Source organism: Talpa occidentalis, unplaced genomic scaffold (assembly GCF_014898055.3).
Source record: "Talpa occidentalis isolate TD23 unplaced genomic scaffold, MPIMG_talOcc4v2.1 talOcc4.10, whole genome shotgun sequence".
Classification (NCBI taxonomy): Eukaryota; Metazoa; Chordata; class Mammalia; order Eulipotyphla; family Talpidae; genus Talpa; species Talpa occidentalis.
The window spans coordinates 47,253,220-48,270,526 of record NW_023600993.1 but is presented as its reverse complement, the minus strand read 5'-3'; the positions used below and the strand labels follow the sequence as shown (position 1 = coordinate 48,270,526).

General features: G+C 39.8%; 2 protein-coding genes, 2 long non-coding RNA genes, 3 other non-coding genes and 1 pseudogene across 16 annotated transcripts; 6 read left to right on the top strand and 2 right to left on the bottom strand.

Annotated features, from left to right (window-relative positions):
• The first annotated feature begins 76,820 nt into the window (after positions 1-76,820).
• LOC119237753 (small nucleolar RNA SNORA70) lies at positions 76,821-76,958 on the top strand. The gene has a single exon (XR_005123398.1). It is a non-coding gene; the product is annotated as a small nucleolar RNA SNORA70 (small nucleolar RNA).
• A 60,862-nt stretch (positions 76,959-137,820) lies between these two features.
• MAGI1 (membrane associated guanylate kinase, WW and PDZ domain containing 1) lies at positions 137,821-786,054 on the top strand. 10 transcript variants are annotated; one of them, XM_054695328.1, is made up of 25 exons: positions 137,821-138,725; positions 531,713-531,829; positions 662,356-662,475; positions 676,165-676,371; positions 684,956-685,157; positions 694,312-694,394; positions 698,586-698,621; positions 704,098-704,155; positions 706,681-706,844; positions 708,870-708,962; positions 714,820-715,002; positions 715,548-716,168; positions 742,391-742,422; positions 751,639-751,855; positions 755,989-756,072; positions 758,885-758,976; positions 760,288-760,480; positions 763,331-763,624; positions 766,528-766,728; positions 774,181-774,274; positions 774,409-774,469; positions 775,433-775,576; positions 777,881-778,019; positions 780,042-780,130; positions 782,047-782,103. In XM_054695328.1, exons 1-25 carry the CDS (start codon positions 138,413-138,415, stop codon positions 782,101-782,103), a joined length of 3,894 nt encoding a protein of 1,297 aa, XP_054551303.1. In that variant the 5' UTR covers positions 137,821-138,412. The 10 variants fall into 10 exon arrangements, with proteins under 10 accessions (XP_054551303.1, XP_054551301.1, XP_054551290.1 ...); XM_054695326.1 differs by lacking the exon at positions 780,042-780,130 and having other exon boundaries at positions 137,822-138,725; positions 766,561-766,728; positions 782,047-786,054; XM_054695315.1 differs by lacking the exon at positions 780,042-780,130 and having other exon boundaries at positions 137,822-138,725; positions 782,047-786,054.
• On the top strand, positions 151,640-151,746 carry LOC119237797 (U6 spliceosomal RNA). The gene has a single exon (XR_005123432.1). It is a non-coding gene; the product is annotated as a U6 spliceosomal RNA (small nuclear RNA).
• On the bottom strand, positions 203,514-203,923 carry LOC119237602 (28S ribosomal protein S33, mitochondrial-like). The gene is given in 2 exon segments (XM_037501580.2): positions 203,514-203,719; positions 203,722-203,923. Coding segments are annotated over 2 exon segments (408 nt in total).
• LOC129145807 (uncharacterized) lies at positions 205,768-211,964 on the top strand. Its single transcript, XR_008551893.1, has 3 exons — positions 205,768-205,911; positions 207,246-207,404; positions 211,140-211,964. It is a non-coding gene; the product is annotated as an uncharacterized LOC129145807 (long non-coding RNA).
• LOC119230834 (60S ribosomal protein L27-like) lies at positions 555,532-556,030 on the top strand (annotated as a pseudogene).
• LOC119237746 (U7 small nuclear RNA) lies at positions 747,088-747,148 on the top strand. The gene has a single exon (XR_005123392.1). It is a non-coding gene; the product is annotated as a U7 small nuclear RNA (small nuclear RNA).
• Positions 786,055-930,366: 144,312 nt separating the features above from the next.
• On the bottom strand, positions 930,367-931,727 carry LOC129145808 (uncharacterized). Its single transcript, XR_008551895.1, has 3 exons — positions 931,522-931,727; positions 930,836-930,890; positions 930,367-930,387 (listed from the first exon to the last, which is right to left on the bottom strand). It is a non-coding gene; the product is annotated as an uncharacterized LOC129145808 (long non-coding RNA).
• Positions 931,728-1,017,307: the final 85,580 nt, after the last annotated feature.

Below are 1,017,307 nucleotides of genomic sequence, written 5' to 3'. Positions count from 1 at the left end.
TGATTCCGTAACTTGATGGTGGTCCAGTGCTAAATATTTGTTGAAGGAATGAAAAAACAATGCTCCCTCAGGGAAAATGGGCTGCTTTCACTGATCAGGAAGTTGGGAAGCAAAAAGAGTTAAGCTACAAGTTCTCATGACACAAACTACATGTGTGGCAATGTGACATAAACTCAGTTGTTCCTCATGAATGCAATAAAGCATGTTCCATCCCAGATACAAATGAATGCTGCTTTATACAGCACAGATATAGCCAATATTGTAATTTTACATGGTGAGAAGACCCTTTGTAATTCAACTATAAAATGTCTCCCTCCACCTTTCAAATTCTCCTCAAGCTCTTAATAATATACCTGCGAATACTTCCATTCTGATCTTAGACACAAAGCCATGAGATAATCTAGCTTTGGAAAGTGCATCTGTTTTCTACACAGAGAAAGAGATAAGACTCTGGGGACAGGGAATTTTAAATTCATTTCTTTGTTCTTTAAAATCATTACTTTATCTCCAAGCCTCAACATTATTTTTTCTCTCTAATTCAAGGAGGAATACATGTGCAAAGACTGTGAAATTAACACAGTGCATGCACAATCTCAATAAACAAACATGAAAACCTTTCTGTTGCACATGGCTAGCTTCATTCAATTAGTGAGATGTTAAAAACACTGTTGTACTGCACAACCTAACCTGTCAATTTTTTGAAAGAACTTAATCAAACAGAGAAGGAAGCTTGAAATTCTTCCTTTTTAACAAAGTAGTGAGTCAAACATTGAAACAGTAGAATCTGATTTCCAAAATTTTCATTTCCACCTCAGACTCCCTCAGTTCCCCTTCTCCACCCTTCTTCACCCACTAGCCTCATAGTCTTCCTTTTTTGCAGTCAACTGTAAAATACTAACTGATTATGAAGTTAAGAGGCTTGGTTTAACATATTCATGGTTAACATAACAAATGGCCTCATCTTGTCTTACTGTAGATACAATAGACACTGCCAATGTATTGTTGAAACAGCATCATCCTTCTTAGCAAATTTCTGCCAGAAGTCTGTAGCAGTCAATCAGAGTTAGTAGAATAAAATCATTCCTTTAATTAATGTTAATGAACTATTACTAGGTTACAAACAATGTTCTGATTCTAGGAATATAGTGCTGAAAAAACTGAAAATATATGTGATGACATGAGATAATGATTAACAAGACAGACAATATCCTTGTTTTTCTGGGGCCTTTTAAAACTGACTTGTGAAAAAACTATGAAACAGAGACACTTTTGGGGGGTGGGGGGCGGGAGGGGAGGGATTGGGATCAGAAAGGGGGGGTTGCAACTGTATAGGGAATATAAAAATAAAATTTATTATTAAAAAAATTACAAAATAAAGTGCCAATTTAAGATTAAAAAATAAAACAAAATAAAATAAAAGTGACTTGTGAAAGTAGAACACCAAAAATCCAAAAGAATGAACCTCCAGGAGTAAATGGTATGGATATTTTAGGTTGCATCAAATAACCTAGAAATAACCTTAACAAAGAGGTGAAAGACATGCACAACAAAAATTATGATATTAAAAGAAATAGGGGAAAACACAATAAAACAAAAAGATATTCTTTGCTCATGGATTGGAAAACACAATAAAACAAAAAGATATTCTTTGCTCATGGGTTGCTCAATGCAACCCCTATTAAAGCCTTAATGACATTCATCACAGAAATAAAGGGTACTGAAATTTATATGGGACCATGAAAAATCCTAAATAACCAGTGTTTCCTACAAAGAAGAATGGAGGCACCACACTCCTAGACTTCAAAGTATATTACCAGGCTATATCAATAAAAACAGCATGGTATTAGACTAAAAATATACACACCTATCAATAGACTAAAAATTGAGGGCCTCCCTGGTGGCGCAGCGGTTGAGCGCTGGGTTGTGAAGCTGCCCGCGGCCTCGGAGGCGCCGGTTTGATCCCCAGCTGCTCCCCGGCCACCAGAGGAGGGTCCCACATGGCACGCAGACCTCTCCTGCTGCCCGCTGCTCCCCTCAGCAGTGTACTTCGGTCCTTCTGCCTGCTCTGCTCCCCGCTCTGGCTCTGGTGAATTCTCTCACCCTCCCGTGCTTCTGACTGTACCCAGTGCATGTATAAACAAAAACAAACAAACAAATAAATAAATAAAACATGCCTCTATTTAAAAAAAAAAAATAGACTAAAAATTGAGAGATCAGGAAGAAAATACACATCTACAAGAACAATTAATCTATGAAAAAGGAGCAAAGACTATACAAATGGTGTTGCGAAAACAGCACACCTATGCAAAGAAATAAAACTAGACTAATATCACACATTACACCAAAAATTAGATTTAGATGCATAGAATGCATAGAAGAAAACATAAGCAAAACACTCTGAGACATGACCTTCAGCGATACCTGTGGGGAATTGATTCCACAGCAAGGGAAACAAAAGCAAAAATAAACAAATGGGACTTCATATCAGACTAAAAAACTTTTGCATGGTGAAAGGATCTATCATTTAAGGGAAAAGATACCCTAGTGTATGGGAGTAATATTTGCACATCATATAAAGAACTCACACAACTCAGTAAAAAGAAAATAACTCAGTCAAAAATGGGCAGAAGAATTAAACAAACACTTCTTCAAGGCAGACATGCAGATAGCCAAAAGGCACACGAAAAAATGTTTGTCATCACTTATCATCAAGGAAATACAAGGCAAAACCACAATAAGATACCACCTTACACCTGGGAGTATAGGTAAAGATTTCTGCCTTTGGGTGGAATTTGTCCTCCATTTTCTGAACATGGGAGGCATGAAGAAAAGAATGTTCTCCTACTGGGGCTGTGCAAAGCCTTCTCAAATCTCCCTCTTCCCCCTACCTCCACATATAAGATAATATGTTAGGCTCCTTGTGGCCAATAGAAAGGAGAGGCTTTGTCCTTGGGATACACTCACCCTGAAGGTTTTCCTGGAGCTTTCTGTTGTTCTATCACTGAAATAATCTCATCTTCAAAATCAAGTACCATAGTTAGAGTCCCATTTCACTCGAGTGAGAAACTCAAGAATCCACTAGCACTGCCTGGAAATAATCTCATTCTAACCCCATCCTGCCCTTGCCCCTGACCTGATCTTCAGTCTCACACTGACCTTATCTCTGACCATGAACCTGATATTGACACTCACCCTGACTCTGGCACCTCTTACCCTTTCACTAACCCAGACACTCGTCTTCACCCTTTGCCTAACTCTGACTTCCATTCAAGTCTGAAACCTACCTTCACATCGACCCTCTCCATGACACAAAGGTTGGCCCTGACCCCCATTAGTATCCTGATCCTGACCTAAAACCTACTCTCATCTTACACCTGACACTCCCTATCATCGTTTAATCAATACCCTGACCCTTACTAGAGGCTGACCCTGGGCCTGACCCTGACTACTGTTATGACCTGGCTCTGGTATAAGCCTTACCATAGTTAAGAAGAGTTTCCTTATGAAATCCTGTATGCTCTCACTCTACTTTCATCTAGATTCCTTGTAACTCACAATAGGAATGTACTTTTGAGAACCATGTATAATTCCAAACTTGCTTACACATGTACTGATTATTTTCAAATATACTGCTGTGATTTGTGTTAATATTGTCTAACTCAAAGTAGCAAAGTGTAATTGAGAAAAATGTGTGATCTTTGTTATTTCCTAAGATAAAAACTGTGTAAAAATTGTTACATTAATTGTAACAATCATTAAGAATTTTTGTTAGAGACAAATATCTGAATCTAAATTTGATTTCTTTACGCTTATTTGTATACAACTTTCAACTATATTTAGTTTAACTTGCATAAGAAGTTTCTGTTGAGAACAATGTGTAAATATGAGCTCATTTTCACATCACAGCTTGGGTTGCCTTTATCTTGTTCTAACTCATAGGGAAGAAAGGGCAGTTGAGATGAAGTGTATTTTTTTGTTTTGTTCACCTTTTTTCCTCAAATGCATTCTACAAATATCTCAGTTTAGACAAATAAGAAATAATATTGAAAAAACTCATGTTGGTGTAAAATAACTCAGTCTCAGAATATTCCTTTCACATGAAAGTCCCTATAACTTAGAGTAAACTGAAATAAACATCGCAAAACACATTCACTTCAAAGATACAACCTTATTTAAATAGAGTAAAGGCATAAAATACTGTTTACAAACCAAAATTTTAACTGACTCCTTATTTCTTAAAATAGCAGTGATTTTACAAGCTATCCAAATGTCTCTGAATGATAATACATATATATTTTTATTCATCTCAAAACTTTTAACTAGGATGAGAAAAATGCTCATAAAAAATTGGATGGTTTTTAACTTTCTATCCTCTAGGTGTCACTTATGTCTACAGAAAAAAAGAAAAGAATAATTACTTCAATTAAAGTTAATATTAAAGTAGATATTGATTATACTGGGTATAAGAATTACAGAGTTTCTATAATAATAATAAGAGATCAATGCTTATTATATTGTATAAGCTGGGTGGTTTTTAACATTCTGTCTGCTGGGTGTCTTTTATGTCTAGAGAGAATAAAAGTTTGGAATATTTTAATTAAAGAGACTAACTAATATAAATATTGGTTATATGAGGCATAAAGATTGCAAAGATATACAAATCTACATATAGGATAACTGAATTTTAAACTGTAGGGTAAGGTAAAAGGTATCAGGCTTTTCTGCCCTCCTGCCATCAGGATAGATGAGGGAACCCTGTGATCCTGAATGCATGCCTGATGGCAGGCACCTGAAGTGGGTACACCTGCGCTAAGACTGTGCTTTTTAAGGGCGGCATCACAGGGACGCAAGAAGCCGAGGAAGCAGCAGCAGAAGCCGAAGAGAAGCCGAGATCACCAGACAGCCCAGATAGAGGGAGGATTTGCTGGGGGCTGGGAAGCCTGCCAGCCTCCTGGCCCCCCAGCACCCCTGCCTGCCATATGCCTGGTGAACCCCAATAAAAGACCTGCAAAAAGCCACTGAGGACTCTGACGACTCCTTTACCCAGACTGCATGGGATCAGGAAACCAGCACCATGTCTATTCCCGCCTTACAAAAGCTATAGTTGAAAACTTTAAATTATGTCTGTGTATCTATGCATGCCTAAATTCATACTACTACATGTATATTAAATAGATCCTTTACAAAAATTTGTCACATAAATAATATGCACAAAGAATTAGATCTTTTATGTAGAATTACTGAGTTATTTTATGTCCAGATCAATTTAAGTTCCTTTTGTCATTTACTGGTAGTTCTCGATGTGTTTTGAATACCTTTCAACCATTCATTTGAGACCTTCTTGGATAGTCCTGACCTAATTTTATTACTTTGTATTTTTAAATGCCACCACAGACTTTAATTCACCTGGAGAATACAGACTGCATTGCCAGCAGGTGGAGATGCCCAGCCTGAGTGCTTCAGGATCCTCAGTAGCACCCCTTCTGCCGTGAGGCTGCCTAGAGCAAGCGTACTTTCTTGAAGGAAGAGGTGGTAGGAATCTGTTGTTTTATGTAAGCCCTGACAATGTCTCCTACGTCATTCTTTATGAGAAGGTGGATAAAATAGATCTCCCTGCTAACCCTCATCCTCAACAGGCTGCCACTCCCAGGGCTGCTGTGGGCTCCCTCACACTAGTCCCCCATGAACAGCAACTTGATTGCAAACACACTTGGTTAGTGGGAGCACATTCAATATTCAGAAGGAGCCTTTCCGAAAGGTCAGTATTTGTCAAGGGGATGGCCCTGGTCGGTTTCACAGTAACAGTGCGTCCTGCCCATCCCAGGCCCTAGAAAGAGCATGTAAGAATTCCCTCCTGCAAACTTTGCCAAGACTAAGCTGTACAGATCGGCGTGAGCATGCGTTGAGGAGCAGTGGGAGGATGACATGCCAGAAGAGTTAAATTGCGAAAGGATGCTGAGTGCAGTAAAAACTACAATCCATCACTGGGTCACTGATAAAGGAGGTGGGGAGTGAACAGAGAAATCTGTTGCAGGTCTCTTCCCTTCCCCCAAGAGGAAAATAGGGTGAGAGGCAGGGTCAGCACCCCAAGTGGACCTGGGGTCAAACCACTTCTCCTTTTAAGGAAATTTCTAATTTGCAGAATAAGGAGAAAACATGTGGGTCCCAGAAAGGGTTGTTCTCATAAATTTGAAAGTTAATGGTAGTTTAGGCCCTGGGAGTTCAAAGGTTTCTGAGAGCTTTGTTAATTTGTTTTAGAATTCCATTAGTTCTTGCTACTGTTCTTGAGGACATGCAGGTGATGAGGACAGTGAAGTTTGCCTATAAAAAGTAATTAATGTCAGTACTAGTAAAATGAGAATTTGAATTAGAAGTGGAAAGTCACCTGGTGGGTAAACAAAACCAAGCTAACCCCAAGTATAGGCATTGCTCTCTGGCAAGAAAAAAACTTCAATGCGCCCCAAGATGAAACGCACAATAAAGGTAACAAATTACCAAGTCATTGCAAAAAGTATTTGTATGAAGCTCATTATGTTTAAAGGGTCATAAAGGACGTTGTCTATGACCCACTTCAGCCATTTTATCAAGGTTATGTAACTGGCAGGTAAGATTTTGTAAACATCCTTGGCAACTACATCTGAAATTAGCCCACTGTGGTAAGTTCAATAGTGTTGCTGATATGTCTTTGTTTTATGGGTAATGTCATGAGGCATTTTTATTAGACTCCACTTTCAAATGTTTTGACATAATCAGTTAGCCATTCCAAGAGGTAATGAGCATCCTAAATTGAACCAGGGACTTGTTTTTGAGAGTCAATAACAGCCTCTTTGTATTTCTCCAACACTTTTCATGTCTATGTGATTTGAAGAATATTTATCTAGGTTGACATTGTTGAATAAGGTAGTCAAAGCATTACTAAATCTTCGTTTTTTTACTTTTAATTTTTATTATAACTATTTTTGTAGGTAAAATAGCAAGGCATCTAAAAGTTCCTTAATGTCTTGTCCCACTTGTATAGGTTTTCCCCAAGATTAGAAATATTTGTTTCTAGATGATTCTGAATTTGTATATTATCTCACAAACACATTTACTATTTATTATAATCTGAACTTTTACTATTGTGAGCTGGCAAGCCTGGATGAGAACAATCATCTGAACCAATCTAATTTCAAGAAGTTACCTGTGTCTAATAGGTGAATTTAATTCTGATAGCATTTTTACCATAGAACAAATAAAATTAGGTCAAGGCTATCTAAGAAAATCACTAAGAAAATGGTTGAAGAATATGCAAAAAGCATGAGTGTAAGCTGTTACCAACAGTTAAATGTTGGTAACAAAAAGGAATTTCTATTGACCTAGACATAAAATAACAAGTCATTTTACACTAAAAGCCCAAATTCTAATTATGCTCTTTTGGTACATTATTTATGTAACAAATTGCAATAAAAGATAGATAGCTTTTCTCTATGTATCAAGATACACCAAGATATAAAACATCTAAATAAGTAATAAAGATTTAAAGTAGAGTTTTAAAATGTAACTGTCAGGGGGCCCTTCTTGGGGGTTTAGGGTCTAAGTCTCAGTGCTATCACCTCATGGCCTTAGTTCAATCCCCAGACAGGGTGCTGATCTACATTTGGCACAGCAGACCTCTCCTGTCTCCTCCACTGCTCCCCTTAGCAGTGTATTTCAGTAAATCCACCTGTTTTGCCCCCCACTCTGTCTGTGATGAATCTGCTCACCTCCTGCATCTCTGGCCTACACCCCAGTTCTTCTATGCAAAATAAAATAAAATAAAATAAAACTGTCAGGTAACTAAATAAAACAATACATCATCTTACATTTATTACATGAATGAACTGCACAACTTTTAAAAATAAATAAAGTCACATTCTACACACATACCTGTATTTTTCTTCAATGCTTGTACCCAGTATAAGCACTATCTATACCAAATACTATCTTTCATTAATCTTTCCTTTTTTTTCTCTAGACAGAGAGACAGACCTAGAGGACAAAAAGATAAATGTGACCCAGGTAATTTCTTATGAGCATTTAGGGACATAGTGAAAGTCAGAAATGATGTCAGTGATGGTCAGGTTTACAATGAAGTTCAGGCTAAGGACTTGGCTGAGGATCAACCTAAAGGTCAGGATGAAGGACATGGTCTGGTAAGGTTCAGGGTAAGGTCTAAGTTAAAGATCAGGTTGAGGGTCCCATACCAAGGATGAAGGACAGGGTCAAAATCAGGTTGAGTATAAAGATCTGAAGAAATATTAGAGTCTAGATATGGGTACAGATAAGGGTCAAGGTGAAAGTCAGAGTTAAGGTTAAAAGAGTGTCAGGTTCAAAGTAAGGTTTAGAGGCAGAGTGAAGGTGAGGGTTACATTCAGGGTTAGACACTTATTCAGCATCAAGTTCAGGATCAGCCTCAGGGTTATGAAGCGAGTCAGTGTGAGGTTCGACTTAAGGGTCACAGTTTAGTCACGAAGACTCAGATTGAGTAACTGAGTCAAGATCAGTTCAGAGTGTTGGTGAGAGTCAGGCTCGTGATTCAGGTCGTTGTGAGCATCAGGGTGAAGATTAGGATCAGATCCAGAGGGAGTAGAGGAAAAGGTTTGGGGAGGATGGGCCTCCCTGGTGGCACAGGGGTAAAAGACACAACACTATCAAGCAATCGCCAAGATTGCCAGCCACTGCAACACGAGTTCAATCCCTGGCCAGGGAGCTAACCCACATGGTGCAGCAGACCTCTCCTGTCTGGCCCACTGCTCCCCTCAGCAGTGTATTTCAGTAGATCTACCTGTTCTGCTACCCACTGTGATGAATCCTCTCACCATCCCCCATACTTTTGACCTACACCCCAGTTCTTGTATGCATAAATAAATCTTAAAAAAAAATGTTTAGGGAGGATAAAGGTCCATCCAGGTAAGGGTTAAAATTAATATGAGGCCTATGGTCAGGTTCAAGGACATGGTGAGGGTCAGTGTGAGAGTCAGGTCCAGATCATGGTCAGAATGAAATTCAGAGTCAGTTAAGTTTTAGGATCAAATGATCAGATTCAGGATAAGATTAGGGTCAGCCTCAAGGCCAGAGTCAATGTTCAATGCAAGGGTGAAGGTGAAAACCAGTCTCAATGTCAGTGTCAGGTGAGAGTTTGGGCAAGAAACCCCATTTGCAAGGGTTAAAACTCTATTTGCACAAAAAGCTAACAACTGCTTCATGGTCCTCTATCTCCCTTACATAGACCCATTACTTTAGGTCTTCAGAAAGGCCTACCTGAAGAACTCTTAGAACCCATCTAGAGCACAAATTTGCCTTTGTGTTTCTACAGCCATCCCTGTCTCTTCCTTCAGGCCCATTGAGCCAATGCCCTGGAATTGGTTCCAGCCTCCTAAAGAAACACTTTAACTCTCTGTATTAGATTTAGAGGATGATCACTTGAAGATTCCCTGGTCTTTAACCAATATTACTCCTCCCCCTTCAGGATTAAACAAGTACTAGGCAAGGCATATCCGGCTGTAACTGTTAGCTCTCATGCCAGTGACTGTTCTCTGTGCCTCAGTTGCCTCACCTGTAAAATAAGCGTTTTTTCAAGTCTATGGCAAAGTTTCAGGTTCTGATTCCTTCGAAATTTTAGGTCTAGCTTCTTTTCTGAAGACTCTGCAAAAAAAAAAAAATGGTTCTCAGCTTTTAAAATTTATGTCCCAGGGCCTCCCCGGTGGCGTGGCGCAGCTGTTGAGCGCTGGGTTACAAAGCTGCCCGCAGCCTCTGCAGCGCCGGTTCCATCCCCCGCCACCTGGCGAGGGTCCCACATGGTGCGCAGACCTCTCCTGCCACCCGCTGCTCCCCTCAGCAGTGTACTTCGTCAGTCTGCCTGTTCTCTTCTCCGCTCTGGCTTTGGTGAATTCTCTCACCCTCCCGTGCTTCTGACTGTAGCGAGTGCTTAAATAGATAAATAAATAAATCTTTAAAAAATAAAATAAAATTCATGTCCCAAATGGCCAAAACCGTAAGGTAATAATCTCCCTCAAAATTCAGAGCTAGCCCCTATTCCATTGGGATCTGCAGCAATTTTAACACAGAATTAAGGGTCAAGGAAATTGTTCAGGGTTTTGATTTCTGTAGTTTATACTATAAGAGATTACTTTTGACATTTTTCCAAATATAAAATTTGTAATATGAAATCTGCTTTTTCACACAACACCTATAGCTCACTCCCTAGAAGCACTCAGCAGACTTTCTCAGGCTGCCCTTTCTCAGGCTGCCCATTCACCTCCCTTTTGGGAATCGCTGCTCTCATATCATTTAAAGATATTGATTATCTGCTCTACCATTGACCCAGTTCTCTCTTTTTGTCCTGGTTGCCTGTGCTGGGTGTCCGTTTTCAGATAAGAAAAGAGAATGCTATTAAGTCTCTATTTATAATATGTCCTTGAAAGCTGAGTGTGCTGACTTCTTTGAGCTAAAAAGTGGCAGGTAGGGACAGGAGACACACAGCAGGGGTCATGTGAGAGAATGACAGGCACAGGACAGGGAAACAAACATGGGCATGCAGGCGTGCTCCCAGACAGGGACTCGCACATACATGCATCCAGGACAAAACAGATCCCAGAGGTCCAGAGAAGGGGGAAATGCCTGGACCAGGATGGAAACTTGATACATGTTTGGTCAAAAGAAAAGAAGAGGGGCCTCCCTGGTGATGCAAGGGGTTGAGACACAACCTATGGGGCTGTCCACAGCCACTGCAGCACTAGTACGATCCCCGGCCTCCCCCACCAGCCACATGGCGCAGCAGACCTCTCCTGTCTCACCACTGCTGCTCCCCTCAGCAGTGTATTTCAGTCAGTCGGCCTGTTCTGCTCCCCACTCTGTCTTTGGTGAATCCTCTCCCCCTCCCATGCCTCTGGCCTGTGCCCCAGTTCTTGTATGCATTAAAAAAAAAAATCTTTAAAAAAAAAAAGAAGACAAGAAAAGAGGGAGAGTAAAAGAAGAACATAGAGAGAAAGCAATTCAGAGAGATAACAGAGAGTGAGTAAAGCACTGAACCTGGAGTCAGGGATCTTAATTTGAAGCCTGGCTCTGCTTGACTTACTTGATTTATTAGAAATTTGAGATGGGCCAGTTCATTGGCCTCTCTGAATTTTGGTTTCCTCTTTCCTCAAGTGGGTATAATAGTTCCTTTCCCAACTAATCTCATTAAATTGCTATAAAATTCAAAAGAAAAAAATGATTACAGACATATTTATAAACTGAAAATGGTATAAACAAATGAGGCTCTCAGCATCATCCTGTAGCATATTGTAGAGTGGCAGAATTTTGTACCAACTACCGTGATGTGTTCCACATAAACTGAAGCATTGAACCTCACCACAATCTTACAGCTACACACTATTATTAGTCCTCTCCTACAGGTGAAGAAACATACAGTGATTTGCTGGAGGTCACATACATACTAAGTGGTCAATTGGGATTTAAACAAGGCCTGCAGTGTCCAGCAGCCTGTTCTCTTAACCCCTCTGCCACCTCTCGGCCTTAACATGCAGCTAGTGACATTTAACATACCCAAATGATGTTAAATCTGCCTCTTGGTATTAAAAGATACTGTCTTAGTCAGCTCAGCTGCCATAACAGAATGCCACACACTGGGTAGCTTAAACAACACGGGTTTTTTTCCCCTCATGGTTCCAGATACTAAAAATCTAAGGTCAAGGTGCCCAGAGTGGATTTCTGATGAAAACACTTCTTCCTGGCTTGCAGACAACCCTCTTCCTGCCTCTGTCACATGACCTTTTCTCTTTACAACTAGAAGGTGGGATTTCTGGTGTCCCTTTCTCTGACAAGGATGCCAGTCCTGTCAAATTAGGTTCCCACCTTTATCACCTCATTTAATGTCTATTATCTCTCTAAATGCTTCATCTCCAAAAATAGTCACATTGGGGTTGAGGGCTTCAATATATGAATGGGGGGGGGGGGCGGTGAATTTTAGTCCAGAACAGGTAGGTAAGTGTTCCATCAAATAGGTAAGTGTTCCATCAAATTTGTAAATATTGTCTACTCCCCACTCCTCTGCCGCAGGAGGGTCTTTAAAAAGTCTTAGCAGGCCCAAAGCAGCCAATGTAGCAAATTTCTTCAACTCTGAGTCCTACCCAGGTAACTGCTCTCCCATAATGCCCAGCAGCTCTGCTGTAAAGGAAGGAAGAGGATTTGTGCAAAATATTTAAAACATCCCTGCCCTTTGCTTCCCACTCAGCAGAATCCTGAAGAAGTGAAAGATCTTTCCCTTCTTCCACTCTTGCCAAGCACTCCTATTTATAGTGTCTGGCGCTGAAGGGTCTGAAGGAAACAAGAGTTTTAAAATCACTTCCATGGCTTTGCTGCATGCTCCCCCACCCCTTTCTCCTAAACCATTAGACACTTTTACTCCTGGCTCCTATGGGGTGGGAATGAGAGGAAAAGAGAAGCAAAGAGAAGGATAAATTTGCAGCATGCAACGCTGCAAGTCCTTTTTAAAAAGCCTCAGAAGAAAATAAATTGTGACTTAGTGTTTTCTATTTAGGTCTGCTTATGCAGTCTTCCTGATCTGTTTTCTGAAAACTTAGAGAAAAAGTTTTATAGTGACTTCATCCTTGAGTCCTACTTCACAGTGATACTGATAAGTATGGGGACAAAGAGAGAAAGGCCAGAGAGGTTTGTTGCCTGGATGCCAGAAACCATTAAAGGGTTTTTGCAATTCATCTCCCTACTCCTAGCAGTACATGATAAATTACCAGCATCAATCTATCTAGCAGTATCAGGCTTTGGAACTTGTGAGCCATATGTTCACGTCACTGCTTTGTGCAAATGGGTACTTTAAATATGCATTGATCTGGCACATTTCATGAGTATTTATCAAAATTCTCTTGTCTCGTAACACATATATTAATAAAAAATAATACTAATACCAAGTTGCAGCCATGCACAAATTTCAAATTGTAGGTTTAGTTTGCAAATTTAATGAAGGCTATTTGTAATCATAAAAAAAATAATTAACTCAGTAACCAGAAATTATTTTGAAAGATAGAATGAAGCTTTTTATGGAGTTTTGTAGATGGATGATAGAGGAAAGATAGAAATGTGGTAGAACTTGATTTATTCCCAACAAAAACTCTGGATTGGGTGTTCAGCCATCAACAAGAAAAAATATTCTTTACTTTGGGAACCTTGTCTCCGTGACCATGACAGATCCCTTATTCTCATAATGTTAAACTCACCATTTCTGGAAAAGAAATGAAAATAGTTTAAAAATTTCTCTGTTACCACCACCTCCCTCCTAATTATCACAGTCAACAATAAAAGTTTTTTTTTTAATAATGTATTTTTTAAGATTTACATTCATTTATACAAGAACTGGGGCACAGGCCAGATGTGCGGGAGGGTGAGAGGATTCACCAGAGACAGAATGGGGAACAGAACAGTGAGACGGACCAAAGACACTGCTGAAGGGAGCAGCAGGTGAGGCAGGAGAGGTCTGCTGCGCCAAGTGGGTCTCTTCCTGGCCGGCCAGGAATTGAACCTGTGCTGCAGAAGCTGTGGACAGCTTTACAGCGTGGTGCTCAACCCGTTGCGCCACAAGGGAGGCCCTCAACAATAAAAGTTTTGAGATTCTAAAGACAGCAAGATTAATAGTTGCATTTCAAATCGACTAATGTTAAATTAAAAAAAAATGGAAAAATTCATATCCAATTGGCACTACTATTTATTGCTTGGGGTTTTTCTATAGGTTTTTCAAAGCTTTGAATTTACTGGATTTTATTAAAAGTCATTTAAAATGACATTAAATAACTAAAAGAGAAAAATATAAAAAATACATGCACACTTTCCAACCCAAATGAACAAATGTTAACATTTTGCCAGATTCTTCCCATCTTTTCTTTAAAATTACATGATGAAAATTACAGATAAGTTGAAGTCCTTGTTATATCCCTTGCAAGACCCATTTTTCCTGCCCACTTTCTCACAGGAAACCACACCATGAATTTAGACATTATCTTTCACTCCAAAATATTTCATTCCAATTAATATTCCATTCAGTAAATGTATATCTATTCATATGTAGCCATCAAGTACATATGATGTTGCTTTTTATAACGTTAAGCACTTATATACACATCTTAGTCTATCATCTTTTAACTTGTTTTTTTTTTCCTAATGCATAATCCTTTCTTAAACGCTCCCCTCCTACGTTACTTGCTGAAATTTTTTTACTTTAATTAGGATATTTCATAATTTAAAGTCAAAGTAATGGAGAGACACCTATAGTTTCAACAATTTATAGAATACTATTAGAGAATGTCACTCCCTTAATCTGTTTGGGATCCCTGAGGGTAAAGATTTGGTGCAGTTAACTTATGGCAAGAATCCCAGTAAGCAAGAGTGAGAAGTGGGAGTAAACAAGCCAATGTAAATGTACATTACTGAAATTGCCACTGGGTGAAGCAACAGTGGCTCAGTTACACCAGACCTTCTCAAAAAGCTCATAAAATGCAGGCCAGAATTATCTGTCTAAAGGAGGGCCAACCAGAAGATTCATCTGTTCTCCTCTTCTTCATTGGCTAAGGAAGACCCCAGCACACCAGCTTCCCCATGCTTTTGGGTTACGCTTTTGTAGGCCATGAAGGTATCAGGAAAGGCTCCATCTGGCTCCAAAAAGAGTGGGCCACAAGCCTTCTTCCTTACAATGAAGCTGATTTAAGGACACAGAGTAGGCCTACTCTGCTTCCTTAAATTCAACAAATGATGGGAAAAGCAAGTTTTCTAATTCCCCAGAGCTGTCTCAGTTAGAAAATTCCTCACCCATCTCTCAAGCCCAGAAACAAACAAAAATTAATAATGCTTAGTCCCCTCATTTTACCCTTTTCTTTCCTATAAGTAGAGTGAAAAAGCATCTGCACAGGAGTGGGAGAAATTCAACAATATCTTCCTTGTTGGCTTGTACTAGACTACAGTGAAAGGGAACGGGCCACTGCTATTAAAAAAAAAAAAACAAAAAACCCTAGCACACAGTAGGTGCTCAGTAAACACATGGTGAGCTCTCAATCCCACCTTGGGCCTCAAATGTCAGCTGTGCTTACCAGATTCTTCAAGGCAGGAGTCTTTAACCAGGGAGGGCTTCAGCACCACCCACTGATCTCACTCATTCCACCCCCTGGGCAATAATAGGATAGAGGTTGGGTATATGGTGAGAAATAAAGGTGGAGAGAAAAAAAGCTGGCAAGAATGGTAGCAGCTCAGAGCATGAGTGGGTGAAAAAGGAAATGTGAGTTATTGCTGAATAGAAGTTTCTGTTTCTTTGCAATTTTGCTGGGAGGCCACTGTGATTCTCCTTATATGCAAAGAGAATGTTTTCCAGTGATCTTTGGACTAACTTCTTTGCCTAGACATTCTTGTTAGATGTCATTATTGCTAATACTTCCCAAATTTACAAAATAATCTACCGTGTTCAGTCTAGCGGTGTTAGTACCTCCAAAATCCTGCAAGGCAGAGATTACCTCAACTGACATTCACTGTGGTCCTCATGTAATTGCAGGTCTCTGTGAGCCCATGAAACCTCCTCTCACTCAATCGAGATGGCCTTTCTTTTGATTAAACCTGCCAGGTTTCCAGTGCAGAAAAAGGAAACAGAGGATTACAGTAATTATCTGGAGGACTCCAGGGCCATAATCTTACTTTTGCCTAAGTGTGATCCTTACCTTAATTGCCTTGATAGCTAAAGAGAGACTTTATTCTTAGAATTACAAAATTATTGGGCTAGAAAGAGATCTAAGAAGGTCATTTATCATCAGGATAATAGGCTCAATTATCTGGCATAAAGAGAGGCGACACCTCTTCCCTTTTGTGCTTTTGGGTAGGCAGGTAGATTTTCACAGCATCGTCCCCTTCACTCCATCTCACCACCTTTCACTGCTTCCCCCATTAAGGCAACCCAAAATTATATCCTCGGCAGATCCTACTGTGAGGGACCCTTAAGAAAAAAGGGCAATATATTCCTAGTAAAAATAAAACTGTTTATTGATTAGGTATAACCTGATGTTAGATCTTGAGTTAAGTAAATACAAACCTTCTAAACTCGAATACCCTGTTGTTGGCTGACATTTTCTCCTCAATAGTCTCAAGTTTCAGGTAATATCCTGTTACTGCAAAGAGTTTTCAAAAGAAGATGGATTTGATTTTTTTATTTAATCAATAAGGTTCAAATGTATTTTTGATTTACTAGGCTCCAAGGCATCCTCTGAATTTATATTGGAACAGCATATTATAGGAAACAAGGACTGTCACTTGTAAAGGATGCCTCCATCTGCAAACTCCCTCTACATTTTCCCTGTTCTGGCTGTGAAAGCTGTCATCATTCCTAGTACTTTATGCTTATATAACATCTCCACACTTTTCTCAGGTTCAGTGGAAGATGCCAGGATATTTGCTTTAGTTTTTTTCTTAAAGAACTCTGTGCTGTATATATGCATAGATGGCTTTTCAAAGCAATTGCTTAGACATGTAAGTTATTGTGCTATAGACTAAACACCCAATAAAATAGTCCCTTCACAAATTGATATGGTAACTCTTTCAAGATTTAAAAAAAAAAAAATGACTCAGATGTGTTTTTGCAAAAATTCCATAATATAAACATCCAATTCAAGCAAAAGTGTCAGTGACACTATGTTTTTCCAATTATTAAAGGAAAAGTTTGGATCCTTTAAACTTAACACTGGTTACCATTTTTCTGAGTGTTTTTTATAGACAGGAACTTTGCCACATGACTTCATACATTAGCCTATTTCATCCTCAAAACAATACTGTGAGCCAGATATGCTTATTTCTATATTGTAGATAAGGAAACAGATGCTTGAAGCAGTTCAGTTACAGCAAATAAAAGAACTGGAGCTGGAATTAAAACCAGATCTGTATGTTTCGAAAGCCAGGCTTACACACAAACTTTGTGCTCAATGTGTCAATTGTGCTTCATTTAACATATAAATCGACATGTAGTTCTCACTTTCGAGATTAGCTGATGTATGATGCTAGACAGAAATGTACTGACTGTATCTTTAAAACTTTTAGTGGTATTTCTGCATAGCAATATTTGGTGGTTTTTCATAATGCATTTTCATAAGCCTGACAACATCATCTCATTTTGGCCTTCATTTAGAAATAATGATGAATATTAATATATGCTCAAGGCACAGTATCTTTTCTTATGAGAACCTTGTCACATGAGTAAGTGAGCTTCTAGAAAGTTTGGTTCAAAATAGAAATGTGGATATTAATGCTAATTTATATATGTATATGTGTGGGCTCCATATACTTAGTACATGGAAGCCCTTTCTGAACTATTTACCTCTGATTAGGACTTTGGGGAGACCCTGAATATTCTAAGGCAAGCCAGTCATTAGCCAAGAGCTTTGTAACATAGAAGAATTAAGTTTCATTTGTGGAATAAGGAGTATCCAGTTCTCTGCTACTTAATATTTTAAGCAGGCTCATGCCAAGGAGTGTCAAAGATAGCCAACACGCCAGTAGAAGCAAGGAAAGAGGTCTGGAATAGATTCTTCCCAACCATTTCAGAAGGAACCAATTCTGCACACACTTTGAATTTGAATTTCTAGCCTCCAAACTGAAACAATGAATTTCTGTTGTTAAGTCACCCAATATTTTGTACTTTGTTATAGAAACCCTAACCCTCAATACAGAACCCCTTCCTTGACTTGCCTATAGTTGACTTATTCTAGAATTTTCAATTTCCTGAACCAATAATTATTTTCTTTACTTAGTCCAATTTCATTGCATTTCTACCACTTGCTGTGAAAGGTTCGTTACAAATATCCTAGCCTATACAGCTTGACAGGATATCAACCTATCAGAGAATGGGGACCAGGATGGTCATGGGATTAAAACTGTTATCTAGGAAAAGGTTGAAGGGGTTGGGGATATTTAATCAGCAGAAATGAGGCAGCTTGCAGGAAAGAAATAAAAGAAGAGGAATGCTGTTTTCATATAAGCTCGAAGAACACAGGGACATTTTCTATGTGATATATTGCTGTATCCCTAGTGCCTGGCACACAGTGGCTGCTCTATCAATATTTGATGAATAAATGAAATAAAAACCTCTGAGTCCTTAGTTATTATCAATAGAACCCGTTTCTGAAAAACAAAGGCAGGGTGGGTTTTATTGAAAGGATCTTGAGTAAATGGAATAATTGCTGAGCGTGGCTGGAGAAAGTGGCTAAAACAAGCCACTGGCACCATTATCAAGTTCATACCAAAAAATCAGAGATGAGGATTCCACTGCTGCTGCCACTGACAGTTGCCCGTGCAATTTGGCTATTCTAATTTGAAAGACTGCTTTAAACAAAAGAATAACATCTACTTAATGCTTGCTCTGCGCTAGGCTCCACATCCTATATGCATCTTCCCATTTACTCATTCAACAACTTCAGAGGCTATGATAGGCCCACTCTGTGTCAGGCACTATGGGATGAACATGTGTAGAGAAGTTGTTTGAATTCTATAAGGACATTTAGTCTCCTTGGTCAAGTAACAACTCCTCTATGCCTCGGTTTCCCAATATATAAAAAGTACATGATTTTTAAATTACCTATTTCATAGATTCTAATAAGGATTACATTTTGTATATTTGTATATTTATTCTCTAAGTTAACATATATAAAGTAGGAGAACAATACTTGGTATTGGGTCCCACATGCTCCCCATCAAAATCCTCCAAGGCCAGTGAGCCATTTCATGATGCTGAAACTGAGGTCCAGTGAGAGTAGCCTGTGCATGCTGACATGATGAGGATAGGCCTGGATTTGGACAGAAATGCATCTGAATCCAAAGACTAAAATTGCAGACATCCACAAGGTTGACAATAGAAGCTAACTGTGTTGAGATCCTTTAATCAATGGGGAGTTTTGGGCAACAACAAAAAAATTACCAAAAGTGTTCAAAACGTATTTGCTGATTCATTTTTGCACAATGTTAGAAATATTTCTTAGTAACTTAAATAGTTTTAAATATTTCTCTCATATACAATCAATAAAACCATAAGGAAAAACAAAAATATTCAATTACACCTTGCAAGAAAGACAGAAATGCTGGTCGCCCTGGTGTGTGCTCTGGTGCTGCAAGAATTGGGTTGGATTCAGTCTTGATTAGTAGCAAATAAGCCTCATCCAGCACCACCCATCCCACTGGAACATGCAGAACTTTATGATATTGTTACCCTTCTCCCCAAAAGAATAGGCACATAATTTCAGTGGGCCCATAGGCTTCTAGAGCCAATCCTAAAGCCCAGGTAAAGAAAACTTGTACTTGATTAGTGATTCTAAAACTTCTTAAAAATCTGTAATCATGTTTTTAGTGCAACAAAAACCACCACAGTCCACTTATGCACTTCGCTGCCAATGTCCAGTAGGAATCTAATTCCTACATGCTAATCTGTAAAGTTGCATGGAAGCCAGCTTTTTTTATCCAACAAATATTTGAGTGCCCACCATTGTTTTGACATTGTTTCTTGAAGCTAGTGACACAGATGTGAACAAGAGAAAAAGGCCTTGATTCTCAGGGAGCTGAAATGCCGGGGAGAGAATGACACACAAAGCAACATACAAAATGAAACAGAGTCAGGTGACTGAGAGTGACTGGTGGGTGGCAATTTTAATGGGGTGGGGAAGGGTGAGCTGATAGCAACGTGGCAAGATGGAGACAAATGTTTGGGTGATATAACAGTTTTTAGAAGTTACTGAACATCAAGAAGATGGCTTCTTGGGAGTAGGATCAAAACAGGGGTGGGAAGATGATGAGCATGGTGATGAGCACAAGGGAGTATGGTGATGGTACACGGGTGAATGGGTGGTGGGGATTTCACAGGGACTATAACCAAGAATGCATAAATAGAGCCTCCCCGGTGGCCCAGCAGTTGAGCGCTGGGTTGCGAAGCTGCCAGTTCGATCCCGGTTCCATCCCCAGCTGCTCCCCGGCCACCAGCGGAGGGTCCCACATGGCGCGCAGACCTCTCCTGCCGCCCGCTGCTCCCCTCAGCAGTGTACTTCGGTCCTTCTGCCTGCTCTGCTCCCCGCTCTGGCTCTGGTGAATTCTCTCACCCTCCCGCGCTTCTGACTGTACCCAGTGCTTGTATAAATAAAATAAATGAAATTAATTAATTAATTAATTTTTAAAAAAAGAATGCATAAATAAAATAAAAATAAATCTTTAAAGAAAAAATTGTGAAAGCTACTACAAAAGCATATTACCTAAAAGAATTAATAGACAAAAACAAATCAAAACAAATGCTCAAAATCTAAGTGTAAAACTGAGGCTACCAGTAGGGAAAGGTGGGGTAGAGCCAAGGAGGAGGGAGCCCAATGGTTGAATTATTGGGACTTAGTGGTGAGCTTGGTGTGGTCACATACATTTGTAGAGGCGTGCGCCTAAGCACCTAAGAATGTACAGTGTTGTAAACCAACATTCCCTCAGTAAACATTCAGAAAAAGGTTTGTTCTGACTCTGAATTTCAGGTATGTCATCGTATTGGATTTATCTAGCACAGATAAAATCAAGGATGGTGGAGTATTCCATCACCCTAAATGGCAGCCTTTCATTACAACTAGGCAAAACATCAAGTAATGCAAAAAGTTGGTTATGTTTAACTTTCAGTAGTTATAGACTTTCAACCCACACAAAAGGAAGGCCAGTGGAGATACTGAAGGGTTAGCTCCCAGAGATTACTGTAGTTTTTTTCTTTTTTAAGATTTATTTATTTATTTATTTATACCAGCACTGGGTATAGTCAGAAGCGCGGGAGGGTGAGAGAATTTGCCAGAGCCAGAGGGGAGAGCAGAACAGGCAGAGTGACGAAGTACACTGCTGAGGGGAGCAGTGGGCGCAGCAGGAGAGGTCTGCGTGCCATGCAGGACCCTCGCCGGAGGCCAGGGATCGAACTGGAGCTGCAGAGGCTGCGGGCAGCTTCGCAACCCAGCGCTCAACTGCTGCGCCACCGGGAGGCCTGATTACAGTAGTTTTTATATGTTGTGTTTAACAAAGGGCTTTTGAATATTTTACTTGGTCATTATAAAAATAATAATTCTTACAGTTAGTATATGGGTCAGGATTCTTTTAGATTGTAAATGAAACACATGAACATACATAAGCATAAAAGGGTATAAATTATAGGCTTATGTGAAAATGTGCTACATTCAATTCTGATTAGAGGTCAAACTACCCCTCACCCTGCCTCTCTAGCTCTTTCTCATAACACTCTCTTGTTCTCTCTGTCTCTTTCTCTTTTCCCTGTATCTAAGTTTCTTTCTTTCTTTCTTTCTTTCTTTCTTTCTTTCTTTCTTTCTTTCTTTCTTTCTTTCTTTCTTTCTTTCTTTCTTTCTTTCTTTCTTTCTTTCTTTCTTTCTTTCTTTCTCTCTCTCTCTCTCTCTCTTTCTTTCTTTCTTTCTTTTCTTCTTTCTTTCTTTCTCTCTCTCTCTCTCACACTCTCTTTCTTTTTTACAATTTTAGCGTTGTCCTCTATTGCAGATGATTTTGATAGACAGCTAAAGTTTACATCATCCGTGTAGACTGCAATTCCAGATGAAGCAGAAATCAAGTTGTATGAGGAAGTCCAAGTGGCCCTGCTTTGGCCATGTACCACCCTCTTGAACCAATCCCCATGAACTATAGAAGAGCTTACTATCATTTTCCACTTCAGAACTATGACCATTCCAGTGGCCAGGCAATAGAGATGACTAATGGTGCAACCAGAGTCACAATTAAGTCAGGGGTACTATTTCAACAATAGAAATGTTAAAATAACAAAGGCTACAAATAGGCAGTGGCAACAGTGCTGGCCTCATTATTCAAATAAAGAAACTTTAATGGTTTCTTCAATGGTAGACTTGACCAAATTTTAAAATGTCTTTTAATAATGGTCTCAAGCTGGTTTAACAGAAGAATGAGCCTTCCATTTCATTAGATAGACAAGTTTAAAGTACACAGTAACACAGTAAATTAAACTCATTAAAAAGCCCATTTTAAGATCCGTCTCTGAGAGTCCCTCTTATTTGGGAAGATGAATACAGGGTACAAAGGAGGAGGAAAAATAAGGAAAGGTATTTGAGTTCTTGTCATTCTCCCTGTAGACTACAAACTTTTTGAAGAAAGAATCTCTGTCTTCTCTTTATCCCCCGCAGGGCTTGGCAAATGATAGCAAGCAGCAGTAAATGTGAGCTGACTAAAGAGAAATTAGCACCTTTGCATGTCCTCTTTTTCCTTGGTAAATTGATTAAGTTCAGTATATCACCTTCAATGCTATGTCCCTCAGATAGACAAGTCTAACCTTCTGCATTGGCACAAACTGACAAGGGTTTGGGAGCAATGCAAATAATATGATTTTAGATTAGAGCTGAGTTTTAAATAGCATATGATTCAACTTTTCTAATTTTATATATCAAAGAATGTATACCAGAAAATGTGTATCAAAATTTTCTGTGGGGGGAAGTGGTAGGGGCAAGCAGGCTACTGTCCTTGGTACTGAACCACTACACCAAGCATAGTTTCTTTTCCTGGCCATGTGTACTCCTGTCCCACCTCTCTTGGTGATGCGGGTTTCTTTGTGTTTTGTTTTTTAAGATTAATGGGGGGGGATAATTGATTTACTACACCATATAAAACAGAATTGAGACTTGCAACATAATACATAGGCTTATTTACCTACTTTTGATAGCTCCTTCAATTTTCAGACAATTATTCACCCTCTCCTTCAAAGGATTTGCTTATGTTATCCAAAGAAATCAATTAGTTTGGCTCAAGTTCACAAATTAATTAGAGATACCAGGTTCCATGAATCCTAGTCTGATGGATTTTCCCCCATCACACTTTACTGTCTCACTAATATCTGAAAAATATATTCCAAGACCCTTGTGTCTTAGTTACCTAAGAGTGCATAACAAATCACTCAAAAAACTAAGGGACTTGGGCCTCCTTGGTAGTGCAGGGGTTAAAGTTTCAGCACTATCAAGCTATCGCCAGCCATTGTGGCATGAGTTCGATCCCCAGTCAGGGAGCTAACCCACATGGCACAGCAGACCTCTCCTGTTTCACCCACTGCTCCCCTCAGCAGTGTATTTCAGCAGATCTTCCTGTTCTGCTCCCCTCTCTGTCTCTGGTGAATCCTCTCACCCCCCGTGCCTCTGGCTTACACCCAAGTTCTTGTGTGTATAAATAAAAATAAATCTTTAAAAATAGAACTAAGGGACTTAAAAATATATATGTATTTTCTTACAATTCCTGTGAAACAGAAATTTAAAAGCAGCTTAGCTGAGAATTCTGGCTCAGAGTTTCTCATTAGGTTGCAGTCAAGGTACTAGCTGAAGCTTCATTCACGTGAAAGCTTATCTGGGACCTGAGGATCAGCTTCCAGGCAATTCATTCACTTGACTGATGGGTTGCAGCCAAAAAGCCTCAATTCCTCACTGTGGGCCTCTCAAAAGTTTACTTGAGTGGCCTAACAATACAGCAGTGGGCTTTCCCTCAGAATGGGTAATCCAATGAGAAGCAATCTTTTAGTATCAAGCCTCTGAAGGTATGTACTGTCACATGCAACTAGTCCAACCAATCAACCTGATACAAGGGCATGAATATTAGAAGGCATTGATAATTGGGGGCCATCTTGGAAGCTGGTGACCACATTTATGTATTCTTATAGCATTTTCCCCACTGTGTTATAATTACTTTTTACTTTCACACCCTTCTGTAGCAGACAAAGTTATCTGCCTTCTAACCACCATTATCCCCATTCTCCTTGTTGACAGAAGCCTAACTTTGTTCAGCTGTTAGAAAGCCCTTTTTCCAGGGACCAGCAAACTATGGTTTTGTATAGCCTGCTTTTGTATAGCCTTGAGTGAAAACCAGATTTCACACTTTTAAAGGCTGTAAATTTTTTTTTAAAAGAATATGTAACACAGACCATATATTACACCCAAATCCTTAAGTATTTGCTGCATGGTGTTTTATCAGTCTAAGTCGTTGATAGTAATCCCATTTCCAACTTTACATAAGATTGTAGAACAGGCAGATGTCCCATTTCCGGCATGTAGGATATAAGTGAAAGCCTATAGGGCACTGGAGAGCTTCTGGAGAGGATTTTTCTCCCTCATCAGTAAAAAAAAAAATGGATACATCAGAAGAAACCCCAAATGCCTTTCATTTTTCCTGCTTTAGAGGATGTCTGATGAGAATGGAGCTGTGGCAACTATTCTGTAACCTTGAAAGGAAAGCCAAAAATATTCTGAAGAAGCTGACTCAGAGATATGACATTATTGAGTTGCTTGACTAAGTAATCCTTAACACAATCTACTTCCAGCTTTTTGTTACATAAGAAAATTAAAAGTCTCTTTAAGTCATTCTTTTGGAATTGTGTTACTTGCATTTGAAATCATTCTAAATATTACATAGTGCCCTCTATATAGTATGCTTGTAGAGGGCAAAAATATCCTGTTTACCATAGAATTCCGTACTTCTACAGTTAGACCTGGCATAGAAAATAACTCTAAGTATTATTTGTCTAAACCACAGTTTCTCAGCCTCAACACTATTCACATTTTTGGTCAGTTAATTCTCTGTGCATCATTCTCCTTGCATCATAAGGTATTTAGCAGCATCCCTGGCCTCTACCCACTAGATGTTGCTAACACTCCAAAGTTGTGCCAAACAAAAATGTTTCCAGACATTTCCAAATGTCTCATGGGGACAAAATCATTTCTGGTAGAAAACCACTGGTATAAAAGAATAGTTTTCAGGATATTAACTTCTAGCATACATTACATATTATGTAAAACTCTGCATTACACATGCATTTAGTTAGACTCTGGTTACTGCAGAGAGAACTTGGAAACAATGGGTACATTGAAAGGGTGAGATGGGACCCAAAAACAAAAGAGGAGGGACATGGCATTGAAGAAACCCCAGCTGAGGGTCAGGCTGGCAATCTCATCTTCTGGTCCTTTTGGTCTGTAGAAGTCACTGGAGCACGAGAAAGGTTTCCTAGTCTGTGTCTTAGAACAATCTCAGGGACCACCAAGGGGCAGAGGCAAAGCAGAAAAGAAAAATGTGATCTGGCTAATGGTACCCAGAATATTCAAGGTAGCTGCATTCTTTGGGGAAGCAATTAGGATAAAGGAGGGGGAGAGGGGAGATAAGAGGATTGTACATAAAGCACAAACACAAACCAAACATGAGAAAAAGATATCCATGCATCAGTGGCTCCCTGGAAGTGCCCATCTCATTTGGAAATGCAACAGGACAGTTTCCATTAAACTGTTTTCTGTCAAATGCTGGACCCTGACAGATTGTGGCATATGGAATGTGGTTTGTCTCTCAAGTCATTGGGGTTTTCTCACTCAGCTTCGCCAAATGGTGGCTGTAATTGTGGCAGTAAATGCCTCTCAAATGACAGCTTTTTTTCCTCCTTCAAAGAGTGAACTATTTTAACAAGAGTGTCAAGGAGATCACAAAGAAACATGTACTACAGGGCTTCTTGGAAAGGAGGCTAAACAATGCAATTTGTTACTCAGAAAGGAGGCTGATTTCCTAGAAGGAACCTGGAATCAAGAGCTGAAAGGTTCAGTTTCAGCTTAGGCTTGCTTTGTGCTAGCTTTGCAACCTTTGTGTTTTATTTTATTTTTTAAGGATTTATTTATTTTTATTTCTGCATAGAAGATCTGGGTGTAGGCCAGAGGTACATGGGGCTGAGAGGATTCACCAGAGACAGAGTCGGGAGCAGAATAGATGGATTCACTGAAATACACTGCTATGGGGAGCAGCAGGCAAGACAGGAGAGGTCTACTGCGCCATTTGGTTTAAACTCCCTGGTCAGGCATCTAACTCAGGCCATACTGGTGATAGTGCTGAGACTTAACCCCTCGGCCACCAGGGAGGCCCCACTTTGCAACCTTTTTTAGACTAGTCTTTCATCTCTCTAAGCCTTGATTTTCTGGGCTGTGAATTGAGATGATTAAACAAAAGCAGCTACATAAAAGAGCTGTCTTAACTGTACCTACATATGCAAGGAGGATTATTATCCTCATCACCTTCACAATTTATATCTTTCTATGAAAGGTGAATAACCTACTGACTGCTTATGCAGGGCTCGTGCTGTGTTCCCACAGCCAACAGTGAGCTTTAGATATTGGATTAACATAAATATGATCTTCAGTCTGTTCCTTGAAATGTTTTATGTGCCCCATTGTCCCCCCTTAACTTCGATGGCAATGACTTCCACATCCAGCCCTTCTCATGCTCCGGTCTCAAATCTTGTTCCTCTCCACGTCACATCTAGACTTTAGTCATCCCAAGAACCTGCAGTTTGCTGCATGTGACACGTTTCTCACTTCCAGGCTTGACACATGGGTGCCTTGGCAGAGAATTTTCTTCTTCCCCAGCTCCTGACATGACTAAAACCTTTTTCTTCAAGTCTGAGCTTAAAAGTCACTTCCCCTGTGTTATGAGCTGAACTATGTCCCCTAATCTCAGCACCTTAGAATGTGACTTAGGAGACAAGACCTTTGAATTGGTAATTTCAATAAGAGGAAGTCACATGGTTAGACCTTAATCCAATATGAATGGTGTCTTAAAAAAAGAGATTAGGACACAGATATACAGCAATAAGACTGTCTACAAGCTAAGGAGAAGGGCTTCAGATGAAATTAGGCCTGCCAACACTTTGATCTTGGACTTCTAGTCTCCAGAACTATGAGAAAATAATCTCCTGTTCTTTAAAACACCCAGTGTGTAGTACTTTGTAATGGAAGCTCTAGTAAACTAAACCATTCTCAGAAGCCTTCTATGAATTCCCAGGTTTCAGCCATGACCTTTCCTTAGCACCCTCAATTTTTCTTTTCAAACTACTCATATAGCATAGTCTCCTTTCCCAATTTGTCTTGTTTGTATGTGTGGGTGTGTAAGGGTTGAATGGATGGCTTGAGGTATGAATGATTATAGGTCTTGAGTCAGGGAGTGTTTGCCTTGTATCATCAAAACCTACCTGAATGCCTGCAGACACGCAGAAGATGTGCAGTCTTCCATTCATATAGGTATGAATGGAAAAATATGTATGTTATCCGGATAATTTAGGCCAACAAAAGCTGTCTCATTGAAGAAAGACATGGATTTGAAACAGCATTTTCCAAGCTGAAACAGCATTTACCTAAATTCACTGACATCAAATACAAATATCTAAATCTTAGTAGACATATAAAGTTACAGATTTTAAATCTTTCCCAAACTTGGTCTTAGAATCACAAATAGTTAAAGAAAAATTTCCAGTCAGTTTTTCCATTATCTTGGTTCTGTGTTTTGCTATCATTTCTGTCCCAATTTATGTTTGCAGTAATTAAAATCACCCAATAATGCCCATATTAGATCAGCTTCCCTTAACCTTCACTGAGCTGCACTGTTTATTTTGGCAGGTGAGAATTCTACTACCAAGCCGCCAATGCATACACTATTTTGCTGCTTGAAACTTAAATGATGTCATTATAATTATGGTGCTTCACTTAAATTTTTTTAAACTGATTTTGACCACCTACTATTTAGAAAGAATAGATTATCATTTTTGATATTTGGATAACAAGTGAAAGAGGGAACAATGAAGGGAGAAAAAAATTAAGAACACACAAATATTTTTAGTTCTGCCAACTTTTTCAGTTAAGTGTTCCCTTTAATTACTATTGATTTCATAATAGTTCATTAACCTAATATGTCACTTTAAGTTTGTCACAGATTATTATGCATATAGATTTTGTGGTATTGGAGAGGAAGAGGCCAAGTGTATTGGGAATAAATATATCCCCTTACACATTACTGTCTGATTTTTTAAATTGTTTTGCTTGGGCAGACTTTATATTATTTTAGCTGAATTGATCAGTCATCCTGACAGTGTTTTGGCTCCAAGCATTAGCTTCTGAAGCAGTATTTTTACCCACTGGCTGTTTGGGTTTGTGGAGAATGGGAGACAAAACTAATTTGACAAATCAAGTCAATAAAATCATCTGAAAATTTTCATTATTAATATTTTATAAAAGCAATACAGGAACTGTGTATAGTTGAAAGAATCAGGGTCAAGATTCCTTTTTTGTTTGTTTGTTTGTTTTGCCACTACAACCCTTTTCTAAGTCTGTTTCCTTATGAGTTTAACATGGGGACTTGTCCAGGCCTCCTTGGTGGCATCAGGAGTTCTATCCCCAGCCAGGGATCTGAACCACATGGTGCAGCAGACCTCTCCTATCTTGCCTGCTGCTCCCCTCAGCAGTGTATTTCAGTCTATCTGCCTGTTCTTCTCTCCATTCTGTCTCTGGTGAATCTTCTCACCCCTCTGTATCTCTGGCCTACGCTCTTATATGCATAAATAAATAAATAAATCTTTTTAAAAAAAAAATAAGATAAAAGGGGGAATTGTGACACCTACATCACCCTACGATTCAGAATTTGCATGGGGTCCAAATGAGATCATGCAAGAGCTTCTTAAAGTTGAAAGTGCATAGAAAGTTAAGGCATTGCAGACTTCCTTGTTTATCAGAAGTTGCAAATAACTTACAAACACTGAAAGCTATAGCAGTTTCTAAGAGTAAATACCTGAAACCAAAAACTACCAAGCTTTACCAATCCTGGCTAATAAATAGATATTAGCCACCAATTACCACAGGAGGAAGTCAGATTAACTCAGTGGTGCTTTACCTGAATATTAATTATGAATCCGGAGATTATATTACAAGACTTAGGCAGAGTATGCTTTATTGGTTCATCAATAAAGAGCTCATGCTAATGGACTGGCATAAGATACCCTCTGAGGAATCAGCCCTGGCTTTCCTGCAGGAGACAATAAACTCAAAATAATTTACAGGGCACATAATCTATTTTCTTCCAGCCTGTAAAACAGTGATGAGAAACACCAGGCTGGATAGAAAAATGAGAACTTAAAAGGTCATGATGTTTGTATTTTTCCTTTCTTCATAAGGAACCAAAGCTCCTTCTACTTGTCTGACCTCAAATTCCCCAGAAGGAAAATAATAGAAAACCTATGAGGTAGGGCTATAGGTACTGGTCCCAGCAGTTGCTCTCCTGTGGGTCAGATTCACTCCCAAATCATGCTGACTCTGACCTCCGAAGCAGTACTTTAGAGGTGACTCAGCACACTCTTGCATCCTGGCCTCTTACAGAAGTTACTACCCACCAACCATGTGAGGAAGACTCCCAGACTCTGGTTCCTCCCCAACGCCCTCTATGAACATGTAGTATCTGTGCTCATGTCCTCAGTCCCCCTTCCATGCTGTCCTGCATTCCTGCGTCAACATGGGGAGCCATTCAATACTGCTGAACCTGGTTCGGTAGGTCCCAAAGCATTCTGCTGGCACAGTCTTACCGAATCTTTCAGAAACTTAATTGAACTGATCTTTCTTCCCTGACTCAAGAACCTTTCCTTAGATATAGCTGGGTGACAAAACTCTCTCTTGTCCTCCTCTCTCCCTTCTCCCACTACCTCTCCACATATTGATCTAAATCCTTCTTTCATTCAATATAACAAAAGCCATCTTATATAACTCTCTGTGAATAAAATACCTAAAAGTATCACTGGTTTAAAATCAGATAAAGGGGACTCCCTGGTGGCGCAGCGGTTGAGCGCTGGGCTGCAAAGCTGCCTGCAGCCTCTGCAGCGCCAGTTCGATCCTCGGCCACTGGCGAGGGTCCCACATGGTGTGCAGACCTCTCCTGCCGCACCCGCTGCTCCCGTCAGCAGTGTCCTCAGTCTGTCAGCCTGTTCTGCTCCCCGCTCTGGCTCTGGTGAATTCTCTCACCCTCCCACGCTTCTGACTGTACTCAGTGCTTGTATAAATAAATAAATAAATCTTAAAAAAAATAAAAAATAAATCAGATAAAGGAACAATACCACCTATTGATAAGTGTGAACTCAAGAGAATTAAAAACAAACATGAAAATCAACACAAAAATTTGTGTACACATATTGATAGCAATATTATTCTTAATAACCAAAAAATGAAAGCCCAAATTCTGATCAACTGACAAATGGAGAAATAAAATGAAATGTATCCATACAATATAATAGTATTAAGCTATAAAAAGGAAGCATAGATACATGTTACAACATGTATGCTGTCCCGCATACATGGATGAAGTTTTAAAATAATACGCTTTGGATATCAAATATATGGAACCACAAAATATATAGAAAAAATATATAGGCAAAACACTACATGACATACAGCTCAGTAACATCTTAAAGACACATTCCCCCAAAGCAAAGAAAGAGAAGGAAAAGATGAACAGCTGGGACTATATCAAATTAAAAAGCGTCTGTATAGCAAAAGAGACATTAACCAAAACAAAGAGAATCCCTTTGTTTTCTACTGTTTTTGTGTTGTATTGCACACAATACTACTGATAAGAAACTGATCACAAAGATCTACAAAGAAGTCACAACACTCAACAAAAACAAACAATCCAGTCAAAAAATGGGCAGAAGAGCTAACAAGACACTTTTCCAAAGAGGAAATGCAAATGGCCAACAGGTATACGAAAAAAATGTTCAACGTCACTTGTAATCAGGGAAATGCAAATCAAAACCACAATAAGATACCACCTTATACCAGTGAGAATGGCACATATTAAAAATAAAGGAAACAACAAATGTTGGCGAGGATGTGGAGAAAAACGAACTCTCCTGCACTGCTGGTGGGAGTGCAAACTGGTCCAACCACTATGGAAAGCTGTGTGAAGTTTCCTCAAACTACTAAAAATGGAGCTTCCATAGGACCCAGTAACTCCACTCCTAGGGGTCTAATCAAAGGACACAAAAACATTAAAAATTCAAAAGGATACCTGCACCCATATTTATTGCAACACTATTTCCAATAGCTAAGCTATGGAAACAACCCAAATACCCAAAAATAGATGACTGGATCAAGAAGCTGTGGTATATATACACAATGGAATACTATTCAGCAATCAAAAGAGATAAACTCATGCCATTTGCAGCAACATGGATGAGCTGGAAGAGATTATGCTCAGTGAAATAAGCCAGAAGGAAAAAGAAAAATATTGGATGGTTTCACTTATAGGAGGAATGTAGGGGAACCAAATAAGGGACCAGGGGAAAAATAATTATAATAAATTAAAAAACAAAATTAACAGGTAACTATTAATCAGAGACAGTCTGCAGAGGAGGGAAAGGGAGAGGGATCAAAACAGGAGAGGGAATGTGTTCTTACACAAGGGACTATGGTGAGGGTGCACGGGTGAACTGGTGATGGGAATTTTGCAGGGACTACACCTGAAAGGAGAAAGCATGCATTGTACAAAAAGGAGGAATGATGTAAAATATATAAAATAGAATAAAATTATAAAAACATAATATGCTAAAAAATGCTAAGTAAAAGTCACCAGACCCAAAAACCATATATTATTTAATTCCATTTATATGAAATGTCCAGAATAGGCAAATCTGTAGAAACAGGAAGTGAACCGTCACTGTCAGAGATTAAGGGAAGGTGAGAATGGGGAGTGACAGCTAATAGGTAAGAGGTATCTTTTATTTGGGGGATATTGTTTTTTGAATTATAACATTTTTTTACTGACGTTTACAGGTTTACAACACTGTTTTATGTCTTACAGGTATAGGTTCACAACTCATCAGATGTTTGTTACCACGATATGCTCACCATCAAAGCACCCAAATCCTCCAGAAGAGTCTACTGGACCCCTTCCCACCACCACTGTGCCCTTCCGGAAACTTATTTTAAGTCAGATTTCGAAATTAGTTTTCATTTAATTTTGTCTGTTTTGTTTCTCTATTCAACGTATGAATGAAATCATCTGGTATTTGTCTTCCCATCTCTCATATTTCACTTAGCATAATCCTCACCAGTTACATCCACATTCTCACAGATGGCAAGATTTCATCTTTTTAATAGCTGAGTAGTATTCCATTGTGTATAATATACCACATCTTCTTAATTCGCTCATCTATCACTGGGCACTTAGGTTGTTTTCATACCTTGGCTATTGTAAATAGGGTCATAATGAACACTGGAGTACATCTATCCCTTCAAATAAGTGGGTTTGTATTTTTCAGATATTGAGGAGTGAAGTTACTATATGGCAGATCTGCTTTTAATGTTTTGAGACATCTCCACGCTGTTTTCCATAGGTGCTGGATCAGTTTGCATTCTCATTTAATATGGGTTTTCTCCATAACCACTCACCAACATGCATTGCTACTTGTCTTTTTCACATGAGTCATTCTTATGGGTGTGAAGTTGCATCTCATTTTGGTTTTGATTCGCATTTCCTTGATGATAAATTATAATGAATATTTTTTCATATGTCTGTGGTCCACCTGTATATCTTCTTTGAACAAGTGCCTATTTAGCACTTCTGCCCATTATTTGATTGAGCTATTTATTTTCTTTTTGTTGAGTTGTACGATTTCTCTCTATATGTTAAATATTAACCCCTTGTAAGATATACAATGCACAAATATTTTCTCCCATTCTGTATAGTGTCCCTTCATTCTAATAATATTTTCTTTCGATGTGTAGAAGTCTTTTGCTTGATGTAATCCCATTTGTTTATTTTTTGCTTTTGTTTCCTTTGCAATTGGAGTTGAGTCCCCAAAGACATCTCTAAAAGCGAATATCTCAGAGTGTTTTGCCTATGTTTTCTTCTGTATATTTTACAATTTCATGTCTTAATTCAATCTTTTATCCATTTTGAGCTAATTTTTGTGTAATGTGAGAGATAGTGGCCTAGTTTTATTCTTTTGCACATGGCTCTTCAGTTTCCCCAGCACTTTTTTTTTTAAAAGACTTTCCTTCTGCATTGTATACTACTGTATATTACTCTGTGATGGAATAATTATTCATTTAAGTATGAGTTTATTTCTGGACTCTCAAGTTTATTATAATGTTTGTGTGTCAATTTTTATTCCAATACCATACTGTTATGATTACTGTAACTTTGCAATATACTTTGAAGTCTATGAATGTGATATCTCCATTTTTCTTCTTTGAAAAATTGGGCTTTGGCTATTTGGGTCATCCATGTTTCCATATAAATTTCATTAATGTTTATTCTATTTCCTTGAAGAATGCCATCTAAACTTGATCAGGAATCATAAGAATTTGCATATTGTTTAGGCTCACATGGCAATTTTAACATTGTTAATTCTTCCAAATATAAGGAATGAATATCTTTCCAGTTCTTTGTGTCATCTTTCCTTTAATAATGCTTTATAATTTTCATAATACAGGCCTTTCAACTCCTTTGTTAGGTTTATTCCTTGTATTTTTGTTACTATTGTAACTGGGATTACTTTCTTTTTTTTTTTTTTTTAGAGGCATGTTTTTTATTTATTTATTTGTTTGTTCATTTTGTTTTGTTTATACATGCACTGGGTACAGTCAGAAGCACGGGAGGGTGAGAGAATTCACCAGAGCCAGAGCGGGGAGCAGAGCAGGCAGAAGGACCGAAGTACACTGCTGAGGGGTGCAGCGGGCGGCAGGAGAGGTCTGCGCGCCATGTGGGACCCTCCTCCACGGGCCGGGGAGCAGCCGGGGATGGAACCGGCGCCGCAGAGGCCGCGGGCAGCTTCGCAACCCAGCGCTCAACCGCTGCGCCACCGGGGAGGCCTGGGATTACTTTCTTGACCTCTTTCTCTTGTAGTTTATTGTTTCCATATTTGAATGCAAAAGATTTTTGTATATTTATTTTATAGCCTGCTATTTCACTGTACTGATTTGTTTCCATTATCTTTTTTTGTGGAATCTTTAAAATCTTCCTCTATTAATTCTTTGAATGATCTCTCTGTTCCCCTCTGTCTCTTTCTTCCCTTCTGGGGTACCCATTATCCTTATATGTTGATTTTTCAAAGAGCCATGTAGTTCTCAAAATGATTCTTCGTTTTTTTTAACATCTCGTTTCTCACTCTTTTCTATCTGGGTCCTTTGAGCTCACTGATCCTATATTCCAAACAGTCTATTCCTCTTTCTCTACAATTCTTGGTCTCATTCATTGTGCTCTTTACATCCTGAATCTCTATTACATTCTTATTTAAAGCTTCAATTCCTACCTTCTGTTCATTGATTTTTATTTCTGAGTTCATTGATTTGTTTTCCTGATTTTTTTGTACCTCTTTGATTAACATCTCTGAGTTCTCTTGCATCCCTGTCTTTCTGAGTTTTTTTCTATCTCTGAGTTTCTTATAGAAATTTTAAATGTTCTCTGATAGGGAGATATAATCTTCCCTGTTTTGTGGTTGGATTCTGGAGAGCTGTTCTCATCTTGTGATACCATAATCTTGAGGTCTCAAGTTGTCATGTGTTTGTTACGGGGTTTTGTATGTCCATATTACTACTTGAAGTCTTCCTATTATTTTTAATGTATATAGCAGTAACTTAGAGGATTGAACTTTTTAATTTTACTTTTAATTTTACTTTTATTTTTAATTTTACTTTTAATTTTACTTTTCCCTCAAGTGGTGCTATGGTTTTGATTTTATTTGATTTTTCCCCCCTTTGATGGTTTCTATAGGTACTTAGGCCCATTTTTCAGTTGCTGAATGAGAGGCTCAGGGAGAAGACTGAATCTATCCAGTTGTTACTGTGAATGAGCTGGTGTGGATAGGAGGAGGGATGGTTTGTATTTTTGGCACCATCAATATCTCTCCTCTCTGGGGTTTGGGATGATAGACTCAGTAGTCCATGTGCTTTCACTAGAACATGAGTTTCAGGGAATGGGGGAAGAGGAGTGCATGCCAGAATGCTTGCTCTGCTCTTATCAAGTAGGTTCCAGACTGTCTAGAGCACCCCAGTTCTTCTGCATGGTTTACTCCTCATTCAAGGGTGTGTCTCCACACTATCTCTACTCCCCCTTCCCCAGGATCCCCTGGTGAACCAAGCCCCCTGACCATATATAACTGTATAACATTATAACTGACCATACATAACAGTATAACTGACCATAGCCTCCAGGTTCCTCTCTCTACTCATCTCCTATTTAACGAAGCATGAATCTTCTCTGTGTCACCTCTGTTAAAGTCTACTCTGGTCTCTGATAACAAAAGGGTATCCCCTTATCTGTGGTACTCCCTCTGTTCAGGTTAAGTATTAGATGTTATCCTTAATCATGAAGCCAGGAACCTCCTCTATTGCCATCTTGGTGATCTTCAGTTCACCTTTAGGAAAAAGTCAGGTTTCCTGCACCAAAGGATATCGACAGCCTCATCCAGACATGCTGGTAAAGCATTATTTCCAAAGGGGAAACTACTTCCCTCTTCTGAGAGCCATAGCTAGTGGGGACCAGGCACTGCTGCCTCTGTGGACAGGGGACTCCTACCTTCCTCATCTGCTTGGAGTGCCTTCTTGGAGTAAAAAGAATGTTCTAGAATTAGATAGTAGTAATAGTTGTATAATTCTGTGACTATATGGACTTTAAAAGATTAACATGGTGGTATATGAATTAGATCTCAATTTTTTTTTTCATTTTTAAGTGAGAAATAAGGAAAAAAGAAAGAATCATCAACTCTCAAATTGCTTTTAGAAAAATCAGACATGGGCTCAGCTGATACAGTCCTCTATACTTATATTGAGGATTATAATTAAGGTAGAAGCTTCAAAGGGGCTGCCCATCGCCCAAATATTAACCCCCCCACTTGCTAATGCCTGAAACTACTGAGGAGCTACATTCTCATCTAAGTGTTTTAATATTCTGTTTTCTCCACATTCGTGGGGCAATCTCTGGGACCAATCCCATCTCTAAATGAAGACAAATACTATAGTACAACACATTCTCTCCTCAAATGGGTGACAGATTATAATGGTTTGGGGAAGGATTGCCAAAAAAAAAAAAAAATCATTCTTCACTTGACCTGACAGCTACGGTTTTCCACTTTTCTTTTCTGCATTTTAATAAAGGCTTTGAAAATATTAGACATTCATATGGCACTTATTTAGTAAAAATTCAATGGAAATAATAAGCAGGATGTTGTCATTTAGTTGTTCCATACTTACTTTGAGGGAAGCCAGAGAAAGGGTCTGAGTCAGCTGGAACTGGGCATTCTTTATAAAAACCATGCATTTTGGAGCTGGACAGACCAGATTTGAATTCCAGTTCTACCATATGATTTTAAGCAAGTTATATAAGGTTTTTGTGCCTTGATTTTTTTCAACTGTAAAATGGCAATAATGAAAGTACCTGCCTTAGAGTATAACCGTTGAAATTAGCTAATACATAGTATAATTACATAAGTTAAATTCAATTAGTTTATATATGTAGAGCTTTTAAAATACTGCATAGCTTATGGAACATTAACTGTTATTTCTATAGCTACCTAGACAACAGCCCTATTCTGTGCTGCATCCTTTCCAAGGGAGGCCACTGGGGAAAGTCCAAGCAGCCAGAATTTGGAATGAACAAATGACCTCCCCTCTCCTATAACTTCCCTCCACTTCCCCGAAACCCATGTTAGGCAGCCCCCAAAATCAAGCAGAGACAGTTTGCTCCTGGAATCCGGTATGAACTTAGCCACACACAGATACTTTAATAGGTTCCAAAAAGAGTTAGAGAGGATGTCTCCAGGGACTGACTATCCCTAATCTAGCCCAAGCTGGATGCTTTGCTCACAACTGCCCCCACATCATAAGTGAGGGAGAGGTACAAGGAACATTTAGCACTCTTTTATTTTCTTCATTATAAACAGAACAACCAGACCTTGGCACAATGTTTCATATTTTTGGCCAGGACACTCTAGGACATTCTAATAGGCAATGGAAAATAACCTCTCTCCCCTTGACCCATCACCTTATACTATATAGCTAATTTCTCCACGTAATTACCACTATATGAATTTACTCCACTTGTGTTCTTACTTACTATAATGTGAAATTGCTGTTATCGTAGAATGAAGTTAACCCTAGTGCTTGGAACAGTGCCTGTCACATGGCAGGCACCCAACGATTATTTTTGGAATGAATGTATGATGTACAACACCCTCCCCCCGCCAAGCACTCTGCAGTCCCTGTGTTCTAGATAGGTCGTTACCAATGATTACCTCACCTTCCAAGCCCCTCTGAGTTTCTAGGGGTTCTAGCCCCCTCAAAACTGCCTCATGCTATCACAACCGATTGAACCAATCCTTCCCTAAGAGAAACTGTAAATTTGGGTTTGGGACACAGAGAGTCTGGTTAATAAGAGTTGGTGCTTAAAACGAGAGACTGGAGTGTTCTGGTCTCAAGTATGATCAAAGCAAAAGGAGCCAGTTTGCAACTAAAGAGAATAAAATGAACTTCAGAGAGTAAGTGAGGGGGTGGATGAGAGAGGTGGGAGGGAGGGAGGGAGGGAGGGACGGAGTGCTGGCAAGTGAACTTGCTGTGTTGGTGTGCTGACTTTTCAGTTCTTTACCTACACCCACAAGAGTTAACTACACTTTCAGCCTTGGTTATTTCTTTCAGTCCACCTTAGCTTGGTTGGGTTTCTATTTCTTACACACAAATATTTCCTGACTATAAAACCCTAGCACATAGGAGGCATCCTCAAAACCTTTGACTATTTGAATTCACTCTTCATTCATTTATTTGTACATTTACTCAACAAATACTTATTGAGCCAGGCACTAAGCTAGAAGAGACAGTTTTGCAAAAAGTAGATAGTGTCCTTGCCCTTATAGAATTCTACTGAGAGATCACATTAATCAAATAAGAATAAGTAAAGAAAGAGTGAATTGGGCCTGCCTAGTGGCACAAGGGGTTAAGCACAGCACTGTGAAGCTGTCCGCAGCCACTGCAGCACAAGTTCGATCCCCAGCCAGCCAGGGAGCAACCGACATGACACAGTAGACCTCTCCTGTCTTGCCCGCAGTTCCCCTCAGCAGTGTATTTCAGTCAGTTTGCCTGTTCTGTTCCCCACTCTGTCTCTGACGAATCCTCTTACCACGCCCCACCCACATCTCTGGCTTATACCCCAGTTCTTGTATGCATAAATAAATAAATCTTCAAAGACAGAAAGAGTGAATTTAACTTTGCATCTCACACTGCCTCGTGTGTGCCAGGAATGGTGTTAAGCTATGCAAAGACACCTACATCAACATGGGTATTAACGAGACCCGTCTGCTCAGAATGGGGAAAACTCATATTGTTCTTTACCAGGGACCTGATCCTTATTTTATCTGATTTGAACTTCAGACTGATTCTGTGAGATTCTGCCCATTTTATAAACCAATCTGTACAATGGAGCCCACAAGGGTGAAGTGTCTTATGTCAGTCAATGAGGCTGGGCAGAAGCAAAGCAGAACTTAAATCCTGTCTACTGTTTCCAAAGCTCCATGTTTTTCCTTTTCTTCCTCCCACAAAATGTCGCCCCTTCCTTGAGATGGCAATGAGCAAGATCCTTACAATCTATTCACCCAGCAGAAACTTCAGGCAGAAGGCATCCAGGCAGGACTTGGCTGTGCTATTTTTAGGGTAAACGCTGCCAAAACAACGCAAGCAGCAAAGGGAAGAGGCACTTAGTTCTCTCTGCTGAAGCTGCTATGAGGTGGGTCCCAGCAGATCTGTTCAAGTGCCTAAGCCCAGGTTCCCTGGGAGGCACTATGGATGTTTATGAAACCTGCTACCCTTTCCCAAATCACCTCGGTAGCCAGGCCCTGGTACCCAGGTGCCACACTCACACACCCAGCACTGTGACAAGCCTGGTCACAGGCCTTCCAAGAGGCTCAGACCAGACTAATCACAATTACATTAAAGTGCTTGACTAAACTGTACAGTCCTCGGGGAATCTCATTTTCTTCCCTATGTATCTCACATCACTGACAAAGGATAGAAATAACCTCCTGAGAGTTATAAAAACCAATGTCAGTGACACCCCCAGAGTGCTCAGTGAGCTGCAAGCAGTAACCCTGTCTTTAGACAATCTTTCCTCAGAGGAAGACAAGACCATGCCAGGGGTTTTCCATTCCATTTGACAAGGCCTCATCCAGTAAGAAGCAGTGAGAGGAGCTGCCAGGGCGTGAGCAGCCCCAATGCTGTCCACTGTTGGTGCCTGTCCACTGTTGGTGCCTAAAATTTTACCCAGACTGCTTATTCCAGTTGTCACCTTTATGCAATACTTCTGGGCTCAGCCTGGCTTCATATCTGAAGGCGCAAGGTTAACATAAGTTAGTGCATTCTGTGATTTTTTTTTTTCTCAAAGCAAGGTTTGTAGATGCAGAGTACCTGTGTTCAAATCACCTTAATCAGAATAAACATTAAGGTAGCTGGCCACACTCCAGAATGGATGAATCTATAATCTGAAAATGAGGCCCAGAAACTTCTGCTAATTTTTTTTTAAAGATTTATTTTTTAATTTATTTTATACAAGAACTGGGGTACAGGTCAGAAGCGCAGGAGAGTGAGAGAATTCACCAGAGCCAGAGCAGGGAGCAGAGCAGGCAGATGGACCGAAGAGGAGAGCAGCAGGCAAGGCAGGAGAGGTCTGTAGCGCCATGTGGGGTTCTCCCTGGCCGGCGGGGAATCAAACCGGCGCTGCAGAGGCTGCCGACAGCTTTGTAGCGCAGCGCTCAACCACTGCACCAATGGGGAGGCCCTGCTAATTCTGAAGTACAATAAAATTTGGAAACTTATTCTATGTCCCCCTATCAGTGAGCTAGAATATGCTAGAAACAAATCATTGGTTCTAACATCTTTTTCCTCTTAGCTCAGTGACTCTAAGGCTCTCTATTATCAACATTTGGGCCAGGTGATTTTGCTTGAGCGAGAGTGGTTGTCTTGTGTATTATGTTTAGCAACATTCAGTAGATATCAGCAGTAACTCCCTACAGTTGTGACAAGCAAAAAATGGCTCCAAGCATGGACTCAGCTGGGGGCAAAATCCTATGTTTTTTCCTCAAAGAGAAAAACTATTTTATTTTCGGTTAAGTGGTTTCTAGCCCTGGCTACACATTGGAATCTCTCAGGTATCTTTGTAAAAATTGCATTATTAGACCTTATTCCAAGAAACTCTTATTTGTTTGATTAAAGGCAGAAGCTCAACACCTATATTTTTAAAGTTTCTCAAGTAATTCTTTTGTGCCTGCGTTGAGGACTGCTACTCCAGGTAGACGCTAGGAGGCAAGGGTCTATGTGTGTTTGTGACTTTATGGACATTAAAAATCCTCAAACTAGGCCTCCCTGGTGGCGCAAGGGGTTAAGCACCGCACTATGAAGAAATCCGAAGCTGCTGCAGCATGAGTTTGATCCCCAGCCTGCCAGGAGCAACCCACATGGCAAAGCAGGCCTCTCCTGTCTCACCCACTGCTCCCCTCAGCAGTGTATTTCAGTCAGTCTGCCTGTTCTGTTTTCCACTCTGTCTCTGGTGAATCCTCTCACTCCCCGCATCTCTGGCCTGTACCCCAGCTCTTGTATGCGTAAATAAATAAATCTTTAAAAAAAAATCCTCAAACCACAAAGATGGTATTACAATAATCCCCCCATCCACAGTTTTACTTTCTGAGGTTTCATTTACCCATGTCAAACACAGAAAATATTAAGTACAATAATATATTTTAAGGGAGAGGGTGAGAGCAAAAGAAAAAAGAGAGAAACCACACTTGCATGATTTTTATTATATTGTTATACTTGATCTATTTTATTATTAGTTATTGCTGTTAATCTCTTACTGTGCTTAATTTATAAATCAAACTTTATCATAGACATTTATATGTAGGAAAAAACATAGTATATATGGGATTCAGCACTATCCATGGTTTCAGATGATCCACAAGGGGTTTTGCTGTATGTCCCTCAAGGATAAGGAAGAGCTGCTATATTTGAGCACCTACCATCAGGATCATGCATGCAGAAAGGACAATGAGTCACCTACTCTGAAACTAGCAAATGAACAACCTAAGTGAAATTCATTATAAATTCCTCCCACCTCATCCCATATATAAACTTGGTCAAATCAGAGTTACAAACAGAATTTTTCTTGGTGGCTGGGAAAATAGATGCCTCTATCTAATCTCTAGCTACAGTCCAGAGATATGACAGCTGAAAAGCTACAATCATTTTGCCACTATCAAGGAAGTTAACCAAAGAATAGAAAGGACATTCAAAGGAAAGCACCAAGAGAATCACAACAAAACAGAGCTGGAGTCTTGATCCAATTGTACCTGAATTTCACCCCATCACTGTCTTCTTCAGTTACCTGACAGAATAAGTCATCTTTATTCTTTTTGAGTAAGCCAGTTTACATTGGGTTTTCAGTTAAAATCCAAGCATTCTTACGGATGCAATATTTTCTTGCAACTACATTATTTTGCTGAGAACCTTGCTATGCAATATATTATTCTTGAACAAGCAACCTGAACATCACTTAGGAACTTGTTAGAAATGCAGAATCTCAGGATCCTCTCCAGATCTACGGATTCAGAAGATCAGTTTAACAGTGATGCTGCACTGTAACAATATTCCTGAGTGGCTGAAATGAACATTAAAGTTTTAGAAGCCTTAGCCTAAATAACTGCTCTTTCAAGCAGTGGGCTAGATGATAGGGTGACAACGATAAGCAAAAAACAGACATGGTTACTTGGCTTTTCTAACTTGATTAGGTGTCTTGCTTTACGTCTCACAACACCTAAGCTTCTTCAATTCATTCATTCTTTCACCCTTTCAACAAATATGTATTTAGCACTACATTTATAAAAAACATTAAATATGTATTTAGCACTACATTTACAAAAAACATTAAAAAGTGGGGGGCCTCCCTGGTGGTGCGGGGGTTAAAGTATCAGTGCTCTCAAACTATGGCCAGCCACTATGGCATGAGTTCAATCCCAGCCAGGGAGCTAATCCACATGGTGCAGGAGACCGCTCCACTCAGCAGTATATTTCAGTAGATCTGCCTGTTCTGCTCCCCACTCTCTCTGGTGAATCCTCTCACCCCCCGCACCTCTGGCTTGTACCCCAGTTCTTGTATTCATGTAGGGTAAGTAAAGTATCAGGTTTTCCACCCTCCTGCCATTAGACTAAATGCATGCCTTTGGGGGGCACTTGGAGTAGGGTTTGGGCATGCATTGGTGGGTGCACCTGGGCTGAGAGACTGGGCTTGTAAAGGCAGGGTCACAGGCACAACAGCAGAGCGAAAGAACAGAACCACAAGAAGGACTAGAACGAACGAGAGCAACACCAGCAGAGAAGTAGAGGCCACGAGAGAAGGCCAGGGAGCCCAGGAAAAGTGAAGACTTGCTGGGGATTGGAAGGCCTGCCAGCCTCCTGGCCCCCCAGCACCCCTGCCTGGCATGTACCAGATAAACTCAATAAAAAGCCTGAAAAAGCCACCGAGGTCTCCAAGATTCTCCTTTACCCATCTGCTGGAATCATACAAAACCTGCCCCGTGGCCTTCCTGCCACTACAATGCATAAATAAGATAAATAAGTAAATCAAAAAAAAAAAAAAAAAAGGGATTTACTTTCTCTTTAAAAAAAAAATTAAAAAGTGAGATAAGAGTGAAGGGGCAGTGTCTACCCTTAAGAAGCTTATTTTCTACCTGAGAAAACAGATAGTACTTAATAACACACACACGTTAAGGTGTCTGTTACCTAAGTGCTACCCTGAAGAGGTGTATAGCATGAGAGGAAAGATTTGATCTGATTAACATGGCCAGACAAGGCTTCCCTGAGAAGGTGTGAAAGGTGAGGAGTGGGACACGTGAAGGGGAGACTACCCAAGCAGAAGAAAGGGACTATGGGTAAGCCCTTCAAAGTAGGAGGATGAACTCAGTGAGCTGCCAGAGGACAGCAAAGTCAGGATACTGAGAGCTGAACTGAGAATGCACATCCATGATGAGCCTGGACAGGTGGCCAGGGGCCAGGCTACATAATACTTTAAAACACACAGCAGGCAGTTTACCCTCCTTACTCTCAAGCTAACACACCACTGCTGCTTTGTGTTTTGTTTTGGTTTTATGTACTTTGAATTTTTTTTTTTTTTTTATAGAGGCATGTTTTTCTTTCTTTCTCTATTTGTTTGTTTGTTTATACATGCACTGGGTACAGTCAGAAGCGTGGGAGGGTGAGAGAATTCACCAGAGCCAGAGCGGGGAGCAGAGCAGGCAGAAGGACCGAAGTACACTGCTGAGGGGAGCAGCGGGCGGCAGGAGAGGTCTGCGCGCCATGTGGGACCCTCCTCCGGTGGCCGGGAAGCAGCCGGGGATCGAACCGGCGCCGCAGAGGCCGCGGGCAGCTTCGCAACCCAGCGCTCAACCGCTGCGCCACCGGGGAGGCCCTGTACTTTGAATTTTTAACAAGTGCCCAAGTGATTACTAATCCTGCTGGCCCTGGCCCCAACTTTGAGAACGACTACTCTGAAATTAACTTCCATATCTGTTTTATTTTACCTAAAATTTTATTGTTTCCTGGTAAGAACATTTAACACAAGATCTACCCTCTTAACAAATTTTTAAGTGCACATTTTTGTTGACACTAGGTTTACAGTGCTGTACAACAGAGCTGTAGAGCCTAGTCATCTTCCTTAACTGACACCTTATGCCCACTGATTAGTAATAAACCATTTCCTGCTCCCCACCCCCAGTCCCTGAAAGTCATCATTCCACTCTTGGACTATATCAAAGGCATTCGATCAAATTGAATATTTTAGATCACTCAAATAAGTAGAATCATGTCTTTCTGTGACTGACTTATTTCATTTAACCTAATATCCTCAAGGTTCATCATATTGTTCAACCATGTAGTTACATATTGGAGGATTTCTTTTTCTTTTTAAGGCTACATAACATTTCAGTGTGTGTATGTATATGTATAACTGTATGTATATATGTGTTTGCATATATATTTTTTTCTTTACCCATTCAGCTTATTTCCACACTTTGGCTATTGTGAATATGCTGCAATGAACATGGAAATGTTGATCTTTCCCAAATCCAGATTGAAATTCTTTTTTGTTTTATTTTTTTTTTCTGATTGAAATTCCTTTAGTTAAATACCTAGTGGTAGGGACATTAAATCATACTACAGTTCTATTTTCAATCTTAGGAGGAACCTCTATACTGTTTTCCACAGTGGTCACCATTCTGCATTCCCACCAACAGTGTGCAAGTGTTGATATTCCTCCACATCCTTACCAACACTTGTCTTTTTAATAATCAGATGTTTTGTGAATGACTAGAAAGAAAATGCCCTCACTTACTTCTAGATCCATGTTTCTGATGCAGTCTCAAACTCATCCTGTTAACTGCTATTCTTTTTCATTTTTTAAGATTGATTTATTTATGCATACAAGAGCTGGGGTACGGCCAGAGATGTGGGGGGTGAGAGGATTCACCAGAGACAGAGTGGGGTACAGAACAGGCAGGTGTACCAAAATACACTGCTGAGGGAACTGCGGGGAAGACAGGAGAGGTCTGCTGCACCATGTGGGTAGCTCCCTGGCTGGGGATCGAATTTGTGCTACAGAGGCTGCGGACAGATTCATAGGTTGTATCTTAACCCCTTATGCCACCAGGGAGGACTGTTAACTGCTATTCTTCTAGGTACCATATACACTCTTTTTTTATTAAGATTTATTTATTTATACAAGAACCAGGGTACAGGCCAGATGTGCGGGAGGGTGAGAGGATTCACCAGAGACAGCGCAGGGAGCAGAACAGGCAGACTGACAAAATATACTGCTGAGGGGAGCAGCGGGCGAGACAGGAGAGGTCTGCTTCTCCATGTGGGATTCTCACCGCTGCCGGGAGTGACACCGTGCTGACAGAGTTGGACAGTATCACAGTCCGGCACTCAGCACCGCCTCAACTGGCCCAAGTAGGACCTAACATATACATTCTTTAAAGTTCCTAATTCTGTTGTTTTAACAGCTCAATAATTATCTTTTAATAAGTTCACCTTTGTACTTTAGATCCCTCTAGTTTGAGGAATTGGAAACAGGTTTTTGTCATAACCTGAACTCTGCCTCCTGTGCCTTTGTATTGATCTGTGAATGAGGAGACAATGAACCTTGAAAAGCCTCACACTGGGTCATCCACTAGACCCAGTTGTGCCTGATAATCACCTTCCCTAATCCTTCTCCTCCCCGCAGAGTCATGGAGCTTTAACGAGGTATCATGTGCCCCTGGATAAATTTCATAATCTGTCTACATCTCCAATTCCTCAACAGTAAGGCAGGCATCAGAAGAGTCACGGGGAGATGGTGACCAACCCTGTGACCCTCACTCATCTGGGACAGTCCTCAGAGGCCTGGAACCCTCAAATCGCCTGGTTTATACCTAATATTCCAGTGTCATCATAGAGGTATCCTTGTCCAGTTGACAAATTACATAGTAATTTTATTAAGAGTATAGGATGAGGAATATAGAGAAACCAAACAAAGTATCAGGAAAAAAAGAGAGAGAAACAAAATGTGCAAGCTGACCATAGGTCTGAGGCAAACAGCAGGGAAGGGGAGGGAGAGGAGTCAAAATAAGGGAGGGAAGAGCTCAAGGGACTATGGTGATGGATCACAGGTGCCAAGCATGTCAGTGAGAAATACAGGGACTACACCAGAGGGGAGAAATAAATTACTATCCAAAAATTAACAGATGTAAGAAAGTATATAAATAAATATATTTTTTAAAAAGTATAGGTTTTCCCATTGAGCTAACTAAGATGTAAATGACAATTTAGTTCCTTTGTGTCATTAAGAAGTTACTTAACCTCTCTGTATCTCAGTTTGTTTTCCTGGGAAATGGCAATGATACTATTACTCTCCTTAAAGGGTTATTATAGTAATAAATGAAAACAATAAAGATCAGATTGTACTGAACAATAATGATGGCCACCTCATCCTCCTCATTGGAGACTCTTAATAGAATTATCTCCGGACTTTCATTTTCAAATGTGGCAGCTATACCTCAAAGCAATATAAACAGAAAAGAACATTTAAACATAAAACTGGGATGCCCAGGGGTTTTGCTATACTCAGGTGCTGCAGGATTTCAGGTGCTTAAATGACGTCAACAGGAATTTGTGTTCTTCCTCCATCTTTTAGTTCTGTTCCTCCGTGTTGGCAGCACTCAACAAAAGTCTCTCTAGATGGAGAAAGCTTCCAATTCAGTCTTTAAACTTCTGATTTTAGAAGGAGAAAGATCCTTTATTTCCAAGTGTCCCCACTAGTCCTTGGAACAGAAGTCTTATACCCACTTATCCCCATATTCAGGGAGATGGAGTATTTTCACTGGCCAGCCTGGGTCCCATGTCCACCACATGGCAAAGGAAATGGGTACCCTTGATTAATGGCTCCGTTATGTAGAGTTAGGGAGGAAAAGTTCCCCAGGAGAAATGAAAGATGTACAAAAAGACTAACTAATGTCTACTGCTTCTGTCTTTAACAAATGACTATTAGACCTCACTTGATTTCTATTGCTCCCATGTTGAGTGAATGGTCTCTGATATAGAAACAGAATTTATTTCAATTCCACGAAGAGCCAAGAAAAAAATGGATAATAAAAAAAATATTGTTTGAAAGTGAAAGGTATCAGATGGTTTCACTTATCTGAGGAATATAAATAACAGAAAAAAATACACAGGCAAAATAGAGTAGAAATAAGTCTTGAACTCAGGTTAAACTTCAATCATACAAAATAAATTTTTTGTAGAACATTATTATTACAATTATTATAAATGTACTTTGTTCAAAATAACTACAAAATAATTATTTTTAGAGTTTTTCTTCTAAAGAAGTGACTACCTTTCAAATTTTACTCAGACAGGGAAAAATAAACTTAGGGAATTTTTTTTACTTGATTGGTTTTTAGTGAATTTTTTTATACTATTATAGCAGAAGGCGGGGAAAGACAGAATCGCACTGAGATAGAAATTTTTCTAATTTCTATTTCCATTTGGAGGTGTTATATTTAGCTCTAAATGAGGATATAACATTTCCCTAGGTATTTCACTTTGAAAGAATAGAAGTTTGCCAAGTGATGATAAGTATTTTAAAAACCACAAAAGTTATATATTGCACAATTTAAATGGAATGCTGATTCAGCAAAGTCTGTGAAACAAGGCAAAGGATTTGGGACTCTGTTTCCTGCCAACAGTTGTCTTGTAACTAGATCCCCTGGCAGAGCTGAAACCACTCACAAATGTTGTTCTCATTGATTAGTAGTAACAGAATTCCAGTGAATACGAAGTCATCTCAGAACCTGCTATATTTGACAATGGACCACATGTATGTGTCTCCCCAAAGTTCATTTGTTGAAATCCAAACCTCAACCTGATGCTACTAGGAGGCAGGGCCTTTGAGAGGTAATTAGTTCATGAGGGTGAGGGTGGCACCCTCATAAATGGGGTTAGTATCCTTATAATAAGACACCCCAGAGAGCTTTCTCACTCCTTTTCTGCTATACAAGGATATAATGAAAAGTCAACAGTTTTCAACCTGGAATAGGGTCCTCATCAGGCTAGCGTTTTGCTCTCAAACTTCCAAGTAACCAAGTCTCCCCACTGCCCACCCTCCCTGGCTCTGGATAAGTCTTGACTTGGATATAAACCCTACTTCTTGGGCTAGGACTTCCCCCGTTGCAAAGTAAACAGCTAGGTCAGCCAGACTTTCTCACCTATACAGTCCTTGTAAATATTGTCTGGAATTGTGTTTTCCATATTTTTCCAATTCCAAGAACTTTATGAATTTTAGTTTTCAAGGCATGCTTAAAAAGACAGAAAGACTACAGCTGTCTGCAGTGATGGGAACGCAGTGTCAGCTACAGGTTAGCACTATCTGGTGATGTCTATGAAAATGCACACATAATTGCCTCTCTTCCCTTGGCCTCAGTTCAGTCTCCTCTGCTTGCAGAAACCCACATTTTCCAGGTCCCAGAAGACCATCTTTGGCACTATATGGACATTAGGGTATGTTTCTTATCATTTATGATAAATTTTACTCCACACATACCACATGCAACCCAACCCTCAGCTCAGCATACCTACTATGCTGAGTATTCTCAGTTGAAGCAAAATAAATTTTAGACATAAAGCAAAGTCTGGGCCCCCCTTGGGAAATATCTGGGAAACCCCACAGTGCCATGTCCTACTCCTTGAGAACCTGAAATTACCAACATTCTCTGGTTTCATTTTAAAGAGCAGGCTCAAACTTTTACTCACTAGAAATACAAACACTTGACTGTCTTCTTCAAGGAATGTAGTGTTAAAAATCATACTTAAACACAGACTAAAAATAACCAGGTTCTAGCCACGCTAGTCTTGCTTTTTGTTTATTTGTCTGCTTTGTTTTGACTTCTTAACTACACCAAGTGCATTCAAAACCTGGGTACTCTGCTCAATCTGTCTCTTCAGTTTGGCTATGTTGTCCCCAGAATTGATACAGCTGGTTCCTTTTTATTATTCAGGTCTCAGCTTAAATACCACCGCCCAGAAGGCCTTTCCCAACCAACTATGCAAAGAGATTCTCCCATTCTCAGCAGTTCTCTAGCATGTCTCCCCACTGTGTATACCTGGATGTTTGGCATCTGGAAGTACAATATTTATGTTTTATTCTGCCAATTGTTTTGAGGGTGAAAGATGTGTATTCCCTTAGGGCCCCATATGTAGAAGGGCCCTTCATGGGGCTTTATGTCCTGCTGTCGCCATCTTGAAACTTTTTTTTTAGGACTTATTTATTTGTGCATAGAAGAAATAGGATATAGGTCAGAGGTGTGGAAGTGGGGGGTTGGGGGGTAAAGGGATTCACCAGAGACAGAGTAGGGAGTAAAACAGGCAGATCAACTGAAATACACTACTGAGGGGAGCAGAGGGTGAGACAGGATAGGTCTGCTGCACCATATGTGGGTTTGTTCCCTGGCTGGGGATCGAACTGAGGCCACAGTGGTAAGAGTGTGATAGTGCTGAGACTTAACCCCTATACCACCAGGAAGGTCCCTTGAAATTTTTTTTTAAACCAAGAAGTCCTACACTTTCATTTTGCACCCTAAAAGGACAGATTTTCCCAAGATGTCCAGAATAGGCCTTCCCCAGATGTGTCACTCTGGCATGTGGATTATTTCAAGCTGAGGTCAACTGAGGCTCTGCAGACTCAGGAGAAATTCTTACCACTCTCTTAATTCTCTAGAAGAGTGAAAATTGTAGGTAATGCCAAGACTTGGGATTTTTTTCCAGAAATAACTTATGAGAGAAAACTTTCTATATGATAGGACAAACACCTAACTACAGAGCATCTGGTCTTCATCATGTGAGCCCCCCTCTTCTGCCTCCCTGAAGTACCATCCCCCTATACCATTCCTCAGCTCAGGTTAAATAACCCTCATTTTGCCTCACTGTATTTGGAATCCATATCTATATAGATTACTCATACATATACAATTAAATTTGTTATTTTGGGGGGCCTCCCTGGTGGCGCAAGGGGTTAAGTCTCAGCACTATGAAGCAATCCATAGCCACTGCAGCACAAGTTCGATCCCCAGCCAGGGAGCTAACCCACATGGCACAGCACACCTCTCCTGTCTTCCCTGCTGCTCCCCTCAGCAGTGTATTTCAGTAGATCTATCTGTTCTACTCCCCACTCTGTCTCTGGTGAATCCTCTCACCCCTACACCTCTGGACTACACCCCAACTCTTGCATGCATAAATAAATAAATCTTTGGGCCTCCCCTGGTGGTGCAGCAGTTGAGCGCTGGGCTATGAAACTGCCTGCAGCCTCTGAAGCACAGGTTAGATCCCCGGCTACCAGCGAGGGTCCCACATGGCACACAGACCTCTCCTGCCATGCCCGCTGCTCCCCTCAGCAGCGTACTTAGTCACTCTGCCTGTTCTGCTCCCCGCTCTGGCTCTGGTGAATTCTCTCACCCTCCCGTGCTTCTGAATGTACCCAGTGTTTGTATAAATAAATAAATAAATCCTTAAAAAATAAATAAATAAAAATTAAAAAATAAAAATAAATAAATCTTTAAAAAATAAAGAAATAAATGACTCTTTAAAATAAATAAATAAATTTGTCCTTTTCTTCCACTAATCTGTCAAATGTTAATTTGATGGCTTGACCAGTCCAAGAAGAACCCAGAGGGACAGGAGCAAATTTCTTCACTTTGACAACCACAAGTTATGTACCCCTCCTGCTTGTTTATTGTATCTTTGCTGTTAACAGCTAAGCCCCAGGAAAGCAAGGATCTCATCTCTTTGGTTCAATATTGTGTTGTCAGCACTTAGAACACTTACAAGAAATAAAGTTGCTACTCAATAAATATTTGTTAAGCTAATAATAGGATTACCATATGATCCAGCAATTTCCCTGCAGGTATATACCCAAAAGAATTAAAAGCAGATACACAAACACATACTTATATACAAATGTTATAGAAGCACTATTCACAGTGAACAAAAGGTAGAAAGAACCCAATGCCCATCAACTGATAATGGTAAACACAATATGCTATAATACATACAACAGAACATTGTTCAGCCATATAGAGTGAGATATTAATATAGCGACAGCATGTGGGAACACTTTCCTTAGCAAAACACTATGCTAAGTAAAAGAAGTCCAACACTAAATTTCATATATTACATGATTCCATTTATATGAAACATCCAGAACAGGTAAAGCTATAGAGATAGCTTTGGTTACCAGAGCAGGTGAGTGCCAGAAGTTAGAAGAAATAGGGGAGAGAGGAGAGACAGAAAGTAATTGTTTAACGGGTAAAGCGTTTTTATTTTATTTTCGGGTGATGAAAATTGTTGTACTGGATAAGAGATGCCAGGCGCATGTTACAAATGTATTAAACACAGTAGAATTGCTCACTTTAGAATGGTCAATTTTGTTTTAAAAAGATTAATTTTATATGAATTTTACCTCAATTGAAAAAATATTTGTTGAGTGAATACATACAGAACTTGTTTCAGAGCTCTTCAGAACTCCACAACTAAGTCCAGTCCGTATTCTTACATCATTATTTGGAAAAAAATACTTCAAATATTTGCTTCGATTAAGATGACACAGGATATTGTCATCATCACTATGCCAAGTTTAATATTATTTTTTTCATTGTGTTGATTTTTCGTTTGTTGGTCTTAAGCTATTTTTAATAAATATTGAGATAACAGTAGATGCCCACACATTTTTTTGTAAAAAACAAAAAACACACATACAGAGGGACCAAAGAGTGTCCACTCCACCACTTTACTCCCAACGTTAATGTCACAGGGAACCCCAAAAGGAAACGGAAAGGTCTAAGGGTGAAACCTCACCTGCTTACTTAAAAACTCAGGACAGGGCTTTCCTGGTGGCACAGGCGGTTGAATGCAGCACTCTGAAGCTGACCGCAGCCTCTGCAGCGTGGGTTCGATCCCGGTCCGTCAGTGAGAATCCCACATGGTGCGGCAGACCTCTCCTGTCTCGCCAGCTGCTCCCCTCAGCAGTCTACCTGTACTGTTCGCTGCTCTTTTTCTGGTGAGTCCTGTCACCCTTCTGCACATCTGGCTTGTACCCCGTTCTTATATAAATAAATAAATCTTTAAAAAAAAAACAAAACAAAAAAACTCAGGACAAGACTCAAGGGCAGAAACACATGGAAAAGTTAATAAAGGGTTTATTTACAAGGGAAATGAGAAGAGGAGAGACAATTCAGTATGTCCTACCCATAATGCTGTCTGAGCTGGGAGGGGTGGGGGAACACACTGAAGACATGCAAAATCAGGAGTGCACACGTCCACATTTGCCTTTGGCTTCATAACAAGCAAGCACAGAGGCTTAACTCCACCCTTAGTTCCCAGCAATCTCCCCTCTAGGAAGACAAACATCCTGGCAGACTCCCATGATAGGAGTGGTAGTTCTCGGCACCTGGGAACTCTGGCATACAGTTGGGAATAGAGTGTGTAAAATGTCAATGGGTGGAGTTCATTCAGGACATATGGTTCCCCCAATAGTAACGTCTTACAGTACAATTTTATCACAAGCAGGAAATTGACATTGATACAACTCTTCTTATTCATTGTCCTGTTTATTCATTGTCCTATTTATATTGAAGCGTGACAACAGTTTCTTTCAGTATTATAGTCTGTTGACCAGAAGTAAATGGTCTCCAGTATAAATTAAAAGAAATATGCCTAAAGAGAAGTGACAGAGTTAACAGTCAGGTTGAACCTGTTAGTTCTACCATACCTTTTATACTCACTTGAACCTCACAGCCACATTGTGCTTAGAAGAGCTGCCATACATTTTGTTTAATCCAACAGGCTGGGGGAATATGACGTAATAAGAATTTCTTTTGTCATTTGAGAAAATGTGAAAACTTTAAGTGTTGGCAAACATTTCAAGTTTTTATTTTAAATGTGTTGATTAGATTGTTTTTACTGAAGAACACTTGCTAGTTCAGCCTGCTAATGAATTCTACTTTAAACTAGTACCTCAGGCAAATAAACAGACTTGAGGATATCTTCTATTGTTTCCATGGGGTATACCTTGTATGTTAAATGAGTTCATTTGAAGATTCTAGTGAATGTGCCTTTCTAAATTGTTTTGACTGTTGAATTAGACATGTGATTTTGCCTACACAGTATCCATCCCACTGTTTTCTACAATAAGCATGTAGATTTCCTTCCAAGGGCCTTTCTTTTCTCCTATTCCAGCTGGCTTGGGGGTGAAACAAGACTATCCACAACCCCCCTCTTCTTTCACAACTCTCATCCTACACACGCATGGCTCACAGGATGTGCATATGACTTGAAAGAAAGTCCTTCCCAAGATGTTTAGAATATACTTTCCAAAAAGGTGTCACTGTGGCATGTGGATTATTTTAAGCTGAGGTCAATCAAGTCCCTGCAGGCTCAGAAAAAACTTTCAGGAATCCCTTAACTACATAGAAGAATGAAAATTTGTGTGTAGTTTCCAAAATGGGGATTTTTTTTTTTTTTTTCCAGAAATAACCTATCAGAGAAAGCAAAGAAAAAAATCCCATCTATATGGCAGGACAAGCATCTAATTACAGAACATCTGGTCTTCATCATGTGAGTCCCCTTTCTCTTTCCTTGAAGTCCTAGCCCCTTCCTCATTTTTTAGCTCAAGACACATACCACCCATTTTGCCTCATTGTCTTTGGAATACACATTGTTGTGGATTCCCCATAAGTATATCGTTAATTTTATTCTTTTCTCTTTCTGATCTGTCTGATGTAAAATTGATTGCTTGACAAGTCTGAGAAGAACCTAGAAGAGTCAGGAAATTTCCTCTCTACCTCTACAGATGCAATTAATACATTCCATTGTTCTGGACATAAGAAATTTTTCTGGTTGGCTCCAAAAATGCACAAATTCAAAAACTGGCTGAAAGATAAAAATCTCTGATTTAGGAGGGGGTTGGTAGGTGTAGGTTTTGTTTTTGTTTTGTTTTTTGCTAGAGTGATTAGGACAGAGAATTTCTTCCCATTGGATTTGAAGGTATTAATACATAGGCATGGAACATCAGTGAACACTGGCAGTGACAGCATGCTGTAATGAAGTCAGCTAGCTGACAACCGGACCTGAGCATCTAGAATCAGCTTTACCTCAAGTTTAGAATTTCTCAGTTACATGAACCAATAAGATAATAAATAACTTGTTTGTGCTTAAATGAATTTGAGTTGATTTTTTTTTTTTCTCACTTGCAACTCAGTGAGAAGGATTAGTGGCAAATGGCATTTACTAGTTTTAGCTTGGGGTCATAACTACTTAAGTTATATTAGTATTTTTCCTCTCATCATTCAACAATTTCCTTAAGTTCTCATCTGTCTGCATTACTGCTTGCAATAATTTGTCTGATCGACAGCTTTGGTGCTTAGTATAAAAGTAACTCAAGTAGAGTAAATGAGTCGCAGTGTGAGTACATTAATGCTTCTGACCCTGTAATGTCTTTTATATAGGTTATGCATGTGTAATGCTGCAGCTGACCATCTGTACTGCTTATTTAAGTTCTGTAATGAAATGACTGGGACCTTCATTGTTTATTTATGTGATACAGACTGCCTCTCTCTAAACCCTAATTCAATCTTCAGTCTCTGTTTTGTGGGTTAGGAGCTCTAATGACTGCAAAAGAAATGTTTGCTGCTTCAGATGGAGCTATTAAAAGAAAATTGTTCCCAAAGAAATTCTTATCTCCTGATGGGGGGAGCTAAATCACTATAAATTATGGAAAAGGAAATTGCAAATGTGTCTTGCTTTCTCTTTATAGGAGGCATTGTTTTATCACAACTGTCAAGTAGAGCATACACCTATTTTGAAAGCTTTTTACAGCTTTGAATTAAGCACAAATGGAGAAATAAGAGACTGCATAATTAGAGCAGCTGAGAGAGCTCGACTTTACAAGGAAAAGGTAGGCTTTTACCATTACTTTTTAATTCACAAATGGCACCAGCAAGGGGGCGGGGCGGGACACAGATCATGAAAACGGAAAGAAAACAACAGCAAAATGCAATAAAGAGAAACAACCAGCGAGATCACCGGTGACCTGGCAGGGGAATAGTAAGAATCTTGAAAAGAAAAGCTGAGACCTTTAGAATTTTATTTCCCTGCAGCAGAGAAAGAGGGCGGGAGAACAGAGAATCGGGATGGGAAGCAGGAGGGCGGGCACCGATTTGCTTCTCCTGAATCACCACAATCAATCAATCAATCAATCACTTAATGAAGATTTGAATTCTAATCTCATAAAGAGTGCACAAAGAGTGACTGTTTCTCTTTTCGGTCCATCACCGGTGATTTCAACCACGCGGCTTGACTGTGCTCACCCCTCAAGTTAATCACGCGGTGGACGTATTCTGCGAAGCCAGCAGGGGGAGCGCAAGATTAATGGGTGGGTTCCTGGCATCATCAAGGAAAACATCAGCACCCTCAGTTTGTGAAGGTCAAGTTCTTTCTTCCAGACCTCTCTCCCTACCCACCTCCCTTTATAGTACCACTTTTTCCCTACTTTGTTCCCCACCCCCCAACTTTCGTGTCCCCATCCCACTTCTATCTTCCCGGCCCAGACAGTCTGGTCATTTGAGAACATTTTATCAAAGAGTTCACAGGTTGACATTCTGTTGGTACGCTCTTTGATGGATGAGAAAGGAAGACCCCCCCATGCAGACCAAATATTAAAAATCATAATGAACGAAAACATTTTGAATGCCAAGTAAAAAGGCTTATGGCCTAACATTAAATGAAACTGTAGGGTAAAGAAAATATCAGGCTTTTCTGCCCTTCCGCCATCAGGATAGATGATGGATCCTTTTTTTTTTAATAACAAGAAAATTGAAAATTTGTCAACTTAAGAATGGATGCTGTCGTCATTTTTGGAGTCTGTGGGTCCCCACTAAAGATGCTTAGACTTGTGGCAGGCTTTGGGGCCTTGCTCTGGGCCAGTCCTGCTTGGGTGGACTTTTACCCACGAGGGGACGGGTAACTTTGGGTGCTTGATTTAGAAACTATATTCTTTGCCTTTCCTGTCTTGTTTCCTAATTGTATTAAAGTTCCTTCCCATTAAAGTCTCATATGTTTTGTGTTGATGCAGTGGAGGGTAGAACCTATTTAGAGCAGGCAGGTTTGCGGGGCCTAGGGTGCCCCTCTCCCTGCCCTGCAACAACACTACCAACTCACCATGGCTTTCTTCTTGACATAATCAGAAAGTCTGAACAAACACTGAAAGGGAGTACCTTTACATGCAATTTAATGCATACCTTAAGTGATAACTAAAGCTTTAAGAAATATGGTACTGTTTGATGCAAAGCCAAGAGAAATATTCTAGCCAGAGCAGAAAGAGAAAACTAGCAGTTAGAAAAACAAGGCTTAGGTCAAAAACTATATAAATCAAAATTTGCCACCAAGAAACTTAAGATTACGGAGAATATCTTTTTATTTATAACATAGAATTACTTTGGAAATATCAGCATCAAATTAGCCATGGAATTCAAAACTTTTTTAAATGCTAAAAATATTTGTCAATGAGGAGGTAGTGCTATGAGATAGAAAGAATGTTGGGGGGAAAGGATGCCCTAAACAAACTCCACGAAACAGGTTTTATGGACCCCACCCCCACCCCAGACCAAAGAGATTCAAGACACCAAGGGCTACAAACCCCATAATGTCATCACCACCAAAGGGAGGATTGCTGGGATCTGAGGGTGGAGTTAAGCAGCCAGACTTGGTATATGACCAGACCTGTGGAGCTTGAGGGTGCTTGGTTTTTTCACCAGCTTTCAGTGCGCTATTGGGTCCCAACTAAGCAGAACTGGTAGCACCCATTCACCAATTTATCTCTCTCTCTTTTCTCTTGATTTACTCCTTTCGTCATTTTCCCCTTTTTGTAAATAAGCCCTTTATTAATCTTTTTGTGTGTGTGCCCACAGTTGAGTCTCATTATAAGCCCCTTTTAAGCACGAGGGTGAGGGCCCACACTCAGGCCAACCAATTTCACATCGGGGTTGCCATGTAACACCAATAGATGAGTATCCAGATCAGCAATTTATTACATGTATATCCTGACTTTCCCCAAGCTTCAATATCTTTATCTATAAACCTAGAGAGAGGGATAAGTGGGTTTCTACTATGCAGTCATCATTTGGGTACTGTATTTGTTTAAGGCTCATTTTTCCAAAAAGGTAGAATTATGACTTTCATACAAATATAAAAGGAACACCTGGTAAATATTTTACTAAACTTACTATCTATGAGAGAATCAGTGGAATGTCATACTCACTCAGAGGTGAAATCATAGAGCAGAGACTTATATAGATGGGAATACTGAAATAAATTTAGAAATAGACAGAAAACTGTCTTCTTCCACAGTGGAAGAGGGAAATCAATTGACCATCCACAAGGTAGAATTTCTTTGCATGTCTTTAGACAAAAATTATTTGCATTATGTCAGTTTTAACATCAACTTCTGAATTATTCCGGTTAATACAAAAATTTATAGTAAAACAGTTGTCAAGTTAATTTTAATTCAAATACTCTTGTAGCTTAGTCAAAGACAAAGAAGTCTATCACTATAGGACTACATGATCCCCAGAAACTTAAGTATTTTCACTGAAAGAATATCCTATCCTCCTTTTTGTTTGTTACAAAGTCTTATATTTCTCCTTATACTGTAAAGAGATGTTCTGCCAAAATCAAAACCATTTTTTAAAATAGCAGCTATATAATACAAAAGGGAGCAAGTAGGGGAAAAAAATCTTACCAATATTAATGATTCTGTAGTAATCATCTAACTAATAGGAAATGAAGGACAGAAAAGGTCTTTTTTCAATTCTAAAATTGTAGGATTCTATCTCAGATGATAATGTTTACCTATGTTTTATTAAAGCTAAGTTTCAAACGTTTATCAAACAAACAAAAATAAAACTTTCTGAAATTAAAATGTAAGAAAAAATTAGTTGATAATAGAAGAAAGAATATTAAAACAATTTTTCTGTAAAATTTATATTCTATAAATCCAGACTTTTCTTATGAAAAAATAGTGACAAAGAATGACATTATCAAAGATGAAAGATGACAAAAGCTCTAACTCAATTTCCTGATCAATACAGACATATACGGTAAAACAATTTCTAAGACTTTCTTCTAAGTGACCTACATAATGATTTTTTTTTTTAAGATTTATTTATCTATGCATACAAGAGCTGGGGCACAGGCAGAGACACGGGGGGTGGGGGGTGGGTGAGAAGACCCACCAGAGACAGAGTTTGTGGGGAGCAGAACAGGCAGACTGACTGAAACACACTGCTGAGGGGAACAGCGGGCAAGACAGGAGAGGTCTGCTTTGCCATGTAGGATTCTCCCTGGCCATCCGGGATTGAACTTGTGCTGCAGAAGTTGTGGATTGCCTCATAGTGCAGTGCTCAACCCTTTGCGCCACCAGGGAGGCCCTACATAATGATTTTTAACTCATTCCTTTGCCATTGTCTCAGTAGTAAAGAGGTTCATTTTATACAATAAAAGTATTAACTTAAGATGCATTTTGTAAGCAATTAAGGTAGCTTGTGAGTGTCTGGATGGAAATAGATTTCTTACTTTCATTGTGACTCAAACTCAGAATTTCTTTTTTTTTTTAAAGATTTATTTATTTATGCATACAAGAGCTGGGGTACAGGCCAGAGATGCAGGGGGTGAGAGGAGTCACCAGAGACAGAGTGAGGAACAGAACAGGCAGATCTACTGAAATACACTGCTGAGGGGAGCAGCGAGTAAGACAGGAGAGGTCTGCTGCGCCATGTGGGTTGCTCCCTGGCCAGCAGGGGCATCGAACTCCTGCTGCAGAGACTGTGGATTTCTTTATAGTGTGGTGCTTAACCCCTTGCACCATCAGGGAGGCCCCCTCAAATTCAGAATTTCAGAGCTTCATCAAACTCAGAATTTCAATGAAGATGTCAAGGTCTCTGGTCATTTTACCACTGCCCCCAAATTGCCTCATTCTTATTGTCATTGTAGGGGTAGTTCTCAGTGACAATTTTCCAAGCCACTTAAACCACCCAAGCCCTCAAATAAATTTAGCAAACAAAGCAAAGGAATCTAAATGACATTTCCTTCTATTCACAAAAACTTCAACTTTTATGTTCAGTAATTAACGGCACTGTTTAACCAGGAATGACATTACAAAATGGGGACAGTTGTTATTTACCACAACCGTGTAATAAAGTGTCAAAGGTTATCACAACAGGATATCTGTGTTTAAATGGAAAGAGATAAAGAGACTTAGTGAAGCTCTTTATTCATCCCTGTTTTGTTTTCCAGCTGGAGGGAAGTCTGCTAAAATAGACTTCTAAATAACAAAAGCTGTTATCTCAGCACAAGGGGTCATTTTAATGTTGTAGCCCTCCTTTCCTTCCACTTGTGGGTGACAGATTCAAACAATCCTAATAGAGTACCTGCAATATGTAGTATTTTATTGGTGTGTGAGTATTATGCATTTTCTCTTAGAAAGAGGATAACTAGGTTCTAGAAGCAGTCTTTTAACAGGGATGTTGAGTTTGTGTTGATGATTGTTTGGGGGACAGGACATTGAAGAAGAGTAGAATATGGCACCCCCAAATATACCTCTTTGGCATAAGGATGATCTTCACCTGGTTGTTCTTAAGAAACAGAAAACACAGGAAAAGTTCTGAATGAATCCCAGACCTATATTTTGTGGGGTTAGTCTCCCCCAAAATGTTCAAACTTTTCCCAATATAATCAGAGCAGACTCTTTTTGGTACATGTCGTTGTGGTATGCGAAACAAACAGCAAATGAAACCCTATGGGCCTCAGAAGCAATTGTTACTATAACTTAAATAATGAAGATTGCCTAGATTTGGGGTATAACCAGAAATAAATTTTTGCTGAAGAAACCTATCTTAAGACCAAACAAATATTTAGAGGCAAAGTTTTGTCATGCAAGATCATGACCACCTCGCTCCTTGGCACCCAGTTCCCTTAACTAAGGATATAAAGCTCTGGTTTGCCCCCCAAGTACTTTAGGATTTATAGCCATGTAAATTCTCCATATATACATCATTAAATTTGCTAATCTGTCTGATGTCAATTTGTTTTCTAGTCCAGTCTTGGAAGAACCCAGAGGGGTGGGGAATTTCTCCTGCACTCAGATGCAGCCCTTTGTCATTACACTAATTTAAAAAGGTATGATTTTGAAGAACACTCACACCTCTCTTTAGCCTTAGAATGAAAGACATTGAAAGTTGGTGAGGGTTAAGTGACATATGTAACAAATGGCCAAATGGATTTGAACCTACATCTATTCAGTTCCTAAGTCATTGTTCTTTCTCCTTCATGCATTGCCTCCTCACTGAAAAATTAATTTGTATTCTCTCTGTGAAAAGCTAACATCTGTGAACTCAAGTAGCCAAGGAGCCATTACAGAAAAATTGTATTACCTGTCTTGTTTGAATAAAGTCAAAAACCTTTGGGAACTCCCTGGTGGTGTAAGAGGTTAAGACCTATGGAGCCTCTGGAGCTGCCCGCGGCCACTGCAGCACAAGTTCGATTTCCAGCCAGCCAGGGAGATGCCCATATGGCACAGTAGACTCTCCTGACTCTCCCACTGCTCCCCTCAGCAGTGTGTTTCGGTCAGTCTGCCTGTTCTGTTCCCCGCTCTGTCTCTGGTGAATCCTCTGACTCCCCACACCTCTGGCCTGTACCCAAGTTCTTGTATGCATAAATAAATAAGTCTTAAAAAGAAAAACCTTTAAATTGGGCAAGAAACCCTTGAGTTGGGCCAAAAGTAATTATTTTAAGAAACTGTAAAGCAAACAATTTTTTGAGACAATATCCTAATCAGGTGAACTAATGATTATGAACTCTTAGATGTAGGATAGAATCAATTAGTTTCCTTTTCATCCTTTCCAGAGAACCAGTAACAAATTATGTGTAGCCAAGAATAGTTTAAGTTTGTTAACACTAATCAATTCTTGTTTAATGACTTACCTCATCTTCCTCCTTTTTCCCATAAAACCCTCCAACTTTATCACTCCTTGTGGTATGTTTTAGGTTTACTACCTAAATATGTATACTCCAAATTGTAATTCTTTAATTCCCAAATGTACTTGCTTTGCTTACTTAATTGCTTCCTGAATTTTTAGGTGGATGCTTTATAGTTGATTTATCATTATTTTAAAAAATTATCATTATCATTATCATTTTTTGTTATTTAAAAAAATTAAGCAATGATGAAAATGCAAAATAAGAACATAAAAATTACCCAAATTCCCTCCCACCTGGGATTAATACTTAGATATATTATTTTCTAGTAAAAATAATAATTATATTATCCTCTTTTGTTCTTATTTTCATCCAACATATCAAACAAAGCTGTTCAAGATAGATCTTCCCAAGATGTTTCACTTTGGTGTGCGGTTTATTTTGAGCTGAGGTCAATAGAGGTCTCGCAGGCTCACAAGACACCTATCATAAGGCAGGCAAGTATCTAGAGGCACGGTTTTGTCCTATGAAGTCACCCCGTCCTCATCATATATCCCCTTACTCCCTCCTTACAGCTCCAGGATCCTTACCCATTCCTTAGTTGAGAATTTACACCCTCATTTCTCTCACTAGAATCAGAATCTATGCCTATGTTGACTTGTCATATAGATGCAATTAAATTTAGTTCTTTCTCTTACTAGTTTGTCTGATTAATATGATTGTTCAATCAGCCTGAGAAGAACCCAGAGGGGTGGGGGGAAATCTCTCCTCTGCAACAATATCAACACTGTTTTCTCATTAAATATTTTAAGATGATGTTGTCACAAACAAATAAAATCAAATAAATATTTTAAGAACATGGTTGTTAATTGTTACAAACAATTCCTTTGTATAATGCACCAGTTTACTTGAACCACTCAGGTAATATTTTTTTTTAAAGATTTATTTATTTATGCATACAAGAACTGGGTTTTCCATAAGTGAAACTACTATGTGAATGAGTTATGGAATTCAGAAATAAAAATGTAGAGTTTATTATCAGTAGTTGCAAGTGCAAAAGAATAAACAGCAGGGACTCCCTATATAGAGAAGAGATTTATTTTTAAAAGTTATATACAATAGAGAAAGTAACATGTCTGAATCCATTATAATACAGACTTCTTACAAGTAAGAGGAAAATTTTTCCAGTTAGGTGAAACATCTAGATAAAGAATGAAAAATCATCGAGGCGTGGTTATTTTTGAATCATCTCTGCCACTTTGGCAGTATCTGGGGTAAAAGAATACATCATCTTTAAAGTGAAAAGGGAAAAACAGTACAACATGTAACCTAAAAATGAAATGCAACCGAACATGTTTGGAAGCAGAAAAAGTCACTGGTAAGTGTACAATAACCTCATCATATAACTACAATGTGCCCTGATATCTCCTCATCCTCCTCCCTACTGATGTTTTTGAAGGAAACTTAAATGCGCCTGCTGATTTGGCTCTAGCCAAGGTTTTTTAGGCTTTGGTTGTTAGCTTGCACAAAGATGTTTCTATCTGGTAAAGGATAACCAACTACAACATAAAAAGACCAGGAGAAAGGAACCGACAACAAGAGACTATATTTCAAGACAGTCTTGGTAAAAGATAAATCCAGTAACACTTGAATCCATCATTGTAGCCTATAAACCATCCAAATTTAAAAATCACAATTTTATGTAATCACTGAGTTCCAATACCCAAGCACTGGCAAGCTTTCTAAGTTTGTGTGAATTAGAATGTAACGCAGATTTACCCACCTCCGCAGAAAACCTCTTCAAGCAAAAATACATCTTCCTTAATAATACCTACATTCACCAGACTGGCTTATGGCTTGAACGGAATTTTCTAGAATTACTTCTTTTTTATAAATTGCCCACATCTGGCTTATTTCCCTGAGATATTTTTTCTGACATTAGGCTTTGCCAGACCCAAAAAAACTCAAAAACTGCTTCTTACTTCTCCATCCTGTGATTATTTACATTATCAAGGAACAATGCCAACTTTTGCAGTGTGTATGTGAGGGTGAAGAGAGTGAAGAAGAAAAAAAAGTGTCAGAAGGAGGAAAAGGCTCTGAGGGAATCTTAGGAAAAATAAAGATGATTTATCCCACATCTTGAAAACCGGATTTTATAGAACCAGGCAGACATGGTTATACTGCTTTCGTGTCCTGGATTAAATTATAACCAACAAAGGATCGGTAAAATTGCAATTGATCTTGGCAGGCTGGCCTACTGGTCATGCAGGATTCAGCTCTAATGTCCTTTCTTTGGAGAGCAACTTCCCTGACTTGCAGGTATAACATAGAATCTGAGGCACTCTGACTTCTCTCCTCACTTTACTACTTTGCATGGCACTTGTGGCTATTTGGCATTTTTTTTGCAAGTGGGTATGTGCTTACTTCCTGGTTTCCTGTCTGCAGATACTACAATGACAGCTCTGAGTGAGCATGCTGCCTACTAGTCATATGAAAAGTATTGCCAGTCGCTCACTTGAGGAAGCATTTCATTTACCCTTCGTCCCAATCTTGTGTACAGAAGCAATTAACCTACCAAAGGAAACAAAAGCAAACAAGCAAATGCTCTACACTTCTTAGCTCCTTTGCTGCTAGGGATGGCCAAGTGGTGATGGGTAACAAAATGTAAACAGGAATTATTGGGTGGAGCTTTCCAGCAAGGCATGATCATAGGAATCCTCTGGCACACACATTTTTCTTTTGCTATTCTCCCCTGCTTGCCTGGAATGCAGGCATTGCTGGAGTTGGAGCAGCAAGCTTGGACCACAAAAAGGTAGACGCCAACAAGGTCCCTGATGGCCCCCTGGAGCCCCTGTACGAGCACTGGACTGCCTCTGTCTAGACTTCTAATTAAATAAGGAAAAAAACCTTTACTTGGTTTAAGCCATTGCTTTTGGTGTTTCTATCCTTCCTGCCAAAAGTTATTCCTAGCTGATATATGGCAATATTCCTAGTATTCTCCCACAGTGCCTGGCACAGAGTAGAATTTCAACATATATGACTGAGAAAGAAGGGGGGCCATTTAAGGCCATTCAGAATCAGCATAGAGATGGAGGGACAGGAGTGATAAGAGAGGAAGTCACAGGGTAAACTGAGGACACAAGGCACAAGGCCTGTAAGGTGGTGTATGCTCAGCTTTTATCTCAAGTGATATGAAAAGTCATAGAAAGTTTTGGTAGAAAAATGACATGTCCTGGCTACTGTATCGAGAACAGATTGTAGGGGGGAGAAATGTTGGAAGCAGTGAGACTTATAAGGACGTTATTTCAACTAATATAGGTACAGATGGAAAGAACTTGGATCAGAGCGAAAGCTTTATGACCGTTGAAGCTGGAATGAATGCTGCTTACATATAATGCCAAAATGACCTCCCTGCCCCTCTTCAACTCAACTGAATCATCCTCCAATTAGAGCAGCTAGATAACCTCAGACTTCCTGGAAATGGACAGAGTCAGCATTCAATAAGTTGCACATAGGATGGGTCAGCCTCCCCAAGATCTCCAGAACAAGCCATCCCCAGATGTGACACTTTGGACTATGGGTTATTTCCAACTGAGCTCTGCTGAGGACCTACAAGCCCAAGTAGAACTGTTACCATTCCCTTAACTATCTAGAAGAATAGAAATTGGGGATTTCACCCAGAATTAGGATTTTTTCCAGAAATAAATTTTCTATTGGCAAATTTTATCTATGTGGTAGGACAAATACCTGGTATTCATCATATGTCATTTTCTTCTCATCATTTGAGTCCCTCTCCTCTCTTTTTGAAGCTCCAGACCTCTATCCTGTTCTTATTCAGGATTTATATGCTTATATTGCCCTCATTTAATTTAGCATCTGCCCCCATGTAGATTCCCCATATACATATATTTTTTTCTCTTATCGATCAGTCTGATGTTAAGTTACTTGCTTTACTAGTCTGAAAAGAACCCAGAGGGTTAAGGGGAAATTTCCTCTCTGCTTTACAATACCTAAGTTTGAGTCCTGGTTCCATCAATTACCCAGTGTAGATTCTTTGCATTAGGCACCTAATTTCTCCAGGGCTAAAAATAGGACTGCAGTGAAGATCGAATTAAATGAAAGGATATTTGTAATCAATATAAAAGCTATAATAAATTATAGCTTTAATATTATCACTCTGATTATATTTCATCAAATATAAGACATTAATCTTAGTAACTGCATTGCTATTTACCTACCTCCAAGGAAGAATAAAAATATTCCCAATTACACTAGGTTTATAAGGTTATAATGATAGCCTTGCATGACACATGAATGAAGCACATCAGCATCTTGCTACTTCAAAGTTTCATCTATTTCAGGGAATTTGACCATTTCTCCTTCAAGCGGTTACATGGCTTGATGTGTGATGAGAAATTCTTTTGCACATATCTGAGAAACAGCATGAAACTCCAGTATAATTTTCAGCTTCATCTCCTTGAAGGATATCTGACTTCTTAGTTTCTTTCCATGGATTCAGAAGAATCAGTATCATTCCTCCTTAGTCAAATATTTGTTTCAATAATATCATTAGCACCCTACTACTGTTTATTTAGCTACAAAAACTGTGAATATTATAATTATTCATAGTAATGCTGAGCAAATTATATCAGTTAAGTTCAACATTTTTAGTGTCAACAATGTGCAAAATGTCAAAGCAACAAATTTGAATAGACATGACCAAGTTTAACAGACTCACAGGCAAGAACATCTACATCATGACCTAGTGAAAAGGCATACATGTGTTTGCCAAGATTGATACACTAAAATATACTTGAATTCATAGTAACCCTATTTCTAAGAGCCACAAGCTGGAAACTCCCCAAATTTCCATCACTTGAATAAATGGATAAATTTTGAGCATACTGTGAAATACACAACAATAAGAATGTATTAGTTACTAAAAGCAACTATATATATATATATATATATATATGTATACACATACATATATACATTTCACAGTGTAACATGGAGAAAAAGAAACCAAATTCAACATATACTTCCATTGATGTGAAGTTCAAGAACAAGCAAAACTCATCTGTAAGTCATGATAGTTATTAGGGGAGGACAGAGCAAAATAACTGAATTGGGCAAGAAAGGGGCATCAAGTGCTCTCTTTCTGGAACTAGGTGCTGACTACATGAGTGTGAACTGTTTATTAAAATGAAAATCAATTGAGCTGTGCACTAATGAGTTGTACACTTTTCTAGAAGTATGTTATTGATCAATAAAGTTTAAAATATTGAAACTCTAGATTACACACTGAAGTGTGTATATATTAGTGAAAAACTGATTTTTTTAAAGATTTATTTTATTTATTGATGCATACAAGAGCTGGGGTATAGGCCAGAGATAAGAGGATTCACCAGAGACGGAGTGGGGAGCAGAACAGGGACACTGACTGAAATACACTGCTGAGGAGAGCACAGGTGAGGCAAGAGAGGTCTGCTGTACCATGTGGGTAGCTCCCTGGCTGGGGGTTGAATTCGTGCTGCAGCTGTAGAGGCTGCAGATAACTTGATAGCGCTGAGACTTAACCCCTTGCACACCAGGGAGGCCTAAAATGATCTTTTTTTTATTAAGTTGAAAAACAACACTTGATTAAAGGATGACTAACCATGCCATTTATCATAAAATTTTATTAAAACTTCATGCCAAAAAACCCAAGTCTCTTGATTCATTCTTTGCTTCTTGCCTGTAGTTGCAATCAGCAATAACATTTTATTGAGTAGGAAATAATTTCTTTTTATTGTTTTATTTTCATTTTCTTTCATGATCAGTTCCCCCATACCTGCCTTCACCCCAAACACACATCCATGCTATGTACTGAAATTTGCTCCTCATTTGAAATCTCTCTCTGGTGCCAGATGATGGGGACCTCCTGCGGGTACAAAACACTGTAGGAACCAGCATAAGGAACAATCACTTATGCCTGGAAAAGTCTGGAAAGTATTCCCTGAGAAGTGTGTAGAATAGCGGCAGAGCGAGGATCGGCAGTTCACAAGGTCATGGCTCAATTATTAGATGAAATGAGAATGATGAGCTAGAGAAAATCTTACTCTGCTGGGATTCTGTTTTCTCTGTGCACTAGTAAAGTTGTCTCTTCTTATTTATGCTGCAATTTACCAAACTTCTGGCCATTCCCCTCATTTCTGTAACCACCCTAGAGGCTGAGAAGACTAAGTAAACTCTCCCCTCCCAGAGTGCTCAATCCTTACTCTCTGTACAATATGGTGTAACTTCTTTCGGCTGCTCTTATGTGTTGCTGACCAGATTCCATTTGCATCACTTCAGTGAGTAAATTAGCTCAACCACCAACTGAATACCATCAATAGATATTTGTTGCCCAAAATGGACCAGGAGAATCTCTAGTCCATTCTACATGCTGCACCCACATACGATGAGCTATAATCAAATGTTGGTGTTTCAGGTCATTGTGTTTTATACATGTTATTATGAAACAATAAATAACTGGCACAATAACAGTTTGATTCAAATAATAAATAACTAAAAGAAAATCATTGAATTTTTAAAATTCAATTTGAATTCAATTAATTTTAGATTGAATTTAGATTTGGGAAAAGACTGAGAAATCTAAGTGCTAGGATAAAAGTGTCATGATGCTTCCAGAATAAGACAATGGAAATGAAATTTAGAGACCAATGGAGACCAATCTTCTAAGTTTGGAGGTCCTAGGGTAAGTCCTTGACTCTTTATTGTTCTCTAAATATTCACACCCTTGGTGATTTTTTCCCCAATTTTAAATATCACTGATATTCCAATAACTCCCAAATTATATCTGTATAATCCTGAACTCCAAACTCATTTATTCAAGCACTTACTCTATTTCTCCTTTTGGATTTCCAGGTATTGAAATTAACATGGTCATGACCTCTCCTGTTCCTCTGCACCCCTGACTTATCCCATGTGTATTTCACAGCTCAGCAAATTTCAACTTCCTCTATCCAGTGGCTCTGGCCAAAAACTTTGGACTCATTTTTTTGTCTTCTTTCTTTGTCTTACTTTCCATATCCTGTCCACCAGGAAATCCTGTTGGCCTCACCATCAACTATATCTGTGGTCTATATTCTTTTATGTGATGGTCAACCAGGTGTGACCATGAGAAAAAGATACAGGAGAAGCTCAAGAGATCAAAATTTAATGGTTCATAGTTCCTAGAAACAGGAGACACAGCATGACACACAGGGCATGTGAGAAACATCAGGTTTTTGGGCAGCAAGATGAAGACAGGAAGGCGCAAAATATAAACCAATAATAAAAAAATAAAGGGCTGGGCCTTTATTTCCTTTCTGCAGGCAGGGTAATTTAGGATTAGCTAATGTGAATAATTTCTTCAGGTTTTTAGCTCTAAGAGTGACCCCTAGTTGCCTGGTAACTGACCCTGGGATGATTAAGGCAGAGGAGCAAGGCCTCTTGGGGTGCCAAGCCCAAAGGAGGTGGGTCTCCAGATGTGAAAGTTTAAATAACAAAGGCATGATAAGCGGGCCTCCCTGGTGGTGCAAGAGATTAAGCACCACACTATGAGGCAAATCTGCAGCCTCTGCAGCATGAGTTCAATCCCTGGCCGGCCAGGGAGCAACCCACATGGTGAACAGACCTCTCCTGTCTCACCCGCTGCTCCCCTCAACAGTGTATTTCGTCAGTCTGCCTCTTCTGTCCCCTACTCTGTCTCTGGTGAGTCCTCTCACCCCCCACCCCCGCATCTCTGGCCTGTACCATAGCTCTTATATGTGTAAATAAATAAATCTTAAAAAAAAAAAAAAAAGACATGATAAGCCCTGCACTATCTCTCAGAATTAACTAGTACCTGGAAAGGTGGTCTCTCCCCAGGCAGAAAGGTTTTTTAAGATGTCAAAGCATTATAACATACAAAAAAAGTACACAAACAATATAATCCACAGTCCAATCACTTCCAGCCCCCAGCCCACTGACAATGTAACAGGGTGGTCCCCAGGAAAGGGGGAGGTTCCAGGTTTCCTGCCCCACCCAAAAGGAGGGTGTGGAGCTGAGCGGAGAGAGAAGAAGCTGCAGAGGAGTCTGAAGAAGGAAGGAAGCAGGATGGAGAGCCAGAAGGAGACCTGGAGGAGGCACATGGAATGGAGAGACACGTGAAGAAACTGGGCTTGCCTTTTGGTCGTAGACTGGGTGACACAGATGTGGGTGAGAGACCCATGGGGAGGTGACCATGGCGGTTTTTGTCTTGATTTTGATTTTGCTCTTTTCCTTCCAGACTTGTCTCCTTGTTTGTGACCCTTTTCTGTGGGTCCCCACTGGAAGATGCTTTAGACTTGTGGCAGGCTTTGGGGTCTTGCTCTGGGCCAATCCCATTTGGATGGACTTTTACCCACGGGGGGATGGGTAACTTTGGGTGCTTGATTTAGAAACTATATTCTTTTCCTTTGCTGTCTTGTTTCCTAATCGTGTTAAAGTTCCTTCCCATTAAAGTCTCATATGTTTTGTGTTGATGCGGCGGATGACAGAACCTATTTAAAATAGGCAGGTTTGCAGGGTTTGGGCTGCCCCTCTCCCTGCCCTGTAACAACAATACCCTATTTCAAGTCAGCATTGCCCCTCACCTTGATTAAGCTAAGGCTCACAGCCACAGGAGGATGGATGTTTTTTTCTAGGGTAAGGGTGGTTGGGCAGGACAATAACACCAACTGCAGTGACACCACACAGAGTTGTAGCTATTACCCAAGTGATCTGGCTCTCCATGTTCTTACAGCACAGACAGCTGTCATTCAACAAACATATCATGGCTACCCATTCCAGTCCATGTACTTTTCCAGGTACTGTGGATACAGGGGCAAGGAGGTTTCGTGGAGTTTATTAATATTCTGCTTTAGCAGCTTAGAAAACTAGCTTTCATAGTCTAAATATCAATTTCTATAGTAGCTCATCTGCCCCCACTAAAGCATATCTCTTGGTGTTCATACCCAAATTATCTGACCCCACATCAAGTGAAAAATAAAAGCTAGAAAAGGTCAAATCCAATGTTGCTGGTTCTGACCCAATGGTTTTATTAGAAGTGGACTTGTTGGAGAAATGTTAAGACAGGGTCTCTAGCTAAATCTTCCCAATGCTCTTTTTTTCCCTTCCATTGGAAACTAGCATTGACCAGATGAATTATTGTCTTTGCAGTTAAGAATTGCTGATACAAAAAAATACGATGCTTTGCTTTATAGGACAGAAACTCCAGCTGTAATACATCTATCCTGAGGTGGAGGGGTAGGGAGCCTTGGTAGTGATATATACTCCAAAAAATGAAGCTAGAGCCCTGCTGTACTTAGTTCCACCACTGCAGAATTTATGAGATAAACCCTTGCTTGATTTCTGTTAGAAACCAATGAACAGCAAGATCACCCTAGATGGAGTGTAAACAGATTGATTAATGATGCCTGTCAACGATGAACTATTCCAAAGGATTATTTCCCTAACAAACTGTTAGTGGGAGGTAGGAGTTTGGGTTTTTTTGTTTTTGTTTTGTCTTATTTTTTTCAGTAAGATAAAGGCTGAAATTCAAATATTAGACATTGTCCTCTTAGGCCAGAGCATCAGAAAATTTCATTGTACAGGTTAGACCTGTAATCTACAGTTTTCAAAACAAAATTCCCAAACACTATTTATAAGGCTTCCTAAGAAGAAATAAACTTGAGGCCCCCATACTTGCAAGACAATTGTTAAAGGAAGTTTAACATAATGGTAGTATAATGTGTAACAAACCAGCAAGTGAAGAATTGACAGTGCAGGCATCACCCTAGAATGGTCTTCTGCCTGGATAGCTGCCATTATCCCTTCGCTGAAGTGAAGGGCCACAAAAATCCTCTAATGTCAAATTCCTTGATCAGATTCAACATTTTAGTCAGATTCTCATGGATCAATGGTCAACCACACAATTGAATGATGATGGTGCCGATGGTGACCATAGCAACCACAATCACTTTTGCCATTTATCAATAACATGTGTCATTTATCAATAGCATATTATATGCCAGGAACTTGGCATGTTCTATCTCATTTAGCTCTCACATCTCTGTGAGGTAGGTATGACAAATGCTACTATAATTCTAGCTGCTGTTACAATCATCATTATACAGACTATAAAACTAAGAGTCTAAGTATTTAATAACACATTTAAGGTCACTGGTATTTAGAAGAAGACCTAGAATTTTCTTTAAGGGCTTCTGATTCTAGAGAAAGTAATTTTAACCACTAAGAATTCTGCTGAAATAGCACTCATGGCAATGTGATTAGATTTCTTTTTTAAAAGATACTTTGAAAGTATAGTTAGGTGTTTAGAAGTCTCCTGAGCCTGTTTCTTATTTAGAGAATGGGGAGGGCTTTTGGTTATGTTTTGATTTAGTGGTATTTCTAAATTCATAGATTCACAGAAAATAAACATGTCAAGCTCAGTCAAAAACAGCCTAAATTATACACTAATTAGGTTGACCAGCAGTCCATTTCTGTGCCATTGGGAATGGCTGGCTTGCCCATTGCTGGTTTTCCAGGTAAAATGAAGGAGTTTGAGCTCCTAAACAAAACAAAGGTAATCACAGACAAATCTCCCTTCTGAAGGAAGGAAGGCAGAAGGAAGGAACGAAGGAAGAATGGGAAGGAGAGAAAAAGGAAGGGAGAGAGGATGGGGAAGAAAAACTCTGACATCAATTGGGGGCAGAGAGAGAGCAAGGAGAGGAAGTCCTCCTTTTGGTTGTGAGACATCTGATAAAAATGTCCCCAGGTGAGGAATGCTCTTGGCCAAGAGGGAATGGAGGGAAATTCCACTCTCCTTACCAGTGTCTAATCTAAAAGTTCATTTTGTAAGGTACTGAGCAATAGTCTCAGAACTCCAGGAAATAGACATCAGTTAGAAAACTTGACAACGAAATCTTTTATTTCCCACTCAAATTGACATAGTGTATTGAAACACAGAACTTATATACCATCTCAGGCTCACATAACTGCACCCTTCCTTTCTTTTGGGTAATGCCTCACGAACATTACAGAATTTGAAACTCTGCTTTCTGAGAAGCTGGCAAAGGGGTTGGATTATACAGGATGAAGAGAGATGAATTAACGCTCCATCAGGGTAAATTTTGACGAATGGGAAATGAGAACTGTGAAGGACCAGAATCGTGCTTTTCCTTGGACTGATTACTTCCATGCAACTTCCTTTTTGCAATCTTTGCAGAAGAGTGACATGTGTAAAGCATATAGTCTGATGAGATGTCTTTTCATAAGTGACCATAATACAAAGCATCATGTTGCTTCACATCTTCCATTGGCTTCTATCCCTTAACAACACCTCCATGGGTTTAAACCTCCCATATTAAAGTTCTGTGCCTCAAGATCGCAAGTCAAGAACAGTAATGATCAAGTATTTTCTGCATTTTGTTTACCAATTTTCTTCTGGTAAGCACTTATCCCTTGAATGATGCTGAACATTCTGGCTTAATTGAAGATGCCGTTCCCATTAAGGAGGGCAAATAGATCTGAAAATACAGGGCCACACATCACCATGATAACTTGACCAGCTTATCCCCTTGCAGTGTGACCTTCTGGGATGATTGACACATGACATCTAAATGCAAGCATTGATCTTTGAAGTATTGTGTGGTTGGTTCCTTTTAGACACAAATAAAAATATGACAGACAGAAAGCAAGTTCAAATTGTTAATGAAAAGCAAAGAAAGACTTAAGAGTCTCTTGGGCTCCATTCACTTGCCCAGGCAAAAATGACTAAATTAACTTTCAGAATGGATTGGCCTGTACCTAGAAATGCCATGGTCTTGCTTTTTTTTTGATGATTGATTAATGACATTCTTTTTCTTTTTCTTTTTTTTTAAAAAAAAAAAAGGATTTAAAAAATAAATAAAACATTATTTATTTATATGCATAGAAGAACTGGGGTGCAGGCCAGAGGTGCAGGGGGTGAGAGGATTCACCAGGGACAGAGTGGGGAGCCGAACAGGTGGATTGACTGAAATACACTGCTGAAAGGAGCAGTGGGTGAAACAGGAGAGGTCTGCTATGCCATGTGGATTAGCTCCCTGGCTGGGAATTGTGCTGTGGCAGTGCGCAGGTGTGGTAGTGGCACTGAGACTTAACCTCTAGGCCACCAGGGAGGCCCTGCCATGGTATTTTGTGGTCTACATTTTTAAAAGGAAAACCACTGCCAGGCAAATGCCCAAGGTCTTTTTTTTTTTAAATTTTTCAACTCTTTTTTTAAATTTATTTATACAAGAATTTATTTATACAAGAATCAGGGTACAGATCAGATGCGCGGGAGGGTGAGAGGATTCACCAGAGACAGATCAGGGAACCAGGCAGACTGATGAGATACACTGCTGAGAGGAGCTGCGGGTGCAACAGGAGAGGTCTGCTGCATCATGTGGGTAGCTCCCTGGCCAGGGATCAAACTTGTGCTGCAGTGGCTGCAGATAGCTTCACAGGTTGCATCTCAACCCCTTGCGCCACCAAGGAGGCCCAAATGTCCAAGGTCTTGACATGCTGAAGTGTATCAACCAAAAGTCCTCTAGTAAGATGCATAAACCTAAAAACAATGGATTAGAAATTACAGAGATGAGGAAGAGAATACAAGAAGAAGGAAGGGATTTTCTTTAAGGAAATTATTAAACAGTCAGGATTATTATAAAATATATTTATGGCAGATGTGTTCATGCTAATATAATAAGTTCCCCCAAACAGAAGTATCTATTATTAGTAATGTGGTTTTGCAAATCCTGGTAAATCCACATAACATAATACTAGGTAATCAGTCAAAATGTTGATAAAGATTTGTATTCACTGACATGAAGTTCATGAAGGATATGAGATTTTTATAAGCTTGTTTTTAAGTATAGTTAGATTGAATCTATAGTTTTTTTTTTTAATTTAAAAGGGCAGATTTATTATAAAAACATAAGGAAAGGGCCTCCCTGGTGGTGCAAGGAATTAAGTGTCAGCACTATGAAGCTATCAGCAGCCGTCGCAGCAGAGTTCGATTCCTGTCCACGGAGGTGACCCACATGGCGCAGCAGACCTCTCCTGTCTCACCCGCTGCTCCCTTCAGCAGTGTATATCTGTTAATCTGCCTGTTCTGCTCCCCACTTTGTCTCTGGTGAATCCTCTCACCCCCTGCACCTGCATCCCAGCTCTTGTATGCATAAGTAAATAAATCTTTAAAAAAAAACAGATAAGGGAAGTCCAGGATGCTTTTGCAGACACAAGAAGGCAGAAAGCTGTCCCAGAAAGGGACAGGTCTGTTAAAAAGAGAGGCCTGTAGAGAAACAGGTGGGCAGTCTTGGGATCAGAGCTGCCTCTGATGCTTTGCAAAGGGAGAAGATTGGTGAAGAAAAACACCTGCATGGTAAGAGGCAGGCAGGAGAGCTGCTGCCTGAGTCTATATTCTAAAAGAGTGGTTCTCCAAGTGTGGTGCCTGGATCTGTTGCATGGGCATCTTTTAGGAAATGCAAATTGCTTATTTTTTATAATTATTTTACTTCATTTTATTTTTTGTGAAGAAGTGGGGTATAGGCCAGAGGTGTGAGGGGGTGAGAGGAGTCACCAGAGCCAGAGTGGGGAGCAGAACAAGAAGAGTGACAGAAATACACAGCTAAGGGGAGCAGCGGGAGAGACAGGAGAGGCTGCTGTGCCATATGTGGATTAGCTCCCTGGCAGGGGATCAAACTGAGGCCATAGGAATGATAGTGCTGACTTAACCCCTCGGCAGTCAGAGAGGACTCAAAAATGCAAATTCTTGATCCTACCCCCAAGCTCTTGAAAGAGAAATTTTTGTAGTGAATTCCAGCAACCTGTTTTAATAAATCTTTCTATTGATTCTAATGTTGAATGAGAACCACTATTCTAGAACCAGGAGATTGCTGTACATATTTATAAGGGATGAGTAAACATACTGTTCTCCCTTTGCTATTTTAACAATGGCCAATGTCAGGTTTTTTAGTTATAGTGACAGAGTGGAAAAATCTAGCCCAAATGATCTTCAACAATAAGTGAATTTATTCACATAAACTTGGCTAGAGCAGTTTCTAAGACCAGTATTAAAGACTCTTTGCTTGTTTCTTGTGATCTTTTCATATAGGTGCTTCATTTTCAGCCTGGCAGTGAAATGATTGTTGCAGTTCTACATAAGTTATCCAGATATATCACACCCACAGGAAAAAAGGATCATTTCTCCTGGAGCCTCCTTCTTAGCAGTAAGGAAACCTTTCCGATGAGCCTTCCCCCTCAGGAGACTTTACCTCATTTCTCAATGGTTAGATCTGGGTCACATGCTCATTCCTCAGCTAATTACTGCTGAAAGGAATAAGAGACCATGATTAGCTCAGATTAATTAGGATACAACCCTAATTAATGAGCAGAAGATAGGGTCACCTTCCCTGAAGAATGGGTGCTGAACAAAATTAAAATTCTGCGAGTAAGGAGGGAGAGAGGAAATAGTTTTTGAGTAGGCAACAAACCGTCTGCTACACTGAATCTAGGCTGATAACTGCTTTTTTATGTTTTTCTATAAAACTGAATTATTCATCACGGCTATGAGTAATTTGTTAGATGTCATGAAAAATGGGGCCCTGCTTTATGTATGTATGTGTTTCCAAAGCAAGGAAAGGCCCTTGAATTGAAAAAGAAGAAAAATGTACGTCATACAAAGTTTCTTTCTTTTTTTAAGGCAACTAATAAGACTAGTAATAGAAAGTGAGGACAAGGCTGTGGAATATCTGGGAATCTCATACATCTTTGGTAGGAATATAAACATGCACAGATGCTTTGAAAAACTGCTTGGTTGTATCCACTGAAGTTAATATATGCCTATATACTTTTTTAAAAAAATTATTTTTTTAAAAGATTCATCTATTTATGCATACAAGAGCTGGGATAGAGGCCAGAGGTGTGGGGGGTGAGAGGATTCACCAGAGACAGAGTGGGGAATAGAGCAGGCAGATTGACCGAAGTATACTGCTGAGGGGAGCAGCAGGTGAGTCAGGAGAGGTCTGCTGCGCCATGTGGGTAGCTCCCTGGCTGGGGATGGAACTTGTGCTGCAGTGGCTGTGGACAGCTTCATAGATTGTGTCTTAACCCCTTGTGCCACCAGCGAGGCCCCCTATATGCTTCTATACCCTAGCATTTTCACTCCTAAGAATTCAAAATAGACATGCACAAGAATGTCCATAACAGTTTTCTTCACTATAGCCTAAACTGAAAACAATCCAAGTCTGTCTGTAGAAAAATGGGTAGATTATGGCACAGGCATACAAAGCAACACTACACAACAGTGAAAATAAGCAAGGTATTGATAGTAACGCTTAATTTAACATTATTAATATGTTCTTAGAGTGTGAATTTGCTGTCCTAAACCAATAGTCTTTGTAATTAAAGCCAAGTATTACTTGCCAGTGAAAAGTCAAGCAGACCTCTAGAATAGGAGGAAAAAAAACAATAGACCCAAGTACATTTGAAGATTTAGCATATGATAAAACTAGCATCTCAAATCACTATTTTTAATAAATGGTGCTGCGAAAACTGGGTAGCCAATTGTAAAAGTAAAATTCAATGCATACTTCACACCATACTCAAGACTAAACTCCAAGCAGGTTAGGGAACCAAATGGACAATAAAAAAAACAAGCTCTGTAAGTGCCAGAAGAAAACATGGGTAAATTCTTCATTAAACTTTGTATAGGAAAAGTTTTTCTAACTACTCAAAAATCCAGAGATAATAAAAGAAAAGATGATAAGCTTGATTATAAAATATTAAAAATTTGGGGCCTCCCTGGTGGCTCAGGGGTTAAAGACAGTGCTATCCAGCTACTGCCAGCCTCTACAGCACAAGTTAGATCCCCGGCTGGCCAAGGAGCTGACCCATATGACGCAGCAGACCTCTCCTGTCTCGCCTGCTGCTCCTCTCAGCAGTGTATTTCAGTTAATCCACCTGTTCTGCTCCCCATTCTCTCTGACAAATCCTCTCACCACCCCCACCTCTGGCTTACACCCCAGTTCCTGCATGCAAAAATAAATCTTTAAAAAAATAAAATATTAAAGATTTTTCATGACGGATGACATAACATCAAAAGGCAAATGATAAACTGAAAGAGAACATAAAGTATTAAAACTGGCATAAGAACCTAACAAATAATAGGGAAAGACATATGAGCAAACCACATATGCTTGCACACACTCATATACACACACCTCCAACCAAACGGCTCTTTATACTTTAGAAGGTGCTAAATCTCCTTCCTAGTTAGATAATTACCTGCAACCAATTAAGCCGACCATGCTGTTCTTCCCATGGGGCCCAGTGTGCAATGGCTGCAAACAGCAGCCTCCTTGGTAGTATATGTGGCCAGCCTATTGCTTCTATCAGTTGTTCTAAGGGACTTTAGGGGTCCTTTATGTCAGACCTCTCCTGCCTCGCCCACTGCTCCCCTCAGCAGTGTATTTCAGTAGATCTGCCTGTTCTATTCCCTACTCAGTCTCTGGTGAATCCTCTCAACACCGCCCCATCTCTGGCCTTTACCCCAGTTCTTGTGTGCATAAATAAATAAATCTTTTTAAAAAAAAAGGAAGGGAAAAAGTTTCAATGAACTAGTTATAGTCATACATGACTTAATGACAGGGATGCTTCCTGAGGAATGGGTTGTTAGGCAGTTTCCTCATTGTGTCATCATGGAAATGTCCTAGTTCCCCAAACCTAGATGGTCTAGCCTCCTACACACCTAGTTTATATGGCAGTGCCTTTTGGGGACACTGTTGTCCAATGGCCCATCATTGATCATGATGTTCAGTAAATGACAGTAAGAGTGATATCCAGCATGTGTTTTCAGTGAAAATGGCAAAAAGAAAAAGAGTGTATGTAGTGTGCCATCTTTCATGCGAGGAAGAAGAGGATGTAAGGAAATGCGTATCTGCTCGCTTCTAATGGAAACTAATGAAAATGGTTCCCTATAGGAGATAAATAGGAGGGGATAGAATCATGTTGATGTTTTCCACTCTCAAAAAATAAATACAGGGCCTCCCCTGGTGGCGCAGCGGTTGAGCGCTCGGCTGCGAGGCTGCCCGCAGCCTCTGCAGCGCTGGTTCGTTTCCCGGCCGCCGGCTAGGGTCCCACAAAAAAAAAAAAAAAAACACAACCATAATTGAAATCCACTAGAATGAGGAGAGCCCAAGTAGGAAATAAAAGTGACCAGCAAACCCGTATTATAACTGAAAAGCAGAACAACTGAGGATGGAGTGGGTGAATTTTTTTTAATGTAACCTTGGAAAGCAGTCTTTTCACTATGTTGTAACACTAAACAAGTGTTGTAAACATGGTTAGCTAGCAAGGTGAGGCTTTCTCTTTTTTTAAGATTTATTTATTTATGCATACAAGAACTGGGGTACAGGCCAGAGGTGTGTGGGGGTGAGAGGACTCACCAGAGACAGAGTGGGGAGCAGGACAGGCAGACTGACTGAAGTACACTGCTGAGGGGAGCAGCAGGAGAGACAGGAGAGGTCTGCTGCGCCACGTGGGTAGCTCCCTGGCTGGCTGGGGATCAAACTCGTACTGCAGAGGCTGCAGATAGTTTCACAGTGCTGCGCTCAACCCCTTGCGCCACCAGGGATGCCCAAGGTGAAGCTTTCTTATAGGTATTCAAGGATTGAGTAAATTAGTGAAGATATTATAGATGAGATACAGGTTCCTCACTGTCAGAGGAAAGAGTTATAAATAAGAAAAGGAGGAAGACCAGAATAAACTCTTTGGACTGGAATTGAATTTAAAACAGTATGGAAACTTGGTATCTATGCACACATACAGAGATGTAGAAATAAATGTGAATATGTGTTAGTTTACACACATATTTCCTAATGTGTTCTACTACAAGGACCCAGAAACAACAAAAACAATGTTATTCCAAGGACCATGAACACATATTCATTCCAGTTTATGGTCTCTATGCCACTCCTCAATAAAAGGAACCAAGACTTCTTAAAGAAGTGACTCATTCCGAGGCTAGAGCATAGAATACACAAGATGAGCTATAAACGCCTATGGTTCCAATAAGTAAGAAAGCAACCCTTAAAAAGAAGCTGGAGCATGTTTTTTTTTAAAGATTTATTTATTTATGCATACAAGAGCTGGAGTGCAGGCCAGCGATGCAGGGAGGTGAGAGGATTCACCAGAGACAGAGTGGGGAGCGGAACAGGCAGATGTACTGAAATACAGAGCTGAGGGGGGCAGCGGGTGAGACAGGAGAGGTCGGCTGCGCATTGTGGGTCACTTCCCTGGCCAGGGATCAAATTCATGCTGCAGCAGTGCTACATCCCAACCCCTTGCACCACCAAGGAGGCCCCGTGCTGGAGCCTGTTTAAAGAACACAGGAGGGAACTCATTGCTGGTGCAAGGGGTTAAGATGCAACCTATGAAGCTATGCACATCCCTGCAGCATGAGTTCAATCCCCAGCCAGGGAACTACCCACATGGCACAGCAGACCTCTCCTGTCTCACCTGCTGCTCCCCTCACCAGTGTATTTCAGTCAATCTGCCTGTTCTGTCCCCACTCTGTCTGTGGTGAATCCTCTCACCTCCTGCATCGCTAGCCTGCACCGCAGTTCTTGTATGCATAAATAAATCTTTAAAAAATAATAAAAAAATAAAGAACACAGGAGCCATCTTGAAAGCACATCCGATAGCCAAAGGTAGACAATTTGTGCAATAAAATTACAGACCAGTAATAGTGAATTATAACATATAGAATAAATCTCCATGAGTACAGTCTGATCTAATGAATAATTATATTTAAAAAAAATTTAATGGAGGAGAAGGGGCAGTTCTTCCTTAGTGTGGAATTCCAATTCATAAATGTAGAAGTTCTAATAAAAATTTAAAAACCACCATTTGGCAAACAGTAGTAATGAATGCTAAAATTAAAGGGTATGAGTAACAAGAGATTTGCATGGTCTCAAAATATCTTCTAACAAGATATTCAGAAAGGGGCAGTAACAACTTTACAGTTGTGAAATCTGGCAGACAACTCTTTCATCATGTGATCAAGGCTAATAGCATAAACCATGAAACATCATGTTTCTCTGAATAGTAAACACTGAGGAGAACACACATCACTCTGTGGCAGGCTTGCAAAAATGTGCAACCTGAATTTAATCACGAGGAAACATCAGACCTATAATGAGGGACATTATACAAAAGAATGGACTAGTGTCTTTTATAATGTGATGAAAGACAGGAAAAACAGAGGAACTGTTCCAGATTGGGGTAAACTCAAGAGACATGACAACAGGATACAATATGTGAACCTGGCTTGGATCCTGGACCAGAAAAAGAACATTAGTGGAATAATGGAGCTAAGGTCTGTAGACAAGTTAATAGTATTGTATGAATATTAATTTCCGGGTTTTGAAATTGTCCTAAGATTAGGAAATATGTTAATGCTTGGAAAGATGGATAAAGATAGGCAGAAATCCTTTGTACTACATTTGCAATTTATTTGTAAGGCTGAAATTATTTCAAAATAAAAAATTTTTAAGAAGATTTATTTATGCATATAAGAGCTGGGGTGTAGGCCACAGTTGTGTGGGGGTGGGTGGTGAGAGGATTCACCAGAGACAGAGTGGGGAGCAGAACAGGCAGATGGACTGAAATACACTGCTGAGGGGAGCAGTGGGCTCGATATGAAAGGTCTGCTGCAACATGTGGGTTAGCTCTCTGGCTGCGCATCAAACTCGTGCTGTGCTGCAGTGGTGGCAAATTGCTTCATAGTGCTGAGACTCAACCCCTTTTGCCACCAGGGAGGCCCCTCAAAATAAAATTAAAAAAAAAAAAAGAATAACGGTTTTCTTGCAGGAAGTACCAGCTGGGAGGGGTATGAGAAAATATGGGGTACTGGACGTAGTCCCCATTTTGACTGGATGGGGGTGCGTGGATGCATGCATATTTAAATTCACTGAGCAGAATCCTTAAGATTTATGCATTTTGCTGTGATATGTTATTCCTCAATTTTTTTGCTAAGTAAAACTGATAAGGAAGCTTAGTGATTTGCATTGGGTGAGGCGCCTAATAAAAGTTCAGAAATAAACAATTTATCATACAATTTATCATCAGTAAATATAGCAAATCCCAGGAGAGGCACCAGCAGATGTCAAATTCACAGCCCAATTCAGCATTTCAAGGGGACTTATAAGTACTTGGTGGACACTGTGTGTAGGGTGGTCTTTTATTTCATTGATTCTTCATAACAGAAGAGTGGACATTTTAATGCCGTCCCTGCTTTTTTTAAGATAAGGAAACCAAGTCTCAGAGAACTGAGGATTGGCTACTTAGGCAGGAACTGGCAAAGCCAACAGTATTTCCAAGTCCAATGTGTCTGACTTCTAAGTCCCACACTACCTCAAAAAGGAAGATTTGACTTGTATTTTTTTTAATGAATTCCAAATCATTTTATCATTAGAGTTGCAATAATACGTAGTCCAGTTATGATTTTCAGCTGCACTCTATCCCCCAAAAAATGCCTACTCAAAGAAAAGTTTAGGTGTTTAGACTTGATAAAAAAATGTGACTTCAAATGTTGGGGGAAAGTCTTCAACTTCAGCTTTTTAGCAACTTGATTTACTTTCCTCTTTTGCTAACTTTTGAGCTCCATCTCATTAACTTTCCCTTGAATTTATCTTGAATGTCTATCACTAATCATAATAAAATAACAGAACTAGTTCAGGCAGACTCATTGTCAAATCAATGAGCAATGACTAAGTAATTCCTTGGCAAAGTGCTTCGTTTTATCTCATTGTAACACATATTAGAGACTGGTCTACTGCACCTCAAACCTCTCTTATTCCAATTAGTCCAGGAATCCTGAAATCATCTCAATCTATCCACATAGTTTAGCAGTCTCCTTTGTGAGCAGTACACTCTGGTATTTAACACTACAGACCTTAAAGTCTGATATGACTGGGTCAAGTCCAGGCTTTCCATTTTCAATGATATAATCTTGGGCAAGTGGCTGCTACTTGCCACTACTACTCCTAGTATATCACCTCCATGAGCACTACCATCATCTCCTTTCCTGGGGTTGTAGGAGATGTAGATGAGGTAAAGAATATAAAATGCTTTGCATATTCTTCATCATACGATCAATGTTCACTGAATAGGCATGTAACTATTCTCTTACACTAAGAATACAAGAGAGTTGAAGGGTTCATTCCAGGTATTTGTGTTGAGGACCTACTCTGCATGAAGTACTAATGATATTTAATGTGTATCTACAATATGTCAGCCATTGTACCAGGTATAGAGGAAAGAGTGGCATTAAGATAAAGTCCCCCTGGGCCTCCCTGGTGGCGCAGCGAGTTGAGTGCTGCGCTGTGAAGCTGTCTGCAGCCTCTGCAGCGTGGGTTCTATTTCCAGCCAGCCAGGAAGATTCCCACATGGCACAGCAGACCTCTCCTGCCACGCCCACTGTTCTCCTCAGCAGTGCCTTCGGTCCGTCTGCCTGTTCTGCTCCCTGCTCTGTCTCTGGTGAATTCTCTCACCCTCCAGTGCCTCTGACCTGTACCCCAGCTCTTGTATAAAAATAAATAGATCTTTAAAAAAAAAAAAGATAAAGTCCACAGGCCCTCCCTGGTAGCTCAGAGTTTAAAGTCTCAGCACTATGAAGCTACCGCCAGCCACTGCAGCATGAGTTCAATTCCCAACCAGGGAGCTGACCCACATGGCGCAGCAGACCTCTCCTGTCTCCCCTGCTGCTCCCCTCAGCAGTGCATTTCAGTTCTTGTATACCTAAATAAATAAAAATAAACCTTGAAAAAAAAAAAGATAAAGTCCCCGAATTTCTGCAGATTGTTTTCTGGGCCTCTCTGGTGGCGCAAGGGGTTAAGCACCGCACTATGAGGTGATCCCAGCCTCTGCATTGCTGGTTTGACTCCTGGACAGCCAGGGAGAAACCCACATGGCGCAGCAGACCTCTCCTGTCTTGCCCACGCTCCCCTCAGCAGTGTATTTCAGTCAGTCTGCCTGTTCTGTTCCCCACTCTGTCTCTGGTGGATCCTCTCACCCCCCCACACCTCTGTACTGTACCCTAGCTCTTGTATAAATAAATAAATAAATCTTTTAAAAAAAAGATTATTTTCTACTGGGAGGAATCAGACAATAAACAAGTAAAGAGGTGTAGGGGGTGAGAGGATTTACCAGAGAGAGAGGTGTAGGGGGTAAGAAGTATAGGGAGTGAGAGGATTCACCAGAGACAGAGTGGGGAACAAAACAGTCAGATTGACTGAAATACACTGCTGAGGGGAGCAGTGGGTGAGTCAGAAGAGGTCTGCTGCGCCATGTGGGTAGCATACTGGCCGTCTGGGGATCGAATGAATGTTGAAGAGGCTGTGGATAGCTTCATAGGTTGTGTCTTAACCCCTTGCCCCACCAGGGAGGCCAAATTACTAACAATTTAGACATATTTAGTTCATTTAACTTATGTTTATTGAGTACTAATTTTTGAAGTTTTGCTCATACTTATATATTTTTTAAAGATTTATTTATTTATGCATACGAAAACTGGGGTACAGGCCAGATGTTTGGGGGAGTGAGGGGATTCCCCAGAGACAGAGTGGGGAGCAAAACAGGCAGATCGACTGAAGTACACAGCTGAGGGTAGTAGCAGGCAAGTCAGGAGGGTCTGCTGCTCCATGTGGGTAGCTCCCTGGCTGGGGATCGAACTAGTGCTGCAGTGGCTGCAGATAGCTTCATAGTTTGTGTTTTAACTCCTTGACCCACCAGGGAGGCCTCATACTCTTTTTTAAATATCACAATAACTTGATGGATTTTTTTTTACCTCAAGTTGCATTTGAAAGACAAACAAACATGATCCCATTAGTCATCATCTTCTTAAATAAGCAACCATGTCAAGATTTAAACCCAGGTATGAGCAAGCCACAGGCCCAAACTCCAGCTCCTCCCCCTATGGTTTCTCTAGGTTTAGCAGGAAAACAGAGACAATGAACTGAAGAGATAGACATACATGAAAGGGACAAAGGCAGTATTACATATGTGACTGATGATTGAAAGAAGGCAAGGACGAGAAAAATGAAAATAAAGAATTGTTGGAAAACCACCTCAGTATCCTCTTGGTGGTATCCAATTTTATGACCAAGGAAACATATTTACGAATTCTCTTATAACTTGTAGGCACTGCACAAAACAGGATTTCCGATCTGGAGTAAAAGCACTCATGCTTTGCTCTATGGCAAGTTTAGCTTGGGCTCTTGGGCCAAGTCCTGCTCACTGCCTATTTTCTACATAAAATTGCATCGACACAAGGCCATAGTCATTCATTTATGTGTTCCTCATGGCTGCTTTTCCACTACAGAGATAGAGGTGTGTGACTGAGACAGGGACCTAAAACATCTTAAACATTTGTTATCTGGCCCTTGACAGAAAGAGTTTACTCATCTCTACTGTATGTTGTGGCTACAATTGGAACATATTTCTTGTTTATTTTTTAAAACATTTACATATATATGTATATATATTACATCATTGTTCATTTTTGTACAATGTTTGATTTCTCCTCTCAGGTATAGTCCCCATAAAATTCCACCACCAAGTCATCTGTGAACCATTACCATAGTCTCTCGCGTTCTTCCTGCCCTGCTTTTAATCCCTCTCCTTCTCCCTCCCCTGCTGAATGTCTTCAATTTATAGTTGCCTGCTAGTTTTTCCTTTTTTTTTTTCCTGATTCCTGATTTGATTCCTGTATATTCCTCCTATAAGTGAGACCATCCATTATTTTTCTTTTTCCTTCTGACTTATTTCCCTGAGCATAATCCCTTCTATGTCAGGATTCCATCCATGTTGCTGCAAATAGCACGAGTTTATCTTTTTTGATTGCTGAATAGTATTCCATATATATGTGTATGTATGTATAATAGTATTCCATGTATATATATGGTGTGCATACATGGTGTGAAAAAGGGCATCCTGTCTCTCTATATATATGGTATATACACCATATCTTCTTGATCCAGTCATGTATTTTGGGGCATTTACGTTGTTTCTATATCTTAGCTATTGTAAACAGTGCTGCAATAAACATAGGAGTGCAAGTTTCCTTTTTGAATTAATGTGTTTTTGTTTGTTTGTTTGTTTGTTTGTTTGTTTTGTCCTGTGGGTAGTTTCCTAAAAGTGGTATTGATGGGTCATATGGTAGCTGCATTTTTAGTAATTCAAGGCACCTTTACACAATTTTCCATAGTTGGACCAGGTTGCATTTCCACCAGCAGTGTAAAAGAGTTCCCTTTTCTCCACATCCCCGCCAACATTTCAAACATCTTTCTGGTTATACCACACCAGTGTTCCTATCACCTCAAACTGAAGCACTGGGAACAACACTAAAATTTTGTTTCCAGGATTTTTTCCATCTGACCATACACATTTAGGGGCAATGATAGACTTCTGTATCCTAATAAAACCTTTAAGTAAATGCTCAGCAAAAGCAACCCCTCCCCCCACACTCATATCTTTGTGTGAGTGACCAGTTCATTCCCACAGCCCCAATATCTACACCTCCTGAATCTTGTCAGGGCGTGCCCTGGTTCACGCCAGCTACTTTGTGTACAAATATGACATAGCTGTAATTAAGTTTAAGTCCATTGGCTAGTTTATTATTAGGTCGTAATAAACTAAAGTGAAAAAGATAGAGAAACTTGCCCAAAGGAAGATGACTTTCAGCATGCAGTTGGTCCATAGAGTTAAAAAGGCATCCTGTCGATATTTTTGAACTGACAGAAAACTGTAGTGACTACATTATTCAGTAAGTAATGTGATGGTCTTACAATTATTCTCAGAGGGGAGAATCCAGGGTTTTAACCATTTGGTCAAGCTCTTGCATCAAATCTTGCAAATTTGTCAGATGCCGTAAGTGAACCAGTTATATCTACATTTTTCTTTAAGGGTTGGTTCTATGTTTCATCCAAAGCAGGAGCACGTTTAAGCAGAGCACACCAGGAAGGAAACCCTCCTTCCCAAGAACTCCTGAGGCTTCAGGTGATGGCCCAAGCTGTTTGAAAAAGAACTAGGGGAGGGACTTCAGACATCACCTGTAACACATGTTTCCTTGAAGTCTCCTTTCATACAGCCAGGGCAGAGGAGCTGCAAATTTTTTAATATTTCTGGGAAGCACTCTTGGTAAAGTTTAGCTTCTGTGCTTGGTTCACAGCAGGCTGCACGTACCCTTTGATGGCTGACTCAGTAGGATCTTTTTCCTGTGTAATTCCAGCCATTTATCATTTTTTTCCTCTTGAGTTCAGTTGCCTCACAGCAAGGTGAGTATTTTGGGGAACTGGGGAATACAATCGATCTCCCTGGGGATTATTCAGTGAGTGGATGATACATGGCTTGTTTCTAATCCCAGCTGGGTTTCCACATACCACCCAGCATGATCCCAGTAAAATCCCCCTTTGTCATCTTGTGAGCTTGGGCAACGAAAATCAGTTTGAATTTGGTAACTCTAGTGTCTGCCTAAGAAAAATAGTGATTCTGGGTGATAAAGAGGAAAAAGATTTTTAGGAGTATGACGACTTGGATCTCAACATAAATATTTTTCTCTTCTTGGCTATGTGAACTGCAACTGTTTTGAACTGTTTTGAACTTGAATTTTCTAATTTTTAAAAAAGGGTGGTGGGCCTCCCTGGTGGCACAGGTGGTTGAGCGCAGCTCTGTGAAACAGTCCACAGCCTCTGCAGTGCTGGTTCGATCCCCGCCAGCCTCGGAGCAACCCATATGGCAAGCAGACCTCTCCTGTCGTGCCCGCTGCTCCCCTCAGCTGTGTATTTCATCAGTCTGCCTATTCTGTTTCCTGGTCTGTCTCTGGTGAATCCTCTCACCCTCCCATGCATCTGGCCTATACCCCAGTTCTTGTATAAATAAAAATAAATCTCTAAAAAAATAAAAAATAAAAAAGGGTTGTAATACCCAACTCCCAGGATTGCAGTAGGATTGAAAGAGGACACATATAAAGAGGATTTAGCTGAGATTCTTAGTATAAATATTCATGAATAAAAGTAATATTTCCTTTTGGAACTTGTGGGAAAAGAATCGACACAACAATTGAATATCTGTTAAGAAACAGTGATTTCACAGAAAAAGAAATATAAATAGCTGTTACCCATATTAAAAGATGTTTGGCCTCACTCTTTTTTTAAATTTTTTTTTAAGATTTTATTTATTCATGCATAAAAGAACCAGGGTACAGGCTAGATGTGCAGGAGGGTGAGAGGATTCACCATAGACAGAGAGGGGAACAGAACAGGGAGACTGATTGAAATACACTGCTGAGGGGAGCAGCGGGCGTGACAGGAGAGGTCCTTTGCACCATCTGAGTATCTCCCCAGCCGGTGGGGATCAAACCCACACTGCAGAGGTTGCAGACAGCTTCACAGCATTGTGCTCAACCACCTGCGCCACCAGGGAGGCCCCTGACCTCACTCTTAACAAGAAAAATGCAAGTCCAAACTATACAAGTATATCATTTTTCACCTATCAAGTTGGCAAAAAATCAATTCAAAATTTCCAACTTGTTGTATGATAAATAGCAGAATTAGGCGCTCTTCCACATTGCTGGCACAAATGTAAAATGGTACAACCTTTGGGAGTGCTCCCTGGCAATCCCTATCAAAATTATAAATGCATTTACACTCTTGGGAAATTTTTTATAGCTGTACTTAAGCTAGCATGAAGTGAAGTGACAGATAAACTCCATTATTGATTGTGTGCATGCATGAGCAGGAGGCTGGAAATGCCCAAGTGTCCACCTACAGGGGAGGGTAGAAATAAACCAGAGCACTTCTACACAATATCACACAGTAGTGAAAAAGTTCTACATGCTGTATGGAAACATCTCAGAAAAACTATCACATGAAAAAGACAGGATGCAAAACAATCCATGCATTCATGGAATACTCTAATTTCGATGTAAAAAAAGTGGGGGGGAAACAAGTATTTTTATTTACTTCTGCACAAAATTATAGGCACCTGTCAATGAAAAATGTTTCAGTCAAGGACAGACTGAATATATAACAGTGGCCCCAACTTGGGGCCTCCCTGGTGGAGCAGGTGGTTGCATGCAGCGCTGTGAAGCTATCTGCAGCCTCTGCAGCATGGGTTCGATCCTGGCTGGCCAGGGAGATACCCACATGGCGCGGCAGACTCTCCTGTCTCGCCTGCTGCTCCCCTCAGCAGTGTATTTCAGTCAGTCTCCCTGTTCTTTTCCCCTCTCTGTCTATGGTGAATCCTCTCACCCTCCCACATATCTGGCCTGTACCCTGGTTCTTGTATGCATGAATAAATAAAAAATCTTTAAAAAAATACACAGTGGCCCCAACAGTCTATGACATTTAGCCAAGGTGTGCAGGAGGCTCACTACCTACGTCTGTATAATTACACTCTTTGACTTTCACACAAGGAGGAAATTGTCTAATGACACATTTTCAGACTGTAACCCCATGGTTAAGTCACACGACTATAAACACTGAAAACTGCACAAGAAACCAATAAGTGGTTACATATGGGAGACTGAATGGTAGGAAACTAGGCAGGTGTGGTCAAGAGTTAGAATAAAACTTCTTTTAATTTAAGTTTTGAACCCTGTGGGTATAATACCAAATCAAATAATAAAATTAAAATAAAGAAAATAATATAAAATGAATATAAACTTTCAGAATCAATTAGAACCTATGTTTAAATTCTCTGTTAAAGAATATATTTATGGCCCCTGCTAGGCTGTAAATCTCAAAGACTGGGTATGTCTTCTGGAACACTGTAACCCGGAGGTCAGCCAGGTGTCTTATTCTAGATAGGGATTAAATGCACACATTTTACTAACTCAATGAATAAGTGAATAAACTTGCTGCTTTCAAGTGTGGAAGAGCAATCATTAGTCACTTCTATCAAAAACTATCCAAGATAGCAAATAGAAAATCCAGAAATAAACCACAGATTTATGGTCAACTAATCTTTGACAAAGGAGCAAAGACTATGCATTGCAACAAAGAAAGTTTGTTCAATAAATGGTACTGGGAAAACTGGGTCGCTACATGCAAAAGAATGAAGCTTGACCACTACCTCACACCATACACAAAAACCAACTCAAAATGGATTAAAGAACTACACATAAGACCTGAAACCATAAAATACATAGAAGGAAATACAGGCGAAACACTACATGATATGCACATCAAAGACATCTTTACAGACACATCACCCAAAGCAGTGACAGTGAAGGCAAAGATAAACAGCTGGGACTACATCAAATTAAAGAGCTTCTGCACAGGGCCTCCCCGGTGGCGCAGCGGTTGAGCGCTGGGTTGCGAAGCTGCCCGCGGCCTCTGCGGCGCCGGTTCGATCCCCGGCTGCTCCCCGGCCACCGGCGGAGGATCCCACATGGCGCGCAGACCTCTCCTGCCGCCCGCTGCTCCCCTCAGCAGTGTGCTTCGGTCCTTCTGCCTGCTCTGCTCCCCGCTCTGGCTCTGGTGAATTCTCTCACCCTCCCGCGCTTCTGACTGTACCCAGTGCATGTATAAACAAAAAAAAAAAAACAAACAAACAAACAAAATAAATAAATAAAACATGCCTCTAAAAAAAAAAAAAAAAAAAAAAAAAGAGCTTCTGCACAGCAAAAGAGACAATAACCAAAACAAAGAGAAACCCAACCGACTGGGAGAACATTTTTGCACCCAACACTAATGATAAAGGACTGATCACAAAAATCTGCAAAGAGCTGATGAGATTCAACAACAACAAAGAAAATAATCCAGTCAAAAAATGGGCAGAAGAGCTAAAAAGAAACTTCTCTGAAGAGGAAATGCAAATGGCCAACAGGCATATGAAAAAATGTTCAACATCACTTGTAATAAGGGAAATGCAAATCAAAACAACCATGAGATACCATCTCACACCAGTGAGAATGGCACATATTAAAAAAACTAGCAACAACAAATGTTGGCGAGGTTGTGGAGAAAAAGGAACTCTCCTGCACTGTTGGTGGGAGTGCAAACTGGTCCAACCACTATGGAGAGCTGTGTGGAGATTTCTGGACCTACTAAACATAGAGCTTCCATATGATCCAGCAATTCCACTCCTAGGTATTTACCCAAAGGACACAGAAACATCATTTCCAAAGAGAACCTGCACCCCTATGTTTATAGCAGCACTATTTACAATAGCTAAGCTTTGGAAGCAACCCAAATGCCCAAAAATAGATGACTGGATCAAGAAGATATGGTACATATACACCACGGAATATTACTCAGCATTCAAAAAAGATAAACACATGCAATTTGCAGCAACATGGATGGCGCTGGAAGGGATCATGCTCAGTGAAATAACCCAGAAAGAAAAAGAAAAATACCAGATGATCTCACTCATAGCAGGAATCTAGAAAACTTAAATAAGGGACCAGGAAAAAGAATAACTATAAGAAAGAAAATATCAAAATCAACAAACAAGTATGAACAAGAGACACTCTATGGGAGGTGGGGGGTGGGGAAAGGGGGATTGGGGTCAAAATAAGGGGGTTGTAATTGTATGGGGAATATAAAATTAAAATTTAAATTAAAAAAAAAAACTATCCAAGAACCTAGGGATAACAAGAAATCATTGAAATTTTCATCTTTAAACTGGGAAATAGAAAGAAAACTGAAGCTCAATGTGTCTTCCTTCTCTGGACTCTGTGGTGTACTTTAATCCAGCTTCCTTTTGGGGATTTTCTTTTGAAACTAAAACCCAAGCGCAATAGGAGTGCTCTCTCAACAAGGCTGGAAGGGGGAGGTGCTTCTCCACTCAGCTCTTGATAAACCTGAGACCTGACTGATTAGGTCAAAGAACAAGTTTCCCAACAGAACTTCCAACTCTTTACCCATCACCAATCCCCTAGCAAAACTGGAGGAAAGATTTCCCCAGAAAGACCACTAATAAAATGACACTTTGTCAAGAAACCAGTAAAAATGTGTTCATCCATGCTTTTACTTCCTGGATCCACAATAATTTATACAGAAACCCAGTTCTCTTATAACAAGGTACCTGATTTATAGATTGGGCATCTGTTTCACATAAAGGGAGCTGAATGGAACAACAATCTGTGTTCTAGCAAAACAGAGGACTCATTTCATAAATCATTTCAACCTACCAGATATAAGTGCAGGCACATTTATCCCCCTGGGAGCCTGAGCTGCATGTTGCTATCAAGAACAGAAAAACGTGGGCCTCCCTGGTGGTACAAGGGGTTAAGTCTCAGCGCTATTAAGCCATCTGCAGCCACTGCAGCACGAGTTTGATCCCCAGCCAGGCAGCTAACCCACATGGTGCTGCAGACCTCTCCTGTCTCACCCCCCACTCTGTTTCCGGTCAATTCTCTCACCCAGTGCCCCCATTCCTCCCCACACCTCTGGCCTACACCCCACCTCTTGTATGCATAAATAAATAAATAAAATCTTTAAAAAAAAAAAAAAACAGAAAAACACACGTACTTTCAGCTTTTTTTTTTTTTTTAAAGATTTATTTATACAAGCACTGGGTACAGTCAGAAGCGTGGGAGGGTAAGAGAATTCACCAGAGCCAGAGCAGGGAACAGAGCAGGAGGACTGATGAAATACACTGCTGAGGGGAGCAGTGAGCGCTGCAGGAGAGGTCTGCGTGCCATGTGGGACCCTCACTGGCTGCAGGGGATCAAACCAGCGCTGTAGAAGCTGCAGGCAGCTTTGCAGCCCAGCGCTCAACCGCTGCACCACCAGGGGAGGCCCAAATTTCAGCTTTTAAAAGACTCTAAAATAACTGTAAATCTAGTAATCTGTCTACTTCTCTTTCATTTTATCTTATAATAAGATGTTTGCATAATGTTTTCAGGAGGAGGTATTCTAAATAGCCAAAGTACTTAGAAACCCTCTGACCTAAGAATTTGCAAATAAATAAAACTCAGCTTGTTGTTCCCTATTCCCCTATCCATAACATACATTACTAATTGATTGACTCTTTCCCATTGAGCTTCCTTTCTTGAGATCCTGCTCTACTTCTCAGGTCTCAGTGTTAGACAAGTTCTATTAAGGTGCAAAAATAAACATGCGGGGGCCTCCCTGGTGGCGCAAGGGGTTGAGCAACGCACTATGAAGTTGTCCATAGCCTCTGCAGCAAGAGTTTGATCCCCGGCCGGCCACGGAGCAACCCACATGGCACAGCAGATCTTTCCTGTCCTGGCCGCTGTTCCCCTCAGCAGTGTATTTCAGTCAGTCTGCCTGTTCTGCTCCCAACTCTGTCTCTGGTGAGTCCTCTCACCCCCATACCTCTGGCCTGTACCCCAGCTCTTATACGCATAAATAAATAAATATTTAAAAAGAATTAACATGTGGGATGGAATGACCCAATCCAATCACTTTTAAGTTAATAGACCTGACCATAGAAGTCACATAGTGTCATTGATGCATCTGAAGCTTATTATCTACACCAACACAAGACTTGCGTTGAAAAGATCAAACATGAGTTTATTTTGGATGTGCGTGGTTTGGTTTTGTTTTCAACAGAAAACATTTGAAAAGAAATTCTTACACACCAAAGTGACTCCAAATAGCTATGTTTTTGAATAAGGAATTTAACCATTTCAAATTATATGATCCAGAAACTCCTGGAAGTCCACCGCTCCAAATATCATTTTGTTATAGCAATATTCTATGAAGTATTCAATGAAAAGGGGATAATTGTTATTAAACAGGAAATTATTTTTCATTTGGGCTAACACACAGGACTGTGCCATGAGCTTGGATGCATGGACAATATCCTCCATCGCAGTTACACAATGACATTGTAAATCTGCAGAGAGCCTTTATTCAATTTATTACAGCGCTTATTAAATTTCAACTGTTTAACTTTAACTGAAATTTCTTAGAATTAGAGCATGTTATGCTCAGTGAAATAAGCCAAAAAGAAAAAGAAAAATACAGGATGGTCTCACTCATAGCAGGAATCTAGAAAACTTAAATAAGGGACCAGGAAAATGAATAACTATAAGAAAGTGAAAATCAAAATCAACAAAAAACTATGAACCAGAGACACTTTTTGGGGGGCGGGGGGCGGGAGGGGAGGGATTGGGGTCAGAATGGGGGGGCTGCAATTGTATGGGGAATATAAAAATAAAATTTATTATTTAAAAAAAAATTAACAGTTTTAAAAACATAATTTCAAGTAATTTCCAGAACATTATTTGTCAGGTTACTAAATTCCTTGGCTCGTTGTTGAAGTTTACAGGAGCAGAAACAAGTTTTTGTTTAAGCAGATCTTTGTAGAAAAAAGAGGTAGACACTAATTACAATAGTGTTTATATTAAAATCATATTTTTGAATTCTAAGAAATCATTAAAGGTTATAAATAATATTTTGGGGATAAAACCCTTTCTGAGACCAATGCCAGGTGTCTTACTTGAATTTCTGGAGCAGGACTGTCATTTCTGTAATTAAAACATCAATATTTCAGCCTTCACAATATGGTCATTTTTCTCCTATCATTCTCTTTGATTCTTAGAAAGCAAAATCTAAAATAAAGTTTGTCACCCTTATAAAAAGTTGAAAAAAAAAATTAGAGCATGTTAGAGCCAGATAGGACTTTACAATTCTTCTGATTAAGCAACTATTAGGAAGCCAAGTGAAATTCCTAGAAGTAATTTGCACATTCAGGGCCCAGTTCTTATTATTCTAAGCTCCTTTAAACTCAGTATTCCACAACTCTGAGATCAAAATGAGGAATTCCCTGTCTACCAGATTATCTAAAACATAGTGAGTTTCTATAAATACTTCTCAAACTATAATGTGTATGATGTGGAAATCTTATTAAAATATAGATTCTTACATAGGTATGAGCTAGAGCCTGAGTCTCTGAATTTCCAAAGCTCCCAGGGAGTGCTACGCTGCTGATACATAGCCCAGTGGTCTGTTCACTCAAGAGAGAATCAATCAACTGGAAGAACCATCTGACAGTCTAGTAGAGAAACTTCACTGGGTTCCAACTAACAAGTCACATATGATTATTATGTCCATCAGGTTGTCTCAGGTTATGAGGAACTGAAATATAATTTACACAGCAATGAAAGTTTATTGGTAAAAACCGGCTAATTAAATAAATTGGGCTTAATATGATCTAAGAGGAAGCAAATTCATTTTTCCCCCTTGTTATCTTCAAATATCTATTGTGTTTTTCTCCACTACCCCAGGTATGTGTCTAGGACAGATTCCATACTTGTTCAGGAAAATTCAAAAATTAACAGTTGCATTTTCAGGTATTTAAATGTCTAATGTAGTTTTAATATCAAAACTTCAGTTTCTCATTCAATTTAAGCTTTTCTTCCCAGAAAATAAGACTTGAACCCAGTTGTAAATGCAGACATGATTTATTTCTCTCCTTGTTTTTCATCCAATTTTAGTAATTCTCAGGTACTTTTGGACCCCATTAGATTGGGGTGAAGAGGGGGAACAGAGCTTACAGAAGGGTACAATATGATCTTATTAAACTGGTAACATAAAATCTCCAATGCTGACTTTTTCCTTGAGGGCAGTTGTATGGATTATTTGGAGACTCATTGAATATTTCTCCATCCCAATACTGGGGACTTCTGAGAGTGCCCCATTTCCTTAGTTAATGTACTCTTTCATTAACAGTTTATATTAGCCTACTCTCATGGTAGAACTCATCCATACTACCACATTTGGGTACAGACTTCTTCAGGGTGGTATTATTCCAAAAGATTCTAACGAGATTACCAATCTATGAAGTATCTACTGTTTTGGCTCACAGCCCATTCCATGTGCTTTGCTAGGAGGAATTGTCCTTTGTCCTCTCACCTTTAAGTTTTTCCCTGTAAGTCAGGTTATGGGCCCTTCAAGCTCCTGGTTAAATTAGTCTAACCCTTCTAAGAACATTTCCATTGTGCAAGAGTAGATGACACTTTGCCACTTTTTAAATCCCATGACAGGGCCTCCCCTGGTGGTGCAGTGGTTGAGCGCTGGGCTACGAAGCTGCCTGCAGCCTCTGCAGCACTGGTTAGATACCCGGCCACTGGCGAGGGTCCCACATGGCATACAGACCTCTCCTGCTGTACCCGCTGCTACCCTCAGAGTGTATTTCGTCAGTCTGCCTGTTCTGTTCCCCGCTCCGTGTCTGGTGAATCCTCTCACCCTCCCGTGCATCTGACCTGTACCCCAGATCTTGTATAAATAAATAAAATTAAAAAAAAAAATGATGATACCATGGAATTAAAGTCTAATTTTTTCCCTTTGTATGTATCTTTTGGAAGAACCTGAAACATGCTAGTCTATCCAATAGAAATATATTAGGAGGCATAGATAAATTTATATATTTTAGTTATTATGTATTTCATTTTATCCAACATATCCAAAAGATTATCATTTTACCAAGCAATCCATGTAATACCACAAAGATACATTCTCTTTTTTCTAAGTCTATGAAATAGCCTATGTATTTTACCTGGGACATCTCAATTTAGATATTTCAGGTGCTCAGTTGTTGCCACATATGACTAGTGGCTACTGGATAGGACAATGCAGCTTTAAAGTATTTGTGTACAGTTATTTTGCATAATAACAGGATAGCTAATTCTAATTTTTCCACTTACTTTTTTAATTCAAATAGGTAGGAAAATCTTTTTTATTTATTTTTATTATTATTTTATTATTATTATTTTTATTATTTTTACATCATTGTTCATTTTTAAACAATATTTGCTTCCCCTCACCCCCTCAGGGGCAGTCCCCATAGAGTTTCCTTCACCAATGCACCTGTGCACCATCACCTCAGTCCCCTGTGCTCCTCCCTCCCTCCCTCTGATCCCTATCCCTCCTCCTACCCTGCAAGATGACTCTGATTTATAATTGTCCGTTTTTGTTTTGTTGTGCTTTGTACTGTTATTATTGTTTTACACTGATGTCTTATTTATTTCCCCTATATTCCTGCTATAAGTAAAACCATCCAATGTTTTTCTTCTTCCTTCTGGCTTATTTCACTGAGCATAATTCCTTCCAATTCCATCCACGTTGCTGTGAATGGCATGAGTTTATCTTTTTTTGATGCTGAATAATATTCCATTGTGTATATATGCCACATTTTCTTGACCCAGTCATCTATTTTTGGGCATTTGGGTTTTGCCAGGTTTTCCCTATTGTAAATAGTGCTGCAATAAACATGGGGGTACAGGTGTTCTTTTGAATCAATGTTTTTGTGTCCTTTGGGTAGATCCCTAGGAGTGGAATTGCTGGGTCATATGGTAGCTCCATTTTTAGTAGACTGAGGAACCTCCAGACAGCTTTCCATAGTGGTTGGACCAGTTTTCACTCCCACCAGCAATGTAGGAGAGTTCCCTTTTCACCACATCCTCGCCAACATTTGTTGTTGCTTGTTTTTTTGATATGTGCCATTCTTACTGATGTAAGGTGGTATCTCAATGTGGTTTAATTTGCATTTCCCTGAACATCTTTTTTTTTTTTTTTTTTTAAGGAAAGCCATCCCCAAGAATTCACTGGGATGCTAGGGTTACTTTTAGGGAGAATAGTATATAACTCGTAGGTTTTTATTTTCTGAAGTTGCTCAATTCTGTTAAAATGATAGTGTGTGATATTGGTAATTTTTAAGACTGTTATTGTTGAGGTCTTTTGTATTGTTAGTTTTGATTTTTTTTAAAGATTTATTTATTGATGCATGCCAGAACTGGGGTACAGGCCAGAGTTGTGGGGGGTGAGAGGATTCACCAGAGACAGAGTGTTGAACGGAACAGGCAGATCAACCAAAGTACACTGCTGAGGCGAGCAGCGGGTGAGTCAGGAGAGGTCTGCTGAGCCATGTGGGTAGCTCCCTGGCTGGGGATCAAACTCCTGCTGCAGTGGCTGCAGATAGTTTCATAGGTTGCATCTTAACCCCTTTGCACCACCAGGAATACCCTGGTTTTGATTTTTTTAAGAAAGTGCTGCTCTAATGGATACTCTTACCCTGAGCAAACACACCTTGAATGAACCCTTATGTCTCATCCTTATCTCTACTTTCATTCTCAGTTGTCGACAGAGGGTCAAAAGTCACACTCTTTAGTAGATACAATTTTTGTTGGTCTCTGGAAGGAGTGGCACCATGACAATAATAAAAGGCCACAGGAGTCAAAGATCATGCACTGCCCTCTAGAGAGTAATTGAAATTATTATCAGGGTTCTCTGAATAATTACTGTAAAATGTCTCAAAGGTCTGATGCACTTTATAGAATGACTCCACCTTTTTTTCCTTTACTTTTTTTTTTTGTTTCCAGTAGCTCCACCAAGGGAATATTTTTATTCAGTGATGATTAACAAGCGGGACATCACATGATGTCCACATGTGGTATAGACTTCATAGCACAGTGAAAACCCAGGTGGACCTGGGTTTGCGTGTCTCTGGGCTTCCATTGCTCAACTATAGAGATTATAACATACAACTTATTTCATAAGATCATGTCTAAATTTTGTGACAACTTTACAACATGTTAGTGATACTTCATAACAAATATAGTATGTATGGAGAAAAGTGCACAGATCCTGAATGTGAAAGTCTAGTGAATCTTCAAAAATTAAAAATATGTTGCTTTAACAGGGATGGAGCTGGAAGGGATCATGCTCAGCGAAACAAGCCAGAAAGAAAAAGAAAAATACAGGATGGTCTCACTCATAGCAGGAATCTAGAAAACTTAAATAAGGGGCCAGGAAAAAGAATAACTATAAGAAAGAAAATATCAAAATCAACAAACAACTAGGAACCAGAGACACTCCATGGGGGGAGAGGGGGCGGGGAAAGGAGGGCTTGGGGTCAGAATAAGGGGGTTGTAATTGTATGGGGAATATAAAAAATAAAATTTAAATAATAAAAAAATTTTAAAAAATTTATCCAAATGAAAAAAATAAATAAATAAAAATATGTTGCTTTACCAATATCCTAGATCAAGAAACAGAACTCTCTCAGCAGTCAGGTTGCTCCCTTCCAGTCCATTCCACCTAAATTAGTTTTCTGTTGCAGTATAACAAACAGTGACTTAAGACAACACAAATTTCTTAGCTTAGTTTCCATAGCTCAGAGGTCTGGGCATGGTGTAGCTAGATCTTCTTGGGCCTCACAAGGTGATTATGAAGTTGTCCACTAAAGGTTGGGTCTCATCTGAGGCTTGTGCTCATATAAACTGTTGGCTGACTTCAGTTTCTTATGGCTGCATAATTGAGTTCCTTGTTTTCCTGCTAGCTCTTAACCAAAGACCATTCTCAGCTTGTCCAGACTACCCACAGTTAGGTGGCCCCTGTAGGCAGTTTACATTGATGCATTCTTCCAGGTCAGCAAGAGTTTGTGTCCTAACTTATGTGTCTGACTTCCAAATGTTCTTTTAAGAACTTGCCTGATTAGTCAGGGCCACCCAGGAGACTCTCTTAGGTGATTAAGGAACTTAATTGCAGGAGTAATATCCCACTAAATCACAGGCTCTACCTGTATTCAAGGGGTAGAGAGGATACAAGGAAGTAATGGAGATCATGAGGCTACTTTAGAATCCCGCTTCCCACACCATCCCCTTAGGCTAACCACTAGATGTCTAATACAACAATCTTACCTGTTTTGGAACTTTATAAAAATTGAATCATATGGCATGTATCTGGCTTTTTTGTTGAACATTATGTTTGTGAAATACACTCATTTCTCTGTATGTAGTTGCATATTTGCAACAAATGTTTCATTGTATGAATATGTTGGGAGAGAAAGGTGTCCTCAATGAACTCCACAAACAGAGTGTAGCAGCAAGAGGACACCGTGCAGGTATTCTATGACCCGAGCAGACCAGTAAAGGAGAGTCCTGGAGCCCTCAGCAACTTTTTCAGGCTTTTATTGAGTTTACCAGGTACACGGTGGACAGGTGTGCCAGGGTGCGGGCAGGGGTTGGGGGGTGGCGGGAGGCTGCAGGCCTCCCAGCCCCCAGCAAGTCTTCACTCTTCCTGGGCTCTCTGGTGTTCTCTCATGGCCTCTGCTTCTCTGCAGGTTCTCTTCCGGTCTCTCACTTGTTCTTCTGGCATCCCCGTTATGCCGCCATTACAGGCCCAGTCTCAGCCGAGGCGTACCCACCTTCGTATGCCCACACCCTACTGCAGGTGTTTGCCATCAGACATACATTCAGGACCACAGGGATCCATCAGCAATCCTAATGGCAGGAGGGCAGAAAAGCCTGACAATAATTTACCCTGCACACAGGTTTCATGGACTCCATCTGTATTGCAGATCAAAGAGATCCAAGGCACCAAGGACTACAAATCCCATAATGTCATCAACACCGAAAGGAGGACTGCTGGGAACTAAAGGTGGAGTTAAACAGCCAGACTTGGTATATAACCAGGCATGTGGGCCTTGGGGTGGTTGGTTTTTCATCAGCTTTCATCGTGCTATTGGGGGTCCCAGCTCGGTGGAACTGGTAGGACACTTTCACCAATCTATCTCTGTCTCTTCCTCTCTGGGTTATTCCTTTCTTCATTTCCCTTTTTGTAAATAAACCCTTTATTAACCTTTGTGTGTGCCTGCAGTTGGGTGCCTGCAGTTAAGTGCACGGATGGGGACCCACACTCAGGCCAACCAATTTTACCCTGGGGTTGCCATGTTACATATATGCCACTTAAAAATTGAGTGGCATTTGGGTAATTTCTATATTGAGACTTACTAACAGTGTTGTTTCAGTTACATATTAGTCTTTGAGATGTGTATGTCCAGTTTATTGATATAGTCCTAGTGCCTAGCCAAAATTTATTAAATAGCTCAAAGAACATCAATGTTGAGTAATTTCCTGAATTAAAAAAAAAAGAAACTACTTCTTCAGACTTGCATTTCTCAGTTCTGGAATTAGTCTGTGCAGGAATCACTGAGATGGTAGTTTCTTTGAACTACAAGCAAGGTTGCAAGATTAAAACAAAGCACCACAGTACTTTTGCATAAGCAGCTATTTCTAGAACAGAATCACTTAGGTTGTAGCTTTGCAGGGCAAGATTTAAAGAAAGGTGGTTCAGTTGGTGGGATCATCAAACCGCAAGAAACACTCTGGTTTAAAATCTTGCCTCAAGAAAGATTTTGTCTCTATTTGCAAGGGATTAAGATGAGAAACGCAGGCTACCAAGCAGCAAGAAAAAGCTAATCTTCTGTGCTTGGTTACCATTTTTATACAAAGGCTTAAGAATGCTGATTAACGCTTCCTAATTATTTGCTTGTCCTTATTCCTAATTGGGTCAATGAGTCACTGGGTTGAAGTACTTGCTGCAAGGCCTTCAAAGGCCAAATCAAACCAAAAGGAGCTCTGCAAAGCATCTCTTTGACAGATCAAACTTGTCCATCTATGCAAGGCAGTAGGTATTTATTAAAAGTTAATATGTATTAGGTATTATTACTATAACACTTAATTATTTGCATATTAGCTCTTTACCTTATGGAAAAGTATTTGAAAAATCTGGAGTCTCAGTCTGGCTCCTTACTCTTCCCCCGTCAAGCTCACACCCACTCACATACATGATTACACTTCCACTGTCTACCACTAATGTGAATCCACCTCCTCAAACCTGTACTCCATTACTGTGGTCAGAGAATGCAAGCTAATTTTATTATTGGCCTAAGTGCTTCATAGTGAAAAAGGAAAATATGTCACATTTCAAAGTCACAGAGGAAAGTTTTGGGGATTCACTCTCATTTGATTGTCTGCCCCATATGTTTCCTGCTATTAGCTAAGATGTGTCCGAAAGCAGAGAGATTTCTATAGCAGTGATTCTCATTCCCTCCTATTCTATTTGCAACTTCTGCCCCCAACCTGCTCTCCAGTACATGAACTTTAAAACTATCAGGGAGAAAGCATTTCCAAAAATGTTTTTTTTTTTCCTTTGATAGACAAGTCTTCAAGTATCTTCAATTTTATTCATATAGTTATGGAACAAATTTAAATTTGAAGAGGAACAACAGAAATTCATAGAAGCAAAGAAAATGGTAAACAGAATTTCATCTCTAAAAACCAATATACTTGGGTTGAAATCCTGGCTGCTCCAGTGTAAGCTTGTGCAATTAAATATAGGATGTCCATTTCAATTTTGATTTCAGATGAACAACAAATTCATTTTTAACAAATAAATATGTGCCAAATCTGCATATGATATCTATATATAAAATAATTTGTTGTTTTCTGAAATCAAGAAATTCATATTTAACTTAGCATCCTGTATTTTTATTTGCTAACCCTGATAACTCTACTCAATTTGCAAGTTTTGTGACCTGGGGCAAGTTATACAAAAATACGTGTTACATTTTTTCATCTTTACAATAGAAATAGCAAAAGCACATTCTTCCTTGAATGACTGTGGTATAGTCATTTTTATCTTTCAATAAATATGGTTCTCTTCCTTCCAGAAACATGGTGGGCCAGCTTGTCCTCATCCTCCTAAAGTTAGGTGAGGCCTATGACTTGCTTTAGGCAATGAAAAGTCCACAGAAGGGCTGTGTCACTTCCAGGTAGAAGTCTTTAAGAACAAATGTACAATTTGCCACCTTCTTTACCAATGGCACAGGGCAGCGCTATTTGCCAGCTGAAGTCCAGGTACCTGAGAGTGGACAACACACACACACACACTGACCCAAGGAATATGTAAGTGTGAGGGAGAAATAAATGCCTGTAGTTTTATTTTTTTTTTAAAGATTTATTTATTTATTCATACAACCACTGGGATACTGGCCAGCGCTGCGGGGGCGGGGAGGTGAGAGGATTCACCAGAGACAGAGTGGGGAATCGAACAGACAGATCGACTGAAGTACACTGCTGAGGGGAGCAGCGGGTGAGTCAGGAGAGGTCAGCTACGCCATGTGGGTTGCTCCCTGGCGGGCCCGGGATTGAACTCATGCTGCAGAGGCTGCGGACAGCTTCATAGGTTGCCAACATCTTAACCCCTTGTGCTACCAGGGAGGCCCAATACCTGAAGTTTTAAACACTGGAATAGGGGAGTTGTTTGTTACTGGAGTGTAACTTAGCCCACATTGATTGAGCGTTTTTATGAAGATTCCATGAGTTAATAATTGTTATGCATTGAGAACATGTCTGGCACATTGGAGGGCCTGCCTAATGTTCATTAGGGTAAGGAAAAGTCTGCCTCTCTCTTTTGTTACTAAAAAGGGATTGAAAAGACTTTGTTTGCTGACAAAGTTTTGTTATAAACATTTATTGTTTGGTTTTCTTACTGCAGGTCTAAGAAATCAAATCTACACTTTCTCCACAATGTTTGTTAATAAACTCTCTAACACCAGCAGCATTTAGCTCAGGGAGTTTCTTTAATCACTGGACAGAGTTTTTATGCCTAAAACATGCCTGATATGGGTCCACTCAAATTGCCACATGGGTTGTAAGGGAGCAGCAGACTGGATTGCAGATGATCGGGCGCTGAGCAGTCTGCGGAAGCCAGCCATGTGCACAGTAATTCAGAAAGGGCAGCGAAACCAGATCCAGGGGGGGAAATCACCGGCAGTTAATGAGAATCAGATGCAGTGTAATTCAGAACATGGTGCTCGTCCCGATCTTCAGGCACAGGGAATTCCACCCATAAACAGACCAGATTTGATTTTATGCAGCACTTCCAACCCCCAAAGAATCCCCAAAGTGTTCCAAAAGAATGCACTTATTACGGTAGTTCAGTAATGTGGAAGCGAAACAGGGGAATGTTGTGCTCTTACTCAGTCTCAGGCTCTCTGTGCTAGCCAATCTGGGCTGGACTGGGATGCCAGTGACTCTTTCCTGTCATGAAAAAGGTAATTTTTTCCCCCTTCAGATGAAAAAGTGCTCATCAAAGAAACCCAAGCAGGCACTGAAAAGGTTTTTAAACTTTGAGCAACCACAGTTAGTAGTACATCGTTCTCGTCAGACTCACCACATTGATATCTATAGACACGTGGATATGCATTTATTTTCACATACAACTGAAAAAAAAAAACTCCCCAGAATATTACTTACCCTTATTATATGTTATATTTACTGAGGCTATGCGTTCTTTTTCTCTTATTTTATTTTATTTTATTTTAATTTTTTTTTAAATAATAAATTTTATTGTTATATTCCCCATACAATTGCAGCCCCCCCATTCTGACCACAATCCCTCCCCTCCCGCCCCCGCCCCCCTAAAAGTGTCTCTGGTTCATAGTTTTTTGTTGATTTTGATTTTCATTTTCTTATAGTTATTCATTTTCCTGGTCCCTTATTTAAGTTTTCTAGATTCCTGTTATGAGTGAGACCATCCGGTATTTTTCTTTTTCTTTTTGGCTTATTTCGCTGAGCATGATCCCTTCCAGCGCCATCCATGTTGCTGCAAATTGCATGTGTTTATCTTTTTTGAATGCTGAGTAATATTCCATGGTATATATGGACCACATCTTCTTGATCCAGTCATCTATTTTTGGGCATTTGGGTTGTTTCCAAAGCTTAGCTATTGTAAACAGTGCTGCTATAAACATAGGGGTGCAGGTGTTCTTTGGAATTGATGTTTCTGTGTCTTTTGGGTAAATACCTAGTAGTGGAATTGCTGGATCATATGGAAGTTCTATGTTTAGTAGGTCCAGAAATCTCCACACAGCTTTCCATAGTGGTTGGACCAGTTTGCACTCCCACCAACAGTGCAGAAGAGTTCCTTTTTCTCCACACCCTCGCCAACATTTGTTGTTGCTAGTTTTTTTATTATGGTCAACTAATCTTTGACAAAGGAGCAAAGACTATGCATTGGAGCAAAGAAAGTTTGTTCAATAAATGGTGCTGGGAAAACTGGGTCGCTACATGCAAAAGAATGAAGCTTGACCACTACCTCACACCATACACAAAAATCAACTCAAAATGGATTAAAGAACTAGACATAAGACCTGAAACCATAAAATACATAGAAGGAAATATAGGCGAAACACTATGTGATTTGCACATCAAAGACATCTTTACAGACACATCACCCAAAGCAGTGATAGTGAAGGCAAAGATAAACAGCTGGGACTACATCAAATTAAAGAGCTTCTGCACAGCAAAAGAGACAATAACAAAAACAAAGAGAAACCCCACCAACTGGGAGAACATTTTTGCACCCAACACTAATGATAAAGGACTGATCACAAAAATCTGCAAAGAGCTGATGAGACTCAACAACAACAAAGAAAATAATCCAGTCAAAAAATGGGCAGAAGAGCTAAAAAGAAACGTTTTCTCTTATTTTAAAAGGTGATCACTACCTAGATATGACTGATGTGGAGGATCTTAAAATTTGAAATTCATTTCACTTAAAAGATAAAAAGAGAGTAGAAAACTCCCATACCAAGGCACTTCAGTTGTACCAAAGCCTATGATCCTAGGACACTTTGCCTTTTTAGGTCACGAGTCTTCCAGGGTTCTTCAAGTTTTAACTTCCTGAGATTTTTTTTTTTTTTTACTTTTATTATTTATTTATTTATTTATTTATTTATTTTTAATTAAATAATAAATTTTATTTTTATATTCCCCCATACAACTGCACATGCCCCATTCTGACCCCAATCCCTCCCCTCCCGGCCCCCACCCCCAAAAAGTGTCTCTGGTTCATAGTTTTTTGTTGATTTTGATTTTCACTTTCTTATAGTTATTCATTTTCCTGGTCCCTTATTTAAGTTTTCTAGATTCCTGCTATGAGTGAGACCATCCGGTATTTTTCTTTTTCTTTTTGGCTTATTTCGCTGAGCATGATCCCTTCCAGCGCCATCCATGTTGCTGCAAATTGCATGTGTTTATCTTTTTTGAATGCTGAGTAATATTCCATGGTATATATGTACCACATCTTCTTGATCCAGTCATCTATTTTTGGGCATTTGGGCTGTTTCCAAAGCTTAGCTATTGTAAATCTTCCTGAGATTTTTATGTGTAACTCTTGTGAACAGATAAAGCAAAAGTATGTTGAAACCATCTTCAGGTGCTGAGACTACTTTTGAATTCCTAGTTTGTTTCGGTTGAGGTTAAAGGTAGGGAGAAAGCCCATTTTCTTGCAGTACTAAACCACTCAGAATTCTTTTGATTGCATGTCACAGAATCCTCCTTCCACCCAAACACACACAAGAAATTTTTGGATCAATGAAAGGAGCAGTTCAGGTTTCAGCATAGCTGACTATGGATGTTAAGGTGATGCCCTGGTAACCTGTCTTCCTCCATCCCTGGCTCTACTTTCCTCTATCCAGGCTTCATTCTCTACTATAGAAGATAGTACCCCTCCCCCACCTTCCAGGCTTCCCTGGTGGCGCAGGGGTTAAAGTCTCAGTACTATCAAGCTATTGCCAGCCACTGCAGCATGAGTTCAATCCCCAGTCAGGGAGCTAACCACATGACGCAGCAGACTTATTCTGTCTCCCCCACTACTCCCCTCAGCAGTGTATTTCGGTAGATCTGCATGTTCTGCTCCCCACTCTGTCTCAGGTGAGTCCTCTTACCTCCAGCACCTTTGACCTAGACTCCAGTTCTTGTATGCATGCATAAATAAATAAATATCTTTAAAATAGTAGAGATAGGACCCCTTCTTGCAGCCAGAGAATATGTTCACTGGCAGCTCTAAACTTCAATTCTTTCAGTCTAACAATGCAAAGAAAAGAATACACCTCTTTTTCTGACTATTTCAGTAAACGCTCCAAGTTTTTCATTATCCCGGCTTGGATCACATGGCCATTTTTGAACCAAGGTGGCCAAGGATGTGCATTGTTCTAGTTGGTCGAAGCTGGATCATATGCCTATCCTGGAGCATAATGATTTAGATCAATGAACCTATACATGAATTTGAAAATGGCATTAGTTTACAAAGGAAATTCACAATATTTCTAAAAGTTGTGGTTAAGTATTTTAAATAGATTTTTTAAAAAAAATGGTTGCTACTGACCTCTATCTAGATGTACTGCCAATTGCTACATCTTCAATCTTCTAGCACAGAGACAAAGCTGGTGTTCTATTACTACATTTGTAGAATATTTTTCATCAAGAGAAATCCTGACATTTTCTCTCTCCAATCACTTTTAGAAGTTAGAAACTGTGGCAAGGGATTTGCTTAGCTTTCAAATGAAAAAACTTAATGTGCCATGAACTCCTGGTCGTAAGCCCAAGAAGTGAAAACCCTCTTTGGGCCTTTTAGAAATCATCGCTCTCACTTGATGCTCATGGTTTGTAATGTTGCAATTGCCTCCATGGTTGTGTTGCAGATGCTTTTGCAAAGTTTAAACCTGCAGGTCACCTTGAATTAACCAATGTATGTGCGCTTAACTGATGGGTTGAATTGCTGGAGTCATGAATACTGGCTGTGTCTTGCACTGAAAAGTACACAAAAAGGGAAAATACACATGCACACACAACAACTTTGACTCAATCTGACAAAAATGAGGAAAACATATTGGAGAAAGATGGCTACGGTATGAATATTTTCTTGCATTTTGCCGAAGAGCATTTGTCTTCTGGGAATCAATGTAAACAGAGCTGTGGCTTTCTGACTCTGCAAATATTATTGCTATGCATGTGAGATGTACTTGCTGAAGCTCAGAAAAAGATGGACTATAAGAAGTAGCATAAACTCTTCTAGCATTTGCCCTTCTCATACCAGATTATCAGGATGGGTATTTTTTGTTTGTTTGTTTGCTTAATTGTTTGTTTTTAGGTAGTCTGCCTATGGGAAGGGTTGTAGTAGTGTTTAGTGATTTGTCATACAACAGTTCAATTCAAACTGGGAAAATACAACCTTGCTGTGATGCAGACACATTTATTACCTTCTAGAAATTGACAGTTTTCCTTTGATAACCCTATTTTGCCTTGGGTTTAATTATTACTTTATAGGTGCCATATATGAAACAATGGTACTGGTACTTTTCCCACAGCCTAGAATATTTATCCTTTCTTTTCCCTTGTCTCTTTATTTCTTCAGTGTTCAGATTTTGGCTAAGTATCAGGCCACAATTGAGCTAATTACATTTTTAGGCATTTCTACAGAAATAAAAGCTTGTCACACAGAATCTTATACAGGAATGGTTATAACATTCATGATAGTGAAAAGATGGAAAACATCCACATACTTCTCAGCTGGCACATGGATACCCAAATGTAGGATAGCCATATGATGAACTACCAATCGGTCATCAAAGGAAAGAAGTACTGGTAGATTCTACAACGTGGATGCACCTAAAAAAGCATTATGCCAAAGAAAGAAGCTAACACAAAAGCTATCCTACTGGGTCATTCTATTTATATGAAATGCCCAACAAAGCTAAGATATAGAGGGAGGAGTAGTGGTTACCTATAACTGGAAGGGGAAACAGAAATTAACAGTAAACGGGAATATGGGGTCTTACTGGGGTGACAAGAAGGTTCTAAAGCTAGATTTTGGTAGTAGTTATAAAACTCAGCAAATAAAAATCACTAAATGTTATAATTTTTTAAAAATAATAATAAGACCAGTTATTTCTTAGATCAAAGATTAAGTTAAACATCCTTGCTACCCTTGGCACCTACTTTAGAAGGCCTCACCACACTTCAAAGTACTTGGATTTGGTCGCAAACAAATGTGGATTCTAGTCTCAGATCTACCAGTTACTAGCACAATTTTGAACAAGTCACTTGACCTCCTTAAGTTCTACAGTCTTCAAAAGACAAGTATATTTGTATTAAATTGTCACATTTTCAAAATGTGGTCTATAATTTTATCCTTTCTACCTAATTATACCATACTTTCACGGTTTTTCTTTCAATGACATAACCTTGTCAATGACATAACCCAGATGTCTGGGTAGTACAGATGTTGAGGAACTCTGGAGCAGGCTGCTGGGGTTTGCATCCACTCTGTATCTGTATGACCACAGTAGGCTACTTATTTAAGCACTCTGTGTCACCACTGGTAAATGGGGTTTGTGTGAGAGATTAAGCTGCTTGTGAAAGTTAAGTGAGATGATACATGTTGATACATATACAGAGCTTAGAACAGGGCCTGACCCATGATAAGTATGTGTTAGCTATGATCTGTGGGCCCATAGCTAGGCAGATACAAAATAACACACAAATCTGCATGACTTTTCACTTCCCAGGAGTGTTTGTGCCCACACCAGGAATGCCTCAACCACCAACCACTAGCTAGCTGCGGTAGTGCTTTCCAACAGCAAATGCTCACCTTGAGTTTTGAACAAACTGGCTGGTTGTGCTTCTCCCAACAGCTCCTTTAATCTCCCGACACAGTTTCTCATCAACATAGGTTGTCTTTTAGTAACAACTCAGCAAACTCTTTTGTACTACCATTTATTTTTAAAATTTATTCATTAAGTCACTGAATTGCTCATTTAGTATACATTAATTAAATGTCAACTACATGCCAGTGTCCTTGGCACTGAGGATTAATACAGAACTAAATATAACCTTGTCCTCAAGAAGTTTAGGGTCAGAATCAGAGATTCCCAAACCTCACTGGGCATCAGAATGACCTGGAGAAACAGTAGGATGCCAGGAGAGGCATGGAGAAGGAAGATTTTAGCATTAATCTGCCACCCGATAGCTTCCATCAACCCCATAAAGCTACTACTAATGTAAACAACAATTTTTAAAATACTAATGTAATGTATACATAAAAACATCTTTAGGAAATGTTGCTATTTTCATTGATCTGAAATATATAATCAATCAATGCAAAAGCAGCACATTTGTTATGCAAATACAGCCTCAAGATAAGTCCTCTAGGGACTCACTCCCCAAAACAAACTCCTATTCTGAATTTCCCTTATTTAGAAATTTTGGAGCTGTCACCAAAATATACAGTTTTGTTTGTTCACTTACTTATTTAAATTACTATGGTGGTGGATTTATAAAATATAGATCCATCAGACTTTCTGAATCAGAGTCTCTCGGGATAAAGCTCAGGCATCTATATTTTTAACAACCTTCCCACAGGGTAGTTTATGGATCTGCTCTAAGTCACAGGTGGCAGAAGGGAGGCTGAATTAAGTTAAAATGTAGGAGACCAGCTAGGATTAGAGAGATGAGGACAGAGTGAGCCAGGCAAGAACACGTGGTGGGATAAAAGACAACCACCAAAGATGGTCATGTCCTAATCGCTTGAACCTGTGATTTAGTTATGTGGCAAAAGGACTTTTGCAGATGTGATTTATTAAGTATCTTGAGGGGGGAGATTATTCTGGATTATCTAGCTATGTCCTAAATGTAAGTATAAATATCCTTATAAGAGAGAAGGAGAGGTGGGCCTCCCCAGTGGTGCAGTGGGTTGAGCATTGTGTTGTGAAGCTGTCCGCAGCCTCTGCAGTGTGGGTCGATTCCTGGCCGGCCAGGGAGAAACCCACATGGTGTAGCAGACCTCTCCTGCCTTGTCTGCTGCTCCCCTCAGCAGTGTCTTCGGTCCATCTGCCTGTTCTGCTCCCCGCTGTGTCTCTGGTGAATTCTCTCACCCTCCTGCGTGCCTCTGACCTGTACCCCCGTTCTTGTATAAATAAATAAATCTTAAAAGAGAGAGAGAGAGAAAGAGAGGAAAAAGAGGAAGAAGGCCATGTCACCAAAAGCTTGGAAAGTAAAGGTGATATAGCTAAAGGAAGTGACTATAAACCAAGGAATGCAAGCAGCTTCCACAAACTAGAAAAGATAGGTTCTTCTTTAGAGCCTCTAGAAAGAACCAGTTTTACTGACAGCTTGATTTTAGATCCATAAGACTCAAAAACATTTCATTTTTATGATCTCCAAAATCATAAGAGAAGACATTTGTGTTTTAAGTCACTCTTTGTGGTTGTTACAGCACTCAAAACTAATACACAGGATTTAAATGCCAAAATAAAACTGAAATTTGTAGGTATGAAAGCAATTGATAGGATACACAAGGTTAATGAGAGAGAGAGAAGAGAAGCAAGAACGAGTCTAGATTTCTAAACATGCAAAAACGCTGCTGACACCCATAAAAGGAGCAGGTGAGGAGTAGAATGAGTTGTTTGGGCTGTTGTTCATGGAATGTACAGATAAAGATAGGTAGCAGGTGGTTGAGTGCAGGGCTGAAGTTTTGATTCTATGATTTGCGAAATGGAAAGAATGACACATCCCTTATCTGCTGGTTTTGAGGACTAGAGAAGATATGTATGTAGAAGCCTGGTGTGTGTAGGAACTCAATAGATGTTAGAGGAAACAGCTTTGTGACCTGGAATTTGTTTCCCAGGTGAGGTGTGCTTTGAGGCTCTGCTTCTAATCCCCACCCAAACCCCATCAGTCTATTTGACAGAATGCAGAATTCTAAGTGGAGCAGCTAAGGTTTAAGTGGACTGCAGGTAAAGTGCCTGGTGAAAAGTGCCTCTGTTGACCACAGAGAAGACATGGGCGAATGCAAACGGTCAATATTTTCTAATTGAGTAAAACCTCATTAATTGAGACAGAGGCTAGACTGAAGTTTATGTTTTCCTTTCTTAAAAGAGAATGAGTTTGGGGAGCAAATGAAGAGTATTAACAAGATTTTCTAGAGAGAATATTTATTTTTTTTAATTTTTTATAATAAATTTTATTTTTATACTCCCCATACAATTGCAACCCCCCCATTCTGATCACAATCCCTCCCCTCCCGCCCCCCACCCCCCAAAAGTGTCTCTGTTTCATAGTTTTTTGTTGATTCTGATTTTCACTTTCTTATAGTTATTCATTTTCCTGGTCCCTTATTTAAGTTTTCTAGATTCCTGCTATGAGTGAGACCATCCAGTATTTTTCTTTTTCTTTCTGGCTTATTTCGCTGAGCATGATCCCTTCCAGCGCCACCCATGTTGCTGCAAATTGCATGTGTTTATCTTTTTTGAATGCTGAGTAATATTCCATGGTGTATATGTACCACATCTTCTTGATCCAGTCATCTATTTTTTGGGATTTGGGTTGTTTCCAAAGCTTAGCTATTGTAAACAGTGCTGCTATAAACATAGGGGTGCAGGTGCTCTTTGGAATTGATGTTTCTGTGTCCTTTGGGTAAATACCTAGGAGTGGAATTGCTGGATCATATGGAAGCTCTATGTTTAGTAGGTCCAGAAATCTCCACACAGCTCTCCATAGTGGTTGGACCAGTTTGCACTCTCACCAGCAGTGCAGAAGAGTTCCTTTTTCTCCACACCCTCGCCAACATTTGTTGTTGCTAGTTTTTTTAATATGTGCCATTCTCACTGGTGTAAGATGGTATCTCATTGTAGTTTTGATTTGCATTTCCCTGATTACAAGTGATGTTGAACATTTTTTCATATGCTTGTTGGCCATTTGCATTTCCTCTTCAGAGAAGTTTCTTTTTAGCTCTTCTGCCCATTTTTTGACTGGATTATTTTAGAGAGAATATTTAAACTGCTTAGAAAAACATTGCTGTTAATCACCTTCAAATTCTTGAGCATACCATTTAGGTCCAACCAATTCTTGAATTGTGAACCATTTTTAATTCTTTGTTAAACAAACACTCAGACCAGGGATACTTTTGTAGCTTGGTTCTATTTCCTGGAAATAATGAAAATGTTTCCTTTAGAATGTTTCATCATTCTGACCTTCCAGTCATTTTGACTGACTTTCCTCTAACAGTCAGAATGACTCAGTTTGATGGATTTTTTTTTCCTCCAGACCTGCTCCTCCACCACTCTCCTTGCCATGTCAGGGAAAATTCAGCTACATCTGAACACTATCCTCTCTCACATGTCCCCATCCAATCTACTGCCATGCCTCACCACCTGTACTCACAATTCTTTATTTTCACCCTCAAAATTCTAGTCTAACCTTCACCTCTTACCTGGACTGCCGCAAAATTCCTCCTCTGGTTTTTTTGAAACCTTCCAATGTCCTTACCAATTCACCCTCTGTGACAACTGGCAGTGAGACCTATCCAAATTCAAGTGTAGCCCTGAGTCAAATTGAAAGGGATCATTAGCTGTGGAGCTGGACCTTATTCTTAACTTTTCCAGCCTCATTGTCTTCATCTACAAAACAGATAACAGGTTCTACCTATCATAAATAGTGCTGCAATAAACATAGGTGTACAGGTGTTCTTTTGAATCAATGTTTTTGTGTCCTTTGGGTAGATTCCTAGCAATGAAATTGATGGGTCGTATGGTAGCTCCATTTTTAGTAGACTGAGGAAACCCCAGACAGCTTTCCATAGTGTTTGGACCAGTTTGCACTCCCACCAGCAGTGTAGGAGAATTCCCTTTTCACCACATCCTCGCCAACAGTTGTTGTTGCTTGGTTTTTTTTCATATGTGCCATTCTTACTGGTGTAAAGTAGGTAAAACCTGGCAACAACCCAAATGCCCAAAAATAGATGACTGGATCAAGATGATGTGGCATATATACACAGTGGAATATTATTCAGCAATCAAAAAAGGTAAACTCATGCCATTCATAGCAACGTGGATGGAACTAGAAAGAATTATGCTCAGTGAAATAAGCCAAAAAGAAAAAGAAAAATATCAGATAGTGTCATTCATAGCAGGAATATAGGGGAACCAAATAAGACATCAGTGTAAAACAATAATAACAGCACAAAGCAAAAACAGACAATTATAAATCAGAGACATCCTGCAGGGGAAGAGGAGGGAGAGGATCAGAGGGAGGGAGGGAGGAGCACAGGGGACTGAGGTGATGGTGCATGGGTGCATTGGGGAAGGAAACTCTATGGGGACTACACCTGAGGGAGTGGGGGGAAGCAAATATTGTTTAAAAATTAACAATGATGTAAAAAATAAAAATATATATATAAATAAATAAAATAAAAGAACAGATAACAATACTCACAGTCTCTGAAACTTAAGGTGAAGATTGGGCAAAAGTAAAGTACTTACCTCGATGCCTGCAAATAGCAACTGCTGAATACTAGGTAAAGTTACTATCACTCGGTGAGCTTGGTTTGTCCTTCAGCCAATGCATCAGTTTAGTCTCAGAGTCTTAAGCACAGCCATAAAAGCATTTTAAATATGGGTAGGTGGACCATTTCATGATTCTTCTTTTAAAGAAGTCAGCACTCTATTCCTTTCATACTCCTAATAGATTCTTCATACAACTTATTCTTTATGGCCTCCATTATGAAGAAAAAAAATGTAAAAATCAACTATAAGTACAGGTGGCTATTGAGTATTCAGAGGGGCACTTTATCAAAATATGAAAAAAGGATTTTGAGGGTGAACTGTTTTATGTTAATAAAACATAAACAATGAAAAGTCACAAAGTAATCCTTCTCTGAAAGTTCCATTGTACCTTCCTCTAAACACAAAAGTATGTGTTTTCTATCAGTTGATTCTCCAGAGCTCAAATATGTTCCGAGTTGGATTAATCAGAAACAAAATCTCTCACAACTGTATTTTGCAGGAAGAGCTCATTAACTCAATGTGAGGGAGACTTTTTTTAAAAAGTAATGAATAGAATATTTAAAAATGAAATGCTATTTTATTATTTCTAAAAGACTCAGGGTTGGAGTTAGGACTTTAAGAGGCTCTAAAGACTGAAGGGATTATGATGGCTACTTCCCACCCTACCTTCTATTTCAAAATAAAAATATCCATGAAATAAGTGAAATGAAAGCCAAAATTTGGTTTTGCCACAAATAGGAAATTGTTGATTTTCTTGAAATAGCATATACTTAATTATTTCTCAAAAAAATATCTTGGAAAAAAAATGATTTTGTTCTGCTTACCACGGCTTTGCTTTTTACACTGTAAGGACCTACATAACTCAATGAGTCTGGCCCAGAGAGGCCAAGTCCAGGAAGAAGCTGGAGACCTGGATTTAAATCCCAACTGAATCACTTACTGACTGTATAACCCTGGGCCAATTCAATGACCTTGTCTGTGGTTGAAGTGTGGTGACATGGGGATTAGACAAGTATACAGAAAACACAGTCCGCTAAATTTAGTAACTAAATTATATAGTATACAGTTATTTGCAATGAGCCCACATTGTGTGTAAATGATGCCTAAGTCAGACACTATCGATTTCCTTAAGTAGACTAAATGGGCATCCAAACAACTATTTTTTTTTTAATTTGTTTAGCATGTGTACTGGAAACAATTTCCAAAATTCCACACATTTCAATTTAGCAGAATTTAAGTGAACAAGATTTTGATATTCGAATGCCTGGAGAGAAAAATGAAGAAAGAAAAGAAGAAAATCTTACGTAATGACTATTAAACAGAACACACACCATGGCAGCGGATTTTAAGCATTTGGGAAGTAAACAAAAAATGTTTGCTGGAGTATGCTTGATGCCTGCTGAGAAAAACGATTTTCCTGAGAAGGTCAAGGCTTTCAATACCTGTTCTGATTGCTTTGTACATTGAGGTGATTAAAAGGGAAAAAGGAAGATGCTGGCATCTAATACATCTGAGTATAATTCCCCACCCCTTGGAAGCCAGTCATCCAGCAAACAGTCTTCTGAACTCTAGCCTTTGTTAGATGTTGACAATACAAGACCAGTAAGACTCCAAGGTGTCCTTGAGGATATTTATTGGACAGTACCTATGTTTGTTCTTTATTTCTTTTTAAAATTTATTTATTTTTCACATCATTGTACATTTTTAAACAATATTTGCTTCCCACCCTCCTGTCTCAGGTATAGTTCCCATAGAGTTTCCTTCCCAATACACCTCTGCATCATCACCTCAGTCCCCTGTGCTCCTCCCTCCCTCCCTCTGATCCCTCTCCCTCCTCCTCCCCTGCAGGATGTCTCTGATTTATAATTGTCTGTTTTTGTTTTGTTGTGTTTTGTATTGATATTATTTTTTCACTGATGTCTTGTTTGGTTCCCATACATTCCTCCTATAAGTCAAACCACCTGATATTTTTCTTTTTCCTTCTGGATTATTTCACTGGGCATAATTCCTTCTAGCTCCATCCACGTTGCTGTGAATGGCATGAGTTTATCTTTTTTGATTGCTGAGTAATATTCCATTGTGTATATATGCCACATCATCTTGATCCAGTCATCTACATTTGGGCATTTGGGTTGTTTCCAGGTTTTACCTATTATAAATAGTGCTGCAATAAACATAGGGGTACAGGTGTTCTTTTGAATCAATGTTTGGGTACACTATAGTTACATGTTCCTTTGGGTAGATCCCTAGGAGAGGAATTGCTGGGTCATATGGTAGCTCCATATTTAGTAGACTGAGGAGCCTCCAGTATGTCTGTATTTTAGCATACTCATTTTAGCATACTCATACTCATTTTAGCATACTCATTCTTGTGTTAGAGAATTCATTCACAGTACTGAATTGGAAAGTAACACAATTCTTTCCCTTTGTTGTAGTTACCACTGAAAATTCCTCACTGCAAACAGTAACAATGACCACAAAATCTAAAGCTCTAAAAAACGTTGTTCTATGTAATTTGTTTTAAAATGGACCTGTGTTCTTCAAAAATGTCACTGTCATGAGAGACAAAGGAAAGCTTAAGAGTTGATCAAAATTCAAGGAGACATAGTACCAAATTGTACCATGCAGTCTTGGTCTGAATGCTGTGCTGGAGATAAAATGTAATAAAGGTCCTTACTGGATCAATTGGCAAAATTGGAATGTAGATAGTAGATTAAATAAAAGCATTGATTAATGTTTAATTTCCTGAACCATGTAACTGTAGTGTAATTATAGAAGATGTCCCTGTTCTTAGGAAATTCACACTGAACAATTTAAGGGGGAAGCAGCATGATGAATGCAACTTAACTACAAATGGTATGGGCAAAATTGATATATATGACAAAGTAAATGGGGCAAAACATTAACAATCAGTGCATCGAGGTAAAGTGTGTGTGGAGTATTTTTATACTATCTTTGTGATTCTTTTCTTGACAGTTAATTATTTGCAAATAAAGTTTGAAAATTTTGTAAATTTCAAGTGTTGGATCCCTAATAGCACAAAGGTAGGAGTGAAAATTCTATGCATATACACTCTGCAGCTGGGTATCATTAAGGATGATGTCCTGTTGTGACCAGATATTAAAAGTTTGATCTGCCATGGCGAATGTCTATGGATTGAAGCAATAAAATGAAACATTCTCCCAGTCTTGGATTTTATTATCATTCCTCAGAGAATGTATATTTGGTCAGATTTTCTTTATTTTGGCTCCAGGTCACCTGCAATTTCGAAATGTATTTTAAAATCAATTCATCTCTTAGGGCATCCAAATATTGAAAATGTCATTAAATATGAAGTAGAACTGAACATATTTTTGTCTTGAAATTCTTCCAGTCCATTCCCATTTTTTCACTGACCATTGGGGGATTTTTACTTGAAATATAAAATCTCTAATGAGTTTCATCTCTTGATAGCTCCAACGTAACTTTGCCCTGATTAAAGTTTTTCTTTAAACAGTGATTTATGTGCTTAACTTGCACACATCTCAGGAGGTAAGGGATTCAAAGAGCAGTTATGACTTGGGATTTAGGGAGAAATAATTTTATGTAGACTCAGTTTAAATGGGGAAAATAATTCTTACCTCAGAGGGGATGATGTAAGAGATAATTATCATTTGCAAAATGCCTCAAGGTCTTGCAAAATGAAAGGGGCCATTTTTGTCATCAGACTGTCATTTTTATTAGGGGGCTCACTTACATTTCTATAGTATGTAGAGCAAAACCATTTAAATGAATTGTTTCCTCAGAAGTCTGGTGGTTGCCTTACTTCATAGCTTTAAACAACCTAACTTACTTGCCCTTGGCCCCAAGTAAATTCCTATCAATGGAATGATGAAAATCAGAATCACTGACTTACTAAATGAGCCATTTTATTTTCAAGTTATTATTTTCATGTTATTATTAATTTTATATAAAAACTGCATTTGCCCTAGAACATTTTAATAAGAAGAATACAGCCAGATAAATTCATTCTACTTTCTTAGCTTGCTAGGGCTGCTGTGACAAAATACCATTAGCTGGGTGGTTAAGTAACAATAAAAATTTACTTCTCACAGTCCCAGAGACTAGAAGTCTGAAACTAGGTACCAGCATAGTTGGTTCTGGTGAGGACCCTCTCTGAACTGCAAACTCCAAGTTTCCCTCTTTTTGTGTGCTCGATGGTGGAAAGTGGACAAGGGAGATCTCTGGCCTCTTCTTATAAGGGCACTGAGTCCATTCATGAAGGCTCCCTCCTGACCTTCTAATTTTCTCCCAAAGGTTCCACCTCAGAATTACATCCCACTGAGGACTAGGATTTAGGGGCAACACAGTCCATAACATCTACTAACATTTACTGAGCGTCTGTCATGTTTTAGGATTTGAGAGATAATGTGGAGAAATAGAGCCAATGTTGGTCTCATGAAACACAGTTCCATAGAGGAGTTACACATGACATAGTCATATAAAGGACAGTCCATGAAAAGTATGACAACAGGCATATGCAAAAATTAAAGGACGAGACCTGAGATTATAGGATGGAGTCTGATATAATTGACTTCCAATAGATTTTTTTAATTTGGTTGTAAAAAATTTGATCATAGATTTTCTCATAGGTAAGATATTTCAATAATACACATTTGTCAAGAATAGGGTATTGAGGCCACAAGAAGAGTTTGGTCTTTTGATTAGAATGTTTCTTATTTTTTCAATCTCTTATATCATTGAGGATATGATGGAATGGAACATTTTAACTATAGAAAAATCTAAATGTGGAACAGAATTGGTTCACATAAACTTGGTGGTAAGAATCAAGAGGAAATTTAACATTTTTGAGAAGTATAAAATAAGAAACATTGCATTAATGAATTCAGAGACAAAATATTTCTAAAACTCAGTGCAATTCCTGAGAGAAACATGTAGTTATCACTTCTTGAATTCTTGCATCTGTACAGAGTAGGGACTCAATAAATGATACCTACTACTATGTTATATTTGTTGGGCTCATATTGTGGTAAAGACTCATGCAAATTAGCTTAAACAATATGGAGATGTCATAGGAATCTGAAATGAAGTAAGGAAACTGGGAATTTTGGTTCTGTGGTAGAATGATTGATCTCACAAAGACCCAGGAAATGGTCCACCAGACCTAGGGTAAGAACAGAACTTCAATACTTCACAGAGACTTGAATAGTGGAATATTTCTCCAGAGCAGTAGTTCTCAAAGTGTAGCTCTGTGATTATCAGCAACCATCAGTATCAACTAGGAATTTGTTAGAAATGTAATATCTTGATCCCTAATCCCCAGCATCCCACTGGATCAGAAACACAGATGGTGGGACTAGCATCTATGTCTAAATAGGCCCCCAGGTGACTCTAATGCATGCTTAAGTTTGGGAATCATTAGAATGAAGGCAGCTCCCTGACCTGGTTATGTCTGGGTAGCCACAGTATTCGATTATCTTGACTATAGGTGTTCAATACTTACACTGCTCAGTTACCACTCCTCTTTGGCTTTTGCTTCCTTAGATACCTTTTTTTCCCTGTTTGTTCTGTACAGCAGTTCAAAAGGAAAATCTGATTGATGTAACGTTGTTCTCATCATTCCTACCAGACAAGGCTCTAGAGTTAGTCCACTTCTTAGGCCACGAGCTGACCGATAAAGAGGCTGACCTCAGGGCCCATGCCCACTCCTGTTCCAATCAGTCATGGCTAATAAACTGGGGCTACAGGGAATTTGCAGGGCACTGATGCTTAGGAAATAGCCTGGCACTGTTTCTTGCAGTAAGTTATTGTATGGAAAGCTCTCTCTAAAAAGTGATTATTGGTCTCTTGCTTTTTCACTTAAAAGTAGCCAGTGATCAGGCCTCCCCTGGTGGCGCAGGGGGTTGAGCGCAGTGCTGTGAAGCTGTCTGCAGCCTCTACAGTGTGGATACAATTCTCGCTGGCCAGGGAGATACCCACATGGCGTGGCAGACCTCTCCTGCCTCCCCCAATGCTCCCCTCAGCAGTGTCTTCAGTCCTTCTGCCTGTTCTGCTCCCCGCTCTGTCTCTGGTGAATTCTCTCACCCTCCCCCACACACCTCTGACCTATACCCCAGTTCTTGTATAAATAAATAAATCTTAAAAAAAAAAGTAGCCAGTGATCTAGCACAGAAATGACCCCTTCTGATACAGGTTCAAACCTGAGTTGGTTTGAACTGAAATAACTATGAAGCTGTTACAACCAAAATCCTTTAAAAATCCATCTGTCTAAATACCCACAGAGGGCTGGACAATCACTACTTCTAATACTGTCTCAAATGAACATGTAATGTTAGATCCTTGAGGTAAGAATCAGCACCCAAAATATTTCTTGGCATATGGTGAGTGACCCAAAAACATTTGTTCAACAAATGAATGGATGGATTAATGAGTGAGAAAAGGGAATCCATCTATTTGTAGGAAAAAAAGAAGTTTAAATCTGTCTCCACAAAAACAGACAAACAAATGCACAAAGCAATTTTTAATTCTTTTTTCTCTAGTTCCCAAATTTAAAACTTTTGGTTTAACAATGTAGCTAGCTAGATATAGATACAGATACAGATAAAATAGTCTATGTAGAGAGCCTATAATTTATAATATATATATAAAGTTTAGAGCATTTTATACAGCTTTCAAAGGATCATTTACAACATTTGTTGCTGCTTTGTATGATAGCTAAATGTTGGATTTTTTTTTAGGATTTATGCATACAAGAGCTGGGGCACAGGCTAGAAGTGGGGGGGGGGGATAATAGGATTCACCAGAGAAAGAGTTGGAAACAGAGCAGGCAGATTTACTGAAATACACTGCTAAGGGGAGCAGCAGGCAAGTCAGGAGAGGCCTGCTGCACCATGTGGGTAGCTCCCTGGCTGGGGATCGAACTCATGCTGCAGTGGATGTGGATAGCTTCACAGGTTGCTTCTCAACCCTTGTGTCACCAGGGAGGCCCATATGATAGCTAAATGTTGCAGCCTAAATGACTCTATAGGAGTTTGGTTAAATAAATTACAGAACCAAAAAAAAAAAAAAATGGGATAGAGTTGTTTAATAATCTTAAATGAATTTACCCAGAAGCTTGTGAAGGTCTTTGCTGCTATTGCTTCATTTCACCAATCAAATAAATATGCTTGCCTTGTTTGCAGGTAGCAATGAAATTACTAATCATATTGTCATATTTAAGAAGCAGCTTACGGCCTCCCTGGTGGCGCAGCGGTTGAGCGCTGGGTTGCGAAGCTGCCCGCAGCCTCTGCAGTGCCGGTTCGATCCCCGGCTGCTCCCCGGCCACCAGAGGAGGGTCCCACATGGCGCGCAGACCTCTCCTGCCGCCCGCTGCTCCCCTCAGCAGTGTACTTCTGTCCTTCTGCCTGCTCTGCTCCTGCTCTGGCTCTGGTGAATCCTCTCACCTTCCCGCGCTTCTGCCTGTACCCAGTGCTTGTATAAATAAATAACTCTTTAAAAAAAAAAAGAAGCAGCTTACACTTTTATGTGAAATCTAAACAAACAAACAAACAAATAAGCAAGACTACCAAGTTCGTACATGCAGAGAAAGATTGGTGATTGTCACAGGAGAGAAGAGAGTGGAATAGATAAAGGAGAGCAAAAAGTACAAACTTCTTCTTATAAAATAAGTAAGTCATGGGGGTGTAATGCACAGCATGGTAACTATAGTTAACGGTCTTGTATTTCATATTTGAAAGTTGTTAAAAGAGTAGAAATTAAAAAAATCCTCATCACAAGGAAAAAACATGTTTAGCTATGTATGAGGTCATTTGTTACCTAGACTTAGGTAACTTCACAGTATATACCAATATGGACACATGTTTTACAACTGAAGCTAATATAATGTTATACACTATTTATACTTCATTATTTTTTTAAAAAGCTTAAATATTTTCATAATATAGAAAAACCTCTGAGAAATATTTCTAAGCCAAACAACAACAAAACAAAAACAAACAAAAAATGGAACAAGGGGCTGACATATAATATACCATTTGTGTGAGTTAAAAAGGAAATATTATGTACAAAACTATCTTAGGAAGTATATATAACAAATTGTGTAAAGTATTTAAAATGTTGCCTTTTGTAGAGGAACTGAGAGAGTGGAATGGAAACCCTCTTCTCGCTGTATTCCCATTCATACAGTTGGCATTAAAAGAATTATTCAAAATTACATTAACATATTTAATACATTAACTATTGGAAAACTGGAAGATTTCATTTAAAAAATTAAGAGAAGATGGAAGTTGGAGCAATTCTGGTTTACTATACATGATGCTGCATTTTTTAGAGGACAAAAATCTGTTCTTGGATTTCCATCACCCTTAGGGTTATCTATCCTCACCAGCAACCCCCTCCATGGGGCAACACCTGTAACAGTCTTTGGCTTTAGCCACGGATTACACATTGGCAAACTGTCTGGGAGGAGAGGAATAGGCATTCCGGTAACATCACACATGTTCTTGAAATGAAGCGACAATGTTTTTCGTTCATCCTTCCAAGGCCAAGAGAGCTATCACCAAGTCAGGATGACAGCTCTGCCTCATCGCTGCTTGACTGAGGTCTAAATGTACCATATGGATGCTGCCTCTCAGTGGAAGGAGTTCGCCATTGTCGTGGTCAGCTTTTATCTGTGGTTTTGAAATCATAGCTTAAATACTGCTGAGTTGGGCTGGCCTGTTTTAAACTCAGAATCTGGAGAGTCAACCACTCACAAAAGGAAAGCTGCAGTTTCACTGTACAGGCTATCAGTTAGTCACGATCTATTGCTTTCAGTGAGACAGCTAGTAGGCCAGCCAATAAATACAAACTGAGCTACATTCTGGGTAGGAGCTGGAGATACAGTAGTGAATAAGATGGGTCCCAGCCCTCTGGGCTTGTTCCAGTAGGGAGGGCAGATAGTAAGCATATTTATTTAAATATTGATTAAATCAACTGCAGAGAACCTGTGTAATTTGTCCCTTGCTCATATCTTTCTGCTTACCAAAGGTGTTTCCTCCTTCATTCTCTGCAAGGCAGAGATGCCTGGATTTTTTCATTTCTTAGAACTAGTCCTGTTGCTTCCATCCCTTAGAACACACACTGTTCCCTTTACGGGAAATACTCTTCCTAAGACCCTGCAATGGGGCCTCCCTGGTGGTGCAAGGGGTTAAAACACATTCTATGAAGCTATCTGCAGCCACTGCAGCATGAGTTCAATCCTAAGCCAGGGAGCTACCCACATGGTGCAGCAGACCTCTCCTGACTCGCCCACTGCTCCCCTCAGCAGTGTATTTCAGTCAATCTGCCTGTTCTTTTCCCCACTCCGTCTCTGGTGAATCCTCTCACCCCCCACACTCTGGCCTGTACTCCAGTTCTTATATGCATAAATAAATAAATATTTTTTTTTAAAAAAAGACCCTACAGGGCCTCCCTGGTGGCGCAGGCAGTTGAGTGCCGCACTGTGAAGCTGAACGCAGCCTCTGCAGCGCGGGTTTGATCCCCACCAGCTGGCGAGAATCCCACATGGCAAAGTAGACCTCTCCTGTCTAGCCCGCTGCTCCCCTCAGCAGTGTATTTCGTCAGTCTGCCTGTTCTGCTCCCTGCTCTGTCTCTGGTGAATCCTCTCACCCTCCCGTGCATCTGGCCTATACCCCGGTTCTTGTATAAAAATAAATAAATCTTTTAAAAAAATAAAAAATAAAAAAAGACCTAACAACCTTACCAGGTTAATCTGTCCTTGAGATTTCAGTTGAAAACATATTTCTTGAGGAATCCTTCCTTCTGATTTGATTAGGAGTCTTTGTAGGATCTTTTAGCCCCATCAGTGTTTCCCTCTTGGCACACAAATCCTTCAGAATTACAGTATCTGTTTAGGAGATATTTGATTCACCTCTCCCAAGAAGTTGATATGATCTATGTAAGTAAAAGCATGGCCTCTTGGTTTCCCCTTTGTATTTTCACGCCACACCACACACATTCCTACCTCAGGGCCTTTGCCCTTGCTGTTCCCTCTGCCTGGAACACTTGTCTCCCGGGTAGCTACATGGTCCACTCTGTCTTCTTTCATGTTTCTGCTCAGATGTGAACTTAGCCATGGGGCCTCCCTGACCCCCTCATACATATAAGCCATCCCAACTCTGGACATCGCTATTTCTCTCTACTCCCCCATCTCCAGCACCTTTACTATTCAAAGCTCCTTTTTTTTCCTCTTTATTTTTGTATTGCTAGTTCCTTAATAATGATGCCTGTGTTCATTTAATTGATTGTTCCCCCTTAGTAGCTCAAATAGCTATTGGCAGGTATTAGTGCTCAATCAATATTTACTGAATGAAAGGCTGATTAGTACCTAGTGCTTAGCAAATTGTTGGCTTAGCAAACTGATGAATGTGAATGAAAAAGTATAGGACCATGAAAACAAATGCAGGGCATTTAAATTTGTTAGAGGAGTCATATAGGATATTTAGAGTAAGAAGGAAGGTTTCAGTCATTGTATGAATTATATGAATTTAATAGGTCAAACCTAGTCAAGCTTTGTTACATTGTCATAAGACTAGAATATCTGAGTAGAGATGGCAACTCTGTTCAACTCATCCTGTCCCAGACACCATCTGACTCGCCCCTCTGCTCTTTGACCTATATTCACTCAGTTGGCAGTTTTTCTTCCTGTAGTTTCTTGCCAACAATGGAGAATGAAAAAAATGTCCCATAAAGATATTCACTCCAGGGGTTGACCTACTGGAAGCCAAACCTGCAGCTATTTTCCAGCATCCCTCAACTCCCAGGAAAGCCAGATAGAAAAAGGAGCAAAGGTTAGGGGCAGAGTCCTAGAAGTGTCATTCTCTTTTTCAGGAAGCCAGAGTTGTGTGGTTGGTGGAATTGTATGTGGAGCAGAACAAAGTCCTGAGTCTGAAGCTTCGGGAGATGAACTTCTTCTACCTCTTTAAATGTTTTGGCCATTCAAGTTAGTTAATGTTACTGAAGGACCTCAGTTCTTCCTAGAGCTGCAGCAAGATTTGCTCTATCAATTACCTGGGAGGATATCAAATGCAAATACAGGAAGAAATAGCAGTCTTGATACTCATGGTGACAGTTTGAATATTATCAGGGGAAGGGAAGGAAAAGTGGGTATCTTTTGAAAAATTTTTTTGAATTTATGGCAGTTTTATTGCTCTGATTTTTTAATGTTTAAATGACATGGTTTCAACAAGCTGTGACTTAATGTAAATACTATGTTAAGTGTGGGGCTTCAGAATTAAGTGTGAGAGAGGGAGGATACAAAATTAAAGCAAAAGCAGTCCATTGCAAACAACTCTGTATTATAATCCAGCAAATGACCAACTTCTGTACACAGAATGTGTTAGAAATAACTAAAATAATCAAGAGAATTTATTCAGGAGGAGAGTTAGTAGGGGGGAACATATAATTCCAATGATCAGATTTCCAAAAATGTAATTTAGAATATTATGCACACTTTTTACTTTGCAAGGGTGGTTTAATTAATCCCCAAAGAGTTAATAATTAAGATGAAAGGTAAAACAGCTGTTATAAAATAGATATTTTGCTGCTGCCAATTTTGAGTGAGAATTTATGGGGGTGGAGTTTATTTCAGGAATCAATGAGAAATTCTATTTATGATTCATGTATGAATAATTATGTTTATGTTTTTAAGTTCTGTAGCTACAGGGGGCTGCTGAATTATAAGAAAATGTTAACATTTGGATTTTTTTCACATAATAGGTATTTTAAAAACAAACATAATGGCTGAATTCTCATAAAATGCTCATGAGCTTACCAAATAGAAACTTTCCCCCTGAGATTGTTTCATTATATGTACATTTTAAAAAATTTAAATTGAAGTAATATTGGCTTACATGGTTGTTTATGTTTTGGAGGTATGGGATCTCTCCCTTAAGGTGTTATTACCATACCCTTTTTTCCTATCAACTCCTGGGTGCCATGCCTCTTACTTGGTAACAGGTTGGGACCAGCCTAGAAATATTAGTAATAGCAATGTAGCCTAAATTTCAACAATATCCCACACAATACTTAAGTGGATAGCCATAGCCATACTCCTTTGGAAGCTACTTTAAAGACTATTTACAGGATACTCTTCCTGGGTTGTAGTAAGCCACCTATGGAGATAAAAACCATGCAAATTATGATTGCTGTCTCATCAAGCCCAGGTCAATTAGCTTTTAAGGTAATTATCACTAGGAAGATTAACAGCACTCAATTCATATACAAAGGAAAAAATTATGAAGTGTGTATTTATCATCCTCATTGTCATTGTTAGGCTAAATAATAACTTATTTCATTATAACAAAATATTTCATTATAGGTGAATGTATTTCATTGTGATTAGAAACAATCATACCCAGTTTATGGATGAGGGTAGTGAGTTCATATAGGTTCTAAAACTTGCCTAAGGACATCTAGCCATTATGGGACAGAGCAAGACTTTGGATCTACTGTTGTGAGTTAAGGAAGTCCATGTTCAAATTCACAGTGGTTACTGAGCACTGGCATTTCATGTTAATATTTTTCTTTTCTTTTTAATTTATATGCATAGTTCAGCACATTTTATATTATCTTATTATATTACAATATTTAAATGGTGTCAAGGTATTTTTTTAAATTTAGATAAAATTCACATAATGTAAAGTTTGTCATTTTAATCATTTTTAAGTATATAATTCAATGACATTTAGTACATTCACAATGTTGTGCAACCATCACTCTATTTAGTTCCAGAACATTTTCATCACCCAGAAGGAAATCCCATAACCATTAAGCAGCACTCTCTGTCCTTCCTCAATCCAGTTCCTGGTAACCACTAATTTATTTTTTGTCTCTATGGACTTTGCCTATTCTGTATGTTTCATATAAATGGAATCATATAAACATGCAATTTTCATCTTCGGTGTTTTTATTTAACATCATGTTTTTAAGGTTCTGCCATCCATGTTACAGCACACAGCAGTACTTCTTAAAGTTGAATAATAATATATTACACGGATAGCCATGTTTTGTGTATACATGTTTTGTCCATCTATTGATGGACCTTGGGGTTATTTCTACCTTAGTCTATATTGAATATTGCTGCTATGAACATTCATATACAAGTATTATTTGTACAATTGTTTTCAATTCTCTTGTTTATATATACCTGAGTGGATGGAATTGCTGAGTCATATAGTAATTCTATGTTTAACTTATTGAGGCATCACCAAAATGTTTTCCACACTGTCTGCATCATTTTACAGTCCCACTAGCAATGTGTAAAGGTTCTAATTTCTTTACATTTGTGCAAACACTTTTTATTTTCCCCTTGAACTCATTCTAGTGGGTATGATGTTGTGATATCTCACTGTTGTTTTGATCTGCATTTCCCTAATGACTAATGACATTAAACACTTTTTCATGTGCTTAAGAATATTTTAAAATACACTTTAAATATTAGAATAGTTTTAGATTTGCAAAGTCTATATAATAAAATTTTGACTATATAATTTTTAAAAAGATTTATTTATTTATGCATACCTGAACTGGGGTGTAGGCCAGAGGTGCAGGGGGTAACAGGATTCACCAGAGACAGAGTGGGGAGCAGAACAGGCAGAATGACTGAAATACACTACTGAGGGGAGCAGTGGGCAAGACAGGAGAATTCTGCTGCACCATGTGGGTTAACTCTCTGGTGAGGGATCGAACTTAGGCCAATCTGGTGGCAGCGCTGAGACCCCTAGGCCACCAGGAAAGCCCCATTTTGTCTTTTTCTATCTCTGCTCATTTTTGGGTATTCTCTTTGATTTCAATAAGAGAGCTTTCAGTATTTGTTGTATGGGAAATCTAATGTTTGCAAACTCCTTCAGATTCTGTTTTTATGGAAAGACTTTTATTTTTCCCTCATATATGAAGGAGGATCTTGAAGAATATAGTATTTTCAGCTGGCAGTTTTTATCTCTAAGTATTTCAAAGATGTTACTCCAGTGTCTACTTATGCATAGAATTTCCTCAGAGAATTCTGATATGAACCTGATGGGAAGACCTTTATAGGTTACCTGTTTGGTTTTTTGCCTTAGCCACCTTCAATATTTTTTCTTTTTAATGAACTCTTGGAAATTTCATGAGCATGTGCCTTTGTGTAAAAAGAGACTATAGGGCCTCCCCGGTAGCGCAGAGGTTGAGCGCTGGGTTGCGAAGCTGCCCGCAGCCTCTGCGGCGCCGGTTCGATCCCCGGCTGCTCCCCGGGCACCGGAGGAGGGTCCCACATGGCGCGCAGACCTCTCCTGCCGCCCGCTGCTCCCCTCAGCAGTGTACTTCGGTCCTTCTGCCTGCTCTGCTCCCCTCTCTGGCTCTGGTGGATTCTCTCACCCTCCCGTGCTTCTGACTGTACCCAGTGCATGTGTAAACAAAACAAAACAAACAAACGAGCAAATAAATAAAATAAAAAAAAAAACATGCCTCTATTAAAAAAAAAAAAAAAAAAAAAAAAAAACAAAACCAGTAATGGGGTTGTTAAAAAAAAAAAAATAAAAAAAAAATAAAAAGAGACTATAATTCTTTCTTTGAGTTCTTCATTCATTCATGCATGCACTCATTCTTCAAATATGCATTGGGTGTATGCTATGTGTCAAGATGTGGGCAAGAAGTTGTAACAGTGGATGAAAAGTAGTCAAAATCATATGTTTGGAAGAAGAGGAATTAGAATCAAATCCCAACAGTTGCTTCCTAAGTGTATACCCCTGTGCAAGTTACATAATCTTGTCAGAACTCCATTTCTTGATATGTAAAACATGAAAACTAATAGTTCTTACATCATAGGAAAGAGAATATCAAATAAATGCATCATCTAAAGCATTTACCAGAGCACCCGGCACAACAAACACTCACTCAAAAAATCTTAACCACCATATCTACTACAGTCATGATTTTAAACAAGACAAAGACCAAGTATTCTGATGAGTGAATGAGATAATAATTGTAAATATCTAAAGTAGTGCATGTCAAATTATAAATATGTCTCAATATAAATGTTATTCTTTTTTTTAAAGCCCTTTAAAAATAGAAGCATTTTTAGCTCTTTGGTCATACAGAGAAAAACTGAGGAGGGGATTTGGCTAGAAGCCATAACCTCTGGCACACTGAAACATATGCAGCAAATAAGTAAGGCTTTATACTCTTTTGTTTCAATCATATGTATATATGTGTATGGGAAATGGATAGTGATACAAAGTGTATTTCTTATTCTGACTAGCAGGAAAAAAGAAAAGAAAAAAAAATAACCTAGAGAAGGGTCTCAGCTAACTGGGGAGCCGGTTAGGAAATGCCAGCTTGCTTTAGCAAGTGGATCACATAGCTTTTGTAGTTTTAGGCTCATGTGATACCAAAAAGTAAAGTCAAAATATGTTAAATACAGTTAATAACTGAAGAGAATGTGGGGGTCTAATCTAAAACACAGTTAACTAAGTATTTAAATGAAAAAACAAAAGAAGAAAAGAATTGCTGTCTGCCTAGTTTTTGCTCCCATCATATAGTTGTGTGTTCCCAGCTCTGTCAGGATTCTAGAGGAAAGGTCACAAAATCAAGGTCAAACATCTGAAAAATGCAGATACTGTGAGTTTGGAAGCAGAAACATTCCCAAGCATATGCCAGCTTGTACATTTACTAAAGCAAGGGGCTAACTTAATAATTAAATCTTCAGGGTCTTCCAACATTTAACTTAATTCAGCATTTCTCTGAAAAACAGTAAAATCCTTTTGGTACCCAAAGTCAGCAAGCTGAATTTCTCAGGCAGTCCTGTCAGGAATATTTGGGATACAAGGACTCCAAATTTGGGCACTGACTCCCTGGGGAATGTCACTCAAAACCACTCTGGTTTGGCTAAGCCTCCCCTCACTTAGGCACCAGTCCATAAACATAAGTTTAAAATTCCAAGAATGTGTTAAATCTGGAAAGCGAATAATGCATTTTTAGGGTCCTCATTAATGTGTTTAAAGACTTGGAGGGGAACAGTTTTTCAAAAATGGCACAATTCAAGGAGCAAGGTTGCTCAGATTGCAGACTGCTTCATTATCCGGAGTCATTTTCTGAAACTCCACCTAGCATTTTCTGCATCAGTTTTATGGCAAGACAGAGTTGTGGAATCATATATTCACACTGTGAGTGACTTTAACCCTGAGAACTCTATGAATGGCTCCATAAACCACACCTTTGAGTGCCATAATATGATCATAAAACTGGACTTTGTCTTTTATTTCTTAAAATAAACCAGAGGGGGAGGAGGCAAGAAGTTCTCCTAACAATGGCACTTTTAGTTTTTAGGGAAATGTATCTTTTATTTCTGTACCATCAGATGTAGTAAGGATAGCAAAATAAGTATTTAATCAACATTTGTTGAATGAATAAATGAATGAAAACTAACAAATCCCGTGCCATCTTGGACTGTTTAATTCTTTTTCCACTGAGCTCCAGAGAAACTTAAGACTCATGTCAGAACATCTGAAATCAATGTTATGTAGTTTAATAAACCATCTGTATTAAACAAGAATGACACTTGACTGCCTTTCTTTGTAAACGGCTCAATTCTGCACTATTGCCAGCTTCAAAATATTTTCAAAATATCTACCAAAATGTGGGCCAACCCCTGTAACTTTGATTGAAATCAAACTAATACACTTGAATTTTTGAAACTCTAGAATTCTTAAAACTGTGGAAAAGGTAAGCAGGTAAGAACCTGCAGAGAAACCCACCTTGATGAGGTTTTCCTGAGGTTCCAAGCCCACACACCCTCTGTAGAACTTGGCCAGGCAGCTGCAGCTATTTATGATGATGGTTTATTGTCAAAGCCACTGAAAAGTCTCAACAATTGAAATGGAACATGTTATTATGGACTGAATTTGTGTGATTATTTCTCCCATCTCCTTTCTTCTGAGATTGTTAAAACTGCTGGTACTATCTTTCTTGGTTGTGTGGGAAGACCAATCTGTATTTTGCAGGAAAAGTAGTTTCACATCTGATCTTACTGTTATAGGGCAACCCCGCTCTAAAACGGGTTGCCTGACTGTGGGTCCTCACCCGAGCTTCAGAGGGACTCACACAGCAGGCACACACAAAAGGTTAACAAAAGGTTTATTTACAAGGGAAGGGGAATGAGGAAATGTGCAACTGAGGGAGAAAAGAGGAAGATAAAGTCTTAAATGCGTCCTACCTGTTCCACCCCCCTGGAATCCCAAATGACCCACCGAGACCAAACCTTCCTGGCCAAGAGCATGAGCCAAGTGCCTGAGACCCCTCTCACATGGCTGATTTTATTTATAAACTGAGAAAATGGCTGCTTAACTCCACCCTTAGGTCCTCACAACTTCCCTTTGGGGATCATGGGGTTTGAAGTTCCCAGTGTCTTGATGGATTGGGGGTGGCATCCACAAAGCCAGTGTGGAGTTTGCTCAGGACATTCTTTCTCCCTAATATTACCAGTTACAATTATATTAAGGCAGTTAAAGTGCATTTCTATCACTGACAACCAAAATGTCCTAATACAAAAAATAACTTTAGTCTTGTCTGGAATCCTCAATGATCACTTAGGACATTGGTTAAATATATTTTGGGACATTCAAAGAATGGATATAGTTGTGCTATCAAAAGTGATAAATATAGGTCTAATTTATACCCAGGAAACTGGTGATATACTGGTGAGTGAAAAAGAATAAATGGTGATTTTTTTTCCATAAATTAACCATAATTCCAAATGGAGAGAGAGAATTTAAGAGACTCAAATATGTATGTGTGTTTGTGCATGTGTGTGTTTTTATTATCCATTTGACATACACCCAAAAGTAAAACATGATTATCTCTTGAAAACAGGCTTTTGAATGATTATATTTAATGCCGCCTTTTTACTTGTATCTTAAATTGACTTTTTACTTAAATATCTTAAATTGTTCTGTAAAAACATATTAGGGTGTTTTTGAAAATGTGAGTATTGGGCACTCTACCCTTGGTTTCAACACGTATTTTCCTCCTTTCTCAATAAGAAAAATGAAGAAATATCAGAGAGCAAACACCTTCACTATTTTTTTTTTTTTTTTAAGCTCTGGTCAGTTTCATTAAAGAAAATTTTTGCATGATTTACTTTTCACCAGTCTGTTCTGGCATGCTTTTAATACTATTAGACTCACTGGATCAATGATACCCAGTGTGCAATGATACCCATGAAATCTCTGTAGTTTCCACCTGCTGTGCCTAATTCAGTATTATTGCCACTGTAGTAATGGACACCAGTCTTAGCCAGCGTGGCTTAGTACTCTATTTCAGATTTCCTCAAGGCTGGGCAGTTGATGGAGAGGATGACCAGTTTTGCTTTACTTTGCCTGATCATTTCTAGAGTTTGCTTGTACGCTTTTTCATAATGAGTACTCCCCATTTTTCATAATCAGTTGGAGCCTAGAGTTGATTGACTACAGTTCCTTTTTAGACTTCTTCGTGGCTACCATCTTCCAACTTTAGGCTCAGGATGGCCCCCAACCAAGAGCAGCTGCCAGGATGGCTGTAGAGAGAAAGGAAAAAGTTCCTGCAATCAAAGACCTTCATTATTAAAATCATGAGTTATTTAAGCATTTACCATGTTCACATTACTATATTTTTAAAGAGTTGGTGGGTGAAGAGATAAAAGAGATACAAATGTCTATTATCAAGAAGATGCAAATTTCCACTTCTCAAGGATATTAGCAACATCATAAGGTATATCTTGTGTGGAATTATACAGGATAATAAGCTAATATGAGATACTTAATATTTTAGACAGCTGAACTATTTGGGAAAATTTAGGGCAGAATCCCATGATATATTCTTGGGTTGCTCTTGGTTCCTCAGACTGAGTATCAATTTTCAAATCTTCTAGTTACCAATATTCATTTTTCCCATGAAAGTGAGCCAGAACATTAGCCAGGACTAAGCCCTCTTCTGGGGTTTCTTCTCTGGGGTATTAAGATAATGTTTCACATGTGATATCTTGAAAATCACAAGAATTAATGTGAAAGGTAAGCACCATTTTCATTGACCCCACCTACTTGCGTCCACCTTGATCACAAGTCTCAGGATTCCATGAACTGGACTTCCTGAGCAGGGAAGCTACTGGAAACTAGGGCTGGAGTTGAGTTGCCAAGCGCACCTAGATGATAATCTTGTTTCTTTGGCTTCAGCTTGCACCCAGGGATTTTGAGCAGAGGCATGGAATGAGACTCATGGAAGAGAGACATGAAGAGACACTTGGAAGACAGTGTGAGAGACACAGGGAGGCTATGCCTTGTCGTTGGCTGAGAATGGCAGCCATTATCTTCATTTGGTATATTTTGCATTTTCTCTCTCTCTCCTCTGTCCCAGCTCTCTGAAACCTAGACTCATGACAAGCTTTCAAGCCTCAGTGGTTTTGCTTTAGGCCAAGCCTGTTTGGGTGTTGACTTGTGAGAGGATGGTCAGTCTTCAGAGTTTTATTAGGAATATATTTCTTTTCCTTTCTCTCTATGTACACTAATTCTACTTAAGATCTTTCACACTAAAAGGATGATTCTTTCCCCTTTAAGTGTGCAGATGGCAAACTGTGTATCCCTTAATAGTTTAGGGTCTTTGGGTACTCCCTCAGTCACCTGCTAACATTAACATTTTATTTATTCCTGCCTAGCTGAAAATACTAAGGGGAAGAATGATACTGTAAGAGAAAACCACCTGTATGTTTCTCTGTGAGGAAAGGAACAGGTTACCAAGTACATCACAGAAGTATTTCCAGGAGATGACAAGGAAAATAGCTCTTGCTACCATTTACCTTCTATCTGAACTAATCATTTCTGTCTTTCATGGTGGTCTTCTCTATATCACCAGTGTGGAGTCAGTTACTATACTGAATATAAAGTATTTATATTGACATTTCCAAAATAAACCTTTTGATGGCATTCTTCAAAAATTACCAGATAACCAATTTATATATCATCCTCATATATATTTTTAGAAAAATGAGGTAAAATACTACTTTAGACTGTAATTACAAATTTCTTCAATCACAAATGGAAAACTTTGCAAAGAAATGTATTGGGGAGAAAGAGAAGAAATGCGCATTTTATGTTTGTGGGTTTTTTTCCTCTTTGTGGAACTAGTATAAAAAGAAGGTCTCAATTTGTGCAGTTTACTGTATTACCATTTACTTCTCAGTTGAATCTCCTGCATTAATGAAGAGTCCACTGTTGAAATGCTCATGCAATGATTGTATTGGCATGTCACCTGTACCACAGCCCACAGATCTCTAAATGCTCTAGAAATGTTTGCAAACTATTTCTCTTTACATTCCACTAAATCATTCTGTCTTCAGAACCCATAGATGGGGAGCAGGAGATTGGATTCTACATGGAACACTGTTTTCCTTCAGATTAAAGGGAAGACATTGAGAAAAGGGTGACTTAATTACTATGTATATAATATGAGGTAGATTCAAGACCCTCCACCCCCATGCTGTTATCCAAATATGCTGAATGGCAGGTGGCCACACCCCTCACTGTCTTGGTCATGTGTCTGGGTTCACACCTTAATTTATACTTCCAAACTCTTGGGCAAGTCTCTTAAATTCCTTAACCTTATTTTCCTCAATTGTAAAATCAAGGTCATTCATGTTAAAGGCAAGATCAAATCTACTTCACAAGGTTGTTGTGATGATTAAATAATAATTTATGTATCTTAGCTCACATGGTAAATCTCTAAGTGAGGTATTTTATGGCACTCCCCATCGACTATATTGCCAAAGTGACAGCATAAGTGAGAGAAGTCAGAGCACTAGGATCCCACTTTACGTTTATTCAAGAAAAATCTTGACTGGATTGTTTATTTTGTTTTTGTTGAGTCCTGTGTGTTCTTTGTATATTTTTGTGATCAGTCCTTTATCAGCTGACTGGAGTACAAAGATTTTTTTCCCAATCAGTGGGGTGTCTCTTGATGACTGGATCAAGAAGATGTGGCATATATACATAATGGAATATTATTCAGCAATCAAAAAAGATAAACTCCATTCATAGCAACGTGGATGGAACTAGAAGGAATTTTGCTCAGTGAAATAAGCCAGAAGGAAAAAGAAAAAAATATCGGATGGTTTCACTTATAGCAGGAATATAGGGGAACCAAATAAGACATCAGTGTAAAACAATAATAACAGTACAAAGCACAACAAAGCAAAAATGGACAATTATAAATCAGAGACATCCTGCAGGGGAAGAGGAGGGAGAGGGATCAGAGGGAGGGAAGGAGGAACACAGGGGACAGAGGTGATGGTGCATGGGTGCATTGGGGAAGGAAACTCCATGGGGACTACACCTGAGGGAGTGGAGGGAAGCAAATATTGTTTAAAAATGAACAATGATGTAAAAAATAAAAAAATAATATAAAAAAGAAAAATCTGCTTCACAATGAGATTAACTCTAAGCTCTTTTTTTTTTTTTTTATAGAGGCATGCTTTATTTATTTATTTATTTAGTTAGTTTGTTTGTTTTGTTTATACATGCACTGGGTACAGTCAGAAGCGCCGGAGGGTGAGAGAATTCACCAGAGCCAGAGCGGGGAGCAGAGCAGGCAGAAGGACCGAAGTACACTGCTGAGGGGAGCAGCGGGCGGCAGGAGAGGTCTGCGCGCCATGCGGGACCCTCCCCCGGTGGCCGGGGAGCAGCCGGGGATCGAACCGGCACCGCAGAGGTTGCGGGCAGCTTCGCAACCGAGCGCTCAACCGCTGCGCCACGGGGGAGGCCCAACTCTAAGCTCTTTTTAAAAAACATTTATTTATGCATACAAGAACTGGGGTACAGGCCAGAGATGGGGGGGCGGTGAGAGGATTCACCAGAGACAGAGTGGGGAACAGAATAGGCAGACTGACCAAAGTACACTGCTGAAGGGAGCAGCGGGCGAGTCAGGAGAGGTCTGCATCGCCATGTGGGTTGCCCCCTGGCTGGCCAGGGGATCGAACTTGTGCTGCAGAGGTTGCGGACAGCTTCATAGGGTTGCATCTTAACCCCTTGCGCCACCAGGGAGGCCCTTAACTCTAAGCTCTTTGAAGAAAAGCCTTATATTCCTTGGTTCTAGCCACTAAATCTAAATGGGCTTTGTGCCAAAGGTCACATATCATGCAGCTTAATGTCACACTTCACCTGTGCATTCATGTATTCATTTGACAAATGTATATAGTGCATGCTCCATGCAAGCATGGGTTTAGGTGTGGAAGATTCAAAGTTTGCATAGGATAGATATGATTTTTGCCCTAAAGCTGCATGTAGCTTTACACTGGTGAAACAAAAGTAGGTGGCAAGTATCTGAGATGGAGCAGAGAATTTGAGAGCATCTCACACTTGGTACCTGGAAATTGGCAGGCTTAATTGCTTTGGTGCTTCAAATTATTTCTTTTATGTTCCAGCACTACAATTTGTCTTTCTAGAACTCTCTCCATTCTGCCCTCTGTACCTCAGGTATTCCTTCTTTTCTTGAGGTAATTTCACATTTAAAATCTAAAGTGAGCTAAATTCCAAATCCTTTCCCCTTCTCAACTGCAGGAACTCCTAGAATCCTGAAGGGGGAAGATGGAAGATTCTTAAAACACACGGCTCTCACCCATCCATGTTCCTCCAATGTGGGAGTGGGAGACGAAGGGGACCACCGATTCTAGGCAACTCTCGGCAAGCAATCAGACTTCTAGAAAATGTAGTCTAGAAGTGGGTAGACTCACAAGGTCAAGCTTGCTTACAATTTGAAGAGGAATCTGTGACTCCACTCTAAGGCAGTATGCAAAATGTGAATTTTTGTGGGAAGATGCATTCAACAAATACTCAAGGGGGCCTCCCCGGTGGCGGTGGCGCAGCGGTTGAGCGCTGGGTTGCGAAGCTGCCTGCAGCCTCTGCAGCTCCGGTTCCATCCAGGGCCCTACATGGCCGAAGACCTCTCCTGCCGCCCGCTGCTCCCCTCAGCAGTGTGCTTCGGTCCTTCTGCCTGCTCTGCTCTCCGCTCTGGCTCTGGTGAATTCTCTCACCCTCCCGCGCTTCTGACTGTACCCAGTGCTTGTAAAATAAATAAATAAATCTTAAACAAAACAAAACAAAACAAAAACAAAAACAAATACTCAAGCCTTAACCAGATACAGTTTTACTGGGAATATGGCAGTAAACCAAACTGTCAAAGTTCCTTGCCCTCCTGGAGCTTACACTTGAGAGGAAGACATCGACCATCGGTTCAGTTTCCAAGAAGGATGTGATGCAAAAAATTCTCCGGAGTCAAGATGTTATATGTGTGGTTTTCAATGTTATGTACCAACACCACTTTAGGGGAACCTTAACATTTCACATGGTAGAGTCCATGCCTGAGGTTCTGACTCAATGGGTCTGTGTTACGGTGGTTGGTAGAGGTAGGGATGTGTATTTTGAAACTCCCACTCATTTTGACTCAGTCAAGTTTGAGCAGAACTGATTGCTTCTGAGAAAAGGGATTAGAAATAGTTTTTATCACCAAGAACAGTCAAGGAAAATCAATCAGTCACTTCTTTTTTCCCCACAAATAGTACAAAGCAAAGGGATTTTCAATTCTGGATATCCCAAGAGAGAAGTATTAACATTCTCCCCTTATTTTTATTAGCATAGAATAGCACCCTACAAACAATACTTTTAAAATATTTAAATATATGTCTACCTATATGCCTACATATAGGTAGACAATATATGTCTACATATATGTTTCAGAAAGGAGGGGAATGTATGCAGCATGTGACTTGATATTGCTCCACCACTACCACTACCACTATCTCTACTACCACACATTTTAAATTACACGCAACTTTATAAGTATTCACTTTACAAGCTGGAGGCTTTACAAGTGCTTTCCCATGAAAAACTCCCAAGGCTTTGTGAGGTATTGTTACACTCATTTAAAGGGGGAAATACAGCTTTTGAGAACTCCGTTTGCTCAAGGTCACACAGAGAGTGGACCAGCGGCAATTTAAACCTCAGAATTGGACTTTCCACCCCAACCCCTGTGGCATGCCATCCTTTCGGAATCCCTTCCATTCACTTCCCTTATTTAGCACTTGGGATCTCTCCCGTGAACAAAAATGAGCAAACAAGTTATAAATCACCCAGCAACCAAGAAATTGTTTGGGAAACCTTACCAAAGAGGCTGATTGGGGAAGTTTGGGGGAGGGGGCAGTCATTCCAGCCGTGAATAGAATTATTTCTCTCTGCAGTCCAGTGGATGCACAGGCAACCTAGCTGCGGGGTATTCTCTTTATTCCCGCCCGGGGCGAAACCAGGGGCGGCGGCGACCCCCGGGGCTGCGAATTCCAATAAGTGGCCGCCGCTCCCAGGTCCCGGTGTTCGCGCCCCGCGCTGCCCGGACGCTAGAGCAGACCCCAGACCCGGGGGCGAACCTTATCTCTGGTGCCCGGCGCGAGTCCATAGGTTTCTCAAGTGTTCGGGAGTCAAGACTGGCTCCGGAAGATTTTGCTGGAAGGGCAGTTAAAAAGCAGGATCCCTTTTAAGCGGAAGACCTGAACTCCCTGTAGTCTCTGGCTTCTAACTCTCGCTTATAGTCTACCCTGCGCCCTAAGAAGTTGGCCCTGAAGTTTAAGGTTGCGGGTGTGTGTGGAAGCTTGTAACGGTGGCGGGGATCCCAGCTGGGGAGGATGGAACAAGGGGACACGCACCGATGCCTCCCCAGGGTCCCAAAAACACTGGCAGACCCCGCTCCAGGCCCGGAATCCCACCCGCGCAGGGCAGGAGGGTTGCTGGCGCGCGCCTCCCGGGCTTGGGGTTTGCGAGGGGAAGGCGGAGCGGACTTGTGGGGTGGGGACGTCGGGCTAGCCAGGTTGGGTGACCGACAGCGTGGCCAGCCACTGGCCAAGGGCGGTCGGGAAGCTTAGGGCTGGCATGAGCGCGTGCGTGTGTGCGTGAGTGTGAGTGCGAGTGTGTGAGCCTCCCCCACCCCCACCTGTTTGAGATGTTTTTAATATGCCTAAGCCGGACTATGCATGTTTCCAAAGTTGCAAATAATTGCAGGCAACCACGAGCGCATCCCCTAACTCCCGAGGGACTTGCAGAGTCAAGGACACTGGACCAAAGGAGAAATCAGAGGGGTATGAAGAGGGTGTAAGTTGCCTGCCACTGAGGTTCGGTTTTAGGACCCAACGGGAAGCCCTTTGGAATCTCTCCCTTCGGGAGGGAGGGGTGGGGCGGGCCGGGCGGCGGGCGGCCGCGGGACGCATGCGCGCGCGTCTGCTCCAGCCGGCCGCTGCGCTCGGCAGCGCGGAATAGAATGAACTGTAACAAAACAAGGCTGGCCTTTGTATCTGCTTAAAGGGGCCGCAGGCGCTTCCCTCCCGAGCCTCCCTCCCCCCCAGCCCCGCTCGGCAGCCGCGTCTCCAGGGCTCCCAGCAACTGACTAGAAGGGCTTCCCTGACCCTCGGGGACGGCCCGCCTGCGAGGAAAGGCGAACCGGGCGGGAAGCAAAGAGGAGACGCGGCATTTCTAAGAGGCAAGAAAGAAAGGAAGGAAGGGGAAAAAAATACCCCAAGCAGCGCACAGTGGACTCTGGTCGTGGAGAGCACCGTCGGGCGCCGAAACGTGGACCAGGAGGCACCGGAATGCAAACAAAGCTCGCAGGCGCCTTTGCAGAGCTCGCGGGGAAGCCGAGAAAGTTTGTTTTATGATGGCTTGAGTGCACGAGTGTGTGCAGGGGAGCGAGGTTGCCAAGTTTCTCTCTCCCGTTGCATTATTGGGGGGGCCGGGGACAGGGAGATGTCTCTCCCATGAACCAGCGGAGGCTTGGGGTCTTGTACTGTGGGGGGCACCTGCCTCTCATTTTATTATTATTCTTTTTTTTTGGGGGGGGGAGGAGGGGTGTAACTCATAATGTCGAAAGTGATCCAAAAGAAGAACCACTGGACTAGCAAGGTTCACGAATGCACCGTGAAGCGGGGACCCCTGGGCGAGCTTGGGGTGACGGTGCTGGGGGGCGCCGAGAACGGGGAGTTTCCGTATGTCGGAGCGGTCGGAGCTACCCAGGCGGCCAGGCTTCCCGGAGGCGGCGAAGGCCCGAGGCTGAGCGAAGGGGAGCTGCTTCTGGAGGTGCAGGGGATTCGGGTGTCCGGCTTGCCCCGCTATGACGTTCTGGGAGTCATCGACAGCTGCAAGGAGGCCGTCACCTTCAAAGCCGTCAGACAAGGTAAGACGGGACGCACCTCCGGGAGGCGCCCCCAGCAGAGGGGAGCCTATGTGCGGTTCCCCTCTCCCCCCCAACCCCCCTCGATTTCCCGCTTTCCTCTGTCGAGCGCAGCGTCGAAGGAAATAGAGACCATGCCCCCTGTGGTGGTGAAATACAGAAAGTTGTTTTGAGTTGCTGGCCCACCTGCGTTGGGAAGAGGGGGGCTCCGTTTGCTCAGAGAAACCGGGGCTTGTTTTCCACAGGCCTGGTTTGCCAACCTGTTATCTCAGCCACCAAGGGCTGCGCAGCTTTGTCAGCGCCTGAAGGAGAGTTGGGGGACTGAGGCTGGGCAAAGGTGCCAGCTGTCCTGGCTCCCTGGAGCACCGATGCAGCAGGCGCCGCTGCCGCGTACTTTGGCCACTCGTCTGTTTTCAAACCTGGAGAATGGGTATGAAGGAGCAGATGGTGTATGGTTTTTGGAAAATAGTGTCCACCCACACCTCTCCAGGTGGGTTCGGGCATGACCGCCTGGCAGTTCCTAAGGCTGCCGCCTGAAGATCCTGCATTCTCCCCACAGCTGAATGACGCATATGTCTCCAGCTTGTGGCCCAGTCACAGGGGTGGGGGTGGGGGGGGAGTTATTTCTCTCTCACCGTGAATCAAGCCTTCAGCGACCTTTGCTACTACCACCATCATCATCTTCATCATCACCATAATCGATAATGGTAATCATGATCGCTATTATTCATTGTTAGCTTTCTTTAAGCCAGCCAGACTCCCCTGTAAAATGTTTTATTCACAATTCTAAGAGTGAGTTATTGTAAACTACCCATACTGCAGGTAAGGAAACTGCGACTGATAGTGTTTAAATTACTTGCCCAAGGTCACACATACACTAAAAGTGAGGAGTTGAGTCCTGGCTGCAGAGCCTTAAACCCCAGGAGGAATTGGTATGGGATTACTAACCCCTGGGGACTAAATGGACCGATTTGTGAGAAGGGAGTGGAAGACAATTCCTTTGTCAGATACCTGGAGAGGAGTGGTGACCTCTTGTAAGAGGCATTCCGTGGCTGATGGTGGTGGGGTTCCTGACTTCTCAGTTTTGTGCAGGCTCTCCCTTTATCAGCTCAACACACCCAACTGCCTTAAAGGGGTTTCCTTATACAACCAAGCAGTGTGACACAGGTTCTCCCCCATGAAAGCAGCAAAGGAGGTGGCAATGTTGAGTGTGGTGAAAAGTTCCCATATGTGCCTGCTGGGCTGGGGGGATGAGCAGCAGCTGGAGGAATGTGTCAAAGGAAAGGAGAGCAGAGATGGTCCTCTCTTGAAACAGGCCTGTTCCAGATGAACCTAAGAGGGGGGCAGGGAGTTAAAGGGGGCCTTTTGGTAGCTTTGGGACTAGAGTGACTGCCACTTAGCGATAGACAGCTCTTTTCTTTCTAATCTCACCCTCCACTTGGACACCTCCTCCAAGAAGCCCTCCAACATCCTTCTAGGAGAAACAAATCCTTCCTCTGGGCTCCTCTAAATATGTACCTTATAGTTTTTTACTTATTCTGAACATGAATTAGGTACTCCCCTCATTTCCATACAAGACAGTAAGCTAACTGAGTGGAGAGATTGTACCTCACTCATTGCAATCTCCCAAGGTTTTCCTTGAGGCCCCAGTGTCCTCACCTGTGTCCTCATCTGTAGACTGGCTTTCTTGTGGGTATTACATAAGATGCTAATATGAGGACAGTGTGCAGAACAGTGTCTGGCACATAGAAAATGTTCAGTAAAGATTAGCTATTATTGTTATATTCAAATTGAATTTGAGCAGTTACTTATGACTAAGTCGAGGATTTTAGCATTAGGAGCCTAGATTATGAATTTAATAATTTGTCTTGGTAGATTTAATAGGGCTGCAGAGGAAGTACTGTGTTAAGGAATTTGATGGGAACAGATGCAGGTCTCAATTCAGAGGCATATGGAGAAAGGACTGGAGGAAGGCCAGGTAGGGACACCTGCCATTGAGAGACCTGCCTATTCCTCTCTAATAGATCCTGTATGGGAACTTGTTTTCATTGGGTAAGATGCTGCATATTACTGAACCTTCTACTTCCATCATTTATCAAAGATGTGTCAGGCATTGGCAAAGGATTGTCTCATCAGAGAATTTAGGAAGGATTGGCCAGATAATCAAGTGTGTTTGGAAGCAGACTCCCTGGGGTTGCAAGGAAGCGATAGTGTCTTTAGGTGTTATTTCCTTCACCCAGAACCCTTCTGTGCACTGTACAGGAGTGTTTATAGCAGGTGTGTGTGTGTACATGTGTGTACGTGTAAATCTATTTGCTCTCCTTTCAATGGGATAGAATAAATATGTGGATGAAGATGCTCAGATGGCCTGGTATTCACTATAACATGAAAGCTACTATTTCACAGCTCTTGGAATGTCTTTATTACAGTAAAGATGGTACTGGAAAACATTTCACCAGTCTTCTGTGATGAAAAAGACAGGTGAAATTGTAATGAGAATATGATTTAAACTATATGACAGAATTGCTCTTACTGTGTCTTTACTGATGTGCTTTAATCATACTAGGTGGTTCATTTTGGAAGAGAGTGAAGGAAAATGTGACTTTTGTGTTGTCTTGCATCCTGAGCTAACCATTGCCAGCGACATGGGTCATTCTGGGTACTTTGTGTGGAAATGTCACGATCTTCTTGTGGGAGAGAATTCTGCTGTTTCTATTTCATGGCAGCTCTCTGGAAAGATGCACAGACCAAAATAGTCTATAGCAAATGGTATTATATGAAGGAGGACTGGATTATGAAGGAATCAAACTAAGTGGCTCTACCATTTCGTTTGGAGTAGATTCATTTTAAATGGAGAAGACAGTCTTTTGTCACCAAGGATCTAAGAAAAGATACATATATCTTATGTATAGTGTTACTTCATATATGTAATAAAGCAATATATGCTTTGTAGTTATAGATGTTCCTAGAGTAAAATGCACAGATCTTAAGTATATAATTTGATGAGTTTTGACAATTGTATATGCCTGTGGGTCAAGATAAGAAACATTTCTATCATCCCATAAATTTCCCTCATGACCTTCTTCAGTTAGTTCCCATCCCCTCCTCCAGAGGCAAGGCTTTGCATGATTTTTTTCACCATGGGTTAGTTTTGAGTGAAATAATGCAGGATGTACTCTTTTGTGTCTGGATTTTTTCACTGTGCAAGATATTTTGGCGATCACAATTCATTGTGTTCTTTTATATTGGTGAGTGGTATTCCATTGTACCCATATATCAGTTTGCCTTTTTGCTTGTCAGTGAATTTTGAACTATTTATCATTGTTTGCTATTGCTATTATGAATAAAGCTGTTATAAATGGTCCAGTTGCTCCACGTTCTTTATGAATCTTTGATCTTTTGTGTATTTTGAATTTTAGCCATTCCAGTGTATGTGGAAAAAGGGAAAAAAGTAATTAAGGAAACTTTGCTGTAGGATGCACTAGCATTTATGAAGCACTTGTGGTAGTATGTACTAAGATCTTGGCCAAACAAGTGCTTTATGGGCACTTTGTTCTTCAGGCCTCACAATTGAACTCATGTGTGGGGAAAGTGAAGTTCAGAGTGTTTGGGGAACTTTACCAAAATTCATCCTGGTGGTAGAAGTGGAGGGGAACTCAGCTGTGCTGGATCCCAAAACCTGTGCTCCCAATTCCTGAGTCATTGGGTGTCGAAGTAGGGTCCCCAAACCAGTGTTTTTTTTTTAAAGATTTATTTATTTATGCATACAAGAACTGGGGTACAGGCCAGAGGTGACGGGGTGAGAGGATTCACCAGAGACAGAGTGAGGAACAGAACAGAAGAATCGACTGAAATACACTGCTGAGGGAAGCAGCAGGTGAGACAGGAGAAGTCTGCTGTGCCATGTGGGTTGCTCCCTGGCTGGGCATTGAACTCGTGCTGCAGTGGCTGCGGACAGCTCCATAGGTTCCATCTTAACCCCTTGCGCCACCAGGGAGGCCCCCCCAAGCCAGTGTTATTAATGTCACCTGAGAACTGGTTAGACATGCAGTTTCCAGGGCTTCGCTCCAGGCTACCAAACCTAAAACTCAGGGAGGTGAAACCCAATGGGTATTTTAAACCCTCAGGTGATTCTGATGCTTGCTCACTATTGACTACCACTGCCCTGAGGAATAGGGTGTCATTGAGAATATGACATCAAATGAGGTAGGTCACCTGAGTTCCAAAACAAGCTCTTTCAGTGAGTGCTGTCATCTCCTGCAAGTTACCTCTTTTGGCCTAAGCATTCTTCATGCAAAAATTAAATGGGCATGGCCCTTGAGGTCTTTCATACTCATGAAATGATGTGGTTCCATGAATAACCCAGACACCAAAAGGTTTAAAATGGTGATTGTAGTTTCCCAAATGGGTAATATGATAGGCCATGCTTACACAATTTCGTAGGTGAATTCTGTGGTTTTGCAGATTATCCAGGAACTTAAACTTGTCCCTCCATGGTTTTTTCAGGCAGAATGGAGACAATAAATAAGATGCAATTTAAAAACCACAACATCACCGCCAGTCGCCTCCTCCCATCTCTGTAATGAGGGAATTATGACCACATGCGATTGAATATAGTTCTTTGTGTCTTTGTTTTTGTTTTGGAATATATTATGACAGCTCTGTGACAAAATAATTCTGTTTTTACTTTAATACACTGTGTCTTATCTTTGTTGGTTTCCCCCTGAATTCCTGCTTCAGGGTCTCTGGGCTTGTTTACTCATTCCCCCTACATGGTCACAAGATTAACTCTTGCTCTTAGTGACTCTTCTGAGGGACCTTCATTGATGGCCTCATCAGGTGGTATGCTGTAAATGCTCAACAACCGGCACTGGTAGAAGAGAGATGATTTGACTTGTAGCATAAATCGAGTTGGGTAGAGAGACATAGACTTCATTTTCCTCAGCCAGCATGAGCTGGCCCCAGCTCCTTGTGTCATTGTGTTTAATATCATCACAACCTTGTCACAATTTCATGTATATCTTAATTTTTTCTTGTTTGTTTCCTCTAGAATGTAAGCTCCAAGAAAACAAGAAGTTTACCCCTAACTGTTCATTCAAGTGTCTAAAGTCATGTCCAGCAAATCATAGGTGCTTGCAAAAGTCTGTTGAATATATGAACGAATGAATGTTCCATTGTGGCTTCTTCAATAGTCTAAGCCATCTCTGCCCCTTTTCTCCCTTTTCATCTTTTATTACTTCTCATTTAGGATCATCCTGATGTATTTGTTTTCTCGTCACCACGTCTCCCTATCAGCTGACTCTGGGCGTCTACTAATTTATAGTGTGCTATTAAATACATGACTGACAAGGATTAATGAATTATCTTTAAGTATTTCTGTCTATTGATTTTAACTGGAATTTAAGAAGTGAAATTTCAGGGACCTCCCTGGTGGCACAAGGGGTTAAGATGCAACACTATGAAGCTGTCAGCAGTCACTGCAGTATGAGTTCGATCCCTGGCCAGGAAGCTGACCCACATGGTGTAACAGACCTCTCCTGTCTTGCCTGCTGCTCCCCTCAGCAGTGTATTTCAGTCAATCTGCCTATTCTGCTCCCCACTCTGTCTCTAATGGATCCTGTCACCCCCCTTCACCTCTGGCCCGTACCCCAGTTCTTGTATGCATAAATAAAATAAATCTTAAAAAAAATAAGTGAAATTTCAGCTGTCCAGTAGGCTGGATGATGAGGTCTGTTTTCTCTTGATGTGGGACCTGTTCTGTGTCAACCTGCTTTAAGAATGACACTTTACCTCCGTTTTCTTATAGCATTGTCCCAGTGTACAGGATTCCCTGCCAACGGCAAAAAAGAGCTTTCCTACAAAAACCAGTATGATTTTTGTCCTCTCTTGCTCTTAATTTGCGCTTTGTGTTTATGTGTCTTTTTTTTTTTTAAACTTAAACTTTCAAAAATGAATCTGTTATTGTTCTTGGTGCCAAAAGACCACTCTCCAAAAGATATTTTTGGGTCATACTGTGGAACATTCCACAGCTTTTACAAAAAATAATACAAGGACAGGCAACCCAACTTGTCTATTGTTTCCGTGGCCAACCTTTGCCAATGGCTGTGTTATTTAAAAATAGATTCTTTGACCTTATGATGCAATGGCAGACATTGGCTCACTGCATTTGTTGGCATTCATTACCCAGCTAGTTTTGGAGGGTAGAATTGACCAAGGGGAATTAAGTGGTTTATAGGAGAAAACAATCTGACATCTCCTACCACAAGGGTTTATGTGAAGGATGTTACTTTATAAACGATGGTTATTTAATACAAAACACCATTTTCTGATGTTAGTGGTTCCTCCCTAGAGTTCGTATATATGTGTAACAGGATATACTGATTTTGTATACACTGAGAATAAAGGCTGTCAAATTCGTTAAGGACTGACATTCACATCCTTAAAAAGTGGGTTAGTGAGTTCCTGCCTGTCTCTGTGCAACTCCTATCTATAACCTTGAAAAATCCCTAGTAAACACTGGAGCTTTGATGTTCTGCCACCCCTATGGATGTCTGCATCAAGGTAGTATTTCCAGTGAATTTGTTTTGGTGTTTTCACAGCTGAACCCCCATGGAGGTCAAAGACACACCTGTGATACTGCATTCTGTTTTATAGTAAAGTGTCCTTGAAGAGTCCATTGTGTTTTGGGTGTCAACATTTCTGAAGGCATGTAGTCAAATTGGAAAGTATTATTTGAATGATCTCTTTTATGATTAATAATCTCATGGGTAAGTAAATAATGGATTGAGCTTTATTATTTGTAATCATTTCTGTAGTCTCTATCTCAGGGTGAAAGTTGAAGTCTTTGCATTGACTTGCAACCCCCCAAATTCCCCCATCCTGCCCTCCCCCCCCGACACTTGGCCCATGGTATTCTTTCACTGTCCCTGTCCATGCCCTGTAGTCCCCACTTAAACATCCAGAAGACTTGCTGTCTCCTGAATTTCACATCTTTCTTAAATGTCACCTTCTCAGTGATGTCTTCTCTGGCCACGTTACTTAAAAATGTAACTCCTGGCCTATATTCCCTGTTCCCATTCTCTGATTTATTTTACTCCATAATATGAAGATGACTTCAAAATAACTTCCTTCTAGAATGTAAGCACTGAGAGGGCAGTGCTGTTAAGTTTCTTTTCTCTGCTGCATCCCAGGTACCAAGAAAAGTGCATGGTGCAAACTAGATGCTCAAGTATTTGTGGAGGGTTCACCGTCAAATTTAGAGTCAGAACCACCCTCTCCCAAGTTCATTTTGCTCGGAATATTCTGATCTTTGAAAGTCTCAGAAAGTTGAGTTGTGTCTGTCAGGGAACTTTGCAAAGTCCCTCACCCTCAAATGGACTGTGAGAGGTTCTGCCAGGCGCTGTCAGCTGTGGGTGTGGGATTTTTCTGTTACCATTTCCAGTCTTGTGAGGGTGAGTTATGTAAGAAAATTATATATTCCTGGCTAAGGTGTCAATTTCTCCATTATTGCCAATGGAAGCATTTGCATGTACCTTTAATGAGATGCAGTTATGTTTTCGACAATAAGGTTAATCTTTTAGCCTATTGTAAGAAAAAACTGAAGCTCTCTTTATGGACAGTAGCATGATGGTACAATTAAATGGTCATTATACCCTGATTATAAGCCATGTTTCAAAATTATTGCCACATACAGTGTTAACAGGGTTGCAGTTTTGCTTCTAAAATAATCCACAGATATCAGATTGTTGATGTGCTGTCGATTTGGATACAGGCCAACATAGATTAGACTTCAGGCTTTTCCACTTACAGGCTGGTGACTCAGGGCGAGATACTTTACTTCTTTGTGCCAGGATTTCCTCCTCTGAAAATGGGGATGATAGGATAATAGTGATACCTACTTCCTAAGGTTGATGGAGGAATAAAATGAGATTTAAGTACTCCTTCCAGCAGCGCCGCCTGGCACATAGTGAGTGCTCAATAAACGTTGACTTCTGTTACTGTGTGAATGTTTCCCATTTGAAAGTGCTTAAGAGTGAAGAAAGAATCTCTTGAGAGATGGAGATTGTGGTACACAGTTCCCTGGAGAGATTTTCAAGTCTAGAAGAAATTCTTCTTTTTCTGCATGATTCAGAGACTGATTTTTTTAAAAGTCGGAGACTGGATTAGTTCAGACAAGCAAGAAGAAAACCTCTAGACCTCACCATGCGTTGGTGGAGGTGTGAGCTGCCTGAACTCCCACATTTTCACTGGTGACAAATTCATTCTAATGATTGTCCTCAGGCTCCAGGTTGTGACAAAGGTTACTGTAAGGCAGGATGAGTCTTTCCCTATTTCCTGAGGGTGGGCAGGCCAGTGTCAGCAAGGATGATCCTTGAGAACATGATGTTGAGATTCTGAATCATGTTTTGGATCCCACATCAGGAATGGTTGGGGGCAGTTTGGCTTGGTGTTAAAAGGGTTTGGCGTCAGACTGCTTGGGTTCAAGTTCAGTTTCTGTCACTTCTCAGCTAAGTGACCACTGGCACATTAACCTCCCAGAGCATCATTTCTCCCAAATGAAAATGAAAATAATATCTACCTCACAGGGTGCTTGTGAAGATTAAGTGGCAAGATACATGCAAAACCCTTCATACTCTGCTTGGCATGTAAATTGCACTTAACATGTCTACAGAATAGCAGCTGTGATCATTTTCATTTGCAAAATAGAGACCTGTCAATGAGTTCCTCTAAACCCGTGATTCTCAACTGAAGTGATGAGGCTAACCAGCACATTTTTGGTGATGCCTGGAAACAGGCATCAGCATGGGGGAGTAGAGGCCAGGGATGCTGTTAAACGTTCTACAGTGCACAAAGAAACAAAGAGTTATTATCTCCAAATAGCATGAAGTCTGAAGTTGACAACAGCCTGTACTAAGATTTAGCTTCATGGTTGAGACTGGGAATGTGAATTAGGGGTGGTCGGCCAATAATTATAACTATTATTTATTGATCTGTCATGACAGGGATACCTGAATTAAAGTTTTGTCTGAGTAGGTGATTTCATTCTCATTTTAGCCATGGGAATATTAGCTGAAGAGGTCAAGTAATTTATCCTGGTCCTATTAATTGAAATTCAAGCTCAGATCTACCTGGTACCAAAATTTTCATCCTAGGTTTCCATGCTGCATATGTGTTGACTCTGTAACTGAGAGCTCCCTTTGCCCGTTGATGACGGGGGTCTATGCACCTCCAGTAGACTGTACCATTGTGCCTGGTGATCCCATTGAAGGTAGTCCTAGAAGTTAAAAATGGATCCCCCCAAGTGGTTCTTAGAACACAGAGTGTGCTGCTGTGTATTTTCGGGCGGTTCTACTTATGGGTTACCTTACCCTGCTTTTCCCCTTCTCCCGCACCCGCCCTGCTGGTTCCTGCCGCCTCTTCACACTCTCCCTTTTTCACATACATCTTTGTCATGATTCATGAAATCATTTTCATGATTTCAGGTGTCACCATAGTGTCTTTTTATTGTAGATTTGTCCTCTGTCTCCCATACTGGATTCTGTATTTCTGAAGGGCAGTGACCCCTGTTATATGTCTCCTTGTAATCTCTGCCCTCTGCAGGTGCTCCAGAAATATCTGTTAACTGAATTCTTGAGGGTAACGAGTAGGCATAACTTTTAAATAAATAAAAATTCTTGTCTAAGATCTTGTTGGCTAGCATATCTGTGGCTTATTTTTAAGGCATATTGAATATACTGAGCCATATGTCTGACTTTTCCGTGATGATTTAAGATGGTTTTCTGCCAGTTGTTGTAGCATTTTGAACTGTAGAGAAAATATTGAATTAATTGTGTGGAAGGTCTTAGAGGGCCTTTATTCTGAGCAGATGTGTACAGTGATTGAGGCTTATGCGATGTGGCCATGGAAGGCATCACTTTGGCTTGATTGAAATAGATCAGTATTTTACCACCTGGATTCCTGGCCGAGTGTTAGCATTTACATCTGATGGGGAGAGCATGTTCATTTCCTCCTCCAGCTATCAGCCTGTTTAAGTCTGTGTGACTTGTTTAAGAATTCAGAACTTAAGATCAAGTTGTTAAAAAAGAACTTTCTTTGGTATTGAAGTGTGTGTGTGTGTGTGTGTGTAATAAAAATCATTTAGATTTTTGTTTCTAATCTTTTAAAAACTCAAATAATATCATGACCTTGTATGATTGCCAGTCACTATCCAGTGTCAGCCTGTGCTTCCATCGTTTGTGTTTTTCTCTCGGGAAATTTAATTCCGCCCTCCCCCCCCACTGAAACAATGAGAGATGTGAATATGAAAGGGAATTTTATCCACATTGCTCATAATTCAACTTCAGAGAAATGCATGTCTTAACACTCCATTTCCCACAAACATTTATAGATATATAAATGTTTATAATCACATACACACATATATTTTGGTGATTTTTTTTGGGGGGGAGGGTCTATTTTATATGAAGGTTGCATCATTCAAATTCATGACTTGCTGTTTTGGCAGGATTTTTTTTTGGGGGGTGTTGCCTAACAATATATCATGGGCATTTTTCTACACTACATATGTAGATCTACTTTACCATTTCAGTGACTGTGGAATCCATTTTTGGTTGTGCTATATTAAACCATGGCTTTGAGGATGAAAATTTAGGTTGTTTTCAGTTGTATCCTATTTTACCACAACACATCGATGAATATCTTTGTACAGATTTTGTTTGGCTAAATGGCTAGAAGTAGGACTTTTGGCTTACATGAATTTCATCTTCTTGAGACTTTTAATACCCACCATCATGTTACTCTTCAAAGAATATGTTATCTTCTATCACTGCTGCCTACCTATGTATGAATGCCTTATATTTCTTAACTCAGTTATAGATTCTACCTAACACTGTAACTGTTTATTTATAATCATCATCACAAATGCAGGTACTGAGCAGGTATTTTTGAAGGCATTAGGGAGAGTGGTGAGGACTGGAGTAAACTGGAAGAACATGTTCTGTTCACCAGGGAGCAGTTGCCACCCAGCTTCATCCTCTTGATCTTGGGAACTTTGACCTAAGTTTGCCAGATTTTTCAAGTTTTCAAGAGAATCCATAAGCTTGAATTTCTTCAAACAAACCAACTTTACCAATTAAAAAATGTTGGTTCAAAGTTCTTTCAAAAGCCTGGATAAGCCAAACACAATACATCTGGGAGCCATATTGGTCCTCTGGCAACAAACTTGCAGTTAGTTACTCTCTCACTTTGACATCTCTGGTGCTTCATGTTTTCAAGAACAGTAATCACATTTCTTACTCTCATCTGTATTCTCAAGGTCCCAGGATAGTGACCAACTCAAAATGAGGGTCAATACATGTGTGTTGCAATGAATAATAGGTTCCAGAAGTGGTTCAGTTTGTCATTCTAGTCCATATGCATTTATTTGAAGCCCAGCTAGTGATAATTCCCCCATTCTAATTTGGGGAGCTGAGGAAAGGGGATCTTTTGATAACTGACCATAATTCTTTCTTTCTGTCCTTTTTGATTATACTTCTTGGAATATCTTGTCTTAGGGTCCTAGTCTCCCGAGTGTTCAAACTGAGTATAAAATGGCATCTTGACATTGATATTTATATTATATAACTATGTAGTGGGAATAGTGTACATATAGTATATATTCCGTGCTTGGGATGATTTTACAGTGAAAGATATGACCTTACAAGTAAAATAATAAATGTATTTTATGTATCCCACTTAGGGACTTTTTAACTTGTTTAGACATTTGGTAGATAAATTGGGACTCTAGCCTTTACTCCAAGAGTGGATGTTGTCAGAACATAATTAACCTCAACAACTGGTGGGCATTTGTTCTTCAGTGCCAGTGTTATATGGTAGAATTTTATTTCTTTTTTAAAAAGATTTATTTATTTATGTATACAAGAACTGGGGTACAGGCCAGAAGTTCAGTGGGTGAGAGGATTCACCAGAGACAGAGTGGGGGGCAGAACAGGCAGACTCACTGAAATACACTGCTGAGGGGAGCAGCGGGCGAGTCAGGAGAGGTCTGCTGTGCCTGTGGGTAGCTCCCTGGCCGGGGATCGAACTCATGCTTCAGTGGCTGTGGATAGCTTCATAGTGCTGTGTCTTAACCCCTTGTGCCACAAGGGAGGCCCCGGTAGAATTTTATTTCTTAAAACCCTTTTTGCTTTCCTGCCTGTAGAATGGATTATTCTGTGGTGCACCTTTCATGGTCGGCATCAGGTTTGCTGCACTAGGATAAGGCAATGGACTCAGGTAAATCAGATGAGAAGTTTAGTCAATACAGTTTTTCGATTAAGGATCTAAACAAGGAAGGGCCTATAAAGCAAAAACTATGAAATTGGCAACAAAAGCTCCATGTGGAGTTTAAATTGTGCTAGGCTTGTCTTTATGCTGTCTTCCTATTCTTACCTTCTTTGGACCTCTTCCTTCTCTCCATTCCCCTATAAGAATAAGAACATTCCAATAGTTTGTCTAGGAATTCAAATTTTAGCTGGGATATTCTATATGTAATCCAGGTCTTTGGATGCGAGACAAAACTCGGGAGTTTTCAAGTTTAGACTACCTGTGTCCTAGTATCTACTTCCTTCATTATGATAAGCACGTTTGGGGCTCCAGAATCCTCTTAAGTTGGCATGAAATTTGGCTTCTCTCTGCTACTTTAAAATGCTCAAGGATAAACTATAGCAGGAAAAACTTACGTCCTGTGGTGTTTTAGGCCAGGTGATCCTGAGCTTAGATCTTAGGTAGAGTCTAGCCAGGGTGAATCACACATTGGTGCAGAGCTACTAAACGGTGCAGAGCTCCTATGAAGCCACCCTGTGCATGCAAACTCTTTAGAAAGTAAAAAAGGTTATCACAATATTATACAAGTATCATTATTTTTAAGAAAAAAGTCAGTGCTCGCTTCGGCAGCACATATACTAAAATTGGAACGATACAGAGAAGATTAGCATGGCCCCTGCGCAAGGATGACACGCAAATTCGTGAAGCGTTCCATATTTTTAGCTAAGCTTTGGAAACAACCCAAATGCCCAAAAATAGATGACTGGATCAAGAAGTTGTGGTACATATATACCATGGAATATTACTCAGCATTCAAAAAAGATAAACACATGCAATTTGCAGCAACATGGATGGCACTGGAAGGGATCATGCTCAGCGAAATAAGCCAAAAAGAAAAAGAAAAATACCGGATGGTCTCACTCATAGCAGGAATCTAGAAAACTTAAATAAGGGACCAGGAAAATGAATATAAGAAAGTGAAAATCAAAATCAACAAAAAACTATGAACCAGAGACACTTTTAGGGGCGCGGGGGCGGGAAGGGAGGGATTGGGGTCAGAATGGGGGGGCTGCAATTGTATGGGGAATATAACAATAAAATAAAAAAAAAAAAAAAAAAAGAAAAAAGTCAGAGAGATTCGATTCCCAGCAAAGGATACTTTTTTTTTTTTTTTTTTTTTTGTAGCTATTGCCTATTTAAGTCTCTGTAAGTCTGTGAGAAATGCTGCCATAAGGAAGAAAGGCCCTGGGTTTCTTAAGCAATGTGAATCTGTTTGAGACATTGGAGCTAAAAATACAAGCTCAAGCTATTCTGAAATAATTATCTCAAAGAAAGGCGATTGTGAGAAGAAGGCATTAATGGGAATAGAATAGCTGGTTGTTACTCTCGGAGTCTTTTTGTGATGGAAGGAGACTATCCATGGAGCTTAATGAAACATGGTATATTGCCCTGTTGCCTGAATCCCTGGGGGAAAGGGATTCTGAAAAGGCTGAAGGGAAATTTGTAGCTCTGTGCACCTGTTACCAGGCACTTGTATTCACCTGATGGCTGCTAGCATATTGCAGGCAGAACTGCTTGGAGAAAATGATCAGCTTTGGAAAGTGGTGCACAAATTCACTTTGGTGACTAGAAAGTGCATCAAAATGACCTGGAGAATTTTCAAGCTATGTGCATCTGGGGGTGGCTTCATGAGTGATTCTGACTCATGTCTTCCTGCCCAGCAGGTTCCAGATGCTTCAACTTCGAAGAATGGTCATTACATTACCAGTGATTCAAAATTTTCCAGGGTGTTTATTAAATATTGAGATTACCAGACTCTAGCCCAGAACTATGTAGTGAAATACACAGGGTGGGGTGGACCCTGTAAATCCATAGGTTTAAGAATATTTGTGATGATTGTGGGAAACCCAACATTTGAGATTCCAGGCTCTAAAATACTGGGATTTTCAATCCCAGTCACTTAATGAAAGACCCCACTCTACACTCAAATGAACATTGACTAGGAGGAGTCAAGAATAAAAAAGCAAATTGGGCTTTTTGAGCTACTACTTCTAGGACGGCAAATACCGAATATGTGTACATGTGGGTGTGCAAGGTCATTTGTTTTCCTTAGAATGCTAGCATGAGTCTGGTGTTTAGGGTACACACTTCTCTCTCTCTTTTTTTGAAGATTTATTTATTTTTATACAAGAGCTGTGGTACAGGCCAGAGGCGAGGGAGGGTGAGAGGATTCACCAGAGACAGAGCCGGGAGCAGAACAGGCAGACAACAGAAATACACTGCTGAGGGGAGCAGCGGGCATGACAGGAGAGGTCTGCTGCACCATGTGGGATTCTCGCCCTGCTGGCCAGGATTGAACCCGCACTGCAGAGTCTGTGGACAGCTTCACAGCGCTGCGCTCAACCTACTGAGCCACTGGAGAGGCCCCACACTTCTCTCTTTTTTTAAAGATTTTATTTTATTTATTTATACAAGCACTGGGTACAATTCTCTCACGGGAGGGTGAGAGAATTCACCAGAGGCAGAGCAGAGAGCAGAGCAGGCAGACTGACGAAGTACACTGCTGAGGGGAGCAGAGGGTGGCAGGAGAGGATTGCGTGCCATGTGGGACCCTCACCCCGTGGCCGGGGATCGAACCGGTGTTGCAGAAGCTGCGGGCAGCCTCGCAGCCCAGCGCTCAACCGCTGTGCCACCGGGGAGGCCCCACACTTCTCTTTTTAAGAGAGGAGAGGAACTCGGAAGTAAAGACAGTTCTATCCAGCAGAACTTTCTGTGAAGTGCACATACTCCTTATCTGTGAGGTCCATTATCTTTTCACAGGCATGTGTGGAAGTTGTGCACATAATATGTGGCAAGTAGCTACATTTCATTAGCCATGCTATGAACAGTTCCACTCTATTTACATAGAATTAATTTAAATTTAATTCTTAAGTAACCATGTGACCAATGGCTACCATATTCGGCTATGAAGGAGACAGTGCCTTTACAAATGGTAAGGATGATCACAGATCTTTGCTGTCTCATTCATTTGCTCCAAGATGGAGAGGCAGGAGTGACACTTTGGCTTGATGCTTGTTAAATGTGAAAGCTTGAGATAGGCAGTTTTTAGTGTCCTTTGATCTTTTTGATCAGTGTGTTTACTAATGACACTTAAGGAAGTGTAGTATATGGCAGTGTGCTGAGTCACCCAAATGTAGTAGATGATATAGAACATATTTGTTCCATGAGGTTAGGGATGATGTTTCTCCTGTGAACTGCTCTTTCTCCACCACTTATAATATGATGGATAGTTGAATAAATGATTTCAGCTTTGACTATTTTATGTAGAAAGGGAGATCTGACATATCTCAGGATGGCAAAACTGTTTTATTATCTTGTGCTTTTGATTACTAGTAATGAAAATCAACTCAGATGGCTTAACCAACAAAGGAGTTTGCCTGTGTATGTAGCTAAGAATTTCAGAAGAAGGATGGAATTTAGGGCCTCCCTGGTGGCACAAGGGGTTAAAATGCAACCTATGAATCTGTCCACGGCCACTGCAGCATGAGTTCGATCCCCGGCCAGGGAGCTACCCATATGGTGCAGCAGACCTCTCCTGACTCACCCGCTGCTCCCCTCAGCAGTGTACTTCAGTCAATCTGCCTGTTGTGTTCCCCACTGTCTCTGGTGAGTCCTCTCACCCTCCACACCTCTGGCCTGTACCCCAACTCTTGTATGCGTAAATAAATAAATCTTTCAAAAAAAAAAGAAAAGAAGGATGGAACTTAAGGTAGGGTTTGATTAGGGCATAGGTCAAATTTTTGTGATTTTCCATTAATCTGTAGAATGCTATCATTCAAACAAGAAAAGGTATTTCTTCTGGGAAAATATATCCAATCATGGCCTGGAGAGCAGGATGTGGTCTCAATTTCTGCCCATATTTACCACTCTAAGGATGCAACCTAGATATTATAAGAAACTGCCTTGATTCTCTCAGTCCTGTTCTTCTTATTTTTTTTAGATTTATTTATTTATGTATACAAGAACTGGGGTGCAGGCCAGAGGTGTGGGGGGGTGAGAGGATTCACCAGAGACAGAGTGGGGAGCAGAACAGGCAGATTGACTGAGGGGAGCAGCTGGTGAGACATGAGAGGTCTGCTGGGCCATGTGGGTTGAACTTGTGCTGCAGTGGCTGCAGATAGCTTCATAGTGCTGAGACTTAACCATTTGTGCCACCAGGGTGGCCCCCTTTACCAGGATCCTTACAGAAAATCTGCATTAACCTCCTTGGACTGCCATAACAGAATTTCTTGGAGAGGGTGATTTAAACAGTAGATGTTTATTTTCTCACAATTCTGTGCTTAAAGGACGTGAACAAGGTGTGGACACATTTTGGCTTCTGGCGAGGGTTTCTTACTTTCGTGCAGATGACTCCCTTCTTACCTTTAATTTCTCTTTTTATAAGAACAATTAGTCCTTTTGGGTCAGGGCCCACCCATATGGACTCATTTAACCTTAGTTACTTCCTTAGAGTCCCATCTTCAAAGATAGCCATGCTGGGTTTAATGTAGGAGTTGTATTCATATATTAATTAATTCAAGCTTCAGTTCATAGTAACATTTTTCTTAACAGTAACTTTTTTTTTATTTCTTTTTTTAAATTTAAAAAAATTTTTAAAAAATATTTTATATAATTCTTACATCATTTTTCATCTTTGCACAATGTATGCATTTTCATTTTGGTTATATTCCCCATGCAATTGCAAACCCCCCCCCCCTTATTTTGACTCTAGTCCTTCCTCTCCCTGCCCCTCCCCCCCAGTGTGTCTCTGGTTTATAGTTGCTTGTTGATTTTGATTTTTACTTTGTATTGATTAGTCTTTTTCCCTTCACAGTAACTTTTGAGGTAGGTATTATTTTACGATTTTACTGACAAGGAAACTGAAATTTGGTTAAATAATCTGTCTCAACTCAATAGCTAATGAGCAGTGATTCAAATACTGGTTCTAACTCCACAGGCTGTGCTGTTATTTATTACTCAAGACCAGAGGTTTTCAACTGGGGGTTTTTGCTCCCACCTTTCACCCCCTACAGGGGGACATTTAGCTGTGTCTGAAGACAGTTCTGGTTGTTACGAAGAGAGAGGGATTGCTAGCATGTCATGGCTAGAGACCAGGGATGCCGCTAAACATCCCACATTGCATCTGACTGTTCACCACAACAAGGGAACATCTGGTCCTACCAGCCAATTGAGATTTAGAAACCCAGGCTAGTCTCAAATGTTACTTTCTCAGAGAACTCTGTCCCCCTCTGGGTCAGTGTACTTCATCACATAATATTCTTAGTCTGTGTGTTTATTGTCCATCTCACTGGACTATATAGAATTCCCTTGAGGGCCAGCACTTGATTTACATATTCTACTATTATTAAGGCTGGGAGGTACCTGGCTTCCAGCAGGAGAGCAGCATAAACAGTTGTTAATGAATGCATGAACCACCCCAAACAGCTTCCTCCTTATGGTGAGTAGGTGCTTTCAGATATGGAAATGTTGGGGGTGAATATGAGAATTAACCAAAAGCTTTGAACAGTCCCGGGGAGCTATGAAGACACACTGTAGATTCCCAAAGGGCAGAGTGGGAGATGAACAGATATGCTTTTTAGTCTGTTGGTAAAGTTCAACAAACAATGACTTAAAAGAGAATGGGAGATAAGTAACCAGGACCAACTCATGTTGTACTGAGTGAGGTGAGAGACTGAGCTTGGGTGGCTGATTAAGACCCTGAGCACTCAGAATTCAGGGGCTTGCAAAGAAAATAACCAACCTAGTTGGTGGCCACCAACAGCTGTAGCACCGACCATAAGGGACAGCAAAATGTGAAGCAAGAGAACTTAGAAGTTACAGTGGGGCTTCCTGGCTTCAATTCCAGTGTTACCCCTTACCAGCTTGGTGACCGTTGGCTCATAGCTTCTCTATCCTTAGTTTGCTCATCTGTTGAATGTGACAATTGTAGTGACTGGCTAGAGGCCACAGAGCTTCCTGCTTAAGAATTTTGAAATTGCAGATTGGACTCAAATCCTTCCTCTGAATACCTTGGTTAATGGGTGGAGAGTGGGTTGTCAACTTTAGGGAATGAGAACCAGGTCAACTGCTGTTAACCAGGCTCACAGTTATTGGAGGGAATAATCAGCTTTTGTATCTCCTGAGTGGCGGTAGCAGAAAGTTCAAGTGTTTTTGAAAATATGCAGGGGCTGTTTGTACGTGTGTGGAGTAAATGCAACAACAGTTCAAGACCCCATCTCTGACCAAAAAAAAAAAAGAGGAAAAATAAATGAATCCAAGAGAATAAAGTAATTTACGGATAAGAACTCTGAAACAAGAGATGTTTGCTTTCTTATTCATAGAGTTGGTTTTGACATTCTCCCTGTTTGCTCAGATGGCTTTCTCCTCCTTCACTGCACCTTCCTGAGTTCTGGTCAAAGGTGAAAAGCCTTCCAATCCTCACTTCTGCACCTTGTCATGTCATCCTCCTGGCCGGCTACAAGTATGGAAGTAGAAACTGAAGAGGGAAGGCTATTGACAAATGTGTGGACAGCAGTAGCACTTGATGTGGTGCTTGTCAGGTCAGGTTTTGCTCTGAGGGCTGCTTGTGCATGAACTGTAACCCTCAGTTGGAACTGTGAAGGGTGTACACCATGCTCCCATTTCAGAGGGCACTGAGGCTGGAGAAGTTAGCAGTTACTTTTCCCAGGTGACCCTGCTAACTCGGTGACACAGATGGGTTTCCTGCAGCTTAGAGACTCTCCAGGCTTTTCCCTAGTGCTGCTTTGTTCCCTTGTGGCAGGTGGTAGAATCTCCTTTGTACGGCTCTGCATCACTTTGTGTGGTCTGAGGAAGCCTGGGAGGGAGCTCCTTGTTCTGGGGCAGGCTGCAGCCCTTGTGTCCTCTTAGAGGATGGAGATATCTGTGCTGAGGGAAGGGGTTGATTTGGGGGATTCTGGTCATGGTAGCTGGAAGGTTCTCTTTGTCCATTTGAAGGCCCAGACACAATGTTGGTGTCTTCCAGCACCAATGAAGATAGTTTTCTCCTCAGACATGGTTCTAGGTGATAGAACATGCATTTCATAGACAGCAAGTTTCTGTAAATATACATAACACAAAATTTACCATTTTTACCAGTTTTTAACTGTAGAGTTCAGTTGTATTAAATGTTGTACAGGACCTCCCTGGTGGCCTAGGGGTTAAGTCTCAGAGTTATCAATGCAACGGCCCACCATGACAGCCTGAGATCGATCCTTGGCCAGGAAGCTAACCCATATAAGGCACAGCAGACCTCTCCTGTCTCTCCCGTTGCTCCCCTGAGCAGCGTATTTCAGTAAATCTGCCTGCTCTGCTCCCCACTCTGTCTCTGGCAAATCCTCTCATCCCCTGCTCCTCTGACCTGCACACCAGTTGTTCTATGCAAAAATAAATAAAATCTTAAAAAAAAGTTGTGCAACCATTACAATCATTCAAGTCCATCTTCTAAACTGAAAGTCTGTATCCCCTGAACACCAACTCCCCATCACCTCTTGCCTTAATCCTGGGCAATCACTAGTGTTTCTGTTGCTCTAAGTCAGATCATACTAGGTATCTCATGCAAATGGAATCACACAGTATCTGTCCTTTGGTGTCCTGTTTATTTCAACTAGCATGATGTCCTTAAAGTTGTCCATGTTGTTGCGTGAATCAGCATTTCCCACTTTTTAAAGGCTGAATAATATTCCATTGTGTGGATATACCACATTTGGTTTATCTATTTGTCTGTCAGTGGCTCTTTGGGTTTCTACCTTTTTTTTAAAAAAAAGATTTATTTTATTTATACAAGAACCAGGGTACAGACCAGATACGCGGGAGGGTGAGAGGATCCACCAGAGACAGAGTGGGGAACGAAACAGGCAGAATGACTGAAATACAGTGCCGAGGGGAGCAGTGGGAGAGACAGGAGAGGTCTGCCACACCATGTGGATTGTACTGGGGCTGGTGGGGATCAAACCTGCACTGCAGAGGCTGCGGACAACTTCACAGTGCTGCGCTCAACCGCCTGCACCACCAGGGAAGCCCTGGGTTTCTATCTTTTTCCATTTGACTTTGGTCTTTCGACTCCCCTTAGAAGTAGTTGCAGCTTGATTTTCTTGACATCTTGACCTCCTCCCTTCTGCATTTCTTCTTTCTCATAGTTCTTTTTGATCTTCTGGATTTTTCAGGAGAACCACTTGCCTATGTCTCTCGCTCCAAATACTGTCTGGTGAAACCTTGCCAGAAATTTCCTTGATATCTCTTTGGCACTTAGAGCAGTTTGCAAAGGGTGTGACTGTTGGTCTTCCCTAATGGGCTTCATTTCCACCATCAGCTTTGAGCAGACCAACATTCCACCTTTCTGGATAGAAAGCCATATGTTCAGTGCAACCATGGGCTGCTTAATAATGTTTCAGTCAACGATGGACTCCATATACCATGGTGGTCCCAATAGGCTATGCTATGGAGCAGAGGGGCATAGTTGTAGTAGGCTAGACCATCTTGGTTTGTGTAATAACATTGGATGACATTTTGCACAATTAGGGACTCACCTGACCATGCATTTCCCTGCCATTTAGAAATACATGACTGTAGTTACACTCATAGGATGTGCATTTCAAGCAGTTTGGATTCAAATCCAGTCCCACTGGTCACTTGCTAGGTGGCCTTTGGTGCATGCTTTTACTTCTGAGAAGCAGTGATAATAACACATGCCTTAGATGGCTGCTGTGAGGATTACAGGAAATGTTGCAGTGAAGCTCTCAGCATGGAACGTAGAGCAAAAACGTTGAATAAATGATAGTTATTATTATATTAAGTTTGTCATTTTTCCTCCCTTGAATATGATAACTTTTGATTTTTGGTTTGTGGAGGCGCAGAATTGACTGTGTAATTGACTCAAAACACTTCTGTTTAACACTCTGGGTTTTTATCGTCTTTCCTGGCATTACCACTTCCTTAGATTTAATGGAGCTGAATTTGTTGGACCAAATTATATGAAGCAGATTTGATAGAAGCATATTCTAAGTATACTTATCTTTATTCTTCATGCTACTTCCCTTAGATCTCTTACTTGAAGGCTGAATTTAGTCACCACTCTGTAGGAAGTTACAAATGATTATAGAGCAATTAAATGATTCCTAAGTCTTAAGAAGTCTAAAATGATTGGCATAAAGGTAGAAGGATAACAAATGCATGTAGACATTTTCCAATAACCTTTAAACTAGGCTAGTTGCCTGGTGCGGTCAGTTTCTCTCTCTGTTGTTTTGTTTAGATGCCTATGGGATCAAAATGGAGCCCCTAGATATATATTGCGTATAAAAATTTGCGTGTACTTTGATCTCATTTAATCCTATTGAAAGTATTATGCCCTTACTGTGTGCTATACTTTGCTGTCAATGCTCTATATGAATTAATTTACTTCTCAAATAACTCTATGTATCAATCAGTACACATGTGTTGTATCCTGAAGACATATTGCTGAAATTGAGTGAAGTTTTTAATTGGATGTCTACTGAGCCAGAGCTGCTGTTATAAGGATATGGTTTCTGTAGACACTCTGGGCTGAAGATTTGCAGGAATTGAATGTGGGGCCAGGGGCTCCTGCCATGGTGGGTTATGAAGATTTCTTTTGAATTGTTCTCCAAACTGTTGCAGTGCCCAGTCATGTAACCTGTCTTGGGGGTTGGGGGGAGCGTACTGCAGCAGAACAGTAAGAATAAATGGTTGAAACTGAAGATGAGAATGGGACAGATGTCCCAGGTCACCTGCACTGAGGGAAGTCTCTGTTCAGCATTCCCTCTGAGACCTGCAATTCCTCCTTTATGAGAGTTTTTCATCCAGCCCTCCCCAATGTGCTCATTTATTTGCTTTCATTGCAGGAGGGTTCTGATGGGACTGAGTAAGAAATAGGGATATTCTAATGGTGATTGTAGAGATAGGATACCCTGATGATGATTGTACTAAGGCAGGTTGTGTCCCTCTGAATATCCAGGGCCATAAATATGAAGCTTTTTATGGTCTATGAAAGAACTTGTATCTGAATAAGCCTTGACTTCTCTCTCTAAGATACTATTTTTTTAAAAAGATTTATTTTATTTATACATAAAAGAACTGGGGTACAGGCCGGAGGTGTGGGGGGTGAGAGGATTCACCAGAGATAGAGTGGGGAACAGAACAGGCAGACTGACTGAAATACATTGCTGAGCGGAGCAGTGGGTGAGTCAGGAGACGTCTGCTGCGCCATGTGGGTTGCTCCCTGGCCGGGGATCGAACTCGTGCTGCAGTGGCTGCTGATAGCTTCATAGGTTGTGTCTTAACCCCTTGCAACACCAGCAAGGCCCTCTAAGGTACTATTGATGCAGTGTGGGGCACAGCTGAATAATACACACTCCGGAATGTGTTAGGTGCACAAACTCCAGAGTAAAGCAGTTGTGTGTTTACTGATAAATGTACAACTGGCTGAGACCTTCCAAACTACATTATTCTAGGCATCTCTTCTTCAATTAGGGAAGGGTGAAGGATTTAGGCAAGGACAGGAGCTTCTCCTTACCTTCAGAGTGCCCTAACTGTTCTTAAGTCAAAACAATCTGCATTCTTCAAGTCATGGTGATAGACTCTCCAGGCCCACAGGGCCTTGACTGACCTCTAATCCCACACCAAGGTGACATTGAAGCCTACTCTGAGTGTCGAGAAAAGTCTCCCTGACCTCCAAAGGGCCATACTCCCAAAGGAGAATGCTCCCACAACCTCCAGGCATCATTTCTGTTATTAAATTATAATACATAAAATGGTTAGCATGTCTTTATTTCCTCTTACATCTTAAATGCTTTCTGTACATCTGCTCAGATAATTTTCATGGGAATTTTCCCCATTTTAATTAGGATAAGGATACTTAATAATGATACTGAGACCTGGGGATTGGGGCTGATAAGGTTTTATGACTCCATGCCTAGCATGCCTGTGTCCACCTGTCTCTGAGTATCCATTACCCAGAATAATGGGTACTGGGACAAAGGCTCCAAGGGGGAAGTGAAGAGTGGCTATGGGCGAGGGGGGCAGGGTAGGGAGAAAGATGCTGTGAAGACAGTTTGTAGTCATTCAGGCTCAGAACAGGCCTTATGGAGAAGGTTGTGTTTGTCGTTAGTAGGATATACAGAGATGGGTGGACTGTCATTCTAAGTGTTGGGAACAGCAGGAACAAAAGTCTGTGGGCAGGAAAGTTACAGGTCTTCCCATGGCTCAACCGACATGAAGTTAAGGAAATATGTAAGAAAATAATGGAATGAGAGAACATGTTCCCTTTGTCAGCTTGGCAGGAATTCAAAAATATTTGTTAAATGTTGGTTGTGATATTATTTCATAAAGTCTTTTTGGAGAGCATTTGGGTAGAGCTCATCAAAAATGATTGAACATTTGATCTAGCGTTCCCACCACTAGAAGCCTAGTGTCCGGAAATACTCAAACCCATAAAAGATATTCATAAGACAATATTGTCCATAGCATTGCTGTAATGACAAAATTTTGAGATTGACATATATGCTATGAGTGATTGAAAAGTTATGGCAACTCCTTTTAGTGGCACATTCTCCAGTTATGTGAAAAAAATGAGGTGAGTCGATGTGCCCTGACATGTTAACATGACGTGATGTATTAAATTAAAAAACTAAACAAAATCCAAGAGACAGAACAGCATACTAAGGATGTGTAACTCATTCACAACTTACCTGTGGTGGGGGTATTTATGTGTGCCTTAAAAATAGAAATGTCTCCTGGGGCCTCCCAGGTGGCACAAGGGTTAAGTCTCAGCTCATGAGCTCTCTGCAGCCACTGCAATACAAGTTCAATCCCCCACCAGGGAGCTAACCCACATGGCAAGGCAGACCTTTCCTGTTTCACCTGCTGCTCCCCTCAGCAGTGTATTTCAGTGGATCTGCCTGTTCTGCTTCCCACTCTGTCTCTAGTGAATTCTCTTTAAAAACAAAGTCTCCAACAACAGTTACTCATGGCTGCCTCTGAGTAGAGTGGCTATGTGCTCCAATTTTCTTGAGAAATACCGGGTTTTTACCTTTTGTCCTTGTGTAATTATTAATAGTACCCTGTTTCATTCTTGAGGATTATGTTCTTAATAGTCTATGTAGTGTTTCACTACTGAGTGGCCATGCCTGGTCATCACAATCTTTCTTCTTTTTGTCAGCTATCTAGGCAGAAACTGAAATAAGTTTTCAATGAACTTAATGGAGACTTTCACTGCCAGAGAAGAGTGCACATTTCCCACGAATATGCTTTTTCAAAGACCTAGTGGGGAATTTTGCATTTCCTTTTTTCAGTTGGCTCCTAGGTTATTGAATTGAAATTCTTCTTGAAAAAACAACACACCTTTTTAAAAAATGTAAAAATTGTGGCCTTCCCCACCCCCAGGTTCCTCAAACATAAATTTAGACACAATAGGCTTCAAAATTATTAGATGAGCTGCATGCAAACTGTTGACCTAGAGTGGGCTTCAGAGTTGGCTGGGTTCCTCTTTTCTTTGCTTCCCAGTAAAACCCGAGAGGAAATGGGGATGGGTGGGAAATAGCTGCAGTAAAAAACAGCCGTGATTCAGATTCACCAGAATCATGGGGCACATGCCAGGCATTGTGCTCGGTGATTTCTCTCCTGTCATCTCATTTATTCTTGACCCAAATGGCTAAATGTCATTAGCCTCATGTATGTGTATGGAAATGAAAGCTTGGAAAAACTAAGTACCTGCCCTAGGTACTTGGGGTTCAATCCAGGCTCTTTTGGAATTTTAGCGCTTACTCCCCTGGAGTCTCTGGGCATGCTGTGCTGGGCAAATCTTTGTTGTTGGAGGCCATGGTGGGTATTAGAAGATGTTTAGGCATATCCTCCAGTTTTAACTGAAAACCAAAAATGTCTTTAAACATTGCTGAAAAGTCCACCGGAGGGTAGAATAGTTCCTGAGAACGACATATTTCACCAAAATTGATGAACATTATAGAATCCAGACAAATCAAGTCTGCGAATAGTCAAGCAAAGGTAGGTAGAGACTCTTAACACTTGGCGATTTGTAGATTCTCCAGGTCAAGATTTCTTTGCTTTTCATTTATATTTAGTAACTGGGAACCTAGGAAACAGTAGTTGAAAATCTTTAATAATTGGTCAAAATGTTGAAAATATTGAACTAAGAAGACATTTCTTCTTTTTTTCTCCCCACTGTTGTCACCTTTTATTCAGATTGTCTCATTCATCTAGTTTATGAACTTTTCTTTACATTTTTTTAGTTATTTTAAATTTTCTTTTTATTTATATATTTTTTACATCATTGTTCGTTTTTAAGCAATGTTTGCTTCCTCCCACCCCACGTGTAGTCCCCACAGAATTTCCTTCACCAATGCACCTGTGCACCATCACCTCAGTCGCCTGTGCCCCTCCCTCCCTCCGATCCCTCCCCCTCCTCCTCCCCTGCAGGATGTCTCTGGTTTATAATTGTCTGTTTGTTTTTGTTTTGTATTGTTATTATTTTCCCCCCAAGTTCTTATTTGGTTCTCCTATATTCCTCCTATAAGTGAAACCATCTGATATTTCTCTTTTTCCTTCTGACTTATTTCACCGAGCATAATTCCTTAAGACATTTCTTAGCTCATTCATCTCGCTTATCTTCTATTCCTCTTCTCCTTGGCCACACGATGTGCTATCACTATCAAGGTTCCTATTACCAATTCCACATGACTCCACTCAGAGTTCTAGGGAAAGGCTTAATGAAAAGCTGCTTAGAGCATTTGGTAAAATTGTTCAGTGGTATCTGGCCTTTGTGCCATGCATTTTCCCTTAGAGTCTGTACAAGTCTGTAGCTCAGCCTGCTAATGAATGGTTCATTTCTGGGAAATCTCCTTTTAGTGAGTTAAAATTCTTCCCATCTGCTTTTATCTATCACCTATGGCCGCCTCTTCGTTTTGTAATTAGCTGGTTTTTACTGAGCTTCTATGTCTTTGTATTGTTTCAAGGCAAGGCTGTGATAGGGAACTTTTAATATTATCTCTTCTCATGTTTATATTTATTTTCTCCTAAAAAAACTTAGAATGAATGTTTACTAGATAAAGTATAGTTTGTTCAAGTTTCATGACTCATAGTATAATTTCTTTGCCCTCTGCTAAGAAATAAATTTCAATAAGATATTACTTAATGCCATGTCCAAGAAAAGTTTCATTAAGTGTTTGAGAGATTAAAACATGGATGCAATTTAAAGTTGGGTTATTTAGGTTTGCTGACTGTATAGATTGTCTCAGTAGTTGTTCTTTTTAATTTAAAGGATATACTTGCAAACATCCGCTTAGCTGTTTATCACTAAAACAAACAAAACCAAATCTGATGTAGATAAGTATGTGTGATGGAGGGAAAATCAGAGCTTGGGAAAGGGAAATTTTGAGTGTCTGTTGGGTACCTTGTTAACCCTTTAAAAAAGTTAACTCTCACTTGTATTTTATTTAACCTTGAAAAATGACAACTAGTATAATATAATGAACTGGTCATATTCACTATCTCTCCTTCCACTTTTTTTGTATGGTGGGGCTCCCTGTTAGGGAATGCCCTAGGGATCACCCCTTTGGAGGGGCTGAAGTAGAACTTACGCTGTGCTGTAGTTTCATTGAGGACCACACAGGAAGTTCTGAAATTAATATGGTTCTTCCGTATTATTCTGAGTTGTTAGGTAGCCATGGGATATGGGCTGTTCTTGGAAGGAGATGTGACCTTGGAGAAAGTCATGACCACAAGGGGGATCCAGGAGAGAGCATGTAATACTGGTCTCTCTTTCTCTCTCTCTCTTTTTCTGTAAATCTGTTACAGGGCAGGGAGAGGGGCACTCCAGACCCCACAAAACTACCTGCTCTAAATAGGTTCTGCCCTCCACTGCATCAACACAAAACATGTGAGACTTTAATACAATGGGAAACAATACAGGAAAGGCAAAGAATATAGTTTCTAAATCAAGCACCCAAAGTTACCCATTCCCTCGTGGGTAAAAGTCCATCCAAATGGGATTGGCCCAGAGCAAGACCCCAAAGCCTAAAGCATCTTCCAGTGGGGACCCACAGGAAAGGATCAGAAACAAGGAGACAAGTCTGGAAGGAAAAGAGCAAAATCAAAATCAAGACAAAAACGGCCATTGTCACCTCCCCACGGGTCTCTCACCCACATCTGTGTCACCCAGTCCACGACCAAAAGGCAAGTGTAGTTTCTTCATGTGTCTCTCGGACATGTGCCTCCTCCAGGTCTCCTTCTGGCTCTCCATCCTGCTTCCTTCCTTCCTCAGTCTCCTCTGCAGCTTCTTCTCTCCCTGCTCAGTTCCACCCTCCCTTGGGTGGGGCAGGAAGCCTGGAACCTCCCCCTTTCCTGGGGACCACCCTGTTACACATTCATTTAACAAGTGCCACTTATTTCAGTGATTTGACTAATAATATATATTCTGGAAGTGGAATGGTTTGGATTTGAACTCATGTTTGACAAGTTTCCAAACCTATTCTTTTGCTGCTATAGGACTGTTGCAATGTCAGTTGCCATAGAAAAGCAGATCTCTGGCAGTCCCTTTTGTTTGCCTTGTGGCTTTATGTCTGCTGCAATGTGGGGACACCCTTGAAGTTTGCTGACTTGGCTTTCTCCAAAGTACCTTTTATCACGGGGTGGGGGGGAGTTGAAAGGAAAGGTGTAAAATCATTTGTCCTAAATGAATCATCATCTAGAATAAAGTCTGAACTCTAGCCCTCTATTATGTTCCCCAGCCAGGGGTGACTTTGAGCAAATTGGTGTCCATCTAATTCCCTGGGGAAGCACTTGACTCGACAGGCCATTGCCATCTAAATACTACAGGTAACACTTAGCTTCCTCAGAGAAAGCTTTCAAATCCTGGTCCTTTGCTTACAACTGTTTGGCATTCTGCATACCCCTTCCAGCAGTAGAATAGGGCCAGCCTTAAAATACTTTCTCTAGGCTGATATCACTCCCTGGAAATCCTGAGGGCAAAGGTGCTTTGTAAATACCAAGTTGGTGGTGACCCTTGTGTGCAAAAATTGGAGAACAAAGGCAACTTAGTTGATGACTAAGATGAAGCAAGGATTATGCAATTGTTCCCACCCCCCAATAGAAAATTTCAAAGAGGAAGTTACATTCTACTAAAACTCAGTCCTTAGGGATTTGCAGGTACTTGGCCTACTGAGGACATTGAAGCCAGGCAAGCTAGCAAGAAGAGCCTGTCTGCATTAGGATGATGTAAGTGGGGGCCTCCCTGCTAGCACACGGGATTAAGACACAGCACTGTGAAGCTATCTGCAGCCACTGAAGCATGAGTTCGATCCCCGGGCTGGGAGGTGACCCACATGGGGCAGCAGACCTCTCCTGACTCACCTGCTGCTCCCCTCATCAGTATATTTCAATTAGTCTGCCTGTTCTGTTCTCCATTCTGTCTCTGGTGAATCCTCGCACCCCCCACACCTCTGGCCTGTACCCGAGTTCTTGTATGCATAAATATATAAATATTAATAATGAAAAGGATGATGTAAGTGGGGAACATCTAAAAAGTACACATATTCTCAGCCTTTCTGAACACTCACCGGACTCATGGGGTGGGATTCTAACAGCTTCCTTCGACAAGCTTTCACTCAGTGAGCACTTGAGTGCAGCAGGCCATGTTGCCCTCAGTTATTATCCTGCTACCCAAGAGGCCCAGTGGTGTAGGGAGCTCAAGGGTGAGTTGGAAGCCCTTTGAGAACAGCCAGCTCACGGGCCAGGGTGATGCTCATTGGGAGCCGTGCGCAGTCATGAAGTCTGATGAGAACCTGGACCCACACTTAATGCCTGCACAAGCCACCTTGCTCCTTTGTGTTTTGTTGTAAAATGCGGTTAATAGAAATATCCACTTCATAGTTGTTTTGAGTAATAAAACAATATTTGTGAAGGGAGGACTTGCCCTGTGGTAATGGTTACTTTTTTTTTTCTTTTTTTTTGGTGGGACCCTCACCGGCAGCCGGGGAATGAACCGGCACTGCATAGGCTGCAGGCAGCCTTGCAGCCCAGCGCTCAACCGCTGCGCTACCAGGGGAGGCCCGGTTACTATTTTTTTTAAACATTTATTTATTTATGCATACAAGGACTGGGGTGCAGGCCAGAGGTGAGGGGGGTGAGAGGATTCACCAGAGACAGAGCAGGGAACAGAACAGGCAGATCTACTAAAATACACTGCTGAGGGGAGCAGCGGGCGAGTGAGGAGAGGTCTGCTGTGCCACGTGGGTCAGCTCCCTGGTCAGCTGCAGTGGCTGGTGATAGCTTGATAGTGCTGAGACTTTAACCCCTGCACCACGGGTGAGACCCTGATTACTATTTTTTTAATAAAGAAACATTTTTTTTTAAGCTGCAAGAGTTAATGTGCTCACAAGAGCAGGCTGAGGACCACAGTGCTGCGTAAAGATAGTATGTTTTATTGAGCACCTGTTGTGTTACATGTCATATCCAGGGCTTTGTAGGTTTGTTTAATGCTCTCACTGCTCTTGTGATGTAGACATTGGTGTGCCCTGTGAGTAGGTGAGGGCTCAGAAAAGTTACCTTGTCTGGTTACTCAGTGGTAGGGCCTGGTCTGAATCCAGGTATTTCTTACCTCTAAGAGTCTTTTTTTTTTTTTTTTTTAAAGATTTATTTATACAAGCACTGGGTACAGTCAGAAGCGTGTGAGGGTGAGAGAATTCACCAGAGCCAGAGCTGGGAGCAGAACAGAAAATGAAATACACTGCTGAGGGGAGCAGCGGGAGAGGCAGGAGAGGTTTGTGTGCCATGTGGGACCCTCGCCAGTGGCCGGGGATCCAACCAGCGCTGCAGAGGCTGCGGGCAGCTTAGCAGCCCAGCGCTCAACCGCTGCTCCACTGGGGAGGCCCCACCTCTAAGAGTCTTAAGTTCTACTGAACATTCCCTCCACCATCCTAGGTGGTGGGGCACCCAAACTTATTCACTAGCTGTGTATATATGTTCTTTTTTTTTTTTCTTTAGTGTTAGGACACTTACTGCTTATTTCTTTGGTTATAGTTGGGCTCATTTTATCTTGTGGGGTTGGTGGGAGTCAGGATATATTGTCCAGGGTCAAATGGGAGGGAAGATAAATTATATACACAGAGCTGTCTGGGTTTGAACATTGCTTTCTTAGTAAAATCCTGGGGGCCTAACAATTCTCTTCACCCCTGTTGTTCTAATTTGGTATAACCTGCTTAAAACCTGTCAGGGTAGTATAAGAGCTTTTATGGTCTCTATCCTGCCTCCCTAGTCAGTCTCATTTTGCACTTGCTGTTCCCTTGTAGTTCCTTCAATGTACACTGTTCTTTCAGACCATGTGGCCTTTGCAAGTGCCTTCCTCTCTGCCTGGATGCTATCCCGTCTCCTCCCCCTACCTCGCCCCCGGTCTGCCAGCCTCAGTCATCTGATTAAGCTCTATTTCTGCAGATCTCAGTTCTAATATCCAGTTCACTAGGGAGCCTTTCCTGGCAGAGTTTGAATCTCATTTTCTGAGACTCACATACCACATATTTCTCTTTTGCAGTACTCATCCCATGATTGTATTTTTCTGTGTATTTTGTGGTTGTGTGAGTAATGTCTGATTCCCCCATTTCTCAACTCCAACCTGCGTGAGGGCCACTGTATCCACAGAATCTGCCAGAACAGTCCCTGCCTGCATTAGTGGGTGCTCACATTTGGAGACTAAATGAAGGAGAGATGAATCCTCCAGGTATACCAGATGGTGCAGGGCTGAGCATAGCAAACCCCTAGTTTGCAAGTGTATGAATTACCTGGGTTCTGATCCAGTATATCCAGTCTGGTGTCGCTAACAAGCTCCCAAATGGTGCTGATGCTGGTTCTGGGACTGTTGCAGGGTAGGGAGAGGGGCACCCCAGACCCCGCAAACCTGCCTGCTCTAAATAGTTTCTGCCATCTGTCGCATTAACATAAAACATATGAGACTTTAATCAAAAGGAACTTTAATACAATTAGGAAACAATACAGGAAAGGCAAAGAATATAGTTTCTAAATCAAGCACCCAAAGTTACCCATCCCCTCGTGGGTAAAAGTCCACCCAAGCAGGACTGGCCCAGAGCAAGGCCCCAAAGCCTTCCACAATCTAAAGCATCTTCCAGTGGGGACCCACAGAAAAGGATCAGAAACAAGGAGACAAGTCTGGAAGGAAAAGAGCAAAATCAAAATCAAGACAAAAATGGCCATTGTCACCTCCTCACGGGTCTCTCACCCACATATGTGTCAACCAGTCCATGACCAAAAGGCAAGATTAGTTTCTTCACATATCTCTTGGCTCCATGTGCCTTCTCCAGGTCTCCTTCTGGCTCTGCATCCTGCTTCCTTCCTTCCTCGGTCTCCTCTGCAACTTCTTTTCTCCCTATTCAGCTCTATCTCCCTTTTGGGTGGGGCAGGAAACCTGGAACCTCTCCCTTTCCTAGGGACCACCCTGTTACAGGACCACACTTTGAATAATAAGAATGTGTGGAACCAAATATGATCCAGAGAACAGATGTGGCTGGCGTGGGCATGCCTGCCCCCATTTTGTACCTTTTATTCTCTTCTGTTCCTGAGAAAATGTAACCATTTCACTGTGACTGGGCCACATTTATTCTGTTTTCCTTCTTGTCTGCTGTATATTTTCTTTCTATCAAGCTTATTCATTTTACTGTCTCTGCACCCTTTATAAATGGTCTTGAAAGGTTTTCTTCAAAATGTGGTGGTGACAGATTTTACTGACAACAACTGCTTAGAATGCAATTAAGAAACTTCTCCCTACCACTTGCGCTGTGGCTCTTATCTCTGCACATCTGTAGGTTAAGTTTCTTTCTTTTTTTTAATATTTATTTATTTTTTTTTAATAGAGGCATGTTTTTATTTATTTATTTGCTTGTTTGTTTGTTTATACATGCACTGGGTACAGTCAGAAGCGTGGGAGGGTGAGAGAATTCACCAGAGCCAGAGCGGGGAGCAGAGCAGGCAGAAGGGCCGAAGTCCACTGCTGAGGGGAGCAGCGGGCGGCAGGAGAGGTCTGCGCACCATGTAGGACCCTCCTCCGGTGGCCGGGGAGCAGCCGGGGATCGAACCGGCGCCACAGAGGCCGTGGGCAACTTCGCAACCCAGCGCTCAACCGCTGCGCCACCGGGAGGCCCTGTAGGTTAAGTTTCTTTTCTTCTTCTATTAGGTTGGGCTGTGTTGGTGACATATGTCCAAGGGTTTGGAGTCCACTCCTGTTTTCTCAGATACCGATTAGGTTTTGAGTATGTAGCCCAGTTTCTCTGCTGGTTTTCCTGAGTTTCTTATTTGCAAATTGATTCTTGCCTGTTAATTAGTAATTTAGGAGAAGAGACTGTGAGCCAATCATAGAGAAGATGGGGGGCCTCTGTGACCTGGGTTTGAAAGAGATCATCATAGGGCCTCCCTGGTGGCGCAAGGGGTTCAATCATAGGACTATTGTAGCACAAGTTCAATTCCTGGCCAGGGAGGTGTCCCACATGGCACAGCAGAACAATCCTGTCCCACCTGCTGCTCCCTTCAGCAGTGTATTTCAGTAGATCTGTCTGTTTTGCTCCCCACTCTGTCTCTGGTGAATCCTCTCACCACCCCCCACCCCGCCCCGCCACCCGCACCTCTGGCCTATACCCCAGCTCCTTCTTTTTTTCTTTCAAAGATTTATATTTTATTTATGCAAGAACTGGGGTACAGGCCAGAGGCGTGGGAGGGTGAGAGAATTCACCAGAGACAGAGTGGGGAACAGAACAGGCAGATTGACTGAAATACACTGCTGAGGGGAACAGCAGGCGAGTCAGGAGATGTCTGCTGCTCCATGTGGGTTGCTCCCTGACCGGCGGGGAATCGAACCCGTGGTGCAGAGGCAGTGGACAGCTTCACAGTGCTGCGCTCAACCGGCTGCACCACTGGGGAGGCCCTACCCCAGCTCTTGTATGCAAAAATAAATAAAATTAATCTTAAAAAAAAAAGAAAGAGAAAGAGATCATCATATGGAACTTGTGAAGTTCTACCAGGGCTGCGCCGTAAACTGCCCCCTCTGAACATCATGAGACCTGGATTCTGCACTATGCCCTGAGCTTAGAACTCAATGCAATTCACATGAAGTGCGTGTTCTTTAAACCTGCTGAGCTTAAAAAAAGAAAAAAAAAAGACAAAACTCCCAAATTTTAAAAATCATAACCCATTCTCCAATAAGAATTAGGTGTTAGGTGTCCAGATATTTTTAGGTTGTACTCTTTAAATACTACATTGTGACATCATTAGAAACTTCCTGAAGTTCTGGTACCATGGGATGGTTATAGTCTAAACAAATAAAAAGCCTTTATTACACCTTTGTCCAGGGTTTTGCATTTGCTGAAAATAAATCATTCTAGTTTGACACAGACATACACACTCTTATATACCCCCAAATGAATACATGTAGCTATATATAAACATAAATATAGATGTGTACGTGTTTATGTTTATGTCACAAATTACTTGTTTGGCTTATGAGGAGTTTTTAAGACTTTGAAACTTTAAATAACGTTCTTGGCAATTTTCTATCTTGGAGGAAATTCCTTTTGTTTTGCATTCACCACTGGAAGAAATGACTTTTCAGATGCCCATGAGTTATTTATTTGCTGACATTATTTGTCTAGTGACAATATGAATGCTTCCACACTGGTTGCTGGCTCTGGCCTGGTGAATACTTAATCCTCATGTGCAATTGATGAAAAGGGCTAATGAATTTATATGGATTTCTGTTTACCTGACAGAGTGATATAGTGTTAGTTCACACTGATAAAATTCATTTGTTACTTTACCAGTTAGTAACTTCTCTAAGCCTCATTTTAATTAGTCCTACAGAACCCAAGGAAATCCAGGCATCCTAAGGTAGTCTACTCTTAAGGCAATGTCTCATTTAACAAAATGGACTCTACCAGCCAACGTCGAATTCTTAAGTCTCCTGAAAATCATCTAGCACAATCCAAGTGATTCTCTTCCACAACATTTTTCCTTTTGCCTATTTGTCTTCAGTATAATTTTAGGTACCTGGTAGAAACCTTAAATGTCTACTCATCGTATGTTTCTTATTCTCTATCACATCTCTCCTTGATACCATGCTACACCTCCTCATCTCTTCTCTCTCCAGCTGCTATTATATCTCCCTTTGATTCCCATCTTCTACTGACAAGCACAAATAGTAAGACACAGAGGACTAGGTAGGAAGTTTAAGTATGGGGTTATTACTGATTGAGAAATGCCAAAGGTTTTTTTCAGCTGGTGAGGAGAAGAAAAGAGGTTGTGACTATTATGAGCAACTGAGAGTGGGACTTTTGCTTATAAAATAAGGATATTGGCTTAATATCTGATAGCAATGGTGGTCTGGTTAGTGATAAACCTAATAACCTAAAAGGCGCACATATTACATCCTTAAAACAGAAGAGACTATAGCATGGCTTTAGGTTTAAGAAGGGGAAAAATGGTGTTGAAAAACCAAGGTATGACATGCTCATTGCTGGTGCTCCCCCCACCTCCCCAGCTGTCTTGGAGAACAGGGCTTAGGAGTTATTGCATTATTGAAGACCAAGGTCTCCTTTGCAGCTTATCTGAAGAGCTGTAGGTCACATCAGTTCTGAATTAGACCTCACCCTTGTCTTTGCATCCGGGCAGTTTTGTAAACAACTCCTCTCTTTGTTACCACTAAAAATATAAAATCTATTTAACATGGTGAGTTGATAGTTTTGTAGATTTCATCTCAATGTTATCAAAACTTCGGAATTTGAATTCAGCAGATGTTTTAATACTCTTGTACATTTAAATCAAATATCAATGTGATGAAGAAGGAACCGAACTGTAACAAAACAGCAAAGGTATATAATGTTATAATGTGTCTGGTGGTGGGGGATTGGGGGGGGGGCTTTCCTAATTGTTACCAGGACTGGTGTTTGGAATCACTGCTTCAAAGATAATTTGTTGGGTGTTTGTGGCTAAAATCCCATTCTTCTAATTCTCAGCTGTGATCTTTAGCATATCAGAATATGTGCTGTAAATCTGCAGTCAAGGATGCCTGAGACCCAGGTTATTGTACTTACCTGTTTGTGGTATTCTTCTGTCAGTGCTTTGTCAGTCTGGCAGATTACATTTAAAAAATATGGTGTTGGGCCTCCCCTGTGGCGCAGCAGTTGAGCGCTGGGCTGTGAAGCAGCCTCTGCAGTGCTGGTTTGATCCCTGGCCGCCGGGCAAGGGACCCACATGGTGTGTAGACCTCTCCTGCCATGTCCGCTGCTCCCCTCAGCAGTGCACTTCGTCAGTCTGCCTGCTCTGCTCTGCCTGCTCTGCTCTCCCCTCTGGCTCTGGTGAATTCTCTCACCCTCCCGCGCTTCTGACTATACCCAGTGCTTGTATAAAAACAACCCAAATGCCCAACAATAGATGACTGGATCAAGAAGATGTGGTACATATATACCATGGAATATTACTCAGCATTCAAAAAAGATAAACACATGCAATTTGCAGCAACATGGATGGCGCTGGAAGGGATCATGCTCAGCGAAATAAGCCAGAAAGAAAAAGAAAAATACCGGATGGTCTCACTCATAGCAGGAATCTAGAAAACTTAAATAAGGGACCAGGAAAATGAATAACTATAAGAAAGTGAAAATCAAAATCAACAAAAAACTATGAACCAGAGACACTCTATGGGGGATAGGGGGCAGGAGGGGAGGGATTGGGGTCAAAATAAGGGGGTTGCAATTGTATGGGGAATATAAAAATAAAGTTTATTATAAAAAAAACAAAAACTTAGTCCATTAAATAATTTTTTTATCAAAGTCCAAAAAAACAAACAAACCAATAAATAAATAAAATAAAAATATGGCCTTTCCAAACTATGTCTTATCCCCAGTTCTCCTTCTACAACATCACCTTCACTCTTCATAGAATGGGGTGGGGGCATCTTTTTCCTTTCCTCTTGAGCCCGAGCAGACCTTTGTGACTGTCTGAACCAGCAGACAAAGGTCACGCTATAATACTTTTGAGGCAAGACCATAACAATGCCATGTGTTTCTGCTTGCTCTCTGGGACACTTACTCTTGGAATCTAGCCACCATGTTGTAAGGAAGACCAAACTGGCCCATGAAGAGACCACGTGGAGTGGCCATGGGTAGGTGGTCCAGCTGATCACCAGCATCAGCCCACAGACATGGGAGTGAAGATGCCTTCAGATATTCCAGTCACTGTCATGTCACCCCCCACCAAGCCCAAGACACTGTGAAATCCAACATTCTATTAATTATGTCTGAATTCCTGACCCTGGTTCCCATGAGCATAATGAAATAATTATTTTATACCACAGAGTTTTAGGTTGGTTTGTTCTGAAGTATTAGTAACCACAAAGAGAGCAACTGGATTAAAGACATTCCCTTCAATGAATTTTGAGTAGGATGCCTTCCCTTCTCCACTTTTTTTTTTTTTTTGTCAGAACATGAAGTGTTACCTTATGAATTGTTTTAGCTTGTCTTCCAGGTATAAAGGAAATAGCATGTCAGCTTAAAAAGAGGGTAGAGCTAGGTTATTGTTATATACTTACCTTCTCTGGGACTGTGCTATTATTACAAACAAGCATAAAAGTGAGGCTTTGCTTCAAGCAGTTACCAGGATAGCCTTAAAAATAGTTACTGCTTCTCCCTAAATTGTATCCTTGAAAGCCTTTGGCTTCCTGACATCCCAGAGGACCTGCTGTGTTCCTGCGTTTTAGTTATTGCCCCCCTTCATGGCCTTCTACCACGGTGACTGTTCTAAACAAGATCTGACAACAATTTGGTAGAAGAACATTTTATGATGAAGATTGTAGGGACTCCAGGGACCTTGGTGGTCGTCTCATCTGGTGTGTTATCTTACAGAATCCCACATCCAGTGCTTGACTTGCCTGAAGTCATACATTAGGATGTGGTAGAGCTAAGACTGAGATTCTGGCTGCTGACTCTCAGACCAACACTTTCCAGACCATCGCTCTGCCCTTCGGGTAGGAATGCCTTAAAGCTGGTCTGTGTGTCAGTAAAGGCTCTGCGCTCACTTGAGAGGAAACTAGGGTATTCCTTTCTTTCCTAGTACATAAATAAGTAAATACATTTAAGAAATTGTATCTGTCTGTGAGTGATGAAAAGAAAGAATAAGACAATAGATTTTCCTCTTTGTGTAAACCTACACTTTTGATTACACTGTGACTAGCTTGCCACTGTCTCCACATACAGCGAGGGACCAGTGGACAGGAAAGGAAATGGAGGGACCTAAGAGTTTGCTTGTATATAAATTGACTCTTGAACTTATTGTAATTGAATAACCATTGTTTTACCTCCTTGATAGTGTTTTGACGGTATAGGATTCTCACCCTCTGGTGTGGCCCCCCCTAGCGCTCCCACCACACAAGCACCCCGTAATCATAGCCATTCACCCTAACCCATTGTGTTCTTCCCCTACCCCCATGCTGTTTTCACCTCTCCCTCCACCACCCCAAACCAAAGATGATGTAAGAGTTTGCATTAGAGTTTATGGCTCTTCTGTGATGCTGTTGTTTAAGAGGAAAGGACTTAGAAAGTTTTGAAATAAACTTTGAGTATTCAAAAAAAGGATGTATAACATCTAAAAATTATTGTCATTATTATGTGCCAGGCATTGTCATAAGTGCTTTATAGGCTGGATCTCTCTTAATCCTCATAACTGGAGGAGGTAGGTCCTATACATTATTCTGGTTTTACAGAGGGGAAACTGAGACTCAGAGGAGTTTAGTACCATGACTTGACATCTCATGGCAAGTCAGTGATTAGAATCCATTTTAGATAATCAACCTATATGATCAGCACCTTAGAGATTGCTCCTACTTGCCCTTCAGAATTTGCTGCCTGTCCAGTCAATAATAATGTGTCTGTCTGGTCAAAAGCAAGCAGTCTGAAGAACAATGGCAAGTTCTGGACATCTTGCCAATTTGAATGAAACAATTGTTTGCCCACAGGCCAAGCTATGAAAGCCCTTAGAGCAAGATGGACATGGTAAGGGCATGGTAAGCACTTGTGTATATAAAACAAAAGACTGTTTTGTATGATGACTGCAAAGACCAACTCTTCCCCTTCTATTTGCACCCAACAGCAAGCTCAGGTTTGATAAACCACTTCTTGCCTCAAGTCTTACAAGCCTCAGTGTGCTCAGCCCTTCCCTGTAAGAGGCTTTGACCCATTCTACTTCCTTGCTGCCTCTGTTTCACCAAGAGAATCTCAGCCCAAACCAATGCCCAGCTCAGAAATCTCTAGGCAGTAAAGAGCCTTACAGTTCTTCAGACAATAGATTAACTTTAATAAATAGCTTAGAAATAAAGTAATTTTAGCATTTTTGGAAACAAAGTGAAGAAAAGAAAAAATATGCTTAGGGCCTCCCCAGTGGCGCAGCGGTTGAGCACTGGGTTGCAAAGCTGCCCGCAGCCTCTGCAGTGCCGGTTCGATCCCCGGCTGCTCCCCGGCCACCGGAGGAGGGTCCCACATGGCGCGCAGACCTCTCCTGCCGCCCGCTGCTCCCCTCAGCAGTGTACTTCGGTCCTTCTGCCTGCTCTGCAACCCGCTCTGGCTCTGGTGAATTCTCTCACCCTCCCGTGCCTCTGACTGTACCCAGTGCTTGTATAAATAAATAAATCTTTAAAAAATAAAAAAAAACAAACATTTTAAAAAAAAAGAAAAAGAAAAAATATGCTTGGATGGGAGAGGTGACATCTTTTTCTGTTAGATGCCCCTACAGTAGAGAATTTCCTACATTACCAATTTTCATCACTTGGCATTAATTTCCTTTTAATGCAAATCTACAGGCAACAACACTATAGCTCTAATTTATGTGTTAGGATATAGGTCTTAGCAAGAATCAAAGCCTATTTTTAATGCTGTGGGGGAAAATAGGGGAAGAAAGATTGGAGTCTTTTCCAAGATGAATCAGTGCTACCCAGATTCATCTGTTGTCTTACATGGATTGTACTCTTCAAAACTGGTCTCTGATATTTTTGGGTAAAACTGGTAGAGGAAGGTCTTTAGTTCAGGTAAGGAAGTTACATCTAATGATTGATACTAACTGGAATAATACACTTGCAATATTAATCTATTCATAATATATAGTATACAGAGATAGTATGTGTCTATCTAATGTATACTATCATCTTTGCTTTATATCAAAACCTCCCGTTGAACTCTCATACCTGTCTGTTGTGAACATGTGAATGAAGAAGAAATGATAACTGTAATATCTGTAAAACTGTGAAGATGATGGGACAGTTGTTACCAAACTGAGGTGATTCGTTCCTCCTGGAATACCATCACCACCATCCTCCCCTTCTCCCTCTAGCCCAGTCAAACCATTTGTCCTTCTAGACTGAGCCCAAATACCATGACTTGGGAGCCTCCTCCCCTTTCTCCCCACAAATACCAGCTTATGGGCCTCCTCTGGGCACCCTCTAGCTGCTTCTTAGTTCTTACACATTCAAATATTGTCTGAAAACCATTCTGTTTTCTCTATTCGAAAGCAGGCCCCTTGAATAAAACAATTCCATTTTCTTCATTTTACCATCTCAAACCCCAGGACGACCTGCACTGTATTTTCTTAGCTCCATGCCCACTGCACCTGTGGGAGTCTCAGCTTCCTTCTTGCTCCCTGGAGCTTTGGCATGGGTCAGTGAGATATTGGTGTGAGACACTTTAGACAGGGTCTGGCATGCCATAGATTCTCATTATGGTTGGTGGACTGAGAGACTAGTGGCTGTACTTTTATGAGAGACTGATATGGAAGGTTTAGCCCATAACACAGGGTACTGCCCTGTTGCTGACAGGGAATAAATATTAAGTGCCTCCTGCTGGCCAGGCCCTGTGCACTGAGTTGGCACCTCAGGATTCCTCTTGGGGAGTCAGCCCACTTGCTTCTTGACTGAAATACTCAGCTTGGCACACCTTTCTGGTCCTACGTTTCATTCTCTCAAGCTCCACCCTCTGTCATTATTGACTTTAGGCAAATAACCGGGGATTATTTTTGCCTTAGTCACAGTAGGTGTTTTTAAAAGCTTACTTTTATTTTAATAGGAAAATTTAATTGAGGTAGGAAGAAAGAGAAGGGGAAGTATGGGCTCAGAGAGAACAATGGCTCTCATCCTGAGCTTCTAGGGTCCCAAAAGGCCTTCGGAGAAGGAATCTCCAACTATCTTCTTTCCTAAAAGAGCACAGAGTCCAGTGGACGAGAGTACATTTTCTGCAAATATGGTTACCTAGGTCATCTGAAATGTCAGAGTTTCTTTACTTTTAGATGGAATTATCTCAACTTCCTGTGGTACACTGGGTACGTTGGGGGCAGGTAAGTTACTCATTAGCCCAGTGGGAAGAATAGACTTCTCAGGACTGGGCTGTATTTGTGGAACATGGTGCAATTAGTTCTTGATGGCAAAGAGACTGTGAACCACTGGTATAGCCTATCACGGCTGAAAAGAGAACTTAGAAACTTAAAAATAATCAACCAACATTATTACCATCTATTGAGGAGTGATTTAAGCTTTCTGACATAGAACAGATGAGGTGACCTAAAAAGCGTTTTGAGTTAATCTGAATTTCGGGTCATTAAAATTTATGTTAAAATAGTCTTGTTTTATTCATCCAGTATTTTACTACATAGTCACCATATGGTACTTCTCCCATATGTTTTCACACTTGAAGGGGGAAAGGCATTGATAAATTATAACTATCATCACAAAATTTTGGCATTTCATATGGCTGACACATTCAAATTAAGCATATCAATAGCATGGATGGGAAACATATTGAGCTCAGATTTTAAAGGTCCTTTCCAATTTCTGCCTGTCAGTCTATCCGTTCTCTATTCCTCCAAATTAAAAAGGGATCCTTTTATTGCTAATGCCTTGAGTGGTAAAGGGTCAGAATGACAGGTGCTTCTAAAACATTAGTGTGGCTTTACCCCTATGTAAATGTGAGTCTATTCTGTGCTAAGAAATGAAGTAATTATAAATACAGTAAGTAAGTGAACTGTAAAGTCACTTCCATTAAATGTTTTAAGTAATGGAAATCCATCAACAGTAACCCTGCAAAGTTATATACTTTAAAAGTTTACAGTCTCAGGGGCCTCCCCGGTGGCGCAGCGGTTGAGCACTGGGTTGCGAAGCTGCCCGCTGCCTCTGCAGCGCCGATCCCCGGCTGCTCCCCGGCCACCAGAGGAGGGTCCCACATGGCGCGCAGACCTCTCCTGCCACCCGCTGCTCCCCTCAGCAGTGTGCTTCGGTCCTTCTGCCTGCTCTGCTCCCCGCTCTGGCTCTGGTGAATTCTCTCACCCTCCCGCGCTTCTGACTGTACCCAGTGCTTGTATAAATCAATTAATCAATCAACCTTGTATAAATAAATAAATAAATCTTTAAAAAAAAAAAAAGTTTACAGTCTCACTTTTATGAGCTTCAAGGCTTTTTGCTATAAATGGAAGATATACTGCCCTTTAAAAGTTGGTATCCTCTGAGCTTGAAGCTTTTCACCAACATTTTAGAAAAGGAGAGGGTAAAAACCATCAGTCATTTCAGAGTATAATCTACAATTGGAAGAAGTAAAAATGGTCATTACCTTTTAGCTATGCCTGAAAAGGAACGCCTGAGAGATCAGTCTTGGTTTCTTAAGTTTCAGTTTCTGAATATGTATTTTGTTTTACTACATAAAGGAGAATGCAGAGCAAAATCCAGGCTTAAAACTTGATGTGTGGGAGCATTGTCACAATTAATGGATTTGTGGAAGTACTGAGTATAATACAACTTTTTCAGTTGTGAATTTTTTTTGTTCACTTGTTAATAAAAATTCATTTTATTTGTTCAATATTTATCGAGAGCCTGTTGTATCAGGCATCTATTGGCACAAGAATGCTGTGTAACAAGTCATCCAAAATTCTGTGGCATTGAGCAATAAGTATTCTCACACACCTAGGTCTGCAAGTTGACTGAGTTGTAGTCTACTGTGTATGTGATTCTGGGGTCCAGACTGGAGGTACAATGATTATCTGTGACATGTTCTTTTCAGGGCAACACTCAAAGTTCCTGAGAGGTGCAAGCAGGAACAGGTGCAGAGAGTTAAGCCTGCTCTTGGAAATGACATGACATGATCATTTCAGCACATGTCCAAAACCAGTCAATGAAATTAAAGCTTGGAGGAGGATGAGAGAGAAAATATTTGCCAAAAAATAGCTATTGCACCACAACTGCTATTTGCCATGTCTTGTGAGATTAGAGTTACAATGGTGACCAAGATTGAGAAAGTTCTTGCCCCCACACATCTATGGAGCTTCTGTTCTTGTTTTGAGAGACTGGAGTAGAGGAACTAGATAGTAAACACAACAGCAAGTAACTGAACAAGATAATTTCAGATAGTGAGTGGTAGAACATGACTGAATAAAATTTACTCATGTATTTTGTCATTTCTATTGAGTTCTGTAGGGTTGATATTTTTTACTTGTTAGTATGACATTACCACAGTTTTGTAAATCTTGGCAAATCTGAACTTCGGTCTGCAGTTAAGTTAGTGGAGATTTTAGTGGGTTGGATCTTGTTTGAAGTTTTTTCACACATGCTTCTCAACCTAAGTGAGGAATTCTGCTGCCAGACCATGTCCATCAAGGCAGCCGTGTGTACAAATACACATTTTAAAGTACCCTTTAGATCAGAGACTGTTCTCTAGTCTAAAGTGCTGTAGGCAATGTAATCTTCAGAACATCTGAAGAACCATATATATCCCAATTAAATTTCTCTCTCCACTAAGCAAATTGAGGAACCAGCAGGCTAGTTCCTTTTCAGCTGTGAGAAAAATGGGTGTCGGACACCTAACAAGCTGTATATTGGAGGTGATGTCATTTGATACTGTGCTTGCTTGTTGGGCTGCAGGCATGCTAGTCCTTGGCTGATTGAATATTTTACCCTGGCTGGTGGGGACCTCTCACAGTTAAGGGTGCTGACGTGGGAAATAAGTCAGAGAGAAGGTAGAGAGCTTCTTGAGTTCCCAGCCCCCAGTTGTCTCAGCTGGCCAACACAAGTGGGAGTGTCCCTGCTTTACCTGGCAGAGCTCTTGACTCAGAACAGGAAATGTGGGAGTCTCCACCCAACCTTGACAGACAGGAGTGGAAAGGAGCAAAGTTAGCGGAAGTAACTTCATTTTTGGTTTTCAGACTGTCAGACTGGGAGGGTGACTTTAAGTTGCAGATTTTTTTCTTAGCTTTTCATTTATAGTTATCACTAAATATATTCTGATGATGGAAAATTACGGCTTTTTACTTGCCATTTGGCAGCTGTGCCTGGATCTCTCTTTTAGTTTTTGGTGTGTATTTTAAATTCAGTTAGACTTGAATGGTGGAATTATGAGACTTAGAAAAAAGTTTTTCCCTGTTAATTTAGGGTTAAGTACTGTATAAAAAGACAAGTTAGAATAGTAGCTAGCAATTTTGAGATCTTATTGGGTGTCATGTCCCGGGTAAAGCTCTTGGCAGACATGATGTCACTTTTTTTTTTTTTAATACTCTTACCACTCATGTTCTCGGTGAGGAAACTGAGAGTCACAGAAGTTAATAGTTGCTCAAGATTACGTAGCCAATGAATGGTGACTCCTCCACTCTAGTCCTCACTTGTAATACTCTGGGGTCCAAATTTTTATTTCTTTCGAAAGCAGAAAAAATATTCTTTTTAATCATTACACAAACTTTTATCTGAAAGAATCTACCAGAGCATGGGTTTAGGTAGGCATAGAGTACTGTGGAAACAAACACACCTGAATAGATTGCAAATGGGAATAGAAGCCCCAGCCATGCAGTGCACTCTCAGCTGGAAGAGATTATGCGAGGTTGTTAAATTGACTATCTCGGGAACATTCTTGCTGGTTTGTCATTTCCCCTTCCCGTTGACTACAGCTTGAGTAGGGTTTGAATTCATTGTTTGGGGACCGTTGACACACTTTGGAGCTGACCCCTATCACCAAAAAGGCTTTAAGGGAACTATAAATCCCTACAAGGAAAATGGGTGAAAAGAATGTCCTTTTGGACCTCCCTGGTGGCGCAGTGGTTGAGCGCTGGGTTGCGAAGCTGCCCGCAGCCTCTGCAGCACCGGTTCGATCCCCGGCCACCGGCGAAGGTCCCACATGGCGCGCAGACTTCTCCTGCCGCCCGTTGCTCCCCTCAGCAGTGTATTTTGGTCCTTCCGCCTGCTCTGCTCCCCGCTCTGGCTCTGGTGAAATCTCTCACCTTCCCACGCTTCTGACTGTACCCAGTGCTTGTATGTATGTATGTATGTATCAATCAATCAATAAATCTTTTTTTAAAAAAAGAATGTCCTTTCATTTCTATCAACTGTAGTGTTTAAATTTTAAAAAATTTCTAATTAATTTGAGCTTTCAGTGGGACACACCAGTCTATCCCTTATTTCATTCCTCCCTGGTGTTGGGACATCCCCTACTAATGGCTCTTTGTAATTATTGGCTATGGCTGAACCCCTCTGCACAAGCACCTGTGGGTAGCCAGTCTATCCCCAGACCATATTGCATTTGTTATTTATGTTGCTACTTATCTCAGCACCTTTATGGAAATGTGTTCCTTGCCCTTCTGCACCAGGGAGAAGCCAAAGCAAAGTGACTCATCAAAGGATCACAGTTCCTTCCGTGTTTGTCTAGGGCCTGCAGGACGTCAGAGTGGAGGATCATTGGGGAACAAATCAATGTTCTTGCCCCCAAGAAACTTGTACCCTGGTGCAGGTTCACTTTTAGCACTTGACTACTTAACCTTATGCAAGCATTTGTAACTGACAATAGCCATTCAGTCTGTTCTGTCTGGGCCCCCAGACTTGTGAGGGCACAAGGCACCTTGGACACTCCTGCTCCAGCAGATTGACTCATAGGGAGCGGAGATGAACCTCCTTTTCTCATCACAGAATTGTTAGAAATAATGAGGTGGTTGTTTTTAGACATTGAGTTTTGGTTAGTTTGGTATGAAATACACCCAAAGGAAAGCTTTCAGGAAATATTTAGCACCTAGTGTGTATCCATCACTTGACCGGTCTCTCCATCTCAGGGAGCTTAGTGTATGGCTAGAAAGAAACTTAAAATTGTTTTGAAAAGGGTAGTAGTGTTCTCCCTGGCTGCTGAGTTTTAGAGCATTTTGCATTGGAAGCATTTACTTGGGCTTACCATTTACTGTTTTGTGTTTGCTTAACTGCCTTGCAGGTGTGGTTTGCTCGCTCTTTCTCAAGATGATAAACTTTTTGAGGACAGGCAGAGAATTATTTCTCTTCTGAGGAGGGAGCACCAACTAATGACTAAGAGCACAGATACTGATGTCACTTCTGTACATTGTTTACTAACTGTAGCACATATACACGCTCAGCTGTAGATAATGTTTACCTGATGGGGTCTGAATATTATGCAAGCTAATGTGACACAGGATCTAATGAGATAATATTTGAGCCGCCTACTTCACGGGCTTGTTGTGATCAAATTTCATTCAGCTTGATTAAAAGAAAATGAAGTGTCTATTAAGGGAGTAAAGGCTACAATGGCAATAGCCAAGTGTTTGGGTTCAGATTAAGGAACTAGAAGTACTTGGTGCACTCTTAGTGCCCTTGTGAGCAGTTGTTGAGTGAATGACTAATGTGTGACTTCTACTTGGATGGAAGTTTTTCTTGGTCAGTAGGTGTTCAGTGAGGGCTTGCTGGTTCTGTTAATTGCTTGTGGATTCTTGCAGCAGCTCAGCAGCCACTTGCTACACTGGTTTTTGTTCTGCCAATGTAGGGCCGCACCCTACGGAATAACAGGCAGAGATGTCACTTTTGAAGCTTAAGTGGGGAAACTGACATCATATGGATTGTTGGTTAAATTGTCTGATGTAAGTAAATTAATAATGTGTCATTATAACCGACTCCACAAGGCCTGTTGCAATGGTTCCTAATAAATGGGATTTCTGTAATAACACTTTATTCTCTGCTGAGAACATCTGGAAATAAAGTGAAATAAAAGCTGATAAGGTCTATGTGCTTCTATCCCTTGTTCTCCTCACTGGGCCTGTTAAGTTGTTGGTGTTATTTAGGATTTTTCTGTTTACAGTGTGGTCCATGGGCTGATCTGCAATTTCAGCATCTCCTGAGAGCTTATTAAATACGGAATTTTAGTTCCCTTCCTAAATCTATTAGGTGCGAATCTGCATTTTAATAAGATCCCCAGGTAGTTCCATGACACCTTAAACATGTTCTGGGGGTGGGGGGGGGAGAATTAAAAAGTCTTGGTGAGGTCCTTTGGTATGCAAGGGAAAGTGATGAATACTACAGAGAAGTCCTGGGGGCCTTCCTGTTGGCCTAGGGGTTAAGTCTCAGCCCTATCACTGCTACTGCTTGAGTTCGATCCCCAGCCAGGGAGCTAAATCACACATGGTGCAGCAGCCTTCTGTCTCATTCGCTGCTCCCCTCAGCAGTGTATTTCAGTAGATCCGCCTGTTCTGCTCCCCACTTTGTCTCTGGTGAATTGTTTCACACACACACACACACACACACACACACACACACACACCCTCATCTCTGGCCTACACTCCAGTTCTTCTATGCATAAATAAATAAATCTTTTAAAAAAAGAACTACAGAGAAGTGCTACTTTTAGGTAGGTAAGATACAACTACCACAAAGCTGTTCACTTTTTTTTTTGGTGCAAATTGCATTCAGTGCTCATTAACTCATTATAGGGAATGAAGGATCATACAGACAGGAGGAGAGCAAATTCTTGTTTATTTATGGATAAATTATTTATGGATAAATTTCTTTTTCAGGACACAGGGAGTATAGCCTTAACAATGTAACTGTGGTCTTCAAAAAGGGAAAGAGCTGACTTTTCTGAAGTGCTGATTATACCTCAGTTAGAATATGAGATGCCTTGTGTGTGTTGGTTCATTGAATTTCCTTTTCAATTTCTTGAGGATGTGGAGGGTTTGTGAGGTTACTTGCCCACAATCAAACTGCACCTCAGTGGCACCTAGTCCCTCTATGCCATCGTCCTGACACTTGTTTCTTATGGTACTGGGATTTTTTTTTAACTGTTATCAACATGTGAATTAGAGAAGAATCCAAGCTAGAGAAGAGTCTATATCAAAACTTATTAGTTTGTCGGCTTAAAGTCTTATTTGACGTGGGTAAATATTTGAATTCCATTGCCACGGAAGCAGGACAGGACACAGTGGGGATTCTCATCCATGCTATTTCTTTAGTTTCTTGGGAACAAGACAAAGTGATGTCTACTTCTGTATTTCCAACACCTACATTTCTTGAATACACTGGAACAGTTAGAAAAACATTGGTCATACCATTGAAGGACACGAAAACATGGCATCTGAAGCAGAGCTCCTTAAATGAGTCACATGGAAACCACCTTCAAAGCCTGACTTTTCTATGTATCATTACTGTACTATTGGCCTGTTTTTTTTAAATGATTCAATTAAAAACATTACTTGTATTTTAACAATCTACTTTATGTCATAACTGTAAGCAGAAATCTGCACTGTTTGCCAGGAATTATTCCTACATAGGCACAAACTTCTGAAGCTGCATCCTATTGTCCTTTTGTATAAAGTGCAGTTAACTAGTGTTAGGCAGAACCCCCCCTTCATAGCCAAGATCTGACACTGAGACCCAAAACCAGAAGAGTTGGAAGAATTAGAAAGGAAAAAATTTTCTCAAATGTCACTCGCTGTTATCTTTGTGTCTGTACAGCCTCTAAATTCTTCCACATTTTGGCTGCAGATAAATAAGTTTTTATAGTTGACATTCTCTTTCTAGGGCCATCTCTGAGCAAGTGTTCTAATTTATAACAGTTGGACTTTAGGAGATTTATGTTACCCTGAGTTCATGTTAATCAGTAACCCAGTGCTAGGAGGCAAACTGACTCCAAGGAACATAGTGCCATGGCAGGAACTGAAATTTAAAGAATGAAACTTGAAGCAGGTGCCTGAGGATGGCCTGACAGCTACACTCAGGCAGTTTTTGAAGCTTTGGCTAAATAAGGAGTTTCCCTTATTACAGGGCGACTCTTGGGCAGGCGGCCATTATAGGAGGTATCACTGTCAAGGGCCTTCAAATCTTTCTAAGAGAATAAGCCCAAACAGTTGATGTAGATGTGATCTTCTATCACTAATTTCCTTCATCTTTAGCTTTTCCATTTCTCCTCATGGTGGAATGCTTTTTTAAATACCTACAGGTATTTATGTGCTTGGAGCAAGATGTACTTGACTTCATTTTCCTGCAGTACTTTGTCATGATCAGCTCTTGTTAACTCCTCCTTTTTCCAGGTCATTCTGCAAATCCTGCCAGTTTTCAGTTTTCATCCTGATTCTGCTTCTCCCTCTCTACTTCCTAGAAATAGTCCCCTGTTGCTTTCACTCTCAGATATCTAGACTTCACTTCCATCATTCTTGAATTACCTTTATCATTTCTTCATATTTAGTTCCTTTAAAAGATTTTTTAACTTTAATCTGTAAAAATACATAAAAGCATTGACTTTATAGGACAGCTGACTTTTCCCAAATGCTCACTGAAATGAACACACAACTGGGCCTCCCTGGTGGCGCAGCAGTTGAGCGCTGGGCTGCGAAGCTGCCCGCAGCCTCTGCAGCGCCGGTTTGATCCCTGGCCATCGGCGAGGGTCCCACATGGCTCAACAGACCTCTCCTGCCGCGCCCGCTGCTCCCCTCAGCGTATTTCGTCAGTCTGCCTCTTCTGTTCCCTGCTCTGGCTCTGGTGAATTCTCTCACCCTCCCGTGCTTCTGACTGTACCCAGTACTTGTATAAATAAATAAATAAACCTTTAAAAAAAAAAGAAATGAACACATAACTGTTAACATTAAAAAAATTGTACTTGTGTTGTGCATCCATCCCAGGCCCAGTAGGTTCATTGTCCATTCTTGCAGACGAAAAGTGAATTTTGGAGCCCTTGGTATCATTTTACAGGCCCATAATGCTGAATCAGGGGACAGCAGAGATAGCAACTGAGCCTATTAGCCTCAGAATGATGCTGCCTCCTGAGCACCAGTGCTGAGAAGCCCCTTTTATCCCTCCTTCTTGGCCCAGGTGTCTGTATTTACATATGCTCCTGTGCCCTCTGGGCCCCAGTGTCCATGGTCATAGGTGCTGGGGCCCTGCACCCAGGCTTCTCAGCCCCAGCATCTGTGTGGGAAGGTCAGCCAAAAGCAAGACCGCAGGCTAGCTGTGGGAAGGTGGAAAAAAGCCTGATTTGACTCCACATTTTCCCTACAACCTGGTATCACAAAATCATTTCTTATGCCATCCTTTTGCCACATATTATTGGTACTAACCTTTGATTTAGAGGAATGATTCCCAGTTGAAGTGTTACATTACAGGTCTCTCCTGCTGTCTGAACATAGAACTTTCTGTTTGGTGCAACTTGGTTGATTACATTTTGTGTAGGAACACTGTTACTATTAATATATGTGGAAAAATTTTTGAGAATTCCAGACCCCCCCAAATCAAGTAATATCAGTTAGGAACATTCTACTTTTGGTGATCAGGGAAAACCTGTAGATTCACGTGCAAAGAAATTACATAAAAAAATCACCAGTTTGTGTAGGAACACTGTTACTATTAATATATGTGGAAAATTTTTTGAGCATTCCAGATCCCCCAAATCAAATAATATCAGTTAGGAACATTCTACTTTTGAAGATCAGGGAAAACCTGTAGATTCATGTGGAAAGAGATTACATAAAAAACTCACCAGTTTGCCAGACATCACCAATTAAGTGAGAATTTTTGGGAATGGGATATAAGTATAGCTTATTGTAGGGTGAGGAAAAATGTCAGGCTTTTCTGCCCTCCCGCCATCAGGATAGATGATGGATCCCTGCGGTCCTGAATGCATGCCTGATGGCGGGCACCTGGAGTAGGGTGTGGGCATAGGTGGATGAGATTCACCTGGGCTAAGACTGGGCTTTTAAGGACTGCGTCATGAGGACGCCAGTAGAAGCTGAGAACGAACAGAAACAGACGATGAGAGAGAAGCAGAAGCAGAGATCACGGAGAGCCCAGATAGAGTGAGGATTTGCTGGGGGCTGGGAGGACTGCCAGCCTCCTGGCCCGCCAGCACCCCTGCCTGCTGTGTACCGGGTAAATCCCAATAAAAGACCTGCAAAAACCACTGAGGACTCTGACTTCTCCTTTACCCGGTCTGCATGGGATCAGAAAACCTGCACTGTGTCCTTTTCTGTCACTACACTTATCTAAAAAGTTTATTGGATAAATCGGATGAATATAATGTACAGCCAAAATTGAAAAACACTGAGCCTTGAATATGGTCACATTCTTAACATCTTTACTTTACACCTGTTTCAATCCATGTTTTACATTATTTCTATGCTAATCCTCTTAAAACTGCCAGTTTTGGGTTTACTGGTAATGTAGAAAGTGTTCTGAATAGTGTCAGCATAGGGAACATCTTAAGTGTAAAATTCTGTGATTCAACACTGGGGTGAAAGTGAGCTCAGTTGGGCTTTAGGGTCAGTTTTGGCAGTTATTGACTTGGAGATTTCAGCTAATTGACTGCATCTTTCTGAGCCTTAGTTAAGCTAGCTGTTAAATGGAAGGACTAATCCCTGCTCTGCCTAGCTCTCAGAGTTGAGTGAGGGTCAAATGAGAAAATTGTATTTTTAAAGTGCTTTGTCTTAAGAGTATCGTGGTATATAAATATTGTCAGTTGACTAGTCTGGAAGAAGATAAAAAAATAGTGTAGGAAGAGTTTGAGGACAATATATTTCACAGTAGTGGTGGTGATTTTAAAAAATGACCTCTTGCTCATTTTAATTACAGAAACTACCCTTGTATTTTTTGCTCTTAGCCTGCTGATAGGCCTTAGAATAGGACAGCTGGGCTATTCCTGGTACTTAGACTGAATAGCAGCTGCTAATTACAACTAAAACAAAAATTAGCTGGCTAGTCTGAGGCAGTGTCTAGAGGTTAGAATCCCTTTTGCTGTACCTCCATGTGTTTATTTTGTTTTAGTGGGTTAGCTCTGGATTTGCCTTCATTTGTGGGTGGAGCCCTGGAGTTGCATGTTTTCATGTGGTTGGCAGAAATCTTGCTTTGCAGCAGAGATTGATGAGGGTGGAGACATTTGCCCTTCCTATCCCCCATTGAACTCAGGGGTGCTGTCTGGGCTCCCTCCTTTACTCGGACCAGTTGTCACTAACATAGTGATGCCTGATTTAACCTTCAAGTCAAAAATAGCTGGCCACTCTGGCTCTGGGAATCTGAGGCTGGAAAAAAGTTAGAGATCACAGACATAAATGAATACCATGAATTTTGGGACAAGTGTAGATTTGAGTGACTTGGAGAGGTTCCAGAATATTTCCATTACTTACTGACTTAGCTTTCTTATTTGATTGGAATGTCATTAAGTCTGCATTAATAAGCTCTGAAAAGTTGAGAGGTCTTTTGTTTTTCAAACTTTTAAGCAAGTATCCAGAGACTAACTTGCATCTGTCATATATCATCAAAGCATTTTCAGACCATTGATCTCATTTTATCCTTTTAACAACATGAGATAATTGGGAAAGAAATTTTCCTCTTTTACACAACTAAATGGCGGAAGCCGCTAGCGTTCAGCTTTAAAAGAAGGGAGTCAGAAATGGCTTGATTCTTGGTTTCTTAGCTGTGGGACATGGGTAAATAACAGCCTTTTCGAACCTCATTTTCACGGACAATAATAATACAATACAAGGATATATGAAGAATGAAAGTAATGTGCAAGAACTTGGGGCTTAGCTAGAGGTGTTAATTAGTAGCTGAGACTCAGGCTGGATAAATGGTGGGTGTGGGTGTCCGTCAGAGACCAGACTTCTCTTGTGGGAAGAGCACTGTCCTGAGAGTTTGAATGCTCGCTTGTTAGTGTCAGCCCTGGCATGGGTCATCCATTTGCTTGAAAGCCTACCCTTTCCTATGTTTAAGCTATTTATTTTTTTTAAAGATTTACTTTTATTTATTTATGTATACAAGAACTGGGATGTAGGCCAAAGGTGTGAGGGGGGCTGCAGAGGGGGTGGTGTGAGGATTCACCAGAGACAGAGTAGGGAGCAGAACAGGCAAATCTACTGAAATACACTGCTGAGGGGAGCAGCGGGCATTAACAAGAGAGGTCTGCCACTTCATGTAGGTTAGCTCCCCTGCCAGGCATCAAACTCATGCCTCATGCTGCGGAGGCTGGCAGTAGCTTGATGGCTCTGAGACTTTAACCCCTGTGCCACCAGGGAGGCCCTGTTTATGCTATTTAAATTCATATGATTACAACTAAGTGAACTGAAATAAAGTAAAATTATGAATTTAATTCCATAGTCACATTAACCATATTTCAAGAGCTGGGTGGCCACATATGGCTCATGACTGCTGATTTGGCTACCTTAGCTCTGACTGTTGCAGTTACACTCAGTATTCAGAGCACTATTGGACATTGTTGTTATAGCGGTCAGGTGAATCTTCTGGTCCCCAGGTTAACTTTTTGGGGAGTCTGCTAAAATAATGATCATGGAGTTTTGCTGCCTTCCAGTTCTAATCTGGACTTCTCCACTAAAAATAGCTGATGACATTGGACAAACTACTTAGCTTCTTTGAGCTTCAGTTTGATCATATGTGAAATTATGTTAGTAGTAGCCCCCTTGTAAACCTGTTGTAACTATTACATTAGCTATTGTATGTATGAGGTGCTTGAAAGATGGCAGTCCCTTGGGCATCTCTCTGGTCCTTTCCAAGTGGCTTTGGGGAGAAGTCTTGACTTAGGAACGTTTCCATGACTACCAGTTTGAATTTAGCCTGTGTTTTAGTTGCCACTCTCTGCTTATCTCTAGAACTAAACCTGGGTGATCCACATGCTCTGTGTCTGGTGCTTTGTCTTCATATGATAGGGACAGCCTTAAGGAAAAAGATCCCTCATCTGTTACCTTCTTCCTCCTTATCACTTATATGCTTCATCCCCAGTCATGGGTAGAGCTCAAGAACCACTCGGACAACTTCCATATACATTCATAACAGGAAGAAATGAAAAATATGGCTATAAAAATAATGGTATATTTAAAATATTTATACCTAATAAATTGGTGCTTTTAAGTATACACATAATATGCTATGTGGAGTGACTGCCATTATTCGATAATTACGGTTTCATAAAAAATATTATCAATATGGGGGCCTCCTTGGTGGCACAAGGGGTTAAGTCTCAGCACTATGACGCTATGACCAGCCACAGCAGCACCAGTTTGATCCCTGGCCAGGGAGCTACCCACATGGCACAGCAGACCTCTCCTGACTTGCCCACTATTCCCCTCAGCAGTGTATTTCAGTCAGTCTGCCTGTTCTGTTCCCCATTCTGTCTCTGGTGAATGCTTTGGCCCCCCTTTCCATACCTCTGGTCTACCCTCAGCTCTGTATGCATAAATAAATAAAAATAAATCTTTGAGTAAAATTATCAATATCCTGGAGGATGTGTGGTAGATAATGAAGCTTGTATATAAAGGTGTAATGACTATAGTAATTTTTTAAAAAAAAATTATGTTTATTGAGGTAACTAACTTGAGTATACAACACTGTGTATGTTGTAGGTGCCTACGTTCACGCCTCTACAAATGTATGTTATCACACCACATCCACCGTCAAAGCACCAGTAACCCTCCAGCACGTTACTGTCACTATATTATCTATAGTTGAAGGGCCATGGGACTAAAATCTCTCAGGAGTCCTGTACAAATTCTGGCTTATAATTTTTTTTAATAGCAAGAATAATGGATATTTTAATGTGTGAGGTTTCTTAGAGAAGAGGCAAAATGCAGGATATAGCATAGAGAAAAATTCGTTTGCTTTGTGACATAATATTTGCTTCTCTCTTCCTTATTATGCAGGCTTATATTTATTTCTCTCTGCGTCCTCTCTGCTTCAGTAGTTATGGACACATGGTTTACTTGTGCTCCCCTTTGAAGTTGAAAAAATGAATTGAGGTCCTTTTATCCAAATAAAGTAGAGCACATTGAGGTTCTCCAAGGTCTCTTCATTCCAAGGTGAAGTGACTTTAAAATCAATTTTAACTTTGCGACTCTGGGCTTTCTTTTAAACTTTGCTCACATAATTTGGATTAAAGAAATTTGAATGGACTGTGCAATTTAGTTAGCATGATTTCCATTTGAGTACTTTTCTTTAAATATATGTTTAGATAAATAATTTTTTAATCAAAGTGAATGGTTTGGTGGGTAGTCTTAAGTCATTTTGCTGACCCTCCTTAGTATTTTCTGCCCCCAACTATTCTCTCAAGCCTTCACTTTTGCAGTCTCTTAGCAATCCTGGAGTCCTTAGAAGTGCTTGATGGGAGAGCTACTTCCTATGTGGGTAACTTTGCCAGATTACTTAACCTCCCAGTACCTTAGTGCCCTGGATTAGTGCTGATGGTACTAACCCCGAAAATTAAGTATCATAGGTGGAGTTTATAAATTGGTGGAAGAATTAAGTGAATTAAAGCATATAGTTTGAGTAGTACCTGGCACCCAGGAAGTGCTCAATACATTGTCATCAGTTTTGTTATTGTCTATGTTGTCATCATCATCCTTTCAGTAACTTGTTCCCTCACTTACCAAATAATAAGGCAGTGTGCTGCCTACTCAGAATGTAGTAGTTAATAGAAAGATAAGGTTTTGTATTCATGGATCTTTGAACCTAGCATTTATTTATTTTCAAAAAATTCTGTTTATACTGTGTTTTATCATCATCTGAAAGGGGAATTTTAGGTCAAAGGAGCTTTCCTGCAGATAATGGCATTTAAACTGAGACCTTTCATGAATTTAATCTTTTCCGACTAAGAATGGCTAAAATGACCCTAGTGGCTTATTTGGTAGCCTAAACATGTTGGTCATATACAGGCAAATTTTCATCAGGTAGTTGGTGCTAGTTGGTATTTTCTGTGTCAGAAATGTATATGATAAGCAATTTGGAAAATTTTCTAAGCATATCTGTCTCAGTTTTCATTCAGAATTACTTTGGCTGTCATATTCAAAAGGATCCAGTGGAACAGATGAATATTGAAGTGAGTTCAAGGCTACTAGACTGAAGTAGGAATCTCTTACCTTTTCCTCCTTGGTAATTTGAGGGGGATAAAATAAATATTTCCAGCATTTGACTGTTAATTTGTTAGAAGGAAATGCCATATTAACTCAGAAAATAGGAACTATGGTCCCAAGAGGAGAGTGAGTTCAGAGAGTGAGTTTACAGACCCAATTTGGAGCAAATTCTTTCATCTCTGAGTTCAAGTTAAAAGGGTAGTGGCATTGCAGAAAATCCAAGACAACTGGAAATAGAACACTGAAACATTAAAACCAAAACAATGAAATAGTGTCCATTTTGAGAATGCTAAGTGACTTGATTCAGAACATTAGTCTAGAAGAATGTACTAAATACTGCACATATTTGTAAAGACTTAGACCTTAGTTTATAGATTCCCTAGATCCCTCATGATTTTGGGGTGATTAAATCAATTCAAGGGGCAAGAATGGGGGAACAAATCAATTAGATGTTTGTGGTCGTTGCCTCCCTATGCCCAAAACATTCAATCATGGTACCTTTTCTCACCAAATGTGGATGTATTTACAAAGTTATTTTCAGTTACTTGGAATTGGCACATGAAATGGAACATGCATGCTATTCGTGATACATGACATTGATTTTTTTCTATGGATATGGTCCAGATTTCACCCATATTAACTTAAAAATGATTGCCTTATCTTAGTAGAAACATTGATATTTACCAAGATCCTCAGGTTCAGCTAAAGAGATCGATCCTATAAATACATTTACAACCTATACTAATTTTATCTATAGATGAGTTGGGGCATGCACCTGAATTTGTCTCTTTTACCTGAATCAGGGCCAATTTCTAAGCTCTATTAGCAGAAATATGTAATTAAGCTAAAGAATTCGAATGGGCAAGCTAGTCCTAAAATAGCTCCCGCTTTGATGTTCCCCAGGTGCAAATGCACTCATCCCTGGGCCTTTCACCCTTGATGCACTTGATTCCTTCTCTAAGGCATGTGCATGCCTAACCAGGATTTCAGCAAGTTTGGTTCTGGCTCAGATTGGAGAGCTGAGATTTCTTTCTCCTGTAGTTCATTAATCATATTTGAAATGTCAATTATAAACCTAGAAGCTTGTTGGTTTAAATATTCTACTGATAAGTGTAACATTACTTATGTTTAGCTTGATAATCCAGTAAGCTGTTTCTTCTTTCAAACTGTTTTTGGACTTGTATTTGGAGAATTGTATTGTATTCGTCCATTGCCCTTTCTTTTAAGTGAATGTAGGATGCAGTTAAGGAAGGAGTTTTACGCTTATCTGTCAAGGAATACCAGAATAGTTGAAAAATCTGCTCTGGCTGCTTTGGGGGTTAAGCCCTTGGACTCACTGCTAATGTGTAATCTTGAGCAAATTATGTAACATCTCTCACGGTTTAGATTCCTGAGTAGAATGGAGACGATAATAATACCTACCTCATAGGGTTGCTAAGAGGATTAGATCCAATGACATAGCAGAGATGAGTAAGTTAATTGGTACATGAAGCTTAAGATGTAAACAATTACTTTGTGCACATGGGATCCCAGGGCAGGAACTATGATGAGGCAGGTGAGGCACTTTTCTTGGGCATAAAATTTAACGGGTATACCAAAACCTCAGTAATCAAGGTAACACTAGTGTAATACTTCTACACATCGAAATTAATGCAAAACTAATGGTCAAAATGACAATTTTTAAATTAAATGAGGATCCTATCCTTCCCTCTCTTCTCATCCTGCTTCCAGTCCTGCTGGTTGCTCAGTACTTAGGGCTCAGTGACTTCTTTTCAGGCTGGTGATCAGATACTGCCATTAAAATTCTCTAAAGTAAAGAGAGCTCTGAGTTTTGCAAGCACATCCTCAAAGAAGCTAATCAGATTTCCTTGGGGGCTGCTGGGCTATGTTGCTTTGAGGAAAAAAAATAGCACTAACCTGAAGAGCAAGAATAGCTGAAACCACATGTCCCAGTGAGCTTTCAGCCAACTGCTCCTGATGGAAACCAAACTTAACTGCTAGAAAGGTTTTTGTTGGATGGTGTTTTGATTAAGCAACAGGCTACTTCCCAGCCCCAGGAATGCGATCTCTTGGAGATAAAAATATTATGGCTCAAAGAGGAGCTACAGTATCAGGAGACTGAGGCTTTGCCTTGCTTGATAGTTTACTGTAAGAATACTGGGCTGGGTTTTATGTTTCATTCTTATTTATTGCTCCAGAGGTCTTGCTCTCTCTGTGTGATGCTGTGGCAAAGAACTTCCCGTTTTCTCTAACTTGACTCATTTTTATGGAATTAAAAAAATGAGCAATTGAGTGAAATGGATATGTGGGCTTTTTGAATGAAGGACGAGATGCTTTCCATTTCTTTCAAATCATTCCCCTGTGAATGAAGAAATGTAGAATTGAATCACTCGAGTTCTGAGATTTCAGATTTCGCTTGCAGTGAAGAAGCTGAGTACATTGGTGGGGGTAGAGGACAGGATTCCTGAGTTAGTAGTATTGGGTGTGGTTGGACAAAAAGAAGGCAACCTGGGGGTAGATGAGTTAACCTTCCTACCTCTAGTTGCTTCTTCAAGCATTCTAGACCCTGAGAGACTGAGCAGGGAGCAGAACAGACAAGGTCTCTGCTTTGATGGGAAGGTAGCAGGAGTGATGGCTAAGACCGTGTTTTCTAGAGCCACATACTTTTGGATTTGAATCCTAGCTTTACTACTGAGAGCTGTTGTTGGCTAAATTATCTCTGACCCTTGAATAGCTTGAGCTTTAGGAGCAGAGACACCGTACTTCTACAGTTGAAAGTCCATATGTAATAATAGGTGACTCTCAATATCCGAGGGTTCTGCACCCATGAATTCCCCCATCCGTGGTTAGTGGTTTTTTTTTTTTAAGATTTATTTATTTATTTATGCATACAAGAGCTGGGGTCTAGGCCAGAGGTGTGGGGGGTGGGAGGTGATGTGTGTGAGAGGATTCACTAGAGACAGAGTGGGGAGCAGAACAGGCAGATCTACTGAAATAAACTGCTGAGGGGAGCAGTGGATGAGACAGGAGAGGTCTGCTGTGCTATGTGGGTTAGTTCCCTGGCCGGGGATCAAACACGTGCTGCAGTGGCTGCTAATAGCTTCATAGTACTGAGACCTAACCCCTTGTGCCACCAGAAATGCCCCAATCCATGGTTAGTTGAGTCTGTGATTTCAGAACCATGTATATAAAAAAAGTGAATCTGCCAAGTTCAAACCCATATTGTTCAAGGGTCAACTTGAACCTTTTTGTTCTTTAGTGCCTTCAAATTCTAAGATGAGGCTAATTTTATTAGTTGCCTTATTGGGTCATTGGGAAAGCTGGGGTGCTTAGAACTGTGCTTGGTATTACATATAGTAGAAACTCAGTTTTCACTAACTGCTATTATATAGAACTTACCTTCTTATATGTACCCATTTGATAGGTAAGCTGTATGTTAACAAATAAATGCAGGTAAGGGATAATGGGGGGGGGTTTGCAATATTAGAAGGCCTGGTTAGGGAATGCCTCTCTGAGAAGTTGATATTTCAGATAGGACCTCAATTCTGAGGGGTTGGTCTCATAATGATATGGTGCAGAGGGAGTGGCACAACAAAGGCCCTGTGGCAGAAAAGAATTTAGTGAATTTGAGGAAGACTAGAAGACTAATATGACTCAAATGTCACACAAATGGAGATGACTGAAAAATCAGGCAGTGGAAGGCCAGATCATGTAGAGCTTTGTAGATTTTGGAGATGAATTGGATTTGACTGTAAGGATGATGGGACTTGAACTGGACAGTAACATAATCTATCGGATTTTGAAAAAGCCGCTCTGGAACCTGTACCTGAATATGCTCTCAGAATGAAATCAAGTGAGTGCCCGAACTCTGAGGTGACAATGACATTGGAAATGATGATGTGATACCTTTTCAGTATGCAACAGCAAGGGCGGGGGTGAGCAACAGCATTGGATTCTATGATGACCTCTGTTCTCTTTTCCAATGTTGAGATGCCCAAAGCACAAATTAAATGGAAGGAAACCCAATAATGCAGCCATCATTTATAAATAGGTATTGAGCATCACTGAAAAGGCCCAAGGTTAAATGTTTTAATTGACATTTTGGCTTTCTGGAATTAGAGTTTGAAAGATTGCCTGTTGGAGGCTTTCCATTTATTTTTAACTTTGAAATATTCAAACGATTTCTGCTTGAAAATACCTGTTAGAAATACTGCTGAGAATGGAGGAGTCCTTTGAGGATGCCTTCTGCCTGTTGTTTCCTTTGAAGAAAGCAAGTGTGAGAGTGTGCATTTTGAATGAGGGCAGGTAATAAAGCTTCTACTAATGGAGCATCATGCCATACAATTTCTAATGCCTCTTCATAGTTTACCTGTTCTTTAAGCTAAGTAAGTGCATTTTGATTGACTCTTATATGTAATTTAGATTTGCTCAAAAAGAGTGACAAAGTCAAATGCAAGAGTAATTATCTCTAGAACATGATAAAAATTTTTTTTTGCCCCAGCAATAAGCTCATCAGTAGGAAAGGTTTTTAAAATAAATTTTGCATGATCTATAGCTTACCACCTCTTCCTGCCACACTGTTTAAAAACAATACATTTCAGGGGCCTCCCTGTTGGCACAAGGAGTTAAGTTTCAGCACTATGAAGCTATGGGCAGCTACTGCAGCATGAGTTCGATCTTGACCAGGGAGCTAACCCACAGGGCACAGCAGACCTCTGCTGTCTATCCCGCTGCTCCCCTCAGCAGTGTATTTCAGTCACTCTCCCTGTTCTGCTCCCCACTCTGTCTCTGGTGAATCCTTTCCCTACTCCACCTCCTCACTCACCGCACCCCTGGCCTATACCCCAGCTCTTATATGCATAAAAAAATAAATAAAATAAATCTTTAAAAAAAAAATAAAAACAATACATGTCATCTTTTAAGGTGTTGGTGATGATTTTCTTTAATTGTAAATTTCTTCTGACTCAGCAGCTCCTTCAGTGTCATTTAGTGTCACATACAGGCTGCTTGGGCAGAGGAGCAGCAAGGGGTGAAAACCCACACAGAGAGACAAGATTAAGTTCACCAAATAATGCTTCTGAAGTGTGTGTGTTTTAAGATTTATGTATTTATTTATTTATGCATATAAGAACTGGAGTACAGGCCAGAGGTGTGGGGGATGAGAGGATTCACCCGAGACAGAGAGTGGGGAACAGAACAGGCAGATTGACTGAAATACACTGCTAAGGGGAGCAGCAGGCGAGTCAGGAGAGGTCTGCTGCACCATGTGGGTCACCTCCCTAGCCAGGGATTGAAGGCGCTGCAGTGGCTGCAGACAACATCACAGTGTGGCATCTTAACCCCTCGTGCCACCAGAGGGCCCCAGAAATATGTGTGTGTGTGTGTTTTTAAAGGTTTATTTATTTATGCATACAAGAACTTGGGTACAGGCCAGAGGTATGGGGAGGTGAGAGAATTCACCAGAGACAGAGTGGGGAACAGAACAGGCAGATTGACTGAAATACACTGCTGAGGGGAACAGCAGGCGAGTCAGGAGAGGTCTGCTGCGCCATGTGGGTTGCTCCCTGGCCAGGGATTGAACATATGCTGCAGCGGCTATGGCGAGCCTCATAGATTGCCTCTTAACCCCCTGTGCCACCAGGGAGGCCATGAAGTGTGTTGTTTTAATACATGCTGGCCACTGCCACAATTCTATGGAAATATTTAAAATAAGGAATATATGCCAAAGAAGGATAGCTAATGGCTTGATCCAGTCATGTAAGAGCTAAAAATCGGCACAGTCAACATGTCAGCTCTGACTTAATTTTAGTCCCAGTCTGGTGATATTTGATTTTAGATGAAGAAGCAGAGAGAAATAAGGGCAAAGCCTCTGGTGATGTAAAAATCATCTTCCAATTTAGACTTGGGTAATAAGACATTCTAGAAAAGTGTTTCCTTCTATTTCATGCCTTACATAAAATGTAATGTGCCTATACAAGGACCAGAGATGACACATCATTTTGTGGTCTAAACTGTTTTTTTCATTTAGGTCTAGCCTCTGCTCCAGAAAATAAGATGTGACTTTGGAAATATGCCTTTTTTGCTGACTCAAGTCCTAAATTTGTAGAATGAAAATCACTATTATCATGAATTGAAAGTTGGCTGGCAAGAACTTTTCCATCATTTTTGGATCAGGAAGAAAACCAAAGTTGACATTTTTCATGGATAATTAGTTTTTCTTCTTTGTATATATATATTTCCCTTGTAATCTTTGCAACATGAATGATTTGTGCAAAAATACCTTGGCCTATGGTGATATATTAAATTTGTGACTGTCTGAGCTTGGCTTCAGGATTTAGAAGATTTGTTTGTTTGTTTTTTAAGATTTATTTATTCATGCATACAAGAACCGGGGTACAGGTTGGATGTGCGGGAGGGTGAGAGGATTCACCAGAGACAGAGCGGGGAACAGAACAGGCAGACTGACGAAATACACTGCTGAGGGGAGCAGCGGGCAAGACAGGAGAGAGGTCTGAGTGCCATGTGGGACCCTCGCCAGCCGCCCGGGATTGAACCCATACTGCAGAGGCTGCGGACAGCTTCACAGCGCTGTGCTCAACTGCCTCTGCCACCAGGGAGGCCCTAGAAGATTTGGTGTTGAACTATATAGCCTCCAAGGTGCCCCCCCAATGCTTCTGAGGATTCATAACCCTTGTGCAGCTTCTCCCACACGTCAAACTTGGTCTGTGTGATGCTAATATAATGGTGATAGAAATGATGTGGTATTCACTTAAGAGATTGTGTTATAAAAGTCTGCGTTCCATCATTGGCATTCTTTCTCTTTCCATCCCCCTCCCCTCACTCTGGGGGAAACCATGTGTGAGCATCCGTATGGAGAGGTAAGGCCTAAAATGTGGTAAGGCCTAAACCCCCTTGCCAACAGCCATGTCAGTGACTCCTCCAGGACTAGTCAAACTGCAGATGACTGAGACCCCATAACACTTTGACTGCAAAGGTGTGACAGATCCTGTAGCTAAGTCACTCTTGGGTTACTGACCCCCCAAAAACTGTGAGATGGTAAATGTTTGAAACCAGTAAGTTTGTGGAAGTTTGTTAGCTAATGCAATAGATAACCTTATGATAGCATGAGATTGGTTAATTTATTCATCTAGCCATCCATCCACCTAGCCACCCACCCACCCACACACCCCATCTCCTTGACTTTCAACAAATGTTTGAAGACCTACTATGTCCTAGGAACCATGCTTGATGAATTGGATGCTAAAATAAAGCCACAATTCATGTTTTCAAGGAGCACAATAACTAGTTTTGTCTAGCAAAACTATAGTTGAATTCTACCGTGTCATTCTATTATGATTAAATGTACATTTTAAAAGCAAATAAGTACTTAAAGCAAATTCTTATTTTTCTGTATCTTCCCTTTTTACATTCTTTATGCTAATTCAGAACATAAGGGAACAATAAACATCAATTTAAATCATATTTGGTTTATACGATGAAATGAATGTGAAATATATTCTGTGGCATCACTATTTATAAGATGTGTAATGTTTTAAGTGGATTCTTTATATTCATTATTTACATCTTTTCCCTGATCATATGAATTGTTCCAAAAATGAAAGGTACTAAGGACCAGGAAAGAAAAATCTAATTTGAGCCAAATCAGCACATAATAATAAATAATAGTAATGGAGTGCTTTCTCTATGTTAATAGAGTCTGTGCTGAGCAATTTATGTACATTTCTTCTATTAATCCTAACAAGGCATTATAATTATTATCCCTGGTTTATGGATAATAAAAGTTTTTAAACCCGAAACTCAGGTTTAGAACAAAGTTCAGAAATCAGAAAGAGTTGGGATGAGTTTTAAATCCAGATGCCAAGGTCATAGTCACTCTGCTGTTCATAAATGTACCTACTTGGGTTCTGATAGATAATACTATGCCTGTGTTTCAAGAGTTTATAGTCTTGCCAAGAGATTTCCTATTGTACTGACTGTTAAATGTAAACAGAGCCCTTAAAACTTTGTTTGACCAAATTTGTATCAGGATATCATGGGACAGTAGTCAGAATTTTAAATAGAATAGTTCATCAACTCCTGTGCTATCCAAAGGAGCCTTTTAGTACTTCCTTAGAATTCTAATGTAGCTATTGTAAATAGTGCTGCTATAAACATAGGGGTGCAGGTGTTCTTTGGAATTGATGTTTCTGTGTCCTTTGGGTAAATACCTAGGAGTGGAATTGCTGGATCCTGTGGAAGCTCTATGTTTAGTAGGTCCAGAAATCTCCACACAGCTCTCCATAGCCCAAAAATAGATGACTGGATCAAGAAGATGTGGTACATATATACCATGGAATATTACTCAGCATTCAAAAAAGATAAACATATGCAATTTGCAGCAACATGGATGGTGCTGGAAGGGATCATGCTCAGTGAAATAAGCCAAAAAGAAAAAGAAAAATACCGGATGGTCTCACTCATAGCAGGAATCTAGAAAACTTAAATAAGGGACCAGGAAAATGAATAACTATAAGAAAGTGAAAATCAAAATCAACAAAAACTATGAACCAGAGACACTTTTTGGGGGGGGGGGCGGGAGGGGAGGGATTGGGGTCAGAATGGGGGGATTGCAATTGTATGGGGAATATAAAAATAAAATTTATTAATTAAAAAAAGAATTCTAATGTAAAAGTACTTTATCTCATTGTGTTATTATCACTGTTACATCAGAAGGGACTGAGATGAGTGGACTAGTGTCTCCTGGGAGGAGAGCAATTCCCCTCACTGTTTGCCTTTATAAGACTGTATTTGGCACCCACCAGGAAGCAATGCACTAGTTAAATTCTCTTGAGAAAAGGACTTGGATTAATTGGCCCTGGCTTTAATACAAGCATTGCTGTTTATCAGATGCATGGCCTTAGTCTAGATGCTTAAGCACTTTTGAACTTATTTTCTCATATATAAAATTAGAATAATATTTTTTTACAGGATGCTGATTTAATGAGTCTCCCCTTCTATTTTCCCAGCACCCCATCCTCCCCTCCCCAAACAGGTCATTAAATAATGATTTATATCCTCATTTCTTTAGAGAATGAGGTGAGCTTCAGATTATAAAACCAAGGCCAAAATAATTTTGCAGAATTAGAATGTGTCCAGGAAAGCAGTCACAGTTCAATTGGATTAATCTTCAATATGGAAATGATTGTATTCTTCCACATCATCTTCAATTTAGGAAGCTTATAATTCTTCAGCAGGTGGAAAGAAAAGAACTCTTGTTTCTGCTCTAAGTGGCTGAGAAGACATTTTCTTTCTTGATGGACAAACACTATTTCTTTTTTCTGCTCTTCCCCCTCTCCTTTCCTTGGTTTCTCCCTTTCCACGAAGCATCTTCAGACACAGCTGCTCACCCTTGAAGTCTTAAGGTCTGTCTCTGTAGAGGCCAGAACATGCAGCGTCCTCAGGAACTCAAAATAGGCATTGTGAGTTGGATGCCAGTTATAAACCTCCGCCCTCTTGGCCCAAGGCAACCCACTAAATAGTTTCACTACTTTTATGGATTTGGATTCAGTAGGCCTGGCAACCTCACCAAGCAGCTGGGCTCTCAGACGAGTCATGCACAAGGCATATTCTGAAAGTGAAGATTTCATTGAGCAGCAAGGAACAAAAGTCCCTAGTTGTGACCTTTCTCTCCTGGGCATCCCTTCCCTGGAGATTGTAATAATCCCAGCATGCTTTTAAATTGTTCTGAGGAGTAAGTGCATATCCGGACTTCATGTTGACCATAAATAGTTGAACATGGGGTCATTTTTCTTGATTACCCTTCACCCCCTCCTTCTCCTTTTCTTAACTAGCAGCCTGTCTTATCCAGTCCTAACCCTCCAGAAGGATTTTAGCCGGATACATGAGATTTCAAGTTGAATAAGAAACTTCAAATAAAAACCAGGGAACAAAATGTATCCAGCCAAGTGAAGGTCAGATGGTGGCAGCTGCCCAGGAGGTTACATCATAGAAATAAAATTGAGTTAAAAGGAATACCTACTTTATTAATTAACTTACAATTTAAATAAAAGAAGAAACAAATGTGTATGATATACAGAGAGGGTATTGCTGCATCAGAAAATGTCTAAAATTGCCAAAGTGCAATCAGAAAATTTCATGTTTTGGTGTGCACCTTTCTAAAGTATTTATATTCTCTGCTTCTTTTTACAATAGTTAGCAATTTGAATTTAAATCCATGGCTTTATGTCATAAATCTCTCTCAATGGTCTTCTCCCTTTTACTTTTTTCTCTACTGCTATGTATTCCTACCATCTGCTTCTTGATGTCCTTGTCATTTTCCAAATGAGGGATGGGCTGTTTTCCACATGATGTGGTAGAATTAGGGACCAGTTATGCTGCTGGGATAGAGACAGATCAAGATTCCCTTTCATCCCCTAAGAGCAGTCTTTTCCAATGCTATTTCTCCTATTCCTGGATTTTTCTTCTGCTCCTGCTTGCAGGGGTCAGCACACTTATTGCTCAAAAGGAAGCTACATTGAGCTTTGGCCATACGTCCTTGGAGGGAAAAAAGATTCAAACTGCTTCATCTCCTTGACCAATTGGTGCAGAGGTGAAGGGAAGCTGGACCGGACATTGACCTGGTTAGAGCCCAGGGAAGCACCTTAGGCAAGAAGCAGGGAAGGCAGGCCTCCTCTCTGCAGGACCCAGAAAGGCACCTGGATGGTGTGCTTGATTGGGCCTCAGGTATCTTTGGGGGTGATGTCGGGGCTTCTGTGAGCCCTCTGATTTTTCATGTTTTGGTTTCTTTGCGTTGCATAAAATTAAATGCGCTTGACTTGGTTGTAGACTTTATTCCCTCCCTGGGTGAAGGGTCCCAGATAGTAGAGTATGTTGGCTGCCAGCTCTGAGTGACTGCCAGGCTTAATGAAAGAGAATGTTTTAAAAAGGAGCATGCTGAGTGGGGTCTGAAGTGCTTCAGGGAGCATTTCAAATTGGATCCTTTTAAAATCAGATGATCTCCTGGGATAATGAGTTATGAGAGGTGCCAGGATTGTTTGCCTCAGGCTCAACACTGCTGAAGACCATAAGCTTCAGCCTACGGTCTAAGGAATGAAGCACAATTCTGCATTGGACTCACCTTCTTCAAGGCTCTGAGGGCTCATTGGCCTTTTAATTAATAATTTAAAAAATTTATAGTTTGGACATTGTTTTTTAAAAAGTTGATATAAGTCCTCCCTGGTGGCAAAGGGGTTAGGATGCAGCCTACGAAGCTGTCCCCAGCCTCTGCAGCATGAGTTCGATCCCCGGGCCGGCCAGGGAGCAACCCACATGGCGCAGCAGACCTCTCCTGTATCACCCACTTCTTCCCTCAGCAGTATACTTCGGTCAATCTGCCTGTTCTGTTCCCCATTCTGTCTCTGGTGAATCCTTTCACCACCCCCCCCCCGACACTCTGGCCTGTACCCCAGCTCTTGTATGCATAAATAAATAAATCCTTAAAAAATTTAAAAAGTTGATATATCTCTACAATTCTAGAATCCTGCTGGCCCTTATGCATCCTTGTGACAAAGTACCCACTATTCTTTGATGATTCTCTTGGTTGCAAAGCCATGACCATTGAGATTCATTGTATCAGGTAGGTCTTGCTTTAAAAATGCTGTGTAACAAACTGTCCCAAAAATCTTTAGCCTATATTAACAATGGCTTTTGTTGTGGGTTGTCTGGTCTTAGCTCAGGTATAGGGTCTGTTTTATTTATTTGCTCCTTGTCTGACTAGCAGTTACTTCTGCAATAATCATATCAGAGTTTTAAAAGGGGCATGCTAGACTGCACAAGCACATTGGAGTCTGTTTGTGTCTGTCATGCTGAGAGCCTGCCTTTCACCAAAACAGATTACCTGGCCAAGTCAATTTAATGGTCCAGGAAAGTATATTCCATCCGTAATGGAAAGAATAGCAAAGTTGTGTGGCAACAACCATGGATATATAATTTCAATATAGAGACAAAATGAAGAATCATGAGCAGCGGTTCAGTCTACCATACCACAATCAGATTTTCTTCTTCTCTTTTCTCCTTTCCTCCCCTCTACTCTTCCTCTTCACTCCTCTTCCCTCCCCCGTATCTTCTCTCTCTCTTCTTAACCCCCCCATTCTCGTTCTCCTCCCTTCCTCCCAACTGTTATAAAATATACATGACCTAAAAATTGCCATTTGACTGTATTTAAGTCTATGGTTCTTTCTGTGCATTAGTTATAGTTACATTGTTGTACAATTATTACCATCATGCATCTCTAGAACTTTGCCATCTTTCTAAACAGAAACTTCCCATATAACAGACACTGTCCATTTCCCTCCTCCATCCAATTCCTGGCAACTGTTACTTTACTTTTTGTCTATTAATTTGACTGTTCTAGATATCTCATATAAGTAGAATTATTCAATGTGTTTGTCCTTTGGAGACTTGCTTATTTCACTTAGCAAAATACCTTGAGATTCATTCATGTTGTAGCATGTTAGAATTTCCTTCCTTTTTAGGGCTGAATAATATTCCCTTATATATGTGTGCCATATTTCATCTATTCATCTGTCAATGGATACCTGAGTTGCTTCCACTTTCCTTATTCTTTGTTCCTGAGTTATCATTTTCCCTATGGCTGGAGCCATTAGATATTGCCTAATAATCTTTTCCATGCCAGACCCTTGTCTGTTTATTCATTGATGCAACAAATGCTTACAAAGCATTTACTACATACCAGTGATTATCCTAAAGGAGCCTGACATCTTTACATACTTAAAAGTTGCGCTTCCCTTTTTGATAGCCAATAGTCACTTGTTATTTAAGTATAAATTAATAATTTAGCATAATACAAATATAATTATAAATGTTATTATAAATATTATAAACTGATGTAATATTTTAAAATGCAGTTTTCTGTTTATAGCTACTTCAAGTGATGAATATGTCTTACAGATACTGGATCGGATGGCTCAGATAGAAAACATTTCCATCTTTGCAAAAAGTTCTGTTGGATAGCACTGACTTATGGAAAAAACACATGGCAGGGGGTGATCAAAAACTCTTTCCGGGAAACTCTACTCTTAAGCTATGATATCATCAAAGGGACACCTTGTGAGTAGAAGCTTACCATTGTTTATTCTTCCAGGTTTGATCAACAAACCAGTCAATCCTCTGCACTTAGGAAGGCAACTGAGCAACCATTTCAGTTTCTCTAGGTCAGTGTCCGTTTTACTTCCCAGGAGGCATTCATCAGTATCTGGAGACAGTGTTAGTTATCACAGTGGAGATGGGGAAATGCTACTGGTGTCTTATTTAGTGTGTTGAGGCCAGGGAGGCTACTAAAATCTTACAATGCACAGTTCAGCCCCCAAAGCATATGGCTCTAAATATTAATAATTCAAAGTTTGGGATATATTCTTGTTCCTGGTGAAATGATAAGGGCTCAGAGAGCCATGTTTTCTGATACATAGAAGAATCTGGGGTACAATCAGAGAAAAATGAAACCCTTGAGGTTGAAAACAACTGATGAAGTCAAGTCCCAGGCCCCTGGCTACTGAGACCAGCCTCTGTCCTCTGTGTGAGTTCTGTGAAGGACCTCAGTGTTACATTTTTTTCACTTGAATTATTTTAAATTGGAGTTTAACTTTGTGCTAAATGTTCCTAGTACAGCATGTTATGTAGCAGCCCCCCCCTTTAAAATCATAGTCTGTGTAATTTGGGTATTACATTTCAGTAGTTCTATGAAACGTCTAACCCCTCAGAGGTATGCAGGTGCAGTAAGCTCATGGAGATGTCATGACTAAATTCTAAATAAACTGTCACATCCCCATAAATCTTATATTATCTTAAAAAAGCAAACAGTGGGGTCTCATCATATTTTCCAAGTGGCCTCTTGGCTGATACGCTTAGTCCGATATGTTTTTTTTTTTTTTTAAAAAAAGATTTATTTATTTATTTATTTATTTTTTATACAAGCACTGTGTACAGTCAGAAGCATGGGAGGGTGAGAGAATTCACCAGAGCCAGAGCGGGGAGCAGAGCAGGCAGAGGGACCGAAGTACACTGCTGAGGGGAGCAGTGGGCTGCAGGAGAGGTCTGCGCGCCATGTGGGACCCTCCTCTGGTGGCCAGGGAGCAGCTAGGACTCGAACCAGCACTGCAGAGGCTGCGGGCAGTTTCGCAACCCAGCGCTCAACCGCTGCGCCACCGGGGAGGCCCTTAGTCCTATATGTTTTTACTGGAAGCCAGAGTCCATCAGTAAAATGCCTTTTCAAATCTTATTATCTCAGCATTCCGGGATAACCTCTCAGGGGATTTTGCATAACATCACCTGGATGAATTAAAATACCTACATGCGTTTAAAGAGGGCCCCATGATTTTAAAGAAGACTGTTTTAATCACTTGTAAACTAGATGAATTAACATGATTTCCAAAACTGGACAACTTGAGCCTTTGATTTTATTAAGAAATCTTTGACAGAATGTCCATGGAGTGGCACATTTTTGTCCTAGAGATTTAAAACAAGAAGAGATGATGTGTATGAAAGTGAACTGTAAAGTCCTACACAAATGTAAATTATTTTAGGATATGCACTAATTGGCACAGCCATGTAGGAATACTTGACTACAGATTTACAAATAAATACAATAAATATACTGTGAAGCTATATAAAAAAATCATTTCAGTGATCTGGTTTAGCATCTCCACATGTATTTGCTTTTATTTAAAGTGAATAAGAAATACATGTGCAATAAAAAATTCAAGCAGTACAAAAGGTTATAGAATGAGAAATCTTTGATTTCTTGATGTCTCAAATTTTCCCAGATGAGCCACCGTTAATGGTCTCTTGTTCTAGAAATTGCTTATACATATGCAGGGGTATACTTTTTCATCTTCCCTTTCCCTCCTTCTAAATAAATATTTAGAAAAATGTAGAAAATATATGTATATGTGTATATACATACATACATACATACGTATATATAATTTATGTATATTTGATATATATGTATCAGTTTCTGCTCCTTGTTATTGACAGTTAACATTTGCAACTTTATTTTGGGGCTCTTTTCCATTAACACCAAGATTGATTTCATTTTTTCCAGTGACTTGGAGTTCACCTTCATGTCAGTGTTCCATACATAATTCATTTAACCAGTCCCCTGCTGACGAGCATTAAAGTTCTTTCCAGATTTTTGTTTTTACAAATAATGCTGCAATGAGTAATATATTCTTGTATGTTGATCTTTATGCACATATAATTGTATTTATAAAAAATATGATCCCAGTAGTGTAGTTTCTGTTTTAAAAAGCAGGTGTATTTTTTATTACATATTACAAATTTGGCTTCTAAAAAGCTGCACCAGTTTTTACCTTTACCAGCTGTCTATATAGACATACCTCAAATTTCATCCCCTGTTTCCATATCATCTTTTCCTTCCCATTTCTGTCTCCACTCCTCTTGCTACCTCTAGACCTAGTCTGAAATCTGGGAAGCCTACAGTTGAAGGGTTTATCTCATCGAAGTTTGTAGAACAAGTAAATGGGTGGTAGCATTCTTGAAAGACAAAACTCTCTCCTGTTTGAGCACTGCTGGAATTTTCTCCCTGGCAGGGGTAAAACTTTAGATGTAAAACTTTAGTGTCCCACTGGGCACCCACCCATGTCCCCCCCTTTCATTGCTGGCTCAACTTTTAGGGGAAATCCCCTTCCTCACCCTTTCTTCTCTCATTCCCTGGAAGGCTTCTAAGAGCTGGTACTTATTCATCTGTAGTGCTGGAAAAGTCAAAATTTATCCAGGTGTTCTGGCAGCTTGCCAGCACTTAAAAGTAGTCATAGTGGGACCACTTCATTTTTTGCCATTTCGGAAGAGGCAGTGTCTCTTTGCGTGGACAAGAAGAAACACTTTCCAGTGGACTGTTTGGCCTGGCATTGCCATTAGCGCATTCGCTGGGGAGATGGTTTCTCCAGCTAAGCTGAAAGAGGATCCAGGGTTCAGCCCACTTGCTCCTCTGTCTTTCCCAGCCTTTGACCCCAACTGGGAGAATCCAGAACTTGACTCTGGCCTGTAGAGTGTAACTGCGGCACTTAAAAAAATCCTTTCACCATGACATTATTGGCAACTCCGCTCTTTAGTACGCTTCTGTTTTTGAAAATTTTTGGCATGCTGGGGGTTCTTTTCTCCCCTGTCAACACTTTATTATGCAAAAATTTAAACATGCAGCAAAGTTGGCAGTTTATAGTAAACACCCAACCGTCCGCTAATAGATTCTGACACACATTTTATTGTATTTGTTTTATGACATAGATATACCTCTGCACATCATTTTGGGTTCTAAGTGGTATCTCGCTGGCATTTCAGAGGTGCCCTGGTGTGGTGGTGAGAGTATGAGCTATGGAGCAAGGTTGCCAGGTTTGAAACCTGACTGCACTCTACTAACCCTGTCACCTTGGGCAAGTTACTAAACCTCTTGTGCCTCAAAGTTCTAATCTGTCAAATGGAAATAATAATGGTATTAACATCTGTGGATTTTGTGAGATTAAATGAAAGAGTAATTAATTAATGTATCATATTTAGAATAAGCTTGTTATATCAACAATTTTATACATGAAATAAGGTGCTAAACTAATCTTAATTCTATACTTTTAAAAAACTAAGTTAATAGATCCCATGAATTTGGGAGGTGAATATCTTGTTTGCCTGGTATTGTGGACGTGGTGCTATTTGATCCTCAAAATAAATTTAAACATTATTCCTATTTGCCAATGAGCAAACTGAGGCTTAGAAAGTGGCAGCAATGGAATTATATCACATGTCTCTCTGATTCTTTCTCTTATTCTCTGGTAGAAGTCTCCAGACTTCATCCTTTATTTGCTAATCACAAGATGAAGAAATTTCAGGATTGTGTAAAGTGGCAGAGATTTCTGTGGCTGAGAAAAAAAATCCTCACCTGAGCTCTGGGAAACAGGTACAAGCATCTAAAGTTTTATCACTCTGGTGTGACTTTGAGCTGTTGAAGGTCAGTCTTGCAGAAGAAAGAACACCTTGCTATGTTTTGTATCTTGTTAAAAATACTTTCCTTTCCATTAGCATTTTCAATTCCTGTTTCTCTTGCTGTGTGGAGCTCTGGCTGACCTAGCTGTGTAGGAATTACCTTGGGGTGTTTTGGCAGTGCCCTCATTTGTCAACTGTTTAACATCTTAGATGCTCGAAAAAGCACCCATCCTTTGCTGTCCAAAATCTTTTCTGGAAAGAAGGGTGGAAAATAGAAAAAAATTGATTACTGACTGTCTTGCAGACCTGGATATGGGGAGGAAAAGCCCCTTTTGGTCGCTTCAGGGTGAAGTTTGTGGCTTTTATAGCATCTTTCTGTTTCTGAGAAATGGTCTACGGTGAGCTGTGTTATGTTTGCACCCCAGGCAGTAAGGAGGATGTTGAAACAGTGCCCTTCCTCAGCTTCTGTTTTCTTATTTGAGTTCCAGTCTTATTCATATTCAATCCTTTCCCCTTCCCCATTAATTCTACGTGCTAATATGTCCTCAACACCCTTTCACATTGGTGAATCTCCCTTTCTAATTAAGAGGCCATCATTTTTAATGGCATCGTTTTGCTTTCATTTTATTTGCTTTTCAAGTTATTTAATTTTTATGGCAGCAGACTCAGTCTACTCATTGGAGTGATACAAAGTTTCTACTTAAAATCTTTAATTACATTAAAAACTTTTTTTTTTAAATTAAGACAGGATAGTTAGGGTAGTACTCAAGATCTGGCCAAAGTCATGAGGTTGCGATGCAAATGACAGTTTTCTTAAACACAAAAGAATACTTTTTGCTTTTGTCTGTCCAGTCTCCAATGACAATGATGTTGTGGGCAGAAGAACATTTATCAGATAGTTGCATCTGTTTCAGAGATGTGCAGTGGAAAATAATTTACACTCTACTTCTGTTTCATGGCTAAGGGAAATAAATACAGTAGGTTCTGGCCTCTTCGGAAGGTTTTCGAACAAGGCTAATTATGCCTTGGGGCTTTGGCCAAGCTTGCTTGTTGTGAGATGGTCCTTGCTATGATCCGTACCCAGAGTAGATGACTTGGACGTAGATGTTCCTACTTCTCATTTCTTTTTTTTTTTAAGATTTATTTATTTATGCATAAAAGAGCTGGGGTACAGGCCAGCGATGCGGGGAGGGGGGGTGAGAGGAGCCACCAGAGACAGACTGGGGAACAGAACAGGCAGACTGACCAAAATACACTGCTAAGGGGAGCAGCAAGAGAGACAGGAGAGGTCTGCCTCGCCTTGTGGGTTGCTCCCTAGCCGGCTGGGGATCGAACTCGTGCTGCAGAGGCTATGGATTGCTTCATAGTGTGGTGCTTAACCCCTTGCGCCACCAGGGAGGCCTCCAACTTCTCATTGAAAATCTTTGCATGTTTTATGCTGGACATCCATGAAATGGGTATTATCTATCTGTTAGATTTGGGGTGGCTTCCTAAAGCAGAGGAACATCAAAAAGTAGTGTCCTCAGGGAACCCCTGAAAGAGAATCTCTGATAAGCTTGAGGATTTGCATGATTTTTTTTTAGAGATTCTGTTTAGGGATTTAAAGATATGCAGCTGTGCACAAAATCTGTCTGAGCTGAGTTATGGCTAAATAACCTGAGGTTGGAAAAGGAGAGAAAGTGCAAGACACTTCCCTGGGAAAGAGAAGACGACACTCACTGGTAAGTATGCTGGCAGTTCATGTTCCTAGATCTGATTTAACATTAGTGTGGAAATTACTTCCTTCAACACTTGGGGACTGTGGTACCTGTCAGCAGGTCAGTGCTTGGCTTCTCTCAAGCCCTAATAGTCTCCAGGTTCCCCTATGGATCTCGGATTCTAAGGTAATTACTGGAGGCAGAGGTACACTGTGAAAGAGATAGTGAACGGGTAGAAGACATGGGCAGGGCAATTACTGAGTGACGATTGGTGTTGTGTTTCTCACTCTTCAGGATGGTGTGGCATAGCTGCCTTGCAGAGATGTGATGCAATAGGGGTTAATGTGAAGGCTTTTAAAGTCATGGTATTGCTAGAAGGAGAAGACTCAGAGTGCAGAGTGCCAGGATTTGGGAATCCACTGCTTTTTTTTTGGAAGTCTGGCTTACCCATTTGGACAAGTTGCTTAAGCTTAATGGGCTGCCTTTGTCTAACATGAAAAAAATGTTGACCTTCAGTCAACAAATTTCAAGAACCTACTGAATGCCTGGTACTATAACAAATTTTGAGAGAAATGGGTGGAAAAAGTAGGCACAACTTTCTGCTGTTATGGAGTTGCTTCCCCTCCTTTAGGATTGATGTGAGACTTAAATAAAATAGTGTCTGTGAGAGGGTTTGGCATGGGGCTGGCTCTTCTTAATATTATTAAAAAATTATCTTGGAGGACCTCCCTGGTGGCGCAAGGGGTGAAGCACAGCACTGTGAAGATATCTGCAGCTTCTGCAGTATGAGTTCAATCCCCGGCTAGGGAGCTATCCACATGGTGCAGCAAACCTCTCCTGTCTCACCTGTGCTCCCCTCAGCAGTGTATTTCAGTCAGTCTGCCTGTTCTGCTCCCTGCTCTGTCTCTGGTGAATCCTCTCACCCTCCTGTACCTCTGGCCTGTAACCTAGTTCTTGTATGCATAAATAAATAAATCTTTTAAAAATTATCTTGGCAGTTATGAACTGCCCATTCTATGTTGGGTTGTCATTACTTTAACAAAATTCTGAGAACAGATTACTTCATTACTTTATACACAACATTTAATAAGAAACCTGATATTCTGTCAATGTTCTCTTTTGAGATACTCTTGAGATAAGCATAATTTCTCTACTCATTGTGTTAAAACTTTTTAATAAAAATTTTTGACAGAACTACCAGCAGAACAGAACTCATCTGACAGAACAGGACAGAACTCATTTAACAGAGGGCCTCCCTGGTGGCGCAGCGGTTGAGCGCTGAGTTGCGAAGCTGCCCGCAGCCTCTGCAGCACCGGTTCAATCCCCAGCTGCTCCCCGGCCACTGAAGGAGGGTCCCACATGGCGCACAGACCTCTCCTGCCGCCCGCTGCTCCCCTCAGCAGTGTACTTCGGTCCTTCTGCCTGCTCAGCTCCCAGCTCTGGCTCTGGTGAATTCTCTCACCCTCCTGCGCTTCTGACTGTACCCAGTGCCTATATAAATAAATAAATAAATCTTTAAAAAAAATAATAAAATTAAAAAAAATCAAGTTATTTAAAAAAAAAAAAGAACTCATTTAACAGAACAGAATTCATCTTTCCAATCAACTGAATCAGAAAGTACATTTGGGGTGTGTGTATGGGTGCGCGTGTGTGTGTGTGTGTGTGTGTGCATGCAGACATACACATAGGAATAACTATTAGGAAAACTTGATAAACTTTAGTACTATATAGTTCAGAGTAGAATCCATGAAATAGACAAGGCAAAAATGCTTGCTACCCACCCTAAAACTCCTGATATGGGAAAGATAGTGGGAAAAAGTCAGCCTCTTTATGAATATTATGCCGTGTCTAGGAATCTGTCCTCTTAGAAGACCTGATCTTTTCAATAAACTTAGCTGATTGCCCAGGTGGAGGCCGAGTTCTTAGCTCTTGGTTAGAGAGCTCATTCATAAGTTTTAGCAGGCAGATACCTTATTAAAGGAAGCCTAACAGGAAGGTCTAGGAGATGAGGAATGGAGTCTGTCTTCATGAAAATTTCATGTTTTGAAACATGTAAAATAAATGCTATAAATGGGTATAATTCTATATCATCTGTTCAGCTTTTGACTGTATTGGACATGAGGAGACCTGTTCTCACAAAGTGCCGTTTGAAACACCATGTAGGCACTATTCTTTCCTTGTCCCATTGGTATCTCTAGAAGGGCTTCATTTTTATATTATTTTTCAAGATAATTTCATAGCTCACATACAAAGGTATTTCTGCTGTTGTAGTCAGTCATGTATAATGCACAAAATTATTTTTCAGTATATATTTTTTGTTTTGTATATTTTCTTAATTTAGATAGGAAATGTTCAAGATGCCAGTCATTAATTTATTCCTGAAAATGTACAGTTTACTTATACATGTTCAGTGTTGCTTAAAGAACTTGAGTTGAAAATAACCATAGTAAAACCATAGTAACTTGCCCCAGGAAGGGATGGACTGAATCGTTGAATGAATTCAGAGGTGAGGAGCAGTGCATGCTGGGAAAGTAGTACCAAGCTCACAATGACTTTTATTTCTACAGATTTTTGACTGCAAAGAGGCCAGTGCTTATTTTTCCTCCTCCTGATATATCTCAGGAGGAGGAAATAGTGTGATGCGGGCTAAGCCAGAAGGACACAGGGATATATACCCATTCCTCTTTGTCCCTAGAGGCATGATGTCATGGAAGTTCAAAAAACTCTCCTGGGATTTCATGGTATTTCAAAGCATAAAAGGAGACTATTTCACTCATCTGTTTAGCCTATCAGTATTTGCAAGACTGACACAGGCTGGTATGTGCTCTTTGCTGCCTGTCTCATGGAAAAGACAGATGAATCCCTGCCCACCAAGAGCTTAAAACTTAAGAGATAAGGTACAGAAAGTGAGAGTGGTGGATTGTTAATAGACAAGGAAAAAATGCATGTAACTGGAACATATAGACTTGTTTCTCATAGTATTTTTTCTTTGTGCTCATATAGGAGGAAGACTGAGAAACTTGATGGGGGGATTTTTTGCTCACCAAAGTGGGCAAAAGGTTTTAAGGACTCACCTTCTGGCACAGTTCTACTTAAAGGCTGTCTTGTGTATATTTGTGAGGACAATGAGTTCTATAATTCCAGTGCCAGATTTGGGGGATTTCCTCCTCTGTGATTTTGTTCTCTCTGATTTTAGAATAAAACGCTGTAATTATGTTATGATGGGCATTTTTTTTTTAACCCTTTTGAGTCATTCCTTAGGGCAGACGTCCTTTTCGTTTGGCAACACCTGAGACCAGTGACAGCCTAGTCTTCTTAGAATTGCTTGTATTTATCAGTTTATTAGACACCACTCAAAAGAAGATGTCTGCCCACTCTTCTCTCAACTCTCTTCTCCAAAGATGTCAAAACCCCGGTGAAGAATCTGTGAAATGTGAACTATGACATGGTTATATAAGGTTCAATGAAACAGCTGGAGATTTTCCCAGCAGAAGACTAAGGCAGAATTGTCTAGACATCACTTTCTCCTTTTCTAGGCAAGCCTTTCTGGGCGCTTTTCCACATGGGGAATCCAGGCTCAAAGGAAAGCCAATTGGGCTGTCTAAAAACCCATCTGGCGTGAGTTGAGATCACTCCTGAAGCATTATTGGGCTGTCGTTTTTGGTTTGAGAAGACCACAGAGATGTTTGTGTTTTTTTTTTTTTAAAGATTTATTTATTTTGTACAAGAACTGGGATACAGGCCAGATGTGCGGGAGGGTGAGAGGATTCACCAGAGACAGAGTGGGGAACAGAACAGGCAGACTGACGAAATGCACTGCTGAGGGGAACAGCGGGCTGGACAGGAGAGGTCTGCGCGCCATGTGGGACCCTCCCCGGCCAGCCGTGATCGAACCTGTGCTGCAGAGGCTGTGGACAGCTTCACAGCGTGGTGCTCAACCGCCTGCACCACCAGGGGAGGCCCCACAGAGATATTTGTATCTGATGCTTTTATTGGTATTGAAAGAGAATTTATTCATTAAAATTTTATAAAGCACCTACTATGCACAGATGTTGTGCTTTGCCATAATTGTCCAGATAAAGATATAATGATAATTCTAGTAAAGGTGTAATAGGAAAGGAACCACATTCTAAGGGAGCAGAAAATGAAAGGACCCAACACCAGGGAAGGGGAGTCAGGGAAAAACCAAAGTGGGAAGCTTGCCATATTATTGAGAGTTAGCCAAATGAAGGGGCCAGGAGAAACAGGTAGTTTAGAGTCCCAGAGTCTATCTCTTTGGGTGCTACCATGCTTTTCAGAGACTTCTGGAGAGTTTGAAACCTTGTTTGTGTGTTGGCAGATGTAAGTAGCTCTAGAATTTTTTGGATCCTGGCCAAGGGACAGAGTGTGTATTTTGCTTATTACGATATGGGCATTGTCTTTTTACCTCATTATCACATGCCCTGTTGTCTTCTGTATAATCATTGGAAGTAAGGTTGTCTCTCTGCAGAGGACATTTAAGACCAGACTAACTCCCCTTCTCTTAAGCAGCTGCCACCGAGAATACTTAGATTTTACTCTAGCTTGAGGTATTTTGTGCAAAGCACCAGATAACTTCACAACTAGAGTTATGATTTCAAACCCTACACATCTATGTCTTGTTGAGATTGATTATATGTATGATTCTCTGATGTCATAATAAGCAGGTCTTTTAGTCAATATGCACATAATTTAAAATATTGCTGAAGCAATTTCTCCAAAGTTCTTCCTGCTTGTTAAGACTCTAGCTATTTAGAATGTCTTATGTTGTTCCTGTTTTCTCCTGTACAAGTGTTAAAAGCCTGTTTTAGATTTCAAGGTTTTATGAAATTCCCTTGCTGGTTATTTGGAAGGGAGACAGAGGGAGGTAACCTGAAAAGGGAATCACATAAACCGTAAGTGTACATTGGATGAAGTGTCAAAAAGTCAACCCAATTGGGTAACACAGTTCAGTCTTGACGTAGTCCATGACAGCTACCAACAAGCTCCCTTTTGGACTTATTGCTCCCTCCCCAAAGGTAGACACTATCTTGACCTCTGTCCCCATGGAGGAGTCTTGTGATGTTGTGTATTTATAGATGAATTCACTGTATTCTTTAATATCTAACGTCATTTCCTTAGTATTTTTCTTAAGGTTGGTCTATTCATTTTCTTTTCATTCATTTCATTCATTTTCATTTTTTGTATAGTATGATGTTATAAAGACATGACATTTATATGGGATTAGATTTTTTAAAAAGATTTATTTATTTATGCATACAAGAACTGGGGTGCAGGCCAGAGGTGTGCGGGGATGAGAGGATTCACCAGAGACAAAGTGGGGAGCAGAATAGGCAGATCTATTGAAATACACTGCTGAGGGGAGCAGCAGTCGAGACTAGAGAGGTCTGCTGCGCCACGTGGGTCACCTCCCTGCCTGGGGAATATCGAATTCCGTGCTGCAGGCATTGCAGACAGCTTCACAGTGCTGCTGTTTAACCCTTTGCACCACCAGGGAGCCCCCATCTTTATTATAAAAAGATGTCACAAGGTTGCTGTGAGTCACAGGAAGTGACTGGCTACTCTGCTCTGGAACACTCTTGTATTTATTTTAGTTTATTTTTAGGGGAAACAAAGTTATTCACTTCAGAGCATCAGATGTCAAGACCTAATATATCCTTTCTGGATCTACCTCGTTTGTTTGATGTGCTGGTGGCTCTGTGTTGTTTTGAAGGATGACTTGTTTATGAGTCGGCTGGGCCATAAACACTCCTGGGCCCAGGCTGCTCTGGGTTTGTGTGCTGTTGACACAAGGGCAGTGAGAGGAAATCATCCTCAACTTGTGTTTTGACATAGAGGAGTTTTGTTTTTCCTTTGTCGACTCTGCATCCTCCACTGAAAACAAACAAAGCACTCCAGCGCCCTGAATGTTGTGACTGGCAGCCCGCACTGCTGTTTTTTCCGTTTGCGCTATGGCATGGTGACCGGGGGTGGCATTTTAAACAATCAGTAGTTGTCATTCATTCTGGTATTTGAAAGAAAACCATAGCAATTCCAGAAATAAAAAAGTGATGGACAGAAATAAAAGAACCACAAGATAAGTTTTGCTTTTGAGGGAAATTGGGAGGTATTTCAAGGCGAAGAAAGTGGAGAAGAGTTTGATGGGTGGTTTTCTTTTCCTCCTCTGCCCACTGGATTCATCCTGCCACCTCTTCTGAGCTGTAGGACAAATTCTTCAAAGACAAATGAGCTAAATTTCAGGTGACCTGTTTGATAACTTATCTCTAAGTGCAGCCTAACTTGCTTCATTTGACCTTCCAGGGGAGATTGCAGGAACTGAGGTGCCGGCCAGGCCAGGAGGTTGGAAGGGTAGCCCACATCTGGTCACCTCCGAGAATTTGACCTGAGCGAATTTCATTGGTAATTAGTTAAGATGCTCTCTCCCTTCCAATCTCTCTCTCTCTCTCTCTCTCTCTCTCTCTCTCTCTCTCTCTCTCTCTCAGAGAAAGTGAGGATGGAAAGAAAAGCCAAACAGGAGACAGAGGGGTTGGCCTTGCTGGGCTCTGAGTTTGCACAGCAGCTCTGTACCCCTCCATGTACCTCTCATCAGCTGCATGGTTGGGGGAAGTTTCCTTAATTTCTCTAAACTTCAATTCTTTGCTTTCTCCATGGAACATAATGCTGTCCTTTACTATGAGGATTATGTTAAAGATGCCAAATATTACTAAGTAAAATGTGAGACTTGCAAAAATAATTAGTGCCACTTGCCTAACCATCTTGGCTTACAGCAATTCATTTAATCCTCACAATAGCTTTGTGCAGTGTGTGTGCTAATCTACAGGCGGGAAACTGAGGCAGAGAATGTGCAAAAAACGTGACTAATGTTGCTCAGACAATACATGGCAAAGCAGGCATTCAAAAGACGCCAGTTTAGTTCCTTAATCACACTCTGACCATTTTCCCACCCTCCCTCCACAGTGTACCCCAGTCTGTATCATGCTTTTTCATGACACTATCATGTTTTTCCATGTCAGTACCTATAGTTCTACCTAATAAGAAATTAACTACCTTGGCAAGAGCCAGCCATCTAGCCCAGCCTTGCTGGGGCTGGCTTTCTCTCCAAGCAACCCAGATCTTACTGGCTTGCTGCCTAGGAACTGGCTTTCTTTCCCACAAAGTAGCTTCTGAGAAAAACTGTGGGAAACCAATGACTTCAGAGATTTTTTAGGGAAAAAGTGCAAACTCTAACAAATCTCATCTGGCCCAAAATGTTATTACCCCAAATCTTGAAAATATTTTCTTACAGGATTATTCCCCCAAGGTTGTTAATCTGAGAACGATCCAGGCCTATTAGGCCTGACTTTTTGCCCCCTGCTATTGGAGTCCTGAGTGTTTTGAGTTCTGGAGAGTGGGGGTTGAGGTAAAAATATTTCTCTGGAGGAAATGAAGTCATTTTATTTGATATTATAGCTTCCACTGGGACTCTATCATTTTAGAAAGGGATGCCAGTTCACACAGCCACATGAAAATGATGAAGCTTTTAAACCAGTGCATGGGACCTTTTAAAAGGTAGCATTAGGTTTTCAGAGCCACAAATATTTATTGATGCTATCTGCCCTAAGAATTTTTCCTGTAGTTAAATTTTGCCTAATGAACATTGTCCTTCTAGATAAATGTTATTGAAACATTATCTACTTTCTTTGAGAGGTTGGCATCCCAAGCCACTCTACTTTCAATGATCTTGAATGGCAGCTCAAATGTTTCTGTGTTGAGATGATTGTGTGAGAGTATCTTATCTGGCTCAGTGTGCCCTGCACAGCAGGGAGACAAACCTTTATTTGTTCACAGGAGGAAGGAATGTGGTGTTGTACACCTGCCTCCCTGGATACACTTGTAGGGCTGGTTTCACAGATGCAACCTCACTGATGCTGCTGACATAGGCCAGGTTTGCTCAGCCCTGGCAACAGAATGTCAACAGTGACTGGACCCTGAGGAACTGAGGTTTCTCTGTTCTTCTCTTGCTGGTTAAGTCCCGAGTATGTGTGTAATCTCTCTTAAGCTGGTATGGCGAAGTTGAAACTTGGCATATCAACTGCGCCTAGATTCTACTGGAACATATTTTAGATAAGAGTGGAAAAAATGCCAGGCCCAGCATTCACTACAGAAGAGTTTTATTGTTCCTCACAGACAAAGAAGGCATTTGGTTTAATTTTGAAACCTGCTTGTGGATAGACCGGAAGGAATAAAGGTTGCCTTCCTTACCTCATCCAGGTTTAATTTTTCACCAAATGATTTAGAAACAGGGAATGAAGGTGATGATAACCTTTGTTCGTTTAGAAGGCTGCATTTTTGGGTACTGCTCTTTCCCTGAAAACACCAAAGGCAGCTGGACATTGTAGGAATCCCAGCTGTCTGACCTTGAGGGGGTTGCTGAACCTGGCTCTGAACCTTAGTTTTTGCATCTGTAAAAAGGGATCAGACTAATAGTACTCAACTCAGGTTCATTAAGGATTAAGGAGTTAATTTTTGTAGTCATTAGAATAGAACCTAGTACATAATAACTCTCATAGAAGTATTTGTAAATGAAAATAATCCAAGAAACATTATCTACAGTTTTATGAAGTGCCAGTGAATTTTATGTGGGCTTTCTGGCTGCAGAATATTCAGTCATACTGAAATTAATCATTAGACCAGAAGCTGTTTTTTGGTAGTATTTAAGATTCTTTTCCCTTTTAGACATGTATTCCTTACTGCTCATCCATCCTGTTCTCTTTTGAGAGCAAAAGTATCAGGGAAAAAAACAAGAGCGGGCACTTCCTTATAATATTGGTTTGGTTGTGGTCAAAAACAGGAATTGTGAGTCATGTACTCCAAATTAACTGCCATGAGCCAAGGTAAATGACATCCCAAGAATGAGGGTCCCTTTTGACAAATAGTTTCAGGAATTCACAAGGTGTTAAAACTATTCTTTACTGGAAGCTCACAAGATTTCCCCAGAGGGACTGTGGATGGAAATCAGAAGATACATTTGGGTTGGGGTGAAAATTTTAATGTTTCCCCTCTCCCTCAACTGAACTTGAGCATTTCCTTCAATTTTGTATATAGGCAACAAACCACAGCCTCATGAGCACAACACATGTGACTTTATCATGAGTAGAAATCTCAGATACCTAAACATGGCATGACAGTTTCACTTACGCTTATCACTACTTAGAAATCACACTAGTTATTAGACACACCACTATTTATTGTTATTCAGTGCCTTAATTAAGAAAAAGCATGATTATAAATCTACTCTAAAAGTGTTTTGTTAGCTATTTTCAGTACAGTTAATTTCCTCTTTATTCTTATGTGCTGTATCTTATTAGTTTATAAATGTCATTCCAAGAAGCATCAATAGATTTCATCGGACTGCCAAAGGAGACCATGCACAAAAACAAGATTAAAGAGTTTATTTTTATTTTTTGGAAGCATTTTAAAGTTGAAAGTTTATGATGATTTGATTCTCTGGAGTTGTGCTACCCAATATAATAGAATGTGAGCACTTGTAATTAAAATTTTCTAGTAGCTGCTTTAAAAAGAATAAAATGGAACAGATTTAATGAATACTGATAATCATTTTAATAAACAATATATTGATGTTAATTTATGAATGAATTATCATTAGAATTAAATTAAGTTGATAATTATTCTTTTCATCTCAATCTATTAAACTGTTACCATTTCAACAGGTATCAATATTAAGTTCTAGGGCAAGTTAGGGGTAATTAGGCAGTTCAGGAGCAGTGCAGGGACTTCAGGAGAGTTAAGGAAGGCTCCAGAGATAAGGGCAACAAATTCCAAAGGGGACTAATCAAACATCCCAGGACCAGAGGCAACCGGACATTCCTGGACAATGACTATAAAAAAAAAAAAAGGACTCTAAGATAAGGGCTGGGACACAGTGACTTAGTTCTGGGCACAGAGACATTTAGGCAGTGAGTGAGACCACCGAGGACTAACCAATCACAGAGAGACTGGTGGAGCTTTAGAATAATTAGGGAAAGAAGGTCTATATTCCCTGAGGCAGGACTGACTATACTTTGGCTTCCTTGCCCCTCCCTGGCCTGGTTCCGCCAGCCTGGGAGTCCCGCTGTATTTATTTCTGTTCCTTTTCTCCATAATAAATTCTTTCAGCTCTCAACAAATCTGCCTCTTCACTTGTTTGCTTGAGCGTCAGCGAAGTTCCTGCTGCAGCTTTGAGAGACACCGACCCATCGTGGTCTAGTGGCTGGGACTCAGCGCTGCCACTGAAGCCTGGGATCCATTCCTGGCTGGGAGACTAGGCCTGAAGACTTGACATTACGGTATCACTATTCAGTTAATAATGAGATTTTTATGTTTTTTTTTTTTTCCCATGCCAAACAAGTCTTTGAAATCTGGTGTGTATTTTGTACTTAAAGTACATCAAGTACATCTCTATGCAGATGCTCCAGTTTCAGTAGAAATATTTGATGTATATTTACATTTAATGGAGTTAATTTTTGTGTTCATTAGAATAGAACCTTCTACACGGTAACTGTCATAGGAGTGTTTGTAAATGAAAATAAACTGAAAAATAATGTAAAAGCATTAACTGCATAACGTCATTTAAACTTCAACTGATGAAGATAAATTTAGTATTCAGTTCCAGACCTGCTCGTAACTGGTAATTTCTGTATTAGCTCAGCTGGGGAGCTTGACTGGACACACAAAACCTTGGGCAGGAGAAAGGAGGGAACAATAGGGCACACAGGGTTAAGACGCAACACTATAAAGCTCTCCACAGCCGCTGCAGCAGTTCAATCCCCTACCTGGGAGGTGATCCACATGGAGCAGCAGACCTCTCCTGTGTCGCCCACTTCTCCCCTCAGCAATGTATTTCAGTAGCTCTGCCTGTTCTGCTCCCCACTCTGTCTCTGGTGAATCTTTTCGCCCCCTCACCTCTGGCCTCTACCCTTGTTCTTGTATGAATAAATAAATAAATCTTTAAAAAAAAGAAAGGAGGGAACAGGGCATTTGGGGAGATTACATTAAAACACTACATGTTCTCCTTTTTGGTTAGTGAAGCAAGTGCTCTTGAGATTCTCTCCTTAAGGCATCCCCAATACTCAGCCTGCTCCTATAGGCCCATACTTCAGTATTACTGCACTCTGGGCAGGGTTTTTATGACTCAAGGGAGGCATTTCCATTCTAGTGGTGACTTTTGCAATCAGTGGGGGGTGGGATTTTATAATTTCCATTTCTACTGGTTAAAGAGGGATTTGCCATTTGTTAGAGAAAAGACTTTCTAATCCCCTCTTAACTCTCTTGAGCAGCCCTTTGACATAATAATGACTTTCAATTTACATAAGAATTTTTAGTAGTTGTATCCTTCCCTCCCTCCCTACCCTCCAGTTGCTCCCCATAGTGTCTTGCCAGACACAATTTAATTTTTTACCTTAGTGCTTCTGGGATTCACTGCTTGCCTTCACCAGCTGGAGCAGACTTAGGACTCCCCTTTTAGTCTCTTGGGCACTTGAGAAGATCCGTAAGTCCACATGGAAGACCTTTACCATGAATATTCTGGCAGGTTAAAGTTGTTAGAAATGGCCTTTTCTTTCTAGGAGTCACTCTTTTATTTCACTATCTATAATTTTAATTTATTGTTTTACTAATGAAATACCACTGTTTTACATCTTTGTTAATATTTTGACAGTATAAGATTTCTCCCCTTTAGGAGTGAGTCTCTTAAGTTAGGTAATTTTGTAACCGATATGCCACTCGGGTATTTTAGCTACTTGCGTGTCCTAGATTGTGCGGGTGTTTGATTTCCTTACTGAATGTGGCCTTTTCATTTCTTTTGATTAAAATTGACAAGCTTAGTAAAAATTACAAACCAATCAAGTTGCCAGCCCCAATCCAGCTTACTGCTTTCTCAATATAAAGGCATAAAAACTTGGGGGTTTAGGTGTATATGGAGGGCTTTCTGATACGGTCATAAGTAAATTCTGCCCAGGACTGGTATATTTGGCACATGGAAAGAATGTTGAACCTTTTGGGTCCTAGAAACATGAGCACTTGTCTCATACCTTATCTGAATCCTGGGTCTGTGTGTTGAATATTATACACTGTGAGGGCTTCTGGAAGAAGAAAAGGTATATTTCCTGCTCTTTGAGATGTAGTCTTGATACAATGGAGCAATAAACTTGGACAAGTCTAAATGATGATTGAGACAGACGGTACATTTGTTAGTGGATTCTGTTTTCTTTTTCCAACTCTACACCTAACAGAAACTAGCAATTTCTAGCCAAGTGGTAGTAATGACAACAAAATCAGCTGTTGGCACTTACGGTTTCATTCAACAAATGCGTCGAGGGTACTTAATATGTGTCAAGATTTATCTAACCTAAAATACAGTGACCAACGCGATGGACACAGAACTTACCAAGCTTTATTATGCAAGTGTCGGTAATGTGTCAGATATGACATGTGCACGCTCCCATTTTAATGAATTGAGTGAATCAAAATTTATAGTTGCTGTCAGCATGGCTGCAATGAACGTATGCTCAGGGAAATGCTTTGAAAATCACAGAGGGATAGGTCTGGTGAGGACAAACATGAAGGAGTGACAGTTTCCTTCTTGGCATATCTTTCCCTGTGTGCTTCACTCTCTCTGCTCTTCTCGTCATCACAGGATGCTTGCAGGGAAGGTGGAGGAAACTGGATGATTCAGTCCTTTGCTTTAGGATATTAAATTTAACGGTGTGATTCATGGATAGTGTATATGTATCATCATCTTCATGCCTTGAAGAATCTGTTTTCTAAAATGACTGTGAAGGGCCTCCCTGGTGGCCCAAGGGGTGAAGTCTCAGCACTATGAAGCGATTAGCAGCACAAGTTCGATCCCTGGCCTGGGAGCTAACTCACACGGCGCAGCAGACCGCTCCTGTCTCGCCCGCTGCTCCCCTCAGCAGTGTATTTCAGTCAGTCCGCCTGTTCTGTTCCCCACTCTGCCTCTGGTGAATTCTCACACCACCTCCCATCCCTGGCCTACACTTCTGGCCTACACCCCAGCTCTTGTATGCATAAATAAATAAATAAAAAATAAATCTTAAAAAAAAGTGAAATGACTGCAAAGAGGCGAAGAGATTTTTATGTTGCTAAAATCAAAACAGATTTAAAGTTTTTTTTAAGATTTATTTATTTATGTATACAAGAGCTGGGATACAGGCCAGAGGTGGGGGGGCTGAGAAGATTCACCAGAGACAGAATGGGGAGCAGAACAAGCAGACTGACTGAAATACACTGCTGAGGGGAGTAGCGGGTGAGACAGGAGAGGTCTGCTATGCCATGTGGGTTGCTCCCTTGCCGGCCGGGCATGGAATTCATGCTGCAGAGGCTGCTGATAGCTTCATAGTGCTGTGCTTAATCCCTTGTGCCACCAGGGAGGGCCCAGTTTTTAAATTGTTAAGACTATTTAAATTTCAAGTTATTTAAACATTTGCTTAAATATTATATCTGGGCACATGACTTTTTTAATCTGTAGGCTCTAGATGACTTTGTCGTAGAGCAACCCCGATACAAAACGGGGTGCCTGACTGTGGATCCTAACCTGCGCGCTTAAAAGGACTTACCAATGCTCTACTGTAGGCACACGCAAAAGGTTAATAAAAGGTTTTATTTACAAGGGAAGGGGAAATGAGGAAATGTACAGCTCAAGGAGAAAAGTGGGAGACAAAGTTTTAAATGAGTCCTACCCGATCGATCAGGAATCCCAAATGGCGCTCTGAGAGCTGGCTTCAAGCCAGGAGCCGTGAAGCCAGGAGGCTAGCGACAGCGAGCCCCCCAAGGCCCACGTGTTTGGTTTTTATACCCAACCTGGCTGTTTAATTCCACCCTCAGGTCCCAGCCCTACCTTCCCTTTGGTGGTGATGGGATTTCTCTTTCCCAATGTTTTGATGGCTTTAGTCTGGACTGGGAGTGGAGTCCACAAAGCCTGTATGGGACTAGCTCAGGACATAATTTCTCCCTAACAACTTCACTATGACATGTGATCAGCTTTACAAATACATTAAGTAAGCCAAACCAATTTGAATGATAATCCTCATTTTTGAAAGAAAAAATTGCCAAAATTTAGCCGTGGATTTGATGTATTTGAATTAGTCCTACTGAACTTTACAACATTTTTTTAGGCTCTTGGGTCTAACCACACACTGTAGTTTAGTGAGACTGGCCAAGTGACGTTTAATCCTATTTCAAAGTTACTTAAATTCTACTTGGAAAGTTTGAATTCTAATATAATGAAAGCGCATATGCACCAGGCATTTTATTCAGGCTGTTGGTATAGCAATATTACACGAGGACAGTCTCAGTCAAGAGAGAAAATGTAGGGTTTTATAAAAGAAGGTCTCATTGAAAAAGGGTGAAAGTAGGTCTTACTTTAGAATAGTATCTTATCTCAGAATATTCCAGGGCAGAGTGGTTCTTTGCCTTATCCCTTTCTCTGAACACAGAGTGGGGCAAGGGGGAGGGGTGTGCAGCAGGGCTTGATGAGATCTTTTTGTGATGCACAAGATCTGGTCAGGTCAAGTTCAACATTGCTAGAGCACACTTCGCAAATTTTTTTTCTTTCTGCTTCTGACTTTTTTAAAATTAGGAAAATGTACATTTGTAAGTGATGCTTCTCAAATATTAGTGAAATTAAATGAGATTGTCTTCAATCTTGCCTTTTTCTTAGTTCATTTTTTTAATTTATTTTTTTGGGGTGAGTTGGTGGTGTGTGCACTATGGTGGCCAAGTGTTTTTAAAAAGATATTGTTCATTAAAGCTTTCACTTAAAACCTTCAGGAGTTAAAACTATGAATTTATAAACAGTGTACTTTGAAAATAATTTCACTGTAACTTGTCTCAATGTATTCATTTGATGAATTTAAGATGTAAATACAGAATTTTTAAACCTTACAGTTTACCTTTTGCCAGAATTTAGAGAAACACTTTTGTTTATTCTCCCTATCCCTCTATCTTAGATTGATCATAATAATTTTTCTAGGTTCTTAATTGTATTTATGGGATGTTTTTGCCTTGCGTATTCTGTTTGGGTTTTACCAGTTCTCATCTCAGAGTTAGTATTGATAAAACCATAAATATAATGGGATTGGAATCTGTTGTCTTAGCATTTTGTTGGTTTGCTTTCAGGAAGTGTTTGCTGTATGTATGGCTTGTAAATCTAATTCTTTTGCAACGTTAGGATTCTGCTTTTTTTAGGGACTGCAGGAAGCACAAACTGGGGGGTTATTTTACATAAAAATCAGAATAAAAATGTTTATTTTTAAGTTATTTATGGCTTAAGGGCCTGAAGGGCACCAACATAACACTTTATAGAAAATGAACCAATTCCCCTTGACATTTAGCTCTAAATTGAAATTAATTCATGTGAAATGCCTGAGATGAAATATTGAGATGAATTGTGGGTACTCATTAGCTTTCATGGTTTTGTCATTTTAGACTTAACATGTTGTGTAGATTCAGTAACTGGATACAAATCTTGAGCTGTTCACTTTCCTTGTACTTTCTTACTGTGTGGGTGAAAAATTTATAGTATTTAAATTTCATACATGTTTTGATCCATGTAGATCATGTCTTTTCTGTTTTTCATCCACTTGTACCTGACTCTACAACTTCTGGAACCAAAGCAGGTTTGTGTACTGCTCTGTGTGTGTGTGTGTGTGTGTGTGTGTGTGTGTGTGTGGTTAAGATATCATTTCTGGGAAATGAATGACTGCAAATCAGCACTGCCTGCCTACTTGTGGGCAAATGACATAACCAAAATTTTACTGGAATGTCTTGCCAAGGCAAAGACAGAAAGGGTTGCATTGTCCTCCTTAGTGGCTGCTTCTGCTCCTGCTAAATTTTAATCCACCCTTGGCTTTATCTTTTTCTAACCCAGAGAAACTTACTGAAATTTGTGCCCAAAGGAAAAAAAAAAAAGGAGAAAAAGAAGACGTAGTGAAGTATTAATATTCCAAATCAGGAAATAAATGATAAAATGCAGAAAAGGCAGGGAGTGCCTTGTCGTGGCACAGAGTTGCAAGATCAACAGCTGGAAAGACGCAGAGGCACACTTGGAGTTTTTCAAAGTGTCTTATCTTGTGTTTCTGGAGAAGGGAGTTAATATATTTTTTGTTGCCTCTCTTTCATCACTTTCTGGCTTCTAGTTATTGTCCTTAATTCCCTGCAAGGGCAGGTGGGAAGGGCAGGAAATGCTGCATCCTCATTTGTGCAGCCCTCCTGGGTGGCTGTGAGTCCTCTCTGACCAGCTTAATTTCATTCCCTTCCAGTGTCCATGATTTAGGCTGACCTTGGGGCCAGCCACTGAGACCGATCTCAGTGTTTCACCTCTTATGTAAATAATAAGGTGGCAGTCAAATTTTGGCTCTGGAACTATTGATAGTTGAAGAATTTTACTTGAGAAATACATTTTTAATTTTAAAGAACTAAAAATATTGTCACCAATCTGATGCTTATTTCTTCATTAAGTCTAACTTTATTTGCTGCTGTCATTAACACCTAGCTCAGAGGTTGGCATAAACTAGATACCTGCCCCCAATTCTTTTTGAGGTAACCCATTGGTTTACAACACTGTGATTCAGATGCATAGGATCACAATTCTCAGGTGCTTATCACCACATCAGACTCATTACCAGGGCTTTCACCACAGTCCATGGTACCTCCTCTCCTCTTTGTCTTTCCCTTCTCCTTTTCCCATCTTTCCCCATCTGCCTCAATTCCACAGTCAGATTTCTTGGACTTGTTGGTTTGATTTTGTCTGACCCTTTGCTTTGTTTCTCTGTTTTCCACCTAAAAAGTGGAACTATCCGGTATTTGTCTTTCTCCTTCTGTCTATTTCATTTATCATTATATTCTCAGTTCCATTCATGTTGCTACAAATGGGAAATTAATCCTTCTTTATAGCTGAGTAGTATTCCATTGTGTGTATGTATAACACATTTCCCTAATTCAGTCATTTGTCCTTGAGGCACTTAATTTGTTTCATTAACTTGGCTATTGGGAATAGTGCTGCAATAAACATTAGGAGTGTGTATATTCCTTTAAGTTAGTGTTTTTTGCATCCTTCAGGTAGACACCTAGAGTGGAACTGCTCATTCACATGGTAGTTCTTTATAACATTTTGAACCCAATCAGGTACCCAATACATTTTCAATGAATGAATCTATGACCCACATACCACCAGCCTCAGAACTTCCAGGTTGGTCATTATAATTGCTGATGCTCAGGTACCTCTCCGCTTTCAGAATCAGAATATCTGGGAGAGTGGCAAGAGAATCTATATTTAAAAATAGTCATTTTCAGAAGATTCATTTGTGCCCTAGTAGTTGAGAACAGGAGTGACCTGCCCTCAGACACCAATGACTTCCAGTTTCCCTGTTGACTTTCATGTATATCTGGTAACATGAAGATTTTAGTTCCTATTCTCCAGTCCACATTCTCCACCTCACACTTGCTTTTTTATTTAATGGCTATCACCAATATAGCAAATGAATGTCAATATTACCCAATGAACATTTACCCAGTTGTTATACGTTATAATGTTATCCAACAAAATTGGCACTCTCTGTATTACCTAACCAGTTGCCCATTGTTGGATATCTGCTCCCCCACCAATTTTCCATTATTGTTTAATGCTATAAAGCATAAGTGATTTAAGCATTATATAGTTTTTGTGTTTGTGAGCCAGAGATTCTTTCTAGAAGTTTCTTGAGAGGGGAGAGAGAATATCCAAAGGCTCCCTTCATAATTTTCAGAACAAAACAAAACAAAACTGTACCTGCCTAGTAATGGATATTAACTTATTGTGATAATCATTTTGTGGTATTAGACATAGATGAATTTGTTATGTTGTATACATTAAACCAACACAATATTACGTATCAGTTATAACTCAATAAAACTGGTTGGGGGGGGCTTCCCTGGTGGTATAGGGGTTGAGTTTCAGCACTATGAAGCTATCAGCAGCCACTGCAGCATGAGTTTGATCCCCTATCTGGTAGCTGATCCACATAGAGCAGCAGACCTCTCCTGTCTCGCCCGCTGCTCCCCTCAGCAGTGTATTTCAGTAAATCTTCCTGTTCTGCTCCCCACTCTGTCTCTGGTGAATCCTCTCACCGCCTCTGGCCTACACCCCAGCTCTTGTATCTATAAATAAATAAAATCTTTGAAAAAAAAGCCGATTGGGTAGAAATGCCACCCCTATATTTTCCATCCCCCATACATGCCGCCCAATATATATATATATATATATATATATATATGTGTGTGTGTATCATGTGTAAAAACATATATGTATATTATATATGTGTGCATGTATTTCTAGCACCTAGTACCTCACACATGGATGATCAATAAATAATTTTGAATGGATGATTGAATAAATATTGAACTGTCAGAAAAGTCATGATGTATTTTTTTCTATGTTATTTATTTATTTATTTTAGATTTATTTATTTATTCAAGCACTGGGTACAGTCAGAAGTGCAGGAGGGTGAGAGAATTCACCAGAGTCAGAGCAGGGAACAGAACAGCCAGACTCATGGAGGACACTGCTGAGGGGAGCAGCGGGCGCCTAGGACACTACTGAGGAGAGGTCTGCGAGCCATGTGGGACCCTCGCCGGTGGCCGGGGATCAAACCGGCCCTGCAGAGGCTGTGGGCAGCTTCGTAGCCCAGCGCTCAACTGCTGCGCCACCGGGGAGGCCCTCTATGTTTATTTTTTTAATTATTTTTAAAAAAGATTTATTTATTTATTTATACATGCACTGGGTATCGTCAGAAGCGCGGGAGGGTGAGAGAATTCACCGGAGCCAGAGCGGGGAGCAGAGCTCGCAGAAGGACCGAAGTACACTGCTGAGGGGAGCAGCGGGCGGCAGGAGAGGTCTGCGCACCATGTGGGACCCTCCTCAGGTGGCCGGGGAGCAGCCGGGGATCAAACCGGCACTGCAGAGGCTGCGGGCAGCTTCTCAACCCAGCGCTCAACCGCTGTGCCACTGGGGAGGCCCTCCCTCTGTGTTTTTGTTTTTTTTCCAAATATATATATTTTTTTATTTTTATATTCCCCATACAATTGCGACCCCCTTATTTTGACCCCAATCCCTCCCCTCCCCACCCCCCACCCGCCATAGAGTGTGTCTGGTTCATAGTTGTTTGTTGATTTTGATTTTTGCTTTCTTATAGTTACTCTTTTTCCTGGTCCCTTAGTTAAGTTTTCTAGATTCCTGCTATGAGTGAGACCATCCGGTATTTTTCTTTTTCTTTCTGGCTTATTTTGCTGAGCATGATCCCTTCCAGCGCCATCCATGTTGCTGCAAATTGCATGAGTTTATCTTTTTTGATTGCTGAGTAATATTCCATGGTGTATATGTACCACATCTTCTTGATCCAGTCATCTATTTTTGGGCATTTGGGTTGTTTCCAAAGCTTAGCTATTGTAAACAGTGCTGCTATAAACATCCCTCTATGTTTTTTTAATCAAAAATGTGTCATGACTTTTCCGACAACCCAATATGCAAATGATTTTAAAAATAGTTTTGAAAGGAATTAACACATAGCGTGTTCAATCTCTGCTAGTCTTACTTGCTTACCTTGTAAGTACCTTTTAAAGGGAAAACGATTTGGGGTTGCTTTTCATTAAATGCTATTAAGAAATTTCAGTATTACTCAATGACGTTGGGTAAGGGTTCTTAGCCTTTTGAATAGGGCACATGTTTAGGCGTTTTTAGACTGAGTCAAGAAGAATGTTTCTCCCTGGGAGTCTTTTTTTTCCTTTGATAAATATAAAAATTATGATTACTCAAGCAATGTGATGACAATCTGTTGTAATGGAAGAAAAAACTTTCTAGTGCACAAATAAGTTTGAGAACTTTTGGGTTCTACAGGATTAGTAAATTTTTAGTTGAGGAATTCCTTAAGATTAGTTGATGGGATATATATATGTTAACTTTCCCAAATTAATTTTAACACTGATCTTTTTTTAACATCTCCTGATGTTTTCTACAGAACTCTCTTTGAAGAATACTTGTCTAAAGTGGTAAGTTGGGGGTTACAACCAGAATTTGCATGTACATAAACACACACAATTAATGTATTATCTAGTATACATTAATTGTGTGTGGGTATTGTTTCCTGAAACAGTTTTTCCAGGTGTGTTTTTTTTTTTTTTTTTGATAGAGGCATGCTTTATTTATTTGTTTGCTGGTTTGTTTGTTTGTTTTGTTTATACATGCACTGGGTACAGTCAGAAGCACGGGAGGGTGAGAGAATTCACCAGAGCCAGAGCGGGGAGCAGAGCAGACAGAAGGACCGAAGTACACTGCTGAGGGGAGCAGCGGGCGGCAGGAGAGGTCTGCGCGCCATGTGGGACCCTCCTCCAGTGGCCGGGGAGCAGCCGGGGATCGAACCGGCGCTGCAGAGGCCGCGGGCAGCTTCGCAACCCAGCGCTCAACCGCTGCGCCACCGGGGAGGCCCCCAGGTGTGTTTTTTAAGAAAAGGAACATTTCAAAAATGTTTCTGCATCTTCTTTCACCAACAGAAAAACCAAAACAACACAAAAATATATCCAACTCCATAGGAAGAAATGCAAGTATACGCATTATACCAATTCTTAAAATATAAGAGCAATGTTAATTTTATTTATTTAATAAGCACTAGGGTGGTAATCACTGTGTGCCGACACTGTTGTGAGCATTGTAGAAATAATAACTAATTTGATCCTCATAACAACCCTGCAGGGTCTTGGTGCTCCTGTTTTCCCCATTTATAGATGAGAAAATTGATGTACTGGCTAGCATTCTTTATGGTATAATTAACAGTAAATCAGAAAGGGACAGTAATAATTACTCCAGTATGTATCACTTGGATCATATTTAATTGTGGCAATAAAACCTAAAAGAGAAGCTAACTATATTATATTAGAGTTGGGAAAATGCCAAGTGTTCTTTCTTGCTTGCAGTAATGGGGCTGGGGAACCAAGCCAGATGCTCAGTCCCTTGAATGATCAACCTCACTCTGTGCCTGAGGGCTGTTAAAAGATGACTGTTCTCCAGCCGTGGGTAAAACTTCTTCAGAAGTTGCTTCCCCACTTCTGGCTACTGCATGTAGCCAGTCATCTTCAGCAAGGGGTATTTTTTGTTAAATAACTGATATTTCACTAGTGTAGCGTCAGGATTATTCCTCTTATTGACTTTGTATCTGCTTTTCCTGCACATATGGTAAAAGGTATTTGTCAAAGTACTCCTCCTCTTGAACTCTATTGTGAATATAATGGACAAAATGCTGAGCGATGAGGTTCCTGCCACAGGCGAGGAAAGTGACTGGCCTTGGAAGATGTCAACCCAAAATATAACACCGTGGCTTATTGGATATTTTAAGCTGAAGGAGTTTAAGAAAGGGGATGTACAGTAAGGAATCTGACCTTCACCCGAGGAAGGTCATAAGCCCCTCATGTAAGAGGTGCCTCCTGTACCAGGAGAAAAGAAACATCCTTATCCCAATATGGCCTGACACTGAGAAGAATCTGAAGGAATGGGCCTTGCAACTTCATTCCATTAAAATGATCTTTTTTGGATACAATATTATATCTAGTTATGAGTCTCGGTGTGAGGGAGGGGAAGCTGTGGTGGAGAATAAGAGGTAAAAGTTTGGGCCTCCCTGGTGGCGCAAGGGTTAAGCACAGCATTATGAAGCTATCTGCAGCCTCTGCAACACGAATTTGATCCCCGATCTACCAGGGAGCTACCCACATGGTGCAGCAGACTTTTCCTGACTCTCCTGCTGTTCCCCTCAGCAGTGTATTTCGGTCAACCCACCTGTTCTGTTACCCACTCTGTCTCTGGTGAATTCTCTCACCCCTGCACCTCTTGTCTGTACCCCAGTTCTTGTATGCATAAATAAATAAATATTTTTTAAAAAGTTGTAAAAAGTGACATCAGTTGCCACTGCCGTACTTTGTGTAGGAGGGATCTGTTTCAGGTTTGGAGTTTGTGAGGCATTGAGAGAACTTCCACTGACACATGTGCTATGAACAAACCAAATCATGGTTAATACACTTTTGCTTGTCCCTGGGCTGGGAATAAGACTTTGTATATAAATTCTCTGTATTTATAGTAATTAATAAAATGCAAAATGTGACCATTTTAAAGACAAGGAAAGAATCTCAATAGTAAAGTAACCGCGGACTCCCTAATTCTTAGTATTGAAGTATGGTGATAATAGTAAATTCTTTGAGTAGGCATTCATAGATAGTATTGCTTTCTTTGTTGTTTTCTTTCAAATATTTATTTTTATTTATTTATACACAGAAGAACTGGGGTGTAGGCCAGAGGTGGGGGGGGGGTGAGAGGATTCACCAGAGACAGAGTGGGGAGCAGAACAGGCAGATCTACTGAAATACACTGCTGAGGGGAGCAGCTGGTGAGACAGGTCTGCTGCGCCATGTGGGTCAGCTCCCTGGCTGGGGATCAAACTCATGCCACAGTGGCTGGTGATAACTTAATAGCACTGAGACTTTTTAAAAAAAATTTTTATTAATTTTTTTTACATCATTGTTCATTTTTAAACAATATTTGCTTCCCCCCACCCCCTCAGGTATAGTCTCCATAGAGCTTCCTTTATCAGTGCACCCGTGCACCATCACCTCAGTCCCCTGTGCTCCTCCCTCCCTCCCTCTGATCCCTCTCCCTCCTCCTCCCCTGCAGGATGTCTCTGATTTGTAATTGTCCGTTTTTGCTTTGTTGTGTTTTGTACCGTTTTTTTTTTTTTTTTTTTTTTACGCTGATGTCTTATTTAGTTCCCCTATATACCTGCTATAAGTGAAACCATCCAATATTTTTCTTTTTCCTTCTGGCTTTTTTCACTGAGCATAATTCCTTCTGGTTCCATCTATGGAGCTGCGAATGGCATGAGTTTATCTTTTTTTGATTGCTGAATAATATTCCATTGTGTATATATGCCACATCTTCCTGATCTAGTTACCTATTTTTGGGCATTTTGGGTTGTTTCCAGGTTTTACCTATTGTAAATAGTAGCACTGAGACTTTAACCCCTGTGCCAGCTTTCTTGTGAGCTCTGCTTTGTTTATGATGAAAAGAAATGAGTTTTGGAGAACTTCTTGAGTGTTATTTTGGCATTGGAACACCATCTCTCTCTGATGGTCTCCTTGCCCAGCTCCTGGCACTTGGCTGCAGTGTTGTGGGAAATCTGTCACTAAGATATAGAGGGATTCTATTCCCAACAGTTACACAACTCACATCCTCTATCACACTGGTCAAAATTCTTCTCTGATGTTTTTTTATTTTAGGTGCTTAACATTTGTCTTTCCCGGGCCTCTACAGTGGTGGAACGGGTTAAGTCTCAGCACTATGAAACTATCTGCAGCCACTGTAGCACCGAGTTCCATCTCCAGCAAGGGAGCTAACCCACGTGGTGTAGCAGTCCTCTCCTGTCTTGCCCCCTGGTCCCCTCAGCAGTATATTTCGTAGATCTGTCTGTTCTGCTCCCCACTCTGTCTCTCATGAATCCTTTCATCCCCGCACCTCTAGCCTATTCCCCAGTTCTATGTAAAAATAAATAAAATCTTTAAAAAAAGATTCTTCTTTCTCATTTGATTCTTCTTTCATTTCTAGAGACTATGAAATGATCCAGAAGCTTAGTAATGATAATGAATCACTATTTACCAGGTGGCCACACTGTACTTTTTAAAGTTCAGAGAATATGAGGAATGTTGACTTTGCTTTCAAATCCTTATTAGATCCAAACTATTTGATGCTGTCATTGCTTAAGTCTTTCTGCTCCTACAGTTAGTCAGCCTTTCCTTTCTTGTTGGGTCTTTAATGCAGATGGCACATTCCAGGGAAGATCAGGGCAATTGGTCTGAGTAATAAAGTGGGAGTTGAAATTTTTTATAGGCCCGGTCATTCCTAGTTAATAATTTAAATGGGCTAATAATTTAACATTCACCATCCAAATATTTTCTCTGAAGTCAGAAAATGGACCATCTCTAAGACCATTTGATAGTGTTTCTTTGGGATACTTTTTACTTTATTCAGTCTGAGTTTTAAAAATCAACTGTAATCATAATTGTCTATGTTTCACTATTTATAATTTGTCCTGTATTCGCTTTGGTAAGCTGCTGTGTCTTTACCATATTCTCCCATAGTGATGTTGGGAAGCAAAGTAAATCATTTTTTACCCTTCTGGGTTGTTCCCTGGTTGGATGAGTAATCAACACAGCATCAGACAGGTTAGCAAAGAGAAAACAGTTTAATTACATATATGTGGAGAATTTACATGGTTGTAAATTTTAAATAATAATGGAGCCGACCAGAAATATTTTCCCTGTGTTTTGGAATCTGGGATATAAGGACGTAAAGGAGGAGACTTTACAGGATAGATGAGGAGTGGTGGGTGATCTTATCTAAAGATGAGATTCTTAGATAGAGAGGACATGTTTACTGATAAACATAGAACTAGGTGAGAACCCCAAACTACATTCTTCTAGGTCATAAAAGGGAAAGCTATAATGGCTTCTTTGATTAAAACAAGGGCTAGAACTTTAGTACATGAAGATTTTTTCTTAGGTTAGGGAAGGATGAAAGACTTAGGCAAGAACAGAAGCATTTTCTGGCCTTCAAGCTCTCACTGATCTCAACCCCAAACATTCTGCATTTGACAAATAATGGCGATAGACTTCCCAAGGTTCCTAAGCCCTTAATTGACCTCTAGTTCCCATACCAACGTGACATGTGACCTCCTCTGGACCTTTGGGAAAAGGCTATCTTTTCCATTTGTGGAGACTGACCCCACAGTTTAAACACAAAAGACAGTGAAATAATGATATTGATGGTAAAATGTAGTCTCTATGCTTTTTAATAGTAAGAATTATACATTTAGCTATTGTATGGTCTTCCCCCTTATACTGAAAGAAATATGGAAAACTGTAAAACATGCAAAAAGCAAGTTAAAAAAGAGAAGACAAGCAGAAGAGTCTACATGTCCATCTGTAGATTTCAAAAGAGTATTTGAACAAAGGTTCAAAAGAGTATTTCGTTGATGATCTGAGTGGCCCATTGGATGTGTGATATATGTTAATTTCAAGTATAACTAGACTTTTATTTTTTCTCTTGTTATAAAGCCATGATAAAATGACCTGAGTGGCAGTCACAAAGAGTCACTAATGCTAGTGTTGACTCGAGTGGTTTAGGATCTCCTACATTAATGGGTTGAACAGGCAGGGTGTAACAGCAGGCGAGCATTGTTGCTGTTGACCTACAATGACTGCCCCCTCAGTGAGCACCCTCCCGCCCTCTGCTCCAAAGATAGTGGCCAAACCTTGTTCTCGTTGTTTCTGCTTCCCCCTTTCCTCTACTAACCTAATCTGATACAGTGATTCAGTGATGCAGTCTCATGTCAGGAAATGCTTAATACATCTCTGGACTTCTATGGTAGATCTTATGTCCCTGAAGAATAAGTGCACCTCCCGGCCCTAATTACGCTGTCCCATCTATGTTCTTCGTAAGCGGTATGCATTCAGAGAGGTGCATGCTTACCACTTTCTTGTGATTTAATTTATTCTGGGCTTTAAATTGTCCTATCTAAATGCAGAAAATGAAAATCTACCAAATTTCACTGAATATAACTACGGGGGAGATTTTCATTTAAAAACATGTTACAGCCCAACCCGAAAGACCTGGTCCTTTTCCCTCTAGGGACAGAATTCTCCAGAGAGTGCCAGGTGTAATTGAACCGAGCAAGGCTTTGTTAGAGACTCATGCATTAGGGAACCAGTTCGGAGAAGGCCAATTTAGCCTGACTCTTTGAAGGGAGTTAGGAGGAGATATTTAAAGAATAGGTCCCTGAGGTGGAAGGAGGAGAGCAGTGTCAAAGCTTGTTCTGGGCCGGGTTACACTTGGGCATGTATAGACAGCTGACACTCCAACTGTGCATACGAGTCCGCAGCCTCCTCCCTTCAGGAAATTGTGAGGTAGTAATTAGTCGGGATCTGTTGCTTTTTATCTAGCATGGTGCCTCATGGTCAGTGTGGTGGATCAAATTGTTTGGACAGGGCTTGCCAGTCCATGACTTAGTTCACTGGTTCAAACAGCATTTAGGGCAACTCATTCTACCAACTTGCTGTTTCAATCCCATTCTTTTTTTTTTTTAAGATTTATTTATTTTTATACAAGAACTGGGGTACAGGCCAGATGCACAGGAGGGTGAGAAGATTCACCAGAGACAGAGTGGGGAACAGAACAGGCAGATTGACGAAATATACTGCTGAGGGGAGCAGCGGGCCAGACAGGAGAGGTCTGCTCGCCATGTGGGCTTCTTGCCAGCCGGCCAAGGCCGGGGTTGAACCCGTGCTGCAGAGGCTGCAGACAGCTTCACAGTGCAGCGCTCAACCGCCTGCACCACCAGGAAGGCCCTCAAAGCCATTCTAAAGCCAAAGGGGACATTTAGACGTTGGTCATCTTGTTCTCTTTCTGTCCCTATGTAGTACTTGAATTACCTTGAGCAGATAAATGAGGACAGAGTTTTTGTTAAAGGTCCTTATTAAGGAAGCATGTCTCAGCATTTCCCCCCCTGAGTAACACTTTAGTTAGTTAAGGTAAATGGAAAGTAGTTGTTCCTTTCCACTGACCAAGTTCTTTATTTCTCATGGCAGCTCTGTTTTTATTTGTAGCCTGGATAATAGAAATAAAAAATCATCAGTATCTTGAAGTTTGTCTTCCTTATGTGTATCTGTACTTGAGAGGAAGGGTAATCATAAAGATATTAAATATAAAATATACTTCTTACAATCAAGGTATGTGGTTAAAAATTTCATCCAGAGAAGAGTTCTATTTTGTTCTTTTTTTTTTTAAGATTTATTTATTATGCATACAAAAACTGGGGTGGGGCCTTCCCGGTGGTGCAGCGGTTGAGCGCTGGGCTGTGAAGCTGCCCACAGCCTCTGCAGTGCTGGTTAGATCCCTGGCCGCTGGCAAGGGTTCCCCATGGTGCGCAGACCTCTCCTGCCACACCCGCTGCTCCTCTCAGCAGTGTGTTTCGTCAGTCTGCCTGTTTTGTTCCCTGCTCTGGCTCTGGTGAATTCTCTCACCGTCCCGTGCTTCTGACTGTACCCAGTGCTTGTATAAATAAATAAATAAATCTTAAAAACAAACAAACAAACAAAAAAACCTGGGTTGTAGGTCAGAGGGTAAGAAGTTTCACCAGAGAGTGGGGAGCAGATCCGGTAGATCTACTGAAATAAACTGCTGAGGGGAGCAGCGGGCAAGACAGGAGAGGTCTGCTGCGCCATGTGGATTGCTCCCTAACTGGCTGGGGTTCGAACTCATGCTGCAGTGGCTAGAGATATCTTGATAGCGCTGTGTCTTTACTCCCTGTGCCACCAGGGAGACTCCTAATTTGTTCTTAACAATTCTAAGTACATAAGTAAAATTACATAAAAACTAAAAGAATTGCTATATTTTGTTTTCCAATATACTGACTGATAGCCTGACTTAACCTACTTAGGTTAAAATAATCACCTTTTTCAGAAGAATGTCCTTTCCATAAAAATCTTACTTAAATTTGAAGTATTTTCATTATCTATACCCTCCCCTTTCTTTGAATAAAATATCACCTGTAAGAAGTATATTCCGTATTAAATGTCAATATAATCATCTTTCCTTTCAAATTCAAATACAAACAAGAAAGATAAACTTCAGGGTACTGAGATTTTTTTTCAATTTCCAAGCTATAAATAAAAATAGAGCTGCCATGAAAAATAAAGAAAAACAGCTTCCTGCCTGCCAGCAGTTGATTAAGTTGGAAATACAAAATAAGATGTAACTAAGAAATTCTACTTAGTAGGTGAGGGACAGAGAGTTGTGTGTTCTGCTAATCCAAACAAGCCATATGGCAAACACACATGTCCCCAGGTGCCTCGTGCTGCAGAGGTTGCCTGTGGCCGCATAGTTGTCCTGTCACCCATGACTTGGCTGGACAGAGGAGTGCTCTCAGCTCCTGAAGGACCTCCCTCTCTCCCTGTGGGCAGCCAGGCACCTCCAGGAAAAAGCTGACTTCAAAAAAATTCCCAAGTGAGCCAGCTGGGGAAGAAGGGGATTTCCTTAGCTGAACACTCTGCCCTGCCATGCAAAACAGACAAAGCTGGGGAGTCTTGGGAATTTAAGGGGAAACAGCAAGGGAGATGCAACAAGGAGGGGCAGACTGAAGTTCACAAATTGGCTACAAGCATTTTCTAGGTATTTGTCTGACCGCCATTCATTTGACAACTCTTTGAAATCTCTGATAGTGATAGCTTGTTATATTCCAGAATATAAATCTTCCTGTCTTTTTTGTGTGTGTGGGGGGGGGAGAGGGGGGGACCCTCGCTGGCGGCCCGGGAACGAACCAGCGCTGCAGAGGCTGCCTGCAGCCTGGCAGCCCAGCGCTCAACTGCTGCACCACCAGGGGAGGCCCAAATCTTCCTGTCTTTTGGTAGTTTGCTTCCCTTATGAGAGTCTCTCTCTGGTGTAGCCATATTGATAAAGTCTGTGCTTTTGGTAGTCTCTTTGAACTTGGTTATCATCAGGATGAAAGATATTGTCCTTAGAGAAAATTAGTGTAGTTCTTGTTCTTGTTCTTATTCTCCTCCTCTTTCATTTGAGCAGTTTGATTAAGCAGTTCATTCAAATTTTGCTGAATTTTCTTTTTGGTTGGAAAGGCAAGTATAATTTCTTCTTTGCTGTGTTGATGGATTAGCATCTTGAAGTAAGCCTTTCTTTTTGTCTATTTTTTTTTATATATATTTAAAGGGCAGGTTTATTAGGAAAAGGGACAGAAAAGTAAAGTACACTTGCATAGACCCAAGCGGGCAGGAAGAGCTGCCCCACAAGGAACAAGTTTGCTGAGAGAGGCCTGCATGGTTGCAGGCAGGCAACCTTGACAAGTCATGGGCAGGCAGGAAGGCTGCTGCCCTGCAGAGGGAGAGAGTTGGTGAAAAGAGGCACCTGCATGGTCACAGGTGGGCAGTGGGATTGCTGCTCTTTGTGTCTATTTCTGTGACCATCATTTCTGAGCCCATCTCTCTGTTCCCGTCTTTGTAACTTAAAGTTGGTAAAGGTACAAAGTACTTTTCAGAGCAGCTCTTCCCACCATCCCCATGACAAATCAAACAAATTAAATGTACCCAGTCTACCAGGTGAAAAATAATAACCACGTGAGACTTGATTTACAGTTGACATACTTGGAATTGCAGAATCTGTGGTAACACAACTTAATTTGTCTGCCCTTTTCTTTTTGTATTTCACAGTCAAAACCAAGCCTTTTACCACCTATTCAAGATTTATAAGCCCTGAACAAGTCTGTTGGCCTAGGCACTGTGTCTTTGGTACTAATGGTTTGTTACTCTGTTCTTAAAATCCTTCCATGGCTCCCCATTGATTTCAGGATGAAGGTCATAGTCCTTAACCTGATCTTGCATGATCTGAGCTCTTTGTTTCCTGCTAGACAAAACCCCCAAAAGCCAACAGTAATTTATTTTCATGATATTGGGTTTGGTTAGATAGTTCTTGGTCTGGTTACACTGACTTCTCTCTTATTGTGTTTAGGAAGAATGACTGAATTAGAAGGAGCCAGGTGTCTCCCTTATGTGCCTGGCCTGTGGTACTGGAAGTCCCCTGAGCCACTTGGTGTTGGTCCACCTGGCCTCTTCCTCCTTTGGGCTAGACTAGCTTCCTTACTGGGTGGCCTCAGGGCAGCATTCCAAGAGTGAAGGTGGAAGCCTCAAGGTCTCTCAAGATTTAAGCAACCAAGGTCACAGTGTCACCCTTACCACATTCCAGTGATCAGAGTTAAGTCCAGGCCAGCCAGAATTCAAAGGGCAAGAAAACAGACTCCACCTCTTGTTGGGATTTGCTGCAGAGAATTCAATTTGCCCAACTTTCACACTGTAGTTTTTTCACTTGCCCCCTTTCACTGTACATTCTAATCACTAACTTCTTTCAATTCCTTAAACTTAACTTGTTTTCCAGCTGGTGATCTGAGTGTGTTTCCCTCCATCTAGAATATTCTTTCTTGCCTATTTTTTCTAGCTACTCCAACACATACTTAAGATTTATCTTTGTTGTCACTTGATTGGTATTCCCTTCCTCGCTTTGCTAATACCCTCCTCTGTGATCTAATAGTTTCCTTTGCCTTCCTTGTCACAGTAGAGATCATCATGCCTTTATTGGAATTGAAAAAAAAAATTTTTGCCTTTCCAATTAAATTGAAAATCATAGGAGGGCAAATATGGTGTCTGTTTTGTTCTTAGTGTGTGTCTTGTAGCCAGAACAGTGACAGACTTTGAGTAGTATTAAGTAAATAATTATGGAATCTGGATTACATTGGCACAGGTTTTTTATTAATGTTTGTTCACAAGATGTCTGTGATGTCTTCCCCAACCTCTAGCCTCTTAAAAATGTTTTCTGCTCACTTCGGCAATCTGACATAAAGGAAATAGCCCAATGGAAGATGGACTTGGTCTTATGATCAGATTGGAAGGCTTTTCTTGTACCTTCTGGGCCATTAGACCTGTTCAGTCATTTGCTGACATCAAATGATTATGTGAAAAAAGCCTGACCTATAATCTATAAAGTAGGGGGTTGAAGATGCTAACTAAAGCCAAGCCTTTCTTTGTAAAAAGAGAAGAATTCCCCCTAGCTCATTCACCCTGTTCTTTATTTTCTGAACCTCTATTACACTTAGAATCAATTTGTCACACACTAATGGCTTTCTAATTATTCTATGCGCTAGTCTCAGCTTCTCACCTCAATTCAACTCTTTGAAGAATAGGAGCATGTTTTATACCAAATTTATTTTCTTTGTCATGTATATTACCATAAATAATTAATAAACAGTGGCTCATCCAAGGTGTCTTCCTCTTCTCTAAGCACTGAATTTAGTGTTAAGAGTTTTAATGAGTATATATTCTAACCTCCCAGTTGTGTTAAATAGCCTCCTAAGCCCTCTCTCCCGCCCTCAACAGTACTCACCTTCTTGGAGCCATTGCCCCACTGAATAGGACCGGTATTTGGGCTGATGAAATATGATAGGAATGATAGCATATCACTCCCATGGCTAGGTCATTAAAAACACTGTGATCTCTTTGCCTTTTTTTTTTTTAAGATTTATTTATTTATGCATACAAGAATGGGGTACAGGCCAGAGATGCGGGGGGGCAGGTGAGAGGATTCACCAGAGACAGAGTGAGGAGCAGAACAGGCAGACTGACTGAAATACACTGTTGAGGGGAGCAGCGGGTGAGTCAGGAGAGGTCTGCTGCACCATATGGGTTGCTCCCTGGCCGGCCAGGGATTGAACTCCTGCTGCAGAGGCTGCGGATTGCTTCATAGTGCGGTGCTTAATCCCTTGTGCCACCAGTGTGGCCCCCTCTTTGCTTTTTGAATCACTCTGGTACACCAGCTGCTCTTACTATGAGGATATGAAAGCAGCCTTTTAGAATGGTTTACCTGGTCAGGAATCCAGGTCTCTTGTTAACAGCCAAATCACTGGGCTTCTTAGAAGTAGATACTGCAGCCCTGATTAGGTCTTTAGACATCTGGCCAACATCTGGATGGTGACTACCTGAGAGACCTTAAGCCAGAACCACTTCGTCAAACTGCTCCCAGATTCCTGACCTACAGAAGATCTGAGATAACAAATATTATTGTTATTTTATATTCCTGGAATAATTTTAGACTCCTGGAGTAATTTATTACGCAGCAATAAAGAACAAACACATTAGCCATTTTGCATTGTTTTTGGATTCTAAGGAAAGAATGCGGCTTTTGTCTACCATTGGATTGTCCGATTTGAACCTTTGCACATCTTCCCACAAGTGTCCATATTTATACAAGATAACTAGTTGAGTGAAGTTCAACTGTAATCTTTCCTGGATGTCCATTTCTCAAAGCACATTTAGTTGGGCAGTGTTATAGGGCAGGGAGAGGGGCAACCCAAACCCCGCAAACCTGCCTATTCTACATGGGTTCTGCCATCCGCCGCATCAACACAAAACATAGGAGACTTTAATGAAAAGGAACTTTAATAAAACTAGGAAACAATACAGGTAAGGCAAAGAGTCTAGTTTCTAAATGAAGCACCCAAAGTTACCCGTCCCCTCGTGGGTAAAAGTCCATCCAAATGGGAATGGCGCAGAGCAAGGCCCCAAAGCCTGCCACAAGTCTAAAGCATCTTCCAGTGGGGACCCTCAGAAAAGGGTCAGAAACAACCAGACAAGCCCAGAAGGAAAGGAGCAAAATCAACATCAAGATAAAAGCTGCCATGGTCACCTCCCCATGGGTCTCACCCACATCTGTGTCACCCAGTCCACGACCAAAAGACAAGCGCAGTTTCTTCACGTGTCTCCTGGCTCCATCCTCCCTCCTTTCTCGTTCTCTTCTGCAGCTTCTCTTCTTCCTGCTCAGCTCCACCCTCCCTTGGGTGGGGCAGGGAACCTTCCCCTTTCCTGGGGACCACCCTGTTACAGCAGTACTTAGAGACCAGGTAAAATTGTCTCATCTCTCATATCAATCATACCTCATAAGATTAAAGCTGTGAAATGATAGAACTAAGTAAAGGAAATTTTATATAGATAGTGTCTATAAACAAATCTACCAATTTAGAGCTCTAATTGATTTTATTAAATGATTCATGATTTGGGCAGCATCCCATCTAGATACTGCAAGGGGTTATATAAAATGAAGGGTATTTATAGTCAGAGAGAAGGTAGGACAAGTTATTTAGCAAAAGAAAAGATTATTTCAGGTAAAACCACTTTTCCTCCTCAGAAGGCAGTTGGGGGGGTATGTAGCAGGGGGATGGGAGACTTTATCATGCAGATTACCTCACTGGTGCTGATTAGGAAACTCCAGATTGATCTGTTTAGGATTACATTTTCTGGAGAGGTGGAAACTGAAATGAGATTAGGTGTTAAATCTGGGTGGAGGCTCAGCATGAATGACTCCATTTTGGGCCTGTTTTTTTCTATTTTTAACAATAGCACAGCACAGCATAGTTCTTTAACCTTAATTATGAATCACAGTTGCAATGTGTGGAGTCACAGTTTGGTTGCAAGTAACAGCATAAACAGGAAGTAGAATTTATTGCAATCATGCATCACCTCACGACAGGAATACGTTCTGAGAAATGCATTGTTGTGCTAATGTCATAGCATATAATTACACAAACTGAGATGGCAGAGCTACTGCAAAACTAGACTGGATGGTGTACCCTGTTGGAACCATTGTCATATATATATTTTGTCATCGACGGAAACATCTTTAAGCAACTGACGACTGTATATAGTGGGATGTCTCATGGAACCCAAGAGTAAAGATGAAGTAGGACCTCATGCAGGGTCTGGAATTGGAATAGAAAACTAAAAGTTCTCTTCATATTTTCTTTGCATTAAATATCTTTCTTTCCAGATGGTCTTTCTCTGATTTTTCATCTGCACCCTACATCTTCCTAATTTGTTATGAGACAGTTTCAATCACACACACCCAAACATGTGTCTATATTCTAGGTTTCTCCAAAGAGAGGTTTGATTGATGAAGTTTGAGTGAGATGTCTCTTGCTGAGCTAATCAGCCATTGCAAAGGTGAGAGGTAATAGAATTGCCAGAAGCCCTTTCCTGTTGATGATGATGATGTGTTTGTGTGTGTGTGTGTGTGTGTGTGTGTGTGTGTATGTTAAGGGGAGAGGCTACAAGGGGGAGATTACATTCTAAAAAAGGGAACCTATGTGACAGACAGATCCCTCCAAGTTGTCTGCCACCATAGGAGAGAGCCACTATTAGAAAACATGATGCGTTACCTAATCTCAGGCAGCCAGTAGTCACCTGTTGTTCTACAAAGCAGAGATAGATTTTCAAACCCAATTGTAATTGCCCTCTTGACACTCATTCCCACTTAGAACCTGCATCATACATTTTATTCTCAAGACTTTAGTATTTGGGGGTAAAATAATAGCTTATTACTTATATTAGAAGCCAAAATCAAAGAATATATTGATAGTATACTTTTTAAAAAATATTTATTTGTTCATACAAGAGTTGGGGTACAGGCCTGAGATGTGGCGGGTGAGATGATCCACCAGAGACAGAGTGGGGAAAAGAACAGGCAGAATGACCGAAGTACACAGCTGAGAGGAGCAGCGGGCGAGACAGGAGAGGTCTGCTGCTGCTCCCTGGCCGTCTGGGGATCGAACTCATGCTGCAGAGGCGGTGGATTGCTTCATAGTGCGGTGCTTATCCCCTTGCGCCACCAGGGAGGCCCTGATAGTATACTTTTGTGATATCTATAGGGAATGTCTTCTTTCTGGCTATTCCAAATCATCACAGTAAGCATACATTTGAAAACAGTGGAGGGAGTAAGAACAAATGTCATTCTTCTGGTGATTGTAAACTCAAACGTAATCTTGTAATTTGGGATACAGGTAGCAGTTCTGATACTCTCATTTGTTAGCTTTGATATAGGGTCAAGATGTCTAAAATACTTCCTCCTTGAATAATATAATGAATTGATTTGAATAACGCATAATCCACAAGTCTCCAGAAAGACCTTTTTTTTTTTTTTGCATTATTTTAAGCAGAACAGAAGAGAGAATGAGCAAGAATCTGATGTAGAATCAGATTATAAAGTATAAGTTTGAGATGTTGTTGACTGAAAAGAAAACTTTTAGTCAATTCTTTTGAAATGTTTATGAGCATTTGTGTCTACAAGAAGTCAGACAATTTAATGAGGCTTCTTTCTATTCCAAAATGCCTGAATTTTCAACATCTAGCCTGTTTTCTTGAGTATTTGGCAACTCCAAGCTTTAGTGACTTGAAAAGAAGTTGAAGAGTACACAGGTATGCAAGTCTTTTTAGTAATTGCCTGTCCATTTGTTACAGGACAGGGAGAGGAGTACCCCAGAACCCCCAAACCTGCCTGCTCTGAATAGGTTCTGCTATCTGCCTCATCAAGACAAAACATGTAATACCTTTAATGGAAAGAAACTTTAATGCAATTAGTAAACAATAAATAAAAGACAAAGAATATAGTTTTTAAACCAAACACCCAGTTACCCATCCCCTCATGAGTAAAAGTCTACCCAAACGGGATTGGCCCAGAAAGCCTGCCACAAGTCTAAAGCACCTTCCAGGAGGGACACACAGAAAAGGATCAGAAACAACCAGGCAAGTCTAGGAGGAAAACAGCAAAATTAAAATCAAGATAAAAGCTGCCGTTGTTAACCTCCCCACAGGTCTCTCACCCACATCTGTTTCAACCAGTCCAGGACCAAGAAGCAAGTGCAGCTTCTTCACATGTCTCTCTGCTTCATGTGCCTCCTTCAGGTCTCTTCCTGGCACCATCCTGCTTCCTTCCTTCCTCAGTCTCCTCTCCAGCTTCTTCTCCTCCCTACTCAGCTCTACCCTCCCTTGGGTGGGGCAGACAACCTGGAACCTCCCCTTTTCCTGGGAACTACCCTGTTACACTTTGACTTGGAGAAGCAAGCTAGCAGTAAAGACTGAAACACAACTGGAAGACCTGAATGCTTGCTTTACATATAAGTGTAAGTTTTGGTTATTCAAAGTTTGTTTTTTAAAACTCGCTTTGACATGCATGATGCAATTTACTCTTCTAAGAAAGGGGTGAGATCCCCAAAGGAAATCTTTCTCCCTTTTGCTGACCAAGGAAACTACAGTTTGGTCTTAGTGCTTGCCAAAGTAACCTAACTATTTGTACAACAAAGAATGGACTAGATCCATGGATTTCTGACACAGCCTACTTCCCATTTTATAGCCCTTTGGTGCCTCTCAATATCTTGTCCTGACTTATTCCCCTAGTTGGTTTGTTGGAGGTCCCCTTATTTGTGGTATCTTGTTTGTGGGATTTTGTTTTACTTTTTCACTTTGATAGCTTTTCAGCAGGAAAGTGTCCCTGTTACTCCAGGTATAATTTTCTAGTATTGTCTGTGGGTTACACTGAATTCTTGATATTAGTCTTTTGATTCCATTCTTTTTTTTTTTTTTTTTTTTTTTTTTATAGAGGCATGTTTTTCTTTATTTGTTTGCTTGTTTGTTTGTTTTGTTTATACATGCACTGGGTACAGTCAGAAGCGCGGGAGGGTGAGAGAATTCACCAGAGCCAGAGCGGGGAGCAGAGCAGGCAGAAGGACCGAAGTACACTGCTGAGGGGAGCAGCGGGTGGCAGGAGAGGTCTGCGCACCATGTGGGACCCTCCTCCGGTGGCCGGGGAGCAGCCGGGGATTGAACCGTCGCCGTAGAGGCCGTGGGCAGCTTCGCAACCCAGCGCTCTACCGCTGCGCCACCGGGGAGGCCCTGATTCCATTCTTGTTCTCTGTTTGATGGCTGGGTTTTTGTCAGCTTGGGAGTAGGTACCGTGTGGAAGGAATTTTGAGTTAGAGTGAGAAGCAAGGATGAATGAAGCGTAGGTAGGCTGCAAGACAGACCTCTGTATTGTCAGGGACTCTTTTCATACATTGAAAGGCACCGGTAGTAACCTCATAAGTCACTCCCACCACAGAGATTATCTTTGTATCTCAGAAAACTCATGCTAATCACATCATTAATTAAAACTGTCTCAGTCATTTTCCGTATGGTTTTGAAGAACAGAAATGATTTAATTGTTTTGCCTGGAGGCTGAGATGGTATTAAAAAAAAACAAACCCACTGCAAGGTGTGGTTTTCTTTATGTAATAGCTCATTGTTTTTGCATTTTTATTTGGAAGGTAGCTTTTAAAAGGAGAAACTGCACCTTTCATATTTAAAAGAAGCAGTGATCTATTTTCTCTTGATATTAAAAACCAAGGAGATTAGACCTAATGTGATTTGATATGTGTTTTGGAATTTGAGGATCTCAGGTAGAAGGAAAAAATGAAATGGAGCCACAAATTGCAGCTTACTGGTGACTGGGCAGAGTTGGGAGATGCAGAGATGTGACAGTTGAGATTCCTGCCCCCGCAGAGAGTGGAGTCCAGTGGGAAAAAGTGCACAGATAACATCTCATGTGCTGCTCCCAGATGATGCTGTGCAGTTGCTGCTTAAACACTGCTGTGGTTCCCATCCGAAGAGCTCTCTCACTTCTGAGTCTGCTGTTGCCCCTAATTCTGTACTCAAGGGTAATCAGTTGTATACCGGTGAATGGATAACTTACGAGGAGCATTGATTTGTGGTGCTTGCCAATTTTCATTGTGTCGATACTCCTCTGGTGGCCAGTTTTATGTGACTAATGTATAATAAAGTAAGTCAACACACAACTGAGAAGAATCGCATACCATTTGCTCCTTGGTGTTAATACAGTTGGTTCCTACCACCACCAAGGTCCACACACAGTAAATTATCATTCCTGATTATAGAATAACTGTAGATATGGATGGATTATGATTCATTGGCATTAGGAATTTTGAAAGTTCTTATACACATTATCTTATGTAAGAACCACAGTATCATTGGGAGGTGTCACTACTCTCCTCATTTTAATGGGGTCTCGATCTCTGTAGTTGTTGCTGTGAAAACTGAAGTTAGCCACATAGTGAGTTTAGTTGCTTGTAAGTGGCAGATCTGAGACTCAAACCTGTGTCTTTCTGATTTTGGAGTCTGCACTTTCAATCCTTATGTAACAGGAATTACTGTTCGAATATTTTATAAGTTGACTGCATTTCTTCTAAGCCTTCTCTTTTCCACTTGGAAGCATCTACGGTAATTATGAAATAATTAATTAATTTATTCAGCTTACTGAGCGTCTGTTATGTGTCAGGCATTGTTCTCCATAGGGTGCATCAGTGAACAGAACAGTAGACTATCCTTAGAGAGAGAGATGTACAATAAATGCCTATCAGAGCAAAGAGTGTTGCATACTAGAAGGTGGAAAATCTATGAAAAAATTAGAACATGGGGTGAGGGGGTGGGGGAGATTATGGAGGGACTTGGATTGGAGGGACTTGTGTTTCCCTTTTAAATCAAGTGATTTTATTACTCAAATGACTTCATTTAGAGGCCGTTCACCATTGCTGATTGCCTTTTCTGAAAAGGACATGCTGTGCTAAGTAGTAGTGTTTCCTGAGCACCAGGTGTGGTCTGCCTGTCTTACAGTCAGCCTGTGCACTCTTTCTTCCCTTGATTTGGCCCCTAATGGGTTAGCAATGCAGCCTCACAGGCCTGTCCCCCTCCTTGGACCCATGTCATATTCTTGGCTGGTGTTGACCTTGTGGTCAGCCTAATCACACGTCCCTTTCCACAGGAATGCCTGCCAGCTTCAACCAGTTTTCCCTCCCAGCCATTCACCCTGGGTTGACTGGACCTGGAGGCAGTACTTCACATTTATCTCTGTGGTTTCTCATTATGTGAAAATCCTACAGGGCCAACTTGATTTATAAATCAAGATATCATAAATGTGCATTTATGATATCTCTAGTTCTTAATACTCCTTGAAACAGTGTTTCCCAAGACGTGGGACCACCTATGATGTGAGGGGACCGGCGGCCGTCCACACTTGTGGCATTGAATGGGATGAATTTTACAGTGAGACGAGCTGTCCCCTGTACTTGACTTTCAGCTTGCGGTCATGCTGGAGAGAAGGGCTCTTCTGGTGTCAATATCTTTTAGCACTTGCTGATCTACATTTTCAGGATGGAGAGAGAGACAGACACACACACACACACACACACACACACACACAGAGATTGAGAGAGAGAGAGAGAGAGAGAGAGAGAGAAAGGATCTTTCTTTTTTTTTTTTTTTTTATAGAGGCATGTTTTTTTTTTATTTATTTGTTTGTTTTGTTTATACATGCACTGGGTACAGTCAGAAGCGTGGGAGGGTGAGAGAATTCACCAGAGCCAGAGCGGGGAGCAGAGCAGGCAGAAGGACCGAAGTACACTGCTGAGGGGAGCAGCGGGCGGCAGGAGAGGTCTGCGCGCCATGTGGGACCCTCCTCTGGTGGCCGGGGAGCAGCCGGGGATCGAACCGGCGTCGCAGAGGCCACGGGCAGCTTCGCAACCCAGCGCTCAACCGCTGCGCCACCAGGGAGGCCCGAAAGGATCTTTCTTGGATTCCTTACAGATGATAGTTTTTAGCTAGAAATTAATACTGCTATTTACTTACATTGTATTTATCTTTAGGGCTACCTTTTATTTAGAGTACATGATACTGATTTTTCCCCTCATAGTAATGAAATAAAATTTCATTTCAAATTAAGTCTACTCAAGTTAAAAATAAAAATAAAAAAAAAACAAGTTCATGTAAAGAAGTATGAAATACATATTAGGTGACTTAAAAATATGATAAATTATGGAGTTGGCCCTTGAATGTCTGAATAATGATGCAGGGTCAGAAGTGGACATAAATTATTTTAAGAACCCATTTCATAACCTTAAAATCTAATCATTGTAAAATATTATTTTAAAACTTAAAAATATCTACGCAGGGCCTCTCCGATGGTGCAGCGGTTGAGCGCTGGGTTGCGAAGCTGCCCGCAGCCTCTGCAGCACCAGTTCGATCCCCGGCTGCTCCCCGGCCACCAGAGGAGGGTCCCACATGGCGCGCAGACCTCTCCTGCCGCCCGCTGCTCCCCTCAGCAGTGTACTTTGTCACTCTGCCTGTTCTGCTCTCAGCTCTGTCTCTGGTGAATCCTCTCGCCCTCCCGCGCTTCTGACTGTACCCAGTGCTTGTATAAATAAATAAATAAATCTTAAAAAAAAATATATTTACCTCAAAGGATAGATATGATGAGTAAATGAGTTAAAACATAAACAATTATTACAGCCATGTTAGTGTGAGCTATTGCTATTAGTATTTTTTTTTAATAGGATGGAGTTCTCCATTTTTCTTAGTCTAACCAAGTTAGACTAGTGTTACAGTAATGTTATTTAGTGTTCTAGGCTATATAAATAGAAAAAGGAATAAGCTGCATTGTGTTAATATTTTGAACAGAGTGTCCATTGTTTTTCTCCCAGCTCCTTGTTGGTATATTGTGTTTTTACGGGTCCTGGGTTGTTTATAATTGTCCTTGTTGGATCAGGGTGGGCTTTTATTATACACCAACTCTGGGCAAGGTGCCCCTTATTGTCATTTCACTTGACCTTTCAGCCAGTTTCTTGTATATAAATAATACAAAAAACACCACCTGGCCTGAGACCTTTTATTACCTTGGAATTGAATTCCAAAGGAAATATCAAGGTCAATTTATAAATGAGGAACTGGAAATTTAAAGGTGACTTAAACCTCGGTCTGCTTTTTCTCCTTCTGCCATCTCATGGCTAAAATTATAAAGTCTCCTGGAATCTGATGTGCAGTGGAAGTGAATGGGGCAGAGACACAAAGCAGCATCTTAAGCCACATTCGGCTCCACAGGACTTGAGTGCCCCTGGTGGTAATGTTGTATTGGGAAAGACTGGGATACATGCTCTCAACTTTCACGCCACGGTACCCCATATGGGGTAAATTCAGCTACCTCCATGTCTTGGAAGGTTTAAGTACAGAAATCCATCATGATGTTCTAAAAGTGAAACTAATAACATGTCACTTTTAATAACACTCACTATGTCCCAGACATGGGTCTAGGGGTGTGTGTGTGTGTGTGTGTGTGTATGATTTATTTTTATTTATTTATGCATACAAGAACTGGGGTGTAGGCCAGAGGTGCGGGGGTAGGGAGGGTGAGAGGATTCATCAGAGTTAGAGTGGGGAGCAGAGCAGGTGGATTGACTGAAATATACTCCTGAGGGGAGCAGCAGGCAAGACAGGAGAGGTCTGCTGTGCCATGTGGGTTAGCTATCTGGCTGGGGATCGAACTCAGGCCACAGTGGCTGGGGATAGCTTGATAGTGCTGAGACTTTAACCCCTATGCCACCAGGAAGGCCCATTTTTATACATGTTAACATGTAAGTCCTCCCTGTGACTCCATGAGTTAGGCAAGTCTAATTGTTCTTGTGCATTGTATGAGGAAACTGAGTCTGGAGCTGGGAATTGGAGTGTAGGATGTAGAGTTTCCCAAACTTTATGTCCAGAGACAGGTTTTGTGACACATCTTGTATGACGAGGAGCATGGGAAGTCTGCACTAAACCTGTAAGCAAACTGACTCCCATGTGGATAATTTTGGATGTAGGATGGCCTCACTCTGACCTCATGTGAGGGACCCCCCTCATTTCTGCCCTGAAATCCCCATATTATATACATTTCTCTCCCAATGATATTCTTGATCGATTCCATGCTAAAAATGCTTGAGGTTGGACACATACCTTAAAGTGACAGGTTTAATTTTCCAGATGTACAGTCTCCTGGATGGGGAGAATGTGCCCCATTTCCACAGCTTGACCCTTCTTCAGTTGAGCACGCTAGTAGCATCTCTTGAAAGCAAGACCCTGATGTATGGAAAGGGAAGACAGTTTTGAATAGAGCCTCGTTTACTCAGGTGAAAGAGCATCTGATTAATAAACCATTTAAATCCTCCTAAAGTTAAAATAATGAAAAAAGCTACATTTTTCATCAAGATTTTTAACTGCACGTCAATTGGTAAAGAGCCAAAATGGCATTTTTACAGATGGTGTTAGCTTCAATTACTTATACATTTCCTTGAATTATTTCAGTATTCCACAAGTGATGAAATCATGTTGGGTGAATTACTGACTCTGCTCCCCTAGAGAGCTGAGTCTAATACTTTAAAACCTCTTCAATTATTTCCCATTACCCGTAATGTAAAGTCCAAATTCACTGATGGTGCCTGCAAAATCTGACTCCTGCGCTCCACAATCTCAAAGCCGATGCTAGTTCAGGTTGTTTCTTTGTGGCAATGAGAAAATAACACTTCGGTCAGACTGTATATATGGAGAGGGCTGCACTTTAGCCTCTACATGCTTGTCCCCTGCCCTTGTGCAGTGCACAGCCTGTAAACTGCACATGACTTGATCAAATATCCCCTTAATTAACCTTCATGACTCCTTGGTAATTCTCATCACACCTAAGATGACTTGTTGATTGTCTCTCATTCTTGATTGAGAGTAAATTCCCTAAGGGATGCACCTGTATTTATCACTGTATCTCTGACAAGAACAATGGCAGGTACTTAGTAGGTTATTTCTGATGTTTATTGTTTGTTTATTGGAAGAAGCCTTCATAACTGCATGCAAGGGTAGATGATGGATCCATATGGAATGGATAGAGCAAGAACAGATCTTTCATTGAAGAATTACAAATCTTTTGCCTGGGGCATCTGAACCTGGAATCTTGGAATCAAACTTGAGGCTGGTATGGAATAATCAAATTAATCTAAGCCCCTCTCAGCCCTTAGGGAGACTATAATTTGCAAATCTTTCTGTTGTGAATATCTTGTGTTCAGCATAACCAGATGTTCTTGCTCCCAAGAAAAAAAATGATAATTTTTCCTATCATGTGTGGTGCTACCAATGTTTATCATCTTCATAGTTGAAAAATGGCATTTCCAAAGACTGTGGGAAGGGACTGGAAATATGCCAGTGGATATTATTTGACACAAACCTGGTAATCAGATGGGTTGGCTCCTCTTAATGACTCTCTGTTCATAGATTTTCATTGGAATGCCATGCTACATACAGCAAATCATTATATTCTCTTCCCAGGTGTATTGGTTTCCTAGGGTTACCATAATAAAGTACTATAAACTGGGTGGCTTAAAACAGCAGAAGTTTCTCTCAGCCTGGCAGCTCAAAGTCTGAAATCAAGGTGTCAGTGGGGCCATGTTCCCTCTGAACACTCTAGGGAAAAGCCCTTTGTTGTACTTAAGCAAATGTGAATGTTGTCAAATAAATGAAAGTCCATGTATAAATAATCATAAGGGATAATTCAGTTTATATTAATTTTTATTTTCTTCTGATATTTGAGGTTGTCTGAAAGGGCCTCCCTAGTGGTACAAGGGGTTGAACGCAGTGCTATGAATCTGTCCGCAGCCTCTGCAGCGCAAGTTCCATCCCCGGGCAGGGAGCTACCCATATGGCTCAGCAGACCTCTCCTGTCTTGTCTGCTGATCCCCTCAGCAGTGTACTTCGGTCTATCTGCCTGTTCTGTTCCCCACTTTGTCTCTGGGGAATCCTCTCACCCCCCACACCTCTGGCCTGTACCCCAGTCCTTGTAATCATAAATAAATAAATCTTTAAAAAAAAAGAATCTCTGAAAGAAGGTGCAAATGGAAAAAATTTAATTATACTGTATTTATATTAAAGATATTTCTTAAGCTGCAAAAGAGAATGAAGTTTATAAACATGGAATGCCTTGAGACGGTTGAGTCTAAGAGAAAATGGGTTTTCACCTGACCCATATATTATAGTCCTAAAAAGAGATGGTGTAGGGTCCAAAATTCACATGTATTTGTATGACTGTCAGAATTTGAAGATCCAGTATGTTTTGTTCACATTATTTGAGAATAAAAATAAGGTATTTTTGGAACTACTTATTCATGAGTATCACTGTATCTTTTATGACAAGACTGAGGTCTTACAGAAATTGAGGGCATAATCTGAGGTGTTTTTTTAGAAGAAAATAAGCAGCAGAATGGAGGAGGGCTAGGCTGCTATGTGTAAATTAAGTTCAGTTTGTTCTCTGTCATTCAGGGAGATGTGAACAGAATTATGGGGCATAATTAGTGATGATCCAAACTCTCAGAATTAGATGTGGCTACCTAGAAGGATGATTAGTTCCCTTACATTTGAGCTTCTTCTGGGTCTTTCCAAGCAGAAGTTGTAAGTGGACTTAAATATTGCATGAGAAGTTGGATTTGGTGGCTATTTAGATTTTTTAAAATGATTTATTTATTTTTGCATACAAGAACTGGGGTACAAGCCAGAGGTGTGGGGGTGAGGGGTGAGAAGATTCACCAGAGACAGAGTGAGGAGCAGAACAGGCAGATTGACTGAAATACACTGCTGAGGGGAGGGGAGCAGCACGTGAGACCGGAGATGTCTTCTGTGCCATATGGATAGCTCCCTGGACTGCCAGAATTGAACTCCTGCTGCGCTGCGCATAGCTTCACAGTGCTGTGTTTAACCCCTTGCACCACCAGGGAGGCCCCATATTTAGATTCTTGTCATTCCTGAGTTTTCTGGAATCTTAACTTGATGACAAATGGGATATGACTGGGAAAAAAACAAAACAAAACAAATAAGAGAAAGGTGATTGAAAGTCTGGGAAGTTTGGCTAAAAAGTAGAATTTTGATATAAAAAACAGTCACTGGATATTGGGGAGAAGACTAAGAAAATGTGTGAGGAAAATTATTCCAGCAGCATTCAATCGTCATTGTTAACATAGCCTCAAGTGGGGTATGTTGGTACCCCATATGGGGTAAATTACCTTTTTCTAACATGGTGAAGTGGGAGCTGAGTGAAGGGTGGAGGTGAGAAAGGAAAGAGAGTGGGAATGAAAAAATATCCAGATTTTTTCTTGGAAACCTTGTCTCTGTTAGAATTTTGCTTGTTAAGAGATGGAAAATCAAATGGTTTTTGCATATGTAATTTCAGAACAAGAAGTCAGCATTTCATCTCCTGGGAGGAAAAAAAAAATCTCATTCAAATTTAATGAAATTAATTCCATCATTTCTAAAAGAAAACTGGTGAAATTCCATTGAGCAAGGTTCACGAAAACGGATAGTCTTTTCACATCAATATTTTTCATATTACCTGATTTCATGTGCCGGGAAGTCCCAGTGGACAGACAATTGTTCTCTGCCAGAGTGATGTGGGGCTGACATCTTATGCCTTTTCAGGTTGTTTTCAATTTTTGTTTGAAAATAAGAATTATTGCCATTCCTTAAGAAAAATGGTCTCTTTGGGATAAAGTTGAAATCTTCAGCACCTTTATAAGCATTCTCCTTATCTTGCATTTGTTTGTTGTTGGGACAGTTTGAAGAGGAGAAAAATATTTTAAATATTCTGAATTTAGGCACAAAATAATTTTAAGCTGATATGGGAATAGCCACCAGACAGTAGGATAAAAACAACTCATTTGTTACCCAAGAAAATCAGTTGAAGAACGTTGTGGTGGGAGATATTTCTGAGGAGATATTGTACTCCTTAGAAAGAGTACAATGTACAGGTGAATATTTACAATCCCAGGTTTGTTTTTTTTTTTAAAGATTTATTTATTTATGCATACAAGAACTGGGGTGCAGGCCAGAGGTGTGGGGTGAGAGGATTCTCCAGAGACAGAGTGGGGGACAGAACAGGCAGACTGACTGAAATATACTGCTGAGGGGAACAGTGGGTGAGACAGGAGAGGTCTGCTGCATCATGTGGGTCACCTCCCTGGCCGGGGATCGAACTTCTGCTGCAGTGGCTGTGGATTGCTTCATAGTGCTGCGACTTCACCCCATGTGCCACCAGGGAGGCCCCATTGCCAGGTTTTTAATCAAAATAAGCAAAAGGGAAGAGTGCAGAAAATTAACTTAATGTAATTATTTAAGTTCCTGTGAAAGTTACAGCTGTCCTCCTGGGCATTTAATAGAGACACCTAAGTATTGGAATTTGTTTTGATTCTGACACTACTTTAGTATGTAGCACTAATCTTTGTAACTATAAAATTAATTCAGTCTTATTCACACAGATATTTTTCTGTGTGGCTTAAAAAAAGATTTTATTTTGTTAGAAAAATTTTAGGTTTATAGCAAAATTGAAAGGAATGTGCAGAGATTATCCATAAAACCCCTGTCCTTCCTGCCCCCACTACCCTGATGCACACTTTCCCCTTCTCTGCCTCCCCCACCATAGTGCTACCTTTGTTATCACAAACATTATCGCCCAAGTCCATGGTTTACAGTAGGGCTCACTCTTGGTGTTGTACATGCCATGGGTTTGGACAAATGTGAAAAGAACGACATTTCTCCACCAATATGGCATCGGATTGAGCATTTTCACTGCCCTACACATTTCTCTGTGCTCTGCATATTTATCTTCCCCTGCCAAACCCTAGCAAGCACTGACTTCTTCATTTGTCTCCGTAGTTTTGCCTTTTCCAGAATGTCATTGCTGGAAGGAGACAGTATATAGCCTTTCCAGATTGGCTCCTTTCACTTTGCAATATACATTTAAGATTCTTCCTTGTCTTTTCATGATTTATTTCTTTTTAGCATTGAATCATAATTCTGTTGTGTAGGTATACCACTGTTTATTAATCCATTCGCTCTGAAGTGCATCTTAATTTCTTCCACATTGGCAATTTTGAATAAAGCTGCTGTAAGTATTGGTATAGTGTTCTCTACGGAGATGTTGTTTTAACTCCTTTGGTTAAATACCAAGGAGTGCAATTGCTGGATGTGTATGAAAAGACCATGTTTAGTTTTGTAAGAAATGTCTCTCAGAGTGACCGTATCATTTTTTCATTCCCACCAGAGTACTGAGAATTTCTGTTGCTCCATATCTTTGCCAGCATTTGATGTTGGTGTTTTGGGTTTTGAATATACTTACAGATGGTAGTGGTATCTCAGTTTTGTTTTCTGTGTAGTTTTTAATATTATTTATTTAATTTTGAAAGCAATGCTAATAAAGCAGAGGAATACAGGAAAGAGCGAGAAAACCTGTAGTTCTAAGTAATTCCTTATCCTTTGAGTTAATGTGTTGGTGCATGTCTTTCTAGCATTGTCCTAGTTATATATAAAAAGTTTAAATACCTGGATAAGTTTAAAAAATAAAAAAGAACAGATTAATTGAATACCTTGGACATTAGAAATCTGAAATATAACAAACCAGTCGGCAGTTCAGATAATGAATAACAATTCAAAGGTAAAACTTCAGGACTATTAATATATTTATCAGGTACACAGTTTTTAAAAGATCAAAGGGTATACAACAAAGAGTAGGTTTTCCTTATTAAATTGGCTTTCCTTCACCTCCATCCCACTGACTTTCCTAGAGTCAATGACAGATGTTTTGTGTGTTGTGATTGGAATATATATGTGTAATATGTATATCATATATAACTATATATCGGTGTATATCATATATATAACATTTTACACAAATGGTAACACATCGTACATAATTTTGCATCTGGCCTTTTACTGACAGTACACTTTGTTTGGTTTACTAAGCTCTGAGCCTCTTGCTTCAAGGTTACTTAATTATTTTTAGAATTAAGGAAACACAAATGATCTGGGATGTCCATAGGGAGGAAAGCCAGGAAGCAGAAAATACCATTAGTTACCTGATAGTCATCATTTTACCACGCTCGGAGAAGGCGGTTTTCGGGAAAGCATATGGAATATGGTTCTTGATGGAGCTACGTGCCATTTGAAGGATACACGTGGATAACCCACAGGGATGATTCACTACCAGCGCAGCTGTAAACTTCTCTTTTAATTAGGTAGGAAGCACCTGTGTGTTATTACTTCATCATTTTTCCTCTTCCCGGTCCTGTTTCTTCAGGGATTAAAAAAAGACCCCAAAAGCTAGAACTTAAATTTTCTGTAGGAGTGCTTTCAATGCCTAAAAAAGGGCAGGTATATAGACTATTGGCTGGAAGATGAGAATAGTCACATGAGTGAGTGTGATTATGGAAGGCAAATTATTGTGCACATTGCAAGGTGTTTGGCAGTGAGCTGTGTGCTGGCATCCTGTGTGCGGTCAGATCTGCGCTTTTGCATGTTTCAAAATATTTAACAATATTAATGCTAAATGTGTACAAGCTGTTGTTCACAATGACTGGTACCAGTATTTTTTCTTCCCTCTGGGACTGAGCATTTCCATGATGCAATAGCATCTCTTCATGACTTCTGGAAAGTGACTGAGAGTAATGACACATGGACTCACTTCCCAAAGGATTGATCAGCATCGTTTACCTAGCAGTTTTCCTATGAAACTCATTCTGTCCTCACATCAATTGTTCTAAACATTGGTTGCAATAGTAACCTACATATGATGTGTAATATAAATTATTAACTATCATTTAGTTCAGTGCCTAGTATACAAGAAGAATGTTTCAAATGTGTGCCTGTGTAACCTACTCCCCTGAGGGACTGCTATCATTTTTTTAAAGATTTATTTATTTATGCACAAAAGAGCTGGGGTACAGGCCTGAGATGTGGGGGGTGAGAGGATTCACCAGAGACAGAGTGGGGAACAGAACAGGCAGACTGACTGAAATACACTGCTGAGGGGAGCAGCGGGCGAGAAAGGAGAGGTCTGCTGCACCATGTGGGTTTCTCCCTGGCCGGCCGGGGATGGAACTCGTGCTGCAGAGGCTGAGGATTGCTTCATAGTGCAGTGCTTAACCCCTTGTGCCACCAGGGGGGACTGGTATCATTTTATAGATGGGGGAAACTGAGATGCATGACGGTGACATGTCTTGCCCAAGGTCAACTTGCACATTTCGCTAAGGCATTATCTGAGTTGTATATTGTTGAAAGCCTATTAAACACACACCTTGCAAATATTCTTCCACCATAAGAAAATTTCTTTGCCGGCCTCCCTGGTGGTGCAGGGATTAAAGTCTCAGCAATATCAAGCAGTCATCAGCCATTGTGGCATGAGTTCAGTCCCCGGCCACATGGCAAAGTAGACCCCTCCCGTCTCGCCCGCTGCTCTCCTCAGCAGTGTATTTCAGTTGATCTGCCTTTTCTGCTCCCCACTCTGTCTCTGGTGAATCCTCTCATCCCCCGCACCTCTGGCCTACACCCAAGTTCTTGTATGTATAAATAGAAATGAAAAATGAAAGGAAAAAATTAAATGAAAAAAGAAAATTTATTTGGTACATCTGGTGGACACTCTTTTCTCAACTTGGTGATTTGTCAATTTTGTGTGCCCATCAGGCATTTGTGGAGCAGCAGGTTCAAATCCTCTTAAGGAAGGTGGCTTTCCCAGAGGTCTCAAACTTGCAGCCTGTGGGCCGAGTTTAGACTGCACCTGTTTTGTTTTGGAGGGGGCAAGTGGAAAGTCAGCTCTGTGTTTTAGTTGAGTTGAGCACAAATGCCTTGATGCTTGGCTTGAACTCTCAGGCTCCCCCTTCGTCCCTTTAACTCCTAATTTTCTTGGGCTTTGCCTGCTCCACTCAATAAGATTATTTGCAAGGCTCCCGATGGCACCTGAAATTGTAATTGTAGAAACCATTAAACCAGAAAGTGTGCCCTTTAGGATGTGTTCATTTGTGGGTATTTGCATTACTCAACATAAAACACTTTTAACATTTTTTCACAGAAGGCCCTTTGTTGGGAGAATTCCCCACCTCATTTCTGTTTGCTGAATGTCTGTCTGCTGAGCTGTGAATATAGTCATATGGTACATCTGAAGACTGATGTTTGATTATGATAAGATACCCTGAGGTGATTATTACAAAGCTAAAGGTATTGAAGACAAAAAAATGAAGTTAGTTGTTCATAAGTATTAGAAAAAGGAGAGTTTATCGTTCTTTATCTTTTCTTCCTTCCTCTTTCCCTTTTTCCTGCCCATCCGCCATGACTCCAGCTTTATACGGATTGCATTCTGGTCCCATTTGAATGCCTTCTGAATTATCAGGAATATTCTTGAATAGGATGCAGAGTGTTTCCCATGAGACTTGTCTTTAGGATGCTCTGTACCAATGTATTTGGGTAATGCCTTTTTTTTTTTTTTTAAAGATTTATTTATTTATTTATACAAGCACTGGGTACAGTCAGAAGCAGGCGAAGGTGAGAGAATTCACCAGAGCCAGAGCGGGGAACAGAACAGGCAGACTGACGAAGTACACTGCTGAGGGGAGCAGTGGGCGGCAGGAGAGGTCTGTGCACCATGTGGGACCTTCACCCGGCGGCCGGGGATTGAACCAGCGCTGCAGAGGCTCCGGGCAGCTTCGCAACCCAGCGCCCAACCGCTGTGCCACTGGGGAGGCCCAGGTAATGCTTTTTATGCATACAAAAATTGGGGTGTAGGCCAGAGGTGGAGGGGGGTGAGAGGATTCACCAGAGACAGAGTGGGGAGCAGAACAGGCAGATCTACTGAAATACACTGCTGAGGGGAGCAGCGGGTGAGATAGGAGAGGTCTACTGTGGCATGTGGGTCTCTCCCTGGCTGGGAGCATGTTGCAGTGGCTGGTGATAGCTTGATAGTGCTGTGACTTTAACCCCTGCACCACCAGGGAGGCCCTTCATCACCTCTTTATCCTCCAAAACATCCCATACCTTTTAGCTTTCTCCAGAACATACTTTGAGATCGTCTCCCTGTAAAAATTGCCAACAAGTATAGAACCATATCTTGTTCTATTTTCTTTTGGGTGGAGGGGGCACAGTTCCAATTAAATGGATTTACTTTGTGAAATGAAAGTCTTCAACTATGAAGCAACTATTAATGAAAAATTGAACTTTATGACTTGCTAGTATTTAAAATGGTCACACTAAATAAAATGCTATGTCATTCTTTCTGATGTCTGGTGCATTGCTCGATGGCTTAGGGTCTGGGCTTCTTTCTATTTTGGTGAATTATAGATGATGCTGCAATTGATACCATGTTAGACAAACATGTCTAAATGTAGACTCAGATGGACCTGGATGCCTTCCTCTGGTTACTTTTGCTAATGTCTTGTGACGGTGGTAAATTCTCCCCACCTGCTTTGCTTACAGTCTCACAATAATCCCGTGAAGTAATTATCAAGAACTTATTTCCCCATTTTATTAAGGAAACTAAGAAATTAAGTCACTTGCTCATGGTCTTGTGGTGAGTTTAGTGATTCAGGATTTCCAGCTGGAGTGCTCCTTTCCCAAAACTGACCCTCATTTGTGTGTGACTTGAAAAATACCTTTGTGTAACCTATTTTTAAAGCCGAGTCAGAATTTTTAACTTTTTGGCACTTGTTTATTAGACAAAACAAGAGCCCACATCAAACCAGATGTGAGCTGGTTTTAACCATGCCCAAATCCTAATGATCCATACGTGAATTATCCACTTATAGCTAATTTTTAATCCTGGCTGAGCTCCTTGGCCTGCTGTTCATTCTTCCCGCCCTGCCTTTGGGCTTTTTGGAGTAAGTTAGAAACCAACCCCAAGGTTTAAGGCAGCAGAACTCTCTCTCTCTCTCTCTCTCTCTCTCTCTCTCATGGGTTTTATTTCTTCAGTTTAACTAAAGTAATAGATTGCTTGATTTAACATGAAAGGGTTTTCAAATACTGGATCACGGTCATTCAGCTGGGCAGAGTTTTATACATACATACAAAAGGAGGGTAGAAATCAGTAGCTAGTTCATGCAATATCCCAAGATAATAATTATCTAATACCCATCATCTCCTCCCCCCATTTTTATTATCATCATCACCAGTGGTTGGAAAATTTAGGCTTTTGAGGGTATACTTGAATTTTAATTCTGATTTATCCATTTATTAGCTGTGTATGGGTGCCATTGGTAAGTTAATCTTATTTCAACCTTGATGTGCTTATCTGTGAATTGGGATATCACATCTATCTCCTGGGACATAAATGAATGGGAGGCTACTTAGCACAATGCTTTATACATAACAAGCACTTAGTAATTGTAGATTTAAGAAAAAATTATCACCTTATTAGTGGCAAATTTGATGCTGGAATACGAACCACTGAGGTATAACATCATACTTTTGAATTTTATTTGGAAACACAGGGTAAATGAAAAAGAGGAATATATAAAACTTACCAAAATTTTGAGGAGAGTCATGGTGTTGGGGCTTGAAAAATATTTAGGGACTGGTTTTTGGTACCAAGGTATAAGAATGACTTGGCAAGATAATAATCAAAACTGCATGGTATTGGAACAAGAACAGACACATGGACCAATGGAACCAAATAGAAAACCCAGAAATAAGCCCACAGTTTATGGTCAACTAATCTTTGATAAAGGAGCAAAGAATATGCACTGGAGCAAAGTTTGTTCAATAAACGGTGCTGGGAAAACTGGGCCGTTACATGCAAAAGAATTAAACTTAACCACTACCTTACACCACTCACAAAAAACAACTCAAGATGGATTAAAGAACTAGACATAACACCTGAAACCATAAAATACATAGAAGGAAATATAGGCGAAACACTACATGATATGCACATCAAATACATCTTTACAGACACATCACTCAAAGCAGTGATAGTGAAGGCAAAGATAAATAGCTGGGAATACATCAAGTTAAAGAGCTTCTGCACAGCAAAAGAGATAATAACCAAAATAAAGAGAAATTCCACTGACTGGGAGAAAATTTTTGCACACAACACTAATGATAAAGGACTGATCACAAAAATCTACAAAGAGCTGATGAAGCTCAACAAAATGAGATACCATCTTACACCAGTGAGAATGGCACATATTAAAAAAACTAGCAACAACAAATTTTGGCGACAATGTGGAAAAAAAGGAACTCTCCTGCACTGCTGTTGGGAGTGCAAACTGGTCCAACCACTTTGGAAAGCTGTGTGGAGATTACTCAACATACTAAAGATAGAGTTTCCATATGATCTAGCAATTCCACTCCTAGGTACTTACCCAAATGACACAGAAACATTAATTCCAAAGGGCACCTGCACCCCTACGTTTATAGCAGCACTATTTACAATAGCTAAGCTATGGAAACAACCCAAATACCCCAAAATAGATGACTGGATCAAGAAGATGTGGTACATATATACCAGGGAATATTACTCAGCCTCCCTACCTGTCTCTCAGCCATGTGTCTCTTTCAAGTCTCTCTACATTACTTTCTTCCATGTGTCTTCTCCTTCTAGCAATACCAGGGTGCAAGTCTAATGGTAGAAGCAAGTGTGCTCTTTTTAGCCCATCTGCCTACTGTGTTATGTATCATCACCTGGACATTTAGCTCTGACCATCATTCCTAGTAGTAGTTCAAATCAACTGCATCTAAGTGGGAGCAGGGAACATGGACCTTCCCTACCAGTGTCAGTGGGAGAAGAGATTTTATATGAGTGAATACAATTTAAAGGTATTCTTATTTGGAGGAGGCATTATGGGGAGAAGGCATTCCCCCAATTCATATACATACTTTCCTTGGGAAATAGTCACACTTAATTTGATTCTCAATGTGCATGGGGTTGACATTATAGCTAAAAATGGGTTACTTTATCATAGCTGGGAGTCATTTTCTATTTTTCAAAACCACAAACTTATCACTTTTATTAAAGAATTGATCTGTGTCAGCATGACATATTAGGAAGGAGCAGTCTTCTGAGTTTAAGCCCCCTTGTGCCGCAGATGGAAATGAGGAGGTCAAGAATGGTCTTCATGGCTAATGACCAAGAGCATGCTGTAACGATAAGGCATGCTGGAAAATTGCCCAGGAGTCTGTTGGAAGCACTGGTCCAAGTTTTCTGGAGGGAGAAGTTTGCCAGGGTATCTTAATATACTTTACATTGGACAGCTTAGTATTAGTTTATTCTGAGTTGATTTTGTAACCTAAAATATTTCATACAATGAGAATTACAGGACATAATTTTAAGTCACAGTTTAAAGGTTTTTCATTTTAGCAATATTAAGGATTGTTGTGGACACTATTGGCAGAGGGAAGAGTGTGAACCTCCAGGAAGAAAAGGTTCATGTTTTGTTGTGTAGTGTTTCTTATTCTGTGCTATAGATGAGCTTAGCAAGACATTCAGTACTTACTCTCTTGTTGCTTTGACTATATATACTTTGAAGAACTTTTCCTTAAGGGTATGTTTATTTATGATGTCCCTGGTATCTGGTTTATTTACTCTGTGTTAACTTTTCTTTCCCATTTTAAAAGCTGTGCTTACATGGGGTTTCCATGGGGTAGGGTAGTGATAAACAATGAAGAGAAAGTAAAACAGCAGAGGGTGAAGAGGTAGGGTACGGGTAACATGTGCCAGGATGATCTTAATATACCTCTTGGAGGAGACATATACCACCAAGCCAGGCACAATGATATGGTGACTTAGGAGTGCTCTCTCTAGAGACCAGGTAAGTATAAAGGCCCTGAGGCGGGAATAAATCTGAGAAACCTAATGGACCTTTGAGGAAAGTAATTTAAATGGAGAAAGAATTGCTTGAAACAGACTCAAAGATTGAAGGGAGGTTACCCAGAAGAATTACAACTATGAATGAGGATTGAGGGCTGGGTTGTATGAAGACTTCAACCTGAAAAATGTCAAGCCTTTTGGTTGGCCATTTCTGAGTAGAATATTCTAGATTTTTAAACCAATGAACTTTTGTTTTTCATGTGTCTTCCTTGCTTTCAAATTTGCTGCTATTTCAGTATCCAAAGCTTGACTGCTTGAGTTGTTTTAAGATCTAAGAAGGCAGTGAGAATGAAAGCCCTTGGCAGGTGGTGCCTTTCAAAGGATTTGACATCAGAGTCCTGAGTTTGAGTCCTCAGTCTGTCACCTGTCAGTCTGTGGGAATTTGGGCAAGTAACTTTATCTCATTAGACCTCAGTCTGTTAAAAACAGAGATATCCACCCACTAGGGTTATTTGAAGGATCAATGGGACTAACATATATAATGTGTTTATTATTAATAGTTGTTATGTATCACATCATCTCTGAAACCAAAGGCAGCTAAGCACTAATATTCTTAGCAGTTTGAAAAGCCTCAGAATGAGATATCATTTCAAATCTGTATCAAAAAGATAAGAAACAAGTATTGGTGAGGGTATGGAGACAAAGGAACCCTTATACACTGTTACTGGGAATGTAAATTGATGTAGCCACTTTGGAAATCACTACAGAGTTTTCTTTACAGGTTGAAAATAGAACTATCATACGATCCTGTGATTCCACTGCTAAGTATCTATCTGAAGAATGTGAATACACTAATTCAAAAAGATTTACGCAGCCCTGTATGCATGACAGCAATATTTGCAATAGCCAATATATGGAAACAACCTAAGTGTCCACTGAGGATAAAAAAGATGTGGTGTATATTCACAATGGAATACTACTCAGCTATAAAAAGCATGATGAAATCTTGCCATTTGTGATAACATGCATAGACCTTGAAATGATTAATACTAAGTGAAATAAGTAGAAAAACAGATACCCTATGATTTTTCTCTTTGTGGAATATGAAGAAAAAAGCAGATGAACAGACAAAATAAAACAAATCAAGGTCTTAGATTCTGACAACCGAATGGTGGGTTTAAGAGGGGAAGGGAAGAAACTGGTTAGAAGGACTTGATTGGATGGCAGTGGATCGTTAGACCTTTGGTGGTAGGTGCGGTGTGGTATACATTTTAAGAGATATGGAATTGTACCCCTAAAACTTATGCAGTGTTTTAAACCTTTACCTCAATAAATTTTTTTTAAAAAGAAAGAAAATAAAAGAAGATTTGTAATAGTTAATGAAAAAAAGATTAAAATCTAATTAAGGACACTCTGACCTCCCTTAGGCAATTGAGTAGAACTAGTGTTATTTTTGTAATCAAATTATTTTGTGTTAACCTTCAAATGGAACTTGCTCCACTATGTTTTAAGTAAATAGGAGGCAAGTTTTTTCGTTCTGAATTTGTGGATCTTTGCTGGAGACAATAGGAAATTGTCATGTTTTCTCACCACGATTCAGGTGCAGAGCTACACTCTCAAGTTCCCTATATTAAAATTTACAATGATGACCATGGACTTTGGTTCATATATCAACTTCCTTTTACCTTTGGCATTTCCCTTGAGAGTTTAATGAAAGCATTAATGTTAGTGGATTCTGAGGAAGGCAGGAATAAGCCCCCGGAGCTGGAGGAATGATACCCTCTAGGAAGAGACATTTGCCCTCCACATTTCCCTCCCAGGCAGAGCCCTGGCTAGTGCTTCCCCTGGCCAGTCTTCTTGCTGCTTTCAGACAAGGCTGAAATCCTTGCTTTTCTCTGCTTGTCTAACCCTCACCAAATTTTTTTTTTTACGATTTATTTATTTATTTATACAAGCACTGGGTACAGTCAGAAGCGCGGGAGGGTGAGAGAATTCAACTGAGCCAGAGCGGGGAGCAGAACAGGCAGAAGGACCATAACCCTCACCATTCTTCAAGCCCTAATTTTCCTGCTTCCTTCTTCACTTGCACTTGTGACCCACCTTGATCTTTTCCATCCTTGAATTTACCGAAGGCCATGAGTTCTCTTTCCTTGTTTAGTCCTACTTCAAGTAATATATTCTGTATTATTAGACAGCATCTGCCTCTGCCTTCATGAAAACAGTGTATTTTCAGGGAGAAGAGTGACATACCTCTATATTATTAGGTAATGCAGAACATATGTTCAAATTCAGAGATGTTTAAAAAACTAAGTGAACAAAAGCAAGGTTAAGTCTTAAAAAAGGAAGTAATTTTAATTATGCAGAAACCATCCCAGATAGTCTGTTATTTCAGCATTCTAAAACATAGGGAACTCTTCCTTGTATCCAGAAGCAGCGCAACAATCTGTCAGAGAACAAGTCTTTCTGGTTTTTATGGCATGGTTGCATTTCAATCTATCTCCACTTATTGCTGTGCAGTGTCCCCTGGATGTGGTGCCATTGGCTAATGGATGGACTGGATGGACTATATTTTTGCTTTTTTTCTGTATCCTTTGGGTAATGCTACTCTGAGCATGTTCTGCAGATCCATGCTGGGGTGTAGACTGTGTGTTTGTTACCAGTGCACAGTGGTACAAATATGGAAATTGAGAGCTAGTATTTAGAGATTATTATAATGTCATAGAGTAATGTGCATCCATTGAATTAAATAATTTAACAAATGAAGACATTTTCTCTTAGTTTTTCTACAATTTATTTTCATTGTATTTTGATGCTTTTGGAAAAAAGACACAATTGGTCCTTCCTACAAGTAACTTAAGAAACAGCTAGTGCTTTAAAGCCATGACTTTCAACCTGGCTGCACCATAGATTCACCTGAGATGCTTCTGAAGAAATCCCCAGACCAGGAACCTTATCACATATCAATTGAAACAGAGACTTGGGAATATAAATCAGGCATCATTTTTTTTTTATTATTTTCAAAGGTCCCCTGCTCATTGTAGTGTGGGTCTCAGAGATCCCCTCTCACATTCCTCTCATTTTGCTGAGATGTTTGTGCATGCTTGTTAATTGCCATAAAAGATGAAAAGTCTCCAAGTTGAGGCCTTTTTTTCTCCTGTTACTTGTTTCAGCTTCATCTCAAAATGCTGTGTAAAGAGGAGATGGGCATCCTCCAGAAGCAGTCAACTCCTCACTGCCTATACACCCTTCTGTGCCAGGAGTGTCTGTGCCAGGAAGGACTGCCTTCCTGCAGCTTCCAGTCTGCTAGGAGTGGGGCACAGACTGTGCAGCAGAACAGGACTGTTTGTCAAGGTGGTTTAAGACCTGACAATGAGGGCCTCCCCGGTTGCGAAGCTGCCCGTGGCCTCTGCGGCACCGGTTCGATCCCCGGCTGCTCCCCGGCCACCAGAGGAGGGTCCCACATGGCGCGCAGACCTCTCCTGCCGCCCGCTGCTCCCCTCAGCAGTGTACTTCTGTCCTTCTGCCTGCTCTGCTCCCTACTCTGGCTCTGGTGAATTCTCTCACCCTCCTGCGCTTCTGACTGTACCCAGTGCTTGTATAAACAAACAAACAAATAAATTAATAAATAAATAAATCATGCCCCCCCCCCAAAAAAAAAAAAAAAAAGACCTGACAATGAGAAGGAGCTAGAGATGGAAAAGCAGAGAAAGGGCATTTTGGTTTGAGGGAAGGTGAGAGCAAAGTTCTATGAGTGGATGAACTGAGAGTGTGGCGTGAGGGTAGAGCCCAGGGGGAGGGTTGGGAATTGTATTGGGGGGGGGAACAGAAGAAGCCAGGCCATGGGCTCTTGAAGGCCATAGTAAGGGGCTTCAGCATCAGAGCATCTTAAGCAGGTATTGAGCTCCTTGACATCTCAGAGACCCAGCAACCCTTTAGAGATGTGGTAGGTGCAGAGGCCTTGGGATTGACTGACGTTGCCACCACTTCTAATCTTGAGAATTTGAGGTCAAGCTGACAAAATAGAAAATGAAGCTGGTTGGTCTATGCTGGTCACTCTGACCCTTCAGGCTCCCTTTTTGCATATTTTATGGAAATGTTAATTAACCATGAATGGGATAGTGTTTCTGTACTATCTGCTATTTGTTGGAAAGGTGAGAGCAGAATCAAAAAATTATTGTACAATCTGATGACTTTCTCAAAGACTAAGTATTCTGTGTACCTTTCCAAAATGCTAGATTTACATGGTTTCAAGGAAATTAAAATTATTTTCCTTATTTGATTTTAGGCAAATTGAAAGCTGGAGCATTTATGAAAAGCACTTAGGAATTTTGAGTAAAGCAAACCAATTGGCAGGGAATAAAAGCAAGCCTTTCAGGAAGTGCCTTTTCTCTTTCATAACAAAACTGATGTCTGGGTCAGGTGTATGTGTGTGTGTGTGTTTAGATGTAGGAGGGGTTGTGTGTGTGTGTAGACTCTCTTGGTTTATATTGTACTTGATAATGACATTTCATGATTGCTTTCTTTATGTTAGGAATTTAATTCTCACCCCACCCTATGATCTAGACACTGCTTATTATCCCTGTTTTGTAGATGAGGTTATTTCAGAATGGAAATGACTTGTCCAAAGTTACACCCAACTAGGTAATGGCATATTCACTGTATAAATTCAGATCTCATAGCCCCAGCTCTTAGCCACTGCTCTAGAACTGTGTTAAGACTTCAATCTAGAGCGCCTGTCTGGGTGTAGACGAATTCTATGGCTCCTTCTTACCTCGGCAGCCCTTGTGGCCTTGTTCCAGCCATTTAGTAACACCCACGACCTGTTTTGATCTTTTCCTTTGCATTTTAATTTCTGATTCTGTTAAAGCTCCTTAAGCAATTTCATTTTTGTCTTGTTTCCTGAGGCTGATGGTAATATTGGAGGGTTGATGCTGCTGGTCTGGTTATATTCTTAAGCATGAGATGAGGATGTGTGCCCTGATTTCTGCTTCTTTCCCTGATGGGGGAGCCGGTTTGGTTTCTCTCTCTCAGGTGGTATAGAAGGTCCCGCCCCTTCCTCAGAGCTGCGAGGCGAGCCCTAGGTGCCTTTCCCAAATTGGAATAAGGGGGGAGGGAGCCGCAGGCTGGTACAGGTAAGAGAGCTGGAGCTCGGTTTGTTTTTTCACATTTAAAACTCAGCCCTCTGTTTGTGACTCTAGCAGGGCTGGGTGTTTCCTTCCTGCAGGAATGGATGACCCTGTCTGGGGGTTTACTTTTACATAGTTAAGGCACTAAGACTATCTTGGCCTTCTGAAGTCTGCCGCTGTGAGCTGCTGTCTTCCTATATTGCTTGTATTTCATTGTCAGGGAACCATTTTGTCTCTTTTTGTTCTTATTGCATCCTGAAGTTAGTCTTCCATTTAGGCTGGTGCAGTCTGTGGTTTCGGTCCCTGGATGTAGGAACAGACTTCAGGAGAAAAAAGCTGAGAGATTTGGGAGTCTCTTCTTCAACTTTCTTTGTTTGCCTTTCTCTGTGTAGTTTTATCATACCATCCTGCAAGCTTGTTCAGTAAACAGAAGCAAACTTGGACATTTATTCCCTACTATTGCTATGTTCAAAGTTATCATTAATTCATATGAGAGAACTATCAGAAAGAGGCTTATTGTTTTTTTCTTTCATTGAGAAAGATTAGAAAGTATGTTGTCCTCTAGGGGAGAACAATTTTGATAGTTCTTTTTATAGGGTGAAAGTGATGTTTTCTAATAATAATGATGAAATATTAAGCCTAGTAGGTATCTTCTGAAGCAGAATGAGCATGTACTGGCAAACGTGATAATTATAGGAACTCTGTGGGATAACAGACATTTTTGGAAGCTTTTAGGCATTCCTGGATATATAAATGCAAATTATGGAAGTCTCTTAGGAAATAACAGTAACATTAGTCTATACAAAATTTGCCATTTTCCCAGAAACTGGGTATTAGACCAGAGCTCTGGGGTAGCTTGAACAGAAGTTATCTGTGTATGTAGATACAAGCTTTTCACCATTCTACAGCTTAACAAAATATTTTTCAATAGGAAAAAACAAAAACCCTTGCCATCACGGTTCTTTATTTTCTACAGCAGTAGCAAGCTGTGAGTGAGAGAATGCTTTTAATTGAAATCACAGAACTTCGTCTCAGCCAACTTTCAATTGCTTCCCCTGTGCAGCATTTTGCCAGAGTTTCAAACAAGACTGTACAAGAAAGGAAAAGAATGTGGTATTCACAGATACTAAAACATTGTAAAAATGACGCTGATATCTGTAGCCAATTTAGTCACCATGTTGCTCTCACCATTCCACAGAATAGGAACAGAACTATAATTCACACACTTGCCCTGAATGCCCACTTTTTCTCTCTGGTTCTGAGTATATGTTTCCTCCTTTCTCACCCATTCCTCTGGGTTATTTGCCCTTCCCTTACTGCAGCCTGGTCTTTGTCTTTCTTGTGTGTTGATTATTTTGGTTAGAAAGGAAAAGTCTTTCATGTAAAACACTGAATTGCAAGAAGTGTAACATTCTGGAGCAAAAATAAAAAGAGGGTATGTATTTTAGGGTTTAATAAGGTACCTGAGGGATAGCTAAGGGATGTAGCCAAGCCCTTAGAAACTTCCTGGGACTCAACTTTGAACCAGATCAGGCATTTCTGTAGGGAGATATTCTTTGCCCCTTAATGTGCTCACTCTTCATTCCAATTTTTTTTTTTTTTGAAGTAGACAGATCCATATCAGGAGCCGGGTGCCATGGTCCCTACCATATGTATTTTCTTTCATCAGCTTAGTTGGACTGGAATCTTGCATCTTTGGTGTAAATTCTAGGGAGATGGGCTCTGATGATCCATTGAGCTGCATCAATAAATTATGGCCAATGCAATGGAGTTCCATGCCAATTTGGTGATGGAAGTTGTAACCAATAGGTGTGGTATGGCCTGGGTATTTACCAGGCCACCCCAACAGTGTTCACCACAGTTGATTTTTATGCTTGTTTGTTGGGCTTCTTGTTAACTCATTCCCCATCCCAATTTAACTTCATCACAATCTAGTCAAATAGTGGTGTGTATTTATGTGCATTGTGTTGGACACATAGGGAAAAGTAATCATGTCCAGGGTGTTATTACTAAGTGAACATTGAGGACTTATTCTTTGTTAACCCTACTTCAAGTCTAATGCTAGAAAACTATATATATGACTTATTTAATTTTCATCCACATCTTCATTATTTCTTCCCATTTAATTTAGTACCATGTTATTATTTTTTCCCCACACCTCACCCACCATGTTCATTATTGTGGTGAGAAATTATTGTGCAGGTTGGTTAGTGCTATTTGATTTATACCTTTTGTGTCCTGGGTGGTAGGTATGATTTTTAAATGATTAATGATTTCAAGGAAGTCTGACCTACAAAAGGTATGTTAGAAACTACATGTATCCTTGCAGTAATATCCAATGTGATGATTCGGCACACACTGGCCATCTCTTGTCCCAAAGATTTGCAAAGAAGCATAATTTCCCAGTTGGGTAAAAAGCTCATTATATTTTTGGTCCAGGTAATTGTCATCACGGGACACATGATAATGTGAAAGCTGATCTGACATTCTTTTAGAACTTCACTTAATTACTCTCTTTGAGTTAAGCATTCAAATGATTAACTGCTTGATAAGTGAAAAACATTTCTTTCCATTTTTCTTTGGAAGCAAGATGTGGATTTCAGGACATTTCTTCCCTCGAACTTTGGTCTTGATCAAGACTTATATGGTCTGAGGGAAATATGCACCAGGGAGGGTTTGTTGTAATTTGCATTTCTTAATCCTATTTTAACTGTAATTCCCCTCTGCAAGTCTAATTCAAAATGTAAACAAGTTAGCTGAAGTATATTAGAAATTGTATTAAAAATCTCTGTGGACTTTTTGCTGTATGTATAGAGAATTAACATTGATGCTAAAGTTCTTGCTATAAATTAATTTTCCAGCATGAAAAATGAAGACAGCTTTTAATTGTTCCTTCTGTTTTCAGCCCTCTTAATTTTTTTCCCTCTGGTGTTGTTTTCCATCAGGTGGCATAACCTGGCCATGTCAGAAGGGATGGTGGTTTTTGGCATGGGGGACATTTCCACTACTGTCAGTGAAGCTTTTCCAAACCTCTTTGTGCGTTTGATGTTCCCCTTCTGCCTTCCTGTGATCTGTTTTCATTTCATGATAAGTTTGATTGCTTTAGATGAATGATCTTACAGGTACATGTTATTAGTAGGAACTAATATAGACAGAAAATGGACTTGAGTAATTATGAACTCCCTGCCTCTGATGGCTGTTTTCATGGTGTTAAATCACCTCGGTAGGGATTTCACAATGTGAATTCATGTTCCGTTTCCGAAAGACATCATTTACAATACATGCTTTGTCACTGGCTGTTTTTGGTTTTATTTGTTGATCTAGGTCAGTATATTTTGAAGGATTTTGTGTGAATAATATGACCTTTTGTTGAAATGAATCATACAAATGAATGAGCCATCAACTTAACTCCTGGGGTCTATACTTAACAACAATTTGAATTTCAGGTTCTCTTTTTGTTGTTTGTGTATATGTTAATGGAAGCACACACACATACACACACACCACACAAAGCATATAATTACATATAAATATTTTAAATATAATTATCTATGTAATTATGTAACACATAGAAATGTATGTGTTTGTGTAGATAGATTGATACAGCTATCTATATGCAGTATTATCTTTTGGGATATGTCATTCTAGGTATGTGTCTAAAATTAAAATTTCCATTGAATTGTATACATTTTGCTACTTGAATATTTACTTGCTAATAAATCACAAACATGTCTCATCGGAAAAGAAAAATACACATGAGTATACACTATCATTTTAAAGGTTTGCTTAAAATTCCATTGTATGAACATATTTTACATAATTTTCTTGGTTATCTGTAGTTTTTCACATTTTGAACAATTCAGTGATGAATATCCATGTAACTAAATCTTTACCCGCATGATTATTGATTTTCCATGAGGAACTGCCCAGATATTGAAGTGTGAAGGCCAAGGTTCCAGTGATTCTAAGACTTTTTAAAAAAAAAAAATAACATGTGAACAAAATTTCTTCTGAGCGTGGTTATGCTTTTATTGTTGCTATTACTATTCATAATGTTATTGTTGCTGTTAATTACTATGATTATTTAACAGCCCAGTGGTCAGTTTTGAGTGGAACCTTCAGTTTTCTTCCTTGTCTAACTTAATTGTGTCTGAATTTGAGATCCTTGGCAACATTTGCCTTTTGACCACTCTCTTTGAGGGGAAGCAGACCTTAGCTGGTAAAGGTGTGTAAATTGTCTGGAGCAAGGCTGTTTGTTGGTTGTGATGAGTGATTCTGGTTGGGTGCCCTTTCTTAAGTGTGGCAGGGATGCCGTGGTGCTGGGTCTATATTCCTCACCTTGCTGGAGAAGGGCAAGTGTTTACATCCCAGAATAGCCGGGTATCTTTGAGTTTCCAGGGAGCCAGGAAATGCTGAATAATGAATAGGTTTCCAGGGAGATATTAATTACCACAGTTGAGTATTCTTTTGGGCTTAATGCCAATTGTAGTTTGATTATTGAAGGATCCTTTTAGAGGATGAAAGTGTTCAGAAGTGAGTGTCTTGATGACAAAGATAGGCATTGTTTTTTAAAAAAGGTGATATGGAGGGTATTTGGCATAATTTTGGATAAAGCTTCACTAACTAGATGACTTTGATTTTAGTCATTAACTGTACACTTCAATTTATAATTAATTTGGGTTAAGATATTCCTCTTGATAAAGGAAACTGTAGGATCAATGCTCATTAACCATTTATAAGGATTTAAAATTAGAAGAAAACTTGATTACTGTTTAAAGTCAAAGGTATATTTTGGGCCATTCTTTGCTTTCTAGAATGTGTGATAGTAACTTTCAGAATTCTAGCCTCTGACTCTGAGGTTATATTTGCTTCTGAATCCTCAAGATGTCACCTACACAAACCCAGACCAGTAAATTCTGAGTGCAGTTTCTCTTATATTTGTTAGTATCTTGCTTAAGACTTGAGTGGAGAGAAAAGGGATTTTAAAAAAAAGGAGGTGCTGAATTTTAAAAATTGAGCTATAATTGATGTATAACTTTTTATTAGTTTTGGGTATGCATGATAATGATTTGATGTTTTTATATATTATGAAATGATCACAGTAAGTCTAGTTAACATCCATCTCCATACATAGTTAGAGAAAAAAAATTCTTTCTTGGAATGAGACTGAATTTTTAAATATGGTATTCTGCCAACTGTACTTTCTCTGAACCCATCTTGGGAGCAGGTGCTGACATTGTCCACTTATAAGCACATTTGTTGGAGAGATACAGTCTTTTATGCCTGGTATTTTGCTCAACCCAGTGGTGAAATAAAGAAGTGATGGATTTATTTTCAAGTTATGCAAGCCCATGTTTCTATTGCTATGTCCCACATGAACAGCACAGATAGCTGAAGAAAGAGAAGTTCTGATTTGTTTTAATAAATGACTTTATTAAATGTTCCCATTTCTGATCCTTATTATCATTCAGTCCCATTTGGAATTGCCACAGTGATGGGTGTGTGTTACTTTGACCTCATGTGAAGATTCCATGACAACAGTAAACACTCAGATTTCAGGTTTTCATAAGGCAATAAATCTGGGTGATGCAAGCAACCTCAGCCTGCAATAAAGATGTGTTGTGAAATTTCCCATGCCGGAAGAGACACTCATTGCAGGCCTTGGCACTTTTGAGGCTGTCAATGGTGATGACTGAGAACTCCCCATGTGGGCTTGACATCAGATGGAGTTCGTGGCTCACTGGATTCTTTGTGTTCCCTGGGTACACTATGTTCTATTTAGGATCCACTGAATGGTTGCACCAGCCACTCTTCTAGGTGGTGCCTGTTCTTTGGTCTTTTATTTTCCTTTTCTTATACTAATCCTCAATTAAAAGCAAACAAACCCTTGTATATACAACATCATCCATAGGCTTAGAATGCTTTACAATAGTGTTTCCAGTTATGCCTTTCCAAAATGTGATTGATCATTGCTATTTGGATATTCTTCTACCATACTTTTTATGGCATGATTTACTTTTTCTTTACGTTAAAAAAATGTGCATGCATCCTAACTTTTGTCAAAGAACAGCCCAGTTTCAGTGTCAGTATTTGGGAACCAACTTCCCAAAGAAGCAAAGGACTTACGAGAACATTCCAACCTTAAAACTCAACCCAAGCTAAACACTATTTTAAAAGGACAAGCAGAACTACATAGCCAAGAATGACAGAGTTGAAAGAATCACGAGCTCTGAGCCCACTCATCTATAAATCTGCACACTGAGGAGCACTCTTGTTAAGGACTTTGTGCAGGGCCGTTCATAATCCTGAACTTAAAACCCAGATCTCAGTTTGGAATGATCCCAATTAAATTCCTCTCACCGTATTTGTTAGCAGGTAGCTAATGCACTACAAATAAACGTGGAAAGAAAATAGAATGGAACTTGTCACCTTGCTTGTTTAAACAACAGAAGCTATTATAATGCATTAGCAATTTTTATACATTCATTTATCGTTTAAAATGAGACAAATAATTACAATGGCAACAAATAGTCTATTGAGCACCACTATAAATCTGGCACTATGACAGGCCCTAACATCCACCATTGGCCAACTTGTGATCTAGGCCTTAGTTAATTACTAACACTATTAAAGCACAAATTTTAAAACTGTATAAAGATGTAATAAACTCAGGAGAAGCTTAGGCAATAGAACATGAAGAACCAATAAATTATAATGTTAGGTTAAGGGATATAAGTATTCATTGCTTGATAACTTAATTATCTGTAACATCAGAGTTACTTTTCCTCATTATGTAACAGAAGACAATAGGATACACATTGTAGCCAAGTGTGACAAAAGAGACCCTACTTCAAAATTTCAGCAACATTTACAAACATATCTCATGTGCACAGGTCTATGAAACTGGAAGATTTGGATACATATCCATATTGTTCTCTTTCAAATTGGTGACAAGTAACCAGTTATAACGGGATTACAGTAGACAGTGAGACACACACACACACACACACAATTTGTATAGAAAACTCATTGTAGATACATCTGTATAGATTGTTTATATTGAAAATACTCTTTAGTTATATCAACTGAGAATTACATCAATGCTGTAATTCTCAATCTAATTTTCAAGAAGTAAAGAGCAATCACAGCCAGATAGGTAGGTATTGTGTCAGGCAACACCACACTGACAAAGACATGGGAGTTGTGGAGCAGGCTGCACAAGGCAGAATTCTGTTGAGAGCAAGATCCTGGCCATTTTTACTGATAGAACAATCATAGAGCATCAGCTGTGTGCATTAGGAGGACAAGGAAAAGATTGGTGAAACTTAGGAATGTTATCTAGGGCTTGGGGGACATGAGTCTGCTGACCATGTTATTAGCATGATGACCAAGTGTTGTAATCGAAACTAGACCCCAGACCCCTGTCCATTGTCCTAATCTTATCAACAAGACATTCCACTGATCAGCTTCTGGGGTCCCTTGTCATACATTGGTCCTCGGCCCCTCGGGGCATTCCTGGTCATACCTCATGATGTATGAGTCGGGAGTAAGTTTATGCATCCATCCTCTGCCCCCTGGGCATTCCCGGTCATACTCTTGATGCATACCCTTCCCAGAGTGATCAAGCTTTCTGCTTTTTTTTTTTATTTGTTTAAAGATTTATTTTTACAAGAACCGGGGTACAGGCCAGATTCGCGGGAGGGTGAGAGGATTCACCAGAGACAGAGCAGAGAACAGAACAGGCAGACTGACGAAATACACTGCTGAGGGGAGCAGCGGGCGTGACAGGAGAGGTCTGCTGCGCCATGTGGGACCCTTGCCAGCCTGCCGGGATCCAATCAGCGCTGCAGAGGCTGCAGTTTCATGGCGCTGCGCTCAACCACCTGCGCCACAAGGGGAGGCCCAAGCTTTCTGCTCTTGATTGATATGAAAGGCACCTTTTAAGGTTTGGCTCCTATGTCTGTGACTGGACAGTTCTGACCTTTGTATAGGAATGCAGAACTGCAGGCAACCTGGTGGCTGAACAGGCCGCTTAAATCTAGCAGACCCACACAGGCCCCTTAAGTCTAGCAGACTCACAGGCAGTCAGTGGGGAAACTCCCTCAGGGTTCAGTGACCCTAAGAGCAACATGACTTTTCTTCAATTATATTATAGAAAATAATATCTCATTTGATGATACTTTCAAGCCTTGACAGTCTTGGTGAGTTGGGAGGAAATGTATTAACTTGATTGTGATAATTGATGATCTAGAAAAGAGAAGAAAAAGCAAAGCGCATGCCTAATTTCTGGAAGAATGTAAAATGAGAGCAGAAACAGATTTAATTGGTTTACCAACATTGTAAGCGTTCTCTGATTTATTTCTCAAGAATAGTCAAGAACTATAAAAGAACATAATAAATTGAAGGAATTTACCCAAACTTACCCATAGTACTTATAATAAGCACTATAGCAACTAAACACGTATTTACTAAGATGTAACTTAATATGCGTCTTCTTAGTGTCTCCCAGATGAACCTAATATTAAAACAGAACTGGGGCAATGCAAAAATCACAGAATCCTGGAAATTCTGATTGTGCAGCTTTGGGGTGGGTTCCAGTATTTTAACAAATATTTTTTGGATTATATTTATGATCAGGCAAATTGGGAACATAGCATGCTTTCACAAGGAATCCTCCCCAAAGGAGGAAGAAGGAATCACTATTAGACCATTTCATAGCAGAAGAAACAGACTTAGAGAAGTCAAAGCTGCTTAAGGGTCAGAGGCAGAAACAAACATATAGGTGAGCTCAGAATAGTAGATTTTATCCTAGAAACAAAACTGCAATGGTCAAATTCCTCTTTCTCCATGTAATGTGACAGAGAAGAACCCTACCAACCTACTTTCAAGAACAGGGAAAATTTAGTAACACACCATTATTTTCTTACTATCTGTCTCAGAGTATCTAAAACACAACAAAACAAAGCAGTCAAAGCCTGTAACACAGTTCTTAGTACATAATATGAATGGAATAAGATTTCCTTCTTACCCTCTGTTTGTCATCCTTTCATCCGCTGACATCCTACATTGAAGTATCTGTGCTGCCTTCTATCAGCTGAGGCCAGTTTCCTGGACATATACAATCTTAGCAAGTTGCAGCTCCTACGCGAATGTTACTCCTCTGCATCACATATGCTTAAAAGTTGGTTGGCATAAGCTTAGAATTTGTTGAAAGTAATGCTATGTAAGAATAGTCATCATTATAGCTCATTAGGTAGCTGAATAGTTGGAAGGACAGAGAATCTGACTCTGAGCTGAAAATATTGAGTGGTATTGCTAAACTCAAAAAAGAAGCATCTGTATTCACCCAAAATTCCAGAGCGGCAAGTGCACCACTCAGATATTTCTAGAAACAGAAGGGGCTCTTGCCTTTTTAAACTGTTGAATCTTTCTCATCTCCTTTCACACATTTCCGACTATATATCTGATGTTTGTTTCCTTTGCTTATTGAACTCAGCCCTCTTGCCCTGACTTAGAGCTAATTTAGTTATGCTGTTCACCTAGCAGACATTATGTTGTCTACGTCCATTAAAAGTCCACTCTGAATAAGGGTTGTGGGCCGAATTCTTTTAGAGTCTGTATTAAAAAAAATATACACATTACCTTAGAATTATTGTACTTTTAGGATTCTTAGTTTTAGGAAACTGCTGTGAATTCAGTAAATGCCAATTTATTATAGTATGTTTTATCCACACGTTATTACATCTGGAGTCAGTGTGTGTGAACAAACTTAATGGAAAATACTTATTATTTATTTAGTAGTCAGATAATACTTTGTGTACATATAGAATCCAAGCCCTTTGGATAGATGTTTCCTATCTATCAGATTTTTGAACCACACTTTATGGGAACATTAGATCAGAGTATCTTGAGCTTTCTGGAAAACCTCCATGTTTTACTTATTTCTTCTAAAATGGGGAAATTAAAGACCTTTAGTTCTTTATAGTCAGTATTTTATTTAATAGTTTTATTAAAATCATAAAGAATATTGTTTTAGCATTTTATCTGTGTGTGTATGCATGTGGGCCTAAGACTATTGTGAATCAATTTTGCTATTTTGCTAGGTTCTAAGACTGCCTCCATTCATATTAGAAATCTTATCCTATTTACCACTTAGATAATTTTATTTTGTTAACATCTGCCAGTGATAATCTACAATGTTTGCCAACATTTTTTTCTTTTCTATTTAACCTCATAAGAGTTAAAATATGTACCTTTAGTGTAATAATGGGTCCTTTGATATCTTGGAGGTGGGCAGGTCAGCATTAGACATGACATAAGTCCTACTTTATGCTCAATAATTTTCCTTGGTTCTCACCATGGAAATGAAGATATAGTTCTTCATTATTCTACCTCTCTTTGAATACCCTAGGAGCTTAATAAAGTTGTTGAGATGGGCTCTAGATATTTAATATTGCTCTTTAGATTGTAAATTCCTTGAAGGTTAGAAACACTCTTTTCTGGGAATATTTAAACATGATCATTTCTCACAAAGTTGTGTGGCTACCCTTCGAACATGAAGTTGGGTGGTGTTAATTGTTTTTATGGTAGTGAGAATGTGAGTTAGATAATCAACTGGGCATCTTTGACAAAGGTTGACTATAGTGGATCTAATGATGTTTTAGGTTCATGAAAGGTTCTTCCTGAAATATAATATACATTATTGAATTAATGGCAGCCTGAATGATATAGTCAGTTTATTGATACTGCTCTAATAGTTGCTAACATTCTGTGTCTATGACCTTAGTGTACGTTTAATATGCATTTGTTGTAGTGTGGCTATGCTGTTCTTATGTGGGAATACTTTTTAATGCCTAATATATTTGTGCCTTACTTTAGTAAATGACCATCTGCTATGACCTCATGGTCTTGACAGGTTTTAGATATTGAGGTTTGAAGATAGACTGAATTAACACATTGAAAACACTGTGCCTTAGATGTCAGTGGTGTCCTATGATTGTGAGTATATTAACATTTTAACAAGATAGTGAATATTTTTCTCTTTAGTTTTTCATGAGTTTATTTTTTTTCTTGTTTACCGGCTCTATCTAAGAGAAGTTATGGTATCCATTAAAGTCAAGAAGGTTAAAGAAATGGGTTTAAGTTTTATAGTATGGTCTAGATTTTTTATGTACAGTAGAAGTTACCTGTTTATGAATTTTCTTCATTGAATTCAGAAGATTGTGGTTTTACTCATAGATGGAAATTTCATTGCCTCCCCCTACTCCCTCCTTCTTTATACTAGTATAACTTATAGTTCAAACTAGGCTTTATTTTATAGTTTTTGTGTATTGTTAAAGTAATACATGTTTATTACAAAAGTCCTAATAAAAATAGGTATAAAAAGAAGAAAACTATATTTTCCTTTTTATTTACCTCTGCCCCCATGCCAAAATTCCAGTCCTCCAAAGGTAATCAGTTTGAGATATATATTTTCAGTTTTTTTCTATACATATAATATATGCATGTTATCATTGGAATTTTTTATTTAGATGACAGATCTACTTATTGTACTTCTAAATTTCTCGCTTACAACTTAGACTATCCTTAGCCAATATTTGAACTACCTATAGTATTTTATGTGTATGCTCAGAAATCTTTGACATTAACTAGGTAGTCTGTTTTCTTAAATGATTAAGAAGTGACAAGTGGTATATATTCATTCTGAAATGTTTTTTGAAGAAAGAGATGTATAGGGTCAGGTTGGAGAATTAAATAACTGCTGGCTCTACTGTATTCAAGTTTTCCCTGTGTCAGCCACTATATGGGTTTGTCTGCACTAACACTGCAGTGGCTTTAATATCTTAGAAGTTTGTTTCTCTCTTATATAATGGTCCAGTTCTATAATAGTCCAGGGTTAATGTGATGGCTCTGTGAGGTTGGGAACTTTGGGTCCTTCTCATTTGTTGCTCTGCTGTTATCAGAATGTTAGCCTTCCTGCTGATGGAATGGGGGCAAGGGGAGGGCAGCTTTCTTCTCTTCACAGATATGTTTTGAAATTGCACATTTCACTTCTGCTAACATCTCATTAGCCAAACCATATTCATCTGGCCATAATCAGATGCAGTGGAAGACTTTAATCAGGGCAGCCATATGCTGAAATGGGATTTTGGAGAAAGAGGAGAAAGTATTTTAGGAGGCAATTCAGTCTTTAGCTGAAGAGTGTGACTATCATTTTCTTTGAAAGGATCCTCAAGGCATAAATACTTATTTAAGATTAAATGAAATACCCCATTGATGTACCAACTATAAATAAAGGTTTCTGCTTAATTTTTCTCATTGTTCATACCTGTCTATATAGTTCATCAAAAATACCACATTTAATTTTGTTCATAATTGGGCTTTACATATATATATATATTCTGTGCAGAATAGGTGAAACAACAGTTTATTAGGTAATAAAACTATATAAAATAGGAAAAATTGGAATAGTCATTCACAATAATCATCAATTCCAAATTGAGTTAATCTCTCAATCTAATGAAATGCTCATCCATTATAGTTCTAGTCTTTGTGTAAATATAGCACATTATTTTTACAATTTTCATTTTATCAAACATTTGCTATCATTAGAAAATATAAATAAAAAATTATAATGCCTCTAGTCAGAGATAACCACCATATATTGGCTGACACAGGGAAAACTTGAATACAGTAGAGCCAGTCAGTAATTTCATTCTCCAAACTGATCCTGTACATCTCTTCTTCAAAAAGCATTTCAGAATGAATATATTCCATTTGTCACTTCTTAATCATTTAAGATTGTATTTTAAATAGCATCTATATGTCTGTATAGTTGTGTATTCATATATGTGTATATGTGCACGTATGCCACCAAGGAGTATATAAACATTCATCCCACAGGTTTTAACTATTTCATAACCTACATTTCCCCCCCACATAATCTTTATCTGATAGGGAATGATGTTTAAAGTACATATTAAGACATCATTTGGCTTCACTATCCAGATAATCATCTTACAGATGTTTTGTAATTTATGTAACATGTTCTATTGTTACATATTTAGATTGTTCCTGAACTTCTGCTTTTATTAACAATCCTGTGATAATGATCTTTGTATATACAATGTTAAATATTTGAATGTTTCTTTGAGACAAATACTACTTGTCGGATAGCGTGGTGATGAAATGTATCCTTTTTTAAGGTTTTTTTTTTTTAAAGATTTATTTATTTATACAATAGCTGGGGTACGGGCCAGAGGCGTGGGAGGGTGAGAGGATTCACCAGACACAGAGCGGGGAGCAGAACAGACAAGACGGACTGAAAACATTGCTGAGGGGAGCAGTGGGTGAGACAGGAGAGATCTGCCGCACCATGTGGGTATCTCCCTAGCTGGCCGGGAATTGAACCGGCTCTGCAGAGGCTGTGGACAGCTTCACAACACCCTCTGCACCACTGGGGAGGCCACGTGCTGACCCATATTTTCTTGTTCCTGTCTTGCCCTGGAATTATCTTTCACTTAAACGTTTGCTACCCAATAGCAAAATTTGTTGCTTGATATTTCAGTTCTTTAATAGTCAGGAAACTGATTCAACTTGTCTTTAATTTTCTTTTTCTTAAACGCTCAAATGCACACTTTAAGATCTTGTCTTGTATTTGAAGAAAGTACTTTTGTTTACTGTTCACTCATGAACCTGCACCTAGATAACTCATGTTCTGTATGTTACTAGCCCCCTGTATTATCCAAGGGTAGATGGTTAAGTGGCAGCGCCATCTGTAGAAGGAGGAGGCTGGTAGACCTCCTTTGGGCGTGTCCTTCATTCTGTTAAATTATGAATTCAGGGGCTTCCCTTGTGGCGCAAGGGTTAAGACACAAACTGTGAAGCTATCCACATCCACTGCAGTGCAGATTGGATCCCTGGCCAGGGACCTGTGCACATGGTGCAGCCGACCTCTCCTGACTTGCCCGCTGCTCCCCTCTGCAGTGTATTTCAGTCAGTCTGCCTGTTCTGCACCCCACTCTGTCTCTGGTGAATCTTCTCACCCCCCACGCCTCTGGCCTGTACCCTGGTTCTTGTATGCATAAATAAATAAATCTTTAAAAAATATGACTTCAGGAATTGAATTTATTTATCATACCTTTATATCCCTTTCATACAATCTTTTGTTGGTGCCTTCTCTATCTTACTCTATTAATTCTTGTTTTTTTCCCTATCTTGATTTTCATTTTCTTTCTGATATTTTTTCACCTGTTTAGGGAGTGATTCTAAGAGCATTTCTTTCTTCTTTTTGGTAAACTGAGGAATTAAGAATATAAAGCTTATTTTTTCCTGATGAAAGGGAAATGTGCTGATCCCGTGAGTTTATTTGGAGAAGTCATTTTTTACCAAATGCCCACGGGCACATCATGCATACATAAAACCCAAGAGGAACCGTTGTTTTTATGCAACAGTCCTTTTTCCTTCTGTTTGAGAGTGGCACCAGTCTTATGAAAATAAGACTGTTGACAGGGTTTGGACAGCGCCAGCCCTGGCATGTATAATTTGTCTCACAATTGGATATTCTGATACCAGTATTTTAAGTGATAAATCTCTTTCAAAGAATATCTTTTGAAATGTGTGTTCATTGGTAATTCATTAATTGACACATTCCATTTAAACTGGGTGGTCTTCCAGCAGTGGATTCTTAGAGCAAATTGCCAGTTTTAGAGGAATTCAGAAGTAAATCTTTGTTATAATTGTTGAAAGGAATTATTTGTCTAACAAGTATTAAATTCCTTCTAACTATGACCCTCCCTGCTATAAAAGAGATATTCTTGTTCATTCTTGACGGTCATATTTCAGAATTATTTTGATTTTACTTCTTTTAGTCAAAAAGTTGCTACTGCAACTTCTGCATGGGTATGTTTTTTGAAACATTATTTCTAACTTGCTTAGGAAACACAAAATTCAGTCCAATAAAGATTGTGTAAAGAAATACCTGAATCCTTTTTTAATGACTTTTGGACTCATTTTCAACTCTGCCCTTCTCATGAGAGACTGTTTGATTTTCAGACCTGGACTCCAACCTCTTTAGTGTAGCTCAGCCCACTAACTAACTGGGTTGTTAATGAAATTTGAAGATAAATAATTGTATAAGGGATAGCTGTGATTACCTGACTCTGAGGTGAACCTGGGTATTTTCTGCACCGAGGGATTCAGTACACATTTCTCTTCTCATCTTCCCCTTTCCTTCTTTTCCCTTCCCTGTTCCTTTTTTTGTTTGTTTTCATTGGGGAAATTCTTCCTTTTTTTTTTCTCTCCTCCTTAAGATTTATTTATTTATTTATTTATACAAGCACTGAGTACAGTCAGAAGCGCAGGAGGGTGAGAGAATTCACCAGAGCCAGAGCAGGGAACAGAACAGGCAGACTGACAAAGTACACTGCTGAGGGGAGCAGCGGGCAGCAGGTGAGGTCTGCGCGCCATGTGGGACCCTCGCCCGGCAGCCAGGCATCGAACAGGTGCTGCAGAGGCTGCGGGCAGCTTCGCAACCCAGCGCTCAACCACTGCGCCACCCGGGAGGCCCTGGGGAAATTCTTCTTAATGGGATAGTCATCCAAAGTTCTCTGCCTTCCAATGTTGGCTAACAGATGCTTTCTTCCTGAAGTTGAACATGGAACTGAGTGGTGTATAAACTATCCATCTTGAGATAAGAAAAGGCTGCTAGCTCCTGATGCCTAGATCTTAAGAGTTATTTCCATCCGCATCCTTCCTAAGACTCTTTCTTCAGTCTTTTATTTTATGTCATAATAAACTTTTTCTTTTAATTTAGGCAGAGTTAGTTTCTGTTGCTAACCAAGAAACTTATTTTAAGTGTTGTACCTTTCTGTAATTTAAGAGACGCTTATATGGCAGTGAGGGAGACTCATAAGGGATATTTACTCAGCAGTCAGGAGCAAACTTACATTAATTCACCTCACAAAGAATGATAAACAAATTAAAATTGTCACCTATGAATTTTACAAAGAAAATCAACCACAGGGATTGAATGCTTATTGTAGCATTTCAGTGCATTTGTTCCCTGTTGGCAAGTCGTGTGGGAAGTCAGGAGTTTAACAAACAGAAAGTTACTTGCTGAGTAGGATGTGTTAAATGTCTGACTCAAGAGAGAAACCTGATCTCTTCACAATGTTTGGATGATATGGCCACCACCAACCTTAAACTGTTTCCCCTACTATATTTCCAGATTTCCAGAGATTGTTATGTCTTTTGGCTGTTGCCTGTTGAGGTTAGCAAAAGAATTTTGAACTTCTTTTCTCTCCCAGCCCACCTGCTGGAAAAAGTGCTTGGATAAACAGGGAGATACTAGGAACTGAGGTTCTTCATCTTTGAATTTAAGAACATATTCTCCTATGTACCTGAACTCTCTTAAGGTCAAGTACAATCAGTGAGCTTATTACAAATATGTGACAAGCTTATTAAACCCACATGCTGGTTCTCACTTCCCAGGATCATAACCAGACCACCTGGATTGGACTTTGGTTGTTGCAGAATTCTTCAGTGCACATTACAACGATCTCACATTCACACAGTATCATGACTATGCACAGCCATTGGTCAAGAGGAAGAGCTTTATTCCTTACTTCTTCCTCCCACTTTTTTTTGTTCCCACAAGATGTTGGCGGAAACCTGATAGTAGAACACTTTAGATGATTAGAGTTTGGTCAAGGGACCCAACTTTTGAGAAAGATAGCCAGACTTTATTTCCCCAGATGTTTTGCATCATGCCTCTGAATCAGTTTAGTAAGCTGGTGCCACTGATATTATTTTCTTTGCCATCACCTTCCTTTTCCTCTGGATTGCTCTCATGGATTTCCCCACTTTCTCTGATTTTACACTCTTACTTTCAATTAATGTTGTTAATATGGTCAGAAGAATTTTCCTATAAAACTCCCCATGGTCAGGAGTACAGAGTGGCTCCTTGTTCCTATACAGCACAGGCTCTGGAGAATGACTGCCTGGGTTGACCGGTTGTTCTCTTAAGCAGATTACTTACAGTCTCAATCCCGCAATTTCCTCGTGTAAAATGGGAGATAATAATACCTCATGACTGTTGGGAGACTTTAATGTTGAGCATTCTTGTCTTGACTCTTGTACCTAGCATACAGTGGGAACTATGTATGTGCTCAGACAAGTCATAGGTTGAGCAAAGTGGCCTTTCTGTTTAAATTTCCAGTTATCATTTGTTGATCATCTAGTGCTTCCCATGCTGTATGCTAAATTTTGTTAATCTGAAATTAACTCTGCAGATAAGGCGGTCTTGAATTCCATGGCCCACATGAAGAAAACAGTCTTAGAAAAGCTGAAATCCAAGGTCTACTTAGCTAGTGAGGTGGTCTAGAAAGAAGTCAAACAGACCTGCCATCGCCAGCGTTCTCTGTTTCTGTTGGTACCTCTGTACCGATGAAATGCTGTCACATAGGACCATGGTCACTTGGCCAGAAGTGTGTCTGCTCTTGAGTTTTCATGGTTGCATGGTTTGAGAATTGAGTCATTATTTTTCTAATTAGTGTAAAAGCTCTGGTAGAGATTTTAAACTATTTAGAAAAATAAGTATAATCTCCAAATAAAATTGTTCTGCATCAAAAGCCCAAACAACTTTTAAAATATTTTTAATTGACTGTCTTGTGGAATCAATTTGAAGCTGATTCAATGATACATCCTGACAGTTCTCATAAAATTTCAGTATTTTTCAAAAACAGGGTCATTCCGGATAATCATTTTACAGACAGAGAATTGAAGACAGAAGGTTATTTATTGACTTGACAAAGGCCACCAGCTAAATTAAAAACACAACTGCCGTTATAAGGCAAGTTTCCCAACACCTTCTGTGCAGTATCTGCCCTAAGGCCATCTTGTCCTTTAAGACAAGAGAGTGATTTTGAATTTATGGGTTAAGCTTCCTGGAAAACCATATCTGTTTGAAATGTTATTTGGGAATGAATCGACATGTCTGCCAGACAGCATCAGGCTGCTGTATGTGAATTGTTACAGTGGAAGAAGAAGATAGAAAGGAACCTAAAAATTGGTTTCATTTACAACTATCAGATGCCTACAGTGTGCTGGTTATTCATAATCTTGACTTCAGACCTTGATATAAACCTACTGGTCCTTCCCTCTGGGAGGACAAAACCTTTTCTGACTTTCATCTTCTCACCCCACCTACTTTAGTTATAGTTTGAAACTATTCCTTGGGGAACCCTTTGCTTATTCATCACTCTGTTCCTTCCTCATTTGCCCTCAGTCATGTTCTTTAAGAATAGCCTCCAAAATTCCACTTCAGTTTCTCTCTCTTTATGGTTCCAATATATCAAAACTTGACTCACCAGGGCCTCCCTGGTGGCACAAGGGGTTAAGACACAACCTGTGAAGCTGTCCACAGCCACTGCAGCACGAGTTCAATCCCAGGCCAGGGAGCTATCCACATGGTGCAGCAGACCTCTCCTGTCTCGCCCGCTGCTCCCCTGAGCAGTGCACTTCAGTCAGTCTGCCTGTTCTGCTCCCCGCTCTGTCTCTGGTGTATCTTCTCACCCCCCACACCTCTGGCCTGTACCCCAGTTCCTGCATGCATGCATAAATAAATCTTTAAATAAAAAAAAAAACTTGACTCACACATATCAAAAAAAAACTTGACTCATAGTCATTCCTGTTGATTCTACTGCCCCAAACATATTTTTATTCTTGGTAGACTCATGCTCATCAAAATCTTCTGATTGAAAACATTGTACTACTTGGGCCTCCCCTGGTGGCGCAGCGGTTGAGCGCTGGGCTGCAAAGCTGTCTGTAGCCTCTGCAGCGCTGGTTTGATCCCCGGCCGCTGGCGAGGGTCTCACATGGCGCGCAGACCTCTCCTGCTGCCCGCTGCTCCCCTCAGCAGTGTACTTCGGTCCTTCTGCCTGCTCTGTTCCCCGCTCTGGCTCTGGTGAATTCTCTCACCCTCCCCGCGCTTCTGACTGTACCCAGTCTTGTATGAATAAATAAATAAATCTTAAAAAAAAAAAAAAGTCCACATTTCTAAAAAAAAAAAAAAAAGAAAGAAAACATTGTACTACTTAACAAAAAGTATAAATGTTCCCAAATATGCATGGTCACATGGAGAACCTCTTACAAGGCTTATTTCTCTTGCCTTTTCAATTACCCCAGCCAACCCTACCCATTTAAACACAGTACATTATTCTCATCAGGATTATCTGAATAATTTCCTGTTTAACATGACTTTTTTTTAAAATAAAGATTTATTTATTCATGATACAAGAACCAGGGTACAGGCCAGATGTGTGGGAGGGTGAGAGGATTCACCAGAGACAGAGTGGGGAGCAGAAGAGGTAGACTGATGAAATACACTGCTGAGAGGAGTATCAGGCGAGGCAGGAGAGGTCTGCTGTGCCATGTGGGATTCTCGCTGGCCGGCCGGGATCGAGCCCACACTGCAAGGCTGTGGACATCTTCACAGTGCAGCACTAAACCACCTGTGCCACCAGGGGAGGCCCTGTTTAACATGACTTTTTGGAGAGAAGACCAAAGTGGGCAGCTTCAGACTTGGTCTATGTTGTGTTGCATATACTATTACAGCACAATATGTAGCATGAAGTAGCTCAGTAAATATTTGTTGAATTAAACCAACATTTTAATGAATACATGCAAATACAGGGTGTATGAGACTTGGGGGTGAATGGACAGTGGAAAGATGAACCCAGCCATCAAAGAATTTCAAGTCCAGAGGAGGAGACAAGTGGTGAAATATAAAATTTATTACAGGATGGACTGAATTGAGGGTTAGTTGGAAAATCGAGGAAAGGGCTAAGTTGATGATAGAGGGTTAGGAGTGATTGATTTCAATACAGGGGGAGTGCTGGGTAGACCTCATAGAGGAGATGACTTTATATTTGGTCTTGAAAGACAAACTGATTTATAGGGTAGGGGAGGGTGCCAAAACATGACAAATGACAGTTGTATTTATGCAGTCCTGGACTGCTCAGATGATATCTCTACAGGAGGGTAGTAGAAAGATCATACAGCTGTGAATCAGGAGACTTGAGTTTGCGCTGTCTCTCCATGGGGATCTAGCTCACTGCTCTGGACTTTAGTTTATGTGTAACAGAAAGGTATTGGACTTGACCTGGAAGGACTTTTTCTTCTCTACAATTGCATGGATGCTGCTTTGTTTTTTATTTTTTTTTAAAGATTTTATTTATGCATACAAGAACTGGGGCACAGCCCAGAGGTGCAGGGGGTGAGAGGACTCACCAGAGACAGAGTGAGGAGCAGAACAGGCAAATCTACTGAAATACACTGCTGAGGGGAGCAGTGGGCGAGACAGGAAAGGTCTCCTGTGCCATGTGGGTCAGCTCCCTGGCTGGGGGTCGAAGTCATGCTGCAGTCGCTGCGGATAGCTTTATAGTGCTGTGTCTTAACCCCTTGCACCACCAGGGAAGCCCCTGTTCTATGTTTATCACCTGATTCACATGGGAATTGTGCTTTTCTGTTGTTACCTTTCTTTCTGGGAAGCAGAGGAAATATCAATGAAAAATTAGAGATGTGTCATCTTCTTCTTTTTGGCCTGTTGGCTGGTGATATGTTTTAGGGTCTAGATGAGATGGCCCATGGATGAGAGGGGCCGTTAGATCACAGAGTGTTGTGGGATTCACTCTCTTGAGCTTTGGTTCAATCTTTCCAGGCATGGAAACCAGGACTCCACCAGACTGGCTAGGCCAGGCCTATTTGATTTGAGGGAGGATTGCTGGTGAGCCGCCACTTTTCCCATTGCTGTATACTTGAGGCTTGGATCTTTTTATCACGATCTACACATCAACTTGGGAACTCTGGCCCTGTTGTCCTGCAGCTGCTGAAAGACCATATCTGTGAGTTCCCAGGACAGATGTCAAATGACAAGAAAAGTAGATGTTGGGAATATGAAAAAAGGAGTAGGACAGAAATTGAGACAAAATTGCAAATAATAGCAGTGGTTAATGTCCTTTATAGACCAAAAGTCAGTTTGTGTTAATAATATTATGTACTGAGAACATTAAATGTACTGAGTGCACTTTCATTTTCTTGTGAAAGGGTCCTTTCTGTATTGGTGAAATGAAAAGTTTGGTCTTTCGATACTTTGATATTTCTTTTATTTATAAAGTGATATAAATTTTTCAATGAGGTAGGAGTTGGGGGTGAATAAGTAGCAGAAAAATTGAGATGGGGAAGCATCTCCTTTTTGTTAAAACATTATTAACCTCCTCTTAAAAGAAGTCTGCAATAAACCTTAAAATTGAACTTCATCTTTAGTATTCATCTGTCCTTCTGGCCAACTGGAAGTAGCAATCTTCTATCTCTTCACTTTTTGCCCTCAAGGAATTTTTCTTTCTGGTTGGAAAAGAGGAATCCACAGTGATGAGTATCCAGATTGTGAAAAGAATGATTCTGTCTGGTTAATTGCCTTTCCATTTGTGTGGATTCGTCTGTGTTCTCTTGAACGGAAATGTGCAATATACATGCAATGTATTGAGGGTCTCTGGGTGTCTCTGTGTGGATTATATAGGCTTGACGTAAGTCCTCATTTATGATGGCACTGCTCTGTTTATGCAATTGTTGTTAGCCGTGTATGTTCAACTTTTTCCATTGTTTGTGAAGCTCTTGTTGAGGATGAACTTTGCATTTTAGGCATACAGATTGTGGGGCTCCAAAGAAATAGGTTGATCCCTCTGTGGAGTAAAATAGAAAATAATGATAATCAGGTATTGCTTATTGACTAAGTGTTTGTTGTCCTTAGTGTTTGTGTCCTTATTGTCCTTAGTGTTTGTCCTTTAAGATACTTAGATACAACCTTCATGCAATCAGCAAATATTTATTTTCTACTTACTATGTGTTAGATACTGTTCTAGATACTGGTATACAGCAGTGAGTAAAGAGCAGTTCTTTCTCTTTTATGGCATAGGGTGCAGAAGAGCTAAAATCCAATCCGAAAATGAACGTGTAGAAGAGGGGCCTCCCTGGTGTCCTAGGGGTTAAGTCTCAGTGCTATCATTGCGACAGCCTGAGTTCAATCCCCAGTCAGGGAGTTGCCCCACATTTGGAGCAGCAGACCTCTCCTGTCTCTCCTACTGCTCCCCTCAGCAGTGTATTTCAGTAGATCTGCCTGTTCTACTCCCCACTCTGTCTCCGGTGAATTCTCTTATCCTCACAGCTCTGGCCCACACCCCAGTTCTACAAAAAAAAATAAATAAAAATAAAAAAGAAAATGTTGAAGAAGCTGACACCCATGCAGCATTGTTAAGGTTTGTCCCTGGCCATGAGTACTATCTTAATTTTTATCTTTCAATTTAGGAGGTTACAACTGTTTATTTGAATTTTGTCCTCAGTGTAGTCACTTGGCTGTGATTTTCTGTAGTGGATACAAATTAAGGCTGGTTCTTCCTGCCTTCACTGCAGTGATGATTTAATAAGGACCATTTTGCTGTGATCTGTGCTTATTAGCTGTTCATCGGCTCCTCAGATGTGAGGTGTGTAATGCCTATTTCTATGACATGGGCATTTCATATGCTGATCCTCCCACCCCTTCTGTCACGAAGAGACACTTGTTTTGCTACCATTCAGCAATATTTCTTATTCATAAGTGTCCTGCCAACACATAGCTCTCCTTCTGTGCTATCACTTCCAAATCCCTGATGTTTTATCTGGACTGTGCCATGTGGGATTTCTCCTAACAGGGGAGATGAGATGCTGGATACACACTGCTTACCCACAGTGGCACACTGTGGGTCACTGCCAACCACTGTCATGACAGCAGTAATAACCACTACGACTATCATTGTCATTACTATTATATGATTTTTAACTTTTCTTCCAAGATTTTCTATCACACACACAAGCTAATAGCTGACTCATGATGCAGGGGAGAGAAGAGACTGTGATAAGAATCTGTACTCTGGAGCCCAGTTTTGCCACTTACCAACTGTGTAACATTAGAGAATTTTATGATTCTTTTAATATGTGACCGAGGGGTACCCTGGGGCCCCCCAAACTTGCACTCTCTAAAGGGATTCAGCCAGCCATCCTTGGACACAAAGGCAAAACAAACCCTTAGTGTGAAAGCACTTTAATAGAATTAGTGTGCAAAGAGAAGAAATACCCAAGAAGAAAATACCCAAGATTATCCATTCCCTTGTGGGCAAATGCTGAGCCAACGAGGTTGGCCTGAAGTGTGGCTGCTGAGACCTGAAAGCTTGCCACTAGTCTAAGGTGCCTTCTGGCTGGGAAATATAGAATAGGGGTTCTGAAGCATTCCCAGAAAACTGGGACAAAAGGAATAAAATCAAAGTACACTTTCTCCAAGGTAATGGCTACCATTGTCAGCCTCCCCACGTCTCTCACCCGTCTCTCTGTTTCAAGCATCTCTACATATCTCTCCTCCGCATGTCTCCTTCCGTGTCTCTTTCCTAGAAATACCAGGGTGGAAGTGGGCTGCAGAAGCAAGAGCCCTCCCCTTCTCTTTCTTCCCCACTGGCCTTCCGTGTTATATAGCTTCACCTGGCTGCTCAGCTCCGCCTGTAGTTAAGTGGGACGGGGAACATGGTACCTCCCCTGAGAACGGTTTTCTTATCTGTAGAATGAAAATAATAACAACCATAGATGATGCTGACTCTTTACTAGGTACCAGGCATTTTCCCCAGACTGTTTACTTCCAAACTTTTAACTCTCCTTTGGGTTAAAGGGACAATTAGTCCCAATTTACAGATGATTCTGAGCACAGAGAGGTTGAGAATTTTGCCTATTGAGACACAGCCAGCAAGAGGGGGAGCTGGGTGGGACAGGGACACACACAGGTGGTCTGCTTGTCCTAGGTTGTTATGGCACCTAAGGCTTTTAGCACAACGTCCTTGAGAACATTGTTAACTTTTATTCTAAGTGTAATGTCACAAGGCAAGCTGGCCTTTAATTGTCTAAGAGACCTGCCTCTTCCCTGATGGAGGCTGTATTGACTTCTCTGCAGGGACCCTTGATTCCCATCCTGAAATTCTGCCTGCGGTGGGTGTGGTATTCCATTGCCCTTTAAAGCAAATCAAGATGATTGCTTTCCCGGGGTTAGCTATCTGTCCTGGGACTCCCAGTGAACTTAGAATGTTTTCATTTATTCTTCTTCCACCTCGGTTTCTGGCTTTGCATCAACAAGTTGAGAAATGTTCAAGGAACAACTCATGCTGTCTCTGGTGCATTGATGAGCTGACTCATCCCCAATTAGGCTGCGGACCTGCCTACTGGGTGATACTCTTGTTTACCAAGGAGTGCCTTTTTTTTGTTTTTCTTTTTTTGTAAAGATGGCTTCATGGCTTGGAAGCCATTGCAAAGCCAGATTTTCCTTGACTTTGAACAGTTTCAACTCTCAGCCAGAGCTCATCTCTGGCTTCTAGGGCAGGTGAAATAGCTCAGATAGGCTATGGGATGTGGCTTGGAGGGAGAAATTGCTTAGTGCAAAGAACAGTTCTTACTTCTAATTCCTCCATCTACTCTCATAGCTAAACTGGAGACAGCTCCTGGTCAGAGTTGATCATTACATCAATCCAGGCAGCCTTTCCTTGGGCTTTGATCAGGAGCAGGGCTGAAGGCTTCTTGGAAACAGGCTGAGAACATGGAAGCCTCACTTAAGCTGTCATAAACATCATAGGCAGTCATGGTGGGAAACCTTGTCATTTTGTCTCTGGTATAATTTGTTCTTTTATTTCTTCCTTCTAATCTTGGAGTATAAACACACTTATCTGCTAACTGGGGGGAATGATAGTTATGTTTTCTTTATTTGGGCCACAAGAACGGACCTACATTCAAACTTCTGAGGTAAGGTTTCATTCAAAGTTGCAGTGGTTTTGTGATGGACCATGGTTGTATCTAAGTATTGACTGTTGTGTTCTTGCAGGCGATCAGATTCTTTTCCAATGACCAGAAACATTAGTTAACCGAACTAATTAACATTAAGTTCAGTTAATGTTAACTGAATTTCTGGATGTTGGCTAACTGAAAATCCTGCTGGGAAAGTATTTCTCTACCTTCTTCTCACCTTGCTAATTCTGTGTCCACAGTTAAGGCACTTTCTCCAAGGATGAGGTTGCTTTCTGCAGCTGGATGCAAGCTGACGTTATCTCTGGGGAACCTGTCCCTACGGGTAGAAGTGGAGAAAAAGACATAAAATGTCTGCAGGCTTTTGAGAGCTGCTCATACTTAAAGTGATGCTACTAGTGTTTATGTCTTGGCCTTAATAGTATTACTCATCCCAATTAAGTGTTGGTAGAAAGAGAAAGAGTTGAACCATGAAGGGTTTCATTTCTTCTGTGGAATGAATGATCTCATATTGATGATTATTTCAAACATGAGTTACTTTATATAAAAATGTTTTCTAAGACATAGCCAAGAATGTTTTATATCAATACTATGGGGGCCCAAGTCCCAAAGGTTAGGCAACAGCATAGCTTTTGGACTCAGATCTGCATTTGAATCCCAGCTTAAATGTAGACAAAGTTTTTCATTTTGTTTTGACTTAATTTGTAATAAAAATTTAAAATATTAAGAAGCTCAAATAATACTCTAAGATCGATAACAAAAATATGGATTTCCAGCATTATCCTTCCCCGTCCTTCACTGACATCCCCAGAGGGTGTGTCATTAATACTGTAAGCGGTTTCTTCTGATATTTCCCTCCAGACTTAGGAATCATGTGTTTGTTTTTCTATTTATTGCAGTTTCAAATACAGTTATTACTACCTCTATTACTATTGCTATTACCTGTATTCAGGATTGAGGGTTTAATTTTTTTTCATTCTGTTTAAAACCTACGCTTTTCTTCCTCTAGCCTCCTAAAATCTATATATCATTATCAGTATTTCAGCATTTTGGGGTGAATATTTACAGCTGAACTACATAGTGTACTATAATTACATTGCTTTTTATAACATTAATAAGCACGACTTTACTTTTTCTTTTGCTTCATTTTCTTCATTTCTTTGGGCCTATTTGTAATTCTTCCCTAAACTCTGCATCAGAACTGGAAAAACAAAAACAAAAACACAAAAAATCAAACAAAATAGGTTTGTTTTTTTTTTTTTAAATCTTAGGGACCGCTCATGTTTTTTTCTGTCGTCTGCTGTAATCTGAACTAGGTGTTTCCTATGTCCATTCAACAGTTGTCACCTTAGAATTGCTCTTTATATTATCCAAGAAAGAGAAGGAGTCATAACCCTTCTCAGCCTCAGTTCTTCATCTGCAGACTGGGGATAAGAATCTATCTCAGGGCCTTGTGCGACTTTAATGATAGTACATTTAAGGCAGAGGCATGAAATAGTTAAGTCAGCATTAGTTACTGTTAATCCGTTTCTGGGTCTTTCTGTTTGCCAACATGCTGTACTATGATCACGAATCTGTAATGCATCTTAGAGGTACAGGAAGTATTAGAGCTGGAAGAGAACTATCACCTTTCACTTTACTATGAGATGTGAAGTAGGTATGTCTTTCCTAGGGCCATAGGGATGGTTGGGATGGATAGAAAGAGCCAGAACTACGTCACTGCATGTGTCTTTCCATTTGCTCTGGTAGCCTCATGAGCATGAGGATATATGGTTTTGTTTTTAATGTTCAGTGTTATAACCATTTCTTCTCTCTTTTCCTAATTTTTTTTTTTTAAATTGAGCACGTTTATTGAGCCTGAATTCTAATTTCATGCAATTAACTTAAAGTTTTTAATTCATTAGTTTTAATATATTCACAGAATTGTACAGCCATCACCAAGTCTAACTTTAACATTTTTATCCTCTCAAAAAAGTCCTGTTCCCTATCACTCCCTAATCCACAGCCTAGAGCATTACTAATCTACCTTCTGTATCTGTGTATTTGCCTGTTCTGGGCTTTTTAAAATATAAATGGAACTTACAATATGAGATCTTTTGTGACTACTTTCTTTGATTTAACGTGTTTGCAAGATTCATCTATGTTGTAGTACCTATCAGTACTTCCTGCCTTTTCACAGGCTAGTAATATTCCACTTCATAGCCGTATATTTTGTATATCCATTCATCAGTTGATGGACAACTTTTCTACATTTTGGTTGTTATGAATATCACTGTTTTGAATATTCATGTGTAAGTTTTTGTGTGGACCTATGTTTTAATTTACTTCGGGGACTTACCTAGGTGTCAAATTAATATTTCTTATGGACTCTCTGTGTTAAACTTTTGAGAAATTACCAGACTGTTTTCCAAAGTAGCTGTAGTATTTCATGTTCCCAGCAGCAGTTTATCCACTTTCTTCACATCATCACCAATTTGTGTTACTATTTCAAGTATACCAGTCTCAAGTATGAAGTACTGTTTCATTGTAATTTTGTTTGTATTCCCCTGGTAACTAAAGTTATTTAGCATATTTTCCTGTGCTTATTGGCCATTTGTATTTCTTCATTGGAGAGATATCTATACAGATGCTTTCTCCAGTTTCAAATTATGTTACTAATATTACTGAGTTATACAGTTTTTTATATGTTATAGACACAAGACCCTTGTATGATTTACAGATTTTTCCTGCATTCTGTGGGGCATCTTTTAACTGTGTTTATGATTTCATTTGCATAACGAAAGTGTTACATATTTTGTGTTTGTGCTTTTGTTTCATATCTTAGATCCTTTGTCTAACTCAAGTGCATGAAGATTTAATCTGATATCTTCTAAGAGTTTTATAGTCTTAGGTCTTAAATTTAAGTCTATGGTCCACTTTGAGTCAATTTTTGTGTGGTATGAGTTTCCTAGTTTCATTCTTTTGTATGGAGATATGAAATTTTCCTAGTACCACTTGTTAAAAGATTAGTCATTTCCCATTAAATTGTCTTGGCATCCTTGTTGAAAAGCAAATCTGCAGGAATTTTGACATATTGTCATTGCTATCCTTTTCTCCAATAAAGTGCATGTGACTAATGTAATAATGTACTAATCGTAAAACGATGGATTCCAACAATCTCTCTTGTCTGAAAGCTTTCTGACCAGGGGGAATAAATATCTTGGAGTAATGCATTCTAGGTTAGAAGACAAGGGGAGGATAGAGAACCAAATACTGTAATGTAATAACAAAAAATCATCACATGTGTCAGAAAATAGGAAGAACTAGTTTTGAGGTTTACTCAAAGAATGTGCTTACAGCATAAGCACAAGCAGTCCAGCTGTGGGTGAGCTCTGCCTCAGCTTTTGTTGCAGACCTCTGCAGGCCTGGGAGCATGTGTGGGACCAAATTATGCAAAGAGTAGCAGATGCACTTGGCTGTGACTCCATTGGATATGACCTGATTTACACCATTCTCATTTCTGCAAACAAGGTTGTCTCAGGTCTCAGTAAAGGAGCAAGTCAGCACCTTTCCAGTGGTCAGCACCAGAGTCTACCATCTTGGCTACTGGCCCAGGAATCTGGAGACCTCGGTAGTAAAAAATATTTAGATTTTTTTTATTACATTTGTCCTTTTTGATTGAAAACTACATAAACTATGCAAGATTTACTAATGTTAAATAAGCCTGGTGATCTTTTAGCCTATGTGTTTTTTGTATAACCAATAGCCAGATCAAGATATGGAACACTGCAGCCCTTTCCAAAGGTTCTGTCTGTCCCTTGGCATTCATTGCTCTCTTCCCACAAAGGTCATTGCTGGTCTAGCCACTATTACCACATATTTGTTTATTTTTCCTGCTCTTGAATTTCAAATAAACAAAAACTGTAGAAACTGTAGTATGTTCCTTTTTATACCTGCCTTCAATTGTCCAAATGTTTGTGAGATGCATCTGTTTTATTATATATGTCAGCAGTTTGTAATTGCCTGTGTAATATACCTTGGCATGATCATACCAAAATAGATTTTTTTCATTCTTCTATTATAGCTGCTGGGTAGTTTGGGACTATTATAAATAAAAATTCTGTGTTTATCCTTGTCTGGTATCTCAGAAGACACAAGCACACATTTCTGTATGTAATTACATAGGTGTGGAAGAGCAAGGTTAGATGGTATGTGTGCATTTGACTATAGAAGACACTGTTCAATGGATTGTGATTTTTTTTCAAGATTTATTTTTTATTTATACAAGAGCTGGGGTACAGGCCAGAGGCATGGAAGGGTGAGAGGATTCACCAGAGACAGAGCAGGGAACAGAACAGGCAGACAGACCGAAAGCACTGCTGAGGGGAGCAGTGGGCACAACAGGAGAGGTCTGCTGCACCATGTGGGAATCTCCCTGGCTGGCCGGGAATCAAACCAGTGCTGCAGAGGCTGTGGACAGCTTCACAGTGCTGAGCTCTACCTGCTGCACCACTGGGTAGGCCCAGGATTCTGATTTTTTGATTCTGTTCTCTTCTTTACATACTGTGTGAGTTCTGCAACTCAGAGTTTGTGTTTGTGTCACCAGGTGTGTGTAGGTTGTATAGGGACAGGAAAGAGGAAGAGAAATTGATAGATTCAAAAAGGGGTGTAGGAATATGCTAATATATATTAAGGAAAGATAGGAAGAAGATGGGGAGAATGATTTGGACTGTATAAATGAGTTGGGTAACAGGTTTTCAATCTGGATTCAAAACCTAACTGCCACTTACTAGCCATTTAACTTCAGCAAACTTATTTCATCTCTGAGGCACATTTTTCTCACCTGTAAAATGGAACTAACAATAAGCATTTGCATCATTTGTATCAGGGTATATGCAGCATTGTCTGAAAGCAACAGCTTACATTTATTGAGTTTCCTGTGTACAAGCCACTTTGCTAATATCATTATGAAATTTAATCTTGACCACGATTCTGAGTTATGTACTGATATTTTCCCAATTAGTAAGCTCAAGATTTAAGAGGTTCAGTATCATGTTCCCAGGTCACACAACTGGTATGTTAACAGCATGAGATTTGAGAGATTCGCACCAAAGTTTTGGTTGCAGAGGCTGTAGGCGACACATAAGACCTGAAGGTGGAACTTGTGATCATGAGTAATTACTGAAACAGGAAGGATAAAATACCAACAGCTTATTCATCCAGGGATTTCTGAATGGAATGCCCAAGAAGTGACAATGACTCCACGTGGAAGGGGAAAGGAAAAGTGTGGAATCTCTGGAGATGAGGGCAGGATTGTAAGTTTCTTTCCCGGCATTTACTAGAAAATTTTGCTTTGAGGTGAAGGTGGATGCATGTTCTTCCTTACCCCCACTTCAGCCTTCGGTTCTCCATCCTGCTCATTCTGAAGCCTTTCGCTTATTCCGGGTTCAGGAAGAAGTGCCTGCCCTGACTCTCCGCTTCTCTCTGTCTGCATGTCCTGGGCTGTAAGGTCCTCACACCTCCATTTCACCAATGACCACTTTGCTCCCCTAAGATCCAGTACAGAATTCCATAATTATCTTTCTCCCTTTCCCCCTCCATACTTTCCAACCTCTCAGCACTCCAACCTTAGCTGCACTCAGCTGGCTGATCCTGTGCAGTCACACAAACCCTGTACTGGAACAAGTCAAACTTTACAGAGGTGTATGAAGAAAAAGTTAATATAAGCTACTTTACCCCTCCAACCTCAACTCTCTCTGCCCTACCCCAGGCATCCACTGTTATTAGTTTATCGTTTTATAAACTTATAAAAGCACAGGGACCATAGTCTTTCTTCATTTATTTTTGTTCCTTGTTTTTACTAACATGGTATGGTCTGTGTACACAATCCTTTCTTTCCTCCTTCCCCTTCCGTCTTCTCTTTTCAGTACTCTCTTCTATTTTTCTTTCCTATTTGCTTCCTCCTTCCTTCTCTCATTTCTTCCTCATTTCAATCAGTTGCCACTGTGGTCGAGTCTTTGTGCTAGGGTCGGGGGATGAAAAGATACATTAAGACAGTGCCCTTGACCCTGTAAGATATCAAGGAGATCAAGGTCTTTGGGGAGATCTGGAATGTGAGTAATTGCTGCAAGGATTTTCCTGTCACTAGACTATTCTTCCTCGTTCATTTAGAGTGAAAATGGCATTTCATTGGAGGCCAAGACTGTTACTCTAGTATTGAATTAACAATGGATCTCGGGGGCCTCCCCTGGTGGTACAGGCGGTTGAGCACTGCGCTGCGAAGCTCTTTGCAGCCTCCGCAGCGCAGCTTGGATCCCGCCGGCAGGTGAGGGTCCCACATGGTGAAGCAGACCTCTCCTGTCCCGCCCGCTGCTCCCCTCAGCAGTGTATTTCATCAGTCTGCCTGTTCTGCTCCCCGCTCTGTCTCTGGTGAATCCTCTCACCCTCCCCTGCATCTGGCCTGTACCTCGGTTCTTGTATAAATAAATAAATAAATATTTAAAAAAAAAATGGATCTAGGAATTAAATAAAAAAGTATCCCAGGGCTCCAGCATATTAAATGAAGTCCAGTCCCTTCCTTTTCCTTCCCATGTTTATTTACTGATCATTGCATATTTGTCAACGCTGTAGGCTTCTCTCTAGTAGCATAAATACATGCTCAATATCTGTGGTAAAATAAATTGCTCTTTTTTTTCAGGTACAAAAATTCTATTTATGTAAAATTAAACAAATTTCATTTTAAATAGTAACTTCTTATTCCTATATTTTATTTATGTATAAATAGCTCTTTCCTAGAAAAATTGCACTTAATGAACAGTTGTTTTCTCAATGTGATGGCAACTTGACAGCAACTCAGAAATATAGTTGTGCCCCTCCCCTTCACCTGTCATTTGCTTTCTGCTATTTCAGTTACCAGTGGTTCATTGTAGTCTGAAAACATTAGGTGCAAGACAATATTGTCTGTGTGTGTGTGGGGGGAACAACTATTGATTGCTGTATTTATTTAGTGCCTACTATGTGCCAGGCTGTGTTGAAGAGCACTTGGAATACATCAGTCAGAAAACAAGAGAATCTTGGGGGCATCCCCGGTGACACAGTGGATCGAGCACGATGCTGTGAAGCTGTCCACAGCCTCTGCAGCACGGGTTCGATCCCAGCTGGCCGGCGAGATACCCACATGGCGTGGAGACCTCGGTCCTGTCTCACCCGCTTCTCCCCTCAGCAGTGTACATCGGTCAGTCTGCCTGTTCTGTTCCCCGCTTTGTCTGTGGTGAATCCTCTCACCTTCCCATGTACCCCAGCTCTTATATAAATAAATAAATCTTAAAAAAAAAATCTTTCCCTTGGATAGTGTGCATTCTAGTGGGAGTGGGTAGCTAGGGTAGATAATAAACTATTAATTAGTCAATTCTATAGCATATTAGCAGTTGATAAGGGCGATGGAGAAAGTGGAGTAGGTTCAGGAGACTGAGCATGCACAGGGGTTAGCAATCTATAGTATTAAATGGGGTAGTCATTTTTTACTTCATTGAGAAGCCAAAAATTTGGTGAAATATGTGGACTATTAGCAAAAAACATTGTCCTATATTTAGCTAAAAGAGTTTAAGAGCTCACTTTCCAAGTCTTTGTCGAGCTGGGTAATGGAGGAATTGTTCATCCCGTCATCTGTGACCCTTAATGGCTCAGTTTTTCTAAGGGAGAGGTGTTAACCCCCAGCAAATAATTAGGTGCTCAAGGGAACCCTACAGACACATTTCCACTGGCACTCAGAAGATGAGAGACAGGATGTGATTAGACACTCTCTTGAGATATCTGCTGAGCCTACATTATGTGGGGGACCCTATGGAGACATGCAGAGATGTTGGGGCATTTTTCCCCGACAAGCACTGAGAATTTCTCTGGGAGATTAAGCAGTGAAGTGACTTAGGGCCTATTTGCAGAGTCAAACTACTTTTTGAATCAATGCTGCACTGACTTTTGGTGTGTGCCTTCATCTCTTTGAGATTGGATTTCTTCCCCTGTAAAATAGGACTGTGGATACTCACCTCAGCAGGTTGTTGTAAACCTGGTGTAAGGATCCTTGATAGTGTTGAGCAAGGGGTCTGACACATGTTGTCACAACAGCAGTCATTATTCTACATTCTCATCTGCAGCATCATTTGAGGTTTTGTCTCCACATAGGACTCACTGGCAAGATGACTGAGATAACAGTTAGTCTCATGAAGGCTCACGAGCCCTGGCCAGAGGCCCATGGTAGGAAGGCACTGGCACTTTCTATTTCCTCCCCCTGACACTGGGCCAAATTTTCAGAACAGCATATGGACCAAAAGAGCTCATGGGGATTTTTCTCAGCAGGTGGACTCGTATACCAAGGAAAGGACAGGGAGAAATGGCTTCTGGATTCCTGATAGTTCAGCAGTTACGAGGAGTCACCCCTGGGACTGCCATCTGTTCCCAGCCTCCCCAGACTTGCCATATCCCGAGTCTCCAAGCTAAAGTGGGATTCAGACAGACGAAGTCAAGGGCAGGTCCTTGGCACTGGGGGAAGGGACAGTTTCACAGGGGACTACTGTCTGTGGGGTCTACTCACACTCCTTGAGATTAGGGGAGGTCTGGGCTGGTGACCAAAAAGAGCTTCATGTACCTTAACTTTTCAGGAATATTCCGTGGCTGAACTCATGTATCCAGAAAACACTGCTGCCAGCAGTGTGTTAGGGGTTGGTGAGCAAAGCTAGCAGAGGCATGATCCTGCTGATCGGAAGGTTCCTGCTGGAAATAGATTGGGGACGACTGAGGGAGGTGTTGGTTGGATGATGATAAACCCCAGGTGTTTCCTTTCCAGCAGGTAACTTTCTGAGCACTTTTGTGTGGATTTACTTTTTTATTAAATGTGACAATAACCATGTGAGATACGTCTTATTGTTCTCTCCAGTTGGCAGATGAGGAAGCAACTAGAGAGGTTAAGTAACCCATCCAAGGATATACCCATATGGTCATGGACACTTAGAACAGCAGGAAATCCCCCAACCGTGTTTTCAGCTTCTTCTTAAAAAAATCTAAGGACAGACCATGATCTTAAATCATGCCCAGTGACAGCCAGTGCCAGTTGAGTGCTGGTTAGCCACACTCCCCACCAACTCCAGCTGACCCTTAACATCTTACATTCTTCTCTGTGCTGACTGCCAATCCTTTTGCACACTGCTGTGAGCAGCCTGCATTATGATTTTTTTAAAGTTTATTTGGTAAAGATGGCAGCACTTAGAATAACAGTCAGCCTTAGAATTCAGTGATTTTCGTCCCCTAGGAGAAGGGGAGTGAAGGAGGATCTTGGAAAGGTTTAGCAGGCAATGCTCAAAGTGGAAACACTGCCTTGTTATATATCTATGTCAACAAGATGGTATAGCTCTTGCATTCTTTAGCCCAGCATGCAAAGGGTATTCTACAATGACCTGGTCTCTCAACTGGCTGTTATGATTCCTAGCTTAGGAATCTATCTGCCGTTTTTTTTTTTTTTTTTAAATTTTTTTTTTTTTTAAGAGAGGCATGTTTATTTATTTACTTATTTGTTTGTTTGTTTTGTTTATACAAGCACTGGGTACAGTCAGAGGCGCAGGGGAGGGTGAGAGAATTCACCAGAGCCAGAGCGGGGAGCAGAGCAGGCAGAAGGACCGGGGTACACTGCTGAGGGGAGCAGCGGGCGGCAGGAGGGGTCTGCACACCATGTGGGACCCTCCTCCGGTGGCCGGGGAGCAGCCGGGGATCGAACCGGCGCCGCAGAGGCCGCAGAGGCCGCGGGCAGCTTCGCAACCCAGCACTCAACCGCTGCACCACCGGGGAGGCCCCAATCTATCTGCCGTTTTGCTTTAAAGTTTCTTCTCTTTGTTCCCACTTTTTTTTTTTAATTAAAAAAAAAACAAACACGTATTTCATTTTTAAAGGAAAAAAATAAAGAAAAAAAATTGAAAGCAGTCAATAACAACAATCCTTCCCCACACATCTCCTCTCTCCATGTGTGGTATAACTTCATTTAATGCATTTTTATAGATTTATTTCCAGTATTGCCATGAAAAGCCACCTGGTATCTCCTTTCTCCCCCAACAGCCTGGAAAAGTGACAGTGTAAGGACAGAGAGTACTTTTGCTCCTTCCAATCTTCATTTTTCTCTTTTTCTCTCCATAGTGACCCAGCTGGGAAACTGAATGAGAAGTGCTGTTTTTCCCAGTTCTGATGTGCAGTGCCAGATATGGCTGGTGCAGCCACTTGGCAGGTGCCTCGGCTTCCACCATCTCGCTCTGGCTGATGGATGGGCTGGACTAGCCATACTTGCCCATCACAGCTGCTATTTTGTAGTCAGTGAGCAAAGTAGGAAAGCAGGCCTCCTCCACCTACTCATGGAAGTTGTCCATTCACCCTCTCACTTAGTGGTAAATAATCTGGGACAAAGAGATAGAAAAGCCTACACTCTTCTGACTGGTGTCATGATCACCCTATACAGATACTTTTAACCTGGGCTTAAAAAATTCATGTTCTTATTTTCACAAAGAACCTTCTAGTGTTTCGTGTGTATGTGGGTAGGTGTGTTGGTGGTGGAGATATATATATATATACATATATATATATATATATATATATATATATATATATGTATATATAAAAGGATTATGTTGAAAATGCTATTATGTAACCTAAGTTTTTTCATTTACCTGTATGTTATTTTACATGTCAACATTCTGCTGAATATTCATTCATTCCTTCATTCCCTATTTAAAGATTAAAAAAAATTTTTCCACTGTCATTAATTTACTCTTAGTGAAGAGACAGACAATAATCAAATAATCTTATCAATGGATATGAAGGAAATCTGTTGTTGTAGAGATGGAACTGGAATGGGGAGAAGAGAGGTCTGTATTATTGTTTATAACTATATACAATTCCATTTATGTATATGTTGTGATTTACATAAAAAAATTGTTTTGGGTACTTTTATCAGCTTCATTGAGGTATATATAATTGCCAATGGGCACTTAGCTTTCTGCCACTTTTTCATCTCTTTAATTCTTTTTGATGGGTGGATTAGAGACTGAAGTCTTGGTATAGCAGTAGAGTGGGTTTGCTTGAACTTGCCAACATTACCATCTGCAAATTTGCAAATCTCAGACTTGACTATATACAAAGGTAATTGACATGCCAAGGAATTGCGCTAAGAAAGTAACCTCACTTCGGGGATATGGAGGTCAAGTAACTACACCTAGGCATGCTACCTAATGATAGCTAGAATATACCTTACATATATATATATATATATATATATATATATATACTAATGTAAAATTTACTAAGTCCCTATTAATTCCAGCTAGTGTATAAGGACTGAGAATGTGAACTTGAAGAGCTCAGTGTGTCTCCCGAAGCACACATGGGTGTAGGCACACGGGCATTTTGCTCTGCAATAGCACATGCAGACTTCTGGAGGAAGGGAGGACATGGCGACCAGCCCCAGCTGGTCTTCTCAGAGGAGGTGTTGATTGAATTGATCCTTGAAGGAGGATCAGAATTTTGTCCAGTTTTAAGGAATTTGGGGCCTTTTGATAGAAGTTATTCTTAGTAAAGATTTCAAGGACTGTGGCGACCTGGTAATGCCACATACTTATAGAAAATGCTGCGATATTACTGGCTTTTTGGTAGGTTATGAGCTTGGGAGAGCACTTAGGTCTGGGCTGGGAGAGGACCCTGAAAATCATGCTAGGAAAAGTCAGGTTTCATTCTGTATGTAGTGGGGCGAGAGCAGTTTCATCAGATTATGTTAGGGTAGTGTTTTCTCCTGTAGGTAAACTCCATATCATAGAAATTAAATTCATTCTCACATATTGCTCAAAATGGTTACTTCTGATTGGCAGATGAAAACCAGGCTTTTCCATCTTTTTTGGCTCTGCTGTCTTCATCATGGACTTCTTTGTCAATGTGCATACACACAGCAAGCCAGTGGAAGAGGACAGACAAGAGACTTCATGAAATTTTTGTTTTGTTTTGTTTTAATATTTATTCATACAAGAACTGGGGTACAGGCCAGATGCACAGGAGGGTTAGAGGATTCACCAGAGACAGAGCAGGGAACAGAACAGGCAGACTGACGAAATACACTGCTGAGGGGAACAGTGGGTGAGACAAGAGAGGTCTGCCGTGCCATGTAGGACCCTTGCAGGCCAGGATCAAACCGGCACTGCAGAGGCTGTGGACAGCTTCACAGCACCGCACTCAACCACCTGCACCACCAGGGAAGGCCCCATGAAATTTTTTTTAAAGGTTTATTTTATTTATTTATGCATACAAGAGCTGGGGTACAGGTCAGAGGTGTGGAGGATGAGAGGATTCACCAGGGACAGAGCAGGGAGCAGAACAGGCAGACTGACTGAAATACACTGCTGAGGGGAGCAGCCGGAGAGGCAGGAGAGGTCTGCTGCACCATTTGGGTCAGCTCCCTGGCCGGGGATCGAACTCATACTGCAGTGGTTGGTGATAATTTGATAGTGCTGAGATTTTAACCTCTGCACCACCAGGGAGGCTCATTCATGAATTTTTTTTATACCCACATCTGAAAATGGTGTCATGTCACTTCAAGTGCATTTTCATTGGCTGGAACTCATTTTCGTGGTCTTCTTGGGCACCCGAGGACTAAAGAATCAGTCTAGATGTCTAGCATGGGCTGAAGAGGAATAGAATAGCAGACCCTGCTTCATTACTGCTTTTGAATTTAGTTGTTGCAGTGGTGTTGAGAGTGGTTTGGAGGAGCAGAAACACTGGGGTGGAGAAAGAAAAGGGCTTTGGTGAAGCATGGATAGTGCGGCTTACATTTATTGAGTATTCACTGTCAGGCAGGAAGTGTTATGTTATGTACTTCATAAACATCATGAGGTGATGCTATGAGGTGATGCTGTTTCTCCACAAAAGGAAGAACTGAGCGTAGGAATTAACTTCGAGAATTGGAAGACCCAGCGTTCAGAACAAAGTTGGTCTTAGCGCAGCACCTGAGCTCTTCACTGCTGACTAACTCTTGCTCTGCTCCACTGCCTTTCTGGGAATGCGGGAGGGGAGAGAAGGTGAGCAGGGGACTGTGTGTGAGGTAGTGGACAGTGCCTCATTAGGTGTAAGGGAAAGAGAAGAATCCAAGGAGGGACAAGGTGCCAGTTTCGGGAGCCTGGTGGTGCCAGTTAGACAGGACATGTTCTGTGTGACTTTCTGTGAAAGAGGCTTTACCGGTTATTCCGGATTTGCTATCCCACAATGCCTGGCTCTGATTTAGCACCATGGCCTGTAGTATCTGTTGACATCTTGGTGAGTTGCTTCATAAGGGCTTTTGTGGTGGCTCTGAGTTGGTTGGTAAAGGAAAGGTGGCTGCACATTTTAGATGGAACTGTGGAGGCATCATCCCTGTGACTCAGCCATTGTTGGACTTTCTTGTCTCAGATGTCACTCCCCTCTGCAAGCTCGCACTCCCCTGACAACCAAGAACCATGCCCCTCAGTCTGAAACGTGCCCTAACTTCCTTGAGTGGAAGTGTGGTTTTCTTTCTTCTCTGTTTATGCTGCATGTTAGCTTCTTTCAATTATTTTAATACTCTGTTCTAGAGTCAGTTTCTCCTATTAGGGTATTAATGTCCCCAGTTTCAGAGGTTTATAGATAAAAGGGACTATGATAGGACATACTTTTGTGAAGAATAATTTGTGTTTTTTTCCCCTCTGGGCATAAAATACTGGGGTTGAAATACAGTGTTTGGGGGGCAGGGAGGTGACGTAAGTGTGACACTAGCCTGTGAGATCATCAGAATATGTGGGGTGGTGGCTGAACTAGAGAGTGCATGCCTGCCCAAAGAAACTGCTGATTCCATTAAACAAAACAAAACAAAACAAAAATGTGTTGGCAAGTAAAATACTTCCAAGGGGTGTGCTCTTCCCCACTGGTTTCTGATAAGGAATACTGCTCACTGCAGAAATCTTTGAAAGTCGGGGGCAGCATAAGAGGGATATAGCCAGCTCTGCTGACTTTTCCCAGATGAAATCTAGAGCAAGGATAATCTATTTTCTGTCACTCAAGTCTGAGGGTAATCCTGCCCCTCACAGGATGTGGTGAGGCTGACTTTCTGATGGCCTCTGAAATGCTGCTAAAATAGGGTCTTCATTGAAGGACAACCTATAAGCCTCTTATTTGAATTTTCCTTTTTTATTTCAGAAGTAATGAGAAAGTGAGGGAAAATCATGATCATTGTTTGTTACTACTTAGAAATGGCCCAAACAATTTATTTGTCCTGTCAAATCCAGGTAAAATCTATAAAAGACAAGCTCCCTCCTCAAAGGAAATGTAGGAAGAGAGAAAATTACTCACCATAAGCCTACCTACCACACTATCCTGCCTTTTTTTTTTTTTTTTTTTTTAAATATTGAGGCATCCCTTCTATGGCCTTAATTTAACTTAGAGAGTGCAAACTCCTAATAGAATCCTGGAGGGCCCTCCCCCTAGCACCTGACTGAGGATGCCATCCCCTGGGCAAGGCCCCAGCTCATGGTAGAAATGTTGCCTGAGATCCCTGTGGCCCAGGACTTCTTTTCTGAGAGTGAGGAGGGAGGGAAAGTATGTGGGCTGCAGAGCCAGGTATACCAGCAAGCACAGGGCTTATCATTGTGACCTCGAGCTCCTCCCTGATGCAGCGTGCCTCCATCTGTAAAGATAGCTCTGTCAGTGTTCTTGTCTATAATTCTCACATAAGGACTAAATAAAAGCACATAGCAGAGGCCTCCTTGGTTGCCTAGGCGTTAGGTCTCAGCACTATTACTGCTAAGGGAGCTGACCCACACATGGCGCAGGAGACCTCTCCTCTCTCGCCTGATACTCCCCTCAGCTGTGTTTTTCAGTAGATCTGTCTGTTCTGCTCCCCACTCTATCTCTGCTACCCTCCCCCACCCTTCCCCGCACCTCTGGCCTACACCACAGTTCTTCTGTGCCCAAAAAAAAGCACATAGCAGAAACTGGCACATGACAGGCATTCAGTATGTAATTGACTCCTCTTCTTTCTTGCCCTAACTGCCCATGGTTAAGAATAGCTTGTTTTGGGGGCCTCCCTGGTGGCGCAGGCAGTTGAGCGCAGCGCTGTGAAGCTGTCCGCAGCTTCTGCAGTGCCTGTTCGATTCCCGCCAGCCTCGGAGCAACCCACATGGCAAGCAGACCTCTCCTGTCTCGTCCGCTGTTCCCCTCAGCAGTGTATTTCGTCATCTGCCTGTTCTGTTCCCCGCTCTGTCTCTGGTGAATCCTCTCACCCTCCTGAGCATCTGGCCTGTACCCCGGCTTTTGTATAAATAAAATAAAATCTTAAAAAAAAAAAGGCTATCTTTTTCTGTGAGTTGAAAGACTTCAGCTGTATTTGTGATGAATGCAGAAAGACTCGGTATTAGCTCATTCAAAAATGAAGATGAATTAACTCTGAAATAATCGTACAAGTCAGTGAGAAAATAGGATTTGATTTATTACTATTCCAATTTATGTGCAGTTGGAGATTATGAATTTGCATAAAAATGCTTGGAAATTGCAGTGTTATACTCTGTGCTTTAAATATGTCATTACATGAGGAGTTTCTTGCAGAGATGAGAAGACCAAGTCCTTGGTGGATTTAAAAAGCAAGATTTAGGGTGACACTGCTATCTCCCATCCCCTTTCATCCTCCAAAGACAGAGGTAGTCACAATTATTATTTCATGAAGCGATAAAAGTATAGTATAGTAGAATTCAAAGTAAGGACATTTTCAGTTCCTGCTGGGAAGAACAAATGACTTAGTTATCCCTTATTAAAAATTAGAAAATCCTGGTTCTCATTTTCTCAAATTACCCGGACAAGCAAAGGTCATAAATCTACAAGATTACAAATTAGTTAAATGTAGCGGAGACCCACTGATGTCTTTTCTCCAAAACAACTGACTCGTGCTGTAGGTTTGAGGTGCGGGACTTTTCCTGATCATATTGTTTAGCCCCATAAATTATAACATCACTTCACGTTATGTCAGCTTGGAGCCATGAGATGTTTCTGAAGTCATCGGAAAACTTCTGTTTGTTAGGAATTTTTGTTCAGTGGTACTGATGGCGTTTATGCTTTGGCCATTTTTAAAATACTGTACTTGTTTTCACCATTTTAGAATTAATACCTATGAACATACTCAGTTTTTATGAATCTTTTACTTAATCAAGTAAATGTTGTGTAGCTAGGCCGCTGGTCCCTTCTTCTTTCCTTTCATAGCTCCTTTTAAACACCGAAGGTATTTTCAGTGTGTCCCTCCTGAAAAGAATGGAAGAGATGAAGCTCTACCTGTGCCTGTCCTATCTGTGTGGGTAGCAGACGACAGCACCCCATAACTAACCACCTAGTGCACAGCGGTTTTCCACATTTCGTGAATGGCACCATCTTAGTTTGTACCTTGGTTCTTTAGAGAAATACTGGGTGCAAAAAGGTAAAATCACAGCCTGGCTCATCTTTTTACAACAGGATGCAGCAGATTTTCCTGCCAGGGGTCAGAGCCATTCATCTCCAAAGTGTGGCCTGGCAGGACCCTGGGGGTAGAGAGATCTGCTCTGGTCTAGTGAGGCCAGGATGAAAGGTGCAAATTAGAGGATTGCTATCAAAGTGTTCTGATTTACCAATAATCACAGGGTGATAATTATACAGTTTTATCAAATTTCAAGGTTTTAAAATGTGAGAAGTAATACATATCTGAAAAACAAATTACTTGGCATCATTTTTGTATTGGAATGATTCAAAAAACCTAAAAGAGGGGCCTCCCCGGTGGTGGCGCAGCGGTTGAGCTCTAGGCTGCGAAGCTGCCCGCAGTCTCTGTAGCGCCTGTTCGATCCCTGGCTACTGGCGAAGGTCCCACATGGCGCTCAGACCTCTCCTGCTACCCGCTGCTCCCCTCAGCAGTGTGTTTTGTTGGTCTGTCTGTTCTGCTCCCTGCTCTGGCTCTGGTGAATTCTCTCACCCTCCCGTGCTTCTGACTATACCCAGTGCTTGTATAAATAAATCTTAAAAAAAAAAACAAAAACAAAAACCTAAAAGAGTTTTAGATGTTGTGTGGTGCTCTCCTGTTTCCTCCCTCCAGGGAGAAAGACTAGCTCTACTTTCCCTCATAAAGACTAGCTCTCCTTTCTGTTCTGAATGCTGCTAACCATGATTCCAGTAGCTGATCCCAGGAACAAGATCAGCTGCATTGAGAAGTAAGGGCTGCCTTTCTGCCTGCTGTCCCATGGGTGTGGGGCCACGGGCCCTGCTAAGCCCCAGTGCTTCTGTAGGGCTGACTGATTCCTGTCAAGTGAAGAGGCCGGGCAGGTTGTATTGGTTTTCATGGGATTCCTGATTTTGGTAAACTGGTTGACATTTTCTATTTTTTAAAGATTTTATTTATTTTTGCATAGAAGAACTGGGGTACAGGCCAGAGGCGTGGGGGTGAGAGGCTTCACCAGAGACAAAGTGGGGAGCAGAATAGGCAGAGTGACTGAAATACACTGCTGAGGGGAGCAGCAGGCAAGAAAGGAGATGTCTGCTGCGCCATGTGGGTTAGCTTCCTGATGGGGGTTCGAACTCATGCCATAGTGGTGGTAGTGTTGAAACTTAACCCCTAGGCCACCAGGGAAGCCCTGGTCAACATTTTCTAATGTGTCACTCAGTTATGAGAAAAGGCAGTCTGGCCTGAGGGGCAATTTGAGTTCCCCTTCCAGTAGGTCTCCTGTGATCTTGAGCATATGCACCCACTAGCGTCTGCAAAGAGCAGTTCCTGTCCCTGAATGCTACTGGCTGCAGGGAGGAGAGCCATTCCAGCCAATCCAGATTTCTAGGGTGTTCACACCATCAACTCTCAACTTCTTTGCTCCAGACATATATATCATGGGGACAATTCAGCTTCTTGAGGAAGCATTGTTGACACAGATGCTTAGCATGTGGTGTCTTCATTTATTCATTTGAAATATGTAGAAGTAGAAAAGAGTGCAGGCTGGTGTGTTCCAGACACCCTATTTTCTATAGTATTGCAGCGTTTGTGTCTCCAGATGGGAAGGTGACCTTGTCATCCCCAGCACAGGGCTGTGTGGGAAGCCAACAGAATCTCGCAACATGTAGTTTGAACCAAATCAGACTGGACACCCAAATATGTTGACTCAAGGCTCTGGTAAGCACTTTATCAAATTGGACCTTGATTGTTACTCTCTGCCATGGGGGAGGGCATTTTATAGGGTTGGGGAGGTAGGCATGGAAAATTTGAACCCATGAGCTTTTTTATTATTTTTTAAATGAAGGTAGTATTTGCTTACAGAACTGTGTGTAACTCTTCAGGTGTACGTGCCAACCACACACACCATGACCCATTGGGTTTCCTTCTCTCTTTCCTCGCCAACTCTCCCCACCCCAAGCCTCAGTTTTATAGTAAGATTTCTAGGGCTTGTTCTTTGTTTTGGTGTTGTCTGTCTCTTTGTTTCTCTATATTTCACATAGGAGTGACTCCATTTAGTATTTGTCTTTCCCCTTCTGGCTTATTTCATCTAGCATTATCTGTCTGGTACAGTTTAGTAAGGTTAAAAACTAACGCCCCCACTCCTGACCCAGCAGGCAGGTTTGGGAGGCTGGAATAGATAAAGGAATGGATAAAGCTGCCTTGGGGACAAGGCCATAAAACCGATGACCACCATGACCGGAAAAACCAGCCCAGCTCCAGGAATGCAGAAGCAGAGGCCAGAACATGTTTTTGTGTCAAAGACCGGCACTGGAGACCAGACATCCCAGCAGAGAACTGGTGCAAGCTGATGGCCCAAGTTAGAAAGCCTGCTAAAACAGAGTATAAAAGAGAGCCTCAGGGCCTCCCTGGTGGCACAAAGGGTTAAGCATAGCACTGTGAAGCTATCCGAAGCCTCTGCAGCACGAGTTTGATCCCTGACTGGCCAGGGAGCTACCCACATGGCGCAGCAGACCTCTCCTATCTTGCCTGCTGCTCCCCTCAGCAGTGTGTTTCAGTCGGTCTGCATGTTTCTGTTCCCCACTCTGTCTCTGGTGAAACCTCTCAACCCTCACACCTCTGGCCTGTACCCCAGTTCTTGTATGCATAAATAAATAAATCTTTAAAAAAAAAGAGCCTCAAATCCTCCTTCTGGAACAGACCTCTCTCCCATCTCGCTTGCTACTTCTTCAATAAATCTACCTGTTCTGTTCTCCACTCTGTCTCTGGGGAATTCTTTCACCTCTGTGCCTCCAGCTTCATGCTGATCTTCTCCCCACAACATTATTCCCTCAAGTTCACTCATGAGCTTTTTAATTGGTACACGAAATTATGAACTTGTGCTTTCCATTTCTAGGGGGTCTTTTAATTCCCTTGCTTCTCCTCTGAGGGCTACATCCTAGCCACCTACTTAGACCCTGTTATCTAAGGTGGCAGTCATCAGTCCTGTGGGGCTGTTTAAATTACAGTACTGTGACCCCAGGAGGTGTGTGGAAACCAGACAAACAGGTTTGGGGGGTAGTGGGAACCAAGAGTCAGACTACACTGCCCAGCTTTGGTAGAGACCAGCTTTATTTTTAGGTTTGAGTCTCATTTGCAAAACCTGGCTGAGCAGCCTCCAGTAGGACTTCTTATGTAAATTTCCCCACTCAGGACTTCTTGGAGAGTGCTCAGGAGACTAGCTTTGCATATAGCTGGACATTAACCTGTTTTGCAGAAAGGATGGTACTTCTGAATTAGAAATCATTTTCATTGAACCAGTACACTGTCTATTTCAGTCATGTGGATATGAGGATGCTGGCATAGGGATTCCTCAGCTTTTTGATATGGATGCACATCTTCCAGTCACTCCTTCAAAGATGAAATGCAGAAAGTAAGTTATTGGGATGGCAAACTTCGGGAGTGAAAAAGAGAAAACATGTTGCATTTATGATGTTTCTTGTTTCTGTCTGTCCACATAAAAATTTTTTTAACTAAAAGTTATAATTTTCATAGCCAATCTATTTTGTGAAGTGTATTTTTAAAGGTTCTTGATTCAGAAGATGACCTTTTCCTAGGAAGGTTTTAACTTTCAATGTTAGCTATTAACTGTGTCCAGCAAAGCATCTAAAAACAACAACTTACTGTCTTGTGTAGAAAGACACTGTTTTTGTTTCCTTGTCATTCATCTGTCCCTCTGGGATACTTACTCTTACCCTCTATTTATTGATCCAGAATCTCATATTTTTCTCTAATATTAAGCTATTGGGGAGGACCGTGAACACAGCAGAGAAATGACTAAAGATTTGATACAGCAGAGCTGTCTAGCAGCTGAGCAAAATGTGACATTTGTTTCGACTTTTGTTTTTTGTGTTTTTTTTTTTTTTTTAAAGATTTATTTACTTATTTATACAAGCACTAGGTACAGAAGTGCGGGAGGGTGAGAGAATTCACCAGAGCCAGAGTGGGGAGCACAACAGGCAAAGGACCGACGTACACTGCTGAGGGGAGCAGTGGGCGCGGCAGGAGAGGTCTGAGCGCCATGTGGGACCCTCGCTGGCGGCCGGAGATCAAACTGGCGCTGAGAGGCTGTGGGCAGTCGCTGCGCCACTGGGGAGGCCCGTGTTTAGACTTTTGATATGGAGGCATTGCAGGGATGGAACTTGTGTTAAAAAATTTTTATCAGCATGGGATATGCAGAAGAATGAGCTGAGTTCTTGACCCTGCCAGAAACTCACTTATCAATGCATTGAATGTGCACTTGATGAACTAGTCATCTCATAAGCAGGGAACTAAATTTTAGTTCCCATTGAACTGTTTCTGTATCTGTAACGGGTGGGCTAGCTAGAGAGTGTCATAAATCACAAGGACTTCTTGAATCTGGAGTTAGGAATCAATAAAGGCCGCTGGCGGTGTGGCTCCAAGTGTCAACCACAACTATTTCCTAATACTTGGCAAACGATTCAGAAACATGTCATCTAACGTTTTTCTATGGCAGTATATGTGTGTTCACACTAGGCTACTGTTTGTTTTTATCTTTAGGGAGTATCAGCAAAACTAAAACAGTTAAGTCCTACATTCATGGGAACACAATTTTTTTTTTTAAATAATAAATTTTATTGTTATATTCCCCATACAATTGCAGCCCCCCCATTCTGACCCCAATCCCTCCCCTCCCGCCCCCGCCCCCCAAAAAAGTGTCTCTGGTTCATAGTTTTTTGTTGATTTTGATTTTCACTTTCTTATAGTTATTCATTTTCCTGGTCCCTTATTTAAGTTTTCTAGATTCCTGCTATGAGTGAGACCATCCGGTATTTTTCTTTTTCTTTTTGGCTTATTTCGCTGAGCATGATCCCTTCCAGCGCCATCCATGTTGCTGCAAATTGCATGCGTTTATCTTTTTTGAATGCTGAGTAATATTCCATGGTATATATGTACCACATCTTCTTGATCCAGTCATCTATTTTTGGGCATTTGGGTTGTTTCCAAAGCTTAGCTATTGTAAACAGTGCTGCTATAAACATAGGGGTGCAGGTGTTCTTTGGAATTGATGTTTCTGTGTCCTTTGGGTAAATACCTAGGAGTGGAATTGCTGGATCATATGGAAGCTCTATGTTTAGTAGGTCCAGAAATCTCCACACAGCTCTCCACAGTGGTTGGACCAGTTTGCACTCCCACCAACAGTGCAGAAGAGTTCCTTTTTCTCCACACCCTCGCCAGCATTTGTTGTTGCTAGTTTTTTTAATATGTGCCATTCTCACTGGTGTAAGATGGTATCTCATGGTAGTTTTGATTTGCATTTCCCTGATGGCAAGTGATGTTGAACATTTTTTCATATGCCTGTTGGCCATTTGCATTTCCTCTTCAGAGAAGTTTCTTTTTAGCTCTTCTGCCCATTTTTTGACTGGATTATTTTCTTTGTTGTTGTTGAGTCTCATCAGCTCTTTGCAGATTTTTGTGATCAGTCCTTTATCATTAGTGTTGGGTGCAAAAATGTTCTCCCAGTTGGTGGGGTTTCTCTTTGTTTTTGTTATTGTCTCTTTTGCTGTGCAGAAGCTCTTTAATTTGATGTAGTCCCAGCTGTTTATCTTTGCCTTCACTATCACTGCTTTGGGTGATGTGTCTGTAAAGATGTCTTTGATGTGCAAATCACGTAGTGTTTCGCCTATATTTCCTTCTATATATTTTATGGTTTCAGGTCTTATGTCTAGTTCTTTAATCCATTTTGAGTTGATTTTTGTGTATGGTGTGAGGTAGTGGTCAAGCTTCATTCTTTTGCATGTAGCGACCCAGTTTTCCCAGCACCATTTATTGAACAAACTTTCTTTGCTCCAATGCATAGTCTTTGCTCCTTTGTCAAAGATTAGTTGACCATAAATCTGTGGGTTTATTTCTGGATTTTCTATTCGATTCCATTGGTCTGTATGTCTGTTCTTGTTCCAATACCATGCAGTTTTGATGATTATGGCTTTGTAGTATAGTTTGAAGTCTGGGAGTGTAATGCCTCCATTCCCTTCTTTTTTTTTCAGGAGAGCTTTGGCTATTTGGGGTTTTTTGTGATTCCATATGAATTTCATCAATAATTGTTCTATTTCTTTGAAGAATGACATTGAAATTTTGATTGGAATAGCATTGAATCTGTATATTGCTTTTGGAAGAATGGCCATTTTAATAATGTTTATTCTTCCAATCCACGAGCAGGGGATGTCTCTCCATTTCTTTGTGTCTTCTTCTATTTCTTTTAACAGTGTTTTATAGTTTTCTTTGTATAGGTCCTTTACCTCTTTTGTTAGATTTATTCCCAAATATTTGATTTTTTTTGTTTCAATAACAAAAGGGATGGTTTTTTTGATTTCTTCTTCTTCAGATTTATTGTTTGTGTATAGGAAGGCTACTGACTTTTGCGTGTTGATTTTGTATCCTGCCACTTTACTGAACTGATTGATGAGTTGAATTAGCTTTTCTGTGGAGTTTTTGGGGTTCTCTATGTATAATATCATATCGTCTGCAAATAGTGATAGTTTGACTTCTTCTTTTCCTATTTGGATTCCTTGGATGTCTTTCTCTTGTCTTATTGCCCTGGCTAGGACTTCCAGTATTATATTGAAAAGCAGTGGTGAGAGTGGACATCCTTGTCTTGTTCCAGATCTTAATGGAATTGCTTTCAGCTTTTCACCATTGAGAATGATACTGGCTGTTGGCTTGTCATAGATGGCCTTTATGATGTTGAGGTATGTTCCTTGTATCCCAAGAATTTCAAGGGCTTTTATCATGAATGGGTGTTGCACTTTGTCGAAAGCTTTCTCAGCATCTATTGATATTATCATATGGTTTTTATATTTCTTTTTGTTGATGTGTTGGATAACGTTGATTGATTTTCGGATGTTAAACCATCCTTGTGCCCCTGGAATGAATCCTACTTGGTCGTGGTGAATTATCTTATGGATACATTGTTGGATTCTGATGGCTAAAATTTTATTGAGGATTTTTGCATCAGTGTTCATTAGGGAGATGGGCCTGTAGTTTTCCTTTTTTGTGTTGTCCTTGTTCGGTTTTGGTATTAGTGTAATGTTGGCTTCATAGAACGTGTTTGGTATTGTCCCTTCCTTCTCAATTTTTTGGAAGAGTTTGTGAAGGATAGGCACTAATTTGTCTCTGAATGTTTGGTAGAATTCATTTGTAAATCCATCAGGTCCTGGGCTTTTGTTTTTGGGGAGGTTTTTGATTACCATTTCAATTTCGCTAATTGTAATTGGTCTGTTTAGGTGTTCTATTTCTTCTTTATCTAGCTTTGGGTGATTGTAGAGTTGTAGGAATTTGTCCATCTCCTCTAGATTGTTAAACTTGTTTCCATATAACTGTTCATAGTAGTTACTGATTATTCTTTTGATTTCTGCTGTGTCCGTTGTGATTTCTCCTCTTTCATTGATGATCCTGTTTATTTGTGCTTTCTCCCTTTTTTCCTTTGTGAGCCTGGCTAGGGGTTTGTCTATTTTATTGATTTTTTCAAAGAACCAGCTTTTGGTTTCATTGATCTTTTGGATTGTTTTTTTTAGTTTCAATTTCATTTATTTCTGCTTTGGTTTTTATTATTTCTTTTCTTCTACTGGTTTTGGGGTTTTTTTGTTGTTCTTTTTCTAGATCTTTGAGCTTCGAGATTAGGTTGTTTCTTTGAGTTCTTTCTTGTTTCTTGATGTGAGCTTTTATTGCTATATATTTTCCTCTTATTACTGCTTTTGCTGCATCCCATACATTTAGGATATTGGTGTCCTCCTTGTCGTTCAATTCAAAAAATTTTTTAATTTCTTCTTTCATCTCCTCATTAGTCCAGTGGTCTTCCAGTAGTGTGGTTTTTAATCTCCATGAGGTAGGAAAGTTCCTTGCCTTCTTTTTATGGTTTATTTCTAGTTTGATGCCTTCATGGTCAGAAAAGATGGTTGATATGATTTCAATCTTGGTGTATCTGTTGATGTTTGTCTTGTGCCCCAGTATGTGATCGATCCTGGAGAATGATCCGTGTGCGCTTGAGAAAAATGTGTACTCCGTTTTTTTGGGGTTTAGTGTTCTATAGATGTCTGTTAAGCCCAATTGCTCTAGGTCCTTATTTAGAGCTTTGGTTTCTTTAGTTATTTTTTGTCTTGTTGATCTATCCATTGTTGATAGTGGTGTGTTGAAGTCTCCCACTACGTATGTGTTTTCTCTGATGTCTGTTTTCAGAGAGGACAACAGTTGTCTGATATATTTTGGTGCTCCTTCGTTTGGTGAGTATATGTTAATGAGTGTTATTTCTTCTTGAAGTATTGTCCCCTTGATCATAATGTAGTGACCATTGGGGTCTCTTTTTATCTTTTTGAGTTTGAAATCTGTTTTATCTGATATAAGTATAGCTGTTCCTGCTTTCTTTTTTGGTCCATTTGCTTGTAGGATTGTTTTCCATCCTTTAACTTTGAGCCTATTTTTATCTTTTGTAGCTAAATGTGTTTCCTGGAGACAGCAAAAGGTTGGGTTTTGTTTCTTAATCCAGGCTGCAACTCTGTGTCTTTTTATTGAAGAGTTTAGTCCATTTACATTTAGAGTTAATATTGATATGTTAACATCTGTATTTGCCATTGTGTTTGTCTTTCCTTTGATTTTATTTATTTATTCTTTTAATAACTTTTTTTTTTTTTTTTGGCCTTCTTTCATTGTTATTCGTCCCTCTGAGGTTCTGGCTTTAGGACTCCTTGTAGTATTTTTTGGAGTGGGGGTTTAGTTGCAATGAAATTCCAGAGTTTCTGTTTGTCTGGGAAGGTCCATATTCTTTCTTCAAAGAGGAAGGAGAGCTTTGCGGGATAGAGTATTCTTGGTTGGCATCTGTTTTCTTGGAGTCTGTTGACTATGTCCCTCCACTCTCTCCTTGCCCGTAGTGTTTCTTCGGAGAAGTCTGATGTCAGCCTGATTGGCTTTCCTTTGAATGTTATCTGTTTCTTCCCTCTTGCCAGCTTCATTATTTTTTCCTTGTCCTGGATTCTAGGGAGCTTTACTATTATGTGTCTTGCTGTATTTTTTCTTTCGTCGTGGAAGTTTGGTGTTCTTCTTGCTTCTTGTATATCAATTTTCAGCTCCTTCTTCACATTTGGGAAGTTCTCTTCAATTATCTCTTTGAATATTTTCTCTGTTCCTACTTCTCTCTCCTCTCCTTCTGGTATTCCTATAACTCTTATATTTCCTTTCCTCATGGAGTCAGATAGTTCCCGAAGTCTTTCTTCATTCTTTTCCCTTCGTACTTCTCTTTCCTTTTCTGTTTTGGTTCTTTTTATTTCTGTGTCTTCAAGAGCACTTATTCGTTCTTCCATTTCATCAATTCTGCTTTCATTGCTTTTCCCAGAATTCTTTAGTTCTTCCACTAATTCTTTGATCTCCTGCATTTCTTTTACTTCCCTCTTTAGGGACTCAATTTCATTCTTCTGATCGTTGATTATTTTTCCCTTATCATTGTTTTCCTTTATGACTTCTGTCAGTTTTTTAATCACGGCAATTTTAAATTCTCTTTCTGGAAGGCTCAGAAGTTCTTCCAAGTTACTGTCGTTGCAATCTGGGGGCTGGTTTTCTTTTTGTGGTGTGCTTTTTCTCTGGAGAGTTGCTAGGTTGCGTGTGGTTCTTCTCCTCCCTACTGTCTGTTTTCTAATTTGCCGTATGCGTTGGGACACTGGGGAACACAATTTTTGGACTGGGGTAGCAGAGCACCTCACATGCAGCAGAGCTCTGTTCTCGAGGGATTTAGGCAAGAGCAAGGTTTAAGGAGCATTAGAAGAGGCAAAGCACAGACCATGGTTGACTAGGAAGTTGGAGGTCTTCTTGAAGGCTGGCAGGTCTTATTTGGATAAGGTGAGCTAGCCAAAGCTGAGTTAGAGGAGTGATTGGTGTGTGTTAGGTTCTCTTGACAGGTGTTTCCAGTAAGTGAAGGTGAGCTGACTTAGGTTTAGATTTCTGTCATGGCCCAAGTCACTGGGGTCCCTCCATTTTGTGTGTCTCATATACAAATTAATTTTTTAAGTAGAATTTCATATTTTCACCCACCATCCTCAACATACATTTTGTTGAGGATGGTGGGTGAAAATATGAAATTCTTTGGGGTAGTGGTCAAAAGTATAATATGTTTGATTACTATCCTTCTCTTCCCTACTGGGCATACTCAATGCTGACCCTGGTCACTGATCCTGTCAGCGTGCTGTTCCAGTTACTAGCTGCCTGGGGCACTCATGAGAAGCCACTAGAATTACCTTAGGTAGTAGGACAGACGTTGGTAACATTGGTCCATAAACACTTGATGTTTAGGCTGTGGGTATCTCACTAGGTGGAAGAAGGACAGACTTACCTTGGGCACAGGAGCCCTTGAGCCCTCCCACCCACCTTGTTGTAGACTTCTATCACCACTACAAAACCTTCCTCTCAGGAGCTCAGCTTTTGGCCTCATTCACATCCCCCTCAAATTCTTCCCCTGTTCCTTCTCCTTTTCTAGTTCTTCTGCCTCATGATACATATGTCTTCAAACTTTTTTAAAAAGATTTATTTATTTATGTATGCAACAGCTGGGGTACAGGCCAGAGGCATGGGGGGGGGTGAGAGGATTCACCAGAGATAGAGTGGGGAGCAGGACAGGCAGATTGACCAAAGTACACTGCTGAGGGGAGCAGCGGGCAAGTCAGAAGAGGTCTGCTGCACCATGTGGGTTGCTCCCTGGCTGGCCAGGAATAGAACTCATGCTGAGTAGTTGCAGATAGCTTCATAGGTTGCTTCTTAACTCTTGCGCCACCAGGGACGCCCCTCAAACTTTTTTGATTAAACTTTGTTTTCTGTTTCTCAGTACAAGCATTTTATTTCTATCAATATTATATATTTTAGAAAATAATGCCAGATATGTGACCAGATGAGTGACACATATATATGTAAAACTATATAACTTAGCTCAACAGATTTTTCCCAAATTAAGTGTATAAGTTTACACTCCATTACCATTATTCATCAAAATCCAAACAAGGCAATGATATAATATCCATTAAGTCACTGAATGGGACAAAATAAGATAATAAACAGATTTTTAAAATGATAGAAATAACTTTCATGCAGACTTATTGATATGCAAATTACTGCTACATATGTGATCTTCTTTGATCAGTTCACAACCCTAACATGGTTATTAGTTTCATCCGTGGCTTAGAGATTTAGCCACCCATTAGTAAAACACTGCAGAGTGGGCTTTTCCTGTGTATCAGGCATAGTTCCAGGCATTTGGAATTGAGCAAAGTCCCTGCCTTTTTGTGGGGAGTGTTTTAAAGAAAAGAAAATTTGATTGAGGCCTTGAAGGGTTGAATGGTTGGTCTGAGGTCCTGTGGCAAATTAGGGAGGAAAGGAACACGTCTCCCTGGATGCTTTTATGTCACTGGATGTTCTTCTGGTGTCTTTCTTATCAGTCTTCTCTGTAATTATGCCCCTATTAAAAAATTCAACATTACTTCACTTGAGGTTTTCCAAAAAGTTCATCCAGAGTTTATATAGTATTCTAGTACATATTACATATCAAACTCAGATGATGTAATGTTTCTCCTGTATCTTTATGCTCCGGGAAGATGTGTATGCTTATCTTAACGCTTCACTGATGTTTGTATTAATCATACTGGTTTTTCCTAGATTGGGGCTCTGCTTGGGATATGAACTTTCTTAAAACTGAGATAGTCCTGGACTCTCCTGCCTTGTCTGGGGCAGAAAGATTCCCTGGGTTTATAGAACTGACAGGGCTAAATTGGGGTAAATCTTGGATAAAATGGGATGAGTTGGTGTTCCTACATAGCATCCTGCATCACGACCACAGCATCTGCTGTTTGTGAGAGTGCTACCCCAATCCACCAATGGCTTTCCTAAGAATGAAGAACTTAACTATTTTATTTTTGCTATTTAAGATGATCTAGACGTAGAAACAACATTAGCCTAGTGTGTACACACACATATTGTCATCAAGCAATGTTAGAAGTGACTACACTTACCTCAATTTAGAACACAATACAAACACATTGATTCAAAGTCTTAGAATATTTGTGCAAGCAATTGCATTTAAATTAATATTTTTTAATTAAAAAACATCTCAAAATTAGTTTGGCTGGTGATATTTCATTTTTCTTCTAATACAGTTATTTAGAAGAAAAACGTGATATGTCCCTAAACCACAATAGAGCATAATTGATAAACTAATTTTAGGCATATGGTCATACTTTGTACCAAACTAGTAAAATAACACATTTATCTGCATTGTAGAGAAATACTCTAGTTGGAAGTTGAATCTAGAAAGAGAAAACTAGTATCTCTGGGTTAAATTTGTAGATTGTAGAACACCAACATCAACTCTTTCGTGGTAGCTGGAAAGGAGGAGAAAATGTTGATTTATATTTTAGTTATTCTCTTTTTTTAAAGGTCTATTTTTATTATTTATCCATATCAGAACTGGGGTATAGGCCAGAGGTACAGGGGGTGAGAGGATTCACTATAGACAGAGTGGGGAGCGGAATAGGCAGATCTACTGAAATACACCTCTGAGGAGAGCAGTGTGTGACAGGAGTGGTCTTGCTGTGCTACTGGCTGGGGATTGAACTCATGCCATAATGGCTGGCAATATCTTGATAACACTGAGACTTTAACTCCTGTGCCACCAAGGAGGTCCCAATATTTTAGTTATTTTCCTTCTCTATTAGATGTGAAGAAAAATTTACTTCCTGTGTAGGCTGCAGTGCCATTTAACCATTTTGTACACACCTAGAAGAAATGCTTGCTTCTTATGAAAACAATTTATTCATTGAATGCTTATCGGCATCTTGGCAGCATTATTTTATTGACTGCTTACAACCTGCTTGTGAAATGATTTATATGTGTGGTGTCCCCTAAACAGACACAACCAATCCCCAAATTGCTGTTGTTTAATAAAAAAAAGAGGTTTGTTTTTAGCTTAGGATATGTGTGCATCAGATGGGTCAATGGATGAGGGGGGTTGACAGAGGCACTGCCATGCCAGCTGACCTTGCTGGTTGCTGTGCAAAAAGGAAAGCAGTCTCTGGGTGGTTTTGAACCTGTAGTTAAGTGTTTGGACTGCAAGGGACACATCCTACTTCAGCACACAACTCATGGGCCAGAACTAATCACACCCCCCCACCCACCCATAAAGAGGAGGTTGGAAGCATGATCCCTCTGGGCCTAAACAGCAGAGAATGTGCTACTGTGATGTCTAGCCCAGCAAGATGCTTCTCCATTGGAAGCAGACAAGAGGCTGAGCAAGGTCAAGTAACTTGACCAAGAGCAGTCTGCTTGCAGGAGACTGGGCTCCAGCTGAGGACTATCTGGGTCTAGTGCTACAGCTTTAACTGCTACGCTATACTACTCTATTCCTCCTCTCCCTGTTATATACTTTTCATCCGTTAAGAAATGATGATGTATTTTCCCCTTCAATGCAAACTCTCAGAAGGAAAGCATAGAAAGGAAAATTGGATACAACATGATTTGTGTAATTCTATCCAAAAAAGTCCCTTACGTTACTATCAGTTTAATGATTATACCTGTCAGCTCTGGGAAGTATTTTATTATCATAAACTGAGGAATGACAGGTCATGGGCTGAGGAGTAGAAAGTGCTACAGTGTAAGCTCAGTTCTTAGGGCAGCAGGATGAGGGGAGCAGCAGGTGAGACAGGAAAGGTCTGCTGCACCATGTTTGTTAATTCCCTGGCCATGGTGGTGATACCCCTGAGCCTTAACCCCTAGGCCACCAGGGAGGTCCCTCTTTGGGTAATTCTTTTTGTTCTTTTTTCCCTACATTTTATTTTTATTTATTTTTTTAGATATTCATTTTTTAATTTATTTTTACATCATTGTTTATTTTAAACAATATTTGCTCCCCCATTCACCCTTGGGTATAGTCCCCATATTGGGTAATTCTTATCCCCTGGCTATCTCTTTGTGCTTCTACAGAGGAAGAGTACTAGTTAGAACTTCAGAACTACCCGAGGTCAACTGAACTTTTTTTAACCCTAATCAGCAAATCTGTAAATCTGTAAAATGTTGGAGTCAAGTGTCTAGCGGAGTTTCACATCAGAAAGCACATATCGCTAATATGCAATCATCCTTAGCATGAATGGATGCGTGCGTGAGGGCGTCCGTGGCAGCTCCCTGTGCTGTGGAAGTCAGGCGAGTGCACACCATGCTGGGGTGAGTCTGGGGGCTGTTGAACTCATGTGTTTTTATATAACTCTATATTTAAGAGACTCCTCTAGAGAGGAGAACATCTCCATATGGATAAAAAACTAAACTAGGTCAACACTTTAGTTAGAATTATATGAATAAAATCTTAATTAAATATTGCCTGCTTTCTTACCTACCTGGATGCCTTTGACAGCAAGAATGCCATCCAGATTTTGGTTTTATGGTTCATGGAAACTTAGGTTTTAGAGAAAAAAGATCCACCAGGTGGTGCCAGCCATTTTCTAATCCAGAGAGAACACAAACCTAAGTAAGGAATTTCCATCCAGGATCATGTTAACAATTTAAGGTTTCTTTAAATATTCAGCCATCTGCCTTAAATTTGATGTTATTAAGTACACTGAAATTCTTGAGCTTTAAATTCACATCTAGAAGACTCTGTCTCTGTTTTTTGATTTGTCATGCTGAACTCTATTAGCCCATAGGATTTTTGTATTTTTTTTTTTTTTTAAGATTTATTTATTTATTTATACAAGCACTGGGTACAGTCAGAAGCACAGGAGGGTGAGAGAATTCACCAGAGCCAGAGCTGGGAGCAGAGCAGGCAGAAGGACCGAAGTACACTGCTGAGGGGAGCAGCGGGTGGCAGGAGAGGTCTGCGCGCCATGTGGGACCCTCACCCGGTGGCCGGGGAGCAGCCGGGGATTGAACCTGCGCTGCCGAGGCTGTGGGTAGCTTTGCAACCCAGCGCTCAACCGCTGCGCCACCGGGGAGGCCCAGGATTTTGTATTTAATGAAGAAAAAAATTGCCTCTAGTGATCAGCTGTTGCTTTTTACAAAGTCATTTCATTATGTGGGTGTTGAAATAAATACGTACTTTCAGGGTCATAAAAATTGGTTTTAGGAAGTAATTGTCTTAGAGTTAGTATAAACAAATATGCTTTGTTTTCAGTAAGACACTGCTGCTCTTTATAATCTGCAAGGAGTACAAATCAGTCATTTACCCTTTTGTTAAAAAAAAAAAAAAAACAACCCAGAGAATGAACATACCAGATAATTACATTTGTCAGTTCATCCATCCTTTCACAAACATATTATATGATCCCTTAGGGAAGCAGTGTGATTTCATGGGCAACTCCTTAGGCCCTGGAGTTAGACTACTTGTATTTGAACCTTAGCCCCGCCATTTCCTAGCTGCTTTAGATAAAGTTGCTTAATCAGGCCTGTAGATATCCAGGGTGGGGATAATTATCCAACCTACTTTGGGCTCATTATGGGGCTAAAATCCGAACATATTTTCATAGAATAAATGCTCAAAACATTGGTTATCATGAATGTAGTTATGTTGAGCCAGTTACTGCTTAGGATTAATATAAGGGCTCTTCTGGAGCCAAAGGTCCCATCTCAGAGTCGCTGCCCTGCTTTGCCCTTGGTGGCTAAGTGTCATTGAACTCTAATGGCTTGGAAGGTTTAGACCATGACCCCCATATTACAAATGTAAAAATGTTGCTTAGGGGAGTTAAGTGACTTATTGAGGTCTCACAAGGGCCAAACTGTATTCAGCTTCTCAAACTTGCCCTAGATTTGCAATGTTGTAGTTTGGCATGAAATGTCCCTTTTTAGTTATTATTTACTTACAACGATTTCACATCAGGACTTTCATCCCAAAATGGCACTAGTTTTCAGGTAGACCCTAATCAACTTTAGAGATCCTAGTGAGCATATTGAAAATGATATTTACCCATAACCACTGCCTTCTGTTATTGTTAGGAATGGGCTGTTGGATGCTCCATTTATAGCTACCCTGTCTCATGTTTCTTCATTCTCTGTGTTCGCAAACACACTCCGTGTCAATTTTCATAGGTATTAAAAGGGCCAAATAAAGTGCTAAATACAGCAGCATTATCACTAATTCCCATATTTTATGGTAGGTAGAATTAAGCTTTTTCAGCCTGGCTATCTACCTACTACTTTTCATCTTTACATTAGTTTGGAAGGACAAAACATTATAGGTTAACCTGTCTGCTAAAGCATAAGGCTGGTAAAATGTTGGGTCGCATCTTGAATGATATTAGAAGCAAAAGAATAAATTTTACTTTCTGTAAAAGTCTGTGAAACTTGTAAAATTAAGGTGGTTGTGTGATGGCACCATCTGCTATATGGAATTAAAGATGGACTCAACTGCTGTGTCTGAAACAGGTGGGAGTGAGGACCCAAGAGCCACCATACTAGAGTGAAGTGAAAACCTCAGATTCCTCAGCCTGGAAATCTAAAGTCACTGTAAGGACAAGAAAGCCATGCAGTTCTGATTGATGTGGATGAGATGTGGGACTTTGTTTGAAACTTAAATTGGTTAGTTGAAGACTGATGATTGGGTGGTGATTGCAGTAGAAAAATGTGGCATTATTTGAGTGCTTATTCTATGCCAGACATTGTACCAAAATTAAACGTAAATCTCATGTATTATTATCCCTGTTTTGCAGATAAAGGGGGTGAAGGTTAATTGACACATAAAGTAAGTGATGAAGCGAGAAATCAAGTTCAAAGTTACTCTAGCACATGTCACCTTAACTACTTCATTGTGTATTCCCATGGACTTAAGATAGCAAAAGAAAGAAAGTGTTGAGAAATTTATGCATGGCCACATAGAATGCTAATGTTCAAGTCTGAAGTGAGTGGATTCTCTCCCAGAGTGTCCATTGGAGAAATACTGGTAAATGATGACCAGTATCACTTTATTCTCCCTTTTTATAGTTGGATCTCATCTACTTTGGGAAACACTCTATAAAACAAAACCCAAGACTGGTGTGAATTACATTTCACTTGCTTTTCAAGTTGCCCTTTGAGAACTGCTGCTCTGGAAACTATTCTCTGACATATGATGTTCAGAATGTCACCTCAGCAGGATCTTAACAGGAGATTAAGATAGAAGATTATCTTAAAGTTAGATAGAGTTCCTTTGTAGGATTTCTCAGAGCTTTCAATATCCTAAGAAGCCATTGAGTTCTCCAAGAAGAGGACATAGCTTGTGTTCCTCAAGCAATTTTTAACATGAAACTTTCCTTTCTCAGAGCTCCTCTGAGACTAGTGCTGAAAATTGACCAGACACATACACATGAAGGATGTGGTCCTGCACCTCTAAATCATATGTGGTATCACAAACCAATGTTACCTCAAGAAAATTTTTTTCAAAAACTAAAAAAGAAATCTGACTCAAAATTTGGTCCTTGCTTTCTCTTACTTCCATTGTATTTTGGTTGCTTCAGTGCGAGAAACATCTCACAGAGTTCAAGGCATGGTTTTGACATTTCCCTCCACTGAGAACCTAAAGGACAGAATGAAGGGGTGTTGAGTCTCATCTTGACTGCGAGGTCTCCTGTTACAGGGACAGTTAGTGGGTCACCATGATTCTTGTCCCTGGAAACCCCACATGTTCTGAAATTTTTGCTGGAATTGTTAGGGGGGAAAAGGATGTCCTAAAGCTAATTCCATACAGGCTTTGTAGACTCCACCCCCCACTCCAGACCAAAGCCAAAGACACTCAGTACTCCAAATCCCATCACCACCAAAGGGAAGGTGGCTGGGACCTGAGGGTGGGGTTAAGCAGCCAGGTATGGTATAAAACCAGACACGTGGGCTTTGGAGGGGAAGGAATTACATTGGGACATTTTACCAGAGTCCAAATATTTCTTTTAGCAGGAAACAACATTCATTTAAACCTTCACATTTTTAAAATTTGGGGAGACAGGACTAAAAATAGAGAGGAAAACAGGTGTGAATTTGTGTACTTGATTAAATAACCTTTTATACCTCCTTCCTTACTAGAGTGTAAATTGTGGTGCTGCATAAAAGATGGTATTGTGTATTTGCTATCTCTTAAGACACCCAGGAGGAAAAAATCAAATGCTTCCTGCTCTCTGGGAAACAGGTCCATCACTCAGGGCTGTGACATCTGTTTTGATGGTAGAGAAATGGCAGCAATAATTGGAGGTGAAACACTTTTATGGGGGGAAGTCTGGAACAGGAACTGGAAAAGATGGAGTGATAAAAATATTCACACTGATATTTAAAGATCTCATTATTGAGATTGGCTTCTTCTGGGTCTATATTATCAAACTAGATAATGATTCTGCTCTTGTAATGAAACCCTATGTCCCTCAGGCACTTTCAGATCACTTGTAATATGGATCATTTATTCTCTGAGTGTCAGAATTCCCACCATACTTCCTTCAGGACTTTTTTGTTTTTGTTATGTCTGGAGGTCTGGAGAAGTTGTTTTTTTTTTTTAATATTTTTATCTATTTATTATTTGTTTATTTTTGCATAGAAGAACTGGGGTATATAGGGCCTCCCTGGTGGCACAACCTATGAAGCTTCCACAGCCTCTGCAGCATGAGTTTGATCCCTAGCTAGGGAGATACCCACATGGCGCAGCAGACCTCTCCTGACTCGCCTGCTGCTCCCCTCAGCAGTGTATTTCAGTCAATCTGCCTGTTCTGCTCCCCACTCTGTCTCTGGTGAATCTCACCGCCCACATCTCTGGTCTGTACCCCAGTTTTTGTATGCATAAATAATTAAATCTTTAAAAAAAAAAGAACTGGGGTATAGGCCAAAGATGCGGGGTGGGGGGTCGTGAGAAGATTCACCAGATACAGAGTGGGGAGCAGAACAGGCAGATCTACTGAAATATACTGCTGGGAGAAATAGCGGGCAAGGCAGGAGAGGTCTGCTGTGCCATGTGGGTCAGCTCTCTGGCAGGAGATCGAACTCAGGTGGTCACAGTGGGCCTTCACAGTTGTAGCACTGAGCCTTAACCCCTCGGCCACCAGCGAGGCCTCTGGAGAAGTTTTTGATTGTCACAATTTGTGGTGTGGGGGCTGCTACTGGTAGAGACCAGGTATGCTTTTAATTTTCTTAGCGTACCCAGCCTCGCCTCCACAATCAAGAGCTAGCCACCTAAAATGTCAGTTGAGTTTGAGAAACTCTAAGAAAGCATGAGATTTGAGGTCATGCCTTTAAGGAACCAGATAATAATATCTGACATTTCATGAGAGATGAGCAAAGCCTACCAACATAGACGAGCATGCTGACAGAACCACTCCTGAGAATCTAAAGAGTAAAAATACAGCATAAGAGAAAGAAATGGCAACTTTGATTTACTTTGTGCTTTACGTTCGTATGTGGTTTTCATACCACAGGTAAGATGCTCGCTGTTACCAAGCAGCAGGAGCTTGGCTGCATCTTAGTTGAACAGCTGGTTGTAGCAGCTGCATATCTGCTTTCAAGCAAAGGACAAAGGCACTGACTGGTTGTGCTATTCCCTCGTGGTGAGAGCTGGGACAGCTGCAGTGGTGTGTGGACACTGGCGGATGTGGCAGGGTGAGATCTGTTCTGGCCAGTGGGAGATTGTTTTATTCCCCCCTCTTCATTTTTCAACATTGTCCTATATGTTTCCTTAGCAGGGCAGTAGCTACAGCTAATGTTGACATCAGGTGCTGTTCAGCCAACAGCAAAGGCGGGTAGGAACAGGTGGTACACATCTGCCTTGGAAACTATATTTTGCCTGGGATGGCTTTGAGTTGGAGGTGACTCCCATGTCCCATCTGTGTCTCCTTAGAGCTGAGATGTCATAATACTTCCTAAGGAAACCTACAATTGTGTTGGGCCTCCCTGGTGGTGTAAGGGGTTAGACACAGCACTTTGAGGCAATCTGCAGCCTCTGCAGCATGAGTTCGATCCCCGGAAGGGAGCAGCCCACATGGCGCAGCAGACCTCTCCTGACTCACCTGATGCTCCTCTCAGCAGTGTATTTCAGTCAATCTGCCTGTTCTGTTCCCCACTCTGTCTCTGGTGGATTCTCTGACCGCCCACACCTCTGACCTGCACCCTGGTTCTTGTATGCATAAATAAATAAATCTTAAAAAAAAAAACAAACCTACAATTGTGTCTTAGTCCTGAACCTCCATTATCTTTGTTTTTTCTTCACCATCATCACCAGTAAGCCAATGCTCCTCAGCCTGTTTGTGTTTTACAGATCGTCAAGAAATTTGTAAACTGGGCATCCCCGGTGGCTCCGTGGTTGAGTGCTGGGTTGCGAAGCTGCCCGCAGCCTCTGCAGGGCCGATTTGATCCCCAGCAGCTCCCCTGCCACCGGAAGAGGGTCCCACATGGCGCGCAGACCTCTCCTGCCGCCCGCTGCTCCCCTCAGCAGTGTACTTCGGTCCTTCTGCCTGCTCTGCTCCCTGCTCTGGCTCTGGTGAATTCTCTCACCCTCCCGCGCTTCTGACTGTAAATAAATCAATAAATCAATCTTTTTAAAAAAAAGAAATTTGTAAACTGAAGAAACATTACACTGTGCCTAGGTTCTTTATAAATGTCCAGCCCACCACTGAGAACTGTTTACATTCCTGTTGGTAATCTCTCCTGTTTCCATGGAGCAAAGTTTACAGGTTGTCCAATGAAACACCGTCTTTCTTTCTTTTTTTAAAAAAAGATATATTTTATTTATTTATGCATAAAGAACTGGGGTGCAGGCCAGAGGGTGGGGGTGTGGTGAGAAGATTCACCAGAGACAGAGTGGGGAGCAAAACAGGCAGATTGACTGAAATACGCTGCTGAGGGGAGCAGTGGGCGAGACAGGATAGGTTTGCTGCGCCATGTGGATAGCTCCCTGGCCAGGAATCAAACTCTTGCTGCAGTGGCTGCTGAAATAGCTTCACAGCACTGAGACTTAACCCTTTGCACCACCAGGGAGGCCCCTATATATCATCTTTCTTGACTTTGTGATCCTGTGTGCTGTGCCTTTTACCTTTTGCTCAGTGGCATGCCATACTTCTCTCCTGAGTGCCACAGTCCTTAGGGCAGCACTGAGCTGGCACAACACTGCATTACATACTTGAGATTGTATGAGTGACATGACAGAAACTACCAAACTATAGAGGCTTCATGCTGAATGGAGTAGCAGCACCAGGCTCTTTCCTGGTGGTGTGGACAGTTCCTCTACTGTTTGTTCTGCCCGATACCAACTGGGTAATTAAAGTAGGAATAAACAAGGTTAATGTAATCTGCAGGGGAGAAGCTGGGTGGCTAACAGAAGGGCTGCATTCTGGTTTCAAGCACAGGGCAGCAGAGTTTATATGTGGTGTAATGGGTTCTAAAATTGTAAATATAAATCATTAAAATCTGTCAAATAATGGACTATAAATACTCAGTGTAAAATAAAAATGTTCTAATTTACATTTAAATAGTTTAGATTTCTTAGATTTCACTATCAAAATGTAATATTAATGCAAATAATATTTGGCAATAGAAGTAAATACACCAGAAAGAGTTATTAATTTCTTGTACACAGTCATCTATTTTCAAATATTGACTTAGCATGAATGGCCTTTGTCATACTTATGAGTTCTTGTTAAAGTAGCAAGAATCAAACACTCAGGAAATGCAGATTCATGAAATTAGAAAATGGATTGGCTTTGGGTTGAAAGTCAATTTTTATTCCAATTACTTGATACAAATTAACTTGCTGCTACATTTGTCAGTGCTACTAGGAGCTCCTTTGACACTGTTTTGCTTCTTGCCAGACACATCTGAAACAATGAATTTTTAAATATCCTGATGATATAAGTATAATCACTTGTTTCTTTGATGTTCTTACATGTATCTAGCACATAAGTCCCTGAGTAAAATAAAGTGAAAAGAATATTTTACCAGACAGATACACTTAAAAATACTACAAACAAATCAAATGGAATTCTTCAAAAAAAAAAAAAACAAAAAAAAACCAAAACACAAAACCTTCAAGTAACAGGAAGCAGGAAAAAAATTAAAACAGAATAGATAACAAAATAAAAAATGGTAGACTTAAGTCCTAATGTATTAATAATTTCATTAAATGCAAATGGTCTAAGTACACCAAATTAAAAATCGATGGAGTGAATTGAACAAGTGGCCCAAGCGTGTTGTCTTCTAGAGACTTGCTTTAAATAAAACTACATAGGAGATGTTCAATGTGATGGAGAAACTATGTTATGCAAAGGGAAATGTTAACCGAAGGGAAACAAAAGCAAACATATATATGTATATACACATATTTGTTCAGACTTCTGAGCAAATAAAGTAACCAGAGACAGAGGACATTTTATAATGACAAAAGATTCACTCCACCAAGTTTATACTGCATTCTAAATGTCTATGCCCAAACAACAGAGCCACAAACTATGTGAAACAAAAACTGATAGAGGTAAAAGGAAAAATAGCTAAATCCACCATCATAATTGGACACCTCAACATCCCTCTCTCAACATTTGCTAGGTCAACTAGAGAGAAGATAAATAAAGATTGTTGAAGAATTCAACAACACCAACAACCTAATTTGCATTGAGAGGATATTTCATTCATATGAAATGTGCAGTGCATATTGATACATTCATATGAAATGCACATTGATACTTCTTTTTCAGTATCAATAGTTCATATACTCAGACTATATCCTGAGCCATCAGCCGTAAGGATATATATTCCTGTCTCTGTTCCACAAATTTTGTTAAACACTGTCATTTTCTTCTTTGCATTTATTAATATCTGAAGTACCATTCTAAAATGACTTACCAGTCAGAATTACACACAAACTAGGTCCAGAAAAGTAGGAATTACATGCGTTTACCTCAGTATCCCCAGCCCCTAGGATACTGAGTATGGATTTGTTGAATGGACTATAGTTTTCTGTCACGTAGGTAGCCATGCACACTAGTCACTGAAAGGTGTGCACACTGCCACAAAAAGCCTCGAGATCTTGTGAAGTTAATAAACTCTTTACTGCATGCACATGAAACAAAGAAAATCAGCCTCTCTGTGTTGAGTTAGCCTTTAGTTTCAGTTATTTATCCAACTCAGGGAGCTTGGATTGAAATAGGTTGAACATGCTCAAAAGCATTCAGAAATCTCCCTGCTTAACTCATCAAAAAAGGCATATAATTCCCTAAAGTTGGTTGCAATCATGAAATAAAAATTTCGCCAAGTCAATGAATCTTAAATTCACTGGAATTTAAAAACAAATACTCTCGGGCCTCCCTTGGTGGCGCAGGTGGTTGAGCGCAGCTCTGTGAGGCTGTCCGCAGCCTCTGCAGCTCTGGTTAGATCCCGGCCAGGCCAGCGAGGGCCCCACATGGAGCAGCAGACCTCTCCTGTCGCGCCTGCTGCTCCCCTCAGCAGTGTATTTCATCAGTCTGCCTGTTCTGTTCCCCACTCTGACTCTGGTGAATCCTCTCACTCTTCTGCGCATCTTGCCTGTACCCCAGTTCTTGTATAAATCAATAGATAAATCTTTTAAAAAATAAAAACAAATACGCTCTATATCATGTATAGCATAGCAAAGACTTGCAGATAGGGGAATGATGAACAAATAGTGGTTACTCTATTAAATAGATATTTGAATAGCATATTCAATGAGCTCTTCCTTAAGATTTTTATTTGTTTTGAATTGGTGTTGTACATAACACGTTGGGTAAGATAGACAAGTCATAAAGATTTTAATTTCTGTTTTGAATTGGTGTTGTACATATCGCATTGGGTAAGATAGACAAGTCATAAAGCATGGGTGTTGGAAGTTTGATCCATCCAGGTTCTGGTTCTTGCTCTGTCACTGATTTTCTTGTTGGAAAAGTCATTTACCCTCCCAAGCTTTAGTCACCTCACCTATAAGTATGGGAATGACAATAGCATCTCTGTAGCATTGTGGTGAGGGTTTTAATAGAAAACAATATATTTTAATCTGTTTCCTTGGCATAATCATATACCACATGAACCTAGTGAGTCAGGCTCTAGCCTCCCTCACATTGCATAACTTGATTCAGACTTGATATTAATATTCAGACTTGAATATTAACAGTTTCCTCAAAGGCATTGCAATTAAAAGTTTCCTCAAAGGCATTGCATTTCTGTTAGAGATGATGGTTACATTTTTTTTTTAAAATTTTAAACCACAATTTAATTTAAACAATAAGATGTTTGACTTGAAAGGAAAACTATCTGGGATTCATTTCTTTGATTGTAATATATCCCTACTTAAAAACAGATTGCCCTACCTGTAACAGCTATATACAATAATGTTATAAAATTGTCCTCGATTTTACAATGACAAATAAAAAACATTAAAATTCTACAGTTGAACAAGTTATGCAAAAATTTTTATGTTCTTTTTTTTAAAAGATTTATTTATTTATGCATATAAGAACTGGGGTATAGGCCAGAGGTGTGGGGGGGGTAAGAGGATTCACCAGAGACACAGTGGGGAGCAGAACCCGAAGATCTACTGAAACACACTGCTGAGAGGAGCAGCAGGCGAGACAGGAGAGGTCTGCTCCACCATGTGGGTTGTTCCCTGGCCGGCCGGGGATCAAAATCGTGCTGCAGAGTCTGCAGATAGCTTCACAGTGTGGCGCTCAACCCCTTGCACCACCAGGGAGGCCCTGTTGTTCTTTTGTTGTTGTTAAACATTGGGAGGAAAATAACTTACTGGAATATAAAGATGAGAGTTGAATGAGCAGGCTACTAATGGAGAAAGGGAGTATTTTCACAGAACCAATGTTTTTTTTCATCCCATATCTATTTGATGTCAATCAGAACATACCACTGAACATTTAGTTACAGAAATATAATACTCTTGTGCACATACACCAGTTGCTTTATGTACAATAAAGGAATGGGGACAGAGAAAATGAAAGGATAGAGAAAACTATATTGTATATATATATATAGTCAGCAGGTGGTGGAACCCAATTGTTCCTTTCTAATTGAGAATGTCTCTTTGGTCTGGAGGAACAGAGTTTTGGAGGTAAAGTAGCAAGTTCACTTTTCAGTAGACACCTCCTATCTGCTGCTGGAACTCATCAACTGTATTTTCATCCTTCACTTCCAACTGTGCAGGTATATCTGTTTCATTGATTTGTTGCCCGTCATGTAGGAAATCTGATCTGCCTCATCAACAAACCCTGTCATTCGCAATAGATTTTCATTAGTTTATTAAGTGGTGTATGCCCCTTAATCTTAAACTGCACCGCAAAGCCATCCCTACCCGCCACCTTCAAATTAACATGATTGTTGTTCTCAGTCTTGATGCTTTCCATAGTGAGACCTGGAGTCTCCTCAGCTGCCTCTTCACACAAGAGGTACCAGGTCCAAATCAAACGAGCACACAAGTCAGTGGTTACGTTGAAGACAAATGACTTGCCTGGTTGGTAGTCACTGCAGTAACTATGCAGAATCTCTTGTATATCTGGGTGGAGCTAGGTTGTAGGGGACAGAAGTGAAGTTCAGGTCTTTCGAAGGAGATGGTGTGAAATACATGGTCATTGCTGAAATAGAAGTTCTGGGATAAGCTCTTTTGGGACACAGAGCAGGGAGCCTCTTGCTTCGTCCAGGATTCTGAGAAACACAGTGATCAGGAAGATTGTGCCTGCAAGACTGACAGCCATGAAGAACACACCATTCGTTCACAGCAGTGCTAGCAGTTTGGTTATGAAAATTTGCCTGCAAGCTTTTTATTTTTTGGTACTTTCCCTGTTCACAGGAGTTTGACTGCAGTGATTTCTTTCTTTCATTCTTTTTTTTTGGAGTATGTATGTGTGTGCTAAAAACACACTCAAAGTCCTTCACTATTGTTGTGAAAAATCACTCTTACCTCCACTCTTGGCATACTTTTTAGAGAACTTAAATTGTAAGGCATGAGGATGCTACTGAACCAGCTGCATTTTCAGGCACTGCTTTGGGAGACATTAATTCTGCCAATTAAATGTGGTGGTTGGTGGATCTGCAGTGTGATTTATGCTGACGGCTGTGCAGTTGTTCCCTTTCCAGCCATGATTAAACATTTGTCTGTGGGCAGACAGGAGAGGTGCTCTCAAAAAGAGGGATTGTTGGAAACGTCAGAGATCTGAAGGCAGTCTTGGAGTGATGAAGGCAAAATGGACAAGTCTTGGTAAATAATGGTGTGAATTCTCTCAAGAGACTTGGCAAATATTAGAAGCAAGGCCCCCACAATCGTTACTCAGTTTTCTTTAGTGAATGGTGTTCTCATCATGTCCTTGTGTCTCATGTATGTGATGGCATGTTCCAGATTTGCCTTCCCAATTTGAGATCTGTAGACCTTGAATCCTCCCTCCCCAACCCTGCTCTGCCCTCCCCCGTCAGCATAGTTTAAGTAGTATTATATGAAAAGCTCCCACTTCTGCATGCAGGCTTTCTTCAATAGCTGCTTTTCCAAATTCTTCATTGCCACAATGTTTGTGGATTTTGTTTCTTTTGTTTTGGTTTCATGTGTTTCCTGCCCAAATCAAAGACCTTAGTTTTTTGCTGTTTTTGTGTTTTAAAAAAACAACAACTTGGCATTCTTTATTATGGTTGCATGCCAACTGACAAGGGTTGGAGGCCAATCTTCAAACCTTTTTTATGGATTAAGTGTTGTGTTTTGTGCATCTTGGAGGGATGGTCAAGTCAAATAGTGTATTTGGTTAAAATGATATGCTTTTTCTGTCTCCTTACTATACCCTCATTCTTAAAAGTATAAAGGAAATCAAAATTATCAGCTTTGTGGTTTTGTTTTAATTTTTGTAAACAGGATGTTACTTTGGTTATATAGAAATTTCTCCCCAATTTGCCCTGTTCTTCCTCACAACTGGAAGAAGCAGTTTTCAGCAAGGAGACCCTGAGGCTTACTGGGCAAGCCTCACATACTTGAGGTTCTCCATGAAATCGGGGGCAGCTTCAGAGCAGTGGACTGACTTCTGACTTGTAATTAAAAGTGAGAAATAGCATCAGAAGTCAAGATCATGTTTAGGGACACTGCCCTTCCATATGGTATTCAAAGTTAAATGCAGAACACCTCCTCATTTCATCAGTGAAGCTAGGGTGGGGGATGAGGAGAATTACTAAAGCTCAGAGAAGTCTGATTACTTGCTTTAAGATTCTTAGCTGATTACTGGCAGAGTATAAACACCAGGCTCATGTTTACTTCTTGAAGATAGCTTACAACTTCCTGAAACCATCAGTGCCTTCCACTCCCAGTTTTACATTTGTTTGCTTGAACATAATACTACAACTTAATACAAAACCTTTTTATTCACTATCAACATATTTTAAAAGTGAGATTCATGATAAATAATGGAGGCATTGTCATTTTTTTATCTTAATTAACCAAAATATTGAATTAGGAATACTGCAAACTCTATAAACTTTGGGCAGGTGTTCCAGTGTTGAATCACATGAACAAATCTGATTATTTTTAGTAGATTGCATAATATCATATAATATCATCATACATAAACTGTATTGGAAATTGATTGCAAATGTTTGTCAGCCTTGTTGACTTGGTAAGGTGTTTGACACAAAGTTTGGCTATGAGAGAAGGCTGGGAAGTCCTTACTGCTGAGAGAGAATGGATGCTGCAACATATTCTTCAAATATTGATTATCTGTATTTTAATATCTAGAAAAACAATCAAGTCCATTTCCTTTCTTAAAACATGCTTTGTTTGAGACTTTTTTCAGTGCTATGATTGAACCAGTCATGGATTGGTGATAAACTGAACCATGCCAATTCCAGCTACCCTAGCTATTTGGAAATGCTTATATAAAAATATATGCATTAAAGTATATATTTATTTACTCCAGGTGTTCTACTAGCATATATAAATAGCCTCAGGGGGATTTGTAATTATTCAAAAATAAGGCTTAACTTTAAAATAGAATTTAGAAAATCTGTGAATGCTTCAGGCTGAGGTACCCTCTCACACAGTGTGTGCCAAGGCCCTAAGCCTGGCATTTGGTCCACGACACAGGTTTCACATTAAGAGTGTGGGCTCGGTCAACACATAAGCATCTTTGTATTCATATGTGTACTAGACTGTGTCTAGAATAACTAATTGTCTTCTATGTTTCTGGAATATAATTTTTCATCTGTGTTCAGATGCTGTTGTGATTAATAAGTCACCAACTCATTTACAAACGTTGATGAATGCAGAGTAGATTGAGGGATTATATACTTTATTGATCCACACTTACTGAAAGCACAACTGTTCATACAGGCTTCATGCCATCTTTTTGCCATAATGAAAGCTCCTTATACTGAAAAAACTTGGAATTACTGGTCAAAGTTAATTATCTTTGCCTTTCAGATTAGTCTGGCATGATTTAATATCTTCGGTAGTAATTTCTCAGAGACTTTGTCTGACATCAACATCTGTCTTTGGCATTGCAAATGTGGTTTTGCAGCAACTCTTACTTGCTTAAAAGCATTTGTAAACAATACACTATGCAACTAGTTCCTTTTCATTTTAATGACTGAGACCCTAAGAAAATATTTAGAAATGGGCTTCATATATTAGTTTTCTGTTGGTGCCATAACAAATTACTACAAACTCAGTGACTTAATACAACACAAATTAATTTTATATTTCTGAAGGTCAAAGTCTGATAAGGATTTCAGTGAGCTAAAATCAAGGTATTGGCAAGGCTTTGTTCCTTTCTGGAGGCTCCAGGGGAAGATCTGTTTCCTTAATCAAGTGGGTAGTTAGCAAAATTCAGGTCATTGTGATTATAGTAGTAAAAGCCCTATTTCCTTGTTATCTGTTAACTGAGAACATTCTTAACTTTTAAAAGTTACCCATATTCGTTAGCCAATTTTCCCCCTCTTTCATCTTTAAAGCTAGTGCTAGTGGATTAGTTCCTTTCGTTATTGGAATGTCACATCCTTCTGTCCAATCTATCTGACCAGGAAATGATCTCACTTTTAATGACTGGTTTCATTAGATTGGGTGTGCTGAATAATCCAGGATAATCTCAGTGTCTCAAGGTCCATATCTCCATCACTTCTGCAGAGTTCTTTTGCAATGTCAGGTAGCATGTTCACTGGGGGTTAGGTTGTGGATATTGCTAGGCCACCATTATTTTGCTATATAGCCAGTTTTGACTTTAAAAACTCAAAACATTGTGGAATTGTTTAGATTTTAGCCATTAATCGCTAATCGCGCAGGATATCAACAGTGTGTATTTCCTTTCTTCTAGTCATCTACCTTAGCACTGACTCAAAAAGGGCGATTTAAAGATTCTGCCCTGGAGAACATTGCAGAAACTGGGTTTAGCTGTAGAGATGTATTAACTTTCAGTTATAGTGGTGAAAAATCTTATTGTTGTGGGATGGGCCTCTTCTGCTTATGGAATTTCAGCTCTGGAGGGCTCTTGTGACGTTGGTGATTGATGCTGACCATCTTGAGAAGGGTGGGCTCTTGTCATAGCAGAATGAAGCTATGTTAATTTATAGATTATGAAACCACCCCTAGTTGAATAAATACTTTGTATGAATAATTTTTGGTTTTTCTTGCAGGAAGTACTCAGGCAATTTTTGTGATGGATTTAAGTCTTACATTGTCAGGATAGATATGAAGAAGATACTGTTTATTTTTGTACATAACTTTTTAAATAAAAAAACATTATATTGGAGGCAATTGAAAAGATTTGATAGAAAAATAACCTACTTGTTACATAAGCATGAATAGGACTGTGCACCGGAGTGCTGAGAAAGGAGAAAGCTTATCCCACTCTGTAATAATGATCTCAGCAACCTTCCGCAACTTTCTCCATGCCAGAAGTACATAGCGTGGGAATTAGAAGTTGAATGTGTGGTGGAAGGAATGTGGATGAGCAGGCATTGAGGTAAAGATGCACTTGGCCCATCCGGTTGCTTCCCTGCACTCAGCCACTCTACTTCGGAGAACTTTTAAGTTTCAGAACCTGGTCTCCTTGGAGACAGGAGATTGGCAATAGTATTAGCAATAGGGGCTTTCAAACAATGGCTGTTTCATGTGGAGTCAAGCGACTATACGTAACTACAGACTTCATGTATAGTTAAGTAGCTAGTTATGTGTAACTTTGGTATTAACTCATTTTGCTCAGCTGTGCATCATAATATTTTCTCCTTAAAGAATGCTTAGTCATTGAAAGAGTCAGGAAAAAAATTTTTGCATTGTGGTCTTACAGTAGATTGATCAATAAATGGAAATAGTTGTTTTTTTCCATCTCTTCTCTACTTGTTGTTTCACCTCCCAATTCAGCACTCATTTTCTAAAGTCAGACCAATTCTAGTCTACTGGTTATGAATTTCATCTTACTCATGTTTAAAAGGTGGGAGAAAAAAACCCTCACATTTGAAATGGGAAACTGGTCTTGTCGCATCTTCAAAACCTACTTCAAAGTGTTTCGAGAGGTTCTGAGATTGCTGTAGCATCCTAATGGCAAAACTGTTCATGTCTCAATACCATGTCTATAGTATAATTAGAGAGAGAATGAAAAATAGCATCCACGCCGATAAATGTCAGGTTGGTCTGATCTTCTGAGTTGGGCACAGAATGTCAAATGAGGCAGACCAGTATGTTATGATAGGAAAAGTGACTAAGAAAAATATTGTCTCAATATTATATATTCAAAGTTTTATCAAACTGAATAGCTAACCTTTTAATTAGCCCAGCAGCAGATCAAGTCTTGATTTGGTCAAAATAATTTTTGAAAATTCACATACAACTTTGACATCTAATCCATTTTGGTATTTTTTTTTTTTTAAAGATTTATTTATTTATGCATACAAGAGCTGGGGTACAGGCCAGAGATGTGGGAGGTGAGAGGATTCACCAGAGGCAGAGTGGGGAACAGAACAGGCAGACTGATTGAAACACACTGCTGAGGGGAGCAGTGGGCGAGACAGGAGAGGTCTGCTGCACCATGTGGGTTTCTCTCTGGCTGGCTGGGGATCGAACTCGCTGCAGAGGCTGTGGATTGCTTCATAGTGAGGTGCTTAACCACTTGCGCCACCAGGGAGGCCCAACCATTTTGGTATATTTTAAAAAAATTATTTTCCTTCATTTCTAATGCTAGCATTAAAATGCCTACTTAATATAATAATACTTTCTTTTTATTTAAGTCTTATTGTAGTCCCCTATTCATTATGAAAATCTTTGGAACATTCAGAAAAGTAAGATGAAGAAACCAGAATTCCCTTGTAATCCTAGCATTTGTCAGTTATGTGTTTTTCCCATTTTGTTGTATATTTTCCCAGATTTTTTCTATATGTGGAAAATGGAATCATACAAATATATATTTGCATATAATTTACAAATAATATATAATTTTAACTTAAATATACTGTGAAGATCTTTCCTCATTGATAAAATATATACTTCTACAATACTTTTCAGGTGTTTTATAAGTCTGTTGTATAACTGTCCATATTTTCTTTAACTAGTCCCTTTTGGATGGATACTAGCTTCTTATGTGCTGGTAATGAAACAGGAAGCAGAGGGGCACTCAGGGACCTAAAACTGTGAAGGGGAAAATACCATTTTGTCTGTCTTAGAAGAATGTGGTCATCTGTGTGCATCAAAGCAGTAACCGAACTCTAGCATGCTCAAAGTATTTAATAGTGATTCAAAGAGGGGTCTCCCCAGTGGCCAAGGGGTTGGGATGCAACCTATGAAGGTGACCGTAGCCACTGCAGCACAAGTTAGATCCCTAGCTGGCCAGGGAGCAACCCACATGGCACAGCAGACCTCTCCTGTCTTGCCCACTGCTCCCCTCAGCAGTGTATTTCAGTTAGTCTGCCTGTTCTGTTCCCCACTCTGTCTCTGGTGAATCTTTTCACCCCCTGCACTTCTGGCCTACACCCCAGTTCTTGTATAGTAAATCTTAAAAAAAATAGTGATTCAAAGAGAATAGATAGAGTAAGGAGTACAGGAGAGACTCTCAATCAAACTCTGAAAATCACCCATCCCTTTGAGGCAAATGCCCAGCCAAATAGGCTTGTCCCAAACTAAGGGCAACTGAGGCCCATAAGCTTGCAAGGCACCGCCCAGTAGAGGGAAAAAAAGCTGTAAGATGGGCAGACACAGTGGACTCTGAGAAGCAGAGAAATCTGATATTCACCTTGTATCATCCAAGCTGGGTGCCAAGTATCCAAGCATGAGGTCAAGATGAGGGCAGGCATTGTCCTTGAAGAGCTCACCTGTCTGCGTGTCCTCCTTTACTCTCATATTACATGTTCTCCTTCCCTCCTTCTCTTTCCCAACAGCCCCATTCAGGAAGTCCAACCCATGGCCTGCTGGAAGTTGTAGTGCAAGGTCACTGAGAGGTTGGCAGAATGCTTTTGGGAGTGGGGGAATTGTACCTGTTCCTGTGGCCTTGATGATACTTTGCCCTTTTCATAGTAACATCCTGTAACAGTAAGTCTTTAACAACTGGCTTGCTGGAGAAAAATGAGCCCTGGTTTGTATCAATTGCTGATTTCTTTTTTTTTTTTGTATATTTTTTTTTTAACAGATTTTTATTTTTATTTATTTATATACAAGCACTGGGTACAGTCAGAAGCACAGGAGGGTGAGAGAATTCACCAGAGCCAGAGCGGGGAGCAGAGCAGGCAGAAGGACCCAAGTACACTGCTGAGGGGAGCAGCAGGTGGCAGGAGAGGTCTGCGCACCATGTGGGACCCTCCTCCGGTGGCCGGGGAGCAGCCGGGGATCGAACCGGCACTGCAGAGGCTGCGGGCAGCTTCGCAACCCAGCGCTCAACCGCTGCGCCACAGGGGAGGCCCTCAATTGCTGATTTCTGCTGAATAAATAAATGTACTCCCATTCCTTATTTCAGGCTGCCAGTGAAGAGGTAGTGAAACTTAATTTGGGAAGAGATGCTGTTCTTTGTGAGACAGATATCACAGCTTCAGCGATAACACTAAGTCAAAGTGTTAAACAATTGATTTTAAGGATAGATCTTTAAAGCAAGTATTATTTAAATTATAGACAGATTCTGAACATGATAAACACACTTCACTAGAGGAGAGAATGTGCCATTGGCCAAAATCTTTAATTGAAAAGATATAAGCTTTTCTTTTCCTTGCTACTCTTAGTTTTCCCAAAATGAACCTCAGGCTTAGATCTTTCAAAGACAATCTTTGAAAAACAACTTAAATGATATGCTTTTTAAAAGTGACAAATGCATTTTCTGTGACTTTGTGCTTTTTGAAGATGTTACTCTCTCCTTTACTTCATGGATACCTTAGCTTAACCTGTGTGTGTGTGTGTGTGTGTGTGTGTGTAAGGAGCGCTGATCATATTGAAACTGCAAAGTCTGGAGGATTTTATGGTTTGTGGGTCCTCACCCATGTACTTATTATAATGGCAAGACACAACTCAGGATCAGGGTGTAATAACAGTGTGTTTATTAATAAAGGCGAAATTGGGGGAAAGGAAAGAGTTCCTAAGGCTACAAGGCTGGTTGTCCTACCCAGATGGTGTCCACATTGTCGAGTATTCCAAACCAAAGACTGCTCATGCAAGATGGCATTGTCCCTTTTATGAGAGACTGGATCTGGTGGCACACCTGTAAATGATGGACCAGGATCCAATCAGAGTGGCAGCTTGAGGTGATCACAGGTCAACTGTTGAGGTGGTACCACAGAAGCCGGCAGCAGCCATCACAGGTCAGGCTGGGCAGTGCTGGATGCTGGACTCATAGCACCAGGAGGTGGTTCTGCATAATCCTTAGTGGTGAACAGCTTTCAGAGGTGGTACCAGTGTTACTGCCCTTAGAGACCTGTGCAAAGTCTAACAACAGGCAGCTCTTTTAGAGACTCCAGGCCTAGGCCAATGGTGCCATCAGTAGGCATTGCAAGATGCAGGGCCAGAGGTCTGATGGGAAGATCTTGAAGGACTTTCTAGGAAAGGGTCTAGATGAGTCTGTGTGGAGCTGTTTGGACCCTCAGCTAATAGCCCCTTCAGGGTACCACTTTTCAAGCCTGATTTGTCCATCTGCACTACCAGCTCCATTTCCAAGACTTGATTGGTGGCAATTGATCTTGAATTTGATTGGTTTGTTTACAGTACCTGAATGGTCTCAAAACCTTGAATGGTACCCATGGGAATTTGAACCTGATTGGTCTGTTTTCAAAACTGGTGTGGGATTCAAAAACAAAACCCATGCTATCATGTGAAAGATCTGGCCTGTGTTGGCGTGGCCATCTTCTGCCTGGTGCAGGGGGCTCAATAGAGCCGGGACTTCCATCCAAGGGGCTGGAACACAAGCTGCCACCAAGTTGGAGCCTCCAGGCTGAGCAAGTTCCACTATTGCTGGAGCCACAGGGCTGTTCTGATTATTTTTATCCCAGGGAGTATCTGTAATACCCTCCTGAATAAAAACCTCAAGCTCTAGATGTTACATTAGAGGTGAAAAATATTTAGGCAACTGGTTTCAGGAGGGAATGAAGGGCTGTTGTGTTTATTTGTTTGTGAATCCATTAGTGATGGAAAGAGGTTGGGTCAGCTGAGAAAAGGAGACAGGTTTATTTTTGAAGATAATGAACCTTATGCAAAACCCTTTGAATAATCTGTGTGGCTTGGTCATGCCGCTTCTTAAGATCTCCATCACCTGTCATATTCTTTAGTAGCCTGATATTGGGAATTAACCTAGGGTTTCCTGGCCTGCTGGGTCCCTTGCTTTCTTATATCTGTGCAGCGGGATGTATTCAGCAAGTGCACAGATAAGATATATTGCTTCGGAACTTGTGGAGAACTCTTGGCCACCAGGGATTTGAAAGGAGTCCAGACATGATGTGCAAACAAATCCCACTATTTGCACATCTGTAGCTCTGGCAGTTCATTACATCTCTCCTCCAAGATCCTGCAAGGGCTTGGAGAAAGCCTTCTTAAAATCATGTCAAGTTCCACATATGCAGGGGCAGAGGGGAGACCTGGGGCTAGCTTAGCCAAATAACTTTTAATCAAAACAAATTCTTAAAATTTTTCTAGGAAAAAGCTGGTACTGTAATCAGTCCTTTAATGATTGCTTTATACCAGGTATTGTGGTCAGCCCTTCATGTTTATTTCTAAAAAGTCTAGGAAGCAGACGTTTAAGTCTTGTTTATTTTACCAGTGAGGACAGAGGCAAAGAGAGTTTAAATAATTCACTTAATATCCCTCTGTCTGGTAAGTGGCTCTATTAACCTGACCTTTTGAGTTCTGGGGCCTAGTGCACAATGCTACCTCTCTCAAAAAGGATGTTAAAATTGGAGAAGGGATGTGCCAGGCATGTCTCTATCATTAAATATGTAGCATCATGAAGCATTCCCCATACCTAGATCAATTCTGGAATAGAGTAAAGGCTCCGTAAATATCCATTATTCAAAATAAAAAAAAAATAGTTTGCTTTTGGTAGGGTTTTTCTCACTTTTATTGCATTTTCATAAAGACGGAGATTACATATATTTATAGTTTCATTTTCATTTTGGGGGTTGCAGTTTTCCTCTTCCATATATGTACATGTTGTACTCACCCTCCACCAAACTACTGGTGCCTGTATCCCAGGTGCCATGATCCCAGGAGGAGCCACCTAGAGGCTTACCAGTGGTGACTGAGAGGAGCAGAATGAACAGGTGATGTTGACCACAGCAGTGTATGCACTATGCATGTCACTGTATGTAGTATGCATGTGAGTGTATGCAGTATGTATGTCATTGCATGCAGTATGTATGTCAGTAGGAGCAGCCTGGGGAAGCCACAGCACATCACTGCTGCAGGCCTTGGGCTAGTGCAGTGAGTAATATGAAGTGGTGGGAATGTTCTCTCCCGCACTTAATAAATGTTTATTGAGCTGCTTCTTTATTTAAACTTTGTGCTGGAGATTGGGATTATAACAGAATAATATGACCAAGACCTGTACTTTTATGAAATCTTTTTTCCTTTTAGTCTTCAGGAAATAAAATGAAACATAGAAAGAGAAATCACAATAACATAATGAATTCCAGTGTGTCTCCCTCCAACCCCCCCAATAAAATCTGCCTTAATCCTGTCATTCCTATTTTATTTTGAAGGAATTTGCAGATGTTTTATTACTTCACTTATATTTCAGTATGTGTTTGTATGAGAGAAAGGTGTTTGAAAAGGTAATAACAAATTTTAAAAGAACCACAGCACCTCAGCTAGCAACTATCCAGTCAACATTCAAATGACTATCACATGTCTCAGGGTATTTTTTTCTGTTAGAATAAGGATCTAAATATGGTCCACATGTTTGAAAGAATAGTTGTTTGGTCCTTTATGTTCCTTTGTACCTGTTAAATTCTTCTCCATATTTTTTAAAATTATATATATATTTACATCATTTTTTTTTTCATTTTTGCACAATGTATGCATTTTCATCTTGGTTATATTCCCCATACAATTCCCACTCCTTCTTCTCCATATTGACACCTTTGTGCTGTGCCTTTCCCCGCCCCCATTTGCCTTTCTCTGCAGTTCATTGATGAAGAGACTGGATTGTCCAGAATTTCCCAGCATGTGGACCAGCTGGTCCTCTTAAGTTGGCAGGTGCATGTAAACACTTAATATCATTTGTCTGTGTGTGAATATGAAATAGAATGACTTGTGGAGGTAGAGATGGTCACTCTGAAATGTAGAAAAGAATTTCTAAAACAGAATATTTGTCTTGGCGTTTTTGAGTTGGCCCTAGCTCTGATTCCCCCGGAGCATGCCTGGCTAGGGACTGAATTTCTCACCATCATGTACTCTTTATCCTGTTGGGTTTTAGCTGCTTTTCTTAAAATTTGTCTTAATCTGAAGATAGTAAGCAACAGGATATCAAGAAATCCCTTTGCACAAGTAAATTAATATCTTACTGGGTTAAGGTCATTGCTGCTTCCTTTGATTTGGTATTTATTGTAGGTCATGAGTGATTTCCATTAATTCTGGTGATATCTCTTGCTCCATGCTGCTGGAAAAGAATCAGGCCCCTTTACCTACTATGTAATCTTTTTCACTTCTGCGAAGGTTTAAGAAAAACCTGAGCAATTCACTTGGTAAGAAGGAGCATTTGCAAATAGAGATTCAAGGAAATCCCCAGGTGTTACAATGTATTTTTTTTTTAAGATTTTTATTTATTTATTTATTTGTTTATTTATTTATTTATTTAATTTAGTTATTTATACAAGCACTGGGTACAGTCAGAAGCGCGGGAGGGTGAGAGAATTCACCAGAACCAGAGTGGGTAGCAGAGCAGGCAGAAGGACCGAAGTACACTGCTGAGGAGAGCAGCGGGTGGCAGGAGAGGTCTGTGCGCCATGTGGGACCCTCCTCCGGTGGCCAGGGAGCAGCCGGGGATCGAACCGGCGCTGCAGAGGCTGCGGGCAGCTTCGCAACCCAGCGTTCAACTTCTGCGCCACCGGGGAGGCCCTACAATGTATTTTAATTTATTCAGATTCTTATTCAAGAAATACTTGTTGACTTCTAGGGAATGGGCCAGGTGTGGGGCAAACTGTGAAGAGTGTATAGGCATGAAGCTTATAATCTGTGGTGTTGTTGGTATGGACACTAATCATATAGTCATCAGTACCATGGCCAAGCTCCAGAAGCTCTCCGGGTATGAAACACTGGGAATTACTCAGCCCCTGCAAGTGCACTGAAGGTCTCAGGCCCCCAAGGTTCCCTGTTCCATAGTTTGAGAACTACTGGTCTAGGTTACTATTTTACCCTGATTTCTGAGATTCTGGTATTCTAAGAGTCTACTGCAAAGATAGTCTACTTAAATTCAGTGTGCAGATCAGAAGTTTGTAACTAGCACCCACTTCCCCATCTTCTGGCAAAATCCTCTTAGATTTACTTTGTTTTTTTTTTTTTAATTTTTTTTTAAAATTTATTTATTTATACAAGCACTGGGTATAGTCAGAAGCGCGGGTGGGTGAGAGAATTCACCAGAGCCAGAGCGGGGAGCAGAGCAGGCAGAAGGACCGAAGCACACTGCTGAGGGGAGCAGCGGGCGGCAGGAGAGGTCTGCGCGCCATGTGGGACCCTCCTCCGGTGGCCGGGGAGCAGCCGGGGATCGAACCGGCGCTGCAGAGGCTGCAGGCAGCTTCACAGCCCAGCGCTCAACCGCTGCGCCACCAGGGGAGGCCCTTAGATTTACTTTGAAGCACCACCACCACCAACCCTTTGTGCACCGTGGCGCACAACTGGACAAACAGAAAGTCACACCCCCTTGGCTACAGTGATATAAGAGGGTGTGTGACTCAGAACAATTAGAGCTAGTATGTGTTTTGTTGGTGCAGTAGGACAGAGGGCGCTGTCTCCTTTCCTTCAAACTTGAACTTTGGAGGATCTTTGCCAGGAGTTGCTGGCCACTATGTTACATCACATCCACCCTCAGAATGAAGTCTATAGAGAAGAGAGATGGTCTGGACTGTACCTCCTGCCTCATGTTGTTCTATGTTATTAAAGATCGTTAGTCTTAGTCATGTTCTTTACATGTCTCTAGAGTCCCGGGGAGCGGGGGTGACTTGAGTTAGTTTGACTTTCCCTTTTCTTGGAACCCAAAGAGCCATAACTAATCTTAGATGCACTTGGTCATCTGACTTGGCCTTCCGAGGTCACACTCAGGTTTTTGTGATTCTAGGGATGTGTGACCCAGAGGCTCATCATCCCAGAAGGTTAAAGATACCTGATATAGATGTTGCTGCATGTGAGTGGAAGCTACTCCTTAACTTAGGCAAATGAGATCACTAGCCTGTCACTGCTTGTTGTATCCATCAGCCCTTTGGTGTGGAGTATGACATCACTGTTGTAGCTGCAGATGGTTGTGATCACTGCAGATGGACTCTATACAAGCAAAGATACTAGACAAGTCTCAAATGATAGTGAACAGACTTCTAAAGCTATTCCCTTTTGTGGCAGGAGCAGCAGGAATTCCAGAAAATGGCAATTGTATGCAGTGCAAGCTGAAAGGCAGAAAAAAAAAATGCTACAGTAGATACCCTCAATTGTGGTGACTTTTTTCTTAGAAATACTTAGCATACAGTGATAAAGATTGGTTCCTGTAAGGATGCTGAGTATTGGATAGTCTCTTTATTGGTCAACTAACTGGTTAATAAATTTATGAATGATCTTCAGAGTGGTCCAGTGGGATGCTTCTTGAAGAAATAACTGTGTGAAAGCAATGTATTTGCTTAATGCATATAGATACATGACTCAGTGCAACAGTTTCTAAAGGGATACCCAATCTACGTTGTTCACCAGCTTTTCCTTTTATTGTGTTAATGCTGGGGTAGATATTATCACATTGATGAGTCAATATTGTTTTAAAAAGTTAATTGGGTTCAGGGGAAGATGCCACTATACACTTGTATCCGCTGATCTGTAGGATGACCAATGTCAAGGTGGTGGGAAGGAACTAGATTGCCTAAAATTGAAAACAGTGCCTAAAATTATATGATTATAAAATAAAAACTGTAAAACAAACCCTAAATTCCATGGTTGAGAAATACATACATTTTTAGCAAAGAATGACAGAAATATATAATGCATGATGAGTAAAAGGATATGTTTTTCAGTATGAATTGAGCTGAGTCAATCAACATAGCTGATTTTGCACTGAGTCCGTTAAACTGCATTCTGGGAGGCAGTCTTTAGGGGTCCTGCTCATTCTGGCTTCTTCCACACTGCATTCTCTTTTTTTCAGGCTGCCAGAATAATTGTCCTATAAAAGTCAACTCTGACGCCACAGTACTGTCAGGATAAAAGTTGAAATTCCTTAATGGAAGTACAAGTCCTTCAGTGGTTACCTCCTGCACATTCTTTGGCCTCATCCTGAACCCCCTCACTCCCCTTCTCCTCTTAAGCTGACTGAACATCGGCTGCTTCTTCACACAGTACCGTGTCCACTGCTGAGCTGATGCACATGACATTTCCGGGGATGGTGATACTCCTTATTTTTCATATCTTCTGCCATTTTGCTGCTTCTATTCATTCACTGACTTGTGTTCAGATTAGGTTTACAGCTTCTGGAAAACTTTCCTCACTCTATCTCATCTGGACCACTGCCCTACCCCTTCTGTGTGATCTGAGAGTACCTTTTGTGTGATTCACTCCCTTTGGGGCATTTTTCAGTCTTTATTCAGATATAAATCTGTAGATTGTTCCATGAGTACATGGAACTTATTGTTATCAGATCCCCAGCATGTGGTATGTTGCTTCCAAATGGAAGCTTCTCAATAAATATTTGTTGACTTAAATGCTAGAGATGACAGTACAAATTAACTGTAAACTACAGCACATGTTTTGGAGAAAAATGTATGCATTAACCCAAGGAGGATTAACTAACCAATATTTTCTACCAGGGCAGTGTTTCAGGAATACAGACTCCAGTTGAAAGAAAATTATTAAATTAAGTTAAATTATTAAAAGAAAAGAGAGAATTTCTCTTAGTTATTCTTTTACTGCAGTTAATGTGTTCTGTCTTTTGACTTCACTATGTGACTAGAAAGGAACAATTAGAGATATCATGGTCTCTTGCATTGGAAATGACCATTATTATAGCCCAAATTTCTTCTTAGGCCATTATTATAGCCCAAATTTCTTCTAGGATTTGCTTTTCTTTTTTTATTAGACCATTGTGTCTTGTTCTATTACATTTGCCATGTCATTAGCTTAGAAACACAGCCAAACTCTACCATTTCATTAGTATCATAAAAATGATATTTACCAAGGCCAGAGCAGTAGTTGTTACTTAGATGACAGAGTAGAAATGGAATGATCCAAAGGAGTATGTCCTCAAACAATGAATGGATGGGCTGGGTGTGTTTTACACATTTTCAGTGTCATTGACTGCTTTCTCTCTTTTCTAATAGCTACTCACTTATTAACCTAACTTCATTTTGAAAATGGGAGGAAGTTCAAGCATATTATTGAGTCAAAGGGAAATATGTCAATACGCTTTTGGGGTTTTATCACTATTCAACTCCACTTGCCAGATGAGGCTCTTGTTTTCTTTTAGATTGGTACCATGCCCAGGTTTTAGTATTATTGTGTCATAAAGGTAATTGTAGAGCCATAGGTGTTGTTTCCTTTTGCAAGTACCATTCAGGATATAATAAATCATTTTAAACTATGGAGACATTCAGCATACAATTAACTTAGTGTAATTTACTTTTCTAAATTAAATTAAATTTAGATATAAAACATGTCAACATCTGGTATGCAAAAGTCAAATAACCCGCAGCTTTTCAAAAAATGTAATTTATGGCAAAATTTAGGGCAATATACAGATCTCTTGAATTAGTCTACTGACAGTTATAGTCTTATGGTTCAAATTAAGGAATCTTTAATAGCTTGGCATACCTGTTACATACCTGAGAGATGTTAGGCACCCAAGAAATATAAATGAGGTATATTGGTAATATTTGTAGACTGTGACTTATATCTAAGCCATTGTATTCCTCAATTATATTCCTTGATTAATTATAATATTCAAGATATTGGATAGATGTATTCACATTTGCTCTGTTGTTGTTATTAATTAAGCCATTAAATATATATTTAAAAGCACTGGCGTGTTCCTTTGCATTCTCATTATAATATGACATTTATGATAGACCTTGCTTGCCATTGGTACTTGATAGAGCAATGTAAGAATAATCCTGAAGACTGTGTTCTCAAAGCATATTTGGCTGAATGTATTTGCCATATTTTCAATGGAATTGATCATTTTCCCCCATTAGTTACTCAAAGCATCTGTTATCAACAAAGCTTTATTTTGGAAAATGGGTCCTGTCTAATAGCTGATATGGATCCTAACAGTTCATTGCTCACAGTTCACATCTTCCTTTCCCATTTCACACCAGTAATTTGAGGTGCACTGATGGACAACTGTGCTCTCCAGCATCTCTCCACTCTCTTCATGCAGCTGCTTAAGTTTAAATTAACTGAAATTGGAAGTAATTTAGCATTCAGTCCTTCACTCCCATTAGGCATTATTGCTAGTGGCAGCCCTATGGGGAAGCTCAGGTTCTAGAATATTTCCATAACTGAAGAAGTCTTACTAAAAGTGCTATTCTGGAGATTTCAAAACCTCATTTGGTCACTTAGCCTCTTCTGTTAACATTTAGATTTTATTCCAAAGCCTTTCAGATGGTGGTTTTTAATCTTGACTCTATATAGCATAAAGATCACTTGGGGAGTATTTAAAAATTTTGGTGTGCAATCCAATTGGAATCAGAATTGTGAAAGGGGGTTGGAGTAGGGGGAAGTCCCTGACAACAGCATTTCAAAAAATTTCCTCAGTGATTTCAGTCAGCTGCTACTTTTAGCACTACCATTTTAGACAGTAATATTTTGGTGTTTTTAAATGTACCAATCAACCTTGAACTTGGTATCCCTGTCTTTCTTTGACTGAACAAACTCTTTTGGAACCTGTAGAAATGGAGACAGTAGAATATAATATTAGAAATCAATTTTAGGGGTTAGGTAAGCCTGGATTCTGCCCCTTACTAGCTAGTATATAACCACTCAAAAGTTTTGTTGCTTCATGAGTAAAAGTAGATCATAATAGTACTTGCCTTAAAACATATGAGAATTAATTAAAGTGAGGTATAGAGAATACTTGTGATAGTCCCTGACATTTATGCCCTTAATAAAAATTAATACATTTGTAATAGAATATATTTTATAATGTATTATAAAATATAGTGATATTTTTAATTTATTCTATATTATCATTTTATCATAGAAAACAATTGCATTACTAAGATTATACTAAATGATTTCTCCATGAATTTTGCCCTTCTTTTCAAGGAAATTTAAAATAGGTCTTCTCACCATATCCAAAGGTAAGTCAAGGTGTGAATTTAGACTCCTTTGTCAAATAAGTGGGGAGATATTTGGGGGCAGAAAGACTTCTGGAGAGTCTACTTTATTTACCAAAGGCTGCTTTCTCAGCTTGTGGGATTGAATTTGAATGCCTTTATCAAATATTCTCTCCTGAGAAATGAGCAGGCCTCTAGTACCTCCATTCTTTAGCACAATCAACAGACAGCCACTTATCAGCAAGTATAGGTAACCAACTTTGGGGTTCACTGCTGGCTTCTGAAATCCTCTAGACAAGGAGCTCTCAGTTCGACAACTGTCTGGGAACTCTACCAGATAGGACTTAGCAATGTATCAGTGGATCTATGGATTGAGTTTCCCAAGTGGATAATCTTGCAAAAGATTTCTCAAGTCAAAACTAAAATGCAGTTAAACTTTATGAGCTTCATTCATCCTTTTCCTCTCTGTGGACACTAGTATTTTCTTTCAAAAGGTATGTTTTCATAAGCCACCTATTAAAATGCCAAGACTCTTAGCAACTGGTTATATAAATGAACCATTTTATGATTATGTTTTAAAATGATCAAATAAAATTACTATATAAAGGAAACCCAAATTATCACTATTTCTCAAAGCCATAAAAATATACTTTTTTTCCATGAAAGCTTCTGTAACATTTGCAGTGCTCTGATTAATCCTTTGGTAGTGGGGACTACTTAAAACCTGTTGAGGTGGTGAGTGAGGCTATGCAGGTGCTTAAGAAATGAAATGTTCACTTCCTTAGCTGCAGAAAACAAAAATGAAAAAACTGTGGAGTCCTTTGGGCCAGAGAAGTAATTTTTGATCATAAAGACTTGGTTTCATGGATGCCTTCTAGGAGGTCTGAGCTGGTGGTGATTTCAGGTGCTCCATGAATGGGAGGTGAGGAATAAATACTGACTCAATGTGAATTATTAAACTTTAGGCTGACTTGTACCAAAAGAATTTTGTACATTGTAGAATTTTATGGACTAGACATTGAGGTAATGACTTACAAGCATCATTTCAGTTGCTTCATCACCATCTTAAGAGTTAAATTTATCTTCACTGCACTATACAGATGAAATTAAAAGTGACACCATTATTAAATTTATTAGGGATGAGGGCCTCGCATATGGTAGGAAAGTCTTGCCGTTATTAGTAAATAATAAACAATCAACCTCCACTGAAATCCACTAGATAATTGGGAACTATTTGCTCTTTTTAATCTAAATACACTTTTAAATGGTGCACATTGAAATTAATGCAATAGTCCTTAGTATACAGTCATTTTTAAATTTTTTAAAAATAATTTCATTACACATTATTTTTGAAGGAGTCTAATATGTGAAGCAGATTAAGTCAGGGGTGAATAGGAAGAAACCTACCCAGTGGCATTCCCTATTCACTACTGCAGGTGGCCTTAGATACATCAGAATCTCTGTGTGCTTGGTACCTCCAGTTGGAAGAACCTCCTAGGACTTAAATACAAGCACTGTATTTCAGGAAAATCACTCCACTATTATGGGGCCTTTAGATTGGTGCCATTTTCTCCGTTATCAGACCATTTGTGCTCTTTATTGTTTGGAACACCTATTTACTCTGAGTACTTTGCATTTTTTGAGTTCTGTAGGATTAATTTCTAGACATAGACTCTCTGGGTGAAAAAGAATGCATATTTTTAAAGATAGGCGCATTGCCAAAATTCCCCCCAGAAAGATTGAAAAATGTCTCGTCTTCTGTTTTTTACATCCCCACTGTCATGACATAGTATATATTTTTCTGAATAAATAGCATTTTGGGGCCTCCCCTGGTGGCGCAGCGGTTGAGCGCTGGGCTGCGAAGCTGCCCACAGCATCTGCAGCATAGGTTCTATCCCCAGCTGGCAGCGAGGGTCCCACATGGTGCGCAGACCTCTCCTGCCGCGCCTGCTGCTCCCCTCAGCAGTGTATTTTGTCAGTCTGCCTGTTCTATTCCCCGCTCTGGCTCTGGTGAATTCTCTCACCCTCCCACTCTTCTGACTATACCCAGTGCTCAAAAAATAAATAAATAAAAAATAAATCTTAAGGGGCCTCCCTGGCAGCGGTTGAGCGCTGGGTTGCGAAGCTGCCCCCAGCCTCTGCAGTGCTGGTTCGATCCCCAGCTGCTCCCCGGCCACCGGAGGAGGGTCCCACATGGTGCGCAGACCTCTCCTGCCGCCCGCTGCTCCCCTCAGCAGTGTACTTCGGTCCTTCTGCCTGCTCTGCTCCCCGCTCTGGCTCTGGTGAATTCTCTCACCCTCCTGCGCTTCTGACTGTACCCAGTGCTTGTATGTATAAATAAATAAATCATAAAAAAAAAATAAATCTTAAAAAAAAAATAAATAGCATTTTGATTGGCCCCAAATAGAATCCCATTGTGTCTATTTCCTTTGTTTGTAAAAGTGATCATGAAATTCCATCACTTTCCTATTTCCTGCTTTACCCACTTTTTAAATTGCCGTTATCAGCATTGGCTTGTGAATGAATCGTCATGCTTTGCTGTAAGATTTCTTGTAGCGGGTGTAAAGTACTATAAAAGGACCCTTGGCTCTTTACAAGTCTCACTGGATCCCTGGCTTCTCTGGGAAGAATAGGCGTGTTAGCCTTGGTGAGATCCAAAGAGCAGAGGATGGAAGAGCATTCCTGGCACACTGGCAAAGCTGTGGTGATCTGTGCAATCTAGATTTTTCCAGAATCAGGAAGGTGCTTTCATTTCCTCGAATGCCATTGTGCTATGCATTTTTCTTTTTAATAAATATGAAATATATATATACATGTATACATATATCTATATATACATATTATCATTAATTTTATGTTATTTAGAATTTCTTTGGGACATAGAATACCAAATGTCATTGCTGATACTTAAAATTATTTTGCAATTTTTTTCATTCCTGGCTCAGAATAGATGTTTTTCTAGATTTAGGGTCACAGAAACCTCTGTTTCCATGTTGCTACCCCTACAAAGAAGAACTAGTTTAAGAACAGGTAAATGCTAAAATAATAGCAACAATTATAGCAATTCACATTTCTAGAATACTCACTTGTGCCAACTTTTATATTGCATTTATACTGAATCATAACTGTAATAAGAACGGTCACCTTACTGGTACATTATTATTTTCCCTTAGACTTGAAAAAACTACCATTTTTCTAGGAAAATATGTTTCCTGAAAATTCTCTAGATAGCTTGGGTTTGACTTACAGATACACAGATACACAGGTCAGTTTCAGGCTGGATTAATTCAGAGATCATGAGGTTTACCTCCCTTCCCCCAGAATTTCTGTGGGAGTTTCCACAAAAAGAAATCGTTTTTATAGCTGTGTGTGCACATGCAGTGTATGTAAACATAGAAAAGGCTTTCATGTTTTCAGAAATTAGAACATATTACTTTATAATCAGTGAACTAGCTAACAATGAAGGTAGCTGACAGACGGGAAAAATGGGAGGAGGGAGTCTTTTTATACAGAGATATCTTGTGCCACTCAGGGTGAGGAATGAGCTAAAACTCAGGACTGGACAAGCATGGAGACCTGGAAAGCCACCAGGGCTTTATCTTTTTCCTTGTCTCTCTGCTTTCTTAGTTCTTGCTCTATTTTCTCCTTCTGTGTAGAGCAGCTTTCATGTGGTAGAAAGCATGACTATCCCTTGGTTCCTTCTACAGTTCTAGCCACCCACGGAGACTGACTAGCTGGCTCTCAGTCACAGTTTCACATTCCCTGGAAAGAGCCTCTGCTTTGCCAAGCTTGGGTCAGATGATTGCTCTTGGCCAGTGGGTGGGACTTGGATCCCAGTCCCAACATGGCTGCCATGGTTCCCCATGGATCTGACAGGAAGCTTCCCAAGAAGAAGGCTGGCTTCTGGGCTTGGCAAACAATCCAAAAGATGTCCAATAAAATAAGAAAAAAGCAACCCAGTTTTTAGATGTGAATCTCCTAAACTTTCAGCAGGCAATGTGAGCAAATACAGTCTTCATTGTTAGTTCCCATCAGTAGGGGCTGAATGAGAAGGCTCAGGGGCAGAAGTTGCCATAGCAATAGATGTTCAACACATGTTGAGGAGCCAAGATGCAAAGATCATTCTGTGAAACTGCATGGAGATAAATGAAGCATGTACGACAACTTCTTTCTTTCCCATGTACATCTGTTGGTATTGTAGAACATTTTGCACAGTCAGTTTTCAGAAGTTAAAAACTGATTTTCCATTGAGAAGAAAAGCTTTCTTTTTTCCACATGATGGACTGAATGTTTGTATCCCCTCCAGGTTCATAGGTTGAAACCTTGACTCCCAAAGTGATGGGATTTGAGGTCATTAGATTTAGATGAGGTCAGGAACATGGGGCTTCTTTGTGGGGACTTGTGTCCTTATAGAAAGAGATACCAGAACACGTGTTTGTTCTCCTCCTCACTCTCTCTCCCCTCCTCCTGTTTCTTCCTCCCTCCTTCTTTCTGTCTCTCTGTCCTCCCCTCCCCCCATGTGAGGCATGCATGAGTAGGGGACCATGTGTAAGCCTGAAGAGAGCTCATGCCAGGAACAGAATCAGTGGGCACCTGGATCTCAGACTTCCTAAGCTTCATCAGTGGGAGAAGTAAATTCCTGTTGTTTAAGCCACCCAAGTTTTTGGTATTTTGCTATGACAGCTCCAGCTGACTAGGACAATATGTAATTATTCATTAAATTATTCATTAAGGCTTTGTTTAAAATCAGTGGGTGAGTTACCCCAACAAATGTGCTATTCTATGTCAGTTCCTTACATGGTAATGAGGATAGTGCTGGAGCCCTCCTGAAAACACAGTCTCGTGGAGAGAGACTAAGCACATCTGGGAGTAACAGAGCAAACATAATCACAAGGTGTGTAATGAAGGATTCAAAAAGGTTGCTGGAATTAATTAAGAGTCAGTGTTCTTGAGGAGGGAACAGGGCTGTTTTCCAAACCACTACTTTCAGATCATGAAAAAGATGAGGTGACACTTGGGATTGAGACTGGGAGAATGGGAAGAACTGGGTAACGTTCTTTCCAGGTTGAAAGAAGGGCAGTTGCATTGCTGGGTGGTAATGAGCAAGGCAGATTGTGGTAGGAATGAACCTGGGTAGACGGTGAGTCATTATCTTTGAACAATGCTCATAGTTCATAAGACTGAGATGGTAACACACAAATACATCTGGGAATGAGAGGTCCTGGGCCTGTGGGGTCACCTCAAAGGCAACCTATAGCTTTCTCTAGGGGGAGGCCACAGAGTGGGAAAGACTGATGACTCCCCAGCTGGCTGAGGGGGCTGTCAGTGGAAAGCTGGGTGCCAGAGTTTCACCTGAGTCATCTAGGCACATGCCATTTCTGTCACCACATTCAGAAATGTGGGTTGAGAAGTCATTGCACAATGGAGACCCATGAAACTGGAGCTCAAGGACATCAAAGAGTCTGTATACTGTTAAGAAAATCACTAACGCAGATACTTAGTGAATTCCTGAGAAGGCAGCTATGTCCTCTCATTGTTGATAATACCCATGAGTTACTTGGCAGTTTGAGTGTTGTGTGTTATTGTACATGGGGTGTGTGTATGTATATATGCTATATAAATAGCAGAGGCATGGAATTTGAACTAGTACTGCCCATATCTTGTGGGAGTATAGAAATGCAGTTACCATATGTCAAGATGGGGCTATCCCCTTTTGCTTGATAGGGGAATGCAAGAACTCCAGCAGAGAGCTGACATCATCTGCCCTAGGACCACTGACAGGGATGGAACCTTTGCTGGATCCTTGGAAATTAGAGAAGGGAAATACCCATCAGTTCATTTGATTCTCTCCGGGGAGCCAAGTTGGAATTCATTTTCCATTTGTTGTGGTTACTAGTTTCTTGTCTGGAGCAGTTTCTGACTTGTGTTCCTAATCAACACTCTAATGGAATTACTCATGTTTCATTTAACAGTCTGTCTTGAAATAACCTTTTGGAAGTATTACTTTTCTAGTAGTTGTATTATTGGCACACTAATTGTCCTTCTTAGGTACATTGGTAGAGACTGAATAAAAGAGAGACCTCCTGCTGGTTATGCTTCTGAGGCAGTCTGTCTCCATGGCATGATTTGAAGGCCAGAGGGAAGAAATATCCTCCCAAGTCCTGCAGTATCTGAAACCCCACAATCAGCATTCTTGCTTTCCAGTTCAAATGATATTTCCTTACTCGTAACATTACAGCAAGGATGACGTTGGTGGCTCTTTTTGATGAGTGAATTCATGTACTGGCTCGTGTTTCTGTAATAGATGAAATCATAAGATACTTGGAGAAAGAGCATGTCCTGAAATGAAGGGAAATTAAATCAAGGTGTGAGATATTCAAAATGTGGGCGCTCAGAAGGGCCGTTGAGAGGAAGGAAGTTTGGATGCCATCTAAAAATTGAACTGAGAGCTCTTCTAGAAAGAGGAGCTGTGTGTCCCACACCATTGTTGGTGTGGGACAAGGCCGAGTGTCTAGTGTGTGTGAAGTGTGTCCGTTTTGCCCGAATAGCATCCACTCCCCTGACTTTGGTAAGTGGGCCCCACTTTTCTCCAGGAAGCTGACTGTCTTCTTCTGCCCAGCCTCTACTCTGGCTGCTGGGCTCCAGTGCTGGGCATGTGACTGGACCAGCAAATGAGATCGCCTCAACTTCAAATTGTATTGGGTTTTGATTGTTGGGGATTTTGCCAGGATATGGGACTGATCAGTGAACAGCTCTGTGCAAATATTTCTGAAAGAGCTATTTAAATAGTTTTTTCCCATTCCATTGATGTCTCTTCTCTGTCAACTGAGTTGCCTCCAGACATCTGATGTGTATCAGCTCTATTATTTCCATATTGCAGGAGAATTTACAATGGATGATAGCTGAGAGAGGAATTTCTGTGATCCTGGTAAAGGTTTACATAAAATTCTCTCACCTACTTATTTAACCTCCCTTTGGAAATGATGACAATTGTTACTGTGTCCTAACTACCTTAAATTTAAATTTATCTCCTACACTGGAGCTGCTGAAGTGTCCGGAAACAAGCATAAGGTCCCAGTGTGGTCAATTATCCCAGCTATTAGAGCGTATCATCACTCTCTGCCATGGGGACGCTGTGGAAAACCACAAACAATGTTTCTACACCACTCTGGTGTGTGCATGTGTGTGTATGTGTACAGCTAATATTTCAATGTAAATGCATTTCTTAATAACCCACCCATGGACCTTCTGTATCATAATCATGGGTTCAGTTCTCCTTTGGAATTCCCTGTATCCAAATATTTCTCTCAGATTAAATATCTGTATTTTAGGTTATTCCCACCCTGGGTATTGCTCTCATTTTCCCACCATAAATCTTTTGCTTCATTTCTTTCCCTTTTGGATTATCCAGGAGACACAATGTTTATGCACCTTGCATGTCCCTGCTGAGCTATAGCTGTAAAGCCAATATTCCTGTAGCGAGAGAATTCACTTACAAAGAAAAATCTGATTCTAAAATAAGATTTAAAAAAGGTCAAGACCCATATGGAACTGAAATGAGTCCAGAGTGACAGGCAAAAGGAACAGTCGCTAATTTTTTTTTAAGATTTATTTATGCATACAAGAATTGGGGTGTAGGCCAGAGGTGCGGCAGGTGAGAGGAGTCACCAGAGACAGAGTGGGGAGCAGAACAGGTAGATCTACTGAAATACACTTCTGAGGGGAGCAGCGGGTGAAATAGGAGAGGTCTGCTGCACCATGTGGCTTATATTAGCTCCCTGGCACGGGATTGAACTTGTGCTGCAGTGGGTGGCAACAGCTTGATAGTGCTGAGACTTTAACCCCCGCACCACCAGGGAGGCCCCCAGTCACCAATTTGTGAGGTGGTTGGAGCCCGGGCCTTGAGTTCTGTTGGTCCAATGAAGTTCTCACCACACAGTGTGACCGAAGGGTATTTATTTAACCTGTGTCAGTTACTGTCAATAGTGTGCTGGCCTTTCATGTCACTGTCCCTCAACCCATTAAAATCATTGTGTCCCCAGCATTTCGGGCTCACTTGTCAGACCAATCTCATTTTAAATCTTGGCTCCCTCGAGAAAGCCAGGTGTGTGAGCTTGGATAATTAATTTCCTCTTTCAACTCCGTTTTCTTACCTGCACCATCTAAATGAGAGGTGTCTCTTTTGGCGTGCTGACATAGACTATAAAGCAGATGCTATTAATAAAAACCACACTGGATTTCCCTGTCCAGTGTTGGCGGCCTCCTTCAGCTGCCACGAGACATCATCTCTTCTATCCTTTGGGTACCGTGTTCTGCATTTCCTGCTGTTTTGGATTAGCTGTTGTTGCATTCTCCACTGATGTTTCATGTTGTGGAGATGGCAGTGTATAGCATAGTGGTTAAAATTACTAGCTCACAGCTTAGACTGAATCCGTGGTCAGCCTCTTACTAACTGTATGACTTTGCACAGGACATTAACTTCCCTGAACCATTATTCCATTATAAAATGTGGAAAATTTTGTACCCCTGGATTGCTTTACAGAGTAAAACACATATAACGTGCTCACCATAACTAATGCAGAATACTGAAGGCGGGGATTGTTTTGTTTTATTACTATGGTTGCTATTGTTACTATCATGATGAAGATGATGATGATGATGATGATCATCATCATTATAAATTAGTGGTTCTCCAGACAGGGCCAGTTTCACCCTCTGGGGATATTGGGCTTGTTTGGAGATGTTGTTTTCATTGTCACCGTATGGGAAGGTGCTGCTGGCTCTAGTGGCCAGAGAAGAGGGATGCTACAATGTGCAGGGCAACCCCCAGTCATAAGAAAAATGATCTGGTCCCAAGTGTCAAGGTTGAAAACTCTGATATAAATAAATTGTCTTTCCCAATCAGTGATGTCATCTGGAGATTTGCCCTCCCTTTTGATGTTCTATGATGCATTACTGTGCCCCTTGTACTAAGCCATCTGAAAAATGGCCTGTTTTATAAAAGATGAATTCTTTAGCACTTCCTGCCTTTTTTTACATCAGTCCCATGCCAAGCAGAACCACTGCCAGGCTGAGTGGAGGAGCTAATGGTGTGGTACTTCTCTGGGCTTCCCCATCCACAAGATGAATGTTTTTCGAACTTGAATGTTATAAATGGGACTTGAATGTTCTTGGAGTTGTCTCAGGGAGAACTGGAGAGTCGACTTCAGAGCTGCCTCCAGCAGTGCTAGCTTCTTGTTAATTATCATTATTTAACTTTAAGGTTTGAGTGATCTTTATGGACCCTAATTAAACTTTTTTTTTTGAAGTGCTCATCTTTCCTGCATTAGAGAAGGTGTGAAGTGTTTTGTCCTTTCTCAAATCTATTTAATAAATTATTTTGTCTGACACAGTATTAAATTGAACAAGACTTCAGAAAGGGAACAATTTCAAGATGAGAATTTTGAGGGTGCACGTCAGGTCACATCTAAAAACTTCCTAGGTGTCCTTTTTTTGAAGTCAATAAAAATGTTAATAAAAATTTTTTTTAGCATTGAGTTTTGAGAGAAAGGGTGTTACCATTAGGAATCTTAATATATCTTAATATGCATATTGCTTTTTTATAATAAATGTCACCTACATGATTTTCATCTCCTGATACATTCCTAATACTATTTTAGTCTATCTCTCTTTATTAGATTGGAGATGTTTCCTTTTTGTAGTTAAAAAATTCAGTTTATTTAGCTATTTGCTCCTTCAAAATTGCTTTCATTTTGCAAGTTGTGCAAAACAAAGATACAAACTCAAAGCCGGTCAAGATGTTATTAAAAAGATTAAAGGAGACACCCTTGGAGGAGTTGGTGGGGAGTGGTAGAGATATTGTCTTTGTCTTCATGGTCACGACACCTGTGTCACATCAGCAGGAACCATCCAGATGTAGATGCAAAGTTTGTGTTCCTTGCTGTGGGTAGATTGGAGGTCAGCAAAAGACACACACATGGGACATCATCCTTTGCGTAGTGTCTTGGAGTTGCAAAGAGAAAAAATGGTCAGGTGTGCAGTACTTGAGGCAAGAGACGAAGACTTCTTCACTTACCCATTTTTTTCTGTCAGCCGTTCAACAATCACTTAATTGCATATTGGTCATATGCCAGGAGTTGTGTACTTGGTGGAGATTACAAGGAGGAACTGAGAAATATGTTCTACCTCTGGTATTGCTGCTACTAATTTACTAATTCGAGTTGCTATGAACCTTTGGGTAGAGCTACTGGTTTCTAATCCCAGCATGCAGTGTGGGCTTGTTAGTACCTCATATTCTCGGGGGACTGTAAAGTCATTGCAGAGGACTTAACTTTCCTAGACATCTGTCCCTGAAATACTTTACTTTCCTCTTTTTGATTTTATTTGATTCAGTTACACAAGTAATTTAGGATTGCAGTCATATGATCAAAAATGAAAACCCCAAGACAAAAGGAAAATTACCTCCATTTCACTTTCTTCCCTCCTTCCCCCAAACAAATAGAATTAGAATTCCCCTTATAGAGGCAAGCATTTTGTTCAGACCTTATCTGATAGAGAGGGAATGGAGAAGGAGAGACGGAAGGAGGACAGAGTTTTTAAAGACAGAGTTTTTATCTCTCAAGGGCTATCTATGTTCAATGCCTGGCAGATAGTAGGAGCTCAATTAAATTTTAACTGAGTGACTGTTTTTTAAAGGAATGCAGATGATTTGTGGGTTAATAAAACAGAAAGTAGTGACTTTTTTCAATTGTTTTTGTTTATATGTATTTTGCTAACCAGCATTATAAAAATATAATTATTGTCATATTAGCTTCTGTTAAACTTTAAAGCCTATCAGTGTATTTGGAAAAGTTGGGAGCTGGGACTCTGGTGTGTGTAGGACAACTGGGGGATGGGCGGTTATTGGCAAATGAGGGAGATGATTTCCAGATTTATAAAGCTCTGCTTCAGACTTAGATCATGTGAAGCTTTTCTCCCTGCACATTTGCCCAAGATGCTATTTCAAACATGTGATACAAGTGCAAAGATTTTTCTTCAGATTTGGTATTCATCTTGGTGGAATCTAAAATCTAAGCAACCTGGCATTTTCTAGAATGTTAGGACTTTACATCTTATGATAACACCACACTACCTTTCCCCGCTCAAAGTTTCAAATTTAATTCTCTTAGTCAATCTTTTGAATGTATAGTATCAGATCTGGAAACACCTCAGGTCATTAATACTGATGGCTTTGGTGTTTTTGGTTTAACTAGGAGTTAAACCCTTGGTGATTTTAAAATCTTTTTGTCCCCCCTGACATTCTGTGATTGTGTCTTTTCTTTTCAGAAGTTACTATCCTGTTGGAAACTTTCAACCCTGGGGTTATCGCAGAATGGCTTTACCCAGATTTGTTCTTTACCTTTCATTTTCATAAATATCAAAAATAGAAACCAGTGTTGCTTAGCTGTTTGCAAATAAATGTAAGGTGACTAAGAAAAAGAGCTAAGTAAGAACTTCCAGGGAGCTTTGCCTGAGGTCACCTGATTTATCTAATCCTCTTGCCTCCAAGAAAAACAAAAATCTATATAACAAATGGACTCACTTTAAGACAAAGGAAGTTCATACATGAGTGAAATGCCAAGGAATTCCTGGTAGAATCTAAGAACACTGAAATATGTTAAAACCACAGCAGTGGAGAGATTTATTTTTCATTCTCAGTGTTTATTATTCTCCTTCCCAGAGAAATTGCCAGTACCTCACAGGGCAGCTTTTTCTTCCTAATTAAAAACTGTATTTCTTGTGAGAATGGACATATTGCAGTGGATGCATTCAAATCTTTTGAAATAGTTCATGATTTGCCCTACTGAGCTGTTCACCGGGCTGTTCTCTAGGAATCAGAAGGAAACTGAGACAGTAGTGAATTGGAAAAGCTGATGCCCAGGCCTGACCTTTCCTAAAGTTTCCTTCTATCATCTCCTGAGGATAAGAAACTCATATTATAATTTTAAAAAAAGATTTATTTTTTATTTATTCATGCATCCAAGAACTGGGGTGTAGGCCAGAGGTGCAGGGGGTGAGTGGGGAGCGAAACAGGCGGGTCTACTGAAATACACTGCTGAGTGGAGCAGAGGGTGAGACAGGAGAGGTCTGCTGCACCATATGTGGGTTAGCTCCCTGGCCAGGGATTGAACTCAGGCCATCATGGTGATAGCCATGGAAACTTTCAATTGGCCACCAGGAAGGCCTGAAACTCAGATTATTAAAGGAGGCTCTTTAGTTTTAAGTAAGACACTCTGAGGTGATAAAGGGTGGATTGTATTAATAGTTAATACTTGACCCTCAACATTTTATGCATTGATACAATGAACTAATATGTCACCTTGAAATGTGAGCAATGAAAATTAATGATGAAGAAGGAGAAGCAGAGGATAATGATAGTATTTCCAGTGGCTTGCTCTGTGCCAGGCATTATTCTGAATATATGTATTAAGGGTCTGTTCTTTGCTAGGACCCTATAGGGCAAGTATTATTATCCCCATTAACAGATGAGGAATGGAAGCTTAGGGCAATCAAGTACCATACCTAAGGCTGCTCAAATCAGTGATGGACCTGGAATTAAGTAACCTGAATTTTCAGAGAATCGAAAAGTCCAGAAACAGCATAAATTATATTTTTGAACAGCATATCAGTTGTTCAAATAATTTGCTCACTACTTTTTTTCTCTTCAAATGACCAGATGCGTTTTCAACTCAACATTTTCATTTAAAGCATTGGGTACAGCTATTCATATGTGAAAAGATGTAAAATACGTAACGTACAACATTTCTAATAATAATAATTCTTGAAACATTTGTCAAAAGAAATATATAAATGTTTATCATCTATTTAACACTACAGTTAACTGGCTGTGTACCACCTTTTTAGTGTAGCTGTAGCATTTCTAGAAATTCTTTTAATTAACAGAAACCTCAGTTCACAATGAGGGCTGCCTTAGATCCTGGGGTATTTATTTTGACCACTCTCAGAGTTGAGTCTATAGAGTTTAAAAGCTCCCACGCCATCCTCCCAATGCCAGGGTAAAGAGGCAGGAACTAAAGCTCCCGATACCCATCTTGACCTGAGTCCTAACTCTGAAGTCTGTCTTTGGAACTTCTGTGTGGGCTCTTTTTTTTTTTTTTTTTAAAGATTTATTTATTTATGCATACAAGAGCTGGGGCACAGGCCAGAGATGAAGGGTAGAGTGGAGCGGGGAGTGCGAGAGGATTCACAGGAGATAGGCAGGCTGACTGAAAGACACTGCTGAGGGGAGCAGCGGGCAAGAGAGGAGAGGGCAAGACATGCTTTGCCATGTGGTTTGCTTCCGGCCAAACTCGCACTGCAGAGGCTGCGGACCGCCCCATAGTGTGGTGCCCAACTCCCTGTGCCACCAAGGAGGCCCCAGAGTGGGCTCTTTGATGTACATTTCAGAATTGTGTCTGTCCCAGGGGTCCTGATGATTTATGCATCCTCTGAGGGAGAAGGGCATGGAGAGAGGCTGGACAGCTATTGCCCAAAGCTTCTGTGGCTGTGTTTTTAAGGGGAAGAGTCAAAGGTGTGTTCTAGGAATTCAGGCCTGTTAAAACCCTTTCAGGAGCTGTAACCCCACAGTCTCCTGCCCACTGACAGTCATTACAGGTTAATCCAGGGCAGGGGTGCACTTGGCCATGGCATGAGGCCGTGGTTGGATTGTCCTCCATGCTGAAGAAATTTCAGTAAAAAGCCATGTTGTTTTCCCCATTTCTGTTCTGGATTCTTCAAATTTCCCAAATGTTAATATTATAAAAATGTTAATATTTATGGAAACTGGGTCTCTGCTTTCTATGTTTTTCATTTTAAGGCTGTTTAATCAGACACGGGAATTGTCATACATCTATCAGAGTAATTACAACATTTTCTGGAATAATGCATTTAGTTAATCCTAGACTCTCTTGAGGCACCTCGTCCCTATTTAAACTTCCTCAGGGGCTTCCTTAGTGACTACTATGGTCCTGTCATCTGTCTCTACTCTTCTTTGACACCTGGAGAGACCTTTTATTGTCTGTTCTAATTAGCCTTGACTTGAATCTTAGAGACTGGGATTTTCATTTTTCCCCCAAAGTTCAAAAATTACTAGCAAACAATCACTTCAGTTTCACTATATAACAAATAATCACAGCTCCCGTGGCATTGCCAAGGTTTTCCAGGTGAATAATAAGTGTTTTTTTGTTGTTGTTTTTTTTTTTTTTTAAAAAAAAGGATGATTAATTTTACTTCAAGATCCCACCCTGGAAAGATGGAAGAATTTCATCAATAGGGTCATACCTAGTAACTAGAACTTTGTCTCTATTCTGAGTACCAGACAGGAGTCTCTGATGATCTCCTGGATTGGTTAGTTTTGATTATGTGATTCTCACGTGGAGGCAGGTTCAGCATCAGGGACTTGGAGTGAGGAGAAGTTGACAGTAGCAGATGAATGGATGGTGTGGTTGTGGCATGCAGTCTGGCTGGCATGTACTGGATTGCAAAAGGATCGCATGTAAAAAGCATGCTGATTTGAACATGCTTTCCTTATATCTGTTTCTTATCAGACTACAGACTGGAAAGGCCTTCCGCCACGTACCTCTGAAGGTTAAGGTTGCTAGTTCAAATACCATGAAGATCTGAGTCCAGTCTACCATTTTGCTACTTTATTAGCTTAAGCTTAACATTTTTAATGTTAAGTTGATTTAACAGGGCTAGTAAAACATTATGCTATCAAGATCTAACTCTGTGTTTTGGGAGAAATTGACTGTGCTTTTGTCTAACGATCGTGTTTTCTGCTTAACTAGTAAAATAACTACCCAATTTGGCTTTTAGTCAAAAGAAGGATCATTACCAGACTTCAAAAGGATTGGATTAAAAACTCTCTGAGCCTGGGTTAATAAAGGACTGATTTAAGCAGAGCTGGGCTGGGAAAATATTTTGCGAGGAGGCCTCAATGAGTTTCCTTATTCTTTTCGTTCTTTCCTCTTCAGTTACATGAACTGCTGTGGTTACAAAGGCAATAAGATCAAAGATCAAACAAGACTTTTTATCCCTTGTTTTCTTTTTTCTTCATTATGGTCTAGTGGTCTTATAGTTGTTTTAAATGGAATTTTGCATTATGAATATTGCATCTTGATTTTTAGTGTTGGGTTTGTATGGTAAAATTGGTGTAGCATAAACTTGCTTTGGTTCTTAGGAAAATTAAACCTAGTTTTCTTCCCAAGCAGTTTCTTTTTTTTAAAGAACGTCTTTGTGTTGATCCCATTTATGTCTGCAAGTATTGAAATGAAAGGCATGCACAATGGTTATTCATTAATAACGATTACATATGATGATGCTTATATAATAATGTTTTTCTGTGCAAGATTGTCTCAAGAACTTGAAAGGTTTGTGTGCACGATGCTTCCTTTATATGCAAATTAGAACAAATAGAGTAAAATCAACCCAAAATGTTTAGATTGTATATTGATCAAGGTCTTTTTAAAATCAAGCTTTGTTGCTCTTTTCATTTGCAAAGTATTCCATATATCGAACACAGTCCACCCATTTGGGATCCCTAAATGTAGCCACCTGCCCCTGGGGGAGTGAGACCCTCACACAATCAGCCTTCTGAGGCATTTCTAGCCCTTCATTTGATGTTTAATGAAGCCTGAGAGTTTCCCGTAGTGGTCTGAGAGATTTGAACCTTGAAGCACCTTTTCTTAAAAATGACAGTCGTCATTTGTTAACTGGAACTCACAGATTTGGATTTGACTTCCGAATTTTCCTTAGACTGGCTAGTTGATTTTGCTATCAATCCTTTCCCATAAGCATCTACTTCAATTGTAAAGTGGGAATTATGCTACAATACCTCTAGGGATTGGCTGAGACTGAAATGATGCTCAACAATTTGCCCAACTGAAGCATCTTAGAACAGCCAAATGTCCTGTGACCTCTTACTACAAAATATAGGAGGGAATTTCAGCATCTGTGACAGGCTCTTGGCCACCCAATCGTGCTATCCAGGCCTATAGTTAGAGCCCGCAGGAGCTGGGGACTAAGGAACTTAAGCATCCTTTGGGAATGGGGCAAGAGGACTGCTGCTCCCTTCACAGTCTACCCACTTGCTTTTCTTTTTGCCACCCCCAGAAAGGTTTTTAGTGTTAATTTTGTTTTGTTTTTGTGAGTTTGTTGCTTTGGGAGTAAAGAAGCTTCGAAATTTTCCTTATTTTTTTTTATTAAGCAACTCCCACACAAAGTTGTAAAGGCCATGGTGGGCTAATGGTATTTCCTTTAAGAATGCCCCAGTTTTCTGAACACTGACTGACTTTGAGGCACTTCGGTTTGGTGTGGGTAGCAACACAAAGAATAATGCTAGCTGGAAGGAATGTAGAGAGAGCTACTGTGGAGTTGATTTTATCACAGCAGAAGGTCTTGAATGTAAGCCAAACTTGGAAATCTGTCTTTGCAACCTCGAGACCTCTGTGATGCAGCTGGCAAGTGGACCTAACAGGAGAGAATGTAGGCAGAACAAACTGGAAAAGCAGCTCCATAAAATAGCCTGAAATGAATCGTCTAAAATGCACAGGGTATAGTGATCATAACTTACGTACATGCTAGCAACTTGCTTCCAGAGGGAAACAGCTGTTATGGTAACAAATAAATCATATGTGGAATAGACGGGCCAGAGGTGGGCTCCAAGTCCTGCTCTCCAGTTCCTGACCTTCCTTGGCCAGTCCATTTTCCTTTCTGAACCCCAGGAATGTTATTTGTGAGATTGGGATGAGAACACCTACCTTGCAGCGTGGTCATGTGATTGCCAGGACAGATTGTAGCTGAAAACTCTTTGTAAATCTTTACCACATTCATAACATACACGTGACACATGAGTCCCGTCCTAGTGGACTTTTGGAGAATTTCTCACACTTGTTTCTTGTGAACTTACTTGGGTACAATTCAGTGACAACATGTGTTAATTACTTTCTTAAGGTTTCTGGTTTGATCCCAAGGAAATTTAAGAGTCCAGAAAATGTGGGGGGAAAAGAAACTTGCAGTCTCTAGACTTGAGGCCAATGAGGTGATTCCCTAAGAATCCAGGCTAAGCATTTTTCATGATTGGTGGGTGCTTGTCTCCTTAACTCCACTTACTTTTGTTCCATGGTTGGTTTTAACCATAATGAACTGTGTCTTGTTTCTTGAATTTGCTATGTTATTCTGCTTCCAGGCCTTTGTGCAGATTTCCCTTTTGCCTAGGATGCTTTTTCAACTCAATTCAATGACTAAGCTCTTGCTTGTAACTTTCAGTTGTGTTTTCCAATCCATTTAGAGTTATTACTAGCCACCCAAGTAATGGTAACTATTACTAACTGGTAACAATTACCCAAGTGTTCAACCTGCGTGTTCCCATAATACCAGTGCTGACTGCTGCCAGCCCATTCTTTTGTTCGTGCCCATTGCTGTTTGTCCACTTGGGCTATCACACCATGAGCTCCTAGCAGGGCAGGGGATATGCTCTTTTTGCAGTCATATCCCCAAGCATCTAGGTTTGTCTCCAGCTGCTTGGAATAGTCTTTAAGGGTATATAAATGAATGGTGAGAGTCAGTTCCTGTGTCACTCAAGTGCAATGTGTTTTGGTGTTCTATTTAAAGTTTCTGGGCCATCTAGAACTGGCTAAACATAATATCTTTGTTTTGACAGTAGATTGTTCACTTAAAAATGACAGAGGAAGGCTTTTCAAGTTGAGTTTATTATTTGGTTATCCGGTTGTTGCTGTGTAAATGCTCCCAGAATCCTGATAAATTCAAAGTGCCTTCAAGTTGACTGGGTCCTGTGTCTGTAACAGCTCACCCTTCACCACGTGTTAATCCCAAATGAAAAATATGTTTAAAAATCATGCTTAATTCTTATTATGACGTAGCTTAGAATGAAACAGAATTTTTGCAACCGAATTTGGCTTCCAGGAAGGAGGTAGGGCCAGTGTTGTTACTGCTCCAGATACTACTCTGATGTCAAACTATTTGAAATCTGAGATAGAGGGACAGGAGTCTGGTTTCCTCTAATGAAATTATCTGTCTGTGGTTTATTAAGAGATACATTGATTGAAGAACTTTAAGTAGGAGGACCAAAGATAACATATGGAGAGAAATATGTCAGTCAATATTAAAGGATTCTTTGGATAAAGGAGTCATGTTTAACACCACAGAATGTCACTATGAACTTGTTTGAGAGATGTTTATTCAGTGAAATGACTACCAATGTTTTTATTCATTTGTAGTATCAATGAAGGGAATTATTTCAGTCTGGCTTCTAAGGCAGAGTAGATGAAAGTCTTCTCAAATTTAAGAAATATGAATTTACTCTTTCATTCATTTATCTTATTCATATAATAAATATTTATTGAATGTCAGTTATACCAGGCATTGTTCCAGAGGCTAGAAATAGAGAAGCAGAGACAAGTATTTATAACATGTTTCATTTCTTGTGATGATTTATATTATCTCAATGAATTTTATGCTAAATAAATAACTTGTATAATCCATTGTATGCCTACAAGGGAAAGAAATGAGCATAATGCAATGTTACCCACAGTTTATTATTGAAGTTTAATTTAAACATTTACTTTTCATCTGTGGCTAAATCATGTCATAATTTTCTAAACCTATCACCAAATTTGGTTACACTGTCAGCTTAAATGGATTGGATGAAACTTCCTAATCTACCCCCCCCCCAAAAAAAAAAAAAGAAAAAGATAAGGAGAGGGAATGAAATCTAACTGGTAACAATTACCCAAGGTAATTTAGATTCTCCTTTTCTGTAACTATGAAGAACTCGCCCTCTTGTGGTTGACTATGGTTTTACAATTATTTCTCGGCTATCTGCTTCCTTAAATAGAAACTATACACAGCAACTCCTGAATACATGTGGAGTACAGAATTTTAATGACATTTAAAACAGTTTTATTGAAATATAATTAATACAACATGCTGTGTATCCCAGTAGCACGTGCAAGTCAATGTTTTTAACAGATTGACAGCACTGTGCGACCATTATTACAGTCTTAAATTTAAAATGCTTTGTCCCCCTCCAAATCGAATCCTACATCCATTAGTAGTCACTTCCTATTGACATTTCCTCTGGACCACAGGGCCCAATAAACCACAGATCTCTCCATCTGTCTAGATCTGTGTATTCTGGATGTCTCATATTAATGGAAATCATGGAATGTGGTCTTTTGTGACTGGCTGCTCTCCCATACGTTTGTCCAATCTACCTGTGTTGTAACATATAAGAGCACTTAGCTCCTTTTTATTGCCTAATGGTATTCCTGTGTATGGATATACTACATTTTCTTTAGCAATTCATCAGTTGATAAACATTTGGATTGTTCTGACTATTTGATTATTATGAGTACTGCTGCTAAGAACACTCGTGTGTTTCTGTGTGGAGATGTTTTCATTTCCCTTGTGTATGTTCCTAGCTGTGGAATTGCTGGATTGTATGGTAACTCTATTTTTTACTTTTAAATGAACTCCCAAACTATTTTGCATGGTGGCTGACCCATGAGGATTCCAATTTTTTCATATCCTCACCAACACTTGTTATTATGCTTAATAATATTGATTTTATCCAGTCTAGTGGGTATAAGGAGATCTTCTTCAAAGTAATATCTATTAAAATTCTTGGATCATTTTTTAAATTTGGCTGTCTTTTTATTTTATTTTATTTTTTGTAGAAGAACTAGGGTGTAGGCCAGAGGTGCGGGGGGTGAGAGGACTCACCAGAGATAGAGTTTGGAGCAGAACAGGAAGATCTACCGAAATACACTGCTGAGGGGAGCAGCGGGTGACACAGAATTTTGCTGCACCATTTGGGTTAGCTCCATGACCTGGGATGGAACCCGTGCTGCAGTGGCTGCTGATAGCTTCATAGTGCTGAGACTTAATCCCTTGCACCACCAGGGAGGCACCAGACTGTCTTTTTATTGTTGAAAGTTGTTGAAGTTTATATAAATAATGAATCATTACGAGATGCATAATTTGCAAATGTTTTCTTTTCTTTTGCAGATATTTTCCCCATTCTTTGATTGTCTTTTCATTTACCTATAGTATCATTTGTGACATAAGAATTTTTTATTTTGATATAGTCCAGTTTACCTGTTGTTTTCTCTTAGTTGTTTAAGAAACTATAGTTTAACTCTAGGTCATGAAGTTTACTTCTGTGCTTTCCTTTAAGAGCTTTGTAGTTTTGTCTCTTATGTTTTGGCTTATGATCCATGAACCATCCTTTACCAGTGGCTCAATAATAATAGTTTGCCTCATAGGTGTTGTGAGGACTTAATGAGATGATACCTATTCCTGAAACATAGTAAACACTCTAAATATTAATTGTTGTAGTTATTGAACCTGAAAGTAGAGCAACTTGACTAAAATAGAGCCCTTCAAGCCATCACCATTTTACTAACTGTAATAGTAAACATCAGTTATTTTGGGAGGCAGATTGAGGCAAACAATCCTAATAAAGCAAACCTCTCTTCTAACTTTTGAATTTCATTTGCAAAAAATCCATTTAATTCTTTTAAGAGTAGCTTATATTCTTCCTTATTTCAAGATGTCTAGACAAAACTCAATAGTTCCTCCCTATATCAATTTTTTTAATTTAATTTAATTTAATTTTATTTTATTTTATATATTTTTTACATCATTTTTCATTTTTGCGCAGCGTATGCATTTTCATCTTGGTTATAGTCCCCATACACTATATCAATTTTTTTATTGCTCTAACAAATGACTACAAACTAGTGTCTTAAAACAGATTTATTATCTTACAGTTTTGTAGTTTAAGAGTCTAATGTGGGTCTCACTGTGCTAAAATCAAGTTGCTGGCAGGGCTGCCTTCCTTTCTGCAGTCTTTATGGCAGAATCCGTGTCCTTGGTGCTTCCAGTGTCTAGAGGCTCTTTTCTTCTTGATCTTACATTTGTCTGTACCTTTCATCCCAGTCAAGGCCCCCTCTGATTCTACTCCTTCACTTTCCTTTTCTATACTTAAGAAGCCTGATGACTAGCTTTTAACCCTCACCTCTCCCTTACATAAGACAGGAAAATCTTCCTATTTTAAGGTCACTATAATTAACCCCCTCATTCTCTTTTGCCTTACAACATATTCACAGGTACTGGGGTTTAGGCCGAGGACATCTTTGGAGGCCAACCGTATTTTTAGTTAGAATTGTTGCCAGCTTGGGCCTCCTCTGTCCTAGGGGTTAAGTCTCAGCTCTACCACTATAAAGGCCAACCCCAAGGACCTAAGTTCGCTCCCCGGCCAGGGAGCTAACCCATATGGTGCAGCAGACCTCTCCTGTCTTACCCACTGCTCCCCTCAGCAGTATATTTCAGTGGATCTGCCTGTTCTGCTCCCCACTCTGGTGAATCATTTTACCACACCTCCAGCCTGCACTCCAGTTCTTCTATGCAAAAATAAATAAACCTTTTTGAAAAAAAGAATTGTTGCCAACTTGATTGCAGAGTATTTCTCTTTGGTAGGGGTTCCAACCTGGGGACATACAATGATGAATTGCTATGAAATTCATCAAATCCCAAACTCTCTGAGGCTGAGCCATCTATCAGTCCAACCAGAGAATTTTTCAACTTGTCTGGTTTTGCGAACAGTCTTATGTTGGCAGTGAGGGGCTCAGTGGTTAGATGCTTCAGTCTGCCACTGACCCATGACTTTAGGAAGCTACCTAAATGGTGTTTCTGTAGCCCCAGAAAGGCAGTGTGATGGAGATCAATCAGTATGGATCTAAAGCCGGTAACAAAACCCTTTGGTGGTAGCTGTTACCATGGATATTGCCTATATTGGCTCTGAAGCTGTTATGATCCTCTAACAGCTTCTCAGTCATGAGATGAGACTGAATTATCTATAATATGAGTTTAATGTCAAGTCAATTTCATTATATCCTTAATCTTTAAAAGCTGCAATTGCTCTATAATTTCTATAATAATTCTTTTAATGAATCAATATGTGAAACAAACTATTTAGTTTAAAAAACAATGTACTTCCTTCCCTCATCAGGGTAGATAAGGTGTTTGTGAAGATGAACCAATCAGACATGCAGAGGATCAAATGAAGCATGACCCTTATTAGCCTTGTGCAAGAGACATGCTCATGGAAGCCATGAAATATCTTAGCTGGACCAGTGTTAGGGGTGGCGGATGCTGTTTGAAGACACTGTTCTGTTCTCCTGCCAAGTTTTCAGAAATAAAACATGGTGCTAAAACATAACAACTGAAAAATACAAAAAATTAAAAATCACCTGGAGTCAAAACTCTTTTTTTAAATATTTATTTATGCATATAAGAAGTAGGGTACAGGCCAAAGGTGTGGGGGTGAGAGGACCCACCAGAGACAGAGTGGGGAATAGAACAGGCTCATAGGCTGAAATACACTGCTGAGGGGAGGCAGCGGGCAAGTCAGGAGAGGTCTGCTGCACCATGTGGGTAGATCCCTGGCCAGGGATCGAACTTGTGCTATTGTGGCTGCAGATTTATAGGTTGGGTCTTCACCCCTTGAGCCACCAGGGAGGCCCAGGAGTCACAACTCTTAAAAAGTATGAAATAAGTAGTTGTAATACCTTCTTTTGCCCTGTGTGGACTATATCCTTATCAGATCCCTCCTTTTGTTCCACCAGTGTTAGTAATTTGGTATTCAAACTTGCTTAATTTTTCTAAGTTTTCACAACAAACCCACACTGAAAACGCATGGTGGGTTTATCCATTCAACTGAATAAAGTAATGTATTTTAGTAATGTTTGACTTTTTATAAAAATGGATTCTTCTTTCAGAGTGCTCTGTTAATACTTTCTGACCCTGAGTTCTCTCATGTGTGAGCATTAAAACGTTCCTTGATTACATGTACAATTAAATTTCCAAAGATCCTTTCAGTAGTTTCAGATCTGGTTGTTCTTCTTTTGAACCTCCTTAGTATTGTGATGATAGAAGGTTAGTTTTCAACCTTCTGTGCTTTCATAAGTCTTTAGAAGTTAGTGATTTCAGAATTAAGTGATTTAAATTGATCTATGTTTGATAGGGGAAATATTTTTGCCTTTCTGCTGGCTTATTTGGTGGCCATAGTTATGAGTCTAGTGTATTTCCTTCCTCCTGCCCCTTCTTAGGGCAAGTTAAGATGACAGTGCACACTCTACCAAGTGCTATAAGTTGTTCAGATGTGTTAGGAAACTAAGGAGTGAGTTGCAGCTATCACCCACCTTCCATAATGAGGATTAAACCCTGTGATTTATATGGCAATTGATGCCCTCTTCTCATGTAATCAATAACAGAACCACTTGGGAAGACAAAAGTTAGAGTTACTTGCTACCACTATGGCTTAACTACACACTCATCACTTTCAAAATAGATCACTTTTGGGCACCTTAAGGAATCAACATCTTTTCCAACTTTGTGCGAATAAAATTCATTACTCTGTGATTTTCAAAAAGGCATGTGTTCCCACAGGAAATCATTCATCTGAGTAGACCCAAAAATGCTATTGTGGGAGGAGCAGAGGCTCTCAAATTAGGTCATAAATTTATCAAGTGATCATGCTTTTCCTACTTTTAGAAAGCGATTCAACTTTTACCTTTCCAGAGTTTAATTTTAAACCATCTCACAGTTTCTTATGTCAGAAGAAAAAAGCAATGAAGACTGCATTGCTGGTTGAAGATGTATTATATGTGGGAAAATGTTGAATGTGACAATGTATAACATCTGAAAAAAACCCCTTCTGACCCTCCTTACCTGGTGCTGAGCCCTTGCAGAAGCTCCTCGTGTCCTTGTGTCCACTTGGAGCCTCCTTGTGGCCACTTGAAGCCAGCATCAGTCCATTTGTTCACGTCCACATGGGGAATAGCACTGCTGACATTCATGCTGGCCAAACCCACGTTTAATGGAAGCAGTATCGGCCATAATGTGTACTTAAGCATGAACATAATAGTGAAGGAAAAATGAGCACTTATTATTATGAATGGTTCTTCCTGTGGAGTTCTAGAGCATGGCTGGACTCAGTACACCTTTTTGGAAAGTCAGAATTCTTTATTTCTTTGGTTCATACAGGGTTTCTTTACCTCAGTACTATTGATATTTTAGACTAGATGATCTATGGTTGTGGGATGGGAAGAATGTTCTGTTCACTGTAGGATTTCTAGCTGCATCCCTGGTCTGTACTCACTTAGAAGCCAGTTGTACCTTCCTGGCTGTGATGACCATTAATGTCTTTAGACACTGACAGTTTCCCCAGGGGCATAATCAGCATCTGTTAGAGAACCTTTAGAAAACATTAGAATCTTTGGGAACTTGTTAATAGTAACTTGAGCTATGACGTGAGTTTGTCTTTAAAAGTCACCAAAATTGAAGGTTAGTTTGGACTTCTAGGCTTTATTCATCTTTGTATTTTTATGTTTAACAAGTTTTAAAGAGGTGGGCTTTAGGTTGGGTAGGTCTGAGCTTGAATTATGACTGTGACTTATATGGTCTTGGCAGGTATCTCACTGTGTTTTCCTATCTGTGCAGGTGAAATAATGGTATCAGTCTTGGTGCATCATGAAGACAAAATTTAATGGCACATGTAAAGGGTGCTCTGTGGGCACCTGGCATGTGCTGGCTTTTCAACAAATGTCACTTTCTTTTATCCTGTCCTACATTTTTCAAAAAGTTTTTCTTTTTAAGTTGTTTTCTTTATTGAAATGAAGTTAGTGCTATAAATTATGTCTCTCATGGCTGTTAAGGCTGTTTATAGATTGTAGTATCTAAAATGCTTAATATAAGTGCATGAGTAAATGATAGACAATCATAGTTTATAGACCTATAATTTATAATGTGATTTATAGAGACAATGATAGACAATAATATAAATTACTATGCATACCTTCTTCCTCATGGTGTTATCTGATCCTCAATGCAGTGCAAGCTACTAAGTATTGATTGCTTACGATGTGGCAGGCATTTGCTGAGTTCTTTGCCCATATTATTTAATTTTATCATCATTAAACCCTAAAAGGTGGAAACTATTATATCCATTTAAAATTTGGTCACACAGAAGCCCAGAGATTATTTAACACCGGAATCAAAACTTGAGTAGGATTTAAGTCAGCTGTGTACATTTGCTTGTCATCTTTTAGGGACATATTTTTCAAATCTGATTGGCATTTATGCCAAGTGTGAACCCAATGTTTTATTAGAATAGTGATAATGAACTGGATGTTCATTTGCTCTTACTCAGTTTTTGTTGTTGTTGACTCAGTGATTTTTGACAGCCCCTCCGTTAAGTGCTTCACACACAGTTCCTAACTCAACACTCAGAATGAAAAAATTGTTATTATCTCTTATTTCTGGCGGCCAAGGGATCTCCCTAAGGTACACAACTAATGAGCATATAATCTATATGTTTGCTTCTAAAAAATAGAAAATTTATTCCTGCAAATGAAATCATTTTATAACCAGGATGTCTTACTTTCCAGTGTCGACTTTGTGTTCACACACTTGGTCTTTTTCAAACTCATTCACCCTCCAGTCAGGTGGCCACAGTCTTTTGCTGAGCACCGACCGTGTTCCAGGCACTGTGCTGGGCTCTGACTACTGGTCAGTGACTGTGGGAGATGGGAAGCAAAGTGAACGTAAAGATCTTGTTGAAAGTCGTGGTTGAAATCAGGACACTGTTCACCATGCAGTATCGAGGATATGAATGAAGCAGCTAAGGAAGGCTGAAAGGCAGTCAAGGTCTGAGGGAAGAGATCGAATGACTCTTTGTTCATGACTCACACAAATGTCTTTCAGCTGCTCCAGGCTAGTACCCTGTGGATTCATGTTTTACATTAAATCTGTGGTTATTTTTTGGGGGGTACCATTTTTTTGTTGCTGTCATGAATTTTTTTTTTTCATTATGATGCCTGAAAGCTGGCATTAATTATTGTAGCAGTGTCTGCTCAAAAATTTCCTGCATCTGCCAAGAAAACCAAATATTTAAGGAGAGTCAGAAAATCACCCCAGATGTGTCCTATTATAATTTAGAAATTGGTCTTTACAAAACTGATGTCCAATTTATAATTTAATATGTTTGACAAGATCTTTTTTTCTTGTGTGCGTGCGTGCGTGCGTGCGTGCGTGTGTGTGTGTGTGTGTGTTTATATAAAGGTCATATTTTAAAAATTGTTTCTTCTGGGACTCAGAGCATGAAAAAAAATTGGAAATATATCCCATTCTTTCACTTCATCACCTTTTTGACTTTAATATTTGTATGACTTTGGTTTAAAAAAAGAGGTGGGGGATTTAATTAATGGAAGGTAAAACATTTAGAAGCCATAAAAATCCCAGCTGTCTAAAGCCAACAGTGTTTCATGCAGTAGGTAATAAAGAATGCAGTACTGGTTTCTTTTATTTGTTCTCTACCACCTATGGAGAAGACAGATGATGAGTATTTCTATTTCAAGGAACTGGTGAAAATTGTGAACTGGAAAATAAGGGTGACCAAAAATTGCATTTATGTAATTTATTTTACCAGATTTTGAACATACTGTAAGTTGGTGGGTTTTGCTTTCTTTCTTTAATGGAAGAAAATTTGTTAATTTCTTTAAAATCATTTTTTATTGAAGTAACATTCCATTATGATGTTAGATATGCTTCAGGAAAGCATCATTATAAATCAACAATTGTATATAATACATCATGTCCACCACTAGAAGTCCAGTTTCTTTGTTGTAGAAGTAAGATATGATCATCTAACAACAGTTAGAAAATGCTATTAGAAGACTTATTGTCTGGCCACTCATAACCACACTGAAAAGTTTGGTGTATATAATTGTGGACTTTTTAAATGTATACCCTTTCACATATATGCACATTTTTCTTTATTATAAGATGCTTTTGTAACGTTTATCACTATTGACAAAAGCAGCAGTGTGTTTGAGTTCTGCATGCAGTGCTAGGCAGATTGTAGTTGACATGGGGTCACGGGCTGGGAGCAGTTCTCTCTTCCAGCACAGAGTCTTATCCTGGTGTGTTGCTCCTGTTATTAACAGGTGCTTAAATTACAGTTTATGCAAGTGATCGTTTGTTGTTTGGGTTTTAGCTCTGGGCGTCGAGGATGGCAGGTGTTTTAAATATCCCAGCCTTAGCTTTGAGCAGTCACCTCTTCTCTGAGGAGACACAGTCACCTCTTCTCTGACCTGTTTCTGCCCCCAGATTCAGGCTTCCCATTTCATATTGAGAGCCTCAGGCTCAAGCCAGAAATCCCCTTGCTCCTGCCCTGTGCCCTTTGCCCTGGTGCTAACTCTGCAATCCCCTCACCCAGTGCTGGTGTGTACCCAGAGTCTTAAGACTCCCCAGTGCTGGTGTGTGCCCAGAGTCTGGCAGGGGATCCAAACAGCAGCACCCCTTTCTCTAGTGGGTTGTTCTGTCCTGATGTCACTATTTTTTTTTTTTTCAAGATTTATTTATTTATACAAGCACTGGGTACAGTCAGAAGCGCGGGAGGGTGAGAGAATTCACCAGAGTGGAGAGCAGAGCAGGCAGATGGACGAAATACACTGCTGAGGGGAGCAGCAGGGGGCAGGAGAGGTCTGCGCGCCATGTAGGACCCTTGCCGGTGGTCGGGCATGTGGGACCCTTGCCGGTGGTCGGGGAGCAGCCGGGGATCGAACCGGCACTGCAGAGGCTGCGGGCAGCTTCACAGCCCAGAGCTCAACCGCTGTGCCACTAGGGGAGGCCCCTGATGTCACTGTTAACACAGCTCACTTAGAATTTTTCCTGCCCTTTTCCTCAGGACCGATGTGCCTAGCGTATGCTGTGGTGGTCCGTTTTTTTTTTTTCCTTCAGGGGTTTTGAGCCTCATCCTGCTGCAGTCTAGTTCTGAGGATCTGGAGGAAGCGAGCCCTGCACCCTTGCTCTGCTGCTATCTTGAGGGGCTCTGCAGCACTATTTACAGGGTGCTGGTAGCGGGAGGTGGGGGACGGGGGAAAGAAACTGCCTTATGTCACACACTTTCCAAAAACGCAGAATGAAAAAATTGCATCTGAGATCATCAACAAATCTATATTTGTGTTCTATTAATATGACTCTGTTGGCTGATACTAGAATAGTAATGAATAAAAATTAGAGCTAATAATCTTGAGCTTTTCCTTGATGCCAGATAATATCAACTTCATATATATTGTCTCATTAAATTTCCACTACTGTTCTGTGATGCTGGTAATGTTTTTTATCCTGGTTTTATAGATTAGGATCCCAAAGCTTGGATAGGTTGGGAAAAGATTTTGAAAGTGCTGCTTCTTTCAGTGGAGCAGGGAAATGTGATGGTAAAGGAGGGGTGCACTGTACCCCACCGTAGACCATGTGGACAAAAGCATGTAGACTCAGTTTTTGGGGGGTGCATGTCAGTGGGGTTCTGAGGAAAGTGTGCAAGTGCTGATTGTGAGTCCTTTTCCACCAAAACGTGAGCATTCACAATGAGAAGGAACTCTTTGCCCCCCAAAAGATTTTAAATGTAGGACACATTTGTGTTTTTTTAAGATTTATTTATTTATGCATAAAGAGCTGGGTTACAGGCCAGAATGCAGAGGAGTGAAAGGATTCACCAGAGGCAAAGTGGGGAACAGAACAGACAGACTGAAATACACTGCTGAGGGGAGCAGCGGACGAGGCAGGAGTGGTCTGCTGAGCCATGTGGGTTTCACCCTGACCTGCCTGGGATTGAACTTGTGCTGCAGAGGCTGAGGATTTCTTCACAGTGCCGTGCTTAACCCCTTGCGCCACCAGGGAGGCCCTGTAGGACACATTTGGACTTCAGAAACTGATGATCCCAGAATGATTACAGGGCAAAAGCAGTGCTCATTTCAAACACATTTCAAAAGATTTGTGGGTACAAAAAAGTCGGGAGACCAGAGAGGCCACAGTCATATTGTCTGTGATAAATATCTTCCCTATCACTGAAAGCAACATCACCCCCCCGGCCTCTGTACTCATCATAAACAGAAGTTTTGTCAGTGGAATTATCTGTCAGAAACAGATATTCATAAAAATGAAAAGTGTCATCTAATGTAGAATAAAAAAAATTATTATACACCTTCTTTTAACATTTGTTTATTTGTTAGAGAATCTGGAGCTTTGGAAACAGATGCCACTTGATTATTGGGTCAGTGCATGATGGGATTCTGTATGATTTCTGCCATAGAGCTATTTATCCTTTGAAATTTTACTTCTTCCTTGAACTCTGCCTCATTGTTCTTTGGAAGAAATCATTCTAATTTGTAACTCGTTCAGCAACCACAGTAATTCGTATTAAGGAGAGTACAATGGGATATAAAAATTCTAATCTTTGTATCTAATCACAAAAATGTCATTAAAATTAATGACTGAAGTATAATTAAGGCATAAACTGCTTAGTCAAGGCAATCTGAGACCTGAGAAAGGCAAATTAGAATCCAGTTATATTTTCTTTCGGAATTCACATATTCTCTAGAAGGCGGTCTTGTAAATTTCTAGATCACAGAGCAAATTCAAAGGTGACTGTAACTTAGCATTCCAAAGCTTGTCTACCAGCTCCACAACCTGTGGAATTTTCCAAGGCAGTGGCTGGCTTTAAATAATCTAACTGGTTTAACTAGCCCTGGTTCCAGAATATTCTGAATTTATTGGCCTATGGTCTCCTCCCAACCCCGGTCAGTCATTAGTCTTTGGAGGTGTTGGTGGTTGCCTTAATGTCTTATTCCTTGGTATAGTGATTCAGGGTTGGTGAGAACTTGGTAATTAATTTCTTTTAACCTCTCATTTTATGTATGTAAAAATAATAACTTTTATGGAGAGCTATTCTGTGCCAAGTACTTTTCTGAAAACTTCATACAATTGATTTCATTTATTTCTTACAACAGCCCTACCAAGGCAGGTAGTGTTTTCCCACTTAACAGGTGAGGAAACTAGGCCCTGAAAGATGCCAGAATTTTCATGGTGAGGAGGCTGAGTCTAGGTGGCAATAAGCCAGCAATGTGGACCTCATTACCTCCTGATTCCCACCTCCTCATGTGGTTTCCCCTCCATAACATTTCACATTGCTAACTGTACATCTTTTCATATTCCTTGAAGGCAAGAAATCCTCACCAGTCTGTTGAGTAATGAGGACCTGGATCACAAAATCGGGTCCCTGAAAGCATGTCCTACCCCAAACATAGACGAATTTAAAAATGCCACCCCAAGTTCCTGTGATGTTTGCTAGTCCCTGGTTTGTGGGCTTTATCTGGGACCTGTCAGCATTCTTTGCTCTGCTCTGTAGTCACTGCCTCTGTGTTTGCTTTGTTCTCAGGAATGTATTCTCTTGACAGCTTCTGGCTTACATCCTTCCACACCTAGTGAGCCCAAGGAAAGAGGGCCCCCCTCTTCTGCTTCATCATCATTCCCTGAATAGCACTCAGTTGGCTCAGTAGGATCTCACACTTACATCAGGGTGGACTGGTCACGTGACCCCTGCCCTGAACTCACCCTGTGACAGGAGTGCAATGTCCCGTGTGGACCGCGGTACACGGCACTGCAGAGATTCAGGAGCCTAGGCAGAAGAGACAAGAAAGGAATGCATTTCCCCCACAGTCTGACATTGCTATCAGGGTAGACCTTTGAGTATAGAATCAGTAAGTCTCTATTTTGATAAGGAAAGAGGAAATTGACCCTATAAGGAAGGAACCAGGCCTACTACATTACATTCTTTTAAAATAGTGACCAGGCCTCCCTGCTGGCTCAAGGGGTTAAGTCTCAGGACTATGAAGCTATGTAGCACGGTTTCGATCCCCGGCCAGAGAGCTAACCCACATGGCAGACCTCTCTTGTCTCGCCCGCTGCTCCCCTTAGCAGTGTACTTCAGTAGATCTACCTGTTCTGCTCCCCACTTTGTCTCTGGTGAATCCTCTCACCCCCGCACCTCTGGCCTGTGCCCCAGCTCCTGCATGCATAAATCAATAAAAATAAATAAATAAATCTTAAAAAAAAACAAAATCGTGAACAACCATAAATTAATATCATACATGATCTAGAATCATAAAATGGACTTCAGATACCATTTGGTGCTGGATTTCATAGCTTGCTCCAGCAGCGCTAAGGATTCCTGATTAAGGGTGAAGAAGGGTAAAAATGACAGTCTTATGGGATAAAAAATTAAATTCACTAACTTAACAAAGTTTAAAAATTTTTTGATGCTTATCCTAGTTTCTTTGTTTTTGAATGCTAGCCAAAAATAAAAACAATGTAAGTGAATGACAAATAACTGTTAACCAACACATTTGAGGAAGGCTGGTATTACACCTAATTTTGATAGCCAGTTTTTAAAAAAATTCTGGTCTATCATTTGATAGTTATAATTTTATATAAGATCATTATAAAATCTCCCTTCTATTGTGATGAAATAGAGTTTCAGTATTTCTTCACATTCCGTGAAGACATGCTCGCTTTCAGGTGCTTTGCTGCGTGGAAAGGTTGAAAACCATCTTCAGGGTTTTTTTTCCTCCTACATTCACATACCATCTGAGCTGCTAGTTGCTTAATAATATTCTTTAAACTAACTGCCTTAAAAATTAAAACACTTGCTCAAAAAAAGCACATCTATATACAAACCACCATTATTGTTTGAACACATGTGACCTATTAAAAGCATCTTACCCTCCCTCCAAGCGCACAGAAAACTCGAACTACACTTTGGGAAACACCAGAGGCAAGTGGGTTTCACTCACACCAGAGCCAGCTGAGACCCCTGGAGTGGCTTGACGCTGGCCATGGTGACTGGGCACTGTCAGAACAAGGACTGACCTGCAGGTTTTTTCCCCCTCTCTTTTTTTTGTGCCCCTGCCAAGATAGATCAGGGATTATATGTGCCAAGTGAAGTACTAAGAAAACTGCAGGGCAGGTATTAATTTATGGTTGTTTACTATTTTTGATATTAATTTATGGTTGTTCACTATTTTATTTTTTTAAGATTTATTTATTTATTTTTATTGATTTATGCATGCAGGAGCTGGGGCACAGGCCAGAGGTGCGGGGGTGAGAGGATTTACCAGAGACAAAGTGGGGACCAGAACAGGTAGATCTACTGAAGTACACTGCTAAGGGGAGCAGTGGGCGAGACAAGAGAGGTCTGCCATGTGGGTCAGCTCTCTGGCCGGGGATCGAACCCATGCTACATAGCTTCATAGCACTGAGACTTAACCCCTTGAGCCATCAGGGAGGCTCAAGGGTTAAAATGGTTTTAACCCTTTTAAAATGGTTACTATTTTAAAAGAATGTAATGTAGTAGGCCTGGTTCCTTCCTTGTAGGGTCAATTTCCTCTTTTCTTACTACAAGCACCTGCCGATTTTGATGTTAGGATCTGGAGTCCGATTATTGTGTTTTCAAGGATCCAATCTTTCTTCAGAACTGGGAGGAGGTCTAGGGTTTCTGGGACCAGCTGAATGACATCGACGATGTAGTCCCTGCAGTTGTGTTTCTGCAGGAAATGAGCACAAAGCTGTTGTAAGCAGAGAGAGGTTTGTGATAGCATTTATTTGCTTCTATTTCCTTCACTTTCCCTGTATCCTCAATCAGAAGGTGCTGAGTGCCATGATAGCATGAGTGGACCAAGGTAGGACTCTCTTGCGGGGCATGTAATCTGTAGGTTGAGATTCCACGTGAGTTTTGGACCTGAACATCTTTGCCCACCTACTGTGTTGATACAGTGACTTTCCCTAGAAATTGTGGCAAGAGAGGGCCTCCCTGGTGGTGCAAGTGGTGAAGATGCAACCTATTCGCAGCCACTGCAGCACGAGTTCTATCTCCGGCCAGGGAGCTAACCACATGGTGCAGCAGACCTCTCCTGACTTGCCCGCTGCTCCCCTCAGCAGTGTGTTTCAGTCTGCCTGTTTTGTTCCCCACTCTGTCTCTGGTGGGTCCTCTCACTCCCCACACCTCTGGCCTGTACCCCAGTTCTTTTATGCATAAATAAATAAATCTTAAAAAAAAGAAATGTGACAAGAGAACCCATCTCACTGTTGACGTTCCAGCTCATTTATTGACTAAGTGCTGACCCTGGGAAAGCTTCTCCCAAACACCCCTCAAACCTGACCTAAAGGGGTCTTTTAACCTCATTCTGTGTTGATTTTCTCATGTCAGGCAGAGATATGGAATTTATTGCACAAAGATTTAATGAGATGGATAATAATATGAGATAATTGCTTACCATGATTTGGCATTCAGTTTTTAAATTGTGCTTTTGCTTTCACCACAGTTCAGAGGTAAATAAGACATATTATCATCATCTGCTATGTGCTTTACAGAAAAGGCAGAGCAAACATTTTTTTTTTATAAAGGGCACTGTTCTTCAGAGACAGTAACTATACATTTAAAACACATATTTCCTTAGTGTCCAGATGTGGTAACAATATCTTGATTTGTATTATTTCTGCAAAGACTATGGAATGTGTTTCATAACCAGATGAATTCTAGGACTAGTTCAACTTTCACTTGCATAAAATCCCCTTGCAATATCCTTGAAATGCAATTTGTAATGGGGTGGACCCTGAAATGATAGATTTTTAATAAGCTCCCTGTGATGCTGATGCATGGGACCTGGATAGGATCAACCTATATATGTAAAAATACCGTAAGAAAACAGGCAACTGGGGCCTCCCTGATGGTGCATGGGGTGAAGCATCAGCACTATGAAGCTATCCGCAGCCTCTGCAGCAGGAGTTCGATCCCAGGCTAGGGAGGTGGCCCGCATGGCACAGGAGACTTCTCGTGTCTCACCCGCTGCTCCTCTTAGCAGTGTATTTCACTCAGTCCACCTGTTCTGCTCCTTTCTCTGTCTCTGGTGACTCCTCTCACCCCCTGCACCTCTTACCTGTACCCTAGTTCTTATATGCAAAAATAAATCTTAAAAAAAAGAAAGTTGTTTTTTTTTTTTTTAAAAAAAAAGAAAACAGGCAACCACTAAACACACACATACATGTTAGGATTATGTGCATCTTTATTAGTTCTGTCATCAGGGGGAAAAATGACAACTTAAAAAAAGTGTTTTCCTATTTCTTTTCTGCAATGACAAAGCAAATGTTCTGTTCAAGTTTTGCAACTTGTTAATGAGTTGTTGACTTTAAAGCTGAAAAGCTCTGATTTAAGTTACCAAAACTCTGCGGGATTTTATTTTTCAAGGAGTTCTTAGCACTGAGTTTGGATAGATGTGCTTTCTCAGAATCCCAGTGGGCTACAGTAAGATGGCACTGGAAAATTTGCTGTGTCCCTGGAGGTTCAAGGGGAAAATATAATTCTCTATGTGGGGTGGTTTTTATCTTTTTAAAAAGTGTTTTCCACATTTTCCAAGTGATAATGATTTTTTTAAAGAAATGTCACTGTAGCATTGTCTAAAGCAGAGATATTAAAATTTAAACCCTATGAAGTTTCAAACCCAGACTCTTGTGTGTGCTACCTTAACTGAAACAAACAAACAAACAAACCTGGCCTTCATTGCTGCACTTCATCTTTGTCATTTATTTAATAGATGTGGATAGTGTTTTACCCCACAGTTGGCTATAGTATGTAAACTCTGCAGGAGTGATTATTTTTCCAGAAAGCATTCTAACTTTCTGATGTTTGATTTCAGTAGCTGTAGTAAAGCACACAAAAATAGAGAAAGATTTAAAAACTTGATTGAGGCAAGTGACCTTTGTTTTACCAGTTCTTGAATTTGATACAGTGGAATCAACATCCTTAAATAATTTTTCCTGCAAATTGTTTGAAGGATTTTCGGTAGCAAGAGGATACTTACCTAATTCAGTTGTCAGAACTTCATTTGGGGAAGAATTTTCCTTGGTGGGAAAGTGAGTGACTTTGTGCTGCCTAAATACGTCTTTAATAAAAAGTAAACATGCAAAACTATGAATGAGTCAGAAAGAGGAAACACATATTTTTAATCTCTAAAAAGAAAAATCTTTAAAAGGTAGGGATCACATGCTTTCTGGGGTAGGGTTGGAAAGTGAAATGTGTGAACAGGTGGTTATTAAGATAGAGAGGTATAAAATGTATCTGGAAAGTTCGTGCTGGCCAAACCACCTGGTCAAAGCAGATATCCCAAACTTACCCAAATGACATCTTCTGAGGATTAATTTGTTAACTTGTGCCCCATAGAAAAAGCTGTGTTAAATCTGTCGGGTTTATTTGATACTAAATATGTTAGGAAGGCAAATGCAAATATCCATGGCTGTTAATTGAACAGCAGGAAAATGTTAGGCGGAGTTCAACTCTGCCTATTCATCTTAATTTGATAAATAGTGAGAATAAAGCCACAGATGGGGCTGAGGGTTAGAATGGTGCAACCAAATTATTTAGTTAAGGGCAGCAGATATTTTGGTTGTATTAACAAGGCTCATATATATATATATATATATATATATATATATATATATACACACACACACACACACACACACTTACACACACATACACACACGTATGTATGTATATATAAATCACTTAGGCAGCTTTGCAGAAATGCAACTGCTGTATAAGAAAAATCACTGTCTTCTTAGAAACAAGTTGACAAGGACAGATACATCTGAAAATGTCAGCTCATGTTGAAGTTTGTCCATTAACTCGCATAGTGAAAGAAATGAATTGCTTTCACACGGAAGTAATCAACAATTCCCAGCCAAGAATTAAATTCTCTAAAACATTATTTCGAAAGGCTGTACAGCCCAAGGTTGAGTATTTCTAAAGATGGCCAAACTTAAAACTTCTCCTGATGCCTTTTTGAGGTAACTTGAAAATGGAGAAAAGTCACAATAGTGTCGTGGACTTAGTATTTGACCATCTTGGGCTTGAATCTCCTATTGCTCTGTTCTTCTCACTCTCTAGCTGAATGACTTTGAGTGAATTGCTTAAATATTTTAAAAGTTCACTTTGTTTTATAAACTACAGTGTGCACTAAACACTTCTTAGTGAGACTCTGGGCTTAACCACCATTTACATACTGGTATTTTTATGGTTGTCATCCTTACCACCAATTGATAAGACACGGCCCCATAGCGGACATTGTCTCAAATAAAAATCAAGCCCCTAGCAGCAATCCTGTTACGGGTTGGGTAGTTTTTCCTTCTGGGATGATCCCATCTCCCAACACCAGAGCTATAAATGTGAGTTGTATTTGCCAAAGGTTTTCATTTTATTGTAGTTGATCTCATAAAGAGATCAGATAAATTATAAAGAGAACAGATAATTTAAACAAATGTTAGCTTAATTAAAAAAAATTATAAGTGGAGCCGACTATGTTTAGACAGTAAGTCTAAACATTACCAGAAGGGAAGGGGCTTGTAAATGAGGTAAAGAGGATTAATTGCGTGAAAAACAGAATTAGATTTTTAGTAGTGAATGTATATATACAGATGTTGATTTATGATGTATACCTGAAACTTAAAATGTTATAACTTATGTTATAATGCATGGGGGCCTCCCTGGTGGTGCAAGGGGTTAAGCACTGCACTATGAAGCAATCCGCAACCTCTGCAGCACGAGTTTGATGCCTGGCTGGCCAGGGAGCAACCCACATGGTGCAGCAGACCTCTCCTGACTAGCCTGCTGCTCCCCTCAGCAGTGTATTTCACTGTTCTGTTCCCCACTCTGTCTCTGGTGAATCCTCTCACCTCCTGCACCTCTGGCCTGTACTCCAGCTCTTGTATGCATAAATAAATAAATCTTTAAAAAATGTTATAATGCATTATTACTGCAATAAAAAAGTATTTAAAAGATAAAGGGAACAGATAAGTCAGATAATATTAATTACTAAATCAGGAAGAACTAAGAATACCATGTAAAGGGTCTTCTGTTGACCTCCACAATGTGAAAGTATGCATTACATACTTAGGACAAACAGCCCTTTTATAAAAACCAACCTCACTGTTCAGTTAACTTAATTTAGTGCTTATAATTTCTTCGATGATTAGGTGTTCATTTTTCTGCTATATTCTTGACTCAGTGTTGAAACTCTAAGGAAATATTTCAGAGACTATTACCATTGTCACTTTGCGAGCCAAGGGAAAAAGACAGAGAAGTAGATGAGTTGATCTTTTTAAATGTTTAGAAGAAATCGGTAGGCTCCAGGCATATACTGAATCTGTGTGTGCACACCTATGCTTATTCCAGAAACAAATTAATTTCTGAAATTCCTTTCAAGAAGTCATGTTAAATGACACTATTTTTACTCATCACATCCTAAACAGGGTGCTTAAAAAAAAAAAAGGAAATTGATTTATGGGGGATGTCTGCTGCCTGCAAAATGTGGGACTTTTTTTTTTTTTTTAAAGATTTATTTATTTATTTATACAAGCACTGGGTACAGTCAGAAGCGCGGGAGGGTGAGAGGATTCACCAGAGCCAGAGCGGGGAGCAGAACAGGCAGACTGACGAAATACACTGCTGAGGGGAGCAGCGGGGGGCAGGAGAGGTCTGCCGCACCATGTGGGACCCTCGCCGGTGAACTGATTGAACTGGTGCTGCAGAGGTTGTGGGCAGCTTCGCAGCCCAGCGCTCAACCACTGCGCCACCAGCGGAGGCCCCAAAATGTAGGACTTTTGATGAATTTTTCCCTTAAACGTTCTGTTGAGTTAGATGATCTTTCCAAAAAGTCTCAGTTAGCAGGCCTTCTTTAAGATGTTAAAGTCCATTGAACTTTGATTTAGAGTAAAAAGTAAAGAACCAAGTTAAATAAACCAACAATCTCACTTTTCTTTGAAAATGTTGGTGGTTTTGCAAATATAGCAAATGTGGTAAAATAGAGTATCAGCCACCTTTGCAGGGTCAGAGTCAGATCTTTAGATTTACCTTACCTTGGAAGGTGGGATGGAGGTACAGAGAAATGGAGGAGGAGATAGGGAACCAGACTGGGATGGAAGGAGGAGACCAAATTTTATTTTATTTACTTTGTTTTAAAGATTTATTTTTATTTATTTATGCAACTCATGTAGGCCAGAGGTGTGGGGAAGAAGATTCACCGGAGACAGAGTGGGGAGCAGAACGGGCAGATCTACTGAAATACACTGCAGAGGGGAGCAGTGGGTGAGACAAGAGAGGTCTGCTGCGCCAGTTCCCCGGCCAGGGATCAAACTCGTGCTGCAGTGGCTGGTGATAGCTTGATAGTGCTGAGACTTTAATCCCTGTGCCACAAGGGAGGTCACTAGGAGACCAGATATTAAATCCCACCTTAGCTAACTAGTAGTTGTCTGACCTTGGGTGAGATACTTAACTTCTTAGGTCTTCAGTTTCCTCTTTTGTAAAATGGGAGGAAACCGTAGTACAGTGGGTGGTTGTAAGGATTAAATGCGAAAAGCAAGTGAAGCCCTAAAGTACTTAGCACAGTGTCTGTCCCATAATAAACACAGGGTACTTGATGTACCCAAAGAAAAAAATGGTGTACCCACAGAAACTGTTACAGATTATTGTTACAGATAAACTCTAGCTTCCCCTGAGTCCTGCTCATGCTTCACCAATGAATGGATAAGTGAACAATACCTTGTTCTCTCCTGGGGGAGGGGGAGTCTTATTATAAAGTAAAATATTGATAGCATCCTTCTGGGAGCTGTACCTTTTGTTTCCTCTTTTTTTACCCCTCCCACTTTCTGTAGCTCATTTGTCCACTGTGATACAGAGATGGGGTTGCTAAGAGACGCCAGTTTTTAGAGAATGACCCTGGAGTCACCTGCTGCATGGGTCTCTCTCCTGTCATCAGAGGTCTCCAACACCACACAGAATTTCAGATCCTAAGAAGGGAGAAATGGATGCTCAATGAGCTGCCAGTGGGCACCCCCTCATGATACATTTGTAGTTCCTGTTGCGGGGTGCCAGGTGAGGGGGAACAGATGGGATTACCCTGAGCTGTGATTGTTCCTAGATTGCTTGCCTGGAAGGACCTGGGTATTTGAACAAGTTTTTACCTGAAATCATTCTGGGTGTGAAGAGCACTGGATAAGTAGTAGTGAGTGGCTATAAAGGAAAAAAGGGACAGTTCTCACTACTGCCCTGCTGACCTCCTGGGAACTTTCTGCACTCCCATCCTGATCAGCTCTGTTGAGGCTCTGCAGAGGCATGGGTCCTGAAGCCTTGAGTGGTCCCCATTTTGTGTCTTTCTAAACCTATTTAAGGTCAAGATGGGAGATGCAGCTCTTGTCACATCAAGTCCATTCTTCATTTCTTGCAGCACTGTCCATACACCTGACCTGTTTTCACAAATACATGGAAGCCCAACAATTTTGAGGGCAGGTATGGAGGTGAAACAGACTGCATTCCCTACCGAGTGGTAATGAGAGCAAAAATAATCTGTTTTACCTGCAGTCCTCACGGGCATCTCTTTTCTGTGATTACCACAACATTGTGGATTCTAGGCTGGTTCTCCGCTGTTAATGAGGAGCAGGCTTGCTGACTGAATAAGCACTGCTGTTGTGGCATTGTGCGTTCTGTCTGTGGCCTGTTTGCAGCAAATGGCTCTCTCCTCTTAACCTCGCTGCCTTTGCCACTAGAAAAGAGATAGACATAAAAGCGTTCTGAGAGGTTAGAAGTGAAACCTCATGTAATTACTATAGGAAATGGCTTAACAATGTAGGGATTCAGTGTGGCGTCCTTACTTGACAAGACCACTCTTAGGTCTATTGGAAATACGATTTATTCTTCACAAACATGTCTAAGTGTTCTGAAATTGACTCCATTTGCCTCTCTGGCTGTGCAGAGGTCTCCTGTTACTCTCTCACATCTGGTAATTATTTCTCTATAATTTAGTTTATGATCAGATGGTGAAATTGTATGACTGTAAGGTTGTGATAGCTGAGAGATTTCTACCTCCCCTCCAAATTACCTTCCTTTACCCTCTGCATTTCAGGGACATGCTAGAAATTGGACTTGCCCTGTGAGAGTCAAGATGAGTTGGGGGTTTCAGATCACCTACATAGGTGGCTACATCTGTTCTCTTCCATTATCTGCTTATGTCAGGGGTTGGGATCCCCAATTCTGTCATCAGATCATCTTTCTATGTACACTAAATATGTTTAAAAGGCAAACAAGCTCACTGCACTCAAGATCGGTTTCCTACTTCCTTCCACCCTTTGTTACAAAGAACTGTTTCCGTGAAGTTTCTCACTGACAGACCAGCTGAAATCAGCTCAAGGTTTCTTTCTCTGATTTTAAGGTGGTGCGTCAGATGTTGAGATTATATATTTCTGAGAAAATTCTAAGTCTCCATCCCTTTCATTTTCCTTCCAATATAAAGCAGTGTTTCTTCCTGACAAGGTATTATAAGCTAAGGACATGGTTCTGTGCCTGTAAATTTCAGCTCTGCTACTCCCCTAGCTGTGTGACCTCCGGCAAGTTCTTAACCTCTCTGGTGTCCAATTTCTTCCTTTTAAAAGAGGATAATGGTACTAACTACCTCAGAAAATATTATCTGACATTTTTTAAGCTATTATTTAATGTCTAAAGTAGTATATAAGTAATAAATAATCGTAATTAGGTAGTTGTTAATCAGCAGGCATCTATGGTGGGCCTACTGTGTGCTAGGCCTAGAACTGAGTGTTATGGATCATGTCGATGATGTTGCTAATGACAAGTATAGTAGCAATAAAAGTTGTTAAGTTTTTTTCTACATGTACAGTATTGCCAGGCCTGGTATTAAGAGTTTGAGATGCCTGGTGTCATTTGAATCTCAGAACAACTCTATGAAGAAAGTACTGTTATCATGTCTAAAGAAAATGGAAGTTTAGAGAGGTTATGTAACTCTCCACTGTTTAGAGCTAAGATCTGGATCCAGGTTGTCTAGTTATAGGACTACTACATTCATGTAAAAACGAGCTCCATTTTGAGGGACTTCACCTATGCGTTTACCCCTTTACACAGGGAGATAGAAACTCAATCAGTGTTAACAGACAAAGATCTCAGTACATTTGTTAACTATAGCTTTGCCCGATGACTCAAGACCTTCCCATAGCAGAAAAGGAAGCAAAAGCAATGCTGAAGACTTATGTTTGTTTGATCCTGCGCCCCACATTACCAGAAAACAGTCTTACCCCCCTTATTCTTCACCACCCCCCTCCCGCTGCTCGCTCTGGTTATATTTTTGCAAAGGAGGCCTCTTGTGTCGGCTTTCTTCTCCCAGCTTTTTGGCCGCTCAATCAAATATTATTCAGCTTATACATACTGGCCTGCGACCTTTTTTTCAAGGTGGGAAATAGGTAGATATGTGCCTATTTTTCAAACTTCTTGACTCAATGAAGAATTTTGCCTTGGAAAGCTGACCCTTTTGAGAAATACTATTTTCACTGAGTGGAGGCAATAAAAAAGCAATCTCTGATTACTCTGGAACAGAGTTTCTCCATCTCGACACTATAGACATTTTAGAAAGGATATTTCTTTTTTGTGGGAGGGCTGTGCATTGTGGTGTGTTTAGCAATATCTTTGACCTCTACCATTAGATGCCAACGGCACCCCCCTAGTTGAGACAACCAAAAGTGTCTCTGGACGTTGCCAGATGCTGGCACAGGCATCAACTTCAGTTAAGGGTCTTTGTTCTGGGATCATGTATTGGCAACTAATTCACTTACGAATAAATGTAATACAGACTGGGTAAAACGTGGTAACGGGTGTATGGCTACATTTTGCAGAATCTGGCCCTCTGTGGACAAAAGGGGAATTATTCTTCCCCCTGCCGCCCCCTCCCCTCCCACTGTATTTCAATGAACTCCAAGTGATCACAAGAAAAAAGTAATATGACAACTGTGTGATATTTGGAAAGTTTTAAATACAATACAATGAAATCAGTGGCAGGAAACCTCTTTGAAAAGGACTCATAACCTTTCTTTGTCTTCCATCCCTAAGCTTTGTTTATGGCCTTATCTGACTCCTCCTCCCTGCTCTCTTGTGTCTTCCTGACACGGGGTGGTGACTGGTTCAACAATTCCATTTTAGGCAGTCCTTTCAGTGCCTCTGAAAGACTCAGCTAGTACTGGGAGATTATCTTCTTGAGAGTCTATACTCTCTTGAAGTCAGCAAGTGTCCTTTTTTTGGGTTAGAACCCACTTAATTAGACTCCCGGGTCTCAGATGCCTCTGAGCTGTGTGTTTGTAAGGTGCTAAGACATCACAGGAATGGGCCTCTCAAGCTGGCGCTCTCAGAGAAGTTTCTGGCAAGAGAAGAAATGCTCTGAAGCATTTCTTTAAGCAGAACACCTCCTTCTGCTTTTCAAAGGAAGTTAGGTAATTCGTTTAGTAAAAATTCACACGTGTCTCGCTTCCTATTTTAAAAGATGAAACTTTCAACTTTGAAACCAGAGACAGTAGAAATGAGCACTTTTTTTTTTTTGGCCTGGTTTTAATTTTGAAAATAATTTATTTTAGGGTTTTCTTTGATGGATCAGGTGGCAGAGAAACCTAAAACTGAAGGAGTTAGTTACCCCTGCATAATATGAAGATGATTTAAGTCACCAGGACAGTATTGTTTTATTTATAGAAATTTAATTCACACTGCATTAAGAAAAATCAACCAGCTACAGCAGGCTGTTGTTTTCAGAAAATCTCTTTTAATTTTTTATGAGAAACCTTCCCTTCACCCCCAGTTTTAATTCTCTAAAAATGATTATAGTACTTTATGTGAGCTCACACTCAGTGAAGATTAAAAGTCAATGTAGACAATCAAATATTTTTCTGTCCACATTATTGTTAAAAAATAGCAAATGGGAAGCTGTATTTTTTCAGGTGGAGTTTTGAATGGTTTTTATAAATGTTGCATTCAAAAAGGTAACCACTGAACTTCTCTGGTTGACTAGGTAAGTCTCAGCGCTGTTAATTCTATGGCCTGAGTGCAATCCCCAGCCAGGGACCAGACCTCTCCTGTCTTGCCTGCTGCTCCCCTCAGCAGTGTATTTCAGTAGATCTGCCTGTTCTGCTCCCCAGTCTGTGAATCTTCTCACCCCCCTGCATCTCTGGCTTACACTCCAGTACTTCTAAGCAAAAAAAAAAAAAAAAAATTAACCACCCCAAAATAGGTGACAATATGAGATCCTGAAGTATTTCTTTATATCTGAGATAGAATTATTTTAGTGTGATTTTAGAGTTATTTTCTTGAATTGAAATGCTTCATACTTGGCATTCCACGCAGGGGTCCAGCTATAAATTCCTCATTACCAAAGGAATTGTACTTTTCATCAAGAATAGATAATAGAGTTAAATATCCTGTTTGATGGTGTGTTTGTGTATGTGGGTATTATTTTATTTTCCTTAAGACTGAAGAGTAGATATCATGTATAATTTTCATTTTAGCTGTTTTCTCAGTACTGTGTACTGAAGATAAGAGTATTGACTAATGACCTCAGAATGTGTCACTAGGGAATATGACTATAATTTTTCATAAATGTAGTCTACAGGAAGGCACTGTGTACCCACAATTTACTTTGGAAGGGGAACAGTGGGCTAAGGACATAGCATGTAGGGAAATGCTCATGTCGGGCTTCTTGTCACCTCGGCTGAACTGGTGCTGGAGACTGATCAGCACGTGGGTTTTTTTTTTAAAGATTTATTTATTTATGCATGCAAGAACTGGGTACAGGTCAGAGGTGTGGGGTGGGTGAGGTGGGTGAGAGGATTCACCAGAGACAGAGTGGGGAACAGAACAGGCAGATTGACTGAAATACACTGCTGAGGGGAGCAGCAGGCGAGACAGGAGAGACCTGCTGCACCACGTGGGTACCTCCCTGGCCAGCTGGGGATGGAACTCATGCTGTGGAGGCTGTGGACAGCTTCACAGTGTTGTGCATAAGACCTTGCACCACCAGGAAGGCCCAGATCAGCATGTGGGGTTTATAAGACTGTGTTTATGCTGTCCAGTTCATGTAAAGAGACATGGTCCTGACAAAAACCTCCACCATTACTTATGTTTTTATGAGATTTAAAAATTACTGACTGCATAGCCACTCTCACTGAATTCTCCTGGCTTCTATTTTCTCTAACTCCTTGACATTGGGGACTTTACTGTCATCCCCTCCACCATGCACCTCCATTCCAGTTCTTCACCCATGCTGCACGAAAATGGGTGCAATTCCTTCCCGCCAGGTCAGCACCCCTACCCCAACTGGGAGGCGATCTCCATTCCCCTCAAGGATCTAATACTGGAAATCTACATCATATTTTCATTTTTTTCCTTTTCAGTGAGTGGGAGGTCAAGGAGGAAAGTCAGAGTTGGGAAAAAGAAAGGAAAAAGTCTGTAACCATCTCCCCCCCGCCCCCCCAGCCACATTATCATTTGCACTTCATAAGTATTGAGTAGTTGTTCCCAGATTTAGCATATCTTTGGAATCTTCTACTGTGAAAGTTGAAATTATTTTGAAAAGTTTAGAGGAGATCATATCACAGTGGAGAAATGATCATATTAAAACTATTTGAATTTACAATGAAAGAGATCAGAAATGACTGATTTGGGGTTATGCACATTCAGAGCGTTCATTATTTGTATTACAGCCTAATAATGCATAAAGCTGCCTCCAGGGCAAGTTTTCTTGAATTGCTACTCTCCGAAATAAATTGGCACAGGATTAATGAGATTTTATTTTAATAATAATGGTAACTTTGCAAAATAGCTGTTGCCTTAATTTTTTTCAGACTTGATTGTGGTAAGTTAATTTCATTAGTCACATGAGTAAATATTAAAGCATTACACTAACCTTCCTGTAGGTCATAAATATATATAGTTGTATCCTTAGGTTTCATTTACATTTTCTTAGAAGACATTCTTTTTATTTGCCTGTATGAAAATTCCTACTACCTCATGCTGATTCCCATCACAGACTGTCTGGAAGACATTAATTCTAATACTACCCACATTCTTCTGCCTCCTGTACTCCTCTAAACAAAATGGTGACTTTTATTTCACTCCTATGTGCTTGTGCAAATATACCAGTATCAGAGACCATAAGTGTAGTGTGGAGAGTATGGGCTGAATCTGGTCAGGTATAGCTGTGAACCTGGTTACATTAGTAACTCTTTCTAAGATCTTTCTCTTTAACTACCTTAAGTGAAATGTGTTAATTGAGATAATGTGTGAATTCTTTTTTAAATAAATTTTATTTTATATGTTTTTTTACATTTTTCATTTTTGTATACTGTATGCATTTTCATCTTGGTCATAGTCCCCATACAGTTCCCACCCCCTTATTTTGACCCTAATTCCCCACCCCCCCCATACTGTGTCTCTGGTTTATAGTTGCTTGTTGATTTTTATTTTTACTTTATTATAATTAGTCTTCTTCCTGGTCCCTTATTTAGGTTTTCTAAATTCCTGCTACGAGTAAGACCATCTGGTATTTTTCTTTTTCTTTCTGGCTTATTTCGCTGAGCATGATCCCTTCCAGCTCCATCCATGTTGCTGCAAATTGTATGAGTTTATCTTTTTTGATTGCTGAGTAATATTCCATTGTGTATATGCACCACATCTTGATCCAGTCATCTAATTTCGGGCATTTGGATTGTTTCCATAGCTTAGCTATTATAAATACTGCGGCTATAAACATAGGGGTGCAGGTAATTCTTGTGGCCACTATTGAAAATAGCGTGAAAGTTCCTCAAAAAATTCAAAACACAGCTACTGTGTGACCCAGCAATTCCATTTCTGGGTATATATCTAAAGGAAATGAAATCACAATCTCAAAGAGTTATCTGTACCACTATGTTCATTGCAACATTATTTACAGCAGTCAAGATATGGAAATAACCTGTGTCCATCAATGGATAATGAAAATGTGTATGTACACACACACATACACACACAAAGAAATACTATATAGCTATAAAAGGAAGGGAATCCTGCCATTTTTTGACAACATGTATGACCTTGAAGGCATTATGCTAAGTAAAATATCAGATAGAAAATGACAAATACTGTACAAACTCGCTTGTATGTTCAATCCTAAGAAAACTTTAGTCACAAAAGCAGAAAAGAGCTTGTTGCTAGGATGAGGTGTGATGGCAATGGATGGGGGGGAAATGAGATAATGTAAATAGGCACTGTATTTCCTGGGGTACTAGGTGTATCTTTCCTTTTTCTTGTCTTTTTTTTTTAATGGAAGATATAATTTTAAAAATGGAAAATGGGTTTAGCCTCCAAAATACTGTCCAGATTGACTAGGAATTTAGTCTCTCTCTCTCTCTCTGTGTGTGTGTGTGTGTGTGTGTGTGTGTGTATGGCATGACATATTTCATTTGAAATCATGAGAATAAAGAACTTGAAACCCATTAGGGGGCATCTCAATAGTTTTAATCCTTTTTAAAGCCTGGAAGTAAGTAACACTGCCTTTTGGCGGTAGGGAGAAGTGGTTTATACTGTTTTCTTTAAGGCATTGCCTTTCAAGATAGACTCAACAACCTCATAAGGGCATCATGAAATACGTGGACTAAAATGCTTGTTTTCAGAAGCTTGTGAATTACTTTCTTACTCTTGGAAAATACTGATGAGAACCAGAACAAGTGAGCAAGCATAAAATTGGGGGATTATGTTTTCATGTGCCATGAATATGAATGCCTTTGATAGATATTTTAAATAGTTAATTTTTTTCATTTTGTCACTAATTTGTTCTTATTTTTTCCCTTTTGCAACTGTCACTTGAATGGGGATGGAAATTAATTTTTAATGTTCCATTGGTTTTACATCAGATCCAGGCATATTTACTTGATTCACTCTTTGTGGTGGTCATCAAAATTTGATCTTTTAACCATAAGTAAGACATGTGCATTTTGCTTTTATGCTTTAAAATACTTGGTAAAAAAGTTGCTGTATTATAGCAATAACCATCATATAATTTCAATAGTAAATAGAGCAGGGAAGAGAAGAAATTTCTCTAGGGAGAATATTCAAAGAACAATGAGAAGAATTTTATGTGATCCTAATTAACATGGAGTGCAAACTAACTTATTCATTCTGTTATACATTAAATGCCCATTGAAATACTGCCGGCTTCTGTGTGTTCAGTTGCTGTGCCTGTGGGATTGGGTTTGGGTGGGTGTCTAGTTCCAGGCCCCTGCTGCTTTTCCTGGAATTTCTATTTTTCATTTCTTTTTTTTTTTCATGGAATATTGCTCCCAAGGAGTCAGTTTTGTGTAGTGATGAAAAGAACGGGCTTGATTTCAGGTTCTACCAATTGCTAGTTGTACTACTTGGTACAAATTACTTTTCTAATTATTAGTTATTGCAAAAATAAAATGGGAATAATAATAAGCATATCTCTGTTAAAAGATACCTAAGACATGTTAAAATTTTAAGAGTTTATTTCAGCAAAAGTTGATTGAAATTCTGCATCACCAAACTGGAAGAATCTAGGGGATTTTGATAAGAGGCAGGAGCAAGGCAGGGAAACTGTTCAATCTGCTATAACTTCAGTGGTTGCATTATTTGGAAAAGTCTGATGGGGCTGTTTGTGATTGATTGGCTGTCCTTAGATTTCACTTTCTCACCTTGAGTTAGTAAAGGCTTACATTTTGTTTGCTTGCATAAGCTACTAATGCATTAAAACCATCTTAGTGTGAGGTTTTCTTGTTTGCTTTAACACCTCCTTCATAGGTTTTTTGGTGAAGAGGTAGTAATACATACAAGGATGCTTCATATTAACATTTTCTTGGTTTTTCTCATTGGGTCATGATGGCAGAGTATTTTGATTATCCCAAATAACAATGAACCTGGGCGGTTCAGGCCTCATGCACTCAACTGAGTATGTGTTTGTACATGCTTGTAATCCTCAGGTCCTCAGTTTCTGTCCAGGACATATGGACATTCCCTGTTTTCCCTATATCTATTTCTGCCATCTTTGTGCCCCCGCCCCCTTGCCATCAACTTTTTACTTTCTCCCCCTACTTCTCTTTTATACATTGTTAAAGAAAATATTATTCTGTCACTTGTTAAAATGGTAAGAAGTCTATTCAGGATTGTTGCAGTAGGGTCTGACAGTGGGGTCAGCAAGGGAATACAGCAGGGACACATGGGGATTTAGAAGCAAGAAATAAGGTAAGGGGCTAGGGAGTGAAAATTACTTAGAGAAGATGTCATGGAGAAGGGGATTCTCTTTATATCCACTTGGCAGGATTCCTGCTGAAGGCAGGTCAAGATGATTAGATCTCAAGGATGGGGGATGACTTAGTAGAATTCTTTCCTAAAACACGGCTACAGAGGCCAAAGTCAAGACAGAGGCTAAGACTAGGAAAAGCAAGTACTCAGAGGAGCCTAACTAAAGTTTGCACTTTGTCAAGGCTTTGTTCTCAACCAAAAATCAATGCATGCTTGACACCATCCCCTCAGTAACTCGGTCTTGTATGCTAAGAAGCATACCTCTGGGGATGTCTTTGGAACTTTGCAAGGTCATTTCTAAAATTTTGTGGCAAGCAACAATGATTGCCACAATCACTGAATTAATTACATGATTAATTTTGACTTTAAATTATATTTTTATGTGATAGGTTATCACTTGTAAAGTAATTTCCCACACATTATTTCACCTGTTCCCCACAAGAAACTTAGGGGGGGCATCTCTCCATCATAGAGAAGAAAATTGAAGCCATGGATTTCCTTAAGTTCTAAAAGACAATAGAACAAAACAATAAATAAATAATTGATTAATCATCAAGTCTCTTGATTCTGCATATTATACATCTTCTGTCCTGTGAAAGTGTTACCTGGACTTGATTGTAGAATTTATATGTATTTTAATTAGGTAGAGAAGAATGCATATTTTGTGCTTAGGCATATATTCCCACATGTGCGCGCGCGTGCGCGTACATATACACACACACACACACACACATTTGACTTGGCAATACTGCAAAGACCATTTTTCAGTGATATTTGGAATCTGCCTTTGTCATCTCTCTCTCTTTCCTAAGGCCACTATTAAATGACACTATCCTGGTCATGTCCTCTTAGTAAAAGTGCTGCTAGTGTCTTGAAAGTGATTTTTAGAAAGCAGCTTATCAGCCCTGTTGTAGAACAGTGCCCTATTCTCTGAAGGTCAGTGCAACATCATAATCTTAGATTGAAAAGAGACATCAAAGTGGACAAAGGGAGACACTGTTTGCTCTTTGAAGCTGACCCTGCGCACAATGAAAACAACGCTACCCAGCTCCCAGGCCACAGGCATTTTTCTTTTCTTCCGTTCTGTTAATGCCCCACTCCCCAGCAGGGGGCAGGACAGTTTGTTTTTTCTCCAGAAGCTGCCAGTGGAGGGTTTCCTTTTTATTTCAGAGTCTCTATGATAGTTAGGGCAAATTGAAGAACAGAGATATAAAGGACACTCCTCTCCTCCTTGAATGCAGTGCTAGTTATCACTTTAATCAGATGGTTTATCTGATAGTTACCATTTACACTGATCAGGCCCTTTCTCTGTTCCAGGTGCTGTGTATAGAGTGAATATATTAGTTGGGCCAATCTTCTTAATAGATTAATGGCATTATTTTTAATCCTTACTTTAAAGATGAGGAATCTGAGCCTCAGAGAAGTTAAATAACTTGCTCAGTCAACGTAAAGGATTTTGTGAAAAATTAACATTCATGAGACCTAAACGTTCCAATGCAGTTGATCTGAATTTGGTCCCTCATCTGTGCATTTTTCAACTATCTCAAGGGAGTGAGATGCAGGCTGTTCAATGACTACATTTGGAGAAATTCTAATCTTTGTAGTGTGCTTTGATCTAATTCTGATTCTCAAAGTCACTAAATACATTGCATCGGTTTCTAAAATGTGGATAGACCAGTATTTGTTAAATGAGCACACTTTGGAAGACACCTTTTATAAACTTGATGAGCTCATTCTGTAATTCATTTATTTTTAAATTTGGTTGCTAATGTCAAATTTTGACTTAGAGGGAGATGTGTCTGTCTCTACATGAGAAGCAGTACTAAAGATCCCTTCTCACCTCTGTGTTTATAAATCCCTGTTCCTCAATCCCTTTTTGAAAAACCTATTTTCTCAGCCTCTTTGTTGTTTGTGTACCTCCCCTTTGAACTGCTTTTAGATTCTCCAGAGTTCTGTCCCCACCTCCCTCAGTGCACTGAGCAGAGTTATAGGCTGGTTGCTTTGTGGTCCTGCATCCTCATTTTGCTGATACCACTTGTTTTGCTGTCATGGGTACAAGATTACCTTTCTGGCTTTAATCTGTGGCTCGTCTCCCAGTTTCGGCAAGTATTCACCCCTTCCTTTTCTGCCTGCCCTTAACCAGAGCCCTGGTTGTTCCTTATTTGTGCGCTAGCCTTCCTGACCTCTTCTCCATTAGTATCCTCATTGTGACCTTAAATGCTGCCCCTACATCATGGAACAGATGGAAAGAGCATGCTCTGTTTGCATCACTGAGACCTTGCCTGAGGAGCCGAAAATAAAACTTGCCTCTTACAACAGGATTCCAGAATATAGCTTGAGCACTCTGCCTTTGTCTGCTTGGCTAGTATTTGACTCAGCAACGTCATCTCATACTGGAAGGATGTAACCTTTAATAAGAGATGATCTGCCAGCAGCAGAGTTTTACAGCTGATTTTTGTTATATTTACATAGGATAGAATCAAATTTATCTTATTTGACCTAAGCCTCAGTTGTAAGAGTAGCTCTGATAATTGTAGTTGTAACAACCTCTGTTATTAATGACATTTACAAGGTACTTACAGATATTGTATTTTTTTTTATTTAATTTTCACCTCTACATTCCCTAGGGTTTGCTGGGTGCCACTGAGCACTTTCACTGAGACCAATTCTTAGAAGCACATCAACTCTCCCAGAGAGAATTGACCATTCTTCCCTTTCATTCCAAGCATGGAATTATCCCCAGAGCCCAATCAATGATACTTAAATCTGAACACATCTGCTTTTCTGAACGTATCTGATACTTAAATCTGAACACATGCTGCTGACCTATTTAGGGATGCTGTCCAGACCTCCATCCACATCCCTGTCTATTCTCCTCTTGTTTTGTCCTCTCTTCTCAGGCCTGCTTTGGGGTCCTGTATTGACTGTGCCTTTTACATGTGTGGTTCTCCAGTCTCAACACTATTGTCTATTCTGTCCTCTGCTGCTAATCTGAGCAAATACTACTTCTTCACAGGCCTCAATTTTGACAATATTTCTTCCAAGACATCAGTCTTTCCTTTGACACTCATAGCATCCTTTCTCTCTCGGGACATGTATCAAACTTTCATATTTTAAATCAGTTTCTCCAACTGGATCACCAGGTGCTTGGTGTTAGTTCTGAGTACATTAAGTGTTTAATAAATATCAGTGGAAAGAATGGGCAGCTGAACCAAGCCTGCACTACAGTGTACAGTAGCCACAACAAATTTATATTATCCTGTGTCCTTTTTCCCTTGTATCCTGTACTCTCTGGGGGTTACTACTCAGTTTTGAAAGCCCTAACCCAGTAGAGAGCCAGATCTAAAGGCTAATACTCTGCCCTGGGCTTTGTATTAGCCATCTGCAGAAGACCTGATCTTGAGAATGGAATCCTGCTTATTCGCAACCTTAGTCTCCTCTTGGCTGCAGGAGAAAGTAACTGTAGTGGAGATGGGCTGGCTTAGTGCCATTCCTCTCAGTAACTCTTTGAAGACATGTTTTGAGTGACCTGTTATATAATTAAACAACAACAAGAACATCTTAATTCTCCTAATCACGATAAGCCTTGATGTCTACATTCTACTACAAAGGTGCATGCGGCCCCTGTCTATAGCTTGATGTCTGAGTCTTTGAAGTTTTCTCTTTCTAGCTCAGTTGTCATTTTATCATTCATTTATTTTTAAAGATTTCATTTATTTTATTTTTGTGTAGAAGAGCTGGGGTGTAGGTCAGAAGTGCGGGGAGTAAAAGGATTCACCAGAGAGAGAGTGGGGAGCAGAACAGGAGGATCTACTGAAATACACAGCTGAGGGGAGCAGCGGGTGAGACAGGAGAGGTCTGCTGCTCCATGTGGGTATCTCCCTGGCCGGGGATCAAACGCAGGCCACAGAAGTGATAGCACTGAGACTTAACCCTAGGCCACTAGGGAGGCCCCTCAGCTGTCATTATTTTAGGGGAGGGAAAGAGCCCTGTTTGTAGCAGTAATTCTGCATATCAATTCCTTGCTGAAAGGTTTCTTTAGGGCCACATCTTAGTTCCAATTGTCTGTCATCTGGGTTATCCCACATTCTGGTCTCCAGGTTCGCTGTCTTCCTCTCCTACTAACTTCAGTTTCCATTTCTAGAGGTCAGTGGTTCTCAAACTTTTTGATCTCAGCATTCCTTTATACTTTTTTTAAAAATAGAATTTAGTTTTTGTTTTTGTTTTTAACTAATTTATTTATTTATACAAGCACTGGGTACAGTCAGCAGTCAGAACCGTGGGAGGGGAGAGAATTCACCAGAGCCAGAGCGGGGAGCAGAGCAGGCAGAAGGACCGAAGTACACTGCTGAGGGGAGCAGCGGGTGGCAGGAGAGGTCTGCGCACCATGCAGGACCCTCCTCCAGTGGCCGGGGAGCAGCCAGGGATCAAACCAGTGCTGCAGAGGCTGCAGGCAGCTTCACAACCCAGCGCTCAACTGCTGCGCCACTGGGGAGGCCCAGAATTTAGTTTTTGGAGCAGTGTTAGATATAAAGAAAAATTGGACAGAAACCTAATTTCTCTCACTATTAACATTTTGTGTTCACGAGTGCATTTGTTGCAATGAATAAACTCATCTCCTTACATTGCTTAATTCAAGCCCAAAGTTTACTTTTTTTTGAAATTGAAGTAATAATATTGCTTTACAACATTGCATATGGTTTAAAGGACTAGTATTACATCCTCCAGGTGTATGTCATCACGCCCCACCCACCAGCAAGGCACTGAAACATTTCAATACACCTAAATGGCACTTCACCTTTAACTTCTACCCATCCTTCAGGTCTTGTTTAGATGTATCTTATCAAAGAGACCTTCTATTACACCAAAGTAGGTCTCCCTGTCTACCCTGGATCACAAATGCTTATGTCAGAATATCTGTATTTGTTATTAGCCTGTAAGTGTCCTGAGGACAGGAATCAGACCTCTGTTCACCCTGTAGTGCATACTCTTAGCACAAATGTTGACTATACTTGTTAAATCAATGATTTACTAGGTAGGAATGGAAACTAATTATTTTCCAGAAATTCACTAGTGCAGGTTAAGAGGCCAGAACATAATTTATTTCTACATTAAATTATAGAGTACTTGACTAGAATCATACCATTTCTCTGTTTCTTGTCAACATAATTTGTGCTCAGCAGAGACTGGGCTGGGTGAATGGGTGTATATTCACCCAGTGAATGGATGGATTAAGGGGTTGTATAAGAGTTCAAGTGGGAGTTGATTATGTGATTATTGTGTTTTGAAAATGACTGAATACACCGTTAATAATTGCTGTCAATTCTTACATACAATATAGTGACATATACATTATACATTTATTCATTGGGAACACTTATCAAATATATATCCTAGGTGGGAACTTTTACATCTAAACAGTTTTGAATCCAGTGAAAAATGTGCTTCAGATTCAGAATTCAATATCTACTTGCCATTTCCAGCCTGCCATAAGAAGAAATAATTGAACATATAGCTTAAACTACTAAGAAAGACATATAATGATGCCAGTTGAATTTTAATATGTGTTATGTGTTTATGTTTTTCAGGTAAGGAATACATTTGGTTCTGCCTGGTTTCCCAAGGAACTTGACAGATGCTGTCTTCTTATGCTGGTTTGTAACCTGCCAAATCATGTGAAATATGCTTGGCCGCAAAATTAGGGCTTTGATTGTAAGTAATGTGCTTTGTGCTTTTGTCAGTGGGGCAGATCTTGAGGTAAGAGCTGTGCAAGATATTCTGAGTGCTATACGTTCTCTGTTAGGCTGATTTCAGAGTAGTGGTCTGATTTGCCGACCTCTCATCATCAGCACGACTCCTCCAGCCGTTGTGGCAAATGTATGTCATCCTCTGCCCTCTGCACCTGTCCCTGCCCCAGAATTCCTGCTTGGGAATGACTTCTGTTTTCTCCTCTGCTTCACTCTATCTCCTTATTTAAAACACAAAGACTAATGATTTCCTATGTGGGGTATTTCCATTGTAAAAAAATGCTGAATGTACAAAGATATTAAAAACTAACAGTTGTGGATGAGCCTTGAAAACAGTATTCTGAGTGAAATAAGCCTGGCACAAAGGGACCAAGATTTTATGATTCCATTTACATGCAACCTCTAGAAGGGTCACATTTGCAGAGACAGAAAGTTAGAAGTTACCAGGGGTTGGAGGGAAAGAATGAATGTGGAATTGTTGCTTAACAGTAACAGAATTTCTCTTTGGAGTGATGGTAAAGTTTTTTCCTCCAGTTTTATTGATACAAAATATAAAGTTTGGAAAAGACAGATGCGTAGGTTATACAACACTGTAAATATAATTAAGGCTGCTAATTTCTATACATATGCATGGCTAAAATGTCAAATTTCATGCCATATGTTTTACAACTATTTAAAAAATTGTCCATAATCTCATCCTTCAGAGATTTCTCTGTTAATACTTCTGTAGATTTTTTCTTATTTTTTTAGGAAACATATTTCCTGGTCATCTTTCTTATTATTGAAGGGAATATCATGTAGTACAATAAGCTTTTCATCTCACTTTCTTTATCTTAACCTCCTTTCATTTACTGTCCAGTTGGCTGCAATAGAATTCATTCTAATCAGATACATTCATCAAAGCCCAGAGCTGCTGTAATCTCTCTCTGCTGTTCTGGTTGTGCTGACCTGCCCATGTCTATGATGGGCATAGAGCTCTGGATTATCCCCTGTGCACCAGTCACTTCTGGGTCTCCTTTGTGGGGGGATCCATTGAGGGGTCTGAGCAGTGCAGTCCCATCCTCTGACTTATGCCCGCTAGTTCTGTTTGTAAACATCTCCCGGAGTCTGCTCTCCTTTTCTCTGTCAGTAGAGACTCAAGATGCTTTTTACCTTGCCTAAAAACTGATTTGTAATATAATGTACATCTTGAAAATAATTTTTAAAAATCCAAATACATCCCCTTATTTGCATTCTGATGGATTATGAGATCTCTCTCTCTCTCTCTCTCTCTCTCTCTCTCTCTCTCTCTCTCTCTCTCTCTCCCTGTAATAGAAGGACAAAACCTTGCAATAATACTGTCTTGGTGGACATGTGTCATTTTTACTTGTAAATTAATTCTCAGACTTTATATTAAAATGCATTCCACTCAAGATTTTAGAACAAACACAAGAAAATGAATATATACCAAATATGTCTTAGTTAGATAAAGAAAAACTATCATAGTTATTTTAACAAAAACCTTACTAACACTAGTGGAAATGCCTTTTTTTTCTTTTTAAATATTGGTGGAAAATAGGACTGCTTCAGAAACATTTTTCTGGTTGATTTAGAAGGAGCACTGTGGATTATAAGGAACTGGATGGACAAATTAGCAATCATCTAGACTATGTCATTGTGCACTATAAGGTACATTGTAGAAACTTGATACATAATTTAAAGAATGAACTTTGGAAGGGTAGAATTTTTTATGGTAGGATATGAATATTATCACCAGAGGACTAAAAATATATTATTTGTTTTAATACATTATCTCAAGAAAGTTAGAAGGGTAATCATGGGATGGTGTGAATACTGTTTGTATACCTACATATATTTAGCATCCAGAACTCTGTAGAGAGATCTTTGTGAATAGAAAACATACAAGAATTTTATCCCAGTCATTGATAAAACTGGGCTTCCTTTAACCTACCTCTCATTTATCCCTTTTCTTCAAAAACTAATTTTCATATCTGTTTCAGACCTTTGTGTGGACAGATGTTTCACAGTTCGTTTACAAACATTTCCCAGACATACTGTTGATCAGCAGGTTTCTTCATTAAACAGCAGCTCATTAAGCCTTTTTTTCCCTTCTCCGATTGTACAACAAATGCTATAGGTTTTCACAGATACAGGGATAAAAAAGTTTACCATCTCAGCAGAATCCACTGGAAGTCATACATGAATTTTAGGTAATTCACATAAGATGAAATTGCTCCAAAGACTGGTTGCACATCAAACCCACTGGTTACAGGTTTTGTCTTGAATAAGAGACTGGTCAGCTCTCGTTAACTTACCATACCAGGAACTGGGCCGTGCGCAGTCATATTTACTCACAAGAGTCGTTGTAATCCTCTGAAGAGCTGTGAGTAAAGTGACTGGGATCTTCATTTCGTGAATGAAAACAGAGAGAATCAGGGAGCACAGAATTTGCCAAAATTCACAGTGTAGCCCACCCTGGTGCGTCAGGCTCCAAGGCTGTTACTTGCTCTTTTATAAAAAGAGATTTACTGAAATGAGGAACATGTTCTGGCGTGTGTTGCATTTTTGTAAATGGAAAAAAATTAGTGCACTGTCTAGAATGTTGGCACAGGGAGCCGCAGAATCATCTCTTAAAAGTAATTGAGAGGATATAGTATATCTGCCATGGTGGCTGATGTATCTTAAGTGCTCCGTAAGTAACGCCTGCAGTTGCTTTTTTTTATTGGTACTTAACAGGAGCCTGTGGAGAATAGTCTTTTTCCCTCTTGCCTGTGGTATAGTGGGTATGACATGTAGAAACATAAGGTAGGGGTCAGGGTCTCTATGTTCAGATCTCAGAATCTTATTTACTGGGTGAGTGACCTTTGCCAAATTCCTTAACCTCTCTCATCATTGCTCTCTATACCTGTACATTGGGAATGGTAATTGTACTTCCTAAATTCATGCAAGGATTAAATTAAAGATTAGGGAAATATCCCTAATGGGCTTTGTCCATTTGGCACTAAGAAATACTATTGGCATCATTATCAGTTGATCATCATAAAGACCTAGCAGCCATTCTTCATGGAGCTGGGCCTTGGTATGTCCGTGCTTTGAGATAGAGCTTGGCAATGTGCCTAGTCACTCAGGATCCAACAGGGAACAGGGGACAATAATTGTGCAGTGTTGCCCCAATTGTGTAACTGCTTCAATGTGGATAAGCAGAGGGTATTATGGAAGGGTAGTGGAGGAGACAGAACTGTCCTAAATACACCCAGGGCACTTTCCTTCACTGATGGCAAATATCTACAGGGTCAGGTGAGAATATTGGTTGAATATTGGTATGAATATTGGTTGCCGGTTTTCTGTGTGTATGTTTTGTTGTGTGTCTGCTGGTGGCGGTACCTGTATGAACATTTCCATCAAAGGCTGTGAGTAACCAGCATGGGAAAGTCATCGCAAGTGTTCGAGGACATCAACAGGATGATTGCTAGTTTCAATGCAAACCTGTGGTTTCAACACTTGGCTAATGTAGTGAAGATGTGGCAGAAAGAGGAAAGAGCAGTGGAGAGCTTTCAAAAGCACTATTGCTTACCATGCGTTTTTCTTTGTAAGTTGGAAAATTGTACAGGAATACAATATCTAATTTTACAAGGCCTAATGAAGCTAGTTTCCCAGACTAAGGGTATGTGTTCTCAGTAATTGGTTAAGTGAAACTTCATGATCTATCATCATCTCTGTCCAGCCCATCTGCCACATGTGGCTAGAGTGATGCTGATAAAATAGAAGCTGATGAGCTCACATCCTTGTTTGAAACCTTTCTTTGCTTTTAATTTGACGTAATTTACCTCATCTGACCCTGGCCACCTACCCAGCTAAAATCTTCATCTCCTAACTCTCAGAATAGCTGGGAGAGTTAACCATGTGTGGCGGCAGGTGGGTTTTGAGTGAGGTGTGGCTCAAGTCCCACCGCTTATGTTCTCACCTGACCCTGTAGATATTTGCCATCAGTGAAGGAAAGTGCCCTGGGTGTATTTAGGACAGTTCTGTCTCCCCCAGTACCCTTCCATAATACTCTTTGCTTATCCACATTGAAGCAGTTACACAATTGGGGCAACACTGCACAATTACTTTTCCCTGTTCCCTGTTGGATCCCAAGTGACTATGCACATTGCCAAGCTCTATCTCAAAGCACACTTGGTGAATAAGTACATTAGTTCCAAAGATTGACTTGTTCCATACCTGAAGAAATTGTTTTTACTATTAATTCAGGGGCAGATCCCTCTCTCTCTTGTCCCATCTTTTCATTCATTCTTCCATCCACTAAAAAAGGCTTGGAAAATACAGATTTTTATAATATTCCACAAATTTTGTTATCTTTGAAATTAGTAGTAGTCTATTAAAGAGAGCCCTGTCCCTGCTCCCAGCAGCTCTATCAGCAGATCCTGTTTGGTGAGACTACTGCTGATGCTGGTATCTTTTCTTAAGGATTTGAGATAGAATATTAGAAATGGAAGTCTTCTGTGGTGACACCCATATAAAACCATAAGAGAACTGGGATGAGAGGCTGGGGGAGGTAGTTGGATAGCCTGCAGCTGACCCTCTAAAATCCCTTTTCAAATGCTGATAATATTCTTGAAAATTCTCTGTGTGGAGTTTATTGGTTGGAGCCTTTTAGGCAAGAACAGTCTCTTGGAAATACCATCATAGGTTTGGGTTGCAGCCTGGGTGCTCCCTGGTGGTGTGACCTTCATTGGCACATCTAACCTCCATGGACCTGTCTGAAATCTCACTGTGGGAATAAGAACATCAGCCTGACAAAGACATTCTGACTATTTATTGACATGGATCCTATAAAGTGCTTGGCATCATGCCTGGCACATTCTAAACATTGAATGGATGGTGGCAGTTATCTTGGTTAACCTATTTCCGTTGAAATTTTAATTTCTTTTGTTGAAAATGAGAATTAACAGAGGATGGATCTCTAATTGTAGAGGCTCCTTGGTTAGCATTTGCCTGCCTGCCTTCCTTCCGTCCCGCCTTCCTTCCTTTTTTTTTTTTGTTCTTCAATGGACTGTTGATAATAATTACCATTGATTTGCTACTCTGGGACACGGGGGGTTGTTTCTGTAGCAGCGCAGGGAGTTTTGCTAAATTGGAATGGTTCTCTAGGAAGAGTTGTGGACAGCATATTCAGTGCTGTCTAAACTTCAGCGAAATCTTCAGATTACCCTTGACCCTTTGACAACATACTAATTATTCTGATTTATATTATTCACATACAGCATGTTTGTGGAATCCCACTAACCCCAAACTTCTTGTTACCTCTCTTGTTCTCACTGTCTTACTAATCTTAGACATCATTTCCAACATTTATATTTTCCTGTTGCTCTCTGTCTTTTTAAAGAACAACTTTAAAAATGTGCTCATCCACTTTTGAAGTGGGAAACCAAAACAACACATAGATTCTGCTTCCTTTTGTGTATTATTAGGACACAGCAGTTCATAATGGGGAATTTTATTTATTTATTTATTTTAGATTTTATTTATTTATGAATACAAGAACTGGGATATAGGCCAGAGGTGCGGGGAGGTAGGTAAGAGGATTCACCAGAGACAGAGGGGGGAACAGAACAGGCAGATTGACTGAAATACACTGCTGAGGGGAGCAGCAGGTGAGAGAGCAGAGGTCTGCTGCGCCATGTGTATCAACTCCCTGGCCAGGATCGAACTCATGCTGCAGTGGCTGCAGATAGCTTCATAGTGCTGCAACTTAGCTCCTTGTGCCACCAGGGAGGCCCCATAAAGGGGAATTTTAAACAAAGGTATATGCATGGCTCTCATTCTTTCATTTTCAAGGAAAAAATGAAATGCTAGGAATATCATACAAATCCAGCTGGGATAAGTGAAGACATCTTTGAAAGTTAAATGATATCTGTAGGTCTTTAATTTTAACTTTAGCATTTCTTTCAGGAATAATTTATTATTAAATAATAAATAAATATTTGGTCAGAATTTCAAGTAACTTAATCACATGCACATGTATTTTTTAATATATATAGAGGAAATCTCATGTTAATTGGAGTGATCTATAGTATAATATCAGGATTTATTCTTTTTGTCTCTATGTCTGTCTCTTTTCTTGCTTGTTTAATTTCTGTCTCTTTTTAGAGTTGTTAATCGAGATATGCTACTGGATTTGGATCCCTGGGGATTTCTAATAAATATGTAAATGTCAAAGGGGTAGATCCTTTTATTTGATTTATGAACTGTGCTTCCTTCAGGAACCTTCAAAGGCTATGTATTTGAATTGGAAATCGCCACTAAGGAGTTTTCAGTACTGCTGAAATGGAAATTTGACTAATGATAGTAAAGGTTATATAGATAAGACAGTGCATTTAACCTACAAATGAATAAAAGTTGGCATCTTACCAGCTCATCCTTATTTGGTGTATCTAGTCTCCATCCCTTGGTCTGTCAGCTATAGAGAAAATGGACTGAGAGTATGTACTTTTGAAAAAAGTAAATGCTTGTAAGAAAGGATCATTATGCCTAAGAAGCATAGATGGGAATTTAAATCAGACCCAACATATGGGAATTAAGGTTGAACCTTTATATTTAAACAAGTGCATTGCCTTTGCCCAAGAAAGACTTAATAACAGCAGTGGTGACATGGCCTCCTACAAATGTGAACACTGTTCCACGGCCTCCATGCTTTCCTAGAGAGTGTCCACCTGATTATCTGTCTTCTGAGCTTTTGGACTGAGCTGGCAGGGGAAGAAATTGCCCTGACTATAGGAGTGATTTATTTATGCTTTAATATGCTATATAAAGGCACTTTGTTTCAAAATTAAGATGAAACACCCAAGGAAAGGACTGGCTGAAGATTTAAACAGTCTTCAAATTACCACATCTGCTACATCTGTCCCTATTAACCAGATGGTTTTTTGATAGGATGAATCTCATTGTAGGAGAGATGGATGAGTTTTTCCTTCTCTGGTTTTTCTCTTGTTTGCAGTTGCCATTGGCAGATGATCTTAGAGCAGAGATGTCTGCTTTGGTGGGCTAAATCCAATCTGTTTTCATGATTGTTTTTCCTAACAATGTTTTGAGGTAATTTAGACCTCTGAAATGGGGAGATTTGACGTTTAGAAGTTTGGCTTAAAAAAAAAAATCAGGTGGTTTTTGCAACCCCAAGGCCATATCATCAGCAGGAACTAAGTTCATCCCCATCCTTTGATGGGGCCTGAGATTTCCAGTTTGCCGTAGTCCTCATCATTCCTTAATGTCTTACACCAAGCTCACTTTTCTCATTTGAGTTTCTAATCAGCGAATTCAAGAATTACTGACTCATAATTTCTTGAACTTAAAGACACCTTGGAGAACCCAGAGTCTATCACCCTCAGTTAGTGGGTATGCAAACTCCAGGACTAGGGGGTGAGAGTTTATTTATACTTAATTGTGATGTTCAATTTATGGCAGAATTTTTGCATGATTTCCTTGTGATAGTCAAAATGTAAAAACATATCTCAAGTGTCTTGAATGTTATATACAAGAAATCCTTACTTTAAGTCAGTTTCATATTCTTGCCTTGTAAGTCTTCAGAAATAAGTGAATAATAAGTGTGCATTTATGTGTAAGCTTTTAGCTTTTCGTCTCATTTCTTCTTTTTCTACTATAATATTCAGATCCTCTAGAGGGCAATAGAGAGAAGCTTGCTGTTAGTATGAGACTGAGAGAGTGGTTTGGAATAATTCAGAAACTGTTTTTTTCTGTCTTTTTGGTGTAGGAAATCTGGCATACTGGAAGTTCCATACTTGGAAGATATGGGAAGAGGGATGAAAGTTGTACTCTCTGCTTGATATTTTTTGCTAGTGTCAATGGAATAAAATAAGAAGTATTTGCAACTCACTGTGTATCTTTCAGAGTAGCCAAATCTAAGAGTAGCCAAATCTAACATGTGCTTTGTTCAGCTGCTAGGTACAAAACAGCTGCACTGTAATCTCTCCCATCATCAAAGAGAGAGACAGGAACTTCTCAATTCTATTGTTGTTCTTAGGTTTGTCTCTCTTCTTCTTTAAGGCCAAGTCTGAATTCATTTTTATTCTTGAAGAGCTTAGCAAGAGCTATTTTACTTAATTGATTTACAGTGTTATTTTCTATCAGGAATTGATGTATTTTAAAAGGGAAACTTTCTCACAAGACTTAAAATCGTTTCATTGTGACATCTTATTATCTTCTTAATATTGTATCTGAAACCCAAATAGTCACCGCCAATAATATTACATTTGCAGTTTCTAAAATTTAAAGACTCTTTCTGTCCTGTGCTTGTAAACTTAGCAAGAATGGAGATTGCAACTTACGTTCCAGTTTTTTTTTACTGTCAACATGCGTGTTCACCTTAGTATCAGTCCTTGATTCCTGGGGATAAATATGCACAATTTGCTTATTGGGATTTTAAGAGGCACTACTTACTATTTAAAGCACTAAGAAATGCTAATTTATGCATGATGATGTAAATTCCTTTATATGCTGTTAGAATTCAATTTTAGCCAGACTGCAGCCAAATGTTAAGGTTGACTGTGTTTTGTTGCTTATAGCTAGGATGTGAAAATCACTTGTATGTGTGTCTGATTTGGCAAAGAAACATCCTTGCATTTCTTCTAGAGCTACAACACTCTGAGGACATTTCCTTCCTGAGTGTATTTGTGAGATGTGCCTTCTCTTTATATATGATTCAGTAAATCATTGGGGTGTGAGTTGTACATTTACAATGGATATTTAAATTGCCTTCCTGGAAAATTGGGTGAAATACCCTGTTGCACTTTGGTTGCCTTTCTAGTTATTCATTACTTAATTTTGGGAAGATATTTCCAGAGGTGACTTGACTTGCCCTGTTTCTTTGCAGTGGACATGTTAAAACTTGATATAGAGATGACGGACTCTCGTTTTTGTAATTCAAAAAATTGAAATATAATTACGGGTTGAACATTCCATTTTGTTTTAGCTATACCATAGCTCTTTAAATATAATAACCAAAATAAAAATCCAAGGAGTGAGACCATAACTCATTCTGTTCCACAGCTTTGACAACACTTCAACTTTCTACAATATTCAAGTTTTTAGGGAAACGTGTGCTATTGTTACTTTTCTTCTTTAATAAATAGCCGTTTGGGGCCTCGCCAGTGGCACAGCGGGTTAAGCACAGTGCTGTGAAGCTGTCTGCAGCCTTTGCAACACCGGTTCGATTCCCGGCTGGCCAGGGAGATTCCTACATGGCGTGATAGACCTCTACTGTCGCCCCCGCTGCTCCCCTAGGCAGTGTATTTCTGTTGTCTGCCTGTTCTGTTCCCTGCTCTGTCTCTGGTGAATCCTCTCACTCTCCCGTGCCTCGGGCCTGTACCTCAGCTCTTGTATAAAAATAAATAAATCTTTAAAAAAATAAAAATAAATGGCCATTTGTTTATTTGCTTATTCATAGATGCTTCCATTCTGTGATATGCTTCTTGGAAACTGCTGTCCTTACGTATGCAGTAGCTGTTCCCCTATATTCTTAGGGCCCTACTTTTGTATTTAGCACAGTGACTTGGCCTCAGGTAAAGCAGACCTGTTTCCTGTTCCTTCTTCCTTCTTCAAATGAGGACATGTTGCTCGGAAATACAGCAACCATCTTGTAACACTGGTGCCAGGCAACTTACATACTGAAGATAGAAGAATTGAAGGAGCAAACAGTGTCTTTGACAACATTGTTGAACAGTCAAACAAATAGTTAGCCACCTTCCTCCAGATTTCTCTGGGGAAAATAAGCCACTAATGATGAGCCACTATTATTAAGGGATTCCCTTGTTTGCAACCAAAAGCATTCTTAGCTAATATATCACCTAAAAGGCAAATTATGTCATGGAGAAGTTCACTGATTCAACAAGATGAAAAGACAGCAATATATTTTGTCTCAATCTGCTATTCTGTAAATATTATTTTCATTTGGCCTGGAATGAAAGACAGATGTTGAGAAATGTAATTACACTCTTGGTATATGTGGCCAAGTTTTAATTTTTAATTGAACATGAGGCCCCCAAAGTGTTTGGCAACAGAAAGAAAATAATCTAGCATTTCTTACTTAATTAAATCATTCTGTACTACTGTACAACCGAAGATCAGAACTGGCAGAATTGCATTATGGGGTGATTTTAGTGTTGCCGTCTTTTGTTTCAAACTGCTTGTTTTAAAATTTGGTCCAGGCAGCAGTCCCTCTGCCTACCTGTGACTATGCAGGTGCTTTGTTTTATCAACTCTCTCCCTCTGCTGGGCAGCAGCTCTTTCTGCCTGCTTGTGTCTATGCAAATGTCTTTTACTTTTCTGTCCCTTTTCAAGTAAACCTGTTCTTTAAATATAAAAAATAAATAAATAAAATTTAGTACAGGTGCTGCTCAGGCTGCAGTACTGTATTCACCATAGACTGATTCAGAGGATGCTGATCCTGAGTCTCAGGAGACTCTGGTTATGGCTGGATTCCCAGAGCAGCTGAAAAGGTCAGGAGGTAGATTTCATTTTCGTCAGTGATGGGGAGCCTCAAATATGGGTTCTGGGGAGGGCAGGTACAGTTTTGCTCAAGGAATTTTGCCTCGCTGGCAGTTGCTGTAGTGTTTAGGTCAAGAAGATTAGGAATGACGCCTCTTTCTTAGGTTCAGCAGCATTTCTCAGCCTGAATGACTGAAAGTTAATCCACTTAAAAATTCAGATCAAACCAAATCTACAACTCACTAGGTAAAATTTGTCTGTTTTATATTATCTGTTGTGCATATTGCAACCCCCGAATGTGAAAACATTTCATGTGATTCAAGCCAACTGTAAACTTGTGTATAACTGTATTATAAACATAGCAAAAACTGTTGAAAACTTTTACTAGGAAAGATATTTAAGTGAATACATTTATTAATATGAAGGTGCAGCAACTTAAGTAGGTTAACTACACAATAAAGAACTTTAGATGGCCGCTATAAGGAATAGAAAAGCAGTTTATAAGAAGGGTATTGACTCTATATAAATATTTCTATATAAATTGTTCTCATTAGACTGAATACTGACTCCCCATTTTGAATTGCTAATTTGTAAAGTAGAGATTAAAAAAATTGGATAAAGCAGAATAGAGATTCAGATTATCTGGTTGAAAATTTTTTTTAATCCGATTTAATAGAGTCAGACTTAATCAGGTTTTCTGGATGGAAATTTCTTTTTAATCTCAAGAGTCATTGAAGATGGTAAGTTACCATTCTGTGGAGAGATGTCATATGGGCGATTGATTCAGAATCAAGGCAAAACCTTACTATTTTAAAAAATAATTGGCTTCGATATGCACCTGAGTTCTGCTAGAGGAATAGTGCTTATGTTGTTAAAAAAGTTTCATCCTCCAGGCCATTTTTTTCTTTAAGTTAAGATTCAAGAGAAGTATGTTAAGAATAATGGTGCTCTACAAAAATCTGCAAAGAGCTGATGAGACTCAACAACAACAAAGAAAATAATCCAGTCAAAAAATGGGCAGAAGAGCTAAAAAGAAACCTCTCTGAAGAGGAAATGCAAATGGCCAACAGGCATATGAAAAAATGTTCAACATCACTTGTAATCAGTGAAATGCAAATCAAAACTACCATGAGATACCATCTCACACCAGTGAGAATGGCACATATTAAAAAAACTAGCAACAACAAATGTTGGCGAGGGTGTGGAGAAAAAGGAACTCTCCTGCACTGTTGGTGGGAGTGCAAACTGGTCCAACCACTATGGAGAGCTGTGTGGAGATTTCTGGACCTACTAAACATAGAGCTTCCATATGATCCAGCAATCCCACTCCTAGGTATTTACCCAAAGGACACAGAAACATCAATTACAAAGAGCACCTGCACCCCTGTGTTTATAGCAGCACTGTTTACAATAGCTAAGCTTTGGAAACAGCCCAAATGCCCAAAAATAGATGACTGGATCAAGAAGATGTGGTACATATACACCATGGAATATTATGCAACATTCAAAAAGATAAACACATGCAATTTGTAGCAACATGGATGGCGCTGGAAGGGATCATGCTCAGCGAAATAAGCCAGAAAGAAAAAGAAAAATACCGGATGGTCTCACTCATAGCAGGAATCTAGAAAACTTAAATAAGGGACCAGGAAAATGAATAACTATAAGAAAGTGAAAATCCAAATCAACAAAAAGCTATGAACCAGAGACACTTTTTGGGGGTGGGGGGCGGGAGGGGAGGGATTGGGGTCAAAATGGGGGGGTTGCAATTGTATGGGGAATATAAAAATAAAAAAAATAAAAAAAAAGAATAATGGTGCTCTAGACAAAGTAATATGAGAGCCAGCATGATTTTTCTTTGCATCATTTTTTTGGGGGATGATTGCATCTCTTCTGACAGTACTGTTTATAGTGTAAAAGTTCAACTTACGACAGAACATCTCTTCATTCCTCAGCTGGGTAAATAACACATTTGACTCATTCTTCCAGGATTTGGCATTTCAGGCTCTGAGGTTTGAGGAGGTTACCTTTCTTGTTTGGGTGCAAATGATTCCTTCGTTTTCTTTAGCCTTTCCTCCTGCTGTTTCCCAAGCAGGAACCCCCATTTTTAACAAGATCATGTCATGGCATTTTCCTGCTTCAGATTGCTGAGTTGCTTCCTTTAGATGACATCTGTGCACACCACGCACCCTGAGATCCCACATCATCTGCCCATTTTTTGCAGCTCCAGACTCATCTTTTGCCACTTTCTCCCACTCACCTAGGGCTCCAGTGCTAATTGCTCAGTTCCCCATTCTGCAAGAACTCATTTTGTGGCCTCAAAGCATTTGTACCGCCCTTCCTGGGGAAGGACATCTCTTTTCCCAGATCTTTGCCCATCTGACTTCTCATAGTCTGGGCCTCAGTGGCTACGTCATCTCTCCTTAGAGTTGCCCCACCCCAGTCTTTCTCTATGACACCATGCAGGTTGAACTACCACACTTGAAAGCATAACATAATTTCACTTTAGAACTGACTGGATTTTATATATTTCTATTCTATATTTCTATTGTCTGTCATTCTCTGAACCTAGAAGTTGCATCCTGCCAACTTTATTTCTTCATCTTGTCTGTTTCTCTGGAGAAAACTGGATTCCCAGTGCCCAGAGTAGTCACTCACGTTCCTTGAATGAAACAGAAGGAAAGCAAAGAAACAATGTGTAAATAAACCTGTAATATTTCAGAAGTAAAATGGCAGAATTAATTTAGGCCACCTAAATATAGTATACTCACCTCTCCCAGATCCCAGTTAGTCTTTTTTATCATAAAGCATCTATCCCACTCCCTTTCTTTTTTATTTATTTGGAAAAAATAATTCAGCTATAAGTCAAGTATTTATTGAAGCTCCTTTCATCGAGTAACACAAATTAAATGTTTAATCAGGGGTACCAAACTTTTCTATGCATTCTTATTCCTGATGAAAGTCCATTAAAATGAATGTGCTGCTAAATAGTTTTAGCAGTATTTAGTAGTAATTCTGCAGTGCTTCTGAAACACAGTGGTTATATTCCTTTAGTGAATTCCATCAACATATAAAGGAAGCTTTCAAAATGCTGTAGTGAAGAAATCTCTATGACTTTGTTTCACTGTTGACTATATTATTTGGACATAGAATCTCCTCCATCCTTACGTGTTTTGTTCTCTTCCAAATTCCTGTTGACATTGCTTGGAGCCATATTTTCTCCATCAACCTCCCACCTTTCACATGTAATGACTGTAGAAGACAATGGTGCTATTTGCATGACCCTTTGAAAGGATTTTAGAGCCCTGACAAGGTGCACACTGATGAGCCTGTCCTGGGACCCTCAACTGCCTAAGTCCTTACCCAGGCTTCTTGGGGCCAAGGCATCAGAATTTCTTGGAATCCTGGTTGAGAAGCTTTGCTTATTCTACACCTCTGGGTGGTGGTCTATAGAATTCATGGCCTTTCAGATCATTATGTTAGAAGACCATAATTCTCTCTGGCTATTTTTGAGATATCATCCGAGAACTGAGAATGGTCTTCATTAGATATTTCTGGGCTCAGTGAATGCTGTGAATCATAGAGCTCTAGCAAGAAAACAGTATATGCCTTGCCCTCTGGCACGAGAGTTAAAAATTGGTAGAGTTTCTAAATCCACTTTCACAACTGCAGGAAAATGTAAAGTTCAATAGTTATCCAGTGTGCGAGACTCAATATCTTTACCAGATTAACATCCTAAACACTGACTGTTCTATTCTCCTAGACTCTCGTTTTGGCATAATTTAATGCAAGAGCAAGGTTTCTCATTGTAAAATATTAAGTCAAGGTATTTTGTATAAAAAGCATCAAATTATTTTATTATCCAGGTGGCATAGTTTAAAAAGATGGAAATGTAAATGTAATCAACCACAAGGCCATGTCTATTTTATACTGTATGGCTTGTTTTAAAAACATGGATTCATATGCAATAGTAATTCACTTAAACTCAACAAGTCTTTGCATAATTTTACATTTCTACACTCTTTTTGCCAAGAATATGTTTATGTAAACACTTTTTGACTGCTAAACTGGTGTCAGAAAATATTTGAAAAGCAACTAGACTGCTAACCCTTTCAATAATAATTTCTCTGAACTTTTCTTTATGACCAGAGACAAAAGATCTGGAGTTTTGGGAAGTTGAGTTTCCACATGTTTCCACTATGTAGAAACTTTTCTCCTGTTGCAGCAAATGTCCTGGAAGTCACAGTCCGTCTGTGACCATTGATGAAGGCTGTGCTGCTTCCCTTTTGAAGTTGGTGGGAACAAAAGGTTCTGCCACTCATTCCAAGATCTGGGAAGAGTGAAGTGGGAGATTCACCAATTACTGTCTTTTGACCCCTTTAGTGTGTTCTCACTGAAGTTCTTTGCATTTTTTCTACTTTATGCTATGCAAGAGATGATAAATGTTAGCCTGCCTGTTTGCTGTCCAGCCTTAGCTTCTGAATAGCTGATGGAAGTGTAAATCTAGTCATTGTGGTGTGATCTTCAAAGATTTGATGGAGTTTCTAAATCTACTTCCCAATTGTAAGAAAATGTACGCCAGCTTTTTGCTTAGTTGTGCCAGTGAAAGAATAGCTCATGATGGTGTTTCTACCTTCTTGTGGGAAGAGTGTGAAATATAGAGCAATATGTGTAATGCTAGGTGAGTGGTTTTATAACCCTTAGAGATGCCATTCATCTTTTAAGCTATAGTGTGTACTCAATCACAATAGCTAACATTTGAGATAGGTTCTGTTACTCCTTTGGTTTTCCAGATGGAGACCCTGGGGCACACAGGTTAAGTGTTCCTTTAATACAGGACTAGAGTCAGAGCCAGGATTCAAACCCAGGCATTCTGGATCCAGATTCCACACAACATAACCACTGTGCTATTCTGTCTCAGTTGAGTGACTACTGATAACTGGAAAAGATAAAGAATCAAACTATGTTGCATAGGAATCAGATTTGCAGTTCTTTTGAACAGATTGAAAAGCTGAGTGCTTTGACTCCAGTCCCAGGCTTTGCAACTTTAAAACAAAGTATACCAATTTGTGCTGTGGTTTTCATCAGTGTTGTATTTTTCATAATGACCATCCATTTCTTCACTTAACCAATATTTATTAAGCACCTGATTTGTGCAGACACTCTCCTAAGTTCTGGGTAGTTGTTTATGAACCAAGAGCGGGGAAAAGCCTTGCTCTGGGGTAGCATGCGTTCTGCTGAGGAGGGCTGCTGGTTTTCTGCGCCTACTATGCAGTAAAATTTCCTACCCAAAGACTTTGTAGTTGCGGTCATACTCAAGTGATTCTGAACAATTGAATCCTGTGCCTGGAGGACTTTTCTCTGGACTGCTGAAGGATAGCACGAGCAGGTCATTCTGGCAAGAACATGAGAGATGAGACAGAATCACTCCGACATCTCCAGTCTAGTGGCGATTTTTTGTTACCATGGTAACCACTTCTCTTAGCATCCCTCTCCACCTCTACATCATAATTCTGACAGGACAATGTGAGGGAGTTTATGGGCAAACACATGTGCTTTTCTAAAGCCTGGTTGGGGTGGAAGAAAGCAGTACTACATGGATTGTTTCTTTTAAGCAATACAGTGTTCAGGCTAATTACACCTGTCTGTGTAGGTTTATAATTGTCAGTGCGTTGCCTGAAGTATCAAATTACTTTGTTTGAAAGGATGGTGTATCTCTGAGTGATGGGACTTTTAAAGTATATGTGTTCACAGGTACGTACACCTAACAAATTCTCACTTTCTCTAATCCAAAAACATGCTAATTTTCACACGAAGTACTCTGGCACTCACACTGCATCTCAACACAGATAAAATACTTGAGGCTCTAATGAAGCCCTTTTGTGTGATTTAGATTTCATACATCTCACGTTAGCATAAGTTCTCTACCAAAACTGTGATGAAGATGTGCATTTTACATGTTACAATTACAAATTTTGTCACCTTTATTGCTTTTGTTGTTAATTTTCTAACAGTAATGAGAAAGACTGTTTAAGGAGGAGGGTGTGTTGTTGAAGGGGTGTGATCCCAGCTTATTAGGAATGATGTCTGAAGTCACCCAGTATGTTACAAATGTACCATCTGCAGAATCTGTTCCCCTTCACAAGAATCAGCGCAAGGAGGGACCAAGGCTCGGTAGAACAATTTTGAAGAGCTCGAAGGGTCCAAAACTTTGAACCTGCTTAAGGAAGTTCCACAGCCAGAGGTGTCAAAATTTATCCCTTGCTGTTATTTCTGCCCTCTGGAGATTCTCAGCTTTCTTTTGGAGCCACCTCTGGGCAGGAGAACATGAGATGCTGTAGCTCTTTGTTTCTCATTCATTCATAGTCTCTCTCTCTCTCTCTCTCTCTCTCTCTCTCTCTCTCTCTCTCTCTCCCTCCTTCCCTCCCTTCCTCCTCTCCCCTTCTGGTGTATCCTCAGTACCAGGCATTTCGCTATTATACACTGTCTTGAACCTTCTTTCCTCTCATTCATGTGGGTTTGGTTGAACATTAGTCACTAGTCCAGATTCTAAGGCAGTTTTTCTTTTGGGCCTGCCTGACATTTTCTGATGTATGACCTCTGTCCAGACAACCTCAATCCATTAAGGGTATCCTAGTGTCATTGTTCCTACTCAGGGGTCTTTGAAGTAGAAATCCCCACTTGCACCTCCTTTAGGGCAATGGGTACATACTTCCTTTATCTTTAAAAATCAAAGACAACATTCATATGTTCTACATCCCCCCCTCCCCTCCCCTCCTCCACTCATGTATCCAGTTCTAGAAACACACGTGACTGAAGGCCTGCGTGGTGATGCTCCTGTTTCTTTCCATTTCCAGAAATATCACCACGGGAGGGCTGAATTGTGTTGCTCACATAACACTTATAATGTTTATCAAGATTTTTCTGAGGCTTTTCATATCATCTGGAAGTTTGGGAATTTAGATAAAATATATTTTATCCAAAGTGATACGTTATATTCATCCAGTTTCAAACCTATTTCCAAGAGTATTCACATTCAATAGGAACCAACCGGTAGCAACGGAAAGTCCAGCTAAGGTGGACCGTGATGAGTGAATACATGTACCACAGCTGACTGTGTTCAGTTTCCTACTCTGCAAAATGGGGGGTGGGGAGCACTTCACTTACTTCCTAAAATCATTACACACATTGCCTGACTCAGGTATTAAACATGGAAAGGACTCCTGTTTTGTGCTAACATAGTGAGCGCTGTGAAGGGAACAACTGCATAATGCTTAAGAAGAAGGGGGAGTCAGGTGGGCAGCAAGGGTTTTAAGGGCAGATGGTAGGAGGGTATTCCAGGAAAACCAGCGTGGGCAAAATCCCAGAGTCGTGAAGCACTTTGGCAAATAGGAGATTAAAAGTTGCTTAGTAGATTTCCAGCATTGTTTTTTGGCTTTGAGAGAGAGTCATCTAGTAAATGTGTAATGATTTAATTCCATAAATGTTTACTGCTATGTTAATTAAGATAGTGTAAGTAACAGGTTTAAAAATCATTTTGAGTATATTAATATGCTTTTATCTTATATTTTTCTGTATATGTGCTCACCTTCCTGATCATCCAGAGATGTCATTTGCCTCAAGAGATTAGAATTCTAAAGCAGAAAGGCAGGGAACAATCAGTGTTCAACTTTGTCTACCACAATAAGGTTTTCTAACTCTCTTGAGCCTCTGTTACCATATCAAGAGGTAGGCTCAGTGGGCTTGAGTACCAGGCACAATATAACAAAGTTCACGTACTTTCCATTTTGCTGGGACAGTTCCAGTTGATGAATGTCGTCCTGGTCTAATTATGAATGGCAGCCCTGTTCTGGTTTGGATGATGAATTATAGGGAAGGGAAGTCCCTGCCACCAAGGTGGTGGAGTGAGATGGATCCCAACCTGTTAGGGCCCTGTGGCATTGTCAGGTAAAGAAAATGTCAGGCTTTTCTGCCCTCCCGCCATCAGGATAGATGATGGATCCTTGAGGTCCTGAATGCATGCCTGATGGCGGGCACCTGGAGTAGGGAGTGGGCAGATGTAGATAGGACTCACCTGGGCTAAGACTGTGCTTTTAAGGGCGGCATCACGGGGATGCCAGCAGAAGCTGAGAAAGAAGCCGAAGAGAAGCCGATGAGAGAAGCAAAGAAGCAGAAGCAAAGAATGCCAGAGAGCCCAGAGAGAGTGCGGATTTGCTGGGGGCTGGGAAGACTGCCAGCCTCCTGGCCCCCCAGCACCCCTGCCTGCTGTATGCCTGGTGAACCCCAATAAAAGACCTGCAAAAGCCACCGAGGACTCTGACTCCTCCTTTACCCGGTCTGCATGGGATCAGAAAACCTGCACTGTGTCCATTCCTGCCCCTTAAAGGCATGGAGGAAGGAAAAGGGAGATGGAAAGGGAGGGCAGTCACGGTGCATATTGTCGCCCTGTCTACAAAGTCAGAATTCCAAAGATTGCATTTGGGGGTGCAAGCGTCATGCTAGCTAAAAGCAGCAGGATTTTTGGCCTCACTATCCTTGAAAATCCTAGGAAGACTATGGGGTAGGGTCCCCACAGCAGACAGACTGGTAATGGGAGAAGTGGCTTTGGAAAAGATACAGCAAAGCCATGGCATTGCAGGATTTGTACTGGGACACTGTATACCGGGACACATTTCTCTTTTCTCTTGTCTACAATATGACTGATCAAAGACTGGCTCATCTTCATCTTGTTCTAGCAATGTGTATTGTCAAGAGAATTGCAACAAGCTCTCACAGTAATCCTTTTCTCATCATCCTCGGAAGCTGTTAGATCCAGCCACAACACTTCTGGCAATTCTGCAGAGCTACTTCTGCTGTTAAGTTCCCGGCCTGGCATTCATAAAAAGAAAGTGTGCATTGATTAAAGTCCTGCCACTTTAACCTCAGACAATACAAGCCGTCAACTGTATGTCATCGTGACCCCTTGAAAAACACCTTAATGGGGAGTTAGATTCATAGACCAATCAATTTCATGTCCTAAGAGGAGGTGTGGCAGTATAGAAGCATGTGCATAGATGTTGTTAAACTGCATCACAGAACTCTTCAGAATGACTCTTTGTCTACTTGACTAGACAGAAACTACTGTCTTACACTTAAAAGAAAATCTTTCTTACATTGCTTCCCTTTTGGGGCCCACCCTCTGCTATTATTACATTGTGGCTTATGGAGAGCTGAAGCTGACTCAGCCCTCTGGCCCTGGGGGATGGCTGAGACCAAGCTTGGTCAATCAGGATAGTGCTGTGCGCCATGGCTGCTAGGATTACGAGTTTAGGAGCCAGCTGGGTCAATCAGAATTAATTTAAGCCTTTTGCCAGACCTATCAAGGAAGGAATTTATATGATTGAAAGCTGTGTTCTTGAAGCTGTTTACAGCCACCTGCTACCATGTAGGCAGATCTTACCTGAGAATAAAGCAAAGCAAAGCCAAGACATATAGAGAAAAGATGTGAGGGTTACATGAGTTTTGATGTTTTGGTTTGGATCATTTGTTCTAGATGGCTGTCTTAATGCATTTTTAGCCGCATCCCTGACCTCTGCCCACTAAATGCTGATAGCATAATTCCTAAACCCATAGCTGTGATAACCAGACATGTTTCCAGCCATTTGGTCCTCTGAGGGACAAAATTTTCTTCAGCCAAGAACTACTGGTTAGATTGAGGTTTTGGTCTATCTGAGGTTGTTTTTTTTTCCTTTCTTCAGATTTCATTTATTTATTTATTTTTGCATAGAAGAACTGGAGTGTAATCTAGAGGTTCTGTGGCCCGCAGGGCAGAGGGGCGGGTGGTGTTGAGAGGCGTTCACCAGAGACAGAGTGGGGAGCAGAACAGGAGGATTTATTGAGCAGCAGGTGAGACAGGAGAGGTTTGCTGCACCATATGTAGGTCAGCTTGCCGGCCAGGGATCGAACTCAGGCCGTAGCAGTGATAGCGCTGAGACTTAATCCCTAGGCCACCAGGGATGCCCGGTGCTAGCTGAGTTTGTAGCAACTCTGATATTTTAGCTATGTGTACTATATTAGTTTTCGATTGCTGCTTCTGTGCATCCATGCTTCTGTCATCACACGTCTTTGATTAAAGACAGGAAAGTTTCTCCTCTTTTAAGGATTCGTGTGATTAGATTGACCCATCCACAAATCTCTTAATCTGGAGGTCCTTGTCTACAAAGTTCCTTTTATCACATAAGGTGACATTCACAAAATTGGGGAGTAGGACATGGGCATCTTTGGCAGGACGTTATTCTGCTTACCACCCACACGGATACATTTCTTTTTGGCTTGAAACTCGTTTGACTTGACTTTCAATTACAGCAGCAAGAATTGACAATAAAATGTTTGAGACCTAGCTTATGAAACTTTCTACTAAATTGTGTTTTGGGCTTCCCTAGTGGCTCAGGGTTAAAGACAGCACTATCAAGCTATCAGCTGCCACTGCAGCATGAGTTCAATTCCCTGCTGGCCAGGGAGCAACCCACATGGCACAGCAGACCTCTCCTGTCTCTCCTGCTGCTCCCCTCAGCAATGTGTTTCAGTGGATCTGCCTGTTCTGCTCCCTACTCTGTCTCTGGTGAATCCTCACTACCCCCTCCACCCCCCACACCCCCTACACCTCTGGCTTATTCTCCAGTTCTTGTATGCATAAATAAATAAATCTTTAAATTGTGCTTCAATTTATATAATCAGATATATTTATTTAAACCCCAGCACCTAACACAAAACTGTCTATACAGGGGCCCTCCATATGGATTCATGGAATTTGGATTTATTCTGTTCACTTGCTTGGATTCCATGGCGATGAGTTATTAGAAACTCTACAACTTGAATTTTTATGCAGGGCTCTGGGAGAGATTGCAGAGAAAGGAAGTAAACATTCCCTGTGAAGATAAGCAATTAAGTGTTTTAAAAGAGCTGGGGATTTTCAGAGTCAGGTAGGAAGGAAAGCGTTGCAGCTCCCCACTGTTCCCACCACTCTGTGAAATAAGATTGGCTGTCTTTCTGCTGGCCTAATTGCTGGCCTACCCATTCCTTCCTTTCTTGGTGCATTGCACATTGAAGTAAGTGACTGATTAATCAATCCAAGGCACAGAGAATTTATTATTGTTATTTTCCATCTCACTACAGTTTCTCAAGATGAAATCTATTTATGTTCTCAGTCTTCTGTGTTCTGGAGCCTGCGGGTTTTCGAACAAGAGGATTACACAGATCCCATTGGGATTACAAATCACTGGCCTGTAGCATATCTGGGAGTTCCTATGATGCCTTCTGGGTCATCAGAGATCCTCGATATTCTCAGGCTAGCCGTATGTTTGATGTGGTGCCTCACGCCTGGGAAGATGGTGTCTGACACATCAGCCCTAAGGAAGATGAGGACGAGAGGATGACTTTAATTTAAAACAAAACAGGGGACTCCCTGGTGGCGCAAGGGGTTAAGTCGCAGCACTATGAAGCTATTCGCAGCCACTGCAGCACGAGTTCTATCCCGGCCAGGGAGCTACCCACATGGCACAGCAGACCTCTCCTGTCTTGCCCGCTGCTCCCCTCAGCAGTGTATTTCAGTCAATCTGCCTGTTCTGTTCCCCATCTGTCTCTCGAGTTCTATCCCGGCCAGGGAGCTACCCACATGACACAGCAGACCTCTCCTGTCTTGCCCGCTGCTCCCCTCAGCAGTGTATTTCAGTCAATCTGCCTGTTCTGTTCCCCATCTGTCTCTGGTGAATCCTCTCACCCTCTGCATCTCTGGCCTATACCCCAGTTCTTGTATGCATAAATAAATAAATATTTAAAAAAATAAATAAAACAATACAAAGGAGCCAGAATGGTGTGGTTTAGCAAATGCTCTCTTGGCATTTATATATATTTTTTTATGCCTTTGTTTTCCTTAGAGCATGGTGAGACCTGAATTTCACATGTCTTTAATTGTGACATGGAACTTTTTGAACACTGTACTCTTGTAAATTGCTTCCAGTACCCCTAGTTACCCAAAGGACATCTCAGCTGATAAGGGAGCTCCCCTGGCTTTAGTTTAATAAATTCACAAATTCAGACCAGACTAGGTTCAGTACCTAAACTCTTTGCTTTTTGATTTTGTTTTTGTTTTTACCTAAGAAGCACAAAATCTTGGTTATAAAATGGAGTGTTTTCTTCTAATGAGTGCACATAAATATCTCACTGATGCAACTATCTTTGACGTGAAATAATTCCACAGCTTAAGTGATAAGTCTGCTTCCTTTCCTTGAGTGACTTAATTTTTAAACAAATGAAAATGTGTGTCTGAAACTGTGGTTGTGTGTGGACGTGTTTCTTTGTACCTTCCATTTCAATCCCTGGAATGTGTATGTGACTCCAAGGAGTAAGTGGTAATGAGAGAGGAAAGTTGTGTTGTTTCTTGCAGCCACCTTGAAATAGAAAAAATGCAGGTCCAATTGGAATTTCCAAGCTCACAGCATCATATTTAATTAAAAATGCATTTCAAATTTTGAGATTTTACCATATGTAACAAGAGTTAACAAATTCAGCTTATGCCTTTGCTCTTTAAAGAGAAGTTTACTTGGAGAGAAGGAAGAAAATACTCTAAGGGAACCAAGAAACCCTTTCTAGCCCTGCAAACATCGTAACTGCTGCCTGTGCATTTTGCACTTTTTACTTGGGATACAAAAGATTATATTTTACCATCTGATAAAAGTGATAATGTCCTTGGCAAATGTCTTTTTGCAAAACATTGCTGATTGAAACTTACTTGTCTGAGATCATTTTTCTTCCTGAATAGGTTTCTATTTTGAGAGCAAATCTGTACACTATAACATTTTTGCAAATTTGCCACCTTTTTTGCTTATATGATTCTTTGGGGATCTCTCTCTCTCTTCCTCTCTCTCTCTCTCTCTCTCTCTCTCTCTGATCTTATATCTTTGTCACTATCCTGCATGCTGATTCTGAAACTATTTGTGGCCTCTGCTTTTTCTGACTTCCTGAGAGAACACACCACCACCATTCACAGTTTTCCAGTGCTGAGGAGTACAAGAAACTACCAGTCTTGAAGGAAAGCAGGAATGTGGGATGATTTGGGTGTTGTAGGATGTGTATGTATATTCCATGATGATGCTACCTAGAACTGTGAATAAAAAAGTCTGCTATGCTAGGCATGCAGTGACTGAGAAATTTGACTTATCTGTGGAAAACTAAGTTAAGGATCATTGGTGATTCTTGAGGGATATTGTCAGGATTTGGGTTTTTACCATACTTGCCAGATAGGAATTTTATCTGTTAAGGTTTCATGCATGCTACTAGACAACAGGAAATTCTTGGATTAGAGCTAAAGGACTTCCTTATTCACAAGAAGCAAAATGAGCATCATGCCATTTATTGTCTTATTGGCTCCCTAACACTCCCCAAATCCCAAGTGGTCAGTGCCAAAGGGCCCACATGGACCCTGTGCACACTGGTTTTGCTTTGCAGCAAGGAACCATGAGATTAGGGAATGTGCCTTTTATGGTAAGCCTGCTCTTTGTCCTGGAGGGAGATTAAGACCTTATCCCTCATGATTTTTGCAAAATTGCTCACTGCAAACACATCGCTGAGCAATTGCCCAGGCAAAGGGCAATCAGGGCTTAGCATTCTTTGTAGGGCCACTTAAGGTTCAGGGCCCATAGTGGTCTGGCACTCCCAAGAGTCATCTAAGGGACTTTTATATATTATGTTGATGATAACACTAGCTATCCTTGACTGAACATCACTGCAGGCCAAGCACAGCGTGCCTGCTTTCTTCCAAGGGTTCATTTGAATCCTTGCAATAATCCAGTGCAGTAGCATGCCTGTTTACAGACAGGCAACCTAACACCTAAAGACTTAAAAGATCGTTCCCTGCTCTGACCATTGCCCTAAAGTGAGACTTTTTTTTTTTTTTTAATTTTTGCAGTTATAACTCCTTGTCTGTCTCATTTATTGGCTCTTATAAAAATATATCATTTTATTTGACTTTTCTGTTTCTGTTACTAGAATGAAAACTCTTTAAAGTCAAAGACTCAATTTGTACACTTTTGTTTACCCAGCAACTGCAATAAATTGGTACCTGGTAGTGTGTGTTAGGTGTAGGGTAAATACTTCAGCTCTCACAGTATGCACACAAAGGTATTTGTGAAATGTCTATATAAATGAATGAATTATTTTGCCCATTATTGATAATGGAGCCAAGACTTGAACTGAGGTCAGTCTAGCTCTTAGGCCTCATAATTTATGATTAATCTTAGTCCTTCTCAATTAATGATGGATCAACCCAATGCACAAAAATCCTGAAAATTTAGGATTTTTGTCTGTCTTGTTTTAGGAGTTTCCAAAGGGTAGGCACTGACTTCTTTGAAAGTCAGATAGAAAGGAAAGTGTTTTGTTTATTTTTTAATCACTTTTGCAGCTTGATGCGGAGAAAACAATGGGAGAAAGCAATAGTGCTTCTCAGAATTGGAAATAACCATTTTTACTTAAATACTACTCTGTTTCCAGAGCTCCCTGTGGCTGACAGAATAGAGGGTTTGACCAGGAATGTTGAGTTTCTTCCCAGGCTGGTTTCCATGGTGATGGTTGCAGCCTTGATAGGGCTGGCGTGGAGGGAGAGGAAGCAGAAGATAGGGTGATATTGCATCACCAAGTAACCAGCATCCTTTATGGACACAAATGGTAGGTCTGCAGCAAGTGACAGTGGACACAAACTGACTCATGAGTGGAAGGAATGAGCTCTGAATTTTTTTTTTTTTTTTTTTTTTTGGTCTGTGGAACTTTTTCCAATTTATTTTTGAGAGACAGGCCTGTGTTGGTGTTTAAGAATTAACAGTAGGATTACTTCTCTTCCTGTGACTTTCCTGAATGCATATTAAGTTGGAGAGTCTACCAGTGAGAGAATAAAAGGAGAATGATGCTTACCTGCTAAGGTTCCCAGAGATATATCAAAGCACTTGTGGGCAAAATGAATAGAAAGGCATAGAAAGCACTTCTTTGAATTAATATGTGCAGTATGTTATTCCGGTAATCCATTGCTACTTAGCATACCACCTCTAACCATAGCAGCTTAAACAATTTTATTTTGATCTCTCATGGTGTTGGGGGGTGCTTTTGCTTGGGGCCCCTCATGGGGTTCCAGTTCAGCTGGTAGCTGCAGCTGGATTAGTCTGAGGGACTCCCAGCTCTCAGTCTGGCGATTGGTGCCTGCTGGGAGTTGAACTTCAGCTGGGGCTGTCAGAAGAGCAGTCTCCTGGCCTCTCTATGTGGCCTGCTTTTCTCCCAGCATGGAGGCTGGCTTCTAAGGGTGTGTATCAGAGAAAGTTGAAGTCTCTCATGCCCACAACGTGGAAGCTGGCACAGCATCAGGGCTGCTGTATCACCCTGCTCATGATGTTGAGGAACCCAGATGAAAGGAAAGGGGACATGGACCCCACTTTCAGTGCAGGAGTGGCAGAGACCACAAGTGCCAACTGTGTGCTGGGCATCCTCCGCCTATCCTCATGGAGTTTATGCTGTGGGAGAGGGACTTCAGTCTAAAAATCAAATAAATAAAAATAAATTTCAAAGGAGTAAGGGCCATGATGGGATCATACTCCGAGCAGCTACCATATTTGTAATGTATTGGTTTGCTTGGGCTGCCATAATAAAAGACAGTCTGTTCTTAAACACATTTATTTTTTCATGGTATATAGGTTAGCAGTCCAAGATCAAGGTGCTGGCAGATGTGGTTTCTTCTGAGGCCTTTCTCTTTGGTATACAGTTGGCTGCTTCCTCACCTGAGCATATGTCTGTCCTCTGTGCTTGCATGTCTGTGTCCTAATTTCCTTTCTTTTTCCTGTGGCACCAGTCACACTGGAGTATGATCTACCCATATAACTTCATTTTACCTTCATTATCTTTGTAAAGACCCTATTTGCAAATGCAGTCATATTCTAAGGGGGTTAGGACTTGTAATAACATAAGAACTTTGGAGGGACATAATTAAGCTCAGTCTACGGATTTAATAAGACTTTTTTCACAGGTCATTTTTTTTAAGGATTTATTTACTTATGCATACAAGAACTGGGGAATAGGCCAAAAGTGTGGTGGGGCAAGAGGATTCACCAGAGACAGTGGGGAACAGAACAGACTGTCTGAAATACACTGCTGAGGGAAGCAGTGGGCAAGTCAAGAGAGGTCTGCTGTGCCATGGGGGTAGCTCCCTGGCCAGGGATAGAATTTGTGCTGAAGTGGCTGCTAATAGCTTCATAGGTTGCATCTTAATCCCTTGCGCCACATGGAGGCCCTCATTTTTGTCTGTAGATGTGACTTCCTCTGGGTTTAAGCTCAAATTAACATGTTTAAAATTATTTGGGGTAGTCTACTTTAGGGGTTGCAAAATTTTTAATTAATTTTTTTTATGTTTAAATAAAATGTTTATGGGATTGCAAAGTAAAATCCATAAAGTATCTTTAAAGGAATCTAGCTTCTAAAGCAAACTCCTTTCCTTGATAGTGATTATCTCTGACTGTATTCACTATCCATTTGTAAAGAATGTGTTAATGTTCAAAGATGATGCCATCACAGATGGCACACTCTGTAAAGGCAGGACCCTTTGTTCTCTTATTCATAGCCCATCCCTGAAACTTGACAATGTACAAAAAACATAATTGGTCTTTGGTGAATATTTGTTGAATGAATGTATGGTACTAGAATTCAGGGTATAAATTGGAATCAATAGATTGGAAAGTCATTGACGGAGAGATCATGAAAATAGACCAGAATCTCAAAGTGAAATGAGTATATAAAGAAAGTGCAAAATGCCCATTTGCATTAGAGTTCTCAGAGAAGGTGAATCCTTAGGATATGGAGGTGTTGTGTTCATATATGTCCAGCTGTCATAGGAATTAGCTCACATGGTTATGGAGGCTGAGAATTCCATGATGTGCCCTTTATAAGCTCGAAAACCAAAACACTGGTGGTGGAATTTGGCCCAAGTGTGGAGTGCTGAGAACATGGAGCCCTGGGAACACATTAATGTGAATCCCAGACTCCAAAGACCTGAGAAGTGGAGTCTGGATGCTCAAGGGCAGAGGAAGATGGAGGTCCTAGCTCAAGAGGAGAGGGAATTAGTTAGTCCCCTGCCTTTTTGTTCTATTCAGGTCCTCAGGAGACTGGATGATGCCGATTCACATCAGAAAGTCTTATCTTTTTAACTCAGGCTCCTGAAACAAATGCTAATTTTTTTCCAGAAAGACCCTTACAGACAAACCCAGAAATAATGTTTCACCAGCTATCTGGGCACTCCTTATCCTGGTCAAATTGACACATCGTATGTAGGGGATGGAGCAAGAAAGAGTGAGCCAAGAGAAAAAGCAGCAGTTAGAGAGATAAGGGGGCGAGGAGATGAAGAGCAATGTCTCGGGCCATTGAGAAAAGCATCTTCACGTGAGTCAAGAAGTGTGAGGTTGCAACTCAGAGGACATTGGCTCCAGCTTTTTTCTATTCTTGATTAGGTCTTGGGCAAATTAGTCTGTCTCAGATTTAGTTTCTTCATTTGTGAAATAAGAATAGCCCATCAGCACTGTCTGTCATTCAGGTTGTTTAGGCAAATCTAGGAACTACTAATTGCTCTAGAAATGTAAGAGAAAAAAAAATAACACTAAAAATCAAGAATCTTCTAAAGGTACTGGTTTAAGCCTGCATTTCAAAAATTATGCTTTAACTATCTCCTTCCTATTCTGCCATATTGTAGTATTTTGTGAAATTTTGCGGAATAACTCCCCAGTTTTAAGGATGAGGTAATTTACAAATGAGAACTTTCAGAAACCAGAAACTTAGACTTTATGTGTTTGATGTTTTCCATCCAAATTGGCTTTTTGGGCAGCTTTACTCTTCAGTTTGGGGTAGTTACTCCTTGTAACTTAATGCACACCAGATACTTCCTGGCAAGAGCATACCAAGCCTTTATTTGATTTATACCTGGTGTAGCCCTGATTTACAGGGATATAGTTAGTGTTTCATTTAGAGGTTAGTGCCATAAATAAATCAGAATTACTCAAATTCTGTTCCAATTGTTTGGCCAAAGCATTTTTCAATTTTTAACCTATTGCATTCACATATTCAAAAACGAGTTTTCCTTTTCTATGTTGAACGATGTGGTAACATTTGTTATCAACTTAAACACCTCTCTTGTGGGGAAGATTCAAAAAGACTGGTGGTAACTCCATCTGGTCTCACTGAAAGCTTCTCTTGGCAAAGAAATATAGCGAGACTGCTGATAGTTTTCAGTTATCTCTAATTTGGCTTCTTCATTTTCTCAAAATCATCTGATATTTCTGAAGAGATTAAATATCTCGTCCTTCAATTTGCCTCTTTCAGTGGCTCTTCAAGATGGAAAGAGACCTTAGAAGTATTCATAGAGGTGGGTGAATCAACTCACTTTTAAAGACAGAGACTTGGCAAAAGACACAGCCACAAGGATGTATTTTCTTGAAACTTTTGTGGGTTCTGTGATCCAGTGTGCAAAAGCATTGGAATGGAAACAGAGATAGAAGGTTTTCTTTTCCGGAATGTCACTAACCACCTCTGCCTCAGAGATTGGGTTTAAAGAATGTGTCAGGCTGCACGTTTTCTTCTTTACCCTTTTTCATACTCAGAGAAAACTGAGAGTTGGCGGTAGATTGCAGAACAGATTCTGTCACACTAAAGGGAACAGTCATCTATGTTACATGTTATGTATCTATCTCCACCTGTGACTTGAGGGGCTAGTTTAAACTTAATCCCCATCAGACTGATGCTAGTATGTGGAGGACTGCTCCTGCTTCTGGGTTCCAGTGAAATCAGAACAATTTGTTAACACTCATGAAACCTCACGTTTCCCACTCTAAGGCCTCAAAAGGTGGTCTTTTGAACCAATGTTTTTGTATCCTTTGGGTAGATCCCTAGTAGTGGAATGGCCGGGTCAAAAGGTAGCTCCATTTTTAGTAGACTGAGGAACCTCCAGACAGCTTTTCATAGTGGTTGGACCAGTTTGCACTCCCACCGGCAATGTAGGAGTGTTCCTTTTTCACCACATCCTCACCAACATTTGTTTTTTTGACATGTGCCATTCTTACTGGTGTAAGGTGGTATCTCAATGTGGTTTTGATTTGCATTTCCCTGATTATAAGGGATGTTGAACATTTTTTCATATGCCTGTTGGCCATTTGCATTTCCTCTTTGGAGAATGTCTTTTAAATTCTTCTGCCCATTTCTTGACTGGATTGTTTATTTTGTTTTTGTTGAGTCATGTGAGTTCTGTGTATATCTTTGTCATCAGTCCCTTATCCATTGACTGGAGTGCAAAGATTTTTTCCCAATCAGCGGGATGTCTCTCTGTTTGGGTTAATGTCTCTTTTGCTGTACAGAAACTTTTCAGTTTGATATTATCCCAGGTGTTTATCTTTTCCTTGACTATCTTTGCTTTGAGTGATGAGTCTTTAAAGATGTTATTGTGATGTATGTCTTGTAGTGTTTTACCTATATTTTCTTCTATATATTTTATGGTTTAAGGTCCTATGTCCAGTTCTCTTATCTATTTTGGGTTGATTTTTGTGCACTGTGAGAGGTAGTGGTCTAGTTTCACTTTTTTGCATGTGGTGGTCCAATTTTCCCAACACATTTATTGAACAAACTGTCTGTGTTCCATTGTATGTTCTTTGCTCCTTTGTCAAAGATCAGTTGTCCATATAAGTGTAGTTTTATTTCTGAGCTCTCTATTCAGTTCCATTGGTTTGTGTGTCTGTTTTTGTTCCAGTACCAAACTGTTTTTATTTAGAAGTGTGATACCTTCTTTCTCCTTTGTTTTTATCAGTAGGGCTTTGGCTATTCGTGATTTTTTGTAGTTCCATATTAATTTCATCAATATTTGTTCTATTTCTTTGAAGAATGTCATTGAGATTTTTATTGGAACAGTGTTGAATTTGTATATTGCTTTTGGTAGGATGGACTTTTTTTAAAAAAAAGATTTATTTATTTATTTATACAAGCATTGCGTATAGTCAGAAGCGTGGGAGGGTGAGAGAATTCACCAGAGCAAGAGCAGGGAGCAGAACAGGCAGAAGGACCAAAGTACACTGCTGAGGGGAGCAGTGGGCGGCAGGAGAGGTCTGCGCGCCATGTGGGACCCTTGCCCAGTGGCCCGGGATCAAACCGGTGCTGCAGAGGCTGTGGGCAGCTTTGCAACCCAGCGCTCAACCGCTGCGCCACTGGAGAGGCCCAGGATGGATATTTTAATAATGTTAATACTTCCAACCCATGAGCAGGGGATGTCTTTCTATTTCTTTGTGTCTTTTTCTATTTCTTTTAACAGTGTTTTATAATTTTCTTTGTATAGGGCTTTCACCTCTTTTGTTAGGTTTATTTCCAAGTATTTGGTATTTTTTGTTTCAATTATGAAAGGGATGGTTTTCTTGATTTCTTCTTCTTCAGATTGATTGATTGTGTATAGGAAGGCTACTGATTTTTGTGTGTTAATTTTGTATCCTGCTACTTTACTGAACTGGTTGATTATTTTGATTAGTTGATTAGTTTTTCTATGGAGTTTTTAGGTTCTCTACATATATTATCATATTGTCTGCAAATAGTGATAGTTTTACTTCTTCTTTCCCTATTTGGATTCCTTTTATGTCTTTCTCTTGTCTTATTGCATGGCTAGGACCTCCAGTATTATATTGAAGAGCAGTGTTGAGAGAGGACATCCTTGTCTCATTCCTGATCTTAAAGGAAAGGCCTTCAGCTTTTTGCCATTGAAAATAATATTGGTGGTGGGTTTATCATATATGGCTTTTATCATGTTAAGATATGTTCCTCCTATCTTGAGAATTTCAAGGGCCTTCATCATAAATGGATGTTGGACTTTGTCGAATGCTTTCTCAGCATCTATTGATATGATCATATGGTTTTTATTTTTCTCTTTGTTGATGTGTGGGATTACACTTTCCGATTTTTGTATGTTGAACCATCCTTGTGCCCTCGGATGAATCCCACTTGATCATGGTATATTATCCCTTTGATGCATTGTTGGATTCTGTTGGCAAGGATTTTGTTGAGGATTTTTGCATCAGTGTTCATTAGGGAGATTGGCCTGTAATTTTCTTTATTTGTGCTGTCTTTGTTTGGTTTTGGTATTAGTGTAATGTTGGCTTTGTAGAACGTATTTGGTGGTATTCCTTCTTCTTCAATTTTTTGAAAGAGTTTGTGTAGGATAGGCACTAATACACTGCTGAATGTTTGGTAGAATTCATTTGTGAAGCCATCTGGACCTGGGCTTTTGTTTTTGGGGAGAGCTTTGATTACTGCCTCAATTTTGCTGCTGTAATTGGTCTGTTTTGTTGTTCTATTTCTTCTTTGTCCAGCTTTGGATGATTATATGTTCTAGGAATTTGTCCATCTCTTCTAGGTTGTTGAAGTTGTTTGCATATAAGTGTTCATAGTAATCTCTGATTATTCTTTTGAGTTCTACTGAGTCTGTTGTGATTTCTCCTCTTTCATTTATAATCCTATTTATGTGTGTTTTCTCCCAGTTTTTCTTTGTGAGCCTGGCTAGAGGTTTGTCTATTTTGTTTATTTTTTCAAAGAACCAACTTATGGTTTTATTGATCTTTTGGATTTTTTTTAAATTTCCATTTTGTTTATTTTTGCTTTGATTTTTATTATTTCCTTTCTTCTACTGCCTTTAGGTTTTTTTTTGTTTGTTTGTTGTTGTTCTTTTTCTAGCTTTTTGAGATGTGAGATTAGGTTGTTTCTTTGAGTTCTTTCTTGTTTTTTTTTTTTTTATGTGAGCCTGTATTGCTATATATTTTCCTCTTATTACTGCTTTTGCTGCATCCCATACACTCTGGAAAGTCGTGCCCTCCTTGTCGATCAACTCAAAGTATTTTTTTTTTTAATTTCTTCTTTGATTTTCTCATTAGTCCAGTGGTCTTCTAGTAGTGTGGATTTCAATCTCCATGAGTGGGAGGGTTCCTTGTTTTCTTTTCATGATTTATTTCTAGTTTGATGGCTTTATGATCAGAGAAGATAGTTGGAATGATTTTGATCTTCATGTATCTGTTGATGTTTGTCTTGTGGCCCAGTATGTGATCGATTCTGGAGAATGATCTGTGCACACTTGAGAAAAAATTTACTCGGATTTTTTTGGGTGCAGTGTCCTATAGATATCTGTTAAGTCCATGAGTTCTATGTCTTTATTTAGGGCTCTAGTGTCTGTTTATTTTTTAGTCTTGTTGATCTGTCCGTTGGTGAGAGTGGGGTGTTGAAGTCTCCCACTATATATGTATTTTCTTTAATATCTGTTTTCAGAGCTGATAATAATTGTGTAATATATTTTGGTGCTCCTTCATTTGGTGAGTTTATGTTGATGAGTGTTATTTCTTCTGGGTGTATTGTCCCCTTGATCATAATGTGATGTCTGTCTTTGTCTCTTTTTATCTTTTTTAATTTGAAGTCTATTTCATCTGATGTAACTATAGCTGTTTCTGCCTTCTTTTTGGTCCATTTGCTTGTAGTATTGTTTTCCAGCCTTTCACTTTTAGTCTATGTTTATCTTTTGTGGTTAAATGTGTTTCCTGGAGACAGCAGAAGGTTGGATTTTTTTTTTTTTTTAATCAAGTCTGCTACTCTGTGTCTTTTTATTGATGAGTTTAATCCATTTACATTTAGAATTAATATTGATATGTTGGCATCTGCATTTGCCATTTTGTTTGTCTTTGTGATTTTATTCCTTGCTTTATTCTGTTCTTCTTGTTCATTCCTCTGTTGGTTTTGGTTCTTCTTGTTCATTCCTCTGTTGGTTCATTCCTCTGTTGGTCTTCTTGTAGAATTTTTTGGAATTGGGGTTTAGTTGTAATGAATTTCTGGAGTTTCTGTTTGTCTGAGAAGGTCCATATTCTTTCTTCATAGAGGAAGGAGAGCTTTGCAGGGTAGAGTATTCTTGGTTGGCATTTGCTGTGTTGAAGTTTGTTGTATGTTACTCCATTCTCTTCTTGCCCATAGTGTTTCTTCAGAGAAGTCTGAAGTTAACCTGATTGGTTTTCCCTGAGTTATCTCTTTCTTCCCCCTTGCCAGTTTCATTTTTTCCTTGTCTTGTACTCTTGCAAGCTTTACTATTATGTGTCTTGCTGTAGTTTTCTTTTCATTGTGGTAATTGGGTTTTCTTGCTTCTTTTATGTCTATATTCGTTTCCTTTTTCATGCTTGGGAAGTTTTCTTCGATTATCTCCTTGAATAATTTCTCAGTTCCTTTGTTTTTCTCCTCACCTTCTGGAATGCCTATAACTCTTACATTTCCTCTCTTCTTGGATTCTGATAATTGTCGAAGAATGTCTTCATACTTCTTCCTTTGCACTTCCCTCTCCTTTTCTTTTCTTTTTTTTTGCCTCTTTTTATTTCTGTATCATTGAGAGTTCTGATCCATTCTTCCATTTCATCAATTCTTTTTCATTGCTTTTCCCAGAGTTATTTATCTTCTCTAGTAATCTTTTAATCTCCTGCATTTCTGTTCTTTCCTTTCTTGAGGTTTCAATTTCATTCTTCAATTCAGTGATTATTTGTCTCAGATCATTTTTTTCTTTTTGTTTTCTTTTTGATTTTAATCATGATGATCATTAATTTCTATTTGACAGGACAAGAAGTTCTTCCATGTCATTTTTGAGCTCTGGTGATTGTTTTTCTTTCTGTGGTGTGTCTTCTTCCTGCAGGCTTACTTGGTTATTTATATTTTTCCTTCTCCCTGCTGTTTGCTTTCTAACTAGTTCTATGTGTTGGGACATTGTGCCACTGGTGTTGGCAGGCATCTCTTTGGGGTGCTCCTTCACTGGTATTGGAAACTGTTTACCACCACTCTTTGCCAGAACTCCACCAGGGTGTTGATGCTGTGTTGCTGGGCACTGTCTCTTAGAGTTCCCTCCCTCTGTATTTACTCAGTTCCAGCTTGGAATTAGCTAGTTGGTGATTTTGTTCTGGTCACTAGGTGGCGCCAGAGACCTGTTCTTGCTGACCTGTGCTTTTTCCCTGTGGTTCTCTGAGAAATGGATGGGGGGATGGGAGCACCTCAACACTGGACTATTGTTTGAGGTGGGTTGCTGTGTCTCCCCTGTGTTCATCCAGTGCTGTGCCCACAGCTGTATGGATCCTGTGCCCTGAATCCTGTGCTCTAGATCACAATTCCAGGGCTATCAGATCCAAAACGCTGGCTGTCACCCTGTTCAGTGCCCACCATTATGGGCGTGTCCCACACCCCAGATCCTGACCCTGGCTCTCAGTTCCAGAATGGGGTCTTGCTCCATGCCTTGTTTCCCTTCTCCCCCTCCTCCACCCCTTTGCATGGCCCACCCTCTCTCAGAGCCTGACAGTAGTTTTGGGATTCCTGGCTTCCAACTATCAGGAAGTTGTGATTTTGTTCTGGTCACTAGGTGGTGCCAGAGATCTTTCCTATTATCCTTCCAGAACTGTGTTTTTTCCAGTGGGTCTCTGGGGAACAGAGTGGGGGTGGCGTGGAGTGCCTTAACAGCGTGGGGGTGATGTGTCTGCCCTCTGCCCCACCTTCGTGGGGATTCAACGCCCCGAATTTTGTGCCCCGGTTCTCAGTTCCAAAGCCCTCAGATCCAGGATGTGAGCTGTAGCCCAGTTCAATGTCGGCAGAAATGGCACCTTTTGCACCCAACTCCCATGCCCAGGTGCCTGGTTTCTGATTACTCAGTGAGGGTCATGCACCTCAGTGAGGGTTCCCGTGCGTCTCTCCACAAACCTAGGTTGCGGGCATGGGCACCTGGGCAGCCACAATCCACCTATGCTTTTTGAGTGTGCACGCGCTTTTCCGCAAAAGCTTACCTGCTGGCCTTGGGCTATTTGCAGGTTTCTCTGCCAAGTCCTTATCTTCCTCTAATGGCACCCAGAGCCCTTAGTTCACCTCTGTGGTGATTCCCACTCAGTTCTCTACAGTTCCCATTTACTGGGTACAGTGCCTGCAGTAGTTCCTTTCCACTCACTGTCCTGCTTGATCTCTAGTTTGTTCTTGGTTTTGTTTTTCCTCCTTTCTGTTGGTCGGCTTTGTGGTGGGGGACGGTAGCAGGTTTCTGAGCTTTCCTCTCTTTTTCGTCCCCTTTTATGGCTACTTTCCTCTTTGGGCAGTTTACCAGAGTCACCTGTTTATCTTCCGTGTCCCGATTCTCGCAGGGACCTGCTGCTTTTCCTCCCTATTAATTGATTGTATGGGAGGACTTACTCATAGTGTTTCTCTGCTGCTGTGTTGATCCCTCTACTCTTAAAAGATTTATTTTATTTATTTATGAATACAAGAACTGAGGAACAAGCCAGAGGTGTGGGGGGTGAGAGGATTCACCAGAGACAGAGAGGGAACAAAACAGGCAGACTGACTGATATATACTGCTGAGGGGAGCAGTGGGCTAGTCAGGAGAGGCTGCTGTGCCGTATGGGTCACCTACCTGGCCAGGATGGAACTCATCCTGCAGTGGCTGCAGATAGTTTGGTAGTGCTAAGACTTAACCCTTTGCACCACCAGGGAGACCCCTTTTTACTTTTATGTGGAGGTTACAATGGTTTCCCAAACGGAATTAACTGCATGTATACAACTTCACCCCTGGGCAACTCTGCCTACCAGCACCATCCATGGACTAGTTACCATCTACCCCTCTGATCAATTCTCTCTACCTGTTCCCCTTCCTCTCCTGCTGTGCTTTTGTTATAATCTAAGAGTTTGTTTTAATTTCTCTGTTCCTTTGCTTTGTTTCTTTATATTTCACTTGGCATAATCCCCCCAACTTCCATCCATGTCAGTTGCAAATGGAAAGATATGATCTTTTTTTTTTAATAGTTGAGTTGTATTTAATTGTGTATAGATACCACATCTTTATCCATTCATCTGTCCAAGGGCACTTAGTCCATATCTTGGCTGCTGTAAATAATGCTGCAGTGAGCATGGGGATGTGTATATCTGTAATGTTTTCATATAAGTATCCAAAAATGGAGTTGGTGGATCACATTGCAGGTTGTTCTGTCTTCAATTTTTTTGAGGAACCCTTATACTTTTTTTCACAGGGGTTGCACCTATTTCATTCCCACCAATAGGGTGCAAGGGTCTCTATTCCTCATTTTTAGTTGCAAGTAGCTGGAGAACACTTATCCCAGTGAAAGGTCTTTTCTCCTGGCTCTAGATATCTTCTCCTTATTGACTTTGCTCTTTTTGTTTTTAAAACCATTTCCACATGTAAATGGAATTGATTTTTTTTTTTAAGGGGGCAGCAGGGGAAGCTAGTTTGAATCTCATCTGCAAGTTGTTGGCGCAACCTTGAAACTCAGTTTGGAGAAAGTTTAGTTCTGGGAGAAGCATTGATTTTGCTAGTCTGGTTCCAATGATTATTCATTAACTTATAGAAAGTGGATTACATTTATTGGGTTGATTGCTATGGTAAATAAGACAGATGATGAGTTGTGTGTCCAAGTCCATGCTCTTTTATACTGAAATGTTTGTTTTCATGTCTATACATTGATGCTCTATCAAATGATGCTTAACTTCTTGTACTTACTCAGTTTTATTATTCTTCACACAATGACAACCCCAGTTTGGATTGACATGGCTATAACTTTGGGTTTTTACAGACTTTCTAGTTGTCAGTATTTTATTGACCCCTTTTCCTGGGTTCAGTTGTTGATGTAGTTTAAAGGCTTTACTAAGAATGAAACTTGAGAAGGAGGTTTGAAATTCATGGCTGGTAAGATGTCTTTTTATCTTTGTGGCTTAATAACTCTCTTTTCTCCAGGGATGCTTTTGCCATCTTGTTGCATATTTTGATTATTTACAAAGTACTTCCATGTGGCATAGCAGCAGCTCTCGCCCATATGAGTTATGAAATATTTAATTTGGAAGTGTGAAATAGCATATTTAGTTGGAAAGTTACACCATAGGAGCTCTGCCTATCAACTTTGAAGAAAAGTTTCCTACATATAAGTTTTGGTCAGACTTTGGGGATAGAAGTTCCTGCACCATCTACAGTTAAGTAACTACAGCAAACACATTGATGTTTGATCAATGAGCTGTCATCTCTCAAAATTCTTTATCAAGTCTTTAGTTTATCCTGCTACCTTGCTGAGACAGTCTTCACTAGAAATGATGAATGAAATGCACAGGTTGTTTTGTTATGGAAATTTTTTTGTTTATGCCTCATGAAGATGGAATTATAGGACTGGGTTTAAGGCAAATGAAGCCATCCTGAATAAAGGCCCTCTGTGTCTTTCTGCTGAAATTTAAATAAAATGCAGAAACTTATTACTGTGACCAATAGGACCCTCTAGTATTTGGTCTGTTTCTGTTTTTTTAGTTTCATCTCCTGCTACTCCTGCAGTCCCCCATCCTTTATGCTGTGGTCACTAGAAAAGTGATGGAGCTGTCAGGCTTGGTCTTAGGACCTTTGCATTTCCATTTCCCCTTCCTGAAGCTCTTTCCTTTCTCCTTCCTAAACCTTCATCATCTTTCATTCCACTTAAGACATACCCAGTTCCCTCCCTGAAGCCCAAGTTTCACTCTGCCCTTATTGCTTGCCGGATTCTGTTCCAATGCTGTCTATCTCTGAGCTCATTGAATAAGGGAGCCATGACTCATTTTTGAGTTTTTACATTTGAGGTGCCCTGCTTGGCACACAGGAGGTGTTCAGCACACATTGCTTGATTCAGCAAATGGAGTCTTGGTAATTTCAGTGGAGACACAGACTTTAGCATGGCTCCTTATTCTTTTTGGAACAGTTGCTAAATATTCCTGTGAGGTTTTTTAAAGTGTTGCTCAGATTTTGCTCATTCATGTCAACCGTTGCCATGGTTTGCTATTTCAGAACATTTCAAAAAAACCAAAAAAACAAATTTTGTCCTTTCAGAAAGAGACATCAACTTGATAAAGGTAGATTATTTTGTTTTAAGTCCCATCTGTATGTAAAGCAAGGTGGCATTTAAACTCGACTGTATACCATCTACTAATGGTTTCCCAACAAAAATGCTAACATCTTCATTACATCTGTTAGAATGTAAAATTAATTGGAGAACTTAGTTTGGACCTACTGAACTGCTGAACAGAAAGCATATCCTTACAAACAGAATTTGTACTTTTAGAGAAGAATTTGTTCTAAAACTTTATGCTAAACTATAATTTGTCCACAGAAATATACTGCAGGCAAGGAAATAATCTCTCCATCATAAGAAGTTTCCATTGTTAATAAGACCTATCCATTAGATTCTGTATTGAGAGGATGGTAGTCTCAAATTTGTGTTAGGCATGTTAGCCCTGGTTAAACAAGAAATTTGAAGGTTTATTCTATATTGGTGGGCATAGTCATTTGATTTTGAAGTTCCTTTTCCACTCTCAAGTAATCTTTGGAATGGAATAAGTTAAGGTCTAATCATCTATGGGTTTTGAATGTGTCCAAGATCTATTATGATTTAGCTTTGGAGAATAATTCAATGCCATCAGTTAGAGATTATTCCAGCAAATGTAGTAGTCATAGAATGATCCCCATGTGTGAGGAAGCCTCATGATCATGACAAGCCTTCTGATTATTGACTAACTTTGCACTTTGTGCATTGCATCTTTTTAAAAGTAAGCTTAAATTCACATTAAAAAAATCCACCTTAACTGTATGCAGTGAATTCATACAATTGCTCTTTAAGGTACTAGGTTTATAGTTGGTATTGCTCCTTTAGGGTTTACCAAGATACTTTCTCTCTTTAACTAGAATTTTGATAAATTCCAGAAGCACCTCACAGCTGGTTCTTGATGTGCTACTGAATGCCAACTGCTTTGTGAAATGTCATATGGCTCAAAAAACACTCAGTTAAGCTAAGATACTCTAAATTTTTTAAAGTTATTTCAGATAGCACTTTATTAACCAAATCCAAATGTAAGTTTAGAAATTGTTTTCTCATACTTGAAATAGATCTTGATAAGGAAGAACATAGCTTGACTTTGTGAAGTTGATAATTCCTTTGCTATTAACTCTCCTCCAATTCTTTACATCAGTCTTACCCAGCATACATGTGAAAGTAATATGAAATGAACTGTGACTGATCCTTAACATCAGCATAGGTCTCCACAAATTCAGCCAGACAGAGCCATTTTTAATTGATCGGGGATTTGGGAAAGCCACTGAGGAATTTGTGTAGCAGTAGAAGCCCTGCTTTGAGGCTAGAAGGAAAATAAGGATTATTGGAAAGGGGGGGTGAATATGAGAAATAGGTTACAGAGCAATGCAGCATGGAATGACTCTGGTGCATGATGGAGAAGTATTTAGCTTACTGTATAGATATGTTTCTACAAAGCATGAACACTAATGCTACTTGTGGCATGAAGAAAAATGAATCTTTATGTGGTTGGTCATGCATTTAGTGGCACAGAAATTCTCAGGGACTGATTAAAATGACTCTTGGAAAACAAAACTGGCATGCAATAGCATCCCTAAATTTAAAAACCACCTCAGTCCTACTGACTTATTTGTCAAAGGAACAAGTTGGTGGTGCCTAATCTGATAAGGAAAAAAAATCCAACTCAAAATAATGTGTCTGGACAGAGATAATTGGAAACAGAGGCGATCAAGTATAGTAGAAACCTGGCAAGTGGTAATACCCAAAAAATTCCTGAGGAAGTATGTGGAAATGAAGTAGTCTAGGAGAAGCCAGTGCGATTTGAGCCCAGGACAGGGAAGGACGGGTGGTTGTCTCTGGGTGAGTTGACTGAGTTGATACCTGGGGCTGGTGCTCATCGGTAACAACTGTCTAAGCAAATTGGAAAGTGTTGAAGCTTGGAAACAAACTGCAAATGAACTGTGTCTCCCAAGGACCACAGAGCTCCATTCAGGAATGAAACTAACTAAGCCAATTGGTGCTAGTGAACTAAAACATAAAAGAAATGAGGCAGAACATATCACCAGCTGGACTCACATAATGTTGTTCAAGAAATGGTGTTTTCCCACGAGGATCATTCAGAGAAAACAGTGAATCAGTGATGCCCTTCTCTTTTTCACCCTTCCTCCCTCCCTGTGCTGGAAGAACCTTCATTGACTGAGGCTGAAAAAGCAGACTAAGCAATAACGGGCTATCCAGATTGTACCAGCTTCTGAAAAAAAACCACTGAATTTTAGACAAATGAATTTCTTGAAATAACTGTTAAGCCCATCAATGTCTAAGAAATTCTGAGCCAACACTGACTTGAGCAATTCCTGGGTGGGGGTAAGATTTTATTGACTGTCTTCACTGCCATTAACTATTTCCCCCAGGTGCATTTTCCCAAAGCACATCAGCACAGTAGTGTGCTCCTCCGACCCCTCTTCAGGCATTCTCATCAACTAGGTGAAAGTCTGCATATGTTCTTGGATGCCATTTAAACCTGATGAAGTTAGCCTGCCACTTTCTGTCAGTCTGACTGGAGGCAAGTTTGAACATTGAGCCTGCATACCATATCTCTCCTGCAAGAGATGCAGGTAGGAGTGTCCAAGCAGCAGCTGCCTAAATGGGAGAAGCTCAGGAGAAGGTCCAGCCTGGAAGACTCATCAGCATAGAGACAGTAATTGAAGCCTTGGGCTTGGATAGAATAGCCTAAGGGTACAGTATCTAATGAAATGAGAAAGGACACTGGATGGGTATTAAAATTTTCTTAGAAAAGTTTATATTGGATCTTTATACTCATCAGTGAGAAAAGTTGTCCAGGGCAGTATTACTAGCATTTGAATAGATAATTGACTCGCCAGTCAGGCCCTAACACCCCACTCCCGGGGAAAGGGAATGCCCTCCTGGTGTTCGTTACTCTAGTTAAACTCAGTCAGCATTGGAGCAGCTGTCAGCTTTGCTCATTGTCTGTTTCAATAGTCATGCAGCACATACAGCAGCAACGACTAAAAGGCAGCCACCCTCTGCCCAAACAGTAGGGAGAAGCACATCATGCCTTGAAGCCGGAATAAGGCAGATTATCAAGGGCAGCCTGGAGCTCCTGAACTTGGAGGGTGGGCTGCCTTTCCTAAGCCCCTGCTCTCAGTGTCTCTGCTCCAGATTCTGCTGTAAAAAGTATTCAGTGCAGGCAAGTACTTTCCATCATTCTTAGCAGGTGGGCAGCCCTGAATCTCAGAGATCTAAGGAAGAGTTTCTTACCACCACGTGTTGAGTTCAAGCTTTTAGGAGGAGAAACTGGAAACACTGCTTATTTATTCATTTATTTGGCAAGCATGTATTAAAGATCAAGGCTTTAGAGGTACCTTTACCCAAGATAAGCAAGGTTCCTACTTTCAAGGAGTTGAGATTATAGAAGGCATCTAGAGATAAAATGCATAAAATAATTTACAGGCTGCTGAAGTACACTGATTGAAAACATTTGGGTAATCTTCTTTAGCCAGGAAAGGGCTCTCAGAAGAGGGGACATTTAGGTTGAGGACTGCAGGCTGTAAAGGGGATAGATAAAGGAGAATCAAGAGCAGTGAAAGAGCAAGTATAACGGCCAGGCAAGAAAGGGCATGGTAATTCTAGAAAGTAAAAGGAATGTGCCTGTGAGAGATGTTACCTGGAGTGGCCAGCAAATTGACCTATGACAAATGACAACCATGACCCAAAAGGCTGTGGGGACATGGGCCTTTCCTTCATTTCCATTATAGTCCTCATTTCAAAGGCATTAGCTTCAACTGCCATATACTTTCTGCCTAGTGAGTATGTCCAAGAGATGGTCTGTTGTGTTGAGCTTGTGTGTGCACACACATTGATTTCTATAAGTAGGGACGCAGAAGTCTGCCTGCAATTGGGCTGAAGTCTTTTAAACTACCAAGTGAAAAATATTTGTATACATATTCTTTTTGGCATTTGGATTTAACGCTGTCATTGTTGGAGACCAGTGGGTTCACTGCTGAACATATGTACTGAATACTAATCAGAAACCTCCCTCAAATTTGTCTTCTGCGTTACAGCAAATATTCCATCCAGAACACTGAGCCAAGGGGGTGATGAGAACCCCATTGTTTCTGTGTGGATTTCCCAGGGCCATATCCGTGGGAGAGCTAAATAAATAAACAAACAAACAAATAAATAAATATTTTTTTTTAAATAACAGGGATAAGGAATATATTCAGGCATTGTTATCACGACTACCAGTACAACCATTTCTTAGTAATTTCTCCCTATTTTATTTTATTTTATTTTTGCTAATATTGACTGGTTGTGATTCATCTATGTTTTTGTCAGAAATTTACAGCTGTGACTCAAAGCATCAAAGAAGCATAAAGGAAAAATCCGAGTCTGTCAGAAACCATATCTTGGCAAATGAACTTTGTATTCAAGCCCTTCATTGTCACTTCTTTCTTAGTCCTGTAGCAAAAGTGCCTTTATTGGGTAGCCTGACTTGGAAGCTCAAGGGAGCCATGTTGTCATAGAAAAAAGAAAGTGAATCTTGCATTGAAAGCTATTTGGTTTCAACTTCAGCTCTTATGAATGCAATTTTAGATGAGTTACTTTGTCTGTTGGGAGTTCAGTTTTTCATTTCTATCTAGAGATAAATATAAACTTCATAGGGATAAGTCATATTGTGAAAAGTCAACAATATGCATGTCTCACTTAGCATGGCCAGCAATTAATATTACTAGCCTGTTTATATACACTGTCTCCAGCCATATGGGGGGCATGCTTTTTGTCTCTGAACTTTGGTAATGAGCTCCTTGATGGTAGCCCAGTGCATTATAAGAAGGGTTTTTGACTAAGTGATTTGGAGATCCCAGCCCTCTGCTAGGGTTGGGAATGACTAGAGCATTTTGGTGATGTGAAGAGCTGTCTGCCTCTTATAAGTACTCAAATTTGCACTTAATATTTAATTAACACATGCATTGACTTCATTAGAAGCTATTAAAGAAACAGCTTCAGGTAAAGGCATTTTGTGAAATTTCTGGATGTGGGTATGTTAGACAGTCATATTTTCTGTCCTTTGAGGTTTTCTTTACGATGTTTTACAGTCATTTTTTAATTTGCTGACTCTTGCTATGATCAGAACTGCTACCTGAAACAATCACAACACTGGCATGGCATCAGATGTGCTTGTTCAGTTTTGTTTATAAGTAGATTCAGGGCATCTGTAAAAAATAATTTAACATTAGATCCATTTGTGTACATTTACTAGATAAAATGATAATTGCATTAAATTAGAAGATAAAATTTGTTTATTATTTGAGGACTCTTTCATCCATATTATAAGGAATTATGTTTTAAATGGACAAACCAAGAAAATTGTTTGTGGTTAAATTTCTAAAATCTCACATTTTCCCTCAGGACAGGAATTCTCAAATTTGTGTATATATTAGATTCCTTTGGAGGGTTTGTGAAAACATAGATTCCTGGGGTCCCACCTTCAGAGTGTTTGACTCAGGATGTCTGGGGTAGGGCCAAAGAATTTATATTTCTACCAGTTGCTAATGGCATTCTATTTCTGAGTACTTGTGCCACATTATGAAAACCTCTGCTTTAGGGAGAATTAATAAGAGGTTTTAGGGAGTGCTTTCCCCTGCTTGTTATGTGTGTTCCATGGTGAAATACATCACTTTTTTTTTTGCTGAGAATGCACATGTGCATTCTCTGTTTGGCTTTTCACCACTATTGTTTCACACTGGGGCTACAGTTTCTGGCAGGAGAGTAGCAACATATGAGACTCATGTCAACATGCTTTAATGAGTGGATAAGCTGCTTTTTAGATGAAAATACACCCTAGTCCTTTCAGCTGTCCATGGGAATTATTTGGTCTCTCATCCTGCACATATTTATTGGGAACTCAAGTATTGTTTTAAGTGTTTTTGGATATTCCTTGAATAAAGAGGATAAAATTCCTAATAGATTTTAGGCATTGGACAGAGCATGGGAAATGTGTGGCAAAAGGAAATAGTCAATAAATAAATACGTGTCAAATAGAAGTTTCGGTACAGAATAATTTGGTTGAAGTTATGGAATGATAATGGTGATACAGAGTATTTTAGTATAGAATGAGTAAGGGGGCTCCCCAATAAAGTGATAGTAGAACAGGTAACTATAGGAAGCAAGAGATCTGCTCATGGATATTTGGGGGAGGAACATGTTTCTGATGGAGGAAAACATTTCAGGACAGGTAGCAGGAGTGTTTTTGATGTATTTAAAGAAAATAATTCATTAGTGACACGTAATGTGGATGGTGAATAGGCAATGGATTGTATTCTGAGTGAGAAGGAGTGCTGTTGGGGGGATTTGAGAAGTGCAGTATTAGATCTGCTTGCTCTTAAAAAGAGGTGCTGTGTGGCTGCTTGGGGAGAGTGAAACAAGCTTCCTAGGTGATGCAGGATGAGTTGAGCTGAGTGAAACTGGTATACTACTTGCTGCACTTGTGGCAGACATTACAAATCAATCCCAGAGTCCTTTCCCAGTGGCCTGGGTATTGCTTGGGATGATTTCTCAACACGCTGAGCAGCCAGAACCCAGCTGTTGGAATCTGCCCACCAGTGAGATCTCTGTATCTGTTCCAAAGTGATCATATTTCAGATAGCTTTCCAATGCCTTATCTGTCCTTAGAAGAGTTCTCAGCATTTGCTCATATTCACTTATTCATTAAAAATATATATTGAGGGGCCTCCCCTGGTGGCGCAGGCAGTTGAGCACAGAGCTGTGGGGCTGTCCACAGCCCTCTGGTGAGGGTCCCACATGGTGTGGCAGACCTCTCCTGTTGTGCCCGCTGCTCCCCTTGGCAGTGTATTTCATCAGTCTGCCTGTTCTGTTCCCCGCTCTGTCTCTGGTGAATCCTCTCACCCTCCTGTGAATCTGGCCTGTACCCCAGTTCTTGTATAAATAAATAAATTAATATATATATAATATTATATATATATAACATTGTGGAACAGACAACACAAAAAAGTCCACAAATAAATGAATTCCAAAATTTCAGATTATTAATGCTTTGAAGAAAAATGGCATGGTTGAGACCTGAAAAACAAAGAGTTGGCCATTTGAATAACTGGAAGAGGTCATTTGAAGCAGCGGGGCAGCAAGTTTAAGGTTCCATACTGAGGGGAGTGTGTTTTGGAAACATTTCTGGTTTCATCTTTGTTCACATGTGACCTTACAGTCCATGCAGAGTGTGACTCTGCAGTTCTCTCTGGTGGCATGATGGGCAAATCTCTGCATCATTTGGTGGGGATGAATGCCTGAATCAGTTCTGGGCTTTCTATCAGTGCTCTCCCACTTACAGTACCTATCTTCCTCTGCACTCATTTATATTTTAGCCTTTCTCCAATTCACTTATCTCTTACCTTCCTTTTTTTTTGTTTTTCCATTCCACCAGTTATCTATGTTGAAAAGGATTGTCTAGGGGAATATTTGAAAATGGTATTTGCATGACATTTATGTAATAATAAAGTTATTATTTTAGGACCCTTTTCCATCCATAATTATTTTCAGTAATAAATGCCCGTCTAATTTACTAAGTTTTCCCCCTGAATATGAATGACCTTATATACAAAAGAAATTTCTCACTTTCTATTCTGATGTTGCTGTTGCAAAAACATGCCCAGGAAAAGTCATTCAATAGAAAAAAATAAGATATAAAGGAAACTAATGATTTGATCTGTTCTAGCCAGAGCAGTGAGTAGTAATTGCACTATTTTGTCATGGAAGCCTTTGGTTGTAAATAATAGATTTTTGCTTTTTAGCACATTTGTTTTATTGCCCATAGGAGGGATTTGCTCTGAGTGCAGCTGAGGGATTAGTCACCAGAGCATGGATTAGTAGAGTATTGGGGTGCCTGCTCTCTGAGTAGAAGAGTTTCCAGGTGTGATTGGACAGAGCAGAGGCTCAGGGAGAATCAGTTGTCATTATTGTCAGCACTGTCTTGATTAAGGTACTTCACAATCAGTCATTTTTGCTTTCCAGCTCCTGAGGTTGGCTCAACAAGTTTTAGTTTACCCATCTGTAAAATGGAGTTGATTGAATTCACCTAATTGGGTTGCTGTGAGGAGGAACCCAAATGGTGGTGATGACAGTTCATTTTTTGAGCACTTATTACCTGCCAGGCATTTTCAAAGCACTTTACATAAATCATTGCAGTTAATCCTCACGGGTGCCTGATGTGTTGATTTTGCTGTCCCCATCTTGCTAATGGGAAACCATAGCTTAGAGAGCCTGGCGAGATTAAGTGAGCTGCATACTGCAATGCCTGACACATACTAAGTGTTGATATAAAGAAAATAACTGCAGTTGCTGTTTAGATTTAACTTAAAAAAAATCAACAACGCAGTTTGAATGAATATATTACAGTCTGTAGGAAGTTAGATTCTTAATGCCTCTTGTGTTCTGTTTGTTTAGTTTTCTGGCTCCATTTCACAGCACTAATTTTTGTCTTTATTGTTTTTCTGTTGATAAAAAAGTCTTTAAAAATTTTTTATGCTTTCCCCCTCCTGTAAGTGCTCAGCATCCTGGCTGAGCACAACATCTGTTGGGTCTTTGTGGCTTTGGATTTTCCTGGAAGACTGACTTGATTCCCTTTTGGTGATGGGAGATAGACATTTTGAAAAAGGCAATAAAGATCCCACAGGAAACTATGGGCATTCCCTTCACTTCTAATGTTCAGTGTTTTCAGCATCTCACTTGGCTTTCTTTTTTTTAAAGATTTATTTATTTATACAAGAACTGGGGTACAGGCCAGAGGTGCGGGAGGCTGAGAGGATTCACCAGAGACAGATTGGGGAACAGAACAGGCAGACTGACTGAAATACATTGCTGAGGGGAGCAGCGGACGAGGCAGGAGAGGTCTGCTGATCCATGTGGTTATGATACCACCAGTTTCATAGGGGCATATGCATGATACAAAGCCATGTAGGGGTAAGTTAAGTCCACTGTAAGCCTTTATTCCTCCTCTCAAATAATATACTTTTTAAATGTATTCTTTGTTCCCTCAATATCTAGTTTTCCTTACCGTTTTCCTGCATCCCCCCATTCTTTTCTCTGTCCAACAGTCTGTCCTTCCTCCCTGTCTCCCTTCTACCCTCCCTAATATTCCCTTCCCTTTTTCTGCCTGGAGTATCACTTTCATCAAATGCCCTTTTGAAGCCTAGGCTTACAACAGTGAAAAAACAGACACAGTCCCTGTCTTCATAGAGCTTTCTTTCTTCCCTGCTTGGTCTTTTTGTAACTAGTAGCCAAAGTATTATTTTTATCCTGTAGGTCAGGGCTCAGTTTAGGGCATTTGATGGCTTTGCATGCAGCTGGATTGAAGGTGGAACTGTTTGCCATGTTACATCAGCAGGAGGTGCTGAGCAGGTTGCTGGCAAGGGGACTGATGAATAACAAGCATGTGAAAAGGACAGAAGGAGGGACTAGAAGAGATAGAGATCAGGCATGCCCACTGTCAGAGGGTGTTTAAAATAAAGATAAGATAAGCAAATTGGAAGAAATAAAAATCAGTGAATGTTATAATAAAAGAGAATATCTGATTTATATACCAGAGACACACTACGGGGTAGGGAAGGGGAAGAAGGAATAGGATCAAAACAAGGGGGATTGTATGGGGACTGTAACCTAGATGAAAATATATACATTGTGCAAAAATGGAAAATGATGTAAAAATATGTAAAATTAAAAAATAATAATAATAAAAATCTGAAAAAAATTAAAAGAATATCATTAGGTGCAAGAAATTCAGGGAGCAGGTCTAGAGTCTTGTGAAGGTTGGGCTGTGATGTGAAGAAGTAAGATATACTTGTCACCATATAGTATGCATATAATCTATTGTGAGCGTCTAGCTGTTTGTTTTTTTTTTTTTAATTTTGTTTACTTTCTGTCTCTTCTCCTTCTCTAGAATTTTTACTTAATGCTATAAGTGCAGCTATACCCGCAGTGTCTAGAATATGCCTGGCACAAAATGAGCACTTAGCAAATACTTTTGAGTAAATGAATGAATCCCACTGAAACTTAGCAGGCAGGCAAATTGAGAAAAGCATCATCTTATAGTTTATTAGAACCTGCTATTACTTAATAGTTTTGGCAGTTTCAAATTTTCCTATCAGAAGATAACTGAGCTGTTTTCAATTTAGTCTTTGTAGATTTGGGATTTTCTTATAAATGTGTTGAGATTGACTTTCTGGGAGAACAGAGAAATGCTGAGCTGATATAACTCTGGGCTCCCACACCCAACTTCAATCAGACTGGCTGTGCTTTTATCTGATTTAGGTATCTGGCTTCTACTTTAGATCTGATTTGAAGAATGGTTTACTCTACTAAAAAGTTTAGTATTAGATTAGAAAATTCTTCAAATGCAACCCTGCTATAGCAGTCTCTTGTCTCTGTCTTTGCTCTAACCCCTCTCAAGCATTCTTTACTTTGGAGCCAGATGATCTTTCAAAGTATAAACCTAACCATCATGTAATTTCTTCTATGTAAAACACCACTGTGGAGTCTCCTCAAGAACAAAAACAACACCTACCATTTAGCAACTGTTACTAAGTCCTGCCACTGTTCTCTGAATTCTCTGTGTATTAATTATTGGTCCTCTAGATTACATAATTCCCATTTCATAGATGAGGGAACTGAAGCTCAGAGACATGGAGAAACTTGCCCAGTTATAACAGCTTGCTAACAAGTTTCCTGACCTTTTCAATGCCCAAATATTTCTGGCAGGTTGGTAACTCCAATGGAAACCAACTTGCAACACTATATTTATGCACAGAATAACAATACTGCTAACAATTATATTAAACTATCACTAGCAAAATATATTTGTAATAAATTGGTAGTACATGGATCATGAAAGTAATATATGAACTTCTTTGAACGCATTAAGTAACAAGATCTAGAGCCAGTATAAGAATGATTGTCATTTTTTTAAAGATTTATTTATTTATGCATACAAGAGCTGGGGTACAGGCCAGAGATGCTGGGGGAGGTGAGAGGATTCACCGGAGGCAGAGTGGGGAACAGAACAGGCAGACTGACTGAAATACACTGCTGAGGGGAGCAGCGGGCGAGGCAGGAGAGGTCTGCTGCGCCATGTGGGTTGCTCCCTGGCCGGGAGCAACTCGTGTTGCAGAAGCTGCGGATTGCTTCATAGTGCGGTGCTTAACCCCTTGCGCCACCAGGGAGGCCCACAATCATTATGTTTTTTTAAAATTTATTTTTTTATTTATACAAGCACTGGGTACAGTCAGAAGCATGGGAGGGTGAGAGAATTCACCAGAGCCAGAGTGGGGAGCAGAGCAGGCAGACTGACGAAGTACATGTGGTACCCTTGCCGGTGGCCGGGAATCGAACCAGCGCTGCAGAGGCTGTGGGCAGCTTCACAGCCCAATGCTCAACCGCTGTGCCACCAGGGGAGACCCACGATCGTCATTTTTAAGTAGTAATTAACACAAATGAATTTCAAGCTGCCTAGGAGAACCCTACTATGATATGAAAACACTTGTAGTTTCTATTGGTGAAAAAGTTGCAGATGTTGCTATAATGCTTTCACAATTTACTGCCCATATTCATCATAGAAAGAAACGCTGACTTTTAGCTAATGAAAATAAGAATGTAATTTTTCCATTTAAGTTCTCAGAGTCCCATGTCTCCCACGGCCTTACTTTCTGTGCCCCAGACCCACTGCTTTCCCAGTCGCTCATCTTCTCCTTCCAGCCTGTGCACATTCAGCCTTGTGCAACTTAACAGCAGGGGTCCTTTCTGAGAAATGCATCATGGAGTGATTTTATCATTGTGCCAACATCATAGGGTGGGAGAGCCAAATGCACACCTTGGCTGGATGTTATAGCCTGTTTGACCATAGCTGTCTGTGGTCTCTCTTTGAAATGTGAACGATGCATGACTTGACAGTACTGCTTCCTCTCCGTAGAATGTACTTTCTATCCTATCTTTTCTCACTTTGTTTGCTGTCTCCGCAGGCCCTCCCCAGTCTCAGTTCAAGTGTCACTTTCCCAGGGAAGACTTTGGCCTCCCTTACCAGGTCACTATCCTCTGGCAAAGCTGATCTCAGTGTTACAGCCAGATCTCTGTGCACCAAGTCCAGGCTGCTGGTCTGGGATTTTTGTGTGTGATCAAGGACTGTCTCTCCAAATAGAGTTAAGCTTTATGAATATAATAGTTTGCAAAGGGTTTCATGACAAAGTATCATAAATTAGGTAGTGGCCTAAACAACAGAAATTTGTTTCCTCACAACTCTGTAGGCTAGAAAGCCAAGATCAAGTAGTCAGCAGGATTGGTTTCTTCTGAAGTTTCATTTCTTGGCTTGAACATGGCCGTTGTCTTTCTGTGTTAACTTCTGTGTGCATCTTTGTCCTAATTTACTTTTCTTATAAGGATATCAGTCATGCTGGATTAGGGGCCACAGTATCTCATTTTTATTTAATTACCCCCTTCAAAACCTTATTTCTAAGTGCAGCTGCATTCTGAGATACTTCAACAGGAATTGGCAGGGGTAGAGGTTGAAAAAGTACAGGTTAGCCAGTATCCTTGTGGTTTGGGAAGAAGGGATGAAGCCTGAATCTGCCCACCACTGTATCCTCATCACCTAGTAAAGCACATAGCCTTTAAATGAATGATTAAAGGTATGCAGGTATGCAGTGATGGTATGCAGTGATGGTCAGCGTTAAACATTGAAGTATCTGAAGCATACATTTGTCTCAAATCTTCTAAAACTGAGCTTATTCTTTGAGTTTTCATTGTTATTGTTTCTATGTTAATACATCTTTCCATTTTTGTGTAGAAGAACAGGGTGTAGGCCAGAGGTGGGGGGAAGGGGGTTGGTGAGAGGATTCACCAAAGACAGATGGGGAGCAGAACAGGCAGATTTACTGAAATACACTGCTGAGGTGGGCAGCAGGTGAGACAGGAGAGGTCTGCTGTGCCATATGTGGGTTAGCTCACTGGCAGAGGATCGTATTCAGGCTGTAGTGGTGATGGCACTGAGACTTAACCCCTAGGCCACCGGGGAGGCCTCAGATTAAAAAAAAAACAAAACACAAAAACCTCATGTGCCTTCACTTTTCTACTGGCTTCAGCTCACTTAGTGGTAGGGCCATATAATTAAACTACAGATAGAGAATATGTAATTCCAATTTTGAAGTGATTAGGTCCAGCCTGAATTTTATTCTATTCTGAAATATAGCACTTTGACTTCGATTTAATAATAGCTATTTGGTTGTATAAGGCAGAGCTTTAGCTTCTATGAGAAACTAATTACGCTGGAATTGGGGTGATTTCAGTCCACTTACGCATACTTTTTTTTTTTTCTCTCACGTGAGCACCAGCAATGACAACAGTTTCAGATACAACAGTGAAAAATGAGACATGATGCTAACAATATGACTTCTGGAAGTCTGTTACCTTGTGGTTGGCTGTGATAGTGGGATTTAAATTCTGTTAGATTTTGAAAATCAAGGTTCTTACATTTTTATCAATGCACCAACATAAGGAGAACAGGAATAGGTGTGGTTCTTCAGATGGAGCGGATGGGCCCCTGCATACAGTGTTTGCTCTAGTTGGATGAGACTGGATATTACTAAAAATAAAGACATAAAAATGATAATAATAAAAGAAAGTTTTGTGGTCCAGAGCGCTGGAAAGAGGATCTCTTCTATGCTGAACTTCACAAACTCCTTAATACGCTAATGCACATTATGATCTCCAGGCAGGGGAAACAGTTCACAGAGGGCCATACACATTTGCCCGCAAGGGGCTAGTGTCTTGAGAAGCACTCTGAGAATGGTCTCTCTAGAATCTAACATTAGTTCACATATTTCGCTGGTTTGGTAAGTGGGGTGTATTTATCAGAATTTTGTCTTTTACTATTCAGGATATCCAGTATTATATCTTAGTATTTCATAAGCATCCTTCCAAATATCAATTTTTAATGTAGACTGATACAGAGGTTAAAGTTTTACAGATCTGGCTGTAAGATTTTTACTCAACTCAGCAATTAAAAACACAATTCACAGCATCTGTATTTCTTTTGTTGCAACTCTCAGAAAACCAACTCCAACTGGTTTTAGCAAACAAGTGTCTGGAGAGGGATTTATTAACTGAGAGTGTGTCGTCAGGCTTCAGCTCCACTTCAGCTGCTGGGTTTTCTCTTCCCCTGTAGTCATTTGATTCTGCAGGAAGACTCCAGTGGGTCTACTCGCATTTGCAGGGGAAATTGAACTTTTCTTTGCCATTCTTCCAACAGAGCCCCAGATGTAAGTTTCATTGGCCTGATTTGGGTCTGTTGACTCCCTTCCTAACTGCCCATTCCAGTGTTCTGGATGTGATAGGCAAAGTGGGTTTGTGTGCCCTCCCTCACCCCTAAGGATAGGGTCAACCCACTGGAAACCATACACCGAGCCAGGGAAGGGATAGGATATGGATTCCCCAGAAGAGGATAGAGGTGCTCTGACCCAGAGAAGCAACATATGCCTCGCAGGTAAAGGCAAGAGGTATCCTATATCCTTTATCTTGTTGGCTTGTGAAACACCTTTTTTTCCCTGTAATTCAACTCAAAGATTTCACGTAATTGAGCTTCTAGTTAGTTAAGCTGCAGCTAATTAAGTCTGTTAGATAATTACGTGCTGGTAGTATAAATAAATAGATGTCTCAAAAATAAAATCCACAAGTCTGAGCAGTTGGTTCAATACGGGAAGGAAGTGAAAGGGAGAGTTCAAGATCAATTTAGAATATTCCAGATTATATGACTAAAATACGAGTTTTCCTGTCTTTGAGCTTCTCCCCTGGGGAGGCTATGTCGCTTTCATCTTGGTGTCACCATGGCTCATAGTTAATTCTTGATGATTTGTTGTAGAATTTGTTGTGGATAAAGCAGATTTAAAAGTTGCTGAGTGTGAATTTGAAGACATTTGGACCTGCTGGTAGATCAGCTTCACAGTTGCAAATATGGGACTCAGGACCATTTTATTACATCCTGGGAAAATCCAATCTTGTCTTTACCACCATTCAAACTTTCTCTGATAAAAGTGTAGGCAATTTTCTCATGAGAAGCAATATTATCAAGTCATAAAACTATTCAAGAGAAGTGTTTTTGGGGTGTTTGTTTTCCCTGAATGTCACTAATGTCTGGGTCTCAAAGGGACTGTGTGTTTCTGCTTGTGAGTGGCAAATTGAACTAGATGCCACATTTTAATGACATAGCATCACATTGCCTCCATGAGGACAATTTGGGGCACAAAAATCATAGTTGAGGAAAATTTGTTTTTCTTTAGTTAGTGGCAGTTCAACTAGTTTTCCAGGGCTGGGGATAATGTAGAAAAATAACTACAAACAGAGTTGACTGTGTAAGTACTTTCTGACTCAGTATTCCTCAACATAGTGACACTTTAAATGTTTTATGATAAGCAACTTTTGGGTTTCCTTTATTTTATTATTCTAAAATGACCTTAATAGCACTATAATATATCCTTTAATATACCTAACTCATATATATATATATATATATATATATGGACATACCCATACATGGGTTATATATATGAGTATATCTGTGAGTTTTATAAATATGTGATTTATCTATCATAAAATTTACATTAATTATAATACATAAAATATTGTGTTATATAGTAATACACATTATGGATGTACCACTAATTCATATATATGCATACTGTGTTTTGTAACATATAGAACTCTTTAAAGCATGTAAGAACCTGACTATAGAAAATAAAAATAAAAGGAAAGTAATTTATAATAAATGGTGTGTAACATTTGTTTGGGTACAAGTTCACTAGAGTGACTACAAGGAATCTAGTTAAAATCCAGTTTCTGATTCATCTCTGTTAATTTGGGAGCTCTGATGTGGAGCTGAGCTTCTGCATTTCTAACAGATTCCCAGGCAGTGCTAGTATGGTGGTCTCAGACCCCTCTTTGAATTAGCAAGACTCTAGAGGGCAAAGGGATGAGATGCTTACACCCACACAGGGGATCCCTCGGGCCACTGCAGCTGGGAAGCCCACTGTTCTAGATGCATCACGCTGAACACTGGAAGCAGTACTGCCGCCATGAGATGGCTCTGAAATGGCCAGCAGTCCTTAGTCAAGTTCCACACAAAGCCAAGTAGTTATTTCTTCTTGGTTTCCATAATTTTGGACACAGTGTATATTAAAACTGTAAAAACCTGCTTTGCATTTATGTGAACCAAAGCAGACTTCTAGGCTCAGATGGGTGGCATTTTATTTACTGTCCAAAGTCTTATCTGCCATGGCACAGTTCTCTTAGATCCCTGCCTCCCAGATCCCAATGTTGCTTCCCAACTGTTGCAGAAACTTTGTTCCTCTTTTGTCTTTAGTAAACATAACACCACCACAGATTTCCAAGATGCCTCATGGGAGGTAGTACCGTTGTTGAGAACCCCTGTACCCAAAGACCAGAAAATGGGACCAGGCCACAGGAAGTTCCTAGGTGTTATGTGACTCCCTGTAGTTTATTTAGACAAACTGTCTCACAAGCCGGAGCCCCAAGAAAATAAGAGTTGCCGTGATGGCACAGCGCATGACAGCAGATTGACACATTCTTTTCGGAGGTGTTTTCTCTGCTGTTCACTTTGTTACCCTAGTAATTGGGGGGAAAGTTGCTAGGGCCATATTTGCAGCTAACAGATTTGTTTTGCACTGTGCTGCGAGAGGGTGTTAAATGGAGGCCTGTGATGAATCTGAAACAAATGGAGATCATTTTGGGGAAAGAAAATAAGCGAGTGTAACTTCCCAGTAACCACAAACTAAATAGTGTTTTTCCAGCTTAGTTTGCACCTTCTCTGTGGCCCTGTCTGTCCAGTGTGAGGCCATTGGCATTTTTCCCACACTGCAGGGACACAGTTATTCAGAGCTGCCTCTGAAGTTTTACATTTGCGTTATAGTTCTACCGAAAGCCTTATTTCCAAAATAGAAAAGATGGCATTGACTGACTGAAAATAGGAACATGTAGAGAGGGTTTTATTAGCTGCATCACAAAAGTTAACTATATTCAAGGGCTTACCACTTCTAAATTCAGCATTACTGCCTCAAATAGTGTCTTAACTTAAAATATTTACCTTCAGATACATTCTTTGACATTGTGCCTAATAAGAAGCATCTATGATGGGATGATTTTTCTGCTTCTGATACCAAGCACTGGGAGTATGAAAACAATATATTCATTATAGACTATTTGAAAAACAAAAGTGTGAGAAGAAAATTAAAGTGAGTAGTGTGCACAATGCTCCAAACACTAACAAATATTTTCTCCAAATTTTTTAAATACAGAAATATAGATGCATGTGCTCCCATATTTAACAAAATTCAAATAGTTCCACTAGTTTTCTGTTAAAATTTCTCTCTATTTTACATCATTACTCATTTTTGTGCTTTCTCTCCGTAGGTGTAATCCCCATAAAATTCCCACCACCAAGTCACCCATGAACCATCACCATAGTCTCTTGTGCTCTTTCTACCCATTTTAATCCCTCTTCCTCCCTCTCCCCTGCTAAATGTATCCAATTTATAGTTCTTGCTAGTTTTGTCTTTTTTCTTCCTAATCCCTTATTTGGTTCCCCTATATTCCTCCTATAAGCGAGGCCATCTAATATTTTTCTTTTTCCTTCTAACTTATTTCACTGAGCATAATCCCCTCCAGCTCTATCCTTGTTGCTGCAAATTGCACGAATTTATCTTTTTTTTTTAATTTATTTATCTATGCATACAAGAACTGGGGTACAAGCCAGAGGTGGAGGGTGAGAGGATTCGCCAGAGACAGAGTAGGGAACAGGACAGGCAGACTGACTGAAATACACTGCTGAGGTGAGCAGTGGGCGAGGCAGGAGAGGTTTGCCACGCCATGTGGGTTGCTCTCTGGCTGGGGATCGAACTCTTGCTGCAGAGGCTGCAGATAGCTTCATAGTGCTGTGCTTAACCCCTTGTGCCACCAGGGAGGCCCAGAGTTTATCTTTTTGATTGCTGAATAGAATTCCATCATGTATATATACCACATCTTCTTGATCCACTCATCTGTTTTAGCGTATTTAGGTAGTTTCCATATCTTAGCTAATGTAAATAATGCTGCAATAAACAGAGGAGTGCAAGTTTCCTTCTGAATTAATGTTTTTGTGTCCTTTGGGTAGATTCCTAGGAGAATGGTTGGGTCGTATGGTACCTTCATTTATAGTAACTTGAGGAAACTCCACACAGCTTTTCCTAGTGGTTGGAACTGTTTGCATTCCCACCAGCAGTGTAAGAGGATTCATGTTTTTTCTCCACATCCTCACCAGCATTTGTTGATACAAGTTTTTTTAATATGTGCCATTCTTACTAGTGTGAGGTGATATCTCATTGTTGTTTTGATTTTCATTTCCCTGATTATGTGATGTTGAACATTTTTTCATATACCCATTTGCACAGATGGTATATATACCATATAATGTATATATCTTAATGTTGCTTCACTTTGCATCTCTTTTTCATTGATAGAAAATTTTAAGATGCTTATAGATTAACATGCAGTTTCATGAAATAATTCAGTGATATTCCTTGTATACTTTGTCTAAATGGTAACATTTTGCAAAACTATAGTTTAATATTGCACCCAGGATATTGACATTGATAAAATGTACCGATCTTACTCAGATTGCTTTAGTTTTACTTGTTTGCATTTGTGTGGAAATATGTATTTAGTTTTATACAATATCACCACTTTTATAGGTTCCTATACCTCCCTCCATGGTCAGGAAATTTAGTAGTTCCCAGAAAGATGCCTTAGGTTTCACTTCTACAGTCACACCCACCTCCCTCCTGCCCCTGTTTCTAATCCCTGATATTCACTAATCTAGTTTCAGTTTCTAAAATTTTAATCACTTCCAAGTCTTTAATGGAATAATGCATATTTAGCTTTTGAAATTGACTTATTTCACTTAGGCCACTTTTCTGGAGATCTGTCAAGTTGTGAGTAATAATAGTCTGATCCTTTTTAATCGCTAAGTAATATATTTTTATCCATCCATCCATCCATCCACCCATCTGTCTCATACACATACTTCTCATATATATTAAACAATACTTCACACAGACACACACACACACCAGTTTTCTTAACTCTTGAAATATACCGTGACTGTCCAATAATGGAAAATGGACATGAATGATTTTATCCATGCTCACCTAAATCTGATAAACTCTTAAATATCTTGCCATAACTTTCTTCTGTTTTTGTATCATCTGTTCACTTGGGCATCTAGTTTCAAAATTCTTTTCATTTTGTATAGAATTTATCTACATGATTGGCAATAGGGGTGAAGAGATGGAAATCACTCACTGGCTATTTGTTGGTGTCTTGCTCAAAAGCAAGATGGCTTTACACTGGAATATCAGTGAATTTGAGCTTAAATTTAAATGCAGAGGGTCTGCTCGTGTTTATTCAAACAAAAATTTTTAGGTTACCTTATTTGGAAAATGTTTCTAAACATCGTGATAGCAAAATGATAGTGTATATTGTAATCTGTCCCAGGTGGATACATAAACATATGCAATCTTTTCCTTAAAACTGCTTGAGTTGTTCATTTAGAAGGAAAATCATGTAACTAACATTCAAAAGTAATGGCAGGATAATTGATGCTTTTATCTTTCGGAGTCAGGTCCTTTGTTGCTTCTCAGGACTCTGAGGGAATAGCCTGTTTGGAGCACATGCTTCCAGATGATCAAGTGAGCAAGACCCAGGCCTTTGGAATGAGGGGAAAATGATTTAGAAATACTCCTGTGTTATAAATAATGGAATGTGTATGATGGTTTGCTAGCCAGTAGACCACAGATTACCTAAACTCTATTCTCAGTGTCACTGAGACACTTAATGTACAGATGATGAATCAACATCCGAGAACATAAGTGCCTGTCCAGAGCAACACTAGATATCTTCAATCAGCACATCTGGACCTATGGACTTGAGAACTATTCCTTTCCTGAGTCCCTTGGTAAACCAGAATGACTTAAAAACTAACTCAGGCCAAAACCAATCCTTTAATCTTCCCAAAACCAAACTCAAATATCTAATCTGAGAAATAACTCCATTTTAAGGATTCAGACCATAATTTTCTGGTTTGTCTGGGGACAATTCTAATATATATCCCTAGTTGTCCTGGAATAATTATTCAAAGTGCCCACCTCATTCATTGGCAAGGGTGTCCTTATTTGGATGACCATTTATACAGTCAGTGTAGTCCAAACATACTCAAGTCAGAGACAACTTGGAAGGGAGGGAAGAGAGAAGGAGGGGGAGGGAGGGAGGAGAGAAGGAGGGCAGCAAAAGACTGTGCCTTAATACTGGACAGAGAGCTATCCTCGGCTGCTTCCCCTGGTGCTTCTTGGCCAAGGTGTGTTTGGACTAGAGCATAGGAATCCAAGCAAGGACCCTACGAATCTGTTCTCCCTATTTTATTTTTTTCCCCTCTTTTTAAAAATTATTATTTTTTTATTTTTTTACATCATTGTTCATTTTTAAACAATGTTTGCTTCCCACCCCCTCAGGTGTAGTCCCCATAGAGTTTCCTTCACCAGTGCACCCGTGCACCATCACCTCAGTCCCGTGCTCCTCCCTCCCTCCCTCTGTTCTACCTATTTTACTTGAAAGAATAGAAAGTATAGAAGGAAAAGTCTGTGAGGTGTTAGTCTTTTCCTATAGGATGGCACCCCAGCTTTTTTAAACCTATACTTACAAAGGAGAAAACTTTGAGAGTAATGGGGGAAATAGGTCTATCTGCCCTCATCGCACTTCCATCAAGAGAAAAAAGAAGGAAAGAAAGTACGACTCCTCACCACAGGACCTTTATGGCAACTGGGGAGATGGGAAAGATCCCACAGCCCCATGCACTCAAATGTGTGACAAACAGAATGAAAACCCAGGCAGTTTTGAGAGCACAAACTGTCCTCTCCCCTTGCCAACCACTGCAATATTTTTTCTGGAGGAGAGTGAAGTGAGGGATCGTCGTAAAAGCAATACCTGTCTCCTGTTCTTGGTGAGTAGTCCAGAAACCTGGTCATTCTTCTGCCTTTAAGAAATGCGTGACATTGTGACACAATCTCCGAGGGGAGTGGCCAAAATTAGGGTGGCATCAGCAGCACATAAGAAACAATACCAACAATTTAAAAGTGTCATTTAAATTTAGAGTAACAAGGGCCTCCCCGGTGGCGCAGCGGTTGAGCGCTGGGTTGCGAAGCTGCCGGCGACCTCTGTGGCGCCGGTTCGATCCCTGGCTGCTCCCCGGCCCGTGGAGGAGGGTCCCACATGGCACGCAGACCTCTCCTGCCGCCTGCTGCTCCCCTCAGCAGTGTACTTTGGTCCTTCTGCCTGCTCTGCTCCCCGCTCTGGTTCTGGTGAATTATCTCACCCTCCCACGCTTCTGACTGTACCCAGTGCATGTATAAAACAAAAAACAAACAAACAAACAAATAAATAAATAAAAAACATGCCTCTATAAATAAAAAAATAAATAAATTTAGAGTAACAATATGTCACTTTAGAAGGAAAAAAACAAAGAAACAATTGTAGCAAAGAATAATTGTAAAAGTTTCATTAGGAAGTGTTTGTCATTATTACGAATAAGGATTGTGTATGACATTTGACCTTTTATTATAAATTCATGGATTTCTCCTTTACTCAAGAAGTCATGTTGGAGTGCATATTTGAGCGTGCTTTTATACAGATGTGCCCCAAATTCATTCTAGTTTATAGCAAAAAGGGAAAATTGCAAACCCAAACACTTGATTGGGTTTTCTTTTTTAAGATTTTATTTATTTTTGCAAAGAAGAACTGGGGTGCAGGCCAGAGGAATAGGATGGGGTGAAAGGATTCACTGGAGACAGAGTGGGGGGAGCAGAACAGGCAGATCTACTGAAATACTCTGCTAAGGGGAGCAAACAGTGAAACAGGAGAGGTCTGCTGAGCCATATGAGTTAACTCCCTGGCTGGTGATCAAACTCAGGCCATCTCGGTGGGCCATTGTGCTGGTAGTGATGAGATTTAACCTGTAGGCCACCAGGAAGGTCCCCAAATACTTGATTGTAAATGGTTTCTTATGACAATTTCCCTACCAGATGGAGGGTTTTGAGACCTGCTGACCAGCTGTGGGCTTTGAGTCAGCCTGTTCAAGTAACAAGCAGAGCCTAATGAAGTAATCTCCAGGTGGTTCTGTGCTTTTGACTTATCTCCCTTCTTTTTGATGGTTTTTCTGATTAGTCCACGAGGAGGCTCTAGGTATGCTGTTTAGGAAATAATAAGATTTATCAAAGAGTACACAGGAAAATGTCAACTACAGTTTTTATCACCATGGATGCCTTGCAGAAAAAAGAAGTAGTCACTGTGTGTTAGGTTTTAAGACCAGGTTCACTCTGTGTAGTCCTTGTGTCAAACACAATGAAAATGCAGAATATTTGAGACACTTGAATATATCTCATTCATGATTTTCAAGTAGGGCATGTAGACAGGTAAAGGGAAAATCTTCCCTGAAGAAATGATATACTCTAGGGGAAAATTGCTTCGTTCATCCAAAGATACGCTTAGCTGACGAGAAATTAAACAACATGATTGAGGAGGAAAAACTTAGCGAGTAGGAACAGTGGAATAAAAAAGAGTTCTGTCACCACATAGGCCATTGTGTAAGTTGGAAGGTTGGATGGTTGTTAATTATTCATTTGGATGTCAGTGAGGATAGAAAATAACTATCTTAGAGGTAAAAGGGAGACATTGAAATAAGTACGAGATTCTCAAAATTCACAGAATAAGCATGTGTGGAATTTTGCAGATTTTCAGAAGTCTGTTAAGCTGCAGGATGGGAGAGAGATGTTGCACCAATTGACAGTTTTCTTGTTCAAGGAGCGTTAGCATAAGATGCTGACAATATCTGAAAGAACAGCGTTGATGGGCAGGAGAATAAAAAGATGGCTCTGCCCTTTTCTGCTGTTCTGTATTCAGCCAGGCAAGTGTGAGTTAGTGTCAGTGTAGCCAGACTACGAGACTTCCCCATGCCCAGGAACACAGTGGTGGGAGGAGGCGCCCTCTACCCTAAGGGCAATGCCTTCTGTGGTTTCCCATAATCCCACTCGGCTTTACTTGATCTCAAGGAACACATTTTTATTTTGTTAGCAAAGAACTTTAATTTAGTGTTTTGTCTGGAAGGTGGATACGTAAGGAAGACCCCAAAATATGACTACTCTGCAGTATCCATTGCTAAGATTTTTATATTAGGAATGGAAGCAAGAATGGAAGCACCCAATGATTGGAAGCAGCAATATAGTGCTGAATTTGTGTCCTGGCAGCATGCACCAAGATGTCTTGCTCTGTAGTGCATCCCTTTGCAAACTTGGATGAGGCAGAAGTTGGTCACTGGGCATAAGGCAAGAATTACCTTTCGATGTGGGTGTAAGAGTCAGAGAAAATGCTAAGTCCCGACAGTTGTAAGGTAAAGGAAGTGAAGGGACAGGGCACAGTGGTGATTTCTGCTCTTATGTGAGAAATCGGTGGCCCATATTTTGACGTTTTAAACTGCCTTGTTGTGTCCACGTATATGTAATTGACACATTATCTTGGGCAGCCCCTCGAATCCATTGTTTTTCTTCACTGGGTCTGTCAGATCCAGGAGCATTCCCTTTTGTTGTTGAGGTTACAGCCTTGCTAGTCTGTCATCAAGCCTGGTCAGATCTCCTTGGATGTGTGTGGGCCACTGCCCGCAACTCCCTTATCCTCACTCACTGCTTAGTGACTATAGACCCCTCTTTCCTGCTCCTCCTGCCTCAACCTTTCTGTTGCTCTGGCCCCACCTTCCCTGCTCTTCTTCCCGAAACTCATACTTGCTGGTATGTACATATAATTTTTCTTTCCAAAATACATATAGTTAATTTTTAAAAATCATAAAATTTCTGCCTGCTCACCCTGTTTAGTCTCATCTTGACTGCAAAGATCTTATTTATGCTCCTGTACTAATAACATAGGTACGTACTAATCTTAAATTCCCCTGAATTATCTTCTCAGTATTTTCTCCTTCTTCACCAGGAAATTAAATTTCTTAGGGGCACACCTCAGCTCATAATACGTATCAGGTCATGGGAGACACTGAATTCTTACTTTTTGAAGTAAATTTAATGCATCTGGTAAAATCCTTTTGACTGGCTCATTAGTAGCAAAGTCTGATAAGTTTCTGTGTGAGGAGCAAAGTGGGATATGTCATTCTGTATTGCAGAACACAATATTGTCTCTCCAGAAAAATACTGTTGTTTTTGTGTGATTCATTGACAAATTCAGAGGATGGTGTGACCATCTGTTTTCTGTAGCTCCTAAGGAAAGAACAAAAGGATTGGCTCTGAGCTGAGAAAGAAGAGGAGGAGGTAGATAAATGGAAGATTTTTATCACTATTTAGTTTGTATAACAATTGATTGGATTATCCCAGAACTCTACCATCTCCTTCCCTAAAGTCTTCATAAGGAGATTCTTCTTGAAGATGGTAAACATAGCCTTTCTTAGATTACCTTTCTGAGTTGCTTCCCATTCTTTTTTCTTTCTTTTCTTTTCTTTTCTTAAAAGATTTATTTATTTATACAAGAACTGGGGTATAGTCAGAGGCACGGAGGCTGAGAGAATTCACCAGAGGCAGAGCGGGGAGCAGAACAGGCAGATGGACCGAAGACACAGCTGAGGGGAGCAGCAGGCGAGACAGGAGAGGTCTGCCACGCCTTGTGGGAATCTCCCTGGCTGGCCGGAAATTGAACCCACGCTGCAAAGGCTGCGGACAGCCTCACAGTGCTGCGCTCAACCTGCTGTGCCAACGGCGAGGCCCCCCCATTCTGTTTTCAATGAAAGGTTTCCCTCCTTACCCTCCAGATTTATTGTTAGTAATTACCCCCCATACTTTTGTTTAAGAAAATCTGAGATTTCAGAAATTTATCAAGTAAAATATGAAAACGCTGTTCCAAATTTTTCCCCCAGAGCTAATATATGTCTTTTCACTTTAGATATAGAAACATAGGGCCTCCCCTGGTGGCACAGCGGTTGAGCGTGGGCTGCGAAGCTGCCTGCAGCCTCTGCAGTGCTGGTTCGATCCCTAGCCACCAGGTGAGGGTCCCACATTGCGCGCAGACCTCTCCTGCCGTCCACTGCTCCCCTCAGCAATGTACTTGGTCAATCTGCCTGTTCTGCTCTCCCCTCTGGCTCTGGTGAATTCTCTCACCCTCCCGCGCTTCTGACTGTACCCAGTGCTTGTATAAATAAATAAATAAATCTTTAAAAAAAAAGAAAGTTCTACAATGATTTAAAAAAAATAAATATAGAAACATATATGTGTACATGCCATGGTCTTAGAAAAACACAACTTTAGTTTTCATTCTGTCTTTTAGTTGGCATATATTCACTAATACATGAGTACATATGTCTCATTCTTCTTAATGGTAGTGGCAGAATTTATAGAGATATATCATAGTTTGTAACATTTCTCTTAAAGATATATATTTGAGTTGTCTCCAAAATTTACTATTAAATAAAATGCTGCAAATATTCTGCTTAAGTGAAAGCATCTTTAAAATATGTGCTCGATTTCGTGAAATGCTTTCTTTACACTATCTGCCAAGGTAAACATATGTCTTTTCTTGAAATTATAGATATGTAGATGGCATTAAAGTATAAAGGCACCAAAGTGAAATTGACTATTGCCAACATTTTCAAAATCCTTTGAATCTCTCTCTTTTTTTTTAATATTCCACATGTGAATGAATTCATCCAGTATTTGTCTTCCTGCTTCTGACTTGTTTTGCTTGGGGTGATTTCTTCCAGCTCTATCCTTGCTGTTTCAAGTGGCAAGAGTTCATCTTTTGTCATCTCTGAGTATTTCATGGTGTGTATATAGACCCCATTTTCTTTTTTTTTTTCCAAAGTATTTATTTATTTATACAAGAGCTGGAGTACAGGCCAGAGGCATGGGAGGGTGAGAGGATTCACCAGAGATAGAGCAGCGAGCAGAACAGGCAGATGAACCAAAGCACTGCTGAAGGGAGCAGCGGGCATGAGACAGGAGAGGTCTGCCACGCCATGTGGGTTGCTCCCTGGTGGCTGGGAATTGAACCCGGGCTGCAGAGAGGCTACGGACAGCTTCACAGTGCTGTACTCAACCTGCTGCGCCCCCGGGGAGGCCTATACCACATTTTCTTAATCCACTAGTGTTGTTGGACATTTAGGTTCTTTTCTGGGACTTTGCTATTACAAATAATGCTAAAGATAGGAATGCATATATCCTTTCAAATAAATGTTTTTTTTTTATTAGAATAGATACTTAGGCGTGGAATTGCTGGACCATGTTATACCTATTTTTAATATTTTGAGAAACCTCCATACTGTTTTCCAATGGCTGGACCAATCTGTATTCCCACCAACAGTGTACAAGGAAGGGATTCTTTTTCTCCACTTTCTTGCTAACACTTATTGTTTCTGGTTTTCTTGGAGGGGCCATTCTCACAGGTGTGAGGGGGTACCTACCTCATTGTGGTCTTGATTTGCATTTCCCTGATGATGAGTAGCAGTGAGCATTTTTTTTCAAAGGCCTGCTAGCCATCTGCATGTGTTTCTTGGAGAAGTGCCTGTTTAGTACTGCCTGTTTTTTGAATGAGTTGTTTTCTTTTCGCAGCGTTGTATGAGTCTTTGTAGATTTTGCATATTAGCTCCTTGTCAGATGTATGATGTGCAAATATTGGCTCCCATTTGGTAGGGTATCTTTTCATTTTAATGAGTGTGTGTGTGTGTGTGTGTGTGTGTGCTCAGAAGCTTTTTAATTTGACATAGTCCCACTTGTTTAGTTTTTGCTTTTGTTTCCCTTGTTATTGTAGTTGTGTCCCCTAGAAATCAGACTAGAATTGAAAGTACTCAAAGGTGAAGGTGGGTAGCAGGAGTGTGGTAGCTTTGGTGGTGGGTGTGGTGAGGTAACATTTACATTGAAGAGGTATGGACCTATGCTGCAAAATCATATACAGTGTAGTAAGCCAGCATTACCCCAATAAAAAAAAAAATACAATTATTTTTAACCCAGAAAATCCATTAGATAATCTCTATTTATGTACTAACATTTCCCAGTGAGAACAGCCTAAATTTTTGTCAAAGACATTTTTTCTTTGTTTATTATTGTTGTTTCATTTTTATCTGAGTTTATAGAGTTGAAATTCTGAGTGTAATATACTCTACCATTGTAATGAAATACCTTACCCCATAGATCTATTGTAGTTTCCTTGGAGATTTAGATTAAGCCCTAATTTGTCTATGGTGAGTTTGCTTTTTGAGTATTTTTAATAAACTGTTGAAGTTATTGTGCTATAATTTTATATGAGGTCATTTCTGAGTATTTTTCATAAATTCCCTAATAAATAACTTTTGTGTTCTCTATAAAATACCATTAATAAAACTTTCTAGTAGTGTTTTCTTGACACCTTCTCTCTCATCCCCCACCTCCAATTTTAAATTGTCATTTATACTTTGGTAGAAATTACTTTGAGATTGATGACTGCAGCTTGCCATATTGATTTATTCTAAGCAAGCATCCTCCATTCTCCTTGAAGTTTAGAGGCTATGGGGGTTTCATTTTTAGGACTGATACATTACTGTTTTCAATTTTATTTAAAACTCTAAACATATGGAGCTTTTCATCTACTCTTCTTCCATCACCGCGTCAATGAATATCATAATTTTGTTTTTATTTGGCCTCATGAATCTCAGTGTCCACACAATGTGATTGAGATTGATGGATTGGTTGAAGGTTTGTTAAGAGACAAGAGTGTTTCTCCCCTTCTAATTTCTAATTTTTTGATCTCCTGAGATAGAGGAAAGGTGACTATTTGAATATTTGGATAGTGCAGCCTTAGAATATCAATAGAGTCCTCTTCCTCCTTTCTGTTAGGAACCAGACACAAAAGCAAATTGGGAATACACTTTACAGCGTGTTGTAGTTTGAAGTTTATTCATCAACACTAAACACATCTGTTGGTCTGCAGTGATGAGATTAATCCCCATTTTTAATGTTTGATTTGCAACTGATTAATTGCTTTAAGCTTTAATTTTGACTGATATGACTGGCAAGCGTGCCAGGTTCTAAATTATATAGCTGATTGTGTGGTGGGCAACCTTTTTTTTTTTTTTTTAAAGATTTATTTATTTATTCAAGCACTGAGTACAGTCAAAAGCGCGGGAGGAAGAGAGAATTCACCAGAGCCAGAGCGAGGAACATAACAGGAAGAATGACAAAATACACTGCTGAGGGGAGCAGCAGGCTTGGCAGGAGAGGTCTGCGTACATGTGGGACCCTCACCGGTGGCTGGGAATCGAACCCGCGCTGCAGAGGCTGCAGGCAGCTTCTCAGCCCAGCGCTCAACCGCTGCGCCACCAGGGGAGGCCCTGTGGTGGGCAACCTTTAAACCAGTGAACACCTGGGCTGCTTGGGCTTACTGAGATGGTGCAGGCACAGTGGATATTAGTTAGTTAATTAATGAATATGGTGGTGACTAGCGCAAAGTGAGGGTTGAAATTTGTCTGAGAACATAAAAACTGCGGTATAGCTGTTGTAGAAAGAAGGAAAAGATGAAGTGCATCGGTAAAAGAGAGAAAGAAGGGGTTATTCTTGTGGTGCATGGGGTCTGAGTCTTTGACCCGCCTTCTGACAATATAATTCCCATGTGTAGAGTTGCACAAGCACCTCATAGGATCAGGAATGTCTACATTCACAGGGAAGAAATAAAATGACGGTTTTGTTCTTGAAAGTATTGATATGTTTGAGGGCTGCATTCTTCAGTATTTTCTAGCATCTTAACTGAAGGTCTCATGCTGATCAGGCTGTGATTGGCTCCTCTGTGCTGGTGCAGTATCTTGTTGCACTTGTCAGGTTGTGAAAACTCCTCAGGCTGCCAGGTAGGGAAATCTAAGCTACTTAATGTCTTTTTTCTTTTATATATATATATATATATATATATATAAATATATATAAATATGTAAATATATATATATATATTTGAAGACTTTAGTTTTTTAGAGTTAAAAGTTTGTTAAAAAACAGTTTTGTGTTTACAGCAATGTTGAGAAGAAGCTTCAGAATTCCTGTAAACCCTCCGTTCACCTCCCCTCGCATCCTTCTTCCTTGTCTGCATCCCCTGCCAGAGCGGTACATTATTTATATTGATGAACTCACCTTGATACATCATAATCACCCGAAAGCCTTAATTTACATTAGGGTTCACTGTTGGCATTGTGTATTCTGTGGGTGTAGGCAGATGTACAATGGCATGTATTCATCATTATGATATATATGTGTGTATGTATATATATTTCAAGAGTCATTTCTCTGTGCAGAAAGTTCTCTGTGCTGTTTATCCCCACCCCTCCCACATCCCCTGGATTTTTACTGATCTTTTTATTGTCTCCATAGCTTTTTTATTAAAGATTTATTTATTTATTTATGCATACAAGAACTGGGGTGCAGGTCAGAGGTGTGATGGGTGAGAGGATTCACCAGAGACAGAGCGGGGAGCAGAACAGGCAGACTGATGAAATATACTGATGAGGGGAGCAGCGGGTGAGTCAGGAGAGGTCTGCTGTGCCATGTGGGTAGCTCCCTGGCCAGGGATCAGACTTGTGTTGCAGTGGCTGTGGATAGTTTCATAGGTTGCGCTTTAACCCCTTGTGCCACCAGGGAGGCCCTATTGCCTCCATAGTTTTGTCTTAGAGTTGGAATCATATAAAGTGTAGCCTGTTCATATCACTTAGTAATATGGATTTAAAGTTCTTTTATATCTTTCATGACTTGATATGTCATTTCTTTTTGGTTCTGAGTAGTATCCCATTGTTAGATACAGCTGTTTATTTATCTCTTCCCCTGCTGAAGGATGTCGGGGTTGCTTCCAAGTTTTGGCAATTAGGAATAAAATTGCTGTAAGCACCCATGTGCAGGTTTGTGTGTGGACATACGTTTAAAACTTCTTTGGGTAAATACCAAGGAGTATAATTGCTAGAACATATGGTAATAGTATATCTTGTTCTGTATGTCCCTGTACCATTTTGCATTCCCACCAGCAGTGAATGAGAGTCCCCGTTGCTTTATATCCTGGCCAGAATTTGATGTTGACAATGTTTTGGATTTTGGCCATTCTAATTGGTACACACTGTTTTTTAATGTGCTCATTGTTGCTTTAATTTGCATTTATCTGATACTATATGGTGCAGAACATGTTCTCATATGTGTATTTGTCACTTGTATATGTTCATTGGTGAGGTCGGTGACCCAGGATTTGGCCCATTTTTATTTTATTATTATTTTTAAATTTATTTATGCATACAAGAACTGGGGTACAGGCCAGAGGTGCAGAGGATGAGAGGATTCACCAGAGACAGAGGGGGGAACAGAATAGGCAGACTGACTGAAATACACTGCTGAGGGGAGCAGCAGGTGAGACAGGAGAGATCTGCTGCACCGTATGTTGGTTAGCTCCCTGGCCAGGGATCGAACTCAGTTTGCAACAGTGATAACATGATAGTGCTAAGACTCAACCCCTTACTCTACCAGGGAGGCTCTTGGCCCATTTTTAATTGGATTTCCTTATTGTTGAGTTTTAAGAGTTTTTTATGTATTTTGAATCTTAACATCAATTTTGAGACCTCTTTCAGTATGGTCATTGTCACCTTTTACCCCACCCTTGAATTCTTGTTCTGTTCTTACAAGAGGTGACCCCATACAGTGAAGCATTTTCTGTTTTGCTAATGAAAATTAGAGAGATAATTAATGAGAATTTTATTTCATGAACCTGAATATATAAAAGCTTTTAGGAATATAGATGAAATAGGAAATGCCTACTTATAATATGTATTCATCAGTTATGTATTATATAAAGTAAAGAATACACCTTTCTGTGCCCACATTTTATATGCATATGTATCTAGGGCTCACAGTTGAGAGAGAGCAGAGACTTATGTCTGGAGGGGCTTCTACAGTGGGAATTACTCTAGAAATCTGTCCACAGTCCAAACCTTGTAGATGAGGAAACTGTGCAGAGCTGTGCTTCAGTTAATGCTTGTTCTTCACAAATTGGGGCAAGAAGTTTTGGAAGCTGTGACTGCCCAGGATTACATGAAACCAAGGGCTACCTGTGGTACAACTGTAGTGCCAGGCAAGACATGGGGCAAATTCTCTAGTGATTCGGGAGATGATTAAGGAGAGTCGAGGAGGCCTCAGTGGCTTTTTCAGGCTTTCAATGATCTTTCTACACCATTTGTAGTGAGGCAACCGGGTGCAGGACAGGTGGGGGAGGGGGACAGGAGACTGGCAGAGCTCCCATTCCCTGGCATATTTTTACTTTCTGGGCTATCTCTGGCATCATCTCATGGTTTCCACCTCTCATATTCATTCTGTGATGTAATGTCCCACCATTCTCTGTGACGCTGCCCTTATAGCCTCAGCCTCCAGGCTCAGGTGTGCCCAATTGTGCATGCCCACACCATACTCCAGGCATCCACCATCAGGCATGTGTACCCTAACTGTACACTCCCAAGCACCTCTTGCATTCAAGGGCTCAGGTGATAGCTACGGAGGCCAGTGGCGTAAAAGCCTGAATATCACTTACCCTACAACAACCCAGTGAATCATCAATTTAACCTGAATATTTACTTTTAAAAAGGTAGATGTCAACTATAAATCTAAAACTATTTTTTCATAGATCCAGACATGGATTACTCCATTGTACAACATAAAAGTCATATGAAAATTTAAGATAAAATATTAGATGTCTAGAAATCTGAGGCAGTGGCTTTAGGCTTTACCTAGAGGTTACTTCTATCTCTCCATTCATTGTCTGGCTACTTTAGGGATATAAATATTAGGAGAAATGTTTAAGAATGTTCTTGTACATCATTAGGAATAGTATAAGGATGCTCTTCCACATGTGGAACATAAATTAAGGAATCTTGATGGGATGTGAGCAAAGGGTAAAAGTGCACCTCTGCCCTCCACCGATAGATGACTGTGGTGATCATTTAGGTGTTGCGCTATCCAGCTTGGGAAATTATTATTACTTTAAAGATGTATTTTATTTATTTATGCATATAAGAACTGGGGTGGGGGATGAGAGGATTCACCAGAGACAGTGTGGGGAGCAGAACAGGCAGACTGACTGAAATACACTGCTGAGGGGAGCAGTGGGTGAGACAGGAGAGGTCTGCTGCGCCATGTGGGTCAACTCCTTGGCCAGGTATTGAACTCAGGCCACAGTGGCCAGCGATAGCTTTATAGCACTGAGACTTTAACCCCTGTGCCACCAGGGAGGCCCAGGGAATTATTTTTTAACACCTTTTCAGAATCTATCCAACATATCAGCTAAGAAGTCAGGATAGAAGAAAGTAATTTTTCATACTTGATCATAGCTGGTGGCATATAATTTAACCTCAATTGATTCCTTTCTTCTGTAACTCCATACTCACTTAGAAATTTGGAATAATATTTTAGCATTTTAATATTTAGTAGGGAGGGACTGCCCTTGATACAGTGTACAGATAGTACATATTTTAAAGGAATGGATTTGAAATAATAAGTACAGATCTATCTTGTTAGAAGAGAGTTGCTAGTAAATAGATTTAGCAGTATCTGATCATCTCTTTATTAATTGATAATGTTCAGTTTCTGGGCCAAAGGCTGTACATGGTATCATCCAGTAAATTTCTCCTTCCTCTCTATCCTCTGTAAGTATCAGTATTCTTGCAGGGATTTTTTCCTTCCTATTTGAAGAATGATTATTTTCATCTTCACTTGAACGACGTGAGACATTTCCAATTGTAACCATTTTCATTCCATTTGGACACATGGGAATATAAAGCAGTAGTGACCTAAACTGATATAGCCTGCAGATTATCCACAAATTGGTAAAAGCGAAGAAAAAATGCCTTCTTAAGTTATTTGGTGTGACCTGTCAGCAATTTCCTCCTTTTGGGCTTAACTGGCATATACAGACATAGCAATGACGGTTTGATTCTTTAAAGTACTCCTTGTCATGGAATGAATTTTGTTGGGTTGGTTATAGGTCTGAGGTTTTCAGAGTAAAGCCCACACATCTAGAGCGTAGATAATCCCTGCTACTTTATTTTGCATTTTATTACATAAATGACATGAATACATTACGCGAACATGAACATTTTCCCGGTGTCACTTTAAGTCAAAAATTTTCTAGTGAATGCATTTTATGGAAGTACTGGGGTGTTTTACATCCCCCACCACAAGGGATGCAGCAGACACTTTGCATAATGCAGGGATGCATATCTATTTTGGGATTACATTTTACCTCTATCAGATATGAAGAGGAAACCAGTCATTTTCTATTTCTAGCACTGATTTTACCCAGGCTTTGTTTCTAAGATGACTAATAGATTGTATGTCCGCCCTGGAATCTGTCTTTGGCCAGATATCTCATACTTTATAAAGAATGACAACCCCTTTCCTTTGGGGATGTTACCCAAAGGTGTGGGGTGTTTAGGAGGGGAGTACTGGATGCCAGGTGAGTACTAGTCTGTCTAGTAGGGGAGTACTGGATGTCAGGTGACTTCACCTGGGCTGTTATCCTTGGAGACATCTTACCGCTTGTCTAGCTTCCAGCCACTCCATTCATAAAGAAGCGATTTGAGACATAGAGAAGGCAACTTGTTCCCCAAGATGACAGAACTGATAGGTGGCAGAGATGTCACGTCTATTAATTTTTCCTGGACTATTTTGCTGGACCCAGGAAATTCTGATTTTCTTAATTAGTGGTGGGGCCCAGCACCTGCATTTTTAGTCTTATCTTTTGAAAGTATATTCCAGGTATTTCCAATATGTTTAGGAATTCCTCTTTATTTTTATAGCAGTGGTTCTCAACCAGGGCAATTTTGGTCAGTAAGGGTCATTTAGCTAGCTCATCTGGGAGTGTTTTATATTTACTGGAGACACTTTTAATGGTCAAAAATGGGAATTGCTCCTTGTCCTTAGTAGCAGCCAGATATGCTGTTCAACATCTCAGTGCATAGGAATTCACAGCAAGAAATTTTCTAGGTAAATGCCAATAGTGCTAAGATTGAGATGCATCAGAGTTACAGTAACTGATAGGGAATCCCACTTTCACATCGAATTTTGGCTCCTACCAGCTCTGTGGTTCTGGCTACCTTACTTAAATCTTGAAACTCAGTTTTCCCTTCTGTGTAATGGGGATGCTAACAGGACGCTTCACAGGGTTGTGAGGAGTAATGTAAAGTACTTGGAAAGATACATGACTGATATTAAATACTCAATAAACATTAGGTAGCGTGATTAACTATCTTGCATGCCTTTTAGTATGGATATATTATGAAGACGTAGCTTAAAACAGTGAATGAACAGCTCCCAACCACGGAAAATAACAAAAAATACTTTGGCACATTTAGGGGCTGATAGAGACTTGCTGATTTCTATTAAATTGAAAAATGTGAATATGGGTATGTGCCTGGTGTATATTGCTTTCCTGTAGATAGCTAGTATCTTGATGAGTAGCAGATATGCACAGCCTCAGGGCAGTGCTTTTGTAGATCCTTATTCAATGTGGTCATAACTGAGATTCCTGGGGGAAGGAGGACAAGCAGATGAGCTCCATAGTGCTCACCAACTAGGTGTTGGCACATTCCCACTTACTCTTCCTTTAATCCTATAGAAGGTGAATAAGAGATGGTAGGGTTTGAGCCTTCTTTTACTCTAGTATTATCTTTGCAAAAAGCCTTGGGTAATTGTAGTCTTCTTACATTTGATCTTAGCCACAAGACAGAGCTATTAATTGTAAACTTCTTAAGGGCAAGGAAGAACCTCTGTTATGCAACTTAATGATGAGGGCTGTCTTTGTTGTTGGGTTGTGGATTTGGGGAACACCTCAACTTTTTCATGTAACTTATACAAAAAAACAAGAATTGAAAGGCCTTGTCTCTGCTATGTTTCATAATAAAAAATATTTAATAATTATGTTAGCTCAGGAGCGATGGGTACTCAGGAACTACATACAAACTGTTAAAGGGTGCATGCTCTAAAAAGGGTCCAGCCATTCACTACACAAAAGCAAAGAAAGCAGATTCTTAGTATGATGGATTTTTAAGAATTAGTGTGCAGAGAGAGAGCAGAAAGGATATCTCTAGTAAGTTTCCAGTAAAACTCCCCAAATTATCCATCCCTTTGTGGGCAAATGCCCAGCCAAACAGGGCCCACTTGAAGTGGGGCTGCTGAGGTATCAAAGGTCTGGGACCAGAGGAGAGAAAATGCAAAATCAAGATAATGGCTGCCATTTTCTCTGCCAAGGACTGTCTCCCTACATGTCATTCACATTTGTCTCAGTATCTCTTCCAAATGTTTTTATGTGTCTCTCCTTCCCCTGTCTCCTCTAAGTTTCCTTCCAGCAATACCAGGGTGCAAGTTGGGCAAGAGAAGTAGATCTCCCTGCCTTCCATGTTATAAAGGGGCTGCTCAGCTCTGTTCTAGTTCCCAGTAGCTCCCTAGCTCAGGAAGTCAGGCTCAGGGCATACTGGGTCTTGCAATCCAAGGTGGCTGCATGTATGAGGGGCCAGTAAAAATGGTGCCTGTTCAATTCTCTGCTCCTCCCCCCCTTTTATGGATATACGTTCTGTAACAGTAATAATATTGATGGCAAACGTCTATGTATGCATGTGCACCTACTCACTCATGTATGTATGTACACACATCCATCCTGTACATGTTTGTGCATGTCTGATATGCTGATAAATGTTAACAGCTGACTCTGATTTTGCAAGGGATCACATATAGCACGGAATATTGCAAGATTTAGTTCTCATGAGCCAATACCAGCCAAGTCTCTCTTTTTTAAAGATTTATTTATTTATGCATACAAGAACTGGGGTGGAGACCAGAGGATTCACCAGAGACAGAGCAGGAAACAAAACAGGCAGACTGACTGAAATATACTGCTGAGGAGAGCAGTGGGTAAGACAGCAGAGGTCTGCTGCACCATGTGGGTAGCTCCCTGGCCTGCTTGGGAGCTTACTCCCAGCAGAGGATGCGGACAGCTTCAGAGTGCTCCCCACCAGGGAGGCCCCAGCCAAGTCTTGTATGCAAGTGTACACATCACACTGTGCCAGGTACTATGCTAACTACTTAAAGTGTACTAGCTCATTTAAACTTCCTGTCAATCATTTTGAGGTAGATATAGTACCATCCCTGTTTGCGCATGAGAAAACTGAAGTACAGAGAGTTTAGGCAACTATTCCAAGATCACACAGCTGGTAAATGGCAGAGTTGGGAGGGGGAGCCTAGATCCTCTAGACCCACATGTGGGTTCAGAGTCCATTCTCTACACCTCAACACTATCCATTTTATTTTTTAAAAAACTCTAAGGTTATTAATTAAAATTTTTCCTAAGAGTTCAGAATTATTGTTGATGCCTTAGACCAGTTGACCATCTTGACATACTCAGAACTGATTCTGGAAAGACATTCCTCATGTCTCTTTTTACTCTCACACATGCAGACTTTCCTCCTTCAGCTAGTGCCAAGCACACACCACCCTCCTCACAAGAATGTCTCCAATGGCCTCAGAAAGAATAATGAAGTTTTACCTTCTGGCTGCTTTTCTCATAGGAATCAGCCACTATGGAATTTTGAAACAGACTTTTTGCTTCATTGCATTTGTTCATTCTGTTTAAGCCATTTGGGAACCTTCTCTTTCCATCCTAGCCTTACCCATAACCTATACCCACTTACTCTAGTTCCACGTGCCCATTTGGACTTGCCAGCAAAGCCTAGCCCATTGCTTCATTTTTTTTTTTTTAAATATTTTTTAAGATTTATTTTGATTTATTTATACAAGCACTGGGTACAGTCAGAAGCGCCAGAGGTGAGAGAAGTCACCAGAGCCAGAGTGGGGAGCAGAGCAGGCAGAAGGACCAAAGTACACTGCTGAGGGGAGCAGCGGGCGGCAGGAGAGGTCTGCGCGCCATGTGGGACCCTCCTCCGGTGACCGGGGAGCAGCCGGGGATCGAACCGGCGCTGCAGAGGCTGCGGGCAGCTTCACAACCCAGAGCTCAACCGCTGTGCCACCGGGGAGGCCCCCATTGCTTCATTTTTCATGGAAATCCACCTAATTTCACTCTAATTTACACAAAGACCTTTTCAAATGAAAATGTCTTTTTTAAAGATTTATTTATTTATGCATATAAGAACTGGGGTACAGGCCAGAGGTGCGGTGGGTGAGAGGATTCACCAGAGACAGAATGGGGAGCAGAACAGGTAGATTGACTGAAGTATACTGCTGAGGGGCGCACCAGGTTAGTCAGGAGAGGTCTGCTGAGTCATGTGGGTCACCTTCCTGGCCAGAGATCGAACATGTGCTGCAGCAGCTGCGGATAACTTCATAGTGCTGACACTTAACATCTTGTGCCACCAGGGAGGCCCTCAAGTGAAAATGTCTTAATTTGAAGACTTTTCTCCTCTGATCAGAAGGAAGGTTGTTTTCACTCACAGTGAGCAAAGACATCCCTATTTCATACTCATCTCTCCTAGTATTGATATTGCCAGAGGTGCTGCCTGGGTCATATTGTCCAGCTTGGGATGGATCTTGTCATACAGAAAAGGTGTAGCTTTTGATCTTCTGAAGGCATCTGACCTGTGTATTAATTGATATGTGATGAATCGTTATGTTGAAGAAAAGAAGTGGAGATTAATAGTGGAAACAACATTCAAGAGGTTGTGACTGGACTGGTGGATTGTTTTATCTTTCCCTCTGCCGCCCAAGGTATTCAAACAATTCTCAGCCTGGTTCCCTGGAATATATAGGTGTTCAAAAGAAATCACCTTCAATTCTGTCTGGGACTGCATGTGAAACCTATTTTTGGACTTATCTCCTTCCTGTCTTCCTTTCAGGGCTTCTCAGCTTTTACTATTTGAATATGGGATTGAGCATCCATGGAATTTTATCCCACTTTTTCCAGACTTATCTGCCATAGAGTTCTTTCTTCCCAAAGCATTTGCTGTGACTTGTGTTCAGTAGAACAGTCTCTGGAGAATTCTCTATTGGCAATAAAAATAGTTGGACATTTGGGAATGTTGCTAAGATCCAATCCAATGGGGGTCCCCTATTCTCTTAAGAAAGTACCTTTTAAATCTACCATTTATTTTCATGTCACTGTTTCTCATTTTCTTTGGGAATGATGCTAAGATCCAATCCAATGGGGGTCCCCTATTCTCTTAGGAAAGTACCTTTTTAATCTACTATTTATTTTCATGTCACTGTTTCTCATTTTCTTCTAATGCTATTTGAGCATTGTTCCAATCCCTAATATTATAGAACATGGTCAAGACACGCAAAAATGAACAATTTTAAAGAGGTGGATAGGAAAAAAATTTTGAATGACAAGGAGTGGATGAATCTCAGCTGTGTAGTAATCAGAATGAGTTAGTGTAACTGGTCAGTATGGAAAGCCTTCTGCCTCTGAAGTAGGCTTCTAGATAGAAATTTGGCTGAGGTTACTTTTCAAAAAGACCATATGGAAGGTGTTTGACTTTTATTTCTTAGTAGTTTACAGAAATTGCTGTGTGAAAGCAAAGATATAAGTCAAATAATTTCACGGAGCCCTGTAGTGTAGGTAACTCTGTGCTACATCAATCAAAGTCAGAGTGATGTCAACAGCTAGAATGAGTAGTTTTGTAAGGGTGCACTATGTATCACAGTGACTCATACACACAGGTCTGTGACTAAAGAACCTATAAAGCATACAGAGTCTGGGGCCACAAGGCTGAAAATTTTAATTCTGGGCCACTGAGGTGAAGCCTGGAAATATGTAATTTCTAAGAGAGGACCAATCCAGGTACAGTGGATTCTTGTTATTCACAGGAGTTGTGTTATTTAGAGTTCCATTGCTCTCAGGGCAAATACAGGATTTGTTCCTGTGAGTCCCTAGTCATATTTTCATCAATCACTAAGTACGAATTCTTGTTTTATATATGTTTCTGTTTAAAGACACTTTTTAAAAAAAGATTTATTTTTTTTAATGCATACAAGACCGGGGGCAATGGCCAGAAATGTGGGGGGTGAAAGGATTCACCAGAGACAGAGTGGGGAGCAGAACAGGCAGACTGACTGAAATACACTGCTGAGGGGAACAGTGGGCGAGACAGGAGAGGTCTGCCGTGCCATATGAATTGCTCCCTGGCAGGCCAGGGATCGAACTCATGCTGCAAAGGCTTAGGATTGCTTCATAGTGTGGTGCTTAACCCCTTGCACCACCAGGGAGGCCCTGTTTAAAGACACTTTTATATATACTTCTAACAAATCACATTTGAAGTATTTCTTTATAATGAAGTACAAATGGGGGAGATTTAATATTTTCCTGACCCAGGTAATATGACGGCAAATTTGTTTGGCTTTCAGTCTCACAACAATGCTGTCTACTATAATTTTTTTTTAAAATCAGTTGTATTCTCATGAATCCACAAACTTAACCATATATTTTACTTGGAGCACTTTCTGGAGCAGCTTCATGTACAGATCGGTGAATTTTCTGTTCCTTTTTCTGGATGCATGTCACTGTTGATTCATTAATGTTAAACTCACAGTCTACGCGCTATAACTGATACTGGAACAAAACTTATCTACTGTGTATTTTCTCTGTAAAGCACATCATAACCTTCTTGCACTTAGGAAAACTAAATAGCACTTTAACATTGAGCTAATGAAAGCCATTTTAAATAGAGAAATCATCAACCAGAAAGCACAAACATGCTAGAGGAGGCCACTGAATAGACCATGAAAAGTCTTGTTGATACTTTGAGAGCTAAAGCAAGAAAGCAAAGCCTTGCTTTATTTGGTGTCCTTTGGTAATGTGCATTTTTGTCACCTAAACTTCCTTTTGCATCTGTCTTTGTCTGCCAAAGTGCCACAGTGTTGATTTGGGAGTTACCAATAAATTTCTTGTGAGTGGATAAATTCTCAAATATCTACTCTAGGAATAATTTGGATTGGCTGTATTTTTCATGTGAAGAAAAATGGGGGAACCACTGATGTGGCAGAAGCAAGTCCCTCTCCCACCCTTTCAGAGTGCCATAGCCTTGGACAGTTATTTCATCTCTCAGCTCAGCCTTTCATCTCTAGGAATGATTGCATGAGATGCTACTGCATAGGGTTGTGTTGAGCACTAAATGAGATCATGGTTTTAGGTAGTAGTTCACACATACATATATTCACTTAAGGCAATAAATGTCACCTTCTAAGTTAACTTTTTTTCTTTATTTTTAATTGGGGTGTGTGTGTGTGTGTGTGTGTGTGTGTGTGTAGAAGAACTGGGGGTGTAGGCCACAGGTATGGGAGTGAGAAGGTTCACCAGAGACAGAGTGGGGAGCAGAACAGGTGGATGGAGTGAAATACACTGCTAAGGAGAGCAGTGGGCGAGATAGGAGAGGTCCGCTGCACCATGTGGGTTTGCTTCCTGGCCAGGGATCGAACTCAGGCCTTAGCGGTAATAGTGTTGAGACTAACCCCTTGGCCACCAGGGAGGCCCACTTTCTATGTTATTGATGGTGGTAGTGACATTAGATTTGGAGACAGTAAACCTGAGTATAGTGCCACCATATCTCTGCCACGCACAAAGCTTAATTCTCCTGGTATTTTCTCTCCCATGCAGTGCTTACTGTAATAATCACTTGAAAGTGCTACTGTGAGTACTCCATGGCAGAAGTTAGTCAGTCTCAGGTCCAACACTGTTGAGCACTGTTGCAGTGTCATGGAGCCGTATGAATAGATTTATCATTCTTCTAAAGATCATCACTATTGCTTAGTCATAGTTTATATTTTATACTAGCCTTTACCTTTCCATGAGGATTTAGCATTGTGGAGCTAAAGTCCCTTCTGCATCACAAGGTATGTTATAGTTCTTTTTTGACTATGATTTTCAATCATTGCTTTGCTTTAGGCCACTGGTTCACCATTTTCATCTGCCAGTTGGGAGTGATTTTCATCTTTAAGGGGCATTTGGAAATATTTGGAGAAGTTTCAGTTGTCAAAAGTAGGAAGAGGTGCTACTAGCATCTAGTAGATAACATCCTGTTATGCACAGGACAGTTGCCAGCAGCAAAGAACAATCTGGCCTAAGGTGTGAGTAGTGTCAAGGGTGAAAAATCCTGAACTAAACTGAAATTTCCCTGCAGACAGTCACTGTGACTTTCTTACTCTCAGGAATCCTGCCAGAGGGATGATACCTGGGGCCCTCAAAAGGTAACTTGTGAGTGAAGGAATCCACAAATGTGCATAGCCTTCCTTGTTGAATTAGGGTTTGGCATGTCCACAGTTTGGCTTCATGACCTCCAAACTTCAAGTTTCAGTCTGTGATTTCTCTGATTTTATTATTTATTTATTTATTTAAGATTTATTTATTTATGCAAGAACTGGGGTACAGTCAGAGGCATGGGAAGGTGAGAGAATTCACTAGAGGCAGAGCAGGGAGCAGAACAGGCAGATGGACCGAAAACATTGCTGAGGGGAGCAGCGGGCGAGGCAGGAGAGGTCTGCTGCGCCATGTGGAAATCTCCCTGGCCGGCCAGAAATCGAACCTTCACTGCAGAGGCTGCGGACAGCTTCATAGCAAGGTGCACAACCCGCTGTGCCGCCGGGGAGGCCCTCTGTTTTTATTATTTAAGGAATTTTAATTGTGCTATGTTTTAAAATAAGGACAAAAACAGGAAATTGTATAAGCAATGCTCAAAGTGTGGTCCATGGATTGATGCTGGTCTGCAAACTTATGAGTCCAGAAAGCGGCCAGCAAGAAAATAGGAGTAAGAGTTTCAACATTTTTTATGGCAAATGACTGATGCTATACAGCGTCCGTTGTCTATATACGAAGTATCAGTTTATAGCAATATGAAAATTTAAAACCCTGGTCCTTTACCTCTAGTAGTTTGAAAAGCCCAGATAGACCCACACTAAGAGTGCACGCCCCATCTTTCACAGGTGTTGACATATTGCTATCATAAGTTCTTTCTTGCATCTCTTGTTTCTATCCACTGAATCACTTCTGTTTTAAAGAAGTAAAGATTTATGGTAATATTTATTGAGTTTCTCATATGTGATAGCACAACTAGATGTCTTTTGGAGCGGATTCTTGGATACTCACTCAGCCCAGCACCCCACCTCTCTGCCCCACCATCCATTTTCTGCCCCTCAGCTGTCAGGGAACCTCAGGAAGTGTACAGAACCAAGTCCATGAATAACAACAGACAGAATACACCTACCATACTGACCTCTCAAACTTCTGTTTAGGTTAGGGTTGGTGAACTACCCCTGTTTAAATAAAGTGTTTTTGGAATACAGCCATGCCTGTTCATCTCTGCATTACCCGTAGCTGCTTTCATGCTAACTGGATGAATTCAGTACTTGCTACAGAGCCCTTATGGTCTGAAATGCCTTAAAATAATTACTGTCTAGCCTTTTATAGAAAATGTTTGCTGATCTTTAATTTAGATGAGTACTTTTTCATGTAAAATCAGGCTAGGCTGCTCATTTGCATGCTAAATATAAACAGTTTAACTTCTCCATGAGCTGAATAGGTCCTACTTCCTATGGGTGAGGGAGAGTGAATTGAATCTTCTAATTACTTTTTTTCCCCTTTCATTGATCTTTTGGTTTGTTCTGATTGAGCATCTATCCTGAATTTGTTAGTAGAGTTCTTAATAATTTCTGGTTTGTTTGTTGTTGTTGTTGTTTGCAGCTTATCAGTGGTCCTGCTTTTTTGGTAGCAATCATAAAAAAAATACCAAGATGACTATAGTAATAGTAAAAACAAATAATAAGTACTAGGACCAGGTGCCAGGCTATGAGCTTTATATGCTTCATATCACACGAATCTAAGCCCCCCGCCCCCACCCTCATTTCCTAATGAGAAAATTGAGGCTCAGAGATGTGAAATAGCTTATCCAAGGTCTCCCAGCTCACCAGGAGCAGACTGAGGATTCTGATTCACATGTCTTGGTCTGAGTCCAGTTTCAAACCATATGCGGTAGGGACCTTTCAAATCACCACTGTGGTTTATGTTGGATCACATAGTTTGGAATATTAATTTTTAGGCTTTTTTTCTTAACAAAAAACAACCCCAAGATGTCATTTTTAAATGCCACTTTTTTTCCTGCTGAATTTGTCCTTGTTTAATTATGAAAATGACTTGTGTATTTAATGAGACACCACTTTCAAAACAACATACAGAATTCATTTGTTGACAGGAAATCATTTATTCTGTAATTTACATATGATAATGGAGGTATCCTCTGACATTTATTTTTCTCCCCACTCATCTAGATTCTAGACAGGGTAGCTGAAAAGGCTAGCTCCACCCCTGGGGGGATTGATACCCACAATTAATCTAGTTGTAAACCATCCAGTGAGCAAATGTTCATCAGAATATGCATTTGGACTTTTCCATCTGTTTTTCATTTTCTAGAGCTCCAAACTGACGTCAAGAAAGATGGTTCTATGTCCTGACGGGTGCCTAATTTACTTCAGAAAATGAGTATTCATGCTGGACTCCTGGGGTGTAGTTTAGTGTTTTCTTTGATGTGACTATGAGGTGCCAGTTTGATGAGTGTATTTTTGTTTGAACTTGATGCTTTTCTTGCTACCAATCTTATTCCCAGAATTAAATTCTAGTAATAATTGGTCCTTTGGCATCATATAGGCTATTCCAACGTGTTGTAATAGTTTATTATGGAAGACTAGGCATTGTGGCTTCCCATGGAGATGATGTTCCAGTTCATCTTATTTCATTATAGAAAAATCTGTTTCATCTGAAAGGGAAAAGAATCATTAGAAGACAGATGTCAGAAAACTTTTTGACACCCCAGTTTTCTGTGATTTTTAAGTATGGTTTGAAGTAATCATATGATAAAAGCAGAAATCTGGTCTGTTTTCCCTAATGAGATGTGGAAACTTTTCCGGACGATATTAATTTTCTAGTGAGGAAACCAATGCTCAGAAATGAAAAGTAGCTTATCTCAGGTCTCTTTGTTCCCAGTGAATGTATTGATTACAGAGTTTTCAAGGGAGAGCCATTTATGTAGTTAGAACAGGAAAAAGAAAACCCACATAGGTGAATACATGGCAGTGTCTGAGTATCTTAACCTTGCCTACGCTTTATAGGATAATTTTAGTTTTCACTGACTGTAGACAAGACCAAGTGTCCCTAAGCATCTTATATTTCATCCTTAGTACTCACTACAAGGATGATTATTCCTGTAACTGTACTTTTAACATCCATTTCTCCTATCTTACTATAAACTCAGAGAAGGGGAAACCCCCTGACATCTGTACTTCATGATTCTACTACCCTACAGAGTAGGTGACTTGACAGTCACTTAATCGATATTTGTGGAGGGAATGAAGACCAACCATTTTGGATTCTCTTGGAAGACCAAACATTTTGGATTCTCTTTCTTGTATTTATCCTATGAGGTATAATAGGGATCATAAAGCATAAAGGAATCATTCTATAAATACCAGTTAAATTGAATGATCAAGTGATTTCTATGTGCCCAAGCTATAACTTGTGTCTTTCCTGTGTCACTCGGGCAGATTATAAACCAGGACTGGATCTGGTACCCGAAGAAATGGCAGTCAGACTCTGGGCACCTGCTCCCTTCACCATCCACTCATTTGGACATAAGCTATGTAGAACCTGGTATCAACATCGCAGTGATGTACAGTGTGTGGTACTGTTTCTCTCTAGAAACAGAGTTGGGCATTTGGAGATAATTAGCATAGTTTTTAAGAACACAGACTTGGGAGTCACACAGACTCCATATTTTTTTACTTGGGCAACATTGGAAAGTCATTTAATCTGCCTGAGCTTCACTTTCTTCTATAAAATAGGCTTGAAGAAAAGACCTACCTGGTGGCTTTGGAGTGGATTGTATGTAAAGGACCATACCAAGGCCATTAATCCTTTTTTTTTTTTTAAATTTATTTATTTATTTTTTTAAATTTTTTTTTTATAATAATAAATTTTATTGTTATATTCCCCATACAATTGCAGCCCCCCCATTCTGACCACAATCCCTCCCCTCCCGCCCCCGCCCCCAAAAAAGTGTCTCTGGTTCATAGTTTTTTGTTGATTTTGATTTTCACTTTCTTATAGTTATTCATTTTCCTGGTCCCTTATTTAAGTTTTCTAGATTCCTGCTATGAGTGAGACCATCTGGTATTTTTCTTTTTCTTTTTGGCTTATTTCGCTGAGCATGATCCCTTCCAGCGCCATCCATGTTGCTGCAAATTGCATGTGTTTATCTTTTTTGAATGCTGAGTAATATTCCATGGTATATATGTACCACATCTTCTAGATCCAGTCATCTATTTTTGGGCATTTGGGTTGTTTCCAAAGCTTAGCTATTGTAAACAGTGCTGCTATAAACATAGGGGTGCAGGTGCTCTTTGGAATTGATGTTTCTGTGTCCTTTGGGTAAATACCTAGGAGTGGAATTGCTGGATCATATGGAAGCTCTATGTTTAGTAGGTCCAGAAATCTCAACACAGCTCTCCACAGTGGTTGGACCAGTTTGCACTCCCACCAACAGTGCAGAAGAGTTCCTTTTTCTCCACACCCTCGCCAGCATTTGTTGTTGCTAGTTTTTTTAATATGTGCCATTCTCACTGGTGTAAGATGGTATCTCATGGTAGTTTTGATTTGCATTTCCCTGATGGCAAGTGATGTTGAACATTTTTTCATATGCCTGTTGGCCATTTGCATTTCCTCTTCAGAGAAGTTTCTTTTTAGCTCTTCTGCCCATTTTTTGACTGGATTATTTTCTTTGTTGTTGTTGAGTCTCATCAGCTCTTTGCAGATTTTTGTGATCAGTCCTTTATCATTAGTGTTGGGTGCAAAAATGTTCTCCCAGTTGGTGGGGTTTCTCTTTGTTTTTGTTATTGTCTCTTTTGCTGTGCAGAAGCTCTTTAATTTGATGTAGTCCCAGCTGTTTATCTTTGCCTTCACTATCACTGCTTTGGGTGATGTGTCTGTAAAGATGTCTTTGATGTGCAAATCACGTAGTGTTTCGCCTATATTTCCTTCTATATATTTTATGGTTTCAGGTCTTATGTCTAGTTCTTTAATCCATTTTGAGTTGATTTTTGTGTATGGTGTGAGGTAGTGGTCAAGCTTCATTCTTTTGCATGTAGCGACCCAGTTTTCCCAGCACCATTTATTGAACAAACTTTCTTTGCTCCAATGCATAGTCTTTGCTCCTTTGTCAAAGATTAGTTGACCATAAATCTGTGGGTTTATTTCTGGATTTTCTATTCGATTCCATTGGTCTGTATGTCTGTTCTTGTTCCAATACCATGCAGTTTTGATGATTATGGCTTTGTAGTATAGTTTGAAGTCTCAGAGTGTGATGCCTCCATTCCCTTCTTTTTTTTTCAGGAGAGCTTTGGCTATTCGGGGTTTTTTGTGATTCCATATGAATTTCATCAATAATTGTTCTATTTCTTTGAAGAATGACATTGAAATTTTGATTGGAATAGCATTGAATCTGTATATTGCTTTTGGAAGAATGGCCATTTTAATAATGTTTATTCTTCCAATCCACGAGCAGGGGATGTCTCTCCATTTCTTTGTGTCTTCTTCTATTTCTTTTAACAGTGTTTTATAGTTTTCTTTGTATAGGTCCTTTACCTCTTTTGTTAGATTTATTCCCAAATATTTGATTTTTTTTGTTTCAATAACAAAAGGGATGGTTTTTTTGATTTCTTCTTCAGATTTATTGTTTGTGTATAGGAAGGCTACTGACTTTTGCGTGTTGATTTTGTATCCTGCCACTTTACTGAACTGATTGATGAGTTGAATTAGCTTTTCTGTGGAGTTTTTGGGGTTCTCTATGTATAATATCATATCGTCTGCAAATAGTGATAGTTTGACTTCTTCTTTTCCTATTTGGATTCCTTGGATGTCTTTCTCTTGTCTTATTGCCCTGGCTAGGACTTCCAGTATTATATTGAAAAGCAGTGGTGAGAGTGGACATCCTTGTCTTGTTCCAGATCTTAATGGAATTGCTTTCAGCTTTTCACCATTGAGAATGATACTGGCTGTTGGCTTGTCATAGACCAAGGCCATTAATCCTTAATCCTTAAAGAAGAGGCATGGATATAGGTTCTGATTGATGCCTAATAATTATTGTGTCTTCTTCTGGATATGTTTGTGTCAGTGTATAGAACATGAGATTTAGCTGAGATTTAGATTCAACACAGTTTTGTGCATATAGGTATTTAATTTGGTTTTCACATTGGAGAGAAACTGCTACTGAGGTAGGTGGACCAAAAATGGCTTCTGAGTTGATAGAAATTGACTACTTTCTGTGTATGTGTGTGTGTGACAGAGAAAGGGAGGGGGGTGACTTCTGCCCCTGTAGCCTTGCTTCTTAAAGTGTGATTCAGGGGCCATCTGCATGGGCTGTACCTGGGAGCTTGTTAAAAATGAAGAATGGCTATGCTCACCCCAGTCATATGGAATCAGTATCATTCTAAACAAATCCATATATGGTTTTGAAGTATATTAGCATTAATTTGGTTACTGACAAATTGGAATCTTGGTGTTTATAGATGGTATTGAAGGACAGAGGAGATGATTTTTGAAATTAAACTTCTTTATTAAAATAGCAGCATTTTTCCTGGCCATGGGTGGTTTTTTTTTTTTTTGATAATTTACATTTAATTTATTTTATATATTTTTACATCACTTTTCATTTTTGCACAATGTATGCATTTTCATCTTGGTTATATTCCCCATACAATTCCCACCCCCTGATTTTGACTCTAATCTCTCCCCCCCTGTAGTGTGTCTAATGTGACTCTGGTTTATAGTTGCTTGTTGATTTTGATTTTTAATTTATTATAATTAGTCTTTTTTCTGGTCCCTTATTTAGGTTTTCTAAATTCCTGCTATGAGTGAGACCATCCAATATTTTTCTTTTTCTTTTTGGCTTATTTCACTGAGTATGATCCCTTCCAGCTCCATCCATGTTGCTGTAAATTGCATGAGTTTATCTTTTTTGATTGCTGAGTAATATTCCATTGTGTATATGTACCACATCTTCTTGATCCAGTCATCTATTTTTGGGCATTTGGGTTGTTTCCATAGCTTAGCTATTGTAAATAGTGCTGCTATAAACATAGGGGTGTAGGTGCCCTTTGGAATTAATGATTCTGTGTCCTCTGAGTAAATACCTAGGAGTGGAAATGCTGGATCATATGAAAGCTCCATCTTTAGGAGGTTGAGGAATCTCCACACAGATTTTCATACTGGTTGGACCAGTTTGCACTCCCACCAATAGTACAGGAGAGTTCCTTTTTCTCCACATCCTCGCCAACATTTGTTGTTGCTAGTTTTTTAAATATGTGCCATTCTCACTGCTGTGAGATGGTATCTCATTGTAGTTTTGATTTGCATTTCCCTGATTACAAGTGATGCTGAACATTTTTTCATATGCCTGTTGGCCATTTTCATTTCCTCTTTGGAGAAGTTCTGTGGACTTCTAGTGAGTCCTGGACCTGGGACGCGATGGTGAGGGAAATCAGACATGGGGGACTGTCATGTCCAGCATGCAGTAAATCTTTATTGTCTTAGTGTTCATTATATACTATTTTAATTGCAGCAGGTGTAACATCAAAGCATACCATATAATGATAACACATATGAATGATTAGTCAACTTTCTTATTATTATCTATTTACTTCAGACTGTAGGGTACCAGGTGGTTAGTCCTCACGCACATAATCTTATTGCCCCCTAGCTAGAGCTTGGGAAGTTCACTCATTATTTTTGTTATTCTAAGACTGTAGAGAGGTAGAGGCCTGACTCCAAGCTGGTCACTTTCCGGGCACTCAACACCGAGTCCGAGTCCTGTCACTCAGAGGTTTTCCCCTGAAATGCATGTGTTTTCACATGCCTTAGGGACTCAGGTCAAGGCCCTTCTGCTCACTGCGCGGGGTTTTTCCCAACAAAGTTCCTTTTAGCTCTTCTGCCCATTTTTTGACTGGATTTTTTACTTTGTTTTTGTTGAGTCTCTTCAGCTCTTTGTAGATTTTTGTGATCAGTTCTTTATCATTAGTGTTGGGTGCAAAAATTTTCTCCCATTCAGTGGAGTGTGTCTTTGTTTTGGTTACTGTCTCTTTTGCTGTTCAGAGGCTCTTTAATTTGATATAGTTCCAGCTGTTTATCTTTGCCTTCGCTATCACTGCTTTGGGTGATGAGTCTTTAAAGATGTTGCTGAGGTGTATGTCATGTAGTGTTTTGCCTATATTTCCTTCTATATATTTTATGTTTTCAGGTCTTATGTCTACTTCTTTAATCTATTTTGAGTTGGTTTTTGTGCATGGTGTGATGTAGTAGTCAAGCTTCTTTCTTTTGCATGAAGCAACCCAGTTTTCCCAGCACCATTTATTGAACAAACTTTCTTTGCTCCATTGCATATTCTTTGCTCCTTTATCAAAGATTAGTTGACTGTAAATCTGTGGGTTTATTTCTGGATTTTCTATTCAGTTCCATTGCTCTGTGTATCTGTTCTTGTTCCAACACCATGCAGTTTTGATTATTATGACTTTGTAGTACAGTGTGAAATCTGGGAGTGTGATGCCTCCATTCCCTTCTTTTTTATTTCAGGAGAGCTTTGGCTAGTCTGGGTTTTTGGTGGCAGACTGGAGCTTTCATTTCTGTGCTTACATATTGATGTCTGGTCTATCATGTTCTAACTAAGCATATTTATAAAGAAAGCTGTACAATTCCCTTGAGTCCAGAAGAAAGGTTATACATGATTTTGAACCAAAAAAGAAAAAGCAGAATCAGTTAATTTTAATAAACATCACCTCATTCCAACTTCTTAATAGGAATTATTCTTTTAAAAAATATGTTCCTTGGTATGGTTTCTCTGTCATTTTAAATTCCTAGCGTGTTGAATTTATGTAACACCTCAAATTATTTTCTGTGTAATGCTTAATGATTCATTGGTAAATATATGAGATATGATGCAAAGTTTTTACATGTAATTTCTCAATTATTGCATGTAAAGATACTGCAATATCTGCAACATCTCAATGCCTCTAAGAAGGGCACTGTTATCCTAGTAGACATGCTAATAGATGGGGCAGTTATACTCAGGAACTACAAGTGACCCTTCCTAACAGCAGGTAGCTGATCAATGGCAGTCTCTACATTTAAACCCAATCTACTGCTGTCACTTCTATTGAGGAGGATGATATAAGATCATCATCTCAATAGATGATGGGTTCATTTTCAGTGGACTTTGCTCCAGACTTGGCAGCAGGTTTCACTGCTACCAGATTTTGCCTGCACAAAATTCAGGCTAATTAGGATGCAGCCAAGTAGAGACTTTGATAAATAAAAAACCAAGTTCAGTCAGGCTGTTGACTCAGGATTAGGTTCACTGCACTGTTACTCCACAGTGCTTGGCGATCCATCTTAGTGTTCTTTTACAAAGGTGTTCATTTGGGAAATAAGTACAGTTTGCTCCTTAAATAAATGACTGCATATGGCTTTCCACTTTGCTTGTTCTTTGGTATACAAAATAGAGGGCACTTTTCCCTCTTAATTGAAATGTATATTCATTATATGTTCCACCTGGGAGGCTGTGTCAGGTATTAAGACATGCTCTAGAATTTGAATCTAAGTTCTGCATTTCCTTTAGACCAATATACTTTGCCTACCTCTGCCTCTGTTTTCTTCTCTTTAAATTGTGTGCAATAATAGTATTTACCTCATATGGGATGTTGTGGAATTTGAAGGTAGGGATGCATATAAGTTTCATAGCCCAACACTTGGCAGGGAATAGACCTACCATATATGTTAGCTATTGATATCATTATTCTTTATCCTCATCTTTTCATCCTGTATCTTTTTTCATTTCTCCTGATGTGTCCTGTGTTAGGTGTGGAACATAAAGGATATTCTTTCATTTTTCCATCCTTTGTTAGATAGCTCTGTTTCATTTTTCTCCCCTGGAATTAGAAGTTTGTACTGAAAATGCCCATTATTCTTTTACCTTTGATAATTATTTTAATTCCATTAGCCTCTTCTATATTTCACAACATTTTATATACATGAGCACTTAAATTGAAAATTGTTTAAAATATGTATATTATTCTGTGTTTAATGATGGCTAGGAATGTAGAATTTGACTCCTTTTGAATCTGAGATACACTTTAGAAACTGGTGGGCCAACTGGAAAAGACAAACAGTAAAAAGATAAGAGACTTGCCCTGTCTTTGTGATTTGTAGTTAAAAAGTGAGTAAAATGCATCAGAGACAAAGGTTGCAAGCTTTCTAACTTTTGATTAAGAAGAATGAGTTTCTCAACATATGGTCCAGAATTTTATTGGTAGTTTGAGGTAAACTTTTTTTATTTTTTTTTTTTATTATTATTTTTTTTTATTTATTTGTTTTGTTTGTTTGTTTATACATGCACTGGGTATAGTCAGAAGTGAGGGAGGGTGAGAGAATTCACCAGAGCAGAGCGGGGAGCAGAGCAGGCAGAAGGACCGAAGTACACTGCTGAGGGGAGCAGCGGGCGGCAGGAGAGGTCTGCGCGCCATGTGGGACCCTCCTCCGGTGGCCGGGGAGCAGCCAGGGATCGAACCGGCGCCACAGAGGCCGCGGGCAGCTTCGCAACCCAGCGCTCAACCGCTGCACCACCGGGGAGGCCCGTAAACTTTTTTTTTAATTTAGCACTCCTGAAATTTTATTTCTCTTCCCCTGTTGTAGACTTGATGACATTAGAGGATTGTATTTTTATCACAAAACTAAAATCTGAAATGGTCAGCGAGGAGAACCACACATTTATATCAGCTGTATTATCTCTCACCTGTGAGCTTTCTGGGTTGTGAGTGAACTCAAGGTATAGCCGAGCTTTGAGAAGAGACTGAAAAAAATTCTTTAAGGATATTATTTCCTTGTTAAATAACTTAACTTTTTACATAGTGTGCAAAGGGGTCAGGATACTGGAATTCAACTGCCTCAGTTCAAATTCAATTTTTACCTCTTATAAGCTGTGTGAACTTGGGCAACTTTCTCAGTTTGTCTGTGATTCAGTTTCTAAATTCTAACAGAGCTTCAGTTCCCATTCAAACAGTGTTGAGGAATGAATTAATTAACATACATAGTGGCCTCCCTGGTGGCCTAGGGTTAAGTCTCAGTGCTATCATTGCTCCGACTGAGTTCAATCCCCCACTAGGAAGTTAATCCACATATGGTACAACAGACCTCTCCTGTCTTGCCTGCTGCTCCCCTTAGCAGTGTATTTCAGTAGATCTGCCTGTTCTGCTCCCTACTCTGTCTCTGGTGAATCCTCTCACCCCCCACACCTCTGGTCACACCCCAATTCTTCTACACCTAAATAAATAAATATTTTAAAAAATTAACATGCATAAGCACTTAGCACAGTTCCATAATATAGTCATCATCATGGTGATGGATGATGACAACTCAGAAATATCCTCTACTTGTCTGTATGGGTGGTACCATTAGTGGAAGGTAGAATAGAAGAGCTCTTTATTTCTCATATGTGTTTTGCTGGCATTTCCATAGCTTCTGTTTCAGGAGTCACAGTTGACTGTGTATGTAACAATCTGTACCATAACTCTGTGTGGCTGGATGTAGATTTTTCCTTTTAATTAGTGCGTAGCTTTGTATTTTTTTTTTTTTTAAAGCTTTATGAGTTTTCAGTGAAGTGTCTTCCAGTGCCATCTGGGACTACAGGTGGTGAGATGTTATTCCCCCCTCCACTCTGTCTGTATTCCCAGTTGCCATGCTGCTAGATGCCAGGGATTTGAAGGAGACACCCCCGTTGGCCTTCACACTGGTAGGGAAACATAGTCTATGTAATAAAGGGAGCTTATAAAGGGCTCCTATAATGATTGCAACTGAGCATGCTGTTCCAAAGTATGAGGGAATTTTCTCCTTTTAAAGTTGATATGAAAGAAATGGAGAAATAGCAAGAGGCTTTTTCATGTTTATTTGACGTTTGCAAAATATATATCATCATGCCATATGCAATCTATGTTTAAGACTTCACATTTCTAAACAAATGGGAAAGAAAGTCAAAGGAGCTTGTATTCTTACACGAGGCCCAATACTCAGAAGTTTAGAAAAAGAAATACAATAGGTAGAAGGTGACAAAGCAGTTGGTCTCTAGATAAACGTTCATTTAATGGTCTAACCGAGATTCATAACGTGGCTTTTAGGTGAGTTGACATAAACATAGATAAAATTGGACAAGTTCACATATGAGCATACTGTCATGAAAAAGACATTCTTCAATGTAGCAACAGCAAAATAGGCCATCTCTACTTATATCACCAGCACATGGAGAGAGATTCAGTAGTGTGTGTTGAATGAAGTTTTGAATTTGGAGCTGTTAGTAATCGTGGAGCCTTTGATTTGAAAGTGGTAGGGATAAGCTTTTGGCTGATTATCATAAGACTGCCTGTTTCTAATCTGTACTTCTCCCTTTGTGTACATTCAAGCCAGGTCAGCATTCCACAGCCCTCCCTATACCTTCAATGATTCTACACAAACTTTTTTTTTTTTTTTTTTTTTTAAAGATTTATTTATTTATTTATTACAAGCACTGGGTACAGTCAGGAGCGCGGGAGGGTGAGAGAATTCACCAGAGCCAGAGCAGGGAGCAGAGCAGGCAGAAAGACCGAAGTACACTGCTGAGGGGAGCAGCGGGCATGGCAGGAGAGGTCTGCGCGCCTGCACAAACTTTTTAAGCACTCGACTTTGTGTTTGTTTTTACATGTGTGTTAAAAACCTTGGGGATGATTTTGGGGATAACATGTGAAAGCACCAAATGACAATGGTTTCCATTCTGTGCCCTGTTTTCTGGGCACAAAGATTTGTATGTTAGAATAAGGCCAGGTAATCAGTGTTTCCATTTTAAAATAATGACATGCTGCTTGCCACTTGTTCTATATGTAGGAATATCCATATATACGAACTTTTAAAAAAGCGAACTTGTAGATTATTATTTTTTCTTATTTCATTATTACTAGTGGAAACAACACAAAACTCTTGGGGATCAAATGAGTCATCTGTGATCTCACCATTCAGACATACTCATATTAACATATGGTTATATTTCTTTCTAGTTCATTTGCATGGATAGATATAGATATAATCACTGTGTAAAAGCCCCTTTCCCTCCTCCCACCCCATGGAAATATGCATAATATGTATATATGTTTTGAACATAGTTGGAGATGTGTTTTATGTACTGAGGTCACATTGTAAATAAAATTTACCACCAGTGTAACTTCCCCCTCTTCTACTCCTGGATTTAAACTAACATTTGCTTACTTCCCTCTCGCTTGTGTCAGGGGAAAAAAAGTACAATAAAAATTCAAAAAGAAGGTCTCCCCTGGTGGTGCAGCGGTTGAGCGCTGGGCTGTGAAGCTGCCTGCAGCCTCTGCAGCACCGGTTCTATCCCTGGCCGCCAGCGAGGGTCCCACATGGCGCGCAGACCTCTCCTGCAGCACCTGCTGCTCCCCTCAACAGTGTACTTCGGTCCTTCTGCCTGTTCTGCTCCCCGCTCTGGCTCTGGTGAATTCTCTCACCCTCCTGTGCTTCTGACTGTACCTAGTGCTTGTATAAATAAACAAACAAACAAACAAATAAATAAATAAATCTTTAAAAAATTTTTTTCAGAGAAATTAGAGAGGTTGATTCTTGGCATTTGAACTCTCAAAGAACCACATTGGCTGTTTGGGGAGTTTTAGATGTCATTTGGATTATCAATGATTTTGGCTCCTTAAACTCTTAATACCAAACTCTGCATAAGATGAGATTACAGGGCCTCCCTGATGGTGCAAGCGGTTGAGTGCAGTGCTGTGAAGCTGTCCATGGCCTCTGCAGTGTGGATTCGATCCCGGCTGGCAGGGGAGGTACCCTCATGGCGTGGCAGACCTCTCCTGTCTCGCCCGTTGCTCCCCTCAGCAGTGTATTTCAGTCAGTCTGCCTGTTCTGTTCCCCGCTTTGTCTCTGGTGAATCCTCTCACCGTCCCGCACCTCTGGCTTGTACCCTGGTTCTTGTATGCATGAATAAATAACTCTTAAAAAAAAAAAGTGATACTACATTGCACCTGCCATTGTTTTCTGCATCCTTCCTCACACTCCACCTTGCATTAATGAATGGGCCAGAAAACACACGAACTTGGAGGTGTTTGGATTTTATTTAAGCACATTGGCAATCCTATGAAGGAATACTTTCATGTTTTTGAAAGATTACTGTATGTCCCATGTAAGAAACAAAAGTTGGAAGCTTGGGGACTGATTAAGAGGCTTCTGTGATAGTCCAGCAATGAAAGTAGTGATCAGAGGAAGTGGAGTCCGTTCAAGAGATACATAGAATGTGACATTCTATGTATTCTATGTATTCTATTCAGACAGTTGATTTTGGATATAAGGAATTGTCTGCAAGTTGTGAGTTTAATGGCGATTTTCATAGGAAAAATTTTTTTAAATGTAGAGGATTTTTCACCCATTAAGGTTGTTTTGACATTCCAGGTGACCTCTGGATGCTTACTCTGTGAGTTAGCACAACTGGTAGACTTCTGACTACTTACATTTTCTGTAATCCATCAATTTTGGCAAATGGAGGTGGGGGAGGGATTTTTCATTTGTTTTTATGATAAGTTAGGCCCAGATGATAAGTTATAGCCTACTTGGTTAGTTTTGGGGGTACAGCAACTTTCTCAGTTATACTCTGGTCCTTGGTGTTAGCCTTCAGAATTATACTTTCAATATCTAGACAACCAGAAAATCTAGTTAACACTACAATTATTTCCATCCCTGTAAAGTTGACAGCTCTTTGTACATGACCTTGCATTGCATGAAATTTACTAATATTTGAATGAGTCCTATAATATGGTTACAGGAGGCTGAATTGTGGTAGCTGGGTTAGCAAACCACTAAGCCCGTTTAACCAAGATTCAGCTAGCTATTCAATAGATTGCCCTGTTCCTTAAGTCAAAGCAGAGGTTCTCAATTGAGGATGATTTAGTTCCCAAGAGACACTTGTCAGTGTTGGATGTTTTTGGTTCTAACAACTGGTAGAAGCATCTAGTGGGTAGATGCTAGGGGAACTGCTAAACATCCTAAAAGGCACCAAAGCCCCTCAAAAATGAGAATTATCTGGCCCCGTATATCAGTAATACTAACATTGGAAATCCTGAATTAAAGTTATATTATCTTTTCTCTAGATATTCAGGTGCTTTTTCCTCCCCTCTGTTACTCACTTTGAATGACTGACTCCTTTAAATAATGGCAAGTGACTATATTCAAAAGTGAAATTAGAATTTCTTAGACATGTGTTTATGTACTCTTTGATAATCAGGTCTTAAAAATATTCATTTTAAAGATTTATTTATTTATGTACACAAGAACTGGAGTGTAGGTCAGAGATGCAGGGGGCTGTGAGAATTCACTGGAGACAGAATGGGGAGCAGAACAGGTGGATTGACTGAAATACACTGCTGAGAGGAGCAGCAGATGAGACAGGAGAGGTCTGCTGCACCATGTGGGTCAGCTCCCTGGCCAGGAATTGAACTCAGGCCACAGTGACTTGAGCTTGATAGTGCTGAGACTTAACCCCTGCACCACCAGGGAGGCCCTAATAATATTTAAATAATAGCTTCATGAGTGTGATTGGTATAAACACAATAAAAAAAATTTAGACATGTTTCATTTTCATTTTGAATGACCCATATGCAGATGTTGACGTTTGGCAGTAGGACTTGCTCTGTTCATCCAACTTAGTATTACCTTTTTAGTAAAAGTGTTTCCCCCTCTCAGTGTTACAGAAGATAGGCTTTTAGATGTTTACATATAAATATTTCCAGAACTTGTTTGAACTGGAGCCCTGCATTCTCTAAAGATGAGCTACATCGTTCATCTGAAAATGTAGTCATTTTAAGATGAGAGGGAAAAGTTGTCTTTTAGAATAACTTATCTGAAAAATTAACTCTGGGGTTGTGTGGAGCATATTGTTACTTGCAAATATGTGAATAAGATTATCTCTTGGAGCCTCTGAAAATCTGGTGGTATTTTCACAGTGCCATTTTCAAGGATGGCATGCCTGGGATTTCTGCCTACAGGGAGAAAAAGAAGGAAGAGAAGAATTTAACAGTTGACTCATTGCTGAGCAGTCAATTGGTTTCATTGTCTGGTGGATGCTAATTCCATGTGATTGGGAAAGTGGGCCGAACACACACAGGCACACAGCAGACCGAGGCACGCAGCAGACCTTCGGGGTCTGGGCACAGGGCATTTCCTAGAAATCCAGCTGCCATATCTGCATCCTGAACAGATGTGGGCCCAAAGACTTGGGTATGCAAAGTGCATGGATATTTTGGCTGCTTGGATGTTATCTGCAGAGCATGTTTGAGCTGCTTTGGGTGTGTCTTCAAAAAAGAATCCTCTGAGCCAGTTTTATTTCGTTCATCTTCTGGGCATTGGAAAAGGCTAAAACCAAGTAGGTCCCTTGTAGACCTGGTTGTTAATAAACCTAAGTAAGTTAATGGTATGGAATTTCCTTTCACCAGGTCATCATTACCCTAGGAGAGCAGTGAGCAAAAAGGGCGAAGGCCAAGTAGTATTCTAAAAACTGTTGAAAACTAAGGAATGTGAGGGGGATACGAGTCACAATCCCTCCACCCACAAACAACTATTTTTATGTTTTGTTTATTTCTATCCAGGCCTTGACTATACACACAGTCACATACACACACATCATGCATTTTTAAATGTGTACCCTACTTATTTTACATGCATTGATATCCTCAATGCTTTCCATGTTGGTACAAAGTTATTCCTATGATAGGTAAATAAGAATTGTGTACTAGTTTTAATCAGTGTCTCTCAATTTTTAATAACATCCACCTCACCTGGGAAGACTATTTAAATGCTGATTCTGATTCAATACAGCAGGGTCAGTAACAAGCTCCTGGGCAGCCTGCTGATAGAACTGGTGTATTAGCTTCCTGTGGCTGCTATAACAAATTGCCCCAAACTTGGTGACTTACAACCATAGAAATTAATTCTCACAGTTCTGGGAGCTACAAGTCGGAAATTAAGGTGTCAGTAGGGATGTGTTCCATCCAGAGGTTGTAGGGTAGTTCCTCTTTCTGTGTCTTATCATGTCAAGAATGTTATAGAAAGGAATTATACAGAAAGTAACCATTTAGGATTGGCATGTTTCACTCATAATCCTCTGGAGATTTGTCTAGGTTACATATACCAATAGCTGTTTCTCATTTCATTGCTGATTGCTATTCCCTGGTATAGACTTACTACAGTTTGTTTAACCTTTCACTCACTGAAGGACTTTTCATTATTGCCCTATTTGGGGGGAGAGGGATTACCCGTCAAGCTGCTATAAACATTTATGTACAGGTTTTTAGGTGAGTATGATTTTCATTTTGCTGGAATAAATGTCTAGAAATGAAATTGTTAAATTACAACTATCATATGATAGTTGTGTATTCAGATAGTTAAAAAGTTGTCAAACATTTATTATTTTGCATTCACACAAACAGTGTACAAGTAATCAAGTCTGTCTTTATCCTAGGCAGCACTCGCTATCCTTAATAGTATAAAGGCTATCTATATTATCTAGTCATTCTGATAGCTGTGCAGTGATGTCTCCGGGTTTTAACTTGCATTTTTTAAGTAGTTAATATCTTTACATGTGCCTATTTGCCATCTGTTTATCGTCTTTCATAAAATATTCATATCTGATGTCTGTCTGTTATCAGTTCATATCGTTTTACTATTTTCAACTTGAGGTATTTGTTATCACTGTTCAGTATTAAGAGTTCGTTATCTGTTCTGGATACCAGTCCTTTTTCAGAGAAGTGGTTTGTGGTTTGCAAATATTTTCTCTTAGTCTTTTATACTCTTAATTTTTTTATATAATCCAGTTTATTAAGTTTTCATTTATAGATCTTGATTTTTGGTGTCAAGTCTAAGAACTCCTTGTCTTGCTCTGGATATCAAGGATTTTCTTGCTTTTTCTTTTTGTAAATATTTTGTGACTGTACATTTAGGTCTACCCTCATTTTTGACTTAATATTAGTAAAGGTTTAAATAAAGGTTTGTCTTTTTTGAATATGGATAGCAAATTGACCCAGCACCACTTGTGGAAGGTGTTCCTTTCTCTACTGAATTGCCTTTATATCTTTATGAAAAATCAATTTCATATATTTATATGGATGTATTTCTGGATTCTGTTCCATTGAGTTTTGTGTCTAGTCGTCACCCAGCATCATCTGGTATGGAATGATACAGCTATGGACTGTCTTGAAATTAAATAAACGAATACCACCAATTCTTTTTCATAAAAGTTTTTGTTATTCCAGTTTCTATGTCTTTCCATATAAATTTTAGGTTAATCTTCTCTATATTTACAAAAAGCTTTAATTAGATTTTGATAGGACTTATATTAAACTTATATGGCAGTTTGAGGAGAATTTCTTTCTTCACTATGTTGACTATTTCAATCCATGAATATGGTGTATATTTTCCATGTTTTTTTAGGTCTTCTTTGATAATTTCATCACTATTTTCTATTTTAAAAAACAAATTTTATATGTAATTTATTACTTTTATACCAAAGGGTTCCATCTTTCTTTGAGCCACTGAAAATTATATTTTAAATTTAAATTTCATTCTGTTCATTGCTAGCATATAGATTAGAGGGGTTTTTGTATCCTGTGATCTTTTTTGAAGTTACTTATTAATAATATTTTGGGTTTTTTAAATAGAATCCTTAATAATGCCATCTGCAAAAAAAGGACAGCTCTATTTCTTCTTTTCTCACTTGCATGCCTACTATTTCCTTTTCTGGCATTTTTTTGTTTTTTGCATTTTGTTGATGAAAAGTGATAAAAGCATTATATTCCCAATTCACTTCCCATAGAGGAGAAAATATTTAGGTTTTCATTGATAAGCATAATGTAATTTTGTTTTTTGTTTTTTGTTTTTTTTAGGTGTTTCCTATCTATCTGAAGAGATTTCTTTTTATTCATAATTGTTGGCGGACTTTTTTCCTTAATGGGGGTTGAATTTTTTCAAATTCTGAATCAATTGATATAATTATAACAATTTTCTTCTTTAGCATGTTGATATTGTGGATTACAGTGATTAATTTTCAAGTATGTAACCAACCTTGCATCCCTGAAATAATCCTGACTGGTTGAAATGCATACTTCTTTCTATATATTGCTGAGTTCAGTGTGCTTATTTTTCAAAATGATCTTTAATTTCATAAGAGTTCTTGCTTTACATTTTTCTCTCTTTGTATTTGACTTTGGTTTTGATATTGTGGAAATAATATTGTGGTAAAAATAATTTGGGATATGCTCCTTCCTCTTCAGTTTTTAGAAGAGATTATATAAAATCCTGTTAATTCTTCAGATGGTAGGATTCCCCAGTAAAACTATATGGGGTGGAGGATTTCCTCTTGGTAATTTTACTTTTCAAATTCAACTTCCTTAATAGTTTTAAGGCTAGCCATACATTTATGGCTTTTTCTGAATCTGTGAAAATTTCAATCATGGCTTCAAGTAAGTTTTTAACCTTTCTTTGTCCTTTCCTTTAGGACTACAGTGATATAAAAATTGGACTTTTTTGTTATCTCTCCAAAATCCTGAGGCTCTGTTTATTTATTTATTTTTATTTTTGCATTTATTTTATCACTTTTCACACTGGTAATTTTTGATCTTCTGCCTTTAAGTTGATTGATTTTATTCCTGTTCCCCCTTCATTTTGCTGTTGAGCATTTCCATCGACTTTTTAAAGTGTCACTGATTTTGATTTATAGTTCTAAATTTTTCTTTATTTTATCTTTATATCTTTTATTACTTTGTTGAGACATTGTACTTTTTCATAGGTTTCAACTGCATGTTCATAATGCTTGAATCATTTTTATAACAAATGTTTTTAAATCCTTGTCAGATGATTCTAATATCTTTGTTATTTTAGCCTTGGCTTCTATTGATTGCATTTTAAATTCAGCTTGAGATTTTTTTTTCCTGGTTCTTGGTATGATCGGTGATTTTTAGTTACAGTCTGCACTTTTTGGCTTTTATTTTATATGACTCAGATTCTTCCTTAAACCTCTGCTTTAGGTGCTTTGGTTTGATACGACTTTGGCCAGGAAAGCGAGTGACACCTTGTGACTGCCAGGGCTGGGTGGAAGACCAACCTCCTCACTTCCATTGACAGTGTGGGAAGTAGCTTTTTATTATTGCTAGGTGGGACAGAAATTCTGACTTCCATGGGAGTAGGGAGTAGAAGGGGGGTTCATTTTTATTCTAATAGATGACATTTTTGTCTTTTTTTTTTTTAAAGAGTGACCACTTTTGTGTGTGTGTGTGTGTGTGTGACCCTCACCAGCGGCCGGGGAACAAACCGGCGCTGCAGAGGCTGCGGGCAGCCTCGCAGCCCAGCACTCAACCTTTGCACTACCAGGGGAGGCCCTATTTTTTTTTTTGTTTTTGAAGATTTATTCATTTATTTATTTATACAAGCACTGGGTGCAGTCAGAAGCGTGGGAGGGTGAGAGAATTTACCAGAGCCAGAGCAGGGAGCAGAACAGGCAGACTGACGAGGTACACTGCTGAGGGGAGCAGCGGGCAGCAGGAGAGGTCTGCATGCCATGTGGGACCCTCGCCCAGCGGCCGGGGATCGGGCATCGAACTGGCGCTGCCGAGGCTGTGGGCAGATTCGCAGCCCAGCGTTCAACCGCTGCGCCACCAGGGTGGCCCTGAAATTTCTGTCTTTACTCATTCTCTGACATCATCCCATCCTTGGGAGGGTAGATTGGGTTACCCTCTTACAACCTGCTAAGGGTGGAAGTCCTGGCTCCCTACTTTATCATTACTGGATTATATATGCTCCCTAACCCCCACTACCATCTCTATGTGGTTTGTCTGGAGTAGAGTAGTTTTTTTGTCTAAAAGTTTTCTGTCTTGCCATTCTATTTCTTTGTTAGTTAGTTAGAAAGAGAAGAACTTTTGTTGGAATTTAAATAGTTTGCACCCATTGGTTTTTACTAACAGCCAGCTTCTTAGAGCCCAAGTCTAGGACATGAAGAGCATTTAAAAAGCCTGTGGATCTCAACCTCTATGCTGAGACCTATCCTGAGGTTGTAGCTAGTCTACTTTGTCTGCATTGCAGAGTCTTTTTGTTTGTTTGCTAGATGATATCCAGTGTCTGTAATTGTACTTAAAGAGAGGAATAGGGAAGTGCACACCTGCCCTACCTTACCAGAAGAGGAAGTGTTACTCCTTTTTTTTCAGATAGCAGGTGAGACATTGACTTGGCTGAATAATCCATAGCATTTAATAATGAGAGCTGTTAAGTTGGCATGAGATGTTTGTCATCAGCGTGGTTTTAAAGGAAATGATAATTACTAAGAAAGCTGGTTATATGCAATTATGCAGTTCATGTCATTACAGTCTTTTAAGGAACCGTGAACTGGAAAGTCACTTATAGAAGGGCAAAGAGGGTGAAGAGCTGAGAAATGAATTATCTACTCCACCATCTGGCCTCCTGCAGTTCAGAAAGTCACATGACACCACCAGGTTACTTTTTCTCTGTGTTTACTGGAGGTCCCACATGCTATATTTAAGCCAAGAACTGATTTTGAAAATATTTTTCTACTTCTGTTTTGTCAAACGTGTTCCTTGGCATATTATGTTAGGGCTTGTTCTGCTAAAGCTTAGCAGAGCCTTCTGTTCCTTCAAACTGATTTGGCTTGCACAATTCAAACATTAGGCCCTCCTTTTTGAATAGAAGTCTTCTCTGGAGATAATGAAAAGTGTGTTCTAATTTCCAGGCAGGTATTAGCTATCAAATGAGAGATGGAGCTTTTGTTCCTTAATTGTTACTCTTTTATATATGGGTCTTTCTCTTTTAGCTATATTATGCTCGAGTCTGTTTGACTACATTTTCTCTTTGCAGAATCATTCTAATTATGGGTAAAAAAGCAAATGTTAAGTAAGTCTTCTCTTAACAAGAAAAAGGAAAGTATAACTGTTTTATTTTCACAATTTGATTTTGCTTGAACTTTTAAGATAGCAGTATGGTTTCAGATTATATAAATAAACCTACATATTAAGTTACAGATAGGGGAAATGTCTAGGCTAATACAGAAATACTTTATTTTGGTTTCTGGATGAAGAAAGTTTTTTCTGCTAATTGAAATATTTTTAGTCGGCTGATGAAAAAAATTCTGCTTTTTTCTGCTTATTGGCTAGGATTCTTTTGAAAAGAAGACATAGTTGTTATAGCTCCTAAATCTTTAAACAGTGGCAGAATAATATCTCATTAAAGGAAATTGACTGTTTCTTTGAGCACTGAAGGGCTTGGCCAGTGTATGAGACTCGGTGAGAAGCATCAGTTGGTGTTGGTGCTTGAAGAAACCTTTGAGGTTGCACCTGGCTTAGTTCCAGCTTGACTGTAGACTCCATTCACAAAATAGTCACCTAATTCACAGCAGTCACACTTGAGTTCTGTTTCTTGTTTTGGGGAAACTTCTATTTATTCTTTCATCTTCTCTAGTTCCTCTAAATGTGCTGGTTCTTTATTGAGCTTGAGAAGTCAGTCTGTGCCTCTTTGAAGACATCTGTATTATTATTTCAGTGTGGGAGAACCCTGCATTTGTTCCTCGAAGAATGCCCTTTCTCACCTTGCTCCTTGTCATCGATTACAACCTGGCAGAAACTGCCATCCCTTCCCAGCTCCTATCCCACCCTTTACATTTGATGTGTGTTCTTCAAAGTAAATATAAGTTAACTTATGACTTTTCTCAGGAATTGGTGTGAAAGTGAAAAGTGTGGCTGAGCTGCAGTGAGAGACATCAAAGTGCGGGTTACTCAGAGTCTCCCTATCCTTTGAGATGAGTTTTCTACCCATCTCTTTTGAGTTTTCTTCCCTAGTTAGAGCATAAGGAAACCCAACTTAAATTCCCAGAGTACTGACTCTAAGAGGGTGTTAGAATATTTTTACTTCCCTTTCCCCTTGATGTTCTTCAATCCCATCTCCTCTGCTTCTAGTTCAGAGCCTTATGTTCTACTTTGAAGCTCAGGGCACTTCATTTCAGGCGATCCTATCAGGTGCTCCATAAACAGAAGTTTCTGCATATTCTGACAATTAGTAAACCCACTAGGAATTCAGGATCTGAGAAGGAGGATAGACTTAGAACCCTAACTATACCCCAGAATCACTAAGGGAGATGAAAAGTTAAGAAAACTCATCCCTCTACACTTCCCATAGATATTTCCATAATTGGTATGAGATTTTTTTTTGGGGGGGGGGTAAGGGATGAGAACACTAGGCATGGGTATTATTTTAGATGTACCCTAGGTGGTTCTAACATTTGGTAATGTTCAGTCCTTCGAGATAACCTCTAACTACCACTTTTTCTTTCCCCTTACTGGCCACTTACAGGCTCCCTGTTATTAGAGCATTCCAGGACCCGAGGAAAGAACAGCTCTGTGCTTTGTTGTCAGAGCCATGTGGGGACACCCAGTAGATTGAATTCCTTCCGGGACTCAGGGTAATTCTCAAGCACTGTCACCTAATTTTCTTTTTCAATATAAAGCAAGAATTCTCAGTTGTGGTCTAATACTGCAACATTTATTAAAAGACACTTTAATTTCTAAAGATAAATTTCTCTCTCAGCGGGACAGGTCTAAAACCAAGCAATGAAAAGGTGTCATAGGTTCCCAAAGGCTTAGGTGTTAACATGTTTCAATCTGTTCCTCTAACAAATGTTGGGTTCCCTTCTCTGTTCTGGTAACTGTGGAATGTCAAGGAATTGCTTGCCTAATGTGGCAGTCAGTAATTAGGTTTATTTCCTCATTTGGCATCTTTGTTGCCGTTTTTAAAATATTATTTTAGACAAGGAGTGGATATGTCTATATATAAGCAATGCATTTACAAGAGAAGCTGAGAGAATTCAGCTGCTGCAGTCTATTGTGAGTAAAAATGGAGACAACTTGGAATTGTTTGAAGTATTTAGCATTATTTCCACAAAGCAGGGACAAACAAGCCAGCAGATTTATATGTAGCAGTGGCTGTTAGAATTACTGCTGACTTGATTATCCAGGAGGGTACTTTGTCAATTTTTTCTGAGAGGCATAGGCAAATTAACTTGGGAAGAGGGCCCCCAAGGGAGAAGGCAATGTGGGAATGGAAAGGTGAGACCAAGATAAGTATCGGAATGGGAGAAACCTCTGGGATTGTCTGATCAGTTTATTCATTGACAGATTTATGAACTAAGGCCAATTATTAGTGATTACAGCAACATTCATTAAGCACCTATTAGAATGTTACCTGCTGTGTTGGTGCTAGAATAAGTAGATGATATATTAGTTAGGATTCCTTAGAGAAACAGAAGCAATACGATGTAAGTATGTATGTATGTATGTATGCATTTATATAGAGATTACTTTATTATATAGGTATAAACATGAATGTGTTATGTATAAATATGTGTTTGTGTTATGAAAGAGAGAGAGATTTATTATAAGAAGATAAGAATTTGGCACCCATGAATTGGTGGGGTGAATTTCACTGGAAGTCATACATTGTACAAAAATGAAGGATGATGTTTTATATATATATATATATATATATATAAAACATCATATTATATTACATGTAACATATATGTATTACATCATGTATAGATATTACATCATATATATATGTGTGTGTGTATATGTATATATATACAAAAAAAGAAGTTGGCTTCCACAGTTAAGGAGGTTAAGAAGTCCCTAGATCTTCATTGGCAATCTGGAGACCCAGAGAAGCCATGATATCATTCTAGTCTGAGTCTGAAGGACAGAAAAACAGGAGAGTTGATGGTGTTTTTCCAGTGTGAATTCTGGTAGGCTTGAGGCTCAGGAAGAAGATACTTAAGTTCAAGTCTGATATCCCAGGACAAATGGTCAGGCAAGAGGAATTCCCTTTAGTTCCTGGAAGGTCAATCTTCTTGTTCTATTCAGCCTTTCAACTGATTAGAGGAAGCTTACCAAGCTTTGGGAGGGCAGTCTACTTTGCTCAGTACATTAATTTAAATATAAAATGCTCACAGAAATATGTAGAATAATGTTTCACCAAATATCTGAATAGCCTGTTGCCTTATCAAGTTGACCATAAAGTTAACACTCAAGCACAAAGATAACACAGATTTAGGTCTCAAATTCTGCTCTTTTGAATGCTCAGTGTTATTCTATCTACTTTCATGCTATTTTCTGATTCATCTTTAACAGATGAATACTATAGGGAAAAACATAAAAATGATAAATTTGTCTTCATTGATAATTAACATTTCCACTCATCAAAAGATATCATGAGGAGCTTAGACAAACCACAGTCTGGGAGAAGATATTTTCAAAACATATTCCTGAAAAAGGCCTGTTAACCAGGTTGCATAAGGAACTCTTACAAATCTAGTCTGTGTATTAAGAAAACAGCCTTATAAAAAATTGGCAAATTTTTGAAAAGAAACTGATCAAATGAATAGATATTCCCATTAACGTGTGACAAGATGCTCAACATCATTAGTCATGAGGGTAATCCAAAGTAACATTATAACCAATAATCAGCATAATACATGTGTAAAAACATATAAATAAATGTGTGGAATAAAGTGAATGAACAAAGGAGTGAGTGTGCTGGGCCAAAGGTCAGATGTTGGTTTATTGTACTGTTCTGTCAGACTAGTTCACATTAACCTGGGAATCCTATCTCTTTGCTGGATCACCTTCAGACATACAGTCTTCTAGAAGCACAAGTAAGTATGTAAAAGCAGTCTGGTAGTAACATAAGTTTTAATTAGTTTGCTGTCTGACATTGTGGAAAATATGGCTTATTTAACTTGTTTGTTTTATACTGTAGTTGTAGTCATGAATCTTTAAAAAAGTCTCTCCTTGTAGAGCAAACAGAATTCCATGAAAGGTATAGTTGAAATATGTTATTTTTCAGTGAGATGGTGAGGGGGAGGGTAGGTAATATTTATTGAGTGTTACATTATCCCACTTATTCCTCATGACCTGCTGGTTGGGTAGATACCATCATTATCTCCATTTTACTGATTGCTATGCAGAGATTAAGGAAATCACCCAAGAACAAAGGTAGCAAATGGCAAAGTAGGATGAGAATATAGGTTTAGCTGGTTCTACTTTAGCTTGTGTTATATATAATTAGTATTATCATTCATTCATTCATTCATTCATTGGGTCACTAAGTTCATGCCAACTCCTCCTCTAGAGTGAGAGAATCTCAGCTCTCAAGGGAAGCTTTATTGGTGTGGGGAGGCCACAGAAAATAAATAAGATAAAAGAAATAATTTATTTCAAAGAATGATAATGACACAATAAATCAAAGCAACAGAGTAGACACTGACAGGGTGCCTCCTTTGGTAAAACGTGTCCAACTTTCTTCACATTGCAGAGTCCATGTGAAGGTCAGCTCAAACTTATGGTCCCAGCACCAAGCTCAGCATCCTTACTCTGAAATACTTGTATACATCTGTAAACACATGCATTGAACATAGAATTTTACAATCATCTCCAGTGTGGGCCATTTTGTAAAATTCTCTCCTAACGTGCTTTGGTTCATAATGGAAAAAACAAAAGAAAATTCAATGTGTATGATAAGGGACAGCTAAACAGTAACATTTATCTGTCTCCCAGGTGAGACTGCCCCACTAGCATTGTCATGATGACTGCTGAACACACAAAGCATTGGCTTGGTACAAGTGAACAGGGATGCTGATGCTACAGCAACAACGAATTGGTCTCAGATGCCAGTGGTACTGCTAAGGCATGTGGTGAATCACATAAAAGGATGAAACAATGTATATTGAAGTCTCTGGCATTGAGTACGTAGATTTGGCCTGCTAGGTTTGAGTTCTTTTATCCTTGGATTTCACTAGCAAGTGTTACCCATTCTATGACAAAGGCCAGGACACTGTTTTAATCCAGTTTATGAGGTTCTGTGCTTTCCCGCCTATTCTCTGGATATGTGAAAACGATAGGAAATGGTTTATTGAGTTTTTCTTCCCTTGTATATAAAATTTACAAAGCTATAATACTTTGGCTTTTCTTTCCGTTCTCTAGTCAAGGAAAAGAGTGCTGTAAGTACAAGCTGATCCTCAACTGGAGAATCCATCAGAGGGGAAACCGTGCTGGAAGATGTAATGATGTTGCCTTTAAATAAATCACCTTCCATTGTAGAAGTTGGAACATGGCAGTGAATGTCCCAATTATTGAGTGACTTTTATAGTCCTATTATTTATAATCACTTTTGAATAGTAGCTGAAATATTACAATAAACTGGAATGCAAATAGAGTGAGAAAGTGATAATTGCTTATGAAATTATGGCGGTGAGAAATATCTGGTGATCAGACAGTGAAGTAAGAACTCATTCCTGATTTACTTAGTATAATTGAGGTAATATGAGGAAACCTCCATCAGGTATTGCCACTGTAGAATACCTACCACCAGATCACCCATAATCCACCACCATAATTCACTGTGCTACCTTTCTTCCCTCTTTGTTCTTATCCCTCCACTGCTTTCTCTCCCCTCTACCAAATAATTTATAGTCAAATTCACCACTATGCACCACACTTGCTAAATATGAAAGCTGTGCTCAATTCAGACAGATGAATCCCTAGGAGCGTTCTGACCTTAGTGGATATGCAACAAATAAAATAATCCAAGAACCCTGCACACAGCCACATTCACATATTAGTGATCTTTATACAATTTTTATATATAAACTCTACTTTGGAGTATTAAAATGTGAACACGTTATAAAGATAGTGCAGAATTCTTGCCAATTTTCCTTAATGCTAACATCTGGCATCACCACGGTCTACTTGTCAAAAGTAAGAAGTTAACAGTGGTGCTCACTGTTTGCTCCACACCTAGCGTACGTAACTCAGGCTTCATGAATGTCCTTTTTCTATCCCTGGACCCAGTGTAGGGTATTGTGTTGCAATTAATGTCATGTCATGTCTCCTTAGATTCCTCTGGCCTGTAGCTGGTTCTTAATCTTTCCTTGTTTTTCATAACCTTCCAGTTTTAACAGATTATCAATAAGCAGATGGTTTTGACAAAGCAAAGTATCCCTTCACTCCTGGATAGACCCTGAGTTTGAAGTCACCAAGGCATAGAGGGAAAAACATTGAGCTTTGAAGTTAGAACATCTGGGTTCTCATGCTGTATCTGGTCACTTCAGCATTGGAAGTCTTTTTTTTTTTCCTTTTCTTTTCGTTTCGTTTTGTTTTGTTTCGTTTTATTTATTTATATATACAAGCACTGGGTACAGTAAGAGGCACAGGAGGGTGAGAGAATTCACCAGACCCAGAGCGGGGAGCAGAACAGGCAGACTGATGAAGTACACTGCTGAGGGGAGCAGCAGATGGCAGGAGAGGTCTGTGCACCATGTGGGACCCTCGCCCTGCGGCCGGGGATCAAACTGGCGCTGCAGAGGCTGCGGGCAGCTTCACAACCCAGCGCTTAACCACTGCGCCAGCGGGGAGGCCCTCTTTTCTTTTTTAAGATTTATTTATTTTTATACAAGAGCTGGGGTACAAGACAGAGGCGCAGGAGGGTGAGAGGATTCACCAGAGACAGAGCAGAACAGGCAGGCAACCAAAATACACTGCTGAGGGGAGCAGTGGGTGCAACAGGAGAGGTCTGCCGTGCCATGTGGGAATCTTCCTGGCTGGCTGGTAATCGAATCCATGCTGCAGAGGCTGCAGACAGCTTCACAATGCTGCGCTCAATCCGATGCGCCACTGGGAGGCCCTGGAAGTGTTTTCTGCATCTGTTGTAAAGTGGGAATAATGCCATCTTTCTCCTGAATTCAATAAGAATTGAATGTGCTAATGTTCATAAAAGCAATTTGTGATAAAGCTTCAAGTTTATAATCATCAAAGGAAAATTTTTATTTATAATGTATGAGTTTTTCTAGCCCGCATATTTCTATAACCTGGAGATTCACTCAGTAAGAGCTTTATTCTAGGAGTCATCTGGTAAAACTCTGTGAAGTCTATCCAAGTCTTTAAGTGTGTATTCTATTTTTTTAAATGATATGTTTATTTATGTATACAAGAACTGGGGTACAGGCAAGAGGTGCGGGGGGTGAGAGAATTCACCAGAGACAGAGCGGGGAACAGAACAGGCAGATTGACTGAAACACACTGCTGAGGTGAGCAGTGGGCGAGACAGGAGAGGTCTGCTGTGCCATGTGGGTAGCTCCCTGGCCAGGGATCAAACTCGTGCTGCAGTGGCTGCGGACAGGTTGCATCTTAACTCCTTGTGTCACGAGGGAGGCCCTGTAAATTTATTCTATTTTCTTGAATACTTGGGGATAGCGTATGATCATCCTGTAGAGTATTTTTCTGAAAGCCCCATGAGAACTGACCATAGCTCATGTTCCTTTTCAGAGGGACTGGCTTGCACACCTAGAGCTTACACACCTGCATACACACAGGTGCACAAATGTGCGGTCTTGGCAATCTTAGGAAAACAGAGTATGTTTTAGAGGGACAGCCACTCCTCTAAAACAGGGGGTGGCAAACTATATCCTGTGAACTGTAGCCGGCCTGCTGCCTATTGTTTATAAGAAAGTTTTATTAGAACACATGCTTAGTTGTTTATATAACAACTGGCTTAAAAAGCAAAACTGAGTTGTTGACTGTCTAGCTTGCAAAGCCTAAAATCTTTACTGTCTGTCTTAACATATAAATTTTGTCTGCCTTTGCTCTAGGATCCCACTCATGCCTGAAATGTTTTCCTTTGTATTCTCACCTGTCTGGGACCAACCATATGCTTGAATTCTCTCTTTTGTTTCCAGCTTTGAAAGATATTTAAAGTAGGATATTGTGCAAAGAATAGATTCTTAAGGATGCTTTGCTGATGGGAGACAGTCTCACCTTTTCCAGACAGATCCATCAAGTGATGTGGGATGTTGCTGGTGGTTTCTTTTTTCATAATCTGGCAGTAATTGGAGTGGTGTGATCTATTGTAACCTTGTATGTGAGATTTCCCAGAGGAGGTCAAAGTGACAGAAGAGCTGGTCTCAGCCTACTGTTATGTGAATGACATCAGACCATAATAGAATATAGCTGGTGACCCAGGTTATCCACTCCTGTCTGTGAAGAAATTGGGGTGAGGCTTGGAAGGTAGGAAACATCTGTGTCAATTACTGTGGCTAGCCAAGGCTATGGAACTCCAATGGAATCTCAGTTTGCATTTGTATAATAGCATTTAAAATGTCTTACTTGTCAGCAGTGTCCTAGGACCTTGGAGTATAGGGCTTAAATCCTGGGAACTTTGCTTATACTCCCTGAGTGTCTCTGGAAGACAGTGACTTTCAGATGTCACAGCCTCTAATTCTTCATGTGTCAGACATGGAGAGGAATATTAGGACAACTTTGCAATGTGCAGTTTGGATGGGAAGCCAGTCTTTGGTGTTTATATTAAGATTCACTTAGAATTTTTCTTGTAGCATGGTGATTGAAACAATTTTAGAAAAATTGCTTTATTTTACTCTCATGTTGAAAAACTTCACACCTGTGCTGCCATAGAAAGAACAACCATCTTTAAATATCTTGCCATACCCATTCCATCTCTTTAATTTTTATTTATTTCCATTGGGTGGTGGGGTGATCTGTGAGTCTCAGTTTATTCTTCTGTATAATGGGACTGGGAATAGAATTATCCTCATTGGGTTGGAATGAAGATTATGAGGGTATCCCTTAGCACTGTACTTGGGCTGTCAAAAGTGTTCAGTTAGTGTTCAGTGCCACCCAAGGAGTTCTAGTAGGTCAGCTGAGCAAAGTTCTGTTAGATCCCGGTGGAGTATCTTTTTAAGAATTCAATGTCTTCTTAAAGGTTTCAGATTTTATTAAAGGTCCCACATACCATACACAAAAATCAACTCAAAATGGATTAAAGAACTAGACATAAGACCTGAAACCATAAAATATATAGAAGGAAACAGGCGAAACACTACGTGATTTGCACATCAAAGACATCTTTACAGACACATCACCCAAAGCAGTGATAGTAAAGGCAAAGATAAACAGCTGGGACTACATCAAATTAAAGAGCTTCTGCACAGCAAAAGAGACAATAACAAAAACAAAGAGAAACCCCACCAACTGGGAGAACATTTTTGCACCCAACACTAATGATAAAGGACTGATCACAAAAATCTGCAAAGAGCTGATGAGACTCAACAACAACAAAGAAAATAATCCAGTCAAAAAATGGGCAGAAGAGCTAAAAAGAAACTTCTCTGAAGAGGAAATGCAAATGGCCAACAGGCATATGAAAAAATGTTCAACATCACTTGTCATCAGGGAAATGCAAATCAAAACTACCATGAGATACCATCTTACACCAGTGAGAATGGCACATATTAAAAAAACTAGCAACAACAAATGTTGGCGAGGGTGTGGAGAAAAAGGAACTCTTCTGTACTGTTGGTGGGAGCGCAGACTGGTCCAACCACTATGGAGAGCTGTGTGGAGATTTCTGGACCTACTAAACATAGAGCTTCCATATGATCCAGCAATTCCACTCCTAGGTATTTACCCGAAGGACACAGAAACATCAATTCCAAAGAACACCTGCACTCCTATGTTTATAGCAGCACTATTTACAATAGCTAAGCTTTGGAAACAACCCAAATGCCCAAAAATAGATGACTGGATCAAGAAGATGTGGTACATATATACCATGGAATATTACTCAGCATTCAAAAAAGATAAACACATGCAATTTGCAGCAACATGGATGGCGCTGGAAGGGATCATGCTCAGCGAAATAAGCCAAAAAGAAAAAGAAAAATACCGGATGGTCTCACTCATAGCAGGAATCTAGAAAACTTAAATAAGGGACCAGGAAAATGAATAACTATAAGAAAGTGAAAATCAAAATCAACAAAAAACTATGAACCAGAGACACTTTTAGGGGGGCGGGGGCGGGAGGAGAGGGATTGGGGTCAGAATGGGGGGGGGCTGCAATTGTATGGGGAATATAAAAATAAAATTTATTATTTTAAAAAAAAAAAAGTCCCACATACAGAAACATCCGATTGTGACTTTTGCTGAGGTCATACATCTGTGCATGAGGAGAGCCCGACATCAGTTCTCATAGGCCATGTTGCTTTTCAACAGAGGAGTATTGTTGTTCTGCTCTATCTACATAAATCTTTTATTTTTTGTGTGCACAGACATTATTCTACTATGCTAATTTTATTGGAATAAATATAGGAAGCACATAAGGCTGAAAATAATGAAAAAATAGAGATGATGGGATTTAAACCTTGCTTTTACCTTGCTTCGTTCCTTTCTCCTTACTTGGGATAAAATTTGATTTAAAAAGATTCACCCAGAGAAATAGAACAGAGAAAGCAGGCAGAAAATAATAAAGTGGATGTCCTGAAGTGTTAGGAAAATGTTTCTTGCTTGTCCACATAGAGAGTTAAATGTACATAGAAGTTTCTAGAGCTTCATCAACATAGATGGATCTATCCTACAGTTTTTCTCTCATATCACAGGCTAACTGCACAGTTTTTGTTTCCTTTCTTTTTAAGTTCTACAGAAACATGACTCAAAGAACAACTGTAGCTGGATTCACTCACTGCATGACTGATGAGGAATCTGCCTGGAGTGGTTTGTGATATGCCTGTGGTTATAAGGTGTTGTTCTTAGCCCTCTTAGTCCCTGAGGTTTGTAAGAAATTGGAACACATTTGTGAGAAATATGGAAATAGGATCATTCTCAGTGTTAGCTTCCCATATCTTGTTAGAGGGATTTGCTGTGGTTTAGACCCTTGGTTCATAAACTTTGGCTTGTATTAGTATCAACTGGGTATCTTGTTAAAACATGGAATTATGAACCCTATCCCCTTAGTTTCTAAATTTAGTAAGTCTAAGTTGATCCTGATAATTAAATAAAGTTTTACTGGCAAACAACCTAGTTTGCATATAATCTATAGCTACCTTCATTCTATAAAGGCAGAAAATATGGACTAGCTTGCCTTTTGCCTTTTACAGAAAAATTTTGCTGACCCCTGCTCTCAGATCAATGTTTGCATGTCATTTGGGGTGAGGAAGCTTGGAAGTATCTCTGTAACACACTGGCTGAGTATTTCTAATTTGTGTGTTTTTTACATGCAAGGGTTTTTGTTGTTGTTTTTTATTTTTTTACTTGAATGAATTTATTATTTCTCAACAGACCATTCTCCAAATTACTTTTCTCACTGGAATCAGCAATTTCTCAAAATGAAGAACCATAGTTTTACCATACAAGTGCCTCTCTAATACAATGCTGGCATATATTGACATTATTGCTGGAAACTTTTTAAAGCCACGTATTTAAAAGGAAAAAAAAAATCATTCTTGTTTTGACACTGTAGTTGTCAGATTAGTGATAATGTGATTCTTCCAGATTTTGGTAGAAACCCTTGTGACCTTCCTGGGAAGTAGTTTGTCAGTATATATCAAGAGTCTTTGCAATAATACTCATATTCACTACTCTAGTTTACACTTCAGTAGGAAATTTTGCTAAAACTTGTATTCAAGGTTTCTCAATACAGCATTATTTATAACTGCTTTTTTTTTATTAGAAAAGAAAACTAAATGTCCATTAACATGAAATGGATAATATGATGGATCCACACAGCTATTTTGGAGTCATTTGGATGAAGGGAAGAAGATACAGTATTTTTGGAGGGAGTTTGTTTCAGGAACCTAAATCATTTTTATGCTTTGTGTCCCAATATTTTCATTTCAATGATCACAAGAGATTAATTGAAATGCTGATAGATACTGTACAAGGAGGATGATCACAGTGGAAAATGTTTATGTTCTTGTAGATTGTAATGGTTAAATAAGTTGTGACAGAATAAGAGAAAATACTATGTTGCTATTATATTTTTAGACCACCCTGGTGGCACAGGATTAAAGGCACAGCACTATCAAGCTATCGCCAGCCAGTGCAATCATCAACCAGTGCAGCACCAGTTCTATCCCCAGCTGGCCAGGGGGTAACCCACATGGTGCAGCAGACCTCTCCTGTCTCGCCCTCTGCTCTCCTCAGCAGTGTATTTCAGTAGATCCGCCTGTTCTGCTCCCCAATCTCTCTGGTGAATCATCTCAGACCCCCACACTTCTGGCTTCTACCCCAGTTCTTGTATGCATAAATAAACAAATCTTTAAAAAAATAAAACTACTTTTGAGCACTAATAACATATTGGAGATGCTTATAAATTATTTGTTAAAACATGTGGCGAATATGAATCTACACACATGACATGATCCAGTGCTTCTCATAATTAATAGATACCTAAAAGAACCCTGGATTCCACACAAAGCTGTACATCAGCAGTCAAACCCAGACATTGGAGTCATTTCTGACTCGTCCCTTGCATTTGATGTTTTGTTCCATCACAGCAGCAAACCCTATCCATTCCAGCTTTAAATTCTGTTTCTTCTCAATCCCCTCCTGCCCTCTTCCCAGCCATCCCCAGTCCAGACTGCTTCAGGTCTTGTGAGATCAGCTCCACTGGCATAGTGACATCACCTGCTCTACTCCCTGTCGTGATCTGCAAGCCTTCTTGTTGCGTGACCCCTGATTCTCTTTAACCTCTCCCTCTGCAACCCTGTCTTAGCTTCACAACGTTTCCCACACCAACCTCCTTCTACTTCCGAGCCTTTGGCATTCTTGTTCCTTTACCTAGAATGCTCATGCCCGTACAGTTTGCCAACTTAATCAGTTTCTTGTGTTCCTTCAGTTTTCATTTTTCACAACTACCTCTGCCCAGAAGCCAGCCCTGTCCGTCCTTGCTTACAAAGGCCTGTCATTGCCCGCTCAGGGCCTTGGTATTGTCGGGGCCTTCAGGGTCCACAGAGTATCTGGTCGTAGACACTTCATAGATATTTGTTGACTGAATCTCCTCAAATGTCTTTATGTATAATAGTGTGTGTGTGTGTGTGTGTGTGTGTGTTTGTATGGCTATGCAGGGCATATAGTGCCAAAATGTTAATGATGATATAAGTGGAATGACAGGCAATTTTCACTCTTTTTGTTGTCCTTTTGTTTAATTTTTGATCTAGTAGTTAATCTGTATTTTTGTGTGTGTGGTAAAATGCACATAACAAAGTTTGTCATTTTCACCATTTTTAAGTGTACAGTTCTGTGACTGTAGGTACATTCATATTGTTGTACAGCCACCACCATCTATTTTCAGACCATTTTCATCTTTTCTAATGAAAATTCTGGACCCCTTAAATGCTAATAATTAATATTATTAATTTTAATAGTAATCTTATATTTAGAATAATTAATATTATCATTATTTGATATAATATAATGCCCCAATAATTAATATTATATTTACAGTAAGAGAAATATTAGGAGAAATGTATTAGAAAGAATAGACTGGCAAACATCTTTTCCAGATATACATCATTTAAATGTAGTTCAGATCTGAAAGGATAAATGACTATATTTCAGGGCCTCCCTGGTGGTGCAAGAGGTTAGGCACTGCACTGTGAAGCAATCTGTAGCCTCTGCAGCGCGAGTTCAATTCCTGGCTGGCCAGGGAGAAACCCACATGGCGAGGCAGACCTCTCTTGTATCACCCACTTCTCCCCTCAGCAGTGTACTTCAGTCAGTCTGCCTGTTCTGTTCCCTGCTCTGTCTCTGGTGAATCCTCTCACCCCCCTGCATCTCTGACTGTACCACAGCTCTTGTATGCATAAATGGATAAATTAACAAAAATTACTATATTTCAGTTTGTAATTTGTGTTAAGAAAGCCTGTCCTTTATAACTCTAAACTGTTGAATTGACACAACTTTTTTTTTTTGCTGTAAAAGCTACACTACTCTACAAACCATTTGCATTTTCTTCATAAATATGCCTTTCCCACAACTGTAATCATTCTTTGAAGAAATTGTGTGCTAAAGAAGAATCACCTGGAAGTGTGATTAGTTTAATATCCTTTTTCCAAGTTTCCCTCAGCACTGAAAATTTGAACTGTATTAAAGCCTACATCTTAATTATAATGAAACAGTATTCTTTGACCTCGTGGAGCTATGTTCTGGGAGACATGTGACAGAGTAGAGTTGGATTTTTGCCTTCTTGGTCAGAAATGGATAAATTAAGAGGTCTCAAAAGTACTCTCTCTGAAGAGTTTCTTGATCATGAAGATTATTTCTCCTGACTAGCATTCTCCCTTAGGGTCTATTTTCAAGAAAATAGAAATCAGACCAAGCAGAGTGTCCCTGTAATCCATCACCTTGAAAATAATGCTTTTGGTTGAGTTGAAAGAAAACTAGCATGTGAGAGGAAAAGTTGGGGGAGATACCACTCCACCCAGTTCTGTTAGTGAATAATTTCATGGTGAATCTATGGCAAGTGAAATTTGCAACATAAATAATTGATAAGGCAATCATAATCAGAATAGATGAAGAAAACCTTGTCAAGAATAACAAGACACCCCATCCTGAAAATGCACAAAGAATGTGAACAAGTTGCAAAAGAAACAGCATAAAGCAAAAAAAAAAAAAAGTCAGCAATTGTAAATTAGTATTCCACCATGCTATTTTATGTTTTATTAGATAAGGAAGGTGTTTTTTTTTTAATGGTCTGTGCAAAAGGGAGTTAATTTGTTGATTTGCAGATCTGCTTTCCATGTTGACCATTGACTGGCATCTGGAAATATGGATGTCAAAAGGATTTCCTCCATTCCCAGAACTGAAAAGAGTGGCTCATTATGCCTAAACTATTCATGCAAAAGATATGGTTTATGTTTCCTTCTGGAGAATTATTTCATGCCAGGCGGAGGCTGCCTATGTGATCAGCTCCTAATAAAAACTCCAGGCTCTTGGGCCTCCCTGGTGGCACAGCGGGTTGAGCGCAGTGCTGTGAAGCTGTCCACAGCCTCTGTAGTATGGATTCTATTCTCAGCCAGCAAGGGAAATACCCACATGGCACTGCAGGCCTCTCCCTTCTCACCTGCTGCTCCCCTCAGCAGTGTACTTAGGTCAATTTGCCTGTTCTGCTCCCCTCTCTGTCTCTGGTGAATCCTCTCTCACACACACACACGCACACTTCTGGCTTGTATAAAAAATATATAAAATTTTATATATTTATTTTTATAAATAAATCTTTAAAAAAAAACACTGCAGGCTCTTAGTGTTTCATGAACTTTCCTGATGGACTTTTTATACATGTTTTCACACTCATTGCATAGGTAGTAAAGTGAGTAAGTCCACTGGGAGAGGACTCTTGGAAGTTTGCACCTGATTTCCTTTGGATATTTTGACCTTTTTCCTTTGCTAATTTTGCTTTGTCACTTTTTTGTTATAATAGAGCATAGACATGAGTACATTTATCTGCAGCAGCCTGAGAATCCTCCTGTTCAGCATATTTGGACATGGTCCTGGACCCCTGATACACCTTTAATTGCAAATATTGATCTCAGTGTAGAGAAACAGGATTTCTAATACTCTTTGTGAAAAGGTAAATTGGAACCACGATTTTGGAGAAAAAATTAGCAACATCTAGGTAAGATTTCTATGTAATTTCCAGATTTAGATAGTCAAGAGTGAAAAAAAAAGCATACTTGTGGGGAAAAATGGAATCACATGACATGTATTGCATCACTGTTGTATTCTCAAAAAAAGTGGAGATAGCCTATTATTCTATGAAGGAGAAATATATTTTGGTGTATTTCAAAATGGAATATTATACAACACAAAATAACAAACATTGCATTAATTGATGATTATATTTACATAAGCTAATAAGTAAGGTAGCAGTAGATTGCTTTAAATTTACAATGTGAAATTCTGAATATATTGATAAGATGAATATATAAAATAATGGTAAAACCTGGACAATGTCTAAGCCCATTTTTGCCCATTTAAGTTAGTAAATGGTCTTAAAATAAGCTCTGAATCCTTTCCTTGGAAAAAGTTCTACATTTTTCCTGACCTATGTTCTCTTCTCCATTTGCAAAAACAAATCTTGATTTTCAAAGAAAGTGAAGATACTATGACAAACTCTTCCTTTTGCAATTTATTATTTCATTGGCTCACTGCCCTCGACAATTAGGAGAAAATTTATAGACATGTCCCCTGAATAATTGGCAATTAATTTGAGATTAGATGCCAAAAAGTACAGTATTCTTAATGTAATGCAAAAGTTGAGACTTTTCCTTTACAAATGTCACGGAACACAGAGTAAATGTTAACCGGCAGCGTAGTTAACCTTGCCCTTTTGTACATCCGCAATAGAAAAGTGTTTTAGTTTGATGATTATAAACTTTAGCTAGCTTAGCTAGTTTTAATGTAAAGCTCAAGTAGAAACCAAGAGCGTCAGTGTCTTAAGAGTGGCTTCCAAGCTACTAGGTATCACATAGGACCCATAAACGTATGTGAGCCATGTTATATACGGGATAGGGAGAATGTTTGTCAAATCTTTTTTTTTTAAATTTCGCTTTTGACTCTTGCAGTACATTTGAATGCTGTAGGCATCTCCGCTAATCATTGCTCAAATATGTCTCTTACAGTCTGGAACTCTGCTCTCATAAGGGGAATATAAAACCCTAGGTTCTGGGCAATGCAGAATTTGCTGGTAAATACTTTTATCTTTTTGTTCAAGTTTCAGAGTGCCTATAACTAAAGGTTGACAGGTGTGACTCTCAAATACCAGTGTTTACCAGTTGGTTTCATCTTCTGAACTTCAATTCCAGTACTGTGCCAGAAATATATTTCATATCCACAAATTATTTGTCATCCAGTTTCCATGTGTCCAGGCCATGCTAGCACAAGTAGATTTTTTTCCCCTCCAGAAACTCCAGAAATATCGTTCAATCCAAATTTCTCTAGGTCTGTTTTGTTTCTGGCTATTTCTAAATTAATATGACTGGTTTCATATTTGGTGTGCATTTTAAAAAAGAAAAGCATTCCACTTTGGACTGACTTGGGTTCTTTCCCCACTTGCCTCAGTAATTTGTCCACTCTCCATTCTAATTATGATAATTTACATCTTTCATTGAGGCTTTATTTTTACAAAACACTGTCTGAGTCTTCTTCCATTCTCATAACAGTTTTGTGACAGAGCCCCTGTCATACCAATGCTTTATTTTTACAGATGAGAAATGTGAAGTTCAGAGATTAGTCAGTGCACATGGGATCAAGCTGATAAGTTATGGAACCACAATTTAAACCTAAGCCTGTTTGTCTTAACTGGCAAGATTTGCAAAGATTATTTTTCCTTCATTTTGACTCTATTGGAAAATTGAGACATAGGCATTTAGAACAGTGTAATGTATAGTCATTCAATATTTATGTATATTTTAAACTTTTGAAAATGATTTTATTGCAATATGATTTACGTATTATAAAATGTACCCATTTATGTATATACTTCCATAACTTTTGTCAACCAAATCCATGTTCTCACTACCACAACCAAGATATACTTTATGATTTATCCCCTCAAAAGTTTACTTGTGCTCTTTTTAAATCCTTTTTTTATTTTGAAAGCATTGCAGACTCCCAGGAAATTTTTAAAAATTACAGAGCCCTTGTAAACTTTACCCAATTCCCCCTAGTGGTAACTTACATGGCACATAATAGTAGTAAAGTCAGGAAATTGACATTAGTACATTCTCTGGATCTAATTCTCATTTGCTTCTTTGCAGTCAATCTCTGCCTACCCTCAAAGTCACTGTAAATTAGTTTAGCCTATTTTAAAACTTATATAAATCCAGCAATAGTGCATGTTCTATTTTGAATTTAGCTCTTTGCTCAGTCTTTTGGGTTTGGGTTTCATCAATATTATTGTATTAGTACTATATGTATGGCATAGTAGTAGTGTATACTAGTATTATGTTGTTTGCTCCTTTTAATTGTTGTTTAGCCTCCTATTTGAATATAATACAGTTTGCTTATCTATTCACTTCTTAATGGATAGTTGGGTTATCTATAATATAGAACTATTATATAAGGGGTAAAATTGCTATAAAGATTTATCTCTGTATATGTGTGTATATCTCTCTGTGTGTATGTGTACCTGTTTTCATTTTTCTTGCATACATAGCAGTGGAAATATTGGGTCATTTAATTAGTAAAGGTTTAACTTTTTAAGTTGCTGCCACATTTTTTTTTCCCCCTCGAGGATGAACCACTTTGTACTGTTACTGGCAGCATGTAAGAGTTCCTGTTGCTCCCGCAATCTTATTAACACTTGACGTTATCAATCTTTTTAAATTTTGCTGTTCTAGTGGATATATGTAGTGGGATTCATTTTGGCTTCAATTTCTTCCTTTGATAGTTAAATATGGTGACTATCTTTCTATGTGCTTAATGGCCAGTTATATATGCTCTTTCGTGAACTCCAAGTTCTTTTGCCCTTTTGGGCTAGGGGTTATAGGGAAGGTGAGTCTTGAAATATTTGATGAATGATTAATATTTATTGAGCTTCCTAAGACTGACTCAAATATGTGTATTTTCCTTTAGGTCACTCAAAACCTTAGATACAATACAAACCAAATAAATTAGTACATATTGGGTTTCCTTGGTCTATTCTAAAATAATCAACTGTAGCAGGTAATCTTGTTTTGAACATGATATTAAATTTAAAAATCAGTAGTTTCCTGTCCCAGGTCAGACATATCATCATCTTAACCATCATTGTCATTCCATGATTTAATCTTTTTGACTATGAGGAAGTTATCATCTGAAGTCATGAATTTTATGCTTCCATTACTAAACTGTTACATTACTGAACTGTTTCTCTTAGGCTAGAAATGATCTTGCCTAATTTTTATCTTGTCTAAAAGTGGAAGGACCATCTTGGCCTTGATATTTGTAGCATCTGTCTCCATTAAAAATGTTAGCTAACTTGATCCTGTAGATTATTATTTAAGTTTATGATTTTTAAAGGAGTATACTTTCTCTTTTGTATAAAAAAATTTTCAAACAGTATTTTTCAACTACTGTTTTTGTTTTGTTAAGAGAATTACAAGGAAATAGACATATAAATCCAGCCAAATATCTATTGCTTAAATAATAATAAAAAAGGAGTTATGTATCTGATGTTTGCAAATCATCACAGGACAGTAAGTTTTATGTATCTCTTATCTGTTTATGTAACAAATCATGACACTTCCCAATCTCAAATCCTCTCCCTAAAGGAAATTGCTATTAATACTTTCTAATAATTACCTTCGTTAATACACGATCTGTCCTGTTCTTCATAAATTTTACACAAACAAGATCAAACTATATACACTACTCCACATATTTTCCTGCAATATTAGCGCATAAAAATCTAGCTTATGCAGAGTAGTTATTACATGGGTGACCTCTGCTTTATTTAGTTGACTGTTGGTGGTAGTTTCTTGTTTTCATTTGTCTAGTTGGCTGTATAAAAATGCCACAGTATGCAATACTGGAGACTTTGGCAGATGTTTGCAAGCATATCTATAGCATAGATTGCTACCAGTTGGATCCTTGGTCAATGAACATTCTGTAATTTGTCAAGTATTCAGGCATTTACTTTCCCCACTAATAGTATCTTTGAATGTCTATGGCACATTTTGTAAATGTAAGAGCCTATTCTTTGTCATTTTAACCTTCTGTTATTATGTGAAATGACATCCCCCTCCCCAGAATGAATGCTGTTCAGTGCTGTTTTATCTTTATTACGTGCTTGCTTGCTTTTTCCTCTGCAGAGGAAACCTAAAATAAGTCCTCCAAATGAGTAAGAGTGGCAGTAGAATTTCTTCCTGTAACTGCCCTGCATACAGCTCACAGGCCCTAGGAAGCCCTATTGTTGATGTGTTCTGTCTGTTTTATGTATTTCCTGCAGGAGGAAAGCTGAACAAGGACCTGCGACATTTTCTTAATCAGCGGTTCCAGAAAGGGTCTCCTGATCATGAGCTCCAGCAGACCATAAGGGATAACCTTTACCGCCATGCTGTGCCTTGTGAGTAGACAAACTGGGGTGACTTATTGATGGTTGGGCATGTGAAAAGTTAGGGGAGAAAGAGGGCTCAATAACTGGTCTTGGCAGCTTGTCCTTGTAGTGACACTTTAAGTCTAGGAATCATAATTGACAATGGAATATTCAGCATCTTGGTGAACTGCTTTGCTTTTGAGTTCTGTCTGTGCCATTGACAAACTTGTAATGCGGGGCAAATTATGTATTCTCTGTAAGGTTCAGTTTTCACGTCAGTGAAAAGGGCATCTCAGTCATGCTAACTTCATAATACTGTTATGAGGATTAAGTGGATGACGCATGGAAATAGTATGCAAAGTATTGGCGTGGTCTAAGCTTCTGTAAGCTGTAAGCATCATTGTTATCAATAGAGTAAAGCAACCGAGGTCTTCAGCCTGGTCTCAGCAAAGGGAATGCCTCAGTGGATGCTCTCATCCTCCTCATGCTTTCTGTTCAACAACTCTATTTAACTCCTAAACCAGAATATCACATATAATTTTGTTTGAAGAAGCGGTGTCCGCTGATTAAATATCCCAAGGAACTAAAATCATTTGCTCAGACCAAATCTGAGGGGAAAAAGACATTGAACGTAAGGATTGTGAAACCAGGATATTTGTGTTAAGGGGAAGGAGAGAAGCAAAGAGGCAGGGGAATGTAAATTTACAGCTCACCCATTACCATGTTCCTATACAGCTAAAGAATAGGTCGGATTCCTGGGAAGCTACACAATTATTTGACTTAATTAAAACAAGATGAAAGAATGATTCTGGTTTTATTACTTGGGAATTTTCTTCATTCCTCTCTGTTACCCAGTCCTTCAGCATTTGAAATAATACTTTTTTTTAAAAAAAATTTTATTTTTATATTCCCCATACAATTGCAATCCCCTTATTTTGACCCCAATCCCTCCCCTCCCCACCCCCCATCCCCCATAGAGTGTCTCTGGTTCATAGTTGTTTGTTGATTTTGATTTTCACTTTCTTATAGTTATGAAATAATACTTTTTAATCTACAAAAGAAAGGAGGAATGGAGCCTCCCTGGTGGCCTAGGTGTTAAGTCTCAGCACTGCTACCACCCTTCTGGCCTGTGTTCTGACCTGAGTTCAATCCCCGGCCAGGGAGCTAGCTCACATAGGCTCAGCAGACCTCTCCTGTCTCTCCCCCTGCTCCCCTCAGCAGTGTATTTCAGTCAGTCTGCCTGTTCTGCTCCCCACTCTGTCTCTGGTGAATCCTCTCATACCCCGACACCTCTAACCTGCACCCCAGTTCTTCTATGCAAAAATAAATAAAATCTTAAGAAAAAGAAAGGCGAATACTTTGAAATTGAAGGTATCCCACCTCTTTCTATCATTTGTGTACTATAATTTTTAAAAGTATTTTGCAGTTGATATGCTGGACTGACAATGTTTCCTGATACCACTGATGAATAATAAACCTAATCTAGGCATCTCATAGATTTTTCAAGTACTGTAAGTCTACATGGGAATCTTTAGAGATCACATTCTAGAATAGCCCCCTCACCTTTATTACTAATTAATAAAGTGGAGGGTCCAAGAGGAAAGGAGGTTGACTGCATGTCGTGGAACCAGTGCCCCAGGGTTGCCTCTTCCTGCTGAGCAGCAGAGCTGCATTTTCTGGAGAGAACTGGAGCATGTATTAGTGTGAATCTCTGGCTCTCAGTTCTTGCAGTTTTTCAGCATTGAAACTGAAAACTATTATCCTAATAAGAATTCTTTACATGTGGATTAATAATAATTCCTAATTTTAATCCCATAGGTGAATCATTGGTTATCATTCTATTTTTATATGTCATGAAATCAAGGCACAAAGGTGAGGCTAAAAGGTGACCAGGGCTTCAGGGCACCCGAGCCCATTGCCTTGACTCTTAAAACCTCTCCAATTTTGCTCTGAGACTATCTCTTTGAATTTGCAATTTTTAACACCCGTTTTACAAACGAGGAAACATTGAGTCACAGAGATCAAGTAACCAGTAAATGGCACATCCAAATCTTTTATGCTTAAGCCATTCAGGGCTGTTTTTGTAGCTGGTCTAGAGTTGCCTCTGAAGTCCTAGTACAACAGGTTGAATGCAAATTTGCAGAATTCAGTAATTGCAGAATCACAATTGTTCTCTGTGTAATTTTTCCCCTACTTAGATTCCAATTTAAGAAATGGGGAATGAAGCAATGAGCACACCATTTCTTGACACATCTGTGGTGTTACTATGGTTACATTTTGGCATGCTTTCCCATTTATTTTTTCCACTGATTTATTGGACCTGACTGTGAGCTAAATGGCTTGATTTTAAGCTTACCACTATGCAGAAATTGGGGCAAGAATGACCTCACTCTTTTAAAAACAGTGGAAAATCATGTTTTGGTGCTTGCTTGTTTAAAGCCCTTGGTATTGATGTTTCATTTCTACAAAACCAGTAAATCGGGAATTTGGAAAGTGGAAATAGTCTTCCTATTACAAGAGAAAACAGGCAACATTTCATTTAACATTTCCTTCATAAAATGGGAAGGAAATCCAGGAGGTCTGTTTCCGAGTCTGGAGCAGAGTGTGTGCCTTTGAACCTGAGCCGACTTGGGATTCTGTTGTCAGCTCAGATTACTCTGGCCACATTTGTGTTTATTTTCATTCTTTGGCTCATGTGAGTGGTAAAACAGAACTCTCTACCAACCTGTTGTGCTAATGGATTAGGAAGCCCTTGATTTGGAGAATGGATCCTCCAGATTATGTTGTTAACTGTGCCACAGGGAAGTAAGCTCATGTAATCTGTGCTTTCCAGAACGTCCTGCTGCTGATTTTTTGGTGACTTCATTCTTTAGGAGGGATGACCTCATGAGCAGGTGCTTGTCCATTGGGGTAGACTTTTTTCCCTGTATATTTTAGGAGACTCAGATGTCATTAGAAATGAAGAAATAGGGGGCCTCCCAGGTGGCGCAAGGGGTTAAGACGCAACCTATAAAACTATGGCTTCCGCAGCCACTGCAGCACGAGTTTGATCCCCAGCCAGGGAGGTGATCCACATGGCGCAGCAGACCTCTCCTGATTTGCCTCCTGCTCACCTCAGCAATATATTTCAGTCAATCTGCCTGTTCTGTTCCCCACTTTGTCTCTGGTGAATCTTCTCACCCCCTACACCCCTAGCCTTATTTCAGTTCTTGTATGCACAAATAAATAAATAATTTTAAGAAATAAGAAGTAAAGTCCTTTAATTCTCATTTTTCAGTATTTTATTTTATATAATTCTTACATCATTTTTCATTTTTGCACAATGTATGAATTTTCATTTTGGATATATTCCCCATACAATTCCCACCCCCTTATTTTGGCCCTAATCCCCCTCCCTCCACCCCACCCCCCACCCGCACCCATCCCACCCTGTAGTGTGTCTGGTGTGACTCTGGTTTATAGTTGCTTGTTGGTTTTGATTTTTAATTTATTATAATTAGTCTTTTTCCTGGTCCCTTATTTAGGTTTTCTAAATTTCTGCTATGAGTGAGACCATCGGTATTTTTCTTTTTCTTTCTGACTTATTTTGCTAAGCATGATCCCTTCTAGCTCCATCCATGTTGCTGCAAACTGCATGTGTTTATCTTTTTTGGTTGATGGGTAATATTCCATTGTGTATATGTACCACATCTTCTTGATCCAGTCATCTATATAATTCTCATTTTTTAAAAGATTTTATTTATTTATTTTTGCATGGAAGAACTGGGATGTAGACCAGAGGTGGGGGAGTGAGAGGATTCACCAGAGACAGAGTGGGGAGCAGAACAGGCAGATCCACTGAAATACACTGCTAAAGGGAGCAGCAGGTGAGACAAGAGAGGTCTGCTGTGCCATATGGGATAGCTCCCTGGCCGGGGATCAAACTTAGGCTCTTGCAGTGATAGCACTGAGACTCAACCCCTAGGCCACCAGGGAGGCCTTAATTCACAATTTTTCAGTGACATCTTAGTGTAGTATAACTTTTGTGCACTGTGATGGATTTCACTATCCAGGATTTCATATTGTCTGAATTGATATTTGGTACTGAAATACCATATAGGTCATAGTACCCCTATTTTATAGGTAAGAAAAATGAAGCAACATGTAACTTCCTCACAATTTTACCCCTTTTAGTGCCACATTACTCGCTTCTCATCCAGTACTATTTTTATTTAATTTTAACAGCTTTATTGAGATATAATTCATATACCATCCAATTCACCCATTTAAGTGTTCCTCCAGTGCTATTTTTGCTAGTTATTATTCTTTACTGTCCTCTTATTTTGCCTTTATTCAAAAACTTTTATTTTATCCACAGTTTGAAAAAGGTCATCATCGTCAGAATTTAATAATATTTACCATTGAAAATCACCATCAAATAAAAAATTATCACAGAAAAGAGGAATGGATGTGGAATGAGTCAGAAGTCCTGACATGCAGTCAGAGTGCCGTTCTGTAGCTGGATGGCCTGGAACAGTTCATGGAAACCTCTTGGAGTCTCACTTACCTTGTAGTAAAATGGAAATGGTCAAGAGGAAGGTCACAGCCACTATTGACCACAACCCTAGGAACTGGTCTTTTGGAGGAAACTTGCTCAGTTCATAGCTGGCCTCAGTCACGCAGTTAGTAAGAGCATGGTCAGGGTTGAACCATGACTCTCCCATCTCCCACGCTGGGTGTAATTCATGGTAGCGTGTAATTTGAGCAGTGCAGCATGGACCATTGAGAGTGAAAGAAAAAAGAGAAATAGTTGCACACTGCTGAATTTCATAGTGGTAGCTCTTTAAAAGCATGAGGTCTTGGGGGTTAGGGACTATATAAGGTACCATATCTTAAAATTAAGTATCTCTTTTTTTTTAATTTTCCAGTAATTCACTGATATGTACAACAAAATTTTAATAATTACTTAACAATTATTCAACTTTTTAAAAAGCATCACAAGATTCTCTTGGGATGTCAAGGTTTATCTTAACTTTCATTAGAACTTAGTATAGCCATGGAAATTTACCATTTAAAAAAAGGATTTGAAATCGGTTTAAAACTCATCTATGTTGCTCATTTCTCTCATTCTTCAGAACCATTTGCATAAAACTCCTGTCTCTTGCCCTCAAGTTATGTTTTTATTCTTAATCTTTTTCCACTCAGTACTTCAACTGTACAAACTTTATCCATTTCCCTAACACACCTGGTGTCTTCTTGTAACTGGGGAACATTATTTCTTATTATTTTCCTACCTTTCCATTGAACCAATTATCAGCCTTCTTTTAAACTTTAACTTAGATGGCACTTCCTCCATGAAGGCCTCCATAGATTGGGCCAATTTTTTGTCCCATTGATCCCAGACCCACCCACACTGGTCCCATTCCAGCACACAGTATGTTTGATTGCAGTGCCTTTTGTGTGTCTGTCTGTCCTATTAGAATCCAACTCTTCTGAACTCAGAGACTCTTATTTACCTCAGTGAGCAGCCCTTGCCTACCTTAGTGTCTGGATCTGAAGATAACTATTTGTTGAATGAATGAACAACAGAAGAAGCGGGTAAAATTGCTCTGTTTTTCTCTTTTTCCCCCTTGGTTATTTAACATTTGGGAAAAACAGCAGAGCTGCTTTTGCCATAAAGCTTTCAGAATAAAAGGCAACTCCAGGCTCCCCTGGTGGCGCAGCGGTTGAGCACTGGGCTGCTAAGCTGCCTGCAGCCTCTGCAGCGCTGGTTCAATCCCCAGCTGCCAGGTGAGTGTCCCACATGGCACAACAGACCTCTCCTGCTGTGCACGCTGCTCCCCTAAGCAGTGTATTTCGTCACTCTGCCTGTTCTTCTCCCTGCTCTGGCTCTGGTGAATTCTCACCCTCCCGTGCTTCTGACTGTACCCAGTGCTTGCATAAATAAATAAATAAATAAATAAATAAATAAATAAATAAATAAATAAATAAAGGCAACTCAGATGCTTGGACTCAGAGATGCCTGATGTGGACTCCACCAATCACTTGATTACCTAGCTGGTGATCCAAGCCCAGAGGGAAAGAGTCAAGGCTCCCGGGAGCCTGGAGCCCATGCCCACTCCCAGCTCCTCCTAACTGCAGTCCAGGTATTGCTTTGCCACCTGCATTGATAGCCTTCCTGCTTTATGACTTCTTGTCCTAGCCGATGTGACAACAGTGGAGATTCTTGCTTTGGCATCCTGCTTTTTCTGTGAAGATAAATGTGGTACCTGACAGGACTTGTCACTTGTGATGCAGCTGCTGTCAAAGCGAGATACTACTCCTCCAGTAGAACTGGCTCTCTGGAATGCTGAACAACACCCTCCCATTTCTCCTTCTGTACTGGGCTCGGCGCTGTGGAACTCATCTTTCTTTGCAAGCAAAGGTCATTGAAAAGAGGAATGATCAGTCAGTTATGTTCTGTAGCTTAACACTTTGTTGATCAAGAATGTCTCTGAGACCATTGTAACCTGTGTAAGAGGCATTGATCGTTCACTTACAGGCATTTCCAAAGGGATTAACTGTATTTGATCTATAAGACAATTTAAAATGGGTGTGGTGAACATGGCTGATACTGGCCTTTATTGCTAGACATGCCATGGTCAAACATGCTAGACATGCCGTGGTCAAATCATTAGTATCTATTAATGATTAGCATTATTATTTTGAATGTAACTGTGATGTCAGGGTTGTAAATTACCTATGATACTATTTGAACCTATTAATTTCTCTTAAGCAAGGTGGCTTCTAGTATTTCTCATTCTACAGTTAGAGCTGATAATATGAACTGGGCCAATTTATCAACAAGAAGACAGGATAAAGAACTGGGTATTGGAAAATTCCCTTTCTCCTGCATGGTGTATCCCTGTGTTCAGGTTGTGTTTGATACAAGTCAAATGGGTCAGACTGTGATTCATGAACTAGACAGTTCTACAAACATTCCTGGGACTGATGAAACAAAAGTCATTGGAAACTTTTTCACAGTGGTTATTGCCTTTGTCCTCTAACCCTGTAAGTGCTGTTTAAAATGAAAGGATTGCTTTAGCCTTTTCAAGTCTAGCCTGTTGCAAAACTGTGTCTAGTAATAATAATAATAGCTTCCCAGTGTTTGGAAACCCACTGTGGACTAGGCTTCTGCCATGATGTACCTATAATCTATATATCTCTGTACATCTTGTCTATACCTACATATCTATCTGTTGTGATCTCTAACTCTGGTCTCATCAAGGACACACAGAATATTAAGGATCTGAATGCAAGCCAATTGGTCTCTTAAATCTTGCCATTTTTGGTTCAATCACAGATGTTTGTTGCCCTTAATCCAGTCATGACTTGTCTTTATCGTTTCTCTATCAACTCTTAATTCTTCCTCTCCCTGTCTCTTCTGCCCCTCAGTACTGTATTTCCCATATTCCCCTTACTGGTCAGTGTCTGGGAATGTCTGCCACCCACTGACCCACCCCCTTACTGCCTACATCTGACCTTATCTTCCTTCTCCATCAAAATATATTTGTTCTATGCTGGTTTCCTTCTAGGTAATCGTCAATGAAGCCAGGAGTTAGAACAAAGACGTGAATAGCTCCTATTGTGGTATAGCGTTCTCCATCCTATTCGATATGTAACTGGTGAATTTACATATGGTGCTAATGGAAACATTCTGTATAATGGAATGTTCTGGTAATGAAGCAGATTCACAGGTGGGAATGAATCCCTATGTTTTTGATTAGTTGTTGTAATTTTTATTTTATTTTTTTAATTCTTTTTTAAAATTTTATTTATTTATTTATACAAACACTGGGTACAGTGAGAAGCGCAGGAGGTGAGAGAATTCACCAGAGCCAGAGCAGGGAACAGAACAGGCAGACTGATGAAATACGCTGCTGAGGAGAGCAGCGGGCGCAGCAGGAGAGGTCTGCGCGCCATGTGAGACCCTCACCAGTGGCCGGGGATCGAACCAGCACTGCAGAGGCTGCGGGCAGCTTCTCAGCCCAGCGCTCAACCGCTGTGCCACCAGGGGAGGCCCTATTGTACTTTTTATACTGCTTAACAGAGTCTTATAAACATAGAAAACACTTTAAACATAAATTTGTCAATATCAGAAAATTCTCTCCTCTGCTTGCTGTTTTTCTTCTCATATGTAGTTTCCTATTCCACTAATTTGTTTTTTTTCCCCACTTTTTTTTTTTTAAAGATTTATTTATTTATTTATTTATTTATTTATTTATTTATTTATTTATTTATTTATTTATTTATACAAGTACTGGGTACAGTCAGATGCATGGAAGGGTGAGAGAATTCACCAGAGCAGGGAGCAGAACAGACAGACTGACGAAATACACTGCTGAGGGGAGCAGCGGGCGGCAGGAGAGGTCTGCATGCCATCTGGGACCCTCGCGGGCGGCCGGGGATCGAACCAGCACTGCAGAGGCTGCGGGCAGCCTCACAACCCAGCACTCAACTGCTACGCTACCGGGGAGGCCCTTCCACTAAGTTTTAAGTGAAATTCCACTTGTGTTTCTAAAAGTCACAATAGCGTAATAATCCAAAGAGTTTTGTTCCTAATTAAAAATTGTGAGATTGGGAAAAAAAATTACTTTTTTTCTGCAATTTGAAGTAAGAATCTGTCCTCAGATAATTCTAAAAATTGTTCATCTATATAAATGTCTGGCAGGATGCAAAAGGTAGTGAGGGAAGTAGGAAAGTACTTTGTTATTCTGGACCCACTTATTGTAGAACTTTCAACCCCCAACTGCTTTCCCCCCACGCCAATAATCAGTAGCACAGGCTGTGTTTGCAGCAACCTAAAACAAAACTCTCCTCACTTCTACAGTGCCCTTAGAAAACTTTGAAGCTACTAGCATGGATTCTATACTTACTTCCTGTCATGCCATCCATGACTTCATGAAGAGATTGAGGACACCAGCATTCCGGGACTGGACAGGTCTCTTCCCTAGCACATTTAGGTGTTGTGGACTTTCTTTTTTTTAAGATTTATTTATTTATTTTTGTGCAGAGGAACTAGAGTGTAGACCCCAGAGGTGTGGGGAGGGGTCGGGTGAGAGGAAAATCACCAGAGACAGAATGGGGAGCAGAACAAGCAGATCTACTGAAATACACTCCTAAGGGGAGCAGCTGGCGAGACAGGAGAGGTCTGCTGCACCCTGTGGGTCAGCTGCCTGGCCCAGGATCAAACTCAGGCCATAGTGGTGATAGTGCTGAGACTTCACCCCTTGGCCACCAGGAAGGCCCTATTATGGACTTTCAACTGTAGTGGACTAGACAGGCTGGCAGGCTCACCACTTATGAATTTTGTTGATTTGGGTGGGTTAGTCAGAGTTCCATAGTGTACTTGCTCATTATGTTATTGACATGTAAGAGAAGTTTGAAAGCATGCCGGGGTGAGTCTGGCACTGCAGAAGTCTGCTATTTAAAGAGCTTCTGTTCAGGCAGCTCTCTGCCCATCTGTGTCTATGCAGGTGTCTCTTTTTTTCCCTTGCTCCTTCTCCTAGTAAACCTGTCCTTTTAAAATTCAACAAATAAATAAATAAAGATCCTCTCTTCAGATCATGCATCTTTCTTCCATATCCCCTTTCCTTTCCCTTTCTAACATGACTTCTCAAGACTAGCACTCTCTCTTCTCTCTTCTAGGTGTCATTAGATTTGGGTCTTTTCTGTAATTTATTTGATTCTTTGGGAGCACATAAGCTAAGTTGTTTTTTTGTTTGTTTGTTTGCTTGTTTAAAGATTTATTTTTGTTTATTTATACAAGCACTGGGTACAGTCATAAGTGCGGGAGGGTGAGAGAATTCACCAGAGCCAGAGCGGGAGCAGAGCAGGCAGAAGGACCGAAGTACACTGCTGAGGGGAGCAGCGGGCGGCAGGAGAGGTCTGCGTGCCATGTGGGACCCTCCTCCGGTGGCCAGGGAGCAGCCAGGGATCGAACCGGCGCTGCAGAGGCTGTGGGCAGCTTCGCAACCCAGCGCTTAACCGCTGTGCCACCGGGGAGGCCCACATAAGCTAAGTTTTAAAAGAGTTTTCCAGTGCATGTTGAGTAGCAACCCGACACTAGGTGCTAGGCGAGAACATAGTAAAGTTTGATAATTGGATGATTTAGTCAATAATTGGCTTGCTTAAATCACCACATTCTCCACATATCCCCAACACTAGCTAGTTTCCCAAATTTTGTATTTCTTATTATATGTTGTTAACTGTCATTTAGTGGGTCGAGTCATATCAGAGAAAAAGATAAAAACTGTAAGCACGAAAGTTTATAACTTGATTCACATCTGTTAATACATCATATACATGTGGTTTGGCTCGTGATCTAAAGTTCTCAGGGTGAAGAAAAGGGAAACCCCACAGGAATTCAGATGTTAAGTTTACTTGTAATTGATGCAATTTATAATTTTTCTCTGAAAACATGTTTAACAAGGCCTCACTCCTTAGTAACATTTATCATTAATCGAGTATATGCTCGATTAATATACCAGGCCCTGTGCTAAGTGATTTACCCAGTTTTGTCTTTTAATCCTCTCCAAACCCTGATAGTGTGATCACCCTGTATCTCAAATGCAGCTATGTGGAGAGCTTGGGTAAGCAGGGTGTTCACAGCTGCACAGTTTAACAATGATGGAACCCAGATTCACAGCCAGTTCCCACCATCTTCATGAGTCAAAGGTCTTGTTTCATTTCTCTGGGTGTAATCAACTAAAAGACCATTTTTTAAAATAACATATTCAATTAAAAAAGAGTCTTCTCTTAATAACATATGGATTAGTCCTGGGCTGGGTGTAGGTTACTAATATATCTATTTGGCAGCCATGTTAATTTATGTAATTGCTTTGTAATTTTAGCTGACATTTTTCATCAAGATTTGTTGCAATTATAAAGTAATTTGCACAGCAATTTATGTAGGGACATGGACATTTCCACAGTATCCTTATCATCTATTATTTATGTAAAGAGAAGGTTTTACCATATCTTAAATTCTGAAGAATCATTTAAGTCAAGTGAATGGAGTACAATATATCTTTAAAACAATTCCCTATAAAATGTGTTCAATAAAAATTAGTACAAATGAATTTTCAGCTTTGGTAATGGTTTCTCTGCCTTTATGTTAAGATGCAAATAAGGATTCTTATACGCTTGATATGCTCTGATCAGCTTACATAAAGTTGATCCATATGGAATGAGCTGCCCAAAATGATCACCTTAAATTTAAAAAAGAAAATGCTGTTTGTGTTATTTCAACTATAATATGAACAAAGAGACTTTATTAACGACTCAGTGACATTTTCCTGTTTCAGTTAAAATTAACTTATTACACACCCCTAGTTTTTGGAATAATGTATCTTATTTTGCAATGGTTACAAAATATTAAAAAATGGTAAAAATATAATATGTACGGGGAAAGAGACTGAACTAAAGGCAAGCCAGTAGGTTAAGATGTGGATGAAGGGTAGCTGGTATTCTTGATACTCTTATTCTTATAGCTTTCTGTACATTTGAAATTATTTTCAAAGAAAGTATTTAAAAATAAGGAACCCATGCTCTCTAAAAAGGAACCAGTATAGGGGCCTCCCCGGTGGCACAGTGGTTGAGCCCTGGGTTGCGAAGCTGCCTGCAGCCTCTGCAGCGCCGGTTCGATCCCCGGCCACCGGGTGAGGGTCCCACATGGCGCTCAGACCTCCCCTGCAGCTCCACTGTTCGCTCTGGCTCTGGTGAATTCTCTCACCCTCCCGCACTTCTGGCTGTCCCCGGTACTTGCATACATAAATAAATAAATATTTTAAAAAAGAGAAAAAAAAGGATTCCTTGGAGCCTTAAAAAAAAAAAAAAAAAAAAAAAGGAACCAGGAACCAGTATAGTTTTAGGGAAAGGGGATTATATAGAAGTGTTGTTTTTGTTTCCCCCCATTAATACCAATGTTTTTAACTGAGAATTAAGATTTTGTTAGTGTTTTGACAGATTGTGTCTATTAAAGTAGAAAGAGACCAGACTGAAAGACATTGTGCATATATTAAAACACAAATCTAACAGTTATGGAATACCAAGTATATGCTAAGTGTCTTATGTTTTTTTAAGATTTATTTATTTATGCATACAAGAGCTGGGGTAGAGGCTAGAGGTATGGGGGGTGAGCGAATTCATCAGAGACAGAGTGGGGAACAGAACAGGCAGACAGACTGAAATACACTGCTGAGGGGAGCAGCGGGCGAGACAGGAGAGGTCTGCTGTAGCATGCGGGCAGCTCCCTGGCTGGGGATCAAACTTATGCTGCAGTGGCTGTGGATAGCTTCATAGGTTGCATCTTAACCCTGTGAACCACCAGGGAGGCCCTTAAGCTAAGTGTTTTAATTATAGTTTCTCATTTAATCCTTGTGGAATTCCAACACAATAAGTACTGCTATTATTCTCATTTACAGGTGAGGAAACAGGCTTTTTACGATTAGGTGACTTGCCCTACAACTGTGGAATAGGACTGGAACCCAGTCAGTTGTGATAGATGTTAGAGCTCCCACTTTAAAGAAAAAAAAAAAAAAGATTTATTTATTTACGCATACAAGAGCTGGGGTACAGGCCAGTGGTGGAGGGAGGTGAGAGGATTCACCAGAGACAGAGTGGGGAACAGAACAGGCAGATTGATCGAAGTACACTGCTGAGGGGAGCAGCGAACAAGTCAGGAGAGGTCTGCTGCACCATGTGGGTTAGCTCCCTGGCTGGCTGGGGATGGAACTTGTGCTGCAGTGGCTGCGGATTGCTTCATAGGTTGCATCTTAACCCCTTGCTCAACCAGGGAGGCCTCCCACTTTTTAACTACTGCATTTCTTTGCTCAGACCATGTATATGTATATACCTACTGATTATGCTTCGAAACAAGTGAGGAAGAAATTATTGTAAATGGACCAAAAAAATATCTGCTAATGGGGTTTTAGAGGAATATAAAAGTATAATTATTATTATTGTTGACATATATTGAGCACTCACCTTGTATTAGGTTTTATTATATATTAGCATAACTCATTTAATCCTCATAATAGTCCTGTGATGTAGGTGTTGTTACTCTCCATATTCAAGGAAACTGAGGAATAAAAAGGTCAAATAACTTGCTCAAGCTTTCATAGCTAATCAACAATAGAGCTATGCTGTGCCATTCTAAGTTTCACTCTTTATTTTTCTTTTTCCTCTTTTTATTATTTTTTTCTTACACCATTGTAATCCCCATAGTTCTCCCACCACCTTAACACCCATGAACCATCACCATATTATCTTGTGTTTTTCCCTTCCCTGTTTTGAACACCTCCCTCTTCCTCCCTTGCTGTGTGCCTCATATCTATGGTCAGCACGCTAGTTTCAACAAAGTTAAAAGCTAGGTACAGGGCCTCCCTGGTGGTGAAGGGCGATTGAGTGCCGCACTGTGAGGCTGTCTGTGGACTCTGCAGTGTGGATTTGATCCCAGCAGGCCGGCCAGCGAGAATCCCACCTGGTGCGGCAGACCTCACCTGTCTCGCCCGCAGCTCCCCTCAGCAGTGTCCTTTGTTGGTCTGCCTGTTCTGTTCCCTGCTCTCTCTGGTGAGTCCTCTCACCCTCTCATGCATCTGGCCTGTACCCCGGTTCTAGTATAAATAAATAAATCTTAAAAAAAAAAAAAAAGCTAGGTCCAAAGTAATTTTCAAGGTCAGTAGGCTGTTGACCCTTAAAAATGTATTACCTTGGCTTTCTAATTATGATTGCTGTAAATAAATGAACTTGACATTTCTTTTCTTTTCTTATCTTATATGACAATTACAAACAGACCTTATAGGATAGTTAAGAATTGCCTTTTCTGTATTAGTTTTCATGATGGATACACATTCCTTCTTTCTACTTCTAAGCAGTTTTGCACAATCTCAACCTCATTTAATTAGTGATTTGGGGGACGAAACCCTTGTGTCTATTATAGTAGAATTATGAAAAGAAAATGTTGTGTGGGCTATAGGTGTAATATCCTTTAAATATATATGACTTGAAAATGAGACATCAGGGCCGTGCTGGTGGTACAAGGGGTTAAGTCACAGCACTTTGAAACTATCCATAGCCACTGCAGCACAAGTTCGATCCCCTGCCAGGGAGCTACCCACATGGCGCAGCAGACCTCTCCTGTCTTGCCCTCTGTTCCCCTCAGCAGTGTATTTCAGTAGATCTGCCTGTTCTATTCCCCACTCTGTCTCTGATAAATCCTCTCACCTCTGGCCTGTACCCCAGTTCTTGTATCCATAAATAAATGAATCTTAAAAAAAAAAAGAAAGAAAATGAGACATTAGATGAAACTATCAGGTGGACTGAAATCCTATCCAAGTTCTGACAGTGTTGCCTGTAGAACTCTAGCTAATTCTGGGAATGTATGTGTTTTTTTTTTTTTTTTTCTCAATGTGTAGAAGTTTGTAACTACCATAATTTTGGTTGAGTTTCACGTTTGCTGTTCACCCTAGTCCTCCCATAGGCTGCCTGTTGAAAGATGTCATCAGCTTCCTACGTGACTTTGGAATCAGGCACTGATGTGTATTCACCTCAGTCTGGGCTCCCCTGAGGAATTTCATACTTTTTCAGTTGAATGTAGATGTGGATCATTACAAATTGAGAAACAAACTGTGAGAGATAACTAAAAAATATGGTATCTCTAAGGAACATGTAGTAGTTGAAAAAAAGCCTGTTGATGTTTTGTTCTGAATTCATATTGTAGACTTTGGGGCCTAACCAATATTTTCCCTCCTTTTCTCTCTTTTTTCTTTCCTCTACCCCCTAGATACCCTTGTCCCTTTTTCTTCTTCCTTTTCTTTGTTCCAGACTCTGGCAGGATAACAGGACAGTAACTGGAGCTAGGCATTTCTGCATTCTAATAGAGACCTTTTAAAACAATGTATAAAATAAACCTAGTAAGTTATGTAATCACAAGAGTGTAACTTGTTATCACATAACCATTACCCAGTTCAATATCTGGAAGGAACACTTTGAGCATTTTAATAGACTCCCTCTTGTCTCTTCTCCTTCAATACTTGATTAGATTAAGTTTGCCTGTTCTTGGATTTCATATGAAAGGAATAATATATATTCTTTTTTTGAACTTGTTCTCCTAACATTACTTCTGTGAGATTCATCTATATTATGTTCATGTAATAGCAGTTTGATTTTTTTATTGTTTTGTTGTTTTGCACATCCTTGTTAAAGTGGACATATATATGTGCTCAATTCCCAATTAGGAGTAGGATTGCTGGATCCCATTGTAGGCATATGTTTAGCTTTAGTAGACATTGCCAAACAGTTTCCAAGTGATTGTACCTATTTGCACTCATACCTCATTGTGTAAGAGTTCCAGTGGCTCTTCATTTTCACCAACATTTCCTATTGTCAGTCTTTGATTTTTATCATCCTGATGGATATGCAGTGTTTGTAGTTTGCATGTTCCTGCTGTAGAATGATCTTGAGCACCTTTTCAAGTGGTATTCAGGATGTCTCCTTTTGTGAAATTCCTGTTCAAGTCTTCCCATTTTTCTTTTTATTGGGTTGTCTTTTTTTTTTTTTCTTGCTGATTTATAGAAATAGCTGGGTTTTAAATTTCTACTCTGCTCCTTATTAGCTGTGCTTGACAAGAGTTACCTGACCTTTTTGAGCACCATATATAGAATCAGGCCTGCAATATCTGCTAGATAGGTCATGGTAAGCATGCCTGAAGGAGATGTATGTTAGCCACTGACCATAGTTGCAAACACAAAGAAGGCATGGGTGAATAGTATCTAAATGAAGAAAAAAATCTGTTCTTAGATGTATAGCCCATTAAGATATTGTACTGCCTTTCCTGTCTTTCTCTTCTCCTCTGTCTTCTTTTTAGAAATGTTCTACAAAGGGAAAGGCAGTGACCATGGGCATTGTGCACAACGGACTAGAGTGATTGGTTTCTTTAAGGATTACTGAAAGGAACACTTAAAGGTATATCAGTTTTCCTAAGAATTTTGTCCTTACAATGGATATTGTGAGAATAAGGAGAGAGATTCTGCAAAACAGAATAAGATAAATTAAAGAATTAAAGAAATCTACCTGCTCTGGGTAGTGATCGGAGCACATCCTTTATTTCCTCTTCCTTGTTGTCCTTAAACTTAGTTTACTTATTTGCAACCTTAGCGATAATAATACCTCCCTTCAAGAGCTGCCATGAAATTTAGCATAGTCTTGGATTCCTGTAAGCACATCACAGATGGGGTTGGTCATGGGTATTGGTCATGGTGGTGATGGGGATGATATCAGAGATGCTGAAGATACTTCTGTTAATGAATATTATACCATTCCCAGTGAAAAACTGCTTCAGGGACAGAGTCAACAGCAGTTTGGGAGTAGTGTGACTTACAGTAGAAGGGGGGAGAGTGAGTAAGGAGCAAATAATCCTCTGCTCTGTGGAGATCTGGTATGCTATCTGACTGTGAGGGACTGTTCCCAAATGTCCATTTCTATTCTAGATTCATAAATGATAGACATGACCTGGGCATCCCAAGCCATATGACATGAGATAGGTTACTTTGTTTGATTATATCTCTCCAAAATATACAGAAACAAGAATAGAAATGAACTGTAGTGGCATGGGTTGTTGTTGGAACTTGCCTTAAGCACCTTGATCAGCATTGACCTAAATCTGGGTTTTGTGGGAACTGTCTGGAGAAGTAGCCTCCTTCAGCTTTCAGAGCATGGGATTGTGGTTGCTGAGTGACCATAGGCTTTTTTTCCCTTTTTGCATAGAAAAACTGGGGTGCAGGCCAGAGGCATGGGGTAATGGTAAGAGGATTCACTAGGACAGAATGGGGAGCAGAATAGGCGGATTTAGCCATCCTCCCTGGTCAGGATCCAACTCAGTTTGTAGAAGTGATAGCACTGAGATTTGACCCCTTGGCCACCAGGGAGGTCTGAACATAGGCTTTGGATATGGCTAGAACTGATTCACACCCCCTCCTTTCTCTGCTTTGTGATTTTGGCAAACTACTTCCCCAAGGTTTCCTAATATAAAAATAGAAATAGCACAATCCCTATAAAATTGTGGTCAGGACCTCATCCGTGGCACAGGGGTTGAGTGCTGGGCTGTGAAGCTGCCCACAGCCTCTGCAGCGCTGGTTCGATCCCCGGCCACCAGCGAGGGTCCCACATGGCACGCAGACCTCTCCTGCTGTGCCCGCTGCTCCCCTGAGCAGTATACTTCATCAGTCTGCCTGTTCTGCTCTCCGCTCTGGCTCTGGTGAATTCTCTCACCCTCCCACACTTCTGACTGTACCCAGTATTTGTACCAGTAAATAAATAAATAAACAAACAAATAAATAAATAAAATTGTGGTCAGAATTAAGTTACATGATAAATCAGAAACACCACGGGAAGCTTAGCACATAGCAATTCAAATTGCAGAAATATATCCATGTAGTTTATCACTAGAAATGCACACTATGTTCATTTCCATGACAACTTTTTACTGAGCAGATTGGAGGAATACAGAGGAAGAAGCATCTTCTGTTTAACTACCTTGCTCCACGCTAAGACTTGCTGGAGCTCATCTCTGTGTTGTGGGTAAAAATGGGCTTTATTGCTTGATGTTTATTATAGCAATTGCAATTGAGTTAAGTCTGCTCTAGATCTAACCCATCCAGGCTGAGTTTGTAATTTACTAACATAAGGCACACGGATGACTGTATTCAAATGGCAAGTACAATATTGTACATTTATATGTTCTTTCCTCTTCATTAACTCTGATCTACGGAATCCCTTCTGCATCTGTAAAGGTAAGACAGGCACCCTAGAAGGGTCTAGTTTGTCCCCGAGGGCTAGCTTGTCTTTTATTTCTCAACGCCTGACTCTCCATCACTGAATCTTTGTCTCTCTGCAGAAGGTGGGCACACACTACAGTAGTGTGTGGCCCCCCAAAAGCACAATTGCCTTCAACATCATATCATATACACTGGCAAGTAGCAAATCTGTATTTAATGTGTCCTTTTTATTTATTCATTGTATTTCTTCATTGTAACAGATTTATTCAGAAGTTCTGTTGGCTGGTATGTGAGTGTGGTGAAAATGTTCTGACATGTACATGGTGAATATACTGTTAGGAGTCCCTCTTTGTGTTTTGAAGTCCACAAGTTTGATGTATTAATAGTTTCAGAGGGTTTTTTTTTTGTTTTTTTTGTTTTTTTTTTTTTTTGTGGGACCCTCGATGGTGGCCAGGGAACGAACCAGCTGCAGAGGCTCCTCACAGCCCAGCTCTCAACCGCTGCGCCACCAGGGGAGGCCCAATAGTTTCAGAGTTTTAAAGGCATAGAAGTATGGTCTGTTGAACAAGCCATTTGTTGAGCCGCTCTAGTCAGACCAATTTAAACAGTCAATTTTCATAATATCCCTTGTGCAAAAAAAAAAAAAAAAAAAAAAACAAACCAAAAACAAACTTTAAGGTTCCTGTAATTTTCACCTTTAATAGCCCATTACAGGATCATTCTTTCTGTTATCAGCTATCTGAAATTGCATATTTGCATTGTGTGAACCATTTTCAGGCATAACAGCTTAAACTTTGTTTTTTCTGCATTTTCTTGGAGAATCTGTAAAAAATCCTCATTTGATTTCCATCCAAGAAAATGGTTGTCTTTCAATCTTGAAGAGAACATTGCAGTATTATTAATACTTTCAGCTAAATATTGCATTTCTGTTCTAGCTTCATTTCTTGCTGAAATTTCCAGCCTAGGAATTCTTGATTCCTCATTGCTGTTTGGTTCCGCAGTTAACTAACAAGGCAGGAAATTGTCAGTGGAGTTGTTTCTTCATAGAGGGGTCACTTCCTCACACTTCCAGTTCAAGTTAAAATTTAGCAGCTGGAAAACAGTATCTCAAGCTGGTCATTTTTTTCAGTAGTGGAAATCAAAGGGTATTACAGGAAAAATATTCCTCCCTTTGGGTATATAATTAACCAGGAAGTGAATTGTTATTTTTGAAGTGATTTATCATTCATATGATGAAAGTCATCATTTTTCATGAGTTACAAAAAAAAGCAACTCTAGTAAAATGTCTGGTCTATATGTTGGCCTTATTGTTAGCCAACTTGGTCTATTTACATAAGACCTATTGAGGCACTTGGGTTTTCCTTCCTAATCAACACTAACCAACAATATTTTCTTTAATAACCACTGATATTTATCATTTCTTAAATAATCATTATAAATGTATTTCAGTATCTAACTAAACATCATTTTCTATGTACAACTTGGCTGCAGAATCTAAGCACAGCTTAAAATGTTATACAGAGTGATTTTTCACTTTCACCAAGGTCTCTCTTGGTCACATAGTACTGTTAATTTTGATTCTCATATACATTTATTTTTCAGCACTTGGAATCTGTTGACCATAAATGGACATATTTCATGTGACATTTCTTCTTTCTGAAAAGTTATTAAATCAAAGATGTATCTTATAATTAATGACATCTTAGAACTAAGAAAATCTTCCTGTTATAAAGTATACAAGGCTATTCCTTTATGTTAACTCTACTTTGAGTTTAGGGTTAGGCTTCCTAGTCCAGCATTGAGCCAGCTTTTAGTTGTTTAGAGATTTTGCCTTAAGTTAGAGTAAATTATCATTAAGTGGCGGCAATAATGCCACCCCCTTAGCTATCCTCCATGGTTCAGCTAACCAGCCAGACAATTTAATCCAAGTTCCCCAATGAATGCCTTAATTTTTTCATTTCAGTAATTAATTTTATTATATACGGAATACTTGTTTTATTAAAAAATGAAAACGTCACAATTAATTTCACTGTCCCTTTTGACCATCCCACCCCCATACTATTTTCTTCATCATAACTCATCACTTTAAGGATTTATTTTTATGTATTTATGCATAAGAGAACCAGGGTGTAGGCCACTAGGGCTGGGGGCCGGGGTGGAGGGGAGGTGAGAGGATTCACCAGAGACAGGGTAGGAAAGAGAACAGGCAGATTGACTGGAATACACTACTGAGGGGAGCAGTGGGCGAGACAGGAGAGGTCTGCTGTGCCATGTGGGTAGCTCCTTGGCCTGGGATCAAACTTAGGCGGCAGTGGCTGGGGATAGCTTGAGAGCACTGAGAGAGACTTAACTCTTGTGCCATCAGGGAGGCTCACAACTCATCATTTTAAAAGTACTCCTCTAATATCATTTTCCAGTCTTTCATACATATGTGCAAATCCATAGAAAATAGATAATATAAAGTGGAAATATTGTGTGCTTTTGGATTAACATAAGGATGCCATTCTCTTTCTAGGAGTCTTGGTAAAATCTGTCTATAAACCATCCAGATCTAGTCTGTGTGTTTTGTGCCTTATTGGAGCTAGGGAAAGAGAGGGAGGAGATTATTCTTTAACCTCATTTTAGGTATAGTCATCTAGATTTCTACTGCTTCTTAAGACAGCTTCATTAATTTGTTATTCTAGGAAATGATCTACTCTAGCTGATTTTGAAATTGACTGACATAACTCTGTACATATTAATTTTATACATGAAAATAAAATTCTTATATATTTGTAATGCCTCTTTGTTTTGTATCTAAAGTTGATTGATTGTGATTTCTCCCCCTTTTTTCAATTTTATTAGTCCTTTCATAGAAATAGCCAATCCTCTAGATTATTTTCTTTATTGCCTGCAATTCCCTCTTTGTATTTCTGCCTTAATTTTACTATTCCCTCTTTCCATCTTTTATAGACAACTTTATGGAAATATAATTCACATACTAAACTATTCAACCATTTAAAAATAATAGCTTTAAAAATATTCACAATACTGTGCAACTGTCACCACAATTAAGTTTAGAATATTTTTTATCACCCTCCAAATAAACCCTGTACCCTTAAAGTCCAAATCCCTAGGAACTATTCATCTACTTTGTATCTATAGATTTTCCTCTTCTGGATCATTTCACATAAATAGAATAATGTGTGGCATTTTGTGTCTGACTTCAGTTATGTAGCATGATGTTTTCTGAATTCATCCATGTTGTAGCATGTATTATTGCTTTATTTCTTATTATTGCCAAATAACAATCTGTTATATGGATACATCACATTCTGATTGTCAATTTATCAGGTAATGAATGTTTGGATTATTTCCATTTTTTGGTTGTTAATATCAATAATGTTGCTGTGCACATTCATATATAAGTTTTTTTGTATATGCATTTGTTTGTTTCTTTTAGATTTACAGCTAGGGGTATGCCTTAACTGTGTAACTTTTTGAGTAACTGTCAAAAATGGCTGTGTCATTTAACATTCCTATTTATGATAGTTCCAATTTTCCACATCTTCACCAATTCTTCACTTTTTAATGATAATCACTCTAGTGAATCTCATTGTGTTTTTGATCTGCATTTCCCTAAAGATTTTGCACATCTTCTCATCCTCTTATTGACCAACTGTGTGCCCTCTTTGGTGAAATGTCTATTTGCAAAGCTAAATTGGGTTGTCTTTTCATTGTTGACTGGTAGGGGTTCTTTATATATTTTAGATACCAGTCCCCTATCAGCTGTATATCATTCTCAAATATATTCTCCGACTCTATTATCTTTTCAATTTGATGGTAGCATTGGTTTTAGTATAAAACTTTTTATTTTGATGCAATACAATTTATTTTTTTTTCCTTTTTGTTTTATGTGTGTTTTTGGTGTCATTGTCTAGCCCCAGGTCATTTACTCTTATGTTTACATCTAAGAGATTTATTATTTTAGGCCTTCCATTTAGGTCTATGATCCATTTTTAGTTAATTTTGTTTATGGTGTGAGATGGCTTCATTTATTTGTATGTAGGTATCCAATTGTCCCAACACTATTTGTTCAATTTTTCACCTTTTTTTAAAAAAAAGTTTATTTTATTGCTTTGTAAGTAGCAAGCATAAATTATTTTCTTTCTCTATATGCATTTAAGGCTATAATCTTTTTATATAGTTTAATCTTTGCTTTATTGTCATAGTACATGTACGTAAAATTCATGAAGATTTTGACTTGTTGAAAGAGATACATCATTGATAGTGTGGGGGTGGGCTTCCTGGAGGAATTAAGACAGTGAATCAGAGTATAATGTCTCCTTTGGAAAGATTTTATTAAGGGAAAAATGACCTTCTTCTTTTTGGTGATTTAATTTTTAAAAATATTTTTACATCATTGTTCATTACTTTATTTTATTATATATATTTTATTTTATATATTTTTTACATCATTTTTCATTTTTGCACAATGTATGCATTTTCATCTTGGTTATAGTCCCCATACAATTCCCACCCACCTTGTTTTGATCCTACTCCCTTCTCCCCCCGCCCCCCTGTAGTGTGTCTCTGGTTTATAGTTGCTTGTTGATTTTGATTTTTACTTTATTATAATTAGTATTTTTCCTGGTCCCTTATTTAGGTTTTCTAAATTCCTGCTATGAGTGAGACCATCCAGTATCCAACAGGCATATGAAAAAATGTTCAGCATCACTTTTAATCAGGGAAATGCAAATCAAAACTACAATGAGATACCATCTTGCGCCAGTGAGAATGGCACATATTAAAAAAACTAGCAACAACAAATATTGGCAAGGATGTGGAGAAAAAGGAACTCTCCTGCACTGCTGGTGGGAGTGCAAACTGGTCCAACCACTATGGGAAGCTGTGTGGAGATTTCTTGAACAACTAAACATAGAGCTTCCATATGATCTAGCAACTCTACTCCTAGGTAGACACAGAAACATTAATTCAAAAGGGCACCTGCACCCCTATGTTTATAACGGTGCTATTTACAATAGGTAAGCTATGGAAACAACCCAAATGCTCAAAAATAGGTGACTGGATCAAGAAGATGTGGTATATATACACAATGGAATATTACTCAATGATCAAAAAAGATAAACTCATGCAATTTGCAGCAACATGGATGGAGCTGGAAGGGATCATGCTCAGTGAAATAAGCCAGAAAGAAAAAGAAAATTACCAGATGGTCTCACTCATAGCATAATTAAGGTATAATCTTTTGTATAGGAATTTGGGCATAGCCCAGAGATTTTATTTTATTTTTAATAATTTTTTGCATCTTTTCTGTTAATTTCTATTTTCATTGAATTTTACTCTCTGAATATAGTCTACATTATTATGCCAGTTCAATATAATTTTATCTAAAGGGCATTTCTATTAACAAATAACTGTAGAGTTGTTTTTGTATTTTCTTTACATGTGCCTGTTTATTACATCCAGTAGTGCTATATATTTGGTATGTGCTCAGTAAGTATTTGTGGTAAGATTTGAAGAGAGCAAGCTTTTAGAGGAAATCCTCACTTAGGTTAGAAATGATTGACGTGGCAGTGTTAACTAATGCCTACTGACTACTTATCTCTGTGCCAGACATTTGTCTAAGTACTGTGTCTCAGTCTTCATAATAATCCTATGAGGCAGGAACTCTTTATACCCATCTTGCAGATGAGAAAGTGGATATATTGCAAGGGAATTCTTCTTACACCATGATTCACAGCAACACAGAGTCAGAGGTGAGTTTTGAACCCAGCTATTCTAGTCCCAGATCTACTCTCATACCACATGTTCTACTCATTCCCAAGTGGTCTCTTTTCCACAATATCTAATCAATCTGATTCCTAATCATTTCTCTCATTGCTTTGAATGCATCCATGTGAATTCTTACCCTTTTCTCACAATTGTTTATTAAAAATTGCTAGTAAAGAAGTATGTACATACGCCCTTTTTGCTGTAGGCCCGAGTGGTTGCTGCTGAAATGGGCAAGTTCATGAAACTCGGGAAGGTGGTGCTGGTCTTGGCCGGATGCTACTCCGGACGCAAAGCGGTCATTGTGAAGAACATTGATGATGGCACCGCAGACCGCCCTTACAGCCACGCTCTGGTGGCTGGAATTGATCGCTATCCCCCAAAGTGACAGCTGCCATGGGCAGGAAGAAAATTGCCAAAAGGTCAAAGATCAAGTCTTTTGTGAAAGTGTATAATTACAATCACCTCATGCCCACCAGGTACTCTGTGGATATCCCCTTGGACAAAACTGTTGTCAACAAGGATGTCTTCAGAGATCCTGCTCTTAAACGCAAAGCCCGAGGAGAGGCCAAGGTCAAATTCGAGGAGAGATACAAGACTGGCAAGAACAAATGGTTCTTCCAGAAGCTACGATTTTAAATGTTTTGCTTTGGTCATTACAAATACAAAAAAAAAAAAAAAAAGAAAAAAAAAAAAAAAGAAGTATGTACATACACTACACTGTCACTCTACGCTGACCTTAAGATACTGTATAGCTCTGCCCTAAGCTCTAGAAGTCCACAAAGGAAGACTCTTCCATGGCCTATTTGTTTTTAAATTTTCGTGTGTAACAAAAGAGTTGAGAAGAAATGTGACGAAATGCCTTTGCTGTCTTATGCTGAAGACCACACAAACTCATAGAGCCTCAGGCTTTGAGATCAAGTGTGTAATCTTATAAAAACAATTAGTAGATTTTCATGGAATCTATTCCTTCTGCTTTACTTGTAAATTGAAAAACCTGGTCTTAGAGCTCTGATTGAAAATAATTTGTTATTGTTAGGGATATTTCCAAACCAAATGAGGGCTATTTTTCTCCCTCTATTGAAGATTATAAAGCTACATCCTTGGATATTTATTGAATAAAAGTTCCCTTCTTTCTTTCATAAAGAGAATGGTTTTGTATTTTTGTTCCCTTTGGTACAGTCTCTGTGTAGCTTCCTTGCAAAAAAGCAATTTAATTTGTACTGCACAATCATTTTCTTGTGGAAAACTAATAAAATACAAATTCCATTTTTCAGCATTGGGTTGTGGCTAAAAGCTTTTGAAAGGTTTATGTAGATTCTTTTTTCCTTCTTTTTTCTTTTTTGATGATTAAGAGGGGAAATGATGTGAATGTTCATATGTATTATGTACATGGTTGATATAAAGTCGCTGCTCCCTTAAATTTATTGTTTCTCTTAAACCAAAAATGTAAGCTAATACTTTGCATTCAGCTCTCTAGGCATATTCACCATTGTAAAAGTAGATGTAAAGTAAAAATGAAGCAAATTAATGTTTTTCTTCCAAGGTATCTTGTTTACTTTTTCTGATGGACTGAGTGATGTCTAGGCTGCTGGTGTTAGCACTTGACCGGGGGCCACTTCAGGACCCCCAAACTTGTATGCTTTGGAGGGGTCCAGTCATCTGTGTGTTCAAAGGCAAAGCATACTGTATGTGTGAAAAAACTATAATAGAATTAGTGTGGAGAGAGAGAGAAATAATAAGAACTGCAAGAACAAGAAGAAAGTTTGTAATAAGAATTTTCCCAGTGAAATACCACATGTTACCCATCCCTTCGTGGGTAAATGCCCTGCCAAACAGAATCAGCCCAAAACAGGGCCACGGAAGCCCAAATGTTTGTCACAAGACCGAGGCACCTTCTGGTGGGGAACCATAGGAAAGAGGTTCTAAAGCAGGTTCCAGAAAGCTGGGACCACAGGAGATACCGTATAAAGACAATGGCTGCTACTGTCAGCCTCCCAAGTGTCTCTCACACATTTCACAGCTCTATTTCCTGCCTTTCCTTAGTCAGGGGCTCCCTCCAGGACCACATGGGCACGGGAACCTGACATGCCAGATGAGGGGGGAAGGCAGTGGCCTCTAATAAGTGCCTCTAAATGTCTTTACTCCCTGTGTCTCTTTTCATGTCTCCTTCCCAGCAATATAAGGGGACAAGTTAGGCTGAAAAAGCAAGAGCGCTCCTTTTTCTTTCCCAGAGCCCACCTGCCTTCCCTGTTACACCACTTCACCTGACCCCACAGTTAAGCAGAGGCTGGGAACATGGTTCCTCCCCCAACACTGGTGTTAGATTTTCACTGATTGAAGCCATGGGAGCTGTTCCAATTTGTAGGTTCCCTCGGAAGTAGAAGATGAAGGTATTTATTTTGTGGGATAAAAGAAATAAAGTCAGAATAATAATGACAGTAATGATAGGTACTATTTACTGAGCACCTTTTATGTGTGGTGAGCTGTGCCAGGTGTTTGGGGTATATTTTCCTCACAACAATTAGGTAGTTTTGTTCCATTCTTTACATAATGAGAAAGGGGTAGAGACCTGGCAAGTACCGTACCCACGGTCAGACAGCTGGAAAGTGGAGAGATGTGTCTTTTGTGTCTTTTGGCCATCAAGAGTGGCCAGATGACAAGAGCATTAGAAATGCCCGCACTTTGGATTATTCTGGGAACAGATGAGCAGACAGGCATATAGTGACTGTTGAATAATAGCACATGTGAGGGAACAAATTTTATTTTTCAAATGTTATAAAATCCAGCTGATACTACCTTTGAGAGAAGGTTGTATATGTTGCATTGTTTTTTGAATGGCTCTCTGTTGCCCTGTCACCCGTTTCTCCCTCTTCCTTAAGACTCCTTCCCCATTCTGTGAAATTTACCCGTTTTTTCTTAAAGATTTATTTATTTATGCATACAAGAACTGGGGTATAAGCCAGAGGTGCAGGGGGGTGAGAGGATTCACCAGAGAGAGTGGGAAGCAGAACCGGCGGATCTACTGAAACACACTGCTGTGAGGGGAGCAGCGGGGCAAAACAGGAGAGAGGTCAGCTGCGCCATGTGGATTGCTCCCTGACTGGCCGGGGATCGAACTCTTACTGTAGTGGCTGGTGATAGCTTGATAGTGCTGTCTTTAACCCCTGCGCTATCAGGGAGGCCCTGAAATTTACCCGTTTTGAATGTAGGTTCTACCTTGCCTTCTCCTTCCTACACCTCAGGAAGATGAATGTTTCCTTTCTTACCCCCTTTGCTGTTTTCTTGTTATTCCTTACCTCAGGACACCTTCTAGTCCCTTTATCTCCTCAAGTCTGAATTGTGGTAATGATTGGAGGTTGGGTGCCCCTGGGTTCAGGGAAGGGCTGTGGCCTGCCTTCCTCAGGCAGTTGGAGGGCTTTCTCTATCCTGAGGCAAGGAAGGCATGGTTTCAGCAGTTGTCAAAAATGCCCACTCAGCAATAGATAAAACTTACCTTTCCAAAGCCAGAGGTCTCTCTATAAAGAGCCACCAACGGGGGGTGTGGGAGTTGGGGAGGAATGCTTCCTCTGAAGGAGACTAGAGATAATACTACTGGATTTTCCAGATTCTTCTAAAGAGTACATTTGAATGACAGAGAGAGAAGCCTTAAGGAAACAGCATGATTTAGGAGCTGATTCTACCCTTATCTTGAAGTGTCAGTTTCTTGGAAGTGGCTTCTTGGAATTAATATTCAGAGTCTCTCCATCCACTTTCATTGTAACTGCAAGCAAGACAATTATTTTAAACATAAGAGATATCTTCTCACAATTCCCTCCGGAGTTGAAGAAGAGGCAGAAGTGGGTGCCCTAGAATGCACCGCCTGCCCCTTGCCCTTAGGATGTCAAGGTTTCACCTCCAGCTACCAGTCACCACCTCCCATGCCTCCACCCGCCTAACCACACACCCACCCAGCCTCCCGAGACTTGCCAACGGAGCAGCTTCGTTTCCCGCCTTTCCTTAGTCGGGGGCTCCCTCCAGGACCACGCGGGCGCGGGGACCTGACACGCCAGGCGAGGGAAGGCAGTGGCCTCGCTTGGCTCCCGCCCGCTCTGCAGGTGCGGCCCTAATCCCCTGGCCTAGATATCCGGCAGCCTCTAGGAACCCGGGCTCTGTGATGTAATGCTCTTTTTTCACACTCCCGGCTTAAATACAGATGGAAATTGTTGTCATGTGTTAGAAATGTCGCCAGTAATATAAAAGGCGCAAGCTTGGGCATCTTCTCTTCCTTCTCACACCGTCAGCTGCTCCTGCTGCCAGCGCCTTCTTCCCTCGAAAAACTGCTCTGTGGTCAGGTGGCCGAGGTGCCCCCAGCTCGCCTAGGAAGGGGTTCAGAGCCCACCCCCCCCCCCACCTCTCTTTACAGCCGCTGCAGAGCCGAGGACCAGCGTGGTGGGAGGCTCTTTCAGGCTCACAAAGGGAAGGATTAATCTTGGCGATTGGGCTGGGGTTTGCAGGCAAGTACAAGTGGTCCAAGATTGCCTCCTCGCTGCCCCCCGCCCCCGCCCCCTGCCCACCTCTGGATTCGAATACTCCGCAGCTGGAGGAAGCCTGGGGACAGGCAGGCGTTGGCAGAGGCGCCTTTCCACCCGAGGTTTGCGCTTGGGTTGTGGGAATATACATGGAGGTGAAGATGCCGCGTGTGGTGTGTGGACCAGGGAGGGGGGGTGGGGGAAACCGGACCAGCTTGGGAGGACCAGATGGCTGAGGCTGCCTTTTAATTCACCAGGCAGGCCCGTTTGGCCCGGCCGAGTGGGAGGGGGAGGTGGGGGGAAGGAAAAAAAAATCAGGGGTCAGTGGGTAGGGAGAGGCCGGGCTCTGGAGCAGATGCCTAGTGAACAATGGAGCTTTTGAAGGGGATGTTGGAGGAAGTGTGGCGCGCGCTTTGTATTGCCTCCTCCGCATTGCAGGTTGGAATCGGGCAGCTAAATTTTAATGAAGTGCATTCCAAAGTGTGCTCGTCAGCCTGGGCTTTCTGAGCGAGGGGCTCGGCTGAATGGGGACTGGGGGCAGGAGGGGGAGGGGGCCGTTGAAATGAGTTCCTGATGGATGGTAAAGCAGGAGATGAAAGCCTGCTCAGTGCAGAGGGCAGGGGAAGGGGTTGGGGGGGATCATTACGTCCCCGTGCATATTAATAGGCTCCAGCAGGTGTTGGTAAATGTATGTTGCTGCATTGTTCGGGCGCCCTGGCTGGGGACGGCTTAGGGAGAGGGATTGCTGCTTCTCCCGGGCGCGGCGGGCAAATGCCTTTGCACTTTCGAGGGCTTTGCTCGCTTCCGAGAAAATAAAGGCGCAAAGACCTGCGGGCCCCCCTCCCGTAGCCCCCATTTTAAAAAGAAAGAATGTGCAGAAGGCTCTTTAAGTTTGCTTCCTGGAAATTAAAGTGTGTATATGAGCACTGTCTTATCTAGGTAAGATATGCATGTCTGTGGGCATCCAGAAAATACAAAGCGGAGTGTAGTCTGGCTTGCTGAGTGCTTGGGAGCTGAAAGGCTGTCCTCTCTATCCTGTGCTTGTAAGTGAATGGGCAGAGTCAGGAAGCCGCGGGGATTTTTAAGAGGCAGGAATGCTATCCCGCCCATCCTCTTCCCAAGTACTAAGTCTAGCTGACCTGGGTACCTGGGTTCGAGGAAGCTGTCATCTCCATGGTGTTGGCACAGGGACTTTGCCTAACACACAAAGGGAGTGGATTTGTGTGTGAGCCAAATCATTGGGTATGTTTTGGTTCTTTGTAAGGATTAGGTAAGTAGTGCCCTTTTCTCTTGCCTAGAGTTTACTGTGCTCAAGGCTCTGTTATCTGAGAATCATTTAAAGGAATACTTAAGAGTGCTAGTCAAATAAGGCTGGCTGGTTTTTGTGGATGTTTGCTTCACTACTCCTCTTGAACTAGTATTCAGAGCTTTCAGATGCTGGGGACATATTTGTTGCGGGTTCAAATAAAACTGGAAGCTTTTGCATGAGGGCATTATGACTTTCAATATTAAAAAAAAAAGTAAGTATTGGTGTATATGCAATGCACATAAGCCCATGTATATTATATGCACTTGCTAACCCACAGAATAACATATTGTCTTTCTGGTTCTGGGGTAGTACCCTTTTTAGTTAATAAAGGTCTTTTGTCATCTCCAAGGCTAATACTTTATGAAAATGGGTGTTTTATGGTAACTTTGGAAGTCTTCAAGTATTGATTGGATATGCTCTTATGTTCTTTTTATGATTTAACTTGTACTGTAACTCGTCAATGGAGACTTGTTCCTCCATTTCTCAACTGAGGAACAGAAGCATTCTGCTCTTGTTTCCCAACACCTTTCAGCTTTTGGTTTTGGGGAAGGGGTTGGGCCAGAGGGAAAGGATCCCTGCTGAGTCCCCTCCTCTAATCCCTAATTTTCTTGTCCCCCCTCCCACCGCACTGAATTAAATACTGAAGGTTATTTGTTTGCATACCTAAGTAGTTTCTTTCTTAGGCTGTGTATTTCAAGCTGTATGTCTGGCAACATTTTAAAAAATGTTTGGGTTTTGGCATTTGGATTTGTTGTGCTTATAATAAAGAGATGTGGAATCAGCTGGCTGTTCTTTTTACTTAATTATGACTCTGAATAGGTCTGTTATTACCTTTAGACTTGAGGCTTACCTGCTGCTCCTTGCTGTGAGCAAGCATGGGCAGTTGTGTTTATTATGGTACCTCCCCCAGCAGGGACCAGAGCTGCACTTCCTCTTATGTTAACTGTGGAGGTAATTTATGATGTGGCCCAGGTGTGTCTGCTGGTGCTCCCAACCCAACAAACGCAGGTTCTCTAAAAACTTGCAAATAAAATTTCATGTGGGTTTCATTAATAGAAAAGACTTCCTTGAAACACTTCATTTTTTTAGCTAGGACTGTTTTTATGATGAACAACTCTAGATCTTAGACATTACTATGCATAAAAACAGAAAATGTACCAATGCATTAAAGGCTCCATAGAAGCAATAACGTTAGGCTATATTATTAAGATATATCTCGCAGAGGCTTTTGATGGGGCGTGCCTCCTTCCCCCCCCCCCCCCCCCGATTTCTGTTTATTCTTGGCATGTGGCTGCATATAGGGAGGAAAAAGAAGAGACAATGAGCTCTCCATATTCATAAAGGGACCAGCCACCTTGCTTGACACCAGTTATTGAAGTATTACATTGTAATTTCTGTTTGACTCTCCTGTGTCATAAAAAGTGATGTAATACCAAATGAGGTTGCCTATTTAATAATCCCAATAAGTTTGTGTGTAAATTTCTGACATTAGCTTATTAGAGTTGCTCCAGGGAGAAAAATTGGGAGATAATAGTAACTAAAAGTACTATTTTTGAAGTTGAAAGTAAATATAGGTAAAATTTGATAGTACTAGAAGAAGCTTAAATCAAAAGATCCCTCCAATTAAAACTCTCCAAATGTTTTTCTTTCTTTTTCTTGGCATGTTTGTCTTTTCTCTTGGACAAAAAAAAAACCAAAAAAAAAAAAAACCAACTTTCTTATTTGATAATCAGACCCTTGTAGTCCTTCTGACACCCTCTGGCACCAAAGAAACTGTCATGGCATTTTTTGAGAAGTCTGGTGGGAAGAAAGGGTAGGCCTGCTAACCACTCTTTAGGTAACTGCTGACAGCTTACAATAGGTCAGTTCTGGATGACTTTAGGCTTTTGGAGGGTTAAAACACTATGTGCAAAGATCTTGCTTGCTTTCTCTTGTTAACCAGGTCTTGGTGACAGGTTTCTGCCATTGTGGGGCCTTACTTGATTCCCTTAGGATACCCACAGACAGGAAAATTATGTTCAAACTCTTTCTATGAATAGTGCGATGTGCCATGTTTCATTGATAAACCTATTTGACAGGTGGTTCTTTACTGATAAAAATGGCATGGAATCCATTCATTCCCTAACATTCCAATGACTAGATGACTGAATGCTATCAGGATATCTGTTGTATGTTTTTTCCTGATGGTCTTGGAGCTGCAGTTGCTGATTTTTATTCCATCTGCCAATGAAATTGACATCCTTTACATTTTCAGTAGGCTGTCATACTCAAGAATAACAAAAGGATGTGGACAATCTTACCTTTTACTAAGATGTTTGAGAAGATAAGCATGAGAGTAAAAGAATGGTTTGAGGCTTGAAATTGAATCACTAGGTTGAATATTCTTGAAAAAATTTTAGCTTTAAAGTTTTCTTGAATGAAGAGATTTTTAAGGTTTACAGCAAAAGAAAAAAAAAACACAACAGAATGCCTTTAACTCTATTTTGTGAGTCTTAACACTTATTTACAGAGGTTTTTGCTATTACTCATTCTGTATCCCAGTTCTAATCGCAGTGCTTAGCACCTATGTGTTTGGTATATACTTGAATAAGTAGATGCATTGAAAATTTTGGCTAGTCATTTTTAAGAAGTTTGAGCTACCTTCTAGAGTGGAGTTGTCATTACCAAAACAGAGTAAAAAGTACAACTCTGTGAAAAAAAAATTAAAAATACTAAAAGAAAACCATTGTCCCATGTATTTAAAATATGCATTCTTTCCCTCCAAAGTGATCATTTCTCTTCAGTTCTATTGGAAATAAAAAAGCTGTTAGGTTTCTATTCACTAGGTTATTGATTTTAAAAGTTGTTGCTGTTCTCTTGTTTAAGAATCACCTTTACGTCTGAATACCCACACTGGTCATGTTTCTTTGCCTTAATAAAGATTAGATACATGGGAATCTATACATTTGACAACAACCATAGGAAATAATTTTCTTATAAGACAGGGAGTGCCATAATTTTCTTATTAGTTATGGAACAATGCCAATCAGAGTTGCTTTAAAAATACATAATGATTTTGGGCCTCCCCGGTGGCGCAGCGGTTGAGCGCTGGGTTGCAAAGCTGCCTGCAGCCTGCGCAGCACCAGTACTATCCCTCGCCACTGGGCGAGGGTCCCACATGGCATGCAGACCTCTCCTGCCGCCCGCTGCTCCCCTCAGCAGCGTACTTCGTCATTCTGCCTGTTCTCTCCGCTCTGGCTCTGGTGAATTCTCTCACCCTCCCGCGCTTCTGACTGTTCCCAGTGCTTGTATAAATAAATAAATAAATCTTTTAAAAAAATACATAATGACTATAGATAGAGTCCTAATAGTGAAGCAAAAGAACTAATGCTTTTAACTCCTTTCCATGAAGTTTAGTAATCCAGTTCATGGAGGCTTCCACTGATTCCTTTTCTAGCATTTTGGGCACTTTAATTCACCATGTGTATTTTTTACCTGGAGCTAATTTCATATTAGAAGTAACTTACTTATAAGTATTTGGGTGGCTACTCTGTGCCAGGCATTTTTAAGGTATTGGGGATAGCTCAGTAAATGAAACAGAGAAAATCCCCTACCCCTCCTGGAGCTTGTATTAGAACCATGTTAATTTGGTCCTAATAAGATCAGGGAATAGGGAATAAAGTTGAAATGATTAGTTAAAACAAAATCTTTCAGCTGTGAGAAGTTTGTTCCTAAAAATTACTATGGTTGAAAAAACTGAAGTTTGCTTGATTGCTTGCAAAAATGTCAAGCACAAAAGATGATAATAGAAATATCTTGCTTCATTCTTGGTACCAACCACCCGGTGTTCAAAGCATGGGTCTGAAGGTTGGTATAATCTAATCAAATATCACTTGGATGGAGAGATTCTAGGTTGTTTCCACTTTTTTTGTGTTACGAATTATGCTGTCATCACTATCTCTGCATAAGCCTATCTTTTTTTATTGCTACTACATATGAGCAGCTTTCCACATGACTGCATACGTGTATGTACCCATCATTCTTTCTAATAATAACTGGCACATGTTTGTTAGGTGGCTGTTTGCTAGGGCTGGTTCGTTTGTTCTCACAAAATAACTCTAGGGTATATTCATTTATTCAGCAAGTATTTACTTAGCAACCTTTGTGCTAGGGACTGTTCCAGATACTTGGGATATTATCAACCAAAGCAGATAAAGATCCCTCATGGTGTTTATGTTCTAGTCAGAGAGACAGACAGTAAACAGTAGATATAATAGTTAAGTACATTGTTGGTACGTATGAGGGGCGAAGTCTGGTAAGATGGTCCAGACTGAGTGGATGGGGTACGTTGCAGCTTTAATTAGGGTGGCCAGGGCCTCCCTGGTGGTGCAAGGGGTTGAGTGCAGCACTGTGAAGCTATCTGCAGCCTCTGCAGCATGAGTTCCATCCCCGGCAGGCCAGCAAGCTACCCACATGGTGCAGCAGACCTCTCCTGTCTCGCCCTCTGCTCCCCTCAGCAGTGTATTTCAATTAGTCTGTTCTGTACCCCACTCTGTCTCTGGTGAATCCTCTCACCCCACACACACACACACTTCTGGCCTGTACCCCAATTCTTGTGTGCATAAATAAATAAATCTTTAAAAAAATAATTAGGGTGGTCAGGGTAGACCTCACTGGGAAAGGAACATTTAAGTGTCAACTTGAATGAGTGAAGGAAGGAGCCATGTGTGTTTCTGGGTAAAGTACTAATGTTCTGTGGCACAAGTACAAAGGCCCTGTGGCAGAAATGGTGTTTGCATTGTCTGGGGAATAGCAAGGGAGCCAGAGTGGCTGGAATCAAAGGAGATAGGCTGAAACTGTGGGAGGAGGGGTCAGAATGTAAGGGAGAGCTGACACATCATGCCAGGCGTTTTTGATCATTTTAACCACTTTACCCAGGGTGAAATGGGAGCCATTGGAGTCTTGTTTTAGGTAATGTATTAAGGCTTCATGGAAGGATGGAAGTTGAGTCCGTAGATAGGATCCTGGTACCAGACTAGAGCAGTAATAATAGAGAGCAGTGTATGTCAGTAGATCTGACTATTCTGCTCCCCACTCTGTCTCTGGTGAATCCTCTAACCCCCAGCACCTCTGGCCTGTATCCCAATTCTTCACAAAAATAAATGAATAATATTAAAAAAATAGTAGAGACATGGAAGAAGCAGTTGGATATATTTCAAAAGTGATACTAAAATGATCTGATGATAAATTAAGTGAGGAGTGGGGAAAAAGAGGCATTGAGAATATCTCAATTTCCATTGTTCTTAAACCGGAACAACTGGAAGGATGGAACTTTGCTTTCTGAATTGGGCATTCTTTTGGTTGAAGATCTTTCTTAGGATGATATAATTCAAAATTACCCTCTTTGGGCCTCCCTAGCGGTGCAGGCAGTTGAGCACGGCACTGTGAAGTAGTCTGCAGCCTCTGCAGTGCTGGTTCCATCCCTGCCGGCCGCGAAGCAATCCACATGGCGCGGCAGACCTCTCCTGTCTCGCCTGCTGCCCCACTCAGCAGTGTATTTCGTCAGTCTGCCTGTTCTGTTCCCCACTCTGTCTCTGGTGAATCCTCTCACCCTTCTGCACATATGGCCTGTACCCCGGTTCTTGTATAAATAAATAAATCTTTAATAAAAAAATTTAAAAATCCCCTCCTTTAAAAAAAGTACTTTTTTTTTTTTAAAGATTTATTTATTTATACAAGAACCAGGGTATAGGCCAGATGTGCGGGAGGGTGAGAGGATTCACCAGAGACAGAACGGGGAACAGAACAGGCAAACTGACGAAATACACTGCTGAGGGGAGCAGCGGCAGACAGGAGAGATCTGTCGCACCATTTGGGACCCTCGCCTGTCGGGCAGGATTGAACCGGCGCTGCAAAGGCTGTGGACAGCTTCACAGAGCTGCGCTTAACCACCTGCACTACCAGGGAAGCCGCCCCACCCCCGCCAAATAAATAGATGTACTTTAAAACTGAACATTTTAAATCTCAAAGATTTTGAAGATTGAAGACCTGCATATTTATTTTTTAATTTTTTTCAAAAATGTATTTATTTTTATGCATAGAAGAATTGGGGTGTGGGTCAGAGTTTCGGGGGCTGAGAGTATTCACCAGAGACAGATTAGGGAGCCGAATAGATGAATCTACTGAAATACACTGCTGAGGGGAGCAGCAGGCGAGGCAGGAGAGGTCTGCTGCGCCATGTGGGTTGCTCCCTGGCCTGGGATCGAACTCAGGCTGCAGTGGTGATAGCCCTGTGGGTTAACCCCTAGACCACTAGGGAGGCCCAGATATGAAGTTTTATTTCAGTTAATGAGCTTGAGGTGTCTATTAGACATACAAGTGGGCTGTGCAGAAAGCAGTGGGTTTGGAGTATGGGATTCCTGGGTAACATCACGATACCTGCATTCAGAGCACCAACCTGCTGTTCCAAATGCTAGAAACAAGGCCAAAACGGGTGTCCTTGTACACAAGGCTGGGTGCCCCATTGTGCATCTTTCTGTAGGTTAAACTCCTGAGAGTAGCATCACTGAGTCTAAGAACTTCAGAAAATTATTTCCAAATTACTCTTCCAAAAGAACTGTATCATGTTCATCCCCATTACTATGTACCAGGAGTATTTGTGCCTTTCATCTTTGCCAAAATTGAATATCATCTTGTAAAGTTTTGCCAGGTTGATAGGTGAAAAACTTTAAACAGACTTTATTGTGAGCTCATGTGTCCCCTGGCCTCAGAGTCTCTGTTCAGCTTCTGGCAAACATGGAAATTTTTCCTGCTCTGGGAAGGTTTGTCTGTCGTGGACACAGTGGTGACAGAGGTCATATTCGGTAGGACAAGTAATTGCTTAAGGACTTGGTTTTCTGCAAGAGGATGTAACACATTCAGCATTGTTCAAGCGGCTAATTAAAGACTAATGGTGAGACAACTAAGTAGCAATTTTAAAGCACATCTCTCTTAAAAGGGGGAATTTTGAATTATATCATCCTAAGAAAGAACAGTTCATTCTGACATTTGGACAACTTTTAATAGCAACTGTTGAATTAAAGTCATAGCATAACCACGGCAGTTAAGAGCAGTGAGTGAATTCAGTGTTATTAAAGTTATACAAGGTCTAATGAGCACCAAGTTGGAATTTTTGTGATTTTCTTTCTTTAGTATTGAATCAAATAGTTACTATGACCAGTTAGACATTATACTAGGTGCAAAGGATACAAAGTTATAAAAAAAAAAAAAAAACAGCCTTTCCCTTCAGAGGGTCTAGTTGAGTTGGGTGGGGGTGGCAGGAGACACATATATGACCAGTGATGGCCCCATGTCATATGGACTGTTATAGAAATGTGTAAAGGAGTTTAGGGAACAGAGTCATTGGTCTGACTTTGTCCAGAATTCAGTCAGGGAAGGTTTCCTGGAAGAGATGTCAGTTGTGGGTTTTTAAGGACAGATGGATCTGTGGAGTCATCCCAGTCTAAAGCCCCATGTGTGCATCCACAGCACATGAGTCTGGGATTTATGGAAAACATCAAGTCACTGATTGTTTAATGTGCTGCTGAAAGGGTTGTGAGGGACATGGTGGCCCCTGAATGTCCTGCCAAGGAGTCTGGAACTTATCCTGAGGGTAGCCGAAGTCTTGGATAAATTTAACCAGAAGAACAACGTGGCCCTATTTGTATTTTTTGAGAACCATTTTGACAAACCATCAAAGTCAGGGGCCATCAAGCCATGGTCCTGCTTTTGTTTAAAAAGTTTTATTGGAACAGTGATTTGTTCATGTATTGTTTATGCCTCTGATGTGTGACATGGCCGTGTTGAGCAGCTGAGATAGAAACTATGTGACCTCCAAAGCTTGAACTGTTCATTCTAGGGCTCTTTACAGGAAAAGTTCGTCATCTGTTGACTAAGGGGGTGACATCATTACACAGATATTAACAATATAGCCAAAGTGCAGGCCCTGGTGTTAGCAATGGAATGTGAGAGGAAAGACAGAGGGAGGATTCCAAGATGGCCTGCAGGTACCTGGGAAGAATGGCCACATAGACTGGTAAACCAGAAGAGACATCTAGGTGGAGATGGTCAGCAGATTGGGGAATATGAGCAGGGAAGTAACATAGTGGGTGTTCAAAAATGGTAAGTTTAAGCTGGACCTGTTTTCATAGTATCTTGTTAGTACGTAAAGTCCAGAAGGACCTTAACCCACTATCAATTTAATAATCTATTCTGGAAATGAGTCCCCCATCCACACTGTTTTTAATCTTTCTTCACCAGTTAAGACTTCATGTCCACACATGTCAGGAAAACACCACAAGCTGTGTGTGCTCACCTATTCCTGCTCTGAACCTTTGTATAACATTAATGGAAACACTTTACTGCCTGCATTGTTCCTTTCTCAAGCAAACATTTCTTATTCCCTATCTCAATCATAAGGTCAAGTTTAAGTTGTAGCTCATACATTTTTGTGTCTTCGGATTTACCATGAAATCACAATTTAGGTGTATAAATATTTATCTCTGAATTACTGAACCAGAGCAAAATTATCCTGCCTCTAATATCATTTATTAAACAAGAATTGTTGAGCACATTGTATATGCCAGGTACGCTTCTAAGTACCAAGGGTAAAAACAGAGGAAGACCTCTATGCTTTTCTAGTTCATAAAACTATGGAACATAATATTGCAAGAGAATTCTGAGACTTTATTCTTGCTCATCCTCTTCTTTTACAGATGTTTAAATTGCATAGAGATAGAGCTTGAAGTGCTCATCTCACTCCAAGTAAGCAGTGAGGTTTTCATCTTTGTAGTCCAGATTGAACAGTATGATTTGATTCCAACTCAAGAGCGCAGTAATTCATTGTTTTAATGTGCCTTTATGTATGGGGATTTGCTTGTCATCTTTACTCTTAAGTGTTGATTCCGTAGTTTTTCTTTTTGCTAGTAATACACCCCTACCAGACTTGTGTGTTGCTACAAAAAGCATTGCCTCAGTGGTGTCAAATTTAGGGAGGGATGCCTCACCCCTGTTCACATTCTTATCTCACATAACAAGCTGGTATCTCTATTCTTGAAAACTGACACAGAAAATGAAGGAACACAGTTTGTGGCAGCTTTCGGTTTTCATCGTTACAGGAGTTGAAAGCATCAATTTTCATTTCATGCTCTGAATTGCTTGTAATATGGGTTTTTAGTGAGTCTTTGGTAGGCAGATGAGCCAGAGCTTTGGGGCTGTTCATGAAAACAGCATCTAAGGAGAGCCAATGAATAGACTCTGGAGCCCCGGGGAAGAGTCCCAAATGTGTGCTGGAGAATTGAGATCCAGAGGTATTGCTCCTCCTCTCACTGCCAAGGTGAGCATCTATCTGGCTTGCCAGACTCTTCATAAAGTCACTTGCTGATGGAGTGCTTCTGTTTGATTTGTGCTATAATATGAGATGCAATGAAGTAGGAAGAGGGTTTGTTAATATTCCCATGACAGTAAAAAAGCAGCAAGGTGTGAAAAGACATTTGGGGCCCAAAGATGTCTTATTGGGGAATGACAAAAGTTGGCAAAAGGCCTTTAACCATGAATTTGATAGCAAAGCACTTACCCAGCAGTAGATTAGGATAGAAACTCCCAGAGCAATTCACCAGGTTATTCTGTGGTGCATCTTCCTCAATGGGAAACCAGCAAGCCTTTGAACAATGATAGCTTCTTGGCAGTTTCTCCTTTGTAAAGACACACATTAGCCACAGCAGATTTTGTGACTTATTACAGACTGAGGAGAAACCTGCATTCTTCCACCCAAGGACCCCTCTACCTAGTTTGAATTTTCCAGCATGCAGAGTGAAGGGGTGGATTGAACAAACTGTTCCGCTTGCCAAGCACAAAGAATGTGTTAAGAAAAAAATACATGCCTTGCCAGTTTGAAAATAGGTATAGTCCAACATCTCGTCATTAAGAAAACTGCTTGTAGTTTAAGATGACTTTGATCTAGAGGCATTTTAAGTATTTTATTTTTTAATGATATTTGAGAGGTGTTCAATTTCTCCTATTAAAATCACAATTATTATTTTTTTAAGAACTGGGATATAGGGCAGAGGTTGTGGTACAGCTAAGAGAATTCACCAGAGACAGGGTGGGGAGCACAACAGGCAGATCTACTGAAATACACTGCCGAGGGGAGCAGCCGGCCAGACAGGAGAGGTCTGCTGTGCCATGTGGGTCAGCTCCCTAGCTGGGGATCAAACTCATGTTGCAGTGGCTGGTTGTAGTTTGATAGCTCTGAGACTTTAACCCCTGCACCACCAGGGAAGCTCTAAAAATCACAATTTTTTGAGGTGGGTTTTATTCACATTTTGAATTTATTTTAAATCCACCCTTTTTCTGTGTAATTCTGAGTTTTGACAAATGCATAGTTATGTTACCACCACGTCATCCCAGATACAGAATGTTCTATCACCACTTCCCCAAATTATTTTGGACAGTCCTTTTGTTGTCAACCCCTTCCCTCAATACCAGGCAAACACATCTGTTTTCTGTTCAGTAATTTTGCCTTTTTCTGAATGTCATATAAAAAGAACGATATAGCATGAAACTTTTGGATTTACCTTCTTTCATTTATTAATAAATTAGAGGAGGATTGTTCCTTATGAAGAGGGGTGAAGCATCCCTCCCTAAGTTTATCCCCACATTCCTTTGTATTGCTGCATGGTATTCCATGTGAATGTACTGCAGTGGTCTTATCCAATCACTGTTTGAAGGTCATTTGAATTGTTTCTAGTTATAGGGAATTAATAATAAAATCACTAAAGGAGTTGCCAAAGCAAGAAATAGACTCATAACCCCAAAGAAAAAAATCAGAGGTGTACTGGAGAGTTCTTTGTTTAAATATAAGTTTTTTTCACTTTTCTTGGGTAAATACCTAAGAGGGCAATTGCTGGGTTGTACATGGTATGTTAAACTTTATGAGAAAATGTCAGACTCTTCTAAAATGGCATTCACCCATATTAACACATGAGAGTTCCCGTAGTTCCACATCTTCATCAGCACTTGGTTTTGTCAAAGTGAAAAATTTTTTTTTTCTCCTTAGAATTTCTATTGAAAGTGTGGCAGTATTTCACTGTGATTTTCCTCCCCAATGACTGACGGAGCACATTTATTTTTTTTTGTGCACAGAAAATGCAGCGTACACTGAGCCCAGTTTAGAGACAGCTCTTTAGCCTTTGTCTTTCAAGTTTGGGGTGTAAACCACAGACTTTGAACCCAGGACATAACCTCCCCATTGACAATGGATCTTCTCATATCTGTCATTGTATTGGGTCCTGATATCTTTCACCAGCTTAGCCAGAGCTTGTCCTCTGAGTTAATCTGTGTGAAGGCCATGGTGGTACAGGTCTTCCTGTGGACCAGACACCCCAGTCTAGCCTTCTCCTTGGTAATGCATTAGGGAACCCCCATCTTCCAACACAGGCCAGGCAGGAAGACAGCCAGCTTGATGGGGTCCACATTATGTGTGATCACCTCCAGCTGAGCTTGCATGTTCTCTACCAAGGTGGTGACAGTGTTAACTCCTGTCAGAGGACAGGTGGACTCTTAGTTAGGGACGGCAGGTTTCTTTTCAGTCCAGGACAACAGTCTTTGCTTCTTCTCTTGCTTGGCCTCTGTATTTGTGGACCAGCTCAAACAGTTGAGTAGATGATGGGTGGCCCAAGGTCTGGGTGAGGCCCTTTCTGACTGGATGTCCTGTCCCATGCCAGAATTCCTGGGCCTTTTCTCAAACAGAATTTACCACCTTCTTGGCCTCCTATTTCTTCACAATAGCAGGGATCGAGTTTATCATTTTTGCCATGACCTTCTTTAGTTTTAGCATTTTGGGCAGCTACAAGAGAGAGTAAGTCATTGTGGTTTTTAACTTGGATTTTCCAAATTATAAAGTTGTTGAATGTGTTTTCATGTGCTTATTTGCACCTGTATGTCTTCTTTGGTAAAGTGTCCATTTAAATCCCTTATCCACCTTTTAAATTGCTTTCTTTTCAATCACAGATTTTAATGGGGTGCACAAATGATCACTCAATTCTGCCAAACAATGGTTTTCATGATTATTTTTTTTTTTTATTTTTTTTTTTTTGGTGGGACCCTCACCGGCATTCGGGGAACGAACCGGCACTGCAGAGGCTGCGGGCAGCCTCACAGCCCAGTGCTCAACCACTGCACCACCAGGGGAGGCCTTCATGATTTATTTAAAACACCAAGATGAGGGCCTCCTTGGTGGTGCAGGGGTTAAAGACTCAGCACTAGCAAGCTGTTGCTAGCCACTGTTTCCTGAGCTTGATCCCTGGCCAGGGAGCTAACCCACATGGTGCAACAGACCTCTACTGTCTTGCCTGCTGCTCCCCTCCGCAGTGTATTTCAGTAGATCTGTTTGTTCTGCTCCCCACACCTCCAGCCTGACCCCAGTTCTTATATGCATAAGTAAATAAAAATAAATCTTAAAAAAAAAAAAAAACACCAAGATGGGCCTCCCTGGTGGCACAAGGGGTTAAGGTGCAACCTATGAAGCTACCTGCAGCCACTGCGGTACGAATTTGATCCCTGGTCAGGGAGAAACCCACATGGTGCAGCAGACCTCTCCTGTCATGCCTGCTGCTCCCCTCAGCAGTGTGTTTCAGTCTGCCTGTTCTGTTCCCCACTCTGTCTCTGGTGAATTCTCTTACCCCCCACACCTCTGGCCTGTACCCCAGTTCTTGTATATGTAAATAAATAAATCCTTTCAAAAAAAACCAAAACACCAAGATGATATTTTCAAACATTATTTGCAACCATCTAATTTCCAAACATTAAATTTATGACAGGAGTCGACAAGTCTGGGCTTCCATCCTGGTTCTGTCATTGACTGTCTGGATGACCTTGGCAAAATATTTGACCTTCTTAACACTCAGTTACTCTTCTGTAAAATGGTCTCAATGCCTAATTGATAGTTGTTAGGATTAAACAAGTACCTTACATAGACTACAACACATGGGAGGTATTCACTAAATTATCATTCTTTTTTTTTAAAGATTTATTTATTTATACAAGCACTGGGTATAGTCAGAAGTGTGGGAGGGTGAGAAAATTCACCAGAGCCAGAGCGGGGAGCAGAACAGGCAGAAAGACCGAAGTACACTGCTGAGGGGAGCAGAGGGCGGCAGGAGAGGTCTGGGCGCCATGTGGGATCCTCGCTGGCCGCTGGGGATTGAACCCGCGCGGCAGAGGCTGAGGGCAGCTTTGCAGCACAGCGCTGAAATGCTACGCCACCAGGGGAGGCCCGTAAATTATCATTCTTATTACAAATTTAAATATCATGGACTTGGGTGAGTTTTTGTAGCATGTCTGCCTTCCTTAACATGGATGTGTAGGTCCTTAGCAGTTTTAGTTTACCTTTGTAGCACCAATATCTGGAGTAGTACTCAGCACATGAAGGCTTGAAAGAACTGGTTGAATGAATAAATAATGGAGGAAAAGTGAGTGTTGTTTTTGTTTGATTCACCAAGAATATCACAGATACTCTTTATAAGACATTGTTCTGTTTCTAGGAGTATTTGTTGAGTTGTACCTTTTTCACATTTTCCATTTATTTTAGTGCTGTAATCATGATCTTTTTATCTATACATTTCAAATTCATTTTTCAGGGAAGCTGAAGGCCTAAGGGTGGAATGCCGCGTGTTTTCCTTCTTCTTTGCTCTTCTTTTTTATACTTTTCAAATGTCAGTAGGGCCATGACCCTTGACTTGTTCTTAGGTTTCTCTTCCACTTGAATGTGATATCAGCATATAATTGCACTGTAAATCAATGGCATCCAGCTTTTGTGCCAAACACTGCTTATCACTCAATTCTACCAGAGGTTGCTGCCAATTTTTCTTGGCTGGTTTTAGGATTCTGGGTGAGTTATAGCTGGTCTTTCCTTTCTCCATGAGAGGAAAAAGGGATAGTTACAGCATCTGACTTCCTACAACCTTAAAGAAATCACTGAGTTTGGCAGAGTGCTTTTGAACTTTACCAATTCCAGCATTGGTCTCCCAAAAACCATTGTTTCAAGTGGTTTCTGCTGAGTCAGTTGTTATAACTGGGCCACAATATCTCATTCTGTAGGATGAGCAATAATGAAACTGACTTCCCACCCTAAAAGGAGAAAGAGAACTTGTGCTTTCTTTTGCATAGCTTTTTTTAGCCATTGGTTATGGAAAAAATGTGTGTATTATTTTATTCCATTAAGGTATGAATGTCATACCACTATTCCTATGGAAAGTTATGCAAATTGACCCGCCCTTCATAATTGGCAGTCCATTTCACTTTTGATATGATACTAGAAGCAATAATCTCATCTTCAAGAAGAAAATGATAGAGTTCTTCTTGGTACAGATTTTCAATGCATTCTCTTACCTGGTGAATTAACACCTAACCTAAATGTGTTTTTAGTTCCTCTTGATTAAAAACTGAATGTTAGAACATTCCTTTGAGTCCTTAAGGAGTCTTGTTCTTTAAGCCTCATCATGTCTGCATCTATTAGAACACTGAGAGCTGGCCTACAGGGGTGCAATTATAAGGAGAAGAAATGTATTTGAGCTTTCTCCTTCTAGCCTTTCTGTTGCTGTTCAGTTTATCACCTATTGTTTTTGGCACAGCTGATTCAAAAAACCCTGCAGTCGGTACACACTTTTGCCCTGTCATTAATAAGAATTACCTCTCTAAGAACTCAAGGAATGTGTTCTAGATAGAGGTCAGAGAAACACATTCTTTTTGAATAACAGAGATAGATTGACTCTGTCCTATTGAGCAATCCTATTTCACTGTGATGCTGCCTCATTTAACTGCTTTTTAAGAAGCATGTTTTGAAATTAAGATTAATAAAAGTGTTGTCGTTATATGTTAGAAGATATTTTAAAGTCAGTTATAAGATCTTTAAATGGCAATAGTTTGCGAGCAACAATGGCATCCTGGAAGAAAAGGAACTTAGTAGCTAGACTTGCCTTGTCCTTTCCATTAGCCACTAGCCACATGTAACTGCTGGAATATGTTGGCACATCCCTGCTGGGGCCAGTCTGAATTGAGAGTTACTATCAGTGGAAAATATGCACCAGATTTTGAGGTCTTAGTTTGAAAAAAGAAGTCAAATGTCTCAAATTTTAAATCGATTTCATGTAAAATTATGGTAATTTAGATACATTGGATTAGGCTATTTACACTATTAAACACATTTTACTTGCTTCTCTTTTATTTTTTTAAAGATTGATTTATTTATGCATACAAGAACTGGGGTACAGGCCAGAGGTATGTAGGGGTGGGAGGATCTACGAGAGACAGAGTGGGGAGCAGAACAGGCAGACTGACTGAAATACACTGCTGAGGGGAACAGTGGGCGAGTCAGGAGAGGTCTGCTGCGCCATGTGGGTAGCTCCCTGGCCAGGGATTGAACTCATGCTACAGTGGCTGCAGATAGCTTCATAGGTTGTGTCTTAACCCCTTGCACCACCAGGGAGGCCCCCTTGCTTCTCTTTTAAATATTGTATCTGGGTCTCCGCGGTGGTGCAAAGATCGAGCGCTGGGTTGCGAAGGTGCCTGCAGCCTCTGCAGCACTGGTTCGATCCCTGGCTGCTCCCCGGCCACCGGAGGAGTGTCCCGCATGGCGCACAGACCTCTCCTGCCGCCCGCTGCTCCCCTTAGCAGTGTACTTCGGTCCTTCTGCCTGCTCTGCTCCCTGCTCTGGCTCTGGTGAATTCTCTCACCCTCCCGCGCTTCTGACTGTACCCAGTGCTTGTATAAATAAATAAAAAATAAATAAATCTTAAAAAAAAATTTATTTAAAAAAATAAATAAATATTGTGTCTGTAACTTAAACTTCATCTGTGATTCACATGATGTCTTTGCTGGACAGTGCCAAAAGATGCTGTGACCATGGCATCCCAAAGGCTATGGGAATCGCTGTCCTAGCTCATGGTCATGTTCATTTGCTAATGAGACATTTCTGTCTTTGGAAAATTCACATTCATGGAAACAAAACCTATAAGAGCTGTGGCCGATTAAAGGGACTTGGAGTAGATGGTCACTGTGGCTTCTTGCATGGATTTTGGGCTTAGGGAGGCCTTGGTGTAAAATTCAAAATAGAGAAATGAGGTAACAAGGTCAAAATGCAAGGGAAATCCCCAGCAATTTCTCCAGAGAAGCTTGCTTTCCACAGGAATCTAATTTGACCTCATTTTTGTGCTCAGAATCCTCATGCATGTCAACATTCATGAGCTGCTCTTTGATGTGATGTGCCTAATAGGAATTCTAAAGGACTCCTACCTAAAGTTAAGTGCTTGTGTGCTGTGTTTAAAATCATCCCTTTGCTAATATTCCTGAGAAATTGCAAGAGGCCTGTGTGTAGTGGTGCCCACTGCGATTTTGTTGATTGGTCACTAGGAGACCAGGTTGAAAGCACCCAGGGCTGAGCCTCTCCTCTCTGCCTGCTGTTCCAGCTGTGTGCCAGATAGAATCAGAAACTCAAAAATAATGAAGAGTTGTATTTCCTGCCCATTGTTCACTAAATTTTGAGTGCTTATTATATGCTATGTACTCTTTTAGGGCTGAGGCTATAATAGCAAGAAAGAGGGCTAATCTCTCTGATTTTGGGGCTTACATTCTGGTAGAATATATAAAAATAGTTTAAAAGACTCATTAGTAATGAATCTGGGGGGCGGGGGTGTCAGGGGATTGTGTGGCCCTTTCCATTTATTTAACGCTTTACATAGTCTAGTGCATAGTCTCACACTTACTGGTGACCACTTATGTGTGTTCCTTTACTCAAAGATACTTACCAAATACCTACTATGTTTTGGACACTTTTCTAAGTATTTGGGTACTCAATGAGCACAGATTCCATCTGAAGGTGGGTGATGAGGATTTGGGGAGTCAGATAATGGCCACTGAAATATATGTAAGTTAAATGGACAAAATGAAATAGATAAAGCCTGTGAAAGGAAAGGACATTTTGAGTAAGATAAGAGTTACTGGGAATAATGATAAGAGATGAGTGACAATTTTAAGTAAGCTTCATTAGGAAGGTGATGTTTTTGCAAGAGTTGGAGTACAGGGTGTGACCTTGCAAATAGCTGAGGTGGAGCTCATTCCACGTAAAGGGAACAGCCTGAGCAAAGTGAGAAGGCAGGAGCATGCCTAACTTGTTTGCAGATCAGTAAGGGGTGGTCAGTGTGACAGTACCAGAGTGTGTGAAGAAGAAAAAGAGAGTTGAAAGATGAAGTCAGTTAGGTAACAGGGCATGAGATGATGTGGTAACTTTCAGAATTTCTGTGGTCTGACATTTTTTTTTACACAGTAGAATTCTCTTTCATTGATGGACAGTCTGTGAATTTTAGCAAATGCACACTGTTATGTAACCATTGTCATAGTGAAGATATAGTCAGTCATTACATCACTCCAAAATACTTCCCTGTACTGCCCTTTGTTGACCATATTTTATTTATTTATTTATTTTGAGTGGAAGAACTGGGGTATAGCCCAGAGGTTTAGGGGGTTAAAGGATTCATCGGAGACAGAATGGGGAGCAGAACAGGCGTATCTACTGAAATACACTGCTATGGGGAGCAGTGGGCAAGATGGAGAGGTCTGCTGTGCCATGTGGGTCAGCTTCCTGGCCAGGGATTGAACTCAGGCCTTCATGGTGGTAGTGCTGAGACTTAACCCCTAGGCCACTAGGGAGGCCCCCCATGTTGACAGTCTTTTATTTTTTTTTTTATTTTTATTTATTTATTTATTTATTTTTGTTTGTTTGTTTAGAAAAAGTTTATTGAGAAGAAAAAGAACAGAAATAAAGTGGGACTCCCAGGCCAGGGAACCAGGCCTGGGAGGGGCAAGGAAGCCAAAGTGAAGTCGTGTCTCAGGGAATATATACCTTCTTTCCCTGATTATTCTAAAGCTCTACCAGTCTCTTTGTGATTGGTTAGTTTTTGGCTTTGACAGTCTTTTAAAGGGCAGTTCTGGATGTCCTGTGGATGTTATACTCTAGGTAGGCAAGTTTGGCTACTGGAAGGCCAGTGGGAAGTTTATGCAGTTATCAAGCCAAGTAATGATGGGCACTGGCCCAACGTGTACAGGAAGTGATATCCTATATCTATATATAACCAAGGTAGTGATTAGATAGGAGGAATGGAAGAAAGAAAAAAGGATGGTATCATGAATTTTCCCTGAGCCAGAAAGGAAAGCTGAGGTCATCATTTACCTAGTTTGAGCAGATTGCAGATTTGGAGGGGAAGATTATTCCATTTTGCTGATTTTGTGTCTCACTTTTTTTTCCAAAATTTTCAAATCTTATGTTTTTTTTTTTTTTTAAGATTTATTTATTTGTTTTATCCAAGAATTAGGGTACAGGCCAAATGTGCAGGAGGGTGAGAGGATTCACCAGAGACAGAGTGGGGAACAAAACAGGCAGACTGACGAAATACACTGCTGAGGGGAGCAGCGGGCGGCAGGAGAGGTCTGCGCGCCACGTGGGACCCTCCTCTGGTGGCCAGGGAACAGCCTGGGATCGAACCGGCGCTGCAGAGGCTGCGGGCAGCTTCGCAACTCAGCGCTCAACTGCTGCGCCACCGGGGAGGCCCCAAACAGAGATCTTGATGGAGAGGTCTGCTGAATTGAAATGCATTATCAGAAACCAATGTACATAGTTTGAGAGAAATAGTTGGGGGGAAAAAAAATCTCTGAATCTTGTAAGAACCATATGTCAGTCTTCAGGATTCAGAGTTCCTTGAGTAATTTGCTCCTCAAGATTGTTGTTTGCCACATCTTTCATATGGTCGCTCAATTAATTTCTTTATCTGTTCTTGGGCAGAAAGACATATCGTTTCTGTGTAGAGAATACCACAAAGTTCAAAACTATTATAATGGGTCTAGCTTGACTTGTTCAATGAAAAAATGACCTAGGGAGCCAGTGCTGGTTCAGAAGAAGTTTTCTTTTTAATGCCATACCAGTGTTTTACATCTTGTTCATATTTTGACAGTATTGGGTTTCTCCTCTTAGGCGTGGTCACCATAGCTCTTCCACCATCAAAGTACCCATAATCCTCCAGCATCGTCCATCTCCCCTCCTGCATTATCATCCCTCTCCCTCCCTCTCTCCCTCTGGATGCCTCAGATCTATAGTCAATTTTACATGTTTGTTTTAATGTTTGTATTTCCCTGACCCTTTGTTTAATTTTTCTGTATTCCACATACAACTAGAATCTGGTCAGAAGAACTTTTTATTACACCATTGGTTCACTCCAGGAGAACTTTTGGCATCTGACTTTGGCTTACTCTGTCAATTGACTCATTTCTAATCCATGTAGCTATGGATGCACTTGACTTGGAGATCTGAAGAGAAATCTAAAATTAAAATTAAGATATGATGTCAGTTGAAAAGAAAATAGGATACAAAATTCTATATATGGTGTAATTTCCAATTAGATTGAAAACTTGTATGTGCATGTACAGAATGCATTCTGGACTGAATATCTTAAAATATAGCAGGCACTTTCTCTGCATTGTAAGAGAATGGAGGGTTGTAAGAGAAGGGGAAGGTTTAGCCTCATTTAAAATAGTTTCCCATTCATTTTAGGTTTTCTCAATGAGCAGATATATTTTTCCCCATTTCTTCAGGAACCATATACTCAATATTAACTTCACACTTGAACTGGGGATGGAGCAGAAAACAAGATAGAAATTGGCTGTGCAAGTTCAGGCAGCTAATAGCTTTGTGAGATTATTATAGTTTTAGAAAAATATTACATTTGTTAATGTAGAATGAGTACAAGTGAACTTGTTTAGCTTCACTAACCTTTTTATGCACCAGTACTCAGTTTTTTATGAATCCCTCTCCATCTGTGTTGCTTCCTAGGGTGGTCTCAGAGGCTCTGGGAGCTGGCATTTTGATGATATTATTCCTGACTATATTTCTGGAGCTAGTCATCTAACATGACCTAACTTGTATTGATGGGAAGAGGGGCCTCACTTCCTCACCATGAGGGGGGCATTACTTATGGCCTGAAGTTGGGTCAGCTTGGGCTCAAATGGTCCTGCTACAAGGCAGCAGAAAACATCATGGCTTCATAGCAGAAGCCTGCGTGGAGAGTCCCACCTACTGTCAGTACAACCTAAGACATTCCCCCTGGCCTTGCTAAGCCTCTGTTATCTCATCTGGAAAATACCTGGGACATACTGGTAGAATCTGATGCACCAAGATACCAGGATTTATAACATCATAATGGTGGACAATGCCTAATGAACTTCAAGAACATTCCCCTCATGTATATTAACACAAACATAATTATCCAACCACCCTTCTGCCATGAGAAACTCAGTGCCAAGTCCATATTTTATATCAGTGACCCCCCAAATGGAGCTGATTTCAAGAGCTTACATGGAATACCTGTTTGCAGTGAGAGAGATCAGGGAAATTTTCTATCCCCCCATGACTTTATTCCCATATAGATTTAACTATATTTAGTAGAATTAGCATCTAACTCTATATTAGTCAGTGATTGGCTAGATGCCACAAGTGGGAGCAAAGAGGAACAGGAGTGGATATTTTATGCCTCAAGATTTGAAGCCTGCTTGAAACATTTTTCTTCTATCTTCTCTGTTCTGGATCTCATCGGTTGTGAGTTTCACTCTTCTCTTTATTTCCCTTTCTTCTTGTGTGAAAATGTTGATATGGTGACTTCTTCTAATTTTATCAAATACAGTATGTCCAGAAACAAAACAGAGCCATGTTTCTGCGTATGATTCCTGGCAGAAATGGTGCGATTTCATCTCAGGATAAAGCTGTGAATTTGTGGGAAGCAACATGGTATGGGTACTTAGGGAAAGCAAAAGGAATAAATACATCTCTTGGCTGCCAGAGCCTCCTTTGTCTTGGCGGCTGGAGGAAACCGCTAGCGATTTGTGGGAGCTAAGGCGCCCCAGAACAGAGTTAGAGGTCAGTGGCAAACATGTCGGGTAGAGCCAAGGGACCTACTGTATTGCCTTTCTGCTAGAGGCACATTATTGTGCATTCAAACTGCACAAATGTCTGTGTGTTTGTGTGAGACAGGGAGGAGGAAGGGAAGGCAGAGCACAAAGAATAAACAAACATAGATAAATAAAAATAATGCAGTTGGGTCTACCTGCCTTGGAAGGCTGTGCCTGGAGCAAGAATGACATGGGAGATCTGATTTTGCTCCTCTCAGTTCCAGGAACTTCCCACGCCATCGTTTGTCTATTTTGACTTCTTGAATGTTAAGCCAACTTCTTCATCCAGGGCTTACCTGGAGAAATGGTGAGCTCTTGAAAACACTGACTAGGTTGAGTTTATTAAGTGCTGACTATTCTATTTCATGGATATCCTAAGGGATTTTTCAAGGGCAGGAGAAATGATGTATATATTTTATATGTTAAAACATTTTAAATAGAAGAAACATTGGTATATAACATTATGTAAGTTTTTAATATCTGTATCTACCGTATTTTAGTTACCACCAAAAGTCTAGTTTCTACCCATCGCCATAAGATTGACCTCTTTCCTCCTTCCCTTCTGGTAACCATTATTTAAAAAATGAGACTTTAATGCAATTTTTAAAAATAAAAGTTACTTTAAATAAAGATAGGATCAGTTAATGATTTTTTTCCCCTTTTGCCTCAGGCTTCAATAAGACACAGCATGGCACTATTAAGTGATCTAGTCTTTGTTTAAAACTGATTTTTTTTGTTCCTCCTAAATTTTTGGCATTAATTGTGAACTTCCAAAACATTGCTTGAAAATACTATATCTTAGTAGATTCCTGCAAGATTGCAGCAGAGTGAAGACACCTGACTTGTTTCTTCCACATAGTCACAAATTACAACTTAAGAAAGTCAACAGCCTCTGAAAGATAAATTGATGTAGTGCATATGTCAAGAGCAATGGCACACCAGAATGGGTGAGAAAATGCTTCAGTTAAACTGTTTAGAGTAATACTGGGGCATCTTGACTGATACAGGGTGGGGAGTGGGTAAACTGTTGTTTACTCAAGGGCACGTGCCCACATCAGGGATTTTAAAAACCTGCCACTACAGGTCCTCCCCTGGTGGCACAGCGGTTGAGCGCTGGGCTGTGAGGCTGCCCATGGCCTCTGCAGTGCCAGTTTGATCCCCGGCCACCGGAGGGGGTCCCACATGGCATGACAGACCTCTCCTGCCACCCACTGCTCCCCTCAGCAGTGTATTTCATCAGTCTGCCTGTTCTGTTCCCTGCTCTGGCTCTAGTGAATTCTCACACCTTCCTGCTTTTCTGACTGTACCCAGTGCTTGTATAAATAAATAAATAAATCTTTGTCGGGGGGGTGGAGCAAAAGGACATTTACCATGGATATATACAACTGGAATGTCACTATTGAATCTTTAGGAAAAAAAGAAAAAAACTTGCCACTACACTGAAGAAGGGAGTACACAGAGTCAGTGTGCAGGAAGAGAGGCACCACTGGAGAATTACAGTCAGGGTGCAGAGTGGTGATTACTAACTTGAGACTTTGGCTCTCAAACTACAACAGTTGGATCCTGAATTGGTGGGGAGAGCCAAAAGGGATCACCTGTATCCCCCATAGAAGAGGCTGTTACTTCTGCCTGAGTTTGTGAAATGCTAACCACCTGCCTTACCCTACCCAGGACCAAAACCAAGACAACAGCTGAATGCTGTCAGAGTTTGAATGCTAACCAGAGTTTGAAGCACCTGGAATGTTAATGACAGACATAGGAAGCCATAGTAAAGTCCCAAACTTGAAAAGCAGGAAGACCACTTCCTAGCTTGTGGTCCTGTCTCAAATCTAGCCTCCTGGCAATTCATCTGTTGCTCATCCACAGCCTAGGGGTGGATGCTGGCACATTCCGCAGCACTACAGGAAGCTTGGACCTTGATGTTTACTGAAGTCATCCTTTAGTACCCTCCTGCCCCTATTCCCCACTACCTATTACACCTGACTGGCGTCAGTGCCATGGCCTTCTAAACAGGTGCAGAGACAACATTCTATGAAGTAATAGACACCTAAGGGTGCTGGGTGAAAAACCTAGAATTATACCAAACTTCTTTTAGGAGGGGTGTAAATCCAATTTATCAAGATAGGAAAAGGAAACTCCCTTTTGAAATGCATAAAAGCTAAAAATGCAGAGAAAGACGAGCATATCACAAATGCTAGAGGCAAAAAATAAATAAATATATAAAGATAAAAAAAAATCACCCAACTCAAAAGAGGTCTTAATTCAGCAGAACTGTGGAATACACTTGATAAGGAGTTTAAGGTAACAATTCTAACTATACTTGCTGAATTAGTACAGGGCAAACAATGGTTGCTCGAAATCAGGAACAGCATAAAGATAAAGAAAAGACTGTTTATAATGAATCTAAAATGAGTCTAAAAGATACTATAAACAATTAAAATTTGTAATAGACACTAGACAAATCCAAATGATGGAGACAATCAGCAAGTTTGAATGAATAGTGGTGGAGAACATAGGAATAAAATAAAAAAGAAAAAAGAGAACAACAAAATTATAACAATGTAAAAGTTCTTTAGGACAACCCCAAGAGAAATAATTTCTGTATCATGAAGATTCCAGAAGGAGAAGAGCAAGGCATTTATTCTAATATATTATTTCTGAGGACCATCTTGACCTGGGAAATTAATCGGACATCCTGAACCAAGAGGCCCAAGGAGTTCCAAACAAAATAACACCAGACTGACATGTTCCAGGACATGCATAATTAAAGCCTTAAAAGCCGATGACAATTAAAGAATAATAAAAGCATCAAGAGGAAAAAGAGTAGATAAATTAAAATAAAAAAAAAACGCCTATAATATTGTCTGAGGACTTTTCAGAGAACACTGAAACCTTACATGTAAGAAGGGAATGGCTGGAGATACTTAAAATACTCCATGTAACATATTTCAGCTTAGAATACTTGATGCTACATGACTATCATTCAAGACAAAGGAAGGGTAAGGAACTTGAATGAAAAACTAAGATTTAAGCAGTAGATCTACAATAAACTGGACATGAAAGAAGTACTAAAGGGGCTATTACAAGGTCACAGCAAGTCTAGAGGGGACAGACATCTAAATTAGTCAACATGGAGGAGGAGTGTAAAAATGTGGCCCATTTTAGAAGTCCATAATAAAGCTGTCCAATAGTCCTCAAAAATAATCCTTAATATTCTCAGAGCAGCAAAATGTTCAAACAACAGTCAATAGAAGTAACACATAGAATAATGGGAGTAGAACCTAACCAAAATATAATTGATGTCAAAAACCAGGCAATCTAAAAAAACAAAAGTAACAAAATGGCCATAAGCACTTATGTTTTAATAATTATCTTAAATGTGAATGGATGGAAGTCACCAATTAAAATGTACAGAGTGTCTGAGTGGATAATAAAACAAAGTCCAAACCGTTGCTGTTTACAGGAAACTCATCTTATCGCCCAAGACGAGTATCATAGATAATTCTACAGCAATTTTTTGGCAATCAAAAAAAGTCAGGTACAGCTATATTTGTCAGATTAAATAAATTTACAATTAATGAAAGTGATGAGATAGGCTGGACATTACATTATGACTAATGTATTGGTCCCATTAGGCCCGTTACATTATGGGCCTAATGCAATAAGAAGAAATAACTCATGTATATGCACCAAATGATGGAGCACCAATATATAAAGTATTTATTAACAAATTAAAGAGAAACTATTGTCCACAACACAATAATAAAAATATTACAACTATGGAGAGATCAACAAGGTAAACAGTATCAATGCTCCCTAACACTGCTGCATAAACAAATGCATGTGGAATGTTTTTAAAAATAGACCATGTGTTGGATTGTCAATAAAACTGTGAAGATTTGGGGCCTCCCTGGTGGTATAGGGGGTGAGACGCAACCTGCAAGGCTGTCTGCAGCCACTGCAGCACAAGTTCGATCCTCGGCCAGGGAGCTATCCACATGGCACAGCAGACTTCTCCTGGCTTGCCTGCTGCTCTCCCCAGCAGTGTATTTCAGTCAATCTGCCTGTTCTGTTCCCCACTCTGTCTCTGGTGAATCCTCTCACACCCCCATGCTTCTGGCCTCTACCCCAGTTCTTATATGCATAAATAAATAAATCTTTTTAAAAATAAATAAAACTGTGAAGATTGGAATCATACCAGGTACTTTCTGAGCATAGTAACATAGACTGGAAATCATCTGTTTAAAAAACCTTAAATAGGGCCTCCCCGGTGGCGCAGCGGTTGAGCGCTGGGTTGCGAAGCTGCCCGCGGCCTCGGCGGCGCCGGTTCGATCCCCAGCTGCTCCCGGCCACCGGAGGAGTCCCACATGGCGTGCAGACCTCTCCTGCCGCCCGCTGCTCCCCTCAGCAGTGTACTTCGGTCCTTCTGCCTGCTCTGCTCCCTGCTCTGGCTCTGGTGAATTCTCTCACCCTCCCGCGCTTCTGACTGTACCCAGTGCATGTATAAACAAAACAAACAAACAAATAAAATAAATAAATAAAAAACATGCCTCTATTTAAAAAAAATAAAAAAAAAAATAAAAATAAAAAACCTTAAATACATGAAGACTAAATCCCACACTGTTTAATAGCTATTGGATTTAAGAGGCAGTTACAGCAGAAATAAAAAATACCTCAAGACAAATGAAAATGAAGATACAAACTATCAGGATTTATGGGATGCAATAAGAGATATCTTTAGGGGAAGGTAATTGTAATAGAATCCCACAGTAGAAGCAAAGAAGACAAAATTCCAAATAAACAATATTACACTGTAAGGAAATTTGGAAAAGGTGTGGTGGGGGGCCCAAAATTAGTAGAAGGAAGGAAATAAAAATAGAGTAGAAATAAGTGAAAATAAAATTGTAAAAGGCCATACAAAAGAAAAAAATTAAGAATTGGTTCTTTATGGGCCTCCCCGGTGGCGCAGCGGTTGAGCGCTGGGTTGCGAAGCTGCCCGCAGCCTCTGCAGCGCCGGTTCGATCCCTGGCTGCTGCCTGGCCACCGGAGGAGGGTCCCACATGGCTCGCAGACCTCTCCTGCTGCCCGCTACTCCCCTCAGCAGTGTACCTCGGTCCTTCTGCCTGCTCTGCTCTCCACTCTGGCTCTGGTGAATTCTCTCACCCTCCCGTGCTTCTGACTGTACCCAGTGCTTGTATAAATAAATAAATAAATAAATAAATAAATAAATAAATAAATAAATAAATAAATAAATAAATAAATCTTAAAAAAAAAAAAGAATTGGTTCTTTATGAATGTAAATGTCTTTAGCTAGCCTAAAAATGAAGAAAAAACATTAAAAATCAGAATTTGAAATAAAAGAGGAGAAATTGCCACAGATAGCATAGAAATAAAAAGGATCATAAGAAATTAATATGGATAACTATATAGCAATAAATTTGACACCTTTGAAGAAATGGTCAAACCTCAAGAATTGTATAGTTTACCAAAACTAAGCCAGGAAGAAACCAGAATTGAATAAATCCACTGCAATCATGAAAAGAAACAGTAATCAAAAATCTCTCTAAAAACAAAAACACAGGACCAGGTAGCTTTACAAGCCAATTCTATCAAATTAAATAAGAATTAATACTCAAATCTTGCTCAATTATTTCTAAAGAACAGATGCTCCCTAATGCATTTCATGATGCCAGCATTACCTTAACTCCAAAACCAGGCAAAGGTAACACAAGAAAAAAGAATTAAAAACTACAGACTGGGCCTCCCCTGGTGGCGAAGCAGGTTGAGCTCAGTGCTGTGAAGCTGTCTGCAGCCTCTGCAGCGCCGGTTTGAACCTGGCCATCTGGCAAGGGTCCCACATGGCGCAGCAGACCTCTCCTGTCTCGCCTGCTGCTCCCCTCAGCAGTGTATTTCATCAGTCTGCTTGTTATGTTCCCTGCTCTGTCTGTGGCGAATCTTCTCACCCCCGGTTTTTGTATAAATAAATAAATAAATCTTAAAAAAAAAAACCACACACTACAGATGAATACTGATGAAAATATCTTCAAGAAAATACTAGTAAATCCAATTAACAATACAAGGATTATACATCATGATCAAGTGAGATTTATTCAAGAGATAAAAGGAATGTCTAACATACATAATCAGTATAATATTTTACATTTACAAAAGAAAATATGAAATAATGTGGTAACATGAATAGATATGGGGAAAGCATTTGATAACATTCCTGTACTCACTTAGGTGAAAACTCTTAACAAGATGGAAGAAGAAGGACCTTATCTCAGCTAAATTACATATAGCCCAGAGCTGTAGCCAATGTAATAATCTTACTTAGTGGGAGAAAATATCTAAACATTACACAATTGACAAGGGATTAATATCCAAGATATGCAAAAATCTTATTCAGCTTAACATTTAAAAACTCCAATAAATGGGCAGGCGATAAGAACTGACAGTTCCCCAAGGAGCATATCCACAATGCCAGTAGATGTATCGATTTATGTTCATCATAGAATTTAATAAGGGAGATGCATGTGAAAACCACAATGAGCTATCATCTCATAGGTGTGAAAATTGCATATAGTAAAAAGACCCCCAAAAACAAGTGCTAGGGAGGATTCAGAAAAAGAAGACCCCTATTAAACTCTTGGTGGGAAAATAAACTGGTGCAGCCATTTTGGAAAACAATCGGGATTTACCTTAAAAACTTAAAAGTGGAAATGCTATATGGCCCAGCAGTCCCACTCTTGGGCATCTAACAAAACAATAGTTAACAGATGGACAATGTTAACTAAAAAGTATATATATGCCCTGCAGTGTTTATTACAGCATCATTTGCAATAACCAGGACATGGAAGCAATCTAAATGCCCAGTATTGAAGATTGGATTAAGACATGAGCTATATACACCATGGAATATTATTTGGCTATAACTAAGAAACAGAATGATACCATTTACAGCTATATGGAAGGGGTTCAGGGGAATTGGGTATGGCAAAGCAAGCCAGAATGACAAATTTGGACATTTTCATAGTGAATGATTCAACAAGACAAACTATTTATAAAAACTAATGATCACTAACAAAGTGTGGCTTCTGAGGTTAAGACGGAGGGGGAAGGGAGGAAGGGTCAAAGGGTTATAAGGGATGGCAGTGGGGGGAAATATGGACATAAATGGCACTGTGAATTTGAAAGTTTTAAATTGTAAAGCATACAAATGCAACCATAACATTCTGTTGGTCTTTCGTGATAGTGTATTTTAATTTAAAATAATGCTAAAATTAACAACATAAAACAAAATAGTATTTCTCTTGATTACTGAGTTTTGGGGGCAGCTCTTTAAAATTTGCACCCCAGGATTGTGCTCAATCACTTCACCCTGATCTGCTTCTGTTTGTGATACTTAATTTCTAATTTTAGAAGGAAGACCTGTGTAAAATATTCAAGGGGACAAAAAAAAAGCATGCAGGGTAACTTCAGAAAGCTCAGTTCTTAAAAAATACTCACTCTGAACATGAACTGAAGTCTTTTTGATGTGACTTAATAATGTGAAAGGCTATTTACTTATTTAATTAGTATTTATTTATTGAACACTTAGTATGCACCTGGCACTATCTAGGTGCTAGGGTTATATATAGTAAAGCATAAATTAGAGGGAAAAAATCCCAGTATTTGTGGAGTTTACATCCCAGTGGTGAGCATACATCCTCTTTAGCCCTCATTGTAGCTCTGCAGTTACAGGTATCATTTTCACCATTTTATAGGTGAGAAAAGTGAGGGTAGGAACATAACCTTAGCAGCAAAGAAGTAAGGCATTGTCTAAAACGGATCCTAGTATTGAAAGGATTCAGAGAAAATCAAACCTATTATGACATGGGCTTAGTTAATAGGAAGTTTCCTGGAATATGAATCCTGTATTGGTTCTTAGAGGAGAACATTATTAAACATATTTAAATTCAAGACCAAATGCAGACAGTAATATAAAACATATTTTCCTTGATTTTGGAAAAGCAATATAATGACACAAAGCCAGGCAAAAAAGTAAAGATAGAAAAGTATTTATCTAGCCAGAAGGGGAAAGATAAATAGCAGATGGTGTCACTTACATGTGGAATATAGAGGAACCAAAAAAAAAAAAAAAATCAGAAAAATACAAACATTTGAACCAGCCCTTGAAAGCTAACCTTAGATCTGAGGCCTCTAGAGGGTAGGGAGGAGAGGGCAGCGGAACAGTGGAGATGGGATAGGGTGAGAGATGAGCACAACAAGATTGCTCTGAATATATAAATAAATCAATTTGGGGAGAATGGACATTAAAAAAAATAATGACCACAAAAAAAGGGTCATTTTTTAAAATTTCTGCCTGTAAATTTTTGTAATTTTCACAAAGGTCATGCACATCTCTGGTCTGACTTATCCCTAATTTTTTTTTTTTTTTTAAGATTTATTTATTTATTTATACAAGCACTGGGTACAGTCAGAAGTGCTAGAGGGTGAGAGAATTCACCAGAGCCAGAGCAGAGAGCAGAACAGGCAGACTGATGAAATACACTGCTGAGGGGAGCAGTGGGCGCGGCAGGAGAGGTCTGAGCGCCATGTGGGACCCTCGCCAGTGGCCGGGGATCGAACCAGTGCTGCAGAGGCTGCCAGCAGCTTTGCAGCCCAGTGCTCAACAGCTGTGCCACCAGGGGAGGCCCCCTAAAAATTTTTGAATTCTCGGTACTATTATAAGATTTGAAACTTTACATTTCATGGTACTTAAATATTTCAATTCCTGGTTAAAAATTGTACATGTATAGAAATAGATTTTTCCATATTGATTTAGTATTCTGCAATATGGTTAAACTGCTATTAGTAGATTTTATCAGATTTTCTACACTGATCAGGAATTAGCATACTTTTTCTTATAAAGCAAAACAGTACCTCTTTTAGGTTTGTGGGACATGAGGTTTCTGTGGCAACTACTCAATTATCCATTGCAAGGGAAAGCAGCCGTGGCCATCACATATGTGACTGGATGGCAGTAACACTTTATTGATAAAAATGACAGCCATTTGCCAATCCCTGACATAAGTCAGCATGTCATCTGAGGAAAAATGCAGTTTTTCATCTTACTTTTCCAATCTAGTGTCCTTTATTTTCTTTCCTTACTGTGTTAACACAGTATTAACACAGTAAGGAAATGGGGAGAGCGGATCCTCTCATTTTATTTCTAATCTTGGAAAAGCATTTGCTCTTCCATCATTAAGTAGGTTGTAACTTTCTTGTATTTGCTCTTTATCAGCTTGAAGAATTTCCCTGCTATTTATAATTCGTCAAGTGTTTTCATAAGGAATCAATGCCAGAGTTTGTGAAATGCTTTTTGTGTCCATTGAGATGGTCATATGTGTTTTCTTTTTAATTTTATTAATGATGACAAATTATATTGTGGAGTGTGATATTAAACCGATCTTGCATTATTGGATAAACTTCACTTGGTTGTGACATATTAACTTTTTATTTATTGTTGAACTTGATTTGTTAATATTTATTTAGATTTTTATATCAATATTTAGGTGAGATACTATACTGTGTGTACAGTTTGACTCTACATTGATTAAAAAGGGAAAAAAAATCCTTATATTTGCATATTTAAATGTTCATTTAGGTTTTTATTAAAGGAGTGAATATTTAACCTCTCTCAGGGCATGTGATTGAGAGATAGGGATGGGAGAATTATCTTTGCTTTCACATATCTTCGACTTGTTTGCACTTTTTTAACTGTGAAAAAAAAAATGTGTAAGCCTAAAGTGAAATCCATAAGTAGGCTAAACTATTGGGAACTGTGTAAGTCAGAGACAAGCAATCTGGTCTTTGGCGGGAGTGTGATCTTTCTTAAAACTGTCAAACAAATGAAATGCTCTTGTGGTTTGGTTGATCCTTTGGAAAGGAAAATAATGTAGTAGTTTTTTTTTTTGTAAATAGGTAGATTTGACCTTGAATCTTGTTAACAACTTGAATGGGCCTTTAATTTTTCTGTGTTTAAAATGGGCATAATAAAATCTAGTGGATAATGATATCGTAAGGATAACCAATTATATAAGGAACCTAGCACATAGAACATTTTCAATAAATGGTGGTCTTTACTGCCACTACTAGCTCTGTTCTTGTGTATAGGACCAAAGAAACTGGGGGCCGTGAGTCTTAAGTTTACATTCAGTGGCTAAGTTTTGTCTGCATGTTATTTTTTATTTTATTTTAAGATTTTATTTATTTTTGTGTAGAAGAACTGAGGTGTAGCCCAGAGGAGCAGGGGGTGAGAGGATTCACCAGAGACAGAGTGGGGAGCAGAACAGGCAGATGTACTGAAATATACTGCTGAGGGGAGCAGTAAGCAACACAGGAGAGGTCTGCTGCACCATATAGGTCAATTCCCTGGCCAGGGATAGAACTCAGGCCATAGTGCTGATAGTGCTGAGACTTAGCCCTAGCCACCAGGGAGGCCCCCTCAGCACTGTCTCTTAGAGCTACTTTTGATCGGCATGACATTTGTATTTCTAAGACATGCATAGATCACTAACAAACACAAATCTAGAAATTGGTGACATCTCTCAGGATGGATCTATCACTCAATACCTTTTGGCAGTGGTTGTCCAGTTATTGTGGCTCCTCCCTTATCAAGCACATCATAAGAAAACCCAACCAAATGGCTTTGGAGATCCAGATGTCCTGTGCTATATTCTTTAACCCCCAATCTGCAATTAAAAAAACAAAACAACCTAAGAATTATTTCTTAAAGTAGCTTGCTGATAATTTTCTCTTGATAATGTCATGTATATCCTAGTAATCTTTCCTTGCTTTTGAAGGATACATTTAATAAACTTTTTAAGTAGAAAATTCTGTTTAATACATTTGTCTGAAATTTTTTTTACTAGGGATTCAATTGACAATCATCTGGATGATCTTATAAATAGCACTACACAATTTTCTTTGAGTGATAGGTCTTCATTATATGTATCCATGATTCTAAAAACTATTTAATGAACACTTACTTTCATCTACATTTTCCAAGATAAAAAATTTAAGGAAAAATTTCTATTACATATTTGTAATGCTTTGATATTAAGTTAAGAAAAACACTGTAATTCACTACAGTTGAGTAAAAGAGGAAAAATACCCCTTGGTTTCAATCATTGCAATTTTTAAAATAGAATTTTCCAAGCAATTAATTTCTAATGTGGGCAGGTGCATTTGAGTTTTTCATTTTCCAGAACATATTTCATGTTTAAAATTTTAATGAAAAACAATAAAAAGCAAAGTGGTTTATAAGTTTCTGGAAAAAGAGATTACCTTTCTGTCCATTTTCTTCAAGTTAACAAAATTAGTAAGTGTATATGAGTTTTAGAAATATTTAAATCCACTTTTCTACAGATACAGTTGCAAAATCGAATGTGCTGTTCAGTAGTTGACAATTTGGTTTGCTTGGTTTTATTTTTTTTTATCTTTTTTTTTTAAAAAATATTTATTTATACAAGCACTGGGTACAGTCAGAAGTGCGGGAGGGTGACAGAATTCACCAGAGCCAGAGCAGAGAGCAGAACAGGCAGACTAAGGAAATACACTGCTGAGGGGAGCAGCGGGTGGCAGGAGAGGTATGCGCGCCATGTGGGACCCTCGCCCGATGGCCAAGGATCGAACCGGTGCTATAGAGGCTGCGGGCAGCTTCGCAACCCAGCACTCAACCGCTGCGCCACCAGGGAGGCCCTTTTTTAATCATTCTTTTGAACCACTGTGTTTAAAAAAGATTCCAAACAACTAGAGAGCAAGAAATGGAGTGGGTAAGTAGGGGAATCTCTACTCATTGCTTGTTCTGTTTTCTCTTTTTAATATGATCTGTTTTATACCTACAAAAATAGAAAGAATGTTATAATCTAGATATATCCTTTACTTACTTTTAACAATTATCAATTCTTAGCCAATGTTGTTTCACTTCTATATCCACTCTGCTTTATTCCTCCTTTCAATGGACTATTTTGAAGCAAATCCCAGACATAACAGAATTTCATCTGTAAAGATTTCAAAGTGTTTGATCTGGTTTATAAGCCAGAGAAAGGACAATCCCTGATGTTTGGTACTCATTATGTTTTAGTATGACTTTTAGTTTTTTGTCAATTTATAATACTTTTCTTTTTTGTGTGTTTTTAATCCGATCTGATTAATCGTGTGCTCCTGAAGAAGTGTTGTAGATAGGAAAGCACTAACAAGGTGTTGAGAACAGATTCTTCCTCCTACCTTTCCTTAATGCTGTGAGTTCTTCCTTGCCTTGTCCCAACTGAATATTCCAGTATAAACAGTATGAGTCAGCATTTACCAGATAATGTTTTCTTGAAATTTTTAAATTTTAACAGATCCTTAGGAAGAAAAAATGCTGAAAGGATATGAATCAAAATAATGGTGTTCCTTTCTGAGTTGGGAAGGGTTTTATATTTTCTTATCTACAGTTTCTGATTTCCATAGGGCACATATATGAATTTTTGCAAATGAGGAAGGTATTTTGTTCAACCTTTTTGTGGTAAAATATTCATAATAAAATTTACCATTTTAGCCACTTGTAACTCTTACAATTCAGTTGCATTAAATACAGTCACTGTGGTGTAAATAATATTGTGGAAACAGAAGTAACATATTCGTGTAACTTCTATTAGCATAGTAATTCTATTAGCATAGTAATTCAATAAAAAAGAAGATTGTGCGACATATAATTAACCTACCTAAATTAAATCTTCCTGGGAACACACATTCCTTGGAGTGGTGTAGGGAGCTCCAGGACATCATCTCTGGATGGGTGTCTATGATGGTGCATTAGTTACCATGAAGAAGAAGGATCTTTGTGTTGTCAGCGTTCACCAGTGTGATCACTGTGGACTCCCCTAGTATGAGGACTCTAGATAGCATGAAGTCCAGAACCTCTGCTCAGGAACTGGAGTTTCCAGAATTAAGAGAGTGCTGGGCTAGATCCATCCTTCAACAAGACTGATAGTCATTGAGATGCGGGATTTCAGGGTGTTTCATCCCAATATATTGTCCCAGTGTGGGTTGTTGCTTTCTTTCTTGCGTGTGGCTAGCTTTAGACTTCGTGTTTTTGTGATTCAGGCAACCCTAAATGTTAGTCCTAATAAGGTGTGGTGACCACCAGGCACACCCAGCTCGTGTGGGTATGGATAAGGATCTCTGGCTAGAACTGTAACTGAGTCCTGATTCATACACAGCACCGTACACACCCCTTTTTGGGAATCCCTGACATAAATAAATTAAGTGTGCTCTGCAGATTAACAGCAGGAGTACTAGGGGCTGGGGAATGCTGGGGCACATCGAGGGGCTATGGAGACTGGTGCAGCCAGCCATGCCAGGCAGCAGTCTGGGCCTTGTGTGCCAGATTACTTCCATTTTCTAAGACAAGATTGGAATCTGCATTTATTTTTTTATGACTTGTCCCAAACAAATACTGGCAACTAATTATTTTTCATTGTTCTAAAATACACATGTAATTTACCATCTTAATCATTTTTTTAAGATTTTTTTTTTTGTTTATGCATACAAGAACTGGGGTGTGCACTAGAGGTGCGAGGGTGAGAGGATTTGCCAGAGACATAGTGGGGAGCAGAACAGGCAGATTGACTGAAATACACTGCTGAGGGGAGCAGCAGGTGAGACAGGAGAGGTCTGCTGTGCCATGTAGGTTTCTCCCTGGCCAGGAATCTAATTCACGTTGCAGTGGCTGGTGATAGCTTGATAGCGCTATCTTTAACCCCTGCACCACCCAGGAGGCCCAGAGGACCCCCATCTTAATCATTTCTAAGTGTACAATTTGTTTGCATTCCATTCATATGGAATGAATGAGTGTGAAGTGCATGCACTTACTTTGTTGTACAGCTGAGCTCCAGAACTCGCTTTATCTTACAGAACTGAAACTCTGCCCACAAGACATGTCTCCACTCTCCTCCCCCATGCCCTAGCAACCACCATGCTACTTTCTGTCTCTATGAATTTGACTGTATATGAAATGATAAAATATCTTTTTGTGTCTGGCTCATCTTAACATAGTGTCCTCAGTGTTCATCTATATTATAGCATATGTCAGTGTTTCCTTTTTTTTTTTTTAAAGATTTATTTATTTATGCATACAAGAGCTGGGGTACAGGCCAGAGATGTGGGGGGGGGTGAGGATTCACCAGAGACAGAGTGGGGAACAGAACAGGCAGACTGACTGAAATACACTGCTGAGGGGAGCAGCGGGCGAGACAGGAGAGGTCTGCTGCGCCATGCGGGTTGCTCCCTGGCCGGCCGGGATCAAACTCGTGCTGCAGAGGCTGTGGATTGCTTCATAGTGCAGTGCTTCACCCCTTGCACCACGAGGGAGGCCCAGTGTTTCCTTTCTCAAGACTGTATAATATTCCATTATATGTATATCACATTTTGTTTATCCATTTATTCTTTTGATGGATACTGGGGTTACTTGGCAACTAATATTTTTTTTTTTAAAGAATTGAAACCATCATGTGAACCAGCCCAAAAAAAAAAAAAAAAAAAAAAAAAAAAAAAAACCTCAGCTAGCTGGATCTAGCATGTGGGCTACCATATTGTATCAGCTGCCCTGTATGGATACCAAAATTACACATGGACATTATTATTAAGTCATTGCTATAGGTCACTGAAACCTTGGAAGTGCATAGCAGACAGCAACCCTGAAAATCACACTAATGGGACAGGTCTCCTTCTACTTAAAGTCTTGACTAATTCAATAAGTGAAATTTATGGAGCATTATCAGAGACTTTTCAAGACACCCTGCATTTATATTTAATACTCAATGTGGTTAAAATCCTAAAGCAAACTTGGCAGCGGTCCTTCTCCCTTGGGAGCCAACAGACAGCACCTCCCACAGAGCTTTGCTCAAAGCAGGTGCTAAACAGGTGCAGAATGAATGAATACATCTCGGAACCTGGTCGTTCCTTCTCTATTATTCGGTACACCGCCATAAAAATTAAATCTATTGGCAAATCAGCCAACCTGAGCAGAGCCTGGGTGTAATCAACTCACAGCTCCCTGCTCCTATGCGGTGTCTCTGACTCAGTGTTTCACAAAGATGACTCCATTCTATGCCCTGATTGGATTATGGCCCAGGATTTACCTAATAAACCATTACAAGGCATCACCCAGATTGCTTGGATGACTATAACAAGCCCTGTCTAAACACCTGTGAACAGCCACAAGGGGAAAAAATGTGTTCTCTCAGCCAAAATTTGTTTTCACTGTCACGAAGCTTGGGATCCGCACTGGGGAGGCGAGGGGTAATGAGATGGGGACATGATTCCTGCTTTGCTCTCAACATGTGTGCTGCGTGCTGCTCACCCACATGTGGGACCATCACGTGAGGAGTTGGTCCTGAGGCTTCTGCTTGACACTTCAACAATCTCTTGCAGTAGCGCCCCCTCTGGTGATGTCCCTGTGTTGGTCAATAGTTTCGAGCCATTGAAGGGTTCTGTGACAGTGTTGCCACGGGCGCTAAAATCGGGCTTTATATCCGGAGGTCCCTTTGAAGGAACCATTCAGTTGCTAAAGAGATTTGCTAGAGTCATGTGCAGCCTAAATTAAATGTAAATTTAACAGGCCGGTGAGATATTAACAGCCATGGATGAAGAGCGTCTGCTGCTTCCCTCCTCTTCTTTAATTAGTCAGTTAGTTGGTGAAATAGTTAAGGTCATAATTCTAGGGTTTTCCACCAATGCTTTTGGTAGTAAGGCATTTAAATTTTTTTTAAATTTTACTAGTTGTCCTTCTATGGGAGGGGCAAGAGAACAGCAAGGCATTCCTTTTCACACTTTTTATAAGGTCAGGCTGGGTTTGAAGGGAGCCAGAACAAATGGTTCCATATTTAGACTTTTGACATTATCTCCAAATGACTGTTTATAGAGAGCCACATTGATACAGTCACAAGATTTTCATTAATATATTTAAAAACAAACAAGTTTGATAACCATTTTAACATTTATAACATTTTATAATAGTGACCCCTTAATGTGTAAGGATCCTTGCACCTCTTTTTGCATCTCAAATATCCTTTCCATTTTCCCTGACTTTGTAGAGACACTGCTAATTAAAACTTACTGTACTTTGGGTTGTTTTTTACTAAATGCTTAAACTCTTAAGCATTGCAAAATTTGCATTAAAAATAAAACAAACAACACCCAAACATTGACTTGGGAACCTCCAGGTACACATGTCAGTTTAACTAAAGCCTTAAGTGACTTTGGAAGCAAATTTCTCCAGCTTTGCCTTTGTTATCATTTGCAGCTAGTGAACTTATCACAGAGATCATTTGCAATCTACATTAATTCTGGGAAGGTATTGCATGTAAGCAAAGTGGGGAAATAGCACCTTGAATCCTGTTACTAATATTCTAATTTTGATAGCCTTTCCTTTTATTTTTTCTGAGAATATAGATGATATGTATAATTATGTAACATGTGCATCTATTTTAACTAAAATTTCTTTTTTCCCTTTTTGCTACCTAAAACATTGTGACATTTTTCTCTTCCAATTCTTGCAATAGCCACGTAATTCGTAAGGGCTCCCTCTGAATCTATTGTGTGATGGATTTTCACTTAGTTGCTGTATGTGCAACTTCTTGGGCATGCAGTTTGCTCCATTTTTTTTTTTTTTTTATTAAGAGTATTGTCGTCCAAACTGGACCACATTTTCAGGCCAAAGGGGAGAATTTGAGGTGTTAAAGCAACCAAATGCTTTAACCTATTAGCAAAACTGCAAATAGCCCCTGTACCTTTTTTAAAAAGGTCATGTGACCTGTTTTGTTTTGTTTTGTTTTGTTTTGTTTTTTCACAAAAGTCTTGTGAAATGTTTGTTATCTATAAGTGTCTATGTGTTTTGTGAATAGTATTGACCTGTTAGATTTGGCTATGCATTATGGATTAACATTGAGGAATAGGATAGGCCATTGATAAAAATACTTATTTTCTATTAGAGGTAGCTTGTATCTGATAAAGATCAAAGGCAAAATATGATATAGATCATATCATCTGATAATGAAACAAAAGGGGAAGGGCGCCTTAAATCATGCACACTTTTCCTCTTGCTCATTTCTTTTTTTTTTTTTTTTTAAAGATTTATTTATTTTTATACAAGATCTGGGGCACAGGCCAGATGTGGGAGGGTGAGAGGATTCACCAGAGACAGAACGGGGAACAGAACTGGCAGACTGACAAGATACACTGCTGAGGTGAGCAGCGGGCGAGGCAGGAGAGGTCTGCATGCCATGTGGGACTCTAGCCTGCTGGCCGGGATTGAACCCATGCTGCCGAGGCTGCGGAGGCACTCAACTGCCTGATGTGTTTAACCCTTTCATGAATTGCTTGTGTATTCTCGTGTGTAGGCATGTGCTATGAGCACATATGCCGATGGATTTGTGTTGGTGCCTGTGGGTGAATATCCAGGTTTAGGAAGGACTAGCTAATCTCCACAATATCTCAAAAGTTCAAAAGGCCTTGACTGAAGGTCTGTTGTTTTTATGTTCTCCAGGGAATCAGTCCTCTGGATATGTAGTCTGCTAGCTCAACTCTATTTTTAAGTTGTTGTTCCACTTGGTCTGAAGCCTTTGGAAACACACTGTATTTCTGCCACTGATGAGTTGGTTGGCAGTGAGGGACCAGTAAACTTATTTTCTCACAAGCATTTAATAATGATAAAACATTAGTGATGCCATTTAAGAGCATTTTTGACAAGTATTCCCTCTAACATTGACCCTGACTGTGGGTTAGAATACTGTTAAGCCATGAAAATGTTAAGCAAATAAATCTTTAGATTGCTATTGAACATGAGGCAAGGCTGTGGCTATTTTTAATTTCCCAGGGGATTTGGGAAGAGCCATTACGTGACCCACTATTTTTTTTTTTTTTTTTTTTTGGCCCTCATGTTGTTAGTATTGTAAATTGGATGACAATTCTTGTCCACAGTTATTTCCAGATTTCTGCAGGGAGTTATTTATAAGGTATTAAAAAAAATCTCATTCATTCTTATGCCATCTAATTGTCTCTTTGCCTTGGCTAGATCTATTCAGTGAGCAAGAAAAATCCGAATTAGATGTGGAAGGAAGCCAAAAGCTGGAGCAGAAGATGGCAGTGGAAATTTCAAAATCAGGGCATTTGTGAAGCACATTGTGATTGTAAGAGGAAGGAAAGAATCTTTAAAATAGATTTGTTCTGCCTTTTTTTCCCTAAAAGATTTGTTATCTATTTTTATAGCCTTGTCTAAGGCAGAGGAGCTGGTCCAGGATTCATGAGGTCACTTGCCAGCCTTACACTCAATTCCTGTTGGTTTTTACTGACTTACTCAGGAGGGCAGCTTTGATAGAAGGAAAGCAATGGAAAAGGGTAAATGCAAGAGCTCAGCTGGTCTATTGGGCTAGCAAGGAGCAATGTACCCAGTATCTAACCTCCCGTTGTCTGAGTGCTTATTGATCATGGGTGTTCTTGCTGGAAACTGCATTTATAAAGTACTTCCAAGTGCCAGGCATTGTACCTACCTTAGTAGGTGAGATAGTAAGGACAATTTCATGAATATGAACATACCCAGCTATGACGTTTGGGTATGAACTCAGGTTGGAATGATTATAAAACTTTGCAAATGACCAGTGATAATATTAGTGATCAGTACTATTTGTGTAATGGATGCTTGCTGTTTGGAACTACTCCTTTAACCTTATGATAACCTGGTGGTGCTGGTCTTATCGGACTTACCCAAAATCATAGATCACAGGGAGTGACTTTGAGTTTTGAATCTGAATTTTGATTCTACCTTCTGTCACAGTCCCTAAAGTGGAGGAACTGAAGGATGCATTGTCTGTGTTCTTATCAAATCAAGCTCCTAATTTGGAGCTGGAGTTCAGCTCTAATTGCCCCCTCCACCCCACTTCAGTTTTACCAGAAACCCTTTACCACTACCTCCTGTGCCTGGGCAATTTGGTGAATGGTTGGGAGGAATACACAGTATCCCAGAGTGAATAGCTCTAGTGCCCCCAGCTCTGATTTGTTCCAGGGGGAGAAAGTACAAGGAGAGACACCTCCACGCATCAGCTGTCCCTTCTTAGAGGAAAGCAGATAAAAGTGGGTGCCCTGAAATCAGCATGCCTATGTGAATTGGGGTTAATTCTTAGTCTCTGTATCCTTCCTTATGTCTAAAACTGGGATGATAATATTCTTTACAAGGTAATTGTAAGAAATTAAATATACTCAAGACAAATGAGAACCTTGGCATCTTGTTCTGTTTTTGCCAATCAGAAACAACCCTTGCCCTTCTTTTATTTTAAGGTCTTAAAAGCCTTCTTCACCAAACACATGCTTGTAAAATACATTAGCTTACTTTTGGTAATTCACAAAACTGATTTATTTAACTAAACCCTGTCTGTGGGATTTGAATAGAATGTCAGTAGTTTCTGCTAATTAATTTTCTTTGTCTACGCAGACATACTGAGTTGTATATTTTGAAGTGAGGTATTTTCTGGATCATTTTTCTTTTGTCTCTGATTTTACTATGAAATAGATTTGTATGTGGGCTTCAGAGATCTGTTTTTTTAAGCCTGGCTATTCCACAGGGTGATCGCTCCCCAGTTTGGACTTTTGGAGATTTGATGCGGTGCAAGAATAGAGGAAAGCAGGCAGGATTGAGAAAGTCACTGTAGGTGTTGAGGTGTGATTTCTGGCTGTGAGCACGACTTGCTATCACAAAGGCTGCAGGTACCCTGTGGGTTTGGTTGTTCAATATCCCTTTTTTCCCCATTCCATTTGAGTATGTAGCATTTACTCATCTTTCACCCATCCCTATTGCTTGCTGGAACTTTGATCACACCCCCTTAATTTATTACACATCTTTGGCTTTAGTATATTATTGGGGAATTAGGAAAGGAGACAAGGGATAAAGGGATATTTGGTAGCCCCAGTGGTATGGAAATCCAGAGAACTTCTCTGAAGGAACCTCCATTTAACTATGTTGCTGTTTATCCTGAAAGTGCCCCTTAGCCTGCTCACTGCCCATCAGCTAATAAGCAGCTCTCTTAATTTCCTCTTCTTTTTTCCTAATGATTTTATTTATTTACTGTTGTGTAGAAGAACTGGGGTGCAGGCCAGAAGTGCAGGGAGTGAGAGGATTCACCAGGGACAGAGTAGGGAGCGGAACAGGTAAATTTTCTGAAATGCGCTGCTAGGGGGAGCAGCCGTCAAGACAGGAGAGGTCTGTTGAGCAATATGTGGGTTTGTTTGCTGGCTGGGGATAGAACTCAGATCATTGTGATAATAGCTCTGAGAGTTAACCCCTATACCACCATGGAGGCCCCAGTTTTCTACATCTTAATGTTCAAGACATTGAAATATACTCTGCCATCAATAGCATGTAGTAATTAGTGGCAGCCTTTTTTTCTGCCTTCATAAACTGTAATTGTTGCTTTAAACAATTTGATTAACCCCTATACCACCATGGAGGCCCCAGTTTTCTACATCTTAATGTTCAAGACATTGAAATATACTCTGCCATCAATAGCATGTAGTAATTAGTGGCAGCCTTTTTTTCTGCCTTCATAAACTGTAATTGTTGCTTTAAACAATTTGATTAAACTTATGTTCTATTTGTATTTTCTAGAAAATATATTGAATATATGTGAAATGCTTGTTAGGCTTGAGATGACTGTAACTATCCAGCTATAGTTCAGCTGAGTCTGTCTACATTTATTAATAATGCTTTGTAAAGTAGTGTTTTGACATAAAAAATGAGAAACTCCTATTTTATCTCCTTTGAGGGAAGGTAGTAAACACCTGTAGGTCTCAGCTTGCTCACCTGTAAGATGAGAGACATGGTGTAAATTATATCCAAATGCCCTGTCCACTTGAACATCTTAAGATTCTGGGTCTTCTCTAGAGGAATCCAGAATCCCTTTGCAAGTCTTCACCACCTTACAGTTCTTTCTTCTCCTTTGTTCCAGCCATACATACTCTATTCTGAGTGCTGAGGATAGGGAGCAAATACAAGTATGAAAAGGGGGAGGGGCGTTCTTAAAATATTTTATTGAAACGATCTCTATTTCTCAAAATTCTACCAAGTAGGGAACAGTTGTCAATAGAAAAGGAATCATTGTTCTATTTTCTGAGTTTTCTTAGAAGATTATAAAACTGTATTCTACTAGCCGGTATAAAGTTGTGATAAAACCCTCAGGTGTAGAGTGCATTAAAGAAATGGGGGAAGCACAGGTCTAAGTCTGAGTGTCTTGAACAGCATATTTTTATATTTTTGCCACATATCTCCCATGCTAGTTGTGTTGCATAGGGAAGATTACTGAGGGAAGGATGTATTGACATGAACATTGTCAAAAAGTGGGTTTCATTTGTACTGATATAAAAAGTGATCTTCATGGATCATCTTCTTTGTTCCTGAAATCAGTGATTTTAGCAGATTCTCACTTGGGCCAATGATGGACAGTCTTCATCCCAGTCTTCCTGGTGTTTGTGAATCTGCCCCATGTCTCTCACTGTCTTTAGTGGATATCACAGCCCAAAACCCTCCCACCTGGGCAAACTTCTTGTGTGTGTCCATCTTTCCATATCTGGTAATGTGAGATAGGACAGAGTTCACATTTTGTCTAATCCTGTTAAACTAATTGCAAGCTGTTTTTAAAATTTGACCTCGCAGTTGTACTCTCTCCTTATTAAAAGCTAGAATAAGTGATAGGAATACTTTTTTACTGTATCCTAATGAACACAAAAAAATTGATGTAGGGGCATTGGTTTGTCACTTGCTATAAGTAGTAGAAAATCAACACTGATGTGTACCAGGGACCACCCTATGTCTTCTCCTGAAAGTAGTATTTTTTTAATGTTACAATGGGAAGATATAAATTATTCTATGTATGTACAGAGCCTGATAATGGGTCAAAAATATCTAACTTTGAAGTGAGATTTATTTTATTTTTTCCAGCTTTACTGAGATATAATTGACCAAAATTGTATATATTTAAGTCGTATGGTGTGATGTTTTAATAAGCATATAATTTGTGAAATGATTATGGAAATCAAGTTAATTCACATAATTAGTTTTTGTTTATGTATGGTGAGACTACTTAAAATAATCTACTCTTTTAGCAAATTTCAAATATACAATAGAGCATTATGTATAGTCAGCATGTTGTACATTAGCTCCCCAGAACTTACCGACTTTGTAAGTGAAAGTTTGTTTCCGTTGTCCAACATCTTCCCAGCCAATGACAGCCACCATCCTACTCCCTAGCATCATGGGTTTGTCATTTTTAGATTCTACACATAGATGAGATTATGTCTAAAATTGGGATGATAATATTCTTTACAAGGTAATTGTAAGAAATTAAATATACTCAAGACAAATGAGAACCTTGGCATCTTATTCTGTTTTTGCCAATCAGTACCAGCCCTTGCTCTTCTTTTATTTTAAGGTCTTAAAAGCCTTCTTCACCAAACACATGCTTGTGAAACACATTAGTGTTTTGTTTTTCATGTCTAATTTATTTCACTTAACATGATGTCCTCCGGGCTTAACTATATTTGTCACAAATGGCAGGATTTCCTTTTTTTAAGTATAGTGGAATAATATTCCAACATATCAAATTTCCTTTATTCATTCATACCTAGATGGATACATCTTGGATACATCTTTCCTTTATTTATTCATGCCTAGATGGATACATCTTGCCTATTGGGAATAATGCTGTAGTGAACATGAAATGCAGGTATCTCTTTGAGATGCTTATTTGACTACAGTCAAATATGGCTATAGTCTGTCATCTCTTTATGGCACTACTTGCTATGTTTTACTTAGAAAATGATTCCACATGTGTCCATTAGATTCAGTGTTACAGAAGGGCAGTGTCATCTGTAAGGAATAAAAATCAACCTATAAAAATAGAAAATTTTTGACACAAATAAACACACTTAGTCTCCTGGTTGGATGACAATAGCATCTACCTCTAGTACTAAGGAAGACATTGTACTTAACATAGAAAATAATAATTATCCTTCAAGGGTGAGAAAGTCTATTAGGGCCTTGAACTTCTATAGATATACAAGCCAGTGAGAGAGACTGCAGTCTGGCCAGACCCAGATCAAGTGCTGCCTTGCTGTTATTAACAGACTGGGTTTAGCATCAGGTATTCTCTAGTGAAGTCATTCTGCCGAGTGACATTAGTGGTAGGTAAGTCTGCGGTTGGGTGACTTGTCTAAATTTATATTCGTATTAATTACTAATTTTGAGTTCACATTATATATGATGACTCCCTACCAGGTTACATCCTGGAGCACTTTGCTGTAGCCTTGATTCTTCTCTGCATGTACAGGCAGCACATAGCCTTAGCTGACTGGTCAAGTGTTGAAATCACACTTTGTCCAGCTGCCATTCTTCTCTGAGTCTTGCCTTTTTTCCCATCAGAAAGAAGGTCTTTTTTTGATTGGGCTCAATCCCAGCCTTTAGATGTTAACTTCTATGCTGTTGCATTCTGGCTTCCTGGTATCAGACCTGCTAAGCGCCTCATAATCTTTATATCAGATTCTACCCTACCCTTCTCTCCTCTGAGGACAGAGAGTGTAATACTTGTTTTATCATTCTCAAGATGATTATAAATGCTAATATTTCACAGGCACTAAGTGCAAGACAATAGGCAATACTTTCCTAAGGAGACCGACATTGGTTGGAGACAGACCATGAAAAGCTTATTTCTCTTTCTATAATGTATAGTGACACCTACAGTACCTAAACCGACATGTTTAGAATCCTCATCAGCAATGCAAAGATATTCAGGGTTTCTGTGGTGTTAAAATTTCACTGGAAGAGGGGTTGCTTAGGAGGGACATTATAAAAAAGCTCACTGTAGGAGCAATAATGAAAAAAAGTTGAGAAACACTCATCAAAGCCACTCATCAAAAAAGCCTTCTGTTTTCTCATTTAATTTTACAGTACTTTGAGGGAGGTATTCTTATTGTTCCCATGAAAAATTACAAATGGAGAAACTGAAAATTAATGACATTGAGTAACTTGCTCAAGGTTATGCAGCACGTGTGCATGTGGTTATCCACCCAGGACAAACCCATGGTTCATCCATAGCAGACCCCGAAGTCCAAAGTCTCAAGTTCAACTGTGATCGCCCTTGTCAGGTTGTAGTCTTATCCTTATTAAAAAGCAACTAACAAAATCAATGGAAAAAATACATAGCATATCCTAAAACTAAGGAAGACTTTTCTAGGCTTATGCATTCATTGCAATTTCTTGTTATAATATTACCCTATGATTGGGGTTAGGATTTGTGAGTCAGCTCTGAATATGTTTGCATTACTGATGGGTATTCTAATAAGGTACAGGTATATGATCATCTGAGAGAAGGGGCTTTGGTTTGTTTGTTTACTCTTACATCCAGTACCCTAACAATGTGATGAAAAAATATGTGTTAATGACTAAAGGAGAAAGGATGCTGTATTTTACAGAAAGAATGCCTAAGTCAAGCTGAATTGTGTTTGATGTTAGGGCTATGATGTTTGCACTTAAGAAAATAAACACCAACCACCAAATGTAGGACAAGACTTATACCTACCACAGAGAATATAAGTTCTGGGTGGCCAGTTGAGTTTGATGTAGAAATTGCCTCTAGCTATTCAAACTCCAAACATATGACTTAATGTTATTATACCATGCAGAGATGATAGAGAGATTAAATCAGACTTAATTTTTCCATCCATTTTGAGAGACTTGAAAAAACCCAAAAACCCAAAATTATTGTTTGAGATAGTATGGTGATAGAATTGAGTGAAATATAATGAAAGTGTCTTTTTTTTTTCTTTTTTTAACAGAGGATCAAGAACAGCTCTGTATGTTTGAGGTGGGGTCTAAACCTACCTGAGATAGATGTTACACTGGATAGATGAGCTATAATCCCAAATTGTGTGAGGATGCTGTTTTCTCTCTAAATTTCTAGGAAATTTTACATTGACCATCTATGAATAGAAAACAGGAATTATTCCATACATTACACAGAACCTATGAGTTCATCTCATAATTCTTATCATGGCATAACACTTGCATCTTGTTGAGATATGTCAAGTTCAGGAGTGGCTACAGAATCTACTTGGATTTGCCAAAGCACCCCTAGGGCAAATGCAAATTTCAGTGTTCATGGACCCTGTCTAAAGTAAGTAATTCAGAGGATCAGGACCTTAGAAAAGCTAGATTGGCTCAAAAGAAGCCCATTTTAATATATATGAGTGGAGATAGACAAAAGGATGGTGACATCACCACCTAGTTTTCTTGTTCCCAGTGGCATTTACCGGCAGCATTGAGAGGGCTTCTCAGAAAATCTACCATGAGTGAAAATGAAAGAGAAGTTGTGCAGTGCAGGATCTGAGAGTGGTTAGGAATTTCACTGGCTGTTCAAAGGATAAACCACTCCACCACCCCCATGTTAGACGCAAGCTGCTTTTGGATGTGGGTTCAAATATTTCTTTCTCTAAATCACATTTTTTAGCCTTGTAAAGTGGCTTTTTGTTTCCCTTTGTTTTTAATTTTTCTTTTTCCACCCCCTTGAAGCTCCTAAGACTTGGCATAGTTAGATGATGGTGCTGGGAAGTAAGGGCACACACACAGAGCCCTGCTAGCTGGGCAGGCTGTATTCCTGTCTTCTTGGAGAGGTGAGTGCTTCAGAGTTTCTAATTAGACTTTCTGCCTCCCAACACTCAGCCTTTGAGAACCCTCTCAGCAGGAACGCCATGTACTACAGACACTCCATTCCACACATTGAATGACCTAATATAATTATTCGAAATTGAAAATCACTTTCACTCCAACAGGAGTATCTCAGCCCTCCCTCCCGCTCCTTCTTTTGCAGTTACTAACTTTCTCATTCCTTTTCTGCATCTTACCAGAATCAGGCTTATCTAGTCCTCTAATGAGCTCCACCTAGGGATACTGTACCAGCTTTTCTTAAGGGAACCCTTGCTGTCAAATCCTTCCCTTGTGGTTGCTTAAAAAACAAGACACAGGGGTAAATGTAATGTTGCTTGTTCTTTTGGCTAATGCATTTCCTCACCCTTGAGGAGCTACCTCTTCAGATCTGTGGTATGGATTTTATTGCCCCCGCTTCTGTAAATTTACATGGGAAAATCATTTTAATATTGTGTCAAGTCTATCAAATAATTGCTCTTTGGCTTCTTCCTTGGGAGATGATTTGCTGTCCCTGGCAGTGATGTGAGCTTGCTGGGGGCCAATCCCAATGTGGTGATATTGATTTTTTTCCCCATGAACATCCCTCTCACTATTGCCATGGTCCAAATGAAATTAGAATTAAAATTGTATATGAATCAAAAGGGATAGCTGGCCTGAGGGTACACATTCAAAGGGGGCTTTCAGTGATTTCTTTCACCTGGTCCTGAGAATCCCAATTTTTTTTCTTGCTTCTCCAAGGGAGAAGTAAAATATATTCCAAAATTCCAAAGGTATATCCTTTTGGCATTACTGAGTGACCACTGGCAGTTACTTAACCTCTCTGAACCTTAATTTTTTCTTTCCTTTTTCAAAGGGAAGGCAAATAGTTACCCCTTTCTAGGGTTGCATGAGGGTGAGATGCATCAGCTTTCCGGCTGGAGAGTAGGGCCACCATAGATTTTTAAGACACCGTGAATGTTAAGCTAAGGTGGTTAGCTTTATTACTATGGATTGGGGACCAATGTAAGTTTCTAGAAGAGGGAAGATATGAGTGGACTTGTATTTAGCATAGTGGGAGTGGACTAGAATACTAGCATCCTGCTTTCAAAATGATCTGAACCAGTAGAGAATATTTTTGTCTCATAATCACTTAATAAAATGGCAAGTGCTGTTTATTAGTTGTTATTATAAGTAAAATAACCATGATGGTGGAAGGTTCAATTCAATCCCAAAGTAAACCTCACTCCTGTTTGACCCACATCTTCTCCTCCATTTCCGAGGTTATGTCGCCCAGATGATCTTAGGGGGCCCATATTTCCCTGGCTACCCTGGGCCAGAACCACGTGACACCACCTCTGCCGGGTCCCCGCCCCCCGACCCCCCCTAGGCCATGTGGATAGGGGCGGGCTGGAGGCCGCGCTCTCCCGGGGGACCCAGCAGCGGCCCCCGAGTGTGAATAGTGCGCATTGACGCCGCTGCCACTGAGCTAGCGGGCGGGCTGGGGACGCCTGGGCAGTGCCGCTGCCTGCGGGCCCCATAAAAGGAGCAGCTGCTGCCGGGCGGCTCAGACGCGCGGGGATGAGGCGGGCGGCGGCCGAGTGCGCGCCTGGGCTCCGGCAGTGACCGCGGCGGACCTCGGGGCCGCTTGGGGGCCGGCAGGTAACCGCGCGCGCGGGCCGGCGGCTTTTGCCCTTGGGCTTGCAAGTGACAGCGGGAGGAGGGGAGGGGCGGGGGCCGGGGAGGCAGGAAGGAGGCTGGACCGGGTTGGGGGAGCGGGGAAGCGGGCGAGACGGAAAGCTGGGGGAAAGGGAAGGAGGGGAAAGCGGAGGGAGCCGGGCGGGCGGGCAGGCGCCGCGCCCGGGAGCTGCTGGAAGGCGCTGCACTTGCCTCCAGCCTGGGCGTGCAAGTTCCCCCACCTCCGACCTTTCCCTGCCGCGGGTCGCGGGGCCGCATCCCTCCCGAAAACGCTCCCGCTCCTCGCGCGCGCCTGGCGGGGGCTCCTGCCAGCCATGTTTTCTGGGCGAGCATCTCGGCCGCACGGTGGAGCGGCCAGGCCGGCGCGCGGGCACAGCGGCCACAGCCGTGGCTGCGGCGCGGGGGCAGGTGGAAGGGGGCGGGAGCCGCCTGTCTCCTCCAGGCTGGCGTTGCTTAGGGGCGGGGGTCCTTGGAGGATGCTTTGCTTCGCCTCCCGGGGGCTCGGAGCCAGGGGCCCTCCCCCCTCCCGGTCTCCCATTCCCGCCGGCCCCACTTCACTGGCCTGCTGCCACTTAATGAACTGTTGGCTCACCCCGCCTACCCTCCCTCTCCAACCTTCCAGTAGCCGGGATTTTGAGCTCCTTAAAGAGTGTGGTTTGCGTAAAACTGGGCTCAGCTGGAGAAAAGGGAGAGGGACTGAAAAAGAGGCCCTGTTGTGCTGAGCCTCACTGTGGAACCTCTTTTTTCCCTCCACCCTGAGTCTCTGGTGGTGCCCAGCACTGAAAGAGGTTGGTAAGGCACCCCTGACCTTCTTGGCTTGCTGCCAGTCAGCTACTGTCTTCCTTTTCCCCATTAATGGAATTCATCTGTGAGCAAAAGGTCGCTCTGAAGCTGGGAGAGCTCCATTTCATCTAGGGTGCCCCCACATGCCCCAAGGCTCTGGTTTTCATGGCATCCCTGCCCACTAAGAGGAAATGTAACTTTTGACAACCATGCTTGGGAGCTCTGAGCATTTTCTTCCTCCAGCCCTACAGGAATCCACATCAGTGGGTTGCGTGGGTTCTAGTCTAGGTTGGGAGGTCATTAGAAAGCTTTGCTGGAGAAAATCTCTCATGGGATTTCCTCAGTTACTCCGGTTGCATCTCAGCTGAGTGTAGTTAATTTTATCCTTATCCTAATAATGAAGCTTCCTAGTTGGCCTTTCCTATGAATGTGGTGTGCTTCAACCCCAGGCTGTGGTTGTTTCTGTGGGGGATAGAGAATATGTTTGTAGCTCTATTGTAGAATGAGTATGGGCAGTTTAACCTCAGCAGTGAGGTGTGCAGAGTGCCTAAGCATCGGTCACTGTTCTCTGCTATTTAGGTAAATTATGCTTTTGATACCTATTGCCACCAAGAATATCCAGTTAGCAGATAAATGAGCACAGGAGATTAATTCATTCAGTGTGCACAGCAGGCACGACTATGTTCTGGAATTGACTGCTGTTCTGGAATTCGAATACAGGTTGTATGGCTCCAGAGCTCATGCTCTTGACCCTGCCTCTTTGCAGAAGGTGGTCAGAAGACATCTCCATGATTATCTTTCTGGGGTATCCTGAGGTGGACAATAGAACAGTATGGGGTGAGACAAATGTAGGTTGAATCATGGATCCAATATGTAGAGAGAATTTGTGACTTAACCTGTATAAATCTGTATGTTATACACTAGTGATTATGAAATCCTCGCACATATGGAATCCCTGGCACATAATTTGCAAACAGGTATTATTAGATGTATTTTGTAGTTGCAAGAACACCATGTGGTAACCAGTTATAGATTTTAAAGCAGAGGTTGTCTCCATTTGCATCAGCACTAACACTTAGGAGCTGAATTGAGTTTCGCGAAACACCTAAGCCTCTCCAAGTCACGGTTTTCATATCTGAAAAGTGGGTGATCTACAACCAAATGGGAAGATGTATTTAAATTAGTTAGCGCAGGTCTTAGCACACACAGAAATATTGCTGTTGGGTTTATTGCTTTATAAATCATAAATCGTGCATTGGATTTGTTTTTATTTTGTCATATGAAAATATTGTAAGGTTGGTCCAGCGTTACTTCTTGGACCGCACTGCATCATAGACCCTCAATAAATCTCACCTCAAAGAGTTTGTTTGCACACATGTATGCACACATTTATGTGCTTGTGCTTGCTTTTGTGCACACACACAACCCAAAATATGTACATTTGAAATTATAAAAACGTCGTGAATTCTGACTGTTCAGTAAAAGCTCTGTTTCTCTTGGCAAAGGAATCATTCTGACTTTTAAGGGCTAGAGAAACTTAAAGTTAATTTTAAAAGCTGCCTGAAAACCAGCTGGAAGAATTAGCACCACACCTAACAGTTGCAGGGGGAAAACATGGATTGACTATGACATTTACTTTCTTCACAGGCTCTTAAAAACTGTAACATAGTCTGTTCAAACTGTTACAAATAATCAACTGGAATCTTAACTTAGTTAAACAATTCTAGAGTGCATATCTTCTTCCTTCTGATTTTATAGATGTTGATAAGTGAAAACAAATCATAGGATGAAGAATTTTCAAACTATAATGTTGACACAGATTAATGTGTTTTTAAACAGCGGTTAAGAGTTTGGACAAAATATGTGTTTATAAATGAAGAGGATGCTGTAAGATCATTTTTTATAAAAAGAGACTAAACAGAAAAGCCACCTAAATGCTCATCACTAAGAATCTGGTTAAACCAGATCCTTATTGTAGCATATGCTGAATAGATACTGATCCTGAAAGAATGAAGTATGCTTTATATGCTAACGTGCATTGAGCTGTCAACTGCATGAGGGTAAGAATTTCATTTGTTTTGATCACTTAGCACCTAGAACAGAGCTTGCTACTTAATAGTTGCTCATTCATTCAATAAATAATTGAATGAATCAGGGAATATTGTTCATGGAGACGAAAGAGAACTGTGCCTATGACTAGTGTATACATATACTTTATATATGTATATATACTATATATATAAAAAAACACAATATATTAAGACATGCATGTTTTAAAGTGAGTGAATACACATGTACATGTGTATAGAAAACACTGGGTGTCTTTGCAGTAGGGCTGGGGGGATGAGTCAAGAAGTAATTTTGTTCTGCTGGTTGTTTAGTTTTTTTGTTGTTATTGTTGTTGTTGAGATATATCTCAGTACATGCATGAACCTATTTAAAACAAAACATTTCAAAGGACCTGGTTTCCCTGAGTTTGAACTTTAATCTCTATGTCAATTTTCCCACTGCCTTTTACTACTACAGGTTGTTTTTTTTTTTTTTCTATCTCTTTGAAATAACTGCAACCCTTTGATGATAAGAATGATTTTATTTATTATTTATTTATTGGTAGGGGTGGGTGGGAAAAAAAGGACATCAACCAAATGAAATCCCTAAATGATAAGTGGTGCATCTTCCTGCCTTTGGGAATGCTGGTGAGGGAGACCCTCCTGTTCCTTGTTCTTTGTAGCAGTCTTCATGCCTTTCCCACTCCTGGTCCCTCTCAGAAACTCCATAGACAGTTTTAAATGAATGAATACATAGACCATAAGTAGTTTAAGAATTTATAATTTCATAGCAATAAAGGCAAATGCAAAAGTAATTTTTGCTTCAAGATGATTTTTGAGGGCCTCCCTGGTGGTGCAGAGGTTAAAGACAGCACTGTCAAACTATGGCCAGGCACTGCAGCCAGGGGGATGACCCACATGGCACAGCTGACCTCTCCTGTCTCACCTGCTGCTCCCCTCAGCAGTATATTTCAGTAGATCTGCCTGTTCTGCTCCCCACTCTGTCTCTGGTGAATCCTCCCCACCCACCCCCACCTCTGGCCTACACCCCAGCTCTTGTATGCATAAATAAATAAATCTTTTTTTTAAAAAAGGTGATGTTTGAGAAACATCCTACATGCACTTTCAGAATTCTGCCCTCTGATATAGGTGCATTAGGAAGGCAGTCTCCAAACTGCAAGGTGATCCTTGAGGATACAGGGAGAACCTCCCTCCTTTCTCCACCCCTCCCCTCCCATCCATGGAAAGTAATTTTGCCCACATTTTCCTTCATTTCTCAGGTTTCTTTCAGGTTCCTGTGTTTTGGTAGAGGTGCTACACTGTTGTCTTTCTCGTGGACTTCTAAAGAGTAACACCTTTGAGTTAGGAAGAAATATGTATTTTAAAAGTTGTATCTGAATTTTTAATGTGTCCACTTCTAAGATTTGGGTCTTAATTTCCATCATGCTTGACCGTCTTGGGAAAATGAAACTAATGCACACACCTTTCTGTTGTCACCCCCCTCTGCCCCTCCCTCCCCGCCTCGAGATAGATTCTAATGTCTAGAACCATGATGGTGAAGATGTGCGTATTGTCGTGACATATCTCTAGTATGTAGCATTGCTTCTTCTTCCTTTGTTCTAAACAAAAATTACTAGGGTACACAAGCATAGAATTACCTCCCCTGCCTACTGCATCCAGTCCAGAACCAGGTCCTGCTTCCATGAGCCAGCCCCCCCTCCTATCACCTGAAGTCCCTTGACACTTGTCCTGATCTATAAAAGTCCACTGCAATATCTTCCTGGAGAGCTTCCCACAGTGTCTATTCTCTGGTGGCAGTAAGTAATATATCACCTTCTTCAACTGCAAGGCTTCTGAACCATTTGCTATTTAGTTGTTTACAATTTTTCTAGAAGTCTTTCAGTGATATTTTAAATTCCAGCATTTTGTCACTAATATAGTAATTACTCTAGAGATTCTAGAAAATACTGTTAACCAAGAATAAAGAAAAATTCTCATTAATTTCATAATTAAATATAATCATTTAAGCAATCAGATGTTTTCCTTGAATATATCTATGTCTAAATCTACTTCTATGCCTCTGTCTACACATACATACCCATTTGGCATAGATAATTGGGATTATTCTGTATACATAGTTTTATATAAAAACTCCTTTTTCATTTACTATATCCCATTTCCTTGTATAATCTGGTTTTCCACATACACTTTTTATTATTAAACAGTATCTCATATCTAGTATATGTGACTAGAATGGTATTCATTATCCCATCTAGAGTGGCCAAACTTTTTCCTTTCTAAATAACTTTGATAAACTTATTTGTGTTTCATTGTATGTTCAGCTTTCTATATATTTCTTTGGTATAAATTTCCCTAGAAAAATAGGTACTTTGAAAGAGTTCTTATTATATATTGCCCAATTTTTTTTTTTTAAATGTCTTGGTATTTATCCATCCAGAGATTTGGTTGCAACTGGGAATCCTGAAACTCTCTCTTAACTCGACTGCTGCTTTGCACATCGGCTCCTTCCTTCCCTCTCATGGCAGGCTGGTAGTTATGGTTCACCAACATGGGGCTGCATTTGCTGTCACCATGTGGAAGAAGGGAGAGAGTCAAATATCAGAGAGGGAGGGATTATTGTGTATTAATGCACCCTGGTGTGTGTAAATAACATTTTACTAAAATCTCTGTAAGAGCTGAAACTTACTAATCATACCTCTTTCTCAGAGCCTAGTAGGCAGGTTTTGGGGATTTTTAAAAAGATTTATTTATCTATGCATACAAGAACTGGGGTGTAGGCCAGAAGTGTGGGGATGAGAAGATTCACTACAGACAGAGTAGGGGAATAGAATTGGTGGATCTACTAAAATACACTGCTGAGGGGACCAGCCAGTGAGGCAGGAGAGGCCTGCTATGTCATGTGGGTCAGCTCCCTGGCCAGGATCAAACTCATGCTCCAGTGGCTGTTGATAGCTTGATAGCCCTGAGACCTAACCCCTGCACCACCAGGGAGGCCCAGGTTTTTGTTTTTATTTTTTGTAAAATATACTGTCCAGTAAATATGGGTTGCCTAACAGGATGGAGATCCAGTTTCAGATTTAAAGCAACCTGTAATATTAAAAGCCCTTTAAATAAAATAAAGTCCTCTCCCAAAACAAACATAAAAATGTTTAACCCCCTACATTTTTAAACTTATGGTCATTCTGTCACCCCATAAATATTTATTGAAAGCCTCCTTTTTGCCAAGTACTATTAAGGGCACTGGGAGTATAATGGTGGGTTCAATCAAGCTCATATTATGTGTGGAACATGGGTGCAGAAAATAAACCCCAAATAAATACAAAAAAAAAAACCAAAAAACCAGAGAGTGATACATGTTGGGATATATAACAGTAAAGCAGGGTAGAGGCTAAGGAGAGAGTTCAGGAGTCTGTTGTTATTTTGGATAGAGCAACCTGGGAAGGCAAAGAAAATGAAGTCTCTATTCTATTGGTTGTGATCATTGATCTGTAATATCCATTATAACTTTCTAAATATTACAAAACATCAACCTACCAGTTGTCATTGTATGTGGTGTCTGATTCTCCCTTGAGCCCATCTTGGTGACAAGCGCTTTCCCCTTATTTAAGTCTCATATTCCTACTGGTCATATGAAGTAGTTGCTATGCCTTTTCAATGGAGGTAAGTGAATGGGGAGCAAAGGCAGTTAGGTTATTGACCTAAGTTCACACAGCTCCTAAATGACAGCGCCTGATACTCAACCCCATATTGTTTCAAGCCCCTTCAAGCCCTTCATTAGCTATGACTAAGAAGTCCAGAGTTAGTCCTTTCCTAGGTTCCTGAGGGTAAGAAGGAAAAGGCACTTGGGGTCAAAACTGCTGGTGAAAGGTTAATTAGGAACCATTGGCATGTAAACTATATTTATATTGATGACTGGCTGCTTTTGTTTCCAGAAAGTGGGTACAGGCACGAGCCTCTCTTCATATGCTAACTAGTTGTACACAGCCTGCTAAAGTGCAAAGGAAGCTAGCTCCCTTTGTGTCTAGGAATAGCAGAGAAAGGCTGGCTCTGCTTTTGATCTGAGTTGTGCTGTAGTGAGTTATTTAACATATGTTTCCTTATACCCCTGTTATTGAGCACATATGCTTTGGCCCTTGATCACAAATGTGGATGCAGGTTAAAAGGACACAGGCATCTTTTTTGTTGCTGTTCTTGCTCCCTAGAGAATGGGGATATCCATTTCAGATGACTCCTTGGCAATATTGTGAGGAGGAGAGTTTTCAGTTTAATGGTTAGTTTGTATGTGTGTCTTGTTTCATGAAAGAAAGTATTGAAAACCAAACGCTGAGAAAGTGGCCACTCTGGTCTCGCTGCCACCCTTTGCATCCTGCTGATTCTGACGTGAATCTCTCTATACAAGAGTAAGATGATAGTGTGACATCCAGTGGATCTTTCCAATTTAAGACTTTTATGTTAAGGCTATAATTAATTTTTCAGCTCAATTACATGCTTCTTTTGGTAGCCCTAATATTTTATTTTCCAGATTTCAAAGAGCTTTGGTAATATTATAGTTAAACCCAACCTAACTTGCTATGGATCTACCTGTAGGGGATTTTTGTGTGCATGTATTTCTTTTAGAAAATGATAAACACATGAGACAAATATTTTTGGCTGAAATCACAGCACTTAAAGTGTGGCATGTGCCTTTTAGCCTAATACATTTCTCCTGGAGGTTTTCCCGGTTAAAGCATAATTCTTCATTGAGGCATCTTGTTGACTTCCTTGAGAATTTGGAGATCTTGAAGCTGTTCTTTTCCTGTAATTCTGCCCTATGATTTCGTCTTTGTTTCAGCCATCGGTTAGGGGGAATGGCAGACAGAGAGAAACAGGTATGATTATATTGAAAAGATCCATGACTTCATTAAATGTATGTTTCAAGTTTTGTGGAGAACATGGAAATCTGACTTGACTCTTACTTTAATAGTGGCTGTTTCCTTTGTATTCACTCAATAAATAATCTAGTCATTCTTCAGCATCAACCAATAGGTTGAAAAGCCTTTGGACTTAATTTGAGTGTAGTATGCTCTCCGGATTTTTGCTTTTATTACAAGGTGTATTTAGGGGACTCTTGTTCAGAAAACATTCTTTTCTGTTACCCTTTCATTCCTGTCTTCTTCATATAGATGTTTATTAAACATTGAATTCTAAGGAGATAGAGTGAAAAAGCTACAGTTCTTGAGTAGGGACTATCAAGCAAGGAGAAAAACAAATGAACAAATACTAGTATTTTTTTTAATTCATTTTATTTATTTTATAAAATAATCGGGATACAGGCCAGATGTTTGGGAGGGTGAGAGGACACACCAGAGACAGAGCGGGGAACAGAACAGGCAGACTGATGAACTACACTTCTGAGGGGAGCAGCGGGCGTGACAGGAGAGGTCTGCTGCACCATGCGGGACCCTCACCGGCCAGCCGTGGTCGAACGGGTGCTGCAGAGGCTACCGACAGCTTCGCAGCGCGGCACTCAACCGCCTGCGCCACCAGGGGAGGCCCCAAATAATAGTATTTATCTGAGGTGGCGGATGTTATGATGCCAGAAATTTGTGGGAGAGATGTAAGGGACATAGGGAAAGAAGTACTTTTTTTCTGCCTGTGAGCATTGGAGATGGCTGACACACATACAGGGGCCTGGTTGTATCAATAGGCATTTTCCAGACAGAGAAAGAAGGAGGGACTGCATAGGGTCATAAAATCAGGAAAAGCATGATGGCATGAAAACACTCTGTATTCATGGACAATACAGAATATACCTAGCACTTAAATGCATGGACTGAATGGTGGATGACAGCAGATGAGGTTTGAGAAAGCAGTTTGGGATGTATTATGAAATGTCTAAATGTTGCAAGCGTGATAATCCTCAGTAACACTCATGTTTCACTACTACCCCTTCCGTTACCATGATGTGAACTCAAGCAGGCTCAAACAGAAAAGAGAATTTAATGGCTTATCTAATGAAAACTTTCAAAGGTATAACTGCCTTCAGGCATGGCTGGACCTAAGTTGTTTTCATGTATCTTTCCCTATATTTCACCTTGGTCCTCTGCTGTGTTGGTTTATTCATAAGTTCATCTCTGTTGGGGATGAGGTGGTTTCTTTCAGCTTTACATTTCCATTCTCGCAGTTTAGCAATGCTCCATAAAGAATGAATTTCTTTTTCTCAACGCTTATAACCAAAGCCCTGAGATTTAATCCAAGTTGATGAGCTAGGTCAGGGTCACATGCAGACCTCTGGAGCTGGCAGCAGGTTGCAGTAAAATGGGAATGGAGACTAGACGGACCAAAACGGTACATTTTAATATAAATTGCACACCAATCTATTAGAAAGGTTGGCTTCTATGAAAAAAGACTAGAATCCATTTTGTTTCATTTTATCTTCGTAAGTGTTGTAAGGGTACCAGCCAGAAGGCTCATTATCCCCCCCACCTTTTTTTTTTTCTTTTTTTTTGGTAGGTAGGAAGGGTAAGCTGAAGTAATATTTTCAGTGCTTTTTCTTTTTTATCCATTTCTTTAGCAGGTCACTTTTTAAAAAATTTATATTGCGCAATAAAGGGTTCTTGAGTATCTCCCATGTAAGAAGTGCTAGAAGCTAGGGCGCTACAGTTTGCTATGAGTTATCATACAAAGATGAATTCTACCTTTGCAGAAGTTATAACTTTCTGGGGGAGTAAGATCAGAGCAAAGAATAGCAATATATTTTGAACTGTGACGTAAAATCAATAAGTAAATATATGTATATATTTAATACAAATTTTGAAGTTGCCTTTCAACACAGTGGATAAAAGACACAGAGTATGTAAGAGTAGAGGCATGAATTGATATTTTTCATTTGTTTTCAGTTTCCATGTGCCCCTTATGGTGTGAGCATCACACCAAGTGGGTGTGATGCTAATGCTTATTACTTCATTCTTTAAAAAAAAAAAAAAATTCAGCATGGCCCTTGAATCCGAGCCAGCTACTTCAGCTGCTATTTAATCAAAGCAGCAGCAATCAAGGGTGATTTTGACTATAAGCTGTCAAGAAAAAATATTGAGGTGTCATAATTAAGATAAAGATTACCTAAGGATCTCTATTTTAAGAAATATTAATCTTTGCCAACTACAGGCCTTGGCTCTTTTTCTTTGAATCATCCCTTCAGTCACTTGCATGCAATGGCTTTGAACTGAATGAATGGTGGCATTTGAATATCATTGATAGTTTCATTCCTTTATTTTTTTTTTTATCTCTCTTCTGTGTGCGAGTGTCACTTTTTTATATTATTATTTTTATTTTTTACATCATTGTTCATTTTTAAACAATATTTGCTTTTCACCAATGCACCCACGCACCATCACCTCAGTCACCTGTTCTACTCTCTCCCTCCCTCTGATCCCTCCTCCTCCCCTGCGGGATGTCTCTGATTTATAATTGTCCATTTTTGCTTGTTGTGTTTTATACTGTTATTATTTTTTTACACTTATGGGTTTTACACTGATGGGTTTACACTGATTGGGTTTCCCTATATTCCTGCTATAAGTGAAACCACCCGATATTTTTCTTTTTCCCTCTGGCTTATTTCACTGAGCATAATTCCTTCAGCAATGTGGATAGAACTAGTTTCATTCCTTTAAAAGAGACAGAAGGGCCTTCCTGGTGGTGCAAAGGGTTAAACACTGCACTATGAAGCAATCCACAGCCTCTGCAGCATGAGTTCCATCCCTGGCCAGGGAGCAACCCTCATGGCGCAGCAGACCCCTCCTAACTCGCCCGCTGCTCCCCTCAGCAGTGTACTTCAGTCAATCTGCCTGTTCTGCTCCCTACTCTGTCCCTGGTGAATCACCTCACTCCCTACATCTCTGACCTGTACCCCAGCTCTTGTGTGCATAAATAAATAAATCTTAAAAAAAAGACAGACAGAAGTTGAACATTTGTGTTGCTTTCTGGATTTAAAAGATTGCTATGTTCATTGTTTTTTTCATTTGAAATATATTGAAATACGACTCATAGGGTACGATGACTCAACATAGGTTTCTCCTCTACCCATAGCTGTCTCTGGCTTATTGAACTCAGATGCTGATTTCAGAGCTGCAAGAGACAAGCCCTCTCCACTAGTTCACCTGCCTCATTTTTTTGTGAGGAGAGTGAGTTTGTTAAGCTTCCTCAAAGTGGACAGTGATCTTTACTTGAATCAGATCTTCTCTTTGAAGAGTTATTCTTGCACCAGGCATTTAGGACCAGGAAAAATTCTTTTAATGACTTGGCTCTAGAAATCTCCACTACATCAGGCTTCCTTTTCATCTTTCAAATCTCTTCAAATTCATAGCGAGGAGTAACAATCAAATCTCTTGGGAATAGGAACAACATGGAGAAGGAACTGACCTGGACTGACATCTCCAGGCAGCCATACTGTATTTTCCAGGGTTATTTTTCTCCTTGGCAGTCTTCTTCCTTCTTAATTGCTGGGACATATGGTGCCTCGTTTCCCACGTGGAGAATTGGCACTTCCCTTCCATTCACTCTCTTTCTGCTGCACAAATTACCTGCCCCGGTAATGGGGTTGGAGGCTTTGCAATATTTGTACCTTAAAAATCACAGCTGTAGCCTCCTCTAGATGCTCTAAATTGGTAACCAGGAATAAGAAAACTGAGTAAGAAACAATGAAATGAGATTGAGTTTTGGAAGCAATCAGACTTGGGTTCAAATCTTGGTTCACTCTTGCCAGTGATCATCACCATTGTTCTCATTGACATCACAATGAACATTTATGCCAGTTACCTCGATCTCATTCCCTAATTGCTCTTTATCTGTCACATTAGCTTTCTTGGAATGGAGGCACTTGTTCAGATCACATGGCTCAGACCAGATTCAGACGCTCATCTTTCTCTTTCGAAATTCCATACTCTTGTTAGTCAACAGTGTCTTTTAACGCTAAAAATATTAGTATTATATTGTGGTTTTAAACTAGTTTGCGTGTCATGACATAATCTGGAAATAGGACTGGTAGTGATTATGCTTTTTATAAAACTTCCCACCTCTAAAATTTCCACAAGTGATACAAACTTTCATAAGCGATCTTAGATCTGAGTAGAGAATTTTGGATCGGATAGATATAATAGGTGAGATAGATTCATAACACTTCGAAAGTTTAATTATCAAGGCTCCTACCTTAATTACTATTAGACCAAGAAACTGACTTAGCCACTTGCATAATTCCTTATTCAAAGACACAGAAAATATGGTACTGGAGATCTGTTAGGAGTTGCCTCTTGAGGGAATGTTTGGTTTTGTTAAAAGGATTGGTGGAGACCTACTTGTTACTATTCTCAGGGGGTAGCCAGAGTCTTTGAATTTTGAAAAGTGATTTTGAAGGGAGGATGGTGCCATGACATAATTTTTCAGTAATTGGCTGCTTAGTGACATTTTGAAACTGTATTTTGGAAGATGTCCATATTTTGTGATAGTCAAAACATTAAAGTAATGGCTGCTGTATGTTTCAAAACTGGATGCAAAAATGAAAATAATGGGTAAAGTCTAAGCTTCTTCCTAAGTATATACAGAACAAAAGTTGCCATCAGCTTACTGTTTACTCCTTCAATATTTGCTGGTATGCTAAGAGATGTGGGATTCAGTGTTGCCACACTATGAAGCCCTGGAGCAGTGACCATGCCACATTTATTTTTGCTTTTCCAATGTCTGCCACAATGTGTTTAGGTACCCAATAAATGTTAAACTGAATAAGATCCACCAATGTGAGACAAGGAAGAACATCTCCCAGTATTTGGAGATGTTATACCAGGTCATCTACACATACCATAAGTCAGCCAGTCAAAAATATGCATTTCATCCCTTTTGTGAACTGGGAGTTGCACTAAATGCAGGATGTATACGAAGGACACCAGAAAGGTTTACTGTTGGTAAAAGGACACAGACATTAAGGAAATAATTCCTTGTGCTATCAAGTACAAGAAGAAAGCATGGAGAAGAAAGAAGAAAGTGATGTGTAGACACTGGGAGAGAGGTGGCTGCACTAGAGTAGTCAGGGAAGGTTCTCTGAGGTGACTGTCTAGAAGACTTGATCAACTAGGACCAGGCAGCCATGCAGAGATCTGTAGGGAAGATCATTCTGCAGCAGAATGGGGAAAGAACTTACTAGTAGTTTTAAAAGGCTAGGAGTGCACTGTCTGTTTCTCCCTCACATTAGCAATACATAGCTAAGGAACCTATAGCTGATAATATAGCTTGACGGTCACCTGAGCCCAGATTTCTTCTGTGTTCTTACTTTGCTCTCCACAGCTTTTGGTCCCTTCTGTCTTGTTACTTTATATTTTTTGAACCTCTTGCTCCAAAATGGCCAGGCAAGACTAAATTGCTGTATTTGCATTGTCTGTTCTTATCAAGGAAGAATGAAATATATGCCTTCTTAATTTTAGTTCTTTTCCTGAAAGTTGCGCATTTTTTTTTAGATCCCATTGATTAGGATGTAGTCCCCTAGCTATAACTATATAAGACAGGCTGAAATAAAGTCTCAATTCTAGAACATGAGGTGACCTTAAGAGATTGGGAGTTCTGTTTCTAAAGATAAGTACAAGAATGGACGTTGGATGTTAAGTGGCAATCTTGCCTCAAACAGCAAGTGCAGAAGCATCGACGATTTGTGATTGGTGATTAGTGAAATAGTAGAGGTAGAAGAAGTCAAAGAGGAAAGCAGAAGTGAGTTCATACAGAACTTTTTAGGCTATTGTCAGGATTTTTTTTTTAAAGTGCTCTCGATGGAAAACAGGTGGAGCATTGATTGACTAGAAACCACTGGAGTAGCAAATAAGATGATTTGATTTAATTTTAGAAAGTTTATTCTAATATATGGAAAATAAACTGGGTGGGCAAGAATAGGAAGAGTATGTGATAGGAGGATATATAGTTTTATAGGTAATAATGATGGTAAGGGGTTGTACTAGAGTTGATGGCAGTTGAGAGAGCATGTAGAGGTCAAGTTTACAATATATGTTGGGTGTGGGTATAAGGCAAAGGAAAATGTGTAATGCACTATGCCTCATATGAAGCACTTTCGTATATTGGCTCACATTTAATCTTCATAGCTCTATGCCGTCTGTGCTATTTATTCTCATTTTACAGGTGAGGAAACTGAAGCATGTTACAGTTAAGTAATTGGCCCAAGGTCACTTGGCTAGAAATTGGAACAGCAGTGATTCAAGCCCAGCATTATGGCCTCAGGGTACATGCTATTAATGCTGCTCCGAAGCATTTGGGGTTAATATCTCAGTGCTTCATCTGAGAGATCAGGTGCACTGTTCACATACTGAGATGAAGGGGGAAATTGGGGTTGGAGAGAAAATCTGTAGCAGTTCAGTTTGGACCATGCTAATTTCAGTATATTAATAATAAATTTTAATTTTTTAAAGATTTATTTATTTATTATTTATACAAGCACTGGGTACAGTCAGAAGTGTGGGAGGGTGAGAGAATTCACCAGAGCCAGAGTAGAGAACAGAACAGGCAGACTGACAAAATACACTGCTGAGAGCAGTGGGCGAGGCAGGAGAGGTCTGTCGCGCCATGTGGGACCCTCGCCGGCAGCCAGGGACTGAACCGGCGCTACAGAGGCTGCAGGCAGCTTCACAGCCCAGTGCTCAACCACTGCACCACCAGGGGAGGCCTAATAAATTTTAATTTTGAAATAGTTTAACAGCCACATAAAGTTGCAAACATAGTACTAAGAGTTCCTGTTTGCCCTCCTCCCTCTTTCCCCAGTAATAATATCTTCGCACACACTGCATTAATTGTGAGATGTCTCTTAGAGATCTAAGTGGAGTTTTCGCATAGGTAGTTGGATAATAAGCAAGTCTGTAGCTCAGACTACTAGTTTAGTTATAAATTTAGAAACATACATTTGAGATTCATCAGTTTGTAGGAATAGAGCAATGGGTCTGGGTTAGAGCAATTAGTGTTGATTTCCCCAGAGAATTTGTCATGACCTGAGTATTAATGTAATAAGAGAGATTTAGTTCATGCTTGGAACTTACTCAATTCATATTAAGATTTACTCTTGCTTGCACTACCTATGTACCAGTCACCTTAAGTACTTCATGTAGAGTTGTCAGTTCTCATAGCACCTCAAAGACAATAGGATTATTTGCCTTATTTTTCAGAGGAGTAAGTAAAAGCTTAGAGAACTGCAATCAGTGACATGGCTGGTAGAGATTCCAACACAAGGCTATCTGTCTCCAAAGCTATATTTTTAACCCTGGGCTATAGTGAAGTTTTGTGATGAAGGGAGGCATTGAGGCCAACCCTAGAACTTGCCTAATTCAACAACATGGGTGACCTGGTTGACAGGTATCCAGTAAGTGATATTTAAAGTAGCACTTTGGACACTAAAGTATGCTCTTCTCTATTTTAACCTTAGATATGATTATGGAGCTGATTTTCTTTCACATGCTAACTGTATTTTTTCACAATATGCAATGTACAGCTTCATTCATTTATTCAATAACCATTTACTGAACACCTAAAATGTGCTAGATACACTTATGGTCATGGAGACATGGAGAATACATGAGCAAGTGAGGTCTGGAGAGAACATAAAGTTGTTTAAGATATTGAAAATGAGGGCCTCCTCTGGTGGTGCAGGTGGTTGAGCGCAGGGCTGTGAAGCTGTCCGCAGCCTGTGCAGCACTGGTTGAATTTGGTTAAATCCCGGCCGGCAGGCGAGAATCCCACTTGGCGGGGCAGACCTCCCCTGTCTCGCCCGCTGCTCCCCTCAGCAGTGCATTTCAGTCAGTCTGTCTGTTCTGTTTCCCGCTCTGTCTCTGATGAATCCTTTCACCCTCCCCCGCATCTGGCCTGTACCCTGGTTCTTGTATGTATGAATAAATAAATCTTTAAAAAAAATAGTGAGTGAGAAGGTCAAGATTGGGTAATGATGGAGAAAGACGAAAATAGCCTTAACAAGTATAGCAAAAGCTTGTCACGGAAGTAAACTGCTTGCTGTGTGTATATTTGTATATGTAGGATAGCTTTGTACATTATGTGTATGTGTATATGTGTCTGTTTTATATATTTATATTATGTACATATTCAAAATATTCAAAATGTATTCCACTTCTAATTATATACTCAAAATAAAACAGATGTGTAAGCAAAAACTTGTACATTAATGTGCATGGAAGCAGTGTTAGCGAAATGTGGAAATAATCCAAATGTCCAGTAACTGATGAATGGATAAGAAAAATTTGGCATATCCATACAACAGAATATTATACAGCCATGAAAAGAAGGAAGTATTGATACGTGCTACAATATGAAAAAACCTTGAAAACATTTTATGGTAAGTAAAAAGTCATGTGCTGTATGGTTCTATTTATTGGGTTTTCAGAAAAGTCATGTGGCATTTTTGCTTGAAAAACAGAAAAAATATGTCATGAATTTTCCAACAACCTAATATATGCAATGTCCAAAACAGGCAAATCCAGAGTAGCTCCCAGAAGCTGAGGTTTAAGGGGAATAGGGGACAGTCAGAAGTGCGGAAGGGTGAGAGAATTCACCAGAGCCAGAGCGGGGAACAGAACAGGCAGACCGACGAAATACACTGCTGAGGGGAGCAGCGGGCATGGCAGGAGAGGTCTGTCACACCATGTGGGACCCTAGCCAGAGGCCAGGGATCGAACTGGTGCTGCAGAGGCTGCGGGCAGCTTCGCAGCCCAGCGCTCAACTGCTGTGCCACCAGGGGAGGCCCAGGTGTAGAATTTCTGTTTGGAGTAATGAAAATATTTTGGAACTAGATAGTGATGGTTGCACAATGTTGTGAGTATACTAAATACCACTAAATTGTTAAAAATGGTTCAAATGGCAATTTTTTTGCTTTTTATTTTTACCACTATGAAAATTATATATTTAAAACCTTTTACTTTTAAAATGGAAGCAGAAATTCCAGAATATCTTTTTTATTTTTATAAAAAGATGCATTCAAATTAGACAGTAATTAACAGCAATATTTTGAATAGCTAAAAATAATGTATTGGCACAGTACTGAATTTTTACCTTGGAAAGAGGGAAATGAAATGTCAGTCGGCATTTGCTGCACATTTGCTCTCTTTCAGGCCCTATGCAAAATGATTAACTGTGTTATCAAATTTAAATAATTGCAGCCTCCCTTTTGGAAGGAAGGGGGGCATTTTGTCCAATTACAGAGGAGTTGAGGTATAGGTGATCCTGTACCCTCACAGAGTGGCATATAGTCTCTATGAGTGTAAGGTTCCTTAGATGTTCTGCTCCTTGGGGACAGTAGCCCTTCTCCTTGGTCATTCATGGTCACCCGGGTCCTGGACTCCCAACCCTGCCATGGTGTATGGGTTGAATCTGGTTGATGAATGGACAAAGGATGTCCTCTTTGTAAAGCAGTACAGTTTTGATGACAACGGCACCACTTAATAAAGTCAGTTCTCAGTGAAAAAAAGATTAATTCTGAGCTGTTAGATGAATCTGTATAGATTGACATGGAATACAAGGAAAGTGTAGTGGAAATAGAGTATCTGTTTTAAAAATTCTAAGTTTCAAAGCCACCTTTTTTCAAACTTTCAGTTCATTCACAATATAAATAAGAGAAGTAGAGAAAGAGGAATTAATAAGCAGTTTTGTATTAAATTATATATCTATTGACATCATTGTATTCTTTCAGTAGCCAAAAAAAGCATTTTGGAAAAGTAATTTTATTTAATGTAAAGACCAATACACTGTTGTTTTTTTTTTTAATAAAATTGCTAATCTCTGAAATAATCTCTCTGAAATAGAAGTAAACTTTGAAAATAGTGTTGCAAATATCTCAACTTGAAACTCTGCTAAGTATCTTTATGGTAACATCCCAAACTCAGAAGCTGGGGCAGTTCCAAGACTGTGGGCTGGGATTCAGTTTCCGTGAAAGGGGGCCACTGGTGTCACCAAAGGGTGGAGTGTTTCCTTTCTTTCCATAATTTCGCTCTAATAGCAATGATTTAGGATGACTGCTTGAGAAATCTAGAAAATTGCTAAAGAAATAGGAAAATGTGTGGGTGAATATTAGCCTTTCTGAAATATAATGACCTTTCTAAAGTCTGCATTCTTGACTTTATGTAGGTATTTCAGACTTGGAATTAAGGACCTGATTTTTTTCCCTTTCTCATTCTATCCACTGGTGGTCTTTGAAAGTCCCAGGACTTCAGTGTTAATGATTGATGACAAAACTAGGAGTGAATAGATGCAGGTTTGATGGCCATTTCATTTTTTATTTTTTAAAGAGTTGTGGGAATATTTAATCACCCAGTTACCCATATTGTCATTTGTGGGAGCATTCCCATCACGTTATTGTATTGAAAGAATAGTCTATTAAAGGTAACCTAGAAATTCCCCTCTTAGCCATTCTCTATATTTTTTAAAACGAGGAGAAGGTGGGTCAAGTGCAGGTTGTGGGCATGTGAGGAGGGAATTATTAGGCTTTTTGGTTGATGAGCAGTTGTAGATAGATCTAATGTATTATTAGAATAATTGAACTGTGTTTCCATAAAGAGGATAGTTTCAACATAAAATTCTTGTTTTAATACTCTCATAATAGCAGCTGTAGCACATATGAACTAATTTGCATGCAGATCAGGAATTCTGGACAGCTTGGTAGCATAATTACTGTATAACATACATTGTTAGAGCTGGCGCTTTGACTGGAGATATGCCTGTGGGACATATCTCCCTGACTTTGTTAAGTTTCAAATGATATACAAGCAGGAAGTAGCCATTTTAGTGACGCTCCATTTGTTTTACAGGCAATAACTTCCCAAGTTACCTGAGTTTGAGTGGCCATTTTGGCAAAATATGGCAATGATGTCAACAGCATCTTCACAGTGAGCCGAACCTGAAGGAGGACAGAAAAAAAATAGAAAAGAAACTAACACATATCCCGTTCTGTAGTTGGAGCGAATCAGCCTGATAGATATTACTAATTTGCAAGTCTAATTAATTAGGATGATGTAAAATCACAATAAAATGCACCATGTAATATTAGATCTTACAAAAAGTGATTACATATAAAAAGATACTTGGTTTATTCTCAAAGATTGGGAAACCTTTTATCTTTATAGATTTTAGAAAAACTATTTCTTCTCTCCCCATGGTGCCAGGGCAGTGAACCTGGGGGCAATGGGTGACTATGTCTGTCTGCATTCCTTACTACTAAGCTTAATAGGTACTTAGTAAAATATTGTATGATGAAGAACTGGACTGTCATCATTTCCCTGAGGATGACAGGGAAATCTCTTTTTATAAATGTTTTTTATATTTTTTTATATTTTATAAATGTTTTTTATAAATGTTTTTATAAATGTTTACAACTCAGAGTTTCTGTGTATTTGTGACTAGAATGCTTCACGATACTAATCTCAAAAGACACAGAGTGCAGCCTACAGACTTATTCCAAACACTGATACATCTTGTAAGTTAAGATGTCATTTTATTTTACCTTCCTTGGAGCTACTTTAGAGGACTTGAAAACTCAATATTCTAAATTTAGGATTTGCATTTCTCGGATTACTGTTGATCCTTTGGTGAAATGAAATCTGGGGTATCAAGAGTTTATCTTAGCTCTATAGATTTTAAGAGCATCCCAAAGGTTAACCAATTATTTCTCTGCAGAGTACCTCAGTACAGCAGATGTGGTTGGTTATAAATCCTTTAAGGAAGAAGAGGATGGGAACAAATCCAGGGAGCAGTGAGCGGGTTGGGAGGATAGCTACTGGAGCTGCTGGTTTGAGGGAGACATTCTGTTCAGGACATGTTGGAGTTTTCCCAGGAGAATTAGCCACAAATTAGGCCACTCTGACTTCAAGGCCAAGGTGTGGCTACATCTGGGGACCTTGCTGACTGACAGCTGTGAGTTGGAAAGGGACCACAGACTAATAATCAGGAGATGGAAATGTTTAAATTTGAGTCTAGGGATGCAGTTCCACGAAGGTGTTTAAAACTGTAACTACCAGGAGAGGAGGGCCATTTCTACCAGACAACACAAATGAGTCTATTTTAAGGTAATTGTTTCTGGAAGACATGTGTGAGGTTGTACCTGAACATCCTGTGGTCTTGCATACTTGATCTGAAGGGCACAGTTTGTAGATTATTGATGGGCTGGGCTGGGCATTTTGCCACTTTTCCTGTTACATTTTTCTGGCTCATAGCCAAAACCTGGTGGTTGAACTCCAACTCCAGAGAGCCCCATGGAACTGAGAGTTAGAATGGGAGTGACCACATGGAATTCTGCATGGCCTGCTTATGAAGTGTCCACCTGAGGTGATCTGTTTGCTCACCTTGTTTCTACAGTAAGGACTACACGCTTTGATGTTGCTCAGTTGTTTCATACTCACAGGGGGCCAGGAGAGCAGGCTGGCTTGGCACTGGGGAGCGGGGTGTGTTTGTGTAATTTCTCTGTGTCCCTGTTTTACCTGGTCCCATTCCACTGTAGCTTGGCCAAGTGTGACTGAATGATTCTCTAAAACACCTCAGCATTTGCTTGGAAATTTGACAAGTCAGCTATGTGTCTGTCATTTTTCCATAAGCAAAAGCAGAGTAATAGAACTAGGATTTTGCATTTACTAAGACCTGTGAATTGCCAAGCCTTGTGTAAGAGAAACTATTTGTTGTGAGTTAGAATTATTTGGACAGTTTTATAAGCTGCTTATTAGAAATGGAAGCTCTACCTTACCTGTGCATTTATTTTTCTTTATGAACTCATAAGAGATTCCATTATCTCCAGAAAGAACATATACCATATTTTCTGGTATGCTTTATTATCTATTTCTATTGTGTGCCAAGTTTTTTTTTCAAGATTTATTTATTTATGCATACAAGATCTGGGGTCTAGGCCAGAGGTGCCAGGTGAGGGCCGGAGGGGATGAGAGGATTCACCAGAGACAGAGTGGGGAGCAGAACAGGCAGATGTACTGAAATACACTGCTGAGGAGAGCAACCGGGGAGACAAGGTAGGAGAGGGGGGTCTTATGCACCATGTGGGTTAGCTCCCTGGCCAGAGATGGAATGATGCCCTTGCCTCAGTGACTGGTGACACCTTAATAGCACTGAGACTTTAACCCCTGCGCCACCAGGGATGCCCTATGCCAAGCTTTGTGGTTGGGAGATTATGGTTTTAGTTGTAAAAGATTACTGTGAAATATCAAAACTCTCCCAAACTTTTCTTTCTTCTCCGTGATTTCTCCTTCTCTCGTTCCTTCCCCCCTTGCCTCCTCCTCTGTTCCATTCCTTCGCTCCTCTCTTCATATTTCCTTCACCCCTTTCTGAGGCTTTGATTGAGGACTGAGTTTGTAACAGTGTAGTAACTGAAAGCTGTGTATTATGTGATCTTTAAATTTGAATTTTTGTTGGTGTCACGAGTAAAAGGAGATATCCTAAGTTCACCCAGGGCATTCTGGAGTATTTATATGTGTGTTTGCTTGAATGACGTAAAACTAAGGATGTATATTTTCATCCTTGTGGTTAATTTGGTCACTATTTCCCATTCCTGCCAGCACTGAAAGAATGTCTCCTAGACTGTTGATGCAATTAAATCCTAACTTACTAACTAGTCCCTTTTCAAGCACATAAAGCAAACAGGATTTCTTAAGGGCAAGGTTTCTCTTGAAATCGTCCTCATTTGTGCAGTGTCTAACACTCCACAGGGCAAGATGCTCACTTTTCATTGCACGTGGAGCAGAGATTGGCGGGGGACCACCTCTTCCATCTCTTGGTCACTACAGACAGAAGAAGTTCATTTAAACAGAGACGCAGCAGTGCTCTTTATTACCTTGCTTTTCTCTCTTGTGCTCTTTCTTTTCTTTTCTCTTCCTCCCTTTTACAACCTCACTCATTAAGTTTATTCATGTTAGTCAACGTTCATAGTGATGGCCTCTGGCCCTCTTGAACTGTCACTGTGCCATGGACTAGAGCACTGTCCTACTAAACTCCCCTAGCATCTGAAGTAGAATTTCCTTCTCTTGGGATGAAATGGCAGGTATACATTGGTTCAGTAGTTTGTTTAGTGAAAATTATGGACTGCCTTGCATACTGAGTGACTACATAAACTTTATTGATTGGATGTTTTGTAAAATACTTTAATAGACATGTGTGCTCAGACCCTGTAATTAGCCATGGGAGAATAGACATCATGGTTGAGGAAATGAGCCCTGGCCCTGGAGGGATAGTAAGCAGTGTGCAGTGAGGAGGGGTGGATGCCCTGAGAACACGTAGCAGCCCAGTCTTTGGGCATCAGGCAAGGTTTCCTGGAAGAGGTGATGTCTAAGCCGAGCATAAATTGAAAGAACATGTGGGAGTCCAGCAGGAACTGGTGGCTTAAATATTTTCTGACAGAGTAGCAGGTAAGCTCCCCAACTGTAGATAGTCATAGTACATGCCATATATAGGTAAGCCAAACATTCTCTGCCTTTGGTAGCATTTACTTGGGAGGGGCTGTGGGGAGGCCTGAACTGGGTCCCAGGTGCTGGAAGAATGGAGAAGAAAACAGAAATAGGTCATGGGAAGACTGTCACGAACTCTAAGGAATTGGGGTTTTGCTCTGTAGACTTTTGAAAGCCAGTGAAGGACTTCAATAGATGAATGGTCTGATTAGATCTGTATTTGCTGTTTTCATCTCCTGGATCTAGAAAGTGTTCCCTATCTCATAAAAATTCCTGTGAGATTTCATCTCAAACCTGGTTTTATGTGGGGGAGAAAATAAATGCAGAGAACTTTTCCTCACACTGAGTCCCTCTAAGAACATAAGTGAGGGCCTCCCCTGGTGGTGCAGCAGTTGAGCGCTGGGCTGCGAGGCTGCCCGCAGCCTCTGCAGCGCAGGTTTGTTCCCTGGCTGCTGGCAAGGGTCCCACAAAAAAAAAAAAAAAAAAAAAAAAAAAGAACATGAGTGAGCACCTGGGGGGCTGAGGGGAGAGGTCCTCAAGCCTTGCCTTGCCAGCCTGTGTTGGTATTTCCAGTGTGTGCCACGGGGCACTACTTCTCTCTAATGCTCAAGGAAGGAGTTGGATAGACATAGTGTAGTTTAAGAAGTCTTGTAGTGAAGAATTCTGTTCAGCTGGGTTAAACCTAGTCCTTTCCAGAACTACTGGCTGAGATCTTTTTATTGTTTGGAATGTTACCATTGTTAGGCCAAGCTGAGGGAGAAACTGCTGTTCTTGCTGAAGGCCACTGTGATAGTGACTAGGGTATGAAATTCTATTTGGGTTTATTTGTTTCTCAGTGAAAGTGTGCTTTTTTACTGCTACTTCTCTGTTGCAATAAAAAGGGGTTTGGAAACCTCTTTCCTACCTTATGCTCATGGAGTTATAAAGACAAATACTGAAAGTGAAATAGGAACACAACCCAGATAGATTAAATCCTATTGAAATAGCAATAAGATTAATAGCCATTGTAAGTTTTTAAAAATAACTAAAGCATGTTTTATACATAAGTAAATAAGTGGTGGCTTCTTTATAAAAAATAATTTTTATATCTGTTAGTCTGTAATGATTTCCTAATACATTTCAATATCTTACAATCTAAAATGAGAACCTGACTTTTGTCTCTTAGGTCTTAAAATATTCTTTAGCGTGTAGTAAGGGGGTTAACACTTATCATCATTTAACAACCCTCATATGGGTGACTGAATTACTCATGAGCTCAGGTATGCACATTTACATTAAAATAGTGTTTTTTTATTGTTCATGATTATTCATTGTATTTTGTATTTACTCAGTTAAGTAACAGGCTTCAACTCAATGTTCTCTGAAATTGATATTTCAAAAAATAATGGCATGTCAGCATATATAAATATTTATTAATCCAATTCTAAATATCTGTTGTATGTTTTCCTAAATCATGGGCTATTGATGGTTTTTAAGCAACATTCCTTTCTAACATCCTTCCAATGATGTATCTTGAAGGCTGACTATTTAATATAGAGGTACATGGCTGTACGGTTCTTTGTTTTGCTGTAACTCTTAGGTTGGAATTTTCTGCTTCTGGATAAATGCCACAGAAAAACTTGCACTGTTAAAGTCAGTTCTCTATGTGGTATAATCTATGTAATAAAATGGAAATGGGATGTGAGTGTGTCAAACAGTGATCTTATCAAGCCCAAGTTAATAAAGTGATAAAGTGATTCTTCTATTTGAAGTCTCTTCCACTCTCTGTGGTAGATGTACATCTATACCAGTATTTTATGGAGTTTGCAGGAATTACCAGCATTAAGATTTTGGATGGAACAAATTCATGTTCTTTCATGAATTTGTAGTCTTGTAATTTGGCTCATTATAGTTTGCTTTGCACTGAGTTGGCTAAAATCTTTGCTACAGTACAAGCGATGGTCTTTGGGAAAGATGTGCTGAGAGTTGGTATTTCAGTCCGTGCCTTCCATTGCCGCCATGCTTCACCAGCCAAGAGAGGCATCAGAAAGGCTTTACGCAGATCATCATAGGCTTCTTAATAAGCCTTGCTCACGCTTTGAAGGCAGGTCGTCAGCTGTGGTTGTTGATTCCCCTGGGACTAATTCTTCTTGATTGTGGACTCAATGTAACAGAAATCAGGGAATCATGCCACAGATGTTCCTATTTTGAAAATGTTCAATGGCATGATGCCCTTTACAAAATGATGAAAAATCAATGCTTTTACTACCTCATTTTTAAGAGCACTAATTATGTATCAGGTGCAGGCAAAGTATTTACATACAAGGATCTAGTTCCTATTGCTGTTTACAGATAAGAGAACTGAGGTTCAATGTAAGGGGAGGAAGGACACTGAGCAGGTTTTCTATGATCCAGCAGACTAGGTAAAGGAGGAGTCCTGGAGCTCTTGATGGCTTTTGCAGGTTTTTATTGGGATTACCAGGTACACAGCAGGCAGGGGTGCTGGTGGGCTGGGAGGCTGGCAGGCCTCCCAGCCCCCAGCAAGTCTTCACTCTGTCTGGGCTCTCCGGCCTTCTCTCTCTCAGCTTCTGTTCTGCTTCTCTACTTCTTTCTTGGCTTCTGCTGGCGTGCCCGTGATGCCACCCTTAAAAGCCCAGTCTTAGCCCAGGTGAATCCATCTACCTATGCCCACACCCTACTCCAGGTGCCCATCATCAGGCATGCATTTGGGACACAGGGTTCCGTCATCTATCCTAATGGCAGGAGGGCAGAAAAGCCTGATACTTTTTTACCTTATCCTAATTCAGAAAAGCTGTTTGTATTGGTGCACATGTTATGTGACTTAGCTGGATTTGAATACAAAATGTACCAAAGCTCAAGTTTTGAACCATATTAATATAATGTCTCCCAAACAAATGCTTAAGAGCTTTACTTTTATGACTGGTCCAAGTCTCGATGAATACTGTTTTGCTTATCTGTTACTAGGTCACAAACCGGTGGCAAACTTAGCGACTTAAAATCAATAACTAGCATTCATATTGTTCATGAATGTGCACTTAGGCTAGGATTTGGAGGGGGGGGCAGCTTGTATCTATTGCACTAAGTGTAGGTTGGGTGGTTCAAGTGGAGCTAAGGACTTTATTTCTAAGGTGGTTCACTGACAAGCCAGCCGAGTTGCGTTGGCTGATGACTAGGAGCTCAAATGGGGCTCTGTTGGGTGACTTCTTCTGCACAAGTGTCTCTCAGGCTTCTTCCTAGGATGGCAGGAAGAGACTAGTCTGAACCTGCAAGGATTTTTGCAGTCTAACCCTGGAAAAAATACAATGACATTTACTACAAAATCTCTTGGTCTAGCAAGTCCCTTAACAGATTCAGATTTGACGGGAGGAGAATTGGAATCCTTGTTTACATAGGAGAGATTTGTGACTCTTTCAGCCTATCAGAATGTATTACTTCAATTAATATCCTCATAATTCTTCTTTCTACCCGAGTCCATCATGGAATTTCTTCTCAATCCTGTAGACAGAGTGATCTCTTTAAAGTCTGTAAAGTATGGTGACCCTGCTTCTGGTGAGAACTTACAGTGCTTTACCCGCCACCTTCAGAGTAAGAAGTTAGGTCCTTCAGGTGGCTTTTATCTCCCTCTATGAAATCTCCATTGTCTCTCTCATCCCAGGTTTTATTTTTACCCCACTCACACTGCTGCTTGTTTGCTTCAAAAATCAAGCATGCTTCTGCCTGAAGGCATTTGCATTTGGTGTCTCCTGCTGTGCCTATAAAATTCTTTCCTCTCTATAAACCTCTGGGCATATTTTACTTTCTCTGTGAGGCATTCCCTGACCATAGAAAATTGTAATTCTACTTCTACCACCCAGAATTCCCAATCACTCTTATATACTCTGCTTCCCCCAGAACACTGAGTGAAATAGTGCAAATTTATTAGCCTATTTATTGTGGATCTCAACCTGTTAGAATGTAAACACCCTGAGGACAGAGACTTTGTTTTTATTTGGTGTTTTTTCACTGAAACCCAGCCCCTTTAACTCTACCTGGCTCATAGTATCAATAGATGCCTGGTAAATGTTTGTTGAATGTTAGGGGAACTTGATGTCAACAGATTTTAAATTTTTGTGGTATTGGTGTTTTTGAAGTGTTTTAATTTATGAATCTCACTTCATGTCTCCTAATGCTGTGGGGTTAAATTTGACTTAAAGTCAGTAGGTATCCTTAGTCACACAGGAGTTCCAGGTTGTGTGATCCTGTTGAAATGTCTACTAGTTCTCATCTCCTACCTTTTCTTTTTGGAAACATTCAAAGGATTTGTTGTCTTGTGAAGATATCTAAGCCCCAATGTACCTTTCTCCCAATAAATAATTGCAACTACTGCATGCCCAGTCTGTGCTAGTCACTGGGGATACAGTAAGATACACATTACTACTCTAGTCTTTTTTTTTTTTTTTAAGATTTATTTATTTATACAAGCACTGGGTACAGTCAGAAGCGCTGGAGGGTGAGAGAATTCACCAGAGCCAGAGCGGGGAGCAGAACAGGCAGACCGACGAAATACACTGCTGAGGGGAGCAGCCTGTGGCAGGAGAGGTCTGTGTGCCATGTGGGACCCTTGGCAGTCGGGGATTGAACCGGCGCTGCAGTCTGCCGGCAGCTTTGCAGCCCAGCGCTCAACCTCTGCACCACCAGGGGAGGCCCTACCACTCTGTCTTTATGTGCTAATATCATAGTGAAAAGGGAAAACAGCAACGTAAGTACATAGATACATGTAGGGGCAGGACTGGACACAGAGCATGTTTTCTGATCCAGCAGACCGGATAAAGGAGGAATCAGAGGCCTCAGTGGCTTTTGCAGGTCTTTTATTTAGATTTACCAGGCATGTGTCAGGCAGGGGTGCTGGGGGGCCCAGAGGCTGCAGTCCTCCCAGCCCCCAGCAAATCCTCACTCTATCTGGGCTCTCTGGCTTTCTCTCGGCTTCTCTTCTTCTCTCGGCTTCTGTTTGTTCTTGGCTTCTGCCGGCCTCCCCGTGATGCCGCCCTTAAAAAAAAAAAAAAAAAAAATCCCAGTCTTAGCCCAGGTGAATCCCATCTACCTATGCCTACACCCTACTCCAGGTGCCCGCCATCAGGCATGCATTCAGGACCGCAAGTATCCATCATCTATCCTGATGGCGGGAGGGCAGAAAAGCCTGACATCTTTCCTTACCCTACAATACATACAGTCATTACAGATCTTTAAAAGTCCTGTGAATGAAATACATAGTTACCTGCAAGGAGAATTTGAGAGAATCTGCTTTACATGGAGTCAAGAAAGACTTAGGGTATTAGGTGATCTTCATACAGCAACCTAGACAGTGGCATCTGGCTACTTTGAAGCTACTAACTAGAAGGATCCATTTCTTTAACTAAAGTTTATTCAGCACCTACCATATGCCATATACTACTGCGGGTGCTGGGGGTTCAACAGTCACAAGGAAAACAAACCCCCCTATTTTCATGGGGCCTATGTTCCATGTGAGAGGCTTTTTTTAAATGATGCTTATAATCTAAAATTAACATGTTTCAGGAAAACAAAACTACCACTTGGTATTTCAACTGTTACTTAGTATATTGCCTATAATAATATAGGGAATTGGTATTGAAGGTCAGGCAAAAGGATAGCTTTGAAAGAAAATAACATCACAAAGCCCTTGTACTCTCAGAGTGGGGATCAAAGTAGGAGGTAGGTGTTCAACCCTTGTGGCTCAGAGAAGAGCCCCTTGGCTGAGAGTTCAGCTTGAGGAGGCAGAGCCCCTGTGAGTGCTGGTGTCTCTAAAAACTATGAGGGTGAGGCTGCTTCTGGGGAACTGTGACACCCAAGACCAACTGCTGCTACCAGGTAGAGCACCTCTACTGATCTTTAAATTTGAATTTTTGTTAATGTCAGGAGTAAGCAGCGACATCTCCCAGGCTATTCTGGAGTATTTGTGCTTGTTGTCTTAACAGGAATAGCAAACACGTGGAAAGAAACAAGTCCCTTCTCCACTCTTGCTGCCTTTCACTCTCCCTCAATTAATATTAGTTGCGCAAGAATCCTGGGAGTGAATTTGCAGGCTCCTAACCCCGGCATTACAGAGCAGGGAGTATAGAGTGGTGATTAGAAACTGAAAGATTACTTTCATAACCAGCACAGATTGTAATATGTACTATGGAGAAAGATAAAGCAAGATTGGTAATACAGGTGTAGAATAAGTGGGAAAAAAAGGTTGCAATTTAAAATGGACATTAGGGAGCTCCTTACTGAAATGACTAGTGAGCTTGATCTACTATAACAACATAGCATACATTGAGGACTTAAACAACAGAAATTTATTTCCCATAGTCTAGAGGGTGGAAATTCAAGATCAAGGTGCCAGCTTTTGTGGGCTGTCAGAGGGGGCTGTCTTCCCGCCTTGCAGATGGCTGTGCACTCTCTGCTATCTCTTCTTAGAAAGTCACTAATCTCATCATAAGGGCTTTGCTCCCACGACCTCATCTAAACCTAATTACTTCTCAAAAACCTCATCTCCAAATACCAGCATACAGGGCTTAGGGTTTTAACATATGAATTCTAGGGAAACACATTTCCATCCATACCTGTCATTTGAACAAATACTTAAAGGAGCTTTGGGAGTAGCCATAAGGCTACCTGTTGAAAGAGTACCAGCTGGGTCTTGTGGTAGGGATCAGTTAGAGCAAATGCAAAGGTCCTGAGGCAGAATACTGCCTGGAGTGTTCTACCTAGGAAGGAGAATACGTAGATGACAAAATAAGACATGAAGCCATATGTTATCCAGCTTTAGATGTGAGGCTAGTCAGGAAGCCATGCATCTTAATTCCAGTCCTGTCCTCTCTTTAACTTTGTAATGACCTTAGGTAAGTAATATGTCTTTTCGAATGCTCAGTTTCCCCATTTGAGAAGTGGGAATATTAATACTATTCTTGCAGCTATGATGAGGTTTCAAGGGGAGAAAGAATATAAAGTACTTGCATAGTGCCCAATATATATATTCATAGAAATGCTTAATAAATACTTGGTTGTGGTGGTGTTATCATAGACCTGTATTTTGATTGAATACTTGCTGTTACTGCTGCTGCCCCTCCTGTTTTTCCTCCTCTTCTTTCTTCCTCTTATTACTGCAAATACTACTACTACAATAACTGTAGCTTTTACCACTGCTATGATTTAATGCTTGAGGGATTTGGAAACTTAGGGCAAGAAATTGCTTTTGATAGATGTTAGAATTTTGTTAATTCCAATTCTCCACACCATGTAAAGATTTCTGATTTGCGCATCAGTTAGCACTACTTTTTTCCAACAAACTTTGAGTTGTGTCCTCATACTCATTTACAGTATTTTTATCCTGAAGTATGTGAGTGGCAGATGGGCTAATACGGTTTTGAAAAAATTGTAATACTTTCTCCTTGTGAAGTATTGGTCCGTGGTTCTTGAGTGTTGACTGAAGTGAAGTGTGTGGAGGCTGTGAATTTACCTGGACATTCCAAGTCTTGAACCCTGGGCTTAAGTGGTGACTGGGGACTTAGAGTCTTTAATGCTTGATGGTGTTTCTTTCTCAGTGGTGGGATGCTTGCCCCTTTTGTGCTTTTTTTGTGGGTTCTAAATGTTCTATAGCTTGTTCTTTACATTTGAAAAGGGAAATGAGAGATTAAATCATTAATTTTAAAGTTAGCCTCTTCTATCCCAAATTTCACCAAGCCCATCAAGCAATTTCTTGCCTTAGGTTTCAAATTCCTTGATCATTATATAAGAGTAATGGTAAAAGCTTGAGTTATTGTCTTGTGAATTTCATAGTTTTCATTGCCATTTATTTTGTTGTAAATGTCATTAATTGACATGAGTTGGTATTTAAGTGTTTAGAAACCATTCATTTCCTCTTCCATGTCTCATTTTTGGTTTATGTAAGTTTACTTAACATAAACCAGAAAATTCCTGTAAAAAAGTTTGTAGAGTTGCTAACTTTTACAGTTATGACCTTTAATCTCATTACTCTTTTCAGATGTAACATGTATTACATATTGAGACTAAGAGCTTTCTGTATTTCCCAACCTACTCATCTAAATAGTATTTGTTTGTTTTGGTTTTGTTTTGCAAAGCCAAGACTGTGCAAGCCCATGGCATTAGCTTTCCGATTTGTTAAAGACTTTGACTCTTTATTCCCCTCTGAGCAAAAGTGTGGGGTTCTCAGCAGAGAAGAATGTAACTGCTGAGTAAATAGGTTAAGAGGCAGGTATCTGGTAAAAACCCCGTGTAAGAGCTCCAGGATCATCTGTCACATCGCCGGTCTTCACCTACTGACGGGGAGCTAATGGCAATCATGCTCTGCTGTCAAATCAAGGAATAGATTGTCTCTCCTCTCACCTTGCCCTTGATCAGCGGGTGCTCTTGACAGGGACCATGAATTAGAGGAAAGCCAACATTGAAGACCAGTGAGCATCATGTGACTGAATACTGACTAATATGTAAACAAAAACCAAATAAAAGTAAAACCCAACTCACTTCTTTCTTTTCAGAATAGGTCGCTCATATGTCACAACTAAAATGCCATTACCTTTTAATGAATCGATTTTAAGATTTCTGTCTTGAGCAGAATCATTGATTTGACCCTTGATTTGATTTTATCTGGACTCAAATTAGGTCCTGTTTGTATTGATTGACAAGGGCATAATTTGCATTCTGAGGTTAACAAGAATCCTGTGGATTTAAAAAGATGTGGCCATGGTAGAAGGCAGCACACTCATCATCTCTGAAACAAAGCTTGTTTTGAAAGGACCAGTTTCAATTAATAGACATAGAATTATGTTTTTGTGTAACAATTATTCTAAGTGAGTCACAATAGTAAAGATTTTTTTTAAACATTTTTTTTTTATTTTAAAGATTTATTTATTTATGCATACAAGAACTGGGGTACAGACCAGAGGTGTGGGAGTTAAGAGGATTAACCCAGAGATAGCGTGGGGAGCAGAACAGGCACAATGACTGAAATACACTGCTGAGGGGAGCAGTGGGTGAAACAGGAGAGGTCTGCTGAGCCATGTGGGTAGCTCCCTGGCCGGCTGGGGATTGAACTCGTGCTGCAGAGGCTGTGAATAGCTTCACAGTACTGTGCTTAACCCCTTGCGCCTCCAGGGAGGCCCCACAATAGTAAAGATTTTGACTAGATTTTGCTTTTTAAAAACTGGGCCTTCTGAGCTTCCCTGGTGGCACAGGGATTAAAATCTCAGCACTCAAGCTATCGCAGCCACTGCAGCAAGAGTTCCAGCCCTGGCCAGGGAGCTACCACATGTATATCATATAGTATTCTCATTAAATAATTATTTCATTATTCTAGAGAAATAATTATTGTAAAAATCAAATTTTCCATTCATCACATCAGCCCAGGCTTCTATTCATCACTGTCCACATTTTCCAAACAGATGTTTAGAAGCATTAGTAATTTTTCATTTTCACCTCTGAAAGCTACCTAATTTGGCTTAATAGTCAGAGTGAAGACTAATAATTTATACGACTCATCTATCTAGAAAGTGTAGTCTCTAATATTAAGTGAACCAGAGTTGTGTCAAGAGAAGCACTACATAATGTGAGAATGTAATTGCTCATTGAGAAATGAACTAATCGAAATGAGGGCAATAACCGTTAATCAGCTGAGTCTAGATCATTTTGCAGTTGCTCCAAGTCCATATATTTTTGGATTGTGACTTATAGTAACAGAGATAATTGGCAAGCTTTAGATAAGGTAATGGATGGTCCCAGGGTAGTAGGAAGTCAAGGCAGTAATTCAGTTTTCTGGGAATCTGCTGACGTCTTCATTTATTAGGGAAAAGTGTCAGTGGTTATGAACAACAGCAGTCTCTAGAGTGTATTCAGTTGCTGGGGAGGCCACGCAGTGATCTTTGCATATTTATGTTCCTCAGTCTTTGCTCACGAGACATTTTTTCTGAGTGTTAGAGTATTTGATGCCAATAAAGCCTTTCCTTTTTTTTTTTTTTTAAGATTTATTTGTTTATGTATACAAGTGCTGGGGTGCAGGCCAGAGATCCAGGGGTGGTGAGAGGATTCACCAGAGACATACTGGGAAGCAGAGCAGGCAGATCTACTGAAATACACTGCTGAGGGGAGCAGTGGGCAAGTCTGGGCAAGTCTGGAGAGGTCTGCTGTGCCATGTGGGTCACCTCCCCGGCCAGTGATTTCTCTTGTGCTGCAGAGGCTGCGTATGGCTTCATAGTGCTGCATATTAATCCCTTGTGCCACCAAGGAGGCCCCCAATAAACCCTTTTCAAGATGAATATTTGAAAGAAATCCCCTGTTTTATGTTTTTTTACTCGGTAACCCACACAACACTGGGCCTAATTACAACTCTAGAAATTTTACTTTTTTCTTTTCTACCATAAAGGCCATATTCTTCTCTGTTCCATTAGGAAACAGTTGGTACTGGAGTATCTCTTTGGTGTAGACTTAATATTGTACCAACTCCTCTTTGTTCTTTTAGCATATCGTATTCCCATTTCATATTCCGCATTACACAATATTCCCCTTTTGCGTACTTTGACATAGTAGTACATTTGCTTGATGGGAGCCAGGAGCCAAAATAAAATTTACACAAGGAGAAATATTTGGCTGTATACTTGAGAAAGCCTCCTGAACTGTCATGCCAAGGTCAAGTGAGAGCCAATATATGTATTTAAATCAGTATATGTTCCTTTTTTCTTCTGTCCATCTTGAATTGCTCTCATAATTTCTCTGTTGTGGTACTAGATGTAAACTAATTTCTCTCTTTATATTCAGTTACATAGCATTTGTTCATAAGTATCACATCCATTCAATTAAAAGGAGTTAGACATGTGAATAATATGGAGGTAGGAAACTTGAGGTCCTTAAATTCAATCATTCTATTCTAATAAATAGTCATTCTTTTTTGTTTGTTTTTATTTTATTGATTTGTCTATCATTTATGTAATTATATAATTTGTCATCTGCCCTTCTCTGTCTCATCCTTGTCTCTCTGGTAACCAGTTTATTTTCATAGTCTAGGATAGCTCTGTTGTGTTTTACTAGTTTATTTTCTTTGGTTATTTATATTCTGGAAATGAATGAAACCACTCTGGAACCATTGTCCACTTTCTGACTTATTTCACTTAGCATGGTCACTTCAAGATCCATCCATTTTGTTCCCTAAGGCACTATTTCATCATTTTTAACAGATAAATAGCATTCCATTGAATATATATTCAAAAATTTCTTTTTTTTTTTTTTTTAATTTATACAAGCACTGGGTACAGTCAGAAGCGCAGGAGGGTGAGAGAATTCACCAGAGCCAGAGGGGGGAACAGAACAGACAGATTGACGAAATACACTGCTGAGGGGAGCAGCGGGCACGGCAGAAGAGGACTGCATGCCATGTCGGACCCTCGCCGGTGACTGGGAATCGAACCCGAACCAGGGCTGCAGAAGCTGCGGGCAGCTTCACAACCCAGCTCTCAACCTCTGCGCCACCAGGGGAGGCCCATATTCAACAATTTCTTTATCAGTCTGTCAGTGGGCATTTAGATTAGTTCCATGACTTGGCTATTGAGAATATTCTTGCAGTGAACATGGGTATATGCATTTTCATATTATTTGGTGGATACTTAGATGTAGTAGTGCTGGGTCATAATATTTCCATTTTTACTATTTTGAGTAACCTCCATACCATTTTCTTAGAGGATACACCAAATACATTGCCACTAATGTTAGATGAGGATTCCTTTTTCTCCACATCCTCACCAACATTTATTGCTTCTAAGTTTTTTCATATTGGCCCTTCTCACAGGGGTGAGGTGGTTTTGATATGAAATTCCTTTATAAGTGACATTGAACATTTTTTTAAAGATTTATTTATTTATTTATACAAGCACTGGGTACAGTCAGAAGCGTGGGAGGGTGAGAGAATTCACCGGAGCCAGAGCAGGGAGCAGAACAGACAGACTGACAAAATACACTGCTGAGGGGAGCAGCAGGCATGGCAGGAGAGGTCTGCACTCCATGTGGGACCCTCTTCCAGTGGCCAGGGATTGAACAGGCGCTGCAGAGGCTGCAGACAGCTTTGCAACCCAGCACTCAACTGCTGTGCCACCGGGAAGGCCCAAGTAATGACATTGAACATTTTTAATTTTTGTTTTTGAGTTGTATGAGTTCTTTATTTTGGAAATTATCCCTTGTAGGATATGTGGTGTACTAATATCTTCTCCCAGTCTGTAGGTTGCCCTTTTGTTATTGTGATGGTTTTTCCATCATATAGATGTTTTTTAATTGAATATGTTTCTGTTTTGCTTATTTTTGCTTTTGTTTCTCTTACTATTGGAGTTGCATCCCCAAATATAGCTCAGTAGTCAATGCCCTGCAGTGTAACACCTATATTTTCTTTTATGTATTTTGTGGTTTAATGTCTTACATCAAAGTCTCTAATCTATTTTATTTTATTTTTTAAAGATTTATTTATTTATGCATACAAGAGCTGGGGTACAGGCCAGAGGTGTGGGTAATGAGAGGGTTTACCAGAGACAGAGTGGGGAACAGAACAGGCAGATCAACTGAAATACACTGCTGAGGGGAGCAGTGGGCGACTCAGGAGAGGTCTGCTGTGCCATGTGGGTTGCTCCCGGGCCAGCCAGAGATCGAACTCGTGCTGCAGAGGCTGCGGATTGCTTCATAGTGCGGTGCTCAACCCCTTGAGCCACCAGGGAGGCCCTCTAATCCATTTTAAATTAAATTTTGCATATGAAGTTAAGTAAAGATCTAGTTTCTTCTGTTTTTGCATGTGGCCGTCTGTCCAAATTACACAACACCGTTTGTTAAAGAAACTTTTCTTTCTCCATTGTATGCTCAAGGCTCCTTAGTTAAAGATTATCCTTATTTATGTGGCTTTAATTTTCAGACTCTGTTTCAGTGACTTATGTCTCTGTTTTTGTTGTAATACCAAACTGTTTTGATTACTGTTACTGTCTAGTGTAGTTTGAATTAAGGAAGGTAATACCTTCACTTTTCTTATTTTCTCTCAGGATTGCTTTGGCTAGTCAGTGTCTTTTGTGGTTCCATAAAATTTTAGAATTATTTGTTTCCTTGAAAGTGTCATTGAGATATTAATAGATATTTCACTGACTGTGAATTGCTTTAGGTAATATGGTCACATTAACAGTGTTCATTCTTACAATCCATGATCACAGGTTACATTGTCTTTTTTTGTTAATTTTTTAGTTTCTTTTGATAGTGTCTGACAATTTTCAGTGTGTAGATCCTTCACTTCCTTTGCTATGTTTACTCCCACTGGGTATTTTATCCTTTTTGGTGCAATTTTAAGTGGAATTACTTTCCTAATTTCTCTTTCTCCCAATGCATTGTTTGCATAGTTGATTTTTGTGTGTTGATTTTATATCTTGCCACTTTACTCTTTTCATTTATTTTTACTATTTTTTATTTTTTTTCTAGTATTTTTTGTTAGAATCTTGGGTTTTCTGTGTATATTATCATGTCATCTGCAGACAGTGATAGTTTCACTCCTTTTCCAATTTGGATTACCTTATGTCTCTTTTTTTTTTTTTTGCCTAATTACTTTGACTAGAACTTCAAATACCACATTGAACACTAGTGGTAAAAGTTGACATTCTTGCCCTGCTCCGGAAATGCTTTCAGTTTTTCAACACTGAGTATGATCTTGATTGTGGTTTATCATGTATGGCCTTGTTATGTTGAAATTTGTTCCTTTTAACTCATTTTATTGCAAGTTTTTAATCATAGATGGATGTCAAAGCTTATCAAATGTTTTTTCAGTGCATTGAGATGACCATGTAATTTTTGTAAAATTTGTAATGTTTGTATTTATAATATACATGTATTTATTCATGGAGATGTAATAGTTCTACTAAATTGCAACATCCTTGGGGACAAAAACAGCTTTCTTTTCTCTGCAGTATATTATTTTAACAGTTTCATTGATATACAATTCACATACCATAACATTTACCTTCATTGAAAGCTAGGACTATACAAACATTGCAACTATCTAAATTAAGAACATTCTTACTACCCCAAAAAAAAACCGTGTACCCATTTAGCAGTCACTCTTGATTTTTAATGTAGCAGTCACTCTTGATATTTAATGTAAGAAAGAAAGCTGCCCGTATTAGTAATATTAGAGTTGCAAAGTTACCAGATTTGTGGAAAAGTTGTATTCTTAATTAATTACAGATTTTCACCAAAGTAAACATTTACACTCCCATACTTTTGAAATAATTTGGTCAAAATTGTTGGAATTCATTCATTCCATTTTATACAAACAACTGCTGTTATAATTCTGAGAAAATAAAATTATTACCCAACATAATAGAGAAAATCTATCTAATCTACCCCTCCCCCCCCCACCCCGTTTTTATCACAGACAGCCTGTAAAACTAGGATTTAACATTACTTACTCTGGAATTCCTTGAATTCCTTTCTGAATAAAAATGCCTTAAGATAATCCCAAAAAGTTGATTTTGATAAATTTGTGTCTAGTGCTGGAGATTGTTATCCTTTTCTTCCTGAATGTTCAGTATTTCAAATGAAGCAATGACAGTGTGGACATTTGCACTTTCTGTTTTCAATGAATGCAGACTTCCCACGTGTGCCAAAGTTTTCTCCCTTTCATGAAAAAGGAAGAGTGCTTGCTATTTAGGTTCAAGTTATTACTTGACTTTCCTATAAAATGAAATCTGGCCTAATTTATTATTAAGACAACTTGTGTTTTGAATCAGGCAAGTTATCAAGGAGTGGCTTCCTAAACCATTGCCCCCCACCCTATTCTTTTGTGGGAGGACAGTTGATGATTTATTCAACCTTAGGTGAAGAGCTATGGAAACTCATTTTTTTCCTTCTCATCCCTCCCACCCCCCAGTTTGTTGCCTTACCCCAAAATCTTTTTTGCGTACAAGAGTTTGCACTGCTCTGTAGCAAGTTGTGGCTTCAAATCCTGATTTCCGTTGATCAGCTGTGCAACTTCTGGCAAGACGTATAATATTTCAGATTTTCTCATCTGTGAGGTGGGAATAATGATCACATCTACTTTATAGGATTGTGACAGGATTAAATTAGATAATGCATATAAAGTATAAATAGTGTTTTTGTTTATTATGAAGGAAATTTTAAGTCCCTTGAAAGTTCAAGAAGTTTAAAGAGGTTTGGCCTGTACCAGGGTCCAGGATCACTGCAGAATTTATTGTTAAGTGGCTTATACTAGTCTACTGCTGCAGAGGTGGAGGCTCCGTAGTGATTTTCCTATTCATGGTGAGTAAATATTCCACCTGGATTTTTTTTTCCTTTTTTTTTTGGTTTTGTTTCTCAGAAAAGGTACCTCTGATCTCCTCCAGGACCTCTCACACCTGGTAACCCTTTTGTTCCTTTGTTGTCTGGCTGTTGGGGTGTATTTCAGTCAGTGTGACTATTCTGTACCCCACTCTGTCTCTGGTGAATCCTCTCACCCCCCACACCTCTGGCCTGTCCCCCAGCTCCTGTATGCATAAATAAAATAAATCTTAAAAAAAAAGAAAATAGTTCAAGGACTTTGTTGAATTGTGTAACATAATTATTGTGTGATATGGTCAGGGCAGTGGTTCTTTTTCGTTTTATAACTAAGAACACTGAGTGCATTGTTATAACTAAGAACACTGAGTGCAATGCACTGAGTGCATTGTCCAAGGTCAATGGCATAATTCACTGAATTCTAGCTAAACTAGAACTAGAACCTGTTTTTTCGTCACCAGAGCCTTCCTTTGAGTTGCTACCTTTGTGGTATTATTGGGTGTCACTAAGACTTCTATAGACAAGCATAAATCCTCTTTTGTATCATAGTGTGATTCACTCAGCACATCTGCAGAGTCCTTGACATTGTGTGGATCTCAAAAGATAATATGTTCAGGGCCTCCCCGGTGGCACAGCGGTTGAGCGCTGGGTTGCGAAGCTGCCCGCAGCCTCTGCAGCGCTGGTTTGATCCCTGGCTGCTCCCCGGTCACTGGAGGAGGGTCCCGCATGGAGCACAGACCTCTCCTGTCGCCTGCTGCTCCCCTCAGCAGTGTACTTTGGTCCTTCTGCCTGCTCTGCTCCCTGCTCTGGCTCTGGTGAATTCTCTCACCCTCCCGCGCTTCTGACTGTACCCAGTGCTTGTATAAATAAATAAATAAATCTTAAAAAAAAAAGATAATATGTTCAAACTTCTAATAAAGTACAACTGGCCAGAAAATAAGTGATACAGCAGCTTTTTGGACAGATGTTGTTGAAATTGATTTAGGTGTTCACTTGGATCCGGCACTCAAGACTTTTTTCTCTTCATCCCAAGTCACAGTAGTGGAGAGAAAAACTAGAAGTAGGAACATGAAAACCAAATCAAATGCTTCCCATCTCTGATATCTAGGCTCCCAGTCCACAGCACAATACAGTAACTGTGGAGTCCTTTTCAAGTCTTGCAGGTTTTTCCCCCTTAATGAGATAACTGTGCCCCAATACACAGTGTTCCTATGTGCGGGATGGAACCTGCAAAGGTCTTCTGATCCCAAACATGAGATTCGTAGCTGACATGTATTAATTGTCTTTACACACCTTCAGTTGAGCAGCTTTTCGATATACTCAGCATTTACTGAGTATTCTGTGTTATGATCTAGGATAGAGAAATGAGGGTATTGTTTCTTTTTTGTGTGTGTGTTTTTATTTATTTTTATTTATTTTTTATTTTAACATTTATCATTTTTAAAATATTTTTAAACAATATTTGCTTCCCCCCACCCCCTCAGATTGAGTCCCCATAGAATTTCCTTCCCCAAGGCACCTGTGCACCATCACCACAGTCCCCTGTGCTCCTCCCTCACTCCATCTGATGCCTCTCCCTCCTCCTCCCCTGCAGGATGTCTCTGGTTTATAATTGTCTGTTTTTGCTTTGTTGTGTTTTGTACTGTTACTATTTTTTTTACACTGATGTCTTATTTGGTTCCCCTATATTCCTGTTATAAGTGAAACCATCCAATATTTTTCTTTTTCCTTCTGGCTTATTTCACTGAGCATAATTCCTTCTAGCTCCATCCACGTTGCTGCAAATGGCATGAGTTTATCTTTTTTGATTGCTGAATAATATTCCATTGTGTATATGTACCACATCTTCTTGATCCAGTCATCTATTTTTGAGCATTGGGTTATTTCCAGGTTTTACCTATTGTAAATAGTGCTGCAGTAAACATAGGGGTGCAGGTGCTCTTGAATCACTGTGTTTGTGTCCTTTGGGTAGATCCCAAGTAGTGGAATTGCCGGGTTGTGTGGTAGCTCCATTTTTTTTTAATTCTTTTTTTTTTTTTTAAAGATTTGTTTATTTATACAAGTTCTGGGTTCAGTCAGAAGCGCGGGAGGGTGAGAGAATTCACCAGAGCCAGAGCAGGGAGCAGAGCAGGCAGAAGGACCGAAGTACAATGCTGAGGGGAGCAGCGGGCGGCAGGAGAGGTCTGTGTGCCATGTGGGACCCTCCTCCAGTGGCTGGGGAGCAGCCGGGGATGGAACTGGCACTGCAGAGGCTGCGGGCAGCTTCGCAACCCAGCGCTCAACCGCTGCACCACCAGGGAGGCCCGGTAGTTCATTTTTAGTAGACTGAGGAACCTTCAGACAGCTTTCCACAGTGGTTGGACCAGTTTACACTCCACAAGCAATGTAGGAGAGTTCCTTTTTCAGTGAATTCTTGTCCACATTTGTTATTGCCTGTTTTTTTGATATGTGCCACTCTTACTGGTGTAAGGTGGTATCTCAGTATGGTTTTGATTTGCATTTCCCTGATTATAAGGGATATTGAGCATTTTTTCATATGCCTGTTGGCTATTTGCATTTCCTCTTTGGAGGAGGGTACTTTTTCTAACCTTTGTTATTATAGTTGGGAGGTTTAGAGAGGAAGAATGCCTAATTAGTCAAAATGATGCTTTCTCAAAAGGATCGATTTACATAACACTATATGTTAGGGAACCAGAGAAAACCTAAAACATATCAATATGTTTATGTATCTATGTCTGTATCTATCATCTGTCAGGAGATTCATTATAGGGATTGGCTTGCATAATTATGGAGCCCAAGGAGTAAGTTCCACAGTATGGTGTCTGCAAGCAGGAGAACCAGAATAGGTAGTTCAACAGTTTTAGAACCAGAACTTAGACTTAATGGCTTAAGTCTGCATGAGGCACCCCAAACTCCTAGAGTCAGGAGTCCCATTGTCTGGGGTTAGTTTTCTCAGCTTAAGCAGAGATAGCAAATTTGCCCTTCTTCCACCTTTTTTGTTCTATTAGGCCCTGGATGATTTGGATGATGATGCGCAGCCACATTGGCGAAGGTTTCTTTTTCTATCTGCTCCATGCTAATCTCTTCCACAAACACTTTCTCAGGCACTCCTAGAAATAATGTTTTTCCAGCTACCCAGGCATCTTTTAACCCAGTCAGGATAAACATAAACTTAACTATTATAGCCATTGTGACCTTCCCTCCTCATAGGACTTGCTTATAAAGTGAAGGTGTGAGGCATGATTTGTAGAGTCCCTCATATGGAGCATTAAATAATTAATTTAGTTTCAAAACTTTAGTTCTTAGTGCTGTAGAATTAGGTCACCCTTCTTTATTTCTTTTTAGGGTGTTCTATAGGGCTGATAGCAGTCAAGGACCTTTTAGTTGGTTTCCAATTTACAATGAGGTATCAATTTTTTTTTAAATATTTTTTATATAGAACTGGGGTGCAAGCCAGAGGTGCAAGGGTTGAGAGGATTCACCAAAGACAGAGTGGGGAGCAGAACAGGCAGATACACTGCTATGGGAGCCATGGGCGAAACAGGAGAGTTATGCTGTACCGTGTGGGTTAACTCCCTGGCCAGGGATCGAACTCAGCCCATCTCAGTGGGCCTTTGAAGTGGTAGTGCTGAGACTTACCCCTAGGCTACCAGGGAGGCCCTTGGGAGGCATCAATTTTGATTGGACACAGGACCAGTCACTCTGAAGCTTTGAAGATAAACCCCTTACCTTCTCGGCTTTGTTCTGCTGGAACCACAGCACAGCTGTTGTGGTGTGTGTGTGAGCGTGATGCTCGGCGACAGTAGCTGACACTTTGAGCACATTCATTTCATGGGATCCTTTCTCACTTCATGGGGCGGTCTCATCTGGGAGCACCAATATCAAGGGTTGGCATCCCTCTTCCCACTGTTTCTTTTTCTAACTGACACCCCCACCTCACTCCCAGTTTGAGCCACAAGTTCTTTCAGCCCTTTCCGTAGCTCCATGACCATCCCATCCAGCACTTTTCACCTTGAGATTTCCCTGCTTCCTTAATACATCTTCTACTGCTGTGTCTCAACATTTAGCTCTTTCATCTGAGCATCCAGAACCTTTCCTAGTTTCTTCTTTTTTTTTTTAAGATTTATTTATTTTTTCATACAATAACTGGGGTACAGGCCAGTGGTGTGGGGGGTGAGAGGATTCACCAGAGACAGCGGGGAGCAGAACAAGCAGACTGACTGAAATCCACTGTTGAGGGGAGCAGCGGGAGAGACAGGAGAGGTCTGCTGCACCATGTGGGTATCTCCCTGGCCGGCTGGGGGTGGAACTCAGGCTGCAGAGGCTGTGGATAGCTTCACAGTGCTGTGCTTAACACCTTGCACCACCAGGGAGGCCCAGTTTCTTTTTAATATCATTTTATATCTTATTGTGATTACTTTTTATTCCCCATAAGCTGTAAGCTTTCTTTGGGTGTCTTGGTGACCACGCTCACCTTGCTTAGTATCTGGCATATGCACAGTAGCATTTTAGAAATCATGGTAACATACATCTGAAGAGGTGTGGTCCTTTATCTCTGAATCTGGACATTGTAAACCAATGTTACCTTACAAATTTTTTTTCACAATCATGTGAAAGATTAGTCAGCTCAACCATACATTAGAAAGTACTAGCCAGGGGGGTAAGAGAAAGACCGTTACTCTTGGCCAAGCATCAGGATATCATCATCTGTGAAGTTTTTAACAATCATCTGGCACATAATAGGTGCTCAATAAATAGCTGAGTCATGTTGTTCTGTATCCCTTAGAAGTTACTTTCAACAGTTACCTATAATGGGTTAGCCTTGTGTTTCCTCTGTTTTTAGCTCTTTTTCCCCTTCTTTTAATGCTTTCTGTTCATTTCTTTTCTGCCTCACAGTTAGAAAAAAACTATGTAAGCAAATCCCCTTTCTCAAGCAGGAAACCAGCAGACTTGTTCTAAATAATATGCATGTTCTCTTTAAAAAAAGTCTTTTGGTCTTCTGTCCTCAGTTCTCTGTGGACACCTCATGTTAACCAGTGTATTAATGATAGAAAGTCTTTGGTAAAATGTTTTTTATTGAAAAACAATCCAGAAAGGTAATGTGTAGTACATATTCTAGAGGCTCCACATTTGGGCCCCTGCAGCTGGGGTTAAGGCACCATAGCCTTAAGATTGTTGAACATGATTAGTTTTATGGATATATTGTTTTCAAAGTCTGTTTTGGGAATAACAGGATTTATATCCTTCTTTATGATTCATCAGGCTGCCTAAAAAATGGAATCTAGTCATGAAAAAATGTTTGCAGTGGGGCGTGCCACAAGATTTGTGTTTCTGGAATAGTGAAAAAGGGACAAAATCATCCATGAATCAGAGCCAAGGAGGCAGGACTTTTCCCTTCAGGGTGAAAGCATAAAGATTGCTTGGCTGTAGGGTGTACATTCTCTCCATTTTTATTTTGAAGAAGAGATGATTGAAATAGAAAATAGGCAGGTAAATACCTCATCAGAGTAAAAACAGTTGCATTGACTGAAGGCCAGAATCCAAAGAATAATGCAGGTTTGACATTGATGGTGTTTTACATGAACACAAAATAATATATAATATATCTAAGTTATAAGCATAGAGATTCTTCTTCTTGAGCATATCTCAAGGAGTTTTTCAAGTGTGTTGCTGAAATTCACTTCCCAGTTTCTAAGCTAGTCCAATCAAAGTCAGCTAAATATCAACTACATGTTGATTTCAGACACTTCTGTGTGCTAGACCCAGTGGTGAAGGCTGTGGAGACCTTGTGTCACTTGGTGCTCACAGTATCCTGAGGTGTAGATACTAATATTTCCAATTAAAAATTTTTATTACTTTTAATTTTCATTATATATTTTGATTGTGTGCATACTCACCTGTCAGTGAGGGAAGCGAGACCTGGAGAGGTTCAACAACATAAATTCTTCAGATCTTGATCAGAGGTTCTAGCAGGTGAGCATAGCTGCTCATGTACCCTTGGCCCGGGAGTGCTTTGTCTTTATTTGGGGAAGGCCGCCCTCTTTGACCCCACATAGGAGGATGCACATGGAGTAGTAAGAGAAGACGAGGACACCCACCTAACCTAGCCAGCCAGATCAGCTAAGTCAACCCTAGTGATCAATGAGGTGATAGGCAACAACCCAAATGTTTTCATGAGTGTGGTGACAGATGTTGGTCTTCTCAAGTCCACACCTCAGTCCTGATGTTTTCTCAGGTGTCAGAAGCTTAGTTCCAGTGGTTCTCAAACCAGTAGACATGAGATGATAGTAGGCAGCGTTTTAGATGTTACTTGAATATTTAATCCAATAGTGAGCAAAAGATTTTCTTTATATATTTGTAAGTCCTTACAATTATGTTAAGGAGAAAGTCTCAATTTGGTGCTTATTAGGTCTCTAACATCTCTCTAACGTCTATTAATCTCAGTCTGTAGTAAGAGCATACAGACCTCAGGCCCGGAGCCTGAGGCTTTAGAGAACATGAGATGACTGTGTTTGGTTTTGCCGCATTTAGTTTTACTTACTTATACTTTATGGCATGGTGAAACTGATTCTTCACCCAAGGTAATGGTACATTTTTTTCTTTAAAAAAAATTTATAAACAGTAAAAATTCCCCTTTGAGGTGTATAGTTCTATTGATTTGAGAAATACTAGTGGTTCAGTCAGCATGATAATCAGAATGCAGAACAGTTTTGCCTCCTCATCTCCCCACTTTTCCCCCAGTTCCCTTGTAACCCATTTCTAACCCCACATCTGGAAACCACTAGTATATTCTCCACCCCAACAGTAGGTTTTGCCTTTTATATCATATACATGGACTCATATAGCATACAGCCTTTGGAGTCTGGCTTCCTTTTCATTTAGCACAGTGAACTTGGACTTATCCACATGGCTGTGTGTACAGCTATGGTTTTGTTTGCTACCTGGTATCTCATTGGAGGGTGTAGCACAGTTACCAATTGAAGGACTTTTGGGTTGTTTTCTGCTTTGGGGTATTATACATAAAGCCACCGCAAACATTTGTTTGTAGATTTTTATATGATTACATTTTTTTTAAGATTTAATTATATAAGAACCAGGGTACAGGCCAGATGTGCGGGAGGGTGAGAGGATCCACCAAAGACAGAGTGGGGAACAGAACAGGCAGACTGACTGAAATACACTGCTGTGGGGAGCAGCGGGTGAGACAAGAGAGGTCTGCTCACCATGTGTGTTGCTCTGAGGCCGTCAGGGATTGAACTGGCACTGCAGAGGCTGCGGACAACTTCACAGTGCTGCGCTCAACCACCTGCACCACCAGGGAGGCCCACATTTTTATTTCTTTAGGATAATTACCTATGAGTGTGTGACTGTTGGCTCAAATGGTAAATTTTGTTTATCTTTTTAACAAACTGCCAAGCTCTTTTCATAGTGACTGTATCATTTTGCCTCCTTACCAACAGTATATGAGAGTTCTAGTTGCTCCATATTTTTTTTACCAGCATTTGGTATTGTAAGATTTTTTAAGCCATCCTAGTAGGTGTGCTGTAGTTAAGCATTTTCTTTTTACATTGATATATTTAAGAATTTTAAAAAAGCTGTTTAATTAGAAAGGAAAATACTGAGTAACTAGTACTGTTGGCCCTCAGATATAGCAAAAGTTGTGTGACAGGTAGGTAACTGAGTGAATTTAACAAAAACTTTCAACTGTCTTTCTCATCCCCATTTACTGGAGAATGAACAGCGTGACGATTTCTGGATATCTAATTTCCAGCAATGTAAATAGTTTTATTACAGAAAATGATCTCCTAACCCCGAGGCAGTTGAGGTGACTGTAATTATTTCTTGTCTCATTGTTAGATTTTGATAAGCAGGACCCAAATTAACTAGTGAAATCAGTAGGTGGTTACAATTTGATTTAGGGCAGATAGTGATTCTTCCATCAGCAACCTGGCCTTGAGACCCTTTAGACAGGTATTGATAGCTTACCTGGAAACCTGATGGTGTTGGGAACACATAGCCATGGGAACATTTTCAGTGCCTCATCACAAGGACTTTTTGGCCGCCTCACCTGAGTATTTCAAGAGACCTTGAGAAGCAGAAATAAAGCGTATGAGTGCTAAATCCAGTTTCCTTTCTGTGGCCATGGTTTGCAGAGTTTGAGGTGACTTTCTGATTTCCTTAGCAAGGGTCACTGAAGTCAGGCTCACTAAAAGTTTATGAAGCATAAAATGTGCATAAGAAGCAAGCAGCCACTCAAGCTTCAAGGAATGAGCTTTTGGGGGCACTGCTAATTCATTCTGAGACATTCATTGGGGCATAGCTCAAATTAATTTGCTAAGTTATGAGCTAGTGGCAGAAAGGGTTGGTAGCATTCATTACTCTGGTGTAAATTTACTGGTAGTTTATTTTGGTTGGTATTGGATTTTATTTTTTTCTGCTTTTTAATTATATTTTATTCATGTGTGTACACAGGGTTTCCTTGACTTTTTGCTGTTTTTCTGCACTCTTACACCCTAGAATTATTTCTCACCAACTCTGCCCCCGAAAGGACAGTTGTCACTATATACATTGTTAGGTATTTTAACACTTCAAATTGGTTCTGTTTAAGTGATGAACAGTTTGAAATTTAAGAAAGAAAACCAGGTATATCTCCTCAGCTTTATTTATAGTGTATTTACATGCTAGGACAAATGTCATCCATGGTGTGCTGTCAGACTATGAGATGAGAAACCTTGGGGCATACTGTTTTTTGCAATCACTTGAAGTCTATATTTTTGCACATTTTTGTGAGGACTAAGTTAATAATGACGGTATTTGAGTAGGATACCCAAGTATCAGGTCTCTTAAAATTCTTCAAATAATTGTTTTATTCAGTGTATAAACTACCAAAAACTACATACATATCAGTACAATTCAGAGTATAAGAGGTATTCAAAGAAGGAAGTGATCATTTCATCACATTCCATTTCTCAATGCACCCTCCTGTGGGTTCTCATTGTTAAAGGTTTTGTATTACTCCACCCATTCAACTCATAAAACGTGCAGTATCTATAGGATTCTTTTTTTTTTTACTTTCCAATAAAATATAGTGTTATTTTACATGTTACTCTCTAACTAGTTTGTGTCATTCAACTATAAACCATAGATATTTCTTCTGGTAATAGCATGTAGCTCTAACTGTTCTTTACATAGCAAAAATATATTCCTGATGGTGAATCTACCGTATTTCATTCATTCCCATAATAGCAGACACTCAGTTTTTTGGTTTGGAAGGCTGCTTTTGTTTTGGTCCTTTGTTTTTGTTTTTGCTGCAAGCCACGCTGCCAGAAATATGTAAGCAGATTTTCTTCCTAAAAGACCACAGGCAATAGGAACCAAGCAGAATGTTGTTATAAAACATAGTTTGACTACATTGTTTTTCAAAGTATGTAAGAGATTTTAAAAGGAAGATTCTCTTGTGTGAATATAAGATATCTGCTGCTTAATATAAGGTTGTTTCTTGTAATTCTTGTGAGAGCTCCAAGAGCTTTGTGGGAATTGTACTGGACGTAGCTCAGTGTAGGGAACCCACACACCTTATGCTGTAGAGCTGCCCTGGCCAGTTCAGTTACTACTAGCCACATGTGGCTATTCACATTTGAAGTAATTACAGTTAGATACAATTTTAAATTCAGTTCCTCAGTCACACTAGCCACTTATCAATAACCACACATGGTTAGAGATTACCATATCAGACACCACAGACATGCAACGTTTGCATTCTGGTTGAAAGTTCTACCGGACAGTGATGGTTTAGAAACAGGGACACCAACGCCTAACTGTCTGCATTCAAATCACAACTCTGCCCAGCTTACTTGTTTTGTGACCCTAGGCAGGTTGCTTTACCTTGCTGGGTTATCAATTTCTTCATCAGTAAAATGAGTATAAGAATAATCCTTACTTCCATGTTTCTTTCGAAGATTAAATGTAATAGTATTAAGTACTTAATACCTTGCCTGTGACATAAGTAAGTATCCAGTAAATGGAAGCTATAAATCTTTTCCTAGTATTTGATAATGTCTTTTCTTCTTCTTGAAGGCAGAGGTCTGCACTGTGTTTATTTGCTTAAGGCTAATAACTGCAAGACATTGTTGGCCCGATGTCTACCTCGAGAAGCAGACGGCAGTGTTTGGGGCTGTAGGAAACCCCAGTGTGTCAGTCTGGTTTTTTTTTTTTTTAAACATGCTGTCCCTGAAAAACATGATAGAATTTGTTTTACTTCTCTTCTGCCAGGAAGTAACCCTTCTGGCTTTGTTAGGAGCGTGGTTTGTAATAATTGTACCCACCCCAGATGGCTCCTGAAAACCCTTTGAAATGCCATCTGCCAGGCGTGTGTCCAGCCAGCAGCCTGTCATTCTACTGAAAGAAAAGAAGAGGCGGGGTCCCCTCCCAGGCCCTTTTCTCCCCAGAGTCACTGAATGGAGCCTGGTCTTGTTGGCACAGACCCAGCCCGGGTTGCTCAGAGGATAACTGGAAGTAACCCTCCTGCTAGCCTGCAGAGTGGAAAGGTTTTGTCTGGGTAATAAACCCTGAAGGTTTTTTGGGTGGAGACTTAACCACTCCTCCCTCCCTTTCCCTGCAGCTTTAAGGCCATTCTAAACATATTTATACACATGGGAAAGTTGGATCTGTTCGTTTCATGTTTCCCTAAAATGTAGCATTTTTGTAGTTGTTGATTGTTTTTAATCCTTTCCGGAAATTAAGGCCCGGCAGTGATTGTTGTCTTTAAAATAAATCTGACAAATTTGTCTTGAAAACATGGTTGAAAGAAATGGCAAAGATAAGATGGCTCTAGGAAAGAGAAATAAAATCAACACTGTCTGGTTTGGGAAGACTAAAAATCCAATAAATCTTTTGTTTGGTTTTATTTATCCTCATCTTTTTGGGAGGTGGTGGTGGGGACATAGATTCAGCACATGGACTTTGGTATGGAGGTTGTGTATGAGAGTCGCCATCGAATATATTTATGACAGATCCTTTCACAGCAAGTTTCAAAGAGATTCTATTCTTGCTCTGCACTGGAATTTCCTAGTATGATGCACACTATTTGTGTTTTCAAATAGCTGACTGAATAGCTTTTTCACTTGGCTCCAAGACCTCACACTCTCCTCCATTGCTCCTGCCTTGCTGACTGCTGCCTCTTAGTCACCTTTGAGCATCTTCTTCTTTCTCCCAGTTTCTAAAACTTATAAGTTACGTGACCCAATTTTCCTGGCTTTCTTTTCAATGCTATCCGCTAGATTATAGCTTGTGTCTCTTATCTTCAGATGCTAGTGGTTTACTTATTATTCCCATGTTTATGTCTCAGCCTCCACTCTGATCTTCAGACTTACAGTTTACAGCTCCCTACAGCTAAATGTCTGATAGGTATCTCAAACTTTGTGGGTTAAGCAAAAGGAACTCATAATCCGAAACTACTTTTCCAATCTTGAACTCTATAAATGGAACAACCCACGTATCCAGGTCAAAAAATAAGATGGCAATCTCTATTCTCATTTTCTTGTGCACTATATCCACTTCATAAGCAAATTCTGCTTCAAAAGATAGACCTTGCATGGCTGATGAATTGCTGAACTTTTTTTTTCTGTCTTATAGACCCTGTTACTTTATTTAAAATATTTACATTTTGTAAGAGAACTCTTTCCTTTTCTTACTACTTTCTCCCCACTATTCTTGTTCATGCTCTGATTTTTTTTCTCACTAGACATTGCACTAGCCACCTGTAGGGTAAGGTAAAAGGTATCAGGCTTTTCTGCCCTCCCGCCATTAGTATAAATGACGGAACCCTGCGGTCCTGAATGCATGCCTGATGGGGAGCACCTGGAGTGGGGTGTGGGCATAGGTAGATGGGATTCACCTGGGCTGAGACTGGACTTTTTAAGGGCGGCATCACGGGGATGCCAGAAGAAGCTGAGAGAAAGAGAAGCCGAGAGAAGAAGAAAAGCAGAGAGAATGCCAGAGAGCCCAGATAGAGTGAGGGTTTGCTGGGGCCTTCTCTTTCTCTCGGCTTCTCTTTCTCTCAGCTTCTGCTGGCGTCCCCGTGACGCCGCCCTTAAAAGCCCAGTCTCAGCCCAGGTGAATCCCATCTACCTATGCCCACACCCTACTCCAGGTGCCCGCCATCAGGCATGCATTCAGGACCACAGGGTTCCGTCATCTATCCTGATGGCGGGAGGGCAGAAAAGCCTGATACCTTTCACCTTACCCTATACCACCTAACTGCTTCTGGTTTTGCCCACCTACTCCTGCCACTCTGCCCATTGCCAATTTTCTGCAAAACTCAATGATCTTTGAGAAAAGAATCATGACATCACCCTTTTCAAAACTCTTTAGTGACTTCCAATCATCCCTATAGTAAAATAGGAAGTGTTTCCTGTGGCCCACATAATCTGGCCCTTGCTTTCATTTCCAACCTCTTTTCCATTGCTCTGCCACAATTACTTTAACCTTTTTGCCCTTCCCACAACATGCAAAGCTTTATTCCCACATTGAATCCCTTTGCCCTCCCCTGTCAAGACACTATCCCCAACACCTTTTCAAGGCTCTCGGTTTAGATGACATATCCTAAGCCAGGCTTTTCCTAATCACTTATCTAAAACTGCTTCCCTACTCCCCACATTGCTTCCTTCCTCAAACACACTCTCCATCCGTTAACCTATATCTCCTATGGAACTATTTCCCCTGAAAGCATATGCTCCCACCTGCAGTTCACATACACATCTATTTTCTTTCTCTCATAATAAAATAAAAATGCCACCAGGGAAGGAGCTTTGTCTTGTTTATCAGTTTTTCTCCAGAGTCTTTTTTTTTTTTAATAGAGGCATGTTTTATTTATTTGTTTGTTTGTTTTTGTTTATACAAGCACTGGGTACAGTCAGAAGCGCAGGAGGGTGAGAGAATTCACCAGAGCCAGAGCTGGGAGCAGAACAGGCAGAAGGATAGAATTACACTGCTGAGGGGAGCAGCAGGCGGCAGGAGAGGTCTGCGTGCCATGTGGGACCCTCCTCCGGTGGCCGGGGAGCAGCCGGGGATCGAACCAGCACCGCAGAGGCCATGGGCAGATTCGCAACCCAGTGCTCAACCACTGCGCCACCGGGGAGGCCCCTTTCTCCAGAGTCTTAATTAGTGCCTTGCTGGTGTTGGGGCCTCAGTAGATATTTATTAAATAGATGCACCATTACAAAATAAGATATATATAATTATATACATATATGACGTGAATTATAACATTCTCTTGACTCATTTCATTCAAACAATGATCTAAACTATAGTGGCTGCTAGTGATTTTGAGCCAAGCCCTCTAAAAGAATAATCTCATTCAATATACACAGCAAACCTACTGTGTGGGTACCATTATTTTCCCTATTTCGTAGTAAGGAACTGAGAAGTAACAGAAATTAAGGAACAACATACCCAGGACTGTGAGTTGGGGAGCCAGCCCATGAGCCCATTATTCTCATGCTAGATCCATGCTCATCAATAGTATGATATACTTTATGTTTCTGCAGTGCCTACTATGTGCTTGACACTGGAGGTATAAATTTAAAAGTTGTAAGGGACTTGTCATCCTCTGGTGAGGCAGAAATGGGGACAAATTCAGAAACAGTACAAGAGTAGACTCTGAACATGACTCAGACAGGCTTCCTGAACGGTAGAAATAGGAGCTTGATACACAAACACTGTATTACTACTATTCGATGGACATTTGCAATATTTGTAGGGCTCAAATTTCAGATCCTAGACTAATTGGGTTCACATAAAAATGTATTTAGTCTCATTAAAATATGCAACAAGGTTTGAGTTTTTCACCTAGCATTCTGTAGTTGCACTGTAGCTATGTGGCCATGATCATTCATATAAGCACATCATAAGAGACTGTGCTTTGTAGGAAATTTAGAGCCACTAGGTACATGCATTTGGTTGGTTACTTTAAAGTTCCTAGAAATAGGAGGAAATCCATGCTTATTATGTTCCTGGGAGCAGAGAAAAATCCTTATTTATTATATAGGAAACGTTGACCCCAGAGAACCATAGGTAACAGTTGGTACCTTGGAAGTAAACTATTGTTGATCAGATCCCTAACTCGATTATAGCAGCAGAAATGGGGTGTTTTTTTTTTTTCCTTTTTTGTCTACTATGCTATTTAACATAGGTTCCTACTCTGGAATACATAATTGCTTCTTGTTTATTTTTTTATTTTTAATTTTTTTGATAAACTATAAATCCTGCTTTGCTTCTGTTCTTTTAGTTGAGCGACTGAGCTAAAATGATAGTACTACGTACAGCCCAGCACCTGACTTGGAGGAAATAAATACTGTAATTTCTATATTTCATAAGAGGAATTATTATATTTACTAGTTACTGAGAAAGTGACCAGATTAAGTGGAGATTTTTCCAGCAAATGCAATGTCCTTTCTCTCCAGTTAGAATTTATGGGTGGCCTCTTTTTGCCAAACGTATTAATTACATGGAGAGCAGCAGCATTTTAATCCCTGGGAGATGTCTAACCACAGATCTTGAGCAATTCATTTCTCTAGTGATGTGTTTATGCAGTGGGTGTCATTTTCTTCAAAGGGCTTATTACATTAGAACTTGCCGGATGTACCAGAGAATACAAGAATTTCGAGGTCTGTGATAAAAATATAAACCCCTTAGGCTCCAAGCTTAAGGTGGATAACATCTTAGTATTTACTAGCGTCCTGAAAGCTGCTGATTGTGAATGTTTTCTATATAAAATCTGGCTCACCATTTTTATTCAGTACATTCTTTTAAAAATGACAGAACACTTCCCAGGTTCCCTAGCTGTGCCTGGTTTCTTCTTTCTGCTCTTTGAAGCATCCTGACACCAGAGGGTAGAATGAGGATGCTGTTCTATTAGAAAGAAGTTGCCTGCTCCCTGTTTGGGCAGATAGGTCTGCAGAATCTTGGGTTGTCTAACTTACTGAACAGGTTATTTTAATTACACCTGGATGTGGAGCTTCTTATTTTAGTTGACTGATCTTTTCTTGTGCCTTTGTCTCGTCTGATGCAGGCACAACCCGATCTCCAAGAGAAGGAGAAGTGCCTGGCGTGGACTATAACTTTCTGACTGTGAAGGAGTTCTTGGACCTCGAACAGAGCGGGACGCTTTTGGAAATTGGCACCTATGAAGGTGAGCTTATCTGAATGGCAGCAAGAAGGCTGCCTGTCTCCAGGGCACCTCAGAAGAACGAGGACCATCTAGACAGCTTATGAACTAGAGAAGTCTGAAAAACAATAGGAGGTTACACTTGACTGTATTGTGTTAATAATATTAATATGGTATATGAGAGAAAACTTTAAGGGACTCTTTAAAAATGTTTTTTTTTTTTCTCTTCCAGGAGTTTTCTCTTTTGATTTGTTAATGTAAACATATAGATTGTCTTTTAATATGGGTATGTTTCTATTAGAAAGAAGAGTAAGAAAATTCAGTGTCAATTACAAAATGTCACCATATCATTAGTGTTTTTTTTAATCTAGAGGGAACATCATTTTTACCACTAATTGGTTTTTAATGTTTATTTTTGAGTAAAAATTGCACTCCTCTGAAATTTTGTTATGTAAAAATGCAAGGAGGCATGTATCTATCTATACACACAAGTATATTTTTATATGTTTTCTTATTTCTTCCCTGCTTTGCACAAAATGTAGTATACCAACAAGGTGGTACACAGAATGAAAACAATGTTCTTTTTATTTACTGGTATGTCTCATGGGTCTTTAGAGTTAAGTAATAAAACCTTTCTTATGTTCTTTTTAAGTGGCTATATAATTTCTTTGTGTGAGCATACCATAATGTATTTAACTGCTTTCTTGTGTATAAGCATTAGGTCATTTTCAGTTTTTTAATTTCAAAAATACTGCTCCAGCAAAAAGCATAGATATGTTATTTCACACTGGTGAAAATATATATCTAAAGGATGAGATCCCATGTATGGGGTTGCAAGATCAATGCCAAATGTAAGAGGAAAAATTAAATTTACATTAAAAAAAACAGTATAGCTTGTTTGCTCTTTGGAATGTCATTATTTGAGACAGAGGGTTTACTATACTCTTATCTATGTCAAATTATTAACTTAATTACATTAATATGCTATGTGTATAAACTCAGGATTTGGATTTATTGGTGTGCTTGTAAACTCAGAATTTGGATTTATTGATCAGTCACAAGGACATTTTAAAGATTAGACTTAAAAACAAAAGGTAAATACACAGTCAAGTCTTTATAGCTTGGAGATAATAAACCCTGGGCGAGGCAATGGCTAACAGGTAATGATCATGAATCTTAGGCACCCTGATTCTGCTTTATTTTACACCCTGTAGGAAGGAAAAGAGTGTTATCTTTGTACCCACTACTTATTTCTTGTGAATATATGTGGAACACTGTCTAAATGTTAATCTAATTCCTGGTTGTAAACTCAGGAATATTTCCTTTCATTATTGCTAATTATCAGTTGTCTCAGCTTCATACAGGTGTTGGGGTGGTTGGTGGTTTAGAGAAATCTGAGATCATCCCTAGAAGTAACAATTCAGAACGGTCTGGGGGTGAGCTGAGGGGAGGAAGAAGGCTGAGTGGATGTACCAGGAACTTCTTCAACATGTTGTCTTGTGCACATGAATCTATTAACAGTTGAAGTGACTTGAGAATAGAGCAGGTGTGAATCTTCTTTGGTTAGGAGAAAATGAATTGCCCTTATCTGAAATCATTTACCATGTCCACCTGGGGAGCTTGAGTCCCCTAATATAAAAAAATACATATTTGCATTTTTTGGAGAGATTAAGAGTGAAACGGGCTGGACAAAGAGTATTGGGTTGAAAAGGAAAATCAAATCGTGTGACTTGGGCAACAATTTATTTGCATAGTGGGAAAAGGGAAATAAATTCTTTTTATTGAGATATTTGCACTGTGGGTGTTATATAGGTGGATTCACTTTGTCTTCCCATTTAATTTTGTCACTGCAACATTGGTACCTATTCTCACCAAATTTCTAGACGGGGTTGCTGAGGCCAGGTAGCATTTAGGAATTTTTTCAAGATTGTAAAGCTATTTCTACAATGCTAGAGCCAGGAAAAAAACCCAGCTTAGTTCAACTTTCAGATCCCACACTCTTTCCTGAAAACCCCAGGAAGAATCCTGAATATAACCAAAAAGTTGTAGAAATAACCCATTCGTATTTGAACCTAACTTGCTGGAAGCGGTGCATCAGGGAAATGCTTTTCACAGAATGTATACTCGTCTTATATGAAACTGCCTGAATGTTGCTCAGTTACTTTCAAGTTGAAATTTTCTCAGGCCCAGGATTAATCCATTCCATTTTCAAGCCATTTGGTGGTACAGCATTCTTCAGCCCTTGACCTTTTAGCTGTATAATTTCTCCACCTTATAAAACAGCTCATCCTTTTTGGAACCAATTGTAGTTTATTATGTTGACTCTTACAAGCTGAAAGCTAAATGGAATTTTTATTAAATGCCAGGTAGTGTTTTAGGAATGGGGCTGGATACACCTTGAGAGAGCGTCCTATGTCTACCTCCCCGGACTCGCCCTGCGAGTGTAGCTGCTGTTGCTTAGACACTGAGGATTGTGCGGGCTTGGCTGAGGCCCTGCCTGAGTCTGAATCTTAGCCCCTCTGCTGTTGAGCTGGTTGCCTTCTGGCAAGTTGCTTAATGCTCCATGTCTCCATTCTCCCTTTGGTAAAATGAGAATAATAATAGTGTTTCCTCATAGGTAGGATTAAGTGAGACAATAATTGGAAAGGGCTGAGCACAGCATCTGACACATGCAAACTCTCAATCAGCCTTGCTTTTATATTTACACACACGACTGGCCCAAAATTGCCACCCTAGTGGATTCCCTCCCCCTTCGGTTAGTCAGTAAACCAGTGAATTTGTCAATAAAATATCTTTATTTACTTCCTAGTTACTCACCATCTTTTTTCCCGGCTCCGGTTTTTTTTCAAGTGAGGAAAAAGTGTGCCACAAAAGACACCTATTGAAAGCCACAAAACCCACAATGTGAAGCAAGACACTTAAAACATTTGTGAAGAAGAATAAATGTACATGATGGAATATTTCATATAGTAAAGAACTTAGAGTATTTAAATCCATATTGCTTCTCCTCCTCCCCACAGATAACACTATTAAAGTGCACAAGAAGCTTTATTCAAATAATCACAGAAATAAATGTGCTTGTAAGTGTGTGAAAATCTTTAAAGGAGACCATGTTGTTGAGAGTGATTGAGGTGATTTCTGATGGGTGAGCTGAAGTTAGTCTGTGGAGATTCACAAAACTTACACACAAATGGCATAAACCATTGTCTTCTTGTTTATTAATCTATCCTTGGCCTTTGCAATTAACATTTCTTAGCAGTCTTTCTGCATTACCCCATACAGTTCCACCTCATTCTTTGCAAATTCTGCACATCTTCCCAACATGTGAATACACATAATTTATTTAGCCATCCCCTTGCAGGTATACATTTAGGGTAGACTTACCCTCTTTTTAGTGTTTTTTTTTTTTTAATTTATTTATTTTTGCTTACAAGAGCTGGGGTGTAGACCAGAGGTGCAGGGTGGTGAGAGGATTCAACAGAGACAGAATGGGGAGCAGAACAGTTGGACTGACTGAAATATACTGCTGAGGGGAGCAGTGGGTGAGACAGGAGAGGTCTACTATGCTATGTGGGTAGTACGGCAAATGCTGCAGTGGCTGAGACTTAACCCCTGTGCCACCACAAGGGCAGTGGTGAGACAACCCCTTGTGCCACCACAGAGACCCCCCTTTTTGATATTTTGCAAATAATGCTGCAATGGACATCCTGTGCAAATATCAGTATGCTACTTTGAATGTGTCTATAGGATAAGTTCTTGTCTGTGCAGATTTTGTTGTTGTTCTTTACATTTTAAAAGGACAGGCTTAATTAGGAAAAGGAGAAAGAAAGAAGCACTTGCAGTGTCACAGGCAGGCAGGAGAGCTGCATTTGGCAGTGCAGTTATAAAGCACAACCTTTTAAATGCACACACCAGCTCTTTTCAACAATTATTTATTAAGCATTTCCTTAGACATTCTCCTGAGGCATGGCATACGATATACAGGGCAGAAGACCAAAAACAGCTCTGCTTTTGCAAGTGTTTATCTTTCTTGGTTATTTTTGTCAGCATTTGTCCAGTGTATACGATGTGCTGGTGTTCTTCAAAATACATTGTATACACCAACTCATTTAATTCCTCCACATCCTATCAAACGTGGACTTTTTTTATGCCCATTTTACAGAAGAGGTGTGTAAGGCAGGGAGATGCCAGCTGTCTTTTCTAGTTTCCCTTGGCAAGCCTGAGATAGAGGCAAGATTGAAATGCAGGCTGTGTGGCTCCAGGGCTAACACTGTGTTCCCGCAGTCTGTGAGGTAATTACATTTAAACAGTTTCAAAAGAAGTGATGAGTATGGCGAGAAGGGGCTGTGGCTTGCTCCAGAAACAAATGGCACTTTGGGCACTGCCTCTAAGCTCACATCAGAGAAGCCCCTCTGCAGAGGTGACCTTTGAAATGAATCTTGTCATGATATCTTGAGGTCAGCCAAGAGACTGATGGGCCCTGTTTTAGTTTTGAATTCAGCACTGGCCATGAATGTTGGGAAGGAGGGGATAAAGCCCTGCCTGTCTCCTTTTGAACCGGTGCTGTCCGATAGCCTTTCTGCAGTGGTCAGCATTCTGAGCTGTTCAGTGTGGTAGCCACTATTCACATACATGTTGCTATTGTGATTGGACAACTGAGTTTTTAATTTAATATAAACTAATTTAAATAGTCACATGTGGGTGGTGATTGCCGTATTTTACAATGCAACTCTAGAATAACAACCTCTGAAAGGAACAGTGAAGACCTATTAAAGAAGATTTTCCCCTTCTTGTCCAGCAGACTTCAGAGAGATAAGCAAATCTTTAAGAGTCAAGCTTCTTTTAAAAAGCATAATTCTGAACCCACCCAAGATGTTGCTGTGGAGAAGCGGTGATCTTCTGTGGACATATTCAGCAACATGATAAGGCAGACAAGTAGAGCAAACCAGCAAAACTCGGACATAATGACCTCTCAGAATATTCTTTCAGGCCCAATGTCTGTTTAAGGTTTAGAATTGCAGGGTTGTAGGATTATAAAGCTGGAAATACAGGAAAGCACTTCTCTTCACATGACAGAACTGAGATCCAGACAGAAACTGGTCTAATTCACTTACGGGAATTGGGGACAAAGCCTGGCCAAATGCCACCACCCCATCATCTCACAGGCCAGACTGGGGATGCCAACATTTCCTGTACCTGCTGCCTGGAAATTGACACTTTCATAGACTCTACTGCTAGTTTGTTTGTTCATTCATTTATTCATTAAAGGTGAAATGCTGAGTAAAGCCAGATGTGATCATTGTCCTTATGGGTCTTAACAAAATAGTGCAGAAGGAGCATTATTCAAATAATCATAGAAATAAATGTACTTATAAGCATGCTAGAATCTATCAGGGAGACCATAAAGTGGAGTAATTATTGAGGTGAGCCCTGATGGATGAACTGAAGTTAGGTTGTTAGATTTAACAAATAACGATACACAAGTCTATTTCATTCAGCGTAACTCCAGATGGAGTTAGCTTTGGACTGGGGTGGCGGTGGTGATAAGTCTGTTGAATATTAAGCTATTTATGTGACTAGAAAGTTTATCTTGGTAATTCACTGGTTATTGTAAGAAGGGGATAGAAGAAGCAGGTGGTGATAGTTTAGTCCCCTTAGGATGACCGCTAGTTTCTTTCTTACATAACTGAATAGATGCTGTTATCAGCATTTACTGCTGAGTAAAGAAACACAGGGAAAGGACAGGTTTAGTTGGGGCTAGGGATAGGACAGGAGCTCCACAAGGAAATTCTCCACCCCAGCAATGATGGTCAGATTTGCCTAACCTCCAAAAGAATAGAGGCCCTTCCTGGTTATGTAAGGCATCTAACTATCATCCCTCACAAGGCATAAAAGTTATTAGTGGAAATCATAATTGATCTCTGCTTTGCAATTTGAACCAATTCCTCATTCTGTCAGTAGACAGAGTGGATATCAAGGTAAAGAAGTCGGGAGTAAATGTGACTTTCCTCCTTGGCACAGCTTCCTTATGGTGACACTGAGCTAATTTATTTGCTGTGGTGCTTAAAATAAATCAGCTGAACCATCTCCCTTTTGCCTTGCTTTTATTTTCCCTCTGTTGACATTTTCTCCCAGCGAGACAGGTTACTGCCTCGGCCAGCCCTGGGGACTTCTCTAGGAGAGAATTTACAAGGGATGAACTATTCTGTGGGGGTGCTTCCAAACATGCTTGTTTTACAAATGCCTCTGGGTAGAAGAGGCTGGTTATACACTTTGAGCATTGCAAAGGTTTTCCCTCAGCATGGAAGTGAAGTGCCAGTGTGACATTTCAATTGGAGTTATGGGTTGCATATTTCTGCATATTAAATAGGAAAGGGAATATCAGCATTCAATAATGTTATTGTTTTGCTCTCTAGAAGGTCTGCACAAAAGCAGCTGTCAAGAGTATACTTTTGCAGGACACAGAGATAAAGCAGGGGTGAAGGGAGTTCTTGGTTTTCATTGAAGAAAACGAGATCTTCTGGAGTCTTGTTCTTTGGCATGCCTTGGAAGCTTTCTGTCATGATAAGCTCTGTTGGCCTACTCTGCCATGGAATGTTCTCTCTTGATAATGAAAGTAACCAAAGGGAATCAATACTGAAATTGGCTGTCCCTCTGCATATGAAGATGAGGAGAACAAGGCCCAGGGATGTTTTGCTTAGGTCTCTGCTCAGAGATCCCCAAAGATTCTGGTAGTTGAGAGCATATGGAGACAGACATCTGTGCTCAAATGCCAGTCATCATTTATTAATTGTGTGAATGTCAGATTCTCATTTGAAAATGGGGCTGTTGATGCCCCCCATAGGATTGTTAGTAAAAATTAGAGTAAGTGAATACATGGGTAGTGACTTGATACATGCATTTAAAGGTTACTTTTTGAAATACTGTTCTGTGAATATATATTTTAATCGCAATATCCTCTTCTACAGCTTAGAGCTTTTATTTGTCCATGACTTCAGGAACAATTTTAGACCACTTATGTTTCATACATGGTGACATTGTACCAAGCAAAAAACTGAGTATTTTTTTTTAAAGATTTATTTATTTATACAAAAACTGGAGTGCAGGTCAGAGGCTTGGGAGGGTGAGATAATTCACCAGAGAGAGGTGGGAGCAGAACAGGCAGACAACCAAAATACACTGCTGAGGGGAGCAGTAGGTGAGACAAGAAATCTGCTCACCATGTGGGTTTCTCCCTGGCTGGCCAGGAATCAAACCCACACTGCAGAGGCTGTGGACAGTTTCACAGGGCTGCGCTCAACCCGCTGCGCCACCGGGGAGGCCCGAAACTGAGTATTTTAAATACATTATCTAATTTAATCTTCATAAAAGCCCTTTATTATTGTTCTTATCTTCAATTTATACCATGGGAATGGAGGCTGAAGAGATTCCTTACCTTGCTCCGTGTCACAAAACGATTAACTTATGTTGCTCTCTTGGTCTTATATTAAAAGCCAAATGGCAGTGGGAAAAGTAAGCACCCAATTATAGGACATTGGCTAATTGTCCACTTGTGCTGCAAGTCATATTATTGCAGGGTGTGTGTGTTGGGGGGAGGGGAGATATGGACAGGACGAGTAAAAAGAAAATGATGGGAATTTTATGAATGATACCATCATGTGTTAAGCAAGCAAGCGGCAAAGTGAAGTGATGCAGATCAGAGGTAATTCAGATATAATTGATGGACTGGAAAGAAACTGCCGTGAGTCATGCCATTAAAAACCAGATCTACAATATAGGTATTAAGGAGGATCCCAGGCTGGAATTCATGTCTGCATTTGTTCTTTTACTCATTCTGCAAAGAGTTGCTAAGTGACAGTCTGTCTCCAGCACTGTGTTAGTTGCAGGAGTGACAAACACAGAGGTGGCACCTGGCCTCATACAGCTTATAGTCTAGAGGTGAAGATTGATACTGATTAAACAGACAGTGCCAAAAGCAGCAAAAAAACACTTGGAAAGAAAGATACATATTTCCTTGACAATGCAGAACTCATAAGGACCGCTTTGATCTAAGTGATGGGGTCAGAGATAGCCCCTGAGGAAGAGAGATGATGAGACAAGAAGGAAAAGGAATAAACAGGAAGGAATGAGGAGTGGGTACAAGAGATGTGAAATCAGGGGAATCATGGGAACTGAAAGAAAGCCAGTAGAATTAGAGCAGAAAGCAAGTATGGGTAATTGTAAGATGCAGCTCCAGAACTGCAAGAGTCCATCAAACCCAGCCTTGAGGCAAGGCAAGGGCAGGTATGCTCACAGCTTCTATCTCTCTGGATGGAATACATATCTGTGCATTACACATTAGGAGTATGCTTTCCCCATGGAAAAAGGGAATTTTGACACCTTAGGAGTAATACTGCCCGTTAAAAATACATACTCTAGATCCCCAGCCATTGGTGGTCACTACCATCCTGTTCTGCTTATTTTTAAAAGTCTGTCCTGTTGGAAGAGGCAGACAAATCTCTCCTCCTCCCTGTTCAAAGTTATGCAAGAAACATGAGACTGAGGGACAAGAGTCTGAGTGCTGTTTACCCTGGACCAGCCAAGGGACCCTAAGGAAGGCTTTTCTGCTTCTCTGTGTTTTGGGGTTGCTCAGCTACAAAGGAGGAATTCTCTTCTCTCTCCCTCTTATATTGGCCACTCAAAGGGAGGCCATGGACCAGCACCATCACCTATGTATTATTTAGAAATTCAGAATCCAGGCCCCACCTTGACCTACTGAATCAGAATCTGCATTAATGTAACTTTATTATTTGCTCAAGTTTAACTAACATATACCTTAAGAGCAAATCTGAAGACTGTGTTTTAGTCCCATTTTCATATTTTATTTCTAGTGTCAAGCATAGTGCCTGGCATTAAAAAAAAAAAAAAAAAACCCTTTCCTGTAAGGAAATACATGGATGATTAGTAAATTTGTACAAAATGAGAAGATAATAGAGTTGATTCATTCTGACTAAAACTCAGGGTTACAGCACTCCTTACATATTTTATCAAGCTCTAAAAATTGATTTGCAGTCCCCATTAATTTTTCAATGTGTGTCAGAAAGTATTTTCCTTGGGTTGGTCATGACCAAAGATTTTGCTTGTTAATTACAGCCAGCAGTGGCTTCCTCAAGGCTTCCTCTGCCCTCCCTTTACTCACCACCAGCCCTTTATGTTACTGAAGAGCCAGCTCTGAAAATAGCAGCAGAGACACACACATTCCCACTTGGGAGGGAGCCCGGTCACCTCAGGAAGTGTGTGTTGGCAAATGTGGAGATCGCAGGACAGTAAAGCCCATGTCTCCTAGTAACCGTGCAGCCTGCCAAGTGATAACCCACAGTAATTTTTTAATAGTTAGGATCTTTCAAATGATTTTTACTTAGTACCTTTGAGTGATCCATATTCTTCACAGGGAAGCTTGCGTGCATGCTCTGAAAGTTTTGTGCTTCTGCTCTGACTGAACTTGAACTTGTGACCAGAATAGAAAAGATGGATAAGGTGGAAAGTTTCCTGACTTGAAAGGGTCATGAATTCCAATGCCTGGGCACCGGAAGGTAGAGAGTGAGTAAGGTGAGTCAAGGCAGCGGAGACCCCTACTACTGGCACACTGGGAGTGTGATGCTCATTGTGTCATGATAAAGACCACACTGGCTCTATCCCGATTCAACCCAAGCCACCTCACTGAAAAATCATTCTGAAAGAGCATTTCCTGAGGTTTGAGGTTTTCTTTCACCCCATCCATGCTTGCAACCATGTCTCTTGATCTGCTCCTGCCTTTCCATTGCAACAACCTCAGGACACTCTTCCACACTGAGGTACTTTCCTAGCAGAACCAAGAACAGGAGCAAAATCTTTCTTGCAGAAATCCTTAATCATGTGAGCCTGTTACATGCAAATTGGTTTTGGTCACACCCTTGGCAACATTGCCTATAAGATGGACGTGGCCATCCGGGTCCTTATAACTAACCTTAGAATCAGTCAAGTTATATTTCCTAGTATATCCAGATCTTAATCAGAAACATTCAGTTTCAACATTCAAGTTTTAAATGTTGATTTTGATTTTAAATGTTGCTTATTCAAATTATTTTTTAAAATACATAAAAAAAATCTTATCTTTGAAAAAAAAGATAGAAAACCACTAAAATTACAAGCTTTTCTGTAAAGGTTGTAGGTGATGTGGGAAAATAAGAAATGCTGAAAAGATGGACATAATAACACTACCTCATTTAAAGCCTTATGTTGTAGGTTTAGGGGACCTTCAAGAAAGCTACAGTTTAAGCTTCAATAATCTTGTGATTGCTAGGTCTGGTGCTACCTCTGCCATTTCAGAGAATGTACTAGAAAGAGTGTAAAAAACTTGCCCAAGATTGTTTGGTTATTGGCACTTGATTACCACATGGCAAGCACTCCAGACATATTTTCTCATTAACCCTCCAAGCAAGGTGTCATGAGCCTCATTTTAGGGATTAGAATCATGCACCATCAACAGTGGGTAGCATTTATCAAACCTCCCCACCAGTGGCTGTCTTGAACTCAAGTTTCAATGCTTTAAATGAGCCATCTCATTTTATCCTCATAGCAGGTATTCTACCTAGAAATTTGGTGTTCTTAGAATCTCAATTTTACAGAAGAGGACATACAGTTTTTAAAAAATGATTGAATGACTTGCCCAGGGTAGCATTTGGTGGTGAAGCTGGCATTTGAATTCCAGGCTGTCTCTTCTGAGCTTTTCACCACTACTGTATGCTAAGGACTGCTAATGCCTATATATTTGATTAGCTCAAATAAAATATCTGATAACTGACGATTGGTCTTCTGCAACAGCAGTTTCATATGGTTCAACTTAATGCTGTGTATTTCATCTGTCTCCAATCAGTCTTAAACTAATATCTAGAATAGGAAACAACTCTAAATAAGTAGATTGTTTGGTAGAATTTATAATTATGCTGAGAAGTCTGCTAATCATTTATTAATCTGTGAAAGATCCTGAACTTGAAAACTAAGGAAAGTCCACATACAAAGATTACAATTAGAGCTTTTATTTTCCAAATATTTCTTTCAGTTATAAATTTGTTTCATGAATGTTACTTCAATTTAATGACACTGAACATGAGTGACATTATAAAATTATGAATAAAAACTTAGTCACATCTTTCAGTGGAAGATTTTTATTGATAGCCATTGGTCTTAGTAACATCTAATTAAAAAAGGTATGTGATATCTTCTTGTGACAGTGGTGATTGGAAAGAATTAAAACTAAATCCAGTAGAACTTTGTCTCTACTTTTTGTTCACTGTAAAATTTTTTTTTGAAATATTAACTTTTTTAATTTCCTAAATTGCACTGATGGTCTTTAGTTAATGAAAAGGCAACACTGTGGGCTAACTTCAACTTCAAGGAAGGCATGGGACATTCTTTGAAGTCACATCTGAGAAGTGCAGAATGAGTCTAGCTTATGTCTGTTAATTCTCCCCTACGCATGTGTTAGCACTGAGAAACTCACATGGACGCCTTTCTTCAAGCTGGTTCTACTCCATCCCAGAACCTTAAGTTGGAAGATGAAAGAAGTTTTTTGAAGAGTGATGTCGCCTTCTGAGAAAGAACTGTAATGATTGAGTACAAGTCAATAGATTGTGCTTATCAGGTTCTGTCTGGAATCTTTCTACTTCAAACATGGTGCCTTTTCGTCTGCTGTGCTTTTTAATTTGTGGGTTCAAAGCTTCCCTGTTGACACAAATTATTCTACTACTCTCAAAGAGAAAGTGGATATACATACATACATACATGTATATATATAGATACATACATATGTATTAATGAGTTTAGTAATTCAAAAACTATTTTAAATGGTGTTGACAATAAGAATTAATTTTAACTATAAAATTAAAGGTTAATGGAAGCAAACTCTTCATCCCCTATGTGTGTCAGGCAGAATAACACATTACTGTGTCCTTTTGCTTTCGTGCTTCAATAATAAAATGTTTTATGTAGTTAGATCCTGATGTTGGAAAATGGAATGAAATCCTTGGGAAGAAACTGTGCATAGGATTTGCTGTCATTTACAAATTTGCTTTACTTTGCATAGAATTACAAACATTGCTTTGGATTCATAGAAGGAGTCAATATAATGTCTTCTCTGCTTACTATAAAAGACATTATGGTGAATAGGTCAATTCTAATGCTGATGATTTTTTTTAATCATGTAGCCACTGAATATTATAAGCTATGTTTATAAGCTCTGAGTATATTATAAGCTATATTATAAACTATGAGTATAAGCTATGTTTTCAAAATGGGCATTCATGAATCAATCACCTTCATGATTTTGTCCATATGTGAACATAATGTTTATTATTTATTTGAAATTTTCTTTAAAATAAAATTTAAGCTAAAGTTTTCAGAAAAGAAATTCTTATCACTACCACTGCTGTCACTTACTCAGTTAATTAATTTCTTAAATTAGCTGTCTTTTGAAACTTCAGGTTTAAAATATCCAGTTTAGTATTGTTTTTCTTTATTATCTTCTAAATATTACCTATTACTTTAAATATATTTTGTGTTACTACGATATTTTACTACTTACATTTTTCTAGTGCTCATTAAAAATATACATGCTGGGGCCTCCCTGGTGGCCTAGGGGCTAAGTCTCAGAGCTACCACCACAAAGGTCTAAGTTCAATCCCCAGTCAGGGAACTAACTCACCTGGTGCAGCAGGCCTCTCCTTTTTTGACTGCTGCTCCCTTAGCAGTGTGTTTCAGTTGACCGTCCTGTTCTGCTCCCCACTCTCTCTCTGGTGAATCCTCTCACCACCACCCCCCACATACTCCTGGCCTGTACCCCAGTTCTTCTATGCAAAAATAAATAAAATCTTTTAAAATTTTTCTATAAATGTATATGGGAATTTTAAAATAAGTTATTTAAAATATATATGCATGTGTGTATGTGTGTGTGTATACATGCCAATGAAAATAAAAAATAAAAGGTGAAAAAATCCATCCTCATACCTCTCAAAAGCAGTTGGCATAATGGAGTCAGGCCTGAGCCTAATGGTGGGGAAAAAAGTAAAGATGGGCCATGACTGAAAGAGTGACTTAGAAAGGGTGCTACCCATAACACAGAGTTTTCTGTTGAAACTTGGCAAAGATTTGTTCCCACCCCACATGACCCTGAGAGTCAATCCTGCAATTCACTTAAAGAGGTGCCACGTGGTGCTTACTGTCCTCTTTTTTTAAATATTGCCCCATTCCCTCTTGATGAGTCCCCTTATTAAGGGAAGGTGACCTTGACTTTGTAGGCCTTTGAGCTTGCAGGCCATAATGAATTTTTTTATTTTCTGTGAGACTTGCTCTAAATGAGATTCAGCGTGATGCTGGTGCATATATGTAAAAAGATAACCAATTGAAATTCAAACATAATGAGGATGAAGTTTGCTATTCAGCACAGCCGCTTTTGTTTTTAGCTCTAGTAGGTTCTTTGACCCCAAACAATGCAACTTGCCTCCTCACTTCAGAAATCACCATGCCTAGCTGGGCAGGATCAACATCTTTTCTAACCCATTCCGGAAATGAAATACAGTTTGTACTGGTTTTCTAGTTAAAAATTTTTTTAATGTGCTAAAAGATTTGGATGTGAACTCTTGAACAAAAACAAAGTATTCTTTCTAAAACATGCAAATGTGTCTCTCCATCACCTAGGAAACTATTATGGGACTCCCAAACCTCCTAGCCAGCCAGTCAGTGGGAAAGTGATTACTACGGATGCCTTGCAAAGCCTTCAGTCTGGCTCCAAGCAGTCGACCCCAAAGCGAACCAAGTCCTACAATGATATGCAAAATGCTGGCATAGTCCACACTGAGAATGAGGAGGAGGATGACGTTCCTGAAATGAACAGTAGCTTTACAGGTAAAAATCATTTGATGATCCCTCTCAATGGATATGGGAAAAAAGGGGTAGTGGGAGGCTTTTACAAAGAGTTAAGGCATTTCTTCTATTCTTGAGAAATTCAGATGGGTCACCAGAATTCAAACTAAGCACACAAAGCTTGGGGAAAAGAAAGTCTATTCCCTGCCCTTTATTTTTTTTTTTCATGTTTCTCCTTCAGAATATTTGAACTTCACCCAAATTATCTTATGGGAGAGAAAGGAAAATATCTGCAAAAGAGAATTAATAATAATCAGCACTTTTTCTCTCAGAAATAATATATGTGAATATTTGTATTTTGTTCATGTATTTCTTCGTCTTGACACTGTTCCAAAATGTAACAACTGCAAAAGACTGAGGAAGTCCAGTCTGCGATGTTGTGGCTTGGGGACCATCTTGTTTCTTTTGTGTTTCCTATGCTTAAATAGTTCTTTAATATTTTAGAGTTGATTGTATGGAACAGTTACTCACTTTCAGCCTCCAGGGTCCTTTCTCACAGTGGCCTCTTCTGACATCAGACTTGGTTGAGCCTGGGCAAATAATGAACTGTATTTTATACCTTGTTTTACTAAGTCTAATGGAATATTTAGGGAGAATTTTGTATTGGTTAAATGCTTTCTATAGGATCGATGGGCCTCTCTGTGGTTTACTCATTTATTAAGCTCAGAAGCATAAAACTCTTTGATATGACAATTAAATTTTTTTCATGGCTTTATTGTCCTAATATTAGCCCAACGATTTTGCCAGAAAACTTGGATAAAGGAGAAAGCCAAGTGTGTTATCCAAGTTTAGACTTTGGTAGTTGTCTTATTGTGTCTAACTTCCCCTGATCTGTAAAGTAACTGGTTCAGATTCAGTCATCTCTAACATCCCCTTCTAGCTCAAAGAGTTTGATTCTATGAAAATTTCCGTTTTCTCAACTAGAATGGCTAGTGATTCCCAATAGCTAGGGGAAATTTGTCAACATTTATATAGGCTTTTATTGAAATCAGTTGATTTCATCTACTTTGAAATATGTTAGCCATTTATAATAGTCCTGACCAGTATGAAAGCAAATTATGAAAACAGTATTTCTTTTTAAAAAGGATCTGATGCTTTAATGTCCTGATCTTTCAATTTAGACCAAATCGGGATATAACCCAAAGCACAGATATAGACTCAACAGTAGATGAGCTCGGAGGTAACATGTAATAAAACAATTCTGCCAAGTTTGTGGATAGTCGTCAAGAAGCATGTCTGCCTTTATTTCTCCTCCATTCAATTACAGAGATGTCTTGGTAGAAAGTTCATGTAGGGTAATAGGTCTTGATGATTTTCCTGCCTCTAATGACTATACGTGTCTGTCTCCAGAAGCCATGCCTCAGAAAATCTGATCCCATATGATCCCCACATGAAAGCTTATCATCAAAGGAAAACTCCTGTGTGCACATCATCATTGCTCAAGTCAATCTGATCATTAGTTTCTGCATGTAATGAAAGCCAAATGGCACCTGATTGTTTTGTTCAAGTTCCTGTCTTGATAGCAAGAAAGCCCCTAGCATGCACACAGAGAAAATTAGCCCAGAGATCAAGATGTGATGAGACATCCTCAATATTTAAGGAATATCTCAAATAAATGCACCCTTTCACCAAACTACAACTATGACAGCTGAAAGCCTTCATACATTAATTCATAGATTCTTTCAAATAGTTGACATTACCCAGCCTATGATATGTGTATCAAACTCAATGTATCAAAGCATTTTGCACTCTGACCCACTCTAAGTAGCAATCCACCAGCTATTTCAAATATAGAGTGACAGACAGTAGCATAATGGGATCTTGGCTCCTGGTGGGACCAGGTAGAATAAAGGCAAGAGCATCATCTCCAAATGTAGAAAAACTATGAACCATCAAAATATTTATTTACCAAGATATTTCTAGTATATGCTATTACTGTGATCTTAGCTGACTTCTGCTTGGGTCTTTTGAGGTAGACACAATGTTTAAATAACATGCCTTAACAGCACCGGCATGTCTGCAGGCAAAAGAGCAGAGAACCGAATAGCCAGAAGCATCCTATGGAAGTGGCCCACATCTTTTCTGCTGGCAGTGATAACTGCAGGAGCTTAACAATGAGTGTTCATCCCAAGTACTTTAGGACTGACTGTTGAAACCAAAGCACTAAGACAGTCTTCTAAAAAGTGTCCCTAAATTATGGACCTGAAAGAAGCCTTTAAGAGAGAGAACACTTTATGTGCTTCATGTTACAGTGTTGGCCAAAGCACAGTTATTTATAAAAATGAGTAAAAACATTTGTAAAAATATTTTGTTCATTAGACAACTTTCACCACATCTAAAACAGCAGCTGGTTCATTCCTATGTTCATTGTTGCATTATTTACAATGGCCAAGTTATAGAAGCAACCTAAGTGCCAAGTACAAATGGCTGGATTAAGGTGTGATGCACACACACACACACACACACACACGTACACAGTGCAATACTACTCACTTAAAAAACAAACATGAAATCTTGCCCTTGCAACAACATAGATGGAACTGGAGGGGATAATACTAAGCGAAATAAGTCAGAGGAAGCAAGAAAAATACCAGATTTATGTGGAACATAAGGAAACAAAGGAACAGACAAAACAAACCCTAGAACGCTATAGAATTGAGTCTACCTGAACAGAAAAAGAAGCAAGGGGCCCAGTGGACTGTGGTGGAGGACTATGGGTATTTTGGTGGTGAGTTGGTGCTGTAAGATACTTTTGAAATGGTGTGAATCTACATGCCTAAATTATATGTAGTGTTATACCTCAATAAAACACAATTTTTAAAAAAGGTAACTGGTTCTACCAGTAACTACCTTCAAGAGACATCAATATGTTATTTAATTACATTTTTAGAGTGTATTTTTTCCCCCAACAGCTCCCCATTGTTGAACATTCGGTGGCTGATGTCTTTTTCATTAGCAGGTGATGATAAAACTTTGCTTTGGAATTATGATTATATTTTAAATAAAATGATTATAATATTACTAGGAGAGCTAATGTTTCTCCAGTACTAATTAGGTGGCAGGTGCATTGCTAAGCTCTTTTTGGATAGACCAGGGAGAGCAAGCAGTTTATACAGTATCACAAAGCCAATGAGTGTAAGAACTATCATTTCAATCCAGAGAGCCTGACTCCAGAACCTGGGTACTCAACCACTGTGTTACTTAGGTTTTAAATCAAGTTTATTAGGTTAGGTAGCCTCAAAAGTTTCGAATGGTTATACATGAGAAATGAATGAATCTAAAAGCATGTATAATTTATTTTTTTTCCTGTCTCTTATTTTTTTTAATAAATTTTATTCTTATATTCCCCATACAATTGCAACCCCCTTATTTTGACCCCAATCCCTCCCCTTCCCGCCCCCCCCCCATAGAGTGCCTCTGGTTCATAGTTGTTTGTTGATTTTGATTTTTACTTTCTTATAGTTATTCATTTTCCTGGTCCCTTATTTAAGTTTTCTAGATTCCTGCTATGAGTGAGACCATCCGGTATTTTTCTTTTTCTTTCTGGCTTATTTCACTGAGCATGATGCCTTCCAGCTCCATCCATGTTGCTGCAAATTGCATGTGTTTATCTTTTTTGAATGCCGAGTAATATTCCATGGTATATATGTACCACATCTTCTTGATCCAGTCATCTATTTTCGGGCATTTGGGTTGTTTCCAAAGCTTAGCTATTGTAAACAGTGCTGCTATAAACATAGGGGTGCAGGTGTTCTTTGGAATCGATGTTTCTGTGTCCTTTGGGTAAATACCTAGGAGTGGAATTGCTGGATCATATGGAAGCTCTATGTTCAGTAGGTCCAGAAATCTCCACACAGCTCTCCATAGTGGTTGGACCAGTTTGCACTCCCACCAACAGTGCAGAAGAGTTCCTTTTTCTCCACACCCTCGCCAACATTTGTTGTTGCTAGTTTTTTTAATATGTGCCATTCTCACTGGTGTAAGATGGTATCTCATGGTAGTTTTGATTTGCATTTCCCTGATTACAAGTGATGTTGAACATTTTTTGATATGCCTGTTGGCCATTTGCATTTCCTCTTCAGAGAAGTTTCTTTTTAGCTCTTCTACTCATTTTTTGACTGGATTATTTTCTTTGTTGTTGAGTCTCATCAGCTCTTTGCAGATTTTTGTGATCAGTCCTTTATCATTAGTGTTGTGTGCAAAAATGTTCTCCCAGTCGGTGGAGTTACTCTTTGTTTTTGTTATTGTCTCATTTGCTGTGCAGAAGCTCTTTAATTTGATGTAGTCCCAGCTGTTTATCTTTGCCTTCACTATCACTGCTTTGGATGATGTGTCTGTAAAGATGTCTTTGATGTGCATATCACGTACTGTTTTGCCTATATTTCCTTCTATGTATTTTATGGTTTCAGGTCTTATGTCTAGTTCTTTAATCCATTTTGAGTTGATTTTTGTGTATGGTGTGAGGTAGTGGTCAAGCTTCATTCTTTTGCATGTAGCGACCCAGTTTTCCCAGCACCATTTATTGAACAAACTTTCTTTGCTCCAATGCATAGTCTTTGCTCTTTGTCAAAGATCAGTTGACCATAAATCTGTGGGTTTATTTCTGGATTTTCTATTCTATTCCATTGGTCTGTGTGTCTGTTCTTGTTCCAATACCATGCAGTTTTTATGATTATGGTTTTGTATTATAGCTTGAAGTCTGGGAGTGTGATTCCTCCATTCCCTTCTTTCTTTTTCAGGAGAGCTTTGGCTATTTGGGGTTTTTGGTGATTCCATATGAATTTCATCAATAATTGTTCTATTTCTTTGAAGAATAACATTGAGATTTTGATTGGAATAGCATTGAATCTGTATATTGCTTTTGGTAGGATGGCCATTTTAATAATTATTAAAAGCATGTATAATTTAAAGTAAGCTCCAGAAGTATATTTTAACACAAGTTGGTATCTTCCAAGTCACCTTCGAAAGTGTGTCTATGTATGTATGTGAGTGCCTGGAAGCTTCTGATTAACTATGAATGACTATATCACTCATATTCATTTATAGTTTACAAGTCATTTTCACATGTATCCTGTAAACCTTCTGGAATTCCTGGGTGATAAACAACCCAGGTATTTCCATCCTCATTTTACATGAGAAAACACAGAGGAATGGTGTATACCACCTTACCAGACAATGGGAGAACTAGGTTTCTTGTCTCTATCCAGTCTGTTTTCCAACAATCTATTCTACATGTGTTCTTGGGATTCAGTAGTAATCCTAATTATTTGGTAAATTTAATGAAAGATTTTTTGAAATCAGAGCATATGTCAACACCATGATTGGAATTGTGCATTTTTAAGCCTTGCCCCAGCCTCTCATTTTCAGACTTATCATTCACTTTTGAAAAATGAGATTGTTTAAGATTCTATTGAACTGGAAAGAAGAAGCAGAGTTAAGTATGTATAGCTTAAATATCATTGTTTTTTCTGTTGTTCTTAATTACCTAGATGGGAAGAACCCTTAGAAAATTCATATATATATATATATATATATATATACACACACACACATATATACATACATACACACACATATATATGTATATATAGATCAAATTATCATTATGTACACTAAATATCTTACAATTCCATCAATAATATACCCAAAATATTTTAAATTAAAAAAATATATCTCATTTTTACATGTCAATCACAATTCAAGAAGTGATATTTTTTAAAAAGGCAATATAAAATAATAAATTTCTGGATAAAATTTTGGATAATTTAAAATAAGGTCTAGTTTCTGGAGGAATTTTTTTTTCCTTCCAAGAAATTAAGATAACTTGGATATTTTCTTAACAAGCCAATATTCCCTTTGTGTACTTGAAATCGTAGAACACTGGCAGGCCATCTTCTTTTAAAACAAATTACATTCATTGCTAATCTGAGTTTACTTCTAGGTTCTTATGTGTGCTCCACCTATTGCCAATACCCTTTTCCTCTTAAAATCAGGGGGCTTTAAAGCATTATTTTTTTAAAAAATTAAAAGATTTAGCATCTATTGATAGTATTGCCCTGGCATGTCTCTGACTCTTAAATGATCACTGATGGGCATTTGTATTTCCAGTATTAGGCTCCAGTCCATAGCACTAATGGGCGAGCACTGATACTGCGTGAATTAAATCATGGAACTTTCATGACACCTATATTATTCCCATTTTACAGAGGAAGAAACAGAGACTCATTTAGGTGCTGCCTGAACCAAAGTCACACTGCTCCAAACAGGCAGAACTATAATTTGATATGTGATCTAATGTCAAATTCAATCTTTTTCCTATGTATTTATGACAAATTGGTAACCTGAGGGCCAGAAATAACCTGAAGACAAAAATTTATGACAATTTTGATTAGTGGATGCTGAGTGCTGTGTGCCGAGCCCTTTACTGACTGCTTTTCATGAATTAGCTCATGCAGTCTTTCCCACAACCCTCTGTGTAGATACTGTTATCTTCGCTGTTTTGTGAATGAGGAAACTGAGGCATACAGAGGTTATTTTGCCCTAATTAGTGAAAGCCAGGATTCAGGCTCAGGCAGTCTGGTTACAGCAGTGATGTAGTCACTATTTTTTTTTTTTTTTTGAATTTTGCCTCATTGCACTTCATTATTTTTAAAAGTAATTATGACTGAGAAGTTGGGAATTCTTACATAAAAATACCTATACCACCTTCTCTTGAAACATGAGCAGTCTGGCAACCCTTAGCTTGCGTTTCTCCAGGATGCTAAGTTTTTGGCACTGAGTTCCCTGCTGCCTTCAAATTGGATGCCCCTCTTCAGTGCTCTATCCAGAGCCACCTCTTCTGTCTCTGGCAAGCACCATGGACAACCAGTTGTAACAACGTCTCAGCTGACTTCAAACCAACCATATTTTAGACTCACTAAAACCTGATATTGCCCTGATGTTCACGAGTGGGTCAGGGTGGTGCCGATCCGGGGTATAGACTTATCTGCAATTTTTCACCAGGTTTAAGCAGGAAAAGGCAGTGAGGGGATCAAGCAATTGTAGAGGTCAGGGGTACATGGAATTAATAGTTCAGTCAGGGGTATTAGGTGAATTTCTCTTCACCTCTGTTTTCCTCTGTGTGGGCTTAATTCTCTTAAATCTTTTAAACAGGTCTTGCAAAGCTGTGTTAATACGGCTGTCAACCCCAACAGCATGGGCACCTATCTGTCAGCTAAATAATTTCAGCATCATGATGTTACCTCCTGCTTGGTATTTAGAACAAAACCTCCTGACATCTGTTAGTACACTTTGGATTCTGTGTCTATTCCTATTACAGTGGCAAGAGTGATAGGATATTCTGGGTCGGCAAAGAATATAACTTGGGTCCACTGCATGAGCTCAGACTGGGTTTGAGTCCATCCCTTCCTGCACCATATGGACCTGGGATGGGGGTTGTTTTCCCAAGGAGCGTCTGAGTAGTGGTACCACAACAAGGAGTAGAAGCAGAAGAGGTCAGGGGTATGTGGCAACCTCTATATGAGTGGTGGGATTTTGGTAGAACTATCTGTTTAATAGACTCAACATGTCCTCCATCCAACATTTGGGTTACTTTCCTTCTCGGATATGTCACTGGCAGTTACTCACCAGAGAAAGATTTGAAAACAGTCTTTTATTATTCCTTACTCTGCTTTCAGTAAATCAGAAATGTCTACAGGAGAATTACTGTTGGAGAGAGAAATAACTACAGTCCCTGATTATAATGTTTTAAAGCCCCATGGAGAGTGACATTTAATAACATCAGCCTTATAAAAATTCAACCAGAATGTCAACATTGCTGTTTGTGGATGCTTTGATGGTATCATCTCTTGATTTTTTTAGTTAATAAGAAGACAAGGAGACTCACGTCTTAGAGCCTTCTTTTAAGACCCAAGTCAAATCAGACCACCCACATGATACTGTTCTGGGGATAACTGACTTAGTTTTCACAGGAACATTCTCCTCACTTTTTCCAGAAGAGGCTTGAATCTGACTCATGGTATAGCTGTCTCTGTATTCTAAATTTTTGTAAACTTTCCAGTTTGATTTGTCAGTCTATAATCTTTGCCAGAATCTATGGAAAATATTTTCAATAATTTATACAAAATGGACAGTATTTTCTCTCTCTGTGTTTTCAGCTTTGACTTTTTCCTTGCCCCCAAGAGTCATCTGAGTTATGAAACCAAATGATACTTATGGAATGAGAGTGATGCTTGGACTATTTCAGGGTCTTCTTAGTTGAAGAGACTTTAGGGTTTGTGTCATAAATTTGTTTCTTCTCTGACATTTCCAAGAATGTAACAATGCATTTTTGGGGACACGTTTTGCTCTTCTTTCTTTTCAGGTAAAGTAGGTTTATTCCATCATTTTGATGCTTTCTTTTAGGAGAACTTTCATCTAAGTAAAACAGAATAAAGACACTGGTCAGCAATTAGTAAAGGATAAGGGGTTTTTAGGATAGATGCTTGTTGAACTCTCCAAGTGAAGTATGATTGATGATTCTCCCTCTCTCTGTTTCTCCCACTCTTTGCCCTCCCTAATTAAATAGCCGATTCTGGTGACCAAGAAGAGCACACACTCCAAGAAACAACACTACTGCCTGTGAATAGTAGCACCAGTGCTGCTCCCATCACGGACCCTTCTCAGAAGTTCCCTCAATACCTACCTCTTTCTGCAGAGGATAATTTAGGTCCTCTACCTGAAAACTGGGAGATGGCCTATACCGAAAATGGAGAAGTCTATTTTATAGAGTAAGTATGTCATTATTTCTCCCTGAATCTATTCCTTCCTTTCCCCTTCCTTCTCTCTATCTAGCAGTTATAGATGTAAATTAAGTGTAAAAGGATTGACCCCATGCTGAAAATATTCTTTTACACATTTTACAAGCTTTGCACCAAAAGGCAATTAACATATCATCTGAATCATTGAGTCTGAAGAGCTCAAGGAAATATAAGGTTAGTAATTTCCCTAAAGGATTAGACATCTAAATTACAGTGTTTATAGAAATGATGGTATAATAAATATATAAAGAATATATTTAGTCATTAAAAATAGGTAAATCATTAGTTTATATTTTCTTAATTGGGTTAACAGTTTTATTTTTGTTGCATTTTTAGATTTCTTGATGTATTCTAGATAAAATTCCCTTATGCTGGTGATTTGCAAACATTTGCAAAATGTCAGGGTTTTCTTTTCATTATCTTATGTTTTTCAAAGAGCCAAAACTTAATTTCAGTGTTATCTAATTTATAAAATTTTATTTATTTATTTGTTTGTTTGTTTATTTATTTATTTATTTATACAAGCACTGGGTACAGTCAGAAGCGCGGGAGGGTGAGAGAATTCACCAGAGCCAGAGCAGGGAGCAGAGCAGGCAGAAGGACCGAAGACACTGCTGAGGGGAGCAGCAGGCGCAACAGGAGAGGTCTGTGCACCATGTGGGATCCTCCTCCGGTGGCCAGGGAGCAGCCGGGGATCGAACCAGCGCCTCAGAGGCCGCGGGCAGCTTCGCAACCCAGCACTCAACTGCTGCGCCACTGGGGAGGCCCTAATTTATCAATTTTTAATGGACTGTGTTTTAGTTAATAGCTAACTCTTTCCCTAATCCAAAGTCATAAGCCATTCATTTTTTTGCTTTATTTCACTGAAAAATTTTATAGTTTAAAATTTTGCAGTTAAACCTGTGATCCATTTTAATTTTTTTTTTTAACATGGAGAAAAGTTGAGAAAAAATAGACATAAATGTTTTTCCAAATTACATGACTTTTATGTAGTTAACCATTTAATACCTAACCTTTGCTCTAAAGGAAAAAAAAACACATTCGTTTGAAACAATTTTAGAAAATCTAAAATAATGTGATTTCCTAACCAACGTAGTCAATTTTTAAAGTGCTCTACTTTGACTTTAATATTATGATTCTGTATTAAAATTCACCATAGTGCCTCCCCTGGTGGCGCACTGGTTGAGTGCTGGGGCTGCGAGGTGCAGCCTCTGCAGTACCGGTCGGTCCCCAGCCACCAGTGAGAGTTCCATATAGCGCGCAGACCTCTCCTGCCTCCCGCTGCTCTCCTCAGCAGTGTATGAAATTTACTTTTTAACTACGACACACATTTTTCTGGGGCTTGAACACATATTTTTATTCTTGTATATATTTGCTCATATATTGGGTTGTTGGAAAAGTCATGGCATCTTTTTTCTGTGTTTCTTAGGTTTTGTTTTTTATTTTTTTTTATTTTTTACATCATTGTTCATTTTTAAACAATATTTGCTTCCCCTCACCCCTGCTAGTATAGTCCCTATAGAGTTTCCTTCACCAATGTACCGGTGCACCATCACCTCAGGCCCCTGTGCTCCTCCCTCCCTCCCTCTGATCCCTCTCCCTCCTCCTCCCCTGCATGTCTCTGATTTATAATTGTTCATTTTGCTTTGTTGTGTTTTGTACTGTTATTGTTTTTTTACACTGATGTCTTATTGGATTCCCCTATATTCCTGCTGTAAGTGAAACCATCCAATATTTTTCTTTTTCCTTTTGGCTTATTTCTTTTTTCTATGTTTTTAATGCAAAAAATGTATCATGACTTTTCTGACATACCAATATTTTATAATTTAGTATAGTAAAGGCATGGGATGAGGGACAATGACTTGGGTCTTGGTACATCAGTACCTACCTAGTAAATCTGAGATTAGTAAGTAGAATTCCTGTGTTATTTTCCAACCATCAGGGACAATCCATGTTTCAGGATTGTCAGAGTGAAAGTCCAGGTTCCCTACACATGTCTTTATGTAAAGCACAAATACTTATGAAAAACAGGATGAAGGGTGAAGGCTTTTGCTGGGAGTGAGCAAGGTATAATGTTTAAAAACTCTGAAAAGTCATGTTGCTAGCACTATTTATGTATGTACATGGGAACTTGAGTATACCTGTTTTCATTTCCATTTTCCATATCTGCTAAGCTACATGAAAATTATGAATTACACCTACTCTGTCAGATTGTGGAGGGAAATAGGTGAGATAATGCTTGCACTGGTACTGATTAATTATCATCGTTGTCAGTAGTACCATTTTCATCATCATCCTCTTTGGTTATTAAAGGGGACCTTCAACATTATAAAAAGTTTATGTCAACCATAACCATAACTCAGGATTTTGCATTTCACTTTTGTAATGAATTTCCTTTGAAGTTATGTCTATTAGTAAGGAAGATTGTGTTCAGAAAAGGAAAGTATAATAGAGGCATCCTGAGACAGAGTAATATGTGAACTCAAATTCTTTGAAAATAATGTACCAATGATTTTGCTTAAAAGTGACTTAGTAAATATGAAAAGAAGAAAGTTGGTCTGATCATTAGTGAAATACTAATCTCTGAGATATAGCTGACTCATAGGAGAATGCAGGGATTTGCTCACTTTCATTACCTAATTTAGCTTTTAACTGTTATTAGGCCAGTGTTTCATTGGCCAAATGTTTAATAGAAATGTTATCCAAAAATACAGCTTATTATGACAACTATGGGATTTGGTTTGCAGCTATCAAGTTCTATAAGCATTAAGTTATTAGACTCATGCAATTTAATTTAGCCTAAATTATATATCCTGGTAAATGGTTTTTCACTGTCCTGTATTCTGAAAAGTTTAATTTTAGAGCATTTATATTAAATAGCAAGTCAAATTTCTACAGAATCAAATCTATCTTGTTCTATGTGATTGAGTGTTTTAGTTTTACAGTTTATGAGAAATCTTAGAAATGCTAGAATTAAAAAAAAAAAAAACACTGAAAGATCAAGTATAAACTTATAGACCCTGGGAATTATATAGAAAATAAACATAAAATGATGTTGGACAGAGAGAAAAAACCAAGCAAACTACTAGGTAGCTTCCAAGGAACAAATGGTAGTGAGTACTCTGGGTTTTCCTTTTACCTCAGATATCCCAGACTTGGAGCTAGGAAACTTGTAACTCAGACACACCCACAGGTAGAAACAAACAAAAGAAGCTGTAATATAAAAGCAACCACTTTCCTGCCAAAGCATCTGGAAAGGGCCATCCTTTAAGACAGAAAGCTTTAATTTCATAACCACTGGGTCTCACCCCCTAACTTCACAGACAGTACTGTGGTTAGTCCCACCCCTACCTGCCAGGGCAAAGTGGGGAGCCTAAACCTCCATCTTCCAAAGATTGATTAGGAGGTCAAACTTCCCCTCAAAGGTGGCATCAAAAAGCCTTAGTGCAGAAATGGGGCTACGGTCCTAGCTAAAAATTAATTCTCCCTTTCCCTGTGTGGATTCAATGGAAACCATGTGTGGGGAGCCTGGACTTTCACCCTGACTTGGCTGTCTTTGATTTTTTTTAAAGATTTATTTATTTATGCATACAAGAACTGTGTACAGGCCAGAAGTGTGGGGGGTGAGAGGATTCACCACAGACAGAGTGGAGAATAAAACAGGCAGACTGACTGAAATACACTGCTGAGGGTAACAGCGGGGGAGTCAGGAGAGGTCTGCTGCGCCATATGGGTAGTTCCCTGGCTAGTTGGGTATTGAACTTGTGCTGCAGAGGCTGCAGATAGCTTCACAGTGCTGTGCTTAACCCCTTGGACCACCGGAGAGGCCCTACCTTGGCAGTCTTGAGGCTTCCTTCCTGCCCTTGTTGGGATAGTATGAGAAGAGGTTTGATAGAGAGTCAGGATTTTTGTTACCATCAGTGGTAAAGAGCCAAATTCCATTCCCACAGAGTGGGTAGAATCTAAGTTGGGGTGAGTAATGAAGCTCTTTTGGAGAGCCCATCGATGTTAGTGTCTTCAGAGTCCTAGAAGGCAGCTGGAGTTCCCAACCCCACCCAGCAATAACAAGGAACTACTCAACCCCTTTGGTGTCATGAGAAGACATAGTTATCTATATTAGGATATAAGTGGACAAAGAATCACAGCAGACCATGAAAACATAAAAAGATAATAAGAGAATGCTGCCAACAATCTAAAAATATAAACTTGACAACTGAGAGAAAATGGACCGACTCCTCAACAAGTACAGGCTATCATAACTCATTAAATATGGGACAGATAATTTAAATAGCTCTTATTATAGCTATTAAGGAAAATTAATTCATAATTTTAAAACTCTTGAAAAAGAAATATCTAGGCCTAGATAGTTTCACTGGATAATTATTCAAAGAAAGATTAACACCATTTCTGCACAGTCTTTTCTTGAAAATGAAAACACTCCTAATTGTGTTTAAGAAACTCATGTATATTGTTAGCAAAAGCAAATAAAGACAGTACAAGGAAAAAAACTGCAGAGTAATATTCTCATGAATATAAATGTAAAAATGTATTAACAATACATTAGTAAATAGTATAAAGTAGTATAGAATAATAATTATATATCATTACTAAGTGGAAATTATTCCACAGATGCAAGAATCGTTTCATCTTTGAAAAATAATCAATGTAACCATATTAATTGACTAAAGTGAAAAAAATCACACAATCATATTCCTCAGTGTAGTTAAGTATGTTTGACAAATTCAGCACTCATTCCTGATAAATATTCTCAGGAGTATAGAAATAGAGGGAAATTTTCTTGAGTTAATAAAAAGCATCTACAAAAAAACCCTATAGCTTACATTATACTCGATGATGAAAGACAAGATACTTTTCCTGCAAAATCAGAAACAAGTCAAGGATACTAGCTCTACCACACTTATTTAACATCATGTTGGAAGTTCTAGCAAGACAGGATAACAGAAAAATAAAAGTTTAAAAAGACAAAGATTATTGGAAAGGAAGGAATACAACTATTCCCTTTGGCGGAGTAGATGCTTATCTACATGGAAAATCACAAAATATAAAAATTCTAGAATGTGACCGGCAGAAATTAGAAAAGAATGCAAGTATCAATTGTAAATATACTAGCAATGAATACAGCATTCAAAATAAAATTCATTTTTACTTCTAAAAGCCCCACTTTGGTGTAAGTAACAAAACATGTAAAAGATTTTTGTGTGCAGCACAGTACAAAATGATGAAAGAAATCAAAATTCTAGGACTCCCTGGTTGCACAGGGGTTAAAATCATAGCATTATCAAGCTCTCACCACCCACTTCTGTAATAGTTTGATCCCAGGCTAGGGAGCTAACCCACACAGTGCAGCAGACCTCTCCTGTCTTGCCTACTGCTCCCCTCAGCAGTGTATCTCAGTAGACCTACCTGTTCTGCTCCCCACTCTGTCTCTGGTGAATCCTCTTACCCCTGACACCTCTGACCTACTCCAGTTCTGGTATGCATAAATAAATAAAAAGAAATATTTTTTAAAAAATCAAAGAAAATTGAAATAAATGGAGAGACACACCCTGTCCTGGGTTGAAAGCCTCAGAACTGGCATAGTAGAGATGTCCCCTCTCCCTAAATGGACATACAGGTTTAATGCATATCCTGTCAAAATTTCAGCAAGGCTTTTTGTCAGCATAGACAAGTTTTATCCTAAAAAAAAAAAAAAATACATAGAAAGGCAAAGGAATTAGAAAGGAAAGGAATTAGAACTAAAACATTTGAAAAAGAAGAATTTATTCTTCTTTTCCAAGGAAAAATAATCTGTCTACATGATAGCAAGCCTTGATATACAGCCACAGTAAAAAAAGACTGTGTGGTGTAGGTGAAGAAATAGACACATAAATCAATGGAACTCAGAAACGAACCCTCAAATGTGTCCAACTGATTTTCAACAAAAAAGTAAAATCAATTCAGTGCAGGGAAGATAGCTTTTTCAAAAAAACCATGCTGCAGCAGGTGGTTAGCCAGAGGCAAATAACTTAAACGCAACCTAAACCTTATACTTATCCAAAAACATTAATTCAGAATGAATCATCACAGGCTTAAGTGTACTACACAAAGCAGTAAAACATTTGAGAAAAAACAGAAAGTCTTTGAGATCTGGGGATAGGTAAGAAGTTCTTAGACTTGATATCAAAAACATCCTCTGTAAAGGGAATAATTAATATATTCAACATCATCAACTTGAAAAACTTTTGCAAAAGATCCTGATAAGAGATATTTGTAAAGACAAACTACAGGAAAACATGAATAGATATTTCACTGAAGAGTATATAAAGATGGCAAATAAGTATATGAAAAGGTGGACAACATCATTGACTTTTAGGGGAATGCAATTAAAACCACAATGTGATGTCATTACAAACCTCTTAGAGTGAATAAAATAAAAGATAGTGACAACACTGAATGATGGCAAAGATACAGAAACCAGATGATGTATACACTGCTTGTGGACATGCCGCTGCATGGCATTTTAGAAGTCTGGCGGTTACTAAGAAAAAGTTAAACATGCAGCTACCATACAAACCAGCAATTGCACCTTTGGCCAGAGCAGTTAAAACTTACCTCCACACAAAAACCTGTACATGAATGTTTATGGTAGATTTATTCCGAATAGTCAAAACTAGAAATGACCGAGGTGTCCTTCAGTAGTTAAGCTGTGAATGCGTCCATGGTATGCACTACTACTCAGCAATAAAAAAAAACTATGGTGATATGCCACAGTTTCAGTGAGAATTACACTCGAATACAAAATTCTAATCCCAGAATATTACCTAGTGTACGAATGTATTTATGTAATGTTTTTGATATGACAAGATTTTAGAAATGGTGAAAAGATTACTGGCTGCCAGGGATTAAAAATGGTTTGGCCAGGTAAGGTTTGGAAGGCAACCAAGTGTGGCAATTGAAGTATAACAGAAGTGACTCTTGCAGGGATGGAAATGTTCTGTATTTTGTATCAATAACAATATCCTGGTTGTGATGTTGTACTGTAGTCTTGCAAGATCTTGACATTGGTAGTATCTGGATACAAGGCGGGTGGGGTCTCCCTGTGTTCATTTTTATAACTATAATTTTTATAAGTGTATTATCTCAAAATAAAAGTGTTTTTAAAATCATACATGATCTCTCCGCCTCACCCACCCCAGTCATGCGCATTTTTATGATCTTTGTGAGAATGGTGAAGAGCATGGGGACTAGAGGTGAGACTCCTTGGGTTTGATCCACAGTGTCCTTGGGCAAATTTTATCTCACTCTGCTCAATTTTCTCACCTATAAATTGGGAGTGACCGATTTAATAGAGGATACTTCTCTCCAAGGGTTATTGTAAGGATTAAATAAATTGTAACACATTGTAAAAACAAGTTTCTGCTAGTTGTCAGTGAACAAGTAAAATGGCCATGAATGTTGCTACTATGTTATCTTCCATTTCTTTTTCCTTTTAGCATAATTGAGATAATGTGTGTATATATGTATACATTCTGTTTTTCACTTATTTTTTTCATTATTAAATTTGGATCTAAAATTAAGGGCCATAGTAAATTTTTTAAAGATTTATTTTTATTTATTTATGCATACAAGGGGTCGGCCCCCCTCGTGGTGTAGCGGGTTGAGCACAGCGCTGTGAAGCTGTCCGCAGCCTCTGCAGTGTGGGTTCAATTCCCAGCTGACCAGGGAAATTCCCACATTGTACAGCAGAGCTCTCCTGTCTCTCCCACTGCTCCCCTCAGCAGTGCTTTCAGTCCATCTGCCTGTTCTGCTCCCCACTCTGTGTCTGGTGAATCCTCTCATCCCTCCTGCACTTCTGGCCTGTACCCCAGCTATTGTATAAATAAAAACTAAATCTTAAAAAAAAAGAACTGGGGTGTAGGTCACAGGTGTGTGGGGGGGTAAGAGGATTCACCAGACACAGAAGGGGGAGCAGAACAGGCAGATCTACTGAAATACACTGCTGAGGGGAGTGGCAGGTGAGACAAGAGAGGTCTGCTGAGCCATGTGGGTAGCTTCCTGGCCGACAATGGAACTATGGACCTCAGGCCACAGCTGTGATAACTTAATAGTGCTGAATCTTTAAGCCCTGCGCTTAAAAAAAGTTACTTCTAGTAACTTTTCAATGAATTTCTAGCTATACTTCAGACTTTCAGAAAAATGTCACTTCCTAACATTCAAAAACCTTTTTTAAATTTCTGAATTTAAAAACTACTGGGGTACCCCAGAACTACTGGGGTAATGGTTTTTTGCCACTTCTGTTTAGTTTGTGTAGAGTGGACTGGGTGCTCCAGCGAACTTTGTTGCAATGTATTGATCTGCTTTGGGTCAATTCTTTCAGTTATTCTCACGACATTTCTAACATGATTGAAGGTCAGTCTTCTTGGGAATGTTCCCCTAGACTTTCGGACCATTACGGCTTGCAGCAGTGTCTGTTGAAGTGCTTCATATAGAGTTGAACTATATCCTGCAGAAGGAAGTCTGGGTATATGTTTAGCTTCTCCAAGCTTTCTCTTGGTCCAGGTTTTATTTATGGTAGGTAATTTCAGGTTGCCTTCACTATGTCTGAAGCATAATTTAGGACTCAGTGATTAATGACATGTGTTAGCAGCTTTGAGCCACTTCCCTGAATTGGGGGTAGTTTCACACTGTCATGAGGATTCTTATGTAATGTAATGAGTTTCCAAATAGCAGCCTTTTTTGTGAATTCTAGCATCTAAAATTTAAATCACAGACAAATAAAAATTGGAGTTTGCTCTTTGGCAAATGGGAATAAATAAGTCTAGACAAGGTTAGACAGTATAGACAGGGGGTCCATTTGGAGCTCATTTTTCAAAAGTAAAATTGGTATTTTAAGCTTTCTGTAATAGAATGATTATATCTTAGGTAACTAAAAAGCCTATCTAAGATTCTTCCCAAACCATTTTATAATTACAAACTCGAAGTCTCCTGGCCTGAGAGAGTTTTTTGCTGTCGAAATGCATCTTTGCTTCAGTTAAAGAGCACATATTCAAGATTGTATATTTCTTTTGTTATTGGACTTTTTGTCTTCTTTGTTTTCAAACAATTTTTTTTTTCTGGATTTCAGCCATAACACAAAAACTACATCTTGGTTAGACCCTCGGTGCCTGAACAAGCAGCAGAAGCCTCTGGAAGAATGTGAAGATGATGGTAAGGGGCCAAAAAGGTCTTGGTTTGGTGAGGTGGTGGGGAGGGCATCGTTCACACATGCAAACTATAAAAAGTTATAGCAAGATCAACCATGTTTTAACAATGAGTCTTTTAAAGGTGATCCAATTTCTAGTAAATGCACTGTGGTTTCCAAAAGCAGGAGGAAAATCAGAACTGTTAGAAAAAATCTATTTGTTTACACCTAAAGGCAGATGTATACTAATACCCCTATTATAAATTGAAGTTAGTATGCTCAGAAACTATTCAAATGGAGATACCAGCTCAGTCTTCAAACTTAGAGCAAACTCTAGACAGTCTGTAGGAATATACAAACCTAAGATGTTCTGGTATGAAACATTGGACCCCAGCTGTATATTATGATGGAGATAGAGGAAAAAAATCAAGAGTCTTTTTGAGCTTTATATGTCTCAAAATTCTGTCATTTCACCATTTTCGGCATAGGGAAAACAGATCTTGACTTGTTTGGGGATCTCTCTGTAACTCAGAATACAATCTAAATATCTGAAAAGTATATTTTTTTCAAGAAAGGGACTAAGGTCTTACCCAGAGCTCCAGTCTCCCTGTTAATATTGGGAAAAAATTAACTGGCTGTAAGACTTATTAGTTTAAAAATTATTCCAGGACTTTGGTTTTCTAATCAATTTCCCAAAATGAAAATTTAAAAAAACAAACAAACGCTATGTCTGAGCAAATGTGTTCCTTTTTCTACCTTGAAGTTTGTTCCAGGTTCTACCAAAATTACTTTTTGACATGGACAAATTAAAAGGGAAATGGTTTGTTTTGCTACTCATTATTCATTTCTGGCATTTGAATTAGTAGTATAATTATTGAGCTTATTTTTACTATAAGATAGTGAAATGTTATTAATTTGTCCTATGGAGCAGAATTGTATATATAAACTTGAGGGTTGTTTGAAAATATAAGCCAGTAAAGTATAATACTGTCAAAACTGTACTCCACAGTTTTACTTGAATTGCAGATTACATGAAATTAACATAGAATTGCATGTTTAATATTTATCCGAGTGACTTCAAGTGAAAATAGAGAGGCCTCCTACTCGGGCAGCATGGCTGAGCCTCTTTATATTTTGGTTCCATTCCTGAAGGAGGAATGGAGCAGGTGTGGCCAGCTGTGTTCTCTTGTCTGCTTAAGAGGTAATGGACTGTCCTTATTCAAATAATCTGCTTAATATATAGCAATAGGTGACCAATTTTCAAAGATCAGAACACAAAATACTTTCAACCATAAAACTTCACAGAATGAATTTTAATCTTAAATAATGCTAATCTTTATGTGAAGCCTGATGATTTTTAAAGCACTTTTCAACCCTCTTATTACCATAGTGTTTTCAATGTTGGTATCTGTTATAATGGGAATGTATGAAAATTGCTGTTAATATTATTTTATAGATGACAGAAAACTCCATAAATCTTATTGAGAATAACTATTAATGGAGCAAAGTTGAATTAAACAGAATTAATAAATTATTTTATTAATAATAAATAATAATAAACAATTAATAATAATAAATGTCACCAAATTTTGTAATTTTTAGAATTCTCCTCACTGGTGTTAATGTAACTTCCTTGGACAAGTATTTGTTCATATGCAGTTAGTATGGTAATTATCCCTTCAATATTAGAATTCATATAGTTTACTTCTAGTGGGAATTATATGTATGTCTATTGGCTGTGTCTATAAGCAATATAAATATATAGCAAGTTAATGCCATTATAACAAATATCAATTCCCATAGTTATATTTTCTGTTCCAGAATCCAGAGCAAAATATCTTGTATTGTTTATATCATGACACAAGAATAGCACTTATGGACACTATATTGTTCCTGTATTTCTTTCCTCTCTCTGTAGGTTATATACATTTGGAATATAACAGTATAGCATCATACTGATTGAAAATTTTGGAAAATTATATAAGATTTTGTATTCTTTTCACTATCTCCAAAAAATGAGAATTTAGTTCTTCCCAGAGTGTGTAACTCCTTTTCTCATTGTATGTATCTAGTTCTATTAGCAGCCTTTAAGTTTGCCTCTGAGCTCCAGGCCAATGTTTTAAGCTGCCTGATTGATAATAACCTACAGGATATCTCAAGGAGATCTCAAACTCAGTATGATTAAAATCCTACCAATGATCTAACCTCTGAAAATCTGATCCTCTGTCTTCCCTATGCCAAGATCCTCAGTGTTCTCTATCTCCATTGATAGTAAATTCATTCATACGTAAGAGTAGTCCTTGACATGTTTTCTTCATGCCTATTTCTAACTCCTTTACCACCTGCATTCACTTTCCCTCCATTCACTGTTTTGTCCATCCTATTCTAAGCCATTTTCATCTTCCACCGAGATTCTTGCCCACTCACTTTACACTGTACTCAGAGCAATCTTTGAAAATGTAGATGTGGTTGTGTGAGTTATCACTGACCGTGTCCCCTACAGCCTTAATCTATGGCTCTCTGTTCTGCTCAGTAAATGCCCAATCCACAGCTCTCCCCTCCAAGCCCTGTGTAGTATGGCCTCCACAGCTTTCCTCTTTCTTGCCTCTCCCCACTCTGCTTTCATGCCCATTAGTTCTCATGCTCCCCAAGTTTCTGCTCCATAACAGCTCCTGTTCCATAATAGCTAAATATACCGTCCTCTCTTAGAAGATCCATATTTTCCATAAATTTTGTAATGCCTTCTGTATGTCAAGTGCATTCTAAGAACTTCAGATATGTCAATAAACAGTAACCAAAAGCCCTGTTCTCAAGTTCTACTCATTTTTCACTCTAAGTCTTTTCATTGAAGTTTGTGTATCCATCTAATCACAACTCAGAGTCTTTCCCCATGAGTTTGTCCGCAGATATGATTAGATCATTCTGTTATGCACCTTCCTGTAGAGAACTTAACCCCAGCTTTAATTTTATTTTTATTTATGTGAACTTTGATCATGTCCATCACAAAGAATACAGATGAGTTTTGTTGTGTTCATTTTGACATCTCTAATATCTAGTATAGGGATTCACTAGTAAACAGTAGGTCTCACTAAATAGTGAAGAAATGAGTAAAAACCCAAAACGCGTTACTAAATAATATCCAAGTGAGCACTTTCATGAAAATTTTTGAGAAAATCATATCCTCTTTTAAGAAATACTGCTGGTATTAAAACTTATGGACTGCAAGTATATGCATGGACCATATTCGTTACTAATGTCAATAATCAGTTCTTTTGTTCATTCACCCATTCATTTGAAAAATATTTAATACCTACTCTATGGCCCAAAATTGCCCAGAGTGCAGTTATGGAGCATTTGCAGTAGTGAAAATAGGCTCAGTCCCGGTGTCTTTTTTGCTTAAAGTAGAAGGGACAGCCACCTGCTCTGTAGCTGGAGAGATCTTATGTCTGAATTGATGTGTTGTATGTTGTCCTGAATTTTCTTCTTAGCTGTAATAAAATGTTTTACTGACAGCAAGAAGAGGTCAAGAATAGAAAGGACCTTGACTTGTTTTGCTCGCTGAAGTTATTGAGAGCATTTTCATTTTAATATCTGTGAGCTGTTTGATTTAGAAATCTTAGGCCAAGTAAACTCTGCCTCCCAATACTTCTTGGAGGGCTGTTTCCAAGCCTTACCTCCTTGACATATACCATCCTGTTGAAAGACATTGAAGTGTAGCTTACTTTACAATTTGTATTCTCAATTTGACCTTTCTTTCCATTTTTCAGGCAGCAGTATTACTTATAAGTTAAGTAATGCTTTAATTGTGAGTATAATTGCCTTGGTGATTAGAGGATTATTGAAGGATTAAAAAGAGTAATATTAAAAGGTCTAACAGTTTTGTTTGTTTGAAATAAGGTCTGTAATAAGTGACTTTCCACTTAAGAACATTGAAACCGCAAAGGTATTTGTCATCTTTTACAACCAATCAAACCCTATTTTGACATGCAAGGAAATGAGCCCTATAATTATGTTGCCAATATCAGCTCTTACCATTTAGTGATTTAAACTGAGGTCTCCAGTTTACTAGCCAAGCCAGTGAAATAAGCCACAATGCAGGTAAGGACAAAATAAAGTGATGTGTTTGCTGCTATTTTTCTAAGGGGAGTTTCTTTCTTGGTGCTGGTGTCTGAATTTTCTCTCTTTTCTGTCTCATTCCTGCTATTCCTTTGGAGAAGAAGGGGTCCACACCGAGGAGCTGGACAGTGAACTAGGTAAACCTTCCTCGCCTGTGCTGCATGACTTGCCCTGAATAGTTTTGTCTCTACTGAACTGCTTAATCCCTTGGTTTCGTTAGTTTGCACTCCTCCAATTATGATTTTCCTTCTGTCTTAGCCATGAAAGGTCAGTCTTACAACCCAGGTGTCTGCAAGCATCAAGCTGAGTTGTAATAAATTGTGTCTATAAAGAAAAAGTCAGAGTGAATTGAAACTAGAATGAGAGCGAATTGCTGATAGGGAATCTTGTAAATTGAGGATTAAGAAAAAACTAATGGGATAGGTGATTGCTGTGTCCCTTGAATCCTAAAACCTATCTCAGCTTCATTTCTTTGTTTGGTGTGGGTGGTTATCTACAGGGTAACAAAAACAAGCAAAGCAAAATGAAAATCCATCAGATTAATTTAAGCATCTCTGTAGGAGTAACAGCAATATAATACATATGTGCAATGATTAACTGCATAGCTAATAAGTCTTAATATTATGTTGTTATTAAGTCAGTGATCAAATATTAACCTTGTAACTATAGTGAATAGCTTGAATACCAGATGCCGATTTCATAGGTACCATTTTCCATACAGTGGCTATAGCAATGTAAATCGAGTCTTATACTCTAGCTATTGTGGTTAGAAATAATTTACATTGGGCCTCCCCAGTGGCACAGCAGGTTGAGCGCAGCTCTGTGAAGCTGTCCCCAGCCTCTGCAGTGTGGGTTCGATCCCCGGCCAGCCAGGGAGAGGCCCACATGGCGCAGCAGACCTCTCGCTGCTGCTCACCTCAGCAGTGTTTTCGATCCATCTGCCTGTTCTGCACCCCACTCTGTCTCTGGTGAATTCTCTCACCTTCCTGTGCCTCTGGCCTGTACCCCAGTTCTTGTATAAATAAATAAAAAATAATCTTTTAAAAAAAAGAAAAAAATAATTTACATTAACAAAGAATGCTAAAACTCCATTATCTTTGCTGTTGGAATATAGTGGATTAAATTACCAGGTATGTTAAATGTTTTATGTTTAGTTTGAACAATATTAACATTAGTTTGTGTTCTATTTGATGCATCTACTGAAGAATAAATGAGAAAACAGAAGTTTCAGCCAAATTACACATGAAGAGCTTGAGTGATTGAAATTTGACTATAGTATGTTTTTAAAATGAAAGATTTTTGGATATCAATGGATTTAGTAATCATCCTTAGATTTTTGAGATTCCCTTAAGAATTGAAAATATAAATATTAAATACAGATTTTTGTTTTCATTCAGTTTTGGTTTTGTTACATAGATAATCAGTTTCTAGCATTATGATATAATAGAATTTAGCTCTGTTTTTCTTAATGTTGGGACCATATCCTGTTACAACTGAGTGATATACCAACAATGGTCCGTCACTATTGATTCCTTTTTTAAGCGTTGGCTAAGTTACCCTTATAAACCACTGTGGTGGGTGTAACCTCAGGTTCAACCTGTGTTACAGAACAATTTGAAATGAATTTTATGAAAAACAAAAATTTATCAAGCCAGGGATATTAAAATAATCAAAAAAGACAACTAGGTTTTCTAAACAAAAGAGTGAGCCTTACTCATTTCCTGAAACAACTTAAGCATCTTCAAGTATTGTTATTTGCTCCTGAAACAACTTAAACCACCTGAGTAGAATGAGTGGCTGTTGTCATCTGGTGGAGAGAACACAGCTGCCTCCATAGTGAAAACCTTATTTGTTCCTATGGGAGTTTGAAAGTTGACATTTTTAGGAAAGAAATTTCTGTATTCTTTTTCCTGTGAAACTAATATTGTAGGAACTTTGCTATTCTTTAAAAGACTTTAAGAAAATAAGTTTTAACGGTTACATTGTATGCCTTCTTGAGGTCATGGCCATCATTCTGGGAGATGGGTTGCTAAGTGTTGAATCTGTCCCTGGGTTACACCCGGACCCCTCTACTTACTGACCATGTGGCCTAGAGCAAGTCCTTCACCTTTTCTTACCTGCATTTTCTTATTAGTAAAGAGGGACTAAAGACCGCTGCCATGTTCCTTATGAGCAGACTTAATGAGAATGGGTCTTAATATGTGTCCCTCTGACCAACACATATTGCTGTTTTTAAGAGTTAGGTTATTTATTAGCTGTTTCCATTTTATTGATACTCCCTTCTGTTGCATCTTGCCTACAGTATGGGAGAGAAAAGAGAAATATGTATTCTGTAGAAATGACCCAAATGTATCCTTCTTGGTAGAGATGGGATTTTTGATTATTGTCTGCAGATGTCTTCTGTGTAAAGAATGTGGTGTGTGTACACACACAATTTTCTGCTGCATTCACTTACCCATTTTGTTAATAAGAAGGTCCTCATTTCAAACAACAGTCACTGTCAAGTTTTTGGTGAACAGTATGGTTCCAGATATGCCATTCACACCTTTTCTGTAGTCTGACTCAGAGACAGAGGGGTGATTGGCTTGGGTATTGGACATAGATCATTTGATTATAAAGTTGTCATTTTCCAACTGTTTTGTGATCTGTATCAGTAGCTCCACTATGCACTTTTGGTTTGCAGAATTTACTACAGTCTGTGGCCATCTCTCCAGAGTTGAAAGGACATGTGCAGAACCTTTTTTTTTTTTTGAATTATAGGATATTCATGTGCTGAAACCAAGTGGCAGAGGTAGAGACAAGGGAGTGAGCTCCTGACCTAACCAAAACTAAATCACAGTTTGGTCATTTAGTTCTGATTTTGAACATGATCTTCAAACTGTGTGCTGATGTATCTCTTTCGAAAAGAATATAGAATGTTTAGTGTTTCCATATTGTTCCTGTCATGAATGACAGTAGAGCATGAGATTTTCAGAGGCAGGCAGAGCAGCAAGTAAGCCATATAATCCGTCCTGTTTCTTTTGTGCTTTCCTAGAGTAGGTGCCATTTGTTGAACCTGTGTTCTTAGTGCTGTGCAAAAGGTTTTGTAAGCACTCTCTTTTAACTCACAGGCAACTCTGGAGGTAAAGGTGAAAGGTGTGGTTCTGGGATAGTAAGTAATTAGCCCAACACCAAACTTGTGAAGCTGTAGAGCTAAGGTTCAATCTGCAAATCTTAAGGGTTGGGCTCAGGGCAACTCCCAAAAGGTCTCAGACACCTGAGTTATCTGCGACAAACCAGATAGTCTGTCTGATGTCTGATGTCTGACGGTGGGGGCGGAGGAATCCTCAGACATCTTCAGAGTGTTTAGTTTTAAAATATTGTAATGTCATCAATTTCCAGGTTAAAAATTTTCTGCCATTTCAGTTTTTTTTAGGACCAAATGGAAAATTTGAGGAGAAACGTCTTCCCTTTTAAATCGATGACCCATTTCTATTTTAAGCATTAGGAGAGTAATTCCTATTATTAAGTTAATCACCACATTGGAAGTGAGAAATTTATCTTTTCAATTTAAAATGAGCTTTAGCTTGAAAAGCTGGAAAATGTTTGGCGTTTGGTAATCTGTTCCAGAATACATTTTTAAATTTACTCGTTCAGAACTACCAGGTGACTAACCCTAATTTTCAAGTACAAATGTATATGTTGTTGGCTGGATGAAAGGGCAAGGATCAGAGGTGGCTTTCTTTTCTTTCACCCTTCTCAAACCTACATACATTAGAGCATTTACCACGTGGTGTTTGAATTCTCCAAAATTATCTTTGTGTCCCTGGTGCTTAGTATACCTGCAGGCACACACTAAGCACTCAATAAATGTTTGGCAAATTAATAATTGAATGAATTGAATTCTTAATATTTTCCCTATTTTATCTGAAGATAATTTGGGCAAATATGAAGGTTACAGATTTCTAAAAAATTCACTGAACCATAATGCAGGCCTTTCACACTCAGCACTCTTCCTTCCCTTGTCAGAACAAACACAGGACTCTGCCTCAATTTGCATTTTTTTGATCTTCCATTTCCCAACACTTTGGAAATATTTTCTTGCTTCATTTCCATTTAAATGATAATTTCCAGTTTTGTAAGGGGAAACCATTTCTCAGGCGTTTGATTTGCATCAGTCTGCAAGACTCAGTGTATAAAAATGCCAAGTTGTAGCAACATCTGCTTATTGGACCTGTCTTGCATTTTAGTAGCTCATGTCTCCCAGAATTCAAAGTCTTCTTTAAAACCTGCTAAGTGTTTTTTTTAAAAATTAGAAGAAAATAGGGAAAACCTGTCTCTTTGTTTGCAAACAAATAACATGTGGAGCAAAAACCATGAAATTAATGTCTCTTGATATGCAGCCAAATCTGAACAAAACATAAACTTTGAGTAATTAGCCTGTGTGTTGTGTGTACGCGTGTGACTCCATTTCAGCGTAGAACTGTTTGTGATATATGTAAGCCCTGGGTCCTGTTGAAATCATCACTATTTGGAAATAGTAACCTCATGATTCCTTGAATTTAAAAAGTCCTAATATTTCAAATTAAGTGATATTTCAAATGTTTAAAATATTCCATTCAAGTTGGTCTTAATAACTGCTTCTAGGAATAATGATTCACTTTGGAGTGTGGTATTACATAAGGGTGACTTAACTATGTATACATCAGGGTGGTCTTGAAATTAAGTTAAGCTGCTCTGCCTGAAAGAATTGTTTAATGGCACAAAACACAATCTAGTTGCTTCTTTCACTAAGTCAAATTATCTGGCGCAGCAGACCTTTGCACAATAGTTTCTTGTTTCAGAAATCACTATTACATAGTTAATAAAGCTCCAAACTTTGATATAAAACTTTATGATGTAAAGTTCAATATAGCACAGTTGAGTTTTCAGAAAGACGCATATATCCCTCAATGCAATTTTACCACCACCTTTAAAAGAATAAACTCTTTTTTCCTTAGCCGTGTGTTCTCAAAGAGCTGGACCTATATTTCTGCTTTCAGAGGCAAAATGCTGAGGAGTATGGGCTGGTCTAAGGACAGCAGTTGAGGGATAGTTGCATACATACAATATCGAAAGACAACTCTGTGAGGGCATTTTTACTTACCCTGAAGCTTTTAAATTAGATATCAGGAGAAAACAAGACGCAAATTTTATTTTATTACAGGGACAGCAAAAACAACACTATTATAATGAAAATGAAAAGAAACATTAATTTTCATCCATTTTTGCTTGTGTAGTAAGGTAGTCTAAAAAGAAAATGAGACAAGTGCAGATATTTAAGATAGGAACTAAGTATTCAAGGCAAACTATACTTCCATTAAAATCTAATTTAATAGTTGAGTTAGAAGGAAGGCATCTGAGACTGCATTTTATTGTTTTATTTGTTTACACAAAAAAATCAGTAAAGAATTGTTCGTCATGTAGAAAACTCTGATAAAAATAAAAACAATGCTTTCTTATAATGAGGAAAGAGTCTTAATTGGATAGGAGGCATGTTTATGACTCTTTCTCTTTTTGCCTAACTTGTGTGTTGGAAATCCCTAAGCCCTCATGAATGGGCCTTCTTGCACTAAATGTTCTTTTATATTTCAGAGCTGCCTGCTGGTTGGGAAAAGATTGAAGACCCTGTGTATGGTATCTACTATGTAGAGTAAGTGCCAGTTCATCCACACTCTAGTTCCTACCCCTCTATAATTATATACATTTATGTTGAACAGTATGTGCTTGTAAAGTACAAACTAATTAATAATAATAACAATAATATAATAATAAAACAGCAAATGTATGGTAAAGCAAATATTTTATTATTTTAATAATATCTTAATATTTTAATAATAATATGATAATATATTATGTGTAATATATAATTTAATAATACATTTTAATGAATTAGAATATATACAATTAATCTGAAGGTGTAAATTATATTTTAAAATTCACAGGGAGAATTTTTTTGTGCTTTTTGTTTATATCTGTATTACCAGGGCCTAACATAGTCCTGACATATGGCTGCTCCTTAATGAGTGCCTCTATTAGCTGCATGAATGAGTGAGTGAGTGAGTCTTAAAAGGAAGAATTCAATAGACCAGATGAGTAGGGGTTGTTTATCTTCAGGATTAGAACCTGTTTTGCCTACATTTTTTGCCCTACTCAAGTCTGAACTTCTCAGTAATTATTATTTATTTATTCAGACTTTCTAAATGGTCAGACAGATCTTCCCAATGCATAAATGTTGCCAAGATTAAGGCGGAAGTTGAGACCTAACGTTAAGCTGTAAGACTTTATTGGCCTCCTTGCTTCTCTCTTGCCCACGGACCAGACATGTGGCTATTTTTTATTTTTAAGTCTCAACCCCTCCTCATTCTGACATGGTTCTAACCTTATTCTAACATTGGAATGTACTTGTCCTGTCATCAGAACCATTTATTGGTAGTGTGACACTGAAAGAAAATAAAGAAACCCAAGAGATTAAACTTTGAATATTCTTTGTGTCATTTCCTCTGAGAAAGATGAGAAATACCTAAGAAAAGAATCTTTGAAAGAAACAAGTGCCATATAAATGTTCTATCATCATAATCCTGCCTGCTACAATGAAGATAACTGGCACACTTTCTCTCTCTCACACTGCTGCCAATGAAAAGTCGTTTGTGTAATACCTTGGTGATAAGAACATATGATATAAAAATGCCAGGCTGTAAAGTGCTCAACATCTTATTGTAAAAAATAATGAGTTCTCTACAGCAAGTGTCCTTCACCCATGTACACATTGCCTCCTCTTGCCTAACAAGGATTGGCAATTTCGGGCATCAGCAAGGCAAGCTCAGTCATCTTGCTGACCCTGATAAAATTAAATTCCTTTGTGTGCCTATAGATACCAGTGGGACTCCTGCCTATTTGGAGCTCATTTTGAGTTCTCCCTCAGCTACCTTGTGCAGTAAGAGAAGAAAGGAGCAGGTGATGACAAAGTTGAATGGATGAAGAGACTTGGTTGGGGCGAGGGTTGGGCAAATTGTGATCTTCCTGTACTGTTGTCTTTCCTGTGTCTTTTCAGATCCATATTAGACTAGTTCTTAGAATGAAATTGCAGGAGTTAGTTAATAAACAAGCCCATAATAAGAATAGAGGGTAATTAGTCTATTTTTACCCTATTTGATAAGTCTAGCTTTAAAAAATATTTCAAGTTTTAAATAATCCCATAGTTATGTCTCTGAACGTCAAAGGAAGCATGATATTAATGAAAAAATAGTAAAATTAATATGTGTATGTTTGTATGTGTGTGGAATATTGTGGTTGTATGTATTTACACATACATATGCATACCCTAAATAGAAGGCCACAGCAAAGGGCCATATAGTGGATATGTATCCATATGTGTGTGTATGTGTGTGTGTGTATACATTTTTGTTTTGCCATGGCCTTATTAGTTTTGGAAAGATTTAAAGTGTCTGATTCCTTGTCACTTTAAATATCACATTTGCTTAGGTTAGCTGCATTTGTAGTCTTTTTGACCAAGACTTAAACTTTTAATTCTGCTTCCATGTCATCGACCAAAGTAGTTAACAGATTTTAGTGAAGTCCTTCTAACTTAATTATTTGTGGGAATGCTTACATGTCTATGAACTCTATTGTAGTAAGTTACATAGCAGTTCTGTTACATATACATGTTGCAAACATACTCATGTTACAAACAACATTACATCCTCACTTTAATCTCGTTTTCCAGTATTTCTAAAATCTACATCTTGTTGAATTAAAGCAGCTCACCCTTGGATATTTGGGGGCGAGCCTATGGTAAAATCCTGGTATTTGGGAGCAGACAAATGTGAAATTGCGTGCCTCTTTACTGTTGACTTAGTTATGTTATGTTAGTTGCACTGTTACTTATCTGCACAGAAATTTACTTTCCTTATCTATAAAATATGAATAAAAATAGAACCTACTTCCTGACATTTATTGAAGGTTTTAAAATACAGTACATATAAAACCAGTAACACAATGCTTGGAACATATAAGCAGGCAGGATATGGCGACCTTGCATTTTTATTTCTTTCTCCTAACTGCATTCTAACATAAGATGGTCAACATCTTAGACCACTGCTTTACTCAGTTCTGAACAAGGGACTTGGCCTGGTGGATGTTTTGCTTGTAGGATGAAGTGTTTCCTTCCTGTTCCAGCCACATCAACAGGAAGACACAATATGAGAATCCAGTTCTAGAAGCCAAACGGAAGAAGCAGCTTGAACAACAGCAGCAACAGCAGCAGCAGCAGCAGCAACAGCAGCAGCAGCAACAGCAGCAGCAGCAGCAGCAGCAGCAGCAGCAGCAGCAACAGTCAGAAGGTTGGCTTTCTCTTGATCTCTTGGCAGAGGAGCTTGGGCTGAAGCCTCGGAGTTGACACCCCCTTGTGGTCAGAACCGGCCTTGATGATCATGTCTTCTGCCTTGAGAACTTGAGGTTCTGGGGGAAGGAGGGAAACAGCTTCTACTAGAGTTCCCCCTGTCCTGGAACCCAGACAACTAGAGGGTCTAATTAAAAATCACCCAGATTTGCACTTGAATTTAGAAAGGAGCTGTGGTCAGATTGAAGAACTTTCCGAGGGTGAGAGAATATTCTTGTTCAGCAACATTTACCCAGCAACTGGTATCTTTTAACATTACATGTTCAAGAATGAGAAAAAGTAGCAAATCTTGAGTGCTTTTTTAAAAATTTAAGTTAAATCATGCTGTGTGAAATAAATATGAAAAATTCAGGAGTGAAAAACATTAAATTGCCCCCCCCTTGCTTCCATCCCATTTTTAATTTAAAACACTGTACAGTTGTTTTAAGGATGTATAGATATACTATATTAACAAAATATCAAATTGTTTTAGTTATTTTTATATAATTCATTCATATATAAACACAATACACACATGCATTAGTTTTGTCACTTGTTTTCCTTATTTGAATATATTTCTTCCACATTTATTTCAAACTTGGTTAATATAGATTCACCTTATAAATTTTAATGGCTGAATAATATTCCATTTTGTAAATGTTTTCATCTGCTTCTTCATTTAGTATTCTTTTTTTAATACATACTTAGGTTTTCCCCGGTTTTTCATTGCAACTTTTTTAATAACAGGCTGAATACCCCCTCATTAAAATATGTGAATATCAATATAATACTGTTCTTATTGTAATGTTATATATAGTAAGTATAGACCATGGAGAAGAAGTTGGAAAACTTTTTCTGTAAATGCCAGGTAGTAAATATTTTAGGCTTTGCTTCTAATGTAGTCTTTATTAACAATTACTTATGATATCTGCCCTGGTGGGTATGAAAATAGTTATAGACAATGTAAAGAATGGTGTGGCTGTGTTCCAATAAACTTCAATTTATGGACATAAATATAATTTTCATGTGTTACAAAATACTCTTTTTATTTTTTTCAACAATTAAAATTTTAAAAGTTGGGCCTCCCCTGGTGGTGCAGCGGTTGAGCGCCGGGCTGCGAAGCTGCCCGGAGCCTCTGCAGCACCAGTTCATTCCCAGCCGCCAGCGAGGGTCCCACAAAAAAAAAAAAAAAATTAAAAGCTGTCCTTGCTTATAAGCTGTATAAAAATAGCCTTTGGGGCCTATAAGCCTATTTTAGAGAGAGTATGTATGTATGTGTATATTCACGTATGGAAATATTCTTCTTTCTATTTAGTTTCTTTTCCATTAAACATGTTTTTTAATATTTTTTTTCTGAGCTGGTGAAACTTCGTGGTGTTAGAAAATGCAGTTTAGAAAGAGGAGACTAGGGCAAGTTAGGTAGAAAGTGACACTTGGGGTTCATCTCACAGGGCCTCAATGAGTTATTTCTTATGAGTCTCCAAGGAGACTAAGACCTCAGGTAGGACCCAAAGGTATTTAATGGACCCCTTTTGGGTTTGAGAGATGTTGGGTGATAGCACCTTGGCAGGCTGCTAAAATCCACCTTCACTACCTAGACAAGCCCATGTCTCAATTATGTAGCCCGGTTTCTTTCTTCTGGGGTCAGCTGAGGTTGACTCTATCTTTCCTGGTATTTTGTTTTACTTGGTTTCACTTTGAACTCTTCAACTAGAGACTACTGAAGTTTTCATTGGTTATCTCACAATATTTCTTTCCTCAAAGATTTTACAAGAGGGAAAGAGGACAGGATGAAGAGAGGGGGACAGAGGGGAGATCTTGAAATCCTTAACATAGAGTAGGATAGAATACCAATTACTTTTCAAAATAAGCACTCTGCATCTGGTTTGAGAGCTTTGGGTTGTTTTATATTTAAAAATAAGGTGAATTCTAAGTGTGTTGGCGAGATGTTTGATGGAAAATCAATATTTTTTTCTCTTTCTCATAGAATGGACAGAAGATCATTCATCGCTTGTGCCTCCTGTTACTTCAAACCACCCCCCAAGCAATCCGGAGCCAACCAGAGAAGCTCCACTTCAGGGTAAAGGGTTTTTACATTGCATCACAGTTTTAGCTCAAAAGCCTAATTTGCTTAAGGTATTTTACGAAGTGGACTCTTACAACTCCCAAGTCAGTCCTTGATTGTAAAAACCATAATGATAGAAATTCCAAAGTACTGCCAAAAAAATTAGAACCATTTCACTATAAATTTCTTCCACTATTTGTTGTACTCTCAAAATAATGACTACTTATTATTAATGATCAGTTAAACTATAATTTCTCAACTCCAGTACTGTTGACGTTTGGACCACATAGCTCTTTGTTGTGGAGCTGGTGTGATTGTGGGATGCTCAGTAGCAGCTTGGCCTCTATTCACTAGCTGCTATATAGCACCACTCCCCATTGCAGCCTCCAAAAATTGCTCCTAAATTTCCCCGGGATGGGAAAGGCAAAACCATCCCAGAGTTGTGAACTGCTGATACAGAGATCACATGCATTTAATATTGTGGTAAATAAGAGAAACTTAAGACTCCATATTAGATATTTCAAAATTCTAATCAACATATTTGTTTTTTGATTAATATTTCCCATAAATGTAAAGTGTTTCATAATGCATTCTAAATCCTCATCTCTGCTTCTTGCCAGTTCCGATACTTATGCATGTTTTACGTTTCATTGGGTCTCACTTATTTACATTCACAAATAGTATGAGCCCCCTAGAGAGGTTCATTTTTGTAAATTGGCAGCTCCAGTATCTTGCTACTTTCAGGCTTCAATACTCTTAAATGATAGGAAACATTTGTGAGCTTTTTTGTTGTTTCTTTTTTTTATTTTAAATAAGAAAAGTGAAAGTGGGAAATGTTTGTGGTTCAGAACCATTCAAAAGACTAAAATTTGTCATTTCTGGACATTTAAAGAGACATAATTGTGTTAGATACAAAAAAGATAAGTAGACTAGTTCTCTAATTTTGATTCTTCCATTATAATTTTCATGGGAAAGAAGTGTATCCCTGTTAGCTGATGCTGTCATGAGATTAGTAGTAAAATCAATTTATGTAAAATCGTTGCTTCTACATTAATATACGTTTTTATGTTGATGGTGATAGATATCTTTAATAAAGACAGAACAGAGCAAATAGCATATTAATTCATAGCATCATGATTGTGACCTCCTCAGTATTTTTTTATTTTTTTAAAGATTTATTTTTATCTATTTATACATAGAAGAACCAGGTATAGGGCAGAGGTGCAGGGGGTGAGCGGATTCACCAGAAACAGAGTAGAGAGCAGAAGAGGCAGATATACTGCAATACACTGCTGAGGGGAGCAGCAGCGGGCGAGACAGGAGAGGTCTGCTGTGCCATGTTGGTTAGCTCCCTGGCCAGGGATCGAACTCATGCCGTGGTGGCTGGGATAGCTTGGTAGCATTGAGTCTTTAACCCCTGCACTACCAGGAAGGTCCCCTGCAGCCTGTGTCATCTTACTGTTAGGGTAGGTTAGCTACACCAGCCTTTTCAGTTCCTTGAACCGGCAAAACTGTAGTCAAAGCCCTTGAATGTCTGCACCCTATTTTGTGACTGCCTCTTCCTCCCACTCTTTGGTTTGCTAACTCCTACTCTTCTCAGATTTTTGCTAGATTCTTCTATTATTTTCACCCTTTCCACCCTTTATTTTTCATTTATAGCATTGAACATTTTATAATTGCTATTCATTTGTGTTCAATTATTTAACAATAGTTTCCTCTCTAGACTTTAAATCCCATGAAGTCAGGAGACTGTTTTTTTTTCCTTCCTTAGAGTATTGCAAAGCAGGCATAATCCCTTGACATCTAGTTTCCGCTGAAATTCATTGCTGAGTGAAACAATAGGTACATACATGCCATCCACACTTCCTTGAAGAATTGTCTAAGAGGGCCTCCCTGGTGGCGCAGCGGTTGAGCGCTGGGTTGCGAAGCTGCCCGCAGCCTCTGCAGCGCCAGTTCGATACCCGGCTGCTCCCCGGCCACAGGCGGAGGGTCCCACATGGCGCGCAGACCTCTCCTGCCACCCGCAGCTCCCCTCAGCAGTGTACTTCAGTCTTTCTGCCTGTTCTGCATCCTGCTCTGACTCTGGTGAATTCTCTCACCCTCCCTCACTTCTGACTGTACCCAGTGCTTGTATAAATAAATAATTTTTTTTTTTAAAAGTAAATCTGGAAAAAAAAAGAATTGTCTGAGAGAGTAAAGAAATGAAAGCTTTGTAGGTTCAGATTCTAGGGTGTCAAATGCTTGATGCACCAACTAAGTTAAGAGTCCAGATGATATTTGTATGTATTAGGAATTTTATGTCAGATTCTTCTCTTTTTCTGCAACTGTTGTTTGCTTGTTTGTTTGTTTTTTCACTTTTTTTCTTTTCCCGTTGGATTTCATACTGGTTTAAGAAAGTTCTGGGAGAGGCTCACTAAGCTCTCCCTGGGAACTATTCACCTATCCTAGCAAACCATCTACTTTGTAGTCTGCCTGTTGATTCTCATCTGTCAAACATAGTTATCATCTTTGGACCTTAATCCCACAGAAGCCAGTTAAAATCTGTGGCCTTTGAGTCTAAGCAGAGATAGTGACAAACATTAACTTGGACTTCACCATCATTGTTTACAACTCTGGGTTAGTTACCTGCCTGCTGGCTCAGTGTCCTGATCTAGTTCCCTGAGAGTACTGTCAAGAAGAAGCCATATAACTGCTGGGTTAGAAGGTTTGGTATTAATTTTGCTTAGTTCACTGCTCACCTAAACTTTCCTCTGATCAAGAACACACTCCTAATTCCAGCAAATGATAATTTAAGAGACTCACTCTTAGGAAATCTTTCCATTTTCTAGCTTGTTTGGAGAGAAATTTTTGCAGCAACATACTCCATCACCACCATCATCAAAATAATAACTCAAAGCTATTGAATCCTCATAGTGCGCCAGGCCCCCTTCCCTAAGCACTTTACCCATATTATCTGTCACAGTTACTCTATCATTTTCATGAGATGTTTGGTGCAGATACCTCCATTCACACTTGTGAAACCCAGGCAGAGAGCAAGTTTAGTAACTTGCCCAAGTCCAAAAAGACAGCAGAGCACATATCTGACCCCTAATTATCATTATCATTAAGAATAGTTTAATTTCTGGCTGACACCTTTCTACTTCTTGCAAAATACCTCATTACATAATCTGAAATCTAGGGTGGATTCCATTGGCTACATGTTGCCATTTAAATTTAAGTCCATTGCAATTTAGAAATAAAAAATTCAGTTCTTCAGTCCCAAATGCCACCTTTCAAAGGCTCAGCAGCTTTATATGGCTAGTAGCTGCCATGGTGGGCAATGCAGATACAGAGCATGCCCATCATCACAGAACGTGCCACTGGACACTGGTCTGGGATATTTAAACACTAGAACCAACCTACCAAGGAAGCATGCAGCTAAGGTAGATTTTGTGGTCAAGACCCAAAAAATCTTAATTCAATGAATCTAGGGACATCCCTAGAAATGAGAAATGAGTATATTTTCAAAAGCTACCCATGTGATTTTCATACCTAACCAGCCTTGCAACTAGTGACCTGTCAACAGACTGGCATCTCTGAAAAATTATCATAGGGTGCAGCAGAGAGCTCTAGAATTCACTGATTGTGGGGAGAAAAACATTTCTTTTCAAAAGCTACATTAACTGATGATCCCTCCCGTATAGTAAACCTAATAAAATGTGCATAAATGTGAAATCCTCTGATCTTTCCTTCCTAGTTAAGTGTTGACAAAAAAAAAAAAAGTGGTGTAAGTTCAAAGCTCTGCTCATGTTTCTAATAAGTTGAAAACATTCTAAGCTCAAAATACGTTAATAGCTTTTTTAAAAAATTCATTCAGATAAAGTGCCAGGCACACTTTCACATTCTCTGACTTTGCGTATAGTAAATCTGAAGTGCTTAAACACCCAACCAACCTCTTTCCAACCTTTGCAAAGACTTCTCAAACCTCATTTCTTTGCACCATTGTTGGTTCATTCAACACCAGCTTTTGGCCAAATGGCAGATGAAACCAGCAGTATTGTGGGCATCGGCTATACAAGCGGAAATCCTCATTTGTATTCGTATTCCAGTGACTGCTTGTAGGTGCAGTGCTCCTCATGCCAAGAGACAGGGACATGAGGAGAGACACCAAACCCATAGTAAGATGTGTACTCTGTCTGATGGTGGTAAATGCTAGGGACAACAATAAGGCAGGGAAGGGGGATGGGAGTGTGGAAGAGGCATTGCAATTTTTAATAAAGTATCAGGGAAAGTGTCACGGGGATGATGATGGCTGTTGATGTCTTTGCATACCTGGAATATTGTCCCCTTCAAGCTTTCTGAACTCTCTATCTCTAACAGTCTCTCCCTCCAGAGTCTAAGTCATTTGTACACACCCCCAAATTAAAATTGGGGGGGTTTCACCTGTCCTGGATTCCCCTTTGGTAATTGGCATGGCAGCTGTCTCCTGACCAGCCCTGCCTACAGGGAACATCACCTGCCTGGTGCCTCGGCAGGGGACTCTGCATGGTGAATCCTGCTACCTCTTGCCTTTTCTTCAGCAGCAGTGACAGGGCGGGGGGGTTGTCATGCTTCCAGCCATTGTGGGGATCGCACCAGAGGGGAGCAGATCTTTGACTCTAGGCAGCTATAAGTGCCTTTTTAAAAGCCAGAAACTTAAAAAAAATGCAATTAAAAGTTGTATGTGTGCCCAGAGACCTTTTTAAAAAGAACTTTTAGATATACCTAACCAAAAATAACTTTCCTTTCTGGGTGCCAGGTTCCGAGTGATGGGGTACATGGAGACATTTTCTTCTGCTTTTGTTTTGTTTGCTTCTTTTTTTTTTTTTTTTTTTTTTTTGATGCAAAGAAAAACAATAGGGGTAGATGAGGAAGCTGTGGCAAGGGCAGGAGAGGGGAAGTATAATTAGGAGAGCTGAAGCGCCTGCGAGCCAAATTATTTCCACTATTTGGGATAACCAGAGAAACTCCAGCAAGGTTTTCAATTACAGGAAATGTCTACCTGGTAAAAACTGAAGTAAAACTCTTGATTTGTGTACAAAATGGTATTTGTGAATTTATCAAAAAAACTCAATAAAACCTAGCAGAGCCTATTTGGGGGTTATTTAGCCTTCTCTCTATCTATTTAAGTAGAACAGCTGAATTTGGAGCTGTATGGTTCTTGTTAGAACTATTTTGTTCACTTCCTAGGCCATGTGTACTAAGCTAAAAAAATAAATTTTCGCAGTAGAATCTAGCAATATTACTTGACTGTTTCACAAATTTTTAAATCATCCAAATTAATAGGAAAATCAGTTGAAATTTATAATTCAATTAAAAATTACTCAATTTTGAAAATGAATTCAAACTAATTTTCAGTTTTGAAAGTAGTGATTCTGGATTCTTATCAAAACTCTCTATGTGACCATAATGCTTCCTAGTATTACCAGTGTATTTTCAGAATGAGTTTTCTGTTTGATTAAAAGCTGAAGATTTTGTTGAACCCATTTTACAAGTGGAAGCCAAGCCCAAAGCAGCAGCACATTGGAAAACATGTTGCAAAATAGAAATAACAGACAAAATATAAACAAACAAACAAAAAAATCCACTCCGTTTTCTGGGAAGAACTTCATAGCCGCTCAATTGCTATCAGATGTTGACATGCTCTGACTACTGTATTCCGGTGCTTAAACATAGAGCCAAAGAGCAGCCTTGGAGCCTGATTATTGAGATCAAGAGAGGACTATCTAAAGACACCTGTTTGCCCACATGTCCCAGTACAGGACCATGGAGAGTTATCTAAGTTGTATCATTTCTTACTTGATCACCTTTTTCACTTGGTGACATTCTTTGTAATTTTCTTGTCTTAATCCAGGCAAACCCTTTTTTACACGAAACCCTTCGGAGTTGAAAGGTAAGTTCATTCACACGAAGCTGCGGAAAAGCAGTCGTGGCTTTGGCTTCACTGTCGTTGGAGGGGACGAGCCTGACGAGTTTCTGCAGATCAAGAGCTTGGTCCTAGATGGTCCTGCCGCATTGGATGGCAAGATGGAAACAGGTAGGGACACCACCTGGCCCTCATGTGTCTTGTATAGGGAGACTTTCACCAGTACCTGAATAAGATCAAACAGCAGCAGGTTTCATGAGTTTATAAATGTTCTTATAAACCTTGTGAATGAACAGTTTTCCTCCACTAGAAAAGTGACCCCCTAGTGTAGATGAAGACCTCTGAAGTGGTTTTATCCTTGGGGAACTGTTCAGGTGCAATTGAGTACAATAAAGCAGTAATTTACTAAAAATGTAGATCCGTTCGAATAAATTAATTCTAAACATGGATTTCTGAAGTGAGAATCTTTTTTAGATGAAAGCCCCAATATTCTTTCAGTGGTGATTATATTCTCATTAGGAGGAAATACATTAGATGCTGAAAGAATGCCTAATTAGCGGTTAAAATAGTACTAGAAACTATCTTTTTATGCCCTCTAGTACCACACCCAAATCCAATTTCAGTTTATCTCCTTATTGGTAGTATGTTATGTTATTATGTTGATATGGCTTTTCTGGGCACAATTTTTTTAACCCCCAAACTCTTAACTTTTACAGGAGATGTGATTGTCAGTGTGAACGACACCTGTGTTTTGGGACACACACATGCACAAGTTGTGAAAATCTTTCAGTCCATTCCCATTGGTGCCAGTGTGGACCTTGAACTCTGCCGAGGTTATCCGTTGCCCTTTGACCCAGATGACCCCAATACGAGCTTAGTGACGTCGGTGGCCATTTTGGATAAAGAACCAATTATTGTGAATGGGCAAGAGACGTATGATTCTCCAGCTAGTCACAGTAGTAAAACTGGCAAAGTCAATGGCATGAAGGATGCTAGGCCAAGCAGCCCCGCTGACGTGGCTTCAAACGGTTCCCATGGTTACCCCAGTGACACTGTCTCTTTGGCTTCTTCCATAGCCACTCAGCCGGAACTCATAACTGTTCACATAGTGAAAGGGCCAATGGGCTTTGGTTTTACCATCGCAGACAGTCCTGGTGGTGGTGGCCAAAGAGTGAAACAGATTGTTGACAGTCCAAGGTGCCGAGGCCTGAAAGAAGGGGATCTGATAGTGGAAGTTAATAAGAAGAATGTGCAGGCACTGACTCACAACCAAGTCGTGGATATGCTGATTGAATGTCCAAAGGGAAGTGAGGTCACATTGTTGGTGCAACGAGGAGGTATGTAGGCTTATTTTGTTCTTTGAATTTTTAACACAAAATCCATTGTTTAACCTACTGGTCTCCAAGCAGCTGTTCAGGGCTTTTTGAATGTCTGCTTCAAGATCATTTTTATGTAAAGATTTTAAAGCCCACTGAAAATGCTTTCTGACTTCTCTACATGCTAGAGTCTTAGAATAAAGGTTGTGTGTCTGTACACATGCTGCTAGAGACTTTTAAACTTAAATCAGATTTTGCCTTTTCAAACCTTTGTCCTTTAAGTCTCCTGAACCTGGCTTGCATAGCCTGCATGCAAAATGCGGCTCTCTGCCATTGTTTCAGCCTCATATCTCACTCCCCACCTCCTCCTCCCTGCTGTATGTTAGATGCCTAGATTCTTTTCTGGCTGGCACACCTTTAGTGCTGCAAGTGCTTGCCTGTCACAGGGCCTTTGCACTTCCCATTTTTCCTGCCTGGAATTCTCTTTTCCCTTGGCTGGCTTAGCCTCATTTAAGTCTCCTCCTTGGTAGGGCTTCTCTAATGACTTTTCTAGCAGAAACCTCTCCTATATCATCCCATTTCTTAATAGCCTCTATCATGATTGCTAGCATTGTCACAGTCATTATTTTGCTTATTTATTTTCCTTTGTTCTCTCTTTTTCACTAGAATGTAAGATCCATAAAGCCAGGCCCCATGTCTGCATGTTGATAGCTTTATCCCCAGAAATTAGCACAGACTCTGACTTCTGCTAGGTGCTATTGAGTGGATGATTAAATATGTGATTATTTGTTTTGTTTTTGTTTTTTGAGCAATTTATTTATTTGTTTGTTTGTTGGTTTATTTATTTATACAAGCACTGGTACAGTTAGAAGCGCGGGAGGGTGAGAGAATTCACCAGAGCCGGAGCGGGGAAACTAACAGGCAGACTGACGAAGTACACTGCTGAGGGGAGGAGCGGGTGCGGCAGGAGAGGTCTGCGCGCCATGTTGGACCCTCACCCAGCAGCTGGGGATCAAACCAGCGCTGCAGAGTCCACGGGCAGCCTCACAGCCCAGAGCTCGACCGCTGTGCCACCAGGGGAGGCCCAATATGTGATTATTTGTACTTGGCAGGAAAACTTCACCAGTCCTGTTAAAAACATCTCAAAAAAATCACATTTTAATGAAATGTTTAAGCATTTCTTAGAAATGGGGAATTCTAAACCTTGAGGCATTCAACTTCCACCTTTCCCTAGCCTACAATCCCCCACCCCTGCCCCAGATGAACTCTCAGGACTTCACACTGAGAAATATTTTCCACAATGCTGTAAAGTCCTACTCCAGCATATGAATTTGTGACTAGAATTGGCCGATCATCTTACTCGGTGTGCCTACGATTGGTTGTATTCCTGATCCTCGCCCCTCATTTCTTTCGTACACAGCATATTTAGATCCTTTGGAAAGAGACCAGAAACCTGATTTTCATTTCCTCTTGTTCTGTTGCAACAGAGGTGTGCTTTTTTGTCAGAGCAGCAATGTTCTTGTGGTCTCCAGAACTGAAGCTGTGTCTTCTATGGTCAAAAATGATTGAGGTCATTAGAAGGAAACCCAAGATTCAGAGCAATTGTCTCTAGGAACTGAAATATTCAGTCAACCCTTCTCAAACAGTTGTAAAAACCATTGTGTAAATTTTAGTTTTTAAAATGTTATTTCCATTGATGCAATTTTGAAGTCTGTTGTTATGCATACATCATTGAACTGTGCTGATAGTTGTTTCTAAAGAGTAATTCAGATATGTGGAAGGTGATATGCAAATGATAATGGTGATGATGATGATCCTGATATCCAGGAGTTAAAGAAAAGTTGCGATTTAAAAAGCACTTTCAATTCCCGTAGATATCTCTCATTTCATTTTAACCATGTTCCTGAAAAGGTAGGATGGTGCCAGCCCAGTAGGATGAAGATATTTAACCTTAAATCTGCAGTTTCCTGTCTATGCTCTGCTCTGTTTAACTCTGAATAGTGCTGATATTTTTCATAATTGCTGATTTCTGTGGCTGGCAACATAGAAACTTTCAATAGTTTTAGGTATATCAGGGCCATCTTTGATTCAGCTGCTGTTTCATGTGACAGAAGCAATCCTGATCTCCTGACTCATTTATTTGCTTCATTTTTGTTCAAGGTGTTGAGTTTCTCTTTCCGATCAGAATCCCTTTGAAGGGCACCAGAATATAAAGTCTTGTTACAATCAACTGATTTGCAATTGCTACTTGAACCAATTGGTAATGAATTTGCCCAACTAGGAAACAACTAATCATAGAATGATATCCCTCGATTTCAAATATATTTTCACTCTCCTTAATTCACAAGACCTTTTTATTAATGCCATAGCATTTTATAGCATTAAATTAATATGGAAAAATCCAGGCTATCTTGCCACATCAGTCAACATCTACATAGTTTATTATAGAACCTGATTAATTTATAATCACAGTAACATCAGCAGTCTTTAAAATATACCATATGCATTGCATTGAATTATGTATAGCATGGAAAGTTTGTACATCTGCAGTTGGCAGACTAGTACCAGCTTAATAAATCTTTCTAGAAAGCATGTAAATATATTTGCCTCTGCTGTACATTAGTTATTTCAATCGGGACTGACATTTTAATCATCTCTCCTGTATGTTGGGGGTGTAAATGAGAAGGTTTGATGAAGCAACAAAGACAGCAGCTAGGTTAAATGAGAAAGTAAATACCCACTTCACTGATTGTTCCTAATGAATCTCATTTCTGTCATACCTCCTAGTAAGCAGATTGATAAACTCATTAAATTCACACTGTCCTTGATTTTTAAGAATTCAGATCTTGAGGGCAAGCCTTTCTAAAATGTCTTAACGAACTGGTGTTCTTTTTTTTTTCTTCTATTTTGGGGCAAAACTGGCTGCATTTGTATTTTGTTTTTATCTCTCAAGGTCATTTTTATTCTTGTTGAGATGAGGTATATTGTATTTGTTAGTACTTTTTTTTGTCTTTGCTTCACTTGGAAATCAAGCAGAGGTTAAAATATCATTTGTAAATTTCAGGAGTTAGACCATCTCCTAGGTCAAGCTTAGCTACAGGGGCATCCCCCCGGATACCTGGCATCTGGGACCACACTAATTCCTATTGTAGTCTCCTTTATATAATGCGTCCCACCTGCTGGTCTGTCATGATCTTTAAAGGAAGCTTCTTCTGCTGCCTGGTTTCCCTCTTACTGTGGAGGATCCTTTCCTCCTTCTCCCTCTGCTGTCCAGTCAGGAGAATGCTTTTTATTTTTAAAATTTTTACATAGCATTTGCATTCAGAAGGCCTATCATCTGACACCCATGTGAGTCTAGAGACTTTTTTGAGGTGTTTGGAAAGTCACACTAGAAGGCAATTTACTATTTTTTTTTTTTCAAAACCAGGTTGTTGTTGTTGTTGTTTTAATTAACACAACATTTTAAATTGGTCCCATAGAGGTTTTATACTTCTTTAAAAAAAAAAAAAGGAATTATATGTAACACAGCTAGCTGTGCCCCCTGTATAAATATTTTGTATATTCGCTAAGTGACACCCAGTAGTAGATCAGAAGCTCTTTAAAAGGTAATTTTGGGTTGAGTCAGAATACTATGCTTCAAGAGAAGAATTGTCAATACTTTGTGAATGTAGATAACATGTTTTGCTTTGAGAGAGCATATATATTGAAAAGGAAGCTGAACTAGAGGTGTCAGGAGTTCATATCTGGTTCAATCTCTGCCCTACGCTGCTCTGTAACTCACACTAGTTTCTCCTGCCCTGATACTCTTTTCTTCATCAAAAAAATGAATATTTGATTGGGTCATCTTTAGAGATACCCCTTTCAGCTCAATTTTATGATGGGTGGAGTAGAAGCCATAGATTCCATAGCATTTTAAATCTCAGCTCCTAACTTCACTCAGTGTACATCCTTAACAAGTCATCTGAAAAAATGTGAATAATACTGCTTACTTTGCTTGTATACATGCATGATATAGATGAAGTAATGTAGCATTTGTGCCTATTGCTGACATTAAAGTAGTCATGCCATAAATAATGTGTTTCACCGATGTTGCTTAATAGGAGAAGCAACTAAATGAGGTGGCTTTTCATATTCAAAAAGTTGCAATCATAGCAAATTACAAAGGATCACTTGGTGTTTACAAAAAATTAGTAAAAGGCTATAGCCCAGATCTACAGAACCTTAATCTCAATGCAGGCACCTGCCTATTTTGGAAGCTCCGCTGGCAAGTCTGACATGCGGTCAGGTTACATCCAGTGTTAGGGTCCTGCCTCATAAAGTGTTCTTATTTTAATTTGATGACCTGTAACTTTTGGGTGGGAATAAGTTTATAAAGCTACAAAATCATTTTCATTTCTGAGTAATATTTGTCTCTTTAAAGTCTACTTTATAACAAAAGATTTCTCAGTCTTCCTTAAGGTCCATTCCAGCTTTCCTATTTCAGAAAATAGAAGGAAGGAATTGATCTCTGAGATACTGGTTTGGGGCAGTCTCCCAGTGGCTTTCTTAATCACAACAGTAATTGCTTTCTAATTTGTACAAACCTTATACTGAATAATTTTGTCAGGTCACTGATGTTAGGATCTGATTACAAAATAATGATATGTTAGGATTCCTGAAGGGTAGGACGATGTCCCACTTTTATTCCTAGTACCTCATGGGGCGTCGTAAGTAAATACTAACTGAATAAATTAAACTTGCTACACATCACAATAGAAAATTAATCATATAGCTTTACAGTCACACTTCATAAATCTCAATAGATGATAAAGAGATGTTAAAAGGTAAAAATTAGATATGAAAATGGTGGTGATAGTGAAAAATGGCCTGACTATCATTGATTGTGGCCTTACTACGTGACAGGCCTGTTACTGTGGTACAAGCAATACATGCATGTAAATAAGATCTCACAACACTCCATTGTCATGACTGCATTCAAACTGCCACCAGTTTGTGTAGTGTGAATCTGAATTCTTTGGAAAGGGAAGACAGTAATTTCCTTCTTGAGGGGAAAATAAAAGAAGGGGTTTTTTTAGTTTTGTTTTCATGTTGAAATTCCATAGATAAATTTGATGAGGATAAAGCAAAGGGGAAATATCTGGTTTGGTTGGCAAAGTATATGTTAGACTCCTCTAGTTTAAAACACTTGTAATAGAAGCGACACCTCCCCAAAGTACCAAGCATAGCTGATTCTAAACATTTTTTTTTTATGTTTTAGTTCCAAAGAACACTCTGAGTTAAGTAAAACCTTAGCTCCATTTCAGAGAAGAGAATGCGGAGACTCAGTGAGTTTCAGTGATTTATCAAGAATCACGCAACTGTCTAGTGGCAAAGCTGCAGCTTGAACTCAGATTTTCTGGCTCCATCAATTGGGCTCTTAATTACTGTGATAAGTAGCCTTGGTTCATAGACAAAACACTCCAATACCATAATTGTTGAGGAGTGTATCTTACACACAAAGGAATGAATAAGTGCTGAAGTCCCATGGCAAATTGATGCCACTTAATTTTCATCCAAGTTTACTGATGATATTTAGTTCATTAAATCATCATCGATCCAGATAGGGAAAGTAATACCTAATCTCATCATCTAAGCATTTCGTTACCAATCATTAGGTCTTCTGTGTGTGTGTGGTTTCCCCACCTCTTCTAAATAATGCAAAACCATTGTAATTAGAACCACAGTGAGCTTTCACTAGGGAGTTAAACCTGGGTGATCAGGCCCCTCTCTTTTCCTTCAGGTCTTGGAAAGGAGAATGAATTGCAAATTGTACCACTCAAGCATTTGAATGTCTGAATCTCTCAAATTAAGCTATGGGCCTCCAAAGGGGAATTCAGGTTTCTTGCCAAGTGATACCTTCTTACTAATGATGAAATTTCAGTATATACAAGTCAGCAATTTCCATCTCTTCCCAGTGTGCCCAGACTTGGGTAACCTTCCATCTCTCCCTCCCTCAAGCCCCACCAGTCATCATATGACCCCTGGCTTTGCAATAGGTCTCAATGTTTCTACAGTCCATTCTTTGGCTAGAATCATTTAAAGTCAGTTTGGTCAAGTCACTCCTGATGGCCAAATAACTTTCCACAATTCAGAGTAAACCCACTCCTGCATCAGGGACCTAGCATTCGTTCTTCCCTCTGTCTATATTTTTCATCTCCCAGATTTAGCTGTGGGACGATCTTATGCAGGCCCTTCAGGCTTCTGTACAAAGGTCTGTGCACAGAGACGCCTGCTCTGACCACTTCATTAAAAGTCAAGTAGCTTCCACCACTGTCACTTTCTGCTTTTTCCTTCTCCCACATGGCACAGACACTTGTGACCTCGTGCCAACAAGGACTTGGCCTCAATCACTGCTTTATCCCCACCACTGAAATTGTGACTGGCACATTATAGGTGTTCAGAAAATTCCATATGTTGTGTGTGTGAGGAAATGAATTAATACCAAGTCCCTCAGTTTCATAAGGGTTAATCCTCAAGAGACATTTCGGAGGTGAGCACCATCATGACAGCTGAGAAAAAATAGGCAATGAGAAATGGACCACAAAATCTCACCTGGAAAGGGTGACAGTGCCTGAATTCCAAGCCAAGTCTGTTTGCCTCAAAAGCCTAAAATCTGTGTGGCAGGTTACTTTCAGTGACAGGGAGACATGTGTGGTTGGCATGTCTGAAGCCAAGACACTGGAGAATCCTGTTGCTGACTAAGTTGTCATGTTCTTCAGCAGCCGACACAGTAGCCACTAGCCACGTGTGGCTATTTAATTAATTAAAATTAAATCTAATTAAAAATTTAGTTCTTCAGTCCAACTGGCCACATTTCAAGTACTCAGTAGCAACAGGCAGCCACTGACCACCGGATTGAACAGTGTAGTTAGAGAATATTTCCATCCTCACAGAAAGTAGTTGGACAGCCTTGTTCTAGAGATTTCCCATCTCTTACCAACAAAAGTGAGGCATTGAATAGCCTTTATTTTACCCTTTCTCTTATTTTCGCGCCTTTCAGTAGAAGAAAAATATGGCATTAAAGGTAAGGTATGGTTAATGAATTTCTTTTTATGTAAAAATAATAGGTGCTATTTATTCAATTATTTCCATGTATAGGCACCACCCTTAGCTTTTTACAGGTGTTAACTAGATGTTAGGGAGTCACAAAGAATTGGGGCCAGAGAGCTTAAAAGACTGTAATGTCTTAGCACATGGAGCAGTCTGCTCTACTCCTATGCTAAACCAGCCTCAGGTTTGAACTGGGTTGACAGGCCAAGGCTGCAGGCAGCTCATCTTTACACTGGACTGACATGGCTTAAGGGGCTAAGTTTAACTATTTTATTCTATAAAGTATCTTTAATCCGAAAAGAGATGACACTTTAAAACATAAGAAAAACTCACCTTAAATTCTTATATGTAAAATAATGTATATTCTGCCTGCCACATGAGCTATTAGCAACTTACAGTTTGTCAGACTCAGACTATTTTAAGTTTTCCAGGTCTCTGGCTTATTTATCTGAATCACTATCTAAAGCTAATTGACCTTCTTACTTATCTATGATGCTTTTTTTTTTTTTCTTATTACTTTGGAGGTTGAGTTCTCTTGTTAGATCCAGTGTGCTGCACATTATCTTCCTAGCTGTTAAAAGTTGTTCAAATTCATATTAGTAACCTTCCTAGCACTTCCTTGCGGTGCTAAAGAGAATGGCATTGCATTTGCTATTTGGGATCCCTCTGGCCTTTATTACAAATGCAGTTTTATAGTATATGAGGTCACATTTATATTTAAGATGACTTAGAGCAAGAGAAGAGATAAAGGTAAAAAGTCTTGGTTCTGTTTTCTTTATATAACACATAAAAATGATCCTTCACTTTCAGCTTCTTAAGGAAATCTGGGTTTTGGTTTAAAAAATTTTAATGGATTATTGGCCTTTTAATTTTTAAACCTATACAGGCTTTACTTATCTCATCTAACATTTATATGCAGTTTTAGAATTGATTGGATGGTTTGAGTTTTATTCTTGTTATATTCATGCTGCTATGTGACTGGCACACCTAAAACTTCTGCCCTTTTTTTTCTGTAATGGAATGTCCAGTCCTTTTTGAAAGTAACCTTAATGCACCAAGTGATTTGCTTTTGTACAATATTATAAGTTTGTGTGATTTATGATTCTCATTAAGGAGCTGTGACACCCTCACTCCTTTCTGGAAGAGTGTAAGAATTCTAAGTTTGAATTACTGACATGGATAGCAAGCTGGAGAACTATCCTGCACCATATACATTCCTGCACCATATACATTTCAGATTCATTCGCATTGCATGCCAGGCATTGTCTAGGCACTGGGAGTATAACAGAATCATTTGCAAACAAAACAAACAAGCTCCTGATTTTATGAAGCTTTTGTCTAGAGGGAGGACAGAAAGAATCCAAATAAACAGATGAACGAAAAAACTATGAACCAGAAAGAAGTGTTTTGAAGAAAACAAAGCCCAGTGACAAGTGGGAGTGGGAGTGTTGGCTGCAAGTCTGCCTTGAGATTCAACAGCGGGATTGGAGTGCCCACAGGGAAGGGAATCACAGTGTGAAGGGAACAGCATTCTGTGAAGAAAGGGCAGTTAGTATAGAGGCCTCAAGAAAGTAATGGGGGGCCTCCCCAGTGGCTCAGCGATTGAGCGCTGGGTTGCGAAGCTGCCCACGGCCTCTGCAGCACCGGTTCGATCCCCGGCTACTCCCCGGCCACCGGAGGAGGGTCCCACATGGCGCGCAGACCTCTCCTGCCGCCCGCTGCTCCCCTCAGCAGTGTACTTCGGTCCTTCTGCCTGCTCTGCTCCCCGCTCTGGCTCTGGCGAATTCTCTTACCCTCCCGCGCTTCTGACTGTACCCAGTGCTTGTATAAACAAAACAAACAAACAAATAAATAAATAAAACATGCCTCTATTAAAAAAAAAAAAAGAAAGAAAGTAATGGGGTGGAAGCCCATGTGACTGTTGAAGGGTGAGCAAGAGCAGTGCTGATGGAGTTGAGAGATGGACCCCAGCATCAGGAGCTGCAATTATATTTTCAGTGTAAGGTTTAATTTCAAGCAGTGAAGGGATAAGATAGCATTAACATGTTTAGGCAGTCCTTCTGGCATGTGTGAAGAACACATTTTAGAGGGCCAGGGTGGTAATGGGGAGACTGTTCGGGCTATGGGAGGCATTTGAGAAGTGTGCAGGCAGCTTGGACTGGAGGGGTAACAGTGGAGATGAGGGATCTTTTAGGAGATTTCAGCAGGACTAATTAGGATGACCACAGACTAGGGATCAGCAGTTTCTCTCCGAGGGCAGCTGGTAAGTATTTTAACTTGATGGGCCACACAGTCTGTCACCACTGCTCGACTCTGCCATTGTTGCATATGGTGTGTGAGCAAGTAAATTGGTCGTGTTCCAAGGAAATTTACTTGGTGCCTGGGCTATAGTGTACTGACCCCTGCTGCAGAAGGAAAGGAAAAGGGAGGAGCCAGAAGTGAATCCTGGATTCTTGGCCTGGGCCTTTGGGTAGACAAAGGGCCATTAGCTAAGATTTGGATCCTGAGGTAGGGGCAGGTGGAACTTTGAATTCTAGAATCAGTGGTCCTTCTCAGATAGGTTCCTTGTGAAATGCCCGTTTGATATCCAAGTGGAGCACACAGGCAGTTGTCTGGAGTCTGTGCTCAGGGCAGGCAAGGTTAGGGTAGTGGAGATACATATCTATGAGCGATTACCCAGTCAATGAGCTATGACCCATGTATTGGACTGTGGAGGGAAGGGAGAGGGGCTGGTTTGGTTTTTAAGTTGGGAAATATTGCAGCATTTTTATATGCTGATAGAAATCACTCAGGAGACGGAAACTGGAGATGCCAAGGAGAAAAGGGAATCATTGCAAGAGTGAGGTATTTAACAAGTAGAAGGAGATCAAACTTGGCCTTGGGGCCAGTATATGTCAACTATGCAGAAAAAGTTACCAGATTTGATCATTCTCTTTTCTCCTAAAAGTAAGCTATGGAAATTTCTATATATTTGAGCTTTCCTATTGGTAGAATCATTAGAAGTTTTTCTGTTGTTACTAGTTTTCTCTCCTATTTAATTTCATAGTTCAACCAAGCATTTCAGTCCATACATTTTTTTTAATTTTTAAAAATTTATTTATGCATAGAAGAACTGGGGTGTAGGCCAGAGGTGCAGGAGTTGAGAGGATTCACCAGAGACAGAGAGGGGAGTAGGACAGGCAGATCTACTGAAGTACACTGCTGAGGGGAGCAATGGGAAAGACAGGAGAGGTCTGCTGTGCCATGTGGGTCAGCTCCCTGGCCGGGGATTGAACTCATGCCGCAGTGGCTGGTGATAGCTTGATAGTGCTGAGGCTTCAAACCCTGTGCCACCAGGGAGGCTCCAAAGTCCACACATTTTTTTTTTTTTTTTTTTTTCCCCACACATTTCTTAAGCCAAGGATTGAGTGCACTCTGTGCATAATTATAAGGTAAGGAGAGAGAAACAGGGTGCTCACAACCTAGTTAGGGAGACAAGACTAATAAGTGAATTTTAGCAGTAGTTTTACCAAAATTTTACGTGTAGTCTGAACCTGGGTAATACAGATTCTGGCAAGAGGTGATTGGGGTGGGGGAGGGGACAAGGGGTGACAAATGAGCCTTTCTGAATGACATGAGACTAGAACAGAATGGCTCAACCTCAGCACCATTGAGCTTTTTGGCCAGATCATTCTCTGTGATAGGCATCTGTCCTGTGCATTGTTGGTTGTTTAACAACATGCCTTGTCTCTGAATAGTTGTCTTGCCCCTCCACTACAACCACCTCCAAGCTGTGATAACACGAAATGTTTCAAAATATTGGCAAGTGACCCACAGACACCAAATTCATCCTCTAGTGAGAACTAGAGGCTAGAGTTTTCAAGCATAGGAAGGATTTAGAGTTGTGAGTTGGTGGTCCTGGGCAGTATTTGGCATGACCCGTTCCTGTAGTTTTAATAGTCCCTTTAATACATTTTAAAATTTGGATGCATTTAGTTGGTGACAGCTCTGTTTTGCCACAGTCTGCCATCTCCTTTATCTTCCACCTGTCCTAATGGAATCTTGTATGTTACCTGGCTGTGGCCCATGGAAAGCTGAGTTTGAGACCCAAAGACAGGTGCTAAATGGGTCCATAGACCTGCTCTGAACCATTTCCCTGGAATCACCATCAAAATTTACTACTCCAGGAACTGACTGCTTTCCTTTTTTTTCTCAAGTGAGAAAACCAAGACTGTTTCAGATATGTTTTTCTTAACTTTGGAGTTTATTTTTTAACCTCTACTCTGGCTCCATATGAAAATTAAATTTTTGGCTATCAGTGCCTTGGATCGTATCTTCCATGTGAGATGTCTCCCTTCTCTGATACCAGCTTTACCTCCTTCCTCTGTGCTTTGACATTATTACAAGAGGTATCTTCCTAACCGCTGTTCTATTTCAGTTGTGGACCTTTTCGAAATGATTATCTGTGCAGGGATTTCTATGTGTAATCTTTTTCCACCATCCTTCCTTTCCCTCAAATTAGATCACAGTCTTTACCACCATCTGGAGTCAAGTATTTGCCATGGTTTTTAGTGAGTCTGTCTTTGCATTGCCACCTGCAGATTTAAAAACATTCCCCAACTTATCCTTTACCTGGTATTTTGCCTGCTTATATCCTGCACAGATATTAATCATGTCCCCAACTTGTGAACATAATCCTTTTTAGTTTGAAAATCTCATTCGTAGAATCTTAATAACTTTGAAAATACAATTGCATCCTTAGGAATATTGTGTTTCCACTGGCAACAGGAACATGCCTTTTTTGTGTCACCTTCTACTTGGGTTCATTTCATGCTCCTGTTCCCTTTTTTGTGTTTCTAATGTTCTCAAGGTTTTTTGTTTCTCACCCTATGCAGTAAATGCTATTCATTCATTCATTCATTCATTCATTCATTTAAGCAACTTCAGCACCATATTAATTGTTCCTTATAGCTGAATGACAGACAGGCAAACATCTGCAATCAGTGTGGTTAATCTCATCCTCTTCCCCCCGCCTTTTTTGATTCATAATTCTTTTTAGTAGACATCTCATTTGGTATATTCTTTGCCATGAAAAATTACAATGTGCCACTTTTATGATTTTAATATTTGAGGCAGAATTGTTCAGAAGATCCTTTTGTGCCATATCATATTCATGGGAAGCTGAATGTGTCCTCTAAGACTCCAGCAAAGAGCTGTTTCTTTCTGTCCCTGGTGTTGGCTGTCAACTCACCACATTCAGCAACCTGAGTTTTTATTAGACTTTTGTTTTGGCAGTTGGTATGTTTAGGAGGTTCTGGCATGATGTACCCATCTAAAAAGATGTGTTTTAAAAAGCTTTTTAATAGTTGCATAAGCACTAATCAAGGGTTTTTTTTTTTTATCATTTGGAGATAGAATTAGGGCTATGCTCCCTTAGATATTTATGTTGTTTCTAATTTTAAAAAAGTTCTCCCTAGTTACTTTTGCCATAGATACCACTTACCAAAGTGGCAAATGATTGCATTAAAAATATAATAGCACTGCTCGTGAACTAATGCAATTCTGTGCTGATGAAGATGGCCTTTTCACTTAGGTTTTGGTGATAAAAGGAGACAGACAGTTGTTCTTCATCCAGAAGTTCTCAAACTTGGCATTGCTGAGCTCATGGACTATATAATTCGTTGGTGGGGGGAGGGGCTTGTCCTGTGCATTATGGCATGTTTAGCAACATACCTGGACTCCACCCACTCGAGGTCAGTAGTGCCCAGTGGTGACATCCTACAGTGGCTTCGGCCTGGCTGCTGGGCAATGTCAACCCTGATTGAGAATCAATATTTTTACCCCTTTGACATCCATCTGATTGTTGCTTATTGGAAATGCTATGTTCTGATTTTTTTTAGGTGCATTTGAAATCAGTTTGCGGATTATTTTTTGTTGAACTTGGATGGGAAAAATGTAAGAATGCCCCATTTCATCTTAGTCATTGTTTCTACATTTGCTCAGAATGGAAGTACTAGCTTTATTTTCTGGGATAGAAAGAAGATAAGGGAAGATCCAAAAGGGACAGTCTCAAGGGAAAACTAGCAGGAGATATGTTCCTTCTATCACCTATGATCACATGATTTTCAATTAACAGTGAAGTGAGAAAAAATCAGGACGGAGTTACAGGTTATTCATGAAGTAGTTTTTTTCAAGGTGAAGAGCTCTCCTTTATAGATTACATCCATTCCTTTTTTTACTGCTTACATATCCTTTTGCCTGTGGAATGGTAGTTAATTGTTCTGTGCCTTTCCCCTTTTAATGTTGCTAGTTTACAAAATAAGAAATTGGTAACTTATAATTAGTTGCTTAAGTCTGTTTTATAATTTTTTTGGCTGAAATCTGAAATCTGGCAATAGCTGCTGGAGAGGCCCTCAGGAGCTGAGGATAAGAACAGGACAGAAGGAAAGCCAGCTGACAGTGGTGGGTGGGGCCTGGGAACTCCCACCTTTGTCTGATCATTGCTTCATGGTTTCTTCATTGAGTGAGAAGCTGAGTTTGGATTCTAGGCAAGCCTTGAGTTTTCACTCCCCCCATGTTGTCCTTCTCTCATACTACAGGTACTGGTCGGATTCTTCCAGGAATTTTCTTATCCTGTATAATTTATTGGGGTAACCCAGAGAATGTTAAATACAAATGCAGATGAAAAATTGAATGAACTGCACATTCACTATGCATGGGGCAGCCCAAATCTTCAGCTGATTTCTTGTATATAAAAACAGCCTCAAAAATGTTCAGACAACTTTTTAAAAATTCATTTTCAGTGTGTGTGCTTGCATTAAGGTCTTCATCTGCTTTGACTGTAAGCCTGATCAGAGCCTTATTTGCCAAGGTGGGGGGGGAGCAGGCAGGGAACAGGAAGAGTCAAAGTTATACAGGAAAGAAAACAGAAAGCTCCTAACATGTGATCTCCACTATGAGAAAGGAGATAGCGTCCTCACTACAAATGCTTACTGGCTAAACATGTATTTCATTTCCTGTGTGAATTTTTGTTACTTTTCCCCGCCATAAATGCAGTGTTCGCCTTCAAAGCAGTGTCCTGTGATATAGCTTCTTCCCAGACCAAATATTTCATTAAATAGGTTTGCAGTCCTTGGGTTTTCCCTGCATCTTAAATATTTTTGACCTGTCAAAGTTGTGTCTAACTGAGATTTTTCCTGAATGGGACAGTGAGTGTAGGGGGTGAAGCTAATCCGTATAGTCTGCCTTTTAGTAAATCCAATCGGCAAAATGCATATTGACACAAGGAAAACTGAAATCTGATAGTTGAACAAAGCACAAGCTTCTGCTGTTTCCCAGAGTGACACGGGGCACAATTCATTAGAAATTGACAAAGTCAAGGAAAGAGTATTTTTAGCTTATTTTCCTCTGTAATTCATATAATTACTTAGACTAGATCAGATATTGATTCTGCAAGGGGATTTTGTAGACACTTAATATCTCCATGGGAGATGAATGGGCTGCTCAGCATTTGTCCTTTACTCTTTGCAAAAACTGACCCTTTGGGGCCTCCCCAGTGGCGCAGCGGTTGAGCACTGGGTTGTGAAGCTGCCCGCAGCCTCTGCAGCGCTGGTTCGATCCCCAGCTGCTGGGTGAGTGTCCCACATGGCACGCAGACCTCTCCTGCCGCCCGCTGCACCCCTCAGCAGTGTACTTTGTCAGTCTACCTGTTCTGCTCCCCGCTCTGGCTCTGGTGAATTCTCTCACCCTCCTGCGCTTATGACTATAACCAGTGCTTGTATAAATAAATAAATAAATCTTTAAAAAAAAAAAAAACTGACCCTTTGGTAAACTTCGCTTTAGATCTGACTTCCAGACACTTTGAATAATGCAGTACCGCAGGACTGCAAAGTCAGTGGCCTTGATGTGGCTAACTGTAGCCTGTGCTTTCTAAGGCTAATATGATTTCCTAAACTTAGGAGAATAATGTAAAGTTTGACATGATGCCAGGGGTAGCTTTAGTGGCTGTTAAGAAGTTTGGGATAATGTTACTTGAAATACTTAAAATGTTACTTGAATTAGTAGACATCCTTATTAAGCCAACAGGGAAATTTCCCCCCTGTTTTGCAAAAGTAGACTGTGGCGGAAAAGTGATTGTCACACCAGTGGTGCTTAAAAACTGTGCAAGAGATTCCTAGATTTACCTGAAGAAAGAACTGGAATAATTCTTTTTCATCAGTTTTTGCCTACCTGGGTAGGGGACAGTGAGGCATTTGGAACTTTTTAACTCAGTGTTGTTATAAAAGTTGCTTTTCTATGGAATGATGTGAGTAAAGTTGTCCTTACTGAAAAGTTATTTAGACACTCAGAGTCCCTGAGAACACTCCTTTCTGCCACTGAAAACTGTAGGGTTTAAAGTTTCTTTGTGAGCCTTCATTCAGTTAATTGTGAGACTTGAGCCTCCGTTGTGATGGGAATTTAGAACACAAGGTGGCACAGCAGAACCTTGCTCTGGAGCAGAGGGAGGCAACAGTGAATTGAGGGAGGCCGACTGATCACCAGTAAATCAAGGAACAGACTTGGATCAAGAACTGTTAAGTAGTTGCCACAGAGGTGATGAAAAGAAAGATGAAGCCACCTGTCCACCTCCCCCCCACCCACCCCATCAGCTCTTCGTACAGCCCTCAGGGTAAACTCTCTTCATAAACCTCACATACTCTCATTCACTCCCAAGATATTTATTGAACTGGGACCAGATATTGCTCTAGGGCTGGGAACTCACCCTAGAATAAGATACCAGGTCTCTGAGAAGAAGACTAAAAACAACTAAATGATAACGATAAACAACAAACAAGCAAACAAATAATTTTAGAGGGTCCTAGGGTCTCTGAAAACAAAGAAACTGGAATGTGTGAATAAAGTGTGGCAGGAACGGTCACTTCATATCACTGAAGGCCTGAATCCCTGGATAGCTTCTCTGAAGAAGTGACATTAGAAGAGTCCTGAGTCACAAAATCTGCAGGCTCTGTGTTTTAGGCAAAGGGCATAGCCCAGCCAAAATGCCCAGAGGAATGAAAGGAATTAGCCCAGAAGCAAGAATGCCAGCCTGACTGGAACATATGGGCAAGGGAAAGAGTAAGAATTAAAGAACAAGCAGGGTCAGGTCAAGGAGGGCTTTGTGGGACATGGAAAAGAGCTTGTGCTTCACTGAAATTGTGTTGGGAAGTCACAGCGACATATAGCCTGGAGACCATATAATATGATTTATGCTGTAGAAAGATGTCTCTGGCCTCTGTGTGGATAATGGATTAGGGAATGGAGGATGAAGCAGAGAAACCAGTGTTTACGCTCTCTCTGTCATCTAGGTGAGAGCAGGCTGTGCCAGTGGAGCATGATGGACTTGGAGGGATTCCGAATGTGTTTTAGAGTCATGTGGCAGATAATGAAGTCTCACAAGGGACCTTAGATTTGCTGTCCCATGAGGATAAAATTTGGGATATTCTCCTGGATCTATTTCGGGTGCCTAACTTACATTGCTAAAAATAAGCAGCCAGGATAAGAATCACTCTTAAAGTCAGTAATTGTAAAGGATCCTGGCATATATTTTTTTTTAACCTGGACACTTCTCAGCACCAATTACAATGATAAGTTTTACTTCAGGGCCAGTGACCTTAAAACAAGGGCCCAAATAGCATCCTGTTTTTTTCAACCCAGAAAAGGAATGCTTATCGGTTTTTTATTTCAATGAGCTATTTTGAGCTATTGTCTTATAACCCCCCCCCCATATGTCTTAAGTAGCTAAAAGTCAAACTTTTCATCTTTGTGGAGGTTTGGAGATTCCATGCCACAAGTAATTTCTCCTGCCCCATGGAGACCTCTATGAACTGTTGATAAGAGGAATAGGACCAAGCCCTAAGCATTTGCATTAAAAGCAATTAAAATTTGAAACGCAGAAATATCAAGCTGGGAAGTCTTCCTCACAGACAGAAGCCTTTATAGACCAAGGCAAGACCCTACACCCAAATACTCTAATCAAAATATTTTCAACCCACATGGAGTTAGAGAGCTTTCCTCATACCATTTCAGAAACTGGCTTTAATTCCATCCTTAAAAGCAGATCTTGCTAGGAATATTCTCTGCAGAATAAAGACTGACCTTCTAGCACATTGTGACAAATTGGTTGATCTTTTTAACTCAACAGTTTTTTTTCTTTCCTCTTCCCGAGAGAAGGCATATGACACTCTACTTCTGACTCTCGGCATCTTTTCCTTCCACCAATTAAAAAAAAATGTTATCAGGTATTATCAGGATATATTTGCAAGCTTAGATGAAGTCTCTATATTTGGGAAACTGTACTTTATTGGACCTAGTAGCCAGCCAACCCATTAACTGTGTACACTTGCTTCATTGCCCCCAAATCAGAAACCCGTCTTGATATACTTGAGCATGTGTATCCTTGGATGATCAATGATTTAGGTATGTGACTGGGAGTAAAACCCCAGAGGGTATTAAGAATTCCTAAATTCACATAACAGTTATGAGCCCAAGGTACGTCAGCCCATTCACCCCTACGTTGATTGATGGTCTTTTGTATATCTCATGAAACTGAATGTACAATATTCTATGAATACATTTTCTATGTACAAACACTGTTGTTTTAGTTCCTCCCTGTGGGATATGATCCAAAATAGATTAAGCACCTTTGAATCAAGATGTACAGTTCAATGTTGAAAAGAACAGTCAGTAGCTCACCTCTTGGTTGCTCATGTGACTGTTTTACCTAGGCCATGTTATTTAACCTTCAGTGCCTCAATTTTCTCGTCTATAAAATCAGGATGATCTCATTACTTAGATAGCAATTGTGAAGAATATATGTGTCAGAGGCAAGCTCTCAATTCTTATTATTTTTGCACTCAGCCCTTGCTTTTGAAGATTTTTTTTTTGTAGAAATGAGAAGAGAAGCCAAGTTTTGTACCCTCCATGTGTGTTGAGTCAACAACAATAGAACCTTCCATGTTATTTCAATGACATGTTATCTGAAGTGACCATTTGCCTCTTAGGATTGCATGATGACACCCCATCCATCTTACCTAAGCGCTTGAGTGGTCCAGAATGTTAATGACTCCAGGTCTCTCGTCACCTGTGCCAGTTCAAGTCTCATGACTTTGAGGTGAAAGGCTCTGTAAACCATTACAACCACCAGCCTGGCCAGCCATTTATTTCTCTTCAGGATATATTTATTAGGCTATATGTACTGTGTAATTGAAACTGACTTCTCCGTGGCTGTAAAGCTGTACAACTCTATTCTTAATCTTCTTAACAAAATGCCAACTGACACTGCATTGGGAGCTGCTTATCCAGGTATCTGAAGTCCACCATCTCTCTAAATTATGAAGGTCACAATATTTCATAATGACCATCCGTAGATCCCCCAAGGAAAGAATGTCTTCATCTACTGGGAGACGTTGGGTCTGATGCTTCTGTTCTTGGCAGCTGGTATCATATTCACTTTGAAAAATTACACCGCAGGGTTGATAATGGTATTTGGCCAGAGGAAGGAGAAAAAATCAACATGTCTAAACTAGAACCATTTTTCATTTTGTTTTATGGATTCAATTTTGTGATATATACTGTATGTAAGGTCATTCAATGCAATGTACTCTGGTTTTAACTTGGCCTTGAGTGTATGCTGGCACACAGATTTAGCTTTAAAAAAAAAAAAACTTTCTAAAAAAAGGTCATTGTTGTTATTCAGTCAAGCATCAGTCTTTGCATATTGCTCACAACCACCAGCCTCATGATTAAAAATGCTGACCTTCCTCCCATGTTCAGTTCATCAGCTCATCGCTTTGCCTACTTCTTCACACTCTTTCCAAGAGCAGTGCTTCCCTTCTGTCGAGGCACTTAGCATGGACCACACTGAAGTACAACTTTGTTGCTTCGCTCCACTTCTTTATCTTTTAAGACAGGCTATGAACTCTTGCAGGTCAGGGCCATGTCTGATTTACTTTTATCTCTTCAGTAACGCTTCACTAGGCATATGGTGGAGCTCAATAAATCTCATGTGGGTGAATAGTCACATGGCTGGTTCCTGCTCATGATTCAGGTCTCAGCTTAGATTCTGTCCCTTCAAGAAAGACATGCTTGGCCACCCAGTCTAAAGGAGCTTTGCACCCCTGGAGCAGCCTGTTCCGTTATCCTGCTTCATTCTCCTTACCAAGGTTATCACTCTGAAATTATCTGCAAAGTTGTTAATTCATTGTTTCCCCACAGAATGTAAGCACTGTGAAAACAGGTTGTTGTAGGTCTTGTGCATTGCTTTATTTCATGCCAGATCTTGGCACGTGGAAGGCCATAATTTGGTTAAATGAGTGAGTGAATTTTTTCCGATTTCCCTTCCTGTCCTCACTAGGAAAAGTTAGAGCTGACTAATTCCTCCTTTTTCAGTTTTCTTGACTGTCCTTAGCATTTTATCAGTAAGGTGAGGGCAATTTAAATTTATTTCATGGTTTATGTATTCTGTATTTAAAAATACCCAAAAAAATGAAAAACTCGCTGGCAGAGAGTGGTGCAGATGGTTTTCTTTAGTGGCTACCGGCCATTAATGTTAATTGTTTAGAGTCACTGGTTTGCAGTCAAATAATCACCTATTCTGCAGTGCCAGGGAAATCACAGCTCACTCTCTTTCCTGCACTCCTCCACATCTGTATCTCACACTCTCTAGTATTTGGATTCATCGCCATCCTTCCTCCTCCTCCCCAATAAAAGCATTGCCTATTGGGTTCATTATTTTTTCATGCAGCAGCAATTTTGCTGATAAATATAACTGTTCTGATATGTATGCTGTAATGCAGTTTCTCTCCTTAAAATTATTTTGATGTGCCCTTTACATCCTCCCAAGAAAGCAGGAGAAACAAGCACTGGCATTTTTCTCTTTCTACTTGATCCTTATCATTATTCCCTCTATTTGCAGATAGAGTGTTTTATATGAGCTCTCCTTAACAGAGTTACACACTTTGCTAAAGTGAACCTCACCCTAGGAATTGCGTCTGTGACATCACAGCCATGTGCTTAAACAAGGTGGTTTAAGCTGAGACTCATAGGCCACAGTAGAATGTGACCTCTCAAGGTTACAGGTCAAGGTTTCAGATACTTGAAATTATATGCAAAATTGAGTGCTTCTGTACAGCTTTTCTTTGAAGGGGTTTGAACAGCTTTTTAGCCCATTTTCAATCAAGACCATGGCCTTGTAATTTAGTAGCGCAGACACTTGAGTAGAAATGTCAGTCACTGAGCCAAGAGAGAACTAGAACAAGCTCCAGTTGTTTCTTAATCTGATAGTTCACTAAACCATTAAGTACATACCATTGTGCAAGCACACTTGGTATGGCTGCACTGCTTAGAATACTTAGCTGTTATGATTATTGCCATCCTCTATGTAAAAATCTAGAAAATTCAGAAAATAAGAACACGAATCACCTATTAAGTCTAGAATTCACAAACAATATTTTAATACATTTCTAGTCTTTGTGTGTATGATATACCTTGGGATATAGACGTTCACCAATTTTTTAACAATGTTACGTTCTTTGTGTAGTTTTTATCCTATTTTTATCCTATTTTATCCTATTTTGTGTATTTTTATCCTATTTTATCCTATGTCTGATATCATTACCACTTTCCCCCCTCACTAAATTTTCTTGATTGAGCTCATTTTTAATGGATTCATAATTTTTTATCTGACTGGTATAACAAGATGTTTGCTTAGTACTCTGTTTATGAAAGTTCATATTGTTTCCAAATTTTACCTTCTTTAAATAACTATATTGAACATCTTTTATGTAAATTTTGCAAGACCCTAGTTATTTCCTTAATAAAAACTCACAATGATGAGTTTCCTGAATTAGTCAACTATCATTATTAAGTTCTGCATTTAGCATTATGTATTGATAGATTTCTCAGATGATAAAGAAGGCTTATGGGCTCTGAAATGAAAACGTACTTAGGAATAGTGTTATCCACCATGGTATCTAGGACTAACCTCTGACCACCTTCTCATTCTTTTCCTTTAAGTGACTTTCAATGTGTTCATGAATAACTTGTTTTTCTAAATATGTGTAGCATTTCTCTGCTCTTTGATGCAATTTCAGTGCAGTTTTTAATGCAATAGCATGATGCAAAATGCTAAGGGATCCCATGTGTGCGACAACATGTGATTCAGCACCATAGCATTTGTTAGGATGCTGAGGAGTAAATCAGAGTGGCCATTAAAATACTCAATTCTAGAGACCAAGTGCAAGTATAGAGGAGAATGACTATCGCAATAAAAAATACCAAAATCAATGACAAAATACATTTTTGTCTTGTGACACTTTGCATGTGACACTTTGCATGTGACAGTGACTTTAGGATTTACCCTTTCAAAGTCCTTTGCACGCTTTTAATTGATTCTTTCAGATAGTTGGCATTCTTACTTCCTTTGAACCTAGAAAAAATTAGTCCTGGGGAAGTTTGGTTTCTTTCCCAGCAATTTCAGGTTATGGTGATCTTATTGCCAAAGTGGCAAAGCTTGGCTTTTCTGATTGGCTGTTTCCATTTAGTCCGTGCAATGAACACAATCTTGATCTCAGCAGGGTGCTTAAGGAAACTGTATGTACGTATTCATTTTGGGAAAAGCAAGCAATTCTTGAAATACACAGAGGTCAGTGATGGTTCTAGAGCTTTAAAAGTACAATGAGGTATTCTCAAACAGGGCCTCCCCGGTGGCGCAGCGGGTTGAGCGCAGTGCTGTGAAGCTGTCCTCAGCCTCTGTAGCGTGGGTTCAATTCCCGGCCCGCCAGGGAGAGACCCGCATGGCGGGGCAGACCTCTCCCGTCTCGCCCGCTGCTCCCCTCAGCAGCTTTCGGTCCATCTGCCTGTTCTGCTCCCCACTCTGTCTCTGGTAAATCCTCTCACCCTCCCATGCACTGTGAAGCTGTCTGCAGCCTCTGCAGCCTGGGTTCAATTCCCGGCCCGCCAGGGAGAGACCCACATGGCGGGGCAGACCTCTCCTGTCTTGCCCGCTGCTCCCCTCAGCAGTGTATTTCAGTCAGTCTGCCTGTTCTGCTCCCCACTCTGTCTCTGGTGAATCCTCTCACCCTTCCATGCCTCTAGCCTGCACCCCAACTCTTATATAAATAAAAAATAAATCTTTAAAAAAAAATTCTCAAACATGCTGTATTCATTTTACCTAAAAAGGCAATATAGACAGTTGATGGCATTTGTATGTGAGAGTTCATAAATAAATAAGGAAACTTTCGTTGAGAAGATCCAAATGTGTGTAATAAAGCCATTTGCGAGTCTATGACCCAAAAGAACAGTTTTAGACCCTCTAGTATTTTGTATCTAAATATTTAGATATGTGTGTGTATTCTGCTGTATTTTCACATTTTTCATATAAATTATTTGTGTACAATCATTATAACACTTCACCAAGGATAAAGTTTTGCCATGTACTTATATGAGAACATGGTCAGTCAGTAGCATGGTTTACAACCTTGATATTTAAAAGGAGAGAGATTCTTCCTCCTCATTGTTAGTTGGTCTGATCCCAGTTATTAGCAGAGAATTTACCATTTGTTTTCTCTAAAGGGACACCTTTTTATAGGAAACTTTAGAACTTCAGCTCCCAAACTATTCTCACTTCCGTAGATTGTACTTCGAAGTATACTTCCCTGTAAAAGTTTTGTAAGATCCCTTTGATGTGGCATTTGCCACCTTCAAAACTTGAAGAGCAGATGGTGCCATCCATGCACGCTTCTGATTCTTCTCAAAACTCGTCTTCCTCAGGGTGCAGGGACCAGATGAGCCCATTTAGTAGGTACTGTTTCTGCCCATATGCTTCACATGTGACATGGTTTCAGCAACTTCCCTAGCTTCCTGCTGCCCCTGGGAACACAAAGTCTGCATTTGTCCTTGGGAAAACCACTGCCCTGCTGTGAAGTGTGGGATCCCACTGCTTTCTCTCACCTTCAGTTCACTGCAGCCAAAGAGCCACATCCTGTGATTTCTAGACCTTGCAGAGTTTTACCAAAGTGTAATTTTTTTTTAGTGTTTTCCGTTATGTGTCTTAACTCTTCTCTTCCACCTGAATAGATTTGGATAAAATTAATTTAAATTTTAATCATATGGTTTGTTCTGGATTCATATTTTAAGATTTAATAACACTATGGACTCAAAAACACATCGCCGATACCTTTTTTTAAAAAGCAGTCAACTGGTGTCTCTTGATTTTTGACTTTGTAAGTATCAATTTGTAGCCAGTTTCATTACTGTCAAAGGTGTGGCTTTTTAAAAAGAGGGATTCGGCAAGTGCCTAGCAAATAGGAGCAAATTCGTCTTTAAATTTAAAAAAATCTTTTTGATCTATACAATCTATTGTAGAAATGGAGCAGGGGCCTTCTGGAATGTTCCATGAAGTGCTTCCTCAGAGAAAACAGACCTTAACTGGTTGCCCCAGTATGTTTCAGGCTGGGTGGTAATGTATAATTAACAGAAGGGCTGTTAATGTTTATATGAAATTAATGTTTCATCGCCTCAGCAAAATGTGAAGTTCTTAAAAAAGAACTCTAAATTAAGGTCTTCAGTTAGCCCCTTCCATGTGTGCCTCTCCTTCCACTAGAAGTAGCCCAGTTAGCAGTTGGACATGGTTGTGGAAGGTGAATGCTGTGCGTGTGTTTGGGTGCATTTAACACCAGGCTCTGCCTGCCTCCTCATTCTGGAGTTTGCTGTTTTCCACTCAAAATTATGTTTTGGAGACTGTCCATGTTGTGACCCATAGAGATAGCTCATTCCACTTAACCTCTGCAGACTGCTTAAGTGCCTGCCATCCCATGGTATATTCAGAACTCGTTTCTAGATTTCCTTCAAGTCAACAGTGCTACATTGAGCTTCCTTGTACCTGCAGCCTTGAATTATCTTTCAGGTAGAGAATGAAAAGTGCCTGTGTTTTATGTATGAAAATTACAAGAATCAAGGAATTTAAGATCACCAGTCTTACCCATAATTAGCAGAGTGTGGATTGAAGCCATTTTCCTTGGCTTCTCCTCCTAGTTGGAGATTGTTTGCAAATTTTTGTTGCTTGTCATGGTAATCCCAAGTGAAATCAAGTCCTGTAAAATCTAGCTCTGGTGAAATCTTGCTTATTTCAATTCTAAGGAGATCAATCTAAATTATAGAAAAATCTACATTTAAAGATGTAATATAATTTAAAGTAGATACAGTAATTCACATTAATATAACTTGATGGATTCTTTAATGAACAAATAAAAACACCCAATAATTATTTTCAAGCATAATAAAATATCTAAATTGCTCAACATACTAATTCTCCTCCATAGGGAAAATAATTCCCCTATAATATTATCTTATATTTTAATGTACTTAGCATTCATTGTCTCTGGATAGAGCAAGGTAGTCCTAACCACTTCCTTTCTGAATGGTATAAATTAAGCAAAGGAAGGCAAACGGGCTGGAAGTCGAGGCTACTTTTTACCAGGTATACTTTCATACCTTTTCTTGAATTATTATAGCTGTCTTGCAAACTGAGTCTTTTTATCTCTATATTATAAATTGAGAAACTGAAGCAACTCAACTGAGGTTGCCTATCTGAGTTTGTCTGACTTGAAAGAATGTTCCTCCTTCAACTGTATCATAATTTCTTTAAGTGTGGTCCTTAGACCTCCTATTTCAGAATCTCCTGGCGTGTATTTCAGATTCCTGGCCTTGAGGGAGGGACCTGGGATTGTACGTATTTAACAAGCTGCCAAGTGCTCCTTACGCATTCTGAAGTGTGAGAACCATTCTGTCAGACCATGCTGACCTCATTTTGGTGATGAGATGAGCCTGGCGAGGAGGCGTAATCCCTGTCACGCCCCACTCACAGTGGGCACCTTAGCAGTGCGTCTGGAGGTGGCTTCCTCCTACTCCCACTCACCCACTTCTTTTGCCTCACGTTACTTGCACTGAACTTATCCTGGCTCATGGTTTGACGAGTCACTTCCAAGACTGGAAATCTCCCTAGGGATCATTTTCCAAAAAAAAAATTAAAGTTTCCAGTGCAGAATCATCAGATTCCAGAGCCTACTACAGATGGCATCTGCCTTTTGCATTCAAACCCTTGCTGAAATCAAATATTAAAAATGAAAGGGCAACTTGCAGAAATGTTACTTTTGGAACACCAATAATTGGTGCTTTTATTTTCCTTTCTAACCTCCCTTTGCTGTACTCTCCCGGTGGGAGATTTCCCATAAGTCTGTCCCTAATAGCTGCTGAGTTTCCTAGAAGTGAGAGATCAGTGGTGCCTTCCAGTCCTCCCCCTCCCACTTAAGGACAGGGTTTGGGAAGAGCCAGCCAGATTCCCTGACCACCTTTGTCTCCTCTGCCTTTGTCCTTCTCCATTATTATCTTTTTCCACTCAGGTTGGTGAAATTTCTCTTTCTCCCTCCCAACCTGCATTCCCTAATCCCACCCGGAGTCCATTCCTACAAGCTGAATCGGAGTTTGCTTGGAAGACTGGCATACATCCGAGAGGTGTGCTGATGATCTGGAGGGGGCCTTTAGACTGACTTGCATTTGTATTGTGTGGTAGCAAAAGAAAAAAATCCGTCTTTGTTTTGGTGTTCAGCTCATCCAAATAAGGAAGGCATTTCCTCTCTTGAAAGACAGAGGGGAAAAAAGGAACCAAAAAATTTTTTTTTAATTTTAACCATGTACTCCTCTGAAACTAAATATACACACCCCTCCCTCTGTCCTGATTGGTCCGCTTCAATTGACAAGTGGATCATATAGAAAGGAAATATCCTGGACTTAATTGTAAGTTAAGTCTCTCTTAATCCAGAAGAGCATTTGAGATTCTGTCCAAGTGTTCAATTTCCCAGGCCGCTGAGGTCTGTGAATTTCTTTTCCCAGCCTCCAGGCTGCTGCAGTACAAGTCAGCATAGCTAATGCAGATAGATCTCCTGCCTCTCGGTCTCCTCCTCCCTCTGCTTTGATTCGATATGAACAGCCTGGTAACTCCGATGCTGGGGAGAAATCTGACATAACTCTGCAGATGGCTAGGTTGCCATGAAACACCTGGGGATTGTTCTTTAAGGAAAAGGTAACATTTATATGCTAATGATTTCTTCCCCCTCCCCTCCTTGTTGCATTTTTTCCAGGGCTTCCAGTTCCCAAGAAGAGCCCAAAGTCGGTAAGGACTTATCAGTTACTTGGTGCTTGTTTGGGCGTGGGGGGGTGGGAGGGTGGGGGTGGGAGGGGTGCCTTCTGGCTTGACTTCACTGTATGTATTTTTGAGTGAATGGGGGAGCCGGAGCTTATTATATTAAGTTCTGGGGATCCGTTTGGTATCGAATGTATTTGGACTTGTCTTTAACTGCCTAATGATTTGTGGCCAGGCTGCAGGAGCCAGGATTAAGAATGCATGTTTGAAGTCTTCGCTATGTAAATGCATCCTAACTCTCATTCAAAAGGATGAGTTTTCTTGGATGTTTTAACTTGATAGAAATGCTATTGTTTCCTTTGGGAGGTGGAGAAAAAAGCTCCACCTGCTTCCTAGGTAGCATTGCTCTCAACTGGTGTTTCCAGCCTTTCACATGGCTAGATCGCTCTCAGAGCTTTCTTATGCACTGGGTGATGAATTATTTACAGAATTTAAAAGCCTATGGGTTTAAGGAAGAATTGCTCTGCCCCGTGTCTGTGTCCATGCTCGGTTGGAACAGTGTCCCCTGCCCCAGCACTGAGAATAAGACATTTCTTTGCCGTGGAAATGTCCTTTGTTGTTTTGCAAGCTTTAGCAGCATTATGCTGCAGGTATAGGATTCTTTAAAAAAAAAAAATCAATGTTTTGCTGTCCTTTCTAATCTGGTTTCCCTGAAGATGCATTACCTAGTTGACGTGTTAGCTAATAGCTTAGAGGCTGGTAGTGTTTTGCTTGGTGGTGTGAGCTTCTGCTCCCGGGGCACTAACAACAAATTAAAATGCTACTTAAAAACTCAAAATTGGAACTCCAATGCCTATAAAATTGATCCAGGTGGAAGAGGCTTCCCAATTCATTCACATTAGTATAACGAGCTAGTCTTCCATGTGGCTTAGAATTTTTGGGGGAGGAAAAATTTCAGCTTTCTGCCACACGGGAAAAAGAAAACCTTTAAAACTTTGCAGCTCATGATGCTGCAGCTGAATTCTTTCCACCTGTCTCCAGATCTGTCAGAGAGAGACAGAAGTTTATTAAGGAGATGAGATAGGGAGCTTCCTGCATTCTTAAGTTCTCCTCCTAAGTCCTACAAAGAGAAAAACCTGCAATAATTGATGTGATTCCAGTGCCATAGTGTCGTGGTGATTGAAACATGTGACTTCAGAGCTGCGTCCCTTGTCAGTTTGTGTTAATGTCCAGGCAGAAAAGTGCTGGTTGGTGCCCACATTGGAACCACAGAGATGCCAAAGAATGTTGAGTGTGTGTGTGTGTGTGTGTGTGTGTGTGTGTGTGTGTGTGTGTTTCTCCGTGTGTCCTCAACCCTGGGTCATAGTCAGAAACCTATTCAGCCTCCGAAAAACAGGAACCAACCTGGAAGACATGACACATGAGCTTGAATTCATGGGAGCCATTCCCTTTTTTCCTTACCCTCAACCATGCTGCAAAATACATGGACTGATTTTACATACCCATATGGAATGGAGTCTTGACACAGAGCATACTGGGGGAGATACAGTTGTTGTACACAAGCAACATGACATCAGGTAGCAAGGAGTCCTATCTTGCATCCTATTTAAACTTACTATGCAAGAGGCTTTTTGTAGATTCATTTGCATCTCTTCTTCCCCAATGTGTTCTGGAATTCTAAAATTGAACTCAAAGGGTCTCAAACAGGTATTGAGCCTACAATCACTAAACCTGTTAAGAGAATTCCCTATGACAGTTTATTTTTGTAAAAGCCATGCCATGAGCAAGCTGCAAACCAATTACTCAGGCTACATTCCTAGGAAAAAAGCTCTCTTAACTGCTTTGCCCACAGTCTGCTGGCTCTTAATTACCACAAGCTAAGAGACGGGTGTATTGCTGGATTAGAAAGAATGAGTCCCCAGCTTGGGGCTTGTCCTTACCCGATTTCTGTGCCAGAGCAGGGATGATGGTTTTCACAGCATTGCTGGCTTACTCTGGCAACTGCTGTGCAAAATTTGGGGGATACCAGCCAAGGTCTGTGTTGCCAATAAAGCCTTGCTAACATCTGTGGTCAGCGGGAGCTCTGTACAGGTGGGTTAAAGCTGTTTCCCTTTCCCAGTTTGAATTTTGATGATGTCCTGCCAGAGAGACAGATGACTATGGAATTTTTCTGGTGAGGTCAGAGGTGATCCATGGGGATGCTATATGTCATGGTTCCAGAAAGCCACTCCCATAGTGACAGGTGGGGTCCATTAGGTAGGCTATGTGCATAACAAGATGCACACACTGATTGTGCCTGGGCTGTGCTGGACTCACATGTGTCATAAACTCTGTGATACACAGTCTTAACCCAGGACCGCAGTTTTTATTTTCTCCCAGAGGCTTCTGACATTGTTGGCTTGTTCATGTGACTGACAGCTTCTTTTTGCCCTCAGACCTTTTTTTTTTTTTTTAAGGTTTTCAATAATTAAGTAGTTGGGTTTTTATTAGAACAGAAGGACTTATCTTTTTGATCTTGTTTCCCCTTCTGGGTAGCCTCTATAGCTTGCTCTTAACAAGCAATTTCACCTACTAGATTTTGCTTAAATGCTGAATTTATGGTTTATATACTCCTTGGGGATAATGGTAGTGTCTTAATAAAATTGTATTAATTTGATAACTTGGACTTCTATAGCATCAGGAATTTTTCTGCCAAATGGGAGAGACAATAATAAGACATATTTGCTGTCAGGTTTTAGACCTCAGTGGGAAACTGATTCTGTGGCCCAATTTAATCATCATGACCAGAAAATTATTTAACTGAAACTGTTGGTCTAAATGTGTGAGAATTTAAAGCTCTAAATATCACATGTAACCCTGAGTTTTAAATTAATGCTCACCTGTGTTTCCTCACTAGCTCTTTCCAACTATTTCTTCTCCTCCTTCCTCCATATGTCCATTTTTCCACCCATCATCTATCCCTTCATATATCCATATATTCATCTTTCGTATCTCCATCCATTTATTCAGCAAATTATTATTAAGAATCTATCAAGTGTCTGGGTTGTTGTGAGACACTGGAAATTTTGAAATAAGTAAGGTCATCCTGGTACCTTCTTCTTGGAGCTAACAAATGATTTATTGACTGCTCCTATCAAAAAAGGGTTCATTGTTTTATCCATTTGTTACATCAGAAAGTATTTATTGAGTATCTTCTATGGGCCAGAACTAGTGCTTGTATATAACAGAAACTATACAGAAAACACTCCTGCTTTCATGGAACTGAGGACAGACAATAACCACATTGACAGGTCATAAAAAGACCCAAGATTGAGTTAGATGCTGTGATTGAATTTTAGAATTCTTCTGAGTTCCCCAGCAACCTGAGCAACATAGGAAATCACATTATTTGCTTAGCTATGATGGTCAGAGCAAGGAAACATAGCATAGTCACTAAGGAGCCAACATTTCCCAGTTATTAAAAACTGTCACACCAAGTTTTCACATAGGGGGCACTGAAAGGTGGGCAAGGCAGTCTTTACAACCCCCTCTTTGTAGCAGATGCAGCACACAGAAAGACAGCAACGTTGACAGCTTTCTGTTCCCTTGTCCTCTGTTCGTGTCCCCTGGGAGGAATGCTATGGACATTGCTAACATCTATTCATTTAAAAGGTTTGATAGAAAGATCTCTTAGGCAATGTGCTCAGTGAATGACCTGGCCTGAATGATCCAAGCTTAGGGATGCTGCCTCTTGCTCAAACTCTCAGTTGTCTCAGTACTTAATGCCACTTGTGCAACAACAAGGTCAATGGTACAACCTACCAAAGATCCCCCACCTGACTGGAAGAAGAAGGAGGGTTATTTAAGCAGGTCTCCTCACCACTCACCTCTTACAGCTGCTCACACTCTCAACCCCTTGGAACTCTAGAAAATAAACTCTAGAAAATAGTCTAGAAAATAGACTTCACTGTTATAGTTGATTCCTCTACAGTCTTCAGTGGGAACGGAAATACATTTTATAGCCAATGGATACCTTCCTTTTCTTAATAATGAACTCATCTCAACTGCCATTTTGGAAGAAATAAGTTGACCTAGCCCCATAAATGGTAAAAGAAAGAGACAAAAGGAAGGACCCACCTCTGCTTTGGTTTATCTTCATACAACCTTTAATGACATTGGCCTAATATCTCATCTGCACTTGGAATTTTCCCTGTTGTCCATGTAAATCTCTGCAGTGGCCTTCAGTCTTGGCAGATAAGTGAACTGTAAATAATTTTGCTTTAAAATGGATCGATTTGTCATTTTTAAGCCACATGAATTCTTTTCATCATTTAAGCTCCTAAGTGCTGTCTGTATTCATTTGCTTCTCTGAGCAAATATTTTCAGCTCACTTTATAAGCACCTCCATTTTGAAATCATTCTGTGCAATACCGATGAGCTGATTTCTCCCCCCGCCAACCCCTGCCATTTCCATTAAAAAAAAAAACCATTGTGTCTTACTGAATTCCTTGGGCAGCCAGTAGAAAGAGAATCATGTTTTAGGGATGTTGGTAGTTTTATTTTAAAAGGTCTTAAGGCACAAGTTCATGGCTAGTGTGTGGTTAAGGACTTGTAAGGACTTGTATGGAGCTTTCAAAATTAAGTCCATTTCTTTCTTCATCATTGGCACTGATTTGATATTTACAAATAAAAATCTTGTTTCAAAAATACCACAATAAGTGTTACAACTCTTAGATTTTGTCTAGCAGGTTCTCCGGCCCTCACTAGAAGAACCAAAAACAAATGAACCAAAAAAAAAAAAAAAAGTGGTGATGACAGATAATGCTGGAAATATCCACTTCAATATGGGATGCCTTTCCAGCTAATTCCTGAAGCAGAGACCTGGGGGGGTGGATATCTATGTTTCTGAGATCTACTCCTCCCCCTTACCACTAGTTCATCTGTGCAATATCTATTGAGTTTGGGACCAAAATGTCTTTTGACAGCATTCATATTTGTCCTTTGTCACTACTCCCCAAGTCTCAGCCACCTTGGACCCCACACATGTACACACAAGAACCTCCTGGGTAGCTAGCTGCTTTCACGCCTCCCTACTCATGTTCCCAGATAGCAGCCAACTCTCTGGAAATCAGTTGACTCCTGGCATATCCCTGCTTTAAATTCACTGATGATTTTTCCTCCCATGAAATAAAATTGAAACCCAAATTCTTTAACTAGTGCACAAGACCCTTGCCTTATTTGGTCTGTTCACTGAGACCAACCGTTTCCTTGTTGTCTTGCTAGGTTTCCGTCTGTTGTTCACACAGCCTAATCGCCTGTTTGCTTCTTCATATCACCTATCAAAGGACATTGCAGTAGTTTATCAGCATGTTATCATTATTTGGTTATTATCCATCTACACCTCTACATACACACATATGCTTAGATGCATTCTCTGATAAATTCTAAGCATTCAGGTAACTTCTTTCTTAATAATACATTATACATCTCATAATCTGACTCACATAGTTACTCAGTATGTGCTTATTGGGTGAGTTAATCAATAAGTTGCAGGAGTTACGCAGGAGAGTACAGTCTGGATGCTCTGTCAGTGGTGCAGTAGGTATGTCCTCTGGCCATGTCCTTAGATAGCATACATTACTTTAACAGACGTGAAAGTCTTTTTTACTATAGATACCAGCCTTCAGGCTACATTCTTACCTAGAAATATGAGGCAAAAGACAAAATCAAATTAGATGCAAATATGATCCTGTGCTAGAACTAGTTTAGAAGTGAATTTGTTCTCATGCCCAAATCTTTGGGGAAGTATTTCAGACTGCTGAAGAGATGTACAAGTTGACTTTAGTTTAAGTGAGATATATATATATACACACACACACAGGACTTTTCTCCTGGACATTTCTAGGCTTTAACCAAATAAAAGACAATGGCAGAGCTAGTTAGCATGTTCACAGAAAATAAAAAGGCACATTTTGAACTTTTCAAAACACACACAGAGCATAGCTAGGAAAACCCAGAGTGCCACCAATATAGTAAATATGGAGTTCATCTCAAATTAAGTAGTCCTCATAACTGACCTTGGGAAGAAATATGAAGTTAAGTCTTATCGGGGGCAAATCCAAAAAGCTTCCAAATTAAAGTGCTTTTAGCCCATTCTTGTAGGTTCTAATGTGCCATATAGTGATTGTTCAGCGGTGGCATAATTTCTAGCATAGTCTCAGTCTGCTGCTTTACTATTATCTTCCATATTTAGGAAAGATTAGGTGATTTTAAAAGGGATGCAGAAGTACAGTATGATTGAAAGGCAGTTTTGCAAACTCATTCCAGATTGTATCTGTCATTTTGTGTTACACTGGACCTCTGTGAGTCATTTATTAGGGAGGTGAGAAAAGGTGTTAAAATTTAAAAAGTAGCCTAAACCATTTCTTGTAGACTTTGCACACTCTGGTTATGGCAGAGCCATCTCTTCAGTAAAACTAAAGCTTTCTAAGTCCTCATGTCAGAGATCTGTTAACATAGCCATGAAGGTGTCTCAGAAACTAACAAGGTGACACAGGATCTGCGTGCCTGCATTTGTGAGTATGTGTGCAAAGCATGTGTGCTTTTAATGCAGAAGAAAGGCTTTGTCCTTTGATCAACCTCTCTCATTGGGGCAGGGTGGCAAGAAAATAATTGTCTCCAGTTTAGGAAGAGAGAATAAGGGAGAAAGTTAAAACGGACTTCCAGGGACTCCAGAACAACTTCAAGTTCAGTCAACCTGCAGTGAGACTCAATCTGGGGGTCTTAAGACCTTGTGAAGAGCAAGCTCAAGGGGAAGGAGGCTAGAACTTCAAGGGTGAGAGACTGACTTTAACTGTGAAATAAATTTAGTGTCCGTGGACTGACCCCACAATCTGGATGTGCTACTCACACAGTAGAGAGTGTATTTGAAGGAGGGCTGTAACTCTCAGGGTAAACTCAGACATACTTTCTATTGCATGATTTGCTTTTCACTTAAAATATCTGCTCCCCCCACCAAGAGGTGAACAAAGCCAAAATGCTACCAAAATGCTACCAAAATGTAAAAAAAAAAAAAAAAAAAAAAGGACGTAACATTTCCCCATTAATTTTACTTACCAAGATCCATTTGAAAGTGAAGAGCTTTAAATTTTTTCTTGATTAAAAAGAATTCCTTGTGTATTATAAAAATAAAAAGTAAGCAATACTGGAAAATACAAAGATATGGGGAGAAGAAAATCCTCCCTGAATCCCACTATTTTTTCATTTTATGCTAGCATGTGTTCACACCAAAAATGAACCGTTGCTACACATGCTCATTTATAGTTGAGAAGCACAATGAAGAGAAAAGCAAATTCCGGTGCACCTGCCAAAGAGAATGGGGATCGTATCTGTCATGAACATTTGCTGACTGAAAAGCTTCAGCATGTCTCCAGGGAGGGGGGAGCAAAAAGGTAAATGTATTGACCTTCTGGAAGCAGAAACTGGATACATGAGCCTGAGAACCAAATTTGCTGTTGGGTGACATTACTGGAAATCGGCAGAACCAGGTTCTGCTGTGCAGAGCTGAGCTGAGCCCTTTGTCCTGGAAAGAGAATGGTGGTAATATGGGGTAGTGATGTTTGTCACCCTCTTCTTCCCCCAAATATTGCTGTTTTCCAGGAAATCTCCTTCAGTCTGCTTGAAGTAAACCTTCCACACAGTTGTACCAAGACTTCTTTCCAATTTAGACTATAGTAATCAGAGTTCTCTGAAGGCACACCAAGTATCATTTTAAATGGTCTATCTTCATTAAATAAATGCCCAGTTTTCCTCAACTTTGAATTCTATCAAAACCCATGTTCAGGATCTTTGATCTGTAAATTGTTAAGGGCAAATAAAATTTTTGTCATCTTCAGGCTTGCTTCAGATACTTACTTCAAGACAAGAACTAAAGGAAAGGGAATAGAGGGACCTGGCAATTAAATTGAAGGGCCCTTGGAAAATTTCATCAGGATGGGGAATGAAAGATAAAGAATACCTAGCAAGAGAATGAGGAAGAGAGCCATGATCGGGTTGACTGCAGAATGGTGGAAAAATTTGATGCTGTAAAGAACTGTTAGGGGACTGGGGTGCCCTAGGTCAAAAATCTTATAAACTACTTAAAAATTAAAAGCTCTACAGGAGCCATGGGAGAGAGGTGCTGCTTCCTGTCCTCCACCTCTTTACAGTACTCTTAGCAGATAAATAAAGGGGTGTGGTGTCTCCCAGTCAAGCGGCAAGATTCTAGGGGTTTTATTTTGAATGGGGGAACTAAACATCTGGGCCTACCACATCTTTTATTGGAAAAAATAAGAACTGAAATTACTTTGTTTCCCACCTGGCATTTTTCCTCCCACTCGGTTTTACTCTCCATTCAACCACCATTCAAACAAAGAGCATTTCATAAATTGGGAGCTTTTTTGCTTATCAGGTTTTAAGAACAGGAACCTGCTTATTCTACTGAAATTTAAATGAAACTCTTTCCCTTTGAAATCTACTTGGATTTTGGACCAGTTGCAATTTTAAGAAGACTGACCCCTGAGGTCAACCCATATGTAAAATTTGATCTTGGTTTTCAACCTACAGTAATGTCAAGAGATCAAGAGGTGAAATGTGATGCCTGAGAAATTGATTAGCTGAGAATTATGAAAGCTCTTCTCATAAGAGTTATTATATATTTGTAAATGCAAGTGCACATATAAAGCTAAGTATGATTTTTAAAATACCTGGTCCCTTTTATTATTGTCTAGAAGAACTGATAGCAAACCTTTAGATGGTAGTTGGGTGCTTCATTATTTATTACAACTGAAAGATACAAGATGTGGAATCCCAAGATGCATGTCTATCCTGATTACATCTCTTTGGGACATTTACATTTAAACCACTCATTTTGTGTCACATGTTTTGTCCAAAAATGAGGATGTTAGAACTGATATACCTTGTAATAAATGAGCCAGTGTTTTAGCCAAGAACCCATGATGAAAATTGGATTTGTTTTCCACTACAGCCCAGAGAGCAGCGTGGTTTGTGATTATTCTTTCCATCTGGCCCACCCCTCTCTCTGTCTGCCAATCACCTGGGGATTTATCTGCATTCAGTATTAGCTGGAGAAAGGAGGAAGCCAAAATGTTGATATATTTATGTATGTGTGCACAGAAGTGCTGAACAAAGACAAACTGATGGAAAACACCCACTCGGAGAACCAATAATAATCTTCTCTTCTTGCCTTTCTCACTTGCTTACTTTCAGCAACCACTGGAAAGAAAAGACAGCCAGAACAGTTCTCAGCACAGCGTTTCCAGCCACCGAAGCCTGCACACAGCCTCCCCAAGCCACAACACACAGGTGCTCCCCGAGTACCCACCTGCAGAGGCCCCTGCTCCAGATCAGACCGACAGCTCTGGGCAGAAAAAACCAGATCCTTTTAAAATCTGGGCCCAGTCCAGGAGCATGTATGAAAACCGACGTGAGTAGCATCCTGACTCCTGTCTTCCTGAGACCCCTCCCAAGCCCCCACCCCACTTTCTCTTGAGGCTTATTGAAAATAGATTGTCAGCCTGTAAATAAGTAGAAGTAAATCAAGGTGAAAGGTGAAAGTTTCTCAGAGCATGGATAGAATCTGCTGGATAGTCACAGAGGCTTCATTATTATCTTCCGTTTGGGGAGGCATGGATATGATGGTCATCAAATAGGGGTCTGGAAAAAATTGGACTTATTTTTCCTTTCAATTAAAAGAAGTAGCAGATAAGAGCTGCTGTCTCATTAATTCTTCCCTGAGTGGAGAGTGTGGCATGTTCTGAGCTTATACCTTGTGAAAGGCTCTGATACACAACAGAACAAAATACGATTGAATTGCAGAAGTGATGAGAAGAAATTAAATGCCCTCAGTGCTCTGCTGGTTTTTAGACTACTGATTTTTTTTCACCATTATCAGTCTTTGTAAACATTCCCCTTACCAAAAGCAACAAAACTGTGATTGGCTTATACTTTAATTATTTATACTGTGATTAAGTATGTTCCTTTGGCTTTACCTTTTCAATATATATGAAGTAGTGATGGCAGACTTCTTGACTTCTTGGCCCTTATAAACCTAAGATTGCCTTCATGTTTAATGTTTTTTTATTATGAGATGATTTTCAAAGACTATTCATGAATAAAATTCCCCATAAATAACATTTTAAAATTCCCCATAAATAACATTTTACCATTACCAATGGAGGTCCCCCAAAATGCTTTCATCTTAGGTGATGCAAATAAGACCCTATTTTGGCTATTGCTATTACTGACACTTTCCCATGAGGATGCTTGGTTAGAATAAGCCCACGATGAAGTTCATACATTTCATTTTGTCCTTTTGGTGCGGAATGGGAAAGAATGTTGAATGAGGGAAGAGTCCCAGTGTGGTCAAAGATCTGACTAAACTGAAGAAAGAAGAGAAGCCTTTGCCCATCCCCTTTGTCCTTGCCCCCTCAGCACAGGTTTCCTTTGTAGCCACAACTGTAGTAGCCTCAGCCCGTCCGGAGTCCAAGCATGGAGGTGGTAGGAGCAGTGCCCACCCACTCTGACTTGGCTCTGAAGCATTTCCTTTGCTGGCTAAAGCAATCCCTCTGTGACCCAAACAAAACAGGGGTGTGAGGCCAGGATCCCTGTCTGAGAAGGAAAGTTGGCTGCACTACTGTACTGCTGCATGAGAAGCAGCAGTTAAGGGACATATGACAGTCTGGAGTCTTGGTCTTTACCAGGTATTAGAAGCCACTCAGGCCTTCCTCTCTCCTTTTTCTCTTCCAGGGAGAAATAGCACTGCTTCTTACTACAGCATGTGGAATTAAATAAGCTGTTTGGCTAAGGGTTCATACACTGACAAAAGCCAGATAATATGGGAAGGGATTTATTGAGTCCCTGTTTGCCTGACTCAAGGTCAAAGGAAATAAGGTTCCATTTGGTACATCCCTTATAAGCAGTAGTTGCTAAGTATGAACCTAGGGTCTGTTCCCACTGTATTCTCATGAGTTGTAGTGATTTTATTGAAGAAATGTTTTCTAAAGAGGAATATTTTCACATTCCCTTCACATTTCTCTCTAACCATGTGGCTTTTCCAATCAATGACCCAGCTTCATTTGATGTTGAGATATTACTTTATTGAACATGCTCCTGCTTTTCTCAATACAGGACACATTTATGATTGAGTTTTCCATGTAGGAATCTTCTTGTATAAAATAAACTGTGTTCTCAAGCGCTGGTGGGGGCATCTAGGATTGATAGAAAATTCTAGTGTTTCCATTTAATAGGAGCCTCCAGCTCAAATAACAGTTTTACCTTGATGGAACAAAATTTCTTAAGAATTTGGCATTTTATCCAATCTTTTAACAAGTTTTCATCAGGGACCTCCCTTGTGGCCTAGGGGTTATGTCTCAGCTGTATCGCCACTGCAGCCTGAGTTCCATCCCTGGCCAGGGAGCTGACCCACCTGACACAACAGACCTCTCCTGACTCACCCACTGCTTCCCCTCAGCAGTGTATTTCAGTCAATCTGCCTGTTCTGCTCCCCACTCTGTCTCTGGTGAATCCTCTCACCCCTCTGCACCTCTGGCCTACACCCCATTTCTTCTATGCATAAATAAATAAATCTTTTGAAAAAATTATTAGGGAAAAAAAAGATCTGTAATCTTGCCACAGACAACTGCTTTCAGCATCGAAATTGTTCAAGTGGCAGTCAGACTGTGGTGTTTGGAAAGGTGCGAATTTTATGCCTTCAACATCTAAGGAATAGGATCTAGCAGCACAAATGAGTATCAATTTCTTTTCAGTGATTGGAAACTTTCTGATTGAGTGATCTTAGCAACCTAATTGACAATAAGGTTCACTTGGATTTCCTCCTCACCACTAAATGACGATAATGATATGACTTTTCATCCCAGTGATAATTATTCGGTATCTGTCACCGATTTTCTTCCTTCACTCTACCTTGGAATGAACCTAGATCAATCTTATTTTAATCAGTACTTTGCTTTATCCCAGATCAGTTTCTGTCATTCCCTTAGGTTGTTTTTTTTTTTTCCCTCTTGTCTTTTGAAAAAAGAAAAATACAGCCCATGGTCCTGTTAGATGGGATTGGCTGCCCTTCCCCCAAGACTTATTAAAATGAGCAAAGTAGGGCCTCCCTGGTGGCGCAGGCGGTAGAGCAGAGCACTGTGAAGCTGTCCGCAGCCTCTGCAGTGCCAGTTCGATCCCGGCCGGCCTGTGAGAATTCCACATGGCGCAGCAGACCTCTCCTGTCTCGCCTGCTGCTCCCCTAAGCAGTGTATTTCGTCAGTCTGCCTGTTCTGATCCCTGCTCTCTCTCCGGTGAACCCTCTTACCCTCCCATGCATCTGGCCTGTACCCCGGTTCTTGTATAAAAAATAAAATAAAATAAAATGTTCAAAGTATTCAAGGAAAATTGAAGTCAGCAATGACACCTTAATTGTACCATATATTATCCCCTCTGTTCTGGAAATATGTTTTTCTTACATTTCCTTTTATTGTGAAGGCCAATGTGAAAATTAACACAATCTCTGATCAAATTCCTTCACACAGCCTAAATGCTTTGCAAAATATGATATTCTTGATATGGCCATCTGTTGAAACAGCAGTGTCAAAATGAATCAACCTGAATTGCAGATGTGTTAATAAATCCCTTTGAAAGGCTTAGTGTTTAATTGAAAACAAAGACAACCATAGAAATCCTTTAAGAGCTATGTTGCCTGCTTTCTAGGTACTGATTGTGTGTGCCTTTAAAAATGACATAGATGCAATCTTATTAGTAACTGTTCAAGAAGAGCAACTAGTTTCCAATAGTGTGAACTACAAAAGAAAGTCTAAAGCTTGCAGTTGCAATTTTGCCTCTTCACAAAATAGTTTGAAAAGAAGAAATGCCAAAGCTGTCATAGTAACAAACATTATGCACCTGTCCTGCCTCCTCAGGAGAGACGGGCTTACAAATTTGGAATTGGTGAATGGGCTTCTTTATCATAGTGAGTTTAAGGAGCATAGCTATACTTCTAGACCCTAAGAGCTATTGTGATAATTCTTGTTTGTGTGTTGATTCAGATCTTGACCAGATTTGACGATTTGTGTCTCTAAACTGCCTAGAATTCATTTGAACAGGCAGTAGCACAAAAATGAATTCCATCAAGAATCTGCTCCCCTTTTAAATAAGTGTTATAATGTGGCAGTGACAAAAAGTATACTTAATTTTTTTTTTCCAAAAGAAAATGAGGGTTTCGACAAACCTAAAGTTCATGACATGATTAAAACAAGGTCATACGAAAATGCATGCTTTAAGGTATAATTAAATAATGAAGACTTTAAGATGGTAATGGTAGTTCTGTGAAAATCCTCAATGGCACAATTGTAAATTCTAACTTTTTGACAAGAAAAGCACCATGAAAAAATGGAGAAAAAACCAGAATCAAACTACAGTCTTTTAAAATCCACAGCAGCCATGACCTTTACTGTGAAAGCTTAACTGCACGTTCCTTATCAATCAAAACGAAATTAAAATGAACTAAGAGAAAGCACATACATTAAGCTTTGCAAAATTGTGAAATTAATATTCCAGCTATGTCACCTTCGCCTGCATCGGGATTGAGCAAGGGTGAAAGAGAGAGAGAAATCAATTCCTCGAATTTTGGAGAATGTCAGAGTAAGGATCTGCTGAAAACTTTTATTTCTCCATTATTATTCATCCTGTTTGATGTTCTCATTGGTCGGGGGTGCTGGGCAGAAACTCAGAAAAGGGAGGGAAGAAAGCAAAAGGCCATGAAGGAGTGTTTTGGTGGGCTCATTGACCAACATAGAAGAGCAAAGATGAGATGAAATCAAAAGTGCGGGCATGCTTCAGCTGTCTGAAAATGTGTTGTGTGTCTGTAGTAATGGAGACACCAGGGGGTGTCTCTGCAGACCTGGTGATTCCATTCTTCCTAATTATCAAAGGAAGTCTTTTGACTGCTTTATTGTGTTGTCCCTGGTGTTACCAAAGGAGATTAACTGCTGAGATTGTCCCCTATGCAAGGGCTTAAAAATGAAGGAAACTGCACAAGAATTTCTTAGCTCTTTTTGATTTAACCTCAAAAAAATTAAAAAAAGGATATTAATATCAGAAAGATGGTTCTATCCTGCTGTCTCCTAAAAACTGAATTCTGATAAAATCTGCCAGAAATAAAATAAAGAATAAATCGTTTTAGGGACTAGTTTAGAAAACCTCAGTGCACCTGGGAAGAAATGGCAGCAGGGAGCATGATTCTGTAATGCTCCAGGATTGATTTATCACTGAAGTTATATATTTGGGTACCTGGCATTTGTTTGGTAGACAAGTTTAATTGCCAAAATGCCTCACAAAGGGCCAAAAGACTTCCTCTGTAACATGTCTGTGTATTGGTGTATCATGTTTGTGTTTGTGTTTTCTTGGCTCATCATTTGCATCTTCAACATTCTTGGTATCATGGGACAGCTCCTTTTTCAACAAGTGTCTTAAAATAAATTTGCCATTTTCCCATTGATTCTTACAGAGAAACACATGTGTTTTTCCCTATGAACTAAACTGTATGATAAGCCAAAATCTGTGGCCACAACCACCAATATAATAGCTTATACCAAAATGAGCATTATAAGGCAGAAACTTGCCACATTCGGTGCCACTGGAGAATGGGCAAATGTTTTTGTGTTAAATGATGCTGAGAAAAGTAAGTCTGGACTTGAGGTCTCTGCAGAAACCCTTTCTTTGTTCACAGAATGCCTCAGCTGACTTAAGACAGATTCTGCCAGAAATCTAGTGCTAGCTACAAAGCACCTGTGGTCTATTTTGGTAATAATTCTCCTGCTTGAGTGAACCCAAGACAGAGACCCAACTTGATTTAATTTGTTGTTTCAATGAGGCTATTACAGCAAATACCCTGTAGCCAGCTACTGGAACAAAAAGAAAATATTGTTACCTTTCCGTGGTTGAGAAAATATCATTCTCAAATTGTTTATGAACATCATACTATGTAGCTTATACCTCAGTGTTCCATGGACCCCTGAAACTTAGCCTCAGCAATTATAATTTAAAAAAAAAAAAAGCATTGGATAAAAAGTACCATTGAAGCCGGTAGCATTAAGATAGCTTAAGCAAAAATATTGGAGTCGGACTCCTCTGATGTGTACTTACCTGTTCGTTCAGTATCTTTTCTCCTGGCATAGTCAATCATTGTACATTTTAAGCTTGCTGGCAAGTCACTAAAAAGGACCTCTCTTGCCATCTTGAAACATAAATAACTGCCGCCTTCTTCTGTACCCCACTGTACAAAATTGGAAAAGATGAGGATTAATGTCTCAGGCCTATACAATCCCTCAGCCTAAAATCCAATTAATTAAATAAACCAGAAAGTATGCAGAACAAGTTAAAGTCTCCTTCAGGATGCATGGCCACTGAACTGTATTTTCTCTCTCGTATAAAAAATACAATTTGTAGACCATGAAACATACTGTGTATATATTAAAATATTAAATAAGAATGAGGTAGAAATGATAACCCTTTTTTATTACCTAAGTTAAGTAACAGTACTATGTAAAATAATTTCATATCCAGAAAGCCTTTTTTCAGGGAAATTTATTTTTTAAAAAATGAGATTTTCATTTGAAAACCCTGGACCATTACTGAATTTTAAAAGTAAAATAGCAAGTTAGTAGGTTATTATTACTTATAACATTGAAATTCTTTAGGTAAATAATGAAGCAAAGCAGTTAGTCATTTTAATGATGAAATGTAATTCATTGATAGAGAACTTTTTGTTGTCACTGATCTTAAGGGTATGGAAGCTGGCTACTTTCTGGTAGTTGTTCTGCAATCATAGCAAACTTTGTAAATCTGGAAAAAAAATGGAATATTTGGTAGTAACTTTTTTGGCAAAGATGATCTAACATCAAATTTTTGGCTTTGCTAATCTTGATTACTTTAAGGGAAAAAGAAGTGATTTTTTTTTTAAATTGGAAAGTCTTTTTAATCCAGCCTGTTTTCTTTCATCCTCTACTTGGCATAATACTTAAAAGGACTTCTAAATCCTAAGAGACAGCCTTTGCTTAGAGGACTCTGACTTAGCACAAGTGCTTTTCTCCATGTGGGAACCAGTCTGTGGTGCAACACATGATAGTTATAATTTCCCAAATTTCCCTTGCACAATTCCAAGGAGAGTGGTTAGTGCAGGCTTCTGGCTTATCAGGGATATGGCTTGGGCTTGGTTGGGAATTATCAGTGATTAGACTTTTGAAAAAACTTAGGGCTCAGTGACTCATCCCGCTCATTACTTTTGCCCAGTGTTCTCTTGTGTTATCTATCCACATCATCATTTTGTTTCCATGTCTGTGTTGGAAATTGTTGTCTGCTCAAGCACCATCAGTGTTAGGCCTCAGTGTTCATTTTGTGAGCATAATTTCTTTTATCAAAGATATAATCTCTCTCCTCTTTCCTCTCTCTGCAGTTCCAGATTACCAAGAACAGGATATCTTCCTCTGGAGAAAAGAAACTGGATTTGGATTTAGGATTCTAGGTGGAAATGAGCCAGGGGAACCTGTGAGTCTCTTGTTTACCTCATCTCCTCCTCCTCTAAGTACCCCCCTCCCTCCTGTTTTCTAAGACTTAAAGCAAATTAGCAGCAGTGACAAATCTGCTAGAATTGAGTCAAGTGCACCAGTTGCTGTTGCATCTCAAACAGTGAGAGTTATTCACTGCATTTTATGGCGATCCCCATCAAAGAAATCATAGCCTGATCTAAAAAAACAATAGCCTGATCTCTCTAACCAGTTTTGCTCAGTCTGCTAGCAGGTATATGCCTTGCTAGTAAGTGCATAGAGAGCACTCCACAGATACAGGAAGGGATTAGAGCAAGTGGGGCCACTGTCTTTACAAAAGTAAAGAAAGAAATCTGAACGGGGTCAAGAAATATTTAACCTCCTTCAACCTCAGTTTCCTCATCTTGAGAATAAGTTTTAGCGTAACATAAAGGATTCTTTGGAAAAGAGAAAATAGAGCTAAACTTCATTGTTAATTTTCCCATAATAATAATGCTAGCTCTTATTTATTGACCACTTACTATGTTCCAGGCACTATGCTGATTTTTAACATACCTTTTTTCATTTATCCATCAAATCCATGAATGTATACCCGGTTTTCAAATTGTAAAATAAAGACACAAAATGGTTAAGTACCTTGCCTAAGATAACAGCATTAGTAAATGGAGGGACTGGAGTTTGATTCTAGAGCCCGTGTTCTTAACCATTCATTTATTAACATTCTTTGAGGTGTTATTATCTACTGAAAAGGCAAGGAAAGCACTAATATTTTAGGTAAAGTTTAATGAATGGTAAATATAACAGTAAGACTCTAAAGACTGCTCAGCATGCAGATTCTAAAGGTATGAAGATGTCAGCACAGACACTGACTGATCCATGTCTTCATTTAAAAATATTTCCTGTGCATTTTCTTTTACCAGGCACAGTGTTGGACCTATAAAGGAAGTAGTATTATCACTATTGTAATTAGCAGAGTTTTGAAAGGAGGGTTCTCAGATAGAAAAGGAGAAAAGATTTTGAAAATAAAGAGATTAAAAATGACTTGTTCCTGCAAGGAGAAAAAGAGTGAATCATCAGACCACAGATAAACATCTTGGAACAAACAAGAAATAATCACTTTTCTACCACTTAAAAATTGTTCTATCTTCTGGCACAATGCTTCATACCCAGTGGGTGCTCAATAAATGTCTGTGGCATGAATGAATGAATGCATGAATTGAATGAATTGAACCATTCTGAAGGATGTGAATGCTGTCAGTGTAATAGTAAACAGGAAGGTCAATATTTCATTCATCATCCAATTACTCCACAGATTTATATCGGTCACATTGTACCATTGGGTGCTGCTGATACGGATGGCCGCCTGAGATCTGGGGATGAATTAATCTGTGTGGATGGGACACCAGTAATTGGAAAATCACACCAGCTTGTGGTCCAGCTTATGCAACAAGCCGCCAAGCAAGGCCACGTCAATCTCACAGTGCGGCGTAAAGTGGTGTTTGCCGGTATGTTTTTCATTCATTGCTTCAGACAGTGCACTGTCACTTTATGCACAGAAAAGGCCCTTTCCTGTGTCTGCCTCCTCAAGCATCTATTTTAACAAATGTTTGCAAATGTGATCAAGCTCAGAATTTCCAGATGGTTTGCTTCTCTCAAACCCCGCAAGACTATACTGTCAGTCAAAAATACTTAAATGTGCCATTTGTGCATGTTCAGCAAAGGCTTCTAGAAAAGGGCTGGTTGGATACATGTTACCTCCCCCATCCCCTTGCCAACCAGGATTTAGTCATGCTCTTCATTTGATGGTACTTCTCACCAGAAGAGGTTATTATGATGATCAAGAGAATTATAGCATCAAATTAAAAGAACAAAAATTAGGTTTGTGCTGCAAAATAAAAAAGGCCCATAAAAAAGTTACTTTGTTGTTGATGGCCATACATATTAAACTGGGATTTTTTTTTTTTTTCCCGCTATAAGAAAGTTGTCCAGCCGACTAGGGCCAGGTCATCTTTGATTCTTTCCTTTTCCCTGCAAGCTTCAAAGTACTTGAATTCTCAAAATACCACATATCTTCTTAGGCCCAGAACAAATATAACTTCTTCTGTGAAACCCTTGGAAATTCCTTCTTCCAATTGCCTTTAGATTTTAGCATCTCTTCCTTGCCATCTTGTGAGTCATGGTTTATTTCTCTATCAGAATCTGCCATTTTTAGATAGCTCATGGTGTGAGTATCTGTCCTTTCCATCTATCCACCAGCCCCCTGAAGGCACACATGTGGGTCCTTCATCTTTATCTGCAATCCCCACCTCAAGGTATTCAGGACAGACCTAGAGGGCAGAAGAGGCAGTTTAAGTGTGTATCAGTTGAACTACTGAAGATGTGTGGCATGAAATAGGATTTATCCATAAATTTAATATTAGTGAAACAACTTATTAGATAAAATAAGCTGACAGATTATTTTAAAAAACTAGTACAAGTCATTTAAAAAGTATATAATTAATTGCAGAATTAAGATACTACAATGTGAGAGTCCTGTCTATTACAGCTAGGGGGAGAAAGTATTAACAGACCTGGGGTGTATCTTCACAGCTCATTTATGGCCTCAAAATCTTTCTTAAGATAGATGTCCTTCTTTGCAACCAATACCAGTCAGCTAGAAGTGGCTTTTGAGATGAGATGAAAACATTTTGACTTCACTGGCCCAATTAATAATAGTAGAGCATAGGATTTTTGTTTGTTTTAATTTATATTTAAATCTTAAATATTTCAGGTTTTTTAGTTCTGGGTCAAAGGAATATTGCATCTATGAAGACTCATTAGACTAAGTGAACTAATAAGGGTGTCACAAAGAGACAACCTAATGATTCCATTTATATGAGGTATATAGAGTAGTCAAATTTACGGATGCAGAAGATAGACTGATGCTTACAGGGGCTGGGTGGATGGGAAAACTGTAAGTTGGTGTTTATGGGTTACAGAGTTTCAGTTTTTGAAAATGAATAACTTCTGTAGATGGATGGTGGTGATGATGGCACAGGTGTGATTGTACTTTATGCCACTGAATTATGTGCTTTAAAATTATTAAAATGTTGTTATATATATAACCACATTTTTTTTGAACTATGAAGTGAGATACTTTTAAGAATCTTGTCCAAAACCCAAACACGCATTTCACTTTTGGCATGTAACTTAAGATAGTCCACCCAACCACCATCCTCACTCACTGCTCTAGCTGTTCAGGAGCATTTTACCCTAACAGAACAATACTAGAATTTAATAAAACTGTAATTCTCAAAGATACTAATACCACTTGTGTGATCAGAATAGATAACTGACATCTGGAAACTAGGAGGCTAAACTAGTGTACCTCTGGTGTTGTTACTAATCCAACAATATGGTCACCTAAATGGAACAGTCAACTTACAGCATCTTGCCTGATGGAAAAGTCAAAAGTAATGCTGTTTGGAAAACTGAGCAGAAGGAGGACTTAAGGGTAATGACATATAAATATACAGCAAAGGTTTTATCTCTGAGGCAGAGGAGGTGGCAGTCATTTGCGTGGGCATGCCCATACCCCCTGTATGTTTTCCTTTGGTCTGTGCACTGGCAAATATTTCAGATTGGGCTGCTGCTGCAAACTGGAGTCCAGTGTGCTGTATGATAACACAATTGTGTGTCCTTTTGGTGTTTTTACAATTGACCCAAGCCAATAGAGTCTGACTAGTCAATGTTTATCAAGAGAAATTATTTTTTTTAAGATTTATTTTTTTATTTATACAAGAACTGGGGTGCAGACCAGAGGCACGGGAGGGTGAGAGGATTCACCAGAGACAGAGCAGGGAGCAGAACAGGCAGACAGACCAAATACACTGCTGAGGGGAGCAGCGGGCGAGACAGGAGACATCTACGGCGCCATGTGGGTATCTCCCTGGCCGGCTGGGAATCAAACCTGTACTGCAGAGGCTGCGGACACCTTCACATTGTGGCACTCAACCCGCTGCGCCACTGGGGAGGCCCCAGAAGTGATTTTTTGTTCTGATTTAAAGGACTATGTTAGGAAGTTAAAAAGATCTTTCGATCCTTAATTTTTCAAAATTGGTGCAGGCTTTTTTTTCCAACTCTGGACAGTGCTCAGCTGACTTAGTGCCCTGAGGGATTCATTCAGTCAGAACTCCCATGGTTAAGAGAAACTGTTTTCAACTCCTGTATTTCTGTTCTGTGAGGCCAGAGGCCGTCTTAACCTCTGTGATGTTCTTGATACCTTGCACTCTGTGGAGTTTGGGAAGAGCATGGTGTGACAGGGCTTATGTTGTTTATGAAGCTGGGTATTTGAAAGGTGCATTTCTGTGGTGCAGTCCCCAAAACAGACAACGAGATGCCCTCGCCAGCCTCGTCTCATCACAGTAGCAACCAGCCAGCTTCGCTGACCGAGGAGAAGCGCACCCCGCAGGGCAGCCAGAACTCCTTAAACACCGTGAGCTCTGGCAGTGGCAGCACCAGTGGCATCGGCAGCGGTGGGGGCGGGGGCAGTGGCGTGGTGAGCACCGTGGTGCAACCCTACGACGTGGAGATCCGGCGCGGGGAGAATGAAGGTTTTGGCTTCGTCATTGTGTCCTCAGTAAGCCGGCCCGAAGCAGGCACCACTTTCGGTAAGTGTGGACCATTCTTTTCCCGAGTGTTTCAAAGGATGCCGGGGAATGTTCTGTTGTAAGTGAAAGACGCCAAAATCTCATTAACAGAAATGCTTTCATGCTTTTCGCTTCAGGTAATTAAAGTCTTAATTGGGGATGGAGCTTATTTGGTAGATTTCCCTTCCTGAAAATTGGGAATTTTTTTTTTTTTAACTCCAGCTTCCATTCTGAATGCATGTTCAAGTTTTTACAACTTCAAGCATAGGTGAAATTTGCAGAGCAACCCCTTGACTGTATAGAGTGTGAGACATTCTTGTGAGACAGTATTTTGCAAAATCCTAAATAGGATATCGTTTATACCAGTGGCCTCAGAAAGGCTGTTTTTCAAAGACGTATTGGTTGTAAAAATGCCTGAGAAATAATAAAGGTATGTGGAGTAAAAATATTACATGACATGCCCCTTCTACCATGTGTGACCTTTCTCAAAGTTCTATCCCCATCTGAAATTTTTTAACTTGAATTTTAAATAGTAATTTTACTGTTGCCTGGTTAAGAATCTAGTTAAAATCTGAGTTAAGAGCCGTTTTTCTTCTCTACCCTTAAATTCTAGCAGGGGTGACTTATCAAATGTTGGGAGTTTTGGTAGAATATGAAGAAGAAATACATTTGTTACCCCCTCAGAAGGTTAACTTTGCGCTGCCAGAGGCAAAGATGACTCTAGATGATTCCAGGGACTAGTAATATTTGAATCTATTTCCTATTAGAATGGATTAAAATATGTACTCCAAAAATGAGCCATCTTCCACACTGATGTAATGTCATTTGTTACTCCCCCAAAACACTTTTTAATTAGTATGAAATATGATGGGAGACAAGAAAGGGCTAGGCAAGGCTTTGGAATTGACCTCAACTCTAGCCCTAAATGACAGCCACAAGCTTTCTTTAACTTCCTGATCCATAGAATGCCCTTTGCCCACATTTTGTCTCAGTGTAGTACTTCCAGTTAAGATCTTTTCCCCCCATCAAGATTTGTTCATTCGGAGACAATGCATCAGTCAGGTCTATGCAAGTGTGGCTGCAATAACAAATGCCCATTACTAACAGTGCTTTTTGTGAGCTACATTAATAAAGTTATCACTGTTTGTCATGGATGGATGACTTGACATCAAGGCAAGGGTTTTTTTTGGTTTTGATTTTTAAATTAATTTTGGAGACTTTTCTACTTAATTTAAAATAAAAAGATAAGCAGGAGTTGGGGGAAGAACTCTTCAGCTCTGCAATTTGTCCCCCACCCTGTGATGTTTTCAGGATTTCAGAATACTCAGTCACTTTCTAGAATGAAACAGTCAGATGGGAGGCTGTGTGTTATTTAATGGGTATTGGATGTATTCACTCACTTGATCTTTGATTATTTTCCTCTGGCTCTTACATGAACAAATTGAACTTTCTCTAATACCTTGCATGAGACTTCCATTCCAAGCTATGCAGAGCTTTCCTTATACCTGCTGTTTGATATCTTTCTCATGCGAGTTGTTCTTGGAGATGGGCTAAATTTAATCAAGACCTTGAATTTGTGTATGGGAAATTTTCATCACACATGCTTGTTGAATTCCAGAAGGCTGTTTAACTTTTTTTAAAAAATCCTTTTACCTTGATGTTACATCCAATGATACAAATTCAGATAAATATGCTGAAATTCAGAGAAGTTCTGCCTCATTTCCCACACATTTTATCCTTGGGGTTCAAATTACAATGCAAGAGCCTACTCAATTAGTTTCGATGTTTCCTGTGTTAATTTTGTCATCCTTTCCCAAAGGTGGCTCAATGGTATAACTCTCTTTACAGTCCCCAGAAAGACAGATTCTCAGAATAAGTAAATATGCATAAGATTTTAAAACTAAGTATATAATCAGCTAAAAACTATGTCAGGCCTCAAAGCTAATTTTTCCCCTCTCTCTAGAAGTTAGCAATGCACTTGGTAGTAACATGGGGTCTCTCAAAGTACACAGTAAGCCTTTCTCTCCAAAGGCACTTTTCCTGGTTTTTCATATAGTATCGTAACTTATATTGAAAAAAGGAAATAACTAAAGGAAAGGGGTTAAGGAATGATCTGAACCTAGCTTTGGATCATTGTCCTGAGTAGGTATTGCATTTTCATATTCCTTTGAGGGGGATTTTTATCAGGAAGGAGGGTTGCAGAGCTAATGAGCCATTTGGGCCCTGCCCTGAAAGCAGATGAGAGAGGCTGATTGAGCAAAGGTCATAAAAGGAAAAATAGGTGTTGTGGTTGGGAGCTTTTTTGGCTCATATCTTATAATTACAGCCTTTTTCTAAAGCTTTCATCATTCTGGATAGAAGGCAGAAAGTCTAAGTGTTTGTCCATTAGGTGTTTTCAGGTTGAATTTTTGGTGGTAGCAGACTCTTATGCCTCACCAGACGCCCAGTGATTATTTTTCTAAATGGAGAAAGAACAAAACATTGGCAGAAGCTTAAACAACAGCTGACAAAATCGAGGTGACATGAACACAGAATGCATAATAGCATCCATTGCAGTTCTGAGTTTCACATTTGCAGTCCTAAATAAGCAAATGGCAAGTTATTTTGGGGCTTTGAGAATCTTTGAAGTTGCTAAATATCAAAAATTTTGTAATTGATTTAAGGAGGAAAGCTGGGTTTCCCCCACATTTTGAATCAGAAAGGGACCACAGCTGTGAGCTGTGGTGCAGGGCAGTGGCTTCTCACACTGATGCCCTTAATATCGCCAATGTTTTCACCATCGGCACAGAGCTCTCCTTTAATAACATTTGCTTAATGCTTTAATTAATTAACACTTAACCTTCTCTTTCCCTTTTCAACCCTTTTTCTCCTCCTTCACTATGTTCCCACGTAACTTAAAAAATTAAAACTCACTATCAAAGCAGGCAATGCATGTGTGGCTATGCCTCACAAAATAGGTCGGATTATTGAGGGGAGCCCTGCTGACCGATGTGGCAAGCTGAAAGTAGGAGACCGGATCTTGGCAGTAAATGGATGTTCCATCACCAACAAGTCCCATTCAGACATTGTCAACCTAATCAAGGAAGCAGGAAACACAGTTACCCTCCGCATCATTCCCGGGGATGGTAAAGTATACCTATTGTGTCTCTCTCTAATGTCTCTCTCTTCCTTTGACTGCCTCTCTCTCTCTCTATCATTAGGGTGCCATGTAATTGAATAGTGGCAATTTAGAAGCAGCCTTATCCATCTCTAACTGAACATACCCCTCCAACAAACATAGAGCCGGTGTTACTAAACCTGACTTCACCCTCCTTACTTAATCCTCTAGCCTTGTGGCACTGTCCTGCTGCAGATATCACAGTTTCAGAAAACCCTTTTTTCTTTTGATTTAATTTGGTGCCTTTGCCTTTAAAATGATAGAATAGTTTGAATATAGGTGGTGAAGATCTCCTGATATTTGACCTGGTAATCACTAATGACTTTTTTAAGCAATCAATAAAATTTAATCATTTAATGTGGTAACACCACAAAACTTGAATAATCACAGTGAAGAACCAGGGCTGTGTGTTTTTCCAGAATAAGTGCTTGTATCAAAACTTTTTCTTTAGTAGGGGAATCTTTGTGTTGGTGTCTAATTTTTGCATTTGGATGAAGACATGAAATCACTGTATTTTTGCTAGGTTATATTTACATTAAACTATAGGCCTGTGCTTGCTTGGTTGTTTAAGTTCAAATCTTTGGTGCTTTTGCAGCAGTGGTGATTGTGCCCCACCCCCACCACCTCTACCCTGGGTATTCTTGGCATTGTCTTGAGTGGGTGTTGACTGTCTCTAATGGGTAGAGGCCTCTAAGCAACTGAGGGTACACAGTACAACCCCCTCCCCATAAAAAGTTATTTAGCCAAAAAAATTAATACTAATTTTATTCATATTTAATAAAAGTGAAGTTAATAGACTAATGTCACTAAGTATAGACTTTTCTGAGCATTCAGTGCTAAATTTTGAATTCGTTCTAAGAAGATTTTGCCTGAGGGAGGAAGTGATAACTTGTCCCAAAATGTTTCAGTAGTTGTTTTTTTTTTCACTCCTGCTATACATGTTATGAAATTAAAAATATATTTCTCAAGAGGAAAAATGTGGTTTATAGAATAGTGTGATAAAAATTCTGTCATTGATCTGTAAACTAAAATGAGAGATTTTATCTGAAACTTAACAATTGAATATTTTTATATATTGACTATTTAAAAATGAGCCTTACTAGTTTACAATTGGATGGTCTAGACTGTACCAGTCAGGAAAAGTAAATTCAAAACCAACAATAAATATTTGAAAATTATGGTTCTCAGAACAAAGAATTTTCACTGTACCAAAAATATCCCATACCAAATGTGGAGGAAAAAATAACTCCTTGAATAATGCTTTCTACAGCCTGCCTCCAAATGCATGGTTAGTAATTTACCATCTGGTCTGGAGTCCATTCCACTAGTTCACCACTTTGGAAAGCTATTACAATTGAGGAAAGTGATCACAAGATGATATACCATAGGCTCCTAATGGAAAGGATGAAGGAAGCCAGAAAAATTAAGTGAGAAATGGTTGAGAAAGCAAAATATAATATATACATATAGATACATTTATAAGAGAGATGCCAAGGAGAGATGCCAAAAAACTAGCCCAAAAGAACTAGACACAGGAATTGGACACAAGATCCATCACTGGATCTTGATTGGTCAACCTTAATGTGTAAAGAGATTGTCCACAAAAGGCAGGAAAGGGAGCAAGTGCTTCTTGAGGGAAAGGCTTATTAGAGTTTAGAACTGGGAAAGTCACAAAGAAGCAACTTATACCACTGTGCATATACTAGGTGTTGGCATAATTAATCAAGAAGAATGATATTATTTTTGGAAAATCTAAACACCAAAAAATGAAATGCCAGGTAGATTATCCATGAACATTTGTCAATGGGACATAGTTTTTAAACTTAAATACTTAAAAACACAAAATTCAGTTAGACATATCTCACATTATCTTTGTTAGAAGACAGTAAACGTTAAAATTGATAAAGTTAAGGGTTGATGTGCTACGGAGCATGTGACTTCATCCCAAGGTATTTCAGGAACTCACTGTCATGATAATAAAACTCTTCATAAATATCATGGTAATCATAAGAGATCAAGTACAGGAAATCAGCTATGGCAGAGGGTGAATTTGTGATGCTCATCTTTCAAATGCAGCTGAGATTGTCATCTTGGAAATTAAAGTTCAAGTAGCAGAATCCAATTTCTATAGACAAACTGGGAAATCCAGGAAAATTTTGCTAACACCTGGCAGACAAAGTGTGATTATTATAGTTTGATGAAGAGAAAATTATGCTAGGTCCACCTTTTTCTCTATGGAAGTGTATTGGACACGGTAGGTAGGTTACGTAGTTGAAGAAAGGTGCTCTCTATGTTAGGGTCCTCTGTTCTCCTTCAGATCTTCACTGTAATGTTTAATTTGTCAAGTAACCTCAAAGCAGTCTGCTTTGTGATCCTCAGAGTGGTTTCTAAGCTCTTAGAAATCCACCTGGTCCAGGGCACAGTTCTCAGAAAGTCTAGGAGGCACTTTAGAAAGATGCACTGTCTTTTGGGCAGTGCTTGGAACCCACTCAGAATCTGCTTCTTTAGCTCATGATGCCTGATACTTTTGTCATCAGTCACTTTGCTTGCACTTACCTCCATCAATAGTTTTCCTCTCTCTGCGTCTTTCCCCCTCTTTACCTCTCTTTCTTTCCCTGTGTTGCTGCAGCATCCTCCAATAAAAGCTCCAAAACATGCCTCCTCTTTATCTGGCATTACAGCATTGTTAGAAAGTCTGCTTTCACATATCATGAACAGGCTAAAGCAAAGGAGTCCTCGCAGTCTCTGCTTTTCTACCTTTTAGACTAGGATAGGAGGTAGAGGTCAGGGCAGAACCTTTCTCCTATGAGACATGGACACGGGATAATAAATATATAACGGCACCAAAGGGAGACTCAGAAAATAGCTGTATTTACTGAATCAGAACTCGAAATCCGATACGTCAAATCACACATGCTTCCTCACACTTGGTTGTATAGAAAAGTCCTGTGAAATCTAGGTGGGAGCAAAATTTCAAAACCTGTCAGACAGGACAGGTTTTGACTGAGCCAGTCTAACATGGAACCATCAGTTTGAATCAAATTCAACAGAATGAAAATATTCATGAACTTTGAAGTACATTATTTAAATAATGATTTTAAATTTGTACTTCAGATTACTCTGATGAGAAGTATTTGCTTATATAGGCAGTGTGACTTGGCAATGCAGCTATGCTATTTCCTTGGCATAGAATAGTATAAGTTTAAGTATCTTAATAGAAGGCTCGGTGGGTATTTTATGGCTAACATATACTCAAGCAAAAGAAACAGAGTTACAACATACAGATTTAAAAAATCTCCCACTACTTTTCAAATATTGATGGGCTTAAAATTGTAAATACTTCCTTCAGACATTTATTACATGTGTTTACGCATTAAAATATTTATAAGAGCAATGATTGTATCTTTTGTCAATCTGCTTGACTTTATAGTGTAGATTCCATAAGGGAGGCTAAGGATATTAACATGAGAGCAAGGTTAGAATTGTAATCACTTGTCACCGAGATGTGTTAAATCCTAATATAGAAGCTCCTGTCAGAGTCAGTGGCCTGATGTAAAACAGCACAGTGACAGATATGAGAGCTAGTATATGCTTTTCTTAATACACAATTGCTGTGAAAAGTGTAGCAATATCCATTTTCATTCCTCTGGGAGAGCTACAGTAGTTGTAAATGCTGTTTAATAAAGGATGTAGTGTACTTTCAGGATTTATCATAGAAATAGTCAATCTATCCATCTGCCTTGAAGTTTTAAAAGTCAAATAACATTGACACCCCTTCATAATACTGCTTCTGGAGTACATGCTTATTTCAGGTCCTTCTTTTAGATATTTTTTCTATTACATGGGGGAAAATTTGCTTTGGGATAGAGCTATAAATTTGGGATAATGGATTTCAGCTCTTTATTTTAAAAATCTAGAAAGATTCGCAGTACACATACTCTTGGTTTAGTTCCAAATGAAGACATAAAATTTAATTTGAATATGTTTATCTTTATTGATATTTGAAAAAGCACCCTGGAAATCTAGGGTATGCTAAAATTTATTTTAGTGCCTGAAGATGGCCCATGAAATCTAAAAGTCAAAGCAGAATATTTTGTATTTTAATTAATCTATGATAATGCTTAGTGAAGTTAATGGTATTTATGCAATAAAATAAAAACACTGCTTATTTGAAAGGAACATACCAATTAGACATGATTTCCTGGATATCAAGACATAATCCCCTTGTAAACAGATTGAGTCTAAAATTTAACTCTCAGGCAGACCGTGGGTTTAATTCCAAGTGTGTTCACTTGCTCTCTGGATGACCTTGGACATTTACTTTTTCTAAGCCTTGGTGTCTTCCATCAGTAAAATGGAGATAGTAATTGCCCTGATTTCATTGAATTGTCAGAATCAAGCAAAAAAGTCCATGTGGTAATGCAGTAGCACAGTGCTTGACATATTGTAGTGATCATTAAATTGTGGTAGTTCAATAAATTAAAAATCAACAAAAGGAGGAAAATTCAGTGAACACAAATAGGCAATTGCATATTAAATATTTCTCTTTTAGTGATTAAAGTTAAGGCTTTTACCCAAGGAAAACTTGCATATAAATATAAGTGGGAAAAATAGCAAATGAAGGCTAGGAGGAGACTTGATAATGTAATTCTGTTTATTTGTGTAGTAATGATTATGTGTTATAATCATCAGATCATGAAAGCAGTAGAAACATTAAAATTGGTCAGAATGGGATCTGATCGGCCAGTAAAACTGGCTACTAAAACACCCAAGAACTCAATATCAAGAACTCTAAAGGCACAATTCAGTAATTATAATCACTTTAATTACAAGGAAATATTCTTTTTGATATCCCGTTTTGATTTCCCCATGGCCTGAACAATCTCATGATTTCCCAGAGAGTCTCCGTAAAATTAATTACAGTGAGCAATATGAAGTTTTTAAAGGACCGATACAGGTGTTTATAAACTTCTGGCAAATCGCATTTACAGTCTTTTAATACTTTGTTACTGACACAGTGAGTGTACTTTATGAGATAGCACTTGATTCGTCATGCTGACTTGCTGGTTAACTGCAATCATAACAGTCCCCTAATAATATGCTTTTAATATCATAACAGTAATAAATACAAGCTACCAGCAAAAAAATGTGCTAATCATTTTTTGAACATTTTATGTTCCTAAAATAATACCAGACACTCATCTCATTGCACCCACATGCAGATAAGAAAACCGAGGAATAGAAAGTTTAAGTAACTTTGCTTAAGTCCCAGCCAGTAAATTGCAGCACTTGATTGATATTCCAGAGCTGAGTCTCACTCTAGAATCTGACCTCACAGCCATTATGCTAAACTGCCTCCCAGTAAGCTCTAAAATAAGCTTCCCAACTTGGAGGGCCACAAGGCATATCCACATAGTTAAATACTGGGGAGGAGTCTGCAGGAAAAACAAAACACAGATATGCAAAAGCTTTTCTCTCTGTTTCACCCTTGATTTCCCACCCTTAATGACCAGAGGTTTCTTTTCTCTCAGAATCTCTTTAAACATTTGGTAAAACAGATTGTGGGAAGCATTGTCCTAAGGTGTGAACGGGACTCACACTGTAGTTCATTTGATCCAGTTACATTTTCTTACTCATTTTGTGCCTCAGCTGTAAGACTCATGGGCTTTATGGCTGGAATACAAACTGCTAAAATCTTATTTCAACTTTTTTTTTTTTTCATTTTGCAGCATTTAAATGGCTTATACAAATTCCCAAAGTAATAAATACAAGTATTAGCAGCAAGGACCACAGCTATAGTAAATGTGTAGTGAGTGCTTATCGGAGGTCAGATACTCTACTAAACATTTCACGTACTTCTATACACAGGAAGGGAATTGTTGTCATGTTCTGCTCTCATCAGAGGAAAATAAGGCACACAGCTGATGAGTAGGGTAAAGGAGATTTGAATCTCAAGCCTGTCTTTTAACCACTATGTATAATGAGAATAAAGTGAGAGGAAGCCAGACCCAAGCTGAGTAAATAGCCTTAGAAAATGAAATGGAAGGGTTGGGAGACCACCAGGAGTTGGTTTAATGCACGTCTTGTGTTCCAGGACTGCAGTGGAGAAAGGTGTATTCCAGATATCCCAGGGTTTTTTTTTTTTATTAATTAATTTATTTTTTACATCATTGTTCATTTTTAAACAATATTTGCTCCCCCCACCAGGTGTACTCCCCATAGACTTTCTTTCACCAATGCACCTTTGCACCATCACCACAGCCCCCTATGCTCTCCCTCCTTCCCTTTGATCCCTCTCCCTCCTCCTCAGTTTGCATACTTAACATATCCCCCCTTTGAGACTCTTACATATATATATATATAAATGGACAGATGCATCTGTCCATCAGGATGCCTACTATGGGTGGTAGGACTTATGGAAACTTCTGGGCTTCATAGCATACTTTGACTTAAATGAGCATTTACAAGCTCATCTTAGGGTCTGAGCACCACATTCAGCACTTTCTTGATTAGGAAGTTAATGCCACATTCCAAACAGTCAATCTAATAATAAATAATAAAAATCCAACTTACTCATAGTTGCTTGCTCTCTGCCTTAGAGATCTTAATGACAAAATAATTACAAAATTATTACAGGAACATATCGCCATTACTATATGAATGATTAAATCTTAATATTTGCACATTGGTATGCAGTCTGTAGGCATGCTCATGCATGTTATCAAATTCTGGATCTCCAAATTTGTAGAGATTAATGAAGTTACTCAGGAATATGGTTAGTGGAAAAGAAAGTCAATTTACATAAGAATATAATCATAGTCATTACATTAGGTAACTTCATGATTTTACAACTTATATTTACAAACTCTGGCTCTAATGCCAGCTTTAAAATTAATTTTTCATGAATGATACCAGAGATCTGTCAAGAATTGTACATTTTCATTTGTGCTTCATTAAAAGCAATGGGGGGGGGTAGATGTTGTGTATATGAGTATTTAATAAGCTGCTAGCACACTTCTGTTTTTAATATTCCCATGACAATATCAAGCACACTTACCAAACATGGCTAATAAATTGCAGGAAATGTTAGCAAGACACTTAAAATTTTGAAAATAGTTTTGGTATGATGTTGTGTTTCTGTGGGACTGCCATCCTGAAGGGATGGAGAGAAGTCAGGGGCACCTACCTTAGGGAAAATTTTAGAGTAGTATTTTCTTGGGCAAACTATTTCATGTGTGGGGATGTTTGGGAGGAGGAAAATGGGAGAGTATACTTTTGATTGTTGAGAAATTAAAAGCAGAACTGTTGGAAATAGTGACAGAGAAGCCAGGTTTGTCATTCATGTGTGGGGCTTCTGCACATCACCTCGTTGAACGATGTCTTCTGGGTCCTCATTTCCATGTGCCGTCTCATCCTGCAGAGTCTTCAAATGCCACTCTGCTGACCAATGCGGAGAAGATCGCCACCATCACCACCACGCACACGCCCTCTCAGCCAGGGGCCCAGGAGACCAGGTCAGCTGTGGCTATGGTTTCTTTTGTTAGTTTCAAGGGGAACAAGTAACTCCAGACCTGACAGTACTCATCCTTGATTCTTTCTCTGTTTCTCCACGGGTTGTCTCTTATGTTTATTTCTCTCACTTTGGCAGGAATACCACCAAGCCAAAGCCGGAATCTCAGTTTGAGTTCAAAGCACCCCAGGCAACACAGGTGAAGACTGTTTCACTTTTTTCCTCTATTTTCTTTGTTTGTTTCCTTCCAACTTTCTGAAGTCATTTTTATGAGTGAATCTTTCAGAAAGGTTCTACAATTAAAATAAATAACCTGTTGTGTGGGCATGTAACAAGTACACACTCACATTTGGTTGTCTGTAAAATGACATTTTATTTTGCTGCCTTTGGAAAATACTCCTTGATATCCTTTTCTAGTGGGGGAAAGCAAACAAAAATTTAAAAAGCCATACCTATCTCAGGTATTGGCAGGCAGAGAAAGCAGAACAGCTCATGTCTACTCATGGTTTTCATAAATATATTTATGCCAAGAGAATTTCTTTTTGTTAAGGTTTTTCTGAGTCTTTTGACTTTCAGGTGAACCCTTAGAGAAAATGCCTGTCCTGAAGGGTAGTTATGAAGTGTGCACAAATAATATTGATAGTAGGTGAAGCAGTTTGAAAACTTTTGGGTGATGCAAAGTTAAATAGGTTCTTCTTTTTACTGGCCTTCTCAGAGCTTTTCAGAATTCATCCATGACTTTCCCCAACCAAAAGAGAACTGCCCAGGTGTGTAGAGGTTATTATTGGTGACCTTACAGTGGACAATGGACACTGCTGGCATTTTTCAGGCATTGGACTGGGAGACTGAACGGCCAGCAATGATTAGGATGGTATCATATAAAGAAGAATTATCCTACTGCAGCTACAAATGTAGTCTTGCTAATTAAATTTTAATATATGCATGTTGATGTACATTCCTAAGGCATGTTTGCAAGTATTTTCAAATTCTGGATCTCCACACTTCTAAGGTTAATAAATATTAATAAACAATTGAGAATCACCAAGAGGAAGATAGAGACTGCATTTTTTTATCAAACCAGAGTCAGAGAGAATGGAAAGAGAAAGAAATGTATGTGAATAAAAGTTCCCTCCAAATGATCATGTTTCATTTCTTTAAATAGGAACAAGATTTTTACACTGTGGAACTGGAAAGAGGAGCCAAGGGATTTGGCTTTAGTCTTAGAGGGGGCCGAGAGTATAACATGGACCTCTATGTTCTGCGCTTAGCAGAGGATGGTCCTGCAGAAAGGTGTGGAAAGATGAGGGTAAGTACAAAGAGGCGTTGCGTATATGGTGTAAATGAATCATATGGACACTTATGGCTAGAAGCTTTTGTTCATGAGAATTATGAACAATTCTGGAGCAGCTTTCTGGATGCTCTAAATGCAAGGCTTCCACCCTAGTATAAATTTCTCCCTAAAGTAAAATTGAAGCTGCTCAAGGTAGATGAGCCCTTCCAGCTCAGATGGAATCAAGGATTAAAATCACCTGTAAACTTATTCAAGTAGAAACTTCTGAATCCTATTTCCATGGTTCTTTTATTTAATCTCAAGAGGCAGACACATCACTTCACAAGAACCCCTGGGTACACAGGATGCCTAGAGAACAGGAAAGCCAGGTAGTTGTGCAAACACTGGGTAGTGAGAGCCCTTCAGTCTCCAGTTAGTCACCAGCTATTTTTCTGAGGTCTCAGGAATGAGTCAACTCTGAGCAGAGTAGGACTCTGTGCATGAGTATTCAAGGTTGCCCTGTGTAGTCGAAGCCACACATTTTAAGCACATAAATGCCAAATGCCCACTTTGCTCTGTTTAGGCACCTAATGTCTATGACTGTGGATGAATATGTCAGAGTAGAGGATTTAAAAAAAGAAAAATCATGTGCTCATTATAGATAGGTCACACAGATTGAGACGTACACATAGGAACCAGTCTGCAGTGAATTAGAAGAAATCACGATTGTCGGGTCAGGAGAGGAAAAATGTGAATGAGATTGGTCCTGAGCAGATTGACCAAGGGTAGTTCAGGCACAATCTTGATTTTTAAGTTTGTTCAGATTGAATTTTTTTTTTTAAGATTATTTATTTATTTATTTATACAAGCACTGGGTACAGTCAGAAGCATGGTAGGGTGAGAGAATTCACCAGAGCCAGAGCAGGGAACAGAGCAGGCAGAGTGACGAAATACACTGCCGAGGGGAGCAGCGGGCAAGGCAGGAGAGGTCTGCTCCCCGTGTGGGACCCTTGCCTGTGGCCGAGGATTGAACTGGCGCTGCAGAGGCTGCGGGCAGCTTCCCAGCCCAGCGCTCAACCGCTGCGCCACCAGGGGAGGCCCATATTGAATTTTTTAAAGGAGATTATGTTTCATGTTTTAATTTAGAAGTAGACCATAAAAATGATTTTAATTGAACAGTGAACATGATGTAAGTAAGTATACAGTATTCAGGGTCAAACTACATACCAGTTTCTTGTAGATCCTTAACACATATGCTTGTGTCTACACAGAGAATATATACAGTGGTGTATATTTTGTTTAAATTTCAAATACATGCAATATGGTTCTTGTGTCTTCTCACTTTTAAAAGTTTCTTATTGAATGAAGTGTCATTTTCATGATATCTTATATAATTCTGAATAGTTCACAAGACATATTTACCTGTGTTATCAAATTTAACCCTTGCATCTCCGTGTATGCACGGGTGTTACTGTCATCCCTTTCTACAGATAAGGAGTAGATTCCAAAAGTTAAGAGACTTGAGCAGTTAGCTAACAAGTGGTAGGATTCAAATCCAAATCTTAAAGCTCCAAAGCCTATGCTTTTTGTTTTCTAACTTCTAAAATATAAGCTCTATGATAGTAAGGATTTGTCTTGTTCACTGCTTTATCTACGATGCCTAGAATAGTAGCTGACACATAGTAAATGCTACAGTCAATAATAGGCCAGATTGTGGTGTCATTTGAAGGTTCAGCTGGGGAGGTTTCACTTCTAAACTCACTCACAGGGTCGTTGGCAGAATTCAATGTGTCTTGCACTGTTGGCTTCAGCCCTCCTTCATTTACTTATCATGGGCTCTTGTAGAGGCGCTTAGAACCTACATCAAAGCATACCCCTGAGAGAACAAAAGAGAGCAAGTAAGACAGAAGCCAAAATCATTTTGTAACCTTATCTTTGAACTGGCATGTCATCACTTTGGCATTTCTGTTAGAAGCAATAACTAATTTCAACCCACATTAGATGAAAGGACATTACACACATTGTGACGGCCAGGAGGGAGAAATCACTGGAGGCCATGCTAAAAGCTGCCCACCCTTCATCAATTACTATTCCCCCTACTGCTGTCTTCTTTATCCTTAGCACCTAGCTAGCATATATGTATTTTTCTAATTTTCTCGTTAGTTATCTTTCTGCATTCAGGTGCCTTGCACATAGGGCAGGGGTTAGTGTTCTTCACTGCTGCATCCTTTTGTAATTGAAAACTTTCTGGAACATACACAATAGATATTTGATAGACCAATAAAGGAAAGGGGAAAGACTTTTGTGATCTTCTCACTTTGCTCTCTCTTGCTTTGGCAGATTGGCGATGAAATTTTAGAGATCAATGGTGAGACCACCAAAAACATGAAGCATTCTCGGGCTATAGAACTGATTAAGAATGGTGGCCGCAGAGTACGTCTGTTTCTGAAGCGGGGAGACGGCTCAGTACCAGAATATGGTGGGTCAAACTATGAAAACATTCCTTCCTTCCCTGGCATGACTCCATGAATTTGTCTCCAGAACTGCAGCAGGAAAGTCTTTTTGTTTCCCCTATTCACCAGTGTCTTACCAGCCTTTCGCACCATGTGATTATTTGCCTCGCTTGTTCTGAAATCTCTACACATTTCATCCTTTTGCTTGCTTACGTGGACTGGGGCATGGCCTAAGACAAGATCTTTATAGCCCCCTTTCTGATAATCAGAGAGAACATTTTGTCTAGTCCGACCAAGAGCGAAGGAATGTTTGTTTGAACTGTGCCAAACTGTTTCTCAGATCCAATTGTTAGCACAAAATGACTATACTCCTTTTAAGAAGCAGGAAAGCAGGTTTCCTGAGTGATATGTTGAGGCACAATTATTTTTTTCCTTTTTTGGTTTTTTGATGTCTTTATTTAAGAGGCGTGAAATTTTGAGATGATTTGGGGGCCTTGCTCACCGCCTTTCTGCTCTGTATACAACACTTCTGCATCCCCTCGGGGCCCTCCCCCAAATCAGGCCACCTGAACCCACGACTAGAAAACAAACAGAACTGTTGATATATTAGCCATATGTTTTTAAATGATAAAGGATGAAATAGATTCCCAGTGCTCATCATGAGGGAAACATGTTACTATACCTTTCCTGTGGGGAAAGCCAGGTTATACATAGAGTTCCTTTGTCATATCTATACACTTGCTTTGAGTAAACAGCAATGATCTTTACATAGCTTAGTGTTCTGATGGCGAAATATTGTATATTATAATAATTATGTCCTATTTATTTGAGATGCTTGTTTAAAATTAAAAAAAAAAAAAGCTATGCCCTAGATGTAGGGCTTTTTCCCAACCAAAGGTCTACAAAAGTTTCTATAGAAACTGTGATTGAATGGTCCCCATATACATTGGTCCCCTTTATTAGGGATTTATCTGTCACCACCCTCTTTTCTGAAAGTCATTCTGCACAATTCCCAGTTGCATTTTAGACTTGATGATCCTTAATTCAGAAGTGACTCAAGGAGGAGGATGATTCCCTTGAAGGTCACCCTTCCCAGGTGTTGGACATTCATACAGGTGCAAATAAGAAGGGCCCAAGGTGGGGCGTGGGTGGGTTGCAGAGAAGGTTCCTGTAGACATGACCAACCGCAGGGGAGGAATTCTGACCACACTCAGATGCCACAGCTGTGCCCTGTACTAAACCTCTAACCTGGGTGTATCGATGCCACTGAAACTGTGTAACATTGTCTCCCTTTTCTGTCTCCCCTATGCTTCTGTTGGATGTGATATTTCATTTGAGAGTCATCGTCAGTAACCTGTGTACCTTCTCAAAACCTATGTCTGTTGCACTGAGGATGAAAATCCAACACTAACAAATGTTCTTTGGGCTAAAAATAAAGATCATTTAAATACTCGGTTTTCCAAGAAGGGTTGAATGTGCCAGGGTTGTGCTGCTGTAATGTCTCCATGTGTCGTTCGGACTAAATCTCTCTAATTCTATTGATTAGAGTCACAAATGGGTTATAATATGTTAAGTTCCAATATTTTTCTGACTTGACTGGAACCTGCTTCTCTGTGAGGCTATTTTTGTAATGAGTTTTTTGTACTTAATTTAACTGCCGCGGTCTTGGGGAGGGGGGGGTGGGAGGGAACTTTGTTCTTTTGTTGTTTATTGTTAATGCTCTCCTATGCCAGCCTGTCATTGTTCCAGTTGTTTGAAAAAAAAAAAAGAAAAAGAAAAAGAAAACAGAATGCATTCATTGTCTGGGTTCTCAAGTCACCTTATATGGCTGTCTAAAAATGTCACTGTTCTGATTGCGGTCTCTGCAGCCTTATTTGAGTGTTGCCTTAGACTGTCTGACTGGACAAATAAACTCTCTTTGCCCTATGTTAACAAATGCAGATTTTTTTTTCTTTCCTCTTTGTTATAGGGAATCTAAATGTTCAACTTTTTCTCTTTCTCTCTTTCTCTTTCTGACTGTTCTTGGTGCTGGGCCCTCCCTTCTACAGCGATGATACCTCCTAATATCGCTGCATGTATGAGAAATGAAAAGCTCGGGGAGGCTTGCTTCTACCTTATGGGCCATAATCAAACTACGGTTTGTAGCTCAATCAATACTAGGTGTTTCTGTGCTGTGGCCTAATTTCCTCATTGCTTCTGCTTAGCTCTATTTTGATATGTTTGGCAATTCATTCTGAGCACCCTGCGTTCTTTGAATTGTAAGTACACCGCTGACCCTATTGAAGTCTTGCTCCCCCTTACCTTAAAAAAGTAGGTGTCAACCACCCCCCACCCCAGATTAGACTTAATGATAGTGGTCTGAGTACCTTCCCACATTCAAATCTTGAAATGATATTGTAAGCCCCTATTTGTGTTAATTCAAGTAGCCTACCAAGCATTTAGAAGCAAGGAACCTCACAGAACTCTCACCTAAAGTAGATAAGACTTTGCTGGACAGGAAGATGCTCACTCAGTGATCTCTTAGCAAATGCAACCTATCAGTCCAATCCTGTCCCTAGCCTGATTTTGTCAATAAAGTTTTATTGGCACATAGCCATGCCCACTTCTTTTCTATGTTCTCTAGGGCTGCTTTTGCATTACCATGACAGAGTTGAGTAGTTGTGACACAGAGCATATGGACCACTATGCCAAAAATATTTACCCTTTTTGACCCTTTACAGTGAAAGTTTACCAATCCCTACTCTAGGCTATCTCCTGCTTTTGTGAAACCCACGGTAGGTTTTAGAAAATCCTCATGAAAGAGATTAATGGCTTAATGTTGACTTTGTTGCCAAATGAAAGCCCTTAGAGAGCACCCATGATTCCTCCATCTTTCTGTCACCCAGGTTTGCCCTCTAAGCTACAGCACCTCATTTCAGGTGCCTTGACTGGGATGGCATAATGTGTATGAATTGGGTCTAGTTGTAACAAAACACCCCTGCTTTGAAAAGAGTTCTCATAAATTCAGAATGCTATCTAAAACAACTGCAGGCTGGTTTCAAATAGTTTAATAATGAATAGGGGCCCTCGTGGCCTGCCCTGCTTTTAATTCTATAGATATCCTGATGTTATAAGAAGCAGTCCAGTGCCTCTAAAGCTCATACATGTAATTATGACTGCTTTGTTCAGCATAAAGAAAGTGCCTCTGAACTTCAAAGACTCTATCTGTTCCCAAGTTACATCAGATGCGTACCTGACAACTTTGCCGCACTCCCTTTTATCTGCCAGAAGTCTCCACATTTTAAAACTTGAAACTTAACACAAAAATAGAGAAAATCCTTGAATAATATGCACAAAGATAGGATTGTTTAATGGACCCTCACACGCATCACATTTGCCAATCATCATCTGGCCAATGTGCTGCCTCTATAATTCCCTTTGCCCATCACCCCAGATTAGTTTTAAGAACAGAAGTATACCTGCAGATAGCAAAACTCATAACACCTAAATGGATCATGCACTGACTTTTTTTTAACCTACGTACACATCCATTCAATCATTACCCAGATCAAAATATAGACAGTTTCACACCCCCAGCAAGCTCCCTCATCTGCCTCCAAGTCAGTATCCCTGATTATTTGTAAGCACATTTTAAAAAAATGTTCTTAAAAGAATGTTTTCCCCCATGGGAGTGAGGGAGAATTAGATAGGGCAGATGGGTTGGTTGTGGGGGAATGGGGAAGATGCGCACAGGATAGAGTGGGGGTAGGTTTGAGACTTCTAGACAGACTATTTGGGTTGTGCCTTTAAAGATTAAAGCCATGACTGATTTTTATGAGTTCTTTTATGATCAATATCTTGAGTAAAGGGAACAATAGGCTAGATGCTGAAAGCCACAACTCCTAGTTTTTAACCCTATGTAGTTGCAGTTAACCCAAGATTCATTCAGTTGGCTTTGATCCTGACTGCATTAACAGTTGTTTGTTGTCACTAATGAGATCTCAAGTGTGGGAGTGGGGACAGGAGCTGAAGATCCCTCTACCAAACTGTTGCTCTCATTTCTTTCCCTGGCAGACCCCAGCAGCGACCGGAACGGCCCCCCCACCGGTCCACAAGGTGTTCCGGAAATGAGGGCAGGGCCTCCCGACCGCCGCCAGCATCCGTCCCTGGAGTCCAGTTACCCACCCGATCTTCACAAATCATCACCACACGGGGAAAAGCGGGCACACGTGAAAGATCCAAAAGGCAGCAGAGAGCATAGCAGACAAGCCAATGAACATCACACATGGAATGGAACTTCTAGAAAACCCGACACTGGGGCATGCCGACCCAAGGACCGGGCGCCCGAAGGACGAAGAGACGCACAGCCTGAGCGCATGGCTACCAATGGCCCCAAGAGGAGATCTCCAGAGAAGCGCAGGGAAGGCACTCGCAGTGCTGACAACACTTTGGAAAGAAGGGAGAAGCACGAGAAGAGAAGAGAGGTTTCTCCCGAGAGGAGGCGAGAGCGATCCCCCACCCGCAGAAGAGAGGGGTCACCCCCGCGCAGAAGAGACGGCTCGCCCAGCCGGCGGAGGAGGTCTCTGGAAAGACTGTTGGATCAGAGGAGGTCTCCAGAGCGGCGGCGAGGGAGCTCTCCCGAGAGGCGAGCCAAATCCACCGACCGCAGGCGAGCACGGTCCCCCGAGCGGAGGCGAGAGCGGTCCCTTGAGAAGAGGAATCGCGAGGACAAAGGCAGTCACCGGGAAAGGGACGAGCCCAGTCTGAAACAGGACGCAGGCAGAAGCTCCAGACACGCCCCTGAGCAGAGAAGGCGACCTTACAAAGAATGTAGCACCGACCTCAGTATCTGAGACTGAATCACATTCCAACCTTTACCGTGTCAAAGGTTCTTAGAGGAAAGTCACAAACCTGAAATAATTTCGTTTCTTACCTAATGAAGCATCTGACACCTGGTGATCCTATGAATAGCAACAAACGTTTATGCATTTGGAATCTTATAAGAAAAAAATATATATGAAAAGTGTTGTGCCTGATGTATATTAAAATATTTTTAAATGCATACTTTTTTGGAAGTTATTTGCCAAATGATGCCCCAAAGGGATATACATTTTGTTTCTACATAAGCTGTAGAATTGTCAAGAATTGTTGTTCCCTCTTTTGGACAATCTTTTTCTCTCCTGGTTAAATGAGGCCGTTGACCATTTTCTCTACGGAAGGGAAATTATTAAGCTGAATTCATTTGCTATAGACTGTTATGGAGTGATGTAGAGCTATACGATCGTTAGGAATTTTTCTTAACAAAGAGCAAAAGGTGAAAGCTATATTTCTAAAAACTTAGGACTTGTGGGGTGGGCTAGGATTGCAGATAATCCTAAAATTAAGGAAACTATGAAGAGACTACTATTGGGAATGAAGGATATTTATAGCTAAGCTACACAGCACAAAGAAATATTATGTTCTCGAGTTATTGATTCAGAAAATAATATGTACTCTCCCTGGCTTTAGAAAGACACAGAAAATAAGTTGGCCACTATTACCGGCATGCAGCTCCAGCACGGGTAGCCAGGTTCATTAATAAGATCTCCTTAAGGCAGCACCATCACAGCTTTGCTTGACTACTAGAAGGATTGGACAAACACTTTCTGTGTTGTCTGATTTGTGCCTGGATAGTAGATGGAATGGGGACATATATCCTGTGGGAGGGAGCCATAAGATACCCCAATCCTGACTGTATACCTCCCCCTTTTAGCATAAGCCTGTGGTTGTCCTTTACCAAATGGGGGAAGGAGAACAAGTGATGGTGGAAGGAACCTCTCTGTTGATATTTTTGAAAGTGAGGATTGGGAGTATTCTCTCTTAGAAATGCAGATGTCCCTTGGAAGCCCTCCTGCAAGTCCCCAGGATGACTGAAGGGGTGAGAAAGATGCACTCCCAGTGGTTCTGGTCCTACTTGGCAAACCTCCGCCCGCATGACCCTGTCCTTTCAGTCTTTGGACAGCAGAATAAAACAGTAATTTTTCTTTCAAAAAGACCCATTCTTTGCCATCATCGCGCAAGAGGTGCGGTGTGTCGGCCATAGCCCTAAGGATGGTGGAAATGGATTACTGCCTAGCTGAGCCAAATGTTTGCTTGTACCTGTTGGACCACTACAGCAAACTGCTGCTTACAGTGCATTGTGTATTTCCGTAGTACTGTTTTGCATTTTCCATACATACACAAACCTTTACAAGTCAATCACTGTTGTTATAGGGTACTGTTTAAAAAAAGTAAAAGGAAAAAAAATGGAGAAAACCAGCCAATTATTGTGTGTACAGAGTTTAAAATTGTAATTAATAGAGCCTGTTTAAAAAAAAACAACTGTTGCCTTTTTCTTGTATAAAAGAGAATTTATGACAAAAAATTTAGCTGTGAGGAATGTGATATGTGTTTATATTTCTGAATATGGAACAAATTGATTCATCGGGATATATTTTAATGTAAACTAAATCAGGTATGTAAAGCTGTTTTAAAAGGGGAAACTATATAAGTAATTCTCTAAAGCTTTAGTTGGGTTGAATATCATTTCCTCCATGGTGAGCCTGCTCTTGTGAATTATTAAGCACTTGTTTGCTTTCTTTGTTCTTCACTCATTTCTTGCAGTTTGCTATGGACTTAATGCTCTCTCTATATTGATGAAAAGCAGTATGTGGGCCAATCTTTTTATAAAACACTATGCATATATAAATATTACATTGTTCATAGCTTTATTTGATTTATGGGTTTATATATGACATTAGAATGAGTAGCTGTAGTCGTGTGGACACTCAAGAAACAAGTTCCTTTCCTGGAACAGACACAACGTACATTGGGGGGAAATCTGTGACTGCTATTTTTGTTATCCAAGTTTTCCATACACGGCATACATTGAACTGTAGTATGACGACTGAGAGAGAATACAATCGAATAATGATGCTCTTTTTCATTAATTTCCTCGAGCCAACTTGGGATTTTATTCCTAACGTTCCAGGCTAGGACTTTTCTTACAATTTCTAGCAGAATCTGTGATGTTAAATGATTGATGCTCTCAATTGTGATCCAGAGTTTTAAATAAATCAAGGTGGATTTTTGGAGTACATCCTGAAGTTAACATCTTGATGTCTTTCTTGTTGTCAGAGATGATATCTGACATTTTTAAATCTATGTGCTAACCACCTGGGCTTGTCCAGTTTGTGACGATTTTGAGTGTGGCAGTTTAATATGAGTTTCACACATACAATTTGCTTTGGAAATGTTGTACTGTAAAGGGACTATGCATTAAGCAGAAAGATATCGTTTTCTCTAAACTACTGTAATCTTACATTGGAGACTGATTCTCGTGAGCCAACTTTCCCTAGTCCCCAACTTCATGTAAATGTCTTGATGAGAGATGATGGATGAGTATTTTGTATGATTAAATCAAACCCTTTAGGAATCCCCATCCCACCCAATACAAGGTTGATACCTGAAAGAATGTTGAGTGAAAAACTCAGCACCCTACTTGTATTTTTTTTAAGTTTCTTTTGTGAAAGATTTTTTAATGCATTTTTACTGTAAAAATACATGGAAATGTATGCATTCCATAACCACTATCGCTTCTGGATTGATATCTTTCTTGTCTCTGTGTTGTTTCAAATGTATCAGGGTCAAGTAATCAAGAGTATCTGACTCCAAGCAGATAAAAATACCTAACCATTCTGTTGAAGAAGAAAGAATGTGGCTTTGCTGTAGTATAGTGCCTTGTAGATTTGGTCGCTGGACCAACTGCCTCATCATCACTGGGGGAGTGTGTTAGAAATGCAGAATCTAATACCCCACATAATCTACTGACTTACAATATACATTTAAAAAGATCCCGCTAATTTGCATGTGAAAGTTTGCACAACGCGGTATTACATGGAAACTCTGCTAAAGCAAAACCTATAAAGGCAAAAGCTTCATCTACCCCTAGCTGTGTGACCTTGAACAAGCTACTTAACTACCTTTAAGCCTCAGTTTCCTCATCTTTAAAGGGGCATACCCTCACAGAGCCAGTTAGAATAAATGCAAAGCACTTAGCAAACATCGAGCAATCAGAAAAATTCTCAGTAAGTCACAAAACTTTTTTTCAGTATTTTCTGCATGTTAATGAGTATTGTTTTCCTCCCCAATCAAAATGAAGAAAATATTTTGTCCACTGAAATGGGAGAAAAACCTTGTTTTAATTATAAAGTCAACAAACTTTATAATGGCTCATGCTACTTTACAAATGTAATTACACTTACCAATGTTTTGAAAAATGAAATCAAACTGCTGTGCTATGAAAGGCAAAAATAGTCGCAAAGCATAACTTTTGGAGAAAGGTGTAGGTGGAGTTGGACATACTCCTAACTAGTCATACTAGATGAAAAGGTTAACCAATTAGCTGATATGTGTCCTGTTTGATCATGTACTTTCAAGTGACTTTCCAATTTCTTTCACGCTGTTCTTGGATTGTTCCTATAATATGACATAGTTAAAGTTTTCCTAAAGAATCTAAGCTCCCAGGCTCTCAAAAGGGTATTGTGTTTAATAGTTGGTCTTCCTACAATCCCTCTTTTGCTTTATTTTGTCACCAAAGTGGTAATTACGGACACTGCTCACTTCCCTGGTATCTCTTTTGTTACAGAAGGCATCGAGAAATGGTCCCTGGCTTAACTGACAATAGAAGCTATTTGTAAAGCTCTCATGTCACACAAGTTCTTTGCCTGCCATAAATAGACACAGTAAAAAGAATGTGCTAAGACTCAGTTAAAGCTGTCAGGATTGTTCCTGCTCCTGGTCTATCTGAGACCACCTTTGATGGTCTGCAGTCATCGTAAAAGGTAGATCCCTTTCAAGTTCCTGCAGGTAATTTTTCTTACAACCAGATAACACCATCAGCATTGCGGGTGTTCAGCACAATAAGATCCTAGTGCTTTGGGAATACATATCATCACCACAAGCTTCTAAGAAGGGGAATGACAAAGCTGGGCCCTTTCTAACAATTATTTGAGGTGGTTTCTGCAGGAATAGGCCTTCTATGAAAAATATTTGACTAGTTATTCCCAGTGATGCCTTCATGCATTGTGCTCGGCAGCAGCAATGGAAGTTATAGGGCCTTACTTCTCTAGTGCAAGTTTTAGGAGATCATGAATCCAAAGCACAAGGTCTTTGTGAAGGTAGGTGCATAGAAGCAGGATGGTATCGACAGCAAATATTTACATATTGCATGTGACCTCTATGCTTTAAATCATCACATTGTCACTTTTTTAAAAAAAGATTTATTTGTACATACAAGAACTGGGGTATAGGCCAGAGGTATGAGGGCTGGTGAGAGGATTTACCAGAGACAGAGTGGGGAACAGAACAGGCAGAATGACCGAAATACACTGCTGAGGGGAGCAGTGGGAGAGTCAGGAGAGGTCTGCTGCGCCATGTGGGTAGCTCCCTGGCTGGGGATCGAACTCGTGCTGCAGTGGCTGCAGATAGCTTCAGAGGTGGTCTCTTTTTTTTCTTTTTTTCTTATAGAGGCATGTTTTTATTTGTTTGTTTGTTTGTTTGTTTGTTTGTTTTGTTTATACATGCACTGGGTACAGTCAGAAGCGCGGGATGGTGAGAGGATTCACCAGAGCCAGAGCGGAGAGCAGAGCAGGCAGAAGGACCAAAGTACACTGCTGAGGGGAGCAGCAGGCGGCAGGAGAGGTCTGCGCGCCATGTGGGACCCTCCTCTGGTGGCCGCGGAGCAGCCGGGGATCGAACCGGCACCACAGAGGCCGCGGGCAGCTTCGCAACCCAGCGCTCAACCGCTGCGCCATTGGTGAGGCCCAGAGGTTGTGTCTTAACCCCTTGCGCCACCAAGGAGGCCCACATTGCCACTCTTGATGAAATAACATTTTGGTCTTCACAGCCTGGAACTCTATAAACACCAATAAACATGGCCTAGAGTACCTTTACCCTCTGGGAATTTCAAAAAGGAAAGGAGTTAACAGGGAAAGGGGAGGAAAGTAGACTGTGAGACAAGGGCCCAGGTGTGAGTGGATGTGTTCCCAAAAGGAAGGGGTTACACCAGGGAGGGCCAGCTGGAGGCCCTTGACAGCTAGTCAGTTTTCCCCAAGAGATTGTGTGTGCTGGGGGAGGGGTGGCAACCTGCTCAGCTGTGAGGTTGAGAAGCCTGGCCTGTGAGCCCCACTGAGGAGAACAGATTGGAGGAGGGTGTGATGTATCCAGTGAGGAAATAGCGTGAGCCCAGGCAGCAAGAATTATCTTATAAAGACATCCTAGATAAAGTGGGATTTCTTAGAGCTGAAGTTATGCCAGACCCAACTTTACCTTCCTCTTGTTAAATAATTCATTTTCTTTCCAGCCTAAATCCTTCTACCTCTCCTTCACTATACCCTTGTTAATACACGCAGAACACCTGTTCATGATTTCTTGCGTTTGATAATGTCAGTCATTACTATCCTACTGGTTTTCCCCAGGTTTGCAGAAACCCACTTCACTATCTTTTTTTGCTTTTCAGATCCTGGTTTCAAACCAAGAAATCATGCTTCTACTTTTTTTGAGATAAAGCACAGTTCTCAAACTATAGAATCCTGATTAAGGATTGTCTTTGTCAAATATGCCCCATGTTTGAGTGTTTAGAGCAATCACTCCGGTGATATTCTACATTGAAAAATAGGCTTTTTCTTAATTTAGAAAACTAATTCATTCCTTCAGACTTCAAGTATGTCAGAAGAATATCAAGTAAAAGGTGAAATTGTTCCTGGCCACTGTCAATCCCAATTCACAGAAGTAACAAATACTAACAGTTTGATTTGCAATTTTTTTGACCTTTCCCGTTTATATATGTGTATATATGTAGTTTAGGGTTTGTTTTTTTTAAGATTTGTTTATTCATGCATACAAGAACTGGGGTGCAGGCCAGAGGTGCAGGGGGTGAGAGGACTCACCAGAGACACAGTGGGGAGCAGAACAGGCAGACTGATTGAAATACACTGCTGAGGGGAGCAGCGGGCGAGACAGGAGAGGTCTGCTGCGCAATGTGGGTAGCTCCCTGGCTGGGGCTCGAACTCCTCTTGCAGTGGATGCAGATAGCTTCACAGTGCTTTGCTTAACTCCTTGCACCACCAGGGAGGCCCCTAGGGTTTTGTTTTTGTGCATAATATTGGACCATCAATTACATAGTGTGTTATGTACTATTAACTTTAGCTTATTTATTGTGGGCAATTTTACATAAAAATTTCCATTATATATATATGTGTGCACATAGATATATATCCATTATCATGTATCTCATCTATTCTCATTCTCTCTGTCCTCTCTCCTTTCTTAGATTACTATAGTAGCTTCCTTAGTGTTCTCCCTGCCTTTCTCACCTACACACACTTCTCCGCGCAGCATCCAGGACAATTCTTTGACAACATCAAGTTAAAGGTAAGAGTCCTTGGCTTAAGCTCTATAGCCCTAAGTGATCCAGTCTCTCCTCCTCTCTGGTTCTCACCACATCTGAGCCCACTTTACCCAAGGCCTTTGCTTTGGCTAGACCTCCCCAGTCTGGAAAGTTCTTTTCTTAGATTTCACACTGACTTCTGTACTTGATTCCATCCTTTGTGCAAATCTTTCTCTTCCCCTGACCATCCTATTGAAAATTGCAACTGAATTCTCTTCTTGAGTCTACTGTTTCCCCTTTCACAGCACCTTGTGACATGCTGTATAATTTATGCACTTACCTAATAGGTTATCTGTGTTGCTTATCACCTAACTCCCTCTAGAATCAGGTCTGGCTTTAGGGGCATGCAGCCAGTGCAGACACATAGGGCCCTGTACATAGTCCTGTGTGCTTGGTTAATGTTCTGCTGTCACTATCATGAAATATTAGTCATTTTTGAACAGAGAGCTGTATTTCCATTTTTACTAGGCCCCCCAAATTATTTAACAGACCTTGTCTTGAATGTAAACATCACAAGGCAAAGATCTTTATTCTGAACTCTGATGAACCCCAAATTCCTGGAACAAGAACATATGTATAGTATTTGCACATAGTAGGTGCTCAATGAATATAAATAATCCACTCTTAGCAGTTTCTTATTCCAAAGATGACTACCATTTATTTAACTAGTCCCATATGGATTACAAACATGTGTTGCAATAAACAACCTTTTTATACATAAAACTTGGTACTCTTGAGTGGTTTGGTTTAAATACTTTTGAAGGTATGCATTGGACTCTTAGTCCTTTTTTATTTCTAGTGACACTGATATTATTGAGACTTTGCATGCTTTCATTGGAAACAGCTGTTTTTAACAAATTGCTTGCAGGCTACATACAGATTTATTTCTCATCAGATGAGGGTTACCAAGCACAGCATAACATCTACACCAGCGATTCATAGATTCATAGCCTTGATTGCACATTGGGATTACCTGAAATCTTTTAAAATGCAGATTCCATCCCAAACATCATGATATAATTAGTCTGGGTTGTGGCCTAGAATCGCAGGTGATTCTAACAGGTAAGCATTTCATTCTTCATCTGCTTTAACCTCATAGACTGAGTGACAATGAATGAGTTTATTTTGTTGCTTTCCCTTATGATGTAGTGCTGCCTTTTGAAATATGCAATGTAGCAGCAGCTCAAAGAAAAGATGGTTAGAGATTCTTTTTCCAAAGTAAGACAGAAAACATTTCTATTCCAGGAAGTTCTTAGCCAAATATAAACATATAAACATAATGGGCTTTATATGTATTGATTGTTAGTTCTATTTTATATTCCTGTAAGAAAGTATTCATTGCTAAGCATAATAGATTTCTCTATTCTCAAATAGTGATTAAAGCAACAGCATTTAAACCAATTTTTATCCAGACTACTTTCACTTACATTCATTTAAGAAATATTTTAATACTCTTATTAAATGGGACATGTGGTGTGTTAAACAAAAAAAAACCCAAGGAAAGAAAAAGAATATTGAATAATTAGCAATTAGCAGTCATAAGGATGAAAGACTATTTTCTAGCAAGTTCTTCCAAAGTACTTATGATGCTTCTCCTCCACCCCCAACTACTTCTAGCAGACAACTTTGAGGCCGAAGTAATTGTTTTGACTGAATAACATACTTATGACCCAAACATTTTACATGTCTGAAAATTTAAGGGAAAGAAAATTCTTGGGAAAACAATGCTGGGAATCAATGCAATTTACCTTGAAACACTGGTTTACCATAAGGGATTGCAACATTGACCAAGGCCAATGGTGCAGAATCCACCTCTTATGATAAGATTAGGCCTAACTCAGGATCAAAGGGAAGTTTAATAATACATGGAAAGGGCCCTGCCATGTGGAGCCAGGCAACATCTCTCTTTCATTGGTAGCTGATTGTGGCAAGACCAGCGAAAATTTCACATCTCTCCAACATAGTCCTATCTATAGCCACCCCTTCTAGAAAGAATTTTATGAGGCAGGTTGTAGGATAAATGATACAATTGTCAGGCTTTTCTGCCCTCCCACCATTAGGATTGATGATGGATCCCTGTGGTCCCGAATGCATGCCTGATGGCGGGCACCTGGAATAGAGTGTGGGCCTATGTAGATGGGATTCACCTGGGCTGAGAGACTGGGCTTATAAGGGTGGTGTCATGGAGAGCTTCCAGCAGAGCAGAACAGCAGAGTGAAAGAGAGAACGCTGGAGAGCCGGTAAAGACTGAGGACTTGCAGGGTTCAGGGAGGCCTGCCAGCCTCCTGGCCCCCGGGACCCCGCCTGCCATTTACCTGGTAATCCCAATAAAGCCTGCAAAAGCCACCGAGGGCTCCAGGACTCCTCCTTTACCCGGTCTGCTAGGGTCATAGAGATCCCGCCCTTTGCCCTTCCTGCTGCTACACAGGTTCTCCACTTATTCCTTCGAAACTACATCTTAGTTGACTTTAATTCCTTCCCTTATATCCTAAAAATACAGGTGTAGGGTAAAGAAAATATCAGGCTTTTCCGACCTTCCGCCATCAGGATAGATGATGGATCCTTGTCCTGAATGCATGCCTGATGGCGGGCACCTGGAATAGGGTGTGGGCATAGGTAGATGGGATTCAGCTGAGCTAAGACTGTGCTTTTAAGGGCGGCGTCACGGGGATGCCAGCAGCAGCCGAGCAGCAGCAGTAGAAGCCGAAGCAGAAGCCAAAAGAGAAGCCGAGAAGCAGCAGAACGAACACTAGAGAGCCCAGATAGAGTGAAGACTTGCTGGGGGCTGGGAGGCTGACAGGCCTCAGTATATATTTGTTAAAAAACTGCTTTGAACTAACCTGTTGTAGAGGCCGGACTGGCCAGGCAGGGGTGCTGGCTGGGGGGCTGGGGGCTGGCTGGCAACCCCCCAGCCAGCACCCCTGCCTGCCATACGCCTGGTGAACCCCAATAAAAGACCTGCAAAAACCCACTAAGGACTCTGACTCCTCCTTTACCCGGTCTGCATGGGATCAGAAAACCGGCACTGTGGCCAGTCCGGCCTCTACAACAGGTTAGTTCAAAGCAGTTTTTTAACAAATATATACTGACGACTATTTTTCAGGCAAAGTGCTGGGCACTCAGGCAAACAAATGAAACAAAAATCCCAAACTAAAGTTTAGTGTCCAGAAAGACAGACATTAAGTAACTGAGTTTAATTGTGATAAGAGCTATGGAGGTGGAGGTGATAACTCCTGAGTGTCTATAATATGGGGTGTCATCTGGATGGTACACAGAAAACGGGCAAAGAGGAGGAGCTTCCCAAGGACACCTGGGCAAAGACCTGATGGCATTCCTCAGGTAAAACCAAAGAGTCATGGGACTAAAGTCGCTTAGAAAAGGAGGAAGTGAGCCCAGTGCTGTGAAGATGTCCACAGTCTCTGCAGTGCTGGTTCGATTCCTGGCGGGCCAGGCAGATTGCCACATGGTGCAGCAGACCGCTTCTGTCTTGGCCACTGCACCCCCAACAGTGTTTTTGGTCGTTCTGCCTGTTCTGTTCCCTGCTCTGTCTCTGGTGAATCCTCTCATCCTCCCTCGCCTCTGGCCTGTACCCCAGTGCTTGTATAAATACATAAATCTAAAAAAAAAAAAAAAAAAAAAGGGAGGGAAAGAGAGAAGCCAGGCCTGCAATGTGTCTGTGAGACTTAGGTAGAGAAGCCTGTTCCCATTGGGGAAGAAAAGACAGACCAAAGGAAAATTTCAGTGGACAAGTGACACCTCCAATTGCTAAAAATAACTCACAAAAGGCAGTGAGAATGGCCCACATTCAACATCTCTATTATCCTAAAGCCTACTTGAATAACCACAAACGTGAAGAAAAACTCGCGTGTGGACTTAAGTTTTTCAAGAAGCAGATATTTTCTCCCTGCAGGGGCCTACCTTTGGGTTCTGGGAAGCTTGCTTAAGCTGGGAGAACTTTGCTGCCAGTCACTTTCTTATAACTGCGTGTCTATTTGGAAACTTGTAACACAGAGAAACAGTTCTGAAGCTAGACGGGCAAAATTACTGAGCAAAGTCACGATCCCCACGGACTTGTTTACCGCCAGTGGCAGTGGGTTCTTGAGTTCCTCGCTGAGGAGTGAAATGAGGACTCTAGCCGTGGCCATGGATTTTAAAGCTGAGATTTATTGACGAGTTAGAACAACCGAAAACTCCCGAGACCTCAAGGATGAGCGTCTCCCAAGGGACAAAGTCTCTCTCCCTCCTATAGGCCGCAGGGAGCCTCCCTCAAGGGGAGGCATAGTCTACTTCGGGTGGGGGAGGGAGGAGGTTTTTGGAGCAGCCCTGTGCAGGCACAATAGCGAACAAACGTCTTCCTGTATCGCTTGTTTAGCATATGGAGGGCCAGTCGTACCCCCAGGTGGAAATCTTAGTATTTTGATTAGGACAAGGTCGGGCAAAGTTCAGCATCCTTCGCAAGATGCATGCTCCCCCGTGGGCATCCGGCCAGTCATGGGGACTCTGGGCTAGTAGAACAACCGGCTAGAACAGCGAAGTTCCTCGGGACAGAGGGTAAGGCAGGATTTGCTATAATTACCGAGCTGAGGTTTACATGTGCTATTGTTAGTGTTCTTGTTTCCAAGACCACAGGCAAGGAGAGAGAAGCAAGCACATCCAAGAAGCCCCGTCTCAGAATCACCCAGTCTGGCTTCCGACGACATTGTGCAACTGATTTCAGTTTTACTTTAGAAATCTATTTCAAGGAGGTTTATTCTTAGTGTTTTTGTGCACTTTAGCTGGGCTGTTTTTGTTTCGCTTTTATTAAGAATGTATTCTCTCTTACTGAATTCTATTGAAATGAATGCAAAATCTGAAAGGCTCCTGCCTAGAAAAGGAAAATCTCTTAATTTTCCTTTCTGTTAATGAACTTTGGATTTTAGGAGAGGTGTTGTTCCTTTGTGCCTCTCCCCCACGACGTCATGGACAGTTACACTCAAATGTTGGGACGTGAGCTGGGCCGCTTAACGAATTTACACCAAAAAGAATTCCGTATTTTCGACCATTTAATGCTACTTTTAGGAGGGGCCTGATGTGGGCTTCAATGAAGCCATGAATTAGGTTTTGAAAAGATTGGGAAGAGCACTTGAGACCAGAAAATTAAAAAAAAAAAAAAAAAACTTTTTAAAACTTACTTTATGAGAAAAGTAATATATACCGTATTAGTCTTGTTTAAAAAAAATCCATTTAGTATAAGCTAAATTCCCCTCTTGACCCCAATCTTCCAAACCCCAGGCTCTCCCAGTCACATCGCTGTATGTGAGCAAAGGCATAAATCATATATACATAGATAGTGTTTCGTTTGTGGGATCCTGAAATGACAGTTGCTTGATAAAGTACCTAGCATTTGGCAGTGTTATTTGTTTTCTCCCACTTAATCCATTTTGCAGATCTTACCAAATTAGTGAGCCTTTTTAAAAACAACAACAACAAAAACCTGCTAGATAGTGTTCCATATTGTCTTAATCTACTCAGACTGCCACAGCAGAATACCACAAAACTGGGGGGTCGGGGGAGGAGGCTTAAACAACAGACATTTGTTTTCTCCTACTTGTGGAGGCTGCATATCCAAGATGAAGCTGCCAGGAGATTCCTGTCAGTTCCTGTGAGAATCTGTTCCTGGCTTGCAGTTGATGTCTCTTCCTCTTCTTGTGTGAGGAGACCGGTCCTTTCTGATTAGGACCCCACACTCAGCCTCTCTCCCAACCTCAACTACCTCCCTAAAGGCCCTATCTCTTAATACAGACACACACAGGGAAGGGGGGTGGTGGCAGTTAGGGTTTCTACATACTAATATAGACAGTAGAGTCTATAAAGTATAATATGCATACACTATGCTTTTTTTAATCTCTTTAACCTTGTATGCCAGTGGATACATTCCTTTACATTTTTTAAGAAGCTTAGGTACAGAATGATTTTTATCCCCTTGGTCTAAAAGACACCAAGATTTCCTCTGGTGGGTTTTGGGAAGGCAAGGGAGAAAAATGGAAATGGGGAGGGATAGGGAAGCCAGAGATTGATTTTTGAAAAGGCTGACATCCAGTTACTCATTCTCACTATCCCACGGAATTTTCAGCGTCTTCTCTCCCAGCTAAACTAGAAAGTGGGAGAATCTGGCATTTGAGGATGCAACCGAGGCAGCCAAGGCCAGAAATGTCCCCATGTGGGCTGCAAGCCTCCTTGGAAATTAACATTGCTAGTGGGAAACCTGAGAAGACAGAGAAAGTTCCAAGCCGCAGGCAGACACCCCCAGCTCAGTTTCCAGTCACTACCCAGATAGAGTTGCCTAGGGGAGTTGCATCTAGTTATCAAACTGCAGTGTTGACCATTCTGTGCACCTTTTGGGGATCCTCTGGGTGCACACACAGCTAGGTTCCCTCATGCTGGAGGAAAATCTGAGGTTCTTAGTTTATTTAACTCAAAGAGTAAATGATCCAGGGAGGACAAAACAACATTATTTTTCCTGGTAAAGCTACATGGGCTCTCTGGATATGTGCAATACTGAAGAGAAATTCTTTGACCTTTATTCATCCACCAGGTACTTCCCACCCAGGGGCAATTTTGCTCCCAGGGGGCAATTAACAACTGTGTAGAAACATTTGTATTTCACAGCTGGGGAAGGGAAAAGAGTGGTATGCTGTTTGGTACCCACTGTAGAGGTCTGAGACTCAGCTAAGCACTCTATAAAGCATGGGGCAAGCCCTTAAGATGAAAAATTATCTAGCCAAGAATGTCAAAAGTGCAGAGATTGGGAGAAGTTTCTCTAAGCCAGTGATGGAAAGTAGCTAGGGCCCTACAGTTGGGAAAACAATTTCAAAGAATATTGCAGAAGATATAAGTTTTAGATAGGCTGGCATTCTTCCCTAACTGCTGCTTTGAATGTTTCTTTGACATTAGTGGGTATCTTAGTAAATAATTTTCTTTTTTTTTTTTTTCAGACAGCAAAGCATCTGTTCAATTTCTTAACTGCAACACACAGAATTCTTGGAGACTAATTTGTGACATCTACAGCTATCTTAAGTTTGGTTCACAAATTCAGTTGGATTACTTTTCACTATCACGTGGCTTTGTGTAGTGCCAGGAAGGGCACAGAGCAGGTTTCTATGATGCAAGCAGACAGGGTAAAGGAGCGTGCTGGAGCGCTCAGTGGGTTTCTCCGACTTTTATTGAGCTTTTACATGTAGTGCAGCAACGAGGTACATGGCAGGCAGGGGTGTGGGGGGGTGGAAGGGGGCGGTCAGGAGGTGCCAGGCCGCCAAGTCCCAGGCAAGTCTTCACTCTGGGCTTTTCTGGCCTTTCTCCCCTTTTCTCTCATGCCTCTCTTCTGCTTATTTATTGCTTCTGCTTCTCATGGTAACTATCTCAATACCCCTCCCATATGGCCCACAGAGGTAAACAACACAACAAGGTAACAACTGCAGGTGCCCCATCAGGCAGGGCAATCCTAATGGTGGGAGGACAGAAAAGCCTGAACACCATTTATTCTACATTTTGATTTAAATTTCAGTCACCAACTGAAGCTTCCATTGAGTTAAATAATAATACATGTTTCAGAGGTGTTACATGAGGATAATTAGTTAACTTTTGTCAGGTGCTTTAAAGATAAAAAATCCACCTTGAGTTCTATTATAATTAGGCAAATTAGGTACTTTTTAGAAATTACAAGTGGCTTTGATTCTCTTGCCTTCTGACTTTTCTAAGCAGTTAGTTCGCTGGGAGGAAGGATATTGGATAAGCAGTAGCGGCCTGCTATGGGAACATGCAAGCCTCATTCCTGAGTGATGGCTATTTTCATACTCTTCTTTTTTTTTTTTTAGCAATGAAAACATCCCCAAGGGAAATTAAAATACCTTAGCATCGATGGAAGATTTCAAGATACCACTTTTGAAACATCAGTGATGTGTTCTCTCATTCATATTCATCTGTCTCTCCTCCTCCTTGTGCAGCTCCATCCCCCAAGACAGGAAAGCAATGGTCTCTAGGTGTCTAGAAGACTCTCAAATAATACACAGCCTGTACTAGGGAAAGCTTTGTTTTGTGTCGACTACCTCCGTGCAAACTTTTGGAGTCTGCTTCCTTCTTCTTTTCTACCCATCATATTGTCATTGACGCCGTCATCATATTTGCATGACCTTTTGTGGTTTGGGGGAAAATGAAGCCAGAATGTAGCCGGCGTTGTCCTGGGGGAGATAGGTGCCACGGGTGGTAACTGAGGTTCACAGAGGCTGCTGTTAGGACAGTGCCCCATGTGCTGGGAAGTGTTGATGACAGCACTGTTTCAAAGTCACTGTTGCATTCTTTCTAGAAGCTCAAACTAAAAGAAGTTTCACTGCACCTTTGCTTGATCTGACTTTTGTGCCCTGTAGAGTCAACTAGGAAAGGTGGTATTTTCCCTGTTCTTCAGATAAAGAGACAGGAGATAAAGGATTTGTCTGTGAATACCAAGCCCCTTGGTGAATTCACCTTGCTCACCTCTCATACACTCCTCAGCCCCCGCAATTTGGCTTCTGCTTTAACCTCGATGACTCTGAGCCCACAAAGGCCACTGTCTTGATAGATAAGTCCAAAGCCACTTTCCTCTATTCCCTTTGTGAACATTGAACACTGAGGGCCACCACTCCTTGATTCTAAACCTTTGCCTTTGGTGTTTCTTCCACTGTCTCCAGCCTGTACTCTCTACCAATCCCCCTCCCCCACCTTGGTTGTCTAATTGACCCTTTGAAACGCTGATGGTTCCCAGGAAATCAACTAGGGCATTTTCTATTTTGATGATTCCATCTATTTCCATGGTTTAGATTAGTGGTTCCTAAACTTTGCAGCTTGTAAGAATTACCTCAGAGAGCTTTTAGCCATCCCAGTACCCAGATTGTTCCATGGACTAATTAAATCAGACTCTCTGACCATCAGTGTTTTTTTTCTTAAAGATTTATTTATTTATACAAGAATTGGGGTATAGGCCAGATGTGCAGAGGATTCACTAGAGACAGAGTGGGGAACAGAACAGGCAGACTGAAGAAATACATTGCTGAGGGGAGCAGTGGGCGAGACAGGAGAGGTCTGCCATGCCATGTGGGACCCTCGCTGGCTAGCCAGCTGGAATCGAACCAGTGCTGCAGAGGCTGCGGACAGCTTCACAGCACTGTGCTCAACTGCCTGTGCCACCAGGGGAGGCCCCAGCAGTGTTTTTTTTTTTTAAGCTTTTGGACCATTCCAAAAGGCAGCCAAATGGGAGAAGCAGAGGTGTGAATCATTCCCGATGTGTGACTCTCAGGTGTGTACCTCTAACTGTGACTTATGTGTCCCCTACTCCTTGTGTCCCCAGCCACATCAAACTCAGAATATCCAAAGAGGAGATTGTCAAATTCAGCAAATAAAAACACAGGAGGCTCAGTTACTTTTGAACTTCAGCTAAACCATGAGTAATTTTTCATTATTAATATGTTCCATGTCTTACCTAGGGCATATTTATCCTAAAGAAAAGAATTGTTTTCTTAAATTCAAATGTACCCGGACCTCTTATTTTTCATCTGGAAATCGTAAAGAAAGAAAATGATTTCTCTGGAATAGCCTACCTGCCTGTGTGCCTTCGCTCAGGGAAGAGCCTCCCATCCTCCCTGTCAACCCCTCTGGGAAACCTATTCAGAGCCTCTAGGCTTCTGCTCCAGCATCTGTTCACTAGCTCCTTTGACTCTTCTTCCACCATTCTGAAATGCTATCCAGGTCATCTCTTCCACCTCTTTCCTGATGCTTCTGCCTCCAGTTTACCCTCATTCCTTGTTCTTTCAGTGTTAGGCTAGCTTTGTAGCTGGATCTGGTCACATCACTATTCTCAGTAAATTCTGATGGCCACTCATTGCCACACACATCAGCGATCCCAGCACCAGATCCTCCCAGGCTTTCAGTCTTACAAGATACCAAGTTCTGTCACTTGCCTTCATCTGGGTTGCTGCTGGACCTGCAATACCTTCACCTTCCTAACAAAATTCTACCCATTCAAGGCCAGAGAAAACAAAACAAGAACAGAGAAACAAAACAAATCCACCCTGGAATCATCCCGTCACATTGTATCCATTAGTAATTCTTAGAGGCTTTCCACTTGTCAGCCACTTCTTCCCATCCTCAGCACTAATGCTGTTCAGGATACCATCATCTTGAGCTGGACTGATGCAATAGCCTTCTGGTTGGTTTCACTGCTCCCATACCTGCCACCTTTCTTGTGTGGTTCTAGCGTGGGCCTTTTTGTAAGTAGTTGAGATCTTGTCCTTTATCTGCCCTTCACCCCACCTCTCTTTCATTACACCACTTCCTTTGCTGGTTGGGGAAGGCAATTGCTTCAGTGCTTAACCAGGTCTACTTCCAGTGGTGAGAGCTGAACGTCAATGCCTGTGAACTTTCTCTGATTGGTGAAGCCATTCTTAACACAGAAGCAGAAGACCCACTGTACCAGGGAATTACACATTCTAATCTCAGCAGCTTTCAACCAATGCTGGCAAATCTTGGGTATATAAGCTACCTGTTTCTCAGAGATCCCCAGCAGGATTAAGGTCCACAGTGGTGATTTGCTTATTGATTCATTACTCATTGGTTACTTACAGCCACTGTCTAATTGTCTTACTTCTGTATTGGCATTTCCTAGGATTATCTCCCAAATAAGCTAATTTCTTTTGAATATTGACTTGGTTTTTGTGGCTGGAGGTCCCCAAACTAGTAAACTGGTAGTAGTTTTTTCTTAGTGTGTTAGATCACTAGCAGCTGTGAGTGCCTAATGAGAAGAACATTAAGAATCGAAGTTTTACACAGAAGCAAGAGAGTTTGAATGAATGTATTTTATGTTGTGACTAGATTGACCATTTTCCTCCTATGGAAACTTTCCTAAAGTGGAGACAATTGCTGTCCTGAGCACTTTAGGACTGTGCCTGAGCAACTCCCAGCAGACCCTCAAGTGCCCCCGTCACCTATAAAACCACGGGAAGCTTGTCTGCAGTCTCTAGCCCTGATTATAGATAATTTGAAGAGAGTGGCCCTCTGACCCAAGACGGACCAATAAAATCTACTTTCTCAGGGATGTAGAGTTAGGCCATAGACATTCTAATTCATTGAATTAGATATAAATCTATCAGAAAAATAAAACAAACAATAGGAATCCATTTTCCTCCCCATATTTTCTACCACATGGGGGCTGAATAATAGTAAATGTGAATCTGCAAAGTGAGAGAAAGAGAGGACTATCTTGGTTTTTGGGTGTTTTCCAGACTTTCCCTGAAGCTCGGCTGCCTCTCTGTCATGGGTTCTCAGACAACCTGTATTCTATAAGATTTTTTTTTTTTTTTTCAAAATAGAGGCATGTTTTATTTATTTATTTATTTGTTTGTTCGTTTGTTTTGTTTATACATGCACTGGGTACAGTCAGAAGCGCGGGAGGGTGAGAGAATTCACCAGAGCCAGAGCGGGGAGCAGAGCAGGCAGAAGGACCGAAGTACACTGCTGAGGGGAGCAGCGGGCGGCAGGAGAGGTCTGCGCGCCATGTGGGACCCTCCTCTGGTGGCCGGGAGCAGCCGGGAATCGAACCGGCGCTGCAGAGGTTGCTATAAGATTTTTAAAAAATTCCTTCATGAGCTCAAGTTGATTTCTTACTTGCAACCAAAGGGTTCAGATAGGTACAGTTGCCATGGAACTTGCTACAAAAGAAGTGAAACATCTTTTATGTGCTTTCCTGGTAGAAGATTTTTGTCTGAAACACTCATATGGCCAAACAAAAAGCATCCTGTGCCACAGGAGGACGGCAGGCGGGGGGCACTGTGCTTTGTGTCTTTGTGGGCTAACAGGCTTTTTATTTTGGTACATTTTTTCCCTTTAGTTTTCCATCCAACTGGAGTCTGGAGTATTTTGGTATCATTTTACTTTTTAAAACTTCTTGTCTCTGCTAAGTCCTAACTTTGAGGGCAAAGCGATTACCCTGGAAATTATAAAACTCTTCTTTTAGGCATAGTTATGGAAGTAAGCAATGCTATTTTTCAGCTAATCTAAAAATGTGATATGTATGGAACATAGGTTTTCAAAGAATCTGAATCAGTTGTTCATCCAGCTTTCTCTGTTTAAAAAATACTATGAGGCATCTAAATCCTGAGAACATGCGCCAATAATCAGTTAGTAATGAGTGGCCAGAGAGATAGACCAACAGTTTTGATGACTGTAGTATATGATCTCGTTGTGTTTATTCCTTTTGCCCTGAAACTATAGGTCTATTTCAATATGACTCTAAGCTAGCTTTATTGTAGTGGAAGTGATAGCATGACTATTTAAGCCTATGTCTCCAGAAGCCCTGCATACTTCTCTTGCACAATTGGTCATGCTCACTCTTACCACGAGAATGAGAGACCATACGGAGCAGAACCCATTCATCTTCATCAAGGTCATATAAGACCAGCCAGCCCCAACCAACCCATCAGTTGACTGCTAACACTTAAGCAAGTTCAAGCAAGATCAACAGACCGGGCCCATTTAGCAAAACCATCTAGGTGTTACATAGACCTTGGAGAAATGATGGATGATTGTTGTTTTAAGTTCCTAGCTTTTGGGTTGTTTTTTGTTTAACTTCATGTGGCTGGTATGCTACCAAATATTTCTTCTATTGGAATTTGAAATGCTTAGGTCCCTTTTGTAAAACTTGAAAAGGTACTTTAGTTCTGTCTATATGTGTTATTTATAATATTGAACAGCTTTGTAGCTTATAGTCTAAATGATTGTCTTAATATGGACTATAGGTACACATGGCAGTCACTGTAAAAATAACTTGAGTGTCATCTGAAAGAGATTCATCCTACAGAACAGAGCTTGACAAACTGCAGCCCTTGGGGAAAAATCCCACCTGCAGCCAGTTTTTGTAAATAAAGTTTTATTGGAATACATTCACACTCATTTTGTTACATACTGACTGATTGCTTTTGTATCACAACCATAGTTATGTAATTTTGAGAGATTGTATGATCTGCAAAGTCTAAAATATTAAAGTCAAAAGAAAAAAGTTTGCCATCCTCTGCTCCAGAGAATCTAAAACTAAGGTTTCATGTGCTAATAATTGACTGAAATGTGCCAAAATGACTAAGACTGCAAGGACAGAGAAAGTAACAATTTCAAATAAGAAGCAAAAGCTTAAAGCTGCAGAGGTAGACCTCCAAATGGCAGCCACCCACTTGGGATGGAAGTGCTTTTCACATGGCCACATGCTTGCAGGGAGCTCCATGGAGAGAAACAGCAGGGGGTCACTTAATTAATGAACAATAGCAATTTCACTACTCAGTAGCAGGGAGCCAAGCTTGTTCTAAATATAAACATTACCCTTAAACTCCTTGACTTTTCTCTCTAGTCAACATCTCAGAATCTGTAATACTCTCTGGAGCACAGCTTTCTCATTGGAATGTAAGAAACTGTAGAGAAAAATATTGTAAAGAGATTGGTTCCAATGAACCACTGATTTACTATCTGATAAATAGAGAAGAGTCATGGAGATTAACCAAGAATTTTATGGTTGATGGCTCCCAGATACTGAAATAATTCTGTCAATTGATTCATTTTGTCATGGAAGTATTGGAAACAAAAAGGTATGGGTAAATGATAATGAACAAAATTTTCTTCCCAAATTTGTCTTAATTGGAATGTCTTAATTTCTCCCTTGCTGGGAGAAATGCATAATTTAAATGAACAGTTCATAAACCTCTGTAAGGTAAATACTTCTATGTTGTGATTGCCCAGGTATCTAATCCTTTTCCCACCCCCAATCTTATTGCCCCATTAATTAAACTCTTGCTATATGGTGAGCATTGTGCAGACCTGAACGCTGGAGAACTTGTCAAACTTAGTATGTCCACGTTGGCACTGTTGGTTTCTCCCCTCAAACCTGCTCTGCTCAGTCTAGCCCAGCCTCATTCAGTGACAGCTGCCCTGCTCAACTGCTCACACCCCAGATGAGGCAGGTCTTTGCCTGCTGTTCCCTCCATTTCTCCTGTCATTCAATCCTTCATTGAAATATAACCCAGTTCTTTTTTCATATGCCTGTTGGCCATTTGCAATTCCTCTTTGGAACAGTTTCTTTTTAGCTCTTTTGCCCATTTTTTGATTGGGTTATTTACTTTGTTTTTTGTTGAGTCTCTTCACCTCTTTGTAGATTTTTGTGATCAGTCCCTTATCATTAGTGTTGTGTGCGAAAATTTTCTCCCAATCAGTGGAGTGTCTCTGTCTCTTTTGCTGTGCAGAAGCTCTTTAATTTGATGTAGTCCCAGCGGTTTATCCTTTCTTTCACTCTCATTGATTTGGGTGATATGTCTTTAAAGATGTTGCTAAGGTGTATGTCATGTAGTGTTTCACCTATATTTTCTCCCATATAATTTATGGTTTCAGTTCTTTTGTCTAATTCTTTAATCCATTTTGAGTTGGTTTTTGTGCATGGTGTGAGGTAGTGGTCAATCTTGATTCTTTTGCATGTAGCATCCCAGTTTTCCCAGCACCATTTATTGAACAAACATTCTTTGCTCCCAATGAAAATGCATACATTGTACAAAAATGATGTAAAAATATATAAAATAATTAAAAATAAATAAATTTATATAAAAAAAGAAATATAACCCAGTTCTGACAGCTTCCCCACATCCCTAATGCCAACACCCCTGTCTGCAGCACAAGCATCTCTGCTCAGATGCCCGAGCAAATCTCCCCTGTAAGTGGTCCTATTGCTTCCCTTCCCTTTCTAGAGTCAGTTCCCTCATGATTGCCCCTGGCAGCCAGGGCGATCTTTTCAAAGATGTAAATCCATTTTCCTGCTCAAACCTTCCTATAGCTCCTCTTGACACTCAGATTCCAGCCTTACCTCAAAGGCCTGCGTCATCTAGCTTCTCACCACTAATCTGACTTCTCTGGGGGCCACTTTCTACCTCCCTGGCTTCGGCAGTCTGGTCATCTAGACATCTTCCTGTTCTTCCCAAATACTGTCCTCTACCTCCCCTGCACCCCCAGGTGACTTTGCATTTGCTCCTCCTTTTACCTGGAAGGCTCTGCCCTTGAACAAAATACATTACTCTCTCCTTCAGAGGTTCTTAATGGGAGGCAATTTTGCTCCCACAGAGGATGTATGGCAAATGTCTAGAGACATATTTTGTTGTCACAGCTGGCGTTGGTGGGTGGAATCCAGGAATGCTGCTAAACATCCTACATTTCTCAGGACAACCCCTATGACAAGGAATTATCTGACCCCAAATGTCAGCTTATACTGAGGATGGAAAGCATGTCCTACTCAGTTCTCTGCTCAGTTGTTTTCCCCTCAGAAAAAACTTCTTTGTAATTTTCCAAAAACTGTTTGTTGTAGTATTCTTCCCCCAAACACTCCTTACTGTCTTATCCAACTTAACACTATCTGGAATTGCAGTATATATTTCTATTATTTTTTGTGTCTCATCTCCTTTGAATGAGGACAGGAGCTTCCATTTGCTTCACCACTAGTTCTTCAGTGTCTAGACAATGTAGGCCTTCAATAAATGTTGCTAAATCCCTCAGATTTTGAGAGATTAAGTAACTTGCCCAGTGTCACACGTGGGCTATTAAGAAGCTTGTGTCTATCAACCCATGTATCCCACTGAACATATGCATGCAATCATAGGAAAAGCCTTGTGCTGGGCCTCCCCAGTGGTGCAGCAGTTGAGCGCTGAGTTGCGAAGCTGCCTGCAGCCTCTATAGCGCTGGTTCATTCCCGGTTGCTCCCTTGCCACCAGAGGAGGCTCCCACATGGCGCGCAGACCTCTCCTGCCGCCCGCTGCTCCCCTCAGCAGTGTACTTCGGTCCTTCTGCCTCCTCTGCTCCCCGCTCTGGCTCTGGTGAATTCTCTCACCCTCCCGCGCTTCTGACTGTACCCAGTGCTTGTATAAATAAATAATTTTTAAAAAAGAAAGTAATCTTCATTTATATAAAAAATAAAATTCCTATCTTTATAAAAAAAAAAAAAGAAAAGAAAAGCCTTGTGCTGGTGGTATAAGCTTTAAGACAATTTCCCCAGATTTTTCTTTCTTAAAAAAAATACCTGTTTCATGGGAGAACTGGGGTGTAGGCCAGAGGAGCAGGGGTGAGAGGATTCACCAGCGACAGAGTGGGGAACAGAACAGACAGATTTACTGAAATACATTGCTAAGGGAGCAGAGGGTGAGATAGGAGAGATCTGTTTCATCATATGCGGCTTAGCTCCCTAGCTGGGGATAGAACATTGGTGATAGTGCTGAGACTTAACCCCTAGGCCACCAGGGAGGCTCCTCCCCAGCTTTTTCCTTCCAATTTTCCACACTCTTCACCCATGCCCTATTGTTTGTCCTTCCTATGCAGGAATACAACAGTCTTTAAAATTCAGGTCCTTTCACCTCTTAACAAATGTTTCTTATATATTTATTGACTTCTCTGCCTAATACAAAAAAGACTAATACAAATACAGTGGAAATGTTAGGCAGCCAGAAGCCAGATCACACATGAGCTGTCAGTCTATCAGCAAACCCCACTGTCAATATTGGATTAATTGCTTGCTTAACCTCGAGTTCTCTGTAGCTTTTCCCTTCTAGAAAAAATTGCCGGTCTCCTTTGGCAGCAGTTTGGCAATAACAGTAAGATTTGAAATGATTAACCTAATTTGAAGACAGCATGAATTCCTGGCTCATGGTTATGAGAATAAAATACTGAATGTCCTTAATTCTTGCGAAAGTGATGAGCTTATGAAAAAGTCATTTATTTTCCCTTCTTGACTTTTCTGTACCTTAAAATGACTTCAAATTTTATTTTTCCAAATGAAATTTCTGTATTTTAGCATTGGACATTTTCACTTTGGATTTTGCCTATTTCTCCAGATGTCCTTGATTTCGCCTCAGCCTCCACAGTAAGCCCCCCCACCAACCTCATTTCTGAAGTTGACTAAGTAGCCATTATAACCAAGAAAATGATCTCAACGGGGGTCAGTTGGTTGTCAAAGGGAGCCCCCAGCTGGACACCACCAAGGTTGCAAAATGGGGGATGCCATTTCTGCCTTGGATGGGAGGTTCCCAGATTTTTGGCCATGGCTTACCTCTGTGCCCTTATCAAAAGCTGTGTGTTTTTCATGGCCCTGAAGCCTGTTCCATAATGAATTAATTTCTTGGCAGACCTCTTGATCGACAGCTGAGCACTTTAGTTACTCCTTTGGGATTTCCTGTCAGCCTTGACCTCCTTGACTATGGCCGGAAAAGTGGCCTGCAGACTAGCCTGATTCCAGCCTTGCACAACCTGAATTACCTTTTTCTTAGGAGACAAGCTGCATTTGTCCACGTTTATAATCCTTTTGACATCTTCAACTTGAGAAAAGCCCTGAACTTTTTGAATCACTTTTGAGCAGCCATTGTGCTGGCTGCAAAACTTCAATTAACCAAGGCCAGGAAAAAGTGAGTAAGACAATGAATGTTTCCAGGAGGTAGTATATATTGAACATGAGGCAGGATGTCATAGAGTAGAAAGCTTTGGATTAATGTATATGTTCACCTTTTAGTCTATGTATAAGCTGTGTGACCCAAGCTAAATCAATGCATCACTCCGGGCTACAATTTCACCCACAAAATGGAATTTGTAATGCCTACCACTTTAGAATTTGGAGGAGAACTAAGAATGGAGTATGCGTAGTGCCTAATAAATTGACTGACACATAGTAGGAGTCATTTGAATTTTTACTGAAAATCTACAGTATGGAATATTTGTTTTTTGTGAAACCCCAGTGCCTCTGTTTCCACAAAGAGAAATCAAGTTTCTTCCACTGACTGCCTTGTGATCCTAGGTACTAAGTTCCCACTTCCTGGGTGCTGAAATGTCACTCTTTAAGAAATCTAATGTGTATTTTAGTGTGTGTACAAATATGGGTCCTCTCCACCAGGTGGCTTGGTGTGTGGTAAGTTATTTGAGCGATAGACCAAGTCTTTACCCTGATTCTGTGAACATTCTGTTCCTACAAGTGGTTGAGTTGCCACAGCCCTGCCATTCTGCTGGATACAGGATGGCCAGCAATATCCAATTGACTGGAAATCCACAGGCCCTACATTTGTAGTTACTGATAGTTTTGAAGCTTTATGGAGCACTATAACAATAAAATGTCTTATATATTATTCAAATGTCCTCCAAAGCCCTGGAAAGTATATATGATAATTTTGTGCCCATTTTTACAGATGAGGAAACTGAGACCCAGACGCGATCTGCCCAATACTGGATGGTTAGGGGATTTAAGCCAGAGTTCTCATTCTGATGGGCATTTCCCAATGTGCACTGTCCTCAGCCTCAGAATGATCTGACATGCTGACATGTCAACCTCTGCTAAAGCACTGCTTGTGCAGCTTGTGTTGGGTAATGCTGCCAGGCCACAACCCTTCAAATCTGGGTAGTCTTTCCTGGCTCTCTTCTAACTTAGTGTCAGTAATGGCTTTTCAGCAGAGGACCTGAATGCTTTTGGGCAGAATATAAATGGATAGTAATGATGATGGTTGTGAACATAATGGCAGCTAGTATTTATTCAGGGCTTACAAAGGCACTGGGGTAAGTGCTTATTAGGTGCAACCTTACTTATCCATTATTTGAGCTTCATAACAGTCCTGTGCAGAGCTCAGTGACACGACATAGTGAGGTAGGGTAACTTGTCCAGTATTACACTGCAGGTGTAGAGAAAAGCCAAGATTGGAACTTGGCTTTTTCTGATTCTAGATACCATGCATTTAACGATTTCATGCTGTCCTTGTAACAACAGCTTAGACTTAAATTGGACGAATCCATTTAGTTAAACTTTTTGCTGTGTGTGTAGTAGGTGCCCAATGCTCTGTTAGCTCCTGGACATATGTTACTGCTGACTAACGAGAGGTTATGGTAGATGAGCACAAAGCATTGCAAGAACATAAAGGAGAAAGCAGGGATCTCATTCTAAACATGTCAAGGAGAGTGTTCCAGAGACAGCTGAGGATGGTAGGAGTTTATTAGGAATAAAAGGAAAGTTCGTTCCACAAAACAACAATAGTCTCTAAAAAGGCTTGACAGAAACATGGCATGGCTTTTGAAATAATGATTTTTGCAGGAGAGTGCAGTTCCTTAATCACAGGGACTAAGGAAGGAAAAGGAAACTAGAAGAAAATGGAGAAAATCTTTGAGGCAAGACAGGGAATCACATTACATACCAATCTAGAAAGTTGCATCGGCTTCTTAAATACGAGCACACGATATTTTGAGCAGGGAGGTGCCAGGATGAGATCCAGTTTTGCAGAGATCATTCCATTGCCTAAAAAATCAATGGCAAAGGAGAGAGGTGATGGACAGCACAGGCAGTTAGCTCTCGTCAGAGTCCAGCAAAAAATGATATGGGTCAGATCTAAGGGTCTGGAAACTCAGATGCAAAGAAGAGGGTTGGGAGATACCCTAAAAACTTTGTGGCCCTGGAAGTCAGATGGGGGAGATGAAGAAGCTAAGGTGATATTCTGGCACGGCCTTGGTGAGAACAGGTCATGGTTTTACTACTCGTCAAGATAGCAGACACAAAAAGGGGGCAAGTTCAAGCAAAATACTGCCTTGGGTTTTGCTTTATGCTACTTTGATGGGGATGATCTTGGAGTATTTGAAGTTCAAGGGAGAAATCTCAGTAGAGACAAGCTGTGATAGGATGGCCGTCCAGTTCACCCCAGGCTCCCTGTGTCCATGTTACCTGCTCCCTGTCAAAGCTGGCTGGTCTAAGGCCTGGTCCTCAGTCAGGGCTGACTGCCCTGCAGGGGAGACGGCAGTGTCTGCAGCAGCTCCCTGGCATTTAGTGTAGCGTCCAAGGTGTTGCTAAACACCTCACAATGCATAGTCCCCACCCCTGAATTTTCCTGACTAAGGGTAGCCCCCAGCAATGAATTATTCTTACCAACATGGCGAGAAAGGAAGGACGTTGATACGGGTGTGTTTATGGGCAGGCTGCCTCTGGGGCAGCTGACTCGGTGATCGGGGGTAATTCTTAGTTGTCAGTGTGGGACATTCCAGAGAGCATTCACCAGGCCAGAAAGTCATAGGCTGAGCCGCAAATGTGCATCATCTACAGTGGGGGAGGGGAAGAACAGACTGAGAATGAAGAGGCCTGTGTTCATACCAGGGTCCCTGCAGAGTCGCTGAAAGAGTGCCACCTCCAGACATCAGAACTATTTTCTCATCATAGTTCTACCTCTGCTCACATGGGTAAGCCTGGGCAAGTCACTTCCCTTCTATGGGACTCAGATTTTCTCTTCTGTAAAGAAGGGAGCATGGGGAGTATGATCCTGGAGTCCCTTTTCAGCTCAGAGAGTGGATTGTTCTTTGAACCAAGTCCTGTGATGGACTCAAAGAAACAGGTCAGTGTTCCCCACCAGCATCTTAACCAAAAGAATAAATTATGATAGCTACCTTCCATTGACCACTTCCTCTACATCAAAGATTAAAAAGTTTGCATGTGGTATTTTATTTCATCTTCTCAGCAGTAGTAGGAAAACAGGCATTGCTTTTATCTCTATTTTGTAGAAGAGGAAACAGAGAGTGGGGTTGACTAATTTGTCCACACTGCATAGATAATCGGCTGGGACTTGAGCTCATGCCAGTCTGACTCATGAGCTCTAAATTCTGCTGCCTCCCACTTTTGTGGTGGTGGCCCAGAACATCTGTGCTGTAGAATCATCTCACATGTGGGTGCATATGGGAAATATAGTGGAACCCCTTGATCCATAATTTGTAACAGGACACAAGGATTATGAACACATTCCAGATTTGTCCGCATTACAAACTGTCCTAGAATGGGACTCTGGAAGTATAGTACACTTTCCCCAACATCACTATCATAGTACCGAGCATTGATCACTTTCTTCATTCCTGGCACTGTACTTAGTGCTTTAATTTGTCTACTTGTTGAATCTATACAAAACCCAAGAGGTAGGGACAATTATTATCCCATTTTTTTAAAAAAGAGTTATTTATTTATGCATACAAGAGTTGGGATGCAGGCCAGAGATGCAGGGGGTGGTGTGAGAGGATTCACCAGAGATAGAGTGGGGAGCAGAACAGGCCGATTTACTGAAATACACTGCCAAGAGGAGAAGTGGGAGAGACAGGAGAGGTCTACTGCACCATGTGAGTATCTTCCTGGCCGGGAATCGAACTCATGCTATGGACAGCTTCATAGTGCTGTGCTTAACCCCTTGAGCCACCAGGGAGGCCCTATTATATCAGCTTTGCATGTGAATAAACTTAAGCACAGAGATGTTGAGTAAGTTGTGTTTCAAGGCCAAGTGTGACCGACTCAGGGGCAGAGCAAGGAGTCTAACTTCAGAAACCATACTCATTCTGCTGCTACTGGCCTACCTTTCCAGAATCCTCAATACTTAAGCACTCTGACATTTGCATGGCGTCTTATTAAGCTAGAGATCATGACTGTATTTCATGGTGTCACCTAACCACCAACCGAGGAGTCATTACAGCCATTTTGGTCAGGTGCCAGGATGTGGTAAAAAAGGGATCCTTCCCATGTTGTGTCTGTTCCCTGGCTCATTGACATCTTACAAATGCTCTTTGCCTGAAAGAAGAAAGTACAAAGAGATTTTTTTTTTACCCTTCCAGAAATATGACATCTATCTGGGTCTTTATTTTGTTTAAAAGTTGTGTTGCATCCCTGTGTCCTCCTTGTATCTCTCCTTCATCTTCTCCTAATTACTCCTGGGTAGGGGCAAGCAGGCTATTCTGCACAGTAACCAAGTCTCACCAGTAAATGTGCTTCCAGCTGCAAGATATAAGACATTCTCAAATTGAAGACTCACAGGTCAAGACCTACCTCCATAAGCCCTTGTCAGATTTCTTCACCTAATTCATTTGTACAGTCATCCAACATTTCCATACCAGTTCATGATCAGAATCTGTATAAGGCCCCATAGGAGCACAAGATATAAACAAGATAGTTCACTATCGGGGCCTTCCTGGTGGCACAGGGGTTAAAGTCTCAGTGTTATCACATTATCACCAGCCTCTGCAGCACAAGTTCGATACCCTGTCAGGGAGCTAACCCACCTGGTGCAGCAGACCTTTCCTGTCTTGCGCTCTGCTCCCCTCAGCAGTGTATTTCAGTCAATCCACCTGTTCTGCTCCCCACTCTGTCTCTGCTGAATCCTCTCACCCCCCTGCCACATCTCTGGCCTACACCCCAGTTCTTGTATGCATAGGTGAATAAAAATAAATCTTAAAAAAAAAGGTTGTTCACAGTCCTCAGCGGTCATCTTTGTAAAATATAGCATTGAGGTTGGCATTCGTGAAACACATTCCCTAGTGAAATCACCATGTCAAAAATTTTGCCTTCAGAATATGATAGGTATGTTCTGTGACATAGTAGACGTATTCCTCAGACTGGAAAAAAAGAGATAAAAAAGGACTTGTTTTCAAAATAAATAGCTAACTGCAAATTAAAAAACAACTTGGAGTATTTTTTTAGAAGTTTGATTATTTTTCATTTAGTTGATTAGCAGGGTTAAAATTGGGTCAGATCATCCTGGTTTCTCCTTCAAACTCGACTCTGCTCCTGGAGGGAGGTCAGGGCTTGTTGTCAATCCATTTCCTTAGATGGAGCTGAAAGCAGGTAAGGAGGGAAAAAGACTGAAGGGGTCCCTGAAGGTGACAGTAATATGTGAGAAAAGAGCAGACTTTTTTTCAGCAGTGACAGATCTGTTTGTCCTCAGTAGAGGGGAGAGCTGAAGGTAGGCAGTGAAAAGACTTTCTTTCTAGGGAGGTTTGCCTGCCCTGACCTCTGAGGAAGGCTTGGCTGGATTTTTCAAATTGCATTGGAGGTAATATATATGTGAAGTGTACCCCATGTTCTCTAAATTGTATATCCCACAATATAAATGTCTACCATGAAGTCGTGATGTCCCATCTACCTGTCTTCATAATCAGTTCACCTCCTCTTTTCTTACCCATGCACCCCACTTTGGGATGTGGCCGATGAGAGTAAGAGAGGAATCCATGGCGATTCCAAGGATTTTGTCCCAGGAAAATCAAATGCTGGAGTTGTCATTTACTTAGATGGTGGGCTATATTTACAATGTAATATTCACTTAAATCAGAGATGATCAGCTGCTGATTCATCAGGCCACCTCCATAGCAGATACTGAGCATGCTTTGAATATGGTGTCAGAATCATTTTTAATATAATTCTCCTGAAAGCCACTATTTGTCAAAGTTGGCACTGAAGATAAAATCATTACCAAAATCAACTAACATATGGTTCAGTAAGGTGGGGGAATATGTGATCTATTTCATGAAATGTTCTAACCAAGAAATATCTTAATTTCTATAAAATATAGTTAAATCGATTAATGTGCTTTCATTCTCTGCAATTCCTGACCTTAGGAAACCACACAAGGAAAAGTTTGGCAGATTTTGCAGAATTATCCTTTGAACCCTCTGCCATCCTTACCATAACAATCTCTCATTGTAAAATGGAACGTCATATAATGTGGATTATGTTATGCCACTGTGGCTTGTCTCTCTGAAGGGCAGGGGGCCATATTCCATTCATATCTATCCATCTGCTACTTAGATCACTGTAAGTGATCAATAAAGTTGGTTAAGTTAAATATTTTTGAATTAATAAAAGACTGGCTTTTAAAGTGATCTCACCACATTATTTGACACGCTTAAGCAATTATTTAGTACCTACTATATGCTGGGTGCAAGAGGTCCAGTAATGCCAATCATAATAACAGTATGGGTAATATATAATCATAATTAAGTATTTATTGAGAATCTACAGCATGTCACATATGGGGCTCGACACTGGTTTACAGAGCTGAGTATGATTCCATTTTGGCCATCACGGGTTTCATAGGTATGCTCTCAATCCAATGTAATGGCTTCATTGCATATTATAGATTTACATATGCATCTGGAGCATGGATCAGGAAGAGAGAGCTCAGAGAATTACATAATGAAATTTTCTATCTATAGGCATGCACGATCACATTATCGCTCCCCACTGTTGAGGTAAACAACTGAGAGCAAAAGAGGATTAGTAACTTGCCCAGGGGTACATAACTGAGCCTTTATTGAATTGTTCTCACTTGGGACCATTGTAGCCTCTAAGTGACATTTGGCAATATCTGGAGGTATTTTTGATTGTCACACCGGGAAGGCACTACTGGAATCTAGGGAGTAAAGGCCAGGGATGCTATTTAACATCTGACAGTACAACCTCTGAAGCAAAGAATTATGCAGGCAAAAATGCCAGCAGTGCTGGGACTGAGAAACCCAACTTTACATTTGCGTTGTAGAGTATCCAAGTTCTGGATCTATTAATTTCAAGTCTGATGAAGAAAATAAAACAGGAAATAGAGTTCTAGAACCAATATGTGACACAGTGCCTCTTTCAGCTCCATGGACTGTTTGTGTGTACCCTGGATGGTGCTGGAATGTTTGCTTGCACAGGTGTTCTGGATGCTCAGCTTTGTTTTCATCTAATGGGATTTTGGACTCCATTTTGGCTGGTGTTTGTTGGTTCTTAGTCAAAATGGATGATATTTATCCAGAGAAAAATCAAGAAGCTTGCTTTGAAAAACAACAAGTTAAAAATATATCTCTGCTATTTTGTTGGTAACTTGCTATCGAACTCTCAAATGAAACCAAGAGGAGAAAAGAGTCAAAGGCATTGGTGCAAAGAGACACGCTTCATCATGGCAAGCCCTGCTGTGTTGGTAGGGGCACGTGCTGATGATTTGCAAGTTCTTTCTTTGGAGCAGATAAAAGGAAAACTGTCAAAGTCAGTATGATAGTTGAAGTCTATTTGAGGTAAGGATGGGATCTGAAGTTCAGTGTCACATGCTAGGATGTATTGAAGGCCAGTTTAAGAGATTTCCTGTTTTGGAGTTGTAGAACTTCTTAAAGGACTTGGCCATTCTTGGTCTCATGTTGCTTCCTGGAGCTAGAAACTGATATTTGCTTTCAGTTCTCTGAAAAACAATGTCATATCCTAAGCAATCATTTCTTTAAGTGCTTTAGAAATGATGTGACAATTACATTGAAAATGAAGTTTCTAAATAGAATTAACCTTGACCATTTTTCTGCAGTTTTGTTGCTGAAGTCAAATACACAAGCTCATCCTGTACTGAGAAGCAAGACAATAGGTAACCTTTTCTATCTTTTTGCTAACACAGCTCCCCTGTAGGACTAATTGTGGACACTAGAATGTGCTACTTGATAAATGCATCATGTCCTTATCCTCTCCTATGAATGTCTGTTGAAAGAGCTATGTTAGAAAAGAAAGTTTCCTAAGGAAATGTTCAGGAAGGTAAAAATCTATGGAAGAAGCTCATTTGTCTTAAATTGTTCTCAAATATTGAGTCAAGACTGAAAAATAGCAGCACAGCCAAATTTCTTGTAGGTGGAATTTATAAACCTCTAAAACAGTGGTTCGCACTGTTTTAATTGTCAAAATGTTTTGTGAACTTTCACATGTTGGTGGGTTATGCCTATGAGCATCCATTGATAAAGTATATATTGACTGAAATTAAACTCTTTACAATGAGATTATATATATATATTTTGAAAATGTAAACCACCTTCATGATTATAAGATGATTATTATTGTTATTTTTTAGTGATGCACACTTTATGAGAATTCTTGTTAAAAGCTGTTGGGGTGTTTATTGAGAGGACTTTTCTCCAGAAAAGTGCTTATGGACAAAGTTACTTATAGTTTCAGTGGGTTTATGAATGTCTGTTGTGGACATCTGTGAATCCTACAATAAGACACCTTGAAGTACCTATGTGTGAAAAAATAGTGAGTTTAAATATAAAATATTCAGTCTATACCCAAAGAACGATGTCTCTATGAACACTTCTCTGCATGGAAACATGTTTTTCATTGTAATCGTCTGGGACACTTGTAATTATATATTGGGGTTAATAATATAGGTTAAAAAATAATGCCATTTGCTGTTTGTGTATGAATGCCTGTGTGTGTGTGTGTGTGAGAGAGAGAGAGAGAGAGAGAGAGAGACAGAGACAGAGAGACACAGAGACACACACACACACACAGAGAGAGAGAGAGAGAGAGAGAGAGAGAGAGAGAGAGAGAGAGAATATGAAACTTAGAGAAATCAAGAGAGAGATACATACAGAGATGGAGAGAGAGAGGGAGAGGGAGGAAGTTAGAGATGGGGAAGGCAAACAGAGGCAAAGGTAGACTCACCTGGTTACAGAGAAATAGAGTTAGGGAGGGAAGAAGAATCAGAGGTAGAGATAGACACAGAGACAGTGTCAATCAGTCAAATTGTTGCGATCGAAAGAGAAACATAAGATGGGCAGAGCCAGGGGAAGAATTAGCAGCCTGTGATCACCTAGGGGTGCTCCTGCCTATTGATGGGTGCCTGCTTTAGCAATGTGCTTTATCATCATGATTGAACTGTGGAGAACTGGTGGATGATTCAACAGAGAGGCAAGGTCCCGCTGGGTGAGTTACTTCCTGGGTATAAATTAGGTGATTCAGAAATATAGACCTTGTGCCACCATTTGTTAAATACTTGTCTGAGAGACTACTGTGAGCTAGAAGGAATTGATCCTTCCAGCTTTCCGGGAGTTTTGTTGAACTTCTGAAACACTTTTGCTGAACCTGTCGAAATATATTTATCTCATCTCTCCATAAAGGAGGGTATGAACATCTAAAACAATACATACTTTCAACTCTTCCCAGAAATTTGCTAAGGTTTTTCCAAATACCCAGTCTGTGACTGTTCAATAAGGCAAAAGGTCATTTAAAAAGACATTGTGCTAGTCTTTCATGGAGGATCAGCCAAAGCTAGTATTAACGTCAAGAAAGAGAGAGAGATGGGAAATTTGGTGGCCACATCATTTGATGTACAGAGAATTACCCACTGGTTCCCCATGCAGTAAACGGCTATAATTCACACAGTGAGTGTTCAGTGCCTTTAATGTCTTGTAACATGAAAGTACTTGGAATTTAAAATCTTGCTTGGAAAAATGAGAGCTCACATCTTAGTGCATATGTCCCTGATAAACACATGCTTTGAGCACATATTCAATCTCTCCTACCCGCTGAGTTGATGAAAACGTTAAAGAATTTACTAGAAAGCCTCCTTTTTATGTGTCATCATCACGTTGCATTAGGACCTCATTTGTGTCAGAGGAATGACTTATTGTACAATCAAACCTTGACACGAATAATGTTCCAGCCACCAAAATTGAGCATAAATACTTCTGTCCATTAGGGAGCCACTGACTTGAGAAACTGTGGATTAGAGAATAGAAATGAAAATCAAAATAATCTTGATAAATTATAGTCTATAAATAAAAATAGGAGGTTAGTGGTATTTATGGTGTTGGCCATCTTTAAGAGGTGAAATTTTTTAATGGTTAGCCAGGAAAATGTATGAAAGAATCCAAAGACCTTTTTGGACCACAGGTGGAACAGCAGCTTTGATTAAAGCATCTGAGGTTAGGAATTTTGCTATCTTGGTGACATTGTTTAACGTTCTAAATTAACAGTGCCTGAATCTTAGTAGGTACACAGGACATATTTTATTGAATAAGTTTACAAATGGTTAAGTAGTGTTATGTTGCAGAGAAATAGGAATGCATTAAAAGAAGCACCTACAGAATAATGTTTAGTAATTAATACAGAATTGCTCATTTTATAGAGAAGGTGAAGAGATTTCTTCTGAGGGATTTCAAAAGATCAGTGGATGATAATACAAGAAAGACAGCTAATTCCATGACTGGTAAACACATTTGAAGACTAACTTAATGTGCTATTTACTTAAATAATAATTTTAGGTAACATTGAATTATGATGTTATATAAGTTGTAGGTGTGTGTCATAAAAACCAACATCTGTATCCCACATCAAGTACACCACTAAAAGCCCAATTCATAATTTACCATACAATTGATTCAGTGAACCTACCTTATCTGCCCCTTTCCTTCTCCTATAATTTGGTTCCATAGTCTAAAAATTTATTTTGTTTTATTTAGTGCAGTCGTTTGTTTGGTTTCTCCATAGATCACACATGAGTGAAATCATGCAGTGTTTGTATTATTCCACCTGATTAATTTCATCAAGCATAAAACATTTTACCCATCCATATTGTTTCAAGTGTTATTTAACCTTTTTTATGGCTGAGTAATATTCCATCATATACATATACCACATTCTCTTTTTCCAGTCATCTGTAGATGGCCACTTAGATTCTTTCCAGCTCTTGGCTATTGTAAATAATACTAAAATGAAAATGGTGGGGCACATATCTCTTCAAATTAGTGTTTTTTGCATTTTGGGGGGTAAACTCCTGTAGGTGGAATAATTATCATATGAATCTATCTATCTATCTATCTATCTATCTATCTATCTATCTATCTATCTATCTATCTAGAGATACTACTTTCCATAATGGTTGCACCAATTTACATTCCCACCAACAGTGTACAAGGGTTCCCTTCTCTCAATATTCTGTCCAATACTTGCTGTTTGTCTTTTTGATAATAGCGATTCTCATAAATGTGAGGTGACATCTCATCATGGTTTTGATTTACATTTCTGTGCATTTTACATTTATATAAAATCATATGTATTTTTAAGTCTTTAATACATTGTAAATTAATTTTTGTATGTTGTTAGATAGTGGTCTAATTTCATTCTTTTGCTTATCTGTCCCGTAATCCCAACACCATTTATTGAAGAGACATTGTTTGTTCCATTGTTTGTGCTTGTTTCCTTTGTCATAAGTTAGTTGTCCACATATGTGTGGTTTTATTTCTTGGCTCACAAATCTATTCTTTTTGAGTTTTGTGTCTGTTTTTAGTCCAATATGATGCTGTTTTAATTACTGTCACCTTGTAGTGTACTTTATGAAGTTGGGGGGCACCATACCTCTATTTTTGTTCTTTTTTCCCCTCAGGTTTACTTTTTCCTTTTAAGATCTTTTGTTCCAAATAAGTTTCATGATTTTTTTTTTTGTTCTTTTTCTTTTTTTTTTTTTGCTAGTCTTTTTTTAAAAATAAATTTTATTTTTATATTCCCCATACAATTGCAATTCCCTTATTTTGACCCCAATCCCTCCCCTCCCCGCCCCCACCCTCCATAGAGTGTCTCTGGTTCATAGTTGTTTGTTGATTTTGATTTTCACTTTCTTATAGTTATTCATTTTCCTGGTCCCTTATTTAAGTTGTCTAGATTCCTGCTATGAGTGAGACCATCCGGTATTTTTCTTTTTCTTTCTGGCTTATTTCACTGAGCATGATCCCTTCCAGCGCCATCCATGTTGCTGCAAATTGCATGTGTTTATCTTTTTTGTTCTTTTTCTATGAAGGCTGCCATAGGGATTTTGAGAGAGATTACATTAAATCTATATATTGTGTATGTTATGAGTCATTTTAACAGTGTTAATTCTTCCAGTCATTAAGCATGGAATGTCTCTCCTTGTCTTTGTGTTCTCCATTTCCTTCAAAAATATCTTCTAGTTTTCAGTGTACAGGTTTCACCTTTTTTGTTAAATATATTCCAAGGTATTTGTGTACAGAAATGCAACAGAGTTTTGTGTATTGATTTTGTAACTTGCCATTTTACTTTATTTGTTTAATATTTCTGATAGTTTTTTTTTTTTTACTGGAGTCTTTGGGATTTTCTAAGTATAAATTATATGCAAATAGTTATAGTTTCACTTTTTCTTTTTTAATTGGGATATGTCTTAGATCCTTTTGTTTTCTAATTGTTCTTGCTAGGACTTCCACCACTGTCTTGACTATTAGTGGTGAGACTAAGCAACCTTTTTTTGTGCCTGAACACAGAGGAAAAGGTGTTGGTTTTCACTGTTGTATGTGATTATAGCTGTGGGTTTTTTATTTATGGCATTTACTATGTTGTATGTTCTTCCTAGACCCATTTTGTTGATGATTTTTATCATGAAAGAATATATTGTCATATCAAACACTTTTTCTGCATCTATTGTAATGGTCATATAATTTTTGTATTCCTTTTTTAAATTTCTTAAAAAAAGATTTATTTGTATTCCTTTTTGTTGACATGGTGTATGATGTTTATCAATTTGCATATGTTGATCCATTCTTTCATCCTAGAGGAAAATTCCACTTGGTCATGGTATATGATTCTTTTTTTTTTTTTTTTTTAAAGATTTAAAAGAGCTGGGGTATAGGCCAGAGATGCAGGGGGTGAGAGGATTCACCAGAGACAGAGCAGGGAACAGAACAGGCAGACTGACCGAAGTACACAGCTGAGGGGAGCAGCGGGCAAGGCAGGAGAGGTCTGCTGTGCCATGTGGGTAGCTCCCTGGCTGGCCGGGGATCGAACGCATGCTGCAGAGGCTGCGGATTGCTTCATAATGCGGTGCTTAACCCCTGGCGCCACCAGGGAGGCCCTGATTCTTTTAATGATGGAATTCCAGTGTTACAATTGGGTAGTGTCTGGTACTTCTATGATACTTTTAATGTATTATTGATAATGTATTAGTTCACTAATATTATGTTGAGGATCTTTGTACCTATATTCATTGGACATTTTGGTGTAAATATTTCCTTTTTTGTATTATCCCTGACTGATTTTGAAACCAGGGTAATGTTGACTTTATAAAAAGTTTTTGGAAGTTTTCCTTCCATTTTGATTTTACAGAAGGACTTGTCATAATACTTTGTCAAGGAATTATTAATTATTCTTTAAAAGTTTGGTGGAATTCTAGTGAAGCCACATGGTAGTAGGCTTTTTTTTTTTTTTTTTTTTTTGAGGAGCTTTGATTACTGTTCAGTTTCCATGCTAGTGACTGGTCTGTTCTGTTTTTCTTTCTTCTTGATTCATCTTGGAATTTTCTATGATTCTAAGATTTTTTTCTTGTAGCATATCCAACTTGTTGCCATACAGTCGTTCATGATACCCTCTTAATGATCCTTTGTATTTCTGTTTTATCTATTTTAATATATCCTCTTTTATTTCCTTATCTCTTTGAGTCTGACTAAAAGGATTTTACATTTTTTTAATCTTTAAAAGAAAACCAGTTTCTGTTTTCATTGATTTTTTAAATTGTCTTTTTGGACTCTATTTCATTTATTTCTGCTCTAAGTTTTATTATTTCCTTCCTTTCATTGACAATTTACTTTTCCTAGTTCCTTTGGGTGTAACCTAAATTCAGTAATTTTTAAACCTTCAATTTTTTTATGTGATTCTTAAATTGCTTTCTTTCTATAATTTGTGCCCCCCCATATTATTTGATTAAATAAAACATTTTGCCTTGATGAGAACTGAGTCAGTAGGGACAATTCAGGGACCAGACTCTTTAGTAGAAGAAAGGTAATACTGTAAAATTCAAGCATACATGAAATATGTAAACACTTTACTCTCTAGTGAGATTAATATTGTTCAGGCACTTGTCATAATAGTAGGCACAGCTATTCATAGCATTTGTGTTTCTTCTTCGCTGGGCACTATGCTTTTTTTTTTTAAGAGGTATTTTAACCATAAAAAAATCCGCAATGTTGGATATTATTATATTTGTTTTCCTCGTCAGAAGAATGAGGCTCACAGAGACTTTGCAACTTGTCCAAGGTCGCTCAGCTTGACTGGAAATGAAAGTTTACACAGAAACACATTTCATTACATTTCCAATTACTCTTATTTGCAAACATTAACTTCAACGCTAAGCTAATTTGTCCATGACATAAATACTTCACTGTTCAAGAATGTCCTAGATTAATTCCTTTTTCTGCCATGCAGAGTGTGTATGTATATCAGTGTTAACATGATATTACCAACACTTCGAGGACAAAGTTGGCTTGCTAAATATCTTTACAAAGTGCCTGGCTTTGTGTCCACAGAGCCTGGACACTTAGAATGCACTCAGTGATCTATCCAACAAATAAATGTGTGAGTGAGCAAGAATCACATGTGAATTAGGTAGCACTTTCCTTTGGCTTCATGAAACCAGTTTTAATGTATATGTAAGTTTTACTTTACATGTTCATTTTACAGAAATCGAAAAGAAGTATCAAGGAAAGTGATCAAAAAAGAAAGTTGAATTTCACATCATAAAAAAGCTTTTGTAATGCTGATGAGGTACATGATTCCGTTCTCTCTCTTGGGGAACTTGGTGGGGCCTGTGGCTCATGTCTCATTTTCTGGGTTGAGCACCAGATATTTCAAAGTTCCTTTGGGAGCAATTATGAGGGACTCCTTGGGGAAGGGGCTGGCAGTACTTCCTCTACCTATTCCCAAGACTTTGACTGTAACTATTCTTTGAGGGCTAGTTAACATTTTAAGCCACAGTAGCCAATTTCCTTGACTATTCATCACCTTCTTAAAATTTATTAAATCTGTATTAGACTTTCTACCTCTATCATCATCTTTTTTTTTTTTAAGCCTTTTTTTGATTATTTGATCTGTGGCTGTGTTTTAAATAAGTTCTTTTACTCTCATTTCTGGATCACTTATTCTCTCTCTTTTTAAAAACTATTTATTTATTTAGGTATACAAGAGCTGGGGTACAGGCCAGAGATGCGGGGGGTGAGAGGATTCACCAGAGACAGAGTGGGGAACAGAGCAGGCAGACTGACTGAAATACACTACTGAGAGAAGCAGTGGGCAAGACACGAGAGGTCTGCTGCACCATGTGGGTTGCTCCCTGGCTGGCAGGGCATCGAACTTGTGCTGCAGAGGCTGCGGATTGCTTCATAGTGCAGTGCTTTAGCCCTTGCGCCACCAGGGAGACCCACTTATTCTTTTTTTTGTGATCTTATTTATATGTTAAGTTTTAAATTTTGGTTATTACATTTTTTACTTATACGTTCTAATATTAGTTTTATTTATTAATTTTTTTAAAGTTCTCACACTTTTTTAAAAAAGATTTATTTATTTATACAAGCACTGGGGTACAGGCCAGAGGCGCGGAAGGGTGAGAGAATTCACCGGAGACAGAGCAGGGAGCAGAACAGGCAGAAGGACCGAAATACACTGCTGAGGGGAGCAGTGGGTGAGACAGGAGAGGTCTGCCGCGCCATGTGGGAATCTCCCCGTCCGGCCCGGAATTGAACTGGTGCTGCAGAGGCTGCAGATAGCTTCACAGCTCTGCGCTCAAGCTGCTGCACCACTATGGAGGCCCTATTTATTAATTTTAAAAAAAGATTTATTTATTTATGCATATGAGAACTGGGGTATAGGCCAGAGGTGTGAGGGCTGAGAGGATTCATCAGAGACAGAGTGGGGAACAGAACAGGTGGATTGACTGAAATACACTGCTGAGGGGAGCAGTGGGAGAGTCAGGAGAGGTCTGCTGCACCATGTGGGTTACTCCCTGACCAGGGATTGAACTCATGCTGCAGTGGCTGCAAACAGCCTCATAGGTTGCATCTCAACCCCTTGGGCCACCAGGGAAGCCCTCTAATCTTACTTGTAAAAGGGAGTCAGAATCTTCTTCTGGGGCCCACCTGCCCTTCTGTGTCCAGGATGCAAAAGAATCGCTGTGTCAAAGTGGCATCTTCTGGGGTGTTTCCAGTCCTATTCTTGTATGTATGCAGTGTGTGTGTAGCACGTTTTATGTATGCTACACACATTTTAACTTTTATTTTCCTCATCCCACAAGACCATAAAAAAAACACAACTTAATTTCTTCCAGAGTGGCAGATGGCTTTAGAGCTAAGGCGACTCTGCAGTATTCCATTTTCCTTTCTTATTTTAGTTCAGATTTGGCATTTCCTTTCTATTTTTTCACCTCTTTGATACTGTTAATAGAATTAAAATGTTTAAGGCAGCAGTTTCTGTTGTTCTCATTGGAGAGTTAGTCCAAATAACCTGATCTGTCACTGCTACCTCATCAACTTTTAAAGAATTATCTTTAATTATCCTTAATAAGGTTTTTTCTTTTACTATCAGGAAAAAAACTGAGAAATTCAGAAAATTTTCTTTCCTTCATTTGATTTATACCCCAATTCTTTCTTTTTTGAACTTTGACGTTATTTTTAACTTCTTGGGACTCATGTTTTGTTTTGTTTTTTTAATTATATTTATATTTGCACAGAAGAACTGGGGTGTAGGCCAGAGGTTCAGTGGGTGAGAGGATTCACCGGGGACAGAAAGAAAAGCAGAATGAGTGACTTGACTGAAGTACTCTGCTAAGGGGGGCAAAGGGCAAGAGGTCTGCTGCCCTTTATGTGGGTTAGCTCCCTGGCTGGGGATCGAACTCAGCCCATAGTGATGATAATGCTGAGACTTAACCCCTAGGCCACCAGGAAGAGCCACATGTTTTCTTCAACTTCAGGGCATTTAGGGGAAATGAAGTGAGCTTTGGTGACTGCTGCAGTGAAATGCAGACCTCTACTCCTTTCTCTGCTGATTGTGGGGTGGGATATATACATAAACACCGCGTTTTATAAAATCAACCACATTGACAAATTTACTTAACTTGCTTAACATATCTCCATAAAGAAAGTGATCTGAACTGGATTAATCTGGTAGAAAAAACAGAGAATCCCATGAAGAGGTAAATTGGGAAGAGTAGGGTGAACCTTAACATAAATGCAGTTCCCGATAGTTTGGATATTTTAGGTCTTACAACCAGCTAGCTTCACTTTGACTTTTCATTAACCTTTGGTTGTGTTTTTTTTCATGCTTCATGAAATGCACTCAGGACCTCTGTTTTATTATTACAGGAATGTCACATAAGATGTGTTAGCCTCTGCTTTAATGAGTTTTTTAAGATTGTGATTTATTCTCCCTATTATAAATGTCTTTTTTTTTTCTTTTTGGTTCTTTTTTAGATTCTCTGTGGTTCCAGTTAGACCTTTCATATTTGTTAGTCACCTGACACATACTCAATTTACTTTTCCTAAATGGAGATACTTTTGCTTACATTTTCTCATGTTTTATACAAAACCAAAGCTCTTATTTAATAGCACTCTTTTATAACAAGTTTTTGTGAATACCATTCCAGATTTCTCTTTTTCTCTCTGTACATGTATGAAAAATATGTAATATATATAGTACACATATATTTGTAATATATGTACATGTATACATGTATATGGAGTGTGTGTGTATTTATACAAACACGTATATGTGCCACACTGTATGATTGCATGATGGAGTGAGAAAAACAAAATTATTATTTACTAATAAAACTTATGCAGTCACATCTATCTCTTCAAGGAGCGACATTTTTTCTTTTTAGATAAGATAAACTTTTTCTCAACAAACTACATTAATTTGCCACTTGTCAATGATATGATGGTCTCTACACAAGTCCTTCAGGTAGAAAATTAAAACAAAGAAACATTCTGCTCATAATAAAATATGAGTCTGAAAGCTCTCAAGAGTCACTGTAGAAAGAGGCAAATTAGCTAGAGATAAACTGAAAGCTAGTAGCATTGCAAATGGATTAAAACAACACACAATGGCCAAAATCTAATCTTTAGTCAACATCTCTGAAAGTGTTCTGAATAGCACCATAGATTTTGCAGGTCTTACAACTAAGTTCTTTCACTTTGACATTTCATTACCCTTTAGCTATTTTTTTGTATGCTTCAGGAAAGCATGCCCCATCGCTCTTTCCTGAACCACATGTAGGAAGAATTCAGATGTTATTTTATGTCTGGGGTACACTGTGGAGAGAAGGCACTGGGGTGATGTCCACTGTGGCCTGATACTCTCAGGGAAAGCACCAGTGAGGGAGAAATTCACAGCAAAGGTGGAGAATTCAGCATGAGACAGAAATTGGAATCAGGTGGTGAGGAGACATGTAAGCTGGGACTCAAATTCAGATCCCATTCCTCACCACTGGAGTTCTGAGCATGGTAGTCTCCATCCTGGCCTTCCCCAAGGCCCTTAGCTGAAGCCCAGTACCATTTTCCAACTAGTGTTACATCCTAGCCAGTGAGGAATTTCTCGATTCCATTAATTACTGCGTCTGCAATGCTTACCTGTTCTAGAATTCTCCGATGCCATTTTGATGGACTACTTTGATAGCAGGTTTCTCCCACAATCTTTAAGTGAAGTGCTTCCATAAAAGCTGTTGCAAGCAAAAATGATTTAAAGCAAAGAAGCAATTACAGTGAATTTATATGGAGTTTTTTGAGCATACCCAAACTAAAATATAATCAACCTTATCATACCATATGACATATAAAGCCTAAAATAACACTATCATATAGTAAAAGCAGGGGTACTGTGATAAATACACAGCCTGTCTACACTTGTTCTTAGCCAAAAGGCCGAGAAGCAATTACACACACAGCCTGTCTAAAGTAGTTCTTGGGGAAGGAACTTAGTAGGGCCACCCTCACTGTCTGGGGTGCAACTGCCTCTAGAAAACCACTGCAGAACTGTGTTTTTTCTTTTTGTCATAAAAGCAAAAATCCTCTTCGAATTTCTTCTGTTAAGGAAACAAGGCACTAATGTAGGTCTTTCATGAAAGCTAAGTGTCGTAATGTGAGTTTTTGAAAAACCAGGATGCCTGTATTAGTGAATGTAATTTCCTTCTTTCCATATCACATAAGGTAGGACATATTGAGCCATTCTTACCATCATTTGAAAAGCAGTATTTGAGGAGAAGATTTAGTTGGTGGCACTTTCTTAAATTGGCCAAAGTGCCTGGTATACACTCTACCATAAAAAATAGTAACTTCTTTCATAACCCTGTCTTCCTCTAACAAGGAATTACCCAGGGCAGGAGTGATGAATGGGCTTAAAGAAGCAGAGGTTGTTTGGGGGGGAAAAATTATCTCGCACTTTTATAGCTTAGATTCTCTGTTCCACCCTGACCAGCCAGTAGACTACTCCTATCCCTATCCACCCCTGACAAGAGACAGTATATTTATTTTCTGGAGAATTTGAATGTGAGAAGGGGGTTTATTGTGTCATTGCCTTCAGTGTACATCTCCCATTAGCTGGCCTCATTGTTATGTAGGGAGATTCCAACTTGATTTATTTTTTTTTGCATCTCCCTTTTTAAAAGTTGGAAGAACAACAACAACAAAAAATCACACAGATTTGAGCAAAGTTTTCAACTTTGAGTGATATTTTCATTTCCCTGGAAGAAAAAGAGAAAAGTCAGGAACCAGAGCAAGCTTTAAAATCCACAATAATAGCAACAACAACCAGTAGTTAATATCCTCAGAGATATCGCAAAATAATACATCCCTGATAGGAGAACAAGAGGCTACAAAAAAGAGGACAATCTAAGGAAGAGAAAAGGCTTGGAGATTAAATGCTGAGATAAGTGGAAACAAAAGCTGAAGTTAAAAGTTCAAAGAAGGGCATAACAAGAAAAAGAACAATAGAGAAAAGATCAGAAAATGTAAGGATGATTGCAGGAGATTCAGGGCTCAAATAATAGGAATTTCAGGTCTAAAAATTAGGGGAGAGGGGAGGAAGACATCAGTTAATTAAGAAAAAACATCTGTAAATGAAAGAGGTGAATTCCAGGATGAAGGAGACCCTTGGGCTCTGTTGTGGGTTGAAGAGTATCCCCCAAATTTATGTTCACCTGGAATATTAGAATGTGACTTAATTTAGAATGGGGTTTTTTTTTCCAGCTGGCATGCATTGATAACTATTATTATCTTTTATATTGTTGTTGATATTTTTGCAGTATTTCATTTCTCCCCTCAGGTGTAGTCCCCGTAAATATCTCACCTCCATGTCACCCATGAACCATCACCTGTGCTCTTCCTACTCCTGTTTTGATCCCTTTTCCTCCCCCTCTCCTATTTTAAGTTGCAGATCTATAGTTGCCTACAAGTTTTGTCTTTATTTTTTGACCCTATGTTTAGTTTCCCTGTATTCTTCCTATAAGTGATAACATCTGATATTTTTCTTTTTCCTTCTGGCTTATTTCACTGAGCGTAATCCCTTCCAGCTCCATCCATATTGCTGTGAATGGCATGAGTTTATCTTTTCTGATTGCTGAGTAGTGTGGAATAGTGTCTCTGAAGATGTAATTAGTTAAGATGAAGTGACATCATACTGGAGTAGGGTGGGCCCTAGTTCCAATAGCTGGTGTTCTTGTAAGAAGACCATGCAGAGACGCAGAGGAAACACACAAAGAGGAAGTCCATTTGAAATGAGACAGAAATGGGAGTGATGCAGCTATAAGCCAAGGAATGACAAAGATATTTAGCAAACATCAGAGCTGGAAGAGAGGAATGGAATGGAACAGATTCTCCCTTTGGGTGTCCAGAAGGAAATATTGCAGAAAGAACCAAGCCTATTGACGCCTTGACTTTAAACCTCTTGGAACTGTGAGAGACTAATTTTCTGTTGCATTAGATGCCCAGTTTGTGGTATTATGTTACTGCAGCCCTAGAAAACTAATACAAGTACCTAGTCCTAAGGATGAGATCAGACTCACATAAAAGAATATCAGCATAATGTTGCAGAGCCCCAGAGGCTGGAGAGTAGTTGAAAAACTTCAAGAGGAAAAAAAGAGCCAGTCATGTGTAGAGAATCAGAAGTCAGGATGGAGTCAGATTTCTCATCATCAGTAACATTGTAAACTAGAAGCAGCGGAGCAAGACCATTTTGAGTGGAAATGATTTTCAAGCTAAAATTCTACCTTCTCATCTAAGAATACCCAAATGACACTTTAGATTATAAGGACTCAAACTAATTTTCAGGTTAGTCTTTCCTAGGAGGGTGTGCTTGGAGTAGCAACTGAGTAAACACCACAAACACAGACATGACACTCAGGAGTAGGCACTACCAAGAGGATTGCAGAGGAAAAGACCTAGAATGACCATTGGTTAGCAGGCCTAGAAAAGAAATTCCAGAATGGAGTGAAGTGATTCAAAAACCCTGGGAGGGAGATCTTTGGGGAAGAAAAAAACTGGAACTGACATGTTTGAATACACTGAAAATATGGCAGAGATGGAGCATTCTAGAAATATCAATAATGTGTACTTAGAAAATTAGGCAAAAGCATGCAAAGTAACAAATTATGTAGATAATATCCAAATTGGGTAAGTTAAGAAAGAATAGTATGAGCAAGTTATTTATAAATATGGAAATAAATATTAATGAAAATATGTAGCAGAGTTGAGTGTTGTTTATGGGGAATTTGTTTAAAGTATGTAGAGTAAATGGATAGAGGAATGTAATTTTTCATCATGTCATTAAGGGGTATGGACATGGGTGGTTTTGGTGGAGGCTTTGGAAACAAAACCATGACTTCAATTCCTTCCCCACTCTACCTCACTACCCACTAATACCTGACCTAAAAAAAAAAAAAAGAAGTAAGTGTACTGTATGACATTTAAAACTAAGCATCTGTGTTATTTTGATAAACATTAAAAGGCTATATATGCATATACATACACACATATAAATATATACACATATACCTCTGAAGCATTGACAGTATGGTAAGTTAATGTTACTTTAATGAAAAAATAAATACTGTATATTTAAAATTATGTTTATTAAGGTAACAGTTTACAACACTGTACATGTATTAGGACTCTAGGTTTAGACCTCTTCAAACGTACGTTATTACACCACATGTAGCACTGATGCCCTGATAATCTATCATAGTCCATTAGGCCCCTTCCCCACTTTACTTCCCAACCTCACCCCCTCTTCTGGTAGCATGAGTTCTGAAATCCAATTAAAGGGCTTGATTTGTTTCAGTTTTATATGTTCCTTTACTAAGTTTCTTTTTTTTTTTTTTTTTTTTTTTTTTTTTTTTTAAGATTTATTTATTTATTTATACAAGCACTGGGTACAGTCAGAAGCACAGGAGGGTGAGAGAATTCACCAGAGCCAGAGCGGGGAGCAGAGCAGGCAGAAGGACCGAAGGACACTGCTGAGGGGAGCAGCGGGCGGCAGGAGAGGTCTGCGCGCCATGTGGGACCCTCCTCTGGTGGCCGGGGAGCAGCCGGGGATCGAACCGGCGCTGCAGAGGCTGCGGGCAGCTTCGCAACCCAGCGCTCAACCACTGCGCCACCGGGGAGGCCCACTAAGTTTCTTTATATTCCACATTTGAGTGAAATCATTTGACATTTATCTTTCTTCTTCTGACTTATACTTAGCTTAATCCTCTCTAGGTCTATCCATGGCAAGATATTATGAAAAAAAAGATGTGGTATGTATAAATACACTGTGGATATATATAATACACTGTGCATATATAAATATGATATATATATATCTCCACAGTGTATTTATACATACCACATCTTTTTTTTTTTTTTTAATTGAGGTAGTATTAGTTTACAAAGCTGTACGGGCTCCAAGATTACATTTTTTAAAATATCCTTGTTTTTTTTTTCACAGTACAGTATCTCTCTCTTTAGGTGTGGTCACCATAGTTTTCCCACCACCAAAGTGCCCACAGTCCACCACTCTCCACCCGCTCTCCTCCTGCCCTGTTCTTTACTGCCCTCCTCCTCCACCTTCCTCTCCCCTCCTGAGTGTCTCCGATCTACAGTTTGCTTTCACGGGTCAGTCTGACAGTTTGTCTTTGATGCTTTCTTTAGTTTCTCTAGATTCCACCTAGAAGTGAAACCATCTGGTATTTATCTTTCTCTTTCTGGCTCATTTGCCTAGATCAATCCCTTCCAGCTCTATCCGTGTTTCTGCAGATGGCGTGAGTTTATCTTTTTTGACCACTGAGTAGTAGTCCATTGTGTATATGTACCAAGACTACATTTTCTCATCACGCCTATAACCAGTTGTCCTTTTGCCATCTACCACCCAGCAGCTGATCATTTCTCATCCTTCCCTCCCCCATCCTTTGCCTCTGGTAACCACCATTTTGTTGTCAGAGTATAAATGCTTATTTTTGTTTTCTTTATATTCCACAAATGTGTGAAATCATACATTTGTCTTTTTCCTGACTTATTTCACTTGGCATAATTCCTGAGTGATATTCCATTATTGTATATACCACGTCTTTATCCACTAATCTAACATTGGGCTTTTAAGTTGAGATGGGCTGAGGTGGTATCTCATTGTGGTTTTGATTTGCATTTCCCTAGTAATAAGTGATAAACATTTTTTTTTCATATGCCTGTAGGCCATCTGTATGTCTTCTTTGGAAAAGTGTCTTTACTTCTTCTGCTCATTTTTTGAATTGAGTTGTTTGTATTCTTGTTGCTGAGTTGAATGAGTTCTTTGTATATCTTGGATATTAGCCCCTTGTTGAATGTATGATATACGAATACTTCTTTCCATTTGGTAGGGTGTTTGTTTATTTTAGTGATAGTTTTGTGTGTGTGTGTGTGAATTTTACTTAATATACTTCCATTTGTTTATTTTTGCTTTTGTTTCTCTTGCCAATGGATGGAAGTCCCCAAAGACATAATTGAAACCAATGTCTTAGAATGCTTTGTCTATGTTTTCTTTTATGTGTATTATGGTTTTAGGTATTACACCGAAGTCTTTGATTCATTTTGAATTAATTTTTGTGTATAGTGTGAGCTAGTGGTCTAGTCCACACCTTGCATGTGACTGTTTACTTTTCCCCAAGACCATGTGTTGAAGAGGCTTTCTTTTCTCCATAGTATGTTCTTGACCCTTATGTTATAAATCTAGGTTTACTTCTGGGCTCCCAGTTCTACTCCATTGATCTACATATCTATTTTTATACCAACACTATACCATTTTGATTGCAATTGGTTTGTAGTATAATTTGAAGTTTGGTAAATTAATACCTCTGTTCTTCTTGTGTGTCCAAATTGTTTTAGCTATTTGGGTTCTTTGGTGGTTCCATATAAATTTCAGTAATGTTCGCTCTATTTCTTTGAAGAATGACTTGTAATGGGCCTCCCCTGGTGGCGCAGTGGTTGAGCGCTGGGCTGTGAAGCTGCCCACAGCCTCTGCAGCTCTGGTTTTATCCCTGGCTGCTGTTGAGGGTCCCACATGGCGCGCAGACCTCTCCTGCTGCCCGCTGCTCCCCTCAGCAGTGTATTTCATCAGTCTGCCTGTTCTGCTTCCCGCTCTGGCTCTGGTGAATTTTCTCACCCTCCCGTGCTTCTGACTGTACCCAGTGCTTATACATAAAAAAAAAAAAAAAAAGAATGACTTGTAATTTTGATAGGGATTCTGTTGAATTTATATATTGTTTTGGGCACTATGGCTATTTACCATTGTTAATTCTTTTAATACATGAACATGAACTAGTCTTTCCATTCTTCATGTGCCTAATTCTCTTAACAATAGCGTAGTCTTCCTTGCCTAGGTCTTTATCTACTTAGTTAATTCCTGGGTACTTAATTCTTTTCGATGTGTTTGTAAATGGCATTGTTTTCTTGATTTTTTAAATCTTCCATTTCATTATTTCCATATATAAACACATCAGGCTTTTGTAAATTGATTTTGTAGCCTGCCACTTTACGGTACAGAGTTATTGTTTCTAATAATTTTTTTAGTGGAATCATTAGGGTTTTCTATGCATATTGTCATATCAACTGCAAATAATAATAGTTTTACTTTTCCAATTTGGGTTCATTTTATATATTTGTTCTTTCTCTTGCCTAATTACTGTGTTAGTAATTAGTAGTAATGGTGAAATTGGGTATACTTGTTTTGTACCTGATCATAGAGGAAATGTTTACAGTTTTTTAGCATTGAGTATGATATTAACTGTGGGTTGGTCATATGTGGGCTTTATTATATTGAGGCAATTATCTTCTATTCCATTTAATTAAGAATTTCTTTTTTATCAGAAATGGATGCTGGATCTTGTCAAATGCTTTATCTATTGCTATTGATATGATCACACAGCTTTTATCTTTCCTTTTGTTAATGGGGTGGATTACATTAATTGATTTATGGTTGTTGAACATCCTTGCATCTCTGGAATAAGTGCTGCTTAGTTATTGTGTATGTTTCTTCTTAATGTATTAGGGTAATTTTGCTCTTATAAAATATTTTGGGAAATGTTCCCACTCCTTCAGTTTTTTTTGGAAGAGTTTGAGAAGGTTAAGTATTAGTTTGTCTTTGAAGATGTGATAGAACTCATTTGTGAAACCATCTGGTATTAGAATTTTGTTTTTTGGGAAGCTTTTAATTAATTACAATTTTGATATCCTTTCTTGTAATTGGTCTGCTTAAATTTTCTTTTTCTTCTTGATTAAATCTTAGGTTATATGATTCTAAAAAGTTACCCATTTCTTTTAGATTATCTAGTTTGTTGGCGTAAGATGTTCATAATAGTGATATGATCTTTTGTATGTACACAATATGTTTTTTTTTACAGCATCACCCATAAACATAACCCAAAGACTTCATTTGTTGTTCAGTTGAGAATGTTTCAACTGAAAAATTGTCTGCCTTGGAATCATTGTGAGATGGTACAATGATGGTATACAATCAAGTAGACTTGATTTGAGTGATGTGAATGATTTTCCATGATAATTTTAAAGATAGGCAATATTTTTTCTTACTTACCAACTAAGAAACTAATTCTGCTGAGATGGAAGTCTGTACCAGTAGAGGCTAGGTTTGACAGATTTGGCAAAATCAAGCAAGTAAGCACACAAAAAAGCAAAAATCAAAACATTTAAATTTCAGATAAATAATCCTTTTTTTTAGTATAAGTATTTCTCAATACTACATGGAATATACCTATACTAAAATACTATTTCTTGTCTAAAACTCAGACATAATTGGGTATTTAGTATTTATGTGACAACCCTAATAGAGATTCAGTTGATAGCTGTTGGACCTCTTTTCCCTAGTAACCCATTGAGATCTGTCATCCAAGAACTATCAAAACCTGTTTGCAATCTATGTCTATTTTCAAGCTCTATCAGCTTTTGAGATAAATGATTTCCATAAGGTGACAGACCATATACAACTTTGTAAGAATGAGTGTACCTATGCTGTTCTGTCATAAATTTATCTAACTTGACAATGGTCAAACTAATGTCTTAGATGTAAAACCTTAAAGACAAACCTTGGTACATGTAACAGTAAGCAAATATGATAGCATATTTTAAACTTGTGTGTAAAGAAACCATATATGGAATGGCAAGTCATATCTGAATAAGTTGGCCTATACTTGGTAGAGGGTGGTGACCTTGTCTTAAGATTGTCAACATGAAATTGATCTTGTCCTCCCTTTGAACTCAGGCTCCATCTCTTAATAGTCATGGCTGTCACCAATCCAGCTTTTATCCCATGTCAGTCCATTTTTTGTGAGGATTGTTCCCTGGGACCTCTTTCACCTTTAATATAATTGCAGAGTAATTCATTCTTCTTCATTGGCAATTAGATGGTCAGGGTTAGTGTACCCTGTTTCAAATTCCTTCCAGAATTTAATTCTTCAAACAGTTTGGAGAAATCAAAGAAGCTATAAAGTGGTCAATTGCATAACTCAGCTTTTCAATTATTTCCAGCATGCTAAAGATTCTATCTGTAGTGGACTGATGAGTATTAAATCTCTAACTTTATAGTGTGGTGTTTTCTGGTTATCAAAGAAATTTTTCTGAGATTAAATATATCTTGTTTTAATTATTCCTTTAGCTTATTTTGCTCTTTTTTCTTCCTCTCACTTTTAAAAGGCAGGACAATATTCACATAATTCTCATCTCTTTGATTTTCTGTATTTATCAAAAAGGTCAGTAAGCTTCACTATCCCAATTATTGGCTTTTAAAAGTTTTGTAGCTCCAGCAATTTTATTCCTTCTATTTTTTTTTTCAATTTAGCCTGTTTGAGTCACTTTATTCATCTGATAGCTTACTTCAAACTATAAAATCCCAAATTACCCATGTTTATAAATGTGTGTGTTTCTAAAGCAATGGATTTGTCAGGAGAGGACAGAGTACCAGAGTAAATTGTTGGATTTTGTTTAAAGATTCTCAAGTATTAACTTGGGCAGATCTGAAGGATAGTGAGTTGTTTTGGCAAGTGGATAAGTCTTGTGAATATAAATATAGGCCATTACATTCTTTTTTGTGTGTGATTTTGAAATGCAAATAATATTCCTGTGGTGAAAGAGTCATGCAAATTCAAATTTGAGTCCTAGTCCTATGGTTTTATGTCTATATAATCAAGACTAAGTCACTTCGGCTCTTCTGATCCCCAATTTGAAGTCAAATGAGTTAAGAGTAAATTGCGCTTTTGAAGTACTGCACACAAAAGGCTATGTTTTTAGTTTTGCTCAAAACTGTATCAACTCCCCCAAACCATGGTGTTGGCAGAAAATACCTCTGCCTTATCACAGATGAATTGCTTCATTCCTTAGGTCGTATGGTAGGTAGAGGGCTTAGAATTTAGGAAATCTGATACTTTGTTCTTCCTAATATACCACACCATGAACTAGAGTCAAAATAAGGGGGGGGAGCAGTTGTATGGGGAATATAACCAAAATGAAAGTGCATACATTGTACAAAGATGAAAAATGATGTAAGATTTATATAAAATAAAATATAAAAAAGACCCAAATAATAATAATAATAATAATAATAATAATAATGTGCTTTTTCTGAATTAATTAAAAAAGTCCTCTACATGTACTTTCATTTGATCATCTTAGAGGAAGTCATTGTTTTCTAAGTCTGCTGTGTACTTTTGTTAGCTTTTGAAACCTTTTTCCACTGTAGATTTTTATCTCTGGGGCTCTCTGGTGCACGCAATATGGAAAACAGTTATACAAAAATATCCAATTTGAAAAAATTTAAAAGGTGCTTTTTTTCCTATGCTAAATGTTTATATGCATGATTGTCTGTGGTTTGGAATTGTGAGAAAATTTTTGCTACCCACCAAGGGTAAAAGGTGTATTTCTGAATTAGCATGGAAGAAAACACCAGGCAGTGCTGTATTGTGGCAAGGGAAGTAATGCTACAAAGCAGGCACTGACAGTAGAATCCAGCTGAATTGCCAACAGTTCTATTGACTGTGTCCTTTAAGAACCTCCAGCAAGTTGAGCCAGGTGTGTTTCATTGAAGTGCCTCTGAGATATCAGGTTAGGTGCTTCCAGTGGGTAGTTGGGCATTTGCCCAGGGGCCTATCTGCAAAATTTCTATCTAGAAAACTATGCTTACTCTTACTGTCATGTCAGTGTTTCACTTTGAGTCAATTTAACCTGGAAAGTGTGGTCCAAAGGTCCAGGCTTTGTATGTGCTGTCCTGGGGCTTGGGGGTGGGGGATCTACCCAACTGTGGAACAACCTGCCTGTTGTACAAGAAACACAAAGGTGTTCCTTCTTTTGGAGAGTGGATATGATAAGAGAAGCTATAGCTGCCATCTTGTAACTACGAGGTAACAGGCATGAAGACAGAAGACCCAAAAGGTGACTGTCACACTCAAAGCCAGCAATTACTTGCCTTCATTTGTCTTGTTTAAGCCACAGAGTGCTGAGTTTTCTATTACGGTAGCCAAAAACACTCCTAATGGCCCTGCTTAGGTACTGCCAGTGGGGGGAAATTTGAGTCTTGTCTTGCCTTTCTTTCCTCATATAATTTAAATTTTCTATTTCCTGCTTTGGATTCTTCTAAAACTTTCATCCTTTTCATGATACCTGGGAAACATCACCATGAATTAAAGAAAGAAGCTATGGGATTCTGAAAGCTCGAACGTACTTACTATTTCTGGGGCATACCCATCAGTGGGTATTTAAATTTCAGTTTCCTCATCTGTAAAATGAGGATGATAATGACAGTCACATCAACAGTAATGATAATAGTACTAATCGCTAGCACTCACTGCTTGTTTATGGAGTGCCAGGCACTGGACCAGAGAAGCTCGCTTGCCTCTGTTTTCTCAACATGACTACAATGCAGACCTTCTAAATATGTCTAATGTATTTATGAGAAAATGGAAATTTGTGAAAATTAAATGACTTACCTAAAATTGTGTTGCTCTGAATGTGCTTGTCAGGTACCAACTTGACATTAGTGTCAGGCAGCCTTCACAAAGGCCCCCATGGTCGTGGCCTCTGATAGTCCACCCACAGTGTTCCAGGTTTAATCTGTGTGGCCAAGAGTATACAGCAGAAGGTGTGGCTTGTCATTGCTGGGGTGAAAAACCTGTTATAAAACCCTTTGTCTTTCATTTGGGTTCTTGTGCTCTCTTTTTTTTTTTATCATTGGCTTTGGGGAAGGCTAGCTTCCATGTAGTGAGGCTTCTCAGAAGCACGTAGAGAAAAGAATCCATGTGATGAGGAACTGAGGCCTACAACACCAGGGAGGCAGAGGCTCCAGTCCTAGATAAGCCTCAGGTGCTTGCAACCCAGTTGATAGCTTGACTGCAACTTTATGAGACACCTCGAGTCAGAACCTTCTAACTAAGCTGCTCTGAAAGTCCTGATAAAGAAACTGTGAGATAATAAATTAAAGGTGCACCAAGCTGGGTAATTTTCTATGGCATGACAGATAACTACTTTCTCAGGGTGCCTTGCTGTGATCAGGCTACTTAAAACAGACACCATTCCTTGCTACCACAGGCCTCTCTAGTCTCCTTACAACTTTTTGCTTAACCCTGATCATTACCTAAGGGCTTGAGGACAGCAGTTTCTTGTCTGTTTTATTTAATGCTATATATCATGGTATGTATCAGGGACAATCATTGTTCATGGAATGAATGAATGTCTTGCTCCACAATCTCTATTCTTAAGAACTTTGCTTCATTCCCTGCCTGTCTCACATGCAAAATAATATATGAAAATAACTATGTGGATGCCTGGTTTTTGTTTTTTGAATCTGAATGAACTTTTGCATAGAATACCAATTAAGTCATCTTTCCATCATTACTTACCCAACTGTCTTTGTCTTCTCAGTCTAGAAAGCAATAAATTGGAAGGAATTTTGGGTGAATTTTATTTATTTATTTATTATTTTTTAAAGATTTATTTATTTATATGTACAAGAAATGGGGTACAGGCCAGGGGTGAGAGGGAGGTGGGAGGTGAGAGGATTCACCAGAGACAGAGTGGGGAACAGAACAGGCAGATTGACTGAAATACAAAGCTGAGGGGAGAAGTGGGAGAGTCAGGAGAGGTCTGCTGCGCCATGGGGTATCTCCCTGGCCTTCCAGGGATCGAACTTGTGCTGCAGAGGCTGAAGATAGCTTCACAGTGCTGTGCCCAACCCCTTGCACCACCAGGAGGCCCACTGTGTGAATTTTAATTCTAACTCAGCTTCTAATTTATTTGTGACTGTAAAGAGTAAATATCTCCTATCTGACTTTTTCTCATCTCTGAAATTTCCTTTTTTTCCCCCAAAGATAATGTTTTATTCAACTTTGAGTTATAGGAAAAGCCATCCCCTTCCATAGTTATCTAAAAATTATGCCACTTTCGTATGCATTTATACTGTAAATTTTGCTGAATGACTTTTTGATGATGATTTAAGGGAAAAATAAAGATTAGAAGGATAATAATTGTTTGGCTTTATTTTCAGGGCCAAGAGCTGGAGGAAATTTAGAGAATATACTTGGAAGGTTACAAAGCTACTTTTCAAAACATCACATTGACTACCACAAAAGAATTTGTTGGAGAATCAAGGCCGGGGCAACTCTCCAAGGCTTTGACCTAGAATAATTGCTAATCCAATGGAACAGCTGTATTTGAAGCACTATCTCACCCATTAAACTCTTTTCTGTGGAAGGGCATTTAACAGAATATAATATGACGGTAGAGTTCAGCCAAACTAGCAGTTTTGGAAATAATTATTGAACACGTTCTATTCCTTGACTGTTCAGTATCAACTCTACTTTGTCATCTATTCTTTATTTTAAGCAGTGATATTTGTATTGTTGTCTGCTTTTATTAATATTCAGCTCTTCTGTTTTAAGTAGTTCACACCCTTTAAGTCTTTTTAAAAAAAATATTTATTTATGCATACAAGAACTAGGGTACAGGCCAGAGGTGCAGGGGGGTTGGGGAGAAGATTCACCAGAGACAAGTGGGGAACAGAACAGGCAGACTGAAATACATTGCTGAGGGGAGCAGTGGGTAAGGCAGGAGAGATCTCCTGTGCCATGTGGGTAGCTCCCTGACCGGCCGGGGATTGAACTTGTGCTGCAGAGGCTGCGGACAGCCTCGTAGTGCTGTGCTTTACCCCTTGTGCCACCAAGGAGGCCCCTTTAAGTCTTTGAAAGCAACTTTTGTTAATATTTTATATTAATGGCTATCTGTCATTAATATCCCAGAAACACATGGATCTCCAAATTCAAATTTGGCTCTTGAGAAAGGAGTGGAGGAAGCATGGAGAACTACTATGGATCGTTTACTAAGCTTTCTTTTCTGTATCTGTCTCAGTGACTCTGATTTTAACTCTCAGGACCAGCTGCATGTAAGAGGTTATTGCTGACTTTAAGTAGCCCAAACAGATAAAAAAATAGGAAAGGGCAGGAGGTTGCTGCAATATCTTAGAAAATGGCAACACTCAATGATTTGGTAACCCCTATTATGGGCACTGTGGTCCTTTGTCAGGATGAGAGATGATTGAGATGCATGCCTTATTTTGATTTGAGTTGTTTTGTGAGTAGAGGCTGTGTCTTCATCACAAGGGATGTACTCAATACGTATTTGTCACTTGAATGTGTTTAATCACTGTAACACTGAGAATTAGACAGGCTTTGCAAAGTGAATTCCGAATGTGCCCTTAAACAAGAAAAGTAGGGGCACGGAATCAATTGTAAAAATATGGAAATGACTCTTACTAAAAGAGAATCAATTTCCCCAGTGGCACAAAAGTATGTTTTGGGACACATGAGTAACAGCACATCGCTATATTTAATGCATTTATGGAGAGGAACCAGAAATAGGGATAGAAAAATCTTAGACATTTCCCAAGTTCACCTCTTATATTTAATTTCATGGTTTGCTTGTTCCTCTAAAGGTCAGGAACGGGGGGTATTTAACGTGCTGACAATTTCTTTTAAATACATATTCCAGGGCAGAGACATTGGAGTATGAGCTGGAAGGCAGCTCACTTACTTGTCTGCATATATCCTGAAGAGATCCATTTCACAGATTGAAGTCAAATGCCACTAAATAACACAGCTTACCCTCCAACTTCCCCTTGTGCAGAAAATAAGGTTGTTTGGATTTCAAATAACATTGGTCCCAGATTTTTTGGATAAAGTTAAACGTATTTCTTTAACACAGTTAAAAATCTGTATTAAAAAGCACATGAAAGTCAGTGGAGGAAGTTCTCAAAAGTATTCTATTGAGGAGGATAAAACAAGAGCTATAGCACAGAAAAACCACCAGTAGATAATGAGGAAATTGCTATGAAGGTGCTAGTGTTTATATTTGCATGAATTCCAGCCATATGTATTGTTTCAACTAAATATTTTATAATATGTCACTTTAGTCTGTACTACACATCAGTCAAAAGCATGGAGCTTTTGCTCTGTGTCTCTCTTTCCATTGTTGTATGAACAATGTGCTTCAAACACTTGTCTAAATAAGGTTTATTGCTGCTGCAGGCAGCCGCAATGACTGCTGGGATATCATGCTGAAAAAGGGAGGAAGAGTTTAGCAATTGACTGGTGCTGCCTCATACAAATTCCTGGCCTGGATGAAACATTTACATGGTGCCCACAGACTTTGGATGCTATTGGATATATGTGCCTGTGCTGATAATCTATGGGCACCTGCACTTACTTTTTAATGACTTGCTGGGATTGCCTGGTGGAAGTGATAACTTCTTTTAGATTCTGCTGAAAGCCACATGTGTGCAGCCCTTACCTCTGGTGGTTTTTACAGACCATAGGAATAACTTCAGTCTTGGTTAGGTGAGCAAAGTTCATTCTACATTTTCTCAGAAAATCAAATAGAGCTTCTGCTTGTAGTGACTCTGTGCCAAACTTATAACAAAAGCACTCAAGCAGTTAACTTCTGTGTTCTGAGTTTGCACAGAGAATCATGGTGGAACCTTTTGGTTCTAAATCACAGAATCGAGCTGTGATTAACAGGTTGGTGTCCAATCAGGATTTGGGGGGCCAGGGATGATCATTAATGGATTACCTAACATTTTGTGAGAGAGTGGGGAAGCTGGGTCACAGACTTGGTAAGTCTAGAAAGCTCAAGCTATTTTAAAAGACTTTAAGCACAAAGTAGAACCCATGATTTATAAGGGAACTGAAATTAATATTTGAGTGGCCCTTAAATCTGGGCAAAGAAAACTCTTGACTTTGATGTAAGAATTGGCACTTGGAGTGAGTCCCTGTCTGCTGAATTATGTCTGGTGCCAAATGAGTTAGCACTGCAGCAAAACAGTTACTCAATATTGCAGAAGATGGGGCACTATCTACTCTGGAGGCCATGGCACAATGAGAAGGACCGACTTCAGCATTAGATTGGTGGTCCTGGTGTTGGTGTTGCAAATAATTGTACTTACCCATTTCACTATGAGTGGGGATTAACTCAGAAAGAGCTCAGCACAATGCCTGGTGTGAATCAACACTTTGTATAAGTTAACTATTATTATTAGCTATCAGGGCAATGTTAGTTTTTTTTTTTTTAAAGATTTATTTACTTTTATACACAAGCTGGGGTACAGGCCAGAGGCGTGGGAGGGTGAGAGGACCCACCAGAGGCAGAGCAGGGAGCAGAACAGGCAGATGACAGAAATACACTGCTGAGGGGGCAGAGGGCGAGACAGGAGAGGTCTGCAGTGCCATGTGGGACCCTCTCTGGCCGGCCGGGATCGAACCCGCACTGCAGAGGCTGCCGGCAGCTCCACAGTGCTGCGGTCAACCCGCTGCACCACTGGGGAGGCCCGGCAATGTTAGTCTATAACAGTCAAATTTGTCCACACCTTTTCCATCCACCAAAGGCTAGAATAACAATAGTAATGGCAGTAGCTGAGTGTTAAAATAGGCAGCATTATAATCTCTATTATTTGAAAGTGATGTCTGATCCTCAAAAAAGTGAGGTCCTATGCTCCGGAGTCCTTTTAGCTAGTATGTGGCGGTGCTGTTATTTGAACCATGGTCCATCTGACCACAAAACCCTCATAACTACAAGAGCTACAGTCTTTACTGCTATACCCAGCTACATTTCTTCTTCAAGATCTTTCTAAAACCTGGGTTCTCTTAATGCTTTTCACTGTCTTCTGTGTTTCGTTATCAGTCACAAACTTGTTAAGTAAAACTGTATTTCTGTGCTACTGAATCCTTTTTCCAGTATCAAGTAGCTGCTTCTCTGCTGGGAATCACTGTCTTGAACAATGACATTGAGGGTGAGGCTGTCTTACCATGTTCCTTTAGCCTCCCTCAGGGCCTACCCCAGTGCTGGAGACATGAGATGCTCAGAGTTCTTCATTGCAAACAAATTGCTCAGACTTGGTTCACTTAGGATTTTCTCTCTGAAACGTTTTCTTTTGAAATTTACACTGTATTCCCTGCTCTGAAAGACTTAAATTTTCTTAGTCTCAGCTTTATGTCCATGGTTTATGTCTATGATTAGATGCTTAAAAATTTCTGAAAGAATTAAAATCAGGATTTTTAGAAGTTTTTTTTTAGATTTATTTTTATTTATTTATGCTTTGAAGAGTTGGGGTATAGACCAGAGTTGTGGGAGGTGTGTGTGAGAGGATTCACCAGAGACAGAGTGGGGAGCAGAACAGGCGGATCTACTGAAATACTCTCCTGGGGGGAGCAGCGGGCAAGACAGGAGAGGGCTGTTGCATTATATGTGGGTTAGTTCCTTGGCCAGTGATTGAACTCAGGCTGCAATGGCTGGCAATAGCTTGATAGCACCAGGGAGGCCCTAAAATCAGGATTTTGAATCGACATCTACACTCCCATGTTCCTTGCAGCATATTCACACTAGCCAAAAGTGGAAGCAACCTACATGGCCATGAATGGATTAAAAAATTAAGTTATATGCAGACCCTGGAATATTATTCAGCCATATAAAAGAGGAAAATCCTGCTATGTGACAAGTGAATCTAGAGGACATGCTAAGTGAAATAAATCAGTCACAGAAGGGCAAATATTGCATGATTCTACTTATATGAGGTGTCTGTACTAGTCAAACTCAAAACCAGAGAGTAGCATAGTAGTTATTGGGGACTATGGGGGAGGGGAAATGGGGACTTGCTATTCAACCTGTATAAAATTTCAGTTCCACGAGACGATCAAGTTCTAGAGATTTGTTGTATGACATTTAGCCCATAGTTAACAGTAGTATTGTGGGCCTAAATTTTTGTTTGAGATTGTAGCTCTCACATCAAGTGTTCTTACCACCTTTTTAAAAAAGAGGGATTCTTGGGGCCTCCCTATGGTACAAGGAGTTAAGACACAGCACTATGAAGCTATGTGCAGTCACTGCAGCATGAGTTCAGTCCCTGGCCAGGGAGGTGACCCACATGGTGCAGCAGACCTCTCCTGGCTTGCCCGCTGCTCCCCTCAACAGTGTATTTCAGTAGATCCACCTGTTCTGTTTCCCACTCTGTCTCTGGTGAATCCCAACACCCCCACACCTCTGGTCTGTACCCCAGTTCTTGCATAAATAAATAAATAATTTTTTTTAATAAAAGAGGGGTTCTTAAATAACATTGAGGTGAACTTCTTACCCAGCTGGTTTGATCTCCTTTTATGTTCCTTGGTCTTGGTTCCTTGAGGATGATCCTTTATTCCTCGCTAATGTCTGCTTTCTCTTTTTCCTTTGGGCATTTCCTAATTTCTTTTGTGGTCAGGGAGTGCTCAGATAGCCTTTTTCAAAGCCTATATTTCCTTCTTAGCACTCATCACAATTTTTCAAAGTATATTTATCATGTGTTTACTTGACCAATGTCTCTGTCCACCTCAACACTGTTGAGTTCATGTCTGTTTTGTACATTACCATAACCCCAGTAGCTATCAGAGTATCTGGCACTCAATAAGTATTTGCAGGATGAATGGATGGATTTATTGTTCTAATATTTGTGGAGAACAAGCATGGACAGAAATACAATTCAAGTGGACTCAGTCATGAAAAGGGAATTATGACTCACATAATTGAAAACTCAGGTATAGATTTAGGAATGGATGCAGGAATGACTGCATCAGGGGCTCAAACAGAGGGTCAAAATCTGCTTTTCTCCAGCTCTCAGCTCTTTCTCTGTGTTATCTTTATTCGACAATCTGTTATCTTATGCAGAATAGACTGCAGCAAGTTGTGGATGGTATCCTCCCTATTTAGTTAATTCAAAGTAATAGAGTTGCTTTCTTTTAATCATTCCCTCAAAATGCCAGCATTGAATATTATTGGCCCAGCTTGGATAACATGGTCATTTCTAGAACCTGTAATTATTGCCGGGGTGGGGGGGGGGATAGGAGGATGGGGTGGGGGAAGGGTTGTTGAGATGAGCTGTGTATGGTCATGCCTATCCCAGGATCAAGAGAGGGTGTTGTCAGCCTTAATAAACCAAGTGTTCTAAGAGCAGAGGAGGTTTTATTCCTTCCTGCCAAAACCCAGATGCTATTTCAGAAAAAAAAAAAGAGAAGGAGGGCTAGATAGGTAAAACTAACAATTTTCACTGTGGTGCCAAAACACCTCTTAAGTCAGGTGAGTATCCCTGAAACAAAGATGCAGAAACAACCTTGGAAAGAACTGATTGAAGTGCTCACTAGATGACCCGGCGAGACCCGCAGTGCTGTGCTCCAGATTAAACTATAAACCAGAAACACACTGAGGGGGAGGGGAGGAGGGATTAGGGTCAAAATAAGGGGGTGGGAATTGTATGGGGACTATAACCAAAATGAAAATGCATACATTGTGCAAAAATGAAAAATGATGTAAAAATATATAAAATTAAAAAAATAAAATTAAAAATATTAAGAAAATGAAGAAATTAAGAACACATAAACTATCACTAATAAATTAATTCTATAGTAATCTCATTTGCCTAAGGATATTATATAAGTAATAATATTGCATTTGATGTTAGCATTAAAAAAATTACCTATTCTGGCTTGCCTTTCTTTCCTATAAGAACCCCACTGTCAGTTTGAGCTGTGGCTTATTATGGCAAAGAGGAGTAAACTGACATGGGAGGACACTGTGATTGGCAGCATGGGGGGTGGCGCGGCTGAACCCACACGAGCCTTTATAGCAGTGTGCTTTAAGCAGGATTAAGATGTCTTCTTCCATGGTGCTGCACATCTCACAAAGTCAGCCAGGTTTCATAGTATTCTACTAGTATGTTCTACTAGCCCTGTTCTTACTGTGTTACTCTTGAGATGCCAAGAAGTATCCAAGTATGGTCTGTGGCCCAGCTTTCTGTCTAGGCTTTAGCTTCTTAGTCAAACTCTTGGATAATGTGCTGATGTATAATATGGTATAGCAAGCCTGACTTTCACTAGCCCAATAATCATTCATCTTCCTAATTGCAGCAGCTTTTTTCTAGGGAATTATTCCTCCATTAGATGGACACACTATGAACCAGTGTCCTGCTACAGAAACTGGGGGTGGGGAAAAAGAGAGCCAATTCCTCCTCCTTGTGTTCTAAGAAAGAGCCGGAGCTGATTGTATGTCCTGAGTTCAGCCAATCAGACGCTCTCTCCAGAGACTTGAAGTCTTGAACTATTGATATATTTATTAAAAAACTGAAGGAATTTGCACAGCCACTGGGGACAATGGCACGGAAGAGCAGTGCCACCTGCAATGTTCTGATCAGACTAGTTCTGAGAGAGAGAATGGCACTTCTTCCCACTGCCAGCGAATCAGCCCTAGAATCCTGGTGATTTCCAAACCTGACTTTCCAACCACCTCTTGACATGGAGCCATTGACATTCTTCTCACTGAAGGTGGTTACACTTGGTTTATCTTGTTTGCCCCAGGAATTCTAAGTGATCCCTTTGTTAAAAACAAACAAACAAACAAACAAAAAAACATAGCTCTATTTTATAACTAAAGAATTCTAATTCCAAATTCCTTGCATTTTATAGAAAAATTTCCACCTTAGGGTAAAAGCCTGGAGTCAGGAAAATGACATTAAAACCCTAGCTCTGTAGCCATTTAGCTTTATGATTTCCAGTAAGTTATTTAATGTTTATCTCAGCTTCTTCTTCTAGAAAATGACAGTAGGAAAATTTTCTTCTTTAAAGGCTCTTGTGAGTGCCAGTGAGAGTGTGTGATGGAGCACTGAAAAGCCAAAATGCCATATAAATTTTAAGTATGAGATATAATTAGGTAGATTATCCACGAATGGATGAATTGATTTAATTCTTCAGTGTTGCAACTTGATTCTATCTCCTCCCAGCAATTGTTAATTGCTGCTATTGGGATTCAGATATCACTCTACAGATATTTATTACGTTCCCACTATGTGCCAGATCTTAAAATTAGCATTTTCTAAGGAATTAGTATTTTTTTTGTGAGTCTGTCATCTTCTCTCCTTTGCACAGAACACACTCCTCAGATCTCAGTGCCTACAAGAGGAGATTATTTACTAGTTTCCAGGTGGTCCATTGCCTTTGCCAAAAGCCATTTTGTTCCTCTTGGGAAAGCACTGATAAAATAAGGGCAGCCAGGAAAAGGCCTTTCTCTCTTACAACCTGCTTCTGTTTCCCAAGGAAAAAATTTCAACTATGTAAGTTGCCTTCTTGAAGTCCTATTTCCCCAGAAGCTTCTCAAGGTGCACTTGGTGGCAGGAGGAGAAAAAGCTGTGACTAGCAAGCATTGAGGCTTTGATGTCACTCAGGTGTGGTGGAGCCAGCAAGTGGGACACAGATGATAATTTCCAGCTGAATCACAGCTAGTAAGTACTTTTTGAAAACAAGAAAAGGAAAACCATATATCAATGTCATAAATATTTGGCAAATAGAAAAAGGCACAATGCCATAAGAACTCTTCTGAACTAATGATTTTTTTCCCAATAAAAATAAGCAAAAAGAGTGAAAAAGGGAAGCCTTCTGTTCAGTAAATGAGTATAAAACACTTGGTTTAAAATCAAATTTATGTGGGCCTCCTATGATGGTGCAGACAGTTGAGCGCAGCGCTATGAAGCTTTTCGCAGCCTCTAGAGCGGGGGTTCCATCCCAGCCAGCGGGGGAGATTCCCACATGGTGCAGCAGACCTCTCCTGTCTCGCCTGCTGCTCCCCTCAGCAGTGTATTTCATCAGTCTGCCTGTTCTGTTCCCTGCTCTGTCTCTGGTGAATCCTCTCACCCTCCCGCACATCTGGTCTGTAGCCCGGTTCTTGTATAAATAAATAAATAAATCTTTAAATAAAAATCAAATTTATTTACTTACTGTTAAGACTTTATTGCCTGATCAGTAGCATTTTGGAAAATAGTTGCAGTTTAATGTTGATGACATGGGAAACTTGGCAAGTGGGGTTTATCTGGAATGGGCTAAAGGTCACGTATTCTTGAAGGAGCCTAAGTAGACCCTTCTTTCCCCCAAAGTAGAATCTTTTTTGCTGGGAGATTTATATTTCTGCCTTAATAGGGCTATGAAATTATATTATCTCTGAATGCTAATATCTAGTTAATTTCTCTAAATTTCGGGTGAGACCTGAGGCAAAGAGCCATTTTTAATGTAACTATTTATAATTCTTAAGAGAACACAAAAAAAGGGAAAGTTTCCCTGCTGCATAATTATTCGTGGTGATTCAACAGTTTGGAGTGCCAGCTACCACGCACGCATGGGAATGAGCACAAAACCTCATATCAAGAGGGACCTTTTCTTTTGTTCTGTGAAGCTGATTGTTTTATAAGAAGTGGACAGGCCTTCTTCTGCCAGCACTAGCTTCATTTTACCACTTAAAAGCAAACCTTTGCAAAATGTGACACATCGAAATGTGAATTCACGGAATATGAGAGCTGAAAAGGACCTTGGAGATTATACAAATTCATCCTCCCCCTCTCTTCCGAGAAACTGGAGGACATGAGTATGAGAACCGTGATAAATGTCATTTTGGAAACCAAGACTTTCAGAATTTTAAAATCCTTTCCCCTGCCATACTATCTCTCCATTCTTTTAAAGCAGAACCATTTGATGCTATAGTACAGTTTAAATATCAGATTACACTGGCACTATTTGGCTGCAGGCAAGGTCTTTGTAACCCCTTTCTCTTGGATTATCTTGATTATTTAAAGACATTGTTCTCTAAAGTAATGTGGTGTGGAGGAAGGAAGAAGCAAATGTCATTTTCTATAAAACATCTCCTGTGAGAACAGAGAAGAGAAGCCTCGAGTGTGGAGACTCAGCTTCCTGAGAGAGGCTCAGTGGGCTTGATGACCTTGATGTTCATGTTATAGTTGTTATGGCAACAGGAAAGTGAAATTATGGTTGCTAAGGGACACTGAACTGAAGCAATCTCCATCACTTACTGGTCACTCCACTCTGGAACTCAGAAATCTACCCAAAGCAAAGATGAGTCCACAACGAATTTTAAAGATTGAGCTAAAATAAGGCTAAATTTAGTAGTAGTTGTTCTTAAAGTTCCAAATTTAAGAAATGATTGGGACAATTGTTTTTAAAAACTTCAACAGCTTAGATATAGTAAAATCTTCCAAACAAAGATTTTTAAAAGGAATACGGATGTAGCCAAGTCTGTAAGCCTCTCCAGGCTTCATGGCACCATTTCATTTATAAACAGTTAATTTTTGAACTGGGTAATATATTCACAGTGTAAATCTTTGCCTTAAGAAAGGTCAGCATAATTAGTGAAGAGAAAGCTCAAGATGTACCTGAAAATGACTAATGAGTCATTAAGAGGCATGTTTCCCTGTGCCATCCAGGGACAACCGTCAGTGACATTAAGGTCCACTTTCCCAAGTGGTGACCCTCACCCCGCCTCACATCCATCAAAATCTATAATGTGTACAGGATGGATTGTTGACCAAATAGTGCTGGAGAGATCATGGATACCAGCTGACAGTAGACTCAAATTCCCCTGTGTTTCAATGCTCAGGACAGTCAAGCTCATGTCTAAGTCATGCTCTCTTCACTGGCACACAGTAAGCTCTCAATACGTATTTGCTGGGTGGGTGACAGAAGGCGCGGACTGCTGTCTGTGTGGTATATGCATATGTGCAGCCTGTGGGTAGTTTTGAATGTCAGCCATGGCCTGGGATATCCCCAAAATGGCGCCTGTCCTTTTAACCTTCCTATTTTACTCACTTCTTCCTGCCCTTTTCTCTTCTTCAAATATTTCTTGAGCATGTTCTAACTTCCAGGCAGCCTTACAATTGCTGGAGATGCAGAAATAAATAAGGATATGCCCCTAATCTTCAAGGATCATATTCACAGTGGGATCATGGGCTTGTAAACAAGTGTGTCATGGTGTGCTAAATTTGATAATGGAGGTATGAAAGATGCAAAGGAAACAAAGCAGTTAAAACCATCTGGGGTGTGAGGTTGGCTATAGAGGATCTTCTTGATGCAGTGTCTTTAACTATCAGTATGAATTCACATGCATACCTTTTTCCCTTATGGGAATACAGGAGAGCCTGTATGTGTCAAACACATGCACCCAATATATATGTGTGTGTATACATATATGTATACACACGCATATATACATACAACATACACCCGCACTCACACCACATTTTTCTTTCATCCATTCTTGTGTTGAGATCATTTAGATAACTTCCCACTGTTGACGATTGTGAATGATGCTACAGTGAACATGGAGGCACAAATATTTCTTTTAGAAGGAGAGCTGAGTGGCGCACCCTGGGATGGTGGCACTGTTAGGCTTCACATCTCTTTTTGGCTGGACTGTCATAATGCATAAATGGAGATGTTGGGAGGATCAGATGATTGTTACAGGGCATCATTTTAATATCCAGTGTTTTCCTATAAACCACTGCCCCTTCTCTGAGAAATTGTCCCTCTTCATATGCAAAGAAGTGACACCCTGTAGTCATGATTACATTAAATAACTATATCCCATGATTTGAGCAGATTACACGAGTATAGACCCCAGAGTGGAGTGAGTCCTCCCACTGGTTGGGCTCAGCAGATCAGATGTTCTTACTTGAGAGTTTGGCACCAGGACAGAGGGATGATAGTTTACTAGTTGTTGGTAGTAGAATGGGAAGCAGTATAATGCTTGGTTTAAGAAAACTGGGTTTGAGAAGATTGTGTACCTGTGGGGAGACAGTCACAGTGATAGACCAGGAGACAGTGTGACATGCAGTTGGAGAAGAGTGAGTCAGAGAAAATCATTTCCTTGGTTTATGCTAGCCTGCTAGTTCTGAGTTTCTCAAAAAATTTGAGATTCCGCAAGATAACTCCGGATTCTTAAACCACAAACAACCCCTAAACCAAAAAAATTCCTCTGCTTCAGGAAAGCTGAGTGAGTTTCCATCTTTGGAAACCAACTGACTATAAACCTTTGCCAAAATAAAGTAGCATTAATCTCATCTTTTTTTTTTTTTTATGTCCAGTCCAGGGTTTTCACCATAAGTCTTAGAGAAAGTCAACCAGTCATGCAATAACACTGTTCATTTGTGGGCTACAGAAAAAGATCTTGGTTCCAGACTCATAAAATCTGAATCTCAGCCCCCATTTTGTTAGTTTTTGACTATGTGACTTTAGGCAATCCCTTATTCTCTAGGCTGAAGTTACCATATCCACAAAATGAGGGTTGTCCTTAGTTTATGAAATAGTATGTTTTGGTAATATGCATATGAAATCTCTATTAATCAGCTATGATGGTCCATTCCAAAAACAGATGAATTGCTGGTAAAAAGGGATAAAAACTACCTGGTGTTTACTAATCGATGATGTGACTGAAATATATATTTGAGTTTGTGTGTAGCAAATACTAAACACATTTTTTTTTTATCTTCACAATAAAGTATAACATCTTTATTTTAGCAAAATATAAAACAAATGAACTGGCAAATATTATCACCAATTGAAAATATCAATTCCCTAATGAAAGAAGAAGAATTACATAGTTCATGTTCGGCATTATTAAAATAAGCAAAAATTTACTTGGAGAGAATAAAAGCAAATCCACTCAAGGTCAGAATTTGGTGAAAAATTAGGCATTAATTTCCATTAAAATGTTATGTATATATTTCAACTTCTGCCCTGAAATCAGATGCTCTATTCCTATCATCTGAAGGCAGGTTAAAAATGTATCACCACAACCATAGTGATCAGATTCATACCTAACTATTGAGTCACTGTTATTGTACCTACAGAGAAGATTACAAAGTTAGTTCTCTCCCTTTCTCTTATCCAAAGTGATTTTTATTTCTGGGGGGAAAAGAAACAAATTATACAGTGTAATATAATTTTATTTCCTTCTACAAATCTGTCATTTTTGGGCCTCCCCAGTGGCGCAGCGGTTGAACGCTGGGTTGCGAGGCTGCCCGCAGCCTCTGCATCACCGGTTCAATCCCCAGCCACCGGGCGAGGGTCCCACATGGCACGCAGACCTCTCCTGCTGCCCGCTGCTCCCCTCAGCAGTGTACTTCGTCATTCTGTCTTCTCTATTCTCCCCTCTGACTCTGGTGAATTCTCTCACCCTCCCGTGCTTCTGAATGTACTCAGTGCTTGTATAAATAAATAAATAATATCTTTAAAAAAAATTATTAAAAAAAAAATCTGTCATTTAGAAATATATAAGAATGATCCTATATTCCCCATTGTCCTTATATGTGACATATACATGAATGAGTAGATGAAAATTAAAACACATAAATATATATATACATGTATAATTATAGATATTTCCCTTTCAAGGATTTTATAATCTACTAATATTTGATATTATGATTTTACATTTCTAACACAAATTGCAGTTGCATATTTTGGAGCACTGTGCTAAAAATAGGAAACCTGGTTGATGGGTTAGCTCTGCCTCCACAAACTCTGATTTGGGGCAAGACATCTCTCTCTTTTTTTTTTTAAATAATAAATTTTATTTTTATATTCCCCCATACAATTGCAAACGCCCCATTCTGACCCCAATCCTTCCCCTCCCGCCCCCCACCCCCAAAAAGTGTCTCTGGTTCATAGTTTTTTGTTGATTTTGATTTTCACTTTCTTATATTCATTTTCCTGGTCCCTTATTTAAGTTTTCTAGATTCCTGCTATGAGTGAGACCATCCGGTATTTTTCTTTTTCTTTCTGGCTTATTTCGCTGAGCATGATCCCTTCCAGAGCCATCCATGTTGCTGCAAATTGCATGTGTTTATCTTTTTTGAATGCTGAGTAATATTCCATGGTATATATGTACCACATCTTCTTGATCCAGTCATCTATTTTTGGGCATTTGGGTTGTTTCCAAAGCTTAGCTATTGTAAACAGTGCTGCTATAAACATAGGGGTGCAGGTGTTCTTTGGAATTGATGTTTCTGTGTCCTTTGGGTAAATACCTAGGAGTGGAATTGCTGGATCATATGGAAGCTCTATGTTTAGTAGGTCCAGAAATCTCCACACAGCTCTCCATAGTGGTTGGACCAGTTTGCACTCCCACCAACAGTGCAGAAGAGTTCCTTTTTCTCCACACCCTCGCCAACATTGGTTGTTGCTAGTTTTTTTAATATGTGCCATTCTCACTGGTGTGAGATGGTATCTCATGGTAGTTTTGATTTGCATTTCCCTGATTACAAGTGATGTTGAACATTTTTTCATATGTCTGTTAGCCATTTGCATTTCCTCTTCAGAGAAGTTTCTTTTTAGCTCTTCTGCCCATTTTTTGACTGGATTATTTTCTTTGTTGTTGCTGAGTCTCATCAGCTCTTTGCAGACTAAACACATTTTTAGTAATGTTTTCAGACCATTGCCCATTTTCTACATACCTTTTCTTTCTTTTTTTTTTTTTTATGTCAAAACATATTTTTTATTCATATCTAAATGATTCTACATACCTTTTCTTCTTCTTCTTTTTTTTTTTTTTAAAGATTTATTTATTTATTTATTTATACAAGCACTGGGTACAGTCAGAAACACGGGAGGGTGAGAGAATTCACCAGAGCCAGAGCGGGCAGCAGAACAGGCAGACTGACGAAGTGACGAAGTACACTGCTGAGGAGAATAGCGGGTGGCAGGAGAGGTCTGCGCACCATGTGGGACCCTTGCCGGCTAGCTGGGGATCGTACCAGTGTTGCAGAGGCTGCGGGCAACTTCACACCCAGCGCTCAACCGCTGCGCCACCGGGAAGTCCCCATACCTTTTCTTCTTAATTATAACCATGTCCATATCTTTCGTGATAAATTAATAAATACTCATAAAAATTAATATTTATTAATGAGAAGCATTTAGCCATTGGTATGCTGTGAAAGTGAACATGAAGGAAGAATAATCCTTTATTAAGGGGCCACTGTGTGACTGTTTATATGTTTTTTCAAATACCTGAATCATTTTGCAAAATCTCCCTATGATTTTGCAAAGTAGGCATTTATCATTTATAGACAAGGGATCTCCTGTTCAGAGGGGTTAAATAAGTTGTTCAAGGTCAAGCAGCAAAGAAGTGCCAATGTCAGAACTGGCCTTGGTCTCTCGGCCTTTACCATGTTGTGATAGGTGTCAAGATGGGATTCTGATCCCTGGACACATTGATCTAGCTGGGGCCAGAGTAACTGAAATGCTAGGATGAAATAAATTATATACATGTGAGGAATATCAGGAAAATATTCCTAATCAAGTTTTGTGTACAAAGTATAATCACTACCGTGGTTGAGAGAAGAAGCAAAGTTGATTGGAAGACTCTCAAACACAAGACAACGAGAAATGAATCTGAATGAGTTACCTCACATCTCTAAGATAGGTCAATGGATATAGCAGTATCTGTTCTGTTTTCTTCATGGAAATTTTATGAGATCACATCAGTTGAAGTATACTGAAGCACTTAGAACTAGCCAAGTGTTTTTCAAACATGAGGGATTGCTTTTATGAATAAGAGAGAAAAGGGAGATGGAATCCAGGAAGGGAGAAGAACATGAATACAGTCAGGAGTAAAATTGCTTCTGGCTTCTCATTCATTCATTCATTCCCTGTTTCTCTCTCCTGCTTCCCTTCCCTCCCTCTTCCTCCTCTTTTTCCTCCCTTATCTGTTTGTTCTATCATTTCAAGAGATAGATAAGAATTTATCTATCTGTCTATCTGTCTATCTATCTGTCTGTCTATCTATCTATCTATCTATCTATCTATCTATCTATCTATCTATCTCTGAGATATAGGAGGAGGAATGGAAAAAGGAGAGTATGAGCGAGGGTAAGGAAATTGGAAATCTACTGGATTGATAGCCGTCTTCTAGGATTTAAATAATAGCACTATAAATTGTAAATCATTTGTTAGAAGCAGCGTCTAATCTAACTTGGAAACACTCTTGTACATGTGGTGGACATGTGTCATTTTATTTGGTTCCCCAGTTGCCAAACTCTGCCTTATTTATGACAGACTCTCCTGTTATGGGTCATTCTTTTTTCGGAGACTGAGGGGGGCTGTTGTTATAGGTTGAAGAGTCTGAGACAGACGTTTGCTTGTAGGTGGTTGACTAGGGAGTAGTCTTAACAACAACTTCTGTGAGGGATCAGGAAAAGCAGGACTGGGCAGAAAAGAAGGTTGAACTGTGATCAAGTTGCACAGAGATGTCAGTCAACCACATGGAGCTCTGAGTCTGGAATGACCTTCAGAGATGAAAGAAACTTAAGGCACAGGGAACCATCCTTTGCATCCCTGTGTCAACCAGGCATTTGAAACAGGCTGCTAACATTAGATGATATAACCTTGCATGAGGCCACTCTTCCAGTGGAAAATCCCTCCCAGGGACTCAGTTGTGAGCAGTCAACAGGCAACATTCCCAGCAGCTGTGGGATGAGGGCTTAAGTCCTGAAGGGAAGGACCGGCAATACACCACAGTGTCCACTTCTGGGCCCAGTTTCCCTGTCTCCACATACCTAGCTTCCAGGGCCTGTGCACAGGGGATGTTTGTTCCTTCCAACAGACTCTATTCTGTTTCCAGACACAGAGAATTGGTTTCCGTATCTTGGAACTAGGAATTCTGGTTGATTCATTATATATACCTATTTTATATCATGTCCTCAAGCATATTTACAAAAATGAGTGAGTTTGCAGAAGATGAGAAGAGGAGTTAGCTCAGCTTACCACATTCTCTCACCAAGAACTTGAACTCTTAAGCAAAGGATACAAAGAAGGGTCCATTAGCATTCCCTTAGAGTGGCAGTAGCTGCAGTAGGCCTGGTTGTCTTTTGAGGCTTGTGGTTGGCAGTAGTAATTGGTCAAAATATCCCTGAAACACAGCTTCCCAGGGTTCCATATTTCCAATCCTTCATGAATCTCTGAGTATTCAGTTTCCTTCCAATGAACTCCATTTTGTCTCCAGAAACAGAAATGGTTTTGGTTTCTTGGAACTAGGGATTCTGGTAGGTAAAGGGAATACATGACAAAAAAAAAAAAAGGAAAGCTAAATTCTAGACTAATGCTTAACATCTACATGTCTGTTTCTCTTTGTATCTATGTTGTACACTATTTACTGTATCTAGACCACATATTATGAAGAAAGTATCTTATGACAGAATTTAATAAGCTGGTGGTTATCCCCCTCCCAGACTTTACTTCTTTAACCCTAGAAAAAGATTATAAGAGGTACAATTTTGTTTTTTAAAACATACATTTAAAACAATTATACAAAATGAGCAATTTGATGAACCGTGTTTGGTCGGCAGGTGACATTCATTATATATACCTATTTTATATCATGTCCTGAAGCATATTTACAAAAATGAGTGAGTTTTCAGAAGATGAATGTGATTAAGTGGGTTAGGTTAATCAGTTGAGATAAAAGGGAAGCTGTCACCAGGCATATTAACAGCCCTCACTTACACGTAATGCCAAAAGGGTGAAATCAAATGAAGAGGTGTAGAAGTTCTGTAAGATTATAGCAGTTCTGTCAAGACCTCTGTGCATAATTCAGAGGTAAATGCTGAGGGTGTGTGCAGAACATGAGGACAAATGGGGATGCCAATCATTCTTGAGGAAGATACTCAGAAGCAGTGGTCCCAAGAAGTCAACTCAAGAAATGAAACAGAAGGCTGAGGTAGGAGGGTGGCTTAAATACCCGTGACAGCATGTTTGGGCTGTTGAAATATTTGACTAATGGCTTAATAAATCATGGTCTAATAGTGAGGTCTCCAATGGGGAAATCAAAGTTCTCGACCAATCAAGTTATGTGTAGATAAAGTACTCCCTGGGTCAGGTCATTAAAACTCTGTTAGGATGTACTTAGCAAAGCAAGTGGTAGTAAATGTGAGGCTAAATTGTCTCGCCTGGTTGACTGGATTGAAGGCAAATCAGCTCAAGTGGGCCCCCTGCCATCCGAATGCTATCCCTTTTGGAGTGTGCCTGCTGATAGTGGAAATGGATCCCAGCAGGAGCAGATCTCTGCGTATTTAATCTCTCATTGCTAGTGCTTCAGCATTGACAGGCTTGAGATGGCTAGAGTAAAAATTGGGGTTTCTATAGCTCATTCACTAAACAAGCAAAAGTGATAATACAGAAATCCTAGAACAAGGGATGAACTTTCTTTCCTTTTGATGTGGTGTTGGGCGTGGAGTAGGAGAGAGATGTTCTTTTTGCAGGTGGTCAGAGAACAACTCATGGAGGAGGACATATTTCGGTTGAGACCAGTGAGGTCAGGACTAGTCAGCTGTATAGTGAGGTTAGGGATGAGGGCAGGGTGCAGGAAAGAATGTTATAGGCAGAGGGAATGGCACCAGGAGGTAAGAGCTTGCCATAGTTAAGAAACTGAAAATTGCCAATGGGACTATAAATAGTGAATGGGGAGGATAATGGAGGGTAAAAAGGGAGATTGGGCATCTAGACATGGTTGGAGAGGAAGAAAGGGAACCATTATGGTTGGCCAGCTGGCTCATGATGCAGAGTTTGGATTTTACTCAAAGTGCACCAGGAAACCATTGAGGGATTTCAAGGTAAAGAGTAATACGACCTGATTTGTATTTATAACAAACACTATGCCTTCTACAAGGAGAATGAATTGAAAGGAAACAAAAGTAGAATTAGACAAGTAAGAGATGGAGCAATTACAGAAGTCCAGGGAAGAAATGGTGATGTCTTGATCTAGGGTGGTGGAGCCAGTGGAGCAGGAGACAGAGGCTGATAGATTAGGGGTATTTAGGAAAATCAGTATTTTATGATGGGTTGGCTGATGGAGAGAGGTATCATCAGAATGGGAGGAATCCAGGATAACTCCCAACTTTTGTCTTGAGCTGCTACTCATATGTGGTAGACATTATTTTTTTTTTTTGGTTTTATTATGAAATTTCATTCCTTTCAGCGCTTGCTGAGTCAAAGTCTCAGTCCCTGCTCTTCTTCACCTTGATGTTGACTCTGTATCCAAAAAGTAAAATCAAACAAAAACCACCTCTTCTTCAGAGCAAGTTGTATCTTCTAGCCAATAGAATTGAAAAAAAGAAGCTCCTTTTTGGTTATCAGCTCTACATGGCTAGCCCCTCTTGCATGCAATGCTGGATTCTTGAATGATTTACAATCAGCTTTTCCTACTCAGCCCTAATATGAATGCATTGCCTGTTGATTATCTCAGACACAACTTATTACCCTGAATTTAAGACTCCTTCAAAGCCATTTCAATTAATGTGGCGATGAGTGTGCACATTAGAATGGCCAAGCACAGCCAGGATTTAATTGATTTAATTTGCATATCTCATTCTGAAAGAATTATATGTTGCAATTTCACCCACTGGCAGGACCTGACCACCACCATTTCCTTTGTGAATGTGAAATTAGCTTCCCTGAAGGTTTCCCCAACCTGGTTGCTTTTAGATCACTGAAGACTCCTAATGTTTGTTCTGTCTTTTTAGAGGAGAGTTTTGAACCCTCTTAGGAAATGAATTTGAGTTTGGGGTGAGGCCATGAATATGACTAGACTGCTTCTAAGAGGAGCAAGCACCACTGAGTAGACATCATCTTTGATGATGGGATCTTTTGGGGAGGGTTGCTTTGGGAGCTGAAGACAGAGCAGATACTTCATCAATGGACAGTATAGTGGGAAAGAGAGTTATAATATTTTTCCAGCAAGGATAAATTTTTCAGAATCCTGGATACCTGCCTGAATACCATTGTAAGTTTTTGCATAAGCGAGTGTATAAAATGCAAACTGGTGAAATCTTACATTTTATACATATATACGTATATTAGTTATACTGCACAGATATACGCATACATAGCTATAAACTTCAAGTATACACAGTATAACTACTGTTGATGAAATAATGAAGTAGCTGCTACCTTTGAGTGTCCCTCTTGCTCTTCCCTGTAATCTTCAGTCTCCCCATGATCCAGCAGCTCAAGTGACAGCACTTGATTGTTGGAAAGTGCCTATTGGTCCCTATTGGAATCCTATATCTAGCACCCTTTCTGACTGGTCTATGAGTTTTCTAATTGTTTATTCTGATTCTGTGTGTGTGTGTGTGTGTGTGTGTGTGTGTGTATGTAACTATTTGACCTCTGAACTTATGTTGAAATTTCTTTTATTCATTCCTTCACTCAAAGAAGACTTGTGCCTACTCTTTGTGTGATACTTTGCTAAAACCAGGGGCTATGAAACTAAGTTAGAAAGTACCCTAGTTCAAGGACTTTAGTAGAGGAGCAGAGACTGATGCACAAATGTGTAAGTACTATGATAGAGAAAAGCAAAGGGAGTCATAGAATCATTGGGGATTTCTAACCCAGCTTGGGATTATGGTGGTGTGAATAATTGGGGAAGACTTTTTGGAGGCATTAATAACTGAGCTGAGTCTTATAGGATGAATGAGATTTCCTTTATGAAGGGGTGGATGTGACCAAGGGTGTTCTCTGGGTGTCATAATCGGGGGTGTCCGGAAAGCTGAGAGGAGAGGGTGGGGTCAGATCAGGGAAGACCTGATATGTGCAATAATTGTTATTTTATCTTCCCAGAATTCTTTCTGCTAACCGAATACCTCTCTTTTTTTCACTATTCCACCCATGCTTAGTCTGGTAGTTGGGCTATAACTGATTCCCATTTCTGGTTACCTGTAATGGGTATGTAATCATGGTCTAGCAAAGTGTATCTTCTTCCCCCTTTGCAAAGAGATTGGTTCTGTGATGGGCAAGGATCCTAGTCAATGAAGTAAAAGTCAACCCTATGATAGATGATGGGGTACATTAGAAAAAGGAACTTTCTTTCTGCTGATGATGTTAAGCGGAGCAGCATCTGGTGGTCAGCTTGCTGTGAGGAGAGACAGCTACCATCTTGGAAAACCTAATGGAGACATTACAGAAAAGATTCCTGATGGGTATCATCTGAGTAGCTGAAGTCCATATGCCACTTCACTTTTTTTTTTTATTAAACAACAGCCATTTTTGTTTAAGTTAAATTAAGGTGAGATCTCACCTTGGTGAGTGAGGGGCCCTGAATGATATATGGTTCCTGCAAAATAAGCCACTCAAACAACTGGAAACCATACAAATTAAGAGGTAAGTAGATGGAGAGGAAATTGCCAAGAATATGAAGATGGGAAATGTCAGAGAACTGGGAGGAGAGCCAGTTGCTTGTGCAAATTTCTCTCTGCCAAGGTCAGAGAGCTCATAGGCAAGGCCAAGAGCAGTCATTTTTGTGTGGTCAACAGGCACATGTTCCATTTCTGTTGAAGCTGGTTGTATACAGTCCATCTAATCTGCTTCCCACTATTTTATTCGTAGAAAGATAGTTTTAAAAATCTGAAATTCAGGGCCTGCCCTGGTGGCACAGGCAGTTGAGTGCCACGCTGAGAAGCTGTCTGTAGCCTCTGGAGTGCTGGTTCGATCCTGGCCAGCCAGCAAGGGTCCCACATGATGCAGCAGACCTCTCCTGTCGTGCCCCCTGCTCCCCTCAGCAGTGTATTTCATTAGTCTGCCTGTTCTGTTCTGGTGAATCCTCTCACCCTCCCGCGCATCTGGCCTGTACCCCAGTTGTTGTATAAGATAAATAAATCTTTAAAAAAAATCTGAAATTCAGATGAAAATGTCAGTGAGGCATTGCTCTTCACTGCTCTGGATCAGGAGTAGTGGATTTTGATTTAACGATATTTTATCATAATGCCCCAGATCTATCTTAAAACACAGTAGTACTCTCTTCCTCCAGTTTCCCTTGGGCCCATTTCATTTTGTCATTTGATTTTGGGTTTCATGGCAAGTTAACAATAACGTGGTCTTGTCAACAATAATAATATCCATCAGTTATTCCACGCCAATAACTGTCATAAATTTGACACATGAAACTGGCCTGTGAGCAGCCATTATTAACCCCAATTTAGAAGTGAACAAACTGAGTTATAGCGAGACTGTGAAATGTGCCCCAACTCATATAACTAGTAAGGGGCCAATCTGGACTTTGAGCTTATTTTCATTCCACTCTTGGGGGAAAACATTTCCTCCATTACATAGATCCATATGGAAAAACTAATATTCAAAGACCTAAATTTTTATGTTCCCTGACACCAATTTTAAATGACTTTTAATTTTTCAGTCTTTTGGCTGTCTCTCATTGCTTTGTATATTACTCCATGTCAATACTTCACAGGGCCTTTCATTAACAACAAATAATAACATTCCTTTTTTTTTTTTTTCTGGGCAACTCAGAAAACAGTCTCTCTAGTCCTCTCCCCTGTTAAAAGTTAATGCCTTCCATGGATCATTTTGTGTGATTTCTGAAATATTGCCACCAATATTTTACCCTTGGTGCTTAATAAATACAATTAACACTGCAGCCCTTAGCATTTCATGGAAACTACTCTCCAATTTCTGAGCAATAATGAATCTGTCTACCAAAGGAACAGCCTGGAGGGACTCAATTTCTTGTAGAGTGAAATGAAAAATTTTGTTCACAAAGCAAAACCAGAAAATCTGGGGCTTCCCTAGGTACTATTTCATGATTTTTCACGGCTCAAATGGCTTTAAGTTCTATGATTGCTGTCCCTCAGCATCAGGGCAGAAACAAACAATTTCTCAAGTGACTGTTAAAACATCCAGGCTTAAACCAGGTCTGATTTTTGATAAGTATTAAAAGTAGGCATAAGTTCCTCTGGAGAAGTGTTGCAAAACACTAAGGCAAGACACAAAAGATGATAAAGTCTTATATCTTTAAAATTTAAATTCTTTGTAAAACATATTTGAGTCAAGTTATTGCCTTACTTTCAATCACTGGAGGAAATTGTTTTCACCCCAAAACACAACTTTTCTGCTCTGCCAACTAAAAATGAAATATGACACACACAAAAAAAGCTTCCCGGGAGAACCATTCTGGAACCTCTCAGGTTGTTAGGAGAGAGGAGAAAGCAGAGTAGTTGTCGGTAATGAAGTCACTCCAGCTAGCTGCCGGTTGTGTGAGAACTGCTTGTCTTACCAGGAGAAGGCTCCTTGACAAGAGAGTTTTCAGTCACTTTTTGTTTGAAGAAGGACAAAGTTCTTAGTCGTTAACTTCCTCAGAATGACCAGTCCATCCCATAAGTGTGCCCAAGATGATTTTTTACTATTTAAGCTAAAACAGGTGAAACATCCTATATAAATTTCTATTTTCTGTTGAGTTTCCATATAATCTGAGCTAGACAGTTTGAAAAGCTATCTCTGAATTCCAGAAAAGCAAAATGCCCCTGGATTATGGCAGATTCTGTACTTTGAAACAACTTTCCTGCTGATGACAACCATAAAGCTGTACAAAAAAAAAAAATCATGTATTAAAAAATGTTTGAGATTTAATTTAGCTAACCCAAGAAATTCTTGAACCAAGATTCAGGAGGGAGGCAGAAACACTCAAGTGAGGGAAACCAGTATTTTGGGCAGCTTTACAATGGTGGACTTGCTGATACTGCAAAGGCAGCTGAGGGCTGAGCGTGGCTCTGACAGTCTCATGGAGGTGGTGGGATGAGTCAGAGTTGAAAACCCTCTAAGGGTAGAGACCTAGGAAAAGCACTGAGTGTTGCGTTGGAGACATAAAAGGCTACTCTTTTTTTTTTTTTTAAGATTTAGTTAAGCATACAAGAACTGGGGTTTAGGCCAGAGATGTGGGAGGTAAGAGGATTCACCAGAACAGGCAGACTGACTGAAATACACTGCTGAGGGGAGCAGCTGGCAAGTCAGGAGAGGTCTGCTGTGCCATGTGGGTCAGGTCCCTGGCTGGGGATCAAACTTGTGCTGCAGTGGCTGCGGATAGCTTCATAGGTTGCGTTTAACCCCTTGTGCCAATCAGGGGGGCCCAAAGGCTACTCCTTAATTAGAAATGGTGAATCAGGAGCAAAAGATGCACTCTTAGAGCCTGTAGCCCATCTTTGAATTATCTGAGTGACCCTTGAAATTGGATAGAGGTGATTTTAGATTCCTAATGCCTCTAGTGGTCTGAAAAAATTAAATGAAAAAACTTTGTAACAAGATAATATGATATGAATTCTCAAATTATTTCTGCAAACATCTTTTCAAATATTTTTAAAGGCAAATACTTTTAAATCTGCAGATGATAAGGTACACACCCTGAGTAAAGACAGAAAAATAGACAGTAGAGAGAGGCCTTACCCAGGTGTGGGAAAGATCAAATACTATGTTTGGGGCCTCCCTAGTGGTGCAAGGGGTTAAGATACAACCTATGAATCTGTCCAGCCTCTGCAGCACGAGTTTGATCCCCAGCCAGGGAGCTACCCACATGGTGCAGCAGAGCTCTCCTGACTCGCCCGCTGCTTCCTCAGCAGTGTACTTCAGTCTGTCTGCCTGTTCTGCTCCCCACTCTGTCTCTGGTGAATCCTCATTCCCCATGCCTCTGGCCTGTACCCCAGTTCTTGTCGGCATAAATAAAAAAAATCTTTAAAAAATAAATAAAATAACTATGTTTGAAAATTCTAAAATCTTGTCAGAAAACTGGAAAAATGACAACAGATTTTTAAATAATTATTTATATGTGTATATATTTTACATCATTGTTCATTTTGGTATAATGTTTGCTTTCTCCTCTCAGGTGTAGTCCCTATAAAATTCCCACTACCAGTTCACCTGTGAACCATCACCATAGTCCCTTGTGCTCTTCCCTCCCCTGTTTTGATCCCTCTCCCTCCCCCTCCATTTCATAATGTCTCTAATTTATAGTTGCTTGCTAATTTTTATTATTATTATTTTTCCCAGATACCTTATTTGGTTCTCTTATATTCTTCCTATAAGTGAAACCATCAGATATTTTTCTTTTTCCTTCTGACTTATTTCACTGAGCATAATCCCTTCCAGCTCCATCCAAGTTGCTGTGAATGGCATGAGTTTATCTTTTTTGATTGCTGAATGGTATTCCATTGTGTCTGTAGACCACTTCTTCTTGATCCAGTCATTTGTTTTTGAGAATTTGGTTTGTTTCCTTATCTCACCTATTGCAAAAAGTGCAACAATAAACATAGGGTTGCAGGAATCCTTTTGAATTAATTTTGTGTCCTTTGGGTAGATTCCTAGGAGTGAAATTGCTGGGTCATATAGACGCTCCATTTTTAGTAGTTTGAGGGACCTCCACATAGCTTTCCATAGTGCTTGGACCAGTTTGCATTCCCACTAGCAGTTTCTTTTTCTCCACATCCTCGCCAACATTTGTTGTTGCCAATTTTTTAAAATGTGCCATTCTCACTGGTGTAAGGTGGTATCTCATTGTTTGAATTTTCATTTCCCTGATTACAAGTGATGTTGAATATTTTTTCATATACCTGTTGTCCATTTGCATTTCCTCTTTGGAGAAATGTCTTTTTAGCTCTTCTGCCCATTTTTTGCTTGGATTGTTTACTTTTTATTGTTGAGTGGTATGCACTCTGTAGATCTTGACACAACAGATTTTTAAGGGAACCAGATAGAAACATGAGAATTGAAAACAATAGCAATCAAAAATTTCTTCTTAAAAGATGAGTTTAACAGCAAATTAGATGCACATGAGGAATAAGTAAATCACTAAACTGTAAGAAATCGGAAGAAGAAAGTGTATGTCAAATTGCTGGAGCTGTCACACATGGAATGGACTCCTGAAAGGTACAGAATAACTCCACCTAGCTGGATTCTGAGTCCATATCTATATAACGAATATAGAAGAAAGGTTTTGTTTGTATAGCACTGTTAAAAAATTACAGTGGGTAGCTACATTGGTCAGGGTTCTTGTTGCAGGTAACAGAAAGTAACTACCTGATTTTAGTAGAAAGGGTTAATATAGACATTTGGGAGCTTGGCTTTCATAGAAGGTCCCCAAAACTACATTGCAGAAGTGGCTGGCGAAAGGAGCTGCAGTATCTGCAATGCCTAGAACGTCACCCCCACTGCTGTTGGTTCCAACACCCAATTTCCTTGGCCGTGACCCTTACCAGCAAATTAGATGCCTAAACTCTCACGCTCCATTTTTTTTTTTTTTTTTGCTACTGAAATTTGGACCATCTATATTTATTTCACCAAAATGCTCCATGAATGCATTTGTCAGTTAACATAAGCTGCTCAATTTTGCTGAGCATATCTGCTGGCAGAAATTGCCTGGTGCAAATCTAGGCTATAAGAGATGTATAGTTCTTAGCTTTCCACTTGTGAACATCTAGTAGGGCACACTGCAAGGGAGCGGTGGTGAAGAGGTTTGATCCAATCTGCAAAATCTACCACACTTATTGTTTCATTTGCCTGGTACCCATCATCCTTTTCTCTCTGGAAACACATCTTTTTATTTTATTTTTTCTATTAGGGAATAGCATGCTCCATTGTAGATACTGACTGAGGTTGCCAATTAGACTAATTGATCCCTCTTGACACTGAGCTTGGATTATAGGTGTGCACTTTATCTGTTTTAGTTCTATAAATGTCTTCCCCAGAGCTCCTTTCTAAGAGCTAAGAAAAAGCTAAGCTTGTTTTTGCCACCAAGAGTTCTAAACATTCGGTGTAAGAACGGGGCCCTTCTGGTAATGGTTTGCCACATGAAATGAGAGCCTATCTGAAAATGACACTGAAGAAATCCAGGAAGATATAGGAAATGAAGGTAGATACAGAATTTCATTGATTTTTTTGTGAGTCTCTGAGTCAGACTGTGCCTAAATCTATTAACTTTTTGTTTTTTCAGTTATACGTTCCTATAAATTTCCTGTTGCTTATACTAGTTTTGAGTTGGGTTTCTGTCACTTCTGTATAAAGTTCTGACTCATAATATGTGACTTGACATATTTTGATGCAACCCCTCCTGTGTTTGTATAGCTAAAACATTTCCGTCTTTGTCAAAGAAAGCTTAAAGATGGTAGCATCTTATTTCCTCCAGAAAACCACATTTCATTGGTCAAGGTTTGTGGAAGAGATTCACCCACAGCACAAGCTGTGGGTGCGAGTCTAGACAATTCAACTCTTGAGTAGATTGGGTAATGAGTAAATGAGGTGGTGTTTTTAAAAAACAGATGCCCACATTAGCAAAAGAGGTTAGGTTGTATCTTGTGCTTTTCCCAGGAATTTTCTCAACAAGCCAAATTTTAGGCATCGATCGCTTTCATTCATTCATTAATTCTTTTTTTCATTCAACATTTTGGAATCTCAATTCTGGATGAATGCAGTTATAGTAAGCCCTCTCTTAATTTCAAACTGGGACAAGTGAAACAATGGATAATGAAACCAATTATGCCACAGGCTAACTTAATTAAGGAAGTATTAAGTTCCTATGGTACATTTCTTGTCATAAAAAAAAATCACCAAAATTCTAAATAAAGACCCCGACCATGAAAATTAAAGAGTCATTTGTATTCTTTCATTTACTCATTCAATGACTTGCTTTTTCAAGAGCAGGTGGCTGGAGCCCATCAAGCATCTCAGGGTGCGAGGTGGGACATACGCAGACATTCACTCTGACTGGGACATTTGAGACACACCAGTGAACCTTTGGGGTGTGGGAAGAAGCTTGAGTGTCTGGAGAAAACTCATGCAGACATGGGGAAATGTGCCAACTCCACGTGGCCCCAGTAAGAAATAAGTTTCTTTTTTCTCATCAGTGTTATAATAAACAACATGGAGTAAAAAAGAGTAGTGTCCCACTAATCCTTTTATATCCAGGACCCCTAACAAATGATCTAGGTCAACTCCTCTTGATATATCCTGTTGTAACATGAAAAACTTCTTTTTTTTTTTTTGCATTATTTGCCATTACTGGAATTTCGTAGTTTTGTGTAAATTTTGGATTAATTGTGTCTTCTTTCCTAGACCAAAATCCTATTAGCGGCTTAGAACAAGGTTAATTTTGCTCACCAGCATATCTCTACTGCCCTAACATAGTCCTTGGCACATAACAGCTACTGAAAAAAATTATTGAATGAATGAATAAATAATAGACAATAGAATGTTTAAAAACCCTTCAGAAATATTAGTAGTTTAAAAAGAGGAGCCGAAAGATGTTAATGCTTTCTTCTCATGTAAAGAACTAGTGTTATCAGCTATAGTGGAATTTTATTTACTGTAGATACTGAGTGAAGGGTAATTTAAAAAGAATAGTTAGGGCCTCCCTGGTGGCGCAGCAGTTGAGCGCTGGGTTGCGGGGCTGCCCACGGCTTCTGCAGCGCCAGTTCGATCCCCGGCTGCTCCCCTGGCCACTGGAGGAGGGTCCCACGTGGCGCGCAGACCTCTCCTGCCGCCCACTGCTCCCCTCAGCAGTGTGCTTCAGTCCTTCTGCCTGCTCTGCTCCCCGCTCTGGCTCTGGTGAATTCTCTCACCCTCTCGCGCTTCTGACTGTACCCAGTGATTGTATAAATAAATAAATAAATCTTTAAAAAAAAAAAAGAATAGTTAAATTTCTGTCATATGCAAAAATGGAGAAACTTGGTGGGAATATCATGGTGACTATAACCAAGACGAAAATGCATACATTGTACAAAAATTATGTAAAATATATAAAATTAAAAAAATTTAAAAAATAATAAAAAGAAAAATGTAGAAACTACAAATTTTTTCCTCTGAACCCCTTGAAAGTAAGTTGCAGACATAGTGCTCAGTCATCCCTAAATGCTTTAGAGTATATTTGATCTAAACAAAATTATTCTGCTATAAAACTGTAATATAATCATCAAAACAGATCAACACTGACAGGTGATTTCCATTCAAGTTTTGTCTATTGTTTCAGTAATGTCTTTTATAACGAAAGGATCTAATGCTGGATCACATGATATTTGGTTTTCATGTCTCTTTAGTCTCATTCAATCTGAAACAGTCCCTTAGTCTCTCCTTGGCTTTTATGACTGCGGCACTTTTGAGTATCATAGCATATTTGTTTGGAATCATTTCTGTTGATTGTGTTTGCTGATGTTTCCTCATGATTACTTTTGTTTATGCATCATTGATAGGACTATCACAGATGCCACTGACCGTTCTCCTCATTGCTTCCCAGCACAGGGCCAGTTTATTTGATCAGAGTGTTAAATTGGTGTCTTCTAAATTTCTCTGCTGTATTCTCTTTTTTCTCTTTGTAATTATTATGTATTTTTTTTGGGGGGGAGATACTTTGAGGTTATGCAAACATATCATTCCTCATTGAACTTCCCCTGAAGGAGATATTCTTAATCAAAGAATTCCTCCTTACTTCTCTGAGATGCAGTTTTATTCTTAGAGCTAGGCAAGAGAACACCATGTATTACATACACAAAGTCTCTCTCTCTCTCTCTCTCTCTCTCTCTCTCTCTCTCTCTCTCTCTCTCTCAATAACAAGCATATGGTGCATCTGTCACACACGATCCAGTGTTTAGCTGCTCAGCTCTAGCACAAAGGAGACTGCAAGCCTAAATATTCACTTCCATGATCAGCACATTTCAGGATCCAGAGAATTGGCTTCACTTCCTTTGCCCAAGGTCCTTGAAGTAAAAGGTAACTGTTCTGAATGCCATGGGATCTGTGGACTGTGCTGCTAATGACATCAGAGAATATTCCTTCTGATCCATGAGGGTCTCAGGTGACAGAAGCACTGAGTCAGGAAAAGATACATTACAAACCAAAAACTTCCTTTTTAGTAGCATAAAGGCAAGAAGAGATTTTTGCATTATAAGAATCCTCTTTCAAGGTTACTCATGACTTGGCTCTGATTGCCAACAGTTTCTCCAGGCAGCTATGGAATAATTGACAATATCAAAAAATTGACTCTTAAATTTCTATGTATTTAGGTCTATATATAACATGAGTAAACCAGAAACCATTTTTTTTTATTCTCAAGTCAATGAACATTAGAATTGTGAGCAATTTTATTTTATAAAAATAATTAACAAAATTGGATAAATGTTGGAAAATTAAATAATATACTTCTCTTTTATTTCAGTAGTTCTGATTTAAAATTTAGGGAATCATGAATCATTTTAAATTTTATCTTTAAATTTTAATGGACAACTTAAATATTTTAGGAGATAAACAAGTTTGAAAGCGATGCTTTAAATAGTGTTAACTTTAATAATGAATAAAATAGATAATAAAACATTGAAAATAATTATGTAATTTAAACTCTTGCCTTGTTTCTTTTGTCACAGAACAGGGAGAGGGGTACCCCAGATCCCCCAAACTTGCCTGTTGTAAATAGGTTTTGCCATCTGCAGCATTAAGACAAAACATACTCTAGTGTATAAGACTTTTAGTGTAAATGAACTTTAATACAATTACCGTGCAATACAGAAAAGACAAAAAGGTTTCCAAATCAAGCACCCAAAATTACCTCATGGGTAAATGCCCAGCCAAAGCAGGGCTACTGAGGCCTGAAAGCCTGCCACAAATCTGAAGCACCTTCTGGCAGGGACCCATAGAAAAGGGTCAGAAACAGCCAGACAAGTCTGGAAGGAAAAGAGCAAAATCAAAATCAAGATAAAGTTGCCATTGTTATCCTCCCCACAGCTCTGAAACAGACACCCATGTCTGTTTCAACCACTCTGGGACCAAAAAGCAAGTGCAGTTTTTTCACATGTCTCTGCTCCACAGACCTGTGGTGCCATGTGGGACCTTCGCTGGTGGCTGGGATGGAACTGGCACTGCAGAGGCTGCGGGCAGCTTTGCAACCCAGTGCTCAACTGCTGCACCACCAGGGAGGCCCTATGCATTGACTTTAATGTTTGAATAAAAATATTCTTTTTTTTAAAGATTTATTTATTTATTTATACAAGGACTGGGTTACAGATGCGCAGGAGGGTGAGAGGATTCACCAGAGACAGAGTGGGGAACAGAACAGGCAGACTGATGAAATACACTCCTGAGGGGAGCAGCTGGTGAGCCAGGAGATGTCTGCTGCGCCATGTGGGACCCTCGCTGGCTGGCCGGGATCGAACCTGCACTGCAGAGGCTGTGGACAGCTTCACAGCTCGGTGCTCAACCACCTGAGCCACCAGAGGAGGCCCTTGAATAAAAATATTCTCAAATTTTGCAAACTTTGAATATAATTTACATTTTATGTTTAATTGTCTTCACCATTACTATTCATAGATCCACAAATACATGAAAATCTTAATTTATAACAAAATAATTCATGATTCTATAGAAATGATGGCAGGAAAAAAGTTTAGGGAATATCTATATATGTGCATGTCTGGATCTCTATATTTCGATTTTATTGTTCATCCACGAATTGCTGACCCAGCTGTAGAATACTCAACCCTGTAAAATACTATTTAAATGAAATTATCTTTAATATTTCATTAATTTTTGATTGCAAAAATATCTTGCCTTTATAATTTTTCATTTTTATCTTTTTGAAAGGAAAACTCATCAAGCTAGGGAAATCTGACATATTTTATTTAAGTTTGTTAGCTTGAGTTAGAAACATTATCATATGGAATGTAGCCCTGCATTTGTACTCTTGCTCCAGGCCCTGAATATATTATGGGTGGGCTTTCTCAGATCTCCATATCCAGCCAACTAATTAAGTAACAACTTATGTTGCCGATTATCTTGAACTGCAGAGAAAAATCAGAGCTTATTTTCAAATTCTGCACATCAGAGAAGATTGACTTTGTTTGTCCATATAGTAGTCACTGACATCTATGTTATCTTGCCTGCCTTGTGAACCTTTGGGGAATGTCTGTGAATACTGTATCTGTTTTTTGGTAAGGGTCTGGTGGCAGTTAAAACTGGGCTTTCACTAACAAGAAGGTTAATAACTTGAAAAGTGAATCTAGTGTTTTGGAACTATCCAGCTTATCATTTCATTATCTCTGTATTGGCTGGCACTGATCTGCAGTACAATGGTGTGTTTGTGCCCTGCTTATGCCTTGCAGCTCCTCTGGAATCACAATTTAAACTCTGCGGCATGCCTAGTGTTACAGTTCTTTTTCTTCTAGTAAGGGACTCACCCGTTTTAAAAATTGTTTCCACTCTACCCGCCTTCACACCTCTACTTTGTATTTGTGTGTTTTTTTTTTTTTCCTTATCACAAAAGCAATACATGTTTATTGGGGGGGGGGTGCGGAAGAGATAAGCAAAGAGAAGAAAATCAAAACATTAACAATCCCACAAGGCAGTGACAATCACTGATAACATATCAGTTTATATCTTTAGAAAATCACTTGGAGAGCTCTTAAGGAATAAGGATGCCTGTGTTTTACCCCCACAGATTCCGATTCAAATGGTCTGGAGCAGAGCTAGGCCTGGGTCATTTTTTAATGTCTACTGTGCAGGTTAAAGTTACAGGTTTGAACATGTGTTAAATAAAATGTATTTTTTACTGAAATGGGCATAGAATAGTTTTATAAACTGATTTGGTCATCTAACAGTTTATTACAAGCAAGACAGAAGGATGAAATTTCTAACCATGGCCTCATAGCATTTCCCTTGTGGCTGGAAAGGCAGGATGTTCTCGGTTGGTCCAGGGTGTTGTTGAAGGTAGGGTGGAAACAGAAAAGGCATCAGAAAGCTCACTGGTGTCGAGAAAACTTGGCTTGGGTTATGATAGATGACATGAAGAACAGAATTCTGTGACTTTAAAGTTAAGGTTTTCAGTGGGATAGTCTGAAAATAATTGCTTATTAGCCATGGACACAACTGGATCTTCTTTCAGTGACTTATCTCTCATTCATTCATTCATTCATTCTTTCAACTAACAAAAAAAAGAGCATCACTTACAGCCTGCTACTAGGGACACAAAAATGGATAGATTTTGTTTTTCGCCTCAAAAAAAAAATCTTGTAATTTAGGAAAAGACTGAGACAGATCTACAAATAATTGCATGTGTATTTCCTGAGCACATACTCTGGTCCAACTATTCTGCACATGTTAAATTGAATTTCTTCACTTAATATTCACTACTACCCAATGAAGTCAGTAGCATGATTATTCTCTTGTAAAGAGGAGCAGACTGAGGTTTGTTGCCATAATTTCTTTTGCAGTACAACAGCTATGGTGGTAGAAACTGAGGTGCCCTTTGTGGATAACATAGGCTGTGGAATTGTGGAAGAAGAGACTCTCAAATAGATCTTAAAAAAACAATATATTTGGGCATCCCTGGTGGTGCAGGGGTTAAAGGCATAGCACCTTCAAGCTATCACCAGCCACTGCAACATGAGTTCGATCCCTGGCCAGGGAGCTACCCACATGGCACAGCAGACCTCTCCTGTCTCACCTGCTGCTTCCCTCAGCAGTGTATTTCAGTCAGTCTGCCTGTTCTGCTCCCCAGTCTGTCTCTGATGAATCCTCTCACCCCCCACCTCTGGCCTACCCCCTAGTTCTTATATGCATAAATAAATCTTTAAGGAAAAGAAAAACAATATATTGTCACCTAGTGCCCATTTTGAGAGGAAGAGCCCTACTTTTGAGATACTTGATATCTCTTGGTAATGACCCTGGTCTAAAAATGGTGAATTTCCCGACTTAAAGTAGCTCACAAGCTATGAAAGAGACAAGCAAGTACCCAGACTGTGGGGATCAGGGTATTCATGGCTGCTTGGAGGCAGCACAGAGCATGCTCATCCCAGACTACCAGTGAGCCAAGAAGGCATGAAGGTTAACCAGGAATAATCCAAATAGGAGGTGGAGAGTGATGTTGGGTAAGGATATTGGGGGTTCCAGTTTATGTAAAACCGTGGGGATGGGAAAGTGAAAGGTATTTTAGCAATACTTTGAGTAGTTAATCATGGGCAAAAACAGAGCAATGGCTCCTAAATGCTATGACGTGTATGCATCACCAGGGAGCTTGCTAACATGCAGATACCAGGACACACCACAGAGATTGTGAGCTGGTAAATATGGGATGAGATCAGGAAGCCAGCATTTTAAAGAAAAGCACTCAGAAATTCTGTAGTAGGTGGTTCGCTTCCACTAAGTGGTGCCAGTCTAATTGTTTAAGAGACTGTGGGGTTGTGTGATGTGGTGGGAAGGTTTTACATATGGAATGCTCAGAAAGGAAAGCAGTGGCCCCTTGCTACTCAAAGTATGGGCCTTGAAGTAGGATCTGTGCTATCACCTGAGAACATACTAGAAATGCAGAATCTCAGGCCCTGCTGCAGACCTGTTGACTCAGATTCTGCATTTTAACAAGACCAGGCAGCTTAAAGCATGTTAAAATATGTTAAATGTCTCTGTGGAGTTTATTGGGCGGGGACAACATCATAAATGGTTTTGTCAATATGGTTAAATGCCTTACATAATAGGTTATGGCAAGCTGTGGAAAAATAGTTTGGGGAATGGTGTGGTCAGATTTGTTCTTTAAATTTGAAATGCTGCTTAAATATGTTTTGGGACAATATTCTCCCTGTATTATTATTATTTTATATCCAAAAAAGCAAGTTTATTAGAAAAAGGAGAAAGAAAAAGTGAGGCACCTCCATAGTCATACGCGGCAGGAGGCTATGCCTGAAAGGGGCAGATTTAGTTACTAGAGACCCCTGCATAGACATAGAGGGCAGTATTGGGAGGAGAGCTGCCACCCTCCTGAAATTAAAGACTGGGTACATCTGTTTGGCATCACTCTGTTGCTGCTTTTACGAGAACCAAAAATTTTTTTTCACTATTTATTGTTATTATTTTTATTTTTTACTTCATTGTTCATTTGTACACAATATTTGCTCCCCCCTCCCTGTACTTCCCATAGACTTTCTTTCACCAATGCACCCGTGTACCTGTTATCTCATCCCCTGTGCTGTTCCCACCCTCCCTCTGATCCCTCTCCCTCCTCTCCCCCGCCCCCCCGCAGGATGTCTCTGATTCATAATTGTCCATTTTTGCTTTGTTGTGTTTTGTACTATTATTATTTTTTTACACTGATGTCTTATTTACTAGAACCAAAAATTTGTAGTGATACAAGTAAAGAGTATTTACTTTAAATTTGGAAGTCAAAAAAAATCTCAGCAAATTACGGATTTCGAAAAGCTGACAAATACCACAAACATAGAAAATCCAGAAAAAGAACATACCTGTATTAATTCATTCAGTCACATTTCTGTAGTTGGCATCCTCTTCATAAAAGTTTATAATATTGTTCTTAAGGAGAATAGAAGGTAATTCAGTCTTCTCACTAGCATATTTGACCAAAATTTAATTTTTGTTATTTATAATTTATAAAAGTAATTTCAGATTAACACATAGCTTTTGTCAACAGCATACATTTTTAGAATTGTCAAATTTAGAAATTTTTTATCTAATTTCCTTCATTAATGAGTGCTAAGTATTGAAAGAATTTTCTACGTAAGTGTCTGGATCTATACACTTTGTCATTTTTCTCTTCTACGTAGTTTATTTTTTTCTTTTTATGCTGTGTGTATTAATTTTTTTTCTTTTAAATCCTTGTTTATTTTCTCACAATAGAGGATTTCTCCCCTCAGGTACGGTCACCATGGTTTTCCCTCCACCAAAGTGCCCACAGTCCTCCACCACCCTCCACCTCGCTTTTCTACCCCTGTTCTATACTCTTCTGCCCAGCCCTCTCACCTCTTGGTGTCTCAGATCTAAGGTCTGCTTTCAAGGGTCAGTCTTACAGTGAGTCTTTGATTCTTTGTTTTGTTTCTCTAGATTCCACATATAAATGAAGCCATCTGGTATTTATCTTTCTCCTTCTGGCTCATTTCATTTCCACGTTGCTGCAAATGGCATGAGTTTATCTTTTTTGATTGCTGAGTAGTACTCCATTGTGTATATGTATGTCTTCTTGATCCAGTCATCTGTTCTGGGGCAATTAGGCTGTTTCCATATCTTATGTATTGTAAATAGTGCTGCAATAAACAGAGGAATGTAGGTTTCCTTTTGAATTAGTGTTGTTTGTGTTCTTTGCATAGATGCCTAAGAGTGGACTTGCTGGGTTATATGGTAAATCCATTTTTAGTCTTTCGAGAAATCCCCACATTTTTTTCTACAGAGACTGAATCACTCTATAATCATATTGATGCATTGTTGGGTTTAGTTTGCTAAGATTTTATTGAGGATTTTTTGCATCTGTGTTCATTATAGAGATTGGGCTGTAGTTTTCTGTCTTTATTTGGTTTTGGTATTAGTGTAAAGTTGGCCTCATAAAATGTGTGAAGAATTCCTTCTTTCTTGATTTTTTGAAAGTCTGAACAGGGTAGGTATTAGTTTGTGTTTGAAGGTTTAGTAGAACCCACCAGTGAAGCCATCTGGTCCTGGACTTCTGTTTTTTGGGAGAGTTCTGATTACTGTTTCAATTTCCTTGATTGTGATTGTTTTGTTAAGGTTTTCTATTTCTTCCCTACTCAGTCTTGGATGATTATATAATTCTAAGAATCTGTCCATTTCATCTAGGTTGTTGGATCAATTTGCATGTAATTATTTATAGTAGTCTCTTATTCTCTGAATTTCTGCTGTATCTGTTGTAACTTCTCTTTCATTTTTCATCCTTTTTATTTGCATTTTCTCCCTCTTAGTGAGTCTAGTGAAAGATTTGTCTATTTTATTTTTTCAAAGAACCAGCTTTGCATTTTGTTGATCTTTTATATTGTCTTTTTAAATTTCTATTTCATTTATTTCTACTCTAATTTTCATTATTTCCTTCCTTCTGCTGGTTTTGGGATTTTTTGTGCTTTTCCTAGTTCCTTGAGATGAGAGACATGGTTATAGTTTGGGCTCTTTCTAGTTTCTTGATGCGGGCCAGTGTTGCTGTATCTTTCTTATAAGAACAACTTTTACTGTGTCCCATATAGTCCGAAAGGTTGTGTCCTCATTATCATTTGTCTCAAAGGTGTTTTGTTTTTTTTTAATTTCTTTCATTCATTTCCTCATTGAATCAGTGGTCATTCAATAATGTACTATTCAGTCTCCATATATTCAAACTTCTTTCCTTGTTTTCTTTTTGTAGTTGTTGTGTAGTTCAGTACCTTTATGGTCAGAGATGATACTTGGTATGACTTTGATTTTCATGAATTTGTTGTTGTTTGTCTTGTGGCCCAGTATGTGGTCAATCTTGGAGAATGACCCATGTGCAGTTGAGAAAAGTGTGTATTTGGCATTTTTTCAGACTAAGTGCCCTGTAAATGTCTATTAGACCATATGGCCTAGTTCTTTGTTTAGGACATTTATGTCCTTCCTTACTTTCAGTCTCATTGATCTGTCCATTGGTGAGCGTAGGGTACTGATGTCTCCAACCACATATGTATTTTCTCCAATGTCTGTTTTCAAATTTGATGGTAGTTGTTGGATGTATTTTGGTATTCCTTCATTTGGTGAGTATACAATGAGTGTTATGTCTTCCTGTTTTTATTGTTCCCTGGATCATTATATAGTGTCCATTCCTGTTCCTTGTTACTTTTTTAAGATGGAAGTCTATTTAAAAGGCAGAGATAAGTATGGGCGTTCCTGCCTGCCTTTGGGTCTATTTGCTTGCAGGATTATTTTCCATCCCTTTACTTTCAGTTTATGTTTATCTTTGGTACTTAAGTGTGTTTCCCAGAGGCAGCAAGAGATTGGATTTTGTTTCCTAGTCCAACTGTATAGTATGTGTCTTCTTATTGGTGAATTCAGCTCATTCACATTTAGAGTGATTATTGACATGTAAATGTCTACACTGCCATTTTGTTCCAGCTTTGTGGTTCTTTTTAATTCCTTGTTCAGTTCTGTGTGTTTGTTCCTTTCTTTCATTCAGATCCTAAAGCAACTTTTAATATTTCTTGTGGGGCAGGGAATATTTAGTAGATGCAGACTCCCTAAGGTTTTCTTTCTTTGAGAAAGTCCTTCTCTTTCTCTCCCATGCAGAAGGCAGAGCCTTGCAGAGTAGAGTACACTTGGCTGGCATTTTTTCCTTCCACTATTTTGAGTATGCCGTTCCATTCTCTTCTTGTCCATGGTGTTCCTTTAGAGAAGTCTGATACTAGTCTAATCAGTGTTCTTTATAAATTATCTGTTTCTTCTACCTCATTATCCTCATTATTTTTTCTTTGTCTTGAACTCTTTGGAGTTTTAGTATTCTGTGTCCTGCTGTAATTTTCCTTTCATCTAGGTAGCTAGGTGTTGTCTTTCTTTCTTTTTTTTTTTTTTTGGATTAAAATATCCTCTTTATTGGGATAAAAATTGGTAGCTGATAAGAATACCTTATGCCTAATGGGAACTGATTTTTTTTTTTTAACATTTATCATTTTTTACATTTTTTAGACAATATTTGCATCCCCATAGAATTTCCTTCCCTAGGCACCCATGCACCAGTCAAGAAATGGGCAGAACTCAAAAGACATTTCTCCAAAGAGGAAATGCAAATGGCCAACAGGCATATGAAAAAATGTTCAACATCCCTTATCATCAGGGAAATGCAAATAAAAACCACACTGAGATACCACCTTACACCAGTAAGAATGGCACATATCAAAAAAATAAGCAACAACAAATGTTGGCGAGGATGCGGTGAAAAAGGAACTCTCCAACATTGCTGGTGGGAGTGCAGACTGGTCCAACTATTGTGGAAAGCTGTCTGGAGGTTCCTCGTCTACTAAAAATGGAGTTACCATACAATCCGGCAATTCCACTCCTAGGGATCTACCCAAAGGACTCAAAAACAGTGATTCAAAAGAACATCTGTACTCTTATGTTTATTGCAGCACTATTTACAATAGGTAAAACCAGGAAACAACCCAAATGCACAAAAATAGATGACTGGATCAAGAAGATGTGGTATATATACACAATGGAATATTATTCAGCAATCAAAAAAGATAAACTCATGCCATTTGCAGTAACATGGATGAAACTAGAAGGAATTATGCTCAGTGAAATAAGCCAGAAGGAAAAGAAAAATAGCAGATGGTTTCACTTATAACAGGAATATAGGGGAAGCAAATAAGACATCAGTGTAAAAAAAAATAGTAACAACAGTACAAAACACAATAAAGCAAAAATGGACAATTATAAACCAGAGACATACTGCAGGGGAGGAAGAGGGGAGAGGGATCAGAGGGAGGGAGGGAGGAGCACAGGGGACTGTGGTAGCTAGGTGTTCTTGCTTCTTGTAGTTGTATGTTCATTTTATTCTTCAGGTTTGGGAAGTTCTCTACTTTTTCTCTAAATAGATTCCCTTCTCTGTCTTCTCCTTCTAGGATTCCTACGATTCTTATATATTTTTTTCCAATGTCAGATAATTCCTGAATTGTTTTTTTCATTCTTTTTTCTTTGTGTATCTCTTTCTTTTTCTTTCTCCTTACTTCTTTCATTTTTGAGATCACTTTTTCTTCCACTTGATCTATTCTACCTCCATGGCTTTGTCCTGAATTTTCTGCTTCTTCCTGCAATTTAGTTATGTTCTAATTTAAAGTTTCCATTTTCAATCTTCTCTTTGTTGATTGTCTTTCTCATAGTATTCACTTCCTTTTCTGAGTTTCCTTTGCATCATTCCCATTCTTTATTTTTCTTAATCATGGCCATCCTGAATTCTATGCCTTATAGGTGAAGATGCTCTTCCATCCATGTTTGTGGTTTGGCTCTGGGGTTTTGTTTTCCTTCTGTTTAATTGTCTCCCTGAGGGCTTGCTTGGCCATTTATATTTTCCTCTTTCCCCATTTTTTTGCTTTGGGTTTTCCTGTTGTAGTTGGGGCTTTTGTTGTGTGTGAGTCCTTTTCTCCCACTGTAGTGGGCGGTTACTTGATGGTGGGTACAGCTACTGGGGTCTTGTAGGATCTAAGGTTATGCTATAGCCTCCCATGAAGCACTTCCAGGCTGGAAGTTCTGGTGACTGGAAGGGCTGGGGGCAGGAGTGGAGGAGGGGCATGGTGAGTGTAGAGAGACTTTGTCACTGGGACCTCACCATGGCCCCACAGTGACTCAGGGCCTATTGCCAGTGGTTAGGAGGGCAGAGCGTTGCTGAAGATCACTGACATAGTGTGAAGCCTTCTGCAGCATGGTCTGGGGCTTTTGTCTGCTCCCAAGGTGCTGGTGGCTGAGTTCTGAGTGCGATATACTTCCTCAGTGTGAGTGGGGCCCTGAGGTGAAGAGCTAGGCCCTGCAAGGCCCAGGCTGGGATTTGAGTCTCCTCCCTAGATGCTGGTGGCTGAGCCCCGTGTTCTACATATGAACTGTAGAACAAGATCATGATCCAACCTCTTTTTTTTTTTAATTTTTTTTATAGAGGCATGTTTTATTTATTTATTTGTTTGTTTGTTTTGTTTATACAAGCACTGGGTACAGTCAGAAGTGCGGGAGGGTGAGAGAATTCACCAGAGCCAGAGCAGGGAGCAGAGCAGGCAGAAGGACCGAAGTACACTGCTGAGGGGAGCAGCGGGCGGCAGGAGAGGTCTGCGCGTCATGCGGGACCCTCCTCCGGTGGCCGGGAGCAGCCGGGGATCGAACTGGCGTCGCGGAGGCCGCGGGCAGCTTCGCAACCCAGCGCTCAACCGCTGCGCCACCGGGGAGGCCCATGATCCAACCTCTTGCCCTCTACGTTCATGTCATTACATGGTAGTGATTATGAACCACATAAATGTCCCCCACAAAATCTAAGCTAAATGTATCTCCAGCTCTAGTCCAATACCGCAAATGCCCATTGCCATGCCAATACATTCAAATACAAGCAGAACTATGAGGATGGCAGAATGGAATGAGAGGGAGTGCTTTTGATGATAGAGTTCAGGTGGTCTCACCCTGTATTTCCTCACCTTCCTAGCAAAGCTGAAGCCATAGAGAGCTATTTGGGACTCTCTGTTGCTATCTAGTTAAAGCAGATATCAGAGCTCCCTCCCTCCCTTGAGTACCTTGGGATACTCCAGGAAAAAAATGCACAGTAGCACTGCCATGTTCATGTCACCCATCTGCCCCTTTCCTCTTCTCAAATGACAGGCTGAGAGGAGCACTTCAGTAACAATGGACATGCTATTTAAAATTTACCATTTTGTAGCTTTGGAACTACAGGGTTTTACTTATTTTAAACTTCCAGCAGTTTAAGTTCTCTTTACATCAGAAAGGCAATATCCTTGCTTGTTGGAGTACCAAATGCTTTCTTGCATATTTATATTTAGTTATTGTCCTTGTTTATCTCTAATATCTTACATTGGGTGTTACCATGCTATCTGGTTGTGGAGTTAAGAATCACCAGTAATTATGTGCTTGTGTTGGTCTAGGTATAGGATGACATCACATATATGTTGCACTAACATTCATCTTACAAGTACACACATGCAAGTGGTCATCTCTTCTATGAAGTCTGTCTCGTTCTAGGGCAAATAACTTCATGCTTTATTTGGACTCACCATTGCTATCTAGTTAAAATAGTTCTTTTTTTTTATACTTTTATTTTTAAAACAATATTTGCTTCCCCCCACCCCCTCAGGTGTAGTCCCCATAGAATTTCCTTCCCCAAGGCACCCGTGCACCTTCACCACAGTCCCCTGTGCTCCTCCCTCACTCCCCCTGATCCCTCTCCCTCCTCCTCCCCTGCAGGAGGTCTCTGATTTATAATCATCTGTTTCTGCTTTGTTATGTTTTGTACTATTGTTATATTTTTTTTTCGCACTGATGTCCTTTCTGGTTCCCCTATATTCCTGTTAAAGTAGTTCTTAACCTTGGTTATATATCAGAATCACCTGAGGATCCCTTAAAAAAAAAAATCACACAATCTCACTGTCTTGCCCCAGATGGATGGAGTCAGGAATTGTAAGGACAGAACAGAGACATCTGCATATTTTTAAGCTCTCCTTAATGGATTCTGATGCACATGGAAAGCTAAGTGCCCCTGCTGCCATCCTGATTCTTTCCCACACTGTGAAGCAGGATGCTGTAGCTGTAACTTTGCTGGATTATGCTCTGGACCTCATCATTTGCTCCCTTTCCTAATCCTTTCCCACCACCACAACACATACACTTTTTTTTTTTTTGAACACTTGAAAATATGTTTTATTTCATTGTCTGCTTGGACTTGTTTTCATACACAAAAAATAAATTTTTTGATACAAAACACCTGGAATTAGTAATAGTATTACCGCTAAAAGAGACTTTTGTCCCACTGCTACCTTCAAAGTCCCATCTGCTTTTTTTCTTTCTCTGCTTCTTTTGCTGATTGTCTCCTCTGTCTGCCCTTTCTCCATCATTACCTGGATAAATCTTATTATTCTTTATAAACTCCATTCCAGTAACGTAAATTCTGGAAGTGTTTCTCCTGATGGCTCCCCTTTTTTCATTTCCAGTTTTTAACAAATGCCGCTTGTAACACATACATGTTCTATATCATTGCTGTATACATGATAGGTAATGATTTATTTGGCAAATATGATTATTACCCTATATTTAAAAGTACTAGATATTGCTCCAAAAGAAAAATGCCCATAGTATATGATAAGGTGAATGAAATGTTTTAGCATTCAAAATTTGGTACAGAATTCTTTTTTTTTAAGGATTTATTTATTTATTTACACAAGAACCAGGGTACAGGCCAGATGTGCAGGAGGGCGAGAGGATTCACTAGAGACAGAGTGGGGAACAGAACAGGAAGACTGACGAAATACACTGCTCAGGGGAGCAGTGGGCGCGACAGGAGAGGTCTGCTGCGCCAAGTAGGACCCTTGCTGGGCGGCTGGGATTGAACTGGTGCTGCAGAGGCTGCAGAGACACGGCGCTCAACCACCTGCGCCACCAGGGGAGGCCCTTGGTGCAGAATTCTTAAAGAAATAATTGCAAGTGTCCAAGCCTGTAAAAAACTCAATGAAGAATGGGTGCCTCCCTGGTGGCGCAGCAGGTTGAGCACCTGTGAAGCTGTCCTGCAGCCTCTGCAGTGTAGGTTCAATTCCCAGCCGGCCAGGGAGATTCCCACATGGCGAGACTTCTCCTGCCTTGCCCGCTGCTCCCCTCAGCAGTGCCTTCAGTCCTTCTGCCTGTTCTGTTCCCTACTCTGTCTCTGGTGAATGGTACTGTGTGGATGGTACTGTTAATATTTTTACTTCACAGATGATGAAACTGAAATTCAGGGTGAAGCCCTGGATTTAAACTCAGGCTACAGATTCTGAGGGCTCTGTGGTCTAGGAGCCTTCAGAAACTACTGTCACTAATCAAGCTTTTGTCGTTACTTCTCCACGTGACCAAATTTTTTTTAGATGTGTGATGGAGAAATAGCTTTGATGGGTAGGAGGAATTGCAAGGTGCAGATCTTTTTATGCCTGGAGCAAGGAAGGACCTAATAACAGGAAAGGGGAGCCAAGTAGTATAATGACAAGAGTTCGTAGTTTCTCCTGAAGAAGGGCATAGAATGGATCTTCCCAGTTTCATCTTGTGATGTTGTCTCCTTCTTGCTTGTTTAATTTTAACTGTGCTTTTAAATTCAGCCAACATATCAAATTGCTTATTTTCTCTAGTTTTCACCCTTGCTGGGCCTTCCATTGGAAATGATTCTTCTCTCCTTTACCCTTCCCTAGGGAGAGTGTGAATTCCCCAGGGAAACCTGTCCCTACCTTCCCAGCTGGGTGAGACAATCCTATCATAAACCCAGCGCACTTTCAGCATATCTGTCATGGCACCATAATAGGGTTTTGTGTGAAACAACAGACCAGTAGGGGGTGCAATACATAAAACCAAATCCAAAATGGGAGCAGTGATAGACTTCTTGGTGGTTTCAGACAACAGAAATGTCCAGAACCTTAGGCAAAACTGAAACTTCTGGACTTGGTAAAAAGAGCTCATCAGAAAGCAAAGTATAGTTTAGGAGGGGATAAGTGAGGGATGGGGGAATAAACACATGGGTTTTTTAGGCACCCCTGCTGTGCACTCAATTCTCAGATATCTGTAATTGTCCAAGATTATCTCTTCTGAGATAAGCAAGGATGGGTGCCTGATTTAGAAAACCAAATAGAAATGGAACCGTTCTCAGAAGTGTAGTGCACACTTTCAAAGCATCATTTATGCAGTCCTGCCTGTTACTATATCAGAGAGGCTATATTCTTTCTGCCTTGGTGATTTAAAGAACTTCCAAGATTTTCTGGATCATTATTCTACCCGTCATTTCTTGCCCAGAGTGCTGAGTAGTGACTAATCAGGAGAACAATACTAATACCCACTTTTTGGAGCTTGGAATAAGATTCAAAAAGTAGTGATTTGTGCATAATTTGACTTAAAGTTCTGCCTTGCATTATTTATTCCTTATGAATACATTTTTGCAAACCAGACCACTGATCATCATTTTATGAGGCACACTACTCACAAGTCCCCAGAGCATGCCTCCATTTTTTTTTTTTTTTTTAATTCTCTGATCTGTCTTACTGAGTTTAGTTTTAGGTTGTGATTGGAACTCCTAATTAATCTCTGCAAACATGGAGATGTGGAAAGGAACTGGGCAGAAAAGCAATTAAAGGGCTCTCTCTATGATTGTTTTTCCCATTAACCAGGTCTATTGAAATCACTAAGCCAGCTGTGGCAAGTCTATTTAATAACTTTCTTTTCATTTCCTGATTTCTTACTCAGTTTCTCCTGCACTCCTCATTCCTGGACAGCCTGGATTCATTGTTTGCTATTTCCGACCATATGCTACTTTAAAATAATCACATGTGGATTTATGTTCAAGTCTGCCCTCAGGGTTAGTTGATTTCCTTGGCCAGCAGTTATCAATGATGGAAACCAATGTAACAAAAGACTGGGATAAATGATGAGGGAGATAAACAAGAAATATCCCTTTCCTTCCTAACCATAATGTTCAATAAGACTCTGAAATGATAAATTTTATTTTTAATTAAAAAGAAATCTTTCCCCAGACAGGCCCCTTGTGTGGTGAGGCACAAGAGGGCAGTGTTACGTTAAATTACATTAAATTAAACTTTATGAAGATGTGATTAGTTGTGGAAACCTGGAGGGATTAGGTTAATCATAATTTTGGAAATAGGACTCCTGTACTTGTGGCAGTAGGATGGCGATTGGAAACTATCTCCCAGTGCTCAGATGCACTGACCATACTTCCAGTAGCCAGTAGACTCATCAAAGACAGGGGATTAGACCTCAGTACTAGAGCCTTAGCAGTGATTTTGCAGGCCATGCCAATTCTCTATCCATTTTAAATAACCTTTGGATTTTTTAAAGTCATGCTTATCCTTATCACCTGATATATCTTGAGAGAGCTCTGGAGAGGTGATATAAGGCCAAGGAAAAGCTAGGGTTGGGCACGGGGGAGATGAATAATTGAGAAAAGAAGAAACCTTGTTGTTATTAAGGTTTGAGTCTCAGTGCTCTAGAGTCCAGAGGACATCAGTTTTCCATTTAAGCATCTGGTTAGCTGAATATTTGATTCAAGGTCTAAAGCCAGGAAGCATCAGTGATCCCACTTATATAAGGTGCCCTAGCCAAGGAGTAATTGGCCTTGAACCAGGCAAAGTACATTGTCTCTTCTTTGTCCCTATTTTCATGCCTCTTCTTCTAGAATCTTCTCCATTCCCTGCTGGGTACGATGACTCTGTCTTTCCTCCACAGCATACGTCCACCTACCTCTTGATGACTTCTCAACAACCTGCTGCCTAGTCTTGTGCTGCATTTCCACCTCTGTAGAAACTGGTCAAAAATGACACTATAAAGTTTATATTTCAAATAAAATGAGGAGAATCCCTAGCATAGTAACTAGCATATTTACTTTTTAATGAATAGTGAATAATTTCATTAGTATGACTGTCAACCTGTAATATGAATGACTAAAAATGAATCAACATCTTTTATGCTTTTAAGATATTTGAAGCACCAAAAGACCCTAAACTATTTTAGAAAGATTTACTAAAATTAGGCTGATTTTATAATTGTAATTTATTAGTCAAGCTGGTACACTTTGGAAAGTGAAAGATAATGCTGTTAATAATTATGCTATGACGACAGGCATACTAAAGCCGGACTCTTCCAGTCAAATCAAGATGTATGGTCATGCCAATATAATGTTCATGTGTTGCTGAAGCAGTAAATTCAGATTCAAAATGCAGGAAGATTAACAAATGAAGCTTGATGACGAGAGCATGCAATGAGAAATGTCCGTTGGAATAGAAGCCCTATACTTGGGTTTTGGTATGAATATCTCCAGCACACAAGCAAGAAAACCATGGAACTATGCCTATCTCATCCACCACCCTGCCCTGCTCTTAGTCCAATTGCCTTTGGCCCTAGGCTTTACCCCCGTATCCTGGAGAGCTTTTCTTTCTTTCTTTCTTTTTTAGAGTGTTTTTATTGTGCTGAATAATTTTTTAATTTATTTTTTACATCATTGTTCATTTTCAAACAATATTTGCTTCCCCCTGCCCTCAGGTGAAGTCCCCATAGAATTTCCTTCACCAGTGCACCCGTGCACCATCACCTCAGTCTCCTGTGAGAGCTTTCCTTATGCCGCTTTCATAGCACAGAAAGGTGGAGTGGGGACCTTTAGCTTCCTAACCCCAGTGAAGTGGCATATGCAGGTCCTGGGGCATGGACCTGGGCTGTAGAGAGGATGCCATTCAAATACACCTAGTCAGAGAAGAGCTACTGAAAACCAGGTTCACTCAGGTGCCCCTCCTCTGTGGGAGGACAGCCCCAGGGTTTTGGTATTACATTCCGATCACATTACATTCTGTGTGTTGTCTGAGAACAAGGAAATCTATCTCATTCATCATTGTCACTAACCTATGAGGACAGTGCCTGGCACTTAGTTTAATGTCCTTGAATTAAACAGGAAAGGAAATAATGACTTGAGCCCTTGAAGAGTTAGAAAGGAAGAGGCTAGCCAGCACACAGAAGAACACACAGGATTCTCCCAAGGAAGACATCAAAATTAGAATTATAGCCGTTGAACTTGAATTATATCGAACTCTTACTATGTACTTGGTCCTTGCTAAACACGTCACATTTTTATTTTATTTAATATTTATAAAAGACTTGTTCCCATGTTATCAATGGAGAACCTGAGGCTTAGAGATTTTAGGTAACTTGCTGGAGATCATATGATTATTAAGTCAATTTAGTCAAATCCTAGCATTTCTGACAGTGCTGAAGGAATTGCTGAGAGGAAACACCAGGCGTGGGTGAGAACCACTCCATGCTGCAGCTGACACGAGCTGGTATTCACCAAAAACTCTATGATTCTCTCTTTCCGAAAAATACATACCTATCCATTTTCCTATTCTCTCTGTGTTCTTACAGAATCTTTTTTTCCATGTAGAGTGTGGACTCCAGGTGACTTCACTTTTAAATGAGTTCTCTTTGGAGAGGTCACTTGAACTACTTTAAAAAAAATCCAATACTGCCTCACCAAGTGCCACTTGCCACAACAGGTGATTCCTATAGAGTTGGGCATAGGGTTTTGAGTAGTTAGGGAAGATTCCTCTGAATAGTGAAGAGAAGTCATTCACTTCTCTGGTTGATGTCAGTGCATTCACTCACTTCCACTTGCCTATTATAAATTCTCCTTGGAAACTTCCCAAGGGCTAGGTACATTTCCCCTTTTCTTTGTTCACGGTTAGAATTATTGTGCAGTGATCTGCCTTACAAGGGACTGGGTAATCATGTGTCCCCTGCTGAGTCACAAGCAAAGGCTAATAGGACAGTCTAGCCTTTTGCAACTTTCTTGCTGCTCCAACACCATTCTGGGCTACATTCTTGTTGGATAGGAGAGCAGAAAATACAGCAATTGGAATCATTTCCCCAATATTATTTAATAGCACAGATACCTCAAAAGAATGATCACATTGTGTTTGGTGTGGGGCCACAATTTGATCGATCATTTGAAACAACAAAATCATTATTTTTAGCTTACTTTGAGTGTGTGCTTGAGAACTCCTTTTAAAGAATGTTCTAGCAGTTAAAGCTTTATGGTTAAAGCTTCCTGTTATTTAGAGAATGGAGTAGTATTGTTTTTCCTGCACAGCCTCTATTCTGTATCAGTCAAGATGATCTAGGTGTCGCTGCTGTGATAAACAAACGTCAAGTTTTAGTGGTACATGACGAGAGAGGCTTATTTCTTGTTTAGATGCATGCCAGTCGGGGTTTGTCAGGCAGCTGTTCTCATACAGTCAGAGACCCAAGTTAAAGTAGGTTTCATTTCAATATGTGCTTCTTTGATCATGTAACAGTGGGAAGCAGACATGGAGAGTCACAAATAGGCCTACAAAACTTTCAGAAATGGCCTTACCCATGTCCCACTGGGCAAAGCAAGTCAATTGTCCACATATAAATTCTAAGATGCTGGAAAGTATAAATTCACCATGGGCCTTGAAGACTAAGTTGGAAACACTTGGTGAACAGTACTAATGACCTCTATACCTCCTTTCCCACTGACTTTCTACCATGAAAATTTTATATATAGGGCCTCCCGGGGGTGCAGCAGTTGAGTGCTGGGTTGCGAAGCTCCCCACAGCCTCTGCAGCGCTGGTTCGATCCCCGGCTGCTCCCCAGCCACGGGAGGAGGGTCCCACATGGCGCGCAGACCTCTCCTGTGCCCGCTGCTCCCCTCAGCAGTGTACTTCGGTCCTTCTGCCTGCTCTGCTCCCCGCTCTGGCTCTGGTGAATTCTCTCACCCTCCCGCGCTTCTGACTGTACCCAGTGCTTGTATAAATAAATATAAGTAAATCTTTAAAAAAAAAGAAAATTTTTTATATATATATATAATTATTGAAAAATTATACATACATCCAGATGCCTGGCTCTTTTTTCTTTGTTTCTATCTGTCTCTGTCTCTTCTGCCTTCTCATCATGATACGGTACATGGGTTTTGCTTTAGGGAATATGGATTTCTCATTTATATTATGTGATTGTGGGTGAACTGACAACCTGACTTCTGCAAGCTTTCTGGTAGCAATGAGAGGCTTTTTTCCCTTCTCTGACTGATGTAGCATAAGGACATGATGCTGGAACTGCAGCAGCCATTTTATAACCACGAGCGCCTGAAAACGCCAGGTTCACCACGTGTGTGAAACCCAAGAGTAAATCCGACAAGGTAGGGTTCAGAATAGAGTCAGGGAGAGCCAGGTTCTTGTTGATACTGTTTGGAGTGTACCCTGAAATCAGTTGTAGTTCTGGACTTTTCATTTGAGTGAGAAAATAAATTGCTTTTTTAAAATGCATAAAAATATAAATCAAAGACTAGAGAAGAAGCCCCCTTTGAATGCTGTGGTATTTCAGGTGTATTAAATAGTATTTGACCTGTGAATGATGAGAGATTGCATGCAACGCATGCCTGTCTTTTTTACCTCTCATCACCAATTTAATAATAATACACAAGTTTGAATTTGTGTAAGTGAAACTGTACATATCTTATTCTTAGCTTTTTTTTTGTATTTTTAGGACACTTGAAATTGGAAGTGACAAACCTCAGATGGGACAGTCTAAATATAAGCCAAGCATGGCTCATTTAACTGGTAAGTCTGTAGGGGGTTAATGCTTCAAGCATTACCAGCTGAATCCAGGGTGTTAAGTGATATTTTACTCTTAAAATATCATTTTAAGATATTTAAAATAAATATAATATATTTAATATAAGATATTTAAAATAAATATAAGTTTTAAGTAGGTCAGGATAAAATGAATTCTGACCATCCCAGTGCCACATTGTCCCAGTTAAGCCATTCTGGAAGGAAACCTGTGTTCATCTGTGACCACAGGGAAGGAATGTACTGGGATTAACTACCATTTTTGGATCAATCATTATTATGTGGAAGTTCAGGAATAATTATATTCTTGTGATCGGGGAAGGGTGTGCACACCCATGATTGACCACTGATGCAATAGGTGGTGATGGTGGTGGGTGTCAGTTCCAGAATGAGGATGAAAGCAACTAGGTCCTCTTCATCTACCCATCCACCTAGCCAGATAAAAAAATTGATAGACATTTACAAAAGGTGTATTGTATGTAAGCAGTGTGCTATGTCCTGTATGAGACTCTCTAGTAGAGTTGGGCACAACTCACAAATCAAGACACTGTAATGCAAGGTCAGAAATGCTAGGTAGGGTGAGAGAGAGAGATAGTTGAAGGGCATACATTTTCAGAGGAAGCAGCTATTTCCTACAGCTGGGGGAAATAGGAAAAGATTTCTCAGAGGGAATATTAGCATAATGATAAGATGCCTATATCACTGCCACTAAAAAGACTAGAATTTGATTCTTGACTCCACTGGTTTTTAATCTGTGTCACAATGGCACTCTCAAAAGTCATTTCACTATCTCCAAAATGGGAGTAAGATAGTGTCTGCTGCGTCGGAACCTAGCATGGGGATGAGACATGTGTGAGCTTTCAGTAGAGTGCCTGGGAAGGAACGAAGAGTCAATGAATGGCAGATGTCATGGTTTCCTTGTAATTGTTCTTCGAGCTGTGTTTGAAAAGTTCCACCTGGAAAAGAAAGGTGACATCCTAATGGCATTTGTGAACGTGCTGGAGGTACTGAAAGCTGGCATGATTATAAAACCATCAGGATCTCTTCTGTGGGAATGAGGAGGAAGAAGTCCTGCTTTACATGATGGGCAGTAGCTGCATGGTGGGTGGCAGCTGTGTTGTGTCATACCCAGTTGTGTGCCCGAGACTTTGTGTTTCTTGTTGAACAGGACAAAGAGACAACTAAAGAAAAATAGACATGAATTAAAGGGAAAAGAGTACTGAGTCTGTTTTGGATTAGTGGAAATGAAATGGGTGGAAAACATTTGGTTGTTTGATCATAAGAAGAACTATTAAAAAGTCCCAGGTTTGCATGTTCTCCAGAATGTTTCTTCCTAGTAATAATGCTAGGAAGGTCCTATGATGTAGAAGAAAAGATGTAAGTTGTTTTGGAAGAACGGGCTCTAGTCTTGACTCTACCTGGTTCTGTTATATGACTATGGAGGACTCACCTAGAATTGTCAGCCTCAGTTTCCCCATCAGCAGTTCAAAATGATTATTTTCCTTCCTTGCAGAGTTTTTTGGGATCAAGTGACACAGTGAAATAAAAATTGGCATGAGGGTTATTGAGTAGTGTGGGGCAGTGAACAGATTGTTGGAGGGAGGGCATAAAGGGAGTTTGTAATCAAATCAAGACAGCACAGGACACTGTGCCACAGTGTGGACCTTTCTAACCATGGAGTATGCCAACCACTGGAATTCATAATCCAGTCTTTAGGGAATGATTTCTTTGCTATGAGAGTATTTCAATATTGTGTTTTTCATTTTGAAGAAAATCTAACAAAAACAGTATAAGCATGTTCTGAACCATCTGGTTCTCCTTAAAACCAACTTTGGCCATGCAATGCCAGTGCCCACATTTGCATTGGTGTTTATGACTGTGTTGAATCTAAGAAGAATTGCTTTGATTGTCATAGGCCAGTGAGTGAAGGCTACACATAAATTACGAATTCTTCTTTAGAAAGGTAACCCAGTACTGTGGGCTTCTTGGTGGACAACTCAAATAAACTTGCAAGTGATAACTTAGGGTCAGCAAACTTCATCATCTTTCAAATTATTATTCTGGATTTTTTTTTTGTTTCGTTTGGATTTAATTTTTTATTGTCATTTGAAATACATAAGTAAAAGAAATGTTTGCCTACATTTATATTCGTATGCATGCTGTTAATAATACAATAAAAATAAACATCATTATGAAGTTATTTAAGTGAAGTTTGGGGGTTAGAATTTTTATTTTTCATTTAAAAAGAATCAAACATGGGCCTCCCTGGTGGTGCAAGGGGTTAAGCACATCACTATGGAAGCTATCAGCAGCCACTGCAGCACAAGTTCGATCTCCGGCCGGCTAGGGAGCTATCCACCCACATGGCGCAGCAGACCTCTCTTGTCTCACGCGCTGCTCCCCTCCACAGTGTATTTCAGTCAATCTGCCTGTTCTGTTCCCCACTCTGTCTCTGGTGAATCCTCTCACCCCTCACACCTCTGACCTGCTTGTACCCTAGTTCTTGTATGCATAAATAAATCTTAAAAAGAATAAATAAAAAGAATCACATTTATTTGAGAAATGGTGATGTTGAATGTAAAAGCTTGCACTTGAAATGAGTACATGAAAAGATACTCAACATGATTAGTCACCGGGAAATGAAAATGAAAACCACAATATTATCACTACATATTCATCAGAATGCTTAAAATAAAAAGGATGAATTCTTACCAAGTGTTAGTGAGGATGCCTAGCAACTGGAAGACTCATACATTGATCATTTCACTGTAAAATGGTGTAGCCAGTTTGGGAATCAATCTGGTAGTTCATTAAAAAGCTAAGTACAGTTAACAGATGACCCAGACATTTCACAACTTTTTTCTGTGCCAGAGGAATGATAACATATATTTACACAAAGTTACTACATGAATATTTCTAGTTGTAGTATATGCAGTAGTCACAAACTGGAAACAATCAAATGCTGATCAAAAGTGAATGGATAAATACATTGTGGCACATTCACACAGTGGAATATTACTCAGCAATAAAAAGGAGTGGATATACCCAACAACATGGATGAATCTCAAATCAATATGCCAGGTAAAAAAAAAGCAGTGAAAAATGTACAGAGTCTATAATTCTATTTATATAGAACTTTATGAAATGTAAACCAGGAGATAGTGATGGAAAGATTAGTTCTTGCTTGAAGGTAGGGAAAGGACAGGTCCAGAAGGAATGCCATAGAAAATAAGAAAACTTTTGAGGGAGATGAATAGAATAATTTTGTTGACTGTGGTGATGATTTCACAGATGGAGACATAGTTCCAAACTCATCAAATCATACTCTTTATATATGTGAAGTTTATACAGACCTAGTTTTGAATCCCAAATTTGCCTCTCACTAATGGTATTAGGTTGGCTAACCACTTACTTGTTTGAGTATCAAGTGTGAAAAGGCGAAAAAGACAGAAGATTGTCTTAGTGTCAAATAACACTTGTCTGTGTTCTAATGAAGTTCTGGGTACATAGAAAATACCGAAAAGAAAGTCCTCCCTGGTGGCTTTGGGGTTAAAGTCACAGCACTGTCAAGCTATTGCCAGCAACTGCAGCACCGAGTTTGATCCCTGGCTGGCCAGGGAGCAACCCACATGGAACAGTAGACTTCTCCTGTCTCGCCCGCTGCTCCCCTTAGCAGTGTATTTCAGTAGATCTGCCTGTTCTGCTCCCCATTTTCTCTGGTGAATCCTCTCACTCACTGCATCTCTAGTCTACACCCGAGTTCTTGTATACATGATATAAATAAATCTTAAAAAAAAAAGAAGAAAATACAGAAAAGAAGCAGTTGTCCTTGACGGGGAGTTTCCCTGATAGACAGCAGTCTGCACTGTGTCTGTAAACATGTCTTCTCTTGTTTCTGAGAACCATAGTGCATTCTGTGCACTTACGATATGTGAATACTTCACTAAAAATGTGTTGCCTTTTAACCTAAAAATTGTGTACATATAGCTACCAACCACAAGAACACCCACTGATGGAAGAATCTCATGTTAGTGAAATCAGAAACTTGGGTAAGAACCAGGCATTAGTATTTTATAACGTCTGTGTGGACTCAAATGTACAGTGGCATTTGAGACCTGGGGCTCTGTTACTATGCTAATACGCGTGATCCTTAGGTCAGCAATATGCGGGTGTTTCTTAGAAATGTAGCCTTTTGGGATCATCCCCAGATCTGCTGCCACACCAGAAGCTGCATTTTAACAAAGAATATCAGGTGATGCAAATAGAGACTGAGACATACCAGGAGGGATGTTACTGGAAGGGTCTTCCTTCTTTCAAGTAATGTGCCAGTTTTTGAACAGAAGGTGATAATATTTAAAACCTTATGGGGAGGCCTTAAGAAGACCAGAAGATTATTCCTCAGAGGGAAAGGCAGGTCAGCAGAAAATTTGCTAGAGGAGATGCTTACTTTCTGGAACAGAAAGCCTTCAATTAGCCCTTTATAAAATAACAATTTGGGGTGATTGGGGACAATTTGCCTCCATAGAAACTCTATATACTTACCAAATAGCTTCGTTTATTTGGCCCATCTATAGAGACTTTCCAAAAGTGGCAATTAACACAATAAATATTTCTTTTAAAAACCTAATTTGATGGACCAGTATCTTAGTTGAATTGTAACCATTGCTACTCATTAAATATGCCTGTATGTTAGGCTTTGCTACATTGTCTTATTTAATGTAACCCTGACCTTAAGCCTCTCATGACAATCAGTAAACCCATTTTTCAAATAAAGGTAGTGTGGCTGAATTTAATGATTTGTTGGCAATCCCATTCTGCTAGAAACAGCCAGCACAGGAATTTGAGCCCATGTCTATAAATCAAACCTTGTGGGTGTGCTAAGTGTAGAAAAGCAGAGAGGTGAAGAGCATAATTGTGGAGTTGGTCTGCCCAGATTTGAGTCTTGATTCAATATTGAATGGAAGAATGAATGAATGAATGAATGACTTTGCTGTACATAGTGTGACTGTGGGGTAGGGGTTAGAGTCTAGAATGTACCAGACAGTTAGCAGAGATGAGTTGATAATTCTGGAGAAGAAGAGGGAGGTATTTGACACTCAACCACTAACTTGGGAGTTGGGAACAGGGATGGTGTGGAGTGGGGCATGGGAGAAGTAGTGTGGTTGGGAAGGATAGAGGGCCAGGAGACACAGAGGTATTATTTACAAAATATGTCAGCATCATATCTTTGCCCAAATTAAGGGGAACATCTAACTGTCATTTCTGGCATCTGGCCTGCCATCTCATAGCCCTTACTCAGTAACTATTACTGAAAACAAGGGCAAATCCTGGTTACTATTTTCTATCAAATGAGAGCCTCTGGCACTTCTCCTTTTCTACATGAAGCTACTTTAAAGCCTAGCCCCACTCAGTCCCATCCTCAACTTCCACTTCAAGGATTATAAAATACTTCCTTGTGATTGTTTCCCATATTCCTTTACTTATCTGTCTTGATATTTAATACCACTACTTAATTTTTTAAAAGATTTATTTATTTATGCATACAAGAACTGGGGTGTAAGCCAGAGATGTGGGGTGGTGAGAGGATTCACCAGAGAGAGTGGGGAGCAAAACAGGCAGATCTACTGAAATACACTGCAGAGGGGGAGCAGCGGGCGAGACAGGAGAGGTCTGCTGCGCCATGTGGGTCTCTCCCTGGCCGCCCGGGGATCGAACTCATGCTGCAGTGGCTGGCAATAGCTTGATGGCACTTCTTTAACCCCTGTGCCACCAGGGAGGCCCATCACTACTTAATTTTTAAAATAAATTTTTACTAAACATTTTTATGGAAAAATAGAAAACATGTAAACAAGCATAAGGAAAACAGCATAATTCTAATCTTTTATTGTTTAATATTTAGGCTATTGACAATGCAACACCATTATAAATAATGCTGAGATGACTGTCCTTGTCTGCAAGTATTTGTGCATATCCTTTATTCTTTCATTAGAATCTATTTTGTTTTGTTTTTAAAGATTTATTTATTTATTTATACAAGAGCAGGGGTATAGGCCAGAGGAATTGGGGGTGAGAGTATTAACAAGAGACAGAGTGGGGAACAGAACAGGCAGACCGACTGAAATACACTGCTGAGGGGAGCAGCAGGCGAGACAGGGGTGGTCTGCTGCAACATGTGGGTCTCTCTCTGGCCGGCCGGGGATCAAACTCGTGCTGCTGAGGCTGTGGACTGCTTCATGGTGATGTGCTTAACCCCTTGCACCACCAGGGAGACGCTGGGATCTATTTTGTAAGCAGAATCAACAAAGCTGTTTGTCATCAATTTTGGTGGCTATCTCTAGCACTAGATTCAGGGTATAAATCGTAGGTAGAGACTTAGGTTTGTTATTGGAGGAAATAACTTGATCAGTGGTTGGAAATTTGCACTTACTGATCTGCATCTAGCTTCTCCTGAGATTAAGTGGTGGGGGGCAAACAAATGTATAGGTAACATTTCAGAATGGCATTTGGGAAAGTCACCTAATAAAAATGTCTGAGGTCTGCATTTTCAATTCTGCAGTCTTCTCCCCGGGCCCCCTCCCACCGCCCCCAGGGTTTTCCTGCATAACTACCTCTGGCCCAAGGTCTGAAATGCCAGTAGGAGCCCTGATCTGTTTATTGAGTGTAAGTTTTTTCACTCTTCCCAGAGAACTCAAGCTATTATCTTAGGTACTTTTTACACTACCTGAATCCTGGAAAATTGTATCATTTGACTGTCAATAAGACAAATTGGTTCCAATTGGTCATTCCAGTGATGAATAGAGGCCATCAGTATGGACACAAACCAGATTAAACCAGCCAGTCATACTTAGAATGTTAGCTCTAAAAGCAAAGTGAAAATTAGAAAAGAAAATCAATACTTTTTACTAGGAAAAAAATATATTGAAAACTTTGTGGGAAATTGGATTGCATGGAATTTATATTTGTAATTTTTGATGAATCTGCATACTGTTTTGCATAGTGGCTGCCCCAACTTACATTTCCACCAAGAGTGGGCAAGGATTCACTTCTCTCCACATACTCTCCAATGCTTGTTGTTGCTGCTTTTTTTTTGATAAATAGGCATTCTCACAGGTGTGAAGTGATATCTTGTGATTTTGATTTGCATTTCATTAATGATGTGATGATGATGAACATCTCTTCATGTGCGTGTTGGCTGTTTTCTTAGAGAGATTGAGATTCTCTGCCTTCTTTTAAAAAAGATTAATTAATTAATTAATTAATTAATTTGTTATTTATTTATGCATTCAAGAGCTGGGGTGCAGGCCAGAGATGCTGTGGGTGAGAGGATTCACCAGAGACATAGTGGGGAGCAGAATAGGCAGATCTATTCTGCCAGCGGGCAAGGCAGGAGAGATCTGGTGAGCCATGTGGGTCACCTCCCTGGTCGGGGATTGGACTCAGGCCATAGAGGTGATAGAGCTCAAACTTAGCCCCTAGGCCACCATGGAGGCTCTGTTATTGTTGAGTTTTATATGTTCTGGAAATTAACTCTTTGTCAAATTTATGATTTACCACTATCTTCTTCTATTCAGTATAATGCCTTTCCATTAAGATGTTAGTATCTTTTGCTTTGCAAGAAGCATTTTAGTTCGATCTGATCCCATGTTTACTTTTGAGAAGCACTGTTTTTAATGGCCACAAAATTGGGAACAAAATTTTATCAAGAGAAGAATATAGATAAATTGTGTTGTATTTACACAATTATACAAAATTGCAAACTACGTCACATACAGTGACTTGGACAAATCTTAAGAGATGTTATTTGGCCAAACCAGAAGACATTGAGTAAGCACTGTATGATTTCATGTTATGCTATTCAAAATACATGCTCAAAATGATCAAAGGTGTTAGTAGTCAATAGCATGGCTACCTCTTGTGTGGGAGAGAGAATTACTGGGAAGCAGTGGCTTGTAGAATACTGGTCATATTCAATTCCTTGCCTGATTATAGGTTGTGAAAAATTTATAAAAACTCACTGAACCATACACTTCTATACAGGATATGTTAGTGACACTTGAATGAAGTCATTTACTATTTAAAAAAGTCACAAAAGAAGATGTCTAAGAAATACACCATTTCCTTTAGTCAGGTGAAGAAAAGGACAACGAATGATTTAAAGACAGTGGTTTTTATAATTATCTCTTATTTTGATACTAAGTGTAGAAAGGAAATTTGTGGTTAAAACATTTGGTGGATTGACTTGTGTTTGTTATTTTTATTTATTTACTTATTTTTGTGTAGAAGAAATGGGGTGTAGGCCAGAGGTGTGGGGGCTGAGAATATTCATGAAAGACAGACTTGGGGGGCAGAAAAAGAGGATTTACTGAATGCACTGCTAAGTCTCTACCTCTGTGTCTTCATATGGCTTTGCTGTCTGTATCCTCTCTTCTTCTGAAAAGGAAAAAGGACCACCCTCAGTTCAGCATAGTTTTTAGTCTTGAGAAGTACCCCCAACCCTAGCCCTAAATTGTTTGCTTTTGGCCACATGAACTAGGAACTTCATCTCCTAGAACACTTTGTTCCTTTTAGTCAGTCAACAACCATCTCTCAGACTCTACTGCAGGCTTATCGTTACCCAAGACACAGAAGATAAAGAACTTGCAAGTTATGTTAAGATGTGGCGAGGTGCCAGGTTTTGTATCATTTAATTCATCCACAGCCTTGTCATTTTATAGATGTTGCAATGGTGGTGACGGAGATTGCTTAAGGAACTTTTTAAAAGTCACACAATTAGTGAGTGATGGAGCTCAGCTCTGTCCGCTTAAGAAAATCAGATGTCTGCTCTTAACACTACATCACATGGCAATGAACATTAATTGCATGTTCACTATGGATTAGGTCCTGAATTAGATGATTCAAGCCCACGGATGAATGAAATAAGGACCTTGCCTCTGAGAAGCTCATGACCTATATAACTAATTAAACCAACAGTATTAATGGAAAATTGCTCATTCAATAAATATGTAATGAAAGCCTTGGACATGCTGGGCATGGTTTTAGGTCCTGGTGAGCCATTAGTGAACATGGAACATGACATTGCTCTCTTGGAGAAAACAATAGTAAATAAGCATAAGGATATGAGGTCTGTCCACATTGTGATAATTATTATGAAGGAAATGAACTTGGAATTCAATAGTGGTTTGGTATCACCCCTTCTGGATAAATGGTAATTTACCAATGACCTTTGAGGGCAGAACTGATTGTAGGTACTTGAGGTGTAGCTTAATAGTTACATTTTAAGGTTCTAGATACACTGTGAGGAAGTCATTCATAAATCGGTGACCTCAGACAAATTATTAGAAATCTCCTCTGTAAAATAAGGGTAATAAAATTCCCCTCTTTGGAGGGTCATTTTACAAATTATATTGGTTAATAGACTTTAAGAACATGGCGCACAGTGAGGACTCAACTCACTTTAGGAGTCATAATATTACTCATAGCATTACGAAGGCAATATGGTTAGGGAAGAGGCCTGGGTAGTAAAGGGCTGCTGAAGCTCTCCTGTCTCCCCTTACCCAAGAATGCGACTGCTCATCTGACCTACTTCTGCCGCACAGGAGGCTGGATCTCACAGCAGCTCACGTTGGGCTTAGGGAGAGGATGACTTATCACTGGGGAGACAGAAGCAGTGTGTTCTTAGAATCCTGTTTGTATTCCACCTGGCAGTTTATAGCCTTTAAACCAAGTCTCCTCCTATCCTCTGTGCACTATATCAAAGGTGCTCTCTGCCCAGTACTGCCTGTGGGCCAGTACTATGTTGCATGTGTGAACATTGCTAGTGGAATCTCATTATGCATCCAGGGAAGTTTGAATATTGACAGCAGTGACTGGTTGCTGGATGCAGCACACAATTGCAGAGCTGATTTCTCTCTTCCCCTACAGTGATATGATAGATTTCATTCCCAGACAGCTCGGCAGGCAAGATTTAAGTATGTTTTTCCCTGCTGTGAGTCTGAAATAAAGTCTTCACAGATTGCTAAAGCGGGTTCAGCGAATCGCTCTTGCTTACTGATGCTCCTCACTCCTCTGCATGGAGGATACAACCTGGTTCAGTAAATTTCATTCTTGCTTTCCATTCATCACCAGCCTTAGACACACTACCAGGAAGTGTTACTCAGTTGCAGAAATTCCTATTAGCTCTAAGGCCACCAAGAGCCTTTTCCCCAATGCAGCCTCTAAGATGGGAGATTGTCTAGAGACTGCACCTTCACATGCCAGGATCAGCCTTGTGATTCCTGGGGCCAGTATAGAAGCCTCAATTCTAGAAAATATCTGATGATGGCTTCTGTGAAGGTGTGGAATTTTCTTTTTTTGTTGAAGAGATGCGTTACCGGAAGTATTTGGACACAATGTTTACAGTGGCTAAAAAGGCTGGCTTAAGAAGCCCTTGGGTCAAGTTGGACTCTAGCATTTGTTGTTTTTGTGGCTTTGGGCAAATTGTTTAATCTCTCAGGTCCTCAATTCATTTGTCTCTTTGTGCTTCATTTGGGGCATTGTGACATGGTGTCATATGTAAGGTGTGACCCCGTGGAAATGCTGGGTGAAAGTTCGAGGCTGTTAATGCTGTTGTTATTTGCTGCTGTGTTAACATTATGGATGATGTTATTTTCATCCAGGCTAATGGTTAGCCCAACTGTGTTTTTGCTCTCTGCCTTTGTTCTCTGGAGAAGATGGAGAACAGATCTTTTAGAGCAGTTCCATTTGGTTCTATCAAAACCAGAAGGCAGGAGGAAATGCACTGACCAGTTCGGACACCGTGGAACAGAACATTGTGATGTTAAAAGGGGGGGGGCACTAGATTTACAGCCATGAAGCTTCATGTGTAGTTCAGGTTTCTCCTGGTGGAATTTACACAAGTCGCTCAGCCCTGTTGGATTTTCCATTCCTCTCACACCTTCGACAAATGGTCGCTGTGAGCATGTCTCACACTGCCACGTCTACTTGCTGAGTGCAGAGGATAGCTAGGGCATTGTGTGGAGTTCTTCTCAAATGTCAAACTACTTGCCCCACCAGTTAGTCATTAGAATAATTCTGTGAGGAAGATACTATGTTCAATGTAATATTGTTTAACCTCTCACAATCTGGTCAAATGAAGTCAGATCTTTATTTTTTTTTTTTATTTATTTATTTTTTTTTTGTTCTATCAGGTCCTTTATTTTTTTTTTTTATTTTTTTTTTTTTTTTTTTTTTTATAAATTTTATTGTTATATTCCCCATACAATTGCAGCCCCCCCATTCTGACCCCAATCCCTCCCCTCCCGCCCGCCCCCCTAAAAGTGTCTCTGGTTCATAGTTTTTTGTTGATTTTGATTTTCACTTTCTTATAGTTATTCATTTTCCTGGTCCCTTATTTAAGTTTTCTAGATTCCTGCTATGAGTGAGACCATCCGGTATTTTTCTTTTTCTTTCTGGCTTATTTCGCTGAGCATGATCCCTTCCAGCGCCATCCATGTTGCTGCAAATTGCATGTGTTTATCTTTTTTTGAATGCTGAGTAATATTCCATGGTATATATGTACCACATCTTCTTGATCCAGTCATCTATTTTTGGGCATTTGGGTTGTTTCCAAAGCTTAGCTATTGTAAACAGTGCTGCTATAAACATAGGGGTGCAGGTGTTCTTTGGAATTGATGTTTCTGTGTCCTTTGGGTAAATACCTAGGAGTGGAATTGCTGGATCATATGGAAGCTCTATGTTTAGTAGGTCCAGAAATCTCCACACAGCTCTCCACAGTGGTTGGACCAGTTTGCACTCCCACCAACAGTGCAGAAGAGTTCCTTTTTCTCCACACCCTCGCCAGCATTTGTTGTTGCTAGTTTTTTTAATATGTGCCATTCTCACTGGTGTAAGATGGTATCTCATGGTAGTTTTGATTTGCATTTCCCTGATGGCAAGTGATGTTGAACATTTTTTCATATGCCTGTTGGCCATTTGCATTTCCTCTTCAGAGAAGTTTCTTTTTAGCTCTTCTGCCCATTTTTTGACTGGATTATTTTCTTTGTTGTTGCTGAGTCTCATCAGCTCTTTGCAGATTTTTGTGATCAGTCCTTTATCATTAGTGTTGGGTGCAAAAATGTTCTCCCAGTTGGTGGGGTTTCTCTTTGTTTTTGTTATTGTCTCTTTTGCTGTGCAGAAGCTCTTTAATTTGATGTAGTCCCAGCTGTTTATCTTTGCTTTCACTATCACTGCTTTGGGTGATGTGTCTGTAAAGATGTCTTTGATGTGCAGATCACGTAGTGTTTCGCCTATATTTCCTTCTATATATTTTATGGTTTCAGGTCTTATGTCTAGTTCTTTAATCCATTTTGAGTTGATTTTTGTGTATGGTGTGAGGTAGTGGTCAAGCTTCATTCTTTTGCATGTAGCGACCCAGTTTTCCCAGCACCATTTATTGAACAAACTTTCTTTGCTCCAATGCATAGTCTTTGCTCCTTTGTCAAAGATTAGTTGACCATAAATCTGTGGATTTATTTCTGGATTTTCTATTTGATTCCATTGGTCTTTATGTCTGTTCTTGTTCCAATACCATGCAGTTTTGATGATTATGGCTTTGTAGTATAGTTTGAAGTCTGGGAGTGTAATGCCTCCATTCCCTTCTTTTTTTTTCAGGAGAGCTTTGGCTATTCGGGGTTTTTTGTGATTCCATATGAATTTCATCAATAATTGTTCTATTTCTTTGAAGAATGACATTGAAATTTTGATTGGAATAGCATTGAATCTGTATATTGCTTTTGGAAGGATGGCCATTTTAATAATGTTTATTCTTCCAATCCACGAGCAGGGGATGTCTCTCCATTTCTTTGTGTCTTCTTCTATTTCTTTTAACAGTGTTTTATAGTTTTCTTTGTATAGGTCCTTTACCTCTTTTGTTAGATTTATTCCCAAATATTTGATTTTTTTTTGTTTCAATAACAAAAGGGATGGTTTTTTTTATTTCTTCTTCTTCAGATTTATTGTTTGTGTATAGGAAGGCTACTGACTTTTGCATGTTGATTTTGTATCCTGCCACTTTACTGAACTGATTGATGAGTTGAATTAGCTTTTCTGTGGAGTTTTTGGGGTTCTCTATGTATAATATCATATCGTCTGCAAATAGTGATAGTTTGACTTCTTCTTTTCCTATTTGGATTCCTTGGATGTCTTTCTCTTGTCTTATTGCCCTGGCTAGGACTTCCAGTATTATATTGAAAAGCAGTGGTGAGAGTGGACATCCTTGTCTTGTTCCAGATCTTAATGGAATTGCTTTCAGCTTTTCACCATTGAGAATGATGCTGGCTGTTGGCTTGTCATAGATGGCCTTTATGATGTTGAGGTATGTTCCTTGTATCCCAAGAATTTCAAGGGATTTTATCATGAATGGGTGTTGCACTTTGTCGAAAGCTTTCTCAGCATCTATTGATATTATCATATGGTTTTTATATTTCTTTTTGTTGATGTGTTGGATAACGTTGATTGATTTTCGGATGTTAAACCATCCTTGTGCCCCTGGAATGAATCCTACTTGGTCGTGGTGAATTATCTTATGGATACATTGTTGGATTCTGATGGCTAAAATTTTATTGAGGATTTTTGCATCAGTGTTCATTAGGGAGATTGGCCTGTAGTTTTCCTTTTTAGTGTTGTCCTTGTTTGGTTTTGGTATTAGTGTAATGTTGGCTTCATAGAACGTGTTTGGTATTGTCCCTTCCTTCTCAATTTTTTGGAAGAGTTTGTGAAGGATAGGCACTAATTCGTCTCTGAATGTTTGGTAGAATTCATTTGTAAATCCATCAGGTCCTGGGCTTTTGTTTTTGGAGAGGTTTTTGATTACCATTTCAATTTCGCTAATTGTAATTGGTCTGTTTAGGTGTTCTATTTCTTCTTTATCTAGCTTTGGGTGATTGTAGAGTTGTAGGAATTTGTCCATCTCCTCTAGATTGTTAACCTTGTTTCCATATAACTGTTCATAGTAGTTACTGATTATTCTTTTGATTTCTGCTGTGTCCGTTGTGATTTCTCCTCTTTCATTGATGATCCTGTTTATTTGTGCTTTCTCCTTTTTTCCTTTGTGAGCCTGGCTAGGGGTTTGTCTATTTTATTGATTTTTTCAAAGAACCAGCTCTTGGTTTCATTGATCTTTTGGATTGTTTTTTTAGTTTCAATTTCATTTATTTCTGCTTTGGTTTTTATTATTTCTTTTCTTCTACTGGTTTTGGGGTTTTTTTGTTGTTCTTTTTCTAGATCTTTGAGCTTCGAGATTAGGTTGTTTCTTTGAGTTCTTTCTTGTTTCTTGATGTGAGCTTCTATTGCTATATATTTTCCTCTTATTACTGCTTTTGCTGCATCCCATACATTTAGGATATTGGTGTCCTCCTTGTCGTTCAATTCAAAAAATTTTTTAATTTCTTCTTTGATCTCCTCATTAGTCCAGTGGTCTTCCAGTAGTGTGGTTTTTAATCTCCATGAGGTAGGAAAGTTCCTTGCCTTCTTTTTATGGTTTAGTTCTAGTTTGATGCCTTCATGGTCAGAAAAGATGGTTGGTATGATTTCAATCTTGGTGTATCTGTTGATGTTTGTCTTGTGCCCCAGTATGTGATCGATCCTGGAGAATGATCCGTGTGCGCTTAAGAAAAATGTGTACTCCGTTTTTTTGGGGTTTAGTGTTCTATAGATGTCTGTTAAGCCCAATTGCTCTAGGTCCTTATTTAGAGCTTTGGTTTCTTTACTTATTTTTTGTCTTGTTGATCTATCCATTGTTGATAGTGGTGTGTTGAAGTCTCCCACTACGTATGTGTTTTCTCTGATGTCTGTTTTCAGAGAAGACAACAGTTGTCTGATATATTTTGGTGCTCCTTCGTTTGGTGAGTATATGTTAATGAGTGTTATTTCTTCTTGAAGTATTGTCCCCTTGATCATAATGTAGTGACCATTGGGGTCTCTTTTTATCTTTTTGAGTTTGAAATCTGTTTTATCTGATATAAGTATAGCTGTTCCTGCTTTCTTTTTTGGCCCATTTGCTTGTAGGATTGTTTTCCATCCTTTGACTTTGAGCCTATTTTTATCTTTTGTAGTTAAATGTGTTTCCTGGAGACAGCAAAAGGTTGGGTTTTGTTTCTTAATCCAGGCTGCAACTCTGTGTCTTTTTATTGAAGAGTTTAGTCCATTTACATTTAGAGTTAATATTGATATGTTAACATCTGTATTTGCCATTGTGTTTGTCTTTCCTTTGATTTTATTTATTTATTCTTTTAATAACTTTTTTTTTTTTGGCCTTCTTTCATTGTTATTCGTCCCTCTGAGGTTCTGGCTTTAGGACTCCTTGTAGTATTTTTTGGAGTGGGGGTTTAGTTGCAATGAAATTCCGGAGTTTCTGTTTGTCTGGGAAGGTCCATATTCTTTCTTCAAAGAGGAAGGAGAGCTTTGCGGGATAGAGTATTCTTGGTTGGCATCTGTTTTCTTGGAGTCTGTTGACTATGTCCCTCCACTCTCTCCTTGCCCGTAGTGTTTCTTCGGAGAAGTCTGATGTCAGCCTGATTGGCTTTCCTTTGAATGTTATCTGTTTCTTCCCTCTTGCCAGCTTCATTATTTTTTCCTTGTCCTGGATTCTTGGGAGCTTTACTATTATGTGTCTTGCTGTATTTTTTCTTTCGTCGTGGAAGTTTGGTGTTCTTCTTGCTTCTTGTATATCAATTTTCAGCTCCTTCTTCACATTTGGGAAGTTCTCTTCAATTATCTCTTTGAATATTTTCTCTGTTCCTACTTCTCTCTCCTCTCCTTCTGGTATTCCTATAACTCTTATATTTCCTTTCCTCATGGAGTCAGATAGTTCCCGAAGTCTTTCTTCATTCTTTTTCCTTCGTACTTCTCTTTCCTTTTCTGTTTTGGTTCTTTTTATTTCTGTGTCTTCAAGAGCACTTATTCGTTCTTCCATTTCATCAATTCTGCTTTCATTGCTTTTCCCAGAATTCTTTAGTTCTTCCACTAATTCTTTGATCTCCTGCATTTCTTTTACTTCCCTCTTTAGGGACTCAATTTCATTCTTCTGATCGTTGATTATTTTTCCCTTATCATTGTTTTCCTTTATGACTTCTGTCAGTTTTTTAATCACGGCAATTTTAAATTCTCTTTCTGGAAGGCTCAGAAGTTCTTCCAAGTTACTGTCGTTGCCATCTGGGGGCTGGTTTTCTTTTTGTGGTGTGCTTTTTCTCTGGAGAGTTGCTAGGTTGCGTGTGGTTCTTCTCCTCCCTACTGTCTGTTTTCTAATTTGCCGTATGCGTTGGGACACTGTGTTGTTGGGACTGGCCGGCATCCTGGGTGGGCTTCTCTTCTCCCCTCTGGTTCCTCCTGGAGTCATCGGCAGCCCGGGCTGTGTGCGCGTCTCCCGGGGTCTTTGTTCTTCTCTAATGGCGCCCGGAGCCGTTCGCTCACCGCCGTGGCGAATCCTGCAGGGTTCTCCACAGCTCCCGTTCACGGGGTGTGGTGGCTGAAATAGTTCCTTTCCACTCACAGTCCCGCTTGCTGCGTCCGTTTTTCTTGTTGGCCGTTTTGGTTTGTTGTTTCCTCCCCTCTGCCGATCGGAGAGTGCCGCCTCTGTGGGCGGGGGAGGGGAGCAGGGTTCTGCGCTTCCCTCCCTTCTGGTCCTCTTTTAACGAAGTCAGATCTTTAAAGATAAAAATCTCCTCAAAATCTTGTTTTTTCAGAAAAGGGTTTCTCTAATGATCTTTACATGCCCTGGTCCCTAACGTGGCATTTATGGGTCTTTGATGTCCAGGCCACGTTTCCATCCTCATGTCCTGTTGTGCTGGGAGTTGTGCTTTCTCACTATAGCCTTAATTTCCTTGCAATTGCTCACAATGTCATATTCCCTTCCATGGCTCTGAGCTTTTGTGTTTCTGTTCCCTCTGCCTATAATGTCCTTTCATTCCTGTTTGCTTGTTTACTTGGAAAACTACTATTCCTTCTGGCTCAGAATAGGTGCTGCCCTGTGATTGTGGCTCTTCTCTCTTAGGTACAGCCTGTCTCCTTGTCCTGTGGGTTTTCAGGGCACCCTGCATGTGATTCACATGCGGCAACATCACATCCTTCCAGGATCCTGTCTGAGAATCTGTTAGTCTCCATTTAAGACACTGGTCAGTAAACTGTTTTTTTTTTTTTTTTTTTTTTAAAGATTTAATTTAATTTAGTTATGTATACAAGAACTGGGGTGTAGACCAGAGGTGCAGGGGGTGAGAGGATTCACCAGAGACAGAGCGGGGAGCAGAACAGGCAGATCTACTGAAATACACTGCTGAGGGAGCAGCGAGCGAGACAGGAGAGGTCTGCTGTGCCATGTGGGTAGCCCCTGGCCGGGGATGGAACTCAGGCTGCAGTGGCTGGAGATAGCTTGAGAGCACTGAGACTTTAACCCCTGCACCACCAGGGAGGTCCCCTGGTCGGTAAACTTTGTATTGGCATCACCAACACAGTACCAGGCACAAAGTGCATTCTTAATACATGCCTATAGAACAAATAATTCGCTGCTGCTGATCAAAGTCTCCACTCCGTTATATGTTGCAAACTATTCTGAAAGTGATGTCTTTTGGACAATTCACAATTGGATCACTGGGGTGAAAAATTATTTTCATACAGGCACAAGGAGAGGGTGAATTATAATTGCTTCTTTAAATGGATTTTTATGTTGAGAGTCCTTACCAACTGATTTATGGTTTAAATCAGGTTTTTTAAAAAAATTCACAAATATATTCACAAACTAAAATGGTTAACCCTCCTAGGCTCCAGAGATTGTCTTATAATGAGACATGTAAAATAGAGATCATGAGAAAGTACTCGATTGCAGACAAGTCGCCATCTGCAAGGCAAATGTAATTACGTAGACCCAATATCCTATAGTTTTTCTCCTCAACAAATTGTGCAGGTACTTAAGGCCCTTCCTTCTTAATCTAGGCCTCGATTATGCAGTGTCTCATGTTCTTCCCTTCTTGTTATTGGAGTAAATGCTATTCTGCTCTCCCATTGTGAGTGTCTTAAGAAAGGCTATGCCTTCTATTTTTCTTCGCTGGCAAACTGATACCCAGCCAGGGATCCATAAGTAGAGAATGGTGGATGAGAATCCTTGACCTATTTTTAGTATTTTAAAATGTCAAGCAGACATGAAGTATTTTCCCAGCCCAGAGCCATTTAGGCCACCTAAAATGTCAAACTTCTTTGCTCTTGGCTGGAATTTTATCAACAGAATGGTAATCCTAGTTATTTATTCTTAGTTAGATGTGCCATTTGGCTGCAGAAGACTTGCTGAATTTTCCTGGGTTGTGTATAGAAGACCAGCTATCAGATTCCCATGGTTTGATACTGAAAGAATTACAAACCATTGGCTGAGATCATAAACACGATGTTAATGTTTAGTACATGTTAGTTGGCTTGAGGGAAAAAAAAAAAAAAACTATTTCATCAAGGTAAGTTATTCTGTTAGTTTGATATTAAATCAAGCAGACTGAATAGGAGGTTATTGTCTGAGATTTTCAATTCCAGGTTTTGCTTTGAGACAGTGGTTTCCCATAATTTGCATCAGTATCACTTTGGGAATTATTTTATGTATAGATTCTCTGGCTTCCTTTTCTCTAATGCAAGATTCTGATTTAGTAGCTTTAGGGTGAGCCCTGGAAATCTGAGATTTTAACAAACCCCAGTCATTATGTACAGTTAAATTTAGGAGCTCCTACTGCAGATCAACATGAAGAAACATTTTAAAAAGCTAATAATAGAGTTAATGTTTTTTTTTTAAGTCTATAAAATAATAAGGATGCCTACTACGGATGATTGCTAGGATGTTCAAGCTTGTGCTGACCTTTCCTTCTCTGTGATGTCATTCCTGAGGATGTTCCCTGAATGAAATGTGGAGGCTTTTATCCGCCCTAAGGTTAACAGGATATTCTCTGTTGATAATATGATTCTTTACCCCCATGGCTCCAGGTATGTGGAGGCTCTCTTAAGAATAAAACAAAAAGGGGCCTCCCCTGGTAGCGCAGCGGTTGAGCGCTGGGCTGTGAGGCTGCCCGCAGCCTCTGCAGTGCCAGTTCGTTCCCCGGCCACCGGCGAGGGTCCCACAAAAAAACAAAAACAAAAACAAAAAAACAAACAAAAAGGATAACCAGATGGATTACTGTAAATTCTTAATTCAGTAGGGAAAAGGGTTTAATTTGTTTCCAGATTATATTCCAGTAGAGTCACATAACCCATCATTCTTCTCTCCATTTAAGATCATTTGTGTTTCTAACCATATAGGCAAAGCAAATTCCATCTTGACTGAGTTTGAATTCATGATGTTTTTCTAGTTTGGAAGTAGAACCCCTGAAAATGTCTTATTTATTAATAATGCAGTGAGAAATGTTACTGCTGTTAGGAAAGTTATAAATAGTTCTCTAAATCAAAACCAATATAATTTAATACAAATAAAGCCACATGTAAATATCTAAATTGAAAATCAACACATGGGAATCCATATAAAGGAATATTATTTATAATAAAAGCATTTTTGGAAGAGTGATAACTTTTAAAATATTCAAGATACAATAATAAATGATAAATAATAAAAACAATATAATGTCATGAACCAAATTTGGGGGGAATCCAAACAGAAAAATAATTTCATTTTGCCAACCCAAATATTTTTGGTGGTTATCTCTGGATGATCTAATTACAGTCATTTTTCAGTTACATTTATTATCATTTTTCCTTTATTTTCTGAATTTACTACACAAACCACATGATTACATGATTACATTCTAATCAGAAAACAAAGCAATACTACTATTTCAGTAGTACCTGCATATGCTGACCTAACTTATTTATCCACACCTATGTAAGGGCTTGAGTCCTGTAAAATAATGCAGATTAATGTTTCAAGAGACCGGAGATGAGTCAAGAGAGAAGAGAGCAGGAGCTGAGGTTATAAGGTGGCCAAGTGCCTGGCAGACTTGGGGTTGCCTACTCCCTGCATGTGAAACCCATGGCTGACATTGCCAACGACTCCAGCCCTCTTTGCCATGGAAGCCTGGCATCAAACTGCAACCAGTTACCAGTGGTTGCTTGGACATGGCATTTGGGGACATGGCAAACATGAGAAAAGGGAGGTCTACAGATTAAATTCCCAGTTCAAAATAGCCAAGGGAAAAAGAAATTCCAGAGGCAGTGTGTGATTAATTACCAAATGAATCAGAGGAGATGCTGAGAGCATCAAATATTTTCCGCTATGTGCCAGTGTTGTTGATGGGATGTCAAAATATATGGAAAAAAATATCTTTGCCTCCCACTTTGTGGGTCAGAATCCTTTCTACTCCTGGATTATCAGAGCTGACATGCTGGTGAAACAGTGAACCTGGATGTGTTGCTTTATCTCTCTGGGTCTTAATTTTTATCCACTTTAAAGTGAGTTAGGAGGCTTTGCCATGAGAGGTTATGGCAAATGCCATAATATTTAAGTGTTTTGAAACTGTAAGAGAAAGACATGAAAATTATTTAAGTACAGCAAAAGCCCATTGAAAGCTTTTATTTTCATGGACTCAGTTTATTGCCTGTCTCAAATGATGATCTCCCTATGTTTCTGTGATAAGGCATTTTTTCCCACTCAACTTGGGAGAGTTTGCAAAACAGATGGAATATGAGGTGAAAGTGAAATTTAACCCCCTTTTAGGTTATGTCTTTATCTTTTCACTTCTATGCTGATATAGTCATAGAACAGACTAAGGCATCCTGAGGGGCCACAAGATAGTTATTGAATAAATGTGAGTTTTTTTGCTTTCCAATAATGAACTATGGGTACTTGACTTTAATGTGTGAGGGCACAATATTTCATCATGAGATTTCATAATAGGAGAGCATTTCTTTTTTTTTTTTTTTTAATAGAGGCATGATTTATTTGTTTGTTTGTTTATATATGCACTGGGTACAGTCAGAAGTGCGGGAGGGTGAGAGAATTCACCAGAGCCAGAGCGGGGAGCAGAGCAGGCAGAAGGACTGAAGCACACTGCTGAGAGGAGCAGCGGGCGGCAGGAGAGGTCTGCGCGCCATGTGGGACCCTCCTCTGGTGGCCGGGGAGCAGCCGGGGATAGAACCGGCGCCACAGAGGCTGTGGGCAGCTTTGCAACCCAGCGCTCAACCGCTGCGCCACAGGGGAGGCTCTAGGAGAGCATTTCTTAAAGCTTCTAAGGCTGCTTTTCAGGTGGAGGAAAAGTACAAGGGCAGAGATACACCCTGTTATGCCCAGATGTAGAATGCTATGCTGTTGTGCAGTGCTGTGCTCGGCATCAGCAGACCTGGAAGTCATAGGGTCTTGGGTGTTGTGAGCCTGTTTTTTTTTTTTCCCTGTCAAATTCCCACTTTCCCCTTCCTAGGGTAGCAGTAGCGCTAAGCTTTCATTTGAGTAACTTCCCCTTACTCATTCAGTGCATACCCCCTATTGAGTGATGGAATACAAACAGCCTGACTAAAGAGGACAGTGATTCAGTGAGAGTTGGGCATGTGACCCAAACAGAGACAATGAGAGTGACTCCTGGGACTTTGCTATAATTTTTAGGAAAGAATTCTCTTCTATATGAGCAGCTGCTCTACCTATAGATGGTCATCTTATTCTCAGAGGAGTGTTGCTTGAGATTGAAGCATAACCATAAGGAAAACATATAAAAGAAATGGTAAAACATATTCCAGATGAATATGATTGGCTCACCTAGAATCAACCACTACTGAAAATTGAAATATCCTACTTGGGTTCTCAGAGTCCTGTGATTGAGCAAGTTAACAGACTTGCTTCAACTTTGAATACTTGTAGCCAGTTCTAACCTACAAGGCAAATCCTTGAGGACTTCAGCATTCTTCTCTTTAAATGTAGATATTAAAAAAAAAATACTTATTTTACTTTCTGATTTAGAAAACAACATTTGCTCATTGAAAAAATGGTAACATTATAGAAAGGGATTATTACACTGAAACTATTTGAATCAGTTAGCTATTGCTGTGCAACAAATTACACCCCAAACCAGTGGCTTGAAATAATGTGTTTATTATTGCTTGTGACTCTGTTAATAGGGTAGTTTTGCTGATCTGGATCTAGTTTAACAAATCACACTTAAGTTTGCTTATGTGTCTGTGGTCAGCTGATTTATCAGCAGGGGGCTGTCTGGTCTAGGATGACCTCATTTGCAAATCTGGTGGACCCAGCTGTCGGATGGGAGAATGAGGTGTCTGGGCCATGTCTCATACAGCACGCTAGTCTGGGGCTTGTTCTTAGGGGAGTTGAGCAGGGCCCTAAATAAGAGCAAGTGGAGGCCTAGATTTGTAATTCATACACCATTGCTCCTGTTTCTTTTCTTGACCAAAGCATGTCACAGGGTCAGCCAAGATTCAAGAACAGGTGAAATTGACTCCACATTCTGGTGAGAGGAATTGCAAAATTACATTGCAAAGCAGCATACATAGAGGATGGAGGAATAATTAATGCTATTTTTGAAATCACAAAATTAATTGATCCCCTCAGAAAAAAAATCACTAACATTTTAATGTATATTCATCTGGATTTATCCAGAATAAATATCTTCTATTTATTCTTATTTTGAAGAGTATATATTATTTCAGAAAGCATATTTTCTACTTTTTTTATGGTTGTTTTGTTTGTGATAAATAGTATTATACGTATTGCCTTGCAATTTAGTATTTTCACTTTGGCGCTATGGACAAATTTTCATTGCTAAGCATACTCTAAAGAAAGTGATTGTAGATGATTTTCTACAGTAGTCTCTGAACTCCTAAGACTCTGGGGTTCCATGACTCACTGTAAGCCAAATTTCCCAAATCCTCAAGCTCATTTCCTCCCAGTGATAGGAGAATTCCTATCACTTGGAGATTCCCAAGCCGCTAAAAGGTTGAGCCTATAATCCTGATTGAGAATATGTGTAAATTTCAAGTGTTGAGTGATTTCACCCTTGCTGGTTAGAAAATCACTTGTCATTATTATTGTTAATTATAATGATAATGAAAGTCTGTTTCTGTTGAAATTCCAGCACTTGACTCTCATTAGCCAGTAAAATATATGCTGGTTTTCCAGATATACTGCTTGCCTTCTGGTTTGCACCAATTCAGCAAATGTGCTAAAATTGGAAGAACAAGCTGCTAAACATAGGCTAACCCAGTTTTAGTGAGTTAAGTACTCCCCATGCTGATGGCACGCAGTCGGGTTAAGGGAGGATGATGGACTGAAGGTTTTGGTCTCTGGCTTCTTTATGACTCTGGTTCTGAGGCATCATGAAGTCTTGAGAGCTACTCACATTTCTCAAAGCATGTCCTCGTCATTCTTAAGCACTTTAAACCTGAATACAGCTTTTCTTGTACTAGCTGACTTTGGAAACCAGAATGTATCCTTTTTGTCTTATGATTAAGACTATTGGGCAGTGTTAGCTAATACATATTAGCTAAAGCATTATAAGGCATTTCTGGATCCTAAGATAGGTGATTCATTATTGAAGCCATTGCTTTCAGTCTTTCTTTAACATAACCAAAGCTTAACCATTGGTGACACTGAAAGAGTTGATGAGCGTCATGTAACATGAGCTATGAGCAGGTAGACTTCAGTGTCTTCTTGAAGGCAGAATTGTTTTCATCCATTCACCATTTATTTGTTCAAAATATTTATTGATCAGCTGTCTTTGCTGTGGAATTATAATGATGAACGAAACAGTTCTTGTCTTTAAGGCCTTACATTTTAGTAAGGCCTTTACATACTTAATTTGAAGTATTCCATGGGAAGGAGTTGATATAATGGTCTAAAGCGAAATTGAGATGGTGTACAAAGACCCCTAAAATAAGGAAGTGTATGCAGTAATATAACAGCACCCACTTTTTAGTGATTTTATCAGTCAGGAGTCTTCATTCTCCAGAGAAACAGAACCAATGGGAGAATATTATCCTGGGAGGGGGACGCAGGGGAGAGTCAAAGAGAGAGAAAGAGAGACACAAATTGATTTTAGGGAATTGGAGCACATGAGTTTGAAGACTGGCAAGTCCTAAATCTGCATAGGCAGGCTGGCAGGCTGGAGATACCTGGGGGAGTTGATATTACAGCTTGAGTCCAGAGGCACTCTGGAGGCAGAATTCATCTTCTTCAGAGGAGTGCAGTCATTTTCTCTCAAGGCCTTGAAATGATTGATGAAGCCCACCCCCATTATATAAGCTAATTTACTATACTCAATTTACTGATTTAATTGCTAATCACATCTTAAAAATACCTTCATAACAGCATCTAGATAGTCTGGCCAAGTTGGCATATAAAATTAATCAACCGAGTCCACCTCTTGTCAACTTGTCACCTATACACACCCCCTTAAACCATAGTTAACCTCCAAATAAAGACAGTAACTTCTCAGTTATACTCCCCGTGAAATTCCCACCACCAGTTCACGCGTGTACCATCACCATAGCCCCTTTTGCTCTTCCCAGCCCGTTTTGAGCCTATTCCCTTTTCCCCACTGCAGAATGTCTCTGGTTTATAGTTGAAGAATGATGTAAAACTATGCTAAAAATAAAATAATAATTAAAAAAAGACTATAACTTCTACTTAACATGATACAGTTACCCTGCTTACAACCAGCAACACTTTCCTCAGAAGAGGGTGCAAAGTCCTGGGGTGATATTCACACTTCCCTTTCATATCTGGTAACTTAAATACCATGAACTAAATTTACTACCTCTTATGTTGAATGATAAGGAATTAAGAGAGGGAAGGAAAAAATTGCTTAATATACGAACACATTTGTAATAATATGAGCTTCCTGGAAAACCTTGCTCAGTGCTGCAGTCTTTGCCACCTCTCTGGCATTATGACTGAATTTTTGCAATGCTATTTTTGCATTCAGTCAAGGCAGTCACTTCAGGATGGTGGGGAACAAGGCAAAAACAGTACATTCCATAAACATGAACCCACTGTCACCCTTCATTTGCTGTGAAGTTCCTTGATTGGAAGCATGCTGTGTCAAGCAGCATGAGTGTGGCTAAGGCATTCCTTAAGTCCACAGATGGTAGTTTTGGCAGAAGCACTGAGTGCAGTGAGGGCAAATTCATATCAGGGGTAAGCGTCTATTCCTGCAAGAACAAAATGCTGCGCCTTCTGTGATGGAAGCCATCCAGGGTAATCAACCAGGCCAGTGTAACTAGCTGATCACCCCCAGGGAATGTTGCTATACTGGGGACTCAGTGTTGGTCTCTGTGGCTGAGAGAGGTTAAGATCACAAAACTAATAAGGGAATGTGGCTCTAAAGTCTGTATTTTAACTTCTATGCTCTAGCTAGCCTATAATAGAAGGACATGGCCCCAAAAGTAAGCAGAGAGTGAAAGCACTTTTCAGAAAAACTCTGGTGTTGAGAATGAAGTAGTGAATGAAACTTAGGAGACTAGGCTTTGATTATAAATCAGCAATAACTTTTTAGATGACTTAGAAATGTTCTTTTCCCTCCTTTGCCTCATCTGTAAAATCACAGTATTAAATTAAGGGTCTTGAAATAGTGTTCATAATGTTTGGGTTGGCGGTTGAGCGCTGGGCTGCAAAGCTGCCTGCAGCCTCTACAGCGCCGGTTCGATCCCCAGCCACTGGCGAGGGTCCCACATGGCGCACAGACCTCTCCTGCCACGCCTGCTGCTCCCCTTAGCAGTGTACTTCATCAGTCTACCTGTACTGCTCCCTGCTCTGGCTCTGGTGAATTCTCTCACCCTCCCGCATTTCTCCAGTGCTTGTATAAATAAATAAATAAATCTTTAAAAAAAAATAATGTTTGGGTTATTCAAAAATTATTCAAAATCTGGCAGGAGATTCAGAAGCCTGTGAGGGCTAATTAGAGAAGCCAAACAGAAAGGGATTGGGTGTCTTATAAACAATGTTGTTACTTCAACTAGAGAAACCGAACTTTCACTGAGTTTCATTTGTGGGCATCTGAAGCCCGCTGGACCAGAAGATCAGGTGCTTTCTATCTTTAACAGTATAGAAATGAGACAGACGTCCAGCCAACATTTGTGTCTCTATTTGTCTTAACCTAAAATCTTTTTTCAATTATTTATCGATTAGTAAGTTAACACAACTGAATGTTATCTCTTACAATTCTGTTGATGACAAGGTAGCTCTTTTGTTCTACATGGTGTTGGCTGTTAACTCATGAACTCACATTCATTTGGTGTTTAGGCTGGACTGTGTGGCTCCAAAAGCCCTGTTTCACACCCAGCACTGGCTGATGGTTAGAAAACCTTGGTTCTTCACCACCTATCCCATCATCCCCCAGGGCCTCTCCATGAAACCTCTCTCCCAGCACGCTAGCTGGGTATTATGTAGCATAGTGGCTGCTTTAAGTGTCATTTCTGCCATAATTGATTGGTCAGTGTAAGCCACTATGCCAGTTCAGATTCAAAGGGAAGAAAAATAAACTCACACCTTTTGATGGAAGGAGATGCGTGTATATAGTGGGAAGGAGGAAGTGTTGGTGTTTTTTCTTTGTTAACATTAACTTTTCTTTACTGTTTTTCTATCCTTTAATTAATTTCAGGTCTACTTGTTATTATTTTCTACCTTCTATTTGCTTTGGATTTAGTTTACCTTTTCCTTCTCCAGTGTCTTAGGGTAAAAATTTATGTTACTGACTTCAGATGTTTCTTATTTTTTAATGTAGTCATTTACAGCTACATATTTCCCTTGTAACACTGCTTTAGCTGCATCCCATGAGTTTTGGAGTATTAGTCTTCATTTTCCCTTAGCACTAGGTATTTTCTAATTTCACTTGTGATTTTTTTCCTTTGGTTCATGGGTTATATATAAGTGAATTCTTTGATTTCCACATGTATGTTACTTTCCAAAAATCTGTTACCGATTTCTAATTTCATTCCAGTGTGGTGAGACAACTAATTATTATATTATTTCAATCCCTTTAAATTTACTGAGGTTTGTTTTGAAGCCCAACATGTGGTATATCTTGGAGTATCCTGTACTTCTTGAGGAAAATGTGCCTTTTTTGTTGTTAGTTGTACTTTTTTATAGATGTCTGTTAAGTCTAGTTGTTTTATCATGTTGTTTAAGTCTTCTGCTTCCTTGTTAGTATCTTAGTTATATGCATTATTGAAAGTGAAATTAAAGTCACCGACTATTATTTCTGAATTGTCTCTTTCCCCTTTTAATTCTGTCAGTTTCATTTCATGTGTTTTGGGGTTTTATTTTTATATGCATTGATATTTATAACTGTTATGTCTTCCTGATTGATGGACACATTTGCCATTATAAAATGATCCTTTTTTTCTTTAGTAACAATTTTTATTTTAAGAGAGATTTTATTATTTGTATACATATTCCAGCTCTTTTATGGTGGCTAATTGCATGGTGTGTCTTTTTTTCATCCCTTTTACTTTGTATGTATTTGTATTTTTAAATTTAAAGGGTATCTCCTTTAGTTGGTATATAGTTATTTAATTCAGTCTAACATTTTTAACTTTTACTTGCATTGTTTGGTCTGTTCACATTTAATGTTACTACTCTTTAGTGGGATTTATGTGTGTCTTTTTATTTTTTCTTTTGTATATGGAGCATGTCTTTCTTCCTTTACTGCTGCTTCTTTTTCCCTCCTTTCTTTTACATTATATAAATGTTTTCCATTGAAACTTTTAATTCCTTTAATGATCTTTACAGACTATTTTTGGAGGATGTTTTCTTACTGCTTGCTGTGTCTTACCGCATATATCTGAACTTATCAGACTAGTAAAAATTTTATTACAGTGACAACAAAAATGTTACTATGCTATGACTCTATTACCCCTTGTTCCTTTAGTGCTGTTATTATTACACATCTACATCTACATACACATATGTAATAAACCCAATAATACATCATTAAAATTATTGCTTTACAACATTTCAAGGATGTGACAAAACTGAAAGAAGAAAGGAAAAGTATATATTTATAGTTTGTTATATTAACCTTCTTACTTAATCATTTCTGGTTCTATTTATTTCTATTCATTCAAACTACTGTCTGGTATCATTTCTTTACTCCAAGATAGCTTTGCTCTGATTCACTCCCTTTGTACTACTATTGTCAAATATTCCACATCTCTATTGTAAGTCTAACAATATGATTGCATACCTTTTTTTTTTATAAGTTGCTTTTTATATTGGCTAGGAAGAAAGTGAAGAACAAGGGCATTGGTATTACCTTTTGTACTTACATAACTACCTTTATTCGTGCACACTTTGTTTTTCTGTGGAAATCTGAATTACCACCTGGAAATACTTTGTTTTAGTCTAAATAACTTCCTTTAGTATTTCTTGTAAGGTGGCTTAATGACCATCTTCAGAGACAGTCTACCATAAATTGTTGCAGAACTCAACAAAGTTATGCATTGGACTGGAAACATATCAATTCTACCCATCACCAATAGATGGCATTAGAGGTTGCATCAATAGCATCATAAATGCACTTGTAATCACCTTGATTGGATCTCTAATTGTAAGTAGAGGGCATTTCAATAATGCTGGATAGTGGTCTAAGCAAGCTTTATGGAGAGGGACACCTGAATATTAGAGGAAGGAAAGAGCCTAGGCATGAATCCAGGCCTCTGAGCTATTAATGACTGTATTGGTTGATATGACCCACACAGCATAGGTGGGGTGACTGCCAGTTCTTGCTTCTACCCAACACCAAGAAATAGCCCCAGTTATGCTGTGCCAACTTAAAAATAGGTCGTAATGCAACTCTTTTGTGGTGATGGTATAATCTAAACCAGCTCCCATCTCATTCTTTTTAATTTGGAAAAATCATAACAAAACAAAACAAGAGCCCAATTAGGGAAGACCTGCTGCATAACAGACTATCATTGCTTTTATAGAAAAATAGTGTATTTGGATATACCTGGATTGAGAGAATGTTAAACACAATGGACCAGGCACTGTGCTGGACATCATCAACATTTTCTCTTAATGCTTCATGAAAACAACCCTGTGAGTCACATGTTATTATCTCCTGTTTATAGAAACAGAGTCTGGAGCCCTGCAAGTTTAAGTAACTGACTCCAGTCACATAGCTCATGAGTGGAAGATAATTGAAATATAGGTCTTTGTTTTCCCTCTTGTGACAGGTATGAGTCAAATGGCAATTGCAGATCATGAGAGTACCTTCTAGTTCTTCTGACTCAGCTCACACTATTTTTGTTGATCATTCCACCTTTTCCCATTCTTCCTATACCCAGTTTCTATTCTATGTTTCACTCTATTTTATGTGTAGGCTGCTGAATTTGATGAATTCAGTCATTGGGAACTCTTAGCATAATAATAATTTGCTTTCAGTCCTGATGAAAAGGAATTTATGATGTCAAATTTGTCTTCTTAGTAGTAAAAAATTAAACTGGAGTTAGATGAAGCATAAAGTTGATTTGAAGATCATGACACCTTGAACACTTTCATGATAGTGTTACAATAAAAACTATAATTCAGGAAATATAATTATTTACTGAATGGTGTTAAAAAATGAATGGCATGACTGTCATAAGACCTTTATTGCATCACTACTTCTACCATAAACCAGTTGCATAATCTTGGACAAGTCATTTCATCTTGCTGGACCTCCATTTCTCCATCTCTAAAATTAGAGGATTGTATTTGATATTTCTAAGTTACTATGACTGTAGGACTAGGACTTTTATTATGGCCTCATTAAATCCCTAGATATTGGGAGAAGTATAACTTAAAAGGCCCAGGAGCTTGTGTTTTTCTTTTTCCACCATCACTTCAACCACTGGACACACACGACAACCATCCAACTACTGAATCAACCAAGCTTTCTCTAACCCACTCAGATTACACATTCCCATTTGAAAACTCATGCTTTGTTACTCTGAGTTTTTTTTTTTTTTTTTTTTTTTGCATGTATGAACTCACTTTCCCCACAATCTTGCTATCACAAATACAATGATGGCATGTGCTGCTTTGTGTTGAATCCTACTATATTCCTATGTCATGCCACTGTTAAGGGTGTTTTACATAGATTGTCTCATTTAACCCTTACAACATGTCTGTAAAAGTGGGTACCATTATTAATTGCCATTGCAGAGATGAACAAAATGCAGCTCAAAGAAGCAGAACTAGGATTAGAACTCAGAGTCTCTGACAATATTTCCTGTACCCTTAAGGCCACTAAGCTGCCTTCCATGGGAAGCAAAAGACTGCAAAATTGCAGTACAATTTACCTGGAGTGGGGTTCCATCTTCCCAATCTGTGAGTCTGCTTCCAAGCTGGAGAGGATATTTGGAAATAACCAAAATAACTCATTTGAAGTTCTGGATAAAATTGCTAAAATTAATTTGAGTCCAGGTAGGAGGTTATAAGTAGTTCATGATTAAAAAAATCTGTCAAGGATGGGCCTCCCTGGTGGCGCAGCGGTTGAACGCTGGGTTGCGAAGCTGCCCGAAGCCTCTGCAGCGCCAGTTTGATCCCCGGCTGCTGGGTGAGGGTCCCACATGGCACGCAGACCTCTCCTGCCGCCTGCTGCTCCCCTCAGCAGTGTACTTCGTCATTCTGCCTGCTCTGCTCCCTGCTCTGGCTCTGGTGAATTCTCTCACCCTCCCACGTTTCTGACTGTACCCAGTACTTGTATAAATAAATAAACCTTAAAAAAAAATCTGTCAAGGTTGGTAACTTGGAAACAAGAGACAAGTATGGTGTTCCAATGCTAGATGGGAAAGATAGTACTCTCCCTTCCAAGTTGGAGGAACTAAGAATGAAAACCAATGAGTCAAGCATTTTGCAATTATGTCCCTTGTCACAATTGCAGTGAATGGAACAATATATTCAAGTAAGCCACTTTAAAATGACTTCAAGAACCATGTGCACCTGGATTCCTGTTGGCACACATTTGATGTCATTATTCTAATTGCAAAACCTAAGATCTACTCTAACCAGGGTAGCCTCCCATGCTTCTGAGATACCTTTCATGGACAATATTGAGTGAGACCACAGAATGGAAACACTTGTCTTTTCTGACCTTAATTCTCTTCTTTGGATTGAAAGGCAAAGGAAGAGAGAAGAACATTAAAGCCTCTTCTCAAAGACAACTCCATCTTAGATTCGTGCTTAGATTGGTCATAACTAGCTTGAAAAAGCACATTAGGGAGAGTTGGTTACAGTTTTGATGGTCAGAGCTAAACATAAAGTTTCAATTTTTATATTGGTATTTTGGTGATGGGAAGGATTTTGTAGCAGAGCTCTCTACTAACATGCAATAATTCTCTCAAGAATCTCCTTATTTAGTAATTACATAGGTTGTGTGTGTATGTGTGTGTTCTTAAGTAAACCTGACATACACATAACTTGAATTAAGTTGGGAAAAGTCTCTGCTGCTGCTTTACTTCCTACATCAAGCTTGGCCTTCCTCTCTAGGGAACATGCTAATAAAAGAAACCTTCAGGCCACTGACTAGTGCTTTTGTTCTCCCTGGACAAATCTATATGGCCCTTTCTGTATGTGGGAATTAAAGACACTAATTCAAGAATAAGTAGCAAGAGTGAAATCTAGAACCTCCTGCTCTATTTGAGAGAAAGGTAATATAAAAATGATAATAACACGTTCTATAATGCTTCTCTAAATAAAGTAAAACTATTTTTATAATAAAGCATCTTGGAATCTAAAGCTTCTTTTAAAACTCTACATTCAGTAGTTTTTATGCAAATGATTTCATCCTTTTTCTTGTGCCAAATATGAATAATGAAAGTTCTTTTCTAAGCTTAACAAAGAGCTCTTCTAATGGTGTCAGTTTGGTTTTACAGATTCATTTAGCTGGAGGAACATGTTTACAATAGGGAAACAGGGTTTTATGGAGTAATTAATGGTTATAAAGGAGAGGAACTAATTTTTTTCTGAAATAAGGAGGATCTAAGTGCTTCTGATAAGCAGATAGCTTGTGATGATCTTCCCATGCCTTCAAATTTATCCACTCTGAACTCCAGCTACCATTCCTGCAGACTCAAGTGTACTGTGTTTCTAAGCAGTGGAGCCAGGTGGGGAGTGACCTCAGTGGCTTGAATTGGAAGGCTTTAGTCCGAGGCCAGTCTTCCCTAAGACAATGAAAGGTGTGTTTTTTTTGGGCCTCCTTGGTGGCGCAGGTGGTTGAGCGCAGTGCTGTGAAGCTGTCTGCAGTCTCTGCAGTGCCGGTTCAATTCCCGCAGGCCTCGAAGCAACCCACATAGCGAACAGACCTCTCCTGTCTCGCCCGCTGCTCCCCTCAGCAGTGTATTTCATCAGTCTGCCTGTTCTGTTCCCCGCTCTGTCTCTGGTGAATCCTCTCAACCTCCCATGCATCTGGCCTGTTCTTGTATAAATAAATAAATAAATCTTAAAAAAAAAAAGTTGTGTTTTCTTGTGTTAGGAGTCAGCATATCCCGATGCTGGCACACCTTATGCTTGAAGGTCTAGTGACATCACTGTCTCTCATTCCCTGTGCCCTTTCCTGATCACTCATCAATAAGCTAAAATAAAATGAGACAAATTTAGTTGTGACTGTCTCACAAAATTGTTGGTCAGTTCACAATAACCAAATATATAGAAATCCTGGAGCAGCTCGGGTTTTGGAAAATCTCTCCCTGCACTTTTTTAAAATGTTTTTTCTGCCACCAGTTTCTGTAGTGCGAACTCCCTCTTAAAAAAGACAGTTGGATTTAAGTGTGGTAGCAGAGAATGTAGAAGTTCTCTGTGCAGTGAGAATGGCCTGGAGGGATACTGAGATTCTAAATGAGTTCTCAGTGATCCCTGACTCCTGGTGTTCATGTCCTCCTTCAGGAGTGTGCTGGATTTAGTGACATGGTTCTAGGAAATAGAATAGGGCAAAGTAATGGATGTCATTTCTCTGGTATCGGTTACAAGACTGTGATTTCTATCTTGCTTCTACTCTCATTCTCTCATTTGATTATCCTGATGATAGCCAGTTCCACCTTTAAGTTGTCCTTTAGAGAATTCTGCAGCAAGGTGTCTTTTTGCCAACACACAGTGAAGAAATGAACCTCTCAGTCCACAGCCTGTGGTGTTATGAATCCTGCCAGTAATTTCACAAGTGAGCTTGGAAGTAGATCTTGCCATTTCAGTCTTCAGATGAGACTCTTGCTCTATTGGACACTTTTAAGCCTAAGAGATCCTAAGAGAGAGGACTCAGCTAAGCTGCTCCTGAAAAGCTATCCCATAGGAAAGGTGAGAACAAATGTCTTAAACCATTAAGTTTTGGGTCTTAGAGTAATATTTACATCCTAAAGTAAAATATATATTAAATCACATTCCAATCTTTATCTTGGCCCTTCAGTTGTATACTTCTATTTTCTGCTAGATTAAGTATGTTGTCTGTATTAAAAATGAATTGCATGCTTTGTTTTCCAACATTGGCATGCAGCATTTGTATGGATAATTGTAAGTTGTTCATACTAAAATTGTATCCCTCTTTTAAACTCTTTCCTGATCCCTTCTTTCTAAAAGCTTATTGAATTAGACAGAACTTTTTGCAAACTCAAACTAGATTAAAGCAAAGAGGATGCTTTATAAACTCCTGTGTATGAAAAAAATGTTGAGAGGAGGACCCTGGCTTCAGTATGACTAGACACAACAGTTAAAATATAGATCTCAATCTCTCCACCCCAACCCCCATCCTTGATTCTCTGCTTTCCACACCTGTCTCTGGCCTCTGTATTCTTTTGTCCTATCTTTATTTCCAGGCCAACTTCCTTTTTCCTTTAAGTAAAGTTACCACTATGTAACTAGGGGATCCAGAGAAAAGGACAACATCTCCTTTATCGAGGGTCTGAATTGTTTTCCCCAAGTGTCTGTGATTAACCCTGCTGGATCATGTGTCCCCTGCCTTGAATAAATCATTATCTGTAGGGTGGGGTACTCTGATTGCCAGGTTGGACCACACATCTGCCACTGAGGCAGAGGTCTTTGAGTTACCTAGTGGACAATGCCAGAAAAATCATATGGAATTGGAATGGGGAAAAGTTCCTAAAAGGGAAAACGTTTCAGGCAGTTGAAAAGTATCAGGGTCCCACTAACTAGAAAGGTAATTATTTTTGGATGCTATGGTTATATATTGGTATATCACCCTAACTTCATAGTGTAAAATGATAATGATCATTTATTATATTATCTCTCACAATCCAATGTGCTGACAGGGCTCTGCTATATAATTGCTACTTGAAGTTGTTAAAAAAGTTACAGACAGGTGGTGGCTAACCTTGAGTCACCCTAAAGCGGTTGTCATTCATATATTTGGTGCTGGGCAGGGACAACTCATATAACTAGAATTCCTTGCCTGTCTCTCTCTGTATGATATCTCCAGTATGGCAGTTTTATGGTAGCCAGACTTTTTACATGGTGGCTCAAGAGGAGAGAGCACCAGGTGCCTTTTATGGATACAGTCTGAGAAGTCACAGAGTATGACTTCCATTGCCTTATTCTTAGAAGGGAGTTACGTTAAAGGGGAATGGAATGAAATTGCATGCTTGATAAGGGGATCCTCAGAGCATTTATGAATATGCTTTTATACCAATATATGTGAAATAAAAAGTTCTCTTTTGAGAGGGAGAAGGGTGCTATCACTCTCCCAGACTTCATACTACATTACAAAGTTAAAATAATCAAAACAGCATGGTACGGGAACAAAAATAGACACACAGAGCAATGGAATAGAACTGAAAGCCCCGAAATAAACCCATACTTATATGAACAGTTAATCTATGACAAAGGAGACAAGAGTATACATTGGTGAAAGGAAAGCCTCTTCAAAAAATGGAGTTGGGAAAACTGGACAGCTACATGCAAAAGAATGAAACTTGATCACTGGCTCACACCATACACAAAAATTGAATCACAATTGAATCACAATAGGTAAATCACAATAGGTAAGACCTGAAGCCATAGAATAAATAGAAGAAAAAATGGACAAAAACATTGCATGATAAAACAAAAACAGGCTTCAGTGATGTCTTTATGGATTCATCTTCAATAGAAAGAAAAATAAAAGAGAGTATAAACAATTAGGACTACATCAAGCTAAAAAGCTTCTGCATTAAAACAAAATGACACACTACTAAATGGGAGAAAATATTTACATGCATTACATCTAACATGGGATTGATATGGAAGATATACAAAGTGTTTATCCAACTCAACAAAAAGAAAACAACCCAATAAAAAATTGGCACAACTAAATATGCACTTCTCCCAAAAGATATACAGCTGGCCAACAGACACATGAAAAAATGCTCATCATCATTTATTATTAGGGAAATGCAAATCAAAACCACAATGAGATACCTTTCACACTTATGAGAATGACCACATCAAAAAGATCAGAAACCGGAAGTATTGTTGAGGATATGGGGAAAAAAGAACCTTCATGCACTGTTGGTAAGAATATAGACAATTCCATTTCTTATGGAAAACAGTATTGAAATTTCTCAAAATATTAAAAATAGATCTATCATATGATCCAGCAATTTCACTCATAGTTATTTACCCAAAGAATGTAAAAACACTGTTTCAAAGGGGGCATGTACACCCCAATGACCATTGCAGCACTATTTACAATAGTCAAACTATGGAAACACTCTAAGCACCCCAAAACAGATGAGTCGATCAGGAAGATGTGTTATATATACACAATGGAATTTAATACTCAACTGTAAAGAAAAAAATAAACTCCTTTCTTTTGCAACAACATGGATGGAATCAGACAGGGTCATGCCAAGTGAAATAAGTCAGGAAAGACAAATGCCAGATGGAATATAGGGAAATAAAACAGAGGGTCAGGTAAAACAAAACCATTAACAAATCCTAGAACTCTCACCAAAGAAATGAATCTACCAGTAAAGGAAGAAGAGGGGAAAGAGCAAAATGAGGATGGGGTATAACTGACAATGGTGGAGGGCTTCCAGTTCCTTGGTGGTGGGGGGGTGTGGTGTAGTAACATACACCTAACGGGTGTGATCCTATGTCTCTAAATCACATACAATGTTGTAAACTGCTGTTCCCTAAATAAAAAAAATGAAAAGTTCATCACTAAAAATTAAATAAAAAATATTATTTTTTTGTCTTTCTGAGCCAATACTTAATTGTGAATTATTCCCAGATGAGGCCAAGATGTGACTGACACCTGATGTGTTTCACAGAGGAAGGTGGTCAAGTCACCAAATGCATGGATTGAAGTTTTCGGTATCGTGAAAAGAAAAATCACATTGTTTTAAGCTGTGCTGTAAACCCCAAAGAAACGCATATTTTAATACTGAGACTTTATACACACACCAGTATTTGCATTCTTATTTATTGACCTCAACAATCCTAGTGGTGAAAAGAGGAGAGTGGACTCGCTCAGTTATAAGTTACTGCATTTATTGTGCATACAGAGGATGTTGGATCTCTTTAGAGGTTTGTTTCCTTGTGTAAATAATCATTTTTATTGAAGATAGATATTCTGAGTGGTAAAATTGCTTTTTGCTTTCTAAGTCTAATCTCCTTTCATGCCATTACTTTTTCCAACAATTCCTAAACAACCATGTGTATATGTATGTGTGTGTAAATAAATAGTTTGAAATGTTTTATTGGCAAAACCAAATTAAGCAGTTATCCTTTTCTGTCTGGGGACAACAGTATTCGCAACAAACTTGGATTATGCTTTGGGCAAGTCATGTCAACTTTATGTGCCTCAATTTCTTTGTTGGGCTACCTTGAGCATGGAGTTATTTATTCTAAAAGCTATAAACCTTAAAGTCTGAGGTACTCAGCCTGACATATACAAAACAAAATTCTTTCCTGATTCTGTATCTTATCAAATTCCTTTTAGATGTGCATAAACTTCATAAACCTTAATATGGACATGCCTAGCCTCTCAGTAATTCCCTGCTGCCTCTGTGCCACTGCCATGTGCTTTCAGTCCTCCCCTTACTGATAAGATACAGGAAGAGATAGGGCATACAAGATGGATTTTATTAATCCTCTACTCTCTCGACTTAAAACAAGATGGATTTCATGGTATCATTTAGGAGTTACCTGCTCTGGGAGCAGAAGATAATGAAACATGAATTTTATGACAAGTTTGTAGCGCCCAGGCCAGACTCCCTATGAGTGTATCTCCATGGGGAAAGTAGGTACAGGGCTGGGGGATTAGGAGGGTTTGGGGGGAGAGGTGGTTCAAGGACTCAGCCAAACAGAACATGCCAACAAGAATGCATCTGTGAATTGGGATGATGGCAGTCATGGGGTTCATCCTCTCTGATCATCTGATTCTGAATGCCCCTTCTGACGTTATGGTAAATGAACATTGTCATTGCCTTAAATTAGAAGAGTCTTGTGAATCATTTCTGAGACATTGGTGAATGTGAAGCATTTCCTCATTGCCCAAGCTGCCCTTTGGAGTATGTAGCCATAAACACAGGAAAAGCAACGAATCAGACTTTTTTTTGGGAAGAGATTTCATCTGTAAAGAAAGAGTCCAAAATAGGGTCATCTCTGATATCTTTGCCAGTTGTGTTAGCTTTCAGAATCTTATTTATCCACTTCCTATTACAGTCCCTAGTGGATAGTGGGTGCTCAGTAAATATTTCCTGAATAAGTTAATTTATCCAAGCAACAGCAAGTAGGGGAAAGAGTATGGATGTACATGGACTTGAGTTTCACTTTCGCTTTATCTCTTTTAACTATGGCCTTGGACATGTTATGCATGGTCTCTGTATGAGTTAGGATCCAATCAATCTTAGCAGACCACTCTGTATCTATATACAATTGAAGGTCTAAAATGAAGAGACTTATTATATGGGTGATGTGAAAGAGAGGCTGAGAAGATGACAGGAATTGGTAACCAGACAGCAACCACAGAAAGCTCATTCCACCCATGGACTGTGGGACAAAGTGAGGAGGCAAAGATGATGGAAGCTCAGGCTCTCGGGTCAAGTGGCACAAGGTCATTCACTAGGGAGATTTTGGTTGAACTTTAATGTCCATAGTTTGTGATGAAGATGATAAAGTTATTACACACATTTTAAAAATTACTTATAACCCCGTCACCTATTTATAATAGCCACATCCTATTAAAGATCACTGAAAAATAAGACAAGCTTAATCAGTGAACAGAAAGCCTGATTTATTGCTTAATAACTTTTCAACAGAATGAAATTACAATGCAAACACACATTGGAGTGGTGGCAGATTAGGTTGCATCACCTTAGGGTGAAATGACTTTATTTGGTCTTTTCCTATATGCTAGGTGATAGATGGAACTTATAGCCACTGTTATTCCTTACTCTGAGACATATAAAGTATTTAAAGCTTTTTAAAAATTTAAGCAACTCAGATCTTTTGGCATAATTAAATTAGACGTGTCTGGCCTACATTTTCCTATCTACGCCCAAGGTATTACCTGGTATCGTAATTTATTTCTCTAAAGCCAGCTTTTGTATATGTATCTCATATACATTTTAAGGATTCACAATCTAATCCTATTTCTCTCCATAATGTGGAGTGGTGGAGTAACCAGGAATTAGCACTTAGTCTCTCCGATGAAAGGTTTTTTGGACTATCTTTCTAATTCTTCCAGAGAATTAGGCTTTAGCCTGCATGCTCCATAAATTACTCTTTTTGATATTGGTCAAGATGACACTTCATTTGCTTAATCTCAATTTTCTAAATGGGCTAGAACTAGTGTTCCACAGTGAGAAGGCATGTTAAAAAGTCCAGATAAGTATCTTCCTCCGGGCTAAGCGAGGGATGGATTAGCAGTCTCGGTTTTCTTTTCCCAGACACAATGTCTTTCACAAATGCCTATTGGCCCACATGTATCAGTACAGAAAATGTTCATGCACAGAGGAGAGAATTGGTGAACCTCTAAGTATACAAAGTCTTCATTGAATGCTATCAAATGTAAATAAACAGCTTTGGAAGAGAAATTGGGGGGGATTCCAGCATTTTAAAAAAACTTACAAAATTATTGAAAAAAAAACACTTCCCCTTTTATTTTCTTGAAGTCACTCCTGCCGCGGGGTTTTTGTGTTTCTATATTGACAGGAGTCCTCTTTCCTCCACCTTGATCCTTTGCACCCCTGGGAGTTTACCGACCGAGGTCTCTGCTCAAATACCACCTCTTCAGAGAGGCCTTCCTTGACTACCCTGTCTCTGCTCTCATATAGCTGACCTTTTAGGGGTGGAATGAGAAATAAATCTGTGTTTACTATGACAAAAAAATAAGGAGTAAAGGTGATAAAGAATATTCTGGGTAAAAGGCTATGAGAGGTTTTATTGGCCAGCCAGCATAGACCTCAAAGGTCAGTAGACATTTGAACCATGTGTGGGTAGGAACTGGGCTCAGTGCATTCAAAGAAAAAAAAAAGAAAACAAGAGAGTTGAACTGGAGTCACTGAGACGGCACAGCTGAAAAATGAGATTGGAGAAGGAGCTGATCATGGGCCAGATCATGGAGGCCGTGATAAAACTTGTGAAGACCATGATAAAACTCTTAAAATCATGATAAAAATTCCTGGACACCATAATAAAACTCAAAGAGACCCTGATAAAACTTTGGAGTTTGCTGTTCTAAACTGAGGTGCAGCATGACCTCATTTTCATTTGATCGTTCTGCATGCTTTATGGAGAAGAGATTGCAGGAAATAAAAAAAGACAGGGGTCATTTATGGAGGTCATAGTCTGGCTCTTCTTCGGGTGACCGGGTGAGCAGTTCACATACGTGGATTCCCGTTTAATTTCTGGACTGTGTTCCATTCACTGTCTTCTCTGAACTCTGACAAGACTGACCACACTGAAGCTGAGATTTACCATGAGCATCACATGATCCATACCTACCAGCCTCAGTGTTGAGCAGCAAGGAAAAAACTTGCCAACCAACAATTACTGATAAACAAATTGACATGCTCACAGATTGGGAAAAGTCACATGTTTTCAGATGTGCCTATTTCAGCCAGTGATTTTTCAGTTCTTTTGGGGCTTATACAACAGAAGAATATTTGAAGGAGCAGAGTGGGAGCATTTACTACTTGGTTTATTCTTTCCTTACTCAACTCCCTGAAAAAATATTTGAGACACATAAATGGCCTGGATATCAGAAGATTAGGAAGGAGGAGGAAAAGTCAGATTCATTCTTTGAGCCATCTGGCTAGGGCAGATCAGTTCTGAGCTCAAAGAAGGCTCTTCTGCTCAAAATAACTCATCCTGTCAGTTGAGTTCAATGGCAGGAAGAGTTCTCCAGCCAAGAGCGTGTCTGTGTGCTAGTTTACTAGAGGGAAACCCCTAGAGATATTTCTGGCAGGCACATAATGCCTTTGGTTTAGTTGGGGTCCTCAATGTGCCAAGGGAGAAGCGTCCATGTGGCAGAAATATCATTTTCAGGCCCCTAGTGGCTTTCAGCCAACTTAGTGGCACCCTGTTGCCATGACAATGCGGGGACCACATCTCCTGTGCTATCCAGGGTGGCAGTAAGCAAAGGGAGCCTGAAAAGAAACCAAGCTATAAGGCTTTTCAATATTGTGTGCAATTCGCCAGAGCCCACTCTCTTGAGCTTGTTTGAAATAGAAACCAAATTGCTGGAGAGAGAATTGCTCTGGAGAAAATACCTTTGGAATTTTAGAACATTCCTGTGTCTGTCCCCCCTCTCTCTGTACTTGCTATCAACTGTTAATGAAGTGGCTTGCATTCATCCTGCATATCACCTTGAACTGGAGTTGAAAGTGTCTGCAATTCCACCAGGATCAACACTTGGGGAGATAAGAAAATCAGTATGCCAAGACCAACAAATAAATTAAATTCATCCCCTGGTTACTCTGTTTTGCTAACACGGCCTGGTGCTCAGGTTAAAATTCATTGCTCAGTGATTCTTAGGGTCTTAATTCTAAGTCTTAATGTCCCAAGATTTAAATAACTGCCTTTTGTGGTTTAGTTTGCCTCCTTTTGTTGGGGTGTTTGGAGAGGGGAGGGTATCAGCAATTTGGATAATGTTAGGTTGAAAGCCCTTGGAATGTATGACACAGGAACATTTTGTGGAATAGGAATAATCTTTATGCTGTGAAGGAAACCAGACCAGTAGCAAGACTTTACACATTGACCTCAAGATTTCACCTCTGCCAAAGCTGCTGGCTCCCTTCTCTGTTCTCCTTTTGAGAAATGGGAAATGTAGACCACAGCACAGAGCAGACAATAGGTCTACCAGGGTGTGACATAAACCAGACATTGCAAGGTGACATCAGCTGATGGCTCCTAGAGGAATGTGAATGTGGCTATCTGTAAAGTCACCGTCTTGGGGGGTGGCACTGACTCCAGTCTAGTCTGTCTGGTGGGTATATAAATGTTTTAGAGGAGTCTCCAACCCTCTGTTCTTCCAGGAGTGCCCTTTTGCCTTTGATTTGACTCACTTACTTTGATCTCAGTTTTCATTTGGAACATTTTGGTGATGGGTGGGCTGTCATAGGGCTGCTGCTCTGGCAAAATTCCAGGGCTCCCCATTCTCATTTTGGTGTCTGTCACAGCTTCTCAAACTGGGATGATTTTGCTCACAGCAGATACTTCATAATGTCTGGAGTCATTTTAGGTTGTCACAATGGCAGAGAGGGTGCTAGACCCTGGGATATACTGAACATCTTACAATGCACAGGACAGCCTCCATACCAGAGAATTAGCTTTGCCCTTGAATGTCTAGAGTGAGAGCAGGCAAAGTCCTGATCTACATGAATGATCTGATCCCAGTCCCGGTGGCCTTCAAGGTAGGCCTGGGAAGATTCAAAACAGAAGATGGCGCAGCAGGCCTCTCCTGTCCCGATGCTCCCCTCAGCAGTGTGTTTCAGTAGATCTATCTGTTCTGTTCTCTACTCTGTCTCTGGAGAATCCTCTCAACCCCGCACTTCTGACCTGCACGACAACAAATGAACGTGCATTTGCTTTCGCTTTCAAGTTGTATTTAATAATCTCTCTTCCATGAGAGATAGCTGTTATTGAGGACAAATAAAATTTGGAATGACATAACCTAGAACTCTGTCTTTGCCTTAAGCAGGGAACTTAACTACTCCGAACTCAGTTTTTTCATTTGTAAAATGAGGGGGGAAATCTGTGGTAAAAATGCAACAAGACAGAGCACCATGCTTAGTCTACACTGAGACTTAGTGAGTGATAGTTGTATGAAGAAGCAAGGACTAGACTCTGTAGATGAACCTTTGACCGGCCCTGCCAACTCGCATCTGGGCTAAGCCGATGAATGAATCCTGCATTTATGAATTGTATTGCAGATAGCTACAAACATATACATCAGTTTCTGTGTCAAATAAAGATCCCTGACCACCATCCCCTCTGGAGAAATACGTCATGTATGATATATTATGCTTGATATAGAGGTTTTGAAATCAAGACAGAAAATACTTGTTACAGAAACAAAAGTAATGAGAGAAGAAATGCTGAACCCATGAAAATTAAATAACACTTGAATTTAAATTTTTAAAATTTTATTATTAATTTTTTATTTTGTGGTGATATCATTTTGAAAAAATTCTGATTAAAAACTATTTTAGGGAGATATTTTCCTAATCTCGAGTTATTTAACTTAATGATCTTTACCTATACCTTACTCCCTAACCTGATTCACAAAAATGTTTCTGAGACATCAGAATTTCCAAGAAGTTTCTCAGTGTTCACATAAGTTGAACTTCCAATTGGAGTAGGAGAATGCTTTCAACATGCCTTGTGATGGATGTCTGTGATGTAAGTCCCCATGGTTCTCGTTTAGGACCTGACTTAATCAAAAACAATTATGCTAACAAAAAAGGGTGGAAGGGAGTCGACTTCTCCCAATTTTTCTATTGTGTGGCCAGTTTAATGTCAGACTTCTCAAAAGGCTTAAAAATATAAGACAGCAGGAAAAACAATTTAATGTAGAAATGCCAGCAAGGACTAAACTTAAGTAGAGTAAATCAAGCATAATATGTCAAGTGTCTTAAGGGTATAGATTTTTCTTTCTTTTATTAATTTCAGTACTCAACAGCATGGTACCATGGAGTTTGATTTTGCATTCATAAGCACAAGTACTTAGAGAGGTTTTTATCAGACACACCCAGCAGATATCAGAGCACCTCTCAGCAGAGTCTTCAGTCTGATGCCCCTGTTGCTTAGATAAGATGAGAATTGAGGGCACAATGTTGGTGTTCCATGCTTAGATAGAAGAAGAGACCGATTATATCCTAGATATCAAAACTGTTCTACAGCATTTCTTACTCTGAGAAGAAATAGAGTACTTGGAATTCATCTGTGAAATTTCCCTTTGAGTTAAAGGATGGTAGACCCTGAAGCAAAGATAAGTTATTCTGTCTGGTTATGGCAACCCAGTGGTTATCAACCTTTGCTGCATATTAGAACAACATGTAGAGTCTTTAACAAACTATTGATGCCATTCATTATCTACAGAAAAATATAATTTAATTGACATAGGGTTGAGCCAGACAGTACTTAAAAAAATCTCTCCTGTCTGATTTTCTAATCTGCAACCAAGTTTAAGAACAATTGCAATAACAATTAAGCTGTGGTCCTTGTATTTTTTTTTTTTTCCTGAATCAAAACACCTACAGCTTACCACATACTTTGATCGGTCACAGTGACTCACCCTTGGCATTGATTCATGAGATGGAATCTTGGGATAGGGTAAGGGAACAGAGAAGCTGGGGGAAGAGAAGAAATGGCATATGTAGTTCAAACATGCAGTACCCTGCTCCACAAGCAGAGTAATGTTCAAGTATTTAATAATTGATCTGGCATGGGCACTGAGCCATTGGAACAGGTGCTCCTTAATCCCGGTCATTTCATTGATATACCCTTAATAGAACATTGGGATGCAGGCACTCACTCTTTCACATTCTGAATTCATCCTATTATCAGCTATCTCCTAGCCAAAACCCAAATCAGAGCTGCGGAGTTAAGGATACCTGGGGACCAAGATGCAGGGTGTGTAACTGGTGACATGTATTGGGTTTAGTAATAAAGCATCCCTGGAAGTGCATAGGTGATAGACTTGGGATAACAAAAATAGATGTTACCCACTTTCCATGGTTGCCTTCCTTGGTTCAGCCAAGTTCTTAGTTTTGAGATAATTTATAAAACATAGTTCTCTTTGTAAGAATTCTAGAGATGAGCTATAAAAAACCTAGAAACAACAACAAAAAGTCTTCTAATGAGGACAAATGGTTCTCAGTAAACTCCCACAGGTCCCCTAAGACCCATACTATAAATTGTGAAACCTGAGACCCAAGTGAGGGGTCACCATGACCTTGTGTATGTCATTAAACTCCTGACCTTCTGTTTGCCTGTTGGTGGCCAGAGGCCTCTTTCCTGCAGAACCAATCATCTGTGTTCTCTGAGATCCAAGCAGTTCCAGGGAAAGAGAGGTCTTGTTTTTAATGGCAGCTCTACCCCAAGCTCGGCTTTACCCAGCATTCCTGAGCCCCTCCTCCCTCCGCCCAAAACTTTTTCTTTGGCAATCCCGTTATGTTGATACAAGGTAACAGTTGAGAATATAAGTTGATGTGTAATGGAAAGTTTATACTTAAATTTGTATGTCATCATCCTCTGACATGGAAAACTTGCTTTGTTCCTTATTGGCCGGAGATGCTCTGTGACGTTAGTACGCTTGGACTGTTTTCAAGTAGATTTGAAAAAAGTGACGAGACTTGAAATAGGTAAATTCTTACAGATATGTAAGTATTTTCTAGATTTTAAGATCAGAAATCGGGAGATCCATTTACGCCATGTGCCTTCCGACACATTTCCAAGCTGTATTGATTTATGACACATTTGCCGGGAACTTCTTTCCTCCACTTTCTCTACAAATGCTTTACTGTTCAAGGACAAGATTTTCCTTGACAACAAGGAAGCATGACATTGCTGAACTGTTATTTATGGGATTTTTGAGGTCAAGAGGATATTTGATATCACTATCACTAACACCTTCAAAGAAAAGAAGAATTAATCTTATTTCCTAGCAGTTTACCAGTAAGTGAAAAATCTCCTGGTGACAAAGATAGGCTGTTACATAAAGGTCATTCCAACTTCACTCGAAAGCAAACTTCATTTCTGGCTCAGAATCAGTATTTAATGTCTGTGCAAATGATTAGTGACAGGTTTTTGTAGCTTTGAGGCTATCTTCTCAGTGTGAGACCCTCTCACCCCACAGCCATTCTGAAACTATTGCCATGGAAGTCTATTTAGTTATTAAGAACTTGCTGTTGCTTTTGTCTCTCTGGTAGATAAGTTTCAGTTAATTGTGTAACTCAGTTGCTGCCCCTTTATCATTGTTCTGTGAATGATCCTTTAAGTTTGATTTGTTCTTCATGCATCCTGCTTCACTGGCACATACTCCACTCCTGTTCATGCAAATGGTGTTCTTTTTTGTTCTATAGTGCTTTTTTTAATTTCCTATATTCCCTCCCCCCGCTAGCACTGTGTATTTAAATTGTGCCGTGACCAATAGGATGTGAACTGTAATGCCCAGTATTCTCTTCTGGTTAACTGGTTAACTAGAAACAAGTTGATTGGGATTGAGTTCTTCCTCCCCTCTTGCCAGCCTGATGGGCTACACCTCGTCTCAATTTAAAGTTTCCCCAGGTGATTCCAGGGGCATGCAGCACCCCCCTAAGTATCAGCCAGTGCTGGGGCACGTGTGTTCACTGCTCTCTGAGCCAAGAGCATCTCTCCGTAGTGTTGTGATAAAGGGCAACAATATGTTCAACATCTTGTTGCAGTCCTTCTTGGGATTTCAGATCTGTTCATATGAAGCTTACAAAGTCCTGCACTCAACAACCACCTCTCACTTGGCTCTGTGTAGTCCTTTGCTTTTAACTTGCTAGTTAATACTCTAATGTGCATTCACTGATTTTTTTTTCCCTTAAAGATTTGTTTATTTATGCATACAAGAACTGTGGTGTAAACCAGAGGTGCAGGGTGGGGGGTGGTGAGAGGAGTCACCAGAGAGGCTGTGGAGCAGAACAGTCGGATCTACTAAAATACGCTGCTGTGGGGAGCAGTAGGAGAGGCAGAAGGGGTCTGCTGGGCCATGTGGGTAGCTCCTTGGACAGCCAGGGATCAAACTCGTGCTGCAGTGGCTGGTGATAGCTGGGTAGCGCTGTCTTTAACCCCTGCACCACCAGGGAGGCCCTTATAGATTTTCACTTAGTCATCTCTTCCAGTAATGGACACCCAGCTTCTTGCCACCACAAGCTGTCACAAAGAACATCCTTGTTCAGAGGGACTGATCACAAAGATATACAAAGAACTAACACAACTCAATAAAACAAAAATAAACAATCCAGTCAAGAAATGGGCAGAAGAACTTAAAAGACATTTCTTTAAAGAGGAAATGCAAATGGCCAACAGGCATATGAAAAGATGTTCAGCATCCCTTATTATCAGGGAAATGCAAATTCAAACCACATTCAGATACCACTTTACACCAGTAAGAATGGCACATATCTGAAAAACAACCAACAACAAATATTGGCAAGGATGTGGTGAAAAAGGAACTCTCCTACATTGCTGGTGGGAGTGCAAACTAGTCCAACCACTATGGAAAGCTGTCTGGAGTATCTTCAGTCTACTAAAACTGGAGCTACCATACGACCCGGCAATTGCACTGCTAGGGATCTACCCAAAGGACCCAAAAACATTGATTCAAAAGAACACCTGTACCCCTATGTTTATTGCAGCACTATCTACAATAGGTAAACCTGGAAACAACCCAAATGCCCAAAAATAGATGACTGGATCAAGAAGATGTGGCATATATACACAATGGAATATTATTCAGCAATCAGAAAAGATAAACTCATGCCATTTGCGGCAACATGGACGGAACTAGAAGGAATTTTGCTCAGTGAAATAAGTCAGAAGGAAAAAGAAAAATATCACATGGTTTCACTTACAACAGGAATATAGGGGAACCAAATAAGACATCAGTGTAAAAAAATAGTAACAGTACAAAACACAACAAAGCAAAAACAGACAATTATAAATCAGAGGCATCCTGCAGGGAAGGAGGAGGGAGAGGGAATAGGGAGGGAGGGAGGAGCACAGGGGACTGAGGTGATGGTGCACGGGCGTTGGGGAAGGAAACTTTATGGGGACTCAATCTGAGGGGGTGGGGGGAAGCAAATATTGTTTAAAAATGAACAATGATGTAAAAAAATAAATATGAGAGATTTATAAAAATAAAAAAAAAATCCTTATTTATGTTCCTTGATGAACTCTTGTGACATTGTCCTTGGAGTAGAATTCCTAGGTTATAGAAAATACATAAATATAATTTGCTGAATAATTCCAGATCACTCTTCTGTGAAAATATCCCCCTGTGCTGAAAGCTGATTGGCAGTGAGAGCCCATTGGGAAATCCATAGTTTGGAAAAGTAGCCTATCTAATAATTTAAATCGGGGAGTCACTGTAGCAGCAGGAAGGCCAAAAGGCAAGCTTTCTATGATTGGAGCAGACGGGTGAAGGAGAGAGTCCTGGAGCCCTTGGTGGCTTTTTCCAGGCTTTTATTGGGATTTACCAGGTACACGGCAGGCAGGGTGCAAGGGGTCTGGGAGGCTGACAGGCCTCCCAGCCCTCAGGGAGTCATCACTCTTTCTGGCCTCTCCAGTTGTAGGGGGCCAGGAATGGGTCACAGGGTCGGTTTTCTGATCCAGCAGACCGGGTAAAGGAGGAGTCAGAGTCCTTAGTGGCTTTTTGCAGGTCTTTTTATTGGGATTTACCCAGTACACAGCAGGCAGGGGTGCTGGGGGGCCAGGAGGCTGGCAGGCCTCTCAGCACCCAGCAAGTCTTCACTCTATCTGGGCTCTCTGGCCTTCTCTCACATTCTCTCTGCTCTTCTCATGGCTCTGCTTCTCTCTCGGCTTCTCTTTCAGCTTCTGCTGCTGCTGGCATCCCCATGACGCCGCCTTTAAAAGGCCAGTCTCTCAGCCCAGGTGAATCCTATCTACCTATGCCCACACCCTATTCCAGGTGCCCACCATCAGGCATGCATTCAGGACCGCAATGATCCATCATCTGTCCTGATGGCGGGAGGGCAGAAAAGCCTGACATTTTTCCTTATCCTACACCAGTGTTCTCTCATGCCTTTGTTCTATCTCTTCTCGTGGTGCTGCTGTTCCGTTCTCTGGCATCCTGTGGCACCACCCTTATGAGCACAGTCTCTCAGCCCAGGTATCCCCACTTACACATGCCCACACCCTACTCCAGGTGCCCTCTATCAGGCATGCATTCAGGACTGTAGGATTTCATCATCGATACTAATGGTGGGAGGGCAGAAAAACCTGATAATTATTTACCCTACAGTCACAATCTTTCAAATTTTGGAGATAACCTTCTTTTGTCATGCCCAGAGTGCCAGAGTCTTATTCAGCAGAGAGATGATGAAAGCTGAGGGCATCGGACATCACACACAGTATCAAGACCTCCAGAGACTGCCTATCTCATTTTTTTAAAGATTTATTTATTTATGCATGTGAGAGCTGGGGTGCAGGCCAGAGATGGGGGGTTGGGTGAGAGGATTCACTAGAGGCAAAGTGGGGAGCAGAAAAGGTACACTGACTGAAATATACTGCTGAGGGGAGCACAGGGCCAGACAGGAGAGGTCTGCTGTGCCATGTGGGTGACTCCCTGGCTGGGTATTGAATCCGTGCTGCAGTGGCTTCACATAGCTTCATAGTGCTGCGTCTTAACTCCTTGCACCACCAGGGAGGCCCCTGCTTATCTATTTCTTAGGTGCCATCCTTCATCAGCTATTTCCTGGCCTTGAGTTCCATAATTGTGTTCATCCCCTGACCCACAGGAAGCTTCAGTGAATTTATGTGACTTGTGACCAAATGAGATTTTACCACAAAACTCTGATCTGACTGTTAATCTAAATTTGCTGAAAACTGTGCTCTAGATATTTTGGGAAATGAAGTTTTGGTTTGGATTAAAAGTCAAGTTTTGTCAGTGACTTTTCTCATGAGAAATGGGATTCTTCTATCAGATAAAGGTAGTGCATGAATTTCTGCTAAGAAATTGAAAAAAAAAAAAAAGACAACAATACATATCGAGACCCTATAGAATTGACATAGCAAGTTGCTAATGTGAACACAGTTGTTTCAACTTAGGACTGTGAAGTCAACTATTTGGCATCAGGTGGGCATAGTACAATAACATGGATTGAACTTCTATTTGAATATTGTTCATCATAATACAAATTTCTCTTTGCCTTTAATCATGCATTTTAGCATAATAAAAAAATTATAGACATGTCCTCAGTTAATTGATTCTGTTCTCACCTAGCCATTTGGATGGACTAAATTTTGAATGGACATTGATTTTCATAATATCTTTCTGCAAGGCTAATAAAAAAAATCTGGTTGAGTTTTGTTTCTTGAGAAAAATGCAGTCTTGGGTGAGGAATATGTAAATTAGTGGATTTAACATCATAGAAAATGATTGTGGGGCCTCCCTGGTGGCGCAGGTGGTTGAACACTGCGCTTGGGGGCTGTCCGCAGCCTCTGCAGTGTGGGTTCGATCCCAGCTGGCCGGGGAGAGTCCCACATGGCACGGCAGACCTCTCCTGTCTCACCCACTGCTCCCCTCAACAATGCATTTCATCAGTCTACCTGTTCTGTTCCCTGCTCTGAATCATCTCACCCTCCCACGCATCTGGCCTATACCCGGTTGTAGGGTAAGGTAAAAGGTATCAGGCTTTTCTGCCCTCCCACCATCAGGATAGATGAGGGAACCCTGTGGTCCTGAATGCATGCCTGATGGCGGGCACCTGAAGTGGGTACACCTGCGCTAAGGCTGTGCTTTTAAGGGCGGCGTCACAGGGACGCCAGAAGCCGAGAAAGCAGCAGCAGAAGCCGAAAGAGAAGAAGCCCGAAGCAGAAGCAGAGAAGGCCAGAGAGCCCAGATAGAGTGAAGATTTGCTGGGGCCTGGGAGGACTGCCAGCCTCCCAGCCCCCCAGTATCCCTGCCTGCCATATGCCTGGTGAACCCCAATAAAAACCTGCAAAACCACTGAGGACTCTGACTCCTCCTTTACCCAGTCTGCATGGGATCAGAAAACCTGCTCAGTGGTCCATTCCTGCTATACACCGGTTCTTGTATAAATAAATCAATCTTTAAAAAAAAAAAAAAGAAAATGGTTGCTCTTTTACGACCAGACAATATACAGAAAGCAGTGGGCCGGAATCTTTGATGGCAGGACATAAAAATATGGATGCTGTAAGGCTGATGTATCTCCGCTCTCTGGATTGCAACAACACTAAAGGTGGATACAGCTGTTTCTAGAGTTTTATTAAGAAAAAAAGCTTTCTTCCTTTAAAGTTAATTGTTAGCTTCGTAGGGATTTCCTCTTTCATCCCCATTATACCCTATCTGAGAATTTTTCATTTTCTGTGTAGTTTTTGCCCAAGAATTTTATCTTTTCTTTCCTCCCATTGTATTTTTTGTTAGTTTGTGTCATAGCCCATCTGCTGTGAATCTCAGATAGAGCATAGTAAAATTCACATTTGCAACAAAGGAAAATAAGAATCAGGTGGGTTTCAGTTAAGGGAAAAGAAGATTTGTAATGGTAAAAATCTGGCAAAATCACATGTAAACCTAGACTATATTGAGTCCTTTTCACAGAAAAGAGTATGTTATGTGAAAATTAGCTTGACTTCTGTCTTCAGTATTTCTACATGGTGAATCATGGTCAGGAAACATCAAAACAAACAAGCAAAAATTCCCACTTGAGGATGTGGAGAAGCGATAGCCAAGGTCTTGTGAGTTTACCAATATGACACTTATTTTATTCAGCTTGGAAGTTCCTGCTTTCCCCATGAAGACAAAAGGCAGAATTTCAAAACCACAATTCTCCTTTTGCTCCCAGGAAATGTTTTTGTGTTCCTGTATTTTCACAAAGTTTAACAACCCCCTTCCTCTCTTCCTCCCTTCCATTTATTGAACAAATTTTATTAATTGAAAAACTGAATTGCTAGGGTAGGAATTCAATCTCTGGCTTCCAGGTTAAAGAATAGTCCTTCCTCACTGGACGTGAGTGTGTATGGGTCTCTTCTGCTTGTGAACAGACCTTGCCTTCATACCACTGAGGTCTGGGGGAGAGACTTGTCAGCTCCAGAGCCTTCCTTTCTCTCTGATGACCCGATGGAAGAGCGTCCTGGAACAACCTTCTCAAAGGCCTCAATTAAAAGCTGCGAAAAAGTGGGCATTTTTGTAACCTGGGGTTTCAAGAAAATTTTAAAGTTCAGTGTACAACTCTGCTCCTCTTTACGACCTCGCCCAGCATAATTCACACAAATATGTTGCTTTCTGCCCTCTGTGGGGACTTTTGTGATGCCTGCCGTACACAATATGCAAAAGACAACTGAGACATTAATTACCCATCCATCCATCCATCCATCCTTCCTTCCATCCATCCATCCATCCATCCATCCATCCATCCATCCTTCCATCCATCCATCCATCCATCCATCCATCCATCCATCCATCCATCCATCCATCTATCCATCTGGTATTATTGCCTTCTACATGCTAGGCCCTGTGTTGCATTGAGGATGCAGTGGTACACATTAAATAAGTGTCTGCTTTCCTGGGCCTTAAGAGTTTGGTGCAGCATAGGCGTGACCCAGCATGAATGTCTAGCTAGCAATGTTTAGAAACATGTCTAAGCCTTAGTGTGGAGTGGAGGGAGGAGAGAATGGGCTCAAAGAAAGTTCTCCCTAACAGGACAATTGAGTTGAATCCTGAAGACTGGGTGCAGGGGACTGAGAGAGCACTACGGGCTGAGGGAACATTCTCAAAACACCAAATGACACCAGGCCATGGCATGGCCATAGGACAGTAAAATGGCTAAAATGATTGAGCACCTGGAGAACTGGCTCAAGTTGCAGTGGGAGAGGCACATGTTTGTTATCGCTGTGAGGGCCCCAGGAACCAATGAAGACTTTTGTTCTTTACCCTGAGAACAACATGCAGTCACTGAAGGCAGTGATATGGCATCGGAGATGTTCCACCAGGGACACACTGGTTGCCAACTGGCAAGAGGAGAGGATGGAGGAAGAAGAAAGCCTGAGAGGAGACTGTTAATGTGCTGCTGGAGAAAATGGTGACTTGGACTAGCGTGGTGTAGGGTCAATGAAGATGCTCAGGCTTTGGCGCCGTTAGCCTCTGTGACTGTCACCCGCGGCCTTGAATGCGGGAGGTACTTGGGAGCGTGGGCTCAGGGCACACATGCCTGATGGTGGACGCCTGGAGTAGGGCATGCATAGGTGGGCACACCTGAGCTGAGAGATTGAGCTTGTAAGGGCGACAGAGGACCATGTGGAGAGCAGTGGAGAGCGGTGGAGAGGAGTGGAGAACGGCTCTGAGAGGCGAGATCATAGAGAGATTTGCAGGGGCCCAAGTTCCTGTGTCCTTGCTGACTTGTTTTCCCCTGACATGTGGGATGACACCAATGGCTCCAAGATTCTCTTCTAAGCTGCATGAACCGACAATGAACCTACCCAGCCTGGGATAGTGCAGAACAGTGGTGAAGGGGACTTAAGAGGATGGTTGGCAGAACCAGTGGAAAAGTGATATAAAGTGGAAAGTCCTAGATAAAGAGAGTGAAGGGGAGGGAGACACACATTGAGAATGAACCCTGTATTTCCGGCTGGGCAACGGGAGAGACAGTGTATGTCAGAGAGGCAGGTAATTACGGGGGACGGGCAACCCTGCTGCATCTGGGTCACACTGTCTCACAACCTCTCTCATCGTGGTGCTTCATCTCCATGTCGGTATACACTGAATGACAACGCTAGAGAGATGATGCTGTGGGGATAATTTGAAAGGTGTCAGATAGCAAAAGCAGCAACACATTTTTGTTGAGCACTTACTATATGCCGGGTAATGAGTTTAGCGCTGGGATTCTAGTAAAGATAATTAGATCGTATTCCTGCCCTTTTGGAAAACTGAGTTTAATAGTGGAGACAAACAATAAATAATTACAATTACTGTATTAATTATATTTGCTTCTGTGATGAGTACCACACAAGCAAGGCAGAGAGAGCTAATCAGGTCTGGCTGGGAGAGGAGAGGGGGCAGGGTCAAGAAAGAATGAAGAGAGAAAGAAAAATTTGGGAAGATTCCAACGAATGAAATAATGTATGGAGGGGGAGAGAGGGAGAGAGACAGAGAGAGAGAGAGAGAGAGAGAGAGAGAGAGAGAGAGCAAGTGAGCGAGGGAGCACGATATTCTTTTCCTGGCAAATTGGGGGATACAGTGACCCATGCCTAAAATGGGGTATAGAGAGGGTCCTGGCATATCAGTACTTTATTCTTTTTCCTGTATGTAGGTATCTAAATTTTTTATTTTTTATTTTTTTAAAGATTAATTTATTTATTTATACAAGCACTGGGTACAGTCAGAAGCGCGGGAGGGTGAGAGAATTCACCAGAGCCAGAGCAGGGAGCAGAGCAGGCAGAAAGACCGAAATACACTGCTGAGGGGAGCAGCGGGCGGCAGGAGAGGTCTGCGCGCCATGTGGGACCCTCCTCCGGTGGCCGGGGAGCTGCAGGGAATCGAACCGGCCTCACAACCCAGCGCTCAACCGCTGTGCCACCGGGGAGGCCCTAAATTTTTTTTTATCTCTCTTTATTCTTAGAACTCATGAGAAAATAGAATGGATTAGGTGACTATGTTACTAATGAAGCAGAAATCATAGAGGGAGGAAGAGGGACTGCAAACTGGTAGAAGCAAGGAGGGTGGTTTATTGGAGGAATTTTTGACTTCATAAATATTTCTAATTCTTTCCTTTTAATTTTAGTGCTTGGATCCTTTGGCTGGGGTAATTTTATTTTATTTCCTTTTAGTTTCCATTAGTTCCTGAGCTCACTTTTTGACCAGAGCTATAGAAAACGGGCCATATATTAACCAGTTTCTTCAAGTCACCCTTGGAAGCGTTTTATCCTTTGCATTTCCCCATTTGCCTTCACTAGAGGATATGGGTGTCATTCTTGTCCTGGGTAAGGAAGGAGATGAGCTTCATTTGTGAGAAATAAGATTCCACAATGAAACAGTCTTGAGGCACTGGGTACCCTGCCTGCCTGCTGTCCGTTCTAGTATGTATTTTGGTATGAAGACACCCACCCTGTGATTCTTTCTTTATTTTTGTTAAATCTTTTTAAGTCTCTTTTCTCATCTTTATTCTCTTTGTCCTGCCAAATCAGTGTCTTTTATCATGTTATAAGTTCCTTCTGTCAGGTACAAGAAAAATAGGTCTCACTAAGAGCTCAGTCTCAATCAATAACTTGCTTGGAAGGAAGAGAAATAAAAAGGAGCTTTTGAATCTTTTGCATTTTCTAGATACACTCAGCTGAACATTAATTTGAGGCACCATTTTCGAAAGGAGAACACGGCTTTCTTATCTCAGTGGGTTCCCTTAATGTCAGGTGTGTGCACATTGTTCTGAAATTGGGAGTTACTTCCACAGTGGTTCTGGGGACAACTTGATTTATTCTATCTTGGAAATAAAATATTCTCCCACTTGTATGCTTTTGCTATTGCAGACTTAAGGCAATAGCTTCTCTGTCCAAAGACAGAAAATCATAAAAAGCTTTTAGATTTGTTTTGCAACAGACTAGGTACCCTAGATTTTACTTCAAGTGTGTGTGTGTGTGTAGTGTGTGTGTGTAGTGTGTGTGTGTGTGTGTTTGTGTGTGTTCGGGGAAGGCAGAGGAAACAGTGCTATTTAAAGAACTGGACAGGGAATTCATAATTCCAGGCTAGAATCTTTGCACTGCCCCAAAATAGATGTGTTACCCTGAGTACGTCATCCTGCTATCTGGCTTCAGTTTCTTCATCTGTGAAATGGAAGTAAGAATGATTCCCACCAAATCCATCAAAGTGCTGGCTTGAAGACGTGAACAAATGCTTTCTGCGTATAAGGAGATTATTATTAGAATTACTGTGACTCCTCCATGGGTTAATCATTCACTCATTGGTCCATGCACTCAGTAGCAATGTGGAGTCAGTGACTGGACTTGCTGGATGTGGAGAGACTGAAAGGGAGGTGGAGGTGAATGGTGGTGGGGAAGCAGTAGGGTAAAAGAAACTAGTGTGTCCTTGATCATGATGGTGTCTAAAGGAAGAAAGGTGGGTCATTCAAGAGATGAGACAAAGTAGACTGATTAGATCCTTTATGAGGAGCTAAAACTGAACCTTAAATAATTCAAAAACAAGATGAGATTTTGTGGACAATATGGAGAGAACTGTACTCTGAGAAGGAATAGGTTGGGGCTCAAGTAGGAACTTCTGTTTGGGGGTTTTGACTCCCCAAAGGGGCACAGTTAGAAAGACAAAGGGACAAGTTGCTTTGCTGCAAATGATTGCAAACTGTCAAGTCCACGGTTGTTCTTTAACACATGACATGAATTTCTTAACTTCCAATTACTTTAAACAAATTCTCAGGGTGTGGTAATAGCAGCCTCAAAATCCTGAAGGAACATAAACCTTGTATCATAGTTCAAAATGATGTTTGTGTTTTATTGAAAAAAAGGCTGACTTGGGATAGAATCAAATATCTGTGGAATGTGTTAAGACAGACTCACAATGGAGCTAACACTTTCATTTGAACCTTACACTTTCATTAACAGAATCAGAGTAAACACAGCAATACCAATCCATGCAATGGAGCTTGCATGAATCTGCATAATGGTAATAGGCCTGTTGCCTAATTTATTCTCAGTTTTTTTTAAATACTACTGAGTGACAACTGTACAGCACATAGACACCAGTTATGTTGTTTGAAAATATCATAACAGCAGAAAACACTTTTTGGAGACTGTGATTAAATTGAATTAACTATAATAAGTATGTCTACTTTGTCATTATAGTCTGTAATTCTAGATTGTCTAGTGTACCTTTTTTATGAAAGAAGTTAATACACCATTGTTATTTCATCTAAATAAAGGACACACAATTATGTCACTTTTCATTCACATAGCACTGTGCATTATCTAACCATAATTGGGGGAATCATTCATTTTTAAAATTTCCTAAGTATTCATGTGTTTGATGAGCATTTGTTTTTACCATATGCTAGGTGGTATTCTAGGCGTGGGCATACATGGACAGGCAGACTGGGTAATTTCTGCCTTCTGAATAGGGAAGGCTGACACATTACCCAAAATGAAAGAAGCAAGTAAATAATTGCAAGTTGCCACATCTTGCAGGATCTGGTATGTTGTAAGAGGGATTTGGATTTTGTCTAAGTGTAATGTTGTAGTCTTGGAGAATTTTAGACAAGGTAGTATTGAGAACAGATATTGGTTTAAAACTATAATTTCAATACTTTGAAGCATAGATTGTGCTGAATGAAATAACCAGTAAGTAGAATAAAATATACTTAACTTCATTAGTCATTAGGGAAATACAAATCAAAACTATAATGAGATAACACAATGCACTGTCACTTCACATCTACTGGGAAGTCTATAATCAGAATGACAGATGTAATAAGTGTTGGCAACAATCAGGATCCTCATACATTACTGGTGCAAATGTAAAATAGTGTAGCCACTTTGGAAAACAGTTTGGCAGTTCCTCAAAATGCTAGCTATAGAGATAACTGTAAGACCTAATAATTTGATTCCTGCACAAGACAAATGAAAATATATGTTTCCAGAAGCACTTGTACATGGATGTTCATAGCATTGTCTCCAAAGTGGAAATAGTCCAAATGTCCATCAGCTGAAGCATGGAAGAGTAAAATGTGGGATGGCCATACAATACAATGTCATTTAGCCACATATAGGACAGGAGCACTGATAGATACTGCAAGTATGAGTCTTGCAAACATTGTGCCAAGTGAAAGAAGCCAGTTAGAAAAGATCATGTATTACAGATTCCTTTGATATGGAATATACAGAATAGGCAATTCCACAGAAAGAGAATGTAGGTTGGGGATGGGAAGGGGAGTGGTAGAGATGAGGACTGATGACTCATGGGTATGGGGTTTCATTTGGGGGAGTAAAATAGTGGTGATGGTTATACTACAAGACTCTGAATATACTACAAACCATTGAATTGTATACTTGAAGAATTGACTTCGCTGGTATGTATATTACCTCTCAATATAATTATTAAGAATAAGAAAAAAATAAACTACAGGGGTGACCAGTAAGAATATGGATTATGGGACTGACCCCTCTTTCTGCTTCAAGTCAGAACTAGTCAGGCCTCTGGCTGCGCTCGGGGGTGAACGCGCTGAGCATGTGCTTGCTCGTGGTCTGGGTTTCTTCCCCATCCCTGGAGACCTCCTGTACCAGCCCTCCAAACTATCCTCTGTTCCTTTGATCCACTCATGCATTCTTATTTCTACTTGCCTATGTTCTACTTTCCCTTCTATTTCTATTAGAAATTTTTATTTTTACTCACTCCTTGAAACTCCTTGGTTGTTTGGTCCAAGAATGTATAGTCTTGTTTTCCCTGGGCCTCAGTATATGTGGCTTGTGCCTCTGTAAGAATTCAACCAAATAGCCAATTAAAGACCCACTTTTTAAAAAAGAATTTTTAATGCAGTAATATTGGTTTATAACAGTGTACGTTTGAGACGCACGACATTGTAGTTGCATGTCTATATATACTACATCATGATCTCTACCAAAAGTCTAATTTCTATCCTCCACCTCATAATTTTTCCTAGTTTTATCAACTGCTGTCCCCCTGCCTCTCTGGTAACTAATCTTTTATTCTCATAATCTAAGTGAGAGATTTTTTATTTTGTTTTGTTTGTTCATTTGTTTTCTTTTTTTTAAAGCTTCAGATGTATAGCTTTGTATTTTGACACCTGTGTATACTACATTATAATTACAACTGAAAATCTAATTTCCACCTATCGACAAATATTTGACCCTCTTTATCCATTTTACCTATCGCCTCATCCCCTTACTCCTCTGGTTAATACCATTCTATTGTCAAATCTAAGGATTTTTTTTAAGATTTATTTTATTTATTTATGCATACAAGAGCTGGGGTGTAGGCCAGAGGTATGGGGGGGGCGGTGTGAGAGGATTCATAGAAACAAGAGTGGGGAGCAGAACAGGTGGATTTACTGAAATACACTGGTGAGGGGAGCAGCGGGCGAGTCAGGAGCGGTTGCTGTGTCATGTGGGTTGCTCCCTGGCCAGGGATCAAACTTGAGCTGCAGTGGCTGCAGATAGCTTCATAGTGTGGGTCTTAACCTCTTGCGCCACCAGGGAGGCCCTAATTAGAAGGATGTTTTTGTCTTGTTTTGTTTCTTTATCTTGCATGTGATTTGAAATTATATGGTAGATATTTGTGTTTCCACTTGACTTATTTCACTTAGAATAATCTCTACAAGGTCCATCCATGTTGTTCCAAGTGGCATAATTTTATTTTCTTTATAGTGAAGCTGTATTTTGTTGTGTATTATAGTTATGAATCACTTAAGGACTTTTCAGTCAGTACTGGATTGCATATATGACAGTGATCTCAATAGCCTACCCTCTACAGCAAAGGTGTGTAGTCAGCTGTTCCAACTAGGTTTGTGTAATTGCAATCTCTGATATTAGCACAAGGACACAATTGCATTGGGACAATTTCTCAAAATGTCTCCCTATTACTAAGCAATATGTGACTGTATAACTCAGCATATTGGTACATATCTCTTTTTGAATTAAGTGTTTTCAATATTCTTTGGGTCGATCAACAAGTGGAAGAGCTGGATTATATGGTATTTCTATTCTTAATATTTTGAGAAATCACTACACTACTTTCTATACTGTAGTGTAGAAATCTTTCTATAGTGTAGAAATCACTACACTACTTTCTATACACTACTTTCTATGCTTCACCAAATACCCACCCACAACATAGGAGAGTTTCCAACCCTTGTTTCTTGTCTTTTTTATAATAGCCATCCTCTTCTGTGTGAGGTGATAACTCATGGTGGTTTTGATCAGCATTTCACTAATGAAGTGGTGGTGAACTTCTTTTCATGTGTCTATGGGCTCTCTTTTATGTCTCTTTGGTGAAATGTTTATTTAGATATTCTACCCATTTTTATTCATTTTTTTGTTAAATGTACAAGCTGTTTACATATCTTGGATGCTAATTCTTTGTTGAATCGATAATTTGAAAATAATTTCTCCCATTTGGTACATTGCCTCAGAGATCCACTTTGAATTCATATGGCTTTCTCTCCCTCTTTCTCTCCTTTTCTCCTTGCTCCTTCTTCCTTTTCTGCCTCTCCTCTGCTCCAGCTCTTGTCCCCTCTCCACTTCCATCCTTTTCTGACAACCAGAAGTTTTCTCTGCCACCTTAAAATCTCATACATCTCTTGTCCTATTTAGTATCTTTAGGTCTGCTCACAATTGGTTTCCTATGATAGTTGCATAATAGAGGTTCCTCTTTTTTGAAGTCCAGAAATGGCATTTCTATTTGAGGTTATTAAATAAAAAAATAAGATTAAGAAGATAAACTTTAAAAATTTATCACACATTTCCAAAGAAAATGTTCTGTAAATAATCAAAACATTTTCCCATTTTCAATTAAGTTTGCAGCCAAAATGTCCAAATGCACATTATTCTGTACAAGAATAAAATGAGAAAGACAAGGAAAAAGCCTGGGAGGTCTTATAGTGAAGATATATAGAAGAGTCATTATCTGGCTAAGTGAAAATAGCTATGTATGAAAGCCATAATCATCAAAACTGCATGGTATTGGAACAAGAACAGACATACAGACCAATGGAATCGAATAGAAAATCCAGAAATAAACCCACAGATTTATGGTCAACTAATCTTTGACAAAGGAGCAAAGACTATGCATTGGAGCAAAGAAAGTTTGTTCAATAAATGGTGCTGGGAAAACTGGGTCACTACATGCAAAAGAATGAAGCTTGACCACTACCTCACACCATACACAAAAATCAACTCAAAATGGATTAAAGAACTAGACATAAGACCTGAAACCATAAAATACATAGAAGGAAATATAGGCGAAACACTACGGGATTTGCACATCAAAGACATCTTTACAGACACATCACCCAAAGCAGTGATAGTGAAGAGAAAGATAAACAGCTGGGACTACATCAAATTAAAGAGCTTCTGCACAGCAAAAGAGACAATAACAAAAACAAAGAGAAACCCCACCAACTGGGAGAACATTTTTGCACCCAACACTAATGATAAAGGACTGATCACAAAAATCTGCAAAGAGCTGATGAGACTCAGCAACAACAAAGAAAATAATCCAGTCAAAAAATGGGCAGAAGAGCTAAAAAGAAACTTCTCTGAAGAGGAAATGCAAATGGCCAACAGACATATGAAAAAATGTTCAACATCACTTGTAATCAGGGAAATGCAAATCAAAACTACCATGAGATACCATCTCACACCAGTGAGAATGGCACATATTAAAAAAACTAGCAACAACAAATGTTGGTGAGGATGTGGAGAAAAAGGAACTCTTGTGCACTGTTGGTGGGAGTGCAAACTGGTCCAACCACTATGGAGAGCTGTGTGGAGATTTCTGGACCTACTAAACATAGAGCTTCCATATGATCCAGCAATTCCACTCCTAGGTATTTACCCAAAGGACACAGAAACATCAATTCCAAAGAGCACCTGCACTCCTATGTTTATAGCAGCACTGTTTACAATAGCTAAGCTTTGGAAACAACCCAAATGCCCAAAAATAGATGACTGGATCAAGAAGATGTGGTACATATATACCATGGAATATTACTCAGCATTCAAAAAAGATAAACACATGCAATTTGCAGCAACATGGATGGCACTGGAAGGGATCATGCTCAGCGAAATAAGCCAAAAAGAAAAAGAAAAATACAGGATGGTCTCACTCATAGCAGGAATCTAGAAAACTTAAATAAGGGACCAGGAAAATGAATATAAGAAAGTGAAAATCAAAATCAACAAAAAACTATGAACCAGAGACACTTTTTGGGGGGTGGGGGGGGGGAGGGGAAGGATTGGGGTCAGAATGGGGCGTTTGCAATTGTATGGGGGAATATAAAAATAAAATTTAATATTTAAAAAAAAAAAAAAAATCCTTCAGAAGAAAATTATAAAAAAAAAAAAAAAAAAAAAGAAAATAGCTATGTATGGAATATATAATAACTAATTAGTAGGGTTGTTTCATGAAAAAGGAAATACTCAGGTAATGTTTATTGCATTTGAAGCATTGTTATGGTTACTACTATATGTTGAGATATGACTTCATAAAATTTACATGTTTCTCAGTGCAATATATGAAGATAAATATATGAAGATAATTTTAAAAGATATATGAACAATTTCCATATATTATCCATATTTCTAAATCACAGTTTTGTAAACTGATGTCACAGTATTGTATTTATATAACATTATTTTTATAATTATATATATAATTGTATATATAATTATAAAGTAATATAAATAAGTAAATATGTACACACACACACCCACATATACTTAAATTGAGGTAGCCTTGGATTATAATACTATGTGTGATTCCAAGGCACAGGAACTTGCCCCCTCAAATGCATGTCACCAAACCACACCACCACCAAGGCACCCACAGTGCTCCACCATTGTTTCCCCTGCCCTTTTTGATTTCCACCTTGCCCTTCTTGTAGCCTCAATTCCCATCAGAGTTCTAATGTTTGTTATAAGTTTGTCTTTTTTTCTGATCCTTTGTTCTGTTTCTCTACATTCTACACATAAGTGAAACCACAGATGTTCCTCTTACAGAGGGTCACCTTATTCTTAATACAAAGTTTCCTTCTTTCAGACGTCAAGTTTTGCTGGAAGTGTTAAGCAGGATGTATGCAATTTTTTCCCATAACTACACTCAACAAAATTTTCCAATAAATATTTACTAAGCACTTTACTATGTGCTGGACGCTATTTCCCAGTGGGTTCCTAGGGATGTAACAGGAAACAAGACGGCTAAGATCCTAGACATTATTCTATTTTTTTTAATAATTTTTTTAAGATTTATTTATTTATTTATACAAGCACTGGGTACAGTCAGAAGCACAGGAGGGTGAGAGAATTCACCAGAGCCAGAGGGGAGAGCAGAGCAGGCGGACTGACGAAGTACACTGCTGAGGGGAGCAGCGGGTGCGGCAGGAGAGGTCTGTGCACCATGTGGGACCCTCGCCGTCAGCCGGGGATCGAACCGGCAGTGCAGAGGCTGCGGGCAGCTTTGCAGCCCAGTGCTCAACTGCTGTGCCACCAGAGAGGCCCCCTAGACATTATTCTAGATCAGAAAATGACAAGTGTGCTTCAGAGACTTAAAATGGGGAATGTGAGAAGAGTAAGGAAAAAGCTTCTTAAGATTGAATGGCCAGGGAAGATGTGTGAGAAGTCGTTTGAGTTGCATTTGGAATAACAAGAAGAATCATAACAGCATTCCAGGTAGGCGGAAGAGTTCTTGTATAAGCTCTAATGCCAGCAGCATTTGGATCAGGGGAATCTTTCCTGCGACTAGAGTTTGGTTGGCAAAAGAGGGAGAGGCAGCATCAAAGTTGAAGAGAGAGCCAGGGACTTGATCTCCTGTGAGTTGCATCAGTGTAAGGGGTTGATACTCACTATGATTCCAAGCAGAAGCCACTAGAAGAATGTTTATAAATTTGCTGAGTTTGAAGATTTCATGTATTTAACTTTTTGACCTATGAAATAAGTAACATACCAGTATGGAAATGGAAAATGAACAGAAAGCCAAGATGAGTGTTGAGGCTCTTTCCTCTAGCTGAGTATCAAAGTGATAAACAGTGTAACACAACACACAAAATACTGAGCTTCCAGTGATAGAAAGACAGCATATGTGGAGCTGCTGCCAGAAGTTGCATGCTAGGTATCACGGGCTTCATATTTTCGTACAATCTACTTCCAGCTTAAAGGTAATAAGAAAGGAATCTTTTCTATCAGAAAGTTTTAAAAGCCCTGGCTATAGCCACAGAAAAGAGAATGTGGATATGATAGTGGAACTGAGAAAAGATCCTCTTGGCTAGAGAGACAAAGAACTGCAACATCACACATTCTCAGCCAGAATTTTAAAAAGCAATTTGGAAGAAATAATGCGTTCCAGTAGAGTTCCGACGAGTAGACCAAAAGCTTGAATAATATTTGTTATTTTTTGAGTATTGGATCTTGTACTCCTAGGAAATTATCTTAAGAAAAAGATAATATATCTGCACAAACATTTAGCTCTAAGAATGTTGTCATCATTTAAAAGTAGAAAACATTCAGAAAACTTTTACATATCCAGTGATAGGGGAGTGGTTAAATGAATGTATTAGGCACAGTGTTGGTGTAGAAGAATATAAAAATGACAAGGGTATTTTCCCATGAAATATGGGTGAGGGAAAAATATGACATTTTCCCAATAATTGGTAGTTAAGCGGAAACAGATGAGGTTATAAAATACCATGTATACCTTGGTCTTAGTTCTGAAAATGTATATTTAGAAGGAAAAGTGGGAGAAAATTTTTCTAAAATGTTAACAAAGTTTATCTCTGAGAGACTGGATAATAGAACTTTTGATTTTCTCCCTTTTCATTGATTTTTCTCCATTTTAATTTATTTTCTGAACTTTCTAAAGTGAACATAAATAAAATAAAGTAAATCTGTTAAGTGCTTTACCTAATCTTAAATAAGCTTAATGTTTACAGCCACCCTCTGAGAGAGGTACTATTGCTATTCCACTTGTTATTCATAACATTGAGGCCCAGAGGTGTTAGCAATATACTCAAATCATATACCTAGCAAATATTGGGGCTGGTTTAGCCTCCCAGGCTATCTTATGCCAAAGTCCATCCTTTTAACTATGATACTGTGCTTCTAGCAAATGCCTGAACAGAAAATAAAAAGTTTCTCTGTTACCATAGTGTGAGAACTATTTTCTCAATTTCATTGTTTAAAGATTATCACCAATTCCTCAGTGAGGAGTGGCAAGAGACTGTTGTGTCTTTTATTACCATTTTTATAGAATGTGGATTTCCTTATAGGATACAGATTTCATCATTTCCTATGAACCGCTCAAGTTTTGTGATTAAAGAACACATCTGGGTATTCTCATATGTAGATATTTAGACAAGTGGATCATACCAGACTTTACGAGTCAAGATTTTGATGTGTCTCCAATAAGAAAAACCAGATAAGCCAACTTCACCTAATTCTGTCTTAACTAGGTTTCTATCTATCTGGGCTTGCAATGTGCTTCATCACTTTAACTTACTTCATCACCTTGTGCCAGTTGGTATGGACTAGCCCTTGTCATGTATGTTTGTAAGGCTAGACTCTATTTTAAAAAGACGAGCACACAGTAAGAGGCGTGGAAAGAAGACTTTATATTGGGAATGAATCTGGAATGAAATGTTGACAGAGGCTGTGCTGAGAGTTGCCCATAATTATGACAACAGCATGTATCATGTATCATATATTATTAAAAGGTGCTTGGTAAGTGCCAGACATTATACTAAGCACATATAATAAGCGTTATTCCCATTACTCTTCACAACAAATTATGAGGTGTGTTTTTTTCTCCCTGTTTTCCCGACTTTATGCAGAAGTTGACACATAGGGAGGTAAATTGCTCAAAACCAGGCAGCCAGCACTAATGCTTTTAATCACAAGGCTATTTTTGCTTCCACAAAGGCAAACGGCATCTTTCACAAGCCACTGTCACATCTCTGTTTCTTCCCAAATATAAATCCTCCAATTATTTTTTATTACTGTTTAATTCTACTAGTTGTTGAAGAAATTAAGATTTTTTTTTCTTTGTGTAAGCTTTCAACATTCTTTGTGTGTGAAAGAATCTTTTCTCTGCTAGTATTAAAAACTCTTCATTGAAATGCTAGAGTTCCTTTGGCTACCCCTGAGGATTCATGATCCTGAGTTGAGCTGGCAGAGGACGTGACGCTTCATCAGCAGGGATTCTGGGCGAAGTCTGATCATCGAGAAATGATTTCAGTAGGCACCGAGTCAGACTGGTTGGGAGCTGTTGGATTCTGACAAATTCACACCTTTTGTTATTTACCTGTCACAATGGTTTACTCTGGATATTCCCAGACAACAGGGCTGACATCCTGGTTACTCTGGCATCTGAACATGACTGAAAGGCTTTCTTGCATCTGTCCAGCCTGTCGTCCACACAGCATCTGAGGCTGCCACCACAGGAGAGCCTGTCAGAGCCTGAGGATTGGGCTCTCCCGCCTTCTGGGAGCTCAGAGCTCTGTCGCTGTGGGGACAGCCCCTCTGTCTCTGCCTGCTGCTTGCCACAAATCCTAGGTTGTCAGCAGTTACGCTGTGTTCCTTCAGATTGGAAGTTCCCATTTGAATGCATTGTCACTTCAGCTTGGGTCATTTTCAGCTAGTGTAGAACATGGCACCTTTTCTCCATTGGCATTCTATCCTGAGCTCCACTCTCCTGTCCTGAAAAAAATATACTCTTTCACCTTGCTGTTTAACATGTATTATTACCGTGTATATAACCTCACTTTCAGCATGACTTCCCCCTTTAGCCTATTCTTTAATGAATTTGAATGAATAACCCCCCATTGACATAAAAATAATCAATGTTCATTTTAAAAAGTCAATAAGTTAAAAAAGATAAAATGAAAACTACATGCAAGGAAGTGGCCAGAATTTACGATTGTTGTTATGTAAGTGTCTTCCCTCTGTGATGGCATATATTCCTATTATCTTATGGGCAGAAGGTATACAGATAGCTGCACAGCCTGGAAGTTTTTAAAAGTTGGCCACAACTTTAGCTGGTTAGCCATAGAAGAAGGGCATGTGTGTTTGAGATTGTTGTTTAGGTCAACACTTATTTTCCCCCTTTGTAAAAAAAGGTATAATTTGAATACATTATGGTGCACAAATATTCAGAGTACAGTTTGAGAAATTCCTGTATATATGGAGTCTTATCTAACTGCCACTAAAATCAAGATGGTCTGTTCACAGTGCTCCACAAAACCAAGATTTCCCTCATGGGCCATTCTCTGTCATTAATCCTGTTCACCTCTAAGGAAACCACTATTCTGACCTATAACACTGCTAATTTTGTCACTTCTTAAACTTCATATAAATGGAATCACACAGTAATTACTCTTTGGTGTCTGATATCTTGATCAAAATTGTATCTGTGAAAGCCATCCATTTCATTGAGCTCAACAGTAGTTGTCTTTTTTTAACAAAATAACTATAGCATCTCTTATCTGAATATATCATAATTTATTTTGTTGATGGACAGTTTTAGATTGTTCCCAGTTTTAGACTTTTATGAATAGATTCTACTCGGAATAAGGCAGATGCCTTTGTGATTGCATCATCATCCCAATTTTCTCTCTACCCAATTCTGCCTCCTCCCCTCCCTCTAATGGCACTTGAAGCATTCCTTAATGACTTTCTTCTTCCATGGGAATAATCGCAATCTCACAGTCCACTTCCTGAGAACATGACCCACAACAACAACCTGACGGAAATGCTATGTTCAGTTGGTTGTGCCATTTTGTTTTCCTCTAAAACTTAGAAAAATCAAATCTTAGAAGTCAAGGTTGCCTTGACCAGATCCCTGGTCCCAATGGGGGCAGAAACTGGCATGCCGGGTGCACTGTCAAATTGAATTATCATGGTCAGAGGTAATTTTCCACCCATGAATAAGCATTCTCTAGATTTTTAGGTGAAATCTTCATGTAAAATGAGGGCTATGATGCTTCAGGAAGTGTAATCTGGCTTTGTATGTACAAGAATGAACCGGAGGCGAAATCTGTTTGGACGATTACTTCTGATATAAATGAAACAATAAGGCAGGAGGGATGTGAAAGCCTTTGTGAAGGAAGGCAATGCAGTTGGGGCCATCAGGCCAGGGATAAGTTTGTGAATGCTGAAAATGGAGAAGTTATTGACAACCCCGTGCTCTGAACCCAGATGGTTGGGATTACATTTCTCATTTCATTCATTTGGGCTTTGGGACAATGGAAAAGAGAGGACAATGGAGCATGTTTTTGAAAAGGAGGTACATCAGAAGGAAACACTTGCGTGGGGGTAAGGAGATGTGGAGTTCAGTTTAAGAGCATGGCGGAGCATAAAAATATTCATCAAAGAGTAAATGATACGACTCTTTCATGTGTGAGGAGGTTAAGATAAAGATTTGGCAGTCATATCATGTATTAGTTATCTCTTGCTACATGTAACAACTTACGCCGTATTTTTGTAGCTGAAAATGACAGAATATTTATTATTTCACTGATTCTGGGGATCAGGAATCCAGGGGCAACTTGCCTGGATCTTTTGGCTATGGCTCCCTCATGGGGTTCCCTCGCCACGCTGCATTGGGAAGTATTCTTGTCAGCTTCCTTTCTGTCGTTGTTGGCAGGACACACTTCCTCATGGATGGTTGGGCTGAGCTTCAATTCCCCCTGTCCCATTGACCACCCTCATTACCTTGCTGCGTGGCCCTGTTCATGGGGCAATAAAGGACACTGATGCAAGGAACAGAGAGAGGTCAGGAGAGAGAGCATGCCTCTGAGCAAAAGCCAGCAGGGTGGCAGTCAGACTCCCCAGCCACCTTGTGGTGAACATGACATCACATGGCCTGGGTTGTGTTTGACTCAATAGAGGCAGGTCATTAGGGCCCACGCATCCTCATGGAAAGGGGGTTACCAAGGGTGACAGTCCCAGAAGGCAGGGCTCTGTCAGAAGATGTCCCCCACTTCTATATAAAGTAGTATTTGAGGACATGTTGTTGAAGAATGCTCTAAGCATTTTTTGCCACCTAGAACTTTGTAGTTACCAGCTTCGCTAAGAATATTAGAAATGTTTTCCTTTGATAGAAGGCCATATGTCTGTCATTGGGGGTGTTTTTGGCATTTACTAATGTACTCAGTAACTTGATTTGAAAAGTGAACTGTGTAATACTGTATAATTTCAAACGCTTTTCTAGCAAAAACGGATTACCTTCAATTAGACTGATTTAAAGTTGTAAAGATTCTTGTCAGAAATAATTTTTAAGTGGATGTGTCAAGATAAAAACAGCAGTTGTCAAGTGAAGAAAGCAGTAATTTGTGCATGTGCTATCTGGCTTATGAGCAAGTGGGTCTTTAAATACTAACTGAGCATTTGTGCTTACAATTTCTTTTATAGAAGCCATTCTGGCACTTAGGGATTCAAACTGTTGGAATGCTATTGTTTGTGGTAAATATTTGTCCAATGACTAGGGAATTAAATTTGGTTCCTACCCTGTAATATAGACAAAAGCATCACTAAGAAGAGAAAGCATTTAAGCAATTCTGTTCACCAATTGGTCAAACATGTAGCATGAGCAAAGCCTTCTGGATGATTACAGAGTGGAATAATAGTAACAATAATGAAGACCACTCTGATGAAAGCAATAGGTGACTTTTAAACACTTGAAAAAGCTTGAATTCTGTTTGCAATCTTTTTTAGGCTATGAATTTCCTTAGCAAGCTTTTGTTATTGGGCAGTGAATAGGAGGGCTTTTGGCTGACCTCTACAGCAGGGCTTCTTAGTTGTGGCACTATTGACATTTTGGGTCACATAATTCTTTGTTGCTGGGGCTGACCTGTGCATTGTAAGATGTTTTGCAGCATTCCTGGCTTCTACCCACTAGATGCCAATAGTTTTGTTCCCCCACCCCAATTGTGACATTGAAATATGTTTCCAGATATTTCTGTATGTACTTGGAGATGAAGAAAGGGAGGCAAAATCACACAAGGGTATTAGCACAGTTTTTGAATTAGAGAATTCCAGATTAATAAGATGCAATATTATATTACTTTTATAGATTGCATTTATAAATATGGTGTCAAAAAAGCAAAATTCCATATGCTGTATTAAAGATTGTTCATTCTACTATTCATTTGGCAATAAATATTCATCTAGTGCTTACTGCTTGCAAACAACCTTACCCAAAATTTATGAAAGGTACAGAAAACAAAAATGGATACAGATTTTTGTTCTTAAGAAACTTGAGATCTCAGAGGAGCTGGAGTAGGGTTTAGGCCATGTGTATGAATAAAGGAGTGCTAAGTTTGACAAAAGAAAGAGATAACATTTTACAGGCTATTTTAAAGGAGAGGATCTAGTTTTCCTTTGCAGACCCGTAATGGTTTAGAAGTTCATCTGTGAGCTGGGATTCATGGAGCCTGAGTTTAACAGGGTGAAATTGACCTGTAGTTTGAGAGTATGAGATTAGATTTGGAATGGGACCTAGATCTCTGGAACAAAACGTAAAATCTCCTGGGGATAGAAGAGGGCTGGAAACCTAGCGGGAAGACAAAAGTTCTCAACCAGAAGTAGCAGATGAAAGAAGCATATTCAAGAACACCAAAAAAAAAAAAAAAAAAAAAAAAGGACAGGCCTCCCTTGGTGGTGCAGCGGTTGAGCGCTGGGCTGCGAGGCTGCCCGCAGCCTCTGCAGCGCCGGTTCATTCCCTGGCCGCCTGCGAGGGTCCCACAAAAAAAAAAAAAAAAAAAAAAAAAAGGAGCATGGAAAAGATTCCTGAACCAGTGATAAGCAGCACCTGGTCCCATTTGTGGGCCTCAGCTAAGGAGCCCAAGTTGCAAAAGGGGCTGTAAGAGCACTAAATTGGTTTGATGTGAGGGAAGCCTTCCAGGGGGGTCAAAATGATACTTCTCTTCAGTGGTATCCTGGAGCTCAGCAGTGATGTATGGAGAACAATTCATAACCAAACCCATGCAGGGGAAGACTAAGTATCAGAGGGTCCTGCTTCTGTGTGCGGTACCACTGACCTGTGTGCCCAACATCTCTGTCGTTAGAGCTTTGTTGTTTAGGTGAACCTTCCCCCAAAATGAAAATGCTCCCAGAGGTGGCATTATAATTCAGAAATCTACAATAAAGTATATTCCAAAGATTCTTAGTAGGTATTAGTTTGAAGAGTTAAATCAACAAGTTCGTTTTGAAATAATAGGTGAAGCAAGCTAAATGTAATTATTTACTCTAGCACTTGTCAAAGTCTTTTTTTTTTAAAGATTTATTTTTATTTTGCCATACAACAACTGGGGTGTAGGCTAGTGGTGGGGAGGGTGAGAGGTTTCATCAGACAGAGTGGGGAGCAGAACATGCGGATTGGCAGAAATACACTGCTGAGGGGAACACAGGGCCAGACAGGAGAGGTCTTCTGTGCCATGTGGGTTTCCTGGCTGGGGTTCAAACTCAGGCCACAGTGGCTGGCAATAGCTTGATAGCACTGAGACTTTTACCCCTGCACCATCAGGAAGGCTCAGAGTCTTTAAGGAACATCATTATTCTCAAATAGAGGGGTATACTCTGAAACACCTCCCAAATTAATTTCATCACATTAAATGAATTAAATCCAAATTAATTTTATAATGTCAAATCTCATGAGAACACAGTTTATGCTACATGCTTTGTGTAACTATGCCTGATTATGAATGAGTTTGAGAAATGAGTGACTATTGTCAACTGTCTGGACTTTAAGTGAATAGAAGATAACAGGGAGAATCTATCAACAGTGAATATTCATCGATCTTTCCCCTGTCATTTGCTACAGAACAACCTGACCTTGCCAGCTTGGCCACACCACTTCCACTCAACCAAATTGCTTTCTATTTTGACCACCCATCTCTTGGGCTTTATTGTATATCACTGTGGATGGTGAAGTCTTGGAGATGCTAGCCAGTTACCTTAGAAAGGTCAAAGAGCAAGTGGTAGGATAAAAATAGGGGAAATGCTAAGGGGGAAATGAAAAGTGGACAGGTGTTGAGAGCAGGAGAGAGTCTGTGCTTGAGCAGGGCTTGTGGCTGACCTGTAGAACAATCTTTATCCATTTTAAAGTTTGAGAAAGAAGGAGTGCTCAGTAAGGGAGCATTTTTTTCTGGGTGTTCAAAAAGTAATGCTTAAGTTAGTGAGTTTCTCATCAAGCTATGGTAAACATTTATGTTGCTTTTTATTTACTTGTAGTTGCTAAGATGAATTTCTTCAGTATGAAAATGAGATGAAATGGGGCTTTGAGATGGTATTCAAAAGGGCTGTCTTCCTAATGGTTATTATTGGGCATATTTAATGGGAAGTAGAGGCCATGGTTAGGTGAAAGAAATTCAGAGTATGTGGGTATCCTGGAAATAAAGACTTATGGGATAATTTTTAATGTTATTTTTGTCTTCCCACACTCCCTCTTCAGAACAGCCAGCACCCCCTTTCTTCTTGGAACTGTTCCTCTTCCACTCCACGTGATTGAATGGAGTTGCTGTTTATAGCCCTGTGACCCTGGGAATGAGCACACAGAGCAGACCTGGTCACTCATAGTAACCAGTTTTCACTGCTGGCAAGAAAGAGCATGTGACCCTACTTAGACCACTTAGAATCCTGCCCTGTAATTTACATTAAAAAATGACAGTACAGAGACATGCTGTAGTGACTAAGCAGAGATGGAAGTCTCCAGTAGGCTTTAGCCAAACTGCTTTTACCATTACACCCCTCAACCTGACCACTAGGAAGGAAAATCTATAGAAAAGCAGGATACCTGGTAGACTCTGAGTGGGAGGTGGAGGGAAATGGTAAACATAACATAATCACTTTGTCCCCATTGCTGCATTCCTTGAGGCCAGCTTACTCCTGGACTTACCAGAACCAATCATTATTACAGTTAGCTAAGCTAATTTTAGCTTTGGTCATTTATAACTGAAGGAGTCCCACTGAAATATGTGGCAACAGTCTGAGTGCTGTGAAGACAGATAGGTGCAGATGGCTGTGATGAGGGAAAAAGTCCATGAAAATGGACAGACACAGCATCACTGGAAAGTTTCTCATCAACTCTGTTTGCTTAGAGCAGAACCTGGTGGGTAAAAGCGACAATTGTAAAGTGAATAAAAATGAAAAATTAATTTCTTAGTCTTGTCCTGACTTGTCTGCCCTCCTGAGATGACAAGGCAGATGAGACAGGAGCCTTGGATAGTGATTTGATTTTGAATTACTTACATTTATTTTCTAAAGAGTGATCCTTTTCTCCCCATCTGCTCCGTCTCATTGCTGCAATCACTCTGCTGTATTTGGGTAAAAAACAAAACCGGTCCACAGTTTGTATTAGTTGCTTGTTTCAAGGATTTCTTTATGGTTAGGAGCGGTTGTGTGCAAGAGGAAAATATGATGCTGCTTCATGAAAGAGCTGAAGCAGCGTTCGGGCTGCTGACTTGCGTTTGATGACACAGCGTGGAGCCCACCCACCTCCGCCGAGCATGATTACTCATGTCATCAATGCCAGACTGCGGCCTTCACTGTGCTAGCATCCACAGATTCTTCTGTACTCATCCATCCCCATGTATTTCTTTTGGAAATTTGATTCATACTGTACAAATTAATGTCTCACTTTGTGTCTGTGTGAGAGGCAGTAACTAAGCAGATGATGTGCTTTGAAGTAGGAAGCATTGGCATTCTTGAAAGAAAGGACAAATACTATATTGATTTTTCACTGTGAACATGAAGACAAATGAGAAAACCGTATCAATTTGTTCTTGTTATTTATTTTTTTTTAATTTCTCTATCCTTCTGTTAAAAAGAAAATTCTGTGTAGCTGCTGCTGGTCTTAGCTTGTCATCTCTCTTCTAGTTCCTTTACATCGATAGCATTGATATAGCTTAAACTCAAGCTGAATTAGAAATCCAGTTTTAAAACAACTGAACTGGGAAATTAATTTACCCTTTGATGGAAGTGCATGTGCATAAGGTGTGCAGAGAGGCATGGCTTAATGGGAGGAGGGGTGGCAGTAAACTTGTGGGGCTGCTTGGCAAACTCCTTATAAACTTAGCAGGGAACTAGGGAACCTCTAACCTTTTCTGCCTAGATAAAAAGGTCTTGAACTTTTTATCACATGGGAACTTGATAAATAATTGATTTTTAAATTGGCTAATTCTACCATGCATTACTTGAAGAACCTTTGGGTGTGCAGCCAAATGAATGGAAGTTATGCAGGAAAGTAATGATAATAATGTCAACTAATATTGAATACTGATTAGGTGTAAGACAGTGCTTGAAACATTCTATGCATGTTATTGTTTAATTGCCTAACATTATGAGACTGTCTATGTCTCAAAAGAAGAAACTGAGGGCCTTCCCCGTGGCGCAGTGGGTTGAGCGCAGTGCAGCCTCTGAAGTGCCGGTTTGATTCCCAGCCGGCCGGCGAGAATCCCACATGACACGGCAGACCTCTTCTGCCTTGCCTGCTGCTCCCCTCAGCAGTGTATTTCGGTCCTTCTGCCTGTTCTGCAACCTGCTCTGTCTCGGGTGAATTCTCTCACCCTCCCATGCTCTGGACTGTACCCCAGTGCTTGTATAAATAATAAATAAATCTTTAAAAAAAGAAGAAGACACTGAGTTTCCAAGATGGAGTGCACACAGCTAGTGTGTAAGGGAATGGGATCTGAACCCAGATCTCTGTGACTCAAGGAACTGATTTGGCCTCAGCTAGCGAATAATAATTTGATCTGTCTATCAAGAAAATGACTGTCTTGCCAGGCTGTTCCTGGAGATGCCCAAACCTGGGGCTACTGTCAGGGATGTTATAAAGAGAATTCTGGTGCATTGGTAAAGAGGGTCAAATTGAGGACTCCAAGGGGGAAAGGCAGCATGTTGTGGAGGGGCCTAAGAATTAGAGCAAGTAAACTGGGGTCATGTGTTGTAAATTTTAGTGTCTTAATCCTAAAAGCCTTAGGCAGTATTTGACTTGCAGTTTTGCAAAATTCCACTGCCTTCACTGTGAATCCAAGTGGCCAGACTCAGGGCTGCAGAAATTTACAGGAGGTCACACGTTGGTACCATTAACATGGGAAAGGTAACATGATACATTAACATGGCTGGAACTATGCTGCCTCATTAAAATAAATTCACCAACTTGGACAATATCATCTGCCATTCATCTCTCATCTCTTTCATGTTTCTCTATTGCTCATCATTTTCATTTGGTCAAGAAAACTGGGGAATTGTCTGAAGAAACCACACATCAAATATGGATATACAAGGAGGATTTGTGCAAATGGGTGACTTAATCCTGTCTCTGGACAGAGGGGTAGGTTCAAGGACAGTTCTGTCTTTAATGGAGATGGAGGATGCAGGTCTGAATTGATGGGATTTGCAGGAAGAAGGAGGTGTGAAAATTGAAGTGCCATAGGTTTCCAAGTTAGATATGTTCGGAAAAGAGAAAATAGAATCAGGAGGTTCTTCCTCTTATGCAATGGAGCTTGGCCATGTCATCTAATCTCTTTAAGCCTCAATTGTTGTTTCTAGGAAGTGTGAATAATCTATGTTGCTCATAGATTCCTAGGGGGAGCCAATAAAACAGCATATGTGGAAATGCTTAAAAGGCTACAAATCATTCTGCACACATTGACTGTTGTGTCGAGTTATTGAGGTGAGAGGTAATTTATGGACGCAAGGACAACTTTACATGGAAAGCATGCTGTATTTAAAAATTTAATTTTTCTCTAGAATCTGAGTATTATTCCTAATAGTTGATGATACTTCCCATTATAAATAGCTACTTAGCAACTGACATTTCCCTGTGTGTTGGAGGACAGTATTGCAGAGTGCTAAGAACATGCACTTTGGGGTCATACACATGTAGATTCTATTCTATGGTCTACATTTGATACCTGGATGGGCTTTGGTGAAATTATTTAATTTCTCTGAATCTCAGTTTTCTCCTCTGCAAAATGAGTTTATTAGTAGAACTGAGCTCATACACCTGATTTTAGGATTAGATGAAATAGTACACGTAGATTTGTTAACACAGTGGTTTGTCCATGTGAAGAATTCATTACACATCGTAGCAATCATTATTTATGTGTTTTAAATTTCACTGGTATCTTTTCATTTGCATTTCCTCATTTAGTCATCCTTAACATAAACAATAAGGGTAAACAGTAAGAGTTTGTGTGGGGCCTCCCCTGGTGGTGCAATGGTTGAGCGCTGGGCTGCAAGGCTGCCCACAGCCTCTGCAGCACCGGTTCATTCCCCGGCCGCTGGCGAGGGTCCCACAAAAACAAAAAAACAAAAAAACAAAAAAAAAGAATATGTGTGTGTGAGGTTTGATTATTTTTCCTATAACTTCATGTATCCACTTAGGTAGATTTTGCATGAAGGATATCCCCTTCGCCATATTCCCTGGGAAATGCTCTAGGAGAGGAAATCAAAGGGAAGCTTTTTGGGAGTGAAATGATGAGAGCAAATAGCATTAGGCCCCTTCAAATCTGTGACTTCCCATGGCCCCCGAGTACCCATGACCTTACAGAGAAGTTACCCCCCATTGACCTTCCTCCAAGGCCTGCGTTATCAGTGGCCATAACCTCACTGCAGCCCCATGGGAGACCACGTTGGTGCAGCTTCCCGAAGTGAGGTGATGCTGACGCACAGCCCTGTAAGGTTCCAGACAGTTCTGGGGAGGCAATGGGCGCTGGACCAAGCTGGGAATCGTGATGTCACAGAGGAATTTCAGCACTTGGAAGGCTAACAGATGGCCTTTGCCAACTACACAGTGAAGTCAGAAGGAATTTCAGCCTCTAGAAAGTACACTTTCACTTCAGCCTAGCACCAGTGAAAATCAGCACAAGACTCTTAGGATGTATTCTGCTAAAGTGGAGGGAAATGCTAACGGGACATCCCCTTGTCCTTAGCATCACCCTCTGTCATCCCTAAGCAGAAGGGCTAATGATTATTCCCATAGACAGGCGCATAGGCCCGCCTTCTTGCATCTGACCTAAGGGTTCTCAGCCTCCTTTGGCAAACTGAGGACTTGCTAGAGCACAAACTGTAGGGGGAGCTAGTTTGTTTTGAATGCAGAGTGTAATTTGCTTTTCAAGTAAGCAAGATAAAATTATAGGAGTATTTTTGGAGAAAAATTTAACTCTTTGGGGCTTTGTGAACATGTTATAGGAAGAAGTCTTAGTTACCATGTATGAAACTTAAATCTGCATCAATTTGAATCTAAATTGGGAAACAAGAAACCTACCTTCCCTATTACATCAAATAGTATTTGGGAATTTGTGGGGTAAGGATGAAAAAGCACAAACTCTGAACCCAGAGAGACCTGGGTTCAGATCCCAGCTGAGCAACTTACTAGCTAAGCCGCCTTGAGCAAGCGGCTTCTTGACCCTGAAAAATGGAAACAGGAAAGCCAGCACCCCTGGGGTTATGTGGATTTAATCTGAAAATACATTTCAAGCTTGACCAGCAGTAAGTGCTCAACAAATGATTTCCCATCTCCTTATTCCTCTAGAGTGTCACATATCACACCCATTCATACCTATCTATGAATTTTGCCTCCAAAATTGGTTTCTTGCTTTTTATATAGAAGATGTGATTAGGTTCAAAAAACAGGGCACATACTCAAAATTAGTTTGGCTGTGCATGTCGGCATTCTCTGCTCCTCTCTTGGATGGGAAGGTCTTTGCAGAAGTGTATTTGATGCTGTGGGGAAATGTATTAGTGTGCAAGCACAGGTCAGAGAGAAAATGATGACAGCATGGCATTTGCTTTTGTGGAGAGGTCCGACCAATGACTTAAAAATAATTCTTGAACAAAAACATATTTCCTGGATGTGTGGCCGTGGGAGCTCAGGAACTGCTCGGCGCCTTACTCAAGATATTATGTTCTGCTCAGGCTAAGCTTCCTTCAGAACCTAAAAGCCCCTCATGTACAGCAAGCCAATTTCTTTGGAATTGCTCTGGAATATATTTTATAACCCAAAATAGGGCTTACTACCAGGTCAGGGTAACTATTAGTAGTTAACCAATAATTGAAATCAAGAAAGGAAAACAATACAGCCCCACAGACCAGCAGGATCTCTGTTTCCTCTTCTTTGGCTCTTTGGGCCTGGACATCTTAAGGAGCAGTTGTATTTTCCCAGGGTATCACCTTGCTAAGAAGTGGGTCTCTTAATTCCCCTCCCCCCTGCCAAGCCACATGTATACAAAAGATTTCCATATTTGACAGCATCCTAGTACTTCCTTTATTTAACAAAGGCATCTTAATTTTTCCATGATGGCATCATTGAAGTTACTTCAAGTTCACTCTTAAAATAGTTGTTACATGTAAAAGGTGTTATTAGAATAAGCCTGGAAGGAAACACAGAGACAATTACTCCAATTCCCGTATTTTATTATAGGTGGCATCTGAGGACTCAGGTTTAGTGCCCTCTCAAAGCAACACAAAGACGGACACTGAGATCAAGGCTGGGTTAAGAATTCACATTGGTATTTCCACATGGACACTCTCTGATCATGTCACCATGGGCACTTTTTTGGTAGTGGAAAGCTTAACGCATTAACAGAGGTTTAAGTGTGAGAGAACAGCACCCAAGAAACAGACCCACTGTGGAAATCCCTCACACACAGAATGCTATGAAATGGGGACCACGAAGGTCATGAAAGTTGCATTTCATAGTCTTAAAATGCGGCAAAGAGAGGTTGGTTTCATAGTATCTGGCATATCTGGTACTATTTGGAAATTAAGCTTAAGTTGGTGAAGGGTTTTATTGGATTGTTCTGTATTTAGAGTATTTTTATCTTATTTTTTTTTCCTTTTTTTTTTTTAAATTTATTTATTTATATACAAGCACTGGGTACAGTCAGAAGCGGGGTAGGGTGTGAGAATTCACCAGAGCCAGAGCGGGGAACAGAACAGGCAGGCAGAAAGACCGAAGTACACTGCTGAGGGGAGCACCGGGTGGCAGGAGAGGTCTGCGCGCCATGTGGGACCCTCGCAGGCAGCCGGGGATCGAACCAGCGCTGCAGAGGCTGCGGGCAGCTTCGCAGCCCAGCGCTCAACCACTGCGCCACCGGGGAGGCCCAATTTTAGAGTATTTTTAGATACTAGCTCACCCCACCTCAGAGATCTGTGAGGAAGCTTGCACTTTGGGGTACTCAGGGCAGGCTAGAAGTGGACCTTCTGGCTAACCTGAGTGGAGAGAGTTATCGAACCTCATCTCCATTGTCACACCACATGAGGGAATAGGTTGGCATAACAAGAAGACACAAAGTGACTCTGAGCTGGGTGTCTGCTGTGGTGGGGACTATGTTATACTTGAGAGCTCCCTTTCCTCTTTAGCTCTGCTGTTTTCTTAAAGACTCTACCTTATCTTATTGTCTTATAGACGAGGTAGGTAGCTCACAGAGTTCCCTTGATTGGGCTGAGGGTCGACCCAAATGGCCCTAATCAGAGCCTCTTGCCAGGGTTTTTGCAGTGAGGCATAGTAATTGGATTAGCTGTCTTTGTAGAGAAAATTCAGAAAGTCATAGGCTTGTGACCTGAAGACACCATCTTAGGAACACCGTGGTAACATGTGTTTGTTAGCAGAAAATGACTGGCAAGAAATGGGGACAAATAAAGAAATGAATGGATTGCACATGCTTTCTCTTCTAGCTATAAGGGAGTACTTGAACCCGACTTTTTCAGTGTTACTGTAAGACGAATCCCACGGTTCCTTGTTGGGGTGCAAGGAGAAGGCCCACTGTGATGCAAGTTGGGTTTCCAGTGCTTGTGGACTTAGGGTTTTAAAACCTGCACCAGTTTTGAAAATATGCCAATCAGGTTTGAACCCACGCTGGAGCAAGGGGAAGGAGTGTAGGGATCCTAGAAGCTGGAAAAGCCAAGGAGCAGATGGATTCAAGGACAGACCTCTCGGTGACACTGGCCTGGGAAGATCTTCACTTGAGATCTCCGAATTGTTTTTCTTGGATCACAGATTGCTACTCCTGCCTCCAGCATGACTAGCATAGCTCCTGATCACCACTCCTGCACAACCAGCTTCACCTCTAAGAGCTGACTGCCATGGCCTGACCCTCCTGGAGTGTCTCCTGCTGCCAGCTGCATGGTCCTCCTGCACCTACTCTTGTTTGCCTCATCGGGCTTGTGCTCACACCACCTCTAAGAAGTGTCTGCAGCTGCCTGACCTGTACCATTGGCTTGTGCTCGCACCACTTCTAGAAGTGTCTCCTGTTGCTGCTGCCTCAGGCACTGGCTGGCCTGGCCTCCATATCACTGCTACTGGCTGCTATGGTGCTGCCTCAGCATCACTGCCCATGAATACTGCCAGCTGTCACCTTGCATTGGGTCTTGGTCCGTGGCTTATCCGTGTGCTGCCAGCTTTATACCCTCAAGATGTCTGGTGACCTCTTCATGAAAAGCTTTTGGTTTGGACTGCAGGACACTGGAGACACCCTCTGGGATAGGATGGATGGCCATTTGTGGCCTGAGAAATTCTTTCCTATTTTTTCTCTCTCTCTCCTGATTTACCTCTTGTAAATAAACCCTGTTGTTATTCTCTAAGTTTGAGTCATGTCCTGCAATTTTAAGTCCATGGTGAGGACCCATGGACCATGACCTTCCCCAGGTTTTCACAAAAATGGGTCCTGATATAATTTGAATCCAGAATATAGTGATTCTCAAAGCCAAGTTCTACCCTGGCCATATCTTAAAAAGGAGTTAACAGATTTCCTTTTTTAAAAAATAAATTTGTCAGTATCAGTTGAGCTCTCAGATCTATACAGGAGAAAGAGTGGCAACTGATGCTTGCACTTGACACTGCCTGCCAGTAGATTACTTTGTTTTGCAGGATGCCCAGACAAGCTTCAAGAGAAAAGAAAAGAAGTGCTGGTTTGGCTGCTTTTTTATTGCAGTTGTTTTGTTTGTTTTTTGTTTTGTTGTTTTTGTAAGGAACATGTAAGAAACTCTCCAACTCAATTCCACATGGTGCCTAGACCCTGATCCTTCTAAAGCAAATACTTTTTTTTTTTCTGTTCTCTGGGTGGTTCCTGGATACTGTGGTTCTAAAAGAATATGACATGAAGAGAGTTGGCCTGAGACACAATTTTTTTTAAAGTCAGCAACCTGATCAAAGCAAAGAAAAACAAACAAAAGAGCGAAATATCCAAGCTTGAGGTTGATTTCCTTTTTCAAAAGTCCCTAGCAAATTAAAAAGGAGGCCAAAAGCATGATATGGAAAGACTTGCTTGGGAAAATGTGCATCATTTAAAAGGAACCCCCATGAAAACAGAAAGTCTGTCTTCTGAAATAGAGCCCTGCTATTGACGTGTATTGGCTAGAAACAGTTTGGTTTGAACTCCTTTGTTCATTCCTGAACTAATTACTATGGACCCAGGCATGTGATGCTGTGATTGAGCAGGCCTGAGTGACATGTATGCTTCTGGAACTATAAAGATGAAGGAGGTACTACCTGAATGATGGGAAGGGCAGCACAAGGAAAATCAGGATGCAAAAGATGAGTGAATGGAAGTCAAGTAGATAGCAAATGAAAACCTCCATTCTAGAGTTCTCTCTAAAGCAGGCACTGTTTGGAATCCAGACTCCTTTAATGACATTTCCAGTGAAACTTTATTGCCCAAGACAAATATTTCTATGAGATATATAGAAAGCATACATGTTTCTTTATTGGGAAATTCCACACTTTCAGGGATAGTTTTATAACAGTGAAAATTTTAGAAAAGTTCAGGTATAAAACTGAAAATGTAGGGATTGACGAGTATGAAATCATAAACATTTCAGTTTCAGTTACTTGCTATGTGACCTCATGGTAGACTCAGGATTTCCTTCAGCATTATATAAATAATATAAATAATTTCAGAACCATAAAAACTGTAACTTTTGTGAAACTTTAACCCTTGGGTCTTTGCCTATACTCTAGGCAGAACTTTCTCAATGATAGAGGTATAAAGAAAGAACAAACTGGTTGGGGTGAATAATTAGCCCAACTGAAACAGTAGCCTCGTGGCACCCAGTGGCTGCAGGACACGACCAGCTTTGCTAACGGTTACCTCAGTGAACCAGGCATGATGGCTGCCCTTGGCACCTGCTGGACTTGGGGACAGGGCCCCAGAGCACTGGTGGTGTTGGCCTGCTGTGCTGCAGCAGCGCCCAGGTAAGCCTGGCTCATTCCAACAGCAGCAGTGGTTCCTAGCCGTGCCCCAGTGTGAGCTAGCCCCATGGTCCTGGTGGTAAAACTTGCCCTGAGCCCCAGGGCTGCCTGATGCCATGGGAAAGAGGCAGGATTTGAGTTGGGCTAGTATGGGTGACTCTGAGCAGCAGCCTGCAAGCCAGCCACTCAGACTATGCTGTAAGCATCTGCACTGCCATACACGTCTCCACTAAAGTGTATCTAGTGCAGAGAGTGACTGGCCCCATTGAATCAGGCTACAGCTGTGGCTCCCCTGAGGCCACCGCTGATGACCCTGCCCTGACTTTGGTGTAGGTCAGGTCTGAATGAGCCAGCCAGGGTGTCACTTTTAAACACCGTGCCAGGATTGTAAACTGACCAATCAGTATCAAGCTCTCAGTGGAGCAATGAGATCTGAGCTCTCCCTGGTGCCATTTAAGATTTTAGGGACCATTGAGGATTTTAAATAAATCAACCTAATTGATGCTTGTCTGGAACCAATCAAATAGCTGGTTTGTAATTAGTCCAATCATTCTTGAAAGGCAGGATCCTGAAAAGGATATAAGCCAGAGCAATAGCCAGCTTGATACATTGAGGAGACTGCTGACGACTCATGCATCAGACCCTTTGCAGACAGATTTGTTGGGACTTTGAGCTCTCTATAGACCTTCACAGAGACCTTTTAATTCCATTGCAGAGACCTGACTACTGGATCTGCCTTCTGCCTTGCCTCTAACACCATCTGCATAGAGCACTGTCAGCCTGCACCTGGTGTCACTAGAAATGTCTACTGTTGGCTTATGCTAACCCATCTTAAAGAGCAGTATAACACTGGTGTCTCTGGCACCACCTCCTGGTGACCAGTGGTGCTGACCGGCATTGCTGACTGGTGTTCGCTAGCTCTGCTGACCTGTGTCTAGCCACCTCTGAGAGTTGTCTACCACTTCTGATCACCCGGCACCGCTCTCTTCTGTGGTTGCCTCCAGTATTGTCCATTCTGATGTCTGGGGCTGCCCAGCCTGGCTTTTGGAATGTTGCTGTGGTGTCACCTCAGCAAACTCACCTGTGATCACCTCCATCTGCCACTGTAAGTTGAATCCAAGTCACACTTACCCATGTGTGCCACTAGTTCCAGCCTCTTGTCCTAAGACAGAGCCATCTTGCACAAATAGCCTTTGTTTTGAACTCCTAGACACTATCTGGGGTAGTCAGCTGGCCATCTGTGGTCTTTGAAATTCTTTTTTTCCCCATTTTCTCTTTTGTTAATAAATCCCATCGTGGTTGCACTGTGAGCCAAAGTGGTGTCTTACAATTGTGAGTACATACATGAGAATCCACAAAAAGTGACCTGTCCACCACTTTGGCACTGTTTTACAACAAGAATGGTTCTTGAAATCATGATGCTCTCTCAGAAAAAGTTATCTTAAAATAAGAAATGTATATGAGGTTGTTACCAACCTCAAATGTAAAGATTTGAGGTTGGTAATTTTCTCATTGCATTTTCTTATTCCTTTCTCAGAAAATGTACAAATAACTTATTAATTTGTAAATATTTCATCACACCTAGGAAATGTGTCTTTCCTGAGATGGATGTTCCCCCCAAAAAAATAAAGCATGTGAAAGACAAATGGCACTGTTGGATATAAACTTTGTTGAGAGAAAATAAGATGTTGGTAATGTCATTTTGACCCAACTTTCCCTTCTTCTCCAGCTTAGAAAGCAGTGAATATGCCATCCATCATATTCTCCATTTCCTTTGTAGTAAATTTTACTGGTTTTAATTAGTATATTTTGTTGACTTGATGTAATATGCAGTATTTCAGTTGAAAGGTGCTTGAAAAGCTAAAATGACATCTCATTTTTAAAGGACCTTTGTTCTTAAATACAGGAAGTTGTAAAATCTCCAATAGCAAATTTCATTACTTCATAAGTAATTCTATAAGTGATGGTATTCTACTGAGTCAATGCCTTGAACATGAATCAGGAGATTAACTATTGTAGCAAACTGTCAATCTTTACACCTAAATTATGGTGAGTAGTGAAATTTTTGTTTTGGCTTTGAAGTTAAATTACTCTCTTTGCTTCATTATGTCAGTCAGAAAGAAGATTTTTCTTCTCAGTTGAGCTTTGCCTGATTTTCTTTTGGTGATTAACATCTCTCCCCCTATCCCACTATGCTATTATTTTGTTATCATTCTCATTCATCAAGCTCTAAATATTTCTTTAAAATGCTGAAGGGCTTGACAAGTTAGCCTGTATCCCATTATTGATGATATTAAATAACACCTCATGAACACCCTTTGTGCAGGCTTTCTGTTAGATTTTTCAGGAAAAGGTACTTTTATTTGTATCTTTATTTAAGAGAGAGAAGTGATTCAGAATCCCTTCATAAAGCTCTGTACTACATGTTGTTAGACCAAAAAGATATGGTTTAGAAGAAAAACAAAAGTGAATTTCTTACAGTCATGTTATACTATCCTCTGTCAATAGGTATATGAGTTTAAGTGCACACATTGGTCCAACAATGTTTATTAATTGTCTTGTTTGTATCAGTTAAAAAACAAAAAATAAAACCATCTTTCAAATAGATGGAAATTTAAATAAATCATGGCATAAGGAAATGTTATATAGTATTAAAAAGGATGTAGATTTATTTGTACTTGAAGTGAAGTTCATGAAATATTACAAGATAACAGTGGTGTAATATTAAATATAGTAGAATAATTTTTGAGTAAAATATACACCTTTCTCCCATGTATCTGAAAGCATGCAAAGTGTCAATTGTAGTTACCTGTGACCAGTGATAATTGTGGGCAGTGAGATGGAGACTTTTATTTTTATTTTGACATAATCCTGCATTTTTAAAAAAAGATAAGCAGGTACAAAGATTTTAAAAACATACATGGGCAAAAAAATAAACTATCAAGTTCTCTCATTTTACAAGTGAGAGAACTGAGCATTACAAAAATTTTATGATTTTTTCAGTTATTTAGAGCCAGAAGTGGAATTTGAATACAGGTCTTTGGATTTCTTTATTACTCCTATATCAGAATAGCCCTCCTTATATTAACTAATCAGAAAAAAATTTTAATCATCAAGACCCACATCTTGGAAATCAAGCAGAAACAAAAACTATTATACCAATACAAAAATTTAAATTTTAGAAATTCAGATCTTACTTTTCTTCACAATAACTATAAGTGCACTTTCCTTTTCTTTAATTTTTCAAATGCTTTTTATTAGTTAATAAATAGGATAACCCCAGTTCATGACATGTGTACCTTAATTAACTGAAAGTTAAACTGAGTAATCAAATCAATCTAAAAAAATAAGGGGGCGGGGAAGAAGCATTTACACTGCTTTGCGTAAAAGTCTAATGGCCCAGCATTAGTGAAAGTCTCCATTCCACACTCAACTTTTCCAACAAAGGTGCTCATTGTAGTGATATCTGTGAACTGATTTCACAAAGACCTTCTATCCAGGTGGGTTCTCACTTGAGCTCTGTTTCTTCTACTTACACTTGGTCTCATTCATTCTTCCTCTCCGCCTACCCATAAAATGTTTCTCTTGATAGATGCTCCAGCACCTGAATTCACCCTATTGAATCATTTACTGTTTTCTTGAAGTCCTCTTTAAATTGCAGACATTTAAACTTATTAAACTGTAGATAGTCTCTCTGCCTGTGGGATCTGAGCCCTTTGAGTAGAGAGGCATGAGCATTGTCAGGAAGAAAAACAAGGAGATGATGAAAAGAATAGGGGGTTTCTGAGCTAATTTTTGATGTCAGCTAATCAGTACTATCTTCGTTACCAGTTCACCAATCTAATCTGTATCATCATTAGAGCTACCATTTATTGGTCATCGACTGGAAGCCAAGTACTGGGTAGGCATTTTACATTAACTTAGTTCTCACTACAATCCATTGGTGTAAGTACTACTGTTATCACAATTTATATATTGAGAGATTGCAGTGAATAACCACAGATGATTTGTTCAAGGTCACATTAGCACAGGACAGCCTTACCTATTTTGGAGGACAGTTGTCTTCTCTGATGCTTCAGTCTTAGGTTAGGAAATCAGGCCAAGGGACCATAATAAGGTTCTGATCACAGAAGTGGACTCCTCCAGCACTTCTTTTCCCCAGTGTGTTCAGTTTATTAGTCTATAAGGGACCTCTTTGACTTTCTGAAAACATCTATTGATTTCCTTGTGTGGGGAGATTTACAGAGACAATTTGTAGGCCTCAGAAGCTGTTGAAACATTCACTGCTTTGTCTTGGGTAGGAAGGATGTTTGTGAAAGGAAGGCCAAGTAATGTCATCATTTGACCTCATTTGTGAAATGGATGACTGTGTTCCTGGCACTGAGAAATGCCCCAAAGCCATTTGAAAGATGAAAGGCCTTATCTTGAAACAGGTTTTCAGGAAGATCACAAACCAACTGTCTAAAATGTTAGCTCAAATAAAATGAGAGCAAAGAACTATCAGAATTTTCAAACTGAAATTTCTCATGAGAATTTTAACAGCATTTGGGAAATTACCTTTGCTCCAGACTTTGGAATTGTTTCATCTTACGTAGGGAGGGGAGAAAGTTTTCCTATTCCTTGATTATGGACTTCAAAGACATTCAGTGATTAAAGTGTTTTTCATTTTGCCCAGCTTTGGTATCAAGGCATTCCTCCTGTGTCCTACAGTCAAAATTCATGTCTGCAGCTTGGGGCTGATACTAATATAAATAGCAGGTTTGTCCTATCTTGGGTGCTTATTAAAATGTCATTCAGCAATTAGCTGAATCAAAAAAGGAACACAATACACCTTTATTCTGCCTCACATTTTCCTTATGTCTAAGTTGAGTGTCTGTTTGCTTCTTCACATTGAAGCAGCCATCGGTTACGGTGCCTGGAGTTTAAATATAGAAGGAAAAATGGTGCTCTTTAGAGATATCTGAAGGGGAATAACTTCTGCTACTTGCCATATCACCAGCTATTTTCAGAGTGAAAAGAATGGATATCCCGAGACCTGAAGTGGCTATATAACAATTCATGAAATATAATAATTACATTAAAATGTTGTCATTTCATATAATACTTTCCACAAATGAATGGATTCCACATAACCACAAAGGTTGAATGTCCGATGCTATCCTTAAAATAAATAGAAAGAGGGTCTCCCTAGTGGCTCAGGGGTTAAGTGTCAGTGCTATCAAGCTATCAACAGCCACTGAGGCATGAGTTCAATCCATGGCCAGGGAGGTGACCCACATGGCACAGCAGACCTCTCCTGCCTCTCCCACTGCTCCCCTCAGCAGTGTGTTTCAGTAGATCTGACTGTGCTGCTCCCCACTCTGTCTCTGGTGAATCCTCTCACCCCTGCCCACACCTCTGACCTACACCCCAGTTCTTGTGTGAATAAATAAATAAATCTTTAAAAACATATATAGAGGGTCTCCCTAGTGGCACAGGCGGTTGAGCACTGCACTGTGAAGCTGTTCCCAGCCTCTGCAGCTTGGGTTTGATCCCAGCCGGCTGGCCGGCCAGCAAGAATTCCACGTGGCCAGTGGACCTCTCCTGTCTCGCCCTCTGCTCCCCTCAGCAGTGTATTTCTTCAGTCTGCCTGTTCTGTTCCCCACTCTGTTTCTGGTGAATCCACTTACCCTCCCACGCATCTGGCCTATACCCCAGCCCTTGTATAAATAAAAAATAAATTAGAAAAACATATATAGAAAGAATGTAGAAAATACAGAAAAAAGCCCTTACAAAATCCCAGACTGTGATGATGTTAGAAATGGGTTTTTTGCTTGTTTCCCTTCCATTGAATTTGGGTTCCATCCCTCAGATGTTGTTTTCATGCTAAAGGGTTAAGTTTTTTAGGGCAAGTCTGGAAGAGTTTAATTTTTTCAGCACTTTGCCTCATCTCTGGAAGCTGCCATGACATGCCTCATTTTGGTAGCAGAGCACTTGAGATATATCATTTGGGCTTGGAAAAGATAACAGCAATAGAGAACTCCCCTCTCATTCTCTCTAGTGAGAACCATGAAGAAATATAATTATGAACATACATGCTTAGTATAGTGAAAATTTTTCTAATTTTGTTTGGTTCTGAAATAATAAGCAAAGGGAAAAGAAGCTTATACATATATATAGTATGCTGAGTCACCTAAAAAAAAGACATCTAATTGTCTAGGTAAATTGACAGTATTTTGTGTGATATGTGTGATAGTTTTTAGAGATGAAAATACTAGTATTTTCCTGCCCACTTCCTATGAATTGCATTTTTTAGGAAAATGCTCAAGTCTTGTCTTTGATCACTCTTCTCAGAATTTTATAGTCAGAATCTCAAAAAAAAAAAAAAAAAGTATTACACCAACTTCTGGAATGGTGGCATGAGGACATCGTGAAATTTTCTCCTTCACAAAAGAAATGAGACCACTGGCAAAAATTGTGGAAATGTATCAGATGGTTTCACTTATATGTGGAATATAGAGAAACCAAACAAAGGGTTAGGAAAGAGACAAAACTTGAAAGCTGACAATAGATCTGAGGCACACAGCAGGGGAGGGGGGAAGGAGAGGAGTCAATGTAGGGGAGGGAAGAGCATAAGGGGAGGACAGACCACAGAGAACTACACGGAAGACACCTGAGGGAAGAAATCTAAATAGTGTCCAAAAATTAACAATTATGTAAGAAATAACTAATTAAATCAAAAATCCCCCAAACAACAACAACAAAAACTGTTGAAATGAACTGTTTGAGAATTCTGGAAAAAACCTAAAAGTTTATATAAGAAAAATGTTTGAGGGCCTCCCTGGTGGCGCAAGGGGTTAAGCTGCAACATATGAGCAGCACAAGTTTGATCCCCAGCCAGGGAGCTACCCACATGGTGCAGCAGACCTCTCCTGTCTCACCCATTGCCTACCTCAGCAGTGTATTTCAGTCAATCCACCTGTTCTGTTTACGCTGTCTCTGGTGAATCCTCTCACACACACTCCCCATACCTGTGGCCTGTACCGCAGGTCTTGTATGCATAAATAAATACATCTTTTAAAAAAATGTTTGAATCTTGTTAAGAAAGGTAAGATGGATAACATTTGAAAAATTCCTGTATTTCCACCCCTTCCTCAGCCCTGGTAGCTTTGACAATCAGTAGCCTTGCATCCTGATAGCTGTGCAAACCAGCAGCCCAGCAGCCCACCAGTCACTGTAAGGAGGATGGGTGTAGAGCTCACCTGAAGCCCATTCCCCAGGGAATTTTTACTGTCTGGCTCATCTGGAGGCTTACTGAAAAATTCCCTTCTCGGGAGTTGTTGTTTTTTTTTTTTTTTTTTGAAATTACAAATTCCTTAGATATAGTTTATTTGATAATATTGTAAAGATTTTTCTATATTTGCTGTGTTTTTAGATTCACTAAAATAAAAAGTGACCTCAAGTGACCGTTTTAAAATGACATAATGACACAATTTATATGATAGCACACTGGCAAATCTCTCATATTCCTTTTAATATTTTCCAAATGTTCTGTTAAAAATCTAATTTTCTTATGTGTATATCAACATTTGAAGCCCATATTATCTTTTTTTAAAATTTTACTTTTATATTCCCCATACAATTGCAACCCCCTTATTTTGACTCCTAAGTATTTACCCAAAGGACACAGAAACATTAATTCCAAAGAGCACCTACACCCCTATGTTTATAGCAGCACTATTTACATAGCTAAGCTTTGGAAACAACCCAAATGCCCAAAAATAGATGACTGGATCAAGAAGATGTGGTACATATACACCATGGAATATTACTCAGCATTCAAAACAGATAAACACATGCAATTTGCAGCAACATGGATGGAGCTGGAAGGGATCATGCTCAGTGAAATAAGCCAGAAAGAAAAAGAAGAAAATACCGGATGGTCTCACTCATAGCAGGAATCTAGAAAACCTAAATAAGGGACCAGGAAAAAGAATAGCTCTAAGAAAGAAAAAATCAAAATCAACAAACAACTATGAACCAGAGACACTCTATGGGGGGTGTCGGGGAAAGGAGGGACTCAGGAGTTGTTCTTATTTAACCTGACTCAGAACTTAACCTGTGTGAATAGCATTGTACCCAGGATGAATATGTTGGAAACAATCAGTGGCAATTGTTTAACATTACAGTGGTCTGCGGCTCCATAACCAGTTGGGGCTAGTGAGAGATTGATTAAAAAACTTGAAAGGAAAAATTCTGGAATGGGCAAACCATTGGGGCCTTTGAAAGTCCCTGACACATTCCTGGAAGTTTAAAAGGTGACAGAAGTTCCGTATAGAAAATACTTTCTGTATAGAAAATCAGAAAATCTGTATAAAAAAATTATTAGAGCAGTAAATGAGTTCAGTAAGGTGTGGGACACAAGGTGAATATAAATGCAAATCAATTATAGCTCTATGCTTAACAATGAATAAATTGAAATTGTGAAAGCAATCCCATTTAGAATAGCATCAAAAGGAATAAAATACTTAGGGATAAGTTTAACAAACAAGTGGGAAATTTCACACTGAAAACTAAAGATTATTGAGTGAAACAATAGATTACAAAGTAAATGGAGAAATAGTCCATATCCTTGGTTTGTAAGCATTGATATTAAGATGGCAACACTTCTCAAGTTGATCTTCAGATTTAACTCAGTATCTTTCAAACTCCAAGATGCTTTTCTCTGCAGAAATGAATAAGCTGATGCTGAAAAAGATAACCCAAATAATGAAAGAATATATTTACAAATTACATATCTGATAAGAGCCAGGTGTCCAGATTATATAAAAAACTCTTACAACTCAACAATAAAAATTAATTTAAAAATGATCAAAGGATTTGAATGGGCAATGATATGTGCATGATCAACAAGTACATGAAAACATGCTCAAAATATCAGTAGTCAAAATAGCAGTGAGATGCATTTCATAGCCACTATGATTTCTGTAATCAAGAAATCAAACAGGGCCTCCCCTGGTGGCGCAGTGGTTGAGCGCTGAGCTGCGAGGCTGCGAGGCTGCGAGGCTGTCTGTGGCCTCTGCTGCCCGTGGCCTCTGCAGCACTGGTTTGTTCCCTGGATGCCAGTGAGGGTCCCACAAAAAAAAAAAAAAAAAGAAAAAGAAAAAGAAAAGAAAGAAAAAAAAACACATCAAACAATAACAAGTGTTGGCAAAGATTTGGAGAAATTTGAATCCTTTACATGGCTTGTAGAGATATAAAATTGTACAAAATTTTGGAAGAAAGTTAGGCAGCTCATCAAAAACTTAACATAGAAGTACTGTATGACCCAGAAATGCTAACATTAGGTATATACACTAGGTACTGAAAAGCATTCATTCACAAAAGGTAAAAACTTACACAAATGTTAGCAGCATTACTTGTAACAGGAACCCCACAGGGCATGACCAGCTTTGCATATACTCACCTCAGCAGCTGAGTTTGATTGCCAACGCAGGTGCAAACCATGGGAAGAGAGGCCTGAGGCATGCTGGGGCCAAGCTCAGCATGCTGCCTGTGGGTTACCCTGGATTATTCTATTGGTCGTAGAACCCTAAGCTCCAGCCACTGGGATCTGCTCCCTGGCTCCACTGCAGAGCCCCCTGAGTCACTGCCATTCTGGGCTCTGATGCAAGGCCTACTGCTGATATGAGACTGCCTGACCTCAGTATAAATCAAGTTTGGACACACTGGGTTGAGGATTCGGTTTTCAATACAGTGTTGGACTTGAAACTGGACCAGTCAGATTTGTGCTCCAACAGTGACACTTTTTGAAACCATTCAGGAGTTGGAACTGGTTCAAGCTCAACTAGGACCAATCAAGTCTTGGAAATGGAGCTGGAATCACAAATGAACTTATCAGACTTGAAATGCAGGATTTTAAAGGGGATAAAACCTAGGTTTCAGAGTGCTTTGGATAGATTTGTTCAGACTCAGACCTTCACAGCCCTTTGAGACCTCCTGGACCTTCAAGACTGTTTCACTGCTGCTCCTGTCTTCAGCTCTGTCTCTGATAATTGCCTGCAGACTGGCGCCATTGTCCTGTACCTGGTGTCTTAAAGAGCTGTACATTGGTGCCTGGTCCCCTGGTACCTCCTTTGAAAGAGCTGCTGCCATTGGTTTATGCCCAACATCTTTAAGAGCTGCCTACCACCTCTCATCCCCCAGCGCCATCTCCTGGTACTGTTGCCTCAGTCCATTCCAGTGTTGGGTACTGCCCAGTGCAGCTCCAGATAGGGCTGCAGTGCCACCTCAGCAGCACCACCTATGATCACCTCCAGCTGCCAATGTGAGTTGGATTCTGGTCCACTGCTTATTGATGTGCCACCAGCTCTAGGCACTCATGAAAGGGACAATGCCATCTTGTACAGCAACCTTTGGTTTGGATGACCGGACACTGTGGTTACTCTCTGAGGTAGGATTGCCCGCCATTTGGTCACCTTAGAAACTCTTTCCTTTATCCCATTTGTTAATAAATCCCACTGTTCATATACCCTGTGTCTTGCAATTGTAAGTGCATGAATGAAAACTGACAAACTTACATTCCCCAGCATTTGCATGGTTTCATTGATACACTGTAGGGTAAGGTAAAAGTGTCAGGCTTTTCTGCCCTCCTGCCATTAGGATAGATGAGGGAACCCTGTGGTCCTGAATGCATGCCTGATGGGGGGGCACCTGAAGTGGGTACACCTGGGCTGAGAGATTGAGTTTATAAGGGCGACATCGTGGGGACACCAGCAGAAGCCAAGAACGAATGGAAGCAGGAGAGTAGAGAAGCAGAGAGAACACGAGAGAAGGCCGGAAAGCCCAGATAGAGTGAAGATTTGCTGGAGGCTGGGAGGCCTGCCAGCCTCCTGGCACCACAGCACCCCTGCCTGCCATGTACCTGGTAAATCTAAATAAAAGACCTGCAAAAGCCACTGAGGGCTTGAGGAATCTGACTCCTCCTTTACCCGTTCTGCTGGATCAGAAAACCTGCTCAGTGCCTTGTTCCTGTCTCTACACACCCCGAAAGTGGAAACAGCTCAGATGGCCATCAACTAATAAGTGGATGAACAAAAGTTGCATATGTATACAGTGCAATATTATCCAACAATTTAAGAGGATGAATACCATTATGTGCTACAACATGGGTGAATCTTAAAACATTATACTACGAAGCCCATCACGAAAGGCCACATATTCAGTATCCCATTTTTAAAAAAGAGTTATTTATGCATATAAGAGCTGGGGTACAGGCCAGGGAAGCAGGGAGTGAGAGGATTCACCAGAGACAGAGTGGGGAACAGAACAGGCAGGCTGACAAAATACACTGCTGAGGGGAGCAGCGGGAGAGACAGGAGAGGTCTGCTATGCCATGTGGGTTGCTCCCTGGCCAGCTGGGGATCAAACTCGTGCTGCAGAGGGTTCGGATTGCTTCATAGTGCAGTGCTTAACCTCCTGCGCCACCAGGGAGGCCCTGCAGTATCCCATTTTTATTAATTGTCTAGCATAGGCAAATTTTAGAGACATAAAGAAGGTTAGCAGTTTCTAGGGGCTGGGTGAAGGAAGGATTGAGGAGAGACTTTTAATGGGTATGGGAATTCTTTTTGGGGTAATGAAAATGTTTGGAAATAGTGGTTATAGCTGCACAATATTGAGACTACACAAAAAGCACGGAATTCTATGTTTTAATAGGATGAATTTTATGTGAATTATATTTCAATAAAGCTGTTATTTAAAAAAGAGGCAGGCATTCCCCAGCTGTCCTCAATTAGTGCTGTTAAGTCTTCTGTGGATGAATGACTCAGCAGAACTGAGTAGTTTCTAACTTATATATTTTAAAAGAAACAATTTTCCAACTCAGAACACATATATTAAACAAAAAGTAATCAACACATATCACTGTTATAATCTAGATAAACAAAACAGATTTCTTCCCAGACACCATATGGAGATGGAATTCACCCACACATACACAGCCAAGTTGCTTTGGTCATTTTACACTGAGTTTGGTTGGCAGAGAAAAAGAGAAAGGGAAGTTAAGGTAGAATAATCCAGGCCTAATGGGTCTACTCTTCATCAACGACAATACAAAGGCTTAGGTTGGATTTATAACTTTGCAACCTGGCTCTCGCTACTGATTATCTTTAAGAGATAAGTTTGTTGGTTAGGTACTGGTTTAGATTGTGAGATTTCACTGTGATTAAGTTAATTAAAATCTTCCTCCCTGGAATCTTAAATAAGACCTATACCTCTAAGAATTGAAGCTTTTTTTTTTTTAAAGCATACTATACAAATCATTTGTGTGTGTGTATACATACGTATAAAATTTCAATCTTCAGATTATTTATGCTATTAATGTAAGTAAAAAGAAAAAAATCATGGGCCTCCCCGGTGGCGCAGTGGTTGAGCGCTGGGTTACGAAGCTGCCCGCAGCCTCTGCAGCTATGGTTCCATCCCTGGCCACCGAGTGAGGGTCCCACATGGCGTGCAGACCTCTCCTGCCACTAGCTCGCTGCTCCCGTCAGCAGTGTGTTTCGTCAGTCTGCCTGCTCTGCTCCCCACTCTGACTCTGGTGAATTCTCTCACCCTCCCACGCTTCTGACTGTACCCAGTGCTTGTATAAATAAATAAATAAATCTTTAAAAAAAAACAAAAAAATAAAAGAAAAAAAAATGCCTCCTTTCTCATATTCATATCAGTTTCTTTGCTTTTAAGTTACATTTGCTTAAAAGTGTATTTGAACTTCTTTACTCTTTTTTTTGCAAGATAAAAACTTATATTTTGAAAATTTTGTTTTTTGGGTAATGTTAGTTTTAAACACGGAACATGTCTTAAGAGTATAGATTCACACTGCTACAAATGTATGCTATCACACCATATCCACTACCAAAGCCCCAGTAATCCAAGAGACCATTAGGACCGCTCACTCATTGCTCCTACACCTACTGCTCCTTCTGTTAGTTTCAGTTCTGTTGTCAGATTTGAAGGGTTTCTCTGGATTTTGTCTGTTCCTTTATCTTTTTTATATATATTTCGCATGAATGAAATCACCCAGTATTTATCTTTCTTCTCCTTTTCTAGCTCCATCCAGGTTGTCAAACGGCAAGAGTTCATCTTTTCCCTTATACTTGAGTAGTATTCCATTGGGTATATTTGCAATAACATCTTATCCACTCATCTGTTCCTTGGGCACTTAGGTGAGTTCCAGAGCTTAGCTATGGTAAGTAGTGTTGCAATGAACAAGGGCCTCTGTGTGCATATATCCCTTTGAACTATTGTTTTCTCACTGCATGTAGATACCAAGGAGAAAGGGTTGCTGGATTATGTGGTAGATCTATTTTTAATATATTGAAAAGTTCCATAGTGTTTCATAATGTTTTTCATAGAGACTGGATGAGTCTATACTCCCATCAACAGAAGATGTCAGTTTCTTTTTCTCCACACCTTTGCCAACATTTGTTGCTTCTGGTCTTTTCGATATGGAACATTTTCAGGAGTGTGAAATGGTATCTCATTGTAATCATGATTCATATTTCTCTGATAAGTGATGATGCACATTTTTCATGCCGCTATTGGCCATCTCTATGTTTTCTTTGGAGAAATGTCTGTTTAGTTCTTTTGCCCATTTTTATATTGGTTGCATTGTTTTCTAGTTTTTCAGTTGTATTAGTTCTTGGTAGATCTTGGATATTAGACACTTGTCAAATGTGTGATATACAAAGAAATTCTTCTATTTGGTAGAGTATCTTTCTGTTTTAATGATTCTTTCAATTATGCAGAAGACTTTTAATTTGATGTCGTCTCATTTGCTTAATTTTGCTTTTGTTTTCCCTGCAGTTGGAGTCAAGTCCCCAAAGACATCCCTGAAGCCAAATTATTGTAGTGTTTACTTGTATGTATTTTATTGATTAAAGTCTTACCCCCCCAAGTCTTTGATCCACTGACTAAAGACTTGATTAATCAAATCTTTGAATTAATTTTGGTGTATGGTATGAAATATCAGTCTAGTTTCTTTTGCATATGGCTGTACAATTTTCCCAGCATTATTTGTTGAGTAGAGTTTCCTCTTTCCATTGTTTTACTTGTGACACCTTTGTTGTAAATTAACTGCTCCTTTAAGTATGGGCTTATTTCTCGACTCTCTGTTCTATTCTATTGATTGTTGTCCCTGCTCATTGTAATACATAATTTTTTGATAATTATGTCTTTGCAATATAGTTTTAAAAGGGAAGGCATGTTATCTTCCTTCTTGTATTTTTTCAGAATTGCTTTGTCTACTCAGTTTTTTTTTTGTGGGTCCATATAAATTTCAGTAATGTTTGCTTTCTTTTCCTTGAGGAAATTTATTGGAATTTTGATAGGGATATATTAAATTGGCATATTGTTTTGGGCAAGATGGCCATTTTTACAGTGTTTTTCATTCTAATCAATACACATGAATATCTTTCCATTTCCTTGTGACTTCTTTCTTTTTGAAGAACTTAGTTCTAATATTTTATGTTGTATAGGTCTTTCACCAACTTCATTAAATTCCTAGGTACTTAATTCTTTTTATGCAATTACAAATAGAAATTGTTATCTTGACTTCTTTCTCTTCTAGTTTGTTGTTCGTGTATAGGACTGCAGGAATGTAATGGACTTTTCATATATAGATAGCCAGCCACTTTAATATACTGACTTACTTTTTTTCTAATAGTGTTCTAGTGGAGTCTTCAATGTTTTCTATATATATTATCCTGGCACCTCAAATATGATAGTTTTAATACTTCTTCCCCTATTTGAATTCATTTTTTAAATTTTTTTCTTGCCTAATTGTTATTTTGCCTCCATCAATGTCTTCTAATACTGTGTAGAATAGTAGTGGTGAGAGTGGGCATCCCTTTCTTGTGCCTGCTCTTAGAGGAAAAGCTTTCAGCTTTTCACCATTGAGTATGATGTTAGTTGTTGTTTTGTCATATACAGTCTTCATCATGTTGAGGTATGTTCTTTCTATCCTCATTTTATTGAGAGTTTTTATCACAATGGGCATTGGATCTTTTCATATGCATTCACTGTGTCTATTAATATGATCATATGATTTTTATCTTTCCTTTTGTTGATTACATTAACTGACTTGCTGATGTTGAACTAACCTTGCGTCCCTAGAATAAATCACACTTTGCATTGTGCATGATCCCTTTAATGTGTATTGAATTCAGTTTGCTTGGATTATGTTGAGAATTTTTGCATCTATGTTCATCAGGGGTATTGGCCTGTAGTTTTCTTCTCTCTCTCTCTCTATCTCTCTCTCTCTGAATCAGGGTAATGTTGGTCTCACAAATTATATTTGGAAATGTTTGCTCTGCTTACATTTTTTGGAGGAGTTTGAGAAAGATGGATATTAGTTTGTCTTTGATAATTTGGTAGAACTCACTAGTGAAGCCATTCAGTCCTGGGCTTTTGATTTTTGGGAGACTTTTGATCACTGTTTCAATTTCCTTGCTTCTAATTGGTCTGTTTATGTTTTCTGTTCTGTTTCTTCCTGATTCGGTCTGGAGAGTTTTTATGATTCTGCTTTTTTTGTTTTTTTGTTTTTTTTTTGTGGGACCCTCGCTGGTGGCTGGGGATAGAATTGGCGCTGCAGAGGCTGCAGGCAGCCTCGCAACCCAATGCTCAACCGCTGTGACACCAGGGGAGGCCCTGGAGAGTTTTTATGATTCTGAAAAATATTGTCCATTTTATCTAGATTTTCTACTTTGTTGGCATACATATTTCATAGTAGTCTATTAGGACCCACTGTATTTTTGTGATGTTTGTTGTAACTACATTTTTTATTTCTGATTCTAATTATTAGAGTATTTTTTAAATCTTTTTAATGACTTACCTGAAGGTTTGTCTATTAATCTTTTCAAAGAAACAGTTTATGGTTTGATTGATCCTGGTAATGTCTTTTTGATTTCTATTTTGTTAATTTCTACTCTAATTTTTATGATTTCCTTTTTTCTTCTGATTTCTGGTTCTATTCTTATTTTTCAGTTTTTTTTTTATGTGTAAGTTTAAATAGTGTTTGAGATCTTCTTTTATTCTTCTTTCTTGATATTGAACTCTGTTACTTGAAACTTTTCTTTTAGTGGGGCCTCCCCAGTGGTGCAGGCAGTTGAGCGCTGTGTTGCGAAGCTGCCCGCAGCCTCTGCAGCACCGGTTCGATCCCTGGCCACGGGGTGAGGGTCCCGCATGGCGCGCAGACCTCTCCTGCCGCCGGCTGCTCCCCTCAGCAGTGTACTTCGGTCCTTCTGCCTGTTCTGCTCCCTGCTCTGGCTCTGGTGAACTCTCTCACCCTCCCGCGCTTCTGACGGTACCCTGTGCTTGTATAAATCAATCAATCAATCAATCAATCTTTAAAAAAAAACTTTTCTTTTAGGGTTTTTAAACTAGTGTCTTCATTTAATTCATCTCAGGTGTTTTTAAAATTCTCCTTTGAGTTCTTCATCCACCCAATAATCATTCAGTAGTATGTTGTATTTCCTCCATGTTTCTGAGATATCTCTTGCATTCTTTTTGTGGTTGATTTCTAGTGTCTTATCATTGTGATCAGAGAAGAGTACTTAATAAGACTTCAGTTTTCTTGAATTTATTGAACACTTGTTTTGAGACCCAATTTGTAGCTTATCTTTGAGAATTTTCCATGTGCACTTGAAGATGGTTACTCAGATTTTGGCTAGGGGGAGGAATGATCTATATATGTCTACTAAGCCCACCTAGTCAAATTCCTAATTTAAGCCTGCGGTGTCTCATTCATTTGCTGTCTGATTGATCTGTGCATTGCGTAAATGGACTGTTGAAGTCTCCTACTGCTATTTTGTTGCTTTTGGTATGTTTTCAGGTTGGTTAGTAATAGCTTTATATATTTTGATGCTACTTTGCTTAATATATATATATATATATATATATATACCAATGAGTGTTGTGTTTTTCTGATACCATACTCCTTTAATCATTACATAATATCCAGCTCTGATACAATATTGAGTTAGAAATCTATTTTATCTGCCATAATATGGTTCTTACTTTTTTTTTAGGGTGCTATTTTTAGAATATTTATCAACCTTTTACTTTGAGATAGTATTTGACTTTGTAACTCAAATGGGTCTCATGGAGACAGCAGAAAATAGGTTTTGTTTTCAGATGCAGTCTGTGTCTTTTGATTGGTGAGTTTAGGTCATTCATGTCTGGAGAAATTATTGATATATATGTATTTGTTTTTTATTAATAATACATATTTGCTTTTAGGGGCTTTTGTATTTCTTTTTTTCCTTTTGTTTTTCATTGCTCTTAAAGATTTTGAAAATAACTTCTGTGTAGCATTTGGATTTCATTTTATATTTATTTTCTAAGTATCCTTTTTCTGAAATTGCCATGTGGGGTGTATGTGTGTATGTGTGTGAATCGTTCTATACTTATAACCTATTTGAAATTGAAAGCTAGTTAATCTGAAACTTTTTATACCATTCCCTATTTTTACTCTCTTATTCCACCCCTATGCCCATATTTTCTGTTTCTGAAAACTTGTTGCTTCTAAAAGAAGTTTCCTGTCATGTTATGGAAGTCCTGTTAATATTTCTTGCAAGTCTGGTCTAGAGGAGATGAATTTCTTCAACTTACTTGTTTGTAAAGGTCTTTATTGCTCCTTCAATTTTGATTATTAGCCTAACTATGCAGAGAATTCTTGGTTGGAGGTATAGTCCATTCAGCATGCTGAAAATGTCACACCGTTTCCTTTGGCCCATAATATTTTTGTTGATATTTTTATAGCGGTTCTCTTATGTGTGACTCTTTTCTTTTCTCTGACTGCTTTTAGAATTTCCTCTTTATCTTTAATTTTTTCCATTTTAATTATCATGGGTGTTGGTATGCTTCTGTTTAGGTTTATTTTGTTTGGAACCCTTTGCACTTCCTGAATCTGGCTGGCTGTTTCCTTCCCAGTTTAGGGGAGTTCTTGGATATTATTTCAAGTACAAATTCTGTAATTTTTCCCCCTTCTGGTTTTTTTTTTTTTGGAGTTGCTATTATGCAAATTTCATTCCTCTTGATTCTGTCCATCAATCTCTTATGTTGTCTCCATTATTTTCCTTTACTCTTTTTTCTTTTTTTTTGGCTGCTATTTTGGGTGATTTCCATTACTCCATTTTGTCTTATTTATTCATTTCATCAGCCTCATTGAGTCTACTGGTGTGTCCCTCTATTGTATTTTTAAATTCAACTTTTGCATTCTTTCTCTGTGACTTCTGTTTAGAGATTTTTCATATTTTCTCTGTTCCTGTTGCATTTCTATTTTTCAATCTATTGCTTTCCTAATTTCAGTAAGCATAATTAAGACTGCTGGTCTCAAGCTTTCTTCTAGTAGTTTAATTCTGTTGTTTTAGGGATATTTCTTAGGATTTTGCCTTGGCCCATTTATTGGGGTGAATTCCTTTGCCTACTCATTCTGTTTGACGCTCTGTGATTTCTTTCCCAGACCTGCTGTGACATACTTACATTAGCATTGCAGGACTCGGGGTTATTGACTTAAGGTGTTGGTTTTGGATGCCATACTTCATATTGTTGTATTGGTTGAAAATTCATCACCAGTCTGCATGACTCAAATTCAAGAGCCAGCATGGGATGGTGCTCCAAGTTCCCAGCCTCCTTGTGGAGATGGCAATTGTCAAGGCTTTAATTCACTTCTAGGTGCAGCTGCTCCCTCTCTGTGTCTAGCTGGGTGCCTGGAGAAAGTCCAGGGTTGTGCTGGTCTACCTTCTTTTCCAGGGTTGTGCTGGTCTACCTTCAAGTCCAGGGTTGTGCTGGTCTACCTTCTTGGATTCTAATTGAGAAATTACTCCACAAAATGTTCTTGATGGATCCTTGGTCTCTTTAATTGAAGATCTAACTTTTTAAAACTGTAAGTTCCTTGTGCTCACTGCTTTCACCTCTGGAGGTTGTAAATACCTCTCAGATCCCAGCTCCGTAGACTTTTGCTATGGGGCTTTCTTTGAGTATTTCATTCTCTAGTTTGAGTTCATAAGCTGACCAGAGTCAGTAAGAACCCAAGCTTATTTTAAGTTGGATACTGGTTCAAATGGGTCAGGTGATTCCTCTAAAAAGAAACACTCACAAGGGACTATGGTGACGGTGCATGGGTGAATTGGTGGTGGAAATTCCATGGAGACTACACATGAGAAAAGAAAGCAAACATTGTAAATAAATAAATAAATAAATAAATAAATAAATAAATAAATAAATATTAGATAGTTTAATTAGGAAGAACAGTAGAGTTTGGAGTTCACTTAGAAAAAATTTACTAAGCGCTGCCCATGTGACAGCTACTGAATTAGGCAGTGACAATATAAAGACCATGTCCATGGTCCCAGATGAGCAGAGAGCACTGACATGAAGATAAGCACAAACATGGTAACTCTGGTTAAGATAAGTTAGTACCAGGTCTGAAAAAAAAGACACTCAGACTTTTCTACCTAGTGTCATAATAAAAGGTGATAACAAAAGAATTTGAGCCTTTCAGCATTAAAGGTGACTTTAAGCTTGAATTGTTTTTTTTTTTTTTGCATTTTTTTATTGGCCTGGCCTGTCTTTTCCAGGTAAATATATTTGTTTATTTAATGCTCACATTTTATTCTAACATTCTAATCCTAACATTTTTTCCTGTTTTCTTGGACATACAAGAATACAGTGTAAGTAGATTATATGCTGCTGGGATGTTTAAATTGTCATTAGAAATAACTAGCTACATCATCCTAAATAGGGTGCACATACGAAAGGTCAACAGTTTGCATTTTGAATTTTTAGTTGTTATGTGTACATATATAAATATTTATATTTTTCTCTGTGTTTGCTAACTTAAGTAATATGTGCTCATATGATCTTGATATAATCAAGGCTGTACACCCAAGGAAATATAATTTTAAAATTAGCTTGCAATTTAAATATTCTATGGGTGCTAACTAAGAGTATTGTTCATTTTATGGTTTGATAAGTTATTTCAGGGAGAGGTTACAACATAAATTAAACTCTTAACTCTTCCTTCCAGCAAACTTTTTTGCCTCTTGACAATTATTCTACTTTGGACCTATTTATCTTAAGTTTCTTACAAGTAGACAAAGAGAAAGATTTTCAACTGCCATCTTAAAACTGAATTATCTGATATCCCTTATGCATTTTAAAGAATCTAGAGGTAGGATTTATTTGCTGAGATCTATTTTTTATGTAGAATTTTCCATGTAGATATGAATATAGTCATCTTATAGGACAATTTATATTTTCTGTCACTTTTTTTAGTGACTGGTTTTTGATAAAGAGTACATACATGTTCTAAATTAGAATAATGTTCTTATAATTTTGAACTTGTAATGGTGACTAACATAGACTAGAATTGTCATAATCACTGAAAGATCTAAAAGTATTTCCAAATGAGATGGAAGGTATTGTTCCCAGTCTGCTCAGCAACATGAATCCCATAAAGAAAATTAAATTACTAGGAAATTGAGGTTGGCCTAATTTTGGAACAATTACTTCTAAAATGGAATGTATGTTCAGATCATGGTTAGAATCTACTTAATCTCAAACTCTACTGTTCTTCCTAATTAAACTATCTAATATTTATTTATTTATGTATTTATTTACAATGTTTGCTTTCTTTTCTCATGTGTGGTCCCCATGGAATTTCCACCACCAATTCACCCATGCACCATCACCATAATCCCTTGTGAGTGTTTCTTTTTCAGATTAAATCCTGGAATTTTAGGGTAGTAGAGCTGCATGTATCCCTGCATGAATGCATGGGGGGGGGTGCTTCCATGTTCCATTCCAAACAAACATCACAATGGAACAGGACGGAGTTTTCTATTAGACCCTAAGTTATAGTGTGATAGCCAACCTACAAGATATTCACTAGTGATCCTAGCTTCCCATGTGTATCTGTACCCTTGTGACTTTCCATGCCATATTGCATAAGGCTCACCTGTTTGACCAGTAGAATACTGCAGAAGAAGCAGTATGTCTCCTGCACTGTTGGTGGGAGTGCAAACTGGTCCAACCACTATGGAGAGCTGTGTGGAGATTTCTGGACCTACTAAACATAGAGCTTCCATATGATCCAGCAATTCCACTCCTAGGTATTTACCCAAAGGACACAGAAACATCAATTCCAAAGAGCACCCGCACCCCTATGTTTATAACAGCACTGTTTACAATAGCTAAGCTTTGGAAACAACTCAGATGCCCAAAAATAGATGACTGGATCAAGAAGATGTGGTACATATACACCATGGAATACTACTCAGCAATCAAAAAAGATAAACACATGCAATTTTCAGCAACATGGATGGCACTGCAAGGGATCATGCTCAGCAAAATAAGCCAGAAAGAAAAAGAAAAATACCAGATGGTTTCACTCATAGCAGGAATCTAGAAAACTTAAATCAGGGACCAGGAAAATGAATAACTATAAGAAAGTAAAGCTCAAAATCAACAAACAACAATGAACCAGAGACACTCTATGGGAGGGTGGGGTACGGGGAGGGGAGGGATTGGGGTCAAAATAAGGGGGTCACAATTGTATGGGGAATATAAAAATAAAATTTATAATAAAAAAGAATGAATATAAAATAAAATAAAAGTAACACAGTAAAAAAAAAAAAAGCAGTATATGGCTTTAAAGGTTAAGTCATACAAGATGCTGTGACTACTGCCTTGGTCTCTCTTGGAGCCCTCCCTCAGGAGGCAGCCAGCTTCACATTGTATGGACCCTCAGGCAACACTGTGGAGAATTCGTTGTGATGAGATCCCCTCCTAATGACCAGCATCAAATTGCCAACCATCTGAATGTGTAATCTTTGAAATAGGTCTTCCATCTCTAGTCATGCCATCAACTGATTGCAAGTTTAAGAGAGGCTCTGTGTTAGAGCCATACTGTTAGTTTTCTAATTTTTTGACCTATAGAAACTACAAGAGATAATAAATGCTTATTCTTATTTTAACCTTCTGAATTTGGGGAAAAATTGTTATGCAGCAATAGATAAGCAGTGCAGGGATTCCCTGGTGGTGCAGGCGGTTAAGCACCACACTGTGAAGCTGCCCGCAGCCTCTGCAGTGCCAGTTTGATTCCGGCCAGCAGGCAAGAATCCCACATGGTGCGGCAGACCTCTCCTGTCTCGCCTGCTGCTCCCCTCAGCAGTGTATTTGGTGAGTCTGCCTGTTCTGTTCCCCACTCTGTCTCTGGTGAATCCTCTCACCCTCCCACACATCTGGCATGTACCCCAGCTCTTGTATAAATAAATCAATCTTAAAAAATAAAATAAAATAAAATAAAGCAGTTTAAAAAGTTTAAAAAAAAATAGATAAGCAGTGCATAATGTTTGAAAGGTCATCCTAGGAAGTTTACATGACAGGTGAAGAAAATGATTCAGGGAAAAGAATAAGTCAATTAAGGATATGTTAATGTGGTCAACTGGCCTCAATCCCATTGGAGAGCTTTTGGAGACTATTTAGGAGGGACATGAATATTGTGTTACCAAGAGATTGGTAAGCTTGTGTATTTTTCCACCAATTCCCATTTCTCATTGGATGAAAGTTGCCTGTGAGGGCACTGAATCCTCAGTACTGCCAGACTGCTCTGCTGTTGGGGCTCCAGAGAATCAGAGAATTTCCTTAGAAAAGCAGAAAACTGTAGATGGTTGAAATGAGACTGTCGACATGAAAAAAAAAAAAAAACAAAAAACTCTCTCCTGCAGCCACAGGTGAACCGGGGTGGAGTGTATTACAGATTGGGACATAATAACCTCTGCCACATAGCTTCACAGCCTGTTTCATTGCCATATTTCCAGTAGCCACTCCCATTCAACTAGAGTTGAGATTTGAGATGTAGTGCACTTGTTTTCTCTGGTCTAGTTTCTACCCCCACTATGTTTGGTCCCTGCACACAGCACCACTTTCTACCTGATTCTTACTTAACTCTCAAAGTTCAAAGATTATTTACACGATGAGTCTTCTCTGATAGTACTCTTTTATCTGGCTAATTTAGCCTCCTTTTCTTTGCTTGTTCCCTCTTTCATTATCACACAGATTGTAATAATTCATGTGTTTATCTTTAGACTCGCCTGCCTGTAAACTATTCTCATCTTTATACTTCCAGTTTCTGGCGTAATGTAAGCTAAAAGGGCAAGACTAGAGGTTTTGAGATGATGATACAAAGCCTGCACAGTATTTTCAATATTCTCCTAGAGTTTGTTCTCCCTACAAAAGTATTCACAGACAAGTGTTTTACTATGGGAAAAGAAACATGTTTGCATACTTCTGGATTACTTGGATTGCTCTGTACAGAACATGTAATCCAAGTGAGAGTAAAGAATATGCCAAATTCACTAGGTGTGGGAAAATAAAAAAACTTTAAGCCCAGGCCATTCAACATGTGAATTTACTTGCTGTCTGTATTCTTCAAACCTTTGCATTCTGCTGGCTAATAGAGAAACTTTTTTACTTTTAAAAAAGTGGACTCTAGCAAAGTCATGGAATAGTTATGTTGCCACATTGGCATGAGGATTGGTTCCTATTATTAAAGTTAGAAGGATAATGTTTATATGGGGGGGTACTTGGGGGGAAGTGACCACCACAGTTTCAAAGCTGGCATTGTTTTTAAAGGTCCCTGGGGCTATTAGCATCCCCAAACATTAACAGATGTCATTCTTCTGTCCTGGATTGACCCCAGGCCCTTACCCATGGTCCACTTGTATAGTGATTTAGCTTGTATGGATTTTGTCATTTTTCCCTTCAGGGCAGGACAAGAAAAGAGAAGAGAAGTTAAGTTTTATTTTGGCTCATGTTTTTGTTTTTATCCTTTCAGAGCCACTCCATGGCTTATGTTTGGAGCATCAAATAGTTGGTGGACCTGAAGAATCCTGTCTTGTTGAATGCCAAGAGTTAAATAGATTTAGTGCATTTTCCAGGGGGCATTATGAAAGGTGCTAACAGATGTCGATTTCGGCTTTGTCATTAAAGTGCTTCTCAAGCACCACCTGATGTCTCTGGGTTAGAGCTTTTCTTTCAGCCTTTTCTCATTACAGTTTAGCTCTGTTTTGTGAATAAACCTTTGAAGAAACTTGAGAGCTTTTTTGGAAACCCAAGGAGTAGAAAACTTGAAATGTCTCAGCTCTGAAAATATGCGTTTGACCTTATTCACCGTACCCATGGACTAGGGAAGGCAAAGACAGATGCTAAGTATTTTTCTGTGTTCTGAAATTATATACTTAAGAAAAAAATTAATTCTGTTATAGTTGTGTGGTGTGTTTGTATGACACACACACACCATTTTCCACTGTGCTTTTTGTAAAAATCCTTAAAATTTAATGTTAAAGATTTATATCATGTCTGCAACTTTTTTTAAATTTAAATATTTTATTTTATATAATTCTTACATCTTTTTTCATCTTTACACAATATATGCATTTTCATTTTGGTTACATTCCCCATACAATTGCACCCCCCCCTTATTTTGACACTAGTCCTTCCTTTCCCCGCCCCTCCCTACACTGCCCCCCCCAGTGTATTTCTGGTTTATAGTTGCTTGTTGATTTTGATTTTTACTTTGTATTGATTAGTCTTTTTCTTGGTCTCTTATTTAGGTTTTCTAGATTCCTGCTATGAGTGAGACCATCCGGTATTTTTCTTTTCTTTCTGACTTATTTCGCTGAGCATGATCCCTTCTAGCTCCATCAATGTTGCTGCAAACTGCATGTGTGTATCTTTTTTGAATGCTGAGTAATATTCCATGGTATATATGTACCACATCTTCTTGATCCAGTCATCTATTTTTGGGCATTTGGGTTGTTTCCAAAGCTTAGCTATTGTAAATAGTGCTGCTATAAACATCGGGGTGCAGGTGCTCTTTGGAATTGATGTTTCTGTGTCCTTTGGATAAATACCTAGGAGTGGAATTGCTGGATCATATGGAAGCTCTATGTTTAGTAGTTCAAGAAATCTCCACACAGCTCTCCATAGTGGTTGGACCAGTTCATGTCTGCAACTTTTGAGCACTTTTTATTTATCCTAAAATTGGATATAATAAATGTAATAGTATATATTCAAATGTTCTTTTTACAGTGAATATAAGAATTTATGGTAGTGTCAGGCTAAGAGTTTGCATTTTTAAATTTTTTAAAAAATAGTTGTTTTATTTGTTTATGCACCCAAGAACTGGGGTATAGGCAAGAGGTGCAGGGGGGTGAGAGGATTCACCAGAGACAGAGTGGGGAGAAGAACAGGCAGATCTACTGAAATACACTGCTAACTGGACCAGTGGGCAAGACAGGAGAGGTCTGCTGTGCCACATGTGGGTCAGCTCCCTGGCTGGGGATTGAACTCATGCTGCAGTGGCTGTAGATAGCTTGATAACGCTGAGACTTTAACCCCTGCACCACCAGGGAGGCCTGAGTTTGCATTTTTAGATATGCTTTGGAACCTGTCTGACTTCAAATAAAACTTTGAAATCTCCATTCATTTAATTTCTTTTCACTTCAGTTCTACTTAACACAACCTAGTTTTCATTTTGTTGAACCTTATTTGATTAATATTACAAGCAATTTTTGAATATTCATGTGGGGAAGTGGGGCCATGCTTGTCTGAAAGTACCCTTTTACATAGTTACTTTCAGCAAGTAGGAAATGACCTGGTACAGATAAGAAATATTAAGGATATGCCTTATATTTGCTGACCAAACATTATTTCCCCTTTCCTTATACAACAGCATCCTAAGCCACTATGTCCAATTCCTAGTTGTTCCCACATCCACACCATCCCAGACAGGTATGATTCTACTTTTGTTACAGGGGTGAGCTTAAACTCAGTTTGGGCCAATCCAAAGATCCTATTTTTTTGAACACAAAAATTGGATCAGATATCTACCTTTCCCTATCCTATATCAAGCAGGTCAAAGTCTTTGTAAGGACTTGCTGGAATTACCAGATAAGATCAGATATGTTCAGTGTGGTATGTCCATAGACACACTGGAATTATCAAACAAGAGTTGTGCCTGTCTTCAGGAGCTTAGATGTCAAGAAACGTACTATTAGAAAGTTGTCAGTGTCACTTTTGGTGTAGAGGATCTGCTTTCAGATTCTCTTTGAAGCAATTGAGAGGAACACTGGGCCAACAACTGATAAAGAAGAGTCCTTTTGAGATCTAACCATGCCAGAAAAAACTGACCTTTGTTTTCCCAAATGAGCAATGATTCCCATTTGTTGTTTAATCTGTACTGTCACTGAGCAATGGGTTTGCTGCCCAGTGTATATAATACCCAACCCACCCACCTGGGAGAACATTTTTGCACACAACACTAATGATAAAGGACTGATCACAAAAATCTACAAAGAGCTGATGAGACTCAACAACAAAGAAAATAATCCTGTCAAAAATGGGCAGAAGAGCTAAAAAGAAACTTCTCTGAAGAGAAAATGCAAATGGCCAACAGGCATATGAAAAAATGTTCAACATCACTTGTAATCAGGGAAATGCAAATCAAAACTACCATGAGATACCATCTTACACCAGTAAGAATGGCACATATTAAAATAACTAGCAACAACAAATGTTGGCGAGGGTGTGGAGAAAAAGGAACTCTCCTGCACTGTTGGTGGGAGTGCAAGCTGGTCCAACCACTATGGAGAACTGTATGGAGATTTCTGGACCTACTAAACATAGAGCTTCCATATGATCCAGCAATTCCACTCCTAGGTATTTACCCAAAGGACACAGAAACATCAATTCCAAAGAACACCTGCACCCCTATGTTTATAGCAGCACTGTTTACAATAGCTAAGCTTTGGAAACAACCCAAATGCCCAAAAATAGATGACTGGATCAAGAAGATGTGGTACATATACACCATGGAATATTACTCAGCATTCAAAAAAGATAAACACATGCAATTTGCAGCAACATGGATGGCGCTGGAAGGGATCATGCTCAGCGAAATAAGCCAGAAAGAAAAAGAAAAATACTGGATGGTCTCACTCATAGCAGGAATCTAGAAAACTTAAATAAGGGACCAGGAAAATGAATAACTATAAGAAAGTGAAAATCAAAATCAACAAACAACTATGAACCAGAGACACTCTATGGGGGGTGGGAGGTGGGGAGGGGAGGGATTCGGGTCAAAATAAGGGGGGGTGCAATTGTATGGGGAATATAAAAATAAAATTTATTTTAAAAAACAAAGTAAAACCCAACCCTTATGACACCATGTTTTGAGTAAAGAAAGGGTTTTAATGCAAGTTCAACTGGCAAGGATTGCGTCTGAGAACAACAGAGTTAACTTTTAAAGTGTTTTAGAGTTCCTTTTTCACCACATCCTTGCCGACATTTGTTGCTTTTTTTTTTGATATGTGCCATTCTTACTGGTGTAAGGTGGTATCTCAGTGTCGTTTTGATTTGTATTTCCCTGATTATAGGGGATGTTGAACATTTTTTCATATGCCTGTTGGCCATTTGCATATCTTCTTTGGAGAAATGTCTTTTGAGTTCTTCTGCTCATTTTCTGACTGGATTGTTTATTTTGTTTTTGTTGAGCCTTGTGAGTTCTTTGTATATCTTTGTGATCAGTCCCTTATCAGTTGAATGGAGTGCAAAGATTTTTTCCCAATGAGTGGGGTGTCTCTCTGTTTTGGTTAATGTCTCTTTGGCTGTACAGAAGCTTTTCAGTTTGATGCATTGCTGGTGGGAGTGCAAACTGGTTCAACCACTGTGGACAGCTGTCTGGAGGTTCTTCAATCTACTAAAAATGGAGCTACCATACGATCTGGCAATTCCAATACTAGGGATCTACCTAAAGGAACAAAAACATTGATTCAAAAGAGCACCTGTACACCTATGTTTATTGCAGAACTACTTATAATAGGTAAAACCTGGAAACAACCTGAATGCCCAAAAATAGATGACTGGATCAAGAAGATGTGGCATATATACACAATGGAATATTATTCAGTGATCAAAAAAGATAAACTCATGCCATTCGTAGCAACATGGATGCAGCTAGGAGGAATTATGCTCAGTGAAATAAGCCAGAAGGAAAAAGAAAAATATCAGACGGTTTCACTTATAACAGGAATATAGGGGAACCAAATAAGACATCTGTGTAAAAAAAATAATAACTGTACAAAACACAACAAAGCCAAAACAGACAATTATAAACCAGAGACATCCTGCAGGGGAGGAGGAGGGAGAGGGATCAGAGGGAGGGAGGGAGGAACACAGGGGACTGTGGTGATGGTGCATTGGTGTCTTGGGAAAGGAAATATGGGGACTCAATCTGAGGGGGTGGGGGGAAGTAAATATTGTTTAAAAAATTTTAAAAATGATAAATGTTAAAAATAAATTAAAAATGTGTTTTAAGGGCAAAGAAATATAGATTTAGCTGAAATTCCTTGGCTAGTTACAGGGCAATTCATATATGGAGAAGTATAAATAGACATTTGAATTTCTATTGATGGGCCCCTTGCCTTTGGGTAGCCTCTGTCCTCAACTCCACTCAGTGGTCCCTTAGCTTTGGCTGAACTGGAACTCAAGGTAGTGGTGTCTGTGCGCACACAGTATTTTTTGCAGATAAGTTCTGCAAAAAGACAGGCTCATATACAGGCTCTGCTGTGAAACAAACCTCAAAGAAAAACCTAAGGAAGTTTTTATTTCTTTTGTGCTCTAGGGTCTGAGAGAAGTTAACATTTAACTTAGTGAAACATCAGTTTCACTATTTGCTGGAAATCAAAGTAACATACCGAACTGCCTGGGAGAAACTTTCTGAGAAGAATGTGACTTCCTGCAGATATGATTGGGAAGTGAGGTAGGAAGGTCTTTAAGAACATGACTTGGTCTGGCTGCCACATCAGTTCCTTGACATGAATACCCTAATTTTTGGCAATTAATTTTAAATCCATTTTTGGGTAAGGGAAGCCAGAATGAATGCAGAATATGTGCCTGTTCTCATCCCTGCCCTGCACTAACCCACAAATTTGGGCAAATCTCCTGTCTTGTGCTAAAAGCTTCATCTTCCCCTCAAAAGGCTTTTTGCTTCTATGTTCAGTTTAGGTTTGTAAATTTCTTCTTCTTCTTTTTTTTTTTTTTAGATTTATTTATTTATACAAGAACCGGGGAACAGGCCAGATGCTTGGGAGGGTGAGAGGATTCACCGGAGACAGAGCAGGGAACAGAACTGGCAGGTTGATGAAATGCACTGCTGAGTGGAGCAGCGGGTGAGACAGGAGAGGTCTGCTGCACCATGTGGGATTCTCGCTGGCTGGCCAGGATCGAACCCATGCTGCAGAGGCTGTGGACAGCTTCACAGTGCGGCACTCAACCACCTGCACCACCAGGGAGGCCCTAGGTTTGTAAATTTCTAACAGTTCTTAGAATCTTAGTCAGACGTAGAAGTTAACATTAGGAAATAAAGGAAATCAAGTGATTACATTTTGGGCTTCTCTGCTTTATTGCCCATCCTGTTTGACCTGAAAGTAAATCTTGAATTTGTTTTATGTTTCAAGATTTCATTTGAGACTGAGAAAAAGCATATTTTTCTTAAATTTTTTTGAAAAATCACATAGGTGGTTTCTAAGTTTTAGCTTCCTTCCAGCTACTTACTCTAACATGGTCAAGATACTAATCTCAGAATCTAGAGTCTGTTCTGCATCTCAGCTAAGTGAAATCTCTTGATTGATGTGTTGAGCCAAAGATTCTGTTTATCCCTTTCCTGTTTTTAATTGTGGGTTTGCTTTTTTGCTGATATTAATGACATTTAGACCTGCCCCAAAAGGATGTATTTGAAATAAAATTTATAGTGTTTCCTTCTTAAACTATTTAAAAGAAAATTATTATTTAAGTAGTATTTGCTCATTATGGAAATTTAAAAAATATTTAAAATTAAGGGGGAAGTATCTTCTACTGTTCTATAACTCAAAGATAAGTCACTCTTCTGCTGAAATTTCCCTGATAGCTTTCCATTGTATCTGAGATCAAATCCTCTCTCCCACTTTACCTACTATCTCAACCAGGCCTAATCTGCAATGTGATCTTTTCATGTTTATTTGCTATCTAAAAATCATCATCGGTGAGGTATATTTTGAGATTTTTGCACTATTTTGCAATCTATTTGATTTCTTGTTGCAAGGTTCTGAGAGTTCTTTGTATAGTTTAGAAGGTAGTCCTTTATCAGATATGTGTTTTGCAAATATATTTTTCTTGTCTTTGACTCATTTTTTTCCATTGTGTAACAATTACCATAAGTCTAGTTAGCATCCATTATCACACATAATTACATTTTTTGTGTATGATGAGAACTTTTAAGATCTACTTTCTTAGCAACTTTAAAATATGCAGTACATTATTATTAGCTATAGTTACCATGCTATACATTACATCACTGTGATTTAATTTTTTTTATAACCTGAAAGTTGTACATATCAACTCCTGTAATCTCTTTACCCTTAAGCCCCTTCCTCAGGCAACCACCAGTCTGTTGTCTGTATTTATGTGTTTAATTTTAAAAATATTTAAAAGATATTCCACATATACTTGAAATTATATTGTGTCTTCTTTCTATGATTTATTTCATTTAATATAGTGCCCTCAAAGTTGGTCCATGTTATGACAAATGACAGAATTCCTTCTTCTTTTATGGCTGAATAATGTTTCATTATATAATTATAATATAAAAATATAGATGATTGCATTGTATACATCATACATCATCAATATAATAAATAAAAGTAAATAATTTTATCCATTCATTCATCAGGGTACACTTGAGTTGTTTCCATGTCCTGACTATTATAAATAATGCTACAATCTCTTTTTAAGTTGATGTTTTTGTTTCTTTTGAATAAATACCTGGAAGTGGAGTATATGGTATATATCCAGAAATGCAGTATCATAATGTATTTCTAATTTTAATTTTTGAAGCGTCTCCATCCTGTTTTTCATACTTACATTCCCACCAACAATGTACAAGCATTCCCGTTTCTCCATATCCTCACCAATACTTGCGATTCCTTGTGTTTTTGATAATAGCCATCCTAATGTGTGTGAGGTGTTTTCTCTTTGTGGCTTTGATTTGCATTTCTCTTCTTTGTTTTGTGGTATATGCAAACATTCACGCACCTATTGACCAGCTATATTAAAAAAAATCTTATTCTTCTCTCTCATTTTCAAATCAGATTATTTTGTACTTTCCTATTGAGCTGTATGAGTCCTTTAAATATTTTGGATATTAATCGCTTATTAAATGTGATATGCAAATATTTTCTATCACTTGGTACATTGCCTTTTTATTTTATTGATGGTTTCTTTTTCTGTAATCTTTTAATTTCTTTCACAATGTCTTTTGCAGAGAAGAAATGTTTAAGTGCAGTGAATCAATCATTTCATTTGTAAGTTATGCCTTTGGTGTTGGAACTAAAAGTCATTATATGCTTGGTCATCTTGATTTTCTACTATGTCATTTTCTAGATTTGCATTTTATGTGTAGGTTTGTGGTCCATTTTGAGTTATTTTTTGTTAAGGATGTGTGGTCTGTGTGTAGATTTGTTGATTTACTTTTTTTCATGTGAATGTATGGTAGTTCCAGCACCACTTGATCAAAGGCTGTTCATTCCATAACATGCCTTTGTTTTTCTGTGAAAGATCAATTGACTATTTATGTGAGTCTATTTATGGATTCTCTATTCTGCTCCAATTCTCTGTCTATAATTTCATAATGTTTTGATTATTTAGTTTCTTAATTAGCCTTGATATCAAGAAATGTCAGTCTTCCAACTTTATTCTTCCCCTTCAATATAGAGTTGGGTATTCTGGGTCTTTTACATCGCCCTATAAATTTTAAATTACTTTGGGGATATGCATAAAATAACTTCCCAGGATTTCAGTTGGGGTTGCTTTGAATCTATAAAGTTGAGAAGAACTGATATCTTGATAACATTTAGTTTTCCTATCTATTAAAATGGAATATATCTTCATTTATTTTAGTTCTTTAGGAAGGTTTATATGTATGTATACACACACAAAAAAAACCATGTGTGAGGGACCTTTCTTCAGTAAAGTCTGCTTGAAACCGGCAGAAGGCTCCCGGAGGAGCCAGAGGTGAGCTGGGAAGTTCACCCATACCAGGCCCCTTCTGGCCAGCAGTCCAAGCCCAGAGGGGAGCGGGCACCCACTGCTGGGGCAGACTGGGTGCGCAGGAGAGTGTGTCTCTGCTTCGCCACTTTAGAACAGGGACCTTTCTTCAGTAAAGACTGCTTGAAACTGGCAGAAGGCTCCCTGTGGAACCAGAGGGAAAAGGTTCCCTATGCTGTCAGAGGTGAGCTGAAGGCCCCCATAAGCCTGGTCCCGCCTGGCAGGAAGTTGGAAACCAGAGAGGGATCCAGTGATTTGGAACCCAGAGTACAATCCAGCTGCCCCACCTCCAGGGAAGTTTGTGGTACTTCAAGACACACCTTTGTAATTAAACACAGAAGGAGGAAATATTCTGTGACAGCGACAATTAACATACACAAAGTACCACTGCCTCACTAGACTTCTGGCATAACAGTATTTGATTCATTTAGACCACCAGTTCCCGAACCCCACAAAGAGCACACCAAAAAGATGCTGGCCAGTACCAGCAACACAGTGTCCCAAGGATACAGCAAATTAGAAAACAGGCATTAGGGAGTAGAAAAACTACATGCAACCCAGCAACTCCTCAGGAAAAAGGCACACCACAAAAAGAAAACCACCTACCAGATTGCAATGAGTGTAACTTGGAAGAACTTCTGAGCCTTCCAGAAAGAGAATTTAAAATTGCCATGATTAAAAAACTGACAGAAGTCATAAAGGAAAACAATGATAAGGGAAAAATAATCAATAATCAGAAGAATGAAATTGAGTCCCTAAAGAGGGAAGTAAAAGAAATTCAGGAGATCAAAGAATTAATGGAGGCGCAAAAGAACTCTGGGAAAAGCAATGAAAGCAGAATAGATGAAATGGAAGAACGAATAAGTACTCTTGAAGACACAGAAATAAAAAGAACCAGAAAAGAAAAGGAAAGAGAAGTACAAAGGAGAAAGACTGAAGAAAGACTTCGGGAACTATCTGACTCCATGAGGAAAGGAAATATATGAGTTATAGGAATCCCAGAAGGAGAGGAGAGAGATTAGGAACAGAGAAAATATTCAAGGAAATAATTGAAGAGAACTTCCCAAACATGAAGAAGGAGCTGAAAATTGATATACAAGAAGCAAGAAGAACACCAAACTTCCATGACGAAAGGAAAAATACAGCAAGACACATAATAGTAAAGCTCCCAAGAAACCAAGTCAAAGAAAAATAATGAAACTGACAAGAGGGAAGAAACAGATAACATTCAAAGGAAAACCAATCAGACTGACATCTGACTTCTCCGAAGAAACACTGTGGGCAAGGAGAGAGTGGAGGGACATAGTCAACAGACTCCAAGAAAACAGATGCAAACCAAGAATACTCTATCCCACAAAGCCCTCCTTCCTCTATGAAGAAAGAATAAGGACCTTCCCAGACAAACAGAAACTCTGGAATTTCATTACAACTAAATCCCCACTCCAAAAAATACTACAAGGAGTCCTAAAGCCGGAATCTCAGAGGGACGAATAACAATGAAAGATGGCCAAAAAAAAAAAAAGTTATTAAAAGAATAAATAAATAAAATCAAAGGAAAGACAAACACAATGGCAAATACAGATGCTAACATATCAATATTAACTCTAAATGTAAATGGACTAAACTCTTCAATAAAAAGACACAGAGTTGCAGGCTGGATTAAGAAACAAAACCCAACCTTTTGCTGTCTCCAGGAAATACATTTAGCTACAAAAGATAAAAATAGACTCAAAGTTAAAGGATGGAAAACAATTCTACAAGCAAATGGACCAAAAAAGAAAGCAGGAACAGCTATACTTATATGAGATAAAACAGCTTTCAAACTCAAAAAGGTAAAAAGAGACCCCAGCAGTCACTACATTATGATCAAGGGGACAATACTTCAAGAAGAAATAACACTCATTAACATATATTCACCAAACGAAGGAGCACCAAATAATATCAGACAACTATTGTCATCTTTGAAAACAGACATCAGAGAAAACACATACGTAGTGGGAGACTTCAACACACCACTATCAACAATGGATAGATCAACAAGACAAAAAATAAGTAAAGACACTAAAGCTCTAAATAAGGATCTAGAGTGCTTGGGCTTAACAGACATCTATAGAACACTAAACCCAAAAAAAATCTGAGTACATATTTTTCTCAAGCGCACACGGATCATTCCCCAGGATTGATCACATACTGGGACACAAGACAAACATCAACAGATACACCAAGATAGAAATCATACCAACCATCTTTTCTGACCACAAAGGCATCAAACTAGAAATAAACCATAAAAAGAAGGCAAGGAACTCTCCTGCCTCATGGAGATTGAAAACCACACAACTGGAAGACCACTGGACTAATGAGGAGATCAAAGAAGAAATTAGGGCCTCCCCGGTGGCGCAGCGGTTGAGCGCTGGGTTGCGAAGCTGCCCGCAGCCTCTGCAGCGCCGGTTCGATCCCCGGCTGCTCCCCGGCCACCGGAGGAGGGTCCCACATGGCGCGCAGACCTCTCCTGCCACCCGCTGCTCCCCTCAGCAGTGTACTTCGGTCCTTCTGCCTGCTCTGCTCCCCGCTCTGGCTCTGGTGAATTCTCTCACCCTCCCGCGCTTCTGACTGTACCCAGTGCTTGTATAAATAAATAAAAATAAATCTTTAAAAAAAAAAAAAAAAAAGAAGAAATTAAAAAATTCTTTGAATTGAATGACAAGAAGGACACCAATTTCCTAAATGTATGGGATGCAGCAAAAGCAGTAATAAGAGGAAAATATATAGCAATAGAGGCTCACATCAAGAAACAAGAAAGAACTCAAATAAAAAACCTAATCATGAAGCTCAAAGATGTAGAAAAAGAACAATAAAAAACCCTCAAAACCAGTAGAAGAAAAGAAATAATAAAAACCAAAGCAGAAATAAATGCAATCGAAACTAAAAAAACAATCCAAAAGATCAATGAAACCAAGAGCTGGTTCTTCGAAAAAAATCAATAAAATAGACAAAACCCTAGCCAGGCTCACAAAGGAAAAAAGGGAGAAAGCACAAATAAACAGTATCATAAATGAAAGAGGAGAAATCACAACGGACACAGCAGAAATCAAAAGAATAATCAGTAACTACTATGAACAGTTATATGGAAACAAGTTCAACAATCTAGAGGAGATGGACAAATTCCTACAACTCTACAATCACCCAAAGCTAGATAAAGAAGAAATAGATCACCTAAACAGACCAATTACAAGCAGCGAAATTGAAATGGTAATCAAAAACCTCCCCAAAAGCAAAAGCCCATGACCTGATGGATTCACAAATGAATTCTACCAAACATTCAGAGATGAATTAGTGCCTATCCTTCACAAACTCTTCCAAAAAATTGAGAAGGAAGGGATAATACCAAACACATTCTATGAAGCCAACATTACACTAATACCAAAACCGAACAAGGACAACACAAAAAAAGAAAACTGTAGGCCAATCTCCCTAAAGAACACTGATGCAAAAATCCTCAATAAAATTTTAGCTATCAGAATCCAACAATGTATCCATAAGATAATTCACCACGACCAAGTAGGACTCATTCCAGGGACACAAGGATGGTTCAACATCTGAAAATCAATCAGTGTTATCTAACACATCAACAAAAAGAAATATAAAAACCATATGATAATATCAATAGATGACGAGAAAGCTTTCAACAAAGTGCAACACCCATTCATGATAAAAGCTCTTGAAATTCTCAGGATACAAGGAACATACCTCAACATCATAAAGGCCATATATGACAAGCCAACAGCCAGTATCATTCTCAATGGTGAAAAGCTGAAAGCATTTCCATTAAGATCTGGAAAAGACAAGGTTGTCCACTCTCACCACTGCTCTTCAATATAATACTGGAAGTCCTAGCCAGAGCAATAAGACAAGAGAAAGACATGCATGGAATCCAAATAGGTAAAGAATAAGTCAAACTATCACTATTTGCAGATGATATGATAATCTACATAGAGAACCCCAAAAACTCCACAGAAAAACTAATTCAACTAATTAATCAGTTCAGTAAAGTGGCAGGATACAAAATCAACAAGCAAAAGTCAGTAGCCTTCCTATACACAAACAATAAATCTGAAGAAGGAATAAAAAAAAAAAATCCCTTTTATTATCGAAACATAAACAATCAAATATTTGGGAATAAATCTAACAAAATAGGTAAAGGACCTATACAAAGAAAACTATAAAACACTGTTCAAAGAAATAGAAGAAGACACAAAGAAATGGAAAGACATCCCCTGCTCATGGATTGGAAGAATAAGCATTATTAAAATGGCCATCCTACCAAAAGCAATATACAGATTCAATGCTATTCCAATAAAAATTTCAATGTCATTCTTCAAAGAAATAGAACAATTATTGATGAAATTCATATGGAATCACCAAAAACCCCAAATAGCCAAAGCTCTCCTGAAAAGAAAAGAAGGAAATGGAGGCATCACACTCCCAGACTTCAAACTATACTACAAAGCCATAATCATCAAAACTGCATGGTATTGGAACAAGAACAGACACACAGACCAATGGACTCGAATAGAAAATCCAGAAATAAACTCACAGATTTATGGTCAACTAATCTTTGAGAAAGGAGCAAAGACTATGCATTGGAGCAAAGAAAGTTTGTTCAATAAATGGTGCTGGGAAAACTGGGTCACTACATGCAAAAGAATGAAGCTTGACCACTACCTCACACCATACACAAAAATCAACTCAAAATGGATTAAAGAACTAGACATAAGACCTGAAACCATAAAATACATAGAAGGAAATATAGGCGAAACACTACATAATATGCATATCAGAGACATCTTTACAGACACATCACCCAAAGCAGTGATAGTGAAGGCAAAGAAAAACAGCTGGGACTACATCAAATTAAAGAGCTTCTGCACAGCAAAAGAGACAATAACAAAAACAAAGAGAAACCCCACCAACTGGGAGAACATTTTTGCACACAACACTAATGATAAAGGACTGATCACAAAAATCTACAAAGAGCTGATGAGACTCAACTAAAACAAAGAAAATAATCCAGTCAAAAAATGGGCAGAAGAGCTAAAAAGAAACTTCTCTGAAGAGGAAATGCAAATGGCCAACAGGCATATGAAAAGATGTTCAACATCACTTGTCATCAGGGAAATGCAAATCAAAACTACCATGAGGTACTATCTTACACCAGTGAGAATGGCACATATTAAAAAAACTAGCAACAACAAATGTTGGCGAGGATGTGGAGAAAAGGAACTCTTCTGCACTGTTGGTGGGAGTGCAAACTGGTCCAACCACTGTGGAGAGCTGTGTGGAGATTTCTGGACCTACTAAACATAGAGCTTCCATATGATCCAGCAATTCCACTCCTAGGTATTTACCCAAAGGACACAGAAACATCAATTCCAAAGAACACCTGCACCCCTATGTTTATAGCAGCACTGTTTACAATAGCTAAGCTTTGGAAATAGCCCAAATGCCCAAAAATAGATGACTGGATCAAGAAGATGTGGTACATATACACCATGGAATATTACTCAGCATTCAAAAAAGATAAACACATGCAATTTGCAGCCATATGGATGGTGCTGGAAGGGATTATGCTCAGTGAAATAAGCCAGAAAGAAAACAAAAAATACTGGATGGTCTCACTCATAGCAGGAATCTAGAAAACTTAAATAAGGGATCAGGAAAAAGAATAACTATAAGAAAGAAAACATCAAAATTGACAAACAACAATGAACCAGAGACAATCTATGGCAGGTAGGGGGCGGGGAAAGGAGGGCTTGGGATCAAAATAAGGGTGTTGTAATTGTATGGGGAATATAAAAAATAAAATTAAAAAAAAGCCGTGTGTGTGTATACATATATACACATACTTACTTGTTCTCCCCCAAATCATTTTTAAATATAGCTTGTGCTAGTAGTTGAAACGTCAGTCTTTCTCTAAGTGAGTTGTTAAATATTAATGTAGTGAGAGTCATTTTTCCTTTGTTTAATTACTGTCTCTTCCATACACCATTAATATTATATATATGCTTGTCCCTGCTCTGTGCTTGATATGAGCTGAGTGCTTGTCTATACATGGTCCTTGGTGTATTGCCTAGAGCCATACAGAGTAGGAAGGCTTTTTTCACTTCCATTTTCTAGATTAAAGTTTGAAATCTTCTAGAAGTTAAGTAACTTGCCCAAGGATGACAAATGGTTAAATATCTAAATTGAAGTCTGAACTGAAATTCAGATGTCTCTAAATTAAAAGCAGTGCTTTGACTATAGGATTGTTCTCTGGTCTGTGAACTCAGACCAGGAACATTTTGTTGGTCCTTACTGAAGTTTTTACTGGACTTCAACAAAATACAAGACTTTAAAAATGGCAGCATTTTTCTTATAATTCATTTAAATTAGTCAGAGTGAGTTCATGTAACATAGTACAAATGCAGTTCTATATAATATAACTACAATTAAATATTTAGCTTGTTTTACTATGGAGTAATCTTAATTTATATAAAATATAATATGATTTATTAATATTAATTAAAGATAATATTAATTGCATAAATATAATAATTTATAAAAATATTAATTTAATATTGTTGTTGCTTCTTTGGAAGAGGTGATTTAGTCTGTCTGAGAATGAGGTGTCTTTCTGAAGAAAAGCAATAAATCTTTACTCTTACTTTCATGAATTAGAATTAAAAATGTTATTTTAAAGATCAATCCCCTCCCTGTCCTGAAGGGAAATGACAACCAAATTTTTGCTTGCTTAATTTAAAGACTTATTTTTATTTATTTATGCACACAGAAACTAGGGTATAAGCCAGAGGTGTGTGTGTGGGGGGTGAGAGGATTCAACAGAGACAGAGTGGGGAGAAGAACAGGTGGTCTACTGAAGTATACTGCTAAGAGGAGCAGCGGGCAAGACAAGAGAGGTCTGTTGCACCATTGGGTCAGCTCCCTGGCTGGGAATCAAACTCATGCCACAGTGTCTGGCAATAGCTGGATAGTACTGAGACTTTAACCCCTGTGCTACCAGGGAGGGCCTGCTTGCTTAATTTAGATTCTATGTTAAATTAGGCAGTAAGGTTTCCTAGTATGTCAAATAAAGAAAATAGAATTTGGGACATAGTGGGGTACTTGAGTCTATGAAGGATGAGCACAGAGAGAGGAGCTTAAAGCCTCTGACTCTGGGAAGAAGAGATATGGTGGTGCTTAGGAACTGCTAAGTAAGTGCTTAGTGAATTGGCACTGAGAGGCAGCACTTGGTCAGAACATTTATCAAGCTGCTGCTCACTCCCACAAAATTAGTAACCTCACGTGACTGCACCAGGAACTTCTGGCAAGCTCATCTTCACACAAAGATACTCTTTATAGGCTTAGCAGTGACTTCCAGCAGAAATAACACTTGGCCTTGCCACAAAACCTTTCTCTACCGCCACTTGACAGTCCTAGAGTGTACCACCCCACCGTTCTCCTAGTGTGACTGTGAATTCAAAGGAATCCCTTGAACGAGATATAAATGAATGTCATCCTGTGTGTTAAATAACACTGAGCAAGAGGCAGATGTCTCTCTTATGCCCATCTGGATAAAGGGTCTTGCCTTGGGAAGATACAGATTGTGGAATTGGAATCAGAACATTGGCTAAGTCTCAAAATCCTTACATCCTGGGTAGAAAGCGGTGTCATGGTTAAACACTTAATCGAGTTTAATCTGACTCTTCCATAGCTGGAGGAAGTTGTAAGTCTTCCCTATTATTTTATAGCATTGGTTACTTCTGCTTTTCCCTTTCTGCTTCCTGATTCTATTCAGTCATCAGGATTTTCTCTTATATACCAATTTTTTTTTTTTGTTACCGTCAGTATTAAGTAATTTTCCTGGAGATTCGGGATGCATCCCAGGGAAAGTATGCATCAGTCATCTGTGGTTGACTACTAGTGACCTTCCCCACAATGACAGCCATCCGGGGAGGTACGCTTTACTTCCCCATGTCCCTACTGTTTCATTTTTAGATCTCTATCATAATGCCTGGCCTACTGCCCAGAGCTCCATCCACATTTATTGAATGAGTTAATAAACGTGTGCTTCTATGCCTGAGTAAATAAAAGCAAAAAACTGTTGATCCATGAATATCAAGGTGATAGTGAGAACTTAAAACATTGGAGAGTGAAAGGAAGAGCTACTTTGTCTTATCTGAAGAGGACACTAAATATACCAATGAATAACACCATTAGTAACTGCCTTTCATGTCCCAAAGGTTGGCAAATACCACAATTAAGTGGCCTAAACCAGGGCTTCTCTCTGTCATGCCACAGGCAGTAAGAGCCTATTTTTTTTTTTTTTATAGAGGCATGCTTTATTTATTTGTTTGCTGGTTTGTTTATACATGCACTGGGTACAGTCAGAAGCGCGGGAGGGTGAGAGAATTCACCAGAGCCAGAGCAGGGAGCAGAGCAGGCAGAGGGACCGAGGTACACTGCTGAGGGGAGCAGCGGGTGGCAGGAGAGGTCTGTGCGCCATGTGGGGCCCTCCTCCGGTGGCCGGGGAGTAGCCGGGGATCGAACCGGCGCCGCAGAGGCCACGGGCAGCTTCGCAACCCAGCGCTCAACCGCTGCGCCACCGGGGAGGCCCCCCAGTAAGAGCCTATTTTAAGCAGTCTTTGAAACAGTGACAAGGTCCTATCTTGAGGTGACATCACATTTGTTGCTTCAATCACCTATCTGAGTTTTAAAACCCTTGCCACCTTAGAAAAGTATCTAGCCTGTACTCATATTCTCATATTTAGAGAGTGAGTACATGGGGAATGAGGTAGTATTACTCCCACAGTATCCCTTTATAGAATGCAGAATAGAATCTAGCATCCCTTATATCACGACTTGGTTCAGAATCATTTCCTACACAACTTCTACTTCCTTCTAAATCAGGGCCCACATACTCCAAGGCTTTATGGTCTTACTAGGAAATATAAAAGGGAGAAGTTCAACAGGTATAGGGAAATAGGAAGTGGTGTTGAGTGCGGTATAGTTGACCACGTGTCCCTTTTAAAGAACAAACTACCTTTTAGCTCTTACCAAGTGGTACATGATGGAAGATATTTCCGGTGTTGGGCCTCCCCGGTGGCGCAGCGGTTGAGCGCTGGGTTGGGAAGCTGCCCTTGGCCTCTGTGGCGCCGGCTCGATCCCCGGCTGCTCCCCGGCCACCGGAGGAGGGTCCCACATGGCGCGCAGACCTCTCCTGCCGCCCGCTGCTCCCCTCAGCAGTGTACTTCGGTCCTTCTGCCTGTTCTGCTCCCCGCTCTGGCTCTGGTGAATTCGCTCACCCTCCCGTGCTTCTGACTGTACCCAGTGCATGTATAAACAAACAAACAAACAAACAAATAAATAAATAACTAAATAAATAAAAACATGCCTCTATAAAAAAAAAATAATAAAAATATTTAAAAAAAAAAAGATATTTCCGGTGTTGACAATTTCTCTTAAAAAGTCTGAAATCTGGTTATTTATGTAAAAATCCCAACTTATACACATGAACACCCAAAAATTTTTATTTTATTTTATTTATTTTAATTTTTTTAAAAATATGAAAACATCAGGGCCTCCCTGGTGGTACAGGCAGTTGAGCGCCATGCTGTAAACCTATCCGCAGCCTCTGCAGTGCCGGTTTGATCCCTACGGGCAGCAGAGATGCCCACATGGTGAGGCAGACCTCTCCTGCCTTGCCTGCTGCTCCCCTCAGCAGTGTATTTCATCAGTCTGCCTGTTCTGTTCCCCACTCTGTCTCTAGTGAATCCTTTCACCCGCCCGCACACCTGGCCTGTACCCAGGTTCTCGTATAAATAAATCTTTGAAAAAAAAATGAAACATCATACGGGTTGAGTAGGACATTTATTTAGACTTGTCCACTGGTTCTCAACTGGCAACTTCTGCTCTACCTCCCTATGAATGTGCCCACACTCATAGGACATTCTAGTGCTACTTATATCACTTAGAATCAAGACATCTAATAGTAATCTATGCTTCACTGTATCAACACCTAAGACAGTTTCCATTTAAAAAATATCTGCAAATTTAAAGTTCTAAAGTTCTCAATCTCTTTGCATTTGCATTTTATGATGAGGATAGGAAAGTTTGCAGTTAAATTTATGTCCCTTTGTAAGTAGAGTTAGTGGTCATGAACAGGACCTCTGGAAACTTTCTGTCTGGACATGTAACCTTGAACAAATGATTTAATGTCATCAAGTCTTGGCTTCTTTATGTTTCAAATGTAGATAATAATAGTATCCACCTCATAGTTTCTTGCAAGTATTAACTGAATTACATGTAAATTGCTTAGGATCTTGCCATGGTGTTTATTCTCTGACTTCCTTTTTGTGGAACTTCTTTTCTTTCATTAATCTTTTTTTTCTTTTTTTGCCTTTTTCAGGGAAAGGGCTCATAGATGGTGGTGTCAGAAAGATATTTGCTGGGTCCTGGACCCCCGATCTCCCATGTCCCACAATGACATTTATGAAATGGAAGATAAGTCAGAGTCCATAGAAATTGATGGGGCTAATTGAAGGTATGTCATCGTTTTCTGAGGCTGGGGGAAATCTAGACAGTCACCCAGGGTTAGTCTCTGTCTGTCATAGGAGATCACCTGTGGTTGAATATGTCTCTGAGAGACAAGACATAGCCTGATAAGAAGCCACTGGGTTCTATAATGGCCTCTTTGGGTTTACTTCTAACACGTGTCAGTGCTTTACTACTTCCATTTTTCAGTCCTTCCTCTTGCTGTAAAAGACTCATGGGGACCTAAACTCTATTTTATATACACTTCTACTCAACAGACTCATGATTGCTACCCACATATGCTTGGGTTCATGTGATTTCTTTATGTTTTTTGGTTTTTATCCAAGAGTTCGCTCATCCCTTTGAATGCCATTCTGAGTAGTAAGAAACCAAACTTTCTGTATTTTAATTTGCTTTTTTTTAAAATTTGAACTGTGATTTCCCTCACTTGATTGGAACAGGAATGGTTTGCTTATTATATTCTTTCTTCTTCCGGAAATTGTATCGGGTTTGGAGACATCATGGGCTGTCTTGTGCTATTCATTTCATAGTGTATTATTAATAGGCCAATTACAGTGAGCAAAGCGTTTTAAGTGACATCTGACCAGAGATTTGCAAACTATATTGTCACTTTGATTTCTGTCCTATCACGTAGTACTGTATTTTCCCTGCTTCAGGTATAATCCCCTATGTGATTTTTAATTTGACCCAGGTGTCGAAGTTAAAAATGTATTTGTGTGGTCAATATGTTACACAGAATGTGTAGGAAGTGCTGTTGAGTGCGGTATAGTTGACCACATGTCCCTTTTAAAGAACAAACTACCTCTTAGCTCTTACCAAGTGGTACATGATGGAAGATATTTCCGGTGTTGACAATTTCTCTTAAAAAGTCTGAAATCTGGTTATTTATGTAAAAATCCCAACTTATGAGTGAGTTTGGGGCTCAGTTTGCATGTGTTTTTACCATTTTTATGGATACTATGAAGGAAGTTATTCATATCCTGATAGTCACAGGATTAATACTCTATTTCATAGCTTCTGACATCTCCAACTGTAGATTAAAAATTCTTGGTAGCTAGGCATTCTATTTGAGGTTATGATAAGAACTGACTTTTAAGATTTGCTGGTAAAGGGATATTTTTTTCAAGTGTCCACTTCTGCAGCATTAGAAATTCTTTATAAGCTGAAAGGAAAATAGCACAGCCATGTCATCTTGGCCTCTGTCTCTAAAGTCTCTACCTTGGGCCAACATGTAGCATAGAGGGTCATATTACTGTCCAGTGTAGAATTTTCTGTAATACTAGAAATGTTCTATTTTCCAATGTGGTAGCTACTGGTCACATGTGGCCATGAAGCATTTGAGTGTAGCTAGTGTACCTGAGAAAGTAAAATTTTTATTTTGCTTCATTTTTTAATTTAAACATAGTCACATATGTCTAGTAGCTATAATATTCGTGTGCATAGAATTGATTATTGAGATGTCTGTAAAGTTTTTGAATTATTCACCTGTTCTTTCTCTTGTATTTAAATCTATCTTGAAAAATTGATAACATTGGTGGCAATATGACATTTTTGAGTCCCTATATATAAGCTGTGTGTTTTCTGTGCTAGGTATTATACCATAGTCTACCTCATTTAATCTTTACCTCAAACTCCAAGCTAGTACAGCACCATCTACTTCATTGTTAATATGGAGAAAAGGTGAAAGAAAGAAACTTGTCCAAGGTTACACAGAGAACTGGAGCTATAGACTGAGGCCAAGTGATCCCACGTGGATAATTTTCTTACTCTACCAGATGCTGAACTGTTTATCCTTTTCTCTTATGAATTGTCTAAATAAAAGCTGTATTAAATCCCAAGGGTTCTTATAATACACTAACACAAACTGGGTAGCCTAGAACAACAGAAGCTTATTGTCTCACAGTGCTGGATGCTAGTGCCCGCAGCATCATGTCTCTCTGAAATTTGTGGGGGAGCATCTCTCCTGGCCTCATCCTCGCTTTTAGTGTTTTGTTGGCAATTGTTGACCTTCTTGGCTTGTAAGTATATCACTCTGGTCCTCATCAGCACATGGCATTTTCTCCGTGTGTCTCTGTGTTCACATGGCTTCCTTCTCATGAGGGTGCATCCATAGAGGATTAGAGGCCTACCCTACTTCCATAGTGATGTCATTTTAACTAATGATGCCTACAATGACTCTGTTTCCAAAATAATATCACATTCCGAATACTAGGTGTTAAGACATTAACCTATCTTTTTCAGGGGACACAGTTCAAGTCGTAACAGGAGTCTATTTTATTTTGTTAGAATTAGGAAATTTTCTGCATTCTTAGATAACTTTACATTAAGATTTTCTGGAAGCAGAGAATCATAAGGGGAAGACATTACTTTGGGAATCTGAAGACTTGTGTTTGAATCTTAGGAGTGCTTTAGGGCTCTCTTCCTTAACTTTTTCATCTGTAAAATGGTGATAGCAAGAACAGTGTTTTGATACACCATTTTTCCTGACAGGCCTTGCTTTTTCCTGACAGGCCTTGCTTTTTCCTGGCAGGCCTTGCTAAGCAATGAAGTGTAGATGCTGTGGCCAACGAAAAGCCATTCCCTTCACTGCCAGCTAATGGACATGGCTCTTTCACCCATATTTGTTACCCTAACACAGGTGTCAGTACATAGTCCTTCCCCCAAGTTCAGGAGAAGGAAGGAAAGGCAGTGACAGAGCCAATATGACTTTGCAGTCACACTGGATTTCAGTACTCTTTGGGACAAAAATGGTATTGCATGATGGATGATACCAGTGGAAGAGGAGGAAGCCATGGGCCTAAGAGCATGATGCCGTGGAGACAAGAGCGAGTGGCAGATTGCCTGCTTTGGCTGTAGCTTTGTAGCCTCCAGCTGTGTGTCCAAGGAAGATTGACGTCCTTTCTTTGCATCGAATCACTTTATCTACTATCAGTGAATTACATTTTGCATTCACTGAGCCCTCTTCGGCTCTTACTTTTGATTAATGCAGTTAAACCAAAAACCAGTGAGGCTTTAAAAATACTGTTTGCATTATCCCACAGTAATTTCCACCTCTCTCAGACTTGGGGATTTCTCTGTAAGCGTGGAAGAAATATTTGACCTTTGCTTGTGCTCAGATGAGCAGTTTGGTGTTGGTGCCTCCTCAGAAGTTAAGGAATGGTTTGTTATATGCATGCTATTCATCTTCCCAATGTCAAGGGATCCATGCTTCCAATATCTAAAACGTCTCATGATAATTCTACACAGCTCTTAGTCATCTTCTTGTAGTAAGTGATGGTTTGTTGACTCAAGTCTTTTACTCAGTGACTCAAATCACTCTTCTTTTTTCATGTTTTGCTTCTCAGGTAGGAAAACACAGGGCATCAAAGGGCAAATAAAGATGAGTTTGGGACTATACGCATTATTATCTCCAGGTTAATTACGCACATAGACAGAATTTCAAAATTTTCCAAAAATTCTTAGGTATTGGCAAGTGAGAAACAAACAAACAAAAAAATTACATGACTGTGGTCATTAACTGCTGTGGTCTGAGAAGATCTGCCAGATTGTTGGAAGATGTCTTTTTGTTTCCACTTATTATGAGTTAGTTTTTAAAGAAACTGACTTGTTTTGTAGTATCGTGATTTGAAGAATGTCTTTTAAAAAGTGATTTGCTTTTAAATGTACATCTCTTAAATTTTCATGAAACATTTATTGTTAAGATATAGCTTTCACTTTTAAAGACTTTGCTTGATACACACACACACACACACACACACACACACACACACACACACACACAACCTTGCTCTTTGTTTAGAATTCTTGAGGGAAAATTTATGTTCCATTTAGGATTATCCCAATTTCCTAAATTATGCAATAACTTTTTAGAGGAGTTTAATAAGTGTTCATTCAATATTCAGCACTGAAATAGATTACTTGTCAGTGGAAATAACAAACTCCCCATAATAGTGAATTAAAGAAAATACATGTGTATTTCTTTTTCTCAGTTAAAAAGACAGAGGCAATTTACCCAGGAATGGCATGGTAGAGTATGGCCTCAAGAGAACATGATTTCTTCCATCCTATTTTTCTGTCACAGGTATTTCCCCATGCATATCACATTTCATGGCCCAAGATAGCTGCTGACTTGCAGCCATTACATCTGTATTCTAACCATTAATAAAAGGAAATCAGTGGCAAAGGGCACCCCCCCTTTCTTTAAGGAAGCTTTTGAAAAGTTGTGTACTTATGGGCATCCCTGGTGGTGAAAGGGGTTAAGCAGAACACTATGAAGCAATCTGCAGCCTCTGCAGCATGAGTTTGATCCCCGGCCAGCCAGAGAGCAACCCACATGGCACAGCAGACCTCTCCTGTCTTGCCCGCTGTTCTCCTCAGCAGTGTACTTCAGTCTGCCTGCCTGTTCTGCTCCCCACTCTGTCTCTGGTGAATCCTCTCACCCCTTGCACCTCTGGCCTGTACCCCAGCTCTTGTGTGCATAAATAAGTAAATATTTAAAAAAAAGTGGTGTACTTATTTCTGCTTATGTCCCTTAAGACTCCTTGTGCTTGGTCTTAACTAGTGGTAAACAGGGCTAGGGAATGTGGGTTGGGTGTATTTCATTGTGACTATATTTCACATCTTCTTTATCCAGTCACTTGCAAATGGGTACTTTGGTTGTTTCCAGCTCTTGGCTACTGTAAATAATGCTGCACTAAACATGGAGTTACATATATCTCTTCAAATTAGTGTTTTTAGTATTTTTCAACTGAATACCCAAAAGTATAACTGAGTCCATAACTGGATCATATGGAATTTATATTTTTAATTTCTTGAGAACCCTCCAGACTACTTTCCATAATGGCTGCACCAATTAATGTTCCCACCAGCAGCAAAAAAGTGGTCCCTTTTTTCTACATCCTCTTCAACACATATTGTTTCTTTTCTTTTGGACAATAGCCATTTTCACAGGTGTTGATAATAGCCCTTATAGAGGTACCTCGTTACTGTTTTGATTTGCATTTCCCTAATAATAAGAGATGATGAACATCATTACACATGCCTGTTGACCATCTGTTTGTCTTCTTTGGAAAAGTGCCTATTGAGACCCTCTGCCCGTTTTTTAAATTGAGGGTTTTTTTGGTTGGTATTTTTATATATTGGCTATTAACCCCTTATATGATGTGCAAATATCATATAAATAGAGTGTCTTTTTGGTTTGATGTAGTTTCTTTTGGTTTGAAAAAATTTTTCTTAGTTTATTTTTTGCTTTTGTTTCTATTGCTGTTGGAACTCAGTTCTCAAACATATCTTGAAGGTCAATGTCAAGGAGCTTATCTCCTATGTATTCTTCTATGTATTTTTTGTTTTCAGGTTTTACATCCAGTCTTTGATCCATTTTTAATTAATTTTTTGTGTTGTGTTAGATTAATGTCTAATTTCATTCTTTCATTGCTTGCTGTCCAGTTTCCCTATATCATTTGCTGAAGTGACATGACTTTCCCCATTGTTTGCTCTTCACTCCTTTGTCATAAATTGGTTGTCCATACATGTGTACATTTTTTTTGAACCCTCAATTCTGTTCTATTGATTTGTGTTTTTTTTTTCCATTCTCATGCTATTTTAACTACTCTCACTTTGTATTATAGTTTAAAGTCCATACATGTGCAGACTTTCTGGACTCTCAATTCTGTTCCATTGATTTGTGTTTTTTTTTTTTTTCTATTCTTATGCTATTTTAACTACTCTCACTTTGTATTATAGCTTAAAGTTGGGAGAGTGTTACCTCCATTTTTGGTTCTTTATTCTCAGTATTGTTTTTCCTATTTGGGGTCTTTTGTAGATTAAAAAATTCCATTAATTTTGTTGTATTTCTGTGAAGAATGCCTTTGGGATTTCTTCATAAGTATTCTAATCTCCAATACAGTTATCTTCTCAAAGTCCCTCAAACTGCTCTTTCTTGATATTGAGTCTTTATCTTTTTTGTTTCTTTGGTTTAGAATATTCTCTTTTACAGCCCTAACTACACAATTCAACTCTGACTTGTCTTCTAGATCTTTGATTAAGTTCCATATCCCTCAAGGAATAATTTCCTGGTCCCATTGCACATACTTTCCTGGTCCCTGTAGTTACATATTCTTATGGGATCTTATTCCTTTTGCTCAGAGTGCTGATTGATGTTTTCTTTTTCTTTTTTTTAAAAGATTTATTTATTTATGCATACAAGAGCTGGGGTACAGGCCAGAAGTGCAGGGGGTGAGAGGATTCACCAGAGACAGAGTGGGGAATGGAAGAGGCAGACTGACTGAAACACACTGCTGAGGGGAGCAGCAGGCGAGTCAGGAGAGGTCTGCTGCACCTTGTGGATAGTTCCCTGGCTGG

Excerpts from the sequence above, each read along its gene's own strand:
- MAGI1 (XM_054695309.1), top strand. The coding sequence starts at position 138,413 with ATGTCGAAAGTGATCCAAAAGAAGAACCACTGGACTAGCAAGGTTCAC. Across the intron at positions 676,372-684,955 it reads AATGAACAGTAGCTTTACAG|CCGATTCTGGTGACCAAGAA; the intron begins GTAAAAATCATT and ends CTAATTAAATAG. Across the intron at positions 742,423-751,638 it reads CCAAGAAGAGCCCAAAGTCG|CAACCACTGGAAAGAAAAGA; the intron begins GTAAGGACTTAT and ends GCTTACTTTCAG.